A 1,153,433-nucleotide genomic window follows, 5' to 3' on the forward strand; every position below is an offset into this window, starting at 1 on the left:
CGCACATGGTAATATTAAACACACCCTGAGGCCAGTGACTTAATTTAAGCATGATTCCTTATCAGGAGGTGGCTTCACAGGTGACTGAAACAGACCAGAAATGGGTAACAACGACATGGTCTCTGATACTCAGCTCAGCTCTTTCCTAGTACACGTGGAATCAACTTGGTGGTGAAGGGTCTAGGGAGGCCAAGTCCTATGAGGAGCAGCTGAGGGAACTAAAGTTGTTTAGTCTGGAGAGGAGGAGACTCAGGGGTGACCTTATCACTCTCTACAACTACCAGAGAGGAGGTTGTAGGAGGTGGGGATCAGCCTCTTCTCCCAGGCAACTAGTGACAGAATTAGAGGTCACACTCTTACAGCTGTGAGATGGGAGGTTCAGGTGGGACATCAGGAGGAATTTCTTCACAGGGTGATTGTAAATTGGAATGAACTGCCCAGGGAGGTGGTGCAGTCAACATCCCTGGAGGTGTTTAAGGAAAGACTGGACATGGCATTTAGTGCCACGGTCTAGTCGACAAGGTGGTGTTCGGTCACAATTTGGACTCGATGGTATCAGAGGTCTTTTCCAACCCGATTCTGTAACTTCTGTACACACACAAACACAAACTCCTCCCCCAGCCAAACAGAAAAGTTTTAAAACTTTTACACCTTTGAGCGCTTGGCAAAAAGGGCAACAAAGATTAAAACTCAGACCTCCCCAAAAAACACCCGCCCTGAGGCGCCCGGCGCTGCCCGGCCCGCCCCTCCCCCGGCCCCGCCCCTCGCGGGGTCGTTGCCACGGGAGCCGCGCGGGGTCGCGCACGCGGCGGTGGCCAAGATGGCGGCGCCCGTGTCGCTCTGTCACGTCGCCTGCTGCGCCAACCGGGCGGGCGGCGGGGCCGTGTCCTGGGGCCGCGGCGGCCTCATCGCCTTCGGCAGCTGCCACGACGTCGTCCTCTACGACCCGGGGGTGAGCTGATGCGCTGGGGGGTGGGGCGGGTCGAGGCCGGGGCCGGGGCCGGGTCCCTTACGTCGGTGCTGTCTCTGTCCCGCAGGCGAGGCGGGCAGCCGCCACACTCCGCGGCCATGCCGGCAGGGTGAACTGCGTGCGCTGGGTCCGCCGGCGGGACCGCAGTGAGTAGTCCCCATCCCTTGGGGTGTGAGGTGCCGCGGCAGGGCCCGGAGCTGGTTCCCCTCGGGGCCGGGGCGCTGCTGTCCCCATAGGGGAGGGTCGGGTCGGCAACAGAGGGGCTGCGCTGTAACCTGCGGGAAATGGGGAGCTGCAGCGCATCCTCTCGCCTTAAACTCGGCTTTCCAGTTGGTATTTTCACGGAATCACAAAGTCAGCTAGGTTGGAAGAGACCTTTCAGATCATCGAGTCCAGCCTGTGGCCGAACGCCATCACCTCAACGAGACTGTGGCACTGAGTGCCACGTCCAGGCTTTCATTAAACACCTCCAGGAACGGTGACTTCAACACCTCCCTGAGCAACCGATTCCAATGTCTGATCACCCTTTCTGTGAGGAAATTCTTCCTAATGCCCATCATAAAGCTCCCCTGATGCAGCTTAAGGCTGTATGCTCTTATCCTGTCACTAGCTGCCTGGGAGAAGAGGCCAAACCCCACCAGGCTACAACCTCCTTTCAAGTGGTTGCAGAGAGAGCTAAGGTCCCCCTGAGCCCTCTCTTCTCCAGGCTGAAAAATTCCAACCCCAGCTTCCTCAGCTGTTCCTCGTAAAGTTGTGCTCCAGACCCTTTACCAGATCCATTGCCCTTCTCTTGACTTGCTCCAGCACCTCAGTGTCCGTCCTGAATTGAGGGACATAGAACTAGACACAGTACTCGAGGTGTGGCCTCAATTTGACATCATTCCTCGCAGGAATGTGACTTGCCAAACCCAGGTGAGCTTCCTGGTGAGTGTGGGGATTGGTCAGGCTCTCTGCTCCTGGCCCCCCATAGCCAAGGGTGCCCCCGGAGGATGATTGCCTGGGGCTGCAGTGTTCCTGACAGATTGGTGGCTGTGCTGCTTGAGCTGCCGCCGGGCTCTTTAGTAAAGGTTTGGAGTTTTGCCTGTTTTGACTTGGTAAAGTCAAAGTGCCTTTATGAGCAATCTCTGACTATACAGCTCAAAGTTGCGTAGAGTTCATATCCACAAAAAAAATACAATCTTCAGATGGATAGGAGTATTTGAGACACTTGAGAGGCTTTTGCTTGATAGTAATTCCAAGATTTAGCGTTGCTTAGTGCAAACTTTTCAAAGGTATGTATTCTTGCCCTTAGGCATTTATGGAAGATCACTGACAAAGAGAAATGGGGCCATTGATTAGACTGTTAATGTAATGTGCTGGTTGTCTTTTTGGAGGAGATGTACTGGGGTGAAAACATTAGTGTTTAATGGTGGTAAGACCTGCCATCCTTCAGCTGATTGCACTAAAACACATTGTTCTTAAAACTGATTAAAAGAAATTATTTTCAGGGAGTTAAATTTTTCTTGTAGACCTTTGAATTCTGTTTGGTTAGATTTCTCTTGCTATATTTTCTTATACTCAAAAAGACCAAACAAAAGCCCAGAAGATTAATTTACACTGTTGGATTTGAGATTCCTTTGGAAAGATATTTTTATCACATTGATCCAGAACTTTAAATATTCCAGTCACTTTCTTCTTTATGCTGTTTTAGGTAATACCTTTGCTCTTAAACTGTTCTGCACAGTACAACTCCTATTAGCCATACTTTATTTACCAGTGATATTTTGTGACTTGTAACCAATGTAACTGCTCATGTTTTTTGCCTGTTCTTACAAACTTAAGTGTTCTCAAAACTTACCAAAATGTATTTTTTAGCTTCTGAAACAGAGTTAATTTCTGGTGGATCTGATAAACAGCTTATTCTTTGGGAATGGAATGGTACAGGAGCATGGAATAATCAGGTAAGCTAGAATAACCTCTTTTCGAAGCTCCCTCTTCACTAGTTTCTCACACATTTCAGATTATCTGTTCTATCTGAATTTCTGGTTCATAGATCTTTGTTTTATTTTGACTGTTGAATCCCATGTGTGTATCCTTGTAATTGCTGGTATTCTGTCGTGCTATGTTTTACTATAAATGTTGTTTCCTCTTTTCTGTAGTTCCTCTTTTTCAAATCAGCATTTGTAAAGAAATTAACTAACCAATCAGTCATCAGGTGCATTTGTTTAGCATGTCTGAAAGATCTTGTCTCTTCTTGACTCATCAACTTTCTGGTCTCATGTGGCTTTTCTCTTTAAACCACCTTAAAATCTTCAAACTGAGATCCATTCTGACTTGACATTTTCTGTACTCTTCTTCCTCATTTCCTTATATCTGTTTCTAGTGATTTCCAGTCAATCTGTGCAACGGAGTAGTATTTGTTTATAGGGAATCTTAGAAGGATGGTATAACAGTTGGGGTAGGTTCTTAACAAAAATAAAATTAAAAAATCCTTAAAACAATTCAATTTTGTCAGAGAAATTGAGAAAAGAAAGGAGGCATGCTAATTTATTATTCATACTGTAAAATATAAGGCAAAAGATGGAGTATTGTGTAATAGAGCCTTTAGAATGAACTGAAATTTAGGGAAAAAACCCTCTAATTTATTATCTAACTTTTAAAATCTTGCTTACCAGGCACTGTTTTGTGAACTGCTGTGTAGGTAACTTTTTTCACTGGCTTTTTCAAACTAGATTAGACTTGGCACTTTAAAGTGCATGAGAATGCATAGCCGGGGCAAATGCATAGTAGGGAGAATGTAAGTGATTTGGGAATGTTCTCAAAAGTAAGTTATTTCTAATCCTTATCCATTGTAACTATTTATGCATTTATTTAAGATAACATACAGACTTCTTTAGTAACTTTTCCTGTTGATGTGGTGCACAGCCTTATGGCAATCATTGAAAAAGAATATGGCTAAATATACACATTTTAATGACAGTTCTAGACTAGTATACTCTTAAAACCAGACAAAATTCCGTATCAGACCAATCAAAAATTCTTGCTGGGGCTTACCAAGCTATATTTTGGAAAGAGATGTCAGATATGTTTATGATCAAATTTGTATAAATTCTGAATGATTTCTGGTTGCAGAATTTAAGTAATTTTGCTCTTTGTGTTTATGAGGAACAGATTGCAAATTGAATCACCTATATTTATTCATTAAGGAAGTGCATGCTTAAGACTTAGAGGTTTTGTTTTTCACGTTGTCATTTTGAAGGAATAAAAAGCTGTTTTGATTTGTGAGAACATGCTAAACATTGCTGCTAGAGCTGCTGTAGTGCTGCTCATTTCACTGTGTTCTCTGTTCTCCTTCATCAAGATTCTCCAGCTTTTGTGAAATGTTCTTTAGGACAAGGGACGAGAGAAGTAGAAAAAGGAAGGAAAACTGCTCTTCATAACTTCTGTGCTGTTTTCAACTTTCCTCAAGGAGTGGTGATGTTTATATAGTGTACACAGCAACATTTAATTCTGTTCAGCTTTGAGCAAACTCAAGTTAATATTCATTACCTGCTGTATCCTTTCTCTGGGTTTCCTAGAATATACTATAGCTTAAGTATAGTTTGCAGATGCTCTGCCATTGCAGGTGTACAACTCATTTTCAGTATTAAATTACTTTATTTCCTGAAATGGCTTTAAACATTCTCTCAGATAAGTTATTGGAATTTAAAAATGTGTACAATTTTCTTGTGTTCAGCCTGTCAAAAGCATTCCCCTCAAAGGCCACACGGAAGCTGTTTGTGCTGTGGATGCTGTCCACCAGTCAGATGAACCTGACCTAAACCTGCTGATAGCTTCTGCAGCTTCTGACTCCACTGTGAGAATCTGGTCTCAGCATGGTTCAGAAGGTAACATTTTTGTAATGTTAGGGACAATATGCTGGCTAAATAGAAGTGATGAATGCTTATCCATTTAAGTAATAAACTAAATACTAACATCTTTTAGTGCAACCGTGTTGATTTCTCTTAGATTTCACTACATCAAAAGACTGTATTGCTCTTCGAAATCCTTGGGTTAGATTTGTTCTGCAGAATGGTTTACCTTTATTTTTGTCAGTGATGTGTTGGCTACATTTACTTTTTTTTTTTGAATGTGTATTCAGAATCTGATGATATGAGCCATCATTTTGCCCTGTAATATGGGAGCAGACTAGCTGTATGTGCATGTGGAGTAAAATTATGTAATAAAATGATTAATGCTGGCATTAGAAAGGTGTGACTTGTTTGTTACTATTGATTTGAGTCCAATGAAGTCTGGGATAACAGGATCTTGACCTTTTTGTGAACTAGACTTTTGCATGGACACATGAGAAAACAGCTTTTTGAAATACATAAGAAATAATTAGGTTAGATAATCTAGATTTAAATTCTTAAATTTGCTAGTTGAGTTGTAGTGACTGCATCTCTTAAGGTACTTTCTTCCTTATCCGGTGTATTTGAAGATTTTGCATTGCCTTGCCTACATGAGAGAGGTAGGTGGGAGGTGCCAATCTTCAGTCCCACGTGCTGGAAGACATTTCTCATGTTCCCAGAAAACACTGTGAAATCCTGTCCTTTCCATTTTGTTTTGTTGTTTTGGGTTCTAGAGGTGGAGGGACCAGTTCTTTGACTGTAGAGAGGTTTTTCGTCTATTCTGTTTATTTTGATCTGGATGGCTTACCAGTTTACCCATTTCTAGATCTCAGGGGTGTTTGCAGGTTTTTCTTCATCTCTCTAGATGCTCTTCTAGTAAATGGATTCAGTTGTAGCTTCCTGTGTAGTGAATGTTGTTGCCACAGGATATGTTTTACAATATTTATTGCTTCTGATGTGTTATCACAGTGAAGCTGTATAGATTTAATACTCAGTGGAGAAGAGTGACTTATCTTCTAACTCAACTAATTCCAGATGTATTTCTATGGCCCCACAGAAGATAATGTTATTAGTTAGGCTTCTAAAAAATGTAGAAGATTTTTAGCTCCTTAAAAGAAAAATAGATGGGAAGTTTTAACTGTATAATGTATTAGGAAAGGACAGTGCAACTGTAATACTTACAGTGAATAAGATCAACACTGTCTGTTCCTGTTTTCCAGCTAAATGCGTTGAAATTCTGCAGTTTGGAAATGGATTTGTTATGGATGTCTGCTTATCCTTCTTGCCTGGCAGCAATGGTGAGTACAGCTGCACATCTTGAATACCAATGCAGGGAACATAAAATCTAAGAAATCCCCCAAGCAGATTTTCACTTGACGGACTCCAGACTCTTATGCCGCATTTTTTGTTTTCTATGGAATAACCTAAGCTGATATTTGTATTTAAAGATTTTAAATGAACTCTTCTTAGTAATTAGAAAAACACAGACTGATTACAGTGTCTTCAAAATGATGCTCAAATGGAGTTTTTAGTTGAACTCTTGAGACAGCTTTAAAAGGTGGTAACAATGCTGTATGTGAATAGGATAGGATAATCACTGAATATGCTGAGTTGGAAGGGACCCACCAGGATTGTTAAATCCAACTCCTGGCCCTGCACAGAGTGCACACCATGTACCTGAGAGTGTTGTCGAAATGCTTCTTGAACTCTGTCAGGCTTGGTACCATGACCGCTTCCGAGGGGAGCCTGTTCCAGTTGTCAGCCACCCTCTGGGAGAGAAACCTTTTCCCATTATTCAACCTAAGCCTCTTCTGACTTAGCTTCATGCCATTTCCTTGTGTCCTGTCACTGGTCATGAGAGCAAAGAGGTCAGTGCCTGCCCCTCCTCTTCCCCTCATGAGGAAGTTGTAACTGCAATGAGGTCTCCCCTCAGCCTCCTCTCCTCCAGGCTGAACAGAGCAAATGCCCTCAGCTGCTCCTCACATGGCTTCCCCTCCAGACCCTTCACCATCTTTGTTGCCCTCCTTTGGACACTCTCTAAAAGCTTAATGTCTTTTTTGTATTGTGGTGCCCAGAACTGCACACAGGACTCAAGGTGAGGCTGCACCAGTAGCTTCACCTGCTCCTTATGGTGCTGCTATGTATGTTTGTTCTTGAATTGAAGGGCAAGAGCCAGAAAAAGAGCTTGCAGGCCTGCATTGAATATTGCAGATTAACGAGCAGTGTTTATCACCTGTTTAGTCTCAAATGTGAAAAAACCTGAGATGCTGAACTAGTTTAACCTGACTGTTCAGTATGGTTTATATAGTTTTCTATTAACATAAGTGCTCAGGTTTTGTAGCCTGCCATAGGCACATTCTTTTGTTGCAAATATGTAGAAGCTTTTTATTTTTTTTTAAACTACAATGTATCCTCAAGCCAGATACACGAGTTAAGTTTGTGTTTAAGTATCATTACAGTCTCTCCCCTAGGTGGAGGTGTTCTGGGCTCCCAAGAGAAAAAGTACTACATTTTCTTACTGTATCTGGAGTGTTCAACTCTTTGCTGAATGCATTCCACACTGATACGTTGTTTTGATTATATACCTCCAGAGTTGTTTTTCACCAGCTTATTTTATTCTTTGGCTTGTGGGAGATACGAAAGCTCTATCAAGATATTTTGTCCCATTTGAAAATACCACTGTCTGTTTTCATGGTATGTCTGATACCAAAAGCGTTGTCTGCACCAGTAAGGAGCATTTAAACCTGTAAATACACTAACAGGTGGTTGTTGAGATGAAGTTAAAAGACTTGAAAATAAAGTAAAATCATTACCTCCAATATGAATTTTTGTTAGAAGTGAAGCGTCTGTGGTGCCAGGCTTAATGAATATATAATTCATATTGCAAAGCAATGGATTATTTCTTCATTTATGATACTGTACAGATAAATGCTCACTGTAACACTATAGAGTAGTGCATCTGTTTAATGTAGAAAACGTGTTGTATATAAAAGAAATGACTATTCATTTTTGAAACACCTTAAATTAAGATTTATCATATTAATTCTTAAAACTAAATGCTTTTGAAACCAAAATTGCATGGAGCACTTGGAACCTCTTTAAATGGTGGAATAGTAAGCATTTTCTTTTGCTGTGAAAAGCTCCCAGAGTCCCCCAGACCCAGTTTTACTGAAAGTTATGTTAAGAGCTTGACAGTCCTCTACTATGGACTCTTTCCATGCCCATTCAAATTAGTTATCCTAAGCAACACCGTGCTTACAACATAAAAAAGAGTACTTTATTCTTCTGAAGAACTGAAATTATTTTCAAATGAGAACTTATTTGCATAAGTTTTATATGGAATTTGAAAAAAATTCCTGTATTTTGGTGTTTATAGTGCCAGTGAACTGTGTTGCTATAATTGTCGCAAGAATAGTTTAGATTTGGAACCACAAATGTACTAGTACAAATGTTTCTTTGAGAAATCTATAGAGGGGCTTTTAATATAGCATAGCCATGTTCTGTGTTTTCTCCCTAAACCTACCACAGTCATCCATATAACAGAACTGTTTTTATTCAGAAGAGTATGTTAGTTCTGAAATCTAAATAAAGTAGCTTAAAATATATTATTAAAAATATCTCTTATCATTTTGTCAGAAATATTAATCTGTAATGGCAATTTGGAACTTTAGTGAGCTTTAGGGAAAAATGATGTATGAAAACTTCAGGAGATGCTCTGAAATCTTTATGAAGGCTATGTTGTCAGCTGTATTAAGATTTGAAAAATCTTTTCGCTTGAGGAAAATCTTCATTTCTTAAGTCAGGAATTAAACACAGAATTATATTTCTGAAAATCCTAAGCTGCACTTCTAAACTAGAAGCATTTACATAACCTCTAATTTCACCAAGCAGAGAAATTTAAAGCTTACATTGAAATTTGATTCATACACAATGGATGCTTTAGCTTTCAGAAGGTATTGATGTTCTTGAGGCCTAGTATTTTAACTGATTGTCCTCAAAAATAAATTATCAAAAAAAAAATGACCCATTTTTGTGAAGAAGTCAAATGGGGAAAACTGATAGACTTCTCATAAAAATCTGACCAGTCATTTGCAGCTGGAATACAGTTTAAGCACTTTATTGGCAGGCTCTTAGTTGAGGAGTTTCTGTACATTTGTTTCTGAGTCTTGAAGAAGAGCTTTGTGCTGTTTCTGTTGGTTGTCTGCAGAACTCCACTTCTAAAATGCTGGGAATAGGATTTACTATTTTACAAATCTTGACCAGCTCTTTTGTCATGTACTATGTTTCTTCCTACCACTTGGATAAGTGCCATGATGTAGCTTGGCCTCTGACAGTAAATAATTGTCTCCTCAGAACTCAATTACAGCAGGTGGAAAAAAGAGCAAGTGAACTTGAAAAAGCCTTGCTGATCCAACTTACTTTACTTTTCTCCTTTGTAGGACTTTTATCTCAATCAGATTCTAATAACCTAGAACACTTATGTAAGAATCTGTATACTGGTCTGTTTTTGCGAGTTACACATTTCCTTATAGAACTTTTTAAGTGAAACTATTTGCATTTGTCTGCTACAGCAACTAGATCATAATTCTGTCCTTGTTTTTATTAAAGTTTCATTCCATGGAGTAAATATGTGATTAGAGTAGTGGACTACTTCCAAGAACATCCATTGTATTGAATTTTGTGGAAGAAAACCTCACTCTTCCCCAGTTTCTGTGGACCTGACAACCAGGTCTTCTTTCACAACAGCTCATTGCCTCCAGTCCAAAGGAGAATTTGTTTAGCCTTATGTAAAGTGAGGAGGAGATGGAGGTGAAATGTGATTTAGATGTTAGAAAGAAGCAGCAAATGACGGAGGCACAAGGATGTGGAATGCGACTTAGAAGTGCAAGAGAAACAGCGGATAACTAGGCACAGATTTGGTAAAAGCAGAAAGAGGAAAGTAGCATATAGCGTAAAAGTATTATGAATATTCGAGTTGATTTTTGTTCTATCCACAGTAAAGGAAATAATTGATTTTAGTGAAATTTAGTATCTTGTTTTCTACCCAGACTTGAGAAATGTGAAAGTCTAGCCCTGAGAACTTATTTTTTCGTAATTTTATAATGAATTAATTTTCCCTAACTATTTCAGTCCCTAGCAGTAGTACTTCATCCTTAGGTCCTAGAAAGAGAAGAATAAGGGTTAACTGTTTCCCCCCATCACCTTCTGTGTGAGAGGTGAACTAATACACTGCCTAACTTCTCTTTTACCCTTAGATGTAACTTTACCTGATTTGATTCAATAGACTTATGGGGTTTATGCACTTTCTAGGATAGCTGGAGGAAGTAAACTACTACTCAAGACTTGAGTAGGTTTATAATAATGTTCATTGCTTCCGTATTCTTGGTTAGAGATAGTGGTGATCCGCCTTCCTTTTTTGGTCTGTCTTTTTATTTGCTGTATAATAATTGTACTAACTTCATCTAAACTTACCTCAGTTGATTTAGGAACTTGAACTGCATTAGTTTTGAGTCATTTTGTTTTGCTTCTTGATTCCTCTTTATTTAGAGCAAATGCCTGTTGATATCAATAAAATATAATTATTAAAAACCTTGAACTTCCTACAGATATGTGAGCTTGAGGCAAATTACTCTTTTTAGCATCTTAAATATTTGCAGATATTATTTGCATGCCAAAATAACTTCTGAGTTTTATGTTCTTGAGATATTAGCCTCTTTCAAATAGTGTTAGGCATGTAGTGTAGAAAACATTAAAAAGTGATATCACACTTGCTGGTCTGTAGATAGTAATATATTTCTTAATACTATATTGCTTTTTAAATTAGGTATATATTTTTTCATATCCTATAATATTAGATTTTATAAAAAATGAAGACTTTCTTTTCCTTTCCAGTACCAATTCTGGCTTGTGGTGGTGATGACTGCAAAATAAGTTTGTTTGTGCAGCAGAATGGTCAGGTAATTGCAGTTTTTGTCTCTTGCTCAGAACATTACTCATTTATTCTGCTTCTTTTCATATGTGCTATTGATTGTTTAAGTTCTTCAGTAAGTCCTATATGTGTCTAGATACCCCTCACATACAACTACCCCTTTTCAAATAGTTCATCCATTTTTCTAGGTAGTGGTGAAATGTACAAACAAGAATATTGAAATTGGATTCAGTGTATGAAAGTGTTAGTTTTTCTTGACTTTTTTTTCCCTGTGTGAAGATAGCCTGTGTTTCTATTCCCACTGATACAAAATAGCTGCAACTGTCCTTCTTTATTAAGTATCCATTCATTAAGCACTTCATATGGAAATGATGTTACTTTCAGTCTATAAATTCTTATAATAAAACTGTTATGATTTATATCTGAGGAATTTTATGTTTGTTGCTAAGTATGCTCTTGATGTTTGAATGCTTTTGAACATCAAAAAGTGTATTTTTAGGAGTGTCTGATCTTCTAAAAGCACACACATTTTTCATGTATTATTTGGAAGCTGGCAATTTTTAGTTTTTCATACAGATAAATGTTCCTTTGGAACAGCAGAAAAACATTATGTCCTCCCTTGCATCTGTTCAGAAGTTTTGTTAGATTCTAAAGCATGTGTTGAATGACTGTTTTCCAAAACAGAAGTCGGTGTCATTTTTTTCTCTCTCTCACTCCCTTAAAAAACCCCTCCAACCACAAGCATTGCTCCAGTGCACCAGCAAAGCTAAGAAACCCCCACTGAAACTGGCATATGTAGTCTTCTGGATTTGTTCAGGCATGATCCCCTTAGAGATTAAAGAATAGTCTTTTTTTTTTCTTTTTTTTTCTTTTTTTTTTTGAGAAAGGTTAAAGCTACTTTACAGATAATTTTACCAGTTTGTGTTGTCATATACAACAGTAAGATATTTTGAATGCTGTTGTTATCAATAAAACAACTTCCTTGTTCGTCTGCTATGTTCAGTGATTTCTTGACTACTAAGCAGAAGAGTCCTGTGTAAGATTTTCAGATTATTTTTTTCCTCATTAACTCGTGAGTTAATTTTAGCAAATTCTCCAGGAATTAGCAATGGCAGAATGCCACATGATTCTCAGTGCGCTAAAGAAAGACTTATCTCAGGGGCTGTGCAGTTGATTTTTCTCATTCAGAGTCTGAAACTTGTTTTCTTGTATGATTCAGATTAACAAATTATATACATTTGACTGCCAAAAATGTTTGGAGATACATAACTTATTTTGCCAATTGTTGGCCAAACTTTTGAGTATAGCAATAGTCAACCATTCTTAAATGCAGTCAATTTCTGGAGGATAAAAGAAGGTGACTTGAATAAACAAGTTCCATCTTCAGCTTCACGAGCAAGTTTGTGGTGCTTTCTTTTCGTTGGAGGTAGAAAACTTTATTTATACAGGGATGAGCAATGTTCTCTTATTTTGCATGTGTTATTTTTCACACCTTCAATTCTAGAAAGTATTTCCACCAGCTGTTCTGGCAGAGTTGGTGTTCAGAGTGTGTCTTAAATGAGGTGGGACTTGTTGGTGCTTAGCTTTCCAGAACATCTCTTTTAGCTAGGTAGACTGTGCAGGCCTCAAAAAGAAGAGCCCAAATCTGATTCCTTGTGGAGTAAAAGTGCTCGTGTAGTGAATTACAACTATTAACAGAATTAAAATATCCTCGCAAACCTTCTGATGTAAATTCCTTCCTAGCTGCTAAGGGCAGATTCTCCTCTTTAGTCAAATTCTGTCAGGTCTGCTGACACTTTTTTTATCGTTTCTGTAGTACTCTTAAAGCTATTTGAGGGAAGTGTTACTGTTGTCCTGCAGTTTTTTACTAGAACTTCGCATAGGAGAGTGATTAGAATCTAAACTGTGTTATTCCCTCTCTGGTAAGGATTTGTAGCTCTGTCCTGGTAATTGTGACTCTTGTAAACCACTTCCTTTAGTTAGCACCCTAAAAAAGATTGTATGAATCTAAAGGTAGAGTGTACATTCATGACGGGGCATTCTAGTGAAACTTAAAGGGCACCATTAGACTCTGAGGGAGGATGAGGCATCTTCAGTTAGCTAATTCAGGCTACCTTTTGGTAAACTCAATAATTTTAGAGTTGAAACATATTTATTCATTAACAGCTACTTGGTTTTTGAAATTGAATGGACAGGCTTTAAACCTTTTTAAGATTCCCTACCCATAGATCTCTACTAAGTTGTAGAGAGAAAATAAACTATTTGCTTTTCTGACTTGTTGAAAGAGGTTATTGAATTATAAAAGTATCCAGGGAAAAATCTCTCAGAAACCATTATATGTGTTCCTGCTTGAGTTATAACATTTATGGATATGGCCTATGGAGGGGAAGTAAGTAAACCAGAGGATCAAAATAGAGCTTTAAACAAAAACATGTCTGTGCTGAGCTTGGTTTCTCCGAGAAGATGGTGCAGTGTGTGTTTGACTAGGTTTCACCCAATTAATTTGGCCTAATTGAAAAGTGGAGTAAGAGACTCAAAGGCAATTCAGGCTTTTTCTAATCTGATGAGATAAACAGATGCAAGAGGTGTATCACATCTAGCATCTGCTGCAGAAAATATGAGAAGACTTGAACCTCTGTTGCCAAATTTGCCAAACAATGCTACTGCCCTGGTCCTGAAGGAGATGTACCCCAAGTGTGGGCAGAATTAGTTGTTCAGAATGTGCTGAGCATGTCCACAGACAAACTGGCTTCATTAGTTCTACTACCTACAGAACAGCTTTATTCTTTGCCTAAAAGAAAAGAGACCAGATTGTTGCTTAGCAGCAATGTTCAGAGATTAGTTAAGAGGCATGGGAAAGCCTGTGAAGTAGGTGAGTCAGACCATGAGGTTTTGTTAATTTAACTGTTGATACTCTAACTCCTTGTGTATCCAGTGAAGACCAAGTGGAAAACTGAAATTGAGAAGGAGAAATATGAGACTATAGAAACAAAATCTGTAAAAAAGAGAAGAGCGACAGCTCAAAATACTGGTAAATATAACCTAGACAATAATAAATACTTTAACTGAGTCACTTAAAAATAATGACCATGTGCATCAGCAAGAAGCTTTATATTGATTCAATTGGTTCAATGAAGAGAATACATCTGAACAAGCTGAATACGTGATACCAAGAAACACAGACTTCAAAGAAAACAGTAAAAACAATGCAAGAAACCCTAGCGGAAGGCAAAACAGCAACACTACTTCTTGCTCAGATTCAGTGGACAATTTTTATTTTTATGGGAAACAATATCTTGAAAACTTTGGGTGAATTGTAGAATGTTTCAATTTGGAAGGGACCCATAAGGACCATCAAGTCCAACTCCTTGCTCCTCACAGGACTACCTAAAATTAAATCATATGACTAGGAATGTCATGGTCCTGCTTCATGGCATCTTTCTTTCTGTATGTGGTAATAGACCTTGTGTTCACCCTCTGTTTTGCAGCCACTGTACTGACACTGTTCAATAGGAGCAAAATTGAGGATGATGTGATAGGAATGAGAAAGACAGCCCCATGAGGTTTTTCATTTAAGGGAGTGAATGTATTTACAGAGTTATGAAGGTATCCGTCCTCAGCAGCGAGGCCACATACACCATCTGGTGCTAGTATTACTCCTCACCAGTGAATATGAGGTAATGAAATTGAGAAACCTCCACCTTAAACCAGGTGAATTGCCACCAAGTTCAAGGGGACTAGGCGATGTAAGCATGTAAAAATAAAAATTAATAGGCTTCTAGCTGACTGGTAAAGAGTGCTTGTTCTATAGCACAAAGAAACTGAATGCTTGACTTAAAGCTAAGTAGTGCCTAAAAGCCCATTTGGGAAATTACTTAGAAACCTGGGGTGGTATTAATAATCTCAAAATAATTAGTTTTACCCTTTAAAGAAAGAACAAATGTCTGCTTTTCATAATAGTTCTTTTTGATGTGAGACGATGAGGGTGATTAGAAAAAAAACACACCACAACACCTTGAAATTAAAAAAGGAAAATTATTAGATGTGTGTTTAGATTAACATTAAAGTCAAGTTTCAGGAGATAGGCACACTGTTTAACATTAAAGGAACCATAAAAGAAGTATTTTAGCAACAGTTCAGCCTGAACCAATCTTCCATTTGGAAAAAACCTTACCAACTTAACTTACCTCGATGAATATAAAATACGGAACATTTTGTCAAAGATGGTAGAAATGAATAAAATAATACATGTTTTATTTATTGTCTGAAATATGAATTACTAGGTTTTTTTTTTTTTTTTTTTATGTATTGTCAGAAACACCTAGTCTTGAGGAAAAATCTTAGGCTGCTGTTTGATCTTGCTTCCTGGGGTGTTCCTGCCTTTATTTACACATAATATGTTGGGTATTTATGTTGAACATTGATCTGGAATGCCACATCCAGAAGTATCAGTGAGTCCAGAAGTGACTAGCCAAATGAAGCTTAGCTGGCTGTGAGAACACATTCTTAAGACCAAACTTGCTGATTCGGAAGTATCTGATCACCTGTTCTGGCCCTTTATCTCATACATAGATTGTTTTGTAATTTAAGGGACATTTTACAAGTGCATGTAGTGATGGGACAAGGGCCAATGGCTTTAAACTGAAAGAGGGTAGGTTTGGAGTAGATATTAGGAAGAAATTCTTTGCTGTGATATACAGGTTGGCCAGGGTTGTGGATACCCTGTCCCTGGAAGTGTTCCAGGACAGGTTGGATAGGGCTTTCAGCAACCTGGTCTAATAGAAGGTGTCCCTGCTCCTGGCAGGGACTTTGGAACTAGATCATCTTTTATGTCTCTTCCAAAGCAAACTATTCTATGATTCTGTGATTGCAAGTGTAGAACAAGAAGAAGCAGAGTGACAATGATGGGATGGTGACTTTGGAGAGTATCAGAAATGTTGGGTGAAAGAGAGAGGCACCAATTTCTGAGTATGGTTTTTTCATACTGATTTTTCCTTTGGGTGAGTTACTGTTGTTTACCATCTACTCTGAAGCAGAATAGAGAGATTTTGAGAAAGAGCAGACACACAATGAGAAACGCTCTTGTTTTTGCTCCCAGATAGGGAGAGAGAGCTCAGTTGCACAGTCATGCTGATAACAGAGGCTATCATTTATCTTAGCTCTTAGTAGGCCTAGGTAAGGGATTTATCAGAATATTAATTCCAGAAATAATGTGATATTTATGCATGCTAAAGTACACTAGTGCTTTAATGGTTATTTCAGACATTTTAAGTCAACTTGAGATAAAAAAGTGTCATGGAAGTAGGGCTGTTTCTGGGCAAAGAAAAATAGAAATGGTATCAATCCTAAGTAAGCAGTAAACACTTAATTGAATCAAAATAAAATGATAATATTATAAGAGAAATTATTTGTCAGATCATACTGGCATTATGTTATTCTTTGTGTACCACAGTAAGCTTGATAAAGATAAAAAAAAAATTTATCATAGGGAGACTGCGCCTTACATTCACATTCTTTTCTGCTCGGATATAGGTAATGCCATAATGTAACACGTGTTTATCTAATGGTGGCAAAACCAGAAAGGCTTATGAGAATCTATCTGTAAACTAAAATGTTTAGTAGCAGCTTAGTTTTTTCCAGTTTCAAATAACAGAAGCTGTAAATATAAAAGACTTGAAAAACTAAAGCTCAGTGGTGATATGTGCATGGTAATTAAGAGCATTTCCATGATGTAACAGGAATTCTTGTTCAGTTTCAGAAAATGTTAATACTCTCTGGACATGAAGATTGGATAAGAGGCGTTGAGTGGGCAGTCTGTGGTCAGTATGAAAGATACAGTGGAATAGTGGTTTAATGACAGTATTACTGTATTACCCCTCCAGTGGGTGACTTTGATGTACTATAGCACCTCAGCTCTTGTGGTTGCCATGTTTGGTTTCCCGAGATGGTGGTACTAATATTAAAAATCAGGATGGAACTTTGTGTCCTGTTAAAATGTAAACATTTTTCTTTCTTGCTTCAAGTGTGTTTACCTGACTGGTACCTAAATGCAAACAGGTTGGGGTTGTAGCAATATACAGATATCTGTATCTGAGTGAGGAAGAGTTGGTTGCTTTTTCAAAGTGGGGAGAATAGGGGGAAATAGTCCTTTTCTCTTTTCTTCTCCTGCTTCCTCCCACCCCATTTTTTTTTTTTACTAATAAGAAATTAAGAAGAGAACATATTTAGACATTAACTAATCAAATAGTTGACACAAATAAAATAGATGTAATTAGAGGATGCTCCAATCCTGAAGAAAGGTGGAAAGGAGTTCTTGACAAGTATTGAGACTGATAGAACTCCAACAGCAAAGGTCGTAAGTGGTAGGGAAGCATATGTACAACAATATATGTATAGTATTTACCATGTCTTTCACATTTTGTAAGGAGGGACATGTTCCCACTCAGTATGTTATAAATTAATAGAGAGTTCGAAATGAGAAAGTGGGTTGATGTTGAAATAAAACAGTGAGGTTTGTATGATATCGTGTACAGTAGGAGAAATTTGGAGAATGCTGTAAGTGCGTGTTTGGAAAGAGGGTGGGTTAATCATGGCAGTGACTGAATGAAAAAGCAATGAAAATGTGGTTCTGATTCTTTCTTTCTTTGAAAACAAATAGGGGAAGACCTTTTTTTAGCAAGCTGTGCTCAGGATTGTTTGATAAGAATTTGGAAAGTGTGTTCAAAATCAAAGCAAATTCCAGAAACTGAAGACGATTCCATAAGATTGAAAGAGAATGTATTTGCTGTCAAAGGTAGGCAACAGCTGTAAAATTTTCTTGCACAACTTTTCACTTGTGCATGTCTTCATGGTTTCAGGCAAGCTAACAAGGTGATTGCCATCTCATTTGGTTTGTTTCTTGTATAAAAAGACTCTGAGATGGATTTGACTGCCTTATTTTTAGCTGTTAGAGAAAGTGGAGTTACTGTTTTAAAGCCATTGACTGTGTAAAGTTAATGATGTGTTACAAGAAATGGTGAAGCAATGAGAGAGCTTAATATTGACATGCATTGCTATGTGTATTCCAAATGCAGTATGTAGGACATATGTTTGTCTGTGGGAAGTAAGTGGTTGTGCAGTTCTCCTCCAATTTAATAGCATATCTTTAATTTTCTTTCAAATTCAATTAATTGAAAGGTACTACTGTTACTTAAACTGCAGAAACGTACTAGAGTGAACAGATAAGTACGTGCAAGCTTACTTTATGGTGGTTTAGCATACTGTTTCATCACTGTAACACCAGAGGTTTGTGTTGCTGCTATTGTGGGATAAATTATCAGGCAACATTGGTAATCTAATGAAGTGTGTATGATCTTATGTGTAAAAAGTGCTCATGCTACTTCCTGCAAATCCTGATTGATTGTCTGAAGTATCTTAATGCTTGTATTTTTATTCTTAATGGTTAAGAGTATGGATAGAGCCAGTGTCAGAGCATTTATTTCAAAATTGCATGAGAGTTCTCCAGGAATTCTGTGATACCACTCTGAGGCAATACAGTGATCCCTTAGCATCAATCTGGAACCCAGGGCTTGTAGCAAAGTAGGTTTTCAAGGAGCTGTTCAATGTCAATAAGCTATTGAAATACTGGGAGATGATGAAAGCAGTTGATTATTCTCACTGAAGATACCAGAAATGTCTTGGCTTTTAGAAAGCAATGTGCTTTTCTCTGATTTCTGATAGATACTGACACATCGTATGCAATTACTTTGGAGTCGGTGTTGGCTGGTCATGAAAACTGGGTATATGCGGTTCACTGGCAACCTTCATTTTCCAAAGGTAAAAAGATACCAAAAACTTAGCAACTGTGTTAAGTGTTGTGTACTTAAAGTACAGTCACATCTTTGTATTGTGTTTGCATGTTCACTTGTTACTGTGGACTATGAAAACCTTTTAATTCTGCAAATAAGGTTTTGTGAGTAAACGGATGTTGCCTTTTAATCAGGTTTTCTTTAAAGAATGAAATAAAATAACTGAGCTGTAATGACTTTACGATAATTGATTTATTGGTTATGGTGTAAAAATTAATTAATCAGTATGAATTAATAGCTCTAATAGTTTACTTTGATATATGTATTTGAAATGTCTGTTCTTCAGAAGGTAAACGAGCACTCCTTTCTCTTTTGTGGAGTAGAAAGGATAGCAGCATTCAGAAGATTAATCTTCAGTCTTCCATGCATCAAGATAACGTGCCAGGGATTGCTGGAGTATCAGTTTTCTCTAGCATGTAGCAATAAGGCATTAGTGCAGATTCTCATTGAAAAAGTGTCATTTTGAGTTGAATTTTGTGTTTTATTCTAGTATTTATCTTTCTTTTGAAATCCTTAAATTTCGACAGCCTGGTTTGCAGTACTGATTTGCTCTTAGGGTCACCTGGTGTATAACAGAAGGAGATTCTTGATTTGACATGCTTGCACAATCAGAATGCCCTTTTGTATTTGTACTGGCAAAGTTGCCTTTTTTTCTGATACATTTTAGAGTTACTGATGGCAAGTGACTGCAGTGCTACACACATCTTTAACGGTGTATATTCAACACAGCAGAATACAATTAGAATGCCAAAATAACTGTAGTGAAAGACACAGGACTTACTTTAAACATTTTTGGCTTATTTATCTGGTCTTTAAACTTTTCTTTTTTTTTTTTTTTTTTTTAATTAGACACTAGGAAAAGATTTTTCCTGTTACAGCACAATATAGGACTGTCAGTCCTGTGCTGCAATCTGAAAACTGTCCTGTTAGACCATGAAGTTTTCCAGGTGTTTCACATCATTCTTCTGCATATGTGCAGCTGCTTGTGTTCTGTGGCCTGCCCAGTCTTGGGTTCCCCAAAACACATTGTTAATAGAGGCAGACTGATCTGAGAAACATATTCTCAATGCAGAAGGTAGGAGGTCTGGTGCTTGCTTATCACCTCATCATGAGATGCCCACCAGCATCTCTATTATCAAGAAAAGTTTCACAGTGGTTCTCCTACAGGTTTTGCAGCCAGTTCCCTCTTCCCCATTCTGGTTGCGTTCAGCATTTTTCTGGAGTGTTTCACTGCATTTTGGGAAGCAGTCCTGACTAGTTTATGTATTATAAGGTGCTACAGTGGCTTTAAGTCTGGTGTATGGGCACTGCATTGCATGTCTCTGATGCTGAGCAATTTTCTTACCATGTTTGGATTTCAGGATGACCATATTTTCTTAGCAAGTATTCTCCTAGATTGTAGGGTAATAATTTTCCTTGTACTGTAGATGGCAGCATGCAACAACCAATGAGGATATTATCTGCATCAATGGACAAAACTGTGATCATCTGGGAGCCTGATAAGGAATCTGGAGTCTGGCTAGAACAGGCAAGTGTCAGTCTTTCTCACAATAAGTACTGTGTTCATGTTATGTTTTCAGTCTAGTGTGTGTACTGTAGGGAACAAAAACTTTATAAAATTTTGGCAGAGAGAGGCAAAAGCGGCTTCATGCAAAAATACTCGTTCTGATACTGTGTTGCAAATAAAACTATATTTTTAAAAAGTAATATGATACAGTATGATTTTTATTGCTGCTTTGCTTTCTTATTACTATATTTGAGAATTTATAAAGTGTGTTTGGGCTCAACTGTCATTCATACTGTAGCAAGACAGGTACTGCATAGTAACACATGCTGTGCAGTCCTGGTAAGAGGAGGAAGAAACTTTCCTGCACTATTTGCAGTTAATCCTTGTGGGAATATGACCCAAGCAGTTACTACAGAGCAACTGACATGGAATTCACAAGCTTGGTTTTACTCACAGTAACTTGTTCATGGGCTGTGTCACTAGGTTTTTCTTCCATTTGAGCTGAATACTTATGCGTCACTGCAGTATTTTGAAAGCTGTTCTAATGTGAATTATCCTAAACAAACAAGTGGTATGACAAGATTTCTCTAGTGCTTTGATTGATGCCTTTGTTTTCAGTTGACCTGCTTTTCCAAATTGCAGTAGTTCAGCTGAAATTGTTTGTGTTGAGTTATGGCAACCATTGTTTGTGATCTTTCCTGTCACAAAGGAAGTTCTAATCCTCTCTTAGGTGAAAAAGAGAGAATTATGGTAGTATATTTAATTTTTCCTCTATTTCACTGAAAAGTTCTTGTGCCTTTGTACTTGAAGTAGAAATTAGTTCACAATCAAGTGATCACATGGAGATGCCATTTGATGTCCTTAGTTGTAATGCTTAGTTGTGGCTAAATCTACAGGCTTATAAAAATGGGTTGTGCAAAGCTGTTTGCAAGTTTGTTATTCTTTCATTTTACATTCTGTTTGCATTGGTTCAACCACAAGTGTGCAGCTTGAAGTTCAGATCAGTTCTTAACTTTGCAATTAAAATATTCTTTAAATGTGTTTGTGTGTGAAATGTGAACTCTTGTCTGTAGGTAAATTTTCATCTCGTGAAATAAGAATGATTTCCTATGAGTGGAAGACCATTTTCATAGATATTTCACTTCTGTTCATTATTTCAGGTACGAGTAGGAGAAGTGGGTGGCAATACTCTTGGATTTTTTGACTGCCACTTCAGTCCCGATGGTTCAATGATCATTGCTCATGCTTTTCATGGAGCACTACACCTTTGGAAACAGGATATGGTTAATAAGGTATGTGTTTTTTTTTTTTGCTATTAGTATTATTTAAAAGAGTTATGATTATTTGTCACTTGAGGTAAGTTTCTGTTATTAAAAGAAAAGTGTAACAGTACAATTTAAAATTAATGATTGAAATAGTCCTTCTCTGAATATAATATTCTGTAGGAATCTCACTCCTGCACAGAAGGGAGGTTGAAATCTCCCAGGCTCTAATACCTGTCTCTTACCTGTGGGAATCATGAAGTCAGTTGAATAGACGGAACTCCTTTGTGGCTGTGCTTTGTTCACAACTGAACCAATAACACAAGTTTCTCTTAGACTAGAGCAATAAATCAGTATTTGTGTCTCGTTAGTTACTCTTGAGTTCTAATGAGTTGCTGTTTTCAAATGTCTTTTTCTTGCTTTCTTAAAAAGTACATCAGTTCTTTTATTTTGGTTAGAATATGCCAATCAGTCAAGTAAAAACTCCTTGCTTCTTTGCATGACTTTTAATAGAAAGAATGGACTCCAGAAGTTGTGATTTCAGGACATTTTAACAGTGTAGAGGATGTAAAGTGGGATCCAGAAGGAGAGTTTATCATCAGTGTGGGCTCGGATCAAACTACTAGACTCTTCGCTCCATGGAAAACAAAAGAAGAGACAGAGGTATGATCTTCAAAGATTTTGTGATTTTGGTTAAGAGGACTTGTCTGTCCTGACTTTGGAACAAGTCACCTGAATATAATTCAAACCTTAAATTTCCCCAAGAGATGATCTGTTCAGAATTTCTTGTTTTGGTCGTTCAATGTGTCCTGTTTTCAGTTTAAAAATATTAGTGGCAGAGTTTTTGCAATCACATAGCATGACTGCTGTTCAATCCTGAGTTCACCCGCAGATTACCTTCAGTTAGTCTTCTTTCAGGGTCTTGGAAAACAGGCTCTGCAGTATTTCAGAAGGAGGAATATATGACTGATTCTATTAACCATCTATTGCCCTTGTTTAACAATTGGCTAAACACTGCTGCAGGTAATCGTAAAGAAACTCAGCTTTGGTTGTGGGTTTTTTTACACAAGCTTGATCTAAACAAAGTTCTCACTATATATTTTTTTACACTAGTTTGTTTATGACTAACGGTTTTACTAGAATGATTTATCTGAACTATATGAGTGCAGTCATGGTTTAACCCCAGCCAGAAACTAAGGACCACACAGCTGCTTGCTCACACCTCCTACATTGCAGGGGGAGACCCTGTCTAGGAATGCAGAAGTGTTGTGTTGCAGGAAGGGCATTTCCAGTTTCCTTCCCTGCTTTTTTCTCTAATCTCCAATCTGGAGGGTACAGCAGCTCTGTGGAAAAGATTGCATGTTAGATTTGACATAGTGAAGCAAAATCTGGGACTAGCACATGATGTAAGTTGGCAGCCTTCGAGAGTTGTCAATATCACTTTCTCTGTGACCTACTGAAGTACCACACTTTGTTATGTATGCTGCTTGCTAAATTTTACCTATTTCTGAAAGAACTGAGCTCTGTATAATTTACCTGATCAACTCTCCCTGAAACTGTTGAATCAATTGATTTAGCAGAGTGATTGTGGTCTTCAGATCTAAATCTGGCATGAACTGAATTTTTATACTTTCTGTTCTGACACAGAGCAGTCACCTGGCTAATCCGACCAGGTGTAAATCTAAGTAGTGTCAGCATTTGTTGCTGCATGGGGTGTGGGAGAAAGCTATAGTATCCTTTTGGTGAGGTGGAGGGTTGACATAGAAATGGGTCATTTGAAGGAGTATGTTCAGGACTTCTGAACCCTGAGAACCAGACTTTCAGTTCTGCTGCTTATGAACTTGGGTAACACAGGCCTTTAAAATGCCTTAGTTTCTTTACTGAGTTTAGTATCTGAAAAATTACAACAGGTGACATCTGATATTTGTTTTAACAAGACACAGTGGATGGTTCATATATCTATGAAGAGTTAGTATTACACTTCAATATTCATGTTTTTCTTTATAAAAAGGAAACTAAGTGTTAAATGCAAATAAAGTCTCAACTCTGATAACAGAATATCAGAAATGAGGGATAATGATCAGCTTCAATTTGTCATGCAAATTTGCATCCTGATTTTTCTGGAAGAAGCTTATTACATGACTTAGCAGCCCTCTCTTTGTTCTGTGGTTTGAGTTTCCTGTTTGTTTTTTTTTCATCCCTGTTATGTACTGTGATCTAAAGTATGTAAAGATGCACCTAGTAAAGAGTAGGAAACACTTATTGCACTGTTTGATTTTATTTTTTGTTAAGAATGAATGCCTTTTTTTGCATTGGGAAGTAATCAAGCCCTTATGAAATTAGGTTTTGTAGGATGCTCAAATTCCCATTTAGGTCCTATTGGATACTTGAGCATTCAAAACTCAATTGAATTTTTAAGGTGAGGCAGATTACAGTCAATAACATGTCTTTGCTTATATTCATATGGTATCTAGTACAATGCAGATTCTATCTTGGCTGCAGGTATTGTAATACTGAAGTAGTCTAAATTAATTTTAATTTATGAAATTAATTTTAATTCTATTTGGTGTTAACTCTAAAGTGCACACTGGATTTTTCCAACTAAAGTATCATATGGGAGTAGTAGCAAATAACATTTAGGAAAAATCTCTTCATGAAAGTGTATTTGCTAGAAAATAATGAGGTTTTTTTTAAAATTTTTTCTCATGTGTAGAATAAATTGGATTTTTAGGAAAGCAATTTAAATAATTTAATATATTTTTTACTAATATTCTTTGTTTAGTATGACTATCAAACTATCTTGTCTGTCTGTTTTGGTTAGCTGTTAATTCTTGTTTTCTTGGATTAAAACTTGAACAGTAGATATGAACATAGAAAAGTAGGAAAAACTAACACTTCAAATGAAAACAGTTCTGTGATTTTCCAGATGCTTTTTCTACAAGAAGCTATTTTTGTTTTGTCAGTTTTTTTCAGAACTTATATTAAATGGTCTCACTAAATCAAGTATTTAAAGAAAAGAGGAAAGTAGGAACTTTTAGCCTGCTAACAGCAGTGCTGCTGTGCTTTGTGAAAGACAGATGAAGGAAGCAAGGTAATTATCACTACCTTTCTTAGGTCTTTCAGAGCTACAGTTTTAAAAGTAGTAGCATACAATCCTCCTTTTGCTTAGGCAATTTATGTTCTATTCCTGACTGTCTAGCATAAAGAAGTCGCAGTAAGTGCCTTAAACACATCTGTGCAGGGACACAGTTTACTAATGACAGCAATTGTGTGGTGGAAAAGTAGTGTTCAGCTAATGTATGTGATCATACATCAGTTTTACGTCAGTAGAAGGCTGCTTTATGTTAATTAGGCCAGCAAGTAAAGGATTAGTACTTTTTTTGAACTTGAAATCTTGCTGCTTCTCTGGTTAAGGACTGTGTTTTAACTTCGTGTCTGTTCATTTAGGTAACCTGGCATGAAATTGCAAGGCCTCAAGTGCATGGATACGACATGCGTTGTCTGGCGATGGTCGGCCGGTTTCAGTTTGTGTCAGGAGCAGATGAGAAAGTGCTTCGAGTTTTTCGTGCTCCCAAGAATTTTATAGAAAATTTCAGTAACATCACTGGTATTTCAATGGAGAAGCTGTGCTCCCATGTAAGTGTGCTAAAGCAATGCTAAATGAATGCAGCCCTCTTAGATGTAAATAAAGTTAATGCTTTAGAAAATTTCAGGATACACTAAACTCCCTAAAAATTCCTTTAATCGTTCTGAAACCTCAACCTTGTTTTCCATTTTCTTCTGCTTACTTCCATATGTGTTGTTTCATATGTATTTTTACGGTGTTGTCATATGAAACAGGTTCTATTTGAAACCAAACAAGACCTAATGTCAAAAGATTGCAAAGAGCATGGGTAAATTGTAAATAAGTCAGATCAAGGAGGCTACTGTACACACTTGGAAATTAAGCAAACAATAAAGCTTGGGAATGTGCTTCTCCCTAATGTATGGGTGAAGTAGTCCTGGCTGGATGTAATTATTGTTGTGTATTTATGTGTATTATTAGTTGGGCTTTTTTTAATTGTACAATTGGAAATAGCATAAAGGTTTGAGCACTGTTGTTAGTTCTGACATATAAATATTTTTAAAGATGTACTTGCTCATACTTAATTTCCTCTTGGCATTGGAAATTCTCTTGAGGCCTCTACATTCCAATTCTTAGTTGTCGGTACCTATGCTGTCCTGCATTGCAGTCCTTTCTTTGCTCCTCATTTGCATCAAGATTTAATTCTGGTTCTCCCTGCATTTTGTAGAGCAGACCTTGTTCAAGATAGATGCCTCTGTACAGTGCCTTGCATACTCTTTGGATTTCTTGCTCAAAAGCGGTGTTTTCTGTGCAGTGTCTCGGAGATGGATTAGCCTTTCAATTTAATTTAACAAGTGAAATATCTGGGAAACAAATATAATCATTTTTGATACCAAGAAGTCACATAACTAGCTGTTTAGTGCTTTAGTTCCACAAGACTTTGTAAGCATTTGCGTTAATGACCATCGCACAAAAAACTCTGTGCTTTTATAATGCTTGGCAGATACCATTATTTTACCTTTATATAGACTTTTCTTATCGGCTGTTCCTCTGAGTGCTGTTTTTTGATTTGTGATATCACAAAGTGTTCACATGGGCTTTGGTTAAAGAGGAAGGCTTTGTGAGCTCTAATGATACAGCTACTCTGAAGTATCTTTATTGAAATTGTTTTCTGTGAAAGCTTTTTATCATTAAAGTGGGTAAGCTTTTTTGTAATTTGGCTCACATGCCTTCCCCCAAAAAGTACTTAAAACCAACAAAGACAGCTTTATATTTGAAAAGGGTTGAATAGGATTATATTCAGTTTAAATCCACTGGACTGTATTATACTTTGGATTGTAATGAAGAACCAGTTTTGTTTTAGGGGCCTTAGACTTGTATGTGTCTCTCATATGTTTTCTCATCTAATTATGAACTTAGAAATAAATTTTAAGCTGTCACCTAAATTATTGATTTAATTCTGTAAAACAGTCTTTGAACTTTTCAGACACTGTTAAGGAAGGGATTTTACAGCTATTAAATCCTTTTTCATCTCTGCACAAACGTCCGCAAGTTCACTTACGCTTTCTAAATTTTTACTTTTTTCCCTATACCGTTATGAAAGCATCTTCTGGCTGATGATTTGTCTTTCCCCTGTGCTGCTTTAAACAGTCATGTATTCCAGCCACATCTCTGTGCTATTTACTGAGTTGTGTTCAAAGTTGTGGTCCCTTTTCCAAAATGCTGCTTTATTATTTCACCTCAGAACAACTGTTTCCCAGTTCTATGTGTTCAAATCTGTAGTGCTCTCAGTTAATAGATTAATTATCATGTATGTCATGTATGTACTAGAATAAATAAAATTGTGGAAGAAAACCTGTGATTAAGGGTGAAGAAAACCCTTGAGCTTGGGCCTAAGAAAAGGTGTGGGTTTGGTGGTTTTTGTTTTTTTGTTAGTTGTTTTGGTGGTGTGGGTTTTTTTAAATTTTTATTTTGGTTGGTTGTTTTTTTTTTTTGTGGTGGAGTACTGATCTTTGTTTCGTCCAGAGTTAGAAGTTTTTCGAAGTTTCCACCTTAACTTCTCTAGGAAAGTAACTCTCAGGTATTTCTTAAACTGTGGCCTTTGAAATCCAAACCTACATGACAGTCTATGTGTAACCTTTCTTTTTTTTTTTTAATTAAACAGTCATCTGATCTTCCAGAAGGTGCAACTGTGCCAGCTTTGGGATTATCCAATAAAGCTGTTTTTGAAGGTAGGGCAGTGAGAAATAATGGTTATGATATTTCATATGGAAACTTTTTTTAAGTAATTGTTTTAGTGTACATATTTTTCGTAGGTCTGTAAGTGCAGGCATTACTGCAAGTTCAGAATCTAGAAATAAAATTGTGCAAAGTGTTTAGTTTTCTGCTACCACCTAAATATGGTGCTACAAATAAAAGCGCAAGTGAGGATCTTTTCTCCCTTTCTCTGCCTTTTTTCCGCACCTCAAACATTCTCAAATGTCTTGTGCAAGCCCAAAATGCTTTCCCTGCTTTCCATATTGTGTCCTGCACCGCTGTAGGAATTAGCCCCACTCAGTCTGCACAGGGCTCCTGAGAGCCTCTTTGCTCTTCTGTGAGCATCTGGGAGTAGCTAGGGCAGGATGCTATAAGAATTCCCCACCTCCCATTTTTCCTGTTTTTTCCATGCTCACTACCCCTCCACTTTCCTGCCCTAAGAAGACTAATGACTTCTAGTCAAAATATTAATATTGAATAGCGCACTCTGAAAACTAGGTTCAGAGTTATTATTAAAGCAAGACTATCTGTTACCACTTGTAGTTGTTCTGTAAAATACCTACCTACCAACATTCTGGAGTCCTTTTCACACTCTCCTCAAATGTTATCACCCTTGTAGAAGCTTATAGAAATAATGCTGCTTTGAGGGGAATCAGTCATATTTTCTCTCACAGTGAAAATAGCCAGGTAAATGATGCTTTGTAGAAAGTAGTGGGAAGGAAGAATTAGTTAGCCAACAGCAAGTAATGTTGTGTCTGTAAAGACTGGTGAGGCACCAGGTGAATTTCTTGGAGAGGCAGTGGAAATGACATTGTGGGGGAACAAGGAAGTAGGGACAAGCACCTATGTAGGGTGATAAAATGTATTTTCTTGAGTCTGAGGATGAGACTGGTAATCTGTTTTTTAATAAAGTCTTTGGTAAAAATGCACTATAGTGGAATCTACAAATTAGGTCAGACCTGTTTTTATTCTGCTTAAAAGCTTTTTCAGGTGTGATCTAAAAAGGGAAGCATTTTAATAAGCTTTGTCTCCAGGGTCTCCAATGGCAATAAGCCAAATTTTCCTAAATCATTTGTGAGAGAAAAAACAGCTTTGTTGTACTTGAAATACAACTCGGATGCTTGAAATAATTTTTAAAATATATTTTGGCAAAGGTTTTTTTTCCCCTGCTTTCTAACGAGTTCTTCTGCTGAGAGAGGGGAAAAAACTCTCCTTCTCTATCGTCACACAGAGAATAACTAATATCCATTGGTTTCACATGGCCCACCCAGAAGCAGCCCTAGGAATAGAATTCTTCTGCCTTGTCCACCATTGCTCTCCCAATGGTGTCAGCACTGATGGCTTGGGGTAAAGCACCACAGGCCTCTGTTCTCACTTACACTGCAGAGGAATCTTCATGGTGACCAATGATCAGATAGTGGTCTCAGATAAATATTGCTCATTTCAGTTTCAAGGGAAAAGAAGACAGTATGAAAGAAAAACTAATTTTTTTTTTTTTTTTTGCTTTTTCTATACCTACTTTGTGAAACGGCTGTATTTGAGATGTACATTGGGCAAAAAGGTAGTTTATGTCTGAGAGAAGCTTACCCAGCTCTGTACCTTTTTCTACATACTTCCAAAGTGAAGGACAGAGTTGAATTTTAACTTAAAATTAACTACTTTCCATTACTTCTGGCACTTTTGCCTAAAGCTAAGGACTGAGCCCTCAGCAGTTTTGCTGAAGTTTGCAAGTTGTAGATGCTCTTGCTCAAGCATGGCTTTTCATTTAGGGATCTACATTAAATTTAGGAACTCATCACTTTTATCAGAGATTTTTGTCTTAAACATTTTCAAACGCGGAGGGAAAGGCTTAACATTGGGGAAACACAGGTTGAACTCCTGGTGACTGCTTTGTTCAATCAAATCAAATCAAATTTTCTTTAAGAATATCTAAAAGAAACTGTGCTGATTGAGAGAGGTCATTCTCGAAGGTTAGATTTTATCTTTTTTAAAAATCTTCTCATTCTCACATGCATCAGAATAACTATCTTCTAATATTCATATTATTGTAACTCTGCAAGCAGGGAAACCTAGTTTCAGTTGCTTGTATTGTGAAAACAATAAATGTTTTTTTACGTGTATAATAAGTGCTCATGTTTTCCCTCCTTTCAAGTGTGTTCTTTAGCTAATGAAGTCCTTACTTTTAATAGGAGATATGGCTCTTCAACCAGCTGAGGATGAAGAATCATTTAATACAATTTCGAATCAGTATCCTGAGATTTATTTTCAACCCTTGGTGCTTACAGGTATGAGATTCACTTCTGTTGTAGGAAACAGAGAATGAGGTTCATTGGATATAAACTTGAAGCATTATTTAGCTGATTTTTAGATTATTTAGTAACAAATTCGAATGTGCTGTACAAATGTTTTTTAGAACCTCCAGCAGAGGATCACTTGTTGCAGAATACCTTATGGCCTGAAATTCAGAAGTTGTAAGTTTTTTCCTTTTCTTATTGAAATTACAAAATTTCCAGAAAACTCTTGTAGCATATTAATGTAATATGGTCTTCTTATTTACTATCTGATTTGACTTGTGTTTATAAATACTTGTAAAATAAATAAATTATATGTGTATAAAAATTAGAAAACATGTATGTATGTTATTATATGAATATAAAACACATTATATGTATATAAAATTAGGAAATTATATATAAAACTTAGGAAACAGTGCTGCAAATGGCATTTGGAACTGATGCGTCACAATTTTTTTATTTTACTAATTGTTTCTCCTTAACACCTTGCCTATGCTGAGGGTCTCACTGTGTAAGGAGTTTTCTGCTTTCTTTCCACTTCATGGCACAGGCTTGCAGATGACGTTTGTCTTTCTGGTATGAAAGTAAAAGATGAGACCTCAATAGAGGAGCTTCCTCCTAAAGCCTAACAGAGTTGTGAGGTGTGATAGATGGAAGCAGCAGCTAAAATAGGATGTGTCTAGTGATAGAGCAAAGTGAGTGTTGAGTAAAATGGTTACAAACCCAATTTGGGTACTAAATGCTAACAGGGTGGTTGTGGATTGCAGATATTGGAGTTACATGGTCATAATAATTGTTTTGTGGTTGCAGAGTTTTAGAATTCTTCAGCTATGTTTTCTTCCTTTTCTGAAATTCTCAATTTGCAGATGAAGGTTGTCACCTGATTTGTTCCCTAAGGATCCCAGTAACATGAGGCTATCCTCTCACAATCTTCAAAGCTTTAGTATCAGTCTTCAAACTACAGCATGAAGAAATGAATAATCTCAATCTCTTATGGGTTTATTTATCTGAATCTCCTAAAAGAGTGGTCTCAGGCAGGAACAAGAAGAATGTTGGGCCTTTCGTGATGATTACAGCTACCTTGATACCTTACCAGTTTTGTGACTTCAGTTGGGGAGCAGGAATTAAAAAGCTTCAGAAAAACACTTTGCAGCTTGCTTTCATTTGACTGAGGGGGAAGTTCTGTGGGAGCTCAACTTTACCTTCAACTGGGCAGTAAATCTCCTTTGAATACTTTTGAGCTCTTTTACTGTGTTTGTACTCAAAGGAGGGTTTCCTGGGAGGAAAGGCGGTGGATGTTAGACAATATCTGCACACTTGGTAATTCTAGCTGTTACATTAACTACTTCCCCTGTCCGTGCTATGACCACTAATGCACTCACATAAGAAGTTTGATAAGGGATGTTTAAGTAGTGAAGCGGAGCCAAGGCCAAGATTTTTCTTCATTTGCCTTTGACATTTCGCAAAGTCTAGTGGGACATTAATATTTGATACTCTGCTATGGGAGTACTGCTTATCTTCCTTTATATCCTGCATTCATTAAAATAACTCCATTTTATGATGGTCTTCAGATGACTTCTCTGAGCAATTTTTTCTGTTTTCAGAGACACAGCTAATGATAGGGATTATTTTATGCAAGAGCAACAAGATGTAAAGCATTCATAGACTTTGAGGTTTTTTGCTCAGTATAATCTTGAAAGGAGTAACATGAAAACTCATAATGTAGATTTCAAGTTGCCATAGCAGCAAAAAACCGGTGTGAGGCACTGACTTGCTAAAAATAGCTTGTTTCTAATTGACATTTGTGCATTCCTAGCTGTAACTTGACATCAAATTTTGAAGGATTAGTGTTGGGTTTCGCAAAGTGTTTGCTTGAGGAGGTTTTAGTATGAAGAACTTGCTGAATTTTTTACGTAGCCTAATAACTTAAAAATATGGTGAATCTTGTGAGAATATGCTAATCTTTATCCTCTTCAAAATTACTGTAGAGAGTTAGTAGGCATCATGCTGAGATTAAAGCATGAGTGTTGACATAAATATATGTGTTTATATGTATATGTATGTACATTTTATGTAATACACTTGAAAGTCTAAGAGATCCTTTTTGACACTAGAAAATTACTGTATTCATTTGTCTGGACACTTTGAAAGTCCAGTCAGTTTTCCTGTGCATAAAAAAATGCTATGAACTGCACAACGGTAAGGCAAAATGGTTCGTGGTTGAAAATATAATTTCATTATTCTTTCAGCTAGTTACTTCTCTCCATTGTGAACCTTTATTATATGGTGTACTTCACACTGAAGTACTGAAGAAATCAGGGAAGAGGGTGGTACTGGAGCTCCTATACTGGCAAGGCTCATACACTCATGTAAACAGCAGCTCCTATTGCCGCTATTTTAATTTGCTTTACTGGAGGCAGCACTGGCCTGTACAGGCAGCTGGTCTGACCTAAGGTAGTCCTGCTCATGTGACTTTGCAAAAGACAATATTTTATTATTTTATGTTTTCTGTTAATTTAACAAGAAATGTTACATTTTGGAGCTTCCATTTAGCAAAAACAAAGTTGCATGCAGAAGCTTGAAGTCTTTCTGTCAAGTGCTCTTCAGAACTACATTTAAAACCAAAACAAATGAGGACTTGTTTCATGGAACAAATAACTTGCTCCACAGCTTATTTTTCCTTCATGGAATTTCAGGAAATTTATACTTTTGATAGAATAAATATTTTTTAATTTTAGAAAAATGACTTTCAATGGTTTCCATGACAAAATAGCGTCCAGGAATGTGCTTTAAAATTAAGCATTATGATAAAACTCCTGCTAGTGGCAAGTTAAGAAGAAGGCATGCAGTATTACTTTCATCATAGTGTTTTCCTTTTCCAACATGATTCCTGTCCTTTAGTTCAAAAATTCTTCAGTATTTCACAGAACAGACTGGGTGTTTCTGGTATGTTTCTTCAGTAGTATTCAAATATGTGGCTTGTGATTTTTATTGGTAGTGTTAAAATTGCTTTTCAAGAAAATGAAGGTACATTAAATGCTGCTTTAGTTTGCTTTGTTAATCATTAGTTTAGCTTCTGCAGGACTATGGAATGGGCTGGAGAGTTTTTTCTGTGGTCAGTTTCTAATTCTGAAAGAATTTATGCAGACATTTGAATGCTGAACATTATTAGGAATTATTTGGGATGTAATACTGAAAATGACTGTGACGTGTTAAATATCTTCAAATTTATTTCAGATATGGACACGGATATGAAATATTTTGTGTTGCTTGCAATAATTCAAACACTGTAATTGCTTCAGCATGTAAGGTAAGAAAAGATTCTAGCACCATCTAGTGAAAAGTGCTACCAGATTTCTAGGACTTGACAGAGCAGGAGTCAGAATTCAGTTTGGGCTGAATTCTGTTCTTTCACATAAATGTGAAAGACTTTTTATAGATGGCAGTTGCCTTACAAAGGTGAGAGTGAATGCAAATAAATTATTCCTAAATTATGTGTGATTCATTTGAAGATACTAATAAGATAAATTCTAACAAATATAGGTCTGAAACATTTTCTTACTGATATATTGCCAGAATTAGTAAAAAATAGTGAAACAATCTTGAAACTTCCCAGAGGAAAGCTGGGTCTTACGTGATTGCAAGCCTTAAAACAAGCCTCCTAACATCTTGGTATTTTGAAATGTGTGATTTTTACATTTGCTTTAATTAATTCTCACTGATACTTTTTTCCCATCAATACAGGCTTCCAAAAAAGAACATGCAGCAATTATTTTGTGGAGCACTACTTCTTGGAAAAAACTGCAGAGTTTGTCTTTTCACAATCTGACTGTTACTCAACTGGCATTTTCTCCTAATGACAGATTTTTACTAGCAGTTTCTAGAGACAGGAATTGGTCACTGTGGAGGAAAGAAGACTCCTCAGAGTCAGGTAAGATATGCGAAGTGGATATACACATTGGAAGAATTTGCAGTTTGTTCAGTATTTTTGGCTGCAAAATATTTGAAAGAGAATTGTTGAAATATTTTAATGGACATTTTCCTTACAGTTTTGAAGAATTAATTGTTGTAGACCCTTGTGGCTTTAAGAAGTACAATTAATAATGTATGGAAAACTAGAAATTAAATTAAAATGCGGAGAAGAATATAATCAGGCTTTAAATGCTGTTTAATTGATGGATGTAATAAAGTTTGCTACTCATCCTCCTGCCTTCTGCATGTGATTGTATGTTTGACTTACTGAAATCAAGTATACAAGCTGGCAGGTAATGCCTGAACTTCCAATTGGCATTCTGTCAAGGAAAGCCTTCATCGCAGCGTTCTCTGCAGGCATAGATGGAAGGTTCGTTGCTACACCCGTATCCTGCACAGAGCTGCCTTGTCCCTGCTTGCAAGGCATGGCACTTTGAGACTCTTGACAGGATTAATCTCAGTCTTTGGTGTGGCTTTCTGATAATCCTGCACAATTGATTAATTTGACTAGGACTGGCTCTGTCTGGAAAAAATGCTGATAGTAAGGATTCAGTTGACTCTCTCATTAAGACTTTGAGCCTCGCAAAGTCATGAGGAGATTGCTATTGAACACTTTAATGGAATCCTAGACCAGATGCTTGTGCTGAAAGTGATTTTCATTGCACTGTTGGCTTAATAGCATATAAACACTGCTGGGCTCTTTAGAATGTTCCTAGAGACTTGGCAGTGAGTTTTGGCCCCTTCAGACAGTGTCCAGTTGTATCCTGGCTTGAATTTCTGTTCTATTCAGACTTCTATTCTAAAGCCTGGCATATTGTCCACAGTAGTTACACAGTGTTTCAGGATAAGGATCATGAATACTCATAGCAAGTAGAGGAAATCCTCTTTTCATCTCTTCATCAATAACCCTTCTGTCTACAAATAACATCATTATCAGTGTAAAGCAAAACTGCTGGTATTGGCATCCCAAGAAGTGGTTATTCAAAGTCTATGCTCCAAAATGACAACCTTTTCTACTTAGGAAAAGCAGTTCCATTTACTGATCTGCTGATCAGATTTAGTTCTTGATTGTATAACACGCTGAAATGGCAGCCTGTCTCTTTGGGAACACGTGAATCTTTACAATTAGACCATTATGATATGAGCTCTTGGGACTTTACTGGTAAATAAGAACTGTGGTGAAATTACTGGGATTATGTGAACACATGGTAAATGTTGGACTATTCAAAAACTTCTGAAGTCAGTGTTCTTAAAAAAAAAGAAATAACCTGAAGGTGTTATACTTGGACTTAAATTCTTCTGAAACAGAAATGTATGGTAAAGATCGAACTGTTCCTACTGTTTTAGGGCTATAAAGTCTGACTGATACTGTCTTGAACAGCTGCTGGTTATCACTTGTAGTAGTAAGTGTTGAAAAAAATACTCATATGGTCCTAAGTATTCCCAGTTGCTTTAAAGACGAATGGAATAATATCTGAGTATTCCTGCAGTTCTTAACATAGAGTTAGATAAGAGTAATGATTACTTTTAATATGTAAAGTAGTTGAAACAAGGGTTTTCCTCTCTATATTTTATTCCAGGACCAGTCTTCACTTGCTGTGCATATACAGACAAAAATACAGCTGTTCACAGTCGAATCATTTGGTCTTGTGATTGGACACCAGATAGCAAGTATTTTATTACTGGTAGTCGGGACAAAAAGGTAATTAATATTGAAGGTTTAGAAAGCCCAGAGTTATTTAAATGTATTTCAGATTAGCAAATGCTTTGTTCTAATGAGCCCATATTCTATAAATACACAAAAGTCTTATTGTGTGTTTTAGCACAGAAATCAGTAATACTTTCATAAGCTGAATAAAGTGCTTGAATATATATATACAAGACTGTGGGTTGCCAGTTGGACTTTCTCCCTTCTTTTTTCATGCAGTAAGACAAGCATATGTCACATAATTCTATGGGTCTCAAGTTTTTCTTTAACTTTCATAACAGAATCTGTTTTTGTTGTCAGTAACTTTAATGATACCAGACAGACTGTCTACAAAGACGAATCTTTGTAGATAGAGATTTTTTAACTATTTTTTCAGGGTCATCCACTTTGTTCTGTGCCCTAGAATCCCGTTAGTTAAGTTATTCCTTATGTTTTGTAAGTGCATTTACAAGAAATTCTAAGTGCAAATTCATAGATTATTTTTTTACAGGTCATTATGTGGGGCCAGTGTGATTTGTCTGTGAATACTGAAGGAAATATGCTGGATTTAGTCAAGCCTTGTTCAACAGTACTGGATGCCAGGGATTCTGTGACTGCTGTTAGTATCAGCCGTGTGCTTACTCCTGATGGAAGGTATTGCTGGCTTTCTGTAATGCCATTTTGTATTTAATTTGAAATTAGTATTTTTCATAGTCAACTGATTTTCTGTGGCTAAACAGCTCCCAAAATATACCTGTCAATTATTTCAACCATTCTTTAACTGAATGACCTCTATTTTTTTTTCCTTCCTAGCCACCTTTTCAGGTGTACGGTGACTTATCCAAACAGTGCAATAAGAAAAAAAGGAAGTGGGAAGGGGGAGGAAGAGAGGCATGAACACATCTGAAATGTATTAGTTTTTCCTACAGTATTGACTGATCTGATGTTGTAATAAGCTCCTTACTTTTTTCTAACCAAATATATTTTGAAAGTTTCTGCTTTGCTGGTTTTTTTTATGAAGCAGCTTTGATTTAAATTGTGATGTATTAATTGTCATGGAAAAGTAAATACTGATTTGAAGGGCAAGTTGCAACCCAGCACTTGAGTGCTGCTTCTTTCTGTCTTGCAATAGAACTGGCCTTGCTGAGCTGCCTACTGTAATTTCTTTCCAAACTAATGCAGTTATTCTCTTGATAGATATATTGTTGCAGTAGGCTTAGAGAATGGGAAGATTGTGTTGTACACATGGAAGCAAAGTGGCCAAGAACTGGCAGTAGCTGACTGGACCACATGTGTTGAGATAGGTAACAGGTATGTCTTTTGGAGTAAGTTAAGAGCAATGAAATATTATTCTTAAGAATAATACTTCTGGAGTTCTGTTCTTATATTCAAATGATGTGAAACTGGCTTGTTTGTATACCAAAATTGTTATCCTTTGATCCCTGAAAGTCTAAAGATACCTTAAAGCAAAACCTGGGAAAAAAAGTTGTTATTTAGATGTATTTAAAAACCTACCCACAAACCCAAACAAAAAACAAGAGGGGGTTAAACTCCAAAATAAATACTTCATGCTATGCAAATTCTTTGAGAAATATTACTCTATGTTGGCCCTACTTAAAAAAAAAAACAGTTAAAATAAAAAAGTCATAAAACAAGATGATAGAAAACACTGAAGAGACAGGGGAAAGAATCCCTGTCTGTATACATCAGCGAAACATTTTGGAGTGGATGGCAGCAAGTTTTCAAGAGCAGCTTCTACCAGAAACCAAAGGAGTGACAAGGTCTATACAGTGCTGCTGTGGTGACAGCTAGAGAGACTCTATAGAAAGACTTTGAATGTTTCACTTGAAGCACTCTCCTAGATTCTTCTATCACATACTGGCATTGATAGTAACAGAAGTGAAAGTTGATGGTGACTTTGGCCTGGATGTGTGTGAAGTGAATTGGGAAGGGATACCAGATAACAGGAAATTGTAGGCTAAAAGCCAAAAATCTGTCATGTCTCAGTAACTGAGGTGCTAGACCTCCAGCTTGATGTGGTAAAACTGGAAATCAATAGCTGTTTGAATTATTGATGAGTGAGAGGATAAAATGTCATCAGTGTTAATGGCCCTACTTATTTTAAGTATTTAATACCTGCTGGTTGTCAAAAATCAGTTTTTCCTCAGTTGGTAGTGTTAACTGAAGACTATTAATTATATGAATGTTGATGTTTACACTCACATGCCCAACTGTGTTTGACATTTTGCAGTTATGTATGGATTTCTTTTTGTTGCAGCCAAAGTCATGCTCTTGCTGTGAAACGTTTATGTTGGAGACGTCATGCAGGCAGAGCTGGACATAATGATCAGAACAGCAGCGAGTGGTTGCAGCTTGCAAGTTGTGGAGCTGATCACTGTGTTAAAGTATTCAATGTCAACAGATTTGCTCTTTAGCAAAGACAGCAGGCCTGTCTGTGCCAAACAGATTCACAATATTTTATGTCAACTTTTAGCCATTTAGGTTATTGAATTTTCTGTTTTCTGCTGTGGGAAGTGAAACATCTGACATGTAACTTATTAAAGCAACTTTGATGGAAGTTTGAAATGTCAAATATTTTTATAATCCTGCAGTTCTGGGAATATGAAGCATTTTATATGTTTTGGTTGGTGGATATCCTGGAACTGGGGCATGGGAGGTGGGTAGGGCATAGGAGAAAGATGAGACAGCTTTAATCACTGACTCCAGGGGGTAGGTGGAAGCTGGCAACACTTGGGTTCTTACGTGCTTGGGATTCCAAGTGGAGTACTGAATTTTTTTTAAACTCTTATTCCTAAATAAACCTTTACTGTCAATTGGCCTGCCAGTGTTGACACTGTGTGTTTCAGCATGTGCAGTCAAACAGAGATCAGAGTTAAACGTTTGTACAGCTTTCTCTGCCTTCTGAGTGTATATTACAGTCTTGGTCCAAGTCTTTGGCCACCTGACGTTAGAAGGAGTAGCTGTGTTTGTATGCTTGGACAGGCCTGTGTGTTTATCTTATTCCTTTATTCTGCTGTGCAGAGTGCTGAGCTTGTGCTTCTTGGTCACGTGGGGCTTTAAGCCAACCAAACTCACAGACCACTTAAATCTTCTGGTGTCTCCCCAGAGTGCCAGTGAGCTCTTTCTGAAGAGAGTGTGATAGAAGAACCATCTCTTAATCTCTTGGAGGGCTGTGCTCTACAGTTTGGACTGGAAAAACTTACAGATATCACTAGGCAGGAGCTAAAAGGAGGCAGCCATTTCTTACCACTGCCTTTGGCCTCTTCCTGACTTTTGAGGGCTCCATATCTGTTCTGGTGAAAACAGTTTAGCTTAGTTGCCCAGTAGTGTTGTACTTTAAGTAGAATGTTACTAAGACATTGAGTACTTGGAGAGAAGCCTTTATCTCAGCAAGTCTGTATCTGATTCCAAAGTCTAATTGAGAAATTAGTTAAACTTTGAAATTCTTGTTGTTCCAAAACCACTTAGGACCCAAAACCAGTAGTGCAGAGGTAATTGGAATTGTGTCCAACTTTTTACTGTGTTGCATCTTCAGACTAAGAGTACAGTTCTTTCAGAGTGGGCCATGCTCTTTCCAGAATAATTCTAGTTTATGTTTTAAACAATTTTGTATTTTAGCTTTTCATTTTCACAGTTCTGTTTTTCAACAATAAAAAAATCATCCTTTAAAATGGGAACAGGGGAATAAAAAATGACTTGTTAATAAAGGTGATTTGCTACATTTTACTTGTGCTTTACCCAGTGCTTTCCTTACCTGTGTGCTTTAAGTGTTTAAGCATTTGAGTAGCGTTATTTCAGTTGTCTGGGAATTTTTAAGCAGTTGTATCCTGGCAAGCAAAGACATAACTTACCACTCATGAGGTTTCAGAAAGCTGCCAAAGGTGGAATTTCATTCTATGTCACAATTGTAATTTGGTGTCTTACCTCCACTTTGATGATCATACTGGATAATTCTTTCCAATACTAGTATGTCTTGCCATGTGGCCATTCTTATGTCTATAGTCTAAAATGAAACATCATATTAGTTATTCCTCTCTTTTATTTGATGAAATGCTGTCATTAAACAAGCATCAGCTGTTAGATTTAGTAATCCCTTCCATTACCCCTGGGACTTTTGTGACTCAATCAAATTAAATACCTCATTGTTCCAACTTTAAATACATCAGATTAGTCTGTTGGTCTCACAAGTCTAAATGTTTATAATAGACACTTAATTTTTGATTAAGTTAAAGGTTGTCAAGAGACACCTTGACACATTATTAATATTTTATGTATGATAATGTCTTTGCTCTCATATATCTTTGCTAAACAGTTAGGGGGCGTGACTTTTACATACACCTTTACCTTCTCAGTAAATCCACTAAAGTCTTTTAAAACCAGCCTTTAAATCAGCATTTACAAAAAAATTAGAAATGAGCTGCTGGCCATGTATATGGTGCTCAAATTCTCTGCTTGTTTTACAGTGCCATTGAAAATAGAGTTGAGAAAATTGATGGGATAAACTAAAGTTTTGCATAGAATATTAGAATATCTTTTGATACTTTTGAGGTAAAACCATCCCATGAATATTTTGGATGGACATTATCAAAAGTATTTTACTGGCTTTATGCTTGTTCTGAGGATACTTCATGGCCAAGGAAATGAACAAACTGTTTTGGACCAAAAAGGCATGCAAACACTGGCTTTAGAGGTGATGATGCTGTGGTGTCCACTGGATCAGGATGACAAAGTGTGCTGTTTGTGTAAACTGGGAAGATGAGAGATGCTGACATTCAGCCCTAGGAACTCCTGCATGGGCTCCACATGTCAGGCTCCCTACACACTTCTGCTATTGATTGTGTTAATTTTTTCAGTAATGAAATGGGAAAGAAGGAGAAGGTTACACATCATGCTAAGCCTTAAAAAAAAGTATAATTTTCTGCCGTTGTCTGTCTTGTAGGCTGGGACTTCAGAAGTGACTAGAAGCTGTTGAAAATTTCAAGAAAGTCAATTATTGAACTCTTAGCTATTGAAAACATCACTTTGGTAACTCTGAGTAATCTCTGTTTTCCAAAATATTTAATGGGAAGAAATGAGAATGCTCTGAGGCTCACTGCCAATTGCAGCTAATGCAGAGATGAGGGAAGAGGAGGCAGCAGCTGTGTCCTCATTTAGAATCGAATCTCACTTTAAAGAAGTGGCTGTTACAAATAAGGAAACTTTAAAATAACTGAAATGGGAAGCAAAAATATTACTTGCTCAGTTTTAGGGAGCATCTGGAGCTGTACAAAAGATGAGACAAAATCACTGACAGGACAAAAACCAGAATTTGCCTTTAGTGCAAAGGAAGCTGGTGGAGGTGGGAGTTGCTGAACACAGTTTAATGATGCTCTACTACTGCTACTTTAGCAGCAGTACTGTATCAGGATCTACAGTGGTAGTTTTGGGGTGGCACATTAGTATGTTTACCCCATGACTTTCCCAGCCCTTGACCCTCCAACCATTCCTGGTTTTGCCCGGTGTACTGACACATCGTCAGAGTTGTGGGACATCCCTTCAGACACTTCTTTTCCCCAGCCAAGGGCTGCCTTTTTGCCCATGCCAACCATCAGATTTTCTTATCCTGCTTCTGCCTTTGCTGGTTGAGAGTCTGGAGGGCTGTGGACTCCTTTTGGCAGCCCCCTGAGACTCTCACTCAAGCACAGTTCCTGCTCTCACCTTGTGTGACCAGTTCTAGTGACAGTATGCGAGCAGTTTGTCCTCAGTGGCACATATACAAACTTTGCTAGCGGCATCATTTTATTTTCTGCAGTAACTGATCTATGCTGTAATGCAATAACAAAATAATAAATAATGCAATAATAAAACTAGAAATGATCACTCGCTCTTTCTGGAGGGGATTTAGGGTAGACCATGTGACAAAGCCTGATGCTGTACCATAATAATGGGGTTAGCTCCAGTGCCCTGGGGTAGCTATGCCAACCACATGTGCCCTGGACTTGAAGTCCTCTAAGAAAGCTCCACCAGGTAAATGGTGTTTGCATGATTCAGCCAACGTTACTGCTGCACAGATGAGAGGAGGTGCTATGCCCAAGGTAATCACCATGTTACAATAGTCTCCAGCAGATCCCAACAGAAATAATGAGGGATGCAACAAAGAGATTTTTTTTACTGCAGAGGAGCTATTCCCCTTGAACCAAGAGCTTGTGCAAACACAGATCTTGTTGTCTTGCCTCATTTTGTTTTTTTCTAAGCCTTTTCACTCTTTACTCACCCACCCTTCTTCTAAGGAGATGTTTTGCCGCCTTAGTCCCTTCTCCATTCTTGCTGGCCCCTAAATCCTCATTTTATCAGTCTTTATTTTCTCAACAGCCTCGTCTCTCTTCCTGTTGTTCTTGTAAGATAATCCTATGCTTTCTAATACATGATCCTAAGAGAATTCATATGTATCAAGTATAACATCCTCTTGGTATTTTCTGTTCTGCCTTCTGTGTCTGATTCTTCCTTTGCTATGTTTTGGGCTTTTGGTATTTACACAGTCTGTCCAGTCTCATTACCTCCTTTCTCTCTGACAGAGAGAAAATTACTGGCATACGTGTGAGCAGCATTCCTCCCTTGCTGAAGCATAAGCTGTCTACCTGCCAGTGGTGGGAACTTTTCTCCTCCACAAAAATGAATTGACTGCAGTCCCCCCAAGGGAAGCTTTCCAAGTGTTTTTCAAGATGAAGAATCGTTATGTTTGTCTTTCCATTTCATAATCTTGGAGAGTTTCCTTCCTGAGTTATCACATAAAGATGTACTTCTGAGAGAATATCTGTACTCCACAGATGCACTTTTTAGAGCATAGGAGCTTTCTACTGTTTAAGGTCTTTGCTTTGGCATGGCAGGCAGTCCTATATTTGATTTTCTCCACGCTACTTGTTTTCACCACTGTCCACAGAGAGCACTGAGCTGTGCCACACATTTCTCTTTCTCTGCAGAAGAGGTTCAGCCAGAGAGGCTGAAATAGCTGCAGTTCAGGGAAGTCCCTGAGATGCCTGTAGGTTTCTCTGTGTAGGTCTTCGGGATGGGTCTGTCTGACCTACGCAGTTGCTAAAGGTGCAATGCAGAAGCCTGCCAGGGATCCTTTGGTCAAACTTCTGCTTCTTCGATGTGTCTCTTTATATTGCAAACATTGCTGTGCCTTCAGTAACACTTCTAGTTCACTAAACACAATGGGACTAGTTGAGGTGGGAGCCCCTTTACAGCTGGTGAGCACTGATTCAGGCTAGTGGACGACCCCTAGTGGGCCACCACAGGTACATGAAACGTAGTCTGTTAAAGCTAATAAAAAGGTATAAATGTTGGTTTTGCTTAGCTAGGCAAAGGCCTGCTTCAACTTTTTCTACCCACTGAAAAGAAATCTGGTGTGTTTTTTCTTGTAAAAAGTGTTGCCATAGCTCAAAACAGCTCTGTGATGTGAAATTCTGCACTTCCTATTAATTGTGGAAAAGTGATTTTCAATAGGTTAATAGTACTGAAAATTTTTAGCTCAGACCTGAAATAAAAGCAGATTGTGTTTCACAGAGCAATAGGATCACAGGATTATTAAAATTGGAAGGGAGCTCAGAAAATCTGTGGTCCGAGCTTCTGCTCCAGGCAGGGTCAGGTATAAAACCACATCAGGTTGCTCAGCTTCCTGTTAGACTAGCAACCTGTTAGACTGCTGACTGTCTTCACGGTGAAATCTTTTTTTCTCTCAGTTCTGAACCTCTCTTGTTTCTGTTTACGCCCTCTTACCTTCCTTCACCTCACCACTGTGAAGAGCTGGGCTCCATCATCTTCGCAGTCTCCTCCTAAGTATTGGAAAACTGCTACCAGGTGCCTGCAAAGACCCCTCTTCCCCAGCTGAATCTGCCCCATTCTTCTGCCTCCCCCTACAAGGCAACTGCTCCAGGTCCCTCCACCTTGGTGGCCCTCTGCCACACTTGCTCCAGTTTAGCATCATCTTTCCTGTATTGGGAAAGTCCAAACTGGACAAGTACACATGGTCTCATTACAGTAGTGTCTCATTACAATGGTGTGTCTAAAGTCTGTTGTACAGTTTCCTCCCCTGTGAAGTTCAAATCTATAACTCTTTCTTACTTTGAACCTTTCCCACACTATTCCTTTGCATGCACTTGACTGTGTGTGGTGGTGACACAATCCCAAGGCCAAGAGCTGCTGATTTTAATTGTGTCTGCAGAGCTGGGGCCTTTCTTGTACCCACTGTGCAACGTGCTCCAACATCTCCGCCAGATGTGAACTCAGACATTTTTCTGGCCATGTGGCAACACAGCTTCTGGGAGCAAAAGAGCCCCCATCACACTATTAAGTGTCCTTACGCCACATTTCCACCACTGGCAAGGTGGAAAGGGCGGAAGAAAGACGAGATGTTTTGGCTCTGGTTGGAAGCTCTGCTTGTCGCCTGCCTCCATCTGAGCATGGAGAGTCTGCCAGCAGGGAGCAAGGCACCCAGCCCAAGTTTTCGTCCAGAGCCCTGGGGTGGCCAGAGCAGCCATTTCTACAGATAATTGAGAGCTGACTACATGACACAGAAGCTGTTGTATTGGTTGTGAACCCAAATGGCTCCTCACCCCTACAAATTCTATATTAAAAAAATTACTTATCGTCTGTCTCAGAGGAGAAGAAATTGATGCTATTTTAAATGCCCAAACTGTTGTCATTTCACTGAAAAATCAGTGAGTTTATTGCTTCCATATGCCAAGAACCACCAGGTGGCAATATAAGAAAAAGGATAAGTGCGAATTTCCAGCCTCTGTCATGTATACCCGAAAAATCAAAATAAATTAGAAATTTATCAATCAAACACAGGTATTTGGTCCCCTCTGAAATGTTTAAATGCAGTATTCCAGTGATAAGGATTTCTCATGAAACACTGATTTTGAAAGCATTCTTTCTTCTGTTTTTGTCCTGCAGTCAGGAAACTGTCTGTAGACTTCAGAAAATGATGAGCACCTCCTAATCACACAGGGTCTTATGGTCTGACGAAGATATTCTCCCTCACTGCAATGTATCAATCTGAAGAAGATTTTTAAAAATGATAATTTTCTTGTTTTAGCTTGTTGAAGCGTAAAATGGGACTTTTCTTCCTATATGTGTTTTGTTGTCTGTGTTTTGTATTCTGAAAGGCTGTCTAACCATGTGAATGCCCCTGGGAAGGGTTTAAGCTAATGAAGCCTCATGCACCTCCTGGAAGCAGCTGTGATTAGATTAGAGGGTAGATTTAGATGAGATATTAGGAAGAAATTCTTTACTGTGAGGTTGTAGAGGCACTAGAACAGTTTGCCCATAGAAGCTGTGTGTGACCCATCCCTAGAAGTGTTCAAGGGCAGGTCAGATGGGGCTTTGAGGAGCATGGCCTAGTGAGAGGTGTCCCTGTGCATGGCAGGGGTGTTGGAATTTGATGGTTTTTAAGGTCCTTTCCAAGCCAACCCATTCCATGATTCTATAATTTGTAGGTAAAGAGTCACCATATTGGATCATATGGTGAAACTCTCCCAGACGCCAGTGACTTATGTTTCAGGAACATTTTCAACCAGAGGAAGAGCCCTAGTGCCTATTAGCTATTGAGGAATTTCCTTTTCCTTCCATGTATTTGTCTAACTGCTTTTTGAATCCATGCAAACCCATAATTCCCTCAATGATTAGTGAGAAATCCTCAGGGAAATTAGAGGGAAATCCTCAGTCTTTGCCAATAAGAAGATGGATCTCTTGTTTGTTTTGAACATTTAATGCCTCCTTGTTATTATATTAGAAAAGAATTAGTTGTTTTTCACTTGTTATTCCTGATTTTATAGACCTTTAGTATATTTAGTATATTTCCCACCTCTGGATTTCTTTTCCAATCTGAAGATACCTGCTGTAATTAAGTGTCCCTTTTATGGCAGGTGTACTCTTCCTTTTATTGAACTTATTTCCTCTTCCTCAGTGCTACAAAATTTCTACCAGTAAAGAAGTATTTATTACTTGTTTTGCACCTTTTTATTTATTTATGTTTGTCTGGGAGCCTAGTCAACAAAACTTTGTACTGGCAAATAACTTTCTTGTTTTGTTTTGTTTTGTTTTATTCTTAAACAAGTGAAAACTGTCTTATTTGAAGCATTTAAGGCCCATTATGCTGTCTTTTGGGTATTTGTGACAGAATGTAGCATCTTGTCTTTGGACTGTTTTGTTCTTATGCCCTTTAAGTCATAAATTGATTTTTCTACTATCATTCTGCTCTGCAGTGACAAGTTGCAGAGGCTTCAGAATCACAGCACGGTGTGGAACGATTAGCACTTGCTGCTAAAGGATAAACCTAATACTAAAATAACAGGGTAGCTGCAACCCAAGACTGAAGGTACTGGCAGCATATGTTTGGGATGTCTGTGCAGCAGCTGATATTATGCCTCCTGCGTCTTTGCAGCTCCATCAAAGAATCAGTCAATCTTGGTGGTGAGAATTTCATTTATTGACTCAGTAAAAATAGAGGAGGCTGGTGAGTGACTTTCGAGACACGTCAGGAGAGGGGTTTTCACACTGTGTGGAAGGCCTCCCAGCAGACGTGGCAGATGCAGGAAACTTTTTCCAGTTGACCTTGCCAACAAAATTAGCAGAGAGGGAAAAGTCTCTACAGGATTTTACAGATTTAAAAACAAACAAATCATTGATTTTTTAAGTCTAGAGGAAAGTGCAGTTGCTCAGCTTGTCCTTTTGCAAAACATAGGAGGGAATTATTGTATCCTGTTGAGTTACTGAGCATGCAGTGACTTGTGGTTAACCAGGTTATCCAAGATCTTTAAAAAAGCAAAAGAATTTGGAAATATTTCCTTACTCCTCCACAGCTCGCTTACTATAATGTGAGGCTAAAACTCACTCAGCATAATATGAGGCTAAAAGAGGTTCTCCAAAAGCAAAAAAGGGCTTGTAAGGTTGTGCTGTTGGTCTTAGAATCTTATTCTGTTACAGTAGTGGTGGGGTTAACTGGTCATCTGTGAGACACCAACATGTGGTCTATTAACCAGTAAGAGAAGTCATGTAAAACAGTACTACCCACTTTTCTCCATATGTCTTGAAGAAACAAATCAAAATTTGGGTTCAATATACCTCTAAGAAGAAATAAATGTCAGAAAAAATTTACCCAGACTTACCCCTATCCCCTCCTCTGATGGCTGTTTGGTTGAGGGTTAGAACTGGTGAGCCAGCCCAAAGCAGGCAAAAATGCCTGATTTCAGCCTAACTTCAGCATGGCCAAATTGCAACAAACGAAGATGTTGCAGAGTTTTGAGATTTGCCTAAGAGTTCAATGTTTGCAAAAGCCCTGCCCCTCCTGGGAGCAGACTGTACTCTGCCATGGTGATGACGATGATGTCTGCGTGGAGCCTGTTCTGCACCTTGTGCTTCTGCGTAGGTGTGGGAGAAAGGTGAACATATGCTTTTGAAGAAGCTGTCGTATCCCTGTTCCCTTCTAAAGGTGCCATATGTGGCTCTCTGAGTCACCAGGACATAGTTTACCCTGTGATTGGAGTAGCTCTTGACAGCGCTGTTGGTGCAGTAGGCTCTGAGGTCAGTGTAGAGGTCAATGTACTTTTGGATCTGAGATTCATATTCTACACCATCCCTTCAGCTAGCAGTGATGACAAACCTAGTCTTCCTACAGCTGGGCTGCAGAGTCTTGGGATCATTCCTCTTTAGGGTCTTTTTCTTACAGATGTGTTCCCACTTTGTGCTGCAGCCTGGTGGAAGCCCTTTTTTGGGCATGTACAATAGCTTCTCAACAGGGTGGCATCTGAAACTGGCCAGTTATGACTTTGGCTGTGATGCCATTCCCATGTTCAAATCTTGAAGCTGTTTGCCATGTCTCATGGTAGTGTGTCGGCAGACAACCAATTCACCTCAGCTTCTGAAAGCACACTGTGTCCCAAGCAGACGTTCTCTTTTTTTGTCATCAGCTCTTGGCTAATATAAACAATATTCACTTCGCAAGTGGCACAGATATGCAAATGAACCTTTCATAGGATAATGGCCATATGAAGCTTTGCTAGCAGGCATTCATGACATGTGGAGGCATGTTGGTGCCAGATGCTTGCAGGGTTTTGGCTGTGCTAGTCTCTTTTCCAGTGGGATAGTCAGTACCAGGCTATTTTGGGAGATCCACTGCAGGCCCAGATCAGTGATTGGTGCTTCTTTTACAGCTCTGGGCAAAAACGCTCTCCAGGTTGCCACAGGATTACCTGGCCCCTACACAGTGTCACTCTGCTTCCTAAAGCCCTTGTCTTGTCTAGCTGCTGTGGAGTCCTTTACAAATACCAAACTAATGTCACGTTGCAACATCTCTGAGATGTGACAGTTTTTCATGACACAAACAGAATGGTTCATCATTCTTAGTGAGACCTCCTGGGGAATCATGTTGTGATGGGATGAAAAGTAACAAAATCATCAGATTCTTTTGTCTTTTCCAACCAGGGTAAAAACTTGTATCATTGTATACAGTCATCTATAATGATGTAAAAGCTACTCATACCAGTATACATGGAACTAAGTAATTTTTGCTCCTTTGTTTGTCAGATTAAAAGATTACCTGATATATTGAAGTCTGTTGCTTTATCAGACAGAGGAGAACATCAATCTGTTTGCCCTTTTTCTTCTTTGAAGATTAAAGCTCACCTAAAATAGCTGAATTCAGTTTACAGCTTGGCCAGCAGCAGCAGTAAAATTGAGATGGGTGAGGGGCTGGTGACCAAGCCGAACTCCTAGCCTTTGCTTGCATTCGTGTCAGTTCAGTAAATGACACGCTCGCACCCTAACCATGGGAACCCAGCGCTTCCACTGTGGGGCAGCAGCCATGGCAGGACGAGATAGCTCATTGCTCTGAGAGACCAGAAAATGGAACTAAACTCAGATGTCCCCTGCACAGATGATCTTCTCCTAATGCCCAGTATTGTATACTGGGAGGAAGAAAGCAGTAGCAATTGTAATGCACTGTGGTTCATATGGACGTCTTCGGAGTGGAGACACCTCCCAAGACATATGTGACTTTCAGGAAGTTCGTTGTCAGGAAGACAGGTTCCTTCTCACCCACTGTTTTACTCTTTGAGTGGCCACAAATGACTTGACCAGGGCTTCACCTTGGCATTCTTCTCTGAGCAAAATGGAATTACAAGAAGCAGCTGGGACAGGAGAGCCAAAATGCATTGTTGATGGCACAGTGGTTTTCAGTGTCCTAAGCTATCTGGAATTTGGGACTCCATTCAGCTCACCACAGAGATAATGCTTGCAGGCTAAAGCATCAAATTTTTTTCCTACATAGAGAAGAGATCTGTGCTACATCACTCTCTCACTGGGAAGATTCATGGCCTGATGCCTTTGCCCATGGAGCTGGGTGCTTTGCCTGTTTGTATGTGGGATTGTTAGGGCCAAAGAAGAGCCCTGAGTGGTGTCTACTCTCCCAGGTCCCCCTGTGTGTCCTGCTGTTGGGCAGCCAGCCTGCTACTGCTTGTCCCATGGTGGGGTTCTTCACAAGTGCTCAGCTAATACCAGCGTTTTGTGATTACTGTTACCCATTTGTGCCTCACAGTGTTGCTTTTTACTAGATCATGTTTGCTCCATAGACGTCTATTTTAAACAAGCCAGAGTTGATGGTAAGTAGACAGAACATTTCAAGGGCCTTTTCTTGCATTTCTGACAATGCATGCAATTATTCCGGCACCAGCATGACTGTTTTGTTTGCCAAATGCTGATCTGATTTATCACTACACTAGCTTGAAAAGTGGTATCGCTAATGCCAGTCAGCTCCAACATCTTTTCCTGATTGCCTATTATTGTCCTGAACCAGTTTAATTTTCTATTTTCTTTGTTAAAAATGTAGAAAGGGAACAAGAGGTTGTTTTAGTCCTCAATATTGGACTATTGAGAATAGCCAGAATTTAATCTGCCATCAGGAAGGCAGAGCTACAGCCTTGCTTTTTGGTAGTGACTCACTACATAAATTAAGCACGATGGTCCCCAAGGCTTATACTTCTCATGCACTCTGCATCATGTTAGAAACATTAAAATATTAACGAACTTTGGTCCCAGGGTAGCTCAATGCTCACTCAGCTCTGTTTTCAAGCTAGAATGCACTCCTTCTTTGGAGTCTGTAGTAAACTTCAGAAAACTTAGCCTGAAAGCCAGAGCACCATCATTCAGCAGCACCTAAACTCCCTTCAATTATTCAAAAGCCACTCTGAGAGACTCCTTGGAGTCATGTTACAGATGTTTGTTGGTTTTATTATATATTTTGTTAAATGGCACATCTCTCTGACTCTCACCAGTTCTTGTGAATGAGATCATTATAATTTCTACACAGCAATCTCACGACCTCATTCTCACTAGCACCTTGAAACTATCAATGTTGTTATGTTTATGTCACAAGGGTGAGACCTTAAGTATCTTAAAGTTGTTACTAGGTAGCTACTTCTCCTAACACAGGAAAACCACGGAGATCAAGTTTCAAGAAGTGAAAGAGAGGAGGCAGTTGAAGGAATACACCTTTTTCTTCGCCTGAATATTTCAAGAGGAGCATTAGGTACTGGCCAGCTATCAAAATCTTGCTTTTTTTTTCACATGCACTCCTCCCTTACAGCCATTCTTCCAGGGACCTCAGTGGTGGCTGCAGTGAAGAAGCACCTGTGTGAGGAAGACAAAATTAAATCACTGACAGCTCTGCCTCCTCCACCGAGCTGCCAATTCAGTGTTGATGATGTTTTCTTCACAGGCTCCTGCAGTTTTGTTGCATAAGACTGTCATCCCAACCAGATCTAGAGGGCCCAGGGAAAACCGGATTCTTGCAATAGCAGCAGTCTTAGCATTCCTATTACCTGACAAGTCGGTAGTGAAAAGATAGAAAGCAAAGGGAGGGGTACTGGCCTGTGTTCAATTGTTATTTTTTTTAATTTTCCCCTTCTCTTACCCCCACTCAAGGCTGATTGAGCTTTACCTAAAGAAGTTCAGAGTATTTCCGAAACTTACTTTGTTTTGAAAAGGTCTTCTGAATATTTTCTACCAGTTAAGGCCGTGTGAAATCACACATCAGAAAGAGCTCTGGTGCTGCAAAATGACATGCCCGTCATCTCTACATTTCTCTCAGTGAATGTCTTCCAGCATTTCTCCTTTAAACTTCAGCAACGCCCTCACCCAGTTTTAATTGTTACTTCTCTTTGATCTTTGCACAGCAAGTATTTTTTCAGTTGGTTTCAGCAGAAGAAGCTGAAGTATCACCTAAGGGTGATGGAGAAGGGGGAACAAGTGCACATCTGGGACAGGCACTTTTAGGAGGAAATAGCTCCTGTTGGCATTTGGGTGACCTTGACTTACCAGTAGCTCTGGACTTTTAATCCCTTCTAAGGGACAGCTATTTTCACCTACTGGTGTGAGTTTCCAGATCATGAGACAGACATTAAGAAGCCCTTCTCACTCTGGACTGACTGAAATGAATGAAAATGAAATAATAATCAAAATAGGGAATTCCGAGTCTTATGTTGTTGTTGGCAATTAGGTTACTAGCAAGTGGCTTTGGTGACCCTGAGACTGAGAGCCTCTGAAGCTGGAAAGATAATTAAAGAGGGAAGGAGATGTAGAGGATAACACATGCAGACCTCTGGTAGGCTTAATTGAATACATATCACAACTTTGCTTTATTTGTCTTTTTTCCATCAGAAATTTTCAGCATGCCACTGAACTTCTGTTCCACAGTTTCCCTCAGACAATTTCCCTGTTTCTCCATCAGATTTCTGCCTCAGTAAAGGGACTAGCTGATTGCAATTTCAAAGCACTTTATAAATTTATTTTCTAAATGATTATAAGATGCTTTACTGAAAATATATGACTTTTTCTTAGAAACAGACTGGATTGTATTCACAAAGGACACCTCTAACCTGCAGAGGATCGAACAAGCATGTTAAAACTGCCTGAATAAACCAAGTAACAATACTTAAAATATAAACCAGACCTTATCAGTTAGGCTAAGGAAAAAGCACCTGTCATAGTTCGTACTTTTTAGCAAGGAATTTTTCTTTCCTCCTGCCGTGTGTGTGTGCTCTGTATATTGCCCATTAGTTGAACAAAAGAATCGGCCCGAGCCCCTAATGGCCGAGATTTGTTTCCTTGACAACGAAGGGGGGGAGTTGGCTGGTGTGTGACTTGAAGGGGGTGGAGGCTGGGTGGAGAGGTGAGTCTCTCTCTCTGCTGGGGTGAGAGGCTGCTGAGGGCTGCAGACACTGCCGGGTTCCTTTGTCTCTTTCCTGTCGGAGGGGAGTTCTGGCTGCTGCTCTTGGTTCAGCTGTGGCTGGTTGCAAGCCCTGCTTACAGCGGACCCTAATCAGCTGAAGTTTGTGAGTTTTCTTCCATTGGGAGAACTTTCTGTTTTATTGCTGTTGTTTTCCTTCCCCTTCTTTCCCCCCCCACCCCCACCTGGTGGCAGCCAAGGATCTCACAGCGCCGCCTGGTGACGGGCACTGGACATTACAAGTTCTACTCCTTCAGTGATCCAACAGCGCCACCTGGTGACTACAATAGGGCACTACAAGTTTTTTGCACCTTCAGTGACCCAACAGCGCCACCTGGTGAATGGTACAGGACATTACAAATTTTGCATCTCCAGTGACCCGACGGCGCCCCCTGCTGACTGTGGTTGGAACTGCACCAAAGGGTGCAAGAAATTGAACTATTTTCCTTTTGCCGGTTTATCGGTTTTGTTCTTGAAGGGGATTATTGGTGGGTATAGGAGTATTACTTAGTTATTTTACTTGGTTTTTTTTTTTTCGTGTTCCTGTTAATACACACATACCTTTTAATAAAGGGCTGTTATTTTCCCTTTTCCATATTTTGTTTTCCTTCAATCGAAGCCTCTTAATTTTGGATTTATAATTGCTTGGAAAGAGAAGTTTGGGTCTTTTCCTCCTAATCCATCCTCAGCAAAAGACCCTTGTCTCATTTAAACTGGGACAGCACCTGAAAGAATAAAATAGCTTTCTTGCTGGTTAAGCAGCTAGTTTCCATTCAATTTCCAGTCATGTGAAAAAGTATATTTTCAAGGCAGGCTTGGTTTCATTACTAACTAAAATCTAATCACAAAAACACAGGTGGCAATGTCATGTTTCTGTTCTGGGCAGAATAACGTTAATGGCAGCAGATGTATGAAAACAAAGGGACGGGGCCCAGACTGGCAGCAAGCCTTGCTGCATACACACCATAATTTGATGACAAGGGTCCTTGATATGGGGGATAACACCAGAAAGGGCCAGGTGTACGTGCCTGATGGATGAGTGGTACATAGAGCATGGCAGACATTTAACTGCAGCCGCAGGGTGATCAAGAAAGGGATAAGGCTGCGATGCAGAACCTGTGTAAGGGAGGCTGTGGTTCGGGTGCTCAGCAGTACGACTGCGAGGATACCAACTGCCACCTGACCGTGTTTGGCCAGCAGTCTGCCTGCCCACCTGCCACCAACCTGCCTATCTAGGTGAAGGAAACCTGAAAATGACTCAGGTACCAAGCTGCAACCAGCAGGTCTGGGGATGCCTGGCTGTGGGGAGAGACAGACTGCATAGGAAAGAGGACAGGCGTAGAGGCAACAAAACCTGATGTGTGGCTGAAATGTCTTCCCCAGGGTCAGCTCTTCACAGAGCTGTCCCTACAGGGCCTCTCTCTCTAGTGAGGAGTAGTTTCCTCTGCTCCCCAGAGGATGGCAAAGTCTGTGGGCTGAGTGCACCTGCTGTGGAAATTCAGCTGTAATTATCCTGCAGTTCTGCACAGAGTTGGATTACCTGGCTGCAGGGTGGCTGTGGAGGTGTTGCTTTCCTGGGGAGACTCTGGGGGCTGCAGTGGGCCTTGAAAGAGGAAAAGTCTTGTTTATCTACTGAGTAAAGCTACCAGAGGGCAGGTAAAAAGCTGTGTGTTCATTGGGAGTACAGGATGAGTAGAATGTTCTTGCTGAATGGCTTTCTGTGCCTAAGCATTGACTAGAAAGTCACTCGTGCATCTGAGAAACTCAGTGGAAATTGTGAAATGAGATTTTGAAAAAATATTACAACTATGAATTTGGACAATTCAGTGATTTTGAGAATGACAGGAGTGGATGGAAGGAATATGTCTCAACACTGTTATCTTATCTATTCTGGAATTAGGATAGTTGTTAAAGTCCCTTCCTAATATAGAGGGACAGACTGCAAAGATAACAGAAGTGTGTATGGGTGCATATTGGCAAGTAATTTGAAAACCAATACAGTGTACCTTTCCAAATCTTATTCAAACAGTGGCCCAAACTGTTTTAAAAAAATAAATCAATGTAACTGCAAAATTAAGTGACAAATAAAATTTACTGCTAGAAGAGTGTCCTATTTTTGGTTAAAGGTTGCTGCTGCTGCTGCTGTGTTTTAGCTGTTCCTCAAAACCAGCAGATGGATGATGAAGCAGGGTACATGTCAGTCACTTCTCCCAGGTAAGAAGCAATAGGACAGGTGTAAATGGCCCCAGGTTGCACCAAGGGAAGTTTAGAATGGATATTAGGAAGAATTTCTTCACTGAAGGGGTTGTCAAGCATTGGAACAGGCTGCCCAGGGAAGCAGTGGAGTCACCATTTCTGGAGGTATTTAAGAGATGTATAGATGTGGCATTTAGGGGCACATCTTGGTGGTGGACTTGGCAGTGCTGGGTTAATGGTTGGACTCAATGATTTCATGGTTCTATTAATGAGCATTTCTGGAAACACTGTTAACTAACTGAGGAAAGCAGCTGAATATTAAGGTTGTAAAACAGCTGATGCTCTTGTAGGAAAGTACAAAAAAGTGTTTCCATTTTAATGATGGAACAAGTGCCTAGATTTTATTTGACGTAAACAGATGCATTGGGCAGGCACTTGTAAATCCTAGTAGATAATGTTAGGCATGAAGCTGAAGTCCCAAGTGTGCAGGGTGAAAATCATCAGCTGCATTTCCACAGTGCTCAGGAGAGTTCTTCTTTGATTCTTCCTTTGTGTTTAGAGAGAGGAGAAACTGTCCTGGATCCCAGTCTGGGAGAAAAGGGTAAGGAAAGGGAAAGAAAGCTGCCTCTTGCTGTGGACAGCTGCTGACAAGAGAGAGGAGCCACAGGAGCAGCCGTGCACCCAGGCACTCTGAGCAAGGGGGGAAGGTCTGATGGAGGCAGAGGCTAATGACTGGTGGGGAACCGGCTGTGATCACCACTTGTGGTGGGATCAGAGCTGACAGAAATCAGCTCAAAGTGAGGACATAAAACACTGGAATCTGACCACAGCAGGCTGACACAAAGCTGAGCACAGACTCCCTGTCTGTAGCAGAATCAGTGCATTGAGGGATCAGGTCTAGGAAAAGTAACTGCAGCCATTACTTTTCAAAATAAGGGTTTCTTGACAAAATTTTATTCTATGTAATTTAAATCCTGTACCTAAGAGTGGTCCCTCATGGTTATTGTGGATATACTGAGTTTAACCATCAGCTGATCTTGGGGACACTGGTAATTTCTCTATGCTTCACTACCTGTATTGCTGCCCAAGCACATGGTTAAGCAGAGGTGATGGATGCTATGTGGAACTGCTGTGCTATTAGCGATTCTCCTCTCCTAAGTGGTGCTTCCTGGCAATGAAATTGTCTTGGTCTCTGGCAACAAAATCGATCAGCAGGCTCCTCTCAGATCTATCTCATCACCACCTTCACCACCTTGCTGCTTACGCTACATAAACCAATTTTTAATATTGTTATTCCTTTATTCTGTTTCACTGTGTTATATGTAACAATTATGGTTAGTATTAAAGAAGTAAGGAGGTAAAATGCTTTTACAGATCACTTAGACAGCTACAGAATCACCTGTGACCTCTCTTCTCCTCCAATTAGCTATGCCACAGTAAAAGTCCTTGATAATCAGTGTGAAATTGCAGCAGGATTATCATCCAGGTGGCAAACCTATACCCATTTAGGCAGGAACAAGTGTTTCCCTCAAAGATTATAGAAATGCAGATTAGAATCCTGTATCTGAATCACTTTCCACCAAATTAATTGTTTTGCTTTTCTTTAAAAATACATAAACAGATGAAGTACATGGGGAAATGGGGAATTTTGCTTCCATAATCTGTAGTTAGGGATTAGAGCTGGTGATGGATGTACCTTTGCTGAGAGTGACTGAGAAACATAGTGGTTAAATTTTATTTGGGTCACTTGTAACATTTAATTTTCACAGCCAGTTTGGTTGACAGAATATTTGATTATATATATTTCTTTTTTGCATAATGAAGCAATGGAAATCCACAGCAGTCCTCCTGGATAAAAGACAGTGGGATTATACATATTTTAAAAGTCTGCATGGGCTTTCCTGTAAGCATGAGGCTCGGGAAGAGAGGCTTTTTCTCTTGTCAAAGCCAATGGAGCAGAGCTAGGTCTTTTCAAAACTGTAACAGCCCTCTAAGGAAGGAGAGAGATGTAAGCTGCGGTGACGTGAGGGAGGCGGACACCCCACCCCCACCCACCCCCAATTGCAAGTGTGTAAAGGCATGTGAGAGCTAGTCCTCTGAAATAGAGAGCTGGCAGAATCCACCTCTTCTGCTGGTGGAACAAGAATGGATTTACATCTCATTTGTGCAGTCCTCCAGGGAGGAATCAGAGCTAAACAAAGACATCTTTGGCAAGGGAGAGGAAATCCGTGTATTTTATGTGACAGCTTATGTTACTTTTTGGTAAAGACCACCTGACTACACTATACCACAGCCCACATCACACTTGGTCCAGGCTGAGCAGCATCAGGGGAATGTAGGACCGATGCTGGTGTGCCTTGGTGACTGGCAGCAGGGGGGGTGGTCAGCTGCCAGCAGCAGTTGAAAGCATTTAGCTTGGCTTTCTGAGCCTTTGGGGTGGGGGAAGCAGAAAGCAAGCAAGTTGTATAAATTCTCAGCAAAATGTGTATACTAAAATCACGGCACTTCTTCCTTCTGAGCGTGGGCATTAAAAAATACATTTTCAGTAGGCAGGGAGTGGGCGTGTGAGAGATCAAAGTGTTTGCACTCCTTTCCCACCATCTCAAAAAGGGTGGATGTTTCAGGGGAAAGGATCCTGACAGCACAGTTCATTTTTGATTAGCGCATCATAAAGAAGTCATGCAGAGTTACCCAGTCCTAAGCAACTGCAGAAGAGATTGTGGAAGGAATAGACAAAATGAATATTATCAGATCACCAGGACTGGAAGACATTCACCCAAGTCTCCTAAAGGAGAATGTAAGGATGAAAGAGCTGATCTGCATGCAGCAGATTGCAAACTCTTGTCTAAAACCAGTTTGATGTTATAAGACTGTTACAAGCATAACAGTAGTTTTTAAAAAAGGTTTTCAGGGAAGACAGGGGAAAATGTAGGCTGGTAACTTTTACACTTTGGTGGGAAAACTAATAGGAACTATAAAAGCAAGAGAATAATCCAGGCAACAGCACAGAGAAGGAGACTGGGGAAGGGAAAAACAGATGTGGGGAGGCAGCTGTATACTGGCTTTTTTCTTCTTGTTTAGGAGAAGCTGAAAATGCAGGGGGACAGTAGGAGTGGCCCTGAAGGAGGCAGCCAACAGAATCTGCTTGGGGGCCATGGGCGGGTGTTGCTCTGCATGACGTGGTCCCTTGCACTGACTCAAAAAAGTACCTTTGACACAGCAGAGGGCTTGACTCGATGTGATCTCTGGAGGTAGGATGGTGGTTTCCAGTGGAAGAATGAGGGGCAATGGGCAGAAACTGAAATATTGAAAATTCCACTTATATATCTGGACGATCTTCTTTATGGTGAGAGTGGTCAAACACAGGCACAGGAGGACCCAGGGAGATTGTGTAATCTGTCTTCTTGGAGATATTCACAAGCTATCTGCACATGGTCCTGGGTGAATGGCTCTAGATGGCCTTGCTTGAGCAGGAAGGTTGGAGTAGATGACTTCCAGAGGTCACTTCCCACTTTGACTGTTTTATGAAGAGGAGGATGAGGCTACTGTTTGCTTGTGAAGGAGTAACGGGAAGAGAATAGCAATGGCTCTGGGTTTTAGGATTGATTCAGGTTTTCCATACCAATGTGTTGTCCCTCCTGTTCTCTCTTTCTGATAACTTAAAACTTACTTATAAAATGCCACTTCTGCATTCAGCTTTCTCTTGAGCCCCCAGGGAGTACATTTTAAATTCCAAATATCTAAGTGTAAACCTTTTGGTGAAGACCTCTTGGAATAGAGCCAGCCCTATTTCTGCCAATCAGTACCCAATATGAGAACTTTAGTCTTTCTAGAAGTCATTACTTACCTTATTTCTCCAAATGCACTGCTTTACCTTGTGTGAAGGAGCCCATCAGTAAAATTATGATTAACCCATATTCTGCATTACGTATTGACCATGAGTTCACTTCTTGTTGTTGCAAATTGAAGTACTCCAAAGAGCAGTTAAATTTCTCAAATATCTTAAAGGTCAACTTTCTCTTGAGTCATTTGGCGACAGCTACAAGTGCCTTAAGCATTAAAACTGACAGCTTAGCTGAAGGAAGGTGAGACACACGGTATTTTCAACAGAAGAGACCTTGACCTTGAAAATGGCTTTTGTGCTTGTTCTTAAGGGTCTATATTTGTGCATCAGGAGGTTTTGCTGCAAAATTTCCTGAGTGAGAAGAGTGAGGTGGGTCAGGAGAAGCCAATGGTCAAGACTTAGTGGGATTCATGAATGGGTGGTAATGGTTGACATTAGGATATGTGTGGTTGTTTTCTTCTTTTAATGTATTTTACCTCTGAGCCCAAAGGCTATACCTATTTTTATGTGCAGTTTAAAAACAGATATCTTTGTCAATGAGCCATTTAGCTAGAAACTCTCTTATCTATGTAAAGACACCATGTGGTGACTTGTTATGAAGCCCAAGCAGAGTTGATAAGAGCTAGGTAGGACTGCCAACATCTTCATATAAAGAGAACTTGTTTTCCTAAATTAGAAACCTATCTAGAAATGGCACTTCCTCCCTTCCTTGAAAAGAAGACCTCCTGACTGAGGTTTTAAGAAATTCAGTGATTTTAGACACCTCTGTTTTGCATGTCTGATTACAGACTACTTTGAGGGCCAAGTGGTTTTGAAAATGGAAATCCCTTAAACACATTTTGATCAGTCAGCCCCTTCAACAGCTTTTGTCATAGCTATTAGCTTTTGTGTTGTGCTGAGTAAGTCACTTGCTCCAGGTGTGTGCTCTGTCCTTGTTGCTAATTCTGTCTACTGGGGAATAGTCTACTTCTTACCTCAGGTTTCTGAAATAGTACATGAAATAAAGGCAATCCCTCTGATTTTTCAAAAACTAACCTGCTACTCCAGAATACTACTTTCCTAAAGGCTCAAGCAACCTGCTGTGTACAGTCAGCAATTAAAAACAGCAGAGACATGACCAAATGAAACAGCAGCTCTAAGACCTGTTTTACCTGTCCTCCTGCTAATGCTGCCTCTTACTCTGAGGACGTCTAGCGCTGCCAAAGCTGCCTCATGCATGTGTGCTCCAGCAGCATGGTAATTTTGGGGAGAAAGTGTTGGCTGTGAAGGCATCACCTGCTAGGTAACACTTCCTGATTTGATGGTGGGTTAGGTTGGGACAGGGGGGGAAATGTTGTGAAAAGCAAGGGGTACAAGGCACTAATTCATCTCTAAGTCCCTTTCCCACTTGATATTTCTTCTTCATTAGTTTCACTGGCTGTTTCTCATCCTCAAGAGAGTAGCTGGAGCCATGGCACTCTTCACCAGCAGATGCTAAAGGAATTAAACATACATGCTGTTATATCCATTGCAGTAAGAGTTCTTTTAAAACACAACAGGAGAAGACATCTGGGTTCACATATACCACAGCGAACATGAATGGATGTCTAAGGAAAAATTATTCCAGTAATTCATTCAGCTTTCACTGAGCAGTCAGACTATTTCGTGGGGTCTGCCATCATATAGAGCCCTCCCATCTGGCTTATCCTCTTGGTGTAGACTTCTGCTCTGTTCTCTGGATTTGGTTGCTCTAAGTATCTATAGTGACGGAAACTAAAACTGGTATTTTCATGTAATTTAGAAACCTTCCAGCTGTCTGACAGATTGTTACAGAGGTGAGGATACGTTATAGACCTATAAATACACAGTACTCTTTGTAACAACAACAGAAAACCTATGTCGATTTTCTTCTCTCATTTGGCAAGACTCCAAGCATCTGCCGTCTAAGATTATAAACTTTTTGTAGCAAATTCATACAGTGAAACAGAATAGGTCCAATTTTCTCATTCCTTCAGTGACTGGAATAAAAACTCTGAAGATTTGCTACCAGACAACAGAAAGTAAAGTACTATGAGGTCAGATTTTTGTTTCTTGTAACACATCTCTGGTGGTAACATAAACATCACATTAGATTTTATTTAAAAAACAACAAAACCCACTCCTATTAATTTTTCTTTCTTTAATATAAGTAAAAATTGGTACAGGCAGGGAACATATTATCCATCTTGCATTTTGGGATATGTTTGTTTGATGGGTTATTCACATACACTAGAGAAATTCGTTGCATCTGGTGTTGAGGATGGAAAGGGCTTGAGCTTCAAGGAAGGGCAGGTTTAAAATGCTTTGGGAAGACCTAGACATAGTCATCATCTAATCACAAGGCCTCTGGTCCTGAGGCAAATTACCTCTACTTACTGCTGTCTTTCCAAATTTTCCTGTTGTTAGGAAGCAGGAAGGGATCTGTGCCCCACAAGTGAGCAGGAAGCCTGCTTTCCAGCCATCAGCATGGCAGGCAGAGGCAGCGAAGAGGCTCCCAGTGATACACTGCTCTCTGGGTGTTACAGCGATTTCTTGAACTCATTGAAATGATTTGCCTGAAGGCTTCATCAGAGAAAGGAAAACAAATTAAGCCAGAAGCTGGCTAGTGGGGCAGAGGAGGAAAATGGGCAGAGCAACATAAATGATGCAATTCCTTCATACGGCAGCAGCTAAGCGGTTAAGAACAAAGAGTACCAAACCCCTGGCTGGTTCCTTAAGCCATGCCTTTTTAGGACTGTAGCTGAGACCAGTGGTGCAGGTGAACACCAGGCTTCAGGAAGCAGATAGTAGCAACAGACATAAATGTCACTGATTCCATCTGAGCAGGCAAGTGTCAGAGTGGTCTACCTGCTGGACTAACAGCTGCTGCTCTCAGGGGACAGACAGCTGCTGTCTGACCTTGAGGTAGCAGCAAGGTGTTCTGTTAACCCTTCCTTGAGGAAATGACGTGGGAGGCTGTTTGCACCCTTCGGCTGCAAGCTCATGAGATAATTGTTACGATATACCTGCTATACCTGACAGGCAGACAGAGGTGAGGCTGGCTGCAGTGCCAGGCTGAGCAGGTAGGCCCCGCAGGCACACGTGGACATTGTAAGGACTTACGGATCACAGTTACCTGTGAGGCAACACTCTTAAGGCCACAGAAGGACTTTGCCATGAGGTAAGTACAGAACGGAGCAACAGAATGGTGCTAAGTCCAGGCCCAGCAGAGACAAGATCTGGTTAGCACATCCTGGGAAAGGCATCCAGGCGAAAATCCACACTGTGGTAAGCTATGTAAACAAGCAACTGCTTGTATCCATATCACAGGTCAAATAAAGATCACCCCCAGTTATGGGACAGATGGCATCTACAACCACCAATGACCATTGAAGCCCCCACAGATATGCCTCCATGGATAAGCCCCCACAGTGGGACATTGAGATAAGATGGTACTGTTGTCTGAGTGTTATCTCAGACCTAGGGGGAGGTAAAAAAAGCTGTGGGAGAAGAATATATCAGTGAGAATGGACGTGAAGAATGCAGAATTTACACACCACAGAGGAAACTCAGCAACTTTGCTGAAATCAGCTCCAACTGTGTAAAAGGTAATTCTGGCAGAAGGAGATCATGGCCACTGACTCACGGCCCACTGACTCAAGAAACCCACTGACTCAAAAGGAAAGAAAGACTGAGCACGCAGATTAATTACTATTAGAGAACTGTTTAGTCAATGAGCATTAATTATTTTGTTTGCTAAAATGTATAAATAGTGAAAAGTCTTGAATGACCTTGAGACCCCCACCACTGAGAATCCCAGGGTGAAGAATGACCAATGGGATGCTGCTGGATCCAAGGGTGATGGCTATCTTCCACTTCATCTCTCTCTCTTCCCCACCTCTTTTCTATTTATTTCTATCTCTTTCCTTTACATTCATTGTTAAATAAAACCCTTATTATTGACTTTGGCGTATGGTCTCATTTACACCATAATTTGGCAGAGGCATATCTCAATAATCAGACCATAACAGGCATGTACAAACACAGCTGGCTGCACATATCAGCATGGGCAGAAAACACAGCCCTTGCAAAACCACAGAGTGTACCAGTGGCCTCATCCTATTTCCCCTTCTGTCTGATCAGGATGAAAGTGCTTTAGTGGAAAAAACCTCATAAATGTATATATGTGTGTGTATATATATATATATACACATATATATACATATATACACTCACACAGAGCATGAATCCCTAAAGTAGCTTGACTTTGACACTCAGTGTCCCTGGACTGAGGTCTGCCCAGTTACTTACACTTGGACATCCAAGGCCCTGAGACTCCCACCCCCACTCCGGTTGCTATGACACACAGAAGCACACTGTAGGTCTCTCCAGCCACTGGCCTTAGACCCTCAGCCTACCCAGCAGATGACCCTTGGATCCTCTGCTCTCCAGTGCTTCAGGCACACAATATGCAAAAGTTTGTCTGCGCTGACCTCCAGATGCCAAAATCTCTCCAACAGCTGGTTTTGGGCTCCTGGTCCCTCCAACCAGCCAGCTCTCAGACCCTCTGGTCTCTGCTTCCCAGCCCATAATATCTGGCTCCCAGGACTCTCACCGTGCTCACTGGTGAGTGTGGCTCCATGGACAGGCTATTGCAATCAGGCTCGTGGCGTGGCCACAGAAATGTGCTGAGCAATTACCTGTTTACACACAATCAGTTACTTTTTTTCCCGTTACTTGTGGTTGTTTTTTTTTCCATGCTTATTGTTCTGAAACCACATGAAGCCCTTACTATCCCTCCCTTACAACCTGTAGTAAATCTCGCAAAATCCTTAAGTGCTCTTCCCATGCATTCCTCAATGAATCCCACATCCCTTAAGGCAGTAACACCCCCTCAGTCTGTAAGGCTATCCAGTGGGAATTTCCCACAAAAACTCATCTTGATGATGGGTTTCCCACCAAGACAGTGGACTGAGCATCCCCTCATGATGCGCCTAACAACAGCCAGGTCAAGGTGCACCTCTCTGTCTGATTAGGATATTAGGGTTTGGCTGCTTGTCATCACTCCTCCATGTTTTGATATGTTTTGATAGCAAAAAAATTAAATCTAGATAAGAGAACTTGCAGAACTCTTGTAGGAAGGCTGCACATCCACAGCTGTCCTTGCAGTTAATGGGAGGTGAAGCTAATTAAAATTGCTTAGGGCTATTGCCAGCAAAATTCTTTGCACTCTAAACTTTACCACATAACCTCACTGCTATAAATCATATTACATTCAAAGAGCAGTTAAAAGTGCTTGCGTTTTGCCATATGCTCATTTCTCATTTGTTTAATTCTTGACTCATGAAGTTATTTTTGTTTCACACTCCTAAATTAAAACTGGATTGGCCCAAGGGTGTCAATTTGAAGTTAATGATTAAAAAACCCCAACAAAAACAAAGAAAGGAAAATGTACAAAGGCAGGGCAATGAAAGCTAATGATGGAGTTAGATGTAAATCCTGGTACACTGCGTAGTAGCAATACAGGAAATCATAGCTACTTGCTGCCATAGTTCACCCCACATTTCTGCTTTACCAAAACAGCAATAATTTATAAAAAATGTGTGATCCCAGAATATCCTGTCAAAAATTTCTTACATGATAAATCAAGATAATATTTATGCAAAATGTCTTATCAGCTCAAGAATATGGGTGATCGAAACCTTAAACTTGCTGGATGCCTAATGGAAACTGAACACAGCAGAGAGGATGCAGTCTAGGAGGTTCCTGGAGTGTGTGGAAGATAACTTTCTGATACAGCTGGTGAGCCTACTGGGGTGGTGCCCTGCTAGATCTGCTGTTTACAAACAGAAAAGGGCTGGTGGAAGGTTTGGTGGTTGGAGGCCATCGTGGGCACAGCAACCACAAAATGATAGTTTTTGATTCTTGGTGAAGTAAGGAAGGGAGTCAGCAAAAGCGCTACCTTTGACTTCCAGAGAGCAGACTTTGGGTTGCTCAGGACACTGGTTCATAGAGTCCCTTGGGAAACAGTCCTTAAGAACAGGGGAGTCCAGGAAGGCTGGACATACTTTTGGAAGGAAATCTTAAAGGCGCAGGAGCGTGCCATCCCTCTGTGCAGAAAGAAGAGCAGATGGGGAAGAAGACAAACCTTCATGAACAGTGAGCTTTTGCTGGAACTCAGAGAAAACCCCCAAATTCATGACCTATGGAAGAAGGAGCAGGCAACTGAGGAAGAGTACAAGGATGTCATAAGGTCATGTAGAGAGAAAATTAAAAAGGTGAAAGCTCAGCTAGAACTCAATCTGAACACTGCTGTGGAAGATAATAAAAGGGGTTTTATAAATACATTAACAATGTATTTATAAGGCTAAGGAAAATCTCCATCCTTTATTGGACACAGGGAGGAACATTTTCACCAAGGATGCGGAAAAAACTGAGATACTTAATGCCTTCTTTTGCCTCTGTCTTTAACAGAAAGACTGGTTATCCTCAGAGCAACCAGCCCCTGGTTTAGTAGGCAGGGACAGGGAGCAGAACAGACTCGCTGCAATCCATGAGGAAGTAGTTAGTGACCTGGTGACCTTCTGAGCCAATTAGAGACACATAAGTCTATGGGACCATATAAGATTTATCTGAGGGTGCTGAAGGAGCTGCCAGAATTGCTCGCCAAACCATTCTGCATCATTTATAATCAGTCCTGGTTAACTGGGGAGGTCCCAGCCAATTGGAGGTTAGTAAATGTCACAACAATCTGCAAGCATTGGAAGCAGGATCCGAGGAAGTACAGGTCTGTCAGCCTGATCTCAGTGCTGGGGTAGGTTGTGGAAGAGATCATCCTGAGTGTGTCACATGGCATGTATAGGACAACCACAGGATCAGGCCTAGCCAGCATGGGTTTAGGAAAGGCAATTCCTGCATGACCAACCTGATCTTCTTTCATGACCAAGTGACCTGTTTGGTGGATGAGGGAAAGGCTGTGGGTGCAGTCTATCTGGACTGAAGGTCAGTAAGACCTTCATTACTCAGCATACTCCTGGAAAAGCTGGCAGCCCATGGCTTGGACAGGTACACTCCCCACTGGGTTAAGAACTGGCTGGGTGGCCAGGTCCAGAGAGTGGCAGTGAATGGTGCCACAGCCAATTGGTGACCAGTCACTAGCGGGGATCCCCAAGGCTCAATACTGTGGCCAGTCCTTTTTAATGTCTTTATCAGTGATCTGGGTGAGGAGATTGACTGCATCGTCACTAAGTGCAGATGACACCAGATTTGATCTGCTGCAGGGCAGGAAAGCTCTACAGAGGGATCTGGACAGGCTGGAGCGATGGGCCAAGGTCAGTGGTATGAGGTTCAACAAGGTCAAGTGCCGTGTCCTGCACTTGGGCCACAACAATGCCATGCAGTGCTACAGTCTGGGGGAAGAGAGGCTGGAGTGTGGCCCAGTGGAAAAGGACCTGGGATTGCAGTCGAACATGAGCCAGCAGTGTGCCCTGGAGGCCAAGAAGGCCAATGCCATTCTGGCTTGTATAAAAAACAGCATGGCCACCAGGACTCAGGAAGTGATTGTCCTTCTGCACTTGGCACTGGTGAGGCCTCATCTTGAGTACTGTGTCCACTTCTAGGCCCTTCCATTCAGGAAGGACATTGAGGTGCTGGAGCATGTCCAGAGAAGGGCAATGGAGCTGATGAAGGGTTTAGAGAGTAAGTAATATGAGGAGAAGCTGAGGGAGCTGGGGTTGTTTAAGCCTGGAGAAAAGGAAGCTCAGGGGTGACCTTATCGCTCTCTACAACTACCTGAAAGGAGGTTGTAGCCAGGTGGGTGTCAGCCTCTTCTCCCAGGCAACTCATGACAAGACAAAAAGAAATGGCCTCAAGCTGCACCAGGGGAGGGTCAGGTTGGACTCCACTGAAACGGGGATTAAGCATTGGAGTGGACTGCCCAGGAAGGTGGTGGAGTCATCAGCCCTGGAGGTGTTCAAGAAATGACTGGATGTGGCACTTGGTGCTATGGTTGGTGCTATGGTTTAGTTGACATGGTGGTGTTCGCTCAGTGGTTGGACTCAATGACCTTGGAGGTCTTTTCCAACCTTAATGATTCTGTGATTCTATGACTTTATATTAGCTTTGCATATAGGACTTCAATGTTCCAAGTTTAGCAGTAGGGAATTTTAATTCTGCAGTATAAAATCAGTATTCTTATATGTACGCAAATTGTCAATATGTCCAGACAATGGCTTCTGATGTAAAGTTTTGGTTGGAAGAAATGTAGAAACTTATTCTATATTGCCTTATAATTTTCTAAAATTCTAACTGATTTTCTCAAATTGCTTTTAATATATGAATCCACACATATGTTTTCCCCCTTTTCCAGATTGTTTTGTTTTGCAGTAAACCCTTACTATGCTTTATGGCTTTATGGTGCCATCTGGAAAATCATATGAAATAATCTGGAAAATCATGTGATTCAATATTGAATTGCCTTTTCCCTCTTGTCGTGGGTTTGCTCTGGGCCAATTTTCTCTCACCCCCCACACAATTGCTATAAGTAGGGAGAAGGTTTATATAGACAAGAGATCTGATTGGGGAGAATAATATTAGGATTTATTATTAGTAAGATAAAAACTAAAGAACTATATATACAACAATTCTAACTAGGTGAAAGTGATATGTATTTACAGAAATACCCCTCCCACCTTGTATCAGTTCAGGAGGAGAAGCAGTTTCTTTTCCATTTCTGGACCTACAGGTCTTTTAAATAATTTTGCAGCACTCAGAAGTTCTTCTTCTATGACCTCTAAGATGACAACTCCAATTTTTTGCAGCTGGGACTGTTTCTCTTTCTCTCTCTTTTCCCTGTTGACCTCAGGGCTGGGCCTACCCCTCCTGGGCTAAGACCATAGGCTGGGGGGTTACCCAGGGCCTGTGGGGTCCTCCATGGACTGCAAGGGGACACTTGCCTTACCATGGTCTTCCCACAGTTGCAGGGGATAATGGCTTTTGAGTCCACCCCTGTTTCCTGTGGGGTCCCTCCTCACGAGAGACAGTCCTTGATGGACCTCTCTAGTGTGAGTCACCTTCAGGCAACAGTTCTTCCATTCTTTGTTGTCCCTTTGGGTCACAAATTCAGCTGCACCAGCATGGATCCCTCACTGGGTCACAAGATCCTACCCGGGCTGACTTGCTCCAGTGTAGGTCTCTCTCTCCATGGGCCACAGGTCTCCAGCAGGACTCTGTTTCATCTTAGGCCTCCCACGGAGTCACATCTTCTTCATGCACTCTGCTTTGGCATGTGCTCCTTCATGAGCTGCAGAGAAGGGTCTCTGCTCCCCAGCAATCTTCTACAGGTGGCAGGGGTTTTGAGTTTTCAGTCTTTTCCGTGCCGAGGGAGAGAAGGAGAGAGAGCGGGGAGGAGGAGCCTCCCCCCTTCAGACTTCTCTCTCCAGCTGCCATCTTTGACCTTGGAGGTTCTGTTATCTCTCTGCCAGAATTTCTTCTGCAGCATGTCTCGTCCAGGTTCTTCTCTACGTTTTTTTTTTTTTCTCTACTCTGTTACAGGAGAGAAGGGAGGCCTGGCCACTCTCGCCTGGGCCAGACTTGGCCCGGGGTGGGGGCAGACGCCCAGGCCCAACAGGGTCAGCTGCTACGCTGGCTCTTCCATTTTCTTCTGTGCAACGGGCTTCTCTTCCATTTTCTTAAATATGTAATTGGCAGAGGCGTTACTAAAACTTTTGATTGGTTTTGTTCTGGAAATCCACCTGGAAAGACCTATTTTTCAGCCCTGGGCATTGGGGGAGGGGTCTTGTCGGTAAACCCGCGACACCTCTTCAAGTAATGGTTTTTGTCCAGTGACAGGTTTGACCAGCAAAAACACTGGGGGAGGACGAGTAAGCAAGTGGTGGAAAACTTACTGTTACTTTTTTTTTGTTACTTTTTTTTTTCCTAGTGTTGTGGGGGTTTTTTTGGTTGTTTGTGTTTGATTTTGTTTTCATTTCTGTTTGTTTGCTTTTACAGTTTTTGAGATGTTTTTCAGGTTAATCTAAAAGCTGTGATTAAAAATGTTTTCTCCCAAGGAGAAAGAATAGGGAAATCATTCTTCCTTCTTCACCTTCTTCATGTATTTCCTAGTTCTTTTGTTTGTTTGTTGTTGTGTTTTTTGTTGTTTTTTGTTTGTTTGTTTGGTTGGTTTGTTTGTTTGGTGGTGTTTTTTTGGTATATTTTGGTTTCCAGATACTTGCCTATGTCTAGAGTGTTGATTAAAAAATGATCATCATAAGGCAAAAGCTTGCTCTCCCTTATAGACAAGATGAGCTTGTTTCAGTAGAGTAAACCTAAGATGAATTTACAGTGGCAGAAATACTGGAAATAATGGTGAGTGTTGAGGCAGGAGTCCGAAGGTACTTCTCATTGTCAGCCTTTTTTATGGTGATTTCATGGAATCATTCAGTTTATATAATTGTGAGGATATAGACTTGTTTGTCTATACAAATACCTTGCATCTCACGTGAGCTACTGAAGTCTAAACCGTCTCTCTGGTGCCAGTGGTGGAGGATGGGAGAAGAGCAGCAGACACGGTTTTTTTTGGCAATTGAATGGCCTCAAATGGAAGAAATTTCACTTTTCCTCTTTTTGCCTTAGATCCCATGAAACTTATGTGGACTTTTGTGCACACCTTTCCTATGCCGTTCTGCCAACAGCACCAGATTTCCTTTAGAAGAAGGCATTTGCAGTGAGTTGTTGGTCATCCAAATTCTTCACCAGGAGGAGCTCAGTCATGAGAGTGGGCTCCATTTCTCCAGTCCCAGGAGTGGGATCCCTTCTGCCATTACTGGTTGGCTTAGGGAGGCTGTCTTTGTATCTTCCTAAACAGTCTTTCTGGACACTTCTTTTTGGTGAGCTAGACAATAGGAGTAATTACACTACAATCACTATTTTCTCTTAGTCCTTTACCATATATGCTGAAACCTGTCAGCTTCAGGATAAAGAAAAGAACAAGTGAAGCGGCTGATCCCAACTGTTTAGTGATTCTGCAGCCAAAGACAAACTAAACTCAGAGCTGCCCAGAACACAACCCCGTTAAGTCCTGACAGCAGAGTCATCACTCAGTAAATGCAGATAATGTGGCCCTTCACTAACAATAACAACACTGATCTACTGGCTTACATCTTTGACAGAGGTTCTTTTACTTGGTATTCATACCATTTCACCTGCAAAAGAAGGGCTCATTCAGTAGTCTAGCAAACTATTAAGTGTCCTGATGCACTTGGCAGTTGTGAGGAGCAGATTTGGCCACCAAAGAAACCCAAAGAGATGAAACTGAACAGTCACAGAAAAGTAGAAGGGACTTCTTAGGGTTTTAAACCAGAAACTCTCACCAAGAGGACTGAGGAAAAACGAGGAGGATGATAGGTAGGGCAAGAAGGAATCATGTAATTTATGGGTAGCCAAATGGCTGCCTGACAGGTGCAAAAGCAATTTAGCAGATTGTGGGATGTTTTTATGCAGAAAGGTCTGTATTTGGGGAAGTGCTGCTCTGCCCACAGCAATTGCATTGGGAACAGCGCCAGAAAGACAGTATGACAGAGGACTGTCTTCAACAGAAGCATCCATTGTATTCTAAGCCAGTGATCTGTGTATCAAATATAAAGAAAACTGTAGTGCATTGCTTGATGTGCTGCAAAAATCCAAATAAATCTTTGTCAATTAGGTAAATACATCCCTGAAAATCATATGATCTGCTTCTCTATCCTTCTTCTGTGTAAATGCCATCTTAGAGGGCGTACAATCTACTGATAGGAAATGTCTCTGCCACAGGTGCAGGAACAGACACCTATCTTAGACTACCACAGTTTACATGGTATAGCTTACATGGTACAGCTTACAACATTGCATGTAAATGGAGAAATATCCAGATGTATCCAAAAGAGTGGGCTAAGTTCCACAACAAATAAAATCCCCTTGGCCAAGGGAATCTGTCCGTTCAGCATGGCGAGTCTGAGGGTAAACTCAACTTCAGTGTCTTTCTGTGTCAGCTATTTCAGGAAGGAACAGAGAAGTCTCATGTGGTATAACAGATGAATCTCATGATGGGAGTCATATAAATGGCAGTGAATTCTGAGAAAAGTACTTTTTAAATAATAAGGTGATGACTGGGATTAACAAAGCTAAAAGATATCCTAAAACTTTGGAATGAGGGTTGCTGATGACTGCTTCATGTATTGAACTTCCATCCCAGGGAGTACAAAGGGACAGTTCAAGACTGGGCTGAACTTTTGGAGGAACTAATGATCTCCCTAAATGTCTTTCACTTTGTTAAGGTGTTAAAATGTTTTTGAACTTCCATGATAAATAAGTTTGTAGTGTAAATAAAAAAAAGGCAGTTCCTTTCTTTCCTTCACTTTAGTCTTTCTTTCATAAGTACAAACAGTAAACTGCAAACACCGTTCCCCTGGAGGAAAAGCAAAGGGGAAAAAAAGATGAAGAACCCTTATTTGCATAACTAGTGTAGTACTAATAATGTACTTGTGATGAAGGTAATATAACGTTTATTTAGAACGGAGTAAAAGAACTGAATATCAGTAAAAGGAAAGCATTATTCCAAAGAGAGAGAAATTAATGGGAAACATCTTTTCATCATTTTGAATACACCCCATTAAATTAATTTGAGCAAGTTGTCTAAGTTCTGGTATGTTCATAAGTGTTTTTTACACATACCAAGCAGAACTAGCTCTGGAAAGAAAGAAAAATGCCTTCCTAGACTCTTTCTCTATGTTCAGCCAAAGCAGCAACGTGTTCATCAAAGCTATAAACAAAGTGCATAAACAGAGATTTTATTCTTGAAATTGCACTTGGCTACAAAACTTTCAAAGCCATGTGGAGAAGGCCTTTATGCAGAGTCCCTTACTGTAGCTTTAGAATATGATGAACTAAATTAATTCAAGGAAGTTATTATTGCTTGCAGTTTGCCTGTGATGAGAGCTGGGACTGCGCTTTCTTTTCGGAGCTTGGATTTTAATCTATGTTAATATTCACATCAACAGCGTAAGTTAATGAGGCTCAAGCTCATTTTATTATCTTTCATCTGACTGAAGCTCTAAGCTTCTACCAGCACAGTCTGGGATACACACTCTGCATGCTGGATGAGGAAGAGCAGGTTATTCTTGAGCATTTGTACTGCACAGACACGAGTGCTCTGCGGTTGGTGTTCTCCATATGGAAAAGTTAATTTTATTTCTGTCTTGCTTGAAAACAAACAAACAATAAATCAGCAACATAAAAAAATAAAAGGCAAAAAATTAGTGGTATGAAAAGAAATGCAAGCATGCCTGCAAGGTCTGAAACAGAGCTGGGTGTGCACTTTTTTCTTTGTAGAAGACGAAGAGTGGTTGATGATTGCTGACATACACTGGGAAAAGATAGATCTTATTTAAAAGAAGGCTATATTAAAATAGACATTTTTAAATTATTGAAAATATTTTTATCACATTTGGGTCTCCTGAAGTGCATGTTCACTCCTAAAGATTTCTCAAGTAAGGACTGACAGACTTTTCAGAAGGATTTGAACATATCTGGTGTTCTAGTGTTGGTAACAACTACACAAAGAACAATGGAAATGGCACGTGGAGTAGAGCTGGTAAAGTAGACGAAAAGGAAAAAAAAGAAAACAAAGATAAGATGTGCAGCTGTGCAGCCTTTCTGTACGTTGCATTGCAGAGAAATGTGGTTTGGAGAGGGTCTGTCTGGCTGTTGAATGTTCTGGCCACTCTGCCTGCCTGCAAGAGCACAGGGTGCTGGAGTAGTCTGGCAGGTCCAGGAGAATGAAGGAGAAGTTCTACCTTTTAAAAAGACTCAGTCAGGAGAGTGCTTCTCTGGAAGAAGAGAGGAGTAATTAGTTTTCCTGCCCTGGGACGAGGTTAGAATAAAAATGCAAAACAAACTTGTGTGGAGAGGAATGGATCAGCAGATGATGCAACTGCTTCTGTCCTGTGGCAAAACAAATAACCTACTGCTCAGTTGGGGCAGATCACAAAATCACAGAACCAATTAGGTTGGAAAAGACCTCTGAGATCATTGAGTCCAACCTTTGACTGAACACCACCGCGTCAACTAGACCATGGCACTATGTGCCATATCCAGTCTTTTCTTAAACACCTCTACCCTGTGCAGTCTGTTCCAACAATTAACAAGCCTTTCAGCAGAGGAATTCTTCTTGATGCCCAACCTGAACCTCCCTCTGAGTCTCTATCCTCTTGTCCTGTCTCTAGCTGCCTGGGAGATGAGGCTGACCCTCACCTTCCTACAACCTCCTTTCAGGTAGTTTCAGATGCCTTTGGGTTTATCAGTTCACTACTCCTGATACTGAAATGCTGTGCTACAGACTAATTAAAGAAATGTCTTTATATGTCTTTCCATCCTCATTACAATTTTTGTTGTCCCTAATAGGAGCAGTTTTATATCAAATGACAAAATCGTATAGAGCAAAATGTGATGGGAGGAATGATAGGTTAACACAAGGCAAGAAAAAATCTGTGGAGAATTCACATGGGCTAGTCTGAATTTTACAGTTAATTCTTTCACTTTCAAAGAGTAACAAGCCTGCTTTTGCAGAGATGAAGGCAGTTTTAATTAGCAGCGAGCAAACGTGCCCCAGCGGGTGGAGCAGGTAGGTTTGATCCCAGGTTTGGCAACCCAAATCAGCTGCTAAAAGATAACTGAAAGCTGTCATTTAACTCAATGGTCCATTAAACATGGCATGTGTTTACTTGATTTTGTTCTGAAATTATTTTCATTTGTCTCAGTGAGATACATCTGAAAGTTTTGAGCTGTAGCAAGTACTGTTCTTATTTGTTTCCATGCATTATGCTGGAACAACTCATGCGTTTTTTCCACTTTGCTGAGCTTTGCTCTCATCATAAATTACTTATTTAAGTTCAAATGTCAGTTAATTGTTAGGTAAATAAGTTTGAGGGTTTTAAAACTAAAGCAAATCAGTAAACATAGAATATTAGCTGGGGGAGGAGTGGGAAACTGAAAGTTCCTCAAAGAACGGGGATGCTTCTTAGAGAAATATTCATTATCACACAGTAGTACGACGGATTTTCAGCTGTACTTTCATCTTGGAGAGTCTATAACCTCAAAGGAAAATTCTCAAAGGCCTCTGAAAGACCTCTGAAAACAATAACGTGTATACGTAGGCAGAATAGAGAAATATGCCCTCTCCCCGCGCCCTGACTAAGGCAGTCTGGTTAAAAAATGCTTCTTTGTCTGTAAGAACCAGTTTCTGTAAAATTTTCATAAGGATTGATAATTTGCAAGCTTCACACTCCTTCAGCCCTCCAGTAATAACAAAAGCCTGGAAACGTCCTAGGATATGGAGGTACTGGATTGAATTTCAAACTTCAGGCCTACTAGAATTTGAGGTCAAAATTTGGAGGAAAGTTGCTCCCATTTTAGTTACTAGCAACATTGAGGCAGCTAGTGATGGTCTTGGCTGAGTTTCTGACAATTTTAGCAGCTTTATTTGTACAGCTAGCTTTGTGGGATGACAGTGACTACTATCTTTTGCTAGGGATGCTCGTATTTGATGCTGACATTGATGTATCTTCCTCAGAAGTGATTGCAGCTGAGTCGCTTGTTCATTTGCATCTTTATGACTCTCAAGCCAGCTTCTTGTATGTCTGTGTTGGTTGCTTTGATATGTTCCCCCTTTTCTCCCATTAGCTCTGTTACTTTTCTCAAATAATGTCTTCCAGTGACACAAGTATGAGCCAAGGGCAACTGAAGATGATTTCTTTCCAATGTTGAGTCAAGATGAGTTGTGAGGCTTATGGAATTCTTAGCTTACAGATTTAACCTTTATCTCTTCAGCCTCCCTGTGTAGACTCAGTGTGAAGCTATTGTCCTTGCTTCCGCTGTTATTGTTAGTGCCCTTCCACCCACCACTCGTCATAAGGAGAGTCAATGTCAATCTCCTTTCTTGAGGAGAAGCTGATCCATGCTCAGCAATTTGATGTCAGCAGGTCTTTTAGTGGCACCTCCATCTCCAGATGCCCCTAAGAGCACACTCAGGCATGTGGCCCTAGCACTGCTGCCCCCCTTGCCTTTATTTCCTGAAGTGCTCAAGAGATTACTTTCACCTCTTTTGTTTTGTCTGTGGCTCTCCGCTTCAGACACAGCTCTGGTGGGGGAAAAAGTGAAAGGTTTCTCAGATTGGAAGAACAGTATTATTCTCTGGAGTAGCAAGGGTGATGTTTTATGCTGGAGAACACTTTCCTCTTAAGCTTGTGCTGGTTTGTATCACCAGTTGATAGCCTGTTTAATAATATGGACTACTTATTATGTCAGTTAGCTTGTTTGGTAAGGATGTGAGGTTCCTCCCTCCTGTAGAACAGATGAATCCATCCCTCTGTCTGCTGTGACGGGTAGCTGGTGTTTGGAAATATTGCAGTATCCTTAGACAGGCAGAGTAGGAACCACTTGGATAACAGTACAGCAGAGCACTCTATGAATACAAAGTCATGTGCCTGTTTTCCTGTCTCCTTTTTTTCCAGTTTTTAATTTCTGCTTCATGTCCTTTTCCCTTACAAACAGGTGATGTTCAGCCACATAGGCTCAGGGTTTTGCACTGTGTGGCAGAGTGGGCCAGGGCCAAGGAGAATTAATTCTGGTCTAGGGATGGCTTGTGTGTATATGTTCTTAGAATAGCTTTTGCTTTTAGATGCTTGACGAATTCCCAAAGCAGAAGAAAGCATGTATGTCTCTGCCTTGACTCTCATGGTGTTTTCCAGGCCATTAATGTTGGGCTGCTTGTACTTTCTCTGTGTCCTGGCAATGCTCTCTGCAATAAACACAGACTCCATACTCCACCCAACACCCCCCGCCGTTTTGCAGTCAATCTGACTTGCCAGAATGGACAACTTCATTTCTGTGGAACGGTTTGCTACCAGTGGCAGCTCCTCTGCTCAAGCAGCTGTCCCACACTGCTGAGGGCTGTGGTACGTAGATGGGCCATGTGGTCACTGAGGTGACTGCAGCTGTGGGTTGTAAATGCAACTGATACTTTTCTCAGCTTAAGCTGCTCCCATTGCATGTGGGTAAAGGGTCGGTTCTAGCCAAAGCCTGTGTTTGCTGACTCATAAGGGTGTCTGTCCTTTTTCCTGAAGCTCAAGGTCATCTGAGCTCCGTTTTGCTATGCTCCTTTCTGCTACCAAGCCAGCCCAGAGGCTGCTTGCTGCTAGTACCTATAGCTTCTGTCCTCATGTTTATTTGATCTCTACTGAATTTAGCCTCTAAGTTCAGTAATTTTTTTAAATCCTTGTGTGATGCTCGCCTTTGATGGGCAGCCACTTTTTGGGGCAGTGAAGGATGTTCTCAGTGGCTGGAGATGCCTCTCCCTCCTTATCCTCCTACCTGTCCTTCCCTCTTTCCTTTCATTTGGCCTACTTCAGCACCTCATCACCACGGGAGGGAGTTTAAACCAGCTGCAATTTGCAAAGAATTGAAAGGTGGCTCAAAATGTGTGCAGGTAAGAGAGGTCTGTGGTGACACTGATGTGATGGTACTGCCACCCAGGGTTGCCCTTGCCAGCAGCCCAACACGGGCTTGGGCTGTCTCCTCCCCAACTCTTCCAATGCATCCCTAGATTTTCTATCGACCCTCTGCAATGCCATTTAGTGACTATTGATAAACACAGCAGTGCACTCGGAATCCTAATCGGCTCAAGAGGCAGAGTGCTCTTAAAAGTGCACTCCTGCATAATATTCCTGCATATTGAAGTAATGGCCCTAAGTACTATTCACTATGTCAAGAGACAGAAAAGGCAGTCAGTAACTGAGAACTGAACTCAGACAAAAATCATGATGCTGAAACCATTGCAATAAACCTGTCAGTCTTCTCAGATATTGAGCAGAAAATCCCTGTTAAACTAGTCAGTGACAAGGAGAGTCAGCTCACTGAACAGGCAAACCAGCCCATCCTTTGGACTGTGGTATGAGAGCAAAATAAAGCCCTGCCAATATCCATATGGTGCTGTGGAAATACTGGGACAGGTGTTGCTGGGCTGGCTTCCAGTAGCTAAGAGAGCCTGAGCAGAAAGCAACAGAAACACTAATCCAACCTTGGGGAGAGCAGGCTCACTGTTCTGAGATTTGTAATGAACAAACAAGTTCTGAAAAGATCAGAAAAGATTTGACTATCAACCTTTAGGAAAAGATGTTATATCTTTTAAAAGAAAGAGGAACCGCTCTTTCTTTACCACCCTTTAATTATTTGAAAGTAGTGCTGCAAAATTAGCAATCTTACATGAATTCAATAGCAATTTTATGATTGTATAGGAAGCGTATTTTTTGTGGCTCTGTGAACTCGATGGTTCGAGCAAACTTGCTCCTCTGACATATCCGTCTTATTTTTTTTCATGACCTCTTAAAGTAATGTTTTGTTTTGTTCTGGTTTCCTATTATTCATGAGCAAGTCTAAGATGTTCACATCCTCCCACAGCTTCTGGTTGAATATAGGTTTCACGTTAACGTTCTGTACTTTTTTCCCTTTCTTCAGTGAGCTTTGATGTATCTGTTTGAGTTTCTCCTTCCATCCAGTATTCTGCATTGAGAGCCACGATCCACACTGTTAACTCCTCTCTGGTATTTTATCTTTTGTATATGTTTGGCGGAACTCCTAAGCTGCATCAGAAATCTACTGAAAGCACATTTGTGGTGTTTTAAGCCCTTCAACTTGGGCTTTAAGACATTTTGTGCTGGTTTGAGAGCGCTGCCCTGTTGAAAAGCAAAAATCTCAAAATTGTCTTTCTTCTAGCTGTCTCGTTGCCCCACGTTTTTTCCCTCCTCCTCTTTTGCCATATAGAAGAATTTACTTTAGGACACAAACCCCACTATGCGAATGAAGCTAGACGGAGAAATTTAGTGTTTGCCTTCGTGAAGCAATTGGATCAGTGTTTATTCTCAGAAACTTCTCATTTGGTGAAGAAGAGAGTTTACTATTGAGCTAGAAGATTGGCTTAATTTCAGTAATTTATGTGAAATAGTAAAATCGTTCTCTTCTGAACTCACACTCACTGTAGTGCAAGACAGAATAGTGAGTGGATTAAGTGTGGTTTGGATATAAGTGTTCAGTATATGTTATATTATTTCCCCATTTTAAAAAAGTCTTAGACTTCACTCATGGGTACTGCAGTAACTGTATTTTAGAGCAGAGGCTCATCTATCTATTTTGCTGAAATGCAAACCCTTCAACTACTAGGATGTGTATTTTTATTACATATTACGTTTTTATTAAAATGTGGTGTTGTAATAGGATTCCTCTTTCTTCAAGGAGGCTTTTATATATACTTATGCTTATATACACACACACTCTCATTAAAAGTGATTTTGCTATGGGGAAGAGGGCATGGAGTCCAAAAGTCTAGATTTTACATATTTTATTCATAAAAACAGATTTGCAACAATTTATTAAAAATTGATCTCATGCAGTATAAGGTTATACAAGAAATTCTTCATTTACATTTTATTCTGGCAGTTCCAGTCTAGTTTAAAGCATTTGTGCACTAACATCATTGGAAAATGCCATTGGGGCACAGCCTCTTCATAAATTTACAGTACATTTTTGCTGCAGTATAAAAGAACAGAAACATTAAATAGCTATATTCACTTGGTTGGTCTTGTTATCTGCAGTAAAGTAAAAAAAAAATGTTATGGGAGAAACTACAGTATCATTGAGACAAAGAATGTACTGCATGGTTTAAACCTAATAAACGTCACACAGTCAGTATTCACGAAGTTACAGACACACACACACACACACACACTCACCTCCAATGGTCCGATACTTCTGATTTTTTTTTTTCCTGCTAAGTTGGAATAATATTTCTACAGAGATCTTTGTGTATACATTATATACAATATTGTAATTTTATCTTTTTAAAAATTAACATTCCTTTTAAAATAAACCAGGCCCTGATGATATTAATAAAGCAAGAGAATACTGTCAACACACATTGAGTGACAACGTCAGTGTTTAGTGCTTAAACAGAGTAATGAGTTCTATTTTATCTGTGTTTATACTTACAGGTTTTTTTGTTCTAAAAGCTACAGATATTTCCATACCCTCTTTTACTGTATGTGCCAAGTGAAATATTTTGTGATGCTCCTGATTTTAAGATTCAGATACATATTCATGTTGGTTTTGGCCACTATGAGGTGTGTTTTATTTTTAATGGAGATTTATGCTAGCTTGTCAAAGCTGCAGTTAAATCCCTCAGCTAACGAACCCCTTCAACTGTGCTTCAGTCATTGCTGATTTGTAAACCTTTGTAGGTATGTCATTCTGAAGGTTTGGTCTGAGGTGCACAGGTGTTGGTCAAAGAAAACTGAGAGCCCAGTGGGTGCTTCATGTGTTTTTTCCCCCCTACTTTCAGCAAACAGCCCTGGAAGTCAGAGGACACATTTCCAGTCCCTTGGAAAAAGAAACTGCATGTGTGTCTCACCTGTGCCTCAGGGTTTGGCTCCAGAGTTGGTCCAGACGGTACACCACTATCCCACTATCCTTCCTCCTAATTGCTTCAGTTCAGGGAATGGAGCTAAAGTATAAATCCCTTTGTTTTTTGGTTTTTTTTTTCATAGTTTTTTTTTCATAGATAAAATATTCTATTGGTAAATTGGATTTGTCCTCTCTATTTTCTGCTACAACTGTCACACACAGGTATGAAGCAAACATAGTGTATATTCACATCTATGAGCTCTGCAGGCTTTGCCTGCAGCAGCAAAGTGCTGTGCCCTAGCCCCTCCCCCTACCCAAGTCAACTAAATTAATTTTATTGTAATTATGTGTGACACAGTTCAAACAAACTAGGAAAAACAATTCATCCTGTGACATTAAGACTTTACTACCCATCTGTCCTCAGTTTCCTGAGTTATCAGCCCTGGGACTTTTCCAGACAGTTTAGTACGTTACAATTGGTGGTGTTTATTCTGAAATAGGTGCAAAAATTTTGCTAAAAATGAAGCTGCAGATGGTCAGCAGTTACTACCATTGCCCCTAGAGAAGGGCAAAGCACTCCTCTTGCAACCAGCAGCTCTCTGGCTGGTGGCAACTCAGAGCTGGAGCTTCAGGCTCTGCTTGGGTTTCACATACAGCTGCAAGTTAGAGGTGACCCTGCTCACAGCACTGCAGAGTCTCAATGACACCTGAGGAATCATTTCTCACAATTCCTTCCTACTGAACATCATCACCTGAAATGAAAACAAGCAAGACTAACCAGTGCAGAATGTTTCCAGTGATTTTACACAACTCTTGTAAAAATGAGTGTATCTGTTTCAACATGGTATAGCTCAACCACTGCATTTTCCTTACATGGATACAGTATAGAATTGCATGTTCTCAGCAGCCACACAAAGCTCAGTGACATTTGAGTGTTTGGTTTTTTTTTTTCCTAGTGTCTTTTTTGCAAGATCTGTATTTCCCAGCCTCCTTGTTGCTAGTAGAAATTTTGGAAGAAACGTTTTTTTTTTCAGTGACTTCTATGTGAAGAAATAAAAACTCCGTGAATAAGGCTACAGATCAAACTCCTTGTGTCCTTCTCCTTTGCCTTCCCACATGAGTTACACGGGCACTCCTGTGACGAGGGCCTCAGCGGCAGTTCCTCTGTGGTAAGAGCCAATGTTACATGTTTGTAGCAGAGTTCCAGGTCAGATGTTTAGTCCAGTCATTGAGTACTTAAAAGCAGTTCAGGAAGCACAGATCTCCCTTTCCTACAGCCCCGAAACCATCACTCGGAAGGAGGGCGGCACGTGTCTGTGCCGGGGGCTGGCACTGGGGCTTACGCACGGACTGGCACAGCTCGCATCCACTCCTCCTATGGACGGCAAGTAGGCATGGTGAAGGATGGGCAGCTGCAAGGACAGCCGACGCTGTATGCTGATGGAGAGACAGAGAAAGAGAGGGCGGTTAGCCAAGGGGAAAATGTAATACATTACATGGTTGATACGCTCACAGATTGCTGTGAGGATGCTTCCTGTGCCTGCTGCTGTGACTGGGAGGGTCAATTCCAAGAGCATCGCACTTGCTGCTGTTGAGCTATGCCACCATGATGTTATTTCCCCTTGGGGAATTTTTCTGACAGGTTAGACGTTACAGAGGAATCTAAGGGTGCTTTCTCAGCATTCCACAACCTTCTAAGATTCCCAGGCACATTCAGGTTAATTGCTAGAGTGCTGATGCCAGGAAAAGGGAAAACCTTAAGTTTGCAATAAGGATGAATAGTTTGGTGAACCCCAGCCCCTTGTAAAGCTATCTACTGCATGCAGAGCCCTGGCTAACTGTGTAGGCATGCATGAGGTCACAGAGTTTTAATCCATGCACCACTTAGCACAAGGATTAAGGATGGCATTTTTGCAACTCCAGCTAAGGCAAACACAGGTGCATGGCGAGAGGGAATTGGGACTGATGGCTTTTTCCAAGTAGTTCCTCTTTAAAGCTTGTGTCTGTTCTTTTGAGGTGATGGATGCTTTTGAGTTTCAGCAGTCAGTGCTATGGGCCTGAGGAGTTGGCATTATAAAAGCAGTCTAACCTACTACTTATATCAAAATTCAGTATTTAGGAACCCAGCATTCTCTATCCATTTTTCCAAGCAGGTTGACATCATGATAACTTGTATTTTTTTAAAAAAAACCCACTAAACTGTGCTCACAGGTATCCCATCTAACACTTCTCCCTGGAGAAGATGGTGACATGAGGGGCTCTGCTACCCCTGTGCTGTGAATATACTGGCACCCTTCACAAAATCAGAATCCAGTTAAGGTTTGCTAGCGTAAGAGATATTTTCAGTCATCAAGATGTTATCCACAAGGCGACTTAGCAGTTGGAGACATTCACCCTTGAAACACAGAGGCACTTTCTAAAGAGAAGACAGTTGTCAAAGTGACTGAGCTGAACTGAAGACTTTGGCCTTTTGATTCCAGAAGAAAAATGCCCACAGAAAGCATTTTATCAGAAAATTTATGTTTCCCTGTTATCTGATATAATGACTATGTATAGACAGGCCTTTATAAGAGGTGTATGTTTGAAAGCTAGTCTTTGGACAGCCTTTCTGATTCAAAAAACATTTAATTTCTTTTTTACTTTGTGCTATGAAGCAGAGATAGATACCAAGGCATACCTTGCACTGCTCAGGGACCAAGCAGTATAGCTTTTGAGTTCAAACAGAAAGAAATGTAATACTCTTCTCTTTAGCTTCTTCACTACAAACTGTGGCTTGCTTATACAGAGATACAGTAGAAATAGCTGTTGTCTTCTATCCAGGAAACTCTCACTGTTTTTCCCCCTCAAACCTCTACAAGTTTCATGCAATGTTAATCCACAGTGGTGATCATTCTAGTGCTGGCAATGCATTCTTGGGACTAAACAAAATCCATTCATTGTTATTTTGCCACTGTGCCCAACTCTTTCTGGTGCTATCAATGAAACCATGCCTTGTTCCCAAGGAGTGCAGAGGTGGCATGGCTCGCTGCTTCCACGTACTGAATCCTTATGAGCCTGATGCTGTAGATTGTCCTTCCATCTCTTGTTGCAGGGTCAAAAGCAGAGTTGCCTGTGCTTATTTTCCCACCAGTGGAAATGCTTACTTTGTTCAACTGTTATAGGTTTCTCATTAAAGAGCTTTTTGAAGCTATTCCAAAAGAATCCAGTTGCATAATCGAGTGAATAGGATTGTTTTTTCATCCATTTCAGTGTCAGCCATACCATGGACAAAGCATGTTTATTTAGCTATGCCAACAGTGGCTGCAGTGGGTGGCAAGTTTTCCTTTAACTGTACTTAAAAGTTTGCTTTCACTTGAAAACTTGTTTCCTGGAACTGGGGCAGGGAACTGTAGCCTAGAGACTCACACACAATTAAGACTATAGACAAAACCCTTAGAGGGGAACACAAAACAAAACAAGTAAAAAATCCAAACAAACCTGTTATTTTTTCCTTAAGCAAAAGTAAATCTTGTGACCTGCTTCACTCTTTGTAGTGTTTGTGCCTTGCCTCACTCTTTTTAGGGCTTTTTTTGCAATATCAGTGATTTTTCTCTTCTCCCTCCCCTGCCCCATCAATGTTGTCAGTGCTTTTGGGGGAACCCTCAGTATCAATAAAGGCTGGAGGATGAAGGGATCAAGAGCAGCCCTGCCAAGAAGAAGTTGGGGGTGATGGTGGATGAAAAGCTAGACATGACCCAATAATGTGCATGTGCAGACCAGAAAGCCAACTGTATCCTGGGCTTCATCAAAAACAGCATGGCCAGCAGGTCAGAGGAGGTAATGTTGCCCTCGTGAGACACCACCTGAAGTATTGCATTCAGATCTGGGGTCTCCAACATAAGAAGAATGTGGACCTGCTGGAACGAGTCCAGAGGAGGCCCCAGAAATGATCAAAGGGCTGGAGGATGTCTCCTATGAAAAGAAGCTGAGGTAGCTGGGGTTCTTCAGCCTGGAGAAGAGAAGGCTCCAGGGAGACCTTACAGTAGCCTTCCAGTGCCTAGAGCAGGCTTACAAGAGAGATGGAGTGGGACTTTTTACAAGGGCATGGAGTGATAGGACACTGGATGATTTTAAACTAAAAGGGGGTAGATTTAGACTAGATATAAGGAAGAACTTTTTTATTATGAGAGTGGTGAAACAGTGGCACAGGTGGCCCAAAGAGGTGGTAGATGCCCTATCCCTGGTAATATTCAAGGCCAGGCTGCATGGGGATTTGTTCAGCCTGATGTAGTTGAAGTTGTCCCTGCTCACTGCAGGGAGATTGGACTGGTTGACCTTTCAAGGTCCCTTCCAGAATTCTATGAATATGAAAGCATATATATGGTTGAGTATTTTGGAGAGGGAATGGTTAGTGTCAGTGGGTCTAGAATCATAGGCAAGCACTGAAGGAGATGGAAAGGAAAGGTGGTGCCACACACAGAGCAGCCACTCAACAGGATAATGCATTAGAACAGGGCATATATCCTCAGCTCTGTACAGAAATACCATTTATTAGGAAAATATAAATCAGGTAAAATCTTGACTTCCAATGTCAATGCAAATGGGAACACAATACAATGCACATGGGAATACCACAAAGGGGGCAGAGGCATTTGAAAAAAATATTTTGGTTTTGTTATAGAAAATTACTACTGAGATCTATTGGTACATGGTGGGACAGAAACAAGTGCTGCAACAGTCAAGCATTCAAAGTTCTGTGGGAGTGTGTAAACTGTGTCTAACCACTCAGGGATTATTTCAGTTAATTCTGCAGCCCATAAATGTTGATTTTTAGCAGCTGCAGGGAAGCTTGAGAAGTTTTAAAGGCTACAATAAAGCAAGATGTTGAACTAGCAAGTAAACTAATCATTATAAATCTACCATATTTTAATGACAGATTTGAGTAAGATCATAGATAGACTAATATAAACCACAGTCAATGATTAAACTGTATAGCAGAGGCATGTTCATGCTGAGGCATATGGCTGTAATGCAATAATCCAGTCACAACCAACTTCTTAGAATGAGAATTTTTGGTTACTAAAATTAACATAACTGGCTCCAGTTATGCTTTGAAGTTATGCTTTGAAGGTTACAAAAAAACCTGCATATAGAAATAGTCTATTAAAATGGCAGGTTTTAGTGGGTTCCTGCAGAAATCTATCATCACCTTTACTTAGAGATCTGGAAGGCTGTTACATATTATTGCTGTTAAAATGAGAACGGTATACATTTTTAACAGTGCCAAAAACTAATTCAGTGGATGTAGGGCACTGATGAGACAGGACAATAGACAGGAATGAAGGTACACAGAAGGTTGTCTTTGGGGGTCATAGAAGATAAACCATTGAGTATTCATGTGGTCATCACACAGATAAGCTGACTGACATGATCTTTAGATAAACAAGCAGGACTGCCCAGCAGGAAAGAGTTGACTTTGTGTGTGTGAGAGACAATTCAGTCCACTGGGAAATGAACTGTTATATCTATTCTAAACTGATTCAGGCTGCTCTCTGGGCCTGAGGTGAACTGGCATGGTGCAGCATCTATCCACACAGCTAAGCATCCCCCAAACAGGGTTTCTGAACACCAGATTGCTGCTGAGCATTACCTAGGAGAGTACAAGCTGATACAGTTGTGTTAGGGAGTATGCTAAAAAGCGCAGTAGAAAATCAAAACACAGGGCTTGAGCCCGTGCACTATAGGAAGTGTTAATTTACACTGTGTAGCCAGTGTAAACAGGAAAGAAAGCAGTCAGCATGCACTTTTTGCTCTTCTTATCTGATGGTCTGAGTAGGTATGGCAAATTTTACCTGGCAGTATGGATAATCTGTGGGATTCTGGCCAGCAGGAAAGGGAGTAAAACGCAACAGGAACTGAGAATCATCTATATTCCTGTTCTAGGGCTGCTTTACAGTCATACAGACCACATTTTCCCTAGGTGCAAGGTTCTACATCTAAGCCAAGCACAAACCAAATGTTTCTCACATTCTGATTAAGATGTAAACATCACACCATCAGCAAACGTGAAACAACTTCCTGCACTACTGAGCCTGAAGTGCATGTATAATGCTGTGCCTTCACTTTGGACACAACTGTAGAATCATACTTGTAAAGAGTGAAATATTGCACTAGTGGTAAGGAGGAATGAAAAAATACCAAATCAACTCTTTTCTGTACTCTGTAAGAATTTTCACATTGGAAGATGTCAGCTGTAATGAGTGCTGACAAGCATAGGAAGCTGGGATGATTGTTTTTCCCACAGCCATTAAAGAGTTAACAGTTCTGCAGGAAAATTATTGTCTTAACGTCCTCCTTTCACAGGATTGTGACAAAGAGGAAATCTTTTTCAGACTAACGTCCTTGAGATTTGTGTTCTTGAAAAAGAAATAGGTTTCTCAGACTGTGCGAATACCTATCAGGTGCCTTAAGTATGAAGTGAAATGAGAAAGAGAAAAAAGAAGCTACAGCTTGATTTTTACTCCTTTCTTTCTTTTTTTTTTTTTGACAAAAATTATATATTTAGTAACCACTGAAGGCCAGAAGTGCTGCCAGACAAGTTGATAAACAAGCCCACAGGTGCAGAAGGATATCTTAAAGAGCACAGAGTTTGGAGAGAGGCATACTCTTGTCAAAATAGGTAAGTCCTGAAGATGGCTATACTTCTCCTCTCTGTCAGGTCCACTGTGCCTGGGCAATGTGGCTCTGGTACTCAAACTGCCAGCTCATCCTCAGGGGAGACATTGATCCTTGGACCTGGCACATTCACAGCTCTGCAAATGCTGAATGACACTGTTTTGATTTAGCAGGGTTTTATTAATTGTTTTCCATAAATGTCACTGACTGTTCAGATTTGTACTGACCCGCTCTGCAGGACCTTTAGGAAATCTCAGTCTTGTCGTCAGTTATCACTAGCCTAGAGGAAGTTCTGTCATCACCTTTTTTTTTTTTTTTGTGTCTGTATTAAATCTGTATTGAGACAATTGGATTATCTGAGTGTCTGTTTTTCTTAGCATCTTTCTTAATGTAAGGGGGCCACATGTGGATGGGTCTGCATTCACAAAACATTATTTCTGACAAATGGTGCTGAAAAAAACACAGGCCTCTAATAGCTGTGCATTAAAGCACTCTGCTGACCCCATGAAGTCACGAGAGCTCTTTCTGCAAGAGCCCTGTCTTTGTGAAATTACAAGATATTTCATATACTGTGGGCTTTTCTTGAGGTGTGTGTATTGGTTTCTTTGCAGGTTTGGGTTGGGATTTTTTTTTAAGTGTAAGGACAGAGTTGGAAATCCACGTGTTTTTCTGCACCAGGTAGTACAAGACAGTAGGTACTATGTAAAAATAGGGTTGCTGTCACAGATGTAACATGTGACTCATTCTAGTAATATGTTTAATTTATTCTGTTTTTAAATAAGCTTTTAAGTTGCCCAGGAGTCTGACAACTATTAGCTCAAATCCTGATGAAGCAATGCTCATGTCACCAGACTGCCATGAGGAAATAGCTGATCCAGGGACAAATGAGCATGGCACTTCCCTGAGTTCTGGCCCATGGCCGGTCCTGCTCAGCTATTAGAGGGTAGGACATGACTTTAATGTATAGGTTCCTAGAGAGAAAAGCTGACACCATAAGACTCTTTCCCCTCCAAAAATCTAGACAGTTTTTTGTGCCACCCTCTCCTTGTAGCTGCAGCATTGTTTCTAAGGGAGACTACTTGGTGCAGGCTTTCCTGTGCCAAAACTCAGGTCCAGCTGCTATGGCAACGTTGAAAAGCCCTCAGAATGTTTTTTATTCCTCAGCAAGCTTAAGACTGGAGAAGAACAAAATGTCTGTGTACACCATGAACCCCTCTGGCAGGTGTGTGGAAGGACTTGGACTTTTGACAAGAGCCGTAAGACATGTGTGCTCATACGTACATCCTCTTCACTCCTCCATACACTGGTGGTCAGGCACAGCTCATCCTGCAACTCTTTACAGAAACTTTAGCAATGGATGTTTTTGACAAAAGAAACACAAAAGAAAGGTGCCTTTGGGGCACCTTTGAATCTCATTCCCCTCATATCCTTTAAATTTCACTGGGATGTTGACTAGGTGGCAGGGATGCATCACAGTACAACGTTGCTGCCTACTCGTGCTTTAGGAAGCACCATTCACATTCTCTGTTGCTAATGTTTCAGGCCCCCTCTGTAGCTGGGGCTGGCAGAAGCAGGGTTACAGTGAAGGTCTTCCCATAAAAAAATGCATGAAAAAGAAATATGGGCTTTGATGAAATGTAATAATTTAAATTAACATTTTGTCAGCAAGGCAGCTGCTGTCCAGGATAGAATATATGTCTAAAACAATAGCAAGTATGTGCGCCTAAACACGTGCATACCCAAGAGAGAAAGGAGTGCCTCGTACTGTACCAGCAGCGAATGACATATACTTACTGTTCTGGAGAGTTGATGTCTTCTATGGGATCTTTGCTTGTTCTGGAAGGGTCTGATGAGCCCCACTGTGCTGGTGGATTTTGATCAAGATGATTTTTCAAAATGGCTTTCTCACCATCTGCATGGACAAGACATTCAATTTTACTCTACTGTGACCAAGTGACCATTTTAAAATGGTTCCATTTTAAAATTTCCCAGATATCCATAATGCCACAAAGTAAACTCATTCTAGCTATATTCCAATATAGTATCAGGTTTTCCTGTGAGAATTTGGTACTCTTATGTATTGGATGATGTATTCCTCCATAAGAACTATCACGAAGAAACAGAAAAGTGACAAAAACTCTATTGTCTTTCCTTTGCTTCCCCCCACCTTTAAAAAAACACCACAAACAAAACCTTGTTGCCCATCTCTATGTAGATAATGGTCTCTTATCTACTCTTAGGCTATGGGGAAAATTAGTGTAAGTGTACTGTTCTTACACTCAGAAATTGTAACCTTTTCATAAGAAAAACCCTTCTTTGTGAAGACTTTTCCTAGAAAAACTATAATATCACTGATGTATAAAACCTTGGTACTCTTATGATCACATAGGCAATTAGGTGCTGTCATTTGACTATCTGCTACTGCTATCATTTAGCATGGAAATATGATTCATATCAGTTCCACTGGTCCATAGGCTGTCTGCAGGAAGGACAGCTAATGATGTCATTAAGTTTTCTCCTGCCGTTCTCCCTTCTGTAGAGCGATAATGAAGAAGATCATCATTTTCCCCATCCCTCGCTTCACTTGATTCCCCTGGGTGTCCTGTGAGTTCCTGCGGGTGCTGAAACCCATGGCATCATTCCCCCTGAGAAACACAGGCAAACACAGCCATTTTAAGCAGGCTGTCTTTGCCAGGGATCCTTTCTGTTCCTGCCTGCTTTTCCAAAGTCTCCTCCTGTGTTAAGCCAAATAAAATCACATGGAAAGCATCTGAATAATGAGGACAGTTCACAGTTTTCATAAATAATTACAGAGCAGCTCCAAATCCATCACCAGCAGTTGTTTGCCACACTAACAGAGAAACAGTGATTGCTGCAGGCATTGAGGCAGCAAAGAAGAGAAGTCCAAAGTAAATTCTTGAACAAAATACTGAAGGATTTGAACATAAAAATGGGTGTGATAGCAAAAAGCAGAAAACGAGTGAAGAGAAAGGAAAATAGCGTGAAAAAAAAATGCATTTTGAAGGCATAAGTTGCTTTTCCGTTCTACTTCTGCTCAGAAGCCCCATCTAATGCTCCCAGCATGCAAGGAAAATATGTGTTACCGACAGGCACTGGTGGGACAAAACAAGCAGCAGAAACACAAAGTAAGGAAAGAAGTTGAAAGCATAAACAGAAATGTTTGAGGGCAAACTCCAACATGTATAATTGCCCTCCCAGCAAGGTCATCCCCGGCATTATGTGCCAGCATTCCCTTTCTGCTGTGGAAAACCTAACAAGCAACATGGAAAGAAGAGCGAAGGTGAGGATGCAACAATGTGCAGACATGAGGATCATTACAGCTCAGGAAAGAAGTTTTTGCACTTATGTTGCATTGAAGAGAAGGGTCTTGGTGAGAAAGGAGGTGACCAGAACACCAGCTGCTTTGGGTGGGGCAAGAAAATGTCAGTAAAAGAGAGCCAAGGAAATCAGCTGTGGCAAGAAGATTGTTTAAAAGAAAGAGATAGCAAGATTCACTGATGGTTTAAATGTAAAGGAAGACTAGCAGAGAGTCAAATCTGACAGTGGCTAGGCAATGAGGTCTATTATCTCAGGGCAGCCTGAAGTTTGCTGGTGTGGCATTTGCTGTGACAAGAATTCAGTTTTTATTTTCTATATATCACATTTCTTTGTATATTGAGTTTGACATTTGCATAAAAGGCTTGTGATATCTACAAATAGTAACATAGAAAAGAACATTTTTTACTTCTATGATTAAAAACATTGTTCAATCCTGAGCTGATCTAAGCTGACAATGAAAACAGCTGACTTTTTGATATAGACCAAAGTAAAAATTTGAGTAACCTTTGTAATTAGGGATGGAAATCATTAATTACTTTAGGGTTCCAATTCTTTTAGCCCAGATAAGCAATTTAACATTTTTCAAGGCCACTGAAGATATAATTTTTCATCAAATGATTAGAATATGCAACTGTTCCTGTTTGTGAGTATGTGATTTAGTATATTAATCTGTATTGTACGCCACTAAAGGAGTCTCATGTACTTTCAGATGTGCTGTGAGAGAGAGAGAGAGAGAGAAGGAGGTGGTCCCTGTCAAAAAGGTGGGGGATTTAGCTTAGAGTAGAGTAGAAATCATATATTCTCTGCCTACTCACCTCTCAACACCAACTGCCCATATATCACCGTGTGTTATTCTTAATAGAACCTTTTCTACCACCCTTGCAGATGACTCTTTCTTAATATACTGAATAAATATCTGTGTACAAGGCTACCAAATGCAAGTTTTAATGCATATGTATAAAATACAGACAAAATTCGCATAAAACTGTCACTTTTTTTTCCTTCTTTTGTTTGCTTCTTTCAAAATAAAAATAATTTAAAAAAGGGGAGGTAATTCTTATTTGTTAGGTTTTTGGGGAGAGGAGTGGTCAGATTTTTATTTTGCAGCTACAGAAACTAGAATATCTTCATTTGTCATTTACTTTTCATTTAAATAATGAAGAACAAGATTCTCACTTAGTCATATGCTTCTAGGAGCTGGAGCTTAAAGGAAAAACACTATTACCATATGCAACTTAAAAAACTACAGGATGGAGAAAACCAGTTTTATATATGTGAACAACTGAAAGAAAAGAAATTAAGGGTAGTCGTAAACATTTGAGTTCCCAGTATCCCCTGGAAAGTGTAGCACTGCTTTTGGTACTTTCCCATCTTCTCCTCCTCTGTCCATTAATTATGACACATGGAAAATGCCTTTCATTCTCTGGGTACTGTCTTCCAATGCAGATACTACTGAGAAAGTTGTGGTGTGGTGATCTAACTACCTTCTAAATTGAATTGACATTACCCAGAAGCACCTTCTAAACAATTTTCACCTTTGTAGACCTCAAACTGGAACTCAGAAGTCTGGATAAGTGATGCCTGAGCACTTCCCATTGAGAAAACTGTCGGGGGAAAAAAGACAAATAGATCTCAAGGGCCTCACACAGCACTCACTGATGGGTTCATTAGAAAACAAAGCTTGCTGTCAGTTGTCGGTGAAAGCCAGAGGGCTTTAGCTCAGGACTTTAGCCTACCTGTAGCAAAGAAACAGCTTCCAATTACAAAGCTCTGCAAGAGCACACCCGACGCAGGTTGCCAAGGGGCTCAGCGAGGAGGTCACTGCTCCCAGCTGCTGCCTCTGCCTCTGCCAGGGGTGACAGTCGCTTCTAACATATAATAACTCCACAACCTGGTGCTGCCTAAATTACCTGGGCAGGCTTAAATGTGCCATGCATTTTAATGACCCCTGTTCAGCTGCAGGCAGAAAGCACCAGGTGACTGATGCTGCTTCAATTTCTTCCAAGAGTTTAGAAACCATATTTCTTTAAGTAGAAGCTTGTTTTGTTGATGCTTCGTACACTGCAGCTTTATTGAACATCTTCATCATTACGCTTTAGTGGCAATATTCCTCTGACGGCTTACAACTGGATGGCAGAACTGCTCATCATCCAACATCAATTCCTCTGTTGTTTTCTCTTTGTTAGAAAGCATATTTTATGCCCCACAATGAAGCAAGTGTGGTTAATAATGACTTACAAGAGCTGGCAGAGATAACTTTGCTGATATACAAAAGAGGTCTGGAAACTTTAAAAGCTTAGAGGTAGATTTTTAAAACCTGCTATAATTTTTCCCAGTTCTGTTGCTTGGACTGTGAAACATGACTAGCCAGTCTCTGCTTTTCATGTGAATTGGGTACAAAGAAAGTAAAATGAAAGGAAAAATTAAAATGATCACATAGTCTGCTGGGTAATCAGAAGAAGTTCTCCTGAAGTAAGCACTCCACATTAGCAGTCTAAATCATGACTTGTCATAGTTTTGCTATGAGAGGAAGATTTTTTTAAAAGGAAAAATCAGTAAAGTTCTGCTCTGATTTATACTACTTTAAGTGAACTCCTTTTACTACAGATTAATTTCTGTGAAAGAAAGGAAAGGCACTGAACCTCTGACAGTTTAGTCTCCCTGCTGAAATAGAAACAAGCTTTTATTTCAGGGTTAAATCTATTTGCTAGGCTTCATAGAAAGTAGTATACATATCTCTATATACCTCTATATACAAGGGATATAAGGAACTATATCCTTTCTTTAAAATAGCATTCCTTTAAAGGAGATATTTCTGAAAGCCTTTACCTTTAAATCCATTTTTCAGTCTCAAGCTTAATACTTGAATCATGCAAACTTCATAGAAGTGATATTTCCCCCCCTCTATCACGGATGAACTCTGTTCTGCTTCACATTTGAGAGCAACATGCCTTTGAAATCTGTTTTTCTTTGAGCTGTTTTTACATGGGGAAAAACTAACACTAGGAAACATCGTAGTGAGGTGACAAGTGACAGTATGTAGGCATATCTGACATGTAAATGAGTGCTCCCAGTTCATTTACAGCAATGAGTAAAGGCTGCTTTCTGGCTTAAAACCGACAAGGCTTTCTGAGCAAGGAAGGGTGCCTGCAGGGAAAGAACTTGCAAAAAGGGTTTATTCATAAGCGGGGACTATGGTAAGGCTATCTCTTGCTTCTTCTGTGTTACATAGGATGGCTGTCATTCATTAATTTCCCTAATATGCTACTCTGAAATGTACTGGACAAGGAAGTGATAGATGGAGACTCTACTGCAGGATTTCTTCTGAGTTTTGCTTCATATGAAACTCTTGAAATCTATAAATCTGTTAATTATTTCATGTGGAAATAATTTCATGTACTAAAATGTCAACTAGAAGTCAAGTAGAGTAAGAAAGTAAGATGCCAAGTGCAGCAAAATTATCCAGACCCCTTCCCCCCAACATAGATACCATAGTATCTTCCCTCTGTGTATTTTTCTTTTCTGTAGCTTTTATCTCTACAGGACCCTGTACAGCAGAAATAACTTCTGCCTTCATGAAGTCTCTCCTGTTTCTGACATAGTGATGTGGGTGCAAGGAGCCCTTTTGGAAGCTCTGGTTTGTGTCCTTGTCAGGGTATTTCTTCCCTGGAACTGTGTGACACCACCTTTCTCTTTACACAGCATCACAGTTACAAGCATTTGTCCTCCTTTTCTTCCAAATGTCAGCCTGAAAAACACAGCTGTGCCTTCAAGCCTGACTCTTCTCGCTGAATGGCACTGTCAGTTACAGGGACGGCCCGATCCAAGCATTGATTTCCCTCACAATCCATCCCTGCCGCAAACCCAGGCTCTAATGTGGCTCTGCTGCTCCAGGAAGGCCACCAGATCTCACAAATGCTAGGGGCAGAAGTTAATGTTGCGTTGTGCACAGAGCTGAGGTCACTAGCAGACACGGTGACTCAAAGTCATCCGAGGAATGTATTGAATGAAGTTAAGGGAATGCCCTTTTAAATTCATCAGGGGAAGCCGTCTGAAGTCCCAGAGCCGAAGTCCGTGGAGCATGTTGAGAACTGCTTGACCACACAAAGCTATCTAGCAGCGCAGCTAAAAGCCTGCATTGAAAGAAAGCAATCAAACCATAAACCACGAATCACATTTTGCTAATTGCTTTTCTTACATAGCCAATTGCTGTAGATGTCTCAGGGACGTTATGCATTTGTGAACAAGAGATGAGTGTTTCAGATAATATCTCTCTTTAAATGGGATGTACTGAAATGTGCTGTAAAGGAGCGGTGCCTGTGCCAGCAAAGAGCTCCTGGGCTACACTGGGAGCTGTTGCTGTTAATAGCTAACCAGGAATCCCAAAGTTATGAAATGTTGCCTGAGGTCACGCAGGTACAGGAGTGCACAGCTGTGTCTACCTATTTTGTCTAAATAGCCATTTTGGCATTTATATCCTAAATCCATATTTGATGTAAATGAGGGTGGCGGGGGAGGGAGAGTCAAATAACCTCCTTTGGCACTTGGCTATAGGAGTTAGGAATTTTAACTCAGGACAATTTTAACGGATCAGAAGCCTACTGAAGTGTACTATGGCATGAAAGTCTGATTACGGCTTCTTAGAGATGCATTGCCTATATCCCATGTTATGATCGGTAGTGTGAAGAGCTGTGCTCTGAGTTTGTGTAAGCAATAGCAACGAGTTGCACTACGTGGCATTCTCTATGTGAACTCCTCCAGAACAGCAAGGTATTTCATAAAGACAATTGACATGAGATTGAGCCACAAAGTGAATGTGGCAAATGATATGCTACGATTTTTAGCTCCAAGCCGGCTGCTATTATGAGCGTTTCTCTTCACTGTCCTATCCCTGCTCTCTCAACTCACATTTTTCATAAGGTCAAGGTAGGCACAAATCTTGTCATTGCCTTGAAAACAATATTGGACTGGCTTCCCCAGTTGCATGGTGGACATGAGAGACATGGTCACTCCCAGGTCATGCTAATAGTTTATTTACAATTTTGAAGCCTCACTCAAATACCATGAGGCATGCATAATTTCAAAGCTCTGTACTTTCCTTTACAGAAAGTTACATGAAATACATAGCTACAGAAAGCATAGTTATGTCATTTAGAGTTAGCTTATCTGTAGCCGTAAGGGTTAGAATTTTTTTAAGTACCATTTAAGTGATGTCTGTTTGAATCTGCATAGAAGCAGCAGTGACTCAGCAGCATGAATTCTCCAAAGCCTTGTTATTTTGATTGGAATGGGAAATTTAAATTAAGTGCATAGGTTGACTATTGAGAATGGATGGGGTGAGAGAGATAGAGAGGAGATTCAGATTTAGCCAAGGGATAGGGAAATGGGGAAAGAGGGAAAACAAGAGGCAGAAGAAAGGGAAATGGAGGGACAGAAAAAGGCTAGCAAGGGTTGTTGATCATGGTGGCTTAGAGCCTGGAAATATGAATATTTGATGTCACTTGAGTTAGGATCAGAATACACCATAATATGCATGCTGCTTGGAGCATTTGACACCAGGTGTGGGACTAAGCTTCAAACACCTGCTGCAAATTGGGATCCAGGTCTTCCTCATTCCCAGGTGAATGGATACTCTAATCTTTCAATACATAGATGGCCAAGGGAAAACACCTTTCTCCCCCTGCCTCACATTTTGTGTGAAACTTTATGCAGTAGATCTGTTGAGAAAATTGTCTGGCAACTTCATCACGCAGAAGAATATCTATCCTGCAAATCCCAATAATACATGGTTTCAAGCTGCTCTGGATATTAGGTTCTGTACTGGCAGGTGATTTTAAATATGTACCCCACTGCAGAAATGTCAAAGTCAGGGAACTGTACTGTGGGAAAAATACAAACACAGACAATTTTGGATGGTGCTGCTTAAAACAGCAGTTAGGCATCAATATCTTTTGTAGATATAGCCATAAGTAAGTGCAGAAAGGTTATATTTTATCCTTGATTTCTTTGCCAGTATCCTACTGCTAATGGAGTGTATCCTGCTGTGGGAAGCATCCCATCCTAAATTTATGCCCAGTGTATCTCTTGAGAAGCATTTTTTGCTTCTCATACCCAAATTCAGATGGGCATTTGGCACAATGCAATGTATCTTTTCTGCTTGAAATATTATTCATGATTTATCATTTTTCCTGGAGCATCTGACATGAGAGGAACATTCTATGTGTTCCTTTCAAACACTTGGTAAAACTGCCTCATCCCACTCACTGATGTTAGTTCTTGCTCCTGATCTCAGCCCAATAATCACACGCCTCCAGCAGCTATTTACGTTTTCCTTTTCCTCCTTTTCCCCCTTCTGTTTTTTTACTTTTAAAAAGGACACTGGGAACTCTTCCTTTTTTTTTTTCTTTTTTTTTTTTTTTTTCCCCGCAAGTTACACAACCCAGTGTATACCCAGGCTAAAACAAAAGGCACAAGAAAAAGTAACCTCATCCAGCCAAAATTTCAATATACTTCAAAAACATATGTGAACTGTTGCTGTTGTTCTAAAATTATTCTTCAACAACTATATTTAAAGGAGTAGCTTCTGTTCTGCTTAGCCAAGCTTATGGTGTCACATCAATAAGCAAGCCTGCAATGCAACAAACATGCAAATCTACAACTTCCCAACACAGGGCAACTAGTTTCTCACATACTATAGTAATATTCAGCTGTACAAAGTTATTTGCCAGAAGCCACAAAGTTGATCCATTCTAGAGTCAGAAATGGAAGGTGGGTGTCCTGGCTTCCACTTTTGTTGCACTATGCACCAGATCTTATTGCTTCCCAAAAGCGAAACGGCTTTAATGGAAGCAATTCTCTAGCGTGTATTTCTTCAGGGAGCGATGCAAGAGACACAGTAGAAACAATTTAGGAATATTACAGTTGTCATGAAATCTTTTTTTATCCGTTCCAAGGGAAGAATTTTCATGCATGAGTGCCTTCAATTCTGCATTTAGAGTCCAAATCAGCACTGAAATATTTACATTCTTTTCTTTTATGTGCTTGATAGCAGTGTCCAAAAGCAGGATTTGAGCATCCTAGTGAAGCAAGCACATATTAAACTAGGCTTCCTACTGCTGAAGGCTTAACTCTCACAAAATCTGAAACATTCTATGACTTTCCTCCCTCCATGCAGCACAGAAAATTTGACTTCTGAACACAAGTATTCTTTTGGAAGTTTCCCACTTTACCATGTGTATTACAATAGGTGACATACATATATGCATACATACATAAATAACTACTCAGTGTGCACCATATTGTTTATTACGTGAATCTGCGTACTCCCTGTAATGCAACCAAAATATTTAAAGCTCTGTCTTACCAAGGTCTGAGTGCTCCGGAACCAATCCAATGAGATTGCTATTCAAAGTTTTGATGCTTTAAGCTACTAATGGATTTTACTAACTCTCACCTTTGCTGTCTGTGAAGTTCCGTATACTAAGAATATCATTAAGATCCTGATAGTGGTTCTGCTTAATGTATGTTGTTTTCTCAGGAGTGTCCTGAAGTTGCATTGTGACCTCTTCCAAGTCTTTGTCCAGCTGAAAAACAAAGAGAGTACAAATACCTAAAAATTCAGGAGTAATTGCATCAGGTATCTGCGCTAACTGCATAGCTTTCCATAATTAGACTAGAAGGCAGGTGATAATGCAGTTCCTACACTGTGCCAAATACAGTCTTCTTATAGCACTACTACACTACCTCTAAAAATCATGCTACAGGTAACAAATTGTGTTCAACTGTTGCACACACGGCATATGAGAGGAATAAGCTTTAGTAGTTAACAGTTTAAGCAATACAAATATACTGATGAATGAGAAAGAGATGAGATATAGGCATCAGAAAGCCCAGTCTGTAAAGCTCTCAACTCTTTATTATTTATGTGTAAAATTGTGGCATACATAGCCATAACCACTTCATCCATCAAATTATCAAACATACAGGAGAATGTAAGTGAGCTGTGACAAGGAAACTCTGATTTGGATTCACTGGTTCTGGGCATTTAGTCTATCTAAGCAAAGTCCAAATAAGAACAGCAGGACCCTGCGTGCACTAATGTGGCTCAATTGCTCTGACCAGCCTTACCTGTGCTCATCACCACGAGCCTTGCAAGGCACAGGCTGAGATCTTGAGAGTTAGGAGGCTTAGTAGAAAAAACTGTAGTAGGGTAAAGGAACAGAAATAGCCAGTAGGCAGATAAGCCTCCATTAAATTTCAAGGCTTTCACATGAAAGGGACCTGGCAAAGCTGAACTAATTTTCTTTAACAAGGGGGAGATAACTTTTGCTTTTGGAGTCTTTGGTAGCCTGAGTAAAGACCTTTTAGTTACCTAGGCAGTTGTTGTTACTTAAGACCTGGGCAGAGAAGTAACTTGCAATAAAATACCTTTTCTTCAAGGTATAAGAGTACTTCACAGATTGGACAAGAACAGGTTAGTTTCTGCATGATATAGATCTGTTATGGTTATCTTGTCTCACAAATTGGACAGTCTTCAAGACTGATTTGCCATCGTTTCAGGTCTCCTGAGCAAGGATGGGTATAATTGTAAATGCACATCCTATAGCTCTAAAGGAATTCATGTACTCCATGCACTCAGCCTTTCCCTCAGTAAGTACTGAAGAAGCTTCATGGCCTTTGTGCCATAAGGGTCAGCTTACATGACCATTAAGGTCCTTTCTATCTTAAGAAAAGATGTAATTCTGTTTCCTAGAAGATATGAAAACCCATTTATCAAGTTTTTGAGCAAACTCTCAGAGAGGTTGAGAAATAACAGCAACAGCGGCCTCTGAACTCAACCGTAAACAGCAACAAAGACAGCCCTTAAGTGGCCCTGGGGCTGCGGGTCTCTGTTGTGCTTGCACATAAAGGTTACACTCCTAGAGCTACTGCTTCTGTGCTGCTCAGCATGCCCACGTGAAACAGCAGGGTAATTGGCCTGTTACAAATAAATAGGGGAAGTTTATTCTTATTTTGCTAAGGCACATTTTAATTTTGTCACACCTGCTAAGTATTTGCTGTACTAATTAGCTATTCATATAAATCCTCCCTTTCCTATTATTTCAGTACTTTTCTTTGGGGAAAGCTACTTTTTTTTTCCTCTCTAAAAGGTAGTCAGCATTTAAACAGATTTCAGAACTGCAACAAAAACATAATAAAAAATAAAGTGCCTGGACAGTATATACAATAAACAATACCTCTGTAATTTTCATTCTCAAGCGGTGGTTCTCTGACTGCAATCCTTCTAGTCGAGACGTGCTGGCCTGATTGACGCTGGTGACTGATGTGGATGTTTTTGAATCTTCTTTCTTTTGATTTTGAGTGAACTGAAATCGTCTGTTCTGTGTGGCTGCATCTGGATTTGTTCTCAGTGTGATGAGCTGAAAGGTTGAAAAGCCTTAAGAAATCCTGTTTTATTTTTGCAGCTATGTATTTTGTATCTCAAAATACCGAAAGGCAAGCCAAGAGTTCCTTTTTGACTTTCAAGTACAAAACTCTGGAAAGTGAGCTCTACTTGCCATAACCAGTACTTGAGACAAATTCTGAGTAACTTTATAGAAGAGACTGAATGAAGATGATTATGAGAAGGGAAGCATTAAAAAAAATTAGAAAAAAATAATTCAAAATATATTTATCTGGATTTTAATTACATTGAAATAAATATATTGTAACATTTTATCAAATGTATTTTTCCCCTTCATTGATATCTTTTTACTTTCAAAGGATATATTGCTTCCCCAAGGAAAAAAAACCAACAATCCATCAAGCCCTTCTCTTCCCAAGCACAGTTTCATCTGAAATTTCTTCTTTCCTGCTGTTACAAGTGACACTCAGGAAGAGATAGTCATGAAGCAGGAGTATTAACAGAGGGAGCTCATGGGAGATTGCACTCTGGAGATAACAGAAACTTAATTAGTTTTTAGGGACCAAAAATAAACCAAATCTGTTCAAACAAATTAAATAAGCCATTTAAAAAAAGGTTAACCTTAAACATATTTAATTTAAGCAAATATAAGTAAAATTTAACACTCAGTGACAATGTGAAAATATCACCTCGACATGAGGAGAGAAAGCTACTGCTGTTTGGCAAGGGGGAGAGAGATTCTCAGATTACTCTAGAGAATACAAAATTTATGTTACTTGCCAAGCAGCATACATATACATTTGTATACAGACAAAGCTGAAGGAGCTCCCTGCCCTTAGAGCATAGGCATGGCATAATAAATCCAAAGTTGTCTGAAAAGAGGGATGGGGCAATCATTTTTTAAGCACAGCTTAGACAGATTTTGTGGTATAGCCGCGTTTAGGAATTGGTTCCTCTTATTTTTAAGAGCAATAAACTGTTCTGCAGCTCTGGTGGCATGAAGTAAGGCCCTAACTTCTGACTGAGAGACATCTGACTGGGCAGATACTGAAGCATCTGGTCCCTGGCACGTATCTACAGACCAAGTCTGCAGGTTGGGATGATGCTTGCAGACAATAAATTTCCTTTTTACGGTGGTAAAGTAGATGGAGAAGGCTAAGGTTCTCTGTGTCTTCTTCACTCTAGTCTTTAATGGTAAAACTTGCCTTCAGAAATCCCAGATATCTAAAGCAACTGAACACAAGTTCAGGCAACCTGACAAGTTGCATCCCTGAGGACTAAGAGGATGGTCAATGTCATTGTGAGGCCACTTCCAGTTACTTTTGGAAGATGATGTCGACTGGGAGAAGTTCTTGAGGACTGGAAGAATGGAAATGTCACATCTGTGTTCAGGAGAGTGAGAGGAGGATTTGAGGAAATGCCTTCTTCCCACCTTCACCTCAGTCCATTGAGGATGCTACAGCAAATCCCCTTGGGAACCATTTCCAAACATATGAAGAGCAAGAAGGTAATTAGAAGCAGTCATTGTTGATTTAGGAAGGAGAAATCCTGCCTGACAAATCTGATCTATAGCTTTCTTCAGTGTGATATCTGGGCTGATAGACCAGGGGAGAGAGTTATTTTTCTTGACTTAAGCAAAGATTTCAACACTGTGTGCCATAGCATATTCACAGTCAAACTGATAAAATAGTGACTGGGTAAGCGGCCACTGAAGTGGATTCAAAACAGGCTGAACCAACAGGCTGGGAGGATTGTGATAGCCAGTCACCAGTGCTGTACCTCAGGACCACAGTAGGACCCATACTTTGTTAGTGACCTGGATGGTGGGATCATCAGCAAGTTTGCAGATGATCCTTAAAGAGGAGGAGGTGTTGATACACCAGATAATTGCACTGCAGTTCAGGGGGATGTCAAGAGACTGGAGATCTGGGCCAATAAGAATCTCCTGAAGGTAGGCAAAGGGGAATACTAAGTCCCCACCTTGAGGAGAAATAAATCCCAAGCATGCACCCAAACAACACGAGGGGTGTTTGGCTGGAAAGCAGCTTTTCAGTAAAGGCACTGGAAATTGTGGTGGACAAGAAGTATAACATGAGCCAACAGTACCCTGGGCCAATGGAGATGATCGTTCCTTTCTGCTCAGCCTGGGTGAGAGCACACCTGGAGTGTTGTGTCCAGGTCTGGGCTCCCCAGAGCAAGAGAGATATAGGTGTACTGAAGAAAGTCCAGAGAAGGGCTACAAAGATGCTGAGATTGGAGCCTTATGATACAAGTGGAGGCTGATGATTGCTTAGCCTTGAGATGGAAGAGATTGGTGGGTGAATGACATTGTGTATAACTATACTATGGAAGAGAGTAAGGAGGATAGAACCAGATTCTCCTCAGTGGTGTGCAATGAAAGGAAGGGAGGCACAAGCTGAGAAACCAGAAATTTCACCTAAACATCAGAAAAAAAGTTTTTCCTACTATGAATTTGGTCAAATGCTGGTGTAGATGCTCAAAGGGGTTGGGAAGTGTTCATCTCTGGAGATAACTGAGACCCAATTGCTCAAGGCCCTTGGTATCCTGCTGTAGCTGAGCCTTCCTTGAACCTCTGCATCTTCACTTCCACCTTCGTTGTTTCTAATTAGGCTGGCTGTAATGATGAGTGTGCCTAACTCCCACACCGAAAACTGCATGAAAATGAAGTTAAAGGTGAAGAACAGTAATTAAACAAGGCTTCTTAACTTAGCAGGCACAAGCGTTACAATATAAAAATTCTTCAATTTGTTGTGGTCTAAGTTCAAACTGAATATAAGATAGAAGTAAAGCTACTCAGCAATTGAATCCTCTTCATATGATAGTTTATAGCTAAAGACAGGATGATTTGCAACAGGGACATATGATGTAATAAATTCATTCACATGGTGAGGATTGTCCATGGGCAATGTTGTTGGCTTACACTGCAGAAGGAATGAGATTAAATGAGCTTTTTTCTTTTTCTATTTTCTTTTTCTTCAGGCCATAAAATCAGTGAAACTTAGGTCTTGCTATCTTACATCTGTGCAGTTTCAATTTTAACAAACGGTCAATGCTGAATACTTACAGAGTCAATTGCAAATAGACAAAAAGTGCTACCAACACAGAAAATTAATGTTTTAATCCCTAGAACTGATTTTGCCTTGCTGCTCTACAGGAAACTGGATCAGAATTAATGTGGTAATGCCATTGCAGCTAACAATGGTATGTACTCAGTGGGTGACTACAAGTGAGCACAATGTTCTGTCTCAAAAGGGATAGAGCAGAAAAAATGAAAGGACGTGGAAATTTGATAAACATGGATAAACATGGGACAACTACTTCATGAATATTAGGCTTTCTTCTTTTAAAGAAGTGAAAATTATGCTGAAATATACTATAGATATGTTAGTCCTTCAAAAGATAATTAGATATAGCACTTAACTTCTAACAGGAAAGATATACATAATATGTTTGAATTCTGCAGGTCACTTCTACAAGATATCCTTCAACCTAGAAATCAATAATAGTTCTAAAAATGTTTGGACATTTTTGATTGGATAACAAGACTGCCTACAGTTACTGTCAGTAGGATGCAATCTAATGTTATCAACACTTGTACCTTTAAGTGGAGAGCATGGTGAACATTTGTACCCTGATCTGTCTTACTCTGCTATGGGATTTTCTTCATGTTTTTTTCTGAGGCACTTGGTACCAAATGAAATGGCAGTGGACAAAGAGGACATTTAACTGGAGAAGTATAGTAATTGCCATGTTAGAAGTAAATCAGATTAGTAGAGCTGACAAGAAGGAAGGGGAAAATGTCGTGTTTCATTCCCTGATGTGTCTACACATTGCTGAATAGTTGCCTGTGCAGATTCACGAAAGGGCTGTGGGACAAAACTGAATTTCAGCACTGTTGACCCAGAAGACTGCTGAAGATTAGTTAAAAGGAATGAACTTTACTCGGTATAGCAGAGAAGTAGTAGCACTCATGTGGCTCAAAACCACATTACTGCTTGCATCTGTCTGGTCAGAGTTTAATAAATAAAAAAGTGCAGTCTTTCAAGTCTTCATTATCATCTCCACTGCTTGACAAGCCATAGGCAATCTTCCCATGTCACCAAAAATGTACCAGTTTATGACATACTTGTTAAGGGGAGAGATTTGGTGCCTGTCTCACACTAATATTTTACCTAGATGTGCAAACTGGGTGGTGCCGGATACAATCTTTCGTGGGGTCCAGAAAGGCTATTGTGAAACCTGTGCTGAAGCAGGTTGCAGGAGAGAGTGCTTGCCAGCCATCCTGCTGTGACTGTGGCACAGCACAGAGAGAAGAGACGCAGGACAAAATATCCAAGTGCAAGCATAAGAACTCTCCAGCTGTGAAAGCACTCCCATGGGCATTGGGAGTGCTGCATTCCAGCCCGTGATTCAACTTTTTTTTTTTTTGGTACCTTATCCAACGATGAATTTTGTTGCAAAAAAGCTAAGCATTGGAAAACCTGACAATACATGGAAAGATGGCATTCACACTAGATGGCTATGGTTCCTACTTGTATTTTGAGGAAAAAAGAACTGAGAGAAAAAATGAGGGTAGGGTAATTGGTGTTTAAAAGAATATCAGATGAAGGGGTTAAAAAAGGAAACAGAAAAGTGATTTCAGAGCCTGTGACAATGTAAGAGAAGGATGGACAAAGGAACATGAAAGCAAAAGGGCAAAGAGCTTGGACAGCACTAATACTTCTGTTTGAAGAGAGTTCTGACATTCTGTGGAGGTATTTTTGGCATCAGAGTTTTAATATGTATTTTCATACAGCTTACACACTTAAATCTTGCAGTATTTTGAAGTACACTCTATTATGTTTGTGAATGTTCCCTTAATTTAGAATGAAGTTATGATTCTTCCCTAACATCCAGAATAAAAATATGACTATGTATGTCTACGTATGGCTTTTTAATATTTGAGAAGGGAATTGTAGAACTTGTAAAACTATCCTATTTAGTCAGTCCTGGAGGATGAATTACTTTGCTTTTCTTCAGATCAGAAATCAGCTTCTATTGCTAGTCTGTGCCTCTAATTTCCTTCAGAGTGTACACTTTGATATAAATTTATTAGCTTTTACCTTTTACACAAGTAGTTCTTGCTCCCCCTAGTAGATGGGATGCCACTTAGCACCAGAATCTACTGACTACGTTTTGCTCAATACATTGATTGAACACAGTCCAGTAAAGAGCCACAAACTTTTTATCAATACTCATTTGAAAAACCTAAAAACAGATTTGAGAGGGAAAAGGACCTACATTTTGACTCTTGCCTTGCAAATATTTCGGACATCCAACTGCATATGCATCTGATTTGGGGCGATAAGCTACACTTATGCAAGTCACTTAAAATTAATGCAAGTGCACATCTTGCTTCAAAATATCAAATGCATTCCCTAGCACTTGACACTTTGCTAAAGTAAGCTTATGTAAAAAACAGTTTTCCCTTCATTCAAGATCTGTCGTATTCACATCTAAATCTTAATTCTGCAAGGAAAATGGTCAAGTTCCCTCCCTCTGTGGGTAAAGGTCTTCTCAGCTCTTCTGACAAGGCACAATGAAAGCATCCTCAGAGCCCAAAGGAGCAAAACGAAATGAAAGCATATGCCTCCCAGTCTGTGCCTCACTTAGTCCATTAATATACACATTAATAAATATAACTTCAGTGTCAGCATTTGCAGCATACATACAGAGTTCCTCTTAAGTACTGAAAAAGCTTATTGTAGAACCGTACTTGAACACTTTGAGGTTTTGACACACTTGACCTAACATAAGACCAGTGAACTAAAATGATTTTATTGTTTTGTGGGTGTAGAAACAAAGATCTTGATTGTCTTGCTTAGGGTATGTAAGAATCATAGAATATCCTGGGAAGGGACACACAAAGATCATCAAAGTCCAACTCCTGGCCTTGCACAGGACAACCCCAAGAATCATACCGTGTGCCTGAGAGTACTGTTCAAATGCTTCTTGAACTCTGTCAGGCTTGGTGCTGTGACCACTTCCCTGGGGAGCCTGTTCCAGTGCCCAACCACCCTCTGGGTGAAGGACCTTTTCCTAATATCCAACCTAAAACTCTCCTGAGATAGCTTCATGCCATTCCTTTGAGTCCTATTGCTGTCACCAGAGAGAAGAGAGAAGAAACATGGCAGATAACAGGACCTGTCCCTCCTGAATCTCCACTTATAATTCTTTCCAAAAAGTTCCTAAAAGTTGGAAATGGAGACTATTCCATTGAAACTACAGAAAACAACATTTGTTTCCCCAGTCACAGTTTCAGTAAAAATATAGGCATTAGAAACTCATGTATTCACACTCCTGTAACACTGCATATTCCAATTTCTCCAAAATATCATGAAGCTTTGTTTTTCCCTCAGGGTCCGGAAGCAAGATGGGCTTGATTAGGCATTCACACACATCCTCTGCACTTGGAAAGGCAATAAACATTTATATATTAAATCATAATTACAAAACAGATGAAAAAAAACCCAGATCCATGCAAAACATATTCACCTACCTTAGGTACAAACACAAGGCAGAGAGTAATGGTGCTGCAGAATATTATGACTAAAGCAACAATGCAGAACTGCACATTGGGTTGGTCCCGGGTAAGGAATGAAACAGCAGCACCAATGATGCACATTATGCCCACGTTGTATACACTCATTCCGATGTACTTGCTGTCATTCAAAGCAGGAATGCTGACATTTCGTGTCTCCCAGGCTAGGAAACACCCAAATAACTGAAATGTTAAAAGAGAGAAGAAAAGATGATAATTATAAGAGGAACTGGCTGTCATCCAGAAAAAGCATTAATTTTAAACGGGTAACACCTGTTCTTTAACTTAACAAATACAGGTGATATTACGATACAGAGATATACACCTACCTTTTACTCAGTATCTAATTACCCATGTGATCTAGGATTTGCTCACTAGGACAGATTTCGCTCTCCCTCTCACAAGAGAAATGGGAAACTCTGAATTAGTTGTTATGGGAACAAATGTCTCTAAATGCTATGGCTATCTTTATTTTGTACTTTTAGTACTTTTTAAAGACAGTTCTTCCTGTTCCTTTTCAAGGATTCCAATAAAGATATAAAGTGCATTGTTCTTTTAGCTATTTTTTAACAGCTGTTCACAATATACACTTATCAATCCAGTCATTCATTATATGATTATCACCTACATTAATAAGCCGCAGTGCCAAGATGTGTCCCCATGGGAGATAAATAAACAACGTAGAAAGTGTCACCCCAGTTGTTCAGACTGCAATTATAATGTCTTTTATTATAGTGGGAGTTGGTAATGGCCTTTCAATTGCAGTTGTCTAATGATTTCTGGCATAAAACATTCTTGTGGCAATTTTTTGTTTGCTTTTTTCTTTGGTGTATTTTTAAGTTTTAGCCCCTTTGTTATTTGCAATATGCTTTTGCAATTCAGCAGAGGAAAGTCTAGTGGAAGGAAGCCATCTTCATCCCTTGAAATTTAATTAGATTTTTCTTCAATGTGAACTGCTGCAAACAATTATTTTCTTTCTCTTGCATTCCTCAGAGAAGTTCTGGCAATGCAATAAAACCCTAAACGAACTCGAGATGTTGTAAATAGGTAACCCGGCCTACAGTCTAGGCAAAGACATACACTTCTGTAGGAGTGAATGGTGCCTTGGGAAGAATGACAGGCAGCAGATGGTATTGGAGGGAAGGGCAGGATAGAGAGAGGAACCACCACGAAGACCCAAGACATGGTTTCTGTGTTTTCTGGCTTCTTCTGATCACAATGCGGGGACAGACAAGAAGGGGAAAGAACAAAGGTGCACTCCCACTGACCTTAGTACCTTTCCTGCCAGACCATCATAAGTATCCACTGCCATGTCCTGGAGATAATATTCTCTTTTATACAACTGCAATCCATGTGATAATCCAGGAAATTGGAGGTCATTGATGATACCATTTGGGGATTAATTGAAGTTGCCTAGTAGAGACTTACTTTCTGTCTTTTTTCTGTGGTGAATAACCTGGACTAGAAGAACAGTATTTGGTTGCTAGACAAATACAAGAGAGCAGGGAACTGGCAGATTGATGTCTGCCCTACAAACTCAGGTTTCAACTGTAGTAACACCTGCACACTAGTAACTGTAAATTTCCTTGATTATTTGCTTAGTTTTTACCTCAACTAACAATGGCAACAAAGACAAACCTTTGTGTCTCAGCTGTTTTGCAGTCCCATGGGCACTAGCAGGCTGCAGCCACCTACCTACTCACCCAGGCACTTCCAAACAGGCCAGCCCTTCCTTCCCATCACTGAGTTTGTCTGCTAGCTTACTTTATTCTCTTGCCTACAGCACATGTCACACAGCCACATGTCCATGGCTGGAAGGCTTTGGTAGATTAGGTATCTACTGTCATACACGGAGTATAGCAGGTTGCAGTCCAGGCAAGGGAAGTAGAATCACTCACTCACCCACTTTCCAATGCTGCCATCATTGTTGCAATCCATATAAGATTCATTGGCAAGGGTGGCTCTTTGCAGCAACAGCAGCAGTAGCCACCCTTGCAATCCTTATCCAAATCTTTCTCAGCAACCTTCCCACCCTCCCACCTGTACATGCTGCTGCAGGAGATGCTCCTATACAGGGCATTCCCTTGTCTCATCAATGCAGTCCTGCCTCTTCTATTTAACCCATCTCCTCTAGTAGGACTAAAGCCCACACCTCACTCCAGCCCCTTGCTTCTTCTCCAGCTCTTCCCAGTAGCCTAAGAATTGCAGGAACAATAGTAGTTGCTGCTGCAGGCAGAGCATGGGAGAGGGCTCTTCAGGGGTCAAGGTGTCTGTAGAGAGCTACCTGGGTCAGCAAGGGGTCTCAGCCATTCAGGTAAGGCAGCTGAGGACAGTGTACCATTTATCAAGCTGGGTAGCTTTGTGCCAGAGCAGCAGCTCATCCCCTAACATATTTTCAGAGCCCCTCTGTTAAATAAGGAGGGATGCAGGCAGCACTCCTCTGCTGTTGGGTCCGGCACTGTGCACAGGCAGAGCAGGGAATGTACAGACTCCTTTATAGACTCTGCAGGAGCAAATCATTCACTGTATTCACGGTATTCAGGCTGCACAGGGTACATACAGTGGTGGTACCTTTTTGCAGCACACAAATCTATTCCTCCCAGACATCCCACTGTCTCAGTGGTTGCCTGTCCTGCGCTGCCTGCACTCTTGGTGCTGTGCAGCTCAGCAGTGCTGCTAATTTACGTTTTGCCAGCCCCTGAAATGACAAACAGGCTGGTCTGCACTGAGCTGTTTTGAAGGATAGAAGGAATCGTTGTCTGTATTTCTACATCACATTTTTAAAGGATGACATGCTGATTAACTATGGAGAAGATTTCTATCTTCTTCTACTACTGTTAATTATTAATGTGATTTTTAGGGTTGCTGGTCATCCCTCACTCTCCTCCTCTTCTCCCAGTATGAACAGATTCCCTTCCAAAAGCATTATTCTGGGAATACAGCCAATATACTTATGTGAGGACAGCACTCATTACAAATAATGGGGATGAATTTATAGCTGAGGCAGTTATAAAGTGATCTAAAATATCAATTATAATGGAAAAAAGATGGTTTGAAGAGTGTTGTGGGGGTTATGGTTTGGCCCATTCTCATTTATGAATGAGAACAGCATGGAAAATAGTTAAGCATCTTCCAGATGAAAAGAAGATATTTATTTGTACGATAACTAAAGAAAGGGAGAGGCTCTTGCAGCAAGGGGGTTCCTGACAATGATGCACTATTGTAAGGGCTTAAGGATCACAGTTGCCTGTCTCAAGCACTGTTTAGGCCACAGAAGGACTTAGTCATGAGAAAAGCACAGAATGGAGCCACAGGATGGTGCTAAGTCCAGGCCCAGCAGAGAAAAGATCTGGTTAGCACATCCTGGCTAATGCACCCAGACAAAAATTCCCACTGCAGCAAACTGTGTAAAGAAGCAGCTACTGGTACGCAAATCACCGTATCAAGAGTCAAACAAAGATCACCCTGAGTTACCGGACAGATGCCTCTCTGGATACCTGAAACCTGGACTGTAAATTAAGCCACCTTAATGAGAGCTTGAGATCAGATAAGGGTGATACTATTGTCTGAGTGTTATCTCAGGGGAGGTAAACAAAGCTGTGAGAGAAGAATGTATCCCTGATAATGGACATGAAGAATGTAGAATTTACATACCACAGAGAAAGCCAACTCAGCAACTTTGCTGAAATCAGAACAAGGTAAAAGGTAATTCTGGCAGAGGGAGATCATGGCCACTGACTCACGGCCCACTGACCCAAGAAACCACTGACTCAAAAGGAAAGAAAGACTGAGCATGAGACTAATTAGCATTAGAGAACTGTGTAGCCATTGAGCATTAATTCCTTTGTTTGCAAAAATGTATAAATAGTGAAATTTTTTGAACAACCTTGGGACTTCCAACACAGGGAAACCTAGGGTGAAGAAGGACCAATGGGATGCCGCTGGATCCAGGAGTGATGACTGTCTTCTGCTTAATCTGTCTGTCTCTGCTGTCTCTCTCTCTTCCTCCCTCCTCTCTTTTCTATTTATTTCTGTCTTTCTACCTCACATTTTATCTGACTATTGGCTTATGATCTCATTTGAACCTTAATTCAGGCAGAGGCATCTCTCAATAATGAGATCTGAACAACTATAAATTTGAGAGCATTTTTTAAACTTTTATCAGCATTTTGGGTAAAATGCTTGCCTCAGGAAGAGATATCTCCTTTTCTAGAAGTCACAGCTCATCTTTGAAACATGGATAGAAGCTGAGAGTTTTCTGCAGCCTGTTGCCAGGGTAGTGGTGATTGCAGAGGTGCTCCTCCTTTGCCTGCTACAGATGCCTGCAGGGCTCCATGAGGTTGGTAAGATTTCTCCTCTGAGATAAAGCTTTCCTGAGGGAATCTGATGCTTTACTTTCTCCCCATCTTTCGTCTTATTTTCCCCCTTCCTGAGGCTCAAACAATCTGCACAAATAAAAGATTAAATTTTATGACTGTAAAAATCCTGTAAATCCCCAAAATGGTTTGGTTGAAGAATGGGATGCAGACATTGCTTGTGAAAGGTTCAGATTTCTGTGATTCCTTGACAAGTTTTGAATATGAAACTAAGGAGCTACAGTTAAAAATACAGACTCATATTACCTAGTTCAGCTCCACTTTACTCCTGAGACCTAAACTTTAAACAGACAAGTTTATTTATTTACTTATCCCCAGATAAGTAAATTGTATTTCAAATTATGCTTGGGGGCACCTAATTCTTGAGACTGCTGTAAATTTAAGGACTATTTGATATTTAAGGCTGCCTGCTGGGATTTGCAATGCAGCTGTCTCTCTTCCTATTACTCCTAGAGGGCTCAGGCTGGTAAAGGCTTCTCAGACTGTCTGCTGGCTTGGGCCTCACACAAAATGACGCTGGTGATGACCATTGCATAGCTTCATGTTTGGAGAACACAGCACAATGATGTGCACCAGATGCCCAACCCCAAAGTAGAGGCTGGCTTCAGAAGGAGCTCTCAACTTCTTTCAGTCAGATTTTATGTAGTGAGAGAGTGACTGTCTTAATTACTTGGGCACTTGCGTGGGATGTTAGTTCTGATCTCCACTGGGAATTCTGATTAAACAGTCTTTAGAGAAGGCGTGCATGAATACACATTGGGATAGAGGCAGGCAGCTCTTAGCAGTGCTTATGTGCTGGATTCAGAGAGGTGTAGGACACATCTGTCCTCACTGCCCTATACCAGCTCACTGGGACAGCTCCTTGTTGGCAGTTACAATTCCCATCCTGATGGACCCTGTCAATCACAGCAGGAGTTTGAATAACTCAGGGCTACGCATTCTTCCATAGAAAGCAGTGGTCTAAAAGTTAAGGACACAACAGTCTGCTGTCAAGTCTAATGGCCTAATTTAAGTCCCTTTGGGGATCTCAACCAGTGACTTACTGAGTATGCAACTGGGAAGGCTTCCTATAATTTAGTCATGAACTTAAAGCCTTTTTCCACTTTGGTCTACTAAACACACATCTTACTGATCTAGAAAGCATCATAAAAATGTTGTTCTGGATTTTCTCAGAAGGTATGGACTGCTGTACGGCAAGATTGGTTTGCTTCATCTTTTGTTTGAGGGTAGGTAGCTTCCATTTGACACTACACTGATGTAGAATATTACCTTTGTAGCAGTTGGTATGGTGGTTTAGGCTGTGCACCTAAAAAGGGTATGAGACAGTGATTGTATAAATTTGGGGAAAACAGTATCTGAAGACCACAAATTATACTGTGAATTTACTGTGACTAATGATAGAATACTGGTCACTAAGAGAAATCTGTATAAAAATCTTAGAAGAATAACAGAACTATGGTGAATACAATACCTGTGTTTGCAGAGTTTAACAGGCAAACTTTCATTTTAAAAAATCTCGTACTGACCAAATTGTGATAACTGGGGATATAATAAAAGTGTTTATAGCTAATGTACTGGAAAACATTTAACATTGTCTTTTAAAACTTTACTAGCTAATTAATTTTAAAGCTTGTTCATGAGAATTACTGCTAAAGACAATAACGATTGCTTACTGATGCACAACATATATTGATACAACAAAGTGCCTAATTTGATATTGGGCTGCATAGACTGTTAGGTGACAGGCAGGAAATTATATATCCTTCTCCACTCCCTCTTGCCCTGTACTGCCCCTAAACCACTTTTTATATGTTTCATTTCAAAGTCATGTCAGCTTTTACTTTCGGAGTGGGTTATGATCAGTACTGGGAAAAGAAAGATAAAGAAAGAAAAATATACTATGGATATCAGAAAAGAGCAGAGAAATACCAAAGGAAACCCCTCCAATTTTGTCAGAAGTCATGCTTGCCAATAACTAGTGGATATAGTTTTGGAAAGACTACATATTGGGCTAGACTTCAGCTTTGCAGCTAATTGCTATATTGTAGTAGCACTTACAGTGCTCACTTGTGCATCATAGCCCTGCTGTGTCACATGAAAGAATAAAACCAAGCCTTTACTACAAAGATTTTACATCTGGGGATTTTTGCTTGGTTTGGGTTTGGGTTTTTTGGGGGGAGAATTGTCTTTTTTTTTTCCTTGGCTAGATAACCATGAGATTTTCCCTCCTGTCTCCCCTAAAGACAAAGGTAGTCCTGGACTCTGGCCTGTAAAGGCATCTCAGTCTGAAGTAACTGTGAAGTTGGACTTGTTAGTTTTCCTACTTATGTTCAGTTATTAAATCCAGATCACCACAGACATAGGCACAATGGCTGCAGATATTTTTCAATGAGATTTTACAAAACCATAAAAAAAGGGATTTTTGATTTTCATATTTTCACTGGAGAGTTGGGCAGTAAAAAATACTGAGCATTTTTTCAGGAAGATACAGAGAAAAGGGATTTTTTTCTTTTTTTAAATTACCGACACAGTAAGTAAGATTAGAAAACTGAAAGACAAACTATAGCCTTGTGGGTTTCTTAGCTTCACAATTAGTACAATCTGATGTTAAACCATTGCTCACTCCCCTGATCTGGTATGAGTCAGCTGTGTATTTAGTTCATTTTCACAGAGCTACTCTGGATAGACATTATTAAAGGGAAGCTTAATATTTCTATTGATCACTAGGACAACAGCTAAATATTGTTTTTGATTGCAAGATATGATATTTAGCTATTCAGCTGAAGGACTCTCTTCTCAAAAGTCATGGCAAAACCTGTTGCCCAGTGCAACATGGAAAGGCAGCTGCACAAAACTATGAATACTAACAGGCATCCAGATAAAATTTTTCACTTTATACTCAAGACTCCCAAATCAAAGGGTCAATAAAATATTTTCCCTTCTTTCCATTCAGACTGTATTTGACTTTCTTTTATGAATATTCTGCTTAGTCGTTAAATACATTATAGTAACTAAGTTGAAACAAATGCACAACTGGTTATTAGCAAATATCCATTTGGAATAGCTTTATATTGTCTCTGGCACAAGATTACCGCAAACAATCACAACACTGTAAAGAGATGAAGCATGTTTCATCAAAAAGAGTGTGTGCTACAGTCTAAATCTATTGCTACTATACAAATAGTTATGCCAAGAGACATATAAGGGAATACTGCACATATTTGAAGTTTCCTTGTGGTCGTAGTAGGGAAAAATTTATTGAACAAAACCATATGGAAAGGTGTGGTTTTGGATACTAAAATACTGTCCATGTTTTATTAAAGATATAATATCTAATACCACTATAATCTACCTTACTCCACCAGAAAACTTAACTATGTTCCTCTCAAGTGATTGTAAGATGGGGTAGATGGGTTGGTGCTAAACCTATCATAAATATGAGCTGGAATCATGAAAATTGAGAAGGGAGTAGTCCCTTATTCCAAGTACTCTTTTTGATAATGAAGGGAATTAGGAAAGAATGAAAATCAATGTGTTAAAAAATCAAAGTTATTTTCAGAAAATAATTAGGAATTTTAACATTTGAAAACTATTCAGTTTTTATACACATGAAATTTAGTAATTTACTAAAGAGATTAATAAACAGTAATGTTAACATAGTATAAGATAATTTGGAGAGAATTGAGGAAATCATCTAGTGCAAGCTCTTTCTCAAAAAGCAGGCTCAGTTGTGAGATCAGACTAGGCTCTATCCATCCTGGTCTTGAAATCTTCCAAGGACGACGGCTGATCAGCCTCTCTGGGGAACCTGCTCCACTGCTTCACTTTCCTCAGAGCAAAAAAAAGAAAAACCACCTCTTTCTATCCAGCCTTCATTGAGTAAATATAGTAAAAGAGTAAAAAGGAGGAGCTTGTGTTGCACACCACAGCTGTACGACTCATAAGCAGTTCCTGGGCTAGACATACAGAGAGGGCTTAAGCATCTGAAGCAGTAGTGAGAAGCCATATCCAGCAATCCAGCAAGGACAATCACTCCATCCCTATTTGGAGGTATCTAAATGCTGTTAGTGACTGAGTTTCTGCTGAGTATTTGGTTATTGGTGCCTGTCACACAACCAGCCACTGCTGGAGTTCAGAGAAGTGTCACTTTAGAGCTAGTGAGGACTTTCTACCCCCAGCACTCTGCCCTCCTGCCTACCATGGCAAGACCACTGAGTGCTGAGCAAAGACTGGGCCACGGGCACTGAGTGCAGCCCAAGGTCTAAACCATGGTATCTAACTCCTTTTTTGCAAATCTACTTCTAGATGCATGAAAAAAATGGAAAAGTAATGTTTATGGATTAGCCATCAAAGCAAAGGAAGCTATTGAAAAAGGGATGTGTAAACAAACTTTTCTTACCCTAAAAATTGTTTTGGTTGTTATGAAATGTAAAACAAACAATCAATAAAATTAGCCAAAGACTAGACAGAATGTAACAAAGGTGAAAAAGAGCAAGTTAATAATAATGATTGTGAATTAAAGGTGTAAAATAGAGATAGTGGAAAGGGTAGTTAAATACATAATAGTAAATGAATGGCTAGCAGCATTAACAGAATTCATAAGGATTCCTAAAAATTTATGTGGAGAAAAAGGAATTGTAATAATGATTCATTCCTTGGAAGATGACAAATTCAATGGTAATGATGCATGATAAGATATGCTTAACAAGTGTTTTTATCCTGTATTTACATAGAGATGGAACAATTCATTCACATCTTGGCAAAACAGAGGACTCGTGAAAGTCCTGTCAAGACAAGCTGCTGTAATCACTGAGATCTTGTAACTTACATTCAGGAGTTTTAAGAATTGATTTAGAAGGTGTCTGGACTGCTGGGCTTAATTGTTGATATTTATTTGAATTCTGGCAAAGCTCCACTTAAGATACAAAGAGGCCATATGGGAAAAGAGAAAGCGGAACATCTTCAGTGATTACAGAGCTATTACTATAATTTCTATCCTAAGCAAATTAATGAAATGGTTGACACATGAACTCAGGCAATAAGTGAAAAAAGTGATACGAATATAATTCAACATGCTATTATTTTTTCAATGACATTGCAAAACTGAATAGAGTTAATCACATTCATGCAGCTTACTTGGATTTCTCAGTAGTGTTTGTCTTAATAGTGCACAGTATTGTTATTTTAAAATAGAATGTTATAAAATCAATACAACAAATTTAAACTGATTGAAATCTACATGATAGGTCTCAACATATAACTATTAACAAGAAGCCACTTGAAAAGAAAATGATAGGTTTCTAAAAATTCCTAACCTAAGCTGTCCCATAGATGTACATTGACTCGAAGGAGACTATAATATCATGGATGAAAATGATGCAGAGGAAGCAGAGGAGGAGCAACTCATAGATGTCATTTTCATGAAGCAGCATGATTTTTAGAAAAATCACAGAAATTTGGCCAAATGCAGGGAAGTTTGCCTAGAAATAAAGGCACCAGGCCATTTTAGAGAAAGAGGGATAAAATATATGCAAGACCACCAAGGTTCAAGGTATGGAAGTAAGACATATTCAACTTAGAGACTGGAGAGCCTCAGAAAACAGAGGATTCTTTCAGATTTGAAATTAAGATCGAACATTATCCCAAGGATATATTTTAGTTGAATTAATACTTTACTTGGCTTCATAAATCCATTATGGAGTTATGTTGTGCAGTATATCAACTATAGTGGCCACTGGAATGTTTGAATAGGAATCATTAGAAGAAATTAAATTTCTTATTCTTAGTGACCTTTATCAAGTCCCATGATGCATATGCATTATTTTTTTCCTATCTCTACCGTGAAATTCTGATACTTTCATCCTTAGCAAGGTTAACTAAGGATGATACGTTCAAAACAGCGTATGAGAAGTGGTCAGTATTATTATGACTTAAAAACTTCTCAATTAACACTTACAGGAAAAAAGTAGGATTTGATACAGAGCGTAACAGTCAAGCTGAAAATACACCTTTGCCACAAAAGCTACTGTTTCTCAATAGCTTAATAACAGTACCTGTAATACTATGTCAGGGACACAATGAAACTTCCAACATATGTACACCTTGAGTTTAATGTTAATTAAAAGCATTATCAGGAAGAGAGGAATCAAATAGTAGACAAGACTAGTGTGTGTGATTATTAAGCAAAGCATTTTAGAGGAGTCCAATCTGGTATTGTTCTGGCTAAAATCAGAAATATAACTCATATCCCTCAGAAATATATTTACGCACTCACTAACAACACACTGCTGACAAGTTTAAGACGGTGTCTTCTATCATCTTTTGGAATATATGAAATAAAGGTACTTTTCAACTATGTCTACATCATCAGAAATCAAAAGCTGGACATACTAGAATTGAGTAGTTGACATGCAGCTGGTCTATTTGACATGGTAGTGTTTGGTCATAGGTTGGACTTGATGATCTCAGATGTTTTTCCCAACCTAACTGATTCTGTGATTCTGTGATGCAAATGTTGAGGTTGGATAGGGAGGGGAACTCCAGGCAATGGGCTAAACCCCTAGTCCTGTAGGGGAAGGTGCCCTCCCCCTCCTCCCCACCACGAGGTCTCCATGGTCCCCAGAGAGACCACAGGACAGTAGCAGCGAGGAGAGAGGCAGAGAGAGTTTATTGTTCTGGGTAGCGACATAAATAGCTCTTGGGGGGACTACAAAGTGACCATTAGGAGTCCAGGAGGTCTTACAAACCAACCAATGACAAGAAAGGGTTAACAACCAACAGGGAGACTTTCAGGTATCCCTCAGGACATTCCAAAGGCAGAGATAAGACTAAGAATCCTGGGAAGAAGAAGGTGAGTTTGCAAAAGAGTTACAAAAGCCATTTGGAAACATGTTCACTTAACATTAAAAACCTCTGCCTTCTCTCATACACTGAGAGCCTCCTGCAACACTGTGATGGATGACATGTACATGCAGACAGACCTTGAACTTGCATGTAGCCTTTTAGGAGCTGAACCTGAGATGGGAGAAAACACTGAATCCCATAAGTATGGGGGAATTTGAGAAGACTAATGAATTGGTCATTAAGAAGACTGACACAATGGTAAAGGCAAGATTTAGGATGATCACCTTCCTGTTGTTCTCTAGTCACCAGTCCTGAGGAATATGAATCCAATAACTGATAAGCCTTCATGCAGTTAGTAAGCATTTCCTCACATCCCCTCAAAGGCAACTGAAGAATTGTGAATCTGACTTTAAAAGTTTGCTTACTTTAATATAGAGGGAACTGGTACATCCTGGTGAGTAATGCCTTCTCTTATTTTGCCTTACCCTGCCTTCCCTGCCCTTCTGTGCTCTGCCCTACCCTGAGTGATTTATTCACTGCATCAGTGCATTTAAGACATCAGAATGGGCAGTATTACTTTGTACTTCAAGCCAAAAAGAACAGTTTTTTTTAGGTTAACCCCATTTTTTGAATTCCCATTTTGAGACAAGAGGTCATGGTAAACAATTTTGGCCCAAGCAAACCATTAAGCCATTTCACCTTAAATATTGCTTTGCTAATTGTAATTAGCAATACTAGATGTTTAGTATGTAGCAATTTAAATTAGATATAAGTATTTTATTATTACAAACCACACAATTTTGTATCAGATAAAGCTTTATAAAATGATACAGTAACATGAGAGGTTTTGTTTTTTGTTCTGAAGGCAAATTATGTGTGGCATACAGAAACATCTTTGGGGATGAGATAAAACGCATCAATTCTGTTGTCCTCATATCACTCACCATCACAATTATTTAAATTACTCAGATGAATATCATCCTTTTTCTTATGTAGTGATTTGTGTGATAAGAGGGCAATGGAGTAATAAAAAGTATATATTTCACTGGTGGTTATGAAACACTTTGTGCCTGAAAGAAGTATAGTGAGTAAAGGCATTTGCAAAATAAGTTTGCAAATGATGCTTGCAGACTTAAAAAGAGAAATTTCTACTATTTGTAGAAAATAGTCCAACGTACATGTTGACAAACCAATCTAGGGCACCAGACTAGTGAGAACCAAGGCAGTTTGATTACTGTCCAACACAACTCAAACTTGAAACTTCAAAGAAAATTGCCTGAGAATGTATATTAAAAAATTATGCTGCTATCTTCTCTCCCCAATTTTTAATTGAAAAGATTATTGAAGTTAGTTTAACCAAAAAAACCCCCAAACTCAAACCCAACCCAATTTAAGCAGAAAACACCCTACCATTTGTTTGAGTCCTTGAGTACTTTTAAAGAGATTTTAATTTGATTTGTTTATTTACATGACCTAGGAGAACCAAGCATATTTACTTGTTTACTTTTCAAACATATTCACAGAGAAAAATGTCTTAAGCACTTGTATAAGACACACTGGTAAATTCTATCTGGAATAAAACAAAATGAACTGTTTAAAATTTCTATACAAGGGGATTAGAAAGTAACAGAGGTAGGGAAAACTTTTTTGCTTTTAACAAATTATCTAAGGCAAGTCTTATAAAATTAAATATGGCCTCCTAAGTGAAGGGCAGGTATGTCAAAACATGAGTGAAGTAATATACTAGAAAAGGGATGAAAAGTTAAGAACTTCATCCCTGAAGATAAACCAATGACCTAACAGATATAAACAGACCAAACAGACACCAGCACAAAGTATGCAAATATTGCAATAAAGTTAAATACCTGGCCAGCAACTGGGTACTAAAGCTATGCTTTCCAGTCTAACTGTACCTCTTTGGAAGATTTGTCTTAAAAAAGAGACAAAATCAGAAACTGGCACTATTCAGACTAGGAAGAATCAAACAAAGGAATATAAGTAGGAATTTCAGAAGCTCCCAGCTCCACACGAGTGTAGATGGGCCCTGCAGAGGGGTACAACAGCTTTGACAGCCTGAAGAAGCCCTCGCTCCCTTTTGTTTGCAGCAATCTGTTTTGAGCTGGACTAGTTCCTTGGTGTGCGAAGAAGCTGCACATGTAATGTTCTGGTACAATTTTGGGTTGTGTGCTGTGTGTTTTGCATAAAGAATAATGTTTTATGCCAATGGACAGTTATACCTTACTGTCAAACTGTGGCTCCGGTGCTGGTCAATGTCATGGCTACTGACTTCTGATGTCCTTGCCTTCAAGACACATATCCCTCAATGCTGTGCTACATGCTGAGGTCACTGTGAATCCAGAGCCACCCAGAGCTGCACAGTAAGACATGCTGAGGTGTGGAATCTATCCTGATTCCTGATCCCTTTGTAGGGATCAAGTATGTCCTAGCTCTTGATTTCACAGCCTGCTTGGACATTCACTGAAAAAGAAGAATCTACACCTAAAGTTTTTTGTTTTGTTTTGGTTTTTTTTTAATTATTAAATAGAAATATGAGAAGTCTTCCTTTTGGTTAGTAGCTTCAGGATCAGAGCTCTCATCTGGGAGCTGGAAGCACTTGATGCTAGCGCCTTCTTTGCCTGAAGGCTCACCCCAGCAGACCAGTCTGACGACAAAGCAACTGTTCAGAACTTAAAGAAACAAAACCACTCATCCCTCCCTGCTGAACCTTATTTTGGGTATTTAAAGAGCTTTCAGCCAGAAAAAAGCAGCATGAAAAACCACAGGACTCTTCAGAGCCATCATTCACGGTGGAGAAGGAAGAGGAGGACTCCAGGCACCAGCAGCTCCCTCTCCCTGGCTTAGCCCCAGGCAGCAGCACCAACCACGCTGGGTGGAAGCAGCTGACCCAGTCTTTCGTGGATGTCCTGATGAACCAGCATGCTACAAATGCACAGAACAGATGGAATCCTTCGGGCAGTGTATACTAATGTTTATCTAGGCTTAGGATCCAGATGGGGCTCAACTCAGGATAGGTGTTCTGCTGGTCATTGCTGTAAAATCAGATGTTTTCAAAACCTTCAGGCTTAGGAGCTTTTAATCACTAATAGTCACGTTTACAGTTTCTTCTTCTTCTTTTTTTTTTTTTTTTTTTAATTAACTATCAAGCTTCAGAGTTCCTGGTCCCTGAGGTCTGTTTTAGTAACTAAATCTTTTTGTGGAGATGGGCATCTGTGACAAAAGGGTTATTTTCATTCAGGCCCCAGCTTAATCTTGCATCTTGTGACTATTCCTGCAGGCCAGTTCCAACTCAGAGGTGAACACCTAGAACAAGCTCATCCTACCTTTTTTTGGAGAACATACAGGAATTCGGATGATTTGGCCTCTTTATTTACAAAGTTGCCTCATTTATAGACCCATCTTCTCATTACTGAATTTCTTGGTTTGTGGTATATCTATGGTACTCAGCTTAAGTGCTATTAATGTCTTATTTATTTTATGCATGCATATATCCACATATTATTGCCTAATGAACTTTAGAACAGATCTGATTATAAAAGTTGTACTCAGTGCAGTCTTAACTCACTCCCAACCATCAGGAAAGTAAATATAATTCAGTTCATGCCTACCAATAAATAGCAGCTTGAAATCAGTGTTGTGCAGAACAAGCTATGCTTACCATCAGCAGCCCTTTATAAGCATAGACAATCCCAAGCCAAATTGTCATGTGGGTGTTTTCGCAGTGCTCCAAGATTGGTCGGATGGAGATATCTCTGCCTGCAGGGTCCGGCTGCAAAAATAAAATGAGAAATATTTGGATTCAGATTACCTTTACATTCACACCCCAGTGGAACTTAAATCTGTTTTCAGAAGATTGAGGATGTGTAGAACACAGAGTGGACAACTTTAAAATAACTTGCAATGAGTGCAGACCCAAGAACCTGCAGAGAAATACGGTGAAAAGCAAGGATCTGAGGAAACAGCTGCATGACAGCTACTACCTGGTGAGGTCACATCTACTGTGAACCAGAAAGAAAATGTCTGAAGTCACTCTGTATTTAACACTGTCAGTCACATTTATCAGCTTTAGGACGTCTAATTTTTCTACAAGGCAAACAGCTTGAAAGCACAGGAATGAAAATGAATGTATTTAAATTCATCTTTCCTTTCACCTGCGGTTCTTTGTGTCACTGGCAAATGGCTGATAAACAATGTATGAAACATTGCTGTGTTTCAGGTGTTTTTTCATTGATAACCATGAGCTAAATCAAAGGCCATTTACTATGGAGACTACAGCAGTAGCTTAGAAGAGAGTATAAATCATCAAAAATAAGGGAAAAAAAAGTCCTTTAGAGCCAGGGATTTCCTATACAGAATGCAATACTTCCGGAAGCTTTGTAGCTTTCCATTTATTTTGAAAAGGAGATTGTATAATATTACAGAGTCAAGAGGACTTGGATACTATCAGGACTGTTTGTGTAAAGACTCAGAGAAACCTGCAAGAACCACCCCTTTCCCTCCTCACTTTTTTTTTTTTTTTTTTTTTTTTAAACAGAGGAAAGAAGAGTTGACACACAGAGCAAAGGGTTACGGACTACTATGCTGTATACAATTAGATTTTTATTAGGGTCTGGTCAAACTGTTAAACTGCTTGTTAATGATGTACATTTTATAAGAACACAAGGATCTTCGTGCATGTGATTCTAAGAGATCTTGTTTTACAAATATGCCACAGAACACTCCTGTTGGCTGCTCTGAGATATGTGTGCCTACAGCCTGTTGTGCTTTACATAATATTGAAAGCTACTTTGAAACACTGGATCTGAACTTCAGCCAAACTAAGATCAACCCAGACATAACTTTCTGTACCTGGTTGTCTCAGTGGGCTTTGCAAATTTCCTTTTTGATGAATAACATGTGTACAATGTGTCATGCAGAAGTATAATGATTATTATATAAGGAAAATTAATGTTTTCACTAGCTCAAATGTAGAATTGTATGTAGAAGGGCTTTGGAAAGATCTGAATAATTTCCTCAAGCTTATTCTTGCTGCCTCTGATGGTGCATGACTTTTGCTATGGATTTCAGTGGTCACAGCATTAATCTGCAGCTCACTTTCTTCCACTGGTATTTTTGCATGTGAGGCACTGCCCATACCTCATATACTGTAAAAAAATAATGTAACAAATAAGTAGATAGAGTAGTGGTGGAGAAAACTTAAACAATGTTACACACTGCAAAGTCAAAGGATTCACCATTTTCTTTGCAAATCCTTCAGTAGGCAAGACATTAACATTTAAAACCTTTTCCTATCCTGGACTTCTGTAGCAACCCTGAACAGAAAAATAAAGCTCTTTGAAAAAAAGATGTCCTAAAATAAAGTAAAATAAAACTGGAGGCAGCAATATTAAGTCTCCCAGAGACTCCATCCTAATGGTTGTTGATGGCAGGCAAACAACCATTAGCTAAAGAACTTAAATGACTGTAAGCATTTAGTGTCAGCCACAACATTTAAGATGCTACAAATGTTTGTCTGGGGATCAGTTGAACTCCCTCATTCTCCATCATCAATGACACAAGCCCAATGCTAAATTTTAGGTACACTGAAAGCACCTTTTCACATCAAAGATACAACCTATAATGTTCACCATAATTTCTTTCTATTATTGAAGTAAAGTTCACAGGACAAATCATTCACATAGAGCTCTGAATATGTTACTGATGTGTGATCAAGACTGTACTACGGAGACACTTTTCTGAAATTCTAAATTACACCTAAACCTTCCAACAGCTTCATCCCTCATGGCCTGGAATTACAAAAGTTACACAAAATTTAAGGATGTGATCATCAGACTGTTTTTTTTTACATTTTTTTCCTTCAAACTGATGAGTCAGCACAAGACATTTTGTTTCCCCAGTTCCATGTCACTCCTGCCATGTATTCCTTTTATTTTAGTTTCATCCTTTCCCGAAACAAGAAAGTGTATAAATAATTTAGACTTCCAGCTGGTGAGAAGGATAATGTCATGTGGTTCATTTCACTTATTTCTGGATTGAAAACTCCAGTCACACTTGGACAGAAGGATTCCACCCCTTTTAACCAGCTATAAGTAATTGGAATAATTCCTTGTTTCGAAGAATATTACTGAAATGAAAACTGCTATTTGGTCTGTGGCAGATTATATTTTTATTTTCCCCATGTGATTATTCTCTAGTTTAAATTGCTTCAAAATTGGAAAGCATATGTCCATTCATTACTCAAAAATTCTCTTTTAAGACCCAGGCAGAAAAATGATGAAATGAAAAACAGAACTTGTTTTCAAATACTATTATGGAAAAACGATCATTTCCTTATTAGGAAGATTGTCAGATTTTGTGAGGCATGATAGTTTAAAATTTATGTTAATTAAATAAAACAGTGTATTTAGATTTTCTTTGGGAGACAGGAAAATCTCTTGAAGTGCTCTAGTGGGAGCAGGAAAAGAGGATAATGATTCCAGCATTAGCAAAAGTGTACGGGGGCAGCAGTTTTTTTCAAAACAGTTTCCAGATCTGCTGGGTGGTAGCATTTTAAACAAAAATTTGCCAAGGTTCTGTGCATGTGGAGTGAAACACTGACAGGTAGCAGTAATTTTACAGTGAACTGATTTTGCTGATTACTTGTCGCTACTGCAAAATGACATTCCTGTTACACTGCTTTTAATTTGCCATTCTGTTTCTTCGCTGATTTTGCATGAATTAACTAATCATAGCAAAAAGCTGGGTTAAAAAAAACATATGATATTTTCTGATGTCAAAAGAATTTTTAAAAACTCTACAATTACAGCTGAATGGGACACTTGACTGACCTCTCTAATCATCCACCATTTGTGCACTTTGTTACTGCTTTAGATAGGATGACAACATAAATGCTACCAGTGATTATATATGTACTGGAAATTTGCCCTTTCCTTTTATAGAAAACGGTCTCAATGCCCTTCAGATGTCATTCTCAAAAGCCTGAAGACCTTCTATCTTGTGATTAGGCTGAAGCTTTCCTACCTCTTCTGAAACCTAATAAGATTTCTGACATTGACATCAATTTCTGGAGTGCTTTCAGCAGTTGAACGTAAATAGCTTAATCTGTTCACTTCATACAAGACACGTGTATCATCACCAGTAAAATGCTTGTTTTACATGAGATCTGCTTTGTCTAGAAAGCAACCCAAACCGGTAAACAGATTACTCACAGAATGTTTATATCCCCTCTGTGTGTGTGCTTAAACTATTAGTCAATTCTGCAGTCCCCTGCTCTTCACTCTGCCTGGAGGGCTGGCAAATCCTCGTCATAACAGGTGACTTAGGTGGGTACTGCTAGAGTGAGGAGTGAAGCTTAAAACTACCTGGAATCATCAGGGAAATTTGCAGGAGGGACCCTGTGATGACAGAGACTGCTGAGTGCCTCCTGCCTTCCTACATCCCCTCCAAATAACTGAGCAACACTGAGACTCTTCTTTCCTTCACGTATCTATGGATTGCAATACCAAACTACAGGCTTGGTTTAGGTTGTTTTCCAGAGTGTCCTGTGTCAGGGAGGCAGAAAGACAGTGCTTCAAGTGCAACTGCCATTTTAATTGAACAACTGTGTCCATTTCCTTTAAGAATAAGGTTCCACTTGAATAAACAAATGTATTTATTGAATTCCTTGTCTTAAGCTCAGGTGTGGGAAGACAGAGCAAAACAGCCTGAGGCACCTATGCCTTCAGGGCATGATGATGCTATTTGATCCATATAGAAACAGCTCATCACTTTTTTTATTTTTTAATTTTTTTTTTATTCTATAATTTTTTAGTGGCTATTATAATAGCTAAAATCACCCTGGAAAAGGGAGATATTTGTATGATGCCTAATGTATCTTTGACTTATTTTGTTCTTTATAGCTGTTGCTTTTCTCTAGCTCCACAAGAGTCTTAAAAGAAAGAAGGGTCTGTGTTCCATGGGAAACTTCCTCCAGCAAATGTCCATGAAGAACAGAGCGGGCTAGCACACAGTAATCAAAAGTTCTTGACCTTCTTAAAGTACTTCTTCTACGTGGTCACTTCTTCAGGTCCCTTGGCCAGTACAGCAGCTGATTCTCTTTACAGAATTGTGGTGTTGCTGTGTGACAGAGCTCGCAGGTGGTTAACCTCAGCACACATGTGAAGAAACTTTGCAGATCTCCGGTATGACACTGTGGCATTTGTGAAGCTGAAGTTTCACCAGTGAGAGAACCAGAACATTAGACCCCAGACTTTTCCACAGATAGATATGGAACACAAGGTAAATAGTTGCAGCTTCTGTCTACTAGGTCTAAAATAAACTGCGCAGTCCCCATACTACACGAAAATACAGGATCATACCCTTCTGTCACACTGTTAAAATGATCTTCATATACCATCCCAGTCTCTGTTTTATCTTCCCTTTAAATGATTTCAATTGAACCAGCATGAATAAGATAATTCAGGCATTTTTAGTTTGGCGCATTTAACTGTCATATGGAGCTCAAATGTGATTCCTTGTCTTAAAAGTCAGACTTTGCTAAATTAGAAGATCACCCTTACTTCTTAAATTAACTTTTTTTATTATTTTTTTAAGAATAATTATAGTTGACTTATTCTATAAATTCTGTAAAGGTGTTCTACAAACAAATTCAAACAGTTTGAGCATGCAGTGTGAAATTGAGAGCTAGGTTCTCAATTACTGATGAAAAGAGAAAAAGAAGGATCAGATGCTGTTAACTTTCCAATTACTTAATAATTTGAAGGCATTTTTACAGCAAAACAACTGTGATATGAAAAAGAGGTTTTCCAGGAAAGGGATCCCTTTAATTTCATGTATTTTTTATGTTGTGAAGTCATAGCTTCCATTAATACAAATTAGAAAGTGCAATGCTAAGCTGGGGCAACTCACTTGGAATATCTTCCAATTAAAAATTTGGTAGATTAAAAACTTGTCTTTGTTCTTATCTAAATTTGGGTTCAGATACATTACAAATCACATTGTTTGTTATGTAGTAGCTCAGTCAAGTACAAAACTAATACTGAATTCTTACAGTCCAGTGACCAATTTAATTTCTCTTAAAGATTAATTGAGGAGTTTGGACATTCCTGTAACATTCTAATGATTGAGAACTGAGGTATGAAGTGTTTCAGGACAGAAGCTTTGTCACGTAGATCTGAATGCACACCCTTTGCCCTTGTGATGTGAACTAAAGGATATCTTTAGGCTGTCCAGGGGGATTACAGGGCATTTTCTGCTTCATTCATTTTCTTGTTACCCAGTTTCCCACGTCACCTGAGTCAATGCACTGGATTTTAAGTATTATCTGCCTGCATAAAAACTTCAACAACTAAACTCTTCCCATAGTTACAAAAGAAATCCTGTTCATATTGTAATTCCTAAAAGAAAGAAAAAAAATCATTCTAAGTGGTATTTTAGTATGGAACAGTAATTCTGTAATGGTTGACTACCTAGAAATCACAACACAACGAAATTACGTTTGCCAGAATAGCAACATATATATCCTTATTTTTTATCCAGTAATTTTTCTCAAATTGGTTTTCTAAAGAATAAAAAAAATGTACCATGTAAACCAAGGAAAAAAGAACTAACACACTGGGGGCTTCAAGGATATTGATGATGCTATTTTACATTACTCAGCTTGTTACATATAGAGAATCCAGGTCTAAACTTCCTCATGGATGGGATTGAAGAAAGATAGGAAAAACACACAAAGTGTTAGAGATAACCACTGTAATTCCTACTATCCCAAAACAATAAAGTTTGGTAATACAGATACAGTGACATCACCCTGCAATATATTTAAAAGAAATCTATGGTTTAGGTCCCCATATCATTTGTATAAATAATTCCATAAATCAGTGAGCATACATACTGTAAATTAGTGTGATTTAAAGATGATAAAATGCCAGGAGAGCTATTTATAAGCTCTCATATAGTGAATTTGTCCATACACTTGTAGAAAAAAAATCCCATCAGCATTATTTATAACATCACTTTACTTAATGAGTTTTATTTTCCTGTTGTGGGGTTCATTTTTGTTTAGATGAAACTGGTTTTTGAGACCCAAAAGGTTCCCAGAGATTTCTTGCTATTTTTATTAAGACCATCCCCTAATCCAAGCAGTTTCATTTATTCGCATTAACATAAAATGCAAAATAGTAGTTTAGACTGAGTAAAGAAACTGCTGTGATCCCTGTGAACAACTGTCGACTAGGAAATGAAAGGGAAAAGGCAAAATTCGCTTGTATCATGGAGTGTTTCAAACAACTGTGACGAGACTTCCCACTCCACTCGCTTCAGTAGGAATTTCACATCATATTATTTCCTCAGAGAACGTTGCCCCAATTGCATATCTAGCGACTGGATAATGAAGCTTTTCTGTGTATGTGCATGAAGGCAGAGGGACAAGTGTTATAAAGACTTAATAAAGTATTCTCAGCAGTAGAACACATGTTTTTCTTTAAAGGAAGGGCAAAGGGCCAAGATATGTAAGAAAAGTAGGTCAGAAGAATGAAGACCCTTTCTTCTATCCAGACCCTCTCGCACTGCACAGATTGTTCCAGAAATCTGAACTTCTTGGTTTCAGCTTCACAAACTGAGTAAGAGTATTTCCCGCTCTTTTCCCACGAAGCTGCCCAGAACTGCGGCTCGCAAGCCAGACTGGCAGCTGCTTCTAGTTTTTTTGTCCTTTCTTAGCTAGTTTTCCTGCTACGCGGGAGGCCACGCCAGTCACTCCTTTTGGTGACTGAAGCAATTCAGTGCCTCCTTGCTTACGGTAATGGAAACAGACAGCGTTCTTGTGGAAGTACGGCAAATGTGTAAAGGAGAACAGTAGAGCCAAACCACAGGGGACAGCCATGGACAAACTCTTCCGGTGGCCCCAGCTGGAACCAAGGAAGAGGCTCTTTTTGCAGATAATGATGCTCCTTTTGCTAGTGGGTAGGCTTTGAGCTGTAAGCAAGGATATGACTTACCGTCCTTTCTGTGGCACTCAGAGAAATGGGATCTAACACCTTTCCTGTAAATAAGCCAGATTTGCACCCAACAACTAGCAGAATTTATCATCAGTTACTTCTTCCTGTAAGAAAAATGCTCAGATCCTCTACTGTGCCCAGCTATTTGTGTCAAGGAGGGCAACAATCTCAACTCTATAATCATCTTATATTTTCTGTTTAGTGCTATAGTTTTTTTGATCTATGGATTATGAAAATATTTATTACTATGCTTTTTTGTATTGCAGTGACAACAGCAACAAATGGACACTGACTTCTTGCAGAAAGTGAAAAATCCACTCCTTAAGAGGATGTAAAAACATACATATGAGGTGTGAGAGAAGAGAGAAGCATAATGTAAGGTTGTATGACATTTTTAGAGGCAAATATCAGTGGAGACCACTATCACCCTATGTAGTCACTGGTAAATTAATAGTTTCTGGGCAGGGGCAAACAAAAAAAAGGATTATTTCTTAATGTTAAGGAACATTTTAACTTCCTCACTTATTCTTCTATATTCTCCAAAATGATAAGATGATGGTCCATTAACCTAGTGGAAGATTTTGCTGTTATTTTTATCACTGTCAGGTCTTTTCATTGGTTTCAAAGATTTTGACTGAAATCTTTAATCTTTAAATGCCAAGACTAGCATAATAAGTATATTCACATAATTGCATCATGGTAGTTGTAGCACAAGCATGTACATCTCCTCCAACGTCTGTCTAAAATTAGGTAATTCAACTTCTCCACCACAAAAGCTGCCCTGTCTTAAATCAAATCCCAGTTTCTTGTTGACAGTCAAATGTAAGGAGCCTCTCAATATACAGAAGTACAGGAAAAAAACTGCCTTTCATAAGAATTTTGAAGATTTCAATTTTTTTTCTCCCATCTTGCAACACTAGTAATGTATCAGATATAAACATTTTTACATACATTTTTCAACCAAAAAATGGGTGAAGGAATAAATCAATAAAGGTCAGGTCAACAGAAATATTTTGATTACTTCAAAAGATCTAATTTGATTTTGACCTTTTAAAACTGTTAACCTTCTTTGATATAACCTAACTCCATTTTGAGAAGAAAGGTCATGCTGAATTCAAAAGAGATGTTCTTTAGTTAACAAAGGTCAAGAATATTTTAGCACTTTTCTACTGAAATAATTTTGCATGGAGAAACTGAGATCGCCTTTTTTTTTTTTTTTTTAAACAAGTATATGAATCTTACAACTACTCTATGTTTTCTGAGGAAAATATCTCAATCCTTAAATTAAGGAGTATCATGAGCAATAAGATTGCAAATCCACCATCTTGACAAATTACCTCTGAATAGTCACACTTGCTAGTATAACTGATCCTGTATCAGAGCAGTGACACCAGTGAATGAACCACACAGCTTTACAACTCTTACTGGCATAATTATGCCAGCAAAGCCCACAGACAGCAAAGCCTACAGACTGGAGGCAAGGACAGGTGATTAAAGGTACACAAAGTATGCCTTCATCTTTGGTAGAGTCCTGCTTCAGATGTGAAAGACATAGGCCTCAGCAAACTAAAAATACTCTCAGAATCTTAAATCAACATATTTCCTTCCTTAAAGAAAAACTCTGAAGGGAGGCTTAGTATTTCATAGTTATATTGACATTATTGTTAAATGAGACAATCTTGACAACTGTCTCATCTTTAGCAAAACAGAGTATATAGATTTTTATTGTATTAACTTAAGTTTAAAATAAAACATCTCTTTTAGAAAAAACCATCAGTGACAATGAACCTATATAGCTCTTGCTGAGCCAATTCTGTTGACTGCAAAAAAAGGACCTAATTTTGGTTCTTATGTGTAAAATCAATAAGGTTCCCTGAGTTCTTACTATGTTTTATCTACTAAATTGAAAGACTACATAACAAAATTTTGTTCCTATCTTGGTATTTACAAATTTTGGCCCAATAAACTCTTAATGTAGTCCTTGATAACCTACATGATGGATTTCACCATGGACATGGTTTGTCTTTATTTAACTTGCTTTATTGGTCTTCAGTGGATCATTGGATCGGCATGTTTCCTGCAGACTGGAATGGAGCACGCTAAACCCTGCAGACATATTCAGGGTTAATACCATCATAATACCTAAGGTCAGGTTAGACCAAAGTATATATATGAAGTCCCAATTTCTCTTTTCTCTATTCTAAATGGATAGACAAATGTGAAGATAATTTAAAAGCTACAGAAAAGAAAAAAGATAATTTTGAAATCTTATTCACCAAATACTTCTCTTGATTTCATATGAATATTTGACATGGGTAGGAACCCATAATAGTTGCACTAAGGTACCTTGAAAGTTACATGCCCTCAAAACACAAAAAGAATAGCAGTTACAGGGATTTTTGATTTTTCCATTACGTCTGTCTTCTACAAATAGCTATGTCGGTGTTGCCACTTCTGTTGACGTTATTCAGAGCAAAGCAGGTAGTCATGGGAATTTTTTCTTTCTCTCAGTTCAGTAAAACTTTTATGCAACATTTTTCTTAAATAATTTATCTTCTTTCAGCATCTGTCAGACCAGATTTGATTTAACACAAGTCTATCACACGCTTTAAATGTTGCGGGTCCTTTGCTCTGATATACAACAGAAGAATTTTCAGTTTATAAAGTAAGCCGATGTGAAACAAAACCTAGCAACCGTAAGATCCATTTTATATTTCCATAGGGTTTTTTTCATATTGTTAAGTTCCAAATCATATAGAATTTTTTGTTCTGGTTTTGAACATATATTTGATATATATAGAGAGCACAAGCAGATATCTCTGAACATACTCTGCCTTGAAATTCCTAAATCTTTTTGACAAAAGCAGTACATTTGCTTATTTTTAAGGTTTTGTTTCATTGAATTCTTGCATTAGAAGATCTTGACAAGACAAAATGTTTATTTTCAAACTAAAGAATTATTGGAAGCATTGATCAGTAATGATTCTCTGATGTATTTTTATTTTTTTTCTATAACTAAATATACATTGTATACCTATACATTTTTTCACTTGTTATGAGCACTTGAAGCTGTCCTGGTAGGTAGAAATGGTCTTACCTACAAGCATCTTTCTAGTAGAGGTGTTTCATACTCTGTTAGGCATCAGCATGTTTCAGGAAACTGTATTGTTCCAGTATTGGCAGTAAAGCTTGTAATCTTTACTGGACTTGAAGAATTCATTGAGGTGGTTATTTCTGTGGTAAAGTGCTTCACCATCCTCTGAAACTATCCATCATTTTTTAATAGGGTGTACTTAACAACTTTATCATTCATCCTGTTTTATTTCAGGGATGCCCATTGGTTATTGCATCCCTATTGCAGTTTTATTTTAGCAGGTGAGCACGTGTAATTCTTCCAGAGCACTTCCAAAGCTGGCATGAAAGCCATCAAAAACTCTTTCTCACCATAGCCCCTGACAGCTTACATTTACACCCAAGTTTTAGTTTCTGAGATCAAGGCATTAAAGAGAAACAGTAAGGGGTTGATGCCTTTGTTCTTGATACCACTTTTCACTGCTCACTGAGAGACCAGCAGAGGACAAGATAAGCACAAGGAGACAGGCATTATTACAATGAGGGCAGGAAAAGCAGCACATTTCTGAACAGTGACGGCTGGTGTCAACTTGGTTTTTCTGGCTTGACATTCACCTGCTTTGCAATTTCCACCTACAGCCATTAACTAGCCTGTCACACATTCCTGAACAAACCTCTTCTGTTTGAGCTACCTGAGCAATTATAATGCTGTCACCATATCCTCCTAAAGGCAGCAGTGTGACAAGACTTTAGGAGAGGTGGGAGGTGTGACTTTCTGGCACTTTGCACTGGGCTGTGTGTGGCAGTGCTAGAGACTCCTTAGGACAAGCCTAAATAGCTGGGTAAGCAGTAGCAGTATGGCCCCAGGAAATCTCAGTTTCACTGATGTTCTTTGAGAAGCTGAGGAAAATACAGAATGTTCTGCTACAGAGCTCTTAGTTAAACCTTCCCTGAAGTAAGTCCACACTGAGGATCTCTGGAGCAGCTATGGTAAGAGCAAAATGATCTAACTCAGAAAGGTTAGATGTCTTAGCTCCTCTGCTGGAAGAAGCTTTCCTTACCATTGAGAAACTGAAGATTGAGCTGGTGTTCACAACTCAGATGAGGCTGGAAAAAGGGTCAGTGGTGACAATTCTTGATCACTTGATTCTCTATACAACAGAATAGACTTTTGGTAAATTTGCTTAATTTTTTGGTTCAAGAAGACTGTGGGGAAGAAAGGAAATGGTGCTGAACATAGTCCCTTCTGCCTGCCAAACTAAGGAGAAAGAGAAGAGAGAGCTAAAGCAGAGTGGACAGGGTCACATGTTCCCCCTAAATAGCATTTCCTTCTGTCATTGCCTGCACCAAGTGGAGTATGAACTGATTCAACATAAATTTCAAACCCAGTCCCCCTGTAAACATATACACACCAAAAATAGGAAAGAATTCCTTCTGTAACCCCATCAATATATTAAAAAAAAGAGTATCTCTTAATGAACTTTTATAAAAGTGATTTTTCTTTTTGAAATGTGTTTGTATAAGTAAATGTGTATTTCCATGGCAACAAGGCCTAATATTCCCACAATTACCTTGACATTACTTTATGAATACATCAGGCATTCAATAAAACAAATTAAACAATAGGAATTACTGGTTAGAGATGGAAAAATGCTTTCTTAGGAGGTGGATGAAGGGTATGAAATCTACCTCTATAGGAACCAGAAAATATATTGTTTTAGAAACAGGAACTCCTATTGGGACAACATACAAATGTACTGTTTTGAGCTTGATTTAACAAAATCAATGTTTATTAAATTTAAAAATATCCATCCAATATTACTATCCAGGGATGAATGGACAGAGAAAGACAAGCGTTTTTCATACACTTGTTTATGAATAGACAATATATCTCCCACTGAGCAGTTCTAGGATAACTTCAGTGGGGCGAAAAAATGTAAAAAATTTGAGTGGACCATGGTTTAGCTAACCTGTTAAAATTAAAACATCAAAATTTATATACAACATATAGCGAATATAGGAGCCCCTGGTGGTCTAGTGTTCGATTCCCGGTCAGGGCCACTCCCGGGCAGGTGGGGCTCGTTAGCCCTTAAAGGCAACCCACCTACGTCCTAAGGACCTCGCTGCCACCGTCCAAGCTCGCTTGGCCCCAGCAGATGAACCTTAGGATTAAAGGGTGGGCTCAGTTCCGCGCACACTGTGTCTCACCTAAAAAATCCAATGCACAGGCTGGAAGGTGTAAAGACCTTCCCCGGATCTTCGCTCGCGAAGACTGGCCATTATTATTATAGCGAATATGTAACATGGTTTGTTTGCGTACAGTTTAGGTGTTATAATATTTACTGTTTATGAAAGAATTTGAAGGAACCACCAAAGGTGTATTCATACTATTATTTTCAGGGAAAAAAACTCCAACAAATTCTTACCTTAAATTTCAGAATATTACAGGTTTTACTTGGACTTCTTATCACAGTTGAAATTTATAAGAACCCATTCTGTTCAGTTTATGATATGCAGTTTATGATAGCCTTCTCCAATTAAATAGAACCAGATTCTGCAAATAATTCTTTTCTGTAGTAATTTTGGTGACACATGAAATAATTAATTGAGCAAAAATTACCTGAATAAAGGATTCTAGTGTTTCAAAATAGTCCACATTACCCAATTTGCATGTTAAATAGCACCTTTGTACTGTATGAGCAAATTGTAACAATATGGCCCTATGTGTTTAAGTTTTTATGGAGTCATATTAACTTCTTATTGTTCTTTGAATGCTTTTTTCCCCTTAAGAAATAAAGTCTGTGGTATCTCAATTACTATATCTGCTAATTATGACTAAATAAAAGGTTTCGATTTTCAATGCAGTATTTTTAAATACATTCCTTTCAAATACTGTACCAAATATAATAGTCACAATATGCAATTTAGAATGAACCAAGCGACCATGAATCTAAACACTGAGATATGCATTGTTCACACGTGAATCACATCAAACACTGAGGACCAGTTATCTCTAGTGACAAGCAATAAAAAGCTTCCTCCAAGTCTCCTTGATCTATATTAGCTGTGTAAATATGTTCTTTTTAATGAAATGTTTGCTTTAAAATGCAGATGTTATAGTTTAATTTTTATTCCCAACATATTTTCAGAAATATGACTCCTTGTTCTCTGTTTAATAGACTTTAATATGACTTCTTGTTCTCTCTCTGTTTGCCAAAATAGTCCCAGAAGAATCCAGTAACATCTAACTCTATGGCTAAAATCATTTTCTTATGCCATGGTTTACAAACACACAGCACCTAGCATAGAGACTGAAATCAAATCCACTAGGTACCACTTGTTGCTTCTGGATTTTTTTTTCCAGAATATTTTATTTAGTGGAGAATTAATATAAACATGTACCTGAAATTCCTTGATCAAACACCTGCCTATATGGACATTACTGGCATCTCCTAGAACAGATATGGGGTTATCTGCGCATGTGAATGCCTATCTTCAATTCCTAGCTTTCAACCATTATCTAAATGAAACAACAAAAATAGAAATTATAAATATACAGATGAAGAAGAAGACTGAATATACTTTTTTCTAACATCACCATGCCATTTTTCAACAAATGATGAACATATCTATACAAAATAGTGTTTAAAATGACTGTAAAAGACGTTGCACTTTCTTGTGCAGGCTCTGTTCACAGAGGAATTTATTTCATGTGTACAGATAGTGGCAAACAAACAAGATATGATGTTATTAAACCTCTCAGTTAACATGGTTGTCCACCACGGTTAATGTGTCTTTTCTAAAGGGTGCAACAGGGTGTATTTTTCTAGCTCTGCAGACAAGTGCAGTTCAGAGCATGTTATTGTTTTGGATCCAGCAGCCACGTCTAAAAGTTGGTTGCTGTAGATGTTCATTCTTGCCACCCAGCTGCTGGGGTGGGAAGAGTCCTAGTCTAGATATAACACGCCTTCCTTAAATCAAGTAGGTACCTTATTTTTCACTGTAGTGTAGCCAGGATTATGGCAGTGATTTTTTGCATTTTTCAAGCCTAACAGGATTCCTACAACTGCAACTACTTTGAATCACCATCTGTATCAATGACTGGGCTAGCCATATCGATTCACACTTTTAGAGCACACTTGATGTAGTTTCACTGAAAAAGTGAAATTAATTAGAATTGCATTCCTAAATTAAAAGTTCCTTGAGGAGGGAAGCCCTTTCATATCGTAATTGAAGATTTACATTAAACTGAATAACTTGATTACCAAAGGTACATGTGTGTTTGTATGTCTATAGTTTCATATGACATCTCTGGTATGAATTTTTTTTTTTTAATTGACTTTTAAAAAGCTGTGAGTTGAAGATTCAGAGTTTCTCTTTTAATTTGCATTAGAAAGCCAAACTATTATTTAACAAGAAGATCAAAACAGAAAACTGAACTACCTTACAGAAGCTGTCTTTCAAGCATATTGAGAGATTCAGAATGTTTCTGTAAATTGCAGTCTTCAGGCTGATTAGACACCCCCTATGTCAGCATCACCACAGACAGAAACCTGGAGAGTTTTTTTAGCTCTACCCTCACTCTTGATATGTGTTTTTCAAATTATTTCAAACAATGATAATATACCATCTTGTACGGCAAGGCTGATTTGTGAGGGTGGCTCCCATGTAATGTAATACAGAACACCAGTCATTCTTGGTACTGCCTTTGAGATATTGCATCCAACTGGTCCCTTGTGGTATGTGCAGGTACAACTGTGCATGCACAACAAGTACAGGACTTTCTGAGGGTGATCAGGAGAAAATCCACAGTGTGCTGTGCTTTCCTACACAGCCAACAGCGTGAGTACCTAGCAAAAAGCATGGCCAAAAGAGTGTCTGGTTAGTTAACTAGCAATTTTTGAAGTATACTTCCAAATCCTTAGTCTGTGTCGATTTGACAGTGCACAGAGAATGGGGGTAAGGGGGTGGAATTTACCGAGAGTGCCTTCTTGTCTTTTTCACTTTATATCTACATCTTCTGAAGAACATCTGTAGCTTAGTGGACAGACTGTTGGAAGGACAAGAAGATATCAAGCTATTCAAATATTTCCAACTTCAGGGATCCAAGGAATGGTTGAGGTCAGAGGGCACCTCTGGAATTCAACTTGTCCTCTCTGCTTCACACAGGGTCAGCTAGAGTTGACCACATATTATTATCTTCTGTGGTAGTACACAGGGCCCTTCTAATAAGGACCCAGTATTCAGCTTGTTTGCCCAAAATTGGCCAAGCTGTAGAGCTGCAAGTGAATACAGGGTACTGGCAGCACAATTACCTCAGACTCAAGTTCCTGTCTTGTCCTGTATTTTGCATAGAAATACTTTGGTATTTAAGTGTGGGCTTTTTTCTGCACTCAAAATGAAGTATAGATATGTCAGTGGAATATTCCAAACACAGATCCACAGACAGAAAAATCCCATGTTTTACCTTCTGCTTAGTCTTCATGTATATGGCTTTTCCCCTAACATATGTCCCCGATTCCCAAAGAGATGAGTATATTGAAAATTTATGCATGCTTTACATTTAATTTAAGCATTTCCATAGCAACTGCTAGATTTCAGGATGTTTTACTTTTATCCCAAGATATTGAATATATTCTTTTCAGAACAATTTCCCAGGCTGTATTTAGCCACATTCATATGACTTTCTACAATTCAATTTTCAATGAAAATTACCAAATCATTCACCAGAAGCCAAAGTTTTAACAAACAGATTAAAGTTTATCACTTCTTTCATCTCACTGTGTTTAAATAAGTAGTCCTGTATTAAATGGAGCTAATGTAGTCTGATTGCTCAGAATCAGTGTTTTTGATTGATAGATGCAGGTGTTCAGTGAGGTTCAACTTCCAAGGAATAGATCAACGGTGCCTCTCCTCCTCTTTCTCTCTCTTTCTGTCTCCCTCTGGGTCTTTCACACAGGTGCTCTATTGTCAGGAGACTCTAAAGGATGAACATGCTTACAAGAGGTCTGATATCCAACATAATGATAGCTTAAACAAACATAACTGTATGCTGAAGTGTCAAACAAAATTAAAGGGATTTGAGGTGGAGTATGATGCACCTAGCAATCAGGAACTGATGACCCATACTTCTATATGGGTGAACTTAAACACTTTCAAAAGCATCTGAGATTCAAGTATGAATAAAAAACCAGTACAAGTGAAAGAGGAAACATATATACAAATAAAGGAATACAGGGGTGGTATGGAAAAAGATCTTCCTTGTACATTTTCACTTGTTTTTCATCCGCATTTTGCCTTTCTAAGTGTCACCTCTGAAAAGGATTCCACAACTGCAAGCTATTATTCCTGCCCCTTGGCTGTCACAGCAGCAAACTTTCATCATGTTTGATTCCTGTTCCAGGACTGCAGCTGGTGCATCACACATCTTTTACACTGATATACCTCCATGAGCAGTCAGCGTAAAGAAAAATCTAATGAAGAGCGGGTGAATGAAGCATTTAAATTCGCCATCGGGTTACGCACACATCACCTTCATTTTGTGCGAGCAGTAATGCCTAAGCCAGGAGGTGAACAATCAGGCTTCCCATCCTGTCAGGCAGTAACCTGACGTTTTACTTGCCTGATGTGTCACACAAACCTGAGCTGCTATGTAAACAGCAATAAATAACAGAGAAGTAGGTGGTGGCACATTTGCATTTGCAACCTGCACATTTCTTCCAGTCCCGTCACTTTCATGCTAGGAAGCAAAGCGAGGCAGTAAGGAGAAAGGTACTCTCAGGATCCTGGCAGGCTCCAGGATATAACTATCAAATAAATCAATTAATTTAACCCTAATGTAATTATCTGCTTTAGAAGAAGGGTGATTTTAGCTTGCTGAATTCACTTATAAGATCAAACAATTATCCTAATAAGTTTATACTATTCTAAAGATGATAGCATTCTCAGCAGCTCCAGTACAACTCCAATGGTTTGAGTGGAGCTGCTATGCACTTACATAAATCAGAGCAGCTTTCAGTCAGGCAGCAATGATTTGATCTCCAATTAAAAAATTAGTCTTCAAAAATAAAGCTGACCATTAGAATTAAACTGTTGTCAGAGGTACAGTAAATGTGCACCTATAGCATTGAAATTATACTCAGTTTGTGGGTGGAAATATCACTAACAGATTCAAAATTGAAGCCATTTCGTCTTTTCAATGCCCAACCTGTTGTAAGTCACAATGTCCTTGGGAGGGAAGGCTTTGGGTGAGGCTCACAGCAAGAACCTAGGACATTAAATATTATACTTAAAGATCTGCTGTTTATTTTTTGGTAAAAATGGAGTAGTGAGGAGGAACAATGTCAGACTGGAATTCATAAAAGCTGAGCACTTCACTGAAGGTATGTGGTGTTCTCAGATCCTGTTACCCCAAAAGAATGATCAAGGTACTTCTCCAAGAAATGTGATAAAAAACAGGAGAAAAAAATTACAAACGTGCCTCCAGCATTCCCATGGGTTGCTAGAGTGGAAACTACTGTTGTTGTGGTATCTATTTTCACAGAATCACAGAATATTCTGAATTGGAAAGGACCCACAAGGATCTGAGTCCAACTCTTAAGTGAATGGTCCATGCAGGGGATTGAAGCCTTGACTTTGATGTTATTTTATCTTGAGTCCTCTAATACAGACAACATGCTCCAAGACTGCAAACAGAATATCAGATGGAGGAGTGCTCAGCCTGTAAACCCTGGCAGAGTTGGAAGAGCCCAGCTGCTCAATAGCAAACATGGCGTAGGCAGTTCTGCCCTAGAAACTGCACTTAGGCATCTGAGAAGTTAAGAGCTAGGATTTCAGAAGTCTGAAAGGAGAAGTGGCAGCTAGACTGAGATTGTGTTCAGATTAATTTTCACTTAGGGGTCTATGAGAAATCTAGGCAATTAAGAATTTAAATCAGTTTGAGTTGCTGACCTTATATTCCCACATACCTCCTACAGTGCTTTGGCGATTGCAGGCTTTCCCTAAACAATGCACCAACATGCAACAAATATTGTCAACACAGAACCATCATGTCTGCCATCACCAGCTCATTGTCTCTTACTTCCCTTGCCACTGTCCCTCATCTTCTGCTCAAATCACATCCCCTCCTTAGCTCAGAACATTATCCATGTAGCTAATTGATCTAATCTTATGCATCCCTGGCATTTGTGGATACATTCCTTGTCCACCATTTACTTCCTTTCTGGTGGCAGAGGTAAAAACAAAGCAGACAGGTTTTCAAGAGGATGAGAAAACCTGGGAAGCATCAGAGAGGCTGCCACACTGCCCATGCAGCACAGGGCAGCTCAACTTATGGGAGGCTGAGCGACAGGCAATCTTCTATTCATGGTGAGTGAGAAAGAGAATAGATCTCTGAGAGAAGTTTGGAGCTGTAAAGCTACAGAAACTTGGTTATAGTTGCTCACTGCATCCAGAGTTCTCCAAGCCAAACAGAAGCTGCTATGCTTAACTTCAAAACTACATGTGTATTCACTCCATCTGAAAGGCATACTTGGCAGGCTATAATGATGGCCCCTAAATTATCAAAAGTATTTAACATATAGTAGCAAAGGAGAAAAAGGATGGTGAAGCTAATAAACTGTTAGTAATGTATTATTTCAGCTATCCACACGTAAACTGGTCAAAAGTCACATTGGGACAAAGTTTAGAGAAGAAATTTCTTTACAAATTAAATGAACTGCCTCAAGCACGACCTAGTTCCAAGTACTGAGAAGAAGGAATGAATCTCAAGCAAAAAATTACTTCAGCTAAGATGCATTTGGACATTATTATTCCGAAACTATAAAGGCTACACAGATTAACAGTAAAATAGTCAAAGTTAGCAATTGATTTAATTATTTCAGTTCATGTTTATTTGCTTCTCAGTTCTCAGTACTAAATCTCGAAGCAAAAGTTTGTTTTAGCAATAACTAGAGCTGAACCTTAAATAGTAATTATAACCAATTTCCTTGAAGAATAGAGAAGGATACAGTGCAATTCCTATTTAATATCTATGATGAGAATTTAAACCCATCTCAAACATAGCCATTAGAACATGAAGAGCAAATGAGTATATAAACACAGGAATAAATAAAAGGCAATTTTTTTAAAGTGTTAGATGGAGGACATTTCATGAGACCATTCTCACTAAGGTCAAAGACAACAAAACAGAACAATTGAGAAGAAGAGAACTGTCAAAAAGATGCTCAGGGATGTATTTACGAAGAGAACAGGAGTGCTGGGTTTCAAGGATGCATGTCCATCACTTTGATATCACCAGTACCTGCGGCAGGCCAGCCTGTAGGCACCCAATCCCTGTGACACCTCAGTTTTCGCTGCAAATACTTCTGTAGGCACCACTGTTTCTGCAGCTAGGTGCATGCATGGCACATCATGACATTTGTCCACTTGTAACTTGCTTTATGAAGAGCCTTATCACAAAATGCTTTCCAACTGTGAGACTTGTGGGGCCTGATTTTCTAAATCTGCTTAGCCAGTACCTATATCTGTGTAAAACACAACTTATGTGAAGGAGAGAGAGGTATCCTTTTCCTCTTCCTCTTCTGTCATCCCATCCCAACTGTTTGTCAGGATGGAAGAGAGAAGGGATCCTAACTCTCGTGCCCCTCATTGAATTTGAACCAGCATCTTTCACTTGAGCACACTAACTTGCTGGAGCACAGCAGTGTTTAAAACCTAATACCCAAATTGGGAATAGGGAACATGAGAGAAACTGCCACTGCATCGCGTACCCAACACTTTGATGTATAGTTGTCAGCTGGAGGATTGGCACTTCAAAACCTCATTTTGGGTCAGGAATTCTATTAACTAGTGCAAGTACTTGAAAATGGACCCAGTTCTTTGTGTGGCTGAACAGCAGTGAAAGAAATGGTATGCAGATGTGAGAGAGATGTGTACTCGGAATATGGAAATCACTGGCCATGGAGTGTCTCTAATCCTCTTCTATTTTTGGTCTAACATGTGGCACTGAAATCCATCCTGCCAGCTGTTTGGCTGGCTTTAAGGAGAAAAACAAGTTCAAAATGTGGTAGAAGTCAAGGGAAATTAAACATTTCTTGATCGCTGAGTGACTCAAATAACCAAGGAGGTAATAAGATAAAGAGGCATCATGGTCATCAACACCCTGAACTGCTGTCAACAGATCTCTTTGTACTTTTTAAACAGAATTATCTCCAGTGCTTCTTTGTGCACAGCAAACAACTAATTTCTTCTAAATGTGAGTAATGCTGTCATTTATGCATATACTAGTCACTTTTTTAAAAGATGGTGACAGGAAGATGTACATGTACAATCTACATTGACTATTGGAAATCATCCATTTAATCAACAGTCAGTGCCTTTAATTTGTTTCCTGAGGATGAAGACAGCTTCTACAGCTAATCCTGACTTTAAGTCCTTAATATTCTAATCCTTCTCATACATGGACAACACTTAATTAGAAGTAAGCTGCATTTGGTAGAATATGAAACCGCTCAATTATCTGTGTCACCATTCATTTGTGCCTAGCATAAAAAGACAGAAGGAAACCCATGTTTTTTTCATAGGAATTTTGTAAGAATGACAAGTTTTATCACAAAGACATTTAACTATTCATCTTACTATGAAGTAATAAAAAATATCTTTTTAAAACCCCTATAGAGTGAAGAAATAAGACCTTATTGGTATGTTATTGAAATTTTCCCACTCCAGTCCCAGCAGCAGAGTATATATCTCCAGTATATCTTGGAGAAAAGAGTGATTTTCCCATTTTAGTTGTGGGTAACTGTGAAAGACTAAGTTATCCAAAGTTATTATCCCAAAGTTATAATGGCCGTAGCTACACTCCAGTGGACTTAATTGGAATCCTGAGTTAGTTACTATTATGCCAATCTTCTACCCTGGGTATTGATAGCTTTGATTGTATTTTGTACTGAGCATCATAAGATCTCACCTGTTCCTTGCTGCAGAACACTTTTTCATGGCATAAATGACAACTATTGAATTAATATCAAGGATAAACGTGGTAGGAAATGAAACTTCATCCTTACACTTTGATATCTAAAGTGCTTCTGAGAACTAGGGTGGGGAAAGGAATAACCTACCCAGAAGTGTCATGACAACATACAAACAGCACAAACTTCTGCTTTAGTAGCAGAGTTGCTTCATTTACATAAAGAATTGATTTAGTACTGCTAGTAAAGAATATTTAATTCAAGTGCACTTTAAATAGAACATTACAGAAAAAGTTAGGCCTTCATTATTGCTGTTGCTATATAGAAGTACTGCTTATATTTCACAGGCAGGTGTGAAGTTACACTTGAAAACATAATTTCTTTCAGTGTTTTTACATTTTTTTAGGGTAATTAATATATTTTCCCTGCAGTACAGCAAAGACAAAAGAACTGTCACAGTAGTTAAAACCATTAGCACAACTAACTGGAACCTTGCTTGCAGAGGTGCTTTGCATGTCCAAAACTTGTTAGCTAACCATATTTTCAGGAAAATGAAAAAAAACCCTTCTCCCCAGGTGCTGGAATTTTCTCTAAAGGAATGGTAAAATCTCTATTACTTGTATAATGGTTAAATGCACTTTTTTCCTCTGCATTTCTTACACAAGTTATTTCAACAGGTTAATTATTCATAGTCTACGAAGTATATCCTTTAATCTCTTAAAACTGTGTGGAAAAAAAAAAGAGTTCTGCTGGCAGTTTGCTTATGTCATATTAAAGAGAGTAAATACACTGTTTGGCCATTTTCACTACTAATTATTTTATATACTCCTCTCATATTACCTTCTACGTATTTTGTGAGATTTTCCAAAAGTATCTGAACTAAATTCCTTTATCATTTTTGTAGTCCTCCTATTATCTGAAATTTCCCTTTCATCTCTCTGATCTTGCTTCCTTATATTTTCCACTTTCATCACTGTGTGCTACAGACATCTACCATTCTTATCAGCTGTAAAATTGCTCTTTGAAATGGAAACTCTTACATTATGCTTCTCTTTGTTGCCCTTTCCTTAGTCCTTTTAAGTTGTATCACAACAGTTTAAATTTAACTGAACTGATCAACTTATGGCCAGATATAAGTTTCACTACATAAACATGTCAACTTTTAAACTTATTAAGTAATTATGATCTTAGGCTGATTTTGAGGCATTTCATTGTTAGATGAAATACATACATTTTTCTATTTATTTCTAACCAATAGATGCACGAAGTCAACCTTTTCTAATCTCTTAGTCACTTTTTGAACTAAAGTAGCAGAATAAAAGCACCATCCTCTGACTTTCACTAGTAGAAGGTAAGGTAAAAAAAGGTAAAACAGTGCATTTTTTGTAACAGAGTAAAGACTGCCTGGATTACTGTTTAATGTAATACATATAAGTCCTATCATTGTGATATACTTGTGATTTAGGACGATACGCTTGTGATAAGAGAGATAGATCCTGTAAGAAAACCTTTGGAAAATATATGTAACTGCTCAAGCCCACATACATTCAAATTTTGCTGTTCTTCACACTTTTTCTCAGGTATTCTTGAGAAGAGAGTATTTCAGTATATTCTTTAAAGGTTTAAGAAGGACAGGAATGCTTTGCTATTTTAGTGATGTCTGAAAGGAATGGTAATCCCAAATTCTTTCAAAACACCTAAAAGGTATTTGAAGGCAGGCTATTTCAGCTTCTGCTGTGCTTGAAAAGTGAAACTCCAAAGGTATCCCCATTGACTACGACACATTTTATTTATTAGAATTACATTTCTCTTTAGGCTTCATACTTGAAAGTGGGAGGTTTGTCCTACAAAAGTGCTTGAAAGTTTCTACTTTCTTCATGTATTACTATTAGAGCATGTCGGATATATTTAGTTTCTGTTTTTCACAACTGGATGTAGTGACTCACACTTTGTGGCTGTTCTTTTCATTTTCAAAGCAATTATTCCTGTAAAGGCTCATATACCCAGGTTGTCAGCCAATTATTTCTTATATGCCTGAAAAAAAGGGCATCTTTGCAGAAACTTATCTTTGACAATTTGCTGGAGTCTGTGGTATTGTTAGATTTCTTTGAATATTTCAGCTTGGATTTTAATTGTTTCTGTTCATAGGTGCTAAATTAATGAATTAAATCCAGGAACACATTCATCCCTGGAAAAACATAGATTTACTACCTTAAAGTTACCTCTGTTTATTAGAAAAAAACAACCCATCAAGAACAAGAAGAAACCTTCAGGGAGTTCTGAAATGAACTTCCCTACACCATGCAGTTAAAGCACACAGAAAAGAGAAGTTATGTTTGGAGCTTGCTTTGCAGTCACCACAAATAATCTGTATTTTAAATACGCAACTCAACAGTACATGAAATCTGCAAGCACATCTCATGTAGGATTTCACCCTGCTGGCTGGGGAAGAAGAGAAAACTATGACAGCCACAGCAAATTATTTTGCAGAGCCCTTTCAGACTAAACAGAAGCAACCCCACTTAACATGAATCTTACATCTAAATAAAATTCAAATAACTACATAAAGGCTATGTAGCCTTAAAGATTTAAGTTCTTTAAGCTAAACTCTTTGAAAGGAATGGCAGAAGTTGAAGCAATCCTTTCTAGTGCATAATCAGTGTTACACAAGGGCAATACACTTCATGAGTTCCTCCTGTCAGAACTTCTTATTGTAATTTTTCCTCCACAATGTCAACCTTGCTGTAGACGTTTCCATGTCTATTACAAGGAGAGGAAATAATATTCTCCTGTGGTTTTAGGGATCATTAAGTGTAATCATGGCAAAGCTCCTTTATCAGAACAAATTCAGTTTAGCATGACATTGTTGGAGGTCTCTTGAGATGGCTAAACCTCAGGGGTTTTCTCATGTAACTCTTACTGTGTCAATATTGCATTTAAGTATGTTTGTAACATACTGCTAGACAATTATACTTTAAAACAGTGTATCATAGGTTCACAGGAAAATTCTAAGACACCTCAGGGACCTGTCTGTTGTTTAAACCACTGTTCAAAGCAGGGTCAGCTATGGAATCAGACCCAGTTACTCATTCATTTCAATCTTTAAATTGGCAGACTGCACAAACTCTCTGGCAACCTGTTTTAAAGCAGGATTATGCTCCCTGCAAAAAAAAGATTCTTCTTGTGTCTAGGCCAAGCCTCTCATTTCTCTTTGTGCCCACTGTTCCTCATCCTCCCATCATGCAGTTCTAAGAGGAAGCTCACCCCATCTTCTCAGTAACGTTCTTAGAGGTAATGGAAGGATGAAGCTCCAACCTGGAGCTTCTTCTTCCCAAGGCCATTCCCTCAACCTCTCTTCTCACGTGAAGTGCTCCAGCCACTACCATGTTGGTGATCTTTGCTTTGATTCCTGAAATAGTACAGGAACTCAAAGAAATGGTATTATTAAAAAAAAAAAAAGGCATTTTTAAAATTAATCAGATATATATTGAAATTGAATTTTTCAAATATAATTTTAATGATTTTAAAAAAAATTTCAAAAAATTGAAATTTTAATCACATGGATTTTAGACATTAACAGCAGGAATTTTAGGACTACAAACTGACTCTGTCCTAGTGTCTTGCTTCATCACATCTAAGATCACATGTGACCTAGAACATGAAAGAGTTTTAATTTTACCATCTCCATTTAATGTGAATTATGGTTTTGGCAGGTGGATGTATATGTTTGTAAAATCAGCAACTCCACTTGAATGCTCATGGCAAGTAGCTGATTCTGTAAAACAGGACTGTGATAAAAGTCTTCCGCATGCAAAAAAACAGTTGAAAATACAAAGAAGTAAGGTTTATTCTGAAGCATATGACGTGGTTTACACTTTATTTGAGGCAATGATTTTAAAAGCTGATGTTCAATTTTGTGTTTGCTGGCAAACACAAATTTTTTGTTTCATTGTCTTTGTAGTGAAAATAGTTAGCAACAAGGTTATATAATAATTTGAAACATGATGCAAGGGAATGGTGAATGCTCTATCATTTTTTTTTCTGAGATGATGAGACCTTTCTGAGATGTTGTTGAAAGACCTAGAAAAAACAGCAGCTTATGTATTAAGTGGATGAACTACAGTCTGACATTCAGATTAGAAATGCCTCTGACACAAAGTATATGGGAATGCATTCTTTTAAATTAAGGAAAGAAAAACTGGACCAAAAATATGGAAAAAAAAATAAATCTACTGAAGAATCAATATTTTAAAAACATAGAAATATGAAGAGTCTGGACGTTAACTCTACACTGACTTTTGTTCTACAGGTTGGGTGCCTCACCTGTGCCTCTGGGGCTGCACGCACCCTGCCAGGGGCAGTTGCTGAGCCCTCATCTGCCCTACCTGCTCCAGAGACCAGTGAAGAAATGGCCTGCAGGCCGAAAACGTTCATTAGAACTTTATGTTGAATGAGCAGCAATGTCAGAGCAGCCAGACGTGTGCAATGTGATCGATCTGAGGATATGTGGTCCACCTGACGCTGCAGGAAAGTGGGTGGAAAGGGGTGTTATGCAGGCCCGGACTGAATTTAATGCAACTGTGCTGCAAAGAAGGGGATGAGGTGATGTGGGGGGAGGCCTCGATAAACAGCTCACCCTGACACTGCAAGAAAGATGGAATGTCCTGCAGAAGGATATAAATGAGTGTTTTTCCAACTTCTCTTCCAAGATAAGAGCTACAATATCTAGCATGCTCAACCCTTCTGTAACAGTTCTGCATTGTATATTTAATTAATTACATAAAGGTGGCAATTTAAAACAACAGAAAACAGAATAACTATACTTGCCATTGTTTCCTGCTGCTAGATAAGACATTCCAGATATTTCTCAGGCTAGAGGATGCTCAACATTCCAAATGAAGCTTCTTTTTTCCTGCAATACTAGGAAATTAGAAAATTGACTGCCCAAATTTCTAATGCTCTCTTTAAACTCTGATGCAAAATATAGGTGGGGCACTTTCTGAATGTTTTTGGTTTTGTTGGGGGTTTTTTTTAGTGTCAGGAAGAATATTAGTACTTAATAAAATATTCCACATTTGGAATTAAGGCTGTGAGACTTTTTTTTAGCTGAATCAAACAAGATTTGGATCAAACATCCCCAGCTGATGTTGGTCACATTGACTGTTCCCTCATTTTCTCCTACTGTGCCTAAAAAAAATAGAAAATTCATTTTATCTGAGATAAAACACTCTTTCAGACCTTGTTAAAAAAACAGTGCTAAAGCAAGCCTGGACTCTCCAACCCAAGAAGAAAAGATGGGTTAATTCAACCATTCAGGGATTTACAGCTCCAAGCTCAGATGCCTCCTTTGCTTGAGGAATTCCCAGTTTCTATACCCCTGGAAAGTGCCATAAACCTGCTGTTGTAATGGGTAGTCTGCTTTGCATTTCATCTGCTGATGTACTTTCACTGTATTACTTGTGCGAACACTAATGCATGGAGAATCATAGAATCACAGATTAGTTTGGGTTGGAAGAGACATTTACACGTCATCTAATCCAACCTTTGCTACCCAGCAAATGTCCCAGTCTTAGTCTCAGACTGTCCTCATTTTTTTTTTTTTTAGGTGTGTAATTATGTCAGTATTTAATAAATAATGAAACAATCTCAATGGGGAAGAATGAGGAAGCTCAGGTTTAAAACGTCCTATGGCACGATTATCTGCACCTCTGCCTCAGCCCCACATCTAGCCTTCAGTCTTGCAGAGGGTGGATTTTAGCAAAACTAAATCAAGTCCCTTCCAACCTGCCACAGTGGTCTAACCCCTGAGCCAGCAGGCAGAAAGACATTAATTCCCTTTGTCTAGCTCAAGCATGCATCTGGCTGAGGCATTTTTTTTCCCCTACATGAAATTATTCGGTGAATTTGGTTTAAATCTGCAAGACATTGTAAAGGTACACTTTGAAGCAATTAATTTGTTTTTTCTAAAACATTTTGTCCAACTCTGAAACTGCTCACTAACAATAAGCCTTGTTAGTGACTACTGCTTGACAAAGAATAACTACAGTCGCACAAACACAAAAGCACAGTGACGAAAAAAACAGCAATAAAAATTGGGAGGCCATGAGGATTTTGCAAACAGAAACCCTAAGAATAATAACCAAAGGAACGTTGCAAACAGAGTATTTTGAGTTCTGTAGGTGAACCCGTCGCTGCTGCCACCGCCCACCAGGTGGCTCTCCACTCTGGAGCATAGCAGCTCGGAAAATCCCTTTTCATAGGAGAAAGGGGTTTGTGCTTATGCAAAAATACTAAGATTTTCTTCTGAATCTAAATATCCACCTCAGCTGCTGAACAGATGCTCGGACTAGGATATGGTGCAACAGCCTCACACTCAATTCCTGTGTTTATTTCAAGGCTGTTATTTCTGAATTATTGTTCTGAATCTGGAAGGACTGTAACCCCCTGCTAACTCAAATCCATATCCTGAAGTACGTGCCAACAGGATATGTGTCTGAGTTTGCTGGATGCCTATTTACTATAAAAAAATAATACGGCTAAAGTCCTGGGCACCACTAATATCCCAATTAAAGGATCATGCAGTCTGGCTTATGAAATATGATTTTGCTCATTGGCTGAAACTTGTATTTATCTTTAAATACTTTCTATCTCTACCCATGACTGTTTAAACTGTTTCCACAACTTCTCTGAAATAAAGCTCCCATTCCTTAATAATGGAATATATTGTCACTTTATTATGGTGGCAGGCATTTGTAAGATGTTCTCCTCTCCATCCCTGCACACCTGAGATAACAATGATTATCAAAGTCATCACGCTAAACTGAGATGTCATTACTGGGTCAGAGACTGAAAAGGATGCAGCAGAGAAAATCACCTTTATGTGCACCCTGCTGTAATTGAAGGACACAGCAGATTGGCTCCTGTTGCACTAACTTTATATGACCTTGGTATTCTTTGTCATTTTAGAGGAAGACACCGTCCTTCATTTCAAGAGCTTCATTTTTTCATACCTCACAGCATTACATCATCTTTTACCCTCTGCCTGTTTAACAACAAGGTTTTTAACATTGAGAAAGAAGCAATGGGGACACAGTTCTATTTGTTTTCTTTCTCACCCTAATTTTTTATTTCGTATTGATTCTTCATAGTGCTGGCACCTGGACAAAGAAAGGGCACTTTGCAGCCTGGCCTTGCTTCTTTTTAGGGTTAACACTTTGTCCTCATTTCAATCTTTGCAAAGCATCTGCTTGTAATGTAAAATGTTATCACCAAAGCAAGCTAACAAAAAGAGATTCATTAACTGACCAAGCAAAGCTATTAAAAAAATGGGAATATTGACTGATATTATGGGATTTCTGTGAAACAAGTTGAAGTGGGCAGTATATGAGGAGATAGTCCCTGAACCAGATCACAGGTGCGGCTTGTTTTTCTCAAAACTCAACCCCAAATTTCATAATTCAGGGAAACTGGAATCTATCCTCTGGGTATAATGTGTTACATAATAACTTCATCTTTAGACAGAGTATGTATTTATAAATACATTTTTGTATTAATTATTTTAAAGTATGAAAACTTCTAAATTTAATGCTGAAATGAGGAGCACAAACTGCCTGCAGCTGAAAGCCAGGTTCTGTTTTGCCCACTTCTCTGGTTAAAGTCTCCTCACATTGCCATATTTTACCAGGTACATCACCAAAAATCCTCATTCTGGCATGCTGATGTTGCACACAAGGAAGTGGAAAGTACTTAGGCAATCTCCTGGGGAAGCAACACCATCGCATTCTTCTCCACTCAAGGATGCTAAGAGAGAGAATGTGGCCATGGCAACAGAAAAGGGATGGATGGGGCCTGCCTCCTAGGAAATACAGAGAAATCCCTCTGCCAAATAGCACATATGTCACAGATGGTGGTAGCATGGGCAACCCAGGGATGCTTTCTGCCAGCAGCAAGTGTGTTTCCACACATACACCTGAGCCCACCCTATAGAATTACAGTCATCAGGATTTTAAAATAATACAAAAATTCTCTCCCAATACTCTATTCTAGCTTAGAGTGCCAGGGCCATAGCAAAATGTAGCATGTAAAAACTTCACTTATGTCCCTAGTTTATACCTACTTTAATTTTAGTGTATGCATTTGTAAAATATATATGACAGTGACTTCACAGGCACTTAAAAAAAAGTTTAAATATACCTTTTTTTTTTTTTTTTTTATTGGAAGGCTACATACATCCTAAGGATAATTATGGGGACAATGAACAAAGTAGTCAGTCACATTGTTGAAAGGATGCGATGAAGAGCAGACTGTGTAATGTTAGGAATGAGTTACTTCTAATTTCAAAGATGTTTGTCCATGACAAATGTTAATCATGAGGAATGTCCGGCTAAAATTAATAGGACAAGCAAACAATTTTGAATAAAGGGAATTTTTTTCAAGAGAGGAGATAAAAAAGGCAAGAAAACCCTCAAAAGCATGAAATTCATGATAACATCATGAAAACTCCAAGGCAGTAGGCTGATCTTTCTTATTTGCTATGACTAATATCCAGCTGGACTTACAGATACCTAACCCTTTTTAATATTACCTGGTATTATTTCTGAAGCCAGAATATTTCTCCACTTTCTTCTTTTTTAGTGTTTTTGAATTTGTGATATGAACGCTCTAATGTAGTTTCTGCTTTCATTTTTTTTCTTGTTGCTTTGCATTGCCATGAGGAAAAATAAAATAAGTAAAAACTTTCTGCAATTCTAATCATGACCAACTCAACAGCCCATGGGGTTTGTCTTCACAAAAAAACTCTGGATGTGGGTCAAGTTCAGGCTTGCCACTTTTTGCCCTGAGGCATTTTCCTGCCAAGCTAATTCTATAGGGCAGAAGCACATAACGTTACACTCAGACAGACAGCTATTTTTAGCAATTAAAGACGTTACGTTTTAAACAATAAAAGCATTGCAATTTGCAGAATAATTGTACTGTGCAGGAAAGATTACACAGATAACCTGAATGTGTAGAAATGGCATCTCTTCCACGACAGCACTTGTTTTCTGTCCTTGATAGTGACAGCTTATTTATTTTGTATTGTTTTTAGAGATTCTGAAGTGCCTGAAACACAGTCGCAGTGCTTTTCATGTAAAACGATTCCAACAGCAGCCTAATGTGGAAGTTCTTCTTACAATCAGGTCAAACACAAAGAATGCATTATTTTAATGGTGGAAAAGGCTAATCATGTAGGAAGCACTGTTTTGTAGCATAATCACTTTGAGACAGCAAATGTTAGAGCAAATTGCCACAAAGAATGAATAAAGCTGGGTTTGAGCACTTATAAAGTGTTTTTTTCCAATCCTTGCTGCTATTCATTATATCTCTGGGAGATGCTCGGACAAAAAATGGAGCTGAGGAATTTCACATCTCCAGCCAACAGAGGAGTATCAGAGAGGCAATAAGACCGATATTTACAGCAGAGCAGAACATGATGAAAACCAAGATACAGATGTGTCTGAGTTACCCTTGGTATCCCAAACAAGGAGGTGGAGTGGAGCCTTCCCTATAGACAAGACTTGTCTGCTGATCCAAGAAAATAAGCACTGGAAAAGAGACTATCAAAAGACACTCACGAGCATTCTTTTCTTCCAAACAATTTTCCTTGAGGATACAGGAAGTCAACTGTTCATTGATAATGTTTACTTTGTAATGGAGACCTGTGGTCCAGATTATCAAATTTGCTTCAATTACTTTTCACAGCTCAACCAGTAGCGAGGATGAGACACGTGTCAACTAGGGGTTCTTTCAGTACAAGACAGTTCATTATCATCACAAATACAGTAGTATCCCACAATTCCTAGAAAAGGAAACGTATTGGAAAGGGCAGTAATTTTCTTGCACTCTGCTTGGTTTGGCAAACAGCTCCTTTAGTCCAGTTGCTAATTAGAAGTCTTCTGATCAGCGCTAAATTCTCCCAACACCATAACTCATGCAAAACCATCCCCAGAATCAGCAACCAGGCAGTCTCAGCCATGATTACAGTGAATGTGAAAACAAGCTTGTTACAAAAAGCTGTTTTGTTCTATGAAAAAATTAGATATTTTAATTTTATGTTAATTAAAAAAAATGCAAATGTTGAAATATCTTAATTTTTTCAAGGCAGTTTTCCCCGGCAGCTGCAATAGAGGTTCACAGCAGTGCCCTGCCTAATAAAGCTTTATGATTCTTCCCCTCGAATTACTCAGGCTACTTTTTTTTTTGTTTGCATCAAGAGTTACATACCAGGTTATGCATAGCCACAGAATTTGTGTGAAAGTATGTGTCTCATCTATATGTTAATTATTGGGTTTTTAAATATTTTCAATTTGGGAAATAATTTTCCCAAAATTTTCCCCTCCAAGTGTCTGAGTTATTGTGCAACTGTTTTGGTCATAAAAGTTGACTGGATATAATTCATATATTTCCAGAGATATTGAAAGTAATTTTCAGATACCTCTGTATTTGTAAAAAATTGTGCTGTCACCAAGAACAATTATGAAAGACTGTTTCTTTTTCCTGTCATTCCAATTATATTCACTGTTTCCCTTACTTTTCTTTCCTTGTTGGATGGAAAGATGAAAATTGCCCATGGTCTCAATTAATTTTCTCATTCTGCAAATTAAACTTCCTAAAAATTGTTCCCTTAAAAATGAATTTATTACTTTTGCTGCTTCAGTCTGCACCCAGATAATCTCATCGTCACTCTCTTTCATATATATCTGCTCGTCTCAGATGGTTCCACTTCATTATGACCAACTATGTCATTAGTATGGCCATGCAGAAATGAGGGAGTTCAGGATAAGTAGGTATTTTTTTTTGGAAAACTGACCCCTACTACAAAGTAGGAGTGTGTTGTTTGGAGGATAATGTCTGACTACGTGGAGCTTCACCAGCATTTGTGAGATGCTAAAACTTATAGTCTGCTTGCTGCTGAGACAGAAATAGGTAAGTGACATTTGACTAGCAAGATCACTGAACTGAATAGAGCCTCGACATTGCAGACATGTAACCTTTGTATATCGTACTCAAAATAAAAACGTGGTTTGCATTTTTAAAAAAAAAAAGATGGGAAAATGCCTAAACCACAATAAAGTGTTTGGAAATGGTTCCCAGTGGCATTTGCTCCATCACTATCACAGCAATCAAGGTGTGGTTGACTGGTCTGTAGTTCCCCAGATCCTTCTGCTTGCTCTTATTGAAGATATTGGTGACCTTTGGTTTTCCAGTCCTCTGAAACCTCCCCCAGTCATCACAATTTTCCAAAGATAATGAAGAGTGACTTCACAATGACATCAGCCATCTCTCTCATGGACGCATTCAGTTGGGTTCCACAGATTGGTGTATGTCCCCTTGGTTTAATGCTCCCTAGTGTGATCTTCCTGAGCATAAAGCTTCACTGCTCTGGCCTTTCTCAGGGGTCTCAGGAGGATCGAATTCGTCAGGGAAGATTTTATCACTAGAAGCTGAGGTGAAGAAGGCATCGAGTACCTCGCCCTCTTCCAGGTCCTTTGTCATCAGGTCCCCTACCATTTTCTGAGTCAGGCTCTCATTTTTCTCAATCTCCCTTTCATAGTTGATGACCCTGGAAAATTCCTTCATGCTGCCCTTCCTGTCTTTTCCAAGGTGCAACTGCAGATGGGCTTTCACCTTCCTAATGCCATTTCTGCACAGTCAGAGAGTATCTCTTTATTCCTCTGTTTCACCTGTTCCAGCTTTCATTGCTTCTGCTATTCCTTTTCAGGTTTGAGTAGAGTAAGAAACTCCTCTTCATTCATCAAGGAACTGTAGAGTCATTAAGGTTGGAAAAGACCTCTAAGATCATCAAGTCCAGCTGTCAGCCTAGCACCATCACCATATTCATCACTAAATCATGTTGTCAAGTGACATATCCACATGTTTTTTCAACACTTCCAGGGATGGTGACTCCACTGCTTTACTGGGCAGCCTGTTCCAATGCCTGACCACCCCTTCCATGGAGAATTTTTTTCTGAATATTCCCGTCTCTCTAAAACCTCCTTTCAGGTAGTTGTACAGAGACATAAGGTCTCCCCTGAGCTTCCTTTTCTCCACACTAAACAACCCCAGCTCCCTCAGCTGTTCCTCACAGGTCTTGTGTTCCAGACCCTTCAGCAGCTCCATTGTCCTTCTCGGGACATTCTCCAGCACCTCAATGTCTTTCTTTTAGTGAGGGGTCCCGAAACTAAACACAGATATAAGCCTTCTGCCACTGTGGCTTGATTTCTTTCACACTGGCATTTTTCACTGTTATACACGGAGAAGGTGGTCCTGAAAACCAGCCAGCAGTTCTCATCTGCTCTTCTCTCCATGACCATCTTCTATGGGATCCTTTCAAGTAGGTTCTTCAACAGCCCAAAGTCTGCTGTTCTGTAATCCAAAGTAGTGTTCCTCCTATTTGTTGCTCAGGAATGGGATCTCCACCAACTCAAGGTCACTGCAGCCAAGACTGCCCCCAACTTTCCTACCTCCAATCCTTCCTTGTTTGGAAGCATTCAGTCCAATGGAGGGTCAGCCATTGCTGGATCACCAGTCACCCCTGCTGGAAAGTTGTCATCAATGCAATCCATGTATCCTCAGGACTGTGTGTTTAATGCTGTGTCGGGCACATATTAGTCTCCTTATGAGAAGCAGGGTTCTCTTCTTCCACTTGTCTGAAGACAGCAGCATCTTCTTCCCAATTAGGCAGTCTGTAACAGATACTGCTACAACATGGTCTCCCCTCTACTCCTAAGCCATAAACTGCTGACTGGCTCATTGTGTGTCCCAGGGCAAGGTTCCATTGAGTCCTGACAGTCTCTTACAAAAAGCTGAATTACTCCACAACCTTCCTCACTACCTGTCTTTGCTAAAGAGCTTGTGTCCTTCCATTGCAGTACACTGGTTGTGGGAGCCCTCCCATCATGTCTGTATAAGGTTGTAGACCCACACCTGCACACATGCTTTTGATCCCTCCTTTTTTTTTTTGGTATCATGCTACATGCACGCAGCAGTGTAAAGCCATTTCAGAGAGGTACTCCAGCCTGTTGATTTCTCAGATATAATGAGAACTTCCCCCACAATACTTCCTCGTGGAACTTCCCTGTTTGCATGTATATGCTTGAAGTGAGTACCCTTCACCCTGCATTGTCATTTTTAAGCTCTGTTTTGTCTACTGCACTTTCCTGACAACATAGCCCACCGCTTCCCCAATGGACTGTGGGTCACCATTTCTCTTCACCCCCTCATTCCTAAAGTCTCCTCAGCAGGCTTTACTGCCAGTGTCTGTTGGCAGAGATACTTTTGCCTGAATCCACCTCAGTGCTATTTTCTAGAAGCCACCTAAGTAGTAATTTCAGACATTTGCATTACTAAGTAGAAATCACACAAAGCTAGGCTGAAAGAAACCTCTGAGACAGGATGAAGTATACTCAGCTCACTCTTGATTACACATTCATCTAATGTGTCCTCAGAAATCTCCAGTGAAGGAGACTGCACAGTTAGCATGTTCCAGCACAATCTGTCCCCACACTTACATTTTCTTAGCATCTAACTTAACTCTCTCTTGGATAAATCCAGATAACTATTTTTGTTCTATACTCAGTAGATAAGAGGAAATTTGTATTTCTCATAATTATAATAATCTTAATATCTCATGGTTCTTTTTATGACAAGTTTTCTCATTTTGTTTAGAACAAAGAAGCCACAACAAATCAGCAAATTCTCAAACCTCCCTCACAAGCCTTTTTCTAAACTTCTCATACCTCTTTTGACTTTCCTCTGGACTCATAGTAATTTGTTTATCTTTCCCTGAAGGCCAGGCATCCAATGTAATTGTCTAGTTAAAATGTCATACATAAAAAAAAGTACCTCCTATCTCCCACGCTTTACATAAAAACATTGCAATTCATCAGCTCCTTTTTTTTTTTTTAGCAGTATTAAACTGCAGCTTCATATTTAGATTGGGATCTATCCCTGCTCCTTTGTACAGTATTATCACCCTTATTTCAAATCTTCTGTTTGGGTATTTTATTCTTCCTTAGTAACTGTAGCACTTCTTTCATGTCTAATGATTTTCAGACCACTTCTTCAAACTACCGTGACTTTTGAATTTTAATCCTATTCTCCAAAATATTCCCATTTTATCAGTGGGAAAAAAAAATCTCCATTTTTTTATGAGTGTTTTCTGATAATTAATGAAACTGGAACAAAACATAGGAAAAGACTGTAAAGAATATTATATAAAATGTCCTCCCAATTTGACAGTGAACTGTCATAACTGCTTTTTAGTACGTTTCTGCAGCCAGTGGGTGCACCCACCAGATGGCAATTTCATCCAGAACATTTCCCTACGTTGCTTATGAGAATATAACTGGTAGTGTGTCAAAAGCCTTATTAACGTCCAAATATATCAATCCACTGCTTCTTTTGTATCCACTAGGCCAGTTATACTGTCAAAATTGAAAACAGACTGATTTGACTTGATTTGTTCCTGATAAATTGATGTTGGCTGTTCATATCACTTTGTTATTTTATTATTTATGTGCTTATAAACTGATTATTTAACAATTTGTTTTGGTACATTTTTCACTATCAAAGGCAGGGTGACTGTACAAAATGATGATAATTTCTATTGTAGTCAAAGCATTCTTGAATGCTCAAGTTCAAAATCAACAATATATAATGTAATTGTAAGTATTACACATTTTTTAAACTAAATTACAATTTTTAACAGGAACCTTTGTATCTCTGTCCCTCTGTATTTGGGTTTTGCAGTTTTGTTTCTTCTGCTATTGCAACTGTGTGTGCCTCAAGCCTGTTTCTTTACTCTGTAGTAAATTATGAGGACTCCACAGAGAAATTTCTGAATTCCCCCTCTGAATTATGCCACAAACCCCTTTTCTTATCTCTCTTCAAAGTCATCCTCAGGAAGGTCTTCCTTTATGATCCTTACACAGAATTAGCAAAGCAGAATAGTTAACTATGGACTTGTTTGCAAACTCCTAACAACAATTAGCAAAACAAAACTACTGATTGCATGTTTTATCCTTCCTTTGACAATTGCTTTTGCACATCACAAGTGTTCAGGAATCCAAACCATCTCACTGTTTGGACAGTGCAGCCTGGTGGTTTTAAACAAGAGATCCAGTAGGATCTACCTACAGCAGTTACAGATCTACCTTTACCTCCACACTTTTTCTTTGTGTTTAGCCTGACTAGATAAACAGGAAGCAAGGAATCTGTAATTTCTGAGAGACAAGAGATTTAATTACCTCATAGGACTATACATTGCAGCAAAGGATTGTGAGAAATAATAAACCAGAAAGTGCTTCAGCCTCAGGACAACATTGTTTACAAGTGTTATTCTTACAAAAACCTCAGTAACAAAATACTTTGAGGTTGTTGTAAGAAATCTGGATGCTTTGAATGACAGATTAGACCACTATATTGTGAACTGTCTGGTCTTAACCATTATTCGGAATGGTGTTCCCTTGCTGTGTGACTCCCAGAATTACTCTGAATGGAGTAAGGAAGACAAGGAGTTTCTTGTGGTACACAGTCCAACAGCTTCATCTTGTTTGAAGTTGCCGTACTAGTGGAATATATTATCCAGTACTTGCATGAATTTAGCACTCAAGTGCTACACAGTTAACCAAGTCAGATAACATCATCCCAGTTTATATCAGCAATTTATTTTAAACAAGAGAGACTCCTTTTCATAAGTCAAGACCTTCTTTTTTTTGGTCAGCCTGCTCCTTCACTTTCAGTGCAGAGGCCAGTTCACTTCTCCATGCTGTTTCCTCTCCACTGCAGGATTTGCCAAAATAAGGTCACTGTAACACACTTTTCAGAAAGAGCTTGCTTGTGATGCCTGAGATGTTGAAACCTGGTTACATGGAAGGATAAGTAGTAGTTAAGCCCATTACACTACTACCCTCAGCACCACTGGCCTTCAGTGAGCACTTGGGTGGAAGTGATAGGGACAGTTTAAGCCTATAAAGCCCTATACAGTCTGACAAGGACCTAAATAGTAATTGCAAAATACACTGCTGAAGTCATTATTCTTCAGTGTAGCCTGCGAGGGTAGTAGAGAAGCAGAGTCTCTATAGAAGACATGACAGGCAGTCAGCATTTTACCCTGACAAGTCTTCCTTCTTACTCTCCTCACCCATGCCATTTGTTGACTTTTAGCATGCTATAACAACAAATACTCTTCTTGTATTTCAGAGGAAAAGGTAAGATCAAAGTTTGAGAAGGTGGGGAATAATTGATGTGAGTATACAACAGAGCTCAGGATTATGTACTAACATTTACACACTAAGAGTGCAGATGTCTGTGGGCACCTGTAACTATTGCAGTGAATCCATGTGTTCATGCTTTCTCATCTCAACATCTATGAAAACTATTCAAACTTACAGATAAGAAAGTGACCAATTTAATCCCAAACTTATTCAAACGAGTTAAATCACATTAATGCCAGCTCACAAGCATTTCTTCAGTGATGTTTCTCTCTCTTCAGATCTCAGACAAGTGATAGAAAGACAAGACAGTTGATCAAAGTAAAATTAAACTGCCTGTGGCTGAGATTAGGGAAAAAAGTAATAATTGCTAAATGAGAGAAAGCACTTCCCTGCTAACCGACACACTAAAACCTTAGGTCTGTATTTGAAATGCCACGGACTTCACAAGTTTGTGGGGGGGGAAGGCTGGCTTGACATTAACTGTGGGCTGCCTGGCACTCAAGGGGATAGAAAAACTGCAACAGTTAGGTTTTCAAAAGGCTTTTTAGGTAATTCAAATTTTAAGTTTCAGTTGCTGTTTTAATCATTGCTGTTAGCAGACAGGAATTCCTATGAAACAGACTGCCAAGAAAATGGCTTGTTTTCAATACCCTTTATATTCTTGTCAAAATTGAAGTGGGATAACTTCATTTGTCAGTCATTTTGCATTTTGCAGTCCTTTTCTTTCCCTTTCTGCCTCTGTTATTTACAGAAGCAAAAAAGGGAGCACACAGAAATTTTTTTTTCTCCTTCATTACTGCACACTCCTTCCCACCCAAATGTGCAATTTTGAAATTAATGGAATTTTCACATAGGACAATATAATCTAAAAATTCCTCTAATGCACTTCAACGTGTGTTTACTGCGTGCAGATGCCATCCCTTGTCACTCCACAGGGAATTGCAGGCATTCTGATATAGAGCACTCCTGAAGCTGTTTTTGCATGGAAAAGTAGTGTGAACTGTTTACGGTCTCTCAGAGATGTTTAACAATAATCTCCATTCTCAAAAGAAGAAACAACTCTAAGTACTTCCTTCAATCCCTTAAATCAACTTGCTATATCCTATAAATATACTTACGAAGAGGATACACACATCTTCCTACTTATTTTAAGGAAAACGTCCTTAAAGATTGAGTCAGGTTTGCCAAATGAATGTCTTTGCATGCTTTGTAATCCAGAACAATTGTGTTTCACAGATCATATTAACATGAATTGACCACTTTTATGAAACTAAATACAGCTTGGAAAAATAGACACTTAGTCATTATAAGAACAGCTCTGCTCTCCTCCGGCTCATCACTTTACTGTCTCAAAGTTGCCAAAGAGGGGATATCAACAATGCAGAGAGATGGAATTAGAGAAGTTTAAAATTATCATGTTGATTTTTGAGATAACTAGTACCAATAAGTTTTACTTCTTTCTGACCTTTACACCATATTTTTTGTTGTATATTTTCTTTTCTATTCTTTCCAGCTGATATGTTCACTTTGACAACAAGGGTCCTGTTCTGCTTGGAACACAGTGCCCTGCAGTGCTGTCAGATACTACATGCCTTTGCCACTTCTCTATGTGCTTTAAAAAGAAATTGCTGAATGCTCTTTTAGAAAGAAAGACACTTTAATGTCCCATGGCAAGGAGGAGGGACTGGAAGAAGTGGAAGGAGAGTAGGAGGTCTGGGCAATGAAATTGTTGAAAGAGAGAGCTGAAAATTATTCTTCCAGTGTTTGCTGAATGCTTGTGGAAGAAAACGTGACCACATCTCACTACTGACCCTGGATAGGGTCTCCTGTTCTTGTCCTTCAAGTTGAATGAGCTAGGGCTGAGGCACGTAAGGCAGTGACAGTAACATCAGTGTTTCTGCAGGAAGGGGAAACAGCCTCTGATCTCCCCAGGATTACAGTGCTGCTTGTCGGACTGCACCATGGTCATGAAGAACTTTCACTTGAGGCAACTGAGAAGCCTGATTTAGGAGCACAGAGTTCAGACATTGTCAGTGAAGGCTTTACAGAGTAACTCATATAGCACAAATGCCCCTTAAAAGCTCCTGCCTCATAAGAACTCTTCTGATATGGAAATTCAGATTATGGCTTTTATTCTTCTTTCACACTTGATTGAAGGTGTGAGGTTCTTTGTGAATCTACACAAACTCAGGGCATAATCCAGTCTTCTGACTTTGACACAAACACCTTACTATTCTTTAATCATTTGATTATTAACAATGGATTTTCATGCAACCAGTACTTTTCTTGATGAATATTTTGTTCTAATGAAGAATGGGGTTTTCTTTGGTGGTTTCCTTTTTTTTTTTTTTTTTTTTTTAATCAACAATCCTGTTAGCATAAAGCTAAACAACTCAAGTGCTTAAAAGAGAATAACATTTTAGAGGATGAAAGGTAACAATGCACATATGAGCAAGGAGATTTCTTGTCAGGGGTTGAATTAATTTTTTAAAATTTTGCACTGATTTCCTAATTTGAAACTAACCATAATATCAGTTCTGCTTACTGAACACTATAAAATTAACATCTACAGGCAATTTTTCTGCAGCTTGGCAGCGCAATGCATTCATCTGAAACCCATTACTCTAAGTTCTTTCTTATTCCCTTATTTTCTAAATAGAGGACACATAAATAAATTGCAGTGTTGTTATGATAGCGTTGGCAGGTTACTTCTAACAGCATTCAGAATTGCTTGAAACCTATTTAGTATGTCTCTCCTTTACATTTGTTAAGATAAAAAGTTTGTTGTTGTGTAGAGCTCTGATATAATGCAATTTCTCCACTTCTGGAGCATGTAGCTTTTAACCTGACTTATGGAAAAATTAACTGCTTTTCCTTTGAATAATTGTGCTTTTCTGAGGCACGTCCCTTCATATGGAACCTGTACTATATAACATTACTGCTGTCTGTATGTGCACAGAGACACATAACGTATGTATGCCTGTGTATATGTGTGTAAGTAAAAGCATATATGAAGAGTATTGCACAACTATAGGTTAGAACATGAGTAAGCTGATAATGACTAAACACAAGCAAGTTCAATTAGAATGATAATATCAAAGAGGAGCAGCTCTGTAGTGTGATTTATAAATGGTACCTTCTGCCAGATACTGCTCAAAACCTGTCCCTCAGTGCTCTAACCTGTCCCTCAGTGCTCTAACCTGTCCCTCAGTGCTCTACTGAACCACTGGATGGCATCAACCTGTAACATTATCAGTTGCCGCTGCTTTTGTCTTTGTACAACTCTACTGATTATTCTACCATTTACTACTGCTACTATAAAATCTGTGCACTCTTTATCTAAAACCCCAGTCCTGGGAGTCCATCCCTTGGGAAAAAAGTTAACAGTTTATTATCCTAATAGAGATACTAACTGTGACCTTATCACCATTTCAGTAACTGATTTTAATTACACTGCAATATACAGGACCAGCTGCACAATACTGCAAAAGAAATCTCATTTATGCAGGTCATACAGTCTAGGACTTGTTAAGGACTCATAAACCATTTATGGTCAACAGATTTTTAAATAAAAAGATAGTTATAGAGTATGAAGGCAGGTACTGTCAAAGGCATTTCTTGCTTTAAATCTGTCATTATCTGCTGGTAAACCAGGAAAACTATATAATGAGTCATATTTTATGAAGAAGAAATACTACTTTTTGTAATATCTGAAATTCAAATATTGGAATTTTACTGATATTCATTTCTAATGGTTGTGAAAAGACATGTGTCTCATGTTTAAAAAACTGACCTCTTGTCAAAGGTATTAATTTTCACAAAACATCTGGTTATATACTTAATGCTGTCAGTGGGAATCTTTGTAGGATGAGTTGTTTTCATGCACATCACACTTTGCAAGAATGGGGCCTTTTATAGACTCAATTCTACCTTCAAGTATATCTTAACAACTCCATTTCAAGCGAATGCAAATTAGAAAGAAGAACTGTGTGCTGGTTTTATAGTTTGGCATCACTGATAACCTTCTTCTAATGAGATGAAAAGTGCTGGACTGGGACGTCCAGACTGTTATCTACAAGCGTTGAAATTCACTGGTTCATTTGTAATGTGATACTGTCGAATCTGTACACGAATTTGTACATACTAATCCAGTTATGCTATGTACATCTGTCATGTGGTACTTGAATGGATGGTCGCTGCAAAAAAACCCCAAACTAAACAGCTAAACAGGATTGACAGTACACCTTATGTATTCCCTATAGAAATTACAAACTTCCTTTACAGGGTCAACTAGCAAAGGTCTCCTGGTAGGAGTCTCATAGTTCTCATTCCTGTTACAATTTGCTGTCCTGTGCCCATCAGTGTTTATACCCTCATGCTGTTTATGCTTCACTTGAGGGTAGGAGTCAGCTTCATTTATCTCTGAAATATTCAACAATGAGCATCCACTAAATGTCCCTATAATTCATTCTGGGCTGTCTTAATTAAAATGAGATTTATTAGAGGGAAAGAATCAAATTAAACTTTAAGCAGAGTAAAAACATAGTCAGATTAATGTCATGATAAATTTAAATCTCTAGGCCAGATTCTTTCTCTTTTTTAAGGTTGTAATATATTAGATAGATAAGAAGCAATTAAAAAAACCCTACATTTCATAAAGTTAATTTGCTGCTGCCCAAAAGCAATGGGCCTTCAAGGCTGTATCCAACAAGATGATCCAAAAAGTAAGGACAGGAATGGCTATCTTTCAGGCATCTGCCTTCACAGGTTTGGTGGCTAGATTAGATATGTGGATGTAGACAGATATCCTCAAATAAAAACCAGCACAATCAGTATCTTGAGTGGAAAGCTGTCTAGAGTTAGGCAATAGGATGGCAGAATCATTAAATCTTGCCTCTTAGGCACATCATCCAGATTCCTAATTTTTTTTTTTCTTTCTCCAGCATGAAATACATTCATCAAACTTACCTCTGAGCTTTTCCTCAAAAACAAAGCTACAAAAGAAGTGGTCTTGCAATTCCACATAAAATTGGTGTCTTAGAGCTCTGATAAGGGAGAGGGGAACCACTTCTTAGAATGAAGTGAATTTTATTAACTTCCATTGAATAAAATTCAAAAAGAAAAAGTAACCTTGAGATTAAGAATCAATCATCTACAAAGGCAGTTTATGTCTCCAATCCAATAATGCAAAGTGACAAGTTTCCAGGAGACAGACAAATGTGCCTACGAAGAAGGGTCAATGCCTGGAACTGGGAGCTTAAACTCTGAGCAGGGAATTGAAATCGGTGTTCCAGTTCTTGGGCAAACAAGCTCACCATGACCTTATGCTATATAAAGGGTTATGGTTTACAAGGAAGAGCAAGTGTCACAGAGGTTTGTTGGTTTTTCTGAAGTCTAAATGTGTGTCATAGTGAGTTAAACCTAATGATTACATTTTTCAAACTTAGTAAGAGGAGTGATGCTTCCCTTCCAAGTACTGGTGTAAAACAATGTTATTTGCTTGTTTCATTCTCTCAAGATTGAAGCAACTCATCATATGCATTATCATTCTGGAAGATTTTGAAGCAACAAATGGAGTGTTACTAGTTCAGGTCACAGCTGCACAGTAGTCTTGAGCAGTTTTGGATTTAATTATGTAACTCTGCTCAAGTTAGAGTTAAGATGCTTGAATGTTTTGTCTTTAATTCCAGTTTTTAATTTGTCTGTTAACATAGCCTTTTTCTTCATATTGCATATCAGCTCTGATTTGCAAAACTAAGAATAAAAGAAGGCAATCAGTAATATTGTTCTGTAGGCTCAAACTTCTCTTCATAGAGCCTCAAGTCTTAACCGAATTTACTCAACCCTAATGTAACTCAGTCTGTGGAATCAGCTGAGCTGATATTTATGCACACCAATCCAAGATATTTGGACTTAGAAAGCATCAAACTGAGCAGCTTAATACTGGCTGATGCAGATATCAGAAAAAGATATCTGGTCTTTCTGGCCTCAGATATTTTTGATGTGGAGGAATGGACTCTCAGCTTCTGTTTCCTGCTACTTTATTCCATCACAGCAGGGAGATGCCATTGCCACTGCTTGCTTCTCTTCAAATAAGACTAAGCAATGCCTGAAAGGGTCTCTTGATGAGTCCGTGCCAATAAACTTCTACAGGTAAGTACAGCTGGAGGAGTGGTGCGCTTTTTGGTTTGAAAGGGAGTTATCTTTCAGAAGACAAAACTATTTTTTAGTCTGGTTTGCAATGATAACTGACTTCAGGTGATGCAGAAGAGGCAAATACTGCTACTCTGTAGCAAAATATCATCATGTCAGTTGGTAATGTGCTTCTCAGTCTGTAATTCCCACTATATGCACTTCTGCAGAGCTGCTCTGGCTAATGGACGGCATATTAAAGTGCATATTATTCTTCTTAGTAACAGTGTGGTTAAAGACATGCCTCTAGCAATGCAAAGAGAGTATCAGAGTATATAATTGAGAGGTTTCTGGAAAATTTCGTTTTTGCCTTAAAAGTCAAGCTTTTCTCTGTACAGTAATGAATATCTCCCCTCCATTTACCCACTGGAGCTACCAGTAGGATGGCAGGTGTGCAATAGTTTCAGAAAGTGGCCTCAGAATCCAGGCATTTAGGCTGGATTTGATATCACTGAGGAATTATTATGGCCTTATATTTTCATCTCAACTGTCCAATCTTACTCTTATTTTATTTATATTGGGAAAGGGAGTAGAGATTAAAAACAGATTTATACAGAATAGACAGAGACCAGATTAAAATAGCCTGTCTGAATATTTTATCTAGTCTGACTCTCTGGAAGGCTCATCCAGATTGGTTTAGTTATATTGGAAAAAAATTACTTTTCTAAGAAAGCACTTTCTGCTTTTCCCCCTTTGACCCTTTCCATCCCTCATGCTGTCAGTTACTTCTGGATTAAAACCACTTTTCTCTTCAAATCCCAGACCAGTGAGTTCATGCCATTTGCTTGTAAAAATCTGACAGAATTCATCATCCTATCAGAGAAGCTGATTGGAACTTTATGACCATTCCAGTGATACAATGTCTGATCGGGTGCTCTGTCTGAAGTGGGTAGAATAGTTTTTTGTTCCTGGTAGATTAGCCATGTCTTTCATTTATTTTGACATACATATCTGCTGATATATCTAACTCTAGTTGAATTTTCCAGCTCCATCAAAATTTAATATTTCAAATGCACCTGTCATTCAACTGGTGTGTTATTCAGTGAAAAGAGGTCAAGGTGCATGGATCTTGGATGACATATCAATTATTCTTGTCTGAAGACAAATCGTGTTTTGTCTCTGTATCTTAAAAGCAAAGGTCCATAACTTAGATTTCTGCCAGCATGTTTCCTTCTCTTTATTAAATATGAATTATTTATAAATTTCATAGGTTTTAAACTGTCATAGTGTTGAGCAGTTTAATGTAAAACATTCCATTCCAACATTTGCTGAACAAATCCAGATAAATGCTAGCACCTTCCCTCACGCCAAAAATAACCTGAAAACAAATAGCGAGCCACTTATCAAAACAAGAAAGAAATAGTGTTTTCTGATTTATCACCTATCATTTGTGCACTGTTTGAATTTCCTGCATGGATGATTAATATTTTACAAAATCAGAACAAATAGTGGACAATCACTGTTCTGGAAAAACAAATTTGCTCTATTAGTATATATTAATTTGCCATAAAGTTCACAATGCTTTAAGATTGGAGAATAATTTTCCTAAGTATTTTAAACTTAAATCGAGAATAAGTAAGTGCCTCACAAACCACAGAAATATAAATCTAGTTTGGGAGTATTTTCTGACTTATACAATAACCCATTATACTACTTATAGTAATGTCAACAGTATAAATGTCATTGTAGTAGCGGTATAGCTCAACAGGGCTATATACATCAAGAGCTGCACAGTTAACATTCAGATTTGCACATACAAAAACTCCAGAAGAGGGAGAGGATTTCAAAAAGCAATTAAATAGACCAGGCTATTCCTGTATAATCCCTCCTCCCACCAACCAAAACAGATGACATTCACATGTTCATTGAACTTACTATAACTATAGTTTTCTGAATATTACTCTTTATGCATCCTTTATGCATAGGGACACTCTCATATCTCTCATAGTCCTTGACTGGCACGTACTTAAATGCCCCATCTCAGAGTCTCTAGAAACTTGTATCCCATCTACCACTTGGAATCATCCTAGAAGCACATCAAGGTGATGACAGAGAGAAAGAAAAATAGATAATAGGGTCCACAGAGACAAAACATTTTGAGTGACTGCCATTTCTTAAGAGCAAATAGGTTTAGACTCTAGTAATAATGGTTTTTTTATAAGGATGCCAAAGGGCATCTCAGAAAGAGCCAGGAGTGTGGCCTCTTATGGCACAAAAGTGTATGTTTTCAAGTCATTACTCATTCTCCTTCTTGTACTGACTGGATTGGTCTTTCACATTACCTGGAAGCCTGGGGATTACTGACTGTATAAAAAGGTCTGATGAGTTGTTGTTTACACCTGGTAACTGCAGTGCTGTGAAAGTCATTTCATGCTGAACTTGTAAGGGTGGAAACTGCTCCCTTACACAGTGAATATGGCCAATGTAACATGCACAGTGCAGTCTGTCAGGACGCAAAGCGTGACTTCTCTTTTAGGAAAATAAAATCATTGCAGGAGAACTTCATTGTCTGAGTTTCAATGCATTGTCAGGAAGAGTGGACGACTGAGGTCCGTCCATATGCCTCCTGTTTGCATGTGTTGAGGCATGTGTTAAGACCATACGTTTGAAGGGAGGGAAATATGTCACTGAGACTGTGTAGGTTCACCACTCCTGTGTGAAGACAATGCTAGAGAAGTGATACTATAAATGCCCACATGTTGCTTCGGACTGAGCAGCCAGCTCTGAAGCAGCCTCAGGTGAAATCTTGCAAGGGAAGCCATATGGGATAATGATGATTATAATTACATTGCAATGCAAGGATTTCAGCTGACCATATTGATGATACTGACCAAAACTCTTGATGAAATTCCCCAGAAACCCAGGACAGTTCCTATGGAATCAAGAACGGAGATGAACACAATATCTGGAAGAAATATCCCAAGATCCTAATGAGCATGACAAAGCTGATGTCACTGTCCTGAGCTGAAGACCCATATGGGAAAACCAACTGAGCCATACTGGTTATATAATTTCATTTTCTCTTGGATGTGCAGAAGGAAGTCATACAGATAGCAACAGGAATTTCTCCTGTAGCTCTGAGATGGAAGTAAGGTATGTATTTCTGTAAGATACACTGGTTTACAAAACCTATTTGCAAATGATTTCAGAAACTGAAGGAGAAGAAATAGCAACAGAAAAACATGGAAAGCAAGCAGAAGGGATAAACTTGCTGCTTTTTCTTAGGAAAAGATGTCTTGTATCTTCTCTGTTTGCAGGATTGTCTTGTGTTAGGATCTCTGTTACTAAATCATGGATCAAGAAACATTGCCTCTATCTGATCTTTTAACTGAAGTGTGGGACTAAAATCTATAAAAGAATAGATGTCTAGCTTTCACAAAGAAATTCCTAACTTTCAGTGACATCTGCCATTAAGTGGAATGATTCAACAACTTTTTTCTATGAGGCATGAGGCACTACACCATAACTGCTGGGCCAGAAAGATGCATGCACATTGATGGAAAAATATGTGTACATATTTTTTTGTAATTTCCAGTATTTAAAAAAGGTTTATTGAAAATATAGAGGAAGTCAGCGTGACTTTGAGAAACATCAGAACAGAGCATTAAGGAATAAGGACAGAGATTTAAAATGCAGGAAAGCATTCCATAGTAAAGGTATAACATCAATGTGATTGACAATGGTAATGCCAATGGTAATGTCAGTCTAGAGAGATGTAATCAGCAGAACTGATAATAAATATCAGCTTTTTAAATGCTAAGGAGTTCCAAATCCATCTTCTTTCTCTACTTGTCTGATCCGTAACGTATTTTCCAAGAAAAAGACCTCTATTTAACCAAAGCAGGATTCCTGTAGGCCAGAAAAATCCTTATGGTAGCCATTATTCTTCTACACAATTTGGATACAGTGAGATGTAGAAAGAGGAGAGACCTGGTAACTGAATTGCTGTACTAAATGCAATTTGAATGGTAAATCAGAATACGTCTTTCACTGAGATTGAACTCTCTAAGGAGGAAGTTACAGAGCAATTAGAGACGCAATTACAGTAAGTCATCAGGACCAGATGGTATTTCATTCAAGGATTGAAAGGAGTAATGTGAAAGAGTGTACTGAAGAGGATATTTATTCTGCAGCTTCCAAAGAGGCAGGTTTGACTCTCTCAGCAGAATGAACAGCATACTGAATAGTGCCTGACAGTTGTCCACCGAGTCTCTGGTGACACAAGAGCAAGTTCTGGTCTCTGGGTCCTTGCTGCTCCCCGAGAAAAAGAATAAGTTTTATACTGTAACTCTGAAATTCAACACATCTGGATTCTTATCGAGTGATTTCTACTGAGAAACAGTTTCAATAGGTCAAGATGAAACTCTCAAACTTTACCACAATCTCAGATAGCAGAATTAGTAGAAATGCAGAAGGTATTGCATTTGTTCCTTCTTGAAACAGGAAAGTGTTGTGGTTCAAGCTGTATTGGTTGTACCTATGAAGTAAATATACAGCTCTGGTTAGTAGGAGACGTACCAGTGCAAAGGGCACTGACTGATGTTAATCTGCAAAGAGGTACAGTGTAACCCTCATGGCAAGGGTATGCCACAGGATTACAGGACTACCCTAGGGAATATTGCCCCATCCCAGAGTAAACTGTATGATTCTTCAGAACTAAACCCGTTTCTTCCCTGTGAGTTGTCCCTGAAACTCTCTGAGATTCTGTTAAGTGATAAATGGTTCACTGCTGTTGACCATATATATGGTCTCATATGGCCTGTAAGTTTGGACTGAATTTTGTGTATTTGCTTTTTTGTCTGCCCAAAATTTAGCGTAAGGTCCTCGCCGGCAATGGTGGGGAACAAAATTTTAGCTGAATGTAAAGAAAATAAAAATAAACACATTAATGAAGACATTTATAAATGTTTTCATTTATAGGAACATCAGAGTATTTTATGTCATACATTATTTATCACAATATCCAAGAAGGACAGAGGGTTAATATTTTAATTACCAGTGTATTAATGGTTAAGAACTAAGCAGCCTTGGGTTTATGAAGGCAATAAAGAAGTGGAACTGAGTCTGTATAGACAGCTAGATATGGCACAATATTCTGGTATTCAATACAAGACTCAAAAATGTTTACTGGGTAAAAGAATACATGAAACTGATATTAATATCTGGCATTCAGACCTTTAAGACTGATAACAACTATTTCAATAGGCAGCATGCATAGGATTTTACACTGAATGTGCATATATTTCAACCATGCTATGCTGGCCAATAAGAACTGATTAAATATTGAAGATGGAATCAATCCCTAACACTTAGCAGCTAGAAAACATGTTTTGTTTCTTTTTCTGGGTACTTTTGCATACTGAGCTAGCTCTACCATATATCCAGAAAATACTGTGCATAATTCAGTGCAATTAAACCTACTGTTTATGCAAGTTATTCTTAAAATAGCAACTGTTTCCAAAGATAGCAAAGCTGCTCCTAAAAAGACAGTCTCATAATATGTAGACAGAGGCAACTTAAATCAGAGCCAGAAAAAGGGTCTAAAAATCTAGTTTATAAGTTAATAAGATACAGATACAATTTCAGATGATTAAATTTAACATCTGATCTATCAGACAAAACAAACAAACAAAAGAAGCACAAACTTTGGTCCTCCCTCAAATGTGCCTGTACTTACAGCACTTTTCTTATGGGAAAAGTCTCTGTAGCAATCACCAGTAGTCTCTACCCAAAAAGCCAACCTCATTCCTGGGTGCCCACAGACAATAAATAAGTCAATTGAGTAACAATACATCTAGCTTTATGGTAGGTTGGAACATAGAATGGCAGAAAACCACCATTTTCACACTATTCAGTAGGGTTAAAGGTCAAAAAGTTATATCCTTCAGAGTTATTATAAGGAGTACTTATTTTACATATTTATATCAAGAGAGAACTGGACTGTGCATTACTAGAGTTTGCTGATTGTGCATAACTGGTTTCAGACATTAAAACATTACGAAGTACTTAAACCACAGCAGGATTTGCACAAACTGGGGGGATTGGATCATCTTACAGCAGATGTTACAGAAATGAGATCTACACCTTCTGAAAGCATAATGCCAACATTAAGTAAATCCCTGGAAAACTTACTTTGGTTTGGACTGCGCAGGAGTATGAGTAAACGCATTTAATGAACTAGGTGGGAAAATTGAGACAAAAAATTATGACAGCTAATACTGTGCCAGATTTTTTATTCCAGCAGTTCCACAGCACCCATCCATATTTTTCAAGAATATTATCCTTACCCATATATTTATAATTTTGAATGCATAGTTGAAACTACAAGATAGAACTGTAAGATAATGCATGTAAGGAAGTCTGCATTTAAAAATTTTATCAACAAGACCTAAATCTGTGGCCCACTGGAAGAGAAATAGCTTTGGAGTGTTACGTTCACCAGACATTTAAAATCTGAAGTCAAACAAAACTAAAAAATATATTGTTTACAGTTTATTAAAATCCCTCTTGTTCTCTCAGAAAAAAACTGCTGAATATAGCTGACACTTTTCAGGGCATCTGGGGTGGAGAACTTGTTACAAAAAAAGAGTAAGTAACCTGTTCTATTCAACAATTTACCTATGATTCCCTACATGATTTGCAAAAGCTGGAGACATGGGTAGCTGTCATGCTTCTGTGCTTTGATGGTTACCTTCCTTTCTAGAATATGCTTAGTGGAAAGTGGCAGTGGCTCTGCCACTCTGTTTCCAGCCATCTTGCAGACATAGCAGTTCCAAATCCTGTCTGATGGAGCCTGATCTGCGCTATGACAGTCCTTACTGATCTTTCTTCTTTGTTTTGACTGGTAGGATGGCCTTCGGTACACCAGGAGAGCTGGCTTATGGATAGTCCATTACGCTGTAACCCTCATTTGGGTAAAATTGCTGTCATCCCTGGTCTGAAACCATGGTTCCTCAGTTATTGTCCATAAAGTCTGTTCAGCTCACTCACTGGACAGGTGAAATATCCCTGGCAGTCATATGAGAATGAGATATTTGACAGGCCTGTTACCAAAACAAGTGATTCTTCCACAGAAAGTACTGCAAGGAAAAGGCCATGACATTACCATCCCGGGAAATGTTTTCTGCAACACTAGCAGCTCTAAAGGGAAGACAGTAATTCTGATATTGTTGACTCACAGTGAGGATCACAGTAAGATATCTGAACCTGTTACATAACCATGCCAAAGGATGGTTGAACCACACCTGCAGCAGTCCCTAAACAGCTGCAGAAAATGCTCTGACAGAGACTATAATTTTTTTCATCTTATGGGTTGCAAACTTCCTGCATGGTCCAGCCGCACCTGCTTTGGAAGGGACAACACCTGGGACAAGGAGTGGAAAAACTGATAAAGCCAACATGCGCTTCTTCCGTGTCTGTTAATTCACCCTGTGTCAACTCAACTGGATTAAAGCAGAAGGGAAGAAAGATAATCATTGCACCAGCCTGGATGAGTAGGTACACATGGTTGCTCTATAGTGTAAACTTGAATGCTTCAGGCTAGTTAATCAGACTGTGAATTGGTATAGTCAAAGCAGATAAACAGAATTTTTGCCAGCTCTCTGCTCCTTCTCTCAACAGAACACGCCTTTGGATCCTCTAATGTGATCCACACTGCAACAGTCCTGTAAAGTGTTTTTTAACTGAAAACTAACATCATGTAAGCATGGGCAGCAGCATCTTCTTTTAATGTAGATAGTATATAAATCTGTTGGTAAATAAAAAAAAAGTATAATATCTTTTTCTCCTTTCCCAAATCACATAAAATGTTACAAATCTCTGAATACTTTTGCAAATCTTGATTATAGGGGTGCTGTGGTTTGGTAGGGAAGGACGTCTATCTGTATCAGATTGTTTAGTTCAGTCCTCATGATGAGTTTCAGGGCCACACTCAACCCAGATGCAGAAATACAGCTCAAAGTAGCAGCTTTCATAGTTATGACAGTAAAATTTTAGCTATATTAAAATTAAAATGGCTGCTATAAAAGAAACTGTGAGCAACCTCCAGATTTTGGATGTTCATGCATACCCTTGGCTTAAATAGAAACAATATTACTCTTTATCTTCTGGGGTTACTGGGAAACAAAATGATTGTAATTCTTCCTGATTTCTTTTTTCCATAAGTCAAAAGTTAATTACTTCACAGATGGCAGAATGGCGAATGGAATGAATGCAGTCAGCTTGCCTAGAAAACTGGATTCCAGAACATATGCAGTGAAATGAGACAGAAAAAAGGGCTGGCAAACAATAAATATCTATTTCCTTTTTGCTTTAAATAGACTGAAAGGTCAAGAGAAATATATGGCTGATATTTGTCCAAGTAAATAGCAATATTACTAGGTGTATTGGCCCACAAGCAATCTCAGACAGAGGGATGAGCAAGAAATTGGTTAGTAAAAGATATTCCTCCATAATAATTTATTTCTTTCATGTTTTTTAATCATAATAAATTGAGATAAGTAGCCCTAAGTTTTGCTGCTATTCTGCCTTATTACTAACAGTGATAGAGATCAAGTTTTTATTACGCATTTAAGGGATATAAAGAAAATATTTTCATGGGTTTTAAGTGTATTATATGTAGGAACATCGTAGATAGTAATTTGCAGCATTCATGATCAGCACACAGGCAACATTTAGTACCCACAGCAAAAGATTCCCTCTTATTCTTTTGTGCCAAAGCTGTTCTTCTACCTCACTGATTTAACACTGACATAATATTAGGGAACTATACTAATAATGAAAATGGCTACAGGCATCCAGAATGAGCTGAGCTAAAATATTAGGGAGCTAACATTGGAGACAAGGCTCAAAAGTGGTAAAAGTAATGTGTCATTTCTGGCTAAATTCGTCAGACATGTCTACACCAGAAACAACAGAAGCAAATGAACACTGGGTTTTTCTTTAACTTAATCTACTAGGTTCAACTATTTCAAATATATTATTGTACAGGTTTATGTCATGGCCATCAGAGGCTTCCCATGGAAGCCTAGCTCCATTACCCATTGCCTGAGATTAGGGAGAGTGTATTTAAAATCAGATGTGTTTGAATAACCAGCTGATAAAAAGGTTGAATGTTTGAATTCAACCAGCTGTTGAATGAAGCAACACCTATTGTCCAAATTGCAACACTTTATAATGAATTTGTTTTAAATTTGTTTGTTTATTATCTTGGTAAGAGGTCTTTAATTATGACCAGTAAGGAGCCTCAGCTTTGAACTGCTATTGTATGAACTTCGATAGACCAAGTCTTGCAGTCAAAATTTTGCTATCAGATCTTGTTCCTCAGTGTATATGAAATATTTTCCACATATCCCTTTACAACAGTGGTGGCATTTAAATAGCCAGCTATGGATTCCTTATGTTACTAATGGAACAGTACGATCCACCATAGAGGAGTTTTATTGTGATGTGATAATTTGGCACCTGAGAGGATGTGATTTACAATCATTCCTAATGAAACATTTTTCACAGAAGTTAAAATATCTATTGGATTTGGAAGTGTATTCACTAGTTTTGTTGTGTTTAGCAGAACATCAGAATGAAGCAAACTCTCAATGCAATAGCCAAGACCTACACATGAGTCAGCAACACTGACACATCGGTGTTTAGAGCTGAACTGTCAGGTATGGCAGCACTTTCAGCACCCTTGAAAACCTAGTGGTAGGATGTACCAGGCTGAAAAGCATGGAGATGAAACCAGCATATTTCTGCAGGGGTTGTGGGTGCTCAGATCAGGATTTTCATCCTCTACAATCAACTGTTCTCCAGTAAACACCTTTAGAAGGGCAGATCACAGTTTTCATTTTTGTGACTGTCACACTCAGTACAATAATTTGTACCTTAATATGAAGCTTCTGTCCTGATGAAATTTCACTGTACAGGCAAGACTGCAAAAGAGAAATTTCAGTGACTGATTCCCTTAGCTACCAGCTGGAACTTCAGTGCATATTTCCTCCACACCTCTCAAATATTGCAGTCTGGAGAGAAAAAAGTCAGTTTTGGAAAAAGATACACTTAAAAGGTAGTTACAAAAATGAAGCCCTCTTTAAGCATAACCACGTCTATGCCTCTATTTTTAAAAAACTCCAGAGCTTGATCTTGATCTTGGCAATTCTAGGCCAATAAATCTCACATCTAAACCTGACAAAAGGGCTGAAATGATAAATTAAGCAGAATGAAAAGGGACCTGAGAGACCAGGCTTGCTGACATGATATAATTGGCATGGATTCTCACTGTTCTTTGACTGCACATAGAATAGTGGCTGTGGGAGAAAAAATTAATATATTTAATTTTAAAATCCAAGTTTCTACAGAAGAGGTTACTGCAAAGCTGTGAGGTGATGGGCAAAATGCACACAAAAGCAGTGACCTGCAAAAAGATAGTACCAACATGCACCTGAAACAAGCGGTTGTTTCAAAACATTTGCTTTAAAAGCTCAGTATAAGGGTGTGAGGGATGGGGGAGTGGGTGAGGTGGGGAGGGAGTGGGTTTTTTTGTGTGTTTTTTTGTTTGTTTGTTTGTTGTTTTTTTTTCTATTTCAAAGAGAGATTGATTCAAAGTACCTAAGTATTAAACTATCCAAGTTAGACATTTAAATTGCCAGTGCAGCCAATGACAGGTTTATAGTCTCTGCAATCACTGGGAATTCGTGAGGATTCAAGAGGTCACCAATCTGAGCTGTTTACCTCTGGCACTGGCTATTGCGACTGTTCTTCTTACATGGCAGAATGGATGATATACTTGCTACAATTCAGTTCTCACACATTAACTTAAAATCACTGCTGACTTTCTTTTAGGTTAATGACTTAGGTGGCACACTATGGCAGCCAAAATGTCATTCTGTCACTTCTGTTAGCAATCTGGAGAGCACCAACAGATATCAGGCTTGGATGTATAGTGGCAGTAAATTGCCCGGAGACCATCTGCTAAAGCACAACTGACGGCAACTGAAGTGCTTTTAAAAGGTGTTTCAATGTTCTTGCATGGTGGAAGTTGTCTTAGAAGGAGTGCTAAACTGTGCCTGGCCACTGACCCCTCCTAGATGCTTCAACCTGTAGGCACTTTGGTCTGCTCAGATCCAGAACTGAGAGTCCTCTGCAGCTAGCTGCACCTCCTTTCAAACAGGAAAAAGACTGCATAGATGGTAAGAAACAGCACTGAGTAGCAGCAAACTCACCAAAAAAGAGGAATTCCTAAGTATTCTTGTGGCCGTGGATCTGTCTACACACAAATGCCAGAGAGTAAAAACTCACTGCTTAGCTAAAATCCAAGATGGAGAGAACATGGCTGGGTTTTGACCCTGCCCCCAGAAATCTCTGCTTTCCATTACACTAATGGGCAATATCAAATACAAAAAAAAAAAAATCTGATTTCACGAGTGGACGATGCTAAATAGATTACCTTAACACAATTCATCTATTGCAACTACAGATAAAGAATGAATCTGTAAGAGAAGCTGCAAACTGATGCATTTGAATCCAGCTCCTTCAAAGTTAATGAATAGAATGAACAGTGAAAACCTTGCACTATTTCATGCAGAGCTCTATAAAGAAATAAACCTGGAATACAGGGTAGGACAAAATCTTGTTTAGTATCTATGCAACAAAACCTGATATTACACTGTCAGTCTCCATAGAATTGAAATAGATTATCCATGCAAAATCATTAGCCAAATTGTTCATCTACCCTTCCAGTTATATAATGAAGTCTACGAAATGTGCTTGTGGTTGTAGAGGATGACACTACATCAGCTTTTCCTCTAACTTCATACACCTATATAGAAAGAAATCCCGCAAAATATAGCTTCATGTCCCACAGACAGAAAATGTGGAAATATGTCAGGTGTTCTGCTCTTCCACATAGTGGAATAACAGCAGTTTCATTACATTCAAGCTTCTCCAGCTTTAGATCTAAATCTGGAAAAAACCCCCAAAACCAACTACTTAGCCATATGCTTTTCTCAAAGTATGAGTCACCTGTTGACTTCAGTGTGAGTACCCATATGCTGAAGGTACACAACATATTGAAATACTATCTTGGTCCGGAACCAAAGCTAGAAACAAGATAGATCTTTCTGGAGATCTGAAATGGTACCAAGTTTGCAATGTAAAAGATTTACAGATTATACCAGGATAATGAAAAATAGAAGATAATTATCAATGTAATTGGGAAGATGGAAAAGAAAAGGAGTACAAAAACGGCAAGAAAACTTCTATATTCTGGGATGACTAGAAGGAGATTAATTCACAGTAATACAAAATTGGATCACTCTGTCTTTTGCAGTTTGAATGCTACAGGGCACTGTTGAATGGAGAGTTGCAAAAAAAAGAAGAATGGCCTCATGGCTCATTACTGATGTATTTAAAATGTTCAGTCTTGCTTCTTAATGCGGGCATTGATAATTTTGATTGTCACTCAGTAAATAAGTTTTTTTTTGTTTGCCAGATCAAAAGGATAGTTAACTTTTCTCTCAGCAAAGGTTTTTCTGAATTTGCCTTAGTGTTGTATTGGAAAATAAACAAGCCAGATAGTAGTATCTGGCACAAAAGTTAGATCAGACTCCAAAAAGATAAAAACTATTCAGTAATGCAAGGTAACAGGGTTATGAATTGGGTGTACTTGAGCATTTTTAAATTGCATTTGATACCTTTTCCAAAAGCTATTTATAGCTCAGAGGAATATTCACTGAGCTGTGGAGTCCCAGCTCTCCCACTTACATATGGTAATATTTCTGAATATTGAAACCCCTCAGCATCAGGCTAGGCCTCTTAGTGCTATTGTTCAGGAATAAGTACATATCATGCATTTCACTCATGAGGTTACATAAGGATATTTTCAGCAGAGCTGAGCATAAATGCCAGGTTTTTAATGAAGCAGCTACAAATATTTTCCCTTGCTGCACCACAGAACAAATTTCCTAAAAGATAAGCAATATTAGTGTTCTTCCAGCTTCAGTGTTTTAATGACATAGAAAATCAGGTTTTGTAGGAGGAGGGGATACATTTTGTCAGATTGCCCGGAAAAATCAAATAAATCTATGGATTTATGAGCTCATCATCAGGTTTGAAAGGGAAGCAAAACTTCAAACTAATGCAGGAAGAGAAAAAAAATGTTCTGAGTTAAAATGAATTTTGTTATGTACTTAAGACAATTTGAGACAAATGGATAGTTAGCACTAATGGCTAAACCAGGTATTTTTATCACTTGCTTGTTCCTGGATTGAGGAACACAAGTCAAGCATCAAATATCTAATGTACTATCTCAGCATCATTTATGACTGTACTTCCTACTCTAGGTGCTGCCCTATGATTCCTCTTACATCATTAAAGGAAAACATTTCTTCTGAGTATCAGAGAGCTCCAAAAGTGGAAAAACGACTTATGTTCCCAGGATACATAATGCATATATATAACTCCCATATACATAAATGCAAGAAGATTGATCTAAGGAGTAGCTCAAACTTAGCTCAAACATTGCTCTAGAATTTGATTACCTCATGATATCTTTTGTGGTCTTTTAAAATTTATTTTATTTATGAGCAACACTAAACTAGCATTCTCTTTTGGCCTCCCTGGCAACAGGACATTTCCTCTGTACTGTAGCCCTGTTCAATAGGAGGCTAGAGCTGTTCTTGTTTAAAAGACTCAGGAGGTGACCTTGTTGGCTGTCAGATTCAGCTTCCCTGTCCATCTGCATGGTCTGCAGGCTTACCAGAAAACCAGAGCTGTACAAATCACTGCGATTGAAATGTCTGTTACCTACAGAAGAATCTCCTCTTCCCTTCTGGTTTTAGTTTGTTCACAGATCACTGTCAGAGAAAAATTAGCCTTAATCCCAGTCTGTAGACATAAAGCTTCATTGATCAACATTACCAACTTGCAGTCTTTCATCATAACAGAATCTATATGAAGGAAGGTAATCTTCATAGAAATCTGCAAATATTTTTAAAAATTTGAAAAATAATTAATGGTAATGCATAATGCAGGTCACAACATTAGATGACAGGGAGAGCTGCTCTCAGTATCTTGGGACTCTGCAATAGAAAGGACATCACTCTATCCTGCTTTCAGAGCACCACTAAAAACCAGCAGATTTTCACTAGGGCACCTCTACCCTGTTGTGTATCTTCTAAGCATCCAATTCTCTAAAGGTCTCAAATTCTGTTTCCAGCCTTCATCTCTGGTCTCCCCACTAAACTAGATTATTCAAAATGGTTGTACTGCCAGTATACACTTGACTGCCCTTCTCTCCTCAGTGCAACAACCACAAAGAATGCTGAAAATCAGTCTGCTATGAAATTCCTTTTACTTCCAAGGTTCTTCCTTAACTCCCAATGACATTTTGCTCAGTCTCAGGAAGGATGACTTTATATATCCAGACTTTCTCAGAAACTTCCAGAAGTATATGTGGGGAAGTAAACTTTCTCCTTTCATAGAAACAGTCCACAGGATTTCTTTACACATACTAGCAGACAGTGAAAGAAAGACAGTTTGTGAAATTTGACTTCATAAACAGACATAAACAGGCTTCATGAAACAGACTTCATAAAGGCAGCTTTCAGTAGACTAATTAACTAGTTTTATGATATGAAGTTTGTGTTTTCTTGGTATATAATCTATTTTAATTAACCATGAAGTGGAATGTTAATTAGTGTTGTCATTTCATTTTAGACAGTCTCATCAGTTTCAGAATGGACTTCATTGGATGTTACTGAAAATGCATTTCAAAGTAAAACATGTGACAAATTAAAGTGTTTCAAATAATCACCATTCAAATTTGATTCTGCAAGTAGGTGGGAAAATAATTTTGGTCTGCAGCCTAGATCCTAGATACCATGTCACTGTAAGGAAAAGCCTTTGTGGCAAGGAGATTAACACACACAGTGCTTCACTTTTCCACGTAACCAGAATTTTTTCAGTAGACACAGATTGCACAGACAGACTGGAAGGGCAAAAAGAAGTGGGGCGTTTCTAGACAGAAAGCTTTCCTCAAGAATTTTGGAATATTTTCTTGTACTAGCACATGCATTTTCTTATCTGCACTTTGCAGCTGCCTAGCAGACACTAATGAGAGATTTTATGTTCATACCAATTACTTGAAATATTTAATGTCCTTCTTAAGGTGCATTTACACATCAAAGAAATGACTCAGTCCAAGTATGCCACAATGCTGCAGAGGAAAAGAAAATGTCCCCACTTTGTGTTGTAAGAGAAATGACTTTGAGTTTTCCTGTAGCTAAGGCTACATCATCATTTTTATTTTAGACCTTCATTTTCAGAGGTTCATAACCTAGGGCAAAAGTGCTTTATCTGTACAGTTCTGGGTAGACAGTATATCAGGTAAACACTAAAGTCATAACCTCCTTAGCTGGTGAATGACATTTTTAGGCAGGCAACAGGCAGGATCCCAGTAACAACTTGGACACAACAATAGTGAATGAATTAATAGTGCATGAATAGTTGTGTGCAACTAGTAGGCAGCTGGACTCTGAAGCAAAATCACCCAGTTTATATTATGGAACTAGGGTGTTGTAGATGATTCTTTAAGGTCACTAAACTCCTCTGCCTGTAAATATGCTCTTCTTGAAACAATAAATTATTTTCCTTCATTGTTTTTTTTCTGAACTCATTGGATAACATTCACAAAATGCTTCTGTGAAGAACACTGGGTGTTAATTAACCTCTTGTTGTTTAAGAGTTACTGAAACAATAGTTTTCAATTGGTGAAAAAACTATTAAACATTTAGGTTAGGTTGCTATTGACGTGTTGCAGTGATGGTGGCTAGTAGATTAGGCAGCTAGTTGCAAATGTATAAGATTTTTTAGGTTTTCTTTTTCTGCTAGAAAATATATTCAGTCATCTCTACCATTATAAACATGAAACCAAAGAAAGCTGGGTTTTTCATGTGAAAGGGTCTGATTAATTGTACATCGATCTCATTTTCTGTACTACTATCTTATTAAAAAATTCTGAGCGTGCAGCTCAGGGTTGTTGGTTACAGATCACTCTTGCCTACATGAGTACTAAGCTGCCCCTACCTAAACCCATCTACATCTACAGTGTTCGTAGTTGGTGAGAAGGTGATCCATTCAGAAGGCAATATATCAGCTGGGTGGTAAGTGGTGAGCTCAGCAGTGTCTGAGTGAAACACCAGGCACTGAAGCATCCTTCCTTCACCACACCATGAGGTGACCTCTGTTTTGCCATTTTCCGTCCAAAGGAATTGTTGTTATTGCCAGAGATTGTTGCTCACAAAGACATCTTACGCTCAGTACATAAACATTATCTGAATTTAGCCTCACATCCTTTAAGGTTTTATTGGATCTATCTCTGGTAAGGAAGCATCTTTAGCTGTTAAATCAAATAACATTTTCTTAGCACATGCCTTTAGCTGAGTTTGGTTCACAGTCTACTGCTTCATGCTGTATATACTGTAGTCTTCTTAAGAAATACAAGTCAGCATTGGGAATACATTTTCAGCCTTAAAATAACTGGAATCATATTGGAACTATGTTTTTGTTTAGACTACTAATACAAACAAATACATTCAGAGATAGGAAGTATATTTCCCATATGATGAAAATGTTTATAAATATCAAGATTTTAAAATCTGTAACAGCCTCCCATTTTTCACTGATTTGAAGGGAATTTAAAATCTTAAACCTACGGAAAAATGAAAGTATTAGTCTTTGAAAAGCAATATATTTGAGATATAACAAAACCAAACCCCTCTATTTTTATGGCATCTAATATCCAAAATATCATAAGGCTATCTTCTCTATAATGAAACTGATAAGTATTTTTTAGCAAAACACATACTCATCATTCCATTTAAAACATGTGACACTAAAATCTCTGCAGAAATGTGTGCAATTTTACCCTCGGGTGGGGAGGAATAAAAATCTACCAAAAGAGGTTACGGAAATTACAAAATCAGGAGACTTCAAAGCAAGCAGGAACACAACCATCAGTGGCCTGCAATAAGACCTAGTAACTAAATATTTTCAGGTGACCCTTTTGCAAGTTCAGCAGGACTGGACACAGGACACTATGCAGCCGTAAGTCAGACACAGACTGTTGTAGCAAAGAAGTAAAATTTCTGTATGAGCACACAGCAGCTTGATGTGTGTGACTGAAGATTTCACAACGTCTTCTGAAGCATGTGGTATTGCCTGTCACAGAACATTGATAGGGATTGAATTACTAATGTACTCCTTAATGGTTTTATAGAAAAATTTGTACCATATCTGGAGATGATATAATACTATGAAGTGTTAGTATACCTACAAAAGTAAAGAGAAAGCAGACTTAAGGTACTTGCAGAGGATGATTAGGGGTGTGAAATACAGGGGAATAAAGAGATAAAACTATCCTCAGGATACGTGTAATAACAATGCCCATAAAAATTCTGCAGGTCAGAAACCAGTAATATTAAGAGAACTGTGGAGAGAGTGAACCAAGTGGATAAAAGTTTTTAGTGAAGTATTAACAGAATCTTCATCCCTCTGTTTTGCTTCTCTTCCCAGCAGCTGTGATGAGATCTGCAGCATATGGCTGTTCAGGGGCCAGAACAGTTGATGAAATAGGAGGAGCAGTGCAACAAGAGCAGAAATGATCCTAACATGGATAGGACTTTAGTACTGAATTTAGAAATAAACATAATTAGCAAAATTATATGAAGATTAAGTGTGTCCTGGATACCTGCCTACAAGAATTCAAAAGAAATAAATTTCAAAAAAGTGTTTCTTTATATTTATATTAATAATATACCTAAAAAGTGTTTAAAAGTAAACTAAAACAAGGCAAGATTCAGATTGCTGAGAGCAGAAACTTTAAGAAAAGTGATGTGTCTCTAGCTGTGAAATGGTCTGCGAAGTATGATAACTTTGGAAGATATTTTATGCTGTGTGGGGATACTATTGCTGTCTTTGATATTTCTGAGCACCATCACACAAAGGAAAGACCCAGCACAGTGAGGGAGAAGAAGTGGGAAGTGACAATTAACAAGTACACTGTGAGTCAACAAGAAAAGAGAATTTTGGTCAAGGAATTCAACATGTCTGGAGTCTGTTGGCTTGTCCAAGTTGCTCATCCAAAGGCAGCGAGTCCTGCCCTACCTTTTGCCAGCCTGCCTGATTACTAAGCTGATGACTGGACAGGCTGCCTTGAGCTGCTGCGTGCTGAAACGGACTGAGTGAAGGCATTTAGCATGAAGCTCATTTCTGCAATGCACAATAGATGAAAGAGATGACTCAAGTGCTTTCCGTCAGTGGCAGATTAAAAGATTAAAATTAAAATTGTAAAGGTGTGTTATGCAAAAGGATGCAGACACAGTGTGAGACCTGGCATTGTGGTGCCTGACTTTGAAGTGGTTGGCATCTGCTTCTGAAGTGCAATCTACCACCCCACGTCAGCTGCCTGCACCGTCTACAGTGCTCTTCCGAATGAGATTCAAAGCAGCAGCACATTGAGCAGTAAGCCACAAACACTACTCCCAAGAAAAAAATCTAACCAGAGAGGTGTGTCTGAAATCACACCTTCCTTCAGCTTTGGACTCCCAGAAGAGGATTAGCTGTACTAGGGAATCAGACACTGGCATCTCTCCAGTACAGTAAACCAGCTTTCTAGCTTCAGGCAAAATCTATGGAGATTTTACTCCAACCTTTTGGACTGGGACACCCAGATAGAACAGATGTAGTAATCACCCCCCTGTTGTATAATACATGTCTTCTTGAGGACACAAGGAACTGTAGATATTGAGATGCTTAACCACTATCACACTTTCAGTCCCACCTGCAGAATCCGCTGTTGGTCCTAACAGAAACCATCTGGGATATGCTGGGCTAGAAAGAGAAAGAAAAAGGCAGCACAGTACAACAGGCAGGCTGATGGGGCACATCCCAATTAGGGTGGATCAACTGAGAACAGTTCCTCTACTTTTTTATCTAAAGCATCTGATGCTGCTGTGTTTTCAGCTGACCTTATTCTACTTGAATTCTACTTGAACGTCAGACTTTTCTGACAACAGACACAAGACTGAATGTCTAAAGAGATATATGTAAAGGCCTGAGGTACAACATGGGTGGTGAACATCCACTTACATGGAGTATGCCCAGATGTAGAATTTCGGATGTGAGGGAACTAATGAGGAAACTAACTGGTGAAACTGAAGTGTCTGCAGACCAAGGGGCTGCAGACCAAGGGATTTCTAAATAAAATATAAATACTGCCAAAGCTCCCCAGCAGTACTAATCTTCTGTCTTTTCAGAATATGAAACTGAGAAACAGGAAAGGACAGAACAGAAGGAAATACCAAACAAACAATGAAAGATTTTTTTTTCCCCTTAAATATCAGAGGTGCAAACACATGAGGTGTGAATTAGACAAATATACTAGCTACGCTGAGTATGTACAGGCCACAAGAGCCTGCCCTCAAAGGCTGCAAAGCAAATAATGTAATATTAAAAGAGTACAACAATACATAGAGTGAATGCAAACTCATAAAATAATTGCAAAAAATCACCACTATTTTGGTTATGAGAGCACTTCAGAAAACTGGCACAGGATTAAATGCCACTGAGAAAAGTCCTGCGTGCCCAGATGGAATACTACTGTTGCTTTCTAATAGTTAAGCCTATTAAAAAATCTTAAATTGTACCCTAATACACACGTATTTTACTAAATGTAAGAATTTGTGAGTTGCAATTCTCATTCGTTCACCTTTGCTAGTTACCATGGTCAACCAGCACCACTGCTGCTCTTCTTTGTCTGTATTCTTCCTAGTTCTCCCTTGTGTGCTCCTAACTGCTTTCCTCATTGTGCACCGACAAACAGGAAGACACTGTCCTTCTCATAATATTCCAGGATCTTAACAATAAAATAGAAATAAAAAGATAAGGAAAGTAATTCACCTTAAAGGCAGAATGACAAAGGTGATGTTTCACAGATTCTGTTTTAGTGTGTGAGTACAATGCTACTACATACACCTTATGTACAAACCTCCCTGCACTATTAAAGACTAATAAAGTTTCAAAGTAGTATTTAAGGGATAGCACTTTTACCCATGTGGAAGATTATGGGTAGGATTTGGATTTCTACAATAGCTTCACTATTGTACCAAGTTTGCCTTTGACTGGTACGCATTGTTCTTAGTTGAAAAGTCATGATTTAAAACCTAAATCCAAGCACTGCTCAAAACCTCACCGTCGAAGTCAGGTGGATGCTTGATGATTAATTAGTTCATGCAAAAGGTGATGCAAAGGCAGGAGACACAAAGCTAATACCTCAGAAGAATGGAGAGCACTATTAACAAAACCAATTCCATTTGCAACAGCAGGTGACAGTTCCTTTCCCTCCCAGACTCCTAGGTCAGCAACTGTTTCTGTCTTTGGTGAGAGGCTTTCATCTCAGGCTACTGAATGGTGCTGACAAACACTGACCTTGCTTAACCATGGTTATTATGTATGTTCACCACCACAAATTAACAGCACTTCTATTTTATGCTGCTTTCTCTGAACCATTTCTTCCTGGCTTCTCATTCAGGCCTGGCTCAGGATTCCTCTTTGCCAGGGTGAAGCCTCAGTGTCAAGTCTTCCCAAATGTGTTTTGCATTTTTTTTTTTTCCCCAATCTATGACCTGGATTGGCTGGCTAGAGGGAAGAGGCTCAGCAGTCTGTCAGGTCTGACAGTTCCCCCAGGCTGGAGAAGCAGACATGGCTCTTTCAAAATGTATTAGAGTGCCAAGGGGAATATTAAGAACAAAAAAAGAAGGGAACAAAGTCCACCAGATTCTACTTTCTGAGCATGCAGTGTGGAATAAAACAATTCATGTCCTAAGCTGGGAAGACCAAACAGAAAAGCAAATTCCCTGTGGGAAAATGAAAACATAGGTTTTCTTTCATTCATAATTACAGAGCATAGTCGTCCAGGTAGGTCAACTTTTTACAACATATATTTTATTTAAGCAGATTTTCTATCTTGCTCAACTCAACTATTAAATTACCAGACACGGTTGTGCAAAATTTCACACTAAATTTAGAGAGTGTTTGCACTAATTTGATACTGTGCGCAGTTAATTTTGATGGATGGAAAATATGCAATAATAAGAGTGGAGACTTGAGTAAAATGAAAAAAATAAGCATTATAAAATGTCATACCTTAAAATATCATTGGTTCAGAAGTATCACTATTGTTGGTATGAGCTGATAAATGAGCAGTGGGAATTCTGTATTTCAGGGAAGACTAAATAGGCTTTTCCTTTAGTGTCAAATGTTTGTACTCTTATAATAAGTGTGTATATGTTAACGGAAAGAATGGACTTAGAACTGTCAAAGGTGGTTGCCTCTAAATTGCTCCAGGAGAGCCTTGCCAGTGAGAAGTCTCAAGTGAAATATGGTATTCTCCCATTCAGCAGTGAGGATGAAATCGATAGCCCATTCTTCAAAGTTAATAATAATCTTTATATAACAGCAATTTTTTTAAAAATGACAAGAATATTTATAAAAAATCTGATTTATCGCACATCGAGAATATGCTTTGCCTGCAGAAGCCATCTGTCTCTGCACTTCACAACTCTGTTTTCTGTAGGAGATAGGCTGTCATATGAAACATTTCTTTCTGCTGTTTATTTTGGGGTTCTCAGTTTGAAGGAGATCAAATATTTTGTATATTTTTTTCAGCACAAGAAGACATATTTGAAGGCTGACACATGAATCAAAGGCCCAGGGAAGGTGTTAAGCTTGTATAAAAGTTTAAGTGGAAGTGAAGATTGGGTAAGACAACTGTTGATGGCTGGAAAAGCTTTCAAGCAAAGTGCCTTGGAGATGGGTTATAGTAGTGTTTGAATCTGAATGAACCAGTGTACTAATCAGAGCAGTCTGGAAAAACAAGTGCTTTGTTTGCTCTAACACCAGTAAGTGCACTTTTGATGCTGCAATTATGGCAATAGGGCCCTTCTACAATTCTCTTCAAACAAGTATTTTTTTGCATGTCTGAACATTTATGATGGAGTTCTATTAAGAAAGTGTATTGTTAACCCTCCAAGGATTAATTCCTTTACTTAGCTTTTTATTTCTAATTTGTTGTTGAGATTCTAAAGTTTTGTGAGGACAGTGACTTTCCAGTTGTAGGTGCACATATACATGCCTCACTGTTAACTATATTTACTTATACATGAAAGGAAAGTGGGGAAAAAAAATTATAATTTCGGAGGTTGATAAAGATCTGATCTGTACTGGATGTTGTTGTTTCAGGGACAAAGCGGGGTGTGCTTTATAGCTTGTTTTGCAGCAATATGGTCCACTTCAAAACTCCAAAAATAAAAAGAAACAGTAGCAGTGATTCCAAGGTTTTTGCTGTAGAATCACACTACGGAATATTCTAGCTGGGCAAAGTCAGTGCACATCTGGCTAGTTACAGAGGCACAGTAGCAGAAAAGGAAGCACAGGTGTGTCCTCAGCAGAGGAGAGAAAAACAAACATCTTTCCTTGAAAGAAGCAGCTTTTGATGGCAAAAGCTGAGTCAAGAGGTAGCAGGTAAAAAATGAATAAATGAATAAAGAAAAAAGGAGTAATCTGGAAAGAAGGCAACTGAAAGAATGACAAGAGAAAATGCAAAACATCCAGAGAGAGAGACTGAGAGAGAGACTGAAAGAGAGAGAGAGAGAAAGAGAGGAATGCAAGGAATGAGGGCAAGGAAAAAGAACATTTAAATACTTACCTGGATCAGTCCAAAGCCATTAATTTTTGTAATACTTTCTCATCAGTTTCAACAGGAACTGGCTCAGGGTTGTATTTGAGTTTGTATTTCTGTTAGACATGTAATTGTGTGCAGCTAAAGGAAAAAAACTGTGGGATCTAACTGTTTCAAAATAGCAGGAATGCTGGGCTGACAAGTCTGGGGGAAAACAATTCTGCACACATAAGCAATAAAATGGCTTAGAGCATATTCTAGGTACGTGTGTGTTTCATGTGGGTTCAGTTGGAAAGACTGTGCACCTAATTGCTCCTTTAGTGGTTGTATTTTTTTGGAAAAAAAGTTCATTTAGGACAAGTTGTACATGGAAAGGAAGCAGAAATAGCAGAAAATTCTGGTATCATTTCATCAGATACAACATAAAAGGAATTGATATATGTTGAGATGGAAATATATACTAGAAGTGTTATGAAGTGAAGAAAAGCTTGGAAGACAACTCCCCTTGAAGGCTTAGGTATACACAAAATCCAGAGTTTTTTCAGTTTAGTGACAGGTATTATTATATTTTTTTCCCCACTCACAGAAGAAAACAAAATCCAAGACCCCCAATCTCAGGCAAAAAAGTTTCAAATTCTACTTTCCTTCAAGGTCAAATCAAATAATCAACCCAAAGGGCCAAGTCACCTTTTTCTGAGAAGTTTAAAAAAGACTCATTACGCTGGCTCACCAAAGCCTTCAACTGTAGAGAACCTAACTCAGGAGCACACGTAGCTTACAGCAACAATGAGAGTCAGACCTTGGATAACTAACACCAGGACTTCTTCTCCCCACATTGCCCTCTCTGAAAAACAGGTCACACCTCTCTGCTCCTTCCTCCTTCCCTCTCCCTACAGGTGCAACATGCCTGGGGAGAAGGTGCTTAAAAGGGAAACAGGGGAAAGAGGAAGAGAGCAGACTCCACAGGAGATATCCGATCTGAAAGTTGCCAGGGTGCATAATAAATTGCTGAATTGGTGAATCAAAAAAGAGTGTGTGAAGAACAAAAGCAGTTTAGACTTCTTACAGTAAAAACAGAGTGCAAAATCAAAACCTGCAGTATATTAATACCAGGTGTAAGAAGTTAAACGTCTTTTCCAAGTCTTTCCAAAACACTTTCCCAGGACAACAGTCCATTTTGGCCTCAGAAGAGCTACAATACACAGACTGGGGATTTCTGGGAAGAGCGTTGATCAGTGTGAGCTCCTGCACTGAGTGTCATTGCACTTGCTCTACATTACAGGAAACAATTCAGCAATTATACCTGCAATCAAATGAATTTTGCCAATTTATACCCAGTATATTTTATGTCTCAGTATTACATGATAACTACTTCAAGTTAGCAAAAGTTTATGTGTTAATCATTCTGGTGTCGTAGCCAGGAGAGCCACAGGTATTGCCATAATGCTAAATGAAAAAAACCCACAAAACTAAAAATGGCCTTTTTCTTTCCAAAACATGGATATGCACCAAATGTTTTTAAAAATTTTAAATAGTCAAAAAAATACACAGTACTATATTCTTATTTCCAGTTGTCAATATTGCTGGATATTGGGAAGCAGATAACAGACATGTTACATGAAAACAACGAGCAACAGAAGAAAAAGATGGATTTGTAATTTGCCTAAACAAAACTCTCTGATTGTTTGTATTAGTCACAGCTTGTTCTTTCAGCAGGTGATATCATCTACTGCTATAGCCCTTATTCCATCAGAATTATCCCTGGGGCAGTTTAGGGATAGCCTGATAAATGGTGATCCCTACGCACCCAACAGCTTTCCTCTGCAAAACTAACAGAGAAGGAGATCAATCAGAGGGACTGCAGCTGTCCAGCTGTATCAGCCAAAACACAGAAAATAGGTCACATAAGGGGGTACAACTATTCTGTAGCTTGAAGAACTTGGAGCCATTTTCTTGAGGTAAGCCACTTTTCCTAATGTTTATAAAGTGAATTATTTTCACCCAAATTTCATGTAAGTCCATAAGGAATCAGCAGAATACTGTTTTTCACAGAGTCTATAGTCTGTATTTGATGATTCATGTAATTTTCAGTTATTGTGGTTCTTAGTGGTTTTGAGTTCTTGAGATCTTTTTAATAAATTAGTCAGCTTGCCAGTTTCTTAATGCTTTTCCTTATAGGACATTACAGTCTTTGATAAACAGTCTCTTATTGGAGTTTTACCAGTAGTTACTGACTTTACAACATGCCATCTTAACGTTTTTTGCCTTCTGTATTTTACCATTGAAGCCCTAAAGCAGTACTTTTTCACCTAGACTGTCTCATGTGAGTATTTACTTCCTTTGAAGAGAAGCAATGCAATTAAAAAAAAAAAAAAAAAAGGAGAAAGAGAAAGGAAAAAAAGGAAAAGAAAACCCACACCACTTTTTCCAGAATAATCTTCAATATCTTAATGCAGAATTTGGTGGTAAAATGAATACTTCATGTGTCCAGAGAAGTCACAGTTCAGCCAGTGAGCACATGCTGGTAGCTGTGCATAATAGTTTGTAGAGTCAGGGCCTGAATCAGCAGTATTACTGGTAAGGAAAAAATACAGAGACCAAAAATCTATGATGTGCTATGAGGAGTTGTTTCATGAGACACAGACAACAAAATGACATTCTGTACTCTGGTTGTTAAGGACAGGAAATTCTATCAGTATTTTTACCCTACTCTTTTTCAAACACTAAACATCAGGTACAATAAATTTTACAGATTGTGCTGACCATGTTAATGATGTATTTTGTTTCAAGATGATCTACCCAATCTTCAGGACAAATATTAACAGTGAATACTTTATTTTTAAAACATAAATAAAAAATTACACTGAAACTCACCTGTGTGTAGGACAGTCACCTAAGCCTCAATTGGATCTTAAAACAAGACCTAAATGATAGATAGCTTCACTGGTCTTATTAATTTCCTCTGTTCTCATAACATATTTCAGAAAGCATTAAGTGGTGTTGTTGTGTAAATATGATACCAGTAATAAATCTGAACTGATAGGGGAAAAATTACAGATATTAAAAAAAGATGCAAAGTACCAATCCAGACCATACTGTATTTAAACACATACTTCTGTTATTTTCTCAAGCATTCAGTGAAGTGAGCAATAGTTTCTGTTTTCTTTATTATCAATTTACCTTATTCAGGTCCTCATTCCCTTGAAAGACTTGTAGGCTTCATTACTTGATTTCTTCTGCTTCTCTGCCTTTGGTTTCATGGCAACCAAGGTAAAATTAGAAGCAGAAAGGAATTCCCAAGCAGCCCTGAGGTAGAATCCTAGGAAATCCCCCTTTTTGTTTTACAAACTTGAAGAATCACAGACTGGCTGAGGTAGTAAGGGATCTCCTGAAGTCATCTTGTCCACCTCATTTGCTCAAGCACAACCACATAGAGCAGGCTTCCCAGACAGCTTTTGAATATCTCCAAGGATGGAGACTGCTCCATGTCTGTGGGCAACCTGTGCCAGTGCTCAGGCCCCCTCACAGTGAAAATGTGTTTTCTGATGTTCAGATAGAACCTCCTGTGTTTGACAAGATAGTTATTTCTCTATAAGGAAAATTCCTAATGTACTTGTGTGCGACAGCCTCTGCTTGGAGAGCCACCAAAACCAGTCAAGTATCAGTAGCTATATTGATGAAAGCATTTGGCCAGCACTCATTTGAAAAAGAAAAAAATTAAAGAAGGAAAGTGGGAAGAAATAGAATCATCACCATTTAAACATGTTAGAATGGAAAATACCATTTAATCAACAAATGCCTGTAAGTAGTCAGTTTTATTTGAACTTTTCTCTGGTGTATGAAGTACCGTGAAAAGCTCTGTTGTTGCCATGACTGCACTGCCATACAATGAGATAAGATGAAGACTTTTAAGCACACAGTTGCAGGAAAAAGTCTGAAATTTCTGTCCTTTTCATTATCAGGCCATGAGCTAATTAGTTGGAATAAGTACGAAAACTTCCCTTATGGCATATTAATTCACAATGCATATTCATGGGGGTTCCTACTCATGCTCTCAAGCATCCTGGACTGCCTACTGAGAGGCAGCATGGTTTGCCCTCTAGTACTGCCCTGCAGAAAAGTGGGTATAACACCACTTACTGTGTTTTGAAGTCTAATTAGCTGTTTGCAAAAAGAACTGAGGTCGTTAGATGAAAAGTGCTTCAGAAATGCAAAATATTATTATTACTATTAATAATAATAATAAAGCACATGCACCAAATAATTATCATAGCAAAACAACACTGATAATTTATAAGGTTCCCAAACAGTATAAAATGGATGCTAAAGGGAAGTTGAGAAAATACCTTCTTTTCCTTTAGCAAAACCACCTGAATATCATTGTTCTTGTTTTTTTAATAGATACTGTTAATAATACAACTGGTATTAAATGTTGTGCATAAGCTAGGTGACTTTTCTAAATAGAGAAAATAATACAGCTAATGTTTTAAAATGAAGTTCGTATTAGGTTACCAAATACTGAATGTTAATCAGGAGATTTTCCAGATTTTCAAGCACTGAATTGGCTAGTCTCTTGAAAAACATGACCTATTTTTAAACACTGATCTTCAAAATGCTCTACTTACAGTCTTATGTTCAAAGTATTAGGCTGCAAGGTTTGGAACAATCTAAATAATTGATGATCTCCTAATCAAAAGGGACATACATCAAAGAGAAAAAGCTACAGTTCTGTTCATTGAAAGAGTGAGGCAAACATGGAAAAAAGGAGTGTCCTGACTGAAACTGTGGGCAAAAAAGGAATCAAATTACTACTGAATGCTTTTTTTGCAGACCACTCCTATCATAAATCCCACAAATTGTTTATGATGAATAATTCCATTGACAACATCAAGAAAAAACTGAATCCCAAAGCAAACTAAATTTTCACAAGTCATGCTTTTTATCCCTTTGTACACAAATTGCTAATAGACCCTAATCTAAGTATTCAAATGTCTGATAGACAAGATTCCAATCCTTCAATTTATTCCATCTAGAATGAATATGTTTTTGTGACAGGTAACTTGATAGCTTGGAAATTTGTATCTTCCCTTCCTAATAAACATTACTGGCTTAATTTATTTTAGATAAAAACATTTCAGTTAAACCGGAGAAAAAAACTGCAGAATTAGAAAAAGGTTTTACATTAATAACTGTACACCTGCAAGAGTTCTGATCTGAATTAAATGGCTATAAGTTATGTCAAAATCAATTTAGAGATGTCACAAAATATGCCCATCTTAGAATTCACCTTTACTTAAACCCCCTCAGCTTCATATGCAAATTGCATCTAAGGATAAAGACATACCTTAAATCTTTCAGTACCACTGGAAGTAAATTTCCATGGATTCTAATTTTATAAAATTGTATCTCTTTCCCATAGGTGAAACATAGGCTCTGAGAAACCTGGTCTTCTGAAAGATGTCCCTGTGGAGAAAGATGTCCCCACGGCAGGGGGTTTGGAACTTGGTGATCTTTAGTTCCCTCCAAACCCAAACTATTCTATGATTCTATGACTTCTAATACAGAATAATATTGATATCATTTCACCATGAAATTTTCTGAATAGATCTTTAAGGCAAGAGTCTTCTTTTTAATTTATATTTACAAACTGCACTAAAATAGTCCTAACTTCTAAAACACACTCCAAGCCCCAAAATTTGAATGGCCATACTTCATTAACCTTTTAAAAGGAATATAATCCTTTATTCCTTTATATTGCTTTATCCTTTGCAGTCTGTGTTTAAGACAGTAAAAGAATTATCTTGGTATTTTCTTTATAGATGTGTATGACGGATGTCCAGGCACAGGCATTTTCACTGGTTGCCATTTACTTTTGCCTTGTTTTGTTTGCTGGCCTCTGGGACTCCATTTCAAAAGAATATTCTTCTGCTCCTTTTACCTTTTTTCTTCACTATATCTTCATCTATATCTTCACTCCTGTTTCTCATGTTTTTCTGCTAAGTAAGAGCAATAGGAAAAGGGCTTCTCCTTTTTCTATGACACTATAGGCAACCTTACAATTCAGGAAAGATTAAAAGATTCTGAAATCCTAACATCAAATTATTTTAAAAAAATTAATATGTAGGTTTCATTCTGTTTTATGGATTAACCCCACCATTATAAAAGTAACTAATTTTTTCTTCTTTCTATAGCTTTTATGTGGAGCTTCATATAAGGCTATATTTTCAGTGAGCTGAATATGGTGCAAACATGTGGTGGAGAGTCTATGAGGTGGGTTGCAGGATTGCAAGCAATCAAGTTTGCTTTGTATGAACAGCTACCAGGCACCTGGTGAGGTAGATCAAAAAACCAGAGAAAAAGAAGTCTTGATGGTACAGTTCTTACACCCTAAGGCAACCACACCCATAGTCATTAATACAACTTGGAAAGCAAACTTCTTTTGAGAAAAAAAAAAAAGAAATTAAATGTTGTCCTTTACAGGATACATATACGTAATGTTTGCTAATTTTCTTCTAGCTAGAATGTTTTACAGACTAAGAAGATAAAAAAAAAGGTTCAGCACCTACACTTGGAACTTGCCCTGATACACAAATACATGTTTTTCCCCTTTATCCCTCTAAATCACTCTTAGGGTTTGAATAACACCAAAATGATGTGGCTATTTTCTCTAGCTGCCTCATCTTTCAAAGAAGGGAAACAAAGGAAGGCACTACAAAAATGACTATGACTTAGTAAGCTCTTTCACAATATGGGATAAATGTCAGACACTAAAATCAGGCTTTATCCCAGACGTAATAAAAAAAGAATGGTCTTGGAAATAGTTACAGACTGGACAGCCTAATAGCTTGGTATCTCCCATGTCTGAATTGAACCCAAAGACTAAACTAAAAGCTCTCCATGTAAAAGAACAAGAGTGTAAAGATCTACAAAGGTGCCTTTTATCACACTCTTGGACCTTTATAATAATCTACTAAAGCAGAAAAAGTCAGAGCAACACACCTTCAGGTATTCTCCAAGTGGCACACACCTTTGACTCTTCTCCAAAGGAATGAGAATTAGATGTCTTAAAAGACATCCTAGGGTCCTTTGCAATGTGAAGCTGAATATAGAGGGACCTTCTTAGTTTGTAATATTTCCTTTCACTTCAGGATGTCAGCATGACACTGTAGTTAATAAGGGCCTTTGGAAGTGCAGAAATGCAAGAGGTAATGGGAGGATAATCACAACTCAGTCTCTTGTCTTGCATCTCAGTCCATTTCCCATTCAATAGACAATATAGCTCTTTTCTTCTCTAACTGCTCCAAAACATAGAAGATAACTGCTTTGTAATGAAAGCAATTAGCTTAAAAATTATGCCATTCTCTATAAACTTGAGAAGTTGCAAACCTACTTGATGGTCAACATTAGGTTCATTCCCCAATGTACTACTAGTTTGCTTCAAACACAAGACTGCTAACAAGAAACTAAAAATGTTTTCATTTAGTCTCTTTTTGTGATTCATGTATGAAGTCCCTGATACAAATTAGAGTACACTGCTCCCAGTTAAAAGGTGGCAGCTCTTTGCTGAAGGACTGGTTGTCACCAACTATTAAACATTTCTGTCACACAGTTGAAAGCACCTTAATTCTGAGTTTAGATGAACATGTTTCTCTTTTGCCAAAGGTTAAATAAAACTTGGGGAACAATTTGTTACAAGCATTGACACATCTGTCACACTTTGAGCCTTACATTTTTTTGCAATTTGCCTTGTCTAGCTTTTCCTATTAGTTTCTACAATACGTTGTGACAGTTTGATACATTCAGAGCCCTAAGAGTAACTCATAGAGCCTTCTTATGTAAAATGAAAATAACTATTTCAAATAGGTTAAATATATTTACACACACAGAGATATCAAAGAGGGTTTGAGGTTTCCAGATGTGTATTATTCTGTGTTGGGCTACTGAAAAGAAGCTGGGATCTAAAATAGATTTTATTTAGCCATGCTTTATTTCCCTGCATTTAGTGCAGTCTTTTACTTTCCTAGTCAGCAGCATGCCACCTGCTCTTTCATTTCCTCAAAGTAGGTCAGCAGTCAGCCATCAATCTTTCATCTTCATTACAGCTAAATCCTAAAGCCTGAGGCAAATGAACCATTTTAAAGAAGATGCAGTGATAGCTGTGGTATTCTTTCTCTTGTGTTAGCCATTTGAGGCTGAAAAAAGTCACAAAATCCAGATGAAGCTAACCAACATTTAACTGGAAAATAAAAGGACTGCACGCCTTTCTCACAAGGTTTTTGTAAAAATGTTGGGACCAATTCCTAAACACAGAAACATGGCTCCAGTCTACACATCATATAAGATCCTTCATATTATTATTAAACTCTGAATTTTAAATGTTAAATCATTGCTCCCCTAAAAGAAGACAATTCTAGATCTTCAGCTAAACTAGTGCTTTAGAAACGTAGTCTTACTCCAGTGTCTGTTCACTTACGATCAATTTTAACTATTTTTCTCATGTGTCAGCACTGACACACAGTTTGAATAGTTCATCTCCCCTCCTGGTATATAATATCCATGAAATATAGACAGAGTAATCATATATCCTCCTGTCATCGGTTCTGCAAAATTAAGAAAGTTATACTTTTTTCAACTTCTTTAATAACAGGGGTTTTCAGGTTTCTTTTAATTAACCAACATTTCTTGCATGCACCTGTTCCTCTAGGAGCACTTTTTTTTTTTTTTTTTTTTTTTTAAATCATAGGTGACCAGACTTAAAAAAAATGCCATTATTTAGAATTTATTAACAAAATTTGTGGAAATTAGATTTTCTGTCCAATAATTAGAATCACAGAATCATTTGGGATGGAAAAGACCTGTAAAATCACTGAGTCCAACTGTTAACCTGGCACTGCCAAGTTCACTACTAAACCATGTCCCTCAGTGCCACATCCACACACCTTTTGAACAATTCCAAGGAAAATGACTCAACAACTTTTCTGGGCAACCTGTTCCAGTACTTGACAACCCTTTCAGTGAAGAATTTTTTCCTAATATCCCATCTAAACTTCTCCTTTAGGGACTCAACTTGAAGCCATTTCCTCTTGTCCAATTGATTGTTACTTGCGAGAAAAAACTGACCCCTGCCTTACTATAACCTCCTATCAGGCAGTTGTAGGGAGCAAGAAGACCTTGTACATATTTGTACTGAACCTTGGAAGCCTTTGGCTTTCACACAGCACTTCTGTTTCTGAAAGTCAGTGAAGCATGGTTAAGTTCAGTGAAGCATGGAAGAGTTATCAGAAACACAGGTATTTGATAATTTCACCAGATACAGGCAGTAGGTCACTGATTTTTTCTTGAACAGTGAAAGACTAGTCAGGGTGAGGTAGACAAGAAAAAGCTTTAAAACAACAAAACAGGATGGAAGGAAGCCCACATAAAGCGTATATATGCAAATGCCAGGTGGAAACTTCTGCTCGCCAGGAAACTGCGGGAAGCGTTCACACTTCTTCTGGGAAGTCAGCATGATGGAGCATCTCTTTGAAGGGCCTGTACATAAATGTATGCATGCAGCATGGAGGAAAACCAGGGGGATTAAGAGGTATGTATGCACTTGCAAGGCTGCACCCTCACTGGAGTCACAGAGATGTGGTAGGAAGGCTCCCATGACTGGAATGTTGCAACAGATAAATACGAAGGAATAGGCTGTGGGGGGAAAAAGGGAAAGTTGTCTATTACATGAGACAGGAGCAGGAATACATTGGGTTCTCCCCTCGGATGGATGATAAGTCCAGGCCTTAGGGGTTAAAACTAGGGGTCAGAACAAAGTGGGGTATGTTGTGGTCAGTATTTACTACTGACCACCCAATTAGGAAGAAGCTGATGGGGCCATATTCAGACAGTAGGAAAAAGCTTCATGTTTGCAGATCCTGGGGGAATTAACAGCCCTGATATATCCTGGAAATACAACACAAGAAACCACAAATCCTGGTGTTTTGTAGATTGTATTGATGAGAACTTCCTGATACAGATGATGGATAATCTGATGACAGGAATTACTCTTCTGGACCCAGAAAAAAGGCAGAAGTGATGGAGGAGGTTGGTGACAGTTTTGGCTGCTGTGACCACGAGACAGTGAAGTTTGTGATCCTGGAAGGAAGAAACAAGACAAACAGCATGATAACAACACTGGATTACAGGATAGCAGACTGTTGAAGGATTTTTCCAGACAGTTGTTCTGCTATTCAGTGGAATGGCAACAAGCTGGAGATCTGAGCTCACAGGAATCTCCTGAGCAAAGACAAATACCAAGTTCTACACCCCGGGAATGAAGAATCACAGACACCCACTCATACAGGCTGGGTGGGGTTCGACAGAAAAATAGCTTTGCAGAAAAGGTCCTGGGGGTCCTGGCAGAGGCTGAGTTGCCTGTAAGATAGCAGTGATCCCTTGCATTAGGAAAAGTGTCACAGGCAGGCTGAAGGAAGTGATTCTTCTGTTCTACTCAGCCCTGGTGAGATCATATTTGGAGTACTGTGACCAAGCTAGGGATTCCTAATCCCATAGCAACAAGACAAGGAAATACTGGATTGAGTACAGGAATAGAGCATTAAAATGCTCAAGTTATTGGAGCATCTGACATGAGGAGAGGCTGAGAGCTGGGGTTTTGCCGTAGTCAAGAAGGCTCTAGAGAAATAGAATTTTATGTGCATAAAAATAGAATGGGAGGAAGTAAAGAAGATGAAGCCAGACTTTTGTGAGCAGTATTCAATGAAAGAACAAAAGGCACAAATGGAAATGCAGGAAGTGCCTATTAAACACTAGAAAAGAAAGCTTTTTTTTTTTTTTATGATGAGGGTGGCTGAACACTGTAATGTTGCCCAGAGAAGTTGTAGAGAGTCCACATTTGGATATATTCAAAACATGACTGGACATGGTCTTGGACAAAGTGATCGTGCTTTAAGCAGGGGTTATTGGAACAGAAAATATCCAGAGATCCCCTCCAGTCTCAACAATTCTATAATTCTGTTTTTCAGTTCTTAACTTCGGTTTCCTTTTTAGGAGTCAGTTTGTATGAATTAAATGAAAACCGGGTAAACACTGGAGATCTCTTCCTCTTTATGACATATTAGAAGAACATGCTTTCCCATTTTATCACTACTATCAAGTGCTCTAAAAATATGATATTGTGACATACTTAGAAAAGAATTCAGGGAACCTGGTGTTGAGAATTACACTCTAAATGTTCTTCCATCAAAGTTTAGAGGTGCTCTCTTCAGTTTGTTCAGAACACCTCTATTCCATGAAAACATTAAAAAAACCCAGAAATAAAACTAAATGTCAAATGTCAAGAGGATTAAAGAATTACAAAGGCATTTCCTCTCTGCATAGCTGATGCATATAACAAGAGGTGTACTTACTCACAAAAACCTATCTAGCCTAATACGTGTCTCAAGTCCTACCAAACTATCCCTTCCCTAGTGAAGGATCTGAAAAAGGCCCAACACAGAGAAAAAACTCTCTAGAATATTCTGTCGCTCAATGATTTCTTCAGAGTGAGGTCATATCTTCTTATTTAACACCTCAAGATAGCCTTCACTGATGTGTGTGAAAAAGTTGCTCATTAAATCCTTTGTAAACACTTAGGATGGACAACACTTTGCAGAAAAAGTTCTCCATCTGCAGTATGTGTTGTCTCTTCTTTGAACCTACCAGTTCCACTTCATTCTCCTTAGCTCTTGTATTGGAATAGACTATGTGTGATCACTTCTAATCACATTTTTCTAAGCCACTGAAGATTTTATACTTCCCTGTCCTCATCCATCTCTCTTCTAGACAGAAGTGATCGTAGCCTGTTCCTTGGATGGGGCCTCTTCAGCACTTTCAAGGCTCTGCATAACTGTGTGTTTTCCATCTCCTGAAAGTAAGGAAATGTGTTGGGATTGTACACAGTAGAGGTATAACTCCACTCTGGATTTAAACACTGGTATAATATTGCTTCATATTTTGTTGCCTACTTCTGTTCTTATAATTCCTTACATTTGGTTTGCCTTTTGACTCCTACTGTGCATTAGGATGGTATTTTCTTATAACTAGGTGCTATTTTATCCAGATCTAGCCATCACCTGACATTTATTTACACTCAGTTTCACCTATCATTTCATTTTTACTTAAACCAGAAATCTTGCTTGAGATTTCAATTTATGAAATCAGTGTTATAGGGACTTGTGGAAATGACTTGTCAAAGGTCATTATTTTAACAGTTTAAATAACTACTCTGATCATTTCTGATATGGATCTCATTTTATATTAATTAAAATTTTATTAATTTATTAAAAAACCTCCAAACACTGGAAAATAGGGAAAGAATATCCAAATTATCACACTGTTTCCCCCACAGTGATCTCTTCCATCTTATTCCAGCCTAATTCCTTTGTAATGCCATTTCTTATAATGTTCTTTGATGGTTTGCCAGCACACATACATTTCCATCCTGAATGTTTCTCCATAGTGCTTTAGTTGGCTGCTCTTTCTTCTATTTTAATGTATGCAAATAAAGAATATGACAAAACTTTAGCTTTAAACTGCTCACAGCATTATTGTAGGATGAGACTGCAAAGAAAGCATTGAAGATGTGTGCCTTCAACCTATATAGCAAAGCTGATGAACACCTCCGCCTTGGCAGCAAGAAATTTTCTTTGTGCTTTCACCGGCTGCACAAGGTTACATGCTAGCTCCATGGTATTACTGCAAACAGAAATTCCACAGTAAATGGAACTTTCTATCATTAGCTCCACAAATTTAGGTCCTAGGTGTACTGTTCCGCTTTCATTTGCAGCAGTCCCACAAAATGAGAGAGGTCCAGTCAGAGCTATTAAATCAAAAACTCCTTTTCTGCAGAGAAGTAACCATCACACAGAAATAAATAACAGAAGGAATATCCAGCTTTCACCTACCACAATCCAGACAACAAATGGATCATTTTAATTATCTTTGGGTCCTCTACCATTCCATAAGAGACTCTTGAAAACTGACATAAGCTAGGAGCTCACACCTTCAAGACTGCCATAAAACAAGAGAGACTCCATGCTCTGTGCTTCTTCGAAAAACACATGAACAGAAAAAATAATAATAAAAAAAAATTCTTTAATTGGACATTTGGTCATCTGAATTATCCCTGACCAGATACCAGAACTGAAATATCATCAAAACATTAAATATAAATATATGTATCTATTAACACTCATTCATACACATACATGTACATCTATATGCAGCATACTGAAATTAAATATTTAGAGGAGCATTTTTTTTTCACAAATATGTGTCTTTTGGAGTATCTAATTCTGAATACATTAGAAGAGACTCTTCCACACCAGTACGAATTACACAATATTTCATTTCTTAACAAAAAAAATCAGACATGATGATTTTAAACTGTAAGCAAGGTATTTCCATAAAATGAGGATTCTAGCCTTATAAACTCTAACCTCACATAATATAAGTAATAAAGGAACTATCAACTGCTTTGAAAGATTCTCGGAGCTCTAAAATTCTCAAAAATGCTTACTTGGGTCACAGATGCAAATATCTCAGAGTGAATGGAAACTGTTGAGTAAAAATGGGAATTCTAAAGAAATAAGTACACCAATCACTTAAATCCAAAATGTTATTTGAGATAGCCAAGACTGCCTTATAGCATAGTCATAATAAGGAAGTTATATATTATAGCAGAAATTACATGAGAAAAATTAGGATGGCTTATACGAGTTTTCAGGATATCTAAAATACAACACTGTTTCTTTAAATGCAAGTGAAAAATCGAAACACTTGTTCCACGACATTGCTGGATTTAAGGTGAGAAGCAATGATGACAATAGAATGAAGTCTCAGCATTTTCTGGTGAAAAGACTGTTGCTTAGCACCACCAAAAAAAACAGGACAAAGCTCTCTGGCAGCTACAGCTGTGGGGAGTGGGTCTTGCCCCTTACGAGGCACCCTCATTCACTAGGAACTTGCTCCACCTCTTCCATATAACTAAGTTAGTAAGCATTTATATTTAGGTCTTACTACAACCATTAAATCAGGTCTTACTAGGAAGCCTCAGGTTGACTGTGCAAAACCACATCGATACCAACCTGTGTAGCTCATGGCTGATATGCAATTGATAAATCTTTCTTTAAAGAAAAAATGAATGATTGGATCTGAGCCATCTGAGCATTCTTAACAAAAACATAAGGCTAGTACCTCCTTTGGAAAATCATCACATCTGCATCCATTCTTCATTTCTTCTGCTTACTCCTGACCCATGGTGACCTGCAGTTAGGTCATTACCACTCTTTAATAGTTGCTCAAGTGTGGGTAGCGATCTAAAGCTGATCTGACCTAAGATGTCCTTTCACACAGTCAGTTTTATGAATGACCTGCAGATCATAGTGGTGAAAATGAGCATGAGGTAAGATTTGGTAAGCATGAGAGTTCAGGGACACAGGCAGGAGAAAGCATTACAGGAGGGTAGAGAAGCATGGAAGGAAGGCATGCACTGCCCGTATTACAGCTGCTGGTGGAATGAGAACAAAGATGATTAGGAAAGTAGACTTCAGGGTGACTGAAGTCATTAAAATGCAAGATATCCTCCATTTTGTAGCTTTAAAAAATACATATGCCATTGAAGTATTGTTAATGCATATTGGCCTCATTAACAATGTGGTTAACAGCTATTATGTGCTTCTTTTTTATCCACAGAGAGCATGTACAGAAAGACATTTCAAAATAAAAATGCATATGCATAAACACATTCTGCTGGATGTTGATGCTGGAGAAAGCTAATTGAGAAACAATCCTTGCTTTTGTAAGAGTGAGGAGATTTGTGATAATCTGCAGTTTTTGTAGAAAAGTTCATTCTCATGTTTGGCAAATCCAAAAAAAAAACCAACCGCTTTTCTCACTTACATTTGAAATATCCATTTAAATTTTAGAATATGCTTATCAGAGAAGAACTAACTTTACCCTCTAAAGCAAAGCAAGCTTTACTTACATAATATAGGCATATAAAGGCTCTGATTTACTACCATATGGGAAACTCAAGAGAGAATGGCCCAAGGCACTTGCAGTAAATATCCTGTGTGGGCACTAGCACCTTTTTTTAAAAACAATTTTCAAAATATATCTATATTTTAATATCCAAATACATTGTATTTGTGTTTTGCAGATGATAAGGTCTAAACAACTGTGACTGCATTCCTTTGTCAGGGTACGACAGAGCCTTCAAGGTTTGGGCACAAATATAGTACCTTGCTTATGAATGTTGCTCTGTAAGAGAACTTGGTAACAATGAGGAATCCAGGAGAACTAAAGACAGAAGTGAAATGACCTGTAGTGCATAGACATAAAGTGGATGGCTTTGGTCATGCAAGTCATCTTCTTTAGGCCTCTCCCCAGCTGCACAAAGTCTATTTTACTTGGGTTAAGTTTGCAGCACTCCACAATCTGCTTATTGCCTGTGTGTGTGCGCCCATGCTGTCTAGCTAGTTCTCCCTGGGTCCCACATCTCCCTGGATATGCTACAATCAGATGTCCACCACCTGGTACTTCACGTGTAAGTAAAAGTACATCAGTACCTTTTAAGTTTGAGCAGCATTGAAGTGATTTCAGTGCAAAGGCAATGTGCACCTTTTGGTTGATCAAGCACTGCATAAAGATCTTGAGGTAGGTGACTCAATGGCTTGCTTCTCCAGGATGACAACAGGACTAATGGCTGCCATTAATCCATTCCAGTACAATGTCTTGGCCAAAACTCAGGACATTCCAGGTGAACAATACTTACTAGTTTTACTCATAATATGAGCTGAGGCTTGCCTTCTCCATAAAATTGCTTATGACTGAAAGAATGGTTTCAAAGAAGTACCAGGATACTATGTTGTACCTTTTCAGTATCAACCTATTTAAACATTTGAAGAAACAAGGGACTATTCTTCCCCCAGAAGAAGTATTAATTACATTAGACAATTTGTTATCCTAAATAGGTATTTTAATGCAGGATTCTCCATCTTCAGAGTGAGATTTTATTGGTCTCTATTGCAGCCTCAGAATATTCTTGGAGTAATTCATTATGGTTTGTTTCATCCACATCAGCATCTGCTTTCTGAAATAAGCATTAAAATCTGTTTTTCTTTATACAGTGGTGATTGCTTCCAGAAAACAAGAGAGATGTTACAATACTAGAAAGGATTGAACAGGATAGGATGCAAAAAGGAAGATTAATCAGTACCTAGAGTCTGTTTTCTGGAAGTTTTTTAAATCAGGTTTTGGTGATTTAAAATTTGGAGAGAGAGTTTTATTGTCTTTCTTGCTTCTGATATTAAGAAAACGCAAATTACTGACAAAAGAGCAAAAAATGTTCCTGTCTAGATTACAAAGCCTGTAAATTTGGACACTCAATATGCAGTTCAAGTTCTCTGAAAGAGAAAGGAAAGTACATGAGGAGTTGAGCTTCTAAACACTCGTTAATGTGTCCATATATTAAAGTAAAACTCCTAGCCAAGCTGGTGACCTGGTAGCTCCCATGGCTTGCAGTCTTACAGGCACTGCTTTAACAAATGCTGAAACATTCTAAAGCCAGGTATGTTGCTATTTGGTAGTCAGTTTCTAATTGACCGAAATCATCAGTGTTGTCCTATACCAACTCTGTAGCTGTTTGCAGCCTTTTAAGGGTGCACAAAATCAGTGTTAACTTTGGATCTGGGTTTAGGTTTCAGAGAAATAAATCTGACTGATTGTATCCTATGTATTTGAAGTTTAAAGTGAGGAATAACCACTCAGTCTATGTCCTAGTTACATGGACTGGGACCAGTTTATCACCATGTGGGTATAACCAAAACTGTGTATTCTACACCCTCATCAAAAGAGGTAAATGACTGCTTTAATCTGTGCTTATGTATTGACTTCCTGGTGTTAGATTCTGGCATCTGATTTCATTTCACCCAACAGACTAATTTCACTTAGAACTAGGGATTATACCTTGAATTCCCAAAGGGAGAATAATAATCTGAGTTTCCAAATGCAGTTGAAAGGATGGGTCCTGTTGGGTGCCTCCGGTAGCAAAGTCCTCAGAACTGAAGGAGCTACAGCAAAGTGCTCACAAAGCAGCAGTGACATGCCAGAAGTGTGACTACATAACTGTGGCACAAGTAACAATAATTGTATTTTAAAACTCCTCCGCTATCATGCTTCCATATTCCAGAATAATTCTTCCACTCTAAGAACCATAATTCCATACTAAGATCAGTGTTGCTTAACAGCACAAGCATGAAAATATGCAGACAAAAATACTGAAGTTAATTGAGTCTAAAAATGTGTGAGGAGAGTAACTGAGTGGGCCATATGATGACAAATAGAATTTGATTTCAGTAACTGTAATGCCATTTTCACCTAAAACCAGTGAAACTGCTTATATGTTATATGTCATAATTAGTTCATGAAAGTGATCTGGGAATCGCTTTGACAATAAAGTCCAAAATTTTGTTCAATCGTGCGCAATAGTGAAAAATAATACACTAAATATAAGAAAGAGGATGAATAATAGATAAAACACATTACACAGATCTTCTAAAATATGTAATATTAGTCATCCTAGCTAAAAAGGATGCTTTATATATGTCATAGGAAAAAGAGCTTAATATGATTGGGACTACCTACCAAGGAGAAAAAAGGAAAATAATGTTGCAAACACGCAAATACATAGTAATGACTGGTACTGTAAAAGGAGATGTGGAAGATTCATCTCTTTTTTCCCTAAAAGAAAAATAATGTATGTTCACTGAGATTGAAAAACAACATTTCCAAAAGTGAAAAAGGAACTTCTTCACACATTGCCTAGTTAGCAATTACACTGAACTGTGCAAAGTTAAGAAGAGTCAAAACCCCTGACATTTATGGGAATAAGAAAAGTGCTCAACTAGTGAGGGTATAAAAGAGTTACGAGATACACTCAACCATACATTTCAAGTCACTACTCATTATGAATCGTGGCTGAAATTTCAAGCATGACAGATAAACTCTCAAATGTGCAGTACACACTTCTATCATCCACCTCTGAAGGTATTTGGGCCAGTCACTGTTTTAAACAAGCTGTTGGACAAGAGGAATTACAAGTCTTGTCAATGGCAGTGGTTCCTACATTCCTGAGGTTGGGAAGTAGTGCTTTTTGGGAAGTGAATAATGAAGGCAAAACTAAAATTGGATTTGCATACTGAAGAGGAATAAATTTCAGCAAGCCTCATCTTTTTAAGTAGCTGAGGCAGCAGCCATTATCCTGCCATTTTGGAACTGACCCTGCCCTATTTCTTTATTTTTGCCAATTTGATATGTGTTTCCATGGGAACAGAAGCAGGACTAGCCACCAGCTGAGTCAATCTCAGCTGCTGGCTCCCAGTTCTCACGTTTTGTTCTGTTTCCTTGGAAACTGATGTCAAATGAGAAAAAGAAGTAAATCAGTTTTTACTCTTTAATAGTTACTCTTTCTTTGGACCTGCTGTAGATCCTCTGGGCTGGTGGAAGGTTTAGAGCTGACTTTAATGGCCATTCATTTTCCTCTCCTCTGGAACGTCTGCAAGCAACTGGTGGGTCCCAGCAGATGCAAGTAAGAGTTCTTAGTTTCAGCTACTGCTGGTGGCCACCCGCTGTGAACTACAGTGGCAGGATTTTAAAGCAGGCTACAGATTTCAGGAGACATTTGGCTCCCACAGTCTGTAATACTTCAAATTGGAAGGAAAGAAATTAAATTTATTTAAAAAATAGTAGGGGAAACAGATGGGTGTAATGATATTTAGAGAACAAATTGACTAACAAGCTCTGACCTGCATTAGGCTGAACACCCCCAGAAACTACTTCAGCCAATTAAATTCTTCATTTCATATTACACATTTGACAAAGTTCTCTCCAATCCAGCTGTTAGCTGACTGAATAGCTCAACAGCACAATGTAAACAACACCCCATAAACACATCTGTTTCTGCATATACATATGCAGAAAGAGAAAAGAACATGATCTGATTGTTTCAAAATGGCGAAGAATCTACATAAATTTACTTGAGCACATGAATTTGAAATAGACATCTTTACCAATTTCATACCTTTGTTACTCCCACATTTTTATCATGTGTATACAAACACACACATACACCCTTCACTCTATACATAATTTTGGACCAGGGTATTTTCCAGTTCCTACAGCAGCAGTGTCATTAATGAAGATGAATTTTGAAGAGAAAATCTACATTTGTGCAGGTGAACCCAAATTTTCATATAACTTTCATTTAAAAATGTAGAGACAAATCAATTTTACAAGACAAAAGTCTGCCCAAAGGAAAAATTTTATATTTGATGGTCTCGCTCTTAGTTAACTAGTCCATGAGGGTATAGAACTGTGCTTACCTTGGACAAGCTTTTACCCTTCCTTTTCTATCACACCTAATATATGCACTCCTTGCTGAGTATTCTTTACATCACATCTCAGTTATGAGAGAGAAACCCTTAGGTTTGCTGCTGCAGCTGCAATAAGGAAAGAGAATTCCACTTTACGTTGAGCTTAGCAATGTCTGTCCAGAATTCTTCACAATCATCCCTCTTTTTTATTTTCTGAAATAACTTACCATAACCACTAAAATGTGGTCATCTTGTCATTCACCTTCTCTTCCACCAAACAACACAGGTACCAGCAAAAAGACTGGAACTTGTTCTGAAGTACTCTACTGCCTACATCTTTCCTTACTAGAAAATGAACTGTTATTTATTTCTTAATTCTGTTTCCTTATTCTAAAGAATGTAATACCCATTTCAGGGCTTCTCTCTTATTCCATGGTTATTTCATTTCCATGAGAGCCTTTGACGAAAGAAATTGATGAGTCCTCTTTGGAGACCTAACAGGCTGTGTCAACTTCTATTCACATGTTTGCTGGCTTCTTCAAAGGATGTCAATAAGTTTTAATGACATGTTCCTTCACAAGTTCCATGTCAACTCCTCCTCAATGTAGCATATCAATTACTAATTCTACTCCTGAATAAAATTTTTATAAGGTGGCCTACTACAGACTTTAACTTAAAAGTCTGAGGTTTCCATTCTGTCTTGAAAATGTGGCAAGACATTGCAACATTTTGCTCAGATATCAAAGCAGTCCTGAGCTAATGATTACATACTGTCGTCAGTAGTTTGACTATTGCTCCTTTGAATTACTTTAGAAAGCCTAGGAGAATATAATATTTTTGCAGTGATTTATTTTTAATCAGCTTCTCTATTCCCACCAGCAACTCCAGTCACTTCTCAGTGAGTTCATCAGAAGGGTTCTAGCAGCAAAGCAATCATTTAATCATTCTGGATGGCCTTGTTTTCTGCAAGTAATGCTCTTCTATTCTGATCAAATATTGTTCCAAAGGTTCCCTGGCAAACTTCCTGCTACCAGTATTTACAAAAAGATTTATTAGTAATTTTTCATTCATTGCAAGGTTTTTATTTAGACTTCTTTATTATCTTCTACATTTAACTTAGAAGATTTTATGATCCTGTCTAATTTCCTCATTTGGATAGAACTTTGTTTTTATTTGAAGGATGTCTTCCTGCTGCTTTGTCATGCTGAGTCTCTTCTTTTTCAAGTCTTCCTCGATGTGTGGCATGCATTTACTCTGCGTCTTAAACATGACATTCTTAATAATCTCTAGACCACCCACAAAGATTTATCTCTCTACAATGTCCTCTTTAGTCTCTCCTCAGTTTAGTATTGTTCCCTTTTCTGAAGCCTGAGTACCTGTCTACTGCTCTTTTTTGGCTGTTGCTTGTTCAAAGCTATGAAAACTAAGAAAATATATTTGCAGCTACAGAAAACTCCTTCAGATACCAAGACATTGGGACATATTCTGTATGCTATTCAGAATGACATAAAGGGTTAATTCTCTGTCTATGGGTTCTCTAATCTGTTGAATTACAAAGCAGTTACCAAATGAGTTAGTTTGAGCAGCACATTCGTCTAGTTTACATAGACATTTTTTTCTTCTGCGATGTTTATGACTCCCTCAATTTATCAGTCAAAGCTGGCCTTCTGGCTTGTTGGTCAGTAATATGTATCCAACAGCATAGTTATACACTTGGAATGCACAGGAATTCTGTCACACTCACAGAAATTATTAATATGGTAATTTGAATTGATTTTTCTTTAACATACTGCACTACTCTGATGCTGGCTTGGCATACTCAATCTTTCCTGCGTATTGGCATTTTTGTTATTGCGATGCCCTCATATAAGGTTGGGTATTCCAGTGTGAAACATTAAATACTAGAAACATTAAATTCCAGATACCAGAATGAAGTTAACTTTTAAATATTGATATTGTTGTCATAAGAATGCATAATAGGAAACATTGCAGAGATAACTCCATAACTGGTACTAAGATGTCAAAGAATGGAAAGGCTGCTGCACTGGACTAACAGGTTTTAAAATTCTACAAAAAATATTGTAGAATCCAGTGTGCAAGGTACTACTTTTATTGAATCTAACACTAATGCAAGATCTTTTTACCTCGGGAGTTATAAAATCTAGTCCATCTCCCCTGGTATACAAGTTATTATTTATTAAATGCTACCATTTTCTATCTCCCATGGCCACAGAGATTCAATCTGTTTCATTGATATTTGTGTTGGGAGAAGATAAGCCAGTCAGAGGCTTTCAAGCTAAACTGTAGAGTAAAAGAGTTATTACACCACTGTATTATGAACAAGAGGTGAGTGTGCCTGTATGTCTACACACAGACCCTTGAACAGTACTAAGTACCTAAATGAATCACGATACGGCTATTGCACTTTGTGCAGGCTCCACTTTGTGAAGGATTCTGCTATTTCAGACTGTGGTTTCAGTCCAATGCAGCTGAGCAATTGAAATTAGAGCAAACTGGTTTCCTAACTAATTTTTGTCTTGTGGCTGGATTCTCTTCGTCTAAGAGTGAAGCTCCCCTGAATTGGGTCATTTAAAATGTCTGGTTTTAGACAAAGGGATAAACTCACTCTGTGACCCTTCTCTTAGGGGAGACATTACCAGAATTTCTCCTCCACACAGCTGGCTGTTTCCATCAAATCTGTTGCAGTGCTATGTCCTTAAAAGCTGTATCTGCTCAAATCTGTCAGATTTGACTGAAACAGGTAAAATTTATTAGGCAGTAGGAGAAAACCAGACAGAGCACCCTTGCACATAAACATGGCCTTCTTAAGAAGCCAGGACAAGATCCAGATGGTTGGGAAAAGATGGTAAAGCCTTGCTACCTGGGCAAAGCTCTTGCACAGTTGCATACACAGAAGCACCATAATTCCTCATGGGCCGTCGAGCCCAAGAACCCAGACAGCAAGACAGAGAGGAAGGATACACTCCAGGTCATACGACTAGGAGAAACCTAGTCTGGCAGGAACCTAGTTGAGATCTGATCATAACTGCAGAGCATTTTGATTATGAAAAAAAAAAAGTGAATTATGTTGAAAAAAGCAAATTCCTAGTTCAGGCTAGGAAGAACCTACTGAGGAAAAAAAAGCGGTTGGTCTCTCCACTGGTCTGAAAAATTAGAAAAAGGAGAAATGTTACAGCCAGTGCAACTAGCAAAACAGATGAATAGGGGTAATATTATGGATTAATTCCCATTTTTGCACTGCTGCTTGAAGTTGAGAAGCATTTTTTGTCAGCAAGCTTTTATGTGAAAATCAAGCCTACAGTACTCTATGAAATGTACTTAGGGATAACCTTACAGTTCTTCTTCAGGAGATCAACATATAGCCATGGAAATTTTACCTTTTTGTGCCTGATCTTTAACGTATTTGCTTTTATCCAGCAATTTTATTGTCTATATATCATATACCATAAACTACCCATCCTACTGCTGACTGGAAGATCTGATTGCTTTGTGGTTCAGTCATTAAAACTTTTAACATGGTGTCTTATGGCAGCCACAGATGTGTTTTTCATAAAGAAACCATACATCTGGGGTCAGGATACCAGAGACAAGTCTGAAAATTGACAGACCCAACATCCCATATGACTTCTACCTTCTGTAAGAGCGAGAAAGTCTCCACAAAAGCCTTCACTTCCCTTTATATTTTCAGATTTACACTGCCTATCCTTCGCTTATAAGCATGGATTACTTGGACTTTGCAAACTACTCCAGAAAAGGAGCCTGGATTTTTACATTCTGGATTTAAGAAATTTTAAAAAGTTCTTGATAATTTACTTCATTCATGCAAACAAACTACTGTGTGAAAAATGGCAAGCAGCAAAGGACACTGCCAGTTTTTAGGCTTCTTGTCTTGGTTACTTTGATTGACATGTTTATGAAGACACAACTAAGAAAGGACCACCTGATAGTAGGCAAAAGGCAGAACTATCATGTAGGAAGCCAGTGGGTATTCATAAACAGCACTCAAATGGTTCATTAGCTAGAATGACTGATTGCATTCATAACTTTGGAGCCTACAATTAGCATAGTCTTTATCACTTGGATTAGCTTTAATTGGGGAAAATAATCCTTTTGAAATTATTTCATAGAGGCAAGTGGGGCAAGGAATATACATTACACAGTATTCCTGAATTAAAACAGAAACCTGTCTCCAGTAGTGTTTACTATGTGGTAAGTACTCTTCAAACGCAGAAAAGATAATACCTGCACAGTCAAACTCAACTAAATAATTGACCCTTGCACTTAAAATTTATTTATATGATATTATAATAATTATATTATAGCATAATAATAATAGCAGCAAAAGCATTTGTCATTTGCTTCTACTAAGGAGCTTTTTAGACCTGAAGAGGTGTGCTTCAGGGAAGCAAATTGCAGTTCACCTCACGGTTTATATAAGAAACATATTTTATGCACATACAATATTTTAATGACTTGCTTGCATAATACTTTTATTTCCTTCCCACCCCAAATCCATTAGCTTAAAAAACATTCTGTACAACTTCTAGTAATAGCTAAGAGCTTTAACACTATGTTCAAGTCAATTCTATGCTGAGTGCTCAAAATATCAAACATTCTCATGTGTGCATTCCCTGAATGTGACTTCGCGTGGGATTACATAGTTCCCAGAGAATTTCACTTCTGTTACAAAGTTCAGGCAACTGGTGTGCAGCCCAATGGTCTAGTCAGCCCCAAACATGGAGCAATTTCACTAACTTTTTAGTGTTATACATTACATGATCAAGGAATATACACTGAAAAGTTAGATGGAAATTGCAATAATTTAAAACTGCAGTAAACATTTTTTCTCAAATATATGGTATTTATGGTTTGATAACTTCACAGTTACTGCTGCTATCTATGGACATTTCACTTAAGTGATTCTAGTAAGACTAGATATCAGGATCTTTAGTTATACTACCGTAGAAAATAAAATTCCTTCTAAATGAGCATTATTTCAGTTGGATTTTGTGACTGTTTTTCATGTCTGTTTTTAGTTGAGTAGAGAAATTGTTAATACTGACAATTGAAATATCAGTTGCAATACGGTCAGAACAAAATGATGTAAACAAGGCTCTGAACAAGCTGCTATGGCTTCAAGCTATACACACAGAGCAGACGCATCTCCACAAGACAAATTTCAGTTACGTTTTCCATTTTTTATTGAAAACCATATTAATTGTGAAGTCGTTAAAAAAAAATTCAAACTCTAGGGAATGACTGAGACATATCTTTTCAGACTCTAAAATGATTTATTGAAAGGCAACCCTTGCAGTTTAGGAGGCATTGTTCTAAGTTATTTTCTACAAATTACATTCAAATAAAAATTAAAATCTTCTTCTAATAAAATTCCAGAGCTACACTGCAAAGTAAAAACAAAGTAAAAGCAATGGAGTAAAATAGGATATCTTTTCTTGCAAATGTTAAAATCAAAAAAACTCCCATTCTTTTTTTTACTGATTGCCAAGTATTGGAGAAGAGAATAACACTTTTAGATTGTCCTTGTATGACCTGGCTTTCAGAAATCACCAGTTTCCACATTGAAGGCAATAAACTCCAACACTGCTAATCTACATACAGATAGTGTTTTTTTCCCCTAGTTTTGCATTGCTGCTACCCTGTTTCTTGCTGCCAGTTTGTCCAAAAAGCTCTACTTCAGCTCCACTTCTAGAAACCAACCAGAATGCTGGAAAATGTGTACAGCTGACATTAAGCTATTACCTCCTCCCTGTCAACATCACAAGTGTGACCTTTCCGGGAACGACATTAAAATACGAACAATCAGTATGGGTGTATGAATATAAAATTCCTAAAAATAAATATAGCAGTAGGTAACATAATTCCTGTCCATCTCCTCAAAGAATGCAGTCTAAGCAGTGACCTCTCCTGCACTTATCTTGAATGAGCTCTTACTGAAATCCACTAATGGGTTCTGATAATCTATTATTTATTGCAACAGACTCTAACAGAGAGCCTTAGCAGAGGACTCTTCTGTATTTACAACCCTTTCAAATAAAATCTCCCAGATTCGTAACAAAAATGTGGCACCTTCAACTACAGACACAATTTCTTTTGGTTGCAGTTATTTCATTCCTATGAAATTTCCATTCCTCCCCCAAAACATACCGTTTGATTTGCTTTCATATAACCTAGTACATCTTTAGCTTGGTCTTACAGAAAGCTGTAGATACTGATATGCAACCCCAAGTGTTACTTGGGCTTGAGGACATACCTCCATGTTATATTTTTCCACTGTCCTCCTCAAAGGATCCACAACCTGCCAGCAAATCAGGATGCAAAGATCAATCAGTAGCATCCCTCCAACTATCACCAGTAGCTTCTGGTCTTTAATGATCTGGAGAGACAAAAAAAAAAAAAAAAAAGAAAAAAGAAGCAGGGAGATTCCCATGAGCCATAGGTAGATCCCTGTACAGCTTTTTTCCTATATAGGGAGAAAAATACAGGTTGCTAATATTAAAGGTTCTTAACAATGAACAAAGAAAAATTTCAGAAATATGGAAAGTTGAAAGCAAGAATACATAAATTATTTTAGTTCATTTCATCATTATTGGAAGTATCTAAAGTGTTTTCCAATTTCTACAAAGAAATTGGGAGGACTCTTAAATATTGATATTGAAGTCCAGGTTTAATATGAACTACTGGAAAACAACAACAAAATATTTTAGGGTGTTACTATTGTGTTTATTTATGCAAATGTGGAAAAGTGTTCATCTCACCTCTCAGAGAAGCAGGAGTTGAGATAGTTTTCACTAAGATTTACAGTGCTCACTTCTTCATAACCTTCTTGGATGTGGAAAACACACTCAAAAGGTATCAAAATATAAGTTTATTTTGGAGTTTTTGTGTGTCTATGTGTTTAATATTTGCTGTTGTTACCCAAGGAGCAGAAAGGAATGATGTATTTTTTCTATATTACAAAGGTCAGAGACCTTAATGCACATCCAATGTAAAATATGCTTTTAATTCTACATGGACTTTAGGTTCAAAATAGAAAGCCAAGAGTGTTGATAAAAATAACAAGCCAAATCATGTATTACAGTCTTGTATAGCTTCATGCAATCCCTATGTAATATGTATAGCAACACAAAAAATATACTGCAAGTATGTTATTTCAGTTGCAAAGTTGTAAACATGTTGAAATATCAGGCTTAAATTAACTTTATATCAGTGCTCTTGAACCCATGTTCATGGTTTTTAGATTAATATGTACCTCTGTTATTAATGAACACTCATCCAACAGTCAACAGATATTGCCAAATTGCTTTCACGTGGACAAACCCACATATTTTTTCCCAAGTTTTGTTTCTCAGAAACAGTTGGCTTAATCAAAATGAAATATTCAAAAATATTAAGCCTGAGAAGCTTAATAAAGTTGTGACTATTTCAGTTCAATTTAATGAAATTGCTAGGATTTTGAAAATGCATTATGAAGCCAGAGCTAATACAGCAAGGTTACTATTTCTGCCTAGAAAAAACCCTGAATTTGCATTGAATTCTTATCAAGCTTAAGGAAATTATAAAACAGGAATAAAATTTTAAATAATGTAAGAAGAAACTTAGAAATTTTAAATAATGTAAGAAGAAACTGGTTTTCACACTGCTTGGTGTGATACATTCTTTGTTTTGAAAGATGTTTCTCCAACACTGTGTGCTACTTTTTGTTAATATGCTGGTTTATTTTATAGATAATTAGGAGTAGATTAAACTAGCAATCAGAATGAGTTAAAGGACTCAATGCATTATTTTCATTTCCTGAGACAACTTATTTAAATCCATGTAGCTACCATCATCATAAAGGATTGGAAAATTATGCTTTCCACATGTTTGCAGCAGTAATGAAGCAGTACATCCATCTCATCAGAGATAGCACAGGCATGCCTGGAGAGGGCAGATGAAGGGGAAGGGTGCAACTTTCATGGTGGTACATCTTGCTGCTGGAAGGCTTGGCAAGGAGAACTTTGCAAGGGGAAAGGTATCTTGGTGGGATGTGCAGGGGGAGAAAGACTGTTGAAATGTGTTTCCTTATTAAGCTAAAATGAAAGCAGATATTAAGCAAAGATTCTCATACACAGCTTGGTCCCTTGTCTTCTTTGGGAAAACAGAACTATGCCTAACTTTTTAGTTGTTTACCAAAAAACAATCAAAGCTGAAAAGGGCCAGGTTATCCTCTGTAAAAAAAAGCCCATGCATTTTTTAATCTCCTTATAATGCCTCTAAAAAGGTCTTGAGCAAAAATACCTAATGCTGCTCCTAGTATGAGTGGAGATATGGAAGTGAAAAACCATGGGGAGTCAAGTCCAAAGAGAATTTGGATTTACATGAAATGTAGACACCTCAACTCAAATTTCTTTTCCTCTCTCTTAAATGGCTAGGGAAATTATTGTATTGTTATACTTTTGTTGGTCTTTCTTTTTAACTGATGTGGTTTATTTTACTGAAGTTGGCTGTTGAACTATTACATGTCTAGCCTTTCTTGGTAGCCAGTGGGCAAGGACAGAACCCTTTAAAGGACAATTCATCCCACCTATCTTGGGTACAATTTCGGATTAGAAAAATTACTGTTCTGAAACATGTCCCTCCCTTCTTCCCTTCCCACACCCCAAGAGGATGTGAAGACAATTAACTTCAGCTAAAAATAAGCATTTGAGAAAATTAAAGCCATGTGAAAAGCATCTGCCAGAAATGTTTCCCTCTGCCCTCCTAAACCCAAAAGATTCCTTGAAAAAAACCCCCAAAATATCTTATCTTTCTAGTGAAAATAGTGAACATTTCAGATGCAGATTTACCAACACCTGGCAATATTAATTGAACTGGTACAGCAATGTCAGAAGCAAAAGAATGAAAAGATATTATTAAAAGCAGTAATACTGATAAACCATTCATAGGATCAAAGTAAATCACTTCATGATCACACTGCTAACCCCTCCTCCTTGCTCTTGTACATCTTTCATTCATACCTGACCTTGCACTACTGACAGTATATGCACATGCAAGTTTGGTAACCTTTTTTTTGGACAGGTAGTTATTAGAACAAACAAAAGTAGAGATACAGCAAACAGTGGAGCTCTTCCTTGGATACCTCTTGGAGCAATTTTTCCTGCATTACTCTGTGAATGGCCCTTTTCTGGACAGAAGGGGAGAGTTATTTAACAGCAGCTGTCACTGGCAGTGGGTATTATTCATCCCTTACTTCTGCCAGACAGCCAGGAGGAAGACAAGCAAAAGAAAGCCCATAAGACAACTCGAGAAAGTGACCTGCACTACTGTAATGAGCTCTGTAAAACACCAGGGTACTGATGTTGTGTGCAGGGTGAGAAAAGCTGAATGCAGGGCACCTGGGGCTGCCTCACACACCCGTCACAGTGCTGGTCTATCCCTGGCAAAACCATTGCTGGAATAAAACTCTGAAGCAGAGCTCTCCACCAAAATGCTATCTTTCAGAACGAGACATTGAACTTCAATTATTTTTCACTTCTGCCAGTGATTAGCAGCTTGTCCTAACATAAATTTGCTCTGAGAAATGCTGCTGGTATATCACTAGCAGCGTTTCTGAAAGGCTTACTACTCTCCCCCCTCCACCCGCAGCAAGCCCAGCTTTCCCTCTCCCCAGCCATCACTCCCACCCACCAGCGCTCCTTAAGTTCAGTACATTCACTCCTTGGGAAACACCAGATGCACTGAAGGAGTCTTGACTCAGATATTGTGAATCCAACAAATTCTCTGTCTGACAAAAGAAAGTCACGAGCAACTGAGGCTCCTCACAATCAATTATATCATTCTTTAAGGGAAGTTTCTTATTTTTTCCTTTTCATTTTCCTTCTTGGATACAGTAAATCAGCTTTTGGAGAAATGAACAGTAGCTAATAAAATCCATTTCTGCTAGTGCTTCTGAATCCTTCCTGAAGCCAAGCTCTCACACAGCAGCATCTGTGAGTCATATTTTCTACCATCTGTGATTGGATAGGTGAATCTGTCTCATCCTGGCAGTTCTGCCCACTGTTATAAATGCCATTGCTACCAGTCTGGACTAGATACAATGTCCTCAAAACAAATTCACTCAGTACAGAAACTGGTAGGCCATTCTTTCCTCAGCAACATCGTTGCATGAGCAAATAAAAATTATTCTGAAAACTTATGCCTATGAAGACAGATCAAAATTCTTACTTTCCATAGACCTTGCAGTCACATCACAGGAGACATAAAATATCTCTAAAGCTCTAGGATGAAGTTGCTGTTCATGGAAATTTTAGAGAATTTTCTAGAACTACCACAGGCTATACTACATGCCATGATAACTTCAACTGTCCATTTGGTTATAATTTCACAGACCTTTTCTGGGGCTTTTTTTCCCTTTGCTTCCTCAATCACATCCATTGTGCCCTGAAGGACACTATTGTCAATCACTTTATGGGATCATCTGGCAATCTGGCAAACAACACTAATGAAACACTAGGTTTGTTTTTTATAGTTAAAGTTAGGGAGAACTTTTTGTTATTTCTTACCTTATAACAAATCAACTCTGCAAATGTATATGACATAGTCCTTAAAGGTGAAGAAGAAAGTCTTGCATATGAAGGCTTACCCTTTTCTCCAGGATGTAACGTTAGTGATGCATTAAGTTCCACAAATAGCTTTTCAACATGGACTGAAGAATTAATTTACTCCTGTCTTTTTTTCAGAGTTAGTTTCTTTGTTCCTGGTAGCAGAGTTAATTTCTTGTAACCAGGAACTTCACCTCCCTTTGTCAGAAGAAAGTATCTTTAAATTTAAAGGAAGGTCCATTAGGAAGCTCTTTGTGGTTTGGTTGGTCTGTTGGGTTTTTAATTGAATTCATAGAAGCATAGCAAGACTGGGAGTATTTTGGCATCTATTTGTAGCTTTGGATATAAATATATATATATATACTCTTTTTCATTTAAAATGTAGGGGGTTCTGTTTAAGAAGGCAATTCTGGTTTCTCTCATGTAGATCAGCCATTTCTAGTCTAGCTGACAGATCTGTCCCTTGCCTTCTGGCAGTAGCTGGATAAACACTTAATGGTATTAATTAACTTTTTTTTCAGCTGTCTCTTCCTCAGACTCCGGGGATGGAATCTGTAGAGAAAAAAACCTTTTTAAAGGATCCCTCTGTGAAGCTTCCTAGACCTTATTCAATTAAATGAATTGCACTGACAGCAATTATAAAAGCCCTCAGAAATCTGAAACCAAATATTCCTCTCCCTGGTACATACAGAAATCGTGCTGATAAGAGTCCTCCCTCTGAACTGGAGGGGAAAGGGAAAAAATAATAGAGTTTGGGGGCAAAAAATTGTGAAGTCTTAAAGGCTGGGAAAGGGACCATAAAACCAGTCCTGAATTTGCCTTCAGGGTCCTCTCTCCACTGGGTAAGCTACTGTTTCATTTCTCTTAGTATGACTAATAGACATCTTTGGGTTTTTCCCCTACATTAAGTGGGTTGACACAAGTGGGATGGTGCCATCAGGTTGGTGATGCGGAGTCAGTGGTAGGTGGGTGAACTTTGCCATATGTGGGCTGAGGGAGATATCTATCTTAGAGTTATTAAAGCCATTAATATTTTAGATAACTATACTCTAATACATTCTTAATTTCTATTGTGTAATGGAATGAGAAAAAAGGACTATTGAAAACACATTATGCATTGTTCCAAATAACTCCACAATGTTTTTTTCAACAGCTATTATGAGTATTTCCTATAATAGATTCTATGATTAGTATTGGGAACACTTCATGCTGCAATTACACTAGCTTTAGTGAGTGAATGCTAACATTTTAGAAAGCATCTTTTGTAGAAACAAGGTTTTTTGACCAGTAAGTCACTGGGAGTAAAAAGCTAAGTTTTACTCACTTAGAGGTATTTTGATTAATTTGATGGAAGATTTGTATATCTACTTATAAAGAACAAAAAAAATATATTTCTGTTTCCTGTGAGGACCTACTGTGGTCCCTCTAGTCTAAGATCTTGATGACTTTTTCTGCTTTCCAGGATAGTGGAGCGTGTGGTACTCTTGACAAGAATGGACAATTGCATATCGTCAAAAAGCTTGGTTTTGAGAATTAAATAACTACAGTCACTAGCTTGCTAAAGTACATATTTCTAAAACACATCCTCTTTGCTGACTCATGTTTGGGATAATTGGATCATTGGGCAGACTCATCCTCTCAGTAATGGTACTGCGAATGTGGATGTGTTAACTCTACGCCTTGATGCCAGGAGAAGCTATCCAATCAGAGGACACCTTTCCTCTTTTCCAACTCATATAAAAGAGAGGGGGAACATCCTAGTGGTAATGCTTCCTAGGGGATGAAGAAGATAGAAACTTTACAGATGATAGAGAAGGAGAGGGATTCAGTGATAGGTTAAAAAAAGTTATAAATGTCCTTATTTTTGAAAGCCTGAGGCTCAGTTATGACTACAATGCACTAGAGAATTGGAGAGGTGATTGTTTTACTAACATTGCTAATCCAACCATAATGAGCCCACAGAGTGATACAACATGGCTATTTTTTCACAAAACTCTTTTGAAAGGACAAAAATAAAAAGCATTTTAGTTTAAAAGTAGGGCTAAAGAAATCTAACTTGACAAAATCAGAACCAGACATTTTTGCTGAACCATGCTTTAGAGATCAGTCTCACAAACACTCCTGAATAGTGTTAACTTCTGCTCACTACCATAAATAGAACAAGACATTCTGCCTTGAGAAAGCTGCACATGCCATCAACACAGCAGTTCAAATTCACCTTTGAGAGAAATGCACCTGTTGAGCCCAGCATCACATGGGCGATAAGGGCGAAGGAATTACTGTGAGAGCTGTGAATTCTCATGTTTACTGTTAAAAGGAATACCAATCTTCAGGAAAAAAATGAAAGTGCATAAAGGATTTGAATGTTCTAGAAGAAATGTTGTGATTTTGTTTGTGATAACATTAAAATACCTAGACTTTAATATTTTCCTTAATGAAAAATTCTGTGGGAAAGCATACTACATCATTACCAAATAGCTGGGAACATCAATGCACTTGATTACATTTACAATCCAATTTCAAGCTATTCAGGAAAAAATTGCCTCATAATTTATAGCTACATGTCTTTATTTCTCTGTCATCCATTAGTCTCATAATACATAGAAATGATGGCTGTAGCACCATTTATGAGCAGTTACACTTCGCACACAGTTTTCATTGTTTTTGTCACTACTGAGTTTGAGCCTTATCAAACTGTACCATGCAGAAATTTACATGCATAAATTACTTCAAAAGCAGATTTTTCTCCTAGATGTACAGTTCATTAGCTCAGTTTCTCTCTGTGACAGGAGCTTGAGATTTAGCTCCATGATCCATATTTATATGAATGTAAATTTTAGAGATATGATTCCTATTGTTCCTTGGTTGGCATTTTGGTTGATCAGCTCTTATGAAAACCAGGATGCATATTTTACATCTAAATATGGATTCTAGGATTACATTGACTATTTTTGAAGCTTTGGACTTAAAATTTATAGTTGTAGCTATTTGGAGGAAAAAAAAATTTGCTTTCCACTTATATCACTTTAGGAAGTACTAATATTGATAGTATATTAATAACCCATGAAGCCGCCTGAATAATTTACACACTGCACTGTAAGTATCATAGATTACTTTGTCCAGTGGTAAATAGTCATAATGAAAAAAAAAATCCTAAACATAAGCAGATTTCAAACTACTGTCTTATTTCTTACTCTCAGGGACTGAACAATAACACTGAACGCTGCTTTAGGTATCCATATGCTGGTTCATTTTCAGCAGATGGTCCCTAATAGATTGTTATACTGTTGGTATGGTTACCCAAAGTAAATTTTTGGTTCCTGACACATCTTGTCTTCAGACTTATGATCTCTCATATATATTTAGTAGAACACATGTGTATTCCAGGGGAAATCCATCATATAACTTTTTTTATACACACAAAAAGCTCTAGCTAGATTGAACAAAAATGTCCTGGAAAAGTATAAATATTTACAGTCTGAAAACCGACCTGGAAAAATATACTATAGCAGTAGCTGCAGAAAGAACTATTGGATGATATGAACTATATTCATGCTGATACAGAACCATGTCTACAAAGGATTAAAGTGAATAAATGAGACATGGCCTGTGAGGTTCTGACCTAAACCCTCTGTCAATACAACCTGGAGAACTTGGCTTCATTTATTTTTAAATTATTAAGATAATGAGTAACTTTTTTTAAACCTCTAGGACTTTTGTGAGAAAAATTATAGATTGTAATAAATTCTAAATTCCACAGGTGGCTCAAAAAACTTACAGAAAATCTATATCTAGAGATTACACTCATTCTATAAACTTTCTCACAGAGGTTGTCAAATGAGAGGTGGAGATAGCAATCAACAGAGAGAAGTTGTGAGGAGAAGGCAGCAGCAAAAAAGCTGATAACCATGCACACTCCAACTGCTCTAATCTCTCTTGCCCACCAGGGACACTGTGTAATTGCAGGAACTGGCAGCTTTCCTGCAGCTGGCACCATGCAGGTATAGGAGCACACAGCCAGCTGCTGCCCACGCTGACCTGGGGGATCAGAACTAGGGGCTGCTCAGAGTAATCCATGTGCCCTGCTCCCCAGAAAGAGCCTGGATGGTCTTACTCCTTCCAGTTTTCCCATGTGCCTGTTTATGACACATGAAGTATACAAATTATGGAGGTGGAATAGCCAGATTTGTGTTAAACATGGAGTGGGAAGGCAATGGGCTACAATTTTGAGAATTCTTGCTCTGTTTCATTCAGGTAATAAATTTGCTTCTCAGAAACAATGAAATAGAAGAATGATTTCTGAAAACTATGCTCAGAGAGATTCCTAAAGCATAACAAATAATTCTGTAAAGTAATTATTTTTCTTCATTTGTCACTTAACTCTCTTATACATGAGACTATCTTTCTCAAAACTCCTACTGCCTTTTTTATTATGCATTTTTTTTCAGGTTTAAGTGAAAAATACCATAACAGAAAACTGTCTCTTTTATTACACAGTCCTATTGCATGCCCAGAGCATGCTCTGTGTCTGCTCCATGACAGTGGCATTATGTAGAACACTAAGGCTGAACTGGTGAATGCACATGGGGAAAGAAATGGACCTTGTAGAGATCCGATCAAGCTGTAGTTTTTCAGTCATAGACATTTAGCCACAACATAAAACTTTTAATGTTTTCATGAGCCCATTCTTCATAAAGAAAATGAAAAGAAAGAGAATTCAATTATAAAGAGCTGCATGCATCAGCAAAAGGAGCCTTTACATCTTTGCACACCTCATCAGCTTGAGCTAAAAGAGTCACTAGTAGCTATCATGAGCTGTACAACTGCATAACAAGAAGACAAGGTACATATTTTGCCAGTAGGTTTTATAGGTACATAGTAATGGAACAGTGAAATTCTAAAATCCTGTGTTCAGATTTTATGCTCCGCCCACACTTCTTGTGCAGCCATTTTTGCCAGTCCTAATTTCAGTTTTTTTCTTGCCTCTTAGTCCTTTCTCATTCCTATCTTTCTTTCCTAGTCTATGTCCCCACTTTTCAGGCCTGCCATCCTGCTTCTAAATTTCAATGGTAATCTAATTTTAAATCAGGCCTAGTCCCTCAACTAGTTTGCCACTTAAATACTGAACTCAGGCTCTACATTCCATCATACTCAGCTTTATTCATCAGTTCTTATAGCCCTTCTTGTCTTTGCTGGCTTTCGAATTTGGTTTAATTCTAGGGGAATTTTAATCCAAATTCAGTCTCCCTCTTCAACATTTTCTCCCAGTATACAGTTCCAACCTTTTCCCTACCCTTTTTATATGAACCAGTTTCCCTGTTGAAGCTCGTAGGAGCAAACCTAATTTCTCATCTTCAGCCTCTTTCCTGCTCCCAACATCTTGACCCTTGCAGTGCCAGCCTCCCCATCCTAGTGTCAGCAACACAGTCTGTACAATCTCCTACCCATCTTTATAAGGCATGAAGACCACAGCTTTCTTCAGTAGTCTTTTAAGGACCTAGGAGGCCAAGTATATGAAAATAAGTTTGCCAGATGGCAGCCTGACCGCCTCAGCTAAGTCAGCTTAGATTGATAAGTCATTTTTCTCTGTTGTGGTTTGTTTCTTGCCCTGTTATAGTACCAATACAGAGAAAAGCTTATAAATCATCATGAAGAAGTAGAATAATGTTGGCAAAACTATAGCAGCACAAGCAGCACAAGCCACACAAGGAAAAGATGCTGTTATTCATCCCTTGTGTAACTATATTCTGTATATATCTTGTAAAAACTTTTGTCAGAATAAAGACATATGCCACCAGAAGTCTACAGGGGTAGTAATCACTGAGTTAGAAGGATAATATTTCAGTGAAAACTAAACACAAAAAATCCCCACTCTGATGCCACAGTTAAAGTATTAAGTCCAAATAGACAAAGCCAGAATGTACTATGTTAAGGGTAAGACAAGCTTATCATAACAATGTCAACCAACATGCATTGTACTTTCAAAGAGGAACTGTGACAAAGCAATTTTGTGACCCAGATCGTCTTTGTGCTTTATTGTAACCACTGAAAAATGGCTGAATGCTTGTCTTTGTAGGAGTGGGATATATAAAACTTATGGAGGTTCTAAATACCACAACTTTGAATTTCTTACTATTCTGGTATTTATCATAACTGTATGGGCTTTATTTGGCATATAGGAGTTGTGCAGGAGAAGTACTTATGCAGGACTGTTTTAACATCCCAAGACCCCAAGACAGTGCAGTTCCCATCAAAAGATATGGCTTCTTATCCTTCTAAATTTTACCAGAAGGGCTGGTTTCTTCAAATGGCTCAGCTAGCTAAAGCTTCCCAGGACATCACACACTCTTGCCACTGATATTCTCCTCTCTCTCCTCTCATCTCCTGCCAGCCCCCCCAGTGCTGAGGGAAACATAAAAGCATTTCCCACCTCTCACTGAGCAGAAGACATTTTGCTGCCCAAACCAACAGAAAGGGGACATACCAAAACCAGAATTGCACCTCAATTATAACTGTTACGGTTATTTTTAATACTAATTCTATTCTACTTTCCATTATCTCTACTAATCTCTTCAAAACTAAAAAATAATGTATTTCCCCCTACTGATTTTGTAATTTTCATTTGACAAAATCGATTCCCTTGCACCCCTCTGTTTCTGTTCCAGCTAAAATTAATGCATTTTTAATTTGCTTCCTTTAAGCCCTAGCAAGATCAAAGATGGTAACCAAGCTCCGGGAATTTTGCAAAATTTATTCATTAGTAGTCTGATAGCAGAAGGAGTGTATTCTTAATTTTTTTGTTTATTATTTTCCAATAATAGAGGAGGGGATGTATAAATGGGTGTAAATTAAAGAGATTTTTGAAAGCTTTATAAGCAACAGTTAATAAGAATCTTCAGTTAATTCCAGACACTCTAAATCCTTTAGTTTCACTATCTATTGCACTAAAATGGAGCCACAGTGTATTTTTATTATTTCAAAATATGTATATTTTCTCACAGTGAGAAAGAAATCCATTCATCTCTTCACAAAGCCATGTTGTACCTTAAGATGAGTGTCCAATACATGTACAGAAGCAAGCTTGCCCTATCTGATGAAGATAAATAGATTTACTCATCATATTTTTCTCTCCCTTAATTAATCCCCACTTTCATGAAATCAATTAACCAATATTTTCAAAAGCTGAAGAGAGGTTATTCCATGTTGTGAAGAAATTTCATTGTTGGGAAAAATTTTCCTGATGAAAATATTGAGGATGACAGGCAAAAGTGGTATGCCTAAATGTTATATGGACTTTACAGTCACACTTATATACAAGCAGTAACTGAAGCAATCACAAATTAGTAGGATCCAAAGTACTTAAAAAATTTTGGAACTTTGTACTCCTCTGTAACAGCAATCTGCTCTATCATGGCACAGCTACTTCAAAAAACATTAATGTCGTTTTTCATGCAGCACTACTTTTGTTTATTTGTCAGTATAGATATTGTCTGTGAAAATTTCTATTGTCAGTCATTTCTAATGTGCATTCATAGATAGAAAATACTTTATCAGTAAATAATATCTGCAGAAAATGGAAATGTCATTCTTGTAAGTCATAAGTAAAGACTGCCACATCTTTCAGTCAAGTCCTAAAACCAGTTTTATCTGCCCTGTCAAATCAAAGACAGAAAATGTATGACTAGTAAACATTTATCCTGGATACCTAATTTGTTTTACATTAAGAAAACTGTTGTCTTCTATGATTCATGCTTGTGTTTTGGAGTGGGATATCCAAATAAAGTGTTCTTTAAAGTTTACAGAACAAAATGCATTATTTACTTAATTCCAGAATACTGAAGAGAGTGCCTTAATAGCCTTGAATGTTAGGTATCACTTAGAGCAAAGCAGCTCATTGGTCAACACCAAGATATCTGAAAGTTTATCTCTCTTATACTGATTGGTGCCTTTTTAACTGATTTTAAATAGTTTTTAATATCCAACTGTGCTTAAACAATTGCAATTTGCAGTTTTTGATGGGCCCGTTGAAGAACAGGGGCACTGTAGAATTAAAAAAAAAAAAATAAAGCAATTGCTTAGTGACAGTCGATTGTAGTACCTGTTCATTTCTATTTGAAATGTATGTATTGTGAAAATGATAAAATTCTGAGGATGATAAAGGTTATTAAGTAAACGGTTTTACATGTTAGACTGTCAGTATCTTGTGCAAATTCACTGATTAAAAAAGGCTTGTACCAATATAGCTGAAAACATATTTGCAACATAAGAACTTAATTTTTCTGGAAAGTAAAATACTTGTCATCTCTGGTTAAGGAACTTTAATGTATGAAGTGCAAGATTCTTGACAAATATATATAGAAGACTCTGGTAGCATAAACTGATATAGTACAGTGGGCTCTTTGCACAGGTGCAGAAAGGGTGGTTTCTAATTCTCTCCATCCAGAGTATTCCGTTTCTGGTATAGAAATTTTTTATAATTTTAGTTTGTTTTAACATATTTTGTATTTATTCTTCATTATTTTTTACAATGAATTATATTTGGAATTTAATTAACAAACATTTAAGCAAACCTGACAGGACAGAATAGTAGGGGGAAGTATTAGGTGGTTGTGTTGTTAGGGTGCCAGAGTGCTACACCCAGTACCAGACGTAATTCCTTAATAACCTCAGACATAAATCCTCTTAGAAACTGAGTTAGCTCTCCCTGTCTATCTAAAGTCAAAGCCTTTTAAGGAATGATGCATCTTGTTGTGACAGACTCCCTACCATTGTAATTGTGGAAAACAATAACACAGTACTAAAAAAAAACTAAAAAATTAATAATAGACCTCTTCTCTGACCACACATAGAGGGAAACAAATAGAGAAATCTGATGAGCTTTTGGAGTATTGTTCTACTTATTTTGGCTGTAAAAGACTCTTTATTACTTTTTAGAATAAATATATTCAGATGTGCATAGGAACTGCATTTGGCTCTACTCTATAATAATACTAATTTTGTTTCTCTGTTTCATGCGTTCTATCAAAATAATTTCTATTCACCATTTTCCCAATTTTTAAATAAAACCATTTAATTAAAAGTACTTCATGTGTGAAAAGAAGCTCCATGAGAAACATATCAAATGAACAATACATACATGAAGTGCTGTACAACTCCTGAGCTGAGACTAATTTTTTACAGAAAATGTGCTGTACCAAAAATGACAGAGACAGTTGTACTTCAATTCTGATCAGTCTTAAAGTAAACTTGTGAAATTTCAATCAAAATTAGAAATAGAGAGCTGTTTAAACAGCATTTTCTCTTGGTTTCTACTAATTAATGAGAAATCTGGGTGTAATGTCTATCTAAGCCAGATATGATCAGAAAACATTTCATAACAGCTGTGAATCTACCAGAAGGAGCCCTCTGGATGCTAAAACAACATACTAAGTCAGAGTGGGGATTTGAATTGACTTTGACATTTTACAACCACCTCCACTGCCCACCTCTCATTATAAAGACTGAAGAGCTGATGCTTGACTCCAACTCTCAGAGACTAAAAAGGGGATCAAGAAAGCCCTAATACTAAACCATTCAGGATCTTTGAATGTGACACATGAACAGAGTCAGCACAGCTGTGGCCATCCAGGGAAGGTAGCAAAACAATTAGAAAATTGTATTAACAGAGCAATAAGAGAAGAGTTTGTTTCCTCTCACCTTTTTCTTCATTTTTACATTTTTGAAAATTGCATGAACTCTCCACGTTTTTGCAAACATTGCTCCAAATGCAGTTGTGTATCCCACTGTAAGAATCCATGTTCGGACCTAAAAATGTATATACATAAATAAAGGCAAAGTCATTTAGTTTTCAGTACACAATGTGGATATCACAATTTCAGCCAACTTGTTTCTCAAGGCCTCAGGAAAACAATATTCAAAGAACTTCACAAAAATGTTGACATTTCAAAATTTCTCATTGCTTGCTTTTTTAACTCCTCCCTCCATCCTCTCTCCAACTAAACCAAATCTGGATGCTGAATTAACCATCTCTTTCATGCATAAAATCACAAATCTCTTACCATATCTGCATTTTTGTTCACTTTTATTGTGTTCTGTGCAGAGAGAGGAAAGAACTAGTGGAGGAACTCAAGAGACAGACTATAAACAGTACTCAGTGAGCTAATATTAACAGCAACATTTTGATCAGAAATGAATAGAGAAATAGAGATGTTATTCAGACTAAATAATAAAAAAATGTACTATGTGAGGTATGTATCACTCAATGAAAACCTTGAGCATTCTGGAAAGATAAGGAAAGAGGAACATAACCTTAATAGGCAGGCCCTGGGGACAAGACCTGAATCAATATCTCCAAATGGTGCCTAAGAAAAAGGAGATGGTGAGCTTGCACAGAGCAATGGAGTAATAGGACCCTGAACTGGCCACAGCTATGACATAGACCTATCTAGACATTTTCCTCTTGGTGAGCTTCTGAGAGAAAACCAGAAAATTTTAAAACTAAAGTAGAACCTATGTATTTAGTGTAAAAGAGAGAGTAAGGTTTTTTGTGGGTTTTTTTTGGTTTTTTTTTTTAATAGAAAAGCTTCAAATTGATCAAGAAGGACAGAACACACGCTTTTTCCTGCAATTTCCCACCTGCCCATAGCCTCTTGTGCATAGGCTCTCATTTTCAGACTTGCTTTGAGCTAGGACAGTTACTTTCAAAGTTGTAGTAAATTCTGCACAACCCTCTCTAATTCCTTGGAAGTTTCCCTTCATTACCTATAGGTTTGGCTGTCTGAAAGCTACTCTACCCTCAGCAGGCCATATTCTTCCCCAAAGATGGATCAGACACTACAGAGCATAGCAGGCAGAAGACCACGCAAGAGGCACAGCATGGAGCTAGAAGCCAATAGCTGAGAAATTGCAAGGAGGAAGAACAAGGTCATCCTCTTTCTAGAGACTCCACATGGACCAGCTGTCAAAAAGGGAGACTGCACAAAAGTGAAGAAAGAAGAGAAAAAAAAAAAAAATACTGCCCCTTGCAGATGAAAAAAATGGGGGAGAGACAATGACTAAAGACAGGGAAGGAAAAGCTACAGAAAGGTAAAGCTGGACTTCTTTTGGCCATATTGATCGTGCATCCTTGGCCAGTGCTGTTTTGTGATATAAAACCAATCTGATTTGGAGAAACCAGCACATTCTGAGAAAGTATTTGGAAAATAACCCTTAGATGACCTAAAAGCAATGTTTCTCATTGGAAACCAGGCTAGTTTCACATCTAACATCTGGAGAGTTGGGGATTTTTAATTTGTAACTTCAAGATATGCATATTGATGAGAAACCAGGTGTTCTAGTAAGATGCAAAACTTGGCATCTTACATAAATATGAGTAATGATCTAAATGCTTCATTTCTAAATACGTGATATCTAGTTTTTGCCTTTCCAAACTTTTTCAGAATTTCCATTTTTGTATTCAAAACATGGTTTTTTTTTTTTCCTCTAAAAATTTTCTGTGGAAAAGAAATTCTGAGTTTTTGTAAGTATTAGTGATTGGACATCAAAGCAGGAAAGAAAAGATATGAAAAAACCCATATTACACATTCAAAAATATTGATAAAGTAATAAGAGACATAAAATTACTGTACTTCCCTACAACAAACAAATAAATAAGTAAATTTTTGGTCTATAATGGTTGGGATTATGTATAGAAGACTGTTTAGATATATTTTAACATTTTAGATGCATCTAATGTTGTGGTTTATCTTTTGCATTGCTCATACTGACCCTGAATGTAGAGTTCACTGATTGCTGGTTATTCTTACTATTAATAAAACTGATAAACCAACTGCAATTAGATTCAAACCAGATGAGTTTTGCCACTTAGTGACATTCTTGAATGTGATATTGAAAAAGAAGTCCTTAACAAAAAAAAAAAAAAAAAAAAAAAAAGGAAAAAAAAAAGAAAAAAAAAAGAAATTGACATTTAGGTCAGCAAAGTATTATTTTTAACTGAAATATTTCTCAAGTCTTTGCTCATTATCTACTGTTATACATTATGCTTCAGCAAAACCACTGTTAGATCAACTCTGAGTGATTTAACAAATACGTTTCATATCAACGTTCATCTTAGCCATTTACATCTTTTTTTGACTTCACATCAATAACCATTCTTAGCATTCAATCTTTTTGCTGCTATTAATAAGTATTCAGCTCTTTTGTGTACAGTTTAGTGATATATTTGGCAAACAGATACATGGTATTTTCGTGTTTCTAATAAGAATCTGCTTTGTTCTCACTGAAACAGTAATTGTCTCTTGGGAATAGTAATAAATTCAATTATGCTCATAATATGTTTCTAAACCAATATTCAGAAAAATGTTATTTCCAGAATATTTGATTTAAAAAATCGTATGTATTCCTCATCTGGACTGTGCATATTAGAATAACATAACCACTGTCTGTATTGGAAACATCCTGAAACATCAGGAGATTTTGTCAAAATGAGATCACTGTTGCTAAGAAGGAGATGGTAAGTTTCATATGAAAATAAATTTTTAATTTTGAAGAAAATTACCTCGAATTTGTCCGTTATAATTCATTAATGCAGCTGGCAAAATGAAAAAATTAGAAAACAACAGAAGTCTCTGAAATTTATATATCTGCTCATTTATATTATTAAATGTATTGTACCTCCAAATCCCACTCATTTGAAAGAACATGATAAAAATAACACCAATAATTGTAGAACATGAACATTATGTTATAGAATTGATCAGTAATTCTCTCATGTTGGAAATTTATAATGATATATTTCAACAGAGGAAGATAAAAGAAGATCACCCTTCACTCTGTATACACCAAATGAACAGCAAAGATGTCTCTTAGTAGACAAGAACTTGCATTCCAATACATATTCCAAACTAGACACAAAACTTAATTTTTTTTTTTTTAATTAAATGGTTAGGTCATTACAAATTTCCTCATGCCTTCAATTAATTTTAGGATATACTGACTAATCGAATACCTCCTACAAATATTTTGTTCTCTATAATTCAAACACAATGCAGAAGTGTCAAAGGAAATTATATTATTTGGTATACATCAATCAAGTATACTTATACAGATAGTAAAATGCAGTCTCCTAGTTCTGTTTCCTTTATACTTACTACACTATTTTGGTTTAGGGTCTATTTTTGAAAACACCATGTAGGAATTTGTGCATTTTATAAATTACTTGATAGAAGCTCTTACAGGTGCATTGCTTATGACAGCTAAAAAAACTAGAAATCATTTATCTGGTGAACAACACTGTTGACAACCACCAAACTCTGAAAGTGTCTCCATGAAGAAACAGACCTTTCTGGGCAATTTTTTTGAATGGGATAATGAAACAGCTTGATTCTTTAAGAACTCCTTCTTCAGTTAGTAAAACATTTAAATGATCTTTCTGTAGTGGAATCGATTAGATATAAAATTTTTGAAATACATTTTTTACCACCTCAAAATGTGAATTTTAATGTGTGTGTTTTTGTTTTTATTAGGGTGTGTTTTTTGCTTTTGTTTGTTTGGTTGGTTTGGGGGATTTGGTTTTGGTTGGTTGGTTGTGTTTTTTTGAGGGGGGGGAGGGTTGTTTGGTTTGGGTTTCTTTTGGGTTTTGTTTTGGTTTGCTTTGCTTTACTTTTTAATAAAAACTTGCAAATCTTTCTTTTGTAAGATATGACACTCCAGACACTCTTCAGCTTAATATATGAGACTCAGACTGATTAATTTAGGGAATGTCAATAATTAGCCAGTTCTACACACACACTGGATGGAAGCTGCAGTGCCCACAGGGTTAGGCTGCAGCTGAACATTACTGCTGAGCATCTTGGAGGCATCTTGTACTAGACTTAGGCACTTAAAAGGGACAAATGTGAGAATAAATCATGCTGTGGGTTTAGCCCTGGAGAGCACAATTATGTTTAAGAGGACGATTCCGTTGATTCCTATAGACTATTCATGAGTTGAAAATTAAGCACCTTCTATTTTTCACGGCAAACCAGAGATGTAAATTATGACAATTATGATGAACAAAAAATGTGTCATCTCAACAAGTTTTCACTGGGTTGTGATCCTACTTCTATTAAGCATGGCAAAATTTCTTGTGCAGGTCTGCACAAGCAGACCAAAAATAATGAGTTCATCCCTTTGAATTATACTTTTCACATTTATATCAAACATTTTTGACAAATTTTTATGACTCTTAACACATTTTTTAGAATTTGTGTGGCACCCGCACATATTCCTGCAAAATGTTAAGAGGCAATAATGTTATAGAATTGAATCCTGCTGTTTTCACATAAATTAAGTACAGTGGCTCATCACATGCTGTGAGATCTCCTGTGGTGATTTCTTAATATACTTTAGATCATTTTTCAGAGTTAATCTGTGGGCAGAGTAAAAGATGTTACAATTTCTCCTTTTTCTATAAGGAGGTTTTAAAATCTGTCTGCTATCCTACTGAAGGAGAAGCAAAACATTCTAAAAATATTATCTTAATAAATCTCTGGTAAGGTTGTGGTGTATTTGCTTCAGCACACAACATAATTTTGTTTCTAGGATCTATTTAGCCTCATAACTTTTGTTTCTACCCTTTTTTTTTACCCCCAAGAAAATGTCATTTACTAAAATAGAAGCTGATCAGTCTCATGTTAAACTCAATAACAGAATTGCCTTTGAATTAAATAGGAGTGAGATCAGTCTCAGGCTGAACGACAGTGAGGACAATTATGGAAGTGATTATACAGAAAAGGGATTAAAATTAACAGCTAAACAATTAAGTAGGAAATAAACTGAAGAATACACACAAAATTAAAAAGGCCAGATGAAAAAAACAAACAAAGGCTACAGTTTCCAGAGAAAAGAAATAGATTAGAGGTCTAAATCCTCTTGCAGTTCAGTAGAATTTGAGTAGCTGTCTGTTTGGGTTTTCTTTAATTCCTGTCCAAAACTAAATAATTTGCAGAAAAGAATTAGGCAAATATGAAGTCTAAAGATGGGGAAAAAAAGCCATCCCAAAACCCTGAGTTTGGAAAAATGCCTAAAGAGCATAAAGGACATGAATAAGGAGGACATCTTCAACTACTATCCAAATATCAAGGCCAGACGCTATTTAGTAGTGCACGGTCTAGTCCAAGGGGCTCTTGCCATAGTACAATGAGAAAATCACAGCTTCAAGGTGGTTCTGCCCAGATGTTTTCCTTTCAGTCAGCTGCCTCAAAAAATTGTTACACAGAGAAAACTCAAAGTCACAAGTGAAGACAAAGCAGAAATAAATAATTAGACAGAAGGTTCATACATCTTCTCCAACTCCCTGCTTAACCTTCTTCCAAAACTGCTCTCAGCCATCTTTCATAGTTTTAGAAAGTTGCCCACCATGTCCCTCACCCTGCAGCATGCTCCCATTCTTAGGAACCTGCTTCATGACATCTCACAACTGTCTTTCCCTGCCGGCTCCTCACCACAGTCTCTCAGCCTCTGACCATGAAATAAGAGTTTTCAATACTCAGGGATGCAAGGAGTGCCATCAATAAAACCTCTGCGCTGGATTTCCAGAGGCCAGATTTTGGCCTTTTCAGAAGACTAGTTCAGAGTGTACCCCAGGAAACTACCCTTGAAAACAAAAAGGTCCAGGAGGGATGGACAAGAAGGAAGTCTTCAAGAAGGAAGTCTTGAAGCACAAGAGAAGGCTGTCCCAGTCTGCGAAAAGGCAAGCCGACGGGGAAGATGACTGGTCTGACTGAACAGGGAGATTTTAAAGGAAATTAGGGTAAAAAAAGAGAGCCTACTGATTATGGAAAAAAACGGCTGGCTACTCAGGAAGGATTCAGGAGTGTAGTTAGGTCTTGCCGAAAGAAAATCAGAGAGATGAAGGCAAAACTCGAACTTGATCTTGCCACTTCTATTAGGGATAACAAAAAGTCTTTCTATAGATACATCAATAGCAAAAGGAGGGACAAGGAAAACCTCCATTCTTTATTGGACATGGGTGGAAACATAGTTATCAAAGATGAGGACTAGGCTGAGGTATTTAACACCTTCTTTACCTCAGTCTTCAACAGTAAGACAGGTTGTGCTGAAGACATCTGGCTTCTGGAGCTTATAGACAGAGATAAGAAGCTGAATAGCCCCCCTGTAATCAAGGAGGAAACAGTTAGCAACCTGCTGAGCCACTTGGATCCACACAAGTCTATGGGACCAGATGGGATCCACCCAAGGGTGATGAGGGAGCTGGTGGAAGAGCTCGCCAAGCTGCTCTCCATCATTTACCAACAGTCCTGGCTCTCTGGGGAGGTCCCAGATGATTGGAAGTTGGCGAATGTCACATCAATCCACAAAAAGGGATGGAGGGAGGACCTGGGAAACTACAGGCCTGTCAGCCTGACCTCAGTGCCTGGCAAGGTTATGGAGCAGATCATCCTGAGTGCAATCACACAGCACCTACAGGATGGACAAGGTATCAGACCCATCCAGAACGGGTTTAGGAAGGGCAAGTCCTGTCTGACCAACCTGATCTCCTTTTATGATCAGGTGACCTGCCTAGTGGATGAGGGTAAGGCAGTGGATGTGTCTACCTGGACTTCAGCAAAGCCTTTGACACCATCTCCCACAGCACACTCCTGAAAAAGCTGGCAGCCCACGGCTTGGACAGGGGCACTCTGTGCTAGGTTAAGAACTGGCTGGAGGGCCGGGCCCAGAGAGTGCTGGTGATGGTGCTACATCCAGTTGGTGGCTGGTCACCAGTGTTGGGCCCAGTTCTATTTAATATGAGGGGACTCCATTTGCAGATGATAGCAAGCGGCGGTGGGGGGGGGGAGTGTTGATCAGCTGGAAGGCAGGAGAGCTCTGCAGAAGGACCTGGATAGGCTGGAGAGTTGGGCTGATTCCAGTGGGATGAAGTTCAACAAGGCCAAGTGCCGGGTCCTGCACTTTGGCCACAACAACCCCTGCAGCGCTACAGGCTGGGCACAGAGTGGCTGGAGAGTAGCCAGGTGGAAAGGGATCTGGGGATGCTGATCGACAGGAGGCTGAACATGAGCCAGCAGTGTGCCCAGGTGGCCAAGAAGGTCAATGGCATCCTGGCCTGCATCAAAAACAGGGAAGTGATCCTTCCCCTGTACTCAGCACTGGTGAGGCTGCACCTTGAGTATTGTGTTCAGTTCAGGGCCCCTCAGTTCAGGAAGGATATTGAGGTGCTGGAGCGGGTCCAGAGAAGATCAACAAGGCTGGTGCAGGGACTTGAGCACAAGTCCTATGAGGAGAGGCTGAGAGAGTGGGGCTTGTTTTGTCTGGAGAAGAGGAGGCTCAGGGGAGATCTCATCACTCTCTACAACTACCTGAAAGGAGTATCCAGGTGGGGGTTGGTCTCTTCTCCCAGGCAACTATCAGTAAGACAAGAGGGCATGGTCTCAAGCTGTGCCAGGGGAGGTTTAGGTTAGATGTTAGGAAGAAATTCTTTACAGAGAGGGTAATCAGGCATTGGAATGGGCTGCCCAGGAGATGGTGGATTCTCTGTCCTTGGAGGTATTTAAGAACTGACTGGATGTGTCACTTATTGCCATAGTCTAGTAACTGTGGGGGTAGTAGATCAAGGGTTGGACTTGATGATCTCAGAGGTCCTTGCCAACCCATCTGATTCTATGATTCTATGGTTCTATGATTCTATGATGTCTTTTCCAGGATGTCTCTCCACTGTTATACCACCCTGCAATCCTCACCTCGCACAGGTTCAGGGTTTCCCAGGAGAAGGTGCAATGTGGACCATGGAGTTCCACTGTGCCTAGCTGTTCTCTCAGCATGGCAGACATTTGACTATGAAAAATCAGTAAAAAAGAACAAAACCTGCCTTTCACATTGTTGTGAGGCACAGTGTCAAAAGTGTTAGTGATCCATAATTAAGAATAATATTAGTTGAAAACTAGAAAGGGCTTCTGAATATCTGGATATGTTTAAAGATCACATCTTAAAGTACACCTTTGAGAAGATAAGGTCTATAATATCTGCTGTAGCCAAGAATGCTCATGTTCTCAAAATGTTTGACTGAGAAAAACACAAATTCTGGATAGTAACACACACAGGTTGCAGTAGGCAGCTGGATCTTTCAGTGGTCTGACAAAGCAGTATCTTTATACTCTCTTTCTGTCTCTCTGTCCCATCCCACTCCACTGTTTGGTTTCTTCTTTATGTACAAAGTCTGTTTCCAAATGCTTGCATCATGGCTGAGAAGAACCAATGGAAATCTGAGAGCCTGCACACAGCCTGGGATGGATGAGGGCACCATGGAACACCAAAGATGTGCAAAAACCTTAATGTACTTTGCTTAAACAGAAGCTAAACACTGACCAGGAATCACAGAACATCTTCCTGGCTTTGGCAATCTTATTAACTGAGATAAACAAGACAAAGCATGCTTAATTTTAGTGTCTGTGTAAATTGCAAGACTAAGATCCTCTTATCTTTTATGTAACACCTTTGCAGAACTCTGTAGTGTAAAGGAGATTGGAAGACAATATCTATCTCCAGAATAGATATCTCCTAGAACAGTGTGAATCCTATACTGAATTATTCTAAACAGATCATTTGCCTCTTCCCTAACACTGCAATCCCCCAGTGCAGCACACTCTCTAAGAGATGGTGCTGCTACACATCAGAACTACTGAGGAGAAGCAGAGCTGTTCAGTCTACTACTACCTAACACACCAGATCTTTCTTTGTGTAGACTATGGACATTTTACTCCAACGTGGAGTACTTAATCTTCAGCCCCAACCTAATAATTAGGTGTACCTATTTGAGGAAGATGCATAACAGAGAAGACTATGGTCCTCCTCAGGACTAGAGTAGTCTGTCATCCCATAGCAGTTCCAACTTGCAAAGACATTACTTATCTTAAATGTAAAACATGAAATTCTCAGTGGAATGTATTACAGAAGTCTAAATGTTATGATCATATCTAATATTCTCTCTATTTTAAGTCTCTCTATTTAGTATGTCAGCTTAAACTCTATTCATAGGATCTGTCTCTGGCATTGCTAATTTCGAGTCTCTCTCTTCCATATAATGAATGCTTTCAATTATATTTCCACTTGCTTGCATTTTTCCAGTTGGCATCACATCTTGTTTCACACCCTTACTTCTAACTTCTTTTTTTTTGCTATGGTACCATGGTAATTCTGAGATTAAAAACAAAGATAAGACATTCTCATTCTCTCTCTCATATCTGAAGCACTTTGCACTGTAGCATACATGCATTTAATGAAATATTGTATTGCTTTTCCTTGTTCTGTACAACCAATAAAGTTGCTATTAAGTAACACATGATTGAATGATTCAATAACACACTGACCACTTTCTCAGAACTCACTGTTCTGGATTATTTTAATTCCATTTAATTGGAGTTTTAAAATATGATACCTAATCTCTAATTCTGACATGGAACTAAATAATGCTACATTTGTTAGTATGAATTCTTACTGTAAGTACAATTATTATGCATTTAAATATACTTGGTTCCTTTTCCATAGAAAATGGGCATACCAAGATAAAAATGAGTATGTTTGGGAACCAATTACCCACTCTAGCACAGAGTCAACATTATATAATTCCAAAGACTAATATAATATCCCTATTAAGCAAATTATTTGACCATATATTTAAACTGCTTGCTGACTCTCAAACACATTTAACACTTGTTTCTGTTTCATCATAATGACTTATATACCATATCCTCCTACAACAGATGCCTTACAGTGTGGAAAATAGTACTACAGCTTATCAAATAAATTCTTTCAAACTTTCAGGTGTAATTTTGGATCATATTTCAGTGTCCTTGGAATGTTACAGCATTCAGCATATGCCATATGCAGATTTAGATTGTAGAACAGTAAAAAATACCAGACATTGTAAAGCATTGCACCCTCCAAACAGTGCTATGAACACCGTGCTACAGAGGAAACACACCCAATAGAGTTGAATGTCATACCTACAATTTGTAAAACATTTTTCCTGCATTTGTGAGTATAGAATCATGGACTCATATAACAGCCTGGGTTGTAAGATACCTTAAAGAACACTTAGTTCCAGTTCCCCTGCCATGGGCAGGGACACCTTAGTAAACACAGTCGCTTTAAGGACCTCCTATAATTGTTGTCAAAAATTGTCAGAAACTTAAACAGAGACTGTATATAACATATTTAATTAGGTACTCTTGGTCCTGTGTATTTCCTGCTACCCTGGTGAAATCTAACCACTTTAGAAATACAGAAAACAAAGAGGGTGATTACTTGGCTTAGAGAGGGGATAACACTAATGACAGCTTTATAGCTTTGCATGTGCTTATAAAAGTTGAATAAAAATTTGTACTTCCCTACCAAAAAAATATCTCCCTTCATTGACATGGTTCTTCTCTGTGACTGAGATGTATTTTTTACACCCACATGATTTGGCTCAATGGCTTTTTATGATCACCCTACATTGTAACTAGTTCTTTCAAAGACTAAGCCACAGTCTTACATAAAATGGGAATTTTAAATTAATCTCTCATATGGCTAGAATGGGTAATCAAAATCATGCTTTTCCAGGGAGATGGATGATGAAGAGAGATTTGTACTGGCCTGATCCTATAAGCACTGGTATCTGTAAGCAGTCCTTATGAAACCACTAAGCATATTGCCCATATGGAAATCTGGATGTTCATGACATGGAGCCAAATTATGTGCTGTACCCGGCACTTGAAGAGAGGAGTAGAGAGAGAAGAGTTACCAAACAGAAAGGTATGGTTTGTCTTTCATTGTCTTCTCAGCATTGATTCAGAGTTTTCTATATATAAGAAAAGTGCATTGCCATAGGCAGTGATAGCCATGTAAAGATGATTATCATTATCTATGCTATATCTATTATCATTATCTAAGCTTCTAAGAGAAGCATAAGCTATCCCATTAAAAAATTATAACTGGAGGAAGATATTTTATAAGAATTGTTTTAATGACCACGAAGTTAGAAAAAAAAAATCCTGATTGGTAGCTTCAGAAGGGTTTGTTGCATCTATGGATGTAGTACTAATTGTTGACAGAGCTAGGATTCATAAGGTATATCAGTAGCCATGCACAGGAAAATACAATCAGAAATGCTTCCATACTGGACTGGAAATGTGGAAAGCCAAGATTGTGAAGAAATCTCACAGACACAGTACTTAACTACATTAAAAAAAATAAATTCAAAAACTCTGTTTAAGGCAGGTGGTAATACTTCTTAATCAAAGTTTGGCTTTAGGACGCAGTATTCTCCCTCAACCCTTTCTTTTATTGGTAATTTTTGTCAAGTGGCTATATTAATAAAGTGCCAGTCCAGATCTATCCCTCTGTGGAAGATAAAGACTTAACATAATGTGACAGATACAAATCAGAATAAAAGGAAGAAATATGTAAGAAAAGACAGAACAAAGCAGCACACAGTTAATTTTTTTTTTTTTTTTGCATTTAGAATATGAGGGTAGTGGTTATATTTTGAGAGGCGAATTAGAGAAAAATCAGATAGAAGAAATGTTCTAACTCAGAGGCACAAGATTTTGGATGTTGGTTCATTTTTCAGAGTTAAGACTGAGCTGTTTCACATTTAAAGAAGGACTTAAATTTAGTTTTATATAGCTACATTTGGTTGGAAACCTGTTCCCTAGAGCAGCTCAATGTTGATCAGTACCTCTGGTTCCCACATTCAGCAATGCATGGCTGCTTCCAGAGCAGGGCTGTAGCCCAGTCATACAATGGCCTGCAGCCTGGCAATGAACTCAGGAGCTCTGAATACAAGCCCCTCAAGGCTGAGAAGACATCAGAACTTAGAAATCGCATCCCCTGCCACTAGATTCTTTCGCAATGGAGGGCAAGAAGAGACTTGGCTTCCTAATGGCAATTCTGCTCCACTAGAAGTTGTTTCTCAAAAAATGGCATAATTGCTGAATAAAAAACAGATGATGGCACCTTCCACTTCCTATTGGCCCCTATGTGTTCACAGAGTTATATACTGGGTTGGGAGAAGTGAACAGGATCATCAAGTCTTTGAGGCACCTGTTTCTACTAGCTCTATAGAGAATTAGTGCTTTACTGTAGAAAGACTGGATATTCTTTCCTTCTCCTTTCTGTTGCTGTTAATATTTGAGTGTCTAAAATACAGCTGAGTCCATGCCCAGCTAAGGAATGTAGGATTTTCCACAGACAATCCTGTACGTTCACCAATACTGTATCTTCTAGTCCATCTTGGCATATGCTAAAGAATCTCCAGTGGTTTGAAATGGTATAACTGAACAAGTCACATGGTATTTCACTTTTTTAATGGAGGGTTTCAGCTGATATACTGGGATGTCTCTGCATCAACTAGCTTTATGCATCCAACTTTCATGCTTTGAATTATCCTGTCTCCAGTCATGACATCTGAAATTCAGACTCCTAAAAAAAAAAAAACCTGCAGTGAACTGCAACTTTTTAGGGACTTGAAGAAGGATCAAAACTGTAGTGAAGATAACTCCTAAGTAAGTCTGATATTCTTAGGTAACAGGTCTAAGCACAGTCTTCAGATTTTTTGAGGAGAAAATATTGGATTAAATGCTCTTTGTACTGTTTCTGGGGGGAATATCCTTGCAGTGACATTCTTTCTCTTTTCCTTTCTTTGAAATGGCCTCTGTAAGTCTGGCTGCATATTACAGCGAGCAATTAGGACATTTTAAGTTTTTAGGTGGACGTAATTTAATTTGGTTTCAGAGCTGCTCATTTTGATTTAACTAGAATATATTCTGTATGGATCTAAGCTTGTGTGAGTTTATAGTGTAGCCTGGAAGTAGTAGTAGAAGTCTTTGGAGATTCAGCCAAAAAGATTGACTAAAAAGATCTAGACAAACAGCAGTCATGAAGTGTAAAATAATATGGAATACATAAAGACAACATAGTAGTTTTATAGGTACTACAAGTTGCCATGTTATGAACACAGCCTTTAGTAAATAGTCTTCATATGTATGATTTCAAAACAAGAAAGTACATCTACCCTTTCACTCTGAGGTCAAATACCAATGTACCTGAAGTTTTCAATACTAACATGAACACTAACACTAACACTAACACTAATACTAATACTAACACTAACACTAACAACATCATCCACAACAAACAACTGTGCACGTTTCAGGATTCAGTTTAAGAAAATTCCCCAGGAAAGAAGAAAGAGAATCAGTGATTAAATGGACTGTGACAGCCAACTACTGAAATTTTCTGTTTGCATTTCTCACAGAGCTTTCTGTAAGACAATCTTCAAGTAGAATATATGGAATTACTTACTGTGCAAAGTGTCTCAAATGTCTTTTCGGAGACAAAGGATCCATCAAGACCAAAAAGAAAAATAGATGCATAAGAAAGCATCCCTCCAAGGATAATAAGGTTGTTCATGTAGGGACTGGACATCTTTATTAGTCTATGGACAAAAGGTGATAGTGTATTAAGAGGAAAAGATTACTGCTAGGCTATTAGAGCAATAAAGAAGAGCTTTTTGTAACCAGGCAAACAGATAAACCTTCTTCTAGAACTCCATAAAATCTATAGGCATGCACAGTATTTCTTTTTTATAAAGTCTAGCATTGTCTAGAATTGTTTCAGTTTTTTTAATGTTTAGTAAAAAGACCTCCTCTTTTACTGATGAATTAACTAGCAAGGGTTAATGTTATTAGAAGACAGCCAACATAAATTAAAAAATTACACTTTTCAGACAGTATAAAAGAACTTAAATAAAGTCTGTTTCATATATTACACAGCAATTACAATTAAATAGTTCTAAATTATCATCTTTCCACAGTTTTAACATTTTCTTTACACATATATATGTAGATAGATATACATACGTGATGGGTTCTGCAAACATTGCATTTAAATATGAAAGAATTAGTGATAGAAGTAACATGAATGTCTTACTTCTGATTTCTGTTTTTGATGTTAAAGAACAAAAAAGCACTGGCCATTATCATTCCTAGGATGGTGAGGGCAGAGAGGATGCTGTAGAGAGGCAGGGAGATTTTGCGCAGCTCTTCTTGTATAATTGTTTTGTCCTTTGGAGGCTCAAGTCCTAGAATTACATGAAGAAATAAAAGGCTAAAGCTCAACCAATTGCAGAATTTCTGAAAGAAACTTTGCCTTATATATGATTTAGTACATTTAGCAGCTATGAACTACACCAGTAGTTGATGAAAACATTTGTGTGCACATATAAATTTGAATTTGCCCTGTCATTGAAATAAAAACCAAGTATACAATTTCCAAACATTGTGATTTTCTGTTCAGAATTCTGCTATTTTTTAACCACAACTCTGTTTCCTTTCTCTTTCTTCAGTGTCATAGCTTTTTGATTAAAAATAGTAAAACAATTCTTTAAGAGCATGCATTCTTACAAACCGCATACATCTATTAATGTCACTCCTATACCTCTTTCCAGTCTTCTCTCCTACCTTGGAATCTGATGACACTGTTGTTTATTTCCAGTGTGTCAGCTACAGCATTGTATTCTCCCACCTTTACTTCCTTTCGCTCTGCAGAGAAACAAACAAGAGCGATTTTTTATGACAGTTCACATGTTCTCAATTATTTAACTGATTTTTTCTTCTTTTTTGACAGTATGTCAAAAGGAAACGAAATATGAAAGAATAAGACATGAATTATTAAATCAGAATGCCAGACAGCTAACATCATTAAAAGGAGTATTTCTGATTCTTGAAAGAAATGCAAAGTATTTTTAAGACCTCATTTACATAATCAGGAAGCTGTTATTGGGCACAGACATCTCCAGCTTAAAGATCACACAATTTCTTACTGGCTCACACTATGCAGGACATTTTTGCTGAGAGAACAGGCATGGCTAAATCACACATTCCCCTCCCATTTAAACAACTAGGACATCTTGCTTAGTGAAGTATTTCCCAGGAGATTCATAGCAGCAGGCTCCAGCCAGTGTGGAGTAGACTGGCTAGTTAGCAGATAGGCTGGGAATCAAATCTCTTACTCTGACTGGGAATTAGCAACTCATTAGTACCCTGACTGCAAAAGTTACTATGTTATATAATTAAAGCCAACATGCACTTGAGATAAAATTTTACAGTTAGTCTCATCTGCTATTTTGGGACTATCGTCACATACTCGGCTTTCTTGCACCCAACAGAATAGAGTATGCAGATAGAGAAATTTGATTTGTTTTTCTGCTGCCTTGGCCACTGTAGCTGGAACTCTGGCGTGCATTTTTCCCACGCTTCTGGGTGGGAATGAATTCATTCATCTGGCATGAATGAATTTCTGTAATTTCTGTTGGGATTTCAGTAGGGCTTAGAAGTGCAGGAACTTACTAAATTATTACTCTTACACTAAAACTTTTATATTTTGATCAGACTTATAAACCACAGGCACACTGGCTATGGTTTTCTTTGATGAGCTAGCTCAACAGAAACATAGGACTTTCAGGCCTCCATGTCTGGGCATGCAATTTACATTTAAATTCTGAGCTCATGGCCCTATTTGTGACAATGATTTTGGGAGCTGATGATCTTGAACTAGATGGCAAATTTGAAAAGACTGTATTTTACCCAACAGCTCCACATTAAGCTTTTCTCCTTTCTCACTCAAAGTGATTTTGCCACTTCAGCTCTGCTGAATGGAGTATCTAGCTCCATTTTAGTAAAATCTACAGGCTGACTAATACTAACCTGGGAGCTCACAGCAGGTAAAAGTTTTCCTTACATAAATCATTATTTTTATTATTAAAATTATGTACACAGTAATGTACACTGGGGTAGCATTTGCTACCGCATCAAAAGCTAGAGTTTGCAGTTCTGAAGACTAATTTTCCTTTCACATGAATGTGATCCACTTGGAAGGCCCTAAGACTAGTTTGGAATAAAAGCATAATCCTCGGGTCTCCAGCAGCAGTTTATAGAGCCCATCCACATGGTATCATATACTCTTAGGAGTGAATATAAGTTTATAATTGCTGTCACCGACTGAAAATTCTTTGTGAAATAGGTATATGAATAAAATCCTGACAGTTGTAAACTGTAAATGAAATATTCCTACTAGTCATCTAAAAGCTAAAATGGTTAATGCTAAAACCAGAACTGATTCACTTTAATTTGTATTTGTATCATGACAGATTTTTTACCTGTAGATCTGAAACAACAAAGTACTACCTAGAGAGGAGACAAACATCAGAATGCATATCAATATACAGTGTGCACATTAGATGCCAAATGGTCCACAGCATCTACTGATACCAGTACAGAGGAAGATGTGCACCTTGATGTTGGTCTAGCCACAACTTTACAGCAACAGGCTGAAGTCTAACAGCTCTGATAAACATAGAAAAGAGTAATTGTTCCACAACCATTTATGGAGCTTGGACTAGATTAGATGTGAGAAGCACGGTAACATGTGGAGAAGCATACAAAGAAGGCAGTGTAAATCTGTGGTCTGATTAAAGTACCACAACTGAGAAAGTTTTTCTGTGATTACTTCATGTGACATACAATGTCATTCCTTTTCAACATTTATATATTCTTACATGGCTTCCTTCACAAATGAAGTAACACCGAGAATGTGCCTGATGAGGTAGCCTACAACTAGCTAGGCTGGGTACCAGGAGCTAGCCCTTGTAGGAATGGAGCTTGGTAGCTGGAGAAACAATCTTCCAGGCCAGACCGAAGATCAAGATTTTTTTGACTTAGAAACCCAAGACTGTGAGGAAAACCTCCAACATTTAGTACCAGGGAACCATATTATAATGCCTTGTCCCTTACAAACAGGAAAGGACAGTTCATAGAGAATATGCCAAGCTTTATCGAAGTCAAGAAAAGCCATAAAGATATTTGATATCTTAAACAACTGGGGGAATCAGTCTATGAGGGAAATAGAGCAGATTTTTATTGAGAGAAAGGATATATTATCCTCTTCATAGTGTGATTACAGGGATGCTGAGAGGGAGACATCAAAAGATTTTGTTCTCCCAGCAATGAGTACAACTATGGCTGTTGGTTTTTCGGATCCCCAAGCACAAGTGCTGATCAGTGACAAAGTCACCCCCAAATATTAAATAAAGGAAGCAAGGAGGCAGGACTATGGCTCTCTGCTGTCTTGCATAGATCAACACAGATAAGAATGGGAGTGCAGGTTCTACATTTCTATATGTCATTTCATCCACTTTCCTTTGGAAATTCTACATTATTAAAGTTAGTATACTGTAGCTCATATCTGTTGAAACCTCTGAGTGTTCAACAACAAAAGGACAGGAGGAAGTGGAACTCCTCCAAAGAAACACACCAACAAAGTGCTTTGTCCAATATTCACAATATGACTTCTTTTTCTAGTGCTTCCATTATTTTTAACTAGATCTTTCCACACTCACGATTGAGAGGTTGTACTGAAATCCCTCAGCTCACGTTAAAATGCAGAAGAAAAATACTGGGGGAAAATATACTGGCTTTGTGAGATAATGTTTGTCAATACCATGACAGGAGTGGTGAAATTTCAGAACCTGAATCTGCAGCTGTTCTTTCAAGCAGGAACAAAGAAGTATGAAAACTAACCAACACAGAGAAAACTGGTCCAGAAATATGTGAGTGAAATTTATGCCTATCTCACAGAATTACAAACAACTAATCCTTGTTTTTAATTAATTGTCTCAGAATAGATTACTTATATGGCCGAGATGAAAGCTTTCTGCCAACAAAGAACTGAGCTAATCTTAGAGGAATATTAAAATTTTTTCTTCTGCATATTTTATTACAGAATTTTATAGCCCACTTTAAGTAACTCCAGACAAATTGACACACTACCACTAAATAATTGGCTCATGTTTCACAAAGTTAATACAGAAGATTTTCAATGGCATATCAGGTAGTTACATGTTCTTGTTGAATAAAATAAAAAGAGTCATCCTACAACAGATATTAGTTGAGTAAAGAAACTTAGCAAAATGCACAGCAGTATTATGATTGCCAGAATGACTGTATTCACTTACACTGAGAATTTCCAGATAAGACAATGATTAGGTTCAGTTCCTTTCACTATATGTCATAATTTCCATTTCCACCATATTTTTGTAAGTGTATTTAATTTACACCTCATAAAGACAGTTTCTACTGAGAGATGTTTAAGGATGAGGGAAAGCACTTGTAATGCATAAGAGATGGGTCTTAGTTTGTTTTGAAAAAACATCCCTGCATAAGGGGCTGCCTCCATGACTCCTCCTTGAAGAGCTTATAAAAATTTTTTATATAGCTTCTCCTACTTCTTCACTCCCTTAAAACTTTCCTCTGACAGCAGTTTAACAATTTCTTATCCCGCTCTTTGTCAACTACCCCTTTTGCTTAACCATCCTAATTCAGTGGGAGTGATTAGATGCTTAGCATATTAGAATATCTTGATGCATATTCAGCTCTTAGCAGCCTATCTCAGGAACCAATATTATTAAACCTTGTCCTACAACAGAAAAATGTAGTTCCCTGCACATTGTTCCTCACCCATGCCTCACAGCTCAGCAAGACTGCTGGCAGCTATGGGGAAAATTTATCCGTCATGTCTCAGAAGAGTTTTGGAAAATGCCCAAGTGGTTGCCAACAGGTAAAACTAAGCATGGTCCATACACACATGAAATGCTTAAAAATCCTTAGGAAGAGAATGACTGAAATTTGGAAAGATTTTAATCTCAAGTTTCAAATCAATCTCCTAGACCAGAACCAGAAATCATGGCACTGCACAACTATTCACACTTTCAAAGACACATCTAACCTATCTGAAAGCCCACCACTGACAAGCTGTTGGCAACTCATTGATAGGCTCAGTCCAGAGACAGGATGAATGGTGCTCAGAAACATTACATTATGGTGTCCAGAGGCTTCCGTTTCCCCAGTTTAGCTTCTGCTCACGTTTCCTTTCAAGGAGTGAATGCTTTTCTGTAACACTTTACGCTGTCAGTCTCATGTAGCAATCATTTGTCACTGTGGGGTCTTAGGACTTCTTTCTCATTGCCACTATTGCCTTCTGTAAAGGCTCCTGAGGAGCTCATGTGCTGCACTGAGCGCCAGCAATCCTGTGACCGAAAGTGTTCAGAGAGCAAGACATGGGAAAAAAGATGGTCCAAACACAGGCAGTGAAAATCCTAAGCTGGAGACTGCAAACTGATGCCAAGTCTGAGAACACTTCCCGCATTTCAGTAAATCCTGTGCAAATTGCCTGCAAAGTCTCTTCTAACCTGCCCTACCTGTCTCACTCATTTTGAAAGCTGTTTCACAAAATAATGGTCTATCACAAAAGCTGGAAATGCTGTTTCAAATGCTTTTACTATGCTAAATGAAACTAAGCATGATGGAAGCTAATTTTCTTCAGAATAAATACAGAAACATTTCATGTTGTGGTTCATGTAGAAAGTCTTAGCAAATTAATGTAATCTTAACTTTCATAATATATCCTTGTCAGACAGGACTGAGAAGCTTTTCAGTTATCCTTATCACATATCAGCAGTAACCAACACAAGCTGAAAGTTTCCAATTAAAAAAAAAATAAATCACAATAGAAGCTTATAAATAATGAATGAGCAAAGCCTTTTCCATGAATTTCATCCATTTGCAGGCAACCATTTCTCTTTGTTTAAAGACAAAAATGCTGAGATTAAGAATTACAGTTCAAATAAGGAAGAAAATGTCAGGTCAGATAAAAGATTATTCTTCAGCAGAAGCTGCCAGAAAAGAGAGAATCAAGGAAGAAAAATATGTTACCTTTGCAAGGATTTGAATTACCACAGTTTTTATGCTTGTAATTGGAGTTTAAAATCTGTTTTGCCCTAAGAAATATTACCTTCATCTTTAACTCCTTCGTAACTATTTCCTTTATTTGAAGTTATTGTCTAGTATTTTATTTATGAAATCCCATATTCCACGGTTTTGGAAACAGACATACACAGCACACAGGAAATCCTGAGTTATGCAAGTAGTATATATAGCAAGTGATAATTACTCCTCATAGCCAGTTCTCTGGCTATGAATCTTCCATTCATCCATAAAGCAAAACAGACAGAAAAGTCAAACCTGACAAGGGCCAAACAGGGTATCCTTAGAGTCAGGATAAAAGCTAAGCAGTCTGAACCTTGAGTTTATTTCACTACATTAGTAATGGTATTTAGCCAACCAGATACAGCAAGCAAGTAGGCAAGTTGCAAATAAAATATCATTAAGTAACCTGAGCTCATAAAAAACCTAGTAATTTTGTAGCCTGAGTAGATTTTTCTATAAAAATTTCAAGAACCTGTATTTTTAAGAACATATAAAAATTATTTTTACTGATTCTTCTTAAGCTTTGTTTCTACTTTCCTGATTATACATCTGTCTCTTACTTTGTTTGTTAGACTTATGTCTAGACTTGCATAGAAATTTAGTAATATAGTTCATGTAGATTTAGTACCTAAATATCTTAAGTGTTTATACATTAGGCATCAAAGAGCTACATGATGAAATAAAATATAAAGGCTTTGAGTTTAGAACAATTATTTCTTAAAATGAGAATTGTTAACACCATCATTATAGCTTTCATTCAAGAAACTGAGAAATCCCTGAGATTAGCTCAGTTGGTTAAAACTGTGCTAATAACACCTAGGTCATGGGTTCAATTCCCTGTATGGGCTATTCCCTTGAGACTTGGACTCAAAGATCCTTGTGGCTCCCTTCCAACTTGGAATATTCTGTGATTCTATATAAACAAATATACAGTAATGAAGGCAGATCATCCATGAAGCATAACGATGGTTGCGATGAAGCAAGTGTACAGAGCAAACGTTAATTCTTCTGAATAAAAATTCCTGTTTCTTAGGATGCTTAACAAAATCCTAGATAGTTCTAAATGAGGTTGTATATGAAGTCAGACTTTTTTTTAATTTCAGCATAAAATATTGACTGATATCAAATCGTATAACCACTGAAACATATGTCAGTACTTTGGATGAACTCTAACTCATTAAAAAAGTTAACAGACAAAAATTTATATACAAATGAGTACGGTATGATTATATTTTAGGATACATGCATGTGCAATAACTGCAACGTCTCAGTCCAGATAAGGTTTCTCCTATTCCATTGCTCATTGTCTTTTGTGATTTAACTTTTCAGAGAGTTTATCTGCCAAAGTAAATTATTCTTTGAAGTCATACAGTGTAATTATACATGTGTATTAATATTTATTAAATATTGTGTATTAATTTATTAAAACATTTAATATTAATATTTATCTAAATGTAGAATGGTCTACTAACAAAAATTTATATTTATTTCGACTTATCACTTGGAATCACCTCTTCCTAGCAGAGGCCAAACCCAGCGTGCTTTTCCTGACTCAGAATTTAGAGTGGAGAATAACATTGTAAGTGTAAAACTACAGGCAGCCATCATGAGAAGACGTTTTCTCAATTATGAAATAATAATTTCGTTACTTGTTGCATGCCTTTAAGTACCTCATGCGCTCTACTCGCTTACACTAGTCCATTTTCTGCAGTGAGTGTGCTAGGGAATCAGCCTGTGCAGACACACAGGCTTGGGCTGACTTCCCGGGAGAACTCCCAAAAGCTTCCTGGGTTGGAAAGGCCATCCAGGCAGTGACAGGTTTGGATGCGGATGCCACTGATCTGCAGAGAAGCCCTCCTGGCAGCATCCCAGGGCCCAGCAGCAGCTCCATCTGTCAGAGTCTCTCTGGGAGAGGGACAGTTGAAGGCAGGACCGTGCGGGGGGTGGAGGTGCCAGTGACGGAGGCTGTGGCCATGTTCTGTTGTCCCTTGAGCTTGATTTCAGAGTATGAAAGATCAGAGACTATGAGGCACAATTCAAGATATACCATGCTACTGCACTCATTCAAAGGTAAAGGGATAGCAAACCACAGGACAGCAGCATATCCATTTTGACAATCTATGATGCTTCCAAAAACGCCCAAGATGACAGAGCAGCCATGTATCCAGATATTTTGTTCAAGGGGAATAAATGCAATTATTGTCTCTCTGGTGTCCTGGAAACTCAGTATGAGTAGGTAGAGTGTGCATTATCAGGAGAGTTCGGCAAAAGAAAGATTTCAATGATTATCAAATTACCAGATAATTTTTTTTTTAGTTAACCCAAAAGTTACTCATGAACTTAAGTCAAATTCACCAAGCAGTGTCATTTAGGGGAGAAAAAACCAGGAACAGCACTGTTGTCAATCTTTTCTGACTCACCAGGGTAAAATGCATATACAGCTGAAAAACGCAAGACACACAAAACAGTGACCTAATCCCAGTTTCCATCTGCTAGCTCAGTATTTAAGCTTTCCACACAAACATGACAGAAGATGTGACAGGGTATATATATAGATATAATATATATATATATAATATCTTGACAGGAAAGACAGGGTGACCAAGGTGATCTTTTCCTCCTCTGGTATGTTTAATATTCTAGTATTTAATTTGATTTTCTTGTGCATGGTTAAAAGAAATGTTACACTACACTTACCTAAACACCTTACTCATGTAACTGAAATTATAAATTCAGTTCATTGTGCAATATCAACTATTTTTTTGCAGTAGACAAAAAAAATTTAAAACCCCACATGAGATACCCAGAAAAACTTGCACGGTTACCTATTCCCAGAGAGGCTTTTCTTGTCCATGTGGTGATTTCTTGTCAGTGTGGTGATGCACAGCACAAGAACTGACAGTAGCCCTGGTCTGTGGACAGCTTCAGCTGACCTGCACATGGCTGCCAAGTCTGCCACCGTGTTTTTGGTGTCTGCTCAAATGTACAGAATGAACTGCACAATGCAGTTCTCCTTTTGAGGGCTCTTGGCCCTTCCTAATTCATATGATAGCCAAATTTAAGTGCATAACATGACAGAAATAAAAATGACTCCCAGCACAGAAGATGTTTGCTTGACCAGTGGATGATGACAGTAATTTTGCCTCCCAACAAGATTGTTTTCCCTCCACTTAGCAAGGCATGCCTGCTTTCTGGTGATCTCGCACCACACAGGGACAACACAAAGCCCCCATTATAGCACATTTGGATGCATACACATGATTTTATGATTAGGGCCTTCCCTTACCTTCTGTCAGGGCTGTGTTTTCCCTCCCCTGGGAGGAGAAGGTTCAACACACCGCTGAGCAGCCTCCCAGCAGGCTGTGCCTTCTCTGCTTCAGTTGAGAGGTCCAAAAATGAAATGCTCTGGCTTCTTCCTTACATACTACATCCTTAAACTTTTTCAGAGTTAAGGGGGCATTATTTAAAGGTTGGAGTTTCACAGTTACCATGCTTGAGATGGGAGGGGAGCAGCAGCTGCTGTGCATATTATGTGTGTTAGATATGAACTACTCATTATGTCCTCGAATAACCACTCTTGCCATTACACCAGGTGGCCTGTGAAAACACTGTAGCACATGAAGAGCTTTGAATATCTTCATTATTCAGGGTCAAAGCCAAAGACAGAATTCCTGCTGCCTTCGTCCTAAGATACTAAATAAGGTATCTGAGGCAGTTTTGAACACAGTCATAAAATGCTGCAAACTCTACGCTCTTTTCTGTTTTGTCATCTGTACAGTAACTGCCAGGGCTTCTTCCTATACAAGAAATCCCATTTTTAATCGCCTAGTCTGGTTGATTCCAGATACTTTATTCTGGAATAGTTGGGAAATTGTTCAGGAAAAGATTTAGAGCAACAAAAAGCCCACTTGTGTAATAAGCTGCAACTGCAAGCACACCCTCACTGAGATATAGGGGAGACTCCAAGGGCACCCAGGCAGTGATACTCCCCTAGATCGCTCTCTCAGTTTCCTCTGCTGAGATCAACAGGAGAGCTGTCACTCAAAGTGCCATCGAAAGCCACAGACTTTGAGACTTCCCAACTCTAGCCTTCCCCTGACAATCAGCTCCCTATCCAGAAGTCACATGGGATTGCAGATTGGATTTCCCTGTCCTCAGGGAGGTACTCTGTTCTCCCATAAGGGAGGGATTGTCGCTGCTATAGTTAGGGACGGCACGCTAGGGAGTGAGGAAACAAGAAATGTTATGCAATGCCAGGATGCCACCTAACTCAAGAGTTACACGATTCATAGAGTGAGAAAAACGTGTGCGTGAATGCTACTTTGAATGTTTCTAGAATCATAGAAAGTGACCTTAAAGATCACCTAGTTCCAAACCCCCTGCCATGGGCAGAGATGCATTTTACAAGCAGCAGTGGCTTCTCAAAGCCCGTGGCACTGGCTGAGGGGTGCAGGTGGTGAGGCTGTGCATCCCCATGCCCTCAGGCAGCTGTGAAAGCTCAGCAGTTAGAAAAAATGACCATGCCCTACTCAGTTCTCACAGCCTTTAAGAGACAGATCCAGGAGATGGATCATCTCATGAGAGGTGCTGTCTACAAAAGAAGGACTGGGATTTCAAGCACCAGCATTTGAAATGTTTTGTGTGCCAGCCCAGCCAACAGACTCCTACAATGATATTTCTCACTCTATAAATTTCCATTTGATGGTTTTATTTAAAATGTAAGTGTATGTGAATGTATGTCAGGATGAGACCAAAGCAGTTTTGAAATATGAGATGATAGTCAATTCAGAATTTATCCATCCTGATACAGGCTTTTCATGAAGATAAAGTAGTTTGGCTTCCTTCAGATACTACCAGCACATTTTAGTAGGATGAATTCTAGTCTTGAGTTTCAAAATTTATCACCACTACTATTTCTTTTTTTTCCCTTTTAAAATCTAATGGTGTTAAAACTTACTGGGAAAAAAAAATCTTTTCAAAAGAAAGCTCATTCAGAAAACTATGTTGGTTTATTGAGATTTTTGTTTTTAAATCTGAAAGCTGATCTTGTATTCAAGAGATAAGAAACACACTTCAACTGAAACTTTTTAAAAACCTCACTTCCAGAGAAAGAATTCCATTTTCCTGCTAATTCAGTAAACTTCCACTTGCTTTAACCTGTTTTGAGTAATCTCTTTGTACTAATCCACTGGGAAAACCAGAAAGGAGGAAAAAGATCCAACAGTGATTTCCTCTTAGTACTAATTAGGAACAATGTGTTTTACTAAGAGCAAAAAAAGGTGGTGTAGAAAACTGATTAAGATACAAAGAAGAGTTTTGAAGTAAAAGTCACTGATTTTATCCATAATGATTGCTTCAAAAATTTCCTAAAATATGGTAGATATCATTGTTGTGCCATTTCATTTTAAATTCTGATTTATTTTTCCTTTTATTTCTTCATCTGGAATAGCTACAGGAAACAGACTAGCATTAAGAGAAAGAGACTTCCATGGAAAGCTACAGCCATTAAATTTTAATTACTCTAAATAATAAAGGATTTAATAATTGATATAGAGCAATTATATCATACACCTGACAGCTCTGGAATAATGCCTGGCACAGCAGACCCAGAACACACAAGCCTTTATGGATAAGCATAGTCTTGTTTTTGTGCATAACATTAAATACACTCCTCTAAGAGTTTTAAGAATTAAAACTGATATTTTACGTACTGAGAGAAAACAGTTTGACAAAACACTCAAGGTTTGAAAGAATCTATTCTGCCCAGAAAATTGATAGCATACAGCAATGATGATTTTTTAGTTCGAACATTATCTTGTTAGAGGAGGACAGAATTTCTGCCTGTAGGAATGAAATATAATACAAGGTAAACATCCTTGAAAAGAGGATTAAAACTAGAAAAGCATAAGTATGCATTTTTTCTCATGTATGACTATTGCAGTATGGGAGTGAAGAATGGTTAAAATTTTTACAATGGATTGGGCATAAAAAACTAGGTTCAGTAACCTCTGTAAGAGGCACAAAACTCTGGAAAGCCACAGTACAAAACTGATGTCATCAGGTTTTCATTACAACTGGGATCAAAAGCTGAAAAATTCTAGTGCTTCAAATGAGAGTGATATTTGCCTAACTGTTCTAACATAATGCTTTGCCTTTTCTCTGAGACAATGTTAAAATTGTAGATGCACGATAAGTAAAGAAAGCTGAGGCTTGTTTAGAGTATGAGAGTAAGAGGAATTTCAGAGCAGAAAATGCTAAAAACCTTTTAAAAATATTTTTAAATTTTTTTCCTGAAACTTCTAGAAAAGTATTAGTGTAAGCTACCTACAAAAGCCAATTGTCCCATAAATTTTATTTCTGACAAGTCTGAAAGTCAAACCCATGGTGTTTAAACTGTGGGAGAGGGTTTAAAATCTTACTTGAAGTGAGTACGTACCTCAGTGTATATGTACCTGAGTACATCTTACCACTAGTTACAGCATTCAAGGGAAATTTAAGTCATAGAATGCTTCCAGAAGGGGAAAAAAAAAGATATTGAATGGAACAGAATGATAATCTATATCATGTGTTTTATATGGGTAGCAGAATTACAAAGAGTAAGTACTTTACATACTTGGCCATAAATCTTTAACTACCCAAATTTGAAGAATCTCAATACAAAACCATATTAGAAAAATACTACTAAAACTTAGGTACACTTTTTGTCTCTTCACCGTCTTATAAAAATTCCTTCATCTGCAATAGCATGTACAGATTAGTGGGAGCTAGCAATGCAAACAAGTGCTCTTACTGCTTTTCAGTAAAAGGTGTAAAAATGTTGTCTTGCTTCCTTGTATTTTCGCTAGAAAAACAGAAAAATCTAGCACAAATTTCTTGTTTCTAGATTTAGGGTCATTTGATTTAAACACGAAACACAGGATGTAAGACAATAAAGATCAAAACTATGAGCACACAGAAACCAGAAATATATGAAACAAAACCTAAAGAAGCGATCACCCTTCTTGTGTGAGACCAGTGCCTGGATCTTCACGTGCACATTTGGAAATCTAGCGCCTCAAATTCTAGTTACAGTCCTTTCCTTATTCCTGATGCCTTCTTCACCTCAATGGTATCACCATCTGACTTTGAGGAACAGAGATGTCCTGGTCTTTGTCCTGGTAGGACCAGTACCAGGAAAGAGAAGAGACAACAAAGGGGCCAGGATTTATGGCACATATTTCATGCCTCTTGCTAAGGTTTGCCTGTGCCAAAAGCCCATCCTGCCTAAATTACTTTTTTCACTCAGGTAGACCATGTTACTCCTCATCGCACCAGTAGCATGAGTAAGCATGGGGGAAAGCACAGCTGCTGAACAGAACAGTGCTGTGTTGCATCCTCCTCTGCTCTGGCATTGCTGCAAGGACTCGCTGGCTCCTTTTCAATCACACCATTAATGGGAGGGTGCTGCTGTTTGGCATCACCTCTGTTTTCCATGTACAGCACCAACACTGAACTGTATCTTAGTTTGCCTTGCTTGACTGAATTATTTCTGGCAGGCAGCAGTGGATATATTCCCAGAAATGGAAGTTTCTCACTGAAATGGAGAATATTCTATAACTCACATATCCTATTCATGGACTGTTTCTGCTGATGCTTTTCATCCCTGAGCTGTAAAGGACAGCAGTGTTGCAATTTCTCAGGAAACCGATTCTCACTTCTGCAACTGGTATCAAAACCTTGTCAACGTGCTGCATTACTTGGGTTATTTCTTCCCTATGCAGCATGCCCCCAGGCATTCTGGTAGATTTTTAAGCTGCTGTTTTACTCAAGGATAGCATGTCATGGGTTTTCTAATATTTCTTGTGTGTGTAAGTTGGAGAGACAGTTGGAGAGACCATGAAGACAAAGCCTGACAAAGTTTAAGTTTGGGCAATGCTCTCTGGCACATGGTGAGACTCCTGGGGATAGTCCTGTGCAGGACCAGGAGCTGGACTCAATGGTCCTTACGGGTCTTTCCAACTCGGCATATTCTGTGATTCTGTGAAAACTTCATGGACTCTTCTGTACTAGCCATTAACAACACAGTCCTTTCCCACTCCTGCTTCTATCCTCAAAATACTGAACCCCTTCACAGCTTTGGCACACACCCCACCACCTCCAGCATACCCAAAATACTTTGCAAGACCAGAAGGACTGACAAGAGAGACCTCTGGTGAGCAGTAGACACAAGTGGTGGGAGGCACAGAGAAATGATGGGAGGGCATGGACACTGCTTAGCCATGCTTCACTGCCAAAAGCTACAGCTGGTAATCCTGGAGATATCAGAGCCCTGAGAAACAGCAATGTATATCCTTAAAACTCATGTACTTCCAAAAGAAATATTATTTACTGGCCTTTTTACCTATTGTTAAGTCCTTAATCTCATATATGGAGAGTCTAAGTTCCTCAAAACCAATCAACAGTTTTGGGTATATCATCTCTACCATTTTTAAGTTTTACAGTACTCTCTCAAAGAGAGAGTTACAGGTATCATTCAACTAGGCCCAGTTCAAAAGCAGCGATTCACCAACCAGAACAGCATAGCTACGTGGTTTATGACTCTGGTTTATAAAACTGTCCTACTGAGTTTCCTGATTTTGTCTATAAAAATGAAGTGATGAACAAGCAGAAAACATGATTGATACTGCATTTTTGATAATGTAAAAAATCATTATAATTTTTATTTTTTTAAACTTAGGGCACGATATTCTCAGATACACTGTTTCTGTTTCCTTCAGTGGGGCTTCTCATGTCTTAGGTTTTTACAGGACCTGCTCTAAAACAAATATGGCTGAAAGACAATTACATCCAATTGAAAGGAAACACTAAATCTATCTTATGATCAAGCTTGTGCATTGTCTGTTACCTTCAATAGTTGATACCAGTTTTGTGAAAACCTGCTCACTAATTTTAGTAAGAGAAGATGTGTAAGTCTGTTTTGAAGAGGTTCAATTTCATGCTCCTATTTTCTTAATACAATCCTCCTTCTTTATACCCCATACAATCCTTTCATTGAGCTGAAACACAAAATTACCTGCTCTCTGAAACTCAGTAATATGCTCCTAAATTATCTAATTCCCATTCACTTAAAAAAATAATAATTTATTCTATACCTTGACCTAGCATAGAGTGTAATTTAACAATCAAGAGAGCACTATACACATAATTTGAATGGTGAAAAATCATTTGAATTTTTCTGCTTCTTGTATGAGACATTTTCTTAGAGGAACCTGTGTATGACTAATTTAGTTCTACAAAGAAAGAAAACAGGCCTCTTGAAGATAAAGTTGAACAGAGTTATCAAAACAAATTTTTGTAACAGCATGCCAACTTGTATGATATTTTTCTAACATTAAATTGCTATTGTTTTTATAGCAATCACAAATAAAAGAAAGATTTAAAGTCAGTTTTAAGGAGACTGTCTCCAAATTAAATTACAATTTTTGTCAGCATTTAATTTTTGGTGGAAACAAATAATGAATTAATAAGATCAGCTTGTAGTGCTGAATGCTGTATAAAGGATTTTTTCTTACTACAAATAAATTATTCTTGCAACTTTATTTGATCATAGAAAAATGCAAAATATGACTTTTGAAATATTTAATCTCTTTCCCAGGCATTAAACAGAATTACTACATGTAGAAAAATTCAGTAAATTTTAACAAATATTTTTTAAAAAGAAATATGATATTACAAAGAAGAAAAATTTGAAATTATATACTTAAAACCAAATGCAGCATTTGTTTTTTGTTTGTTTTGAGTTTCGTTTGATTGTTTGGGGTTTGTTTTTCCTGCAGACCTGTGATTGACCAAACATTCTGTGTTGGTAACAAATTTTGAAGAGATTCCAGTGTCTGGAATCTCTACTTATGCAAGAATCTGTACTGATGCAACTAGATTCCAAACTGGCTTATTGTACTGGACAGGCAGAAGGGCACAGAGTCAACCACAGCTGTCCATCAAGTGTAAGACGATGAGCAATTAGCGAGGTGCTTCAGGGAGCCCACAAAGTGTCCAAAACCCGAGTATGACACTAACAATTCCCGTGCTCTTAAAGTTCATTCTAAAACTGAACTTACTAGCCTGAGGTGATACATCCCACAAGACTGCTCAGGACAGTCTTCTGCGGAAGACATAAGATACCACACACAAGAAAGGTGCACCGTTTCGTAGGCTGCTGGGTTACTAACCAATTATGCTGGCTTAGCCAACTCATCTTAAGCATCATAAATACACACTCAGTACAATTTATCGGACCATTATCTATTAAAAACCTAATTTGCTCAGCTTTTCGAAGCAAATGCTTATTCCCAACCAGCTTTAAAGTCAGCCTAAATAGTGGAAAATGCGTATGGATCTTCCCATTCATAGTTCACTATAGAGAGGGCAAGAAGTGCAACACAGCCTGGTATTAACAACCTTGCTGAAGGCTTCCTGTTTTCTGGATGGTGTATGGTTTGGCATTTAGCATGATTTACATGTACTAGAAAACTTTATGAACCAAAGCAGTATAAGTTAGGATGGTAAAGTCTCCTTTTTTCCCTTGTTGTGCTAAGTCACTCAGGGTCATATTCCTACCAGTCCTGCTCTGAGCAACTAGTCTTCAGATTTGACGTGTTCTCCAAATTATTGCGCTGGGGAGGAATCTAAAATGAATTTAATCTTAATTTTCATTACTGAAAAATACAGTTTGGGCTTTCTCAGCAAGGATTCTGAGTTCTCATATTTACAGATTTAATTTTGGTTGATTTACTCTTCAGCAGCACCAAATTATTTTCTTGAGCTCTAAAGTCAGTAAATAATAAGTGTCTGAACTTGGTTATTTAAACTTTATTATTATGAAAAGTGACTGCAGATTTTAGACCTACAGAACAGGCAACTGAATAGAACTTACTATAATTATTGAATTATTACTCTAGTTAATTCCTCCCTTTCATAGCCACTACATTGTCTATTAGTTAAAAGATGATTTGATGGGATTCCTCTGTCCAAACCTTGATGAGTACAGTGTAGATTTCTGTATCACAACTACCTTATGCCTGTCAAGTTGTGGAGGAAAACAGGCACTTCTATAGAGCATGATTTGCTTGATCTACCATAAACACATACTGAAGGATGATTCAGTTTCTTCTGGAATTGCCTGTATGTTTCTTTAAGTTGGATCAAGACAACTTGCCCAGATGCAAGTATCTGGGTAAGTTGTTTGACTTTTCATGGCTATCACAGGTAACACAGATTTCACCTCCTGAGATGACCATCTTAAAAAAGAAAGATGTATTAAAACATAGAATGAATAAATTATTCTCTTCTTACACAATGATGTATTGCAAGGAGTAGCATTGCTTTGAAAAGAGTTGAAGAACAAATGTTTGAAAGAAAGGTTTGCAAAAAGGCCACTGAAGAAAACAACACATGCTAACAAACAATAATCCAGCTGTCACTTACACCTGTACAAATAGAGGGGAGCACACAAACAACAGAAACTGAGTTCAGTCAAAGATGACTGCCGGTGCATGGATATATTTGGGCTTAAGATTTCTCTTTAAATTTCCTACTGATTTAAGTAGTTTAAGCTAATTGTTTAGGTTTTCCTGTTAATAAAACACTTCAAAGGTCTATGACTGTTCAAATATACATTAAGGAATTTCTATTTCTGTTTCTAGTTTTGTTGGCCAGGAGATTCAATGACCTAGGCACCAAGGAAAAACACAAATATGGGCATAATTGATAGTGCAAATATATGCTAGAACTGACCCAGTACTTTTTTATGCCAAGAAAAAGGAATTCCTGTTAATCCCACTTAGCTTCTTAGGTCAGTCACAGGACCATGCCTCTGAGATACATTAAATAATAGTTTAAGTTCCCTCTCAGAAAAATCTGGATGAGGGATCTAAACTCAGCTCTCCCCTACTCCAAATGAATGTTCCAGCTTCTGGACTGTCATTTTGCTCTTTCTTTGTAGTAAATGAATATGTAGTTATTTATACACAGCAAAAAAGTACCAGCATTAATGACTTAGAAATTCACCCCAGATATATCTCAGGATATATCCTGAGTTCAGTAACTTCAGAATAGAGAGGTTTTTATGCAAATTCCTGCTTTGCATCGAGTGGAGGATGGAACTACATCTGAATTATGCACTTTTCATTTGGGTGTTCTGCCTGCTAGGCACAGGAACATCCTGAGCATAGTTGCATCTGACAGCACGCTTTCTTGGGAGAAAACACCTAATTTTTCCTGAGTACTAGGGCTTAGAAGTGCCATATTTCAGTGTAAATGCAGAGCAGAAAAATGCTGGTGTAAATATGGGCATGCAAGGAGTTAAAGAACTGGCAAATATCTGAGGAAAAGTTCTGAGGATCTACATTCTTACCATTTAATTGGTGAACCAACCAAAATCACTTTCAATATAAATCCATAATATTCAGTTACCGAATAGAACAAATTTATCATTCAAACTCAGAAGTTCATTTTCACCTGGCAAGGACAGTCAGTTTGTGCATGTGTCAAAAACAAAGCAGAACCACAAAAAAACATTGAAAATGACATGCGATTACCTGTACAGACACTTTTGCAATAACTAAATTCTATGTACCCCTTTTACATTTGTAGTTCTGGGAGAAGGCATTACAGCAGAATTTCACATGCCTGGTATAACCACGTTTCTTGAAGGAAATAAGGATTTGTATTTCATATGCATCAAGAACATAATTTCTACAATTGGGTACTTAGTAGTAATATTGGTTCAGAGATCAAAGTAGACCGTGGAACAATACCTTAAAAACTAAAAGGAGCTATAGTCCCAGATGAATATTTAATCCATGTGGAAAATGAAGTCTCTTGCATTGTCTGTCAGATTAAAGGTTTGACTATATGAGATGCTGGAAGTCCTGAATGCCCAATCAATTTAGTATTTCAAGACTGACTCAGGACTTTGCTGTATCAGGCTAGAGTTTACAATGGTACAACTACACTGCTTCATAAAGCACTGCTTAATTAAAGAACATACACAGCAGTAATTCATCATACCATAAGCTATTGCAGATTAAAACCTGTAAGCTGGTTTTAAAACCTTGTGCGCTCATTATAATCAACAGTGGGGAAGGATTCCCAAAGGCTTGACCCATTTCCAATGAAATTTGACCCAATTCAGTGTGATACAGCTTCATTTATATTTTATCTGTTGATTGGGCTTTATCCATCTAACAGATCAGCTATTGATTTCTACATAACAGCAATTTATGGAATCATTTCAGACGAAAAGGAGAAACAACTACTGTTCAGTTTTGTTTGTCCTTGGTCTCTCCATCGGGATTAATTATCTAATAACAGCTAGCTAGCTTGTTTTGAGAAATGAAATGTGGATGGCATAACCTTCCTGGTAGCTTGTTCTACTACTTGACCATTACACAGAGTTATTCAGTGATCTGGCTGACATGTAACCTAAATATTCCCCTATATTCTTCTCTAGCTCCATAATTATGGACCACAGGCAAAAATCCTATCCTTGAGAATGGCAGCTAAATTGGGAATGGAAACTTATGTGTACAACCAGGAAGCTTTCTGCCTGTTTCAGACCTTTATGATGCACCCACATCTTTTAGTTTAAGGAATCAGTGGCAATTTCTTGAACAGCAATTTACAAATCTCAGATGAGGAGAATTCCCAGCAAACTCATACCATCTGAGAAAAGGGAATACATGGGAGAATATTCCAGTCAAAGCACAAAGGAGTTTACCACTATTTCAGGGACTGATTGCTACTGGCCCTCTACAAAGAGTGGAAAATACACACGGGATGGTGATAGAGGACATATTGTATGTTGCTTATGTTGTATCTGAGACAACAGTATATGCATGAATATATAAAACATGACAATGTTTTATACAAAATTTAACCATTTCAATGTCTAGTTTCCTAGCAGTCCTCTGCTCTGGGAAGATACCACCAAAGATGAATGAGAAATGAATGACAAAGGGAAATTCAGGGAGCCCTGGAGTTTGTATTTCTTTTCTGTCCATCTTGGGAAGCCTTCCCATTTCTGTATTAGTCAAGAAACTATTTGGAATGCAAAATGGCAAACAATTTGACTGAATTAGAGTAACGTTATGAAACATTTCAACTCTGTGTTTCCATCTCCATTCTGAGCAATGCAAAACAGGAATATAATTTCACTTTCTTGATGCAAAGCGACTAAAAGCCACTCTATGACCTAATCTCTCACTCAAATTAAAGTTGTGTCTATCAGCATAAGATCATTCCAGTTGCTTTATCTGGACCTTGAATGAGTTTACCTCAGCTCCCTGTAACTTTTCAATTGCTAGAGATTTTCAGCATTAGTAATTTTATACTTAAGAATAGAAGAAAAAAAAATACTTGTGAGCTTTTACCTTTGATCCTGTAATTGCTGACTTTTGAGTGCTTGGTTTATGGTACAGAAATGTTGCATTTCAGTCCCACACTCCCATCTCCTCTAGTTTTTGCTTGTTTTTAATAATAGTTGCAAAGCCAAGATGAAAGGAAACCAAGCAAGTGCAATATACCTAGTCTTAAATAAAGCATAGTATTTCATCCTAAATTTATCCAAAATAATGAGAATATAAATGTCACCTGGAAGTAATATCTCTTGAATGAGTGTAAATTGCAGATAGTCACGAAATCAATTATATTGTAATGAAGAATACTGATGAGCCACTTTTACACCTGTTCTTTTAGTCTATATATTAAGGAGCTGGTGAAAGCACAAAGCAACAGATACTGCTAAGGCCTAGAAACCATCTCTTGTCTCACCATCCTTTGCATCTGCAGCTTGTAGTTATCTGAATTTCGGGAAAAGCACTGCTAATTTTGGGGTTCAAACCTGCAAAATTTTAATGCATGCCAAGAGTCCACAGCTGGCATCAGCCCATAGGCTTGAGTGCATCTTCCCCCCATTACTCATGCCTGGCTACAGCAGCGCTGCTTGAGGGAAGGAGGCTGAACATAACTGCAGAATCGCAGAATCACAGAATCATTTAGGTTGGAAAAGATCTCCAAGATCATCGAGTCCAACCTTTGACCAATCTCCACCTTGTCAACTCGACCACAGCACAAAGTGCCATGTCCAGTCATTTCTTGAATTCCTCAAATCTGTCACGAAAAGAGGCAGCACACATTTCTGTAGTATCTGTTGCCCAGCACAAGGAGGTATGTATGCAGATTGTGAAGGCTTGAAGTTACTCTTCCAGTACATCTGTCCATGGCCCTGAGGGAGAGGAAGTCCTGCCAGGGATGCTACTTGGACTGCTTTGCATGGGTGCATCTGTAGGCAGCAAAAAGGGCCTTTTCTTCCAACTTCTCTGCCTATGCAAGAGAAGCCAAGGTTTTGCTAAATGGAAGAGCTCCAGGCCAATTACTGCAAATAAATTGAACCTGACAGATCATTTAAGATAAACTTTTATTCCTTTTAGGATCTCATGCTAAGTAAATCTCAACACAAAATTTCACAAGGCAGAGATGAGGAACTTTGCAATGCTCCTACCTAGGCTGTTTTTCTTTCTTTTATTCAGTAAAAGTGCAAGAAAACATTATCATTATTCTGTCCAGATCTTCTTTGTCAATCACAACAAATGTCTAACGGGAGAAAGGCTTGGAGAAATGCTTCCTTGATGAAGTGTTCAGTTACAAAACTGAGGGAGATGAGTTTATCTGGCTATTTGTTCTTACAAAAGAGTTAGGTTTTGGATTTGGTCCAATGGGGATGGGGGATGTCTTTACTGACCTGGATGTCAGCTAGCTTCACAGAATCATGGAATATTCTGAGTTGGAAGGGAGCCACAAGGATCATCGAGTCCAGCTCTTAAGTGAATGGCCCATATGGGGACCAAATCTGTGACTTTGTTGTGATTAACATCATGCTCTAACCAAACGAGCTAATCTTTGGGAAAATCCATTTTGGGTAACATTTTCAAAATGCCTGAATGACTGAGAAATATATGTCTTGTAAGTCATTTGTCTCTCCCCCAGACATTTTATCTTTAATATTTCTTACATTTAGTCAGCCTCTTCCATACATATAGATAAATCAAATAATACTGAATTTTCATTTAAAAAATAATTGAAATATATATTAGTAAGGGAAACAAAAAAACAAGTCCAACTCAAGCACAGAGGAGAAATGAAATATTTTACTTCCTCAGTGATCCATGGTATCAGTAGGGCATTCTATATCCATAGGACACATGTCTATATGCTTATGGCTTGGGAGCCCAGAGTCTTCTCCAGAACTCACGCTTTTGTAAACCCCAGTACTTCCAGAGCCAGCCCACAGTTAGAGTTATGTGCTCCACTGATTTTAGCTAGTACAGTACATCAGCTGGCCGAAAGCTGCCTGAGTTTTCCAGGGATTAAAATAGGACTAAAGTGCTGAAAAATGAACCTGTAACACAGAGGTAATAGTCTAGCATTTGGCTACAGGTTATCACTTAGGTTGTCAGCTTAATTTATCAAACCTGGATACAAGCAGTTAAAGAGCTTTTGATGATTTATAGCTTCTGTATACAACTGCAGCCTTAAATCCAACTTAACATTTTCTGGGTGGGAAAATTCACATATGGCTTTTCAAAAATTTTGCTCTCTTCTTGGAATTCAACAAGCCCTTTGTGTATTTACTGACCTTTGGGATTCACACTTCAGGGACTTTTTGATTCAAAGTCTTTCCCTTCGGAGGGGGTGAAGCACAGACTAAATACATGAACAAGTCCCTCCTTTTCATCAGGCCCTCTGCCATTTAGCAACACAGCACAACACAACATTCGCCTGCTGTCACATCAGACTGCCACACCATGCTCCAAATGTCACATTAGCAAAGTCAGGTTAAAATCACTTTGTGTTACAACACTTTCTGCACTGACCTTTTGAAGGACCAGAATGAGAGGAAGGCTTAGCTCCCCTCGCTCTGTGCATGGAGCGTCTCCTTATTTTCTCTCCAAAACGCAAGAAGCACATGCTTCATATTCAAGAGGGGATTTTCAGATTTTATGAATGTGCGACATTTCTGCAATCCACTGAGCTCCCCGTGGCTCCATCCTACAACCTGTGGGTACAAGCAGTCTTCTAAAAGAGTAAAATTGATTAACTGTGGATTTGGGTCTCTGTTTAGGTCCTACACCTTGTTCTTTCCATTATGCAGGCTGAGGAGCATAGGGATCTGCTTTCCCCTGACACACTCAGCTTTCCAATTTGACACTGTTAAGGGCAGTATGTGGAGTTATTTGCCTCACCAGGCTTATTAATAGCTTGACCTTTTAAAATGGCCAGAACAGGATATGTGAATTACTAATTTGGGACCTATAGGGTACTCTTAATTGAAGCAAGGATCCACCATGACTTTATGATAGATGGGAATATATGTTTCCTGGGGAAGAGCTATCCAGTGCAAAAGGTTGAGGACAGCTACTCACACAGACTGTAATGGACTGCCCAGGGAGGCAGAGGAGCCACCACATCCCTTGAAGCGTTCAATAAATGACTGGATCTGGCTTTTATTTCTATGGTCTAGTTGACAAGGTGGTGTATGGTCAAAGGTTGGACTCAATGATCTTGGAGGTCTTTTCCAACCTAAAGGATTCTATGATTTTACGAATTTAGGGGATACCTTTTCATGAGGTATTGCTATTTTCCTCCTCCCTCAAACTAGCCTGTATTGGTAAAGCTAGGATGATTCACAGGGTCAAAGGCACTGACACAGAGGCTGTCCCAGTGTTTCCCATGTTATGTGGGTTTTCCAAGTCCACCTAGTAAAACCAATCAATCCCAAAATCTGGCAAAATCAAAGGAAATTGATTATTACACATAAATGCTTCTAGACAAGAGATTAACCAGTAAAGATTGTAGAGTCTGTCAAGGTCAAGCATGGCCTGGATAGCTCTGAATTGGATATGCAGAAAGCAGTTCAAGGAGGAAAAATGTGTCCCTGGCATAGGGGTTAAACAAAGTGAGGAGGAATACAGTGAGAACACAGTAAGGTATCAAACAGCTTTGTGTCAGTAGTTTGGGATCATATATGATAGCACTTAGTTTTATGTACAAATGACAATTCCCTATTTCTCTGCCTTACCCTGTTCCTTACATGTACAGTATTAATTCAATACATTTTTCATTCTGGCAGTAGTTTGAACTAAATCACTACTAAAACATCTGTGGTGAAATAATTTTGTTACAGGTAGATGTACTAGATCAATCTAATGAAATAACTTACACATGAGGAATTCATCTCTTGTCCTTTAAAATCATTTAAGGAAAGAATTATACATGTGCTCCCGTTGAAGATAACAAATACCAAGATGAATAGAATTGTAAGCACACATTTTTCTCATCAGTCTACACTCCTGTTCTCCCTTTGGCATTAATCTTTGAACCAGTAACTCAAGAGTAAGAACTAAGTCGGACTCAGTCCTTTCATTCCAGGGGCAAGGGGATGTTAGGGTCCATAGTAATTTTTTTAAAAATGTCTGGAATGTGGTTTTTGTGGCTTTTTTTGCTGGTCTGGTTGTTGTGGTTTTTTTGACTTCTTGAGTCTGTAAGAGAAAAGTCTAAAAAAATGAGTTTACTCTTGGTCAGATTATGTGACTATAAGGGGTCTATGCTGCCACTTGCAAAAAAGGAATGGAAAGCTACTGTTTTCTGAACTGGCATTCCCACTTCATTTCTTTTCAAAAGAAGATTTATAAACTCCTGTTCAAGCAAATCAGCAAGATTCACTGAAAATAAACAGAGAAATGCTTATCACACATGTGTAAAAAATTCAATATTCAATAACATGATTCTAGGCAGAAAATGACACCGGTGCCATTGTGGAGTACTACCTCAGATCAGATATTTAGAAAAAAATTTGAAAGACTTTTTCCTTCCAAATGTATTAATTACATGAACAAGTCCCTCCTTTTCATCAGGCCCTCTGCCATTTAGCAACACAGCACAACACAACATTCGCCTGCTGTCACATCAGACTGTCACACCATGCTCCAAATGTCACATTAGCAAAGTCAGGTTAAAATCACTTTGTGTTACAACACTTTCTGCACTGACCTTTTGAAGGACCAGAATGAGAGGAAGGCTTAGCTCCCCTCGCTCTGTGCATGGAGCGTCTCCTTATTTTCTCTCCAAAACGCAAGAAGCACATGCTTCATATTCAAGAGGGGATTTTCAGATTTTATGAATGTGCGACATTTCTGCAATCCACTGAGCTCCCCGTGGCTCCATCCTACAACCTGTGGGTACAAGCAGTCTTCTAAAAGAGTAAAATTGATTAACTGTGGATTTGGGTCTCTGTTTAGGTCAGACACCTTGTTCTTTCCAATATGCAGGCTGAGGAGCATAGGTATCTGCTTTCCCCTGACACACTCAGCTTTCCAATTTGACACTGTTAAGGGCAGTATGTGGAGTTATTTGCCTCACCAGGCTTATTAATAGCTTGACCTTTTAAAATGGCCAGAACAGGATATGTGAATTACTAATTTGGGACCTATAGGGTACTCTTAATTGAAGCAAGGATCCACCATGACTTTATGATAGATGGGAATATATGTTTCCTGGGGAAGAGCTATCCCGTGCAAAAGGTTGAGGACAGCTACTCACACAGACTGTAACGGACTGCCCAGGGAGGCAGAGGAGCCACCACATCCCTTGAAGCATTCAATAAATGACTGGATCTGGTTTTTATTTCTATGGTCTAGTTGACAAGGTGGTGTATGGTCAAAGGTTGGACTCAATGATCTTGGAGGTCTTTTCCAACCTAAAGGATTCTATGATTTTACGAATTTAGGGGATACCTTTTCATGAGGTATTGCTATTTTCCTCCTCCCTCAAACTAGCCTGTATTGGTAAAGCTGGGATGATTCACAGGGTCAAAGGCACTGACACAGAGGCTGTCCCAGTGTTTCCCATGTTATGTGGGTTTTCCAAGTCCACCTAGTAAAACCAATCAATCCCAAAATCTGGCAAAATCAAAGGAAATTGATTATTACACATAAATGCTTCTAGACAAGAGATTAACCAGTAAAGATTGTAGAGTCTGTCAAGGTCAAGCATGGCCTGGATAGCTCTGAATTGGATATGCAGAAAGCAGTTCAAGGAGGAAAAATGTGTCCCTGGCATAGGGGTTAAACAAAGTGAGGAGGAATACAGTGAGAACACAGTAAGGTATCAAACAGCTTTGTGTCAGTAGTTTGGGATCATATATGATAGCACTTAGTTTTATGTACAAATGACAATTCCCTATTTCTCTGCCTTACCCTGTTCCTTACATGTACAGTATTAATTCAATACATTTTTCATTCTGGCAGTAGTTTGAACTAAATCACTACTAAAACATCTGTGGTGAAATAATTTTGTTACAGGTAGATGTACTAGATCAATCTAATGAAATAACTTACACATGAGGAATTCATCCCTTGTCCTTTAAAATCATTTAAGAAAAGAATTATACATGTGCTCCCGTTGAAGATAACAAATACCAAGATGAATAGAATTGTAAGCACACATTTTTCTCATCAGTCTACACTCCTGTTCTCCCTTTGGCATTAATCTTTGAACCAGTAACTCAAGAGTAAGAACTAAGTGTGACTCAGTCCTTTCATTCCAGGGGCAAGGGGATGTTAGGGTCCATAGTAAGTTTTTTAAAAATGTCTGGAATGTGGTTTTTGTGGCTTTTTTTGCTGGTCTGGTTGTTGTGGTTTTTTTGACTTCTTGAGTCTGTAGGAGAAAAGTCTAAAAAAATGAGTTTACTCTTGGTCAGATTATGTGACTATAAGGGGTCTATGCTGCCACTTGCAAAAAAGGAATGGAAAGCTACTGTTTTCTGAACTGGCATTCCCACTTCATTTCTTTTCAAAAGAAGATTTATAAACTCCTGTTCAAGCAAATCAGCAAGATTCACTGAAAATAAACAGAGAAATGCTTATCACACATGTGTAAAAAATTCAATATTCAATAACATGATTCTAGGCAGAAAATGACACCGGTGCCATTGTGGAGTACTACCTCAGATCAGATATTTAGAAAAAAATTTGAAAGACTTTTTCCTTCCAAATGTATTAATTACATATGCTCATTTTCTATTATCATGTTTACAGAATCAGAATTCTTTAATTTCTGAACTAGATTCCAGTGATGATGTATTGAAATAGATAGTTTCTCCAGAAAATAAAATGTCAGCTTAGAGAACAAGGTGCCAATACAACAACTGCATGATCTCCTATGATTTGAAATTAAATTACCACTTTTAATGACAGAACAAAACAAAACTATGATTAGGATGCAAAAAGAAGGACAAGTAAATTTGAAAAGCAGTCCAGTCTTTCTGTAACCTTAATAAGCAGTTAACACCTGGATTAATATTGCTCCTGTGCTCTCAAAGTTTTACCACAAACGCCTGTACAAATTCTGCAGCATATGATTCACAACTGCCTTTGGTCACCTACACAGTGAATAAATCTATATTCACTGTTTTTTAAAAAAATATTCCTTTTTCATCTCCCTTATCTATGATAGGTCTGCCTGTCATAGTTCTTTTCTCATAAAACTGTGACCATATTGCCTACCATCCCAGAAGTAGTTCTATAAAGGACATTTTTGTCAAATATACATAGATATAGAGATCTGTTAGACTTTATAACCTTATCTTGACATCTCTAGCCTACAACTATACAAATGTTTACATGCTGGCTTCCTGTTCTACTAAACAATATTCTGTTTTGTCTGTTCAAATGGTAACATCAAATGATTTAAATCTATGTCCTTTTAGTGACCTAGATAAACTTCATTTTCTTCCTTTCCATTTATTAAGAATTAAAGTTGCTCTAAGTCGACGTTCTGTATCTCTTGGGGAAATATTTGAACTCCAAGTTAGGGATGATGTCACTGCAATAGATGGCATTCTCTAATTATTAACTCAAATGAAATATTTTCCCACAATATATACCGGAATATACCAGACAGATTTCTTGTAAGTCTTCCGGCTCTTTTTATCCCCCTGTACCTATATTACAAATCCTTCTGGAAAAAAGTGTCTCTCTGAGGTGCCGAGCAGAGAGATCTGCCAGCCATGGCTCTGCAGGGAGCAGCAGGTCATGGTGGCCCTGTAGCCCTTGAGAGAGCCTCTGCCTGTCTTCAAAGGACAGGGAGGACTGGATGGTGACAGGGTGGGACAGCACAGTACATCACCTGAAAATGAACATCTGAACAAGTTAGCTCTAGTAGAAGTAGGATTCCGAATACTAGTTGAAAAAAAATAAATTGTTTTCTAAATTGCAGTAAAACTTGGAGAGTTCTGAAGGAAAGACCTGACAATTCTTTCAGGTCCTTTTTAGACCCTTTAATGGGGTACTAATTTCTGGTAGCTTTATGGAGCTGGATACTTCAGTCTTTTCTAGAAATTAATTAATGGAAAATTATTTCCATTGCTTTCCAACTTTTTTTCTTTGCTGTTACATTTGAGTCCTTTTTCTTGGCATTTAAGACAGCTCCTAAGGCATTTTTTGCCCAATATAGTGGCAGAGACTTATCAGATCCTGTGAAACTTTGTGCCTCAGAGTATGCTGGATGAACTGAAACAGAATCCTATAAAAATGGCAGCTATCTCTATAATGTGTGTGCTTGTCCCAGTAATAATTATTTGCACAGTTCTGTGAAAATGATGAACAGCTCTGTAAAGCACAGGCACAGACACAGTGAAGAATAGGTCTCCCCTGCTCCTCACAAGTGCCTGGGGGAAAACAACGAATCCAACTCTTCTCAGCAACCCTGTCACGCTTACTGCAACTTTGGGTGTCACAAAACTACTCCCATCTTGCCTGAAACTGGTTATCTTGAACATGGATAGCTGCAAAGCTGTGGTCTCCCATAGCTGTGCTCCCAATGGAAAGGTTACCTACCAAAAGGCTGATTTTGCTCTTGGGTAGTTTTCCAGCTTACAGTCTGCTCCCTGTTATTGTTGCTACACTGTTAGCAGCACCCCAGTTGGCCTGTTTAAAGCTAGCTCAGGTAAAACAAAACAAGCTGCCATGACAACCAGCAGCTGCAGTATCAGCATATCCTTTCTGTGCGTCCTTCCTGGCCTTGCAATTTATATCCACACAATACCGCTTGCTCAAAATAAGGTGACTATAGAACTCCACACACCTAATCCCATTAATCTTTCTCTGTAAGTAATGCCCTAAGACCCCAAACAATTTTTATAGCCCTTATCCATCCTTTCTCCGGTTTGACAGCTCATGTACACAACTTAGGTACCTGAATCTCAATACATTATTCCATGTTTATTTATAAAAACAAACCAAATGAACACAAACCCCAACTACTAGTAAATAATACTAACAGATTACAAGAGGAATAACTGGCACAGAGGGAAACACTGCTGCTGGTATGTATGGAAGAGAAGAAAAATCGACCAGGAAATGTGTCAAAAATAATCTGACAATAAAAGGGGGGAAACAGTTATAAACATATATTAAAATATAGTCTCCTTTATAGTTTCATCTGACAGTGGACTGTTATAAAATTCCTTCAGATACTGACAATAAAAATACAGGTGATGTTCAGTGCTAATAAGGTACAGTGTAACATACAAGAGAAAATGAATATCAAGTATACAAATGTACTGGTTGGTACTAATTAATTAATAGTATCCAGGATGATACCTTGGACTTACTATGGCTGGTTCTTTGAAAACATCAGTATTGTGCTCACCAGTGGCCAACGAAGCAAGAAGAGGATGAATGTGGTAGAACAGAATATTGGGAAAGCAGTTAAAATAATACAGAAAGTTCATTCAGAAGTGTGAGGTATGGAGGTGGATGTTTCAGTGCTAAGTGTGGCTCTCATTAAGCTCTCACAGGAAGGGAATAAGAGTATCACGAGAGTTTGGGGCTTATTAGAATTATGGAGCAGCTTTTACAAGATGAAAAAACTAAATGGATGACAAAGACTCAAATTTCTAAAAAGACTCATTGATAAGAGAGGTCTGTAAAACATGAATGATGTGTGGAAAGTAAGACATAATTATTAATTGCTTCCCACATTACAAGACTCAGAGTATGCCTGATGAAATTGTAAGACAGTTGACTTAAAACAAACAAACAAACAGGTGGAAGGGTTTTAATCATTACATGCATATTTATTTTGTGAAACTCATTGCTAGTGGATGTGTGAAGGCCAAAAGTATAAATGGATTCATGAAAGATATGACAAATTTATAAACAATAAATCCACATGCAGCTGTTAAACCTGATGGTCCAAAGACACCTTCCAGCTCAAAAAGTCATGAAAACACGTGCCTTTGGGAACTCAGAGTGTAAACCAGAGAAAAAACCAATCCTATACACACCTATTCTGATACAGACACCCATAACATATAGATTCTTCACACACTTGGGAAATCCCAGCTTCAATTCACTATCTGCCTGAGGAGCACTATAGTTTTCACCTCTTTGTATTTATAGCCAGGCAATACACATATCTGTATCACGATTTTCACTATTTGTCCTGCTAAAATCTTGTACAACATAGTAAAAAAATCCAGACCGACAGATAGAAGACAGGATGAGGGATCCAAGCCACAGAGATTTACATTCAAATACTGTGGATTTAAAGGAAAATAGAAAAAAACCCCAACAAACAAGCCCCAAAACAAACAAAAAACAAAGAACCAATGTTGGAAGAACAATTAAATCTCATGTTTTCTCCTTACAAATAATCTAAGCCCAGTCTAGGGTTACATGATTATCTTTACTAGAAACAATACAAAGAAATACACCAAGTGGTATTAGTAGCATACAGTGGACAAGTATACTTAAATAGAGTGCCAGAATCACACACTGCCAAGGAGCAATAGGTCAAGATTAAATACAGCTGGCCTAGCAGACAATTTAAGATGTAGTAAAAGTCATCTCTCTGTCTCAAGGCACATCTGCAGCACTTCAGATGTCTGTTTAACTTGTTCTTCAAAATTTCCACAGGCAGAAATTTTATGCATTTTCCAGTGTTTAAATATCCCTTTCATTAGAAAGTTTTTCCTAACATTTGGCTCAAATCTCCACTGCTACTATTCAAATTCCTTAATTCTCATCCAGATGATGAGAGCAGGACAAGCAAAGGTTTTATCAGCAACTGTCAAGCATTTCAACCATTTTCTCTTCTTTAAGCAGCAAAGATATTTTGCTTTTCTCAGTGAGGTATGCTTTTAATCTTCTGTCATCTCTACACACATTTCTTAAATCAGCACTGGACATAGGAGTTAACTATAGCATTTTGGCACTGGGGAAATTAAAAGGATACTATTATTTATACATCCCAGTGCAGAAATTTTCTTTTTTATCTTTTCAAGTTTTTGCTTATTCATGTTCAGCCCATGACCCATTGTAGTCCCTAGTTCCTTTTATAACTATGGCTTAGTGAATTGTTCCCTATCTGTATTTGTAGAGCAGTTTACTCCCAACATAGCACAAGGCATTTGACCTAAAATAACAATTACTTTTTTTCCCTGATTGCTTCTTCAATTTCTTCAAATCTGTTTGAATCCTTGTCTAGTCTCCCTTGTTCTTGTTGACTCTCTCAGAGACCTTTGAACATTTTGATAATTATATGTTCTAGCTCATCTTCTTTATCAGTAATGACAATATTCAGTGACTCAAGATTGAAGGCACCCTCCGAATTCTGCTTGGTATACCTCTCCATATGAGGAGGATATCTATTATTTTCATTTAAATGGGACTTTAACTCAGTTTTGTGGACACCTTCTATTTTCATAGAGATCATACAGAGGATACTATCCCAAACTGCTTAAGAGAACGGCATTACCAACAAAACAGGAAAGTGGTACTCTGCAGAGTTAGTGTGACTGAAATGCAATGCCTAAAATATTTTTTGAATCAGTGCTCTAAATGACAAGTTGTAAGACAAGATAACACCCCTGGGGTTTTGTATACCACGGTTCAGACCAACAGAATAAACTGATATTGAAACATCTGACAGCAAGTAGAAAACTGTTATTTAGGGGATATTTCAGTTGGGGAGGATCTATGAAATGTTCCAGGTAGTCACCACTAACTGCCCTGGGGTTGAAAAATGTTTGGAGTGGGACGGGGTGTCACCATGCGTGTTGGTGTATTGGAAAATTGCTACAAATCACCGTGGGTACTGCTTAACAGACCTAATTTGACAGCATTTAATTTTCACGAGACTTAATTTGACAGGATTTAGTTTGACACACCTACAGGTTGAGCAAAGAAGTGATTGAGAGCAGCCCTGTGGAGAAGGATTTGGGGGGTGATGGCTGTCGAAAAACTCAACATGAGCTGGCAGTGTGTCCTTGCAGCCCAGGCAGCCAACCACATCCTGAGCTGCATCAAAAGCAGTGTGGCCAGCAGGCTGAGGGAGGTGATGCTCCCTCTACTCGGCCCTCATGAGACCCCCCCCACCTGGAATACTGCATACGGTTCTGATGTCCCAACAAAGAAGGGCAATGGAACTGTTGGAGAAAGTCCAGAAAGGAGCCATGAAGCTGATAGAGGTACAAGAGCACCTTCCCTATGAAGACAGGCTGAAAAAGTCGAGGCTGCTCAGTCTGAAGAAGAGAAGGTTGCATGAAGACCTCACAGCCTTCCAGTATTCAAAGGGGGTGTACAAGGAAGCTGGAGATGGAATCTTCAGCAGGAACTGTAGTGATAGCACAACAGGGAACAGCTTCAAATTGAAACACAGTGGGTTTGGATAGGATATTAAGAAGAAATTATCTGCTGTGAGGGTGGTGAGGAATAGGCTGCCCAGAGAAGCTGTGGATGCCTCAACCTGGAAGTGTCCAGAGCCAGTTCGGAAGGGACTTTGAGTAACCTAGTCTAGTGGGAGGTGATCCTGCTCATGGCATGGAGGTTGGAGCTAGATGATATTTAAGATGCCTTTCTACCCAAACCATTCTATGATTCTATAAATTGATCACTAAGCTAAAAAAACCCCAGTGGTCACTAAGATACAAACAGTTGCAATCTAACTACACTACTTATATGGAGATAAAATGGAGTTGATAGGGTACAGCGAGAAGTCTACCAAATACACATTCATGTGATTACAGTCAAGATATCCAGTTAGGATGTGTCAGAAGAAAGCTTTCTAACTCAGAATCCTCTGACCAGGATAAAGGGTACACAGTTTAATTTACATCTTTTTTTATTGATCACTGGTAAAATTCTGCTCAATCAAGAGAATTCTGAATTTCTTGATATACTTTTCCCCAAAGTTCATATCCAGATATTTGAACATACTCCTTAACTTCAAAAAACCACTTAATATTTATAAGGAAATTTTATTCTGAATTTTTAAATTTTCTGCAGAAGCAGTGAAATATGAATCCATTGATTCTGGGTATCTGACACCACAGAGTCCAGATATATATCTTTAATTTGAGTTTTCAGAGTTGTTACTAAATATTTTATTTACTGGATTGTATTCCTTCAACATTATCACAGAAACAAAATCCACAAACTGTTTTTTTGGGGCCTATGCTGGACAGATGTTAAATATAAAAAAACCCCAAACTATACAAACGCAAATAGTCTTATTATTTAAATGAACCTTTATGGAAGCAAGGATCAGTAGCAGTTAAGAGTATGATGGTCTGTACTTAGAATAATTGAAGGAAATTTTTCCAGGGTTGGATTAATACCCATGGAGAACAAGCTATTGTATCTGTGGATGATTCTGGAGAATTTCTCCTTCATTGAAGCAGATAAGAACAGTAAAAAAGTCAGAACTAAGCAGATGAACAGAGGCTCAAGAATAGCCATCCTGGATTCTTGTGTACCTTTGTCTTGAGTGTAGAGTAGACATTTGTCTATGTCTTTTGATTAAACTCAGAGAAGAGTTTAAGAATATCTGGGGCTCTTATTGCAGAAATTCAGGAGAGCTTTTTCTAAGAAGACCAAAGGGGTTACTTGGCAAGTCACACTCTTCCTCTTGCTCAGTACCCAGATCACCTTTCAACACTAAAAATGTCATACCATATTACCTGGCTAAATGAGTTGAAACTCTGAAATTCTTCCCAGAAAGACACAGCAGGCGATCACCCACTTTCTTAAAGTTTTCTCAGTATGCAGTACCACAGACTTTTGTGCCTATCTACATGAAGCACGACTTAACACATTTCAATGGTATTTGCTTACAATTCATCTATAACTTTCCTTCTGAACCTATTTCAGCACAGATGCTTCAGGTTTTTTCTAATGCCTGACAGGAATAAGAATCTGATTGAAAGCCTTTTAGGCTTCAGTCTGATTAATCAGAAAGGACCTGCCAAAGTAAAACATTTTGAAGGACAGGTATAGATCTGTTCTTGAAGCCTCCTGTATCCCAGTAATCTACAATCTCAGCTTTGTTATTGTCCTCCTTGCTCCTTGATATGCACACAACAGTTGTCAGGATTCTCTTTCAGCTCTTAGCAGAGAAAAGATCTTTACCATCTACTTCAACTACATGTTTGACTATGAGAATACTTCTTTAATTGTACCTCTGGAAAAATTGCCATTCATTTGGAGGGATGCCAGCTTCAAACATCTCTTGGATACCTGAGCTAGACTGACAGTCTGCTCTTTATTTACCAAGGTAGGGGAAGAAGAGGCTATTACATGTGCTTTGTATTCTTTGTTGCATATTAAATCATTCCTGGGTGGTATCCACGATCTATAAAGCACTAAGTAATTTGGTCACCAGCTATCTCTGGTACCATCTGTTTGACCACTTGTAAAAGTAACAGACTGCACAGACGCTGAAAAAGAGGCATGACTAGCATGAGTTTGGGAAAAACTATATCTAGATTCAAAATTAAACCAGCTATTCAAAATTTCATCACAGTGAGTCAGGCATGCTGCAGTTAGCCCCTGAAGCCTCACAGGATGGTTTTCCCTTGCCTCTGATAGACGTGACTGTCTGCTTCTTCCATAACTAAAATTTTTGCAGATAGTCTCATTAAAATGAAAATTTCCAACAAAGAATAGAAAATTTAGGCTCCTGAGTCTGCCCAGCTGATTTTCTACCCTAGAAAATGAGGAACAGAGATTCAGGCCATATTCGGATATATGATTACCTATTTATCTGCTTAATTTTTCTGCACTGAATTATTTGTGACAACTGTGATAACTTTCATTCAAATTTTTAAAAAATCTGTTACAAAGTCGTGTAGATGAAAAAATGATTCTTGAAGCATAGAGAACTAAAACTGGTGATTCCCAATTATTATGTTTGGATAATAAGCTACTAATACATTTAATATATTCTATATTAATAATTACAACTAATCCTATAAAAGCATTTACAAGACATCTTTGATGTGGTCTTTTTTTCCTTGAAATCATAATGATTGGTATTACATTAAAAAAAAAAATAACCAATGAGTTGCATATCTGTCTCATGTTTGATAGTACCTAACAACTCTAACTATAAAGGAGAAGCCCATTTTCCATTTTAAGTACTGGACCAAATTAACTTCTTTACATTATTAGGAACTTTCCTAATAGTTCAAGAACTGTTAAAAGTTAATGAGAATGTTTCAGAAAATTTCCTAACCAATAAAGGATTCCTTTGAACAAATTAATAATTTCTATAATTATACCGCAAGTATTGAATATAAAAGCTTTGGATAAAAACAATACCAATAAAAGAAGAACAGAAAAAATCCCTGTTAATAGTTAGAATATAATTTGTAGTTTTAAAAAAGATAATCTTTATCTGTGTTGTTATATTGTTTCTTATTTCAATTTTTCATACATTTTTGTACATTCTTTTCATTTTCAAAATGGGTGAGAAACTAAACAAAACTTGAGACCAGCCTTCAGATGTGCTGACAGACTATTGCTCACATGAGAAAAAAATCAAGCTGTTCCCTGGCTGGATCCATTGGATGCCTAAGTTATTTTCTTCCCATAGGCTAATTGGAAACCTTTGTTGGATGATCAAAATCCCAAGTATGTGCCTTAATCAGTTCTGAAATAGTAATTTTGTGATTTCAAGGAATTATAAAATGGGCAGATGTCTCCTATGTTCTTATTAATCCAAAAGTACTTTAACTTATGGTAAAACCATTGTTGTTAAATAGTATCTGATATGAAACTGAAAACATAAAGAAATTCAATTTGAATGGTTGGAAATAAAAATCAGTATAAAATCAGTTATCCTGGACTTGTATTGCTGCTCCAGATTAGTTCAGAAGATACATGCTGGACCTCCCTATGATCCCAAATCACATCCTTCAATGTGCAGAGGGAATGTGCCAAACTTCCTTCTCTCTCAGATGTTCTAGAAGGGTATATGTAGCTGCCTTAGTCATAACGCATAAGAGCTCCTTCAGACTTCTGGGGAACAAATACCTCTTGTAAAAATTTTCTCATGATTTTTGCATGTGGCTGTAAACACTACTATTATGAAAAAAGGGGAGTGGGAGGGAAGAAGAGGAAGCAATCAATATTTATCACTAGTGTTGAGCAAGAATTCATAAATTATATTACCATGAGATGACGTCTGCAAAGTTTTAGTGGGTTGAAATGCTTCCGGGAACAAGAGTTAATAGCATCAGTTATAGTTGTGAAGGCAAGAGCAATCCTGACCATTGCTTCAGTAATTTAGAATGAGTAACAGATCCCCTCAAGTGCATTGCCGTTCATTAATAATAATGCTCATACAGCAGATGATTTCTGTTTAAAGAATGAGCCTTTGTAACTTGGTCAGCAGGATTATGTTTAAAGCACTGCCTGAAAACAAAGGGAATGCAAGTTTCTCTCTCATGCATTGTCTGAAAAGAATTTGCCATCTTACTACTATTCTCACGAGATGGTCCAAATGCAATCATCTCCAGTTTTATCTCAGCCTCAGTTTAGGAACAAAACCATGAATTGCATTCTATAAAGCGCAGAAACCACTACAACATGAATCACCATTTCTGCAAAAAAACTCTCCCAGCAAGCACCTCATCCTGGCTGCAAATGGCCCCTGACAAATCCCCGCGGCTGCATTTGTGGTCTGTGCTGCTGAGACCATTCCCTGGAGGTGCAGCTCAGGCTGAGAGGATGCAGCAGGCTTGGTGAGCTGTGCTGTGAAGCGTGACGCCTCCAAGGGATGGGGTCAGCAGTTTGTGTCCTCTGCACGCTGAGGGACTGACTCCTCAAGCAACTTTTAGCAAGCAGTTGCAGAATGTCAAAAGTGAGTCTTAAGAGAGCACCAACACTAACTTGAAAGACCTTAACAGCAAAAATCTTCTCTAAATTCCCCTTCAGATTCAGTTTTCAGAAACAACTGTATTAAGGAGTGGATGATTAGCTGACCAGTAGGGTTTTTCAAACAGCTGCTGGTTGTTAAAGATCAGTAGTTTCCATAAATATGTGCACTGCTGTCAAGAAAAATTCTTGGAAATACCTCACAGAATTCAAGGTTCAGAACACAGTATTTTTAAAAGCTAACAAAAACTTATTAAGTACCTTGCTGAATCTTCTAAGCAGTTCGCTGCACATATTTAAAACATCCTGAAACAAATGCAACTGACACACAAGTTTGAAATGGTATACATAATTATAATGAAAATTGTTTGTAACCTACCTTGGAATTGTGTAAATTTGATGGTTCCCATCCTCTCTCCATTTCTGAAAACAACTTGACCCTAAATAAAATAAATAAATACCTTAAAAGTTTTATAAACCTCTCATAATATAGTTTCATTAACACTGTAATTTTCTGTTAACTATTAAAATTACCAAAACAACGTTTAAACTCGGAAGATAGTAGATAGTAGATTCAACCAAGGGCAAAATAACTCAATTAACATCTCCTTCAAGCTTTCTTCCACAGATTTCAAATGACCGTAGAAACTTGACTGGTGTTACCACCCACTTTTCATGGATGGGAATGGAAGTACAATAAAGCCAGTAACTTACTGAATCTCAGATGATGAGAGATATGCAAACAATCGATTTTCACAGTTTGACTGTTTTTATCAAGGATATCTGAATTTATCCAAGATCATGCAAGAAAATCATTCTCAATTTCATTCATCATACAGTTCTCCAAAGCTATTTATCATATCTCATATACTTATCCTACTGGATTATGGATATCAGTAGCTCTTGTGGCTTGGTTTTGTACTATGCCAACACTTCTATCTTAGTATTCATTTTAAATGTAATGTCTTTAAGTCAGTACTACTGTTTGTGGTGTTACACATTGTTATTCTCATTATAATGGTCGTGTATTGCTGAAACCTCCTCACAGATCCCTAGGAAATTACTCCCATCTTTCATCACATCTTTCTGGAGCAAATTAAGAAAAGATCTCATTAAATTTCCTCCTTACTTCAGCTGTTTCATAATTAAGTATGAAAGAAGAGGGTTTCATTCATTTATGCTAAGGAGTATTTTTAATATTTTGAACCTGTAGTGGAGGGCTGAGTGCTTTCGAGATGGATTGCTGTTCTACTACATCCCCAGTTTGGTTTATTAACATCATCTCCATTAATCTTTGTTTTGGCAGACATGAGGGTAAAAAAAAACCGAACAGCAAACATGTAAGGCTACAATACATTTCTCTGTGAGCCTGTCCTGTCTTGGATAATCTGTTCTGGTCACTGAAGAGATGCACTGAAGGCCTCTGAATTACTGAAATTAGCTCCCTGCAGGAACAGTACAACAGTTTGGTAGTACAGCACACATACCTCCTATTTCCTGAGAGCCACAGAACACCATTTCATTTGATAAATAGAAGAAGGCACTCTTAAATAAGTGTAAGCTACCTTGTGCTAAGCCTTAAAAGCCAAAAGCCCCAATCTGTGGCTAAAAGGGAGCAAGAGAAATGAACACTGGTAATGGCAGGGATTCTGATGACAGCTGCCAAAGGACACAGAAACTGCACCTACTGAAACCCAGTTGAGATAAATCTGATCTAGTGGCTGTTAAGACAGCTCCAGAAGAGAACGTAAAACATAAGTAGGCAGATTTATGTATGTGTCTTATCAGCCTTTCTCCTGATCTCCTTTAGTTAGGAGAAATACTTTTTAATATCCCTTAGTTGGTTTGAACATAATCATAACACATTTGGCTTGTTGGTTTAAGTAAAAAGTAGTAGAAAATATTAAAGAAAAGACTTTTAAAGATGCTATGAAAGTTTCACCTATTGTTGACATATATTTATGATCAATCCAGTCTTAACTTTGGTTCTGTGACCTGTGTTGGAGAATGTTGTAGTTAAATTTTTCAGTATGTAGAAAGATTAGGTTTTTATTTGAATTTAAATTTACTGCCTTCTACTTTAACTGTATCTCCTCTTATTCATTTATTACAAGTTAATAGGACTGTAGGTAAGAGTCTACTAGAGAGCTCTTTATAGATAAACATACAGCAAGCATCACTGACATCATCTATGGTGACAGTCCTCTATAATTTTCTTCTATTATTGATAGTATAGTATTGTATAAAGGCTCAAGAAATTTTCTAGATTCCAAGTGCAACTGCTTGAAATATTATTATCGCTTCTTGTAAATCACCCACATTTTCGTCATTAAGTAGTACAGACATACACCATATGCATCTACTGATGAGAGATAAATACATACATCCTCGTTGGCATGTTCTGAAACTATCAACAGAATATAAATCAAGTCTGAATAAATGCAAAATTTGGGATTAAAAACATAAACAGAGTTATAGATTCAGAAGCACTATCAATTTCCCTTTGCTAGGATTTATGGCTTATACTGATCTAAGCAACAGATAAATAAAAATACGGATGATGATTATGATGATGATGATGAAAGAGTCATGGAACAACTCATGCAAAAATGTCCTAGTTTTCTGCAAAATCATTCAATCAGTGGTTTACTTTAATGAAAATTAAAGATTACTGGAAAATCCTGAAAAGTCAAAAGGGTTATTATAAGGAATAACAATTTCTAAATACTATCTTATGAGGTGACATTGTCGAGACTACTGTTTACAAACTACAGAGTTTGTATGTTACACATACAGATACTAAGCAGGAAAAAACTAGATAAATTAAAATGGGCTATTTATTCCATGTGTAATCCAATTACTAAATCTGTTTTCAAAGGTCAAACCAATAAAAAAACATAACAGCAATAATCTTCAAAGCAGGATTCTCTACGGAAATCTCTGATGATGACAGTTCGGACTTATTACCCAGGCATCAAAAGTGGAACCACGGCTGCAGTTACCATTTGGTTCTTTTCTCTCTTCCATGCTGCTTCATAACAACATGTGACAATTATAGCTACTGTGCCTCAAGTACCTTCAAGCCCTAAGGTTCTAAAGGAGAACTTGAGGGTTTCCTTTAGGAAAGGAAACATTCCTTTTAGATTTTTACTGGGGTTTTAGGTAGTCCCAGCAGACACAGACATGGTGTTGCTGCTTCACTATTTGGTTCTGCCAATGTGGCAGAAATGAGTGCTCCTCATGAACACTGAGAAACTTTAAAAAGAGCAATATCTTCATTTCTTCAAACAGGAATAGGAGGAAAATTAATGATAGTCATCCATTGCTCTATGCTTTCCCTGTTATTTAATGTAAAGTAAAATAATTACACCTGAGGTAAAAAAAGTGATATAAATATAAAATAAAATGTTGTAGAATTTAATTTAATAAACTACAGCAATGTTAGACTAAATAAGCCAACCAGTGTTTCAAAAATACATTTTTTAGAAATAATTGTGCTGATTTAAGGCACAGGAAAGTAAGTTATAATCTATGTTCTGTGGCTCACGTCAAGCCTTTTCTTTGCCACAGAGGTAACCTACCATAAGATTTAGCTAGAGAATTATCTTCTTTAGACTTGAAATTCATAAATTAATAAAAATGTTTTTCCTTTATTTAAAGTAGCACGTGTTTGAATAATAGATATTACTAATACACACATTAAGCTCTGACCTTACAAAAGCCAGTCTTAGTACTATTTTGTCCTCCAGCACATGTGCCAGTATAGACTGCAGCCTATGGTGTGACACATCACAAAATCTAAATCTTATGAAATCCACATGACTATAACAACAGACAAAACCCCCTCTTTTACATTTCATTGTGTTTTGGTGACATTACATAGGCATATTTAGATACTTATTAGCAAAAGGATCAGTGGTTGTATAGAAGAGAAACCATATTAAAGAAAATAAGGGAAGTGATGTTAATGGTAACTTCTTTAGAATATGATCATCAGATTATAAAAATATTTCCCAATCAAGTAAATATTTTATTTCAAGAGATATAAAATAAGACCTCTGTCCTGAACTGGCATTTAAATGAACTGCAAAATTGATTAACTTGCACTTAGACCAAATCACATATTTTACTATATATTAAATAGTTAATCAGCAAAGCTTTCCCCTTCCATTACACAGAGATCATCCTGATGGAGACCAACAGAAACCACACTGGTATCCTAGTGCCTATTTTATTTTCTTCAATCTAGCCATCTACAATTTTTTTCTTTCTTTGCTAGTTGTAAAAGTCAATGCCAGAGTAAATACCGGTTCTATAATGAATCCGCCCAACTTTTAGCTGTGGACAGGCATGTTTACATCAGCAATGACCCTTGAAGTTGATGGGAAGGATATAGAAAGTATGTGGCTTGGAGTCCAATAGCCAGCAATGTGAACAGAGGGTAGAAGAGGAGCTGCATGAGCTCATTCTGGCACAGTGTGGCACCCCGGTGTGTACAGCCACCGCTGCACACAGTGTCCTAGTTTTTTTGGCCCAAATATATCCCCATATTTGGGATTCACTGCAGCTGTGTAACTCATCCTGCAGCCTTATGCAGGTGTCCTTTATTCAGTTTGGCTAAATGTACAACCACCCCAAACACATAAACAATTCTAGCCTCACATTGCAAGTTAGGTGGCTTGGACAAGAGAAATATAGAAGCTTATGTTGTAGCTTGTTTTGTTTTGTCTGTTGTTTGGGTATTTTTTTATACATCTCTGAGTCCAGCTGCTTTTCCTGTAATTGTTTGGTGCTTTTTTTTTTGTTTGTTTTGTTTTGTTTTGTTTCCTCCCCAAAAAGCTACAGTTCTTGAATGTCCTTTACAAATTATGAAAACCAGAACCAAACATTTCAGAAGAGTCAGTCTCACAACTGCCACATACAAGGACATCATCTCCCTGGTTCTTCTGAGTAACATCATCTTTTTACGAGTCTAACATTGATTTATATGCTTAGTTATACCGAATAACTGTTTCATCTCTTTAATAGAAAGGCAGTCTCTACCCTCCCTGAATGTACAATCTTAACTTTTTATCTTGAATTGATATTCTTTAAGTAATTAGTCCTCTATTTGTTGTCAGAATAATAAATCCACATCATCTATTAAAAATTACAAATTATTATCTGACATTAGCTTTATTTCAGACACATTGGACTTCCCCATCTTATAGCAGTTAGTTATTTGTCTACACTTGGAAGCAGCTGTTTATTATACTTCTATTTTTTTTTTCCTGGTGGATAAAATGTAGATATCTTTGCTATATTATGAACATGTCATTAAGCTTTTTTTGAGCTATAAAATGCTAGCATTTACTATAACTTTCTTTGTATTATTTCTGACAGTATTATTATTCAGCTCTGGACACAGGCCCATGCCAAAGTTAGAATTCTTTTATTCTTTATACGCTGAAATCCACAGCCAACACATTTTTTTAGTCATGTCTTTAATTTTCTTCATCTTTTTCAAGCAAACCAGAGTTCAGAAATTTCTTAAATGCTCTCTCAGTCAGGGCCAGGTCTGCACTTTGACCACCATTTGATTTACTGTGTATTTTCTTCTGCAAAGTGTCTTAAATATAGTAAAGAGAGAAATAAATATATAGCATTTACTGCACAATTTTCAGTACTATACCTGCAAAAAAAGGTCTGTTTTACACCATTTTTGCTTCCTTCTCCAACAGTCTTCCCCCATATGGCACCAAACAATTATTAGCTCTGGGCTACTCTGTCCTGCAGGCAAATCATTTCCCCACATAACAGTTTTTAAACTCAGAGGCTTTCCCTGTAATGTCTGAGCCTACACAGTTAAACTTGCCCCCAAAATAAATTAACTCAGTCACTTCTGGGATACTTGAGTTAGATATTTGATATCAAGTCAACCACCTAAATACATGCATGCAGAAATACCTGAAAAGCGGTGGGATAACTATAACAACTGAATATTACCATACAATTTTATACATATTTACATAATTTTATATACTGTTTATATATTTATATAATGTATAATCATCTGCTGAAATCAAGGTGTATTTCTGAACCTTTAGTTTCCTTATGGCACTATGCCCAGTAAAAGTAGAAGCCAAGGAGGGTGAAGCATCACAGGACAGGACACCTAAGAGCTCACTAACACCCAGAGGGCAGGTGTTACCCTCTCACATTGCCCCTAGCTGCACAGTTATACATCTAGTGGTAAAGGCGCGGCGCTATCACCGTGGAGACCCGGGTTCGATTCCCGGTCAGGGCCACTCCCGGGCAGGTGGGGCCCGTTAGCCCTTAAAGGCAACCCACCTACGTCCTAAGGACCTCGTTGCCACCGTCCAAGCTCGCTTGGCCCCGGCAGATGAACCTTAGGATTAAAGGGTGGGCTCAGTTCCACGCACACTGTGTCTCACCTAAAAAATCCAATGCGCAGGCTGGAAGGTGGAAAGACCTTCCCCGGATCTTCGCTCGTGAAGACTGGCCATTATTATTATTATTATATTGTATGAGCTGCAGTGGCCTATTAAACCATCTTTTATTTTATTTTATTTTATTTTTTATTGTTTTGGCAAATGGGTGGTGTTGTTTCTGAATTGCCAAAACCAGAGCCAGTACAAAGGAGTCCCGGAAGGATGCAGGTATTAGCAGAAAGAGTAAGGAGGAAAGGAGCAAGACACCCTTTGTTAGTCCCAGATCCTTTCAGAAGACTTGCTGTTTTATCATGCAGTTCACACAGCCTGCTACTCACATGTTGCGTTTGGTTTACTCATACAGGACTCCTTAGATATTAACATGCCTTCCCTGACCTGCACAAAACAGCAATCTGGCATTCTATGGGTCTTGGCTCTGCAGCTTCCGGATGGTGGAGAGCTATACACTGCAATTCATAGCCTCTTCCACCCTCCAAACATCATGTCCAAGAGAGCAGTGTTTATAGAGAAAGGGAATACCATTTGGTCTACCCAATGGGCTTTTAGCTACAAGTATAACCTCGTTTCTGAAACAAAACAGCGAACTTCCAGCTGGGGGCAGCTTGTGCACAACTCTTCTTGTTTCAGCATAGTTACATCACTAGTCACATTTAGACACAAAGAACTAAGCACAGGAGCTGTAAGCAGAGTGCAAGAGAGGAAGGATATTAGGGAGACAGCAGTAAAGTTGTAACCCCTTGTGGGATAAAGAGGTCACCTTTGGATCAATGAGAGGAGAGCAGAAGTCAGAGGGTGATGAAAATTAAAATGCTCCATAAAATCAACAATGCTCTTGAGTCTGTGATGTTATATCCTTAGATCACTGTGGATAAAATGTTTCTAGAACATTTGATCAAAGCAGGTCCAATGACTGCTGCTTTTTAAGGCTTGAGACTACTTTCAAAAAAGGTGCTTCATTGAAAATTTTCAAGATTGAAGATTAAAATTTGAAATAGTTTATGATCCAAAGGAGTGTCTTTTCCCTGCCTGTTTTCTCCCTTATGGCATTTTCTAAAAGCTTTGGGTAACTGAATACTGGTGTCTGGAGAGCAGCAGCAGAGAGCAGCTCAAAGAGCAAGGTGAAGCACAGCCAAAAATCTCGTCTTGGTTAACATTTTCTAAATTAAGAAATAGCACCATTCTCATCTAAACAGAAACTTGTGTTATAGCTATGACAGAAGAGGCATTAAATAGCAGCATAATGTGCTTACTTAGCAGGCATAAAATGATTACTTGCAAGCATTAAGTATCCGTCTGCACCACAGTAAACATGCTGTGTATGCTTAAAAAACATACAGCAAAACAAGTAAGTTTCCCAAATACAAAAACATGGGTTTTGGAGGAAAAAAGTGTCGACTGTTTGTGAAGGAAGATAAATTGCTGGAAGAGAATTGCCCAGAAAAAAAATATTTCTGGTAATCATGACAGTGATGGAAAAGAAGAACGCAGAATTGGCATTCATCAAATCTCATTGGAACTAGGAGGCACTCATCTATTAGGACTTTAGTTTAAAACAGAAAAATCTGTGATGTTTTTCACATTGTTCATTTGCACGACAGGTAATGACCTTCTGAAATTTGTACTGAGTGAGATTTGCTTATTTGTTTCATTTGGAAACAGAGGACTGGGAGGTATGCCAGTCTACTGGCCTCATGGGACACTTCACGTATTCTTCTTAACTTCTGAGAACTCTAGTCAGAAAAGCAAATGGAAAATCAGCATTATCTCAGAGATCAGGAAATATTAATGATTTTTGAATAGGTTACAGTTACTGCTCTAACATGAGTGAAGTATGGGATAAGCAGATGTACAGGTTAACATCAGAGGACATTTGGAGATAAAGAATACAGAATACAGAGATATAAGTTCCTTTTTTTTTTTTTTTTTTTTTTTTTCCTTCTTATGGCAAAAACAGTTCTGGGCAAAAATATCCAGCAATTTTAAAAAAAAAATGGGTTTGATGTCTCATATTTGCCAAGATCTTTGTTAGCATCAGCTGATTCAAGTAGTCTGTGGCATTGGCCCATTGTGCTCTGCTTTGGCATTCATCTACCTTAAATGCCTATAGAATAAGTAATAGAGTTTCTAGAAATAAAAAAAATATATATATATAAAAATCCTGTAAATCCCTGGTTCTCTTAATGTATCTTGAGTTATGATAATATCCTAAAAAAAAAAGAAAAAGAAAAAAAAGGCTACACTGTGCATCTCCTAATACCATGAATATCATGATAGGAATGGATTGTAACGTGAAGACCAACACCTTAAGTTTCAAATTCTGGGAAAAGGTGATCAAGTATAACAACATCTTTATGTGCTTATCATTGATATACATACTGAGTCTATGTGATTATGTGAAAATACAAAGTCCTGAAAGCCTTACCATCATGGTTTCACCATGTTGCTGCTTCACTCCCTTCTAAATAAAGAGTTCCAGTCTATTCAGTCTCTTCTTCAAAGAAGAGGGAGGTTTTTTTTCCTATCTCCACTCTCTAAGCCCCTTCTAAAATTTTATTTATTTTCTGACAAAGGCTCAAATACAGATGCTCTTGCTGTGTAGAAGGGTGACTCTATTTTTAACATGATTTTGATATCGGATCTTTACCATCTTTTGGACAGAACTTCCTCTATCTTTTTTTTTTTTTTTTTTTTTTTTTTAGGAAGTGAAGGAATCAGATGGGGAAAAGGATTTCTTTAGCTGAAATTCTTCCCTCCATTTCAACAGCATCCTCTATCATCAGCTGTCATTGCATGAAAGTGTGCTGTTGCCAGCACAATGACATAAACCCAGACTAAGCTGCTCCATTAGATTAGCATTTAGATGCATCTACTCAATTTTACTCAGCTATGTTGAAATAAGACAGTACAATCATAGCATTTCTTTCAGCACAGCTAGCGAAAGCATAGTTTACAAACATCTAAGCACTCCATTTACACACAGAAGCAAGTCTAAGGGAATAATGTTCCTGACAAGGCAGTAACAATTCATAAGCAGGTAAAGGTGTGGGGAAAAGGATACTATCCAGGAAATCATGCATCGAATGGTATCACACTTTCTGGCCACTGCAACTGAAGACAAAACCTTTATGCTTTGTCACTCACCAATATGCTTTTACACATTCATCTGGGCTTATGGTCAGCACAAAGTAAAGCAATTAGATGCTCTTTTTCACCATTTTTTTGGACCATATCATTTTCATGCAGTGATAGAGTTTTTTTGTAAAGAAGTTTTTTTTTAATCCAGTGATAGAGGTTTCTTTGTGAGCCATCTCTTTCAGTAATCAGGTAAGCTCTGTGTTGGATGCCATTAGTGGTCCTATGTTTAAAAGCATGGCAGGACAGACATTAAAATGAAACATATACTGGAAAAACTTTTTGGCAAGTTTTTTTTCTGAATACTTCAGAAACAAAATGACTGTCAGTGGAACAGTTTGCAACAAATGCTTTCAAGTCTGGTGATATATGTAACTGAGGGTAGACTAGTAGTTTTTAGCCAATTTCCTAATCTGTGGTTGGCCTTTGAAGCATGAACAAAATATAATTCCTTTACCCTTGACTCAATTTCTTCCAGGAGTGCATAAAAACGTTGATGTAAACAACCTGTCTTTCAAGGTGTCAAGAAAAAAGGAAATTGTCTGAAGCATTGGGACTAGGAACTCAAGCCCTTTCAAGTGTGTATTAAAAAGTAAATATGAACTGCTGAGGTGATGTTCAAAATTGTTCTCATGAGCTTGAGTCCCTGAAGATTTCAGTTTCTAGCTCTGTGTGTCTGTAGAAACAGCATAATAGCACATTATATTTCACCACCATGGGTTTTTTCCCACTGCTTTTGTAAGAATGAATCAGAGGAGATGGCACAAAGCCTTTTAAGGACACCACATTAAGCAGCAGTTCCATCTCTTCAACAGTGCAATTTCAGACGACGTTCTGAAGTAATTTCTTCTATTTTCTTTAAAATACATTAATCTCAGCAGAGAGCAGAACCGCACAGTCTGTATTCCATTTCTTCTGGTGATGACCCAAATGACTGCAAGAGCCACAACCTCCCCTCTGTGAACTTCCTGCCCAGGCTCTGTCACGATGGCTGGACACAGGAGATTACTTTGTTTACTATGTTCTTTCTAATGAGCGGGCAGCCTCCTTTATTAAGAACAGAGCAGGTAGCCTCCTTCATTAGCCAGTTCCTCACATCCAAAGTAGAACACGCTGTCATTATCCACGTGCAAGTGCTGAGCACAGTATCTTCAGACTATTATCTTTCTAAGTGAGCAACTTTAATTCAAAACTGCCTTAACAGGAAAGGGGAATTAAAAAAGGCACAAAGACCAGACAGCTTCACAAATCTCCTTTTAAGTATGAATACCTGTCAGTCTTAGATGATTCTTGCTACTGGTTAGAGAAAAGGCTATGATAGCAGATTCATTCCCAATGTTAAATGGTTACTCCATATCTGAAAATTCCCCTGGAGGCAGAAGTGTGAGTTGATGCTGACCAGGATCAGCTAAAACATGGGGTTTTTTTAGTGAACAGCCATCTGTGCCTAGAACACTAACACTGATTTTCCCTCCTTTTGCTCAGTACAAGCTCTTACACAGGAACTCAAACTATTTTATTCAATATTCATAAAATATTTCTAGTGTTTATAGGATTTTAAACTTTTCTTTGGCAAATCAGTGAAGGCAGTTCAAACCACATGGGAACGGTCCAGGACACTGACATTCTAATAAAGGTTTCACAGTGACAGTCACTAAAATGGGTCAGTTTTTAATTTCAGAATGAAACAACAATAATATTTGTTGATCTAAATTACAGCAAGTTTCTAACAGCCTTTTATTTTAACCCAGTTGTAGTTTCAGCTCTACTTGACAACTGTCAGAATTGCTATGACATTTAAGATGGTTATTTCTGCAAAGCTAAAAAGCCTAGTCTAAGCTATTTGCAATGCTAGAACTCTCAGAATTACTTTTTTCAAAAACTTCAGATTTTTGTCTATATTGCTATCAGAAAGTACTCCTGAGGACAGCTATGCTTGATGATAATGAAGTAGAAGTTTCATCCTCTTCCACTTCTTCAGCGTTGCATCCCTTCAGGTGATGCTTTCATCAACATCAAATTCTGACTCAAATCTGCAGAGAAAAGCATTAGCATTGCTGAACACAGAGATTTGAACAGGCTTGGCAGTGGCATGAAGAAGGTCTAACCAACATATTCTTAATAAAATCAAATTCAGCCCTTTTCATTCTCTATTTTAATCCTTCAGGCTATTCTAACCTGTGCCAACAACCTGCAGAGAATCAGTGAGACATAATTGGCATAGTTTTGACACTTTAAGGATTCTCTGTTTATATCCTTGTAGCAGTTTTTCTGAGAAAAGATGGCAGACTCCAGGTTCTTCATAAAACAGTCAGATCCAATCACACTGAAGAGGTTCAGTTTGGTTTCTGAGTTGGGAGTGATCACTATCATATACCGTTAGATCCTACATAACATAATACCTTTCCAGCTGGCATATGTCAGAGCTCTCAGAGATGTAGCTGTCTTCATAAAGCAATGCTTAGAGTAATGGTGTTACTTTGGGATCACTATTCCTATATTTTCAGAACACTAAAATTAAGGCTTACTGTTACATAAATATCTTCCCACTGTGATGAATGCTTAAAAAAGCTTGTGAAATACTTTTTTATTTCAAATACATTCTCTGTCTAAAATGAATAAAAATCAATGTCATACTAAAAGTCTGAGACATATTGAGCCACCTATCAGAGAAAACAGTGCATTTTTAAATGAAATATACTATTTGAAAACTCTTTAAGATTCCCTATGGACAAGATGATGGAGATGAAAATAAGGCAACAGATAATATCCCATTGTCACCCCTTAACTCACACTAGCTAATTTGACAAAATGAGAATAAATGCAAGTTATTAGTAAATTGAGTCCTCTTTTTGGTTTTCTTCTAATTCAAAGTAGTGTTCAAAGTCCAGTCAATGACACAAAATGGCTAAAGACTAGACATCTCTCTCTCTTCCTACCCATGCCCTCCAACATTCCCATATCCAAGATGGTATCTATACCATGTCATGCAGACTGACTCAGATGCACCCAGACAAGGGAACTGGTAAATCTACATAGGAAAAAAAGATGGTTTTCAGTCTGAAAGTACAGTCAGATTCCCAGACTATCAAGCTTGGTCTAGTGAATCTCCTTTCTCAGCTCAGACACTACAGAACTGCTTTTGGACAAAAAACCAACCAGCCAACCACCCAAAAAAACCCCAAAAAACCCAAAAAAAAAAAAACAAAAACAAAAACAAACCAAAACCAAACCAATCAAACAAAAATCCCAACCAAAACAAAACCAACAACCCCCCCAATAAAAAGAAAAAAACACAAACCCACAAAGAAACCAAAAATCACCACCACCAAAACCAACCAACCAGCAACAAAAAAATAACAAAAAAACTCCCAAACAAACCAAAACAAAACCCCAAACCAACCTCTTCCTGAAAAACAAACAGATTTGCACGTGTCTTTAAGGTACTGCTTCTGGTTCTAGCTTCAAGAGGAGTTCAAGTAGAATCAGTCAGTAAATTTGGAAATGGAAGGGAATTACTACCAATCAATGCATTTGCATGGGGCTATATTCATATCTAAGCCCTCAGCATGGCGAGTTTTTTTTTTACTTCCATTATTTCCATCAGAAGACTGCTTCTGAACCTGAATCTTCTCATCATTTTAAACTTTCCTCTAGCTTTTAGGTTCCTTTTACTTTTGACCATATACTTTTAGGCACACAGTATTATTTCGAGGAGCTTTCCCCCTGTTTTTTTTAGATGATATTTATGTAGAGAACAAGTAGTTCTCCACTCAGCATACTAGGTATTCTTGGAGCTGCAACAGGGAGAGGAAAAACAAACCATCTGAGTTATCTTTCCACCTCAAAAATTGATATTATATAGGAGGTAGATTTTTACCTGCCTGGTCTGAAATGTTTCTCTCATGCACAAAGTGTATAGGAACTTCATGTTCCAGAACACAGGCAGGGATTGGATTTCAGTGTCCTGACAGTGAGACTGGAGAGGAAACATTCTGGGCTGCTCCTCTTTGAACCTTAGACACCTAAACTCTCTTTAAGTGCCTCTGATATGTCTAAAGTAGACAGGCTAATGCTCTCCTCTGATAATCTGGCAAACAACACAATTCAGTTATTTAATACCTAAGAGAATTTGAAGTCAGGATATCCCTTACTTTTACTTAATTGCAATGAAAAGGAAAAAGAATAAATTTTAAAAGACGGGCAAAAAATGCTGGAAAACAGGAAAAAATGCACAAATTTTTCCTAATGAAAAAGGGCTAAAATAAGTTTTCAGATTTTAAAACTACTGTATTTAAAATGAAAATGTTAAATGTTATCTTTTGAAACTGTAAAAATAATTTTCTACATGTTTTTAAATATTGAAAATACTAATACTTAATTTTTGAAAATAGCAGACAATTTTTAAGTCATAATCGCACTCTTTAGAGAATAATGTACACAAGTGTATTCTAATTTCCCTAATTTATACTCGGAAAGGACTGTACTCACTTGAATACAAAGTGAGGTTTCATTTCGCTCTTAACAGCCACACCCCAGCCCCACAGCCCTGAATCCTGCTGAGCTGGGCTGAACTGCAGTTAGAGCCCCAGCAGTGTGCTCTAGCAATTGAGCAAGCCAATGCCAGTGCAGATCCTCTGGGACCACTGCTGGCAGCACCTCAACTTGTGCTGAAGGAAGTCCTGAAACTGTTCTGCGCAGGGTGCTGAACTGATTTAAAGCTAAGATTTTCAAAGACAAGCACAGAAGCCCAGCCCTTGCTTTGCTCATTTTTCTATTCCCAGGGAAAGAGACAGCTGCCTCATACTCAAAAGCCTCATCTTATCATTTCTGCTGATTTCTTCAACCCCGTTTAAGAGATCAGACCTTCAAGGTATAGGAAGCACTGTACTTGGAAGAGATCTCACTGGAAAATAGAGAAACCATTGTTTAAAGATGCAGTATTCTTCATTTTCCTACAAGAGATCCAACACTACAAGTTCTAAATAAGCACCATGAGTTGAAGCTCACGCTGACACCTCTGTAATTAAAGCATTTCAGCATCAGGCGCTTGGCTTCTTGGAGAGACAGCAATGATATCTAAACAGCCTGAAGGAAGACAAATGACTGATTACATTATTTTTTCTGGCTATCTCCAGTATCATAACCTTTTCCTTATCTTGGTCAACACACTCACACTGAATGGAATGGGACTAAATTTCTTTTTAATACTCTGACAAACTGTGCTGCTCTGTACAATAGCAGCAAACCTCGTATTCACAGCTGCCCTTAAAAATCAGTTACTTCTCTTTTTTAATACTCATCATCAATCATCTATGCTAATTGGCCAAGTGTATGGCATGCCTATAGAGTATTAAATGTCCCAAAATAACTAATGAGAATTCTTTTATTTCATCTGTCTCAAATGAAAGTGGTATTAGAATAAGAAAGTGTTTCCCTCTCTGCCACTGGCATTCAATGAATATTTATGATGTTTTTGACTATATTGCAGTGATATGACAATGTTGAATTCCAGCTAGAATGAGGATACAGCACTTAAAAGGAGATTCTACTCTCTTTCTATCACTCATAAAAGGAATTAATAACTGCAAAACAGCTAACAAACAATTGCTTCTCAAATTAGATCATATTTATCTTTATATTCTAAGCTGAAAAAGGAATCTCTTAATGTGTAGCAATAACTGTCTTTAAAAACACTAATAACGTGAACCCATTTATTAAACTTTGTAAAGCTATTTTATGCACAGCACTAATGCTGACTGATCAAAGCATACGTAATTAATGGACAAGAAAGCAATCACTGCAATAATGGAAATCTTATTAGCATATAAATTATGTTGTTTTCAAAAACTTAGAATACTCATATAAGGAAGAAACCTTTTATTTTTCTGAAGCCATTGAGCCAAGTCAGCTTCCCTGGAAGGGCCGTATTGCTGTGTCTCATGGCATCAGAAAAAAATTTATTCTCTGGAGACATACTTGTAGGAAATGATTAGGAAGTTTCAATGCAGGTCTGGGTACCAGGTGATATTGTTGGACTATGTTGCTGCCCACATTAGCTAAAGGAATTTATGCAGCACTATTTTTCAATCCTATTTCTCTCTTCTATTACCATCCACCAGATAATGTATATTGGTAACCCCTAGAGGCAAAGAAGGCTTTATCTATCACGCTCTTCTTTTTTTTCTCATCAGAAATCTTCCCTCTGCAATAGGGTAGCGGGACTATAGAGGAACAGTAGAGGTGAGGCATTTGCTAATGACAAAGGGATTTTTTTGACTCAATGTATTCAGAAAAGGAATTTTACTTACTAAACCCTGACAGTAGTTTTTGGGCTGGAAGCCAGGAACAATTTCCAGCACTCTCTGACTTATCTCCCAGGGTGGACACAGCCTGTCCTACAGACAAAGACACAATGTTCAGACTCTTTCCTGACAGGACATGTTCATACTCTTGAAGAGAGATACAGTGTTTCTACTCATAAAGACTGAATTTTATTTGCTTCCCATACAGTGCACACAGGGAGTAGTGAATCCAGTGATAAAGCTGCTCTTAGTTGCAAACCTTTTTATATCTAACCCTCAGAAGACTATCAATATCCTATTTAAAGGTGATGTCTAGAGAGAAAATTCATTTCTCCAGTCATCCTAACCAGTATTTGATCAACAGTATCACAGAAAATATCTGAAGTCTTCTACTGACATCAGTGACGTCTAACTAATATAAATTTCTGTCTCAAGACAGCATTCATCTTTTTTTTTTTTTCTTTTGGTCAAAATGTGTCCAAATGGTTACTATTTTTTCCCAGAACATGCACTACTTTATTAATAAAGCCCATAATTTGGAGATTTTCTAAGCCTTTGAACATCTTTAAGATTTATTCCTAGAAGTTGGGCCACTTCTCACTCCACCAAGATTTTATTAATGGAAATTTCCCATGGAAAATTATGGACTAAATATTCTAGATGATACCTAAGAAAGAGAAACTTTCTTGCTAACTGCTCTCAGTGAGAAGTATGAGACTTCTTATTCTGTATGTGGACTACCAGATGCCATTGTAACCTTTTTGTCCAAACAACATGCATTTTACATGGGGCTAAATATTCCCACTGAAACTAAAGACAGCCAGCTGCTGTCTTTATGCAGTGGTGTTGAATTTATATAATTTGCACATGCAGTAGAGCACTATGATAAGTCTTTGTTTCCTCATGAGTAAAAATGACAGTCAGGTGGACATAAAATGTATAAATCTCTTTTAAATGTAAAAACCTCTTTTAAAATGTATAAATCAAGTGCACTAAAAAATCACTTCTTCACACATCACAGATATACTGAATAGTACTTACAGGTGAGGAATAGGAAAATGACAGACAAAGCATTTTCCATTATGATTGTTTAATGAAATAATTGTAAATTCCATGTTGTGATAGTCTATTAGCCCAGCACATCAAATATGCCCAGCACATCATGCATATAGGAGTTATTATGCTATTTTAGTACTACAGAGTTTTCCTCTAAAATTTTCATTTTATCAGAAATTATTTCCTAAAATAATAACTCCAATTATAGCTTGAGATGAACCACCTTTAGCTTCAAATTTATCTAAGGCATCTATGGTAGGAAAAGCAAGTAGTCTTCAAACGCACAACCTTCTATTGGAGGTTTATTTTAAAATTTTCTGCACATCAAATGCTATAAACCTCCTGCTCCTGATTCTCTTCTTCCCAAAAAGGCATTAGTTATAATAAAATTGTCCTTTTTTTTTTTTTCTTGACATATATTAACTTCCCGAAAGGTATTAGTTATAATAAAATTGTCCTCTTTTTTTTGGACATGTATTAACTCCATCAAGATTGTTTGGACACTGTATACAGTCAAACAAAGGTGGTATATCTGCAGAATGGTGCTAATCAGGGACACAACATTCCACAACCTTAGTCCACCCTGTAATGAAGGAACAGTGGTGTGGTAGCAAGCACTTCACAACTCTTTAGGCCTTTAGTTTCTTTCCTATTACTTGTCTTTTACCTAACGATGTAAACAGAAAATCAACAGAAAATCAACTGAGCACAAATATTGTTCCCCAACATCTAAAATAAACAACAGACTTCTTCAGAGTAAGGTACATTCAAAAGTCTTGCTTGTTCTCCTTTTTCTGTTTAACCCACAAACACTGCAAGAACTTCAGCAAGCATCAAATCCAGAAAAAGCTCTCACGTTTTGCCATATCTGCCTTTCTTTCAGTGAGCAGCAAACACAAGAGAAGTTTTTCATTCAGACACGCTGCATGAAACACCATTCATTACAAAGAAAGATCATGCAGACAGTTGTTATAAGAATATGCACTCAGTAAGAAAATGCATTCAAATTCTATTATGCTGGCTACACTTCAAACACACTCCACAACCGAGTGCTGACTCTTGTGTCTGACCTTCAAACAAAGCCCTCTCACCATGCAACAATTGTCAGAGGCTATCACAGAACATACTTTCAGGTAAAGTTCCCAATGGTGGCTAATGCAGAGCAGGCTTGACTCAAGTGCTGCCTCTGCAGGGTGCTGTATCGTGGTTCTCATATGCCAGCCCAAGCCCATTGCTGCTGGGTTATTCTACCTCCGCACCAAGAAGCAGCTCCTATAAATGGCAAGAGAGCAGTTGTTCTCAGACTCCCAGTTCCCACCCGTGCTCAGTTTATTGTCCAGCATAGTGGATTTGCTGGTATCCCAGAGTTGAAAAGGAAACAGTAAGACAAAATGAGGGGGGAGCAGAAGAGCAACCCTGAAATAAGAACACGAGACACCGTTTTTTAAGATGAATCGTCTTTCCCTTTTGCATATCCTGGATGGCTAATCTGAAGAGAACTATGACCCTTTCTGCTGAAGCAAACAGTACCATCTGGTTTCTAATCAAGTTTTATTTTTTCTTATTTTCACCTTTTTCAGCAGTATGAAGATGTATGGCCCTTGAAAAAGGGACAATTTGCAAGTTACATAATCTTTAAACTTAACCTTTGCTCTACAGTGAAATCAGGTCAGGTAAGATTTATTCAAATAGATTGTAAAAACAGTATTTGTCAACAACTTCCTATAAGCAGCATTCAATGTATAGCTCTTCTAAATAACTAGCAGGAAAAAGCTTCCATGTTTCTCCTGTTAATTTATTGTAAGTCTAATAACCTGCTTTGGGGTTTGCAGAGTTTTAAGAAGTGGATTCCACTTTACCCAGACTTCAAAAAAAAACCCCAAACTCTTACAATTTCTTTATGCTTACATAGGTAGAACTTAAAAATGCCAGCAATAGCATTATAGATTTGGAAAGAATTTTGACACATCCAACTTTTAAAGAAATATTTGGTATTTTTAATGTTAAAAGCCTGCCACTGGTAAACACAAATGCATGCTAATTACTGCACATTTAGAAGCACTATACAGCAAATATGAGAATCACTTGAAAGTCTTATAAGTATCATAAAGCAACACATTGGACATACTCTGTCAGTAAAGGCATCCTTGTTATTCTGTCTACAAAGACACTTCACCAAGGAAGGCTGGGGAGGGTTCCAGCTGTACCTGCCTACATCACTACTGTATTTAATTACAAGATTAGGATAAAAAAACATGCAGGCTTCGGGAATCTGGAAATCAGGGCAGGAAAACAGTCAGTGTTTACAACAAAATAAGGTATACCTAAACAAACTAATCTTCAAACTATAGGGCAAAAATAGTGAGAAAGATGAGCAAAACTGCCCCATCTGTCTGGAGTAAACTTTGGAATAACTTTTACTGAGAAAACTCCTATCACTTACAAACACTTCCACTGCAGAAAGATGTGAAATAATGAAAGCGAATTCAGAAAGCCAAAACACAAAAGCAGCTTTTGCCAACATCATGCATGTCAAACACTATTTCTCCACTCAGATCACAGCCTTTAAATCAATGGCCTGCTCACTGCCACATAACTTCCCAACATATGCATCGGTAGAGGAATTTAAATTAAATTAAGTAGATGGGGATTAATTTCCTGTGGAGGATTAAGACCTTTCCATCTATATGGAATGGTTGAATTAGAAGTGAAAAGAGATACTGTCTAAAACATTTGAAGGAGGTAATCAGCAAAGGAAAAAGCTTTTTTATTTAGGAGCTGCAAAGGTAAAGAAGAACTATAGAAGGAGAAGAAGATTAGATCTACAGCACAAAGGCTAGGAGAGAGAAATATATCTTTAATGAAGACTTCAAACTTTGGTCATGACCAACAGAATTGTTTTACAAATACAAAAAATAAGAGCAAAAGGTAGTACCCTCTCCGAGTGGAAGAGAGATGGTAGAGATGGTGATAAGGTGCCTATCCCAGGCAGGAACACTTCAAGGCTGTGCACCACAGCATCTGAAGAGCAAATTATGCACATTTGATAACTACAATCAGTGTTTAAGTCAAACAGACAGCGTTGTCTGATTTCTGAATGTAAACTGGGCTTTATTTTGGCTGCCAGTTAACAGAAGGTAAACAGATATGAACTTAAAGTTGCATTTAGCTAAAAGTTTGTGGTTATTAAAGGTAAATTTTCTCATTGTTATAACTAAAAGACAATTGAAACAACAAAATCTTGTGAATGTCATATAGATTAAACATTTTGCCATGATGAGGAATTAATTTTACAGAATGGAGAAAACAATAATACTTTGACAGAGAAAGATAGCCACCCCACTTTTCTCTTCTTAAAAATCTCATTAAAGCATGAGGGAATTGCTGTGTTTCAGAATTTTTTCTCTTGTTCCCCTTCCTGTATCAGATCCACTGCTGAATGAGTTTATACTAGTGACGCACAGCGCATTTGGAGCCTGGCTACTCTGCCTATGTACTGCCAGGAGTTACTGAGCATTGTGGAAAGCAGCCTGAGATGTAGTTGGTGTGACAGACACAAGAGCAAATAAGGTTGTTATGTTGTATTGAGATTGCGTTACATACAGCTGTGTTTTGTTACTAAATGAGAGGAATCCGTGCTGTATGTATTTTAAAAAGCATTCGTAGACCTCAAAGAATAAAGCCAATGTGAAATTATAATAATAACTTCAGTTTTATTATCTCCATTTGGACTCAGGATATTCTGTGATTCTATTATAACTTAAGATCATAAAATACATGCAGTCTGCGAAAGCCTAACACTCGATATCTCTGATGTAGCACTGCCTCGCATGTCACTCGGAGAAGTGAAAAGCATGTCACAGACTAGATTTTCAGCCATGGCAAGCCCCCAGGCTGTAGCATGCCTTCATTTAAAAACCTAAGCCTGACATGCCTTTAATTTCACTGAGATGCACATTGAAAATTGTATAATATTTGCATTTTATATAACCAAGTTTATTCTCTCTCACTGCTAGCATTTAGGATACTGTAAAACAGTTCCACAGAGAGACAGGAGACTAAATGTTAACTCTATAAGGGGTATGCTTTTCTTACTTGAATAGAACCTACCTTGCAAAACAAGGAGCCTACTCTTTCAGACTTGATTCAATACAGCCCTTCACTAGTCCATTTGGAATACTCATGCTTAGTATTCAGGGTGCTCTTAAGCATTTCCCTTAAACAGAGCCTAACAGAAAGACCAGTATAAGCAGTTTAAAATCCTCAGAGAAAATACTTTTCAGAAATAAAATATGAAATGCAGCTATCCTGACCATGATGTTTCTAAATATATGTAGTAAGCAGAGAAAAATATTCTACAGTTTTTAAACATTTGGTTTCACAGTACATGTTCCCTTGATTTACAGTGGAGAGATACACAGTCTGACATTTGTAGATGAGCAACAGTTAGGATCTTCCATGTTTATTTTATAATTTTTATGGAGTTATTTCTAATACCACTCTTTTTTATCACTTGTCACTGTGCTAGCCTTTGACCAATTTACCAGTTCATCACATTTAAATTCAATCTTTATCTAAAAAACCCTAAATGTATAAGACAGATAACATGATTAGCAGCATATCCATAAAGTGCATCATCATCACTTTCCTGTGGAAATACTTTATAGATGTATTTCAATCAGAAATACAATATGGTATGGTTCTGTTTAAATACATATAAATAATAAGTTGCCTAATAAAATCAATATTCTAGGTGCTTAGCTGCATCTTTACTAGCCTGAACATTTTAACAGCTGACATTTACTCACTGATGCCCAAACAAATACAGAAACCTAAAATGCCCAAATGTTAAAAACCTCAAATGCCCAAACATAGAAAAACAGATTTGAAAAGAAATAATTGCCAAGGTAGTTACAATATTTTTCTTCCTTCCTTCTGTCCATGTACATGCTCTTTGCAGTAAGAGCTACAGAAATTCATGAGCCCAGTGACTCAGATGCCACTACTCCGTTTTAAGGGAAAGCATGCTTAATATTCACAATTCATAACACTTCCTTATCCAAATGTTTTCTGAACCACATCTACAGGGATTTCTGTTCCTGCTGTCACAGTTTTTCCCTCGGCCCAGGAGCAGCTGGGATGCATTTTAGAAGTGCTCTGGAGCAGGTTCCCTCCCCTCCCTCACAGGCTAAGTGTTGACTCAAACTGGGGAAATGGCCCTGCTGGGTCCCTTGGGAGTTAACACCTGTGTTATGGAAAATAGACAAAGCAGAAAGAAAGAGCATTGCTCTACACTGTTAGGTAATACCCATTAATGTATGTCTTTCTTCCCATAAACTTTCCCCTTACTTTCTGCAAGAGGGAAAACGTGACACTAACTTGCACAGGTCTGAAATATTAGGCAGAAAACTGAACACTGAATCTTTTCTAGAATACTAATTGTGGCTTTTAAGCTTCTATAAAATAACCTGCATTTTCAACATGGAAAATAACAGAAAATATCACCTAGATGCAAAGAGATCCAAATTTCCACAGTGCTATATTAAAAAAAGTAACTTTAATATCACACAAAATCAGTTAACATCTCCAGAGTTTACAATGGAAAGGTCCTTACAACACATTTGTGATGCTGCTGAGGTCTACTCACAACAATCAGTATGTTATCCAGTATTAATGCTGTGTTGGTTTGTTTTGCGTTCATCTAAAGGGACCAGCAAACAATTATTATTCAGATGTATGTGTAGCTTGATGGATTTATTCCTAGATGCAGTTTAAGTGATCTATGTGTTCTTACCTCAGGCAATTTATTTCTTTAATCCCCGATCGAATTTTGTGGTGTCATAATTGCTTTTCTTATATTTTTGCTTTGCTTCTATATCAGTGAAACTGTCATAATGGAGAAGAAATTGTGTAGCCTGACACTGAGAAAAGATTTTAATTTAAAAAAAAAAAAAGGGAAATTAACTGACAAATTAGATATTTTTGGTCTCAAGTGCCAAGCTTCAGTGTCATTCATAACAGAAGCACTAATAACAAAATTTATGAGATGTGAATGTGATCTTAGAAAACTCAATGTTAAGAAAGTCCAACACTTCCAATTAGAAAACACTATTATCATTGCAGCCTCCTTTGGAGACGCTCACATGCTTCTCTGGTCTGCAGCAAACATCTGAGTTCAGCAGAACAAGAACCTCTGGGCTACAGAAGTTTACCTCTGTCTCACAAAATTCACATTCACCTGAGACATGCACTTCTGGCCACTGAAACTTCCCTTCCCCTTTGTAACTCCTGAAGAACATTTCAACCAAACACAAACATGCTGAAGCTGTAGCCCCACAGTCACCAGGCAGGTGCAACACCACCACCACACATCAGAAGGCAAGTCAGGCACTGGCACAAAGGACAAGAAAGCCAGCCGAGGGAAGACCTTCAGTTCTTGAGACTTCACAAACAAATCAACAAGCTATTTCCTCCACTGCATGGAGCAGGACTCCCTGTCCTTCACTGAGGATGGCTGAAGGAGGGAGGGGAAACTGCCAGGCTCTGCTGCTGTTTCTCACTCCTGGGACAATATTCTTTGCAGTCTCTAGCTGTGGCTTTTAGCTCTGTATATTTTGCAGCACTCACAATGATGACTGCTTATTCACAACATAATCCTAATTACATGATCAAACACAACTGAACCACTGTCTAATTCAGCAGTCAGAATGAATGAGACAGAATTGGAATTGCACAGCCAGAAGAATTTTGCCAGAAGTTTTTGGTGCACAATTCACAAGGTAGAAAAGGTGTAGAATTTACATGGAATAAAATAATTATCTTTATTTTTCAAAGATTTCCAATTAAAGTCTTGGCTCCTATATAGTTAATCTAAGCAGACAAAAAACGATCTCTCAGTCCATCATAGATGGAAAACCACTGTAGGTTTTGCTGATTTTGAAATACACTATTATGGACCACTCTTCCCTCAAATTATTCTCTATAATCTCTTGATTTGTGTTGATTTACTCTGGAAAATTCTTCAGTTTGTCAGCATTACAGTGATACGCAGAATTTTATGTGTCATCACTGTAGAGTGAGGAAATGTCAGCCCTGGACAGCTTTATTTACACATTCTATGATATTAAGTTCTCTCTTTTGATTCAAATTTCCTTTTTTTGGTTAGAGCTAGGTTTTTTCATCTAATTACTTGTTATGACACCTACTGACACTAAATGAGTGGTATGATACAGAAACTATGCAGGTTATACTCAGAGTGAAGGGTCCTTCAGACAAAAAGGCTTGATCACGCATGAGTGAGAGAGCTACGTACAGCTTTGCTTCTCTTAGTCACAACCAACAACCTCAGCTGTCACTACAGACCACATATAAAGTGGGTGATAGTGCAGAAGTCAGACTCCTAGGATTGTTTTGCTAAAATTTATAGATTTTACAAATAGTAAGATAGATACTTACAAATAGTTCACATTAGGTGATTTGGGGTGAAAAATAAAAAAAAAATTAAAACCAAACCAAGGCAAACTCCTTTAATTTGCAAAGTGCTGCCTTTGGATTCTGCCTGCTTTGTCATGGCAGATCTGAAGCTGGGACACAGCACAAATGGAACATGTTGTCCTGTACTGAAGGGGCTCCACCAAGGGCCTTGCTGCACTTTCTGCTTCATCACTTCTCACAAGTTTCTTCATGTGAAGAACTCCAAGGGGGAAGTCCTACCACACCATATCCTCTACTGAGTGCAAGATCTTTCATGTTTTATTAAATCTTAAAAAAAGAACTATCTTTACACTGCTCTAGCAGGGGCTAGATAATGCAAAACCAATTCTCATCACCACCAGCAGCTGAGGTAACAACCTCCTATGAGAAGATGGTGGGGAGAAGAGTAGAAGGTAACAAATACAGAAGTTCTAAAAGCTGACTCCAAAAATACTAAAAAACTATTTGAAAATATACTGTGCATTTTTCCACATTAAATGCCATTATAATACTTAAATTTTCTTGTGTTTCACTAAAATGCTCGCAGGCTCCAAGAATCCTATTTGCAACTGGAGCACCTCTCCAAGGAAGAAAACTAGTTCATCATAGAAATCATGACTGCCAGAAAAGAGGAGCAGTGATGTATGAAAATATAATCCATTGAACATCAGACCTGACAAGCCCAGAGCGTTTCCAGGCTAAGTCAGCTAATAATGCCACTCTTAACATTGCAGGTGGATTCACACTCAGCAAAATGCTACATTCAAGTTAAGGAATATTTTTGCCTAGAGCTGTCATAAAGATTAACAACAGCGGAGAGTATGTTAATTGGTGAAGCTAAAATCTCAGAAGTACTGCAGTGTGAACAGAGAATTAAAATACAGTTCTGAAAGTTAAGGGTTTTTGCTGGCCAAAAAGTAAAAATGTCACATTGCAAAATATTCCCCAAGGGAAAATTTTGCTTTTAGGTGCACACAAAAATTCTCACCAGGCTAAATTCTAATTCTTGTAACATCAATCTGGGTCACTTTCACTGCAAACAAAAAAGACTCCTTTCAAAAGCTTTTTAAACTTGTCCACTGATGGGGTAACCTAGATGAAAGCAGAACATAAATTAAAATTTGCCATGCAACTATTCAGCAATAGAAAGAAGTATATTTAACCAAAATCAACGGATATTTGTGAATGTGGTACAAACATTATCATAAAAATGTATTTATTTTTTCCTTCTCTTAGAGTATCCAAATCAGTGCTGTAAAGGATAAAAATAAGCATGTTAGAACTAATTTTATACTTCATAATTTATTTACTAAATGAACCTGCTTTCAGATCTAAGCATATTTAGAAAGATATTTATTATTTGTGTGCTTTACTTATTCTCTAAACTCTCAAGAAAATCAGATGTTGAGAAGTATTAGAGTAGTATGATGACAACCCTTCAAAAAATGGTAGAAGACATATTCTTAAGATTTCAACATATGGGCTTATGAATAGTCTTCCTATTGCTTCAACCTCCATAATATTGTCTGTATACTTCGAGATTTCTCGTTCATCTTTTTTCCATGTTTCGTATTCCCAGCGAACTGATACACAGTTAAGAATTACACTGTTGTGCCAAAAGAATATACATAATGAGCACAACTGATCACTAAAATATTCAGCATTTCTGTGATTTACATAATCTGCATTAAAAGTTGCAGGCTTTTATAATCATCACTAGACATTACTTCTAAATTGCTATACTCCACCACATTATTTTAATTGCTCACAGTTATTTGACATCTGAGTCATGTAATTCCACGTAGTATACTATCTAGACACAATCTCTAAATGCGCTTGAATGAGCTCTTGAGACTAATCAATCACTACTAACTTAGAGCACTACACCTGATCAGCACTCTTAAAATATATTCATTAACTCTAGAAAGCATTTCAAAAGAAGTCTCTTATAAATTTTCTGTGAGTAAAAAGGATTTTAGGATATTAATTTGAGTTGTATTTGCAAATTATTTATTAAAGCACTTTGCTAGGTAAGGACTGCTTCCTTCTCACAATGAAGTTAGAAGATCTTTTCCACTGATTCAAACAAGAACAGGATCAAACTAGTAAAATCTTCTATACTTTGCCTATACAGTGAAATAATAATAAAATGCAATGTCTACTAAGAGAAGTGAGAACAACAGTACTAAAGTTTTGCATCTTTATGGCACTTTTTGCCCCAAAGAAGTCCTGGTGTAAACCTAGTAAATAATAACTTCCTCATCCATTTGAAATCTCAATGAGAGTTTTAGGTACGCAGAACAGAATTACTAGAGCTGGAACATTCCCAAGGCAGCAGGGCTAACATCTGTTCCCATGGAAAATAAAACAAGAACTGTAATTCCCTCAAGCACTCAGGACTTCAGTTTTATACTATTTCTAAAATATGTTTTCTCTAAAATAATAGTGGTTTTTAACTTTAGAATCATGACAGAAAGGCATTCACATCTCAAACTTTAAGCTAAATCAGGCACTTCCGTAGTAGCTCTCGTCTAGGAGGGGAGGGAGATAAATCAGAAGTAGGGTCTGAGGAAAGAGTTTGCAGATTGAGGTTGATGCAGGATAACTAATCTTGCTGTTCTAACCACTGTACCTACCAAGACAGTATGCTGCACCAGAAGGCTGTACTCTGGTGAATTTCATCCCCAAGAAACTGGGCAGCTGAGGGCTTGGAAATATCCACGCAAGACCACTTTGCTTGTAATTTCAAATGGAGACACAACAGACAGAAACAGTAGCATCTCTAAATTTGCCACACAAATTTTTTCCTTCTCTTAGAGGGACACCAAATGCAGGAATAACTGTACCACTGAAAAACACTTACTCTGGAATGTCCGTATTTCATAGATTTTTGCCTATGCTTCATTGCATCATCTGCAAATATGCACTTGGAAGTATGGTTCCGCTGAGCCTGTACTAGCCTGCACTTGAGTCACACAGCATCTGCCAAGTAGCCATAAAGGAGCCTAGCCGACTCTTCAGGACCGTCAAGCTCCGCCTACTAAACACTTATATCGCCCATCTACTAAACACATCTACATCTCAACATCTTTCTATGGAATGATCGTAATCTGTTAGTGATATGCTCTTCAACAAGGACAGCTAAAGCAGTTTCAAGAAAAGCATGGTCAGGTGAGAAAATGATCATTAAACTCTAAGCAGTACTAAACAAATCAGAAATAGAACAAGGGAGATTGAAGACTGGAAACTCAGAACTGCTCAGTGATGCAGATTAGATGAAACCCTTCCAGGAAATCTTTTTCCTTCATATTACATTCTCCTAAATGCACCTTTTCCTGCAGTCTTCCTTTCTAGACTCATTCTTAAAAAAAAGGTGTATGTGGGTTAGGGACACAGCTATGGATATAATTCCTCTCCCAGGGCCTCTCCACCCAGAACCCAGACTCTGCTGACACTTCATCTGTTCCCTCACTTGGGAAGAAGCAGTTCTCCTTTTCAGGCAACATTACTTGAAAGGGACTTGGAATAATTTTAACCTGCACTATGTAATCATAGCACTCAAGTTATGATACATAACCCTAGCAAAGCAGTTGTTTGCTAGGCTACTGTACTGACTGTGGTACCACAGCTACCAAGAACCACATCAGGTTGCAGGGTGATTAAAGCACCTCAGACTTTTCCTTCTCCATCATGTTTCACTTTCCTTCTGTACTTCCCTTTACAGTAATGTTCTAATCCTTCTTTGGGAGGTTGCACTTGCAGTTTCAGTGATAGAAATGGTGAAATTTCAAATTAGAAATTGGGAACATTGTCAGCATCACATATGTTGCACCACACTTTCCATTTTGGATAATTGCAGGAAAGACTGTCAAAACAGTTCTTTGTAGCATATATTGCAAATCCTTAAGTCTTTCCTACGGTCTTGTGTATGACGAAGAGAGATGTGTATAATCTCTTGCTGATATGGGATAATCACCAGAGATCCACACTGATGTGTTATCTGCCTTTGATCATAAGATACTGACATTTGTCGAAGTCACAGTACAGGTGGGTGGGGCTACTCCAGGTTTTCTATAAGTTTTAAGAGATGGTATTTCATTGGTATGATTGTTACAAGCAGGTCACTTCTCCATAAGTGTCTGTAGGACTTTATTCTACCACTCTTTTTAAACAGGCACACAAACAATATTTCCTATCTCTTGGAAAAAAACCAAAATCACCTTGGTGAAGCAGGGCACAGGGCTTTACCGCAGGGAAAGAAATGTACATAACATTTCTCCTACTTCTTCTACTGAATGCTGAAGGGGTGGAAAAGGAACAGCTTACCTATCTAGTACTTCTGACTAAGTAGAACACAAAAGGCCATCTAATCATCAGGAAAAACAAAAAAAATTATGCAACAGACACAAGAACCTTTAGTTCCATATTGCTTGTCCAATATGTATATGCTGAACACTCTTTCAGTATCGTATTTTCAAACAGCCCTGTGCACGAACCTCAGACAAACCCAACTGGCAGAGGAAGAAACTGTCTTGAAAACTTTCTTTGAAAACCACTGATACCCTCTTGCAGCTTAACTGCTGATCTGGAGCAGAACAGAGATTCCAAATTTCGCAAATTTAATTTTTTTTCTTTAGTCTTTCATCTTTCAAATTCAAGTAATATAGACCCCCATCAAAAAAAAAAAATAGAGCAAAAGAAACAAAAATCCCAAAATATAAATCAAAGGTGGATTAGAAATAGGTAGATATAAAAAAAATCACACTTCAGAAAAAAAAAGAAAGGTGGAACTACTGAAATGTGCTTGCTTTCTTCAGAAGCTTGAAGAAGAGCTACCCTGTGAAGTACAAACCTGCACCACCACTTATACAGTGCAATCACCTTTCCTTGACTTTTTTTCTTTATTATTTGTAGAGACTTCCGCACCTTGTACATAAAATAGCAACAAAGCAGCTTCTAGGGCATATTAAGCATTATGTTGAACACTGTCTAGATACAGAAAAAAATAAATACAAAGCAGAGGAAGCTAAGAGATGGTAGCCACAAAATATTTCACTAGCTTTTCCGTAAATGTATGTTGTTCATTTATTTTCATCAAATATCCAACTATTAAAACGACAGATGCCGCAGCAAGTGTTCCACAACTTCAGACTAAAACCTTTTTTTCTTTGACACTTACTATAACTATTAAATCATCAACTGCTTATTAGCTTGAGGGCTAATCTTTGAAATGTCACAGTTAATTTCAGTTCTCACTTTTAAAAGTTATAGTCTCCTTTTGGATGCAGCTTTACACTGTTGGCAGATGAAAACATTTGCACTGAATTTTCCTAATGAGCAAACATTGTTTATGACCTTATGCAAACTTGCTGATGGCTTACTTTGAGAGCTCTCTGTTTTGAGAAGTCTCCTAAATGAACTGGCCAGAGAGAGAGCAAATTAGTTTAACAACCCAGTGCACTGTTTTCACTTGCTCATCTGAGTTGGATAATGCACTGGAAGTTAGGAGGGAGTAAGGAAGTAAGAGATTCACCATGTTTATCTCCACTCACTTAAACTGAGATTCAAAGTTCAGGAGAGCCAAAAAGCTGTGTAGGGGGTCTTGCACACAGCCAGACCCCAAGTATTTTTCTATCTTGTGCTATACAAGAAATTCCATAACAGGAATCAAGTTCTGAAAAATCAAAAGACAACACAAGGTATTAAAGTCAGCATAGTTCACATTCATAACCCATGGGGCCAGGTGTGGAAAACAGGTTTGCCAAGAGTCAGTGGGATTGTGAGCATCTCCATGTGTGTGCATACATAGAGTTTCCTACGTGTTTTGCTACCTTATTGTACTTCCTCAAATAAGCCCATTAGTATTAATGTCCAATTACAAATTTTCAAGTGCTCAAAATTAACTCAAATTCATTTGAACATCCAAGAGCATTTCTCAGGAACAGATATTAAGTATTCCACTGCACACTAACCTCCACCTCCCCCACCTCCTTTTATGAAATTAAATGTATTTTTAAAGCTCTATTCTAGATTAACAAGAAGTTGCTTGATCAAAATTTCTGCCCTCACCCCAATACTATTTACCCTACCTCAGCCATGCCAATAAAGAAAATTTGACTGCAGGTATAAATAGCTCTTGAGGTTTAATTAAGACTTGTTCATGCAAAATTAGCCTCACTGATCAGTGCCACTACAGAAATGTTTGTTGGACTCCCATATTAACCATAAATTCACCCTGCTGAAGTCCATGCTAATTTTATCTGAATCTCTGCCAAAGACCAACACATTTTTTTAATTTAACCATGTTAGGTATGTTATTTTTCCAGTACTACATGAAACAAATACTTTCTCCCTGTTCCTATTCTGATGCAAACACTTCCTGTATTTCTGAGATTCCTGTACAGCACAGTAGCTACTGAAGCCTGGAAAGTGGATGTAAGCTGCTAAGATAAATCTTCAGAAACAATCAGCATCAAAATAGAAAGTGAACTTCATATAAATAAGCATTTTTCCAGTTATGAAACATGACTGGATCCCTTCAAATGCAGGATGTCAGGGACAGACTTGAAAGCTATTTCATGGCTGTGGTTTCCATTGTGCAGCAGCTACTATGGTGGAATTTTATCCTACTCTGCTAGAGTCTTTGGCTCACATAAAAGGAAAAGACAACACTATTTAATTTTCTCTCCCCTCCACTGCAATTCTTTTTCCATTGCACAGAAAAAAAAAAAAAAGAAGGTCATAAGGATGAGAAATAAATTAACAAATTTGAAACCTGATTTATAATAGCAGACAATAGCAATAAATGCAAGGAGCAGAATACCCCACTGCAACACTTATAAGACTTCAGGCATAAAACAGCAAGAATGGTAACATTCATGACTTCGGTGACAAAGGTGAAACAAAAAGAAAATTAGAGAAAAGTATTTTTAAAAAGTAATGACATGTTTTGCATAAAAAAGGAATTAAAAATTACCGCCAACATGCACTGTATTTTTCCCACTACCTGGCTACCCCATGGAACCAATGCAAACTTTTACCACTCTGAGAACAATTCAGGTATTTAATATGCCAGCCTTTCAGTAGCTACAGGGGATCTGCAAGAAAACTGGAGAGGGACTATTTATAAGGGGATGTGGTGACGGGACAAGCAGGAAAGGATTCAAACTTCAAGAGGGCAGGTTAAGATAATATATTAGGAACACATTCTTTATTGTGAGAGGGGTGAGGCAGAGGAACAGGTTGCCCAGAGAAGCTGTGGATGTCCCATCCCTGGAAGTGTGTTTAAAGCCAGGTTTAATGGGACTTTCAGCACCCCTGTCTAGTGAAAGGTGGGGCAGGGGGCAGGCCCCCCATGGCAGGGGTGTTGGAACTAGATGACCTTTAAGGTTCTTTCCAACCCAAACTATTCTATGACATCTTTCCAGGTATAACTAAGCTTTTTTTTTTTTTGCTAACAAATATCATCATTGCTGTAATTTTAAGTTACTGTGTAGCCATCCATAGTTTTTACAAAGAGAAAAAAAAAAAAGGGAAAAATTACTAAAACAAAATCCTTTTGTTCTCTAGATGGATTTCAATTAGGTATACACTAAATATTACTTGATATCCTGAGAAGACAGCACTAATTATTCACTCATTTTTAAGCCTACAAGCTGTATTATGGCAGTATTACACAAAATAAAGTTTGACTTTTGTTCCTTTTTTTTTTAATTATTATTTAGACAATCTTGCTGTAGGAGAATTATTCCAGCTCTGTGGAAAATTCCCTTTGGTTTTCATACATACTTGATGAGCATGTTATAGGTAGCATGCTCTAAACTCCTGAATAATTGAAATGAAGAGATATACATACCCCATATATATATTTCGTCTCCCACCACTTTATCACTCTGTACTGATTTCAAGTAGTAACAGAGACCTCAGTAGATCCTCCAGCTCTAAATTACTTTCATGGTTTCTACCAACTATATAAGGGAACTCCTCAAAAATTTGAACTGTGTCAAAATAAATTGTTTGAATACTTCTTATCTTCCGTTTTCTGACTCTCAGATTATCAGAAAGAGTGTGTACTTTTTAAGAAGAGGGATATATTTAGCAAGGAAACAGTCACCTTGCACTTTATAAACCACTAGAGTGGCAGTGCTGCATTCAGTATACAAAACTGTCTTTATCTGAATAAAGAAAAGTGGAAAAAAAACCCCAAACCTGTCCAAAACCCTTTAAGGTATTTTCCTACTTCAGTAACTTTCCCATTTATAAATAATTAAGTGGTCTGATAACCAAGGAATTAGAAAAATGTACACCATGAAGACCAAGCTAGTCCCAAATCAAAAGAACTCCAGTTCTGAAAGCTGGTCATTGCAGATAGACCATTCTAACCACACAGTGCCTTACTCCATTAGAAAACAGACAACACCAGTGAATCTGACTCCAGAATTAGAGCATTCAGATGAACAAAACTGTGGGAACATCCCTGCAGGTCTTTTGTTTGTTCATATTTAATTTCTCATCACAAAGTCCTTTTGTACCTGTAAAACAGTACCCAGTTTATCTTTGAAAAATGTAGCAGATAACTGTATTACTGTTTTCTGATAAAACACCACATTTATGTCTCCTTGCTCTGTATTCAAAATACATAGGAAATCTATACGGTAATCAACATGACTTTGATATGCACAGATAATCAGATAAGCACAAAGGAAAAATGACAGAAGGAATCAATTTGCTATTAAAAAAAAAATCCAGAAAGAGAGCAGAATCCTCAGGAATATTTAAGGAATATCCATACTTTTCTTTCCAATAGATTTCTGACAGCAGAATTAGAATAAATAACACTTATGCACTGAATTTCTGATGCATAAAAATAGGATTAGTAATGTCAAGTTTCTGGGCAATAGCCTTAACTGTTTCCTCCTAGAAAATAAAGAAAAAAAAACAAAAACGGAAGACTGAAAGAATTATATTCTGTATAATCAGGAACTAGTGCACTTTATCCCAACAAGTCTTTTCAAACTTATTTTAAAAATTCCACAGAACACACCACTCAACAGTGTGGTTTGCTATAAATAATTTCAAAGCAAATGAAAACTCCGTAAAGGGATTTATTATTTATGACACAACAGTGTTTCTGATATATTCACAGAAAGTATAAAGAAAGATGCTTCTACTTAATAGATTTTGCATTTTTAGATTCTTGGCTACAGCTTCTTGTCTATCTTCTCTTACATAATAAATAACATCACAGTTTATTAGATTATTGGATGAGTTTTTGAATATTGATAAAATTTAGTCCTTTTTATGTCTTTTTTCAGAAACTCATTTTATATTTGGCATAGATATTCTTGAAAAAATGAAAGTCATTTCTGTGTTTAGAATAAATTTCTATACCAAAATTCATTTTCTGGAAGAAAAAAAATTAGATTTGGCACTCCAAGACTTAAAACTCATATTCCAGTGAAAGTTCTAAATTAGGTCAAAAATTACAGCAATTTATTAGAATGAAGAATAAAAAGATTAAAAATATTTCTGGTATGAATCAACCTGTTTCTTCAACTTTTTGAACACTTCAATGTAAGACATTTAATATTTCCTCTAAAACATTTTTTTCCTATGCTGTCTGGAAAAACCTGAGTATCACTTGTTCTAATTATGTCTTAAGAAAGTGCAGCTGCTATAGATTTTCTTCTCTTCATATCTTTCTCATTAAAATGCTTTTGTGAATTGCAGGAACAGGAAGTATCATCCTTGTAAATACTAGATTTGGGCTGTGCATTGTCATTAAGACTTAGTAGAGCAATGTTAAAGAGAAATATTTTACAAAACACCTCAGAAATGCACTAAATACAGTGAACAATCATGCAGTAATTTATTTGAAAACCATTATACCTGCGACAATAAGATAAATAAATAGCTGAATATAGTTGATGAAGCTTTGATTCATTCACTTCCTAAAGGGATGCATGTAAGGTTTTGCTGGTGTCCCTGAAACTAATGAAAAAAGAGGTTTCTTTCAATCTTAAGAGATTTTGGGTTTGGTTTTGTTGTTTTTTGGAGGGAGAGCAGTAAAGGGCAATTAAGCAGTGCTAATGAAATCTATCAATGTGACCATAATTGTCTGCAAAACTTGGTAGGAGGCCAAAAGGCTAAGACAAGGAAAAAAAAAAAAAGCCAAACAACCAAAAAAGGAACAACATAGCAATATGAAATTTCAAGCCTATTGATAAATGCTGTACTTGGAATAACTCAGGACAGGTATATCTGAGTCCCTGTAGAGTCTAGTTCATAGCTATTACTTATCAAAGATCCAGTCCTATTATGGATGCAATGGGATAGCAAATTCTTTCCCTGAAACCTTCAGTCAAATTTAGCATAAAAAGAAAGCAAAACTCATATTGTACAAGCAACTAGATACAATTATTGTCTTACCATATGGCTCTTTTTTTGCTTATAAATCCTAAATTGGTTTCAATTGTACCATTACACCAAAGGCTTCTTCAACAATTCACAAGAACACCAAAAATTTGAGCCTTCATGCTTCATTGATATGTAGGTATTTCCTACTTGAACTAATTTCTGACATGTCTGACAGTATTAGTTCTGCTACTTCAACCTGTTTTGAGGTTAATAGATATCCAAGACAGCTTAAATTAACACGGGGACAGGATGTGACCAGTTACTGCCAATCTTCTCCATGCTCTTGCTAGAAGGAGCTGCTCTGCTGTGCACCACTGAAATACACATTTCTTCAAAACATTGATTTCCTCATCTAGCCATGTTGCAGTCCAAGTACACTGCTTAGCAAAACATGTTCCAGTGAGTTCCTTTTTTGCTGCTATTGGAAATTCTGAAGACCATTCTCCCTGAAAGGGAGTCTGCTCATCTCTCTTGGTGAGCCCTGCAGGCTTCTGAACACATATGCAGCAGTAACTCCTGAACTGATGGTGCTTCCATACAATTAAGTAATTAATAATGAAGAATGTAAATAAATAAAGAAATAGAAATGAAAACATGTAAATAAATTAAAAATTACAATGGATTTGCAATGGTGCAATTAAAATCAGAATGAAGATGCTACTGTATACGACCAGTTCTTCTTCAGTCACAGCCAGCATGCTTTACACTTGACTGTGAGAAATACAAATTATAAATAAATTTAAATCACAACTGAAGTATGTTGCAAGAATATCTAGGATGTACAGCACTGGAGTTAGAGGTGGTGTACTATAACCTATTAACAAAAATTAACAATGGAGGGAAACATGTATTTTCAGAACATATTCCAGTTATTCCTTAACTGCTAAACATTCACTTAGGTCACTGAATCTTGTAACACTTGTGGTTCCCTTGAGACCACTCTGAGCTCTTAATTCAAATGACATTCACGCTTAAAAATCTGATAACCGAGGAACTGTACAGTGTCATCATTTGGCATCAGAAAACAGGTAATGAGCAAGAGTCTCAAGGCAACAACATTAATTTTTAATATAAAGTAGAACTGTGGAAGCTCTGAAGATAGAAGAAATATACATCTGTGTTTCTTTTTCAAGAGTACTTAATATTTAATGCTTGTTTCAACTACTGACACTGAATCATAAGCCTCCTTCACCCCACAATTATCTGATTTGGACCTACCGTTACTCCAAAGAAGTTGGTTTCATTCATAGCATCTAGAAAAATTTTCCCAAGTTTGTGATTTGTGTAATTAAAATCTTCAATTTTTTGGTGCTTGGTGGTGGCATTCAGATACTTCATTGCCCGCTGTAGGGTCTTGGCAATCACCCATATTCCATCATAGGCATAACCATGAAATTTGCTGGATTGTCCATCACCACGTTTAGCATTGTATTCCTTTTCATACTGCTGTGGAGTCTGCAGAAGAGAAAAAACTGTTTTACCCAATGCTTAACAAGTTACAGAGTTGCATCCAAGCCAACACCCCAAAGTGCACCCTCCTATTTAGGGACATGCATGACTAATACAGAAAAGGTCGACAAAACAAAAATTATGAAAGAATTTAAAATTCAAAAAATGTGTGCTGCCTGACTTATAAAACTGCTGGTGAGACTGGGAGAAAGACCTAGAAGACAGAGAGACTGAAAGCAGCTGTGCTGCTTCACTGTATGAAGAACAACTTGCTTTATTTTGCTTTTGTACAAAGGCTTCAGTTCAGTCAAAACTATCAGTGTACTGGTGAGCTATAATACTTGGACAGAGACTAGGTCTGTATCCCTGCAAATTATTGGTCTGATTACACTTTATAGGATAATTCAAATTAAATAACCTTTACTTAAGCAATCATTTGCTTAATATGAAATTATCTGAGTGGCAATTTGTCTGTGTTTTACAAGTTCACTACATTCTTGATGGTGTGCTCTCTTATGATGAGTTGCCTTTCAGTAAAGTTGCCTTTCATGCTTACTCAGCAAGGCATGAAAGGCAAATGGAAAAAAAATAAAAATATGAAAAGCAGCAAAATCAAGCATATTTATTTATTGGTCAGAGTTTGTATGAATTTGTTCTGTGATCAAATGTTATGTGCTTTATGGAAATACCACATATTTATATGTTAAAAACAAGCCTCACCTCCTGCCCCCTAGTTCTGAAAGAAACAAATCACCATCAAAATTAGCTGTTTGCAGGAATAAATTTAAATATAAAAGTTTTCTTTTTCTGTGCTCAACCATTTAACTTGACATGACACAGCCCTTTACTGTAATTATAATTCAAGTTTTAATGTATATTTGGCTATAATGTTCATACAGGGGGAAGAGGACAGATTTGAAGCAAGGGACTTTATCATTTTCTTACCCTGTAGAGAATCTAATTGATTTTTAAATATGTAAAAATTGTAAACCAGTGAAAAGATGAGAACAACCACGATGATTGCCAGGTCTCTTGATAGAAGAATCATTTAGTCTCACCTCCCTCCTTGCTGTTTTATTGTGCCAATGCACTGGTGAGATAGCTGATGGTATAATAAAATAGATGGAGGAAAAATACTAACCCTTCCTGATATAGTCTTTGACGTTTTTGAGCTAAGAGGTTCAAAATCCACTCCAATATAACCTTCCATGGCTGCAAGAAGATTTTTACTAAGACACTGTGAGGAATTAATCCAGGATTCCCACCAAAGGTTTTCATACCACCCTGGAATAATCCACAGATATTTGCTGCCATACATTTCTTCATCATAAGCCTGTGAATAAAGAAAAACAGAAAAGATAATAGACATTGTGATAGAGGTATTGAACGTAAAAGTAATTGCTTTCTGTTAGCATTTTTTTCCTTATTAACAAAATTATGGTATAATCAAAGGATCTGCAAGTATTTTGAACAGTTTAGAATAATTACTTGCTAATAATGAAGACTCTTTTCTTGAAGACTCCTGCCTTTAGAATACAGGAAATTAGAAGAGAATTTGCTAAATCCTGTTTTGCTTTCAATAGACCATTTCTTCATAAACAGAAAACTGAAACTATATTCTAAAACCGGGGGAGTTAAAGAGGAACACTGGCAGAAGGCACAGCTGTGCACAGAAAATTCTTCATAACACAACTAGTACATGAGTGATAGGACCACCGTGCTACCACATTTAAACTAAGTTATTATCACCCTTATATCAACCTAAAGACTAAGTTAGGTTACACAAGGATTAGGTTAAACTAGAAAACTTGGATCATAGGCACCATCAAATCACAATGTGGCAATATGGCAAATATGAATTAGATGACTGCGCTAAAACAGAGACCACGGAGTTTCTTCTAAGGAATATGAATCAATAGTAAATTGATAAAGCAAAGTCTTAGTGATTTCTTTGTTTTCTTTTAGCAAGAAATTTCTTCATGTGAAACTGTACTGCTGGAATACTGAATACAGCCCACTGTACTCCAAGATTCTGAGATGGTGGTTTTTTCAAATACTTTTCAATACTTAGTAGATATATATAACAGGAAACAGAAATACTTTCTTAGTCAGGCACATATGCTGTTGTACCTAAAAGCTGGTCTATTCACAACAGATATTCTTTTTCATTGTGAAGAGTGTTCTAGGATAAAATTAGTAAGTTTTATCTCAGATGTTTCTCTCACTGTCTTGCAACTAGATATTTTTCTTTTGACATTTCAGTCAGACTCCATTTCAAAACAGCACATTTCATGCTTCTTTGGCTCCTAATAGAAGCAATACTGGAGATAGCAGGCATAAGATAAAAATTCCAGTTTTTACATTTACATGGCACAAGCTTAGAGCTCTTAAGAGGAAAGTGGTAACATTTTCACAGAAAATATTACAGAAGGAGGAAATTATAAGAATGCAAACAGGACATATTAGTCATTCAGAAATAACTGTTTTGAAAAGTATCCCAAAGATCATACAAAAAGCCTATCAGATTTGTACATGAATAGCAGAAAATATGAAATAGGGCAACCTCCTAAATATGTTAATACCCAAATTAAAAAATGGGCTTTAAATATGTGAAGCCTATTGTAGTGGTGCCAACTCAGTTCATAACTGTGTTGTGCACAAAGCAGATTTGTTTGGCCCCTGGTTGCAGGAACCTTTGTTCAGCCAAAATCAAATTTCATGCATTTGTATACAATGCTGTTCAAAGTCCTTGCGTCTGAAACCCAGTGTCTTGCATCTCATACCTTACTGTACTGGGTTCCTCTGGCCTGGTTTTGGTAGTGAGGGGTGCTACAGGGGTGGCTTCTATGAGAAGCTGCCAGAAACTTCCCCCATGTCCTGCAGAGCCAATGCCAGCCAGCTCCAGGGACAGACCCGCTGCTGTCCAAAGCTGAGCCAATCAGGAATGATAGTAATGTTTCTGTGATAACATATTTAGAAAGGAAAAAAAACCCTTATTGTGAAGATGAAAAACGTAGCCAGCGAAAAGTGGAGTGAGAACATTGGAACAACTCTGCAGAGTTGTCACCAAGGTCAGTGCAGAAGGAGGGGCAGGAGGTGCTCCAGGGGCTGGAGCTGAGGCCCCTGCAGCCCGTGGGGCAGACCGTGGTGGGGCAGCTCCAGCCCATGGAGGACTACGGGAGTGCAGAGATCCACCTGCAGCCCATGGAGGAGCCCATGCTGGAGCAGGTGGATGCCCAAAGGAGGCTGTGACCCTGTGGGAGGCCCATACTGGAGCAGGGTCCTAGCAGGGACCTGCTGACGCATGGAAAGAGGAGCCCAAACTGGAGCAGGTTTTCCTTGTTGGACTTGTGGCCCTGTGGGGGACCCAGGCTGAAGCAGCCTGTGCCTGAAGCACTGCACCCTGTGAAGAAATGACCCATGTGGCAACAGTTTGTGCAGAATTGTTGCCCTTAGGATGGACTCATGATGGAGAAGTTTGTGAAGGACTGTGTCCCATGGGAGACACCCCACAGGAAGCAGGGGAAGAACTCCTCTATCTGAGCAGCGGCAGAAATAACAACTTATCATAACCACCATTCCACGTCTTCCTGCACCACTGGGGGGGGGGGAGAAGGAAGAACTTGGAAGGAGGGAGAGGTGAGGAAAGTGGTTTTAAGATTTATTTTACTTCTCATTCTTCTGCTCTGATTCTGCTAGTAAAAAATTTAATTAATATCCCCACTTGCAGTATGTTTTGCCTGTGATGGTGATCCATAAATGATCTCTCCTGGTCCTTCTCTTAACTCATGAACCTTTTGTTATATATTATCTCTTCTGTCCAGTTGCAGAGGTGAGTGAGAGAGCAGCTTCAGTGGGCATCTGGTACCCAGCCAAGGTCAACCCACTACACTTACTTATTCCACAATCACAGAATCATAGAACATGCTGAGTTGGAATCTGCAGAAATGGTTTGTCTTTCTCTTACTCATTAATTCTATCCTTCCAGAAACACATCTGCTTTTGTCCCCCTGTTCTTCTCCACTCTTGCCACAGCTATGGCAACCCTGCATCCCAGATCCACGTGGGTGGAAAACAGCAATCCCATCCTGCAGTAATTCCTTAGGTATAAAAGAGCTTCCATTACACAATTAGGTCATTCAAGACCTTTCAGTGACACAGTGTCCTTTATGTGACAGTTTTCAAATCACTTAGGACACAAACTGACACAGAATAGTGCTTTTAGAGAAGGACAAACTTATGTAGCTTCCCCCTGCTCTATAGAGATTAAAGTATCAAATTGTGTGTTGCCAGAAAGAATTGGCTGTGAACTACTCTGAAATTAGAGCTGTTGGAAATTTTCTGTTTGCATAAGCACTTGAACTGTTTCCTGCATAATCTGTCAATGCCCTGTGATATGCAGTGAAAGCTGAATGTTTAAAAAAAGGCAGAAATTCCACCCTAGAAATGAGGGATCATTCCCAACATGGGTGCACTGAAAGTCTCGTTGCACTTTCACATTTCTGCAATAATTTGGTTTAACAAAAACCAAAACAAACACTTGATGAGCTGGCAGCTCATCGTTAGAGATAGGGTGACATGGCAGGGCTTGAAGGGTAGGCTGGGGAAAGCAAAGGAAGGAAGAAAATCAGCTCCTCTGTGGCTGAGTACCATGACCAGGCAGTCATTTTTCTAGTGACAGCACAGTTGATAGCATTCAGGCATTTCAGTGTTTGGGTTCCAGAAGACTTTAGCAGCAAAATAATGCTTTTTCCCACCCTTTCTTCCCTGTTCATTCTGTTAAATGAAGATGATTTTGATGCTTAAAAGATACAATTACTTGAAATACGTGGACCTTTCCTGAACCATCTTGTATGCACGCAGACCAATTCTTACAAGTTTTAGTTTCTAAGGGGAAGATTTTTTGACACACAAGAGAAAGGTGAGGAAGGTTTACAAGCACTTTGTACCACCAGAACCGCAAATATCTTCCTAACTTTTTCTCTCATGCCCTAAGTAGGCTGCAAAGCTCTGAGTTGCTGTCAAACAGTCAGGACACTGTCACTGACAATTTTGTCCTTGTGAAATTGAATTTTTATGTTTTCTTTTTAAACTTTTAATTCGTGTTTGAATTCATAAAGAGATGTTTATTTACAACAAAAAAAATTTCTGTAAGAAATCTTTCTAATGTGTAGTAAAACAATTACTGGCAATTTGTTGATTGCTGAAGTATTAGGTTTTGAGCAAAAGACTAATTTCTATTCCATGAAAAATATCACATTCATCCCACTGAGGTGAAAATGACATTACAAAGCTAATATTTCCCATAGAATTAAATGAATAGCTAAACTTATTTAAATCATTGCAAGAAACACCTGCTAACATTCACCTTGGCTTGAACCAGTCCTGTCTGGTTTTTAAAGTCTGTCATTGAATTATACAATGTTTTAGTACATTTATTATGTAGGTGTCAGTCTCTTCCAAATAACGAGCGATAGGTTGAAAGGAAATGGTCTGAAGTTGCACTAGGGGAGGTTTAGATTGGGTATTAGGAAAGATTTCTTCACTGAAAGGACTATCAAGAAACAAGGGAAGTGGTTGGGTCATCATGCCTGAAGGTATTTAAAAGATGTCACACTTAGGGACATGGTTTAGTGGTAGACTTGGCAGTGCTGGGTTAATTGTTGTACTTGATAATCTTACAGATCTTTTCCAACCTAAATGATTCTATGATTCTATATAAACTCAAATGGATGTCCTGAGGAAACCTCACAGCATGTAATTGTTGAATCCAAGCAGAAAAGTGAGGCAGACTTTTAAGATTTTACCACCTACATAAGTCATTAGCAAATAATATTCAGGTTACAACCACAATAAGAAAAAAAAAAGAATAAAGCTTGCACTAGTGAAATAAACATCCTCCTTTAACAAACTCAAAATCTTTCTCTGACTGACATCAGTCACCCTGCAAAATATAATAGAGAATCACAAGTGAAACCTGTCTAAAGACAAACCTGGAAAAGAGGGGTTAAAAACCTTGACAGTGATTGTGCTTTTAGACATATATCTGTAGGAGTACATGAGTCAACAACACACTTTATGACTAATAAGAAGCTTTCTGACATATTGTAGTGCATTAAGATATAAATGACCTACTTTGCACTGCCCTCTCCTGCATTTAGTCTCCTTCTGAAACTCTCAAATAAATACAAGTCTAAATACAAGATCTCTCAGATTTATCTAGGCTTCAGAAAAATCCACCTTTTTATTTTTGACACTAATGTACTTTAGAAGCACCCATCGCTCTTGAAACCACTCAGTTAATGCACATCTCCCATGGTCGTACAAAACCATAGCCATAGAAAGCTGTGGTGGGCATTTGTGTGAAAGAGACATCCTCTCCCTGAAATCCTTCAGACTAGAGCAATGCAGATGAGAGGACAGCCTGCTTCTCCAAAGGATTCTAGGATTTCTTCAGTGGCCTCACATGCACATGTACTTGGAAAAGAATTATAGAGGAAGGCAACTAGAAATAAGGGGCAGTGGCATAAACGAGGTCAATCTCTTGCTAATGTTGGATTGCAAGCCAGTTCTAACCAGGACCTCTCAGCTGGGGAAATGCAGTCCAACTCCAAGAGATTTGAAGAGGAGCTGGGCTGCAGAAGGACTATGCTTTCTTCCAAGAATGAAAAAATGGCAGATTATCTCTGTCAATCCAATTTAAATGCCAGAACAAAAAGATCTATACACAAAGACCTAGAGATGAGAAGAATGAAAAATAAAAGAATACTTTCCATTTCCTTTTGGATGAAAACAGATTTTGTTCCTTCCAAATATACTCTAAAATCTCCTTTCCAAATTTTGCCACCAAATGGGACAGCTGCTGAGTATAAGCCAAAACACATCTGAGGCACACACAGCACTTAGATTTTGAATTTCTGCCTTTCCTTTCTTTCCTTGGATAGGTAACTTTCTTCCTAAATGAACACTAAAAAACACCCTCTGAAATTTAGATGCCATCATTATCGCTTTTCCATTATATTTATTGTGTTCTTGGATCATACAGGTTTATTCTATTTAGACTAAGAGTTCAATACCAATACAAAATTTAGGTCATTAAAATCTGCCTCTTTGGGATTTTTTTTTTCAGGCAGGTACAAATATAGATCTAGATTTTAATCCTGCTACTTTCAATGGCAGTGTGCATGTTTGCAGCACATTCGCACACACAAACAAATGGTGAGGGTAGGGAATTTTATATTTGCTGGTGTTACCGTATGATTTTAATTAAAAAAATATTTTTTACAAACTACATAATTTGTTTACATTCAATACATTTAAAATGTACAGCAGTCAGGCAGGAATGGTAACTCTACAAGTAGCAACATTTTCAGTAGCAGGAATTATTAGTGCTGCTGAGTTCCGACATATAGGAACTGGCTTGAATTTCTTATTCTTTCAAAGCAAAACATGCAAAACTGCATACACACAGACATTACCACCAGAACACAACTCTTAGACATGATTCAAATCTTGCAGTTCTCTGTATCTGCCACTACATATACGAGTATTTCCCTGGATCTGATGTGAAGAGAAATGCTCAAGTTCGATTTGGCATTTAATTCCACTACATGAAAGCAATAAGAAGAAGCTAACCTTGCAGTCTATGCCTAAATTCCACTGAAGTCAAGTACAAAATACTTTATTGAAAGGGAAATGGAGCTAAGCATGTCTAACCTTTCTTAAGGATATAAACCTTCACAGAACTGAACTCCATGAAGAAATGTTTACGCTCAAGTTATTTTTTATTCAAATGTAGCACATTCTTTATTCTGATAATGCAATTAAATATATTTACTTACACAGCAGAAAACTTTCACAGCCATTTCCTCATCAAACTGGCCAAGGATTATCCGAACATCATTACCCTGCAGATTGAATAAAATATGTGGCAGTTAAATACAGTCACTTTCCAGATACCACTTCAATTGGCCAGTCAGATCATGTAGAGAGTTAGCACAGACTACAGCTGCAGACAGTAGAATTAATAAGGAACTAGTTAACTTTCTAAAAGTTCAAGAACTTGAAGCACTGCAAAAGAAAGCAGCTAAGGTACTTGAAAAAAATGATTAAGCAATAGCACTAATGAGAATAAAACTGTGATATTACAGTCAAATATTACTTGTCATATATTACTATACAATAACACTAAAATATCAAATATTCTTTTGATTCCTTGCAAGATTTCTTCTACAACTTCGCAAATTAAAACCAGGTGAAGAGCTGAAGACTTAGATTTTTCACTGTCCACATGAAAAAATGCTGTAAAATTAAGAAACTAGATTTGTGAGATAAAATGCCGTGATATTATGCCTGCTTTAATAATTTTTAAAGGTTTTAATTATACAGCATCTTCTCTACAGTCACTATAACACATTGTCAATCCCCCCTCTCCTCCCTGTCAACTCCACACATTAAAAAAAAAAATCATCACATTTTAAGACTCTATGACTGAAGTCCAAAGATGACATTTTACTTTCATATTTAGAAACATATTTAGAAAGTATTCCTAAATTCAGAAGCATAAGCAGGAAAATATTTCTCCAGGAACAAGCAGGGCTAACCTTTTCCTCATATGAAAAATTACTTCTAACATCTATAAAACACAGAACAGATAGCTTTTTATGACTTCAAATTACCTTTTCTTTCACACAAAGGCAGAGTTCTTGGCAAAAGCTTGAGCATATCAAATTTTTCATTTCTTTCATGAAACACCTGGTTAGAATTACTAATAGCTCTTTCCCTCTCCAAGGAAAGAACAAACATATGATTCAGCCTGAATTTCAGTGGCAAAAAACATTTCAGTTTTAATTAAATCAATTTATCAAAGATTTTTAGTTTAGATAATTCCAATGTTTATTTCCCATTCAGCAGAAAATGATGGGCAGTGCAAGAAGATATTGCTTCTGCAGTTGAATGCATGAAATTATTATCACTCTTAGCATGGTTAAAGTCAGAAATAATGTCATTTGCTTTCCTCATTCTGAACCCGTGCATTTTCAGTAAGCCTGCTTTGCTTCATTTTTATATTTAGCCACAGACTGATAAAGTAATGTAAACCTTATTCAAGTGGATTAAATTCTTTTTAAACAAATCTAACAAGGTCATATGAAACTAAGCAAACAAATTACACAAATTACAGCAATAATATTACAGTTTTTGTAAGGACAATAAATAGATCTAGGAATTATGCAGAAAAAACCCACCTCATGTACTATTTCTATTTTTCACATTTTAAAAATAGTTCTGTCACTCTTGGAACCCCAAGTCTGAATCACTTGATTGCTCTGAACATAAAAATATAGATTTGGTATTTGAAGAAAAAAAAAAAAAGAGCAGAGTGTGATTACAAAATAAACAGCACAGTACCTAATTATTAAACTTAAAATTGAAGAAATTCCTTTCCATTTTATAACATGATGACAATCGATGTAAAAAAAACCCCAAAACTCAAACATAAAAGATGTAAACTACGTGGCCTCATAGTTTATGGGTACCAAAGACTGTAGTGAGGGTGTAGAGAATAATCCCATAGTGCACATGCTGCAATGCTGCCCACTGGCTGTGCAAAATCCTTTAGATTGAAGTCTCTGTAGTGTGTGGTTCCAATCCTTAAGCCTTTGCTTGCACCTGATTATCATATAATTTAGTAAGAAATCATGTAACTAAAGGATTGTGTGTTAGAACACGTGTAGAAGGAACTAATTTAGGAAAGTCTATATACAAGAGCTCTTCCATGTATAACATTCTTCCTCTGTGCAATGATGAACTCCTCTGAAACCTCTTTCTCTTAACTCTGCTTTTTGCAATCCCTTCTACATTTTCCCCAAATTTGTTCCTGAAGAATCGCATTCAAGATTACAAATAAACCTAGACCCATTTGATGCCAGGCTTGGCTATACTGCCTCCATCCTGCATAAGATGCATTGAAGCTACAAATTCATTTAGTTGGACGTAGTTCAAGTCCCTTGCAGATGCTTTATCAGGACAAATAATGAAGTCTGCACAGAAGTGTATCAGAGCTGGGTTAAGGTCAACTCGTGGGTCAAAGTATATGCCCACATTACAGTCTCATACAAAGAATACAACAGCCACTTTCTGGGCATAACTTATTTTCCCCCTTCATTCATATTGATAACTGACTATAAACCAATATGATCTCCTGTCAAGGATATACTCTTCCTTTACATCAACCCTAATGGGCTGATGCAATTTAACACAGTGAAACTCTCTTGCAGGGATCAAAGGAGTCACTCACTGGATCCCAGCAAGTGTCAACTCTCTTTCTCAGAGAGTTGTAAATTGCTTGCATGGAGCTAAAACATATTTGACAGAAGAGTTTTTTAATTCATGGAACTAGGCAGGTGATCTACAAGATGATTAAAAACATCCCAGGGGGAAGGCAACTCCCAAAACTGCACTTATATAAAAAGACCAATGTTTAGACCATTTGCCAGATGGTGAGCTGTCATATTTACTCTTCTCAGAGATTAGAGTAGCAATATCAGCCTTTAAGCTTTGCCCCTCAGTAAGAAATACATATGTTCCCATATGGAGTAAAGTTCAAACAAGAAAATATACATTTCATTTACCCACAGTTGTGGCAGACTCTCCGTAAAAACGTGCTTTAAAAACAGACAATAGCACAGCCTCAAAAATTAATGACTCTTTTACTCCTTTCTTTCATACAGGTGAGGATATTATTTGGCTACTAAATATAAAGTGTCTTTGGTAGTACCAGCAGCCAAGTACTATAAACCCTTAAAACAGTGAGGATCAACACCTCTAAGATGCTCCACTGGGGATGAAGAACAACTTATCTCCTCCACTGCCATTTTTAACAGCCTCAGACATGAGACACTCTTTAGCCTTTCCAGAGTTTTTGAGTGATGCACATTATGCTGGAATAGGCAGCTATCTTTTTCAGCCTGAAGAGCTTCTCTTCTTTGCTCAGATTTTAATCTGTCTCATTTCTAATGAATAACACTACTATGTTGTATTGTCCAGCTTTCCAGAGAAGGATTGCTACAATATCTCATATGCCAGGAAAAGTCAATGTCTTGGCAGGCTCTTTATTAAATATCTAAATTGAACAGCTCAGATACTCTGTCTTATTCTCTACCATGTATCTGACAGTCAAGAGGTTATCAATAAATCTACACAAAGCTGGGTAACTTTGACAATAGAGGTATCCACGTGTTCTGCATTCTAAATGCCTGGATGTCCACTTGAAGCACTACAGATGAGCCTCAGACCTTAGCTATGGAATCACTGATGGTGAAGGTGAATTAGAGGATGTCAGCTCCCACCATCACAACATGACACCATAACTTGTTGATGCCTGTTAGTTTACGTGTCGCTTACTGAGACTGGTGCCACTTCCAAACCTGTTCAAGGCGCAAAATTTTAAAATTAATTAAACTTGACTGTTAGAACGAGAGATCATGTTCAATCAGTATTGAAAAAACCTATTGTACTTGGGAAATCCAGATGGACACTATTTCATTGAACTGGAAGTCATATATTGCAATTTATTTTTTGTCCTGCATGCAAGATACAAAAAAGTTGAAAGCAGAAGTGTTATTGCTGGTACAATTTGTCTGTGCATGCTTAGAATTTTTAAGCATTTAAGTTGATGTACGAATGCATAACCTTCAAAATCCCTTTCTGTAAACAAAAAAATGAGTTTTCAGATATCCATAAGCCTAAATTTACCTTTCAACTGTGATTAAAAGAGGCTGGAGTCAATGCAGTAGAAACTAAGCTATTAATGGGAAAAATATAAAATATATTTCTGCAAATCATAACAGATTTTTCTACTTTCCATCACATAATCATCAATTTCATTAATTTAAACTGTGTTTATGAAAATAAATGGTATTTCAGATAAGCAGATACCAGTTTACCTATATGAGGTTTACATCTTGAAGAAAAAAATGAACATATTTAGAATTGGATAGCTATGTTCTATGTCTAACCCAATGTCTATTATGTCTATGTGTACCTAATGACAACTAACCTTATATTTCAGTCAGGAAAAAGCAATTGTCTCGATAATTTCTTATTTATTTTTTACTAATTTGTTTTGAAGAAGAAATCAAGAGATAACTAATATATTGTTAGTTGAGTCTTTGGGTCTTCCCTATAAAACAACCCAGGGACTGTTGATGTACAGGAAAGCTAGAATCACACTGCTTCTTCTAACTTTCAGCCTAAAAATATAAGCTTACATGCATTTTTCTTGTTCTTACATCATCTATTAGTTAAAATACTTCTTCCTTCATTCAAAAATGTGGACTTCACTGATAACACATACTGGAGTCTCTTCAACCCCACATAAGAAATGCAAACTGGCTCAGACTAGGCAGACACAAATGGTTTCTTATGAAGATAAACTTTACCTATTAATACTTTAAACTTTCCAGCTTATATCTCTAGATTGTGGAAATAATAAAGCCCACTTAATTTACCTTACTCCATAACTTTTCAAGCTAGCTTTAGTAGTCTAGTCTTACACAGATCAATATACTTGCTTTAATTTTTTTTTAAATAACAGTTTATTAATATTTTTGTAACCTGTTTTAGAGATATTTAAGTATTTGAAGGATCATGGCTTTGATCGTGGGTCAAATGTACTTGCTGCTAGCAATGATTTGACCATCATCATTTAAAAGTGCTTTCTCCTGCTGTTCAATCACTTTTTTTCATGGTCATATGCAGTTTAAGATTCATATCTTCTATGCCTAATTTATTCCTGGTTGCACTGCATGGTAATGCTAAAATATAGTTTTAATTTTATGAGATGCCAGGAGTCTAATAAATCATTATAAATAAGAAAAGGATGGTAAATTATTCTGCTATTAATTTTTTTCCTTTTTTTCCTCCCTATAATTCATATGAAATAATGCAGATGATGTAAGCAACGAATTCAATCTAAAATGTGTAATGAAGTTAATGGAAAGAGGCTCAATGCTTTTGCTACATGATAATTTACCTTAAAATGGTTCTGGTTCCAAGCCTCAAGTTTTCACATTTCTATCACTAAGACTGGGGCTTTAGGTACAAATATTAAGCCAGAAACAACATTCTTTACTTATTGTCACTATCGTAAACTATTAAAAATATTTACTATACACATAGACCTTCACTGACTTAAGCAGGACTAGGCCTTCAAAATGCCATTTTTTGATCTTATTATGCAATGAAATATAATAATATGTCATTCTAACACAATATTTTGTTTCATTAACCCACTTCATAGGAAAAAAAATTGCCACTTTCTCTTTATTCCTCAAAAAGCAGCACATACCTTAAGCTTCTTTACACTTGTGCAGGGATCATCGGAAAAACTCTCAGTATCTGAAATCTCGATGTCTTCACCATAAAGGACGCCAGTCAGATCATTCCTCACCTGTCAGAAGTTGAGAAAAAGGCAAACTAGTGAACTGAGATTCAGTGAGAAGGAAGCAGATGGACTATATTTATCACTGTAATGACAAGTAACGATCTCGACGACTGATATATGAACCCACATATTTTTTTCAATTTTGCCTAAAATCTGATCAAGGTACTATTCCTTTATGACCATAATCTACTATCAGTGGCTATACTATACAAGAAGTCTTATTATGTGTGGTGAAAAGTTCCCAGTGGGCTCCCACTTTGCATAATGGGGATGGATAATTCTCCTATATTTCCCAGCCTGTTAAGACCAAAAGCTTTGTTGCAGCCAAGGTGATGTTTGAGACTCTATAAAAGGAAAAGACTCATCAAGGAAAATCTTACACATTCTCAAGTACTGTTTTGAAACCACTGTCAGTTGGTCCTAGCATGAATCAGCTGAGCTTAGCTTACAACAGTTAGGGACTGATAAAGCTTAATTAACTCCTCTCTTCCCTCCCCCTCTCTTAGACCATGGAGCAGCAGTTGGTATAGTTTGCTTAAAGGTGACACATGCAACCGTGTACCAACAGATTTTTGCACCTTTTTTTTTTAATAGTGGCAAGACTGTCCTCTTAAGTGAGCTGCCTAATAGCACAAAGAAGCCAGATAACATACAAAGCAATCTGGCTTACCGATTTAGGGGTTTTGTTTCATATAACTACTTCAAGGTTTTCTGTCTTAATCATTGATGGTTTTCCTCCAGCCACATGACTGCAAAACCAGTTTCACATTACTATTCCTAATAGATAAGCAAAAATAATTTTAGTCTGTAACATGATTACAGACTGAAATGAACAGTGGCACACCAATTTTAAGTTAATAAAATTATGATCACATTCATGGCACTGATTATCTATTTAATTTGTTTTTAATAACAAATAGGAGAAGTAAATCACAGTGTAAAACAGGTATCTCAAATGCAAACACAGAAAATAGAAGATGGAAATATATGGTATTAAGCACGAAAATGTAGAAGCCTGTATATTATATGCAGATACTTTCTGATGACCCTCTGTATGGGTCGTTTCCTGACAATCAGTACTACAACAGCTGCCTTAATTACTTTTTCCATGGCCTCTACATAATTTTATCCCTTTTAACCATGCTTTAAAATCACACACATTTTTACATTATAACCTTTTACAATTAAAACAAAGTGGACATATAAGTAACTTTTTATAAAAAAAATAGTTTATCTTAAGGAAGTCAGAATGGTCAGCCAACCAAGATTTGAATTTAAACCTTTTATCTTTTTGTGATGTTACCAGGTTTTAAGTTTATTCTGTGAAAATGTATTCACTGACAAAAATGACTCCTTTTTCTGCTAGTTTACCAGTAAAAATGAATTATTGTTATTTTAACTCCAACAATGCCATTACCTGCTCCTTACAATACAGGTTTTTCTCAATAAAAAGGAAAACCCTTTTTCTGAAACAAATCAGTGATACCAAAGCAAAACATACTTCTCTTGATCACAGTTTAGCTAATGTTCAAAATCCTTTTACCTAATATGAAAATTCACTAAAATTATCATTTGCTACTGACAAAAAGTAACATTTACCTTAGCTACCAGCAGTGTACTTTCCAAGCAAATATGTGTCATATGCTTCTACCCCATACTGCCCCTTCTGTACAACAAGAACATTTTTAGTTTTAGATTTGTTTTTCTGATATTTTCTTGATTTCCTGCTGAAACCAATTCTAGTCATTCTTTTAATCTAAAAAAGACTAGTTTAATATTATTCAGCTACTCTGAGCAGAAAACATGATTTACCCAAATACTCTTTAGTCAAATTAGACCATTATTAACATGAGAACCATGATAAAAAAATGCACATTAAATATTATTAAAATAAGTTAACACTTATAGATAGGCTTTGACGGTGGGCATAAAGGTGACAATTATAAAAATTACACTTCAGACTGTCTACTGACTTGCTGTGACTCCATCCCTTCAGAACTCATTCATGAACTCTGCAACTGAGGAATACAATTGCATGTGCTTGGGTTCTTTTCTGAGTAACACGTATTTAAATTCAGCCATTGAGAAATTTCTTTGAAATGTCCTGGCTCATCTGCTAGAAGCCAAGTCCTCAGTGGCTTTCAGAGCTCATTGAACTAATGATTAACCTCCCAAAAGACACACCTTAATAGAATTTTGTGCCAAAGAACTTGAAAAAGTTTTTCCTTCACTGCTATGATCACATATTTGATATTTTCCAAATGCATCTGTTGTGGAGATTTTGCCAAAAGAAAGGTGATTATTTCATATAACCCCAGCAAGATATTAGGAACTTTATAAGCATTTACAAGGTTTACACTTTTTTTCTAGAAGACAATAGGTTTTTTTCTCCTTCCAATGCTCTAACCACTATTCTGACAAGTGCTATCTTGTGCCTGGACTAGGGGTATTAGTACTATATTTTCCAGTCTTTGTTTCCTCTTTCAGTACTTTTTTTTTCACCATCCTCAGGTTCTTTTTTTCCTTTATAAATGCTCTAAATATATAATGAAATAGAAACTTCTGGTTCTCTTTCTACAGAAGTTATTACTTTCTTTCAAATAAATTTAACTACATAATCTTCTGATTTGGATTTGGGTACAAAGTCAGAATTCACAAAGCCTCACCTCCAGTCCTAGAGCTGTAAATTCCTGTTGCAAACATTCAGATTTTGGATGAAATTTGTGAAACTCAGAATACAAAATGATGCATATTTTGTTTTAGCACATGCTTGCAGTCCTGGAAAATGTTATCACCAGCCGTACAAGCAGTTTTAGAGCTAAGCAGCAAACATTTCATTCCACCAACTCCAAGTAAAGAGAATTATAAACTACTATGCTTCTGCTTCTTTGCAACTTGAGGAATTTGCTGTATAAAGTTGTAAAAAAACTGCATTAAGTTTTTGTGGGGATCCACAGTTCCTAAGTAAATATTGCACTGACTTATGATACAGAAGCAGTGTAATTCCATGTGATTTTAGTCCCTTGTGAACAATTTATTGAAGGTTGTAGCTCTATATGTTTTTATCAACTTTGAATACCTTGAAGACAGCAAAATTTAATTTTTCCAAAACTGGAACTACCAGACCTGATCATCAATAAACCTGGAAAGTTTCGCAAGTTTTTCACAAATCACTGCTCAGAGAGCCTAGTTAGTCTCTCAGAGACCCTAGGCCGTAACAACTCAGAGAAAAAAAAATAAAAAAAGAGACACTACTACACTGCTCTGCCTACAAAGATGAAATCAATATTTCGCCAGACTACATATTTAATCTATGTGTGGTCAACTTCAAAACTTACTGGGGTGCAAATACATTTACCAAGGAGCAAGCTCCAAAAAAAAAAAAAGAAGGGTTTGTATCATGTGTAAGGGACACGTTTGTAGCAAGGAAAGGATGGCCCTTGTGCTTGAGGCACACGAGAAGTTGGGATGCAAGAAACCTACTTTTTTCCTCTCATCCTGCCAGAGCTCCTCTTTGATTCAGCTCACGACTGAAATAAAGATTTTAAAGTCTGCTACCAAGTCTGGCTGTATCTTTTTCCTGTGAAGTGGATGGCAACAATACTTGCCTACCTCATAGACTGCTGTATTAGATTCAATGATGTTTGAGAGGCAAACAACAAAGTCCCTGACCCTGCACCTGGGAAGGAAGAAATACAGGAGTTTTGAGGAGCCAAGAACTTGCACTGCCAAGGAAGAAATTAATTTCTTTAATCTTCTGCAAATTGAGAGTAGATAAAATAACTGAGTGGGTTGTAAAAAATAATGAGTCTAGAGGAGATCAAATTGCAACACTTGTGCTCTGTATCAGGAAGGATGGGTGCAGGTTTAAGGAGAGGAAGCAAATGTTGGGGAGTAGCATGGGCTGCCAGCCCCCTAAGCAAGAGGGATGCAACTATAATCACACAGCCCCTGGGCGACGGATCTCACCAGCCAGCACTCCAGTAAGGGCGGCAGAACAGGTTTGGAGAGAACAGCCAGTTTCAGCCATGAGTTGACACTTCTATGCAAGTTCATAGCAATAAGGTAGGTCCAGGGCAAAGCTGGGAAGTCCATCCACAAGTCTGGGACAGGACGTGGTCTGGTGAGAACAACCTGGGTCAGACACAACCCGTGACTGCTGGGCAGATCCAAACCAACAAGACAGGTCTGGGAACAAGCCAAGACGCAGATCCAAGCCAACAGGGCCCATGCCAGGCATGGCTATGATGGAGAGAATGAGAAAGCAGTACTCCCACAGCTTCACTGGGGCATGGACTGATGGTGCTAGGCTGACCTGAATAAGGGTTGTGGGGGATGGGGTAGCCTTGGGGGGCTGGTCAGAAAGGTTTTTTGATGCTCTCAGAGCTCTGACACTGAATTATGGTTGTTTTTTACTTCCTATATGAACTATGTACGATGATTCTCTGTGTACAATATATAAATGAACCTGTACCTCACAAGGATACAAAAGTTGCACACATGTTGAACTTCTTGTAGGTGAAATGAGATTTCTCACTTTAGTTGGAGCAAGCACCTGCTGACCAGTAGTAAACAGAATCCATTTGACCACAGTATTTCATTTTTTGCAAGTCAATTTTATCCTTTTTTTTCTCCCCGCAGTAAAATAGTACAGAAAGGTGTATTCCTCATGAATTGTCACTCTAGTGATGGTAGTTTGGATTCAGGGGTCTCCACTGACCAAGGCTTCAGACTAGGCTTCAAAATATATGCTCAAAGGCACAGTTCATTCAGTTAATCCTAACTCTGCCAGTTATTTACAAAATAAATTTAATAATTTTTAGATTAATAATACTACTTTGCTTTTAACAGATATTTCCGATGACCTTTTGGTTCACTAAAGCTGCATGTTAGTACAGCAAACTAAATCCTTGCCATTCAGAGTAGCCTAATCCTACCAGATGCTGACCATAAGAGACTCCTAACAAATGAGAACTGGTCAGACCAGATGGATTACACAGTCAGATATTTTCCTAGGATTTCCTGCTGCCCAAAGTATACCGTGTACTTTAAAATGATGTAGTGTAGGAGTTTCAGTACAGAGTTATAAATATATGTGTACAAAACAAATGCTTGAATGATAAGAAAAAAATATTTTCTTACTACATGGACAAAATGTAAATCATAATTGCATGGGACAAAATACAATTTCTGGGATTAGTAGAGATCTTACAATATATGATGCACTAGAAGCAAACACAAATATCCTTATTTTCATTCCAATGAAACAAACACATTACTCACATTTAGAGGCTTAGAAGCATTGAGTGAAACTTATTTTCGAGAAACACTCTATCTGGATAAATTAGACACACTTTCATTGATATACATGTCATTTAGGACTATAAAAATGAGAACAGGTGGTAGAACCTTATTTAAAGAAGAGAGACAATGTAAAACCAACAGATGAAGAATAAATAAACCAAGAGGAATGAGTAAAATATTACTTTGTGTGTAAAAAGAATTGATAGGAATGTAGGGTCTCGTGGTAGGGCGATGTTAATTAGGGGACTTTAAGCTGACACAAACAGGTCAAGTTAGAAGGTGATTTCTCTGCAACAAAAAGATAAAATCCATTCATCTTATTAAGAGGTGGATCAGTTGCTATCAGTTGCTATACTTGAAGACACCAGCATATTAGGGTGAAATAAAAACTTAGCTAGGGAAAGAAAAAGGGATCTGCACTATGACAAAAATATTAACAGATTAAGTTCCACTTAATCTACAAGGATGTTAAGAACATGTTCAATAGGTTCAGCAGGACTTTGTTCAGTCTGAAAAAACAAAGTCTCTTCAACAAGATTGGGCACTAAGACAAGTTAATATACAACTCAGTAGTACAGAAGAGAGGGGAAAAGTCATGGTACATTCCTTACAGGAATAAAATGTATAATGTATTGCCAAGCTATAAAGGCAAGGATTGAAAGTTAATGATAAATGCTATAAGAAATAACATCTGTGCACATGAGGAGTTCAGGAGGACCAATGAAGAAAACAGAGGAAGAAAATATGCACAAAATATAGTTCTGGATCCTTCAGTGTGAGACACTACCTACAAAACTGAGGGCAACATGGTTTCTGATGGCTTCCAAGTAAATAGGACAACCATCCTTCTACAAGTTTATCAGACCTGATAGGCTTAGAGAACAAAAACAAAGGCTCTGAAGGTTGTAATATTATACAACAGTAATTTTCATGCCTGATATTATGAAAGTAAATAGGGGCCATATTGAGAATAGATTATTTAATAATTCATAAACCAATATCAGAAGTGCAAGTAATTAAGCAAGCATTTAGAACTGCTTGTTTATTAAAGCAAGGGAATGCAACAGGACTACTGAAAGTTGGTGCAAGCCTTCAAGTGACTACGAGTGCTGAAATACTCAACATTTTATCTTGGAGGGAATGTGGAGGTAGACAAGTAAAGGTGCTCTGTATTATTATGTATGGAGTGTAGTCAGAACATTGAAAGCAAAATATAGACTACACTTGCATCTTTTTCTGAAAAATAAATTTTCTCAAGGTTTAGAGAAAAAAGTAGAGAAATTAAAAAAAAATAAAACAAAAACTACTTGGAATACATAGTAAAGCTGCTTTACATTGGTGAATTTGGTCTAGATCAGGAAATAAGAACAGAAAAGATGGAAAGTCTAATGGATGCACAGAAAAAAAAATAAATCACAGCCTGGAAAAAGATAATTAATTTCTTTTGAAACACACACTGTTACACCACCCTCAAAACCATTTCTGTAGTACTCTTAATGTAGCAAAGAGACTGTTCAACTACTGAACCAAAAATTAGGGACTCAACACCTAATCACATTAATACAGGTGGACAACATACAGTAGTCATTAGTAATTTTTATATACATGCACATTTCAAACACATTTATTATACTCAGGAAGAGCCTATTGACTAAAAGAATTCTAAGCAGAATTCATTGAGAGGGATAATTCAAACAAACATGAACGATAATTAAATATTGCTTAAGAAAATGTTAAGAGTAAGAAAAGAGCTATCATTTAGAATTACAATAGGAAGAGCCTTTATGTAAAATCCTCCTTGATTAGGCAGTATGAAAGCAACAGTAACATTTATACATTTACAGTCTCTTCATCTATGATGGATGAAATTTTTTTTATTCCAACACTAACTAGGAAGGGTGTTACATGGATACTGGCAAAGTTAATGGGCATTTTCTAAGGAATGAGTCTTCTTATCCATAAATAAATGTCTGGAACAGGTGAGATGAATTGCACTCTGGAAAAGCCTCTCTGCTTTCTCCATTAACTATGAATGGAGCCTACATGACTCTCAGATACAGAGAGCTGAACTGTAGCTGAATTCCAGGTCTCAAAATCTAACCTGTCTCACAGTGGTGTACTGCTGACATCCACCGAAACTTAGAAGCCCCAGTGATCCCTTACCCTCATAAAAGGTTGTCAGGGCAAGGTCAGAGCCAACAGGTCGCCTTCCTGCATCCATTCTCAACCTGACCACCCAACAGCTGAGGGAGAACACACACCTTCTTCTACCTCTTGGCTGGTAGAGGAAGTTTGCACAAATCGAGGGGTTTTTGAAAATCCTGGAAGTCTTTATGTATCTTGAATTCTTTCAGAAAACCTGGGTCAAGTTTGAAGTTTTACCATGCACTCAGTTGCTGTAGCAAAGCTACAGCTGTTTACTAATGGTTTAATTACATTAGGTTCAGGGGACTATATCAACATTTATGAAAACCTCTGCATCCAGGAGTAAGTATTGTTATCAACTAAAAACTATGAATGCAAGCCTCAGCAGGAAACTAAAAAAGAAAGAAACATTTACCTAATATAAAAATTGGATGACATTTGGAAGAAAGGGAGATTATAGAACCTGTGAGAATACAGATGATAAGAATGGGAATATTTGCCTTCATTACAACGCACTGGGGTATTTGGGCTTCAGGTGTTTTAGGAGTGGAGGTTTGGCAAAAGTTTGAGAACTGTTTAATAAAGCTTTTCATTAACTTACTTCCATGTGGCAATGCATTGCTCCAAACAGTTTTGGTTAGGGTAAGGTTAGGGTTAGGGTTAGGGTTATGGTTCTGCTACATTAGAAAACTAAACTGGATGCTAACTGAAGTGATATTACTGGGCAGAGACAAATAGTAGTAAGATTTTAAAAATAAATATTCCTCTTTCTCTCCATTGTGTATCATGTACATTCAAAGAACCTTTTTCACTTGTCTATTAAATTGAGCCATCCTTTTTGGTTTTCTTAAGACTGGAATTCTGTAGCACACTGTAGTAAAGACTGTAACTTTAATCCATTTGGAAACTAAAGTTAGAAGAAGTTAAACTGAAGGTACTTGACAGTAAAGTAGTAATGCATTTCTTAGTGTTATGTATTGAAATTTCATATTAATGTATAATTTTCCAAAGTAACTTTTTGGAGTCTTTAAAGTAGGAATAATTAGTAACTGATTAATTTTCTTCTGTCTCAGATGTTTTATTAATACCATTCCTGTAATCATTGGGATTATTATCTGAAGAAACAACCGGTTTACAAACCTAAAAGCCTACCTTCTGCACATGCAAGCACTACTGATCTGATCATTCTGTCAAAATGTTTCAGCATCAGCTCTCTGTGCAGACACCATATTTGCTTTATGCATTTTTATAATGCAAAAATTTTAAATAATTTCACAAATATTTCCAAAGTGCATTTTTTTCTTTTTTTTTTTTTTTTTGCATCCTGTCTGTGGGACACAGCAAAACATCAGCAGCTCAGACCTTCCAAAGCAGGATTGTGAATGGCTACAATAGTTGTCATCAAGAGTCTGCACTCACCCATCTCTACTGTAGGAACTAGGAAGTTATGAAACCTTGAAAAACTGAGATACTGTCAGTGTTACAGAAAACCTCTTTTCTTCCTGCTTTCAAACCCACAATCCAGAAGAAAGCTGAAAGTTACAGTCTTAGTAACGGCAGTCTTCATAATAGGAACAACATCCTTCCCTTTGGATCTCCTCAAAGTACTACATATTTCAAATAATAGACACTCTATCTCACAGGATAGCTGAAAGGCTACATAACCCAGGATATGTGAGGGAAAAGATCATCCCCAGATACCAATCATGACTTTATCTACAGAAAGGATTTCTGTACATTCCATCTGTAAATCCTGATTAAAAGAAACCCGATGCCCAAGTCTGCTAACTTAGGTGTTACTTCATTCAGATCTACGTATTTTACATAAATTTTACAATGACCTATAGAATTTCTGATATTATACTTGATAAGTTCAATTTTATTGTCATTTGATGCTGCAAGAAAGTTCAAATGGCCAAAGACAATTAATATTTTTTACTTGGGAAATTTATTTTTCAGTGCAGTAACCTCCGAAGAAGTGTCACTTCAGTGTATAGTATCCATTCAATTAAGACAGTTTCCTATGTCTTTTGAAGACATATTGTAGTGAGAGATTAATGCTACAACTAAAACTTTTGTAAAATGCAGCTGTTCCAGCCTTTAACCACATGAAAGATAAATCCCCTAAAAAGTATTTTCATCAGTTTTGGAACAGTCAGAATGCTTTAAGAGTGAGTCCTTGATGTCTTGACTCTACTTAACAAGTATACACATGATGGAGTATGCTGTCTCACCTGAAACTACTATACTACATTATTTTGAAAATAGGTCTTAGATTTGTTAAGAAATTGGAGCCACTCACCAGGTTACCCTCTCAAACAGATTCTACTAGCTAAAGATGAATTTACAGCAAAGAATATGCAGAAAAACAATACATAATCAACAATTATTTTTAATAAAGAAATAGAAGAAGATAACAGATGTTCGAGCCCTTTCAACAGCTCCAAACTCCTCTGTTTCCTAAAGCAGGACATTCATATGTAAGATTTTCTATGCCAGGACCTGTTCAATAAAGGTTGTTAATCACCTCTTTCAGGAAGAGACATTAACCTTAACAACACTGAAACACTAATTTCTGCAGATGCTATAACTGTAGGAAGAAGCAGCAGTCTTATAGGAGCTGTAAGGCGATTATGCACCCTGCTCTTACTTGTTGTAGGAAACCTCACCTCAATCTACTCATCAGTGAATGATTCCTGAAAAAATGTCTTTATTTTACTGTTCTGATTCCAAACAAAACAGAAGAGAGGCAATCCTAGAAAATGTCAAAAACAAAAATGAAGTGGATCATGTGCAAAATTAATGCTATCTAACATTTAGTTAGCATGATGAGGCCACTGATGGTCTCACCAAAAAAGTATAAAACTGAAAATAAAGTTGGTAAAATTAATAAAAGACCAGGCATACAATTTTAACTACTTATATATATTTTGAAAAGCTGCCATGCACTTGACACAAAATCAAAGTGTGATTTCTGGGAAGCACATGAAGTTGTTCCTGTTCCCCATTCTGTATACGCAGCAGGAAGCTGAAGTTCAAGGCTGCTTAAAGGAGTGTGAGAGAAAGTTGCTAAGAGTCTGTAATAGAAAAAATAATTGATGTTTAAATGGCACTCTTGGCATAAGAGGAGCTACAGTAGTTGCTACCTCCCAAGGACAAAAAATTTACAGACTAAACTATTATTTTTGCTTCTAATCTCTCTTTGTCTCTCCCCACCAGTTTCCCCTAGAGTCTGATAATGGCAGTGTCATATATTACAACACTGATTTTCCCAAATTCATCATGAGAGATGTGACTGTCCTCTGCTAAAGGCTTCAGAGAGTAACTACCTCTGTTAAAAACACCAGGCAACTTAATAATGTGCAGAAGCCATAATCAAATTCCTCTTTGGAATGCAGAAATTTAGGTGAGTAAGTTAATAGCTCGGTTAACCCATGCCGTTAATTTAATCATGTTAATATATGCTATGATAACTTTAAATTAAATTCACCTTTTAAGTTAAATTAAAGTAAAGCAAGCTAAAGTGGTGCCACTGTTAGAGCATTTTCATCCTATTTTCTAGGACTATTAGATGATTAAACTTTATTTGGGAATTTGGGGATTATCCCTTGGTTCTCCAAGATTAAAGAAAATACGAAAACTATATTAACATCTCTTTTAATATTGAAGAAAACCTTGCAGCAACGTTTCCTGCAATGGCGTATGACTGTTATTTCACACTTTATTTACTTCAGAATCCTCAGAAGGATGCCATATGGTGATGATAATTTACTGTACTTGAGCGTCTCGGTTTGGTTCACATACTTCCTCCACTGAGATTTCAGTTGTTGGCTGATGCTGTACTGCAGTTACCTGTGAAAAGTCCTTCTAGAAAAGAGTTTCCCTTGGCTCTTGTACATATCTTTTTGAACCCTTTAATACCTTTGTTAATTGCCCTTTGACAGACTTCTATGTGCTGAGATTTCTTTCTTCCAGTATCTTTTCTTGAAACTTCCTAAAACACAATAATTGTTGGTATATCTCATATCAAGTCCTTTATAAATAAATTCTGCACATTATTTTATGTTATTCTCACTGGGATTCTGAATAGGCATTGTGCTGCATCTTGGCAGCTCTCTCTATTGTCTTAAGCAGCCTTGTGGGGGTTGCACTCATTCTTACAGCAATGTAATTAAAAAAACAAGGTGGTATCTTTTCATTTCATTAGTTTCAATTTCTCTTTTTCTGCAGTCAAATCCTCCATTATTAATACAAGCTACTTGATTTAAGAAAGTAAAGCAAATTTTATCCCTGACTGGAAAATCACACAAAATATATGCAGTTTATCAGTACTGTCTGAAGAAGACAGTAAAAAGACAAAATCTTCTAGGTTTCTAAGAATTACTTGAAGTGTTTTATACTACAAATTAAGGCAATAGTTTCAATCTGTGTCTTTGGGCAACTTGTTGGCAACTTCAGGTGTTAAAAATGTGTGTTTGCTAAGGACTGGTGGTCATCTTGACCATGTGTGCTAATAGTTTTTACTGTTGCTGCCCTTGGAACTCACAGAACACCTGCAATCAGACTTTACTCTTCCATATCCCCACAAGAACTAACAACAATCTGGTATGAAAAAATGTTTGGTACCTTCATAAGCATAAGTAATGCTTTCCTCTGAGGAAGGAGAGAATCCTTGTAGCATTATTTATGGATACACATTTGACTTCACTGGAATTGAACAAACTCTTTAAAAGTAAACTTTATCTATTTCTGAGTTTTATATAAATTCTATGTCATTTGTTACATGTTTTTAATTAGTCTGAAAGATAATGCCCATTTAGCATTAAAAAACCGCCCAAAACTATAACATTAATAGCCTGTAACATTAATAGCCTGTAACATTAATCTCCCTCCTTTAAACCAGAAAGAGATCTAGAAGCACAGGCAATAATCCCAGTAGTCCACACAAGTAAACTCTGGCAAGAAGAAGCTGTACTGGACTGGGAATTAGGAGAAAGCCATTAATTTTATTTAAATTATGTACTCTTTTTTACAGAACATTTCTGTTAAAGCTCTGCAGGCATATTTGAATTTACATATGTGGAGCCTGCAACCTGAATAATTCTTTAAATTGTCATCTATTTATTAATTTTAATGATCAGAGAAGTTGGCAGAGAATATCTAGGAGTGTAGGTGTTATTAGAGCATTCAGGAAACTGACCATCCTTCACTAATTTGTGTGAATAAATGCTTAAATATTGATCCACTGACATGGAAGCAGATTCCCCTTCACATTATATGAACAAAGTACAGGAAATACAAAAGTTACTGCTGACATTTGGGTCTAAGAATGTATGTTAGAGAAAGGGGAATCCTCCCTCTTTCTCTCCCTGGCCTGATTCCCTATGTCACCAGATGATGTGATACTCTTAAGTAATGGCCCTAAAGGAAAGGAGAAATGAAGAAAGTGAGAATCTTACAGGGCAGTGCACCTCTTAGTTTCCAATCGTTTCTCCAAAACGCTATACCATAGAGTTTAATAGATTAATTTTCAGCTTTACAAGGGGAAGTGTCATGCAAGTGCCTTCATATGGTGTCATGGTGTGAAAAAAACCTACAGGAATTGAATGGGGCATCTTACTAGGGCCATTTATCCTTGCTGGAAACAATGATATACAGAACAGAGTAACTTCCCCCAAAGAAGCTGTGCTGGATTCACATAAAGGGTGGAGCCCTTGCTGTGAACATCTGTTTCCAAAATGTGCTCTCCATAGCACAGGTTTGCTCTCAAAAGCAGTGACTTTCTCACTCACTGTTAAAATGTCACCTTCATATTGAAGGGACACATAAAGTGTGTGGTTCTTTCTTTTGGTTGTTTTTTTCTTTTTTAAATATCTACTATGGACAGCTTCCTTTCATCACAGAAAAGGTCAGCAAGTTTGTAACACTTGTTTGTAAAATAAAAATGCGTAACATCTTCAAGTTTGACAACCTTTTTAATCACTTCACCATAAGAAACCAGTGAACTTCTATGGGGTACAGTGAATTTTCATGGTCATTGTCCACCACATTAGAGAGTACTGTAAATATACTACTATTTAAAGGTATTTTTATACATAAAATTAACCACATCAATAGCACCCTGCAGGACTTCATACACTTTTGGCTCCAGCTTTTTTGCTGCAAGAGCTTGTTTATGGCTGACACAGATAAGGAATGTCATGTGTGATGCTAGCTCTGTAACTCCCTAGAATACATTTTTTGTCCCAGCTGCTCCATTAGTGGCTACACTTACATGGTTTTTCCATAAAAAATTACTCTCATTAAAGAAGTCATTTACTGCCAAGAATGTATCTTCTGCAGTACATTTTTCCTTCAATAGCTTACAAAGAAGTACTTTTTTATCTATTTCATTATTGAAACAGAATCTAGCAAATACCTGAGACACATTAGAAGCATCTGTACTTTCACCCAGCTGCACCAAACCTCCTACACTGCATGCTTTGTTTTAATATCTGATTTTCAACTTTTCAGCAATTCTTCATTGCATCTTTCAACAGTATTTGCTGACAAAGGAATGGACTTTTTTGTCATATTGTTTTCCATATATCATTTCACCTATTTTCACTACAATAAGAAGAACAGGTGTTGCCCCAATATAAAGAAACATTAGAATTTGCTTTTAAACATTTAATACTATGTTTAGTTATGTAAAGTACTGGATAGAGTATCACATCACTTTAAATACCATTTGAGGCTTGTTTTCACATTCTGGATGCTTAACTTTTCAATGTCTTTCTAATCACAATGTCTTCACATATTATCAATGGCAAACATCTCAAGCCACAATATACCTTTAGAGAAAGGTTCACTATTAGCAACAGTAGCTATAAATCCCTATTTCAAGTTGCAATTTGGGGCTATTTTTTGGCTCACTTTTTGTCAGATCTCATTAGCTGATCATTGTTTTTATCCATAATGTAGCTGATGAAAAGCTCATACTAGCAGGAGAAAAAATGTCAGCTTTATCATTTTCTTCTTGTTCTCTTGTACTGGCATTATCAGTATTATCTTTGATCTGCAGTTGCTTTGCAGGAATCTTTTTAAGCCACTTGTCCATTTTGTAGTTTAGTAAAACTGGATAATATAATCCATAAATCCACTTAAGCGGTCACATGTAAACTGTAATACATCACAATATGCTGAAAGCGAATGAATGAGTAAGGATGTCCAACCCCTCTCAACCCCTCAACGTTGTGAAGTACTCAGTCTTCCCTCAGGACATCTCATAAACCCAAATGACCACATGACACATGGGTCGACTAAATGCACCAGTGTCAGTTTGTGTACTAAATATTGGTAAAGATTAATTTCTTCCTTTTATTTTTTTTTTAATAGAAAAAGAAACATAAATGCAAATTTAGCTATTTTCTTCCTGCATCCCAAAAGATCATCTTGCACATCCTCTGGGGTGCAGACACCCCTATCTGGAGACCGCTGCTCTGGGGATCCTTAGCCCTACTGACTCTTTTGCTGGGCACAATTCAGAGTTTGCCAGCATATGTCAGAATGCAGCATAGATTGAAGGCAATCTGTGCCCACCTGAAAAAAAAATGTGAACTTCAAGATATATGCCTAGCAAAAAAGCCATATGCTTACAGTACCTAGAGTACTGCTAAAGTACCTACTCTCCCAAAACTGAAGATAAACAATTCTAGCCAGTTTTTTCCACTAAAAGCAATGCCAAGATAAAGCTCAAACTTTAGAGGAAAACTGTAAGATTGATTTGCAATTTGGAAATAGACTGTACAGTGAGAGGCTAAATGAGCTCTATGATGGATTAAGACAGAACTGAATCTTGATTATACAGTCTGTACATGATAAATTACCTACTTAAGGAGATTTTCTAGCTCCAATCTCTTTAATCTAGCAGACAAAAATACATAAAATATAGTGTCTGGAAGTTAAAGATTACATAAAACAATTTTTTTTAAAATTTGTATTGTTAGACATTAAAACAGTGAAAAAGAATATAGTAAATTTCCCAGATTTCTAGTGTTCTTGAGTATGAATATGCATGAAACAACAGGATTATACATATATGAATTAGATTCTGTAGCATTTTTCCTTATCAAACCAAGAAACTATCTGCATTTTGACTAGATATAACAAAACTTTCATATTTTGAACTTACTGGCATCTGGTCTAACTCCTTCATTTATTTGCACCTCAGTGTCTGCATTGCCAAAATGATAATAAATTCCTGTACATAATAAAAATGGCAAGTTCTTTGATAACTGCAAAAAGTAGATCTATTTAAGATCTACTGATTAAAACCATTAATGGCTTACATTTCACTGGCAGCAACCAGAGTACAAAGGAATAACATGATGTACTGGGTCTGGATAGAATGAAGTTATGAAGTCAACTTTGCTCACAGCAGCCTGTGTGTTGCTGTGCTCTAAAACAGCAGTGATAACCCACCAGTGTTTCAGCTGTTACTAAAACCTGCTTGCATAGTGTCAAGGATTTCTCTCTGTCTCCTGCTCCCAAAAATCAGTCAACAGGGAATAGGTAAAATGTTGTGAGGGGGGACAGCCAGAAGAGCTGATCCAAATTGACTGAAAGGGTATTCCCTACCGTACAATGCCATGGTCAGCAATAGAATCTCAGAAAAAGATAACACTGTATTAAGATCTACTGGTATGTAAAAGGTTTTTTAAAGAAAAATACAAAAATTTAATGCCAGAAGGAAATCTATCAGTTTGAACCCCTGCAAAATAGAAGGTATAATTCTTTAGTCCAAAAGTATTGCATCAAAACCATGTAATTGAGGGTGACAGTATCTCAGCCTTAATAAAAAAAAAATCCTTTTTGAAAGTCCTTTCTGTCTTGGAGACAAGTAAGAACTTTTAATTTTTCCTGTAGACGTATTGTTAAGATCACACTTGGAATCTCAGATCCCACAGAGTTTAGCATATGCTTATCAAGTAATATAGCTGTATTTTTTTTCCACAGATAAAAGTTTGCAGCTAAGCCTAACTACAGATTGATTTTCTTTTGTTGTGTTGCTGACTGAAATGCAACATCTGTACTGTGTACACCTGAAAAGACTTGCATTATTTTTCCTTGCCTGTCTTTCATTCTTACATTGAATGTTACAGGAAAGAGGTCTTTCACTCTGATAATTGAAAATTAATGTGAATTTAGTACTTGTCTACAGTTTTATTTAAATTGACATAGAATTTCTACCACAGATTCAAAGGACATGGGAGCCTTGTTTAAGTTTACTGTCTAGTAATTGTGAATCCCTTCATCACGAATTACCACAGACGGCTTACTATCCATTCAGCAGAAGCGATGTTTCCACAAGAGAAATAAAAAGTAGTCCATCTAATTTCAATTAACCATTTTCTTCTTCTGTAAGTATGTTAAGCCAGTATTCAAAGCTCAGTATGTTCCATATTTCAGGTTGCCTGCTTACTTCCACTAAACTCTGACCAATGAGAACAGCTGCCACATCATAGCAATTCTCTACTGTATTTTTTCAGTAAGGGACTACAGACATTTGAGGCAGGTGTCTCTTCACCCTGCTATATTGTTCCTGTAGTCTCTCTTGTTCCTATCACCCTGCACCCTGTGCTTTTGATCCCTGCCTACCATCATCTCACTCAGCCATGATAATCTCCTTCCCCTGTAGTTCGTAGATTAGGTAAACCAATGTAAAGCTGTAGGAATCTGGAAGCATCACCAATTTTTTCCCACTGATACACCTCACCTTGGGGTGGCAGGTGCCCACAGGCTATAAATGATTAGCTTAGGCTACACAGCACTGTTCAGGATGCTAACATTACACAAAAAGGAATCCCAAACACACAGCAATTCCCGTGAGCAAAGGGAGCATTCTGGCCCTGTTCTCAGGTGTGTTCTCACTTCATCATTAAAGTTGAAACTACATAGGTCACAACCCATTAATACCATAAACATTTAAGGGGACCGATTCTGAATCTAGTCTTCTGTTTAATAATGATGAAAAAAGTCTGTTTTATCAAGCCTATTCAGAATCTACCTTTACCTTATTTTGTAGTAAAAAATTTGCCTAGGAGTGTTGGTCAATAACATACAGGAATCCTGCCTGAGAGAGAGAGAAATGTACAATCAGAGATAAATTTAAGAAAGTGATGGCAAGTATTTTCTATGGAAAGAACTAAACAAGTTATGCAAAACATTTTAAGAAAACAAAGTTTAAGCTAAACAAGGCAGTCAAGGTAGGGAGATTTCTTTAGATTTGTATTTGTAGAGCTGCACATAGGATAAGTAATTTCAAGATAAGTGAAAAGCTAAAACCAACTAGATTCCAGATGAAAGGGTGTTGTGAAGTTCTTGCTTTCTGTCTTTGCATTCATCCTAAATTGATATAAATAAAAGCCTCTGTGAACCCACAGATGATGGCATCCATCACAGAAACATTCATAACAAATACCATGGTTTTTCATATCAGCAAGATGGACAGGAGAAGCAAAGCTGGTCTGAGGGCAGACCTCAGGACTGATTTCAGAAGGCTGACGAGGTAACACAAAGCATTTGTCTGTTCCACCAGTGCAAGAGCAAACACTTGCAATCATTAAACTTGACAGAGGAAAAACATGAGTTTTTTCTAGGCTGCCGGTAAATTAGTTTGCCAGTGCATCAGAACATTATACAGGCTGAAATTAAACAAATAAAGCTAAAGCTAAAGTGAAGAAAATGACTGGAAAACAAAATAAGAGCTGAAGGCTAGACTGCAGAGTATCATTATCAAAAGATAATTCATATATTTCCCTCCTCTCCTTCTCCAGGGCATAGCATTTCAATGTGACATAGACAGGCCTACAATCTCTGGTACTGCAAGGAGTATAACTTTTCCGTATAGGCAAAGAAACATATCAGAGTTGGGAACTTTGCACTCAACACACTGCATGAGCATGGTAATTTAGAACCATGGTAACCCAGGGGTCAGGTCTCTGAATTCTTACTGTAATTGTCAGAACTGGATAGAAAACCATTTAGTGAAAATGAAAATTTATATAATTTTTTGTATTTTGAAAGAGATTTCACCCCCTTAAAACTTCCAACCAGTGATTTTAATGCTGATATAAATTGCTGGTTTAGAGCCTTAGAGACAGAAGATCTCTTGAAAAGACATGTGGACATATTCTTGATGAAGCTGGGAAGTGATGAAAAATTACTTGAAGGACATGAAAGGCTAGGCTTTTCATTGATAAAGTTGCTTCAGCTGGATTCTGCAGTTCCATTCTGTTTAATATTAGTATCTCATATACAAGAATCACTTTAGACACATGAAGGGTACAGTAGACCATACCTCTACTATATGAGACCTCAAGAAGCAGAAGGATCAGAGAGGGGAAGTTTTCAAGCTGGAGGCATGACAAGATTCAGAAGAGTTCAAAACAAAGCAAGGGGGGAAAGTGGGCCAAGTAAAGTCTGGGGAAAACATTCCTGCTTCCTTCTTAGTGACTGCAAACAAGAACTTTGTTGTGTCGTGAGCTTGAAGGCAAGAGGAACTGTGGTTCTATATTGAATAGGACATTTGTTTTATGGATGGATTCTTGCTTCTGTAGGAAGCCATGGTTTCAGCAATCATCATGCAAAGCACCACCCCTGATAGCTGCAAAGCATAGCCTCCTGTTTCCCACACATACACTTTGATGCATTTTCCTAAATGCCACTGTTTATTTACTTATTAGGAAAAGTAACTGCATCTTGGGGCATGCAGTTGAGATGGCTTAACAGATTCCCCTAGTCCATGTCACCTGTTTGTCCTTTCTGGCAAGCTGCACTTGATCATACAGTTTTATTAAGGAAGTTTTGTCGTGGCTGTTAGGACCTGTTAATGCCATACATTGTCTCGCCTGTCATCATGAAGTTTTAGTTTCTCTCAGCAACCCCTATTTAGATCGGGGATGTAAAACACATCAGAACAAATCTCCACTATGTGTCTGCATGGCAAATGAAGGTGCAGTAAAGGCACTCCTGCTCATGCCACGTTACTAACTGTGCATATTGAAGGAATGACTAGAACAGTCTCTCCAGAAGAAGGAGACCAACATCTGCTCATTTCTCATCATCCAAACAACTGCCAACTCAATGTTCATGTACAGGCTGAACTTTAAAAAGTTTTGTAAGTGAAATGTTCTCTACAACACTGTCTAATTCTGCTCCGTATTCCTCCTCTCTTTAGTACATCTGCAATTTGCGGAATAAAATACAGGAATTCACCACCCACCTTCCTCCCTCGTAACAGTGCAGAGCAAACATAAGCATTTCTTGTTATGGATCTGTTTAAGAGTATCTGGACATATTCCTAGTTTTCCACCTACACTGTACCTTTTTGGAATGGGCTGCTCTCCCATTTATTACAGTACTGAAAGTACTTGGAGTTACTGACCGAAAAGGTTGCAGATGCCTGACACTCTGTCCTGATGGTGGGCTGATGTAAGTTTGAATTCCTTTCAGAGGATTCAAAGAGAAGGAAAGAACAAAGAGAATTTCCATGTCTTTGGTGTTTTCTTGAAAGACAAACTAAGACAAAAATATCATCATCGGCAGAAATAGCTTTCTGAGAGAAAGAACTGACCTCCATTCAGCCTTTGAAGTACAGACAGTAGCACTCTGGAGTCCAGAAAATTATTCAGGGATGCGAATTCTGTATATACAGAAATACATTTCTATAGTCCCAGAGGAAGGCTTTAACTTCCTAGAAAAATGGCAGGATTTATAACACATGGAAATCTCAGTGCTGACTCTTGGCTACCTTTACTAGTTTCTTGATCTGTGTTGTCATCTCTGATTTTGGGAATCCATCCAAAAATGATTTATCCACTAGTCCATCAATTGTTTAAGGAGTAAGAACAAATGAACTCCACAGGTTTTGAAGCTAGGAATAAGAAGCCTAAATACTTTTTACAGACCTAGCTTTCTGAGCCTCTTTGAAGTTCCCCCACAGCAGTTGCAAAGAGCTCCAGAGAGGAAGCCAAGACAGCCACTGCAACAACATTTTTAGTGAATCTAACTTCTCTTTAACATTTATGTGATTTAGCTTTTGACATTTACAAAGAGGGTTGATCTCAAGTTCTTTCTAACTGTATTGACCGCAGTCAAAGTTCAGACATATGTGCTGGAAGCCCTCACGCATTCATTCAGCCAGGCAATACTAATACAATGTCCAAGTAGTTTGTCTGATGTGGACTTTAAAAGAAGCATTTGGTAAAAATTAAAACGCCTTCAAGTGTAGCTTCAATTTCATAACAGTATGATATTTACAGTAAAATTTTCAATAATCGGGGTTGGATTAATTCTGTATTTTCTAACAAAAAGAAAAAATACATTTTTCATAAGTAGGTTCTCCATGAAGTGATGGAACACTGATTAAACAAATCGAATTCTTTTACTTGCAGAAGGAGCTCATGGTTAAAGTTCTGATTGATTAGATCTAGGAAAGAACTAGGAAAGGACACTCTTATAAAGAATGGAGTGTGTCTAAAATCCACAAGAATTTATCACTGAAAGGGACTGCCTGGGACAACAGTGGATACATAGTTTTAAAAAATCCACACATGGGAAGTCTCTTCATATGGTGTACGCTGTGAAACATTTTACAGAACCAAAACTTAATCCTGCAATAAAATATTTTAAGCCACAGTTATAATATTCCAAAGCAAAAGAATTTAAAAGGAAAAGAATTTGAAACCATCACAAATGTCTTATGGTCCTGGAACAGCTGGAATCTGCTTAATTAAAATCCTAGAAATTCTAGTAAGCTTACCACATGTGAAGCCTACCATACTCCCTTTCTAATTCCTGTTAACAAGATCATTCAGACCATCCCTTATGATGATTTGTTTCTTTTTGTTATGGGAATTTCTTCACTCCCTGTGTCATCTACAACTTTCACAAATTTGTAAGTTGTTCTCCCCAAAGTAATGAATTAATACAATTAAAAAAATTGGTCCCAGGGCTATTTCTTTAAAAAGAAAAAGTCACTGGTAACTTCTTGATCCTGAAAACACTATTTGCTGCAGTCTTCCCTCTGGCTGTGCTTCTGAACTGCCTTAGAAATCCCTGCACTGATCCTGTCCTCCCTGTTCTGCCCAGGTCCTGCAGGGCACTGTGCCAAACAAAATAAAATTCAGCTGAGCATTAAAATCCACTCTAGTAGTTCTAAGAAATCAATTAGCTTACCATCTCTGAAATAATTTTCCTTTAATAAAACAATATTGTGATTTATTTTTCCTGCCCTCTGCCTCCCTTTATATTATTTCCTTATAGACTTGGCTTTTCCTGTGTCACATAGGGACACAGCAGTCTGTGCAGCAGTCTATGGGCTTTGCTTTGCAATCATCTAGGGACAAGGTCTGCATCATCAGGAAACTCCCAGGAGCCCTCTGAGAAACTTCTTGCAGACACTACAGTTTCAGAATCTCTGTACCCCACTGTCCAGTAGAGATTGAGACACTGTCTGTCCCAAATTGTGATCTCTGGCACCAAGAGGAAGATTCCTTCTCCACCTAAAGGCTTAAAAATATGGAAGAGATTCACCACCCTCAAAGTTGAAGATAAGCCATATGTACTTTCAAGTAAAGTATCCCTTACACCTAAACCTGACCCCAAACCAGGCAAGACCACCAGGAAGAAGTGGCAAGAAATAGTAATGGGTGGCTCCTTCCTGTGGAAAACAGAGGGTGTGTTCCATCTGTTCCACATCCATCTGTGGACCTGACTTATCATCTACGGAAGATTGCTGCTTGCTGGGAACCTGGATTCAGGATGATGTGGAGAAGATGCCAAGGTTTGTCTGACATTCTATCACTCCGTGCTGTTCTTCCATGTGGGCACCAATGATGCTGCCTGGAGAGTATCAAAAGCATCCTCAAGCTCTGGGGGCAGTACTCAGGGGCATGGGGGCCCAGGTGATGGTGTCTTTATTCCTGTCAGTAAGGGGAAAGTCTAGGAGGAGGTAGCAGATAGTACGCGCTCACAACTAGTTGCGGGGCTGGTCTTGGTGAGAGGGTTTTGATCTCTACAATTATGGAACACTCCTTGTGGATCAACATCTGCTTGGGAGAGATGGGATCCTTCTCAATGAGTGAGACAAAGTTATCTTTGCCAGTAGAATGGCTGATCTGATAAAGAGGAACTTCAAACTAGGAATGAAAGAGGAGAGTTACCACAAGCCCTGTGAGAGAGTGATGGGCAGGGAAAGTTGATAAGCAAAGGGCCTGGAGTCCTGTGACTGAAAAGGGATCACAAAAACAACAAAAGAAGGTGAAGGTAATGGAACATTTTCTACCTAGACTTCAGCAAGGCCTTTGATATTGTCCCATAATATTCTTCCAGAGGAGTTAATAGAGTATGGGCTGGAAAAGCTGGCAGTGAGATGGATTGAAAACTGGCCTGAATGGCTGGGACAGAGAGTGGTGATTGGTGGTATGAGATCTAGCTGGAGGCCAGAAGGTACCCCAAGGGTCAGTACACTTGAATTTCCTGTTCAATATCATAATTAATTATCTGGATGAGGGGGCAAAGTGTACCCTCAGCAAGGTTGCTGATGACATGTAACTGGGATCAGTGACTGATACATAATAGGGTCATGTTGCCATCCAGAGGGACCTCAGTAGACTGGAGAAATGGGCTGACAGGAACCTCATGAAGTTCAACAAGAGGAAGCACAAAGTCCTGGGCTGGGGAGAAACAACAACATGTGCCAAGATATCCTGGGGACTGCCCAGCTGGAAAGCAGATTGGTGAAAAAGGACCTGGTAGACACCAAGTTGAAGATGAGCCAGCAATGGGCCCTTGTGGTAAATAAGGCTAATGGCATCCTGGGCTGCATGAAGGAGGAGTGTTGTCACAGCGGGTTGAGAGAGGTGATCCTTCCCCTCGACTCACTAGTCAGCCCATACATAGAGTGCCTGGTCCAGTTCTCAGTTTCTCAATACAAGACACATGGAGACACTGGAGAGAGTCCAGTGAAGGGCCGTGAAGGTGATTAAGACACTGGAGCATCACTTTTATGAGAGATTTGGGACTGTTCAACATGAAGAAAAGAAAGTTTGATAGGCAATCTCATTAATGTGTATTAATACCTGAAGGGAGGATTAAAGAGGACAGAGCCAGGCTTCTTTCAGTGGTGCCCAGTGACAGGATCAGAGTCAATGGACATAAATTGAAACCTAGGAAGTACTATCTGAACATCAGGAAACACTTTGTAACCGTGAGGATCATCAAGCACAAGCAGGCACAAGTTGCCCAGAGAAGCTGTGCACTCTTCATCTATGAAGGTACAAAAAGTCTGCCTGCACATAGTCACTTCTAATTATTTACTATTTACAATTCTCACCTAAAAATTACTCCCTATTCTGTAGCTGAATGTGCACAGACCATTTCCTATAAAGGAGGACAAATGAAAGGTTAAGGTTCTATCTCTCCAATTTGTCCCCATTTCCTATATCATAATCCTAGGATCTTCCCATAATCTCATGGCCTCTAAATATTTACCAGGACTCAGAAGAATCATTCTGGATATAGTACTTCAGCAGTGTTCAAAACCTCTAGAAGTCCCACCAACAACTTTTCCATGTTTTGTTTTCATCATATTGTCATATTTTTTACAAACAACAAAAGGAATTCACCATGGCAATACTCTTTCCTAGCAAACTAGGACCCACTAGATCCACTTCATGCCCCACTCTCTCCTCTCAGATGCGAAAATACCTCTCAACCCTCTCCCCCCCAGAAAAAAAGTCCTTCACACTCCCACTATGCAAAATCTTTACTCTGCACTTTGAGTGATGTCCAGTAAGTCTCCACTAAATTTAAGTTCCCACTTTTCCAAAGGACTTTAGAACTGCAGGGGAAGTTATAATCCTAGAGATTGAGTCACCCTGAAAACGAAAAATTAGCTTTGGACAGATGAGCTGATTCACAACACAGTGAAATGACTGCTAAGATCAGTTGCAGCACAGAAGGCTGAAACCTGGGAGAGGTGCAGAGGACCGCCCCTTTCATCAGCAGTCTGCAATTACAGGGAAGTAAATAAAACATGAAACTGCACTGGAAGCCAAACTATATGGAGATCAATCTGTCTGTTCCAGACAAATCAGAAAAGACTGGCCAGCTGTTAACAGCTTACATTCTTATTTCTCTAGGAGACTGCCTGACTGAACCATAGACTACAGCGTGGTCCACATCACTGTTTCATTAAAGATGCCCACTATAACACTGTAGCACAGATAATGAGAGGATGGATAGCACTGTACTAATAACAGTACAGATACGTGTTCTGGGCATGACTGAGAATACATGAAAAAATCTTAGAGTAGTGTTAATCCTCATCTTGTACCCTTTCTTCTTCTCCTCTAGTGTAAATTATTAACATGAAAAGAAGGCAGAATTCTGACTGTGTGACACTACGTACGTTCTCCCACATTTCTAGCTTTAAAGTCCAAGAGGGATGATTGTGATGTCTTTTCTTAGGAAAAGGTATCTCTAGCCCTACAAAGGTTCCACTCTCTTCACAGGGCACAAGAGATTTTGAAACCTCCTGAACCTCAATCCCAAACCATCACAAAACCTTCTAAAAGTAAGAATGAATGTAGAGAAAAGATGGTATAAATCTGTGTTGGATACAACTAGAATAATACAGAAACAACCACATGTCTTCGGAAAATATTAGGTTGCTTTTATTAAAAAAAAAAATTAAATAAACGCAACTATGAACAGACAATAGCACAGAGAACACACAAAAACACTTAAACATTATTCTCATAACCTGAGATAATTCTAGCTTTAATTGTTCATAATAAAAGTGATAGGAAATAGACATATTTTTTAAATTGAACTTAAGTAATGGCCCTACTCCTGGACGTGGTAACTCCAAGCAGTTTAACGGCTGATTTATCTTCTTGACCCCAGTACTTGCAGATTACTTTTCACAGAGAACAGATTCTGTTAAATTTGTATGCTTTTCTGGGAAGGTTTATCATTCCAAAAGACATTTGGTGACTTTTCCAGGATTTTATTTTAACCTCTTAGCAGTCAAGACCCTAGATTTTGAGAAATTGTTTCAGAGACAGATATTTCCCTGAAATAAGCTTATTGTCTTCTGATCTGAGCAATATCACATTTTCCTACTATTCAACTACATCATGTGCACAACTGTGCCCACTTTTAAATTTTATCACTTTGCCATTGATTTTAATATGAAAATATCCTGTAATTGCCTGATGAATGGAAGGTAATTAGAGACCAAATCAAAACTATTGCGTGAGGGAGGATGCTTGCACCTTAAATCACCGTTTTGAATCACATTTCATCCTTGCATTACCCTTCTCTAGAAAAACAAGCACCAAAGAGTAGAAAAACCCCAAACAGAAATAGGGTAATGTTGCAATATAAGCAATAAAATTTCAGTGTGCAATGTTAACATCTATTACAACTAGCATTGTCTTGGAACATTTTTTTTTATATAATCTAAATAGGATTTTTTTTTCTTTAAATATGTCTTGGGTTTAGATAAAGTGAAGATTTCATATCAGATCCATTAGGAAACTATATGGAATTCTCAGCCATGAGGTACTAGAGGTATAGAAGGTACTGATCATTCCACTCCTTTATCTTGTGTTGCAAATACCAACCTATCACACATGCACTGTGTAAGGTTTAAATATGAAAGAATGGTGAGTGGCTCTTTAAAAAACTCTTAAGTTTGGTTTACTTTTGTTCAAGGTGTGAAATCTGACAAGGACTAATCAGTTCATGTGAATCCTGGGACCTCTTAGGGTGATGGTGGAGTGTTAATCTTCAGTGCCACATGACATAACCATACAATACTACCACATAGCTCTAATTCTGTACCAGGTTTATTTTTTCTTCTTTAATTTTTGGAAGCTAAAAAAATTTAAGAAATGTATGAGGAAACAGACTAAAAGGTGAAAAATATTGGATAAAATACAACTGCCATAAAGAAAAAAATTTCCTTCACATGAATGACGGTTGTGCAACACACCAAAAACACACTTACATATGACCTTCAGAAAATTCCAGCAAGTGATTGTTTATATTTTATATGCCTGAATAGCTTCCTTTAAGATTCTGAAATTTCTTACTCAAAGAAATGTCTTGGTCTTTTCCCTTTTAAATTACTGCAGTGATTCTTTAAACCACCTACAAGCACCATCAAAGATACAGTTTCCCTTTTATTAGTAGAAGTCACTTTCAGAGACTGCCTTTCTATGAACATCCTAATGTGTCAACTTGAATTACAGGAAAGCATAGTTATAAGACAGAACAGGGGAATTCATTCTACTTTGCAAGCTCAAGAAAACTTGAATTAAATTTTTCCTAAGATTTTGCTATAGAAATCAGCCAAGAACTGGGAATAGGGCAATATGAAGGAAGATCTCGGGCATATGACCCCTTTAAAAAAAGTAAAAACTAGGAAGAGAGAGTTTTAAAAAGTTTTATAGTTAAACAATTACATTTATGCCTCAGTTTCCCTGCTGTCATTAGCTTCTTTCCATGCCTTTTCCCATATTTTCCCTCTATTGCCTTCTGCAGCTCCCTTACCTTCTACCTTTTTACTGTTCAAATTTGAATGTATGGCATTCCTTCTAGGATGAAATCACTGTGTACCATTCAGAGCTCCCAGATTAAACATTCCTGTTATTGGTTATATTTGAGGCTTCCAAGCTTATTCGTGGACAAAAGGTAACATTTCTTTGGCCTTAAAACATCTCAGCAACTGTAATGGAGAGTGAAAATCTCTGCTCGTCTTTTCTCAGAAGTCAAGCCTACGATGTCAAGAAGCATAATCACACCTAGAAGTCTACATTACATATACATAGAGTCATTAAAAATTGGTGACTCAACCTTGTTTTCTGCCTGAAATTTGAAAGGTCAACAGATACCTCATTTGTTTTCCCTGCCTAATCCCTCTCAGCAGCTCAATAACTCTCTCATTGCCTCTGCTTACCCACTGAGTTGTCATCATAAATGACCACTAACTCAGCTCCAAGTTTGCAGACTCCACAGTGAGAGAGCAAGGCTACAATTAATAAACTTCTAGATTAACAGTACTTCTACCCTGCTTTCTCCAGAGCAACAGACATATACTATGTTGAGAAGATTTGTTTGTTAGCTGCTTTTCTTTGAAACAATTTTCTTTTTTCCAGTATTACGTTTTGTGGGATAAGACTTGTAACTGAAATACTGAATTCCCTCAAGTTAGGTAAAAAGGACCCTGATAACCTGCTGATTTTTTCAGGTGATGTCAGTGTACAAAATGCTGCACAATCTAAAGAAATCCTAAGTGTTAATCATATTTGACAAGAAGAGTGTTATTTTGTCCACTTAAAAAGTTTGTTTCTCTTTAGTTTCTGTAACCAAGGTATTTTTAGGTTATTGAACTCAATATAGACTGGGACAGTCACAAGGGAGAATATTTTGTCTTTTATTTTTCATATTGTTAATCTATTTCATTAGCTTGCTGCACACTTCTCATTTCTTGTCTTCTTGAAATCCCACCTACACTGATAAAATTATATTAGAAGTTCTCAATATTTCCATGAAGAAGTAGAGAAATCACATAAAGAGATGATTATTAAGAAGTAGAGAAAAACAAAGAGTCACTTGAGATGAACAGAATTTAACTTATTTTAAAAACAACCCCAGACAAGATATTCAGTGGGAGGAAAACATATATTTTTTTAAAAATCTAGGAATATCATGAATATGTTACCGAAGTTAAAATGCAGTTTCACTGAATTTTAATATGAGAGGATAGCAAAAAGAAGCAACTAAAGCCAGTCTAGAAGAAGTGTCCTACCATAAAACAAGGAAGACAGAATCCCTCTTAGTGTACCAGTGCAATCAAGTGCCAACTTTCATTTTGAAACATACTATGAACAAAAAAAGAGTGTATAAATAAAATGAACAATATGCAGGAAATAACAGAAAAATACTGAAGTAAGGTAAACTAGACTTACTGATTAGCATATATAGCATTATCCAAAATCCAATACACAATACACACAGAGTATACATTTTTCTGCTTATCAGTCACATTCTGAAGCCTTTACATCTTCTACAACACTGGTGGCTCCCAACAGTTTTGACTTATTAAAGGTTAAGTATAACTTCATTCTCATGACTCTTCCCATTGAAGTATGAAACACAGCAAACAACAGGAATATTGCTTGGTTTGCCTCATTCAAAATACAGGTAGTGCCAAATAGCGCAAAAATTGGTGGCACCAGTCACTGCATAATGTCTAATCAGCTCAAAGTTCACCTGGGAACTGGAAACAGGACATAGTTAGGACTTTTCCGAGAACTGTGTGTGCAACAGTGTTGTGGTTTAGGAACATTATTCTCCAATTTAATGTTTCCAGTGAAACCATGTGCCACTCGCTCAGACTCCCCTGCCCCCTTCCCTGCAGTGGACTGGAGAGGAGAATCAGAGGCACCAAAGGTAAAGATCATGAGTTGAAATAAGAACAATTCCAAATGCAAACAGCAATGATATAAGAAAATGAATAGTAACAGCAACAATACTAATGACAGAGGCTACAAAAAAGAGGTGAATGATTTATATGGAAACAGAAATACTTGGCCACTCCCTCCACCACACTACATCGACCTGGAAAAGACTCCCTTTTCCTGGCCCTCAGCAATGACGTGAGGTGGTATAGAATAACCTCTACGTCCCAGCCATGGCCCCTCCTGGCTACTGCAAAAATCACCCCTGTCTTGGCCAGAATCAGGACAAACAGCTATAACTCTTCAGGATTGATAAATATTAAAGTTAGCCTTGCTTTGAGCAGCAGGTTGGATGAGAGACCTCTCAAGGTCTCTTCCAGCCTCAATTGCCCTACAGTTTTTTACAGCAAACACTTTAAGCTGAAAATCCAGAAAATATTCTGTAACCTCATTCATAAATCTTTGCCCCAGAATTAACTTTTGAAACAGAATCTGCTCCCAGAGGATGAGAACAGGGCAGCAATCCATAAAATCTAGGACACAGAAGCACAATAGGTATGAACCTGTCCTACTTAAGTAAAAGACCTGATGAAGTGTGTATATTATCCTTATACCAAGTCAACTTACACAATTTAAAAATTAATCCAATGCAAGGGATATTTCTGGTTGTACAAACAGACTCACAAAGGATGCTAACAGTGAGCTGAGGTATTGGCAGCCATAGAATTCAGGTCACTTGAAAAGTCATAATCCTTGGGATCCAAGTAATGCCAAGAAAGGAAGTCTTGAGCCACACTAACAGTATGAGATATATAGACATTGCCCATGTGCTTTAAGAACCGAAACATTAGCATCAACTTCTCCATTCTCTCTACCTACCCCTTTTTTGTCTTTGTGACCTGGAGAATAAGAAAGATATAACACTTTTTAAATAAGATAAAATTTACCACCAAGTAAAACAAAGTGAACGATAATGCAAACTCTTGGCAGAAAGGGTTACCAAAGGAAACAACAGAAATAGAAGTAAAAAATCCTCTGTGATTTTGGCCTTCGGAGATATATTGGAGTAAGACTGATAATTTAAGCAATTGAGACAACTGTCTCATTACAGGGCAATGTAAACCAGAAAGTTTTATGACTTTGAGGAGCAGCTAACTTGCAGAGAAGTTAGATGACCTTAAATTATTGAAGACAAAAGACAGTGATCGAGCTAAGGAAAAATGTGATCAGCCCACCCCAAAAAATTAAGTTAGTTGAAGAGATGCAGACTTCCTGTTGACTAAACTACATGAGTATGAAGTCCCTATACAACAAGAACAAGAACGGAGCATCTATTCCTGTATGTGCTTGGGTGGCAGGACCACTGCAGGAAATTTAGATAGATATCCAAATTTTTCTAGATTAAAAAGAAGAGATCTATCAAACTGATGCAGTCTTTCTGGGACATGGAAAAATGAGAGAGAGGACTGCTCTGTCTTTCTGCTAATATTAAAACCTCTCGAGTTATTACACAGGCTTCTCTAAAGATTCCATTAATTTATTTCTACTTATTTTATTTTGAATGAGAGTAACAGAGATGACATTCAATTACTTCTGATCTAGGGGTTTGTAAACCCCTATATATACATATACAGTATACATAAGACCAATCACATCCTAAACTCAGCGGTATTTTACAATAAAGGGAGAAGTTTTAGATACTTTTTAACTTTTTTGTCACTTTCAAAAAAAAAAAAAGTGTAGTTTTGCCTGATGTTTCATTAGAGGGAAAATTATGGTTTCAGTGGATGTCAGCACCAGGAGGTCACTAAAAGACCTTGATAGTCCTTCCTCTGGGGCTTTCACTCACACCTTTAGTCCTGTGTTTTCAGTTTCTGCCACAGACCTGTCCAGCAGTCACTAGACCTCATCCTGACCTGTGGAATGATTTCCCAGCTTGGCCTTGGACCTGCCTCAGTGCTATGGACTTGCCTGATGGTCTGACCACTTGGCTGATCCTGGCCTCGATCCCTGGGTCTGACTTTCTCCCTTGCAGTGGATCTGGGCTCTGCCCAAACATCGTGTGCTCTCCTGCTCTGTTGCTGGTGGCTCCCATCCCTCATTGATCCCAGACAGCAAATTAATTAATTATTTCCTTCAGTTTTTCTGGTGCTTTCACTGTCTGCATGGGGAAGGGAGAAACTTTGCATGCAGCTGAAAAGGAAGGATTGAGCTCTAATCATTTTGAAGACCCAGGACTCAACATGCTCTATAATAAGAATTCAAGGAAGCTTTAACTGGATCTTGCTTTACCTGAAAGCTTTAATGAATCACACTAAACTGAGTTTGCAGTCTGACACAGAAGGTTGTTGCTTACCGTTCAAGAGGAATGGAAAGGCTTTGAACGCAAGTGCAGCACTCCTGCAAACCTTTGAAAGTTGCAGTTTTAACTCTTCTTAAGTGACCCTGACAGACATGAAATCCATCCCTTTGTCCCAAAGGAAGACCAAGAATCCCTGTGTTATGTTTGTTTAGTCTTATCCTAAAAAGTCTTACAAGAGAAAGATTAAAAACCCTACTCTGTCCATTCCACTATTTTACACTTCTAATCTTCCTCATTAAACTTGTTCCCAGATGATTGAACTCTTTTATAGATGCCTCTGATCTACTTCCTTCTTGAAGATGATACTAGACCTGATGTTCCAACTTACATCTAATGAACACTCAGTGTGTCGTGTCAATATTGCATCACATTGGTGTGGTAAAACGGGAACTATTTGTTTCTTTTCTACTTTTTACAAGAGGTCCAGCATTACTCAGTTAGTGGTTCATCGTAGTGCTTCCCATATCTTTCCCTGGAGATCTGCTGCCTGGATAGTAATTTTTTTCACTTAAATATTATTTATATTAAAGCTTTTATCTGCTTTTGGCTGGGGTAGAGTTAATTTTCTTCACAGTGGTTTGTATGGGGCTATGTTTTGGATTTGTGCTGAACATGGGGTTGACGAGATAGACATGTTTTTGTTATTACTGGGCAGTGCTTACACAGAACCAAGGCCTTTTCTGCTTTTCGTACTGCCACAGTGTCAAGAGAGTTTGGGGTACATGGGAGGTGGGCAGGAGACACAGCTGGGTCAGGTGACCCAAACTGACCAAAGGGATGCTTCATTCCATATGACATCATGCTCAGTATATAAAGTTGGGGGGAGAAGGAGGAAGTGGGGGACTGTCGAAGTGATGGTGTTTGTCTCCCCAAGCAAACATTAACACATAATGGGGCCCTGACCATCTGGGGGTGGCTGAACTCCTGCCTGCCCATGGGAAGCAGTGAAATTAATTCCTTATTTTGCTTTGCTTGTGCACACAGCTTTTGTTTTCCCTATTAAACTGTCTTTATCTCAACCCATGAGTTTTCCAGCTTTTACCCTTCATATTCTCTCCCCAGTCCTACTGGTGGGGGAGTGAGTGCGTGAGTGAGTCTCTCTGTCAGTCTTGGCTGCTGGCTGGGGTTAAATCAATATCATCCCTGAAACCTAATCCTGTCCTCTGCAAAGTACTTGCAGCTTTTCCCAAGTACGTATCAACTGCAATTTATTAAACATTTTCTCTATTCCACTGTCCAGAGAAAACCTTATCTCTTTCTAGAGAAAACCACTTGACAGAATCTCATCCTTCTTGTTTGACAGTAAACCACTGATAACTACTCACTGAAATTATAATTCCAAGACAGAGAAGGGTAAAGCGTAACATACTTTTTGGTGACTTTTAGCTTCAGCATTTGTTTTAAAAACAAATATTTGACTGACTTGATGTCAATTAACTTCGGTAGCAGGAGTATTTGTTAGAGACTAGACTCCTCTTACAGTTATCTTCACCAAGATCAAATTTCTCTACTTTTCTTTAGCAGCACTTTTAACATTTTTGTAAGTAATAAAACACCACACTTATCACTATCACACCTCTTTGAGACCTGCTATCTTGTCATAGAGGGAAATCAGATTGCTTTACAAGATTTATTCTGGACAAATCCATTGCTGTCATTGTTTAGCATCTTTTTATCTTCTGTGTGATTCCAAACAGATTATCTGCTCAAGCGCCTTTTCAGGAATTAAATTTAGCCTGACTGGCCTATAAATCCCTGAGCCTTTATGTGTTTTTGGGAAAGACAGACACAAATGTTTCTTCCCTCCCCCTACAATTCATTTACTTTTTATCCTATAATTCTTGAAGCTCATAAGGGAAGAGTTTAAGATTTCTTAAGTGTTCCGTAGTGAATTAATTGTCTGAGCCCATTTGAAAATATCTCACTCATCTGAGCAGACTCTAACCTGTTCTTATCCCTCTTCACTAGTTTTAATTATGCTAGTCTTCAGAACACAGTCAGCCTTCTTTAAAATGAATGCTGAGGAAGATAAAAAAAACAACAACCAAACAACAAGGCATGCCTCTATTAGTTTTGCCTCTCTGTCAATTGATGGGCTGACTCTTTCCCTTGTCTTTTTGGGACTAATTACTTAAAGCATATTTTCTTTTACTCTATTGTTAAAACGATGAATAAGTCACCTGGTTAATACTTTACTGCCATTTCTATGACCAAAATTATGCTCAGGGTGGAACTTAGAAGATTTTGGGGGTGCATGGTATGTGATCTTAATAGTTCTGTGGGCTTCAGTCATTTCTGCCTCAGTAAGCTCCCCCAATATTTTCAGCCATAGACTTACCAGATTTTGTTCATCATAGTTCCGACTGATGCTTAGAATAAATCAGAGCACAAAAGGAGCATAATAAAATTTGATTTATTCTCTCTTTTATGTGAGCCAGCATCAGGATACAAGCTGCCTTCAAAAACATACACTTTTGCAAGTCAAAGACCATAAAGGAACTCTGCACTTGGGTGCAATGATCTTGGATGTAAAAAAACAGACATGCATAAACATGGGTAGATTTTTATTACAGACAGTCAAATAAACCCCACAAGGGAATTAAGCTTATTCAATACAGCAAATGTGACCTACTAAGAGAAAGCCAAACAAGACTGATACAGTGGATCTGTTTCTTTTTACTTAATTGTTATTAATACAGGAACTAATTCCTTAGAAATCTGGTATTAGTAGCTCTCTGTGTGTACCAGAAATTTTGAAAATCTTACCTCAGAAAACCTTGGTAAATCCTGGGTTAAAGTTCCTACTCTCTTCCAGTGATAGTATTTGAGTAACTTCAAAATTGCTGGATTCACTGCATTATCAGATGGCACTGTCCGGAAGAAATAAGGATATTTTTTCTTATCAGCCAGCTCTGGGGTTGTTGCTGCAAATGAAAGCTGGAAAAAAATCAAACAAAAAAAGAAATAGAAGTCACCACAAGTTCAGCTAGCAGTCAGAAAAAAAACCAAACCCTTTGCTTTTCTCAGTGCAACAAGACACAATCCGTGCACTGCTGTCATGTAGAGAAGTTTCATCATCATATAGCTTGGAAGTCCTACAGCACCATTTACTTTTAAAGAGATTTTTGAACTTTAGCTCTATAATCCACCGTTTACAAAATTAAACTAGGGAATAGTAAATATCAGTGGTGTAAAATCCTTTGTTTGAGATCATGCATCTTACACATTGTATAGATCAAGAAGGCCTAAGGGATTAAATCTCTATGATGAATTCGCCACCAACTGCTCTTCATAAAAGTTGAGAATAGCTCCAAGAGGATATTATGTTCTCAAAGTCTTATCTATCTTTAAATTACTGGTTGAACCTCTAGTAGCACTTCTTCCTATCTTCAGGTAATAAAACAGCTCCAGGTAGCAGAAAAAAGAGAAAATGGTTATGTTAGCCAAGGCTGCCACTCGGAAGTTTACTCGAGTTCCAGCTTCCTGCACTGAAGTGGCCCCCTGTGGTTTGAGTTATGAAAGGGGACTCAGTGGCTAATACACCCCTGAAAACACTAGAAAGTTTTCACAGTTTCACAATGGTTGTAACAAAGAGAAGAGGAAACCTTTTAAAAAATACAAACAAAAACTCCAGAAAAAATCACCAAATTCTTCTGCCCAAGTTAAAGGTGGCATATTTTCGTGAATGATTTTCAGGCACATTTATGACTAGAATGCCTGCATGTTCACTTTTTGGAAACAATCCTATTACGAAGATACTTCTGGTCATTCCCTCCAGTATGTTTTAGGTTGCTAGGAAATTTCTTCTCAAGTATTATTTTTATTTTTCAGCCAGGCATAGTGGTTGAGGAGTTTCCTAAAGTAATGTTTTAATGCAAAATGGTTTGGCTGGCTTAAAAAAAAGCTCCTTTATGCAGTTACTTTCAAACTCAAGACAGTCAGATAATGTAGGTGAATTCAAGCCTATATAAGTATACTGAACTATAGCATTAAGTTTGCTTCCTGGAATCAAGCATTCAGTATATTTGGGTTAGACACTCTTTTGGAAATTCAGATACACACGTTTAATCTGAAATAAAAGTTCAAGTCTTTTCTTCATGTTTATAAAAATCTCGATTTAGCCCACCAGAGAGAGGACTCATTTTCTCTCTGATTTTAGATTCACGAAGAATATATTACATTGGTACAATGGCCTGAAAGCAGTTTATTTTTCTAATTAAACTCCCTAAACTCCAAACAACTTAAAGTGTGCATAACTGGACAGTTTACATTAGACCATTCAAAATAGAAGATTCTTTCTCTTCACCAGTCAGGAGCTAGAGAATATTTTTTAAGACCTTCTACTGCCATATAATTCTAAGGTAAAACATTTTTATTATAGCAACTAATGTTCTGTTAGATTTCTTGAAAAAAGTACAGCATGAGGTGCTGTACACCATCCTCTTAATTCCCATAAGGGAAGAAGAATGAACATCTGCCAGGTGGACCTAGTCAGGTTTTCTGTTGAACATCATTCATTCACTGTACAATGAAAGTGGAAATAAGAACGTGCATCTCTGACTGAGAGAGAGAAAATTTTACATTAGAAATCCAACATGAAGAGGAATACCTCTCAGCAGCCTAGCTGCTTGCAGCCTGCTGACTGCAAAGGACTTGCTTTGCAAGCTATTATGGTTTTGGATCAAACATAATTTGATTGATCCTTAGGAAAAAGAAGTAAAGAGCAATGTTAAAGTAACAGTAGTGGCAAGAAGGATCAGCAAGGTTCACCTAACTCAGGTTTCAAAGATGGAATGGTAGATTTTTTCTGATTGATAGTACAAGGTTCCATGGTAATGAGAAGCATCTCTATACCTATGAGATCGCTTTAGGATGGAGATCTGTGATGATATAAGACAGTTCAAACCCATCCTTTGTGACTTTTTAGTGACTTATAGTGCCTAAATTAGTATCCTAATTCCTTAAATTTCCTTAGGAAAAATGAAGCAAAACCTTACTTTTCTTCATTGCTTACAGAAAGATGAAGACATAACAGATTTCTCAGCCATGTAAGGTGAGATGAATTCAGGTTTAAGAGTAAAACTAATGACATCTGAATTACAAAAGAACATTACTCTTCATTTTCTTTTTCAATAAAGGCTTTATTAAAATATAAAATAGGAAAATTTCATGGTCAAACAATTCTTGAATTTTAAGATATGTCCAGAGGCCTTACTTTCAAGCATCACATATATCATGGTTGGTCTCTTTCTGCATCACTTTGACATTTAATCAGACACTCATAAGAGAAGGAGAAATATCCTGAAAAAGTTAAGTCATTGAAAGCAACTACCTTTTCCTGAAATCATCCCTATAAGAGTTTGGGACACGCAATGAACTTAACCCAAAAAACACCAGCACTCAATATTCTGTTTTGAGAGGAATAAGGAGGAAAAATAAAAAACCTCAACATGTTCTAAAAACTAGCAGTGAAAAAATCATGTTAATAAATGAACTGACACAAGGTAGACTTGTGATTTGATATAGTACAGGTATATGGAAATATCAGGAAAATATTCATAACTAAAAGTTTATGTGATAAAGCAAATAAGATCACAACACAGTCCACCTACATATGCATTGAGATGGTGCAGTCCTTTTTAACTGAACAAAAATTCTCTATATTTTAGGTCTATAGTGGTTTAGTCATAGCTGATTTGAAACTTGCAGCCTTTTCATAGTTTCTTCACTTCATTCTACATGACAGAAAGTCATTCTGCTTTTACTTACAGAAATCTCTCTTTATAACTTTCAGTTATTTAGTGAAAAATCTGGATGAAGGGTAATCATACTGTTCATACGATTCTCTACAAAACACAAAAATATTATTTTTCATTTTACTGCATTTTCAATGCACACATATTCATGCACTGCTAAAATTTTTTTTACAGGTGTTTATAGCTGACTCTCCAAATTCAGGAGGAGTGAGAATTAACAGTTACAGGCAGGATTATAACTCAGCAACAAATGCCTATGGGGTGTATGATGTAATTCTTTCATAGAAAATTATTTTATGTAACTGCTAAAAGGTGATAACCAAAAGTGAAACTTCAAGAAAGGATGAATGACAGAAAAAAAAAGGGTTTTCTCAAGCCTTTATAAAGCAGAGGACACAGTGAACAGCTACCAGGTGATACATCATAATTGCATGTGGTGTTTGTGTGTGTGCTTACATAAACAGGCTCTATGCATAGGAGTATGTAGATCTAGAAAAAAAAAATCACTCATTTATTTAACATATATATCAGTTTGAATACTGGCAGAAAAACTGAAGTTACCTCCTAGATTATCTCTGAAATATCTTTCTTTAGAATATCTGCTTTCAATTTGATACAATTTGTGAGCAACCGTGTCTGAACTTAAGACACCTGCATGTAGGAAACCATACATAAACTATGACTCAGATGGAAACCTCTGAAATGAAACATTTTAAAACTCTGATATGGAAAATAAGGTCATATTTACCATTCAAGCAAGAATGATAACTATAGCACAATATGAGAACCAAAAAGATCAATGTATGGGATAGACTTTGGTGGACTTTGCTGAAAAACTGAAAAAATATACAGAGGGATTTTATTAAAGAGGTTTTGGGGTATATGTTTTGATAAATTAAATTTTCTCAAGAATGATGGTACTTTTTGAGATAAGAAAAATGTTGATTTAGTTGAAAATCCACATATTTTCATGGAAAGTTTCCCCCTGCAGAAGGTTAGTAAAAGGTAGCTTCATAACCCTATATTAAATGAGATATGGTAGATTAAACCAAGAACATCAGTCTGAAGTACTTTCAGTCAAAGCAAGTATGCTCCTGTTTAAGGAGGTAACAGTGCATTCCCTTAAAGGAAGTCAGTATAAAAGCAGGAATGTTAAGATGATAAGCTCTACCATTCAGCAGGGAAGACTAAGAGTTCCTTAAGAAAGGATAGTGCAGGGATAGGTGCAATTGAGCAAGAATTTATAATGGAAAGCTAGAACTCGTTTCGCTTAGGAAGACTGCAAAATGCCTTTGCAAACCAGTTAGATGGTTTTTTAGTTCCTTCTGCATTTCAGATAAAGTTGCAGGGAGAAGCTGTGAGCAAGCTCTGCCTCTCCCTGGTACGCAGAGAGAGATAATATATTTGCAGACATGTACAAGGGTTCCTCAGGCCAGAGGTTGTGGGAGAGGAGAGAGAGAGAAAAGATACAAAAAGCTTTGGAGAAGGTGGGGCATTGCTTTTTTCCCCGGGCCCGGTGTGTGCAGCATGGTTTAGAAGTGGTCCTTGCATCTGAAATAAACATTTTTTTTATCCTTCCATTGCCTTGGCATTCTTGGGAAGAATTCCTGCATATGTTTGACATTACAGATGGATATTAGAATAGTAAAACAAAATTAGAAGAGGAAACAACACTATATACAGAATGTATATATTCCATATAGGAGTGCAGAAGTTGGAAGTTGGAAGATTGAATGAAGCCACACTGTGTCCCAAGTACTACAACAGGAAAGGAAGTCACCAGAAATGGCAAGTGATCTTCTGGTGTTCAGATGTTTTATTATCTCAAGGAAGCATTTATGTTTAATTTTTGTCACTGTAATATTGTATAGAAGTGTGGGAAAAATAAAAGAGCAGAACTATCCCTGGGTAACCAGTCACTCTCATCTAAGGCAACAGGTCTGTTTATGAGTTAGACTTGTTTAAGAGGACTGTATCAGCTAAACTAAATCAGTAACAGAAACTCCTAGGACAGTTATTGTAAGTCCAATAAATGAGTAGGGCAGGAAACTACACTTACTCTTGTAAAGCAAAGAATAGCTGGTGAAGTAGAGTGGTGAGAGGAGCAGGAGCATCTCCCACCACAAGCTCACCAGCAAACCAAATAAGGAGCCTGTCACCCAGCAGAAGGTGCCAGAGCACTCCTGCCACTTGCCTCTCCAAAGGAGAAGGCTGTGAAACAAAGCTAAACACTTGGAGTGTTATACATATAATGGAGTATTATCCATTGAAGAGGAAAAAGAAAAGGAAAAAATAGCACCTTAGGTAACAGCGTAACCTCCCTTGAATAAAATGTCGTCTTCTAAGACAACTGATTCATGTTTGCAAATGGAGGAAATCTGCTGATTGAGCACCAGAAAGAGCAGAGAGATTAGCTTAATTTTCCTAGGTTTCTACACGATGCTTGTACAAGAATTTTATTAATGATCTCTAGAAATTAAAATCTGCCCCTGCTGCTGCAAAACTAGTCCTAATAGAGAGTTTTTTACATATGGCAGATATCACCTTTATTTCCTGCACCTTTTCTAATAAGCTAAATTATGCTGTTAAATGAGAAAATTTAAAAAAAAAAAAAAAAAGAAGGAAAATGCAAATAATTCTTTCCAAAAAAAAAGGGCAGAATGTCAGAAAGCTCCATAGAAAATACTCTTACAATGGCACAGGGTTGCACACAGAATCGTGTCATAGGAAAATAAATAACAAGGACGAAACTCAGGAAGATGACAATAATTTGCAGAAATGAGTACTTATAACACCACACATCACTCCCTTGTGTGCCTTGCCAGGAACTCTTATGCTCTGACAAGCCTGTGCCAACAATAATAATACTCGAGTGCAAGCATGTGATGACTTGATGGTCCCAGGAGCTAGAAGGACCAGAATGGAAACTAATGAATAATGAAGAGTTAAAAGATTTTCCTGCCACAACTCTTGAGCATTAGATGATGTCACATAATGAGTGAAACAACACACTCTTAACCCAGAGACAGAGAACAGATTGAAGCATAACAATTAAACTGCCTTTTTAATGGAATGGTAATTATAAAATATAAATATTTAGGTTAAATGTTAATTTGCAGTAACTTTACTATAAAAGCCAAGTTTTCCAGATGTGCAGTCAAACTATCACTGAACTTGATCTTGTGATCTGGTGAAGTCATGAATAAATTTTAATATCATAACAGTACTTGAAATAAGAAAAGAGTGATATTTATTCAAGAAGAATATTAAAGAAAACCTTAAATACATGATAGCATGTAAAGGAAAAAAGGAATATATTAGACTGCTTCTTCCCACCTCAATTCACAAAATGTACCATTTAATCAACTTTGGTGGATGACTTAGAGACAAGGAAATAACACTGCAAAGATAGTTGCAAACACCTATATATTTGGAAAATACTTCAATATAAGAAGCTAAGTGCAGCAATTTCATTGACAGCTGCATTGCAGAGATCTTCAAAGCAGGCGAAAGAAGCACAAAGTAATAAAGATCAAGAAACAAAGATAGTGTTTCTTGACAATTTACCTGTTACAACTGCTGGTGATAAGTGCCTGTATAAAGACAGCAAAGAAGGAGATTCTGAACCAGACCCAGGAATCAGAGTGGCAATCTCCCCTCCTAGCTATGCTCTAATCCTGATCCGCAGCTAGCACAGGTGACGCGCTAACATAATTTGACTAATGAAGAAAATATTAATATTCCAGCTTTTCCAGCAGTGGTAAATCACTTACATTTTTACCTGGCATATAATACTCTTAAATATGTGAGTATTTTTGAATGTTTGAATATTTTTTAGCTGTTTTATAATACTCTTGAACAAGAGCTCCAGAGACTCCATCATTCAGAACGTTTTATAGATTGGACAAACTTCATTGCTATAACAAACAAAAGTAATTATAATTAAAAAACATTCTATTAACTCTGTAAGGGCTTTAAGTATGACCGTTACATGAAAAAAAAACCCATCTGGGAGAATATCTATGATGGCTCACTAGCTAGTACATGGGCAAGATGCCTCATTCAAATGGGAACATGAAAATGCACATTGTATTAAACACACTGGAAAAGAATTGATCTCATGGATGAACATCCCTCTCATCATCTGTAACACATTATCCATGTGATTAGAGCTACTGTTCCTTTTAAAATCAGATATTTTGCCAAAGACTGCTGCCCAATATCATCTGTTGTTACCTTCATTAATTCTGTGTCTGAAATTGCTTCCACTGACAGCCTTTTGGCACCTGGGAATTTCCAGAAAAAGCATTTCCAGCTGGTCTCAAGGTTGGAAGGCACCCGCCTCCATGCTGATGGCATTTCAGTGAATTAATCCAATCACAATAAGTCTGATATTCAGCTGCATTCTGCTCTGGAGACATTTTAGGAAGCAATTCTGACTACTGAACAAATCAATATTTTTGAGGACAGAAACTGGTTTAGATAAAATAAAATCCATATTAGAAATACTTCAGCTGAAAGATGTGTGCCTGTAGGTTAATAGGAAAGGAGCGTTTAATCCTCTCTGTTACCTGCTTGGGCAGCCTGACCTACTCCCAACACAGCTTGGTAGGACCTGCAGATGTCTGAATGCAAGAAGTCAGACCAGAAATTAAAGTCTGGTCTTTTGATGTTAATTCTTTTTACTCCCATAAAGTCTGGGGGTTATGATGAGGAATAGTGACTGAAGCTCTGGGGCCCCAGTATAAGAAGGATGTGGACCTGCTGGAGTGAGTCCAGAGTAGCACCACAAACATGATCAGGGAGCTGGAACACCTCTCCCAAGAAAACAAGGGTTAGAGGGTTGGGGCTGTTTATCCTGCAGAAGAGAAGGTTCCAGGAAGACCTTATAGCACCTTCCAGTACCTATAGGGGCCCTACAAGAGAGATGGAGAGGGACTTTTTACAAGGGTATGGAGTGATAGGACAAGGGGGAATGGTTTTAAATTGAAAGAGATTAGATATTATGAAGAAATTCTTTACAATGAGGATAGTGAGGCATCAGAACAGGTTGCCCAGAGAAGTTGTGGATGCCCCATCCCTGGAAATGTCCAAGTCCAGGCTGGATAAGTCTTGGAACAAGCTGGTCTAATGGATAGTGTCCCTACCTATGGAAGGGGAACTAGATGATCTCAAAGGTCCCTTCCAACTCAAGCCATTCTATGATTCTAGGAATTCATTCTCAACTGACAGGATTTTTTTGTCTTCAAGTCATGGAAAGGATAAACAGTGGCTGAAAATTGTAGCAGATCCACTGGAAATAAACAAACAAACAAACAAAAAAAACCACAAAAAAGAAGAAAACAACCTAGACATTAGCATTACTGCTTCACCTGCCTCTTGAGCTAAAAGAAAAAAAGAAAAAGTTAAAGGGATTTTTAGAAAAACATTTCAGATGAACAGAAAATGTAATACTTTTTACTGTTCAGAGCAAAATAAAGTTACATATCAAATCCAAGTCCAAATAATGGGACACATTGTAAGTTCTAATAAATATTGCTTAACAAACCTAATGCATTCACCTTACTTCTGAAACATGCCAAGAAAGTATATAATGGAGTTATGGAGAATGTCCTTCAGTTCAGTGGTTAACAGTGCAACCAGTAAAATTAATAGAGAATTCATGGTTAGAGTTTCAGTAAGTAGTCAAGTGAACACGAAGCAGAATCATCTCAAACAGATTATCCAAACCAAATTCAAATTTTATCACTAGGCTTAACTTGATTCTTTCACTATAAATTAAAAAATAAACAATTGTCATCCCCTTTTCATTGCATATTTCCTCTGACCATAGGTCTATTAGAGTTTGAAGCAGATCTAAAAATACTAATAATTGCTTTTTCTACACTACAGAAAATATTTTCAGATCTACATGAGACACAAATAATTTACACCTAGCACATATGTTCTATGTTCTGCCAGAGGCTGAATAGAGCATTGAAATTAAATGGCAGATCTACTGAAGTTGCTGCAAATTTTGTTTCCAATTCCAAACAGAATAAAAGACAAAATCTGTTGAGCATTTTCCATAAATGGAACTGTATTGCAAAAGAAGATTGTATATCTTTGTCCGTCACACTCAGTTGCTTAACATTTGGCTACTGGCCTGGATTATATTAGAATTCAACTTCAAATCCCTGCTGTCCTTCAGTCATGGTATTATTGTTTATCCCAAATCAAGTTGAGTTTCCTCCACTCATACTCTTGCTATCCAAGTTTGCTTGGTTTTGGTCTATAACAGATTATCCTCAAAATTTAATGGAAACCAACAACTTCATAAAATATTTTACCTTTGATAAAACAGGCTTTATTGCTATAAACCATTCAAAAAAAAAGAAAAAAAAAAAAGAAAAGAAAAATAAAGAAAATTTTTTCAGACCTACCCGCAGCAGTGTGTTCCTGGCTGGCTGCCCAAAACTATTATCATTCTATTAGTATTGTTTGTTAGATTTCATCCAGCTAACACATGCTAAAACTACAGCTATTCCATCTACATTTGGATTTTAAATACCTGTTCTATTTTTTTTCTGCCTCTAAATGATGAAAGGGAGGGAAAAAACTTTCCCAATATAAAGATACCTTAAATGTGTGATACAGGTATGTACCATACCGTTCTTGTGAGCAAAGGAACCCTGCACTCTGTTGGAAATGGGGAGAAGGATCATTGGTGGGCTTTAGGTTGAGAATTTCCCAGTTCTTCTGTGGAGTGAATGCTCTAATATAGCCCCAATTCCATCCTTTCCATCTTTTATTTCTTTACTGGGCTACAAAATCCTAAGAAATAAGGCACACCATGTTAGCTCAAGATTGAATTAAATCTTTACAAAAATACTTTTTCATAGTCCTAAATTGTGAATTAGTGATTTGTTCATTTCTTCATTTTCCAGTTTCAAACCTAAGCAAGAAATCCCAGATTTTTCAAGCTAAAACAGGTGACATCCTCCCATATGCAATACACAAAGACACTGTTTATTCTCTACAGAACAGCACAGCTTAGAGATGACTTATCAGGTCCTGGAAGCAATACTCCGTCACTAATTCTGTACTTGGCCCAGGCTAATTTGCCTTTTCTTTCAGTTCTGTAACTTGTCCAGTATCTCAGAGCTGCACGCTGCAGTTACATCCTATCAGAAGTGCTTAAAGAGTAGTCTGACATCAGTCACTTGAAACTGTACCTTCTCTAATAATGGATAAAGAAGGGTTATGCTACAGAAGTCAAGGGCTTGCTGGAAGGGAGATGTTGAAATAAAAACTAAACTAAAAAATAATTAAAACTAAAAAATCAGGGAACTTTCTCTGCCAACAGACGTTGCCAGCAAAATAAATACTGCTTGCCCAGCAGCAAGGGCAACTTGGGTTGCGTTACCACTAAAAACCTTCAGCTGAAATGTCAATCACAATTATGATTATAATAGATTCGGCATTAAAATGTCAAAAGTGTCGTTGATCTTCCTCTAAGAAATAACCAAGATCATGCATACTTTCTGCATATTTTTCTTAATCTGTGGTCAATACAGATTTTAACGAAATGCTCTAGATAGGAATCTACATGTACAAAACCTTTCAGTAACATATGCAACTAGGAAATGCTCATGCAGATATATTCAGACAACCTAAATCACAAAGCTGTCATAGCCACATTCTGTGTTTTTTGATCTGTAACTATGAGAAGTCGTAAAAAAAAAATCTAATGAGGCATTGTAATCTATTTTTATGAAACAAAAATGTCAAACAGTCTTGATCCAAGAACAGTTATAAAGCAAAAATCCCCTCCTGAACATCACGGAGGAAGTGGAAGAAAGCACGAGAGTTTCCTCCCAGTGCTGATGGCTGCAGGACATAAGTTAATCATTGCCTGAATAACCCTCAATGTGGTTTTCTCAATACCTATGCCTTGCAGGTCACTTCAGCAGTTACTATTAATTTAATAAGTGTTTCTTTATGGTTGCATTTGATTTTCAGTACAGTACTTGCCCCCGGTCTTCGAATGCATGCTGGGTAGAAAGCATTAACATTATCTACACCATTTAAGATTATGCACACTTCAATTAGATCTCACAACCACTTTTCCTTAGTTGCTGCCATCATCCTAGTTCCTGCAGGCTGAAAGTGGAATGTTTTCTCTAGACCTTGTTATCTTTTTTGTCACTTACTCCATAAAACCGCAATCCTATCTATTCCTGAAAAATATTCCTTATCGATCTGCTCTTCTTACAGTATTTTCCATAACTTCCATCCATCCAGGTGAGATAAAAACTGAACTAAATTACTCCATATCCATATGCAGTACTAAGCCAAATGTAGCCTTAATTTTTCATATGCAAGGAACAGCTTTGTGCTCGATCTTTGTCATGGAGCCAGGAAAGTGTTTAAGAATATAGTTTAATTTTAAATATTTCAATAGTTTTATTGATTTGAGAGAAGGAACTCATATATGAAAACTCAGACATGCATTAGAGTTTGCTTCTGCTTATTAGTTTTGGAAGGCTGCTTTAAATATCATCTTTCCTAATTCAATCTCACGTATTTCATTATTTATTACTCACTTCTATGTGCAGTGATTAAGCTGTAATTTGTGAAGTCGCTTGCCTCTTCTCAGCCCTCTCATTTGTGACCCAGTGTTTTCTGAATTGCCATTTATTTTTATACAACTATTCCGACCAAACTGTTGTCATATTTGCACAGGGTTTTTTAGTTGGTTTTTTTACCACATATCCTATGGCTTTGTCTGCTTGGTCTCAACAGTTTACTGACTTGGGCATCTGTTATTTTGGGTACTGCTGAGTTCTTTTGGTCTTTTTCAAACACTGCTCTTGGACATACTCCTGACAAATGTGAACTTGCCTGCTATTTTTACTGTCTCTACATGGGACAAACTAATGATGGGACAGACAGTAGGGAAAGTGAAAAGCATCTGTGGCAGAGGTGACCAGTGTAATTCCATACAGAAAAATATAAACCATTAACATTCAGCTGGATATTTCAGAAATTAAACTGGTAATCTGTATTGCTTTTCGTAAGGAATTACACTTTATTTCACGCTAATATGGTTTCACTATGAATTTCAAAGTACCTCCAGCAGTTCAAATAATGTCAGCTTTATCAAGAATATATATCAAGAGATGCATTAACAACAAATAATAATGTACTGTGCATCTGGGTGAAAAGCAAAACAAGATTCATTATATTCACTGTATTTTTTACAAACAGGTTATTCAGAAATTCTCTGAACACTAAAGTTCCTCAAATGAACATTGATTTTTTTTTCCCATTTAAATATAGCTACTAAAGAGAACTACATCTTTGAGAATTGAGACTCCTGGTATATTTGAACATTTATCCAATAAGAAAGGAGAAGGTAAACCACAAGTGACAGCATACCTTTCTACTTGACTGAGCAGTAGTAAAAATTAAGATATTCTTCCTAATATGCATATGCTACTTTTGCAGCAAGTCCACAGAAACCACTAGAAATTATTAGGGCATTCTTTTCTTTTTTTCTTTTGTTAATTTGTTTTTCATCAGATTCACCCAGTTTACTATCCATAAATTACTAGAATTGCCAGATTTGTTTCTACCATACTAACAGTTTATTTATTCTCCAACTTCCTGGACTCCTGTTTTCCCCCTTGTATAGATTACTCTGAGCAGAAAAGCGTGACCAAGAGCACAGGTAAAGAGTGACCAGAAGATGACCAGCCTTAATACAGCCTCTTGACCAATTCCAAAATAAAGCTCTAAAGATAAAGAGCTGGAAGGAAACCCTGTCAGGATATAAGCAACAGCACGAGCACTGTGTAAGAGACCACAAGAAAGATGGACAAGAGGGAACAGGAGAAGTGCTGTTCACAAGAAAGACACATTGTAGGAAAAAAATATAAACTTAACAAATCAAAACAAACCATGGATGGACTCCATGTAGAGACAAAGTGAAGAAAAGGAATCTTGGCCTTATTTTTATAATCAGCTGAAAGCCTGGCTTTGTGAGTACTTGGGCTGATTATGCACACAGAAGCATCTAACCAGCTGCACTATTACATGTCTACATGTTCAATGAATGTACTTCAGAGGCCCACAGCCACTGAAAAACCTGTGTCACTTGGATGTCAGAGACAGAAAGTAGAGAATAGCATATGCTTTCTAAGACTTTTCTTAAGTTTACATGAGAAATTTTACATACCAGTATATTTAAAGGAGTGTAAAGTTTCAAATTTGATGTGATTTATATTGGTACATCATAACTCATATTGACTTGACTAGGGTAAACCTTAAGGTGAGATGAATCACTCCCTAGAAGCATCTGCTTCTCACTACTGTAAGCACTAGTGGGAGACTACAGGGACTGTATCAGATGCAGCCACCTACACTGCACTTGGTTGAATGAATTCCATAAAAATTATTAGACCTATAAAAATATTTAAGCATGCTAAGAAGCAGTGAGGCACCTAGAAGACACTTTGGCCCCTTAATCCCTGAAGATTATTAGGTATTTGATTTCTTTGAAAGGTTAAACTGGATGGTTAGTAAAGCTGACAGTGCCTTAGTTCTTCAAAAATCATATTAAAGGCAAATACAGATGTCACAAAGTTTTCAAGTGGATCCATATCTTCACTGCCTGGAAAAACTTTTAACATCATGCTAAGATTTTAGATAACTGAATTTTCCCTGTAATTTCTCTCAGCCTTAAAAATACTTGGAGATTCAGGCCAAGTGTCTCAAAACATTCTTAACCTTGTTCTTACCAGATATTTCATCGTAGCATAGTATTTCTACATCGACATAAACTACCCAAAGCAGCTTATGGGGATAGCTATTTACTTTGTTGACTACGAGTTCCCATTTGAGCCAGTGTTTTTTTGCAGTGTCATTAAGCATGTAACATCATCACATGCCATGCCCATATAACATCCCTCTATGACTAGGAATCTCATTTACCTCATAAACCTCAACCAATAGCCAATCAAAACTATACTGATAGACCTTTACCTGCTCCTTTCATGCTTCTGTATGCACATCCACACAACCAAAGCTGCAGTTGGACTAGGTTCCTGCCATATCCCAACTGCTGCGTGGCACTTGAGCTTCCACAGTCACTCATGGAGCTAAGCCCTCACTCTCTGCTGTCTATTTTCTGCATTTTCTGGTTGACCAAAAGACAAATGCAACACCTTGAAATATAACAAGAAATGTATTTTAAATTAATAAATCAAAGAGAAGAGACTACAACTTTAACCCACCCTTTTCTACACTAAACTTCAAGGCTTTGCAGCAGCAGTGGGCTAAAATTGAGGTAAAAAGAATACTGGACAGATAATGTAAACAAACACAATCTTTGGCTTAGGGATTTAGGAACCATTATTCCCCTATGACAGCCAGCTAAACATGGAAGAGAGGCAACTGGGTAGAAGGCTTTCTCACTGTTCTTTGCACAAAACACTGCAACCAAGATAGGAAGTTTTCCTGGAGATAGTAAGGGTGAAACAAAGAAGCAAAACAGAGTAAAGCCTCAAAAGCCTCAAAAACATGTTTTGAACTAGTTGATCCAGTTAAAAAATAATATATATATATTTTATATATATATATATATATGGAAATATACTTCCAGTTCCTAAACTGGTTATAAATAATATGATGATGTTGTCAGTATGCCATTCAAATCATAATTGTCTCAAGCCCTTTTGTGTTAGATGTTTATGTTTAAGTTACTGATGGAAAGGATTTTTTCTGTATCCACATAGAGGACACAATATTTATTGATGTTATTGAGAACTCATAAGCTATACATAAAGATCAATACACACAATCTACCTGTGTTGAGAGCCTCTATCTCTCATTGCCAATAAAAACATGCATTTATTCAAGTTCTGAGCCTGCAGGACTCAACTGAGTGTAGTTACTAGAAGGGACCTGGTCAGGAAGTAACAGGGAAGGGCAATGTCTACAAAAGGAGTATAACAGCTTCTGGGTTTCTGAATGCTTATTTCAGAGAGGCATACCACTGCTTCACAACACCTTTCAAAGAGTGAGAAGCTACTCCAAGTTTTTTGGGGTGAGGCTGGGAACAGACGTGTGCATCCTCCCTGACCCAGATGTCTTCCTACTTTTTCCTTTTCTCCTTCATTACACAATATTTGCCTCCTTCTTGAGAACTGCAATACAAAGGCACAAAATAGCCATCTTTTTACCTGTGTCATAACCTCAAATCACCTCCTCCTGAGCTACTCAGAAGAGGCAAGAACTGGAAGCTGTTCCCCGGAGAAGAGGGAGTACAAAGGTGAGGGTAGAACAACTCAAAGGGCTGGAGAAAGTGGTGTCTGCCCTTGCTGATCTGTCCCTTGTTTCCCTCTGCAGTGATCCCTCTCTCCCTAGCCCCTGCCTCACCACTGATCAGAGAAGGAGCAGACACCAGCGGGATGCCTGTCCCTGTGTTTGAGCACAGAGATAAGACAGGCACCTCTGCCCTCATCCCAAGCTGGTGTTAACAGCACATGCAAGCTGCTGCTGCTGCAGAGTGCGACCGGGATTCTTAATGAGAGCCTGTTATGAGTGTGTGAGCTGTGTCCCTTGTGGGTTCTTGAGAATGAAGTAGTTGTTCATAGTGCCAAACACTGTCTTCATTCTTATAAAATCCAAGTATCAAAAAGGAAAAATTCCTAAGGTTGTTATACATTGCAAGAACATATTCATACACACATCAGATCTCCTCTGAAACTTCTCCAGGCTAAACAGCCCCAACCTCTATCAGGCTCCCTCACATAATAGATGGCCAAATCTCTTCATTCTTGCAGTGGCTTTTGCCAGACTTGCTCCAGTACATACACGTATTGCTTGTTTTGGGTAGCCCAGATGTGGACACACCAATGCAAATGTGCTCTAGTCAGGGTTGAGCAGAGGAGAAGACTCACTCACTGCCCTTGACCTAGTGGTAACAAACAAACAAACAAACACAAAACAAAACAAAACCCAACAACAAACAAAAACCCACAAAACAAAAAAACCAAAAACAATCAACCAAAAAACACCCCACAACACCAAAAACAACTACAAACAAACAAAACAAAACCAAACCCAAGAAAATTGCAACCAGATAAATAAAACAGTCATAAAGATGACTTTTAAGAACCACTAAGGTGAAGTTGCAAGCCAAAGCTCTGAAACATCATTCATATGGTATATTCCTCTATTTTCCTCTCTGGCAACAAACTGGTAGTAGAGCAAATACATTATTCTGTTAGAATGATGCCCCCTAGCCCAATTATTCACACACAGTTATACATAAATTATCTTCCCTAAATCAGAACTAACAGTGTTCAACCACAATTCTTTGCATTGTTTCTGTATATGCAATTCCATGCAGTATTCCAGGTTCAGATAGCCAGCTTACTGTCTCACTATTTAAATGGCTGTCATTGAAAAAACAGTGTTATTTGAGTCACATAATTCCAATACATGATTTCACAAATGCAAATTCACAAATCCCCCAATGCAGTTCTCTCACTGCTTCTGCACTCAGAAACTGCCATGCATCTAAGAACTGAGGATAAGAGAGTAGCTTTAGATTTCATTTAAGATAATGAGCCATAAATTTGTTATCTCTTCACTCCTCTTCAAAGAGACTTGAGAGCTGACAGACTGAGGAGATGAATGGGAAAAATCCACACAACATTCAAATTTATTTATTGAAATTTATTCAGTCAGGTTGTTCACAAAGGCAGGTAAACACTTATGCTGCAATCCACTGTTCCCAGCCTCCACACTCCAATTCAAAAAAGCTTAACATATAAGGATGATGGCCACACCAAAACAAAGATATACACCACTGTTTCCTTCACCTCTCTGTCTGCTCTCTCCTAGATATCTGCTCATAGACATTTGCAAAAGAAACTCACAATCTCCAGAAATTTGCAGCTCAGAAATTCATTTGGACTTGATGACCTTAGAGGTCTTTTTCTAACCTTAACAATTCTATGATTCCATGATGTGCATCCCTTAGAATGCCTGTGTAGCAACATGACATAGTAAATACTGTAGTACAACTGGCCTGTGCACTGACCTTTTATGTGCATACAGATGGACGTCTTCAAAGGTTTATGTTTTATTACTAAAACTTTGTAAGGGTAGAAGACCCTTCTGGAAGAAGACTCTTCTAAGCTTGTTTCACTCAGAAAGACTTTCCTGCCTTGAAGAGGTATCTTTCCCAAAGAAAGTTTTAGATGTTTTCTCCTCCTGCATTCCAGGGAAGCTCTCCCTGGTATGAGGAAAAGATAAGTCTTTGCAGACATGTGAAGGGCCCCGACAGAGCAGGGGCCCAGGGATGCTAAAGACCCTGAGAAGAACAGAGGACATGTCTTTCCCCAGGGCCCAGTGTCTGAAGCGCTGTTAAGATTAATGTTCTGTAAGTCTAGTGTTCTCGACTTTGGAAATAAACTTTCCTAAAATCCTTCCACTGCCTGGCATTTTGGGGGTACCTGAGTGTTATCTTACTTCACAGTCTTCCTATACTCACTACAGCTTCCCGCAATGACAATAGGTAGAAGATGCAACTTGCTGGCACAGTGCAGCAACTCTGGCAATTCTTAGATGAAAGTTAAATCTCTAATCCTCAGGCTGCTTTCAATTATAATGAGATAGGAAATTGCATGGAATTGCTCCCAGGATAAGAATTTTATAAGTGGTTCTGTAAAAGTCCATCCCCACCCTCAGGCAATAAATAGAGTAGGGCCACACTGAGAAACCAGCCCTTTTCTTTCTTGAAAATGCAAGGACAGCTGTAAACTATTTTAAAAAATGCTTGTAATGAAGCATATCAGCAAAAATAACCACATGGACATTATAAAATTCCTCAGGTTTCATCCTGACAGATTTCACCACAGCCAAGCAGAGACAGACAAAAGAGAAGATGCTGCAGATCCTGTATTTCAAGATCTGTAGCTGTTACATTTATTACTAGGAAGTCAGCAATGCTTGCAGCCATCAGGAGCCCTGCAGTTCAGCATTCCTGGCTGTTACAAGCTCTGTCAGGCAGCCGGCAATGCTTCTAGCTGACATTAATCACCGACTTTGGGGTTCGCAGCTGTTACAAGCAGTTCCAGCAACTTGGCGGTGCTAGTAACAATTTATTTCACTTAGCAACAAACGCTGGCATATGGGTGTTGCTTATAATTTCTAAGGAGATTTTTGCCAACGCTATTAGCTTCCACAGTCAGCTGGGGTTATAGTAATGGGAGATTTAAGAACTTTTAGGACCTTTTCTAGCAGTGGTGCCTAACAACAAAGAGTACCTCTGGCTACAGTAACTGTGCATACAAACACTGTTAATATGTTGGCAACTTTCCTTATAAAAACCGAGTGCCTGATACTACCTGCAGCTGTGGAAGCATTAGTCAGTGCTTCAAAACGCTGCTGCTATGTCAACAACATGTATAGAGTTTAACAAGTCACTCTTACAATACCAGGAGATATTCTGCCAGAGCTCTGTGCCGGAGCTAAGTCCCTCAGCAGGGTATATTAGCTCAGGCTCAACACTGCGAGAATAAAGTCACACAGATTTCGAGCAACGTGAAAATATTGAAAGCTACACTGCAGAGAACACAGAATGCTGAGAACACAGACAGGGACTCTCCTTCTGAGTACTGAAAAATGTGTTTCATGCATCAGAGAAATTGAGTAGAAAATTTTAATTCAGACATCACTGTCATTATTTGCGGAGATATCTACAGTGGGGCTTTTTTAAACCTAAATTAAAAATAAAAAGGAAAATGCTCAATGCCTTATAAACAAGTTGAGCATTTGCTCCATCATGTCTTAATAAAAAGATGTCCAAGGAAATGAGTGAAATAATTTTCAAAAGCAATCTGTTATGAAAGATATAGTGTAACTCAATCCCTGAATCCAGACCAGGACAAAAACTTTTTTTGCCAAATTTTTCCTTATCTTCAAGTTTCACCTATCTGTAAATTGCACAAGGGAGTTTTTGAAGATTTTTTATTATTTTATTGGCAGAAGACAAACTTTGCATTACATTAAAGAATACCTGTGAAATTACTTGTTTTGACCCTTCTTAGTAGAAAAGGTGTACTACATGTGATTATTTCATCTTGAAGATGGTTAAACATTTGCTTCTACAAATCTTTGGTTTAGCTTGGTTTGGATTTTATGTATTATACACCTAAATATGTGACATTAACACTAATGCTTTGAGATGCATTAAGATGTCTATGAAAAGCATGTCTAAAGGCAAATTTGATTTAAAAAATTTCAGACAGATGTTGAAGGACACAATTTTAGTGCATAACTGACTGTGTTTTCAAGTTTTTTTTCTTTTTTCACTGCTGATTGCATCATAAACATGAAGGGCAAATCATGTTAAACCAGTTAGACCACACTTTTTGACAGAGAACAAACTTTCTATCTGAAGGAGAAATAAAGGAAATGACACATCTCATTTTTAACGTGGTTTTTGACACTGTCTTATAATATTTTCAAAGCAGACTTATAACCATCCTAAGAAGACTGAACTACCGTTCAGTTTGTATATAACTAGCTAAGAATCTACAAAACAAAAGAAAACTAGCTATGAAAATTTCATACAGTATCATATTAATTACTTCATTTACATACAGACTATTCCAGTTGTGATATCTTATGGGACTGAGTGATGAAATAACATGTAAGCTATCACACCTGCAGATAATAAGTTCAGAGGGCATCCAAGATACAGAAATAGAGTTGTATAATTTAAAACAATAGTAAATGAGAGAAATACTCTGGAGAAAATAGGATGAAGTTCAGAAAAATGAAATTAAATTTAGCAACAATAACCTCCACCAAGTAAATAAATAAATAAATAAGTAACTTGTTAGTCTTGCTCAAGGAAATAAAAATATCTGAGCGTATAATAGTTCACAAAGTTGAATGCGAATAAAAAAATGGTATTCTGCAGAAATAAGGTCAAGCTATTGTGTATGAACAGGAGTCTTATCTGTACTCCAGTGGGAGTAGATTCTGTCCTCTACTGCTGATATATGCCAATACAGCAGCTGAGTCTAAGAACATATTGTTGTTACCAGTACCAAAAGGAGGAGAGGTCAACCATTTCTTTTGTGCTTCTTTCCAGAGGTCATGCACAAGATCAACACAGAAGGTCCAAATGATACTTACAAAGAAAGCGCTTTCAGTTGGTGGCATATTATCAATATGTCTGCCCACCAGAATATAAATCTAGACCTTATTCATTAGTTTCCATTTCAGCAATTGCAGGATACCATGTAGTGAAAAGAATCTAGAGAACATGTGCTCAAATAATCCAAACCCACAGAATATTGCCTACACACTTTATTAAACTGAAAACTTGTACTAAAACACACTTTGAGATAGCAATGATGTGTCACAAAGTAAGAGTATAGAAAGATGAAAAACAATGCCAATGCCCTTGACCTACACAGAAAAGGGGAATTTATTCTGTGAAACTCCTAATGACCTTTGTTAGACTAGCTGAATCTGGTGGCCCAACAGAGTAGAGGCAGCTGCAGCTCTGTGCCCCCAGGTCAAGCCAGCAGCAAGGCTGGGCAGGTATCCCCTGTACAGAGAATACACAAATACATGTATATGCATGCACATGCAAACATACATGTATAGATACAGACTTAAATACTCAGTCTGTCCAGCACCTGTCCCTGGACACTCAGTTTTCCCCAGCTGGTGGCACCTGGACATACACACCCCTGATACCTCCAGCCCTGTTCCAGCTGGTGGTGCTCAGGCACACACAGGGACACTATGGGGATCTCCAGGCACTGGTCTTAGACCCTCAGCCTCCTCCCACACAGGACAAACCGTACTGGACAGGCACAGGGCATGACCAGACAAGTGCACTGTCCAGCAACCTGTTTCCATACAACCAGCCTCTTCTAATCCGCTTCCCCACTATTTCCCACGCTTGTTCCTCCACAATCCACCATGATCCCTCTCTTCCCTGTTTGTGCTTCCTCCTCTAAACATCCTATAACAAATCTTGCACAATCCCAAGACACCCTTTGCCTGCAACCCAGGCAATCCCTATACCCTATAGGAAGTAAGATTCCTCTTTTCAAAGGTGGTCCCAAGACCTACTCCCACTGACTGATCCTGACAGGTCTCACACGTGGACAATGGGGCCCATCAATCCCTTGCAACAGACCTGTGAGTGTCTGGATCAGGGTCATCTGTGTCCATGATAACCTTCTGGGGTTCCTCCAACTGCCATTGTCCCTTTGCTCCTTTATCCTCATGGATACAACCCCTTTATTTTACAGCATAAAAACCTGAAGTAGCGGGCTATGTATCATGTGCCAGAGGAAGAGAGGAAGGGAAGGGAATCACCACTAGCCTGAGATGGCAGACTTGTGATCCTGATCCCAGACAAAGCAGCATCTGCACTCATGAGCAGTACAGAGCAAGCAAAAGAATTGCATATGAAGAGGAATATCATCATGACTTGCCCTACTTTTTGTCTCTTTCTGTAGTCAGTTTCCAGTGTTTAAAAATAAGGCAATAAACAAAGAAATGAACAAGGAGAAAAAAACAAATTATGAATCTTGGAGGTTGAAATCTTTCCTTATCCTTGAGTGCACCTAGCATAAAACATTAAGTAACGTGATTATTTATGCACCATTCATAGTATCAAAGAATGGTTTGGGTTGGAAGGAACCTCAAAGAATATATATTTCAAACCCCCCTGGCATGAGGAGGGACACCTTCCCCTAGACTAAGTTACTCAAAACCCCATCTAAAACTGGCCTTGAACGCTCCCAGGGATGGGGCATCCACAACTTTTCTGGGCAACCTGTTTCAGTGTCCATTATATATTCACGTATATATATATAGAGAGAGAGAGAGTGTGTTTATATATATGTTCATACATATACATTTATTTAAATGTGTTATAAACATATATACACTATATATTAATGTTATAATTGTCTAAATCATCACAATTAACAGCGATCTAAACCTCTTAACCTCTCCTGGGTTTACCAACCAGACTCATCCTAAGACTAGCTATTTCACCACAAACTCCCTACAGTTTCAGCTGTTTTCCCTATATAAACACAGTAACACAGTCTACACACACAGTCATTAAATATTCCCAATCTCTCTGCCCTCAACAACTTCCTCTGATGGAGGCCATCTCAGAGCTTCATTCTTGGAGTTTTCTTTAGAAACTTTTTTAAAACCTTTAAATTTAAATAGTTTATGAACCCTGTACATGCATTTGCTCTTTGAACAGAAAGATAACTAGCCTCAAAGCCATCTGGAAAATGCTGATGTACTTTCTCATCATCATTTAAGTAAACAAGTTACAACATTTTCCCCCCAGAATCCTTTATTCTCTTATTCATCTTTTTTGAGCTGTTCCAGTTTGAACTGTATGAACATTTTAGCCAGATTTTTGCAGAATATTCTAATTATTCAATGAGGTACTACCCATATCTTGTACCATGATACTCACTGTTTCCTGTTCCAATCAAGAACTTCTCGCCATGACAAAACTGAATTAATTACCTTTAGCGTACACATCACACTGGTGTTTTACAGACACAGGTGACTCAAGCCCTGTGCCTGCAGCAGAAATTTCTGTTATTAGTTTCAAAATGCATGATTCTGCACAGTTAATCCTTCCTTATAATTTATATTGCTCCTTCCAAAAGTGTTTCCTCTGTAATACAACAAGAAAGTTCTCTTCATTAATACAACATGTGGCAGCTTTGACATCAGGATATGCAACTTCCCCCAAACTGTTGAACAGCCACCATGCTAATGATTTAAGGGGTCTCTGTAAGAAGGTGATAGATAGGGGTTTGAAATCCTTCAGAAGAATAAGGGCAGTAAATTTGCTTATGCTTATGATTACCAACAGTTATAAAGGAAATGTGTGTGTGTGTGAGCAGCAGGGATGAGGAATAACAGGAAATGCTGAGCTATGTTGGGCAAAATTATTGATATTCATTGCTATTATGGAAGAAGTGTAATTTATAGGAATGGTCTAAGTAGTAGTCTATTTTGGGGGATATTCTGATTTATTTGGTTTTGTTATTTACTAAAAGGCTTAAATACAGCAATGGACTGGTGTGATTGGTGTGCTCTTTTATCTTATATTTATTTTTTATAAGCTTAGCTTTGTTAATATGTACTTAATCATGGTGCTAGGTAAGATTGATTGACTTTACCTCATTAAAAATATGTTTATTTTCTCCCTAAACAGAGTTGAAATGGTGAGATTGTACAGAAATACTGAAAAATTTTACTGTTGGAAATATTTGGGGTTTTTTTCCAAATCTTTTTATTTTACTTTATATAAGTCTAATTTAATAGAATAATAGAAAGGTTTCACTTGGAAGGAACCACAAAGATCATCTAGTTTCAACCCACTCTGCTATGGCCAGGGGTTTCACACCAGCTTGCTCAAAGGCCTACCCAACCTGGCCTTGAACACTTCCAGGAATGGAGCATATACAGCTTCTCTGGGAAACCCATTCCAGTGCTTCACCATTCTCACAGTAAAGAATTTCTCCCTAACATCTAATCTAAATCTCATCCCTTTTAGTTTAAAACTGTTCTCATTTGTCCTATCACTGTCTGCCCATGTAAAAGGTCAGTCTCCCCCTTTTACATAAGCTCCTTTCAAGTACTGAAAGAATGCAATGAGGTCTCACTGGAGCCTTCTCTCCTCCAGGCTCTATGCTTTCAGCCTGTCTTCATAGGAGAGGTGCTACAGCCCTCTGATTATCTTTTTGGCCCTCCTCTGGACCTGCTCCAACAGGTCCACAATTTGCATGCTAACAATTTCCTTCCTCTGTATAATCATGAGCAGTAGTCACAGAAGACTACAGAAGGTAACAAAGGTAGATAATTTTTGATACTAGTTAATTAAAAATGAACAATTAGAGGATCTGTTAATTTCATTTTGTGGCACCAAATCAAATGGCCTATACGTAGAATAAGAAGAGTGCTTCTTGCAGGGGCAGAGAAAGAACCAGGCCATTAGGGTATAATCTGTCCATGCACAAGTTCTAGCGAGGATAAAGAGAAATCTGTCTAGCAAGATCTGTCCTAAATTTGCCTAATTGCTTCATAAGTGCTATTGAGACAGGAAATGTAGCTGCTACTGCAGTTGTAAAATGAAAGGCAGAAAAGGAAGACGGTTATTGAGTCTATTTTTAAGTATGAAAAATGCATTGGCGTAGTACAATGATGCAGACGTTCAGACACACCAGAATGGAAATGTGAATAGTACAGTGAAAGAACTGGTTTGTGCTACATTTCAACGTGATGACAACCACACCAGACCTACGCAGTAGAGAAACACAACGGCTAAATAGCTCATAAGGTTTAAAGGTTAGTAGAAGCATATCACAGATGATATTTCATGTGTAAATATGCTTCTGAGAATTTTATATTACATCACAGTTTTAAAATCAGAGGGCTACTGTCCTGTGCGTTCACATAATTTAAAGGCTGTCAGTACTTTCCTGAGGTCCCATTAGTTGGAGAAACAACTGACTGTACTGACAGTGGCCCTTCTAAACAAACAAACAAAAAATCCTATTTTATGTCCTATTACAGTGACAGAAATTTTTTTAAAGTACTCCTTCAAGACTTAGATGGCCTCAGAAGAGAAGAAGTATCTTTTTTTCTTTACTCACAACAGGAGAGAAACCACACCAGGGTCTGGCAAACTACTGGTGTATTGGTAGTCCTGAAATCCTAGAATCAAAATCATAAAGGTTGGAAAAGACCTCTAAGATCATGAGTTCCAACTGTTAACCTAGCACCAACACAATATTCACCACTAAACCATATCCCTAAGTGCTGCATCCAGACATCTTACAGAATCACAGAATCAGAGAATATGGTGAGTTGGAAAGGACCCATAAGGATCATTGGGTTCAACCCTCGAACACTGCCAGGAATGGCGATTCCACTGCTTTCCTGGGCAACCTGTTCCAGTGCTTGCCTAGCCTATCAGTGAAGAAATTTTTTCCCAATATCCAACCTAAACCTCCCTGGCATATCATGACGCCATTTCCTCGTGTCCTGTTGCTTGTTACCTGGGAGATGAGACCAGCCTCCACCCAGCTACAACCTCCTTTCAGGTAGCTGTAGAGAATGGCAATGTCTCCCATGTCTTTCCATCTTTATTTTTTTCATCAGGTTTAACGTTTGTATGATGTTCATGACTGAAAAACAAGTTTTCCATAAAGAAGAGGAATGGATAAACAGGTTCCTCCTTCCACACTGATAAAAAGCTTGTCTCAATCATTATTAGACGAAATTGTGATCCAATTAAACTAGTATGAATCCTGACAGACTACGATGACTGAAGTGACTGCTGAACTTTATCACAGAGCTAGTCCCCCCTGAAATGGATAGATGGGCATGGCACTGACACAGCATAATGCTGATGAAGCATGTTCAACTACAATTTAGAAGGACATTTAAACATTTTGTAGACAGAGAAATTGTCTACTAGTGATAGACCATAATCTCTCCATGGTTATAGCAAAATGCTTCCTCTGGAGGGTTTACATGGGATGAATCTTGACTGGCATTGAAAAAACCAGGTATTTGTCATTAACAGAAGGATTATCTAAAAGAAGCCATTTCAGCAGTTAACCTATTATAATTTGTCTCACTGCAGATGGGAGATAAACAAATCAAGATAACAAAGCATCAGTAATTTTTACAGTACTACCAACATCAAGCATCAAAAAATCCCACTTCTTCCCTTCTTCAATAAAAAATAACATTAAAAAGAAAACACAGAGGCATTCTTTATAAGGTTTGTAGTTTAAGCCTGACCTACTCATTTAAAGGGAAAAAAAAAAAGGAAACAAGAATTTATTTTTGCAGGGAGGATGGAGATTCTTGCATAACAACAATGCAGGAATCATGGTGTTAAGTAAAGCACCAATATCACAAATTAATCCTGAGGGCTGACAGCTCTGTTCGGTCCATGCCTCCAGGGCCAGTGGCAGCTGACAAGCTGGGGCTGAAAATGAGGGAGTTTGTGTACGAATGAGGATCTGATGACATGTACCCACCGACCAGCTTGTGGGTGATGACTCAACTAAGTTCGTTAATCACTTACTAAGAATAAGGTCCTAATTAACAAGCTAGTGTGAATGTGGATTTATGGCTTTCCAGCAGTCACCAAATTACAAGCCTAATGTCTATGTTTGAATAAAAAAACTTTTTAAAAGTATGGATTTTTTCCCTTTTAGCTAAATAACAAAATTCCATTAACCCTTAACTATCCCAGTTAAAACCTTATCTTCCTAAACCACTTACCTAGATTTCAGAGACGTATCTTAATTAAATTAAAAGAACATCCCTTCATGAATGGTTATCTTATTTGTGAGCTCACTGAAGCAGCAGGTTGAAACCTGCAGGGTTGGCAGATGAGAGAGTCTGCTTTCTTCACACCTCCCCCAAATCCTGCATCCATCAGTGGCTCTTTTGGATTCAGCCACAAACTGTTGGCATTTCAAAGTAGTTCTAACAGTCCTCAAGATTCAGCTGGGGTAGCCAGAAATTACAGCAAAATGGAAGAACCTCAGTCAGGAACAATTCACGGTTTTTCTCCTTTGCAGTGTCCTCAGAAGCATGATCGTGCTTCTTGAGACCCAGAAGTAAGAGGCATAGATACTTTCAGACTAGCAGGTCCCAATCCTGTTGGGCTGGTGTATGGCACAGAACATGTATAGGGCCTTTGGCTTTCAGCAGGCAGCACATGAGAAGAGTCCGTCTCCTCAGGGAACCCGTTTGTGTAACTGTCAGTAGCCAGAGGGAAATGGAAAGCAGGAAAACAGTATGGAACTATGCCTTTCTGCCAAGGTTACAGCTGTCCTCTATGTAAAAGCCTAGTGGCCGGGAATTCCAGGATGCATGCCCCTATTTAATTCCAGGTGTTCCAATCTTCCCATCACACCATCCAGAACATCACTGTAAAGACCACAGCTCCATCAAGGAAGGGTGCACTGCTTGCAATACACAGCAAAAGGGTCATCACAAGCCATCCAAGGCATTCATACATCCCTTTCTTGCCCACTCTGCTCCTCTTGTTGTGTCTTGGAAGAAATTGTGGAAACCACTGCTTCCACAATCCTCACCACACTGATACAGCACAGACAGTTTCACAGCACGACTTCTGGCCACTGCTGTCAGGACATTTAAGCAAAAAATCAGGTTAAAGCAGGAAGCAGGAGTGACACTGCTCAGATCAGAGCAGTTCAGGCCCAGGTACAAGCAGAAGTGTTGGTGCCAGCAGGACTTTAAGTAGGGACATCCCAAGCAACTGTACATAGAGACACCATGAAAATTCAGCTTCTACAGCTTTTGTTTTAGGTGCTTAAAGCTTTCCTACATCCAAAATGTACAGATGCACATGCTATTCCATGTTTGAACTATTCCATGGAACTGTTGTTACAAGTTGTTTCTTAATCTTAGTGGGTTTCTCTTGCCTTGGAAGAGTTTATCAGTTAACTAATTATGTCAACAGCAAAGAGACAGGTTTGGCTACTAACTCCCCATTTGGTTTGCAACAAGCATTTCTACAGCAGCTGGTTGTGATCTTGAAACTACAACCATGAATTCATGTGGTGATTAAGCGGATTGAGGAGAATGATAACACTATACTCAGCAGAATACACACTAATACATCTTCTACTGGAGGATTTCAGCCTTGTCACCGCAATGCTCTTCTGTGCCTGAGAGAGGTTTGGAAGGAACACAGAATCAACACTTGCTTGGAAAAAAAAAATGTTAGCTGACACTTTTAATATCACTAAAACCAAGTTTAAGCTTATTTTTGTCCACTTTATGTCCCAGGTACTACTAGAAAAACCCCTAGAGTTTCTGACTTAATAGAGTTAGAACAGATCCATACAGAGATGCACGTGTGCTGACTGTCAGTATGAAAGCTACAGATAACGCTACCTGAAAAATATGTCTAGGAGAAAGATGAAAATTTCCACCCAATGGAGAAAGAAGACTATATCCAGTAAATGAGACACAGAAGGAAGAAATGAAAGGATAGCGCGAGAACAAGGATAGTATAAACAGAATACTACTTGGTTTTATAAACACTATATAAAAGTAAAGAAGGAGTAAAGAATCCATTGTTTTGCCAAGAGGGATTTGTTTGTGTTTCCTTACTGAGAATGGGAACTTGCACACAAAGCAGAAATTGCTTGGGAAGTAATCAGAAAAAATAATTTCTGAAGAATATTAATAAATGATTGCAGACTTCCTGGAAAGTGAGGCTAGAAGTTTAAAAAAGTATTTTTCCATGATGAAAAAGAATAATTCACGTTAAGCAAGTGCAACTACAAAAGAAAAAGGAGCTGAGAAAGAGCCTTTAAATATGCAGGAACGAGAGAGGAAATTAAGTCAGGTGCGGGAGAACAGTGTAACAGGAGCAAGTCAGAGAATCCTACATCAGGCTGGAAAGGACATCGGTTCTCCTGGCAGAGAGGCTGCTCTGCTTTATTTCCTCAGATAATCTGATAAACAATTAGAGTCAGAAAGTTGTTCCTATTCTCACTGCAGTGGAGGAAAGGTCCTGCATCTGCTCTCTTCTTCCTGAGAATCAGCTCCTTCATGCTTGAAGCTTGTCTCCCTTCTTCCTTTGAATTCCTCTTTAAATAACTTCAGGTCTTCTGGCCTTTCTTTGCAGGTCAAGCTTTCTGGACCAAAAATAAATCACATCGCTCACCTCTGAACACACAACCTTTAAGTGTTGTTCTCAGACATGGACACAGGCTATCCAGGATTGAGTGCTTATCCCATTATCATATTTCCCCTTGCACTTCTGCCACTGGCCAGAAACCTGAGCTAATTGTTTGGGCTTTATGATTGGGTCAAAATTCAGACAGTCCTTGGTGGTTCAAGCTGTATTAATTAGCTTAACACAGAATAAGAGAGCTGAAAATGCTCATAACTTATTATTTTCTGGACTTCTCAAGGATATTCTTCCATATTTCCTCAAAAGCCAGCATGTTTCTTGCTGTTTGTTGGCATTTTTTTTTTCCATTTTTTAATGCTTTAAATTCCAGAATTGCCTTTCCTGACAGATAAATTGGCCAAACAGAGAAAACTTCTCAGCAGCCACGCCTCAGTAAGCAAAGCTAACTCAGAGGGAAAGGGAGTATGTGATTCTGTCTTTGTCTGAGTGTCCAGTAGTCTTTGAAGACAGATCATACATATTAAATTAGCAGATAGCACTAGGGAAAGATGGGTGCTAATCAAATTAAAGGTCAAAATTAACGCTAATAAGCAAAATCTCAACAACTTGAAGCGGTTGATTGCAAATAAATCAGGAATTCAATAGAAATATGGGCAAGTTATCAAATTTGCAGGCAAAAGTAATCACCTGCACAAACATAAAATGGGAAATTTGAGTTCCTGCAGAATAGAATGTTGGTCCAGTTTAGGGAATAATACTTCAAGTAGGCTGTGGACCAAAGAGATTATGTCCAGAGATGAGTATGAGAAAGGACCAGAGGTCCAGAAAACAACAACTGTAAAGAAAAATTGGGGATTAACCTCGCTGGAAAGAGACAGTAGATCTGATAGAAGTGTTCAAGAATACAAAAGCCTTCTTTCATAAAGGCAACAAGAATATTCTTTACTCTTTTTCAAATAGAAAGAAATAACTAGTTTAGATTGCAACAAGAAAGATTCCAGTTAGCTATGATGAAAAAAATGCTGGTAGCCAAGCCCTGGAGAAGGTAGGTTGCACAATCACCATTTTGAAAAGCTTTAAAACCAGATTAGTAAATAACTTTGCCAACAATAATAATACAGATTTCATTTCCTTAACTCGAAGCCCTTTCCAACTAGAATTGCTATGGTGACAAGATAATGATTTCTTTTTTTTTCTCTGTTGTGCTTATGAGGTTAAATGCAGAAATAAAATTAAATTTTATTCAAGAGCGAATATTCTACTGTATATATAGTCCCAGTGGATTGCCAAATTAATCAGAAACTGAAGTGCCCAAACACCATAAAAATCTTGGGGTTTTATGACAGAGTGAATCCTGTGATTTATGCCTGTAAGTTCAGTTTGATCACTGATGTGATCAGAAAACATTCTTTTGTCCCTATGCCCTAATTAATGCCTCATGCAGACTACCATAAGCCCTTTCTCAGAGCTAGGAAGTAAACATTGTACCAACTTTAGAAAGAAAAAAAAATTAAGTTAGAAACTGTCAAATAGATAGAAACAAACATACCAAATATGAATAGAAAGTTGAATAAGAAATCAATTCAACTGATTCCAGTCTATACTTGTTGTAAAGAAAGAGTACCAAAAAACCCCTCTCAATCACCTACTTTTCCACTTCCATATATTGTCAGAGAAACATCAAAATACTGTATCTTAAAATTTAAATGGCAGATCTATGAAGATCTATATTTTTATCACTTCTATTTCTTACCATAAGCATTTTGACAGTATATGAAGCAAGATATAAGTATATAAGTCTAATTAGTTTCTATAAAAACTATATTTTATTTTCCCCAGCAATGAAATGTTTTGTTTTCCCCCACACTGAATACAGTGTTTACAACCTTTGGGCAGTACTTTTAATTATCTACATTTTTCTTCAACTCTTAGCAGCATTTAATATATTTTCTGCTATCTATATTTTATTTCTGAATCACTGGGTAAGTCAAACTACTTCTGAAAGAACTTAATATTTACTCATACTCAGAAAACACACCAAAACAAGGCTTTAACAGAATATATAAAATAGGTTAAAAAAAGGAAGATTGTGCCAAACATTTCCTTCAGCTTTCATTTTTTAAAATCTAAATTCCTGTTAAAGCAAGAAAAAATAGCAAAGAACATTGCTACCAACATGGTTTGATGTGATTGGTAGCATATTTGCTCAAATACATTACTCAGTGTAATTGGCCTTACAGAATGTATTTATCTAAATGTGTAAAAAGACAGTTTTTTCTTTAATATGTTTTTATCTGATGGTGTAAGAGAAGTTATTTTTTTAAGTGGTTTGGAAATAACGTGCATGTTTTACTTTCCCATCTGCCTGCAGGCGTGAGTTGGCATTTGCTCTACCGAAGTGTCTGTGGTAGCCTACTGAGTTGCCATCAGGGCTGCATAGGATGTTATGTCACGTCAGGCCAATAGTAAATGCAACCAGATTTTTAATTAAAAATAGCAAACCCAAAGATAATACTTATATAAATGTATACAAAATGAATAAACACACTGAAGGACTGCCAGGGCTTTTTTTGGTGTTTCTGAAGAGAGAAGCATAGGGTTTTTTATTTTCCCTATCTACCTATTTGTCCATGTTTGCTTATTAAGTAAATTCTCACTAAAACTAGTACACAAAAGTAATGTTGTCTGTCAATTAAGGCTTTCCTTAGGGGCAAGGGTTTTGTGATTCTATTTCCTTAATGCCTGCAATGTACTTGTTATTTTCAAGAAGTAGCAGTAAATATAAGTTACTTCACAACATGCTACATTTCCCAAGACCTCCTATTCTTTGGCATAAAGTTCTCTAACAGCACCAGTATATTTAACTTTCAGGTATCTTATGATCTGGGAATTTATTCTGCCAAAAAATTACTGCCAAAATCGCTCTAGAGGTTTTGCTTTAGCCTGCAAGTTTCATGTATATGGGACAAATTGATTTTGATAATTGCCTAAAACAGATCCTTCTGTATGTTGTTATTAGCCACTGGTGAAGCAAAATAAATGCCTGCAGAACTTAGGTACAGAAATACACTCATAACACACACACAGAGTCCGACAATGCAGTCAGTAAATGCCAACCCCTGATCATTAAAGTACAACAACACTAAGCACTTTGGGCTACATCATGACTAAACACTCAGTGTGCTGATGGAGTCTATGCTGCCTGTGATACACATCCCTGAGAAGACTGAAGAAAAATTTAACTCTCTACTTTTTTTTGTCATATTGTGAATCCTTCATGATTTAAGCAAGAGTGTTACTGGTGACTTTGGGAACAAAGTGGACAAAATGCTATCTTGTAAACTTGATTTCATAATAAAATAATGAAATATTCACTTTACAGGATTAAAGTACTAATAGATTTTCATCGAAATCAGACTTATAAACAATGAATCATGACAGACAAACAACTTCACACAAGACTGCAAAATTTAAATAAGCAACAGACTTAGGCAGGTCTTGCTTTATCTCTCTATCTCCAGGAGTCTTGCCTTTCCACTGCAACAGATTTCAAGACAATTTCAGAAAGACTGAAAGACCTTGACTGAAGATTAATGACAAGAAGCACTAACACAGCAGCTGCTTCTGCTACCTTCTGCCACCATGGCGAGAACAGAAGAGATTAGAAAACCATTATGACGTGATTTCCCTGAGAAATGCACCCCTGTACCTGTATACACTGTAACCTTTGATAAAGAAAGAAACAATCATTTCATCAGAGTCATCCAGAATGCTCCTCCTCCTCCCCGGACAAGCAAGGAGTTGCTGAATGCTGAATCTGGATAACAGTAGCACAAGCTGAAGGCAGCACAAGCTGAAAGCACATCTCCTCCCACAGTGATAGGAGCACAGGGCATATAGTGCTGCCTCTAGCACACTGCTGGACAGATTGGCATCATGTCCTCTCAGAGTAAGTGCCTTTAATAAGAACTTGACAGAAGGAGCAACAAAAAATACACATGACCCTCATCAGAAGTTGGGAAAGTGCAGGAAAAAGGTGAGCTGTTACTGCATCAGCTACGACTCTGAAAATATTTAATTACTAGCTTATTAACTGAGTGTAGAGCAGTAATTTAAGAGACACATCATGGCTTAGATTGGAAGGAACCTTGAATATCATCTATTTCCAACCTCTCAGGTTGGAATTCTGGTTGGAATTCAGGCAGGTGTTTTGGTTTAGGAATGGTATTCCCCAATTTAATATTTCCACTAAAAAGAGCACAAGCTGCTCACTCCCTCCCCTCCAACTGAAAGCACAAAAGGCAGAGATCACGGGTTGAGATAAGAATAATTTACTGGAAATAGCAATGAGATAAGAAAGAGAACAATAACATCAACAATACTAATAACAAAAGATATAAAACAAAGAAAGTATTTACACATAAAGTAAAACAATACTGGAACGCCCTTCTCCACTGAAGCCAGAGAGAGTCCCTTTCCCTCATCCCTGGAGACAAGGTGAGGTGGTATGGAGCAAAATTAGGGTGTGGCCCCCCCCTTAGCCATGCCCCCTCTCGGCTACTGCAAAAATTAACCCAGTCTTTGGCCGAAACCTGGACAGCAGAGACACTTGCCATTAGATCAGGTTGCTCAAAGCCCCAAACAACCTGGCCTTAAATGCTTCCAAGGATGGGCCATCCACAGCTCCTCCGGGTAACATGTTCCAGTGCCTCATCACCTTCACAGTAAAGAATTTATTCCCAATATATAATCTAAACTAACATACTTTCAGATTTAGAGATTTATTTATTCCTTTCCTCAATATTAATTTAACTCAATATGTAAATTTTCTATTTTCCTATAAGACTTTTGTATATTGGTCAATTAGACAACAGTGATTTTTAACTCCCTTTTAATCATAAATATTATACTTGTCCTTTAATGACAACCTCTTTGTCACTAGTGGTAAAGAGCTGGTTTGAAAGACTTGATTTTCCACTTTTCCTTCCCCCATCCAAGCTGTTTCTTTACAATATCCTCTCCTTCTTTACCAAGGCCATCCACGATCAGGTTTTGCTCACTGAAACAGATTTTGATATGTCAACAGAAAAACGATGAGGGCATTGCTGTACCCTCCTGCTATTCAAGTGTTATTTTTGAAGTGCCTGAACTAATCTATCATGATAAGGACTTTAAAACGCTATTCTTAAGCTCATTTTACTGCTTAATTCAAAATATTTATTTCAATCCAACCAAGCCTGTATAGCTAGAAAACAATATAAAGATTAAACATATCCACTTATCTGAATTTTATTCTGTTCAGATACTATATTTCAGCACACCCTGTCAAGTGGCTACACGCTCAAACTATATTTTATCATTACACCATTGTGTACGTGTTCTACAAATTTAACTACTCATGGTGCAACTTTCAGCCTGTCCATCTTGGTGGCAGCTGTACTTCAGCAGATAAAATCTAGATTTTTAGAAACAAATAACTCAGGATTTCAAACCAGCTCTACAGTATTTCCGTGTTTATCAAAGGCAGTCACACCTTTGCAGCAAATGCAGTTGCAAATGCCAGATCCTGGGCTGCATGGTTTCTTTTAAGTATTGGTATCTAATTTTTAATTTGCTAAAGCTATTTTCTAGACACTGGATACTTTTATTTTTCATTATAGCTTAAGGACTTTACTTAACATCCTTCTTTGCATGCACTTGTAAGGCCACAGATTAATCATCTTTTAACAGGCACACTGATTAGGCAAATATTTTATTGTACCTTACACTACTTTCTTATACCTAAGAGCACAGGAAAAATACACAGCATTTTTAAAGTGATTTAAAGAAGACACAACAGTCTTGATCATAATATCACTGAGTGGAAGACCAGGCAAACTCTCCAGCTTCAGAAATCAAATTATTTTCAATTTCAGTTGAATTGTTTTCTGAAGCAGCATAAAGAATTGCAATTCTTAAAAATACTTCATTCAGCATGAAAGGAAATTTCTTCACATTCTCTTTTTCTGAAGTACATCATTGAGAAGTTTATACTTAAGAATAAGATCAGCTAATAAGTTTAGACAGGAACACCAGGAATAGATACTTAGACGTCTTTCTGTTTCTGACTAAGTTATTTCATGGGATCTTAGGGGGAAAATACTGTACCTGTACTGCAAAAAGAGAGTTCTGGTGAACTCTGGAGATCTCTAGGGTGTGATGAAACTCAGTATTTTTGAATCATAAAGACTAGGAAATATCTGGTTATTACAGGGCACAACGACTTTCCAAAAACCACTCAGGAAATTTTCTGGGAACCACCTCAGAAAGTTGTGAACTTCAAAGAGTGTATTTTATCTAAAGCACACTTCATACGTTCTTCAAATCGAATGGCTTGTGATAAGGAGAGTCTTTGAGTTTCAAGGCAAGACTAGGTAAGAAAAATTGCTACCTCCTTTCCTTCACTGCAATGAAAATGTTATTTATAGGAAGCATCTTCTCTGAGAAGTTAGATTCATTATTAGAAAATTCTGGGAGAGAGGGAACAATTCTGGCTCTTGTAGAGATACTTTCTCCAAAAATGAAAGGAAAGGCAAAATATTGCATTAGCTACCTTTATGCAACTGAAAGGACTCATATTTTGCCTAGCATTTGTTTTGCTGAGATATCTATCATATAACATAATAGCATTATCAGATATAAAGATACAACCATTAATAAAGGGTCACAGTAATAAATTCCCTGTTGCACTGCAGATACTCAAAAGTCTCCCAAAACTGATACACTGCAGAGGTTGCCCATCCTCTTTTCTGCCTAAACAGACTATTTTAAAGCTTACATTGAAATATCTAGTCTCCATGAAATTCCTTCCTTGCTGTTAGAACAATTAAGAGATGCTAGTATACACACAGTAAAAAAATTATAAAGTTTTATTATAGTTTTCGCACTGCAATATTATTTTAGTGACTTTGAAACATGAGGATATTTCAGATTTAAAAAAGACACCATGGAATCGCTGTGATGCTAAAATAAACATTAACTGTGAAAAGAGATAGGGAAATATAATGTGATTGGACTGAAAAAAGTAAAATAAACCTGAGCAAAGACTCGGATTTATATTGCCTGCCATACAAGTGATATTAACACAGATTTAAATCTGATTCAAGTGCATATTTGTGTGGGAAATAGCCATTCTTACATGCACAAAACCAGGAGGTATAACCTAATTGATACACCTCATTACCCTAAGTGTGGGCAGCAAGCAGAAGAGCACAGAACTAAGAACTGTCAACTCAGACAGCAGTTCTAGTTCAGGCCCGGAGCACACTGAAAACATCCCAGTGCAACACTGAGCTCATTTAGCCTGCCTCTCAGTAGGAAATAATTAGTGGGGAAGGCTGCATGCTGACATTCAGCAACTGAGTATCCCTGCCACTCCCTGCTCTAGAATGAACCCTATCACAGTATTCCTAGGACTTCTAGACCTCCAAGGCGACAAGACCGAAGAGTATTAAAAAAAAAAAAAAAAAAGAGAGAGTTTTGTAACCTCTTTTTGTCCTGCACCAAGAAGAAAGAACAAGAAAGTAAATCTTACAAGACATAAACAAAAAAAAGACAAACCAAACCCAAAACAGACAGAGCAGACACTGTGGCTCAGTGGAATCCATAGTTGGGGAAATCTCACTGACAGAAAGATGAGCTGCCAGGACACAGCTGGTGTGGAAAGTGAGCAGCATTGGAAGAAAAAGTGGCAGGCAGGTCTCCAGGGAAATATCCAGAGGGAACTTCATGCAACATAGAGTTACAGTCTTCTGGATGGATTGTCTCTAGTCTCAGGGGAAGAAAACAGCAGTCATAAAATAACCCTCCATTCTACTGGTGAATTTACTACTATGACATTTTTTATTCATTGATTATACTTCTTTCTTTAATACTTTATTTAGGTAAATCCAGATTTTTTTTTTTCTTTAGCTATCTCTGCTTAAGGGTAGTTAATGCTGAAAGCATCACTCTTAATCTATGCCTCTGGATGCAGTCATGCTGCAATTACCTTTGTTTTTCTTCCTCTGACACATTTTTGTAAAATACAGTCATCAGAAGTGTTCTTGATGTAGAATGAAGTTGTTTAGTTATTAAGGATACTTGTAAACAATTCAGCACCTATGATCAGTATTATATTTTAGCCCTTTTGCTTTCAGTAAAGGGTTGCAGATCCACAGAGGTTTTAGGTACAAAACCTCAAGTAGATTAAGACCTTTCCACATGCCTGCTGTTTTAGACATATCATGTAGGCTGCAGGAATTCTCAGAAAAGTTATGGCATTCCATTGCTCTGGAACGACCAGGCTGAGTAGGTTGGTCTGGATGACTGTAGGACTTGCAGGAGTTGTAAGACTAGCAGTTACTTTGTAGAAACAGAATAGAATACTGTGCACCTATTTCTTAAGTTAATAGAGTGTCTGAAACCTGTTTCTATTTTATTTTACATCACCACATATGGTATGGTCCTGTTGGCAGCTGATCAGAATAAATCACTCTTTAGGACACTGTCAGCAAGGTTGTAAATAAAAACCAAACACTAGACATATTAATAAGTGTCATCCTAACTCTATTAACTGAAAGAAGGAAGTTTCAAAAAGTGACAATAATGAAGTAGTATTTACAGAGGTCATATTTCAAATTTTTCCACAGTGATAAGAAGAAATCCACTGCGAATTGTACTTCATCATTCCATCTGTTACACAGGGAGTATTCTGTCCTGAAGGTCAAAATTAAGGTTATTTAATTTCTAAACTGAGGACATGGCACAAGATAAATAATAGTACATTTTAAGTCTCTATCACTGCTACGTCTCAAAAATCACCCCCCAATTAACAAGATTTCTATATTCAATGTGTCAGATTTTATTCAATATTGCAGCGGAGAACAAGACATAAATTTCCTATATATTCTTATGATTTTCCTTTCAGCATTCACTCTATTTTCATCAACTAGAACAGTAGGTAAGATAAAAAAATTTTAAAAGGCAATATAGATTAAAACATCCAAGAAATCAAATTTAGTCTCCTGCCCAAAAAAGGTGAAGACTATTTTAATTTAAAAAAAATAAAAATCACTACAGCTAGTGACATATTATGGCCTGAAATTTAGGTGTTTGCAAATTTTTATTTAGAGTTTACCTTTATTCCTCTCTGAAGCATGTAAAATTGTAGTCATGTTACAAATAATTTTTTTAAATTTTTTAAAATTCTTTTAAGTGATTGCTGTTGTTTATATTTTGAATGAATACATTTTCTTGAGCATTAAACACAAAGGAAGCTCAAAGAGGTGCATTGGAACCTAGGCAGCGATGTCCAGCTGTGCAATAAGCACTAACAGTAGGAATCAGAAGGAGGGGGGCTGGAGTGAGGGTTGTTGTGCAGTTGGTGGGGTTATGGGTGCTTTTTTTCTAGGCCACAGTTTAAAGAATGGGAGGGATTCAGAAAAAAATTCCTTAGTTAGGAAGTATTTTGTAATAAAATCAAGACCTGTTGCCTTGTCTTACTTAGGACAGTGGTTTCCTTTCAGTTGACATTAATTGGGTGGAGGTGTCCAATTTCTTTGTTTACAGCAAATAAAAGACACTTTGAGTTTCAAGTCTGGATCGCCGTGGTTTGGTTGACATGAGGTCCCAGTTTTAAGAGCAGTTCTTTTCCATTTTACTTGATGTGTATTTATAGAACTGTAGAAAGAAAACTTCAACTTTATGCATCAGTCAGGATCAAAGTAATTCTAGTATAGGTTCTAGAATTATGTTTTCAATAAGGAAAAGGCATATGAAAGAGGACTTCTTAGAATATGCTACTTAAAAGTCAAATAATAGAATGAAAATAAATTAACATTTCTGAAGAAACTGGGCTGCAAGAAAGATAGGGACTTTGTGGAATGAGTCCAGGAATGGGCAACAAAAACAATTAGGGGACTGAAGCATCTCTCCTGTCAAAAAACGCTGACAGAGCTGGAACTGTTCAACCTGGAAAAAAGACGACTTGAGGAGGATCTTATGAATGTGTAAAAATACCTGATGAAAAGGAATGAAGAAGAGTAAGGCAGACTGTTCCCAGTGGTGGCCAGTGTCACGACAAGAGGCAATCTACACAAATGGAAACATAGGAGGTGCTATCTGAACATCAGGAAACACTTCATTTTACTAGGAGGGTGGATATACAAAAGCTGTCTAGACATGGGCAATCAGCAACACGTGACCCTGCTTGAGCAGTTGTGTTGGACTAGACAATCTGCAGAGGTGCTTTCAGCCTCAACCAGTCTGCAAATCCCACAAAAGTGACTGGAGTTGTCAGATGGTATTACACTCTACATCAGCAAGTCAGGAACTTACTGGCTCATACCAAAGGGAAAGGCTAATTAGTTAACTGTTCTCAATTTGTAAATCAGTAGCTACATTCTTAATACAGAAGCTATAGACATGTTACAAACATTACTGGATTAAACAGTTTGTGATACACAGGAGGCAAGTCTGAGTCATGATAATAGACATGCATTAATATCTTTGCCCATAAAGACCTTCTAGGTAGTGTTTTAAGTTAATTTATTCCATCTAAACCTCTATTTTATCAGAAATAAATTTAGTCAAAGACAGATAATACAGAAAATATCATCTGACACGTGACTAATATTTTGGAGTTCTAAGCAACTTTAAAATTCTCTCTTCTGAGCTCTTAAGCCTCATAACCTCCTGTGACTCCAGCAGCTGCTTGATCACAGAAACAATGATCATAGCACTAGTGTGTTCTTAACCTGTACAAAATAAAGGTAAAAGTCTTAACATTGGTATAAAACAAATTCTGACCAATAAAGGATGATCAACTATCACTGTAACTGATTTCTTTTCTAGAATAGAAGTCAAGACAATATCACTCCTCTATGACTTAAAATAAAAGGTGCTACAGCCCCACAGGAACATTTGCAATGAAAAAATGTATTAAAATGAGCAGGTAGATGCTGCTTGGAATACTTGTTAATGACTGGATAAGGAAGTGAAGAGTACAGCAAGCACTGAGACACATGCAAGGGGTCAGTGCTGGTAACATGGTGAGAAGAGAGTTTTCTTCTTCTCCATTCACCAGGACACAACGCTACTTGTGACTATCACTTCTCAAGGAGCATCAAGAAATCACACAAATGCCTGACAAGACAAACACTCCCCTAAGATATCATCCAAACTACCTAGTCCAGGAAAAAAAAAAAAAAAAAAATCATGCTTTGCTAGTTTTGCAGCATGTCTTGTTGGCTGGGATGTGGAATGACTTTGCAATCGCTACTGCAGATGCAGTGATTTGAATTCTCATTTAACTGACTCGGTTCTTCAATGCTACTTTTATCTTCTTCTAATTGAAGGTGGCAGAATATTCAGTCTACGCCTCGCAGCTGCACAGGTGATAGTATAATAACATGCAATAATTACATTTTACTGTCTCAGTTGTTATTAACACTTGTATTCAAAGTTACACATATTTTTGAGCTGTCAGCTTCAAAGTCAAGATTGCAACAGGTGAGAACATCTGTGCTAGTAACTGCTTATTAGCTGCAGAGATCTGTATCAGATTTGGAGGAATTTTTTTGCTACCTTATTTTCTAATAAATTTAAAATGCCACATTTCATGTAACATTATAATCTACATTGGAAATACTTTCCTATCAGTGTTTTCAGTAAATGTAAAACAATAAATGGTGCCATAAATATTTTTAGGTTAAGGTGGACACTTTAAGTACAGTATATCTATACATTGATAGTATTTGTGCATGGGAAACCACATCCATGTAGAAAAACCAAACAAGACCTGCAGCTCTAATTAGGTGTATACAGAGATGTGCTCTAAAACATTAATCATTATAAGGTTATGACAGGTAAGCCTCTGCAGACATCATATTAGTGTTTCCTGGTAGCCAAACCTTTCAACTGAATATTAAGAATTTCTAGAAAGATCATAGTATAAAACAGAGGACATCCTTATGACAGTGTATTTATGTCCATGATGTCACCTCAGCTGGAACACTGACTGTTTCCAGTTCTCTTTTCCATACTCCACTTCAAAAATGAGACAGTAGACACAAAGTAGGTACAACAAAAGTCTGTAAAAATGATCAGAATCATGGAGTGATTCCCACAGGGTGATACTAAATACACCAAGGAGAGAGATGCAAATGGGTTTGCAAAGGAGCTATGAAAACAAAAATAAGAGTGGAGAAGGTGGCAACAAAGAAAGTGGAGGCGGGGAGAAACCAGCACTGGGCTCAGTATGGAACCTTGGAGGACACCACTAGTGACAGGCCTTCAACTAGATCCCTTCCATTTATTGCAAAACCTCTGGGATCTACTGTTCAAACAGTGTCAATCCACTGCATTGTCCAATCATCCAGTCCTCTGGTCTTTCAAGGGTACAATTAAAGAGAAAAAAGAATCAAACAAAAAACACCATTACTTATATGACCTTTCTCCCATGCTTTACATGTCCACAGGGGAAAAAAATGAAAAAAAAAAAAACAACAACTCATACATTCCAGGATCAGTCACTTGAAGTAAAATGTTAGCAGATGTGGCATTCCATATTCCACTGTGCTTTGTTCTGTTTTTCCAGTACATTATCTTATACTATAAGACACCACTATAGCTGTGAGCTACAGCCCCTCAACACAGAACAAAGAAAACTGGAGAGAGAAGTTTCCAGAAAACAACAGTGCTCTTATCTTTCGGCCATATCCCTCTGGTTATTCAAATCAATTCCTGAAGCACTCTATAACACAGGCCTCTCACTCCCAGTTCCTGTACAAAGCCCTTAGCCAAAGCCAAGTGAAGCCCTTCCTTTGCCCTAAGTAGAACAGATCCTTTGAGCCCACAAATAAGTGACTACCATCACTTATTACAGACTTTTCTATAGGAGCTAAGTGTTGTGTTAATGTTCTACAAAATTTCAAATGAAGGGCAAGTCTCATCAAAGAAATGTTGAGCAAAATATACACAGTTCATATAACAATTTGCTTCCTCTGCTGTGAAAGACACTCTCATAGCATTCAAATTAAGGATTTTCCATTAGAGTTTGCTCATCTCTTCTCTTTCAATTCTATAAAAAGAGAAATCACTAAGGAGCAGCTGCCTGTTCTTCAAGAGCAAAAACCTGCAACATAATCTAAATTCTGTTTTTCTTGCTATATAAGCATTTTCATTACTTGACTTGCATTTTAAACTCATTTAGCAGTAAACATACATTTAAAAAAGAAACCAAACACATTCTATTTTCCACACGAAAAACCATGTAAGTGGTTTAACACTGGAAAAGGACAAAATGCTTTTCATATCTAAAAGCTAATTGACCTCAAACTAAAACTTTACATATTGTCACACTCTGGTGAGATTTGGTAGATACCTATCTGTTGTTGTCTTTATCTACTTCTTTTTATCAACTGACTTCAAGGCAATCCCTGTTAAGTCATCCCAGAGCAATATTTTACAAGTAGTACAATTCTCACATAGATTCAATCCAAAGCCCAAGTAGTGCAGATTGCTTTATATCTAAAGCTCCTGCCATGCAGAAAAGGGCAAACCTCTATAAAAAAACATGGCAGAAGATGCACCATACTGGTCATGGAGCTTTTCAGGACACAAAAGGATTTCTTGAATATCAGAAATGCTTAGTATAAATGAGTTTTTTTCCAACTTCTCAGTCTGATTCAAGTTAATAAAGATCACTGCTGCTAATGCAAACCCTTTTCTTTTTAAGTACCTTTTCTAATTATTATTTTTAAAGAAAGATGCATGCACTACTATATTCCCTGTATTTTTCTGCCTTTGCTAGTTCTGCAGAAATATTTGTGCACCACAACTGGCTTACTTGCAGCAACAAATTTTCTTCTGGTTGACATTTTCCCCAACTTTTAGCTCTGTAGCTCTTACACAGCACACATCATGAAGCATTAAATACTTATTGATAGTTATAAACACAAATTCACTTTTTCTTAGTTAAAGGTCACATAAGGAGTTGGGAGACAGTTCTTGTTTTCCTTTGTTCCCTATAGTATTTAACATTATCGTGGACCATCTTTTTTCCCCTCTGTAAGTTGAATAACATTGATTCTTTTAATTGCTTATGTTTGTAGCTCATAATCTTTCCTCTTTCTTCCTGGAGATCTCCAATTTAACTACCCCTTTTTTATACGTATGTATCTACTGTGGTAGCATTATTTATTCAATGCAGTACCAAAAAAGGTAATTAAATTATTCCTTTAAAATAAGAGCACAAACACTACCAACAGAGTAAAAGCCTGATGACTGTAAAACTAGGATCCATGAGTTATGCATTTAAAAAAGCTAATGATCTGCATCAACTACAAATGCATCACCAAAATCAAAAAGCTCTATTTCTATTTTTACTACAAAGTCATTGACAGAATAAAGAGTCTAAAAGTAGTGCAATGTTCATGAATGATTTAGTATGAGGAGAAGATGCCGATTACATCAAGATTCAGACATCAGTATTTGTCAGCCAAATGGGACCGAAAGCTTCTTATAAATGAATCCTTAAAAACAATTGAAATAGAAAATGGAAGAGCTATCAACATTTTTTATTTATTATCTATAGATAATGCAAAAGTCTGGTATGTTTTTCTTGTATATCATGATATGTTTTCCTCTCTTTCCTGTAAGACATAAAAGGATCTCCCTAACATGAAAAGAATAATCTTCATCTGAACAAATGTATAGTTTAAAAATCCTCTATCTCCACATTCTTATTCATTATAGAATCATTGAAAACAAAATAAACACAGAAAATGTATTAAACTCCTCTTCTGTAGAAATCTGACCATGTGTCCCCACCCTATATTTCAATAGAAGGGCATGGAACACGCAGAACTTTACAATTTAGTAACACATTTCATAACTTTATGATTTTAAGAATGGATTTCTGACATCTGGTTCAAGATACTCTAATCTGTCCCAGATAACCTGAAATAGTTCTTTTAGATTTTTTTTTTTTTGTAAATTTTTGTCCTGTTTGCTTTTCATTCAGAAATGGGAATTAGAACTACAAGTTGTAGTCTAAAAGAATTAATGACTTAATTACTTGGCAGCTATAAAATATTAAAATTAAATTGCTGATGCAAGTAGTATGCATGAGACAGTATGTATTGACAGAAATTATCAGACATAGGACTTAATTTTGCTCCACTGAGGTGCACTTTCAAAAACAAGTTGAACCAATCTGGATGTAACAAATTTAGAATTAAAAATACACAAAACTCCAAGAAATTCTGCAGCAGAAAAATATGAAAATGGAAAAAGGTCAGCATAACCATCCAAGCAAGAGCAGGTCAAAGTGCAGTATCAACAATACTAGGATAAATTAAATTCCGTGCCCAAAGAAGGGGAAAGGCAGATGTCTGAATATTCTTGAGGAAGCAAGGGGAATTTCAACAAATTCCTAAGAAAAGAAAGTGACATGGTATACCTGAGGAACCAGAGCTATTAATTAATAAAAAATAGATCAGAAAATTTGATAAAAAGGAAAAAAAAATGGAGCATCTCTACATTTTATTTAGGGGCAAACTAAAAGCAGAGAAAAGGACTGGATTATACCACCACTTTGAAACTCAGGAATGGAAGTAAATTTTCCTAACATCCAGATCCACATCAAGACACAAAAGATTAAAATGGAAAGGCTTGAAGAGAGTTTGTAAGGAAATGCACACAAGTAACCGAAAACATGCAGCCAAGCACTTTGTAGATACCTTAGTAAAGTAACAGTAAGCTAGAGAAACACATAGCCACTTTTTGGATACACCTAAATGAAATATCAAACCTCATCTCTACTCCTGCAATGCAACACTGGGCAATAATCTTCAGATTCAATGAGTTTTATGAATTACTTTTAAAGACTTTTCTCCAAGTTCATGAATTACATCAAAGGAACTAATAGTTCTATCTCATCATGACAGTTCCCACTTATTTCCTAAAATGAAAGAAATCTCTAAAGAGACTACCTATAACTTGATATGCTTTACTGAACCAACAGTTTGAAGATAAAATTATTTCACTTTCATAAGCTAGAGCTAAGGTTTTAAAATAGAATCAGTTTTGCTCCCTGCAGTCATTAAGGTCAGTGAATAACTGCCCAGCATGTGACCAAAGGGATGTTACTTGTCAATCAGACTGCACTGTGATTAGAACCAAGACAGATTCCTTTTTTTAACCATATCCATTTTTGTTGCATGCTAATTACATGGTGACAGAAATAGAACTCAAAAACCTCACAAAGAGGGACAGAGACAAGGCAGGGGTGTTTAATACATTCTTTGCCTCTGTCTTCAAGGTGGATGATGGACCAAGGGGGTCACAGTGCCCTGAGCTGGAGCAACATGACGGTGAGAATGATCAATTCCCAGTAGACCCTGAAATTGTGAGGAATCTTCTGCTCCAGCTGCAACCCTGGAAAATACATGGGACCTGATGGGATTCATCCAAGAATCCTCAAATTGCTGGCTGATGACATCGCACAACCTTTCTCAATGATTTTTGAGTAGTCTTGGGAATCCAGAGAGGTCCCAGCTGACTGGAAGGTGGAGAATGTTGTCCCAGTTTTCAAGAAGGGCAAGAAGGAGGACCCTGGAAACTACAAGCCTGTCAGTCTCATTTCAGTGCCTGGTAAAGTAATGGAGAAGATTATTCTGGGAGGTATTGAAGAAGACCTGAAAAACAACATTGTCATTGTGACAACCACCACAGCTTCATGAGAGGAAAGTCTTGCTTATCAAACCTGATTTCCTTTTGTGAAAAGGTAAGACACCTAGATGTTCAAGAAAAGCCAGTTGATGTAATCCTTATTTGGATTTCAGTAAAGCTTTTGATACTGTCTCTCACAGGATCCTTCCAGACAAAATGTCCAGCACACAGCTGGATTAACACATCATGTGGTGGGTGAACAGTTGGCTCATGGGTCGAGCACAGAGGGTAAAAGTGAATGGGGTGACATCAGACTGGTGACCTGTCCCTGGTGGGGTTCCACAGGGCTCCATCTTGGGCTCTGTGCTCTTCAACATCTTCATAAATTACTTGAATGCAGGACTGGAAAGAATACTAAGCAGGTTTGCAGATGACACAAAACTCAGAGGAGCTGTTGACTTCTCTTGAAGACAGGGAGAACCTACAGAGAAACCTCAACAAATTAGAGGACTGAGCAATCACCAATCATGTGAAGTTCAACAAGGGCAAATGTGAGATTCTGCACCTGGGATGAGGCAACCCTGGATGTACATACAGACTGGGGAATGAGATACTGGAAAGCAGTGCCATGGAAAGGGAGCTGGGGGTCCTGGTTGACGTCAAGTTGAATCTGAGTCAGCAGTGCCCTGGCAGCCAGGAGGGCCAGCCATGTCCTGGGGGGCATCAGGCAAAGCATCGCCAGCTGGTCAAGGGTGAGGATTGTCCTGCTCTGCTCTGCACTGGGGCTGCCTCACCTTGAATATTGTGTGCAGTTTTGGGTGCCACAATATAAGAAAGATATTAAGCTATTAGAGAGTGTCCAAAGGAGGACAACAAAGATGGTGAAGGGCCTTGAGGGGAAGGCGTATAAAGAGCGGCTGAGGTGACTTGGTCTGTTCAGCCTGGAGAAGAGAAGACTGAGGGTAAACCTCATTGCAGCTACAACTTCCTGGCAGGTGCTGATCTCTTCTCTACAGTGACCAGTGATAGAATCTGAGGGAATGCCTGAAGTTACATCAGGGGAGGTTTAGGTCTGATATTAGGAAAAGATTGTTTACCCAGAGGGTGTTTGGGCACTGGAAGCCTGAGGCTCCCTAGGGAAGTGGTCACAGCCTGACAGAGTTCAAGGACTGTTTGGATGATACTCTCAGGCACGTGGCGTGATTTTTGCGGATGGTCCTGTGCAGGGTTAAGAGCTGGACTTGATCCTTGTGGGCCCCTTCCAACACAGCGTATTTTGTGATTCTTTGAAAACAGCATACTCTATTTGCATCTTTCAACCCAAAGGCACTATTTTCATGCCTTCCAGTTCTTTTCCAGGAGAGCTAAGATGACATTCTCTTACACTCTCCTGAGAAATTTGACTGATCTCCATTTAATACCAGTGGACAATAAATTGTGAACAACTACAAACGGAATGACAGAATTTTTAGGGTAAATTAGAAAACCTGAGTTTGTTCTGGATAACTCCAAAGTAACAACATTTGCAATGGTGTATAAAATCTTTTTTTGGGTTAGCTGGAAAGCCTTATTTAATTTCCACTTTTTATACTGCATTGTTATACAACAAAAGAATAAAAACAAAAATAGTTTCAAAATTACAGTGAACTTTCTTATTTATAAAATCTCTAGGTTTCTAATTTTGGTTCATTCATTCTGATATCCCTGAAATTATACAGCCGTTTTTTCTAAAAAAATATCCCATATCAGAAAAACCTCATACAAAAACTTCTGCAATGTTCTCCCAGTTTCATTAACCATTTAATGTGAGCACAACTGCTTGCTCCAACAATATAAGTTTCCCTGGACTGATCTCTAAAAACTGATAGCCTGTTTGAAATTTCTGAGTGACTCAATGGAATCAGCTGAACCATGTCTCCTGAGTTATGATAAGCAACTAAGTCATGCAGTTAAATCACATCAACGTGGATTAACTGGAAATGAAATTTACTTACAAAAAAATTGAATCTGAATATCATGAGGTTACTTTCAGAAATAAACTTGACTTGGCAGGAAAAGTGTATGAAAATAAAGCTTTAAATGTAGAAGAATGGAAACATCCATAGGTAAAAGCGCAGCATGCCAGAGAATTACAAAAAACACAAGCAAACAAAAACTACCAAGGGCAGAGAGAAAAAACAAGTTACAATTCTGCAAAATCACACTTTCAACCAGAAATTCCAGTCTTTTTTAACTACAAACTAGTAACAAATACTAAAGAGTCATCACAAAGATGGTAAAAAAGACTCTGATGTTAAAAGATATATTTCCTTGGGTTCTTCAATTATATATATATACATATATATATATAAAATTAATAATTCTGTAAAGAGCAGATTTTGATATGGGAAATAAACAGACCATCAATTCAAAATATATATCATAGCATGCTCATTTTGGTAAGGAAAGTTTTTAACTAAACTTTATGATACACAGAATAAAAGTCTGTAGCTTGTATTTAAAAGACAGATAATTTTAAGTGAATAAGGAGAACAAAAAATGTGTTATTAAAAGCAAAACCTTGTAAGAACACATATAATTTTACAGAACAAATGAAAACAAGTCTGTAAAATCTAGTTACGTTGTATTACAAATACATCATACCTAGCTTATTGTAGAAAATTCAGGTATTATGTGGAAGCGATGACTGATCTTTATCAAGTAATACAGAACATGAATCTACATGGGAAGTGTTCTTCATGTGCAATCAGGTTTCAATCAGTGGCACTTTCAGGGGTTATTTTAAAATCAAATACTATCAACTGGGTGGGCAAGTTCCTCCTGAACAACATGCAATAAGAGGCTGTGTAGCATTTTACTGCCTTCCTGCAAATGATTGCTATATTTTTCTCAAAAATAAATTTTGAAACAATTTTCAGTGACATTCCTATATTAACTGAGATATTCAGGGAGCAGATATTATGACTAGAAGCTAAAAAGCTAAAAAATAAGGTTGAAAAGGTTGTGTGCATGGAAGGAGAATTTATATCACAGAAAAATCTCCAACATGTTGATATAATTAAGCCTCTCTAATGAGTTAGAAATCCAGACTAGTCTCACAAGCTATTTTAGTTTCTCTAGCGTTCTTTTGCAGTCAATAGGGAAAGACTCTTCTTGAAGGCAATGCCTCATCTGGTGCCTGATCTTGTTCTCTAGAGGGCAGTCTCTTGCTCCCTCTTTCTACACTGACGACAGAAAGAAATTAGAAAGATCAGAAAGTAGCAGCACACCTTTGTTAATAAACTCATTCCACACTAAACTAGTGTGTGAAAAGATTGGAAGGAGCAATTGCTTTGAGGAATTAAATATTGTCTCAGGTATAAAGCTCTAGTGAAATGCTTCAAGTTCAACAAAGAAGCCAGGATACCTGTTAATGCTGCATCAGCAGCAGGATGGAAGGCTTCTTTCATGGTGATTAAAAACTGACATGTTTTCTTAAACAGTTACTAAAGCAAAGTGAAACTGTTCTAACTGACAAAATAATACCAGAAACTTGTCTTTATGCTTGACATATATTTATCATTGAAAATTTTCTGACAGCAAAACAAATTAACCATTAGAAATCAGTTTATAGGAATTCTAATGCACTTGCTTGTTAAGGTTTGGTTAGGCTTTAAAAAGTGACGCAAACTTGCAGAAGTACTACTAAGCATGAAATACTATGCCCATAAGAAATTATTATTGCAGAAAAATTTCAATGACACCTTTCAAAAGCTAAATTAAGAAGGTGTAGGAAGGGAAAGTGTGACTCACATACCACTCTGTCCTGTAAAAAAAAAAAATTATAAATATATAAACTCTGAAAAATTCCAGTGGGAAAGACATTTTCAGGACCACTGATTCTGAAATTTATGCAGATTACAGTAATAGAGAACATGTTTAAGTCAAAATCTAACTAGCTTCTTGACTCAAAACCAGACCTAAACCTCACAAACCATTCTGAGCAAACACAATACAACATTAGGTATCAAATAGAGTTTAGCAACCTACCAAAATAGCAGCCTGTGTTAAGGTTGTATATCCTCCCTTGCTGCACAAATAAAGGACACCTAAAAAATCCCAGGCAATAAAATGACTTTGCATTTTTTAGGGACTGCTGTAGGCAGAAATAACCTGTGCCATCTCCTTCACTGAGGAAGTGACTAAAGGAAGGTGGTGAAAGGCAAGAATAAGATATAGAGAACAATAAACAGTCAAACGTAAGAATTCATCTCAGAAGTTCATCAGGGCAATATATCTCTAATCTGTCAATAAGAAGCAATGGAAAGACCAAACTACATTCAATGTAAAACCTCTGGAAGACTAGTCTGTGCCTGTGTGCACTGGCTATCACTGAAAATTTGCATCACTAGTCAGGAGAAGGAGGGAAACTGAAAACAAGTTATGGCAGCCAATAAAGGTAATGATGTTGACTTCTCTTCTGTGGCAGTGGGACTCATCTCAGAATGAGATGAGGGATACCTGTGCGTTTTATTCATAAAAATATGTATTTTATTTATATAGATATATATATACAGGTAAATATATAAATAAATGTGTTTACCAATACTTTCATAACAACTTTGTCTTAAAGCTTTAGAAAAAAAACCAAACAAACCACATCTTCCAGCTAGGGAAAAGCCATCTTCCTTCTGTATCAGCCACCTTGGCTAAATATTAGAAAAGTCATTTTATTGATGTTTTATTATCTTTTAAGAGCAAGCACCAGCACTCTGTTCTCTTTCCAATATCTTGTGTTACTCAGGGGTAAAAATGCAAATTCTTGATCCATTGGAAGCTAGCCATAGGTATGGATGAATTAGTCAACATCCACAAGGCAGATCAGAAAGGCTGGTTACTGTTTTTTTATTCTAAGGAAGGTTTAAATAGTTACCATTATTTGTTCACACCCAAAATTTAACAGGTAAAATCTGTCATATATTCTCATTTCTTCGATTTAATTCTTCCCCAGCAAATGGCAAATGTCCTTATCCTCTAAAGGCAGAAAACAGCAACATCATCACCAGCATGGACATTATGATCCCAATTATATGTTGCACTGCTATGCCTGGCAGAACTTGGGAGCTGTTTGATGTTCTTTTGTCTTCCTGAGTTGGCAGAAAATAAAAGTCTGAAACATGAATTTCCCTACCCTCGGTTAATCTAATTGGGTTGTTCACTCATTCTAAGTGCCAGCATTAACTGTTCAATGATCCTATTTTGGAAAGCAGTTGTGAGAGGAAGTGGAACTAAAGCACAGGAGGATCAGCTGGGAGTTCTCAAAAGCAATAAAACACAGGAGGGGAAAGTAAATGAGAAACAGAGGATGAACTGGAAAGAAAATGCTCAGAATGCCAGGAGAGAAAGAGACAATAAAAAGCAGCTCTAAAACTGGCATTCCAGGTCTTTGTGACATTCAGTCTTACTAAGACATTTACTCTGTATACCAGCAGTACATTTAGATATTATTGTTTATTTCAGCTTCTTAAGAACTTTCTACTCACTTTACTGGGAAATCTGTTATGAGGCAGAAGTGGACAGTTCCCAGGCTGTCTACAAGGGTAGGGGTGGCCTTCCCATGAGAATGCGTTCAGTACCAACTTTTAATGCAGAAAGCCATTTTAATTTTTGTTAAGTAAAAACTAAATTAAAAATGTTTACAGTGTTCTGGGCATCAAGCGAAGCAATATGTGCTTTTCTGAAAAAAACACAACACTTTCTTTTCTGGAACTTACAAGAGCAGAGAAGGCATAATAAGCTCTTGTCTTTTGGGGGCAAGTTGATTTAACTGTGGGAGAAAGACTACTCAGTTATCTGTAATGAGATGACATAAGGAGAGAAAGTAGAAAACTTTATTAGTTATAATGAAAAATACAAAAAGGCAGGTGTGGGTTTGCTGCAACTGTTGCAAAATCCTACTTACTAGGACATTATTGGTACCACAATAGGAGGATTTTATAATATTTGCTATCAAACTTATTTTTCACACTGCTGACAGCACCAGTCAGAGATTAATCAACATTGCCTGGTAACACAGGCAACAATTCAGTAAGCAAGTAGGAGAAACTGAGCTGAATATTTAAAATTAAAGAGTAGTAGGTCTCTTTCAGATGCATTATATTACCATGAGGAAAGCTGACGATTTGCAGGCATGTTTTGGTTCTAACATACCAAAGTACTGAGTGATAGACACCAAAAAATATTTTTTTTTAATGGCTGCAAAATTAAATTAATTTCAGCAAGTAAACCTTAACTAAGAATTGCAAAGGAAAAAGGATAAACATTCCCTTTGACATTCAGCTAAAAATTTTCTTGACTTCAAAGTTTTGCTGATTATTAAAAGGAATGACAGAAAAAGTAGGGCTCATATCTTGTTTGTAAAGAAAGTTTTGATTGTCAAGAGGGCATCTTTTGATACCTTTGATATGAGAAATGGAAAATTTCTACTTCAATTACTAAGCTACAGCACTAAAAACAAATAAGATGTTTGAATCAAGGTGACATACATAATCTATCGACTGAAAAGATGGCTAAGTAAAAAAGACAAAAGTACTTTTTCAAGGTAAAAAATTGTTATTGTTAAAAAAAGAAAAGAGAAAAAACCTGATCAATATTTTCATACATGGAAAATGTATAAATGTATAAGATTTTTGGCCTTTTTTTACTTAATTCACTATTTACATCACACTTATTTGGAAAGAGGTATGATTATCTTTCTAAATTCTTTTGTTTAGACAAAGGCCATGACAGTTAGCTGATTATAAGAAATATGTTATTATTTACATTGATTCTTATCTAATTACTTAAAACCAAATAATTTTAACAGCAATAAGTCAAGAACATGTTAAACTTTGCGGGACTACAGAAAGATCTAATTTTCTGAGTATTTTTAAATAACCTTATTGTAAAAACCACAGTAAGCGTATTGTATTTTGCTTTCTTAACCCAGAAGAAAAGAAACTGAATATTCAAAAACTCACACACATACACATCAAGAAAAATTTCCTCCTTTACTAGGATCTTACCATATCTTGGCCATATGATTTCAAGAGTCACCTCAACTAAATCCCCACTTACAAACCGTGAGAATGTTTCTGGTAAAATATCTGAAATTAAGTTAGATTGCCATAAACTAATACTGACAGCAGGAAGGGGGGGGAAAAAGAATTCAAAGGTCTTTTCTCAGTCATTTTCTCAGAGGAGATTCAAATGTCACAAAGGCAAAGTACTTCTTTGGTCATAACAACAGACATATTATTAACCCATATGATTTCTTTAGCCTGCTCTGTAAAAAAAAAAAAATCAACAAAGCAAAAAGGAAAATACCTTATTTAAACACATGCTGCCTTGTTCTCAAGAAAAAATTAAAAATCTAGGCAATTAAAACTAACATGAAAAAACAAAAACAACACAAAAAGGATAAAGTTGCTTGCTTTAAATAAGTAAGAAGCTGACAAAGCCTATTTATCTGAATTTCATTATACAAAATAGATTTACTCTAAAGTGCCAAAACAAATTTGGTAAGAAATTTGTGTGCATTAAGCGTGTATTTATTATTTACAAGTGCAGTAGATTTTTCCCTTGAGAAAACATGTAATCTAAATTCGTTTAATAAAGTAAAAATTAGTTAGAAACTTAGTGGAAAGAAATTACATCATTCTCAGTAGCTTTTCTCTCAGCCTTAAAACTATTGTACTGGTTATTCTAAATATACTACCACTAAAGTAAATAAAATATAAAAACAATCAATATCGATAAAACAGCTTGGGTACCCAAGCAGTCAGTAGGAAGCTAATACTACTTTTCCAATTTGATTTTACTTTCAGTAAGGGTATATGTCATATGACAGTTTACTGAGAAGCACCTGAAACTCCTTGAAACTAAATCCATTATTTTTGCTAGTGTTTTCCTAGCAAGTTACTTTTTGTTTTTCAGTCTTTTTGCTTGCTAACAAACCCCTTTTTGATTCTGTTTTCACTGTAAGAAGAGCAGCAATACCTGCCTAACCTTCCTGCAATAGCTACCACACAGTTGTTTTAATGCCAAATGCTGAAAACTGACAGAGGAAGTGAGAGACTTTTAAATCTTCACTTTACAGAGCACATAATTCACTGCTTGTAAAGTCCTTGTCTGTAAGACAGTTAACAGTCTAGACAGTTTACTCTTCATCTCTAGCCATTAGAAAGTAATACAAAGAAGAACCACCATAACCTGGGTTTAAAAAGCCCCTAACACTGTCAAGAGGGAGCACTTGCACCTTCTCCATTGCTTTTCCCAAGAACAGCTGGGGGAAAAAAGGCACTAGGAAGATATAAGCAAAAAGAAATATACCTTCATAACATCTAACTTTCACCTCTACTCATCAGTGGTGTGGCAGCAAATGGTCTCTGCAGGGTTAAGACAAAGGACAGGTAGGGTTTGAGGCCTGGAGGAGCACCAAAGATACTCATTCTCAGCTCCCAATGTGAGATGGACAAGAGAAGGTTGTTCGATACTTTCCACACCAACCTCCTTTGGATCACCTGGAACATATTGTTCAGAAGACATCCAGCCACAGTAAAACTCCCACAACCCAGTAAACTGCAGCTGGCCCTTCCAGAGAGAGAAGATATCTCCCCATACATACATCTGAATTTTTGTAGATGACAAGGGATCACATTACGTTTTGTCTGCTAAGTCAGAGAAGGTCAGTAACATTATAAATTACCTCCTTGCATACAAATCAAGTTCTCTAAATCTTTATTTGATCTCTGAGAAACTAGATTGAAGAAAGAACATGAAAAAATTGCCAGAATGTTCCCAGACAGCACCATTTCCATAAATTTTAATTTTATGGTCTTCTAAGATGTAATTTTTGAGTCCTCAAACTATTCTTTCTACAGTTTCTGCAATGTAAGGACTACAGATAATCCACAGAACTATCTGTAGGACTACAGATAATTCCACTTTTGCTGGAGTCAAAAGTAAAACCATCTTCTTTATTCTGTATTTTCTTGCATTTGCTTTATTAAAATCATGGAACCATGAGTTCAATTCATCTACCAAGACTGCTCAAATGACTTCAAAGTAACTGATGTTGAGTCTCTACAAGTCTTTACACTTGATATTCAAAATGTATATAAAATTAGGATTTATTTTATCGTATTTAATCCAAAGTAAGGTTTCAACACCATTGTATTACATGTTAATAAAACTCCCTTTCTTTTACAACAAAGAAGATATTCTAAACCTCAAAATTCTAAACTCCATGTATGTGGGTAACGTTCAAGGCAAATCAGACTTGAAAAATCCTACCATAATACAGAATGTAAAAGGCACTGACATCAAGAACTATAGAAAAACTTGAAAAGACAAAAATGGACATTATGAGGACCAAAAGCATGAAATGCTTGAGAATGTACTTTTAACATGGCCTTCAGTATGAAAAGGGATATTCTTGTTTTAAAGATCATAAGCATATCCTTTCACAATTCACTTTCTGTCACAGAATGATGCACCAGAATTTCTTCTTACATCAAAAATTAAGTCCCATAATGTTAGACTATAGCTCAGCAGGTATCTAATCCTCTCCTTCTCGTAATCACACACTAAAATCAACAGGCAACAAGGAGACTAAATAGCAGTGAAGAGACTAAATCTGTAGCACAAATTGGTATATTTTTTCAAAATGACAGCTCTGAATGGTGACTTTTCTCTTCTTGCCTTTTTCTGTTTTTATTACGTTGACTTGGAAATTTCTGATTTCACTATTTAGCTGAAGTGTAGACTAGGTGCAACCTCTGGAGTCAGAATCTAGTCCCTTGCTATTACAGGTCTGACTGCTCTTAATAAGAGATAGGTCTGGGGCATTAGTACTCTGCTGATGACAGACCACCTAATTTTCAACACACATGTATGAAAAAAGTTGTGTAAACTAAAACATAATTTCCTTTTCTTCCTAATTTATATAGAGAAAGCAATTAGCCTTTGCAGCTGACTCGTGGAAGATTTGCCCATTGAGCACTTTAAATATATTAAAATGCATGGTTCAAAAAGATGGGAAGCAAACTAATGTTAGGCTTGCAGAGGGAACAGGAAGATCTGGAAACACTGGCCAATAGGATCAGTCACACAACTTAGGCTATTTGTTCCACAGGGATTCTTACACTGTATGTTGCACTACAGACTTTAAACTACTTAATGAACAGAGCAGCAGTACAGATGTGTCAAAATAGTGAAGAAAAGCTGCTCTAAGAGTTTTCAGGCTTAGTCTCTCCTCTGGCAAAAGGAAAAAGCAGGTTTAGGCAGGGATTGTGTGTGTTGTGGCCTTACTGCTTAGAGAGCACAGGAAAGCATTTGTTGAAAATAGTAATCCAACATGAATTTTGTTGATTATTTTCATCTATGAATCATATTTTGTGTCTTTGCAAGGGCATAAGTGAGGAAAAAGAAGTGTATTACTTGCCAATAAAATAAATTGATATTGCTGTGGAATTTAACAGCTGCTACTGCAAAATACAGAAGTTGCTAACAGAGAATTTGACGCCATCGTGCAGCAGAATACAAATTATTTCAGCTATATTTCAAAATACCTGTACTAAAAACTTCAATTCATAAATTGCTGGAAAGATGTTCAAATCACACATGTTCATTACCATACTCTGACCAATTTATCCACAGGCAGATATCATCATTCAAATCAAAGTAATTTCTAGTCAAAAAGCTAGAAGATCATTCTGTGTCAAACCAAAACTAAATTACCTCCCTCTCCACATATACAGAATTGTTTACAACCAACATAAACAGTCTCCAGCTTCTCATTTTATGATGATCCAAGCAGATTCAGACAACTGAAACAAAACCAAACAAAACCCCAAAACCAACCAAAAACCCCACCAGAGCAACAACAATAACAAACACAAAAAAATAGAAAAAATAACCATATAGAAAACACATTAGAAATTGATAAGCATCGTGGGGTTTTTATATATTTTTCAATTTGGACTACTACAAAAATAATGGAAGTTTCTTTCAGAAGAAAATCAGCATTGTTTTACTGGTAAGCAAATATTGTGCAGAAGAAGGATGCTAATCATAGTAACAATAATTTAAAAGGGAAAGAGATAAATACTGTCTTAGTTTTAGTCACAGTGATCTTGACAAGATTACAGCAAAAACAGAGGAAGAAAAAAGAGGGGCTTAGCAATAACTAACTGAAACATAGAATCATAAATGCAGATGGACAGAGAACACAAAGGAAAAGGGGTCATGGAATTAACATTGAGTTGAACTGTGCTGGTTTTTTAGTTACCACATTTGATCAAATACCATGATTGTATGACCTCCACTGTTAACAGTGAATTGAAAACTCTCAAAAATGTGTTTACTGTGGATTCATAACTACCAAAATATTTGACCTTACTAAGACAAGCAATCAAATAGCCAATCCAGCAGACATATTGTTAATGAACAGTAGGGATGAAATGCATTTATTTTCCTAATGATGACAATGACTCTTGACATTCAATAATTTTGAACTGACATATGTGTACTTACTGAATACCACCAGGTTCACTTAAGTGCCTAAAAAACTAAGCATGTAATCACTTTGCTGAATCAACACCTTACATAACAAGTTTATTTTTATCAGATGCATATCAAAGAGTATACTCTTTGAGACAACTGAATTTGAATGCTGACAGCCTGGTTTCCCTGACTTAAAAATTTCCAGACTTCATGGTTTATTTATAGAAAAATTACAAATGTAAGTATTTGATTAAAAGGAATTAATTAGGTAATAGAACAATACTTGCTTAAATTTTGTCACAATACAGTGCACTAGAATGAGAGATTAATTTTTTTCTCTTAGCTATTAATTTGCATTGCTTGTACACTGGCTTGTCTGATAGAGGCAATATTTTGTAATGGCTAGAGAACTGTGAGACAAACTTCAAGTGAACAGAAATGGGTTCTGTTTCTTGATTGTTGGTGTCTTTCTGTCTAATTTTCAATAAATGCAAATGCCATGACTCAATTTACTCATTACCAGAAAGAGTTTTAATTACTTTTAGGCATCACTATCTACCCAAATGTGTCTGATTGTCAGAAGGTAAATTTTTGAAATTGAGATTCAGTAATCAGCAGGACAGAATATTGGTAGTTTATTGTTTCATGTCAACAAAGCTGCCAACCTAGATTACCATTGTAATAAATGTTCCACATGCCGCATGTGCATAGATGAGATGGATAACTGGGGACCTGCTATCTGTTCTGGACCTTCTTACCTAAGGAAGTGAAGCTCAGTTGATCTGGCCATATGTTTCTCCAAATCTCAGACACCTGTTTTCAGCAAACTTCATACAAGTTCTTGACCAGGTGGAGAGGGGAGCCCTTGTCAGCTTCCATCAATGACGGAAAGGCTGAAACACTCATGTAGCCCTATTTACAGTGTTACTTCAGAATTCAGAACAGAAGAGACTCCTGAAGATCAAAGAGGTCAACTTCTTGCTTTCAGCAGGATCTTCTGGATGAGGTAGCTCAGGGTCACCTATAGTCAAATTCTGAACATCACCATGGATAAGGATTCAAAAACCTCACTGGGAACCCCTTCTAGTCTCTGATCACAGTAAAAAATAAAATAAATTTCTTTATATCTAATCATATTTCAATTTATGTTCGTTGCTTCTTGTCCTACCATTGTACACCTTAGGCTGGAAAACTTGGCTCTATCATTTCTGCGCTTCCCATTGGGTATTTCTCATTTCATCATTTGGGAAAACAAGAGCTTTTTTTAGTAGCAGCTGTAATAGGAACAACTTTCTAAGACAAAACTGATTGAAAAAAAATTAAAAATAACCATGTTGAAAACTATGAAATCTATGAGGTAACAAAAGCAAATGCTATTCCAGGCTTTCTTCATGGTTTTCCCCTGAAATTGGAAAGATTTGAAAACAACACAATGTTTTAAATGCTGCTTTCTTTTCTTTTAAAGGATTTTCAAAATGTGAATCTATTTTCCCAAGGGCAACAAAGTCTCAGTTTGTAAGTACCTATGTATTAAAAGATTTTTCAGTGGCAAGCAGCTCCTTGACAGACAACGGTACAAAGACAAATGACTGGAGACTGAAGCTAAGCAAGGCCTGACTGGAAATATTTTCAGAGTGAGTGCAATTAATCAATAGAACACCTCACCTAAGGGTATGCTGGATTCTCTGTAGAACATTTTAAATAAAAAATGGATGTCTTTTATAAAGATTCAGTCTAGCTTAGCCATAAATTACTAGGACGTACAAAGAGGTACAGTAGATGAAAAATTTTGGCTTGAGTTTTAACTGAATGTCAAACTAAATGTTGTACTTGCTGCTTCTGGCATGAAGATCTTGGACTCTGCAAATAAACTATTTTCAACTTTTAGAAAACAGCAATTTTAACAAAAGTTTTTAAGGCCCAGTGGTAGAATGAGGAAAGACTCAGATACACAATGGGATAAGCCCTGTGTGATAACTCCACCCACATGGTCTCACATCTCAGCTCTCTGAATATTTCAGATACTGGTTGCAAGAGGACTAAAGATACAGGAGTAAAAAACTGAGAAACCCAACAGTTACACAGGAACAATATTTGCCATGTACAGATGATGGAGAAGGTATAATCCTTTCCTCCTCACTTCGCTTATGCTGCACATCACAGAAAGCGAACGAGGATCTGCTGTATGCTTGCAGTTCTGCCAGGCCAGTGCAAAGAAAGAAGAGCTGTTTTGCCTGGCAAAACAGTTGCTGCTGAGGACCCAGTGTCCGTCACATTGTACAGATTCACACTAAACTGGTCCTGTGAGTAAGCAACAATTTCTAGAGGAAGAAGAGTCAGTTGTGTTCCCAGAGCACACATGGCTTTTGATTCTTCAGTAGGTCAAGGGAGGTGATTCTTCCCCTCTGCTCTGCTCTCATAAGACACCACTTGAGTACTGAGTCCAGATCTGAGGTCTCCAGCACAGGAGGGACATAGACCTGTTGGATAAAGTCCAGAGGAGGGCCACCAAAATGATTAGAAGAATGGAGCACCTCTCCTATCAGAAAAGGCTAAGAGAATTGGGATTGCTCAGTCTGGAAAAGAAAAGGCTTCAGGGTAACCTAACTGCAGCCCGCCAGTACCTGAAGGGAGCCTACAAGAGAGATGGAGAGAAGCTTTTTACAAGAGCATGTAGTGATAGGACAAGGGGGAATGGTTTCAAACTGAAAGAGTAGGTCTAGATTAGATACCAGAACAAAATTCTTTACCGAACAGGTTGCCCAGAATAGTTGTGGATGCTCTGTCCCTGGAAGTGTTTAAGGCCAGGTTGTATGAAGCTCTGATTAACCTGGTCTAATGAAAGGCGTCCCTGTCCATGGCAGGGGATTTGGAACTCATAGATCTTTAAGGTCCCTTCCAACCCAGGCCATTCTATGACGTTCTCTGATTCTTCGTTGTGGAAGCTGGGTCATGCACTCCAACACCTCCCATTGCTACAAGTCAAAGCATGGTAAGCAGGGACAACAGTATTGTTTATTTTAAAACCATACTCCAGATAGGAACTAAAATGCTAGTGCAAATATTGCCTTAGAGTCCTAGGCAGCTGGGCCCAGATGCAGTCTAAAAAGCACAAGGGCAATTTTCCTGAAAGGGCACCTCCATGTCTTCACAGCTGAAGAAGAATCTATGATGTGCCTGATGCCATAGGGCATAGAGACAAGTTTTTCTTCATAATACAAAAGCTAAAAAATTACTAACAATGGAGACAGAGTCTATCTTTTCATGTGATTTAAGGAACTAGTGTTCAAGTATTTAATAAGATAATTTCTTTTTTAATTTAAGAACAAAGTCAAAAATAAATTTATATAATTCTTTCATCTCCCTTCAAGCTAATGTGATTTAGAATACTATTTCCTTCCTATTTTGCCCCAGAAAACACCTTCACATGAACACATTTTCCACTTGATTTTTTTTTTTTGGTGGCAATTACTTTATCTTGTGTACAGCGAGGTAGTAATAGCCACTACAATGATGCTTCATGAAATTTTCAGATGAATAATTTCCTTCTAAAACTTTTTCCTCAATGTGAGAAAATAAGTAGCTTTCTCCATTATCCAAAGAAAGCTTTCTCATTTTTTGCAAAATGTAATTTTCCATATTTTCATACTACAAGTGATAACACCTAATTTTTCTTCTAAGAACATCTGCATTCAACTGACTTCTAGGTAAGACTGGACAGAATAATTTTGAGGATCTAGAGTGACCTTGTATGCATGACAAGTCAAAGGATTTTCCTGAATTGCATTTTCTTTAACCTACAGTACAGTTTAAGAAAAACACTTGCTCTTGACCTGCTAGCAAGGTAGAATTGAATAAAATCTTCAGTAAATTATTATATTAAATATTTCTGCTGTTAAAAATTTGTACCTTATTTCTAGCCTTATTCCATTTATTTAAAAGCTCTGAATTGTGCTTGATGTGTTTCCTTTTAGTCTGAAGTAGTTAGTTTTTATGTAGTTCAGCTGACAAAATTTCACCATCATATGTCTGAGGGTATGAACAGAATCTTTGGAATCTCTCATTATAAGAAGACCTTTTCCCTGCATTTTAGCTATTTGCATAGCTCTTCTGTGAAAATTTTGGACTTTATTATCTACAGATATGGGCACCAGAACTAGGCACAGAGTTTATTCTATAAATTCCCCTATTTATCTGCCTATCCATCCAAGAATCCTGTTTTGTTGAGTGTGGTATCACACTGTGATGATAGACCAATTATCTACCAAGATTATATTTTTTTTTTCAGGAACACTGCTTTCCAGAAGAGAGGAGTATAATCCAGAAGAGAGGAGTACGAAATGTATGAAGACATTGTTCTCTCACTAATCAGGATCACTCTGTGCTAATGACTTTGTTTTGTTACTTCTAATTCCCTAACCTCTGCAAAGCAAATGCCTCTATTACTTAGAAACTAAAAACGTGGGGTTTTTTTCTCAAAAGAAATTATAATTTCCAAGTAGAACAAGTTTGGCAGAAGGTAATTTTTCATAAACTCATACGCGTCATTTTTCTCTGCCCTCTGTCTGCTCATTATTAGTCAAAAACCTGTATCACGTGTTCTGTTTTGCAGGACTCACTGCAGCCTGTATCAACTCAAACTGTCCTTTACAGTCTTTTAACACTAGTGCAGTGTTAGGTTCCTTCTAGTTCCTTTGAAGTTCTTCAAGGGTCCTAGATGATAACACTCATGACTGTCAAAAGGTCCTTTGACCAATTTGCCAGAAACCTCAAATACAAATTCATTTAGAAAAACTTGTTCTAACATACCTAACCATCATCCTCACAAGTTACTGCAGAAAAGCTTATAGGGTTTGTTTCGTCATCTGTTTCCCCTAAACAGACATAGAAAATACAAGACTATTAAAGCAACTCTTCTACTGTTTGTATGTTGCTACTGACAATATTATTTCCTCCTAACACGTAACTAGTATCTTAGTCAGATTTCTTTAGTTCCTGATATACTCAAACATAACTTATTGCTATTCTCCTTTCTCTTGCCATCCTAGAATCACAGAATAGTTTAGGTGGTGAGGTGAGATTGCCTAGAACAAATGTCTGCCCAAAGCAGTGCTAATCACATCAGACTGCTCAAGGTCTTATGTTCCAAACATTCCTACCTCCTGATTTCCATCAGTTGTTATCAGTTTCTCCTGTTTAACTTTTTTCTCATTAAATGTCATACAGTATGCCAGTTAGTTTTTCATTTGTTTGGTTTTTATAATCAGGAGAGCCTGTAGATGTCTGGATATGGAACAATATTACTAAACTATTCTAATTATAAACTGTGGTAATTTAAACACAAACATCTACTTTCAACAGTCCTTTTTCTTTGTTGTTACTGTTCAAGAAGTTGCCATTTCTAACATATTTTATCCAGACTGAAGTACTCTATCACATATCTTCATTTTCTCCTGTATATATCATAGCTACATCCTGAGTTCATCATCTTGTTTTCTACCATGATCTAATGGTTTTCAGCAAATATCAGGTAATAACTTTATACTGATTATATGCTTCACAATTCTCTAATCTGAAAGTAATCCCTTAAATATTCATTTTCTTTTTAAAAGGTCACTGACATCGCAACAAGAAAAGCTATTTTTGAGTGATACCTCTTGTGTTTTGCCCACTTAATCTGTTTTAAAGAGGCTGTGACTGTTGAATTCAACATTCCAATCATGTCAATCTTTCAAGTAGAATTCAGGAACACATAAGATTGAATTTATATTTATATATGAGGAAGAATAGTTATTTTCATCTGAAACTCGATTGCAAACAAATAAAGAATGTACAGACCATTTAACCAACTATGCAAAATATAATTCTCTTCCCTATATTCTTTTATTATTTTCAGTGCAGTGACCTTTTGACCATCTTCATCAAGCTACCTCTGCCTGAATTTCCATTCTTGTTTCACTGAGGAGGAAACCATACAATTTATTCAGTCTCTGCTTAGGACAGAAAGCAGCTACTGCTTCAAATCATTACTACTGCAGATTTCTGCCTGCTCTCTTCTTTGGCTTTTGGGCTTGACAAGATATTTTGGCTGCCATATTTTTTGATTATTAAGGTTGTGTAGTAAATTACAAAAAGGCCCAAGAATTTTGCTGTTATAATAGTAACTTTAACACTTTACTAACTATGGCAAGACAGATCACCTTGCAAAGACTATGTTATTATCTAGAAATACATGAAGCTAGAATTAAGAGTTTCAATACATTGGCAATTGCCAAGAATGTCAAGACTTTCAGAATTATAATGTGTGAGAGATAAACCATCTTTAGCCTTTCAAACCTAATAGGAACCACCATGGTTCAGCAATCTCAGAATTACAGGATAACACAAAAACCCAATAGTCCAACTTCCTGCTCAAAGGAGGGTCAAAACAATGCTATTTGTGTTATTAGGATCTTTGGGTTTTCAGAAATTAATATTTATTCATGAACTAGTATTCAATTCAATATTCAAAGGGTATAGCTCTCCATTTCACTGTTATTGCTTTTAAAGCCTGAAGGAGGATTTGGAAAAAAACCAGTAATAATAAGTGCATACTGAATTACACAGGATTCAAATGAAATCTGCTCATCATTTTTAGTTGATAAGGGAATCTGTAGTGATTTTAGCCTATCAGGGGAATTTCACTGCTATTACTTCAATTTTTTTAGTTTACAGTAAAAGAATCAAAATAAAGACTGTGGGCTACGTTCACAAAATCACAGAACAGCTGAGGTAGGAAAGAAACTCAAACCTGCTCAAACCAAGGTCTACTCATGCAGGTTGCTCAAGGCCCTGTCCAATCACATTTATGAATATCTTCAGAAATGAACTTTCCACAATTTCTCTAGGTTTGTTCACCCCTACAATGAGACATGGAATTTCCTGCATTTCAGTCTGTACCCATTTCCTCCTGTCACTGGGCACCACTGAGAAAAGTCCAGCTCTGTCTTCTTCACTTCCTCCATCAGATATTTATATAGATTGACATGATCCTCTCAAGCCTTCTCTTCTCCAGGCAAAACAGTCCCAACTCTCTCAGCCTTTTTTCGTACGGCAGACACCCCAAACCATTAATCATCTTTGTGGGTCTGCATTAAAGGCCTCCATTCCTTTACCAGGAAGCCAAGATCTGGACACCAATACACCATTCCAGGTGTGCCTAGAAGAGGGGAAGGATCACCTCCCTCAGAATCAACCTGCTGCTTACAGTCTGCCCAATGCAGCCAGACTAAGGGTACCAAGTGTCTCCAAGGGTAAAGACTCCACACCACTCCTGGGGAACCTGTTTCAGTGTTTGACCACACTTATGGTAATGAAAACTTTCCTGACTATCTACTCAGAAGACCCCGACTCTAATGTTAAAGTATCGAGACTGGGAAATAAGTTTATGCTAAAACCAGAGAATATACTTAAAATGAGATCTCATTTGGGCACAGAGTGGCTGGAGAGCAGCCAGGTGGAAAGGGACCTGGGGGTGCTGATTGACAGGAAGCTGAACATGAGCCAGCAGTGTGCCCAGGTGGCCAAGAAGGCCAATGGCATCCTGGCCTGCATCAAGAACAGTGTGGCCAGCAGGAGCAGGGAGGTGATCCTTCCCCTGTACTCTGCGTTGGTGAGGCCACACCTTGAGTATTGTGTTCAGCTCTGGGCCCCTCAGTCAGGAAAGACATTGAGGTGCTGGAGCGGGTCCAGAGAAGAGCAACCAGGCTGGTGAAGGGACTTGAGCACAAGTCCTATGAGGAGAGGCTGAGGGAGCTGGGATTGTTTAGTCTAGAGAAGAGAAGGCTTAGAGGTGACCTCATCACTCTCTTCAACTACCTGAAGGGAAGTTATAACCAGGTGGGGGTTGGTCTCTTCTCCCAGGCAACCAACAACAGGACAAGGGGACATGGGCTCAAGCTCTGCCAGGGGAAGTTTAGGTTAGATGTTAGGAAGAAATTCTTTACAGAGAGGGTGATCAGGCATTGGAACGGCCTGCCCAGAGAGGTGGTGGATTCACCATCCCTGGAAGTTTTTAAAAAGAGATTGGACATGGCCCTTAGTGCCATGATATAGTAATTAGAGTTGGATCAGGGGTTGGACTTGATGATCTTGGAGGTCTTTTCCAACACAATCTATTCTATGATTCTATGATTCTATGATTTGTGTACTGCAAATAGGACCAAATAGGTCCCATTTTTCTAGCTCACGATATTTCACATATATTTCTAAAGAAAAAAATTAAACTTAGAGTCAAATAGAGATAAGACATCAATGTATAATGTTCGTAACCTCCAACCACAAATAGGGTTAACGCAAGTAAAGTATGTCTCCCTGAGAGCAGAACATTTCAACATTGGTTTATGCAAAAAATTATGAAGAATTTACTTCTTCTTCCAAGGAGAAGTTGTATAGAGTAACAAAACCGTAGAAGTTTTTATATGATATTTATAAATACTCCCAGATATCAGGTTTTAATTTTGAGCAATTTAACCAAATTTTATATATATTTATGTATTCTAATAAAACTTTAATATTTTTAGCTCTGACCTGCATGATCTATCATACCTTCATATTGTGGAATTTTATACTTATTCAGATCAAAATAAAAATAGAGATACTGCCATAGATAAAAAAACCCAGAGTTTCATAATTTTTAATTTATACATAAATAAAGTAGTGCATGGGATCTAGGAATCACCAAACAAAGATAAGTATCTTCAAAATTAAAAACTTAGCCTCTCAATTTGCTTGAAGAATGCTTAGAAAACATTAAAATTAATTAATTTTTTTTAATGTCTGTGTTTTGCAATTACAACATGCATTTCTAGGTTGTGTACAGACTAAAACAGAAGATTACTATTTTTGGTACCTCTTGGGTACTGTCATATATTATGTTGAGAAACCCTTAGGCTCAATTTTTTGTAAAATAAGGAATGTTGTGATCTATGTGTTAAGGTGGTTAAGAATCACTATAGTGATTCTTCTGGAATCTGTTCTGGAAAAGACTTGCTTTGAAATTCTGAACATTGAGTGTAATCAATACCTAAATAATATAATATTCTTCCTCTTTAAGAATTTTTTGAAAGTTATCCAACAGATTATAAATGAACTGAAGGTTTTTCATGCTGTATAAAAAAAAAATCCAGCCATTTGTTCCTGTAAGAATAGATAATTTGATACAGATAATTTGAGTGCCCTATCCTGAACTGACTCCAAAGAACTGACAGTATTCTACATGGATGTAAGTTCAGACATACTAAATGTCACATTCTAAATTTCATAAAAATTTAAGCTGACAAGATCAGTCATATACTGTTTAAGCTATATCTTCATGAGAATAGAGACAGATTATTCCCCTATACATATCTAGAATGTTTGAAAATGATCCCTAAGCTACAATCAATAAACCAGCTATTTTCTGGTTCTCTCCTCACTGTATGTTTATATTGCACAAGGTAACTGCAGGTAGCATAGTAAATACAAATTAAGGTATAGGTAAAATTAAGTATCCCAGTATCTACAAGCTAAATACTGCAGGACACAATGTGTGGGAGCTGGGTCCCCAAAGAGGACCCTGGGCTCTGGGCACATTTATCTTCCTTATAACATGAACTGGAAACTATGGTGGTGCAAAAAACAAAGCTGAAAACAAGTTGTATACTAAACGGGGCATATTCAGCTGACAGGAATGCCAAGGCTAATGGTGAGAGCCAAATCCCTCACTCTGCAAAGACCAGGCACATCAGTCAAGTCAGCAGATCCCTACACCCATCCATGCAGATCACAGACTGAGGAGCACTGATACTTGTTCTGCCAAAGCAGCTGGTTATAGTTCATTATTTTTATCTAGACACATTGGCTACTAGTATGTAGGAGTACGCATATTTTAGAGGCAGTGTAAGTCTTGCCCAGAAGAAAGGAATCTTAGATGGGATACCATCCTCAGGTTGATGCACCAGGGCTGTTTTTATCATCACCCGAAGCTCAGAGTGCCAACTACACTGTGTGATCTTCTCCTCCCCCATGTCAGTGATGTCTCACTGCACAGTAAAGTAAATAAAAGGCTCATATGGCTAGAAAAACAGTGCATGAGAGGGACAGTGGCTCCGTAGCCTACTGGTTGTAGCACTCAGATGTGATTTGGACTGTCTTAGGGGAGAACTGTAAACCTTCAGAATTCTAGGCAACCCTTCTGACTATTTTATTTTAACAAATACCAGCATCATCTCTACTGGAAACATCTTAAAAGAAAAACAGTGTATTATATTAAGGTCTGTTTCTGCAACTAAGTGACAATAACCTGCATTGACTAGACCAAGGCTAAATAGAATGCACAACAGCAAATTCATACATATCCAGCACGTGGAGCCATCTGAGACAAAAAGGGGGTTGCCTTATACATTTAGGCATTCCTAAAATCAAGTAAAATCTCCATGAAGGGGATTTCTTTTTTTCTATCAGTATATTGGTCTTCAATGTCTAACAGTATGCCTCAGTAGAGGCATATAACTTCCTCTGTGCTGAGGCCATAAAGTTGTTATAACAACTTTGAAGAGATTTCTCCAGATGACAATTAGATTGCAGAGCAGGCAAAAGGATTTGGCTAATACCTTTTCATTTTGTTCATTACAGCCACTTCCACAGAAGCCAAGTGTGATGCTAAAATTAGAACTGCAATTTTATATATGGTGGTTAACCATAGCAAGCAGTTGCAGTATGATGAAAGATAGACATGGTTCCAGAAATACGTGGCAAACACGCATACTCTGAGAACATCAATGCTTTTTCAGAGTAATGGAATACAAAGTTGGGCTCTTAAGCTCACTGTACAGCACACAGGAAGAGTTAAGTGCCTCAGGACTCAATTCAAGTGCATCAGGCATGCTGAGCATGGGGGTGGTTAGAGGTGGAGCAATGAGCCATTCCAAGCCAACGAGTGTATCTGAACTCCCCCCCTCCAAAGGGCTTGAGCAGCAGGTTTTGTAACTCTGTGCTCTTGGGGACCAAAGCATGGTCTGAAAATGTGTACATCTCAACCTTTTTCACTCTTCGGTTTTCAGGTAAATGTGAAAGGTGGGTATGCTTATTATTCCATATAAATGTTGTTTAGAGAAGTGGAAATTCATCCCTTCTCTACCGTGACACAGGTACTCACACGCAGCCTGTGCTTGCATCACCAAAAAAGAAGCTGAGACAGTACCACTTCCGATTCCCAAAATTTAATTTCATGAGGGTAAGAACTGAGCTATGACCATTTGAGACAGTTCACTGCACCTTTGATGTTTTGTGGTAAGACAGAATTACCTCCCTCAAAGGCCAAAACCGAAGGAGGTACAAAACCAGAAATTGTGATATTGGCCACAGTAATCTTTGTGACAGTTTAGGAAAGTGACATTTGTTTTGGTGTCTCTGATGATGCTTTTTTCCCCATAATGACTGTAGAAATTGCAGTCAAAACTCCTGGCGAACTCACAAGTAGTATCAGCTAGGATGGGACCCCTCCTGCTAGAATGAAGCATGTTATGGAGGGTTTTGTGGTTGACTACGAAGAGATGCAGAATGAGAAGCATTTACACTCTGAAGCAGGATCAAGGGTAAAGTCTGACGGCAAGTTTGACTAGAGAGACTGGGCCTCAAGGTGTCCTCATATAGTGGGGTTACCAAAATTCATTTCATACATGGACAAATCTGAAGCTGTATAGCATTCAAGTGATGCACATTCCATTATTCATCTAGGGATCTGAGGCAATAATGTTACCCTTGAGGGTGAAGTTTGCTTTGTGATAGCATATATCTCATAAATTCAGCTTTTGGGGAAAACATTCAGGTAAGATTTATGTAGCCTCTGGACAGGCAGCTAAGACTTCCAAAGTAGCACTCTCAATCACTTAGTAAACATTAATTATTAGATTTACTGCACAGTGACCTCTCCCCTTTAGAACTATGCTAAGAATGTCATATTTTGTGTGAATTCATTTGTGACTGGAGACACAAGCTATCTTTCCAAGGTGGTTATAATACTATAATAATCTGCCTGTTAAACAGTGGAATACTGGGTAACAACGTTTAAAGTTTCATTTTCCTCATTCATATAACCAGTTAGACCATTGAACTAACTATGAAACTACCCCATGTTGGTTCATCTGCAATAATAAATGTGGACTTCTGGACATAAAAATAAATGCCTGCTGTGCAAAGGAGCAGTGACTAATTGGCATCATGTTGCCTTTAAGCCTCCTAGCACTGCTTGTGGCAACAAGAATTAGAAAAGTTAAGAATGAGGCTAATAGAAAGAGCACAGTAAATAAATATTTGTCCAAAGATTATTACTCAGTTTTGTTGTCTTCTGTTTCAATTATTTTATTAAAAAACAAACAAAGAAACCAACCCCACCCCCTCCCCCAAAAACCCCCAAACATACCTACATACCTTTTTTTTTTAGGACAAAGTAAATTACAGAATTCTACATCTCTTTTTATGGTCTAACCATTGTACAGTGAATAGGAAACAAGTCAAGCTGGCACAAGCACATTTGTTATGAGGGAAGATTTGTGTTATAATTTAGGATATGCCTCCTGCAACCTTGTGTACAGTTTATGCATAGAGTGACTCTATAATAATTACAGTTACAAAAGCAGTAGCTTGAAGTCTTGATAAATAAAGGTGAATAGTCAGGCAGTGAAACTCAGACCCCAAAGTTGCATCTTTCTGCTTTTTGCTCTAACAGAGGAAAAAGAAAAGAAACTATCTTCTGCATTCTCTTCCTTTCTCCCAAGCTAAGGATTTTAGAAAGAAAAAAATCTAAGGATTTGGGAGGAATTTAACCTGTCCTAGGAAGGATGGGATTTTATAACATCGTCAGACAGACTTTCAAAAGCAAGGACAAAATCACATTGGTCACAAGACTTTTCACACTGACAAAGAACTCATTATCAGCATTAATGTTAATGTCATTAGGCGTAATCAGATTTGGCAACTGCAAGATTACTGAATTTTAATAGCTAAGAACACACAAGAATTTGAAAAGACTGAACAAAATTTGCTAGGTAAAAATTGTTTCTTAAACATCTGTCTCTATAGCCAAATTTCTTCCAGGTTGGTCTGATTATGGTCCCTAATCTGTAATTCTGACCTCCTGTATCTAGATCCACAAATAACATACAAGATTTTTCTATTGGTTCTGGTCTTTCCTTCACTTTTGGATTTGCAAATCACATTTCTTTTCAACTTCTCACAAGTAAGTAGAATAATGCAAAGCAGGTGAAGGGCAAAAACAACTAGAGAGCAGAAAGTCACAGGAAGAAAATTTCAAAGCAGGTTGCTTATGTAGCACCCACTTATGCATGTCAAACATATTTCTGAATGAGAATTAATACTCAAGCAATGTAAGAGAATGCAACTACTTTTTTCTGAAACATGCCAGTGCCCCATTAGCAATGGGCTGTGCCATAAAAAAGACTGAAGACAGTTTCAGATAATTCTAAAAAGATATCTGTGTGTGTATAAATATATAGGTAGGTACACAACTTTATTATTTAATTTTCATGCTGTTAATAAGAGCTAAACATAACACTGATCATCTCTATTGCTTGCTCAGTCACTCTGCTTTTCTCAGTAGCATTCAGAGCCTTCAAAACAGAAGCAGGTAAAATTTGCTTCCCAAACAAATCTTTGGATTGATTGATTGTTTAAATTAAACAAGAGACATGAGAAAAATTGTCTTTTTAGCATGACTATGTCTTTATAGTGAAAAGCCCCATTATTAGCAAGGATGCATGTCTATGCCACTTTCCCAGAACTGATCTTTTCCTTGCAGCTATAGATATTCCCAGACAGAACAGTGGATTCTGTTTGGGAGTTTGTTTGGAATCATAGAATGGTTTGTGTTGGAATATACCTTAAAGATCATCTAGTTCCAAACCCTCTCCCATGAGTAGGGACACCTTCCATTAGACCAGGTTGCTCAGAGTCCCATCCAGCCTGGGCTTGAACACTTGCAAGGGCAGAGCAGCCACAGCTTCTCTGGGCAACCTATTCAAGTGCCTCACCAACCTCACTGTAAAGAATTTATTCCTAATAGTAAATCTGAACCTACCCTCTTTCAGTTAGCCATTACCCCTTGTCCTATCTCTCCAACCCCCTAAAAAGTCCCTCTCCAGCTTTCTTATAGATCGCCTTTAGGTACTGGAAGGCTGTTAAGTTTTCCCCAGAGCATTCCCTTCTCCAATATGAATCACCCCAGCTCTCTCAGCCTGTCATCACAGGAGATGTGATCATCACAGTGATCACCTTCGTGGCCTTCACTGGACAAATGCAAAAAAGCATGCAGCTTTTGATTTGTAATTGTAGACTATTTCAGACTTTTAGACTGTCATCACTTTTCTACAAGCTTTTATTTTCAAAAGGGTTATGATGAAGAACTTTCTTGCCCTTTTCTATAGCAAAAAATTAACACTTTATTTATGTCAAGATGATAGTGTTTAATAATGAATACAAAGTTGTAGCTCCCAAGCACTTTAGACAATACTTCAGACTGCTGGAAACCTGTCACTCCCCAATCACATGTATTCCTATTCCCTCATCTGAATACTGAAGGACTTTAACAAACCTTTCAGAAACTGTGCCACTAATCTTTTTACTTTTAGAAAGCAAACTGGCATAATGAATCCACATCCTGATATGTATTGTGCCCTCACAGTAGCTTAATTATAAATAATCATAGAAGTTTTCTAGCTTAGTTTCCATCATAACACAAACAAAGCTCATAGTAGTTATACTGTCAATCTTGATTTAGCTTATTAATTAGCTTGAGATAGGCTGTCTATCAGATAACAAAGTCTAATAGACTTCTTCAGCAAGATAAAGGAAGATGAGGACTACTCTTCACTGGAGAAATGCTTTCCTTTACTCTGAGAATTAGGAGCAGGGTGTGTCATAGCTTAACAAAGAGTTCAGAAATTTCAAGCTACTCATCTCCTAAGAATTAATGAAACCAAGGCAAGATAAAAAAGCCTCTTACTCCAAACACAGATTGTTTCAGATGCAATTTTGTATGCATTTATTAGCAGTTTTCCAATAGAGTCTGGAGGTTCTTAAGGTACGCTGTTCTCTCATATCTGTTCTCTCTGACACTGAAATTCTGTTTTTGCTATGTGTGATAACTAAGGCTGGAGGAAATAAATGTGTTTCCAAGATACTTCGTGTTTAAAACATAACTATCCCTTGTTCAATTGGCCTTATTTTTCTCCAGTTGTGTTAAAACTTAATTGATGTATGGAGAAAGCGTGTAGCAAGATGTACAAGTCCCCAGGAACTGTTCTAGAGGTATTCAAGAACTGAAAATACAAAAATTAAAACATATGCCATACAGGTTTCAATACTAGATGAATCATATATCAAGAACACCGCTGCTTTTGAGAATCATGCCCATAGAACAACTTCTATTATATGAGGATTTGTACTTTATTGCTTTCTTTTCTATAAACATATCAGCATTGTGTTACTTCTTCAGTGGAGCACAATTAACCTTTTTCTGTTTTTAAAGGCCAATAAATATTTTATTTCATTTTCAAAGTTATGTAAAGATGCTCTTTTTTTTTCCCAAGTGCTTGGTGTATGAGTTTGTTCTTCAGTTTATGCCCAGGAGCTGCTGTTGCTGAATTTGTATGAATTATGCTATTCCTCAAAATAAGTAATTAAGTAACTGCTGCCAAACAGCATTCAGGAGAAAGCAGGTTAATTTACCACATGAAAATGCTTTCCTTTTTCTGTAATAGAACAGTATTTTGAAGAAAAACATTCAAATAAGAAAGAATGAAATGAAGAAGTGAATTTAGGGCTGTGGGAGTAGCAGTATGATGCAACTGTATCAATTTTGACTTTATTGTATTTGCCTTTTACTGTGGAAAGGTTTGTGTGTTCCAAGGACAGCTGTAGCTATGGCAGAGGGTGCCACTCTACATAAGGCCACTCAAGCCAGGTTGGACAAAAGGACTGCATAGAAAACAATCCAGTCCTTTTGTCCAGCCTGGCTTGCCACAGGGCTTTCCAAGAAGGCTGTTGAGGAACAGGCCAGCGAGCTGGTCCTGTTGAACTCAGTGCCACCTTTCAGAAACAAATTAAAGTAGCCACTCTGACAAACAGTATACCAAAATAATCAATTCCAGTTTTACAGAAGTTATAGGTACGGTGAAAATAAACATAAGGACCACCTTTGGGGAATTGGTGGTAAAAGAAGTTTGAAATCAACTTTTCTAGAATATTTGAAATGTTGCAACAGTCAGACAAATGCAACACTGTAGTCTGAACATTTTGAAATAAATTAATAATGATTGCCAAAAGTCAACAAAAAAGAGATAAAGTGACTTTCAGTAAAATAAGATAGTTTTAATCAATATAACCTTTAAAGCAGAAAAATCATATACAGATGGGCAACTAATTAGCACCTGATTTCCCCGGGCTAGCTTTCAAATGAGGAAAATAAAAGCAAGATCTGTAGAAAGTCAGGCACAGGGCAAAATGCAAGGGGTAGCTCAAAATTCAGTGCTGCAAGTGCTGAGAAACTATAAAAATGGTCCCACTAAACAATGGGAGACATTTGATTAATGAATCAAAAGGTGATTCGTTGGGTTGGCAGAACCATGAATAAGTCAATTATGATCATTAATGGGACACTAGCGTCACACAGCTATATCCCCACAAGTCCCAGAGAAAGTCAAGTGAAAACATGATGACCAGCTACAGACTAGAATGAAATTTAGCAGCACTACTGTCCAGTGGGTTAGACCATAAAAAACCCAGACATCTGACAAGATACTAGAAAAAGTGCCATAAAAATAATCTCAAATCTGAAAAAGAAATCATTGTATGTCCCAGTCATCATCATTCAGCATAGAAAGGATGTTGAACCACAAGTGATTTTACAAAGAAGCAAATCTTAAATTTGCCTATTATATCAGGACAGGGAAGAGGAGAGAAGGGAGACATGGCAAACAAAACTGCCCATCTACCTCCCCTCGCTAAACCACCTCCAGAAAAAAGCAGCAGCAAATAGCAATAAATGAGCCTGAGGGGACATGAGGGATACCTTTGTAGCAGTGAAGGACGTGTCAGCAGCAGCCACAAGGCGCAATACTGAAACATTTTGGTGAGTCAGATTCTACCTGGCAAGTCTACCCTAGCTGAAGGGCTGCAAAAGCCACATGAGAAAAATACTTCAACCCTCTTTTATAGAAATGAACAAAATGAGGAAAACAAAAGACCAGCTGAAAAAAAACCCCAACAATACAAGCAGTGAGACAGAATAAAAGTTACACAGAGAAAAACAAAAAGAAGAAGGAAACAAAAATGCAAGTACACAGCCGTTATTTATTCTGATAATAAATTAACCTGGATATTTTAAACACTTTATCAATAAAGTGAGTTAGCATTAAAACATGAGGCTTTGTATTTGAAAAAAAAAAGTACCTATGCTTGTATGTTGCACTATGGGTTAGGGGTTTTAATGTATTGTATTTTTGTTCAAGAGGCCATTCAGATTCATGGGAGGAGTTCATGAAGGAAAGTGAATATCTAATTTATTCAGAATTAAATGCATTTTCCCAAACACAAACATGGCAACATAACACCCTTGCCTTTTCAGTATGTGTCTGTTCCCTAGATCACCACTCACTTTCATTTCATATTATTGATCCAATACTACACAAAAGTGATTATTATGTACAAACAGCTAAGAAGGGAAAAAAAAAAGTGGGGTTTTTTTCTGACATTATGTGTAGAATAGTTAGAATAAATAGAACAGTTAGAATAAATATATGATTTCAGTCTTCAACACTTTGACCTAACTCTAGAGCTGTATTAAAATCCCTTTACTCATGCTTTATGTAATGAACTGAACTTTAGACATTAGATTAATGGCAAAAACTAGACTATATATTTTAGTTTTGTCATTTTCTCCAGAAAAAACAATATGAAAAAGAACAGCTAATCATATCTAAAGAAAAGTAAACACTTCATAGAAACCAGTTTCAAATCGATGGAAAGAGAGGATAAGCCATAGTAATCAATATCACACATTTAAGCAGAAGGCAAAAATAAGATAAAAAAATGTCCTACTAACTCTTGCAGTGCATCTGAAATTTGGGATGTGCACTTCTTATCATAACTCAGCCTGGACATTTTCTGAAAATTTCAATTTAAACTTTGTGGATCAAATTTCTGCCATTAACAGCAATGCACGGCTAATGTCTTCTCTGGCGTATAACTGTAATAATGCACTGGGAATCAGGATCAGTGCTTTTAAACACTGCAAAAGAACTTTTCTCACCAAAGTTATTCTTCTGCCCTAGGCCATTCTCCCCTGCTGCACTGCCATATTCATCTCTCTAAGTTTAAAGGTAAACATACAACTACTTCCAAGTCTCCCAAGTGTGTTTTTACCTTGTGCACGTGTGCATCTGTCCACACGCTGAGACTCTCAGTTTAATTAGGAAGCATGGCACTGATGATCTGTTTCAACTCCCCATGCTTCTGCTCCTCTAGCAGCAACCACAGAGCTCCGGAGGCTCCATCAAGAACAGCAGGGCTCCTGCCGGCAGCTTGTATCAAGGGGAGGATTTGCAGAACTAAAAGGTTTGTCTCCCTCCAAATTCACCAGAGCTTCTCTCAAATGACGGGCAGCTTCACATGAAACTCTGCCTGAAGGTCAGACCTACTGTGTTTTCTTCCTGTTCAGGAGCTCCCAGGCATTCCTACAGCAAAGTGAGCAAAACTTCCTTATGTGCTCAGCTAACTCCCAAAAGCAGGACCAGAATGTCATCAGGTTTGCACCTTAAATAATGAGACCTCAAGAGTTGTTTTCCCTCACACACTTTGCCTACTAAAAGCACAACACAAATACAGAAAGAAAGTCTATAAAATCCCTCCAGTCCCAAGAGAAAAAAAATAGGAAAGCAAAGGAAAAAAGAAGAGGGGGGAAAAAAAAGAAGAGATCACAATGGTGTTTTGTGGCCAAGAAACCAAAGACTCTGGATGTGTGGTGCACTGGGTCATATTCCAGTGGGATAAAGGCCTGTTCAAGTGGGACTGCCTGCATCACATAGATAGAAGTTGCTAATCTTCTTAGCCAAAGACTAGTTTAAATGGTCTTTTCATTACTCAAACTAATAATACATGGAAATTGTGCAATGAAGGTAAAAGTAGTATAAACTCACGCTACTGGAACAAGAGAGACAAGAAATGTTAAAAAAAAAAAAGAAAAACACCCCATATTTTTTTATCAAATGTTTATATGTCCATGCCAGAGCTCCACGTAAAATGTATAAGGATTTAGAAAATTCAGCTATTAACAAGAAGAAATTTGATTCAGTGGCAGTATAGAAATCTCTGTGATGAATTGCATTACTTCAGTGTTAAAACCACCATTTATAACCTACATATAGCTATGAAATTCTGTAAACAAGAATTTTGATGAGTAGCAGGGACACCAAATAAATCCCGGTTTCCTACAGATACATGTATCTTATGTTTCTACAAACACACACACACAAACACATACCTCAGTTCTTACTCTATATCCTTCTGAGTTTCACCCTTCCTCTGTGTTCCCCTAATATTTTCTTCTGCTTTTTTAAACAATCCTCTCAATGCAGTCAGTTCCCTTTCCATAAACAGCCTCTGGACATGAAGCACCACATTACATGGTTGGCCTAAAGTTCTCCTTGCTCATACGGCAGCTTCTCCTTCAGTCATCTGGATCACTCTCCTCAGCAGCTCATTTTCACAGAAACGTACAGAAGCTAATAATCTTTGGGAACTCCTTTGTTAAAATTTGGTTGCAATTGGCCAGTGGTCAGAAATTATTAGGAGGAACTGACAATGAAATCACATCCGCCTTGTTTCAGAAGGAAACCAAAGGCTAGAAATATCACTGATTTTCCTGAACACCAGCAGCCTCTTCAGTGATTCAGAGATGGGATCTTGAATACTTATGGATCTCTGGGACAACAAAACAAATCTCAGGGTAGGCTCCTTAATATTCAATTACACTAGCTGGAGAACTAAATGAGTTTTCCCTTTCTAACATCCTTTTTTAACAAGTGGAACTCGCCCTATATTAATATGCCCAAAAGTAATACATCATGATTAGGGTACCTCTAATTTTGTTAGAAAACTTTCCAACATGAGGTGCTGAATCCAAAATAAGGTTACTCAGTTTTCAATGTCATTACGATCTAATCACTGGATTGCCTGAAGCAGTTACTTGCCTAGAAGCTGGCAGTTATGACTAGATTACATAAAATATGCAGAAACAGAGGATATTCCAAAGAAGCACAAATATTTATACTTTGTTTCTGGCAGAGGTTTATTTCCAGAGTCAAATGAAATTGTAAATGAAGCAGGTTGTATGAGAATGTAAATGGCACAACAAAAGAAAATGACAAATCTCCAAAAATGGAGAAAGAGTTCTGCAGATTAAGAGAGATGACTGTTGTGGTCAAAATCCTCATCCTGATTAAATGTTTCTGTTAATATAGCAATTAGGGAAAGTGAGAGATGACAATGAAAACAGAAGAAACAGTAATATATAAAATATATAAATTATATAAATTATATAAATTATATAAATTATATAAATTGTATGCTTTTGCCACTGTAAGAAATTCACATGGAGATGTAAACAGATGTAATCCTGAAACAAAAGAGAAAGACTGAGTTGCTATCTCCTCTGTTTTGCACTACTTGGATACTAGCAGGAATGCTTCAGTATACAAAGTCAAAATAAATAACTTGTCTTTTGCAAGATGTTGTAGATACTATTCATTATTTTTCTTCACTTTTTTTAATTGCCTTGAACACACATTGAGAGACAATGAGAATAAGAATAATCTGGCAGAATCTGACATCGAAATATTCACCCTACAGCACAGCAGCTACCAGGTATTATACCTTTGTGACTTTAAGACCCACTGCCAAAGGCACAGAATAACTAATAACGGCACTTTTAAACTGAAACACCAAGGGTTCAAACTGATTCCACACCACAGACTGGAGATCAAAGATGCATATGCACCCTCCAGCCCATGCTCAGACTGTCACTCAACAAAGGACTGCTGGCACACTGAGATTACCCACTAGGCTTTTCATTTGAGAGGCTAGGGAATGGGTGTCTGCATATGTCCTACTAAGAATGTGTGTTCAAAAAATATTTTCCAAGTTTTGTCACCTAGCATACCTCAGTGAAAGTCCTTCAGGATGACATAAATCTTTACAGAATAAAACAACTTGCTCTTTTCACAGATATAAAATGCTCCATTAAAATATAATTCATTTTGTTACAGTAAGAGATAATTAAATCAGTCAGCAATTGAAGGCAGCTAATTGAGAACACAAACTCCCTTTCTCTTGCTGATCATAATTAAACCAGAATTTGTCAAGATGGAGAACGAAAAGTTCCCTGAGTTTTGATACAGCACAGAAATAAGGCAAGTCACCTTCAGACTAAGACTCTTCTCAACCGCTGATAGTCCTGCATATTTCAGCTTGTTGCAGGTCACCAGTGACCTGGTTTAACCAGACTATCATTATCAACAGCATACAGTAAGGAGAGTAGAGACTGAATCTGCCTTGCAAAAATCTATTTCCTTCCCCTCCCCCATCACTACTTATGAGTTGCCTGAGTAGCAAATGCAGCACAATAATTTCCAGCACATTTATACTCTTGGCCTTTTTTTTCATTGTTTGGTTTTGGCAACTTTTTACTGTAGAGAATGACAAAGAAGTAAAACAGAGAAATTCACCCAAACAGAGGAAAAGCAGTCACCCAGGAACTTGAAATTCAGGGCTAAAAAGCTTTCAGAAAAGTTCGGGGATTTTTTGCAGTCAGCAAGTCTCATACTGTATGTACCCAAGGAAGTAATTATTTCAGTTATTATTTTTATTTTCTTCTCTATTCCCCCAGGACTATCAGTATTATCCTGCATTTCCCTTGCATGGAAGGCAGTCATCACTTTGCTCAACCTCATGACACCTGTGTAAATTAAATCAAATATTCCTGCTAGGGTTAAGAGCTTTGTTTTCGTGACTGCAGGCACACGGACAAAGTGATGGGGACATTCAAATGCAAATACTCTACTCAATAATACAATGTCAGGTTATTTTTTGTCTGTATGTTGTTTTCCCTTTTCTTGACTTGAAATGACTTCATCATAATTTCATATAACAATTCATGTGAGTTTGCTATGATTCCTTGAGATGGAGTTTCAAGTTTTGAGGGAGGGCAATCTTGTATTTTATCAGGTTGAATATTGCTCCACTTCTGAGAACTACAGAATTCTATCTTTTCTTTCTATTGAAGTTATGCTTTTAATCAGAGATACTTATGTCAGTGGATCCTGAGGAGTCGAAAGATTTGTACTACTCTCCCACTGTCTTGTACATGCTACATCTGCTGATTTGCAGATACACAAACCCCTGTCACCATATGACATAACACTTTCTCAAGCAGTATTTAGACTGCTATACCATCCACTAAGCCTCGCCACACTTCCCAGTCGTGCTGCTATTTGTGTTTTTTTTCATCATCCAGTCAATCAATATCTAAAAACCTGACACAAAGCACAGTTTTGCCACATGAGGATTTATCTAGTGCTCACAGGATGCTGAACCCAAACAGTAAAGAGTCTCTTGATGGACTGATATCACAAATAATATTTTAGACATAGTCACAACCATAGTGGTTAAATACAAAGAAATAAATGCTCTCTGGTAGCAGTGCATCATATCATTCTATATTTTAACACATATATTGACAAGTTCAGGCATTTGAAAGCTTTCTAATCACCCTTCCTTCTAGTCTGAGCAACTTCATGAACAAATTGATTTTCAGATTGTATCAGGCAGAACTTGACTGCAAATGAAAAGATTTTTAGCACAATAAAATCCAGCTATTTAAAACATCCTACATATCTGGAAGTTCCATGTGACAAATTAAAAAGAAACAGAGCTCCAGCCACATACTTCATTATAGGTCATGAACTAGGCCATTTTTAAGAACAATGTTAAAGGACAGTGTCAGGCTTTCTGTTCTTTCTGCATTCTTCCCAGAGACACACTATTATTTTGTTTCCACAGTAGAACTGATGTTTTTCACATTAGAAAAAAAATCTTGAATCATAAGAAAAAAAGATCTGATCTGACAAGCATTGCAAACACAGTTAACAAGCTACTTTAATTATCCTCCTAAGATTTTCCCATTTGTACTCTGATCATCATCTTCTTCACAAACTTAATTATGCCTCATTTGTTCTTTCTGCACTACTCTCAGTAAGTATTCCAGGTGGAAAAGAGGAGCCTGTTTGTAACCGTAACCTCAGGTAATTGTTATATATTATTATTTTTTTATTTTGCTAGAGAATACTTTGGAGTTTTTAAATAAAAACATATACAAATTTATCTTTGAACAATATGAATATTGAGTAGAAAGCCAGGGTATTTCTACATCAGAAAAGCAAAACTAGATGGCTATATGAATAGCCATCAATCCAAAAATTAACACTAGACAGATGACTGAATAAATGAAAATCATGCTGTTATCATCTGCATTTTAAAGATTAGTATTAATAAATTCTGATTCCTCAGCAGAGGGAACCTTTCCACAAACTTGACCTTTGAGAAAGTCAGGAAGAAGAACAGCTGTGAATAAATGTGCTTTGTGAGCTACATACTGAGACATGAACCCAGTTACTACTTAGAATTTACGCACTTCCAACAGTTTTAAAGTCCATAGGAATTGTCGCATTATGACTGAGTAGAGACTGAGTAAATACCCAGAACTACCATAATTTGAAGCCTTTCAAAAGTCCTAGGTTCGCTCATCTACCATGATTGAACTTGATTTTCATTTAAGTTGCTTTTTGAGATACATTAATTTTATTTAATTAACCTGCTGAGACACGACTGCTGCCCCATACTCACATGCATTTTGAGTACCACGTCAAGCCTTAAAATCCAGTGCTATATAGAAGTAACTATTCTTCTTTACACATAACTTCATTGGCCTTTGGAACTGAGACATACTAATTACACAAAATGAAAAGCTACCAAAGCATCAAACCTGTTTCTAAATTTCAAAATAAAAAGATCCAGAGATACAAGATAATCAACATTTGAATATATTCCATTCCATGCCTTACCTGAACCAAATTCCACCCCTTTAGAGATTCAGCAATGATAGAAGTAACTGTTGCACACACACCACCAAAAACCATCAGATGATTAGGTCCATATTTTATTGCATCATAGAAGGCTTTGAGTCCTTTTGCGTTGTCACACTGGGGAAAAAAAAAAAAAGGAATCAATATTCAATGTAATAAATAAAATAACTAACTAAGAAATAAACTATTGGGCAGTTAGGCAGGAAAAAAATCAGAAGTTGCACAGATATAAAAATTGTACAATATATAACATTTGAAAACCTAAACATGAAGAATTAGAGTATTCATTTCCAGCCCCCCCAGTCTGCTGTGGTGAAAGAACAGCAAACCCCCTCTTTATATTGTATAAAACTAGATTTTCGATACCACCATTTGACAAATAATGAAAGAGGTCCAGCTAAAAAAGGTTGACTGAAACCTTTTCTACATTGAGAGCTACCATTTCCAAAATTAAAATTTGGAATGTAATCCCAGCTTGCCAGCAGGACTTCCATAGCAGGAGGAAAGTTGGACAATACTGCTGGTCTCTGTAAAAAGAGTTTTGTCTGTAACAAAAACTCCTAAGTAGCCTCTCCTTAAAGTCCAACCTCAGTATTTTGTGCAAAATTATGTAATGGAGAGATTGTAAAGGAGGAGACACTGTTATTTAGAAGGATAATACAAAGTCTTCAAAAGAAAACAAAACAATGTTCTTTTAAACTGCTGAGAATTAATTGCTCTGCTCTCATAACCCACACTGCTTTGAGCAGAAGGCTGGGCTAAATGACACTGTGAGGTCCTTCTAACCTGACCTGTTCTGTGCTTCTCTGATTATTAGTTTGATCTGTATTTCAGGTGTAAAGAATTTTACTGTAAACTGAGACCAGGACTCAAAATTAAGAAACTCAAAATTAAAAAATACTGATGCTAGTCAGTATTGCAAAAGATATATCAATCCATGAATGGAGTAGTATCACTCATTCATAATAACCCACGTAGTCACGGCTTTACTCCTGAGCTTGCGACAAAGTATTAATCAATTATATGCCTGAAGTTAAGAATTTGATTCCAAACCATACTGGAAGTCAGGAGTGCCAACAGGCTATCATGGCAGTTGCCACTTCTCCACTAGCAACCACTTCTTTATCTCTCTTTTTGAAACAAAAATTTTCTGCCCACTTTTGCCTCCTCTACAAAGTCTTGCACAAATATACTTTTATAAGAAATATCATACACTAGCCTCCAATATTTCATTATAACAATTCAATAAAACAATTCATTAACTATCAGCATCCAAGTAGTAATTGTATTGCATTCTGTGGAGAGAATAAAGATTTTGACTAAGAAGTTTGGAAGCTTATATTAATCTCCTTACTGAATTAATATGCTAAATGAAAAATTACTCTATTTGCATTCTATCTGCAAGAATAGAATTATTACTCCCACTTATTCAAAAGGATACAGACTTCTAATGCACAGACCTTTTTAAATTGCATAATACAGCACAACGCCTTCCTTCTTAACGCAGAAAAAAGCCCAAACCACTTCAGTATGGTAGATGCTCCCCTATCAGTTTGATGGACTGGTGGCAAGCTCACATTGTGAGGGAATTAAGAGTGTGATTATTGGAAGAAGCAGTGTCCTCCATTCTTACTCCTCCACTCCCTAGTTAAAGCCCAGAGGCTCAGCTAAATCCCTACTTTTATAAGCAGCCAAGTATACTAGAGCCTTAAGTATCTGAACTTAATTGACATTTAGCCAAGTCTTTGCCCTCATCCACCATATCATTTGAAGGTTCTGTAGCAGAGATTGTTAAACTGGTTTTCATAGCAACTTAAAATCAGTTAAGTTTTTTTTTTCATTGTCACATTTTAGATGTCTTGCTGAGGAGAAGTTTAAGAAGAATACAAGTCATATATTAAATAAAGATGATGTTAATGTAAAATAACAGTCAGAGTCTGTAACCCAAGAAAGACTATGTACATAAAAAGCTATGGAGAAACAAAATTCTGCGTTCTAAATGATAAAGACCTATGGTATATTATCTGAAGTCAAATTCACACTGAAATTCACCTTTGCATCACAAAGCACTGATGCATTTTTAACAGTGATTTACCTACAAAATGTAGGTAAATTTACTGCACTGCAGTAAACTTGTGCAATTATGGGTCCCAGTAGGTCAACTCTCTGGGAGGTCCAGAATTGATATTATTATAAGGCTTTTCTTGTTTGATTTTTACATGTTTATGAAGATACTTGCATGACAAAAACCCTTTTTCAATCACACAGCAGTTCTCTTGGGAAGGTATGCCAAAATCTTTATTCATCTCTCCCAAAGTGAAAGGTTCACACTGCTGAAATATATTACTGATCAATCGAAAGTACATAGAATAACACCTGGGCTTCTCTTCAATGTGATTCAGTTAAAAGTTAACAATGGCCACACCTTTGTACTTTCCTCCTTAATAGTCCCATCTCTCTGTCTTTTATGCCACCATGATTATACTAGACTCTGTCTACTCCTTGAGCAAAACTGTCCCAATAGTCCAAAGTATGTCTCAGGGATAAAGAATAAGAACTTAACACTGGCCACAGCTGGACAGATATGAAAGGAAAAATGAAAAAGATGGGAGAAAGCAGACTTTCACATTTGTTTAACGTCACATTTCACAACATACACTGTGTATAGCATTCTTCCCTGCAAGCAACAGAACAGTCTGTCACAAGCATTAAAAAATAAACATTCAGATAAAAAGAACAGCCCTACCAAGCCAGACAGACAAGCAGTAGAAAAGGTTTCTTCCTGCCTCTGGTCTGAGGAAGGTATCCTTAGCAAGCTCCTGGAGCCCTCTAAACAGTGTGAGTTTTTAAGAAATCCCAAGCAGCCCTTGCTGCTCATGGCCTTCTATTGCCGAAGCCTACCCACGGAACTAAATGAGGACAACACTGTTGAAAGACAACAGCCGCTGAAATTCCCAGAGTATAACCACCGAGTTCTTGAGTTGCTGTCACCAAGTGACTCCAAACAAGTTCAGGAACAATGCTATGCAGCAATCTAATTACCAAAATCCACATTAAAAAGCAGAGGTTAGAAAGTCCTGGCCACATGTGGATGACGAGAAGCTGACTGGCTTTAACTGGAGCATGACTAAAAGCAGTGAAGGGGAAAGAATCCCTTGTAAAAAGTCACAAGCTTATATGACGAAAAATATAATCTGAAGGATCCAACACTCCTTTTGCTACCTAGTTTTACTCTTTCACCTGAATTGTTATCAACATGTCTATGTCACTGAGCTGAACTGCACTCAGTTCAGTTTTGACCCATATATAAAACTAGATAGCTATGCAGTGCCACTGAACTTGACTCGTTGAAACACTGAGGATAGCTGTAATATCTTCCTTATTGAGGACGTGTAGTTTTACCATAACTAGAATTTCAAATGCATGTGTTTTGATACATGTCCCAGTTTTCTTCAGGGGAAGGAGCTGAGACCTACCTACCCCAAACACATTAATTGCTGTGCTCAGTCTCAGCCAAGAGCCTGCAACAAGAAACGTATAAATAGCAAACATACATATTAATGAAATAATTACATTAAGTGTATCTCTTAACACATCCACTTGATACAGATTACATGGAAAATTCACAAGGAAAAATACCAGCAAATCACCAGTAAAAGGTGTGTGAAGTATCCTGCATCTTGCTGCATCAAAGCAGCTTAATATCACAGTTGGTATCTGACAAAGTGTGCATGGTTCTCATTTCCAAGGAAACAGAACTGCCTCTTTTAATTAAGAAAATAGCCAGATGAACTGCTGCATAGGAGAGGAGTCAAATAAGTTTGGGGATTGAAGTGTTAACCTTCCTGAATCCTCTTCAGAGGAGAGGCTGACAAATAAAACTATAATCCTCCACCAAGAAAAGGATCCAAATGCACGGGGAGGAAGGACAGCCTGAGGCATTACGGGTGCACAAGGACAAGAAACATTTCTGGAGAGAACAGCACAGCAGCTGAATACCCAAGAGACCTTCTCCACTGTACCCAAAGGCCCTCTGCAGCTGAGAGAAAGGGTGTCCCATGTGAAGCCTCACATCACTTAAGCCAGGAGAAGCAGCAGGACTGATCACTGAGGGTTCTTGGCTGCTACGAAGGCTGTCTGGCAGACAGCGAAAGAGACACCAGCATGTGCACTGAAACCCTCATGGACATAGGCAGTGCAGATCCTTGGTGCACAGAACAGAAATGTGTATGGCTTCCATACATAAAGTAACTCATAATTTAGCTGATCTTGTTAGAGTAGCACAGTAGTAAGAACTATAAGGATGAATATGGTGGTCAGATGAATGATTATTGAGGTGCTGGAGCGGGTCCAGAGAAGAGCAATGAGGCTGGTGAAGGGACTTGAGCACAAGTCCTATGAGGAGAGGCTGAGGGAGCTGGGGTTGTTTAGTCTAGAGAAGAGAAGGCTCAGAGGTGACCTCATCACTCTCTTCAACTACCTGAAGGGAAGTTATAGCCAGGTGGGGGTTGGTCTCTTCTCCCAGGCAACCAACAATAGGACAAGGGGACATGGGCTCAAGCTCTGCCAGGGGAAGTTTAGGTTAGATGTTAGGAAGGAATTCTTTACAGAGAGGGTGATCAGGCATTGGAACGGCCTGCCCAGAGAGGTGGTGGATTCACCATCCCTGGAGGTTTTTAAACAGAGATTGGACATGGCCCTTAGTGCCATGATATAGTAATTGGAGTTGGATAAGGGGTTGGACTCGATGATCTTGGAGGTCTTTTCCAACCCAATCTATTCTATGATTCTATGATTATGTTTAGATTTCTATCTGTTGGATAGCTATGACAAACTGCTTCTCAGTTAGCTATATTCTGGCACAGCTTGACTTTTTCTGAGTAGCAGTAAACCTGAGGAACAAGTATCTATTGAGCTACTGACAATTGATATCACACATCCTTTACAATGAGTGGGAATAACAAACAGCTGTCGCCTGCATAATAAAATATCCAACTTTATCAAGTGATAAGAGATTTTTCAGCAGCACTCTGCTGTGAATATAATTGGACAGAGAAGCAAGTGCTCATAAATATATAAAGAGACTTCTTGAAACAGAGAGAAGAGAGGTACAAAGCCGTACTCCTACTCTCTGCAAAACCTTGCTCAGGAACTAACTCTGTGTTACATCATCAGCTCAAAAGGAGCTAAGAAATGAGGAGCACGAGCAAATATTTTAATTTCTTTTTCACTGAATTCCTTAAAGTCATCAGTAAATACAGGCCATTTGGTGAAGAACATATAGACAACTACTCTGAGCTACAACAAAGGTCAACCAAGTTAGCATCCTCCGCCTGCTTTATACTTTCAAAGCCAGCAATTATATTTTTGCATTAAATAGCTGCAACTGGATTTTCTTTCCATGATTTTGTACAACTGCTCTTGAAACCACCACTTTGACAATCACAGTATCTGGTGACAACATAATAATCCATTGAAAGATAAAGCACTACCTTTCGTTTGTTACAGAATTCTTCATACTGTGCAAAGTAGGTGTGAAGTGCCTTGCTATGAACATTAAAAGTTCATAAATACATGAAAAGAAATGGGACTAGTTCATAGATCAAAAGCAATTCAAATTCTCAATAGAGAAATGGCAATTTTCTCAGAAAACTCCTGGATCACAGCTTATTGGTAGCTAGGACACTGTTCTAGGGAAGTAGGATTAAAAACTTGACTTTTCCTACTGATCAGCTGTTACAGGATGATACCAAGCACTACCATCTAGTCTGGTCTGAACCACTATAGCCATTCCTACATTCTGCATTTGAAAACCAAAAGGAACACCCTCCAACAACAGCAAACTTCTGTATTTTAAAACTGAAATTAACTCATCCCAAACCATAGGCTCTTCTGTATGTTATTTTTTATTATGTATCATCTTTTGATTTTAACTGCTAGCAATCAGATTTGGTTTTGTTTTAGAAGGTGTAGACACAGCAGAGAAGGACTTAATCTATTCAGTGAAATATTTCCCAATAAATTAACCCTCTCACCTTGATAACTCTTGACATACTTTGAAATTTTGCCTAGCAGTTTGTTTATCTGATTCTGCCTGCTGCACAGGGAATAGTTCACAGAGTGCCACTACTAAGGTACTGGTGTTTGGCATCCCATTTAACAGATTATATTCTACCTCAGGTGTCACCAGCCTCTTAAGTCATTGACCCTACAGCAAGGGTTACCACTCACTCCTCTGACACCTCATTTCCTAAGAGACTGTCTAAACACCTTGCGAAGGTTCAGCCTCTTGCTCAATGACATTTTCTTTTTTCTTGGTTCACTGTTTGGGAACTGAGTCCACCCAGCAAGATAAACAAAAATTTCCTGTCTCTCCTTATAAGAGAAGTATATTTACTTTTACCATTCATCCACGTTTTTTTTTCATTATATGACTTGTAGTTTCCATCTTGTTACTATTTCTTGGAGAATATAACATTTGCACGGAATGATTCCAATTTAAGAACTCCAATATGAAATGGAATTGGAATGTAGCAAATAGATAAATCCTGTGTAATCAAAACTGACTCTGTCTATTGTCCCATCCCGATTAAATATGCAGTAATAACAGCGATCAATTTGACTTTTCCTTTTTAGAGTAAACTTGGATTCAGCTTGAAAGGTGAAGTCTTTCCTCGAAGAAAGTTGAAACTTTTCCCTGATATGTAACTGTTACACACAGGAGAATTCGGGAGATCATCAGGAGATATTTTGCATATTTGCGATATGAAGATCACTCCCTTTTAATAACACAACCTTTGGGTTAATGTGGCAAGGTTTTGGTAGGAGGTGAGCTGCAGGGGTGGCTTTTGTGAGAAGACACCAGGAGTTGCCCCCACATTTTTGTCCCCAGAACTGGCAGTCAGTTCTGACCAGCTGCAAAACAGGTCTGCCACTGTACAAAGCTGAACCCATCAGTAGTGCTGATGAAACTCTGTAATAATACATTTAAGAACAGGCGAATAAACCACTGCACAGCAGCTGTGAAAGAGGAACAAGAAAAAAATGTGAGAGCGACAGCCCTGCAGGCACCAAGGTCAGTGAAGGAGGCGCAGGAGGTGCCCCAGGTGCTGCAGCCCATAGTGAGACAGGCTGTCCCCATGCTGCCCATGGAGATCCATGATGAAGCAGAGATCCACCACGTCTTTTTTTCTGGCTGAACCACTAATCAAATGCAGGAGTTTTTCTAGGGCTACACAGTCAGGAAATTCATAATTCAGGTAACACTGGCCAGGCTGTCTGTAAGATGGTGAGCAGGAATTCAAAACATTAACATCTCATTGTGAATTGCTAATGGAAAGCTAACATTTGGGCCTTGGTGAGATCCTATTGTGCAATATGAGCAATTAGTCAGATCCCACAGTATAAGTTATTGAGTATTCTGCAGCTGGAACTGTCATCTTACCCGAATCAAATTGGTGTTGATTCAAATATTCCTGGGCCAGAGGGGATTTTATAACATCCACACTATATTTGCTCACCCACAACTTACAGTCTATTTTATTTAACTTATTCACTTCTGCATCATTCCAATAAAATATTACACAAGACAGTTTTACAGATGTTTTCTAATTAGCAGCATTGATTGAAGTAGATGGATGTTCCCACACACAAGGTCATCTTGAATTAGAAATTTTTCCAAGTATCCTTAAAGCTGCTTACAGATGTTCACAATTCAGAGTTTTGTAGCATAAATATATAAAACAAAAAACTAAGTCCCAGAACTGTATTGGTTTTTTTCTGACCTCTTGGTGCAGAACTCTCTGTCAGATAGTTTGGTACATTCAGTATTAACAGGGAGAAAATGCCTTGCTTACTTCTTCCTCCCAACATAATCTATGCTATTCCACTACCATTATGTTTTAAGGAAATAAGTGGAATTATAGAAAAGCATAAAAGTCTAGAGGAATAGTGTAGGTAAAATACTATATTCAAATATGTTTAGAAAACAAATAACATATTCTGGTTTTAAGAATAAGCTGGCTCAGTTTTCTCTAGCTATTCCAATTTTTACCAAGAAGTTCAACATTACAATGATTTCTCACTAGACAAATAATTAATTTTAATTATTCAACACTTCAGGAAAATATCTCTGGGCTTTATTTGCATCAAAAGACTTTTTAAATCACCCCTAGGAAATCACTTGTGGTTTTGCATTTAAGTAACCTCAAAAGGTGTTAATTGTTTCAGACTCTTGAGCCCTAAGATCAGTATCACTTAAATTTCTTGTTGCAATCTACTTACTATTTTGTTGCCTCTTGGACATGAGCTGCAATAGATTTACAAAGCATTTGTCAGCTGCAGCTCAAGTACCAAATGACAAGGGAGATAACATTGGAGGGCTCAACACAGAATCACAAATGTTAATTCTACAATTTTGTACTTGTCTAATCTTTTTTTCTTTCCCTTTATTCATTACCATTTATTATTACACTACCATAAATAGCCTGTATTTTCACAGTCACACTGTTGGTCTATTTCAGATAGAGTTCCTTTCATTCCATTCTCTGTGGTTTTAAGAACATCAAGAAGAATTTGCAGAAGTGAAAAGATGTGTTACTTAAATATGATATTTGACTTTCTTTTTTTAGGTCTAGAATATGAGCACTGCAAAAGATAAGTTTTTCAGCATGAATAATCAAAATAAATGAAAAATTAAAACAGAAGTACATCATTCTATGTTTAGTAAAATAAATCTTCTGGAACTACCTTTAAAAAGTATAGTTTTAGCAATTTTCTCCTTTCCTTATGTCTACTATTGACTATGTACTCAGTTTTAATAAGATTGGGGTTTTTTCCCCAGGTCATTTTGGGAACAAGAAAAATCACATGATGCAGGGAAGGGTACTATCTCTGAACTGTTCTGTACACCGAAAATCTTTACATCCTAAAAACGTGTAACTCCTTCCAACTGCAGTCTGTGCTCTTTGCAGGAAATAAAAGGAAGGAATGAAATAGGAGAATACAGAAGGAGAAAAATCCAAGTTTATAAATAAAAATCAAGAAGCTCTTGTAGATGGAAGAAAATAGAAGCCTACTACTACAAAACATTTGAAGTAACAGTGACACATGTGATAGTATGCCTGGCATCTCATTCCTGAGTAACAAGTTGCAAATGAAACCAAGGTAGGAGTGCAATGATATTTGGAAAAATAACTTGGCCCTCAGCAATCAGCAAGAATCAGTTGTGGGGGAAGCCTGCTGTATGAATTCCTTCTTTCCCATGACCTACTTGCTCCTGAAAAAGGCTTTATTTTTATAAAATGGGTGGGGAAAAAAAAAAGTCTTTCTTGATACTTTTCTGACATTAAATCAAAATATTATTCTTCTAAGGGTGAGGAGATAGGAAAAAGAGCTCTTCGGCATTTTCCTGGTTAAGAGCATCATGTTGAAATAAAGTCTCCCTTGTGTGCCTCTGTCATAAGGCAACAGGGTCTGTCTCTCAGTGCACACAACCACAGACATTTCTAAATAAACATTCACCAGGGATGACATGAGGCACAGATGACTCCAAGGCCCTTCAGAATTGTTCTTATAGCTTCTGAAAGTCACTTACCTGGAAGATGTGAGACAATCTCTTAAGCTATCACAAGGATGTCTGTAGCATCCTTGAGAATATATTTGAATTTTAATAAAAGGTCCAAAAGCACCTGGCAATTTTGAAAAATAAGATGAAACTCTTTTCCTTTAGAGGTCAATGTTCAACATCAAGAGTGCTAAGTGCTACATGTAGCTCCCAGTATGACTTTTTCTGAAGCAATATTGTTTGAACTTTTTCAATTTTTTTTTTTTTTTAAATTCCCCAACAAGATTTTCAGAAACATAGATACAGATCAGAATTAAAATACAGCTGACAAAGTAGAAGTTTAGAAAGGGCCTAATGAATTAAGAATAACAAAAAATAATTTTTTCGACTCAAGGGTCAAGAAAATCTAGTGTAACAGTCTTTGCTGCACATCTCTGATTTCTTAATTAAAATCTTTCTGTGATGTAAACCAGTTAAACTTTGTCTTTAGCAAACAAAACTTTGCTAAGTTAATTTATCTAAGGAGGAATAATGCACAATCCTTTGGATAAGCTACAATTAAAGTTAGCCCATGAAAGCTAAATTTAATTCATGGTATGCTTTAATTTGACTTAAATTAACATAGCACAAGATTACAATAATTCACCATTTTATGGAACTCTTAGGTTGGAAATGGATAGAGTGCATATTAGCACAGGTAAATATAATTTTTTTCCCATTAATACCTGGCAAAAGAGACAATATGGACAGAATACAGTTTTATTTCAGTGACTACAGAGATGGCATGACATTCACTGTGTAAGTAGGTGCAGTGCTTCACAGGTGGCAGGTATGAAAACCCCTCAAAATCATGGGCTTATCTGCACTGAGGAGCTGATTCAAAGTTGAATGTTAGATGCAAAGGAAAGAAAAGGAGCAGCCCTGGAAGTACAGAGAGATATTGGAATAGGAAGATGTTTAAAAAGGTTTCCAATTTCATGAGCTCTGTGGGCAGGCTTATCACAGGTATTCCTTCACAGCTTTTCTTTAATAACTTGCCTAACTTAGTTTGTGTTTTCTCTATTTAAAGGCTCACTGTGATCTAGCTGAGTTTTATATTCCAGGAAAATAACTGGTAGAGATTAGGAACCACTTCAAAAACATGAAACGGTGGAACTGTCTGACTCGTGGTCCTGTCACATTAATGCATGGACACTAAATTTCAATGGTTTTAAAGCTATGCAAGCAAGATATTTCCTTCATGCTGCAAACTGCAAGATGATTAACAAACAGTTGTTCTTTTACAAGATCAGGACAGGTTAGCAGACCGACAAATAAATCCTCACTAATCATATTCAACAGCATAGTGTGGGATTTCAACAAGCAGAATGACCAGTGTTCTTTCCCCTTAATGTACCTACATAAAATCTTAATTGAACTTGCCAAGAGCAAGGTATTGACCTGCTTATCAAACCTGATTTACTTTTATGACAAGGTAACCCACCTAGTTAATCAAAGGAAGCCAGTTGACACAATCTTTTTGGATTTGAGTAAAGCTTTTGATACTGTCTCTCACAGGATCCTTCCAGACAAAATGTCCAGCACAGCTGGATAAACACATCATGTGGTGGGTGAACAGTTGGCTCATGGGTCGAGCACAGAGGGTAACAGTGAATGAGGTGACATCAGATTAGTAACCTGTCACTAGTGGGGTTCCACAGGGCTCCATCTTGGGCCCTGTGCTCTTCAACATCTTCATAAATGACTTGGACGCTGGACTGGAAGGGATGCTAAGTAAGTTTGCAAATGATACAAAACTGGGAGGAGTTGTTGGCTCCCTCAAAGGCAGGGAGGCCCTGCAGAGAGACCTCAAAAAATTAGAGGACTGAGCAATCACCAACCATGTAAAGTTAAACAAGGGCAAGTGTAGGATTCTGCACCTGGGATGAGGCACCCTGGATGTACGTACAGACTGGGGAATGAGATAAAGGAAAGCAGTGCCATTGAAAGGGAGCATGGGGGTCCTGTTCTAGGGCAAGTTGAATCTGAGTCAGCAGTGCCCTGGTAACCAGGAGGGCCAACCATGTCCTGGGGGACATCAGGCAAAACATCACCAGCTGCTCAAGGGAGGGGATTGTCCCACTCTGCTCTGCACTGGTGCAACCTCACCTTGAATATTGTGTGCAGTTTTGGGTGCCACACTATAAGAAAGATATTAAGCTATTATAGATCACCCAAAGGAGGGCAATGAAGATGGTGAAGGGCCTTGAGGGAAAGCCATATGAGGAGTGGCTGAGGTCACTCAGTCTATTCAAGTTGGAGAAGAGGAGATTGAGGGGAGACCTCATTGCAGTTACAACTTCCTTGTGAGGGGAAGAGGAGGGATAAACACTGTGGTGTCCAGTGACAGAACCTGAGGGAATGCCTGAAGTTGTGTCACGGGAGATTGAGGTTGGATATTAGGAAAAGGTTCTTCACCCAGAGGGTGGAAGAGGCTCCCCAGAGAAGTGGTCACAGTACCAAACCTTCAGGAAGCATTTGCTCGATAGTCTTGAAAACATTCTATGACTCTTGGCAATAGTCTTGTGCAGAGCCAGGAGCTGGACTTGATGATCTCTGTAGGTTCCTTCCAATTCAGCATATTCTGTGATTCTGTGATTACTCACATTGATGTATTGAACCTTGAGGGTTCCATCCTTATACTCCAGAAAAAAAACGATGTGAGAAAAAATTGAAATAGAGCTGGGCCATGTGCAGGTGCAATGCCCACGGAGTGTATAGCTCAAACCTGCAGTCAGCCCCAGATCAACCACCTGGATGCTTAAAAACAAATACATTCAGTGCAAGTCTAGAAACTGCAACGTTCATACTAGAAGCCAAGGTCTCCTAGACTGTCTTAGCCTTAAATGTGGTATATATGTGTGACACAACAAACTTATTTGTTCTTCAGCTACTTTTCTGCTTGCCACCCAAGATGAATCTAAGAGCCACAGAAGATACTGTTCTGTCTCTGTGCATGCCATACTCCATAATGAACCCAACATGAACTCCCTCAGACATGTCTCTGAATGAGTAATTCCTGCTGGCTGTTAACCAAGCTCTATAGAAACCTCACTGACACACCATAAAGAAGCCCAAAACTACCAAATCCACTGTCATTTGCCCAGTTACCTTCACTGTGGTTATATTTGACACTTCTCTGATTGCTGCTATTAATTTGGCACATAATGCTCTGCTAGGCACTGCTACCCCCCAAGCAAAGCTCATATGCATGAGTAGCATTCACATTTTTGTAAACTAAATTTTTAACTTGCCTAAACTCTAGTAAAAATGGCTTGACTCAAGTCTACTAAACTCTAAACGACTCATAGTAGGAAATTCTCATACTACTTTAATAACTGGATAGAGAAACAGATCATTTTTTTCTATCTGTCTACAAAGACAACACTGCCTTAAACATCTCCATGACTCTGGTAGACTCATCCAGTCCTAAGTTGCCCAGAATTTTAAAAAATAATGCAATATCAAGTTCCTCAAGACAGCCTGCTTTCTCTTACACCGTGTACTCCAACAGAGCTAAATTGATTTAAGTTTGCCCAGGGAAGAGTGCAGATTCTTGACATTGCTTTGTCAAATATGTACTGACTGTCACCCAGAATCTTAACAGGCTGACATGGTATAAAATGCTAATAGAATGATTCTAGTAATTTTGTCAAGCATGGCTGACACTACATTGTCAAGTGAAAAAAAGTACTTTGTAGAGCTCTGGATCAATTTTAATTTTTGCCCTGGCATCAGAAAGGTAAAAGAAGTGGTGAGAATGAGTTAAAATTTTCTTGCTATTTTTTTTAGGCAACAAACTGAAGGGAAATGTACAAGTCCTGACTAGGTGAAATATTAAATTGACAATGACCTTGTCCAAGGAAACCATTCTCAAAATGAACCAGTGCTTTGAATACATTACAAGATTTCAAATGTCTTACTTGATGCAACACTCAGTGTCTCAAGGGTAGGAAACGGATTTCTGTTGTTAAGTCTTCTACTACAAAGTCACAGTGCAGTAGAAGAGATATAAATAGGTTTTCTTTTGGCTACTGGAAGCTGCATAAAAATTGGCAGCTGTGGAAAATGTTGGTGCAGGATAGAGGCACAACATCTATTTTAAAACCAGTACTGGAAACACATACTAGCAAGTCTAGGATCTCAAGGCCTTGATAAAATACAAAAACACTCTTGAGCCATAGACCAGATGGTGCACAGAACCAAGAAAAGCATTTTCTACTTAAGTTGTGGTCAAAAACCATTACCTGGCTGCTACCTTTCTACAGCCCAAACAGAAGTTTATGCAAGTAGTTCCCACTTCAGGTAAAGCAAGTTGACAAATTACAACCAATATTTACAGTTGTCCTAATATAAATCTGCTGACCTCACACTGAAATGGATGAGAAGAGTTCATACCACCTTTTCCACGTTGGCAAAGCAGGATGTGTACGTACGTGTGTGTGTTTGTGTCAGCATGTGCACGCAGAAGCAGTGACAGAGAGAGGACAAGGACAACAGTGTTGCTGGTTGCCACAGACCTTCCTGCAGCTCTGATTTGACTGGTACGATTTGAAGGTGAAGGACAACACAGCAGTCAAAAGAAAATGCTCTTATCAAACACCCTACATCTCAGCTTTAAGAATATGACAACATGACAAGATTTATTAGCAGAGTTCCACATACTAATCCTAAAAAACAAACCCAGAAGCAAACAGACAAACAAAAAACACCTACTGTGAAGAAAAAAAAAACAAACAAGAAAACTCCCAAAACAAATCCATGAACAAAAACAAAAGCATGAAGTGACAAAATAACTTTTCAGGTGCCAGTTCCTGATACCACAGAGCATGTTGTTCCTTGGGCACAGTGGAACCTGTATTCCCTAGAAACAGTAAAACCATTGGGGGAAAAAAAAAAAAAAAAGGATAATTTCTCCCACTGTCTCCTACTTATACTGTTATATGCAAACTGATGGGAGACTGTGTGAGTGAGTACATGCTTCCACCGTGTTCAAAACATAGTTTAAGCTACTAGTTTAAGTTGGAAGATGGAAGATTCACAACCTACAGCAGAGAAGAGGAGAGAAAGGAAGTGATATGCATGAATCACAAAATGCACAATATTAACATGGATTTGGGTGGCATGTAGTGTATTAGCATGCAAACGTGCCTGAGCTGGGGGCAGGGGGATAGTGTTATATGTGTCTCCCCTAACCACAAAAGCTTATTCACTTCTTCAAGTTCAGCTAACAGACGTTAGTCAGATGTAGCTATGACAAAACAAGCACACCTCCAGATTTCAGGACTCCTCGTACTTTAAATTCACTCTGATAACAAAACTCTATTAAGGGAAGGAAAACAGAAAAATTTTCCACTGCTTTCTCTCCATTAGCGTGTAACCATTTCTGTGAATTTTCTTTCTTCATAACCTATGAACAGTGTGTGTTCAACCATAAACTTTAGAAACAAATAAGAACATAATTAATTATTTGACATCACAATAGAAAACAAATTTAGAAAAATTAGACTACAAGAATTATTTGCAGTGTTACTCAGAGAAATTATTTCCCAAGTTTACATTTTAACATTCAAGTCAACAAAAGGCTTTTCAGTACTTAATATTGGGTACATAGCCTACTGATAATCAACTTCTGAGTGCTGCATACTTCTGATCTATTCCACAGCATATGGAAAACATATTAGCTCACAGCTAACAAAGCACTAGTTCTTCATTTTACTAGCTCCTGGCAATAGAAGAGAGTCCTGTTTTGGTGGTTTTTCAATTTTGTGCTTTAGCTCTACCAGGTGTATTAGGAGCAACTTATACTGGTCACCCCCATATTTCTCACTGAGTACAAAGAATTTACCTTCCAATGCATGATTTATTATTGCAAATAAATTTGCACACACACCTTGAAATGTCATTTAACAGTCTAGTTTGTCCTTTTCAAAAATATTTAGCAGCTCTAGTTCCTGTACTTTCTCATCTTCAGCAAATATTGGATAAGTTCTTAATTACAAATTCTTAGTGTTCAGTAGACAGGATGCTATGATTCTAAAGGCCATTTATACAAAACATGTAAAACAATATGACTAAGTTACATAACATCTGTGTAAATTAAGCTGATATGAAGTACTAGTTCAGAACAAAGACAAACACTTTAAAAAAAAAGACATTTTTATCAGATATCTGCATTAAAAGTGACACATTTTGTGCAAAGAAATGCAAACAGCACTGCTTTCTATTTAGAAATAATAAAACAGAAGTGATCTTGGCACAGTTTTAATCTGTTATAAATAATTTAACTGCCTTCCATTTGGAAATAAGCCCCATTTAAAACCTCACAGAGTTTCTGTAAGCACTCCTACTAATAGAACTCATTCTGGGACTTCAAACTTTAAGAAAATATTTAGGGTTAAGTCTTCAAAATGGTATTTCTTCTGCTTAATGAAAAATGTTTATTTTGTGTAAGATGATTTTTTTCTTTTTAATATAACACACAAAATCAGTTATCAAGGACCTGAGTAGAAGATACCTTTTTTCGCCCTGATGGTCTAGACAGAGGAATGTTTCTAATTTAACTCAAATAGTTTCAGGACACCTTTAGCAGGAAAACAGAAATATACCTTGCCTAGACAATCTTGTGCCTGACAGTTAAAAAAACTCTTCTGAATGGCAAGACTGGACTATCTCAAGCTGAGAAAAGATACAAACATGAGGCTCTAAATATCAGCTAATGCTGTAAACATAAAGGTCAAAGTCAGCAAACCTCTTATTATGGTGAGTCCAACTCCTGCCAGCAAGTGTTTATCTGACCTATCCTTTTTAGACTTGAATGTAAAGGCAGTTAACTCCTTGATGCCACCAACCTCTGAAAAAATGTTTTGGTGATGAACAAACATAAAACATGTCATTAATTTGATGACTTGAGGATTTCCAAGCTAATATTACCCACTTTGCTAGCTTCTTATAGAGTCAATCAATGATTCACAAACTTCTTGGAAAGTACATAAAGTCAGAAGCTGAATGAGCTAAAGGGAACATCATGGCAACCCTACAAACCGTGGGGCCATTGACAGATCCCCAAAGCACAAAGCTTTCTTCCTTCAAGGAAGCTGCTGGAACAGCAAACTGAAGTCCTTTGCTCATAACTCATTTACCTGAGCTCAGCTAAGTAAAATTGTTATGTTTTCACACTGCAGAGCTGCACTGCCCATTACCGGGGACTTGACAAGCCAAAGGTCAATAGCACCCTCATGAATTTCATCAAGGCAAAAAGTCTTACATGTAGAGTTGCATGTAGAGCAAAGACCTCCATGCAGCAGTTCAATCTGGGGACTGAGAGGCCAAGCAGCACCCTGAGTCAGGAAAGTGGGAGTCTGTTTAACAGTGAGCTGACTGTGGGTCAGCAGTGTGGCTATGCAGTAGTGAGTGTAACTGCAGACTGCTTTGCAAAAACCACAGCATAGCCAGTGCAAAAGCAGAGCCAGTGCTTTGACAGGACTGACTGTTCCCTTCTAGTCATCGTTGTTAAAGTTGTGTTTCAAGTAGCCTGCTCATTTTTAAGCCTTCAGATAGAGAGGACACTAAACAGGAGAGAAACCAAGGAGAGACATCAAAATGGTGATGAGCACACAAGGCATGAGAAGCACCTGAAGAAGCTGGGCTCCTTCAGCCTTAGGAAGAGAAAGTTACCTCTAATTGCAGCCTTCTGGTCGCTAACAGGGGGAATACAGATTGAAGCAGACTCTTCTCACAGACACGCAATGAAAGAACAATAGGTCACAGTCGCCAGTTGCAGCAAGAGCAATTCTGACTAGATTTAAGAGGTAAAAAGGCAAGCTGAATGATCAAGGACTAGAACGGGTTAACTAGAGAGCCTGAAAAATCTCCATCCTTGGAAATTTTCTACACCTAACAGATCAATGCCCTGAGCAACTTGAGAGAGCTGCAAGATCAGCCCTACTTTGAGCAGGATGTTGGACCAGATGATCCCCAGAGGTACTTTTCAAGCAAAATTAATTGTGATATTTCAATATTAAGTAGCCACAAGAGCTGAAGCAAAGCAAGGAAGGCAAAATCAGCCTCACAACACCATGTCTATTCACAGCACTCTCCAGTGCAGCACTATTTCTGGCTAACCCAACAGCAATTCCAGCATTGATTCAACAAGGTTTGCAAAATTTCAAGCAACATCCCTGAGCACTGAAAAAATAGGGTCTTAAACCTCATTTTTTGAATGAAGCTGTGCAGATACAGACTGTAAGGTTTCGAGCCTAAGGTCTGTATTACAGCTTTCCATCACCAAAAAGAATTATTTTGTATTGGGAAAGCTGAAAACTATTTTGGCTAACATTTACTTAAGACAGCAGTAAGAACATATATGTCTGAGAAAGAAAGGCATTGTTAATTTTAACATAACAACAGCATGATCTCTGGCTTTCATGAGATTTTATTTGAAATACTGATTTTGTTTTGCTTTTTTAAGTTATATTTCCAGCATGGTTTGTTCTCTCCCACCATAAAGAGTATTATTTACAAATTGCTATGGATAGTTGGACAATTGGTATCATCTGTTGTTTTCTTTGTACTAATGTCAGACTGGCATGCTGTAATTTTTCTAACTAAATGAATTTCAATTTGTCTAAAAAGCTTTTAAACATAGTTTAGTCAAATAAGTGATATCTTCTTTCACTTTTACACACTTATGTTCACCCAGCAACTTCAAACAGGTGAGGAAAAATACTATAGGACAATATTTATTAGTCCACAAACACAGGATGTGTCACCTTTTGCTGCAGTCCCAGAATAATTCCTGGCAAGCTAGAGTTTACAAAAGCTCAGTGAAAGTAATGACAGTAACGTTCCTTGTAATAACTTGAATGAAACATGAAATACTATAATCATTTAAGGTATTTATAATTTATTGTAATTAAAGCTTCTCCTAGAAAACACCAGATTGTGTAGGCTATATTCCTGGAAAGAAGGCATCTGCTAATCTTGGTAAACAGAGCAGAAAAGTGGGATCTGATTTAGAATAAACATTCTTAATATCCATTCATTGCTTTTTCAGGATTATTCCTTGAACTGGACCAGCCCCAGAAGTTGCCAACACATGCTACGTCCTATGGAACTAAACCCTTGATCACCATCACCTCACTCCTCAGCTGTAGGGTGCACAGTGTTTCACACTGGAGTTATGGCTAGTCAGGAGGCATACAGAAGCCTGCAGCTACAAAAGAAAAACACTTCAATGTAATTCATGTGTTTCAGCATGTGACTCTTGTCTTTCACATGACGTTATACTCTATGGATCTGTGAAAATAGTACGGGGGAGATTTAGGTTGGAGTAGCAAAATGGGTACGAACAGAGAGATGGTAAAATTAGATAAGGTAAGACAACCTGAACCAATCCTTGCAGACAAAAATGTCACTGAGTGAATCTGCACTAAAATACTCTTCATCTAAATTGTGATTGTGAACCCTTGTCATTTAAGGACAGATCTCATTTGAATGACTCCCTTTAGGTAATCAAATAAATTCCTTTGATTTCCTACCATCTGTTTAAAAAAGGAATGGAAATAGCAGATGTCAGTTGTATGTGCAAGAATGTACTATCATATAGAGTTCCCATCTCTTCCCTGAGTACTCCTTAAGCCTAGCACCACTTCTGCCCTAAGACATCCAAATTACTTTCACTCCAATCCTTCTCCTTCACACTCTATTGAAAATCTGTCCCCATTCCTTCTTTCTGCATACTCTTACCCCAGGGCTAGGCTTACAGAGCCCAAAGGAATATAAGCATAACCGTAATCTTTCCTACTGAAGAGTAACAGACATAAGTCTCTGCCTATACAGCTTCTATATGCATTCCTGTGTATCCTATCTCCCCTAATACTTGATCCTGAGCTCAGACCTGTGTCTAACCCAACACTTCTTGGCACCTTATCAATACTTCTGTTCTGCTTTCCCACTGACTACTGGCAACTCTCTTCAAAGGGTACAACCTGAAATGTCTAAATAAGTACAAGATGATGAGCATGCTACTGCAGCAGATGTACATGCAGCAAATATCCTCTGAGAAACCACATCTGTGGTAGCCTTTTGAGAACCTATTCAATACTTGTATAAGATATCCTTGTCACACTGATAATTTGGATTTCTAACAGACATCCAAAATTTTTTTACAGAGCATTCTGTATCAATTTTGCTTGTGAGAACATCTTGTATGTTGTCTCATTACTGTATGCTCTGTTATTCAGTGTAGTTACACAAGGCTTTTTTGGATCTAGCATTCTCAAATGTTGGCATTCAAATACAAAGGAAGTGATCCAACATATTGCAGTATCATTATAAAAAATGCATTTTTAAGGATATTTGAACGTGAAGTTATTTTAGTATAAGGAAATGAAAAACAGGATATACTACACCTATGCTTTATATAGCAATATCAATATGATCTCTTTTTTTTGTGTGTGTGTTTGTTTTTTTTGTTTGTTTGTTGTTGTTGTTTTTTGTTTGTTTTTCACTAAACATAATAGAGATGTCGGTCTCAAATATTCCTGACACTAACATACCCTTGAGTGTAATATACCTGTATTGATTTGACTGAAATTAGCTATACAAGATAATTTAGCAGTTTCAAGAATGGTACCTCATTCTCTGCCCGCTCTTGCTTCTTCGTCTTTGTTCTAGCCTACTGATCATGAAGTGAGGGAGTACAAGCCCTCGCATCAGCAGATTAGTACAATGGTTCTGTAATACAAGGACCATTAGGATTGTCACCAGACAAAATTTGATAGAGAGCAGAAACATGCAGCAGCTTTCATAGCTTCTGTACAACTCTTCCTTATGTCTCACGGTGTTCAGCAAATACTAAGACCAGGGGAAGAGGGGGAGGTAGAGAGAGAAAGTCAATAACTAGCACTTCACTGTAGGTCAGGAATAACCAGCTTCCTATCACCCACCTAGTGCAGGTAATACATGTTAAAATCTTAGTTGTTCTTTAATTAAAATTTTTAATAAATTTAATGAGTACAGCCAGTCAGAAGATAGGCAGCAGAAGAGCACAGAAAGCCCAGCATTAAAACTCAGCCTCCTAAACTGCAGTGTGTGCACTCCTTTGTCTGAATGATTTCTGGAAGAGAGAAGGGGATATTGTTGCACTCCTGATTCTCATACTGACTGGCAGCTTTTCATTAGCCCATGCATTTTATTTCCAGATAGGCTCTGAATTGGCTAAAATCTAGTCCTTAGTTGCCAATATGGTGGATTTAAGTTGCACAAAGTTGTCTATAGGACCCAACTTTACTGCTAGAACCAACATCGTAATCAGCCAACACTAGAACAAACATTCTTCTGGGCCCAAAGCAGAAGATAAGTTTCCACAATTCCCAACATTTTTGGTTAATGATAATGATTAATCACTGTCAAAGTTACATTCTGTTCACACACAAGAAAGCAGTTTACTTCTGCTACCAGTTATCCTTAGTTCAGGAGGTAATGATTTGTACTGTGCATTTAAAGTTTCTCCTTTCTAAACATGCTGTTGTCTTGTCAGGAGCTTGCACTCTGAATTGTTCAAGGTAGCAAAAAAAATCCATTTCAACCTATTGCACAACATCATTTATGAACAGTCAACAAACATTGGGAAGATTAGATGTATCCAGACCAATAAATCTACTGCTACTATTCAAAGCCTATGCTAAAATCTTTTCTGGTAAAACAAAAGAGTGAATGCGAAGGGAAATTACACAATTACTGATGCTTGACATCTAAGTGATGAACAGACAATGAGAAGGGTGAACTACTGTCACTCACTGCTCCATTTAGCTGTCTTTAAGAAGGATGCTGTGAGGACAGATTGAGCAGCCTAAGGAACACATGACACTTGGAAGACTAAATCCCACTGTCAGAGCTACGACCCTGCCATCTCTGTATGCACTGGAGGTGCACAAGGAGTCAGCTGGGGCTGGATCAGCCTGACCAGGTTGGAAATGAACCAGATAGCACTGCCATAGGAAACACAAAATACTGTTACTTTATCTGCTTTTCCTTAAATCATGAACACCTGAGAAGTGGCATTTATGTTCCTGCTCTCCCAGGTCTGTTTTCACTTCTGCTACTTCAGTGTCTTGGGTCTAGCAACACTCTTCTTGGCTGCAAGCCAACAGTATGCACTCGCACATCAGAAGTTAAACTTCATCCTGGGTTGCATCAAAAGGAGTGTGGCCAGCAGGTTGAAGGAGGCGATTCTGCCCCTCGGCTCTCAGAAGACCCACAAAGATGATCAGAGGGATGAAGCATCTCTCCCATGAAGATAGGCTGAGAAAGTTGGAGCTGTTCAGCCTGAAGAAGAGAAGGCTCTCGGGAGAGTTTTAGCGTCTTCTAGACTTTAAAAAGGGCTTAGAAGAAAGAGGGAGAGAGACTTTTGACACAGGTAGGTAGTGATAGAACAAGAGGGAATGGTTTTAAACTGAAAGAGATTTAGATTAAATGCTGTGAAGAAATTCTTTACTCAGAGGGTGGCAAGGCACTGGAACAGGTTGCCCAGAGAAGCTGCAGATGTCTCATCCCTGGAAGTATTCAAGGCCAAGTTGAATGGGGCTGTGAGCAACCTGGTCTAGTGAGACATATCCCTGTCCATGGCAGGATGCTTGGAACTAGATAATCTTCAAGGCCCCTTTCAAGACCCAAACCATTCTGTGATTCTCCTCACAAGTACAAGACCTTCAATAAAATTACCCGTAAAAAATAAAAATCACCAATAAAATCTCATGAGCCTGTGCTCAAGAGAGCAAACTAGACACAGTTTTTCAGGTAACCACTATCTCTGACAACAGTTTAAATGCCCCTACTTTTTTAGGGTGAAAGTTACAAGTTATCATACACGTAAGCTGAGCTTTTGCTGATTTATTGAGTCTTCCTTTAGAGTCTTGGCATTTACTGAAAAATATGAAGCTAGAGCAAGCAGAAAATGCCTAAAACTGAGTTGTTATAACAATCCACATGCACTTTCTACACCCATGCCCTTAATGCATCTGAGAGTACAGCTTCTCCCCATGACTGAAGCTGAACTAACACCTCACTGCTGATGAGAGCAAGAGGCACCGACCTTCTGCTCCTCCACCCTCTCACTAAGCCTGGTTTTGACAGTCATTTGACCACATGGTGAAAAAGGAGAAAAGTACACAGGTGATTTATTTCCCCCTAATCAGTGACTTAAACTAGCTTACCCTGAAATAAAGGGCAAGCAGACAGGATGGGGGGGTTCACAAAGGGAAGGCACAAGAAATCTTCCTTTCTGTGGCAGCAAGCCCTTAGCTGGGCTGGCCTCACTGGGAGCAAGCTCTTATGATAGCTGCAGAGCTGCATCCCCAGTGCATTTTATAACGAAGAGCATGTCTTTGTGTCTCCTGAGGCTGTACTTGCACCTCTTCTCTTACTTTTTTACTGATTTTCCATTCTTTCTGTCCTTTTTTTTTTTTTTTTGAGTGCTCACACACATGCATAACCTCTCAATATATGCCTTCAGCTTAAGATTGTAGTAAAATAATAATAATAATCACCTAGCTTTCCTAGGTACTCATCTATCTTCTTACCATGTCTAGGTATAACTGTGAAGAAGGACATTTAATTCCATTTTCATTTAGCTTGACTACAAGATGATTAGGCCCATAGTTTTATCCAGATTGCGTACACATCAAATGGTCAGTGGGTGGTAACCATTAACACTACTAACAGTTACAGGAATTTCTTTTTCTGGTAGCATTTCTGAAAGTCTCATCTTGGGGCTTAGTTTTTAAGTCATATTTTTCAATAGTTCATTATAAAAGCATCTTCATGAAGAATTCTTTTAATATTACACATACACGCCTGATCCTCCTCTTCCTTACAGTGGTTATTTGCTACAGTAATTTCACTACCTTCAGAGGACTTGGTTCTAAGTACATTAATTTAAGTAAGTTTAAAAGTAGGCCATGCAAACAAAATGAAATTCGGGCAAAGTGCAAAAACTCTTTAACAGTCTCATTTAATTTGACATATAAAATAAGTATGGATTTTACTCAGGGGTGTATTGTCATCTTCAAAAGTCTGCTAATCCTAGAAGTCATTTTATTGAGTCTTTGGTTGGTGATTTTTAAGCAATAATTTATTTCAATTAAATGACAGCATCTTTTAATCACAGGGAAGTGACTTGGCAGACAAGCAATTCTCTCTTTGGAGCTTTCATACATTTATTCATCTGCCTAAATTTCCTAACACTTTGGAGTTCAGTTAAGTTTCATCCTGAATTAATGATTTGGGGAAAGAAATCTGTTTTAATACAACACGTAAGAAACGGACATAAGAAATGAAATAAGGTGAATGTTAGGGAGAGCAAGGGTGACGTGGTAACTTCAAGCCTGAAAAAAAGCAGATGCAAACCCACTGTAATCATTGGCCCTCCACCTCCACATGCCAGAGTTAAAGTTAGCCCACAATAGCTATGATTTTTATATCAATAAAATCATAGCTTTCTCCCCAAAATTATACAGGTGTCATACAAAGCAAGCAAAAATCTTAAATACTGCTGATGCAGGTAAGAAGTATCTCTTTGCCTGGAAATATTTAACATCACTTAGTTGTCAGATCAGGCAAAATAATTAAACCCAGCAGTAGGCACCAGACCTCAGCACCCACAGCAATCTGACCGTTCTTGACAGGGCTGGAGAAGCAAAGCTCCATTCACTGACATCAGGCTGTCTGTGGTGTATGACTATGCCCTGCTATAATACTCCATTTGTGAAATCTCTTTGCCTGCATATCACTGAAAAAACAACAACAATGCCTGAAGCTTTCTGATAATACATTTTTCCCCGTTGTATTTTTCAATTTAGAAAGAGCCCTAATAGCTCCGTTTTCTATAAATGGATGTTTTCATTTGGCAGACAAGCAGCCCTCAGACATCAGGGCACACTTTTCCTTGCTGTTGTTCTGATGGCAATTGTTCTGCTGGAGTATATCAGAAACCATTGAAATCTCCTTACAGAGTTTATCACATTTGCTTTCTTCAGCCAGGAATAAAAATAAGTTGTAAGTTAAAAAGCTATGCCAGCCACTTAAGTAGTAGTTTCACATTATTAGACCACATTGCTGTAATTGTAAAACTTCCACACAAAACCTCAATTCCCAAACTTATTAAAATCTTGTTTTCATATCCTATACCTACTTCTTTTCCTATGCTATTAATCCAGACTAAGTACCTGCTGTGTTATCTCAACATCTCCCTAGAACAAAGTTAGGAAATACAAATAAAAGAATTTCAAAATGCGCAACAAATCCATGAAATTCTTAAGTGCACCGTAGCATAAAAGCATTTAACAAGGTTCTCTGACCACATCACTTGTGTTCAATCCCAAAGAGCACCTCCTACTACTTAGCCTAACAGTCCAGTTTCTATTCTGATACACACATCTGTCACAAAAAAAGGATTTAAGTCAATCTACCATGAATTATTGGACCCCCTGAAACTAGGATTTAACTCCAAGGTATGTACAAAGCCGAGCACTGTACAGCACTGAAATTCTGAAAAGTGTCAGGTGCATTATACATAGAATTAGAAGAGCAATAAATAGGTGCTTAAATTGCTTGACATCTTGATGTTGTGGTTTACAAAGGAAAGATACCTCTACCTAAATAAGCAGTGGGAAATGATGTAGAGGGGGAAATTGTATTTTTCAACTCAAGGTCCAGCAAGTAGACAGTCCTATATCATTTTACCTTAGAAAATAGGTCATGGTGCTGTGACACAATGAAGGGAAAAAAAGGAAAAAGAAAAGCAAACAAGCAAACAAAAAAGAACAAACAAAACGCAGTCATCACCTTGAGAAACTGCTACAGAGTCTGAAACTTAGACAGATCTCCAGCTTTTCACTAGCAGCAAGAAACCACAAGTAAGAGATGAAATAGAGTTAGAAGTTGGGATTCTCACTTTGGTACACATATATCAAGCTGAATTAGAAACTGCAATGCACCCAGAGGGTGGTTGGGCACTGGAACAGGTTTCCCAGGGAAGTGGTCACAGCACTAAAACTGAGCCCTAGAAGCATTTGGACAACACTCTCAGGTACACAGTGGGATTCTTGAGGTGTCCTGTGCAGGGCCAGGAGTTGGACTTAGTAGTTCTTGTGGGTCCCTCCCAACTCAGCATATTCTATGATTAACAGTCTTAGTAAAATAACTGTGCTAATTTAGACAGTGTGTTTATAAAACCCAAGAGCTTTAATCTGTCCAGGTTCATCTTGTAGCATAGGGTCAGGAACTTAATGCTGTGCAACCCAAAACACGACCCTGATTATCCCATGCTTGCAACCCTTAGCTATACTGGTAGCTAGAGTATATAGAAAACTTAGTCATTCATTAAGCAGTGGGAACATTTAAAGGATGTTTATGAATATTGCCGTCTGAATGCCACTGGAATAAATTAGGCCAAAGTTCAATATTATTTCCTCAGCAGACTAGGAGATACACCTTATAATCACTACAGCTCGTTTATATTTTAAAGGCTAACTCATTTGAAAGAGGGAAAAGACAACAGTTGTCTGTCTCCATACTTTTCCCCTTCACTAAATGTTTATATTGCCTGTGTACATAATTTTTTGGGGAAACACCTTTAAACTGTGTTACCTGCAACATTTATAATAAAATTTATATAGTATTGCATGCATTTGATGTACACTCTTCAGTGCATTCCAACATAGTGTCATTAAAATATTAATATTAGTCTCTTCCTCCTTACGGTGTAAAATTGGCCGTATTTCAACTTGTTTGTTTTCCCAACAGTTACACAATTTCAATGGCTATCATACACAATATTTTCTGAATATATAAATACACATAAATAACTGCAAACTCTACAAGTTATGAGGTTATGTTTACTCATGTATCTTGACATTTAGAAATTCTTCTACATTCTAATTGCTTTTCCCTCTGTAAGACATTTAAACATCTCCAGAGATTTCACTATGATTATTTCCTTGTATATCAGGTCACATTTAACAAATCTCAGTAATTAAAAAAAAATAAAAAATCACCATCTTTGTGAGTAGTTCCAAATGCACAATTCCAAACTTGCTCAAACTATAGCAAAAACACATCTCCCAATTCTTTCACAACAACAAATTACATTTGTTTTTACACTTCTTTAGCCTAATATTAAACACGGATGACATCTTTACGAATAATTTCTTCAAGAGCACTCCACCTCTAACTTCTGTCACTAGGTAAGTCAATCTTACTCCCATGGAAAAATCAAGCAGTCACTTGGTTCCTCATCTGCTACGGCACAGCACCCATGGGGCAATCACAGAAAAGGTTTATTTATACATTAGTGGAAAATTAGATTATTTCATCTGTGGTTCGACCAGACATTTCAACTGGGGTGTTCTCTTCATTTTTCTTACATCCTTACTTGCTCTTTAGTTTCCTTCAGCCGGAAAAAAACTTAAAAACCAAAACCACATCACTGTTTCATACAAAACCCAGGGGTGGCATATGTTCCAAAACACAGGTGCTGCCGCAAAGCATCGGTATAAATGGAACTAGTCCTGTAGGGACAGATCTTCAACCACTGTCAATTCTTTTCCATCCCACCAAAGTAAGCTCACACTAATAGTTTGGTCTACCCTTTAGCCATCCTAAACACCTTTAATTATGCAGTGAGGAATCACAGTCGTAACTGGCACTGATACTTTGCTCTCTGATATCTTCCTTCAAGTCAGTATTTCTCAGTCTGTTTTACAGCTAGATCACAACTGCTCATTAAATTAAAAAAAAAAACATCATTTATTTCTGTTGATCTAGTTAGAAAAACCTCTGTTTCTCGAATAGCTCAGGCAATAATTTAATGGTCAATAAAAAAGTTATCTTTACAATTTAAACTTTAAACATTTTTCCTTCCCAATTACATTTATAACAATTTAAAATAATAAGTCTATGCAATATTTTACATTAAAACTGCAGAATATACAGGATAGAGTGGTACCTGTTAAAAAGTGTTTTAAGATGGCATGTTTCAAAAATACAACAGACTGTTTCCATAGCACTATTGTACATACATTACTACCGTACTACATTGAGACTTTGCCTCTCCAGAGGGCAAGGGAATAGTGAAATGGCAGACAAATTAACTGCCTTATGGCACAGGGCAGCATACTCCACTGGCTAATAAAAACTTGGAATCAAAGAAGTACCCCTCCCAAATTTTCCACAATAAATCCATGCTTTTTTAGCCATATATATTTATCTGGTAAGTTTTCACAAGAATGGTTCTTTGCGCTGCACCCTACCCACTCGAGAAATTTCTTCAAGGTTATTTTGTCCTTTATTACCATTAAAAAACCCATTTAGAAAAAGACCCAACCAAACAACACATTATTTGTGATTTAATCCTGTAAATGTAATGCATTTAGCCAGTTATTTTATGACGGATGCTGTACAAAGTGAGGATGCAGTATCACAGCATCCTGAACTTGGTGGTCAGCACAAACTTAAATTTGTACTGCTTAATGTTATACATTTGTGATACATTAATTATACATTAATCTTTTGAGCAAGCCTAGACATCTATCCCTTAATCCTTAAAATTAAAGACAGAAACAACACAGGGTTTAAGCCTGTACATGCCTCCCTGCCAACAGATTCATCAAGCAGATTCCTTTCCAGAGCAGTTCTCCAAGATATATCAAAAATATTCTCTATTTCTCAATGGAAAATTCCCAGGCCCAGCCACAGAATTACCTGTAATAAGGACTGTCTCAAAAACAGTTGCATTTTGGATCTACTAAGTAAAATAGAGGATAAGATGATGTTCTTCCAAATGCCTCCTTGGCCCTTTCCCCAAGGCTGTGTTGGCCTCCTTACCCTACCACTCCCACCTGGCTGATGCCTCAGCATCACCACACGGCTCTCAAACATATGGTTTAGGCACTTGGCTCTCAAGCTTCCAGGCACACACAAGGAAGTTAAAGTAGGTTAACTCTAGGAGACTGATGAAAACAAATTATGATATCAAATAGATTTAAGTGAGTAGAATTGATGAACTCCACTCTTTCTTTTAACAGCATTTAAGGACTGAATAGGTACACTGACCTCTACGTGCCTCTTCAAGAGACCTGAAGGCAACTCGATGAATACACCCCTCAATGAAGTCTCCAGCCTATTTGCACACAAGTGATAAGCCCTTTCCTAATAAAAGCAAAAGCTACTTTGTTGCTGAAAGTGATGCATTTATGAGAATCTTAACTACATTGCCATTATCTGCTTTTACTCAAACACATTGTTTGTATTTATAAAATAGCAATGCCAAGCTCAGTTCCCCAGAAACAGGTGCTGATAGACCACTGCAAAGGTAAAGAACATGGAGTAGGAAGTTCTTGTCTGCCATGTTCTGTTTAAAAGTTTGTCATAACAGTGGCTCATCTCCTTCAGTTTGTAGTGATGCTTGGATCCATCCACAGTTCAGGACAGTAACCAACAGGGAACAGAAGGTGAATATGTTTTGACACACTTCATCATAGTTAGGGATGTGATTTATTTTTTACATGTTTTCTCAATAAGATTAAGACCATCTCATTACTCAATTGGATTAAAAGGTCCTGATTTACAAAAGTGAAAAAAATGGTTTTCATTTTGCTCACAAAAAGCAGTTTTGAGGTTACTCTATGGCAAAAAGCCACAGCCATACCAGTGAATTGGCATTAGGTAACAAAATGGAACAGGGACAGAGTTCTTTTGTATATTAAAACCATAGTGGCCAGTTAAAAACTGACAAATGTACAAAGGGATGAGATAATTAACACCTCTTAGTTCTCTTTTTTGGTCTCTAAATTACAACCTTCTTCCTCATGCTGGCACACTCTTAAGAGTCATTTTGTTCCTTCAGTAAGTTAGAGATCTGATGCAACATTTCCAACTAGAGTCGCTTATAACAACTGGAAACACTATAAATGCAAAAAGGACCCAGGTCAGTCACTGTCAATTAATATGTGACACCATACATTTGCAACACAAAAGAAGTTTTTGCAATCTTAAAAATAACTGAACCCAGGAATGAACCTAAGGGCTCCCACATAGTGAAAATGAAAAATTGCATGACAAATAGGCATTTTTAAAGTATTAAATCCACATCTCCAGAAGTACTAGAGATGTTTGTTCCCTCTGCATCTCCAAAGTGACATATATAAAAAGGACCCTGATCACCAATAGGGCTCTTCTGCTATGAAAAAAAAAAAAAATGCTCCACAGTCCCTGTAAATTTCCAAAACACCAGAAAAAAATTTTTAAAAATGTAAGGTTTGCATTTCTAAGTCATGCTTTTTTCCCAGTTCCTACATTCAGCATTTGTAATCAGCAAGTCTCTAGTTCCACACCTAACATACCCAATATCACTCTTTCTTTCTGTCTCTAGTTTTCTTCTTCCTCTGTCGTATTTCTGTTATGAATAGTGGGAATTCTAGATTCTTGAAGACATGTTATAATGAGCAAATATCCTTAAAGCAGAGGCACTGCTTGAGGTAGACAGTGAGAGCACTAAATGTGTTATATATCAGATATTGGACATATGCAAATATTATGACTTACGGCTAGACAGTCTCCCACTTGTTTTTTTACTGACAGATGTGGATTTGTCCCTGTTAATATATTGAGTTACACTGCAGAGTTTGAATCTGAATTTAGGATTTTGTGTCCTGCAACTAATTCTTCCTATCAGTGAAGCAAAATTAAGCAGAGGACTCTACTGTGTTTCTTGCACAACCCTGAGAAGTCTGGTTATTTTCTTCTCCTCCTCCACTCTACCTCTTAAATGAATGCAAGAAAGTTAACATTCCACAAGAAAGATCCTCAGAGAGCAATTTGATTCTCCCATAGCTCTGAAGGAGAAAATGTGCCACTAGGGGCAGACGACCCGGGCATGTAACTCCTTTGGGATTGGTATGGCCAGGATTCCCCTGTTTTGAAGGCAAACACATGCCCTGCAGCAAAGGGCTGCAGTACACATGGGCAAGCTAGTTGTTATTACTTTAGTTTGCATAAAAACGGTCCATTTCTTGCAGCCTTGCCTTTGTGCTATGAATACTGGCTCAGTAGCTCATGCTTTTTGCTCCAGAACATCACTGGCTTGCACCCAGGATAACTATGTAAACCTGCTCAGACTGGGCTCCGACAGGGTGCAAACACACCTCTGACTGCAGCAGGCACTGTAAAAACATCGTTCTAGCTCAGAGCTGACAACTCGACCATATAACATACCTGTATGTGTGTTGCAGGTGTAGGTAAGCAGTAAACTCAGTAAACAGCAGTAAACTGTCTACTGCAGGGAGGCTAGAATGAGATGATCTCCTTTGCAACCCAAATCATTCCACGATGAATCAGTAAAACAGAAGTGCACACTAAGTTTGGAACACACTGGTTGCAAAATGAGGGGTAAATATTTAAATATCACATTTAAATGCAAAAGCATCAAATGTAATTTTAAAAATTATCTACCGAAGTGTTTCCAGACACAGCAAATAATCCAAAAAGAACTATCATGTTCATCTTGAATCACAACATTTGAGAATGATTAATTCATTGTGCAACTGATGCAGAGAAAGAGTTCTAAAATAATAATAATAATAATGAGAATGGAAAGTCTATCTTAGGAGAAGGTTAAATATTAGCTTGACTTATTTATCCCACAAAATGGAAGGTGCAGAGTATAGTCCTGTTTTTTTTACCAACTATGTCAAAATGGAATTAAATGGATATTAGGAACTTAAAATGCCTTTTTTTTTCTTTTATTTCCACACCAAATTTTTATTTCCACATTCAGTTTTGAGCATCTGGAACATTTTAAATATTCCACCTTTGAACAGAATATGTTTATATCACAGCTAATGATTCTTATTGCAATCCAGAAGACGGGAAATTACTTTCTTTTTTTTAACCAATCATTCTGAAATGTTTTTCAGAGTATACAGATATATCAAGCAGATATAGACCTGACCCAGTATGTGAAGAATGTCACACTTTCACATATATTAATAATATTTTTGAATCATGTCAAGCTGAAACCTGAAGTCAAAGACATTCAGGGAGACTAATATGCCTGACACAAGAGGAGAGCATGAAATGGAAGAATGAGAGACTGAGAAGACAACACTGGAATGCAATTCTATAATTCCAATAATTTATATTTATAATAATAAAATACTACACAAATGCTTAAGTTTAAACTGATTCATTTAATTTTAAACATCACTTATTAGAATACTGCGTCTACTATCCAAAAAGCAATTTGTATCCTTAAATGCATGATTTAAGTACAACAAGATTTAAGCACAATTCTCTTTTTTTTTTTTTTCCCCTAAAGAGAATAAGAGCAATGTACTGCAATCAAGAAAACCACCCAAATTACTCATTCTTTCCTGCTGTGCATAATGTCAGTATTATTAATTGAGCATTTTTAGTGAATGTTTTCCATATGGAGGCCATATAGATGAATTAGGTATATACAATATTAGCATTTATTTAATTTTACACTTACTATAGCTGTCATATAAATGTTTCCTCAAAACGTGTTCTTATGGACACTGAAATCTCATTGAGGGAGGAAATACTTCTATTATTTTGTCTTCTGATAATGACCTACTTACAGAAAAATCTCATAACATCAGTTATAATCATAGAATGAATAGACATGCTGTCATTATATACTACACATCCTTCCTGAAAAGTGATCTATTATTTATTGATAATTTCAGAAAGATTTGTAAATGGAGGAGATCTTTCTCTAACCCTTTATCCTGGGGAATGGTATGTGCACATTCTCTATCATAAAGCAGCTTAATAGAAGTAATGATGAAAGAAGTATTGACATGGCAATTCTCGCAGAAGCAAACTCATATTGTGTTTTAAAAGTAGAATTACCTGTTATACATATGATATTGGTTTTTTAAGCACACAGAAAAAAAATCAACCTTATGATATTTTGTTATCATATCAAAATATAAGTGCAGTTAAAAATCACAGAAATAATTTCACTCACTGTAAAAATCATTAAATAAAAAATCCCTGTGGTTGTCATAGCTTACAGTTTAATGAATTGGTTCTTTTTCTTTAATTTAAATTCAAGCATGAGACGCATAATAAAAATCGAGATAGCTATACATTTTATTGCTATGTTAAGGTTAAGAAATAAATATGCAAATACGGAATTTCAAATTACTTTAGAGACCATGCAAGTAGGCAAGAGTTATAAATATGAAAGGAAGTCAGCCATGCTAAAAACTCATCCAGCTCTACTGACATTCTTCATAAATGTATATTTTTAGGAATGCATTTATACCAAATTTGTTAACACTTTGGGATCTGTACAGTACAAACACGCTTGTTCCCATATTATTTTTTATCTAAATTCTGCCATATCAACACTTTTCAGCAAGTTCATTCTTTTTAAGAATTGCACTAAGCTGTTGGTTGTGACTCTTCCTTTCACTTTAAGAAAAATTTAAAATTTACCACTGTTTTCACTACTTTTACCACTACTTTTCCCTCCTCTGTACTGTTCATTGCCTCTGTTGTTGTTTACAAATTCTGGGTTTGTGCTGACTGTGACTGAAATCCAGAAAGGATTATCCTCTTCTGAAAACCAGCAACATCCAAATCCTGTCCTGAGGACAGAATCTGTCAGTCCCTACCAGAGGTGTTAGCACAGATTCGTCCTTAGACTGAATGCATCACAACCAGGGAGGATTTGTCGTACCTACAGGAAACAACCACTAGGAGGAAGAGCTTCTTTTTAATCCCCAGGCACGGAATCCTAAAGCTGCAAGAAAACATCACATCTTGCTCTTTGCCTTTTCACTTCTTGAGTGACTTTTTAAATGTACCGGTTGTATCATCTCTTCATAACCATTCATCTTTTTGAAGTCCCAAAGGATTATTTTTAAATTGGATGAAAACTAATGACCATGAAACAGGAACAGGCAAACTAAGGAGTGCTCTACTACCTGAGGTAAGGCGACCCCTCAAGTTCAGTCGTCTGCCATAGCTGCATCTTCCCAAGGCATTAGGGGACATGAGGGTAGCTAGCACTGCTATAAAGACTGAACAGGGATGAAATCCCACTGGACACAAAGAAAGCTTGAAATTATATTTATCACAGTGCATGCAGAGATCAGGCAGATGGACAGAGGACTCAGATCTCCAGGACACCAGGCTTTATTAAGTATTTTTTCACAGAACTAATTCCTAATTAAATTGTACACATTTAATGACAAGTACACTATGGTTACTCCTTTTCTCCACAATTATATTACCAGTTATCTTTTGCACACTTGCTGAGCTTTTCCCATTATTTGTGCTACAACTAGGCTACTATTACCAAAACACGGAACAGTCCTATTTGACTTTATGAAACAATAAAACAGTAAAATCATAGCTTTGCACTTCTGAGCAGTCACCTGACAGTGTGGAAGGTGAAATCAACTTATCTCCTAATTGATTCTGTGGAATCTCTTAAAAACAGAAATAAGGAGAAGAAAGTAATCATGATGGGAGGTCAAGAAGTTTCTCATTAAACTTTCCAAGAAGCTTCCTTGCTGTGAATCAGCACAAGGTAAGAACCTACAAATACCACCTAAAAAAACCCCTCAAACACCCTGGTGATCATTGTGATGCAGTGTTAAAATTCCTTCCAGTTGCATAACTAGTTCTTTTTCTTGTAACTCTAGAGACAGTAAACAAACAACCCTTTACACTATCTTCAAGGTAGCCTGGCCATTTTGTGCCAGTCAAACCACAACATTGAGTAAACTCAGTTTTTCACCACATCTTAACTCTTAATTCATGAGTTTCTAGAAAATAAACTTGAAAGGTAAAAGTTTCTTACTTTAACTCTCTTGTCAAAGATTACTTGCAGAAGTAAATCATGAAAACGTCATCTTAAATGTTATCATACCCTGAGAGAGTTAGTTATTCAGAAGTGGCATGTCAATTCACTGTGTTTGTCAAGATTGTTGGACAGGAGGTCACATAGTATTTCCTCCACTTCTTCCTCCTATGTTTAGAGTTTTAATTTGAAAAGAGCTCTAAGCCCTCAAAATCCAGATCTTCTTGAAAACATGGATATCAACTGAGATTGATCAACAAGGAAATGGGCCCTTTCAGTGACAGATTATCAAACTGCTGTTCATCACAAAAAAATATGCAAGATAAACACAGCCTGAGGTTTGCCCAGGATTTACTGATTGTTGATATCTGGTAGTATGTTTACTCCAGCATAACATCTATGTTCTTTTCTCATAAATTTGTAGGGGTGACCACATGAAAGCTGGAAAAAACACTTTTGTTATGTCTTAATTATTCTTTTTTATGCAGACATGAATCTTGTTTGATGACTTAAGGCAAGGAACAGAAGTCCTTGGGGAGGGATAATAACAGGACCTGCTCCAAGAGAGACTGAAAAACTAGAGGCAGCCATCACCACTGCAAGACTTTATGTTTTAAGGCACACACCCACTGTGGACTCTCAGCAAGAGCTTTTCTCCTTTCCATAATTCTCTAAAACAGGACAGGTGCAGGGCTAGGAGTTGGACTTGATGATCCCTGTGGGTGTCTTCCAACTCAGCATATTCTGTGATTCTGAAAGGTAGTAATTTAAGTGCCACAAAAAAATACCTGAGGACTGACCAATGAACCACCTATTTCCTTTTCATCTGTGAAAATTATTCAGACCTCTTCTACTCTCCCATTTTTGCCCCATGTCCTTAGGCATGTCACAGCATATGTTGCTTTCTGCTGATCACTTGATTTTAAATAGTATCTTAAGTCTGTATTTTCTTATTTTCTTTTGGTTGGGCTAGGGAGGTGAGAGATCATATCAAGATAAAGAGAGAGAGAGATATGGACCTCTCCTTGGACCTCCCAGCTACCAACTTTTGTGCCCAGAAAGTACCTAGGACAGAAACAAGCAGATCTAACCCTCCAGTTTTGAGTAATGAGGATGCCCTGGCTACACCCAATCATCTGGTTTGATTAAGGTCATCAAGAAGGCAAACCCATTGCTGATAGCATATAAAAAAAAACTTATGTTGATAAAGTTTGCTAGGGGAAACTAACAGCAAGTAAAGATGATAAACAGGTAAAGTGTTAAAGAGAACAGCTCCACATAGCTTTTGGAGCATAGGGATGGGCTGAAAACGATGAATTTCAGTACTGAAAGACCAGCTTACTTTCAATACCAGACAGTAATACACTCTCCACTCAAGGAGAGGGACTGCACTTGAGAGCTACTAAGTCAGGATAAAACTTTGGGACTGCAGGAATGGTACCAATTGCTGCAGAAGACAGGACCTGCTGGGGGAAGCTTCACCACACAGCAGACAATATCTCAGAGCCATTTCCCACAAAGGCAGCAGTGGAGTGCCTCACAAGTAAAAGAAGCAGCAGGCAGGAGAAATCTTGTGAGAGTCTTGTGAGAAGCAGACTGCTCTGGAGTGCAGAGGAGAAAACTACATCCCAGATCTTGCTGTCAGAGGAAGGGTGTGCACAGGGGCCCAGGGATGCCACTCAAGCTGCCAGATGCTGGGGATTATCTGCAGTATACAGGCTGTATGTACACATCACATGGTCAAAGTGAGAAACCTGATGAAGCCATCCTTAAACAACACCAGGGTCTCTGGATCAGACCCTAGTTCTCATAGGAGACTATAACTGCCCTAACATCTTCAGGAAGGGCAACATGGTAGGAAACAAGCAGTTGAGAGAGATTTTTGGAGGGTGTCAGAGATAACTTGTTGATATTGGTACAGGATGGGCCAACCAGATATGATGCACAGCTGGATCTGCAGATAACTAACACAGGAAGCATCAGGTGGGCATAGGAGAATCAATTGTAGCATTGGCTGTAGCGACCCTGAAATAGTGTTCAAGATCCTGAAGGGAGTGTAAAATCAAAGTAGACATCCCAGATCTGGGAAAATAATGGAGTGAGTCCTCCTTCGTTTCTGAGCACACGAAGGAGCAAGTGACTGGGAAGAATCAGCAAGGGTTTACTAAGAGTAGCTCCTGCTGGACCAACCTCACTGTTTAACCTCAAGACCCAGAGGAAGAGTAGATGAGGTGGAAAGATTTGTGTGTAACAATTTTAATAGCATTATTAGTCTTGCTTTTCTGCAATTAATAATAATTAAACTCATAATCTTTCAGTTATATTAAGAATAAATGTTTGGCTTTACATATATAAATATATACATATATTATTTACTTATATATATATATACACACATATACTATTTGCTTACTTATATATATCCTCCTTACAATAACAAGATTTTCAGAGTAACAGAAGGCCAAACTGTTTTAGCACCAATCAGCACTGGCCACTGAGTCCATGGCACTCTGGTTGCTGGAGCTGCAGCTTCCCATGTCCACCTCTGTGTGCCTCAGCTTCATAGGAAGCACAGATTGAGCATTTCCTGTGAGTTTCCCTTTAAAAGGCAAAAATTTACCAGTTCTGTACAGGATCTATTAGATACAGTACATCAGCCTTGCAGATGCAGATAATAAATATGCACAGCCTATTTATGTATGTATAATATTATTTCATGTAAATGAAAACCAGCCTTTGACATATTCACAGAGTATCCTTTGGGTTCCCAGCTGAACAGGAACGCCCTGTGCCCACAGACTGTGCCACCTGAGCTTCCACCTGCAAGGGCAAGCCAGGACAGAGGGTAACAGAAATCAAATAGAACAAGAACAAATTGAAAATCTAATGGAATAAGGTTTGGTCACACCCCCCCACCCCTCCCACACCTAACTGCAAGAAGAAAGCGACAAAGAGATGGGATTGACAAGGATCTGAGGCAACAGGGTCACATGATGAAGTGACTGAAGCGGATTTGCAGTCCCAAGGTGAAACCTCCAAGTCCAACCAGTTCTGGTTTGCTCCCGTGAGCAAAGTCCCTTGCTTGCCGTGCCTGATTGCACCTCCATGATCTCTCTCTGGGCACTGCTAGTTGCACCCCTTTCCCCAAGAGGTGCAGAGCTTGCAGCCTGCCCTTGCAGCAGAAGGATCTCCTCCATGGCTCAAAGTGCAGGAGCCAGCACCCAGGCAGTGCTCCCCTGCCACCCAGGTCCAGTCCTGTCAGTACAAAATACCTTTTTCCTTTTTTTTTTTTTTTTTTAATTTTTGTTATTTTTTCTCCTCCCCTCTCTTTTTCTTCACCCCCCCTTTCTTTTCTCTCTTTAAAACACAAAACTGAAATCAAACAATAAAACAGAATAATTGATCGGCATGAGAAAGAGGTAAGTATCATCTTTTGAGTATACACTGAAGACAAAAACTGCAGACAAGTTCTCTGATGCAGGTGGTTCACAGTCACCTAGTTTCAGAATATGCATGGACTACACCCAAAACCTGAAAGGATGTAATGTGCAGATTTGCTTTTTATCCAGGTGTCACAAGCCTCTGAATAATTCCCCCTGATGTTATAGGGGCTTACTTCTCATACACAGCTTTTTGAATAGCTGACAGTCCCATCAATAGAGCCGCTGTCATTCTGAGATTGCACAAGAGCAAGCACAGATGCCGTTCTACAAAAAACACCCTCATCTATTTGCTTTTTGAGCAAAACAATCTCTCATAAGAATATGCTGGTTTATGTATTTCAGGACTCTGAGCATTCTCCTCCTCCTGCCTGTTACCCAGGGAGACCATATGATGGCATGGTCACCATGGAAACAGTGGACAAACTTAAGATGTTTTCATTGCTGTAGATAAAAGCCATCTGCATTATTTTTTTCATTTCTGTTTCTCACACCACCAGCACAGGCTCCCAAGCCAAACTGCAGCAGCTGTGGTGCCACCCTGCAGCCGAGAAACAAGTACCGTTCCCAAAGCAGGACCCTAATCACGTCCCTGCACTCGCAGGTGGGGGACAGGGCAAACGTCCTACCGGTTGCTGCAGCAGCTGTCTGCCCTCCTTCCTCCCCCACCCCACAGCATTCCACTGGAAGATATGTTTCTGAAAGTTTTCTAACCAGATTCCAGTAGGGGGAAAATGCAGTTTGCCTGAACAGACAAAAAGGGGCCAATAAGCATTTGTGTAGGTTTATAAAAAAACCAAAGTCCAAAGCTGAGTCGGAATACAACTATGGTTCTGGTTTATTTAAGAAGAACTTTTTTTCTCCCAAATTGATTAATTTCCATTCCCACACATTCATTGAAAATGTAGCCTCTTACTGGCTCTACAAGCTTCCTAATTTTACTTTCAAGATCTTCTGTCACAAACATGCTTTACTGTCCCAAAGATACCATCTTTTTCAAAGTAGGGAGAGATCTTACTTAAACACAACTTATCTTCAATCAAATAATTTTAGTAACAGCACAAAAAGTGTTTGCCCACATAAACAAGGAATGCTTAATCTACATCCTGATTTTAACAGGGCTACAATGTACCTGTTGAGTTTTCACTAATATGGCATTTCAAGGCTGATACCCAGCCTTGAAAATTCAGAGTGGAAAAATAATTTCAATTCCTTTTTTTTTTTTTTCTGATTTATGAATCAACAATCACAAATAAAGGCCTTGACCATGGGTATTTGGTACCAGTGGTGTCATCTCTCTGTGTACTTAGGTATAGTTGATAAGAAATATACAAATACTTATTTACACAATACACGAGACGAAAATTCAGTAAGCACTCTTGAAGCTGTGCTGTTTCACTGTGGCTAACAAATAAAAACATTTTTTCTCTGCAGTAGGCCAAGATGACTGAATACAACCAGAAATATCTATTAATTAAGCATCAAATTAGGTTTCTGCAGTGTTTTCCAGACAACAACTGGATGTTCTGTTACACATAATTTATTTGCTGGAGTTTGAATTTTGCTGTTCTTGCAGAGTTTTGTTTTTTTAGGAAACCTCGGGGTTTCTGTTTCCTAGTCATTAAGCCAAATTTTTGGCATTGTTACATGAACATACCCTTTCCATGTATTAAAAAAATTATATTATTGTAAAAAGCCAATTTCTTCACAATAGCACTTCAATTAAAATGACAGAAATATCAGAGAATGTTTCTTAATTTCAACAGTCACTTGTGATTCTGTTTTAATCTTTGAGTGGGTAGAAATGTACTGTTTAATGTTACATGTCTGCTACCTGATTATGCTCTCTGTAGCCTATAAATCCTCTGACTCCTATCAAAACAATGGTATGAAATAATTTTCTTATAAGATTTTCTTAAAGCCGGGAGCTTCCTATCAGATAAAAAACCTGACTGTAAGTTAGAGACAGTCACTGAGGAGGCAGCTGGTGTTTTGGACAGCCGGAGTTTCTTCCCCACTTGTTTGCAGCCAATTCTACCCTGCACAATGAGCTCCAACAAAATCCTGCCCCAGGCTGTGATCAGGTCACTTCTGAAGCAACTTTTTAATAAAATAGACTTTCTTTTTCTCTTATATTAAGAGACATTCCAAATGTCACATCAGTCTTATTTCTTACTCGGAATCCTTTCCAGCTTCTTTGCTGAATGCATAAACCAGAACTGAGTGTGCTCTTAAAGTAAAGGAATTAATGTTCAATTAAGAAAAAGCTATAAAAAGTGTTCCTATTACCACTCGATATTCTCACACACTCGAGAACTACAGATCTTTGTTCAGTCTATCAAGTGATCCCCAAATCCTTCTTCAAGTTACTATTGTCATTATACCCAATATTCCACTGATAACGAACACAAAGCAGGAATACAATTAGCTGTGGTAACTTTAAACTTAAAAGGCACTAGTTACTACTTCAAACCACTGAGATATCCTGAAATCAGCTGACAGATAGAACAGTCTTTCTTCAAGAAAAGTCAATATAAGCTATAGAGAGATCACCAAGATTGAAAATAACAATAATAAACGGTTTGCAACCTTTCTGCCAAGATTTGCTACTTTCATATCCTACTGTTTAAATAAATAAATAATACATAAACAAAGGAAAAATTAAAGCTCTAGTATGATTTTGCATTTTGAATCAGATAAAGAATCCATCAGTGGCAGACACAGGACACTGAAGGGTTTGTGTTGCCCTATGAACATCATAAGAATGCAGCATTCAAAAAACATAGGAGTACAAAAAGAGCTGCAGGACATTAACAGGCTTTGGTCAGTCTGTGACTTTAGTCTCAATATGTTCCCAAAGATTGTGTCCTTAAGAAGGCAGAGATCATAAAGAAGAAAATGAGATTCACCATTAGATGTTACAAGGCTCCTTCAAAAAGACTTCTAAACCAAAACTGTCCTTAAGAAGATCAGCCCTTCTACAATGTTATTTCTCCAATATTTTTGATTGCTTTTTCTTTCTCCAGCATAGTAGCTGAAAGCAGGGACATTTATCATCTTTTTGTGGAAAAGGTACAATAATTATGACCATCCTGACTAATCCAACCTATTAACTTACTGACTGAATACAGCCTATACATGCCACCGTAGGCGGTCATGCCTAATAAGTTTAAAGATCTCCTTCCATTTATACTATCAAAGATGAAATCCAGAGGCGTTTTGTCACAATTTGTAAATGTCCATAGGGCAGAAAGGATTTATTTTTAAGAGACCAATCTACCAGCCAAGTTTAATGACATCTAATGGCTGCATGCTGTATAGTAATATAGGGAGTTTTTCCACATTCCCTTTTGTACTGTATAGAGCTGTAGGAGACAACACACAAGCTTATGACTCCCTCAGTGCAGCAGAAGAGATATGAAGATTTGAAATTGAAGCATTTATGACGAAATTCAGTGATTTTAAATTCTACCTGTTATTTGAAGTATAATAATCTCTCACTCTTCAATAAAACCTCTCTATCAGTGTAGAGAGGAGGAATTATCTCCTTTACAGAAATTCTTTGGGATATAGAGTAAACCAAGGCAGCTAAATGCTTTCTCTGCAAATTTCTTTTGCTGTAAGTCAAAGCTATATCTGGAAGGCCAGCTGTGGAAAAGCAGTGTATGGGAGGACTAGATGCTGCATTTTGGAAGTCTGGCAAGGTGCAGAGCACCAGCAAGCTGAGAGGGATGGAGCAAGCACAGAAGCCAGAGACAGGAGGTGACAACAGACCAGGAGGAAGAAGGATGGTCTGAGGAAGTATATTTAATAAAGGAGAGGTAAACTAGGCAACTTTAAAAGTCTAGGATACTGTGAGTGACACCTGGACACTTGAATCATGGTAAGAAAATGTGCACAGAAAGCAAGATACACTGCTCTGGAGGACCTTGCAGCAAGGTGCTTGAGAAGAGCTGTTACCAATGAAATAGCTGGATAAATACTTTTCTTCAACAGACCTCTGCCTCATTTTGTAATTAAAGATGCTTTTGCATCCAAAAAGACCTCCATCAACACAACAACTAATTCTGAAAAGCAAAGGGCAAGGATGAGATAGAATGTTTTACTTATATCGCATACAACTTTAGGAACTAGGGAGAGATACATAGAAATCAATATTACTTTGAGGAGAATACTACTTTAGCACTGGTACTAATAGTGTACTTAAGTACATATGCTAAGCATCTCTGGGGGGGAAAAAGGTTATATTTAAGTGCTCTTTTTCACCTGAGATATATATATATATATACACATGCTTGTTGTCACCTTATCCTCATAGCAAAATTGAGGCCTTTTAGCCAACCAGCATTTTTTTCCTGTTATCAAAGTATTTATAGCGGTACCTCAGACCGAGCAAGCCCCAAATCTACCTCCTTCCTTCTGTTCTTACCAAAGAGTTTGAGTTTCTCTGTTTATGGGTTACTACACCCAAGAAACAGTTGAAACAATTGCAACAGCATAGCTCCCCAACCCAGCACTCCTGAACTGCCCACGTCTCCACAGCCATCCCAGTCCTCAGGGTGATCTTTACATCTATCTAGTTTACAAGCAAGCTTTCAGAAGTCTTCTGAGGATAGACAGATCTATGTGTCTTGAAATACAGTGCCATTACTCTCAATGATAATGCTGGCTTGTGACTTAAAAGGACAGTCAAGCCTTTAATCCTTTAAAATTACAAGATGAAAGAGAGGATTGAAGCAGTATTTTCAAAAATGTCAAAGTGATTCACATGTCTAGTTCTCTCCTGAAATTTTGAGAATGCAGGCTTTAAAGTTGCTTAACAACTTATTTTAAGGGATCCAAATCTCTAAATAATGATAAGTATGCTCCATTTATGTAAAAATGAAGTAAGAGAGCATGCTCAGAACTGATTCTTAAAAACACAAAGATTAAAGCAATCAGAAGATAGAGGAACAGAAGTGATCATATTTTTCCAAAGTCTCAGTACAGAGCAGCCTGTATGTGTTTCTATAATTGGATCTCACACATCTGAGAGAAATGTAAATTGTTTGGAAGCAAAAAGGCTTTGCTTTTTATATTTCCTGTATATACATATATTTATATTTGGAAAAAATAATAAAGCTACAGTCAGAACCAAGTCAGCCCATTGCTGAGTACCAGCTAACAAGGGAGATGGAGATGTCTGAAGGAACAGAATTAAAAAAAATTAATTAAAAAAAATAAAAGCAAACAAACAAACAAACCAACCCACAAAACCAATCAAAAAAGAGTTTCATATTCTTTTGTAAAACTTATTCTGTTGATTTGTTTATTTACTGGTCCCTTCTAACAAAGCAGAATTTAAAATTTCAATAAATATTGCAGAACATACAGCCTTTTCTTGTGCCAGCTCCTATGCCCTAGCTCTTCTTTGAACTATGATGTAGGACTCTCATCCTTCTCCTCAACACTCCTGACATGGGAGACAGTCTAGTTGGTCTCTTAGAGATGTTCCCTTCCAATAGCCATGCAAATATTTCTTTACTACACTAAATGTTATCCCCCACGCTGTACCAGTTACTAAGCAACTCCTTGCTGCACTGAAACTCTAAATTCTTGACTTCCCTTTTGGTGGTTATTTGGCTTTACGCAGCAGCCAGGAATGCACTTGTCACTGGACCTTACAGTTTATATCACTGTAAATTAATTAAAAACACAAACATCTTAGCAGACTAACTATATGTAGCTTATGACTGGTTCTTGACTGAGATCAAACATGATGATAATAGGCAACTTTGTGGGGCCAGTAGCACTGAGGCGATTGTAGGCCTCCTACAGAGGACAGGAACTACCTAAATGCTATTGTACAATCCACATAGAAACAAGGCTGAGGAGAAAGCAGTTATTTATCAATTTCCCACATATTGCATCTTTCCATCTATGTCTCAAGGGAAAGCTGTTCTGTCATATACAAAAGTTTAAAAAAAGTATATACACAGGTCTTTTCTCCCACATATTTCTAACCAGTCTAAGTATCTGGTTCAATCTTATCAGGCTGGAATCCAGGCTACATCTCTAGATGCCGTAAAGTTTATGTCTATTGGTTTCTGCAACTTACCTTCACTGGATCAAACAAAAATTTACTCCATTTACAGGCCAGTTACCAGAAAGCAATGACATCTTAACGTTATGTGAAAACCACATGTGCTGAAAAGACATTTGCTTTTTTATCTCTCACAGGAAGTCAAAGATAATTAGGTAATCAACATTGTTATTTGAACAAATGGAAAAAAAAATAAAATGCAATCTCATTCACTCCTTATAATTCTTAAATTCTAGTTTATGACAGAATAGTGAGTTTTAACAAATTTTATATTCAGATAATTTTTATCAATAGAAATGTTTAAAAAGATAAATTCCAAACTTTAACATAGAATAGGAGGAATTCCATTTCATATATACATAAATAAGCATGAGACAAGTCTGTTAGTTTGTTTTGTTTTTTCCACCCATCTCTGCAATGCAATTTAAAGCTTTTTGTCTGAGCTATTTTTAAATGTTTCACTTCATTGCTTCCACTTATTTCCATTAAGCAAAATTCTGCTTTACTCTGTATAATCCAATTACTAAACACAAGTTAAATTAAAAGGTTAGTCAGGGGATTAGGATGGTAGAAAAAAGACCTTTCAGAACTTTATGTTTCATGTCTAAACTTCCATTTGTATCACGTTTCTCTCTATAAATAACACTGACTGCACATTATGTTAGGTCTAACTAAGGCAGGATTTCTTCTTTTTAGGACAAACAGGTAGGCAATATTCCTGACCTTCATTATATCTCATTCTGAAAGCTACTCTACTTTCTCAGGAGGAAGAGGCATCTCCTCTCTTTGTAGGGTAGCAAGTCTGCTGCCAGACTTTATACAGGTGGTACTGAACTCTTTTACCTGGACTATATAGGCTGGACCACACCTGTTCTGAACAGGTGCAATCAAGGAGCAAGACTTCACCCATAGGTTAGACCTCAGCTTATACAAAGAGGCAGAGTAAGAGCTCGGTGTGGCAGGGAGAGAGGGCAGATCCTGCTTGTTAACACATCAGACCGCAAGTCATGGCAAGGTTAAAGGAGTGGAGGGACAGCAGCTTGTTTTTGAAACAGGAACATTAAAAAAAGTCACCACTGAAAACCAGAGTAGATCAGGTATTCTCTTGGAGGAACATACAGCTCTGTTCTACCCATAGCTTACTGCATGGGATTAAATTTGCCTTACATAAATTATATCTTCAAGATGCACCTAAACTTTTTTTTCTTGACTCTGTAGCAGCCAACATCTAGTTCATTCTGGGCAATACACTGACTAGCTAGGCAAACATTTTTCTACCATTTTTATTTGCTGGCATTGTTTCAGAATCAGTGCTAGTTTTTTTTCCAAGTACATCACTGCACCACAGCATGATTTAAGAACTAAATTGTCACCCTCAAGACCAAGATTTTAAATCACAGCTCTACTCCTGAGTTATTGGTTTATTTTACACAAGATGTTTAATTTTCAGTGCTTCTAATTACCCACATTAAATCCTGTTATCAGCAAGGCTGGATTCTCCCCTTAAGGCAATGAGATCCATAGGCGATAAGTGCAAGACTTTCCAAAACCTTTGCAGTTTCATATGTATTTTTCTACTTAAAATTTAGAGTTAAGTAAAGTAGATGAGGCAAAGAGAACTTTGAACCATTGCCAGGCTCCCCCCAGTCCCAGCCCAGTGCTTCCTATAGTCTCTTTTAGCTTCCTCTGCCCTGGCTCAGAGATTCAGATAATATCAAGGATACAGGTGAAAAGGAAAAGTTTTTCATTCCTTCAATACTAACAGTTAAATGTAAGAATTATTTTCTACAAGCTGGGGAAATCTGGAAGGAAGCAGATATTGCACAAATATCTTCACAGAAGTAGCTAATAACTTGCTTTATCAATGTGAAGAGGCTAACAAAAAATTTCTAGTTCAGCAAAGATAAGCACAAATGTAGAGAATAATTGTCTGCTTAAGTAGTAGTGAGTTTACTGGGAGTACTAGAGGGCTTTGCACGTTCACTGCGAGTGATCTAAAAACATCAGAATCATCACCAGTAAAACAACTAAAGAAAATTACAGACACAAAAAAACTTCTAGGTCTTTTGCATCTTCTGCCTTTCTTTGCTGATGTAGGGGTTCAGTGGAACTAAAGATGTCATTCAGTAAATGGCAAGAAATAGCTGGTCACAGTTCATCTTTTACGTAAAAGCAATCCAAAACAGAAAAAAATTTCTTAGCAAAAAAGTTTTTGACAATGTCACTGACACATATGGAATTGCAGTCTATGGAAGATTAGCTCTATTAAAGGAAAAAAAAAAATAAAAGATCCACTATTTTGAAAGACAGGTTATCAAACTGTTTTCTGAAGTATTCCATAAATTGCTAGTCTCAACTACAGATACTTGCTGCTAAGATCTTAATACTGACAGCCTAAAGTCAGCATTTGCAGATGAATCCTTGAATACTATATCCCAAATGTCACTCAGATACTGACAATATACAGCAACTCAGAGGCAGGGCTTTACTAGAAAGTTTCAAAATTAAATAAAGACACAAAAGATTTACTTGCAAGTGTCTAACAAAGATTACTTCAAACCAGAAATTATATAGCCAATATGCATGCATTGTTTTAAGTAGCAGATGAACAGATACATCTTCTCACTATGAAGGACATGACTGGGTTTCAGGAAGAACTGATAAGTATATTCCCTGACTATTACCATAAATATATCAAAAATACACATGCACTTGTACAGATGTGGGTCTAAGAATGCCATTTGTTTCACTGTGAAACCATCTGACAGCAGAACTTTCCTGTCTTTGCCTAAGTACAGACTCCAGTCAAAAAAAAATCCCAGTTGATTTTTTGACACTTCATCTTTAATAGGTTGGGGGAAAAAAAAAAAAAAAGCCTAACACAAACAAAATCCAACTGATCCAACAGCACCTTTTTGGTTTGTTTTATGTAGGGAAAAAAAAAGAAAAAATTTTAACAAGTAGTCCTCCTCACTAACTAGCTTAGTTTGGCAAACCTTCTAGAGGCTCCCAGTGAAATCATGGGCCTTATTTTAATTCAGTAAGAACAAATGCAAATTTTATATTTTCAAATCTATAGATATAGGGTAAGTTACTAAGCCAAAGGAAAAAAAAGAAAAAAATCAGAGGAGGAGGCAGGTGCTGATCTCAGCTGATGATGCATTGTGTGCTTAACAAAAAAAACAAAGAATGCACCATAATATAAAAGTAAGAGTATTGTCCATAAGACAACCAGAGAAGTGCTTTTTCTCTGTGTGGCACTAGCAAGGTCTTTACTAGCATGTCCAGTTGTGACTGCTAAAACTCAGGAAGTACCCAGACTCTTCACAGTTGGCCATTGGGCAAGTAATGGGACCAAGCAGAAACCTGAAAAGTATGGCTTGTAAGAAAGGGTTAAACAATTTGGGACAGTTTGCCCTGGGAAGTGAAAATGGGTAATTGTTCAGAATCATTTAGTATCTAAGTGGCAAATTAAAGAAGCTTAGGGTATGATATTCCTCTCCACATTTGCTGACAGTAAAGTATGGACTTGCCTCACAGGTTTAAGGTAGAAAAAGTTTCCTGTGCCCAAGACTGAAAGCTAGAATATATGACTAGGAAAGGATCTGAATCTCCATCACTGAAGGTTTTTAAGAATAGGTTGGACAAATGCTTACGAGAAGTGACAGTCAGAATCGATCCATTTATATTTTGATGGATATATGGAAAACACAGCCTCTCAAAGTCCTTTCAGCTCTCTCCAATTTGCCTGTCAAGGATCTGCAGAGTTTACATCACGAGCATACCTTGAATGTCTCACATTTTTCCCATGCTGCAGCCAGTTTAATGGCAAAGTGTATGCAGCTTTCAAAAAAATATTACCCAGGCAAATTGGGATAAGAGACAGTGAATAGCAGAACTAAGACTCACCAACCAAAGGAGCAGGCAGGAATATTGTGCTGCACCTTGTTCCACCATCAAGTTTATAGACCACAGCAAGTCAGCTTATGAAAAAACAGTAACAAAATAGTGAAGGAAAACATTTCAGATCTGCAAATATATTATAGGATGTTTAAACACTCCCTTCTTCACTGCATCCCGGCTGCCTGCCAACAGCACTGCGGGCAGATGTAGAGAAACAGTGCTACAGGACCCCAGTAGTGCTCTGAGCACAGGCCAGGACTGAGAACCTGTGAGAACCACGGTGCTCAGTTTACCAGTGATTGATCTTCAAAACTTGACAGATTTGGCAAGTAAGGAGGTCTCTCAGGCACAAACACTAACAAAAAGAATAAAAAAACAGGAATGAGAACAGTCAGGAACTGAAGAAATTGCACAAGAATAGGTGTGACACGGATTCTTTATATTTAAAAAAAAAATGTTAAAAATGCCATATGTTGACATTTCTGAGCAAGACAGTAGGTGTAATACAATATTTTTGTTAATCACTGTATGTAGTTTCCTTTCCACAACCATTATAGCTACAAGAGAGCTTTGTAGCTTCTGATCAGATCAGGGTAGATGAAGCTCTAATTTAATTTGAATTGGGTCAAACCAAATGAATTGATGGTGACTCATTTCAGAGCATATAGCTTAGCAAAGTAAAAAGCTGGTGGAATTTATTCTCCCATCTGAGATAGTAGTAGTATTATTATTACTAGGAGTTAGGAAGTCTCCTTCACTTGTACTTTTCTGGAAACATGCAATCTTTCTTGTGACTATGTTGTTCCAGTTTTCAGGTATTGTTATCCTGCTGCATGGGGTGATGCTTGGAATCATTTCAAAGCTGAAATCCAGGGAAACAAAAATCCTGTTTTTGAAAACTGAGTTGTAGGAAAGAGCTGTTATGCAGGTTTTATGGTGGCCTAGGCAGAAAACTGCTCAAGTATAGTCAGCTTGCTTCTAATTAAAAAAGCTGATTATCTTTTCAGAGACATACAGCCAATGCTGGAAATATTTTACTTCACTGGTTTAAAGATATCCATGTATGCTTTCATACTGTTTTTACTTTATGTATTATGTAATAAATAACACTTTGACTTCTTACATTGCAAAATCTTGCTAATGCTCAATATTTGCATTGTTTAGTCAGTAGTATGAAAAATTTTTCTGCTTTACTAAGCATTCTCTAGACATCATATTTTATCATGTATTGGGTTCATAGGACAACTAAACTCACAGGAACTTTTGTATTGATAATGTATGGAGCTAGAAGTCACTGCATCAATCCACAGACTGGTATCACAGTATCATAGAATCACAGAATAGTTTGGTTGGAAGGGACCTTAAAGACCATCTAGTTCCAAACACCCTGCCAAAAACAGGGACACGTTTCATTAGACCAATTTGATTATAGCTCCATTCAACCTGGTCTTTGACACTTTCAGGGATGGGGGCATCTGCAACTTCTTTGGGCAACCTGTTCCAGTGGCTCACCACCCCCATTTTTTTCCTAATATCTAATCTAAACTTCTCTCTTTCAGTTTGAAGCTGGTACTAGCACAAGAGCCAACATAGGTAGTTCTGCCCCTATCTGGCCCCTAGCAAAGAGAGCAAGACATAAACTTGCACTTCAGCTCCTCCCACTGACGGTCTGGCTTCCTAACAGGAACCCACACTCATAAGCACTTCAGTCTACATGGGTTAAGAAATGGAGAGGCTGAACTGTAGGTACTTGCCTTATTCTTCTGACTATAATGAAGATGGTAATTTCTAACAGCCAGGGGAAATCTCAAATCAGTACAAGCAAATACATCAAAACCCACCTTCCAACTTCTAAACTAATTGCAATGCAAAACTGCCATAAAATCCCAAGCACAATCAATCATAAACAGGCAGACTGCAATTAGATAAATGGATACTAATCAGACTCAGCTACAGCATTCCTTACATGCAGAAGAACGAAAGAGCAAGACTTTAAGGATTCCTTACCCTTTCCCAGGTCACTGTTTCCCTTCTAACATTTTAAGAAATAGAGAAACCCAGCAGTTCAGGTGCACAGCTAGTTTCTTCTCCTCTCACTGGAGGTGACCTTGTTAGACTATCATATCAATGATTCTTTAATGCATCTCTGTCCCTACACTGTGCTGATAATAAAGCAAAAACATCAGTAACTACACAAGATAGGAATAACCACTGTGCCATTTTTTAAATACTTACTATTTACTATAGTACTACTTACTATAAGTACTATTTTTTATAAGCTACCATCAATTTTTGAAGCTCAGTCTTTGACTATCCTGCTCACCCAGCACTACCACAGGCTCCTTCCATGAGAACTAATTGCTCATAATATTCTGTGTACACTTAAGGACTATATTACAGTCCATAACAGTACAGGACCTCTCTTTGCACTGTGATTAAGGGCTTCTTTCCTTCAAAATTCATTCCTTCTGATTTACACCACAATAAGGCAGTAGTAATACAAGTGAGGAGAGTTACACAACATGGAGAGACTGTACCTGATCTTACAGTTTCCACTATACATTTAAACCATTTCATGCGATTCTGAGAGCAAGGCAGAGGGAAGAGAAGATGACAGCTCTTTGTTCTGCCCTACTTAATTCAGCACACAGCTCTACCATATTGTAGTTCCATGAATTCTTCTGTGATTCCTCCATAAATTTTACAGCATCTATGTACACAATATATTTTTAACAACTTTGGATTTGCAGCATACCTATAGCAATAAAAAATTATAAAATAGGGTCTAGAGAAAAAGACTTAAAAAAAAAAAGAAATCACCACCACACACTTACTACTAATTTTGGATACTCAGTCTGAAAGTGCTGAAAACTGCTTTTTCAGAAGACTTGTTTCATGGTGCTCTTCCATGTTCAAAGCCCAGCTACTATTAACTTCAGCTGCAGCTGCAAGTACTCAGCGCTTCTGCAAATCAAACACTGAGGTCGCAAGTCAGCAACCCAGAAAATGAGAGCCACCTGTGAAAAGCTGTGTTCCTCTGCCGTGACTGGCACTGCATTAGCAGAAATGCCTCTTCACAGCTGTTCAGCTGTGACTAAGGCTAGGCAAGATAGCTGTTCGTTTTTCGGAGGGTTTTTTTAAATGATTTAATTTTTAAAGAAAATAGTAAACTGTTTACGAGCTCAGGTTGAATTCAGTTAATAAAGAGCTCGACAAGTGGGAAAGCTCTACAGATGTCTTCCACCTGAAGCAGATCTGGCTGAGCGGTGGAGAAGGATTGGCACAACCTGTCCTACTGCTATGTGGCCATGAGCATTGCAGAGATTTTGGTCTGTCTTTTTCTGTTGCTTGCCATTAGACTTTCTTTTCAATAGGGAAGCAGGTTGCAAAGAGTTAATAAAAGGTCTTGGAAGCAATTTGTATTTCCTGCCCGTGAGCTACTTCCCATTTCTCTGCAGAGTAGCGGTGGTCTGAACTGGAGGGAGCCATGGAACAAGAACTAGGATAGCTCTGTTGGCCACTTGCCTGCAGCATCTAGGATCTGCTGGGTACTGCAGGATCTGTGCCAGCTTCCAGGTGCATGGCTTTGCTTCAACACAAAAATTGCACTTGGGCCACCTGGAAGTTGTGAGCTTCAACAATTCAAGAGCCACAAAAACTTGTGCTCAAAGTACAGCAGTGACAAAGCTAGTCTTTCCTAGATAGGTGCTCACTGAGGGAGCTCCTGTGATGATTCTGTTTCTACAGAGGAAAAAACTCAGTATGGCATTAGTCGGATGTAATGTCTATAGGGGTTTTTGGACCATTTTAAAATTCACCCGTGATTTTTTCTGGGTAGTGTTCTTAATTTCATGATTGCCTTCAAGATACATCCAAGCTTTGATTTTCATTTCTCATGCATCATTTTTCCAAGCCTCTAGTCTTACAGTAACTAACTATCCTCGCAACCAGGCCATAGGAATAATTCAAATCGCTCCCTAAGGAAAACAGTTTAGTGTTTATTCTTTCAAAAGTATGGTTGTAAAGGAACATAATTTGCACTTCCATTATATATAACCTCGCTGCTACTGAGTGTATTTATGTATCAGCTATAAATCTCTTGTCACTATCATTAAGTGTTGGCCAGTACCTCTGGCCACACGCAATAAGGAGTTACAGTAGTAAAACTGAGCCCACTTCTGGCAGCACGCTGAAATTTTCAGAGTAATTCTTTTCTGCTCAAGTAGCTATTTGAAGCTTACAAAACTACATGATGACATGTTATCTTTCTCCCTTCTATTTCCAATCTCTTTATTAATTCCCTTTTTATTCATAGTTAGAAATAACAAAATTTGTAAATACTGGTTGCATAAACCACTCAGAGTAATGAACAACAAAGCATGATTTAATGCTAGTAGGCTTCTGTCCTTTACATTAATCGCTTTCATAAAGGATATATTGATTATTTTTCACATTGCTTTTTCTGGAATATAATGAAATTTTTTCAGTTATAAATAAAAGGTTTCCATTTTGCTTTATTCAGCTCTTTGTATGATTTTGTTACTTTTGTAAGAGCTTTCTGACTACATCTGTCTTGGTAAGTTGTCTTCAAAGATTTTATTGCCTTACTTGGTCACCTTGTCTCAAATCATATTGCTAGGTAGCTGCTGAACCAGTCACCTGTACATTTGAATCTGTCACTTGTTCTTGCGAGAAATCAGTCTTGCATGCATGTCTTCCTCGTGCCCTTCACAACTTACCTCTGGTTTTAGATGTTAGTTTGCGTCCTTGGTTAGCAAGAATATTGGAAATCCCAGAAATCTGTCTATCTCTACATAATAATATTTGGTTAGCTACCACTGGCTTGATGCTTGCAGTCACAATTTCATCTGCTGCTGGCTTCAAAGCCTCATTTGCTACAAACAAAATAGTCCATATATGGTGTGACATAAGCTGTACTGGAAGGCTGCCTTTGCCTTCTGCTGGTGTTTTTCTCTAGTCTAGTAATTCATTCTACATGCTTTGTTATTCTGATATGCTCCCACTTACCTATCTCTCTCCATCTGGAGATGGTGGGGAGGGAGGGAGAGGGAAAAACAATACAACCCTAAGCCCAGGTTTTTGGCAGTCTTGACAATTATTTCTGCCCTGTCATGGTGGAAGCTGTGCTGCGAAGAGGATTAGATGTGTTCAAGCTCGTGACAAGAAAACTAAGGCCCATTAGCTGTAATAACACTTGACACCTTCTGTTGTTCATTATGCTATCAGGTTACAGTCAAGAACTTCCTCAGCCGAACATTATAGTGTCATCTGTGTTTGTATCTAACGCCCCCGAGGCCCCATACAACTAAACTGTCATTGGCACCATTACTGCACTAAGAAAATAGCAAAATGTCCTTCATAACCAAGTGTATCAGCCAAAGGCCATCCAGAAGATCAAAAAGTTATTTCTTTTCTTTGTCAGTTGGTGTTTGAAGGCATTCTAAAGGGAAATATCTAACACTGAGTCTCTTGCTTGTGTGACTACTAGCTTTTTACAAATTTTCAATGAGGAATGATTTAATATGCATTGAAAAATGAGTGAGTCAGTAGCTATGAATTCACCTATGTTTCTCTAAAAGTTATTACACTGCTCATTCCATTTGATGATCGTATGATCTTGTTTTAAAGCTTCTGCTTCCCCCAGGCTATCAATTTGGTCTGATTTCGTCTTCCAAAGACACTGCTGTTGTAAGATTTCTGCAGGGATGATCTTCAGATGATATTTTCAAGCAAATCACTTCAAGCCTTTTCCTAATGGTTCTAGGTTTTTATAAAGGACACCTACATTACAGCATGAGATCATAAATGTTTCTACATACAGCAGACATAAGTCACTATCGAAGTCATAGGCCTGGTTATGCCTCTAGTACTGACATTGAACTATTACCCCACTTACTCTTCTCCTTCTACAAATTCTGGAAGAATTTAATTTCATAACTCCGAAATTGATGTCCAGATCTTTATTTGTAGAATTACTTTTTCTTCTTTGTTTCACAGCTCCACCCCAAGGAGCAAGAAGCTCGTGCAAGTTGAAATAATTTCCCACGTAACAAACACTTCATATTTGTTTCTGCTAGTAAGGGAATTGCTGCTTAATCCAGACATTGTACAAGCAGAGTTACAGAGATGTCACACAAGGTCTGGCCTGCTGAACAACAGGATTACCAGTAAGCAAACTGTTTTCCTGTTGCATTTGGACAGATTAGGCACAGTGGATATAGAATATAGCATTGCAAAGCAAAAACGAGTAACCCAAAATAGCTGAGTGACTTGCATTACAGTAATTGCTTCCAGAGATGAGTTATTTTTGCCAAGGTAAAAAGAAATACTTTATAAGACTATTTTAAATGACTGTAACTTGACCTCAGAATTTGCATATGCAATAATGCAAATACTATTATTTATTGACTTATACGCCCTAATTTGCATGACATGTATATTCATATACTTTCAAAAAGATGCTGAAATTATAAGGACGAAAACAACAGGCAGCATAGCAGTATTTTGCACTACAAGAACATAAACATCCCATTATCCTAGAAGATAAACATTTACAAATAAACACTTCCTTTGCTTTGGGGGAAAACAAAAATGGGGGAAAACTAAAATGAGTGAAAAAAACCCAAACCAAACAACATAAAGCCTGCCACATCTGCCTTGGTAAACTTGGTTCACCTGTCCCTCACACCAGCAGCTCGTTAAGAACTGAACCATCCTGCTCAGGTTGATAACCTTTATTAGGCAGTCACCATGATACTTTGCATGACAAGTGTAGCTTGAGATTGGCTTTGGTTCATTTCCATTTCGAAGGTGACAATATACCACAAGATTCAAAACCAAATAAAATCTTACTAGACTTTCAAAGTCATTAACAGAAAAATTCTGGATAGCCAAAGCTAGGTTGATCGAATATGTGTATTAAAACATCTTTCTATGCATGAAGAAGCATTGAAACCATGCCATTTTAAGGTGGGGTGGGGCTCAGGGTGCATTATCATCTCAGTCCAATTGTGCTGTAGTTTCTGGTGGAAGGTGAGCTGGGCAAAGGGCTCCATGTGCTTTCCCAGGCTATCCCAGCTGTACAAATGCAGTGCCAGTGCTTGAGCAAAAAACAAACACACTCTTTAGCTAACATAGAGACTGTGAGCACGTTACTGTAACATGGGTCTTTTCTAAACGATGAGAGCTGCTTCTTAAACTGAAAAGCTGTTACCCTCCCTTACAGCATTACACAAACTCCACTGGGGTGTCTGAGGTTGTGGAGATAGCACTGGTGTTGTGCCTTATCTCAAAAAGAGCCATGACAACGGTACTGTGACCATTATTGCAAAAGAACTTCCCATCTCAGGTTTCTAATGAAGATTCCTTTTCTTCCGAAAAACCATAACCTGGGAAAAGTGACCTGAAGATTGTCTTCAGTATTCTTTTTTTTTTTTTGTCATTTGTTTTCTCCCAACAGTTAAGAGTTTTCCTAGCCACTTTTCATGGCCACTGAAAACAGTCAATCAAAAAACAGAAGGCCTTTTATCAAATAGAGAATTTATGGAATAAACTGAAAAAGCAATATTTAAAAAAAAAAAAAAAAAACCATATCAGTAAGCATCAGAACTTTGAATTTGAAGATACTATTCCAATATTAATTCTTTGGCTGGTGTATTAAAATTCATCCAATTGGGTTGCATTGTCTGTCTTTTGGAGGAGGGGAAGGGGAAGATTAGCCCTACAATTAGCTACAAGGACCACTACATTTTACATGTAGAATTTATATCAAGCATTCAAAAATTGAATAACTTTATATGGTAGAGAAACGGATGATAGACACAACTTTCTGACTACACGTTTAGAATTATTTCATTTTCATGGCATTAAAAATGTTAATACTACATACTCATTGTAGAGTTACATTCAGGAAAGGAATGACAGCCTGACAGAGATGCCCTCAGTCGCTGGAAATCATCAAGATAATTGAGAGAGATGACTTCTGGGTCTGCTTCAAATTTATAATTCTCACAACAGCAAACATAGGCAGGTCCTTGCTTCACAATCCACTTTTGGCCAACTGAGAGACTTTCTGAATGGCAGCAAACTGTGCCTAGCCTTCTCTGCCTCCATGAAAATTTTTCTGTCGTTTGTGTCACTAGTGCATTGGTCCCTGCTCCCCCCACCACCTCCCCAGTGCTTTTGTTGCTCCGCAGGCTCCCTGCCTCTTGCTGCCACCCTCCCTCTGGGCAGACCTCTGTTAACCTACCCCAACAGAAGCAGCCTCCTATTTCTGTCTAGGCCCACCCAAGCAAGTCCTTCTAATTGAAGGAAGGAGATTAAAAAAAATAAACAAAATAACTAAAATAATCCCCCAGCACTCAATAAAATGTGCCATCAGCCATGCCTTCCATCAGGTTTTATTCCCATCCCTGTCTTCCATACTACTTTTACACTCTGTCAGTGCCACTGAGATAATTGCTTTCCTTTACTGACCCTTCCACCTCATCCACCTGATTCAGAAACTCAACAGTAACTCATCCCTTCATCTCTTTTTCTCCAACTCTTAATTTTAATATTTCTGGTCTTTCCTTACCATACAGTTTGTTCTACTTCATTATTACTCTAAACTCAGTCTTCTCTTCTTTTTAAGCAAACTCTTGATTATGCTTGGCCATTTAGTTATTTCTTTCAGTATGCAAGATATTATGTCACACCGATTTTTGGAGCATGTGAGATTGATGAAATATTCTGTCACGTAGATGAATAAAATTTCAATCATGTAAAAAAAATTATTCCAGAAAATTATGTTTTTTATGTGTATGGGGGGAGATTTTTCCCTGTAATAGTGGAATTTTTAATTTTTTACTTCATATCTGAAGGGTAAAAGAAAGTCTAAAATACAATTTCTCTACCCACCCTCCTCTCATCAACTGCGTTATTATATTTTCATATTATTATGGCTAGCTCCTGTTTATAACTCCCCAAGTCATGTCTTCTCCCTGTCAGCAGCAACGGGTTTTATGCCCAATTGTCATTTTCCCTACAAAACACTCCATACATGTGTGCATTATGTTACAGAAAAATGTGCACAAAAATGTGCTCTTTCAAATACTCCCTTTAAATCTATCCCAACAGGACACTTACAAATCCTTATGCACCTGTCAATCTGCTTAACTTGTCTTCTTACATTAATTGCATGTGCTTTTCTAGCACATTGGCTGCATGCCACTGCTATCATACATCTTGTACCAAGAGAACAAGATTTCTGGGATAGGAACATCTTTTTGGTACTAAAGCTACATCGCATGAAAACCTACTCTTTTCAGGAGGCTTCTTGCTATGATAACTGGAAAAAAAAATAAGCATTTGGACACCAAGTCCTAAACTGTATTGTATTTACAAGCATATTTGACCTTTATGCTCTTTATGTCAAGTTGTATTTCAACAAACCTCAGTTATGATATAGTTGCTCACAGCAAATACATTTCTAAAAGAAACCAATATCCTTTAAAGTTGAATTGGAAAAAAGAAAAAAGCAATTAAAACAGAAAATACATTTCCACTTTTTTATTAAAATTAGAGCTGTTGCAAATGTCAAAATGGACAAATTACAAAGACATTAAAAGCAATTATAGAAGCGATTACGCTCAAATACAAATTATATATAGAAGCTTACACAACTTACAAAGTTTGTGATGGGATGCATCTGTTTTCTTAATATTCTTAAAAATTATAATACGTACTATACAGACTTAAGATGAGTTTTAAAATACTAGTTCTGAGTAATTAATATCTGCTTTAAAACTATATTTTTAAATAATATTCCCATTTAAGTAGACAACTAAAATGGATGTCAAAAGTAAAAGTGAAGCAAATCACTCATATCATCTTCAATATCTTTGTGAAAACTAAAAAAGTCTCTTTCAGGAGAGATGGAAGCCATTCCACACTCATAGATCTCTCCTGTGCTGTCCTCCCTTCAAACAGAAGTGCAAGAAATGTGTATGTGGTGGATACTTGTCTTTTGAATCCATTGCCAGAAAGCATGAAAGATGAAACCAGCCCACAATCATCTTCCATGTTACCTTGCTTCTGTAGATTAATCAGTGTGAACTTCATCTTAAGTTTGAGAAAAATAGGCCTTGCATCTTAAAGTCATTTCTTATCAGTATGATAAAGAAGGCTCATGAATTGATTTCTCAGCCCCAGATATTGTTTATGTTGGCAAGACATCTTGAAAGCATACCCTATTTTTTGTGGGAACTTGTAAGAACAGCATTATTTTAGAAAATTATCTTACCATATTTCTCAAACATTTTTTCTCAAACACTATGACATGATGCAATTAGCCTGTAATATAATTAGATGTAATTAGACTATAAGAGGGAAGATATTATTCTCTTCTGTTTGGCACTATGTCTTGAATACTCTCTCTAGATTTGGTTCTCCAACAAAAGTAGAGTTACCAGGTTGGTCAGAAGCCTGAAGCACACAGCCCAGCATAGAGAGGCTGAGGGAGCTGGGCTAGTTGAGCTCGGCTGAATGACAACATAACAGTACCTGAAAAGGGGCTACAAAGATGAAAGATCCTGGCAGTGGGACATAAAATAGCTAATTCTGGGAGATTCATCAGGACACCAGGAATAACATTTATGCTAAACAGCACTGGGGCAGGCAGCCCAGTTGATGTCTGTACCCTGGAGGTATCTGAGGTTCAGCCAACTGAGCCATGACTGACTCTCTGTAGCCTGGGCAGGAGCACTACTTGGAGCAGGAAGTTAGACTAGATGACTTTTTCATCTAAGGGCACAAGATAGGAAGGGACACAAAAGAATACTTAAATCTATAACAGGTGTTTATAGAGCTTGACTAGAAGTTACACCTGAAATATAAATGTACCTTACCTTTGACCAATCCTGAAGATGTATTTTGAAATGTGAGCACCATCTAACTTTAATAACTCTGATTAAAATTAAAATGGAATAAAATTGTTCTGAACTGAAACTGGATTTAAACACCTCTTCACACTGATCCTCATTCAGAAAGAATTAAAAAATATTTATAGCTTTCAATGGTAGTACTTTCTGTGAAAACTGATTCAGAGATTTACATAAGTGGGTCTACTCACACAATTAAAGTCAGTTCTTATTTGTGCTTTCTACCTTCAACTGCTTTAATGTTCATTCTTCTTTTTAAAAGTGTGTGTGTGGAGAAGACAGGAATTACATTTCATTCTGGGTGCATCATGGTTTTGCCATCTAAATGCTATTTGGATTTTAAACCAAAACAAGACAACAGAACAACCCACTGGCATAAATCCAAACAGTATGCATTTGCTGTTTATAAAAAAGGCTATAAAAAATTAAGAAGCATGTGCACTGTCTCTGATGAAGCAAGGAAAAGATCCATTGTTTTCACATATACTACCAACATGTTACCCCCCAAAACAAAAAAAATAAGCGTAAGTATGCAACAAAGGCCTTCATGCCAGCAGAACTAAAAGCTGAAGAAAGTATATTTCAGAACTGTCTCAGGCTAATACTGTCATCTCCCCCACTCCTCCTGAACTTTCTGCTTCTTTTCCAGCTCTCATAGCCTCTCTATGAAATACCTGAAGGTCCAGGCTATCTATGGGTTTTCATGCTGTAGTACATCTAAAGAAGTGTTGATAATACATATGAATACACTCTTTTGAGGGGAGAAGGAAAGAATCTCTCATCTTGGGAGATCCAGAGAGGTCACCATTTCAAGGGATCTGAAGGAACCATATCCACACCCGACGGACACTTTCTTCATGATTTCTGTACTTTTTTTTTCTTTCCAGCACCACGGCATTTAAAATCTAGAAGGGAAATTTTGAGGGAGCCAACTTTGTATGACAGCACAGTAAAACTTAGCAAAAAGTGATGCTAGGAGAGGGAACTGATTCTGTATGTATCAGGCAACTCATGATTGCGTAAGCAGTCACAACCTGTCAGTAATGATGATGTAATAGAGACCTCCTGCATCATTACTATGGATACAGAAAATATCTCAATTCAATTTTTGGGGCGTTTTAAAAATTATTATTTGGCCAGTAAAACACTAGCTCTGCTTCACTGCTGAAATAACAGGAAGTTCTAAAACCATGCAGCACTGAAGCTGACAGACATAATGATGGAGTCTGATGCAGAACAGTTCAGCTGGAAGCTGCCAAGGAACAAACAAGAAAAAAAACTCAGTGCTAGATTTGCAGATATTTGCACAATTGCATGTTGCATGTAAATGCCTCCTTTTCCCTGCATTTCTGTATATTTATTTTTCAAATATTGTAATTTTAATTAAAATTATGTCAATGACAAGCTTAACATTCCTTGTCAGGCAGCAACACCTTTTAATACTTTTGGTAGCATGCCCTAATTAAAACCTTTTAAAATGTTTACACAGTATACATATAATACATTACTAATATGTTATATATGTCTATAATTATTATAAATATCTTCTGTAATGATCTAGAGCCTTATCTCCCCAAGATACACCCTTGCCAGTGACAAGCAAGGATCAGCTCTTCTGCATGTGCGTATGTATACATATTTTAACAAAAAAATCAATGAAAACACTTTTATCTTGCACATATAACTTCAAAAATGCAAAATGAGACATACACTTGGATGATGTGGGAGCTGGACTACAATCCACTTAATGTTACATTTTATCACAGTGTAATTTTTTTTCCCAAAACTAATCTAATGGGCAATTCTAGTACAGAACAGGAATGCAGTAAATTATCCCACCTCAATCTTACATAACAGAGCAAATCGTCACCCACTCTACATGCGTTTTAAATGGTTACAGTAGAAGGCAATTACAGATCAATCTGCCAATGGAGTAATCTGAGCAACTAAAACTAGTTGACCTTTCTGGTACACAGTTCCAGGACCAGAATCGCTCTCCTGCTAAGCAGCAGCAGATGGCCAAAGCTGTGTGGTTCTGCTTGCTGGTTAAAAGTAATTTGTTTTTCAGGATCATTAGGTATGTAAAGAAAGAAGATACCAGCAAGGCCTTGCTTAAGAATCCCAGCCCAGAACCAAAGTGCATCCACAAAAGGGGCAACCAAAGAGGCTGGCTGCTCTGGGTTTGGCATCACTGAGGTCACCTGTTACTACTCCAGGGTCACCTCTGCCTGCTCAGACTCCTGATTTAGTTTGGAGCATCAGTGCCACCCAGAGCTACCCAGAAACACTGACCTTAGCATGCTGTACACCACAAACAGCATGCACCAGTGTTACAGCACAGGAGCGGAGGTGATTGAAAAGATCATCAAGATCAAAGATGTAAAAGTAGAAAAACAGGAACAGGCAAAAAAAGCACAAAGTTAAGAAGGTGCAAATATTACATGCAAAAGAAAAATTCATTTCATAACAGCAACAAAAAAAAAACCAAACACCTGAGGTCATGGAAGAACAACAAACAAAAATATCTTAAGCTTGGCTAAATAGTTTTCTTTTACACACTGGGGATTCAAAATAGGAAATTTGGAAGAAAACCCTACAGTAAAAGTACTACTACTCAGTTTCCAAAAGCCAAGAAACAAACAAAAAAAAATTTACTTCTGTCCTCATATATTAAAATATATGATCTCTTGGATTTATTCTGTTTAAATTTCTTTTATTGATGAACAAGAAATAACACAGGTGTAATAGAGAAAGCTTTTGCAGAGGAACACTACTGCTATTCCGAAACTGAATCTTTCCTCCACCCCAAATATTCTTAAGGTATGTAGTCTTCAATAACAGCAAATCACTTCGCTAACCATCTTAAAAATTAATTTTCTGGAATGTTCATGTAGTATTCATGTTCATGTAGTATTCATAATTAAAGTGCATGATTGTACATACTTGCATCTCAAGTTGCCCAAAAAGTAGCTGATGCTAAGAAAAGAGGTAACTTTTCAGAAGTCTATACTTACTAATAATCTAGATGCCTTTTTTCTTCATGCTGCTTTTTTTTTTTTTTTTTTTTAAACACAAGATGAAGCTATGTGGCCACTTGGGCAAATGGTATTTTGTTAATATGGTTGTTGGAAATTTTTTTAAGTCAAGCAGAGCAGGTTCCCTAAAATGACTTGTTTAAAAAGAATTTGTATTCAACAGTGCTCATAAATAAACAGCTTAAAAAAAATCCACTCATTAGTGGTGAGTGGGAAGCCACTAATTCCCTGTTGTATGTTCTAAACCAACAATTCTGGCTAGTTTTAGGCTTTCATTTTTAAAGCTATTAAGATTAATCCTTTTGAAGTAAATAAAGCATTTCAAATGAATATATGAAAACCAAAAGATTGAGTTCTTGATGCTGCAAAGTGCTTGTGCACTACTCACAGTTTTACTAAGAAATTGAAGTTTCTGATCAATTTTGATGTTATTCACTTGGAGATATCCAAAGAAAAAACTAATTATCAACACTCCTAGTATTCTTTGGACACACACCTGATGTGTTGCAACATAAAATTAGTTAGGAAAGAGGCAAATAAATTAAGGTCTTGTATTTGAACATCTTAGTTCTGATGCATGACCTGTAGACTAGCATTAAGCCCCTTGTTCACACTTAGCCATCCATGTAAGAAGCTAATCTGACTATAAGCACTTCTGGCAAACTCTTCCCAAGCAGATGAACGGATTTTCCAGAAGGAGTTGTTAACCATTCATAACCTGCTGGCAATACTCACTGGGTCAAAGTCCAAAAGGTCTTGCTTGTTGGAATGATGCATCAGTTTAAATTAATGTTAAAAGTTCTCACTACTATTGACTTTATAAGACATGGTAACCCAAATTATGGCTCTGGAGAGTGCTCACAGACTCTAATCTCACTAATTCCTCTTGTGCATGCATAAGACTTTGTTTAGTGAAGCTCAAAAAAGCATATCTGTATCAAATTGGTAAAGCAAATGTCCAGGATAAAATGATCAAGCTTAATATATATTAGATCTGGGTTTAATAATAAAAGACATAAATAGGTTATAACATAAACTTAACCCATTCTATAACTAGCAAATGTGGCTTTGGGGGAAGAAAATTACTGTCAAGCATGAGGGAAATTTGTAAGCATATATATGTGTGCATATACATGTATGTATATGCCTAGACATACATGCACAGATGAAGCCCTCAATCTGAAAAATATGCAAGAATTATGCAGGCAATTCATGTTACTTCAGTTATAAACTTTTGCCACACAAGTGGGAATTGGAAGAGTCTGTTTCAGGTCTTCACTTTCAGAAAATTCAGAAATATTACAATTGCAGAGCACTAAGGCAATGCATAGTCTTTGTTCTCTAACTTAGCTTTCTTTGCACATATGAGACATCTGCTTGGAGGAAAATGGGAAAATGTCATTTTTAATAAATATACAATGCCTGTGGCAAATTAGGATTGTATTTGACAATCCTACAAAAGTACAGAGAAGGGAAGTTTGTTAATGCTGATTATCTTCCAGATCTTCAATAGATTTTCAACAGCCATTAAAATAGTCATCTTCAAAGAACTTGTCAGGGGAAAAGTAAAATATGGTTATGTGGAACAAATTCCTTCATATAAAGATTCTTTTTACATGGTTTCCTACCCAGGATCATCAGTCTTTTTAAAAGAAGAGAAAAATACTTTGGATCATGGTTCCTGTTGCCTTTGAAAATATTATTATTTAATTTTCTGACAGTATTCTCCTAATTATCAAACATTGTATGTAATTTTGAATTTCTTATTTCCTGAGTAAATTGAAAACTTTGTGTTTTAAATCCTGGATCTTGAAAGCAAATGCATACATGGACTAGAACAGACTATGCAACTATGAATTATGACATAATCTGGTAACATGTAATGAAATTATTATTATCAGTTAAATCTGAAGAAAAAAGACAGCACAACGATTGTCATCGTTGTTTAGTAACTTACACCTTGAGAACAGAGCATAGGACATAATGAATCTGAGGTCTCATAATGCTACAATGTCTGTCCAAGCCACTCTTCCGTTGTCTACTGAAACCTTTAATCTAAGTTTTATTACTATTTCCACTTCATTAAAGAATTCATCTTTCTTGGTTGCACTAAACCAAAATAGCAGGATGAGAAAAATGTTGAAAAACAGCTCTAGTTCTGTATCATCTGTGTGTCTGGGCTTAGATCTCTGGAATCCAGGCAGCAACCAGCAAACAACTACTGAACAGCAGCTTGTGGAAAGGACAACTTAGCCCACAGTATACCTTGCTCTCACTGAATTTGCTGCCAAAACAGCAGAGAGCAACTGGAGAAAAGATTTCCCTTTGGCACAGAGCTTGACGGAAAAGACTTCAGTTTTAAAACCACTCAGAAAATACTCTCAGTTCAAAATCAAAACCTACATTCTCAAAAAAGACATCCTGGACATTCCTAAAATAGAAAGATAATGGACAAGTTTTCTATTGCTGGCATATGAATTGTTGCAAGAACCCAGCACTGCAACCTACTGATGTAATTGCTCTTCTAACAACTCAATGACCTTATACTTCTGATGCCAAAAGGTCCAGGTTCAACCTTTAAAATAGACCTGAAGGAAGCTGGGCAAGGAAACTGCAGATGAGAATCCTACTGCCCCCAAGGGCAGGAATAGGCATAAAGTGTTTCTGGAAAGATTTTCACTTGTAAGAATGCACAACAATGTAGACAATTTTGGATGCTGCTGGCACTGTCAGACCTGAGGTTTTGGTCTTGACAATACCTCTTTCATGATAAACAATGGATTATCCACGTCCTTCCCAACCTTCCATCCTCAGTGCACTGTTGTGTAACTGAGAAATTAGGAATTTCCCCTTAGTGCTAAAGAAACTCCTACTTTGGCTTTCTAATAGCTGTCTTTAAAATCACAACATTTTGGAGACCATATCTCCTTCAAAATACAGTATTATAACAAGAGTAAACCTAGTTCTGGTCAAAAATAGAATTGTAACCAACTTTGAACCATCTTTCTGTGCTCACGTGTACATCCAGAGCAGCTACTTGGCAAACCTCTCTAACTTTCATTTAGATAGCACTTTCCATTACTTTTCATGCTAAAACTAGCTCTTGGGGAAGAGAAGCATCCTCTGTTGTCTAGATCTTTATATAAATATTTATATAGATAAGGCCAATATATGCAGATTAGATAATAAAAAATACTTTACTGTTTCACACCAAAGAAAAACCCAACACCTTGGGCTTGGGGCTTCAGTTCCTCCCTCATCAACTAGCACAGTGAATCACACTAACATCATGGATTTGTATATGTAAAACATCAACTTTCAGTAGGAAGTGAACACTAAGGCAAGAAGCAAGGCACAGATGACTTTTTTTTCTTTCTCACTGGTTTGAGGAGGTTTTAATTTTGCTTTGTTTTAACCAGAGTTTCTCACTGTCCATTCATCAGTAGCCCCGTGAGGATGTGCTACCCTAAGCCCAAGACACTGTGAAGTGCTGTTCAGGAGCAGCAACAAAAAGCAATCCCTTGAATAAAGTTTGTTTGGGATAGAGCATTCCTGAGCTAGATGGATAGAAAAGGAAGGTCTGTTTCTCCTGTTCTGCCAGGGATTAGGGGCTGGGAAGGAAGAAAGGTTCAGGGAAGGAGGCCCTGGCCTGAGGTCTTTTTATACAAATTGAGAACAGAGGACAAATGACATTTGTGGAGCATCGTATGATAGAGTAGCAAATGGGAACAGGTATGAAAAAATACGCAAATGAAGAGTGGATGATAGCTAGAAATTTACCCTAGGTCCTCACTTGGGATCATGACTCCCTCACCTCTGCTATTCCATAGCTTGGACTTTTCCAGACAGAAACAGAGCCTCTGTCTTTTGGTTTGAGCAGCTGGGAGTTCACTGCTGACAGCTGGGAAGCAAAAACTGTGATTGCTCCATATTGCTCCAAGCAATACCATATTTTCTATTTGAGTATTATATTGTTCTGTTCCTCTTCTCCACAGAGAATAAGGGAAAATCAATCTAGTGGGACTTTTGTACTTGACAAAGTACTACTTGATCTTCTTGATCCCTAGAAAGAGCAAAAACCTCTCTACAGGGATAAATGAGTGCAACAGGCACTGCTTGAAAGACATGGAATTTGCAGGTATCAGGTAGCAGCAAAGATGTACAGAGCTGCATGCAACACAAATCAAAGTAGATGCAGAGAACCTCAGAAGAATTAAGTGGGAAGGGAAAGAGAGTAGAGATAAAAGCATTTGTATGTATTTACATAGATTAAGCTGGGCAAACTGACAAGCAAATACACACTTCTGGAAGTGGTTGGCAGAAACTGATTACAGGAAAAGGAGGGAAGGAAATTAAAAATATACAAGTGCTTCTAGAATAAATGCATTCATGTAACAAGATGGAACAGCTGAAGAGAAGAGAGTGATTTTCCAGAACCACAAAGAAAATCATAAGACCCATGGCATGGCTTTTGCTCAACTGGCATGATACACCAGAAAGTTAAGAAGAAAAAAAGATTAATTTACATGTCCTCTACTCTGGCTAACATTTCCAGGCCTCCCCAGGCATGTCTCAGAGGAACCTGTCCTTGCAAGGCAGACCCCAGCAGCACTCCAGACCTTCTTCTTCCTTAGGGTAAACCCCCATAAGCTACAGAAGTCTTCTGTAATCAAGCTTTTATCTCAAATCTGTACCTTCCTATGGTCTGTGTTTCTTTTAACACCACTGCAGGAATGACCAAGAACTTGTTTTGTGTTCATCTCCAGAGACTGTAGTCCTAGAGACTAGTATTAACCTGTATCAACCATGGCAACAGTTACACACTTATTTACTTAGTGCATTTATTTCTCAAAACAAACAACTGTATTAAAGAAACAAGGAAAACTTCTAAAGCTATAGATGCTTAGGTTATAGTATTGAAAAAATTAACACACTTGCTAGTCAAAATGTTATCTTTGGTCTACTCTTCACTCTGATGAACTGTCTCAATTTAGAAGTATGTTGATTATGAAGGCATTTATGCAAGTGTCCTGTTACACATATGAAGATAAACCAATATATTTGTAATGTATATAGATGCACACATTTTCTTCCATGAAAACTAGCAGCTGGATAGATTTCTGCAGTGCTAATGGAAACACACTGTTCCTTCCTCTTCACAGTTTCTTAGTTCTAGCAGGAATCTCTCATTTGACCTTGGGCAAGGCATTTAAATTCTTTGTGCCTGTGTTTTGTCATCTGTAAAATTAAGGCTATAATACCTACCTACTTCACAAGAGGGACAGTGTTAAATTTAACGCATTAATGTTTTAAAGTGTTTTTAGACAGCTGGATCAAAACCACTACAGAACCTAAGTTATTATTAAATTATGCTTCACTGAGTTAATGTTGTTGCATTGATTAAATAACAAAAAAATATTGAAATGACATCTATTGGATACTTTTTTTTTTTTCCAGAGGGTGCAGCCTACAGATGGACTCAAAGGCTTATTTTGCAGGAAGAAAGAAGGTAAGGAAATGTAGTAATCAACAGACGTGAAAGAGTCCTGAGGAGTGGATGATTATAAGGGTGTTTAAAGTAGTTGTGACACATCAGTCTCTGGAAGCAATACAGTCACTGTTCATCTCTATGCCAGTGGAACAGGAACACCCCCTCTGTACCATCACAGTAACTGCTGCATTCGGCCTCCGCTTGGAGTAGTGAAGTGTAAGATCTGAAGCCTGGAGTCGCTTTCCTGGTGGATCCAACCCCCTCTCAGGCACAGTTCAGATATGCTTGGAGTCTGTTGGGTCACAGCAGCTAATCCGTCTGCGATGAAGGTGGTACATAAAAATATCAGCTGTAGAAAGGGGGATTTATTGCAGGAGGGTTGTTCGTACCTGATGCCTCTCCTACATCTCCTCTTGACCTGATGCGTGGATGCCTGGTCTTGTCCTGTGATCTCACATCAGGATCTTGTTGTGTGGGGGGAAGGGGAAGGAGTGTTTGGAGCAAGAGCTGCAGGAAGATGAGAAGGGTTTTTGACAGCATGTTGAGCTGGATGTTGTACTGGTGTTGATGCCGCTGGTCCCAATGCCATCAAGACATTTCTTGTGGATGACAAGGAATCTAGGAAAGTAGTGATTAACATGCATATCAGTGTGATTGACAAGCTATGTTGTCTGCTTTGTGCTAATGTATTGCATGGATAACACCTATTCTAGGCATACCAGAGTCAGCATATAGATTTAGAGTACAAACTTAAATCAGAAATATTTAGTATCTTTCACAACAAGTAAAAAAAAAATTGTTTGATGGATCTATATGCTCAATAGATCATGGAGATCAGATTCTGTCTGGTAAGGGAACATTTTTGCCTCAAAGGGTTCAAATGGATAGTAGGCAACATTCTTTCAGTTTGCAGAAAGACCAATTCATTTGCTTTTTCATTCCTCCGTCCCAAATCTATCACTCTCAAAGGCAAGAAAAAAATAAGTACAACATCAAGTTTGATAACCTTCTGATAGTGGTGTGCTATTAAATAAACACAAATCAGGGAGCTTGGAAAAACATAAGCCTTCCCAATCTGCCAAGAAGACTGAAATGGAGGTTTCAAAGTCTAAGGTTGTATATATTTTATATTCTTTCTGACACCATGCTGCATTCATCAAAGTATCCATTCTCTTTTTTTTTTCTTTTCTTATCAGAGGCTAGACTACATGCTTTGTTACTATACCAGTCGAAGATCACAGAGCCTTCTTAACAACAACGATGCTACTCCAATTTCTTGAGAAATACCTTTGGAATGTGAAAACTTACCACAAAAGCAGAGATGCCACTTTTGTTTGTTTGAATCCCTGCAGAACTGCTGCTGTGAGAAATGTGTGTAGTAGCTCCTAGGATTAACTCTGTGCAATAACTCTACTTTCTGTTGGTATTCCACACAAACATCCCTTCTCAATTTTCCTCTCTTCAGCAAGGCACATATGTGCCATTCACAATGGCACTGGTTTATTTTTTAATCTATCTCATATGTTATAGAATTGAAGTAAAGTACCTGAAGTTGAATTCATAATGGTATCTGTTTTATTTATTTGCTTATTTGGCTGACTAGTAATTTTTAAGTAAGTTCCTGGTATAACTCTAACATATGATCATCCAGAATCAATCTCCTGCTGCCAAAAATTATCTGTGTCCTTTGATTGAAAGATCAGCCACTTCCTTTGTCATCTTTATGCCAAATGTTAACTCTAGATCTTCTTTTAGCAGCAAAGAGGTAACACTTCACAATCTGTTACATGTACTACTTCTGCATGTAATTTCTATCAGATGATTAAGTGAAAGGATCTGAATAACCATATTGCTGAATGCTAAGCACGAGAATGTATTGTCAGAATATCTTCAGCTAGGAGAACACTACATCATCACTACTGCAGCAAAACAGTTTTCTTCCACCTCTAGTTTTAGTGATGTTATATCTTCTAATAGTTACAACTCTACCTTACAGCAAGGCTGGCTGGAGGAACAATGATGTGATCTACGTCTGAAAGCCATTTACCCAAAATAAACTACAGTAAAATAAAGTATGTTCAAAAATGTAATTTAAGACTACCATTGTCATGGGAAGATGAAGTGTGTAAATTTGTATTTCATTTAGGAATAGTGCAACAATCAATGTTTCCAGTACTATTTGAAGTGACTGATTCAGCAGGCTGTTGCAGGGAAGTGGGGCTGTTTAAATAGCAAGCTAATTTCCGGATATTATTTTTATGCACAGAATATAGAACCTTATCGATAATCATTCGGCTAATTGCAAGTACAAGATGAAATGGCACTGTGTGCGGAAAAAAAAGGTGTAGAGAAGGAAAGCAGGAACTAGACAGAACAATTCAGTATATAGAGTGAAAATTAAGGATGTCAAGTCATGAGCAGAGTGAGAACGCAGGGGTTGCTGTCAGAGGTGACAGGAACAGGAGGAGGTGCAGAAAAGATCCTCACCCTCTAAGCAGGTAGAACTGTAGCCCCCTACTGTGAAAGGTTTTTTAATGATCTGGAAATGAACCGATTTTAGATGTTTCCACATTTCACTACTCCTGGCACAGTAAAAACCCACTATATTTAATATTTCTAAGTTCTACAGGTTGAAAGGTCTGTTTCAGAGGTTTTGATCTTCTTCCTAGCTGTTTCACAAGGAGAAAAGAGAGGGAAGGCTGGGTTGTTTGTTCTGTATGATGCAGCAAGTACATTTATACCCCTGACATTTCTCTTCCTTTGGCAGCTCCCTCATGGATCACCCTGCGCGTGGAGAATATAGAAGCAGCAGGACAGAACAGCATGGCAATCACAAACCTCCTGTGTATCTGAAGCTGAGATAGTGTCTCCGGCACTGAAGCTAAAAACCAATTTCAGTGACATCTGGCAGAATTTGCCAGCTGTTAATATGTGAATTCATGCATGGCAAAACAGGTAAAAATGCACATCTTCAATGAATAAATTGTACAACATTGAAGAACTGAGAAAAAGCACCAGAAATTAACAGTAAAAGAGATAAGCAAAAAAAAAAAAATAGTAGGTCCTTCTTATGACCATTTTTCAAGCACTTTTTAGATTTAAATGAATGTTAAATAAAATTGCTAAAGCTGGAACCCTGAACTTTTCTGTACTGTATTGTACCTATTTTTTTCAGACTATTTCTCCAACTCATTGTGATCATAATCAGTTTTAATTCCATCCCCTAGCTAACACCAAACAAAAAATTTCAACACAAATTTACAAATCATGTCCTGAACTGCTGTACAGATGTCAGATAGGAGGAACATGTTGCATCTTTATTTTTAGATTCCAGCAGAAATGTTTACAGATTACGGCCCCAAGTTTGACTGCTTCTGATTTTCAGAAGGATTTAAAATGTATTACTCTAAACTACACAATTCAGTTCAATAGCTATGGAAGTCCTACTGCAAAAGCAACTTGAAGCTACAGGATACCACCAAAAGTCAGCTATCAGATCCATTCCATAATGAGTCTTCAAAAAACAAATTAAGCAGCCACTGTTCCCCCAGACTCATGTTTTGGACTGAACATTCACTGGATAGGAGAGTGTTTTCAAGCTCAGGTCACACTCTCAGAATTCCCTTGACATCATTTTGTTTTTCTTGTGTCTCATTTTGTGTCTCACTCTCCAAACATTGCCCATGTAGGTTCCTACGAGGCCTGTTGCATAAACCCACTCATTCTGCAGTACTCTGGAGAAGAAGATCCCACCAAGGATTCTACCAGATGATGGTACCACCAGAGCCAGATGTGGAGCACTGTGTAACTATGTAGACTTCCCTGGGCTGTGAAAAAGCCCACAAGGCTATTTACCCAAGCCACCTCTTGCAGACTGACACATGCCTGCGTTGTGGGCTCCCCTGTGCAGAGGAACTGAACAGAATCCACCTTGATGATTCAGGATGACGGTGAACTTGAAAGTTTCTTCTCCTCAGGACTGCATGTTGTTTGAGGATATACTACTGCTGCTACTACTACTCCTACTACTACTGCTATTACTGCCAGAAACACTGAACATATAATAATGATCCCCCTTTAGGTTGAAATGCCATTCTTTCAGATTTAGAACAACCATTACTTTCAGACAGGAGACTCATAACAACCAAAAAAGTTCTTTTACTTTTTTTTTTTCCCACCTTTTTTTCAAATAATAAAGATTTTTCAACCTTTTCTTCCTCATATATCTTACAAATTCCACCCTAAAAACATTTGGAGCCTCATGATGAGTAACTGTGATTCTAGCACTGTTAATCTTACATATAGATTGACATTTGAGTCAGATTTAATATAACAGATGAACCCAACTGCTGACTGGTTCCAGTTATGTTTAGATGTTCAGTGAGTGACTTGTAAAAATAGCAAAAAAATTACTTCTCTGGAAGGCTGAGGAATTAACACTATATGGAAATAGACATCTTCTCAAGTAGTTTTCTTCGTTGGGGAGATCTTTTCATTCATTCTGTTATTAAGAGAAATCAATGCAACGAAAGAAATTTAAGGGATGTCAATAAAGGGACAGGCCATGTGGGAGAACTATAGGAACACCATCAGAGTACGAAGGGATGCAATGAGAAAGGCCAAGGCCCACTTTGAATTGAGTCTGACAAAGGACATCAAGGACAAGAAGAAGCACTTCTACAACTACATCAGCAGCAAAGGGAAGATTAGAGGAAATATGGGCCTGCTGCTGACTTACGTGAGTATCTTGGTAATGGAAGACACAGAGAAGGTGGAATCACTGAATACCTTCTTGGCCCCAGTCTTCACTGCTGAGAATGGCTCTCAGGAGTCCCAGACCTCAGAGGTAAGAGAGAAGGCCAGAGAAAAGAAGACTTCCCCCTGGTCCTAGAGGGTTGGGTTACAGATCAGCTAGGCAGACTAAACACCCATAAATCCATCGGCCCTGACGGGATGCACCCATGGGTGCTGAGGAAGATGGCAGATGTTGCTCTACTGCTCTTCATCATTTTTGAAAAAGGAAAGGTAATGTTGCTCCCATTTTTAAAAAGGGTAAGAAAGAGGACCTGGGAAACTACCAGTTAGTCAACCTTACCTCCATCCTTGGAAAATGATAGAACAGAGCATTCTGGAGGTCATAACCAAGCATGCAGAAGAAAAGAAGGTCATCAGGAGTACTCAGCATGGGTTCACCAAAGAGAAATCATCCTTGACCAATCTGATAGCCTTCTATGATGGCATTGCAGGATGGGTCAATAAGGGGACAGCAGTGGAATTTCGCTACCTTGACTTCAGCAAGGTTTTGCTGCGGTCTCCCACAACATCCTTGTAGGTGAGCTCAGGAAATATGGGTTAGATGAATGGACTGCGAGGTGGTTCAAGAACTGGTTGAATGGTAGAGCTCAGAGGGTTGTGATCAGTAGAGCAGAATCCAGTTGGAGGCCTGTAGTCAGCAGCATTCTCCAGGCTTCAATACTGGGTCCAGCCTTACTAAACTGGTTTATCAATGACCTAGACAAAGGGATAGAATGCAAGGGATCATCAGCAAGTTTGCTGACGATATGAAACTAGAGGGAATGGCTGATACACCTGAAGGCTGTGTTGCCATCCACCCTTGATAGGGTGAAGAACTGGGCATAGAGAAACCTAATGAGTTTCAACAAAGGCAAGTGTAGGCTCCTGCACCTGGGGAGGAATAAGCCCAACTACCGGTACAGGTTGGAGGCTGACCTACTAGAGAGCGCCCTGCAGAGAAGGACCAGAGAGTATTGGTGGATGACAGGTTGACCATGAACCAGCAGTGTGTCCTTGGGGCCAGGAGGGCCAATGGTATCCTGGGGTGTATTGGGAAGAGTGTGGCCAGCAGGTCAAGGGAGGTAATCCTCCCTCTCTCTTCGGCCCTAGTGAGACCACATCTGTAATCCTGTGTCCAGTTATAGTCTCCTCAGTACAAGAAAGACAAGGAGCTACTGGAGACAGTCCAGCAGAAGGCCATAAAGATGATTAAGGGTCTGGAACATTTCTTATGAGGAGAAGCCGTGAGAGCTGGGTCTGTTTAATCTGGAAAAGAGAAAACTGAGAGGGGATCTCATTAACACACAGAAATATCTTAAAGGCAGGTGCCAAGATTCTCTTCAGTGGTGCCCAGTGACAGGATGAGGAGCAATGGCCATAAAATAAATAAAAAAGTTTCACCTCAAGGTGAAGTAGAACTTCTTTACATTGAGGATAGCAGAGCACTGGAACAGGCTGTCCAGAGAGGTCGTGGAGTCTCATTCTCTGGAGACATTCCTAACCTACCTGGATGCATTCCTGTGTAACCTGCTCTAGGTGACCCTGCCTTGGCAGGGTGGTTGGACTAGGTGATCTCCAGCGATCCATTCCAACCCTAAAAATTCTGTGATTTATCTGCCAAATGACAACACTGAGTGCAAGAGTAGTGAATAATTCACTCATTTACTTCGCTGTGCTACTGCAAATATCAATGGCAAAATGCATGTTTGCTCATAACTGATTAACATCAAACCCTTTTCATTTCTACTCTTCTTACAAAATTCAAGTTATACATGGATTATAAGAATGTAATGTCCCTCCATGTCTTCAATTCACTATGCACTTTCCTCCCGTCTTGCCATCTGTTTAGGTGTTGTGGTTTCTTTAAGCTCTACTATTTCACGCTACTGAAACTTTGCAAATTTTAAGCCGAAAAGGGAGTTCAGTAATGTGTAATTTTGACTCTTTAACATGGTTGAAGTAAAATATTCAGTCCTTAGCGATTGGAATTATCTTTGAGGTTTCCTAATAAATAGTAAATCTAGTAACCTTATTTAGTTCTTATACAGTGGTTTTCACCATGGACAAAGCAGGAAACTATCAGTCTGCCAATATTTTCAATACCTAGATATTCCTGAAATTCCTTCATTGCTTCCCACTCAGGTTCAAGTTATCTTATCTTGCTAGACAATCAGAGACCACAGAATAGATGAAGTTGAAAGGAACCTATAGGGATTATCCAGTCCAACCTCCTTGCTCAAAACAGGCTCAGAACAACTAAATTTTCCAGGACTGTGTTTAGTTCTGTTTTGAGTGTCCCAGGATGGAGACTATACAACATCTCTAAACAGCCTGTTCCAGTGTTCAACCTCTCTCACGGTAAAGCAAAAAAAAAAATTCTCATATTCAGATAGAATTTTCTGTGTTTCAGTTTATGCCCATTGCCTCTTGTCTTCTCAATGAGTGCAAATGAGAAAAGCTAGTTTTTTCTTTACACTCTGCCATCAGACATTTAAAAATATCCATATGAGTTCTCCTGACCCTTCTCTTCTTCAGGCTAGATAATCCCAGCTCCATCAGCCTCACCGCGTACGAGAAATGCTCATCATCCTTATAGATTTACTCCAGTAAGTCTATATCTCTGTTGTACCAGAGTGCCCAGAACCGACACTCCAGATGTGGCCTCACAAGTGATGAGCAGACAAGAAGGATCACCTCCCTCAACTCTTGGCAACACTCCTCCTAATGCAGCCATCCCAGCAGGCTGTTGGCCTCCTTTGCTGCAAGGGCACATTGCTGGCTCATGGCCAGCTTGTTGTCAACCAGGACCCTTGAGGCCTTTTCTGGAAAGCTGCTTTACAGCTTATCAGCCCCAGGATGTAACTGGTGCCTGGTGTTACTGCTCCGTTTGAGTATGGCTTCACACTTCCCCTTGCTGAACTTCACAAAGTTCCTCCCTGTCATTTCTCCAGACCATTATTATCCCTCTAGCACACACTCCTGGTGTATCAGCCATTTCTCCCAGATTTGTATCATCTGCAAACTTGCAGAGGGCACAGTCTGCCCCATCATCCCGATCACTAATTAAAAGGTTAAGTGGTACCAGCCCCTGTATTTATGCCTGAGTGTCCAATCTCCAACTAGACTTTGTGCCACTAATCACCATACTTTGAATCTCCCAGTTCTGACAGCTTTCAGTCCACCTCTACTAGCCCTTCCTTCATCAGCTTGTGATCACTTATGTTGTTTGGAAGTTATAACCAGTGTCCTCCAGAAACATCCTGAACTGTCTGCGCCCTTCTGTGTTGTCCCTCCTGAAGACATGAGAATGGCACAAGCCACCCCTGAGATGAAGAGATGATAGCACAATATGGTAATTGCACTTTACCTTCATGCTAGTGAGTCATCAAATACCATCTGTCTTGCCTTCTCTTACATACCATATTTCAAAACTAAATTTTTAACTACATTTTGAACGTTATGTGCTCCAAACCATATAACTGGCTTGGTAACCCTCTGCTTGGTAACCCCATTATGTCAATGTCTTGCACTGAAGGGCCCCAGGTTAGGTCCTTTCAACCCAATCTTGTTGAGCTCCCTCTGCCTCCAGTCATCTACAGTCTGGTGTCATCTACAAACTTGAGAAGTGTGCACTCCATCCCATCCTCTGCATCAATAACATAACAGGGGAATTACACAAAATCAACTCCAGTGTTGGTCGATCTCAGAAGGACACTGCTCGATCTTCTCAGTATTCAGGAGGGATATATTTAGTTAGAGGGCTAGGTTCTAAGTGATATATTTTAGAACTGAAAAATATTATTTATAATTTTGTTTTCTATGTAAGGATCTCTTTCTGTATTCTTACTGACCTATAAAATCCATTCTGTATAGCAAAGTTTAAATATAACATATCATTACACTATATTTCTGTTTTCAGAAATTTTGAGGACTCTGATCAACTTTGTTCAGAATTACTTACTCTCTTATATATACAATTTCAATGCATATTTCTACTTTATCCCAATCACACCTACAAGAATTGCAGTTACCAGAGGTAAATTTAAAAGCCTCTTAAGAAATACATGCTCATATCTTACCATTATAAAGAAGAAATCTGAAATAAAGTTTCAGATAGATAAACCACATTCATTTAGTTAAGTGTGAAGTTGTTAAAATGGTGTATTTCTTCAAAGTCAAATGGAACAATATAAAGAAAATGTCTACTCTGTACAGGGCAAAAAGGCAGGAAATTAAATTTCACTGAAGTAAAAGTGCCGACAGGCACTATGGTCCTTACTTGACTGCTACACATTATGAATCTCTTTCCTATTTTGCTAGTACCATCCATTACAGATGTTGGAAAACCTTGAGTCAGGCTCCAAGATGCCATAAAACTGAACCTATAACCATAATAAATTTTTATTGCTTATTTACCTTTTGCTTTTGGAATGCATTCCTATTACCTTTTCAAGTTTTACTCTGCAACCACACAAGAGACTGCATGCCTATTTTTAAATGAAAGCACTAGAGTGGCTTCCTGACCATTTATCACACCACCCTCCTCACTCCTTCCAGTATTCACTTCAGAGCTCTCTCCTACTTGTTTTTTTTTTCTTGCGTGCTATGGAAACTGTCCAAGACATAAGCTTCATTTCAAGGACCGAGAGTCTTCCCACATTTCCTTATGCTCCAAAAGAGACAGAGTCAAAAGAAGGAAAGGGTGATCTGGGGCAATCTTTAAATGAAGTAATAACGGAAGCAGCAATTTCATACATCAATTCAAAAAAATTAGAGGAACTCGTACAGCACAGAACTGTCTGGGTGTGATCTACCTGTGCATTATGTATCGGGCAGTACAAAAAGTGGACTAAGTAACACTCAAGCAAAACAAAAATCTATGTGGATATCCGCAGTTGAAGCCAGAAACACTGTCACAGGCTTCTACATGTGATATCTGGGCCAAGAAATATTTCACTAAGCCAAGTAAAATGCAAAAGTAAAAAACAAGAAAGTCTGGGGGTTTTTCTTTAAGGGAATTAAGTTGAATAAGTCTCCTTATGTGATATTTGGGACTGACCTTCTCTTTCAAATCAGACCCCAGCTGTGCATGTGTCTCTTCTGATTGAGGCCTCTGCAGGCCTTTGACCAGCCTCATCTCCCCTCTCTGAATCCCTTTTATTACTCCTGTATTCATATTTATAATTAAGTTCAGTTCATATATAGATGTGTCACTGGTTTGTCTAATATCTGTTTATAATATTGTATTCATTGTTTTCTATTTAAGTTGTTATGTGTTGTACTTTGATTTTAATATATTTGCTTTCCTGATGCATTTACCCACTGAACGGGAATTTTAATCAAAAACTGAACTTGAACTAGGAATGTCTGAAATTTAACATATCATTTTATATGTGATGATGAACAACAAATCGTTACGTTTGGGAAAAGTGACTGTGATTAGACTGCCAGAGGATCAGTGTCTGAACAGTCCTGTTTAATATTTTAATTTTTATATGGAAGGCATAAACAACCAGTTAATTTGCTGGAAATTTTCTCATGCTATTAGATTGGGTGCTACTGAGAACACTAACGAAGGCAAGGAAATAATAACAAGGAACTTGGTTTAGAAATGTCTTTGGAAAATAACAAAAAAGATTAAATTTTCAAAGCTGTAAAATTATTAATTAGCAAAAGCATCCCGCAAAATTAAAATATCAGTAACAAAAACAATCTGAACACAGTTCTAGAAGCAGCACTGGAAGCAGAAAATTAGACAAACATGAATTCTACAGTGGAAGTAAAGAGAACACATATTAGGTAACACAGGCAGCTGCTGGGAGGTAGCAGTCTCTCAGGCTCAAAAGATATATTAGTGAGTTTACTTCTCAGATGCTAAATGGATGGTCTGTCATGTAAAAACCTAGGTAGTATCCAGGCATTCCATAAGCACCCACACACAGACTTGAAGGTATTCCCTAGATTAAGAGAAGATCAGTTCATGAATATGAAAGAGTAAAAAAACTATAAATGCACAGTTTTGCTACACAGCTGGTCAAGAAGCTAATGATCATCATGTATTTGAACAGTATAAACAGCAAATCCCTTTCTACATGCCCAGATACACAGAGTCATTCATTTGACCAAACTTAGACAGGTATGCTAAATATTCTTGTTTAGTTTTATAGACAGTGGAAAGAAACAGACTATTGTAGTACAGGATTCATTGCATTCTAAAGAAGACATCTAAATGTCTTGACTATAAAGGCTGACCAGCTCAGGCATACAGATCTAAAAATAGGTGTGATGAATCAGACATCATCTTTGCATCCATCATCACTTCTCAGTTTGGTTCAGCTTTGATGGGTCCTATCCATAAATATGGATCCTGTTTGTGGATAAGGTCTTAGGAAGGGAAAGGCTAAATTAACCATACTTATACAAAACTAAGAATGAAAGTGTTCTCGATAATGATCAAGGCAGAAAACTCCACAAGTGCAAAAACAAAAAAGTAATGGTGGTAGGTGGGAATGGCCTTAAGCTGACGGAGGGTAGATTTAAATTAGATACTATGAAGAAATTCTCTACTGTGAGGGTGGTGAGGCACTGGAACAGGTTGCCCAGAGAGATGCCCCAACCCAGGAATTGTTCAAGGCCAGGTTGGATGGGGCTCTGAGTGACCTGGTCTAATGGAAGGTGTCCCAGCCCATGGCAGGGGTTTTGGAATTAGATGATCTTTAAGGTCCCTTCCAACTCAAACCATTGTAGGATTTTATGATTCTGTGAATGGGAGCTTTAGAAATACCATCATTTCAAATTAGATGATCTTATTAGTGGTTCTCTTCCAGAGACGTAAATAAATGTCTATAAAGCAAAAGAGCTCTCATACAGGAGAGATAAACCTTAAGCAAGAAAATAGTCATTTGGATGCCATATTCATAACTAGCCACAGTCTCACACCTTTTCCTTTAGTACTACATAGCTACACGTATTTACACATACAGGCTTTTTAGGTAAACAAAGTCAAAGTACAAAACTTTTGTTGTATCATTTCTATTGATTTACAATCTTTCACTGATACGTGAAACACTGTAAAATCTTAAAATACCCTCTGTTTCTCAAGCTAAGTTTTTTGTCTTCAAGGGGATGGGTTTCAAATTTCTCTCAAGCAGATAAGGTCATACTGTGGTTCTGTCTATCAAGAAAATCCAGACTAAAACAACTACAGTCTAATCTCCTCAAATTTCCAGAAAGCCTGCATCTCAGCATTATTTCAAGAAGGAAGACTAAGGGTTCTCTATGTGCTGACCAAGGACATATCAAAGTTTCTAGAGATACTTGCATTCATATACGATTTTAAAATAAATAGGGCTCTTTTCCTATATCAGATATGTATCCCTTTTGCTCCTGGGACCTCAGCATGTCAGCAGAAGCAATCGCTGTGGGAACCATGTTTTTACAGTGTAAGGTTAAAGTAGGAGTCAAGGAGGGAAATGGAAAATGGTGATACTCTTATCTTCTCTCTCTAGAAAGCTAATTTGATGAATGGTGTAACTCCTGAAAATTCTGCCTTGTAGCAAGAAAATAAAAGCACTTCCTCCATTTATCACAGCCAATAGAAGGTGGTGAGATGAACCCCCAATAAGAATACAGAGATCAAAGTATGATCTTAAATCTAATAGAGAGCCTTATATATTACAATTGAAATTCAAAATCAGCAAAGTTTAACCAGAAATAAAATGTGAAACTGCTTATTGGTACAACTTTGCAAAACATGCAGTAAATTCTCTTCACCCTTGGATGACTGAATAAAAATTGCACCTTTCAAACAGATATATAACAATTCTGAGAGAGACTGGTAAACTGCTATAGGAATCACTTGATGGATAGAGTAACTGGTCCATGGAAGGCTAATGAAGTCAAGATTACAATATTGTGCAAAATAACTTACTGGTAAGTTTTTGACAAAATTAGGACAGACAACAACAACAACAAAAACTAGGCACAAAGAACTAGCAGTTCTTGTCATAAACATATCACACTCAGGCTACTAACACTTCTACCACCATGTCCATCACTGTCAAGACTAAAACCATTGATGTACCAATATCTACATGCAAGTATCCCTTTCAAAGCCTACATGTTTTGTTTTGGTTTTCAGTCTGTTTTGTTTTGGTTTTCTCTGCTGTTTGGTATGCAGGTTTTGCTACAAAGGAGAGGCTTTCCGATCTTTCTGCCAGTTTCTCTCTTGATTTCCCATGTAGAAAGTTCTCTTAGTAAATAGATCTTAGTCCCAGGGATAAAGGCTTGGCACATCACCCAGCTTTTAAAAATGCTTGTATTATAGCATCATTTTGGCTGCAGCTACCAGCACACCAAACTTAAGAAAAGCAACAAGACTTTTATATCTTATCATTGCATTTCTACCCATTCCACAGTTTATGTATTTTACTTTATTAATAGTGGGGTTTGAATTTTGTGGAGAGAACACTACACTGAAGTAAATTCTTTTGCCTGTGGCTGTGGTTTCTGTCTATGTAGACTTAAAGATCAGATATTTTTAAGGCACCTTTACCTTGTCAGGTTTCAGTAAGACAGTCCTTTGTATAAATGAGACTCGGATCAACAGTATTTTTCCCATTTTTATATAAGTATCTATGTGATTGCTTGTATCAGTAAGGTTTAAATAATTTAATATGTATCACATAAGTATCACAAACCAACTCCAGCTACCTGTCAGAACTTCATGTGAGTGTTGTTATGTATCAAGGAATTCTTATTTCTATTAGTGTTGTTTCATTTGGAACACAATGGTTAATGCAATTCATTGTCCCTGCATTCACAGTAAAAATAAACAAATATTTAATTGGACATCATTTAATCACAAAAACCTCACGATTGTACTTAAATGATGCATTAAATATAGTTTTCAGAAAATCTTCCATTGCAGCCTGAAATTCATGAAATATGCTCAATAAAGTACTGTAGCAATACTGGATCCACTCAGCAACAAGAAGCCAATTCCAAACAAAAATGCGAATAAAAATGCATTTTTCTCTTCTTTCTGTTGTTAAATACCTCTAGAGCTAACATCTCTCACTACAGCTTCAAATCCCACTTCTTCAAACACAGAATTCTGATCATAACATTTGGGTCTCTGAGCTTCTTGCGGTTTAGACGGTACCAAGCTGTGCACTCCTAAAGGATTCCTGTGCTTGGAAGTTGAGCGTAAGACATTGGGGTGACACATTTTCCTGATCCTTCTCATTTTAAAACCCTGTGAAACGCCTACTTACTCTTCACAACATTTCATCAGCCTCCTCTTGTTGACTCCTCTCTCTTGGATCCCTGCCTCTCTCGCTTACTGTGGGCAGCTGAGAAATCACAGAGCACCCAGAGTCAGTGGTCATGGGCAGGAGAAAGGAGCTCTGGAGCAGTAGTGATGTGAAACAAGACAGAGCATATGCTAACTGCGAGCAAGAAGACCCCAGTATTGGGAAACAAGGATAAGAGCCACAGATGGAGGAAATGGACAGATGGACTGAGTACTTTGACTATGGTGGACATAGAAGATCTGGAGAATAACTAGAAGAACTGGGTATGAAGATCCTCAGAGAACAATGTTACATTCCTTTTTTTTTTTTTTTTTTTTAATTCCAGATTCCTTCTCTATGTTTAAAATATTTACTGTGCATCTCTGTCAAACAAGAAGATGTTTCTAATGGTATGGTATCAATTGGTATCAGAGAAATGCATAGATGGCACCTGAAAGTAAAAGACATTTTTATTTTTAAAAGATTGCCTATGCCAAAAAAAAATTAGTAAAGTTTAATTGTAATGCAAAACCAAAATGTCTAATCCTCCTCTGGAACTACTCAAATCAGTCAAGTGGTCTGACCACCTCTTACTTACTTTGAAATAAACCCTGGCTTACTTCTCCTGACACTGTGCTAGTTGTCCAGCAGCTCACTATTCTCAGAGCAGTTTGTGAGGCTGCCACACTTCAGCTTCGCTGCAAATGATCCATAACTTAGCAACATATTTTTTTATTTATTTATTTGTCTTCAGAAGGTCTCTGCATTGTTTTATCACTGCTTTACAGTGAAAGCCAAGGAAATTGCAAGATGTGTCTGATAATGGCAGCAGAATGGAGACATCACCGGTGGTGTTTCTTTAGAGACTGATGTTGCACAAAGATAATAAACTAGCATAAAAATTTAAGTTGCCCTAAACAAAGTGTACTTAAATGCACTAACTTTTCCAGAATCTGATTGTTCTGGTGGATCTTCCTTTCCATTTTATAATGTGAAAAGAGGCATTTTACAAAACTTTCACAATACAGATCACAAACTACGATTTTCTAGAATTTCACACATGGAAAACATCCATGAGGAGCTATGAGTAGGGAGGTGCAGAATAGGAACAAGTGATTTTGTGAAATTCTGCAAGTGTTTTTCATGTTATTAAGAATTTAAATCTTCATAAAAACAGTAATAAGTTCTGACTTTCTATTATTTTGAATTTTAATGTGTAATACAGAGCAAAACATTGCCATCTCAATCGAAACTAATTTTGAAAGGAAAACACACGTGCATGCAATTTCAAAAATTATGTCAAGACTATCTAAACTATCCTTCCTTGGTTTTTGAACTTAAGGCTTGGTGATAGTAATGTGGTTTCACAGTCTTTCTGATTTTGAAAGAAATTGTGCTCTGCGTGAATAGTTCTCCTCACCATTTTCTCCTTATACAAGAGTTAAAAGCAAGACCAGAGAGCAGGATATGTTTCCCCAGCACAACAAAATTTCATCTATGAGAAAGCTGTAAATGGGGAGGCCCATCTAAACTACAGCTCCACACCGCATGGCAGCAGCAAGCCCATGGTCAGCTCAGGTGAGGGATGACCTGGCTGTCCACAGGGTTGGCACAGAAATGCTTCCTGGTCTGCATTCCTGGCCACAGTGCAGCCACCACCCTGCTTTCCAACACACGATAGAGTATTGCTGACGTGGTTTCCAGGTTTTTCTGTCTAGACATGAGAGACCAAAGAAGGATATTTTTTAACCAATAAAGATGAAGTGGGGGCGGTGGGGAGAGAGTACTCAGAACCATCTGCTGAAACCCCACAGAAAGCCAGAGGTGATGGAAATGCATTGTTAATACAGGTTTTAAAACTAAAATTCCCACAGGCACCTAGGGTAGGCTCTAGCTGACACAATACAGTGCAGACATTTGCATCTACACTAGTCAACTGAGGCTCCCTTTATACTTCATAGGCTTTCCCTAGTATACAATTCTTTTTATCTTAAAATAGTCACCTAAAATAGGTTAGATGAATCTTTCCACATAGAAGTGCCTACTCTTTGACAGTACAAGAATCCTGTCACACAAGCTGAAGGGAGATATTCTCAGCTCAGGCCTCCAAATCCAGGTCAGATGAAACCCGGAGCTTGTCTGCCGTGGACACCTCTTGGAACACCCCTGGCTTCACAGTGCCAAACCCCTCTCCTGCACTGTCAGCCCTGATTGGATCCACTAACCAACTCCTCTGCTCAAATTCCTTACAGCTCAGAAGCAGTAACAGGAAAATAAAAAATACCAAGCCCAAATAATTTTCCTCTCACCAGGTGTCCGCAGGTACACTGCCCATGGTGTAAGGTGCATTGAACCCAGCAACTTCAAAGGCCTGAAATGAATGAAGGGTGACACTAAGAAGATATAGAGTAAAAAGACAGAAATACATCAGTGAATAAAGACTGAGGCTTCTGGGGCCAAAAGGTAAGAAAGGCTACATTTCCTTCTGCTATATGAGAAGTAGCTCAAATAACATTTAGAAAGGGTTTACGTAAGGTGACTGTGTACCCTGTGTATATTCTGAACCCCTGATGCACTGAAAAGTAAAACATTAGAATAAAACTGAAACTGGATAGATTTCGTGGAAGTTCAAAAGAATTGTTTGCAAGGGATTTAGCCAGGCTTATCATAATTTTTTTCAATAAAAGATTTAGAAAATTAAGAGCTATTGCTAAGAATCATAATTAAGACTTTTGGGGAGGAAAACTATAGGCAGCAGAACACTTTTCTTATTGTTTTCAGTTAGACAGTTCTAATAACAGGGATAGTGATACACCAGTCTAGGAAAGCTAAAATTAGCATTTGACAAGTGTTTTATTCTTCACAATTTTCATGACTAAAATAGTGTACTGAGAGGCAGAATACAATAGCTTGTTCAAGTGAATGTTAGATGTCAAGAACCAACTTACCAAATACATGGTCTTCTAGTAACTTCCTAGGACATCAATTTACAGAACTTTACAAAATGTCAAGTCTTTATAAAACATGAATGACATGATGCTTTCACTTTCTATGCCTGTCCTGGCAAATGGTTTCATAAAGCATCCCAGAAGGTATGAAATGTACAAGGTGGAGTTACAGATCATATGCAACAAGTTGCACACATGAAAATCAATAGCTATATTTTCTTTTTTATGAAATAATACTGGTGTTTTATACTAACACTATTGCAAAATGTCTATTTTTTAACTTTCTTTTATGAAATTCATGTACACATACAATAAAAAATTGTTTCAGTGTACTTCATCTTAAGTCTGAAGCATATTTTTTTGTCTTATTTAGGTAGGATAATAACACAAACATTTCTTGAAATTTTCAATTTAGAAATAATTTGCTTATCAATGTCACTTTCAGTGACTGTTTCATTGCTGGTTTGTGGGTTTTTTTGGTTCAGTTTGTTTGTTTGCTTTTTTTAATAAGCACATAAAAATATTTCTTAAATAAGCTGACACACACCTATCATGTTATTGTCATTCCATTACAAAGGAAACAGTTTATTAACAAGGAAAGCCAACTAGCCTTTAAGTCAGACTGCGGTATTTGTATCATCCCTGTCAAAAATGATACACATTAGGATAGACTCAGCCAAGTGTCACCAAGCAATCTGAGTGCAAATCAGCACTACTCAGAAAATCCCAGTGGTAAAGTCTATTTGTTTGCTCAGGCCATGTCCTAATTGCAGCACATAAACCTTTCTCATTAACACCATTGCTAATAAAGTCCTGGCTTCATATTCCTTTAATTGGCTACTAACTCACAGAAAACTAGGTAAGAATAGAAGAATAACTTCGAAAGACCGACATATTTTTCTTTACACACCAGTAAAACTATTTTTAGATTTGCCTAAGCCTGTAAGAATCCACCAGCCAGATCACCCTGAGGACAGCGTAGAAGGAGAGACTCCAGATGTCAGCCATACGGTGAAAGACAGAAATAAAGCGATACACAGACAGCTCAATTATACCTGGCTGCCCACCCCCATGGGTGAAAATCTCAAGGGTATAATTTCCCCTACTGCACTAAAAAGCTACTCCATGGTTGGATTAACAAATCTGCACAAATCAGCTTTTCTGCCTTCCCACACCCTTTGTCCAACACTTCAAGGATTTGTGCTCTCCACACAATCCAGGTTCAGCCTTGCTTCAGCCCTGCTATAGTAGAGGCGGAGAAACACATCTCCCCATGATGTCCCTGCTTGGGGTGGTTGGAAAAGAGAGAAATATCAGTCCTGTTAACACTGTCCTTCTGCTATAAATAAATAAACTCTGCAGACATAGATGTACCATTTGATGGATAAGCAGCCATTTACTGAACTACAAGATTATTTTCACTTGCTTGTTTCTCATTCTCAGTGAATATTTAAGCATTTTTCATGTGAAATCGCTACATGAGTGTTCAAGGGACTCCTGCTTGCAAGGAATTGACAACACATTAATTAGAAAATGCACATTTAATCACAGGAGACCTGAGAGACATCAGTCAAAGAAAGCATTCAGTTCTCAGCTCAGTGCCAAAGCCACCAGGTTATAAAGTACTCTGCCGAAGAAAGTTTTCCCAAAGGCTCCGGCTGAAACAGCTTCATTTAATACAAAGGATTCAGACAGTTCTTGTAAGAGTGCTCCCTTTGCCTCATAGTTACCATTCTCATTCTGGAGTAGTGACAACTTAATTAGATGAAATAAAACAGTAGCAAAGCAGAAGACTGAAAACTCTCCAAAAACACACTACCTTCCAGCAGGGCACTGCTCTTGTGGGCAGCACGGAACGTGGATTCAAAACCCCAGGGGCTCAGGACAGAGCCCAACCCTGGCTCCCCTGTGCTCATGAATGAAGCTACAACATTGTTCAAGCCCTGTCCAACATTTTATATTATGTGTCATGATTTCCTTCCTTTTTTTTTTTTTTTTTTTTATCTGCAAAGGCAACACAAGTATTTTTGGTTGTAAGTTTTTTCTCTCCTTAGTTAACTATGCCAAAAAGTCAATTATGTTTCCCCTCATGAAAGATCTTGCATCCAAAAGCCAAGTATCTGTATACCGTACTTAAAAGAAAGTTCATTCAAAGGTTGTATAAGGTCACATATTGCAAATCTAGCTCACAACATTAACAAACAGAATCAGCTGCCTTGCATCCATACTGTCCCTGAGAAACAATTAAATCCAAGGCCCTCTGTAGCTTGTCTGTAATCAGTTCTTAAAACTCAAGACTGTGCACTCTACACTCAGAACCAGGAAGAAAAATCAGAAACCTTAAGGACCCATGGTTTGTTAATCTCTTACAAGTCACCACGACATGTCTTTTTACAGGGGTTGTTTCAAAAAGATAATTATAGATTACTTCAACATTTCAATTCAAATTGTAGAGGTCAGTGCAAAAGAGCTGAAGTTGTGCAATTCAAATCCACCAAACGTTTATGTGGGGAAAAATATTTTGGAGTTGCTCCTGGAACTGGAAACTATATAAACACAATTAGCAAATAAACATCCGCCTACACCCCCACCTCACCCCCGACCAAATGAAACAAATTACCAGTAGGTTGTAATTGCTGTCCACTTAAAATCACATCCACAGTTTGAACTTATTTAAGCTGAAATGTTACTGCACATCTTAATCTTTTTACACAAGAAATTAAGATGTACACATTTTTCAAGACTGCATATTTATAATTACATTTCCACTAGGATCTTACAGACAAATAAATAAAACAGTGAATTGTATTAAAAGTAATTTACAAGACAGATATTTTCTTAATGAGTGCATGCAGTTGATACATTTGTGTTTCATTACTAAACATGGAAGCTATCCTCAAGTAATTTTATAGCATATGGGACCATGTTTGTTACATGTTAAGCACTTCAGAAATTACATATAAGTGCTTATGAACCAAATACACTATTAAAATTACACTCTAATTTCTCCCTTGGCTAATTTTCTACAGCTCCAAAAGAAGATATATAACATCTTCTTCCCATTACATAATGCAGCACAACTGCTATAGGTGTAATACTGTCACATTTTAATAACCTCATCATAATAGTATAATCCATGTTTAAAGGTTTACAGATAAGCAAATATGTTGAGACACACTACTTCGCAACTTCAAAATATTAAGCAGTATAGGGAGCCTGTATGCATATAAGGGTGTATGAGTCTGAGGGCAGCTGTCTCATCACATGTCTTCGATGCAGGAGACAGAAGTTCAAATCAGTGAAAATCTCCTTAAGAACAGGTTTAGAGTTCCAAATCACCCTGATTTGTGAGTTCCTCCTCTTAACTTTGTCACAATTCTTTTGGCCAGACCGAAAGAACGGTTTTAGAAACAGACTGCCTTAATTTCTGCACAGCAGATGACGAGATATATCAATCCTAGAAGAAGATTTTCTCAAATTTGAAATTATTACAAAAATATCATCTCAATACCTTCTATATCTAGTTTCTCAGAATCCTCAACTCTTATATTTTTCCTTTAACTTTCCTTAAATCAGCAAGCAAGGACCTACATAGTCAAAAACACTGCTCCAATGGCGCAGCACAGAACTCTCTCCTGCTCATGCAGAAGTAGAAAGAGAAGAGTGGCAATCTATAAAGCTGTCACTGTGGAAAGTTGGAAGAGCAAGATGCAGAAGACTGCAAAAGAAGAGGGCAACTCAGCAAGCCATGGATTTAGAGATCACTTTCTGGGTGTTTGCCATCCCACACAATTTGCACACTTTTTATTCCTGCTTTTAGCACCAAAAGGGCACGATTGCACTGCAAGATTCCCATCACGGTCAGGCAAGCACCCAAGAGCCCAAAATTTTCTGGACAGCCACATTTGCTGTATTTCAGCAGAGCAGGGTTTGCCAAGAAAGGACTCAGTCGTAAGCTTTCCAAAGTGTGCTCACAGAGGAGGCTCAAATATTACCCGGCCCTACACCTGCATTCATTTACCTGCGTGTCGTGGAATGATACCTGTAGTTCATAGTTCTTCAATATCCATTTATGCTTGTATAAATGTTTCAAGGCTATATGGACCGCGGGCAACACATCTGTTGTTATGTTTCTCCGATCAATCAGGCAGCTGTTGGGTAAAAGCCCGAGAAGAGAGAGGCGAGTACGATTCAGTTCCTCAGAGCACCTGATTATTAGTAACACAAACAGCACCAGTGTGTCCAGTTTCCAGCTCCAGAAAACCATCTTTCTTGGTGCTTTTCTTCTTCTTCCTGCCCTTCCCCTGCAGCCCACATCCCTGAAGAGAAGGCCTTAGACTCCCTGGTTGTCCGACATTTTGCAGCTCTCCGTTGCTTCAGTCAGCCGTGTCCCTCTAAGAAAGGAGCTAATTGTTATTAAAGGATAAAGACCTCTCTACGACTGGCTTTTCCAATTTGGACAGTAATCCAGCTCACAGCAGTGCTGTGAATCAATACTTCACAAGAATAATCTCCAGGCAAATTGCTCTGCCAAGTCTAATTTTAAACATGTGTCATTTTAAACATTTCTGTAGCAGAAATATTCAGCCACAGGTGACAAATCAATACACAAACTTGTGTGATTCCTATGAAAACAGATATTCTAGGGAATTGATCAAGGTGGTTGCATATTGAACATGTATTTGCAGCAACCTGTATGCCATGGTTCAGAAGATTGCTTCAGTTTGTTTTATCTTGCACAGATCACCTTTTCTATTGGATTCATACACACCAAACAGAGAATATGCAGCCTTGTATATTGATAATACTTTACACACTTCTAGTGCAAAAGCTGGATCAGCTCAAAGCTGTAGATCCTCTGCCTGGTTCTGCTTTTACCAGAAAACCCATGCTTCCCCTAAAATCAGTGGCAGTTTTGTGAAAACAGCATTCAGGCCTGTTCCTCCAGTCTTCAGTCACATGGCTTTTGATAGGCATTTCACATATTGTCATAGCTAGCTAAGTAATTTCAACACACTATTTGCAGTTTTCCAAGTAATATGCCAGGCTACGAAATGGAACAGATGCTGTACATGCAGAAGTGCAGAGAAAATAGTAATGCTGGAGAAAATCTTCTTTGCTGCTAAATCAAAACTCGCCAGAATGTGAAGGAATTATATATAGGATCACCACACCAGAGAAGAACCTGCATCTCTGCTCCCCACGACTTGCAGCCTTCCTCACCCCGCAGACAAGCACATCTTCCCTGCCCCTTTCACTGCAGCAATGCCATTGTTCTCATGTAGGCAGCCACCTGGGTGGTCCCTTTCCTCCCTTCTAGCAGCCAGGTCTCTCCATGCACAGAAAGCCCACCACACCAACTGGAATGCTATCATAGGCAAAGGAAGGAAACACAAGAGCCAAATCCCAATGGAGGGAGAGGAAGGACACATGGCCAGGGAGATGCTTTGCTTCTGCAAGAAGAAAGCTCCAATTTTCAGCAAGTGTCATTATATATGCAGCTGAATAACAAATTGTTTTGCCATCTTGTGGAAATTCAAGGTTTCAAAAGAATTCCCTGTGCCAAGCTGGGGTGGAAACCCAAAACCTCAAAGGTTTTCATGACTCAATAATCTGAAAGGAAAACAAATGGAAGGGCCATAAGCAGAAGGTTAATTTGGTACAAATCAAATTTGAAATTACATGTTCAGAGCTTGGCAATTTATTTTGTGAATAGTTGACATTAAAAAAAACCAACAGTTTGCTGCAGAAAGTAAGGGTGGTTTGTCTAATTTTAGTTTTCAAAACACAGTGCTCCAGGTCAACAAATTATTCTGAAACTGACGTGCACCTAAAAAGTTTCTACAGAAAATCACCAAGTAAATTCTAATTATAAACATTATAAATACATTCTGACTCTAATTATTGCTGACCTGAGGTCATGGAAGTAAATAAATAAATAAAAGTTAAAAAAAGGGAGCAAAATAACATTATGAATAAAGAGGCAATAAATGTTTACCTTGGGCCCAGCAAATAGCCCCAAGCAGGAGATATACTCAATTTATCACTAACTGTCCACAGTGACTCTTTTGCCCATTCACCTGTGCAACTGGATGGGCAAGAAAAGAGCCCAGTGCATTCTTAGACACAAAAATGAGGTGAAATAGAAATATCTGATGCATAACCCTTGCTTTTCTTAATCACCACTGCCCATGGTCAGAAAGCAGCAAGGCTGTATGGAGCCCTTTGTGTGGGGAAGGAGAAACAGGTTTTCTTCCTATACAAGGTTACGACCAAATCAAATGCATCAACATCAAAATTTGTTATAGGCATAGCAACAATTTTACACAATGACTTAACAGGTATTTTCCGTTGCTTCGTCTTATGATGCTATAATGTGATTACTGAAAACACATTTTTAAAATATTTTTAAACTCGAGATGAAATTCTTCACTGAGCAGAGGGCCAGTATGGGCCAAGATGTTGCTTAAATCCCATTTAATACCTTTCTTAGAGGCTTAAACGGGATTTTGTCGGTGAATAGTCCTTGGACCAGCCTTCCTTACAGCATTATTTCAGCATTGACTACACTAAGAGGGGAGGAAAGCAGGTATTCACGCTGCCAAACCACAGCAGCTAAAGTGCTCTGAACTCTTCTTCTTTCTTTGCCTAAATCTTTTCACCAGCTAAGTGGATATATGGGGCTCCATTGAGTCATAGTTTTGGCCCAGATGTAGGTAACAAAAAAATGTGCTTTGACTATCCAGTATCCTCCTCTATGTTCAAAAAAACACTAATCTGTCACCACATCTCACTCAACCCCTATTGCTCAGCCAGTGGCTTTAAATTCATGAGAGAGCAATGATGTATCAGAGGTTATGAAATCATATTCAGCACCATATGGATGGACATACATTCTAGGGAACATCACCTTATTCTATAGATGCATGACTGGCTTCAGCCTAGACAAGTATTTTTCTCTCCTTGTGTTACTTCTGCTTGTCCTCAGCATTGCTGCATTTAACCTATGCCTCACAAAGAAGCAAACAAGATTATGTACCTGAGCAGCCTCTTGTTACTTGTGTCCTTGACCGAAACATTTAACTATCTAACCAGACGATTGCTTCTTATACAGTATTTTTATTGCTAATTAATACTGTAATTCTTTTGTAAAAACAAGCCCATGTGGTTTTGTTTTGTTTGATAAAATAGCCATGTTTGCTATGCTCATGATTGATCACACAGGTATAATTTTCGGGTTTAGAATAGCATCTTCCTTACATCCTTTTCTCAAACAGAAAACTGAATTTTCACAACCATTTGAAATAGCACTAATTTTGAAACTTGAGTTCAGTGTCAGAAAATGAAGGCTATTTCATTTTGAACTCTGCCTTCCTCACTGTTCTGGGAGGATTTACCAAAGGTAAATAACTGTTGTTCAGCACAGTAAGGTAGATTTTCAAGACCTAGCTGAAAGGCTTAGGACGGAGCTGGTGACCAGATGACTCACTGTTGGCATCTCCTTTGTGAGATCCACACAAACTGAGTAATTTTCAGAGTGGGAAACTGTAGGAGGAAATTGTGCTCCCTTGTAGGAGCACAGTCCCTGGGAACCTAAAAATAGAAAAAAACCCAAACACCTGGCATAAATGTATTGCCCATAACCAGTACTTTCCAAAGGAGAAAGGAGAAATATTTTTGGTATTGTCCTCCTCTACCACATTATCCTCTGTTTTTACAGCATTTTAAATTCAGTTCTCAATCCCCTGATCAGTATTTCTGAACTGTAAATCACTTAGAATTATTAGTTCATGTAAAAGGTTGACTATAGAGTGTATTAACTATCTTAAAGGCTGGCTATATATTTAAGCTATATGTCACCTCACGCCTCCCACACAGTTTCCTCCCCCTTGAGTAACACCCATTAACATTTATAGGATGTTCTAATCCCAGCCTCATATATTAGTTTTTTCAAAGTAGGTTATCATTCACCCCTCTTGTCCCATGTGTCTCTGCTCTTGCTGCTTAATCGCTCAGTGTAATTAGAGTACAGAGCACTCACACATCCTAAGAAACCTTGGTGATGTATTGGAAACCAATACATTTACTGTGGATGGCAACTCCTGCTCTTGTACTGAGACCAAGCCTCTACCCATTGCCAAGAGCAGCTTTAATATCAATACACTATTATCTGCTGTAATGTCTCCCAGCTTTCTAAGTAGCTGGCTGTTCAGCTAAAATTGTTTACCTCCCACAGCATCACCCAAATGACCAGGCTGTGTATGCCCAACTGCTCTACCAAGACTGACCAGATTTGCTTGTAGCTAGAGAGATTCACTTGGAGAAGGCAAACAAAAACTTATCTGTGCTGCAAATCCTAGTGTCTCACTCCTCGTGTGTAGCCTGAAAATCCCATCTCTGCCTCCTTTCCCTCTTTCCCAGCAGTGCAGCACAAAGATCAAATTAATTTCCTCAATTCTTAACAGAAGGCTTGAAAAAAACAGATAAAATTACTAGTATATCCAGCAACAGTGAGATTATTCCTGAAGTAATAGATCAAATTCTAGTAGCAGCACTTTGAGAATGAAGATGAGAAATTGTAAAAAATTAAGAAGAAAGACAGAAGAATGCATAAAAATCTGAGGAAAAAAAACTCACAACACCCAAAAGCACCAATTCAGTCTATCTAGTTTAATGTTTGGCTTAATCTGTAACTTGTTCCATAGTCGATGAAAAAATGATTTCTAGTAATGTCAAACTTTTGAACTCAAGGATTAAGGAAAACTCACTTTTGCCTTTCAGTAAACTATCTCCTTTTAATGAAATTATCTTTATTATATCTGATAAAAAAAGTTGTTTCCTGCACTAAGGGCTTCTGCTGACATTGAGACAACACCTCCTGATACCCACCAGTGACATAATTGTGCCAGCCATATAGACCTGCCTTGAGTAATAAGGCCCTAAGGAAATAGTGCTCCCACCATGTCACTCCTTTTGTTTACATCATACAAGCTGTTATTTTTGCCAAGGTCAAACACACTGTTCTCAGATATGTGGTCACTATAAAAAGTACAATTTTTAATTGACTGGTTTTTAAAAATACCTGTACCTTGCATATTTCTCAACTACAAGATCTGAGATGTAATAATCTAATTCTAAGGGATATTTAATAATGCCACTGATCCTGAAAGGATCTCCATCCCAAAGGCTGAACAAAATCAGCATTTTATTCCACCAGGCAATCTAAAACTTTAAAGCAAGTAACGATGACTGCCTTTGTTCTTAATTAAAAGTGGCAATTCTAGGTCTCCTCCTCATAGAAGCACGTTGCATTTTCATAGGTGGGCTGGCTTTCTAAAGTGCTGAGCATTCAGCAATTCCCACTGTTGTTGACAGAAAATGCAAATTACTCGGTGTTTTTGGAAAGCAAATCTTTAGTTCAGGGAGCTAACTTGAAACTCTTCCCTTTTTTTTCTTTTTTTTTTTTTTTTTTTTTTGTGGGGGAAAAATAAAAAGAAGTGATTTGGAGCTGATACTATTAGCATGCTTCACAGCAAGAAATAAGGAGCAGAGGGGAGCTTAGCTAAGTTTAAAGATCTGGAATGCAAAATTTTTTCTATCACTTTATGTGGTGGTACCTATTGCTACTTAATTTATTTTAGTACATTGGACAAAGTCTTCTTGCCACTATAGCATTCTGCCAGATTAGATTCTCACCAAAAACATGGAATATTTAGAAAGGGAGAAACTTGGATTTCTTTCTTGGTCAACCTCCTATAAATTATTAATACTAAGGGCTTGCCACATTTACAGGGAAAAGTGGAAAGCAAAACCCAAGATGTTTTTACAGAACTTCAGAATTACATGGAAGACTCCACAGAAACACAGAGCTTAATATTTTTATACCTTATGTGTATGCAAAAATGTCCCTACTCGATGCTGTTAGATACACAAGAGTGCATGTCTAAATCACAACACTTGAAAAATGATATGTATTTTGTACCACACTAAGTGTTAGACTGTCAAAACCTGTCCCTTCATATAGAGTAAAAATTGTAAAGAAAGAAACGCGTTCTTAGCTAGAAAAACATTTAATTCCCTGTGAAAACAGGAGCAGTAAACAGTGGAAAGGAAGTTAATTAGCATCCCAAAAGGGGCCTCTTACTACTTCTCCCTGGAGGTTTTGGATGTAAAATGGTTACTTAGACACCTATTGTGTGTATGAATCTTCACATAATTCTGTAGTTCAATGAAACTGCAGTAGAAGCTGGGGCCTATCCTAGATAAATGATAAATTAAAGTACATTACTTTAGGGACATAAAATATTCAACAAATAGATTCTTTCAGAGGTATATGGTTGTGATTATTTAATCAAAAAAACTGAGACTCTGGAAATAATCAGGTAGACAGGATGAGTTCCTCTGATGAGGATTGTGACAAAATAGGTCCTACAAAAAAGGTGAATGTAAGAAAGAAAATGAGTTGAGCAAGAATTCAAAAAATGTTCTGCAGAACCAGCAACTCCGTGGCAGAGCACATGAATCCAGCAGACCCAGCTTGCAAAGAAAGAAGCAAATGACCTGCGACAATCTGGCAAAGGGAAGAAAACTTCTGATTCCATCAGGATCTAATCCACCAGAGCCCTTCATAATGGGCTGGATCCCCTGGATAGCCCTAAAAGCCAGAAAGCCTACAACCCACTGTCTTGCCAGTGATGTCCCGAGTCTGTAGCCAGGAAAGCATTGTAGAGCGAGTAGTGAATGCAAAAACCAGGAGCTGCTCTCTCACAGCCCTCAGCGGCTACAGGGTCAGCAGAGTTTAAGCTGGAAATAGCAACGGACTTTTAAAGGAATTTCAAGCAAATCGCAGAGAAAAGTTTTCCAGGAAGAAGGATTTAGGGGGATCGTTAAGACAAGATCGGGAGGTTTTCTAAAGTACATATTCTAGTTGGCAGTGAAGCAGGCAGAAATCCCCAAGTGAAATACATGGCCTATATTGTAAGAGGTGGAAAATCCTAATGGTCTTCTGAACTTAGAACTCATTAATTATTTAAGGGAAGTACCGTGGCCATAGTAGGAAACCTAAGTTTTCTAATCCTATCCCTCAAACTCGTGATGTTCACTTTAAAGCAATTAGTCCATTATCTGGGCCTTCATCTCTCAGGAGCCTCAGTAACAACAATTTGGATAACCCTGCTGAATTAGCCCTCATATTCTTAATTCTTTGTGAGTATAATTTTCAGGCAGAAGGTGGATATTTGTCTTTAATTCGATATTTGATATTTGCCTCTTCACATTTGAAAAAACTTATTTGAAAAACACTATGGATAAGATTTTCAGAAATTTTAGACCGATGATGATGAAAAACTAATTGCACAGAAACTGGACATCAACCACAGACTTAGAAATAAGATTACATGGCTATTCCATCACAAGGGCAAAAAAAGAAATTCTAAAAAGTGTTTGCCAGTCAGTATGTCCCATTACCACTCAAAAAGCAGTATCAAGCAGTCCCCAAATCCAGAAGATCTTCACCACAGCAAAACCTTCCGCGAGTAGAGAAATTCCCAATTAGCAAAGAGCACATCCCACAAGTGTCAGTGGCATGGCAAGGGAAGACACAGCGTGACTGCAAATATATTCCACCTACACTTAGGGGCACTACCTTATTTAAGTCAGAGCAATGGTGTGGCTGAACCAGGTTGCTTCAGGAGTCTGGCTACAGATCCATTAATGCTGGAGTCTGGGGACCATGAAAGTACTGCAAATCTCATTTCTAGCTCAGCTAGACCCACAAATCAGAAAACAGCACATTGGGTTCCTGAAAATCTTGAGGGTCTCTCACTGATTTAGTTTCAAGATTCCTAGTACAAAAAAAATAAAAAAAAAAAAATATGATGTATGTGCACTGTACTACCTCAGTTTGGAATCCCAGTCTGAAATAGTCCTCATGCAATATAAGGGGCTGATGTATACTAACACACATTTCCACAGGACTGAGTCACACCCGTGCTCAGCGGCCTCAGTGCACCTCTCTGCTACCCCCAGCTGTTTCAAAAACTATCTGAGACAAAATGAATCACAGAGGCTTTTCCTCTGTTAACTCCCACCACTTGATTCCCTGAACCAGACCTCTACATACAATGGTTCAACCCTTTCTAAGGAAAAGTATCTCCTTTCCTGTGAGAGCAATGGTCACCACTTGAGTTTTCATGAAAGAGCTGTTTGGCTCCCAGCTTCTTCAGTTTGCTCAAATGCATTGCTCTTCTGCCATACACCATGGAAACCCTCACAGAGCAATGAAATGATAAACAGAGAACAAAGCTTGACATGCACATGCATCGTCATGCTCAGATCATTAATGTGAGATGGTGTTTTGTAGCCTTGATATGCGATGCTATTTATGTTGTCATCCTAAATAGTTACACGTATTTAATTAAAACAATATAAATAGGGCATGGACAACTTTTTTTGTGAATGCCATCATTAAATCTCTCTCATCTAGCTCCTTCCTCTCCTTTTTCCTATTGCAAATATTTTCTTCACAGTTATCACCAGGATATTACACCCCATCTTTTCCACAAACTTGAGTAAATCACTCTGGTTGATAACCATATCAGAGGATAGGGCCTTCCCCTTCTTTCTTCAACTGTAAATGGAAACTCCTTCCTAGATTTATTCAAAAAATAATTTTTCCCTGCTGACGGAGTGTGTTCGGCATTTGAATCAAAAGATTCCATAACAGTGTGTTTTGCAGTATGCACAGAATAAGTTATACAAGAAATTGCAAGACATATGCCAGAAATTGGCTTTAATCTCTTCGCAGAGATATTTAGAGGATATACATTCTGCAGGTCTGGGATCCGCACCCAGAGGAGTGGGTGCAGTGAATACATGATTTCTCTCCTCTCCCCACCCACATCTTAACATCAGCGGAGAAGCCAGCATAGAATTAACACAAACACCTAACTTTTAGATTATCCCCTCCAAGTTTAAAAAACTCTGAAGCAAAAAGAGGTTATGTCGCAAATAGAGTCCTATTACGTGAAAGTCAAAGGGGACACTGACTATTTAAAGAAATATGTCCCTCCCAAGCAGAACGATGCCAGCAGAGCAGACAGTGATCGTCACCATACGCATAACGTATTGCATTTTAATGCCACAATCTCGGCAAATATCAGACAGCACAAGTACTTGGTAATATTAAAAGGTAACAAATTACCCAACTATCTCAACATATGCCAGACACGTGCTCACCTGATGATACAAGAAAAAACGTCTGCCAGTTCTGTCTGCTGTAAACTAGACCCCCTTTTAGACCCTGATGTCTCCTGTGTATTCAGCTGTTACTCTTAGATGACCACACCACCACCTTGTCTGTCCCATTTTGAGCACTACAAAAACAAAAATAAGGCTCCAGACAACTTAGTACTCAGAGCATTCACAGGCACAACAGGGCTTACCCCCAGGAGCCCCACTTGACTTTGGTACACCATACCTCCCCTTGCAAATCCAGCCGCTGATGAAGTGACTTCAATCTATCTCCTACGACAAAGGGCCTAATCAATACATGGCATGCACTTCTTTTTTTTTTTGGGGGGGGGGGCAGAACTGGGGGTGGAGGGGGACAAGGGGGTTGCTCCCTTGTTCAGTTTTGTTGTTGTAGAGTTTTTCAGACAGCAACCAGTAGCTGTTTGTCACTCTGCAAGGGCCATTCTGTGCTCTTGAACACTGAACTCCAGTGAACAGACACGTTATTTTTCACTACTGACACAAACCTGCTCTTCTGTTTCCAGCAAAAGTAAATGCTTCTCTTGCTTCCACTTGCAGGAACAAGACACGAGTAGACTTTGTTGACATCACTCATGACTGGACTTTCTGGAAAAGGCGTATTTATTTGGAGGCTCGGGGTCTTTTCAAATTTTAGAATAGCTGGTAAGGATGACATAAACTGGTGCACGGCCTGTACAACTTTCTTAAGCTTTACGAGTTTTACTGAAAAGACATGTAATTTTTTAGTAAAAGAAGAAAACAAAGAGAAAGTCTGCATATAATACACCTAGACTGAATTAAGCATGGCACTTTCTACTTAGTTACAGAATAGAAAAAGGCAAATATGTATCAAATGTCAAAAAGATCACATTTGCCTTCAGATTTTGTGGAGTCCTGAGCATTTTCCAGAGCTCCCTCTTCTATGACAACCTGCTATTTAAAGGTATTAGGAGTGTATTATTACACAAAGATGAGATTATATCATGATTACCACAAGTTATTTGTTGTAGGTAGAGAAAAAGAAATAATCTCATCCCTAGAGTATGAATATCCTTCCCTCTTTGTAATAATATATCCACTTGCTTCTGTAAGACTTTTTTTTCAGCTTGTCAAGACTCACTTGGATCTTCAGAAACAAGTGACAGAATCCTAACTTGCATACACTGCTTTCTTGACTATACATGTTAAGATTCAAAGCAAATTCGCACTGTCTGTGCACCACTTGCAGCACTGCTCCTACAAGAAATCAGAAAATATGTTGCATATTTGAGGAAAGATGTCCAGATGTAGAAGGGCAGTTATCCAATTTTCTATTAAAGCCCTTGTCTTCTTCCATGATGCCTTCTCTTCCAGTTCCTGTATGGTTATTTTTTCCCTGATGCAAATTTAATACTGTTGAAAGTTATAATAGTGTCTACTAGATGCTTAATTCCTTTATTTTAGCGTTATTCTGCTTTTTTGGCCTCCAACATATGTGTGTCAAGGTGCTTAAGCTGAAATCATCCTTACTGATTTACATGATGTTGTGAGCTTTGTGTAGTGTACGAAGAGCTTTTTCTTTCATTATTTTGTGACACATTTCTTCACATTTTCAACCAACTAAAGCTACAATCACTGGGACAGAAAAAAAGAAGAAATACTGTATCATCATCATTGATCCAAAGCCATGAACTATCAAGCACCCTTAACTTCTAGGACGTGGTCCAAGGGCTGCTGGAATCAGTGCATTACTGCCATTAATTTCAATGGGGTTTGGATGAGACTCTTTAGAGAAGATTGCTTTATAAATCCTCGAGTTTCTAAAATAACACAACTATGAAATTTTGCCTGAGAGTCTCACTAGTGTGAGACTCCTGCTCTCATTAAAATGAACAGTACAAATTAAAGTCACTAACTTAGACAAGAGTTCTGAAAATGTCTAAACCTGAGCTTTGTTTTATTGACTGAGACTGTGTAGGAATGCCCAAATAGACAGAGATGCCCATGGAGTACCAAAATAGAGTTTAGCAAACTCAATCAGGATCGGACTCCAAGTACGTTTAATCTCAAAAAATACCCAAGACAGAAGCTTCTGCATTTTTATACTTGATGTAGCCTGTGATCATATTTTATAACAAAGATATAATTCACACAATCTCAACTGAGACATAAACTAAGCATTGTATTTAAATGCTTAATTCAATTTAAATGCTTTGAAAAACACTAGAGCTGCTGCTCATGTCCTCAAAGGTTAGTCAGTTCAACTGCTGACAAACAGCAGTCAAACTTAGCAGGCACACTGCAATTCTTCAGATGGTTTGTCAGAAGGCATTATAATGTTTTATTATACAAACCAGAAATATCAAGCAAGCAAGAATATTCAGTTCAATCTTCTCAGAAAGGTACTTCAATGCATAATTAAAAAAAAATCCCATCTTTTTATTTTCATTATTATTTTTCACAAGCTTCAGTTAAAGCATTATAGTAAACTGCAATACAAAGATCAGATTGCAAAAATGGGAGAGTTCGGAAAGACACAAGGGAGAATACAGAAGCTAGTAAATCACTGCCGTACATTTCCTAAGCATTATAAATATGCCGCAATTATTTCTCAAGCTATTAAAAAATCCCATGTGTTCAAGGCTCTACATTCTCTCTTTCAAGAGCCAACAATGTCACAAGCACCACCTGTGATGCCCTGAGAGGGAGAACTACTCCCTGGTCTGTGATTATGCAATGATAAGGATCCAGGCCCTTCAGGCATATCTATTTATTGGCGGCCTCAGAAAATAGGCTGAGGACCAAGTGGGCATGATAAGCCAGCTATCCTTCTGCTTACCGTAAGTGCACTGAAGGAATAAGAAGGTAATGTCTGAACCGAGTGAAAAAGTTCGTGCTGCCATTATGTATTTAATGGCTATTCCAGACATTAGTCTGTTCCGATTTCGTGCAGTCAATCTAGTGCTCTTCATGAACACTAAGTTATTTACTTGTCACTATTAAGCATGCAGTAATAATCCAACCATACTCCAAACATATACGTTCGCCTGACTTAACATTCCATAACCATCCAATTATTAATTGCTTAAAAGCATTCAAAGCAACGCAGCAGGCTGGCAACATGACCCTGATTCCTTATTCCCCTAGAGTACAAAACAGTAAAAATGCAATTTTTAAGAAACTAATACTAATTCCAGAACAAACAAGGCATTTCCCCCCACCCTGAATATTTTAATGATAACTACCTAGTTCAGAACCCAAAATCTTTATTAAGAACTTCAAAATATTTTGACTGCAATGAAGTGCAGCACCTTATTATGATATTACTGTATGAAGAAGAAAGATCCTGCCTAGGCTTCTCTACTTCCTATGCATATGTCATTTTTGTAATAATTCCATCTAAGGGAAGAACTAATATAGAACAATGTAATGAAAACAGGATTAAGAGAACTGTGATTTTTTTCCTAACACGCATCTCACTTTATGAGACAGGTAATGCCATTCAGAAAATCCCCCATAATTCTTCATTATGACTGCAGAGTTCCCTGAGTTTTTTGTTTGGGTTTTTTTTGTTTTGTTTTGCTTTTTTTTTTTTTAAGGAAATAAGCAGCTACTCTGGCCTGATCTAGCCTATTCCCTGTCAGTATCTCAGTCTTGTTCACACAACAGAACAGGACGGCAGGGTGCTCCTTCCTAAGTGACATCTTCAGCAGTATTGCCCTCCACGCATTGCTGCTCAGAGATATCAAGAAAATACTATGACAAATTTATGTCAATAAAAAGCAGCCACCCTGTAAGGAGAGGCTTTTGGTAGTCGTTTTGGGGACAGAAACACTATCACGGAAGTGGTACAGCCTGTCATTGCTGCTGTCAGCTTGCTCCCCCGGACCCTGAGAACCGAAGGGGAGCAGACAGGGGCTTCCTTAAATTACAGCCAGGAAGATTTTCAGCAGTCACTCAATTTACCGGGGGTTGTCTTGGAAGCGAGCCCCGGTCGTCAGCATTACACAAGAAGCGACTGCCATCTTCAGGGGAGCCCCGGTACCGGACCCGCGCGTACCCTCCTCAAACGCACCGGTATGAAGTTGTGACCAAAATCAAAGGCACTCGTGGGCGGGTGGCGGTGGCAAGCAACTCGACATAGCCCTCGCTTTGCTCCCTGCCTCTCTCCCCCAAGTAAATGGAAGATGTTTCCCCGCGAAGCACGGCGCAGGACTCCCTCCTCTCCCATCCCTGACGGCCGGCCGCGGGCAGCGCTCTGGAACGGGGCTCCCCGCAGACATCCCGCCGCGCTCCCCGGGCGCTCCGCGGGGACCGGGACCGCAAATTTAACTCTTTCCAAGGAGCGAGCGCCGCCCGCCTGCCCGCCGGGCACGCACTCCCGGGCGGGCGCTTAGATGCTCCCGCCGCGCCGGCCGGAGGGCAGGGAAGGGGTAGCCCCCGCGGAACCATGAGAGAGCCTCCCCGCCTCCTTAAGATACGGTCGCTGCCCGTCGCGTCCCGGCGCCGCGTGGGATAAGCCGGGCTGGCAGCGTGTGCCGGCTGGCGGAGCGGGGGAGCGGAGCGGCCGGCGTGCATCTGTTGCTGAGCGGGTGGCGGCTGGCAGAGGGACGCGGCCGCGGCTCCGCTCGGCGAGGAGGCAGAGCCTTCCTCCCACCGGTGTACGTGCGTGCCAAGGGCAGCGGATCCCAGCTGCCGCTGCCGCCGCCGCCGCCACCAAGCACCCCCGGCACCCGCCCGGGCCCACCCCCGCGCTTTAGGCGACTCCCGGGCAGGGGCGCCCCCGGGGCGGCGAGGAGAGCCCCAGATCGCCTGCCGGGGGAGCCGCTGCGGACACGCCGGGCGGGCAGGATGTGGTACGCCGGCTCCGCGTCCTCCCCCTCCGCCGCCGGTACCCCCCACATCTGCCGGCAGCCCGCGGGGCCGGGCGGGCGAGGCGGCTCGGAGGCGCCGCGCACGGCCCCGCCGGCAGTCGCAGCCCCGGCCCGGGCGTCCGCGCTGCCCTTGCGCCCCTGCACCCGCAGCGCCCCGGGACTGGGCGGCGGCGCGGGGCCCGCGGCGTCCCTACCTCCGTGTCGTAGAGCCGCAGGTCCAGGAAATAGGGGTTGAGCAGGGACTCGTTGCGGATCTGATCCATGGCCAGCTGCACGGCGGGCAGCACTCCACGGCCGATCCTGCTCTTCTGGTCCTCCTCGGACTGGCTGAGCGGCATCAAGCCCATGATGGAGATCGGCGTGGTGGCGTTGGGGGGCAGCCCGGCCGCCCCCCGGGAGCTGCCCCGCGGCCAGCCCCATCCCGGCGGCGCCCAGCCCAGGCACAGGAGCAGCAGTAGCATGGCAGGGTTGGAGGTGGCAGCGGCCGGTCTCTGCGGAGAGGGATGCATGCTGCTGGATGGGGGGGAGGAGGAGGACTGAGGGTGGGGGGACGGACAGAGCGGCGGAAGGGAGCTGAGCCCTCTCAGTCCAGGCGCATCCCCGGCGGCAGAAGCCAAGGCGGGAGGAAAAGAGCTGCCACTCTCCGCTTCCTCAGGAGCCTCGGGGTCTCCTCTCTCTTCTCCCCCTCCCACCACCGCGCCTCTCCTGGCAATAATCCTTCTGGCAATGGCGCCCTACTCCTTCCCAGGTCTGCCAGCTGCAACCACCAGGAGCAATAAATAAATAAATAACCCCCACCACCACGCACACAGACACGCTCCCCACCACCCTCCTCCGCTCTCCCCGGCAGCACAGCAAGGGAACGGGACCTGTCTCCCCGGCAGCTCTCCCCTTCTCCGCTCAGGGAGGGACAGCACCTCTCAGGCGCGGGAGGGGGAGCCGAGGAGCCCTCATTGAACACCTCCCTCCTTCCCCCTCCTCCTCCTCCAAAAGGGAAAAAAAAAAAAAAAAAAAAGATGCTCCGGCAGAAAACGCCGAAGAGGAAAAAGCCCCCCCTAGAGCCGGGGAGGCGGAGGAGGGGAGCGATGCCGAGCCGGGGCGGGGGTGCTAGTGCCGCATTCCGCGGGAGTCAGTGCAGCCCCCGCCGCGGGCGGGAGGTGCCGCCTGCGCCCGTCCTTCGGGTCGGGCAGCGCCGCCGGGCAGGATGCGCGGCCGGGCACAGAGCAAAGTGTGCGGCAGCGGGGGGCCGGGCCGGGCCGAGCTCCCCTTCTTACGGCAGCGGCGCTCGCTGCCGGTGGGTCGGGCACCTTCTCCAGGTGGAGCTCCCGAGGCGCGCGCGGGTGGGCGCAGGGAGGTGCGTGCGGTGGCCGCTTCCCATCCGCGGGAGCGGAGGGGGCGGGGGGCCGGCGGCGGCCCGCGCAGTGTCCCCCACGCGGGGGGACCCGCCTCGCACACGCACACACACGGCCGCACACACGGCCGCACACGCACCACAGCCCCGCTGCCCGGTGCGGGAGGGCTCCGCGCACACGCGGCACGCAAACACGCTCCCACTCGGGATCGGCACCTCGCACACACGCACACGCGCAGGCAGCCCGGGCCACGGCAGCTCTGCGGCACGCAGGAGCCGCGCGTTTCGCAAGAGCAGAAGTCGGGATATATTTTTTATTATTATTATTTTTTAACTGGTTTCTTTTTTTTTTTTTTTCTCCCCGCAGATTTGGCGGGTTTTTTGGGAGCCTGGGACCGCTCGCGGCTACCAAAAAAAAATAAATAAAAAAAAGAAAAATAAAAAAAAATTTAAGGCTGCGGCAGGACTCTGAGCTCCCCTGAGGGCTGCCGCAACCCTGCGAGTAGCCTGGGGGGAGCCGAACCATTTTCACGCCTGTTCTCCCAGGTTGTTCCCTCCACATCTCAGGGAGGGACAGCACCTCTCAGGCGCAGGAGGAGGAGCCGAGCAGCGGCCGTGGCCGTGAGGTATATCCCATATACAGCCCAAGGCTTTCTGCCTCGCTCCCAGCCTGTCCCTGCACCCCAGGGAACACATTCACACTGCCCACCCGCATCCCTGATCTGCAGAGTCCCTGAGCAGCAGTGTGCTGATCTGTTGCCTAGAAGGTGGATCCCACACAAGAAGCAGTACTGGCAAAATGCAAAACTTTTCTTAGCCCTCCCTTAGACACTCCACTTTTTACACATATTCATAATTTTCCTGAGGTCACTCAGAGCAAACCTTTGAAGATCAACTTAATACATCTAATTTATATCACATACACGATGGCAGCATCTGTGAATAAACTGGAAAGAATCTTCATGGATTAATAAATTCTAAGATCATAATGATCTGACCTTGGGCTAAAAGGCCTCAACCAGTAATTTCATAACACTTGCTGCTTTACAGCCTTTCCCTCAGAATGACATCCAGAAATGTTGATTTTAAGGCATCAGTAATGAAGAGTCCACCACATTTCTTGCTAAATCATTTCAATCATTAATTAGTTTGCTAAAAGGTGCATCTCATCAATTTGCCTTATTCCAGCTTCCAATCACTGGTTCTCACCATGCCTTTATTAGCTTAAGGGGACATAGTATCAGTAATCTTCTCCCATGCACATGGCCTAAGATTAATCACATTTTGCTTTTGTAAAATAATTAGGCCAACATTCCCTCACCTCAAGAATCATTTCTGGAGGCGATTCCAAGGAATTATGTGTGAACTCGTCCTTCTAACTCCATGACCTGTCAGCACTGGGCCATCAGCTGCAATCTCAGCACCTCCCTCAGCACCAGCCAGTTCCACAGGCTGGGCAAGTTGGGAAAGCAACAGGCAAACCAGCCAGTGTATTGTCTTTGTGGGGATGCCTCTTCATCCAATAATCTACACTGTGTTTTGAATCCATGCTGCCTAAGCATGACCTACTTTACTCCAGTGCACTTGATCTTGCACTAGAATAAATCAAACTATGAGTTTTATTTGTACAAGTGACTTGTCAAGCAGCTTGTTACCTGCAAACTTTTCAGTAACTCATTTTCCGCCAAAAAATTGAATATTATGACACCAAGAACATTCCTAGGATGCCAACAGGAGTAGGTGCTATATTGATTTTGTATTTTTAATCAGAATGTCATATGCTAAATCATGTTTTGCCATTCTCAACTTGATCTGCAATAGATACCAAGTTTGTCTGTCATAATCTGTTTCACATAAAATCATTATTCACTGCCTGTACCCTGTATCATTCCATGACTTTCTCCATTTCTCCAGTGCTTGGCTACCAGGACTACAGCTACTTGGATCAACTTGGTGATCATTTTACAATATTGGCAGTTTTTTAGCACACACACATTGTCTCTGGAACATCATCAGCTTTCTGAGGTTTGTTTGGGGTTTTTTTAAAGCAATTTCCCAGTTTTTGAGAACTCAGTCTTTCTGAAAGAAGGCTTGAGTCCAGGTTCTGTGGTACAACAGAATTAATACCTAGAATATTATTAGCAACTGGTTGATATCCTTCTTTGTTACTTCTGCAGCAAGAAATGTCCCTTTGTTAGCTGAAGAATGAAATGCATCTCCTCGCTTCTTTCCCAGCACAGGTCGGAGTTACTGCACAGTTCCACTCAGTGTAAAGTTCAAGGCTTGCCTTCATGTGGGAGACAGAGCCCAGCCACTGGCAGTGACCACACAGTGCACCAGGAAGGCCAAAGTTGGAGAGGCAGGGCAAAGAAATGCACCTAGGAACTGCAGAAATCTGGAGTATGGCTGGATATAATTTAAACCAAGCAAAGCTACACTTCAAATTACAGTATTTAACATTGTGGTACTTCTGACTTTAATCTGTTTGTCACTGCATTCCCTGTCAGTAAAACGTGGGTGCTCCTCCTTCATGGTAATACAGTCAAGATAAGTTAATAAATATTTGGGAAACACTGAGACACTGTAACATTCAAGTTCTACAAAAACAAACAAACAAAACTCCAACCAACCAACCAAAAAACAATCCAAACAAAAACCCCAACAACTAAGAAAATAACTTCTATTTTTCAAGCTATGGATTTATTATGGGGAAGTAAGTAAGGCATATATTGAACAATGAGGATTGGAAATAGTAAGCCTCTTCAGTAAGATTATATACAGTACGATTCTTCCTGTATACCAGTGAGGCATGAAAAAGACAGTTTCCACACCTTCTGTAAAAAAAAAAAAATCAGGGAATATATTGCACAAAAATAACGTAATTAAAAATAATAGTGTAATAGACGCACTGAAGCTAACTTAGATTTCACAAAAACCTTTATTTCTGGCAAATATTTAACTTACAATCTGATAAAAAACTTTCATGTCGTACACATATGTTTTCAATATGATTCTATGATAGTAAATTTCTTTAAAGCCTGCTTCTTTCCAATTCTCAGGACTGAGAAATTTCTTCTTTTAAAGGTACTATCCTTTGTTTATATATAATAGATGCTCAGGTAACAACTCATTTTAAATAAAAGGAGGCCTAAAGGAGAATTGCACCAAACAGCTTATTAAAGGTTGTGTCATACACAGTTATTTGCCCAGCTGCCTTTTTCTTTTTCATTAGAAATCCCCTGAATGTTTTGCTACCATGAAATTGGTAAAGTGCATTCCTTAGGATGAAATCCTCTGAAGCAGTGTACATCCTTTATTTGTTATTCAAAAAGGTTTTATATTCTCATTTGGTGGTCCACATCAGACACCCTCTGCATCTGTTTATTCTTTGTTGGCTAAAGTAACAGTTCAGAAGAATTGGAAATCCTGTTCTCTTTACTTGAAAATCAAATGTCACTTTCCTCCTGGCATGTTACCCAGTCATTTCAGCATTTCAATCGTGTGAATCCTTCAACCATATTTCTGTAAAAACAGTGTCAAGTATCTTCCTGCTAATGATCACTTCCAATTTCTCAGTTATTACCAGGTCTTCTCACAGTGTAGGCACAGTTAACATTTTTGTTCTTTATATATTCTTTATATTTACTCATCACAGAGTACCTAATTAATTAATTTCACATATAAGTGTGTGTACTGGTATGACTCTCTTGACCACTTTTTCTTCAGTTACAAATTAAGTATCTTCATAGCACGGATGAAGTCAAGAAACCCAGAAAACTGATTTTTCCCTTAACACCAAAAAAGAAATTGCATCTGCTGCAAGTCCCTTTCCACTCTGGGCGATGGTTTGATGCTACATGAAACATATCACGCTACCCATTAGGCCAGCAACTCACTTCCTGAAACTTGCATCTTATTACTTTTGGGGTTTGGAGAGGTCACTGAGAAGGTCCTGCCCTGTTTTTGTTTCTACCCCCTTTGCAAATCCCAGAGCCGTGCAATTTATGTCAGTGCTGACTGAGACTGCTCTAATCAGGATTTGTCTATTCATAAAAATGTTACTGAGTAATGGACTGGAAAAAAGATTGAAAACTGTAGATCTAGGCATATTAATTTTAGTACTGCATATACATGAATAACGTTATTCCTCTGTAAATGGAAAGTGGAAGAACACTGTAATGCTATAATTCAAACCCAGCTCTTGCTGTTGCACCCTGACAAAATGCAGGAGGTCTGCTGTCCTTCTCTTCCCTCCCTCCCAAGGACTTTCCCACCTACCTCAGCTAACTTGATAGCACAAAGTTTTGTGTTTGTTACAAGCCTATACAGCGTTCCCAAACACTGCCAAAAGACCCACACAGTTGCAAGCGTGTATATGCAACTGCATGATCCTAGCCCTAGTCTCTCTAGTGATCTTGATATCAGGGTATAAGAACAAAGCTCAGCTTCAAATTACCTCCAAATCTAAAGGCTGTAAGAGAGCCGAATGATGGTAAAAGAGCATCAAATTTTAAATTACACACCAAGCAGCATCACTGTGTAACTGCCTGTGTTTTCTTAAACAGGGAATAGAAGCACAATCTCATCAGTCTTGCTGTTGTCAACCAACATGAATTTCCCCCTTGCAGTACATCTTACCACTTCCTATAAATATAACAGAAATTGAACACAGTTTTGAGCCTCTCTGTTTCAGCAGAGCCAGCAAGAAATACTGTTTCTAATTTGTGTTGACTGATGCATGTACAATGATGACTATTGTTCCCAGGTGTTTGTGCAAGCTCTAACAATCCCCCATCATGATGGTTTGGTCAAGACTGCACATACACAAATCTTAGTGGTTTATTTCCTACAAGGAAGGTTTATATACTGTCTTCTGTTTAAGTGAAAATCTAGTAAGTTCTAGCCCATGTTGGAGACCCACAATTTGTAACTGAAAGGAAAATGGTGAAGGAATAAAAGAAAAAAAAAAGGTAAAAATAGTTATCTGATGATTTCAAATAAATAAATATGATATATACCAGAGTGCAATCTGAATTGGTTTTTTTGTTTGTTTTGGTTTTGTTTAAATAAGGGAATACAAAGATTAAGAAATTAGTATCAATAGGACTGAAGTCCTCCAATAATTTCCGCTTCTGTGAGGCATCCAGCCCCATCTCTGCCCAGAAGAAATTCAAAGTCCACAGTCCATTCCTCAGCTGGCCTCCTGCAAAAGGAAGTCTGGAGATGTGACTCAGATGCTTGATGGAGTCCTTTGCCCTGTGAACCTGAAGCCAGACACTAATACAGCTCCAATGAGCTGAGAAGAAGAAAAGCCTATCAAGGAGAAAAAAATGTTAAGTATATGGTAAAAGGTCTACAGAGGGGGAGCAAGTTGATGATCTTGCCAACATTCAGTGTCTGCTTTTGAACTCGAGTGTGTTTGTCTAGCAAATGTGCAACCCAGGCTGGCAGCTTTGCTGGCATATGCAAAAATGTCTCAGCTGCGTATAAATGGAAGCCAAAAACATCAATACTTCACTCTAAACAAGGGCAGAGCGGAAAGATGTATGGAAAATAATTTCCAATTACTAAGTTTCACTTGCATACCACCACATGATTATGAAATTTTGAAATCCCCAAACTAAAAAAACCTCACTGACCATGGAAGGTCAATGAGAATTTTGTCTGTGATTGTAATAGCCGGGCTTTTATTAACTTACTAATATTGTTCAATCAACAGTCAAGATGGTAAAGCAGAAATTAACAGAAAATCCTTGCTGTGTTGCTGGAACTATCACAGTTCTCTCATGCAGCTATCCAGTTTTGATTTGTGGCTCTACAAAGTGAGAACTACTGCTGCTAACAAGCGAACAGAAGCATTACTGAGTTCAGGAAACAGAACCTGAGACACCATAAAATAAAGCTGTCTTCTCCCAAATGCTGCAGGGATCTGGGCCTAAGAGATCAGAGAAATGATTAAATGAAAACCACTGACTATAAGAAAAACAAAAGAAATAGTTCATAAGACAGTTCCCACTCTACTGAATCACAAAATATTTTATTAATTCTAACATCAATTTCAGTCCACAGCCCACAGAGACAAAACTTTAAAGGTGCTCACAAAAACATTCTATCTACATGGGTTTAGAAAGACCATGGAAGAAGCTACAAGAAGAAACCCTCCCCCCACAGCCCAGTCATATAAATAGGTATGCCAAAATGGCATGAGCTTATGGGGATTCAAAGAAAAGGCTGTACATTTTTTATAGAAAACATGAACAAAGGCAAATAACAAAATACATCCCAAACTAATCAAAACAGATGCCAAGACTTCTGAGGGGAAAAAGGTCGACATTTTCATCCTTCTGTACATAAGCATACCTTCATCTGATAAAGAAAGAAACTCTTCTTATGAGCCAAAACCCTTCTAATCAGCATTGTAATAATGTTGGCCAATGACCAGATACATTGCTATACCCACACTACTTGTCTGATTGGGTAAGGCAGATCCCACACACCACAGCAGAAACCATCTTGTACTGGTACAGATTAAACCTCATGTTTTCAGCTGGACTATATGCTTTGACATGGACAGCTCATCAGAAAAGAAGTTCCCAGATGAAATGCAAGTTATACCTGAAAGACAATTCTTTTTGTATTAATATTAGCTGCATATCATAGTAATGTAATTATTTGCAAAACTATTTTTTAAAATATTATCATTTTTACATGGATCATTTAAACATAATTTAATGAAAGTATTTTTTAGATTCATTTTCTCTAATTGTAATTTTGAATTTTTTTCAAAAGAATTATTGCTAGGTCTGATCTTGCAATTTTTATGCATATTAAAAATCCACATAATGTTAAAATGAGTTGTGCAGTCTGGGACACAGACACATAGCTAGGCCCATGTGAATCTAAATAGTTTTTCCTAAAGCATCACCTTTAAATACAGTTGCCTTATTTCTTTAAGAAAGATGAGAAAATCCCCATTTTACTCCCAGACCAGACTTAAGCATGATTAGAAACTTGTCAAGTGCCATGAGCATCTAAAATTGTCCCAGCGTTTAAGGTATAGTATTGTCAGGCATGTGCAATCTGTATGCATCTAGATTGTTATTTGTGCAAAAACGTGCAGGCGTACTCTGCCTTCATGTGTAAATCCACACTGTCTTCAGTGAGGAGTTTGTGGTAGTCACTTAGGGCAGAATATGGCCCACATTTACCTTCTTTGTATTTAAAAGATGAGAATAATTATTAACTACTATCTGTTAAAAGGCCCAACTGCAGAATGTTTTAGTAGAAAAATAAACATTTTAAGTTATTGGCAGATTAACATTAGTGCAATTATTTTGACTGCCTTACTTCCACACAGTAGATTAAAAAAATACATTGTCACTTGAGAGAAGAACTTAAGACACTTCAGAAGCAGTTATGTAGCTGCCAAATAAAGAGAAAAGGAGCAGATTCTGTAGCACTTTACATAGCTCTTGATGCTTAGTGCTTTCTAATGCTCCAGGAAACAAGATCCAAGGTTTGTAAACTAATTACAGTTCTTTCCATACAAAAATATATCACTTATGTGATTTTCAAAAAGGCTGACTAACTGTTGACTAGAAGGAGCACATTTTTCGTATTCAGCTATATCCTAGACAACGTCTGGATCAACTTCTTTCTTTGAAGAACCATTTTTGGTAGTCCGAGTTGGTACATGGTCGTAACAATGGTGCTGGGTTACCATTGTAAACGTTTGACTCAGCTTGTACACACTTCTGGGTTTGTAGGTGAAACAAGGTACCATCCTACAAAAGACAGAAAGAAATTTTGCTTTTCAGGTCTCAAAAATTACAGACACATCACTGTGTTTTAAAAATAACAGAAGACGTTTGCCACAAATAAATATCACGCGTATCCTTCCAACTGGGCCGTGCAGCAAAGCCAAAATGCCTACGTTGAGGATCTCTGAAACTTTATCAAAAGACCCTGCTTTTAAACTTACATTAACATTGCTTTAGAGTGATACATGTAGTGACATCTCAGCCTGTAAAGTATGTGTTAAATTCATTCACTTTCATTGACTTTTGTTACTGCATCAGAACAGGGGCAGTAAAAACCAAAGCCAAGTACATGAATTACCCAAATTCAGCAACTTATTACACATCTTGTAAGTAAAAGGTAAATATATATGCTGAATATATTTTTAGCAAGAAATTTTCCCCTTTCTTCATAGGGTATATTTTTGGTGGAAAAATATAGGGTATATTTTTGGTGGAAAAAGTAAAAATATCTAAGCATGCCCCTTGCCTATGGATGTGTGTGGAGTTCACTTGCTTTGCTGGAGGGCAGCACAGCTGTCTCAGAGGTGTAAGGTCTGACAGGCCTCCACAGCCAAATTCCCTAAAGAACACATTTTTAGGTCTCAGGCCCTCCTTTTGCAGTAGTCTCCAAGCACATTTAATCTCCAGTTCACATCTCTCACTCCAGTGTGGGAGGGCTGTCAACTAGGATAGTGAGCTGCAGAAAGGCAGTGTAGCCAGTCATGAACTGCCCTGCTCTGAGACCATACCTTTGGCCTGGGTGACATTCCCACGTGCAACCATTTCCAAAGCCTCTAGCAGCTTTGAATAAAAAAAAGCCAATGCCCTGCTTTTGAGCATAACTCTGACTCCTTTGGAAGTCTGCTCCTTCCGTCATCAGGAATATTGCAGTTAATTGCATCCTGAGCCACACCTCCTGATGCCCAGTAGTGTGTTATTGCTCATGGGCTTGCTAACAGACTTGGCGTCTGAATGACTTTCCTGTTTCTGTTGTGATAATTCACATTTTTGAGTGGACTAATCAGTATTTGTCTCACTCATTTTTGACTCAGTGCCCGTAAGAAGTTAACTCTTGTCAGGCTGCTGGGAAGGCTGATCAAATCTGCGATTATGCTACATCCATAAGGACAACTATCTGATACGACTCTGCACAAAGCAAAAGAAATGTAGTACTGACACCTCACCCGTCACTCGCCTTGAAAGTTGGGCACTGGTGATTTTGATTTAATGCAGTATAAGAAGAGGAATTGGAGCTGAGCAGCACATTCAAATCACACACAGGCACAAAGTAATCATGAGGAAGGAAGAAGATTTAAAATAATTCCTGAAGTTTCAGATGCAAAAAGTTAATAGTTAGGAATGCAGCGGAAACAGATGAATTCCAAAACTTTTTTTATCCATTGCTCAGTTTTCTCAATTTCAAAATATCAGTTTTCTCAATTATTTCCTGAAGTGACTGAAAAATGTTCGATATATTCTTATAGATTAATGAGTATGACCTTGAGCAATTTTTCTGAAAGCCAGCATTATAGAAATGACACATCATTTATAAAGTTAGCCTTTTGAACATTTTTATTCAGTAATACCACTATGAGCTTCAGTCTGGACTAGATTTAGTGAATGGACAGTAATTTTCATATATTTTTTAGAATTTACCTGCCACTGGTGGTAGTATCTAAGCATGAAATTTGTCAACCATAGATCCTGTAGAGTTTGGATGCATTACGCAGATACATTATGTAAATATAACATTTTGATATATTATGTGACCTTTTCCATTAGCCAAATAATAACACTCCAAAACTTGACCAATACCATAATTTTTCATCCAGTTTATTTTCTCTCAGGCATTCAGGAACTTCTTTAGAGATTTAAAACTACAGATCTGCTGAGTCCCGCAGCCAGCAAGATGTGTCCTGCGTAGGGGCAGGAATAGGGCAGAAGGTATTTTTTGATGATGCATCAAATTACACAACTGCACACTGCACTGCAGAAAAGGGAGCACTCCTGGCCCTTTTGGGAAGGGTTATGAGAGAGGTTCTGCAGAGGAGAAGCAGCTGTTCCAAAGCAGGGAAGAACATAAAGTAAGGGTGGTATGTGAAGTACTGGGGTATATGGTAATACAAATACCAAGAAATAAAACAAGTCAATGAAAAAAGAGCAGAAGTAGGCCAGCCATGAGACTCATCAGATCTCAGAAGAAGACAGCAGGGGTGAGATGTAAGAGAGTGTTCCCAACTCCTTTGAGATTATCAAGGGTGCTTCCCTTCCTCTCATCTTCCTATTCTTTATGACTGGCATACTCCTTGCCAATGCACTGCTGCTATCCTGGTTCTGTGTTCAGATATTAAAAGCCAAGATAGCATATTTCTCCCAGAGATCTGTGCCAGTGTTGTGGCCTGCATGATGTGTCGACAGAAAGATAAAAAGAATAAAACCTCAACTATTCTCCTTCTACCCACTCCCAAAAAAGCCAAGCACAAACTTAATGAGGCATGCTTACCTCTCTGAAAACAAACTTCTGGTTTTCAGGAACACTGTGGACATTTTCTTGACACAAGTACATTGTTAAGTAGTCAGCCCCTGAATCGACTGCTGCACAGACTTCTGGTTGTCGGGTGTTGTAACGTATTTCATTATGGGATGTGTACTCAAAAAACTACAAACCCAAGAGAGAAAACAAAGGACAGTAGGCATTTCACATGTACACATGAGAGTATTTATAATGAGTATATACTAAGATACTATAATTAAGTTCACATATTAAAGTTGCTATTATGAAGGGAAATTGTGCCAAAAAAATTCAAGGATCCTTAACTTCCACTGTTTGCTTACTATTTTGCAGAAAATCAGTCTCATCACAGGACTGCTTTACTCTGGGAGCACTTCATATGTATGAAATGCTGAATAAATGTCCTGGAAAACAGGCATTCCAGCATTAAAGAACTTACAAAATTTGACTGTAATATTCTGCTCTCACATTCTAGATCACCTATTAGAAATAGGACAGAAAACAATTTCTAGCCTGACACTGCACCTTCTTAATTCAGTTGTCACAAGACAATGTTACTCTTAACTAAGGAGTTGCTCACTGCATATTTCAAACACAGTTTGGTCAGAGTTCATTTCCAAAGTACTCAGGATGCATGGTGATATTCATCTTATTCTATCACGTTTTAAGATATTATCTGAAGCAAATAAGTTACAGCTGTTTTTAAACATGAACAAAATTTTATAGAAAATTTACTAGCTTTGCCTGTTGTACGATATTGTGTGGAGGTCTTCTGAACATGCTTTAAAACATCGTGGCTTCTGTAGCAATTATGGTTGAAGATTTCCTTAAAATTTTTATATTTATCATGGACATCTGCCAACTTTTAGACTTTCATTAAAGAATGTCAGAGTTTGGGAGTTGTTTGTATTTATCGTGCTTGTAAATTATTTAGATGACTATAGTGCACAGATGTGTGTTTAGATCTGATTTAGATAATACTCAATAGGGTTTTATAAACATCAGAAAATTGCTTATTACCAATAGCACAGCTGCATTAGCAGAAACCAATAAAAGGATGAGGGAGAGAAGGAATCCTTTTTTGTTTTGTTTCACCCCTGGAGACTGTAAGGCTTTGTGATGGGAGCAATACCAATTGAGAAATGTATATACTTGACCATACCACAAAAACATCCTTAACTACCACCAAGGCCAATAACCTTGAAAGAGAAATTGAAAATGGAGTTTCAGTGTAAACAGGACCCTGTGGTTACAAAGTCTGCAGTCATCCTTTTCCAGGTGTAAGAGCTCTGATTTAGACTTCTCTGATGATAGTTGTTTCATGAAATCTTACCCTCCCATTATCACAATCAGGAATTTCTCTGCCTGTTGCAGAGGTGGCTGTTGCATCCATACACAGACCAATGCTGCTCACTGCATCACTCTATAGAGCTTTGTGGCTTTGCTTTTCCACCAATGATGCAAATGACAGACTCCCCAGAATTAACCTGTCTACCACCATTCATTTGCAGTAAGCCACAAAGGCAAGTGAGTATTTCAAGAAAGCAACATCAAGTTTGAAGTCTCCCTGCTGACATAACACCCTGCAGACTGGGATTTCCCCTGGAAACCTATTGCTAGAGCCTGTTCCTCTGATGTAGGCTGTACTGCCTTTACATTTGCCTTATGCAAAAAAAGTCTCATCATCAAAAAATGTAAATTGTGAGGATATTTGTTCTATTATTACTATTATTATTATATACCCTAAAAGGCAGGGTCTATTTCCTGGCCCTTAGGCTTTATTCCCAGGTTCAGTATCTGATTGGCACATGGAAAGCCTGCCACTTTGGGCACCAGAGTGAGCTAGCTATAGGGACGTGAGTTTTAATTCTATGGTTTGTGCATAAAGAAAAAGCTTAAATCCTGCTCACTTGTGTCTGGGTGGACTCTTTTTTACAGCTGCCACTTTCACAGGGCCTCACTTGTTAGTGGATTTACTACATATAGTAACTCTTTAGCAATTTGTATTCAGCATCAGTGAAAGCCTGCATGCTTCTTATTGTACCAGATGCATCAAGAGTAGATGGAGTAGCTACTAGATCAGAGCACTTCTTACTACTGATATCTTCCCTGAGTGGTCTCTCCAGGACTTGCACCAGATTTTGAAGAGCAAGTAAAATGGTTAATTTCTGGATATCTTTAAGGAATGAGGTCATAATATTCACAACCAAGCACTCCTGCCCCGTTGCCCAATGAATATAATACAGTTCATTACCCTATACTGCTTCAAATTGAATAAATACTTTGGGCTTTAAGCTTTTTCAGCTATGGTAATATATGAGATAAATCTGTGCTCCTCAAAAGGTGAGGTGCTTTTTAGTTCTCTTTTCTTGCCTTCTGTGGGCAGAAAGGAAGCATTTTCAAACTGATCCATGCTCTGGTAACTAGTAGCCTTACTGTGTTTCTTTCCTTCTGGGAATCAGTAGATTCCCTTAAGTGCTACTGGGAAACTTGATCAGGCCTTTTTCCCAGTGCCTATGGCTTCTAGACAATCTACAGGATATGCCCCAGCTGCATCAGTGCTAGCTGGTACTGGGGCTAGCAGTAGATTTTGGCTACCTCACCAGACCTTCAAACACTCTCACCCCTCTCTGTGCCTGGCTAGTGCTCTTCTACATGCAGGAAGAAGTTTGCACTTGATGGGTAGAACCAGCAGAGAGGTTACCAGGTATGATACTCTTTTTGCAGATAACTCAAGGGCTTTGCTAAATTCTTTAGTTTGCCTCTCACTGTTTACCAAGTCTATCAGCTGCAAATGGGAATATCGAGAAGGATACTGTCAGTCAGTGTTTTCCCATCCTCTCACCACATCAGGTCAGCTTCCTGTCATCATGCATTGGTGCCCTCCATTCTGCTTCCCAACCAAATCAAGAAGAGCAATGGGCTTCATTGGTGTTGAATTTCAAAGCCTTTCATTCTCATCTACTGGGGCAGATACTTCCACAAAACATAAGCACCTTGAGGTGCAAGCACTGAGTAGCCAGTGCCTGTATTTCCTGTCTGTATTTCCAGCCTCTCTTCCATATAAAATCATCTCCTATCATTGCACTGTTATCTTCACCTTCTTGCTGTAATGAACATGCTAATTTTAAGCAACTCCCAATTAGTTTTCTGATTGCTTACACAAAAGCAACTCAAACGGACTAAAGGGAACCCTCTCAGTTAAGCCAGGGATTTAAGGAAGTATAGCAACAAATCACCAGGGATTTTATTTTTCTGAGAGTGGTTCTTATTTACTGAGACTTACCCTGACTTCCATTTCCTATCTCACTTGTGCTTCTACCTCTTGTCTCATTTTAGCCTCCATCTCTTCCCCTATCTGCAGGTCTTCCTGTTGTCCAATTATTCTCTTGCAGCTACCTGCCACCCCTACTCACGCCCCCATTTGCACACTGGTATCTCTACTCCCATGTTCTGAAACCCTGCCCCTTTCCACTAAAATATTCTCCAGTGACTCTGCTTCATTCACTCCCCCTCCCTATAGCTCCTAACTACTCCTCCTGTTCACCTATTGTGCCACCTCTGTCCCAAACTACTGCTGCCCTCTGTCACCTTGGCCCTTTTCCCCTGGCTCCTGCTGACTCTCCCATGCCTTTTACCCATTTCACTAATCTTGTTTTACCAATTTTACCTTTCCTTCCTCAGGCTCTGCAGTTCTCTTGAGTCATCTCATATTGTCTTTTATTGGTTTATATTACAGTCAGGTAGTTTCTCCATTTCTCCTTCCTCCTCCTGCTTGGATGCCAGCAGAGGGAGTGGTTTGCACAGTTCAGGGAGTATCGGTGCTTTTAGCCTGGTGCCTGCTACTGCAGGTACACAGATGCATCATACCATCAGCAGAGATGGAAGAACATTAAAAACCATGCAGTAAATTCAGTTCATCTTTTAATGCTGGCTAAACAAATGAAACTGTAAAAATGTCATCTCATGACAATTCATCTCTCAATTGTACTTCTCTTTTGCTTTCACCTTTTATCCTATGTCTTTATTTTTCTTGGTGAAAGGTATAAAATTTAAATGAAATTTTTTTGCTCAGAGAAGTACAAAAATATTCAACCCCTCTCCTCTCTTTAATCTGTAATACAAGGAAAAAAATAAATGTATAAATATCTTCTGTGTTAGCATGTAATCTATAAAAGCAATCAGCTCTTACTTATAAGGAAGTGGCTTAATGGGTTATCTGATTAACTTCTATATAGGTGTATAGAAATGTGCTTAACTCAGGTATAAAACTGAACTGAGGGAATAAAATGGGTTGGTGGGGCGGGGCTTAGCATGACTGGCATACATCTGTGAGCATTGACATCCTTTGGCTTTTATGGTGCAAGATTTTCCTTCTGCTTTCCCCTGCACCTTAGCCTCCAGGACAGAAACATTAGGAAAATTAAGACATAAACCAGACATGAACTAATAAATAATACTAAATAATAGTTCTAATACTTAAGACAATAAACTTGCTATCAGCAACAAATCTATTTCCTTTTAAGATCTGAAGTACAATGCTCAGATTGTTGTTCCTTTTCCCTTTCTTATGTAAAATGCAATTCATATTAGAAGCTTTCTCCTCAATACAGACTTATTTTTCACTCCTTGAGGTTTTATGTCTTCTTTTAAGCAGAATCCAGAATGACAACAAATACACTGCTTATCTGACACATTTCTGGGTCCTTTCCGGGCTAGATTTTTCATTTTTTTCCTTTTTCCAAACATTCCTAACCAAATGTTTGGATTAATTTCCTTAAAAAAAAGATCCAAACAGTTAAGCCACCCATGCTGTCACAGGGTTATGTACAAGAGGTGTCACAAGACCTCTGATATTCAGCACTGGTGAGACCACACCTCAAATACTGTGTTTAGTGGAATCTGGGTTAGAAGCTAAAAAGCAAGCTCGATAGGCAAGTACATGCCACACGTCAAAAAACAAACCTCAAATTTGGAAGGTGGTCATTGAAAACCATGCAAAATAGCCGTTGTAACTTGGCACACAGTGCCTCACAACACTTTTACCATAGCTTTATGCAGAGAGGTTTATGGGCATCATAACTAACCACTGCTGCACACAGTGTTTCAATTAGCATGGAGGAAGACACCATCATTTCCAGCTTCAAAAGTTAAAACCAAGAGAGTAAAAATGAAAGTGTTAAAGGGGAACCCTGCTCTCCAGGGTTGTGGAGACTGAGCCCAGGAGGACATTTCTGTAGAGTGTAGTACAGGAGAAGATGCAGTCCAAAATCTCTTTACACAAGCACCAAGAGGAGGAGACATGATGACAGACCCAGGTGGAACCAGGTGAGGTTTGCAATGCTGTTAAGGGTCTTGGAGGGGTGAACAGACAAAATCTCAGAGGTGTGCTGGTCTGCCCAAGACCAGCTGGAGATGAGTGAACACTATAGCTGCACTGCTGTGCTATTAACCCCTGCTAATGAGCTCTGATGAAAGGCATAATAAAGGTGTATGAGTCTCTGGTTCTGGGTAAACACATGTTCAGAATGAAGATACATTGAAATGAAAAGTGTTTAGAGCAAGAATCAAAATTAGAACTAAGATCACCTTACTGTGGTAACATGTTCTCTCAGCCTTACTGCAATGACTTTACCATACTTTCTTAAATTACAACCATTGTGTTAATCAAAATGAAAATAAAACATATATCTTACCTGATTTTGTCCCATGCCATGACATGGGTACAGTATGACCCTGTGTCCAGTTACTTGATGTTCATTTGTAGGGTTGTAATCAAAACAGAAGTTTTCCATCCCTCTATTCCTCAGCTAATCAAAACAAAAGAATATTTTAAAGTATTAGTCTGAAGTAAGGAAGATATTCTGTGCTCACTTTACACCCATCCAGCTGGGCTGTGAGATCCATCCCAAAGCTAGATTAACTGGAATAGGCCAAATGGATCCAATGGTAACATCTCTCAGACTAATGCAAAATAAAGCTGTTGGGACCATCTTGACTTTGGGCATGGGAACAGCCAGGCACCATGGCTCCCCCTAGGAATGACACTGTGCTCCAGTGTCTTTGCAAAGGAAGTAGGTAGAAACTACAAAAAACTGTTGAAACCCAACAAGCCAGCAAGTCATGCAGAACAAAATAGTCTGCCAAGTCTTTTTTTCCCCTCCCAGGATCTATTTGTTCAAATTTCTTATGAAAAGATGACTACATAGTTCTCTCAGTTTGTCAAATGGGAAATGTTAGAAGGAGCTGTTCTCGAAAGGACTCCAGTACCCTCTTGAGGTTGAACAAGCAGACAGATTTTAAGATCAGAAATCATGTAAGCAGGCAAAACATATCTCTGAAAGAAGACACTAAATGTAATCTTAAACGCTCTTTACTAATGTTCCTGAGCTTTGGCATAAGAGATGCATAACTTTTAAATGAAATTTTAAAGTATTAAGTTGGCTGATTTTAAAAACAACAGGCTAATTAGCAAAGACTTGCATTTAAGTATTCAGGAGGTAAAAGTAACTGAAAATAAGTTAAACAATGCCATAACAAGTACTGATTAACCAAATCTGAAATTACACAGAGCAAAATAGGTTCTGTAAACAAGAAGCTGAATGCCCCTGTTGCTGAGTGTAATTATATCACAGAGAAAAAGAATAAGCATCGTAAATCTCAGAAGAGTTATTTCAGCAAGGTGTAATTTCACAGTTCTTCCCTAGTCATGATAATTTTATCCTCCATTCTTAATGTGGAGAATGAAGGGACACAAAGGAATTGCAGAAGGCTAAAACCAAACAAACAAGACAAACCCTCCAGGACCTAAACCCACCACAGAGCAAACCACACAAGTTGGAAAATTAGATACTTGTGTTCCACATATGTTTTGCTTTCCCAGCTTCTATTTTCAGTGCTACCCAACATCTTCTTTTCATTGCTTTGTGCCCATTCCCACACTAGACCACTGCAAAGCTCCTTGAGCAGTCAAAAGATGACATTTTGTTTACCTTTCTAGTGCAAGGCAAGAATTACACTTAGAAAATCAGGAAAGAGAAGTGTCTTAGAGAGATCATTTTTTTAAGCTATCATGGAACTAGATAAAACAAACAATAAGGTTCTCATGTTTCTACATTCTACAACAAGAAATGTCAACTTAAAAGTCATAACCACTTAAAACTGGTAATTATATCTCTAAAAATATAAATTGGTTTTGGTCATTGTCAGCAGCTCTCTTCAGGATCACAGGGCCTCTCATCAGTATGTTTAATAACGTATGACTTTACCTGACTGTCTCCTGGCTCCAAGGCCAGCAAAGCCTTTATCTGTGGTGCCCCTTCCAAGAAACCCAATGCCTCTGCTACCACTCTTCGCCATCCCCCCCGGCACGTGGTCAAGCATGTGCTCCCCTTTGTCACTCAGAATTCTAAATAACCTTATTTGAAAATGCCATGCACCATCAGAACTACTGCAACTCTCCTATGCATGTTACTCAATGCTCATATACACACCACAAAAGCTGTTTAAAACCTCATTGAACTTAAGCTTTATTTCAGATGGTTAAAAAACGAGGCTGTACTCCCAGGACGCTACTATGTGTGTTCTCTCATTGACTTTTTCATGCACAAATGCTTGTGGTACATGCTGACATATTCCTACATACACATGGTCCATATTTTGACCTGGTTCTTTTAGTTCATTTTATCACACAATAGTAGATGCTGTTTTGTGCCCACACTTTATTAGGAAGCTGAACAGGTATTCAAGATCCAATTTGTGGGAATATATTCTAAGCTTTTAAATGACCTGATCTGAAATGACACACAAAGATTTGAAAATCTGCACCGTTTATGCAAAAAAATAATAAAATCTGCCCTGTTACAAGGTAGAGAAAAAGTATGAGAGAATTTGTGAAATATTTTTCTCTTGTGAAATGAGAATACATTTTTACGTGTAACAGCTCTACCAAAACAGTGATCATCCACTTATTTCTGAAGCTATCTTTGTTCCTATATCCATCATAAAAAAAGTCATGCAATAAGAACAAAATTTTCTCTGTGACTTACCTTAATTCTTTTGCAGAATGCTGCATTAGAGAAACAGAAGCAAGAAAAAATGTTGATCACCTTGCCATTGAAACACATAGTTAAGTTCTAAAACAGTCTACCCATGCAGGACCACTGGCAGTGTCTTTCTACAGTATTTGCCTCCTATTGAAACGTTGCCAGTGTTACTCTACAATGACATTTAGTTACCAGTCTGGAGGCTGGGATAGGTAAAAACCAGCAACTATTGAGATATTCACCTTAGACCTTATCCCTTTCTGCTTGGAGGAATTTAAATCTGTTGTTTCCAAACATCTGGACACTTGCACGTAACTATACGATATAGATGTCATTTTATGAATAATTATTAGTTTGGGCTTGTGTGTTTTGGCTTTTTTTTTTAATAAAATCCATTGTAAGCAAAGCATCAACAACAGATTTTCGACATTAAAACTTCATTACATTAGTTGATAAATACGGCCAGTGGAGCACAGCCAACCTTTCTCTTCATCCACAAAATAGATCAGAATCCTCTTTATTTCACCGCAGTGGCAGTGGTGCTGACGTATTAGTGATATGGGCAGATGATACTGTGGGACACAGCAAAATATGAATTTGCAGCAAGCCAAACAGCTTCACCAGTACTGACCAGACGAAAGCTTTTACCGCAAAGGTAATCTGAGCAGTTACAGGGAATGATTTTACTAAGTGTATACTATTTTCATATCACCTGTTAATTTAAGTGCAGTGTTGAAATGGCTATACATTGATGTGTATACAGCCATGTATAGTTGATGACTACGATCCTCTGAAGGAACCAATGATGATTCTTTGCTGTATTCACTGCTGGATTCATTTGCTCACCCCAGCAAGTCCAGATCGCCCTGGAAGGCTCAAAAATATATAAGCATGTGGCTCAAGCCATGGTGTGTTCACTTGAGTTTACTATCAAACCCTTGAATTTCTTTCCACTTCCTTTTAAAAAGTCTTCATCAAGCTTTCAGAGGCTGTACAGCCAACCTAGTAGTGCATATTTTCCTGTGATGTACATAAGATCTCCAGGTCTAGTCAGTCATAATTTTGGGTACCAGTTCAATTTCAAGTGGAAGCTCTACAATTTGGATTATAATGCACTTTTAGAGATATACCCTAAAGGAGGCTGTTTCGGAGCTTCTGAGAACTTGGAATTTCACATATGCACAATTATGTTGGATAACATAATTTAAGCCAAATAGCTAAGATCTCTTATTCTGTAAGCCTGTCCACATCTCATGTGATATTCAGATAATTTATATAATGTGCTCTTTCATGTCACAGCAAAACAAAATTCTTCACAGTTCTAAAATCTTTCTTTCTGATTTTCTCAAGGTTATATCTCGTTTGAATTAAAAGAAAATTATGACTAAGCATTTGGAAATTAATTGAAGATGAGATGGTCTTAGAGGAAAATGTGGAAGGAAGCTGTCAATAGAAAGATTCAAGTTTTTGATCTCCCAATTGATTCAGTCAGTCACAGATGCCTTTATGGTTAGATAGTCTCAACAGACATCTACCAACTTAGTTGCTTCACTGGAAGAAATATCAGCTAGAAAGTGTTCGAGGAGAACAAAGAAAAACTTCTCATGTTAGAACATAGTATGGTCTCACTGCCAAGTCAAAAGGTTTAGTTCGTGTCCCATGAAGCCCAAGGAGAAGTAAGATGATATTTCTCTCATTTTTAGGCCTCAGGCAGTTTGTAGGAATGCAACCATATCTCAGGAGAAAAAAATCAAAATTCAGTATGTTGACATAAAGTTTTAGGCAGCTAACTTTTTAGACAACCAAGCTTAGCAAGAATATTTCTATCTACATATCTAGAAAAAAAAATAGCACAAGTGTGTATGTGTCAGACATGGCACTGAATGCTGCCTAATAATTGTTTACTCTATTTCAATAACACATGGCTGACTTATGGGTAATTTTAGATAGATTGTCAACTTCAGTTCAAAAGTGTAAAGATTTTCAGGGGACAGACAAATCCCCACATTCCTTTGTATTCTCTTTGAACAATTAAATAACATCACACTAAGCTGTGCTGTTAACAGAGCTGCCACTTTTAAACACAGTATTTTTGTGAACCAGAAAAGCACTACACAGCTAAGGCAGGAGTAAAAACATGATCAATGATTCACTGAAGCTAGCAGATGGGACTCAAAATCCACAAATCAGTTGAATCAGTAGGTGTCATTTTTGCACTCTCAGTTTCTGTACAGAGCACAACTGTACTTTAATCACATTTTAAATTCTTCCTCCTCCCAAAAATGGTGTAATCTTATGTTCCAAACTAGATGACAGCATTTAAGAATTGTTGTTAGAAAAATACATAGAGCACACCTAAATTACACTATAGATACCACAAGCAGCTCTGAACAAGAACTATTATTTCTAGGTACTGTCAACACCTTGCTTGAGGATGACATGTGCAGTTAAATCGTGAAAGAAACTGCACAAATTCCATCCCCTCTCCAGGAAGTTGAAGCATTATCAGCACCACCAGTCTAGCTTTTCTTTTGGAGGGCAAAGGATGGAGGTGGAGGGAAGATAAAGTTACTGAAATGCTCCTGGAAGGTACGTCTTATAACATCTTACTGCTTCAGCTGTCTCTGACCTTATGAGTAGCAATCCAGCACAAAACAACAAAAACTGAACTAACGTTGTACCATGGTTTGTTCAAGGTACTGGATAACGGTGGGTAATACCTTTCACACCAGTGATCACACAGAGATACCACCTCAAGTACAAGCTCCAAGACACATGTAGGAGAGCAGTAACTCTCCCAGAGGCTCCTAAGGGCTTTGCTGACAACTGATGCACTCCCTTGTGGGAGCTCCCACAGCTCCCCATGGGAAATACAGTTCCCCATGGGAAACCACAGCATTTTCACATTAGGATCTTTTTCGTTTAACAAGTAACAAAGCTATTAGGGTAGACTGTGGGGAGACTTGGTTCCTGTATGTTTTGTATGCCCACAGTGATCAGATTTTTTCTGTTCCTGAAGGAGATCCAGCAGAGACTGAGTAACTGAAGGGCAGATGGCAGGAAGGCAAGGGCTGGAAGTGATGCAGCAGTATGGGAATGCAGCTTAGTTGGATCTGCAGAGTGATCAAGCTACCAGTGAAAGTACTTCTAAGTCAATGTGGCATTGGTAATCAGGGGAGGTATTTGACATATCTTTGCCTGGTGGAAAGGTGCAGTTTTGTCTTCCCAACATGCAGCAGGTATCTGGTGATTCTTCAGAAGAAACAGGTTATTTGCTGCATCATTCTCTGCCTTTATCCCTTCCAAATGAGATTACAGAAATGTGATATACATGGAGCTACAGTTTATATTTATTTGTAAGCTGCAAATAGCATAGAAAGCTGTCAATTCTTAAAAAGAGAAGTGGATTCTGATATTGAACCAATTGCTGTGAACCCTTGCTGGTCTAAAGTGACCTCCTGATTAAAAATTAACATGTTGGTTTTGACATACAGAATCCCCTATGATTTGGGAGCACTTAGCACCAGCTCCCTTTCCCATTACCCTAGAGCGTCAGTTTTCATCGGATAAAATGTGCAAAGACATGTTTCAAAGCACACTCTTTCTCCTTTCAACTCTACAACTAAAAACTAAAATACTCTACTGTTCTCTTTTTTCACTATGCAAAGTTTAAAGAAATTAAAACAACATCCTTGGCCACCTTTAACAGTCTAAAGATGTCACTTAGCAGGAGAAATTGATGGCAACATTACCTGATCCACTTTCTCACAGAACTCTTCCATAAACAACAGCATGCCATAAAATAAAGATTCTCATAGAAACCACATTTTAAAGCCTACCAATTCTAACTGAATTTTACCAAAATCCCAAACTGCCTTTGGCATAAAAATACCTTCACACTGAGTTAGTAGGAGGGCTCAGAGAACTGCAAGGAGGCCCTTTCTCAGCAGCCACATACCATTCCAAAGAAGCCTGGTCTGTCCTCGGGTACGTGAAGTTCTGGATACACATTCTCCAAGAACCATTTGAAGTCCTTACATTTCAGCTTCTCTCGAAGAAGTCTTCTTTCTGTCACATCTCCATATGGCTCCTGAAAGAAGAAGAAAGAAATTAAAAAAAAAAAGATTAAAAAACCCCCATCCAGAACAGATGCTCTCTTTTAAATTATCTACATAGATTATTAGGAACCGTATGCTACAGTGATGAGTAGGACTTCTAGCCAGGAAAAATCACCATGTTTGGGTGCTGGATTTGATTTCATTATCCTTACATTTGTTAAATGTTGACAAAAAGGAATTGGAACTGTGCAAGTAAAACTTTCAAATATTCTAGAAGACATTCTGAGAAAACTCCCTGAATCTGCAAGTGAGGAAGCCCTCGAATATAGATTGCTGGAGACCAAGAAGGCATATTGGAAAATAAAACTTTCTTTAACTGGATAATTGAAAATCTCAAAAGCAGTGAATGATTCTTGAGGACTTTAAATTATGCCACCATCTATTTGCAAATTACCTGTACAGTTTTACACTTAACTGATGAAACCTGTAAAATCTGCTAATGTTTCCTTTGAACTTCATAGTTTTGGGGGGTAGGGAGTATTAAGTCATAAACCTCCAGAGAAAAGCTTTCATTGCAGGCTTTTTCCCTATCTATGGATTGGAGCAGAGTTCACATCTTTTCATGTCTGTCTTCAAACATCTATCTTTATATTGACTAGGGACTTCAGATACTCAGGCATGAAATAGTGTTCACTGCCCCCAGATTTTTACAGGTCACTTGACACACTCTTCCCTCAAACAACAAATTTATTTGCATTTCTCAAAGCTGTGGAAATACCACTGAAAACACAAAGTAGATGTAAAACAGAGGCAGAGATGCCTGTCTGAATAAACAAACAGTGTGACATATTATTTCTGAAGTCTGAACATTAATCTTGAAGTGAAACTTCATGGAACCAATTTTTGCAGCCATAGCTTCAATCTTTTTTCCATTATGCTATAGAACTGATTATTTGGGTTTGATGAAGTAAAAAGGTCTGAACTCAGCTGATGCAACAAGTGGTACACAGAGTATTATAGAAACCAGAGTTCTTTGGCAACAGCTCTGATATGGGAAAAAAGACCACATGAGTTTTAGCTTACATCCACGGTGCTACAATAAGCCAATATGCAAAATTTCCAATACTAACACACAAATATCCTTTAAAGATAAAGTACTGCCATTAGAGACATAAGGTGCCCAGCATTTTACAAGAAAAACTGTCAATGTTTATTGCTCTTTTTGCGTATGACAAGCACAATCAGCCTGTCATTGCCTATGGGTGAATTCCACATTTCTCTCTAAGTCAGACTCTAATAATAAAACCTAAATGGCTTTTATGACGTTAAAGTAAAAAAAAAAATACAAGTGTGTAGACTATAATAGTCTAATTACCTAGTTTAATCCAAAGGAACATAAGATGGAAGCTAAGCAAATGTAGCTTCCCCAGCATCCTCCAGTGTATCTTTTAAAAGCCTAATGGTTTCAAGAGCATTTTTTCCCTTGGCATATCTATTGGGGTAGGCAACTCAAACTTGCAGGGAGTTCCCTGTGCCTCAGTCCCTAAGCTCTGGGTTGGTGTAGCAGGAGATGAGTGCCCAGCAGCAACTGCAGGGCAGCTCTCCTGAGGCACATAACCAGAGAGCCAGTGCCTAGAAAACTTTCCATACAAAGAGTAGGTCCTGAGGAGATCAGGCACCTCCAAAAACAAGCGACAGGACAGAATGATTTCTTCTAGGCCTGAATTCTGGGCCTTGTGTCAGAGGCTCATTTAAACCATTTCTAGGCAATGTGAAGACATCTTCCGTGTTATGTGTCTTCTGGCCTCCAGGCCTCTCATGATAAATATGTCCAAGTTGTTAATTTGCACACTGCTTCACTATTTTGACATACTCAATTTTCACAGTATTTATCTCCTGAAAAATTTTGTAAACGAATGATCTTGTATTTTTGTTTCAAAGCAAATGAAAATACTAACTTAAAAACAAAACAAAACAAAAAACCCCCACAGAACCGATACTTTAAGTATTCTATTTGGAACATTCTCATCTGAGTTCCTGGGATTTATTTTAATTAATTTAATCTTTTCAATATTGATTTTAGGTTTGGAGGGTTTTTTTAGGAAACGTGGTGCAGCAGTAAAGCAAACAGAAATATCTATTTTATTTTACATCAGTCCAAAGTTTTACATTTATCACAAGACAGGTAATTTTGCTAAGGATTATTATCATGCTGTTCATCTAAAGGTCTACTGTTCACTCAAACTTGTTGATTTACATTCATTAATTGCATTTCTGTAATTCTTTATTGAGAGAATCCTGTATCAGCCATTTCACAGAAGTGCGCATTTTAAGCTGAACAACTCCTCCTTATTTTGGCCACCTCACTTAACAGTTTTTTTCTTCCATTCATTCATTTAATATTTACATAGATTTGGCTTTCTTGTAGTCTTACAGAGTTTCAAATTTTTTCCAGGGTATTAAAAATTATACACTTATTCTATGCTTGAGGAAAAGTTTTAGAAGAAATAAAAAATGAACATAAAAAGCACTTCAAGTTAAATATTAGTTTAATTAATAGTTAGTTCATTGAAAACAAAGTCTACTGAGATTGCAGGAACAATGGACTTGAACTCACCAGGCGAGCGTGCGGGTTTCGGTGGTAATAAAGTTCTTTATATTCATCCATCCACACTTCAGCTGCACGCACACTGTTTGCCAAAGCTTTGGACCGCGAGTATGGAGCTTGTTTGGGGAAAACATGACCTACATGGGAGCAAGGATGGATCTCAAGACTTCCTCCACACTGCCATATCTGAGCAAGGAATTGACATCGTGTATCATTAATCTGAAACTTTGCAAGCAGAAGGATATAGTAACAACAATGCATAAGGATAATACCTTCTCGAGAATCACACTGCACTTTAAGTAACACATACAATAATTTTGTGTGTCACTTGATGAATAAACTAGATAAAATTACATTCTTGTTGTGTCAGTAATTTGCTCTGACTTCACAAGGAGATAACCTCATCTCTGGTTTTATCTCATGTGCAGTATCCCTTTCTTAGCTTTACGTTCTCATGATAGGATGTGGTCTATGATATACGTTATGCAGGCATTGTTTATTTTCCAAATTAACCATGTGGATAGCCACTTCCAAAAGAAATCAGTGGTTGACAACTGATCCTTACCAGAAATCTTTGCCCATATTCTACTGGAAAGCTGACTTAACAAAAAAGGTAAGCTTGTCATATCATTGGAGAACAGTAAGTTGTGTTCCCATTTGTATAATCAGCACTCTAGAAGAGAGGCATAAGTGCCTGGTAATAAAGTCAAACTAAATTAAATGAAAAGAAGCAGCAAAGTACTTCTATAACTAACTTATGGTGGTCCAATCAACAAGAGTGAAACAACCTCCCTTATCTAAACCAATATTCCCACTTGCTGCCAAGGAAAGTACTTGCATATGAATATGGAACTGGCAGAACTAACTCTGCCCTTGTGCTCATCCTCCTGCCTCTGGCTCCCCAGGTAAGGAAATGTACGGCCCATAAGTAACCACCAAGTGGATCCATTAGCCTCAGCACTCTGTGCACATTTTTCTAGCTATACTCTTCTCCTCTGAAAACCATGGACTTATGGCAGTTCACCTACACACCCATTTTCCCACTACCCATTCTGATCTCAAGTTTGATGTAATGAAAGGAAAGCACACTTAGGTATTCCCTATTTAATACTGCGTGTAACCACAACACGGCAGATGTCCTGTTTCTGAAAGTTGCCTGACACAAGGTTTCTGAAATTTGGTCAGATGGGAGGAAAGGCAAGACATGTTACTGCACTTGAACTAACTTGAGGTTATCACCAATGACTCTGATAGACTTCCTATTTCATGTGAGGTTTTTCTCTTCTTCTTCGCTGCTTTTCAGGGTAACAATATACTTGTCATTTGAACAGAAAGATAATTAAAGGAATTACAAAAGAAGTCTAAAATTCTGTACTGATCTTTTAAACAATTTGCATATTTTCACACAGAAGTTACACTACTGCCATTTTGAACACTGTTATGAAACCAGTAATCCACTTTCACTTTAAGATCTCCCTTTTTGAGAGTGGTTCCAAAACAGTATTTTTCATAATTATTTCTACATTCAAAATTAATTTTTGAGTTGCAATTTATCATGCAAGATTTGTTAGCAAATAATAAACAACATTAAATTTAATGGTTTAAAAATTTCGAATTTGTTATATTCCACATAAGCATTTTAAATTCATCATTATTTTTTAGATTAGTCTGTTTTTAAACAAGATCTGAGGAAGAGACAATAAAGACTACTGAAGTAAAAATATACAGCTAAAAAGGAAGCACATGCTTCAACTCTTCTTTGATAAACTCTGATTTCAGTGTAATGAAATAGACTGAAAATACCTCTGTTAAACTGACGCCAAAGAGAGAATTCCATAACAGCTGAATTTTCAACAGCTAAAACTCTCTAAAAAATAATTGTAGGTTGCTGAACAATGCTGATTGAATTCTACTTATTTCACTAAAACAGTTCAAAACTTATCTTGTCTTCCTATTACAAAAGCAAATTAAATATATTTCAGCTAAACAATTCCTCAAAAGGTTCATTTATTTTCATTTTCATGGAAAACATTATGACCTCTATATATAATCAGGTACAAAAGAACAGTCACAAAATAAAGCAAGGAATTTAATAGAGAAACTAAAGTTGATTACTAAATGCTAAATAAGTGACTCTGGAGAAGATTCTCCCATAAAACTATTTCTTCTGTAACAGAAAAGCACATTAGGTTTCATATATAATTTGCACGCTCACTTGCATAAAGAGATGTTTCTTTACTACGTTTGGCTAACTCACAGCTCTCATTATAAAAGCACGCATTTTTCCTTAACCTCGAGAAGAAAACAAGGTGACATTCCTTTTTACTTTCATTTTCACCTTGATGCATGCAAACTACCAGTATTTTTTTTTTTGTTTTCAGAGACAGGTGGTGGCATTATGAAAACCTACTGAAAATGCTCAGATCTCGCCTTGCAATCACCTTGGCCAATTGACGTAACGCTGGGGCAGTGTATGCTAAAAAAGAAAAGCTCTATAAGCTCTGCCAGCTCGTTCTAACATCCTAGGATTCTCTAGAGGAAATACAAAAAAAAAATAAAAAAAGGATGCTACATCCTGAACAAAGGAAAAATGTGAAAAACACTATGTTCCTGCCCCTCTCTCTGCTACAATTTTTCCTGCTGACTTGCAGCTGAGCCCCCCAGAGAGGTTCTCTTGCACAATCTGCTGGAATCTAGGTGGGTGGAGGCATCTCAGACACATGGACCCATCCTGCCTGCTCCTCACACAAGACAGATTGCCAGATCCAGACAGAAAGAAACAATACAAAAGGGTCAGAAAAGAGAAGACCCCAGATGATAGGAGGCATATCATCCAGGCTCATGGGCAATAAAATTTCTAAAAGAAGAAAGGTCGTTTCACACATGGTGGGCTGAAGGACAGACCTCAGGTCTATCAAGCCTCAGTCCCCAGAAACAAACTTACATTGCAGTGCCACTAGCAGGACTAAGAGCAGAGGGAGGAAGGAAGTTGCAACCAGGTTCCCCTTGCTCCTTGTACAAGAGGGAGAAGATGAAAGAGCATGTTTTGAATCCCTCAGAAAGAGGAGTCTGAATGCCCATTATGCCCATGAAGTGAAATTTTATCCAGCTAAATAGCATTAAGCAATCCAAAATCAAGGTACATTGACTCAAATCTGCATTCAGCACGTAGCTTCCATCTCTCTTAGTCATCGTGCTTTTAGCAAAAGCTTTTTCCTTGTTGCACCTCTCAAAACCACAGAGAATTTCTTTGGTTTAGAATAATTGAAGTACAAGAGAGAGGAAGCTTGAGGACAAGTCTTTTCATGTCATTGGGAGTGAGTGGTGTTTACAGAGAGAAGAACAAAAATAAATTAATTTACAGTGTTTTTGAGTAGTCCTGCTCCTAATTTTCAGGTCTGACACCTCTAGAAAACAAGGACAACAGCATTAACAGTGATTTATCCCTCCTGACCTCTTTGAACACTGTGGGTAGCCAAAAGAACACAGTTAAATAACATCATAGCACTCTGGTTTTTTCCACAAAAATCCTCACCACAGGGAGCACAAATAGAGGGGCTCCAAATCAAACAGAGGAAAGCATGTTGCGTACAAATGGCCAGATCCTACTGGCAATCTGCACCAGCAAAACTGACATGACAAGGCATATCGGTTGCCTGTTGCACAGTCCGCCCTGTAAAATCATTTGTCTCCCAGAAGTTGCTTGATCCACCTGCACCCATGTGCCTGCTTGGCCCCTGGGGGGCACAGCAGTGTGCTCATGTGCTCTCTCCTGGGGACTCTGCTGCTCCCTTTGTGGTCTTCCTGTGCACTAGGCCACCTATGATGCTTTCTCTGTCCCATGAGGAGACCACATTCCTCCATGCTAAAGGAGTAAAAGCACTGCTCCTGTATGCTGCTTCACCTCATGGGGTCAAACACCTGGTTCAGGGGGACCTGTAACATAAAAAATGAGACTGGCTGCCAGAGCCTCAGAGGTCAATGACAATGAAAACTTCGGTCTGAAGCAGCAGGCAGCACAGGGGCACTTCAGATCATAAAGGGAAAGGATCAGTAGTGTTCTGTCTGCAAGCCTTTGTCTCCCGAAAAGTGAGACACAAAGAGCGGAGAGCCAACAACTGCATGACGAGCATGCTGTCTTTGAGACTTTCTACAAGGAGTTACAGTTCTGGACACCCCACAGCTGGAGAAAGCTGGGAGACTTCTGCTTCAGAGGGTCACAGTGCTGATGGAGGTGGGTCAACTACTTTAAGCTTCAGGTGGAGGCCTGCTGAATTAGACCAAGACTACTGAGTAGGCTGTGTGTTTGGACTTACATGGCAGAAACTATTCCCTGTGTGGAAAAGGAGATGGCCATAAACTTAAACAGCATTTCTAATTGAGAAATCCCCCTCCATAAGGAAACAATGTCAACTCTAGGCCTGTGTTTATTATCTTTCCTAATAATTTTCTTTCCATATTTCTGTACTCTCTTGGCTAGGATTCCTGGACTACAGGCAGCAGGAGACAGGAACAGCAGCCAGGAAGACCCCATGCTCCTCTGACATCAAGAGAGACAGACATCAATAGAGACAGTCTGCTGATGCCTTCTTTCTCAAGAAAGTGGGTTTGTAACATTAAAATGCTATTTATCTCTGAAATCTGTTGTCACGTGGTACCACAATTCAGTGACTCACAGAAAGTGATGGGCACAGCAGACAAGGGAAATCCAGAATAATAAGTTGTGAATTCCCTGAAAGTCACAAGCGGCCCTGCAGTGTCCGTGTCCCTCCTATGTCACCACTGGATTGCTACAGTGAGCTAAGTGTGAAATGGGGCAAACCATAAACAGCCAGTGCTCAGTGGGAATCAGCCACACACTGGTAACAGCTGAGTTGAGCAAAACAAGACTGTTTTGCTTGTCAGTCTGGACTATCTTGTGTCTCCTTTTTCCCTGCTGTAAATCTTTTTCATTACAGTATCTCCCTGCCTCACACCTAAGCACTGACCCACCCCAGCTCTACTCACTGGCAGCTCTACAGTTCCTGGACATCTTCCCCATCACCTTATATAATCCTTATACAAACTTTTCCTGAGGTGAAACAGAATAAAGCCTTAAAAGAAGTACAGGGGCTGCCTTGTCCTGCCCCACAGGGAACAGCCACCAGCTGCCTCCTGCTCACTCCATCAACCACAGTGAGAGCTCTGAGTCACATCAAAGAATTACAAACTCTTCTTTCCAATGACCTTCTTCAAGCCACACAGTGTAAACTTTACCCGCTAGTATCACACCACTACTTGCATTTTATACTGCCACTCAAAACAAAGACATGTTTTAAAAAATTTCTTTAAAATGCCTGTTTGGAAGGAAAATAACAGCTATACCAATGTGTGAGAAAAACATTCATATAAACACCTTCCAAAAAACTCTCTTCTTAACAGTTGCTTATATTACAGCTATTTCACTATGTAAAAGGGCATAAAGAAAGAAATAAGAAACTTGTTTTATTCTCAGGAAAAGAAACTTTTAATTAATCCACCTACCCTAAATGAGAATTCAAGGTTTTCTCCTCCCCAGACTTCCATTCCTGTGTCATATGAACCAAGATAATCAAAATACTTTTTGCTTACAGAAAACAATCCACCTGCCATGGTTGGAGACCTATAAAAGAGAATAGTGACTCTGAATTGAATAAAAAGCAAAAAAATTAACGCACCAATCAAACAGACAGAAAAATACAATATATTTTTATTTTCCATTTTCTCAGTCTTTTCTGGATACAAAGTAAAAGCCAGATGTTGATTGGTTATCATGAGGTCATTTAAATTTAATTTTGTATTAAAAAATTTGTACCTGAAACAAGCTCCAGAATGTATAAATATTGTCTTAAATAATTTTTTGAAATTGCAGTGTCTTTGTATATAAATAATTTGTCTCTTACCTTCACATAACAGAACATAAATTTGGGTTTTTTTGTAGCAGAACAGTATTAGTCAGCTCTGAAATTCTAAGTGCTTTACCTTTATGTATTTTAGCTAATTAATAATTAAAGAAATATTTGTGCTTTGGTAATTAATGTTCTTGATCCTATTGAAATCAAGTGAAAAAGCTCTCAGACATCAATTAAGAATTAAGTAAATATAGCCCCTAAATATATGTGTTTTCTTTCTAAGATCTGCCCGTTTGCATGTTTTAAAATTTTTTACTAAGTTTGAGGAAAAAAAAATAATCAGGAGTCAAGACTGGATCCTCATGGATGATCACAAGGCCCAGAGTGATAGTGCACTGAAGGGATGTACTTTCAGTAGGGTAGCGTGTGCACATATTTATAAACTTGTATTTGTTCAATATTGTTCCTAATTGTTTAGAGTCTTAGAAAATTACTCTCTTTATACCAAGTATATAATGCTGATTGGAACTGAGTTCAGCCGACACTTTATGAATTCTGCTAAATTGCTGTTGAGGTAAATATTAACAAATGCAAGATGCAGTGATCAATTAGTCTTAATCTGTCAAAACCAATTTTACCAGCTATCTTTTTGAAGCAACACTGTCTCGCATTGTCATATGCTGTTTCAAATACTGGAATGAGATGAGGCAAGACAGAAGGAAAAAAAACAAACTCCATAACCAGTCATTCTTCTGTCTCCCTCCAGAACTCATCTTTCCAAACACAGCTGTTGATGACACCACTTTAGGCACTGCTGCATTCTCCAGACACTTGTCGAGCTCACAGTCCTCAGGCTACCATGAAACTTTATCCCTCATCATTCTCCTCTTACTTAGCATGTCAAAGACAATTCATCTTGTCATGAAGAAGAAAAAAGCATCATATTTGAGCTAAAGGATTTTAAAACATTTACTCTATTTTGAATTTTTTTGAAGGAGGATGTGGACTAAGATATGCTGAGAAGGACTAAACTACTGCCTCATTTTTCCCATTTAAAAAAAAAAACATTCTCTCAGTTGAGGATAAGTTCATTAATATTTGTGAAGCACTGGGTATTATTATCACAAGCCACTTAGAAAAGACTGAGAAAAATTAATCACTCTGTATTTGCTGTAGTCTGTAAGATAACATATTATAAATAAAAGTAAGTACTAACAAAATCACAGTATTAAAAATGCCAAACAGCTTAATTTATTACAATACACTGCTGAAATAGAGCAACTTCCAAGTTGAACACAGCAGACCCTCAATTATCCGGATTTTGTGTGCAGTGCCCATTTTTCAGATGCCTTGTTTGTTCTATTACCTTACCTCTCCTTAAACCACAACATGGGTGACAAATAATACCAATTGATTGCAACTAAAATTAAAATGAAACTAGTACCCACAAGGAAGACATCAGAGTGAGCTCCTGTGAGTTAGCCCTGAAGAGAAACCTTAGTGGATAGAGCTGTATCGTTTCATAATCGTTCATATCGTTTCAATAAAGAACTGGCAAACTGGCTCACCTTTGAAAATAGCACAAGGAACCACCACTATGGTTACAGCACAGATAAAGTCTTCAAAATAACTTCTGCATTCTAACTGGTTAATGACTTTTTCTCTTTTCATCATTGCCCATGATATGTTTTTTACAACACGCAGCTCTTTGCTTTACACAGAGGACATCCTTCAGTATTTATCAGTTACACCCCTTCCAAGTGCTGATAAGCATCCCTGGGAGTTTGCCTAGAGGAGTCAAAAGGCTACTTTGTAATAAGGATTCAATATGGAAGATGACATAGGAATTTCAGCTTTTAGAGCAATATTTTTTTCCAAGACCAAGAGCTTTTTTGTAAGAAATGGGGAACTAAGCAAAATAAGTTATTTTAATGCTTATTATTATTATTATTATTATTATTATTATTATGCTTATTTATTTCTCAAATATTTTTCATCACTTGGCATTTTCAGGTGAAATCAAAAACACATTCACAGTATAAGATGCATAAAAATTAACCTGATCACATCAGTCTTGGACTTCCTCCGTTTCTGTTCTCTTTCAGGGGTACTATGCCAAGTGAAGACCAGCCTCCAGTCAAATCCACCAATCTGTGGCTCACCAGCATTTCCCAAGTACTCAAATGTATTCCAGTCAATAACATCAATAACAGGGCAGACGACAGCTGTTTCTTCTTCTGCAATCCTGGTATTTTTTTAAAAGAAAAGGATAAATTCCATTAGAAACTTCTCTCAAAAGCTATAACTGACAAGAACAAGGAATGCTTACGGATAACAAACACAAAGTTTTGCTCCTTTTCAATTCATACTGCAATACAAGGAAATGATGGCTACAGGAATAACCACTGGTTTCCTACTGAGGATGCATCAGGAGGATGTATCAGGATGGACTCAGCTATAGGCACCTGGCAAGCATCAGTCTTTCTGGACAGTGGAAGTGAGGAATGTCAGATGACTTAACACATTAAGCATCTGGCTTGGCTTCCATAGCAAGTATCACATTCTCAACAAAAAAAAGCCTGTTTTCTTTTTGTACAGGTTGCTGCATTTAAGAGAGTAGCACAATTGTACAGTTCTGCCAAAGTGAATAATAAACTATCCAGCCTCTTGGCCCTCAAAGTCATGCTTGTTCTTGTAACTGTGATAATCCGCATAAAGTTACACAAAGTACTACAACAATAACTCAAAAAGAAGCCATGAGCTTCTTTTGTGTGTTATTCTGAACACTCAACACTGGAATTAGATCTCCAACAGTGAAATATACATGAAGGAGGCTTCCAGAAACCCTGGCAACATAGAAGATGAAAAGGAGAAACAAGATAGCACTGCAGAATGACATACCTATCAGTAAGGATGATCTAAAGTTAGTCAAGATCGTTATCATACTAAGAATACATCAGAGCTGATGACATTTCTTGCAGGTCGACTTCAAGAAGATAAACTCCTTCCTCCCATTGCTCAATACCATGTAGGGTTTTCTGGATTCCTTTCCAAAGCCATTTGCCCTTACAAATGGCAGTGAGATTCTTTGCCTTTTCCTCAACTTCTGGAAAGGCCTCTCTCAGTACTAGGGGCAACTTCAAGCACACAAGCTCAAGCTAAGGTCTTTCTTCTGAATCACTGTTTAGCATCTTCTCTACACTAGTCCTAGACATCCCCTGACAACTCAGTGAAATGAAGTGACTTGTTTGACTTCAGGGTTCTGGTACTTGTTTTAGCCCTCAGTCTTCTGGTTTACATATTCCAGCGGTGAAGGAAAAATGAACATGTTATATTGTCAAATAAATAAGAGATGCGGTGTATTTGTCATTCAAAGAGAGCGAGTTCCTCATGGGATTATTAAGCTTAAAACCCGAAGGCTGACCAAGGGCTTAAACTCTGAAACTAGAGCAGCTTGTGAAGGTCAAATGCAGCAGAGAACAGCAGCAGTTCCAAAGAAGTATTGTCTGAGCTGACAAAGACTGCCTTAAGTATGAAATGGTCTCTTGTTGCTCGAGGGAATATGCAACACAGCTGTTTTCTTCATTATCATCTTCCATTGAAACCTTGAGCACACAAAAGGGTTTATATAAATATGGCTATCTCCTCTCTCAGTTGCAGAAAACTAGTGTACAAAGCAGTGAGAATCATATGTACACAGAGAAAAAAAAATCTCAGTAAAATGTAAAAATGCTTTGCTGCTCCTGTAGCAAGTAGGAAAAGGAGTAAAAATAAGGTAGCTGGAATATGATTTCAATTATGAAAGGAATCACATAAGTGAAAAGCCATCTCTTTTTCCATAAGTTAAGAATTAATTAGATGGTACAAGGCACAGGCAGCTTACAAATACAACTATGTTTGTGCTGCAAAACGCGCCGTTGTATTGCTCCCATACATTTGAATCAGACATGCCATAGAAATTCCCCTTAGAGATGTACGTCTGCATCTTCACAAAGAGCAAGAATTCCAAGACACATTCAGGGCTAACTTTTTACAGGAGGTGATTTATTATGTGTAAAATTATCCTAATCCTTCCTCAAGATTGCCATCTAGTGGTGTGCTAAAGAAGTGAAGAAATTTCAGAAACGGTCACACAGTTTCTCTAAAAGTCAGTCGTTAAATCCATGCTCATTATTTGATGTTTACCCCTTTTCCTTTCATCATACTATCATAGTAAACCCACAATCAGCTGGAACGTATGGCATGAAATTTAGAAACAAGGTAAGTATGGCAATTTTAAGTAAACAAAAAACTAAAATAGTATTCTAGATACAATTTCAAATGGACCTGGGGAGTTTGAGAACACGTCCCACTAGGTATCAGGAAGACTTGCATGCATCAAGACAGCATGTGCTTTTGGAAGTCTTTCTCTATTTTGCATAGGGCTGTTTTTTCTGGTCTTTAACCAAAGTCTGTAGTAGCCCATGGGAATCTTTACAGGACGCAAATCAAACCACTGGCCTTGAAGAAAGAATTTTTTTTTTTTTAATTGTGTTTTAAAGAGAGCTGGTTTGCTATACAGAATGTTTAGGAGATCTGATTCAGGTACTCTATCTATCAGCATATCCTAATGGCACCCACAGGGTAAAGACATAAGCTGTCAATAAGGGGGGCAAAGAAATGGATGTGATGTGGGGCCAGCAGGATGCTATGGTGAGGTGTGCCAATGGCAGAACTGACAGCAGGAAAAGTGCACGTATAGCTGATGAAAAAGCGTGGGTGAGGCTTCAAGAATACCATAAATATTCTAAGCCATAATGGAGAGCCTGTACTCTGGTTTCTAGTTTTTTTGTTGGAGCTTTTGGGGGGTTCTTTGGGATTGTGGTTTTTTTTGTTTGTTTTTAATCAATGGAAGTTCTCTGAACAGCCTGGCAGATCTGCAGTATAGACATGAGACTACACAGGTGTAAAATACAGCGTCCCAGGACAGATGGTTTCCAAGTAAAAGTCAGTGTTGATATAACATTAAATCCTCCCTATCCTACCCCATCATGTTTTATATTAGAACCAGTTTGGAAAGATGGATTTGCTTAGGACTGGGAAGACGAAGTCTTTTGACTTGTATTCCACTCTGCTTATGTGCACACTGTCCTGCAACAGGGGATGCCTCAGGGTACGCATCTTTCCAGACCTTCTCCTCATCCACAACCCTGGCTGACAGAAGCAGACACCTTTCCCAAGGTAGTTTCACAGCTGGGGGTGGGGGGGGATTCCTTTTCCTGAAAAAGAGAAATTTCCCTTGTATGAAGAAAAAGAGAGGCTTGGTCCCCAGGAATAAAAAAAAAAAATCCCACGTCCTGATCTTTCACACTTCCATTTGCTTCCCTACAGCCAGGAGACAAATACTTGTAGTGCTTCAGGGATCAGGTGGCAGTAACATTTGGTAAATTACAAGTCATTTTTCCACTGCAGAGAAGAGTCAAACTGTCTCATCTCTGCTTCTCCAATGGGAAAGAAAACCAGCCCAGAGCATCAGCTCACCTTTCCAACAGTGGCTCCAGCCAGCCCTCATGGCATTCACAGTGGCAGTCCAGGAAGGTCAGGATGTCTCCTTTTGCCACAGATGCCCCCAGTAGCCGGGCTCGAACCAGCCCCTCTCGCTTATTTGCCCGGATAAGACGCACCTTGCGCAAACCAGCCACGTAGTTCTCCAAAGTCTCCTTTAAATGTTCTATAACAAACAAACAAAAAAAGGAATAATATAGTTCTAGAACAACTTGTTAATGTCACGCTACAGAAAGTTCTCTCCTCAGTAGTGTACTGCTTATAGCAGTACCTTAAAGATACTGGCAGTTTGAACTCCTAAGAAAGGACATGGAAGAAGCACAGAACTAGACGGACACAAATCATAGTTACTTTGAAGAAATCAAATGCTTTACATTTGCCTCTGTAATTCATTTCCAGATTGTTAAATGCTTCTCAAATGTTACTTAAAGCTTTTTCTATGTTTTACTCTTCACACAGGTCACATGTAGTGGAAAACGCCAGCAGCACCTTTGTGTCTCATTATTCAAAATAAACCAAAGAACTAGGTAGCTGTCATTACATGAGAGACCAGAGCAACTTTAGAGCAATCCAAAATTGCCCAAATCAGGAAATCTAAAATGTTTCAACCAGACTGTAGGTTATCTATGCAGGCAAGCTCTCACATACAACACATGCTTCCCCATTCTAAACTAAATTCGGTTCAGAAGCCAAATTTTTCCCTAGCACACTAAAAGGAAAAAATATTTTCCAATTAGATGCCTATGTTGTACAATATTATGGTATGTGACATGAACAGCATAACTTTCTCCTGTGGACTGACTGACCAAAAAAGCCCATCAACAATCAACATTACTTAGAATTATTCTTCCTACCTTTGTCACTGTAATCATCTACAAGAATAACTTCTTCCAAAAGAATATCTGGAGATGTCTCAAGAACACTGTGAACAGTTCGCAGAAGTGTTGACCAAGCCTCATTATAAAAAGCTATCACAATTGAGGTTCTTGGCAGGTTATAATAATCATACTTCTTCTCTCTGCATCTGTAAGGGAGGGTATTACATTTAGTACAAGTGCAAAAACATCTGTTAATTTTCAGAAAATGATTCTCAAATGAAGAATTTGTATGCTATTTACTAACTGTAAGCAAGAACATAGAAAGGATCTTAAAAGAACTGTATGTTTGTGGAAAAAAAGTCATGCAAACACTTTCAGGAAGTTGCTCTTCTAGAAGCTCTATTTTCTTAGAAGCCTTATGACTAAAATTTTGCAAACTCCCAGAATGTCTAAAAAGAAAAATAATAAGAGGTATTCTGGGCTGGTGCACATGCAGTAGATGTCTTTGTACAATATTAACTCAAGTAGAAGAAGAAGCAAAAGCCAAAACATGCCTCAGATTACAGAAAGAAAATTTAAAAACAAACAAACAAATCCCCAGCAATCTAAGTCCAGTAAAACCAGTAACATTAATTAATGATCACTTGTACTCTGGAAAATAAAACAAGAATAGATAGTAAATATAAAACTGTGAAGGAAGAGCAACATACAAAGAGAAAAAAAAAACCAAACAGCAACAGAACTGAAACATATGTACACTAAAGCAGAAATTGGAAAGACCACAGAACTGCCAAAATATAATAGTGAAATCCAGAAAGACCATAAACAGACAGAAATGCAAGGGTTTGGCTCTACAGAGAGCCAGGAAGTTTGCAAGCCATTGGATTAAGCTCCAGAATGTATTTTCTATAAATACATATAGGAAGTTCCCTAAATGATCATAAGGATGCCAACAAACTTACAACTGAGCCAAATATATAAATTGTGAAAAGAATCCACTGGTCTAAAAGAATTTTAAAATAATGATCATATTTATTACAATTTTTCCCCTTTGCTTAGAGCACTCCACATTAGCAGTTTTATTAAAACTCAACAGAAACAGCTTAGAGATGTTGGAATTTTCTTATGTCTCCAGCTTACTGCCTGGGGTCACCAGGGCTTATAAGGGGCAGAAGAACATACTTCAACTTCCATAGACTGCTAGGTCGCAACAGATACCAAAGCAGGTGGGATATCCCTCCTACTGAAACAGAACAGCAGCGAGTCCTCCAAAACCCGTGGTATGGGGAGCAGAAAAAGGAAATCAAACTGATCAGTAGAAAACCTGACAGTAAAATCCCTTAGGTCAATTTAGGGGCACCAAAAGTCCCCCAAACACTCAGAGAACAACATTAAAAGCAAACTACTTACCTACAGTACATCAAGAAAGTATTTGCAAACTATTTAACGCTGCTGTGTTTGCAATTAAAAAAGACTTGCAGGTTTCTTTAAATATTAGGTAACTATTAAGATATATTGTAATAATAATAATATTATAATAATAATAATAATAATGGCCAGTCTTCGCGAGTGAAGATCCGGGGAAGGTCTTTACACCTTCCAGCCTGCGCATTGGATTTTTAGGTGAGACACAGTGTGCGCGGAACTGAGCCCACCCTTTAATCCTAAGGTTCCTCTGCCAGGGCCAAGCAAGTTTGGACGGTGGCAGCGAGGTCCTTGGGACGTAGATGGGTTACCTTTAAGGGTTAATGAGCTCCACCTGCCCGGGAGTGATCTATTGTACAGAAATTAAAAAAAAGCCTCAATCTGAATATTCCTAAAATTAAAATTCTTACGAGGAAAACAAAAGGTCTGTAGGATATTTCGGTAATAAATACCTGAAAATGAGGAAGGAAGGAGGAGAAATGACACTTGAGCAGAGGAGGCTCACAGAAGGCTGCTTCTCAAACATGAAAGAATGCTATGCAACAACACTCATATACGATGTGTCCGCATGCATACACACAAACAGATATACACAGATAGGCAGGTACACATACACACACACATATCTAGTGAAGTACAAAAATGCCTGTTCCTCCAGGCTGTAACTTGTCCTGAGGCAAACAGGGCCATTCAGACAGAGAACTCTCTCACCTCTGGCTGGTGACAGAATTCAACTATTTACCCAAACGTTCGCGTATTAACACATGAAAAAAAGAGTGACATTTCAATTAACTTTTTTTTTCTTTTTAAATTTGGAAAAACTCACTGTATGAATCCAATTTTGAAAACCCATATTTACTTTAGCCTACTGAAAAACTACTTATGTTCAGTACTGCCAGGAAAAAATTCTCCCTTTTTATTACAGTTACTTGTACCATGTAATTTTAAATTAATTTCTTGATGAAAACAGGATCTTCATGCATCCATTTTATAAAAATATAAATAAATAAAAGACCCCTTCAGTAAAGCTTTCTCTGGAAAACATGGCGGAAAGATTCACAGAATAATAATGCTCTGTTCATTATTTTAAAAAAAAGGAAACCCAAAAGGTCTAAAGAAGCTTATAAGCCTAATTATAGATTAAAGACTTCAACGGATTTGCCTGAAAATTACATGCTGGAGATGGGAAACATAATTTGGCACACAGCAAGGCAATCCCCTAAGTGTTTGTGATTCACTGTGTATTGCTGCCTCCTTCCTTGAGCACACCTCACACTGCAGGAAAAGGTCAGCCTCCTACAGGATATAACAGAGCACACATTTCTTAGGTTTCTGAAGTCAAGAAAGAGGTCAAAATTAAAACTTACAATCCCTGCAAGAAAGTTGGAGAGGGATTTTTTTACAAGGGCCTCTAGTGATAAGACAAGGAGGAATGGTTTTAAACTTCCTCTTTAAAGGAAAATTAGAAAAAAAATTAAAAATAGAAAAAAAATATTCAACTTCTATGCAGATTTGCATGTTTATATCAAAAATTATTTCCAAGACATATATTTCTTGCTAAATTGCTACAAAATCTCTACTGTTAGCAGTCTCAAGTATGGCTGTTAAAATGAAGCACACTTTTCCTCATCGTTCTGTAACGAAAGAAATTTCAAAGAGTTTTGCTAAGCCTTAAAAATTAATCCCATTGGGGAGATTACAAACCCAAAGCATTTAAACCCTGCAAAAATTACAGTGTAAGAAAATCTTTAAAAAGCTAATGAATCCCTGAAATGGAAATGCTTGGAAGTGTTGCTGAATAACAATTAAGTGGCATGCATATGGACGCTAAACATTACCAGTTCACAAGATATAGAAGCTCAAAAAACCCACGTCCAGTACAAAACCTGACTTGAAGCATAGCGGTCATAACTCATTTTTTTCCATTCCTCAATGTCTATTTACCACAGAAGCACCTTAGCAACGCATCTTTTGTATCCACCTTTGCAAACTTCATCTACTTTTATTCTCCATGTGTCAGCCAAGTATCCAGGCTCCTACTTTTCAAGTGAATGATTTCACTCCTACTTTGGGTTATTCAGAAAAACAAACATGTATCAGTTATGGTATGTCATTAAAACGACAGGGGAGATAAAACTGGTTACAGCAGTCTCAAAATATGTTTTTGCAGGCACTGGGAATGTATATTTATGCTGCCTATGCTGTAACATGCTTTCAGCTTCTGATTCAGGTGTTCTTTTAGTGCCACCCTCAAATCCATAACACTGTCCTTTCCAATATAGAGGATCATGTTAAGACAGGATTAATTGCATCTCACATTATCCATCCTAAAAGCTAGGTGTTACTTTTGAGCTAATCATCTGGACTCTGAATGTCCATACAGACAGATCCAGAGGACAACTCTCCTCATCCTCCTTAAGTCATTTATCTCACACAGCCAAACAGACCTCTGTGGCTTCCCACCTCCATCTATAGAGGTTTAACTTCAGAACAGCTGCTTAACTTTTCTAGGACTAAAGTTAAAGTACCTAGAGTCTCTACTACTGGCTGTTGATACATCACCTTGAACCTCATTATCATAACTACCAAATGCTTTGTAAAAGCATAACATAGACACAAGACAAACAGATTTGCCTATAAGCGTGACATTTCCAAGCATGGACAATAAATGGAGATGCATTTGAAGTCCAACATATTCTTTCACTACTCTCAAGATTTTATTCAACCACAGGAACTTTACTGCTTTGCAATAATTATATACATTTTAAAATAAACAACCACCTAAATTAAAAACATGTGCGTGTTGAGTGGGATCAGCTCATTTTCTTCAGAGAAGAACACAATATCTCTAGTCAAGCTGATTTTGGAAACAGTTATCAGATACCAGAATCAGTTACTGAAGAAAAACCTGATGCTAGCATATCTCAGAAGCTTTTTTAGAGTCAATTAATGCATGAAGTCTTAAACAGAACTCAGATTTCACTGAAAAACACTGATACATACTGGATAATATCCATAACAGGTATGGCAATGCAAAGGAATGACTCCTGCTCTCTGCAGACCCACTGGAAAACGCACAAGCATAATGCATGTGCACAGCGAAGTGGCACCCAGAGAAAACTGGGCCAGGACTGCCCCTAACTACCTCCCAAGGAGTGGGCTGGGCCACTGCCCTGCTCCAGCAGCAGTCTGCTTCTGCGTCATCCTCCATTTCCATCAGGAGCTCTCTGCCATGCTGGGTGGGTGTTCCAGGGTTCCTATTGCTTGATCATTGTGGCTTAAGAGACCAGTATATAACAAGAAATGCCAAAAGACAAAGCTTCTGTTTATCAATTTATACTAAGACAATATCTGCATTTTAAAATTCTAATTGTGTTCATCCATAAATTTTTAAATCTCTGGATGGGAAGAAAGAGAAAATAATGCTGGTACATACCGGAACACAAAATCACGTTCACTATGTACCATCTTTCCTGGATCTTTTATCAACTTCCCTTGATCTACTCATCTCAGTCGACAAATGCAAACTGAAGTACGTAGAAGTGTATCATCGTACATCCAAATTCCTGTGGTTTTTTGGTTTTGCCTTTTTTACACCACATTTTTAAGCCACAGTCTAACCAAGAGTACACAGCTGACAGGTTTAGTAAATTAACCCTGGAATCTACTACATTACAAAATCTTCTATTAGCAAGTTTTACAATAGGTTATTTATTAGAAACTAAGGAAACATCAGTCAGGAAATGCCTAAACAAAATTAAATGGGCTGCTTTGAAGAACATTTGTGTCAATTAACATAATCACTCAATTTATTTCATTGTAAGGAGTTCTTTCTCTTAGAGATGTGTATCTACACACAGCAAGAGAGAGCATGAATGTGTGCACACTGGGCATGCTGCCATGAGTTAATTGGGAATGGTTGCTGACATGCTCTTATTTAAGACTTTCACCACAACTGTGACAACGATACAGCAAGGGAAAACACACTTTTAATCTCCAAATTTGATCTTCTATATGCAGTTACTCATACTTTAAGAAAAAAGTATTAAATGCCCTGTGAGTTTTCAAAGATTTGTTAAGAATACAAACTGCTCATAAATTATTTAATGCTTTCTAAAGGTATACTATATAAGTTTCGCTTTTGAAGTTTCAGTGTGAATGCCTGAGGCAAGTTCAAGATTGCGTAGCTTCTCTCAAGAAGTGCAAAACAGCACGTGTCACGGCTATATCTGATTCAATGTGATTTATGCGACTACAGTACGTGACATTGCCATATACGCCCCACCATAGTGTCAGCTGGAAAACACTGCCAGGGTCCTACTTCAGGCTGGCTTTCACATGGTGAGCTAGGAACCAGGTTGACTGGGTTTGTTATGACATGGGCTGTAGACATGCCGACTCACCATACAACTTCCTTTTCTCTTCCTAATTTGAATGCTTAAAACATTGAATTAAACAGAAGATGCTCTTTCAGTAAGAGGTGTGCTCAAATGCGGAATTTTGTAGGCTGTAAGCAAATAAGGCTGATGGGGACAAGTGGCAGCAGCCATGGGCATCTCAATCTAGTATCACCATCCTCACTCCCACTCCATAAACTGCAAAGTCAGCGGTGTGGGCTCCAGGATCCGCCAGGTATCTTCACCCAAGAGAAAACACCTCTTTCTCTCATCCTCCCCAAGTCATGGCAGAGGACACAGGTGTACTAGGGTCTTCTCCCTCCTTTTCTGTTTTGCCTTGCCCACTGTTCCCAGCAGCAGCTCAGGGTTCAGCACATCCATCCACAAGCATCCCAAGCTCTGCAGCGTGACACAGATGGCAGCACCGGTTTCTAAGCCACCCCACAGAGTTACCAAGGCCATGTCAGCTACTCCAGGCTGAACATACAGTTGAACAGTTGCTCCTCACCCCTCCTTGGGGGAACTCAACCCATGGATAAAATCCAGCATGTGAGCAAAGGGCAGTGCCATACATCAAAGTCAGGGATATAGAAGTATGGTATTTCCAGTGAAATTTAAGGGTTTGATAAATAACATTATTCTTATCCTCTTCAAACACTACCCAATTTTTCGTGCGAAATTTATTTTCTCACATAAAAGTACTCTGAGCCAACTGTCAGTTCTAGGGGTTTCTCTTTAAAAAAAAAAAAAAAAAAGAGAAGGTATTATTTAAGCAGGAGACGCTCCACGGGTTTTCCACACCTACACATGCCACGTGTGTTCAACTATTACAGAAAAAGGCAGCAAAGTTTGCGGAAGGTGTGTCTCAGTCCAATGAGCAAGGCAGATAGCAGCAAGCTGCTGATAACCACAGTAATGCCTGAATTATTTGGGGGCAAGGCTGGAGCACATAAGCAGCATGAGTTCAGGCGATATTGGCCTACACTTCCCCACTACCTGGTCCCAGTAGCCTAGCTAAAAGATCCCTAAATTGTGCCTACTGAAGGAAACCATGCTAGAGAGAGCTCCCCTATACACTCTACAACCCTGTGATATGATCAACTCTCTGAAAAGAGAGGCTAGCTAGATTGTGAAACAGTTTTCCAAGTTTTTTGATGTTTTATAGAACAATAAGGTCTTGACAAGACAGACTGCCGAATGCTGTTTTAAGATTTCAGATAATAAAGGGTTGCACTGCCTAGTATATAAACATAGTGAGAAGCAAGAAAGATAGGGAGCCTTAAACAGAAGAAAATATTTGCTAAGAAGTTTGGAGGGAAGGGGAGAAAGCAAATCTGTGTAAGACAGATTAAATAACCATTAAGAAAAAAACTCAAGAATGCCCATCTATGAGAGTTGAATCCTAAAATCCACAAATTTAAGAAATCCATAGAGCCTCCTAATTCCAAATTTTTAGAGAAAGGATATAGAAATTCCTACCTGGCCCATATTCTGGATGTGCAGATGAGAAGGAAATGCATGTGACAGCAGGGTAAACAAATTGATTTTCACTTTTGTTTCCTGATTTGAAACACTGGTTACATTTTGCTCAAATGGTTACCTGTGTGCAATTTTCTTCCAAGGTAGTGAGATACACAACCTTATGGCACAGAACACACCATTTCCTACACCTACATTCAGAAACTTACTTTCATGAGAGTAATTTGATGCAGGACAAGAAAACTATATATATATAAAAAAACCACCAAAAAAAAAAAAAAAAAAAAACCCACACCAAAAAACCACACAAAACCAAAAAAAAACCAAACAAAACCACACCAAACCTAAACAAAAGTCCAAAACAAAAGAACAACAACAAAAAAAACCAAACCACCCAATGATGAAGTATTACTCCCCCACTTAACTGTATGAGGAAGGAATGAGATGTCCCAGAGATATACTGCTTTGACAGTCTAAAGCCTGTTTATACATCCAAGCAATCCTGCCAACTAACACTAAAGTAATAACTAGAAGGTGTTACAATTAATGTAGTTACTAGTGACCAATTACCTATACCAGAAAAGGTCAGAAAACAAATGAGAAAAAAATCTAACCCTAAAACAGTGAACATAGCGTTACAGAACTACTATACCAAATACACCTTTAAGTGTTTAATGCAAAGTATTTGCTCGTAAGAAGCAGCGTGCTGTGTCTTCTGGATTCTGACTAGATGTAAAGCATGGGAATACCCAATGCCAAAGCCAGCCCTGGGCACAAGATGCACCATCAGTTATGTGTTTAGAGGGAAGAGACATGAAGGAAGGTCAAGCTGCTGCAGCTAACCTCCTCAAAGAGTTCATATTTCCTATACACACCTCTGCAAAACAAATAAACAAAAAAACAATCACTGCGGTTATTTCACCTTTAGATAAGAAATGAAAGAAAAGTTCCTGGGTGAAGTCCGGCAGTCATGGTGGGCTGAGGAGGAAACACCCGGTTGCTGCACCTCTTCCCGCAACAGAGTCAAGTTAAAACCCCTGGCAGCAGCAGTATGCCCATCAAAATCAGATGATGTGAATTTTGGAATAGAAAAGGGACCAAAAGCTAATACCAAGGATTATTATGGGAATTTGCTAGCAAGAAACTATCAGATGAGCATCCTGGATAATTTGGTATTTACAGCCCAGAAAACAAAATAGACCATAGAAGAAAGTGAGTCTGTAAGAGAATCACATTGAAATCTGGGAACAAACAGGAAAAAGGGTTTTGAAAGTCAGAATAATCCTAGCACAAGATTGTTGTGCTAAACTCAAACACAATATTCCCCCAAAATAAATAGTATTACAGGCATAAATGATGGTGACAGAGGAGTCTAAGTATTTGTGTATACTAGCTATCTATATAAAAACACTTAAACATATAAACACAAATATTTATATAGATATATAAAATCATGCATATAAAAAATATTTATATAAGGAATTTCTATCTCCATCTCCAAAACACAGAAAATTACCAAGAATTAAAGAATGAACCCCTCAAACTTTTTTTTTTTATAGCTGCATAATATGCAGACCACGTTCAATATTTTGGGGCCTTTTGTGGCTACTTAAAATCATTTGCCAGTTAAGGAAATACAGGAAAGAATTAAAAATCCATTTCCTTGTGATCACAAGTAAAATGAGCCCCAAGGGCTGATTCAGGCTTCTACAATGAAAAAGACAACACAAAACGCTGAGTTGGCACAAAAGCGCATACTCCTTCTGTAACAAGAGTCAGCCAAAAGGCAGTTGGTGTGATTTTACAGAAACCATCCCCAAAATAAATGTGCAAAGCACCCCTACTGTGAGAAATATTGAAAGAAGAAAAAAGAAGCTAGAGTGTTTAAAATCAGGAACAGCACTTGAGAACTGCCCTTAATCTAAAAGAACACAAGTAGAAAACCTGAGCATGTATTTCTCACACACTGTAATGACCTGCAAAAGGCTGTCTAAGAGAACATATCAATTGTCTGCCTAACCCTGCAGTCCTGTAAAACAAGCACACAGTGAGAAGCCTCATGGAACAGGATACAGACGTGTTGTTGCAGGGGGTGAAAGGCAGAGCAGCAGTGGCCAAATCGCACAGCCCAGAGCCCATCACACCACACTCGCAGGGCATCATCCACAGCGGGGCCCTCACTAAGATGGTGTCCGACAGAGGACGCTTGTTGGTTTTAAACCTCCTACAATTGTTGCTTTCCTTATGAGTAAAAACTCAAGAAATTAAAAATAGATGTTGGGAAGACAAGACAACATTACGAACGGAGGGGGGGTGGGCAGGTGTGTGCAAAAAAAAAAGTCACTGTGGCAGTGATGTAGCCTTGAAAGAGGTGTCCAAAGAACTTGCTGAATCTCCATCCTTAGAGACTTAGAGGTTGGACTAGACACCCCAGAGGTTCCTTCCAAACTCTGTCCTTCTCTGACCCTACAGCATATTTCACTTCTAGCCTTGTACAAACTGTATGATCATTTAGTAACTTCCTCACATTCTTATTCATAAGATTTTTCCAAAACAATGTTTTTATAGATTGTCTATATACCATGTTTATTTATATGTATGCTTAAATATATACATATTTATGTGTATATGAATAAATATATGTTCATACATACATACACACACAGTCACACACACAGTTCTAGACACCAATAAAACTAGAGTTCCTGTGTGATGAAACACATTATCAGTTGCTGATCTCAAGCACAGACAGTTGAAGGAAACAGAAACTGTCTAAAGGGAACGATAGAAGTAGTTGAGTTCTTCAGGTCTGTGGTTCTACAAAAACAGGATCAGTTGTCACAAAAAGCATGTTACAGTGGTGAGAAAAAGAAGGAATATGGTGAGAAGAGAAAAGAAAAGGAATAAAGACCATGTGAATATTTGCATTGTTGGGAATTTATTAATAGGAGAAACATCTTAATTTGAAACTTCCTGGATTCACAGTCAAATATCATCAGTCAGTACATTACTTGAGACAGTAATCTCAGCCAAACTGTTCTTATCTTCCTGCAAAGTATTACCAAACATAGGTATTAGCAAGTAATCTGTCACACTTCTGTTCCAATAACAGGTCCAGGATGCACAAAATGTAGCAGTAGAAAATGTTTTTTTTCTCATCATTTTCTGATTAAGAAACACTTTGTGCCATAATTTTGCATATAATGTTTAATGGCTTACTGGTTCAGATACCATCAATCTTTTAAGTAAAATTCTAGTTTTCATTGGATTCAAATGTTTGTACCCAGACAGCAGGCTCACTGATGAGTGTGGGACGACATTAAAGTTCAAAGGAGTAGGGAGCATCCAGGTGGTGTTGCCTCTATTCCTCCTTCTTTCATCCTCCCATTTTACTGGCATTTAAAATTTCCAGAGTCTCCAAGTACAGCATCTGTCAACATCTCCTGAATACTTGATTTAAATTTTCTAGTAGATGGACTTCCTTATTCTTTACAGTAAACGGATTTTTGGAACAAGGAGGTGGCAGAATTTGTTTTATCCACTTTTTATCAACCATGTATTGCAGCAGCCCAGGAAGAGGTACCCTTTCAGTAACACATCTGTCTTTCAGGCTGAAGAGCTGTCAATTAGTCACGTCTTTATAAAAGCCATGCTGTAAGTCGAACAGCATTGAGTCCAACATAGATTTCTACAGGACTTTATCAGTGAGCCTTCACTATTTAAAACAAAACAAAACAAAAAAATTCCAAAAACCAACCAACCAAATAAAAAAGTTCAAAACAAACGCTTTCTAACTTCTATTCAGTTATTTACAAGTGCAAGAAATTTCTACCTTATTTCACAGTTGTTTAGGAACTCATCAAAAGCATCTGGAAATAACTTCTTTACCCATTAATTACAACCTTCAAAAAACTCAAATAGATTTTTGAGACACGTCATCCTTGCCAAGTTGACTTTCTCAATAGATCATGCCTACACATCTTTCCCTTACCACAGTTTGTAAATAATAGGACTGGAAGAGATCCAAGGCTTGCCAGTACACAGTTCTCTAGTTCTCCTCTGAGACTCCACTAAAAAAAAATGGTGTATTTGCCACCTTCTGGTCTTCAGATACCAAAATTGTTTCACTGATCACACCTAAAATTTAGCCTTTGCACTGTTTTAGTGGACAACTGAAGCTTAATTTCAGTCTACCATTACAGCCTCACCTATCACTAAAATGTTCATTAAAGGTCATTACCAAAATTAAAATAAAAAAAACTAAGTAATGTTTTCCCTAGAGTTGTATAGCCTCTAATCTTACAGTTAAGTGCAATGAATGTCTGTCACTATGGGCTCAGTGATACCTTTCGCTTTTGGTGGTTTTTGTTTTGTTTTGTTTTTTTGTTTTTGTGGGTTTTTTTACTTCAATCACTTAAATGGTCTTTCCTCTTAAGAGAGGGAGTTAACAACTTCATTGCAAAATTGTCTTTGGGGAAGTTTTTTTACATTTGCTGTGTGAGTTGGATAGATGCTCTGTAAAATTTCTACCATAATTTAGATTTAACTGTGTACAAAGAAATTAAACACCTGCCAGCAGATGCAACAACACTGCAATATAATCCCAGCTTCAGAAGGCAATTATCTCAGAGGTTATGTCACTGGTGTCTTGTAATTCTTTTGGTTTGGATATATTTTGCCACTTCAACATCCACATATTCAAATCAAAAAGAGTCTGTCATTGTAGCAAAATCTATTCACCTATTTAATTTTTTTTATTTCTAGAATCGTCATCCACACACATCTATAATGTCTACTGTTCAACAACTGTAATCTCTCACTTCCTCTAACATCCTGTCATAGAGAAATGGCACAAGTCCAAAATAACTAACTGAAATTATTTAATTCTTCCCATGGAAAAGTAACTAAAATGGTCCTTTTGGACCTACGATCTACAGACTGCTTATAAGGGGGAAATATACATAACTAAGAAAAACAAACCTAGTGTCATGCTTAAACTTATGATAAAAAGGTCTTGCATTTGCATTTCAGCTTTTTGAGAGCCATCATAAGATTCATGTTTTAGATTCAACATTTTATAACTAGAGCTGGTGAAATACTGGCCAGGACACACTGATGTGAAATGAATGCATGGGAGAGACAGAGCCCTGCTTTCCTCACAGCTCTTTGCTACCATATCGCATAAACCTGCTGGAATGAAATAAACCTGCTGAAGCCAAGCTCAGGAGAAGCAGAGGAGAGGACTCTGAGGAGTCAGTAGCAGCCATGGCTCCATCCTGAACCCTTTGGCAGATGGCACATAGAATCACAGAATATTCTCAGTTGCAAGGGACCCACAGGGATCATTGGAGTTCAACTCTTAAGTGAATGGCCAAATACAGGGGATTGAACCCGTGACCCTGGCATTATTAGCACCAAGCTTTAACCAACTGAATTAATGTCACCCATAACTGGGTATCCTATTCCTCACTCCAGCTGGTCACTCACTCACAGGAAAGCCCATGCTGCGGTGAACACGCAGCTACACCAACTATTTGCATTAGGCCCCAGAACAATCAGATCTGCTGTGCTGCACTGGCTTTACAGCTGTGCTGAATCACAGCCTGTAAAACTAGAACCACCTCATCAAACAGTATCTAATCCTTAGCTTACAATTGCTTATGTCATCTGGCACTGACTTCGTAACTGTAAATGTAACTTGTAAATGAAAATTGTCCCAACAACTAAGCATCCCGGAACAAGCAGTCTCACTTCAGAATAACATCACACACCTCTGTGATCACCATTTCTAGCTCACTCCAGGTGATAATAAAAAAATCTACTTTATACTGTGTGGCACAAGACATTTGAATACAATGAACGGCTGGGAAGTATAGTATTTGTAAAGCTGGGAGTGACTAGAAAAGAACGCTGCTGCCTACAGTAACTTACCTAGGGGACAGCAGCAGGGAAAACACGGCAGCGTGCCGTTGCTTGAGGACTGAAACTACACTACCAGGGCTACCGGAGGAAAACAACACGCATCACCTACACCCTACTTGTACTGCCTCGCGGAGATGATGCAGTCAGTCACCGACGGACTTAACTCTGAGAGCGAACGCTGTGATCTGAGAGTATTTGGGAGGGGAAAGAAAGTTTCAAAAGCCTCCACGTTCCTGAGCGAGATGCAGCCGAGAGAGACACGGTCACCCCGCGCCGGCCGCTGCCAGCAGACACTGGGTTGGCAGAGTGGTTCTGTCAGCCACACCTGCGGTAGGCACGGCTCCTCTGCCCCGGCCCCAAGCGCCCTGGGGGCCGCAAGGGGCCGGAGCCCGCCGGTACTCACAGCGGGTGCCAGCGCTCGGGCAGGCGGCGGTGCAGCGAGATGCGGTCGCTCAGGTAGATGTTGATCTGGTGCCGGCGGATGCTCTCCTCCTGGCGGCGCTTCTCGGCCGGGCTCAGCTCCAGCCGCACCGCCCGGCCGAGTTCCCCCAGCGCCCCCGGGTCCAGGGCGGGCTTGGCGTACACCGGGCGCCGCAGCAGCTCGGTGTCGGGGGACGGCGGCAGCGGCGGGGCGCGGCGGGCGGCGTGGCGGGGCGGCGGGCCGTGCCACCACACGAGGAAGCCGAGGGCGGCCAGGAGCCCCAGGGCGAGCAGGGCGCCCTCGCCCCGGCAGCCCCGGCCCCGCTTGCCGTAGCACATCCCGCGGCCGAGGCGGCCGGCCATGCCGAGCGGGCGGCGGGTGCCTCTCACGGACGCGGACACGGGCGCGCCCCCGCCCAGGGCGGACTCGCCGAAGTTCTCACGGACCTGCCCAAGCCGCGACACCCGCCCGCCGCCAGCGCTGCCCCCGCCAGGAAACCCGCCCGGCTCCTTCGCCGGCGGCTCCTCCTTCCTCCCCGCCCCGCCGCCGGCCAGCCCGCAGGGGCGCGGCGCAGAAGAGCCGGGCACGGGCTCTGCCCCTGGGTGGGGAGCGGTCCCACCGGGCAGGGAACCCGACCCGCGGGTCAGCCAGGGGCGCTGCGCCCCTTCCGCCACCCAGCCATCTTACCAGGAGCGATGCCTCTCGGTTTCCTGGTCGTCAGAAGGCTGCTCGGCAGCCCCGGGATTCCAGCACCTCAGGGAAGGCTCACGGCTCCAGCCCGGTCCGGGCTTACCCTGGGGACCCAACCCACGGAACTAGTAATGGTCCTAGCGCAGCCCGGGGCAGGGAGGGAGCGGAGGCCATCCTGGTTCTGTTGGTTCATGTACAGCTGGGATGTGGGGAGGAGGGAGGAAGGCATGTCCCCTTCACACACTTGCTGTCACCCTTCAAGGAAAAGGTGATCTGGTCACCCTGAAGCTGAAGCTATAGGAACCTTCCTAAACAGCGGTAGCTGTATGGCAGATACTCAGGGGTACCCCAACAAGGGAAAATTCAGCAAGCACAGACCTGTCAGGGCAAGCTCCTTTGGCCATTGGAAGTGACAGCCCTAAGGATTTCTGTCTCCTGACAGAAATAGCCAGGGTTGCAGAACAGCAAGGGACTAGGAAGAGCTTTGGGGCTGAAGGAAACAAATAGATAGGAAACCATGTTTCAGCCATTCTTCTGCCTCTAGAATAGCATGTGCTTCAGAAGTAGAGCAGAACATGGTCCAAGAAGCCACAGGCATTAATGACAAGCTCTTTTGCTGAAGAAAGGAATGTTCTTGGTTGAAAAATGAAGTCAACCAGTGTGGCCTAATAGAGAGAAATCCAGAAGACAAGTGAAAATCCTGAATTTATTATCCAGATAATGGGCAGTCCAATCAATGGCTTGACAGAATTATGGGAGAAAAAGCAACAGTCATTAGTCAAGACCTTCAGATGGGCTTCATGCTCAGCAACATATGTGTATTGCTTTTTTCACTTCAGCCCCTAACAGGATATAGCCCCACCTGTTTAAACTTGTGATCTGGAGGCCATGAGATCACATGAAAATTCCTGATTTTGCACTTGAAATACCTTAACATAAATGTAACATAACTGGATACATTTTCTCTCTCACATTCAGTAGTGAGCTGGAACTGCTCTTGAGGTGTCATTTGCTCCACGCATTTCACAAAGAGATCGTTCACTGCTGTATCCTCTGCTGTTGGAGGCCTGTCAAGATCAACCCAGCAGAGGAGTCTGGTCAATCCCAGAGAGGAATTTCAGCACTGCTGAGGAGTGGAAGGAACATGTCTGACACAAAGGAAGGGAAAAAACCTCGTCACTCCCAGACAAGGTCAGAGCATGCAGCTATGAGCTCTTTCTGATTTTACATGATAATAAATATTGTATGCGGCAAAAAACACTGAAGCTGTCAACTACTGTGGAGGCCTTGCTCTGGACAGAAGGGTGTGGAATAATAATGACTCATCCTGACTCTGGTAAACTAGCACAAATCAAGTACTTTAGGTGGATTTGCAGATGTTTTGTGTGTCTGTGTGTGTGTGCATAGATATAAACTGATTGTTTTTTATTCAGTTATACAGCTATCTATCACAGATAATTATGTAGTAAAAAAATCTAGTTTCAAAGTAGAAATACCATCTGGAATAACTTAAACCTAATAGTAGTGAAGTAGTGAAATATGTGTTGTAGACAATCACTAAATCCCAATACGTTGAACACGAGAATCTACATTACCTATAAAGGAAGCTGTGTCTAGCAAGGTGTTGGGTGCTGAAGTCAGGTGGCACTAGTAATTGCATGCAGAGTGATTGTGTTGTCTCCTTGCTCACCACCATTCCTGAGTAAAGGAGGACCATTCCTGGAATGAATCAAAGGAGAGGAGATCCTCCTGGACTCCCAAAAGAAACTGTTGGGGAGATTTGGAAGATGTAAAGAACAAAATGGAGTTAATTAAGAAGAGTAAGAAAAAAACCCCAGAGACTTCTGCTGCAGGGTTTCTTAAGGATTAGAAGAATCAGTATTTTATTTAAATATTCTAAGTAATAGAGCACTATAGAAGAAGCACATGAATAAGATCACATGACTAATACAAGTTCTGAGATAAAAAAGTGGGAATCGGTCAACAGAATGAGGTAGGACTGCAGGAGGCATACTGCCACTAGCGGCAGACATGGTAAGATCAGACAAGACTGTTGAAGAAGATAACCTGAATAGCTACCTCTCAGTCAGATTTTAAAAAGGAACAAAGGGCTTGAAGAAAAGGTAGGAGAGCATCACCTTGCTTCCACAGATGCAAGAAAGGTTGCAGCTGGAGGTAAAGTAAGGGAGGTGGCTCTCGGTAGTAATCATGCTTTAGAGCAAAATAGCTGGGAAAGCTTTCTATGATCATTATCGCAGTGAAGATTAAAAGTAATGTTAGTAAATGGTAGTTCCCCACAGATGATGTCCAAACAAAAACCTAAGGAAATTCAGCAAGGGAAAGTACAACAATGATGTTAACGCAAAAGTCATTAAGAATCAATCAGTTGCTTTCCCAAATAAGTTTGGGCAAGATGTAAATATGAAAGCAAAGACACATTTTCTTAAACCTTTTCAAAAGTTTGTGGGGTTTAATTGTGTTGGGAAGACTGAAATTTCTGAGCTGAAATACTTAATGTGTAAAGACTTCTGCTCTGAATGTAATAATAAGCTCCAAGAGGAAAAAAAAAAATCTACAATTAAGGCAAATGAGTTTACTGCTATCCATAAAGATTGTAGCAACATTTTCATGGAAAAGTTCCTTTTAAGCCATTTCTTTCAGGTTTAATAACAATGGAAGTTAAAACAATTTGTTCTGATTTTTTTTTTTAAATATTAGTGTTTCAGTTGCTTCAGGAATTTTAGTCAGAGATAAGTAGAGTTACCAAACAAGACATATAAAAGCCATAATTACTTATTTAGAAAGATCCACTGTGCTCTCCATTGTCTAAATCAAAACAGAAGAACAGTAGAATAATTAATAAGTTTTAAAAGTTTATTTTTAAAAAGTGAATTTTTATTTTTCACCCCCAAAACAATCAAGATATTAACCAAACCTTTAAGAAAGCACTAAGAGAAGAAAACTAAGCACAACAACATGTAGTTGTCCATAAGAATTTACATTATAGTGAATGTAATACCTGAAATTAAGGATGTATCTGTTGGTTTCTGAAATATCTATTTGAATTGCAGCCAGTAATTAAGTCATCTAAAATACATGAGCTGACTGAAGGAATTGGTCTCCACATAAGGAACACCTAAAGTGGTAAGTTAAGATGAACTATTTTACATGTGTATAATTATTTTAAATTATTCTTATTTTGTAGCAATGACATGCACAGAAAAAAACCAGAGGTATTAAATTTTGCAAAAGCTTTAAAAGTTACTTCATCCAGTGTTTTGAGGGTTTTTTTAGGTCTGTATTTTCAGTCAAAATGAAGCAAAATTCTAAAATGGAAACGGGGTGGGAAGAAGTATCAGCTACTAAAGACTGCACTTTTATTAAGTTCCAAGAGCTTCCTAAATTCATACTTTCAGGGTAAGAAGAAAGTATCAAATGAATGTATTTCAGATTAATGATCCTCATTTCAGAAACAGCCAATGACTATGTATTCTAAAAAAAGAAAAAAATTATCAGAGGAACATGATGTACAAATACATTGCAGATAGATAGGAAATTTGTTTAAGGAGAAGAAGAGTCAGCCAAGTAGTAAAACATACTCACTGGAGAGAGCTTTGAACCTATGGGTTATTGTTCACCATCCCTTTAACTGTGCATAAAATAGCACTGCCCTCCATAGAAACAGTCCCACAAACTCTCACCTTGGCTGCTCTTTCTCTCCTTTGTCAGCACAAATCTTTTTTAAATATTATTATTCATCCCACTGTCCTACCAGTGCCAAGGGATTTTTTATTAATGTGTTTGTGTTGAAAGTCGCTCTATTTGAGACAGCTGTGTAGCACAAGCAAAACATGAAATGGGCTGCACCCCACTTCCCCAGCTGCCAGTCTGCACCAAAGGCTGGGTGTTGAGGTCCTCAGTGCTTCAGCTTTACAGGGTAGGTTTTGGGTCAAGAGTGAAGCTGGGTGCACAGCACAGAGGCAGAGAGCATCAGGAATTTAGATGAGAGGAAGAACAAGTGGGTACAGAGGCCTAAAAATAAAACAGATTAAAACCGCAGACTTGATGTGTGAGATAGAAACTGTCAGCTATTTCAGGGATCTTCTATCAGACTGATGAATGATGTGCAGTTCTCCTACTGACATGCCAATAAAAACAGGTGGCATTCAGTGGATTACTTGGGCAGCACCTCACCTGTACCAGCTTGCAGATCTCTGTAGTACATGTATGTGCATATGTACATCTACACAGACATACACACACACACACACAAAATACATTGCTCAAAAGGTCATATACAAGCCAGGATAGCCTAAAGGAAGAAATAATATGTAAAAGGTATTTTTTTGCTGTAGGTGTGTCTTGTTGATATATAAATGTTCTCTTTAACTAAACAGCCAGCATGAACTGCAGGCAGTGGAAAAGATATTGTACAGAAAGGAAGCCAGGGCCAGGAAGCTTAGCTTTCAGAAACTATTGGAACAAAGCTGCAGTTCTGTGCATGGAATATGGCATGACATGACATGTTACTGAAGGTCTGTTATATTGGAAACCTGACTGAGTTTTCATGCATACTTGTGCAGACACAGTGAATTAAAGTACTGAATTGCAAATAATTTTTGAAAGTTTGGTCAAAATTATGGCATAGTCTGAAACACATAAATGAAGTAAATTCCTCACAAAGTTATAGCAGCTGGTTATAATAGACAAAGTGGAAACTGCTACACACACATTAGAATTCTGAACCAAGAAGTCAAACAATTATGTCAGGAAACTAATCTTTGTCATCCTACACTGTAGCCACTTACTACCATTTGTTTGTTGGTATTTTTTTCAAGGTTATTTCTGTTTCTATGCTTGAAAGGACCAAAGCTAACATATATGAGTCCAGTGATACTGGGGAAGCATTTGCTTTTCTATGATGGTATTTCTAATATATGTGTCTGCCTTTTCATTAAGGCAGAGATGTGTCTTCACACAAAACAAATGCTAAAAATTTCAGATTTCTTCTTCTTAGAAGTATGTCTTCCTTGTGATTCACATCAGTAAGGTTTTACAGTAGAAAACAAGCCTTTTATTCCTTGAATTGCCATGGAAAACAGGACATCATATTTGGAGTTTTGAGATGCCATCATCCCCAGACTTTTATAATGCAAAGTATGAGTGAGTCAGCTGCCTCTAGTTTTATGAATTTCTTTGCAGCAGATTGCTTGACTACTTGCATTTTTACATTTCTGAGATGCTTTTGATTCTGATGGTAATTTTACAATCTGCCTTATTATGTGATCTTGAATCATATGTGAGGTAGAAATCTGCTGATGTGTTAAGGTATATGTCCAAATGTATTACAACCTATTATTACTGTAAGAGCAACACAATTTTTGTCATGTTACCTGGCCAATTTGTAGTTCTACATCACTGCATTTTGCCATATTATACTTACTTTACTAGTTCCACCGCTATATTACGTACCCTGATGGTTTTGCAAGTGGTGAGTTCTGTGTGTTGCAGAAGAATGGCTCTAAGTTTATCTCCTTTATGTAACTTTGTATGATGAGCAGCAACTTCCTGCTGGTGTTTCCACAGAATCACAGAATCAACTAGGTTGGAAAAGACCTTTGAGATCATCGAGTACAACCTATGACCAAACATGACCATGTCAACTAGACCATGGCACTAAGTGTCACGTCCAGTATTTTCTTAAACACCTCCAGGGACAGTGACTCCACTACCTCCCTGGAGGTGTGCATTCCAATGTCTGATCACTCCTTCTCTGAAGAACTTCTTTGTAATGACTAATCTAAACCTCTCCTGGTGCAGCTTAAGGCTATGTCCTCTTGTCCTATTGCTGGTTGCCTGGAAGAAGAGACCCTCACTCTGGCTACAACCTGCTTTCAGGCAGTTGTAGAGAGTGTTAAGGTCTCCCCTGAGGCTTCTCTTCTCCAGGCTAAACAATCCCAGCTCCCTCAGCTGATCCTCATAGGACTTGTACACCAGACCCTTCACCAGCCTTGTTGCCCTTCTTTGGACACGCTCCAGCACCTCAACATCCTTCTTAAATTGAGGGGCCCAGAACTGGACACAGGACTCCAGGTGCGGCCTTACCAATGCTGAATACAGGGGAAGAATCACTTCCTTGCTCCTGCTGGCCAGACTATTGCTGATACAGGCCAGGATGCCATTGGCCTTCTTGGCCACCTGGGCACGCTCTGGCTCATATTCAGCTGGCTGTCAAGCAGAACCCCGAGGTCCCTTTCTGCCTGGTTGTTGTCCAGCCACTCTGTCCCCAGCCTGTAGTGCTGCAGGGGTTGTTGTGGCCAAAGTGCAGGACCCAGCACTTGGCCTTGTTGAACCTCATACCGTTGGATTTGGCCCATCTATCCAGCCTGTGCAGATCCCTCTGCAGATCCTCCTGCCTTCCAGCAATCTGACACTCCCCTCCAACTTGGTGTCACTGCAAATTTGCTAATGTAGGCTCAATCTCCTCATCCAGATCATCAGTAAAGGTATTAAACAGGACTGGGCCAAACACTGATCCCAGGGGGATGCCACTAGTGACTGGTCACCAAGTGGATGCAGCCCCGTTCACCAGCACTCTCTGGGCCCAGCCCTCCAGCCAGTTCTTAACCCAGCACAGAGTGCCCCTGTCCAAGCCGTGGGCTGCCAGCTTTTCCAGGAGTGTGCTGTGGGAGACGGTGTCAAAGGCTTTGCTGAAGTCTCTGTAGACTACATCCACAGCCTTCCCTCATTCACCAGGCAGGTTCACCTGGTTATAGTCGGAGATTATGGTCAGGCAGAACCTGCCCTTCTTAAATCCATTCTGGCTGGGTCTGATCTCCTGGCTGTCCTGCATGAGCCATGTGATTGTGCTCAAGATACATCATTAGCAGAGGAGACTTATGATAGAAAAGTTTCAGAAAGGTTGAGTTCACATTTTTGCTCTTGCTCTATCTGTTCAGCACTGTTTCGGCAGGCTTGTCCTGTTCCTTGCACTTTTCTCATCTCCTTTTTTCTAAACTAATTTCTTCATTAGGGTTTTTTCTGTAATTTTAAATTATTTTTACCTCAGAGCAATCCAACATTGACCTTTACAGATTAGCATAGAATTGATGTGAAGGAATTTGTTGTCAAAAGCAGTGCACTTTTCACTGACTGGACAAACAAGATGCAGTTTGGATGAATCTTCTGAACAACTAATGCATAATCTGCAGTTGAGAATCTTAGGTTTGTTTTGTCCTGTATTGTCTGTATTATACTGTAAACTCTGCACTGGTGTGGCCTTACCTTGAATATTGTGTGCAGTTTTGCTCTTAGAGAAAATCCAAAGGAGGGCAACGAAGATGGTGAAGGACTTTGAGGAGAAGCCATATGAGGAGTAGCTGAGGTCATTTGGTCTGTTCAGCCTGGAGAAGAAGAGACTGAGGGGAGACCTCATTGCTATCTACAACTTCCTATGAGGAGAAGAGGAGGGGCAGGCACTGATCTCTTCTGTGTGGTGACCAGTGATGGGACCAGAGGGAATGACCTAAAGTTGAGTCAGGGGAGGTGACTTGGATATTAGAAAAAGGTTCTTCACCCAGAGGGTGGTTGGGCACTGGAACAGGCTTCTCAGGAAAGTAGTCAGAGCACCAAGCCTGACACAGTTCAAGAAGTATTTGGATAATACTGTCAGGCTCTTGGGGATGGTCCTGTGCACGGCCAGGAGTTGGACTCGATGATCCTTGTGGGTCCCTTCCAACTCTGCATATTCTATGATTCTGTGATCTTCCAACCTAAGCTTTCTCCATGATCTTACCCTAATGAACAGTTTGAAAGGCTTAGGTTGTTCTTTCATTGGTGAAGAAATCAAATACTGTATTTTCCAGAGAGCTTGGTACTGCATCATCCATGAGAATATTTTATAACACTTCATTAATTTCAGAAGAGATCTGATTATTTTTTCCTTGCCTTGATTCTCATTCAGTGACAGAAATCACTGACTGATCACACCAGTATAAATGCCTAGGATGCCAACTGAAGATAGTAATGACCATCAGAAAACAGCAGCAAAATTCATCACAAATAATTTCTTCTCTCATTTTGTAAACCCCAACAAAGATTTCCTATTGATTACGTATAAGTTTATTAAAATAAGAGTTTTATCTTTGCTGTTAGGTTCCTAATTACACTCCTGATATCTTTGTCTGGAGTTTCAAACCATTAGTAGAAATTGATAGCGTAATCATCAGCTACATAACATAAATTTGTACAATCACCATGTTCATTAGCTTATCTCAAAGAAAAACTGGAGTGATTCTGTCACTAATTTGACTATATCTGAGCATGCACTTTGACATGGTAAGTATGACCCAGTTTTCTTCAATCATGAATAATGTGTTACATTACTTACTCTTGTCATTCCCTTCTTCCAGGCTCCGAAATGTTACACAGAGTGAATTCTACCATCCACCTTTATTGATAATGGCAAGCTCCTCATACTATCGTAATCTAAGAATGGCTGTACTGGCTGGACCAAAAGTCTACCTAGCCGTGCATCTTGCCTCCGAAGATGGACAATGTAAGCTTCTTTATGCTTAAGGAAATTATTTAACGTAAGTATATATGTTACATATTTAAATATTCTATGAGTTAACACATCTATAATGAAGGAAGCATCACTGAATATGTGCCCTGGCTGGGAATTTATTCTATTACTTCTGTAACGATAAATATGCAATTTTTTTTTCTTTGCTGTGAATGGTACTTTCCCAGAGGAAAAGGGGCCATAACCACAGCCAGGACTCTTTGTTTGCTGTAGACTTTCTCCAAGTGTAACTTGTTTGGCCCTTTGCCATGATGGTCTGGCAATCTGGATTCACAAGTGGCTCTGAGTCAAAAAGCTGTGTAACTTGGAAGGTAAGGATGCCACTGCCTAAAATCAGGGGCTTGCTTAATTTTAATGGCATTTGGTGGTTTTACTACACTCCCAATAAGCTTTCCTAGTTCTCTCATCCCCAAACTCTCCATCACTGTAATAAGTGCTCTGTTTTGCCATTGAAGTTACTGTTTTTCATAGAAAATTACGTGCCTGAACTTGCAGGTACACAACATGATACTCTTCAGTGACTAAATTTGAGAGTTTGCTTTATTTTTCCCCCTCGCTTTAGATCTACAGTAAACCACTATAACCTGGAAAAGATTTCAGGTCACCTGGGAGGCTGAAGCTAAAGAGAAGGTACCTAAGAAATCCAAATTTTATTCTCAAACTCTTCAAACTTGAAGACTAATCAGTGCTGTCAGGCAGTGGGAAATGTATGGGGGTTCTTTAGGAAAGACTCATCTTTGAATCCTCTATCTCAGTGAAGGGAGAGACCGGTTTGGAGCTAAAGAAAACACAAAGTAGGAAGTAAAGTATCACATAAGCCGAGTGGGGCTGAGAGGGGTACCGTGCCAAGCTGTAGAAGTCACGTTGTGAAGCAAGGAAAAGGGATTACCGTGTCAGGTGAGAGCGAATAAGCCCCGTAGCAAAGGCTTGCTGCCATAACCCCGGGCGGACACGCTCATTGGCGTGGGAGTCAGTCACGGTGTGGTGGAAAACGTCTGCAGCCCAGATGACAGAGCCCCCCTGGGCCCGTAGCCGTGGGTACCCAGGCGCTGGCTGGGCGAGGCGGGGCGGGGGAGGCGACGAGGCCCCGGCCCAGGTGGGGAAGCCCCTCGCCGGCTCCGCGGAGCGCGGCCCAGCCCGGTTCCCCCTCCCCGCCCTGCGAGCGCGGCCGGGGCGCAGCGGCCGCCCTGGGCCGGCCTCCTCCCGCCGGCGGAGTCCCCTCCTCCCCGCTGCCTTCGCGGCGGCCGCCGAGCCGCGGGCGGGGGGGCGGTGGCGGGCGGGAGGCTGAGCTGGTCGGGGCCCGGCGGCGCTGCTGCCCATGGGGGAGAGCGGGGTGCCCCCCCAGGTCCAGCTCTTCCTCCATGCCTGCGAGCAAGGCGACTGCGAGACCGCCCGGCGCCTCTTGGGGCTGCCCGGCGGCGGCGGCACCGCCGACCCGGCGGCCCCCTCCTCCTGCGGCCCCGAGGAGGCGGCGGCGGCGGCGGAGCCCCGCGGAGAAGCGTCGGCCCCGCCGACCCCCGCCGTGCCCGTGGACTGCACGGACGAGGCCGGGAACACGGGGCTGCAGTTCGCCGCGGCGGGCGGGCACGAGCAGCTGGTGCGGTTCCTGCTGCGGAAGGGCGCCTCGGTGCAGAGCAGGAACCACTACGGATGGAGCCCCCTCATGCAAGCGGCCAGGTACGGGACGGGGGGAGCGGCACTGGAGCGGGTCTCCGGCCGCTATCCCTCTGCGCCGGAGGGACACCGGCCTAGTCGGCGGCAGCGCCGGGGCGGGGAACCCTCAGCCTCAGCGGCCCTCCCTCCCTTCCCCGCCCCGGGGCTGCAGCGGGCGCTCGACTCCCTTGCCCTCCAAATCCCGGTCCGCAGGCCGGGGGAGGGCGCCCGGGAGCGCCGGGGAGCTCCAGGCGGGTCAGGCGTGTGCGAGTGAGGGCGGGCGCCATGTTGGAGGCTGCGGTCGGTCGTGGCCGGTGTATCCCGGCGTTATCCCGACATTATCCCGGGGGATCCGAGCCGTCACCTGTTGCCGTCCTTGGGGGTGGGTGAGGAGGGGTTGTCTAGTGTAGAGTTGGGTGAGTGTTGCGCTGGGACATTAGGTTTTTATCTTTTGTGGCGATTGAAGCAGTGAGCGCTGTTTCTTTGGTAAAGCCAGCGCAGAATTGCAGTCAGGGGTAACCTGAACGTGAAAACACTGCTCCCCTCTTTCCTTCTGTGACAATAGGATATGCACGTGCCCTTACTTAAATTTTTTTTGGGGTGGGAGGGTGTCTTACCTACTTGTTGAAAAGTGACGTCTGACATAGAACATGCTGAAGGAAACGGGCACAATTAATTTCCCAGTGGCTCGCTGGAGGATATGGAAAATGATTGCCGAGAGTTTTTAATGACAAAACTAGGTGGTTTTCTGCGTCGCTGACGCTGTTCTTCGTGTAACCCACTGCTGGGCAGTGGGAAGTCCCTGAGTTGCCAGTGCTGGTGTTGGTGCTTATCTTTACACGTACAACTATGCCTTGGGCTCACAGGCATGTTTTGCGGAGGTGGAGGACAGTGCTCTCCTATAATAACTGAGTGCTTAACTGAGAGGAGAAATGTTTTTTGTGTTTTGGTGTTTTTTCTTTTTTTTTTGTCCAGTTTCATAGCGTTTGAATACTTGGAAGAAAAGAATCTGTTTCAAAGTCAACATTTCTCTTTTCAATTAATGGCCATAGAAAGTTCCCAAAGAATGAGTCACACAGCTGGTTCCCCAGCAAGAACAAGGAAGACAAGGTTCAACAATTTTGTTATTTTATGAAGATTAAAAAAAAAAAGGATAAAAAGTTGCAGAAACAGTCTTAGATTTTTTTTCCCCCCTTAATGAAAACCATATGCTCATTCTCTAAAAACAATAAAGTCAAATTACTATAACCCTCTCACTGAAATTCCTTGCTGACACTTGAAAAGTATTGTATGTATTATTGAAACCTGTGCAGAAAGCATAAAGTAGAAGAACATGTTTCTTTTTTCTTTTTAATGGATAACCAAAAAGGAAACATAGTGTTTATACCAAGCTAAGTTTCAGACTACATAGGTGTTTAATTTTCTTGCTGTCATTAGTGCTGTTGCACATTGCACAGGAGATAGCATATGTGCATAAAATTAATCATGTGTACAGGAGTTGCAGGCTCTACTGAGGTGATGAATTGAAGGCTACCAGGAGAGACGTTGTGACTGTGCAGGCCCTGGAGGCTTCCTCCTGCAACTGTGTACTTTCTGAAGGGAAATAAAGGACTTTTGGTCTCACCTTTGATTTTAGTGGTTAGTGGCATTATTCAGGATTTCCTCAACTAACATTTGCTCTGCTGCAGTGTACAAAGACTGTACAAAGTGTTGAAGTTGGATTGTGTTACAAGCGCTGCGCAAACAGAGTAATGCATAATGTCTGCAAGAAGAGCATGACGCACACATCTTGTCAAAGTATTATGTTTATTAAAATGTGGGATTCCTCAGCTGAGGAACAGTAAAGGTTTTCCTTTTCCTCGCAGTCACCTAGCTGGTTGGGTGTATGGCTTGCACAGTTGTCTTTTGCTTACTGAGAAACCAGCAGAGCCTCTGATAATCAAGTCATTTCAAAGCTCGGTTACTGATAATACTATTGGCCAAGTTCAGTACTCTGACCAAGTTCTTGCAGATATTCTACACAAGGAAGGTTTAATGATTTCATTCCAACTTTCTTTATTGGAATATACTGGATGTTACACAGGGTTTTGATTTAGCCCAGTGATGCAGCAGTCTGAAATTGTAGCACGAGCCTGACATAGCAGTTGTGCAACAGACAGTCGAGTCATAAGACAAACAACAGCACAGCCATTACCAGTCCCTGTAGGCTCACCATCACAGTGCTGGGTGTTGGGAGGGATGGGTTAAAAATCAGAAGACTGTCCAGGAGGATTGTAAATCTCTCAAGTGACCTTCCAGCTGGGAATGACTCTTGATAAGCCTGTGTGAACAGCAGGCCAGTGATCCTCTAGCACAGACTGCTAACAATGCCTGCGTCTCTGATTGTGTACCTCTGCCTGTACGTTGCTTTGGGGATCCCCAGCTTCACAAGTTAACAAAAATGAATTTACTTTTTGTATTTTAGCTGCAAATTTGTGGTGGTTACAGCTGCCTGTCTCGGTCAACTCACACACTGTGTATCCCCAATTACCAGGGAGGAGTATGTGGCTGGAAGCCGAGCCCAGCTCAAGCGCCTTACTCTCTTCAAAATTCATTTTGTTGATTGCTCAGCTTTGGTGCTCTGTGTTGGGCTGAACTGTGTAGACACTTCCCCCATGCTGGTCTGGCTGACCTGGAAGCAGGATATTTTCCATTGATTGTTTTAGGGAAGGCCATTCACATAGACAGTTGTTCCAGTCTTCTAATAGAGCCATTTCTCTCTCTGATCCCCTTGGTGCTGAGCAAAGTTGAGGTTACATTCACAACAGCTATGGTCACTGGCTGTGTTCGTCCCTGAGCTTAATGGGCACATGCCTGTCTCCTTTCATTGTGGGCGTTAATTGATGGCTCACAACTGGAAAACAGGGGATAATGCAAATATCAAAGACTAGCTATCCAGTTCATAAAATGGCCATTTTTCTTTTTTTATTTAGCACTGATTCTTTGCAGTTTTTACTTGTTCAGTAGTAACGAGGGTACTTAATTAAGATCTCTAGAAACAAATTTGCTTTTATTGTTGAATGTGATACAACCCTAGAAATAAAATGAAGGGGACCTTCTGGTTCATGTTAGTTATGAGTTGGTACTATGCAGCTGAAAATGAGGCTGGCACATTGCTGCTTTAATCAGACCATCCTCTTAAATAAGGGTCTGCTTTATGGGCATGGTCAGTGGTACACGTGGAATGGTTTAGTTTACCAGTTTAGTCAGCTGACAACTTCTCTCCACCAACAGGGTGACCACTGTCATGTTTAGTGATGTGTGTATGATCCCTCAGTGTATTAGTCAACAGGCCAGTTAGATGACAAAAGTTTTCCGAGTTTAGAGTATGTTGGTTTTGGCCATCCAAGGTGTTAATTCTCCTCCCTGACTCTTTTCTCTCAAGGTTTGGACATCTAAGCGTGGCTCACATCTTGCTGGAGAATGGTGCTGATCTCAATGCACAGAATAAGTTAGGAGCCAGTGTCCTCACAATGGCCTCCAGAGGTGGCCACGTCAGCATGGTGAAGTTGTTGCTGGAATCTGGAGCTTTTGTAGACAATTACGACCATTTCAGCACAAACGTACTTAACAGCAGCAGAGATGACCTTCCCGATATCACTCCACTGATGGCAGCTGCTCAGCATGGACATGAGGCAGTGGTACATCTGTTACTGGACTGGGGAGCTGATTGTAATTACACTGTGAAGACGATGGGCTGGAGTCCTTTAATGCTGGCAGCCGTTAGCGGAAAGGTGAGCTTGGCACAGCAGCTCATGGAGAAAGGTGCCAATCCTGATCACCTGAATGTACTACATAAAACACCTTTTGAAATCTCTGTTGGCTTCAAACACAAAGACATGAAGGACTACCTGGAATCTCTCACAACGATCAGACCTCAGGCAGGTATGGAGTGTTATATTTTTGTTTCACTTTCTTGCAGTTTTGACTGTGTATTTAGGAATTGAAGGTCTTATTTGGTATTTACATGATGTTCTTTGTAACTAGACTATTTTGAAAAGGTTGGAGTAGGTACACCTACTTCAGGTGAGGTACGAGTGCCCAATGTCAACAGATTTTTTTTTTTCCGCCTTAGCAGGGTGAGATTACTGTCCTGCAATAAGACTCATGTGAAACATTATACAATGTTTTAATGTTTTAGATACCTTTTACTTTTAAAGCACGTGATCCAGATACTCATTTAGGAGGAAAATTACAAAGGCCTGTTTGAAATGACACAAAGAAGTAACATAAAAACCAGAATAGGATATCAAAGGAATGATATTGCAGGCTCAAAGAAAACCTAAAAGATAGGAAATCTAGTAAACCTGACATGTCAGGAAAGACTGAAGAGTTCAGTCTGTCTAGTTTCATGATGAAGTGATTAAGAAGTGAGGTTAATAAAGTGTTCATGTTAAGGACGGAAAGTAAATAGTTGAGGACCTTTTCATATGGTTGCCAAAGAAAAAAACTGTGAGTTTAAAGTTAGAGGAATTTAAATGGGAAATAAGATACTACGGTGAAGCTTAGACCTAATGACTAGAGGTGTGCAATCTCTTAACAGTTGCAATCAAGGTTAAACACCTCTCTAAAACTTGTTCTTGGGTTGTCTTCATTGGGTGTTGCATACAAGGCCTGTGACACACAGAGAACCAGATGAGGTTAACTTAATGTTTTCTTCTACTGCTCTGAATATGAAACCTCCTCAAAGTCCTTTGAAAGTGGACCGTGTATTCTGAGAAAACTAGTGAATGTGGATGAATTGCAGGTTGGCATGTCCCCTACTTCTCTGATCCTTGGAGGAGAGGGGAATACTTATTTAATCAGTTTGGTTTGAACATTGTGCAGGACATTTGAACATCAATAAGTCATTTCAGGGACCGAGACCTTATTCTGTGTGTGGCTGTTTTGGGGACACTTTTCAAGATACTTATGCTTTGTGGTGCAGACCAGTGCTGGGAGGTGCTTGGCAAGAGAGTTTGGAAGAGCTGTGTCTGGATTTTCCAGCTTTAGAGTGCTTGCTATGAAATCAAAGGATGTATCTAGCTCTAGAAAGATTCTTTTGCAGGTACTACCACCCATCCAGCCATGGTGGCAGAAACTCTTCAGGCTAGGATACTCCACATTAAACTCTATGCCATCTGTGATACCCAAATAGGCTTACTTGAATCTTACCTATTTATATTGCACTGCCATGAAGACATGTCCACAAGCCCCAGAACTGTTCATTTTTATTTACATTTGGTGCCATTCCTGCAGGTCAAGCTTCCTTTGTATTTGAAGAAGTAAGGACAAAAGTCAGACATTTGTTTCTGCTTCAGGGAAGGTTTTAACTCTGTCAGGTGTTGACTCCTAAGTTAAGCTGGAGCTCTAGGGCTTTCATACAGCCACGCTGCCAGGCGGAGCTGGTTGACTGGAAATGTTTGCTCATGACCAGTCTCTTGAGGAATAGACATGGATATGCATGTATATACACATATATGTACAGGATGTATACGCAGACAGAGTTGGGTTGATGAATCTTGAAAAACCTTCTGTGGTCATGCACCTTAAAGTACTGAAGAAGGCTGTTAAAGCGAGGACAGTGGAATGGCAGAGGAATGATCCTTCACTCAAAATACCATAATTTGTAATAATTACAGTTCTTATTATGGGAATGGTAATCTGGGAATGGAAGGATATCTACTAATGCACAAATAACAAGTAGGTAAACTGTCACTGTTATTTTTGTGACCTTCACAAATTAACCCAGCGATACTCAAGAGGAATGAAACTGGGACAGCTTCTAAAACTCCTTTTGAGTCACCTTGCAAAATAATCCTGTACTGTTTGAGTGTTCACTATTGTACAGAGGATTACACCTGACCGCAGAACCATACTGTGGTTCTTTAATGGATACTTTAGTCTTTCAGACAGGAAACACTAGAGTTACCAAATACAATTTCCCGATGGAGAATGGAATTTGAAAAGTCTGTGCTGGTGCTTTATTATGGTTTGTAGCTTTAGCTCTGCAAAGAGAACCAGACAGGTGAGTTACACTTCCCAAAGGGAATAAAGAAGTCATCAATGGTTTCTTTGTATTATTAAATGTATGTCTAAACATATGTTTTATAGTACTTTTATGTAATTTTTAATAGTTTTTGCTATTAAAAATTTACTAGAAATTTTTGCTTTTTTCTCAATTGCTAATACAAATATTTCTATTTCTTACAGATACAGAAAAGAGGCAACCTGATGTCTTTCATGCTCTGAAACTGGGTAAGTACTGAACAATTCTTCCACCATGTCTAATTGTTGTAACTTCAGAGCAATTTGTTTGCTCTGAATGTTTGTTTGCTAACATGGAAAACAGATTCCTGTTTCTTCTCTTCAGGTGTAAGCTACCAAGATATCTTCCTGGGAAAGCCTCAGGTCTGTTAGATTTTTAGAGTTCAGGTTCCCTTCTTGTACCCCTGTGATTATTGAGATTTACAAGTGCTGGTACTGGGTCAGAAAGAGTAGTAGGGGAAAGGCCAAATGAATACTGATCAGCATACTATATGTATTTGGGGTTTTTTTGGCAGCGCTGTTAAAAAAAGCAACTCAGTAGGTTAAGGGGTGTCCAGGCCAGGGTTCAAAATAAATTCCGGAGTCTCTGTAGGTTCCAGGGTTTCTGTTTAACAAAGTCTGTGATGTGGGTTTGTATTAAAAAAACCACCTGCTGCCTTTTACCAAATTGGGACACAAAAAATTAGTTCTGTGCTTTTGTGTCATTCCCATTCCAACAAATCAACTGTGTGTTGTGAGTGGGTGTTAGTTCTAGTGAGTGTGCTCGAGAGCCTTCAGGGTTTGTCTGGAATTCAGACTGATTGTCCAAGAAAAATGTACATACCTGTGATTGAGTTGAAGGCAGCCCATGCCATGAAGCAGTTTACCCTCTGTGTAAAGGTGTAGTGGGTTGGCCCTGGCCAAATGCCAGGTACCCACGGTAGCCACTTTCTCCCCTCTACAGCTGGACAGAGGAGAGGAAAAAAAACAGCTAAGAATTCATGAGTTGACAAAAGAGTTGGGAGGGGTCAGTTGCTGATTATCTTCATGGACAAAACAGACTCCAAGTGGGGATAGTACTTAAATTTTTTACTAACAGGATCAGAGCAAAGGAGTGAGAAGTAAAATAATCTTAAAAACTCCTTCCTCCCACCCCTCCTTCTCTTCATATTCTCTCTCCTCCTCCTCAGCAGTGCAGGGAGGCAGGGAAAGGGGGTTATGATCAGTTGTTGTTTCTGATGCTGCTCAGGGAGAGGAGTCCTTCCCCTGCTCCCATGAGGTCCCTCCCACGGGAGACAGTCCTTGATGGACCTCTCTGGCATGAGTCCATCCCTCAGGCAGCAGTTCTTCCCAAACTGCTGTCCCGTGGGTCACTCCTCCATGGGGTGCAGTCCTTCACAAAAGAGCTCTACCAACGTGGGTCCCCCCAGGGGCCACAAGTCCTACCTGGGAAAAGCCTGCTCCAGCATGGGCTCCTTTCTCCACAAGCTGCAGGTCTCTGTCTTGGGCCTCCCACAGGCTCACAACCTCCTTCATGCATCCACCTGCTCCAGCATGGGCTCCTCCATGGGCTGCAGGGGGGTCTCTGCACCCCGATGGTCCCCCATGGGCTGCAGGGGCACAGCTGCCCCACCATGGGCTGCCCCATGGGCTGCAGGGCCTCAGCTCCGGTGCCTGGAGCACCTCCTGCCCCTCCTGCACTGACCTTGGTGTCTGCGTTGTTGTTCCCATGTTCTCACTCTGCTCTTCCCTGGCTGGAATTCTCTCTGCAGAATAGCTTTCTGTTCTTAAATACGTTATCATAGAGGTGTTACTGTTGCTCCTGATTGACTTGGCCTTGGCCAGCAGCAGGAAGCCCGTCCTGGAGCCGTCTGGCATTGGCTCCACCAGACAGGGGAAGCTTTTAGCAGCTTCTAATAGAAGCCACCCCTGTAGCACCCCCTGTTACCAAAATACAGCTACAGAAACCCACTACAAGAGGTGAGAATTTTTTCATTTGTATGACAGTTATGATTTGCTTATTCCTACCTCTGTTCCTATGGTGGTACATAGAGTCACAGAGATCTTTTCGTTCATTTAACTTCCCTGCTTTTGCCTGCCATATATCATAAAAAAACTAAGGTAGATGGGTGAGCTTAAGCTCTCTAAGATAACCCTGACTACCTCATGTATTTTTTAAAAGTGCTTGCTCATAATTTAAGTTAAGAAAAATACACAACCTTGTTAAAATATATTCAGTAGCATATTTTGTACTGCTTTTCCTAATCTAAACAGGAGCTCAAGTGACTAACAGCCCTTATACTTGGAAACTGGGACATTAATTTCACTTTTAAAAAACTAGAAAGATGACAAATGATGCATTACTCTTGAGCAGGGAGTAGGGATGTTTTGCATTGGAGATTTGGTTCAAATACTGGAGGCAGAACTTAATCATTCTGAATATTAGGAAGTTGAGCACTGGAATAGATTCATTCCTTGGGAGGTTGTGGAATTCTGTCAGTAGAGGTTTTTTGAGTCAGTGAACTATCTCTGTTAGAGGAACTTAGGGGTTAGCGTGATACAAAGCATTTTTCTACCTGCTTAAGGCAAGGGATGGCCTCCTCTGCCACCTTTTAGAGTGCCTTTGTACCCACTTAGTCTGATTATAAAGTTATTGCTTTTTGTGATTTCAGCTTGTGGAAATGGAACAGGGATCTTGGAGTCATCAGTTTTCATTGCTCAACATCATCTTACCACAATTTAATAGAAATATTCCCAATTTGTGTCTTCACATGTGGGATGCAGTTTGTACAGCTTCCTAGCTTAGTTGTTCATTTCAGAAAATAATTCTTCTAATGGAATTGCACTGTAAGTGTACAGGTAGGGAAAATCAGGAAAATACAGTGCGTCATGCTTATGCCACAATTTTATGAAGGCTGAAAAGATGTACTAGTTAACTAAAAGACCAGAGATCAGTACAGATTTTTAGCTTTAGTTTTGCAGTTGCTCTTTTTTGTTGTACTTAATTTTTTTCTGTTTTAATTCCACTAAATGTAGACCAGTGTCAGCAAATCAAAATACTTAATAATTCAGTGGCTGAGCAGTTCTCTGTTGCTCATATGTTTTATGCTTGTTTTGCAGGAAACTTCCAGCTGGTTAAAGAGATCATTGATGAAGACCCAAGTCAGGTCAATATTACCAATGTTGACGGTGCATCTCCATTAATGATTGCAGCTGTAACTGGACAGCTGGCCCTTGTTCAGCTCCTTGTTGAGAAAAGTGCTGATGTTGATAAACAGGATAATGTTCATGGCTGGACAGCACTGATGCAGGCCACATACCACGGGTAAGATATGTGCTGTCTTTGGGTCTAACAGTAAAGAAGTTTCATTCTTTTTGCATCCCAGTAGAAAAAAACCCTTTTTGATACTGACTCTGAAAGCAGAAGGGTCTTACAAGAAACTGAGAGACTTGTGACCTCAGTTTTCTATGACTCATGCACTGCCCTCAGGTTTTCAGACCTGAATGATGTTTGAACTTCAGAATGAGTGAAACATTTGGGAACTTGAAACTTGCTCAATGAATGCTGGGAACAAAGTGCTCCAGGCAGGCACCAGGAGCTTTGGTGCAGATTTCAGTTTCCATCCTTTGATGTTTTTCAGCATTGTGAAAGATAGTATCACCCAGCCAGGGTTGTAAGTCGACATCAAGCTGTGAAACCTCAAGGCAGTCACCCTTCCATGTACCATATTTTCCAGTCTTAAACCATTGCTGTGTTTCCCTATTCAGCCTTTAGTTTTCATGGAGTTTTCAGAAATGCAACCAAACTGTCATTTTCTCTAAAGCTCCTTTATAAATGTAGGTAGACACTTAAGAGTCAGAGCCCAGAAATTTGCTTGGGTGGTACTTCATGTGTGACCTCTGTCATACACTTGGCACTGTCTGAATACAGTTTTATTGTGATGAGCAATTACAAGCGTGAGTGTCAGTGTACAGCTGAAGGGTGCGAGAGTCCTGTGTGTAAAGCCACATTTGGGGTGCCCCAGTTTGGCTGGGACACCTCATATGTATAAATAAGTACTTAGCCTTGTAATTCTGTACTTTGCATCTTAGCCTTGTCTCTTGGCATGGACCAGTTGCAAATTTTTGTAACGTTTGGAAATCCTCTACAGAACCTCAGCTAACCCTTCCTGAGGAGCATCAGTGTTGTGGAGGGTCTCAGGCTTGAAGGAGGGAGCAGACAAGTTCTTTTGAGCTGGGGCTCTAAAGGATTGCATCTCTGTGTGCCCTCAAGGTTCAGGACTGGAAGGCAGGATGGACGGATGATACAGTTTTAAGGAAGAGAAGTAATGGGAAGTATGCAGAGGAGCTGTGGTTAGAATAAGCAGATTTTTTATTAGAGGAGAGACAGTCCTCCTCCATTTTGGGTTGATTTTTGTCTAGAGTGAGTTCAGTGGTGAAAACTTCATCTATATGATAAGAAGTGATGCTCTGGAGATACTGAGATCTGTTTGTCAGCCTTCAGTGTTAGAATTTGCAGACACCTATTGCTGCTTGAATACATTTTTGCTCTGCGTTGCTTATGCGTGTCAGAGTTTGTTTTTATACAAAGTCAGTTGCTGCTCAAGAGGAGTTTTGTATTAAATATATTTTTTCATAGCTTTATTGTCTGTTCAGTTATGTTGTAGGCAGAATTGAAATATTGTTTTTAACTCAGGAGGCAAGTGCTGCTTATTGATTCAGGTGCATGAGAGGGGAGGGCTGCTAATGGAACTCAGATGGTGAGTGTCTTTTATGCTCCTTTTAGGAGCTTTTGTTGGAAGGTGTTTGTGTTGGTTGACATTTAGTGCTGATTGTTTTTGCATTTTAAACACCTCAAGGAAGTGATAATGTACTTTCTCAATTATATAATTTATATCTGTAATTAAGTGAAGTGCTGTTTGAAGTTTATAATTATCTTCAGTCAATTTGGCTTTTCTGTGTGCTATTTCTTAATATACAAGTTGTGAATGTGAGGTTGAGTTGAAGTCCTAGTGATGACATATGATGACTACTGAGCTGACCTTTGTATTTTCATCTGCTTTTGTGCCCTAGGCATTAATGACCTTTCATTGGGAGGGTGTTTGGCAACAAATTCTAGTCAGTTCCAAAGGATCAGTTTTAAGAAAGTGGCTATTCAGATTAGGTTTTTAAGGCTGACTTTCTGCATGTCGATTACTGTGATTTGCAGTGAGTAAACAGCGACTGACAAGGGAATCATGGGAGCTTCTGAAGAGCTTGTGAATAAATTTTACACTAGATTAGTTGCAGAAAAAGTAAAACATCTCTAATTGAGGCGCAAAGTTATAAAAGGTTTAAAATGGAATATTGGGGGTTTCTATTTTATTTATTTTTTAAGTGATCGACACCTTTTTTTTTTTTCCCTTAAAGAAACAAAAACGTTGTGAAGTATTTATTAAATCAAGGAGCAGACGTCAATCTTCGTGCAAAAAATGGATACACAGCTTTTGACCTCATAATGCTGCTGAATGATCCAGGTATACTATTTCAGAAGGTTCTGGGGAAATGTACAACATAAACAAACAAACTTCCAATCTAGAAAATACGTTCAAGTTGCTAGGAAGTATCCTCTGATGTCCAGGCTGGACAGGACTGAGAATGAACGTTGCCTGAAAATGGTGAGGTTTGAGTTAATTGGTTAGATGAGTGTATACATTTATGGAATAACAGATTTTGTGCATTCCTCCTGACTTTGTTTTTGAAGATGCTTAAAAAAATTGTGATGTTTGTGTCACAAGAACCAGTTCAGTGGCATTTTTGGGGGCACAGGTGTTCTATGGTGTCATTAGCGCTGAGCTGTGAACTGGAGTTAGAAATTTCCCTTTGGTAAGGAGCAGCGAAGGGACAGGGCAAAGAGAACGTAGTCAGAACAAAAGTAGGGAACTCCTGGCTGAACCTCCCACTAGTTCTGTAAAGGCTGAGAATAAATCACACTTCAGGGTTCAGGTTGTTTTTCACTTCTTTAAAGGGAGTGCTTTAGAAAAAGCAGCATGCTTTGGGAAGACTTCAATGAAATACATTTAGTTTTTGTTTTAGTTTGTTTAGCCTATGTAATTTGTTATTGTTAGCCTTGCTTGGTACCTGAATTGATTTATCTGAAGCCAAAACCCACTACTGCTAGTGAAATTAATGTTTCTTTTCTCTGTATTTACACATTATAATGGTTTTGGTCTCTAGCAGGTTCCTTTCCTTGTCAAAAATAGATCATTAATAGTGTGAAATTTTAGGAAATAAATACAGTGAATTATTTTAGAACTAACTTCTGTGACAGAATAGTTTGTCTTGTAACCCTTCCCTTGATCAATTCTGTCTATTCTTCTGAAAATCCTACTTGAGTGCCATATAAAATGCAGATTTACAGAATATTTTTTTTACTTTCCTGTCCTCATGTCATGCTTGTTCTTTTTTCTTCTTCTTACTTTTTTTCTTATTTCTTTTTTTGTCCACCTTTTTTCTTACCATTTCTTTTCAGTCCCTTCATTGTCCAGGCTGAACATCTCCTTTCTCTTTGGGATTTAATTTCGAGCTTCTTTTCTGCAACCTGCACTTGAAGAAAGAATATTCATTTTTCTCTGCTCTCTTCTGTGTCAGGTGAGAAGAGGGAGGATCACAATATTGTTCTTAACTTGTACAAAGTGCGAGAAGAGGCAGTTCACTTGGTCATGCATGACTGATTCTGACTGAATAGTGTGCTTATTTATATTGATAAATCCCTTTAGAGAGGTGATGATAAGACTGCAGCCCCCTGTGTGGGGAGAAGGTGTGGGAAACATAGGTCAAGATGGAGGTTTTGGGGATTCATCTGCTTTGTGTCTGAGTGGAAGATCCATTACTACTTACATGGGATTTGTAGGGAAAGTGTCAGAGACATGATTTAGGAAAGTAAACCAGACCAAACTTTGTCTTGATTTGCTTTCTTTTAGACACAGAGCTTGTAAGGCTACTGGCATCAGCATGCATGCAAGTAGACAAAGATAAGAATAAACTGAACAACAGATCATCTTTGCCTAGTTCCAGAAGCAGGCAATCCTTAAATGTCCCAATGTTGCCAGATGACAAAGGAGGTCTAAAGGTAAATATGTTCACTCTTGATTAATAACACAAATTAAATTAAATTAAAAATTCCTGTAATGTATAAGCGTAGAAAATAATTGCTAAGAAGTATTTTATAATTATATCTAATACATAACTGAGTTTGTTGGGGAGTGTCAAACAGAGATATTAATTTGGTGGGATTTATTCATGACAAACCCATGTCATATGCTGTGTCATATGAGCTGGGATCATGTGTGAAGTTTTTTCAATTATATCCATTCAGGTTAAGCATTTTCGTCAGTAAATTTTCAGATTTTCCTCTCTTGGTGATTGTGCCTTTGACTTTTGCCTGATTTCTGTAGCTTCCTCCATCCTTTTTTGTTGAAGATAAACAGTATTTGTTCAGAGATCATGTTGTCTGTAGTTACTCTAGGGTAATTTTAATCAATCTTGTCTGGTTTTTATTTGTGCAAGCTCATTTAAATACTCCTGCTCTGTAAAGCAACTGGACATGTATTCCTACCTTCCTCCTGTTAATGGTATTCATAATAAAATATCTGATCACAGGTAGGCTGTTTTTGGAGTTTAAAAAAAGAAACGCTTTTCAGTCTCTTCTCTTTCACCACTTTTGTCATTAAGTAGTAGACTTTTTATTTTGTCATGTGTTTCTTTTATTTGTTATTTATGCATAATAGAGGCCCTTGTTCCTTTACCTACTGATTATGCAGTGGATATTCATGATCTTATTATTTACCTCTTTCACATAAGGACTGCTAACTGCTTTGTTTCTCAGCATTTCATAGCCTTGAAAACAAAGTTGTACCTTTTCCATATGCAAAAATTTTATTTCCTTTTTTTTCTTCCTGCTTGTTTTCAGCAAGTTACACTCTCAAAGTCAGTGTTAAAGCAGTGTGAATTATCACATTCAGTTTCTATTTTAGATTAAAGTTTTAGGGCAGAGATTTCCACTTCTGCCCCTTATTCTTTCATTCCTAGTTTTGTTACAAATGTCTAAGGTATTTCTCAAGGGGCAACATAATTTTTCTAGTTCTTCGATACTGTTGCCTTCTCCCACTGCTGCTAGATTTCAGCCTTTTGAGGGACACTGTTTTTAACTATAAATGCATTTTTGTTACTTGACTACTTCAGTCTAATTTAAAGTCTTTTACTCCAACCTCTGTGCCTGTGTGATGCAGTAGGGACATATGGAGAGGCCACAACCTTCTGCAACAGCAGACTAAAAACCCCGAGCTCAAACCATTGTACTGTGAACACCAGAGCACAAGATGAACCTCTCCACTGTAGTTCCTTTCTTGCCAGAGATCAGCAGGGTTTTTTTGTCTGGTAACATGGTGACTCTACTTTGTCTGGGGTTAGTTTGTGGTGCGAGCACATGTTAAAGAAGCAGAAGCACCGTGAGGAAGAGTAACAGAGATGATGATAGGCAGTCAGAAGTGATCTTTCTTACGTAAGCAAACCAACTTCAGTGAACGAAACCAAACCATGTTGTGCAAGCACTCTCGTTTGTAAATTCATTGTACTCTGGGTTAAACCTAGATGCATTTTTTTCAGTTCCTTTTGGAAGGTGAATAAATGCTGAACTGTGTGGGTTTTATTGCTTTATCAAAGCTCTTTGTCTCTTGCCTTTTCTCATCAGATCTTTGTTGCTGAAATTAACGTAAATCTTCATTAGTTACGACTCCAAAGAGATTCAGACGTCTGAGAACTCTATCCATTGCTAATGCTCTATGCATATTTAAAATCTTTTTAATTATCTTCTGCTACAGGGATTAATATACAGGGCATAAGTTTACAGTTTACCTTACTTGTACTATATGGGGTTGAGAAGATATATATCAGTGAGCAGCTGAAAAATACTGAAGGAGAGAGCAGAATACATATTGTGAGAAGGGGTGGTTAAGAATAAAGAGTAAAGTAGGAAAGTGTTGTTATCTAGATTGGCCATCACATAAATCTGCCTTGATGAAGTATTGTCACTTTTTTATAACTTTTTAAAAAAGGGTTTCAGAAAGGGAAGAAGAAACTTTACTAAGAAATAATCAGAAGATATTTATAATCTGACTGATTTACCTACAAACCATGTGATTTTTATTGCAGATTGCATAGGTCTTTCATAGTCTAGAGAAATGTCCTGCTAAAGACTTGAAGCATCTTGCATTGCCTGCCTGTAAAAATGTGCAAGTCTGTGAATACTTGAATAAATTTTACTTTGAGCAAAGATAGTCCTTTTGTTTAACAGTTTCCACATATGTGATGCCTGTATGGGTTGAGGTTGTAGGTACAGTAGTCCTAAGGTTTGTGTTGTTTCCTTGCCTTACTCTTTTTCAGTTTATAGTCTTGCCAGTCTGGTAGAGTTTAAATTATTTGTCTAACAGCACTGTATGCATTATGGGTTATTAGTTTGACAGAAATACTTTTTCAGAACTTTTTCAGTTTGCCACTGATTTTGAAAATCTTAAGGAGAAGTTTCATTCATATCAGACAAGCTTCTATGCACACTTCTAAAAGGCAGAAAATAGACATGCCCTTTCATTGATGCCAGAGACTGTAAGAATCAATGGTGAAATTGGAAACCAATGGAAAGATTAAATATTTGCTATGTAGCTGTAAAAATTCCCTATTCAAACTGCTCTAATACTTCTATCTACCTTGGCTTTCCAGATAGTGTGGAAAAATGTTGTAATGCATTTGCCAGTTGACAAATAAGGGAAGAGATAATGATGGTGAAGGATCCTGTTGATAATAGCAAACCACTGTAATGTTACTTTTTAGTTTATCTCAGAAATTCCTTGACAGAATTCTTTTATCACTGCTGTAAGGATTACTTAATTGTACATCTCTTTTCCTCTTTTTTTTTTTCTTTTAGTTGGAACTAAATTGTTGTGTCTTCTTATCAATCTAGTCCTGGTGGAGCAGGATGTCTAATCGATTCCGCAAGCTGAAGTTGACTCAGACATTGCGCCATGGATTTCCTTCCAATCAGTTTGTGCCTTTTCCGGATGAGCCTGAACCATCACTAAATTCTACTATAAAAGCAGTTTCACAGAGTGATACGGATGCCCCTGGAAACCTTGATGCTGCTACAGCTCGGATCACAAATAACAAAGCTAGTGGTAAAGGCTGAGTTGTCTTATGGGAAGTGAGCTCTCCTGGGGTACTTAAGATGATACTATTTCTAATTTATTGAGTTGATTCTTATTTAGCTTAATATAAATGGAAAGACATGCAACATATTTGTAGTATATAGAAAGAGATGTTTGTACTCCTGACCGTTGATCATGCTGAACACTGAGCGCAGCATCATTTAAGCCGGAAAATGCTGATATAACCATGTTACTGTTCTTTAGCAAGCACCATTAATTTGGAGAGTCACTGAGAAGTGTTAGTATCTTTGATAAACTAATTTATATAGTGAAAACAAATTTATTTAAACAAATAAATAAAGAATTCTGAGGAGAGAAAGTGAAAAAGCCCACATTGTAAAGCACATTTGCTGAAATTTTACAGCTCTTCATGAAACTCCCTCACCCCTGGCTTGTGATGCAAAGTAAGATTATTGGCATAACTTTAGGTGCGTGACAGTGTCACTGGAAATCTTTGTTCTGTGTGCTTATTGAGGGTAAAGCTGTGGACTGTTTGAGAACAATGCACTATCCTTGGGGACAAAAGTAGGAGCATGTAAACAATAAAACATCATTTATGTATTTTTCAGGTGCAAACACTGCAAAAGGAGGAAAGGATGATGAATTATTGACAACCATGGTATGTTGCAGTGTTTTTGGTGCATCAGCCTCATTCAGAAGGTTGTGCAGCTCCCATCATTTTTACAGGTTTTTACCTCCTGTCCAAGTTGCCTTCAGAAAGAGATCTATCATTTGTTTATAGTCACTAGACAAGAGCTGTCGGGCTTTGATACATCAGCAGTTCTTAGACTGGGAAGTACTACAAGTAGTGTGGTATGGAAGCTGTGCTGACTTTTTTCAAGAGTTACCCATACCTTTGTTTGATCAGCAGTGAATTAGTAAAGTAGATGGAACAGATGATTAGTTGCTGACAAGATGTATGATGTGAGGAACACATGGATGGCACATGGTGCAATGGAAGTGTGAAATTACTAGTAGAGGCAACCACAAAATATTTAGTTCAGGATGTTTGTTTGTGTTATTCTCTTTCTTCGTTTATGCTGTAGCTTTAAATTTCCCTACAGCTTACTCACTGGTGATGTCATTAAATTTGGCTGGTTATTCTTTCTGTCCTTTTTTAAGAAGTTTGAGTAACTTTTGATGTGACTGAACAGATGTAACTGATGGACAGAACTCCAGGGAGCCAGATCAGTTGTGTTGTTTTTAATCTCTTTCTGGAGAACATGTACAGCATGAAGAGGCAATTGTTTACAGTTTGCAGTTATTCTGTCTGGAAATACAGAGAGGACTACATTGTTATTTCTTTGAAAATTAATTTTTAACATTCTTGTTAAAGTCAATTTGAAAAATATTTAGCCCAGTGAAAGAAAGAAGTTTCTGCTACATAATGTACTATATTCATTTTATCAAATGCATAAGCCTAATATTGAGGGATGCAGCAATGTTCATTGGATTCTCTGTTGTACTTCTTCAAAAATACTACTCATGGCTCGTTTCCATTTTATTCTATGTAAAAATGCATGTCTCCATCTCTCTGCTTAACTTAAAATTTTGAAAGTATGTCACCAGCTCCTAGTAATCTCTCTTAAGAAGTGACTTTTTTTTTTCCCTTTCCTTGTTTCTCTCAGTTGAGAAGTAGTGCCCCATTTACCAGGCTGCCCAGTGATAAGCTGAAGGCAGTGATACCACCTTTCTTACCGCCCTCGAGCTTTGAACTTTGGAATTCTGACCGAACACGACTCAGCAAAGATGGAAAAGCTGAACAGATGAGAACTGCCTGGCCGCAGAGAGCAGTCAAGCACGATTTTAACAGCAGTGGGAACTCTGATATAGTAAGCAAACTAAGTATGTCCAAAAATACTGTGTTGTGTCCAGGCCATGCTGACTGGTGAGCCACACTGTTTCTGATTAGAAATTACTTTTAAACCACTGTCTCAGTAATAGCTTGTCCTTTTAAGCAGTGCTGTTTAGGAAGAATGCACATCTCCAGGGAAAGAACATAATGGAACAAAAGTTTTGTATGAAATGAAACAGCTTTTTTTTTTTTTCTTAGTTTTTTTTTTTTTTTTCTGGTAATCAGAATAAAGTAGAACCCTAACAAAATTTACTGCAAACTGCCAAAGTGGCTACTGGTTCCCCCCATGTCTTTTAGTAGCCAAAGTAGGTACAGGTACTCGAGTGTGGTCGAAATTGCTCTGATTTGGAGAAGATCAGGGACAGAAAAAGAGAATTGATGAATTTTTAGGACCTGAGTGGGAGGGAAGTAATAGCAGTAAGACAAATATATAGAGACATAACGTTCTGAAAGATTAGCAATAGTTAAAATTGTAGCAAGCAGTGATCAACTGGGCTTGAAGGCATACAGCCTTAAATTGTGAAGGGAAAAAGTCTGAATTATTTTTATTTTTATAGAAGGAGCTTGCCTGATTCTACAGTGTTTTTAGTGAAAACACAAACCAAAAGAAAAATAGCTGGTTTGTCTTGAGACAAGAAACAAAACAACCTCGACAACCTTTGCTTTCATAGTAGGAGAAAAAAGAGGAAATGCTTACTCTCCTAAATATGGACTGTCTTACTCAAGTGTAGAGGATGGTTTATTTTCGTAGTCCAGAAGTGATTCATGTCAGTTCTAGAAACAGGACACTGAAGACATTTTAGGAGGAATTTTTTTCTGATTCCCTTTTTTTAAGTAGAAGTTAGCTTAATATCAGTAGGGGTGATTTAGGTGGAATAAGGTGGAGTCTTAGAAGGGAATTGACATAACAGGAATGTAAACATCTATCATCCTAAAAAAGATGATTGTAGTAACATAAGTGGATAATTAGCTCACTTAATAAAGTGAGGAGTAGGAGAGGCAGGGGAGGACTACTCATTAGTCCTTCTGTGAGGAAAGAAAGGTTTTGCTAAGGGAATAGGGAAGAGAGAAACATAGTAAGTCAGAGTTGGAAGAAGTGATTTGAGCAACAGGTTAAGAAACATGAAAAAACTAAGCTGCAAAAGCCATTGTGTCAGATGTCTGGCAGTGACCAGTGGTGTAAGAGCAAAAGAAATGAAGGAGGATGTGGCTGAGGATTTGACTAGCATATGACTATATGTAGTGCCTCAGTTAGCAGAAGTCAATAAAAGGATGCAGGTAGCTGTTGAGATTGAACGAAATACAGAAGTGCAACTGGTGGAGATAAAGTTTATGTCACTTCTTGCAGCTTACCTTGTAAGAAACAGAGATATGATGGATTAGAAGTAGGTGGTAGCTGTTTTGTAAGATTGGAGAGACAAACGCAGGATGTGTCTGGAAAGCAGAGATCACATGTGATCATTTTTTTTCCTCCACACTGCTCATAATATTCTGTACAGACCACCTCAGGGGCATCGTATATGCTCATTTTGTGCTGGCCGAAGGTTAAGAAGAATTAGTGGCTTTATGTGGTGTAATTTCTTTGGTTGAGTATATGTATTAAATGTATGTATATTTATATAAGATTAGTATATATTCAGTATATTTGCATATGGAAAATAAGAATATTTCTGATATCCCTTTTGTTCTTCAGTGGAAGTTGCAGGTTGTGGGATCAGTAAAATAGTGGTTGAAGTTTGATCTTTATTGTGCTCAGTCGAGAAAGAAAATTATTTTTCATTTTGTTTTCCAGACATCTGTTAGCAAAGGTACTAGACCAGTCAAATTACCAACATTTGCAAGAAGACCAGCATCTCCTTCGAATTCCAACAACTTCAATCATTCTCCTCATTCTTCTGGTGGATCCAATAACATTGCAGGAATTAACAGGCATGGAGGAGAACTGCATAACAGATCAGGTACCATTTTTAGTAAGAAAGTAATTTGTATCTGGTTCAGCTAAAAAGTTACTGTTTGTGATGATGGTAGAAGACAAACCTTTCCTGAGGTCTCCTACTGCTAGAGAGCAAAACTTGAGTTAAAAAAACTTCTATGAATTTTGTTGAACCGGGATTGGACTTTGAACACATACATAAGGGAAGAAAAGCCCATCATCTGTTACAGAAGAATCTGTTTTCTGAGCCCCTGTCTCTGAAAAACATACAGATTTTATTGGGTCCACCCATGATGGATCAGGTGGATCCTGGTTCATCACAACATGCATTTCATAGCACTGACTCTTACCCATGCAGCTTACTTGTTGTTTAAATTAAAAATCAGTTTTCAATCAAAAACAGAGCTGCAAGCACTGTACCTGGCAGCTCTTGACAGTATGGTGAAATGGCTCAAAAAACCTGTATCAAGAGGATGAAAATCAGCTCTGTGTGTATATAGACAGGACTGGCTTCCCTCTTCTGCAGTTGATTTTTTGTTCCTTTTTCTGAAAGCTGCTGGACAGATCTGAACTTTACAATTCTCTCATGCTTCATCCAGTCAGTTTTTAAACAAAAGTGAGTGGTGGTAGAGATGGGAGAATTGAGAGTTAACAAGTATTTCAAAATTCTGATTTCCTTGACTGGTTTTACTATATTTTTTGTTTTAGGTGGCAGTGCAGATAATGTTTTGTCTCAGATTGCGGCCCAAAGAAGAAAAGCAGCAGGCTTACCTGAGCAGAAACCCAGCCAACAGCACAGTCCAGTCCAGTCAACTACTTCATCCACTCTGTCTGATTTGCAGTGTGCTCAGATTGTTGGCAATGGACATGTAAAGGTATGGAGAAATATAAATTTTTGTACTTCCAAAAATGGCTAATTTTAATGGGTCATATCTCAGTCATGGATGGCTGATGTATAACATTGCACAGCCTAAAGTGAATGAACACCTGTTACAGTAGTAGAAACTTTACAGCTCCACAAGCCTTACTATTAATTACAGGCCTATGGAAGATCAAACCTAACAATAAAACATGATTTTGATTTATTATTAAGGTAATTCTGTTTTAAAATCCAGTAAATGTAATACTTGATCTTAGAGCAGATCTGCACTGTTAGTTTGGTTTCTCATTATTTCTTTTTATGGCCCAGATCCAGTGTTTTGTGTTAGTTATTCCTGGACTTTACTCTGAAGTGACATAGCGAGTTTTCCTTCAAAGGCTCAACGTGAATGCAGAACATGAAGTGACAGATAGATTGAGGAATTTAGGAGATGAGGTACAGGGACTTGTTTTGGAAAAGACCAATATACATACATATATATTCTTATTCCTCATTTTAACTCATGTATTTTCCTGTTTTCCATGCTTCCAAATGTGTTAAATATGTACAAAACTTAATAATTTTGAATCATTTGACTTATGTTAGGTAATAAGTTTAAGGGTTGACTGGAAACTTACATTCCAGTGCTGCAAATTGTTAAATGCACCCAAAACTTAGTTTTGCTTACTGCATATTTCTGGTTAATCCAGCATGAAATGCTACTTTAAATGAGCATCTGATATGCTTTGAAAAGCTTTAATTGAGACTTTATTTAGTTAAGTCTCTGAATGAAAATCCCTGTTTTCAGAGTCAAAGTTTGTTTCTATTATTAAACTGTTCTTATCTCAACCTACAATTTTTATTTTTGATTTTCCTCCTCATTGTACTGGAGGGGGGGAGGTGAGCAAGCCACATAGTTGCCAGATGGACTCAAACCAGGACAGTGCTTTTAGGAAAAGAATAATTGTAGTGCTTGTGTGTGGTATTGCTTTACAAGAAATAATTTCCATATTATAAAATTAAAGCCTTATTAAATGTATTTTTCTTGATGAATTTGAGGAGACAGACTTTCATCTGAGATAAATCACTATTGCTCCAATTATTTCAATATGCATCAAACAGAAACTTCTAGTTATGACTGCATGCTCTGCAGAAATGATATGCAACTTAAGTAATAATGAAGCATCATATATAGGTAAACACTTTTTTGTTTTGTTTTTTTTTAACTGAAATGATTGTATCATTAACTACAGCCAAAACTGGAGATGAACAAAAGACCTCCATCTGGGACTTCATCTACGTCTAAAAGCACATCACCAACTCTCACACCTTCCCCATCACCTTCCCCATCTCCTAAGGTTCAAAACGCAGAGTCTTCTCTCTCTTCTCACAGACAGGCCAAAAGCAACGGTTCCAGCAGTGGTACTATTACAGAAGATGGTGAGTAGGTCACTGTAGTTATAGGAGATTCATTCACCGAGAGCACTGACTGCTTAAAGCTGTAACTGTACTGAATTAGCGTGTATCTGCATGAGAATGAGAGCTTTTTTCTTTCTAGAAGATAAATTATGGTGTTTCTTACAGTGAGTTTGGCATTCCGCAGTAACTACCTTTTTCTCTCCCAAAACCTCTGATCCCTTCTGTGGTACCATCTCAAAGCTCTCATGTAGGTAGACCACTCTTACGTGGCCTCCTTCATTTGCCCCTTCATGGCTTAAATCCTGGTTTTCACCCTTAGTTAGGGGTAGAAAATGCACTTTCTCCATATTAGAAATTGTTATTTTTTTAAGTAAGTGCAGTAAAACACATCACTTCAGAAATACATTTTTGATCCATAGCAAGTCATAGCTACATGCAGTTGATTTTTAAGAGCTGTAGCACATTTATTTTTCTAAATGGCAAAAATAGCTGTATTTCAACCTATTTTTAACTTAAGGTCATATGAAAGAATAATAATGTTATTACTTTTCCAGTATGGTTACTACCTATTAAGTTAAACTTTTAGGTCTGCATTACAATACTTTTTAAAATAAAGTCATGTTACTGCATTGGAAACAGGATATCAATAACTTCATTTTCTTCTGTAAATATCTCAAAAATGTGAAAAAAATTACTTGACTCAATCTTTAAATAAGAAATGCAGGCACCTTATCAGGTTTCTGCAAGAGGCACTTTGTACTATTTTTGGTTTTTCTGATGTTGTCTGTATTGATTTTGGTTTGTTTTAATTTATGCTGACTTTGTCCATGGACACTGTACTTCCATTTGACACTAAAGAGAGGTGATGCTTGACCCTCTTTCTGTCCTCTTCTCATGGCTTAACTGTGACATATTGTACTGACTGCTGGAGAAAATCCTTTCACGTTTAGTTAGTTTATAATGATGGCTTGATAACATAAGAATTGTCAATTTAGAAATATATAAAAGGAAGACAATTCACTGTTGGATAATAAGGGGAATTCCCCAAGCTATTAGCTGTTCTTATGTCACCCAGTGAAGCTGGCTTTGTGAGTGTCCCACTAACGCCGTGATACAGTGAGTTCCTTGTGTAGCAGAGGAAATGTTGTCAGAAGCCTGAGTAGCTCTGGATTCATTGTGCTTATAAGCTTTTGTAGTTAAGTGGTCATTTAATTCAAGGGCTTCTCTTACTGTGATTTGATTAAGTAGCAACAGTACAAATGCTGATATGCCAAACAGTAATCAGAAGAGTGAGTACAGAAGGCCTGCAATGTTAACTTTGCTTTTCTTTCAAGTCAAATTAATTAGAAAATTGATTTGCATTGAATATTACTATGAAGGAACAGTAGGCAGCAGGGTTCAGAGGTTTGCTTGGTTTCTCTTTAGGCAACCACTTGGTGGACCATCAACAGCTTGTCCCTGTTCTGAGAAGCAGTGATGTGGAGAATCATGAAAGACGAAACCATGTGAGAGTAAAAGGAGGCTCTGAAAACTTGGAGAAAGGTAATCTTATCTTATTACTACAGAGTAGTATGAAAGGAGGCGCTAAATGGGAGTAATGTGGCAGAAATAGTAAGAGTTCCAAGAACCTTTGCTTACTCCAGGGATGTAGGTAAGGAGACAAGAGTAGAGCAAATGAGAGTGATAAAGCAAAGGAGAAACAACATGTTATGCAAGAGTTGTAAAACTGAGAGGTCTGGGGATTTGTTCAAACTTGGTGTAATAATACAGCAGCTGGAAGAGGGGAGGATGAAAACATGAAGGTCCTACTGCAGAAAGCATTCCCTGTGCACAAAAGGTGACTTAAGTTATAGTTGTTTATGACAAAGAGACTCTGAGCTCAGAGATACTCAAAGTTTCTTTCCATATCACAGCCCGTAGTTTAAGCCAACCAGTGTGATGAAAAATGAGAACTAACTAACAACCTAAAAGAAAAAAATGTTGATAATATATCTAACATCTTCTAATGAAGTTTTCTTTCTGTAAGGTGGTATTTTTCATCAAACAGTGACATTTTTAAAGTTGGTTACCTTTTCCTATGGATTAACCTCAGGTTAGTACCTGAGGCTTTTAGCCTGAGACCATGCCAGCTTTTGCAAATCATATTAAACATACCAAGTTAATTGAACTTGAGGTAAAAAAACCAAAACCCTGGCAGAAAATAAGACTCAACTAGAATTTTTCTCTTTAGATTTTTGTGGACTCCTCTGTTTAAAGAAGGAGTCTTCCAGAATAGTACACAGAAGTGTGTCTATCTCAAGATACTTGATGTCTTTTGAAAAGCTTCGAGAAAAAGATTATCTTTCATGTTTCTACCGATGATGAAAGAAAAGGGACAGTCAAAAGAGAAAGAAGTGAAATAAATAAAATCAAAGTACATTTGGGAATGGACTACTGGTGTCTTTAAAGTGAAAGTGAGTTTATATGGTGAATTTAAGTATAGTTTTGTTGTATAATGTAAATTATTCATGTTCTTAATTTTGACTCTGACTTCTTAGTTTAACTGACCACTTTGGTATTTCTGGGAAAACAAAGAGAATTAGTCACTTGTGACATCAAAGCAATAAAAAAAACCCCTTGAGTTGAGAGAGGTAGCATGTAATTAAGAGAGATCATGTCAGGTTATTCTAAAAGCGCACTTATGCTTTTTAACACATTTTAAATGTGTGGGAAGAGTCACTATAAGGTCCTCCAAATTTTAATTTCCTTAGACACTGAGAGGAAAGCCAATATTCAGTGCTCTTAGCCTTGGAAGGTTGCCTGGATGTCAGGCACTTAGGGAGAAGAGGTTCAGATAGACGTGTGTTGTATTAGTGTTCTGAATGAGCAGCTGGGTGGTTCCTTGCTCTACAGTTTGCCTTCCTGGATGATGACATAGAAATATGCTGTTCAGTTCCTTGCCTGCTTGAGGAGTTTTGCTGTCTAACCTACATAATCTGGCTCAACCATCTGGGGCCAAGCCCCTGCATTTTAGGCACTGAGCTGCCTAAATTGCCCTTAGTGGTTTGGTTTTGTAAGGCACTTCTTAATGAGGAAGAAAGGGCAATACAGTGGAAAGATTTTATCCTAGCAATGTAAGGCTAAGCAGAGTTATAGTATATGGAAGTAGGTGAGAACAGAGTAGGCAAACATTTCAATTTTTGAAGGAGAATAAATGTTGTTGTTTTTAAGTGACCTTATATGACTACGTGAAATGGGTAATATTATTTTCAGTAGTTCATAATGCAGAGATCATTAAAATCTTTCGTGATCCATGTAGGGGTTGTTGTTTGTTTTATTTTCTGTTATTACAGATGAGCTGACTGGCATCCTTAAAAAATTGTCTCTTGAGAAATATCAACCTATTTTTGAGGAACAAGAGGTACGTCTTTTTTTAAAGATTTTTTTTTTTTTTTTACTGTTTTAGGAAAAGTAGGGTGCAACGCACATTACATCAGAATTGTGATCCAGAATCTCAGATTTCAAGTTCTACAACCTTTTCCAGTTGCAGAGGACCTTGAAACATGGACCAAGCAATATTCGTGGCATTTTCCAGGATACTGCAAATATCAGAGCTTTTGACACTTTAACCTACAATTTTTATATAGATAGGTGCTTCAGGGTTTTTCTTTTTCTCTCTGTTTTTACACTCTTGTTTTTCTATATATGTCTATATCCAATGTGGCTAAACAGTTTATAGCACATACTGTATCATTCCTGGAGTGACAGCTGGAGCTTCATTTGTAGATGGAGAACAGGAGGATGTGAGTCACCAAGATGAGTGCTTTCTCTTTTTTATCCACTGTGAATAAGCAACAGGAGAATTAAATTGGGGAACGTAGGCATCCTTGTAGGTGAGGCCTGTGGCAGTTGCTGAGGGATGCAATAAAAAGAAATACTGCTGAAAATAAGTAAAATTAATTCATTACAATGTTTAAGACGGCATCAGATGTGAGCAAATATTGTGTGTTTATTTGGTCAAGGCAAAGAGTAGTGAATGGACATGCAATAAATTGACATTGCTGCAGAGTTCAGGATTCAGCACCACAAACACAGACTATTTAGCTGCGTCACAAAACATTGGGTTATTATTGTTCCCTTGCATGATAGGCAAGGGAGCATTGTGTAGAAATTAATATGCTTTATATCAATATGAAATGCTTTAGATGTTTGTTCTTGTCACAGCCTTATGGATGTGGTATTATAATAAAAACTGATATATGAACAAAATATTTTTTTTCTCAGGAGACACTGTAAAAGTAAACACAGTATTCTGAAATTCCAAAAATACTTGGGGGAAGGGGGTAAGAAAAGAAGAGAGCTTATTCAACTAGCTGCTGCTGCAGATAGAGTACATTTTTTGTGGAAAGTTTATATTCTGTATTAATAGAACTTGTCTGAAAAAAATTAAAATCCATTAATATTTTAAATGTACTATCATAATTAGTTGAATGATTAAATACCGATTAAAAAACTTACAAGGGAGTGTTAAAATGTGTACCATTTGCTGCTGGTAATTAATTAAAAATTTTTCTTTGCAAAATATTTACAGTAAGTCAATACAGTTCAAAAATCCCAACAAACCACATATAACCTACAATTATGAATCTTTGCATAGGTAAATTTGTCTTTTTTTTCTTCATATGCAGGTGGATATGGAAGCCTTCCTTACCCTTACTGATGGTGACCTGAAAGAGTTGGGTATTAAAACTGATGGATCAAGGCAGCAAATTTTGGCAGCTATTTCTGAACTGAATGCAGGAAAGGTGCGTTTTGAAGTACTGTACTTAGTAAATTATTTCAAGGCTTGTTTATATTGTTAATTCAACATACATTTTGAAATTCAGTTGCAGATGTTAGTTAGAAAAGCTATTTTTTTTTTTTCAAACAAAGTATTTTTATTTGATTAGTGTGAAAAATATTTTCCTTTGTGCTGCTCCCTGTTGTCTTGCAATCACTCTTTCCTAGTCCAGTGAAGAAGCTACTGGTAAATATGAACAATATTGCAGTTACCAAATACTGATTTCAGCGATACTAAAAAGAATCTCCTGGCTGTGATAGTCTAGCTGGAGAATACAGTGTAAGAGGAAGGGTGTCCCTTGTTTAGCCTAACAGTTTTTGATTCCTCTGTGATTAGGTAAATAGCACTTCTCTAATTTCTTACACTTTTATTGCCTTTGAATTTTTTTATGACAGAAACAAATTTGCTAAGAATGGTATACAGTAAGCAGCATTCTTATTGGAGGGATTTTGTTCTGGAACATGTCTTTGGTTAGGCCTGCTGACACCTCTCAGCTGCTTTTTCAGTTTTGAGGTCCATTCTCCCTCTAATAGTGGAAGCGTGGATAAACAAAACATAGTTTCCCCAGTTTAAGATCAATAGTAACAAGTGATGAGGCTAAAAATTAGGGGAGGTGGATGATGATCCATGCTATGAAGATATGAAGAAAATAATGAAAATGTTTCTATTGCTGTGTGGTAGTTTCAGGAAAAGATTACTATCAGGATTTCTATCTATATATATCTGTGAGGTAAGGATTTGTCATTATTCTGAATAGTATACTGAGCGTGGAAACATGTATTTACACATTTTTTGTGAACTCGTCATAAATTTGCTTTTTAAACAGAAATTTGAGAATTATTTTATTTTATCGTTCTTTTACAGGGTCGAGAGAGACAGATTTTACAAGAAACTATACACAACTTCCACTCTTCCTTTGAGAGTAGTGTTAGTAACACACGACCACCAGGTCATTCCCAATGTAAGTAAAACCTGAAATTAATTGAAAAATGAATCACAAAAGCATGGAATTAATCACAAAATCAATTACGTTGGAAAAGACCTCTGAGACCATCAAGTCCAATCTATGATCCATCACCACCTTGTCAATTAGACCGTGGCACTAAGTGCTACATCCAGTCTTTCCTCAAACACCTCCAGGTCCAGTGAGTCCACCACCTCCCTGGGCAGCCCATTCCAATGTCTAATCACCCTTTCTGTGAAGAAATTCTTCCTAATGTCCAAATGTATGGATACTTCCATTTAATACTGGCTAAAAGACAGAATGTGACAAACAAACCAGTTAACTGGTTTCCTGGTTAATGATTGATATGTGTCCCTGTCTCTTGCTGAGACCGTAGAGAAGATTTCAGCGTAAAAAGGTAGAGGAATCTGTAGGAAGTTCATACACACTTCAGTACTATCTGAAATAAGCATAAGATTTTTGTTATGCATTACTAAGCACAGCAAATGGATGTAAGTTTAGCAAACTAGAGTATACAATATACCCTGTGTAGTGTGTGTGTATATGTATAGCATCAGTGGCAGGTGCATTTCTTTATGATACATAGTTTACTTTTGCATACTCTTTATAGGAGACACTTCTTTAGTGTGATCAAGTAGAATAAATAAATTCAAGATTTACAGTCTAGTATAGTGGCTTAGGTAGCTATGTTCATTACGGTTTTTTGTATGCATGCATTTAGTGCATAGGTAGGATTTTTATGTGATTGACTATATTTGGTTTCTTTGGAATACATCTATACCAACCACCAGTGTTACCTGCTAGCGAAGCTGGAGAAACTGCCTTTCAAAATGTGCTGTCTGTAACCAAAATGTACAGGAAGGTGTTGCTGACTATAACTAATGAATACATTTATCACAGTCCCAGATATAAATGTGGCAAATGTCTGTCCTGCCAGCCACCTAGGCCAAAGGCAGATATTCATCTGTTACTCAAGGTTAAGCAAAAGGGCAAAACCTATTCAGATGTGTACTTCTGTATCCATGTTTTAGGAGAAACAGTGGAAGCCACTGAATGGCCTTGAGAAGTTCACTATGTTAAAAGTGCCTCTTCTTCATTTGCTTATTTTGCTACTTGCGTCCACTCACAAAATAATTTCATTTGTTTAGGGGCTATGTTAAATAATATTTCAGGTACTGTATGCTTTAGGAGAACTTAATAAGGAACAAGTCCCAGTTCTTCAAGTCTCAGTCAGCTGTATATCACTACGTATATGAAAGCAGGTGCTAACTGCAGACCTCCTGGTGTCTTGGGGAAAACTGGGAATTGCTGGGGTAGTTAGAGAATGTGGGCTACTTTCAGTATTCTTTATAGTCTGCTTGTCTGAAAGCCACTTCCAGGTGTCCCTGTATGCCTTGTGCAGCTTACTTCCCATTCTCAGAGTAGTCAGCATGTGTGGGAACTTCTGGATGCCTCTTGATAACATCCCAGACTTGAAGAGCCTCTTCTGTAGGTACCACTAGGTGAGCAGAAGCTGCCATTTGGGATTTGATAATATGGTGCAATGAACTGGAATTACTCAAGAACCGAAGAAGCACAGAGATGTAACGTGTCTCCAAGCAACTTGCTGAGCTTAATCACTGATCTTGAATGTGTCTTGAAGACAGCAAAGGGCAGTAATGGTGGAACAGAGTTGGGGAAAACATCCTTTTGTAAGAATGGAAGCAACAGTTGCCCCTGCTAACCATTTGACAGGATGCTGCAAGGAGGCTGCCATGAGAGATCTAGCTTTTGGGTTTTTGTGTGTGAGAGCTCCGTGATACAGATTTGTCTGTGAAACAGCAAGAGAAGCACTAACAGAGAAGGAAGAGGAAGAGAGCATGTAGATAAAAGAAGTTTCTGCACCAGGTAAGCTGCTTCTTATTGTAAAAAGTAGCAGTGGGACCCTTATGCAGTCTCTGGAACTTAAAGTAATTTCAAGGAATGTGTAATATTTCAGAGCATAAGAGCAGCTGTACCAAGTCAGATCCAAGGTACATACAGTTGTGTTCAACTTTTTCATCCAGTCTCATTCGACACTGATGTGAAGAGCTGCTTGCTTTCATTTACTGTGAACTTGACATGTCCTGACTTCTTTTGCTTCATCTTTTTGGATCAGAAGACACAGTGGGCAATTGTTTCCACTTCGCTGCCTCCATGCCACTGATGATTTTACAAATAACAGTGATACTTTTCCTCATTCATGCTTTTTCTAGATGGAAGACTTCTAGGCTGCTTTATCATTCTCAATACCATAGTTTTTCTGACCTCTTTTTCTTTTCTACTATAATCTTTTCAGACTTAGGAGATACCAGTCTAGCATACAATATTCAAGATGTAGGCATATTACAGATTTACATGACAGAGTGATGTTTGTTTTTCAGTTGTGTTTCTCTACTTTCAGTTCTCTTTGCCTTCCTAGTTATTTCTGGTACTTTGCTTTCTTGGCTGTAACTGAAGACTGAATTGTTATTAATTGGAACTCTGTCTTGTAACCCTGGTGGTCTACAGAGTTTGAGCTCACAGCCTATTGTTTTAAATAACTGTGCATACATCTTTTTTTTTTCCATTTACCTTCATATTACTTCATATTTATCTCCATCAAATGTTGTTTGCCATCTTAATTGTTTGGGCACTGATGTCACATGAAGTCTTTTTGCCAGTCTTCTGTTTGTCTTTCTCTTTATTTACATGGATAACTTAAGAAGGTTTGTCCCTTCAGCCCGTATGACCTTCCAAAATCATATATTGAATATACTGTTCATATCCTGTATATTCATATGCAGATCCTTATGAAATGATAGGGGTGAATTTTGTTACTGGAAAAAATAATTTTTTCCTCCAACCTTCTGTCCTCTGCCTCCCTAACAAATTATTTATCCACCCAGGAAGTTTTCTCTTTGCCCTGTGGGTTACTTACTGTTTTAAGAGCTAACCTTGGACCTTGTGAAATGCCTTGTCAAAATCCAGGCCATTAAACAGACCTCTTTTGTCTACAAGACTTCAAGGAGTTCCAGTAGGTTGGTGAGGCAAGACTTCTCAAATCTGTTTTTGATTTTGCACAGAATTTCAGATCCTTTGTTACAGTTTTTGCTAATCTGCCTGGTATTACTGTCTATTTAAACAATTAGCATCATTTTTATCACATCTTGGTTATGTGGCAATTTAAACAACCACCTGTGCTCTGTACACAGCAGTTCAGCTGCTTAATTCTTGTGCTTCTTTAGGACATCTGGCTTAGAAAATTACTGTTTCTTGCTTTGTGTATTTGTTTCATGTTCTGTTTTACTAGTACCTCAGGTTAAGATATCTTAGACTCCCAGATAAAGAAAGCTTCTGAAATGGGAACCTTCCCAAGTTTTTCCAGGGTGAATACCATTTGTTTTTCTGATGTTGAGGTTACTTCTCTAGCTCATTACGGTCTCATTGATTGACATCATATCATTTGTAACAGGCTGCCTCTTGTGGTATGTTTGAAAAGTAGTATATGAAATTTTTATCATTTTTGCATGGTCCACAATCACTCATTTCTCTACAGCTCTTTCTAGGAGCCTGTCTGGACACCATTAGCAAGAAAGCCACATCATGATTTGCCTTTCTAGAAAGCTAGCTGTAGCTCACAGGATGATGGAAACATCCTGCTCTTCCAGCTGTGTTGGTACCACTGTTTTCCACACTATCCCTGTGATTTCCTCAAGATTTTCAGTCATTTTAAAAGCTTAGTACCTAAACCAGAGTGGCTGTCAGTGTAGCTCTGGTTTTATGAAGTTTCCAGCCTGTAGGGGTGTAAAGAAGAAAGTGAAATACAGTCCGAATATATCCATAAGATTCAGAAATGAAGAAGCAGGGGGGGAAGAAACTTAATCCTCACCTTCCCGAAATGTAGCTTATAATTTTGGGAGGTCTGGAGGCTGATTACCAACACCAAGCCTGCAAATGTTTACAGCTTCCTACACCCTTCCTCATCCCTAGCTCCAGTGTCCTCTTAGCTTTAGTTCTGCCCAAAATGCCACAGTCCACACTGCTCAGGCTTAGTTCCTCCCCTGCTACCCCTGAGTCAGGAGCTGTTGCTGCTCGTCAAATCTGGTAGGAGATTGGAAGGCAGCAGAAAGAGATATGCATCTGGATGGGTGTTTGTGGAATGGAAAAGAGAGCTCCAGTGATTACCTACATTCGCCCTTCTTGGGAAATCAGTAGAAAGAAAATGAGGAGAGGCAAAATAAATAAAAGCAAGATGATCAGAAGTAGAGGACTGATGGTATAACTAATTTCACACAACAGGCTTGTTCAGGAAGTTTTTTTGGCAGTTCAGAATTAGTTGCTGACTTCTTTTAGCTTCTGGTTGAGCATCTCCTGCTGAGATCGTTGCTTCTGAGCTCTTTGTGTTATTTATTACAAGAGCTCATAGAAAAGTTGTTGAGTGTTTGGCAGGTGAGCTGTTTTAAGTTATAATAAAGCTCACAGTTGGGAGAAAGTTTTGTTTGTGCATTAGTTGCTGTGTCATCCGTGGGGCTGGGAGTGAGATGATTCTGTGTTGCAAAAAACAACAGGCTTCAAAATACAATTTGCTTTCTGTCAGAAGGATACTGAGACTGCTTCCTCCCCACCCCGTGCCAGGGGTACCAGGTTAGGCTGTGGAAACTCCACATTCCAGTCCTTTCCTGATCTGCATAAGGCAGATGGCTGCTCTGAGTGCAGTGTAAATAATTCAGTGATTACTGGACTTGTAAGCCATTAGGCTCAGAGGTGCCACAGTATTCTGAACAGGTGAACTCGCAATGGGGAGTGTTGCCTCCATTTCTTTTTTTAAATGAAATGAATCGGTCACTTTCAGAAAATTCTGATAAAAATTGGTTCCTTCCAAGAGTGAATGTTACTGCAAGTTTTGACACTGGTAGTTTTCAAGGAAAAAAATGATGGCTTGGAAAATTACCAATGCATAGTAATCACCTTGTCCTTGGTAAGAGAAACTACTAGGAAGATACTGCTGCTTAATAATCCAGTGAACTGTGTCCAGAAAACACAGAATTAGCTTACTGCTTCACCATTTAGAGCAGATGACCAGCCCATGGAGGCATAAGGCAAAATGACTGCTCTGTGGAACAAAATGGTCCTCCGTTGTCCGGAATCTCAGCTTCAGTGAAACAGTAAGTGGCAGCATAAGGTCCAAATTTCTGAGGAACAGGAGTTGAGAAATTTTATCACCCTAGTAAAAGTTTCTACTTGTAGCTTGAGGTGACCTTTTTTGCTTACATGGTTCTGGTTAAAAAAAAAAAAAAGAAATTGACTTTTTGAATGCTTAATTGCTGGGACTAATTGTTGAGTTTATTTTGTGTGTATGTGTCAAGACTCATGCAGTCATCAACTGAATAACTAAGAGGTTGAACAGATCTGGCAGTGGTCTGCAGGTTAATTGAAAGAAATGACACCAAAGGAGAGAGTGTTGCATCTCAACACAAACTTGCTAAATCAGAAATGAAAAGCGAAAAAAAGTTCATGTGGATTCTAGGGGAAAAAAAAGAAGGAGCAAACCAACTGAAATTATTTCCTCCAGAAGAATACAAATAAAATCCTATATGCTAATTATTAATAGATATATAAGGAAGTGTTATGTGTTAGATCTGTGATAAAGAAATGGAAACATTTCATGGAAGTTCTCTTGCTAAGTCTGTGGCTTGTAACAGAATTTGCCATTTCTGCAAAAATGACATGAAAAATGCAAGAGAGCATCCAAGGTTTATACTCTGAAGGACACAAACCTCATTATGAAAAAAAACTCATTAAGACTGGTTGGAGGTAAAGCTAACTGCTGGTTAGCTCAGTTTACCTTCTAATACCAAGTTTATTGAAATGTTTGAAAGAAAAATGTGAGCCTTGTCACTTGGTACAAGTGTCCAGCTTCTCTCTGCCATCTAAAAATAATGCTTCTAACAGGTGGGAATAAAAGCCAACATCTGACAGGGGCAATGAAAAAAGGCAGGATTTGGATATTGAAAGAATAAGGTGAATATTCTCCAGACAAATGTTAAATGAAGAGTAACTATGCCTACAATGAAAAAAATAATATGATGAAATTCAGTCTATAATTTGTGGAAATTCTGATCTTCTGTTTCTCTTTACATATTATAGTACGTTGCATATTGATAGATACTTGGACATACATATCTGCAGATAGTTGTTTTTATATTTACTTTCTACTTTGGGATTCAGAGTCAAAAAATATCAAATGGAAATTAACCAGAGGAGGACGTTAGGGATTGTAGAGTGGGAAGTAAAAATAGGAGCAAAATCAATGTAGACTTGCAAATAAAAATCATACAGGATTCGGATAGTCACTTGCTGGAAAAGTACACATTAAAAAAAGAGGGATAATGGAAAGATTTGTGGCAGTAGATTACTTTTTCACACATGAATTTGACTTTTAATACCTTCTCCATACAGGAGATAACTTCAGATGGGTACAGTGAATTACAGGGTCAAATTGTTGGATTCTGCTGTAACAATTACATTGGGAAATGTGGGCCTGTTTCCAGTAGTTGTGGAATTCCTCTCTTCTTTAAAGCTGTAAGTCTTGCTGGTGGAAATTTTTCAACCTTTTTTTTTTTTTCTTTCTCTTTTAGCACCTGGCTGCTCTTTAAAACCACAAGAAGCTGTTTCTCCTAAAAGGTAGCAACCAGAGATTTTTTTTCCTCATGTTTAAGTTTGGCATCTGACTGAGTAAATCCAAGTGTACAAATGAAAATTTGTAAAGTTAGTCCTAACTACACCTGTGTACTACTTTCTGCAGTAGAATACAAACCCCACAAACAATCGAAGAAAATCAGGAAGAGATTGCTTTTATAATTCAGCCTAAGTGTTGAATTGTTCAAGGCATCAGTGGTCTGGATTTGAGAAGAACCAAGTCAGAAGAGCAAGAAAAATGAATGATGGTACAAGAAGATGAATGTTTCCATTCTACTCGTGCCCATAGATGAACAACCCATAGGAGACCTACATGGGCACAGTCAAGAAGAACAAAAGCACAGGAAGCATGGAAATCACCACAAATTATGGCAGCTTCTACATGAAGAAGTATATAAACTGAATATGCCTTTGTTGACTGGATACAAATAAAGGAGTCCAAACTGAAACTGCAATGGTTTCATGAGAAGGAATATAAAGGAAGATTCATGCTGCATTCTTCTTTCACCAAAATACACTTTATCTATTCAATATTAGGAGGTTAGAACAACAGTAAAAGTAAATATGAAATACCTTTTTGTAAAAATAGCACTTTATTTGAGGAAATGCATAATCTGTCACCAGTATTTAAACAAAAATAGTGTTAAAGTATTTTATATTGCTGTTTATTTTTTTTTTTTGAGAATAAAACCATTCTACTGATACTGGCTGTGGTTTTTTGAACACTAACACTAGCAAATCCTTAAAATACATTTTTATAACTTGATTTTGTAGCAGTTTTGAAAGGAAAGTTGTAGTAATTAGAAGTAGAAATAGTTTTCTGCTTAATAAATCCAGTTTTTATTGAGCAATTAAAATACAAGTATCAGAAGCTTCTGACACTATATTTATCTTTCTGAAGACTCACAAATAAGTGACTTAATGTGAGTCCAGGAGTACTACAGGTAAAGGCAAGAAGATATTAGAGCTCCAGTGCAAAGGAGTGATCTCAGGTAATTACTTACACATTTCTCCACCCTCCTCACTGTACTGGTTTTAGTGGAGTAAAGCAAAAATAGGGATAGAAGTTGGGTGCAGTGGTAGTGATAACAGCGCCAGTGAAAGCAGTGGTGCCCTGCTGTCCCTCGGGTGCCTGAATGTGTCACCTGATTCTGTGATGGCTTCATTGGCTTGGCCATCTGAGGTACAGCTCCAAGCTGCTGTGTCAGAGCTGACTTTGAATACAATCAGTTTAAATCTCTGGGAGGAAGAGAAGAAGAGATTACAGAGGGGTATTTCAGAAAAAAAGATGGTTATGAGCTGATTAGGGAAATCAGAACCTGTTGGTACCTTGAGGTCCTTGGTGGTCATGCTACTAACATTTCAGGTATAGCCATGTGCAAAATAACTTTTGTTCCATTTTTCTTTTTCAGTGCATGTATGTCACCAAATTTAGAACACTTTTATCAGCATTTAACATGGTATTTTATGTTTCTGGCATGTCTTAGGCTGAAGAAAATCACTCCTTAGGCTGAATTGTACTTCAGGATTAATTTCAGCTCTAGCATAAAAATATGTAATTTTTGCTTTCACAGTTTTCAAGAGCTGCAGCCAAAGATGATAATGACAGGACAGATCTACAGAAATGTGTACAGAGTGCAAACCATATAGCATCAAGCTAATGGCCCTGTCCTTTCCCGAAGAAACCTGGACAATTCTGGTTAAAGCACTTCAAAATGAAGCAGATAAACAATTGCAGCTTCTTATTAAGAGTAGGAAACTGTAACAGTTGCTGCTTTGGAGCCAAAGCCCTACCGTGGCACCTTTGACCTCCTGTCAGTGTAACTGGGAATAGATGATCTGGGATGAGCTGAAACATCTCACTTAAATACTCAGTGTCTGTGGGGCCCTATGGTAGCTCAATTTTCCTGTACAGTTTTGTGCTTTTAATGCAGCAGGTGGCAATCCAGACATCCAGCACCCTCAGCAGAGCATCACCTGAAGCCTACTTATAGGGAAACCTCAGCATGAGAGTGCTTCAGCCATTTAGAGCTTGTGGGTCACATTCTTTGAAAGGAGGACTCACCTGCAGTAGATTGAGGGGTGGATGTTCCATTTTTTTAATTTTGTTTTCAGTAAGACATTGAACAGTTCAGTGTGGAAAACACTTTGCAAGGTGGAGAGAGGCATTCTTTATACAATCTTAAGAGGGTTCAAATTCACGTATGCCACTGCCCAGAAGACTGTCATAACCTCAGGGCTATAAGGCAAGGTAGGGGCACACTTAATTCCTCTGGTTTCTGTCTTACTGTGAAGAAGACAATTCAAAATTCATGGGCTGTGGCCCTGTAAGACAGTGGTCTAGAATAGGGAGGAGTTAGGCTTTAAGCCCTCTAGTTTATAGATTTATTTACCAATTCCTAAGCTGCATAGTGAATGAAGATAAATAGTACTGTAAATTTGGGAATGTTAACCGAAGTGCATCAAAGAACAAGCAGAAAATAGATTCAAATGGAATGCAATACTGTCAGAGGGGACCAACCAGCGTACACATGTAGGCTCTGTGTTTACACAAGTGGAAAGGGTTCCTCAGGCTGTCCCATGAACAAGTCCCACCATGTGAAGTGTTAGCTTTATTAACACAGGAACAAAAAGATAGAGTTTGGGAACCTTTCCTATTTTCTGCTGCACTCAATTCTTAAAGGTGGCCTGCTGCTTCTTCCTGATTCAGCTGCCATCATAAGTAGAGAAACAAAACAGGTTGCTTACCATGGCTGCTTTTTCTGGCTTTGAGAGGAGGTAAGTTTGAGATGGACACCTGCATTTATAAAGTGTCTGTGTGTAAGGGCTGACGTGGGTAGCTGTTTAAACCCCACTGTAGGCAGTGGAGGTCTGGTCAGAACCATCACTGGGGCCTCCAACCCCAGTATCTCACCAGCCTAGACCAGAAGTTTGATTCAGTTGTCAAGACATTCTCTGGCACCTGCCAGGCCCTAAGGCATCCAAAACACCCGTAAGAGGTGCCAGACATGACACTGCATGAAGGTTATGATCAGGTTGTTTGTTGCAGTTACTTGGACAAAGAGACCATTCAGAGACGGAGACTCATTGACTTGTCCTGATTTGTCACAGACTTTCAAAGGTGAAAAGCTTTTTCCCATTTCCTGTTCATAGTCTGTGTCCTCCTTTTCAGTTTAAATCAAAATCTTTGTTAGCAAACTTTGCTTGCCTCATAATGAAAAGGGATACCTTCGGGATTTTGCCAAAGAAGAAAACTCTACAAGAAACAGTTCTTGTTCTGATTCAGTTTAGAGTTACAGACTTGACTAATCTGTAGTTATTAACACCAATATTTTGCTGAGGAGTACTGTTAGTTTACAAGAAGCTTTTATAAGTTTCTTTGAATTTAATTTTCTTTTTTCCCTGAACTTTAGGCATTAATCAAGATTAGATTTTAAATAAAGATATTTTGTTATCTGGAAGTGATTCAAGCAGTCATCTGTAGTATTTCTCATGCTTCGGCAAATGCTTCAGAAGCCAGGTAGCTTCTCAGGGGAATAACGTCGGTTTCCAGAGTGAAGGGGAACATAAAAGTTCATGCAAAGAGATTTCTTTAATACCAAGATCAGCTTAATTTAGAACTGCTTGGCTGGTCTGACTCTGACACTAATAGCCTCAAACTTGCCACTTTATTTTATTTCAAAGCCCTCTTGGCAGTACAAGGGTACATTTAGTGGGAACAGGCTTTGTCCATTAAAACTGAAACTTCTTGTGCTATATTTAAAGCTCATTTGGAACACTTAATTTCCAGTCTCTCAGAAGTTTGTATTATTGAAATAAACCATTAATGCAATGTCCTCCTTAAAGTGTCACACCAAAGAATTGTTTCAAAGCAGTTTTTGCCACTTATCATTCACAGCATTCCAGTGTACATTAAAACTTAATGGAGTTAACATGCAGTCGTAAAAACTAAAGCAGATTTTTGAAGCATGATTGCCATATTCCCAGCATTGTATCTATAACACTTTAATTGACCTCTTATTTCTCTCAGTTTTTATGCATAGGTATGTAAAATACTCTCAAAATCAGTCTGTCTGGTCTTAAGAGGAGTGTGCTGTCATGGCTGTTAGCAGAGAGGCTATTGCTGTACCTGGACCAGGGTTTTGAAAGTGATATATGGGTAAATGAGCATGCAGAGAAACAGGCCCATTCAAGACACCTCATTATAAATAACCTAAAAATATTCTGTGTTCATGCACATGCTTGATACATGGCTGCGAGTTCTTGTTTTTAGTAAGCCTAAGTGATTTGTTACCCCACAGAATCGGTGGCCTCCAGTAGCTGGTGCAGAGATTTCTGATTTTCTGAGTTGTGGAACAAAATCACTGCACAGGGAACAGCCAGCAAAGTGCAGTGGATTTTATCTCCATGGGCCCCATTTCAACTGTTCTGAACTGATTCCTTCATATACGATTTTTCTGAGTCATTCTATGCTGCTGGTTTGCACTAAGAAGGGGAAGATGGAGTAAAAGGAAAGCAAACTGAAAAAATCTAGACATAGAAGTATGGGTAGTACTTTTACGAAACTGAGATTTCTCTTTTTCTTTCCAGGATCTACCTCTTCTTTAGGCTGCTTTTTGAATAGTCAGAATTAGTACTGAATGCCCTGGGACTCACTTACCTCAGGACTCAGCCCAGGACTCCAAAGCAGTTACTTTTTATCACAGATCTTGCTCAAAATCTATTGTTCACATATCTTTACTCAGAAACAGAGCAAACAGAAAACGTCATCATCTGTGCTAGTAATTAAATGGTGTATGCAGAGATCCACCTTTCCAGCTGTTTGGGCCACAAAATATAAAATAAAGCTCCAATTTATAGATGCTCCTAAGGCATTGTATTGTATTATCACCTATCCTGCATTTTAATTGTTTTTTTTGGTTTATATGTCGAGCACACACGCAACCTGTAGTCCTTAACAATGCCACAGATGCATTTCACAGAATCACAGAATGGCTGAGGCTGGAAGGGACCTTTGGAATACATCTTGTCCAACATCTACCTGCTCAAGCAGACCACCTAGAGCTGGTTGTCCAGGATCATGGCCATTGCTCTCCCCTCATCCACTGAGACATCATAGAAAGCTATGAAGTTGGTCAGACATGATTTCCTCTATGTAAATGTCTGCTGACTACTCCCAAACACCATCTCAAAATAACTGGAAATGATTTTCAGGATTATTTTCTCCATCACTTTCCCCACAGTCATGGTGAGGCTGAGTGGCTCCAGTTCCCTGAATCCTCTTCCTTGCCCTTCATGAAGATAGGGATGACATTATTTCTTCCATTCTGCAGGAACCTTGCTCAGTCACCACAACCTTTCCAAGATAATTGAAAGTGGCCTTGCAATGACACCAGACAGCTCCCTCAGGACTTGTGGGGTGCATCCTATCAGGTCCTATGGACTCACCTCCATCAAAGAACATCTCTTGGAATGCCATATAAGGACATTTTGTTATCTACATCCCCCTCAGACAATACCACAGGCGTTGTGCATACTACATCTCTGCTAGTCCTTTGGTTTTTACAGACATCCTCTTACAGTGAATTTAACACTGGTTTGTCAGCTCTGTTCCAAGCATCCCATCATTTTAGTTGTGCAGCAATAGCATTCATGGTTACCATTTTCTGGGCATGCTGTATTACTTCTTAACAACGTATCACTGATATATAAACTTTTGGGTTTTCCTTCCAATTCCTTAGACAAAGTGAGTGAACAGGTTGCAACTAAAATTTGCCAACACCTTTTTGTGTTATCAGCATCCCAGTAAACCCAACATCATCATGAAGTGGGCAAGGGTTTGCTTCAAAATACTGAGACTTTTGTGGGCTCTGAATATTCTGAGGAAAAGGACCTAGTACATACTGAAGACTGCAATACCTTATATTTCCTAGCCTGACCTAACATCACTCTTGGCACTCATTGCATTGCCGAGTACAATAAAACAAATTCATTCAAGTATATGCACAGTTAGGAAACAGGCTATTAATAATGGAATGCATCTCCTTAGTGTAGCCACAGGTGTTTTCCTGTGCTCTATCCAGATTACAGGCTGTGAAGTTGTGTTGACTAGTCATATGATTCAGCCAGCCAGCCAGCCAGCAGATCTGGGCCCAGCTCTCAGGGAAGCCAATTGCTCCAGATGCTGTTTTCCACACAGCAACAATTACATGCAGCCAAGCTCTTCCTCATTTCCTCTACCTGAAGAGAGGAACACCTTCTGAAGTGTCCTGAAGTCCTTGATAATCAGACAAAAGATGTTGACTTCTAACATTAATATTGTCAATTTTTTGCTCGGTTTGGAGGGCAGTGGTGTTCTTGAATTAGGCAGTGTCCTGGGACAGCTTGTAAATGTGCTGGGGTTTGTGACTTAAACATTATAGTGGTGGCAAAATGCTTGTGGCAATATGCTTGCTGAGAAGTTGTAATAACAAAAGAAATACCCCTTTTTACCTTCCAGGTAAACTTGTATATTAAACTAAAAAGCCAAATACCGGCCTGATTTGTACTGCTGTAACTCCACCACATCCAAGCCACTCTGGATTTTAGTGCAGGGAACTGCAACAGAATCTGAGCTAAGATAGTCTGGGAATGGTATATACAAGGACACCATAGGTATATTCTTAGACAAGGAGCTGCAGAACGGGTCTGTCATGTCGCTTTAGATATCTGTTTAATTTGTCGGTGCTTCTCTCCCTGTTGGCATTCACTCTGCCACTGTTTAACCCCTTGGAAGCCCCTGCCACTCTTTAATCTGGTGAGTAGTTATTTGGTAAGTATTACAAATCTTAATAATGGATTTGTTTTATAGTGCCTTTCTTTTCTGTTGGATCAAAACAACACAAAGAGCAGTTCATTTAAAGAGATGAGGAGACAAAGAGGATAAAAGAAAACTAAAAAAAAACCCACCAGAAACCCCTGAGTTGGCTAGATATATCAAAAAAACTAAGCCACTGCTTTAGCCTGTGGAAATTAGGAAGAGCCTTCCATACATTAGCCATTATGTCCATGCATATATTTTAAATTAATTTGGTAGAACTGTGCATAAGCACAACATGGCAAACTTCTAATTTCTCTCCTGGAGATGATGTGCAATGTAAGAAGGGTTGCACAACTATTTCACAAAAGTGTTCTTGGCTTTCTTTTGTAACTTTTTTCTTCTTCACAATCAGGAAAAGCCAAAGAAAAACCAAAGACAGAAGGCAGAGCTGATGGTAGGCTGGGAATCCATGCTAGGCTGTTTTCAACTTCTGTGTCTGGCTCTCCATGTTATACGGAATTCCTTCTGGTTTACTTCCACACAGGCACACAAAACCTAGGTTCTTTGTTTTGTACCTTTAAGAAGACTTCTGGCAAGGACACAACAGGGATTTCTTAGGTTGAACAAGGATGATTCAGGAAGAGAATAGGAGAAAGACACTGTTCTGTGCTTTTTGCACTTAAAAATTGCACAGAAAGTTTTAAAACATGAATAAGGGCTGAATAACTACATTTATGTTAAAATGTAGTATTTCTAAAATCAAAACAAAACCACACACATTTAGAAATTTCCCATAAAAACATAAGAAATGTTTACTTTCCATTTCCAATAGAAATATTTTTGCCAGCTTTGCTGTTCTCAGTTCATGTACCTGCTTTTTTCAGTCTGTCATCCTAGGTCTTTTAACATTCCCCAATGAGCTCATGTTTCCTGTAAGTTACCAGAGCCAAGTGCATGTTGCAATCCAAATAATTCACTTCACCATTGTGTTGCTTTTTTTTTTAATACATGTTAGACATGAATGCAATGAAACCTCAGGCTGAGGTCACTGGACAGAATAAGTGTTTATTTGTCACAGGTTTGAATGGAAGAGTATGTTCTTGGCAGTAATTGTCAAGCGGTGAATTTGGGGACAAGTCTGTGACAAGAAGGAAGTACATCCAAAGTTCTGCTCCTGCCTCGGCAATAGACACTTTTTGTGTGATGTGTAGTAAATCACTTTTCTACCATCTGGTCGTGTTTCATCCTTAGCTGGTTGTGCAGCCACCAACAGTGACAACAGAAAGCTCTGGGAAGAATTAACATTGGCACCAGTGGTAAACTGCTCTGACATTCATGATATTTTCTAGGTTTTGAAATGAGAAAGTAAAAGCACTACAAAAACATTTGCAAGTGTGTTGGTGCCCAGACAGGAACAGCACCATCCCCAGGCTTTGGATCATGCACCTTCCCAAGATTCATGATGGAAGCTGGAAGAGTCAGCATGAGTTTACCCACTGCCTGACCAAGCTGATTGCCTCCCATTATAAAATTTCTGGATTTGTGGATGCAAGGGCAGCACCTTGACTTTTGCAAAGCTTTTAATACCATATCTCACAATATTCTTATATACAAGGAGATACCTCAGTTTGGATGAGTGGACAACTAGATATTTAAAAAATGGATGGGATGGTCAAGCTTAGATGATAGTAGTGATAGTTCATGCTTTACCTGGCAGCAGTAACTAGAAGAAAGTGGAGTATCTCAGTGGTTAATCCAGCAGAAATTTTACAAAATTCAACAGGGACAAATGCCGAGTCCTGCACCTGGGAAGGAAGAACCCTGAGCAACAGTAGAGGCAGAGTGGTGTGGCAGCAGCTCTGAGGAAAAGGATTTGGGGTCCTGGTGGACATTAGACAGGAGTGCAGGCTGTCTGCAAAGAAGGCCAACAGCATCCTGGGTTGTAGTAGCCACAGGATGAGAGGTACAGGAAAGCTATGGAATAAACTGGCATGAGTTCATCAAGGGCATGAAAATGGTTGGGTGCTGGAGCTGTTGCCCTGTTAGGAGAAGCTGAGGGAATGGGGTTTGTTCAGCATGGAGGAAGGAGGGCCTTGTGGGACCTTCTGATAGCTATGCAGCCAGTGAAGACAGCAGCCTTCTGATTCCTAAAACAAGGTTGTTGAGAAGATGGAGCCAGGCTCTTCTCAGTGCTGCAGGGTGGGGGGACAGGAGGCAGTGTCACAGTCTTGAAACAAGACTGTCTATGAGGGAAGCTTTTCACCACAGAGACGGCCAAGCAGTGCAGCAGGTTGTCCATAGGGCTATGCATTCCCCAGTCTTGCAGGACTTTGAAACCTGAGGGGGATGAAGCCCTGGACCAGCTGCTTGTACCTCTGAGCTGACCCAGCCTGGAGCAGGGAGCTGAACACCCTGAGGTCTGCTGCTGGACCCCAATATCCCTTAGCATCCTGCCGGGATCGGAGAGTGTGCACAGAGCATTCCGGCATGCAAACTGCTACGCGAGGGCCGGTTGATACAGGCGAACCAGGGATCGAACTGAACACACTCCCCTTCACTTCCAAAGAGTTTGAGGCTCCGCTGATCTCTCGATACCCTTATCGCGGGCTCCTCAGCCTCCGCGGCAGCGCCCTGAATTATTCATGGCTATTGACAGTCGCAGAAGTTAACGCTCCCTCAGCAGAAGCGCAGTGCAGCACCCTGATAGTAATGATCAAAGATGAGGTGAGATTACCGGGGCTCCCCCTCAGCCACGGGGCCGGCCAGGCCGGGAGGGCGCCATGGCGGCGGCCGCCCGCCAGGGGGCGCTGCCGGCCCGGCTTTGGCGGTGCGTCCGTGCCCAGCAGAAACCGGCGGGAATGAGGGACAGCCGGGCCGGAGCTGCGCCGGGATAGCTGGGGGATAGCGGGGGGATAGCTGGCCGCCGGAGCGGCCCTTTCCTCAGCAAACTGCGGCGGAGCTAATGGGCTCTCCCTCCGCTTCGCCTTGCCTCAGGGCAAGGCGTTTCCCAGCAGGGGCGATGCCGTCCCCTCGCAGCGCCAAGGGCTGTTCAAACACGCTGCGTCTCCGAAAATACGATGTGGGAAGTTGGTGCCACCTCCAGCCCCGGGTTGTGTCCCGAGGAGCGGGAAGGAGGATGGGGAAGTGTCGCTGGGGCTGCCCTGGCAGCGACAGCGGTGGCTTTTTGGGCGGTGAGAGAGGCTCCTGAAACATTTGCAGCGTCTTGTTCTTGCTGTGCCCGGAGCGGAGTCCCCAGGTTTGCTGGGAGAGGGGGTCCGAGGAGCCCACTTTTACACTGACACAGCGGCTTAATGCCGGCCTCGGAGCCTTTCTGGTCGCTGAGTGTGAGCTGATGCTCTGGCAGCTCCGCGGGGTGGCGGCTCAGCTCTCCGAACAGACCGGGGATCTGAGACACCCCCTGTTTACGGACAGGAAAGGAGAACAAAATAACAACGCCGCTGAGTGAATGGCAAACCAAGTTTTAGGTATTATCTAAAATTGTCCTTGTGCGTTCTCTGCCTCAGTCATTATGCTACATATTTGCTGTAGAAATGAGGTCTAGAAAGCTCAAGAAAGGGAACTGTGACAGGAACAGCAAATTCACGTGTATGCTTCAAAACACACCAGCGCTGTTCTCCATTGCAGTCAGCATCCCCAAAGCAGTGGAAAGAAGTATAACTGATCTGAACCCTCCACTTGAGTATCTATTAGTTTAATCCATATGAATCAAAAATATTTGTGGTAGTGAAAAATCTCTGATCTGCTTAAATTCTTCCAAATTTAGGTTCGGTGTTGAGTCATCACTATTCCCTGCCAAATGGTTTTGTGAAGTCACCCAAAATAATGAGATGTCACTTGCCTGGATACATTAATAATTAGAAGGATTTATTGTAGTAGGCATCATGGGAAAGTGTAACTTCCCCATTAGATGTCCTTAATTAGAAAAGAATGTGTCAGATTTCAGATCAACGTAGGGGAACTACAACTATCCATTAAAGAGAGAAGGACAAATAACGCAAGTGACAGCCCTTGCAGAAGTACAAAGATTTAAATACTTAATAAATTAAGGGGATTGAAGGTGCTCATTTTCATCACTAAAGCTCTATGACCTGTCTTCATCATCAGAAGAGTTGCAGTCTCCAAACTGAATTAAAAAACATAAAGAGCAAATGCTGTATAAAATTTTGACAATAGAATATTTTCGTAATCAGCAGTTATTCATTTTTATGTCTTTCAGCTATAGCTCCTTAAGGTGGGCCAGATTGGTCTGGGAAGTGTTCAACTATGCTAACAGGAAAATTTTATAGTGACAATGGCATCTCTTGAACCATAAAAACTATATCTAGTACATTTGCTAAGTTGGTGGATAGAGAAAGGGTCTGGCTGGCTTTTAGATAAAAATTGGAGAGCTGTTAGGTAATTTTAACATGTGGGAGGCATTACTGTAAATCCAAGCGGAATGAGGTACCTAACTACTTGGGCATGCGTAAGTACCCATCTTTTGTCTTCTGTTTGGCTGTAGGTAATTCCTTACAGACCCAGGCCAAGGGTTTTACTGGATGTTACACAGAAGCTAGAAAGCAAGTCTTAAAATTCTTACATTTACTTAAGAGTCATGAGTGGAACCAGTTTATACTCATATTTCTGCTCGGTGCTTGGTTAACATACAGGCATGCATTTTATTTATGTAGTCTTAAAATCATGCCATGAACAACATCAAAGCAAGAGTCATTTAAGAGAGAGGAACACATGTCCGCAGTTTGTTTCAGCTTCCAAAGAGATGAGGTTCCAAGATGGGGAGACTAAAATTTTGCATCATAAGCAACCTACTCCCTTCTGGGACACCTGATCTACTAATTCTATGTCAGTTACACCTGAAAGTTACTACAAGCTGACTTCTGTGGCCTGCAGCTTCTACTACAGCTTTTTCTGCTGCCTCTGTGTAATCAGTAACATTGGACCAGTGCCTAACTGACAGGTGGCCACATTACCAAGTTATCAGCTTGTTTCCTGCTCTTGATAAGTGTTTCATTAGGGCTGGTTGTGGTAGGAAAGCTGTATTTGTTTCTTATGGGGAAAGGAAATCCTTTAACAAGGAGGCTAAGCCACACAAACAGGGCCTTGTTAAATAAGCCTTTCGGTTTGAGTGACCATTTTGTGCAGCATTTTGCTTGAAAAATGTGTTTCTGATTTTTTATGAGCATTTATCTGAAGAATAATGATGAGCATTAGGTTTGGATTTAGAAAAGGATAGATTTGGTTTACCTGTAGGAGATAGGTGCTCAAAACTTGTATAGTTCTGTGGGATTGAGCTTTAAAGACATGAGTTAAGTGTCCTTTTGAAGTACTGTCTGGAAGCCTTTTTTATGGTTAATTTAGCCTTCTCTTTTCTAAATTCAACCTTTTATCACATATTAAGTCCTAAGAGAGCTAGGGAACACAGGGCATGTTCCAAAGGGATACATAAAAAGCACCTTACTTCCATAAGTCATTAGCATCCAGCATTTGTGTTTTAACGAGCTAAAATGAGAAATCTTGTAAACTAATTTGAACAAACTACAGTGTCTTACTCACAGCAAGATGCCTCAAACATCAATCAACTCTTGAAAGTTTGTTTGTGAGATACTTCGCTAAGAATCTTTCATCCCCAAAATGACACTTGAAAACTTGGCAATAGATCTTGATGAAATTCACATGTGAATGCCCAGGAGATAGATAAGTGGTACATTGTTTTACCAAGGAAGGTGATGTAAATATTCTACTTCTGAGGGTAGGTCTAAACAAAGCATACCTGCTCATTAAAAGGTAATGAAACCTGACTGTTTTACATACTGTTTTGTAAATGGCATTTTCTGAAGCACAAACGTTCTCTGAAAAACCTCTGTGGATAAGCAAAGTTTAGTACTATAAAGAAAACATTTTATTTGGCTTTAAGAGCTGGGATGTCTTCCTCAGAAGAGTGTTATGTGGGATGTGTCACACCATCAGTGGAGCTGACTATTCTTTTAGTAGTACTAGTAGTATTTTTAGTTTTAAATTAAAACCTGCCTGAAGCCACAGATGAGTTCTCAGCTCAGTGTTCTCTGAATAAGCATACAAATCAAAAATTACGCTTTCCTCAAAAAGCCTATTTGAAGGTTAACTGTCCACTTGGACTGAGTAAAGCACCTCTGACTTGAGGAAGGCTGAAGTGCTGCAGGTGTTTGCACTTTAAAATATGGGACAAGTTATGCCAGAGAAAGAGACAAAAAGACTGAAGCCAGATCACTACCCATTTATTTATTTGGCAAGCAAGGATCTTCACCTATCTGAATAGAATAATATTAAGGTTTTTGCAGTTTAAGAATCTCTGTCAAATGAATTCAGGTGATGAACCAGCACACCAGTTTACTTTCCATGTGTTAAAATACATACCTGATTTAATTTTACCAGTAAGAGCAATGTATTGAACAGATTATAAAATGAAAAAGGTACCCAAACCAAATGGATGATTTATCCCTTCCTGCAAAGATTGGAAATTCAGTCATTCAGACAGCTTAAGGTAACAAAATATGCAGATAAATATTTCAAGAGATTATGAAATATGCTTGATACCCCTTGAAATCAAATCAGGTAAGCAGAGTAAGCCTTGCCTACTTTTGGTGGTATACCCTCTACAAAAATCGTGAATAATTGTAATTATATGTGTCATTACTTATGGGTAGCCCTATACGCTCATAGTCAAAATAATTGTTCAGACACATCGTCCTGTTTACTGGGCTTTCAGGGCCTTGTTTAATATTAACAGCAGTCAGAATGGTAGTAAACAAAGTAAACAAAACAGGGCTTATGCAGGGTCACCTCAACCATCTGTACATAAGTGAGGAAGTGCTTACAAGGCATCATTATCAAAAAATCTCAGACCTTTTCTGGGAAGTCATCTTCCTGGCGTGTCTCTCTGAAGTGCATGCACACTAATGCATGCAGCATGGGGAGCAAACACCAGGAAAAGGAGACCTGTGTGCAAGCTGAAGGGCTATGAAGTTGGAATCACAGGGACAAGGTGGGATTATTCATGGGACTGCAATACTGCAGTGGAGGGATACAGGCTGCGAAGATAAGGCGGAGGAGTTGACCTTAATGTGGGAGAACAGCTGGAGTATATAGAGCTCTGCCTAGGGGAGGACAGTGAGCCAGCTGAGACCTTTTGGGTGTCAATTACTGAGTGCACCGGTGTGGGTGACATTGTAGTAGGTGTGTGCTATATGGCATACACAGGCATAAGCAGGAAGAACAAATGTATGAGGCTTTCTGTAGTCTCATAGGCTGTGGTCCTCATGGGAAACTTCAACCACCTGATATGTGCTGAAGGAACAACACAGATGGACATATACAATCCTGGTGGTTCCTTGAGAGTACTGAGGACCCAGTGAAGACAGGTTCTCTGCTGGACCTCATAATTACAAACAAGGAAGGGCTGGTTGAGGATGTGAGGGTCTCAGTGGCCATGAGATGATGGAGTTCAGAATCTTGAGAAGAGGAAGCAGGTCAAAAAGCAAGATCATGGCTTCAGGTGGACTTATCCGTGGGATAAGGCCCTGGATGGAAAAGGGGCCTAAGAAAGCTCTGATATTCAAGGATCACCTCCTCCAAGGTCCAGAACAATCCACTGCAAGAAGCAGGAAGTCGGGCAAAAATGCCAGGGCGATTACGTGGATTAACCAAGAGTTCCTGGCAAAACTCAAAGAGAAGAGGAACTGTCTGAGCATGCAGAAATGATGTTAGGAAAGCCAAAATCCATCTAGAATTGAATCTAGCCAGAGTTGTTAAAGGTAACAGGTAGACTTCTCATAATACATAAATAGCAAAAGAAGACTAGGGAAAATATGTGCCTACTTTTGAATGGGGCAAGAGCCCTGGTGACACATGACGTGGAAGAGGCTGAGGTACTGAATGGAAGGCCATCTTTACCTCACTCTTTACTATGAAGACCCAACCTTCAGAAATCTAGGGGCCGAGAGACCAAAGGGAAAGTCTGGAGCAAGCAAGATTTATCCTTGCTTGAAGAGGATCAGGTTAGAAAATAGTTTATCAAACTATGTGTAAGTCCACAGGCTCTGATGGGATGCACTGACAAGAGCTGAGGGAACTGACATCATTGAGAGGTCATTCTTGATAATCTTTGAATGACACAGTCACTTGAAGTGTCTGAGGACTGGAGGAAAGCAAATGTCACTTTTGTCTCCAGGAAAGGCAAGAAGGAGGATCCAAGGAACTATAGGCCAGTCACAACCTCACCTCAATCCCTTTGAATGTGATGGAGCAACTAAACTCAGGAATGATTTCCAGGCATATGAAGGGCAAGTAAGTCATCACCAGTAGAGTCACGCTTGACGACCTTGATACCCTTCTACAATGAAATGACTGGCTTAGTAGCTGAGGGGACAGCAGTGGATATTGTCTGCCTCAGCTTCTGTAAGGCTTCTGATACTGACTCCCATGAGATGCTTATGGAAAAGCTGATGAAGTATAGGATGGCTAAGCAGAAAGTGAGGTGGAATGAAAACTGGAGAGAGTCCAGCAAAGGGCCACTTAGCACGTACAAGTATTTGAAAGGAGGGTGCAAAGATGACAGAGCCAGGTGGTTGTAGAGTCTCCATCTTTGTAGTTACTCAACGGTCATCTTAACAGGGTAATGGGCAGCTAGTTTTAGGTTGCCCTGCATTGGACTGGGTTACCTCCTGAGGTCCCTTCCAACCTCAGCCATGCTGTAACTCAGTGAATTAACCACACTTTTATTTAACGTGTGAGGGCAAAATAAATAAATAAATGTAATCTATATTTGCAACCCAATGCCTGAATCCCAAAGTATAAAATTAAAGTGGGGAAAAGAGCTGCAGAGGGTCAAGACATTGCTACAAGTAGCATTGTACTCTTTGAAAACTAACAGGTAGTTTTTTTGTCTCACTTTGGACTTGCTTTGAGTAAGTAAAATGGCCGAACAGTATCCAAAATTATGGGGAATTAAACAACCACATGAAAGATGCATTCACTTCTGTCAGTTATGGAAAGAGAATATGCAAGATAGGTAAGAGAGGCCAGAGAGAAGAGATGATGCTTCCTGGGAGGTCTTGGTGTTGCTTCGGAAGTTCTTACCTGTTGTAGACAGTTGGCAGAGCCACTGCAGATCTTTTTCTGCTGCACCAGCAGAACCACCCTTACTGCTTACTGACCCAGGACATCTACACCTGGATTCTGGAGCAACCTGGATGTAGGGCAGGAGTCCGTCATGTTCACTCCTTCCGTTCAAGTCTTACAAAAGAATTTTGGTCTGTGTTTTCACAGTGAAGAAGAGGTCCAGGAATTGCTGCCAGAGGAAGATTTGTGTAGCCATATTGATATAGGAGAACTTGAGCTGCATCAGTTTGCAGTCATCTGCAAAGAAGGCCTCAGATGAAGTGGTTAGGTGCAGATGGGGGTCGCTCTGAATCCTGTGAGAAGTGAGTTTAAACATCTGCCTGAATCATGTAGAGCAGGGAATGTAGAAATGAACTTCCCAAAACACTGTGGAACAAAAGAGGGGCACATGAAAAGGATTTTTCAAGGAGCCTGTCTTCCTTTGCATTGATTTGTGAAGTCAATAGCTCCTTGCTCCTCGATGTGCTGGCCAAATATGGTCTCTATTTAGAGGTGGGGGAAGTTGATGGAAACAGTTAACATGTGCCCAGGCTCTTTTTATCTGCCTGACTGTAAACATCCGTGGATATTAGCACAGTTTGTGTATATTTTTCCAATTACCATGGAAGTGAGCATTGCTGCAGTGTAAGCATTTTCATCCATTTGTCTTTTGAGTAAACCCAAGAAAAATAACCAATACCAGAACACTGAAAACATTGCAAAATCACTAAGTGTTCATTACAGCTCATACAGATGTCCACTTTGACCTATTGTAATGCCATAAATAAAATTCTCGGTATTTTTGCAGGCTTCATTTACCTGGTTTCATTATAGTTTTAATCAAATGAGATTTTAGATGTGGGTTGTTTTTTTTTTTGAATGTGCAATATGAATGTGATTGGAAGGGTTGCAGCTTTTTTGGTGTATGCAGTAAATGTGGTCTGAATTGACTTTATATATGAAACAGCCCAAATATAATTACAAGTATGGACAAAGTCACCAAAGCGTTTTCTATTCCTTGTGATGGACAGGGCTGAATCGGCTATCACTGTGCTTGATGACTGAAGCTTCTGCTTTGCATCCTACATTTTTTCAAAGCATAATGCAGTTTCTATTTCCCTGTTATGATTGTATGAGACAATCCCTAGCTTTAGAAAAGGCAGTAGCAAGTCAGGGCATTAAAATTAAAGGGGAAAAAAATCTACACAAACCACTTAAGCACACTCATTATTATGGCCCTTGCTACCTCAGGCCACTGGAGAACTTATAATTTAGTCAGCATTATGCAGTTTGAAGTGTTTTATGTTCTGCATGGGAGCAGGCTGCAATTCAAATATCAGTGGCCATGAAAAATATGCACATACGTTTAGTATGAAAATCTCCAAGGGCATAACAGAAGAGATGGGCACATGTAGCTGCAGTGTGATGGAGAATTTCTGTGAATTAATCATTTGGACATAGTTTATCACCATTTTATATTTTACCAGAGATGCTTCCTCGCCATTTGTTTGGAAAACTTATTATACATGCACATCTTAGAAAGATAATAAGGCCAAAGCCTTTGATGCTTCAAGGCAACAGCCTTTGTTAGATTCTGTTATGACACAGACAACTTCTCCACTGACAGAGCCATTCAGATAACAAGAGTAATTGCTTATTTTATCGAGTTTAGAGAATTGTGCTCAATTCTCCCTTCTTGCCTACTACATTAGCTATTATGACCCATCTTCTACCATAATTTAGGGAGAGTGGAGTATGTGCATTATGAAAGCTTTTCTTGAAAGAATAGAGTGCTGTATTTACATACTTCCTTCATTATTCCACAGTGCAAATACTTTAATATATTCCTTCCAAAGAAGCAGGGTGGCATGCGTGTGCATGTGTGCATCTCTGTCTGTGCCTAGGTGTTTGTGTGTAGTTTAGTGTATGAGTGGGAAGGGGAATAAGAAGGATTATTCATTTAGTTGTTTCTTTATACCCTCTTCTGACTGGAGACGATACCATTGTAATTGGTATTTGCAAAACTACGAACAGAGCAATTGCTTCTGACACTTTAAAAGAACTTTATTGACATCTCTACACACGTGAGGAATTTTAAAGTAGAACTTCTCCATCTGTGAGGCTTAGTCTGATCAAAAGCCTGATAGCAGCTCCAGATTACTGCAAATGAGGCTACAGAACAGATTCCAGCTCTTTTGGGGGAAAAAAATAAATTAAAAAAAATGGCTTACATTTGATTCAGCTGAATCCTCATAAGACTATCAGAAAAATGGCATTACCAGGAAAGAATTAAAACAAATAAATAGATGCTTTCAAATATTATGTGCTACCCAAAGTTTTTAAAAGATACAACCCCAAAATTTAAGTATAAGATTTAATATCTTCAAATGCAGCTGTGCTTTATAGTTTTATTACTTAGAATAACCAGTTTTCCCCAGTATGACCATGTCCTGGTTCCAGCCAGGACAGGGTCGATTTTTGCAGTAGCCAGGAGGGTCATGGCCATGACTTAGAGGTTATTCTGTACCACCTCATATCATTGTCAGGTGTGAGGGGAAGGGAATCTCTTTCCAGAGGGAAAGTCCCTCTTGCAGTTGGGGCAGTGTGGCTATGCTTGGGATGCAGGCTCCATGGTGAGCGTTTTGACATGTGAATTAATCTCAACCTGTGATCTTCGCCTGTGATCTTTGCCTTTTGTACTTCCAATTGCCCTCTCCAGCACCCCACAGGGGAAGAGGGAGGGGCGAGCAGCACACGGTTTTAGTGTGAGTACTACTTTGGAGAACACCATTCCTAAACCACAACAGACCATTATAGCACAGCCATGAAATCGTCAGGATCTGACTTCTGAAACAACACTAAACAACACTGATGTTAACAGAAGGTCCCCTTTTGAATGGAAGTTGGGAGTCAAATGGAAACTGAAGTGAGTTACATCTCTTTACTGTATACAAATAGAATAATTTTCCAGAAGTGTGACCAAATGTGAATGCCAGTTCTGAGAAGATTCTGGCAGCTATTTTATGAAGGAGGAACGCCTGATTTTTCCCCACAACAGGATGGTGCACCTTAACACTCCAGAAGCACTAGTGAAGAGACTGTGACACATAAGAAAGAACTTTGTGTTCACTAACTTTTTTTTCCTGGTTCATGTGAATGTCTTGGTAAAGTATCTGAACTCACTCATCTAGCATCACTGCTATCAGCTGGGTAGCCTGGATGCCAGTTTCATTTCCCTGATGTTTGTTCTGCTTTCATCTCTAAAGCCTAAAATAGGAGAAAAACATTGTCTCCAAACAACGTTAGTATAGATAAGGTAGAGAGCAGCTCTTTTAATGAAGGCCTTCTAGTGCACGGACAAAGGCTCGCACCCACGTCCAGGGGTTCTACAATTTTATAGTACTAATCCATCCAATCCGAGAACTATCTGTCCCTAGATCTTCCCCAGATCTGTCTCCCTGGCATGACTTCTGGGAACTGAATAAAAGGTCTCAAGATCCCTTTCTTCCTCATCTTCCTTATCCTCACTGCACGCATTGTCTTTGGAGCTTCTCCATGGTTCTTGGCCTTCAAGGTTGCTTTGGCTACAATGATATCTTGTTGTTTCGGTCTAGGTACATATGTCCTAAACAGAATGTGTTTACTAGAGTTTTCCCTCGAGAAGAGCACTAAACAAGCCTATGGAATTTAGAAAATTCGCTGTGAAGTGTGAGAATGGGGTTTGGTAAGTGTCAACTGCTATTCTAAAGTGTAAGAAACTGCACAGCCATACTAAAAATCCGTATTTACTACTCAGCAACATTAAAATCTACGAAAATCTAAAAATCTTAAAAAATTCTAAGGCATCATCTCCATGAAAAGATCTGGTTAATGCATCCACCTTTGTGTTTGTCATATCTAAATGTGCAGCCAGATTGTTAGTTTTACAAGGACATTTTCATCATCTTTTGAAGTCACTCCATGAGACTGGTAGCAAATGAGAGCTTGCCAGCTATGGAATGGGTATTAACAATGAATTTTTCATAGCAGACATTCATGCGATTGTCTTGTGGCTGACTGTGAGGACACAAGTGTGTTCTGCATCTCAGTGGAGCAGCTGGCAAGATAAGGAGAGTGCCTGGATTAATGTGCTCTGCTCTAATTAGCTCCATAAAGAGGCAATTGGCCTACACAGAAAGCTATGTGGATTAATGAAAGTATATCTTTTTTTCAGGACAGTCTCATTGCATGGCACTGGTTCCTAAAGATGGACCAACTCATTTGGGCCAGCTTATTTATGACTAAACTATGATCTGTATTATTTGCTGCTTTGTTATTTTCAACTGCAAGGTCAAGAGTGACATCACATTTCTGCAAACTTGATATCCTTGACAAAACTAAAGGAGATTTAGCCACCATGCGTTTAAGCAAGTTCATGAAACAGAGGGAAAGAGGGTAGAAATTTGGTATTTCCTTTCACAAACACCCTGTCCCTATTTTCGTTTATAGGGAAGTCACTTTGTTTCCTGCAACAGCACCTGCTACTCTCTACACCTCCATGCTGATTTTGGCTGCAGGGCTGTTGGATCAGGAATGTGTTGAGATTCACAGGGAGGTTTGCACTGTCTCCAAAGGGCTGTCCTACTGCTGCCCTCAAGTCAGTTGTATGTACAGACAGTGAACCTGTAAATGTCCCACCAGCCTGGCTGTAGTGCAAGTGGGACTGCAGTTGCCCAGCAGCTTAGTGCCCAGATACACGCCTGCACACACACACACACACACACACACACACACACATACACACACAGTGCTGTGCATGTGCAATGCCTCTGACAGACTGGTCGTGCCAGCCTTGCCATGTGTGCAAGCTCTGCGTGTGCAGCAAATCTCACACTTTGTGGATTCACTGAGCATCTCCTCTGCACCTGAGCAGTAAATACAGGGTGCCATGCGTACACACAGTAGTTGTTCATGTCTGAGTTCTGGGCATCTGGCAAGTAGTCCAAGCCTCTGCTCTGTAGTCCAGGAGAAATGTCCAAATCCCCTGTTTCATTTGGGAATAGTGGAAACGTCTCCAAGTCAAGAAGATGTCCTATCTGGGGAAGATCAGGCATGTGGGCAGCTACAGAGAGGTTAGCAGATCATCACACAGGAAGAGTGACTGAGAGCCACTCTGCAAGAAAGGTAGACATAGCTGTTGATAAAACATTGTATTGAGATCAGACTGTGTTTGATCCAGTTGCTTCTTGACAACACTCTGCAATATTCTCTGTCTGTGGCACATTCTGCATTACATTGCTGTCATTACATGCTTCATCTCCTAGGGAGTCCAGCCTTTTAAGTCCTAGACAGAAATGGCACCGGTGCTTTTAGGTTTGCCAAGAGTTAGTTACGACTTCTGTATCAGGATGTTCTTTTACAGCAGAGCTACTTCAGTTTTGTCTGAAGTGTTGGTAATGCTCTATTGAAGCTACTGTTGAGTTGCCTGAAGTTATCTGGAGCATGTGCTTCACTGTTTAACCGTACCTCTTTTCCACTTCCCACTCAAGTCTGCCTCCCAGCCTTCTTTCCTGTTACTTTCAATACATACAGCTTCCTGGTTTTTATTGCTGGTAGTGAGGGTAAATGAGCAACAGTAAATTAATTGATTTAAGTAGCAAGCATTGTGTGACTTGCCAGGGCCAACCTTTCCCAGGCTTCCCAGGACAAGGGCAGAGAGAACTGGGTAGAGTTTTTTATGAATAATCCAGGAAGTATTTCCCTTTGCAGTGCTGAGCTGTGTTTCAGGGCACTTGCGCCCCTTGGTCTTTCTCTTACTTTTGGTGTAGAGTTTTCTTTTCAAAAGCAACAACCAGTGAGTGTATTTTGATATGGAGTCTTTGTGACTTTATCAATTTTTCCTTATTGCCATATCCTTTCCACTGTGTGTCATTGTAGCCTTTCTGTCAGGAGTGCATTCTTGCGCTTTCAGGTCAGGTACCTGGTCTTTGCTGTCCAACTTCTGACTGTTCATTTGTTCTCTGTTGGTTCAGGCTGGGCTCTGAACTTTTTTTTATACCTTCTAGTTACAAGTTTGGCATTGTATGTTGCTGTTCCTTCTTCTCTCCAAATTAACAAACTGCTACTTTATAGATTCTCTGAAAAATGGAAAATTCACATAATTCTGTAACCTAAGCATAAAGACTGTAGTCTAAGAGAGCATAAAAGCACAAGAGAGCAGAAAGCCTGTGGCCTAACTTTATTGCTTAATCGAGGTTATATATGTATTAATAACAGAAGCTGCAAAGGTAGCAGAAATTGCAAGTAGGGACAGGCAAGATCAAAATGGCTCTGGCAAAAGTTATTTTAGTCAGGTAGGATTTTTTTTATTTATTGGCTTGGGACAAAGTATGAATGCAAGCTAAAATTGCAACAGCAAATAACCCCAGAACATGGCAAGTTATACTTAGCTAGCATTAAGGTAATGTCATGTAGAAGCAGAATATTTGTGGATAGCTAAAGTGACAAAAATACAGCTGCACTGATATTAATCCTGTATTAATCTTGTAAAGAGATGGGATTTTAAGCAGTAGTGGTCTTTGGAAGGGATCTACCTGCTTCCTCTGCATAGACCAATTTTCTCTTTTTAGGCATTAACTGAACTTGTAATTCTGATTTTATTATTGATAACCTGACTAAGCTTTACTGCTCACTTATCTGTGAGTTTTGTGAGGTTTTTTTGAAATCCTTGTAATAGCTCTTAAATTCTACTGATCATTAGAGGTCCCAGTTTGGGAGATTTATTGATGTTGTCATAACTGGTCAGCAGTTCAGGATGTGTTTTTAAAGATGCAGCTGCTGGCTAGATACTTTTCAATTACAATGGGAAAATATGGATATATATAATGTGATTCCATAAAACATGGTCCTAACTCAGGAAAGGATGAAATGTATTCTTCAAGTTATGTGAGTACATAGATAGCAGTTGAATGTTTGTAAATCTACTTTATGTATTTTAATAACCTACTCTTACTTGAAAGAGAACATCCCAGATAGTATAATTCCATTCCGCAGAGGGCAGTGTATATATATATATGTGTATCTAATACTTAAATATTTGTATTGCTCTTTATTAAGTCACTTTCTGTTGAAAAAAAAGCTGATAAATTGTTTAGTAAGTAGCTGGTTTTTAATATGGCTACAAAATTTGGATTATTTGCTGAGATATAAACGGAAAAATGCTAATATTTAAAGTAATTTGCTGTAGAAATAGGCTAAATTCAATCTGTGAGAAGACAGCCCATACAATTTAAGCAGTGCTATTACATGCTCTATTAATTATATTGGAACTGTAAGGTATTTGTTAGTTCCAACTTTTCGTTTGTTGGTATAGGAGAGGTGTAATAAATGGACCTTGAGAAGAGACTTTATGTATTTGAAACAAAATAGCAACTCTCATATTTTTACTCTTTTCTAAGGGGTTAGAAAAGATTGTCATCTCTTAGCACTTATTTTGGTTCTTCATTTCCCTGGGAAGTACTTAGGTGAGAATTATTGGATGTGAAATGGAGACAGCTTGGGTAGGTCTAGAACCCCTTGAGCTTACATTGATGTCCAAAACTGGACATCAGCCTTTCTAACTAAATAACTACTGAGCAGCATTTGCACTCAGTGGAATTTTTTTCCAATAGTAAAAGAGGAGGAAACATGATCATGAGGGTGTTTATAGCTTTGGCCAGTGTCCTTTTTCCCTCTTCTAGTTTCCACTCATGCCACTGTGCCTTTGGAACTCTTTTCTCCCAGACAAACATGCTTTTCAGTGTTTAAAAACTACCTGCACCACAGTTCTTTGAAAAACTGGTGACTGTTTGCCTCAGTTCTTTTATTTTCTGTATTATTGGATTCGTGGCTATTGTGCTACTGGATTACAAAACCAGACTGGCAATGAATTGTGGGATGTTCATGACTTCTCCCTCCAGGGAAATGCAGTGCTAAAGTGTGATTTCCCTTTAGTACAGCAAATGTTGCACGTGCCTGTTGAGTTTTCTAAGGGAAATTACAAAGCAAATTTGGGACTTCACATGCCCACCCCATCATTTTTAAAACTGTCAGATAGGTATCTGATAGGGATATTCAAGTTGTATCTCAGGTACCAGTCCTTGTGGAATTAAAGAATTAAAGAATTACAGTGGGAAATGCTATTTAATTTGGAGTATGTGCCTTATATTATATTCTCTGTAGTTTAAGTGAGGTGACTGGTGAGAAGATATTGCATAGCCAGCTGTTTCACATGGCTTCCCCTGCAGTCTCAGCTGCTGTGGGATGAAACAGCACTTGAGGTGGGGGAATTTTCAAGATGATTCATGCTTTAGCAGAATGAGAATGTATTTTGGACAGATGTACAAACAGAAAAATGTACAGGATTTTTTAAGGTGTTGGATGCTGTTACTGCTACTTTCTCAGCAACTACAGATATTGATAATTGCTCGGGTGATGGCTTTCTGGTAGAAATCTAATTAATTTCTGAGTTAATTTGTTGGCTGCTCTCCTCCCTTTATTTCACTCACAACACTATCTAGCACAATAAATGCATGCTCCAGTTTGTTTCTGTTTTGGTTTGCTTCTGTTAAATGATGTGCAAATTCTGGTCCATACAGTGCTAGGAATCCACCATTTATTTTTTAATTCTGTTTCCTTAAAAATGAAGGAAAGAAGAAACTGAGTTATTCCAGGTAGTTCAATGAAATAGCTTAGCAGATACCGTAGGACAAGCTGGGATATTCTGGTAAAAATGGGTATATGCAGACAGTTATTTGGACAGCTATACACCTTTTTCTGATGTAGGTTTGTGCACTTGACTGCTAGTCCTCTCCTTCTCCACAGGGCAAGGGAGGGCATTTTCCTGTTGTCCATGTAAGCCACAGAGACAGGAGAAGAGAACGGTGAGTGGCTCTGCCTTAGTCTTGGGAACAGATAGGGCAAATGGCTTCCTTGTCATGGAGCTATTCCTTGTGGATCAGGTGAGAAGAAGAGATATTAAGGATTAGCAATCAGGTAAGTCTACAAATTGACTGAGTCTTCAGAAGGCACCATACATTTAAAGTGAGTAGGAAAAATATTCATATTCCTTGACCTCAGTGTTACTACAAGATGACTGATCAAGTTGTTACTGGTGTTGGTCTTGCAAAAGAAACACATACTTAAAAACTGGAGGAAATACCTTCATAATTACGTGGTTAGTGACTGATAATAAGATTACTGATGGACTTTTTTACCACTGTTGGACAGTATGAGCTGAAATTAAGGTACATATTTAATATGTATATCAAAAATTAGTTTGAGAACCAAGCCTGGATACCAGCTGATATCAGAAATAAAAGGAAAGTAAAATCAGTCCTTTGGTGTTTGCTTTCCTTACAATATAGTATCCAAAACTGGTAACGAGGTGATATAGTGTAATGTAATTGACACAAAATACAGCACAATATTAATATCTTCAAGTTTTCTAGCTGAAGCATACCAAGATCATACAGATGGTGTCTTACATTTTGTGTTGCACAGTGTTTAGTCATTGGTAAATGTGAAATCAGGTGAACTTAAAAGGAAAATAAAGAGAGTATAAAAGAGTATCGTTAAAAACAAGCTGTGAATGTCTTCCTTGGAGGTCTGGATTGCAGAGTGGTTAAAGTTTTCTGTCTTATGGTAGATTTCTATTTTGTTTGTTTGTAGAGATGCTGATTTATGCTCTTTATAAAATGCATTATTTTCCAGAGTGATTGACTCGGGGAAGTCTGATATATTCCATGTGCTAACCACATGCCAGACACTGGAGTCTGGATGCAGCGTAATCCTCTTGCAGCCATGTCATTCCTGGAGTTTTTATGTGAGGGTGAAGCAGAACACAACCCCCCCCAAAATTTCTGTTGACTTCAGTGCTTATTGGCTTATGCAACTAGAGGTCTCACTTAAGAGAAAAGACAACAGAGAAGAGCCTGGGATTGAAAGTTTTACCACAACTTCCCCGACTTACAGAAGTATAAAAGACCATGCAATTCTGAACTCTGCCTGCAAATGATGCATTCAGGTTTAATGTAAAAGCCTTAGCAGAGGAGCCACAGGTCCTGTCTGTACCTTCTCTGTAACTAATGGAGATGTTTTTTTCTCAGAGCTGTCAAGCTATTGCTGTTCATAAGCAGTAAATTTATACAAATTAATTTTAAGAGATGGAAAAAAGTTGAGTTTGCTCACAGGTGGACTTCAACAATCTGAAAAATTTAAGACCAAGTGAAAAGAATTAGAGAGCAGGCCATATTTTTTCCCTTATATTTAATGAAGCACTGTGAATTTCTGTCTCTTTGGAAAAGGTGTATTACTAAGAGTCATTAATGGAACCTAGGCTTAAAATACACACAGCTGAATTGCTGACTGAAGAAATGTCTATGTAAAACTTAATGTTTTCCTTTTTGTGAATATTTTAGAATCTTTGAAAAAAAAATTTGAAGAAAAAAATCAGTGTTACACTTCTTACCATTTGCTTTAAAAAGGATTTTGCACTTGCTCATTTCCAGAAGGTCATCTCTGAGATGTACAAGCTAGCCCTTCATTTAGGTCTCCTCTTACATTCATATTTAACTTTCTTTCATTCTGTGGCCTTTATTAGCTGAGCTCAAGGAGCTTGTAGCACATTTTAAACAGCAACACTGGGAGGATGTAAATGCAGAATAATGTATCAGGACTCAAATTTGCATGGTCAAATGTCAAAAAAATTAGGCCTTCCCCAGAACCATGTCAAGAGAAATAACATAAGTGGCCAGCTCAACAGCAGGCATGCCATTATCAGTTAGTTCAACCTGTCATCACTGACTGGGAGTGGAAGCAGTGGTCATTAGCTTTAACTCTGCTGGGGAAGGTTGCGGGTTTTTTTTATTTTATTATATATATTTTACACCATCTGACAGTATTTCACAGAGCACCACAATGTTATGGTGTCCTCCTTGACAGAGGAAGGAGGGGGAGGTGCAGGTGAGGGAGTAGAGGAGAACACTTGCAATCATCTGTTGTCAGCCGGAGGAGGCAGGAATTGCATTGCCTATTGGATAAATACTCATTTAGAGTAATCACTTTATTTCAGCCCTGTAATGACATTAACAAGCTTGGAATACAGGGAATTACATGAGTCAGAACAAATAATTGAATATTCCACTACTGGGGAATGCAGCACAAGTCTGACTTAATGTCATGCCATCTCTGAAGCCAGTACTACCATGCAATTAGATGATAAGCTTAAACAGCATATAATTGGCACTACTAGTATGAAAAATATACTATTAATTGTTAAATTCTCATAACTTTCATGAAATAAAAGTATCTTGTGTGTCTTTTTTAACAAGAAGAACTAGAGGAAACACTTCAGTAAGTTTTTATTAAAATAGGACTGCAAGAACTGGAGTCCAGGATCTGGAAGGAATAGCTTCAACATGAAAAACAGCACCACCTTTTCTTTGGGGAGGGGGCAGGATTTGAAAAGCATTAGATTGAGAAAATGATGAGAATTTGAATATATTAAATGCTGCCCTATTTCATATCCAAAGTGAAAGGCCCTCATTTGTCCTTTTTTCTTCAGTACTTTTGGTCAGCTCACTGTTTTGTCTCCAGATATTATTGCCTAACAAACTGTGATCTCACAGCACTGAGTCTTTTTTTTGAATCATTCACTCTTCTTGGTTAATAATGTAAAGGCCCTTTTCTAAAAATATGTCAAAGTATCAGAAATTACATTGGACTCTGGCAAGGAGGGACCTGGAGAAATCTTAATGTCATTGATTAACACACCACCTCATAACCTGTCTGATTTATCACCAAACTAGGTTTAATTTTCTACACACTCTTACAACATCCCACCTCAGTATAGTATGGCAAGTTCCGTCATTTTAAGCATCAGCTAAACTGGCTTAATCCATTCAATTATACAATCTGTGGTAGAATATTAAAAGGCTCAGTTGCATATATTGTATATGTCCAATGATTTGATAGCAGTTACCACAAACAGCACAATTCCTCATGTATGTGCCAGTTCATGTAAAGATTAATGTTGGACAGATACAATGCCTATGCAAAAGCAACATCATCTCCATCGCCTACCTAGACTAGCTCTGAAAATCACAGTCTTATCCAACAGATAACACATTAAATTTACAACACTTGAATCAAACACAGTGGAGAACTTCTCACATTTCTTATAAAGATAAGGTGATCTTAAAACTAAAATCCTGTTCTGGATCTTTGGCCATTGATTACAGCAGTGTTGGAACTGCCATACAGTTAAAACAATAATTTGTACTGGAGTTGCTATTTGTTTTTCTTACCAGTCAATCATCAGCCACTGCTGACCCTTTTGCTGAGACTTGAGCAAAGTATTTTGCAGTAGGAACATGGCAGGCCTAGGGAACAGCTCCATTTTTCTAGAGAAGCTTTGTGGGGAAGCCCAGGTCCAGTGCAGCAGTTCAAGCTGGCAGACAGGTTTTTAGTTCCAAAGGAGAGACGAATCTGAGCTGAAGGGGAATTGTGGGTTCTGATAAGTGAAGCTTTGCATGGCTAGCTGAGTCTCAGAGATCTGAGACTTGTCATGTTGAACACTTATTTCTGTTTTCTTAACAGAAGAGAATGACCCCACCTCTTGCTTTCCCGAAGATAAGGCATTCTGGGTGATCGTACTTCAGATTATTGCTGGCATTTGAAAAACGTGACCCATGTGTTTGACAAGTAGGCTTGAAGAAAAGCTGACTGTAAAGTAGCAAGCACAAGCTTTAGATTAGAAGGTCAGGTGAAATATCTACTATAAAGGGATGTAGTTGATCCCCGGATGGAATCCAGGTATGCCACTGCTGTAATGGTGTAGCTTTGAAATACTGAAGTTTTTTTAAAAGGAAATATATGGTGCATTGCTGAACTAATTAGTGATATAATTTTAATTAAATTTAGGTTATGATTTTTACTCAACAGATGGCATACTCTCAAGTAATTTCATTTATTTTATCTTTAAGAATACTTACAAACCTCTTGATTTTAATAATGATATTTACAATTACAGAATGCATTCACAATTTGTTCAAGGAAATTTAGCTTACTAAAATAATAATAACATTTTAAAACATTGCAATTACTATCAACAATCAGAACATTTATATTCATTTGCTATAATTTGTATTCATATATACATATATACATATATAATATGTATTCATTCCAAGAAGACATTCTCTTTAGTATATTAGTATTATCCATGCATATGTAAGGATTTTATATTACTATGCTGATTCAGATGTTTTACCTTGGAATTGTACTAGCACTCCTAAAGAGGCAACTAAAAATGTTGATTTTTGCCAGAGTAATAATCATAGAATCATAGAATCAGCCAGGTTGGAAAAGACCTCTGAGATCATCAAGTTTGTGGATAGTATTTATGAAAACCACAAAAATATTAGGAGGTACCTACTGAAGAAAGGTAAATCAATGCTGCATTGGTTTTCATGTCACTTCCTATGTATTTTTTGGGTCTCCAAGTGCATCCACTCTACTCTGTGGATTTAGCAGCCTGGACACAAGGGCTGATATGGCCCAGTGATGTAGTCTTGGATTAAGCAGCAGCAAAGGAAGCCTGAGAAAGAGCTGTGAGAAGTCTTGTTGTTTTTTTTTTTCTGTTTTGCTTGAGTGCTGTATTTAAACTCAGACCATTGCTCCTTGCTGCTACTTGACCTTTATTTCAGCTATGGCTGCATTGAGCCAGACACTGACTTATGGATTTAACTCCCTGTTTTTGCTGTAGACCTGCCTCAGCATTACAGATTTGTTCATTAGTTCAGAATCTTGTTGCTGCTAGACCTTCTTTGCTCTACTGTTTTAGGCACTGCAGGTCTGTGCCCTTGCTGACGAAGCCTCTGCCTGGCTTGCTGTCTGGCTCCCCTTCCCTCGTGGAGAAACCAGCCCTTGCTGGTCCCTGTTGGTTTCCCAAACCAATTACCATTTTTCTACTGAGCAGTTCTGTTATTTCTCTGCTTTCTTGAAGTATGGTGCTGGGAGGTGGCTGCTGTGTTCCAGCCAAGCTGACTGGACACAGAGTAAAATGGTCTTTATCACTTTGGTCATATATATGACAGCCCTAAAATGCTAGAAAAGATTTTCCTTTCACAACAGCAACATCAAAATATTGAGTCTATCAATTTACGGACCTCTATGCTCTAGCTATTCTTTATATCCTATTATGCACTTCACTTATTCAGGCCAAAGTTCTTTGCATTTGCCTATGGAATATCTTCCTGACCTATTAGGGTCATTTTGACACCACTTCTGTCTCTGGTGTGATGTCTTCAGATCATTGGCGTTTGCAAACTGGTAATTTGGTTTTCTCTGACATTCAAATTTTAAATTAGTGTGTTGAAGAGAGGTTGGCCAAATTAGTATTCTATTCCAATTGAAATGTATTCCCAACATAACATTTATATTCCTAATGAGCACGTTTTCTATCTAGTGAGTGCTCACTCCATTGTGAGGTAATCTCCACTGCCTTTGCTGGTCCACTTACAAGACTGTCATGAAGTTTTAGAAAAATGAGTGTATCACATCTGCTGCTTTTCTCTTCCCATTTTTCCAGTCACATTGTCAGGGAAAGTAGCTTGAACTGATGCTACAGGTTCTTGATGTGTTGGCAAATTCTTTGTCTCTTGTATGCTTAAATGCTGATTGCTTAATAGATAGTCCTAGGGTCTTGAAAACAGGCTGTTTTGTAGCCTCTCTAATCTTTCTTTTGCTTCCTTTTAGGTACACTGTTTCACTTCTGCTTCTCTACCCATCTCTCTAAGTTCTCAAAAATGAGTGGTTTAGAGATCACACTGACTTCTAAATGTTGCAGGGCGCTGATTATTCATCAGGGAAGCCATTTTCTCACCAGGCAGTGAGAGATAAGGTGGCAGGGATATTTTGAAGCAGCAAGGATAAGGTACCAATTCCAAGAAACCATTTCCAGCACATTCGTGTGGAAGGGGAAGCACAGAAGCCATACTGAGACTGAGATAGAAAGGAAGAAGAGGCAAGGAAAAGAGAGAGTTCTCCCTGAAGAAGTTCAAAATAGTGCCAAATTTCTGAAATATGGCTTGATGACAAAAAGATTAACAATCTCTTCTAAAATTATTTCTGCTAGTGCTTGTTGGTTTTTTTATGGGTGTGTGTTTGGTCTTTGATGAGAACTGTATTTAAGTTTTGGAAATTACTGATGTTATGAAGAGGTAGACTATGCTGGCTTTAGGGGAACTGAAGAGAAGATTTCTGGTGAAGGAATTAATCTTTCCTCCCTTCTTTGGTTTTGATGTTTTTCAGAGGATAAGCCACCTGTGTGTGCAGTTACTGAATATTCTGATTTCCTGCTATTTCTCCACCTCTGCCCTGCAGTAAACAACCAGAGCAGCTTTGCTTCCTGCTTATCCTCTGATACTTTAGTAGTGAGTGGACTAATAATATGGGTATTGAGGAAGCCTGGAACAGAAAGTCTGCTTGCTGACAAAGCATAAATAAGCTTTAGCTTGGTACTTACAGACAGATGTGTATAGCAGCTGGATCCAAAAGAAGATTTGGAATGCTCAGCACTTGTTTGAAGGCTGCATCCATATATGGTTTTCATGTCTGGATGAGCAGCATTTTGTGTTGTCAAATACTGCATGGGGGAGAGAGGGAGATATTCTGGCAGCATTCGGTACTTAGCTGCGAGAAGGCACTGATGCCAGAAAATATTTCAGCATCGAAAATAGCTTAATTTCTGTACAAACTTGAATGGGACCCAAGGGTGCAAAACATCAGATTCTTGTTTTCACTATGTGATTGTGGAATACAAGAAAAGGGACATCAACACAGGATGAGAGTAGTTTTATATTTATAAATCAAACTTTCCATTTTTTTGGAGTGATCTGTATGATGTGGTGTTAGGCAAGAATCATTATGAATCTTCTCTGGTTATTCAGCTTTTGGTGGTTATTATAGATTGCTTCTTAAAGAGCAGGAGGTTTTGCTCTACAAACTTTTTTTATTGCTAAGATGACTGTACCCTCATGAATGCAAGTGCCGAGACTGACCATATGCCACAATGTAAGCAGGGAAATAAGAGGTTTTTATTTTGTATCTGGAGACAGGATGATTTTTTATGCAGTTGTGGAGTATTCAACGAGAATGTCAGCATTTTAAATTGAAAGGTATGTTACAGTATGGTACAGCTAGAAGAGCCAAGCTTTCTTAAGTTCTTTTTGCCAGAGACAGAAAGGACAGTAAACTCTATTTCTTCTTTCTCCAGGATGGGAGTAAAACCATCATTCCTTCATAACTCCCTAGGTAGCCTTAGCAGATTCTAGTGATTTGTTCATCAATTAGCCTTGTCCACCACCATAGTGGAGGAATGGGAATGTGACCACAGAAGCACTTCCCTTTGCAACTTTCTGAAATATCATCCTAGTGGAGACTTGCAGAGTGGTTCTGCCCATCGGTATGCCCATATAGTATATACACAGTATATATAGTATATATAGCTGGAGGTCAGGGGTGTGCACCATCATTCAACTGATCTCTGTCATACATTAGGAGTGCTGTGGCAGCTGGCTTCCCTGCAGGAAGGGGTTTTATGGGTCAGTGTTGCTATAAAATTATGATGACTAGAAGAATACAAGAATACAGTTTTGTTTTTGATTCGGTGGGGGGTTTGTGTTTTTGTTTGTTTGTTTTTTTAACAGGTTGAGGACAAGCATTCCAAAAACTTAAGAGATCTTTAATGAAGAGATCTGAGTGATCTCTGACAGAAAAAAAAAGCTGCCACAAGGCTCGTGGGAAAAGTCATGCCTACTGTATTTAATAATGATTCACCCAGTATTTGCCTTTCTCAGTGATAATCATAAAATTGTTCCCAATAAAAGCTACTTTCCACCTGGGAAAGAACAATAATACTTTTGTATGTTTACAGTGTATCAGCAAAGAAGCGTATCAAATTACAACAAAAACATAGTCCGGTTCTGTGATACAAACAGTAGGCATGCAAATAATATGGACCTCTCTGTGCTCACAGGGACTTCAGATACATTTCTGAGGGGCTGGCATTTTCATGGAAATGGCAACTTTTCAGTGTCAGACTGGCAAAGGGCTGGTAAGATGAGAAGCTCTCTTGATGCATTTGCCCAGACAGATGTTTAAGAACACATTTCAAAGGCATCTGCATCTCCATGGCATTCTGAGTTTGTGTTGGTTCATGGCTGTTCTGCCTGCTGGTTCAAAGGAGGCTGACAAGGCAGATAAATACAACATTTGGCTTACCCAGTCTTCTATTTTTCCTCACCTTGTAGCTTATTTTAAACATTTCTCTGATCTTGAGAAGACTGGGGACAAGAGATTTTAAATGTTGCAGTCCTCATTCTATTGGTTTAAGTGGCCCAGTGCTTATGTCTGCAAATGTCTTTGATATATCATCCTCTAAAAGCCTGCATATACATATCTTCTTGTCTGTACCTTAACATAGATGCTGCTTCTTCCACTTTGGGAATTTATTCAAAAACATAAGCCAGCTTTCTTACTTTCTCTATTCCTGTAAGCAGAGTATTTTATAACATGGAATATTAAATCCCCTGCTATTAACCTGATACTCATAGGTTCTGAAGAGATGCAATATTTGTTGTGCCCATAATTTCATTAAAGATATTTTTATCTTCTTCTCTAGTATAGACCTATGAAACATCAAAACTACTAATATGTAAGTCATGGTCTGTTTTGTATAAATTATCCCCAGTATTACAGATCTTATACTGTGGCAGTGTTAACTATCAGTCCAAAGCTTGTTCATGATTTGAAGTGAGTGGCTCTGTATAGAACCTCCAACAAACATCCGTGGAGTCAAGGTAAATGCTGTTCAGAATATAGTGATTTTATTCAGTCTAAAATCCAGACCATTATTAAACTTCACCAGGGATTCAGCAGACCCTTTACAGCTGTTCTGTCCTACTGATTTCAGTGTATTTGTGTAATGATGTGTTCCCCTTGAGATCCCCTAGAAACCTAGAAACCGTGTTTACAGATTGTAATCCTTTGTGCTCTACAGGTTTGAGTAATCAAATTACAATACATCAACTTTAAAGAGACTTCCAGTTTAAACCTGAACAAATGTCAGGCAAGAATTCAGGACCAAATTGCTATCAATGTTTTTCCACTAACTTGTTGAACAGTTGTTACCGACAACCCATTGCTATGGTGGTCACAAGGTGAATAGACCTCAAGAAGAATTTTGCAGCCTGTAAAGGTTGTCTTTTTAAAAATGTAATTTTTTTTCTATTTGTTTCCCATACACTCTGATGTAGAAGTGCTGTTTGGAAACACTCTAGTAGTTGTAGGGTCCTTGGAGTTGTAGGCTGTGAGGGATGCATAGGCAAAGGTTCCCAAAGAATGGATCACAATGAGCATCTAACACTGTGAATGTTTAGGTGATGAACTATTTACACAGATGTTAATAGCAAGACAAGAATCATCCCTCCACTGCCCTTCTGGTTCCAAACAAATGTAGGATATCCAGAATTTTTAAAGACTTGATAGAACTGGTGCCATACTGCAGATGAGTTTATATTAGTAATGACAGTAGGGCCAGGGTCGTAGTACTTTAGAATATGTACTATAAATTTCTAAGTACTGGGGGGAAAACCAAAAAAAGAAAGAATCCCAAACCCCAGAATTTCTGTTCATATTTGAGAAAGCATGTACAAAACATGCTGTTTAGTACTGATAATTTGAACAAACATTTTTTTCTTAAGAGTCAGTGAGAAACTGAGACCTTGGGTAGGTGGAAAAGAAATTTTTAGTCGATTTTGAAAGCACATAAAGCAGCTTTCTGTGGTTTTACAATTGAAAGTGTTGCCCTTTGTGGATACTGACTTGTACATAGCCCTTGCAGTTGCTTTCACTGCAAGAACAGAGGTTGAGGAATACCAGCTTCCTTTGCTACAGTTCAGTTTTTCTCATTACAAACCTTTTCAAGCCGAAGAAATTCAGGGACCTTTACCCATGAGTAGCTTTAGAATGATGTTCCATTTTTCAGAAATTAGTTTCTCATAAACTCTATTAATTATTAATTATTATATTTGACAACAGCCGTAGTTTTCCGAGTTAGCATTAAAATGATCCTTACCTTGTCTTTCTACAGTTTTGTTCAGCTGATTAACTCAGGCTGGTTTATTGCTATGCCATCCATTTAAATTAACAATCTGCAAAGAAAGCCAATAAAACGCTTCACACGTCCCATTACTGGGGTAGTAATAGTTATCAATTAGGCACAGCTACTTCATCTTCCAATCTGTTCTTTAATGATCAACAGAACACATTAATTTAAAATATTACGAACCAACAAATCTATTTAAAGAGATGTATTTTAGCAAGTAGGAACAACATTAACGGTGAGAAAAACATGGTGTTTTTCTTACTAAGCATCTGCACTACAACTGCTATCATATCTATGAAGCACTACAGTGTTATAAACTTTCTAATTGTGATCTCTAGTTGCAAGAGTATAGTCTGATTGATTGTCCCTTGACTTCCAGAAGTGATGAACTAGGAACATCTCTGACACTTTTTTCCCATCATATGGCTGGGGAGGGGGTGAGAGTTGAGGGTGGGGACATCTTGCTATAAAGTTTATCTAGCATTTGATATGTTTTGGGAACTTCTGGAAATCTTTAACAGTTATTTAAACAGCTGCTCTGTTAGCAATCTGATAAGAGTATTGGGCATAGAAAATATAGTTCAGAACAGGGAACATTAAAAAGACAGTTTGATGACATATAGCACATCCTGTTCTTAAGCATTAACATTTTTTACACACTGGAGAAAAATAAAATGGCACATACTGTGAAATCTGACAATCTTTCAGGAGCACTACTACGGAGTTGCATTTATGCCTTAATACACTTGCAGTACACTCAGTGCTGCATTAGCAAAATGGCAGCTCTGACCTGGAGAAATGTTCTGTCTCTAAAATGCGAAAAGCATGACTCATTAATAATTTTAACATTTAAAAAGTGGAACTCCACTCCTTCTTTACCACTCTGTCAATGCTGCAAACACAGGAAATCAAATGTCTTGGTACTTCCTACATACGTGCTTGAAAGATTCTGAAGTGCTTCTATCAAGGTTGATTAAGCATCGTACTAATTCTGCAAAATCAGCATATTATACAGTTTTTGTAGGTGAGTAAGCCAAAGCATGGAGAATCTGCTTTGCCAGACATTACACAACTAAGTTAATACCCTTGAAAACACCGGAAAAAGAGTAAAGTAAGGGAAAAGGATGTGGAAGTGTGACATTAAAAAAAAAAAAAAATTATTTTGCCTCAGCAACTGATAACTGCAAAAAAATTTGTGGTTTATTGAAATTAAAATGAAATATAATGAAATTTTGCTATGAAATGAAAGGAAAAAAGGTTCAAACTCATTTGAAAAGACAGATATCAAATTTTCTTTCAAACTTATCTCCTTGTTGTATCCTTGCAGATGTATTTTCAAAGCACATTCTTTTCATCAACATCCCATAATACTTTAACTATAAAATGATTGGTAGTGTTATTATTCACAGTTTAAACAAAACTGTACTTGTCAAAATAAAGGAACAAAGTACACTCTGTGATGCAGTATCCTTGACTTTTTTAATCCTGTTTGTTTATTCACACACTAATTGCAAAAATTGATAATCCATATGAGGTCACCTAGGTCCATGCAAATGAGTTTTTACTGTATGTTCTGATATTGTAAATATTTATTTAGCTGTCCAAGTTATTGGAACTAACCACTACAATTTTTCTGTAAAGGACAGGTTTCTCTGTAAGAGCTTCCTGAAGGGGAAAAGACAGTAAGAGAAAAGTTATTTGTAGAAAGGTTCTTTTTATGTTAATATGCAATGTATATTTTGCAAAGTTATGTAATTGTATATAATAATATATGATTGCATACTATCATCCACATATATATAATAGTATAATATGCTATGACAAAACCAGTCTTATTTGCTGTGTTCAAAGTGTGAATTGTCAATTCCAAACCAGATTGCAGTCACCTTGAAGTTTGGGGGGAAATGTATGAAAATACATTTTAGCATACCTTTACATTTTCCACTGGCTCACTTATTAGGTGTTAGACAACCATTTTTACGATGGACCAAGGTAGATAACATCTCAAACACTGAGGAAGGTAACCCTTATACCACAAAGTTGCTTCAATTGCCATATGTATTTGAACATAAACTGATTACATCAGATAATATTATTTTTAATAATAAATAATGACTTACAAAAGCCATTAAGCTTTTGTCATGCTTTTCATCCTCGTATGCATGTTGGCAGGTCGGAGTTCTATAAGAGATTTAGAAATATCAAGACTTCTTTAACCTGTCTGATAATTATCTTTTAACATTTCTGCTACAAATGTACAAGGTGAATCACGCTATGTATTTTATATTAAAAAATTCTATAAATGTTAAATGCTTATTGTCTCTGAAATATTTCAGGCTTTATTATGTGTAACAATGCAGAATTAAATGGTCTTGGACTTATGTTTTTCTCTGTATAGACTCAGAAATGAATACTTGAAGGAACTACAGTTTTCCTGTTAAAAAGAGGTGTCATATTTTTGTTTGGGAGAGGTGCAATCTCTGTTTATTAAATATCAGATGAAGCTGTAAAAATCAACCAGACAGTACACCTGTTCAGAAATTATGTTGAATAAAAAGAGGACTAAAACATGATGTAGTTGCTCTGATGTTCTGTTGGAAAACTCAGGATTCTGAATCTACATATTTGTAATAAACTGCAGACATTAACAATTGTATGCTTCTGCAAATAACAACTGCAGATATTAACTAGACTGAGAGTACACAAAAATGTACTTATTCTGCTTCAAAATCAATTTTACCTGCAAATATTTTAATGTAAGTATTTTTAAGACTGACTTTAAGTTAATTTTAAGATTAAGTTTATAAAAGAGTTTTCATTGCATCTGTGTTAAAATATTACATTTGCATGTGCATATGGGGAATATCTGCATTCATAGACACTAGTGTTCTCTCATTCTGTAAAGTAACAGCTGTAAATTGATATAAGATCTTCCCTCTACTATTAAAGAGACTAAGTGTGTGTAAACCCAGATTTGCTCCAGGATAGGCACATAACAATTATGAAATTGTTATAATTTGTGATTATGTTCCTTAACCTTTAAATATTGTGGAATTGTTTATGGTTAGTTTTTGGTTTTTGGTCTCATTTATTGATAATGGCCATTCCCTCCTTCCCCTTGGTCACTAAGATGTTTTTTTAGGACCAAACATGTACCATGTTTGCCAGTTTTAAAACTTTAAAATGTGAGCTGTAAGGTTCTTGACATTTAAATCATGTACTTAATTTGTATTGTTGACTGTCTTTAACAAAAAATAATTATTTTACTTGTTTGTTTGTTTGTGGGTTTTTGTTTTTGTTTAATGTTTTGGAACCACAAGTAGACAAGATGCTCCAACCTTTTCAGAAGTAATTTGATATATGCTCTCTAGTCCCAAAATGGCATGGAATCTATACTATCAGAAGTGATATCATGCCTCTTGATGCTGCAACCTAATATAAAGCAACACAACTATCATATTTACAATAGTATAAGTTTGATACACAAAGAGAAATAAATTTTTTCTCTCAAAGAGTACCAGGCAGGGCTGAAAAACACATTGGAAAGAAACTTTCTGCTAAAATCTGCTGGAGAGAAGGGAAAAAAATTTAGTAAATAGGGATTAGTAACTTGATGAGACACTTCTTTTGCAGGAGGAGTGAAGTCACCAGCTTACATGTTTCTTCTGCTCATTTTGTTGTCTTTCCTGGGATAGATTTTATCTTTTTCATCTTGAGGTACCATAGGATGATAGTTGCAAAGATGAGACTGTAGACATTTTGTTTGCCATCTCAGTAATACTGCAATATGTTAGCTTTTGTTTATTCCCAGTTGAAGACACCTCTTGAACTGAGGTCTGACGTTTGTGTCAATTCTGATTCTTGATCTTTGGGATTCATGTTCTACTTGATCAGACATGAGTTTTGCTGGCTGCCCTTACTGCTCATTGTTTCCTTGCAGAGATAGCAAGTTCTTTGAGAATAGTCTTAGGCTTGTATGTTGACATTTTCTTCTCTCAAGTCCAGATGCAACAGCAATGGTTTCCTTTCTGAAGTGTCACAAGTTAAATTCTTGAAAAGTGGTAGTGTGCATAGACTTAAAACCCTCATCTCTGCTGTTTCATGATTTAGCAAGGTCTTAGGTCTGACATAAAGACTGTTGCTCCTCATGTGCAAAGGTCAGAGTCTGGACTAATTTCTAACATAGAATCCGTTCTGTGAATTCTGTTTGCAAATTGAAGAGTGCAAGTTGCTTGTTTATGGATATGCTTTGTTACATGAATTATTTTATATGTATAGTCTTGGAGAGTGACCTGTTTGTTCAGCTATTCACTCTGTGCTGTTCATTCCTCATGCTGAGTGAGTGGTCACCTCAGCTGCTGGGGCCTGAGTTTGCTTCCTGACTGAATGACTGAAACTTTCAAAATGCAATCAGAAATGAATAATATATGGGGAATGCTCATATTTGCACGTGAATAGTCTGGTTTACAGGCAAGTGTTGGAATTCAGATTGCTCTTTGTGTTTGTGAGTATCTCTCAGGCGAGTATCTCGACCTGAGAACAGGAACTCTCATGGTGTGTTATTCTAAGAATTACACCACATCACTGTTAAGTGTAAGTCCACTCTCTGCCACACCTTTCAAGATCTGAGAAGTTTTAATGGACTCTTCTTTGCTGTCATTGGTGATTCATATCATATCACCCATCTCTCAATCCAGTTAATAAAATTGCCTTCAGTTTTGTTTCATAGTAGGAGATGGTATTACTGGAATATAGGATGGTGATAGCAACATCAGAGATCAGGTGTCATCATGACTCTTTCGACTGGTGAGATCAAAGTGGTATGTTGAGTTGCCTTCTAGCAAAGAGCTCTTTTGCATGACCTCAAGGGAGAAATCTGGGTGATAAACCAGCAGCAATGAATTGAATTTTTCTACACCTCAAAATAGATAAATGTATGTGTACAAATACAGAATCATGTATTCATAAATAAGTAAACAGATACATATGCACATACATATATATGTGTGTGTGTTTCTCATGGTGGAGAAGACTAAGAGGCACCTATTGCCCAGCCTTCACAAGTGATTTTAAATTCTTTATCGTCTGTGTAAACATCTTAAATGCACTCTCAAAAGTACAGTGTTCTTTCCCTGGATGTCCATTCGTGATAGTCATCATATTGGGCTTCTGGGGTTATGAAGCTAGCAAGGCATGCAAAGAAGGGTACACAGTGCCTTCTCCAAAGTTGCTGCAGTGTGAAGATGTTTCTTATGATATAGTTCCTGGTGCCTTTATTATAGGCTGATATTTTAGGGGTCTGAGCTGACCTTCAAGAAGCTGTTCTAGAAATGCATTGTCCACTGTAAGTTTTCAACTGGTTTGTCTTGGAATGAGTTCTCCTGGCTAATTGCTAAGGCTTAAATCAGCAGCGGAAGTTTGTAGCAAGTTAGACAATTTCTCAACCAGCCTGGACCTAGACACGTACTTCTGTATGGCCAGAAATCCACCTTGAGAAAATGAGAGGTAAATGTATGATGAGAATCACATTCTTACTGTCTCTCAGTGAAGAAGTAATTGCTAAATGACATAGAAAAGAGAATCAGAGGTTTCAAAATTCTGGCTCAGTGGTGTAGCCTTTGCTTTCAGAAGCTGGGTATAATGTCTATAGAAGTTGCTTCATCTTTCGTAAAGACTTCACCCTCTTAGCTACAGGAAGTAACTTTTCCCTGCTTGTTCCACATTTTTTAACACTGAGATGTTTTACATTGAAAAAGGTAACTGAGAAACATCTGCCTGCCACATGGGACTCCTGTGGCCTTACCATCTCTCTTTATGAAGAAATCTACATGATGCTTTACATTATACATATTTGTGTATGCATAGTGCCAAATAAAACCTTTAATTATATCAACATAAAGAGGGATACAACAGCTATCAAACATCAAAAGTTTTTACCATCATGTGCATTCCTATCACAGCTATCTGTTGACTTCTTGGACTGTTTTTCCTTAGTACAATATATCTATATTCTGTATGCAAATTCCACTGTGAGTGATTTGCCTGTTTTGTAAGCTAGACTGCACCTGTAACATGTGGGATTGAGTTAAAAATTACAAGCAGACAAGCACAAGGCACATTATCTTGACAAACTCAGCCTCTGAAAATTAGCCTGTGCCTGAATTATTAAAATAACAAGGAGTATTTCACTCAGCTGTGGAGAAATGCTCCTAATTGTCCACTTTAGCCAACTTCTTTCAGACTTCACGATCGGTCAATTTACAGTAGCGGCTTGCAAATTCCTGAACTCCCATTAGAGAAAAGTGCAACAGCAGTCCAACACACCCTCATTTATTTTAATAACCTGCCAAGCAGACATGAAAATGTTAAAGTTGGAAGGCTGTAACATGACAGGAACCTGACTTGTCACAGCCACATTATAATCTAGTTAAACTACTTTCTTTCTGCCTTTCATGTCTTTTCAGGTAAGTGGAAAACTAATTGTCAAATTACTAATTTTGTTGGCATTAATATCAATACTAGGGCTAGAGAAGCATGAACAGATAGGCTTGTGTTTTTTCTTCATATTGTGCTTAGATGCTGGAAAGCATTCTGAAAATATAGAAGGATAAAATCAGAGCCCAGTCTTTTATCAACAGTGACCTATTTATTTTAAGAGGCATTGAAGCTCTATAAACAGGCTATTTAAACTCTCTGGGTTCTTTTATTATTATTTAATGCCTGGAAATCTTGTTTACTTCAATCTTGTTTCCTTTGTGCATAATAGTGTACCTGATGTAACAGGGCCAGTATTCACATCTAAAGTATTAATGGCAAAGTCTGATTTTGTAGGAGACTACAAGGAACTGCACTACCGAGAAAAAAATCTTCAACGATGTCAGGGTCACACTTTCTTTCAAAATGAGCTGTAAGTAGGTCATTCTTCAGCTGCAGGCAGGGTCAAGAACATTACTGCAGAAAGTGCTTGGGATGGTGGAGAAGCATGTTGAGAGAGCTGGGGACAGCTCAGGTGACTGGGAAGAGGACCTAATTGTGGTGAACATGGAGATATGAATCCAGCTACAGACAAGCTGCTAGATCCTTACACTTACAAGGGGTTGCTTGCCCTACGTGGCCTGAAGGTTCCCAGGTGCTTTCTCAAGGCAGGACTGAATCTATTACTTATGTCTTCAATACTTTTTATGTTTACTTATTGTTTCTTGGGGTGGGGTGAGTGTGGGGTGGTGTTTGTTTGCTTCCTTGCTTGCTTGTTTTTCTTGCCCATTTGATGATGACCTTTCTGGGGAATGGGGCTTGGCTTCATAAGTGTTTACACAGATTTTACTGTCCATCACGGCACAGATAGCTTCCTGTGAGTAATAAGCCTTCCACAAAGAAGACTGAGACACCTTTAATAAAAGCTTTTCCTACCAAGTACTTAGCTTTGCTTCTATTTCACCTGGAATGGGTGCTCTATTAAGTCTGGGTTTGTAGGGAGCTGAGTGTTCAGATTGTAGAAACATGCTACTGTTTCTTGGGCAATTTGGGATAGAAGTTACTTTCCATTGTCTTTTACTTGCTCCTTTTTTTCCCTCTGCTGAAAAGAGACATCCAGAAGCCCCTTCCCATAGCTCACTGCATCAGTTCTGTCCCTGAAAACCAAAAAGCTGAAACCAGAAAACGTAGCATCGTAAGACAAAACTCTTGATGTTATTGACAGGATTATTAAGAGTGATTGCACTTGAGTGAGTCCTGACGGCTTTGTAAGTATGATCTTCTGGAGAGTATGAACCTGGGTAAATCCATAACAGCACCGAGCAACGGTAGCTCTGTATGGGACTGAAAAATCAAACTCTGAAAAATTCACTATTCCTCTGTCTGTCTTCATCCCCTCCTCTTTTCTCACCACTCTTACCATACTTCGTGCAAAATGGTTTGGCAAGGTTTGGACTATGACACAAACACTTGCAAAGTGGCGTTACTGCAGTGAGCAGGAAGAGAAGAAAGAGAGGAGGAGGACAGTAGGTGTGCTGAAGCACAAGCAGGGATGGGCAAGCAAGGAAGTACAGTTGGCTTTTCAGTTCCCAGAAGGTAATAAGGATCATATGCAAACTTGAGATGGTAAATGAGGCAGCTAAGGGTAGAAGAGCAATCATGCAGCACTGAGGCTGGGTCTTACACAGGACTGATTTTCTGGCGGTACCATCAGAACAGGGAAAGTTTCTTTAGTCCCCTGAGAACTGGGTCACCTGAGAGCAGCTGGTACAGGGCTTCACTCAGAGTGAAATGGAGCTACTTTATGAGATGTTAAACTCCCTTTTGAGAAGACTCACTGATTCCCAGAATGACTGATAGATTGTGTTGGATCAAAATTTTGCTAAGTCATTTTCCTGCTTAAACAAAGCTCTTTGAATAATTAGAAATTAATCAAAATACAATGATTTTTTCTGTCAGTGTCACTACAATCTACAAAGTACTTATAAATGTGCTTTTTACTTTTCCCATTGTCTGTTTTAAAAACATCTCCATTTTGGGAGACGAGAAGACAGCCGTGAATGTTTAACTTGCCATTAGCATCTATATTTTATGTTTGAAACATTTAAAAGCTTCTGTTTTAAATAAACACATCCCCAAACAGCTGTGCAACGCATGACACAGAACAATTGAGTAAGCATCAAAGTGCTTAATAGATAAAACAGTGCTGGATGTGGTAAAATAAACAAGACTTAATCCCTTTATAACTTGAGTAAATAAATACAGCTTTAATTCTGATACAGTTTTGCCTTTAGGTTGCTCTGTTCTGTTAACACCTATCTGTCAGCAGTAATACCATGTAAATGAGCCACTCTGAGCCTTTCCCCTTGCATCTTGTTTAATCCTTTTCCATTCTTCTAATCATCCTACACACAGAGGCCAATATCTATTTTCATCTGGCAAGATAGGATCTCCTAAGGAATTAAAGACTGTTTCCACTTAGCTCCACAGTAGGCAAAGGCTGGGCTGTGATCTAGGGCTTTAGGGACTTCTCATAATGCGCTGGTGCTCGCTGGATCGAAGAATTGAGTTCTGGCTACTGGATTTTTAATCCTCCTGTGGCTGATGTTGGGCGCTCCAGTGATTTAAGATCTTTGATTACTCAGAGCTTGGCCCTTTGATTGAGTGAACTTCTGAAGACAGCATGTGACTGATTTCAAGTTAGTGGTTTTAAGTAACTACTGGAAAAAACAGATAGGAAAAGCTCTGTGATTAAGATGCACTATCTCTCTTTTTAATTGACTTTCTGAAGCTATCTGATGCTTTACTCTCTATACACAAAAGAAAAACTGTATAGATCAGTATTTGTTCTAATGAAGAACTCAAGTGTCACTGTATTTGCCTGTGCTTGTTTGCAGTGACATGTCTGTTAAAACTGTAGACAATAAAGAATATATTTTAGAAACACATTTCTCAGAGGACGTGTATTAGAAGTATCAACAAATAAAGCCTCAATGCACAGGGCTAAATTAAGCAGTTGACACCATTTCAGTTTGCAATACATTTTCAGATACTACATATTTGCCAACTGAAGAACTATACGTACATAAAGGCAGGTAGGGGTCATGGAAATCTGTTTATGTTGGCAATTTGAAGTATTAGCAGTTTGTGAAACTTTGGAGTGACCTCACATATTTCTTTAATGATAAAGCTAGGGCTTATGAAGTAGGACAGTGAGGGGGAATTGAACGGATTTGCTATGTGGCAGCTGAGTTTTCCTGTCTTGCTGCTTATTTGTCAGGTTTACAGAACACTGGAGAAGGATGTTCCTTTTTGCTTAGTGAGTCAGACATAGGTTATTAACTGTGTTTTGGGACAACCACAACAGTTATAAATATCATTCCTATTCACTGGGTATGTAATTTAGTTCTGTTTCCTAGACCTGTCTGCAAAGACAATAGCATCAGGATCTTTGCCTTACAGCAATTCAGTCATTTCAGGCATGCACCAAGAACAGCTGGTTGTTTTAAAAAAGTATAAATGACACTGCAGCTCTTTATTGACCTTGTAGATAAAGGGGTTTTTTGTATAGTTATATAGGACATTTTGTACATTTTGTATATGTTTCTACCTATAAACCACCTGTGTGTGCACATCCCCTCACTTCCATATCTGTGTTTATATGAATGTGGTAGCTTCAGGAGCTATGACATTCATTATCATTTCTCCTCTAGTGAAATAAAGTCTTGCTTGTCTTCTCCAGTGAGAGTTTCTTGTGCATTCCCTTCACGCAGCTGTCTGTTTGGAACAAAATGTCAGGTTTTCCTCCATGTTTTGCTCCCTTGTTGCTTTTGCTTTGTATAGTCTGTTAGCTCACTGTTTTGGGTGCCTGTCTCACAGGAGTCTTATGTCTTTCCCACAACTGTCTTTCACAACCTAAAGTTTGCAATCCTCCCAGATTTCAGCTTTTGTATTGGAGCTGCACCGACTGGAAAGTGGAAGTGTTTGATGCTGATACCCTTTTGTTCTGTGTGAACATCCCCTGTAATCTTCTCAAGCAGGCTTTAGGGAATGCACAACTTTGCTTTTGCACTTGAAACTGGGCTTAGTGAATATGCTAATAAACTGTACATATGAGTTTAGGAATCTCATTCATATAGTGTAGACCATTCTACTGCATTTCCGATGGGCACTCACTTGGTCATTTGGGCATGCTTTTATGTGTGCACATGATGTGATGAATCTGCATAACCAAATATTGGGCAGTATAACACTCCCTGTATAATCATTCATTAATTTTATTAAAGGTGAGCTGGGACTGGAATGGGGATTAATTAGAAAAAGTAAAAAGCATAATTAGTAACATACTTTTCCTCTCACAGATTTCTTTTTCTCTGAATTTTTTTCCTGGTGCCCTAATTATTTCCCATCTTTTAAAATTCACTTTAATTTCAATTTAACTCTCCCTGGGCATGCAAACTTGACAAGTGTTTTTTTTTCTCAAAGATTGATTGACAGCAGTTTCGAAACTGTCACAGTGCTAATTAAAACCTCGAATCTGTGTCTTTAAGAAACCTGGAACACTCTGCAGTTCTGCAGGATCCTGGATCTTGTGTTTTGAATGAGTTTTTTTAACAGCTACTATGGAATCGTTATTACTTGGCTTTCCTCAGGCTTGATATCCAGCTCTCTATTTATCACTGAATTTAGAGCTTATGTTGAACACATGAGAAAGAGAAGCCCTCCCAGGCAATGACACCTGCTCTGTCTAGCTGATGTCACTTTATACTTTGCCTTTTCTACTTGGCAGAGCTGGGCAGAGTTAGCCCTTACCAAAGTGCAGCACAATTTGACTCACAGTCCTATGGATACCTGGGGAATTCATGCTAGGAATACTGTGGTCATATTTTGCCATCTCTGGACTGACTCACTTGACTGGAACTGTGTTGTCAGGAATCTTCTACCTTAGACATAAAGAAGAATATTGATAGCATAAGACAATGAGTGCTATATGTATCAGACTTGGGTCCTGTTTTCTAGCTTACAAACTTTCTGGAGGCCACAGTATTCCCACAACCTTAAGAAAGGCGTGGCTGGAAGCTAAGGTAAGCATCTGCCACTGAGCCACAATTGTAAAGGCAGTGTAGAGTGACAGTCCTTGCATTCTGCTGGCACATGGCTGTCTTCCTCTCTCTAACTACATATTAGTCAGTTATACAAGAAGGTAGAGAAAATTATGTGGAGGGGGAGGATTCAGCATTCCTTCCTTTGTGGCACATAATAGAAATGAGAAACTGCAAATCTGTGTGAGAAGACATCCTGCAGCATGCATGTTACCAGTCCTGGTCAGAACATCCAGAAAGGTCTTGCTGCTTTTCAAGGTTGCAATAGCACTGTGTTACTTCTCAGCAAGTACAGTTCACTTCATACAATAAATACTTGGCGTGGCAGTAATGATTACATGAATAAAGGAAACGAAACTGGACTGACTACTTCATGCTTTTAGAATCTGCTTAAATATGATGCAGAGTATAAATAGTATAAATAATCTGTATTATCAACTTTTGGCTTTTTTGGGGGGGATTTTTTTTTTTTGCTTGCCGATCTGACTGTAGACAAGTGATGTATTTGCATTTTCTGCAGTCTTACACAATTCTTGAAAATGGGCTTATTTTCTCTTTCCAGTGCTTGTTGACATAAGCACTCTGAAAGATTATTGTATTTAAAGATTTTTTTTTACTTTTTCATACAGAGTGATCAAAAATAGAAAATACTACCCTTATTTAATGTAAGTATTCTTGTACTGAACCATGTGAAAATAGAAAGATTAACATTTTCTTTTTTTTTGAGTTAAGCTGGTATTGCCAAAAGTAATAATTCTTGCAGAAACAAAATCGAAACTTAAACAGTTTGGCTGAAAGCTCTTTCCTCTCTCAGATACTCAATTTCATTAGCTTTAAAATTCTTGTAATTGTTAGTTCTCTCATTCACCATGCTGCTTAGGCCCTGATTTTTCTTTTCTCGATATACAGCATAATCATCAGGATCACCTGCTGTTTTCATCCTCGCCATCTTCCTCTGCTGAATCAAGGTCAGCAAGACCATTCAGAGGGAAGGACAGAAAAACAGCACAGTGACAAGAGATAGCAGAGCTTGGTATGAATTGATTGGTGAAGGATGATTTCAAATGATCTCAGCTGCTGTAGAACCAGCCACTAAAAAAAACATCTCCTCCAGATGATAAGGATGATCTGACTCCTGCCTCTCCATCCCCCACCCCGGGCACACTTGCTGTATGTATTTAGAATGTATGTATTTCTTAAGTCCCTTCCTGCATCACTCCTGTGTCACAGTAATTTTCATGGGAAAAATTGCTATCCATCAATTTGTGAGCTGTTGTACCTTTTTGGAATACATCATAAGCATATCAGGGTATAGATAAGAGAGGTGAAAATGCATTCAGCTATGGAGGGCAAAAAGCAGATGTCACTGATACATTTTTTCCTTCTCTATGCTAAAAACCTTTATGGGAAAATTATCATAAGGAGCCAGCCAACAGAGTTATTGTTAAGTAACTGCTTTTGCCACAGGTATTCAGTCTTGGATAGAGGGGCTACTGATTGCATTTCTGATTTTAATATGAACATTTGCACAAGAAATTGTGTCTAGTGATAGTAACTGACTGCTGTGGCAGTGATTGTGCCTAATTGAAGACAAGAGATATCCATAGGTCCATTCTCAGGATCAAAACCGCTGATTTAGGTCCCCTCTGCTCATAGAAGGGGAAGGGATTATGTGATTTTGATGCATTTTTACATCAAAGGAGGGTTTATCAGTCCTTGAACATCACATTTTCAAACAGAAAAATTAAAATTATTTAAATAGAAAAGTATTTTTTCCACTACTTTTAAATTATTGTTAGTACTTGCAATAAAAGTGTCCTGTTTAAGAAGTGCTGGGTTCTGTGTAATATTTATTATAAATACTCTTGCCTACAAATGCTTATAAGGTAATTTTATGACAAGCACAATAGATTATAGCCAGCTAATACCACATTGGAAGGTGGTAGAACAGCATAATGATCTTGTTTTTCATGAAAAGCAATAATTTTAGTTGATCATGCTCTGAGACAGATTATAGTTCAAAAAATGTATTAAATAAGATGGAATATGGTAATTTATTTTATTTCTGAGCAGGACTTTCTTATCAGTGTGCAGACACTGGAGGATCTCTTCTCCTCTTGATGGGTATCAGAGTGCAAAAGGTCTAGCTGATAGAATTTTTTAATGATCTAAAGTTAACTTTGGGTAGTAAAGGATATCAGATATTGGAGGCTGAAATAAGTATTGCTCTCTGTATAGTAGCAGTGGCTTATCTTTCATACAGTGAAAAAAGTGAGTGAAGTTAGAGGCAGAATGACTGTTTATTTGACTTTGTAAATTTAGATCTAAACAACAGGTAGAATGGAGAGAAAAGAGTAGAGAGAACTGCTGTATTTTTCATCTTTCCTCAATGAATTTCTTTCTGTTGGTGTTCTTGGACTGAAAAAAAAAATCTGACATTGTTATTAATCATATTTATTATTACAATGGTTAAGGGTCAGCCAGGTATTGATCCCCATTTTGCTAAGCCCTGTGCAAACACAGAGTTGACAATCTAAACAGACAAGTTTCAAATAACGTACAGCATGAGTGGAGTAAGCTGGTCATAGCAGGACCCATCTTGTCAGTTCCACAGTTGATTTTAGCAGGAGATGAATCATTCAAAAAGAGAAGCAAAGGAAGTTGGTCAGGGAATGATGGAAGAGCAGTAAAAGGAAGAACGTGGAAAAAGCTAAGTATGTGTTGGCACCATGGAGCTGCTTATAAAGTAAACCCCACATTATTATTAAGAGACAATCATCTACTACATCTCTCTCCTCCACGTCAGTCTCATGACTGACATCAAATCTATGTTCAGAACATCATTCAGACATACATTTATTGAAAAAAACATACCTTTTTTCTTGTGTTGCCAGTGTGCACGCAATTTGTTTTCACCCATTTGTGAACCCTTTTGTTTTTCACAACATTGCGTGGTAGCATACAGAAGAGTTGAAGGGCACCTGGGGCTGATTCAAGCTTTTCAGCTCCTCTCCACCCTGTTCTTGTTTCCTGCAACATCAACATAAACCAGTTTCTAATTTTCCAGATCAGTTCTCTTGTATCACTGGCACTATTCTACCCTTTCAGACTAGGGCATGCTCGGCCGCCAGTAAAACTCTTCTTTGGTTCTGATGTGGCCAGGTAATTGCATGTGGTTGCAGAATCTTGTACTCTTCAGTCTTTGTGGAAGAGCCACTGCTCCTACATGCAGCCTACTTGGAAGCCCTCTGTCTAAGCAGTCCTACATAACATGGAGCCCTGTATCACTTACTACTGGAAGGAGAGGAAATCCTTAAAGTTCCAGTGGCTGTCAGACACCTCTCACTGCTTGCACAGTGATTTTCTAGTACCGTTACTGCACTAGTGCACCGGAACAGTTTGCCTGGACAGGTTGTGAAAAGCCCATCCTCAGAGATCTTCAAAATGTGACTGGACAAGGCCCTAGGCAATCTGATCTAGCTCTGATGTTAAGCATGCCTTGAGCCATATGTTCAACTGTATGGCCTTCTATGACCCCTCATACCTAAATTACTCTGTGATGACCTGAATTACGTTCAATATGTCAGTAAAATCTCTGGGGAAAAAAAAATTGATCATCTTTTAAGTGTTTAGGGAGGGATGGAAAAGGTGAGGCCTGAGTCACCTCCAAATGAAACCACATATCTTTCAAAGCTGCATTTGAAGCAACTACAACTCCCAAAAGTGTGTCACTAATGTCAGAGGGTTTTTTTGCGTGGATTTACCATTTCTTGTTCATAGAGTTTAAAACAGCTGGTGCACAGTTAGTCATTAAAGATTATTTTTATTTACGGACTTTGGTGGATTGAAAGAGTTCTCAGCAGACCTTAAATTTATGTGATCTATTTCATGGCACCTTTACTGGCACTTCTATATGCCTCTTTCAGAGTTTCAGGAAAGATTTTTTGGGTTTTAGAGTTCTAACCTTCTAGGTACTAACAAGTAGTACTTCATCACAGAATCAATAGATCATCTGACAATGGATATAGATTTGTGAAAAAATCTGTCTTAATTCTTTCCTCTCCTGAAATAAATCAGAAGAACTTTTGTGGTTTTAACTGAAATAGCTTCAGGTTCATGCACAGTGCAGCAAAATTTGGTCATTTACTCAAAACTCTTCTCAATATTTGCCTATTTTCACCTGTCAAACCTGGTTTTCTAGTGTAAATATGACATACCTAAGAATATATGCTATGCTGTTAAGCTATTAGCTGTTTTCTTGAATCTTGTTATTGACCATAAGGAAATACAGACTGGACACAGCATAACAGTTTTAGTATCCTTATTCAGGCAAAAGGAAACACCATTTCTGAATTATGTATCCTATAAATAGAATTATACATATATATATGTATCAGGTATATAACACATATAAAATATGCATTCCCATCTTCTTTTTAGTGTGCCGTGTTCAGTGTGCTTGAAACAGTAATTTCTTTGAGAAGAGTACTTGGTTTTCTCCATGAGTATGTAATATTTAAACAGTATGGCAGATCCAAATTCTACTAAAGTCAATTAAACTTGCCACATTCAGTGGTCTTTCTTTCTGTGTTAAGGTGATCTGTTGACAATAACCTAAATTAAATCACTGTTTCCTTTCAGTGATGTTATTGCTTATAGAGTTGGTGTGCAATAAGTGCATCTCAGTGTTGAGTGGCAACTCATGCATGAGGAGTGTTGCCATCAGGTCAAGGGAGATGATTCTTCTACTCAGCACTTGTGAAGCCACACCTGGAGTGTTGGGTCCAGTTCTGGGCACCTCAGTAGAAGAGAGAAATGGACACACTGTGTCCAGCAGAGGTCTGCTATGATGAAAAGGAACTCGAACATTTGTCTAAAAAGGAGAGACTTGGACAGCTCGGACTGTTTACTCTGCAGAAGAAGAATTCAGGGGAGATCTGATCAATGTACATAAATACCCAAAGGGAGGGTGCAAAGAAGACAGAGCCAGGCTTTTTTCAGTGATGCCCAGTGACAAAACAAGAAGCAATCAGCATAAACTGAAACACAGGAGGTTCCATCTGACAGAAACATTTTTACTTTGAGAGGCTAAACAGAGATGATATGAAGTCTCCCACCTTGGAGATACTAAAAATCTGTCTGGATGTGGTCCTGGAAACTGATTCTGCATGGCCCTGCATGAGAAGAGGGTTGCACCAGGTGATCTCTGGATGTCTCTTCCAACCTTAACCATTTTACAGTTCTGTGACTTCTTCGAAAAGAACACTGAGATCGAGGAAGGTTCATACGGAGTCACTGTACCATTAAGCTCAAAGAGCAGTGGTTACTTTGCCATAGTCTACCGGGAGTTGGATGACAAGAGCTGCAGAGCTTTATTCTGGAACCTGTCCTTTTAAGCGCATCTATCAGTGACTTGGAGGAAGCGGTGGAGTCCTTGCTTCCCAAGCTTGCAGATAGCACCAGCTGTGATTAAAGCCGGGACTGCCACTTAGAGGCACTTGAGTGTGCTGAGAGAATGGATCAACAGGCACCTTTTCAAATTCAGCCATGTCCAGTGTATGGGAAAGGAATTCCCTCTGCAAGAATGCAGGGTGGGGACCAAGCGGCAGGCAAACGTCTCTGCAGAAGCTGGATGTGTGCCAGCAGTGTGTCCTGGCAGCAAAGAAGGTCCTGCACTATATTAACAGGAACACAGTCGGTAGCTGGGGGAAAATTATTATTTCCACCTGTTCTGCACTCATAGAACCCATATAGAAGGGCAGTGATAAATTGGAGCAAGGTGCAGATCGACTAAGAAATAGTTGTAGGTCACTTCCAACTGAACTATCATATTCTGAAGTTCAACACGTGGTGCAGAAGGTTGGACTGGAGACCTCTTGAAGTCCCTTCCAACCTGAGTTATCCAAAGAACCATTGCTCCTATCCTAAGAATGCTTTGCACAGTGGGCAATCCCAAATAAGCAAAATCCTTGTGAATAGGAGTTTATGCGATGCTTGCCCATCTGCAAATTCTCTAATTTATTGATACTTATTTTTGCCAAGAAAACTAAAAAAGAAAAGAGAAAATGTTATGTTTCTCTTAAAGTCATGTAATATGCAAATATTATTTATTGGATAGATCTCAGTAAAGAGTTTTCTGAACATGTATTAAAAAAGAAATCTTGTTTGCCTAAGATGAAATTATTTTCTTGAATAATGAGCTGAAGGCTCAAACCAAGGTAAAAGTAGTTACAAAAATGAGAGAACAACACCTTCACCAAATGCTGTCTCTTACTTTCTATTAAGAAACATCACTTGATGTCAGCACTGATTGATTGGTCTAATAGCTGAAACTTGGTCTAAGCAAGGATCTTTTGGATTATCAGAGAGAGAAGCAAGTGGCACAGGAGGAATGTACTCTTTTTCAGGGTCTTTCACTTTCCCTTGTAGCTTTTTACAAAAAATCAGGCTGCAGGAATAGCAGAGTGAGGGCAGAATGATTCTAGGGGCCAAGTTTCAATGAAGAGGGGCAGCATGTGGGATACAAATTTGTTTCAGAGGTTTATGAATAGAGGGGAATGGCACGTTGGATTTCTTTACAGATTTACAGACTTCCTGAGCTTCTCCTTCCTGAAGAGATATGGAGTTATGCAAAAGGTGTTGTTTAAAACACTAAAAAATTCCAGACTTTTTGTTGTGAAAAAATAATAATATTAAAACAGGAATTTTCAAGGTTAGATACGTATTTCTTTGTTTGACCACCTAAATGGGTGCAATTGTTTTCCTATATGTCAAACAAGTAGAACCTTGGAGCAGAATTTGGCTTCGAACACATTGGTTAAAACAGTTAATTTTTGTTCTTCTTAGTGTACTTGGCATTTAGTGATTATACATTATTGATCTGTGCAGCCAATTTTCAAGACTGATATTAATAATGAGAAGTCTTCATATGGAAGTATTTTTTGAAGAGAGTGTAGTTTTGCTCTTTTTAGCAAACTAGAAGTGCCCTCTGAATTTGCTTTCTTATCATGTCCATACTCCGGCTCTGTAATAGGCTATTATATGTTTCAAGTTCTCGAGGTTTTGGATATGGTAAGAAAAAATGTAAGTGTCACTTCTGGAGTATACAGTCGGTAGTTTACTTTGTAAAAAGCCAATAACTTGTTTTTTTCTTCTCCCTCCAAAATATAGGTGACAGGTTATTTATAAAAACACATCTTAGGCAAGTAATTCAAACCTCAAATTTCTATATTCCTTTAAGTGTCATTTTTTTTCCTAAAGGCTGTTATCAAAATAATCTAAATCACTTTCTTTCTATTAATCAAAGAATTACAGCACTTAAATTTGTAGTTGTCACTCACATAGTTTGTGCCTAAAGCATTTTGAAATTGTTTTGTGTGGTCTTTTCCATCACTGTTTTTTTTTTTTCTTGAGACATTGTCAACATGCACAAAGAATGGGATCACAACTGTAATGAATTTCATTCCTTTGGGACTTATAAGGTGAGATGTAATCTGATCTCCAAGGGTTTTAGCAAAAATACTTATTGTTTCAGAAATTCTGACATTAAGCACAGTCAACAACTACTCAGTAATGGAACATCTCCTCCAGCAAATTGGAAATCAAACCCAAGAGTTTCCTACTCATCTTAACAAAACTTAAACATAATGAAATATGTAAATTAACATCGTCAAGAAGTAGTTTCTAGGTTTCATATTGAAAGTTCAAAGACAGTTAACACCTCATCATTACTTAGGGCATTTTGTATTATAGCAAAATTCCTAAAATACCACCTGCATTATTATTGTAGATTAGATTAGATTATTCATACTATTATTACTAGGAATTATTTGTTCACGTTGTAGAAACTTGGAAAAGCAGACACTGCTATACTAAAGAACACATCATCTTCTTACAATATTTTTGTCTGTAAATAACAGGGACTGATAAGAAAAAATAAATAGTTCAATGACTGATAGATTAGATCCATTTGAATCTTGGAAAGTCATGCATAAAATAAATGTGAAAATAATATTTCTAATACAGGCTACTGCTAACAGTATAGAAATTTTAAGTAGATTCACCAATGAACTGGACACTGTTGTGGTCTAACATATTTATCTTTGGCTGTGTATGTTCTTAATTAGCTCAAATTCAATGAACGGAATCTATCTACAGATTTATGGGATAAATAAATACAAAATTTTGCACAGCATCTTAGACCTTCTGAGGTGATATTGACTTTTTATTGCCTCTAAGCTTATGAATTAAAATATAAAGGACAAAAGAGAGGAATATTAGTTATTATGTATCCATTGAATATTATCTTTAAAAAGTCTATTTTACAGTTTCACATTTTGCTTAGCTCACTGTAAGTTATGACAGTTAACAGAGTCATCATTCGTAATAAAATATTAATTATTTGTACTTAAAACTTAGTGTAGCATGTTGATGTAGAGAACAATAAATATATGTAAATTACCCACTGAAGTTGACCACAACTTATGTAGTCACTCACATTCCATGTACTTATTAGTTACATGTAGTCTCCTTAAATTAAGTGGAATTAATTTAAAAATTAGGGAATAAAATCAACAGTAGTAGAAAAAGCCCAAGAATAAAATATGTTTGGGAGCTGGACAAGCACATTGAAAAAAATAAAAATATAAATGAAGGAAATAAATGTGTTCTTTTCTTGATTTTATTCAAAGAACAGACAGAACTCTTGGGTAATTTTCTCCACCTTTTTGACAGCCCTGACAGAAGTGAATGTTGTGGTTTGATGCCTTTTTTTTTTTAATCAGTAGGACAGCAACTAAGAATTTTACCCATGACAGCCAAAGAGTCAGAACAAGACAAGAAAGGTAAATTTCCTCTGGTTACTTTTATAAAGTTACAGGCAACTCTGCAAATCCTTTAAAGCTTTATTTATTTTAGGATTTCCCAACTGTTTTGTTGATAATGTAATAAAATTACAGAACAAAGCAATGAAAAATAAATTTCCTGGATAATTGTCACATTTCTTTTAATTCTGAGAATAAAAATATATTGAAGCTAATAAATTACTCTGTCTAAATGGATATGTTTGGGAACCTTAGGCATATTAATTGGGGGAGGGGCAGTTCAACTCCTCAATTCTGACTCTGAGACTCATCACAATCAAAATTTTTTATAATAACACCTTTAAAAATAATTCATATATTTTATTTTCCATTTCTTCTTGGTTTAGCTCATTTGAATTTTTTTAACAAGATAATCTTGTTTTTTTCCTTGATTTCTCTTTTTTTCTTCTTTAATGATGCCTTTGATAACTCTAAATGCTATAGCAGGGAGAGGGAAAGGGAGAAAGAGAGAAAAATGTGGAAGTGAAAACAGTCTTTGAGGAAGACAACAGAATTTGGTAAACATTTGAATAAACTGTGTTTAGTAGGTGGCTTGCATCATGTTATCTTCTTCCCACAGACAATCCTGGACTGTTCTAGTATATTTTAAAGGAAGATATCTGAAATCACACAAAGAATTGAGAGATCAATAGACTAGCTTAGTTGCTCAAGCAGTAAAAATCGATTTTGTGGTCGCTTGTTTTCTAAGCAAAGTTTGTGGAATTACACTGTAATTATGGACAAAGTATGCAAAAAATTAACTTCCATGAAGGAACAAAAAAATGTAATTGTATATTTTTTCTTTAACAAACAGTACTAAATTCCATTCCTTAGTGACATTTTCAAACGAAAAAAAGTTATCACTTCGTATAGTTAGCTATCCAGTAAATAAAATAGTTTTCTTCCAATATATATTATATTTCCATTATTATATAACGTGTATATAATAATATGTATTCATCCTCATCTTTTGGGTGTAAAATGAGGAAAAAAATTGTGTCTTTGATTACAGTATTTAACCTGATTTGAAAGACACACCTTTCTGTCATGAGCGGAACAGATCTAATAAGGGGGGTAGTGGCCAATTCATTCTGAATTTTTGCCAGTAAATCAAGTCTGCATCCATACCAGCAGCAATGAAAGAGAATGCACTATATCACATGAAAAGTCTGGATCTCAGATCTGTTGTGTTCAGTGAGCGGCTATTGAGTGACTGGGATTCAGGGAACAACTGACTACAGTGAGATTTGCATCAAGAGTTCTTTTTATATTTCGGATTCTTTCTTTCTAGAAGCAACATATAGAAAGCTTAAATGTGCCTCATTCAACCTGGGCACGCATCATACCTACTTGTGCATGTGAGAAAACAGCTGCCAAGTGGCCAGTGTGGGTCTGAAGGATTCTGGATACTTTCATGGCAAACTCACATCGCTTAGACCATCACCTTACAGCAGACTACCTAGGAGATACAAGGTCTAGTCCTTAGGATGCATATATAAAAGTTGTGATCAGCATTTTTAAGAAGATGATATCCCTCTTCCTGGGATTGTTTTACTGAATTGTTTTGTGGCTTGGCGTGCCCAAGAAAAGGAAATACTGACTATTCTTACCCCTGTGAGAGATGAGTACTTGACGTGGTTCGGTGCATCAAGGAAGGGAGCAGTCCAGCTCCAGGGTTCAGTGCTCTTCAGTGAGGTGATCAAATGAAGAAGCAACCACCTAGTCCAAGCACACACACTCACTCACTCACACAGCTCAACAGTGAGAGGCAAGGAGACAAGATAAGAGTGGAGCAAAGGACAGCCAGCACAAGGCTGAACTGATTTATTAAACAAAATGGTGGGTTCTTATAGGGTTTCGGGAGGAGGGTTCTGGAAAGTGGGTGGAACATGGGAGGAGCATGCAAATCCTTAACATTGGATTGGGTATGGGGAAATACATAAACATAAGGAGGTTGGAACTGGGTGGTAACTGGGGAGTGGCTTAGGTGAGAGCCTGCCAAACAACTGGATTGGTTGGTACTGCGTGGTAGCTCAACCTATCAGAGAAATGTTGCTGCCCAAGGGCAGAAAAGTCCATAAAGAAGGGGAACATAAAATGGAGGATGAATCTACTTGTAGATTCATCTCCTAAACATAAACTTGGTGGTATACAGTCTCAAGTGGTGAAACTCCTTTCCTCCGAGTTTTCTTCTCTGAGCTCCTCGATGTATTTCGCTCTCCATTCCTGATACGATGCCTCGTCACTGCTCAAAGTTAATCTTTTATTTACAGAATTAACCCCAACAAGTACTGTATCTGCTAGGTGAAAGTTTGATATTGTATGTATAGCACTATCACCATCTAACCATTGGGGTTTGTATGCAGCCTGAAAATACAAAAATAATCAAACTGAGCCCTGTGAGGAGCTGCTGCAGAAGTCCTGTGTGTCATCAGAAAATGGATACCTGTGTTCATGGTGGCAAAATAATTAGAGAACAGTATTAGTATCACTGAAACCCTGAGGGTTTAGAGACTCATAGAATGGTTTGATTTGAAAAACACCTTAAATATCATCTAGTTCCAACCCTGCTACCACGGGCAGGGATGCCACCCTCTAGATCAGGTTTCTCAATGTCCCATCGAACCTGGCTCTGGGCCCTTCCAGTGAAATGTCTGTGATGCTTCTGTGTGTTCAGCTTTGGCATCAAAACTAGAAGGTGGCAGGTAAATTTAATATTAAAATTTCAGAGTGTGCTGCGCACCGAGAGTATTGAAAACTAACATAAGACTGATGTCAGACTTACTTGCATTGCTGCTGCAAGAGACAGGAAAAAGCTGTGGCCCTATGCAGGGGATGCAACTAGAAAATGGGGAGTCTAAAACCTCTGTTCCAGTCATCTAATGCTGTTTTGTTTTCTCCTGAGAAACCTTCTATCCATATAACCCAAAGGAAGAAAAAGTGCAGCATTGGGTAAGATCATAGTTCACAGTACACTTTTCACACATTTAAAAAAGTGAACACATTGTAGCCATCATCATGTTTAAAAAGTCTTAGTAGGCTTGTTGCTTACATTTTTAGAACTTGCTCTGCTTAAATTAAACCCCAAAAAGATTTTAACAGAATGCAAGATTCAGAAGTGTTATATTTATCATTTAAAACTAAAGTGGCCTTCTCGAGCCAATGCATCAATGAAAAAGAAAAGCCAAGCTTGCCTTTTAGAGTTCTTCAAACAAAAAGACTTATTTTGATTGTAACAAAAACACCCATAAATCTATGCACATATATATTGATCTTTCTTTCCTCTTAAAAATGACTCTGTCCCAGTAAGTTGGCATATTTCATAAACAAACCAACAAATTATTGATCCACCATATACTCTAAAAATCCTGTGAAGGATCTAGGTTGCTTTTAAGTTCATGCTGTACCTAAGGGAATGAGAAACTCCAAAATGAAAAATAGATGTTTAAAAAGTGACACAAATATTAGAAGATGTATAGCCACTTTTGCTTCTTCTTAACCTTTCATTGTAATTCATTCTGTGTTCATTAAAACTGTTCTTTCTGAGCTAATAGATTATTTAATTTGGTAATATGATTCTTTGTGGTGGCTATTAGTTATTACATTAATGATATATCCCTGCAGATATCCCTTTCTGATAAATGCTATATTTTCTTAAGCAGGAATCATACAAAATTAAGACTACCTGGCATTTTGTTGCTAAAAACAATGTTACATTCCTTTTGGATTAGAGACGGATTCCGGTCACATGTCCTTTAGAAAAGGAAATAATGAAGTAGGTTGCAGATGGTTATTGGTGCTAAGTTAATGAACAAGGCTATGAAGAATTAGGGCCAGGTATATTTTCAGTTATTCAACCTATCTTCCTTACACTGTTGTGAACAGCTGACATGACACACAGAAACACCAGGAGCTTAATCATGAATTACTTCCTGGCAAGGGATGGCAACAGGCCTTTCAGAAAGGAGAGAGAATTCATGATATTATTTAGTGGTAAAATAAACCATTGTTAGAGGCTATTTATTCAGTCATTAATCAATTAACCCCAAAGATGCAATTCTGCATTAAAGTGTAATAAATAGTAGGGCTGCACAAGCTAGGACTATTTTTGAAAAACACTTACCTTGAAGGAGTTGAAATTCCTGTACTTATGCAGATATCAGAAAATAAGGCTTGGATACGTCAGTGCAAAACTGTGGTCCAAAAGAATCTTCCCTCTCAGCAGCTGCCTGATCCTGGTGATGTTTTCGATTTAGATCTGAAAGGTCCCAAAAGGCACACCTGAGAGAAACACCGGAAAGATGTTTCCAGCAGTTAAAAACACAGAAAGAATAAAGTTTCATTGTACTCATTTAGCAGCACGTCTGAAACACAGAGCTGATTCAGAGATTGTAATTGTTAGCTCTTTTCTCCCCATCTTACACCACAGTAGGATAGAGCTGTGCAAGGAGGAAGCCTTTGTGAGTAATGACCATGAGAAAATGTGGATATTTATTGTTTGTGTGCACCCTGTATCTTATGGCAAAGATTGAGTGAGAAATATCAGAAGGGAAAATGCTTCTGTGTGCAACTTTAAGGGTCAAGGGACTTACCAGAGTTTTCTGAACTCTCATTTGACTTTGCCAGCATGTCTGTTGAGAAAAATCTTCAACATTTGTGGAGCTTCACTCTCCTGTACCACTGCTGAGAGGATTGTAGAGAGGAGATTCTGATTTGTGATGTAGAACTGGGAAAGCAAATCAGTTTTTTCTGAGTTTTACAGTAAGGCCCAGCTGAAATTTTCAGAGAACTGTAGTGGAAAACTGCCTTCAAGTCAGATATGGACTCATTTATATGAGAAGGGAAGCATAAAGCCTTCCTTCACATTTCTGAGTGAGGCAAAAAAAATCTCAGTACAACAACAGGGATGTATTATTAGTATTCACCCCATCAGAGGGATATCAGAATGACTCATACTGAGCTGCTGCTCTGAAGGCTGCTTTATATTCTCAGCCCAACTGGTCTAAGATCAAGGCTTCTCAAATAGGAGTACTTTACACTCATAGGCTTAACATACTTTATACTTGCACTTGATTTTTTAAAAAACAGAATCTTCAGTAAGAAAAAAATTGTGAACCTCTAAATAGTACCAGCATTGTAATTCAGAAAAATATGTTTGACATGTATCTGTAGAACAGTTGTGTAGTCAATATGCAGGGTATCTAATGATGATTGTATTATATTTATTTATCAGGGGCTGTCTTGTTTTTATTTATCATGTTGGCTTTATGGGAAACAATATTTTGAATGATTAGTTCAGTACACTACATATGATAGTCTGTGATAATGATATCAAGCTGACCTAAGTGTTATTTAGGTGGTTTGACTTGTAATTAAGTTGTGAATGTATCATAACTTCGACAGTAAAATTAAAAGAAATATTGCATCAGTCTTCCTTCAAAAACAAAAGACTTATTTGAACAAAAGTAAGGGCTTGAGCCCTTATTGAGGGCTACAGGTACCCCAAAATATGGAAAGATCAAATGTTTCTGATAATTGTTCTGGATGAAATAGTCAGAAAGTATAAACTATTTTTCGCTTGATTATTTTTGAAGAGAAATATTGCATTTTCCACAAAGTATTTTTCATTACAAAGTTTACAATGATTGAGAAATGGTTACTTAATTCTTCATGAAAGACTGACATGCAAGAAAATTTGCAAACGTAAATAAAAGAAGTACATTTTATAGAATTAAGATGACTTTTACTACTAAGAATATCATGAAATGTATACTACCAGAGTCTCTTCTACAGAGGATCTGAGTACAGTGTAGTAGTGCTCTAAAGGTATATTTAAGAAGGAGAAAAATCTGTGTATTGTCAGCAAAATGGCAGCTCCTCTTTTAGATGAGAAAACAATAATTAACTTGGTTGAAATGTGAATGTTTCTGTGTTGCTGCTAATACTTCAAAACAATGGAAATATGTAATGTTTCCAACAACATATAAGAATAATCCACTTTTATTTTTTTAGACAGCATTCAAATTTCATTAGGAATATTTGATACTGCAATAACTTTAGGTAAATTAGAGGGGTTTCGTGGCAGCTTTTCATTTTTAGTGCCTATCGTGCTACTGCTAATTTGGGGAGAAAAACAGTTCATGATAAATAATGAAAAAGATTTGCTTCTAGCTAATTACTTAGTTTATATGCTGCATAATGCAACAAAGTATATGATAGATTAGTCATCATTTGATCATGTAGAAAACAGAAGTTTTAAATTACAGTGTATAGCAACAAGTTTTCTAGTTGCTGGAAGTATTTAGTTTTCCTGACTTTAAATATATGGAAGTGTTGAGCTACATCACCCTAAGATTGTCTTTATGAAGTTGACAGGTTCTTGATTATTTGCCAAATATTAAAAGTTAGCTATCAAATGTCAGATGAAACTAAGATTTTTCAGTTCTCTGAAGATGAAGAAATGGGAATGATGGATTCATATCTGGTGCCTGAATGCTAATTATTTATTTTTCAGACTATGGTAAAAGACAAGTTAGGAAAAATGTAAAGTGTCTGCATTTAATGATATACAATTGCTCTCAAATATCTGACTTCAGTTTTTGATTTGGCAAACAAAGCTACCCTTACCTGATCCAGTCACCTTCTGGAAAAAAAATGTCAAGCGTTCTTGAAGGCTCAGTAATGAAACAGACAGGGTATAGAGTGCTTGTCAGGAATACTGTAGTGAGGTGCTTAGTAGAGCATGCATACAGCTTCAGAAGTGTTGTATTAGGAAACAACATTTCAATCTTTAAATTTTGAGTATCTTAATTACTTAAAAACTGTGGAATTTATGTTCACTCTAGTACAACGGTAAGAATAATATTTCCTTGAGTAAACAGGATTGCTAAGAGTACAGAAATTTGATAAACATGGATTCTGTAGAGACTGTTTAAATTTAAATTTTATTTCACTTACGACAAAAGTTTTACGAATTGATTTACAGTGCCTATTTGCATGGAACTGCATTAAGCAGGCATTGCTTAAACTTTACAGCTACAAGACTGAATTGTATGCCTTGTAGTTAGGATTTAAGTACTCTTTGTGCAGTAAGTACACATACAGATGCAAGTATAAAATCATATACTCTTGTACATATTAATGGAAAGATGACGTATTTACATGTAGTTAATTTCCAGTGATATTATAATAGTAATTTCCTTCTTCATGTTTCACAGCTAATAGATAGGTATGAATAAGCTGAGTGGTAATATTGTTCAGAAGCCTGTGCCTCCTTTTGTCACCAGTCTTTGAGTGGGAATCTAGTTTGCCATGTTGCAGTTCTTTCGTATGTGTCAGTGGTGAGTGACCCAAACATCAGAAACATCAGCCTGGTTCTCTGTTGCCCAGGACAGAAATTGGATTGGATGCAAAGTGTGAGGCTACTGAGTGTAGCACTTCAGTATCAACCTTAGGGGAAACTACTTATATGTAGGTGAGATCCATTTATTTAACAGATTAAAATGATTCAGCCCTGAAAGAATGGTGGGAAGGCAGCAGAGGGAAGCTGTTCACAAGATTATCCTATTGGAAGGATTTTCAGTACATGGGATTATCTGTAATGAGATTAACCACTGGGAGATCAAATTCTGAATGGATGCTTCAGGGAGACAAAATACCCACTAAAACAAAAGAGAAGTGGGAGGTAAAAGCTATAGGATTTAAATAAAGTCTGGTCCTGAAAGTCCTGTTGTTCAGGCAGCAATATTAGGAAGAAGACTGGTTGGCAAACAACCAAGAGACACATCAAGTCGTCATCAGTAAAAAAACTGTGTTAGTTACAAATTATTATAAGGAACAACTGGCTAGAAGCCATGCCTCACTTTACCCCCTCACTCTGCCTGGTCTCCACTCTCTCTCTCTCACTTCAGAGAGACGTGTCAACACACAGCTCCTCTGCTGAAATGTCTTGAGTTATTCTGCATGCCAAATGTAGGAAGGGATAGGATATATTTGGGTTTTGTGGACAGGTTTTGGTAGTGGGGGTGGGCTACAAAGGGTGGCTTCTATGAGAAGTGTACATTTCACGTTATGATGTGTAAATAGCAGTGAACGTACAAGTTTAAAATCTTTGAACAGTCTGAATCTGCTTTCCTGTCCAGGTTGTCCAAACTTTATCTGGGAACTGGAGAGTTAGTCAAATGCCATAAAGCATGTACAACTTACCAAAGAATAAGGCCAATTTTTGTAAACAGACTTTTAATCATTTTTAATTAAGCAGTGTCTTAGATTTTATTGGAATTTAATGGAGCTTGTCAAATACTTGGAAAAAAATATTCTTCAAATAAATTATTCAGCAAATATTGCCATTATACATGAATTAATTTATTCAGTGAATAATATTCAGCCAGCTACAGAATTGGCCAAATGCTGCTAAAAGCTATTTGCTGAAGAATGGTTTTGATGAATAACAGCAGTACTCTTTGAATAATACATTTGTCAAAGACTACCTGACCAGTTCTATTTTTATCTGATTAGAGATTTTGAAGGCTTTCCACTGAGCAGCCACAGAAACTCTAGGTACACAAGACCAATGTGAAAACCAGTTGAGGATGTCTTGCTAATACAGTGAACTAAGGAATAATGAATATTTTGAAGTATTTCACATACCATTAATATCTTCTGAAAATTGAGTTTACAGGACTGCTGACTCCACAGATAAACCGTCTGATTGTTTTGGCTATTTAGTGTAATGCCTTAGTAGACATTTTGTTCTCTGATATTTTTTCTTGATAACCTGACTGCATCCTTGAAGGACTTCTGTCATCTATTCAGTACCTCTAAGAAGACAGTGGAAACTGTTGAATTCCTAATGACTCCTGGAAACTAAGGGCAGCCCTAATTGTTTGGATACCGACTTATCATGGGAGAGACTTCAAGCTCTTAAACCAATGTAAACAGTGTAAACAGTGAAAAGCAGACATCATAGAGAGACACAATCCCTCCAGTCCACTGACCATAGATTTAGGGGGACTGAAACTGTGTGAGCTAACAGGTTAAGTACTGGCCTCGTTGACAGGCAAACGAGTATGGTCTGAGAAAACGAAGCTGGGATAGTATGGGCATGGGTAGGTGGGTGAGTACAAAACAGGATTTACATGATTTAGCCCTAGAACACAAAGCTTTGAGCTTCATTCACTCCAATACTTCCAGTCATTAGGTAAACTGCTGCATTCCGAGCAGCAGCAATTCAGATTTAAATTGCTTGACAATTCGTCCCTGTGCTTTTTTTTAATTGAGAAGACCAGGACTCCTAATGTTTCACTTCCTACACTGTGCAGATTGGTCCTGCCCAATTTTTAGCGAGGGACTGATTTCCTTTGGTGTGTTTCAGTGACATTGCACAGTCCATTTAAACTATGGTCAGAGCTTGTGAACATGACTGAAGAAAGGAAACTGGATTTAAAATCTAATATAAAATAGATACAATAAAACCCATCTGGGAAGTAGGGTACTTAAGCATAGATCTATGCCTTGCTGGGCCCAGCTGCCCAGGCTGTCCTGTTTTATAGACAACACTCTATTTCTGTAGCCTTATGAATCCATACAGTTAAAGCTTAAACATGATAAGATGATCTGTCCTCATAAATTGAGCCTATATAACCTTCACAGGTTATGCACATATTATCCAATAAATTAGTCCAGCTAATAGGAACGTTCTTCTAAGGCTACAGGATCCAACATCCCTACTATACACGTTTCCACAGGGTTTACTTTTGTCTGGTTCTAGTATGATTCCATGTTCTGTGTGCCCAATTTCACCTCGTGTGCACAAGGTGTACTGCTGGGGAGTGAGCATCTTCCTGTTTAATTTCATCTGAATAGACCCTCCTTGAGACTCAATACAAATGAAAACACAATTACTTGGGTGCATTTCTCAGTTGAACAAAACACTAACATAGACATGCTCCTTATTGCTCATGGTAGTAGGCTTGCAGTGTGTTAGATTTTAGATAATCATGGAGCCAAATTAGACTGTTATACTTTCTTATTAAAAAAGGCAGGGAGAAAAGCAGCTGCATCTTACTGAATAATACCCTCCAGATTTCTTTAAATGAGCTTGCACTGATGAGTGGGTTGAGCAGAGGGGTGAAGTGAGGTGTTGAGGATTTGAGAAATATATTTATTCCACAAATTAATTAAATCTGGAATTACAAATGTATTAGTGTTTGTCAAAGTCCCACAGCATTGCATATACTGTTAACCATGAAAATATATTAAAATTAACATCTCTTCTGAGCTGCAAAATAATGTTGTTAGTCTCAGTTACAATGCCAAAATAAATATATAATTTAAATCCTCATTCCTACAAGTTTTGGTCTCTGGTATTTTTTTGTGGGTTTTTTTGTTTGTTTGTTGTGGGTTTTTTTTTAATTAATTGAGAAAATCCCAAATGGCATGATGAGTGAAGACCTTTAAATCTGTGCTCCCTCTGGACTGTAACAGTTTTACTGTAACTGCATCCATGAGTTAGAAATATTATGGGTCAAAAGCAGACCTAGTAGGCCCTCAAGTCTGACCTAATTATCTATAGCACATTTCCACTTTTCTATATCTGGAGGCCAATTAATTTTCATGCTATGTACAGCGTAGCATATTTTTGTGTCTCTTGTAGTCACTTGAGACTTAAGAATACTATAATATTTCAATATAATAACAGAATGTAATTGAGATATTGTGATTCAGTGATAGAATAAAGAGCTCAGCATCACAGCGAACTACTATGTGAACTACACCAGAAACATACAGCTGTATGCCTAACATTTTAGACAGGATTTGGGGAAAGGAATACTAAAAGCCAGACCTCTTCATCTCAAATCCACTTTTCTTCATTTTGGCTGTGTTCTATGCAACACAATGGCTGTATGCAACATATTAACATTGGATTGGATACCCAGGACTCAATCTGATCTAAATGCCCTAGAAAACCATTAATTAGGTGGTTATGTCAGTATTCTGCTGTATAAATTGGAGTAAACAATTTAAACCTGTGCCTTTTTTTCCTGGTGATGACATTCAGTCCTGATTTTACAGTAGTTTGGCATAAAATTATGGATTATTCCAATGTAGAGGAACTAAAACTTACTACCAAATCATCCTAGTTACTATCTATTTTTAAAATAGGTATCCTTCTAACTAAGTGCGTGCTCCTCTAATATGAAGCTGTTTCCTTTCCTCTGTCTGTGGATTGAGTTCAAGAGGGCATAATACACAGCATGCTCACCAGGAGTGGGTGACACCGCTTCTGTGCCGGAGCATGTAAGAGCTGAGAGCCAGAAAAATGTGGTACCTGAAGAGCAGAGGAGGTACCCCAAAAAAACCCCAAACCAACCCCCCAAAAAACCCCAACCCCAACAACCCAAAACCAACTAAACAAAAAATACCTACAAGAAAGAAAAGAACAACAACAGATTAAGACAAGAACCAAGGCAATCACATTTAAAAGAAAAGAGACAGGAAAAAAATATGATGACACAAATATAAGATGCAAGGTGTAATTTCTAAAGCACTGCATATTAGACTGATGCTATTCCATCAGTGGATACTTCCCATGTAAAGTTTATTCAAGTACACTTTAGATTAGCTGTTGTCTGTCTTGCCCACTGTGGTTGACCTAATGCTCTCCAAAATATAACATAGAGCTTCTCAGTGTTCAGCCCATATAGGTTGTTTAAATGTACATGCACCTCAATCTGGTGTACACTTGCTCACTATTATTTTAGAATTCAGTGAAGAACAGTGTGATTAATGATTGAAATATTTCTTTTGCTCACTGAATACATACTATGTGCTCTCCTCTGTTAACAAGCCTGTGGGTGGGCAGCCCATTCTGCTCAGGATCAGCAAAGCTCTGTAGCTGGAGGGGAGACTGTGTCTTTCCTTGAGAATGATCTTGTTGTGCAGCTGGGAGGCACATCCAGGCTATGAAGTGGTGTAGGTCAGGAGGGCTGGAGGTTAGGTGGATTTTGGTAACTTGGCTTTGCATGAAAGGAGAGTAGAAAATGCAGTCAGACTTGAGCTAATAGGGATGATAAGAAGCTGCTGTAGAGCTCCAGAGGGTACTGTGAGGTTTGTGCATGTTAAGAGTTCAGGGCTAAAGAAAAGGGCATTTGTGTAAGGAAGAATAGGTAAAGGTTTACAAACCTCTAGTTTTAAGCTGCTTTATTCAGCAGTCCTGAGTGTTACCTTAGAGCCTGTGCTATATTAAGCCCACCTTTAGTATGTGGGAGGTTCCTTGCATCCTTGCTGTGGGGAGGAGGATTATTTTCTGAATGCTGGATTGGGTTCTGGTGCAGGTGGGTCTAATTCTGTGTCCAGTTCTTGCGGTGCTTTAGGGCCAGATTATGTGACATTGTGGGACTTTGTTTAGTAGGGGAGAATTTGCTTGTTTTAATGCTGGCTAGGCTTTTTATTTCTCTTAAATAGAGCTATTATTGATTCTTTAAATGTATCTGCTTCTGCTTATTGTGTGCTTGCTGAAAGAAACAAAATAGTGAGTGAATGTTATTTTGTAAACACTCTGATGGATTTCTTTTCCCTAGTGCCCAAAGTGCCAATATTACAGAGAAGAATTATGATATTTCTTTTTCTTTTCAACTTCTGAGTGCCCATCAGAACAGTCATTGATAAAGAACTAAACAAATGAGCATATAAAAGTGTATACTTTCTACTATTCATGGACCTGTGGTCTCTGTGCAGAAAAAAAGACAAAAGCCCCAAAAGCCCTAAAGCAGGTGGCTGCTGAAGTGAGGCAAACACTGCCTGGAAAGTAAGAGATTAGAAACATGTAGGTGACAACCTTTCACCTAGAAAGTTTTATTTCAGTGGTTCAAATCTAGTGAAAAAAATAACAAAAATGGTGACTACTGAGAAAATAGTGACCAATGCTGTCCTGTCAGAAATTTGGTGAAGTGTAAATAATACTAAGCAATTGGAGATTGAATGTTATAAAACCTTCAGGATGCCCAAAGCAGAGTAACTATAGTGTTGGTGAGACTGAGGTGCTGAGAGTGCTACATGCTGTTATCTTGCTAATGACAATGAGTAACTCAATTGAAACTGGGCAAATTCAACAGAAAAATAAGACACACAGCCCAAATGGTGAAATTAAATAAGCTGAAATTAAATAAGTCTCTGTCTTCAAATCAAGACTGAGCATCTTTTGGAAGAAATTACCCTGTAGATCATAGAATCATAGAATTATTTAGGTTGGAAAAGACCTCTAATATCATTGAGTCCAACTATTAACTCAGCAGTGCCAACTAAACTGTGTCCCCAAGATCCAAATCCATACACCTTTTGAACAATTCCAGGGATAATGATTCCACCACTTCCCTGGGCAGCCTATTCCAATGCCCGATCACCCTTTCTGTGAAGAAATTTTTCCTAACATCCAACCTAACCCTCCCCTGTTGCAACTTTGGGCATTTTCCTCTCATTATGGTGAATGTAAGCTTCTACTCAGACCAGGGCATATTGGAGTAAAATGAAAGAGTTTGTGTTAGACTGACCCTTCTTCTGGTTTCTTCTGACCTTAATATGTGTAAATTCTGATCTTTTTGACTGTACCAGGTGCAGGTACCCAGGTGCTGGCAGGGGTGTCTTTCAGGGCCTCTGTGAGGAGTGACCGGAGCTTACCTGTGCTGGATACATCCCATTCCAGCCGGCTCCAATGGCTCCACCACAGGGCATAACTGGGCCTTGCAGGCAAGGTGGTGGGTGAAAAAATGCCAGACAGGGAGGTTCCTGAAGGACTGCACTCCATGATGGAGCAGTGAAACTGTGTGAGGGGGAGAGGAGAGGCAGGCAGAGAGGAACTGCTGTTTATTGACCATGCGCTCCCCAGTTCCCTCCGGCACCGCACTGTGGGAGACGGATGACGAATCTGCAGTGAAGGACTTCATGCTGTGCATGGAAAAGGTGGGGAGGGAGAAAAGATGCAGTCTTCATTTCTCACTACCTGACTACTCTTTTAATTTGCCATGAAGTAAATGAATTTTCCCCAACCCAAGTCTGTTTTGCCCACAACAGTAACTGGTAAGCAGTGCCCATGTCTTTATCTTGACTGGGGAGTGGGTGTAAATGATAAGCTGGGTGGGTATTTGGCTATTGGCCACAGCTGACCCACACACTGACACATAGTAGTGAATGTTTGAGTGTGCCACATGAATTTAGGGTATCCTTCTAAGGCGTAATCTTTTAAGGGGTTTGCTGCAAAAACAATGTGCATAGAATGTTTAGTTTTGTGAGATTTTGTCTAAATTTGAAACACTGATATAGCACCAACTGAACTAAATAAGATAAAAAATTGTGTTGAAATTCTAAGGACAAGGAGAAATAATGTAGGTAGCAATCCTAACAGGAGGACTTTCATAATTCTAAAACTAGCCCAAAACAGGAAAAGTCTAAAGTTCTCTTGTAAGACAATGACAGAAAAAACATTTCTGTGACTATAATAAAAGTGGCTGGAAAACATCGTATTGCAGGTCAGCATATGTCTATTTCCATATAGGTAGAAGAGTATAACTACAGTCTGTAAACAATTGAGAAACTGAAATGAAAAATGAGACTGTCCTACCTGTATGATGTGGAGACAAATCACATAAATTTGGATATATACATATGTGTAGGTTCGGTCTCTCCATTGTATCTTTGGAAGAGGTGTAAATATACATTGCTATTGTGTTTTATCCAAGTACAACCAAACCAGCAATGCAACATGGGCAGTTTAGATAAGAAAACCTTCATTGGTAGAGTAGTGATCTTACAAACACTCAACAAAAAACCAGCCCACAAACTTAAAGAGAAGTTTGAATGGGTTTTTGGTTGGTTAAAGTTAAGTTTTGTTGCTTAAATCTACATGGCTTTTCTGATAAGTGGCCACAAAAATGTTTGTGACATGATGTGTTCTGCACTCTGTCCACCTCTTGGGCATTGCAAGCAGCTGAGGAAAACCTTGCCGGGGTATGCCTGGCAGCAGATTAACCATACAAAGCTTTCCAGAGTCCTTAGGGAAATAGGCTTCTGCATGTTTTAGAGCATGGCCTTCTGCTTTGCCTAGGGCTTCTTGTCTGGAGTTGCTACCTAGATAGATGGTGACTGTGGAAAGGAATGGAGAGCTTCTTTCAAGTGACAGTCTGGATGTGCTTGTGGGCACCAGATTTTCATCTGGCCAGGATAGACCTGGGAAGTTTGCAGTAATTTTGAAGAATATTTATATAGGGCATGTGATATTATAGGTTATGGACCTAAAATACAGCATATTATATTCCAGTCATAGCCACTCGTTTTACAGTTTTGACACGTTAGGCCGTGTTATGTTGCGCTTAGAGAACATTTAAGTTGTATTTAGAGTTTCCTGGTCCCTGAAAGATAACAGTAATATGCTTGCCAGTTGATATACATGTGCTTCAGAAGCTGTAGCAAAAGACATTAATGGATATTGGAAAAAGCAGGGAAAAGAAAAGATGGAATTCCAGGTGCTGGAAACAATATTAAATATTAAAAAAAACCTTACTGTGGACTTGTGGAAATTTTACCTCCAGAGATGCATATGTATGGCACGCTTCTAGGGCATATACTCAGTCTTCACCTTTCATGAGTGCAAAAATCCAGCAGATTTTTGATATTATCTCTGTCAGACCTCAGTGGTCTTTGAGGAAGAGAATTCTTTTTAGCACTGTATCTCTTAGAAAAGGGATAAAGAAGAAATGTTCAAACACCTCTAAGTACCTGTCTCGAGAGGGTTGAGCTTAAGCCAACATTTAATCTCTGCTATGCTGAGACTAGAGGTCTGAGAAAGAATTTTTGTTTAAAGCAAAATCAGTGGATTTGGACTTCTGTTCCTTTTCTGTAAGGACAAAATTAGTCCATTGTGAAAAATAACTCACTTGTTTTCAGAGAAAAAAAATCAAGATTGTTAAAGATACAAAGTTTATTTAAAACACACCCAATCTATCCTGTAACACTAAAACGAATAATTTAAAAGGCAGCATCTCAGGATTCAGGATGATGGATGTAGTCTTCATGACCTTTGTCCTTGTTAACAAAGATTTCCTCTTCCTTCTCCTTCAAATATTATCACTTTGTGTCTTACCACTGTCTTGTGTTTACATAGGTGACTTTCAGCATAGTTGGACCCTGCAGTCAGGTATCAGTGACTAACCTGAGTCTCAAGGAGGTGGGTTTAGCCTGATACATTAACCAGAACCCAGCTTCCTGGGAAGAATTCAGCTACAACTTCTGTTTATTTTTAATTTTTGTTTTTGCTTTTGCTTTGAGTAATTCTTTACAGCCTTCATAAAGTAACAGCATTTACCCTTTATTAAAACTCCATCACAAAGGCACTGTGAAAACATATGTGCATCAGTATCAGTGTGCTAAAACCCTGAGATATAATGGTAATAAATATGTAGATCTCCCCACCTATACCCAAAGACTGTGCAAGTCTGTAGTACTTTGTGGATGAGCTAGTTGGGTATGTTCTTTGGCTGCTAACAGTGAGAAGCAGTAGCAGATAGTGCCATATAGCAAAGCAGTTGGGAGTTACTGAGTGGAAATAGTTGCACTGTAGTTTGGTTGGTGCTTGTGAAGCTCTACACCCTGGTCTGATGGATGGCTCCCAGCTCACTGTGCACCTGGCTGATAAAAGTTCACTCGTGAGAAGAGAAAGACAGCTCACAGCATGGAGGCATCACAACTGTGGCTCTGCTGCAAGTGTAGGTGGGGATAGGAAACACAAGAATGAATGTAATAGATGATTGTCACCAGCATAATGTGAAAGAGGATGAAGATTAAGAGATAGAGGGGGCTAAGAGACTGGCAAGGCATGCAGGATATAGACTTGCTGAAGCACTGCAAATCACAATTTCCTCCCTGACCATCCATATGGCAAGGTCTGGTATTTATGGCAGATAATTTGAGGAGATGCATTAATTTTGGCTCATTTCTTTAGCCTATTGTGTGGGCATCAACTTCTAAAAACTCTGTTGCAGCTAAACATGCTTTAAATCCATCTCCAGGCAGTGACAGTCTACCACTGAGGAGGATTTTTAAAGTTCTGTTTGCACTGTATGCATTGCAGGCAGGCTAGAATATGTAACACAGTGCTAGAATATGTGACATAGTGCTTTGTGACCCCCTTAGTCTCTGTGAGAACATGCATGCATGTGTGGTGCAGAACTGCCACTAAATAGTCGAACCAGCTGGACTGCCCTTGTACTCCTCAGGCTCCTTTCTTCCTAACCTGCTTTTAATTTGAAGCTTTTCATGGCTCACTCACCCTCAGTGACCCTCAGTCGCCAAGTATGGGAGTCTCCATAAAAAGAGATCCTCCTCTGTAGGATTTTTGAAGCTCTGCAGAGCCTCTGCAGTGTGTTTGTGCTGGTGTGCGGACACATCTGCCCGTGCTGGCATGCAGTGTGCTAGTCAGTGAACATGTGTTACAACAAAAAGTGAGAAAATGTGTTTTACTGTGGTAATTATAGCAGCCCCTGAACTGCCAAAATTATTTCTTCTAAAATCAGTTTTCAAATGTTCTGCTTCTACTTGAAGAGGAGTATAAGGAAGGCACATACTAGGAAATTCTAATTTTAAGATTTGTTATTGAACTCTTTGTAACTGAAATATTAAAAACATCCTTGGTGGACTATTTCAGCTAATTTTGGTTAAGTAAAGCTTAATGTTTTGGCTTTCTTTTAATTTCTTTTTCTTCTGAAAGCTTTTCAGGCTTTTCTAGTGTATTCTTTTCTTTGATCTTCTTTTGTAATAACATGATAGTCTCACATTTCAATGGAGAAACTGGAACTAAAGTGTACATGAAAAAGTCCATAACAGCTCTCTTGCTGTTTATTTCAACAATCTTAATTAAAGAAAAACCTAATCCTACAACAGACTTGTGATTTGCCTTTTCTTTGAAGCGCAATTAGTTTTCATTTATATCCTTTGATGTCAGTGAGGGAAAACTATTGGTGGGCGCATCAGTGCTGATGGGGTTCAATTAATACTTTTTTTTTTCTGAAATGTATCTCACAATAAAACCATGCACACAACGCCCATGCACACACACACACACATATGAAAGTAAGCTCTGTATTCATGCTGCCTGCAAAGCCATGTCTAAGTCTCTCTTGGCTGCTAGCCAAGGTCTCTAAAAACCCATTAAGGCTATTAGAGAAATTATTTCTCTTCCTTTGTGAGCTGGGTAAATTTCACAGTTATCATTGCAGGAGGAAATGAATTGGGAATATATCTGTCTGGGGATAGTTGGTCCTTCAGTGGGAATTAAGGCAACTCAATGTAAAACAGCAGCTGTGTGTGTCAGTGCACGTACTTGCAGGAGAGAGTCAGTGGATGGCACTGTAATATAACTATTGTGCCAAAAATATCTGAAAATTTTAAATGCTGTCTGGTATTTGTGAATAAATTCATATCTTTGCAATTACAGTCTTTATTGGAAATCAGCATTTGCTTTAAAATTATATGTAAACCAATATTTCCCATGTGGTGAGCTTTCCAGATGCAGGAGAACTAAGCAATTCATTCCCAAAATGGTGCAGCAGCATCACGTATGGCATTGTACAGTGACCTTGTTGGACCATGCTAACAATATAAAAACATGCAATACAAACGCAGGAGATTTACAAAGATAGATTTACCAAAAGGATTTGGTCTGTACACTGTCTTATACTTCACATTTTTGCAGTGGGAATTACTAGTTCCGGGGAGGTTCATGATCAGTGTGGAAGTTGGAAGCAGCAGAATTTCGTTTTGATTTGTGAGCTTAGGTGAGTACAATTTACATAGTCTGCTGTTTCAAAGTGCACAAGAGAACAGAATTGCTTTTGTTTAAAAAAAAAAAAAATCCACTTTTCAAATACTGTGAAACTTAGAGTTTCTCGAACCCACATATAAAATATATGATGGAAGAAGTACAGTAACACAAGATAAACCTTTAACTTTGTACTTAGTCACACAAAGCATTTCTATCTATCAAGTGAAACAAGTGATATGTGTTTCCCAACTTCTTACTAGAAATTTTATTAGTGATTTGGCAAAGGAACTGTATTACCTTCCCCACATCATATACTCTTTCTGAAAGAGCCTGTTTATTTTTCTTTTATTTTTAACTCATTTAAATCCTAAATACTTTCCTCATCTCTTTGTCTTCCTGGTTGCTAGCAATTAGCAGTGATCCATGCAGAAGTTTTTTGCCATTGCTTCTCAGTGCTGCAGGTAACAACATTATGCAGTTCATCTCAAATTATATCCTCGGCACCCTCCTATCCTGTAAGATTTTTCAAACCTGAACTATGAAAATTTTGTAGAGGGACTTGCATGTTCTCCAGGTTTCTCTCACAGAGCCTCAGATGCACAGGGATCAAAGGAATAGGAGAATGGCAATTTAGTAGAAGTTAAGCCCTCACCATTTATGTTTTAAAACATAAATGCACGTGGGTCTTTCACGAAAGTGCATACTTTTTGTTAACTATATTATAAAACTACCTGTTTCATTTAGGTGTGATAGCAGGATATTAGGCCTTTAGGAAACCTCTTTTTCTTCAAAGGTGAAGATATAATTGCTAGAGGAAATTAAATTAAGTGTGTGAACCACTTAAAAAGAAAAAGTAGCCATAGGTATGACTTTTCCATTGCCAAGGTAATCCTTAGTATGATATTTTCCCTGAATATCTTGTCCTTTTTTCTCTGCCTCTGTTTTGTCTGAGGTTTTTTTCCCTTTGTGTTTAGAGTTCACTGTTGAACTAATTCAAAAAAAGTTTTCTCTACAATTCATGCATCCTTTAAAACAGAACACTTGATTATTTATATTTAGAAAAGGTTTAGTTAACCAGTGATAATTTCAACAGAAGTAAGTCACTAATGCTAGCTCTTGTGATCTTCTCTGAAGCCTCATATTACCTGATTTTGTTGGTTTGTTTGTTTTTTAATTCTTCATTATCAAAGTCAAGAAATGCAATAGGAACTTTTTTTAAAAAGGAAAAAATTCTAAAAAAAACCCCCAAACTAGAAGCTCAGGAGTTAAAGCTCATGATCATGAATCAGCCTAGCTCAGAAATCAGACACAAGGAGAAACAGAATTATTATTATGTCTTAATATGTCATGATTTGTAAGCTATTGCATGATTTTGAGGCTGGTCATGAATGGGTTTTTGAAGGTTGTGGATTGATAATATCTCTTCCAAAAGAAACCAAGTAGCCGTGAGGCAATGTAATATCATGGATCAAAAAGTAGCTGAGAGGCAGGAGACAAAGCAGGAACAAATGGTCCATTTTCATCATGGCAAAAGGTTAATAGCCACAAGTTTCTGTACTAGGTCTGTTGTTGTGTAATGTATTTATTAGTTATCTGGAAAGAGGAAGGAGAAATGAGGCAGCAACACCACGTTATTGGTAGATAACCTCTTTGTAGGTTACTTGTTAATCAAGTCCGGAGAAGCCTTAAGGAATTTCACGTGGACTCAGTCAGACTTGGTAACTATTTCTTCAAACATTCTTTCAAGAAATAAAGAAAAATTTTAAAGTAATCACGCACAGTCATTGTATCAGCCAGCAGTGTGGTGTTCTGTACAATTTATTGGCATTATTATTGGGCATTAATGGAAAGTCCATCCTGGAAAAAAAATATTGCAGAACTAAACAGGCCTAGATAAAAGTAGAGAGAAAGGCTAGTGACATCAGTGTATCTGAAGTGATTGTTTACCTTAGGACTCAGATGAGAATGTGAGTGATAATGTATGTGGTTGAGAGGGGAAAAAAAGAGTCATGCAACAAAAACAAAACAAAACAATACAAAAAAATATCAGGAGACTACAGTTTCTCCCATCTCTTAAGAATAAAGAAACACTTCCCAAAAGGTACCTATACAAACTGTGGAAGTCATTGACTCTAGATGAAGATGAAATCAAGATTTTTGAAAGCATCAGAGAGGGAAGGAGCATTTATATGGATAACAAGAATATCCAGAGTTATGATAGTAATGCTAAAAAAGAGTATTTGAAGGGATAAAAATCCTCATGCATCAGGATTTAATGGAATCTATAACTAAAGGGATTAGGATGAGACCTTCGAGGGAGACAGATTATCCTGCATCTGTGGGGATCTTGTATCTTTCACCAAAGCATCTGGTGCTGGCTGCTGCTGGAAACAGCATATTAGGCCCAGTGGGTGACAAGTTTGAGGCAGAATGGCAAGTTCTGTGTTCAGGTCTAAGTGTACATTGCCTGTGTTTGTGTCTTATTTTCTCTAGAGTGGGCTTTGTCTTCTATTTATTTGCATCATGATTTTGTACAAGGTCAGGCTCATGTTTCTGGTGGGACAATGTACGTTTGAAATCATCGCAATGAAAAAGTTGTGTGAGGTGGTGGGCGCCACGCAGCTTCTGAGAAACCACATGGTATCCAAGCAGAGGGGAGTTCCTCAGTCTTTTCCCCTATTTCTCCAGCTGTAAAATGGAAAATTAGTTCTATGTGGTGTCTCTGTCCACTTTAGAAGAGTTTAGCTTTGAGTAGCTTCCAGTTTTTCGATTTCTTCTCAGCGTCTTAAAGGAAGACAAGTACAACTTCAAAACCCAGTATAAAGAAGATGTTCTAAAAATGTTCCCATCTATCTTTATATTAGATTAATTCATTTGTTCTGACTACAGAATATATCACTCAGAATTCTGTGTCTGTGCCCCTAAATCTATCACAAAATGAATTTAATTTTTATTGCTACTTCATCTGCCAGTGATCCTTTACTTCTCTCTTTAAGAGTATTTCATGATAATTTCTGATTCATTTTTTAAATTGACCTTTAAGTTTAATGTCATTTTTCTAAAATGTTATGACTGCTGTATTTTCATTTGGCACATGTACCAGGAGACCTGAGCATGATTTTTGCTGCAAAATCATAAGAAATTTTTGAAATTCTACACAAGAGTTTATTAATCATGGAACTACTTATTGCATAATGTTTTTTATACAATCATATAACAAAGTAAGTTAGTACTGACCAGGTAAGTTTTCTGTTTCTTGGAATTCATGAGGCTTTTTATCAGGAACAGTGTGGCCAGCAGGACCAGGGAAGTGTACTCAGCTCTGGTGAGGCCACACCTGGAGTCCTGTGTTCAGTTTTCGGCCCCTCAGTTCAGGAAGGATATTGAGGTGCTGGAGCAGGTCCAGAGAAGAGCAACCAGGCTGGTGAAGGGACTTGAGCACAAGTCCTATGAGAAGAGGCTGAGGGAGCTGGGGTTGTTTAGTCTGGAAAAGAGGAGGCTCAGGGGTGACCTCATCACTCTCTACAACTACCTGAAAGGAGGTTCTAGCCAGGTGGGGGTCGGTCTCTTCTCCCAGGCAACCAGCAGTAGGACAAGAGGGCATAGTCTTGAGCTTTGCCAGGGGAGGTTTATGTTTGATATTAGGAAGAAATTCTTTACAGAGAAGATAATCAGGCATTGGAATGGCCTGCCCAGGGAAGTGGTGGATTCTCCATTCCTGGAGGTTTTTAAGTTGAGACTGGATGTGGCACTTTGTGCCATAGTCTAGTAACCACGGTGGTAGTGGATCAAGGGTTGGTTGGATTTGATGATCTCAGAGGTTCTTTCTGACCCAGCTGATTCTATGATTCTATGACTTTGGAGAGTGGAGATCCACTGTGTAATGTGAATTAATTCTAAAGCTATCACACCTAATGCACAAGATAATTGTGCTAATCACAGATAATATCCCATCCCTATGACATAATATCCTCAGATATTGTAGCATTCTGTGAATTTTCAATCGTGTATACATTTTAACTGTCTGAGTCTTTTGTGGGGGGTTTTGTCTTATCTGCTTTAAGATTTTATGACTCAAAACCCCAGCATTATTCACTGTTAACTTAGTCCCATTTTAATTTTCTTCTTCCCAAAGCCACAATGGTTCTAAACATAAATATGTTACCTTCTTTTAATTGAAATCAAACTAATTGATGTGCATAACATAATTTTATCAATTTGCGTAAGTGCATGTATTTGTAAAGTGATGCTATTTGTAAATGAATTTGTATATTAACTACCTTTCTGTTTTACAGCAGTAAAATTAATAAAATTGGAATTAGTTTCACTTTTAAATCTATTTTGACTCAGTGGTAAAATTGGGCATTGCAATTTGCCTGGAAAAAATTTGAGTCTGTTGACTTTTTCACTGGGGTATATGACTTTTAAGCTCTATTAAAATTGAGTTGCATAGTCAGTCAGTAGTTGGTGGTAAGATTTTAGGGTTTTGCAGACTGATTTGCAGTCACTTCTGCTATGACTTACACAGTAAGTGTTAGTTATTGATACAAATAGTCTTTGAAAAGATTTTACTGCTTTTGAGAAAGCCTGTTCAAACCTGTCTACACTTCCTAGGTCTTTCAGGTGTTTGATGAAGCCAGATAATAATGTCAGTAGATTGCACTGAAAAATGGTAGAGAGATTTCACCAAAATAGAATCAACTTCAAAATTTTACCTTTCACATGATATAAGATAGAGCAACTTTTATCTGATTCTTTTTCTTTCCATTTGGGGAAAGCACTGTAGACTGATGAAATAACCATATCAAAATTATGCAGGTCTAACATGTCCCTTTCTCATCCTTATCTTTCTTCTTGCAATGAACTTGACAATATCTGTGATTCTTCTTTTTTTTTTTCTTTTATTGTTCTGCAATTTCAGAACCTCTGCAGTTTTAGGACGTTGCAGAATAACAATTAAAAAATTAGTAAAACTAGCCAATTTTCTTTTTTTTTTTTTATTTTGACTAGAAAAAAATAGGAGGGGAGTAGAAGAACGCAAAACTATTTTTTTCTCCTGTTTGAAACATAAGTTCAATTTAAACCTTTGTTATCAGCTAGTTTAATTTACCATTTGAAAAGATGAGATATTTATTGTCCTTGGCAGAATAATAATAATAATCATGATAATAGTAAAACAACAACAACAACAATAATAATAATAATAATAAAAAATAATTAAATACCATTTCTGTAGAGGAGTGTTTAAGTCATCTCAGTGGTGGGCTTCATTGGATGTCAGTTATTGCACAATAGGTACAGGTATCCTCTCTGAACAGTCTCAGAGCCATGTGCAGTCTCTCTTGTATCATTCTGACAGCAGATAGGACATACTTCCTGTAATTCCTGTAAAAATGTGTTCCCCTAGCAGTGAAGTAATAATCATCTCATAGTGTAGTTCTTTGAAAGCCAGTCAATAGTTTTATAGCTGAAGTTGATTTTAATCCCAAATTAAAATAACTTTCTTGCAACAGCTTTCCTTAATTGTTTTTTATATATCATTTAATACCTAAACTGATATCACTGAAAACCAAAGGAAAAGAATCACTTCCCCCAAACCAAAGGTTAGATAAGGATTGACAGCACTTTTGAACTTAAAATATGTGGGAGGATGGGGTTGTAGAAAGTAACATATGTTAGATGTTAAAATATGTGTCTGACAGTAAACAGCAGTTAGCTACTGTTTAATGCTACTCATATCCTGGTTTATAAAGATAGTGTTTGAAGAGGCCTACAGTACTCTGTCATCATTGTCTTTGCTGGGACTACATTCTGACTCATGGAGCAACCTTGTGATAACAAGGGCTGAGTTATTTTAATAAAGATGTGCATTTCTGTGTTCCCTCAGAGAGGCCAGCTCTCCTGTTGGTTACAATAGCATCAGCTTCACTAAACTCCAGCTTTGAGCATACTTCAGCAGCTTGGAAAAAGCACAGCTACTTGAGAAAATGCAGGTCAGAAATGCCAATATCATTGTACTTCACTTGGCAGACATTTGTTTTGAATATAACCTTCCAACAGCTCTGTGATCTTGGCCCTTCTGGAATACAGGGGGTCTGGGCATCCTAAAAGAACTGAAAGTCCTTTAACCTAGCTTCCTTGTTTACACTGCTGTTATCATGCCTGGTTTTCCTATACTGACGGATGATAATTTTTGGCATACACAGCAATCCTAACTACTGTTCTACCATTCAGTCCTGTCCCTCATTAGTCCTGAAGTAAACACCAGATTATCTGTGTACCATTTCACTGTTCCTGCCTCAAGTTTTCCTCCCCTGAGTTTTCTGGGCTTGGGTGAAAAAAAAAGCCTGTATTACCACTTTTTTCTTTCTTGGGATCCTATGTTGTGCTGTCCATGAGTAATTAAAAGTAAAACATCTTCTATACGTCTTCTTTCTAATCAACACTCTGTATTTCTGTTGACAATGGACTAATTGAAATGTTCCTGTTTTGAAATAGCACTAATGACTTACAGCAGAAAGAACAAATGCACATTTCAGACTTCTGATATTTCTAAAAACTAAAATATCTTATTCAGAATAAACCCAAGGTTATTCTGTATGGGATTATTAGTCCAGCCTTTGGCCTATCTGTACATCTCACCTTTCTCAGGTGAGAACCCATGTTCATAGTTTCTCGCTGTAAGGAGAACCATCTTTTGAACTGGCTTCATCTCAGTAGTGAAAGCCAACAAATAAAAAGAGCTCTCCAAAGTCAGTATGAAGACTTAACCTTGTTGGAAAGGTCCAGCCTAAGGGTAACTCTATTTTAAATCTGGAGCTATTTTTACTGTCATGCTTAAATCATGTCATGGGACATGTCATGGGTTACCATATGTTGCTGATATCAAATATGTTGGCTGCAGACAACCCTGTCAGTAGGACAGAACAGCTTGCTCAGTGAGGCATATTAATTCTTCTGCTATGCTTATGGAGCAGTGTTTCCTTTTGTTGCACCAGACGCAAACAAATTTGGAGCTTGCTCAATGCTCTCTTAACATGTTGCCAGTTGTGCTGTGTGAATATTCTTTTCATCACCTTGGAAATGTGAATCTTTCTGAACTACATCAATTCTTCTATATAAAAATATTTTATGTTACTGCCTATGGCTTCTTCTACTATGTGCAGAATTTCTCTGAATTTCCTGTGAAGTGGAAAAGGGCCTGTGATTTTTCTTGAGGTGTGGTGCTTCAATTATAAAACCATAAACTAAATGAGAGCCTTAATTATAATGGAAAACAGATTAGAATATTGTCATCTGCCTTTCTGGGGAGCCAAGGGGAGATTAAAAAGCCAGTGGCCTAAATTTATGTTATTTGTATTTCTGTGAGTCAAACCTCAATCATGTAAAACAGCCAGTAGGCCTGTATTAATGGGAGAGGCCAAGAGAACTGAATCTCAAAGGGCTGTTGCCCTTAGGACATGGTACATTATGATAATGTGATGAAGAATAATTACCAAATGTGAAATATATATTGTCAAACATGAGAGCAAGCTATTCCTAACTGAAAATGAGTCTATGAGAAAGATACTGAATGCCAGTCAGCCCAGGCTAGCCTTCTAAAGCCACCTCCACTAAAGCTGACTCTTGAGTGACTGAATTGTCCTTCAGTTCTTGCAGGTTGAGGTAGATCAGTGGGGTGGAGTAAACTTGTATTGTTTGTATTAAAGACACATCTTAACACTTCCTGCAGAAATCATAGTTTTATATTAATGGCAGAGAAAATAATAGCATTCCTGATGATGACCATTGTTATGATAAAGCCTACTGAACGGCAGCGATGACAAAAGTGTAAGACTTTGCCAAATGATATTAAAAGATAATGCAAAATTGGAATGGAGGCATTTATGTATGTATGTGCTATTGATGCTGGTTATTTCTGACAAAATACACCCCTGCTTCCTTTCTCTTCTAAGTGTGGTAGGGTTTTCTTCAATAGCTCTTTTCGTGGCTGTTGTGCATGATGTTGTCTGCATTAATGTTTGCCACATGCAGGATGGGGCACAGAGCATCAGCAGTCCTTTGGCAGCTTCTCTCTTCATATTTGAGTGGTGCCAGGCACCAGTGTTGTACCCATATCCCCCTTTCCCTGCTGTTTGTCTTCAGGAAAACTGCACCGTGTGCTGAAAGATTTGTTCTTGGTTCTTCAGTCTTTTCCAGGATGTGGTGTGAGGGCAGCCTGCAAATTTGTGACTTCAGTCCAAAGGACATAGGTGTCCACAGGGGTGTAACCATAAATATATAGCCAGCTGGACTGAGTTCAGTGGCATTATTTTCATGCTTCAAGTTATGCATGAATTAAGCGTTTTGTGGGATCAAGCCTTTATTATGGATATTTGTACAAATTCTGAGTGAAGTCTGTCTATAAAAAACTAAGGTAATAGTATAACTCAAAACAAAAGCATGCCCAGCTAAGTTGGTGTGGAGGTCATGGATGAAAACCTACTTGCAATAACAGACAAAAATTAATTTTTAATTAATTTTCTGTCTTGGGAGAGAAGAGTGATTTAACAATTGGATATAATCATCTATAGACCAAAACTGTTAGCGAATTTGTGACATGCATTTTGCTTCATTGTTTGCCAAATAACATACATGTGAAGTAACTACCCTTTGAGGTATTCTTTGGTTTAGGTGATACACTGACGATATTCTTACAGCTCTCAAAGCTAGTAGTGGTGTGTATCATTTTATATAATATCTGTACCTCCATACTACTGTGCATTAAAGGATGGAATAGCTGGTCCATTTTAAAGATGGAGAGCTTCCAGGTTACCTTCCTCAAGATCAAATAAGTAATCTCTGAAAGAGAAGACTCTTGACCCTATGCTTCAGAATAGCATTCAAAGTAGTGCTTTCTCTGCTTCTTTGCCTATCTGGCAAATAAACATCGATAAATCACTGGGAAGAGCTTCTTTCTGTTGTTAAACTAATTAGCTTCTCATTGGCCCTGATGCAAATTTAGCATCTTGTAAGAGTTCTTGCAAGTCACTGAAGGAAGCATTTTAATAGTTTGGGAATCTTACCACTAAAGAAAAATACATAAATACATGTCAGTACTTTTAAAATCAAGTCATCACTTGGGTTGCCCAAATGTATGGCTCACAGGTTGGACACGTAAAATAATGGAACTATCAAAGTAAATGGGCACTTCTGAAAAATACTACTTCTTTATAAACAAGAAACAGAAATATTTAGTGTAAAGAATTATGGAAAAAGCCTTGAATATGCACTTTATATTTTGTATTCTATTGACAAACCCAGCAAACAATGAGATTTTTTGAATACTGTATCAGGTTTACGTGGCTTTTGCCTCTATCTACTTTTATGTATTTTCTTTACAAAGCCTAACCGTGTGACTTGTAGCTAAAAGGTTAAACAGTAAACAGTGAACAATCTTCCCATATTTCTCTTGAATTTTGTAATGTAAATCATTGACTTGATCCAGTCTCCACCTCATTCTGGGATACAGATTAGTTTCTAGAGTCATGTTGTAGATATGATATTTAATTTTGTTTCTCATGAGTTGAATAGGAAATAAAGCTATCCTGTTTCAAAGTCTTCCAAATGCTACCATGCAGCTGAGAGAGGTAGATGCTGAATACAAACATCAGAAATCAAGAAATTCTGTCCACAGACCTCTTTTTCTGTAAGGAAGAGTGGTAAAGCAACAGTTGTATTATATGCTTTGGTCTGAAACCATCTCTCTCTCAATTTGCCCTTAGGCCAACGTTAATTGCTGAAAAGCCAAGTGGTATGAACAGGTTTTCAGAGTGCAGTACTGCTGAAAAATAAATGCAACAAGAAAACAAGATAAATACCCAGTGCTAAGAAATGATGATTCTCTAGATTTCCTGAGTCGAGCAATATTTATCAGGTGCATTGATTTAACTAGCGGCTATTGGCAGTTACAAATGGATGATGACAGGAAACAAAAAACCACCTTCATTTGCCATAAGGGGGCTTTTCATTTTAATGTAATGCCTCTTGGAATTACCAGTGTCCCGACTACATTTCAAAGATTAATGAACATCATCCTGTCAGGTTTAATATATCATACCGCTCTAGTACACTTGGACAGCATAGTGTTCTCCTAGATTTCCAGAGTTTTCAGTGACACAAGATTTTTTTTTAAGACATAAGTCCTGAAAGGAACTAAATATTCAGGAGTTTTAAAGAGAGCTTTCATTCCAATTTGGATACACAGTAAATGCTATAAAATTAATTTATGTCTGTGGAAACTAATAGTACCTCATGATGCTGCAGGATCATGCGGAAAGTTGCATATAGCTGTGCCTTGTTACCCTGGAACTCGTACTATACTGTGTAAATGTAAGGAAGCAAAAAAATTACTCTGAGATAACAGGAATCATTTAACAACCTCACTAAGTCTCATGGGTCTCTTACGAAAGGGAGACTGATTCAGGAAAATGTGTTCTTCATTTTTTGTAACTTGAAGAATAGATTGAAAAATTTATTTAAAGTTGACATTAATAAACAAAATCAAGTTGAAAAGTTAGTAATCCAAACTTATAGTGATTTAAGCTTAAATTTATTTTGTTTCAATGAGTTTACTTGATTAAGCTCAGAAAACACACAACAAAAATTTTTTTATATAAACCACACTATCTATGCTATTATGATGAAATAACATCAAGCATGCACTCCTACAAGAAAAGAATAATTTTGTTTTTCTTGAAAAAACCTTTGAATTGTAGTCAATTGTAGTCATTAACAATTACTCTTTTTTACACACATGAAGCGTATTCCAAAATGATAAAAATTAAATAGTTTTATTTATTATATATTTGGTCCATTATTCAATATTTATTATACTTCACAAGCAAATTTTTATTCTTCTTTTACACTGAGGAATATTTTAATTTCTGAGGTGAAATGAGATTTTTCCTGACTTGTTATGTATCACAGGCCTCATTCATAAATCGTTTTACTGTTGGAATATCTCACACTGTATGCTTAATTTGATCTTAGAAAAACAATTTCCAGGGGATGGATAGCTTTCCAGAATTATTATAATAAATACAAAATTGATGGTGTTATATACGCATTAATTTAATGCATATGTGATTCAGTTTTTTCATTATAGAATGTTCCATTCAGTTCCTGTAACCCATAAACAAAAGATTCTATGGAAGAGATGCATATGCATCTTGACATTAAAATTAGTTTTCACGTTGATGTTAAGATTTTTGTTTCAGAGTGGATTTTTGTGTCAAAGGTGCACAAAGAACCTGTGATGCTGTCTTCTTTTGATTTGTATAAATATATACCTACCGGTCTTTTAAAATGCTTAGCTACAATCTTAACAACTTCCAAAAGGTAGAAAAGAATAATGCATATGGGTTAGGGTAGCAATGGAAACCAGGTACATAGTTTTAAGAAAAATGAAAAACTATCAAATATCAATAAGTGTGGTGAGATATTCGTTACTAGGTTTTTAGATTAAGGTTAGATAGTTTACTAACAACAGCTTTCATTCAAGCACAAGTTACCAGTCTTGAAGTAGAAATGATTCTGTGACACCGTACTGCCTCTCTTATGCAGGAAGTTGAAATACAGGATCAGTGTGACTCCTGATCTTAAATCTCTGAATAATTCCTTTGCTTTGATTAGCAGAATATAAATGTCCAGAGGGATTGCTAGTTTTAACAAGCCTCTCTAGTTTTTTTATGGTAGTTTTAGGAGAGCTGCATGATAGTGACATACTTAGGCTGATTGTTTAATATTGGCATCTTAAGTTTTATGTAAAAGAAATCAGAAAACCTCTTTATCAGTTGGAAATAATTTTTTAAGTCTAACTGTGTTTGTTTGTTTTCATTAAAATTGATGTTGTGCCATCAATAAACAAAAATAATCTGTGATCAGAACATCTAATGCAGCTGAAACTAAATAGTCTGCTGTGTGTCCCTTCAAAACTCTTGAAATTGCTACTTTGTTCTAGGCTTCTGAAATTGCTAAGGAAATGCTGCAGTTACCAAAAATGCCTGACAAAGAATTCTCAACCTGAACAAGGTGTTTTGTGAGCTGTATGAGAAACAAACTTTGTGTCTTTCGGCTACATCACCCTGCCTTAAATAAGCATCAATGTGAAGTGCAATAAGACTGAAGCAGAACTGTGCAGGGTGCATAGCACACAGCATTACACACCTTTTTTTGGGTGGAAAAACACTTGCTTCTTGTTTCTTTTTACATACACTGATTTTGAAGACGACTCCTTAGAATTTTTACATTGAATTCCACTTCCACATTAGCTGTTGGAAATTTAATGGGTTAAGATGGGTGAGAAACAGGAATATGATACTGAGAATTCATAAATTTGATTCCTTTGGATTATGAAAAAGCCTAATGCATCAAAGTAGGCTTTCATTTTTACAGTAATTTTTGAAAAAAACCCCACACCTTCATAACAGCACAACTTTTAATTAGACATGCTGCTATATCTGGGATCATTCTTTGGGTGCCTCAGAATCTTCACAAATTGCTGAAAATAGCTCTTAAGTGTAATTTATTACTTCTGATGCGTAAGGCTTGCTTTGCAAGGTAAAAATACCAGTTATTTATTCCATTCCAGAGTTATCCAGGAGATTCTCCAGAATCACATGCTTTCTGAGAAGTATATCACCTCTGACCTTCATCCTTGGCCATGCCTCGTCTGTGTATGTAGACTTATTAGCTGTGATATTAGCCATAAGCCCCTTTCCTGTGCTGTGATGCTGTGGTGTTTCTCGATCTTGTGCTACTCATCATGCCAGTTGCAGTAATCTTTGCATGCTGTGTCTGTGTAATATTGCCTCCAGGAGGTTTAAGTCCTGCTCTCAGCCCTTCCTTAGTTTTCCTGTATGGCCACAGGCAAATCTTGATCTGACCTCTATGAGGCGTAAAAAAGGGGTTAAACTTCTGATGTCTGTCAGCTCATAATCATGATGAAGCAGAGGAGGAAATTGAGTCTTCCACTTTTCCCACCGCTTCTTGTTCCTTTTACCTAGAAAGCTGAGGTCATCTGCTCATGTTTCTCAACTGACTTGTTAAAAATCTCCTGTGTCCATAAGTGACTGTTTCTAACTTTCATGCCTTGAGCTAGTGTTCTGTAAATTTTTCTGGTGTCTTATTGAGCACATAACAACTTTAGTCATTGCTGAGATGTTGAAAGATCTAATTTTATCAAACTAATTTTATAAGACTTTAGACTTTATTATGTCCTCTAGCATCTTATAAAAGAAACAAATCTTGAAAAATATTAGTCTACATTGGTTAGATTCCTGAACCTGATTTTGAAGCCGTCATTCTCTTTTGCAGAGTTTTTTGAGATTTTAAACCTTCTTTAGTTTTATGTATGGCTTTTTAAAGGTGAGAGACGTTTTTGAATAGCAGTAGAGCCTGTTGACTGGATAGGTGGAGGCCCACTTTCAAATCCTTCTCTTCATATTGCCATGCTTTGGTGTGTACCTATTTGGGTCCTATGTTTGTTAGGACTGTTGCACTCTCTCTATGCAATTAAAAAATGTTTAAAACAAGGACTTTCATTGGAAGATGAATGGGAAGCACTGTGGGAGGACGAGAGGCAACAAATGTAAGCTGAAACACGAGAGAGTCCAAGCAGAGGTAAGGACAATCTTTTTCACCGTGAGTTCAGTCAAGCATTGAAACACGTTGCTTAAGGAGGCTGGGCAAACTCTGCCCTTTGCACTTTCAAAACCCAACTGGACATTGTTCTGAGTAACCTGTTCTGACCTCAGAGCTGGCCCTACTTGGAGCAGAAGGTTGAGCTAGAGACCTTCTTAGGTCCCTTGTAGATACTGGATAAGCAGTTATCCAGCCCATTAATACATATAATTCTTACGGAAGCAGGAACTGTTAGAACTCCTCTGAGTTCTCCGAGCATTTCATCATATAGTTACTAATTTAAACATTTAGCTACTCACTTAGAATTTCTATAATGTTTTGAAAATACACTAAATGAAGTGCATTTTCCTTTGAGGCCCCTTTTACACAGAAAGCTGTATTAAAAACCAAAACAGAAATACACATATCAGGAAACACTCAGTTTAGGGTGTTGGCCCATATAAGGCAAACAGCATGTTCCCAGATTTAGCTCAGAACAGACAACAATGTTTTTACGCAAGTTCAGAAACTGCAGTAAGTAATCTGTGGGTAGGAGGTAGGTATATCAATTACTTATATCTACACTGTGTACATTGCTCTGTGCCTAATATTAATAGGGATTGGAGTGAATGCATGTGTGTATGTGTAAGCAGCTCATTTTGAATATGTGACTGTGTCACTACAGTAAGGTGGTGCATTTGGTTGCTATATGCCTGTTCAGTAAGCAGCCTCATTTGCTCATGGAATTGACATTATAGCATTCTGCTTTCAAATGCATTATCCATCCTGAACAGAACACGAACAACATAAAAACCTAAGAAAATGATTCTTCCCTGAAAGATAATGCCACATAATTGAGTCTCTGTATAGGCTGTTTGGAGACAGTAAGAAAGAAATGTAAAACAGGATCCCTGAAACTGGTACAGCTTGTAAAATCTTGTTAAGCCATGTTAAAAAAAATACATTAATGCCCCCATTAGAAGCTGCGGTTTATTTATTGCATCCTATTCTTCAGCCCTAGTAGGCATAGGCTTTTTTTTTTTTTTTTTTTTTTTTTAATCTTCCATCCGTCCTTCTCCCTCCCCTTTGAAAGTGCACTCATTGAACTCCTGGCAATTAGTGTAATTGAAATTTATTGACAATGCGGCCGTCTGCTGAAGCTTCATTGTTCCGAGTGCTTAGTGCACAGCGCTATTGAGCAATGCCATGGCAGTGTCAGACAGCTCATACCTTGCTCAATTATATCAATGGACCAGTGACTGCCAAAGGTTCCTTTGGGGGTACGAATGTTACTTAGTGATAAGAGCCTTTCGAAACAGAATCCCAGGGCCCCGTCTCTAGTGGGAGATGGAAATGAAATATGTATTTCTCTGCTGTGGAAAATTAATGTAATTGGCTCCCTTAAAAAGCTTTAACAAGTTGACCTGTTTGAAATCTGAGGAGGGCTTATACTACAGTATCATATTATCTCCAACATAAAACCCCTCCTTTGGTGGCAGTGACAGTGGGATAAAATGGAATTTGGATAGTAATATTAAACTTCAGCTCTATTGAAGATGTTCATATGTTTTTCCACTTATAGCTGCAAGATGAGGTCGTATAGAAATCCTACCTTTTTTTGTATTACCATCTAATCTTTTTGTTTATTTGTTTTGATTTATACTAATGCAGGAGAGAAAACAGTGTGTGTGAGTAAGATCTCTATATTTAGGTTTTCTTCTAAAAGGTCTATTGATGGAAATTTAAATAATATATCAAATGAGAATATTTGATTTAGGCTAATTCTGAAACCAGATTTGAACTCTGAGAAAATTAATCAATATATTCCTTACATGCACATATCTTTACACACCAAAAATAAATAAAAGGTTGGCACAGCAGTTAAAAAAAAAAGATGGATATCCAAATAGGCATTTTATCTTGTGTTTGAATACAGATGCATGCAACAATTTTGTCTTTTGTTAGTATTAAACTACCATGATAGATCAGGAGACATTTACAATGGACCGTATTCTGCCCAGGCATAAACATCATGGATTTCTACTAAATTCACTGTAAAAGTGTGTTTGAAAATTAATCAGAGTTCAGCTAATTTTTTATATTTTTTTTTCAGATAGTAGAATGACTTGACATTTTATTTAATAGAATATTAAAAAAGAAAGAAGTTTGAGACGGAAACCTCCACATATAAGTATAGAATTTCATTGTAATGTTATTTATTTGCCTTCTTTTCAAAATCAGAGCAAAATCTAATGTTGGTAAGAGATGGGGGAATAATTATTCATGTTCTAAATTTTTGCATTACAGTTGTCTTTGCTTTTTGGCACCCAGATGAAGATCTCTTATTAATGGGTTTTTAGGGAATATAGAGTTCTGGTTCTCATATGTGGGGGTTTTGGGCTGTAAAACCCTCTTTTGTAATTGGAAAAGATTCACCAGTAATGAGAAAGAGCATCTTTGGAAGACTGAGGCACTGGAATTAGAAGAATCTTGGGTAAGAAAAATGTAGAGACAGAAGGGAATCAGTCGTTTAAATGAGGTAAAAAAACTGCAGCAGAGATAACAAGGTAAATTAGTTATTATTGCTCTTTTAAAAAGGAGAAAAACCAAGAAAATTCAGATAAAACAAAGCTGAACAAGTCTGTTTCAGTCTCCTTTGATTTTTGTGGAGACCGAACTTGGAGATTATTCTGTGATTTGAATTGCTCCATCTGAATCTATCCCTGTTTCTTTGCTAATCCTTGCTTCCTGCATTGGAAGAACACCTTGCCTGGTTTCAGTTTGGATGCTGCCAAAATCTTTTGAGCGTTGTACAGTCCTGTTAAATCAGAACTAAAACCTCTATCCAGGATTTGGCCTCAGATCTAGAGTAATCCTACTTTTCTTTCAAATTACTATTCCTCAAATTATTGTTGCTCCGAGCTTGGTAACAGTTGAAGTAACTGATAGGTTTCTAGTTTTAAAAGCTCTGGAAAGACCTCTAGACCTAAGTAGTATAAAATGTAGCCCACCAGCTATAAAATACTTCAACATACTTCAGCTGTGCCCAAAGTCAGACAATACGTCAGTGAGTCCAATACTTCAACAGATTCAGTTACCACTTATTTTTAGAAAATGTCACGGGGAAGGAATGCAAGAATTTAAGAATTAAATTGTCAATATTTGAATGAAGGTACTTTAAGTGAATTCATTTAAATGAGGAAATAACAATTTTAAATATTGGTTTTGGTGCTATTTAGTGTACCAGTATTACTAGTATTTAGTATTATCGGTATTTAGTATTATCACAGAATACATTTGTATTTAGTTAACTGGAAGTCTACTTTGATAAACTAGAGTTTTGTACAGGGTCTCTGACTCTTGCACTGAGTGATTTCTTGATGTAGTTATTTGGTTGCTTTGCTGGATGGTATACTAGTTGGTAAAGGACTAATCCTTTATATCTCGGACAAAGACAAAGCTCATTTGTCAAACCTATCCTACAGATCTTCCAACCGCGAACATCTTTCTTCTGTTTCTCCGCAAGAGAATCGTGCAGAAGATAAATATATATAATACTGGATTATTTATATAACTTTAAATAATTTCCTTTAATCGCATTAAACTTCAGTGAATGTCGTACATGTGATGGGTTTAAAGCTTTCATCCTAACTTCATAAAAGTTCTTTCAGAGCCTGTACTAGAGAACGATCATTCTGAATTGCTACTAACTAATGAAAGCATGCAATTATTTTAAATGTTCCTCCAAGGGATTTGCTTGGTAAAGTATTTTAAATTCATATATAAAAAATTAATGACAATATGAGTTTAACTTCCTCTGCATCTGGGCTGACTGCAATCATTACATTGAGAAAATTATTCAGATATCTTTATTAAAAACTATAGCGTTGAGATGCACACTTTTTTGTGCGTCATAACTTGCTTTCTTGACTTCATAATATTGCCATACAGTGAAATGTACTTTACCCAATAGTCTGTCTTTAGCCTTAGGAACATAAATTTTGCTTTCCTTCCATGTGAATGCATACTGGTAGATGTTAAGATTAGGCAACTTTCTATCACCTTTAGGGGATAACTATGGTCTGAAACAATATATATTAGACCTGAAAGTATTTTCAGGTACTATTAATTTTTTTTTAATTCCCTCACTGCTGCAAGCATAGTAAATTACTTTAGGCATTTTGTGGATTAGTTAAAATGTCCATGGCATTAGTCAGCTCAAGAAATGTGGAGGCAGGGGCGAAGAAGGAGAGAGAGAGACATGAAACTGAATATGAAACTCTTGTACATGAGTACATGTACATTTGGAGGAAGAGAGGGATCCCCATAGCTCTAAACCTGGTTACGTCTGTTCTAAAACCTCATAAATTTCTACTTAGCAGTCCAGCTGGTCAGAATCTTAAAAGAACATAAAATAGATACTCATCTTGATAAAACAATTATGTTGTCAGTTCTCTTGATCAGCACGAGCTTGACAAAGCATGCTCCAAACTTGTAATTTTAGCCTAGAGCTCACAAAATTTGAAGAGGTGATCTGTGGAAAGGAATGAATTGTCTGAAATAAGGGTTTTCACGAATTGTTCCTTAAGCACCAAATCTTGGCATGCACTTATTTGAAAGTTGGGCGGTACCAGCCCTGGGGTGGAGAGAGAGAAGAATATTTAGGCAGTGAATGTATTTTCACTCCCAGGTGACAGCTCCATACCATAACTGTCAGCCGTGACATCTATCTTAAGAGCGTAGCACTTTTCAAGTTCTTTTGTGTCTGTCACTCAACTATGGACATGCTGTGTGAAATCCTGGCCTGGCAGACAAAACTTGCTGGCTGCCCGGATTTCATGCCCTCTGTGTGGAGCAGGGGAGAGGCTCTTTCTGCCGTGCATATTCCTTTCTGCCAAAATTTGCACCCCAGGCCTGGAAGGTTGGTGTCTCCCACCACCATTAAAAGGGGACATGGATGTTGCGGTTGCACAGTAAAGAGGAGAAGAAAAGTTTGTGAGAGTCTTCCCTTTTGTGGTTGGACTGGGGCTGGGATATGAAATATGTAGTGCTCCATGAAAGGCTAACTATAGGGAAGATTGTGCATGAGGTGTGTGTCTGCAAGAATTTGCGAACAGTATCCACATACTTACATAATGCTTAGGCTAGGTTATGCATCTCAAAGGATGGCAGTCATCATTGTGGAGGTTTCATTGTTTTCTTTTGTCTCATGTTCCTCCTGGAAATAGAAAATAAACTTCTAACAGAATTTAAGTTTAAAAACATAACCAAAACAAAACCAGAAAGCATATTTCAAATTCCATTTTCTAAGCTGACATAATTGAAACATAAATTTCTAATTTTTACTTTAGACTTATTTAAAGATCATGAAGGTAAAATATTTATGGAGCCAATGCAGTGTGTTTTGGATTTTGTGACATGTAATGTTCTGTTGAACCAATGAAAGGTAGCAGCTTTGCAGAGATATGTGTATTAGATTGGAGTAGTACTGAGTGTTTTCCTTGAAGTTTTGCTAGTTCACTGCCTGGTGCTTTTTAATTCATGCTCGTACATAAATTTGACACACTGAAGTATTGAGTATTCAGCATTAGGTTTCTAATAAAGCAAATGCAGTCCCTTGGCTGTCCAAGAGTATAAGTGGTTTGAAACATGATCACAACGCCTGGGAGAAATCTTTCTAATAGGCACTAGAGAGAGTCGACATTTTTAAAGGATAAAAGCATATGGTAGTCATACAAGAAGGCACTCCTCTGAGACAGAATTAACATGAGATATTGATAGCAGTTCTTTCAGATTAACATGTTGCATAGTCAGTACTAGTTTCGTCTGCATTTACTTAATGCATTTCTTCCCAGGTACTTACTCAGTAGGGACTGTCTTCTAATAAACACTGACCAAGTCATGTGTATTATGTTCCAGCATATTCTCTGAAAAACATGCTGGGAGGGCTGAAATACCATTGGTTGAAATGAAAGGGCAGAAATAACCTGTTGAAAGCTTAAAAAAGAGTTCTTTGAAAAAGCATATTGAAAAGCCTGCAGTAAAGTGGCATAGATTTGTAAGAGATCTTATCTTTTGGCCTCCCATCATGGGAGTAGTTTTTGCATGTTTGCCTATGCCTTTACAAGCTTCCTTAGACCACTCCATTAGAGTGCTCTTTGGCAGAAGAAAAAGAGAGATGCGAGAAACCCAACCCAATTTTTACAACAAAATAAATGTTTTATTTAGCAAAAATTTAGCAGCTTTTGTTAAACAATGAGTTTTGCCTTCACGCAGCTGTTTAAGAAATATTGCACTGGCCTGAAGAACATCCTGATGGTTTGACGAAAAAATTAAACTGGAAAAGGTGTACGCAGATGAGTTTAAACAATATGATGGTAGAAAGATAAAAATGCAACTGCAGTGCTGGACAGTATTCCAGGTGTACCAAAATACTAAGTTATTTTTTAGGAATTACTTACACTGAAAAAAAATTGTCCAAGAACCTAAAAAATATACCTAAAAAAAAGGTATACTACATATAGGGGGCTAAATTAAAAAACTCCCTGTTGTTGACATGACATCTGACCAATATTTTAAATCTAAAATTATTTAAAATATATAACCTCCTGCTAGTGGAATGGGGTTATTTGTTTCTTTTTTGCCTCCTGCTACAGATCCTTTGCAAGTCCATGTCCTGAGTTTGTCTCTCTTACCTTATTTTGGACAATCAGTCCTAAACTCCTGTTAGCACAGAATTATGAACCCTTGTTTCTTCTCAAAGGGCAAAAGGAACAGGAATTTCATTCCAACCAGGGAGTACCATACATTATGGAGAGTAATATGTATTATGGAATGGCAATATTAAAACTCGGAAAAGCAACCAAAAGAACAACCCTCCCTAGAATTCATAAATCCTCCTAAAACTAAGACAGAAGTAAACAAGCCTCAAATCAGCCAAATTAAAATTAATAATAACAACATAAAAAACCTCCAACAAACAACCAAAACCCAAACAACACCCCTCCCCCCCCAAGGATTGTAGCAAAAAGTCCTTTTTAGATGTCCAGGGACATTGTGTAATAACTGAAATTTTGGTCAATCATCATCTGTGCTAAACAAGTGTAGTGTGAAAATCAAATCTAATGGTACTGGCTTTTTTAGGAGTTCTGTTTTTTCCTTTGCTAACTCTGATAGACCCTGAAATACTCCTAAAAAAAAAAAATCTTTCCAATTTTGTGCTGAAAACAAAAAAACTGTTCACTTTTGCCAGACAACTACATCATCACTTTCTCTATAATTTCCTGCCATAATCTGAAGAATCTACAGGGTGTGTTTCTTGCCATAATGTAATAAAGCTGAGTGGTTTATTTACTGTGTGCCTGTATTTGCAATTATGTGTTTTACAAGAGGTGTTGGCAGCATAAGCAATATTGTATGTTTTCTAGTATATGAGGCAACTAATGTTTTCTGGTATTCCTTTTTTTTGGGGGGGGGGATAGATTTTGTAGGGGAAGTCAGGGGAAAGTGTTAACTGATTAGTCTTGATTTGTAAATTACATCCATTTAGAAAGGTTTTATGTTGTCCTATTCTCACTAAAGTAAGTCATAATGCTGATTACTTTGAGGGGAGTAGAAATAGGCCATTATATTTTCAGTGTGTTCTCTTCAGAGTCACTAGAGAAACAGGAATAGTTTTGAAAGAGGCAGGTGAATTTAGAAATCCCAAAGAGAATATTTATAGCCCTTTCTTAGTATACAGGATTTTATATGAATTAGTATAAACAGTGTTGGCTTGTTGAGATGTGGATTACACTAAATTTACTGATTTTATATGTAAGCAGTCTCACTTATGTAGGAAAACAAATGCATATCAATGTGACTAACCTACTCTGAAATTTTTCCATGTCATTCTATAGGAACTATAAATATGAAGCAGAATGACATTAACCTGATTTTTTTAATACCAAAGACAGCAAGTGGAAAAATGTCATAAAATCAGATTTTGTATGACTGTCACAACTTGTCACCTACGTAATTTATGCTGTAAAAATATGAATAGAGCAGGATGCTATACATGATTTATAAAGATATAAATAGTAAACAGTGCTTGAAATTTATATATTTTTTATTGCTAGCTATTCTCTAGCCCCATGGTGTAATGCTGAGAATTGAACTTGTTTCACAATTTTTAACTTTTTGTCTCCAGCAAATCCATCACATTGGAGAGAGGTTTACTGAACCAGCAGGCAACTGTGAGACCAACTAAGTTTCTGTAACCTAACAATCAAGATAAATTAAAGAGTCATGTAAATACAGCCTCAGACTGTTAGTAGGTGGCATTGGTGTCATGTTTTTACCATAAAAATATAGAAAATGTAGGGTCTTTTTGACAGGTGATATTTTATCTGTGTTGAAGAACTCTCTGGCTGTACTGAGCAGTGTGAATTTCTTAAGTCTTGGGAGGAAATAGAAAAAGCTGTGGTTTGGGGGTGAGGGTGTAGGGAAAGAAAACTACCCTAATTTTCAGGGGTGCAAAACTTTATTTACAACCCATGAAAGTCATCAGTGAGCTGTGAGTGTGCTTTTCCTGGATATTAATTGAGAATGTACTGGTACTTACAATACTAAATTGGGTCTCTGGAGGCTGATATACTGCTACTATCCGGTATTGATCATGAAATCTTTCATATTAGGCCTAGGTAGGCACCTCAATAAGTAAAGTTCATTCGCTATGGTTCCCATGTAAGTCTCGTTACTGATTTCTACCCAAACCTTATGTGGCTTTGTTAGGCATTAAGACCAGATATTGCTCTTAGACATAGGCATAGGGTCATTTCAGCTTTTTTTCCCCATGGTTTTCTTTAACCACACCCTTTAACCAGACTGTCCTGCTGCCTCCCAAGCTGTCTGAATTACTATTGTTTCTTCATTATTATTATTATTATTTTGGAGTAGGTTTCTTGAGCTAGGGTATCAAATGCTGTATGTCTTGGGGAATATTTTAATGTCACATTATTTCCATCTCTGGGTAATCATCTGTCACTTTAAATACCAGTGTCAAGTAAAGACTCCAAGTCCCTCAGGCCAAAAAGCTCATGCTTTCCTCCACTATAAATTAGGGCACATTAGGAGTTACCTTCTCTTACAGTCTGTATTTTATCCCATTCTTGCTGATGATGACCACCTGAACAGAAGTTCTTCCTTGAGGTACCTAATATTTAGTCATTGTCTAATTTCTGGAGAAGAAAAAGGAGGCTTGGATAGTACCCTGGAATTTGGAAGAGTTGTTGAAAAAACCTCCTACTGTCTGTCCCACAGCTGCTTCTGAAGTCTCAGGTCACTGCATTACTACAGTCTGGATTGCTTGTTTCTTTCTAAGGAGTCTCCTAATGCACATGGGATTATAGCCAGGTGTCAGAAAAGAGGTGGTGCTACTAAGGGGATTGCTCATCTGAGTAGAGGTCAGTACGAGGGGGATCCCAAGGGCTTTCTTTTCAGACTTCTCTCTCATTTGCATATCTCATGTTGAGAAACCATGCAAGAGTCATTGTGAAGACAGGCTGGAGCTGTTACTGGGTTATAAGTGTTAGGGTTGATCGACTATTGCAGTTCAGTGGAAGGACTAAAATTGTCAGATGTATGCACCTTGTAAACCTTGTTCAAAGCTGCTTGTAGAAGAGACTTTTTACCACGTCAGAAGAGATCCATCTCTGCAAAATCCAGATGAGCTGAAAACAATTATTTACATGGCTGTGTAGAATCATTAATATCGGAAAACAGCCCTTAGATCATCAAGTTGAACTGTCAACCCAGCACCACCATCATGTTCACCACTAAACCGTGTCTTCAAGAGTCATATCCATATGGTTTTTAACCCTTCCAGAGATGGCAACTTCATCATTTCCCCGGGCAGCCTCTTCTAATGCTTGACAACCCTTTCCATGAAGAAATTTATCCTAATATCTAACTTAACCTCCCTGGCACAACCGAGGTGGTTTCCTCTCATTCTGTCCCTTTGTTACCTGTGAGAAGTGACTGAGCCCCACCTCACTACAACCTCCTTTCAGGTAGTTGTAGAGAGTGGCAAGCTCTCTCCTCAGCCTCCTTTTCTCCAGGCTAAACAACCCCGGTTCCCTCAGCTGCTCCTCATAAGACTGCCCATCCTTCTGAGGCAGACTCTGTGTTTGCTAACATAATGTCTCTTCCACCTCGTAGGAAGTCTGTCAGAGTTGACATGTTGCATGACTTTGATTTTGCAGGCTAGTGCAGGCACCATCAGAAGAGAGAAGTGCCCATAGCAACCTTCTTCTGATTGTCTGACACCTCTAGTTCCCCAGATTTCGTCGGAAGGGACAGGTAGTGAAGGACATTGCAAAATGTGAGTATAGGCTTTCCTTTCTTTCTCTCTCACTAGTGCCAACCCAAGCGTGGGAACAAGAGAGAATAATGGAGAGCCCCTGAAAATGCAGGAGGAGCAAATACATTGCTCAGGAAGGGGTGCAAAGCCATGTAGGAACTGTGAAGGTTGTATTAATTATGGATCTGTGATGTGTGGATGAAGGGCTGAGAAGCTTCATGAAGTTAATAATTAGTTAATTAGTTGAGATTTGATAAGAAGTTGTAAGTTCTATACAGCATGTTAGTCAGCAGGAACTTCTAAAGAAGGGGCCAGGTTTATCTTTTTTTTATGTCAGTCAGTGTTGGCACAGTGAGTTGCGCACGTCCTCCTTAATGGGAGGTCAGAAGTCTTGCCAAATGTGTAATAGAAAACAGGTTTTTTTCAATGGGACTTTAAAATCCAGGTCATGATTTTTTTCCTTTTGTTTATCTAAACGTTTGAGATTGGTAAAAGTAGTATCAAGAAAGAAATGTTAAGGCCTCAAAATTTAAGGGGTTTCCTCCCATCCCAAGAGGAGTTAAAGCAATACAGTGATTATGCAAAATATATTCTTTAGCTAAACATCTCATTTTGAACAATAACAGAGGAGAACTGAATACAGTTGGAAGGCCTGGGATAGGAACTAAAACATCTAGTTATTTTTTCAGGTTCTCAGCTGTCCAAGTGTAGTGTAAATTATACTTTATGGCCGGGGCTCTTCCTTTCATATATGTACATGGTGAGAGGTCTCCTTTGCTGCATTTCTCCAGTTGGATATTTGAAGTACTAACACTGGCTTTAGACTTTGTGTCATGCTTCTGTCCTGAAGCAAAGTGAGCTGCTGTAATTGAATATGACTGAGAACTTCACAGTAGACTAAGCCAAACAGGTGGTTATGAGGAATAAGAACGCCTGAATTCATCCTTGCTCACTTCCCTGCTTTTCTTTTTGTCTCCTTTGTAGGAGAATACTGAGTCTGGAGTTCCTGAAATGCTGGCTGGATATACGTACAGGATGTGTAGTACAGATCAACATTGTTGCAGTAAATTATTTATGCTATTAGCCAAAGCTTATTGTTGGTGTTTAAGAGAAGTTTTACATCAGTGCATTAAGAATGAAGAATACTTCTGTGGTGACTGCATACAGTGTACAGAGTTATTTAATCTACCCTACCACACAATTACACAGCAACACACTGCACATGCATGAATTAGTTTGTTATTGCATGAGTATGATAATATTTTGTCTTGAAGTGCCACAATTTTCTTAGCATGGTGCTGAGTGTATGACAACCTTCTTTCATGCTGTCTTCACCTGATCTGTGACTCTTCCATGGAATTTCTCACAAATCTGGATCTCAGACTTCTAGGGCTTTCATTAGCGCTGCCCAAAGACAAGTCAAGACAAATAGGGAGATAATGTACTTATAGTGTCTCCAGAGATGTTAATATCCTATTCTTTGGTCTGGAGAGGTATACTTTCAAAAGTATTACTGGTGCCAAAAGCAAGTTGTCCATGCAGCAGTTGATTAGCTGTTCTCCTGATGTCTTCAGCTAAGTCATTGGAAGCGACTGATGAAAATTTCTCTTTCATGATTTTTTTTTTCTGACTCCTCAAATCACTGAGGCACTATTCAAATCTTAGAAACGCTGCCTGAAAGTGTATTAGCATGTCAGAGATACATACTCTGCTGTGGGAAGCAGCACTGGAAGCACTGCAAGGATGAGGAGGTTCTGAGTTGGTACAGCTTTGATCCCATATAGACAAGTTGTTTTCTCCGCTGTTGGTGTGTGTGGTAAGGCAGACCAAATTAACAATTTCAGACGAGCTGATGAACAAGACTTTCATGCCTGGATCCAATTTTTTAGCTATCAGCAGACAGATTGGTTCTGTGGTCCACGATTTACCTGAACAGGCCAAGTGGCTGAGGTGATAACTTGCCTCCAGCTAGGCAAGTTGTGTCCATGTAGGCAAGTTGAAGGGTGCTGTATTTTCAGCATGGGGACAGGAGGCATTATTCATGCAGATGACAAGGACCATACTTTTGTACATTGCTTCTTCTAAGGCTTATAATACAGTCCACTTATACTACAATAAAAATCAGATTTGTCGTCTAGAATGGACATAAGTTTGGGAAGCCACGAAATGGTCAGCATTCAGTTTTTCTGTGACTATCAGTGGCTAACCAGTACAGTAGTACTGTGGAACTCCATTTTCCATGTATGTTTAGTCCCATATTTTGGCTGATTCTATAAATAACATAGTAGTTAAAAAATGCTTAATATAGATTATGCATAGAAGATTTTTTGAGCTTTTCTGGAGTAAATATTTAAATATATATTCAAGTTATTTTTCCCCTAGATCTGTGTGTGTTTTAGAGAGTTGGTTTGCTTTAGTAGATAATTATAACTCAGTTTGAGGTTTTCCCTCAGGGGGTTTAAAAATGCTAACACCTACTGAAATTGTATTAAGACCCATTGTCTTCATTGCCTGAATACTTTGTAATCTGTCTGAGCCAATCTCCAACTTAAAGGTGGTTTATTTTACGCATCTAACATCAAAAGAGGTTACTTTGGCAATATTTAAAATATATGCTTTGCTTTTTTGTCTCTTTTGTGGTTTTTTTTTTTCTCTTTCCCATTGGCACAGTGTTTTGTATTCTAAAATTATTTCAAGGGAAGAAACTCACTCTTCATACATATGCCTGAAGTCAAGAAAAGCATACTACTGTTTATTCCATATGATCACACAACCAATTAATCCAGATTTGAATGAGTATCAAGATGTAGCCTTCATTCTGTCTGCTTATTAACTTTCATTATGTGTAAATCTAAGTTGTAATTGTTAACAGGATGGATTATGCTCTAAATATTTTTTTCCTATAACAGCATTCCTTCGCAAGTCCCCTTATTAAAGTGTACCCAGGGTGATATATTATGTTAAGAAGGTTTAAAACATAAGGTGACAATGACCTTCCCTTTAATTAACTATGATGGAAATAAAGGTGAGAACAATGATGATGAAGCTCTGCTGGAGACCATAAATCATGTGCTGCACTGGTTAGACAGGACACAGCTACAAAAATAACCTTGCAATTCACAGGTTAAATGGCTCTTCCATTGTGCTGCATTTCTTATTGTTTTTATTTACATACATACAGATAACTTTAATTTTACGGCAGTGTAAAAAATGTCTTTTATCAGATAATGAGTTATTTTCTGAATACACTTGAAAACATTTGAATATTTTGTTTGTTAAAATGTTACTCAATATTCCAGCTTTTAAACAGCCAAGTGGCATATGAAGCAATGGAAAGTTGGGATACTTTGGTGATTTTGTCTATAAACCTGTGCTGTAAAGGACAGGATTCTGGACTTTTACCATGTGAGATGAGCTTGCCAGTTATATTTTTCAAGATCTGAAAGTATTTTATAACTTCATTAAGTAGGTATAAGAGCATATTACATGTTCTTAGCAATAAGACTATTTCTTTTTCTAAATACATCCCTTTATCTGAGAGTTATAGTCCTCTACCATATAGTATACAGTGTTTGCAATATAATGGGAACACTTAAATTTGAGTTGCAGTTAGACAGAAGTCATAAATACATTGACTGGGGTCAGTTACTGCATGATAAATTAAGATTTCTGTCACCCTGACTATCAACACAGAAAAAAGAATATTAAGGGCTTCCTGTTCAAATCGTGGTGGATAACCCTTTAGGATTAAAATAGATTCAGAAGCCTTCCTTTAGATTCAAAAAAACCAAAACCCCCAAAACAAACTAGTGAAAGTATACAGACTATTTTGTACTTGCTTTATGCTTTACATCCCTTGATTTTTCATGAAGCTGTGCTCTCAGTCTTTGGGACTGGTAAATGTAAATGTGGAAAACAGAAAGTCTGGTGGAAAAAAGAGTTCAAAGTGGATGTTAACAGGCATTAAGCAAGAATTTTGTGATATTTTTGCAACTGATAATGAAGAGGTAGGTGTTGTAGAACTGAAAACACTCGAATGAAATTAGTATAACAACAGCAAGTCCAAAATTAGAGGTCCATTTTTTCTGTGTTGTAATGCCAGCACTCATTGCTGGGGTAAGTTTTGGGTGGTAACTTTTTTTTTTTTTTTTTTTTTAATTTCAAGATAATAGCATGGAGTTTTATCTTACACTATTTCCCAAGTACTTCAATGTAGCATTTTAAGATAAATCATCAGAGACATTTTGGCTTTTTGAAGTGCAAAAACACAGATGAAGGGATCATGGATGGAGAGCTAGGTGCCTGGGAGTTATTTTTGAGTAGACTGACTTTCTAAGGAAGTGGAAAGTTTTGTAGTTAAGAGACATTGGTTTAGTTGATTGTCCCTGTATGAGGTTAAACAGAGTGCGTAAGAAGGGGAATAATAATTCTTACTGCTTTAGTACATCTTGTACGTAACTCTTCACCAGACTAATTTTGTTTTAGAGTATGCAGTCTGCATTAATCCTTCCTCTATGCTGGCATGTGGGTGGAAATGTACACAGGTTTTGAGACACAGAAAATGTTACTGAGATTGAAATGAAGTTTCTTTGTGTGCTGGGAAATGTGTACTCAACAATCTGCAATAATTTTTCCGTGGGTATCCAACACAGTGGGAACATTATGACAATATTAGTTTCTCTGTTGCCTTCCTGCACATGTTGAACAAGTAACAGGAGTGACTGGATCATCATCACTTTCAAATGCCTCAACAATATTAGGGAACTGATGAGGTAAGATACCCCTAAACAATCACAGTATTATTCTGTATTAGGTTGTTCTGGGGGAGAAAAATCCTTTCCAGTTCAACAGGCATCCCTAATGTTTTGATTGTCATTGATCTCCTGAAACTCTGCATTATTTCTTTTTAACAAGTTACTCAAACCTTTTCATAAGAACTTCAGTCTCAATCTGCTTTTCAGTCTTTAGATCTTATTTTCTATCTTAATAAATGTTTCCAGTGGAGAATATTTTTTGCTATACAAAATATAGTGAGATTTCTAAAGAGTAATGTTGTGCTGGTGCAACACACTCACAGATTTTACCAAAATGACAATTTCTGAGTCACTGGAGAAAAATGGTAATGTCAGAACATTGGAGAGTTGGTGATGGGGCAAAATGCAGTAAATGGTATAGCAGAAGTGTCAAGCATTAAGGATAGAGATGGCAAGAGCCAGAGAGCTTGGCTTCTTCCTGCAAGAATGCTAACAAATTCCACAGTTTTAGGCCAGAATGGTTAATTTTCTCTGAAGTAGATGGTCAATAGTCAATCTTCCATAAATAACAGTAAGAGGAAGTCTTGGAAGGAAAATGAGAAGTTACTTTGCTATTGCTTTACCCCTTCTCTGGGTCTATAAAGCTTTTGGCTGTTGTAACCCAACCTTTTCAGGAAAGAGAAAAATTTTTACCATTGATAATAATTCATAAGAGTACTTAGGTGTGATTCCCTCCTTCTACTTCATTGCCTTTTTTGGTGGCTTTTTTATTAGAAGAGATTAGATTAGAAAGCATCTACAAGATGCTTTAATTACCTGTTTTTCATAATCTTGAATTCATGCCCTGACATAATTAAGTAGTGAAATTCCACAACATTTGTGTGGTGTTTTATAGGTCTCCCACAATTTCTTGCTAATTTTTTCTTGTCTGTACACTGTCTTCACCTGGCCCCTCGTTTTTATCAGTATTTAATTTTCCCTTTCTTATTAGAATAAGAAGTACTCCAAGGTTCACAATCACCTTGGAGTAAAAAGTGATTTGTAATTAGTGTGGTACAGTTGAAAAATTATTTTCTTCTCAACTCCTCTTTTGAATTCCATGTTTTTAGTACAAAGGCAGATTGTTGTTAACTTCTATATTAGAAATTTGGAGGACAGAGGGATAATACTGAACAAATTATAAATAAATTAAAGAAGAGACATAAACAAGTGACAAAGGCCAGAAATGGGCTACTTCAGGTCAGCGTTTTCATAACAAGGAGAGGGTAAGGAAAGAGAGAAGGAAATGGCTGCAGGTTTACTTCTCTAATGACTGTCAGAAACCTAGGAAAAGCTCCCATGAAGATGCATAGGTATACATTTAAAAAATGTGGTTAGACTTTTTAAATCTAAAATAATCATTGCTTTAAGGAAAATGACTTGGATGAGACTACGATTTGCATCATGTCATCATTTCTTCCCATGGAAACTGTGAAAGCACATGAGATGCGTATGCAGTTCATTGGCAGAAATCTCTTTTTGTAGTAGTTTTAATGGGAAAAGTAAGACCTTTTGCATTATTCCTAGAAGGGTGTAGAGACTGAAAACAAACTTTTCAGTGCTATGTATTGGGCAATTGCAAAATGTTGTTGAGCAAATCTCAACGTGTTGAGATCCCTCTGTAAAAGGGATCTCAGCCAGTTAGATGTGTTGGGTGCTTATCTGCACATCTGCAGGGAACTCTGCATTGCATACCAATTGAGAGCAGATTCTTGGGACATGATGGGTATTAGTTAAGATGAATTAGATGCAGTCACTCTTTTAATGTTGGACTAGGTTCAAGTACATTTTTTCAGGTAAGATGTTACTGTCTGAGAAATGCCACTCACCTTATAGAATTTTGTAATGTAGGCACATATTTAGGATTCATAATATAATGAAAAGTTGCTTTTTAATACTGTGGAGGAAGAGAGGTAACTATGAAGATTTGATACTAAGAGGTTTTTTTGGCTTCTGTTGAGTCCTATTTAGAACAGAGGGTGAGAGGAGCTAGTTTCATAGTTTAACTTCTAGATATTGTTCTAAGAGATTTGATATGTAAATGGTGAAATTTTAACACAGCTTTTCCTTGGTTGCACTTAATTAAAAAAAAATTAGGGTTAATATATAAATCAGCAGGTGTGTCCTATCCCCTTGAGCTTTCTGAAATATTATTGAGTTTGGTTATAATTTTTCCTTTGACTCCACACCAGGATGAGAAGAAAAATTTATATCTTGTCAATAAAATGTTAATAAGGTTAATTAAAAAAATCACTGGATTTTGATCAGTTTCAGATTTTGAAATTAGGAATTTTGGGGGATTGTTAACAAAAAAAAAGGAAGTGAGAGAATGGGAAAGTTGCACTGACTATTGTAGTTTAGGAAAAGGTTACCTTTACAGGACCGCTGGTGTCAAAATTTCATATGGTTTCCTGACTTCGGGATGAAAGATGTTGTTCCAGACTCTCTTGAAGAGTTTCAGGAGCCTGGGAGTTTTTGAGATTTGTTTAAAGTGTGGTTAGCAAACCTAGTTGCCACTTATTACTGAAAATTTTGGTCTACATGGTCTTTTTTTTCAATCAAGGGCTGGTAGGAGAATCAATCAAGTGACTTAGAATGGGATAAACAGAAGGTAAAGTAACAGTAAAGCATGATTAGAGAGTCCAGTAAATCAAAACCTCCCACCCAAATCCTCAGTAAAATTATCTGCACTATATTATTAATATCTGTCATAGTACCAATGGGATGGTAAGAAATTTTATTCTGAATAACTAATTACAAAAATCCCATAAAAGAAAACAAAACTGTGACTAACTAGAATTTGTATTTGAACAAGTGAAAGTCAAATCAATTTGACTGTATATTTTTAAAAACAGATTTTGCTTGGTTTGCTAACATTTTAATTTTTTCCCATACTCGGTGCCAATCAGGCATGACAAATAGGCTCACCTTTGAACACACTTTGCTATAATAATGTCATAAAGTAACTCCCTTTAATTGATACCTCAAGCCACTCTCATCAAACAAGCTCATAAAAAGAAACTAGTGACAACTTTCACTTCTGCTAGATTTATGAATCTCATCTGTGCCCAGACTGTCTGTGTTTACATTGTTACTCCAGGCCTGACCTTAGATCAAAGAAGCAATATATTTTTTTGTTCCACAACAAACTTGCCCTATCACTTCAATTCAGACACTTATTCTTGCAGGGCCTGGCTATTGTGAAAACTTTGCACTTAGAGATACAAAGGGCAGTCACTTCATAGTCAGGGTTACAGTTCACTGTAATGTAGCAAATACGTTTTGAAGCCAGACACATAATTTTAAGTTAATAATTTATTCCACACTTGATACTTTTTTCTTCACAGATTGTATAAGCAAAGACTCTCATGTGTGCTCATTATTCAAAACTATTCACCTAATAACTTCTGTGAATAATTCTTGGTCTTGGTCTGTAGCTCCTTCTCAAGGATCTTATTGTGAATATTTGATCATGGAAATTCCAGCTCAGTGACTCATCACTTAAATCATATGGTATGCTTCTACCAGGATGGAGGAACACAGCCCTTAATTTTCTACTTAATGATTCAGAAAGTGGCAAGCACTTGTCCTCTGAAAGTCAAGGCCCTTTATCAAGTACCAGAACTTGAGGTCTTATCTCAGTCACTGGTTTTAGCAGATGTTGGAGGTAATACCCTGTAAATGCAGATTCAAACCCTTTTTTGTAACAATTGAATTTTAAATTAGATACTTTGATGGATGCACCTACTTTTATGTTCTTCTTTTCCAGCAAGTATTCCAGGCAACTAACAGATAAGAGTGAAATTATTCACAGTGTGTTTCTGCAAAACATAGGATTTATAGCAGCAGAAATTCCTGCTCATGTCCAGTAGTAATACATGCTCAGGAATTGCATTATGAAAGTAAGAGTTTATATTCAGCTTTACAGTAAGTAACTGTACAGTCTATACTTGGGGTGGTTCACAGTGGAATTTCTGATCTTTATTCATATCAAATTTCAGAGAATATCTATTTTTCAATTTCTAGATCCTATACATAGACCCTTGTCATCATTTAAGAACACTGGTTCTTCCAATGATAATTTGTTTTAGGATGCAAATTTTGTGTGAACTGTGTTTTGCCTGTGCAAGTGCTTTCTCTTAGTAACGAACGTTGTTAAACCAGAAATAGATATATTAGATTTAAACAGAGGTTGTTTATTTGATCTGTCCATAATGCCTTGATATTGGATTAATTTGCCCTTTTTCAAACAACTTTATGTCAGAGGTTTTCAGTATAACATAGCATTTATGGACTTAAGCTCTGCCAGGGGAGGTTTAAGTTGGATATTAGGAAGAAATTTTTTACAAGGAGAGTAATCAGGCATTGGAATGGGCTGCCCAGGGAGGTGGTGGATTCACCGTCCCTGGAGGTTTTTAAGATGAGACTGGATGTGGCACTGAGTGCCATGGTCCAGTAACCACGGCAGTGTTGGATCAAGGGTTGGACTTGATGATCTTGATGGTCTTTTCTGACACGATTGATTCTATGATTCTCTAATTCTATGATTTAGAATGAATGAATTTGGTTCGTAGAAATGTGCATTAAGATCTAAATGTGTGTTTGGAGTATAACTGTGCATCCATTTATAATTCTCTCTATACCTAGGTCTTTATAGGTGCCTTCCCTGTATTTCAGGCTCTTTGGATTGATAGGGACCAAGTTAGTACACTATGAGCAATATCAGGAAGGAGTTAATGATTCTGAGAGTCCTAGTTCTTCCCCTTTTCCCTCTTTGTTATAGCAGTGAAAAAGTTATTTCAGTATTTTTGAATTTACATATCCATCTGCCCTTCTTTTGATAGTCTGTATAGATCAGTTCAACTTTGGTGATACATAAGTTGTGACTTTATTAACCTCTTTAGGAAAAGACACTTCCTGTCAAATGCATACAGATACTCTCAAAATGACAGGTTGGATACAGTTCTGAATGTTCTTTATAACATTTTATTTACCACTGGTGACTTCTGTTTTATAAACTACCTGGAGCTGCTGTAAACTCTTATTTACTATATGGGTAAACTGTACATTCATCAGACTTAAACCTCTGCAGAATAGGCATTTTAGACGTGATTTGCAATCATGCAAAAAGCATTTATCTGTTCTTTGTGAGGAACATGTATATTTGAACAGATATATTGAAACTTTCTCCTGTTCAGGAAGAATAATATTAAAAGATTTTGCTTCAATTTGAAACATTTCTAGTTGGATTTTAATCATGTCTGGAGAAAAGGTGACATAGTGAGTTTAAAATAATGTAAAAATATCTTGTAAGCTACTAGATATTCAGCATTAATATAGGTTTTATTATTCTTTCTTTCCCTGAGGGGAAAACTTTTATGCAAAATGCAATCACTTTCCTAGTTTATGCTTGATAAAATTTTCAAGCAATATTTCTTCATTTTTGGACTATGTGCAAAAATTTGCAAAGCAGTCAGGTGCTGATACTAGATATGGCAGTAGACACATTTGGGAAAAAGCCCCTCTCAATAATGCCACAAAATATTATTTCCTAATGTGCTCTGAGGTTTCAAAATTCAGTCATCCAAATATGTAAAAAGTCAGTATGGGATAGAAATATCTAGTTTTTCATACTGAAAAATTCAAAATATGCAGTTAAATAACAGTTGCCTTTAGCTAGATGAATTCATTTGAATAAGTTCTTTCTCAGATCCAGTAATTCCCAAACCGGGTTTTTGGTCTGTTTGATTTATGATAGATTTAGTGAAAAGACTGAAATAGCTTATGAAATTCTGTCTTCCTTTTCCTAATAATTTCCTTGTTCACTATTAGATGAGACTGACTGTTTTCCATTGATCAGCACTGTTTCCAAACATGGGGCCTGTCCTCACCTTCTAGCGAATAGATGAGAGCCAGTTAGGGGAGGATGGTACAAAGCCTCTGCTTTGGGTCATGGGTGAGGAAGGTTAGAACGAACAAATTTTAGGTTTAAATTCTCATCACAGGAAGCAGTAACTGTTCCTATCAATATAGAAGGTGTATGGCAAGCAGCTTGAAAGTGACCTAAATGGTTACTCCCATTTACAAAGTTCATTTGCCTCGCAGGGTTCTTTCTAAAAAAATTGAGTATGGGAAAGTACTGCTAAACATGAAGAATACTTCCTGCAAAACCACCAGAGTGGAAAAGAGGTAATTTTGCCTGGATCTATCCTGCTTCACTAAGCCAAACGAGTTGAAAAGGTACATTGTACTCTGGCATTTTCCTGTTCTAATTTATTCAGTTTACATCGGAAATGTGATAAAGAAACCAGTCAAGGATGCCTTGCTTTGTAAACAATGCAATAGTGAAGTGCCATTAAGGATTTAAACTTAGAAGGTAGTGCACTAGTTTCTTGTCTCAATTAACAGGCACAGCTGATACAGTCAATTCTCAATCTTTATTAGATATATGAAGAACTAAATTTGTGCTAATTTAAAGAATTTATCTAAATTGCTCTGGGTGAAAAGGCATGTTCAAAAGTTAATATATTAAAAACTTATTTTTCAGATATAATTCAGAAGAGATTTATCATGAGTGGAGGATATTTGGGGTGTGAAATTAAATCAAGGTAAAATCCCTTATTGAATCTTTCCAGAATCAGTTTTTCTGCCGGGGCAGATGGCTCCTTAACTGCAGGGCTGATGCTGCTTCATGTCACTGGGGGAAAGGTTTTTGGAGTAAAAAAACACCAAACAGATGGTGAGCATTAAAAAAGATGTTTTCAAGCATCCTGATGTGTCTGTAGTACAGCAATAGAGAAAGAAGTTGATATGGTGGGCCTGGCCTTATTCCTCTTACTGAGGAGGAAGGACTTGGTACAATGCTTCCTGGATTTTCATCCTTTTCTCTTTTATGGTAGTGTGCAACTACAGGTGTGGCTTGTGCAGCCTTAGTAGCGGCAAAAACTACCTGAAGGAGAAATTCCTTTCTTTCAAAGCTAATGTGATATAGTTTTCAGGTGGTGTCCAGAAAAAAAGTATTTGCCCTTTGATGTTTTTAATTACATGTACTTATAGTAATGATTACAAACTCCTTAATTTTAAGAATTTTTGCCTTAAGTATCTAAAAATTATTTGCCTTTGATGAATGCAAATATGATAAAACACTTAAAAGTATGTTAGCATTCAGAACTGCTATAACCTTGCTTAAATACTGTTTGCAGTGGATATGAATAATTTTTAATATATCTAAATGTATAGCATACTATTTAAAATAATTAATAAGCTCCACATATTAATTTAAGCACATTCTGCATTCCCACACTTATTCATACAAGTGAAAGAATGAAGTCCATTTATTCCAGTGCAGCACCATGAGAGTTCTGTATCAAAACTACTCCTTCTTATCCATTATTTTTAAGTACTTTTGCCTTTTCTGTATTTGTGCTGTGTCATAAAGAAACTCAAAATACACCTCTGAGTGTACCTAGTTAAACACGGAAATAAAGTCTCATTGTTAAAAACACTTTGTTTTTCTCTTTTTTCCGTCCTCCTGCTAATGGCAGATACTTTGGATATTTTTCTTATTTTCTCTGGTTTACTTCCAATGTTGAGGGAAGTGCCTTTGCCACATATTTAACTCTTTTTCTGAATATGTTTCTAGGTTTATGAAAAATACATGTTTAAAAAACCCAAAACACACAAACCCCCTAAGAGTAAGCAAAATAATTACCATTAACTTGTCAGGAATCTTTTTTTTTTTTTTTTTTTAAACCTACAACCCCAGTAATCGCTATGAAGGAAGAGGTTTTAGTGGGTTTAGTATTTTTTCCTTGAAGATTGTAGAAATTAATACCTTCATCTCTGCGAGTGTCAAAACATTAATTTGTGTCAAGAACATATGCTTTCAGTACTTAAAACAAGCTTGTTTTTGTGCTGTTGCTCTGCCTTGTTAGCTCTTACACTTCGATTGTCTGGAAAGGTTGCCCCTCTCTACTATACAGAGAAAGGGCCAGGCATAATTTCGCCATGGATTGAATGCATGTAGCGAACAGTCATTCCTGGCAGAGAAAGGCTGAGCCTCCTGCTATTGTTCTCATGACAAATAGTGAGTGTCCTCCCTTTCCACTGTCTGACCTTGACTAATTGTGTAGAATTGGTGCAGCTGTCCCTGGCTTATTCTGCTCTGCAACACAAGGGCATGTAAGAAACTTTAAGCTGCCGTCATAAAACTCCCGTTTGAGGACTTCATCACAATGCGTGGTGCCCACTTTTTTGTGGAGTGCTGTTTAGTTTGTTGGTGTTTGCTTCCTCTGATAGCGTGTTTCATAGTCATGCTGTGTTTTCTCCTCACTTGCTTTTGTATATATTTCAGAAAGCTATAGAGAGTGGTAAGAGGGTATTACTAAAATAGCTAGATAAAGTCATATGGAAAAATGCTTATAAAGCCATCAATTAAAAAATGCTATGGGAAATGAAACGTCTAGAAAGTGAATGGAAAGACATGTTTGCACTTTTCTTTTTCCTTATTACTGTCACAATCTATTGTTGCAAATTCTTTTGGTAGAAAGCTTCAGTATATTAACTTGCAAACTGAAGGATATAATCAGAAAAAAGAAGTACCATGAGCATATTAATAGAGGTATAAAATTTTCTGATGCTGCTTTTAAATATTAAGCCTAACTGAATATTTTAATTACTCTGGGTACCAAAGTAAGAAAAGTGTTTTCCCTGCATAGCTAATTTTCCGTGATACATAGAGGGGTTAAATATATATTAATGACAATATAATATACAGTTAATGTAACTTGGAAATTTTACTATAAATCTGTTGAAAAAATTATTATTTAATTTGTTTAATTAGGGTGAAAATTTGCCTCATGAAGAGGGAAAATTCAATGTGTCTGCACCATTTTTAAGTCACACAGATTTTAATGTTAGGGGTAAATGAGCTGGTGTTGGAATAATAAATAGGTCTTGCATTTGAGAAAATTCCTTTCATATAGAAAGAACTATGGGCTTACTTTATTTGAAGTTGAACCTAGTTCAATAAAGTTCAATTTGTCAGCTACTGTGCCTTTTTCAGTAAAAGTTTTTCTGTGACAGATTCTTTTTATAGAATAAGCAGATTTCTATTAAAAAAAAAAAAGTACAAAAGTGAGAGGCCTAATTTGTCTGCCAGACATATAAGTCTCTCCAGAATAAAGAGAACTTCTGGATCCTTGGACTGTGTTTGTGCTGACAGGATGACTGCTCAAGTTAGACACATGAAATAAATTAAGAAAACTAAATAAAACCTCCAGAAGAAGTATCTGCACAAACACAAATTTCAGATTAGGTGGCAAAATGCTTATTGGAGGAATGCAAGTAATAGATTAATTTTCAGAAGTGATGAGTATTTGGTGGCTTACACTGATCTGGGCATGTCTAAGTCAGACAAGGCTGGCAATACTTTACCTCATGGACTGTTTTCCTGGATATCCTGCAAGGAGTGTGATTTTCCACAGTGAATGGAAGGACTGACAAAATTTTGTTCATGAGATCTTTCTTCCACAAAAACTCTGCCATTGCTACCTGTGATGACAGGAAAATCAATTGTTCTGCTCGGCATGTTGCTTACTGCAAGGAAAGAGTGGTGACATGAGATCTGAAGTACTGCATTTCAAATATGATTGTTTTGAATTTCTGGTATTGCCATATGCAATAGGCTAGCAAACAGGATTCTCTTTTAAAAACTACCCATCTCCCTGCTACTCAGACCTGTGCTGGGAAAGCATTTAGTACCACCTTGTGACCCGTTTGAAACATTTCCAGTGAAAACAAAATTTAGGAAATGTGCTGGTTGGCTAAACAATCCAACCTGAATGAGACTTGATAGTCTTGCAGCAATGTTCAGCTGTGATGAGCAAGTTCCTCTTTGGCTTGACCCGAAGACACGATGGCCACTTCTCTTCTTTATAAGTGCTTTCTGATGGACCTTGACCTCTCTCTAACTTTCTGTGTAATGGATATAAGAACCTCACATTACCTGACAGCCTATTTTTGACATCTGAAAATTATTAGCTCTTATTTGAAATTTGGAGAAATACATTGCCAGATTTTTAAGGTGGTAAAGTCATATTTTAATAGCTCTTATATGGAAAACAAAGCTTGTTTTAGTTCCTATAATAGAAACAAAACAAAATAAACATAAACAAAACAGATGTTATTGATGAAAATCTATGGTATCCGTTGACAGCAGTCACTCATCAGGGCTGGAGGTGAGCTGAACACAGAGGGCCATTCTGAGATGGGGAGCCCAAGTTCTCAGACTCCCACCTAGCTAGCTAGGAGGCAGATAAACAGTGTGGCCCCAGTTGTAGGTCCATGCTACATGGTCCTTCAGCAGCAATGCCAGTTTAAGTTGGCAGAGTTTCTGTTTTGCATGGCAGTGTGCTGCCTTCCTGCTTGTGTCAGTACAGATGTTGCAGGCAGTGAGCTGGCTCAGGGACATATCAGAAGCTTTTCAGTGAGTTATTCTCCCATTTTATAGAGAGTTAAAAAAGATAAAAGGCTGGAATATGCTCAAAGACGAGGGATATTTTCAACCTTGTTCTCACTGAAAATCTAGCAGTTGCAAAGGCATTGCTGGGGCATGAGGGTGTGTTGCACGTGGATAGGAATTGAAAGGTGTTTTAAAGAAAAAATCTTTAATCTGAGTTTGTGGCCAAGCCCTTTGTTCTGTGGAAATGCAGAGGCTGGATGGTTTTAACTGTCAGTGATTTAGATTTTCTATTGTGTGTAGATTAGAATATGATTAGTAAGATGTCATCCTTGTGCTGTCTGTCTTCAAGTCCAGTGTGGATCTCGATTTCAAGCACAGAGAAACAAGCTGATTCTCTGGAGTGAGTGTGAAGGGATGAAAGAGAGAACTTGCCAGGTTTTTTTGCCTTTTCCCCTTTTGTCTGCCCAGCAGAGAACTAACATGTGGGAGAAACAAAGGAACAGAGTGATTGTATTTTAGTGTTGAGTTTAGATATGCCATTGCATACTTCTCAGTTGTGCCCATCAGTGAATGCTATCTGATTCAGGCTCTTCTACTTTCCCAGCAGTCTTACAGCTGTAAACCATTAAATGGGGTTTTGCTGGCTTGTGCCTGGAAAATGGGACTCCTTGAGACGCTTATGTCTTTTTTTTTAACACTACTTAAGAGTAGTGTTTCCAAGAAAACTTGCAAGTCTACAATAAGTGGGGAAAAAAACACAGAGGAAGAGAAAGGATAACTATTCTCTATTCAGGAGAAGATGGGATAGGGATGGCTTTTCATCGTGTGCAGGTAGGTAGGATCTTTCTCTCTCCAGTGTCCCTTCTGCTCCTTTCCCCCTGGGTATATATTCACTAGTTCTTTTCATTCCTTCCTTTTCTAATATGCCCTCTCTGCTCCAGTCAGAGAGGTCAGTGAGTTTTTTTTTCAGCTTTTTTAACTCTCCCTGAGACCAGAGGGAAAAGAGAATCACTGGAGACCAAAACCAGGAGCAGCAGTGAATGAAGGTTGAGGGTAATGGTGGAACAGCTCCAATGTTTTACAGCTTGGCACAATGAAAATAAGGAAGTGTAATGCTTTTAAAAAAATGAAACCTATTTAAATTCAGGTCTTCTATGGACTGGCTCATAAAATGTTGTTTAATATACTAGTAACTTGCATGCTTCTGTTCTGAGTTCCTGACTTCACTCACTGCGAGTATGAAGCAGATGAAATCTTTGCATCACAGGAGTTCAAACAGGCTCACCAAATCCTCTAGTTATGTTTGAAAGTATTGGTGGATGATATTCTATGGCTGAATTCTGATTTTTGAGTTGAATAACCTTCTTGAATGTTGACTGTGTACTTTACATACGCATGTGTTCTTTATGTTTGAAAAGAAACCCAGCCAGAATGGCTTTCAAAACATGGCACAGAAGCTGCAAACTGAAGAGCTTAATTTTTTATTTAGGAATGAACACTGGCATTAATTAGTTAGGCCCTGAATAAAATAACAGCTTTTGTGAGCTTATTGTGCATCTGGGCCCATCTAAACTTTCTTCTTCTAAGTGTTTTGGAGCAGCTTTATTTATTTATCAAACAGAAGTAAAAATCAGGAAGATCACTTTTTTCTTGGCATTACACTGCCTGCGGTGTTTATGGCATCCCATGCACAAAGACAGATATGCATACAAATGTTGGGATAACATGCAAAGGATTACAGAAGAGCTAGCTAAACTATTTGATTTTCATATGTACAGGCACATGACAGGACATGACTTTAGCACAATGAATCTGTTCCTTAAAACCCTATGCACCATATTAACTAGAAATTCAAATAAAGCCTTGCCTTTGCTTTCAAATAGAAGAGGGATTGGCATATTTAGACTTAATGCTTCTAAGTTCTCTTCAGGAAAACAAAGCATCAAACAGAGTTGGAGTGTAGTTTTTCTGAGTAGGAAGACTGCTGCTCAGGGACAGAAGACAAATTATTATGTGTCTGATTTCTGCAAATCTTGCTTCACAGGAATTGCAAAAGCCAAGTGCCGAGGAAGACATGCAAGGGTTAATATAATTTCCATTCCAGTGAGTTTTGCTTGCCATTATTTTCTTTTTCTTTTCTCCCTTTTAACTGATTCATAGCATAAAATCTTCCTGGACACCTAATTATCAAGCCAGCTCACAGTCACAGCTGTCTGCTTGGAGAACCCATTAGATGCAGCAGTTGAAGCCTCCATAATTCCCCAAACTTCCCGGTTGTGAATATTAAGAAAAGATTTTTACATGTCATATGCAATTCGGAGGTGGTGTGAATGGCGTTGGAAATGACGAGCTCTGAATGCTTGTCCATCACTCCATTCACTGGTTACAGGTGGTCTCATTTTCCACTTTCAGATATCGGCTAGCTATGACAGCAGGCACTTAATTTGCATGTTCGACAGACAACAAACGGCCCTGTGCATGTCAAAATAGGTGGTGATGCGTGACAGTTCCTACACAATACTGTCTCCTCTTTGCTTGACCTTTGACCTCCCTGCATGTCTTCTTTCACAATCAGGAAAAAATGCACTTTTCGGCTTTGGAATAAATTTGATACCAAATTGATTATTTTCCTTTCTTCTTTTTATTCTTTTTCCTCCTCCTCCACTTTTCAAGTATGCATGCATCCAGGCTTTCATCTTAACGGCTGCAAAACTCTGCCAGAAGAGTCTCATAAAATTTAAAAATACGTAAGCAGTGAGAACAGGAAGCACCTTGTTAAAATTCATTGTAGTTAAATTGCTTCGAAGTTCTTTGTAAATGCAAATGTAACCTTTAAAAGAGACCTTAAGTTGGGTTAATATTTGTTAAAAATGGGGGTTTTTAAAAAATCACAGAAATGCTTTATGTTCATTTTTCCTCAGGCTGTATATCCATCTTTATATGTGCAAGTTAGTAGTTTAGTACACATTTCGTCAAGACATTCCTCCAGGTGTTTATGACTGCTGTGATTTGTACTAATGTTAAGTAACAAGAATCAGTCTTTTAGCATCACTAGAAGTACACTTAGAGTTTACAGTTTTATTTAAGTCAAAATGCTAAGAAGTGATTAAAGTGCAAAAATGTTGGAATGATAGCAGCTCTGTGCACTGTATTTGGTTATTCAGTGTTTCATTCCTGGGGTTTGCAGCTTTTTGTATGTGTGCTACCTACTGGTTAAATCACATCAAAGGGAAAGCTAAGATGAGCCAGATTCAAACACAGATCAGCCTTGCAGAGTTCACCCAAGCACCTGAATTTTAATTCCAAAGATACACGTTCCTCCTTGTCTAACCAAGAATGACCATAATCCTCTCACAGATCTTATCTGAGCTGCAGCTCTTGTTTTAATTAAGAATTAAAGCATGACAGCAGATAATCACACCTCTGGGGTGTTACAAGATTTGAGATGTGGTTGTGTACCCAATACCCGAGGGTGTGATTATTCTGTGATAACCCCACCCCTAACGAGTCATCCTGTTCGGGCCTCGGTAATGGGCAGAGCACATCACTGTTAGCTTCAAACATTGAGCTGGATCAGCAATGCACAGTGGGCTGATCACAGGAGATAATGGACTAGTATGTCTTTTCTGTTGTTTTTAAATACGTCTCACCCTTTTCTTTAGGCTTTTTTAGACCATTAGAAGACTTGGTAAGTTGTAGGCATTTCCTCTCTCCTCCCCCCTCCTACCCCAAGTAAAATCCCTTTCATGAAGCAGCACTTGGTGAAATCTGATGGATATGGAACTTCAGTGTTAATTTTAAGATGGTGTCTTTGATGTATAGCTGAAATGCTTACAGTGTTACCTTGGTAAGTTTGTTCTGACTTTCCTGTTCCACAACAACTTACTGTCAGTTTGGATGGTAGCTGAAGGCAGCAGACCAGGTCATGCTCCTCATGAGCACTGAAATACTTGAACATAATTGATCAGCTAAGAGTTCAAACTCATGATTGCAATTTTCATATGAAGTTCGTTAAACAAACACCAAAATCCATTTCTACTACTAGCGTTAATCGTGCTATTGACAGATGGACTCAGAAACATGATTTTGGTATCAGCTTGCCTAAACCCTAGTTGGGAAAGGAAGGAACTGCACCTGAGAGATGAGGCAGTCTCAGCTTTAACTCCAAGTGGTGCTGGGACAGAGCTGAAACAGAGCAGCTGCTCTGTGTGGTATGGGCAAACACAGAAAAGTCTGTCAGGAAGGTCAAAATGGAAGGGAAGGTATGTTGGCCATATTTCCTGTCAGCCAGATTGTCCAGTGACGGCTCAGGAAGGTATTTTAGTCTTTACCTTTAGTCTTTACCTCTAGTCTTTACTTCTGTCCACTGGCATTAGCAAAGAGGTCGTCTGAGGGAACAACTGTTTTGCTCAGAGGGAAACAGTTGTTCAAACTGGGCTAATCTTCAGTGGCGAGTATGCTTCAAGTAAAGAGTTGACTGAACTGCCAGCTCTACTCTAGTCTAGGCAGACACACATTTCTGAGGTTAGATCTTAGACTTTAAGGTCAGATGACCAGTGAGGCTGCAGCAGTTCATGGTGGGGGAAGTTTTGTGGTGGAACCAGGTCTGAGTTACCTAAAGTAGCTTGTTCTACTGGTCACTGTAAGAATAGAAAGGCTTGAATTATATTTGAGCTGAATGAAAGTCCTCCCTTTCAAATATTTTACATAAATTTTATTCTTCATGTGTCAATACATTGTTAAACAGTAATCTGGTGTACTTACTGCTGATCGTGGATTTCTGAACAGACATTTCACAGGTACCAGTGTCAGCTTAACAGGCTGTACAAGAGCAGCTGATGCACAGGATACTGCAGATTGAGGTGGGGCTGAAGTATCTTCCTGGGTGGATATATGCAAGCAGCCATTAGTCTCTCAGTGGGACTTAATAAGTGAGGTTCAGTGCTCTGCTAATGGTTATCCAGCTTCTGCATCTGACTTGTTTGTGTCCAGCCACCTCAGAGCACAGGCAAAGGAGGGAGACAAGCACGTGTTGTGGTCCATTCAAAGTGGATAGATTAGAGAATTATATCTTTGAACAGGGTGAGGTCTATTTAGAGAAATAAGGAAGGGAAGAAGGATGCAGCTAGCCTTGTAACCACAGAAGATAGTTTATTTTAGTTCACCTTTGACTGGGTTACTACAGGATGGGAGGGGAGAGGGAACTAAGTGTAGCATCAGTGATGAAACAAAATTGATGTGGATGTGCAAGAGCCCTTGCTCTGTCAGTTGTGTTTTCTTATGCATTTGATTTGACATACATCCTGGAGTGCTCTGGATGGCTACTCTGCTTTCCCATTAGAAATTCACACCTTTATTCATAAGAATTCATAATGAAAAGTCAGAGACTGAGCGAAATCCCAAAGAAGAGGGGAATTGTTTTTCCAGAAAACCCTTCCAATATGGTTTGATGATCAGCTTATTTGTTTATGAAATTATATTAATTCCTTGGTTTCTGTGAATAAATAAGGATACAGGCCCAACACTCAGCTATCCAACCCTTACTTGAGTGACCCTTGCTTGAAGATCTGCCTTTATGTGTAATTTCCAGACTTGTAATTTGTCATCCTTACTTGAGAATATCTCACTCATGAAGGTACAGGTTTTTTCAGCTTTTTAGAATTGGAGCTCTGATGAGTTGTGCAAGACTTTCTCGATGTCTGAGGATGTAAGGTAATGAATTTTTCAAAACTATGGGTGACTTAGACCTTATCAATTCAAATGGAAACAAAGCTGAGAAAATAATTTTTTGTTGTTAATTCAATTAGTAAAAAGTGATATATTAAAGCAATAGGAATCAAGAGTAGTCTAGTTTATTTTCTCAAATCTCAGGACTATGGGTATAAACTTTAAAAGTTATTGATACTCTTTCTCTTACAAAAAGACACCCTTATAGCAACGTTGTATTTGTTACCACCTAGTGTACTGAAATACAACATTTAGTAGCATTTCATTGCTCCTGCATATATTTGTAGGTGATTGCTTTTCACTGTGCAGTTTTGATGCTCATTAAAAGAGGGTAAATTTTATGGTATGCTTACTAAAAATATTTTTTTTTTCCTTTCTAGTGTAACCTTTCTGGCTAAGGAAAGAGGAAAGGAAAATAGTGTGACAATTGCTGTTGGATGCATGGGTGACATAGTTACATCTACCTATCTTCCTCCTTTCAATTCAAGTATGCTTACCAATTAATGATTGATTGCTAGAAGCTCATTAAAATGTCTTTTGCCCTAAGTTTATTATTGACATAATATTTCTTTTTTATTCCTTTTTAACTGTAATTCAATAGTAAATTAAAATTAAAATAAATAGGAAATTTACGGTATACTTACTAAATAAATTTACAGTGCACAGATTCTTCAACGTGAAAGAGAACTAAAACAAGAGAGGCAACAACCATAGCATCTAAAAAGAATAAAAAGAAAATTTTGTTTTTATTCTGTTTGGTGAGAGCTGATAAAACACAAGTGTAACACAGATGCATCTTGTTTGAGGTTAGACTCTATGTCCTCTTTTCAGAGATCTGGAGTAGGCAGAGTCTGCCCAGCACCTAGCTCACTGGAGCCCAAGATCTTGAAAAGCTTTTCATCAGTGAGAACAATCTCAAAAGTCTCAACTTGCCCTCAAAAACTGGCCTAAAGCATATTGCTGTATCAAAAGGAAATATTGGGGTTTTTTTAGTTGCTCTAGCATAGTTGAGGTTTGTTTTCACTTGTTAAAATGATAAGATCACCTGTCCTTTTCTTTATGTGTATATATGGTGTGAATGAAGGAAGTACTCCTGTTCCTCTTTCTTCTCCTCTCAAAGTGTTTAACATAGAAGCCCTGGAGCATCATGCTCAGTACACCAAATCTACTGTGCAAAAGCTTTGGGAAACTGAACAAGATCCAGAATTTCAGTAAGAAGACTTTAGTATGCATGGGTGGGACTTAGCTAACACATTTTAAATTCTTAGGTCAATTTTAAGTTCATTAAGCTCCTTCTGTAATCAGAAGATTTGTTTGATTTGTTTCAGGAAAGGATCAAAGACACCTGAGATAAATCTTCAACTGACTTTTAAGGAAGTGCAGAACACTGTCTCAGACGAGATACAAAGATTCAGATGGATGTTAAGTTGTGCAAGTTCTCTAGCAAATGTTTATTTTCAGCACACACAGATGGTACTCTGCTATAACAAGAAAGCCCTGAACAGAATATGTGAGAGAGCTTGATATCATGGAATCACAATAATTTATTGGGCTCCTGTGGCTTAGTCCTGAGACTTACATGAGGGGCATGGGAGATGCAATCAGAAAATGGTAAGGAAAGGGCAAGAAACAGACTGTTGTAAGTTGCATTGTTAAAACACATCTTTTAGGGTTGTTATGATGTTAGAAAATCTGATGATGTCTTTATTGTAACTCCCAAAGTACACAGAGACAAAGGACTTTACCCTTTTTGGGTATGCTCCTTCCTTCATGAATAGAAAAATTTTGTAGGCTGCTCTTCCTAACTTGACACATATCTTTATCATCTTTTACTTGAAACTCTGTGCTTAACTAGGTGAATTAGCACATGCAATTATAGGAGCCTTTCACCAGGATGATGGTTCATATACATGAGTAATAAAGTCAGCTCCCAGATCAGCCCACTTCAGCGGAACATTTCTGAACCTTCACATAAAAATCACCTTGAGTTTCACCTACGACCTTGTCATTCTGGGATTTCTTTTTGTTTGTTTGTTTGCTTTTAGAAGCAGGGTCTCCCTAACTATGTTGACAGTATGTTTAATTTATGGCAGTTCTAGAACTGGTCCAAACTTTCTTGCAGATTTTCTGCTTTTCCTTTGTTTACAGTTTCTTGACTGTTGATGTTTCAGCTGTCAGCATGCACATAGTATGAATATATTTTTGTTTTTAAAAATTTGAAAAGGAGATAGAAACTTTCTTCTGATTTCATTTCTTTTTTTCTTAAGGGTGATATGTGATGACAAGTAAATCTTGTAAAAGTCAATCTGTGGTCAGCCACATCTAAAACTGAAAACCTTACAGCTTCACTTTGCAGGTGATGTGATAATGCTACTGAAATAAACTTTAAATGCATACTCTGTGTATGAAATCTTGGGAGTTCTCTTTTGTGAGTATAGCACTGCAGTACATTTTCCATTTGCATGTGGCCATAGAATAGTAGAAAATTGTTGTATATAAACATATACAACAATTTGCCCACTCTTAAACCAGGGATAGAGGTGATTCTAGTTGTACTCTGTTGTGCTCTCTAGGGCTTGGCCTAGAGAACCACCCCCTTTGCTCCAGCTAGGACCATGGCTTGTAATTCAGCCATTAGGATTGAAAAGACAGCATGACACTTCTTTATATTTCCTTTACACCTTAAAGTCTTTTTGTAAGGGGAGAGAAAAAAATCATTTGACTTTGTATGCAGGCAGTTCTCACTGAATTTGTACCATGATATTGCTACTTTTTGTACTAATTTATATCACGTAAACCCAGTTGGTTTTGGTAGGGTCACAATTTGTTTCAACCAAGGTGTGTTCTACAGGGAAGTGGGAATCATTCAAGCCTGTTGTCTAGCACATGAATAGTAACTCTGTGCTACATTGCCACACTACTGGTGGCTATACTAGTGACATGAATATAGTGACTCTACTCCCCAGATCTGGTCACCTGCTTAATAAACTTTTAATGAAAAGTGAGAGCATATACACAAATTTTAGAAAAGGTTTCTTTCTAACATTCAGTGGTATAAAATGTTCAATTGTTAATTACAGCTAGTTTTTATCTTGCCCTTAGTATCTTGACTGATACATTTCATTGTGTTATATTATCCAATGAGTGTCTTCAATGGGTCTTTCATTTAACTTAAAAATGTTACTGTGATGCTTTTGGCTGGGGTAGAATTATTTGTCTTCATAGTGGTTAGTATTGGGCTATGTTTTGGATTTGTACTGAACACAGGGTTGATAACGTAGAGATGTTTTTGTTATTGCTGAGCAGTGCTTACATGGAGCCAAGGCTTTTCTGCTCTTTGTACTACCAAGCTGGCAAGGGTGCATGGAAAGTTGTGAGGAGACACAGCTGGGACAGCTTGCTCAAACTGACCAAAGGGATCACAGAATATGCAGAGTTGGTAGGGACACACAAGAATCACTGAGTCCAGTTCCTGGCCCTGAACAAGACCATCCTGTGGTCATGCAATTCTCCTGAGAGTATTGTCCAAACGCTTCTTGAACTGTCAGGCATAATGCTGTGACCACTTCTTTGGGGACTCTGTTCCAGTGCCTGACCACGCTCTAAGTGAAGAACAAAGGTTCTAATACCAAATCTAAACCTCCCTTGATACAGCTTCAGGCCATTCCCTCAGCTGATAACCTATGACTGGTCACCACAGAGAAGAGGTCAGTGTCTGCTCCTCCTCTTTCTCTCAAAAGGAAATTATAGATTGTGATGAGGTTTCCCTTCAGTCTTCTTCAGGCTGAACAGACCAAGTGACCTCAGCCACTCCTCACATGCCTTCCCCTCAAGACCCTTCACCACCTTCATTGCCCTCCTTTGGATGCTCTCTAATAGCTTAATATCTTTCTCATATGGTCAGAGCAGAGACAGACAATCCCCTCCCTTGACTGGCTGGTGATGCTTTGCCTGATGCCCCCCAGGACACAGTTGGGCCCCCGGCTGCCAGGGCACTGCTGACTCATATTTAACTTAACATCAACCAGGATCCCCCAGGTCCCTTTCCGTGGCACTACTTTCCAGCACCTCATTCTCCAGTTTGTACAAACATCCAGGTTTGCCCCATCCCAGTCAGAATCTGGCACTTTCTCCGGTTGAAAATCATGTGGTTGGTGATTGCCCAGTCCTCTAATTTTTTGAGGTCTCTCTGCAGGACCCTCTTGCCTTCCAGGGAGTCAACAATTCCTCCGAGTTTTGTGTGTTTGCAAACCTGCTTAGTATCTCTTTGTATAAACCAAAACCTACTTTTGTACTGACCCTAGTAGAGCAAAATCTTATTTCTTAAATTTTACTTCACATTTTCAGTCTAGCCTAGAATCAGTAACAGCAAGCATGAGCAACCTAAAAACTGTTTATCCTCTAGCTTGTAATGAAGACCACGAACAAGGGGAGAATTTTTCAAAATGAACAGGTTTATAAAAAATCTACGTCCTTCTTTGCAAACCTGGTCAGGTAGAACAAAGGTGCTAATGAGAATTTTTTTCCAAAGATTATTCCTAACCATTTCCTTCAATACTGTGTTCAGACAGAAACACAATCTTTGAGAGTTAATTCCTAGCTTAGATTTCACGTAATCACCCAAACTTCAGGCTTCATTTAGAAACTCACCTGCAACACAGTTTGTCATAGCTGGGTCCTGATTTTAGAAGAGAGTTTTCATGATTAGAGTCTCAGGATGATGCAAATTGGTGAGTTCTGATTTCTACTTTACTACTTCAAAGACTGTTAGAGTTAATTCTCTTTTTCAAAGGTAGAGCTATATAATTAACTTCTCTATACCAAGGCATGGAATCCTCGCTATCCAAAAGACCTTTTTTTAGTGCTGATCATTTTACATTGGTGTAAATTTTCATATGAAGTAGAAGTTTCCTCCTTACCTTACATTAACCAAGTTGTGAATCTCATTTTTTCCGTGATATGTCAGGCTTTATGTATGTGATCCAGGGCAGAATTTGAGCATCTGAGATTGGATCTATACACAAACTATCTGTGGCACCATGTCACCTCAGATTTAGGTTTCCTCTGCTACATGTCCACTCCTGTACAAAGTGAAGTTCTTGACATTGGCAGTAAATTCTTACTGGCACAGATGGGGCCTAAACTAGATTCCCAAATTTCTGAGGTGACCATATGGCTGACGAAAAAAATAATTTACTATTTAATGATCTTACTTATATTGCCTCTAATTATAGGAAATCTGATAAGGAGAAAATATTCAAACTAATTGTTTAAGAGTCAAATAATACCAAAGGAAAGAAAAAAACCCCACAACCATCCTCCAGAACTTCTAAAGTGACTTATTGCAGTTCTCCTGAGTAGTAAACTGTGTCACTGAAAATTAATGGTTCTTCCATGCCTGTTTCCACCTTCTACTGCAATTCCAGGATTAATTTTAACTCTCAGAAGCTATTGGGATACAAAATGATTTTTAGTTGTGTTTCATTTTAAAAAGCATAAGTAATTTCCAAGGGGAAAGTTGAAATCTCATAATGCCATGCCATATAAATATAAAACAGAGATCTTGAAACACCAGATATTTCATATTGTTGCTAGCCAACTCCTGTATCATATTTGAAGCAGAAAGAAACAGTGTTGCAAATTATCAGGTTTTATTTCTTTGTTTCTTTTGTTTCTTTTATTATTTTATTTTATTTTCATATAGAGGTCTGCTTTTTCTATCAGAAAGTTGCTGCCTTGTCTTATAGAATGTATGAACTAAATACATATCTTATATCTCCCCTCCCCTCCCCGCCCCCGCCTCTAGGCTCCTTTCTCCAAACCTAAAGAATGCATTTTTACTGGAAAATACCAGTTTCCAATGCTGATATTAAAGTAATAAAGATAATTGTCTAATTTGCACTGAAAGTAATAATGAAATAGTCAGAAGATCTAAGAATGGTTACAGTGTTCAGGACATTTTTAATAATTAATGGCTGTGTGATAACACAGACAGTAGTTGTTGCAGACATCTCCATGATCTCTGCTTCTAAAAGTATTTTCTGTAGCAATCCTGAAGCATTGTTATGTTGAACTGCTGGAATGATTGTAGAAATTTTTGTAACACACCAAATGTAGAAAAAGAAAGATGAATGAAAAATTTGAAGTTAGTATAAAATTGGCCAAATGTTGTTGTGTTCAACAGGCAAAAAAGCAAAAGGGTTTGTCAAACTGCTAAAATACTCAAAATATCATAAATATTAGTAGGTTATAAGTGCTATCACTTATGCATATTACAGGATAGCTTTGTAGCCATACTTTAGTTTGCTTGTTTGTTTTAATTTGTGCATTGTGCACAACTTTGTGAGATCAAGCTGGGCCTTTGTGTGTCCTGTTGGCAAAATTCAGACTGAGAATATATTGGGGTTTTTGGGATGGAGAACCTTGATTTAGGCAGAGGTGAAAAATGAGACCACTTGCAGCATTTCCTTGAAGGGAAAATGCCAAAAACACCAGAAATTACCAGAATACAACTGCTTTTGTTTTGCTACAACACAAATGGATAAATTATCTTTTGAATACAAGAATTCACACCCATAGAAGGGTTATGGACCAGATAAAACCCAAAGCCATTTCCAAAATTAGATTTTGGTGAAAAGAGCAATGAAAAACTTTGGGTTTATCCTTTTCTTTCCTTAAATTACCATCTGCAGCTTTTCCAAAGTCTTACACTTTTGGTTTAGGTCTTACACTTTAGACTGAGATTGTGCTGATTGCATTTGAAAGCATAAATTAAAGCAAGACCACAAACTTAGCTAACTACAGGTCCTTAAATTACTGTCAGTGTATAAAAATGTTGTAAGGACAGACTTATTTTTTTGTCTTATACTAACTTTCTTAAGCTTTTATGATAGTTTCAGAATATTCCAAATGGAAGAAAATTGCAGTGCATGCACTTAAAGCTATGAAATAGTTTTAAAATGTTTTGTACTAAATCAACTGTAAAAATGGCAGCATTATTTGTTATGTATTTTTCAGTAAATTTAGTCCTCCTTCTGTTCAGGAATTTTCGTATTTGAACTGATTCATATATGTAATATTATGCCCACTAAAATAATTTTGAATATGGTTTTGTCTGGAAGCTAAGGAGTTATACGTTTTTAAATGACAGAATTAAAGAATGAAACTCAAAGTTAGCATTTTGGATCTCAGAGCAGCTAATAAACATGTGATTATATGTGCATAAATATGTGTGTAACAATAAATTGGAAGAGCTTAGTGTAAAGCCATGCGAAAAGATCACTTAACAAGCAGAATGATTTAGTCTGAGATCACTAAAAATGCTAGGAATTGACAGCTAAATCAATCTGCAGTTGGAAATATCTGTAAACTTTTATCTCTAATGTTTTGTACTATTCCTGGGCAATGCAGTGGTATTCTTAAACCCATAGTGTATGAAATGGTGGGATTAAGTGCAGAATTTAGCACACACTGGGATCTCTAATGCTGAAGGGGTTTTATCTGTGAAAAAAAAAAAAATCTTTTTCAGACAAGTTGAGCATCACTTGGGGACACTGTATGTGTGGGATGCCAGGATGGGGTGGAAGAGGACTTCAAGTAGTTACAGTGGTGTGAAAACAAGAAATTACCAAGTATTTGCAGCCTGGACTCCAGCAAAAACTTCCAGACACCTGGTGGGAACCTGAGCTAATATGTTTGTCTTCTTTGCTCCTGGAGTGAAAGGAGGCCAGGTAAGTTCTGGAGGCCAAATAGTTTTCAGCAATTAACATGGCAACTCCTAAGTCTTGGGTGAAAAAAACCTCAGGCTTGCTTTCCGTTTCTGTGTCGTGTTGTTACCTGCGTTTTGATTACAGTAAACCATGACAAGGTTGAAATCTGAAGTATCAGAAGAGACAACACTTCAAGGCTTTGCTCTTCCCCATATCTTTTTATCAAGTGATCTGTATCATCTTTCTCATCTCCTGAACCACTCCCTTGCTGGAGCTGGTTACCCGCTGCTGTTTCCCGGTGGTAGTTGTGGTTTTCATTACCCTTTGTTGGATATGTCAAAACTACATAAACTTAATTTGTTTGTGCAGCTCACTTCTAATATATCTTTTCATAAACCCAGTTAAACAAACATAATTTCAGCCTTTTGATCTTTTATCTTCTCTAATCCTAAATACTTTGTCTTCATATAGATTTGGGAAGCATTTCTTTCAGCACTTTAGTCTTGAATATCTCACTCCTTTGCTGCTGGTGTCATTTGCTGTCTTTTTTTTTTTTTTTTTTTTTTTTTTCCCCTTCATTAAAGGCTATTTCATGGCCACCCTGTTCTTACTTTTTTTCTATTTGTACTTCTATGTGCACAAATATTCAGTATTGTGTTCTCAGATATCACTACCTCTTAGGAACCTATTTTTGACATTATGCCGTTTCTTCTGCACTTGAAACTCTGCAGTGCAGAGCCCTGAAGGAGGGATTGTTTTCTTGTCTACCCAGGCTCAGTGATATGCTTTTAGCTGAGAAGGTAAAGTTTATATAAGAAACACAATTTTTTTGCCTATCTCGTATGGGATTGGAGTAGCGGATAACAAATGTGTACATAGTCTCTCCAACCTGCTTTCTAAGAAGCTTATTCCCCATTTACTGTAAATTACATGAGTGGGTTATCTTCATACTAAAATAATAGTGAAGTTAACACAAGACTTAAAAGATGGTTCCTAGAAACAGAAAAAAAAAGTTATTTTAAAGTTTTGGTGATTGTCAAACAATTGGCAATATTTTGATGGATGTGCTTAGTGATTCTCATCTATGGCTCCTGGCTGCCAAATGTGCAAAGTTGGTTTTACACCAATTCACGTGATTTCAGCACAGGTTTATCCAACAAGACCAGTTAGTCTTGCACTAAATCTGACCTTCCTATCTTCAAACTATGGACACAGAATTTCCAGTGTAAGGGGATGAGATGTAGTCCCTAGAGCAAGGCTGCCCTAAGACTGAACTGAGAGGGCTCCCTAACTATCTCAGCAATTTGCATCTCTGTAACTCATTTATTAATGTCTGCACAAAACTTTACCTCTGCCTGTTTGTGACTGCTAACAAAGAAAAGGAAAGTAGAGGTGCTTCAGATACTTCATTGGCATTATTAATTAAACAACATTTGGCTATGGCTTCCTCCTCCCTCGAGAGGTGCCTGTCAGCATTGTAGGAACAGTCGCTGTGTTTCGGCTTTGGTAGATGTGTTGTTGAGATGTAGTGTCCATTCAGACTGTTTCTCCCACTCCTCTGTCTGTTGTGACTGCAGCTTGCCAGTCCTTGGGCACAGCCACATGCACAGCTAAGCTTTGCAGTTAGGTAGAACTGGTGTATGATTTTGGCTTGGCTGCATGTGAACAAAGCTGTGCAGCAGACTGCTGCTGCAGCTTTGTAGCTTCTTTCACCGCACACTCAGCTTCAGGACCGACTCTTACATGCCAGCAGTGGCTGAGAGTGCCACTTCTTAATTTTGATTTCAGAGCTTTCTTGTTTTGTAGAAAAGCCAGTGAGACGCTACACTTAACTAAAGACTTCTTGCTTATGAATTTTTCTTATCAAAGATGTTCAGTGCAGAAGGATTTTTGTTTCATGGTAGAAGAATTTTTTTTGAAGGATGAGGCACATATTTTTCTGCTTATCTGCATTGAATCAGAGTAGTGCAGAATTCCATTCTGATAATACTTTTGTGCACTGGGGTCTGATATGAACAAAAATATCAGGCGTTTGGGCAGCTGTTTTCAGTTGCCCTGCAGCACACAAATCTTGACTTACCCATTTTTAGCCTTTCTTGATAGTTAAGATATTGTTGAAGAAATTATAGAGAAATAACTCTTTTAAATGGATTATATTCCTAATTCATAATTCTAAACCAAAAGTTTCTTTATAGGCAGTGAATCTGCAGAAAGGAGACATGAAATAGAGGGAATGCCATCTAAAATAAACAAATATGGAAAACTCAGAAATGCATGTAAAGAAAAAAAGGCTAGGTAAAACTTACTTTGCAAGGAGAAAAGAATGCTAAAAAGGAGAGATATTGTAAAATGAGAATGTGTGACAACTAGCCCTGCCTCCATTGTTTCTGCAGATAAGAAGAATTTCAGAGGATTGCCAAGTGTATAGTTAGATTTGGAAGATAGTCTATGAATCAGCTTTTTATATTTTTTCTTTAAAAGTATGACTTTTCTTCAGATTCCAACATGGCAGCAACGTAAGGGTTTTGTCAAATGTAGGAGGAATGTTTCTGGGAAAAATAAAAAGTTCAGGGATATGATTCTAACTGTTATAACTGTAGAAGGAAAAAAATAACTTTAAATGTTGGCGGCTAAAATATTGTTGTCTGCTTTCTACCCACTTGTGCTGAGAGTGAATACGAAGAAATGAAACTACGAAATTGTGGAACATCTTCCCCCCACCCCCCCATTTCAAATGAAACACTATATTACCATAAGTCAAAGATGGTATAAGGAAATTTTGGTTGAAGATGAGGTCTTGAGAGTTGTTTGCTTGGAGATAACAAGTGCCTACTGTTGATCTGTCTGTTTTTATATTGATGTTTCATGATGAGTCATATTTTAAACTTCTGTAGTTGTGGCTCTACACAAGAAAATTATTTGATCCTCATTTGCCATTAATTAACAGCTGTGAGTATATTCCTTGAAAATATACTTTTGTATTAATGTATATTTTATGTCTTTTCATTCTTTGATATTTTGTAGAATGTCAGTCTTCATTTTATCAAGCCTTAGTAGTTGCTTTTTGATGGAATTTTAGTTTCTAAAGCCTCTTCTAAAAGTAGATTTGCTGTGTTTTTTAATTCTTTTGCTTAAATGTTTACACTTCTAAAAAGATTTTGGAAGCAACTCCAGAAATCTTTCTAGAAAATGGTTATAACACAGTTCTATTCAAATACACATATCTTTGTGTTCACTTCACAGGCTTGTATGCATGCATAACTGGTGTGCTTACCAAATTTTGGCTGTTTCCATTTCAGACCTGAAGGAGGGCTTCTGTGCTTGAAAACCTGTCTGCTTTTTTAACTGCAATAGGAAACAAAGTATGTTAAAGAATGTTAAAACAGAGCTTGTAAAGACTATATCCTTTTCTGTAGATGATACAAAAATGGTGAAAACTATGGCATAACTTATTTAAAAGTAAAGCAATGAAACAAAACTACTGAATATACTTCCACATTATTGTCATATTGGGCAACAGTGGGAACAATGAAGAGGCCAGAATGATGTAAATGTAAAGAATCAGTAATTGCTCCATAAGAGAAATAATTGGTAATAGCCAATACTTTAGAAAGATATTCTATAAGACATTACAAAAATAAAATCAAAAACTAAGGGATTTCCCTCACTAGGTTTATTTAGGAAGGGTTCTTTATAAAATTTGAGATTACCTTTCAAACTTTACCCCTTTTACAAGGAACCACATCCTGAACTGTCTGTATGAGACATTTTGGCTCATACATTTGAACCATTGAATTAAAGTCTGTTTTAATCAAGGCGGAAAAAAAAGAACAACTAGTGAGATGTCTTTGGATATAAGTTTTCACTGTTCTTTGGCAAGTGTGTTTTCCGTAGCATTACCTGTAAATATGATGCATATGTATAGTTTTTACAACATCAAATCTTCATCAGATAGATAGATTTACATGTGTATAAGGGACACCAGGAGCAAATCAGTAGTAACACAAAGGAACAAATTGGGCAATTCAGAAGTGTTCTTGAAAACAAAGTACTCAGAACTTTAAAATCCTCAAGGCAAGTGATTTTGCCAAGCTCTATATGACAATTTCCCAATCTCAATCTGAGGTTTCTCAGGGGTCTAAGCAGACAAATAATGTCCATAATCTCTCAAAGAAAGATGTAGATTCCACCTTGAAAATATATACAGTGGGTTACAGATATTACAGAAAGCCAGATTTTCTGCAGCTTCTAGTGTACAGAAATCTGGATTTTATTTTTCAATGAACTGGACCCGTAGCTAGTAAAGAAAAGCAGTTTAAAATGTACTTTGGCAGCTTTAGTATGCTCAAAATGTACACTTATTGCCATATCGTATCAAACACATTTGTAGCCTCTTTCACGCTAAACTTTCCTTAATGTGCTTTACAGAAACAGATCAACATATTAAAGGGACACTGTCAAGGCTGTTAGTCCTAAAAATTGACCTACTTTGACACTGGTCCCATACTGAAGCTTTTACCTCTGAGATGTGTTCTGTGTACTTCTTCCTAGATAACTGTCTACACAAGGGCTAGACATAAAAATGTACATTCAAATTAATTTTGTATTAAAAAGAAAATTTTAGAAAAGATGATGTTATGGCCAAAGTTTAATTTTGGGATTTCAGCAGTGGTTTCTCTTAAGGTTCAGGTGTAACTGCTGTTACTGTCAAGTTGACTTTTCTGAGGAAATACCAGTGCAAATATAATGTGTGACTCAGAGGGCTGAATCTTTATGTGTTGGCAGGTTGATAAACACAAAAGTGACTAACATGAATTGAATTTCTGCATGTAGTAAGAAGTCCCTTCAGCCAAAAAGTTCTTTCTGCCTTCTCAAACTTAATAGCCATCTTCCAGAAGATGACTTACTTGCAATTGCTTGGAGCAGGTATTTCTTCTTTCCCACACATTAGGCACTATATTAAAATGAGGTGCTAATTAACCACTTAAAGGCTTAGGTGGGCCAGGATCTTAGTTTATGTGTACTGATTCAATAAAGTATTCATGCTACTCATTGCATGCCAGGCTGGAAAAATAATACCACAGATTGCTGAATTGCAGTGACTATCTTGTTCATATCCTAACTTTTCTCTAATGATTTCAACTCTTAGGAACTATTACTTAGAAAAAAATCCACAACTTTGATACAAACTACTGTAAAGAAAAAAAATCAGGGTGATAGCCCAGCAGGTCTGGATTACATGAGTACCTAGCTCGTACTGTTTGCTATTTTTCTCCCAAATGTCAGTTATTTCATAATGACAAACATTCTGAAGTCCAGGGCAGGCATACTTTTGAACACAACATGTACTGATCCAAGATGTGGACATCCATTTCAAAACCCAAAATTCATATTTCTCTTCTGGACAATTGTGTTATAAAAATCCAACCCTGAGTGCATGGCTGCACATGACTGACATCTCATCCGCTCTCTATTTGTATTGGCTAGTAATATTAAGAAAAGAAATTACTCATAACTGATGTTTTCATGACAACAGACTTGATGTTTTTACAGGAAAGCTGACATTTGTAAAGTCTTGTGCCAAATCCCATGCCAAGTCCCACATTTCCCAGGGGGTGTGATCTGGCAGTGGTTTTGTTGGATCAATACCAAAGAGAGAATTTAGCATCCTCTTGCAAATTATTTGCAAGCCAATGCTACTGGAAATCAAGTGAGCAGTACCTATTCATCTGCATTAGCTGATTTAATGTATTTGATAGAGAAACATTTTATCTCATTATTCAGTCATACTACTTCTCTGTCACACCTGTGTAGCTAGCAGACTCACATTTTGATTCAAAAATCTGGTTCAGAGAAATTGAACAGCATTGCTATTTATTCTGCTACTGTATTTCTTCAGTGGTTCAATATCTAATAATGCTTCATGGTACTAATATTTGGGGATTTGGCTGTCATCAGAAATGAAGTACTTATTTTAGCAGAGATAGTCTATTGAGAAGGTTATAGACTTGCACTTCATTTTGTAATGTCAGAAAAATTTTCTATGTTTGATTTTTTTTCCTTTGCTCTCTTCTTTGGGGAATTAAATTCTACAACAAATGGACATTACTGTTGGATTTCAGAACTGATTCTGTACAGTTTTCATGGACGCCTCTGGCTAGCTGAAGGCTGCCATCATATAGCTGTTGCTACCAGGCAGGCTACTTGGTTGGTCTTAACTCTTATTTTCCCCCTTCCCCTCAGGAAAATTCACCAAAGTTTGTATCCCTCCTGGCTAACCCTGTAGCTGTCTTAATAACCTCAAGCCTGTCCCCAGGCTAACTGTCTTGGTGCTCTCTCATCCTCTGTCTTGTAAACCCAAAAGTAGTTAATGTGACTTCAGCAGAGGGTCAGGATTATCTGCTGTCAACTCTCTTTTGAGTTTCTCAGCTGCTTTTGGTCCTAACAGAGGCCTCCAGCAAGAGACGTCCCTAATCTCTACATGCCATTTCTGACAGCTTTTCTGTGTCCATCTGGAGTGTTAATGGTTGCTTATCACAGGGAAAGGGGAAAGTGATCAATAAAGGGTTCAGATATAGTTGTGGATCAAATGTTTAATGCAAACCTAGCACTTCACTTGGTGTATCTCAGGATGAATGGAGCTGTGCGGCTATGTTTATGGCACATATGACAATTAATATGTTGTTTACCTCTCATTACCACTTCCTTGAAAGCCCTGGTGTATAGTCACCATAATTTTCAGCTCTTTATAATAAACTGGTAACTGAAGAAATATTATTTGAAACCCAAGCATAAATACACTGAAGGGCATTTTTTTAGGATGTTTTCAGTTCTTTCCTTAATTCATCCCTAATTTTTGTACCTCTGTACAAGTGATTTTATCATTTCTATCTATACTCTGATTTCTCCTACCTTTTTCAACATTTACCAGAAAAACCTCTTTCTTCAAAACAACTTGCTCACGAGCAAATGTAAAGTGTTTTGTAGCTCCAATACTATGCATGTGAACTTTTATGTATGTTCCACTTGTATTATATTTCTCAATAGGTTAACATCATGTTTGCAATTTATAGTTCCACTCTTTTTTTTTTTTTTAATTCTTTCTGACTGTTTTTTTCTGTAGCCATTGCAAAAGCTAATAATTATGTAAACCATTATAACTAAGAAATCCGTAGTAGGGTAGAAGGCAATATAGATTCAAGCTTTGGCTGCTGGGTCTTGGGAATATCGTTACTGCTATCAGGCCCACAACTGTAAGACCCTGTTGCACCCAGCTTCTCTCAGCTACTAGTTCCCAAAGCTGATCTCTAGTGGTGAACCACTAGCTTCAAAAGGTGAGATATTTGCATGTAGTTTATAGAAAAAAACTCACCGTAAAACCATAGAACTGTTAAGGTTGGAATGGAACTTTGTGTGGTGTAACCTCTTGTTCAGGGCATACGTAACTTCAAGGTTAGCCCATCGCACTTTTCTCTTGTTCTTCACATTTGTTCTTTATATACTGTTTATGTGTATAGTGTTTTAGTTATGTAATGTTTATCATATGAGTCCATGTTTCAGAAAGATGTAAGAATGCAACTGTAAATTTTTAGTGTACCTTAACACACCTTTCAAACCGTGATGTATCCCTATGAAACTGTAAAATTTAATATAGTATAAATAAATGATTGTTTTACTAGGACTGTGAAAAATGATTGCAATAATCCTGGATGTTACTCCTTTAACTAAGACTTTTCACTTTATATATGCAATTTTCTTTCTTATTTCATGGCCTTAATTGCTGAGGTCAATGGCCTTCACTTATAAGGATTTCCAAAATGTAGGGAGCTGCATTTAATTCCTTGCATGTTATTTTTTTCATAATTCTTTCTAAAGTTCATCAGTTATGAATGATATTTCCCTTCTATTCTCTTTACTAATTTCTTATTTTAACTTTTCTTTCAGTTCCAGGTTGACCTCTGCCTTGCTGGTAGAACATATACCTGTCACCTGTGAAAGCAGAGCATAAGACATCTTGTCTCTGTTATTTTTGGCTTATGGAATGTCTGATCATCCTCTGGGTCCTGCAGAACACTTTGCTGATTTACTTTTATTTTCCTCTTTCTATCATATTTAATGATTTACTTATTTCAGTTTTAATACCCTTTTTTGCAGCTGAACTGTAATTTGTGCTCTCCTGAAGTGGTCAGAGTGCACAGTGCTGTGTCTCTACTGCAGACAAATCTTAGAGGGATTCCTAGGAAAAGGTAAAGCATTCTCAGCAGTAGGAGAGAAAGAAATGGCAATATATTTGCAGTGATTCTAGCTGAGGTATGCTTGCATCTCTTCATGTACTTCAGTGGAAAGAGGAGATGTTGTTCCAAGCACACCATTCAAAGACAGATGTTTCTCCTTCAGTAAAAGAGGTCTGGTGGTCCTCTGTGACAGTGATGATATAAAAATGCCATTTACTCGATTTTTAATAAAAGCATCAACTACTTATTTCACATCCACTCAAAAAGAAGAGCTGTCGTAGTTTTTTTTTTTATCCTGTGTACTCACAAGGAAATATAACTGCATTGTTCTGAGGTCTGACTCTGCACTTTTGCCTAATCAGAGCAATTTTCCTGCTTGTCATGCATAACATTACTACAGCTTTAAGCAATTAATTGGATAGTTCTGTACTAAGATATCCACAAACTGAAGTCTTGTGGAGCATAATAGATGAGCTGTCTGCATCAGAACTGCAGTCTTAAAGATGACAACCTGCAACGTCCAGCAAAATTTCTTTTTTGAGTGGCAGTCCTTATTGCTGACACACATTTGATGCATGCTAAGCATATCCATTGCATGTCAGTTTATAGACCTCTAATTCTGCAGACTTTTCAAATTTGTTATGAAATTCTCAGTATGAGTTTTAGGATAAAGCCTCATAGACTGAGATCCTGCACATCTCTGCTTGAAGATTACAACCTCATTATAAAACTCATTTTGTAAAAAAAGTAGAATCTGTGTGTCTTTGACCAAGTTTTCTTGACTTATTATGAAATATGCTATACACTGACTGGCTGTCATTCTTACCTTGGTGGAGCTGAGTTTGTTTAAAGTACATTGTAATGATTTTGGTAGGGAGAGGTAACAGATGGCACTTGAGTAATGATGAAAAATATGATATAAAATGATCCAAAGTCTAAGGTTTAATTTCTCCAATAGATCAGAGTTTCTATGTAAGAAGTTTATGGCAAAAAAATTTGTCAAAAGATTTCTACAACTACTGAATGGAGAATGGTCCATCATTCTTATGTAAGTACCTGTTTATATATCAGTGCCTTTTGCATCATGGACAAGAATGAAAAGCTGTTGGAAAATAAGTTGGTATAAAACCTCTTATTCCAAAAGTGCCAAAACCACTAAGTATGTGGGACATACTTAGTCTGGATAATAAAATTACTGATCTAGATTATGCACAATTATCATTATTTGAATAATCTTTGTTATTGAAACTTCTCTTTTGAAAGCCAGCTAACCTTATTAAAATCTTGAGAAAAACACATTGTGGAGATGATAAAAAATTGCAGTGACTAACTTAGAGATCAGGGAAGGCCAAAATTATGGATCTATTTGTATGCATTACTGCTTAGTCTTTAATTAAATTAATTTATGTGGATTAAAATTCTGTATTTCCATTATAACAACTGGTAGCTTTCTCTATGAGTTCTCACCACCTACATAAAATAGGTAAGAGTGACAGAATACCTTTAACTTTCCAATGAGTATTACAAAATCTACTTTCAGACTTAGATGTCTATATATTCTGAGTATTTCGTGTTCACCCACTAATTTTTTGGGGTCATATTATAGTGGGGTTTTTTTTCTATTTTAAACCATTTATATGATTGTTGCAGTTTTCTTAACTGATGAAGTGATCTCATAGCATCTTTTAAATGTACTAGTTATTTCAACTTTAACAGTTAAACAACCATTAATGTACTTTGGATGCCTACAGTAGGAATTTCCCCTTTAATTCTTAGATCTGTTGTGTGTCGTCCAGTTGTTGACTGCTCTGAACTTTCTGTCCACATGCTTCACATACTGAATTCAAATCGTGTTCAGGACAGACTACAGCAATTTAAGGAGCAACATGGACTTAGAGTAGTTAGCTCACTATTTTCTCCCCTTTTGTCTGGACTGGTCATGGTTGTTCCAGTGTAAATGGAATTGGGTTGTGGCCAAGTAGATGCTGAAAGTGCAGAAAAGACTCTAGGCTGGCTGCTGAAGTCCTGCCAGAGAACTTAGAGCTTGCCAACATCCTGCTGTAATTTCTTAGTCAGGTAATATCCTTTCCACAGCAGCCATTAAGGAACACAAAATCTTTTGAAACTCTTGACTGAGTACAGCCATTGTCACATTAAGTCAAGTTCCTCTCAGTAATTAACAAATTGACTGGTCTCAGTAGCTCCAGAGCTTTACAGTCCTTTTCTTTAGGAATTATAATGGTGTTTGCTGTCAGCCAGGAGGAGCAAAAATAAGAAAGTGCTAAGGAAAATTGCCTTTTCTTTGATTTTTGAATTAGATGACTAATTAAACAAAAATAAAATGGTTTAAAAAAGTAAAAACAACAAAACAAACATAAAAAGTAAAGAAGGTTAAAGATAAGACCTATCTTGAAATATTAATTTTTACTAATTTTTTTTTTATAATTAAGCTCAGAGACGATGCGGAAAATGTCCAGTGTAACATCTGAACTGAAAGATACTGATATTCTTCAAACTAATGGATTTGTTTTGTTTGGCAGCTTAATTGAAATTTGTACTCTCCTGTGCATTCCTGGTATCTCTGGGGGATATGCTTCAGGGTTTTCTTGCCTCATCTTTACCTTAGTAAAAGTTGCTTTTTCAAGCTGCATCACAAACCAAAGTATTTCCTTCGTCTTGTTAGAATTCACTAAATAATTCCCTCAGGATATAGTTTGCTACAGGGGAAATAAAAATGATATAAGACAGTTACCTTCAGTTAGGAGTTTAAGAGTGAACCTCTCATCTTCAGGAGAGGTCAGACATCAGACCGATCATGTGGGCAGAGAATTATTTACAAATAAGAATGAAGTGCAGGCAACCAGGGTCATAATAATCTAAGTAGATGTTCTATCAGTCAGAAATACCATTGGGAAGAGGCACTTCCTACTCTTGCAGAACTGGCTCTTGCAAAGTTTTTCTGCAGGATCTTCCTACTGCAGGTCAGCCTGCTTGAAAGATCGTAAGTGGTATAGCCAGACTGACATGCCTATCTTGTTTAGCCATGTAGTTGCTGTCTGGTTTTGCTAAGTATGCTGAATATATAGTTAGATATAGATATATATAGATATATATATAGTTAGATATATATATATAGTTAGATATATATAGAGAGATCTATATAATATATAGAACCATTAAGGTTGGAAAAGACCCCTAAGATCATCGAGTCTGACTCTTAGCCCAACATCACTGTGTTCACTACTAAACCATGTCCCAGTGTAAAGACTAAACTCCATCCAAAGTAAAGAAAAATACATAATTAATATCTCCTTAATGGACACCTTAATGGACAATAACAACACTTCCATTTTACACATATGGCGTTTTTTCTGCAAGCTTCAGATTTCTGTGACTGAATCTTTATGCTGGCCAGACTCAGATTAGGCCTACATTGCCACCTCTTTTCTTTTCAGGTTTGTTCTGCACAGCTGCTATTTATCTTTCAAGAAGAATTTAATTTACTGTGTTGTTGTGTGTCTGTTTTTTCCTGTCCACAAGTGAACGGGAGAAAGTTAGTAGTGGCAGGAAATGAACAGAGACATGTGCTTAGTGGTTAGCTAAATCAAGGGTGTAAATGAGCTTACCTACTTGTATTGGTTCCTTGTTCAGGTCAGCAAGAAAACTGAGACAATCTAGAGAGATGCCAAGCTAATGGTATTACAGAACATTTTAAGAACTAGAGGAAAAATATGAGTACATCGTCTCTTGCAGCATACAAGAGATTCCATTTGATAAAAGGGCTAAATGTGTGGTACTGACATCCAGTACCACATGAACAATTCACAGAATCACAGAATGTTCTGAGTTGGAAGGGACCCACAAGGATCATTGAGTCCAACTCCTGGTCCTGCACAGGACAGCCCCAGGAGTCACACCATGTGCCTGAGAATATTGTCCAAATGCTCCTTGAACTCTGTCAGTCTCGGTGCTGTGACCACTTCCCTGGGGAGCCTTTTCCAGTGCCCAACCACCCTCTGAGTGAAGAATTTTTTTCCAATATCCAATTCAAACCTTCCCTGACACAAGTTCAGGCCATTCCCTCATGTCCTGTGACTGGTCACTGGAGAAAAGAGATCAGTATCTGCCCCTCCTCTTCCTCTCATGAGAATGCTGTAGAGTGCAATGAAGTCTTACCTCAGTCTCCTCCAGAACAGACAAAGTGACCTCATACTGTTCCTCATATGGCTTCCCCTCAAGGCCCTTCACCATCTTCGTTGCCCTACTTGGGATGGTCTCTAAGAGCTTAATATCTTTCTTATATTGTGGTGCCCAAAACTTCACACAATATTCCAGGTGAGGCTGCCCCAGTGCAGAGCAGAGTGGGACAATCCCCTCCCTTGACCAGGTGGCGATGCTGACAATTCTAATAAGATTCTGAATCTGTTAATAAAGAAGTATATATTCATTCATTCATTCATTCATGGGCACAAATATTTTAAATGTGTCCAGTTCATAAACAGACTAACAATTTGTAAAAGAGAATGGAAGAAAAGCTTCAAACCCTACACACAAGGACATATTTTTGTGAGAGGAAGAGATGAGGATAACCTCAAGATGTGAAGTGATTTGCTGGAATGAAGTTTAAGAGAAAAACTAAAAAAGAGAAAATAAACGCCTTGTCAGGCTTTGCTAGTACAATAATAAGCAGCATTTGTTGCCATTACTGTAAATGTATGTAGCTAATGTGCGCTTAATAGCAAAGCAGAAGCTTCCCATGTCAGTATTAAATTGTAGAACTAGTGCTTCTTTGGGGGGGGAGTGACCTTTCCTTTACTGGTGTCACCTAATCTTTTACCTTCACACATTGTCATAAACTACATTTTTCTCCTCCTGCTTTGCTCTGGCAGTATTTGTCACGTATCATTTTTTTATGCCCCTGCTATAAACTAGGAGCAGGAGTTCAATCAATTTACTATTTTTATTTGTGCACGTTGTCCTCGTCCAGTCACTCTATAGCACCTGACACTTTGCTTTTCCCCTTCTCCTCTGTCTCTCTTTTGTTAAGGATTGAGTTGTGTTTTATACCCTGATCCTTTCAAATGCTGTATACCTTTCTAAATGCTGGCAACCTTCTGACAAGGCAAGAAGATGAGAAAGCTAGAAGCCACATCAGGAGGACCTGCTATGTCTGCTGTGACAACAGGGGAGGAACACACTGACTTTCTCCATTAAAGTCTAAAAGCACCTGTGCTATGTTTCTGACAGAGAAGGAAGGAAGGTGAGGACCTGAACTGCTGGTCCTCTTCTGTGCTGCCACTCAGCCCAGCCCTCAGTATTCTCCCTCCCTCCCTCCCCTCCTTCCCCTCTGTCTCTTCCTTCTTTCTGCCTAACAGCTGAAGAAAGGGTAAAATAGCAGAAGGCTTTGCTGAGAATTATGCACCTCATATCAAAATAAGAGAATTACCCTTTGCTGATCGAAAAAGGAGGTAGACCAAAGGAAGCTAATCTGTGCCCATGTGTGTCACTGGCACTGCTTTCCTGGGTTCCAGCCCGGATTAGTTATTTTACTCCTGAATTCACTTTAAAGGAAAAGTAGCTTTTTTTTTTTTTTTTTTTTTTCCTAGTAAGATCCTCATTTACATGAAACTGTCAAGTATTATGACATTTAATGTTAATAATGCCACTGTGGGTCTGCTGCACTCTTATAAGAATCACTGGTATGAAACATAAATGTTTCTGATGGTACTGTCATAACCAGGGACATGGAGAGAAGCTCACATATGATGCCTGTTGCTGGAACCACAAGAAGAGCTGATACTATGCTGTCTCTGTCACTCTGTTCTTGTGGGGCAATGCTGTGACTGTTTGTACTTGCATTGCAATAACATTCTCTAATACTATTCTCAAAATCATACTTTGGCCAACAGCGATAACTACAGAAAAGAAAGCTTAAACTGCAGGGGTCAGCTGGTCTGTAGAAGTTATTGCTGAGGAACAGGAGACCAGCTCCAAGACTAAAAGGCAAAATCATAATCTCAAGGATTTTATTCAGCCTATGAAGTCATAAAGGGAAATTTGAGTATCTTTTTATGATACCAGGACTTAAATCATAAGACAAATGAAATATATGAAGTATATACAAACTTAAATACATTTTTTTATATTGTTATCATAAGGAAAAAAAAAGTCTCCTTATGTTGTTTTTCTTTTTCCTGTACTGTCCAGTCTGGAACTTCTGGTGCTGAAATGCATTAAGAGGTAACAACACATCATGTTCATTCAGAATAGTAATGGATATGCAATGGGCTTATGAATTAAAAACCCTGACAGCTTTCTTGTGATGGGTGGGTAATTTAATCTGTTTCATCTTTCAGAAAGAGAAGATGAAACAGGAGGATGTTCAACAAAGTTTTCAAAAAACAGTAGTAAATCTTGGATTATAAATCAGTGTTATTCTCTTCTTATTTCTGTGCTCACTCTAGTATGTATACTAAACCTTGAGAGAGAGAGACTGTCCTCATAAAATTCTAGCTCAGGTTTGAAAATTCGAGTGTCCTGAACGAGCATAAAATTTTTTGTGTTCCCTTCTAAGGAAAAAGTTCAAAAGAGTTAGATGTTTTGTGTAATTGGGATAAGCAATAAGATTTCATGCTTATCCAAATAGTTCTCAACCTCTCAGTCTTTGAACTTTTCCTTAGAAGGGAGCACTAGTTATAGAGATGGGAAGGGACATACATAGAGGAAAGGGAAAGGAAAAGAAAGTACAGAGAAAAGAGATGGGGTAACTAAGTGTGTCTGTGTGTCTCTGTCTGCGTGTGGATACGGAAGTGTCTTTTGCAGTGGTAGGGAAGATTTACTTTGAAAGCAGCAGAGAGGAAAATGGTCATGGAAATATTGCATGTATAGTCCAGTACTACACAGGATTAAGTGTTTAGGTCCAACCCTTCAAAGGAGCTAAACTTGTATTTCAGCACACACATACACTTGGTAAGTTTATTGAAGTACTTGAAAATCAGTCCATATGTACTACAATAGACTGGGATCCAACTTCAAATTCTGCCATGAAAATAGATATTAAATTTAGGAAGTGATAACCTAATTTTCTTCCTTGCATTGAAAACAACAAAGTAATTATGTTAAAACATGTGCTAGTAAAATAACTGCAGCTAAGGAATGTCTGTCCTTTAGTGTTTTTCTTACAGATTGTTTCAATGAAATAGGGGCTTGATGTTTATTAATCAGAACAGAATTTGTAATAAAGTGGTTATATACTCATGCTTACAGTCTTTAAAGGAATGATTTCAAGACAGGATGTTACAAGAAATAATAGAGTAATGGAGTCAAAATTACTTTAAAAAGGCAAACATATCCAGATCCCATATCAAAATGAACCATGGCTGCTTTTCTGAGGTCTATATTAATTTGCCAATCAAACTGGAAGGTCTAATGGAAACTCTGTATCTGCTACTGGCTGAATGAAAGTAATGAACCTAATTCAGAAGTTTGACAGTATAATTTAACTGAATACTCACTTAACTGAGTTAAAAACTGGTTTTCCAGGTAGTATTTGTTCACAGCTACCCCTTTTAGTGCTATTCATTAAATATTCACTGAAAATCTGATTCTGATTTTCTCTATGTGGATAACAAGCTATTTATTGAACTTGGTGATAAGAAACTTATGTACCTTTAAAATTCAAAACAGTTTATAAACACATTTTTGAGTTTAATGTAGCTGCCTAAAAAAAGGTCTCTGTTGTCATTGCAGACAAGCTGATGTATCCCAACCTGATTTTTTTTGCCATCCCAGAAAGATTTACCTTTCCCATAGGACTTGAGTCATATCTGCCTTATAAATATCTCAGACAGCCCAAACAGCTCTAGATGCCTATGTTTAGAGAACTGAGTTGAGACATGGGTCTCAACTGACAGAAGCTCAGATGCTCTCACTTATAGACTCCCAAATTTACTTCAGCTGTTAAATGGTTAATGAATGTCTGAGACAAATAATTAACAAACTTACTGTTTTACAAAACAAGTGGCATATTGGATGCATACACTGAAAAACTAATGCAAAGAAAAACAGGTCTTAGTAAACAGGTAAAAAATGTCAGCCCTGTTGAACCAAGGCTCAGGCATTGCTGTCTCAAATTCTGTACTGCTTCACAGCTCACAAATTAAGATCAACAAGAATCTCCAGATAGTTTATATTTATAAGAAAAATTACCTTTTGGGTATATCTTTCATTTAAATTGCTGAAATTTTGAGACCAAAGCAGGATGTCAATTATTACAGGATTTGGGATAAGATTATTTTGTAGATTTATCTGTTTCTTGAATTCCATTTTTTTTCCTAGTAAAAATTGTTCTACTTTAGATGATCTTCTGGGTAGAGGGAAAAGTCCTCGTCCAGGTGCAGTAGGTCTTTCTTCAGTTCACTAAGATAGTCCAAATACACAGTAAATAACTGCATTTAGGAGTGAGGGGTAATTAGACCAGATAATTCACATTCTCTTCATTGTTCCTCCCGAGCTGTACTGGGTGAAGACAAACCTTTCAAAGGTTTGAAAGAAGTTAAATGTGTTCCTTCACAATTTTATTCATCATAGAGTTTGGTGTTGTTTCTAGTTGTTTGTTGTTTGATATGGTAAGAGGAACAAGACAAACCTGGGGTTGTTCTAGACACCATGGAATGAATATCACTCCCTGTCCAAAGAAGGCATGATCTTAGTGTAGAAGATCAAACAAATAATGGCATCTACTTGGTGGTAGTATTTGAGGGTCACTCCAACTCCGCACTAAGAAAAAGCCTTATTTTCTTTTGTTTCATTTTTTAGGGATGATTGGGTGGGAAAGGAGGCAGGGAACAGAGTAGGTTAGAAGAAAAGACGGAAGGGATGTTTTATCCCAGTTCTCTTCAGGTTACTTGGCAATCACTGTTATGCTTTGTTTTTGGTTTTTGGGTTTTTTTGTCAAATTTGACACTAAAGCAAAAAGGACTTCGCAGGAGCTTCCTTTTTTCATAACAGTATCAGGGAACTTTGAGCATCTCTGTCCCTCATCTTGCCATTGAATCCCCATACTTCCCTATAGTTGTTTGTGTAATTATCAAAGAAATGGTTGCAGCATTGCTTTTACTTTTCTCCATAGTGCCTCAGCCAGAAGTTATCTGTCTTTCTCCCTGTCTTGTTTTGGAAAAGAGTGTGCAACTGAAACTACGGTTATTAGCAGTAACAGTGCAGTGATCCATTTTGCTTAGGGTATCTTTGCCTCCACCTTTTTTTCCATCCTCTCCCTCAAAAAGCTTAAAGGCCTTGGGAAGTTACAACCGTTGTTGCTGAAGGTCTGACCCCTGTGAGTTGGAACCTCCCTGCATTTCAGTATTGGGCTCCCCTTTCAAAAGACAATGATGTCATGGAAAGCTGGGCGAAACTTCTGCTGTGATACAGAGAGCGTATCAAAATAACATAGATGTAGATATTTCCAATTAGCCATGAATACTTTACTTCCATGGCTAATTTGCACATCTTCTAAAAGAGAGAGCCACATCAAATTGCACTATCTTGCTGGAAATATATTCCTATAGGAATAGCAGTTTTTTGCAATGCTTGTAACAATAGATACTTATTTAATTGAATTTCACAATTTGGTGGGGTTTACAGACAACAGAGTTAGTCATAAAGTATTCAGAGGAAAAATATATAGGTGGTGATAACGTGTAAGAAGGGTAAATTTATAGTCAGATTAGGGTAGCTGAGAGTTTACACGAATCTAGTCCACCGAGAAACAAAGATTTACTTCCTTGTTATTGAGATGTGTTGGGCTGCCATACTTTTGTTTCATTTATAATTAATCCATTTTTCTTTCTGGATGTGTGAGAAAACTTACCGTGAGGTGATAGATAGAATAATGATGTACTGATCTTCTATCATTGCTTGTCTTCTGTGAATTTTGCAAATCTTTCCATTTTTTTCTTCAGTGAAATGATACTGAATTATAATGTGTTTTGCTGAGATAAGACTGTATTATATGTACTGACAGAACAGGTAGTATATAGTTGGATGAGGAGAATATTCAAGATGTAAGGCTATGTTCAAATGAACCTATATAACTGCCTAACTCTATTAACATTTTCCTTCAGCCACATGATTGTTCTAATGAGAAAAGCAAACATTATTTTATATTGTATGCAATATTTCTTAAAACTTACATCGTATTTTTCGGTATTTTCCAGATTAATATCCTCTGCTTTATTGAACTGTACTTTATGCAAGCTAATGCTTATATACCCTATGAAAAGGATTGAGCCCTTCTCCTCTTGTCCAGTAGATGTAGCAAGAAGCTGAACCATTTTTGGACTTCTGTAGGTTGATAGGAGCTCCTGAAGATTTGCAAAACATAAAGAAAGGGACATCTGGGCCTTGAAAGTTGGATTGCTAGGACCTAGCAGATAGTGGGAATTTCAGATGTATGGTATGAGTGGTTGACAAGAAATTTGCAAAGTTAGCAAGAACTTGCAAGAGTTTGCACTCTTAATAACCCACCATTTTTTCACTTGATTGTTTTTATTACCTTTCCTATCTTCTGCCTCCCAAGTATGAAGCTGACTAGTGACCTGGCTTTACAAGTTTATGCCCTTATGACAGGACTTCCAGCAACACAGATCTTCTAGTACTTTCTAGCAAGCCTTACTGTTACCTTTATGTTAATTTTAATAAAGTCTAAAGCCACAAATCCAAAATTCTTTGCTTCGGTTTTATTTTAGATCTCCTTGAGAATATTTTTTTCTTTGCTGCCATTGGCAGATGAGCTAATATCCCTTCGAAGCAAGCAAAGCACATAATTACTTACATGAAAAGCAAGCTCTTTGGGAGAATTCTCAGCTAAACCCACCCCTTAGAGGAAAATAGGAAGGGCACTGGCAATTAGATAAGCTGCACTTCAGACATGAACAAACACATTTATCAGATAATTAGTAGATACTTTCCTAGGTATTTCTGGCACCGACATCCAAAGGAGTGCTAAGGCAGGTAAGCTCATCTGATGAGAAAAGCCCTGTGGCTGCAACAGGCTGTTAACTTGAGGGGGAGAAATGCCCTGTATTGTAAATCCTTGCATGCTTCAGACATCCAGTGTTCTTCGTTTTCAGTTTTCAGCCAGTGTTACCAGTTCTTCTCCTATAAACTGGAAGGCAAGAATTGTCACATTCAGAGAAAGAGCAGCCTTCTGTGAACTGTCTGCCTCTTGCAGGGGAGAAACTCCACCCTTAAGAACCTGAGAAAGATACTTTGGGCATAGTGAGGTGATGTAGCAGAGACACTGAATAAAATTATCCAGAAAAAACTTTTAGTTTATATTTCTTCTTGGGAATGGGGATTGGGTATACTATGCTATAGTCTCAAAAATGTTATTTTGACAGAAGCTGGCATATCAGCAAATTTACTACTGAGATGAATGCCTCCAAACAGTTTGCAGTGATCTCTGGAGATCTCTGGATTTCTCTCTGGACTAGAGGGAAGCTTTAGAAGCAAGTCTTATAATGCTTTTTTTAAGGAGAGAGGACAGTTAATTTGTTCCTAATGATGGGAATGTTCTGACAGTTGGAGTAGATAATGAAGATGTTGTCTACTCACTAACAGTAATTAAGAGAATAAAATATACTGCAAAGTTGTTGCACTTTCTGTGCTCATGGATGTATATTGATGTACATATAGATGTACATTTATATATAAAGAATACACAGAAAATAGTCTAGTCATCTACTTTCATAAATTAGAGAATCCATTAAAATCCTTTTAATGATCAAAAATGTTAAAGGATTGAACCACAAAGTGACTGAAAAATCTGATATTTCCATTCAATAAATAAATCATTCCAGCCTAGTCAATATTATCATGAATAAATTTATTTTTCAAAATACAAAGCACTAGTCATAGTTCTAGGAACAAGTTTGTGAAATAGTCTCTGAAATGTTCTTTCTCCAGTGAGGAACACTGATCTTCCTCCAGCTTGTAGAATTTTTTTATAAATATTTATCAATTATCAAAATAATAAACCATAATCTTCTGAAAATTTTAACATGGTCTCCAGTGTTACTGGCTCTCTCCTCTGAATTTCTCTACATCTGCATATATATTTGTAGACATGCACATTATATAAGGTATGGCATACATGCTTATTCAACAGCTATAAGGGGTTTTTGGACACATGAAACAGTTTTTACGTGAGTACAGATACAATATTTTGAAAAAGATGTCAAGAATAATTTTTATTTTTATTCTAATTATGAATAAATATTTTTAAAGAGTGAGCATTTAAAAAATAATGGTGATACGTGTTCCCCAACTAGTCTTATGACATACACTCACCATAGTGTAATGTGATGGAAAAGACAATGTTACGTATTAAGTTGCAAACTTTCCTCCAAACTGCCTTAAAAATATATCTATTCATTTGACAAGCTTTTAAAGTATCTAAGCATGTCTGACTTTAATCTGCTGCTATATGAAAATTGCCAATCACAGGTTGCACAAAAATGAGAGACGGTTGTAATTTTGTCACTGCTGCCAAGAGTAATTTCCTCCAGAAAGCAACTTTCAAAAGTCTTTGTTTCAGAGGGTGAACATCAAGTGAAAATTTGTTGTTCTCAAGCACTAGAATCTATCCCATGTGTGCTGCTGTGGCTTCAACAACTATATAGGAAACACAATAATACTATTTTGCTCTCATGGAAGTTAAATTCGTCAGTGTTTGTAAGGCATTCTGAGAGCCACAAACAGAAGGTGATATGTAAGTGTCTGCATATGAAGGCAATGATTATTACTCTAGCTGTGTGGCTTTATAGATAATGTAGCATAGAAATGCTTTACTCAGACTGACCAAAGAAATAAGGATTATCTAGCATGTTAAAGAAAGGTTATTTTCATTTTGGAAGTGAGATCACAAGACTTTATAAAATACCTACCTCTAAATATCTATTCAGAGTGGTGTTTGTTTAAAGTAAAGTGAGCTATCTGAAAGCTACACATCTAAATGCACTAGTCATTTATATATTTTCTATAATCATCAGGGAAAAACATGCATCTCCTGAGGGCAGTTCTTCCTTGGTATACATCAAAACTAGGTGGGATGAAACACCATCTGGAGATGTCTATCTGAATCCATTAACTATAGAGAGAGCCTAGTTTAGATTAGCTTTCTCTATCTAGAGGTTAAAGACCTAATGGAGCCAAGACTGTCTCTTACTGTTCCACTAATGAAAGATGCTGACAACTCCTGTAATAATTTAAAAAAAAAAGAGAGAATGAGACCTGGGCCCTACTATAATCAGTGACTACACAAACTTCAGCAAGCCTAGCACTTCTGCCGTCAGGTTCAAGTCTGTTTACATGTGTGCAAAATATCCAGCTTCAACCTAGTCTTTCTTCCCCTTGAATAAAGGTTGTGACTGTGTAAAGTTATTTTACGAGCGCTGCAAGCTTCTGCAGCTGCAACATGCTGACTCTAGGAAGAGCTATAATCTGTGTAATGTTTGTACTTTACTAAAGTGAGTGTTTATTTACTGCATTTACTTCTTTGATTATATAATCAAGAAAATGCCTAAATATTTCATGCCTTTGTTCAGGTATTTAAAGTACTGATTGTCTGCAAATGAAGGCAAGAGTAGAAATGGTAGGCAAACAGAGACAACTGCAGCCATCCTTAAGCAGAGTCAGAGCATGAGTAGATGATGACACCTGCTTTGCTGCAGTGAAAAAATGTTACCACTTGGTGTATTAAAAAAAGGTAAGTTACTTGTTCCTTATCTTAAAGCTGACAAATTCAGTTGTGCCTGTGCTACTGAGAAACTTTGGGCAGGTCCACAAACCACCAGACACTGGTTTGTTTTCTAAAAACTTCTGCTTTTGTGAAGGGTGTTGGTGGCTGTGAGCAGAAGCAGACAACCTTGGCTGACTTAAGGATGTCACGGACAACAGTCAGACTTGTGGCAAACAAAAAGAAGGAGATAAAGAACTTCTACAGGAGTGGCTTCTCTATCTGATTTCCAGAGAAATATTTATGTCTTTACACATTTAGCCAGCATAGATCACTACTTATATCAAAGGATATCTCTAAAATGGGAAACATTCTTGAAACATGGAAGATAGGAATGTCAGATGAAATGAGAATTAGTAATAAGAAGTTTGGAGAAGGAATTCACACAAGGAATTGAGCAGGTAGTAAATACCAACCTCAACAATAAATTGCCACAGAGAGATGCACGCCCAGTATTTCTGAAGAAAGAAATTATCCAATAATGTGCATTGATTTTGATAATTCATTTGCTGTGCAATAAGTGTCGATTTATGTACAGTTTTGAACACAGACAAATGCAGACTTCCATGCTATTCTTTCAAATAGAAATAAAGGAACAATAAAAAAGCAGGTAATAAACTCTTCATTCTGGAGCCTGACTCCGCTGTTGTTTCCTTGCTACTCACTCCCTTTCTTCAGCCCCAGGATGACTCCATGAAAATATTTGGAAAATGCATATGTCTTTCTCTAACACATCAGTTATACAGCATACATTTATTCTTGTTTAGCATTACCCTTAGTCAGATAATGCATCCTTTTTTCAGTGTTTAAGAAGTTTCTTGAACCAGCTGCTTTGGTGAGTTTTTGAATAGATAGCATGTCACAGCAGCCAGGCAATCCTTAGTGAAATTGAAGGCAGCTGCTGGTAAAAGCCTCTAGTCTTACAAGAAGTAGTATTGGATGAACCTAAAAGTGACGATACCAGTTCGATCAATCCTTAAGATGAAGTTCATAAGAACCACTCTGTAAGTTTTAGATTTATACTTCCTAAAACAATAGACTCTTACTATCTTGATGTAGCAAACACTTTAAGAACAAACTTAGTGCCTGACAAAAAACTCAGAGCAGGCATCAGTTACTGTAGTTTCTATGGGAGCCTTATTATGTAGGAAAAGCTCACTTTTTAGTATTTACAACTGCTGTGAGATCTCAATAGCAGGGAGTTCATATCAGGGTTTCTTTAGCTGATTTCCCTTTTTTTTTTCCCCTCAGAGTGGACCTGTCTTGTCTTTAAGCAATACCAATGATAACTCTCAATTTTGATGGCGGTATTTACTTTCCATCCTCCTCCAAAGCTGAATGCTCTGAGAAATCCAGGGTAGTCATAGGAGCCCCTTTTTGCTTCTTTTGTGTGAACCTTGTAAGGCTCTGTAATAGCCTGTGCTCCTGAGCAGCAGATTGCACGGGGTCAGGAGGGTCAGGATGATTTGCGATCTCTTCCTTGTGCGACAAGTTAGTTTTGGCCACAAATACACTCAAATACCGTATTACGCGTTGATGGCTTTCTAAAGTTGTTCTGCCCCCACACCCTGAAGAAGATGGATTGTTCATGATCTGTGTGTAGGATGCCACTGCTGTAGTCTGTCTTCAGCTCCAGCTCACATATCTCACCTCTGGGCAACATCACTGTGTAATTGATGTTCAGTATGCCTCAAGGGGTTAAAAGATTAATGCACCACAAAGGTATCCTGTAAGCTGCAGTTTTAAGGAGCTAGACTGTGATCTGCAGTGTTCAGTTTCATTAAGAGGTTAAAAAGAAGTTGTACCAGAATGTATATTCAGCCAGCAGCTGTAAATGGTTGAAAGTCTTTTCTTTCTGAAAGTTTTTGTTGTTTAGGTATGTGATTTCACCATAAACACTGAGTAGGATTATGTTTGACAGCAATATTTTGTTCAATACAGATAGTGAATCAATATACAAAAATGGTTATAATTTTAAGAATTTCAAAACAATTTATGTAATTAAAAGAATTTATGAGCATAACTGAATCCAGAAACCTTGACTTCACTTCTTGGGTTATAGTGACTTACATGAAGTCTTATGACTTCAGTAAGAAGTCACAAATGTCCAGAGCAGAAATAAATCAGCTCCAAGAGCGTATATGCTTATATACATGCACACACATATAAAAATATGTACATATCCTCTCACCCTCATTTCTAATTTTTTTCTGTAAATGATTAGCTCTGCGAACGTTCTGTCAAGGACACTTATAATAGGCAGATAAAGTGTTATTGCAGCGTTTGTATGGAGAGCTGAGTAACATTAAACTTTGAATGTGAATGGATTTTTTTCCCCAGTAACAAGCTTAGATTTCATATCTGATCTGGGCTTAACAATAGCAGTATAAGGCAAAAGAGAAAAAAACCTTTTATGTATATTCTGTTTAAATTAAGTGTTCTACTTTTTAAATTAGATGTGTAGAAGTTATTTCACTGAAGCTGGAAATTAAGTTCATTGAAAGCATTTGGCCATTAGCATAAATATCATAGAGGATGATACAAAAAAAACGTTAAGAAATGGCATGACCTGAATAAACCATTAATATTAAAGCTGCAGTTTGGTAGATATTTAAACAATAGTGAACATCACCCTTCTGGCCTGTCTCACTGGAGAAGTCTTCAATAGAAAAAGTGGTTTTGGTCTCATCTGAATCTGGACTCATTTCTGACTATTTAAATATAACAATATAATAGAACAATAATGTCCTTGTACCTAGTGTAATTTGTTCAGCATTTTCAGGGAAGTTCAAAAGGCCGGTTTAGAATAGGTATCCCTGGTCTTCAGCCTAAGAAATTGAGGGAAAGAGTGTATCACATGCTGGATTAAACGCCAAAGTTGATCAACTCCAAGACCACCCAATAGATCTGTCCTACCCCTGCTTCAGCTGTTGATCTGCAGACATAATCCACATTTATGTCGGTGTTTGGTGTGGTTTTGGGCTATTAAACACTTGTCCAGTCCAAGGATGTTGGGCAAATTTGTCAGCTTGAACTGCAAGGAGTTCCCAATTCCTTTCAGTATTTATCAAAACTCAAGAGAGCTGGAACAAAACTGAGCAATCAGCCTGTGCATAAGAAGAACAAAACCACTGTTCTCATGATAAAAATTGGTGATTGAGAGGTGCCATGTTTGCAGTGAATGACTGGGGACACCTTTTTTCTCCTGTGTGTTCTTTTTGTTTGTGTGGGGTTTTTTGTTTGTTTTGGTTTGGTTTGGGTTTTGTTTGTTTTTTGTTTGTTTATTTTGTTTTTTGTTTTTGTTTTTTACAAGAGTAGGATTACTCTTATTATTATTAGTGTACAAGGGGATCAGGAAAGCACATCTACCTCTTCTTGAATTGGCTTGAAAATCCTGTTTAAAAATTCTTCTTGATGTGTGAATGAAACACAATGGCTTAGAAAAATGGAGTAGAAACCTTAGGAAAAAATAAATGGGTTGAAAACAATAAAAAAGACACCTAGAATAAAAACCCCCAGTATTCTGTGGCATATGCAGTACTTATTGTATTTATTTGTGTTGAAGTTTTCCCAACTGATAGAAGTTTCCATGTATCTAGAATGTATTTATTTTGAGAATGTATTAGTTTTTCACAGAAATATTCTGGCGTTACAGAGATTGCCATTATCTATATACGTAAGGTGGTTCCCTTTAAGTTGGCTCAGTTCCCACAGCTGAGCTATGACAAACTAACTTTCAAATTCTCCTGACATCACAAAGTTCACAAGTCTTCAAACACCACCTGGTTTGACTGTGTCAAAACCAAGGTGTGCTGCCTTGTTATAACAAGGTGGGAATCATACAACAAGTTGCTGGAAACAATGGCAATTACACAGTAAGTTAATTACACAATTTTCAGGAGATACAAAAGTCTGAGAGGACAAACTATGGCTATACCTCAAAGAAGTGAGGACCACAGCATCAAGACAAAGGGGGATCTCCGCAAGATCACAAACCTTTTTTAATCTCATCACACTGGTTGCAAAACAAATTTTAAAGGCATCACTTGGTTTGAATGACAGGCTCCAAATTACTCAGAAAATGCAAAAATGAACCTCAACATTACCCAATGACTAGTGCCTTTTTCAGGCTATATTTCTTTATTTTATTTTTTATTACTTTTTTTTATTTTCTCTATTCAGTTTTCTTTGTTCTTATTGTAAGAATCCATCCTAACTTTCACATAAAATTGTAAGTTCGTATGACCTCACCCAAGGGATTAAAAACATAGTCCTTAGTTGGTTTAAAGAAATCAAACTGAACTTTACCACAGCAGTTAGTTTGAATGAAATGTTTGAGGACCCCCTAACAGATCCCTTGTTAGTTCATGAGGCACTAGTGCTTAAACAAATAGATTGTAATTCTGTGAACCACATGAAGCTTTTGCAAAAAAACCTGAAGATGATACAAACTCAATTCAGCGTACACAGCATCAAGTACACAGTACAGCCTGAACACTTTCACTGCAGTTGCCAAAGGTTTTGCACAAATTCAGCTGTACCTCTGTGTGAAAGGAGATAATAAGAATCATAATACCTGCTTTTCTTATCTTTGGTCTGATTAAGTTTATATGGTAAACTTCATTGAGGGTTGTTTATTACTATGGGTAGTGTTGGTGCCCAATCTCACCTGGGGCCTGTAGGCATGATTAAAAGCAAGCAGTAATTACAAGCAAATAAAATATATATTATTAAAAATTTCAAATGTAATCTGTTGGGTGATTTGGAGTGATTTTATGTGAGTGCCTTCTGAGAACTGGTAAACCTTTCACATTCCTTCACAGAGAGAAGTATCACTCTGAAGGCTCTGTGAATTGGAGCAGAGGATGAATGAGTGCAGAAAGAGCTGGAAGAGATGAAAGGGAGATCAACATGGGCAACAAGGAAGAAAAACTTCACCATTTGTTTTGGCAACATTGGGAAGGAAGTGGGAAGACATAGAGGAAGTTGGAAGGTGTTGAGAAGTTCAAGTTGAGAAGGAAGAGGCACTACAGGAAAACAAATTCCCTCTAAGGTGAGGAGAGCATACCAGACTGTTTATTCTTAGAACAGTGATGAACACAGTGGTACTGCTGTCACTGATCATCCTTTTGGTACCAAAACGTTATGGTAGCAATAGGAGCAAAACTAGTTGTTCAGACTAGAAACAAAACATAGGATAAAACAACATCTTTCATTCCTATCTCTAGAGTTGCCACCAAGCAAAACTATTCTGTTAATATTTTATTGGTATTAGTCATAAGTACAGCTGGGGAGCTATTACAAGTGAAACACTAGAACAGACTGAGCTGACAGTAAGCTGAAATATGCCTAGGGCAACCAACTTCTTTTTTTAGTGTTGTGACTTTCTACCTTCTGCTTGTGATGAATAATGTGTCAAAAGAATCCCTAAACTCCTTTACTGATTACTAAAGTTACTGAACAAATGATCTGAAAAAAAGACAGATTTTGGGGTGACTATTTGGAAGTTACTATTTCTGTTTTTTTTTTAAATATCCATGTTAACCTGTCCTTTCAGATCCTTAATTCTGCTACTGCCTATATATTTACTTTTCCAAATGAGGCTGAGCTTCCAACAAGGATGCCTCTATCTGGAAAACTCAGTCCTGTGAATGTCAATAAACCCCTTTTCCCATCTCCAGTCATTTTATGAATGGGTTCATTTATGAACCTATAAATAGGTTGGGAAAGTTGGAGTTGTTCAACTTGGAGAAGAGATAGCTCTGGGGCGACCTGACTGTGGCCTTTAAATACTTAAATGGGCTTATAAGAGACAACTAGACAAAGTTTTTATTAGGGCCTCTTGCAAAAGGACAAGTGGTAATAGTTTTAAACTGAAAGAGGACGGACATAAGGAAGAAGTTCTTTACTGTGAGGGTGGTGAAACGCTGGAACAGGTTGCTAAAATATGTGGATGCCCCATGTGTTCAAGGAAGGTTGGATGGTGCTTTGAGCAACTTGATCTAGTGAAAGGTGTCCCTGCCCATATCAGGAGGGCTGGACCTAGATGACATTTTGAGGTCTCTTCCAATCTAGGCTATTCTATGATTCTGTGCTAAACACAATGCTTATGAATTAAACTACTCTGGGAATGCTAATCTGAGACTCAACCTGATGACTGAAGTCCAGCTATCTGAAGATAAGAGCTAATTAAAATTTTTTCAGGCTGTGTCTGAATAGGTTGTGAGCTTTAGCTCATTTGTCTACATGAGCTGTAAAGTTTCAGTTTTCATATGCTATTATTTTCATATTTAGATCCTTGAGTTGGTTGGAAGTGGAGTTACATCTGCTAAAGCAGTTTTGGAAATCAAGAGCTCACTCATTTCCTCTGATGAAGGACTTCAGAAATTTGTATTTTCTAACTACCCTGACTGACCTCACAAAAGATAGTCTCCCTCCTTACATATATTGCCTCACTAATTTCTTTTGACATGATACAATATCTTAAACCAACCAGGTAAACTCCTTATAAAGTCTTTTTTAACACCTTTATTTTACTGCTGTGAGAATAGCAACTGACAGGCAACAGCTCTCCCACTCTTCTGTTACTGTGTTACTGCACATTGCACTTGCTTTCCAGATCATTTTGGTACAAGTTGCTTGCACACTTCACTGCAGTTACTCCTCTCTTCTGAATGTTGTGCCTAGAAGGGATGAGCAGACTGACTTGATGTTTACCTGATAAAGAAAGGTCATGTGTTTATCCAGTTGGAGGAGCTGCTGTTCTCAGTTGGCTTCTCAGAGTCAACTTCTCAGAGAAGCCATCACCTTCCATGAGTTTTTAGGGGAGAATATAGCTGGATATGTTCCTGTGTTTTCACTGCTGTTAATGTTATCACACAGTAGAGTTCTTGTGGAGACTGAAAGCTTGGAGACTCTGTGAAGAGTGAAGCTTGCATTCTGCATCAGACAGCAGTGTGATTGTAAAAGAAGATTAAATTGTTCTTCAGAAACTGAGGACATTTAAGAAGAATTTTCATATGTTACTGCAAATAGTGAGCTATTTTCGTAAAATGAGAAAAGGAAATCACGAATTGTTGACTTAAGAAGAGATTGAAAGTAAAAAAATGGAAAGTCTTTTAGGCTTATTTTTCTATTGTATAATTTTTCAAAGGAAATTAGGAAATAAATTTATTTTGTTGCTTTTCTGGTTGTTATGAAAGTCATTTTCAAATTTTATGAAAAATACCAATTCTAAATCATTTATATCTAAGAATAAGCTGCTACTGAACATTTCTTTCAGTGAGGTAGCTTTTAAACATTCATTTTGGTTACTCAAAGGCACAGAAAAATTCATGGGTTTAGAATTTGTTATTGTGCAGTTGATTCAGGAAAGGGAAAAGGAGAGAAACCTTCTGTGAATAATGTCAGATAGTCACAGCTATCTTAAATATATTCTGTGTGATTCAGCACAGAAACAGGTATAGGCAGCTGCTTTATTCTTTTAGCACTCTTACTGTGTTAGCAGACACTCACAAATGAGTCAACAAATTAGTCAGTGTTTACCATTTAAAAACATATTGCTCAGTCGCTTCTGTTTTAGGAAAGGTTGGGTTACATTTAATCCTTCTAATCTCTTGATTGTACAGAATTATTTTGAGGCACGTTACCTTCCTCCCCACTGAACTCAGACAACATGACACTATCTTGTTTTTCCTGTAATCAGAAGCTAATGGGGACTATACAGACTGCTCCCTTCCCTCTACCCCATTCTTCTCCACCTCCCTCTGAGGCAATCAAACTGTGTAATCATTAGAGAGACTAATCAAGACAACAGGATTAAGATCCAGAAGCTCACTGTAAGCCTCTGCTGAATAGTTATCTCTAAACAGGCCAAGAACAGAAGCAGGAGTAAGTCAGAAGTTCTCTAAGAAAATCATAGGTCAAGTGTGAAAGAAGGATGTGAACTTAGTTTTTGGTGATTACATTAGGCTGTGTGTGAGGCTTCTGCTGCAGTGCAGGTAGTATGTGCATTTCCTTTTTTAAAGGATACAAGTTCTTTTTAAAACCCTACCATAACTTATATTTGGGAGTTGTCTGCCCTGTATTTCTTGACTGTTTCACAGCATACACAAAAATTCTTTTTGTATGTGCCTATAGTGATGGCCTGGCAGTAAGCTCTTGTGTATATGAGTGCTTACTCAGCAGAAGATATCTCAGAACATGAAGTGTCAAGTGTATTAGAAATATTCAAAAGCTTAGTGACAAGTAAGAAGTAAAGTGTATAGAGCACAACTTGAGAAGAAAAGGAGAATCAACTCCTAGTTCTCTGTGTGTCCAAGACTGTGTATCCATGTAGGCACACCAGTCTTTATAAAAGTATTCTTTAAGCATGAAGAGATGAACTGTGCAAAAGAACTGAAAGAATAAATAAAAAAAAAAAGATCCACCAAGGCTGTGAGAAAATAGTTTTCAGCTGTTTATTGCTGAAGATAGTAGAACTAAATAGCAGGCTGGATTGCCAGAAAATCCTTATAAGTTTATCTATTTATTTACTGTTAGGAGAAGACATGTTTATAGTTGGAGACAATTCGAAAACAAAATAAATGTGCAGGAATCTTTAACAGGAACCAAAGATATAGTGTTGATCTTTATTCTTATTTTAATAGGCCATAGTTGCATACATATATATTTATATATAAGTAGTTAATTCGAGAGAGAGAGAGAAAAAGCATGGCAGGCATGTGTGTGTTTGTGTGAAATATAAATACATGTTATCTGAAGGGAAGATGGATTGACTGTGTATGCAGTAGTTCGTAATGGACAGTGGTAAATGTACTGGCCAGACACCAATTGAAAATGCAGAGTTGTTTGCTTTTATTACAGTAATTAACTGATGGTTTATTTAAAAAGACCCTTGTCATTGTAATTCAATAAATTTGCTAATTTAGTGATAAGATCTTTATTTGTAAACATCAGTTTTGCCAAGACACAATTTTTTTCACTCATTTCAGTAAATTTGTTACTCAAGTAACAAAAGGAAGGTGTGCCTGGGATGTTAGGAAACTATAGAGTTGCTGTACTAACATGCATAGACAGGAGTGAGTATTATAGGCTCTGCTGAGCATTCCTCAGAGGTGTTAACGATTTTAATCCTGTCAAGAATGTCTCCAGCTTGTACAGCAAAGACAATTCAACAATTTAATAAAAAGGTGTAACATTTCCTACAGGTAAGCTCAAGTGATCAAAGGCTATAATAGGGCTTTTGTTACTTCATTCAAAGAATGCATTCTGGAGTTTAACCTTTGCTTTTGATGTAATGTCATCTTTGAATGCAAACAGCCTTTTCTAGGAAGAATTAAGTTGTTTGAAGTGGTTTTTTTGGTTTTTATTTAGGACCTGGCTTTGAAAACTAAAGAAAGTGTGGAGTAATGTGCTATAAATTGTGGAAAGGCTTCAAAAAGTAATTTCTAGAAGAAAACTAAAACTTATGAAGGTGAAGGTCAGGCATGAATGGTTGAATTTGATCATACTAGGTTTATGTTCAACACAGATGTCTAAAGTTTACTCATATGAGAGGACGCTTTTGGATGATAAAATTTGTGACATGTCACCAACTGGTCCATTTTTGTGGATAAAGTACTTGCAGTTTCCATCCTGGGATAAAACAGAATAGCACAGGAACTGGATAAACAACAAGGAGTAGACAACAACAGCAAAGCTGAAACTATATAGGACCAGTATGTCCTCTAACTGTTTGAAGGATATTTCTATTCTTGGAGCAGAGAAATAATATTTCTCCTAAATGCTCAGCACTTATGTTAATATTAGCAAGCCTATGACTGTGGCTGCTGATGGCCTATGTAAAAAATTATTTGCTTTTGGGGTAGTGAATATGGCATGGCTGGCAAGGAATGGTGACTTTTGCCATCTTATTTTAATCCTACTTCAAATATGTGTTAGAGTCCATGGTCACACTTTCAGCATACCTGCAGATGCAAAGGCAGAAGTCATAGCCTCTGGATGTGGCCAGTGTTCCTAATAAGCACTGATACTTCCTCTTTCTCCTCACAAAAATGCAGCCCAGGAAGCAGAACACCTTATTTACTTATGCTATGCTGATACAGGGCAAAGCAGAGATACTGAAAAGTAATATGAGACATGACTTTTAAATAAATTCAGATTAAACAAAACATGTAGAAAAAATGAACAGAAGTGAAAGCAGGAAAGTCATGCTGATGCTTTGTTTCTTGAGTAATGAAGCCAGATTGGCAAGGCTGATTAATTCTAGTAGTTATTGCCAATTAATTGATTGTCTTCGCCTAGAAGTACTATTTATCTCCCTCCTCTGTCATAATGTAGCTCAGGTAGTCTTTAGGAGCAACTGCCTTGATAAAGAAACCAGAAGATTAGTGAGGGTTACAAAATGGTTTTAGGCAAGGGTGAAAACTATGGGAAAAATTCAGAAATGGTTTTCACAATTTGAAGCGACAGTTTGGGCTTGAGGCAGGCAATAGTAGTCCCAGACTACTGGAGAATGTTAAGCTTTTAAATCTGAAACAGAAGGCCCTAGTGATAGGTAGGAAACTCGTACCTTCTAAAAGAGCCTCCTTGCCTGATTTTCAGTTTTCCACTCCTCCTCTCTGCCACAACTCTCCAACACTAGAGAACAGATGTTGAGCCTAAAAAAACAACTGTAAGAGACTAATTTCGTATTGCCAGAAACAACAGCACTGTGGCACATTTTTAAAGTTTACAGTGAGGTGCCCTCTCTCAAGTCTTTGCCTTTAGTAAGCATCTCAGTTTTGCTAGAAAGTTGGCACTGGAACTTCAGTTCAAACTAATAAATTCCTGGTTGTGCATCCATGCCTGTCCATCGTCACAGCTCCAAAGTGTTTCATAAGTAAGCAGTGGAATTTATTTGTGCCTTTGAGGTTTTTGCAGATGAACGGAACACAGACATTTAGACTCCATTCACCACTGCTGGCTTGGGAGGCTGTAGGTTGCTGGGTCAGGACAACACAAAAGTCTGCTGAAGCACTGCCATGGTTGGAAGGTACAGCACCGAGATGTTCTGAGTGCAGGTCACAAGTAAAACGCAGTCCTGTTCAGATAACAGAACTCTTCACAAATGTGACTTTTAAGTCTTCATTTCTCACGTGGCTTGTTTTCCCAGCCTGCAGCTTTCCTTCCGTGAAAGGCTCTCTTTCATCTTGATAAGGATGATCTCCAAGGATGGTCTTCAGGTTCTGGCTTTTTCAGACAACTCAGACTAGAAACAAGTGTCAGGAGGACTGGAAGAGTGAGGCAGGGGTGGCTTGCAAGGGCAAGAAAGAAGCAAGGGCAAGCTCTGGTGCCAGAATTATAAGGCTGCTCAGATACATGCATTTCATCTCTTGGGGGGGACATCAAAGACAGACCAGGTAAAGGGATCCAAAAGAATTATGCTTGTGTATCCAAAGGCTTAAAATTTCTTACCCCCTTTTCTCTGAGTGATAACATGAAACTTTCTGCCTTGGCCTGCCTTACATCAGAACAACACACATATCTTTTGCATAATATTTTTAATAAATGATATCAGAAAAAAAATTCCAAAAATAAAATGTGGGGTTTTTTTCAGGGAGTTGGAAATTTTGACATGATGGACATATTGTAACTGAATATAGTCCTTATGTATACTATTTAAACCATCTATATGTACCTACAGAAAAGCATAAACCATTCAACAATCTGTTCAATAAATCTTTAGGCAACTAATGTTGTGGGATATTTTTAATGGATTTTTGATTTTTTTTTTAATGCATGTAATTTTTTTTTTTTTAATTCTGTGATTTCATTACTGTTTGTCCAGTGTTTAGATTGAAAATGGCCTTCCTCTGTACCAACATCAAATGTGTCGAGTCCGCTGACTCCAGACAAGAGCAGTGGAATTTTAGGAGGGAGGACTGAGTTGTACATGTAAGGAAAAAAATCCCCAGTTTAAGGAACAGGCATATGTAGACAGATATTAACACGTGAAATAGATTTGGAGCATCTCTGCCTACAGAAACATATAATTTTTGTAATAGAAAGAATAGGTAATGGAAAATCCTATCTCTCCTGAAGCCAGAGGTTGCTGGATATCACTCTAAAAGACTTCTCCATACCTCTTTTGTCAATGCCAGATGAATTACTTGGAAGTCATCATCATCATCATGGCTAGGCTTCGCGAACGAAGATTTGAGAAGGGCTCTACCCACGCTTGCTACAAGCACGCTGATGGCTAAAAAGGCCATTGCGAGATAGACAAGTCCAGTTGCAGAAGGCACAGCAGAAAGACTCCCCAGGTGATATCAGACGAGACGCGATTCTTTCTGCGTTGTCTTTTCTCCTCGAGAGTGATCCTGCGTGTGTTCTCAAAAGCAGCAGCAGCGTTATAGATGGTGTGTCTCCAGGCCTCCCGATTGGAGGTACAGATATGCTAAGTACCAAAGAATAAACACAATACCTACATAAACACATATGACTTCAAGGGAAGGAATCCTACCTCTGCAATTCTCAAAAAGTCTAATATATTTCGATTTATAAGGTGTATTATTGTATACTCTTTAGGATGCTTATTTTTTGATGTTCCAAATACATCTTGCACAAAATATGTTGGGTAACTTATCCAAAAGTACTCAGTTGAAATTCTTAGTCTTTGAAGAAGAAAAATACAGTATGTTCATTTTAGACACCATTTCCATTTCCGTAACTACTAGAGAAAATAGACTTCTACAGGATTAGAAATAAATTAACATTTATATCGCTGTTAGCTATGATTCTAGTTTTTGGGTAGTGCCTGCTAACATCTGAGTTTTAGGAGTGCATATTAAAATTCGTTTGTTTTCTTCTGGTAATACTGAAAAATCCATGTAAATACTGCTCATATGAAACAAATGATTAATGCTACACAGATTTCAGGATTTATGTCATTTTAAATTGAGACATTATTAACCAGCATATGTAGTGATTCATTTCTATGAGCTCTGTGTGTTTTTCATCACCAGTATAATTTTCCCCCTATTTTATTATGAGAAGAGACTGGTGATCCTTTGAAACTGTTTAAGGGAATAAAACAGAGACATATCTTGAGTGAATATGTTCTTTATTTTATGAATAAATCCATGCTATAATTTTACTTATAGAAGCATCTGTGAATACTAAGTAGTATTCTTCTTTACATCTTTACTCAAAGAGAAAAGGATGAGGTTTCTCACCAGACAATGAAAAATCCTGACAAATAATTGTGAAAACTTCCTAGCTGAACAAACTATTTGCTGCTTTTACTGAGAAGTACCTCCATTTGCTGATGAGAGAGAGGTGTTTTATATGTTTATTTCATATATATTATGAAAATGAATGTTTTACTGTAGTAGTTGCCCTTAAACCATGCCACAGGGATGTTTTTTTCATAAATTTTTACTCAGTGGAAGAGTAAACGGTTTTATATTATGTAAATTCAGATAGTTATGCTTCCTGTAGAAAAGCAAATTAACTGACTGGAATGTCCTAACTTTTACACCAAATGGTCATTTCATTGTCTCTTTTGCTAGTTCTGCTGGTCACACATTCTTTTTCTTTCTACAATAGAAATAAAGTGAAAATAATAAAATATGCTTGGTTACCAAGACAAATCTGCATACCTCAAAGTGTATCATGCAAGAAGAATACTTAAAAAACTGATTTAGTGTCATGCAGTGCCTTATGAAACTTCTAAGGCAGAATGAGACTACTGCCTTTATTAGCAATGAAAAATGTGGTGTTTCTTTTGTTTTACTTACAAATTGCAAAAAAATTGTAAAAACATTTTTCTCTGAGTGAGATTCTAAGGAAATCTAATGGCAAAATATATTTGTTTAGGGAAGAGAACTTGTAAGAGTTGCAATATATGTTCTTTGTCTTGATAGGAAAAAAAATCTTAGAATTTAGGTGCAAATGTGGAATTAGAAAAAATTAGAACTCCCTTTTAAAATTTTTATATCTATTGGATAAAATAATTCTCTACACACTTGGAAAGGTATAAACTTTCTGGACAGGTATATTATTAAGGTGTGTAGAATCACATCTGAAATATTTTCTTATTGTTATAACTCCAACTTTCCATGGACTTCTCATCTGGATCTATTTGAATCTGAACAGAAAATAGAAAAAAACCCCCTAGACTCATTTTTACAGTCCATGCTGTACAAGTAACAACTTACATCTTTTCCTATTACAAGAATTTCTTCTGTATCATAACCTTTTCCAAATTACCTTCTTACATAGGAAGTTTAGCTTAATTTCACAAAGTTAAATCAACTGGAATTGTGTCTGGACATTAAATGGAGGAAAAAATAACACCTCTAGATCTTGCTTCATAGTTTGTGATTAAAGATTCAAAATTTGGCAATATGTAAAATGCAGTGGCCTGCTTGAGACAAGAAATATACCATGTGCATTTTGGCATTGTGCAGTGCTTATGTATGATGAGTAACAGTTATGTGTCTGTTTCCAAACCTATCCTTTTCATTAGACCCAAACTTATGTCAGTTTGTGCTTCAGTTATGGTCTGAGATTTTGCATCAAAAGAGGTATGGTAAAAGAAATAAATAATATTTCTGGACAACTTTCTTGGACCTCTTACTTTTCTTTGTGTATGAAGAAAAACTGACCAAATTGTCGGAGAGATTTAGCAGCATTAAATTCTCTCTCTAGCTTCTGTCTTCTGTTTTTGATGTTCATGTGATTGATGTTTGCCTTTCTGTGCTTGTTTTGTTTGTTGCCCTTCTGTTCGGTCTCATTAATGTTCAATTTGCAGCAGGAAAACATTAATTCCCATGCACTATCAAAGTTGTATTTGGGAATACAAACATTTAATCTTATATGTGTTAGAAAACAAACTCTAAGTAAAAGATATTTAGCACTTCTGTCGTTAATCAGGCATCTCAACTCACCTCTCTGGGAAGAGAGTGACGTAAAAAAAAAATTACATTTTCAGTCTTGCTATGGAATTTCATAGCTTCAGAGGAGAGACTGCAGATTGAGTGAGTGTACTTAATAAGTTATCCTTTTCTTCCTATAGTTTGCTTTTCAGATTAAAATTAGTGAGGTATCACAGGATGGCTCATAATCCCCTTGTCTAGACTAGTGCTCTTACTGTACAGATTTTGTGGTCAAATTTCAGGTTAGGCTTAGTATGTCACACACCTTGGACATGCAATACATTTTCTTTCTCCTGCCCATTTCTGGAATTAAAGGTAGTAGTTATTCAGTTGTTTTTAAATCAGTGACGTTATCTCACTGTTGTTTGTATAAAAATGTAATTTCTTTTCAGTCAAACTACTCCACTATAAAACTAAATAACAAGAGGGGAGTTAGATCACATTCTGCCAAGTGCTAGAGAAGAAAGCCACAATAGAAAAGAAGCACATATATATATATATATGTGTGTGTGTGTCTGTGTGTGTATGCTCACAGCATGTAATGGTGTACAACAGAAGACTGCCAGAAGAAATATTAGGACAACAGCTTTACTGAGATAATGTCCTCAGAGATAACTTATCCTAAAGAAGTTAAATGGGAAATACTCTAATTGGAAAAGCATTTAACAGTTGGCAAATGCTGTAACAGCTAATAAACAGTCACCACATATGCATCTAATTCAGAGGCTGTATATATGAATGAACAGGTTTCCCCAATAAAGGTGGAAAGAAAAATCATTTTCTTAGCACTCAGAAATTCAAGGTCATAGTATTTTTTTGTCCCTCTGCCACTTTTTCTACAATAGAAAATTAAGCAAGAAAAGACTGAAATTTAGATTAGTTTAACAGTGTTGCTCAGATATTTGATTTTACTGATGTAAAATGAGCAAGTGATGTCATTAATTTTTTTCCACTGCTAATTCTGAGGAGTCTGTGGTGGTTCCAAATTGATTTTAACCTGATTTATTTCATCACTTTATTATTTTCTGGAAAAAACCCAGTGTTTTAAAAGACATAATTGTACAACAACATCAGTACTTTACCAATTGCCAGAGGGGAAAAAACCCCACATGTACAGGAGCCTGATCTGCATTGTGCCCCATGTTACATTTACTGTAGTGGAAATAGTACCACTGATTTTTAAGGATAGGCTCTGCCAGACTTCAGATTTCAGAAAATGTAATATTCTGACTCTGTTTTGGGTCACTGGGAGAATACACCATGAAGGCAAAATAATATGGCCGTGTTATCCTATATTACAGAATCACAGAATCAATTAGGTTGGAAAAGAACTCTGAGATCATCAAATTCAACCTTTGACCGAACACCTTTGACCGAACACCTTTGAACTTTTGACCATGTCAACTGGACCATCTCACTGAGTGTCACATTCTTTCTGAGAAGAAACTATTCCTAATGTTCAAGCTAAAACTCCTCTGCAGCTCAAGACTATGTCTTTTCGTCCTATCCCTGGTGGCCACAACATCCTTTAATGTGGTTGTAAGAGAATGATAAGGTCTCCCCTGAGCCTCCTCTTCTCCAGGCTAAACTACTCCAACTCCCTCAGCTGCTCCTCATAGGACTTGTGTTCCAGACACTTCACCAGCTCCGCTGCCCTTCTCTGGGCTTGCTACAGCACCTCAATGTCCTTCTTGAATTGGGTAGCCCAGAACTAGACACAATACTTGATGTGCAGCCTCACCAGTGCTGAGTATAGGGGGACAATCACTTCTGTAGTCCTGCTGGCCACACTATTTCTAAAACAGGCCAAGATGCCACTGGCTTTCTTGGCCAACTGAGCCAATTGCAGTGCAACATTCCTTTATATTGTTAAACAGCTATCCCTCTGCAGGCTAATGCTAGGTGCTGTCCTTAAATAATCAGCCCACTACTTCACAAACTGATGTTGCCAATCAAAATCCTGGTAGCATTAATGGTAACAGGGTAGCTGATAAAATTTGTAGCATGCTTGGGATCTCTTGGGTTAAAAAGCAAATGTTGAAACTCAAAGTTTAAGAAGTGGTTTACAAATTCACGAATCATTTGAGGTCTGTGTTTTTGTTCAGCTATATTTTTTTCTAACCAGTGCTAGTGCACCCTTGGAAAAACAATAATTTGAAAGTAGATGCCTATATACTGTTTCATTTCTTGTTAGAGAAATTAAAGAGGGAGACATTCCTTCAAGTTGGGTCATTCTGAGGAGCTTTTCATCACAGCTTCTCTCTGACAAAGTAAGACAATTATGGGCAATGTGAGGATATGGGGAGATGAGACAGAATATAAAGCTTTTCACCTGGAGCAGGGGATTTTTTTTTCTCCCAGAGTTGCATCAAAATATGTTTTCAGCTTCTGCCATTTCCCCTAATCCTGTATGTTCCTTTCAGATGTTTCAGCATGCAGAGCATGTTTACAGACAAGATAATGTTGGCAGGATCACTAGCTGGTTATAAGAGTTATTCAAAGCTCTGTGCATAAGTAAGGATAAACAGAAGAGTTTATTTTCTTGACAAGATTCACTGTGTTGTAGTTAGATGGAGTAGGTTTAGTGTGTTGTCCTAATCCAGCTCTTACAAACAAGATATTTATTCAGCAAATCCCTTGCAGTGGATTAAAATCTTAACCTTCGGAGTCCCCTAGCATGAAGATAAAATCACAAACAGAGGAAGTCTTGAAAGTATTTCTTGGTGGTATATAAACCTTTGAAAGGATGTTTATACATCTTACAGTAAGATAAAAAAATCTTACAGCATAGAAAATTGAACATGATGATCGAAAGTATTTATTTGACTGAAAAAATAACTAGCAAAAATAGGTATTAACAAATTGTTCTCATATATGGGCTATTAATGAAGTCTTTCCAATTGAGATCTACAAAATAATTTTCAGTTAGGACTTTTAATAGGTCAAGAAGAGCTACTGACAACTCAGGGCAGCACTTCCTTGTATAGACAAATGATTAAACTAACCTTTGGTCAAACTCATCTTTCTACACAAAATTCAAATTCATCTCTGCTTTTACAATGTCTTTAATAATTAGATTTTCTCCTGATGAAATTTCTTCTTGTCTTTTTTTTTTTTTTTTTTTTTTCCTTTTGGGAAGGTGTTCTGTCATTCTGCATGCTGGAAATACATTATTGTTTTACACTGAAGAATTTATTCTATAGAAGCTTACCACAATGATTAGTTTATGAAAATTGTTTTGAGATATATTTTTAAAAGTTTCAGCTATATTACAAATGAGCTTCTCTCTCAGAACAAGTGAGTATTTTTTCTGTAAATACCAATCTTAGTTATGCTTACACAATGAAGAATGAATTTCATGGAGGTGAGGTGTAACTATAAGTGTATATTCAAGTTTGGAGTCAAAAGTTTGAGATGCTAACCCATACAGTAGACAGAAGCAAAGCTGCCTGTGCCAAAGAAATGTCTTACTATACATCAACATGAGAGACTATTATATTTCAGGAAATAATCCATAATTCCTGAAATTATTTAAGTATTCCTGGATGCTAAGTTTCAAGCGGACCAAGAAAATATACAAGTGAGTTCCCAATGAAGCCAGCGGAAGAACACTGTACCACAAAGCCTGGCCAATTTTTTTTTTTTTTGTGCATCAGAAAATCCTTCTTTCCAAAGCTAAACTAGCCTTGCTTAGATTTTAACCTTATGGTTACAAAAGCTCTTGCTTTCCTCGTGCAAATTATAGACGAACAGATTTTACCATTTTCTATTTTCTGTCTGTTGGTCTCCTCTTGCCCAACAAGTGAAAAACCTCTTGATGTGCAGTCAGCAGTCCAGTGTGTGAGGTAGTAGAGATTCTGTGAGTAGTAAACCACTGCTTCAGAGGTGGCATGTGAATAATTGCTGTTGAGCTGTTGGAGTTGCCAATCTGGCACACAGAATGGTGCCTGCTGAAGAGTGCAGCCGTGCTAGGAAAAGTCATCATTCCCTTCTGCGTCCTTTCTGTATGCGGGGTGGGGAGACTCCAGTACCCATTAGGCTTTTTGTTCACTATCACTATCACTCATAAGCAGCTGTCACATATCGTATTTTCCATCCTTTCAAGCATCAGATGTGGTACCACTGAATAGCTGCAGCGCATTGATTCTGGAGTGGTGGTTATGCCGGGTTGCTGAGTGACTATTAGCTGTGGCAGATCGACAGACTTCTTCCCAGTAGTACTCCTAAGGGGGTCCTCAGTAAAAAGGCAGAATGATTTTTGAACTTTCCTTTTCTCTCTGTCTGCCAAGAGCTTCCAAAAATAACTCCTATTGCTCCTGCTATTAGAGCTGAGGCTGGAGCTACGCACTTGGGGAGCATTCGTTGGGCTCAGCGTGGATCCTGGCATTTCAAAGCCAGTGCTGCTCCATGCGTAATTCAAGCAGAAAAGTACTTACACCCCTTGCCCTGCAGTGGGCTAGGCAAACTGTCCTGATGAATTTACAGGTTTTAACGTTTCACAGCCACTTAACATTAAGCATGACTCCATCTGACCCCTAGCCCTCCCAGGCTGGAGTAACAGGCCATTCAGTGCCTTACCTAATTGGTAAGGCAAGATAATAATGAGAGTAAAAGAGACGCAAGGCAGATCATGCCTAAATGAACACAGGGGAGCTTAACCAGCAGGAATAAGAATAACTAAGATCTTGTGTCTATTGTTTGCATAACATCCTGTTTTTATAAATGCAGCTTCCTATCAACACTTCAATCACACTTATAAGTGCACAGAAAAGGATGAATGCAGATGCTTGTGACACAGTAGGAATGACTGCGCAGCATAAGTTGATATGCTGTATATCTTTCCAGAACAAAGAAAAAAAAAATCTTACACAATTTTTTTCCCAAAGATCTCAGTATAGCACTGCATTCTTCCTTTTTTTTTTTTTTTTTTTTAACAAGAGTAGCCAATTTAGCAACACAAAGGAAATAAAAATTCATCTTTGTACATCTAAATTTATTTTAAAACTCTGGCTCTGCGGAAACAAGGTCTCTACAACTTTTATAAAAGCAATATTCTAGCCTTTTTTGGATTCCTTAAAAGTGCTTATCAAGATGAATGAGAACAGTGGTGTGTAATTTCAAAAATGTAATTGCTTTTCTCTTTAGCTTTCTCTAAGCATTTTCAAGGTCATCCACAAAAAGGGACAGATAAACCTATAATCCAAGACTTCTCCTGGTGTTCCATGCCAGTGCATATTATTCCTTGAATAAAAGTTTTACAACTTCTTGAATTGTTCGTTTCTACTTTCCCTCTTCTCAAAAGAGAGTATGAAACTCCTACCAGTTTGTATACCATGATTAAATCTCTGAGTGACCATTAAGCAAAGCATACTTATGTGTATTTTGAAGAACAGATGCAAATGGATGAAGAAAATCTATTTCCTTGTCATCTGCAGTGTGTATAAATTCTGGTTTAGTTCTTCAGTCTCACATGTAAAAAGTGGGCCTGTTCAGAAAGGTTGCAAAATTTGAGCTCATGTCCTCTGCATGGTATATTCTGACCAGCTTTAGGAGGTTGTTGCCTGCCAGTGAGCTTGTCCTCTCCTCTGCTTGGGCCACATTTGAGCAGCTGCTGTTTTCATTCTCACCATATGACTCTTCTCTGAAGGGTATTGATGGAAACAACATCAGTGATGCACTGTTCTTACAACTGCCTAGACATAGTTGAAAATTTCCTGAAACAATATCAGTTGGTGTGCTACCAAATTGGACCCTCGTGCCAGACCATGAGAATGGTGATAGGATGCAGTAGGAAAGGGAATATGCAGGTGCCAAGGTGGAGATTCTTTCTGTGTATATAAAATGTGAAAAAAAATCCTATAAATACTTACACAGCACCATGCCATGTCTTTTCTGGGGCTTATGGTTCTAGAACCTGGTTCATTTCAAACGTCAGCCAAGGAAGTGGCAAATCTCCTCCAAGGGAGAGTACGCACCATCAGTATAAATCTGTCATTTTCAAGATGATCCTTTTAAATCTTATAACTGTTTCAGCATTAGTTTCCTCAACTCAAGAGGAGCATCAAAAGCTATTCCAGGAGGATTTGCAGTGTCTTGAAAGGGACATGAAGAACAAAATACCAGTTTTTCCTTAGTGTCTTTATATCACAAATTAACGCTCATCCTGCTCTGACACTTTAGTTTTTGTGATAAAGCCATATAGGAAACCTGAAATATTGCCTAAAAAGCAAACTGGATAGAAACAGAGAAGTGGAAAGAAGGTAGATTTTTTTTTCTATTAAGGTCATTTTGGAGATTTACTTCTTTGACTCAAAGAAATGTTGTAGAGTCATAATTTTGTAGCCAAAATTTATGCTCAGTGCCAGAGGTCCTCTATATCAGCTGACATTTTCATCATCATGTGAAGGGTCTATGAGGAGGAAGCATATTGCTATCACTGAACATTACATCTCTTGTACTCAGGAGGTAAGACTCAGTACCCTACATTGTGTCAGCTCAAGTACCCCAGGGTATGCCTCTTGATTATGTAGAATCTAATGTGCTGTTCTTATATTGGTGACCCTTGTCCCAGTTATCTTTTTTTTTCTGGATTTGCATGTGAACTGTTATTTCCAGTGTCCTCCTGTCCAACAAAACAATACATATGCACTCTCACATAAAAAATTATTTCTTATTATTTCCTTTGGGACACACATGCACACATGTCAAGTCAACAAAACAGCTAAACAGTGTTACCTGGAAAGATATTCTATTTTGGTGTGTTGTCATGTAGAGTTGCATGAAATCCAGAGATATTTAGCTCATTGTTCTCTTGCCATTACAGAGTATTAAATGCAATTCATCTCTCCTCTCTCTACCACTACATGGCACAGGCATTTTCTGTTCACCTATCTGCATATCCATAACTGATACCACATTAAAAGTCTAACTATGTTACATTCAGTCTTCAATTTCCACAATAAAATAAACAGATTTATGTCATTAAGACAACATTGGTTATTTCTTTAATCTTGTGGTGCACCTGTAGTTCCTATTCTCCTCTAAGAATCTTAGAAGTGCTAAATGTTCTGCAGCCTAGGAACATGCTTCTGTTACTGTGATCAACAAAGATATTCCAAATGAAACTCCAATGACAAAAATGACATGGGGGGACAGGTTACTGGAGAGGGTTCTTCCAGAAGATTACTCGCTCCTTCCTTATTTAGTATCCCACTCTGATCTACCAGAAATTTGATTCATTAATCTTCTAGACACACTGGAAAATCCCATCTATTTTAATAACCACAAGAGAATAGAAATGGTTGAGGGTCCTGAGATTATGATTGATCTTTGTTAGGTAATCTATGGAAGACACTCTATTAAATTATGTTGATCGACACTATTTGAGTTTGTAACGTTCAATTAATATTTTTAGGGGTTCCAAAGTCTGGATTGCTGTCGATTAGCATTGTTATAAATGGATATAAATATGTTCCACAAACCGTAGCAAATTGAACTGTGAGATTTTTGTCAGTGAAATTATTCCTAAATCAATTATTCATAAGTAGTTCAAATGATGATTAAGTTTAATGCACTGCCTACTCAACAGAATTAGGAGAGCTATTGAGAAAGCCTTCTTTGAAGAGCCAGTTTGCCTTGTTTCATGGTAATCCTAAATTGATGACTGGCCAAATAGCTCTGATTTTCTGTTGTATTTCACTGGGTTTGCTTATGTGCCTTATATTTCATTTTCTGTCATAAATATCAGTTATGGATTTTCATGAATTTGGTAAGGGAAGCCAAAATAATTCTCTTTTATTGTTACTGTAGCCGGGGGGATTCTTAGAAATTGAACTCGTCAATAATTGTTAGCATTGTTTTCCACTTCTCTGTGGAAAAAAAAAACCCAACTCAAACAGAACTATTGCTCCTTCTAAACAGAGGAGATTTAGGGATCCCTACAAGACAAAACTTTTGTGACTTGCTTTAGGTGTAGGTGTGAGGCCATTATCTGGAAGTCAGCTACTCTTTACAAAACTCTCTGGCATTTGGTCTCAATCTCCACTTTGAGGTCTCTAGGATTAGTATTTCAGAAAGCAGCATTGAGTTGTCCCTTCTCTGTCTCATGGCAAGCACTGTGATGATAAAATAGTGCCAGTGGATCTCTGTGGGTAGGTGACAAAAAGATCAATATTGTCTCAAGAAAAGAGGAAGGCATCATTGTACGTATCATCCACTCTATCCCCTGTCATGTAGAAGTGAGAACCTCATCTGTTTTGTCTAAACTCCTGTTAGCAGAAGATGGGGATTTTTTTAAGAACAGTGGGGTTTTCAGGGAATCTCTTCAACTTTGATCAGGGGTTGGACTGTTTGCATTTCATGTTTTTCAGAATATTCAAAGCTATTTCCAAAGCATGGGAATTCTTTCTTGTTGAGAACTGGAGAAAACTGAAATTTCCAACTCCACTCAATCAGCTCTAATGAAAAGGAGTTTTTGTCTGAGATGTTTCCCATGTTAGCTGGGAGCACGTGAACCCTAAATAAAGAAGGAACAAGAAGACACTGATGTTCTGTCTCTTGGATATTTGTCTACCTCCAAAATCAGATGACACAGTGCACCTTCACAAGCCAAATTAATCAATTTAATTTTGAGCACCTTGAGGGGTTTCATTGTATTAGAAAGAGTCTTCTTACATCATGCTTTTCCAAAATAATCCTATCAGTGCATTTACTCAAGCAGATGAATCTTGAGCTGCCCTCTGGGCTTCAAAAAATATGTAATAACTTGCTGTAATAATATTAACAGAGAAGTGGGGAAAGGTTCAGTTACTAACACTACACAATCCACCTCAAACCTTGTTTTTTTAAAATGTTTTTTCAAATCAGAAGCGTAATTTAAGGATAAGACATTGTTAGCTATCCTGCCTTGCTTGGGGCTTTGCTGCAGAGTGACAGGTCTTTCTTCCTCTGTAGACTGAATGCTCTAATTACACCTACTGCAAGTCAGAGCTACACTACTATAGCATCAATGCAAATGTCAGATGTCTTTTCACTTTAAACTGTCTAATCTCTAATAACAGTGTCTTATTTCCAGGAAGAGTTTTTAGGAAATTTCTTTATATTTAGATACCCTTTATTTGTCTCCTTCATCTTTATGTCACTAATTGTGTTCAATATCGTATTTCTTTTCAGAGGCCTGAGTGTAGAGCTTTGAAAGTTTATATGTTAATTGCCAAGGTCAAAAGAAAGAGAAAACATGCTCTGATTGTTTAATGGCAAGTAGTGTGATTTGAAACAGAAGTTTAATGGAGTATTCTTTGTCTCTTAATAGAAAGTACTAATTCAGGGACATTGAACATCTGAAATTCAATTCAAATCCAGTCAGTATACTACAACAGGTTTAAAAATACTTTTTTAAACACCATTTCTGTACGATTCGAAAGCTTAGTAAAAGCCTCATGAGAAAGTTGGCCTGATCAGGCAAGCCTTTGTTCAGGGAAGTCATCTATAATGCTGCTCTTGCATATGCTTGTAAAGCTGTGCTCTTTGGTATCTGTTTTTCTGGTCCTAAAAGCCAGTGTCTAAAGCCCATGAAAAGATTTCCTTGCCATTTCTGCACCTTTGTCAAAGATGACAACTATCTTTGGTAAATACAAGAGAATTGAGAATTGGTTTATTATCAAGAAGAACCCTATACTGCCTCCACTGAAAGAACCCTATACTGCCTCTACTGAAAACAATAGTGATTTACAACACCTCAAGTAGAAGCAAGATCTGTATGGCTGTGTAACACTGTATTACATTACATAGTATTGAGCAAACTTTAAGCACTGAATAGAATCAGAGAGTCTTTTGCAGAACATGAATATTTTTGATCACAGCTGATTCTCTCCTCATTTTACTCCTGAAAACCAAACTGATTAATTCAGTTTGTTGACTTATTTCTATCTGGTTTCCAGTAATAACTATGTAAAACATGTTTTAAACAGTACATGTATCACCCATAAGGTATTATCTTACATATGTCTGAGATGAGCAACTAAGTGCTGCACTTGCAACTGGATTTAGCATTTGTTTTTTTAATGGACATATCATCAATCTGTCCACATAATAGGAATGGTATGTTTCAGTTCGAATAAATGGTATTCAAGCTCCCTTCATAAAATGTTTCCTCCTGTTCAGAGTTATAAATATCTATGCAAGCCTTTCCTTGTGTAAGGGTAGTAATGTGAATGTTAGAGGACTGTATCTTGTTCATTTTATGTTCATGGCATCTCAGTTTAATTTCTGGAAAAATAAAATAGATTGCTTATTGTTCTTATCCTTACTAGGGCTATGGCACAATGCCACTCTTCTGTTCCCTATAACTGTTATGCTACTTTGGCTTTCAGTTTCAAGTAGTAGTGTTTGGAAAAAAATTAAAGTAATTTTGATTTTTTTTTTTTAGAAAAAGGGACCATACTCTTGGCTTTCAGCCCAAGAAAATATAAAATGTCGTGTGATTTCTGATATGTAAAAAGCATTGTTGATCTAGTCTTCCTCCTCCCCCATCTAATGCAGTAGATGAGCAGTTCTAAACCTTAAACAGCTGACAGATGTGCACCATTCATGTACAGTAGATGTTACCAGTCGGTCAAGATACATCTCTTACTGCCTTTTGCTGCAGTTGTGGCTTTGGAAATAAGTTGCTTCTCCTTTCTCTCTGAAGAACAAGCAGTACTGTGCCTGAATTTGAAGTTCTTGTCTGTTCCTGATGGATATACTGGTGTACATTTCCTCAAGAAAGAGTCATAGTGACATTGTGACAGAAATACACTGACCCCCTCACAGCTCACTGTATAACAGCCTACTCTTATAAATTATTTTGTGAAAGTGACTTTCCAGTGGTTATGACATAGCTATAAAACATCTCTATTTTCCAGGATTTAAAAAAATGCAAATTTTTATCTGTATTTCTCTCTGCCTGCAGTCACGTATTCTTTGTGAAATGTCTGCTTACCTGCTAATGAAGTCCTTAGGCCTATTTATTTCATATTTTTTTCTACTGAAATTGAAGCTCTTTGGGCAGTTACAAGTCCGTTATCCCAGGTAAAAGGGTTACTTGCACATACCTGCTTCCCTTTGTTATCTTTGCAAGTAGCAAATAAATAGTGTAACACCAGTAATAAGCTAAAGGCACGTCAATCAACACAAACAGGGGTGGGGTTATTTTTGAATGGGGAAAGTGCTTTTGAACGTTCAATTTAAATTTATTTTGTTATTGCTGAGGAAGAATTCTCCTTTCCTGAAAATACATATATTTTAATTTATTTTCTTCTTTAAAAAAACAATGTGTTTTTTAACAAGGGAAAACCAGTTTATGTTTTTATCCTGAAGAAAGTCCGCTTGGAGACAGTTTGACGTGTGCTTGTTGTAAGATGTTTCTTGCACATCATAGAAGCTGCATTCGTTTGGTAGTCAAAGTAAAACAATGTTTCTGATTCAGTTTGCAACTTCTCTGGAAAAAACATGAATTTCAATACTAAATGAGGAGTTTCACATTACAATAATCTTGGCAGCACCTCAGAATTCATGGTAGCAAAGTTCTCTTTGTCAAAATCAAATTGGGAGGAAATCAAGCAGTTTTCATTTTGAAAACAATTGTATATCTACAAAAAAAATGGCCAGGTTTTTGGGTCAGGTTTTTGTTAATTCCACTGGTTGGCAATTTCTTGAAAGATTATAGTTCATTATCATTCTTCATTGGTCTTGCATAACTTTTAATAGACAGCAGGAACCCTAGTATTTAAAGAGAGTCAGTCTTCTCAGTGGCCAATATCCCTAATTCCCTGAAGCACAGAGAGGAGATTATATCTGACCTTCCTCTAATTTTTAATTTATCTTCTAGAAAATATCAGTTACCAAAAATAAATACCAGTAATCAAAAATAAGTGCTTTGCAGTCAAGAATTGCTAGCTTTATTGTTACATTTTCATTTTTAGAAATGGGAAATGCCATTATAATTCAGCTTAGAGTGGCTTTCATTGCCTGTCACATTCCTCCCAGCAACACTTCATGTCTTGAACTGAGATGAGGCCTAAACATAAAATTTAAAGTCAGAGTTGATCTCACAAATCAGTCTTATCTGATCAAGGAAATAGTAAGTCTTCTGTAATATTTAAAATCAGAGGCAAGAGAAGCCATATCTTTCCATTTGGTATCATGGTTTTCAAAGCAGATAAGACTCATGCCAGCTGTTTGTGGCTCAATTACAACATTTGACTAGAAAGAATTTTGTCAGCAAGAAAAGAATATGAACACTCCCTTTCAGCACTTGTGGATGTCAAAGTTGAAGGGTATTTAAATGAAGATTTTAAATCATACGTAGGGGTGCTGAAACTGAACTGCAGAAACCTACTGTAATGTTAACAGTTGGGCCCAGAGTTCAATCAAACAATTAGGATATATTAGAAACTTAGTAGGGGGTTGAGAGGATTGTTATTTTGTGGGTTTTATGTTTGCTTTCTTTAAAGAGAGAAAACTGCTATATGCCTGTATTTATTATTATTATTGAATAAATTTGCAAACAATATTTAGTCCACAACTTTATAACAGCAGATAAAGGAGACCTTTAAAGGCTGGTATTGTTTTGGTGGCAAAATGTGTGTCACAGATATGAAATATTTCTTTTATAAAGCACTATGCAGCACACAAGAGGTTTATATTTGAGTGAAAACTGTGAGAGCTACTGGTAAAGCGTGCCTTTACATTTTAAGTGGACAAGCAGTTTCAGAGAAGAAAGCAGCTGGCAGAGAGATTCAGGATCAGCTAACATGAGCAGGAGCTCAACTGTGCCATTCTGGCATTTTAATTGTGCTGTTATGTAATTTTTAAACAGCTGCATCATTATGCAAATGTTTGTTAAAATACACACCCTTAGGTACCTTAGCTAACCATCAGGGCTTGTCCACTGTTGGAATTGTTACCCTTAGTCTATCTGTCTTATAATGATTAAACATAATGTAAGAAATTTAGTGGTTCAGGCCAAATAATTGCTACAGAAGGTCCTCCCAAGGGCACCCTCTCTCTGTGTCTTTCTGTGTACTGGACACGATTTTCTCACAATTAAAATTCAGTTGCAGAGTCCTTAATCAGGCACAAATAAACAAGAATTATGCTTGTGCTGGGCTGACAGCGTGGGAGAGCTGATAGCTTTGCTGTGTGGGCAGGTAACATTGCCACTACCGCATGCTTCCTCTGGGCTTTGACCACGGTGGTCACCACAAGCCTATGCAAGCATTTGCACAGCTAAAAGGAGCCTTTCCTTCACGTATGGAATCGTAGAATGTCCTGAGTTGGAAAGGATCGACGAGGATCATGAAGTCCAACTCCTCCTGGCCCTTGATCCCAAGAATCACACCACGCGCCTGAGAGCATTGTCGAAACACTTGAATTCTGGCAGGCCTGGTGCATGCAAAGATGGGTTGGATCTTGCAGATGCTCCAAATTGAAAGTACTCTGTGATTTTGTGCTTGGCTAGGAGCATAGGCAGGTGTGATCATGGTGTGTGCAACTTCAGAACATAAAAATTCAGACATATTTGCCGGTACAGAGCTAAATGAAAACTTGGGATGCCGTTGTTCTAACCAGTCTTGCACACATAATTACACAAAATCAAGATTTTGAAGGAGAAAGGACAAGGTAGTCCTTCCAAAACACCATATGACATTTTGCAACAGCTTCTTGAAAGCGTGTGTGTGTGCCTGTGCATGTGTGTGTGTGTGTGTGCTGGGGAGCAGCAGCACACACAGGGCATACTTATCCAGTGAGTTAATTTTGAAAATTCTACTGGAGATTGCCCTACTGAACCAACTCTTTGGAAAGAGCTGCTCCTGATCATGCTTCGCATAGGCACCATCAGGGAATGTGGATAAACCCACACAATGGTACTGTAAAAATGCAGAAACAGCCTGAGTGGGGAATGCAGCATGTAATGTCCCTTACAGCCTGTAGTGAGTATGCTGTTGCAAAGTTTCCACCCCCATCTCAAATGCTATTTAACTTAACCTATATGAATTGGGGGAAAAAAAAAGTAGCAGGAGGAATTCACAGAGGGCATATATTTCTTGAATATGATTAGGTTATAATTTTTCAGAAATGCTTTTATTGATCATACTTTCCTTGGTAAGTTTATGTGTGCATTTTTATGCGCTTATACATGCATTTGTGTAAATTTTATAAATAAGTCTTACTGTTATTACAGGCACTTTCATTAAGACAGCTTGATGTGGAAGTTTTTGTATATTTATGGGAGAGGCATTATTGTAAGAAAAACATTTTTCACAGTCTGAAAACTAGGAAATAAGGGGCACATTGGCAAGGAGTATGCCATAGTCCACAGCAATATAAATGCTAGCAGTGAAAGCTCTGTTTAGAAAAGGAGACTGTATTTAACAAAGGCAAGTAGTAGCTGTCTAATTTAGTTTTGCTTTTCTAGCAAGTGATATTGAAGTTGAATGCAGGACAGTGGATGTCTAGCAGAGAAGAGGCTAAATTGCTCCAAGTAGGTCCTAAGTAAGTGTTATAATCTCTATGAGGCGTTGGAAATTCTGTCAAGTGATGAGAACAAATTCGCACGAGGAGCGAAGCTGGGAAAGTGGAGCAGATCCTGAAGAAGGATCTCAGAGGAGTGTGAGACATCGGCAGGTGGCAGCATCGCCACAGCCCTGGCAGGACCGGCTGGGTGACAGCCCCCCTGTCGCTCCCACTGCAAGTTTTACATATGGAAAGTTCTTTGACCTTTCATAAATTTATTGTCACCCTGGTTGAGTGGCACTAGGTGCAAACAGTCCACCCCTCCTTCAGTGTTTGCCTGTGACTGGCTCTGGTAATTAGAGATTTCCAACTCTCCGAGCTGCTCGGCTCATTTGTTCCACTCATTGTTTTTGCTACGTGACACAACCTAAATTCTCCAGCTTGTATTTACATGAGTCGGTTCTCAGCCTCACGCAGAGAGTGACCGGGCTACAGTCCACTATAGCTGTGAGAGGATGGGTTTGTGCAAGGGAGAGTGTGGTGGAGGGGGTGAGGTTGGGGTTGGTTCACGTCTGTCTATAATGAGCATGAGTTTGGTGTTCAGTACCATTGTTAAAATCAGCAACTCTGTGCAGAATTTCAAGAGCAGTCTTTTAGAGGGATTCCTAAAATAATCTGGGTGTTTTGTTTCCTATAGCACTTCTAGCTAATAAATGCGTGCATAAATGTAAGCATTTGTTAGTGGTAATATTATATCTGCATGCAAACAATGAGTGAACCATCCTGACCTAGGCATTGTAATCAGCAACCTAATTCTGATGTTAAATAGCAGCATTCAAGGAGTTTTTATTTTTTTTTTTTTTTTGGTTTTTCCACCCTCTGACCCTACATACCCCACATCCTCCCCTCACATATATGAAATACACTTTCTTAAAAGGGTGCTTCTTTTCAGATTTTATCAGAATAGGGAATCAAAGGTCAAGCTCAAGATAATGATCCTTCCCCCCCAAATTTCAGCTGGTCAGTTCACAGTGAAGTTGGTTTATCTTCAATCCAATTAGACTTTCACCCCTGACACACTGGTGAAGTGATAGTATTTTTTTTATTGTTTTTAATCTAACTACTACTGTAGACACAGAATTATTCAGCCTTGATTAAACATTTTCAAGCTGTCTCACCAAGCCAGTCATGTGCACATACATTTTCACACACGTTTCTCACAGTAAATTAGTAACAATTGCTTATATGGTTAATAGTTCAGAAAATGAAGTTCTCCCTTCAGAGGTGTATTGTACTGCCACAATATACACCCCAAATTGACACTACATAGTTGTGTATGCAGGTTCTACTTAAAATGATGGTAGACTGAAGCACCAGGATTCATTAAATTGAGCAGAGTTTCTCATTAAATGTGTAGATTGACACTCAGAACTGACTGTCATTTGGGGTTTTTTTTGCAGCTGTTTTTTTACACCATCAATGCTTTATTTAGAGTGAAACTTTACCACCCAGTGGCTGAGAAGCAGTAGCTTTGTGAGGGGAAAAAAAAACATAGAGAAAAATATTTTACATTATTATTTTTCTGGAAAAGACAACTGGAAGCTTTTCAGATTTAAGTTCTTGATCTTGTCTTCTCCTTATTTTTTTTCTTAGTGTCTAACTTATACCCTGAACAATGTATGTTACCTGGTTTGCAATGTGCAGAGTATACATGTACATTTGTTTTCTAAAGGGAACCCAGTTAGTTCTCATCTATTTTCTAATATAAACTCCTCTGCAGAGGTGTTAGCAAGTATATTTTATTTTAACTGTGCCCTATAAATCCTTCATGGAAAATTCCAATTAATATGGCTATGCAGCAAGCTGGGCCAAAAAATTAACTGATCTGTTCTTGCTCAGCAATGTGACTTGATGAATACAGGAATGGAACAGACTTAATACAAAAATACTGTTTCTCCTTAAGGAACTGGAGTCACTGGGTGCCACTATTTTGCATCTTAACATAAAAATCTATAAGACTGCGCCTTCTGGTATTAAAAGATAACACCAGAATGCTCTACCCCATGGCAATTTGCTGAGATGCAAGATATCAGTGCCCTGAGACTCTCAAAAGATTTTTTACTTTCCATAAACATGGAACCTCAATCACTGAAGAGCACGACTTGAGGAACACTCTCACCATAACTCAGCCTTCAGGGAGAACGCTGACTTCAGGAACAGAAGTTATTAATGGGGGACACTCATGAGCTGGAAAAGTTGGAAGGGACATCCTTCTGAACTGGAGGTAAATCTTCAAAAAGCACAGTACATTTGTTACGAACATAAAAAATTAAGAACTCTGTGGAACACTGAACATAATCTTGTAAATAAAAGTCCTCGGGGTAGGGGAAAGCAAGGCCATGCTGCCTCTACCTCCCATGTTATAGCCTGATGGCCTCCTGGGTGAGTCCAGAAGAAGTGCATACAGTGTTTGGGTTTTGTTACATATCCATACTTCTGACTTGGGACATATTTCACAGAATCACAGAATGGCTGAAGTTGGATGGCATCTCTGGAGGTCGTCCAGGCAAACCTGTCAGCTCAACTAGCGTCATGTCCAGACATCTTTTGAATATCTCTAAGAAGAGATACTGTGCCAGTGCTGGGCCACCCTCAGATGCAGAACCTCCTGTGTTTCTTTCATCATAGGAGATAGATTCTAGTCCCCACATCATTTTCATGACCCTTTGCTGGACTCTTCCCGGTATCTCTATCTCTTTATTTGGGACAGATCTGGACACACAACTCCAGATATAATTTCCCCAGAAGAATCACTTTCCTCAGCCTGCTAGTAGTACTCATTCATCACTATGACCAGACAATTTGCATCACCAAGTTGACAGAGGTGGGCACTGAGCAGCACAAATGAACTACTGTTACTTGCTCCCATGAAATATTAGGAGGGTTCTTGCTCCTACTCTTGTGCAGCTAATGGCTCTGGCCAGTAAAGGGCTACAAATTCAACTTCCTCATATTCAGGGGTGCTCAGAGTCCACATGGATGGTGAATCCACACACATTTGCAACATTAAAACTATTTCCACACACCATTTCCAGTCCAGAGTCCTGGTTTAGTTTTTAATAGATCATTGTAGTTTTCTGACTTTTTGCATAATGCTCTTCTTCTAAATATTCTGAAAAAATTGCACAAATTCACAAAATATCCCCACCCAAGTTCCCAAGTACAGAAGCCAAAGTCCTGTATGCTTCTAGTGGTGAAAGAAGTGTGTTGAAATTGTGGTCAAGTAATTTTTTCTGGCATTATTCATTATGGTTTTTAAACTGGAATATTTGCAAAGTCGTTCAACTCCATAATAAGGAGAAAACCTTATTTCACACCCTTTTTTCCCAAAACCTTTCATATAAAAAAATAGTAAGACAATTACAAAGGAATAAGTTGGGAATATATAAATCAAATTTCCACAAGAAAATTCTAGTAGAAATTTTGTTCAATTTCTTAATTCAGACCAGTCAGATTTCATAAACTGTCTCTGTGTGTTAAGAAGTCCAACTAATGTTTAAAACTGCTCCATTGATATCGATCATGCTTTCTCTTTCCACAATTTTTTATCTGCACAAAACTTAATATAAATGCTACTTATGTGTTTGTATCTTTAAGACAAGAAAAATAATAATATACAGAAAACATTCCGTTCCATCAACATAATGTGAAGAACTGAGAAAACAACATTTATGGGTCATCTTTGAAAATATGGTCATTGGGAAGTAGGCATTTGAATATAGTTATTATGAAAAAAATAGCAAACAGTTTTCATAACATTACAACACATAAAGTAAGTATATGAAATTAATTACTTCAGGAATAGATTTCAATGTGTTGGTTTAGGTGCCTGAGTTTCTTCTACATTGACCAAGGATGTTTTAATTATCTTGACTGAGCTTTAGAAAAAATTGACTGAGCTGGACCAAAAGGCCGCTTGGCCTGAAAGGGTTCAAGCTCAAAGCTTTCATGTCATCTGGGGATGCAGCATAACAAATAGGCTCCACGATCTGGCTGGAAAGGACTGTTCCTCTGCTTTCTTCTTGAAGCTGGGAAACAAGAGTAGTCATGAATGCAAAAGTTTTGGATTCAGAGAAAGTGAATGCAAGAGAGTGCTGACTTGGTAGCATGGGGTCAGAGAGCTGTATTGTCAGAGGGGAATTGCTGGGATACTTGTGTTGAGTACCCAGGGCTCATCATTCTGTCTAGGACTGGGTGTATCATGGTTCTCACCATTTCCTACTAACTAGTTCAGATTCTTCCTTGTTCTGTTTCTGTAATTTGTGAATTCATTTCTAAGTAGTTGATATAATATTGTGCCATATATGCAGTATATGTAAACCACTCTTCTGATTTTGAGGAATGGAGTGATTCAATTTTGATTTACCCTGCTGTACTTTTTGCAAAATTATCTTTAAATGATTGTGCAGCTCCCTTTCTTTCCCCACAAGAAAATATTTTAAAAAATTTATATATTGAAAACTTGGAAAGCACTGATATTTAAAAAAGAAAATCTAATTTCTTAGTTCATTCTAGGTACAGTCTGTGCTGTGGAAACAAATCTCAGGAGTATGAGTAGCAGAAATATCACCACATTTTCACATTGACTGAAAAATTCTGGAATATCTTTCTAAAATGCTTTCAGATATAACGATGGTAACATTGTTTACAGCATTTTAGGGTGCCAATTAATTAGAGTTAGCTAGAAAATCATTATCATGTCTTCATGTCTGAAAATGACATCTGTAAGATAAATTTGCAAGTATATTACCACACAGGTTTGTTCATCTGTGTAAACATTTTCATATCTGCCAGAAGTTAGCCTACACTGGATACTGTTTTGCAAATCAGCGTGTGTCATTAGCATACTAGAGAAGATAAGGTAGTCCAGGCATTTCTAACAATAAGAAACACGTGTTATATGAACTCTTAGTACATATCTGTGCACATATTGATCATATATTGTTTATTTTTGAAGATTCTGTTACTGTGACACAAAAAAAGGCCTAAACATTTTTTTTTAAATTTATTTTATCTTTCTGTTATCCTGTTTCCTTTGTAAAAGCTGATTCACTGTGTGCTTTGTGTCTGTTGCTCTTTAGATTACTGAAAGTATGACACTAGAGCCATTGTAAGAAGTCAACACTTGTTCAACATTTATTTAATGTTTTACTAACAGTTCTCTGTTTGGGTACTTTCGCTGTAAACACAGAATGCAGTAGAGTACTTGGAAAAAGGTGATGGGTCATTGGTCAGCAGAGCTGAAACAAGGGTCACTTTCTAACTTCTGCCTACCAGAACTGCAAATGCTCTCACCAAAAGGGACACCCCATCTAAAAAAATTCTGGCAAAGATTGTGTTCACCTTCACAGCTCGGAAATGCACAGAGCTGGGAGGTCACACAGATCTTTGTTCCTCTATGCATATGCAAATGCATAGCACTGATTTACCTGGATTATCTTAGTGGCCAGTACGTTTCTTCACTAAGTCCCTGTCTGCTTGCTCCTGCTCTGGATCCAATGCCACCTGTGAAGGTACTGGTTTCGTGTCCTTTAGACAAAGCCGACTGCAGAGGAGGAGACTGTATTGTGCCAGGTAGTGGTTTATTTCACAACTAAGTAAGAGCACCTTGTCTTCAAAACGAGCATGGCTGGTTTATTTTATCCTCAGGAGTTACAACTGCACAGAGGCCTGGTGAAACACATTTGGTGACTTATGCTATTATCACGCTTTCCTTAAGAGTTATTTGGCTAGACAGCATGCACAAAGAAACCAATTTACAGCCTGTCGATATTGCCATATTTGTAAAGTATCCTGGAAGTCTAACTGGCTTTCTAGGCCTTAGCACATCAGCACATCAGCAATTTGCCTCAGGATCTGGCTCCTTAAAGATTATGGTGATGACTACAGCTTTTAAGTAAATGATCCCACACTTACATTTCTAGATGCAAGTTCCAATTTTGTGATAAATCAAAGCACTTCATGCTCTGCTTCCTGGAGGTCACAGTAAAGCTAAAGCGGATTTGCTTCATTTATGGTTACTGAGATATGTATTTTGTGAATCTCTTTATTTTGCCTTTTTGCCCCAGTGTAGCAGTACAATCAGTGGATGCATTACTTGCAGGCAATGCCTGCATGCTATGCCAACAGGGATCCCAGTTTACAGTAATTATGTTTTTATAAATACTGTACTGTTCTGAGTTGTGTTTTTTATATTTGAAAATATGAAATTTGAAACTATTAATTTCCTTTTTTTATTCCCACACACTAGTTTTCTTGAGCTTCGAAAGAAAAAGAGGAGGGAAAGGAAGTGCATGGCATGAGAGGTATTTAATCTCATTTTCCATTCATGACTCTTCTGTCCTACCCGTTGCCCAAAGAAATAAAAGTCTAACAATATGCTTCAAAACAGAAAAACACTGTCCAAGAGGGCAGTTTGCATTTTAATTCAAAAAGGGGCAAAAAGACTTAGACAGAAAAAGCTCAGTCTTTCCATTGACAGGGTAAGAACATGTTTCCTCAACAGATATAGGCTATATGTGTGAAGTGCATAAATACCTATTTCTTATTACTGAAGAATTTATACAAGGCACCTGAATGATTCTCTCTAAGGTATATTTTTTTCTTTCAGGGTTGAAATGCTATATGGCTTCTCTGAGGGAAAATTAATCTACAGTTTTCTATACAGTACCATGGGATAAAATAAACAGTGCTTTAATATCTCTTCTAAAGGACATACTATAAAAATAAAAGTGACACATTTTTTACTTGTTTTGAGTGCACAATTTTTCACACCACAAGTAACTATGTCATTTATTGGAAATTACACATTTACTTTATTCATTAGTACTTGTAAAAAATAATTGAATTACTTCTAGCCTATTCTAGTTTTATGGAAAATGAAGAATGACTTGATTCAAACATTATTAACTAAATTAAGTAATTCTTTATGAGGCATTTATTTCTAGACTGCCAGAACTTTCAGCTGCAAATAAGCCCCTTAGACCAGGGTGGGTATGAGTTCAGTGAAAGCACAGAGCTTCCCATTCTCACTTTATAACATTCATCTCATTAGTTAGTGCAAGATCTATAACTCACAATAACAGACAGAGGAAAAGAAGTAAAGGAAGAAGGCAGACAAATGGAAAGAGAAAGAGAAGGAGGAGTTTTCCTTTATCTGGAAGAACTATATCAGGCCAAAACTAAGAAACAATAATGTAAAACAAAATGCTTGTCAATTAGAGCAAGTTGAGCATATTCTATTATTTTGGTAACAGCTCCCTCTGCTACTCTTCTGTGTTTTCACTATTTATAGATGTGCTGTAGCACGAAGGCTTCTGGAAAGTATGGCAGCATACCACAAGGCAGTGTGCTACAGCTTTTGCTGAAAGGTTTGACAGTGATCATACAGTTCACGCTGACCAGTGTCTTGGTGAAAAAAATAAATCAGTCCGCAGCGTGGAAGTAACAGCTGAGAGAGTTGTTCTGTAGGTGCCATAAATCGTGTGAGCCAGGACAATTCACCCTGTTATGATCACAGATCTGAATGAAGCAGTTGCTGACCAGAAGCCATTTTCTCTGAGACCTTGTGGAAGTTCTGAGCTGGACCTCAGAAGAGGTCCAGAGAAAAAGAGAAAATGCCAAAGAATGTCTTCAGATATAAACAAGAAAAGTAGGAAGAAGTAGGAAATATAAGGTGGTTACAGAAACTTCTATTCCTAGAAAATACATTAACCTAAAAATGAAAGAATCTGCCAACACCTGAGCAATAGTAGAAAGGAATAAACACCCAACAGGGAGTTCTGAGTGGTAAATTATATCAAAACAATTACATGACAGGTAAAAAAAGAAACTGACAGCATACATCTTTTGGTAATACATTTTGCACTGTGGTCTTATAACTAAGCTTGGTAAATGTGGTTTAGGTTAAATTGTTACTAGTCCAAAACTGATGGGAAACCATAACCAGTCTATAGCTATTAACAGTACATTTTCAAAATGGAAGAATACAGCGAATGAGAACTTGACAGAGACCTGTCCTGGTTTTAGTTTTTCACTAGAGAATTGGGCAAAGGACTTGAGAGGGTGCTTAAGCATGAGCTCTTGAGAGGGCTCATGCCTCTTAGATCGGCTGAGGCATGAAATGCAGTGGTTAGAATAGAAAAACCATTTCTGACAAATTGAAAAGATAGTGAATGAGTAGAGCACTATGCTTAGATAAGAATAAATGCTGGCAAGAACAAACACAAGCTGACTAAGCAGGAGGGATGAAGCAGAGAATGCTGGAGGGGTTGTAGTGGACCCCAGCCTCAGTGAACCATACCAGTTGTGTTGCAAAAAGACAACCATCACCTAGTGTTTTCAAGAATATACCCTGAAAAACCTGTGACCTAATGCTTCTACCCTGCTCAGTGTTGGAGTGAACCCAGCTGAGACACTATGTTCAGCTTGTTAATACCATTTTTTAACAAAAGGAAGATTAAATTAGTAGAAGAATGAAAAACATCAGAAACTTAGAAAATGTGAGCTGTTAGAACAGGTTGATTGAAATTATGCTATTTAACTTAGAGAAAGAGAGACATAACTATAAGGGGGAGTTATATGACAGGAATAACTTTTTTCCTTTTCAACAAAAGACATACTGGTTCTGCATTTAAAAACAAACAAACAAACAAAAACCACACAAACAAACAAACAAACAAACAAAACCTAAAAAAATCCTTCTCTGAAAGTAACAAGTACAATATTCTATCAGGGAGCTTGTGGGATCTCTGGCACAGGATTTTCACAAAATAGTTGGAATATGTGTCTGTCATGAATGATGCAATACAAGGTGGTCCTGGACTGATGGCAGGATGGGATGGTCATATAAATTCCTCCTTTCCTGTTTCCTCTGACTTGTGTAGGAACAGATGACCAATTAAATTGGTGGGTCATGAATCAGCAGACTTTATCAAGACATTCATGATTTCTGAAATCAGGAAACTACTCATGGACAGAGAGGAAGAAAATCCTGAGGCATAATTACAGTTTTTGTGATACCTTTCATACCATGCTGATGAAAAGAATCTGTAGAAATGTAAAGAAAATATATAATCAGATTGAGTCTCACACTTAGTATCTTACACCACTGCAATAGAATATGTAAGTATAAAATTTTGATTAAACACCTATTTCTTAATTAAGAGTCATCAACTATTTACAGTTTCAAAACAGGATCTGTTTCTCAAAATCAGCCACAATGCACTGAAAAATAACGAAAAGGAGAAAAATTACCACAACTGCTATTGGTAGTCATGCGTAATATAAAACAGTCTGAAAAGTATAAAAAGAGGAATGCTTCAATGTTCCTCACTGCAGAGATTAAAATACCTAATAAAATACCGGTTTTGTTTGTAGTCATAATGTACTTGTGTAATGGTCTGCATGCATATGCAAAGCAATCTTTAAAAATGCATTACAAAAATATATTGCAAAAGTCAAAAATTTGCACTGAGACACAACTCATCTTTTCTTGGTTAACTGAACTTGCTTAAGACATATCTTCAGGTAAAACTTAACCCATAAAAAGTTCTTAGATGGACAAACAAGATTAACAGTCTGAGATTTCATGCTATTCAGAGCTGAAAGGCCTTAATCAATTTCTCTCTCATGTACAATCCCTGCTGCTGAACAGTTGTTTTTGCAGAATACACAACATAGTTCGGGTTCCAAGGTAGAAGGAACTAAATTTTAAATACAACTGTACCTAGGTGTAGATTTCTGGAGGCAATGCCACGGATTCATGGATGTTTTTCCTCTCTACTGCTTTTCTTGCTCTACTGTCAATCTGACCTCAAGAGCAGTTCAACTGAAAAGCCTGTTATGCTTTTTTTTTTTTTTTTTTTTAATTTTTATAGTTCTAAGACATAATGAGTTGACCCCAGCATTGTCAAACATTTTGGAGTCACCATGTCCACAGCAAGATGTATTTTTTTTGGTTGGTACAAGGCTTGTATTTCTGTAACTGTAGTTATTCCATGGTCCAGACCATGACCAGATTTCATGACCTGCCTCACTGTGTATGTGAGTTTTATATTGCTGACAAAAATTTAGTGATTGGGATATTTTCTAAGAGAGGACCATGCCCATCATCTTACTGATAGATGAGAAATTACTAAAAGTCATGGTAAAAGATGTTGTAGCATATAGTTAAAATATAGTACTGGAAGATTCGGAGAAAACTGTGGGTAGGAAATGACATGTCAGGAAGTAGGTAAGCCCTCTAAGTCAACCTATGCAGCACATTGTATCATGTGATCAGCTTGAAAATTAATTTACATTATTTCATTATCTTACCAATGGAGGAAGAGGAAATGGGGATTTTTATTAATAATTATTGACCTAGAGATTATTTGCACTTTAGCTTTGAGCAAACTTTTAATATCTGTAGAGAAAAAGGGGAAAAAACTACATTATCAGAGTAGTATGCTATCTGTCTTCTGGTATGTTTGCAAAGAACAGATAGCTAAACAGATTTTAGCAGAAAAGTTGCTTTTAGCCTCATCTGCCCTAAAGGCTTGAATCCATAATCTGTGCTCTTGAGGTCACAATTTCTACTTGCACTGTCTAAATCATTTCACTTCAAATTATGTTGATCCTTAGGACAATGTTTTTTTTTTGAGAATGATAGTGCTCACCATTTATGATTTCAGCATTTCTGGATTAGTGTCTGAGCATCAGATTTTCTTGTATGGACACATCTTGAAATCATGAGAATTCTGCCTAGCATTTTCTCTCTATAGGAAATACTAAGGCACATAAAGTTGGAAAATGGTTATGGCATCACAAAATTAAAACAGACACTGACCATATTTTTGTACTCATGTCCCCTCAGGAGATTTCCACAACAGCTTCCCATTACTGTGTGGAACCGTTGCAATCCTTCAGATGAGAGCTGCACTGGGAAAATGATGGAATCCTGTCTACTTTGTGCTTGTTCATCAACTTTTTCACGTGTTATAAGAAAGTGTAAGACGGTGAATACAGGTGGGTTTCTTAACTGAGGTGTAACAGATGCCACAGGAAATCGGAACAGCATGTCTGTCTCATGCTGAGGCCAAGCATGCAAGCAAACAAATCAATCTTCCTGCACATGCTCTTCCTTATAGGTTTTCCAAGGGCAAGATGGCTAACATTACATAACGATTGTGTCTTTAACATTTTAATGACATCATAAAATTCCTTTTTCCGTACAAAGGTTCACTTTATGATGAGCTCGTCAAAGGAAGCAAAATATTAAATGAAAAATAATTAAGCTTGCTATTCTGTATAAATATTACATTGACAGCATTATATATCTTCTGTTTGTCAAAGATTGTATTAAATGATAACTGGTACAGAATTCCCAAACTTCATCAAGCTTTCATCTTTGTTAATATGGTAGAAATCCAGAAAGATCTTGTCCCAAATTTGCAAGTTCCTGTTATATGCTGTAACTTCTTATAAATTAGAACTGTACAGTCACCCTAAACCTCCTCAATTTCTTGTCTCATGCATTAACATTTCACTGATAATACTCTTTTCATAAAGCTTGGCATTGTTGTTAAATTATTTATATGGTGTTATATGAAAACACATGACAATTTTTTAAAATGCATTCGTGAAGCATCTTGCAATCAGCTGAGATGGCACTCTGCCAGTTATTTTTCTGAATCTTGCCATCTGAATGCTCTGAATACATTTTGTTTTATTCAATAAGTTTCAGTCTTGTTTCCCAGTGTTTCTTTTGATTTCTACAGCTTCACTCATATTACCCTTCTGTTTTACTTTTTCTTGTCTTTATTTTTCTTTCTATCTGCTATGCACTCTGTTTTGCCATTCTTGCAATATATTGTTTTAGCATTGAAAAAGATATTTCCTATTATCTGATCTTCCCTGCCTGTACTTAACTTTGTGACCTTCTTCTTCTCTGAGTGACCTTTGTAATATAAACTTTCATTGCTGCATCCTGAAAGAGTATTCTGACAGTAAAGTCAGGCACACCGTTAATTCTTAAATACAGAAATCACATTTCTTGACATTCCCATATCCCTCTCTAGTGCTTACATTTCATCAATATGACAATTGCATAGTGTTACTAAGTTGCATTATACCTTTCCTTTTTCCTTTTATGAATTGTCATACATTATTCCTTTGGTATTGATCCAGAATGTGGTGAAATATAGAGTGGATTTTAACTGAGAAAATAATTCAAGGACAGTAAAGCAAACACAACACAAATTCAATAATAACAGGTATCTTTGGTAATATGGGGTTAAATTGCAAATATCTTTTGATTATTTCCATCTCAAAAGTCTTTAGAGTGTATTATCAGGGTTATTCTCAAAAATCAGAAATCATTTAAGGTGCAAAAATGACATAGGGTAGTTTCAATTTGTCAAACACTCAGAACATCATGAATATGGAGATAAGCAGTTAAGGTAATCAAAGCTCAACACTCTACTTACTACATCACTTTGAGAAAACTAGTGAAACTTCAGCAAACTCTATCAGAATGCTACTAGTGTATGCCCAAGTAGTGATCACAGGCTAGAGTTAGTCCTTATCTTAATAAACCTCTCCAGGACTGCATAAAATAGGAGCTTGATTTAGTTTCAGTTTATACTTGCAGGACTTATTGTAACAGTCTGTGGCTGTTTTGCAGCCTTTGAAAGTCCAGGGGGATCTCCTTATTGAACTCACTGAAGTTTGGATTAGGAAAAATATGTTGGTAAAAGGAAACAAACACAAAAATAAAGACAGTTTAAAGAAATTTCTAAGTACATTTCAATTTACTCAATGGTATTTTTTTTGAAAGAACAGAACCTTCAGATTAGATTTTCAGACTATTTTAGATGTGTGACAAATTGGTCTGAAAATCCACAACGGTGATGCTTGTATCACAGTTTGTTGTGTTTCTATTTGTTGTAGTATGTTGAGGACGACCATGAAATAAAAACCAGGCACCTTAAGATGATGTCCTACATTCAGCTTTTTATTACTTCTTCCAGTATATTACATCTTGTTCTCACACACGTGCACTCACAGTCTGACTGTAGAATTTTACATACCAAAACTATTCTTAGCTCCGTTATCTATATATTATTACCAGCCTTCACATATGATTGGATGTTCACTTCTTATTTACATTCTTTCCTTGCTGCTAGGCTCCACGGCCTTGCTGTATACCTCCACATCTATTAAACATGAAGTTAATATGAGTGAAGCATAGGTTTACCTGTTTTATAGAAGAGGATGAGTGGAGAAAAAAAAAAGCAAACAAAAATAACATACTATTTCATTATGCTGATCAGAGTCTTGTATAAATCCTAATGAATTTTCAGTAGTTTTCTTTGAAATACGACAAAAATTACAAGAATTACACCAAAATAACGTTAAAGGTTAGTTTACAGAAAACAGTTTTTTTGTCCAATTCATCATGTTTACAATATCCTGCACTTAAACACAGACATAGATCTGAGCCAATGAACATTAGGTATCTTAATGATTTCTCTAGGTTGGCACAAAAATCCCAAGATATTCAAAATGCCGAGTCAGAACAGAAATACTGACAATATATATGTGTGTATATATCTTCTAGCCCTGTCTACATCAAAATCATCTGGAGTTTTCCCATGGACATGAGATGACCAAAAAGTAATTTATTTCTACAAACACCTCCAACAGGTATTAAAGGAAGAACTGAAGCTCTGCACAAATTTGTTGACTCCTTGCCTTCCCACTTCAGTCTATTATTTATTTGTGACCTATCATCAAGTTTAAATTTACAGCACTTGTTTATTCAAATATTGTAATTCAATTCAGCAGTGTTATTTACCTGAAATATCTACTGAACATGTAACAGAAAATGTTACCTTTTTCTCATAAAACAGTGATGAAATTATATTAAGTAATTTTAACTAAATTTAACTATTTTAACTAAAAAACCAAACCAAAACCAAAACCCTGAACCCAAACCTTCACTTCAAAGCTGGTGAAGCTTAGGTGAAAAAATCATATTTTGAGTCAAAATTCCATAGTCTGTTATACTGAAATAATATTAATTGCAAGCGTTATGTCTTCCTCTAATAGACATCAAAACCAAACTAAAATTTTCAGTTAATAAGTAGTGGCAAAAGTACTAGTAGTTATGCCCTTAGACTGAAATTTACGGTTCTTTATACTGGGGCTGACAATATGGTTTATGATTTAATGTAGAAGAGCTTTGAAAATCTCACCCTAAAGTTTTCAGGTCAGGCATTATGACTTACCTTTATGCATTAGATATTTGTGTTAATAATCTCCTTTAAATCAAGGTACTTGAGATAAATTGTAACACAACACCTCAAACATAGTTTTTATTTTTATAATTCAATTAACTTTAAAAAGATTGCAAAAAGCATGATCAAATTATAAAAATATGTTCCATGTTAAGTTACTAGTTTCTAAATCTAAACAAACTCCTTTTTAAGGGAAAAGACTAGTTCCTTCCAATTCAGAAACTACTCAGGAAAAAATGCTATAACCAGATAGAAAAGGAAATTACTTTGGGCAAACATAATGGCTCTTTCTGGCCTTAAAATTTAAAAATGTATTAAAGATGCCTCATAATCCCGATCATAACCCAATTCTTTTGCAAGTCTATAGCAAAATATGAATTTACAGCTTCCTCAGAAGTTAACAAATACTTTATTGGAATTCAAGGAAAGTGCATAAGAGCAGGCGAGAACACCCTGACAGCAGAACATTCATTTTATAACCTCAGATGATAAGAACATGACATTACCATACTAGGCCAGGCTAAGTGTTCATATAACTCAGTATTCCAACTTCACTGGTGGCTACTATGGGACATTTAAGGTCTCTTTATAAACTTTGGCCTTCTGTTCACTTCATGGATTACATATCAAACTTGGGAAAAACCCCAAACAAACAGTGTCTTGTTTTGTTATTATTTTTTTAATGCTTTCAAAAAGTTATTCCCAATTTTTAAATGTACCATATTGTGTGTGTGTGGTCTTTTTTTTTTCCTGTAATTTTCTCAATTTTTGCTTTTTAAAAACTTCTTCAATCGGCTATGACTAAGGCTGATAATTTCCATATTTACTACTGCTTTCTTTACCTTCCCTGTCCATCTGTATGGTTTCCAATGCAAACATACAGGAAATATTTTTTAGTGGTAGGAGTGATTACTGTTACTGTGACCACATTCTCTTTAAAATCTTTTTGTACCTCTTTAAGTAATTTTATCCTCTTTTTTTTCCCTTGCAATTTAAACTAGCTGCCTTCTTTTTGGAAAGCTGAGTTCTTGTTCTGCTGTTCTCAGCTGCCACAGAACAAGTTCTCCCAAGTAAATGTACCTCAAACAATGTGACATTCTGCTAAGTTAATATCGTCACTTTTAAGTACCCCCAGAAGAAATAGCTCAAGAAATCCCCACTTTTAGCTATCACCACAAAACTCCTAGCAACACTGTGGTTTGCAGGACATCGCTAAGGTTTTTGCGTGATAGACTTATAAGCTGACTACCTCATTACCCATCAGTTTCAATTTTTGTTGGGTCTCAGCATAAGTCTTAAGTGGCCAGTAAAAACGTTCAAAACTGGAATCTTTACCTATTTTCTGAAATGCCTTAATTTGAGATGCTTTTATTTTATTACCAGAATAATGGCAAAGGAATTTTATCAGGGCTTCTAACCCTTTGCTCCAAAATGCATTCTCCATAAGCCATACGAAAAAGATTAATGTGGCTCATCCAGAATTCCCTAAGGAACTACCACCTCAGATACAATTCAGTCTGAATACCTCCCAGTATGAATGGCTTCCCAGCATACCCTCAACAGTATTTTCCATTAAAGCTTGGAATTTGTACAGTTTCTCAATGGTTGGGTCAAGATACAGGAAAGAATATGACTCTGCCATGTGTTGACTTAGAGTGAGGTAGGAGTTGATTGTTTCCGTGAGTTCAACTTTCAGAACCCTTTCTCTCATCTGAAGGAAGGAAGCCAGAGTGAGCAACTTAGTGATGATCAGTACAAAACATGATTGAGAACCCCGGATAACTGATAGCTTCATTTAAGAATATTTAAAGTGCAGGGTTGGAGCTGATAAGGCTCCTGGTACATTCCTTTCCCAGCTTCTCAGTCCGCTGAATTTTGTTCTGTTTCATCACATTGGTGATTAACTTTTGTGGAAAATTTAATAGTGATGCCTTATGCAAATAGTGTGCTCTACAAGTAAAACAAATAAAAATGAGGAAATGTACACATCGTACCTTTGAAAGGTTGCAAGCAGTGGCGCAGAAGACTTGGGTTACAATAACATCTGAAACGAGCCTGGGAGTGGGAACGTAGCAGGGCTTGTTTCAGAGGGGAACCAGTTCACTAAACACCAGAGTGATTTAATGCACCATCAATTATTTCCTGCTTGTCACTTAAACAGGCTCCACATATGCATGGCAGGTCATGAGTGCAAAGAGGAGGTAGAAAGCATGATTTATTGGCTGGGGCAAACACCTGCGAATTAAGCAGCTCAGAAATTAGCCACAAGTAGCATATTAGTGCAGCTAATCAGGCACGGTTCAGTATTTCAGTTTCTTGATTTGCCCATAAATAAGGCTGTATGTGGCTGCCCTGGGGCGTTCTGGTGATTAACAGCCCTGACCTACAGTAAAGTGTGCAATCTAAACAATTTAGTGCGATCTGCAGGTGTACACTGTAAGCTTGTTGCCTATAAGCCTGCTACATTCAGTATGTAGAAAGCTCCTGGTATCTGGATATCTTGTTCATACATTTTATCACACCATTTAATGATCAATTTTCTTTTCATTCATTTACCAGGGCCTGTTAACATTAATGAGTTTTAAACTACAAGGCACTGATGCGCAACTGTGAAACCCAGTTGTCTTCTTTGCCTTTGCATTAGGATGCCAGAGAAACGAGATCACCACTCTTTGCAGTGCACCTTCATATCTCACACCACAGTGGTTGAGTTTCATCACAGCTGAAATGGCCAGTTGCTACTTGACTAACTCAAGAACTGTGATTGGCCAGCCTACCTGTGATTGCTGATGTAAAGGCGCTGTGCAAGAGGGGACTGTACATAGCCAACAACAAACTGCTGTTCTGGTTTTGCAAAATGCTAAAACAGAGACAGAAATGCCCGACTACTCCATACTGACGTGTCAAGCACGTACTCTGGAGGAGGTCTGAAGTTCTCTTCAAACTCTATATGTGAACTCATATTCAGCTCAGCAGTAGCCATATCAACTTTGACAGCTGGAAAAAATGACACTTATGAGAAAGATATCCCTCCCAAAAAAGCAAGATACCTGATAAAGCATCCTGGTTACCCAAAAAACTCACAATAGCCTACTAACTCCTCACCTCCAAAAGAACACACGAGGACATGGACAAGGATGAAGACGAATGACTGGTAGAAAACTTCTGTCATGTAGCATAACTTGTGAAGGAATGACACTGTGTAAATCTAGAACTGTCCACATTTCCATATAAAAAAATGCTGGAACATTTTAGGAAGAAAGCACAGAAGAAGAAGAATAAAAGATACACGATTAAGGAAAAAACCAAGGTGACCATTGCTATTCACATTTTTTCCTGCTATATGAACAACATGGTAGGGCTTCTTGGACCACAAGCCAGCAATTTGTTTACACAACAAATGAATAATTACTTGAGACTAAGAATCATTAGAGCAGAAAGTATTAAACATAAAAAAGTAAGCACATTGCTAGCTCTAGGAAAGCAGAGACAGCATGTGCCAATCTTCCCACCATGCCACCCTGGGCATTGCATAGGGTAGTTAGAAGCTAGAAGGACTCAGATACTCACAAAATTTAAGTTTTTTTCAGATTTCATATAACTTTACATTGAAACAAAGATAGTTATAGGGCTGCTTTCCGTCATCCCATATTTCTACTCCAGTAGCATGATGCTGAGAGTACGTAGCATATGCAGAAGAGGGTGGGATGAATGTGGTTTTGAATGTAAGGTGTTGGGGGACTGGAATGGGTGACAGAGCAAGCTCCCTCATCCCTGTACCTGCCTCCCTAAATTTTCAGCCAGGCCTGGGTGCTGTCTGGGTAAAGGCCTTATTGCTTCATCCCAAGAAATATCTGGCACTCCTGAAGAGTGACCTGTCAAAGAAGCAAAGGAACTCAGAGTGGAACTGAGTCATAAAATCAATGGCATAGCACACCTTGTATATTTCTCTGTGTTTTTTTTTTTAATGTTTAGTTGTAGCATAAATACAATGAGACAAAATCATTTTGCTGGTTGACATGAAAGATTTTTTTTTGGGAATAATTTCAAAAAAAGTGCTCTTAGTTCATGTTATCATCCTCATACCAGTATATTATAAACTTCTCATGTATATGTTAAGAGAGGTAAAGAATTGAAAATATAAGAGAAGAAAACAGAAATGTACCAGAGAACTTTACAATATTGCCATATATTACAATGACATATGGAAGAGTTACAAGGTGTGTGTGAAAGAAAACCATCAAAAGTCTTTGCAAGTATTGATAACAGAATAAAAAATGGTCAAAATATAACGCATAATTTAGAAGGACAGAATAAGATCTATTACGATTCTTCAGATGCATCACAGAATTTAAGACTGTGTCTTTGCAAAAGTTAGATTTGAAAGTGTGTCTACAATTTTGAAAAAATGTATAATGTTGTCAGATCACCAAAGTGTCACAGTTCTTGTCATAAAACAACCTTTGCCTTTTGGTAAAGGGGATACTAAATTTCAAGTACAGAAAACTTAAAATGGCTACATAAAACCAAGCACAGGTTAAAAAAAAAAAAAGTAGATTTATTGTGAGAACTCTGAAATGATATCTAGATGATCCCCCGAGCAGCCCTTGAGATGTCAGAGATGATAATACAGTAACAATGTTTGGGAAGTATTTCTAGTTTTACACTTAGCCTTTTGGCAGGAATTTATTAAGACAGAATAAGCCTGTGACTTTTCAATTCCAAGTACAATTTGTTTCTGTAATATATCTGCAGGAGTAATGTGTGATGGAATTTTTCCTTTGCTGGGCCAAGTAGTTGTGGGTGATGATGTGTTATAATGGGTTCTCACAAGCCATATCTCAACTAGATAAAACACAACACATGTACATCTGTGGCCCAGTGTCAATGCCTTAAATGTACATCAGAAATGCATTAAATCTTCTGATTGCTATTTTGTTTGTACAGCTTGTTGGTTCAGAGTTTTCTCTGTAATGTACCCTGCTGATTGCCTTGAATTATTGGCATATCCTTGGTAGAACAAGCACACCTTGTTCCGAAATTCAGCGCTACAGATGTGGCTTGAATCCTTTCCTTTATTAGTAGAAACAGAAGAAATGTTCTTCAAGTTATTCTGATATGCTTTCTGAAAGTACATATCTCAGAATCAACCGGGTCTAGCAGTGCTTCAGACAAAACGGAAAGGCACGTGATATATCACATCAGAAATTCATTCACACATGTGCTTGTGTCTATATATAATGACATAAGAATGTAGAAAATAAAGTATTATGGACAGCTATGGAAAATGGCACACCAGAAGAGGCACTTTTAGTTTTGGACACTCTTTCTGGGCCAGATTCTTTGCTGGTTTAAAGCTGTGCATCTCACATCAGCTTGCTTGCTCATATGTGAGACTTTTCTTTGTGAAGAAAGCAAATGTTTTAGAAGTAATCTCAAACTAAATGTTAATGGAAGACATAGTGTCTGATAAAAATGAAATAAATATATAAAAAATAATATTAATTAACAAATTACTGTGTTCCCACAACAGGATTTCTGAGCTAAGAGAGCCTGCTGAAAGTGTATACCTGGGCACAGAGATACAGGGATGCATCCTTGGGGTTTCATTTTGTGTCTAATCACCTCATAAGGTGTTCAAGGTAAGATGGTGACTGCTTTTGTAGATGAATTCTCCCTTTTTTCAATTTGCTCATCAACTTCAGCTGTTAAGAGTTGTGTCTCTGTGCCTTAATTTATACTGTGAGACTAATAACTAATCCATGAACTGCACACTTTGTTACCTTTGGACTGACCAGGTTGGAGAGGTTTCTGGAGGGACTCTTTCCTCATTGAGATCCCTGGATCTCTTTTCAGAGGAGCATCATAGTGGAGTTACTTGGGTTACAGCAGAGCTGTCTGCCTGGGAAATTACACTCAACCACATTGCTAAGCTACACAGGATTTGAGGTGTAATATTTTTGGTCAATTCCACATGGTCCATATGCAACACATCTTCTTAAACTAAGCCTCAGTCTAGGGGAACGAAAAGTGATGCTCTTCCATTGTCTGCTTGAAACAATTTTTAAATTTTTCCATGGATATAAAGTATCGTATACTGATCACACATGTGGCACTTCATCACTGGAGTTCACAACTTTTCACAGGTGGATGAAAAAGTCACAGTTCTCAGGCAAGGGGTGAGTACTGGCTAGTCTGTCACTCACTCCCAGCTGAACAGTTGTTTTTCACAGGGCTCTGAAGTGGTCAGATCAGGCAGACATTTCTGCAAAGCAGATTTAGCTCATGCTTGTGTTTAGAGAATAACCGTTCTTTACAAAGATGAATGTATTACTGCTGGTGTGGCTATATTAATTGCTGCCCGTAGGTTGTTAGTAATTCAGTTGGGAAGGTGAAGTATCATCATATAAGATAAATGTTACATACGAAAGTCAAAACATATTTCTTGGTCATTCGTAATACAAATTGTTCTGCATAACCTTTTCGCTGCAGGTGGATGACTAATTAATATATTCCTAGAAATTGAAATATGCATTTGTTCTGTATTTTATTACAATAAATGGGACTGTTTTTTGAGATGAAAATTACAGAAATGATATCTTGGTTGTAACAATTTTTCTGTTAATTATAATAAGCAAGAGTTGATATTTCTGAAGGAATCAGATCCCAGTGTTGTCAAAGGGGATTTTTATGTTGACTTCGGTAGAAGTAGGAGGCTAAGGCTATATCTAAATAAAAATATACTTATGTATTTTAATATTGATAGTGCATATTGAATTCCTGCACATAAACATGAAAAAATACATCTGAAATGAGTTAATTTGGAAATACATGCTTAGGTCTCTCAAATGTACTCTGAAGTATAATAATAAATATAAAAATAAAAATAATAAAAAAAATAATAATGGCCAGTCTTCGCGAGCGAAGATCTGGGGAAGGTCTTTCCACCTTCCAGCCTGCGCATTGGATTTTTTAGGTGAGACACAGTGTGCGCGGAACTGAGCCCACCCTTTAATCCTAAGGTTCATCTGCCGGGGCCAAGCGAGCTTGGATGGTGGCAGCGAGGTCCTTAGGACGTAGGTGGGTTGCCTTTAAGGGCTAACGAGCCCCACCTGCCTGGGAGTGGCCCTGACCGGGAATCGAACCCGGGTCTCCGCGGTGACAGCGCCGCGCCTTTACCACTAGACCACCAGGGGCTTACTCTGAAGTAAGTGAAAGCAAAAAGGGCATTACAGATGTTTGGGTATAGCTGGCATTCAGTAAAGGAATGGAGGTTAGGAGAAGGCAGGCATGTATGTCAGTCTTAGGTTAAGGTCAGAGTGTGACTTCTCTTGCAGTAATCCCTGCAAGCTTCACTTTGAATGTAAATAACAATCCAGTATGTCGTAGTTTTATATTAAGATTTTATACGAAGTAATTTTATTTTTTATTCTTTCAAAAAGTGAACAATAAAAGGTAAAAGCAGTGTAGTTTTGTATTTGTAATGAATATATGCTGTAGGCAAATTTCTTTTTAATCAAATAAAATGAAAGCCATTGTAAGATTACCAGCTCCAAAAAGTAAGGCGGCCTAACTACTGAAAATTGGCCCATCCTTGAGGTTTGTACAAGGGGTACAATTGCAATCAATGGGCAATAGAGAATCTTAAATTGAACTTGATGCGCCATTTTGAAACTCAGCTTGCAAGTCCAATAAATATCAAAAATGGTTTAATAGAATTATCTAATGCTTGATATGTTGTTATTAAATAAGCAAGGAATACATGAAGTGCTGCACCTCACCAAAGAAGAACGCTGTATTAAGAGCCACGAGTGAAAGTGAAGGAAATCACTGAGCAGTCTGCTGGGCTACTCCAAAAGAATTTTTACTGACCCGACTGATTTAATGAACTCTCTCCCCAGATCCTGGTTTACATCTTGACAGCAATTTTTGAGACTCATGGGGTGGGAAACAGTGACTTGCATAGAGTCTCTATACTAACTGAGCTCTTGTTTTTGCTTATTGAAATAGCAACTGCCCTCTACATGACTTCTCCTATACTGTCCTCTTTCTCCTCTTCTTTTTCTCCCTCTATCCATTAGGTTAAGATCCCACTGCTGCCACTATAGAAGAAGAAAGTCCAATGAGATCTTGTCCTAGTGCTTGTTCTGATCCACAGGATGGTCTGAGACACCAGATTATTAGATTAATTATTGACTCGGACCAACTCAAGTGTGTGTATGGAGGGAGAAAGGACATATCGAATTTCACGGAGGTGAAGTAATTCCCTGTCCCACACCCCAGCCCCTGTGAGTCTCCTGGGGCAGCCTCAGAGCAGCTGTCAATCAAAGACAGCCCAGGACTGCTCCCCTGTACCACACCCTAGATCCCCTGATCCAACCCCCCACTGGCTGGCACATGAGGTGTGGTCACCGGGGGGCCAAAGCAAATGAAAACAAAAACATGTGTTCCCCATGCTCGTTCAAACCCTGCCACCTGGACTTGCACAGGACTCCCGTGGTAGCTGTAACTTTGTCTTTTTCTTTACTTCTTCTCCCAGTCTCCTTTCTTAGTATTTTGGGTAGCTTGAGACCGAATGGGTTGGATTTTGCTAAGTTGTATGTGTTATCATGTGCTAAATCAATGCTTTGGGGAATGCTTTATTTTTGTTTAAGTCACCCTTTAAATTTTGCCAAGTACTCTTATTTTCTAAAATTTACTGGTAAAAATACCCCCTGAGAAAACTGTGTACAGCTTTTTCTCCTTTGCGTGCTCTCAAGGAGTTAAAAGAACTGAAGGTTCTTCTAAAATGTCTGGAGGATGGATACTGTTGGAATCTTGTACATTTTTAAAATAAAACCCCTTTGGTGAGCTCTTAGCTTGGGTTTTGGGGTCTTACACCCATCCCTGGAAGCGTTCAAGGCCAGGCTGAATGGGGCTTTGAGCGACCTGCTGTAGTGGAAGTTGTCCCAGTCCATGGCAAGGTGTATTGGAATCAGATGATCTTTAAGGTCCCTTCCAACCCCAACGATTTTATGATTGTATGACACCACAGTGCATTTCTAAACTAAAATTTTAATTTCTTTTTGGCTTCAAAAGTAGATTTTCAGTCTCTTCCATACAAACATATGATGTGATTTCAGTAGAATAAATTCATTTCCACAATCCATTCAACACCTAATAATTCATATTATTGAGGCAACAGATATATGATTAACTTGTGTATTACAGTTCATAAACTGTGCTACAGATAACAATGTGAGCCAATGTTGATACTTTGTGCAATAGATGAGATTTAGGAACATCAGTAGAGACTTGTTTTTTCATTAAATAAAGTCATTAAACAGTTTTTAATCTAATTTGCTTATAATCAGTATATTTCTTGAAACTGGCATCATAAACAATCATAAAATGGAGCTTGACAGCAGTTTTCTAGTCTTCCTTGAAGAACAGAAAATCAGATATGGGAAGTGATCGTGCTGGCACCATTTTTAGACAATGTTCCAGAAGCTTTTCTACATATTTCTAAGTGTGTGAGGTGTATGACTCAGTGCACTCTTTTGTGAATTCTTCACCAGTACTTCATTACTGTGAAAAAAAAACCACAAGGAAAGTGTCTTTTATCCCAAAGATACTTTGTAAATACATCCTTCCTTTCAAATGAAAGAACACTCATATTGGAAAAAGCAGTGTCAGTGCTTGGTTACCCTCACAAAAAAAGAATTTTTCCTGATGATCAGATTGCATTTCCTATGCTTTTTTTTTTGAGTCCATTGCCTTTGCTGTTATCACTGGGCACCACTTGTCACCATGGAAAAGAGCCTGCCTCAGTCTTTTTTGCATCTTTCCCTCAGGCATTTGCACAATTTGATGAGTTCTCTCCCCTAACCTTTGCTTCTCCTTTTCTTGTACAGTCATGGTCCTATGGTTGACCCAAATGACCTGTTGTTGACCCACAGGATTGATAAAGTCCTCAGGTCCTTCTCCATAACTGGTTGGATTGAGGGGAACACTGGTTGGGTCTCCATGCTCTTGAGTAGTAGTCAAGAGTTACTACTACTCCTCAATTGTAGTCGCATTTGACTCTTCAGGTCACCTCTGGCAGTGTCTTTGGAGCATATATGGAAGAGCAGCAAGGGTCAGAGGACCTGATAAGCGTCCATAACATCTCTGTAATACTATTAATGCAAGACCACAGAAAGCAGCAAACTTCCCTGAAGGACAACTCAAGTCTGGAGATGGGGCCCTCTGTCCCCCACAGCACAGAGTCTCCTGCCACTGTCACTCACCACATCCTCCTAGTGGTCCTGAGAGGCTCTGGCTCAGATGCCAAGTACGTTACCTTGAATGGCACTTCCAAATCCTCACGTGCTATGAGGACACTGTACTTATTCTGTTACTTCAAGTCTTCAGGTGCATCAAGATCCTTCTTTCTGCTGAAAGTCTGACTAAAGTCACCAGTTTCAGCTTTTCTGATGATGATAGTTTCCACGGTCCAGCTTCCTAGGCCTCCACTACAGTTGAAAGTTCAGGATTTTGAAGGTGCCAGGTCTCTGAGAAGATACAGATGATCTTTTTCTCATCATCTCAGAACAACCTGGAGACCTCCCCTGCAGCTCTTTTACTTGGTGTTGTAGCTCTTTGACAGCCACACACCTCCTTGCAGGTTGGAAGAACATGTGCCCCAGCCTGAAAAAGTGTCCCAGGCACTCCCTGCAACTTGAAACTTGAAGACCTGCATCATTCTCTGAAGCACCATCTGGGTCTAAGCACCAACTGAAAATGAAAGGGTAGTTCCTTCACTTGCTCCTGGGGAACATGCTCTGTGGCACATCACCACCATAGCTAAGGATGTGCATCCTAGAGAGAGAAAGTTTGCTAGCTGCTCCTTTGTGCCCTGTTTTGCTGAACTAGCACATAATTTATGCTTCAGGTTTGCATAAACGTGGTGGTCATTTCTGGTACTCTGAATGTCTTGGGAGAATAATTTGTTTGGAAAATGAGAAAGATGAATTGAATATTATCTGAAAACACATGAGCGGACAGCTGGAGAATATAGTCAGTGATTCTGAATACAGAGACTGGTAACTGGTAGCTGTCACCTAAAGTGGTCATAACAGTACTGAATGTCATCTCCAACATACCTGGTCAAATGTGTTACTGAAATCATGCTGCCTGGTATGGAAAAAACCCTGAAACTAGCCTTTTTCACAAGAATGATCAGAGGAAAAGTGAATCAAAATGAATTTATCAAAGACCAAACAAATTGTCACCTCTGAAATGGCTACTTGACTCTCCTTTGGGTGACAGTCATTGTCCACTTCAGTGTTCCATGCTTGAAGTGGATTAGCAGGAAGACTCTGCAACCCATAACCTAAATGTAATGAAGAAATTATTTTGATCAATTTGTGGCATTACTGTGAAACCATTTTAAGCAAAGGATAAAACAGTGGTTTTTTTCCACTCAAATATATGATGAAAGGAAACTGAAATATAAGGACCTTGTCATAAGGTCAATGCACTGATTAGAATAAAGTGAAAGTATAATTATGGTGTAGGGTATAAAAGTGGATGCCAAAATTAAAATAATTGCTAAAGTTATGAATATAGACAGGTAAGTGCATAGCTACAAGTTGTACAGCAACTAAGCCCATATTTTTGTGAATTTGGGGAAAGTCAGTCTCAATGTAGTGAACACCAGAGATTTTACCTGATAACACTGAATATGGAATCAGTAAACATTTATTATTGAGAGGGTAACAGCTTATTGTAAACTATAATAATATAATATTGCTTGTTCAAAGCGTTGGAGTATTCAACACAAATAATAACCGTTCTCACTTCTTCCCCATTTTGGCTTCTAAAGAATTCACAGACTGTGTCTGACACCTAAAATATATTCATTTACCAGAACTATTTCACCTTAACCCTTTTCAGGATTATTTCTGAAAACATTCTAAAATGGATATTTTACATATATACATATATATATATACACATAACTATATAGTATATAGATAATATGCATAGTGTATATATATACTATATATGTATAGTTGTTTTGAATATGATAACATAGTATTGTTTTCATTTATAGAGAACAGAGCTACTGGGGTAATAAACAAGAAATATTTTTCTTCTGGTAAAGATGTTGCTGAACAACCACATGTTCCAGTGTTGCAATTTTGGACATAGGCTGCTAAATTCCACTTCTTCAGCTTTAACTCTCTTTGGATCTGGCCATGAGGTGGCCATGTCTCTGGACACAGGTATTTTTTCTGCATGATGATTTTGTGATTCATGGTGTGTGGATTTGTGAAGATTATTGCTAAAGTGGTCATACATAAGAGGGAATAATGAGCTTTAGCAGCCATTGTGTTAAGCTCTGACATGTAACCTTCACAAAACAGTGTAGTTTGTATCCCCCACCCCCAAACATATCTCACTTCCCTTTTCAGTTGATTATGCCTAAATACAACAAGGTACAGATGATTAGAGTTCACAATTTTGCACAATCCTTGTGAGGAATACTTGCTTTTGCCTGTGGTACTACTTGCTTAGTGGCTGAAGTTTTCTTACACAAGCAACTAATTTCCTTTTAATACCCTCATTCTCTCAGAATAACAAAAAAACCCACCAATTCCCTCTTTTGTAGAGCTTCATATTTGTATGCCAAGAAAAAGTCCTCATGATGAAAAGTCAGTTGAAATGAAATTCAGTGTATATGTAATGTTAATAATTTAATTCCATTGCCTTCCATTACTATTCTTTAAACTGATTTATGAGACTCTATTTGCAAATCTCAAAGTGGTCTATGAATTACAAACTGTGGCTCTTAGCTAAAGTCCTATAACTAGACCCTATATTACTGCACAAGAAAAACTTCAATTACAGCTGAAACATGCCACTTAATGGTAATAAAACATTGCAGTGATAACATAACTATCCTTAAATGAAAGAAATTCAGAGCTAAGTTGCACTCAAGAGAAATCCAAAAGTATTAGAGTACAAACCAACCCAAAGACTTCGCTTTTGATCTCTGATGATGCCTTGCAGTGGCCAAAACCTTATGATTACAGAGCACCAGCCCTGGAGATCCAAATTACATTAAAAAGTTTTTTAAAGTAATTAGATTTCTTCTGTCTCCTTTTAGTTCCTCCCGACTGATAATCTCTTTGTAACTAAGGGGAGAGCTGTATTGATTCTGATTCTAATAGCAGCTTTTTCTGTAGGGTCAAAGCATTTTTACAATTACAAGGACTATAAATGAAGGACATAACTAAACCCAGTAAAGTAATCAAGGTGGACATTGACATTTGTCTGCTTCAGATATGTGAAGTCTCAGACAGCCTTGATCTCAAAAAGCTTGTGGGTTTGGTGTCAGCAATTTAGAAGAAAAAGCAAGTAATATCAGGATTGTACGGTTCGTTTGTTTCTAAAATAGATGCTCCTACAGTGAGCTTGGATGGGTGTATCAAAAAGATATGCAATAACCCTCCCTCCCCCCTTACTCCACCCTAGATGGACATAGAGCTGTGGTGAGAAGGACTGCATTTGGCCAGTCTGCAGGATCTCTGTGGGAACTTCTGCTGCAGTCCTGTATGCATTCCAAATAAAGCAATTTAGTTTAAGAGCATCTGCTTTTCCTCTTGCAAGATACTGCTAATCAGCCAATTGACATTGTTTCGCCTCTGTAATGCCAGGGGCTTCTGAATAAAAACATTAGTGCTGCCATGCTGGATCAGATGAAAGAGTCCATCTCAACCCAGTTTCCTTTCTTCATTGGTAGCTAGCAGCAGATGCCTAGGGAAGCATGCAGTCATAATTCCCACAGTGTACCCTCCTATTTGTGAGCAGCATGTGGACTCGATCAGTCAGAGACAGTGTCTCTTTTGATTTCTCTTCCATGAACATATCTGGGACTTTCTGCTTTTACTGTTTGTGTTCATTAAGTGGTATAGTGTCACCCCTTTGCACACTATTTTGATTCATCCAAGCCACTTTTGATTTTATATCACTTTCTCATATATCTATTTATAGACCCTTATTAGCTTTCTTCCAGATAGTTGTTATTGTCTCTTTAACTGTTCTTTGTATAGAAACTGTGCCACACATCCTCCTCACTACCTCTCCCAGTGCTGTGGCACCCACTGTGGGACCAGAATGTCACCTGATCTGACTCTTTATTTTCTCTAAATAGTGGTTAACATTTGTACTAGGCATTTCCATTTCAACTTGAGAACCTTGAACAACTTAGTAATGACAGCCTATTTTGAACACTGCAGATGCCAGTGCAGGTTCCTAACGGTCTCCATTATCGACCTACCTCTACAAAATCACGATTTATCCTTCTTTTTGTTCCATAATATACATACAGGTATTTGTGTCACCTCTTTGGAGTTTTAATTTCATTTAGAGCCTCCCACAAGAGATGTGGCAGATAACTTTGTAAACATAAAAAAATATAGTATTTCAGCTGGATCAGCCTCACTTTCAGTCCTACAGAGATCATTAATAAACTTTAAGCATGGTGCTTCTCTGTGAATAGTGGATTATTTCCTCTCCACTGAATCACATGTGTCCTTGAGTCCACAGTTTCTACAGGGTTTTTTTCTTTTTCTAAAATGTAACATTCTCATTACAAAAAATAATGTGTTCAACCAAATTCCCCTGTGTAAATTCCTGTCTGGCCAGAAAGGGTAAAATAAATGCTGTTTTAATGGAAGATCTCACAGAAATGTTCTGTCACTGTATTACAGTCAGAGATAATTTTTGAAAAATAAAGATGTGTCTATAATATTATTTTTCTTTCAGATTTGTTGATAGGTTTGTCCTTTGGGCAATATTTAGTGAACATGATATAAAACTACTTAATTTTCTTTAAGTATTTGATATTTTTTCAAAAATATCTGTCTATATTAAAAAAGGGTACATGCTTTGTTAAAAATTACAGTCTTTTCTGACAGGGAATGAGAAAAGAATGTCACATGTTTAACCCTAGGTTAAATTAGGTAGTAAACCAGACACTGTGTGGATGTGAGGGACAAGAAATGAGTGGCTTAACCTTTGCCCAAAGCTCTCAGAAGAGTAGTGCCACTTCAGTGTATGGAACACGTAGAAATCTCTTAGTACATTTTGCTGATGATTCCTCTCTATCTGGCCTCTTTCTTGAAGCCTGTTAGACTTAATGGGGTCATTTGGTCAATTATGTCTTAAAGATAGAACATACTTGCCAAGTAGCTGCAGCAATTTTGTGGTGAACATATAACGGCACTGTAGAAGTTGGCTTCTATCAATGAAGCTTGAAGTTAATAAAGAAGTTTGCATCTTGAGAAATGTGAAAGTTGTTTCAGCTGAAGCTCAAAGTCTTCCTCAGACCACATAGTCAAACCCAAGGAAAGATGACTGAAGAATTGAAAAGATTTGTTATAATCTTATTAACCCAATCTTGCAGCCCAGCTAAAGCTACTTTAAACTCCTTTTACATTCCTGAAAGAAGACAAAGTAAATAAGTATATCCATGAAAAAGAAACCATGCTGGCTTAAGAATGAACAACAGAAGCCTGTGGATCAAGAATCCTCCCAGCTTCACTCAGTTCTTCCACTTTCAGTTTGGAACAAAGAGAGTCTTTGTTGGGATGATGCATATTAATAGTCTGTGACAAGTTATAAATACATTGTGGTTGAATGGATTGCTTTTTACAATAGATTCTTGTAGTGTTTCTCTATCAGAATTATATGCATGGATTTTAAACAATCTGAATACATTTTTGGAATTATATCTCTGAAAGTTGACATGATAGGCAATAATGCATATTTAAGATGATACAATGTAAAGGCATTTGGAAAGTCTATGACCCACTAAGGTAGAAAAGAAAGTATTGTTAATAAAATGATAAAAAAATACCCAACTAATTTTTTTATTATGAAAGAGATTTGAGAAGTTGAAAACTGTCAATTTCACTCAATTTTTGCTACCTTTTGTGGCTTGAATTTAAAGAAGGAAGAATAGCTGATAGTATCCTGATTTAATATTCTGTGTTTTCAAAATATAATGTCAGTGAAAAAAGATAGTATTGTCATATTTCCTTGACAGTTAACCCACAGTTATATCTTTCTGTAGGGACAATAAAGTTTCCTTCACAATACCCTCTTAGTTTCCCTTTGTAGGAAGCATTTTAATGGTTGAAAAGAATAGTGTACATCTTTTATTAATTCCTTATAATTAACAGTGGATATTTCTAGTGAGACTTATTTGAATCATTTGTAAAAGCTTGGATTCCTTAACTCCTCTATAATCTCAGGGAATGACTGCAGTGATGATTTCATTTTTTTTCCAAGGGAAAAATGTGCACCTGCAATTTGAATTTTATGACATCCAGAAACCACAAGACTTTGCATATGAAAACCAATGAAAAAACATTAAATGAAAACAACTGGTTTTGAATATTTTCCAGTGATATAATTTTCTGTAAATATGAAAAAAAGTAAAACACAAAAGTTCTTTTAAATCCTAAATAGTAAAGTTTAATTCTGTCCTTTGAATGGGAAAAAATAATATTTCATAATTAATAAGATAGTGACTAGCATTCCATCAGAAACCTGGTTTTGAGTTCTCTCAAAACATGCCCCTGGCTGAATACTGAATGTATTAAATGTATATTAAAATGGATGTTACTTGAATGCACCCATGGTGCCATGTGATCTGGATGTCTCTGAATAAACGGCCTATTCTCATCATTATTTTTAGTCAACCAATCTCTGTGTCTTCAATAAATCTGATCAGCTTTTCTTACAAGTGATAGAATTACTGAATACACTGACCAGTCTTATGCACCAGCAATAATAACAGCTATTTTTCCAATGTGTTTGGTTATGAGATCTGCCAAATGGTTACTTTTCAATTCAGAAAACACCTAGTCTTTTTGTTTTGTATATTGTAGTTATTTAACTAGAGCTAATATCAAAGCACAGTTTTAATAGTTGACAACAAGAGAAGTGTGTAACTTGATCACCTTATATTTTTATGGTCATTTTCAGCTGTCCATTTATGTTTAATCATTACCAAGTAAGCTGAGTACTTCTGAGCATATCCTAAAAATGATTGATTTAATTTTTGGCCAGCTTTTTCATAAGTGTGTGAAATGCCAACCTAAAAGAAGTATTACTTACAAGACCCATATGTAAAATGTAAAACAGCATCTGTTAAAGTCTTTAATTTTAGTTGCAAGACTGCAAATCTATTGTGGGGCATTTTAAGGTCAATGAAGATTAACAATATATATAAATATATCTTTTTATTATTTGGGAAGAAAATGTCCATATTAACTTCAGTACATATTAATGTAATAGTTGGCTTACTTTATAAACAAAACCAAAAACCTCCCAAGAATGTTAGTTACTTACTTCACTTACTTTGAGAAAAGTGGAAGAGTAAGAGGTTGTTGGCTTATTTTACTAATCTTGTTCTTAACCTGTTGAAAATTTTAGCCCTGTCAGATAGTATTTAATATTTTAGCTAGTGATTCGTGGTCCCCACAGATGTTATGGTTCTTTAAGCTTTTCAATATGAAATCCAAATTGACTGCTAAGGAAGGATCTGCTGAGAACTAGCCTAGACAGACATGCTAAAGCCTACGCATATGACTGGCTTTTTCCAAACTCTGGGAATCTTATCCACTCTGGAATCATAAAAAAGGAATGTTAAGCTTTCTTCTGGAGAAACAGACTAGACTTCTTCCTTGAAAATATAGTAGAAACACATAACTTCATGGTTAAAACCTTTGCACAGTGTGTGGGTGGCCGGGATTCCTCAGCCTCAAGCTACTCAGACCAAGACGTTCTCTTTAGAGTGTACCTGAACCACCTGATTGTGATAATAACCTTGGGCTGACATTTTTCCTCTACATGGCTAAACCTTGAATGTCCACAGGGTTTAAAGAGTGAGAAAGAAGATGAGACAGCAAGTTCTGTAACTGGACACTTATGTAGGATATTTTCACAGAGTCATAGAATGTTTTGGATTGTAAGGGACCTTGAAGATTGTCTAGTTCCACACCCACCATGGACAGATAAGCCACCCAACAGATCTTAAGTACTAGTGCCAGTGCTAGTTCTAGTACTGGCAGGCAACTATAAGGTCTCCCATGGCCTTCTTTTTTCCAGGTTGAACAACCCCAAATCTCTCAGCCTGCCCTAATAGAAGTGCTCCAGCCCGCTGATCCAGCCCTTTGTAGCCCTCCAGTATTTTCAAATACTGTTTGCCAGTCCTTGCTTCCAGATTTGTTTGCACTATCCAATTGCATTCTATCCAATGACCTTATAAAAGATGAGCATTGTTGTAATGGGATTTTATAGTACTATAGGAGTTTTCAGAGAATTACAGACTGAGAGCTATAAAAATAAGTTTCATGTAAGGGAATTATGAACAAACTTGTGAATGAAATATGATCAACTCATCAAAAACAAAGATCCTGAATAAATGGAAAAAACCAAAACCAAACTGACAGTTTAAGGGCTTATCCCTAAAATACATGAACAGTTCTTACAGAGTAAGTGTTCAAAATTAATTGGGGAAAGGCCACTTTGACTTTGTGCCTTGTTTTTAAAATACACCAAAACCCAATTTGCATATAAAAGTCTATCTGAGACAGAAGACTTGTTCATTAATTAAATAACCTATTTTTTTTAAGCTTGGTATTTGATTAATTTTTAAAAACTGCAAAAGCTCAACAAATGTATAATAAGATTTTTTTTTCTATATCAAATTAGTTTAATAACTATGACATTCTGTATCTTCTGTTTGCAATTATGCATTAATACAGATTTGGTTTAGAATGAGTTTGGATTGATATAAAACTTGCCTTAGAAACTTGGTCATGCTCACAATAGTTTTGGAGGGAAGTGCAGCAATGTTTTGAAAGCTGGTAAAACATATTTTTGGTACTTTTTTTCTGCTATTGGCATAGTAAATGCTTTAACAAATTGGTGATATTTTTACAATGTTTTTGTTTTAGCATGGAAAATTAAGAGATTCAGGTTGTAAACGGCTTTTCAATTGTTCATTTACATGGGAATTGCAGTGTGCAATTACTTTCATCATTTTGGATCCATTTGCCTCTTATAAAAGAATATTTATTTTCTGGCAGATTTTTTTTGCTGGTGTGTGTTTGGGATTTGTTTTGGGGTTTTTTTAAATGCTGAAGACTGTCACTTCTTTTGGATCTTAGTTATGACCTACAGGGCATGTGGTTCCTTTGACATGAAGTTTATTTTTCTAAACCCACAGCTTGATATTCTAGCACTTAATTTCAGAATGCAGCTTAAATCACAGAAACCATAATATGTCAAATGATCCTACACTTGCAGGGGAAAACAGTAAGTAATGAAAAAGCTATGATTGCTTTTCTGTCCCTCCAAATGACAGTTATCACCTCAGTGACCTGCTCCGGGCGGACCCATCTAAACATGACACACTAAGGGATAACGTCATCTAACAGGGTAGTTATAAAAATCAATACAAAACCCATTTCAAAGATACTGTGTGTAAGAATCCTGGTGTAACGTTTATTTATTGAATAGGCCTGAGGAAAAAACCAACTTTCTGATAGATATGCTTTACCTCCCAAGCAAAGGAATTCTGTAGGTAAGCAATAATTGTATTTTTCAATCTATTATTCAGTCTTGCGAAAGCCCAGCCTAGAATCTAATATGTGGATGACTGCTATAACTCAATTATGAAACCTAAGCAGAGCTCTAATGCATCTGTAATGCAAAAGGAACATAACAAGACAATTGACTGTACTTCTTTTAGTTGTGGAGTAGCTGTCTGTGTTTGTGCAGGGATGAACAAAAACAGGGTGGGAGACTGTGATATTGTATTTTTCACTGAAGGATTAGGAGTATTCTGTCCTTATCTTCACTCATGAATATCGAAGGTATGGTTACATAATTGAAACAACTGCAGTCTCACAACTGACTGAAAATAGGTTTCTATTGTTTGCTTTTTCAAATGACAATAATGCTGAAGCCTTGAGCAGTTTTATCCAGTTATATCCCATATACAAGGCATGCAATTTGATTGGCTAAAAAGTCAGTTTAAAAAAGCTAGTATTTATTTCCCTTATCATTACCAAACTATTTTCAAAATTTTATGACCTTTATGACCCTTATTCCTCTCTGGAAGTGAATAATAGATACAGTATCTATCTTCAGTTGTGATTTCTTACAAAAAGATGCAGTATAGCTTGATAGTTTTAAAAATATAAAGATCATATTGCTGGATATCAATGGGAAAATGTTTATTTTTGAGAAAATAGATGGTTTTAGCGAATATTGTTTGGGTTTTTTTTTGTCTTCTTTGTGTTGGCTTATGTCATCAAAATTTTGTTTTGTAGTATAATGTGGGATCTTGCTTACCTGCACACTTAACATAATTCTGGCAATTCCATGCTCATATTGAGAGGTGATTGATCACTCAAATTGTCTCACTGAAACCATCTTGCAGACTTTGAAACAGAAATGCAAGGGGAGGATTAAGAAAACAATGCGACAATTTCTAGGGCCACTCAGAAAAGTGCAATGAAAATCTAGGCTCTCTGGTATACAGAAGTTGCCCTTACAAAGTAGGAAAACATCCAGTCATCCATCTTGCAGACCTAAAATATCAATACAATTCAGAAATTAATGTCTGTGATAGTGGAATTTGAATGGGAATTTTCAGAAATGTTAGCTACATTTTTTTTTCTGAAGAGTCGATCTACTAAAGAGCTGATCTGACGTTCTTTATAGCCCTCCCAAAACCAAGCAGTTTTGTAACAAACAACTCTCTTTGCTGGATCATCTCTACTTTTCATTCCATGCTGTAGATCAGCTGCCATATTGCATACAGAATGAAACTTGGCATATAAAATAAAATTTACTGAAGCAGACTTTCCTGTGAAACATGGCCAGAGTTCTCTTCCTGAGTAAACTGTACCTTAATTCCACACTGTGTTTCCTCCAAAGACATGAACTGCTTAGATAATTTGTGTGTCTTGGGCCTTTGTATTCAATTCAGTCTGAGAAGGTCTGAAAAAAAATAGCTCTTAGATAACAGTGTCCCTTCCAAAGTATATCCAAATGTGGAAAAAACCATCTGTGACAGTCTGTGTATATGCCACACAAATGCTGTGCAGAAAGATACTATTTTGATTCTTTCTAGGGTGCTTTAGTAATTGGCACAACAGGCTTTTGAAGCTTTTTTTTTTTAATAGTAGTGTTTTAATGTTTATCTGGTACATATTCAAGTTATGTCATGGAAAACCAGAGCTCTAATGCAATTGTCAGGGTAAATCTAATACTGGGACATGTGAATATGCATCTCATTAACAGGTGCTAATGAGGGGCAGAAAAAGACTTTGAGAACAGGATTAATATCAAACAGGAATTATATCTGACGTTTCTTAAAAAAATTAAAACTGGGAGAAGGGAGAAATTCCATTTCCAATGATCATTGACTGGGAAACAGCAGCTAACAGTGCCCTTCAGCTTAATGGCTGCTCTGTGGAGCTCTGTTGCTTATGTCACCCAGTTAGGGATGTTGATATACATTTTTTCTGCTTCAGAAATAGTGATTGCTTGCTTTCATCTTCCAGTCCCTTATTCAAAGCAGTATATAACTGCCAGGAAAATCTTGAGCATAAGCCATGGGTAGGGTGGGGGGAGGTGAGAAGTGATCCTTTTAGCTTGCCATGTTTGCTTGTCCTAAAGGTAGATACCTGAAAACATCATAGGATGGGACATTTATGGGATAGTTGTTTTCCTGAATAATAGTTAGATATCTCTATTGGAACAGGGAAGGCCCATCTGGTGTTAAAGATGCCTTTAATTAGTGCATAAAGTTTCTCTTCAAGCAATTAAAACTAGAATCTTGGTTTCATGAGGTCTTCATATTAATAAAACTCTTATGAATAAAGGACTATGGCAGTGTGCTTGCTGAAACATCTTAAACCACAAATATCCAGCTGGAAATGATATTTGGAAAAGCTTTACAGGCTGTACCAAATTATGAGGTCAAGAGAAGAGTCATTATTTTGAAAGTGCGGTTAATGAAAAAACAATCAGGAGTTCCTTATAGTTGGTGTCTCAAAACTCCTTGAAGGAGCAGGGTCAAGAAAAAACTTTAGCAGCTGTTTTTCTGGTGTATCAGTGTGTCCTTTAAGAAGAGTAAATTGCTTTAAAGGAATAAGCAGGGACAGTATCAGATGCTGCTTAAGCCAAGGAGTATTGCTTTAGAGAAACTCCTCTGTAGCCCTTCTGCACTGCTGTAAAAGAGAAGCTTCTTGTTGTACGGAAAACTGTCTTAAGTAACCTCTCGACTGAACCTCTCTCACCATGGCTGTAAACAAAAGTCCTAATTGAAATTCAAAGATATGCACTGATGACTGGAGGCACAGGCTGCTTAACAGATCTGTGTTCATCCTTTGAAATAACTCAGTAAAGTAGTCTAATAGTCTTGACTTGGAGGTGGATATTGTCTAATTGAGTGACACCAGGTTTGAGGAAGAATGGTTTTGTTTTCACATGCAAATTGCTTTATGAAATCTAAATATTCTCGGAGCACCTTAATAATGTCAGAGGGGTGGTGTGATAGAGTCAGATTTTTAAAACTGGACTCCTTTTAATTTACCAAGATGGTGTCATTTGTTTCCACAAAGCTTTTTAGGGGAGCACTTGGGAGAAAAATTGTGAACTCTAAATAGTATTGAGCTTTTCAGAGAACAAATTTCACCAAAACTTCACCAAAGATACTTTCCATTTTTCCAGGTATGCAGTCACATGCTACAACTGTCAGGTTACTGTGAAGCATAAGGTTTTAAGGGGAACAATTGCAATTGCACAACTGAAACACTGACATGGGCATGCAACCAACTTGGAAAACTGCATGTCCAAGAGATCAAATTGCAGCAATATTAAAACTCTCTTTCTGTTCTTATTAGAGTCGAGCTGAACCTTGCATCCTTGGGTGTTATTCTTTAACTCGATCTCATTATTGAATTGTCTTATTTTGGCATAATATTGTTGCCTTTGATCAGAGTGTGAAGGAGATGCCATACTTGCTGAGGCTCTCACATCTTTTTTACAATAAGCCTTTTGATTTCTATGTATGAGTATTAGAGTGTTTGTATCATAAGGCACATTGTAGAAAACACAGAGAATATTAGAAATTTGAGAAACATTCCTAGTTTTCATCTTTTTGTAAAGATAGTCCGTACTAAATTCTTCCTCCTAAACCAAGCATTCTGTTCTCTGTCCGCTGTCTTCCTGCATATTTTCTCTCTTTCCTCTCAGTTACTTCTGAATCTTCTCATGCCCATGCACATATACACTTTGACCCTCAAGAAAGTATGGTATGGATTTTAAGGATTTAGTTAATTTCTTTCCATCAAACAATATTAAGTATTTAACCATATCATACCTCAGTCATACCCTGAAAAGTGTTGCAGAAATATTAAGCACCACACTTATAGTCAAAACTCTTTTCAAAATAACAATCCCATTTTTTCACAGGACTGGCCAGCTCTACGTGACTACAGTGAAGCCAGTGTCATTTCCCAGGAAGTATGTCAAGATATCTGCAAAACATATCCTATTAAACAAAGGGGAGGAGCAACTGCAGCACATATGGAAAGCCCAGGATATCTTTAACCAGAAGTAGACAATTAACCAGTAAAATTAAAACTAGTTGCATTAAGACATGTGAAGATAGTTTCCATCTCAATATTTCTGGTGGGGGAACATCCTGAGATTTTTCCAGTATGATAATGAGCATCTGGCTCATATTCATAAACCAGAGTGTTTGCACTTTTGACTTTATTAGTTGAAAAGGAGGTGATATTCTACAAATAAGGTGAATAACCTCATTAGATTAATCACAAAGTATTTTCCCTCTGTAGTTTTAGCTGCTCTTTGGTGGACCTTTGCATTTTTGGAAGGTAAAATTGGGTCCAGATCAGCCATGATCATGTAGGGCAGGAGGGATGTGAGAGGGCTATGCGTTTGAATGACAGGTCAGTGTCATGTGAACTGAAGCATGCAAACTGCATTAGGCCATGGTAATCGTGGGGAAGAGATTCAACTCCCTTTGTTTTCTCTTCTCACCCAATAAATTCATGCTTGAAAAATGTCAGGCAGATTTTTTTAGCTCTATAGATATTTTAATGCCCTTGTGAATTTTTTATCTTATCAAAGATATACGCAAAATGTTACAGTCTTCTGTGTATTACCGGTGTAGCTGAGCTTGGGTAACATAATATCTTCATATAGCACAGCAGTATTTTAGATTAGCCTTTTCAGAAATTAGAATCAACCAAGTCAGATCAGGTCATAATGTTAAGTACACAGTATCTTGAGGGAAACTCAATCAAACCCAACCAAACTTTTCATAAGGCATCACAAATCATCCTGTATTAGCATCACATGGATTATTTATGAAAATGCTGTTGCTTGCCTGACAACCTAGGTGACATTACCTCTGGAGGATGAGCATCACCATAGCAAAACAGACATGTCACCATTAGACATTAGTCTACTGTAACTAATTTATAAGGCTGTCCTGTAATTTGTTTTGATCAGGCAGCCTGAATATAGTTGAAGGGGATGAAAGGGAGGAGGGAGTGCAGGGAGGGAGGAGAGAGAAAGAAAATCCAGTATTATTATTAACTAGAGAATTCAAAAGTGTAAAAAATAAAACGGGGAAATGTGTAGCTTTTTTTCTTTTTCATTTCCACAACTTCTGTCTTTACACAATAGGCATAGCTCAGAACCTCTAATACAAGGTTTCTCTCTTGGTTGTGGAATTTTTCCTGAAGTTTTCCTAACTATGCTTTCTATGCTTTAAATTTGATCAAGATACTATATATGATAACCATCCTCCTGCTTGCAGTTCTTTAAAAAAACAAAAAACTCTAAAAGTGACTGTGAAAATGTCACCAGAGTTAATCATGTTACAGTAAAAGTCATATAAAGTTTGCCTGTCAGAAAGAAAAAGGCTTACAAGACAAGGTAAACATGTGAAAGTCAAGCTTTGAGCTGTGTCCCTTCTGACTTAGCAAATTCTTCAGTAGAATATTGCAACCTAAGACATCATTTCTAATGCCAAAATGTTAATAAATAAAATTAAATAGGAAAGACAGAATCGATGGGCCATGCATGAATATGAAATAGTGATCATTTCTCCAACTATAATTGATAAATGCTAAAAGGAGATGAGAAGGTGCCATAACTACATAATAACATCTGTGAAGAAAAATGACCCTGAGAGGATCTAACTTAGTATAGATCCCACTTGTGCCTGTCCGGGGATACAAAGCATTCTTTTGGGCTGAAGTTTGCATGGTTGTGGCTCCATCTTAAACTCAGTAGTGAAGGAACATATTTTCCCTAGTGAAACAAGATCACTGTTCTAAAAGAAAGGCATGTGCTCCAAGTCAGGGCAATGAAGGAGGATATCAGTGAGATAGGAAAATTACGAAATTGTTAGTCTTTAAAAGTCCTCAGAAAAGGGAACTAAAGATTTCTGAAGTGTTCCAAAGAGATTTGTCTGTTGTCTGAGAAGATGCTGCAGTTGACATAGAGACTGACAATTTTGGAACCAGCAGTACTCTGTTTAGCTGTAGTAATAGAAACCGAAAAGAGTCCAGTCTTCCTTTTCTTTAGGCAACATCTACAACTTTTCTTCTTTTCTTCAGTTTTCTCTCATAATATCACAGCTGCAGAGTAACCAATATTATAGTATTTTATCAGTATTAATTCAAGTGTTGGAAGTAGCCAGTTAACAGAAAAACATAAATGAGCTTTGCTTTGTATTTGGAAACAAGTGTGGTTAGGAATAAGAGATGGAAGAAAGGGATCACTCATTTGGAAGATTTCTCCCTTTTGTGACCAGACATATCAACTTTGTTAACACTTTTGTTTTACAGATTCCCATTAAAATTTTCCTCTCCTCCTCTCCCCAGCCTTTACCAGACATTGTGCAAACCTAAAGGAAGAACTTCTTCTGTCAGAATGTCTAATAGAAAAATGACATAGAGCATAATAAGGATGAGAGATGGAGGGATAAAAAGAGCATGAAGAACAAGGCCTGCTTATATTAATTAGATTTACTTTTTCCCTTGTACTGTGGCTGTTCTGATGAACTCAGGAGGAAAGCAAGACAAATACATGGGCATAATTTGTCTGGTGGTAATGTGAGCTTTTGTTCTATAATCACGTGATAATGATTTCTTTTCCTATTTTTACCTGCTAGGGACTCACTTTCATGCCGTGGTCTTGGCTCCTACAAACATGTCTGGCTGTGTCTCAACTCTTTAAAATCTTGATAGGCATATTTGAAAGGAAAAGAAAGGGGCTAAAGAGGAGAAAGGCTACGTTAACCTTTTGAGCAGTTTAAAAAAGTATTTGTTCAATATAAATAGTACTACAAATTTCCACCAACTACCAGGAAAGGATATGTTTCCATCAAAAAAACTAGCATTATTTTGTTTGAGCAAACCAGTTTTTCTGCCAAGTTGTTTCTTGATTTTGATAAATTCAGTTTTTTCAGTCCCAAGTGAAATATTCTTCAGTCCTCCCAGTGAAGAGTTGGCATCACTTGGAATGATGCAGTGTTTTCTCCTACTTTTTTCTCTGATTACCTAGGTATTCAAACTACATAGCAGCATGGTATGTTTTCTCCCTGCCCTTTCAACTCCTTAAATTCTGGTCTACTTGCAGATCCTATTTTATTGTATATCAGTTAGATTCTTAAAAAAAACCAAACAAAAACCAAATGGAAACCCAAAGTAGAAATATCTCCTCTACAGTTACCATCTATAGGTCCTCTATAATATCAATTAATTCCATAGTAATAAGAAATTAATTAATATTACCACTGAGTCCTATATGGGCAGACCTTTTGGAATATCTATTATGAAAATACTAAAAATTCAAGACATCTTTTCCTAGCTAAGTGAATGACCAAATTCAGCAGGTTTTTCTGTATGTTACAAAGTAACATTGTTCTGAGCTACTTATTGTCCATAGTGATTCTAAAATCCAAGTTTAACATGTACTTTTCAAACAATCCAGTGTTCAGATATCTCTAAGTATATTAAGTTAGGACTTATCCCTGGTGAATATATTTACTCTTTAAAGAATATTATTGCACGGCATCACCATTCTAAAGTGACCTTTACATTGCATAGAATGGAGATGGTAGCATACATCACATTTCTGGTTTAGTGGTTTTCTTGATTTTCCTCATATACTGAACTTTAATTGTTACAGCTTGTAAAATTTTAACATAAACCAAAAATAGTCCTTCAGTAAAACATTTATCTTTACGGGGACACATCTTTGATGCAAGCTTTCGCATGCAGAATTCTAATTCTATGCATTGTTTCCTGGTGTTTATACACAGTAGCATATACAAATACACATGCATACAATATTCTTTTTAATCTTGTACTCAAAACTTCAGAAAAGTAAAAGTATACCTACACTGTACATAGAAAAATTAAATTAACCTTTGCAAAACCCCATGGTGTTGCCATGAGGTTGATTTCAGTCAACAGCTGAAACAGTTTGCTGGGTATTGCTGCAGCTTAAAGTCCACATATAATATTAGAAACCAATTAATACTTTTACAGGTCTTATTGTGGTTTTTTTTTTCCCTAATAGCAAGATACACTACAGCTTTTTGTGCCAATTTTTACAGCAAATTTAAATAAAAATGTAAGTTGCTTATGCCACATAAGTTGTGTTCATTGTATTTAAGTCTGTAGTAAAATTTCTGGTTTATTCAAATACTGGATTGTAGGAACTTTATGTAGAAGTGCTGGGGGTCACAGAAAAGTTGAAGAATGCAAACAATATGTTCAGAACAGGTCTTTAATTAATTTTCCTAAAGCCACTTGTAGCATGCTACAATTAGTGTTTTGAGAAAGAAATTATCAGGCTCCTGTTCATGAAAGATGTGTTGAACTTGAGGTGTTCACAGTGTGAGAAGTACTAGAAATGTTTAGCAGCAGTAGGACATGAAAGTTTTGCTGTGATTATGGTACAGTTTAATAGAAGACATTGTCGGAATAATTCCTTCCACAACTAGGAGCTTGTCTTTATGTTTGTCTATGTTTGTCTTTAATTTGAGGCCCTTTCCTAAAACTCCCAAAATAACATTTCTTGCAAAAAGATGCGTTATCAAAGTAATTTCACTAATGAACCAATTTTACCAGTATCAATGCAGATAGAACTTGTGACTAATAAAAATGCTTGTGGAGGTTTTTTTTTTTTTTTTTTTTTTGTTTTGTTTTTTTTTTTAACTTATGATAAGCCTGCAAGTTTGAAAGAAGACTAACAACATTAATATAGATGCTGGGTTATTTGAAAGCTAAGCTTCTTGTGCTGTTCATTATTTTTCAGAACATAAGATTCTTGTTTATTTTTCTCTATTTCAATTAGCTGCACAGTGAGCTGCAGAATATCTCCTCTTACAGAAGATACAGGTTTGTGACAAGAAAACTGCAAATCATGTTTGTTTTATACACGTGTGTCGCAAAGTATCTGGGATTTGACATTCATCTTAATGCAAGAATTCTGAAAACTGTTTGTCATTTACCCCATTAGAGTGACGTGAGCAGTTCCTCTATCCCACGTATTGATTTGTGAGCAGACATCTCCAGACTCCGTGCTTGCAGATGTAACTACAATTAACTAGTTAGGAAACCTTTCATTAGAATAATCTGGTGGAAAATGCTCTTTGCATCCTTACAGGTAAACTGGTGCAACTCACTTATGACCGAATGCTCAGAAAGCTGTCACTGCTTTCATGGCTTTACTTCATGAAGTGGAGTGGCGTAAGGCCTGCTGGGAATTTTGTCCTTGATTCTGCTGCGACTCTCTAAAGTGAGAAAAAAGAATAAAATGTTTACCTTATGTCCTTAATTTAGACATTTTTTTGTAGTTCTTCAGCGTCTTTAATGTTTTGAAATTCTTCTGATCCCTTAAATGACAAAGGCTGGGAAATCATTAATCCTACTTCAGAGATGTCTTTCTTAAAATAATGCTAGGAAAATGAGAAGCTAAACCGAAACAATAAAGACAAGGTGGTCAAATGACTAAGGAATAAAATAAACAAAATGAAACTAAAGACAAGACTGTTGTACATTGATGGAACTTTAATATTGTTGCTAACTCACTGTTGCATTGAGGACCTTGGAGGAAATAATCTGGGCTGCACTGTTCCTCTACATGTTCCCCTATGTGCCTCAGTTACTATTAAAAGGATACCCAGGCCAAAAAAGCATCAAGTGCATAAATGTTCTTTACAAGTAAAACATGTATCTGTATCTGTAAAATTGCAGCCATGATTCAATTGCAGTCACAAAATGGAGCAGTTTCTTAATGTCTGGCTGGGCAAATCTGTTTCTGGGAAAAAAGCACACCTTTACATTTTGAGCTTCACTTTCACATCCCTTCACTCCCTCTTTTGTTCACATGTCTGAAAAAGTATAGGAACTTGCAGTACAGAAGCTACAACTTTCCAGAGAGGCTAAATATATTTCTAGAACTGCATGTGCTCCACTTTCTTCAGCTGGAAAATTTGGGTAAAAACATTTCCTGAACCCAAAAGAGTGCTGCTAGATAATGCCTAATAAAACAGTGTCAGGAAGTCCTTTTTTTTTTTGAAGTGTTGGAGAAAAATGGTAACAAAATATTATTATTTATTAATCAAATAACCAATTATTTATTCATCAAAGGAAATGAACACAGGGCTCCTGTTACCTACATCATGTCTTAATTCTCTGTTTCATATTCTGGTATTTGTAATTAAGAAAGTGAATATTACTGGTTTATCTAGGAAATGAAAAAGTGCCTCATTGCAAAAATGTAACAAAATTATAATATTCACTGTAGAAATTATGCAGGATGAAAATTTGAATTAGGTGCAAACCATCATGGATCTCATATTGATGATAATATGCAAAATCTTATATAAAGTGACTTTCAAGACAAACTTTTCTTTTTGTCAACAATAATGCATTTATACCCCATTCTATCTGAAATAGATTCTGTGGTGTCAAAAACCCATTTCAGCTCAGGGTGCAATTTTCCTTTTAGTTGTGACATTAATTTTGTAGATTGCTTGTATTTGCTTTATCTCGCTGTCTCTTTTCACGAAATTTGGAGGAATTTAACCTTTGAGACCTTAACATCTGAGCTGTATTTGACTGAAACTGGCCAACTGGTTCAAAAGTTATTGTAAAGGGAGGGACAATTGTTTGCCAGATGTACGAACAGACAAGGCAGTCATACAGGCTCATTTTCTAAGAAGTGCAATTCAACTCATTTTCTAAGAAGTGCACTGAAAAACACGGACTGGTTATTAAGTTGTTGGTTTGTGTCATACCTATTCTTTCTGGTTCCTTTTTTTTCTTCCCAGATAAGAGATGGACACATTCAGTTTGTCTGACATAAACCAAAAAAGTGTTGTTTATTATTATTATTAAGTGTGAGCTTCTCCTGTTTGCTACGCTACTGTAAATGTAGCTTAGACACATTTAAAAACAGCTTCAAAGCAGAAAAAATGCTCAGGACAATACATTACCAGGTTGATTATTTTTCCAACCTAAATGATTTTATGATTCTATGATTGCAACACTGTCACTGCTAAATCAAGAGATATGTATATAAAAAAAATTAGATTGCAGTTTCAAAATGAAAACTAAGGACAAGAAAACACATGGGCAGCAATTGGCAAATTGAGCAACTGAGGGATGGAAAGCTGCAGCCCAAAGACATTGACCAGTCCTCAGTTCCCAGAAAATTAAAATGCAGTAGACAAGTAGTGTTTTCTTAATCTGCTGAAGTCTCCTATGCAGGCAGCTGGTCCAACAGACTGACAGAAACAAAATGTTATCTGTCTGCTATATCCCTGTTCTTTTTAGATATTGATCCAACATTGAGGCATGAAACCTATATAGTGAAGGCTCCTACTTTTATCAAAAGTGCAGGCCCTACCAGAGAAGCTAAGGTGGCAGAATGTACACTGGTGTGTTCTGAAGTCCTCCCCAAGGGCAAATCAATGGAACTAAATAAGTTTAAGGTAAGACCAATGGCTTTTTGAAAAACAGTGAGATACATTAATGGTGAGGAAGACAGAGTGTATAGAGATGAATCTTAGTAATCACCTTATTTATAATCAAGTGATAAACTTGCTAACTGTGCATAAGATGAGAGCACAGGGTTATTTCTATTATTACTATCTCGTTCCTATTATTTAACCTATTACTTATGTGGATTAGAATCTTTACATAGCCTCATAGCAGTTTCATTTCATTGACATCTTTTAGACCATTTGGAAATCTGGAGAGATTATATTTCCCAGATTTCCTTATGCTTATCACAGAATTACAGAATTGTTAGGTTTGGAAGGGACCTCTGGAGATCACCTAGTCCAACCCCTCTGCCAAGGCTAGGTCACCTAGAACAAGTTGCACAGGAAGGCATCCAGGTGGGTTTGGAATGTCTCCAGAGAGGGAGAGTCCCTGGGGAACAACCTCCCTGGCAGCCTGTTTGAGTGCTCTGCCACCCTCAATGCAAAGATGTTCTTCCTCATGCTGAGGTGGAACTTCTGCTTTACTTTATGGCCTTGTTCCTTGTCCTGTCACTGGGCAGCACGGAGAAGAGTCTGGTACCATCCTCTTGGCACCTGCCTTTGAGATATTTATCTGCATTAATGAGATCCCCTCTCAGCCTTCACTTCTCTAGACTAAATAGGCACAGCTGATTTAGTTTCTTCTCATAAGAGAGATGCTCCAGACCTCTAATCATCTTTGTGGCCCTCCACTGGACCGTCTCCAGTAGCTCCTTGTCTTTCTTATACTGAAGAGCCCAGAACTGGACACAGTACTCCAGATGTGGCCTCACCAGTACTGAGTAGTGAAATGTGATCATCCTTGTTCTTGGGAATGACTCCAATAGCTTTGTGAAGCAAGACTTCAGACCTGAGTTTGTTGAACTCTGCAACATGTATCAGATCACCCTGATAAGAAAGTTTTCATTTGTTTCTTTTGTTCCCCATTCTTCCAGAAGTTCAGCATCAACAAGATCCTCTGATAAGTCCTGCTTAGAAGAGGGGGTATTTTGGAGAATCCTTCCTATGCTTCTCTGCGGGGAAAACAGATGGAAAACATTTTCTGAGTTTTCCTACAATAACTTTAGCTTCTCCGACCACTCCTTCTGTGTTTGGTTACTTACTGGCTCTACAGGTGCTTTGGCAAGTCAAATTTCCTGCTCCTGATGTGTTTAAAATAGGGTTTATTAATTTTATGTCTCATGGATGTTGTCCTTCAGGCTCTTTCTTCTCTGCCTTTGTGTTTTTAATTTTCATCTATTGCTTTCAGTATAGTATCTTAAGTCTTCACAGAAGTCTGCCATACTACTAAAAGGATTCATATGAGTTTCAGTTCTAAAAAGACAAATGCTCCAATTGCATACCTTTGCTGCTACTGTGGAAAAGAGGTGGATGAAAACTGCTGCAAGAAAAATACAAACTTTCCTTCACTAACACTTCAGAATTATGGGTAAGAAACGGTATTTTTGTGGCTGAGGAGCAATGACTGATTAATCAACATTCTTATACTGGGGAAAAGCTGAATGGAGTTGATCACTGGGCTATAAGAACTCTTGCTGTGTGAACCAGAACAATTACATTTTAGATACTTGACACCCCTGTAGCTGTGACACAGTGTGGAAGGTAAGAAGACATTAAAAATCCAAATGACAGATCCAACACAGTCTCACATTTAATCACGGCTTAACTCAACCTTTTGACTTTAAATGTCTCATTCATGGTTTTGAAATTTTAACGTTGGCAATTCTGGTATTTTCAATTTTCAAATGATGAAGTCTTAAGATTTTTTCCAGTTTTCCTAAGTTTCTACAATGACTTTCAGAGCTGTGCTGACATATGTGCTTAGTTGACAGTGCAATGAAGGAAAAACTGTATTTGATCCTAGAAACTATTAACATATTTTGTGGTTGTTTTTTTGTTTGCTGTTAGTTTGTTTTCTTTTTTAATGTTTCTTCTTTAATTAGTTTCTATTTCTGTATATGCTGAATGTTTTTTAATTCTTGTCATAATGCAGTGCCAAATTCATAACTTTGGGAGGGTTTAACAATTATTTTTTTTACTGTTGATTGTAGTTAGCTATGCCTAGTTTTTACTATTTTAAATACAATTAATAAACTATAACATAAAGAATTAACTTTTTTTTTGTCTGAGATCAAAACCCTATGAAAAGACCTTGGGAAAACACAAGGGGGAGCACAAGGCAGGTCAAAAAATGTCTTTCATTGGCATATATTACTGTGAGACAATGAAATCTGAATATTGCCTATCCTGATCCCCACTGGGATCCCTGAGTCCACAGAATGATCCTAATTGAATTTTCTCTGCCTAAATGGAGTATGCCCTGTTGTGAACCTGCTTTGAGCATGATGACAGGATGGAACGTCTCAGAGCATCACTTCTATGAGACCCAGGGCCTTCCTTCTATTACCTCTATTATCTAAACAAATAACCTTGGACAAATCAATTTACATTAATCCAACCTAGTGGTTTAAACCTCTCTCCTTTCCTTTAAAATGTCTCAATCAAATTTCAAGTGAAATTTCTTGAACATTTATCTCTTAAAATGTGTCTATTACAAGAGAAATCTGTAATTTTATTTTTTTTTTTTAAATATAGATATGTTTAGAAGGGTAAAGTAATGTAAAGGTCATAGCAAGTTCTTTCTGCTTTGTAACACCAAGCACAGAATCCCGTAGGAACATTTGTATTTTTATTTATGCTAAAATAAGCTGCTAAGTGAGAATAATCCTGGATTTTTACAGTTTTCTTCTTTCATTCATCATGTGAAAAACTTAGTGTTTTAACATTTTGATGTATAAAATTAAAAATCTGCACTCACATTGAGCTTCAGTCATGTTCACTGAAATAATAACACGGGATTATTTCTCTATGATGCTTCCTATCTATGTAAATGCACTTGAAATACATAGCAGTATGAACAATGATTACTTAAATTTATGGGGAAGTTTTTTGAAACTTAACAAATGTTCTTCCTTCAATAGCTCATATGACACTTTCAAGTCTTGCTCCTTTTTTAGTCTATAAAGGATTTTATCTAGAAAATAATCTAATTTAGTTTTCTCTTATTTTGAAAATTACAGAGCAGTGCATTATTATTTTCACACATCCTGAGTTAATCCATAATCCTGGGTTTGTATAATAATTCTAGTGTTTTGTGGAAGTTATAATAGCTTTATGTATAGGAATAGCCCTGTTGTCCAGTTAAGCTCTTGCGTATTGTCTATTTTTACTGGTTTTTTTTTCTGATTTTGTATTCAATGAGTAGAGACTAGGCACTGAAAAGGAATGCTAGGCAAAGCATTTAAGTGTTAACATATTTGATGAAATATGAAATCACTATTTAAAATTTTTTAAATAAATCAAATCCTATTCTTAATGTTTCTATCTCCGGAAGTATTTGTACTCAAGACATGAGTTACTAATCATACATCTCACTCTTTGCCTTTGCTGATATTCTGATATTCTGAGGAATTATAAAATACTTGAATGATATCCTTTTATATTCTCCTACTTTTTGTTTTCATCTTGTTATTCCATAAAGTTTCTATGATAACAGTGCAAATAGTTTCAGTTCTCCAATTCCAGTAGAGTTTTGGGTTTAGATACACTGACTTGAAAAGAAAAAAACCTGTTTGTAATGCAAATTAACTTCACACCTAGGAAAGGTACTAGTTAGAAAAAATCAGCCCACTGACTTAGCACATTATATGCAGTTTATAAGACAGTGCACAACATTGTATTTTGAAGACCTTATCTTTCTGGGTTTTGTGGCTAGGGCTCCATGAGTAGCCAGAATTAAGTGCCAAATGCCTCTCGCTCAGTCATCTGGGCCACACACACCCCCACCCCCATCCACCATGGGCAGGAACAACTTTCAGTAGATCAGGTTGCTCAAAGCCTCATCCAGTGTGGCCCAGGGATAGGGCATCCAAACCTTTTCCAGAAAACCTGTTCTAGTGTCTTACCTTTGAGGTACTGAAAGGCTGCTATGTTTTCCCAGAGCCTTCTCTTCTCCACCCTGAACAACCCCAACTCACTTTGCCTTTGTTCATGGGAGAGGTGTTAGAGCCCTCTGACTGTTTTTTGTTGTCATGCTCTGGACCCATTTGGTTGTCTAATACTTCTTGAGTTAGAGCAATGAAATTGTGGCCTTATCACAAATATCTTAGCTGACACAGCAGAAGTTCAAAGATTTTCTAAAATGTGGAAAATCGAGTCTGTCATTGCAGTGTTTGTACTCTTACAGCACTTTTTATCACTCCTGCAAGAGAAAGTATTCTTCAGCTAAAACCAAGGGAGTCATGGTTGAAAATTTCGTATTAGCTTCAAGGGGTTTTTTTCCCCCTAGTCAGTTTAGCTCTCATTACATTTTGTCAGAGAAACGTTAGGATGGTCTTCAGTGACCCTTCTTCCCTATCCTCAAGCACTGATTCTGGATTGCATGGGGCAATCAGCAACCCAAAAACATTTGGGTACAATTGTTCCGATACAAAGACAAACCTTGAAAATCCTACTGATATCCCTTCAGAAATATCTCAGTAGTTAGAGATGATGCATGGAGTGAGAAATGTCCCAGCTGGTTGCGCTGTGATCAGCTTGCCCTCACCAGGCTTGGTGCTGCCACAGCTCAATAGCTTCATATATATCTTGCTCTAGTAGTTCTGCACTGCAGGCATTAGCCAATATTATTATCATAAACCCCTCAACTGATTCCTTTGTGCTGCACTCAAGTCTCTATAGGGAAATTTTTATCACTTTCCTCACATTTTAATTGTATTCATTCTACAGCTGGTAGCAAGATGTCCAAACCAATGGCATGACTTGGCAAGCCTTTCAAAAGATTGAAGTGACTGGGCTGACTGTATCTATTGGTGCGAGAGAGAAAAAAAGAGAAAAAATGAGAAGAAAACGTAAAAAGTTTCTTCCCATGCACTTTTCTCCCAAGTAAAGCAAAAAGGTGAAGATTGTATAACCTCTCTAGCCTGCTCCCTGTTTATTCAGTAAATCTATACCAGTAGGAGATTTATTAATTTAACTGTGGTCATGTGTATAGGAATGATATGGTTAGTCTCAGAACGTATTTATTTATCTAATAGAGTGATTTATTGGAAATGTCTGATAACCAAATTTTGTAGTTTAGATAATTTTTTCCTTAATATTACAGTTTTTCTCTGTCTTAAAAAGGTATCTCTGTAGACCCAGATAACAACAACAAAAAAACCCCTCTTTAGCTGGATGACATAATTTGGCAATCAGCAAATTAGAACAGCATGTAGCTTCTGATGAAAAAAATACTAAATATGTGTCTCATAACTCTGCTGCTGAGGTTTAGTTAAATACATAACCTTTATTTGAACTTATCTCATTAATCATGAGCAAAAATATAGTTATTTCACATATGGGACTATGTGAAAAGATAGCATGGTCATTTACCGCTGTGGAGTGCTCATTCCCCAAAGAAGAAAGATAATTTCTGTGGGGAGAGTTGACAAGGCACAGGTTAAATACCCACAATGGTTTTCCCCTGGAAAATTCATGGAAATGACTACTTTCTTTTTTTCCCCCCTAAAAAATTATAAACCACCTTATTAGAGGTTGTTAAAAGCTGTTAATAATATCTCAAATTTTGCAGGATTTTTTTTTTCAGTGTGACAGCAGTTTCCTATGATGGATCCCAAAATTCTCTTCTTTTCATTTACATTCATTTCCTTATTTTTTTTGTACTTATACCTGCAGCCTTTGGTTTCACACAGACAACTAACTAGTTTCTCAAGCAGTAGTTTTTTTTATACACCTTGGTATCCCACTAGCTTACTGTTTTCTTGTCTCAGGTTTTGCAGCATCCACTCAGCCACTATTTATCTGACTTTCACTGATCTTATGTTCCTAAGTGTTAGAGGCTTGCTTGTTGTTAGATGCTGTGACCTTAAAGAAAGCAGTGCCCCATGAGTTTCAAAAATGACCCTATGCTACTGAAACACTCTTTATATAAACCCTCCCCTGAGGGACAAGCACAGTACAGTATTACACTGAAATGTTTCCATCTAAAAACACACAAGGTCCAGGATTCTCCTAACATATCAAATCCCTGGTTCAGTCCACTGTGTCATATGCAGAGATTAAATTTCATTCTCCTGATGATGTGGGAATTTGGGAAATTAAGATCCAAAGCTTCTAATTATAAGAGGAGTGGTTTGCCTGTCAATTTCAAATGATGACATGTGTGATAAGACTGTGATCTTACTGAGTTTTTGTAGGAACATGAAGCAAGTATATTTTAGACATATACAATTAACACAAATCATCCTCTCAGGAAACCCTTCATAGGCTGTCCTCCACCTATGAGGACTGTATATTTGGGCTGGAGATAAGACATGATACCATGCAATTATATGATGGGAGACTATCACTTCCTATTTCTTCCCTTTTTTTTTTTTTCCCTTTAATAAGAAGGCTGCAAGTGTAAATTTCTCCAAAAGCTTGTAGTACCTTGAACATTATGCTCTATAAGTACAAAATAGAATCATAGAATCATAGAACCATTGAGGCTGGAAAAGACCCTTAAGGTCATTGAGTCTGACTGTTATCCTAACACTGCCAAGTCCACCACTAAACCAGGTCCTTATGTGCCACATTTACATTTCTGGGATGGTGGCTCAAGCACTTCACTGGGCATCCCATTCTAATGCTTGATAAACCTTTAAGTGATGAAATTTTTCCTAATATCCAATTAGGCCATTTCCCCTTGTTCTACCTCTAGTACTACAAAGTACCAATATGAGTACTGGAAAGATAAAGCTCCTGGCTATGTATCTCCCTTTTTTTGTTTCCTAAGTAAACCATATGTAAGCAAATGAGGCCCATGCGCCACTGTAGACTGGAATGATAGGAACAAAGACTTGACTATGAATTATCAGGTGAATGCTATAGCCAAGATTTGGGGTCTTCTGCAGGAATTGCTCCAGTGAGTGTCTGGAACTCAATGGTTCAATGCCTAAGTATCTCTCATTCTAGCTGAGTGATCCAGTTTACAAGGCTGTGGAGTCAACAGCTTTCCTTTGGTCTCAGTGCATGTTGAAAGACTGATGGAACATGGCAGAGTACCAGTGAGCAGAGAATACTAGCTACAGTACTCCCCTGGGGTGGAAATTCATGTTTGTCCTCTAAAACAGAGAGAATGCACTTTGGAGTAAGGGACTCCACCATCTCTGGTGACGTTTCATAGCATGGGTCTTTAGCAGCCCTAGGACTGTGCTTTATCTTGATTTGCAGAAGAAGGATTTAGTCTAATTCCCTCTTAAATTAAAAAAAAAAAAAAGAAAGAAAGAAAGAAAAAAGAAATAATTGCGGAAGTAGCTGCCTTTTTTTCCTGGTTTTCAAGACAAGAATCTTACATGGTCGTGCATGACCATAACACCCTTGCACTCTACTTCCAGGACCTATAAGGCAACTCCCAGTTTCTAGATAATATCTTTTTCTTTTTTTTTTCCCCCACTTATTGTCAGCCAGAAGAAAATCAGGGATTGATGTGCAATAGCAGAATATTTAAGCTAAGACATGAATGACTCTGAGGGGAGGTTTGAGGCAGCTGCTGCCTTCCCAGACTGCCTGGGCTGGTGCAGGTCCACAAAGCACCCAAAAGCCACCTACTGAGGATTACACGTGTCCTGTTGCAGGGAGCAGTGATAGTCACTGATTTGTTTTCAATGTTACCACACATTAATACCGTACTCAAAGTAATAGTAAATATATCACCACAAGCTGATGTTCATCTCATAAATATGATCAAGTTCCTACTCTGAAACCTCCTGCATTTCCACTGAAAGTCAGACACCAAAAGCTATGTGAGCAAGCAAGGCTAAACCATGCAAGCTGCCAAAGGATTTGCAGGCATCAATGACTTCCCAGAGAGCTCTGAAGCATCACTGCAAGCCCAGAGCTGGTGTACACAACATGTACATCCTGGAAACTTCTGGAGGTGGTTGAATTTAAACCTGTTCAAGTTATCTAAATCAAGTCAGAAGTGTGGGCAGCAGGTGGTATGACCAGCAGATTTTCCAGCATTTCTTGGAAAGACTGGTGATGAAAGGTTCATATCAGCATAAGCAGAGGCTCCAGGTTGCAGAAGAAATGCAGTGAAATAGCCTGTCCTCTGACTGACTTCACCATCATTCCCCATTTGTCAAGACACGTAGAATTTGACTGCCATAACTGGCAGAAGGCTGTTTTGGCAGAGCTGTTCAAACCCACCCCACAGCTGCCTTGAAACTGTGTTTATCCAAAACAACAGATTTATAGTGTTTTGAACACCAAATTCCACTTTTTCTCCCTTTCTGCTGTGTCAGGAATCAAAAAGAAAAGCAATCCCCCACAGAAGTCTTTAATCAATGGGATGAGAACATTCTTTTCCTTACAATTGAAATGATTCAGAGAAGAGAAAAAGGACATAAAGATATTTTGAGGTTTCTAAGCAATTTAAGTATATGTAGTATTAGAAGACCATAAGTAAATAAATGCAAGATTTTATGGTTAATTTCAGAAGCCCTGGATGGTTTTACAAAACTCATGACAAGTTTTTAAAATAATTCATAAAAAGGCCTTGCAGTACGTGGCACCATATGCGTGAGTGACGATGAAGAGAGACATCTGAAAGTTGAAAATCACTGCTGAAACATACCCATTGGCTCATAATTTAAGTTCCTTCCAGTCCTGTTCCAGATTTAGAGAGACAATTCAGACAAGACAGTCTAATATATTGCTCTAGTTTATTCAACTTCACCCACTACGACCAGTGGAATCATAGGATAAGTTGTGGTGATGAAGTTAAAGGAGTTGTATCTCATTTCCACTCTCTGAGGCTAGTTAGATGTTCTGTCTGGTGCAGGAACTCCTTGGAAGGGAGGTTTAAATTAAGGAGCTCTCTGCAGGAGTCTAGGATGTGTATTTACTGTTTTCTTCAGAAAGAAAACTCAATGCTTAGAGAAATATTTGTTTTATTCTTTACTATTCTGCTTCATACCTTTACCTCCTTGTGAATAGTGTTTGGGTAATCTTTCAACAAATTATGCTAAACATTGAAGGTTATAAAGAACACATGTGCTAAATGACCATTGATTTTTCTGTTAGTGATCTTAAGAAGAGAGAAATTCATTAGCAAACAGTGGAATTTGTCTGCTCTACACCTCCTGCCCACTCAGCTTTGAAAATGCCTACCAGGTAAAACTGTTAATTAGGCAAAAGACTTGAAAAGCACCAAATGAATATGTAGGACCATGTTTCTTGTCAGAAATATTTCAGTTTTCATAAAAAATGTGGTGTATAAAAAGTTATTTCAACATTTAAAGCCTCTGTGCTAGTCAAGTGGTACATATAGTTTAAAAGGTAATGCAAAAAGTATAATTTTGGACTTAGCATAGTTCAAAACCTGAAAATCATCAAATATTAAATGAGTTGCTCTTGAGCTTTCAAAGAAAAAAATTAAATCATATGTGAAACTTATCTGTGCCCACGACTTATGGGGTAACTGGCTCTCTGGGTTGAATTTTGTTTACATGGTAGTATGCAAGTAGTTGAAGAATATACATTTCCTTCTATATTTTAACCCAGTGAAAACTGATGCTGTATGTCTTGAACTAGGGTTGCACAAAAAACTTTTTGCCTGTGACATGAATAGTCAGTCTTCCTTCAAATGCAAGGAATGGGGTTTTCCATGCACCCTGTTTCAGTGAGTTTCAGTAAGGGAAAGTGAAAGGGAATTGCAGTGATGCATTTATGGTGCTCCAGCAATGAAAGAAGAGGATAAAAAGAGGTAAGAATGAGACCTTCACTATCCTCGCCTTTTTTGTCAAGAGGATGCTGAAAATGTTTTATAGATCTGGCCACATAAGCAAATTAGGAGAGGTAATACTTAACTGGTGAATCGTGGGACAACAGAGTTGAGCGGCTCAACATAATGAAAAGTAGATATTTTGAAGCAAAACTCTATTCTTTGAAGACCATGAGAATCTAATTTTCAAAAAACTTTTCTTTGTGTATTTTTGCCAGTTAGATAGAATCTGAATCGTGGCTTTAAAATACCTCTGTTGAGGGCAGAAGCAACAGCAACATACCCTGTCTTAGTCTCGCTGTGGATCTAGCCCAAATGCTACAATTCTTATTCACACTGAAAGGTACCTGTTCACCAGAGTGAACTAATTTGAAGCAGACTTTCCCATGGGATAGCTGTAGTAAAAATAGGAAAAAGTAAAAATACAAAGAAAGTTCATTTGTGCTAGTTAAAAAAAAAAAAAAAAAGGTAGTAAGTTTAAAACAGTGAAATAAATTAGGATTTATATTTAGTTAACAATGAGTTATCACAAACTATTCCAATATATTTCCTGATGGTTTACCATTACATAACCTGCTCTATATTTATAATGTACATCTGGCATACTGTACTTCTATTCAGATCACTTTAATTAAGCCAGCCTCCAAGCTCCCATATAAAACAATGGAAGTTCTGAAATGCAGGAAAACAGCAGCATGAATTCATGAATAGCCCTGTATGTGAGGGCAGGCAATGTGTAGATTAGTGCAGTGGTTTCCTGTTGTTAACACCATAAACTTGTTGAACTCTGTTAGCTAAATTCTTCTAACTTCAGCCCAGTCACTGCAGCTACTGCAGAAGAGATGGGCCAGAAGAGAAAAGGAAAAGATGAATAGCTTTCCTTAGATTGGAAAGGAAAAAAAGAAAAGAAAAGAAAAAAAAACAAACCTAGCTTTGAGGGCTTGAAAAGAACCGCAGCGCTTTGGAACTCTCTGACTAAAAATACAGTATCAGTGTTCCCTCTCAAAGACAGAAATGGCTTAAAACAAGTAATCAGTAATAGATAGGCATGAGAGGCCTATGTTGAAACAATTTCTAAAAGAGGCTTTATGATACAGACTTAATTTTCAGCAAATGTCTTGCTTAGCCACCAATCTCAGAGGGACTGCAAAGTTCCCAGTAGGCAGAGCTCTTCTCATGAGGACCTCAATTATGTGTATTTAAAAATAAATCATACTGCAGTGTTTGGGTGCAGATGGTTATTTCCGGTCTCTAAAAATCTTGATATGCTAACAAGCTATTTAAATCCTCGAGCAATTAACAGAGATTGCTTTTTAAAACTACAGGATTGATATAATTTTTAAACCTAATTGTGAGCCTCTAACAAATTCTCAGTATGGACAAGGGTCGTTGTAAAGGCAAAATAAGTCTGATGATCAAGGGTTCATTTTTCTTAGTTATTTTTAATATATGCTGCAAAATCTGTGAACAGCAGTCAGAAAAGCATTAACATAGGATAACAAACGTTAATATGTATATATTTATCTTTATTAAAAATTATTAGTATATTCTACAATAACTTTAATAGAACAATATTCTTTTAAAGACTCATAGTATCATGGGATAATTAGGGTTGGAAGGAACCTGAGGAGAATGCTAATCGAACCTCACACTCAAAGCAGGACAGACCATGAAACTGATAGTTCCTCCAACTAGGTATGAGCAAATTATAAACTAAAAACCAGCTGAAACCTTCCTACAGAACCTGGATGCAAAATAGCTTAGTGCTTTTAAAGTGATGGTCAAGCTCCTGTTGCCACCAATTATTTAATTCAGCTGAAAGTGGAATTAATTGCCAAAGGTTACATTATCTAATTAGTGAATAGAGCATGTTCCTTAAGTCATCAAACAAACTCTTAGGACAAATGTGCACTCTATGAATTACTTGATATGTAACAGATCCAGAGTGCAACATCTGTTTACAGGACATTCTCTGCTGAATGCTTTGCCAAATGTGCAGTGCTTGCTTTTACCTCCCTTTGCACCTTTTTATCCTGTTCTTTCTTTCCGGTAGAGTGTCCTAAACACAAGACCATAGATGTGAAGTTTTGGGTTTTGATCTCTTAAATAGAAAGGGCTAATTTCACCAAATAAATAATTTGCAGTGCTTAATATGAGCAGTGTAAATAGCTCCATAAGCCACAGGGGAGGGAAGTTTCTCTTTTTTTCCTGCTGCTTCTGTTATTCAGGGAGAGATTGAAGTTTTAGACATTATGAAGATTATCCAAAATGACATTAGTCTAGTCACTATTGTAGCAAAATCCTCCTGTGTTATACAAATTAATTTGCTGTGAAAACATGTATAAAGAGATTCTGAACAAATAGAGGACTACTGAAGTATTACTCTGCGTTGTACAAATAAAATTTTTAATTAAGACTTAGGATGGGGATTTTCTATTTCTGCTTCTGCAGCCTTTCTCTGCAGAGCATTGATTTCCCTTTTGTTTAAAGGTTCACGAGTTAGAGCATTATTTCATCATAAATTACAGGATGTAAGAATTATCAACATTAATTCCAAAGGGAAATAATTTTAAGGTAATGATATAATATTCATGTAAGGAAAGACTCTGTATTGCTGTGTGGAGATGTAAGATACAAGGGAAGAGAAGGAAGGGAGGAGTGGAAGAAAAAGCAGGAGGCCAAGAATTAGGGTGCTATTTCTATATATAAGCACACAACATAACTCAGGAGGAACACCAGATAGACATCTAAATGCCTTACCCCTGCAGTGGCCAGCTGAGCAGGGGTGATACAGTGGCTGAAATGGGAGGCAACGACCATGTTCTGCTGCCAGTCAGAGACATGCAATGCTCCTCATGGTGCTCTGTTCCCTAAACTCTTTGTATGGACTCACCCCTGGTGACATGGACATTGTACTTTTAATTGCTACCTAGTGATGAGAATGACTGCAACTGCAGTAAAGAAAATATGGCTATATAAGAAAATATGACTTAACAGCAAAATGTTAATTTTCGATGAAATTACTTGGCTTGTGATTGCACAAGTCAAGCTTATGCTGGAAATTGTGAATCTGTTATTTCCAGGGAAAAACTGACTTGACATCCAACAGGATACTATGACGGTCATTTTAATTTGCTTTGAAATTTGAATTCTAACCTTGATTATTGCTTTACTATTACTGTTCAACAGCCTCTTAAGAGCAGGATGAACAATGCTGATGTGTAAGTCGTATACGTCATAAAGTGAAAGTGGTATACACAGCTCTCACTCTTGCTGGGTCGTCTTGCCAGGTATTCGTCAACCAAAGCAAAGAGATGTCTTAGTAAACTTTGTATACACAAGCTTTAAAACAACAACAGGGAAGACTTGCCTGTGTTACTAAATAGAATTGATGAATCCATGTGAGCTTCTAATCAATGGATATAATCAGTAATATAATTCTTCTGGAATGGGAGAAACAGGTCTGCTTGAGAGAAGGGCAGCAATGACACCAAGAGCCCAGGTACAGAAGTCACCACTAATATACTGGAAACAATAAGACAATGCAGAAGATGAAAAACAAAGTCCAGGTCTATAAAAATAAATGACTCTGCGATCTGCAGTAAAGAAAATAAGAGTATTTCTTCAGATGAACAAACAGCATAGCCCATCCACAGACATTTTATAGTGCACTTTAAAGTCCAGGGGAAGTGAGCAGAAGAATAGCAGCTGGATGAATAGAGACTGGGACAGAAACTACCAGTGATCCAGTAAGAGAAAAGTAAAAAAGAGACACTTGCAGTGCTGCAGCATTTCAAACAGTGCACTATAAATCTTGCTGTTTTCTCCAGGTATTAGTCTTTCTGTTTTCACAGGGAAAAGACATCAAGAAAAGCATGGAAAGGATCACGTGTAAGTTGTGGCCATGTAAGGAACTAAAAGCTCCCTTGTGGATATATCAGTTAACTTAAAATAACTGCAGATTAGGTGTCCAAATTCCTTAAGATGTTTGAACGCTTTAGTCACTTCGTTAATCACTGAAGCTTGTAGGGGGATAGGGTGTGCTTGCTTCCATGCAAAGAACCATAGGAGAGCTTTCTGTGATTGACACAGATGTTAGATGTGAAGATACTGAGAAACTTTTCTTTGGGTTCATTGTTTGTTTGATGAAAATTGCAGCTTTAGAGGAAAGGAAAGAATGTAAAGTCACACATTTTTTTTCAACATTTGCAAAATAAATTACCTTGATTTTTGAGGTGACACTTCATTTCAGTATTTCCTGAATTTAATGCATAAAAAAGAAAAGTAATTTTGCACATACAGGTGTGCTAAAAAGATATGACATTTTTATGGATTGCTGGTCTCAGGAGGTTTTTGAGTTCTGAAAGACAGGTAAAGCACAATGTACTGTGTGGATCTTCTAGCTGTTAGATTGCCTCCACTCCCAAGCACAGAATGGGAAAAATATCCCAGGTATTTTAATCTAAGATTTGCCTTTGACTCTAGAAGAATGAAATATACATTTTTGCCAAGGAACTAAGATTTCACAGTAGAAACCAGTAATTAGCTAATTTTAAGTTATCAACAAAGTACCAAAGGGTAGGTAACATCCCAGAGATGTTTTGCTGTATGATTTAATATCCAATAAAATTGTCAACTGGTAGCAGTGACTATAAACTTTGTATTTTATTTTGCATGAAGAAGACTCTGCTAGAGAAGATACCTTTTTTCTTAGAACTGTATTTGGATTAGCTCTTCTGTGATCATGCTGAACTGCATAAAATTCATTAAATACTTTAGCACATGAGGAATTGTTACAGCAGTCAGGAGATGCTGTATGCAAACCAAGCAAAAAGGGTAGGTTGAACACAGCTGTGAATGGGAGCAAAAGTATTTAAGACCTTCTTAATTGAAATGTGTCCCTCCTTCTTTTAATTATTTTTTATTGTTTTATCAATTACTTTTTGCTACATGGAATGATGGTTAAAAACCTGCAAATATTGCAATCATCATTGCATATCCTGAGACTCTCTGCTATTGAAAAGTCCCATGGCCATTTAGATGTTTTGCAAAAAGTACATTTGGTATTAGATTGTTTAGTTATTGTGCATTGCAAACTCATCCACATTTTCAAAAATGTTAAAAATCCAAACTGAGGTTGGCCACAAATTACCTAATTTGAGACAATGAATTCATTGAGCTTTCAGGATGTGTTCACAGTTTTTCTTCTGTCTCTGATTTAACATTTTGAGTCACTAAAGCTCCATGCTGAAAAGGTCTAATGCCTGTGGTTTACAGTCATCTGTTACCCGTTCATTAGAGGGGTTTCTCTGAACCACTCCTTATCCTGCCCAACACTGAGGTTTGAGAAACAACCCATACATAAAACAATTGCAGTCAACAAAACAATCAGCCTCATTGTTCTCTGCAGGGATTTGCTCCAAAGAGTACAACAACTGGAATTATTTAGAAAACTGAATTACTGCAAGATGGAGTCAGAAGCATACTGGTAACACTTGGGCAAAGCATGTTGTATGTTCTCTGCTGGCCTTTAAAAATATCTGTTCAGTAAAAACTTAAGTGAGAAAATATTAATACAAAATTGAATATAGCAACATTTCAGTGTAAGAATGAGAGCTCGACTTCTGTAGTCTACTGGAATCCTGCAACGTTTCACATGGGATTTTGCATGAATGCAAATCTTTCCATTTGGACACAGTGATGTATGACTTCACAGCTGAAGCTTTTTCCCACCCTCGCTTATATGAAAATCTTATAGATAATTGTAGTGGGTTGACCCTGGCCAAATGCCAGGTACTCACTACAGCCACTCTCTCACTCCTCTCTGCAACCGGATAGAGGAGAATAAAAAAAAAAAACAGCTAAGGATTCATGAGTTGACATAAGAGCTGGGAGAGGTCACTTACTTATCACCATCACAGGCAAAACAGACTCAAAGAGGTGATAATAATTGAATTTATTACAAAGATGGTCAGAACAAAAGAGAGAGAAGTAGAATAACCTTAAAAACATCTTTCCCCCACCGCTCCTTCCTTCCATGTTCTACCTTCTCCCCTGCAGTGGTGCAGGGGGACGGGGAATGGGGGTTATGATCAGTTTTTGTTTCTGCCACTGCTCGGGAAGAGGAGTCCTTCCCCTGCTTCTGTGGAGTCCCTCTCACAGGAGACAGCCCTTGATGGACCTCTCCAGCATGAGTCCATCCCTTGGGCAGCAGTTCTTCCAAAACTGCTGTCCCATAGGTCACTCCTCCATGGGGTGCAGTCCTTCACGAATCAGCTGTACTGGTGTGTGTCCCCACCCAGGGACCACAACTCCTACTCAGGAAAAGCCTGCTCCAGCATGGTTTCCTTTCTCCATGGGCCGCAGGACCCCACTCCATCTTGAGCCTCCCACAGGGTCACAGCCTCCCTCAGATATCCACCTGCTCCAGCATGGGCTGCACAGGGGTCTCTGCACCCCGATGGTCCCCCACGGGCTGCAGGGGCACAGCTGCCCCACCATGGTCTGCACTACGGGCTGCAGGGCCTCAGCTCCAGCGCCTGGAGCAGCTCCTGCCCCTCATTCCGCACTGACCTTGGTGTCTGCGTTGCTGTTCACATGTTCTCACTCTGCTCTTCTCTGGCTGGAATTCTCTCTGTGGAATAGCTTTCTGTTCTTGAATACATTATCACAGAAGTGTTACTGTCACTCCTGATTGCCTTGGCCTTGGACAGCACCTGTCTATCCTGGAGCCAGCTGGCATTGGGTCCATGGGACAGGGGAAGCTTCTAGCAGCTTCTAATAGAAGTCACCCCTGTAGCCGCCTCACTACCAAAACCCAGCCACAGAAACCAACTACAATAATTTAGTGAGAATGAAGCCAAGGATGGTGATCAGCTCTTTAAGTCATAGATCCCTAAAGCAAGTTATGCAGCATTTCTCAGTGCAACATAGTGAAAAGAAGACATTCCTGAAGCTGTTAAAGACATCTAAAAAAATTTAGTCCATGCTCTGCATGTTACCAGATGATGTCAGAACCTGGCTTCACACAAGATCATCATGAGTATGAAGACACCGTGTATGTTCTTGGTCATTTTTTGAAGAAGGCAGTTATGCCTGAGAGTCAGAGAGTCAGAACGAGCTGCTGTTATCCACAAGAAATAAAAAAGGGCAAAACTTTCATTATGTTTGAAGGGACTAGAATTCTCCCCGGAAATTAGTTTCAGTTATGACACTGATTTACACAGCTACCAGTCACAATTAGAGAGTCAAGACAGGTCAGTATTTATCACATAGCAATATCTGAGACAGGTTTTTTCTTTCCTAGTCTAATTCTAGTAAGTGCAAAAGATAACAGTTATCACAAGATGAGGTTAGCAAAGTCATTTAGATTACAATTTTCAAACTTGAAAAACCAAAATAAAGCATTAAATGCATATTTAGGAACCAAATGAGCCACAGGGTGCTTATAAGCACTTATAAGTGAGAGATACCAGTCAAAGATAATGATTTAGGTCCTAAAAGAGATGGGAATTGTTGGCTGGCTGAACAATTTATAGTATGGCTGTTTGGAAAATTAAATACTAGGGAATTAGTGCTTGTCTTTTAAAGAGGTTGTGGTGTGAAAAAACTCTCTAGATTGATATTCATATGAGTTATCAACTCTCTTAATATGAAAGCAAAGGATTACCTGGAGTATATTTCACTAATGTAAGTGACTTAAGCATGGCAGGTAAAGCAATTAAAAAACTTTGGGACTGAGCAAGTTAAAAACCCCACTCTTTGGTTCTGACCACATGACAAGAGCAACTTGCTATTATTGAATCTGCCTTTTAGAAAAGTTAAATTTCTTTTTATTCAGAAGTTATTTAATTTACACTGGTGTCTACGGCATGCATGAAGTAATTAATTTCATCTGTAATTTCATTGTGAATTTCACTAGATGAAATTATTTCATGTGACAACAATCTATGCTGGAATGACAGAAGTGTATCCCAAAGGGGGGTGCTTATTCTCTTATTTAGAGACCCTCATGTGCAGGAAAGCTACGATGCATAAGAAAATTAAAAGCACACATGGATGTGCAATATGATGAGTAGAACTGATAAATCTAGAAGGATAACTCTCTTTACTTCTAAAAAAGTCTTTCTTTTCCCACTTTTGCTGGTAAAGCTTTACCTGCTTGCTTAGCATCTTCTCACAGTAAAATGAGATTGTAACTCTGATATTTGACTTTCCTCCCCCACTGCCAATAAAGTTCAAACAAAAAGTGATTATGCATTTAAAGTAGTTTTCTCATTCAGAGTCTTTCAATATAAACAAACATCCTCAAACAAAAGGTCAGTTTTCCAATACAGAAAATTTCAAACTCAGGTTGCCATAAAACCTGAGAATGGAAGATCTTATTATACTATCGTCAATGACAAATATCAATGACAACAATCAATAATACCTAGTTCAAAATCAAATAGAAATAACATTCTAAGTCACAGATCTCTAAAATATAACATAAAATAATATAATAATAATGTAATATTTATATATACACATATAAAAAATTATAACATTTCAGTGGATCTGAGTTAAAAAATATGACTAGTGAAGACCCCAAAAAAGATTTGTATGAGCACAAATGTACAACTAGCCACCTTCTGAATTAAAAAAACTCCAATCCTACAAAAGGCATTTTGAGATGGACAAATAAGACTGATAAAAAAAGAGTAAAATTATGTGATTTCTATTATTTGGAATCAATTAGCTAAACAGAAAGAGCACCAACACAGAAAGGTCATTTTCTGCTCCTTGAATGATTATTCCTTGGGACAGCAAGTACCAGAAAAGAGGATCTCAACTCTGGGACTAGTTCAGAAAATGATGATGTACTCACATCACTCAGTGAATAATACAGACCTCAGCATAATTAAACTGACAGCCAGAGCAGAAAGATACAATAAAGAATTATTAATATGGGACAAGCTGTACAAAGTACAGTTTAGAAAAGAAAAAGAGGATAACAAAAAGATTTATATGAATACATACGCTAATAAATACATATAGGTAAAACTATATTTACAAATCAACATATATGTCCATATCTATATAATTACACATACACACATTAGTATGCAAGAATAGAATTAGTAAACAAGAAATGGATTTTAGTTCAATGTGGAATGCAATAGCTTTAATTTACAAAAAGTAAGAGAAGTTGGAAAGGAGAAAGGCTTATGAGGAGCTAGAGGATGAAATAGCATATATTTTTAACTCTTGGGCATAAAGACATTGGCAGAAAGATTTGTGAATTCCTTGCTTTACCGTGGAGCCAAGGGAATGTGTAAGGCAAAACCAGAAAATATTATTCCTTTGTCTCCTTTTGATCTACAAAATGTAGTGACAAATACTTTCAAAGGTAAAATATCCCAAAACAGATCTATTCTAATACTATAAACAGTCAGCATGAACTCCATTTACAGCAGAAAGATTTTGGAGACTATTAATTTCTAGTCTTCTAATGAATTTGAGAGAGACGTTGAGAGAACATCACAATGTCCATGGTAGCAGAGGGGAAAGAGGTCAGCTGTGGGACTGAAAAGAGTCATTTGATTAACTCAGAAGGCATACAGAAGGAGTAGGTCAGAGAATAACACTGTTCTAAAATATACTGGTCCTGACATATCTCGGGATTTATTTAGAGAATCAAAACCATCGCTTTTGGTGGTGTTGCATTTACTTTTGAGAAATTGCAAGGGCGGATGTGGTATGGAAAATAAGAAAAAGAAGAGATACATTACATAACTTAAAAATAGGGGTAAGAAACATAAAGAGTTTTGGACTGTTCAACTTAAAAACCCAATACTGAAATAAATAATGAAAATGTTTATTTGCAAGAAACCAAGGAGATGAGTAGCAGTCAACATGGCTTACCTAGCTACAAGTCATGTCAAGCACATGTAATTTTATTCTATGACAAAGAAACATTGTGGAGAGAGTAGAAGAAGAAAATGTCATATATATCTTGACTTTAGAGTTACTAAAATCTTAACTCTGATACTGCATCTCATTATATTCTTCCAAGGAAACAGTCTCTTTTTAAGTGTACTTTAGGATAGTGTAAAACAAATAAGAAAATCATTGATAAGTAGTATTTTTTACTGAGAAGTACCGAGTCTGATTCTACATGTAACTGTCAGGATTCGGCACTATTTTTTGTTTTCACTGAGGACCCAAATGATGGAAAGGCAGTAGTAATTAAACCTGTAGGTGACGCTGAGATGGAAGGCACTGCATTATGCTGATGGATGGGATTTCATTTCAAAAGGATCTTGACAGATTGAAAGCATGGTCTGAAGAAAACCAAAATGCAGTTCAAGAGGCACAAGTGAAACAGTGCAGATAGACGGGCCTAATCAGAGACACAAATTCAGGATCTAGAAAAACTGGCTGAACAACAGGCCAATAGACAGGGATTTAAAGGCATTAGTGGATCACAAGTGGAACACAAGTCAATAATGTCATGCTGTTGAGGAAAAGATAAGCACTATCCTGGGAAGATTAAAAGGAGCAAAGCGAATAAACATACAGTATTGCTTTCTGCTCTGCTCAGTATTTGTAAGAGTTCAGGAGGAGTCCTGTGTGGGGCATTTGACAGAAGAGTGGGAGACTCTGCAGGAGAGAAAAGAGAACAGTCGTAGATCTGAAAAGCAGATCCTGTACAGACAGGCTGAGAATTCTGCTCTATGATGTGTGCAATGCACAGAAAAGAACAGGGAAGGTGTTTGACTCATACCAGCCTTAAGAGACTGCTGGAAGAGAAACAGAATTGTCTTTTCTCCATGGCCACAGTAAATAGGAGTAAATAGACTCTATTTGCCAAGCGTTTTTAGTTAGATATCAAGCCCTGGGATTATTAGATGTCAAAATAAGTCGCTAAGTCAAGTGTGGGATCTTCATCACTGTTTGCTATGACAGCAGTTAGAGGCTTCATTTACTGCTTCAACAAAGGTCTGTTGGGAGTGGTATACTTAACCTTACTGGGGGGGAGAGCGGACAAAAGACTAGAAGGATCCCTTGAAAACCAAAAGTGCCCAAAGTGACTCCTTGCATGGAGACCTCTTCAAAAACATAATGCAAAGCATTTGGCGTGAGAACAGAAGAAATATAATGATGGAGTGATGGGGTAGGAAAGCTTGATTCTCTCACACTGATAAATATGTTTTTTAACCATCAAGTTAGTAAAGGAAAATTTATTAGAAGCCATCCTTGCACTTACCACTGTATACATTGAATCTCTGTTGCTATTTCAGTTGAATTTTTGCTGAAGGTAAAACCAATAATAATGATCTACTTACATGGCCTAGTCTCTGTATATCTGTCATAATAAAGTCCATGCTGTTTGTTTATCATGCAGTGATCTATAATTCTCTATTAATTTAATTATACTAAAAGATCTTAAAAGCCTTGGGCTAAGTAACATGTCAATTACAAATGAGTTTAACTTGGAATAAATATAAACTTAATACTTGTAATTTATTGCTTTAAATATAAACAAAGCCCTTACTATGACACAATCTATTATTAATTGCTCCAGTGCCCTAAGTCCAATTAAGCAAATCCATTTACATTTTCTTCAGAGGAAGTCAATGTTCATTTCTCAGAGGAAGTGCAAGGAGCCTACCTTTCCACTTCTTTTAAACCCCCTAATGCAACAAAGCACTCTGTGTTTAATGAAGTGTATCATGTCAGGGGTGAGGGGAATGCTGGTGGTGTGGGAGGTACAGCCACGTGTGAGGGCTCATATTTACTTGAACAAAGGAACTTACAATCAAATATCTGGTCATATACATTTTTTTCCTTAGATATAAGTAATGAATGCATATTTTCTAGTCAAAGATTCTGTATTGTCCAGCACCCTTTCAGTAACAAGGACAAGCTGTTTGGAGTTATACAACGTGTATGTGTACATGTGTGTGTGTATGTGCATTATATATCTTCAACTGAAAGGTATCTTAAACTTTTTTTATATTAGTTAGACTCACATGTATTAAAGTAGCTAAACAGATTTTACTTTTTTTATGTGTGTGAAAACGTGTACACATAAAAATGTCAGCCGCTGTGCTGAGACCTGGTACTTCATGCCTGGGGTAAAATTTTATTGCATAGTTATAAAAGAGAGGGTTTATAGTGGAAACCCTGACACAACATTAACTATGGTTATGCTATCAAAGGAGTGCAGCATTTAAGAATTTAGGAACTATTTCATTTGTGTGTGTATGTGTCTGTCTATGTCTAAAACTTTATACTGACTTACACATTTACGTTTTATTTTTAAACACTTTGAGAAATGAAATCACAAATTGGTTCTGACAAAAGCATCTTCATATGTGTGTCTGTCCTGCTTGTTGTCTATAAACAATAAAAACATAAAAAAATTTTTTTTAAAAAAAAGTGTGTATACCATAAAAGTGGATATATAGCTTAAAAGTTTCCCTATTTTTTCAAGCTAGGGAACTGAGTAATGCACAGTGAGTTGAAAGAATTCACACACAAATCAGAAAGCATAAATCTTCTCAGTTCCAATCTTATACTTCAGATTCCTGGCCTCTTTAGTGATATTAATGAAAAACTGAAATCCCTGTGGTGTCTCTCTGTTTAGTTGCAAAAAATGGTATGGGTCAGATAATCATCCTTGGACCCATCACTCATCAAGTTATGAGAAAGATAAGGGTTGCATCTATAAATCTGCACAGAGTTTAGAAAATTTCTGATGGGACTTGCAGGTAGTTCGCTGGCTCTTCTGAACATGAAAGGTTGCGTGGGAGGGGTAGAGACCATCACTAGGGTTGCCTGTAGCAAGAAAACAATAAAATAAAAAAAAAGAAAAAAAAGAAAAAAAAAGAAAAAAGTATGCTAGGCACTATTTCAAAGGATCTCAAGGAATAAGTGCTCTAACACTATTCAGTCTTGAAGCAAAGCAATGTTACTTCTGAGCAAATAAATCCTGCTTTTTCTTTTGTGTAACAGTGATACCATTGATACCAAATTTCCAACACATTTCCAAAAAATCTTAGTTTAAACCTCATGATTCTGGAGCCTAAGTGCAAATACAAAACTTTTACCATCTTATAGTATGTGGCATGCCAACATGCCAGTCCAATATAGGCAGTATGTTTAATTACTAGCTATACAAGAGTAGTTTTCCTTAAGATATTAAAGTGTGTTAACATGAATGTTTAACTGTTGATAACATAGAACTTAACAGAAATTTTGTAAGTCAAGATTTTTCTCCCTGGGGATGGCCTCTTAGTGAACAAAGGGGAGGCGATACACTAGCCCCAGTGATATTACATAGTTATATCCACATGATTTAGGTACCTGTGCTTGAAATGTTGTCCTTTTGTTATTTCAAACGTGGCTTTGAAATCATAGACTCATTGAATAATTTAAGAGGAACCACTTGTAGTCATATAGTCAAATCGCTACTTAGAGCAGATCTAATTTGATAAAGATTAGTCAGAGTCTTACCCTGTCAAGTCTTGAACACTTGCAAGGATGGATATTCCATAACTTTTCTGGCCAGAATGCCAGTATTTGACTCCCTCTGCCCCGTCACCCCTATCGTGCCCCACTCTCCTCTTCCCCAAATAATTACCTGTATATCTTATCAGAATTTCCCATGTTTTAACTTGTACCTGTGGCCTTTGGAATGTCAGGGTGCATGTATGAAAACTTTCTGTCTCCTTTATGCTCATACCCTTATCAATGCCTTTGCAAACACCAATAGAATCTCCCTTTGGCTTTCTCTTCTCCAGACTGAATAAAACCAGTTCTCTCAGCCTCTCCTAGAATGTCACATGCTCCAGCTCTAAGCAATTTTGGTTCCTTCACTAGATTAGCTCAAGTAAGTCAATATTTTTACTGTACTGGGGAGACCAAAACTGGGCCAAGCATTCCAGATGCAGTCTCCACAAGTATCAGATAGCAGGAAGGATAAATTATCTTTGTAATACAGCCCAGGACGCTTCTTCCTTGTAGCTGCACTGCTGACTCATGCCCAACTTGCTGCTCACCGTGACCTTCAAGATTCTTTTCTGCAAAGCTGTTTGCCAGACAGTCGGCCCTCCACCTGTAGGGGTGGGGGCAGTTACTCTGCACCAGATGCAATGCTTTGCATTCACTCCTGTTGAACTCCACAGGGTTCTTGTCAGCTTTCTTACTGGAACTTTATTCCAGTTCTTATTAACCTTGCCTGGTTGCCACGAGATTTGAAAGATGGCACAGTGTTTTGCAGTCATGTTGTCCAACTCTTTTGACACTCTCACATACATCCCACCTAATCCCGTGGAGCTCTGTGCATATGCTATGATTGAGTGATGATGACATGTTGTCTAACAATTTTCATTTTTATATCTATGCTTTTCAACTGATTCAGAAATGTCCCAATGCCCCATGTTAGTAAGTCAAGTAGTAGTAGTAACATAAACATAGATTATACTTAGACTTGTTTAATGTCTCCTTCAAACAGTCAAAGCACTGTGAAGGCCTTTAGAGTAGAAGAGAATGTAACTCTCAGACTGTAATTAGAGGAGTGTTTCTTTCCATGGCAGGCTGGTTAAGCCATTCTTACTCCTCACAACTCCTTTCTGGGTCCACACAAGTCCCTCCTTAGTGCTGGTACAACTATGCGTTTGGTTGTTTGGTGAAGTGGACTGCAAGGCTTAAAACTAGCCTTGTTTTTTCTGCAGGTTAAAATCCAGTTCCCTTATTTTTGTAGTTCCCCATAGAACAGTCCCACTGCCAGAAAAAAGGACAGGAATAAACATTTAGTCGCAGTACTGAAGACAACAACGAGGCTGATGGTGAAACATTTTGGTTCTTGTTTCTCATTCTGAGGGTGCAGCACAACAGAGTGATATAAGCCAGGAGAAAAAAAAACCTAAACTAACAAAAAGGAATCACACCACCGCATTGCTTAGCTTTATTTTAGCATCCTACCATTCTGGCATGCCTAAAAACCTCAGCATAATGATGTCATTTCAAGTAGCAGGATCAATTGGTTTTGTTATGGTGCTTGTATATATGCAATGCGTATGCCCAATAAAACCTGATTCCACCTACATAACAATGTATGAAATTCGTAAGATAAATAGAAAAGTACATTTTTTATTACTCTGTTCCAGCTATGATATCTTAATGAAATAGCAGGCACACGGAAATGTGCTAAGTGTAGTCTGTTCTGGTAAATGTGAGGTGCTCTTGAGCTGAGCCAGTCTGCACTGGTGAGATGGACTTTAAGAGGAATAGAGGTAAGACGGAGAGCAGATTGAGCAATAAAATATTCACAGAATATATACCACAACCACAAATAATTGAATTAAGCAATAACAAGGCAGACACAGGGCACTTCCTGGGGATTAATGACTAGCTGGGAGAGTTGATGGTCCACGGCGGTCATCAATTCCCCAGGAAATGTCCTGTACCAAGGTCATCGTTGCTATTATATCCCTCTTTTCTTTCCTCCAGCAAAAAAAACAAAACCAAAACCAACGACAACAACACCACCACACACACACAAAATTTACCTGTTTTCACACAGTGTCATCACTCCTTAAGATGACTATGGAACAGATGGGTGTGAATGCTGTGTCTGCTGAAGGATTTCTGTTGTAATTGATGTCCGGTGCCATAACTGATCAAAACCCCTTTTTCCCATTGAAATTTTGATTTGGCTTATACAATATTTCAGGTTTTGACTTATTTAACTCTCGTGAATCTCTAAATAATAATTTTATTTTGTTGTAGGTCCACATCCCTGACAAATCTGTGTCTGCATTATAGCTAGGTGAACTGGAGGAAGCTGGACATGTTTTATTCCTTTAGAAGTTTTCCTGTGGCATAAAGAACCTGCCGAGAGAACTGGCAGAGAATTTATGCATTCAGCCTGCTCTTTGGCAATAATGTGTGGATTTATAACATAAAGTACTTACTTAGAACAGGTCAATAATGGAGATAATTAAATCTGTCTTTGCTATTCAATAACAATTATGAATTAAAATTTGTTATGGCAGGTTTTTCAATACAAGGCCTATCATGACTGAATTCCTCTAACTCAATTTTATTCAGACATGTTTAAGATATTGTTCTGTGGCAAATATGTAAATCTTTAAAACCTATTTTTCAGACAGTAAAATAAAAAATAAAGCACTAAACCCAAAAGTCCAGAAGATAAAGGAGCTTATGATTATCTGCATGCTCTTGGGTCAAATTTATTTTACAGTTATACCAGTATTCCTTAACTCACTTATCTTCAGGATTTGTGAATCTTAATCTATCACTTTTTCCTCCCCTTAAAGTAACATTTCACATTCAATTAACCTAATCTTGAAATAGAACAGTGTAGACTATACATTTTTTAATTACTGTTTATGATCCTTTATACATGTTCCTTTTAAGCACACTCTATGTTACTTTTGGCATTTGCATAGTTTGTGGTGTGCAGCAAGTTGCTCTTTCTTCATTTCAGCATGATGTAGTTAAACTGCTTATTTTCACATGCCTGAAATTTTTTGGCTCCATATACCCATATTAATTTAACTGGCCAATTAGTTGTTATTAAAATATTTTAAAAGAACATACAACAACATATGCACAACAAATTATTTCTTTCCACAATTTTATTAACATTTTTGTAGGTAGTTTCCAGTTTCTCGCCTCCTTTTCCCACCAAGAGAGACTCTCCAAGTTTAGGAATACAGACTGCATGTTAAATTCAGGGCCCCACTAAGTTTCCTTAAATTCCTTTAAAGCTATATTGAGAACATGGAAAAAATGGGCTGAAGTAATGAAATCTTTGATGCTGTTCTTGTCTCACTCTAACATTAGGAGTTGACACCACCCTTATAATATGATAGATTCAGATCATCCATGTCAACAGGCTGATGCTTCAGGAGTTCTCAGGAGGGGGTGAAAGATGATGAATAGATTTAACTGTCCAACTAGGTGCAAGTATACAATCAACATATTAAAAGGAATGTGATGCTATGTGTTAATCTTTTTTTTTTTTGGTCAGCTTTAACCATGTACCAAATGTTGTTCACAAAAATGATTCTCAAAAGATCAAAATAGAGTTGGCCTTTAATACTGAAAGTTTAGGTGTCAGTTCAGCATGGGCAAAGGGAATGTCCTACATTTGCCTTGTAAACATTTTGTGGTAAAAATAGAAATGTTTTGTGTTTGTACATAATTTGGTTCTTGATCTGTGATTTGGACTCATAGATAAAATATCAGTAGAAAAGTAATTTAAAATGAAAAGTGGTAAATAATTTATTCTTTCATAATTCTCCATGACCAATTCAGTTGTGCTGTAACACCAACAAAAGGAGTCCCTCAAATACACAACCTTACTAGATCTACCACTTTTTCTCATTGTACTTGCACCTCTTCTTGGAATTAATCTAAGCTTGGTGCAGTGGTACTCAGAAAGCAAAGAGGTAATAGATTGGAATGATGCAAATACTTATTCCTCAGTCTGTATACTTATGCATGTATGTGTATTAGTACATAGCAGTTATTTACCTTGCTAAATCTTTGTCTAATAATAATAATAAAGATATGAAATTCACAAAATTTTAGAAAAATGTATTATTTTTGAAGATGGAAGAAAAGACAGACACAGAAACAAAATATCAGAATAGTCTTCAACTGTTTCTTGCCCTATGTAAAAAAAATATAAAGCAAGAAAAATCCCTTTGAAAACACATTTTTAAATAGGGATACAGTCATAAAATAGCATCAACAGTAAATCTGTATTGAGGGAAAAGGAGCAAAAGTACAGTAACTGAGAATCTGGCCTAAAGTTTGCACATAAAATAATACCACCATTTACTTCAGGGTTTTATGCATTTGGATTTAGTGCCATAGATCAGGTACAACCAACAGTTTAATCACTGGAAGGCAAGAATGGGTATTGCTGGACTGCTTATTTCGTATTCTATAATTTTTTTCTGGAAATAATTTTAAGTATTGAACTTCAAATTTTATTTCTGGAAATGAGGAGTATGTATTGTCTTAGGATATCTTATTTTACCTTTGTGGAACAGTTGACTTACTTCCAACCAACTCAAGGCTAGGGTCTCACAAAAATTAAAATTTCCCAATGTAAGAACAGTTATTGTAATTGTCACTATTACTGTACTTTAAAGACTAAAAAAACAAGACGTTGCTTCAGCACTGGTCACTGAATGAGATTCAAAAAATAAAGTCCTCTGCTCCTTTGCTGCTAATATAGATAGTTAAAGACCATATTTTAGATGCCCTGTTATGTCTCTAAGCTCTTCCACTGTAGATGAGACCAGAAACTCAAAACTGCTCTATACCATGACCCAGAGGTAGCAAAAAATATACAAATGCTTTCCCACTGAAGTTGTAACTGTCCAGGGAACTTCTGTGATGACAAATGGAGAGGAGGTGGTGTACACAATTACATGCAAGATGGAAGGCTGTCAGTGAGGTATTCCTTCCACGAGGTGTATCATGAACTGTGAAGTTGAGTGTGGAAGGAGAGAATACTAAGGACTAAGTGGGTTCTGTGTACCAGGAGAAATGGGATGTGACCGAGTGTTTGTATGATGGCTAAGCCCTTTTCCCCCTACACCAGCATTTTACGAGTTTCAACTCACACCAGTAAGCACAGAGGAGAGCTGTAACTGTTTGGAAACCTCTCCTGAGCTGCTGCCCCCTTCTGTTGTCTGGCAGTTCCCAGACAATGGAGACTGGCAGTAGCCCCTCTGTGTATCAGACACCGCCAATGGCTGCTGCTCTCAGCCACTAGCTGGGTCCCTGAGTGCAGTCAGCATCAGTTCCTTCAACAGGAACAGTTCTCCTCATCCAGAAACACTGATACTTAAGTAGACAATGTGGGATATCTGCTTCATGGGCCATGCACGTACTTGGGACCCAATGGCAGTAATTTGTCCATAATACAAAACTGACAAGTCAGGCAAGTACAAAAAGCCTTAAAATTACCTCCACACTCAATGCACTTTGATTTAAGTGATGAAGAACAGGCACTGCAAGCAGAGCATGGAGAGCTGTTTCTGAACAGGTGAATGCACTTGTTTGTTAATCATTCAATTACTTCTGGCAATGTTGTAAGGTATTTTTACACTGTTCTTGTGTTAAAGAAAACTTTCAGTTTGATAAAACATCACACCTGTGCAAACATGAGGTATGATGCCATAAGCTTTACTTACAATTACAGTTGTTTTTCTTAAATTACATGAAGTATAATCCACAATAAGACACTTCATTGTTGGCAATTACAGATGTATCTCTGAAAAGGCTGATTGCTTAATTACACTTCTTCTTATGACTATTCTGGCAAATTTCTAAAAAGAATCTCTTACAAAGAACCGGATGAATGTTTCCTCTGTGTTCTTCAGTTAGGATTTGACTCTTCAACCTTTAGATTTATTAAAGTCAAACAGTTCAGCTTCTATTTTCAATTTAGTGTAATTTTACTTGAGGCAAATTTCACTTATGTGGCATTTAATCCAAATAAATAATATTATTCCAAACCGTCTTGCTTCCTATTGCAAAAAGCCGTTGAACAATTGTCTTTGAAAACTCCAGTCATTAACTATGACGTCTCAATGTTAATATGTTATTGTTAGCATTTGTACTAAATTTCCTTTTTTTCCCATACATATTTGAGCTAAATCTTAAACAGATTTTTTTTTTTAAATAATTCTTCAGTTAGTTTTTACTCCTTAAGCACAGATACCTTCCAATTAGATGACTGTAAATTTCGATTAACCAGCTTTATGGGTACATAAATTTGGTCTTTGTATCAGAAGCCTGATGAAAATGTCATAGTAGATATAAAGAAAATTTAGAAAAAAAGAATTAATATATCTACTTTTATTTTCCAATCAGATAATTCTTAACTTCCATGAATAAAAATAGAAATTATATTTGAAGGTTTCAAAACTGTTTCCTTGATTTAACTTCACAGGGATTTTTATTAGGTGGATTATTTCATTGGAACTAGTCCCAATATCTGAATTTAATCAGTTATCTGAGTCTTTTCAGAATTAAGGCTAGAGTAGAAATATGTTTCATCATTTCCGGAGAAAAGATTGCTTTGATGAGACTATTCATGAGTGCTTCTTCTGAATGAATGCCTAAAAAATGATAAACTAGTCCACTCAAAACTTCTTACTCAACTAGTAATGTTAACACTTTTCCTTCTAGACTTTTATTTTTAGGTACTTGCAAAATTTTCAGATCATATTCATTAAAGTGCTTGTAATTATTGATTTGGTCCTACTCAGGACTGTAGGTATGCAGAAGTCACACTGTATTGAATTAGTTGTCTTAAAATAGACACTATGTGTTCTTAAGCTGTGTCTCTGGAAGAAGTCCCACTTTTTTTTTTCCCTAAAACTAGACACTGGAGATGGTTTCATTCCTCTGGACAGGTCCCAAGACTGACATGATCTAACCTTGAAGTTAACTCTGTTTGGGGTAGGGGAGTGGATTGGCTGGGGTTTCTCCCAACACAAATTATTCCTTAAGTATAAGATGAAATTTGACGTGTGTTGAACATGAGAAGGACTCCAGGTACCAGGACCCAAAAAAGCTGTGGCAGAAGAAGAGAAAATGTAGCTTCATGTTACTGAATAATAGCCTCATTACACACAAAGCCATTTAGAAATGACATAAAATGGAAATCAGCCAAAATGAATAAGAAAACAGTAACTGCTGTAACTGCAAATCCACTTCTGGACTGGAGAATCCAGGGCACATATATTCCTTCTAACCCACAGACCCTCGGTAATAAAAATGTACATTTTTATACGTTTGCTTTTTATGTATTTGACATTAGAAGTAACAAAAAGGTAGGACCAAGTGAACAAAACTCAAGCCAAATAAACTGCTCAAGTTAAACCTGTGTAACCATGAAAGCAATGGCACGTATCACTCAGCAAATATGGATCCAGAAAGTATTAAAAAAATGCTTTTTAAAACAGATGTAACAAAGTAACACTAACATTATTCACCGTCATCCCAGGCTGTTAGGATCATCGCCAATAGTGAATGAGGTTCATAATACAGTGATGTATTTTTCTACAGCAAGACAAATAATTTCCCTGGCAGCTGAAATAAAGTGTTGACTCTTCTTGAAAATTAATTAGCACAGAAACACAAGAGCAAAAAAAATGAAAGGCTTCTTGTTCCTAAAGGTTATTCTGTAGGGAAATAAATCATATGAAGGAATGAAGTGCGCTCTCCTGTACTTTATGATTAAGTACTTATAATATAGACAGTTTCTAAGCCTCAGCTTTTGCTATGAAGTTCACATCAAAGGTGAGTTAAGTCTTTATTATAAATACATGGTAAAATATATAAACCAGAACTGCTTTAAGTTGGGAGATCCTCTGGTTTCAGTAGGAAGACCTTTCTTTCTTTTTATCGACTTATTTTACAAGTGATGTCCCAAATTTATGCTAAGAACATTTTCATGAAGCTTTTGCTCTCGTCTTGGCAGAAGGCCTTAAAATTTGTGTCAAATAAATTAGAACTAATGTCTTTGGCTAAAAAGAGGAGCCTGTTAAAGGGCAGTAGTAATCAAGACAAGATAATCATTTATCTGTGATTTTGTGGGTATTAGTCTAATATCCTGTCTATTCACAGCATGTCAAAGATAAGAGCAGTCACCGGTTTACTGTTTTTCTGCCCTCTCCTTCTTCCCTCCCTCTGTCCCTCAGGCCTGAGGAGATAAAAGATAAAAAACACATACTAGGCCAATTGCAATAATATTCCACTAAAAGGGATACACTGTTGCTATTATAAATTAATGCTCTAAAAGAAACTACTATTAGATAATTATCTCTCCCTCAGATAATTATGCACATGAGTAATTCTGCCTCTCTGAGACTTTATAGGATTTACTGGAAGTCCCTTGAGGTATCAACAGTCACATGTGAACCTGTTTACAGGATGTGACTGTAGTTCCAAGCGGCAGCCATGATAGTGATTCCTAAAGAAAGTTTTGGGGTGGAAAATAATCAAAATAGATACCATATGGAGATTTTTTTTCCAATTCTTTTGTTCCTATGCGTATCAATTTAAAAGTTAGAGTTTAAATCCCATACCTCTGCTGGCTGCTACAGATATTGTTGAAAAACAAGGGGTCTCAAATTTGTTGTTGAATTTCACTCTAGATGCTTACCAATAGTTAGAGATTTAATCCTGTTTATTATGTCACCTTACTACCTTTGAAGGCTTTACTCCCTGATGGGGAACCATATCTAAAGGTCAAATAAATCAGGTAATTGTCCATTCTGTAGTTTTTATAGCCATTTTCCTGTCATGTGGTGATACAAAGCAGCCTTGAGAGTTGGCTCTAAGAGCATCCCCTGCTTGCAGAAACTTCAGGCTTGCACTAGTTAGTGAAGGGAAAGTGCTTTTCAGCCTCGTATTTTTTTACGATCTGGTTTTTGCACAAGTGTGAGTATTCTCCCTTAACTATGTTAGGAATTGAGGCTCAATTCACCTCATAATTAATTAAGGCAAAGTAATTTATTTGAGATTAAATTATTTTGTTATTGTGCACAGTGGCTAACCTTTCACATCTGATATATTGCATAGACATTTTATTTTATTTACAAATGTCTGTTTAAAGAAATGATTAGTTCTGTAATGTGTTCAGCAAGGCTTCTTTATAGCAAAGCCCTCCTGGGAACTCTTATGCAAATAAAATCCATCTGGAGATTGAAAGTAATGCAGGTAAAATTATGAACAATATACTTAATTTTTAGGAGGATTTAAAGGGATATAAAGGCACACTTCACTAGAAAATCCAAATTACAAGCACATGTCCTAGTCACTGTTTTTCAGAAGTGCTGCTTCATACAGCATCAGTTGTCCTCCCCAAACCATTGAAATCTGTGTCATGTCAAATATGCATACAATTTATGTATTTACTATTTTGTACAGCTTAGTGACTGGCTTGTATTGGGAAGAAAAACCTGCTCACAATTAGTAAAATTTTCAGTGCTACCAGTAGTTCATTAGATTATGTATTCTAGCAGGAGTCTTTTACAGCTATTAGGAAATTATTTTATTTAGTTTCTTTTGTTTCAAAATTAAAAATGTCCCATGAGTGGATGTTATCAGGACCCGTATTATAGAAATTAATTAAAAGTTTGTAGCTATTGTTTTCTGTAGCTATGGAAAGGCAAAATAGCGTAAAAGGAATGTCTTAGTTGTCTCTACTTTGAAAGTATATATGCTATGGAAATTTCAAGTCACAGAGTGTCACAGTATGGCTATTTTGTAAAATTTAGAAATCAGGCTTACTTCCATGAGCCAAAAATATGACTCCCAAATCCTGTAAATTCAAATGTGTGTAATCCAGAGAGTCTACTTCTGCTTTACCAGTTCCTCACAGGTAAGCCCAGAAAAGTACAGGCACTTCTGGTTTTGTTTTTTTTTTTTTTTTCTCCCAACAAAAGAAAAGAAAGCAGAGAGAAGGGAAAGAATAAGAAAGGAAAGGAGGAAAAAACCTTGCTGATATCTGGGGGAAGCAGATGTGTATGCTGTTAAATTACTCTTTTGGAACACATTGTCACTTTTGTATGATGCACTCCATTCATTGTTAGCACTGGCAAAAACTTAATGGGGATAATTTTGAAAAGTGTGATGCATTTCTAAAGGTAATTGCATAACAGTGTGAAAAGTGGTGACTTTCTTTTGTGTTTGGGAAGACTAACTGAGTTTCCTGGGTTTCATCTGAAGAATGAAAAACTGTAACTGAACAATCTGAAATAATCTTTGTTCTTTTGTTTGCTTCAAGTCACAGGAAGAGAAAATTTTGGCATCAAGAAGCATCATTAGTAATATCAACATTTTATCAACATGAAAATACATAGTCCAACCAGTGTTCCACTTTGAGTTTTGAAAGACATTTACTTTTATCTTCATAAGCTAAAACTTGCTTCTTTTCCAACAAGATCAACCTCAATAGTTTCTTGATTTGTTTAATACAAGGAAAAAACCATACATTTCAGGTTTAAAATCATGCTCCTCAGTACAAGAAAGGTATAGGATTGTGCCCTTTGGACTTCTGCATGAAGCTGGGATCTGTGGAGATTGTTGAAAAGGCAAGATGCATAGCAGGACTGTCAGCAATCAAAACAAGTCAAAATCAAAACAAGCAGATAAAAGACATATCCAAGCACTGTTGTCAGAGAGAGGCACACTATTCTTGCAGTTTCTTGCAGGAAAAATGCTGTAGAAGGAAAAACAATTGTAGTCAGCTTGTGTCATCAGAAAGTGGGGCTCCAGTCATAGGATTCTGGCTTTAAAATCTTTTAAATTCAATGAGATCTCTCAAATCTTAGGGTATATAAAAGATTCACAATGTACAAATTAATGTCCTTCTGTAAGGAGGCAAATCCCTTCTTCCCATTGGAAGTAAATTCAATGGGAAGTCTAAGAGAAAGAATCTCCTAGGAATTTGTCTTTAAAAGCCATTTTCAAATAAATACCTCTAAGATTCTTGAAATCTAAGGTGAACTGTCCTAAAGAACAAAATGTTAAAATTGAAGTTACCTGTGAGGCCTTTGTACATTTGCTTCACAGCACAGGTCTCATCTGAGACCATGGAAGATCACCAAAGTTTCCCTTCTATGGAAGATGTGTCAACTGATAATATAATGCTTTCTTGCTTTCTTTTTAATTGTAATTCAGCTGTGTGTTGGTTGGCCTGTATGTCACTGCCCATCCTTAATCTTTATCTAAAATATACCCTGAACTTTGATACTATTTCAAAAGATTTTTTTTGTTTGTTTGTTTTCTTTGGTTTGGTTTTTTGTTGTGTGTGTTTTTTGTTGCCTTTTTCTTTTTTTTTTAATTATTGCTGCCTGAGATTTGACTCAGAGACTGCAGTTGTTTCTGACAGTTCCTAGGAAGCCGAGCCAGGTGTCATGTTTGTTTTCTATTTGTAATATATTTTTCTGTTTTATTTCTCTGGGTTATGGATTATTCTGTAAGTCTGTGTGCATGTGTATCTTCTATGTATGCCTGTATATATATACATGTGCACATATGAATGTGTGTCTGTGTATAACATTTCTCTGTTATATATCTGTACAGATATTACATCTATAATATATATGTTTTCTTCTTTCCTCTTAATCTTACCAGAGTCTTTTATATTGCATATGTTGGAGTCTGGAGGAAAAAGTGAGGAAAAAAAGCAAAAAAAAGAAATATATGTTTTTCAGTGGCTGGCACTGCACACAAAACATTTTGGAAGGTCCTGAATAGAAATAGTTTTGCTGCATGTAAATTAAACTGGCAGGGTATCTGCTAATGGACTTCACAAACCTTGCTAGAGAACTTTTATCTGGAATTCAGGCCTGCCTTGATTTCTGCTAAAGCCCAGTGCAGTCCTTCCTAAGCTGCTTGTTTTCTAAGTTTAGCACACAGTCTTGTGCTAAATGTACTGCAGACCTGCAGCCAGACATTATGGAGGTCTATCCTCCCATTTTTCAAATTTCCACCTTTAATATTTTTTCATTTTCATATTGTCCAAGAAAGTTTATCACTTGAAAAATCAGAAAATATGCTTTAAACTCTTTATTTGTGCTTAAAAATAGCAGGTATGTTCAAATTTTTTGTTTGTTTATTTTTAAAGTGGTAATTTCAGACTTAAGTGGAGACCAGGAAGTATCCTTCATCTTCAAGCAAATACTGCCATTTGCACTGTAACACTACCAAGCATATACGGCAAGAAATTCTCATTGAAGGATGGAGGGAAGGCAAAAAATTACAATTTTACCTGCTTACCTGGTGGCTGCTAGAACAAAAATAATCAATTTTGTTATTAATTATAAACAGGAAGATGGTTGTTTATTTGCCTAAGAGGCTTCCCAGTAATTAGATGTGTAATTGCTCAACTGTAGATTTAGTGGCAGAAGTCAGTCTCATATTACTAGTGAGTAATTTTTTTGTTTGTTTGTTTCCCTTGAGAACATATTCCAGAACAGAAAAATGACCAGCAGAATTGGAACTGGCTTACAACTTTTCTTGACATTTTATAGATAGTCCAAAGAACAACTGAATATGGAGAATAAGTTCTATTTCCTTCAGAAAAAGTAGTTTCTTCTGTCCAGGTAAAAAGTATGTTTGTTTTGCAGCGAAAGAAGCCTACACTGCCTATGCTATGTGCAGGCTGTCAATAAATAAAGAAGTTCAATTTCCAGGGCTGTCAATAAATATATTATGTATGAGGTTTTTCATTATGTTCAGATGCAACTTGAGGTATTGTCTCTGCCTTCTCAGAACTAAAGCTATTTTTCTCAACTAAAATGGGATTCCCTTAACACATATTTGCAAATACATTGTTAATAAGCCAACAAATTGCATTTAAAGACGGCAAACAGGTTATTTTTCTTTTCTCTTGATTTCTTTTGGGTGCTTTGAGTGAACTGAAAGGTGATCTTAAACTTCTTTTTATGCTGACTTCATATACTGAGAAATGCAACATTTATAGATAAACACTCTCACTTTTAATGAAAATTATTAGCTATTAACATTTTGCTTGGAGGCATAAGCCATAGCCCAAACTCCATTCAAATCCATTAAATATGCTTGAGACCCAGCTGTCAATAGGCACCATGAAGTAAATTTAATTTTCAGAGTCAATACAGAGCACAGCTGCATTAAGCATAGGATAATTCTGGCACATTATTAATTTGAATGGCCATGTAAGGCATTGTCTAGACAAGATATAAGCCCAAGTTTTCATAGGCAATCTGTACATAAAATGAAGTATGTCAAGGTTGTAAAGAATACTAATAACACAGATCTGGCCTATTAACCAATATTGATTGCTCTTACTGTGACACAGTCCAGTAACTTTAGAGGTGAAATAGTAAGATGTTCAGCACTGCTGCTTCTTTTTGAAAAGCAACACTGAGCATGGACATTTTTGGACGAGGCTTGAATGCATGCGAACTCAAATGTTTACTAGCATTATGCATGATTTCTAACAATCTACTTCTGTGGATTAGACCATTTTAAAAATGGGAGATTCATCAAAACCAGCAATTAGTCTTGCTGGTAATATGAGTCATTTTTATTTCAAATGCTGTCAATATTTGATTTTTTCATAATGATTGTAGCCATGCTCTGCATAAATAATGTCTGTTTTAGAGGGTTAAGCAAATTTATACTTTATAATTTTACTTTTTATATAGTTTTACAGAGTCTGTGTAACATTTCCAAGAAAAAGAAATAAGAAAAGAAAATTAGTCTCTTGAAAACTGTACAACTCTGTAGCAAAATTTTTCCAAATTATTTCTGTGGTCCTGTATGAACTCTGCTAAATGACTGAGTATTTTGGTGCTTGACCCGTTCTGACAAATAGGCTGGAAGTTCTTCTAAAACATTAGCAAAGTAAATCTGCTTCACTTTCAGATGATAACAATATCTAGTCTGCATTTTGTGGATTCATTCAGATGCTGAGCCTGGAGGCTTGGATTCATTACTGTCAGCCCTCTCTGTGTCCGCATTAACAAGTAACAGAGGAATAGGGGTGGATCTGCGGAGCACAGTAGTTGGTGCTGAGGACCAATACCCTCATTGTACATATTTCCAGTGTGCTTTAACTTGCACTAGGACTGGTGTGGTCCCAATGGACCAAATGCCCTGTTGTAACTGTAATACTTTATAAGTGCTCTCCCACGGGAGCATCTTAGACTTTTGTATGACCCAGGTCATCTGTCCTAGTGTGACCTAAAGCACAGGAATGGTGAGAACTCTGGGAGATAAATATTAGGAGCTGAACTAAACCCTTTATGTGGACAAAGCCTTTGGGTTCTTATTTGAGGTGACTAAAGAACACAGAATAATTCACAGGTTAATTTAGATTAGAAGGGACATCAGTAGGTCCTCTAGACAAACCTTCTAAGCTAGCAACTAGACCCACTGCAGTGGAGAGGAATGACCAACTTCACAGGTCAAGTTAACATATGCTGTGATCTGACACACTGTTATAATGTGTTTTTTCTTTAACAATTGATAGAAGACAGGAATAACACAGTTCAGCAATTGAAGTTAGTTGGGATAAATGCTTAGCATTTAATGCATTAAAATATACCTAATTATCCAATTCTATCATAACAGAATAATTCACTCTGAGATTACTGATACATTTTATTACCTAAATCTAAGTATGAATAAACTCCTAGTTTTACCTTAGTTAGTGAGATAGCAGAAAGTATTCTTTATAAAATTACTATTTTATGCCTGTTCATACTTTTATACTTAAGTATGGTGTTTATTTAGGATAAAATATACTGCAAAAGTGAATCCCAAAAGTTAATTTTAAAAGTAGTAAATTATTTCCTTGCCCTTGCTTAAAATTTGTGTTTCAGAGAAATGAAGTGTTCCCTTATGTCTTTATTACATAACATTTAGTTAGTCTTGTCTGGAATTAAGGCTGATTATTAAATTACATGCTAATTGTTAACTAGATTCTTAGTTTTCTGTTTTTCAAACACCATTTTATAGAATACTTAGTCTTTTTGCATTGCCAAATGCTAGCATTCAGAATTCATGATGAATGAAGTAAAAAAAAAAAAAAGAATTCTAAAGAACGAAAAATATTTTCAACATGTAAAACTATTTTTGCTTGTTGCTTAGTTTTTTTTTTTAATTGATTCTCAGGATAAAGTCTAACTCCAGGAATACAAACTCTGAAAGAGACAATAAATACTTCAACATTTGCAACAAAATCATGAGAACTGACATGACCTAAAATTTTTATTCTTCTACAGACAATTTTCCTTGAGGAATCTTACTGTTGGTTGGTGTTTTCTTGGGACATGAAATAAATTCTTGGTCCCACTGAAGTTTACTCAAGCAAATGCACTGTTGCAGTCTGCCACTGCTAAAATTGCACCTCTTTTACATATCTTTTTATCATATAGAACTATCAGATCACAGAATATTAATTTTGTTTCCTGCTTCATAGTTGCCTTTTTGTATGCCTTAGGTCTGCAGTTAAATAATACTTCTTATCAGAATAACTATAGTTTCCATTTTGATTCCTATATGTATATATTTTCCCCTCTTGGTTTTTTGCTTTAGAACATCTATATCAGGTTAAGTATGATTGCATTTTTTCATAAATAATTTCAAATTGTATGAGGGATATTATAAAATAATCACTATTTTCTGATTTTCAGATTGCTTTGTTGGCATAATACAAACATTTTATGATACAAAGTTTTTACTTACCTATTTTGACTTCTATAATAATAACTACTGGTTTCTAGCCTGACTGGTTATTGAAAAATCTGCTCTTAAGGCTGTTTCACTTCTATCTCCTCTATCTCACCTTATAATCTTGCATGAGTAGTTCATGGTATCTGTAATTTTTCTACAATCTATTACAGCAAAAAGGATGAAATTACAATTTCCAAAAATCCCTCCTTTATGATTTTCCAGTTGCATATTCATACTTCAGTGTAGCTCTTGATTCCTACAAATAGTTTATTTCTGCTAAGTGTTTCAAGTTTTCTTTTTTTTTTTTTTTTTATATCTGCCTAGGTCACCATGGTTTGGGCTTCTTTATCCCATTGTTATCCCATTGTTATCCAGCAAAGAGTTTTGGAGACCAGAATAGAGTCACTCATTTCCAGTTTCTTTCCAGAGAAAGAAATCCTTGCAGAATTTCAACTGGAATGCTCAGATTCTAATACCTGTACTTTTTCTGCATGGCCCTTCTAAAAATAAGGAGGAATCTTCTGCATATTTAGGAAGTTTCCTCTTTTTTTTCAGTGGTGTATGACCTGAAACCTTAGGTCTGAATACACATGAATATTGAAAGAAAGTGATTTTTGTGCCACCCTGGACATTTTGGTTAATGACAGTGACAGTTACAAGCATTTTTCCTACACACATTGAACACCCTTTTAAAAAGAAAGTGGAGGTTTTGTACTGTTCTTACATAGTGGTGGGAAGTGTCACACTCACCTGGCCAATAGCTAAAGAATTAGAAGTCCCCTTGAGCAGAGAAAGAATCAGAAACAGAATGTAAATATTTGTTAACTCAGTATGAGTAGCTTTCAATATGTAGTGTACTCTATAATATGTATTGAACTCTATAAATCAATTTACAGCAGGGCTCATCAAAAAGATGTAAATGAGATACAAATCCAAAAGTTATATTCCTCTTTGAAACATATTGAAATCATTGAGATGAATATTCTGCTTGCATTTATTTCCAGCTACCAAATGGTCTTGATGTCTGAGCCTGTAATTTAAAACTGCAAAGGAGAAACTTCCTAAAATGAAAATGCATTAGTCTGCTAACACAGTGCTACACTGGTATTACCACTGAAAATTTCCTATATACCAATATTATGTTTGTATTCAACTATTAAGAAGAGAAACATGCTTTTTTAGCAAATCTGACTTGTGGATCTTTCAAAGAAGGCGCTCAGCTTTTATCAGAGTCGAAAAAATTTCTGACTGATTTATACAAAGGCAGCTGAAATGTTAAGGAAGTTTAAAAAGATGGCTACTAAGAAAGGAAAACACAATCTACTACTGTTTTGGAAAGAGTGATTAGAAGTATCTCCTTCCTGCAAAAGAAAAATAACAAATTAATCTCAAAACTGAGGAGATCAGTTAATATATTTTTATCAATGCCTTATCTCATAGATGCTCTCTGTGCACAGTGATGTGGTATTATGACAGTACAGTATCTTGTAATGCACATATATTGCTCACATTTGAGATAGAAAAGCAGAAAAAACTTGTAGTCTGACTTTTACAAAATTTTAGACTAGTTCCAATAGCTTTTTTGTATTCCTGGATCTGGGAAAAGCTCAGCTGTGCCTTGGACATGAATCTCATCTCTCTCCTTTCAGGCTTTGGTTTCTTCCCTCAATAAAAATCCTAGATGCATAAACCAGCAGGAACAACAGCATACCCCAGGCACCTCTCTCCTCAAGAGAAGAGTCGGAGCAGAGAGAGCCCTGTTGTGTCTTGCCAACCTTTTACACCCATTGCTGCTTCTGTTACAATGGAACCCCAGAGTCCTCGCAAAATGTTAATTTTCTTTTCATGACAGTCAGGCACAAAGCACAGGGGGTAGAAGTGAAGAATAAACAACAAAGAATAAGACACTAGCAATTAGTTCAGGTATTTTTCACTCCCATTAAATATTTCAGAAGGTGACCCATGCTGAGAAATTGTCAGCACTTCACCGCTGCAATTATGGCTCTGGTGGAAATCTTAGTGAAGCTAATGAGTGCTTTCATGTACAGAAGGCCTGTTGGATTAGTATCATTACTCACTGTACAACCTGGGAGAGTGGCTGCAGCCAAGACAGGCGCCCTACCAGGCTATGGGCTACACCAGCACATCACAAAATGCAGGTATAACCCCTGCCACAGGTTTGTTCTAATCTAGCTGTAGGTAGAGGAAGGAGAAAGGAAGCACCTCAGCTCCTTTCAGATGCAGGCCAGAGCTCAGAAACAGTGAAATAATCAGCTGAAGGTCATACAGAAAGTCTGTGGCAGAGCAAAAAAGTGAATGTGGAGTTTCCCAGGTGAAATCCAGCCATTTCAGCACCAGACTGTTGTTTACTCCCAGTCATTCACATGAGCAAACAAAGAATGTTTTTTGAGCAATTCTGTACAGGGATCGAGGCTGCCCAGCTGCTACTCTTTCTCGCAGCATATCTCTTTCTGTATAATTTTCTTTAGTAGACTGGCTATATGCAGGTAGCAATAATAAATGATATAATTAGCTAGATAATTCTGTTTTTCTTCAGTAAAAGCTTAATAGTTTGTATAAGAAAGAAATAGATTCCTTTCAACTGTTGTTGTTTGCATATGCTGAAACCACAAAGAACACTGATTATTTTAACTACGCTCAATTTGCCTTTGAAACCAACATTCTAAAAAGCAAAAGAGCTTAAACAAACATGAAAGTAATCTAATACTGACATAAACATGAAAGATAATAAGATTAATATGAATTGATCTAAATATTACTTAAAATAATTAGAAATTATTTTCTCATGGTATGCCATTTAAGTTAAGCTGCTTCTTAATTTTACTTAGAAAAACAAGCAGAGCATTACTTCCTAGAATTTTAGTTGGTTTTGTTTATGACATTCAGTAAAACAATGGGCAAATATGCCTTTCTTTTTATTGTTTTACATTTTACATACAGTTTGTAACCAACTAGTCTAGTTTTCTAACAGCCAATTTTGTAAGGGCAGGATTGTTGCCATTTTAATGCTGTATCATTTTATTACTTTAACCATGAACCAACTGGGTATATTTTTTCTTTCTTGGCACCATTTCTACTAGTTAACTTTATGAAAAGCAGTAACATGAAGGAAACAAGTCATACTAATAATCCTTACAGCCACCAAACAAAAATGGCATGCATAGAAAAAAATACCAGTTAAATTTCAATGCCGTTTGTCAAATTAGCTGTGGGGGCCAAATTAACCCAGTTTGGCATTGCTTTCACTACCTCAATCCCAAATAATTTATTGGAAGTTTGGGTCTTGTAAGAAACATAGCATTTGTTTTTCTTCCTAAGGATTATCTGAGTTACCTGCATATAAATAAATTTTGGAAAATAGGATGAAAAGCTAAGAACACCAGGTTTTCTCTCAAGATTTAAAAATCTACCTGCCTTTAAACAGTCTGGCAACTGTTTTCTTTTGTGATTTAAGAAGTACTTTCCTTGACTAAAAGGAAAAAAAAATATAATTTGGATAAACTATTTTTGATTAATCAGTGAAATATTTTAAACACTAAAGTGAATTTAATAATAAATCCAAACAGGAAAGATATCTGGTTAGCTTGGTAGAAATATGAGGACTTCCACTGTGTTTCCTGTTCAGCTCTTCAGTCTGGATTTATGAAGTTATCCTCTGCATGCCAAGTGTAAGACAAAACATGAATGAACTTTTTGTTTTTAAAGACTGCAATTTGTACATATTTATCAAGGTGTTTCATTACATATAATTATAGTTTCTCTATAGCTCTACTTGGAAGTCAGGTAGGAAAGGCTTGGAGATAGATCTCAATAGTTGCTCACAAAGCACAAAGCCCAGAAATACTAACAGTTTAGAAGAGGAAAGTTTTTGGACTTGAGTGTGAAAAGAAAGGACCTTGACACATGGCAGCTGCTGTGTGGAAAAAAGAATAATTGCTTCCTGGCCCACTCTTTCCCCAAACTTGTCATTTGACTCAAGATGTTGAGACCCTCATGATGGACATTTGACTTTCCTAGAGCAAGCAAAGGCAAAGGCTCTTCTTAGGCTTACTGAAACCTGAGAATAGCCTTATACCAAGAGGACTTTCAAGGCAGCATTATCACAAAGGGAGCCCCATGAAGATGGTCCTTAATGGCATGGAATGATTGTGGCAAGGAAAACAGAGAAGAAGACAGGGCCAGAAGTGTAGAATGGAAACGAAAGGGGGGGAATACAGAAAAACCATCTACTTCTTTAGGAGACTCAAATATAACAGTCAGATTCTCATTCTCCCGTTTTCCGTCCTCCATGCTACCTCACCACCACCTTCCTTCATGTTGTAGGTATCTGCACTTCTTACATGCCTATTTCCACCAGAGAAAAATGGCCCAGACTCCAGATTTCACAGAAAGGGCTGTCACTGTCTTGCTAGACCTGAGCTGCAATGCTAATCTCAAACTCAAGACCTCATGAGTTTAAAAAGCAAGGGATGCTCATCTCACTTTCAAGGTCAAAACTTAGCCAGTGGTCAGGGGGAGAATTTCTGCCTCACACCATGAAGATGAGCTTTTTACTGCCTAGAAGCACTCACCTTTCAAGTGAATCCCAATTGTCTCTGAACACAAATCTCCCACAAAGGTGACTTAATCCACAGGCTAGTGAATAGGTACCTCTTAATCTCTCCCATTGGAAGTGCTCCACTTCCAGTACATAATTAACATTCATTGCTGCAGGGACTGTGACGGAATTCTCCCACATTCCAAGGGAGTACTCTGACCACTGGACTGTAGGATTTATTTGTAATTTTCCCCTCTTTCTTCTAGCCTAGTTAATATTTCATTATTTTTATACACAGGCATACAGACAAACAGAGAGTCATACACTTGCACATCTCTAAAACAGTATCTCTAATAATAGTCTTAGCAATACATGCCTGTTTTCTACAGCTGGAGAACAGCAAAAAGTCTTACAGATGCATGTCACAAGTGTATTGTGTTCATTAAAAAAAAAAAAAACACAACACCAAACCAAAAACCAAAACCAAACCAACACAAAACCTCTAAAATGGAGAAATGAATAATTTTTATGTTAGGAAGCAAATTTTTTACCTATTAACATAACCACCTCACAAGTGGCTGCAACACATCTTTAGCCTATTGCAATGACTCCCAGTATGTGTATATTGAAGCTGTGCAAAAATTTTAAACCACAAGTAACTCCTTGGGTTTCAGTTTTCGTTATAAGCTCAACACTCAGTTCAGGTTCACTGAAAGGACATTACAAGCCTGGAAAGTCCACGAATGATGTAATACAGACCTCTCATGAAGCCTACTGTGTTGCACAACACAGCATGTTGACAGATAGCATTTGTGCCTCATTCAGGGGTTACTATCACTGTAGCACTCCAAAGATGCAGAACTGTTTCATGTAAACATCACTAAACGAAGAGCCCCTTTATGTTGACAAAATGCAGGGAAAGATAGGGAAGCAAGAAAGTTATTATTTTAAAGTGCTTGAAAATAGGTCAGAGGAATGATGCTTAGGTAGCGAACTCCAGAAGGAGTAAGTTGGGCAAGGTGAGATTTATGGTACCCTGTGAGATCTTAATTCTGCTCCTGTGTGCATCCAGCCTATGCTCTGTAAGAAGCAGTCTCATGAAAAATACCTTGCCACTATATAATTAAGGTCTGCATCATAATACAGATTCACAAAGGCTCAAATAAAATTTGTTGAGACATTCTCTGTATTCTTCCATCTGAGATGGAGCTTGGAGCCCTGTGAACATTTTAAGCTAAATTTCTCTACATATGAGGACTTAATTTTTTGTTAAAAAAGTAAAAATCAGCAGTTTATTTTAACAGTAACTTCCACGTAGAACAAGCAGAGCTAATTGCTACATTTTGTACATTAAATTTTTTTTTTTTTAACTACTTAAGCTAAACATAGAATCACTGTGAACAAACACATAAGGTGGTTACTACCTCAAGGCAATCTTGCCCTATGCCAGCTTCTAGAAATATGGGCAATCTAATTGGTGTCAGAACACACCAGCTGATCTAGTGACATACAACTAGAGCTTTCCTGAGGAATCTAAACTTAAAAACCAAAATAATAATTTGCAAGAGTTTGTAAGTCAGATGTTCATGGGTGGACTATGAGGAAGAAAAGAAATCTACTTCTTCAGCCTATAGGCTAAGTTGATTGCTTTTTTTTTTTTTTTTTTTTTGCTTTTGACCTTTATCTGGGAGGAGAGCGCTGCTTTACCTTAGACAAACTATATTCAGTTAGTTGTCATTAATACTACAAATTTCACCCAGTCTTTCTCAGAAATTTTATTCTCTTCATGGAATAGTCCTCAGCCAAATAGGAAGTGCTCACCGAATAAGATGAGAACTGAGAAAGGGGGTTCCTTCACAGTTACCACAGAGGGACAATGTGCAGCCCTGTAATGACTGTATTTTGCTAGTCCACCTCGCATCCCCCTGCACAGGAAAGGGCTGTTGTATTGTTGGGGTGGCAGACTCCTCAGTTCTACCCTGTATCTTGGCTTTGCAGCAACTATTTAAGAGCTTTCCTGAGTTGGACACACCAGAGCACACAAGCCTCTTAATCCAGCTTGTTTCTTTAGTCAGAGAACAGAAGGGTAGATTTGTCACTAAAGGAGGTACAGTTTGCCTTCAATCATCTCAGAAGAGAGCTACCTTTGAAGCTTCTGTTTCTTTATGCTCCTGGCAGAAAATAGTGGATAAATTTAATCTAAGAAATGAATTCCTGCTTATAACTGTTATTTGATAAATCTTATTATTCTGATTATTCAACAGAAACCACTCCTGTGTGGTAGTTATTATTCTCACACAGTTCTAATCCATACCATGTAGCTTTTGTACACAGATTAGTATTTTATTATATCTAAACTAAATATTATTTGTATAATCTAATTAGATATTTTGCAAATAAATACATTCTGACCAGAGTTACACTATCTGAACAGTAATGTAATGGTTTGAATACTTAAAGAAAAAAACAGTTTCTTACCAGAAATTTCTGTTGTATTAAATTAAACATCCAGCTGGCACCTTTATTTGTATCTAATTTCCTTCCTGTAAAATATTTTTTGAAGATGCATGAGATAAAATAACATTAGAAGATGGATGTTTATGATTCAAAAAATGTCCTGCTAGTGCTGAAAATATTGACATTTCTTCCTGAGGTTCTGACAGAAAACACAATACACTGTCTTATGTCAATGGAATAATTAGAGATTATAGTAATTCCTGCAAGGCTTTCATATGTGGTACATTCTGAGAAAATTTCAAAAGATGAGATTTGCATAAAGGTGGGTGTCAGGAAACACCAGGTGCCTCTTCTCCTATAACAATGACATACTAAAGAGAAAAAATTAAAACTCCTCTGGGGAGAAGTGTTGGCAACGCTCAGGTGAACGTTGGGAAAGTCCAAATTGCAAGTGGAGAAAGGACTTGTCAGTGTGCTCCATACCACGTAAGGGAAGTGGTATATGAAGAAAATAACAAAGCATTTAGCATCTTTGGATAAAAATCCGGTAATGAAAACAAATGATAACCACTTGCACTGATTTACAAGAGCACTTCTACAATTCTTAAGCAAAAATAATGCCTTTGAAACATCAGTGAGTTAACATCACTTCCTTTCTCCTTTTTCCTTTTAATGTTGTATATATATTTTATGTGCATTTTATATACATTTGTCAGGAGAATATTAATGTTCTGCTTTATGATTACCACCACCTTTCTAATCATTGCTTTTTATTATTCTTGTTCAGTACAGCTTAGCCACCGAGCATGAGCAATGAAATGGGGGGAAAAAGAAAAGCAAATACTGTATTATATCATCATCTGGGGAGCGTGATTGTTTCTGCTGTGTTAATTTACACTAAAATCTATGACCCAGTGAGTCTGATTGATTGCCAAGGGCAGAAATCCAGCCCTGGCCTAGTTTATTTTGTGAACTGTAGCCTCAGATATCGCTGCAAGCCACAATGATATTGATTTGATATACACTAGATGGCTCTTTATGCTCTTTGGAAAATTTATTGTGCAGAGTCAGAACTCAGACAGATGGGGAGAAGCTGCTCTTTAAATTGAAGAGGGTTATCATGGTTTGACTCCTGGGTCACTCGGGTTACCAAGTGGCCTGAGCGTGGCTGGGTCGGAGCAGGCTCGAGGGATTAGTGCTCATCAGTTTTGAATGTCAAATCTCCTCGGTGCACTTGAGTTATTGCTAATAGGAACTTGCTTGGGCCTATAACATTTGGATGGCCTATAACTTTAACATCATAACCCTTTCTTCATGTCATGGTCCTTTAAATTATGGCTGAGCATACCACCTTTGCTCTGGACGTTTAGCAGGAGATGGCTGTGTGTTATAGAGAAACTTGCCTCCAAGGTGGACTGCGCCATTACAGCTGTGGTCTGTAGAAAAGCTGTACTCCTACACTTCCTGCTTTTGACAGTGTTGCAGCCTCCCCCTGTCTTCTGCTGCTCGTTTGCTGTCACCACCCTGGCTTTGCACAGGAGATACAGAATAGTGAAAGCTGTATTACAAACCTACTTTTACCTGAATTTTGTATTTTTCCTTCAAGAGGGAAGGGAGAGGAGGAGATCTGGAAGAACTTCTGTTTGTGGGACAAAAAAGATTGTCATGGTGGGAAATCACATATTCTTTGGGCAATGAATGAATGAGGAAAATAAATGTGCTGCCAACTTGATATAAAGCATTCTTTCAGATTTAACATAAAACAAGGCCAGGTCTGCTATGATTAGCCTAAGCCTAATCAGCATTTTCACTTAAGCACTGCTAATTGTTAACCAATATTTCATGCTACAGTAAATGCTGAAGAGACCAAGAAAATAATATCTATGAATTGAAAGGGAGACATTATTCTATATATCGTAATACACCCAAAACTTTTAATTACCAAAGAAGAACCTCACCATATTTTAATGGGTATCTCTATGATAGAGTTATAAACTGTCCACACCCCACATTTTCAAACTCAGTGTGCTTGTATCAGTGTTTGATCCATTTCCTTTGAGATCAAGAGAACAATTTTCAGTTTCATTCAGAGAGAAAGGGAATTAGCCCGAAGGAAGGAAGTCCCACTTGTATTCAGGAGATGGGAGAGGGCTCCATGTTGCCATTACTGTGAGAAGGATAACTCTGTTCCGACGTTTTTGTGGCTACCTACTCAAAAAAATTAGAGAGTTCTCCTCTATTTTTCTTCATCTGGTATATGATTTACACAGGAATGGGAGAAAGCAGTTTGTTTTTCTTAAGTACCTATTTCCTTTTCTTGATCTGATTTTGGTGCAACTGGGAAAATACAGTTTTCTGCAAACTGAAATAAAAGGGGAAAAAAATTTAAAAAAGCCTTTTGGAAACACAGGTTTATTCTCCCCATTTTGCATACCAAAACAAAGACATCTCATGACATTAGTGATAAATGGCTTAGCCTGGTCTTTTGGACTCTATTGTTGGCAATACACTGCAGCTCTAGCTGTGTATTATAGATATACTATTACCATTTAAATATAATACTGGCTGGATTGTATTCTGGTTTGAGTTTCCTGGGATTTTATTCTTCATTTGAAATGAATACTAATTGAGAAAGTTACACATTTATATAGCTCCTGAAGAGTAACACCCACTTCACCTATCTCTCTATTGTAAATTAATATGTAGCAGATGGTGAGCCGAGATAGTTTGACAGCCTACTTACAGCACCATCACTTTAACCTCTATCTGAAAAAAAAAATCCCATTAGCTTTTCTGCTGTTGGGCTCTTAACCCCCCAAAGTATCCTTAGTTATCATATCATGGGATTTTCTGCAATGCCAAGGAAGAAAATAATTAAAGATACCCTCTTCCATTTAAATGCTTGTTCTAATTTTACTGGGCATATCTTTTCCTCTTAACTTCTCCAATAATTTCAATTTAAATCTTCATTTAGAATGAGATTTTTCTTCCAAGGGGATTTTTTTTTATCTTCAGGGACAACTTAGTGCACTGCAGAAGCAAACACAGAAGCCCTTCCATATATTATGATTAATGTGGTGTAAGGAGCTCCCCTTGCTAGAAATGCAGAATCAAAGGAAGCAGAGCCCATAAGTAGAATTTAAATTCAATACACATTGGAATCTTATGGTTCAATTCAAAGTGGCTCTAAAGGAAATAATTAGACACTCACTAAGGCTTTCAGTAAGAAACAACTTTCCTAAGAAGGACTGCTCAGAGTCCTCATTCGAAATACTCAATAACTTTTTTTTCCCTTTCACTTTTTCCAATAGAGAAAGGAGAATTTTTTTAAGATTTAGGAATCCATGTTAAGAGCTTTAAATTTAAGTCTCATTTAAAATAAATGTTCTAATTGAATGTTTTCTTCTGATGAGCTGATAGAAGTGTTTTATTTGTTTCAGAATATAAATGTATAGGTCATTGTCAGAGAGTTGCAAAAGCACTGATAGTGTGTATTCAGGACTGTTTCACATGGGCTGAAATAAATTGTCTTTCAGTTCCACAGCCTTGTTCACGTGCTGTTTTACAGGGTTTTTGAAGTCTAAGAGGAAATGCTCAGTGACTCTGAAACAGTATCTGGCCTGGAAGTCTCACATGCACAAGATAATAAGAATATCCTATACTTTGTGGGCTTGATAACACATGATTTACTTAGGCCTCTACTTCTACCAAAGCCTCCAAAATGTTGCCTTAACTCTTTCATATTTTACAGTAAAATGCACCAAAACTTTATTTGTATAAGAGTTTGATTTGCTTTCAAATCTCTTTATACATGAGAATGTGAATGGAAATTGTCAGCTTCATCATTCATCTCCATAGCTCTTCTTTACTTGGACAATTTTAATAACACACACGTGCATCCAGAACCTCGCCCATATAGATTTGGTTTCTCTTTTTCCTTTTTCACAAATATTTATTCAAAAATATTTATAGAAAACAAATGCTGACTTACACACACATACACTCTGTCTCTTTCACACAAATAGAGAAGGAATTAATATGAAAAATATCACCGACACTTTCTGTTTCAATGTCTCTTTTCCTTCCATTTGTGAGCAAATGTAAAAGTCTCTGTGGTTATATCTGACACCTGGAAACCAGGGATATTCCAAGCCATTACCACACCAGTGTCATCAACTGTGGTGCAGTCAGGAAAAGGCCCTCTTTTTCACTATTCTTTAATTCTTCTTGTGCAGTAAAGAGGACTTTTTTCTCTGGATAGATATTCAGTCAAGGCAGAGAAAGAGAAGTTACAAACAGCACTCACAGGACACCAAAACCAGCTCTAAGCCTTATAAACTGCTTGAAGAGATCACAACTGCCATTCCTAACCAAGCATTTCAAAGGCACAGATGAGAGCAACTGATTGGGGAACTGGAGCGGTGCAGAGTAGTCATGAGTCTCAGATTGGGAACGATGAATTTCACCTCACCAGTCCCTTTACATAACCATTGCATACACCCCCAGTTACTCTGGCCTCATACAAGTGCAGGAGATTGAATTTCACCCAGAGAATTAGAAATACAAATAAACATTTTATTAAATAATTAGAGCCCATAATTGCAGATTACCTTTCATTTGTATTAGAGGAAGGCACAGATTGGTTGGACCCCAGGATCTTGTTTGATGTTTATGTCACATCTGATTGCTAACTGACATTTCAGGATTGTTTATTTTCTTTCCTTTTATTTTTTTTCCATTTAAATTGATTCCAGATATCAGAAAAATAATTAATTTCCCCTCAGCCTATAGTGAGATATTAGGTTGAAATAGCAGATTGACAACAACTTTAATTTTGTTTCTAATAAGAAAATACTTTACTTATTTAATTGTTAACTTTTAATACTTTCTCTCTGCAAGTCTGAGAGGTAACCAAAACATTTTTACTTGTTTCCTCAATTTTATGTACTATAGAGAATGTCAGTAATGTCCCTTAACACACGTCCAAGTAACATAATAAAGTCCTGATATTTCAGAATAGCAATGTCAGTGGGAGGCTTAAATATGACTTTGAAATGCTTTCAGTCTCTTGTTTTTAATAAGGTAAATAGGTCATGATTTTTAATAACACTTCCAGTACTTGTGGCTGATTAAAACTTTATTCCTTATTTGAATGGCTTAATTTGGATCTCGATACAAATTTTTAGATGAAGCCTGCTAAAAGATTTTGAGCTGCTATCTTTTACACAGGACTGGAACTCTGATTTTCCAGGAACTAAGGAATAGCAGGGACTCAGTCACTCTTGGTGAAAGAGTGGAAATATTGTACCATTTCTGGGGAAAACTGCTGACAGTCAAATTTTCCCAGAACTTCCAGGCTGGATAGAAAGATAGTGAGTTGTCTGTTGTGTCTAATAGTGCAGGCTTGTGAACTGTAAGCTGAGAAGAGCATTTTAAAAGGACAAAGTCTACTGTGAGGGTTGCGCTTAGGATCTACACATTTTTCAAGCACTTGAGGTGGGTCTTGAAGGCAAGAAGCAGATTAAAGAAGCCAAGTATGCCCCACAGTCCTAGTGCTCAGCTTTCAAAATGGAAAAACAGAGGCCTTAACGTTTTTTATTTAACTGGATTATTTTTCTGTTTTCAATTTATACAGCATTGAACGGCTAGAACGATGACACTGTAGCACTACTGATAACACTTCAGATCCCCACCTACATTTGAAAATACAGTATTTTTGATTAACTGTGATGGTTATTCAGAGGCACATTAATTGCAGTTACCTGACAAGAACAAAATCCTTCTCATGCAGGTAAATCAGACTTGAGTGTTAGTAGTCTCACCATTGGTAATAGTGTGAGTGAAGGCACTAGCCAAATGCATGTAAAATTCAAAAATAACACTAATCAAGTGAGATGAATTTGTATGGTCTTTTGTGCAACATAAGCTGTGCTTGAATCACCCCTTTCGGCACTTCTTTTTTTGGGGGGCAAAAATCAAATCAAATACAAAGCAAGTCACCAAACAATATTTTAAAATTGCATATATTAGAGAAGGTATATATACTTTCACTACTGAAAATGTGTTTTATTTTTCACCCTGAACTTACTAAGGTTTAACTTCTAGCCATTTGATCTTATTATGGTTTTGTCTGGTAGATCAAAGAGCACTGTGTTATCAAATATCATTTCATCTTGGTGCAGCATCATACTGGGAACTCTTGTTCAGCTGATTATCTCCCACTGACCTTGCCTTCACCCCAGGAGTCCTTTTCATCATCACTACTTTATATACTACAGGCCCCCAACCATAAATATGTCCTTACTCTTTGTGAGTACATGTAGGTTTTTACAACTTGCTACATTAACATGACCCCATATTGCCAAGCAAGCCAGATAGTCCTGCAGGAGTGACTTGTCTTCTTTATTATCTCCTGTACCTGCTGCTTTTCTCCCATCTGCAAACTTTTATGGTAGCTATTTAAAGTTTTATTCTAGATCACTGATAAAAATAGAATAAGTGTAAAACTATTTTTTCAGACCCCATTTAGAAGCATAGGCACTTGATGATAATTTCTGCTTAAAAGCACTTTTTGAGACATAGTGGTTGGACAGTTTTTAATCCATTTAATATATTACACGTTGATTTTGTACCACTCTTATTTCTTAATCAAAGTGTTGTGCTGTAATAAGTGGAATGCCTCACTGAAACGTCAGTACTCTATATCAACTTGATTACCTTTAGCAACCAAATTTCTAATCTTATTAAAAATATATTAAGTTAGCTTGATAAGATCTATTTCTGGTACACCCATATTGACTGAGACTAGGTCTTTTTACTCGCTTTTGATTCTTTGTACATTAAGTCTCCTATCAGCTATCCCATCATCTTTTTCCAGTGTTATTATGACAGCAGGCCTGCAGTTACTGACATCATCCAATTTTCCCTTTTTAAATAATCAGTACCTCACTGGCTTTCTTGTAGCCTTCAGGAAAATCAAAGTATTTTAAGAATTAGTGAAAAGTAACAATAACAATCCAGAAAATTAATGCTTTCACATTATTGGAAGCAAATATTTAAAGCTACTGAAAATGCCTCAAAATTCCCAACTTTAGAGGCCTTTTAGCATTCTCCTGGCTTCTCCCTCAGTTTTGTGCAGTTCTTAGTTTATAATCATTGCTCTACACTTCTCCTCTCCTGCATATTCATCTTGTTTCTATGTTATTTCTTAGTTCCCTTTTTTTTGTAGCTGCCATCGCTTTCCCACTAAACCAGGCTGCTTTTTAAATCCTCATAGCCTTTTCTGTCAGATATGGAATTGTGGCTTTTTGGACATGTAGAAAACACTCTTTAACACTTCCAAAGTGCCATTTTTATTTTTCTTTTTCATTTTTTTTTTGTCTCTGGCCTGTTATGTCTTGCAATTATTTTCAGATTTGTGAAATGGTCCTTTAAAAGCATCAAGTACATATATTGCATTTTGGATGCCCTCCTGACAAGTCTAGCCAGCCTGTCTCTGAGAACATTGGTTTCCCTTCTATTGAGGTGGAAGCCATCCAACCTCTGCAGCATGCTATCTTGTCACAGATGGTGAAGCAATTTTCTAAAAAGAAAATCTTTTCTTGTCCAACTTAATTGATTAGCTATTAAAAGTATTACTGTATATTTGTTGTTGTCTGAATTTTTTGCTTTGCATTTCCTTTCTCTTTTGGTACAGGATATGTATTCTCTGATACAAATTTTCTCGTTTTTCAGCACTTGTTTTCACACCTTTAGGAGCTGGCAAGCTGGAAGATGTCTCATCTAGAACAGTGACCATTTAACTTGAAGGACTGGCTTAATCTCAGAGTCACATATCATCTCCTGGCTCTCCCAAGACAGAACAAAATCTATTTGTATGTAACATGTCCCATGCATAATGCAAGCTCTTAAGGAAAGAATCCTTAACAAGGACTATTCCACGAATCATGTCTGAAATATATGAATATAATTTGTCAGATGGGTTCTCAGAGGTTCTTCTGTCATTTCCATACTGAAAAGATGACTGTATAACTTTAGCCATGCCGAGTTTAGGCTGGGACTCCTCTAGTGAGACTCAGCTCTGGGTTAAGATTCCTAAATGTAAGAAGGAAAATGCACAAGAAGGTGTCTAGGTGTACTGCAATTGTCTGAAGCTCCTACCCTAGTGAACTGATGTCCAGCCAGCACAGTCAGTTGGAGCCCTAGGAAAGCAATTCAGCTCACACAAAAGAATCTCCGCCTTTTTCTATTACTGAATAGTTAGTAGAGTTTATGTTAAAAAATTAAACCCTGAGACATCTAGCGATAATGAGGCATTTTTGAAACACACTGAAAAAATGCCAGGGAAGACTTGGAACTGTTTTAATATTATCTTATGGATAAGCTCACAGCAGAAAGAACTTCCCAGCTCAGTCATAAATTTGCTCAACCTATGGCTGGATTTTACAAAAATTTCAGTGTGGCTCTATGGTTAACACAACGCCATCAATAAATATCCTCAGGATTATGCCAGCTGAGAGTACATCCATGGAAGTGGCTACAAACATGAAGTGAGAAATGACATGTAAGGCAACTTTAATAATGCATTGCTCTTGACCTACATTTCTTATCAGTTACTTGGTAGCAAGACAAAATATTAGTGTGTTAGGAGATCTCAATTTTAATTTTCATTAGAAAGTAAAATGAACGAAATCTAAGATAATGTTAATGAAGTCAGCACCAAGTTTAGTACCTGAATGTCAGCATCCAGATCTAAGAACCTGTTCATATTTTCACTTTGTGAAGGACCAACAAGACAGGTATGGAACAGCTGCTGTTTGGAGAATTACTCAAGGTGTCTAACAATCCATTTGGGTTTTGCTGTTCTAATAAACTGTAAACAATATAATTTCTCACTCTTCCCAAATGAGACAGTTAAAACTTGTATAGTATGTAGCTGTTATTTTGCACTTGATTTACGCAAAATACCTATTCACAGAAAATTTGTGAGGCCAGGTGCAAAGTTTAAAATCACACTAGACATTAAAGAGCCATTTCAATGCTTTCCTACTTCCTTTAATTTTTATGTATGAGGAATATATCCATAACAGCCTTATCTTCCTGAGCTTAACACCAGCCTGGAAACTGCACTCCCTGCTGAAAGCAAAGAGATTTATTTCTCTGATTCCTACCTTAATGTTTATTTCTTCCTTCTCTGTACCTCTTAAGTCTTCTTTAACTTGATTATTTTAGACACCTAGGCTTGCACAGCATCAGTCAGACTTCTCTACCCTACTGCAGTTTCTTTGCATCATTCATCACAAAAATTAGAGACGCACACCAAAAAGTGCTTCAAATATGGCAAAAGCCACTTTTGGCCCTTATCAAAACAGGAAAACTTACCAGGCCAGATCAAGTGACTAGTTCATTTATAGGTGCTGAGAGTTTCAGACCTCTTTTTCCATGTTTCCACCTGAATCAGCATTTAAAAAATGTTACATTGATTTATTTTCTCATTCTAAACAAAGCTTAGGAATTTGGAAATCACAGTTATTTTAAATTAGAACAATGGAGACTAAAGCCAAATTTCATCAGGCTGTCTTATACTTCACATGCTTTCATAAACTGCTGCTCATTATATCCTAATGAACACATACTTTTGTTGTAGAGGTTGCTTTCTAACTTTATAAGTAAGCATAGTTTTTAATATAGCTTTGCCAAGGTTTCTGACCCCACACCATAGCATTTCTTTTGTGCAGTTATAGTGGTCACTGGTGTTAGTGCACACTGAGTTCTATATGGTGAAAATCACTACATTTAGTCTGCTAATTAATCTCTCTTTTCACTTTCAATGATTTTAGAATCACTCAGCCTTGTTTTTGCCTAATATTATTAAAACCTAAGTCCCATTAAAAAAAAACAAAAAAAGAGCATAGAAATCTATTTTTTATTGGCAGCCAGCATGATTTAGCTTGCTTGGTGCCAGATTTGAAGCTGCATTTGGGCAGTTATGTGCCAAATTGGCCTTTCAGAAGTAGCTAAATACTGAACTCCTTTAATTGAACTGACAAAAAACTATACAAGAGTCCTTTCCAGACCCATTCAATAAAGATGCTTTTCTGTCTTGCTGATTGCCTAATATACACAGCAATCCTACAGGTATTTCAAAAGTTGTAATCACATGCCTGAACAAGGGGAAAAAAAGTAAAAAAAAGTTTTGGAAGTGAGACATCTCCAGGTGTCTGCATTCCTCTCCCGGAATACAGAACAGCTGCTGAAGTGGGCTGTGAGACAGCGCGTGAGTGACTCCAAGGAAACATGGCACTAAGTGGAAGGATTAATCTTCTGCAAACTTCCTTTGCCTCTGTTCTTACTGATGCAAACTCACCTGGCCTGTCATTTGCAGGAGGATTAAATGGATATTCCTGTTTTGAATCATACTACTGAAAGACGTTTGACCTCTTTCTGTGTAAAAGTCGATGGATCATTTTTAATAAATCTGTTTCCAACTGGGCTACACAAATAAGAGCACAGGGGAATGAAACCTGGGGGTAAGCAGAGAGGGTACTATAGCATATGGAAAGTTTGTATAAAACTTATGATGTTAACATGACTTCTTTCACCTAAGGAGAACCTATAAACTTACCTATTTTCTCAGCCTACAAATTCCTTAGTATTTCCCTGGGGACAGCTGAATGGTTCAATTCAAAGGATTTTTTTAATTCTTGTAACCCTAATCTTCATCATTATTTCTAATTCCTCAGTACGAAACTGGAAATATTGATGATCTAATACGTTTTACAGAGCAGCACACAACCTTCTTTATGGCACTTACATCATTATGTAATATGTTATAAAGGAACTTGCATGTTGTAAAACTCATTAAAAAGATATATTTTTTTCTCTTAGCTTGAGTTCATGATGGCCAAAATTGAGGTGGAAAGCTATTAAAGTCCCAGAAATCCTAGCAGTACATGTTCCTTTCAAATGTTCTTTTCTGCCCTCTTACTTGGTGTTTTCTGTCACATTTTCAGTATTTCTGATGTGGGTCTATTGAGAGGTAATTTTTCAGCACGGCAGCTGAAGTAAGACTCCTATGGGATTAGTAACCCAACCTTATAAATTGTTACCTGGTTTCTGTCATTTACACTGATTTGGTCAGGACAGTTGCTAACTGAATGAAAGTGGCATAAGCCAAGGTGAAAGAAGAATGATACTGAAATATAATATAAAAATATAAATTAAACTTTTGGCATAAATGCCTGGATAGATTTTAACACTTGTCAGTGCTTTATCGACAGTGAGTTACGAGACACTTTGTCTGGGAAAACCACAGAAAAAGATAGTATGTTGAGCATTTTTAAAATTAATTTAGTGGGTTTAGCCTCTCACTGTTTTCAGCATTTCTCAGGTTCCTCTGTTTGCTACTCTCTTGCATACTGTATATGCACATCTCGTGCTGACTTTGTGGGATTTTTTGGCTGCAAAAGCAGACAATTACCAGGGCACATGCTTACTGCTCTAGTGGTTGGGAAAATTAGGGACTGTCATTACATTGAAATAACAGCAGGAATACAGTTCAGTACTGTTCCCATTGAAACGAGTTGATTTCAGAAGAGCTATGTTTCAGACTTAGACTGTAATTTGTTCTGCTGAAAATGGCCACCCCCCCAAAAGCATCCTACTTCACTTGTAATTTAAGAACTAGCGTAACCTGTCAAATCTAGCAGCAAGGAGGCAAATCCTGCTTCTGCAAGGGTAGAGCAGAAGTCTCTTAGCTGAGAGTAGCAGCCCCCCATTCGCTGTGGTGGTCAGCCCAAATTGTAATACCAACTTGCTCATACAGGCAGCACCAAAACATAATTGCTGTGTCTTCAGTTTAAATTGGACATAACCAAAAGTTAAAAGACAAGATGTGTTGCACATTTAACTCACACGCCATTTCACTCATTTTAAATCAGGCAACTGAAGAGAGCTTGTCTTTATCTGGGCACATAAAGACCCTATCATTACATGAATATTACCCTAAGTCCCTATAACCTTTGGACAGGAAGTAAAACTGAGGTGAATCTTTTCACTTTCCCAAGCCTTTGCTGTCGAGACTAATTTCTTACTGTCAGTCATGAAAAACATAAACTTCAGGTATTCACAGAAAAGAAAAAGCCCAGGTAGAAAGCATGCCTTTACGTAGGATTCCCCTTGCTGGACAGGGAGATACATGATTAAACGTATTGCAGCATATTTAGAATAGGAGTGTTGTTTCTGCTTTCTGGGAAATATCACTGCTGATTAAAAGCAATGCAGCTGCTTGGAGAGCTAAATAGATCCAATGAACTACAGGCCATACCCTCTCGGTGCTAATTAAGGTGTTAATTAAGAAATGTTATCTTGAGGAGGTGTAATTGAGGGAAGGAATCCTTCATACATTTTTGTGTACCAGTAAGCCAAGGATAAGAGGTGGTAATATTTTTAATCCTGAATTTTTTTAATGAGAAGATGGATGGTATTTATTGTTTTAACTAAATCCCTCAGATAGAGAACCATTTAGATGCAAAAAACCCACCTCTATCTATTGTTACTTTAAGTCCAGCGTTTGTGACTGTAAGGAGAGCATGAAGTACTTGATATTTTTTTTCTCACTGTTTGGTTTGTATCAGTCAAAACAAATGTTGGGAGTGTGGTGGATCTCACCTACAGCTGTCTCACCAGGAAGGGTGTTCTGATGGTTCTCAATCTCCCTACATCACCATGAAGCAAAAAGCCACTCCACCTCAGGAGACAAGCGAGTATGAGGGATACAACTTATTAATTTCCTTTGATGTTCTGTAAAACCTGACAGATAGGAAACCTGTGGATTTGAAGAGATGGGAGCAATGGTTTGTTCTGAGCTTTCAAAAGTAATACTAATTTTGTTAATTGGCTGTATAAAATTAATATTCTGTTCTGAATTGTATCCCCATATGTAATGGATATACATACGATAAAAACGGCAGAATGACTATGGTTCAGGTGAGGGGTGGGACATGACCAGCACAAACAGGAAGGCCACACTAAACACCTGTAATCTCACTTTATTAAAAACTAGACGCTTGCCTACACAGTGAACTTTCCCTTCAGAGGCTTTCTCCTTTGCCTCTTTCACTTTAATGTTATCTCTGTACAATACTCTGTGTCAGTCTTCAGTAACATGACTGCAGCTAATTGAGCCAAACAAGATTTATGTGGTGCAACTGAGGCTACAAAATGGTTCAGATCTAGTTTTTATATAGGTGCAGCGGCTCTAGGATGCCTGCAAAGGGGCTGCTAAGTCGGAGGAAAAGCTGGTGAGTCGGTCCTGCTGCCTGGCACTGGTGCCTATGTGCAAGCCCCACTGCCACCCAGCAGACGTGAGTGTCCTCCAGAGTACTCCGGGGGTGTGTTTGTGAGAGATGGCTCACGGGCGGCCAGCTTACAGCCACTGCAGCCTGAGCTGGGACTCGCAGTTTCTTTTCAAATGTGCCACGTCTAGAGACACCTTTATTTCAGATGTACCGGGAGGATGGGAATTGCTTTTACCAGCCTCCTTGTCCTTTGTGTGACCACCGCTCTGCTAAGATGACTGTTAAGGATCAGGTATCTGCTAGCCTGTATTTTTTCCACACAGGCCCTGCGTCAGGCTGACAATTTTTTTTTTTTTCCTCCCCCTTGACATTGGCTTGGAAGCTAGCTGTTTTCATTTATTTATTTATCAATCTACGAACGTCCTTCTCCTATTCATCGCCTAGCTCCCCTCAGCGCGGTGTTAGCTGCGAGCCGCCCAGGACGCCGCGCAGGAGAAGTTTATTTCCTCCCTGCGCACCTCTTCCTCAAGAATCCTCCCCTGTCAGGCAATTCATTTAGAGCGAGGGTAAAAGCTCGTAATACTCGGTCGGGACGACAGGAATCGCTTGAGGAAATGCCGTTACGGGGTGGGTTTTTCTCTCTTGGCGGTGCTGTCGGGATGTTTGCTATCCCCCCGAACCAAGCCGCTCCCTCTCCCGGTGAACCGCGGGCGGGCGGGCTGTAGGGGGTGCAAGAGCTCCACTGAAGCCGCGGGCCCGCCTGTCCCCTCAGGGCAGCCCCCGCCTGGAACCGGCCTCCACCGGCACCGGGAGCCCGGCGACCCCCTCGAACCCGCATCGGGACGGTGCAAGGCGCGGTCCTAAACCCGAAGCTGTAAGTGAGATCTCAGAAGGGAGCAAGCTTGCGTCCACCCCCGGCGCTCTGTCCGTCCCGCCCCGTCCCCCTCGCCCCGGGGGCACGGCAGGCCAAATCGGCAGGGTCGCTTCGGCGGGTTGCAGGAAAGGAGTATCTGTCCCGGGAAGGAATGCCAAACTAGTTTATCTTCCCCAAGGAAATGCAGTCAAGGGACAAATGCGGTGTTTTGACCATATAGAAAAAAAAAAATATATAATATATATATATATACACACACATATAAATAAGAAAGTATTGTTAATGAGGATTTTGTTTGTAATTATAATTCCAGCTAGTATTTTATTTAACCCTATGAATGATGTGTCTCTTTTTTTTTTTTTTTTTTTTCTGTGTGTTACCATTACTATTCACTCATTTTTAGGCAGCCGTGCATTTCACTTTTGAACTCCAGTGCTGCCGTATGCCACTTAAGAGACCGCTCAGCTTAAGTGATTGTCACTCAAATTAGTCCTGCTGTTTTGTGATATATAAGTCGCCTTCTGTACTGCCTGGATTAGCCAGTTCAGTGGCAGTGACAAACACGCATTTTTTTGTTGTTAGAGAGGGGATTCTCACATGGGAAAACACATGTACATCCAGTCGGGACACATGCATTTCCCACCAGAGAGAGAGGGGGAGAGTTTTAGCAAACTGGTATTTATTGCTTATTCTTGCATGCACGTTCTGTGAGTTGGGTGTCACAACTTGACAACAGGAAATAAGGTATTGAAGAAGTGTTTGGGCACATAAAGATGTGACTCTCGAAGGATTAACAGAGCTCTGCAGTTAAAAGTATGAACTGATTATTTATAGCTGTGAATTTTGTAACACTGAAAGAGGGTTAAGCCTGAAAATAGCAGGTACAAAAGGGAAGATCCAAATCTGTGCAGCCTGAGTTGGCAACGTTTAAAGGGAACTAAAGCCAACGGAAGCTGTGTGAGGCACTTGAAAAAATCATTTTGTTCCCACAGAAGTGCAAAAGCATCAGGGGAGAAAATTAATTCAATACTTGTATTTCATGATATGATATCAAATATTTAGGAAGAAGGTTAAGAAACATTATACAAGGAAGACTTCACCAATTACACATATTTAAGAAAACTGATACTCTGATGATGGAATATTATAGTAATTTTCTTAAATATTTTCACTCTAAAAAAGATTGCACTGGGCTAACTTTAATATTTGCTATGCTATAAAGTGTAATTTTTTCTCTGATTTTCATAATATGTATCAATCCACTCTGCTTGGGTAGAAAAAAAAAATCTAAAATCAGTCAATTTCTCTGCACTGTTATTAGTAGCTTTATTCCAGAACAAAATTACGAATTCAGAAAACCTACCAGAAATTAGTTTTCTGTAGGTAGACAAAGTTGGAAGAGTCATCTCTGCAAATGTATACTGCATTCAGCTGTTCCAAGATTCCTGTTGAAAAATTAATTCCAAAGAATAACACAGTTTTTGCTATCATAACAAGGGAGCTCTTACTGTAACATTAAAAGAGGGCTCAGAAACTTTTGCATTAAATGTTCTGTTATCTTTCTCACAGAAAATGGAATTGCACAAACCTGATCTGACCAAAACTGAAGAGAATAGGCCAAATAAATTTCCCCCTGTACTTCAGCACAATTTTTCTTATTTTTCTTTTTCAAAAACTTCCCGTGTTCTCTTCTTATAAATAATTTCAAAAAACCCCTGCATTTTAATCTAGTGTGCTTTCGTACACTAAAAAACAAATTTTAAATGTGTTTTCTGTGGTCATCTGTATAAAAACCCAGATCAAATAATAAAAAAAAAATCACTATGTATTCTGTTTCTTTGCGTTTTCAAAACTAGGCAAACCCACTGGAATTTCAAATGTATTTTTCTTTTGCTCTTGATTACGAATACATTACAGAAAATATTTTCCATTCCTATGTAAATAAGAAAATTGATCCATTTATAGACATGAGGATAAGGCAAAACACTAAAAGAAGAATGGAGTTTTCAGGTCTGTCTGGTTAAATCAACAGGACTGCTGCAGTATGAATTAGTGCTTTTGCATGTACGTGTTACCTGTGACAGTTATATGGGAAGTTATATATTTAACCATATATATATATGCATTAGCATATATAGCTATAGTCTCAGTGTAATCAAGATTCTATTTCTTTATTGGTTTTACGTGGGAGAAGTGCTGCTTTCAAATGCATGGGTTTTATTACATCCCAGAATTTTATCTGTAGTTATTTTTTTTTCCTGAAAGTTAGAATTGATCCTCATGTGCATAATTTCATTTGTAATTTTTCCTTAGAAGCTGCCATGAAGTACATTCTAATCTTATTTATTAGAAGCAGTTGCCTCGTGATAAAACTATTTTGTGACAAGGTGACACGGGCTTTTCTCTAGGAACTACTTATGTTAATGACATTGGTTTCAGAGAATAAAATAATGCAGAATGAATCATGAAGTTATTAATGATTTACTACATGAAAACATACCAAAATAGATTTTTTCGAAACTTGCAACTTCTTTTCTGTTTCTTTCACTGTGCACTGAGCTTGTGAGCAGAAAGCATTAGGAGGACTTTTCATCTTGATTAAAGATTGACGTGCATAACTCTACGTGCACCGAAATGAAAATATGCCCCTTAGAGCGATGGCACTCGACCTTTAACAATCGAAGAGCCATTTAAAATCACAAGTCAAAAATACAAAAATGCATGTGACAATTTTATTAAAAATTATGAATGAATGCATTCATCAAAAACAGTTAAGCAAATCCAAAGGCACTCTGCAATTTGTGTCTTAGGGCAAAATAATTGATTGGGTAGATTGTATGTTTTTACAAGAAGGAAAAGAGGAACTTTATATACATAAATGGAAGGAAATGGTGAAAGATATCATCCAACAGGTTTGCAGAATAGCTGAAAAGAAACAGAACTGAGGCAGCATGTCATATGATTTCTCACTCAGACCCATGATAAAAGCTCTATATGGGCCTCTGAAGAATGAATTCCATAGGTTGAGTACCACTGCCATTAAATACTGTAGATGCTGAGGTTGTTTTCATTTCTCTTTACTGTTCCTTTTGAAGTTATTCACTGTGTGAATATTAAGTAACATTTTTAGTGCTGTGAGGATAGATTCTGCTTTTTACAGGGTATTTTGCAAGTAGGACAGCCTTTGCATCACTGAATGCAGATTTGGCTGTAGGGAAAGGCAAAACTCCCTTCTCTGATTATATTCAGTTATCTAACCTGAAAATCACTGCTGCATATTCTGCATTGGTTTCATACGATAAATTCCCATTCGATTTCCAGAGAAAATCTACGCAAAGGCTGAGTCAAGAACTGCAATAGCAATCCACAGTGGGAGAGAAATTCTTCCTATGTGTGCTGCTGCTGCTGCAGACTGCTAAACCAGGATATCAGTTCTGAAGCACAGAGCCAAATTCAGCCTTGTGATACCTTTTTTCAGACTTTTTGAACTCAGTGAGGCTACAGAGGGTAAGGAGTTTGTTTTTTACTTATTATGAAGCTGTTTAATGCGAGATGTATGGCAAAGAAGTACCAGCTATGAAACGCAAATGCTGAAAAATGGCATGACTCTGTTTAACTCCATGTTACTTTACAATGCTGTGGACAAAAATTGGAGCTGACATTTCTCTTTGATCTGGTTTACCCATCTCGCTCTGCTGCTATCAGCAGTGTGTGACAGTGGCAGACATTAGCTAGGAAAGAGGGAATAGGGAAGAAAGAAATGTAATCCTGCCCATGGCCTTCATGGGAGAATAGTGAATTAGAGCCAGACACTACACTTTTAGGTGGACTTAAAAAACCAATGCCCTTCTCCCAGCAACTGTATGTGCATGCAAGGACATTGGGGAATACAGTAAAATGGTCTCATTTATTTGAAAAATTAATAAATAAAGGCATAAAGACAGAAGACAAAATTGAAAAAGTAGAATACACCTGAACCCATGCTGATAACGTGATGTTGGTTTCATTCTGCTTAGATTATGTAATACAAATCAGGACTTACATCTTGCCCATGTACGTGTCTTCCTTCCTTCTGAGTTTTGCCATATTTTTGGTCTCCATAGCAGAGAAGGGGAACCTTTGTCAGAGGAATGGAGCAACTTCCCTCTAAGTAGACACTATTCCTTTCAGCTTCCACAGGAGGTGGCTAAAATGGAATATGGTAGTATTGATAAAATTGTGAATGATTTGGAGAAAGCTAAAAAGGAAGCAGCTTTCAGTATTTCAGTACAATGTTTTCAGGGCACCCAAAGAAGTTATTACAAAGCAGATTTAAACCACATGCACAAAAAAGGATGTTACAGACTCTCTAACCAGAGAATATTAAAAAGGGTGAATACACTCAAGGAGTCTTAGTCCATTTATGCTAGAAACTGCCCAGCCTGTCTTAATTTCTACCATGTGCCTACTACTTCTCTTGGTTGGAGACTATTAATTACCAACTGGCTTATTAATATGGTGGTTCTGATGCTCCTTTTGTGATTTCAGCATTTTCAGTGTGGGTCAAAATTGCTTTAATTTTTAAGATCCCAATCCATCATGCATTCCTGTGAGGATCTGCTTGTGTTAATAGTTCAGGGAATACAAACCACTTTTTTCATATTATATATTTAATTTTAAAAATGTTTAATTAGTGTGGCCATACTGCTGTTTCTCCACTGATCACCTCACAGCTTTGTGATGCTTTCTGATGCAGAACATTGTACACAAGTACTGTAATTTGTTTATCTAATTCTGCTCTATTTTTTATGGTATTCAGCATTTTTGTTTTCCTTACATTTTAAGAGCATTCCAGAATATCAGAAGAATTAAAACAGTGCTTGCCATTTTAAATTACAATTTATTTTCTCTATTATGCCATAATTTCTAGAGTGTTAGACAGTCTGGTTTACTAGAATTAAGTCTTCTGTTTGGTTGGTTGGTGAATCAAGAAGAAAAAGGAGACAGCAAGCTTCTTCCCCTTGTGGTGGTTGTATCTGTAGCTTCCAGTGACATTTTTGATAGAGGACATGGATAAGATTGAGGTACTCAATACCATTTTCCCCTTACTCCTTTACTGGTAAAATTACCCTTCAGGAATCCTAAGACTTTGGAGAAAGAAAACTGTACCCTAAGTGGGAGATCAACACTAAATAAACTGGGCATAAACGAATCTATGGGACCCAATAGGAGTCATCCACAAAGGCTGAGAGAACTGTCTGATGTCATCATGAGGCCACTCTTGATTATTTTTGAAAGGCTGTAGTCACTGGGGGAGTTTCCTGACGATAGAAAGAAAGCAAATATCATCCAAATCTTTGCCGTTCAGTGGGATCTTCGGAGGTTGCTGAAGTGGAGATAATGAGAATCTCCAGAGCTGAGTGGTGGAAAATGCCAAGCCCTGGCCCTGGGGAGGAAATCCTAGGCACCCACAAGAACAAGGGCTGACTGACTGGAAAGCAGCTCTGCAGAAAAGGCTGCAGGGCTCCTGGTGGACGCCAAATGAAATGTGAGCCAGCAAAGTGCCCTTGTGACAAAGGTGGCCAGCAATAGCTGGCTTCACCAGCAGATCAAGCATGGTGATTCTTCTGCATGGCCATGCTGAGTGTACATCTGGAGTTGTGTGCTCAAGTCTGGGATGCCCAGTGCAAGGGAAACTTGGACATGCAGGAGGAATGCCAGTGAAGAGTTGCAAAAATGCCAAAGGGATTGTAGCCTCTGACACAGGAGAGGCTGAGAGAGCTGGGATCGCTTAGGCTAGAGAAGGGGAGGCTCAGGGACAAATCTTACTAATGTATGATAGCAGTGAAGAAAATGGAGCCAGACTATTCTCAGTGGTATCCATGAAAAGTTTGAGAAGTGATAGGCACAAAATGAAACAGTAAATTCTACAAAAATGTAAAAAGAAAAGAAAAAGTTACTATAAGGGTGATTGTTCACTTGACTGGATTACCTAGAGAGGTTCTAGAGTCTGCATCCTTAGAAATATTAAAAAAAATTAATCTGGTCAGTATACTTTTTCGGTTGACCCTGCTTTGAGCAGTGGTGGTGAACTAGATGATCTTCAATGAAGATGATCTTCAATGAAGTGCTAGATGTTAAATGTGCTACTCAGGAGAGTATTCCCTGTGGTAGTGATGACTAGGAGCCACAACAGGACATCTACAATAACTAGGTTTCTGCTTGGTGCTGTGCTGTACTATATGGACATGTCACAATTTGGCAGTGCTCCTCCCTGATTTGTGTAACATGGATATAGCTTACACAGACTTCAAAAGTCCAAAAATGCCAGTGGGAGATCGTTGTTGAGTGAGCAGTGTCTAGAATATATTCCAGTTCTAGACTCAAGACTTTGATCTGCAAGAACGTACAGAACTGCAGTTGCCAAAATCTGGTGGGGATTACCAGAGAGTTTAGTAGTGCTGGGCCTCGGTGGTAAATCTGGATGCATGAGTGAAAACGGTGCATTCATGGGGGGTGGGAGGTGAGGCAGGGACACACAGAATCACATGGCAAGGAGCAGAGTGTATAGCTGCAGCATGGGGAGTTGCATCCTGAGAAGTAACTGATCCTGGCAGCAAACTATTTGAATGGTAAAATTGAGGGGGAAAAAAAAAAAAAGAGAGTATGCTCCTTGAATATGTTAACATGGAAGTAGTGAACAAATATGTAAGTTTATCTATGGTCTTGATTTTAACATCCATGTCTTAAAGAGTGCCCAAAAACTGGAGAGAAGACCCACAGTGGTTATTTGAAGCCCAGGAGGAGACATTTTACTGCAAGAAACTTAAAGATCATTCTGCTTATTGTATTAAGGATGTCAGAGGTGATTTGATCTCATTGTAAAAGTAATGTCAGGAGAGATAATGTGGGATACTAAAGGCTCTTTAACCTAGTAGAGAGAGGTATAATTAGAACCAATGGCTGGAGGCTGAGGCAAGGCAGAGTCATCTGAGAAATCAAGTGCACAATTTCACAGTAGGTCTGAGGAGCCCTTGAAACAGATTAGTGGGGTAAAGTGGTGGCTTTTCCTTCACATGTTGTCTTCAGCTCAGGACCTGATGTCTTTCTGGAAGATGTGTTTCTCCAAGCTATAGTGCTGCATACAGTGAAAACAAGATTATATTAGTCAGGAGGTTAGGTTTGCCTGACTGATAATGGATTCCCTACTGGGCAATGAAACTCTCTGTCCTATTACTGACTGTGTAAAGTTCTTTAAGATAACTGGATGGTACAACAAAACAATTGCTTTTGGCCTTAAAAGTCTATGGTTTATATTGGAGGAATGAAAGAACTTTTCACTATATATTTCTAACCTCAACTGTCCTGCCCTGCTCTGCCCAAACAGCTGTAAGGCAACATCTCAGCCATCAGCTCTAAGGCCTGATCTGGTTGTCTTCAAACATCAAGGGTTGTGAGTGTTAAATGTATTCTAAATATTGTATAAACTGAGTTTAGAAGTGCAGAACTCAAGGAGCAGTTTCAAGGCACTTCAGAACTGTGTATAACGCTTACATAAAGATGATAGAACTATTATGCTCTCTCTAAAAATGAATCCATTTTAATGCAAGCCATCAACAGGTTAATATTTTATAGCATAAATACTGGCAGAGAATCCTTGCATTCTTCTCTACTTACATTTTCACGAGCTTGGTAAACTGAAACAATAATCTTAATAGTAATGAAAAACAAGACTAAATTACAAGTTGCAGAGGCTATTGTCAATTTTACAAATCCAACAATAGCCTGCAGGGTTCCAGGTTTGTTTCTGGCTGCTCAGGAAGCTTGTGTGATTTGCTCACACATTTTTTCTTATACCCCAGAGCTGTGCATCTGCTGGAGTCAGGGATCTAATATTCTCTTTGAACTTCCTTAGCATCCTAGTGCATGCTGTGATCTATAATTAGTGCATGCACACACACACTAGCTGTATTAACTCCTAAATGTCAGAAGTTTTGCTGTGTCCAGCACCTGGTTTAGGTGCTACACAAGAAGAATACAACTCTTGCTGTAACCGTGAGGTTGAAAGTCTGTAGTTATGACTTGTATCCTTAGGGGGATACAAAAATAGAAAAAACAACTTTTGGTTTTTCAGGTGTGATATTATCATGCAGTTTCCCAGATATGAAATACCTAGATCAAGGAGGCAGTTGTAAACTGCACAGAAACCTAAACTGTTTCAGGTTTAGGTTTGTGTTTGTAATCAGATGTGATTACAACTTCCTCGTGAGGGAAAGAGGAGGGCCAGACACTGATTTATTCTTTGTGGTGACCAGTGACAGGACCTGAGGGAATGGCCTGAAGCTGTGTCAGGGGAGGTTTAGGTTGGACATTAGAAAAATATCCACCCAGAGGGTGGTTGGGCACTGGAACAGGCTCTCCAGGGAAGTGGTTGCAGCACCAAGCCTCACAGAGTTCAGGAAGCATTTGGATGATACTCTGAGGCACATGATGTGATTCTTGGGCTAGAAGTCAGACTTGATGATCCCTTCAAACTCAGCATACTCTGTGATTCTGTAATATCCCTGGAAGACCAAGATGCTTTCTTTGTCTGTCCATAGGGTATCATGGCTAGGAAATGACAATATGTATCACTTCTGGAGAGAGAACTTTGTGAGAAGATCAGAAGCCAGAAGTAGTTTGGGATTTTGTTGTTAAAAACAAAACAAAATGAACAATAACAAACAAACAAAACCAAACAAACAGAAAAGCAACAAAGAACACCCCACTCAAACAAACAAAAACACCAGACAAACAAACAACCCAACCCCCATAAAACAACTTCTCCCTCCCAGCCAAATAACCATAAAACCACTTGGGATAAGGGGGATAAGAGTGCAGGTAAGTCTGATAAGTTGTTCCATTTGTGAGCATTCTTATTACAGAGTTAATTGAGTCCTACCTACCTATCTAAAACAACTGGGTAAAAGTCACCAAGTTCCATGGCATTGTCTGCATTTGCATGGGAAATTGAAGTCTCAGAAGGCTGCCAGGTGCTCCACTGTGAGCACTTAATAGGTTTCTTGGGGAAGAGCAACACTTGTTGAGTAATTGTTTGCAATTAGGAGTGCTCTCGTTTCTGCTAATGACTGTGATTCACACAAACCTGCATTTGTTTCGCAGTAATGAGCAAGACATTAAACACCTCATATCCTTGAGATATCCAGTCAGTTTCAATGGCAATAAATAAAATAAAGATAAGTAGTAATGGGAGGAGGGGAGCAGATGTATGGAGGGGCACAGATCGAAGATTTGTCATGGAGTATAGGCAGAAATGTAGAGGGATCATGCCTGTATGTATTTGTGGATTTTAACTCCCTAGTTACGTGCAACTAAAGAATAATTATGTTCAATCATATTTAGCAACATAGTTATGGATCTGTATTCTGTTATTGTTGGGGTCATCCTAACAGCTATGTTTAAAGAGTTTTTTCAGAGACTGAAGAAGGATCTCCGTTATAGGTGTTTGAGATGATAAACTACAGTAATAAGAGAGTCACGACCCCAGGTTAACAGAATGCTATATTCTCAACAAGTTAATTCACTGTTAAAATTTTGTTAGTATCTTAAATGTCTAAAATAATTGCAGGGCCAGGTATTTATATTCCTGGCACTGCTTTTAGTTTTTCAGTATGCTATTGAAGTGTGCCAGGCTGTCACTAAAGTACAGTATATATGTGTGTGAAAATTACAATATTTTGCACCAGTTTGCTGTTCTGTCAGCTTTTTGAAAGTCTTGGGAAAAGTCTTGGAAACTGCCTGATGCAGCAGGCACACAATATTACTTCCCAGATTATTAGATAACCTTCATTAAAGCTGAGTGTTTTGTTGCTTTTATCCATTCTTCTCCAATACAATTAGCAGAACTTTGCATACATTTAAGCAAAAAGAGAAACAGAAAATAACTCCAAAAGTTCAGGCCTCTCTGGTTAGCAAATGGCTCAAAGTTTAGTGAGACTTGTGTTGGAGTGTAGGGTGTGTAGTCTGCATATGTGCTTAGTTTTCCAGAGTGAACAAGACTGGTTGCACTAAGCACACTGTAACTATATTGTTCCAAGAAATGAGTATTACAGAGTTATAATTTGATTTAAAACCTGCCCTATGACTGAACGTCCAGGTGCCACATCAAGATCAGAGGATGCCAGTGGATTTGTGGAACGTACATGAAGTCCTCAGGTCTGGCAGATAAGGACCTGATAGTGATGTATTTGTTGGTTTTCCTCTCAGCTGAGGTGTAATCTAACTCGTGTTAAACACATTTTAATGATGTGGTGAAATGCAGTCAAATGCGTGCTGTAATCACAGGATTCTTAACCTTACTTACCAGCTGCAGTTTCTATACAATTAATAGATTAATCTGTTTTCATTATATATGTCCAAGTTAAGGTTCTACCCTCTGAAATTAGCTGCAGCAATTATTTAGAACAAAGATATGGTAATTCATTATTATTCATTTATTTCTGCTTATATGATACTACTGAAAGGTCCTAAATATGACTACAGCTGGTTTCTCTGTAGATTGCAATTAAACTGTGTTCTAATCTGCAATCCTAAACAGAAGGAAAAATAAATAGGGTTTAAAAATTGTGTTAAAAAAGGTTTTATCATGTTATAACTGGTACCCTGGTGTCAACTGGGCCTGGTCATATTTGGATTTCTGTGGTAGTAGTTAAAGTCAAATGTGACTGTCATTGTTTGCTTAAAAGGACGTGTGGATATGAGAGACCAAAGTACCTCTTTGAGCATCTAAGATTCAGAAACATTCATATTCAGTACTCTTAATAATGATGTCACTTCTGCTCCTTTCTGGAAATAGAAAGGAAGAAAGAACTTGTTACCATGTTGTCCTTTCAGTAACAAGGAGAAAAATCCGGATGAAAACAAAAATCCTTGGAAATTAGAAGCCATTATTAAAGCTGCTGAACATGGTTTAGATTGATGTTGTGAAACCACCAATTAAATAGGACCCATGATAAATTATCAGCTGCATAATATACTAATTGAAGAAGAACAGTTTTTTAGTCTGGTTTTTCTGCTATCGTGCAGGCAATGCAAATTAAGGGTCAGAATGCACAAATGAGAAGATATGTTAATCTGAAGTCCTGTAAATCCCTTTGTAACCTACAAGAAACATGTAGCAAGTCCTACTCTTTTTGGAACCATTAAATTCTAAAGAAGTACACTCTTTTACTTGCATATGCTTAAGATACAAAGCGATCAAAACTGTAAGATGAAGTATTCTTTTAGGAAGACTAGCAGTTTGGCCAGTGTGTGACAAGGTGGAAGAGAATGTCTCAGGGGATTCACATTGGGTGCAGCATAAAGTATAACATGGAGCGAAGCTGTATGTAGAGCTTGTATATGGCCTCCATATAGAAACTAACGTGTGAGTAGAAGATAAATAAAACTGTCGAAAAGTTAGTAGGTTGGTTAGTTGGTTGTTTTGGAGGGTTTGGTGTTGATCTGTGGGTTTGGTGGTGGTTTGGGGTTTTTTTTTGACAAAATTGTCTTCAGTAAAACAGCTGACTAACAGCAAAGAAAGCAGTGCAGTTTTTGTCTTGTGCTGTTCAAACTAAGTACAGGAATGCAGGGAACTTTAAACTCACTGCCTGAGGATTATTTCTATTCCATGGCAATTCCGACTGATTTAGGTGAGGTTTGAGGAACACTTGCAGCACGAGTATATAGTCTTGCCTACCACATCATCTTCCACTTGTCTCTGAAATGTGGATTAAGAGTAGGTGATTTGGGTACTTGCAGATGCTGTAATGAATGTGAAGCAGTAAATAATCCCTCCAACCTCTACTCTGAAACAAGGCAAATAAATATATTGCAGCAGGTATTAACATATCCTTTCTCTCCTTCTCTCGCATGCAAGTTATTTCAGCTATTTTCAGTCAGAAAATATATGTGCATTATTATCTCTGCACATATATCTATCTCTACTGATGTTTGTTCAACACTCCTTTACAAAATGCATGGTGGGGATACATTTAGGTTTTTAACTCTTCACTCATTTAGAGCATATCATGTAGCCTAAACTAGATCAGTCAAAGGAACCAAAGGAGTTTCCAGCTTTATTTGATTCAGAGAACTGGCTGAAAATTCCCTTTACAAGTACAGTACACTGGGCCTTCAGCTATAGTGAACCACTGGAAAGCGATAGTTTATCATTCACAGCAGTGAAAAAGGAGGTCATGCAAGGATCACCTCTCCAATGACATAAACATGAGACTTTTCTCACAAGCTGTCAAACTTCAATTGTTGGTGAGATCTGTTGTGTCAGTGTTTCATAATAATTGCTTCTAAGTCTTGTTAAGGGTCTAAAACAAATTACCTGAGTGACATGCTTTTGGCACCAGTGAAGGAACAGCAAGGGGAATACATATTGCATAACAGACTTGCCTATCAAGATTTTCTTTGAGTTTATTGCAGCAATTTTAAAATTACTTTCCATTATTTGAAATACTATAATAAAAGTTGCAAGTTGTCTCATGCTCACAAGGAAACGTTTGTTCACTGGATAATAGTCTAGCTGGCCAACATAAACTCATTCATAACAATAGAATTCTTTTTAAGAAGGGGTATTTTAAACAAGCTGAAAAAAGTTAATCCTTTCGGTTATGAAGGCTGTTCTTCAGATTTAAAAAGTATATTGACTGTCTTTGCACTGTAAGTCGTTATTTCTTTTACGACATATACAATAAATGTATGGCAGGTTACATATACTTATGAAAATCAACAACATACCATCCTAGCCTACAGAAGCACGCTTGTCTGCAAAAATATATGAAATTAAGCACAGTTTTATACATGAATTTTATATATGTTGATATATATGAAATTATATGTATTTCCTTGTTCATAACTGTACAGAAAAGTGAAATGACCTTCTACTTGCAAAATGCTGATCCTATTTGATTATACATACTGAGATGTATATGAGAGTGTGTAAAGGGGTTCTAGGCTTGCATTTTTGTTGATTTTGTTTTGGGTTTTTTTCATTGACCAAACATAAAAATAAAAATTCCGCTGAAAGAAGAATGGATCAGCCTATCTCCTTTTTACTCTCATAAGCATATTTCATACCGAAGGTCATATAGGTGAGCACTGTACCTTGCAAAACTTAAATGTCAGCAATGAGTCAATTTAAGTGTAAAATAACTCAGAGGCAGACAAGAGGGACAAATACTTGATTATTTACTTTTGACTGCCACTTCTCTAGGCTTTTATTTAAAAAAATCCCCAGCCAAACCCTTTCTATGCTTTCAGGGCCTGGTCTATTTTTCAGGCACTAACTGCTTTTTGGATTTGATAAACAGGACACATCAACTAACAATTTAAACTCCAAAGCCATAGTAATAGGTATGCGGCTTTTTCCCAGAGGCTTGAAGTTAAAATGCTACAAGCGCTGCAGAATGGCAGCTAAACACATGTCCCTTGGGCTCTGCAAGGCTTCATTCTGCACAATGATGGAAATGTGAAAAACAAGTTGAATGCAGATTTGGCCGTTTCCACCACACTGCAAAAGCCTAGAGGATTTTGTCGTTTATGTCAGGGGATCAAGCTTTCATTGCTCAGTTTAAAGCAAAAAGTTACGGTGCTAAACTTCACTTTTTACTTTGTCCAGGGGCAAAGAAATAGACCTTTTAATGAGGAGCTTGCAGACGTGATGTTATCCTTAAAATGGACACATTACTTTGCATAAAAAAAAATTACCCTTGTTTGTAAACAGCTTTTTGTGTGTGTGTGGCAGATTTTCATTGCACTGTTGTGCTGCTCTTTATTCGGGTTGTTGGTGACCGGTCATTTAAACGGCACCCCAATACATGGATTTGATGCAGTCTTCCTCTCAGTTATTCTTATATAGCAGTGTCCTTCACTGTTACTTGTTCTTTTGAGTTTCAGAGGACTAGCACAGCCAGGGCCTGGAATGTGGTGGACATGCTCTCTGACCTGCACAGCTCAAGCTCTTCTGAATATGCAGAGATCACTAAGGGTTTTCTGAATGGTGCTTACTTCCTTTGAAAGATGGGGTCTTGGGGAGAAGTAGTAGTTGACATGCAATAGGAATTAATTTTTGCTAACAACTGTTATTTTAAGGATTTGTGTAGTCATATAGTTGATGGTTAGCAAGGGTATAACTCCCTTAGAACTGCGTTTGCTGTGTGCCAGTGAGAGTACAGGACGAAGGACTGCTGCCCTGGCTGAGGTTTGCACTTGCAGCTTGCTTCTGCCTTTGTAGCCTACTGTAAACAGCATAAAAGCTGTAGTGTGTAGTGACTGATTAGTATTCTAAAATAGTTTAAGAGCCCTCTGATGGGCCTCCTTCACATGTATTGTGTAAGTCATGAGTAACAGGGCCAAAGGAGACATAAATTAAGCCATGTATGTTAGTATGTAGTGGGCAACTGCAGTTATGTGGACCTTTCTCTGGTAATATATTTGTAATGTATGGAGTCAGCAGCAAAGATGCAACAATAGCCTTTTCCAGTAAGCAAAGAATCCAATTTCTTTATGTGTTTGTGCTGAATAGCAACAAATGTAGACCACAGTGTGGTCTTCATTCCAATATGTGATTAGAGTATTATTGCAAAGTAATGCTAATAATGCTAAAAACTGGTTGACGTCATTATGGTGGTTATATGTATGTGAAATTTCACAACTCCTCCCATAGTCCTTGGCATCAGACCATCATTCTGCAAAAACAAAGTCATTCTACTTCATTTCCAAAATAAGACAAGCCTTCACCTCTTACTGAGAAAATACTGTCCTACAAGACTATTCACCATTTATCACATATGGCTCATCAACCCAAACCAAGCACTTTTCTTAACTGCCCACAAACTGACAGTGAGAAATATTGTTCTGTCATATTTGTTCTCCACATACATACTAGAAACAACTCTATTTCAGATCCATTGTTCAGCTATGATCTGGGCAGCCCAAACTACTCTTCCCACCCTCCAAATATATAGTGGCTGTAAAGCCACAGAATATGTCCCTGATATTGGCCAAATACCACACTATGAGAACTTCATGGTACTTGAGCAGTTTCATGTCTAATTACTGTATTTGTGTGTGCAAAATTAGAGTCTCAGTCTAGAAAATTTGGCTCTAAGATGTTTGAGAGCTTGGTTCAGAGAGTGTGGATTTTTCATTATTATTATTGTAATTATTATAAGGAAATCTTGAATTTTACTTCAACCTTTCTCAAGTTCTAAAAAATATTTAAAGTCTATACATTAGTTTTATCCATGTGGTGACATATATCTTTGTTTGAGAGAACAGACGAAAGTATTGTGCAGTTATTTAGAAACTAATCTCTGTAAATCTGTTAAATAATAGAAACAGTAAAATATTTTATCATAAACTTTTTTGGTACAGGAGGTAATCTTTGAATTTCAAACTTATTTTTATGGCTAAGTAGAATACACATGTTCTGTGAAGAGTCCATTTGAACCTTTCTGTAAAGATGATTTGGCAGTGAGGGCCTGTGAATTTGCCTAACTTCATGTTGGGCAGGAGGAATGGCCATTACCTTTCTCATCCCTCCTCTTCTGAGTAAATTTTCGAGTACATGTATCTGTGTAGTTCACAGACTTCATCATTCCTGTCCCATTCTTTCATCAGGGAGCCATGATGAAGAATAGCTATTTGGCACAAAATGCTTATGTTGTCACGTAATTCTCCTGTTATTTATTGCCTAGCGTTGTGTCGGGATCAAAGATAAGTGGTCCATCCTATGATGGCTGAGATTTTGGGATTAGTTCTTATTCCAGAGCAAGCAAGCTGACTGGACAAATGGGCTGATCACATATTTTGGCATTCCTACGAGTGTATTTACTTCTGAATCTTGGACCTGAAAGTAGTGTCTTTTTGTCCTATGTTTGTGAGGAATAACCTTTCCTACACTAATCTGAAGGAATGCTCAGATAGGTCACTGAATATCAATGAAGTCCTATTGACTTCAGAATATGACCGTACACCTTCTGTGATTTATACAGTGCTGTAAGCTAAAATATCTTTTGCAGAATGACGATCACTGCACTTTTCTGACAGCTAATTATGTGACTCTTACAATTTGGAAGTACTAAACAAGATTTCTATTATAAACAACATCATAAATCTAGAATAATTCAAGTTTTATTGTAATGCATTATATGGAAGTTTAGATCATCTACTGAGGTTCCCTTATATCTTTCCTTCTCTCCACACTAGAGGAGTAGTACTGGATGGATCTAGGCCTACCATGAAATGCTCTTTCTGCTTTCAGAAATACCAGGTTCTATCAATAAAATCCTGGGAAACAAACAAATTATTGAGTCTGTAACTTTGACAAACCTTTTGAGTTCAGGTGGTTCCCTGATATATAAAAACGATTAAATATTATTTTGAATATCATGGTTGGGGTTTTTTTAAATTGAGGAGTACAGATTCATAAACTATGCCAGTATCAGAGATTTTGGGTTTGCTTGTTTCAATCCACTGTGAAATCGTGTGGACAATTAGTATTACTCATGTTTTTTTTACAATAAAAATCAACATTTTTGAAATTTGCTTTAGCTGTAGTTTAATCTCATGCTGTGACCACGGAAAACTTCTAAGGCATGTTGTTCATACAAGCACACAGATCAGCGATGATGCACCAGAGTGTTTACCAGATCAGCCAATCAGACATTTAGTAAACTTATAAGTTAAATGAAGTCAGACAGTACTACTACAAGGCAATTTCCTTTTCTGAATTGAGATCAATATTTACTAGCTTTCTACAGTGTTACCTATGCTTGCTTGATCAGCATCTGCTTCTGAAGACCATTGATTGTCCAGAAGGCCTTTTCAAAGGCAGATAATGCTCTTTTCAAATACACTTTGTATTGATCAGCAAAAAGAAAGTTTTTTGATGGTGCAGAGTGCAAAAGCCATTTATAAAGATTAAGGACAGTGATATGTCACTGTGGGTCACAGTGAGGTTGAATTAATATGGGCTAATGCATGTTCTACTTTTGAAGACAATAGACAAAAGTATTTGAGGATTTAAGTGATAGTATGCTTCCACTTGCAAAATACCTGCTATACTATCTCCAGGGAATGAAACCTTTCTCCTTCAAAAATGAATTGCTTGTTCCTACTCTACAGTCTCTTCCCACACAACTATTCATATTCTATGCCCTATGACAAATTAATATATTAACTTGATGGACTTGGTGGAATTTGATCAAAGAAAGAAACAAACAAAAATCTTTGATTTTAGGTGTTTTAAACCAATATGAAATAAAGAGAGATGAATACAGCCAGAATTTTAATGACAAAATAAATAACCTAGGATAATACCTTGGGTTTTCACAAAACAAAACCCCCAAGATTAATCCAGAACTGAATTTCAGAGACTTTCACAAGCTTTGCATTTGATTCTTCTCCCTGTTATGTCATGTTTGAAGAACATAGTACATCTGAATTTTGTCCTAGAAATCTAAGTGTGTTCTGAAAGCAATTGTATCTTCCTGAAAGAAAAAAAAGATGATGGGATATTCACAGAGTTTTTGGTGTATGAGCTGGCGCTATGAGTTTAACACAGGAAGTGAGGTTTCTTCAAGGATGACATAGACCAGTTATGTTTCTAAAATAAGCAAAATGGAAAGAGCATGTATGGTCTGCTGTTATCTACATCCCTCCAACAATAGCAAGTGCAGCATATTTATGAAATAAGCATTTGGTTTCCTAGCTGGAGTTCTCTGCAAATGCCAAGGTTGATGACTGTAATATGGCATATACCTTCCATTAAAGTAAACAGCAGTGGCATATATAGTCAAGGACAAAATTGTTCTCTGAGTCTTTTAACAGCATCAGTAATATATGTTTTACATACAGGAAATATGTGTCTCAAACCTCTTGTCAAAACTTTCTCCACAATTGTGAATCTTCTTTGAAAAAAAAAAGAGGTGATATTCACAAAGGGCAAATAACTTTCTATTGTCTTAGCTAAAGGAAATTGATAATGATTAGACAATTTACTTGCCAGATCACTAAAGTTCACACTTTCATAATTTCTGAGCTTTCTAATATGCATATTGTGGGGTTTTTGGCTCCTTTAACAGGCACTGTCTCTCCTCTGGTCATGATGCATTAAAAGTCTTTTCTCCAACAGGTGTAACTTCCTGGTGACAGTTTCAAAGATGGAAAGTACAGTATAAAACTGGTAAGTTGTTAATAGTTTGCATTTGGTTATGAGTGTCCAAGGAAATTGATTCTGATCCCAAATGCATAGTCACACTAGCACAAAAGCAGCCTGGGAAGGCTGAATTCTTTCTAGAGTGGCCAAGTCTATCTGTGACAAGAACTTGACTGAAACAGAGAAGAGGCTACTTTTGTTTTTCTTTCTCCACTTCTCATAAAGAAGACAGGGCTTTTCCCATTTTGACCTGGAGGCTTCCTTTGAAAGTTTACTTTTGCTCTTTTAAACTCACTATGCTTTTTTTAATAAACTTTTCTTGGTATTCATCCACATCAGGTCACTGGAGGACGTCACTGCCTCCAAATGTTTTATCATTCTTTTTGTTGTAGTGCTATTATGTAACACATTTAATATAGAGGATCCTGTCAAAGTGAAATCTAAACTGGGTTGATCTGAGCATTTATCCTTTATGGTTGTTTCGTACTGTCCAGTTGGGGTGCTCTGGAGTTTATCTGTTTCCAGATGTACTTTTTGCTCCTGTTCCACAAGGATAGCATGTCCTCACTAGACCACAGTTTATAGCCTCACCCCTTTCTGCAGATAATACTTTGATTCTAATTATTTTTCCTAAGACATAGCACCTTTTTATTAAAAGAATTATTCTACCTCTCTATACATCTGTTATCCTATTTAGAATAGTGCTTTGCTTCTTCACACCCTTTAAGATACTAGTGTAATTTGAATAATTTTATGTGAGAAAAAATTCTTGAATTCACAAACATTATGCATTTAAAAGTCTGTGGTCTTTGCATTTAACACCTTAGTGCCTTTCAAAGAGGTCTTCATTTGTTGAGAGGCAAAAATCATCTAACATTAGTATTAATATTTGTCATATTAATTGTTCCATGAAGGTTCTCTCTATTTTGCGCATATCATAAATGACAATATTAAGCTCTATAACAAATTTTTTAACAACTGTATATCTCATGTCACTGAAAAAAAGTATCAGCTGTCACCATGATTAATGAGCAAACTCTAGTGGAAGAAATAACATGAATACTCTGCACACAAAGAAGTATTGCAGTACAGACATTTTATTACCCATGTTCACAAATGAACCAAATAACTACACACCCACATAACATGTGTTTATGGTTGATATAATTGAAGAAAATATGCCGAGAATTGCAGTTTTCACAAAACCAATAAATGTTTCTTGAATATGTAATGCTAAATTCAGTACCACTTAAGACTAAACATCTCAATGAAAAAAAAGGTAAAAAAACCCCAAATCCCCAAAAAACCATATTCTGCATCTTGAGTGAGAAAAGTAATAGACTTTTTTAAAACTCAAGAAAGACATCGTAAGACTAAGGTGATATTGGTATTGATGTTAATGATATCATATTCATAATTCCAATTTAAAATCTACTGAGGGATATGGCAAAATAATATAATTTTAATATTTATTATTGGACAAAAACAATTGTTACACTTCAGAGCAATGTTTTTTGTCTGGCGTAAAAAAATAGGCATTGTTAATTTATTTTATGGGGCAAAAAGATAGCCAAAAGTGTTTTGGTTTGATTTACAAATCCAGTAAAAAATAATTTTTGGTATCTACAACATAGCACAGTCTGTGGTTTTATTTTTCTTAAGACTTGCCTGTGTGGTAATCAAGGCTTATAAAAGACTTCTTGAAAATATTGTAATTAAGTAAGCCATTTAGAGTTATTACATTTTGAAAATATTTTTCCTTTAAGTCCTCAAGCCTTTTTATAGAGCACTTTAGCTGCTAATCTTACAGACTTACAGAGTCTAACATTTTCAGGTTCTTCAAATCCCCCTTAGCAGTTATAAAGCAGTGGCAGCAGTTGGTGCTGAACCACCTCTTCGTGCGCCTTGGGAGGTTTCCTGCTGAATGCTTCTGCTCTGTAGGGTACAGCTTGAGAAAGTTGCTATCAGACTCAGTCCAAGAGACATTTTGTTCTTACTCAAATAAATTTAAGTTCATTCTTTTCCTCAAGGAGATCCGAGCACTGGCTGGAGTAATGCATAAATGGTCAAGAAGCTTCCTTTGACCATGAAGAAAACTGTGCTATCCTCTCAGCTATTGTTACCTCCTGGAATTATTTTCTAAAGCCTAAATTTCAGTGGAGCCTGTTTTACACTTCACAGAATATTACAGAGCTTGTTGAAATTTTGAATTGCTTGTTAAAATAACTGCTGATTTTCAGGAGGCCATGGTTTTACCCCTTGTGTGAAAAGCTCATCTTGTTTGAGTTCATACAAGGAAAGTGTTTTTTCATGAAGCAGATACGTGATGAGAATAATTTTGAGTCCTTTATTACCCATTCTCTCTCCTGAGAGTCTTAGAAGTAGTTAAATTGGGTTCATCTGGGACTATGTGTTTCACAGCACTTCTTCAGATCCAGAAGAGAACACATGCCTTCTTGGACATCACTTAGTGGCTTCAACTGCATTGGACAATGTTTCTTGGAAAGGCGTATGCCCTTGGTTGAAACAGAAGCAGGCTGCAGCCTTATATGAGAAGTGGAAAGCTACTGGAAGAAGCAGTCCTTCTACAACACTGACCCCTCCTCCCAAGCTACGCTCATTGCATTTTGTATACAGTTTGTACCACTGAAATTCCTGCTCCAGTACCAACAACTGGTCAGTGTGACTGATGTTGCCAGGCAATTAAAATTTGCTTAGTCTGTGATGATAGACAGTGTTCACTTGCTTAGAGCCCAGTCCACATTTCTGGTGCTTGCTTACTTGAACCTGCCATACCTGCTGCCACCTAACCCCCAGGGTGCTTTTAGTGCCCGCTTTGATGCTGACCTGATTGCATCTGTGTATCTGAGCAGCCAGACCATGTAGGAAGTCACAAACCAGATAAAAACTGAACAGCTGTGGAGCTTTTCAGTTGCACAACTGTCCTTGCAATATTCAAGATTCAAAATCCTGCCAAGTGAAACCTGTGTGCTGCAGAGAGTGCAAAGCCCATGACCCTGGAAGGATTTGGTTCAAGCTGATGCTTTTCTATAGGCTTGGCATCTCAAGGTCAGAAGTTTGGTCTGGGACATTGTCTTTCAGGAACACAGCCAAGATGCAGAAGCAAACTTGGCACTTGGCTCACACTAAAAATGTCTCTGTCCATGCCATAAACATCACTGCATGCTGGAGATGGGGCCAGCTGGGCCCTTCTTGCTGACTTTCTCAAGGACAGCCTTGTCAGAGTGGCTGTCTTGGAACACTGCATCTGAGGTTGCTTAGTACCTTTCTGACCTCACATGGACATGACATAACTGAAAAAATATGGAGCACTTACCCCAGACTCTCCTTTACTCATGGACACTGTGCCATGGTTTGGGGCATGGCCTCTGAGAACAGAGATGGGTATGGGAGTGGGTGCTGGCATTGGGCAGTCTAGTGAATGCAGGTGCGGGTGGTATCGATGCATGCTACTCATGGATCCCAGTTCCTTGCTCGTATTTTCCCATCCTTTCTGTTTCTGCTAGAAGGCATGATGACCTGTATACAGTGCAGCCCAAGGAGGCTGTAGAGCCCTTTGAGGGTAAGGCAGTGTGCCTGTGCCAGGCTGGGCATGCCCCAACAGCCCGCCACGTGAAAGTGTGAGATCAGTTCATCTACAGACCTTTCAACAGAGGGCATCTTTACAGTGTCTTATTTGTGTGGACATAGCCACAGCAAGCCTTTGGCAGTTCTCATTTGTGTGACCCTGCCCTTCACTGAATTTATTTCTATGTCACGTCCTTCACCTCAGCTTCATTCAGTCACTATTGGTCCTGTCCTTTCTGGTGTTTCCATTCTTCTTTTCATGTGCCGTGCCCATGCCTAATAGCCTCCCATTCGCCCCAAGAAATGCAGTGATGGGTTGACATTTGTTGTAATCATACTGTTTAGTTTGTGAATTTTATTCCTTCCTGTCATTTTCATATATCATATTTAATTTAATTGTAAGCTGTTTAAAACAGGGACAGCTTTCCTGTGTTCATACAATGCCTTATTCAAGCTGTCTGTGACCTCAGTAATTACTCAGGTGCAATTATAATAAAGAGTTATTATCAGCTACAATAATTATTCTAGGACCAATAAAAATACAGTCGTATCCTTAGCTCATTCCTCTCCGGTTCTTGAGCAGTGAGTGAGCATGAACACAGTTGTGTACTCTCTACAATACTCTGTGTATTGTAGTGACGTTGTTTTGTAAAAGTTTTCGAATGTTTACAATTAACTGCTCAGAAGTTCTACTCATCTGGTGCAAATAAGATATTAACACATTACTGACCAAGGAATAAAGCGTAAAATTGTATCTTGCCTTGTCATTGTTTTCATGATTATTTCAGAGATCTTTTGAGGATGTTTGCATTTTTCACATGAGTTATTTGTCTGGAAATAATAGGGGTTTGAAACTGTGCAGAGTTCTAGAATAGCAGGAAAAAGTTCTGAGCAGTGTGGGCAGAGTGCAGGTTAATAAATGATACATTTCACACAAGCAAGTGCTTTCTGCCCTGTATCTTAAGAAGACAGCCCATACATTACACCCCACATATGTGAGGCACATAAATCATAAAATATAAATGTTCAACATTTTCCTCAAATTCAGATTTTTTAAACAATAATGTTGGCAAAGAGCCAATCTAGTTTATTTACCATCTGGTAGCTCTCCCACAGGTGTTACTCTTCTTTAAACAGAGTGGCTAATGCAGAGAAATAATTTCCAAGTGCTGTAGAATATATTTGAACTTAGCAGTTTTTAGCAAAAAACCCTCAACCCTATTCAACATACAGAATATTTGTCCATAATTCTTTTCTTGTGTGTTCTTCTGTAGGTTTGTTTGCTTGAAAAGCAGATCTTGTTCATAAGTGCTCCATGACTAGTGGTAGCAGCTGAGTCAATGCTCAGAAGAAGACACTCTGTCTTTTCATTGCACATGCTAGTGCGCTCTTCTCTCCTCTGAGGAAGGCCCAAATCTCATACTCCTGTGTTCCCTTTTTTATCCTTGACTGGAATACTAAATTAGAGTGCTATCTACCTCACCACCCCTACAAAACCAAAGCCAGTTCCAAAATGCATTAAGGATATCAGGTGCAGATTTCTGAAGATGAGCTATGTCTTAGAATATAAATGAATTAAAGATGTGGATATCCTCCAGAGCCATTGGAATAATTTAAGTCATGTGAAAGAATGTTCTGTGGTAATAGTATCATTCTTGCTCACTTTTCAGGGAAAACTGACAGTATGAAAAGTCCTGATGTTACATACAATGTGATTCTCAGCTCCAAGATGACCATTAACACTCCAGAAGATCCTGAATTTAAGATGTAGTTCTGTGAAAACTCTGCTTAGGGCTCAGTAGTACAGTGAGTCCTAATCAAATGTATGGTTTACGAGAACACGAGATAAACCACAAAATTGCATCATTTTGTAAATACACATGGAGGTGCCCTGCATTTTGAACACTGTGAACAGTCAGATTCTTTCTGTCACCCCTCCTCTTTTCAAAGAAGATCAAATACATAGAATATCTCTGCAGAAGGAACAGCTTAGCTGGATGAGACTCTTCAGATTAGAGAAATGGAGGAACTTTGTAAGAAGATATAATGGGCATCTATGAAACCATGGAGAAGGTAAATAGATTTGGTTATTTGCTTATTCTCCCACTACAAGATCTAGGGGATGTCATTATAAAACAGCCTGTGACCTCTTCGAAACAAATGGTGCAAATGTCCATAATATAGTCACAGCCTATATTTAGTCTGAGGAGCTTCAGCCTGAGGATGCTCTTCGTGCTAAAATATTTAAAAGAATTCAGGAGGTGAACACTGAAAATGAAAAAGAGTGAAAAAGAGAATAAAAATTAAAAAGATTGTAAAGTAGAGAGGTATTACCTCTGGCTCGGAAGGCCAAGGTTGCAAGTTGTTCAAAGCTGGAATGGTATTTGTGGGAAGTATCACTGTGCAATGACAACTCTGTTGTATTTAGTCCTTCATTTCTCATTCCCATGAGAGGCCAGATATTAATGGTCCCTCTGGTCTGACCTAGTACACCAGTTTTTTTATTGTTTTGTTCAATTCTTATGAGAATTGCCTGAGACTTCACATAGGAATAAGAATGGGCTATGAGTATCAAAATAAAGTGTTTTCCAGCAATGTTTACAATGCTTAGACATGCCTGTAAAATGGCACCTTTCTTTTACTTTTTCTGTTATTCCAGTGTTTCTAATCAATAAAGATTATTTCTGACATGTAGCTTACCAGTGATGTGGAAGAGCTCCTTTGTTTACTCATATACTTTGATGAACTACATCATTGTTTTAGTACTGGGGAAGCTAAACAATTACACTTGCAAGACCAGAGATCTGTATAATATTTTCTTAGTGTTACACACACTTGGAAGCACATGGAAGGAAGTGGTTTACAAACCTTTTTTTTCCCCTTATAGTATCTAATGCCATGGAGAAAATACCATAATTATAAAGACTACATATTCTCACAAGAATAGTGAATATTCTAATTATCTCTTTATTAATATGCAGGACCCATTATGTAGATTTGATCTGGTCATATTTACTATTGGTTTGATTATAGGTGCAAATAATAGTAATAAGAAATGTCTAACTCATTTTGTGGATATTATAAAACATTCAGTTATTCACCCACTTGCTGTCCTGCTCCTGCTTTGAATGGGTTGTGTCCTGCTGCTCACACTCGAGTTGTCATTCAGGCATTTCTGCAACTGGAGTAAGAGAACAGTTTCAGAAACAAGCAAAGACAAAAAGAGTCAGTGCAGAAAAAAAAAATGCAGCTACATTTTACTCAGATTCTTCTCTACTCTGAAACAGAGCTGCTTTTGCAGTCAGTAACTCCCCTGTTGTAGTTGATACAGCACAAGGCTTTCTGAAGCTGTTATGTTCCCATGGTAATAAGAATTATTACTCTACAGGAGAAGTCCTATTTTAGAAAAAAAATGAGATGCTGAGCTATCAAAATGGATTCTGCCTCCAAGATAAATTCAGAGTCTCTTTATTTAACAGAGCTGGTTATCCTCCATAGTTTTGGTCTTTATACAAAGAATTGGGCTCCATATATATAAACTCAGCTCATGGGTAGCATTGCAAAACTGGCAGCTTAGGGACTGTATACCTGCCTCTCAGATCTGAAAATATGTTTGTTTATTTTGCAGTAAATATGTATTATATGACTAGAATTGCAGAACTGTGGTGTGATTTTTGAGTGCTCTTGCCCTGGTAACATTGGAAACAAATTTACAGAATCAAGCTCCAGTTCGTTTCCATCTGAAACCTCCAGAGAACAAGCATATTCTATGAGGCTTTAGGTTGCCTAAGTAATAATAAAAAATCAAAGTTGATTAGACCTTAAAAAACATGTATATTTTTCAATGATGAGACAGTATATTTATACCGTAAAGAGCAAGAATTTAGACAAGGAAAGAACTCAATTTTTGAGATTATTTTTGGTGCATCTGTTATGTTTCCTGGAACATTCATATAATGTAAAGATGAAAGGTTCTGGTTTCATGGTTATGGTAAGCATTCATTCTTAGACCCAGTCAAAATTAAGTCTTCTCAGTAGAAAAAGATGTGAAGAAGTAGTAGGTAAATCAGACATTGTCTGTCTTGGAATTCAGGTCTGTTTTCAGTTTCTGACTTGATTTGAATGAGATCACTGGCGTGTTGGGGATTGATGTATTGACTGGTTTCAATTTTTTAAAATATAATTTAACACAAGTATATTGTATATTGCTTATTTTTGTAAGTAAAACGATAATTAAAAATGTGGTGGAATATAAGAAAACAACTCGCTTGTAGTTTTTATTTATAAATCACTTAATATCCAAGAAACTAAAATTTAGCAGAAATTTTCACTTTTGGCAGCATGTTTTACGTTTTCATGCCCTCCCATTAAATTTGAACTCAGGAATTTCTGGGACACCTTTCACTTGAGCTATAACATTTTCAATTGGATGATAGACTGCAGGAGTGCCAGTGTGTTGATTGATTCCTACACCGATCTGTACAGCAACTGGTTAATACTGGCAGAACAATGAAGATGAATGGAATGGCACAAGTCAGTGAGCCCTATTATTTTCTTATTTTTCTGGGTCTGTGGCTGTAGAATGGGAGGTTTGTCTGTTACACCGCTGCAGTGGTCAGTCTGTCTCCAAACTGTACTGCTCAGGCAGTAAGAGAGCTGCCACATGTATATATACGACTGGCAAAGTGGAAGCAGTAGATTAATCCTCACTGAGTTTTAAATGCACTTGGAGTGCATTTAGGCAGAGTGGTATTAGAGAAGAGATGTTAAACACCACACAAAAGCCAGTTTTTATCATTGCTGTTTTGTTTATCAAATGCATTTTAGGATGAAGGAGGACTTATAAATGGTAGGAATGAAATTTGAAGGAATTATCCTAGTCCTGCTCTTTGAATCAATGCAGATTTTTCAAGGTCTGGGTTGCTATTTAAGATTTCTGCTATAGTGAGCATATAGATGCAAGTCCTGATCTTTCTTTTACTATGACTAATTTATTTTATGTGAAGATTGAGCGTTTCAGACTACAGTGGATCTCGGTAGTTTCAGAATGTTAAGCATGTATTTGCAGAATTGGGACTTAAATGGATTTCAGCAAGAAGTGCAGAGAAGGAAGTTGATGATAGTAGGTGGAGCACACAGTTGATGTGTTTGTCCACTGGTTGCTTTAAAATCTTTCCCATTTTATGATTCTTGGAATATTATGAGTGTCCCAAGTCAAAGTCACAGATTCTACTGGGTCCTTCTGGACCACCACAAGGTTATTGTGGTCAGGCTGCCTTTGTCTTTTCCAGATCTTAAATTTTTTATTAATACAGTCCTTGCTCATATTTTTAATTTTCACTATTCTTTCCAGTTACTTATTAAAGCTCCAAACCATTAAATTAACAATAAAAAGTATTAATTCACTCTGGCCCTCAGAGTGCAGGAGTTAGTTCAGTCCAGTTGTTCTTTCTTTGTCTTGAAAGTCCTCCGTCATTCTAATGGGAGGATGAGGATTTGTGGCTATCCTTTTCCACTTGCCATTGTGGGATCTGGTACTCCTCATCTGTTTCTTGTGTAGTTTCTGGAAGTCACCTCAGATTTTCATTGTTATAAATAAAGGAAGGGTGTTTGGGGCTTGAAAATATATGTGTCTATCTATATGTGTAACTGTAAAATTCTTTCAAAAACATGATCTAGGTTGTTACAGTACCCTAAATGGTGTTCCTTAACAAATATAGACATATTCCTTGCAGAAAAATCGTTGTTATCTGGAATGAAAAAGCAGATAAAATGGAAGGGAATTACACAGGAAAAACACAGTGAACAAGTAATTTGACAAATGTGAAGAGACTTCTTGTTTCTGTTTTTGTTAGGGCAGTTATGGTGTGCAGGGGAGTAGTTGGAAGGATGGAAAAAAAAAAAAAGAAAAGGAGACTGAAGGGGAAGGGAGCTTAAAAGATATGGGAGGGCAGGACAGATTAGGGCATGGAAGACTACAAGGGCAAGAGCTAAAGCAAGATTTCAGTGAGACTTTTAGAGCCCTATTTGAATTAATCATTTTGGTCTAATCCCCACTAAGACAGTTGCTAGACAGCAGTCCTCTGCAAGGAAGAGCAAGGAACAACTTCTTGACAACAAGAAGTCATATTCCTCATGTTTCAGACTCAGTTAGCGGAAGGTAAAAGTATATTAATAACTAAGTGAACAGTATTTTTGAGGAACTGGTAGAAGAAACATAAAATCTTCCTTCTTTTGAAAAATGGTAATCAGTATAAGATGCAACAGAGAGCATTTCCATTGAGGAACACAGTGTGTATAACCTGGTCGTTATAATGATGCCCAAGGAAAATCTTTTATAGCCTGGGCGAGTCCTGTGACAGAGGACCCTCCAGATGTGGTCCTTTGGTTACTAGCCAACTATGAGGCCACAGTATGCTTTGCATCAGGGCTGTATAAGTGTTTGAAACTCAAGTTTGAGTAGAGATGCAATGATTACCAAGAAAAATAGTTTACAGCAGAGCAATGTATTCAGGAACCACTGTTGTAATGAAGATGCTGTTTTAGCAGGAAGCATCACCAACCTGCCCTGGCGCTGATGCATTGAGAACCAGGCTCACTGGAAAAAAAAAGGTTATGGCTCTGAGTGTCAGAGAGTCACCTGTTTCTCAGAAAACTCCTTCCTAAATGGGCTCAAGTCACACATTCCTTGGTGCTTCCCACTGTGCACTTTCAGCAGCTTCCCAGTAAGCAAGCCATGCTTTGCTGGTCACATTTCCTGAATAGGAAGGCTCCTGCCACCATCTGGGACAGAGAGTAGGAGTAGGCATACCTTTAAAAATGCCACTGGAAAGTTTCAAAGGAAGTTTCTAGAATTACAAGGAGGTTCCCTGACATTTCAGGGTTTTTTTTCAGTTTGAAGCTTTCCTTCTAGAAAATCTTCATATTATGCTACAACTGAGAAATTGCTCTTCCCTTTGCTTCTTCCTCCTCAGCTTTCACGTGTATATCAATCAGTATCACATTTTCTGATATACTTTAAGTTAGCTAAAGTGCAAAGCTCAGGTGAAGCAAACTGTTCCCACAAAGATGCATTTATGTTTTCTCTGCTGAATCAGTGCTCCTGCCCTGATTTGCTTTATCTGCCTTGAGAATAAATGGCAGTAGTGCATTACCTTTACATCTATGATATTTGTCCTTTTGCCTGCTTACTCCATGAAATAAGGCAGCAGCCTCTATGTGTTAATGCAGCCGTCTTGGAACTGTACATTTACATTTTGAGATCACACTGTTAGCTGGGTTTTTAGTAATTTAAAGGAGATTTGGAGTAAATACCCATTACTTAAATCAATAGAGTACTCTGTAATCACCTTGAATAAAAGCTTTTTTCATTCATGAACCAGAAAAGCACTATTTAGCATTCTTACATTGCATAGTGTTATGTTCTGAAAGCAACTTATCATGAGAAACAAAATAGGTTTTTTTATAAGCCAGACTGATGTTAAATTCTGTTAGCTTTGCTTAAGAACCATTGAATTTTCTGCTTCTGGAGGTTTAGGCAAACTTTTTTTGTGAAAGGTTTAATTTAGAAAAGCATTGCAACACAATTCCGTAGTAATTCATAGTCTGTGTCGTAAGTAATCTTGCAGAGACAGATGCTATGAGCTGAGGCATCCTGCATGTGACATAGTAGTCATTAACTATCAGTGTTATTCAATCTCCTCAAAATATTATTGAACGTCCCTACTATATTACTGTAAACAATCATCAGAAATTCAGATAAGTATTAATATATATTAAGTGTTGTGCAGGTCCTGTTCGTAAAATAAAAAAAAAAAAAATCCTTAGAAAAATAATTACTAAAAATTAATTACACTTTTTGTTATTTTGGCTTAATAGCTGATATCATTAAGAGGAGTTTCTAGGGATTGAAAATGCAATTGTATTTCAAAAAAATTTTTTAAGAGTTTATAGGAATATAGTTAGCAGAATTTGCTTAAGAAAGGAAGAGAACCAGGCTGCAGGGAGACATATTTTTCCTTTAGCACTAGGAGAGTTTGATTTGTTTTTTTTTTTCTCAGATAGGAATGGCATGGAAATTCTTCTCGTGGAAGAAAATTTGGTGTAAGGCTCTAATACTCTTCTGAAATTCTGGACAATGGAACTTTTTGTGCTCTGCTGTTGTGGTCGTCAAAGTTTCTTTTCTGTCTTCATTGAAATAATATTGTTTTACTCCTTACTCATCTTCTATATTCATATTGATTTTCTGTTACATTTCCTGCTCAGGGCTTACCTTGAATTCGGCTGAGCATCTAACACTTGAAGCCATGTGAGACAGAAGTATAAAAGGAAAAGAGTGGGGTTTAGTTTATAACTCATAGGTGATGAGGTAGGAAAACAGTTCAAGTTGAGCTACAAGTATGAAATGCAGTATTTGCAGTGGAATGTTGGCTTTACTAACTAGCAATATTCATGTTCCCTAACCCAGAAAAAAGTAACTGGAAGACAAGGGGAAAAATCACTTTTTCAGTATCAACTTGAAATAGAGTAGGTATAAAAATAACAAAGAAAAAAACATTATAAGTAAATTCTTTTGAAAGAAGAATGATTGTGGAAAATAGTGGCTTAGTGAGTGTTACAAATATTTTTTCATGCTTGAAAAAAAATCACAATTGATACTAACCTCTGTAAAATGGCAGGTACTTACATTTGTCTGGAGATTACAATGATAGTGTTTGTGCTTGTAAGTCAGAGGACCTATGTGACTTCCATACACCATCATATAAGGCTGTGTTTCTTCCCTGCTGAACACCTCTGCCGGAACTCTACCTGCTCCTTCCTTGTTCACAGATCAGATGTTTGTGTACCACTGTTATTGTTGGCTTCTGACAGTGGGAGGGATGCTGGCTACTGTAGAACCTTCTGACAGTTTTAGAAAACCTGCCTCCATCCATGAGAGCGGTAAAGCAGGAGGCTGCTGTAGGAGTCTATTTCTGCTTTTAGATGTGGATAATGGGAAATGCTCAGAACTAAATGGTGCTACTTCTGCTCTGTTTTCTTTTCCTTTTAAACCATTCCCAAACTTCTTGTGTTTCTAATATTCTTGTATGAAGATCAGATAAATAGGAATGATTTTCAAACATCAGGACTACCTTCCCTTGGCAAACTTGGTCAAGTGTCACATAGCATTCTAAAGTAATATAAAGCAAGTAAACGTGGAGGTTTCTTGTAAATGCTACCACTGTCTTTCCCTGTAATGAAGTCTGTGGTACCATACATATTTATACCAGATCTTTGATATATAACTGTCTATCTTAAAGTTATCCAACAGTGTATGCTACACTGTTTAAGAACAATTTTCGTGTATAAATTCCTCTTTTTGATATGGTGCTACTTTTATTCCTATGTATTGACTTAGGCTTTGTAAACATGATAGAGAAGCAATTGTTTTCTGCCCAATTAGCCCAAACTTTTCCTTGCCTGTAAAACTTTATGCAAAATATTCCTTGCAGTCTTTGCAGTCCAATGAAACAAAGATAGACTTATAGCTCTTAAAGATTTTTTGGCAAACTGCTAATAAGAGCTTTTTAAAAACTATAAGACCTTCAGCTGATGGAAAAGTATAAGAAGGAAAAAAAGACTGCAGTCTTGCACAGGCAGTAATGATGACAGCACCATTAATAACATGGACCATTAAAATTTATAAAAAGCTATTCTTAATATAGGATATAAATACATTTCTCAGGCAGAGCTATGAAATTTATAACTTTTTTATTGTCACCAGAGGACCTTCCTAGTGCTCTGCAACCCTCCACTGTCTGCCCTCCCTCATAAATCACTGTGTGGTTAATAACCTAGATTACAACTACCAGTTGCATTTACAGAATTAAATATTGACTGTGTGAAAATGTTATTACATTTTTACTGATTGGAAGACCGCAGAACAGCCCTGCAGGACATGTAGCTGGACAGAAATATCAGTGTAATCTTTGGTGCAAACACAGTTACGGGATGCTTGGTAACAAGTGACAGAATTTTCAGAAACAGAAAAGAGGTTGTGGAAAGTGAACTCCTTGGTTTCAGACCAGGCAACACACGTCAGCCAGAGCAAGTTGTATATTAAAGGCCACTTCATTTTTGCCTGAGAAGTTTCAAGACTAAATAGATGAAGTAACTTTTAAAGGTAAATCCCTGTGTTGGCAAAGTGGTACATCAGAAAGTCTAGTGGCTTTACTTCTCAGGTCTGAGATCTTGGTGAAACTGAGCACCATGTATGTCAAATAATGGGGCTTCTACCAGATTGGCTGAGAGAATGACTTAAGTTTTAATACTTAATGAACTATTTCTCATCTAGCTTCATGTCTCCTCATTGGATGAAGTATTCCAAGGGTCTCTTGAATTTCCTCTTCTGCACAACATATGAATTAACATAACTGCCAGAAGAAAAGTTTCTTATTAAAAATAATTTAGGTTTTGATGCCTGTTATTGACTTAATTAATTGGTTTAATCATCCCTTAGACTCCTTTCATATAATTTCATTATTAATTGTAAATTTTTACTAGAATTCAAGAAAAAATCATGTGTCCAGATAAATTGCATTTTCCATATCACTGTCACACTGCTGAACTTCCATCTGTACCTGTTAATTTCTTTGGTCTCTTCCTCCTGAAGGGAAGTTCAATGAGCTCATCATTGAACACATCATGCCTCACGTCCTGAAACCAAACAGAGAGGGAGGAAAGTTACTTTTGCTCTTTTCCAGACATAATTTTTCTGCTGCACTGGAAACAAATCCATGCTTTTGTGCTGCAACACATTTTAATAGCGCAAAGTAATTATTTTTCAATCAATCAGTGATTTGAATATTTCTTTGTCACTTTTCAATCTAAACAATGGAGTTTTAACTTACCATTTTAACCTGAATTTTGACAATACAAAAACTTTTATTAGACATAGGTCTTCTTTGTCTCCTTGCATTTTCATGCTTATCTCCAAACTACCTTTAACTTGTCAACAGATTCTCTGTTATCTTGCTGGTAGACTGACATCATTACTGAAGGAGGTGTTTTATTTCATGCACAGATGAAAGAATGATATCCTCTTTTTTTATCATGTGGATGTCCTCAAATTGTCCACAGTCTCAAGAACAGGTCAGAGCTTTCACAGACTTTTAAAAATATTTGTAATGAGTCCTTGCTAGATCTCAGTGCAAATCATGCAGCAAAATGTCTTCACAGTAATGATTGTGGAAAGATCAGACACTCCGTTCTTTCTCATGTTAAAACTCTTTCTGGATTGGAAGAAGCAGGGTGTTATTCTGAAGAGGTTATTTGTAGATGTAATAGTAAAAGTGCCAGATTTGTGAAGTGTTTCATTTTTAGTATGTGACCCTACTCACAACAGTCCTGGCTACTTGTCAGATGACTTTGATTATCAATTATTTTGGTGTCCGTTTCCAAAATTTATTCTAGAGTAAGTTGTCATGGAAGTCTGTAAGTGAACCCTTGCTTCAGAATGGTTTTATATACATAAATAGTATATATATATATTAGTAACTGATAATACATTTTCAGAAAATTTTTTATTTTCTACATGTTATAATATTTAAGGTTAAACCTTTTTCTTCAGTAATCATGGCAACATTGTAATAGTACTTGACTTTCCCCAAGTTCTGTAGCACATTAATACCCTTTTATATCAAGGGGCTATGTAGTATTATTAAAAGAATTGTTCAAATTTATTCTACTTTGCATATAGTTTCTGTTGGATAAATGTTCTAGAATTATGTTATCAGTGGAGATCCTGATGGAAAGGGGTAGCAGCCATGCTTGAGAGGGCAATAGGGAAAGAATTAGAAATGTGAAGTGTTGTTGAGTGGTGGGGAATACAGAATTGTACACAACAACAAGGAATTTGTATCCCTCTAGACACAGGCAACAAACAGTGAGTAATTCTTACCAGAGAGAAAAACGTTTGCCCTGCCTAAGAATGTTACACAGTTCTGTGGCTGTTACACAGTTCTCTGGCTGTGTATATCAGTATGGGAAATCTTCCAAAAGATGACCTTTTTCTCCCGAGTGGCATTTTGTATTTCATTCCTTGAAACACTGACATCTGAAAGCTTCCTTCTCTATTTTCTGGGCCAGACTACTTCAGTGTCCTTTTGGTCATGGTAGTATCAGAAGACAGGGATGTACTTAGAGAGCAGAAAGAAAAAAAAAATAGAGGTTGGGAAGAGGAGTAGGAAAAAGATATATAATGGGGAAAGATGACAGCAGAATCATAATTTTCACATAAAAGGAGATGTCTAGCATTTCAAAGCTCCAGGGCATGTCACATAGGACCCTCTGGATGGCTCAGTCCAATCAAAGTATCTCTTAGAACACAGAACATGCCACCAGCCCATCTTGAGCCTCAAAATCAAACTCTGCTTCCTACTCCCTAGGTTTTTTGATGAGTGATGTACTGAGTATCTGCTCTTTTCCCTCTAATTATGCTTAGTATCAGAAACTTTGACCTTATTTCAGCCATTTATCAGATTTCTTTGAATTACTTGAAATGTCTCAGTGTGTTATTAGAGTTATTATGCTTATTTTGAATAGATTCAGACTTAAGATGGTGTTGATTGTGACCCCAGTGGGATCAACTGAAGTGAACCATAGTTGACTTCTGCACAATGAACACTCTTTTTAATGTAGAGTGCAACTTCTCCTCTTCCCTGTCAGTCTTTCCAAAGGGGCCTGTAGCCATCCATCATGATCCCTCAAGCCATGTGACACCATGTTTCAGTTACTCCTATGATATCAGAACTTTCTGATGGGCCAAGGTGGTCCGACTGGTTTTCTGATTCTCATCTTGGGAGACAGCTAAGAAGCATTTGTTGCTGCTCTGGTTAGCCTGGCTTGTTCCCCAGTTGGTTGAACTGGTATGAGCGTTGTCACTTTAGACCCCGCTCTCCAAGTCCTTCGGTTCAAAGCCCACCTCACCAAGTTGGCCAGCCAGCTGCTCTGGCTCTAGTGGCATTCATTCACCAAACAAGTGTTACGGACACTGTTCAGAGATGTGAAGTATGAAGAGGCTGTTGCCTACAAGCAATTAGCAGACCTTGCAGGCAACAGCAGAGTGGCAAGAACAGTGGGAGGAGTGACGAGGAGCAATCCTGTAAGTTCATGCCAGCTTTTAAAACAAGCTGATGGAAGATGGTAGATTTAGAGAGCTTTGGTGGCTAAATGTCATTAGATTAACTTCATCTGCTATGAAAACTGGTCTACCATGAGCAGGAAGGTAAGTGTTTTTAGTCACAATAATGCACAACACAGTGTAATGTGGTTTATTCCCTACCATTTATGTCACTAGATTTGAAAGAGAAACACCTCTTCTAATTCATCAGACTCTACACATTTTGTTCTAAAATGTTCTTACATATTTGTAGTTGAGGGAGGTCTTTTATCCCCTGACACAGATCTCTTTTTGACAAGGTGTAAGTAGCTTTGGTTGTGATAACAGAAGTCCATCCACTCTTTCATGGCTGTGTTTATGAAAATTAAGTGAGATTGGATAGGGCTTTGAGCGCCTGGTCTAATGGAGAGTGTCCAGCTGACCCCTACCAACCAAAGGGATCTTCCATAGTTTATGTGATCAAGGTCAGTATGTAAAATGAGGGAAGGAGGAAGGAGGGGACATTTGGAGTGATGACATATGTCTTTCCAGGTCACCATGACATCAATCACCAGTAATGAAGTCTTACTTTCCAGAGAACAGGAGATAACTGAACACCTGTCTGCCCACTGGAAGTAGAAAATTAATTCTTTGTTTTGTTTTGCATGTGTGTGGCTTTTTATTTCCCTATTAAACTCTCTGTATCTCAACCCAAGAGTTTTCTTACTTTTACCCTTCCAATTCTGTCCCCAGTCCCACTGGTGGGGGAGTGACTGAGCAGCTGCATGTTACTTGGTTGCTAGCTGGGATTAAACCACAAGTTGGAATACATAGATCTACAGAAGTCTTTAAAATGCTATGAAAACAGAAGAAAAATAACAATTAAATATAGACTGATGATATTGCAACATAGTAAAAATTTACCTCAGCTTTGTGGGACCAAATGGTAACAAAACAGCTAGAGTAAAGATCTGTCTTAAGAGTTTTGGTGCACAGTGCCCATTCTTCTCTTCCAACGTGCAAATGTCTGGTTTTAAAAATGTTGATTACTAAAAATTATTTTCTCTTATAAATGTAGTCAGATTACCTGATTGACTCTTGGCAATTTTTCCTCTCTTCTCCCCAGCTTTTGACAACTGTCATTTGTTTTCCCAGTACATTTCCTGTATTCAGCAGACCCTTTCAAAGACAAGTTTTCAACAGACATTTTTATTGTTTCCGCACTCCCTAGTCTTTCTTACTTGTCTATTAGATATCCAACAATAATAATTAAAACCAAAGCAGTTCTTACAGTATGGGGGGAAGAGCCTATAGAAATAGCTGACTGATGCTTCACACAAAAGTTAATATCTTACTTGTCTCCTGTAAAGGATCCAGAGAATGGAGTATTGGGCAGCTGAGTGCAGTCAGCTCTCAGTTTCATTTGCACAATGGCATCCCATTAAATAGTGTCCCAAATTAATGTTTCTATCTCTCAGTTGAGATGGCAGTATGAGCAGTTTGCATGATCAGTAGATTTTCCCACCACCTGCTCACTTTCATAGATGGAGGAGGCAAACAGGACCAGGGTTCTATTGACAGGAGGAAAAATATCTACCTATCAAATGATAGGGAATGCAGTAAAAGTTGAAGCAGAGCATCTATACTAAAACAGACTTTGTGCTATGCTGAGTCACAGCTCTTGATGATGTGTCCAATTCAAAAAATATCACAGATAAGTGCAGAACAAAAAAATAATGCTAAGCCTAAGCACAGGGCTTTAGTTTACTCCTTGGAGAACTTACACAGCTTTTAGAGCTATGTATTGCATGTGTCTGTATGCGTGTTTCCATAGACAAACATGCAAGAGGAGAATTACAGAATAAAATCTGTGTATTTGTTTTGCCTTGATGCAGACTTCAAACTGAACTAGTTATCTACTAACTCCTTTCATTTCTAGCATAGAGTCTGTGAGAAACTGGGGTACTTGTCCTTCATAAAATATGATTTGGTTCATGAAAGTGTGAAACTACTAAGACTTATTTCTTCTAGAAGAACCCGAACACTTAAGCCATCTGCATTCAGCAATTCTACCATGCTGTTTATTCAAATGAGAATTCTTAACAAAAAGGTTACTTCATTGGGCCAGTTCAGCTTGTTTGCCCAGCAGGAGCTCCACACTTTATTTAAGCTTTTAAACTCCATATCAGTAGCATGAGTTGATGTTTAGTGCACAATAGGGATACAGTATAGCCTAATATATGCATTTTTCCTTCAGAATTCTAATGGTTTAGTACTGAAGGAAATTTACACAAGCCTTATAGAAATTAAAGCAAGGCATTTATTTCATTCAGAGAATGCAGTGACTTCCAATGGTTGCACTGCTAAGGACTCTCAGCTTTGAAAGGGACCTTTTATTGTGCAGGAAGAAAGCTCAGATATAGCGCTAAGTGAGAATTTCAGAGTCCAGATTAGCATGCCTAGCAACTCATTGCTGTGTACCGTTTTTTCCCAGTCCCCTACTAGCTGAACTCTTTCCGTACATCTTTAATTGATTGGGTTAATATAAACCCTCAGCACTACCAGTGTTTGTGTGGCCCCCATAATAAGGCTATTGTGTGCTTCTCTCTGCTCTTGTGTTCCCTATTTAGGAATGTGTCGCTCTGAGCAGTTCAAAAGTGTGAGCAAATGAAAAAAGCCACAATCACTTCATTAATGATTTGTAAACAGAATATCCAGTACTGACGCCACCTGCATAGGCTTTCAGAAGAAAAAATACTGGATTTGCTGAAGCTCTGTGTAGAATCACTGTGGAATTTAATTCGGCAGAGTAAATAAATGCCCCAATTAACACTTTTAGACTCAACCAAATGGTTGTATTTAGAGGAAACAGTTTCTTTCTTCAAGGAAAAATTCAAAGGAGACATGGGATAAAGATAAAAAAGAACACCCCAAAAACAAACAAACAAAAAATAACCCTTAAATCTCTCCCAGCAAGTTTTACACAAGACGGCACACAGCAGTGGCTGAAGTTATAAAGGCAGACAGCAAAATGTGTTTAAAAAAGGAATGTGAAGTAAGAAAAAAGTTCACTGAAAATTTCAAAATAGCAGCAAATGTGTTTATAACTTCAGTTTGCTGCTGCTGTAGGCCTCATTAAAGCAAGCCTTTGTTTTTTCCTTTTCAAACACTACCTATTATGACAGCTAGAAACAGCTTACCAGCTGCATACTGTCATCTTGGCCTGCCAAGATATCATGTAATCATTCTCAGAGTCTGAAAATGGGTATCCACCACTGGCTTTGTGAAGATGTCAAAAAACCTAAAATTGCTCTGCGTGCATATAGTTCTAACTACACTGCATAGCTGTTGATTTAAGAAAGACTTTTAGTAAACCCTACTGAGGTAATATTTATCTACTGTACCTTTTTAAATTAGAGGCAAGCCTCTTACATGGCAGCAGATGTGCACAGTTTTAAGACCTGTCAAATACTCTGAAGCTCCTTCAAATGCAAGGAAAGGAAATAAGAGTCAGGCTTCTTTCTGAAATGCCAGGTATTCAGTTGCTCACTGGTGCCTGCAGTGACAATGCAAACCCCCTCATCAGCCAGGGGATCACCTGGCTCTCGTATCTGATCTGCCATCCTTCTGTACTCTGCCTGCTACTAAAGCAAACATGTTGCAAAGAAAGGAGACATGAAAAGGAAGCTCTGAGTATTTTATCCCACGTTTCTAGAACTGTGTCAAGGAACACCACAGAATGCCATCAGTAAACAGCAGAGGGGGTCCACGTTTTCACTGGAGTGGGTGAGGAGAGATTGTGACCATAGCGTTGCAGAGGGAGCCTTTCGAGGGGAGAGTGGCCTCTGGCAGGGCTTGTAGGCCACCACTGTTTTTCCTGTATCCAGGAGAACAAAGACATGGTTTCTCCCTTCAGGGAAGGATTTTGAAACACTGATTCTCCTTCTTGAAGTTGAAATAGCTGCCCATCCTGAGATATATATTGCCCTTTCCCACTCTCCTGCTTTGCAGTGCTCCGTACAATGCACTTGTGGTCAGGGTGAAATGGTCTCTGTGACCCTGAAACACAACAGGAGAAAATATTTTATGCAAACAGATCAGTTCAGAGCTCAGCCACAGCCCCCAAAAAGCACACAGACACTCAAGATTTCTTAGAAAAGAAAGAGAACGTAACTGAAGATGTTGATGTATGGGTTGAGGTGGATTTGGGGGAATATGTATCTTTGATACTGTAGGTAGTGCTCCTCCTGCCCCCCATTAATCTGAAGCAAAAAGGGATGCAAAAAGGAAGCAAAAGTCCAGAATTTTAGTAACATACCTCCACTGATTAAAGAGTCCACGTGAGGTCCAAAAGGACTTGGGAACTCCTGAAACCTTGCAGAAAGATCAGTCATCTTTACTGTGTAGCATGAGATGCCATCCATTTCCTGAATGTTTGACTATCCATCATTTTAATGGTTTATAGGCCATTGACTAACTGTCCCATACAAAGATGTAAAGCAGGAATAACGGAAATGGAACATAATTCTAGGATCCAGAGGTTATATGTGATTGCATCAAGAAAAATATTGGCATCATATTACTGTGAAGCTCTTTGTCATTATTGTTGGCTTGGCTCTCAGTTCTCACATACTGGCTTATGGTAGTTTTATGTTCTTCTAAACTACAGCTCTGAAGCATGTTTTTGCAAAGTTTGGGTTCTACTTGAAAGATTGAATATTGTAAACAAGGTCTAAAGGTCTACAAAAATAGCTCAAACTACTGTACAAATTACTGAGCAAGGAGAACCCTCAGGTAATCTGAACTAGTATTCCTGGCATGAGATGCAACAAAGAAAGCAAATCATAAGGATAAGCATGACTCAAAGTACAAATAAAGATAATATGTGTCATTAGCAGTTCATTCTTCCTCCAAAGACAGAAGTCTCTGAACAAAACAGTTCTGGATGGAATAGCTAGAAATCTTGCTGCTTTTCTTGCATACTGTGTGTAAGGATTAATGATAGAAAGCCACTGCAGAAAAACTTACAGTGCCTGAAAGGTCTCACAAATTAATGCAAGATTATTGCCTAACCTACTTACCAGAAGCCCACTTCATCTCCTATTTTAAGCAAATGCGGGCAGATATGACTAATGATTTAATTAGTGCAGATGCAACCAGCACCATTACAAAGCAAAAAGATAAGTATAATGAACATCATTCCTACTTTAGGAATGTGTGCAAAATAAGCATGGATTTAGAGGAACCTAAAGCAAGCAAACTGACCATGTGCTCATCTGGTATTCACAATTACGGTATCAGAGAAGTCTGTTCTGTGACATGCTTTCAGTTTTAGTTTCTTGGTGAACTTCATTGTATTGAGACCTAACCATACAGCAATCCTTTTGGTTTTCCTGATTCTTTTAGGAGGAAACACAAATATGTAGGAATGGAGTTGCAGTGTGTTCCCATTTTTAACTGCTCAAGAGATCAGGACAAGAGAGAATACCATAGAGCTCTCTCTTCCCACCAACTGGACACAGATCACATTTTTCTGCTTTGTATGTAGTGTACATCGGGGAAAAATGCAAGGTGATTTTTTCCAGAAACAGTACTGCAACCACCCTAGCAAATGGGAACTACTTCAGTGCCCCGCAGCATGAGTGTTGGACAAGTTATTCTAACAAACATGACCTCTGAGAAAAGGCATTCAGAGCTTTTGGATGCCAAACTAGCGGACAGCAGCATATACATGTCTTAAACAGGATAAGCCACACCAGCATTTTCTAAAGCTTTCCTATGTGTTTGAAAGACATGAGATGCCCAGCATATATACATCCACAAATATCTGACTTTGTTACTTTATACTTTTCCTTGTTACTTTAAGAAGTACAAGAAATATGAAAAGGACAGCCTGTCCTGCAGCTTGATATTTGGCCATATTTGCTGGATTATACACTCTCTCTGTTTTAACCTTCTGAATATGCAGTTTCTGCCAGATAACCAATTCCCTCTTGCCCAGGAGAATTCTGATTGTTGTAGTCACCACCGTGATATTCTTGCTAAAAATAGTGAGTTACACCATCCTATCCTAGGATAACTAGATTACTTTTGAGTAATTATTTGGAAATAATTTAGAATGAAGAATTTCTGGTTTATTGTAAAGTGTTTTTGAAACATAGTATTTATGTCTTTGAGGACAGACACTCAAAAATAGGTAACAGACTTACTTGTAAGTTTGTGAATGTAAGCAAAAGCTTCTTATGATCAGTATTACTAAATTCTATGCATAGTGATAACTTGATCTTTAAGATAATGTAATTCTCGTGCTCCAGTAAACAAGCAAAGAAAATTTAATCTATTGAAGGTATGATTCTAAAGTTGGATATGTAAGTTTGGGAAGAATGTCAAATAACCATTTACTCAAAGTATTCTTTGGGCATTTATTTGCATAATTTTGTTTCTTTAATTAAAAAACAAATATCTCAAACTGGTCTGGTGATATTGTCTCTTGTGGAGAAAACATTAAAACTCTACGCAGATATTAATGGGGAGGAGGGGGTGTTTCTCTTTTTTCAGCTCTACCTTTTCTTTGGATTTTGCCAAAACTGTTATGTTCCCTAGAGTAGGATGAGAAATTATATTTGCGGGATTTCAAATTATAGTAAAAGGAAATTGCACAGTGACCCTTCCTTATATGCAAGCAAATCTTATAATTTTCTGCTGGAAGGAGAGAGTGTGAGAGTTTGTGATGCCTTTGAGAAAAGAAGCAGCCTTTTGGCAATGCTAGCAAGCTATAGCCTACAAAATCATTTCATGAAGCTCAGCATTTGATTCATTTAGAAACTCCTACTTATAATTATTTTGAAATTTGCTAATTCCTTTTACACAATCTATAAATACGTGAGATTACGCATATAGTGGAATGTGACAAAATCAGTTTCTTCACTATAGACTTTGGTAACTCATTTTTGAAAGAAAGCAAAAGTCTTCGCTTTTTAGGGAGTGCAGTCAAAGATTTACAATTCCACTTGGGAATGTTTTCTAATCTACTACTGAAGGTAAATGGAAAATTAGAGACAGATTTTTCCATTCCACAGAGGCACTGAATAGGGAGGAAAGACTGCTGTTCTCTGCGGTTGTGAACAGCAAAATTCACTCGTCTCCCTTGTCATGAATTCATATTAATTCACATATTTCTGTGGCTTTTGTTAAAGTGTAGGCAAATATACCAAAGATCAGAGGAAAACAGCATTTGTGACTTTTTATTTTTCATGTTGTAAGACTATGATTCACAGCTATATCCTATTTGATGGACTCCAGATATCTCACTGAAACTGAGAAAAACAACTATTTGAACTTTTGGTGTGATTTTTTTTACATATCTGAACATCTTGAAATTGTCTTTGCGAAGGAAGGAAGTGTTCAGTGGACAGTAGTTCAAACTTGTCTAACTCGCATTTTTTTCTCACAACAGTGCAACATTTCATCAATAACTAAGTGTAGTGTTAAAATTTGACTTTGTGCAGCCTTGTATTAAACTCTGAAAAGGACATTTATAGCTTCCCTGTCTCACTGATGAACTTCATGCATAATTATTGTGAAAATAACTGAACATTACTTATATATTTTGGTGTCTTTTACTTAGATCAGGATTGCATAATGTTGATTGACAGCCTAAATAGTACATTCAAACAACAACTACTTGAGTTCTGCACTGAATAAAATTAGCAACTAAGAGTATTTAAACACGAGTGAAATACATTTTCTTTCAGTCTGAGGTGGACAGGACCACGGTGGGTCACAAGACCTTCAAATAACCACTAACCTGGATGTGGTTTTGGTTTTCTCTGAAGGAGCAGTGTCTTAGTTCATTCCACAAGCCAAAGGGGGTGCTATCAGCTGCGCAGAAACTGCTTTGGGAGCAAGGAATGAGTAGGTGTGAACGAAGTTAATTATTTAATTATGTTTTGGCATATGTGTTGCTTGCTTGTTTTAATCGATATAGGTAAATGGAAAAGAAAGCTTGAAGATAAAACACAGGCGTTTTTTTCCGCTTTGGTATAAGCAGTTTGCAGCACCACTTAATATACTACATAATAAAAGATTGTGAGACTCCAGGTGTATCCCACTGTTTTAATTTGGCAGCTCTAAGACGTTTGTGCATTCTGTACCTATGTTGTCTTCTCTGAGAGTGTAGATTAAATGCATACTTTGTATGTGCATTCTGTGTCTCAATTATCAAATGTGTTTAAGTGGGCATTATTTTTCCACAGGAGAAGGAGTGGTTTATGTGGTTTTATTATTGTGTATATGCTTGCCCTGGATTTACTAGAAAGCTCATTATTCTTTAGGGCAAAAAAGTTTGAAAACAGCGTGCTTCAAATGTATTTTACTTTCTGATAGTGAGTGGTACTGTTAGTTTGATCCCTATGTGTTAAAATACTATCAGCTCTTTTCTTTCCAAGAGCAGATCCTTTCAAAGATGAAAACTTAAACATGGTTTTAACTTCAGACTTTTTATTCTGACCCTTCAAACAGCAGAAAAAGCCCTCACCATGCAGTTTACAATGAGAAGAGCAATCAAGAGATCTTTTCTATTCATATTTTTACCTGGCTTTTGTCTTTTTTAACTGTTTTGGTGACATTTGCTTTGAAAACGTAGGTCTTTGTTTTTACCCTTCTTGAAAGATTATAATTGATTCAGTTGCCATCTATGTGAACATGATGAGTATTTGTTGTGCAGATGGAATCAGTACTGGCAGAATATTGCTGCATGCTGCATGTTGCATTATTCACTTTCATCTGCATGCAGCTCATGGCTGGCAGGCTCCTCACAGCTACCTTTAAAGTGGCTTATCCAATATAAAGCTCTGGCTTGTTCAGTAGGAAGTCTAGTAGATCAGTTGTCATATTGGAAGCCTCCTGCTGAATTCAGGAGAGAATACAGGAGAGGGGGCATGCCAAGGTCTGATAGAGGATTGTTTGAGATGGCATTACTGTGCTCCAAAAAGCTCTGGTCATTTCTCTTCAAGTTATCACTTTGTCTGAAGAGCAAAACAAGGTTGAATTGAGCAGAGATAAATCCTGGGGATTGAAACAATCTGTGTTTTTCCTTTCATTATTGCTGTTATATCCTGTACAATCCAAAGAGCATAAATAGCTAAAATAAAGCCTGGCAAGTCATTGCGCATTTGACATTTTGTGAGAATCATACAACTGACTTCAAAGTGATATAATAATGGAAGTCAATGGATATGCTTTTTAGGAAGATGATATGCAGTCTGAAAATTTCTTTTCAAGATAATTTTGTTGATTTGAGTATTTCTGTTATGTCAATGAAAGAAGACCTGTAATGATTTTAAAGGCATCAATTTTGAGTCCGTAACTGACTTCTCCGTCTGGGAGGTTGCTGCCCCCACTACAAAATGGGAACATGTGTCTGCACCTCAGCTGCATCAGCAAGAAATCTAAGGGCTTACATCACCAGTGGCAGTCGGTTGATGCTAAGCAGCCAAACTAAGTCAGCTTTGCCCTTTTGCTGACTTTGTTTTTGGGGAAGAACAGACTGGTGGGGCACTAACATCTTAAGATTTTGCACAGCACGACTTGGAGCTTGTCTAGTACTGACTCTGGAAAAGGTCATATGGGAAAAAATGCAATAAATAATTTTTGCATTGGAAAATGTTGTTAAGCTTTGCTGTTTAGCTCTGACTGTGATACTTAAAGCTTACTTAACATCAAACTTGCACTCATGACCTATGCCAGCCAGGAAGATTACAGCTTTGATGGTATTTTGATGGTTTTGCAGTGGCAAAACAACTTTAGACAACAAGTATTTAAACCTAACATTGGACAGACTGAAAAAATCCTCTTTCAGCTCCTGCATATACATTTTTCTCTGCCCAAATGCATTGTGGGAATTTGTGTACAGGGATTGGGGGGGGCTTTTAGTGTATAGGAGGTATGAATGAAGCAGCGGGCAAAAATAAGAAAGAAATCAAAAATAGGGGGGAAAAGGAAAGTAGAAACCTGCTAATGCTTTAGGAAGGTTTTAGAAATGGTAGCCTGACCTAAGATAGAAGAGGGAAATTTGTGATAACAGAGATTTTCAATGCTTATTTATTCCTTACATGGAATGTACACATACACTGTATTTAAGTAAGTCTTTACCTGAGCCCTAAAAGTAGATTTTAATTGTCTCTTTTATATAGATAAGTTAGTTACTTCCTGAAGTCCTCCATGGTGAATTAGCAGCTGTCCAGAGATGTCCCACCCTGCTGGTTGTCTTGTTTTTCTAATCTTTACCTAATTTCTACCTGTTAATTACTGGCAGCATATCCTCAATTTTCTATGTAACTGTTTTGCAACAGATATTGTTACAACTTTTTCTTTGTTTCCCTTACACTCATTTCTTTCATTTTATTACATATACATACATTTTGTTTAACAATTGATTTATGGATAAAGTACATATTTAAGATGTAAAACTATTTCATTAAATGTTTGCAAGTAAGAATGTTTCATCAGTAGGTTAGAATACCTAAATATGCTATGGTATTCTGGCAAAAATAATTTTGCACTATAGTTGGAATGCTAGCTGCTAGGAATTTTCAGCAAGCTACCAAATATCTTTACTTCAACTAATAATTTGAGCTAACTTGCTTTATGGTCTGACACTGGTTACATTTGCAAGTTACAGTGTTTGAAGGATTTCAACCATCGAGAGGTTTCTATCCAGACGTCCTTTGAAATGTGTTTCTTTTCCTGGTGTAGTTGTTATTGCCTTCAGTCAAAAGTATGAAATGTAAATTACGATAGGGAAGGAAGGAAATATTGTGTACAATAAGGAAAAAAAATGTTTGTTTACAGATTTCTCAAGGGCCACTCAGGCAAGACAGTGGCAGGTTTTTTTGCTTGAGGCTGAGTTTGTAACCTAAGGTTTTTCAGCTTTATACCCCTTCCTTGTAAAGCTAGGATATGCTAAGATATGAAATAATATGTAGTCTTTTGTCTATAATTTTGAAAAGAATGTTCATATATCAAATATAGAATTCATAATAATGGCTTCTGTAGGTAAACACTGTTACTACTGCTGTTTTTTTCTGATTTCTCATACTGAACTTGCAAATAGATTAGGGTTTGCCTGTTAAGGGCATTACCATTAAAATAACCCACATCACCTTGTGATCTACTTGTATTTTGGTCTGGCCATTCCTGTACAAGTTAATTTTTTAAAGAAACTAAGAAAAAAACCAAAACAAAACTAGTTTTAGAGAATAGAAAATTATTAGGACAGGACATCCTCAAGTCACATATTTCTTTGCCAATTGACCACTCTTCTTTTTTTTTTTATTTGAAATGAAAATTATTTTAAAATACAGAGTTGCAATAATTAGTGTGGGACAGAAAGAACTACTGTCTCATCATAAGAGGTGAGAAGTAGGTATTTTCTTTTGTGAATGTCAAATATAGATACTATTAAAAACAAGGAAAAAAGTTATTACAAGGATTTAAGTGAACTCAAAATATTGAAGAATGAATAAAATAAAGAATATTTACTAAGTTAGTGCTCTTTCATCCATTTTCATTTTTCAGAGAAAAATAAGGGTTTAAGAGTTATATTTCACTTTATTTGGGGGAAGTTTCATTTATTGCTTTCTAGGCAAGGGTTGACAAGAAATTTTCAATGAATTTGTAGTATTGTTAGAAATTAATAATTTATGTTGGTATTATTGTTAAATTGCTGTCAACTAAGGATGACTGATAATCATTTTGCCTAAAGGAACACATCCTGGCAGTATTTGATATCAAGGTGCCAATTGACTCTTAAATGAAATATTTGGACTCCTTTGACAATTCAAGGATTTTTAAGGATCTGTAGTATTTCATGAAGATTTTGATTCATTTCTTGCACCCTCCCTCCCAAGAAAGCATGCATATAAGCAGACACATCACAATAGTCTAGTCACAAAATCTGAAAGGCGTTGTCTGTCTATCCATCAGGGTTTTTGCCTCTGTTACATGTTACTGAAAATTTCAGTCAGATTGTACTACTAAAATGTGCGCTGAAATGTGTGCTAAACCTTTCAGAGTGATTTATCTGTCTTTCTTTGTACTTAGTACAGTAACGAATCACTTCAACGATTACATACAGTAGAATAACAGGGACTATGCTGAACTCTCTCAAAAAATTATTGTGGAAATCATATAATGTTCTAATTTAACTTACAGTGCTGTAAGTACAAAAAATATGTGAGTGCATAAGATTTTACTCCAAATGTGTCTCAAAACCAGAAATTGTTTTGACATAGAGATGTTAGATTTTAGAATACCAATGGTAGTTAGTTAAAATAATATTTCCATGTTTGATACTGCCGTTTGCTGTATAGCATTGCTGGGATTTCTGTAGCTAGACCCAGGAAAAATTCTAGAGTAGTGAATTAGGGGCAAAAGGTTTCTCGTTTTAAGCTCATAGGAATAATCTTTCTTTCTTTACCTCATTCAACAATTTAATTCTAGGGAAGTGAATTGCAAGGCAGAGCATAGGATCTCTGTGCGCTGCCACCTATGTTCAGATCCTCTCACATAGGTGAAGTGCTGAGGATGAGCTATTGCAACATGGGTGGCGCTCTCTGATCTGATAAGACCCTACAACAGCATCATGGATTAAGGTTTTCTTGAGCTCTATTTCTTGCTGCTGACCTTGCCTTTATTTCTTGATAGTTGTGTTATATGGAAAATATCAAAATGTATTAACAGAAACTAAGCTTCAAACCTTACACAAATGGAGATCTTAACAATTCTGATTGTTGGAGCACTAGTTTTTTTCACAGTGTATTTGGCCATTTGAAATGTGAGACTTGAGTTCCTAGGGTAGCACACGTGTTGGTGTGTCATTTCCAACATGCTACTTCCAATTTTATGGTAAAGGCCTGGAGATCACAGCACATCGTTGTTGCTGTTTGGAAATCATTCCCTGTCCGATAAGTGACATGCACCACGATTAATTCTGTGAAACCTGTTTCGGAGGAGGTGAACGATGCTAAATAATTTTCTTTCCAGAATTTTTTTCACCAGCTTTAGGTGCTGCTCTGGAGGGAGACTTTCTACTGAGCTGCTACAAAGTCAAATTAGCAGGTAGTAACATCCCGAATACCAAAGTCAGCATTACACACACTGCTGCTGATCTCTTGTCTAAATAATTTTGACCACTGGGGGCTAAGCCTAACCTCTTCATGTGGCATGCAAAAGAAAGAGGCATTTGTCATTCTGGTGTTTCAAAGAGTGTTTCTGAAAAGCTATCCTGCTTCAGTTTCTCCTTTTTACTACAGAAAAGCACTGCTAGGCAGAGTTAAATGGATTAATTACCTTTTCAGTGTAAGAGAAAAAAGAAATGAGTCTTGTCTTTATCTCCTCTGATTTCAGAGGCTGACTAGAGGCTTTTCAGATGCGCATATCCCTTTAATGACTTAATCATCTAATTAGGTGACTTGCAAAGGCTATTGGCAAATGAGCAGAGGGTTATTTTCTAATTCCCATGTATCTGTTGATAGAGCAAAGGATTCTGGTATAGTCTCTGTCTTTTACCCCATTCAAGGTTCTGGAGATAAAGAGTTAAGATTAAAGATGAACAAGCTCTTTGAATAGGAAATGCAAACAGGCTAAGAATGTGTTATTTTTATTTTAAACCTCTGCAGCTTTTTAGCAACAAAGTTGGCTTAGAGGATAGGTTTAAACCACTTAAAACAATCCCTCAGTTTTGAAGTTGCCTTTTCAATGCACCCACTTGATACATGTCAAACCGGCTCTAAGTCTTCACTTGTGTTGAGCTCACGCATTTCACTGTATGTTAAAATGGGCAATTAACAAATGTTCTTTACACGTGAATACTGACTCAAAATACGGTCAGAGTTCTGTGATCATGGGAAAGCAGTGCTATCTAAAGCGAGAACCAGGAAACATATTTTGAGTTTTTAAACATCTCAAGCTCCGAGTTGATACTACCTGTATTAGTTTAGGATGTGCAGGCTTCATTACATGTTGAGCCCTGTGTTTACCTGTGGCATTTCAAACGTATTAATTTCACCTTTACAATAAATACCTGGAAAACACCATGCCCTCAGCTGTTGTTTTGAAGTCATGCATTACTGTGAAAATAACACTTGCTTAAAAGGGGCAGAGAAAGTTGTCTAAACCATGACTTGCAATACAGATGTTAAAATAAATCAGAGATGTTCATGATGCTGCTAGGTATGTGACAAACTCAAAACTGGATTATTTAGTACAACTTTTGGATATTAATGGTAGTTCAGCACAATACAATCCACTGTCACAAAAATAAATTTAAATTAATCAGAGTAAATGTAATCAAGAAATTAACTTCTCCTTGTGTATGATATGTTGACTAGAATGGTTTTTGGGAAAGTTTGAGCTAAAGACATTGTCAAAATCATGGAGATGCCAGTAACTGATTATGAATTGATACAGACAGCCTGTCCACAGGATATGTATAATTATATCCTAATTGTTTCATATTATTCCACAAGCTTGTAGAGAGAGCAGCTATGACAAGTTTTAATGAGTTCTCACATCAAGGAACTCTTCAGCTCATCATCTCACCTTCTGGGAGAAGGTCTTCAGTCTTTGCTCTACCATACTGTGCAGCAGTTATCCATCTTCATCCTTTCCCCTAGATTGTTAATGTGGTTTTATCACTTTTGCTGAGCAGTCATTATTCCTTTTTGCAGAATTTTCTCACTGTTTTCAACAGATTTCTCCTTCTTTAAGATATGGTGAGGTGCCATCTCCTAAACTGTTTAGAAACTATGGGTTTTCAAACCTCTATAGACTCCACTGAACGTTAGCTAGCACCAGGAGAACCAGTTGCCCACTAACACTGTTGAACATGTGATTTAGACTTACTACTTGTACATTGTATTCACCCAGATTCCTTGCCTCTGTCGTAGTTTTAGACAGAGTATGGCCATGGTGCAGATTCGTGACATAGATATCTATAGTTTAACCATGCCTCAGATGCCAAAAGTGTCTGTGGTGTCTTCCAAATCCATTAATTTATTACTCTGATCAGGTTTGTGTATGTTTTTGGTGGATACATCTAAAAAAGAGTACATTGTAGGAAACCCAGAGTGGAGGTCCAGTTTGAAGTAGAGTGATTTCTATCTTCTGTGTGCAATCCTATATGTTTTACATTTTTGGATTTCTTTTCCTAACTGACAAGCTACCAGAAAATAAATTTCTTGTTTTCCTTTTTTTTTTTTTTTTTCCCCCTCCAAACAAAACTTCTGGGTTTGGCAAACGTACTTTTTGTGCTAAGCCTACTTTGTCATAAATTCTTGTAAAATCTCTTTTAATGTGCTTTTTCTAATGCTTTCTGTTCTTCTAGAGAATTATTATTTGTAAATTTGATATTTTGTTGTTTTGACAAATGCAGCCACTGGGTTGGAAACATCAAAATATGTTGTTCCAGTTCATGTTCATTAAAAAACATATCAAAAGACATGCATGAAAGAGAAATTCCTACTTTCGACTAAATTTAGTATAAGTAATTAGAATGTATACCAGTCAAATCTATTTTTCTTTTGTTAAGTAATGTAGGTCTGCAACACAACAAATAATTTAAAAACATTAAAAAAGCTTAGTTGATCTGTGCAGGCGCATCTGTCGCTTCTCTTTCATTATTGACATCAGTAGCTTAACATACCATTAAAACAAACTCTATTTTAAAATATATATAAGACCTGAAACCTGCAGTACACTGACTGATGTCCTGTGAATTCCAGCTCAGGCCTCACCAGCCATATGGACTCATATCGCATTGTTCATTAATATTGAATCTAAAAGTTCTCAGTGAAAGCTTGGAGGTTTCTGCCTCTCTTGGTACAGGACCACAGTGTAACTGTGTAGATATTGTCAATCCTAGAGGCCTGTTGTTTGAAATAAATAACAGGGGTAATACTACATTTATACCTTAATGTCATTAGCAACAATAAGAAGTGCTCTGATAGATACATCTGCAGAATTGTCTGGGAAGCAGTGATGGTCCAGTAATTTTTATACCAGATCTATCATCAGCTGGTACCATCTACTCTTCCTTTCATCCTATCCTGATGATGCTCCCTGTCTGAAGTCTGCTTTCCTCAAGTGTTCCTCCATACCCTTCCATTAATTATGGTTGCACTCTGGTCCTGCTTTTTGATGTAGAGTGACTCTGTGGCCTCCTGTGACATGAAAGAACAACTCTTATCTCATGCAGTTCACACACAGAGATTGATACTGATACGAGAAGAGGTGAAAGGTTTTAACGTGGGTACTAGTGACCCCCCACCTCCAACAGTTAACAGAAACAGGTTTGTTTTGCCTGCGTTTTTCCTGTAGGTTGATTAGTTTAAAACTTGTTGCTGAGGAAAGACTTGTTTTAGAACTCTGCATACATTTTTTAGCACCTGGAAGAAATAACTTCTAAGGTCTTGAATATCCTTTTAGAAGCACAGGCATTGTCATTCAGTTGTGACAGGGATACAAGTGAATGTGTACTGGGAAGAAAAGTGTACCCAGGTGATCATCAGGCATGCATATTCCCTGAGACTGGAAGTGGGGAAAGTGTTTTTAAGATATTTTGTGTAACAAGGCCTAATACCAAGATCAGTAGGAGAGAAGTCCATCCAACACTATTAAATACTTTGGCTCACAAAGTCATGAAGCCACGAATCACTGCAAGGGGGGAAGGTGTTCTAGTGAAGTGCTACTATGTATTATTTGACAAGTATGCTTTATTCTTGAGAGTTGTTACTTTATGTACCCGTGCTTCTCCATGGCCATCTTCCATAGGCTGCCATTAGAGACCCACTTCTGAGTGCGATGCATCACTGATCTGATCAAATATGATATTTCTTGTGGGGGTTTTTTGTTTGTTTATTTGATTGGTTGGGTTTTTAAAATATAAACCATACTGGAACATCTACACAAGATCTGTAACATAATCTGTCTGCCTGCGGTAAATGTACCTGATTTAATGAACTGTCAGTACTGTACAATCCCAGGGCCAAGTGTCATAGGGCCATCGCATACTTCTTGGTGACTGTAAATTTACAAGCAGGCACGTCTGCAGTTAAGTGAAGTGGTAGAGGCATGCACATAGCTAATTATTGATGGGTAGAATAAAATATCAGCTCACTAATTACATGTAACCATCCGTTGCTCTCTAAGCCATTCACTGAGTCTCAGAAGGTGCTTGGAAAGTGTGAAAAAGGGTGAAGTGTGCCTTAAATAAAGATTTCCTTTTTGTGGGGTGCTGGGAGTGACACAGGAAAAGCCTGGTCCCCTTTGTTCCCTATTGAAGACCCTCCGAGCAGGAGTACTCAGACTTGTTTGGAGGATCTAATATCCGACGTGAAACAAGGAGCGCATGTATTGTGCCTGTCACCAGCGGCTCTATTAGAAACAATTGGTCCTTTTCCAAGGCTACATGGTGCATGATGTAATTCCATTTTCTTCCTGACTGCAGAAAAGGAAAATCAAGTAATTAAATGTGAGAAATCACCAGCCAGGGGGGCCCTTTCTGCTTGGGTGGATTTCTCAACACAGTTGCCCGTCTGCAAAAGCCAGAAACTGACCCGGAGAAAGTCAGCATGGCGCTAGACAAAAGCATGACACTGCCCATGAAAGCACTGCGTACCAAACACAGTTTGTTGTCAGGAACTGACAAGCCAGCCATGTCCAGCTCAAGTGGCCCTACTTCCCATCAGCTTGAAAAGGCCTGCCGGTGAGGAGACTTCAGTCACACCGCTACGCTTTGTGCTCCTGGTCCCATTGTCCCAGGACCCCAGGTCCTGAGCGGGAGGCGTCACTAACCCCACCAGAAAGCAACCAGGGGTGGTGGGACTGGGGGATGGAAATGGGATGGGGGTTTGGGAGGAGGAGTCCTGAGGAAGAAGTGTCCTGCAGCCGGGAGCAGCCTTGCTCACAATGACCTTGTCTCTCAGTTTTGGCTTCACGGCCTTTTTGCAGCTTGAAAATCCATATTTGCAACACATCTTCCTCTTCTGCAGGCTACAGAACGTCTTGGTTATGGCACGCATAAAATCTTACTGCCGAGAAGCATTTATTTGGGGTTTGTGAAAACCTATAGCAGAATTCAAATGCTATGTATGTGAGTAATAAAGAGTCTTATCATACATAGCCTTAACTTTCAGAAAGCCTGCACTGCCTAGAAGTGAATGAAACTCTGCAAACAGGCAATAAAGCTGTGGAGAATTTGAGCCACAAGTTTAGTGGGAGAAGTAAAGTCATTTTAGTTCAGTTTGATTACTCTTTTTAATAGGTAGCTTACGAGGAGTCTATCACCTGTTTTTTATAAGTAACTATGTTTGACATTTCAATTTCATTCTTACAGCTTTTAATACATTTTTTATCTTGTACTCTTCTACAGATAATTTACTTCCCAGTGTTTCTTTGTAATAGCAACCAGGATGGAAAAAAGTTCTCATTTATGTGTAAATTTTGTTAACAAACTCATCTACATAAATCACATTTCTTCCCAGGGATTTTCTTGTGCAGTAGCTGCTTTTTCACTTAAGTTAGAACTTTAAAACAGCTTTCAAAATCAGCTTGAAAGTAAATTACAATGAAAATAAGATATCAACACAAAAAACATTTTGATTTTGGCTTTTAAAAATAGAAGAGAAAGAATCAAGACAATAAAGAGTATTAAGTCCAAGGAAATTGTTTAATACTTATATGTTATTTAGAAAGTTTATAAAGGGTTGTAAAACATATTACTCCATCCTTGCATGTTTTTTAATAATTGAAATGTGTGATCTTTTGTATCTTTTTTGAGCATTCTTGAAGAACATAATATAGGAAAAAAATAATCCTTGTACTTTTGTTCCTTGTGAATCTAGATACAAGAGTAACACACAGCATGATTTGTTGCCAGGTTGGCAAAGTTTCAAAAATGGTGTCTCAGGTTAAGGCCTTCTGTTCCGTTCCTTTCAAAAAAAATGTGAATATGAATCACAATGCGTGTATCTCAAAGTGTAAGCAAATTCACTGCTGTTGTTCTGGTCTCTGGTACAAGTAGCCAGTACAATGCAAGGCTGCTTACTGGTGTTGCTGTTACTCAGAAGTTCACTGGTTCTGACTGTAGACAAGGGATATAGAAATTCTAAAATAATTTTGGTAATGACTTTTTTCTTGTTGACCTTAATTTCTGTGTTTCAGCGGTCTGGGCTGGAAATGCAGAATGCGTGGGACATCGCCACTCATTGCTTCAGGTTTCAGTTAATCCTCTGCATAGTGCTCTGAGTATTCAACAAAGAAGTTTATTTAAAATAACTTTCCCAGATCTCTTAGAATTATCAGTAGATTAGCCTGTCTGTTGATTTCAAATAGGGCAGTATCATTTGTCCAGTGCCTACTCAGTGGTAGCAAAGATGGATAATTAAAGTCAGAGTTTCAGGTAGCTTTTCTGATCAATAAATACATAATCCATCCCTTAGTGATGAAACCATTCCTTCCTGGTAAATGTAGCAGAACATACCTTTTAATGTACAATTTTACCATGTCAAATGTAAAATACTAATATATAATACTGTGGCGAAAGCTGCTATTTCATGTTATTTTTATGTATGCATAATAATGTTTAGCTCTTTTGAATGTCTTAGTATAGTAGCCAGTCTTTCCAGTCTAGAAAAGCACAAAATTCATAATTGGCTTGTAAATGCTTTATTAGAAAGTCCATGCTCATTTCCTCTGTAGCCTTCAAAGATCTAGCATAATGACTATCTGGAATGAATTCTGCTCCTTGTTTTAGCGGCAGCTGCATCTGTGCGTGGTTAAACTTAGCTGTTAAATGTTACATAGTGGAATTACTTTTTCAATAACATAAAAATATAAGAATTTTAGTCAGTTCTGATTCAATGTCTCCTTCAGAAAGCAGTTGTCCAAAATCCTTCATCTGTAGAAAGTCAGGCCTATGCTTTTAAGAAAGAGCTATTTCACCTTGGTAAACCAGTCACTCAAAGCACGTTGTGCAAAGCAAGGATCATAAAACTGGCAAACCTGGTAAAAAATTCCACATTGTCAGTCCTGCCTTTGGGACTAAAAGTCATCAGAGGGTCACTAGGTTTACTGTAAACATCTTTTGGTTGCTGTAGGAAGTGCACAGTGGCTTTGCTGGTAATCTAGGCTTGGATAAATCAAAGTTTGGTCTTTGGAATTCAGGCAACACTGTTCCCTGAGATAGTACTTATATGTGCTACTGGATTTTGAAGTATGGTAGGAAATACTGTATCATGGCTGTCTTTTTAAATGGCTTTCATTGCTTGTGGCTAGGAATCCATGAGCACTCACTGATTACTTGTCTGCATTTTTCATTTACTGCATCAAAGGTGGAAGGCAGATGTAGGAATCAAATCTCTTCTGAAGCTATCAAAGACAGTGTATGAGATGTTCAAATGTAAATGCTAGGACACAGTGAAAGATTTAAAACAGAGGGGTTTCTGACTTTCATTCTGTATTTTGCTAAACATGGTGTGATAGTAATGATTTTTTGTTACAATATATGTGTTGTAAGTATTGGATTGTTGCATGTGGATCATCAAATCTAGTTTCTAACTACTGTAACATTTTGAAATTTTTAGAAATTAAAATGTCACCTAAGTGAAAATCAGAATATCTTTTTCTAAATTTTTAATTTTCCCCTCTAGTTTTTACCAGAAAATATTAGGTTACTTACTGAATGATGCAAGGTAATTTAATGTTAATTAAGCTTATTTTATAATAAATGTATATGTGTATTGCACAGATTGACTAGGATGGTTAGGTCCTTGAGAAATATTTAAGCAAATGGACAACACTCAAAAAAGATTTGGCAGTGATGAACTGTAATTAATACAAAACTTTGACCACTAGGGTGTGATTTGAGTCCCTCCATCGTTCATTATTGCCATTGTTATTCCAAACTTCTAAGTGATTTTAATGAGTTTTCACACAGATTTATTTTTATATTTTTTCCTTTCAAGTGCTTCAAGCTCTCCACAACATTTTCTTATCTTCTCTGCAGCCACGTACTATGCAAAAGTGCATATTGTTTCCATATCAAAATACACCTGAGTGAGAGGAATAATGTGTAGAAATTCCACCTTAAAACAAATGCAAGTTTAAATCTAGTGGCCTAAGATTCTAAAGGGACAAATAACGTGGAAGGTGAAAGATAGAATCTAGTTCCTAAAGTCTGTATTAAGAATTATTAGTAGACGAGTTTCCAGAAGTGATGAACTGTCACTGTGGTTTTTTTTAAATTAACACTCCTGCGGAAAAAAAAGATGGCTTATCTATACTTTTACTTTTAATTTTTACTTTAGAATCCACATTTTTAAACAAGTATTCCTACAATCAGACTCTAAATCTTGTGTTACGGCATTTGAATACGTGTCTTTTCCAGTAACTATAAGAAATATATCCTAGGAAAAAGACAGTACACTAACCTTTTTCCTTTTTTTGCTGTCTGTTTAATCATTGATGGAAACAACTGTTGTTTTCCCCAATTGTGAGCATAACAAGGAAGAACATTTTTGGTGACCACAGAAAAACAAAGAGGTAATATTATATAATCAGTTTTGTTTTCTAAGTGCTGCCCTTTTAAAAAGATGGAATTGAATTTATTTTTAGGAAAAAGTGAAGCTTATGTTAGGTCTCTTGAAGCCACACTTCAAAACTGGCTTCCCTGTCAGTTGTCTGCTATTATCCACACTTAAGCAAAAGTGATTTAAACAGTGCTCAGCTCTGCGTCGTTGGTAGGAGCTGGTGTGCCATCTCTGAGCACAAAGAGCATTCAGTGCTGCACCGAGGTTTCAGTGTCATGAGTAGTGATGAGCTAAAAGCCTTTGGAAGAGTGTGAAAGAATGAAGTAGAAAACCAGCCATGAGGAAATGGACTTCTACTTATTTTTATTAATACATTGTTGAGTAGCATATGTACAACGAAAGGAGAGAAAGGAAAGAATATCTGCTTTCTATGTGTTGACCATTGTAGCCTGAGCCAACTTTAAGATTTCCTTTTGTTCCTCAGTATATGATCCAGCTTCTAAAAGACCTCTAGTTTTTGATTCGTGATTGTCTGGGTTAAGATACAGTAAGAAAATGGAAGGCAGATGTCTCACACCTTAAGTCAATCTCTAAGAGTATTTCAGAACTGTTCAGCATATCCAGGGTTCTGACCATCCTTGGCAAAGCTTCTTAATTTTCCCACACCTGGAGCTTTGCTGTCCTTTTTTTCCTTTTCTTTTTTTCTTTTTTTTGTCTCAATAAATGTAGCTAGAACAAGCAATGCAGTGTGCATGAATAGAGCACACAGTAGGCAATTTGGGGACTCATTCATCACCGATCAATAGAACTGCTCAGACAGTGGATGAGATAGCAAACAATTTGATTTATTACGTCCAATGTAATAATACATGATTTTAAAAGAAATTAAAAACACAAAGCTAAAAACCTTTATCTTATTTATTAACCACCGATAGAAGTAATAAATGCATACTGCCATTTCTTTTTTGAAAAATCAGTTAGCTGGGTCTGTAAAATGTGATATATGTTCTTGAGAGGCATGAAAATGATGGACCTTTAAAAGTCCTTATTTTTTTTCATATTGACAACAATGGTTTTTTACCTTTAAGGGTAAACTCATGTTCATAACATTTCTCCCAGAGTTAAAAAATTCCAAAAAGAGAAAAAGAGAAAGCATGACTTCGTCCCTTCCCCTTCCCCCTCCCCTTCCCCTTTCCCTTCCCCTTCCCCTTCCCTTCCCTTTCCCTTCCCCTTCCCTTCCCTTCCCCTTCCCTTTCCCTTTCCCTTCCCTTCCCTTCCCTTCCCTTCCCTTCCCTTCCCTTCCCTTCCCTTCCCTTCCCTTCCCTTCCCTTCCCTTCCCTTCCCTTCTTCTTTCCTTTTACTTCAATTTTTTTTTTTTTTCTTAAAACAAGGTGACAGGAAAATATCACAACAGTATTTCCCTCGTAATCAGAGCAAAACTTATTTTCTGAGTAGAACTGGGGAACTGCAGACTCACCTTCTTCATGGGTGTTCTGGATGGGCAGTGAAACCAAGCAATAGAAACCAGTAACTGGAAAGCCAATGAGGTATTCAGTCGCAGAGAACAGACACCGTAACTAATGATATGTCTAGTTTGTGGTTTTAAACAAGACATATTTCTTTTCATTAAAAGAAAAAAAGTCTTTAAAAAGTAGCTGTTTTGTGCTAGTATTTCAAAAGCAAGAGAATTAAATTTTACAGGAAGGAGAGAAATTCTCTGAAGACAGAGAACCATACTGTGCACCAAAGCTAAGAGATATTAAAATACATATTACTGCACTATTTCTGGCACACATAAAAATGCAAATTGTATTACAGAAGATTTATTTATTGCATAGAGAAGTTTTCATTAATTTTGAACTTCTGCAAATTATTTTCTTTTTAATTGCAAGTGGTCTCTGAGTAACCTTTGATGCAGTCTTTTACCTGAAATTTCCCTGATGTTTTCAAAGGTCTCTCAAGTTTTTGGTTTTTTTTCATTAGTAAAAATAAGGGCATTTTTAATTTTCCTTATTTGTCAATTTAAGGCTAATTCTTCTGCGTTAGATATTTCATAACAAGACTGCATTTCATCAACATCTTCCACTTGATCTCTATCTTTTTTTTTGCAGAGAAATTTTTTAAACTTTAACAAAAATGGTTTATTTTTGACTGAAAAATTATAACTAATAATAGCACAAAATATACATACGACTATAAACAGCTGTGACTGAAATCTGTCATGGAAATCAGTCTCCACAAAGGAAAAATGGTTTTGACTGTTTTCAGGGAAAATGTATTTTTTTCAGTTGGGTGACAAGACTAAAAATCTACCTGTAGATGAGTGTTTGAATATGTTGTTACTAAGAGGTTAATCCTGCACTCACTCTTCTCAGTGGTACAGTAGTGTCAGTACTTCTCTCTCCAGTGGTACAGGTGTCAGACCAGAAAAATGCACTTTGAGGTTGTTGGTACACGTGTATATATATATATATATATATATATACACATAAAATGGATTTGTGGAATGCAAATATCCCAACATTAAAAGATCTAATGGAAATAAACTCTTGCAGTGCTCACAGAGAAAAATGTCCTGTGGCTACAGGGAGTAGGAACTTTTGGCTCATTCTTGGTATTCAAATTCATAGCTCACTTAACTTATACCTTTGAGGAAATGTTTCTCCTTTTTTTGTTATTTTTGATCAGTATGCAGCTTTTTATAGAAAATAGTTTTCCTAAAGAGCCTTCCTAAATGACTCAAAGAAGATCTTGCTGCTTCGAAAATACCTTAGAAAATAACTAGGGTTTTAATTTAACATGATGATAAGCAGGAAGCTTTCATGAAATATAAAAGTAGAGAGGAATATGACCCCTTCTTTCACCGTCATATATACAATAACAGTGATGAAAAGAGAAGTTGCAGGATTTGTTATCTGCCACTTGTTTTTAATCCAATTTTGGGGAAAAAATATTTCTGAAGTGTTTCACTGTTTGCATTCAGTGGAGTCAAAACTCTCTGTAGTGAGAGCTTTGTGATCAGCATCCCATTAAAAGTTTTGCTCTCAGTCAAACGATATTTTCTGACAGGTTGTTTTCTGACACGATCTCTGTTTTATCTATATTAGATCCATATGTTTATTATTAGTACTTGGTAGACTCCTTTGACTTAAAAGACCACAGTATAATGTAGAAGTGTCATGCCATTAGGTCAAATACTGGTTAATGGTCCTTTCTTATAGAACTCATACACCAATTAACTTTGATTCCTCATTACTTTTTTGGATTAGTACAATGCACATCCTGAATACCCACCTGTATTCAGAAAGCTTAAGAGCTGATTGAATTGTTTCATAGGTAGGAACTACCTTCTGCTAAAAGGACATAGCATTATTAATACTGTTTTATAATAAATTTATAATGACTTATTTTATGCATACTAGGTATCTGAAAGCACACATACAATGACCAGAAATGAGAAAGCTTTAGAAACTTATATATAGCTATTTATGAAAAAGAAGAATAGATTGGAAATTCCAGTTGAGTTATATGAAAATAGTCATTGTACAGGATATTGCTTTTTTTCCTTTGATTTCACTATAAACTAAATAACAAGCTGCATTAAGAAAATTGGCAGAGTTAATTTGTGGATAGAACTTCAGTGCTTCTTTTTTATTTCAGAACCCCTGAATTTTATTACTGATTGTTATAGGTAAGAACATTAATTTTGGTAATAAAGTTACACAGGTTAAACTTTTAATTATGTACATCTTTACAGTACATCTCTCTTACATGTAAAATCATGTGATACAGCAGTTAACTGATACACATGAACTGAAGATCGAATGTTATTTGTAACATAACATGTTCAAAGTATTGTTTTTTGTGTAACAGACAAAAAGTACAGTCTGCCTACTTTATTGTTAACCATCATCATCATGGCTAGGCTTCGCGAACGAAGATTTGAAAGGGCTCTACCCACGCTTGCTACAAGCGCGCTGATGGCTAAAAAGGCCAATGCGAGATAGACAAGTCCGGTTGCAGAAGGTACAGCAGAAAGACTTCCCAGGTGATACCGACGAGACGCGATTCTTTCTGCGTTGTCTTTTCTCCTTGAGAGTGATCCTGCGTGTGTTCTCAAAAGCAGCAGCAGCGTTATAGATGGTGTGTCTCCAGGCCTCCCGATTGGAGGCCAGGGTAGACCAATGGTGGTGATCAATATGGCCAAGGCTGAGGGATTGTTTCAGGCAGTCCTTGTACCTTCTCTTCGGGGCTCCTCTCTTGCGGCAGCCAGTGGCAAGTTCCCCATAGAGCACGATCTTAGGGAGGTGGTAGTCCTGCATCCTGGAGACGTGCCCTGCCCAGCGCAGCTGTGTTCTCAGCAGCATGGCCTCAATGCTGTGACTGCTGCCTGTTCAAGGACAGACGTGTTGGTCACATAGTCAGTCCAGTGGATGTTTAGGATTATACGGAGGCAGCGCTGATGGAAGCGTTCTAAGAGATGCAAGTGGTGGTGGTAAATGACCCATGATTCGGACCCATACAAAAGAGTAGACAGTACAACAGCTCTGTAAACGCTGATCTTTGTACTTTTCTTCAGGTGTTTGTTTTGCCACACTCTTTTATGGAGTTTACCGAAAGCTCTGTATGCCTTTGCTAGCCTGTTGTCTATTTCTGCATCAATCTTACCGTCTGAGGAGATGATGCTACCCAGGTAACTAAACTGCTGGACTGATTTGAGTTCTGTTTCACCAATGGTGATATGGGGATGATGGGAGACTTCCTGAGGTGCAGGCTGATATAAGACTTCTGTCTTCTTCAAGCTGACTTCCAGTGCAAACAGCTCAGCAACCTCTGCAAAGCAGGATGTTAGACGCTGCAGAGCTACTTCTGTGTGAGCAACAAGGGCGGCATCATCAGCGTAAAGCAGCTCACGGATAAGACAATTTAAGGTCTTAGTGTGGGCCTTCAGTCGCCTTAGGTTGAACAGGCTCCCGTCCGTACGATAACGAATGTAGACACCGTTTTCATCATCGAGGTCTGCCGTGGCCCTTTGGAGCATCATGCTGAAGAAGACTGTGAATAAAGTTGGTGCAAGAACGCAACCTTGCTTCGCACTATTGGCTATTGGAAACGGCTCAGAAAGTGCGTCACCATGTCTCACTTGGCCGCGCTGGTCCTCATGAAGCGAGATGATCATTTTGAGGAACTTGGGAGGACATCCTAAACGTTCCAAAATCTGCCACAGACCTTTTCTGCTCACAGTGTCGAAAGCCTTGGTGAGATCAACAAAGGTAACATAGAGTCCTTTGTTCTGTTCTCTACACTTCTTTTGCAGTTGTCTGAGAACAAAAACCATGTCTGTGGTACCTCTGTTGGCTCGGAAACCACACTGGCTTTCAGGTTGTTAACCAGTTTTCTACATATAGCATCTGTTTACATTAGTTGTGTAATTGCTGTGATAATAAGCTCATTGATTTAGTATCTAAGGAAATAATCAGTCAGGACATCACATTTTTCTTGCTTTACTATCTTCTGTATTGAATAGACAATATCAATTCTTCCCATTGTTTCAGAGAAATGGAGCGACAAAAAAAAATCTTGAGAAAGCTCTCTTTCCTTTGCCAACTATTGCCATTAAAATGTTTGCTGCAGCTAACTGGTATTGGAAAATTTAATTTTAACAGTGGCACAAGGCCAGTACACTTTAGTGTAGGAAAATTGTATTTCTTTTGTTATTCAGACAAAATGACAGCCTTATCGTTCACTTGACAGTTAACAGAAAAGGACTGTGAAATACTGAAACTGAAATAAAGCAAAGACACAACTAGGAAACTTGGGTTACACTGCCTCACTTGGATTTTTTTCCATTTTCTAAACATTTTTATGTGTAAATATATTTTTAAAAAGTCTACTTACTTGTAGAAGAATTTTTAAGAAACAATTTACACGATTTTAAGATCTCTATGTGCTTGGATTCATTTCCTAAAGTAGCAGAGGAAACAATTGGATGTGAGGGCTAAAATATAGAACAATCACAGGGTTGTGATTTTTTTTGTTTTTATCTTATGGACAGGGATGTCTTAATATATCTGTCTTGCCTCATTTTTGGAGTTCATAAGCTTTGAAAAGTCCATGGTTCATAGACGAGTTCGTGGGGTGAAATCATAGACGTTCAGGTTGTCTTGACCCTGTGTGATGTTGAAGCCAGGGGGGACAAGAGTCTGTCCCTCTATCTCTTTGCCTCCCATGAAGACCAGTGTTCACCACAGGGCCTTGGCACAGCAGTGCTGAATTACACCTCTGCCTGGAATTTGTTGCAAATGAGCAAAGAACAAGAGAAATCTCATTCCCCTGTGGAGGTGAATCTCTACTCATCAGTTTACAGACAGGACAACTGAACCTGTATTATAAACAAAACAGAACAAATAATACTGCTCTCACTATATAGCACCAATATGTGACAGGACAAGGGGTAGTGGCTTCAAACTGAAAGAGAGTAGATTTAGATTAGATATTAGGAAAAAAATTGTTACTGTGCGGGTGGTGAGGCACTGGAACAGGTTGCCCAAAGAAGCTGTGTATATCCCATCCCTGGAAGTGTTTAAGGACGGGTTAGATGGAGCTCTGAGCAACTTGGTCTGAGTGAAAGGTGTTCCTGTCCATGGCAGGGGGCCTGGAACTACAAGATTTTTAAGGTCCTTTCCAACCCAGGCCATTCTATGATTCTATTATACCTTAAAATTACTGCACTTAGTTACCATGTACTTTACAAAGTTTATCTCTAAACATTTTAGAGAGAAAGGGAAGAAGCACTCTTCCTCTTTTAAAGATAGGATTAAAAAATACATTTTAAGTATTATATACTATGGGTGTGTTCTCCAGGAAATGAACTGAAAAAGTTCATCAGAGAATCCGTGTTTCCTCTCCTCTGCATAGCCTTTGTTTTAATTGCAAGTGGGAAGAAGACGTACACTGTGGAGGAGTCAGTAGAAATGAAGATATGCAAAACTAAACCCTTATCATGGAGTGTTAATTACCTATGCGGTGGTTGTACTTACAGGATGAGAGCAACCAAAGACAGGTTGTTCTTTGTTTCCAAACCAGATGCAGGGTAGCAGAAGTGTGGCCTCACAGCTCATCTAAATTCTGAATTCCGACAGGCTGACAGCTGCTCCTTTTCTGCTGATGAAGAAACACTGACAAACACTTTTATTTTCTCCTTTTTCCTCCACAAAGACCTTCTTGACTGCTTATATTTGTAAACTCAAAAATGAGCTCTTTCCACTCAGTGTTTTTAACTGTGATTACTACAAAAGGAGTTTTTGTTAAATTGAAGAAGAGACGCAGGGTCTGGATGAGATATGCTGGGAGGTATAATCATATACCATGTTTAATGATGTATCACAAAAAAATAGCAATTTTTTTCCCATAAGTCTCCTGGACAGAAGCCTTAAAAGGTTTCTCCAAAATGAAGTATTTTCTTATCAGACAAATGAAGTCTATTCAGTTGTGACCCCTTAGGGGATTGCTGGCAGAGTTCAGACCTGACACAGGCCCAGACCCCTTTCTTCTCTACATAAGGTAGAAAATCTGTGTTTCTGCTTAAATTTGACGGATATTATTCTATGTGTCTTGCTGTTCTTTCATTTCTCAGAAAAAAAAAAAATTCAAAAGGACACGATGCTAATGCTGCCCAAAACAATAAATTTGAATCCAGAGGAGGTCACGAAGATGCTCAGATGTCTGGAGCACTTCTCCAGATAGGCTGAGAGAGTAGAGGCTGTTCAACCTGGAGAAGAGAAGGCTCCAGGGAGATGTTAAAGCCGCCTTCCAGTACTTAGAGGGCCTACAAGAGAGCTTGAATGCTTTTTACAAGGGCATGTGGGGATAAGGCAAGGGGTAATGCCTTTAAACTGAGAGTAGGTTTAGATAAAAGATACAGAGTAATTTTTCAAGTGTAAGGGTGGTTAGACACTCGCACATATTGCCAAGAGAAGTTGTGGATGCCCCATCCCTAGAAGTGTTCAAGGCCAGGTTGGATGGGGCTTTGAGAAACCTAATCTAGTAGAAGGTTCCCTGTAGTTGGGGAGATTGGAACTTTGGTTGATGGACAATGTGCTGATGTGGTTCTACACTTGACATCTGGGAGAGATTTGGTAGGGTACCTTTATATTAAGATTTGCACATCACTTGTACTTTTGCAGATGGTATGCTGTAAAATTTGTTCCAGTCCCAGCTGAACATTTCTTTTCCTCTAATAGTAATTTCCTTTTGAAATTAAATGAAGATTTGGCAAAATGTGAAGAAGTACTGTGTGTTTGTCACCATGCTAACAGCTTTCCCAGCGTTCTTTCCTGATGATGGATTGAGGTAGTTTGAGGTATATGTCCAAGCTATAAATGAACATCTGCTATATGGGTAGACTATGTATATTGAATATTTATTTATTTATTTATTCATATACATGCACGTGCATACACAAATATTGCTCTAATGTAAAAGATATGACATAGATATCCAAAATAATATATGTGTTTCTTCAGATTTAAAGATATTTATTTCAGTTTTAATGTTCTTCCTCGGGAAAGTAAAGCAGTTTTATTGAGATACAAATAAGTTGGTCCTGAGATTTTTCAGCGTACATACTGACAGCTTCATAAACTGGGATTGGATCATGAGCTTTCTTCCTACTGGTTTGTACCTAACTAAAATGGTTCTTCTTATTCCTATGGCAAGGGAGTTCAGAAAGTTGAATCAAAATAAAAGGTACACATCTGGATAGCTGTACTGGATATCTGATAGTAGCTTAAACAGTAGTGAAATATGGCTAATGGGTACTAACCAAAGAGGGTAGAAGGCATCCGGATCCAATCCCCATGCTCTAAAGACATCCATTCTGATTGCAAACAGGTTTCACCTAATGATTTCCACACAGGGAAATTCTGGACTGATATCAATTTTAAGTTCTTTTTTTCTTTTTTCTTTTTTTTTTTTTTAATAGCCTGACCTTTCCTCTGAGAGAAAGAAAACTAGTGGAAATGTAGCTCTAAGAAGAGCCCACTGGGGAACACCTGTGGAAAAGCAGATCTTCAGCATAGAAAGATGAAGGTTCCCTATGTGAAAGGCCTATGTTAAAGGTTCTTGTCTGCTGCTACCTGAGCAGAAACACTGGAGGGGAATAAAGGCAGAGAAGATGAGGGAACAATTTTCTCCTCCATTTCTAGATGCAAGATGTGTTTCAGTTTGAAATGTACTGTGTCAGTCACACAAAAGCTTGTCATTAATACAAAGTGACCTCAGTTTTATATATGTGTCTGAGAATAACACCTTTCTATGGTTGTGCCAAATTCTGTTTGCCTACTTGCCTCAGGGCAGATGAGTTTTTCTGACTATCAGCTGAGTATCACTGGTGGCTTTTATTATCACCAATCATCAGAAAAAAGATAGAAGAGTAAGTATTGTGCTAATTTGTTAAAGTTTTATGCTTTCTGTATAAGCTTGTTGGAAACAGCTTTGGAATTTATTTTTTTCCTCTATTTTTTTCCTACCATTTTTGTGTAGGTTCTCTGCCTCTTACTGGGCTTTTCCTCATGGCTGCACTGCTCTGTGGGAAATAAACAGTAATTCTGTTCAAATAAGGCAGAGGATGCAAGGTATTCTAGGATGATCTATATTAAATCAGAAGGCTGTGTGGTTAGTGTTGATAGAATAATATAAAAATTTTACATGCATGCTGCAGCTCTTACTTGTAGGTGGTTTTACACTTTGAGAATGCTTTTTCAAAATTCTAGTCCTGGGAGATCAAATGACATGAAGATGATGGATTGTTGAGGATATCTTGAAATGAACAGTGCCTGTTCCATTTATGAATATAACAATCTTCAAGGTAAGAAATGAGAGTTGAAAAATCAGTAGTTAAAGCTGTTTCAAAGTAAAGAAACAGTTATGGAATGGATTTATGTATAAGCTGCTTCATATATGACTCCTTGGTATGCTGTAAAATTTGAGTGTAGGTGTGAGTAACCACTTCAAATAGCCATGGAGATTAGTATTTCAGTCACTGAGGACACACTGGTCCAGGAACCGTTTGAGGTAAAATTAACAGCATCTTTATATTTTATCTCCTTTGGTTAAAATCTATTAAAAATTAACATGCCACTACTTGTAAACTCCAATTTTTAAAGAAAATTGGGCTCAGCGTTATAGGAGTTTTCTGCTTAAAGCTTCTGACCTTGTGTCTTGTATCAGTCAAACACTTCTGAACTATCTCAAATGGCATTTTCCGTCCCTACCTCTTCTGGCTGTCATGGAAACAGCCATGCACCCTCTTATAAAGGTACTGTAATACTGTTGGGCCCTGCACAAATCACATTAATAGTGGAGTTGGAATCAACTTAGACATAATAAGGGTTGTAGGCTTAGGGAAATAGCCCCTTGCCTCTCTTCTGGACAGCTCCAAGTCTTAGCATTTCCTGGGAAACCAGGTTCCATTTCCTGAAGGAAAGCCATCCTGAGGGACACCTGCAGTTGTACACTGAGGTGATAAAAATGGCAGGCATGAAATCCCTGCATTTACTACGAGCTGGAGAGAAGTTTCCCTCTGAGATCTGTGATTTCTGTGATTTTCCATCCAATACCTTTTTTTAAGAATTCAAGTGCTCATGAAGAAATTAGAGAGAGATTATGAAATGCTGCACCTCAGATATGTTGTTGTCACATCACAGAGAAAAGTCACTGCCAGGCTTCAAACTTGCCTTACCATGTAGACTATTACAGCATTCTTCCCCCACCCACAAATGCCATCTTGATGGTCATCAGCAACAGGAGGAAAAATGAACATCTGTTTGGGGAGAGTTTATTTTATCGTTTTCTTGTTGTGAGCTCCTTTTCCTTACAGATATTAATTTTTATTTTTGTTTGTTTCATTTTTGGAGTTGAGAGTTGTATGGTTTGTTCCAAGAAAGAAAAACAAACACCTAAGAATAGGGGATATCCTCAATCCCTCTTATAGTGAAAAACCCACAGCTATGTTCTTAGCTGTCATTCCAGCAGAAATCCTGGAAATTTCGCTCTTGCGCCCTCTCCTCCCACTTCTGTTGAATGAAATGGCAGCAACTGCTCCACTGTTAGGATCAATATCCACGCCATTATGTTGGCAAAAGGAGCAGCAAATCACATTTACGTGGATTGTCAGATTCATTATTATAAGCAGATGGCAGTCCTTGCACTACAATGGAGCTGAGAAAAGACTGACATCATTTCAAATTAAAATCTATAATGCTAATACACATCTCTAACTCTTTGTACAGGCCTAAGTGCATTAATCTTCTGAATGATTTGCCAACGTGTGCACTGCTTTAGGTGTTTTCACTTGACTGGAGCTAAAAGGAAAGCTTTTAACTGGGAATGGTTAACATTTATTCATACAGATTGATAAAAGTTAACATGCAATTTTCTTTACTAGTAGCTCCCTAATAGGAATTAATGGGACATTTTGAAGAGAAAGTGCCAATTTCAGAAGGCTGGTTTAAGAAATGTGTTAACCACTGAAGAGAAAAATGTTGCTAGCATCTCCCTTATATATATTGCTCTTAAAATAATTATTCATAAAAGAAAGTGGAGCATTTATAAAAAGTGTCATAGAATTGTCTAACTATGCAAAGAAATTTCATTTGTTAAATGTGGATAAAAAAATGAAAATTTCTATGATCAGATGACTATCAGAATTTTTAGAAATGAACATAAAATAAATCTTCTCTTTTAATACATCCAAAGTGGAAGACAGTTCCTAATAAAAAGAATTTTAATATTTTAGATTTGTTTTTATCTGCTGTGTCTAAACAATATATCTTGCCACCATGTTTACCATAGCATGCTCTAGAATATCAGAATTTCATACACAGTTTTAAAGGGTGGAGAGGCTGATTCCTCCATTCTTCCACCTTTCTCCAGAAAGGATATGTCTAAGAGAGAATACTTCTGGTGAATGAAGTATGGACAGTGTGCTGCCAGGCTGCCTAACCATGAGAATGCAATGCATCATAGAGGAATGTTTGCATAATTAGAGGCTGTCCTGAGCTACTTCTGCCTGCAGGTAAGGTGGTGAATAACCCCACTTTGGAACCCATATCATCACAGTATCTGTAGTTAAATACCCTTCCTTTTGGAAGGGCTTAATAGGTGAGGTACCTTATGCCGATGCAGCTGCTTGGTTTCATAGGGCAAAAAAAATTCCTGTGTTTTCCCTAAAGAAGATTGTTTTAAAACATCCAGATTAACCACAAAGCCATGAAACTCAGGAATCCTCCCATCAAAAGCCTCATATATGTCATGGCAGCAATGTTTAGCTTTGCCAAACAGGTAACTGAAAACATGATGTTAAAATGTTTTGACCAGATCCAGTAGGATCTTTAATGCCATTTACTGTTATCCAGAGGTTTCATTTCAAAGGAAACAGAACCTTCAGATCTACAATATGTATTGCCTTCTCCCAGTATCTGCCAGTGTCACATGCTAATGTATGTTTTAGCAGATCCCTGGGATGTGAATTAATCACTTCTTTAAATGTATAATTGATGTTTACTTTTTCTGAGTTCTTTTTATTATTAGCACATCTGGAATCAGATGTCTCTGTATTTCATTCATATTTGTTCACCTTAATGACAAAAAAGATTTCTCTTAATACTTTCTTTATATTTTTATCTGACCCGGTTCTAAAACCTAGTTTGACTTGCCCAAACCACTTGTTATGTGGAGGAATAGAAAATAATGTTTCACTAGTATAAGCAATATAAAATAGCTTAATAATTTGCTAACCTAGGGATTTTTGTTTTGAGTAGGGATTGTTTTCTATTACCACGAATAAAAAAGTGCTGGAAAAAATAGTTTTTCTATTTGGGAAGTAGTTTTAAAACATATAGGGTGGGGAGCTGCACTGCAAGATTCAGAAAAAGATATTGGAAGACAATTTCATTTTCCAAATTTTTTAAAAGAAATGTGATTCAAATGAATTAAACTTGAAAGAAAGCTATGTACCCAATTACAGCTATATGAATCTGTTCTTCCAAAAGACCTTGTTGTTTCATTAAAATTTTTTGTATTTGAAGCTTACAGTTGATATGAATGCTGAAATTAACTGATTAACATAAGAACTTTAAGTCAGCTTTAACTCTGTGACAGTCAGAGAATAAATTAATAAGAGTTCTGAAAAACTGAAAACTCACCAGTGTTTTGATATGTTGAGCAGGGATTGTAGCCACATTTGAATCTTTTAAATTTAGGGGGGTTTTTTTAAGTGCTTTACCTATTATTGAAGTCCTAAATCCCATGCACAACTTTCAGCTTTCTTTTTTAGGGATTACATATGAAAACAGGTACATGCAATCACTAAAGGATGTTGAAATTTATGGTCCTGATTATTTAAAGTACATGAGTTACATCTGATATTTATTTAAGAATTTCTTTTCATAGCATAATATTTAAACTGCTTAATTAATGGATAATAGCAAGAGACTGGAAATGTGTAATTTACAAATTGAAAAAAGCTCTTAAAAGTTTTGCAAAACATCTGGAACTTTTCCACAACAGTCTTTAAATAATATACTCCAAGCCATAGATCCCATTATCTCACATCTCACATATGTACTACCACAATTACTCAATGATTTGATTTCTTATACATGCATTGCATGGATTCATTAAGGACAGTACACACTAAGATCCCTCACTCTTTATTCATTAGTTAAGTTAAATATCAAATACTGCAGTTGTATTAACAGATCTGAATAGAGTCCATGAAATGTTAGCTCTGGAGCTTGTTTTAGGATATGGCATTTCTCACAAGTGACACTCAGTGGCACAGTTTTAAAGCTGTAGTTGGTAGCAAACTGTAAATTGGTATTTTTTTGAATATATGGAATAATAGACTATTTTTGATCTGTGGCTGAAGATAGAAGAAGCACTTATGGGTTGTGCGTTCCTCACGTTCCCAGTCCTACAGTGTACACTTCTTTCCCCATCCCCCTTTCCTTTGCCTGCACTGCAGTTTGTTTTACTGACTGAACACTTAAAGAGATATCTACTTAAGGATGTCAAAAGGTGTAGTAAATGGGAGGCAGGCCACTGGGAGACAAAATAGGGAGGTCATTCCGCCTGACCTCCTCCTGTTTTTTCCCACTAAGAAAGCTACTGCTCAGCTGACTTAAGATTGAGAGACAAGGCAGAAAAACAGCAAAAACAGTATTAACTCAACCTGTTTGGTACTGTGCTTTCTACTTGCAAAAGGTTTTCCTTCATGCTGGTCTCCTGTTGCAGTCATTCACTTCAGAAATGCTACAATATATTATTTTTTTCTCTGTTGTTTACCCTGCATGCAGGCTGTGTAAGTGGATGGAAATCCAATGATAAAGTCCTCTCTGACTTCTATTAGTTTTAAAGAGATTAATTCCAACAGTTAACCTAAGACTCAGTAGCTGATGGTTTTGTTGATATTGTAAAGAGGATTTTTTCTTTAGGTGATATACAATGCTCCCGTAATTTCTGGTTGTGGCATTAACACATTGGGAAGGAAATTCCAGCCTTTAACCTCACAGCTATATTGATGAGGTGCAAATTGATTTCTTGTGTGTATTGAGCCTCTGAGCTGGGCAGGAGAGTCCCAAAAGGGTGCATTTAGTTGAGTGCAAGTGTATGTCATGTTGAAGAGAAGCAACAAGTCTACTCTCCTTGCTGGTATTGTGTACCTTCTCTTTCCCAGTGCCTGTCAGATCATGTCCACTTTGACAGTACGTTGTTTTGCTAATAAGTAAAAATGAGGAATATTTTCTGCATTGCGATCCACTGTAACCAAGAGGCACCTCTGTTCTGGGGACAGCAAGAGCTTCATCCCACCAAAGTGAAAGTTAGCCCTAAAAAGTAGTCTAAAGAGATGTTTCAAAGGCATTTGTAGTTTTTAGGTGCTCCCCTCAAGTAGTTTTCCTTAATCTACTGAAGGTCACTCTGCAAATCTCAGTGTGTTTTTACAAAACTTGTAGAGAAACTAATTATATAATTTACCCTTAAAAGGAGGCAAGAGGGGCTTATCCCAAGTATATAAGATAAAATAATTTTTAAAAACTCATATACAGCAAAACAACGATGAAAGAGTGTAAATTAAAAAAAAAAATTAAATAAAATTGCCTTTTGACAAACATGCGCACTCAAATTCAACTTCAGCTTATTTTTATAAATACTACTCTTGCTACTTGTCTCATATTTAATTTAAAAGAATGATTAGGTGTATATTATTTTAAACATTTTCTGAAAATCTCTGGAAAAAATAAAATTAAAAAACCCAATGGTAAACAATAAGAAGTCATAGGGATCTAATAACCTGCTTCATATTCTATGTCATTATGCCAACTTTTTTCCCAGTGGCACCACATAGTTTTTCAAAGTCTCAAAATGGTGTTGACTCTATATTCATATAAAATAAGCAGATGAAGAGGTGATTTTAAAAACCTGCAATTAGGTTTTAGTCAAGTGTCATATCAATAAAAACAGAGAAAAATAAGGATTAAATACACATAGAACATCACCAGAGTTGAATGTTTCAACCTGTTCACTGGAGGAGCCAGCAATGTTTTAGTGCAAGAGTACACAAGACCTTGTACATACATATGTGAACAGGGTTAATTCCCCATCCTTAATGATGTTTTGTGTAGCAACTTTGAAAGCAAATTTTGCCAGTTACAAAAGGCAGAAAGTTATTTTCATTCTTTGATATGTTTAATTAAGAGTGTATCTGTGACTTAAAAAACTCTATTTATTAGGATCCTTAAATTTAGGGACGTGAGGCAAATGCATAGAGCATCTTGCAGTGTGGGGAAAGTTCATTTCTCAAATGGCAATTAGTTTTTCAGTGTTACTGATTCACTAGGTACTTCGGTCCAGTGGGGAAGCACAAATGGGTGAGGCTTATCGGATAAAGAACTGCAAATGAGAATGATAGATGTGCTTTAAACATAGCCATCTGTACTAACTTTCAAAGATGCTGAACTAGTGATCTTTCCCCACTTCCTCCTTTTTCATTTCAGATGATACACGTTTGCAAAAGTACAGAATCTCTGGTGAATGGCAAAGCGGGATGTGGACAAAGGTTTTCCTTACGAGGAAAGGATGAGCATGGTGTAGAGTGAAAAGTTCATTGTATGATGGATGAGACAGTGAGTATGAAGGTCACTCTGTCAATGGTGCACAAGAGAGGATTATGGGTGAAAACAGCTCTAAAGAATTGGTAACTAAATTGTTTAAAAAATGCAATAATAGAGAACTGTAAGAAACTTCCCCAACTTTGTTATTGTGAAAGGATCACCAGGACAAATAGGCTGAAAAGTATTTGGATATCTTGGGGAACATTTCAAAAGTGGGGAAATGTTGGTTTGAAGACTGAGACCTAAAATAATCTCTACCTTTTCAAATTAAATTTTTAATTAGAGACAAAGTCCCAGCCCAAAGCAACAAACACACTAGAAGCCCCCCATCCCATTCTGAAAAAAAAACCCAAGAAACCTAATGAAACCACAAAATAAAATAAAGTTACATTAATTTTAAATAACCCCCTGGAAAAAAAAATTGAAGAGTTTTACAAGGTACCTCAAACTACTGTGTGCTGAATGAAAATAAAGGACTCCTATTAAGATTAAAATTGTGCAAAAATACTCTTATTCTGTTTCACAGATTATTTTTTAAAGTCAGTCAGTTAATGTTCTAATAAAAAATGACCGTAGGCATAGCTCCCAAAGTGACCCTCAAATGCCCTAGTATTTGCATATTTTATTTTCTGTCAACTTAAAAATAGTATAAAATAACCTGGGGTTATTATGAAATGTTAATCTCATTAACATTATAAAACCTAGTATTTAATTACCACTTTCTGCCATTTCTGACTTGTTTTTCTTTCAAATGAAAACAATTTTGGGATGTCTGAATGTTAAATTGGCTAAAAGTGGAATACAGAAAGTGTAACATTTAATACCATAAAATTTCATTATGATTCAATCATGTTCTAGCAATGCTTCCTTTGAAGTCCCTTATTATGGAAAGCAGTTTATCTTAAAAACTTGAGCAAATAATATATCAAATTTCTATACAAATGTTTTCCTAAACAAAAGAACACAGTTTTAAATAAAAAATTCATCCTCAAGATATACACCATCTTTTTTCCAGCTAAAAAGAAGCATATACTGGAAGATTTCCAGGCACCCACCAACGCGAAAATATGCCAGAAGCAGTAGTTTCCATCCATATCAAAGTAGTGTACTGGATAGTGTTTTTACACTGACTTAAAACTGTGATAACAAGCCTTTTCAGATATGCCATTTCTTAAATGAGGCACCCTTCATTTAACCAAGTGTTCAGTATTGCCAAATCTATAAAGCTAAATTGCCTTTTTATAAGGTAGAACCTTACCTGTTGGATAAAGTATGTGCAGTGAGGCTTATAAATGCTCATAAAGGGAAAGTATGGAAGGTAAAAGTATCCATTACCTTTTGGTAAAAGGACGATTATTTCAAAGAAAATGCCAGCAGTGGGAGACATATAATAATAATTTAGGAGGAAAAATAAAACTGACTTTTTCCCAGTACCACTGTTAATAATACAACTACTTCTTTTATATTAATTAAAAAGTGTTTCTTGCTTGCTATATATTTTTAGTTAGCAGCCAAGTATTTTGCACTTTATAGCAAAGACTGGACTTCAACCAAATTGGGAGCAAGTCTGCTGTGGAAAGCTATTGGGGGAAACTTTATAGCATAGTGTCTCTTAATGAAGGACAAATTCATTTAATAGATCTTCCTGTAAAACAACATCTGTTGGTAAATTGGCCACTGGAATTGCTGGAAGCAAAACTCACTCTTGTGTACTGAAATGGCACAGTTAGACTTTTGAATTGAGTTGGACTTTTTACCTATCAGTAAGATTCAAATAAATGGCTCAAGGGCCTTTTTATAATATGCTATACTTCACTTTCCTATGATGCAAGCACATAAGAAGATCTTACGTAAAGAAAAACCAACTCTCCGTATTCCAAAGCTCACCTTTGTATCAGCATTTGGAACTACTTTATAATAGATAATTGTTTACTTTGATCTGGGGGGGGCGACACTTGTGAGTGCACTGTACCATTTACTTTTTCTCCAAATGAACTCAGGGCCATTTGTTCTACATCACTGCCCTTGGAGGACTTTATTATGTAAGCCTTCTCAGATACTGAACTTTTCCAAATACACCTGAGTATGAAAATGAGACAGTCTGTCCTACAGTCTCCAGTAACTACACTTCAGTAAGTACAGAAGATAAGCATTTATGATGCCTAACAACTGAAACACAATTGGTTTTCCAGATTGGATCCATCTAGGATGGGGAACAATGAGAAGATCCTCAGGGATCCAAAGAATTAAGAGCTCTCATTTCTAAGGTATTCTTTCCATATTGGATCAGATCCTCTATTCCTTATAGGAATTTAAGATAAAAAGAGCCATTGTGATTAACTAACCTGACTATGCAAAACAAAAATAATAGGGCTGGCAAAAAAATAATTTTACTCTGAACAGGACCATATCAATTTTAAGGAAAAAAGTCCATCCTGAATTTTCCTATCATGAAGAAATTCCCATGATCCTTTGAGATTTGTTAATTTCTCTTACTAAATAGGTGTATTGTGTTTGCATGGCCACATTTTGTAACTGGAGGGTGGAGGAGGGGGAGTGGAGGGGGGAGGGACGTGCAGAGAAGACAGATGAACAGCTTCTGTGAGAAGCTGCTAGAAGATTCTCATGTCTGACAGAGGCAATGCCAGCCAGCTCCAGATGGACCCACTGCTAGGCAAGGCCAGGCCAATCAGAGGTGGCAGTAACACATCTGTGATAATTAAGAAGGAAGAAAAGTTATTGTTCAGAGATAATTGCGCTCAGAGAAGAGAGGAGTGAGAATATGGGAGAGGAAAAACTAAGGGTCAGCGTAGAAGGAGGGGGAGAAGGTGCTCCAGGTGCCTGAGCTGAAATTCCCCTGCAGCCTGTGGTGAAGCAGCCCATGGATGTCCATGGCATGGCAGAGATCCACCTGCAGCCCGTGGAGGAGACTCACACCAGAGCAGATGGATGCCCAAAGGAGTCTGCAATGTGGAGGGCCTGCAGAACTCCTAGCAGAACCTGTGGTCCTGTGGAGAGGAGCCCACACTGGACCAGGTTTGCTGGCAGGACTAGTGACCTTATGGGGAGCCCATGCTGTAGAAGTGTTTTTGTGAAGGACAGCAACCTGTGAAAGGAACCCATTCTGGAGCAATTCATGAGCAACTGCAGACCATGGGAAAGACTCACAGTGGAAAAGTTCATGGAGGACTATCTCCTGTGAGAGGAACCCCACACTACATCAGCAGTAGAGTGTGAGGAGTTCTCCCCCTGAGGAGAAAGGCGCAGCAGAGAAAATGTGTGGTGAACTCACCACATCCCCAATTCCCTGTCCTTCTGAGATGATGGAAGGGAATTGTGTCATTTTCTTAAGTTGATCAGTAAGAATGAATTATTTCCTTATGAGATTATTTCCTTATGATACTTTTATGAGATGCTGTTCTCTCTGTAATAGCAGGAAGAACAACTTCCTTCCTTCCTTCCTTCCTTCCTTCCTTCCTTCCTTCCTGCCTGCTGCCTGCTTGCCTGCCTGCCTGCCTGCCTGCCTGCCTCCCTCCCTCCCTCCCTTCCCTTCTCTTTCTATATTCCCTCATTCTAACTCCTGCCTACAATGATGTCACATTCTGGTGTAGATCAATATATTGATGATGTGTTTTCTTCCTCTAGACTGAGAAACTTTAGGAAGACTAATATCCTACATAGGATGATATCAAAATACTTTCTTAAACTGAAAAGAATAAACCACTTGGGAAAACAACTTTTGGATTGCTTTGGACTTTGGCAGAAAATGTTATGGAAGTGAAAACGTTCTCCTTAGTGAGCTTGCACTTGTATAGGAAGTGTAAGTTAATTAGGATGGATTCAGTGAGCCACACCAGAACTCTTTTTGGTAAACTTAGACAATGTTTTGCAATTAGGAGAGGCATATCCTAGTATATTTATGAGTGGTGCTGTGCAGAGATTAAAGTTTGGCTTCAGAGATGTCAGTGTACCGACAAGTTCTTAAAATTCACTGTTACCTAGAATAAAAATTTTGTGGGAGAAAAAGCAAAGCTTCATTGGCAGCTTGCCAGAACTTCAGAAACAAAGAGTGGATGTGTGATCCTTATTTCAAATGAATGTTTCCAGTGAAGGGTATTATAATTTTGCCAGTCATATAAGTAATTTTAGGTTTTTCATCACAAATTTGAGTAGATTACACAGTGTAGCTTAAATTGAAGGATAAACTGAAAACAAAAGAAAATCTGGCATTTCAAATGAGATATTAATGTAAAAATATTTTGATTAGGAAAGTGAAAATCATTGATTAATTTGTACCCAATAAAACCCCTCCTTAGGACATTCAGCAGTGCTAATGATAATTGAGTACTCAATTGGAAAGACCTTCAGTACAGGATGATATAATACAATTGTCAGGGAGGATTATAACTCTCTTAATTATGATGGAGATTCCCAGTCAGTTAAAGGTAGGAAGTTAAAGAGAATAAACCAACATTAGATATCTTCATGGTATATGATGCATAAAGTTCCTGAGCTTTCATTTTACCTCATCTCCTGTTTCAGAGGAGCATTATGTTCTTTCTCTTGGTGAAACAAATGATTTTTTTACATTCTGTATATTAATAGGTGTTCCTGCGTTATTTACCTTTGTAGCACCCGAGAGGCTCACATATTAAGGCTACACATTACCTCAAGCAGCAGGGATGTCCTGCCTGGGAGGAAGGGGCTGGTGGGGGCAGGCTGCATAACCCCTCTTCCCTCACAGTCATTGTTGATGCTCTGCTGGGCAATGCCGAGGAAAGATTGGCATCAGACCGGAGGCCCGGGAAACAGCAGTGAGTCACAAGCTGGCTTCAGCGGGTAGTTCCCCCTGTTACCTCAACCAGAACTTTACAATTTCCTATTGAGGCGTCTTTTCAGGGTGTATTGACAGGAGTGGCAGACAGGGTAATGAAAGACAAATTCCATAACGCAAAAGGCAGAGGCGCTGACAATGAGATCAGAGAGTTGACCCCTGACCCAAGTCAGCGTTTTCTTTTCTCTCCTTCTCCTTCCCTCTCTCTTTCTTAGTTTACTGTTTCAGGTTTGCTTATTATATGGAGCAGTTTCAATTGTGACCCTGAGGCCATTATTGCTTTGGCTTTTCCCCTCCCCTCAAACAATTGTTTGGAAAATGGCCCCAACAATGTGGAAAAGATGCTGATAAGTGTAGAAAGAGAGGTTAATGAGAAAAGGTTGGACATCCTTGCAGTTTATATACAAGAGAATAAAAGGAAGAGTAGAGATTTCAGTGCTGGTGATAACAAGAAAGATTAGTGCAAGCTTTCTCGGTGCATTTATGTAAGTTTGTATGTGGTTTGTGTGTGGTGTATGTGTGCATGATAAAGACCTTCTGTCAGCCACTTTCATCAGGAGGATGGGACAAGCAGTGTCATTTCTTTTCCTGCAGTGATTTAAGGCTTCAAGCCATAACACCATGATGTGAAAGATGTCAGTGTTGTCTTTTTTCAAGCACTTCTTCCCATTTTTAGCCATTTCCTGCAGAAACACACTCATTAGTTAAAATAATTAATGTTATTGATTTAGCTCATGAAAAGGGGAAAATGCAATAGTTTACCCTAGGGGTACAGAACTGGCATTCTACTGAACACTAGACATCTCACTTCTGAGGTACATGGCTTCTTTGGTCCTACATTCTTTTAGGATATGCTGTCTCACAACCAATTGTGTTCTGATATTCACACACTTTAAACATCTAGACATTGCCCCACTTTAAAATTTGAATAATGGTTAGTCAAAGTAGCCCAGTTATGCAAGTCATAAAGATGCTTTTCAAGACTTTTCCTTTATTTGTCATCTCCAGAAGGTTTTCCTACTTTCAGGGTTCTATTCACACACTATGTGTCTCTTTTACTGTATCAATCTTGCTGATGTTTGGCTAGTTCCATCTTCTCTCAATAATTTTTAACTTCTGCAAATAGTAGGGAGGTCCTCTACATGTGAAGGATACAACTGATGGCTTCCTAAATGAAAATCTGAATAAGTGGGAAATTGATTTAGTCAGAACCTAGAATCCTCATTTGATGAGTGCAATGAAGACCGTATCATCAAAGACATTAAAAAATAAAAAGAATTGTTTGTGCTTGTGGACAACAAGGCTTGTCTTAGAAAGAAAAAACCCAAACCACTATTAGATGTATCAGTATTCATTTTCCAGGAATGTAGTGTTTTAACATCTCTCAGCTACAAGGTACTTGAAGCCAAACGAAGGGATGGAGAAGGAAAAAATTCCAATGGGATAATGCTAAGAATTTTCAAGCTACCCATTTTTCTTTCACAAGATCATCACACTGCAAGAGATTGGATGCTAAGTCTAGGTTGTGTTGATGAGAAATAAACCCTTTATTTGACAAATAAGACTGGAAAGACATTGTCTACTGTCTTTTATAAACTTATCCCCTGCCTTTATTGGTCTGAACCTTGAAGAATGCAACCGTAAGACATGCTGCATTAACTGCAGTACTGTTCATAGCAATAATTTAATTGTAAACAAGCAAAAGCAGTATTCCAAAACTTTAGGTGCTATCAACCTATAAATGAATTTTCCTTTCAGGAAAATCTGCAATGAAGGTAGAACTAAAATGTTCTGAAATCTATTGATATGTCTGATAAGCATCTAGGTAGGAGTGTTTTAACTAACCCACTCCAAACCAATAATAAGATATTTACTGGGAAGATTTTGTTGTTTATAAAACTTTATTACACTGCATTATTACAGACTAAATAGAAGGAGCTTGAAGAGGCATCTAAATCTGACATTTCTCTGTCTCTTCCTCTATCTTATCATGTTATTAGCAGTAAGCTCAATATGGAAAATATTCTTTCTTTAAAGCAACATATCCCTTTGGGAGTAATTTTGTTCTCTGGCCAATAGACATTTTTCTTTCTCTTACAGGACATTTATCAGGTTCAAGCATGTTCTGCCTCTTTTGCAAAGGACCACAAATCAAATCAAATATCACAAAGTACCTAGGGATTACCTATGCCTCATGCTGAACCTTATTATAGGTACTATCTCTTACACCAACATCTCCCATGTGAAAGTAGCCCTATTAGTATTCTCCACTAATGCTTTAAAGCAGGCCATTGGATAAAGGAATAAAGATGGAACCTTTAAATTATTAATAATAAAAAAAGTCTCCTATATCATATCAATTCAGGGAAAAAAAAAAAAGCGCAATTTGCTATGGTGGAATAGGCATTAATTGAAAGGTTGACCTTCATTCAGCACAGCTTAGACAAGATCAGCAGAGTGGAGGCACTGGCGGACTGCAGATCTCCAGAGGGTTTCCAGCTTCTTGTTGTGATGCTTTGGATGAGGCTTTGCATTCTGCCTCACTTCAGGGACTTGTTAAACTGCTGAAATTTGTGAAGTGAGGAAAAGAGCACTATTTGTACACAGGCTTCTGGCATGTTTCAAAATATGGGGCCAGCAGGGTCATACCTTTCAGCATCGACCTGTGAGCTTGCCTGCCTCACATTCCCAAAGCATCAGTCAGAATAAGGAACCATATGTGTAGTAGGATTCTACTACTTAAGATGCTATGGCACCTAAATTTGGATTATGTATTGATTTGGTTTCATCAAATTGAGCAGATAAGTGTATTGCCCAGTGTTTATTGCAGGTCTGGCAATCACCAGTGGGCTGTGAAACCAGACAAAATTGTACTTTCCTGAAAGTGCTTTTCCTGGGAGACTAGATGTTCCAAATCCTGCTTCTGAAAGTGTAATATGTTTTTTCTGAAGAAGAAAGAATATGTGTGTGTGACTTTATCATTGTTTGAGTAACATGAAAAGTGAAAGTTCTGTTGAAAGTCTTCAGAAATGATGAAGCACATACTCCAAACTTGGAGCATATTTCTGTGTGTCATCTCTAAAGTCAAAATAATTTTCACTCTGTGTTTTAGAATGAACCAGTGGTGGCTTCCCTTCAGTGAAGTTTTCTAACATTAGAGTCGTATTTAAAAAGTCATTTTCAGATTCTGCATCTTTCAAGAAAGGAGATTCTGCAGCTAATGTCATCTGAGGAAATAGCAGAGATCCAGCTGATTGATGGAAACTCTCTTGCTGATATGCCATATTACAGGAGACTAAATATAGGATTCCTCAATATTACTTTTCTGTTTGAAGCAGGTTGTGTCTTCCAAAGTTGGAGCAAGAAGGAGTGAGCATCATTCAGTGTGTCAGATGGTGTTCAAATAGCCCATAAAAAGAAAACCTGTTGCTTTGCACATACAGTCAAAAGATTTCAGTTACTTGCCTCATTTTTCTCAGGTCACATCCAAATAACGACAGCAACAGACAAGACAAAAAAACCCACTCAAACAAACAAACACACCCCCCCATCTGCAAAATGATTACAAAACTGTCCAGATTAAACTCTAATTGCAGTATGCATGGAAATGGAAAACCAGCTATATTGTTGATTGTTTGGGACAGATTTATTACCACAAAACAGAATTTTGGAAATTAAGATTGTAGCATTTACATAATGTCAGACAATCCCCATTGCATATTAAGTAGAAGCAGAGGATTCATGAAAATATTCTTCACACTGCTTTCAAGATCAGAGAATTAGATTAATTTCTTTGATATCCTGTCATAGCTAGTTTGTGGTATGACATCATAATACAAGTGGGAAAGGGAATAAGTTAATTTTCAAAGTTGAAGGAAAACTAAATGATTAATGAATTAAAACTGTTGGGAAATAGGACAGTTCAGGGTTCTGTGCTATTTCTGGAAGTACAATAGTGAGCAGCAGATACTTTTTGGAACACATTTTATGTATAATTTCATTACTTGCAGACTGTGTTTCCATTGTTTTGACTTTCTAGGAAATAAGTGCTTTTTAAAGTCAAATAAAACTAGGGCTTTCTTCTGTCATTTGCTGGGAAAGTTGAAGTGAGTGAAAAGGGTAGATAAAGCACTTCATGGTTTAAACATTTCTGCATTCAGCAAAACTCATAGGGTCTTTAGAAATACAATTTACAAAACTATTTATTTATATTTTTAGTGTTCCTTTCTAGTATAGAATTAGGATAAAACATAGATGAGATTAGGCAGTTTGCATAATACAACAACACAGAGGAACAGAAAAATATAACTTAAACTGGAGCTGCTGTGATCAACCTCACAGTGTGGAAGGCAAATAGGGTCCTGCACTAATCCACTGGGGGAACTGCCATCAAATGTGATGCCTCCTTGGAGAGGCATCCTTCAGGCAGAGTAGGGAGTATAATTTGTGATAATTCTTTTAAAAGTAAAGCATACTCCTCCTTACACTTTGGGGAATGAAGTAGATAAAAGTAAGGCAGAAACCTACTTCTCCTTATTCCAGCTCTATTCTTTTCCTATTACAAGGTATGTTTTTAACAACAATGCCTGTTATGAGTTTTCCACCTAATGCTCTACAGGGGAGACAGATCCCTGCATTCCTCCTAGAAATGGTTCTAAAAAAGGGAAAACCTGTCTCCTTAATCCTTCTACTATATAGATAGTGAAAAGGCCTAAAAATTATCTATATAGCATGGAACACAGAGAAGGTTAAATAAACTAGGATCACTTGAGGCTTGTTCCTTATACTTTCTCCTGTGTTCACTGTACAGGGAAAATATCCCTGAAGGGGATTGGATCCATACGACATATCTTCCCCAGCCCTGTAATATTCAGGGGGCAAAACAAGGAAAGCTACCCAGAAACTGTAAGAATTTTATCAACTTCCTAAGTACTCAGAATCTATACCACAATTTTGACTAGCACTTCTCTTGCATCATTTGTCTGCTTGCCCGCTCTCTCATTCAGGCTCAGTTTCTGACAATTTCCTTACCTCAGCTCCATACTTTCTCTTTACCTTTCTCATTTTTTCTGTTCCACTTAAGTAGTTCCCTTTATACCTTTTCCTTCCACCAAACATGCTAGCTAGCTGATATGAGTCACCATCATATCGATCTCTCTACTTTGTATGTTTTATCCTTTTTCATCTGTGTTTGCATAGCCTACAAGATTTTGAACAAAGACACTGCCTTTAGCTCTGAACGTAATGCATAGTTCAGTTCATACTACAGAAGGAATCTTAGATCTTGTTGGCTTGTGTGTAGTAGAGAAATAATCACGTGTACTTCAGTACAGTTTTAAACAAAATTGCAAATGTGCATCTTCCTTTCATAACATCATCAATTAATTTAACATGCAGTACTACTTCTGACTGTGAATGTAAAAGTGAACGTGACCTACATATTTAGAAAATTTTATTAGTTTTCTAATTAGTGTAAGCTAATAGAAGATTATAGCATGTTTCCATCATTTAGTGTCTGTATATCTCTCTCACCTACTTCTTTATAGGCTGCTACAGTTTTTGTTTCTTTTATTCTTTTACTTGTCCTTCTATGTGGAATCCTTTCCCTGGGTTTGTCTACTCTGTATAATGGTGACATGTCAAGAGCAGTAAGACAGTATTTATGAAAACTAACTAAATCTGTGTTTTACCTTGTATCCTATCTTGCATCACTACTCAGTGTTAAGCAAGTTGTTATATCTCATGAGCAGCGAAAACTGGTATTATAAGTACATTTTTAATTTAAAAAGTTAGTTGAATTTATAGTGCGCCCTGGATTTTTTTTTTTAAATTTTGTTATTTCCAAATGCTTATAACTTTCTGAGAAATGCTAGCAGTCTTCCAAGCTTTTCCTTTGATAGAAAAGGAAAAACGTGCTTTTTGAATAAAATTAGTTGAGCAATCCTCGAGGTATTGTTTCTAAAGCAAGTTCTCCTGTCCACTTTCTAGGTAACATTTTTTACATATTCTTGTCTTAAACACTTTGTGAATTAGGAAAATAATTGCCCTAATTTGCTAGCAATGTTTAATCAGTGGATCATGGTTATTAAGACAGAATGAAATGAAACCAGACCCAAGGGTTAGTTTACTTTCTCAACAGTACAACAACATTTTCTCTAAGTTCTTTGCTGTCCTCTGCCTTGGGTTGCCCATCAGGATACTTGGAGTTTTTCCTAAAAATATGGCTTTGTAAAACATGTTGCGCAAAACTATTCTGTATAGCCATCAGGAGGTCTTGTTAACAGCTCTGTGACCTGAGGAAAAGACTGGAGCTGTGTCAGGGGAGGTTTAGGTTGGATATTAGAGAAAGGTTCTTCCCCCAGAGGGTGGTCAGGCACTGGACGTGCTCTTCAGAGAAGTGGTCACAGCACCAAGGAGATGCTGTGGCAGAGGTAAAGGAGCATTTGGACAATGCTCTCAGGGATAGGGTAGGATTGTTGGGTTGTCCTGTGCAAGGGCCGGAGTTGGACCAATGATCCTTTCAGCTCAGGATATTCTACGATTCTGTTCTATGATTCTTTGTTTTATGTTGCCTTTATGGTAATCCATATCTTATTACAGTGATAAAACTTAATGTCAATTAAATTTTTGTCTTTGCAATAAGCATTTAGGATTAGTAAGAATTAATAAGTGCTCTTACATTAAAAAGAAAAGTACTCTTTCTTTCACTCCATTTTTTTTTGTGTCTGCAAATCAGAAATGAAAGTGCATGTATTCCCTTTGGAGAATTGCAAAGATATTCTTTATAATACTCTATGCAAATATAGCTTAAAAGAGCCTGATAATATGAATAAAGCTTGCACAGATGTGAACATACTCACTGGTAATTTAACAGGACTATTCATGAGTGCAACTGTTTCTTCACATAAATAAAACTTACAATGTCCTAAAGTCTTACAGTATGCTTAATGAAATAAATTAAAGATTTCTCTTCTACATATCAGGACAGTCAAGAGCAAATACTATCTTGGAAACCAACAAAATCTTTCTGTCTGTTCCCATTTGGCCTTCTGCTGCCCCATGGGCAACCTGCATTGTCAGCTCTGGGCTAGTTCACATACTGCTGTTCGCGTACCTCCGTGTGGGGGAGATGCAGAACCTCAGCAAGCTGTGCAGATAACCATACAGATCTTACAGAAGCTACATTGCTGCTTATGGAAAATTAGCAAATAGAAACATAAAAAACATAGAATGTTTTGGGTTAGAAGGGACCTTAAAGATCACCTAGTTCCATTCATTATGGCCAACAGAAACAGAAAAAAAGAGCCCACCACTAATCCTCCTGACTAACCTTTCAATGTTAGCAGGGCTTAACATTCAGGTGAGCTCATTTAGAATTTATTTTATCTGACATTTTTATTTTAGTTTTAATCTGCAGCATGCCAGCCACTTAAACCTCTGCCTTCAGCTGTGTAGTCCTGCCTTACTGTTTTTTCAGTAAACCTCCACAAAACTGTCTTCAGATTCCCACAGTGCTGATTTTAAGATGGTACTCTCTGTGTGCTCTTCTGGAGAGAGGTGGTCTCCTTCAGAGAACATGCATTTTAAAGCCTGCAGGTTCTCCTGCAGCTCCAACTGACCCATCTGATGCTATACTCCTTTTGCCCTTCAGCTCACCTGTACTTCCAAATAAAATGCACAGCACCTTTTCTCTGATTCAGAGTGTGGGTAGCACACCATCTATTTGCACAAGTAGAATCTCTTCTCACTGCAAACCATGCAGCCTCATATTTAGTGCTTACCCTCCTGGGTCTGCCACAGACATAGCTCCAGATGTGTCTGAGAGGATGCCATTTGCATTGACTGCAGCTGTGGCAGAATTCTGTCAAGCAGGCTGCAGTAAAATTGCATGGACAGTTGCTCATCCAAGATTATCTGTAAAGCATTTTACTATCAGTGAATCCTCTCTCAACAAGACCATTTCCCCCATACATATGGGGATCCAAGACTACCCTTCCCTGTGGTTCTGTGGTGTCATTTTCCATCTCACATGAAAAAACATCATATAAGATGAGGTTGTTAAACCAGAGGAGGTAGACATGTGCTATTTAAGTTGAAGCCAGATTGTGAAGCCCTTATTTCATGTTGTTAAGTCATGACTGGTTGTTGGTCTTCAGCCTATGGTAGCTTGGTAGTTACCAAGCCTTGGGAGTACTACCCAGTGTATAAAGACTCCTATTTAAAAAAAAAAAAAGATTACAATTACAGCTTTAAACTCACTTCAGGTTTTTTTCGTAATGAACCACTGTTAGGCTTTTTGACCTTCAGTGTAAGAAGGAAGATCCTAAATTATTCTTTTCAATCAGTGCCTCATTTTGGCCCTAATTTTCCTTCAGTCTTCTTTCACTGTCTTTTGAAGTTTCAGGAGGCAAGATCTGCACTTAACCTGCGGTTCTTCCCAGCCCCACAATACGCTTTATAAATCTTTGAGTCTCTCATACTGTGTTCCCTACAGTATAGAATAAAGTGGAAATTGACTTCTGCAGAGGCCATTACCAAGATTTATTGATCTGAAAGGATAACATTTTCTTAGTCAAAACTGAAGCTAAACATGAAGGGAAGAGACTAAACATATTTGGTCCTGTGAGCTTTTTATTGCTTAGGTGCCAGGACCTTATTTCCGTTTTGGAATAATCTATTCTCTTTCTTTTTTCTTTTTTTGAGCTCACAGAAAATGTCCGTATTTGTTTCCATGTTGTAGTTCAAAGCCTCTCTTTTTAAATTTTAGTAAGGACACTTCTCTGCAGGCTTTCCCTTAGGTCTGAAGTGGGTTTGTTGTTCCTGAAATTTTTGCAGCAGTTCTTTTTAATATCATGCCAGCTTGGAATTGAATTGCTTTTCACCACTGGCATCTGTGACATGAAAAATATACATTTCTGTGTTCTGAAAATAAGAGACAGTCAGTATTTTGACATTTAATGAGTCTAGACCTACCAGTTAGGCAGACTCAAATCTTTATAGCCTTGGCTTTTCAGAATGTCTTTTTTAAACCTATTTTTAATGTTTCCAACTGATGTAACTAAATATGCTTTAGAAACATGATTTTTGTAATTTTATAGGTTTTTTCAGTCATATTTTTCAGAGAGGTCAAGATTTGCATGAAATGAATTAAATAGATCTGTATATATGGCATCCCATTTGTGAAACATTTGACAGAAGTTAAATCTTAATGTAAGATTTGTCCTTTAAATATCTAAACTAAAACTAAATTCCATTGTATTGCTAAGTGTAGATATAAGCAAGACTGTAATAGCAAAAAGGAACATAATATAAATTATTTTGGGGATAGTGGTAATCAATCCCTTTTTTTGATAAACAGATTGTCAAACTGCCATTTGAAACTTCTTAGAGAAACCTTATTGATCATAACTCTAGTTTGCTCATATTTATAGCCAGATAGAGCTCGAATGCCTATCTGAGTTGTCCAGAAGCCCCTTTGCCTCTTCCATAATTTATTGAGTAAGTGCTGTTTATCTATCTGCTCCTCTGATTTGTGCTCATCAGCCCTTGCAACCAGTTTCCTAATCTAAATATCCTCTCCCTTTTCTTCTAAGACACATGGGCATACCTTTCTGCACATTTTTGCTATGCCAGAAATCAGCAGCTTGGGTGTACTCCAGAGCCCCTTTGACTTTGAAAGGTCTTTGTACAACAGTCCATTCCCATGGACCTGATAAGACTCAACACACAGGAGAACCAGTGTGGCCATGCTGAACCGCACTGAAGTAATTACTTTGAGTTGCTCTGCTTGCAAATTTATTTCATTTAATTCAGCTGGTTTCACTTATAAATCTAAAGTGGCATAAAATCTTTTTCACTGCAAATCAAATTATTCCAATTTTAGGAATGAAATGTTGTTTTGACTTTCGAAGTGTGGGAAAATTTCTATTTTGTGGAAATTTTTTTTTAATACACACTGGTTAGAGTAATGAATGAGTGGTAAGAGGATTCTATGATTCATTAAACTAATCCATCTCTTTATTAGATTAATTGCTTACAGAAGAGAGTAACTGTCTTTTTTCTTCCAGTCATCCTTATGGAAACAGACTGATTCCTTTACCAAACCACTTTCTGCCACCTGCTGCTCCTCATAGGCTCAGTACAGGTTGGTAACTCATGCTATTTAATTCTTTTTAGTTTTGCTAAGTGCTGATGTTTTCGAAGCTGGAGTTTTGTAGCATATGGTTTGCTTTTAATGACGCAGACTTTAATCCCCACCGTGGCCATTGTGACTCTTAAATAAGACACCTATATTATCAAGCAGCCTGTTATTAAAGCTATATTGTTTATTGTCCTGGGTGAAGCTCCTCTTTCACATCATCTTGGAAGCACTTATCTGTGATACAAATCCAAGGGTAATGGGCGTGAATCTGAATATTCAGATAGTATACGTGAATATTCAGGTTGTCTGTGTAAGCTCAGAGTCCTCTGTTGTGTTTTTGTGTTTGTTTTTTTATTTTTTTAATACAGATTAAATCTTTCAAATACATTAATAATTTTACAACTATTTACATTGATGGTGTGAAATTCTAAAGCCATGTAACAGTGGCTAGTCTGGATTTCACTTTTCCCTATTCCATGAGTAAATCATCAGAGTGTTGCAAGGCTTCGTAAAAAAAATACACCAGTTCAGCTTTTTTAGCACTTGTTGTTGCTTATTCTCTATTTTGTTTGTTTGTTTTGTTTTGTTTTCTGGTTTGGTTTGGTTTGGTTTGGTTTGGTTTGGTTTTTTTGGTGGTGGTGGTGGTGGTGGTGGGGTTTTTTTGCACAAAAGCTTTTTGTCCTTGTCAGAAATCTCAGAATAATGCTGCATGTTATCTATTCAATATATAGATGAATTACAATTAGAACTGAAAGAGCATAGTGAGGAGCATAGGTTAAACAATGAAAATAAATTCCAGCTCCTTGACCCTTGCTGAGAGAGAAAATGTACAGCAAATTAATAATTTATACATATGTCCGTATGTATATGAAGAATATATACAAATGAGGGAAAGCTGAGTGGATAAGAGAAAGTGGAGTGTATCTGAAAAAAAATGTAAAAGGTTAATTTCACTCTTATGAGAAATGAGACAGTATTTCTGTATAAATTTCTCCGTTAAAAGTTTATTTTCTTTTAAGGCACTGTTGATTAAGAAGTATAGAACCAAGATGTTTATACTAAAAATAATAAGTTTGGACTCTGTAACTGTCATGTACTTCCAGTAGAGAAGCTGAATGAATTCTAGAACAGAATACAGTAGACTTAAGGAAAAAAATCTCTTTACGGCCATTACCCAAAATATGTGGAGAAAAAGGATAGTGAAAATATATTTTCTTATGACAAAACTGATAAAAGTTGACAGGCTGAGAAATTAATAGCGGCAGTTGAAACCAAGAGAAACAAATCAGGCCTAATGATAGACTTGTTGAAATTATGTCTGGTTACTTTAAGCACCTCTAAAATTAGCATATGGAGCCTTTTCAATTTAGGCCAGCTCTACTGAAATAATTTGTTTACTCCTGAGGTTCTTACTTAAAAGTGTGGTGAAATTAAGATTACTTGCAAATTTCTGCTTTCTTCTTTTAATTTGCTTGAATAAAGTGTATCCTTTCTGCCTAGGCTCATGTTAAAAACACCTTTTGTAAAATGTAATGTCCTTACTAAGACATTCTTAAAAATTGTCCTAAAGAAAATGAGTCTATGAGGAAATTTAAATAAAAGATACAGTGAGACCTCCTAGGACTTCCTCCACAGAATTTATAATTAATATGAGAGATTGAAAAAAAATGAATTCTGCACACAGCTGTAGAGATTTTTACCAGTAACAACGGGTAATTTCAGCAACATCTGTAATACATAAGTGTGTTATATGTGTAGGGATTAAAAATGAATTTATTTCCTCAGAAGTAATTTTTAAGTAAAAATTGTTTTGTAATAAGTTTATTGGAGCTCCTTATTTAAAGTGTCTCATAGCTCCTTTATAGATGTCATAAAAACTTGCAAGAGGGTGAAAAAACTCTTACGGGAATACTGTCTTCTGATAGAACCTTGGACTGCAAAGTAAGGTACTTAAGAATTAAAAAAGGGATTACTGCATTTTTATCACTTACGCAATCCTACTGGATACACAAAAACCAGAAGGTGTGTGTATATGCTTAATATAATTAATTATATTAAGTACATGTTATAATATATTAATAAGATAATATACAATATAGATATTAAATATGAAACTATGTAATTGTTGTCAAGGTCAATGTCTTGGCAACCAGTTAATATCTATCAGCTACATCGCATGCCAGTACTTGGATGCTTACAGTATTACTCGTCTGGGCATCAGACAAATACCTGAACTGCTTATAGAAATGAATGCTCTCAGAAGCATTCTAGTCAGGGACTAGAAGCAGAGAAGGGCCATATTAACTGTAATACCTGATGTCTTCTCAGTGTTCTTTACTGCCCCTTGAGAAATAAGGTGAAACCAATTGCCTTCTCCATGTAATGCAACTGTGTGAGTAACAGGAATGCAATAAAGATCCCCTAGCTATAAAGTTTGGAATTGCTCTTTGAAATCCACTAATTAAAAAAAGCTTCTGAAAGTTTAATCCAGTTTTTTGATTTTATAACAGCCAAGACTCAGTTTCTATTATGAAAGGTTATTTTAATAATTTTTTAGCATTCTGACCTATGCAGATTTGTAGTGCCCATGGGTTGGACCGGTGTGTTTGGAAGCCCAGAAGTGCTTGCAGTAACTGAGTAATTCTGTACCATCTTATCTTTCATTTTATTTGGTTTGTTTCTCCTTTAAAATATTATAAATGTGCATATACACACCTGAAGGACTTAAAATTCAGACAATGTCTGGGGACTGGTTCCTCATGTAGAGTTAACGCAGCTGCCCAATTGCTTATAAAAACGACCCTTAAACTCCATTCTGGTCCAATCTTACAAAATGATCTCACATCCTTCCCCGGATGACTAGTTAAGCAGAGTATGTATATACATGCATACCCTGAAAAAAATAGTGAAGTAATGTAGGCAGGATTACATCATGTCTATGGTTAACAGGAGCCAGAGCTCTAGATTTTCTCTGCAGTTTGTGTCAAGAAGCTGCAGGCCAAAAGGTCAAGAAAAATATTTGGAATTGAGCATGCAAGGGAAAGGTGTAAAAGACGAGATGAGCAGTCTGAAAAGGTCTTGAAAGAGTTCTCTAGAAAGTGTGCTCTGCTGTTATACAGATAGCTCACAGGTTAGAGAAGAAACAAATTGGTAACATCGAAATCTGAGGGATCTGAGGCAAGTAGCAATAGCAGAACAAGCATGAGTCAGCCCTTTCTTTCACACAATAACTTCATTGTCAATCACAGCACAAAACTCTTGACTTTTCAAATTTTTCCTTTCATCATGATGTAATGCAATGTAATACTGTAATTTCTGATAATATTACAAAGCGCTTTACTCTTCCTGAGCAGTGCATATTACTCTAAATACCGCAAAGAGTGGAAGAGGTTCAACTGCTTTGGATCAGCTGAAAGACAAATGTTGAGCAGTAGCATTAATAGTATTTGTAGACAAGTCTGCTTCTAATAAACCTTTCTAGTGAGACTTCCTGCATTTGGGCGGACATAGGTCTGCTGTAGGAGTTGTCAAGGAATTCCTCAAAAACAGGACTTGGAGGTCAGGACATATCTCTCAGAAATAACATGGTAAGCATCCTGTGCTGCAGCTTGTGTCTCAAATCTACAAAGAATCTACTAGTGCAATTCATTTGCAATTGAAGTGTGAGAGGATTTTCTCTATTTAAAATTTTATTTCCTGAACTACGCTACTTTAATGGCCTTTTCTACACAGGGATGGAATGGTAATCATAATAGTGCAAAATTATTACTCTTCATTACTTATTTAAATACCTTTTCACACTTTCACTTGAAGAAAAAGTCACACAAAGTTGTCTTTTTATGTGTTGTTTTCTTTTTTTTAATTTATTTCTGCTTTATTTGGATTTTTCTAATATTTTAGCAATTTCCCTCCCCTTTTGCAAATTGATGTATATAAGGGAGAACTTTTTCAGTTCAACCCTCACCAAGTGCTTTACTTACTGTCCTTTAAAATAGTTGAGGAATGTATAATTTGCTACCAATTTAATAATTTGCTTAGCAAGTTTTCGCCTGTTTATCATTTCTCCATTTAATCTTCAGATATTACTTTTCAACTTAAACATACCATTCTAATTGCAAATTTAAAGCCAGTACAACGCATGTAGTTTCATGCACAATTTCATGTGACCTTTGATAAACAGTAAAATGATACGAGTCCACAGTTCAAGAACTAAAAATTTAATAAAGAGAAAGGGAAATGAATGTTGTTTTTTCTTGGAATATGTCAACAGGGCACAGGTTTCCTGGTATTTTTAAAAATTGTGTAGCTATTATTACTGTAGAACTGTTTAATTTATCAAACACAACTGTTATTTTCATCATTTTACTCTTACAATTCATTCGTAAATCCCAAAAGATAATTCTCATTATTAGGAAAAATCCTATCCCATGATTTCTCTGATTCTAATTAAGCAGTTTGATAAACTATCTACAGATATGTTGCTCTCATAATATATATTTCTTATATTCAGAATGTGCCTCCAAATAGGCATCATCTTGGAGCAACACTTATTGAACATTTAAAAAAAAAGTGGCTTACTTCAAAATAAAGCTTTTTATGCAAACTTGACCAATATAGTTTTGTATTTTTATTTTATTTTAGCAATCCTAAGGAAATGGACACAGAATTGTGATAACAATTAAATTGTCTTGACTGAATCAGCTCCTGCCATTTCCATGTAAGCTGAGCCCTTTCCCTAGGTGCTTTCAAAATGGCAGATATCCCATTAATGCCATTTCTACAAATGGAATTTAAGGAGTTTTGACTGCTTGATTTTATTCATCTACTTATTCAATACCAAGTATTATTTTGAGCTTTGCAGTCTTTCAATACTTCATCACTTTAATCATTCACAAATTCCCAGCATCTCAATAATGTTCATCAAAACACTGCTACACCTATATATATACATCTTTAAATAGCCACAGATGTAGTTTATCAGTCCCAGACAACTTATATTTTTTAAGTATGTATTATGTCGATTCTCTTTATTTAGGGCTGTTATTTTCTGTTTTATCTTTATATTTTTTTAGCTACGTGCACAAAACAAACACACAAACAAAAATAACCCCACCAACCTCCTAGGTTGTTAGTATACACAGAAATCAAGTTTGGAAGGTAGAGTGATGTCAGACATAATGGCAATAGCAATGATGCAAATAACACAGAGAGGGAAATGGAAGACTGTTGTGAATAAAAAAGGAAATGTTTGGAATGAAGTCTCAGCCCCAAGTTTCCAGAATTAAGTTAAAGTCTATCTTCTCCTTATTACTGATAATTTCACTGTTGGGAAGGAAAAACATCCTCCTCCAACTTAAATCATATCATCTTAAGGTGACTAATTTTTAATCATGAATCAATGTGACAATATAATAAATTATCACACATATACATTTAGAACAAATGTGTTACTTATGTGCTTTTCAGAGACAGATGCTTTGATGGTTTGGAGTAGCTTCTGTGTTGGTACACTGTCTGTTGTTCCTTCCACCTTAGGGACATAACAAATAAAAAAAATTTATATTCTACACCTGTTAAAATGGGATGCTCTTTTTCCACAGATATTCAGTAGGAAGCAAAGCAAGATCACCCAGGCAAAAAAATCTAGGACCAGAGCTGATCACCATCTCTATCATCCTCTTTTCTGGTTCAGTATTTATCATGATAATTAATCTACCTATCTTTTTCTTTCCCTCTTACTTTCTTTCCCCTCCATGCTATGGATTGCCCTCAAGCACCTTGCTATAATGTCTAGGAAGAAAAAGTGTTTTATCAGGGAAAGGGTAGGGGATGGGGAGGAGTTCAATCTGTCTGACATATGGTGGTTTTCTCAGATTGCTAGTACTGAAATGTCCTAGGTATTTAAAAAAATTATAAATGACAATTTCTTAACTTAGAGAGTGTTTTATCCTACACAGAGGAATTCTGCCTTATACCCCATCTTGGCAGATAAAGAGGACCTGATCACTGAACTAAAAATTAGTGGTTTCTTGGGTGCAAATGATTACAACTTGATTTTACTACAGTATGCAAACAGAATAAAGGACATAACAATGAGATATATACTTGGTGCTTGAAAAGGTCAGTTTAACAAAGCGAAAATCCGTTATGAGACAAATCAGCTGGGAGACAAAACTCAATTGGAAAAGACTAAATAGTTACTGTAAATTATTTAATAATTTTTAACTAGATATCTAAAATTCTATTGGCAAAAATTCAACCTGGTCAAAACTCAAAGCAACCAGTAAGCTACCTTAGAGGATAAATGACAGCAGCTATAAAAATGTGGTAACTCCACAAACAGTAAATAAATTATGAATAAAAAGAGAGCAATGAATATTAATTAGATCAATTTTAACAGAAGAAAGTTATTTGGAAATAAAAGGGCAAAAATACATTTATAAGATTAACCTTTTTTTCTCTGATACATTTATAAACTTCATTTGTAAAAATCAACATACTGGTGCTGATGTGGACATTAGTGAAGGTCTGTGAGCTCTCCTTGTCTGGTTCACAGGTGATGGAACATACTTCTATGCTTTTGGTCCAACTGCAGAAGGTACATCTTTTCTTCGTATTCTACCCTGGTCTTCTCAAAAAATAAATTAGTTATCAGGGTGGATTATAATTGACTGAATATTTACATGAGATGGTGACTAAAACAAGTCCATGCAATTCTTTCATCTAAAAAGAGTGAATTATAAATAACAGAATGGGTAAGGTTGGAAGGGACCGCAGTTGGTCATCAGGTCCAACCTCCCTGCTCAACCAGGGTCATCCTAGAGCACATTGCACAGAATTTCAGCCAGATGGTTCTTGAATATCTCCAGAGAGACTCCATAACTTCTCTGGGCAACCTATTCGAGTGCTTAGTCACCCACATAGTAAAGAAGTTGTTCATATTCAGGTGGAACTTCCTGTGCATCATTTTGCGCCCATTTTCTCTTGTCCTATTGTTCAGAAGCACTGAGAAGAGCCTGGATCCATCCCCTTGACACTCTCCTTTGAGATACTTGTACACATTGATGAGGTTCCCTCTAAGTCATTTCTTCCTGAGGATGAACAGGCTCAGTTCCCTCATCCTTTCCTCATAAGAGAGATGCTTCAGTTCCCTAATCCTATTTATGACCCTCTGCTAGACCTGCTTAAGGAGCTTCATGTCTCTCTTGTCCTGAGGAGCCCAGAACTGGACACAGCACTCCAGATGAAGCCTCAGTGGGGCTGAGTAGAGGGACAGGATCACCTTCCTTGATGTGCTGGCAATGCTCTTCCTAGTGCACCCTGGGATACCATTGGCATTCTTGGCCCTAAGGGCACATTGCTGGCTCATGAACAGCTTATTACCCACTCACATGCCCATGATTATTTGTGGAGGAGTGGCTGATACCCCAGAGGGCTGTGCAGCCTTTCAGCAGTTGGAGAGGTTGGAGAGGTGAGCAGAGAGGACTCTTTTGAAATTCAGTAAAGAAAAATGCAGGGTCCTGCACCTGGAGAAGAATAACCCCAGGCACCAGTACAGGTTGGGGGATGACCTGATGGAAAGCAGATCTGTGATGTCCTGGTGAACAATGAGCTATCCATGTCTACAATTATTTGAAGGGAGAGTGACAAGAGGATGGAGCCAAGCTCTTCTCGGTGTTGCCAGTCAATAGGACAAGAGGCCATAGGCAGAAACTAATGCACAGGAAATTCCACCTGAATATGAGGAAGAACTTCTTTACTGTGCAGGTGCCAAGCAATAGGATAGATGACCCATTGTGGTCCCTTTCAGCTTCAACCATTCTGTAATTCTGTGATTCTGTGACTACTGCAACCCTGAACTTACTGCTTGTACCCACAACGGAAGAAGAATGTTGAAAAACTGGAAAGGCTTAAGAGAGGTTTGAGTCATGCCATAGAAATAATTTAAAGACTGGCAAAATATTCTTTCTACTGAAAGACTCCAGCAGTCTGTTTATCAATGAGAAAATTTAGGAGATGACTTAAGCTAAGCCTGAACTTGTCCACATGAGACATGAAAACACAATAGTAGATTGATCTTCATTACAGTGCAGAAGGAATAGGATTCTTTTCTTGGTAGTAAAAGAAGACAGAATCAGACTTAAGATTAGGTAGGATTTGTTACTATTGCAATAATTTATCAGTTTTGCTCTAGATTTTAGGGGACCTTTTCTGAAGATCTTAAAAAATCATTCAATGTGGTTGTCTGGCTGTATTATGTAAATGATAAGACTAATTGATCACAATATCTGGTCTTTCACTTCACTGGCTCACAAACACCTAAAAGGGAAAATGCCTACTCTGTGAAGTGATTGTTGAATCTCTAACACCTTGAAAGGACACTTTTATCTTCACCAGAGAGCAGTGAAGATCTTGAAGACATCTGCTGGTTTGACAGTATAATAAATGGTTTTATTCTGCTTCTTTCTGTCTGGAAGAGAGAAAGTGAGGGGGGGAAAATGGTCCTTAAACACTCTGCCTCATGTCTTGTTTTCTGATGTGGTTCCTCTAGATTATACCTGGAGTGCCCCAGATACATTATAGCTTATACTGAATGAAAAGTGATACCGTAGAAAATGTAGAGGTCGTAATACCTCTGGCACAAGGTGCTCCTGATAATGGTTATTTCTGTCACCAGTGGGTCAAGCTTCGGAGAAATACAGTTATAGAGTAACCTTCATCCCATCTTCAGGGCTATCTACCATACTCAGGTGGCTGATAACTCAGAGCAGGGCAATAAGTCCAGGACAAAATTCCTTGTAAAGAAAAAAACTGGGGTAGACAAAAAGGTCCATAATTTATGAGCTATCTGAGTACTGTAAGTTGAAAGGGGAAACACGACAGGAAGCATTTATATCCAGGGTGACAGTAACAGTAGACTGTAAAAGAAAACCATCTGAGCTGTCTGAAGAGTAGAAGTTTTGTTTCTGGACCTCAAGGAGCTGTGGAAATCAAGCATCTAGGTTGAATGAAATCATTATACCACTGTCTCTTTCCAAACATCTTTTGTGCAAGGATTTGGAAAGGCAGTGCAAGAAGAAAGTCAAATTTTCGGTAAATTACTGACATCAGTGCAAGAAGCTGACAAGCACAAATGAAAGAGTAATGGAAGTGCAACTACTGAAAGCATAATTTGAAAGTTTTGGGTTTGATTTTTTTTAATGTTTCAAAGGTAGTCCTAGAAAAAGCCCTATGAGAAGGGAAGTTTGACTATTTAGAATGAGTTCTTTTAATCTTTTGTTTTATTGTCAGCTACAGAACTCTTCCCCCTGTATATGTTTTATCAAACCATGTTTCCAGATACAGATTACGAATGTAGACAATACTTTTATGATAATGTAATATGAGAACACTCATTGATTTCTAATTTAAAATTATCAGAGAAACCTATATTGTTTTGGAACTGGGGGACAATACTCAAATATTTTAAATACTTTCAGTTTCTGAATGACGTATTTTCTATATTTTAAAAAAAAATTGTCGTGGATATTTCCATGTAAACTGAACGTGCTCAACTGAAAGACAGGGTGAACTAGCACCATTCCAAGAGCTCTGACATCACAGTATCACAGTGCTGTTCCTTGGGTGACCTGCTTGAGAGAGATCCAACATATACCAACATGGGCAGTGGGATGCACTAAGCTGGCTCCGTACTTTTTCGTTACCTTGTTAGCTCAGGCATAGTTGTTTTGGCTTCTTCCATGTGACATCAGAATGGACTGTTCTGGAAAGATTTACACCACCACAAGCGGTGTGTGCTGATTTAGTATTTAGATTGCAAATATGTAAATAAAAGTCATAGAATCAAGGCATTCCTTGTTATATTTTGTGTATGTAAAATTTTAAACATTGTATACGGTACTGGAAAAGCACAGTATTGTTTTTTTTTTCTCATATGGTACAGGAAAAGCATTGTATATGGTACTGGAAAAGTCAATTTACAGAACCAGCGACAGCTTCAATATAAATGTGAAGAGACATACAGCAGCACATAAAGTGATTAGAATCATACATGTCAGACGGGGCAGCATCAGTGGAGTCTTAGTCAGTCACTCCCTGCAAATTCACCCTGGATTTGAAGACTTTTAACCTAATTTTTAAATGGTAGGAGTCAAAGTACTATGTTTTTATTGATACTTTTCAATTTCCTACAGAGTGATTCAACTTCTGGTGCTGGGCAATAGACAGATGGGTTTTCAAAGAGCATCCAGTATCACTGCTTAAAGGGACACCTTATCGAGAACAGCTCCTCTGCACTGCACCCTTCCTGCTTCGCTGCCCTCTTTCAGTCTTCCTGTGTGATGGCAGAGCTTTTCATTGCCTCGAGGTTTATTAAAAATATGTTGAGCATGGGAGTAACTGTAGCTGTGACTGAGTCATCCATAACACAGAGAAGAAAAAGGCAGGAAGATTTCTGCTAATTTAATGACATACAGCACGGGTTTTGAGGACTTCAGCTCCAAGGAAATAAGATGGCACTGATTGTCCCACCATTTCAGCATATCTTTTTTCACCCAAAGCAAGTTGCACATAATTTGTCTTCTGAACAGTAAGATCTCTGTTTTTTCTGCCTGAGGCCTAGCAAGAGGAAATGCTAAGCTAACTAGAACCTGGCTATTTGTATTGAATTAGTACAGTCATTAGGACTTTAACTATTTTTATTTGGTGACAGTTTGCTACTGATACCACCTCTGGGACAAGCACCTCTCTCTTTTATGTTGATTTTCTTATCATTGACAGGAGAAAATGACTGATTGGTTTTGGCCTTTGCTTGAAACTCCTTTTCGTGACTTTCTGGAGTGCATATCCTGTAGCAAATAGATATTACTAGTATGCACCAGTCTTCATTTACTAGCCTGAACAAGTGCTGACAGATGAGGGAGCTGACAGTCTGCCCTACTGTTGAAGCTGGAAGATATAGTTACATGTGAATTTGCTGGCTTTTTAGATCTGAATAACTGCAATTGTGTATAAGGGTCACCTCTGGTCTCAGTTATCATTCTGAAGTAAAAATGGAGGCTTTTAAAAAAATTCATACATTTTTGGCCTTCTGCTAAGTGATGCCCAAGGAATGCATGCCCTTGGAAAGTCAAGTTTTTACAAAGTGGCAGAGAAAAAATTACACTAATGCTATTAATATGGCAAGTAGAGATGTTAGGTATAATTATTTTCCAAATTAAACCACTAGTATTTTTTCCAATTGCAGTTGCTCTTAAATCAGTCTCTCCCTGTCTGTTTGTCTGTCTGCCTCCCTGTCTGTCCCAAAGATTTTTGCACCATATTATCCAATTATATGTGTCACTGTCAACTTGTCCATTAGAAGTGCTCTGCTATTGTCTTCAGTAGTACTAATCATGCAGGATCCTGCTCTGGCAAATATAAGGCAGTCCTGATTCGGTTTATAATCTCACACTGCTGCTAGCTCCTGAGAATTTTGTGATAGTGGTTTGTCATAACAGTATAAAAAATTACAGAGGACAAAGAAAACTCCTCTGCACTCCATAGTTGTGTTTTCAGGTATATGATGTCTTAGCAATTTTTGTTTGGGTTTTGTTTGGATCTTTTTTATTTCCTTATATGAGTTTAAAATCAAAACTTCAAAGTCTTAGTAAGCAACTTGTAATTTAACTTGTTAACCAAAGTATCTCCCTTCTGTCTGTAAGCTTCTTATTGGTATGAATTGGAAGCATAGAAAAAAATATGCAGTATTTTCTCTGACTATCCTTAAATTCACAGCAAGAAGCAGTAGACTCTAGGTCTTCTTTGAATGGTGACCAACTGCATCTCTTAATTTTTCATCTCCTAAAGTCTTTTACACTCAATTTTTCTTTCTTTTCCTAATTTGCAAATATTGCTAATTATTATTTCAGCATATTATTCCTTCTAGTGTAATGGATTCCCATTCTACTAAAGGTTCAGTACCAGAAGTGCTTTGTTACAGTATTTTTTGGAAGCCTTTTCAAATCTTTTGGAATTGTTGTTTCTGAGATCATTCTACTCAGTGCAGAAAACAGTCATGTGCATCTAATTATCTAGGCAGGCTGGTACCTATTGTATCAGCATACACACAAAAATGGTTTATTTTAGCCTTTTAAAGATTTATACCTAAGAAGTTCTACTGCATAGAGTTTATTCAAATCTGGTCTGGTTGCTGCTTTGAAAGTCACAGAGAATGGTCTTATTAGCATTATATTAAGGACACTTACCAGAAGGAAAACAAGCTGCTGCCCCTGATCTCATTCTTGTTTATTATTGACATGCATAGTCAGCCAGAAACATTTTTTTCAAGAAAATTATTTTTGTTTTTGAAGATGAATGATTTTCTATGCTGTAAAATTCTAATGTAACTGAAGAACTGATAAAAAGATCACAGGAAGGAAATTTGAAACATAGGACATTAATAGACATACTCTTTAAAACTGTTTTGCTTTTCTTTCTTGTAAATAGCCATCTAACACAACACCTAATTAACATTCTGGATAAAACACAGCATTATTAAGGCTTCACTACACTCATAGACACCTTTCAATTAAGGTGCTTGGGTTCACACAAAACATGCTTTCCAATCCTCAGAAAAAGCTTTTAAGAAAACTGTTTGAGTCTTGACAAATTTATGCTAAAGGAGAGAGACTTTTCAAAGTTTGTTTGGGCCCTTTAAAAAAAAAAAAGGAAAGGAAACCTCCCCCCCGCCTCCGAAATATACAGAAACAGCTTTGAGGGCTTCTGCAAAAAGAAGCAAGAACTCTGGAAATGCCCAATTTTTAAAAGTCTCAGGCCAATCTCCAAAGTTTGCTACCTTTTTTAGAAAAAGTGCTTTTCAGATGTGAGTACTTTCACTGGGGTTTCCTCGTTCTGCATAGTGTTGTACTGAATTTGAACTGCTTAACATTTTTATGGAGAAGTGAAGTAGATCTGGCTTAAGACCTGACAAATTACTGCCTATGAAGCCTGTGGAACAAACTGCTGTTTTGGAATCAATTCTTAGATTCCCAAAGTACCTGTTTTGTACCCTGTTTTTTGTTTTTATCAACTAGTTGACATACCTATCTTGTGCTGCTGTGCCAGACTAATGATATTTTGTTATGAATTCATTGTAAAATGGATTTCAGTAACATGTAAGTGAAGTTAAAATGGAATCCTAGCTCAATTTTATATTTCTTTGTGTGGAACACTAAAAGTATTACACAAATTCAACGCCAAAAAAATAATAATTTCCAAGTACTTTGCTTTCTGTCCTTTCTAGCTTTTATCCAAGCTAAACTTTCTTTGCCCTCTTGTTTTGGTGGGTTTTTTGGTGAGATTTGGTTTGTTTGGTTTTGTTTGGTTGGTTTGGTTTTTGTTTTTTGTTGGTTTTGTGTTTGGTTTGGTTTTTTTTACTTAGATAAACTGTCTTTCTAAGGACTACTCATGACTTCAAAAAAATGGAAGTAATCTAGAGTTCACTTACAGATCAAGTACCACAAGCTGCTGTTTTTAGTTTATTAATGCTTTCCAACTCATTTCCTACTTCCCTGCCAAAAGCAGTCTTTAGTGGACTGTAAAGTTTTTTAAATAATAGACATCTGATCCAAGTTTCTTATGATTTTTCTTTTCAAGAGATCGCATACTTTCAGAAATCTGGTAAAATTTTATTGTTGTATAAAAATCTGGTATTTACACTGGGTGCTAAGGGTTGTGAACTTATTAGCCTTTTAACATCTGTTAAAAAATTCATTTCCTCATTCTGAAAGAATAATCTTTGCTTCAATACACATATTCATATGATGTTAAGTCAGAAGAAAAGATTGCTGAACCTTCCACTCACAAATAACAGTATCTGATATCAAAATGGTTGTGACCTTTTAAAAAAAAATGCTCTTTTGAAGTACAATGCAGGACTGTAAAAAATTGTCATGAATTTAATGGGCTTGACAGCAGCATTTGCATCTCTAAATAAAGGATCTCTTTGATCGTGTATGACTTCCAAAAAAGAGGCAGGCCATCTATTTGTGATCAAAGATCTTATTGATGAGAGGCAAGTTTATACTCCCCCAAACTTATAATCGACAGACTCTTAAATTGGGATCTCAGCACAAGTTTCCCCCTCCTCCTCTAACCAAATTATGATTTCACAGAAGACTGGCATCAGGAACAACAAATGCAGAGGGAACCTTCTAAACATAAGTCAATCTTTAACATCTCATAGAGGATTGGGCTCGGGCTCTTTGGTCTGTCACACTTATGCAACCACAGATTTTTTTGATGGTTTTGGGTTTTGTGACAATTTGTAGGACACCTATGCTATAAAACAATATTAAACTCAGTGTCAGTTGTGGTACTGTTGACATCTATAAACTGGCCTAGCAGAGAAGCTTAGAGCAAGGCTAGACATTTCTACAATCAACAATCTTTTCTGTGCTTTTGATTAAAATTTAATAAAAATGTTCAGTGAGGTGAAAACTTGTGCATAGCAGGTGAAGAAAGATCAACATTTACACAGCCCAAATCTAATCCAGCCACTTTTTCCTCTTCTCATATTCCCCATTCATACAGAGTGTCCCATCTATTCCTGAAACTTAACAGGGAGCACAACATGGTCTCTAACTCAGGAAAGAGGATTAAAAAATAATAGTTTCTATTTGTAGGACCCGAGGGACCTAAAAGTCTATCTGCATCCCTATACCACTCACAGCTCACCTAGTTAAGCCAGAGGTTTTTCTTTGTCTGCAAGAATCTAAAATTCCAGTGGGGTCATTGCGAATCCTATTCAGAAACTCACCACTGTAAAATATAAGAAGGCAGAATTCAGTGATGATCAACTCAGAGCCAAAATAAACCAACAAACTCAACATTGCAAAGTCCCAGTGTGACTGTGGAGTTCAGGCTATGCAAACTGTTTAGGTCAGACAAACTCTGAAACTGTCTCAGGATACTCTTTACTGATTAGGAAATGGTGCTGGTGAAATTATCACATTAACATTTTACAGGAATACAGAGGAAGGACAAGAAAAGAGAAAGAAAGGGAAGCTTCAGGCAGATTTCTTCACAATGCTCTCTGAAAGCATTGCATCATCCTTAGAACCAGAACTGTATCTTGCTGGGCTAAAGTTTTTTGTGACTGATTAAGCAATGAAGTAAAGTAGAAATTAACAAAGCATGTGGTTTAACTACTGATTTTGTATTGTAATTTTAGAGTGGATGAATTAATACAGTGTAAATGTCTTCGTTGATGCAGACTGCTAAATATACCTGGTTGGTAAGGCACTATAAAGCTCTCCTACTTCCCCATGAGACTTTTGAAAGGCCAGGATTTCAGCAATGAGACACTGGCCTTCAAAAGTCTTCCATCATAAACATACAAAGCAGTCCAGCATGGAAGGTCAATCATCAATCACTGTTGCACTGTCCTTCCTATGTAGCACAAGCAACTTCATAGCACAGGCCGTTTCATATGCATCCAAATTCATTCTCATTGGGTTTGTGGGTTACATCATAGAATACACAGCTTTAGTCAACGTGTGCTGTGATGAATCACAGAATCATTTAGGTTACAAAAGGCCCATATGATCATCAAGTCCAACCATTAACTCAGCACTGTCAAGTCCACCACTCAACCATGTACCACAGTGCCACATCTACACTTCTTTTAAATACCTCTGGGGATGGTGACTCAGCCACTTCCCTGGGCAGCTTGTTCTAGTGCTTCTTTACCTTCTGGTAAAGAAATTTTTCCAAATATCCGATCTAAACATTCCCTAAGTACAGTGAATTCTGGCAGACAATATGTTTGTGACCACAATGTCTTTATCATCCCTTCAGCAACTTTTTTCATTTTTAGAATTTTAGAGTTTGATACTTTTTTAAGGAAAAAGAGATTTTTTTATCTTTTTTTTTTTTTTAATTACTAGTATTCTGTCTAGTTAAAAGGAAACAGGGAACAATACCTGTTGAAGCAAGATGTCTTTAAAAAGCACGTTTGTCTTGTTCTATGATAGTGAAAGGAGATTCTTGCTTGTCTGTGCAGGCTTTTCAATCCAATAGGTGAAAACAAGGAATGATTTGAATAAAATTTGTATAAAAATTGGGTTATTGTAGATAGTGTAAACACACAAAAATTAAATAGAAAACATAACTCAGTGTGTGGAAAAAATGGGAACTTAAAGCTGACCAACCATACAACACAAATAAAATGTGAGTTATTTTAAAAACTGAAAATACATAAGTAACTTATAAAACAACCTTTTAGAATTTCAATAACCTTATAATAAGACCAACTGCTACCACAAAAATCTGGTGACTCTTGAAATTCAGTGTAATATACACACCTTGACTCTACTGAATACATTCTTTATTTCAATTTTTTTCTTTTAAGGTTAGTTGAATAATTAATTGTAATACTAATTATCACTGTGTACAGTTAAATTTTCGTTTTCATGTTACAGAAAGGTGAGATGGGTTCAAGCCAGAAGATCTATTTGATCTTTCTTAAACGACAATTTGCCCCATAGTAGAACTCATGTGATAGAGAGCAAGTGGACTGGTCCAAAATACTCTGAGCAGAAAAACACTCCCAACTTTTCCAGTGAACTAAGGCCATGCTTTTTTTCAGAGTACACATTACTGTTAAATAGTTGGCCAATCATTTTTAATGGCCTATAGACATTTTTCTTAATGAGCTTCCAGTCATATTTTCAAAATGGTCTGTTATTCTTGTCATCAACTCCTAGTAAATCTTTAATGTTTTCTACTAGTTATGGAAACTGTTGAAATGGGAAGAGTAAATCATTCATACACGATTCTGCCATATTTACTCATATTGGGTAAAATAAATGAAACACAAAGTGACTTAAAAAATCTACTCGGAGCAACTAGCTAATTCTGATTTCAGATACAAGCACTCAATTTGGCAAAAAGGCAAAAAAGAAAGTTTTATTGTTTCCATTTTTTATGTTGTTTAAAGTAGAATATTAATCTGAAATAAATATTTTTCTTATAGTTTCAAAAAAAGAAGTTATCCTACAGAGCTGAGATTTATAGTCCATTCTAAATTATGATTATAATAATAACTGAATAATTAAAAAAATAATCTTGCACAAGAACTAAAAGTTTTTTATCAAAGAACTGCAGCCACTTAGACTGCACATGTATTAAATTAATATTCAAATCTTTGTCTAAGAAAAACAAAATTAGGTGCACGTAATAGGTCTCTTTCGGAACTACATTTTCTATTAGCTTGCCTATGCAAAAAAGTTAATTCACTTTTTCAGATTACCCATATAACTGAAGAGTGGTGAAAACTGATTCATTCGTCTCAGCCATTTTTTCCTCTACTAATTTCTGATTCAGAAAGAATAGTGGACTATTTTGACTGTGCTCTGTCTTCTTTTATTTTGTTGTGTGTATTCATATTCTTTTGCTTTGCTTTCCAAAGTCTTTCAAATGGAGTGTGATACGTGTAAAAGAAAAAAAAAAAAAGAAGATAGCCTTAGTATTGGACCATAAAAATGTAAAGTTTTCTGCTTATTGGACAAACACAGGCATGCTCCAGTTCCTGAATTCTGGGAATTGTAGTAAAATTGGCATTTTCGGTACAAAATGTTATAATTAGAATTACCTCTAGATGGCTTTTTTATTTTCTTTTTTTTCTTTTTTTTTGTGTGTTTTCTTTTGTTTTGTTTGTTTGTTTTGTTTGTTTGAGTTTTTTGGTTTGTTTTACGGGTTTTTTTTAAGTAGAATTTATACTGTACAAGCCCTTGTGATTTTATGTGCACAGTAAACTCTGATACCTGACATGCTGCTATTCTGAGGGCACAAAATGTTGCTGAGAATTAGATTTTTCTTTCTCTTTTACTGCTAGGTAGCAAGTTTTGCTCCTTTTTTGAGAAATAAAATAATTTTTTCCTTACCAAATGATGTTGCACTGACAATTTATTGGTCTTATTGAAGAATTCTAGGGTACTAGTACTAAATTAGGACCACGTCCTGCTAGGATCTGCACATCATTGAACTTAAAATCAAAACATTTCCAGAAGACCGGAAAAATATTTTTTCCTTTTTCAGTAGCTTACTGAACAATTACTTTACTGGTTTTCATCTGTGCTGTTGTAAATAAAGTGCAAAACATTCTAAGCACTTGGGCATAGTAAAGTGGAAGGTTCTATGGTAATAGAACGAGGAATGACTTTAGAAATATAAACCATCATAAGCAAATAAATAGCATGGCTTTTATACAGATTGGGTTCATCCCTAAAAGTACATTTATATTTCTCATCTTTTTAGACCAAACAATTGCATAAAATCCCTATAGCAGATATATATAATGAAGTACAGAAAATGAATGATGAATAATAAATTATGTCTTGTATGTTCTCTTTTGGAAAGGATTTGCATTAAACAACATTCTTGACTTGTCATTCAAAATTAAAACTAAATCTGCCTTCCCAATATAATATTTACAAAGAGAATGCTTCTTGCTTGTTCTTCCACTATGCATAGTAGAGTATTGTACACATATCTTTCTGGAATGAGGCAGGTAAAGTCATCCAGCTAGATCTATCATCTGCTGGTTTTGTTGTTGTTATTTTCTATAGAAAATCTCCATAATTTATGTCATTCTTTACCAAGGAGTGATTGCTGGTACACTTTTATGTGTTGCACATGATGTGAAGAAATTAAAAACAAAATAATAAATAAATACAGTTTGTACCTTATTAGCTGGTAGTTCTGGAGAGCCAAAACCATCACTTAACCAGTGTTGACACTGAAAATTGAAATCAAATCATTTGAAAACTTAAGGACAGATAGAATGCCTTTTGTTTAAGGTTCATATCATGCAAATGTGTGGATTATCTCATTTATAGAATTATAGAATGGCATTAATATTGGCCTTTCACATTAGAAAAGTCTTCATAGAAAGATTAAAATAAAACCATATTATTTGGATTTTGCTGAGCCGAAAAGTACATAGTAAATGAGACCATAAATCAGTCAGAGCTTCAGGATTAATTATATGATTAGGACCAAATTCAAGCCATCCAGCTCTGTCTCCAGTGTATCTGTAGTAAAGGCTTTCTTCAAGATGGTCCAAATTCTCAAGAGAAATTCTTTCACTTTCAGTGTTCTCCAACATACAGTAAATAAGTCTGCCTACAAGATGTAGAATTTGACATAGAATATGTAATCTGATTCTAAACACAAGAGTAAGTTTTAGTGTCAAAACAAGGACAAAACTACTTTTTCAGAGGAACATACATTCAGAGGAACATGTTTTAATCTGTCTGTTCTATAATTATCACTGGTCACAGTGAATGTAGTGCCATGGTGCTGCCTTCTCAATTCCATATTCATGCTGTCAGTTGATGGAGTTCTTTCTTTCCAGATCTTACTTATAAGCTTTTCAGCAACAAATGAAAATTTTCCAAATGGCATTTGAATCAGATAACAAAAAGGATTGTTTTATTCCTACCCTTGCCCTTAGATATCATTACTGTTTGATTAAGATCTTACCACTTAGATGATCATAAACCTGAGCATAGTCACAAGCAGGCAACTAATCTGATATAGTCTTAATTGAGCTACTGGGGTACCGTAGGATGAAGTACGGCATTTGCAGGTTCTGAAATGCTTTTGCTGTCTTTTACTTTAGTGCTTAAAAGTGTAAGAATAATTTTGAAGGGATTTTTTTTTTCTTACTTAAAAGCCTTATAGCAGCAGTTTTGTGATGTGAATCAGAAAAGAGAAAGAACAACAAAGGTTACAGGTAATTATTTCTTTTTCAGTTGACTCTGTGTTTGAGATGGTTTTGCCTATTTCATTTTGCAGGGGTAAGAATAAAGACCAGGGCACAATTTAGTTTTTGTTTTGCAATACTTTGCACTTCTGTTCATTCCCTCTAGTATGTTTTAAGGTAGTTGTCAACCGCAATTTTGTGGACACTACCATAAAACACTTACACACGTATTTATGTATACATGTAAAGCAGAAGGTTCAAATTAAATAGTATCTCAGAAAGCAAATAAAATAGCATCTTTTTATCCAGCTGTATTTACATAAAGGCATGTTCTTTGATCTCTGAATTGCTTAGGTATACCTAAACAGAGTCTAACTTGAGATCACATTGAATACGTTCACCTGGACTCATATGGTCTAATTTTGTTAATCTCAACCAAACTAAACATTGCTCAGAAAGGAATATCTGCAATAAATACTGAAAAGCACAGCTCAACATAATAAAACCAGTAAAATCACACTCTAATTTAGTCTTGCATTTTGATGCCCACTAAGCATGCATCTGTATTTGAGCTATTACATGGATTGTCTTGTAACTGCTGGTGTGAAAGAAAGGCTTCTAGGACACAGTTCTGCAGTCATCTAAAATTAGCCAAATGAGTCATGGCATCAAAGTGCCTCTCTTTACTGACTACAGAGAGAGTCTAGATAACTAGCTGAGATGTGAAAGTCTATACAGTAGTTGTCTAAAGTTAACAGGCATGTCCCACTCGTAGTGATTTCACACTACATAGGTGTCTCTACACCACTCTTTGGGATTGATCAATTTAACTGAATTTCAGAGTTGCATCAATTCAGGTGAGTTTTAAAACAGGCCAGTTAAAATGGTGCGATACCTGTTTGTCAGTATGGCAGATAGATTTCATGACACTTCAAGCTAACTTAATGGGGAAACAGATTAGGGTGAAATAATGAATCCAGTTCATACTGAAATAACTAATTTATTTAGTTTCTTTAGTTTTCAGTGTGTCTAGTTTTATTTGGATGTAGGAAAATCATCAAGATATTTTAGTATGAATCTGAATCACTTTGACTCAGAAACTGAAAGAAAAAGGAGGAAAAGCAAAACCAGTGCTGGGAAGATAAGGCATCAGACTCATGTGTAAGAACAGGCTTACACAGGAGAACAGGGGAGAAAATTAGAGGAGAAAATGCTGATTTTTTTTTTCTTTTTTTTTTAATAAGGGAAGAATTGCTCAGTACACCTTTATCTGGGCATCTGAATCTTTCATGTGGATGTCTGTGCCTGGGTGTAGGCAGGTCTAATGAGATGTTTGAAAGTCTAAATTGTAACACTATAGAAAGAGTCTTCAAGTTTGGCCTTGGCCGTTCTGGTGATAATGATTCAATTAAGGACTGAGGGGAAAGCCTATACTTACTTACTGATTTCAGCTGGGATTTGGACACTGATTTTGAAGGGACCGTAGCATCATGCTAAGCCTCTGATTTGTCATACTAGATTGTATGTCAGATTTACTCACTCTACTGTTTTGGGTTATGTCAATGAGGATGTCAGATAATGAAAACAGATCTATTGCCTCTGAAATCAGTGGAGTCACTTTGATTTACACCAGCTGGTAACCCAGCCAGGGATGCTTACAGTGGCATCCCAAATTCTGCTGATCTTTTGCACACTGATTATTTCACCGCTATCGGAAACCAGACACCTATTCATATTGGATCTCTGATTCACATCTTTAAGATTTGGTTGTTAGCATGTTGGTGCATCAATTAAAATGTACTCAGTTTACATCTGGATGTGCTCAGTCACACTGAAATAACTCATGGGAGACAAATTTCTTTTGTAAATTAAGATGATGGCTGCACAGCAACTGTGGCAAGCTTCAGTTTGTCACTCATATTGTTAATGATTTTAGAGTGCATGTTTACACAGAAAACGTAAAGAGAATTCATTGCACCTTCCTGTATGTTACTGAGTGACCCAATAACCTTGCAGTATCTGAATTTGTCTGGTTTTTTGGCAATGCTATTCACAAGAATGGATGTCGTTGTCATCTAAAACAAAATAAAACTTCAACTTTAGTGATCCCATGGTTTCCACCATATGAATATTTCTACCATATCGTGCAGAAAACATGTACTCTTTCCACACTTCAAGTGCTTGCTCTGTAGACCTTAGAATACTATACATTTAAAAAACAAGCATGAATTGAAATAGTTATAATCCATCTTATAAAATCTCTAAGTGACCAGGAAATAAGAAAGGTGACTGCAATTATAACAAATTTTTTATAAAAACCACACAATATAATTTACACCGTGCTTTTGGAAAGTTCTCAAGAATGTCAAAGAGTTTTTGCTCATATTTCCGTCTGGGGCTGTTGTTTATAGCTTGCTTTTTGCTCCCCTCCTTTGCTTATGTATTATTACTCTGTATTTATCTCCTTCTACGCTTCTGCCCAAGGAAGTGTAGGAAACACTGTATTTCAGATCACAAAGTCTGCAAATGGACATTTGTTTTAGCATTTCAAAAGAAGTAAAATTTCATCAATATTCTCAGAAGGTGAAATTAAACTGGAAAGATATAATTTTAATTTTCTTAATTTAATTTAATTTTCTAGGGGAAAGCTGCAGACAGTTGTTTCTAGCACACAGTTAATGAGGAAGACAAAAAAGCAGATTGTTTAAATTTTTTAGATTCAGATTTATTTTTTATCAATCCCTTTTTTTCTATTGAAATTTGCACAGTAATTTAAACTTGCTGAACAAATAACGTTTAATTTTTATAAACATTATCAGTATATAAACTGCAGCTTATCATATAAGTATGGAAGTTCCCACTTAATAGGATAAATAAGATGAGAACATGTTATATTACTTTTCAGAGTAATAGGCACATGGAGTTTTATTGGATTGAAATTTATTGTAGTATTTTCAACTTTCTGATTTTTAATATCCAAACCCAATTTATATTATCTCTTGTGTTCATATGAATCTATGCACATTTCATCCAAAGTTCTTTTTGTTGTCATCTGTGCCTTCTAAAAAAATTCCACTACAAGATATGCATTGTGAATGAACTGAAAGAAAGCAGTAACTGAGTATTGATTATTAGTGCTAAAAGTAATCATTTTAAATCCACCCTGTTACTCCTTTATGACTACTTTTTGCCCCTTTTCAGTGAAAAGAGATTTTTTTTTTTTTAATTTTTCTCTTCTTTTTTTCACCCCCTCCACAGCCTTAAATATTATTTGGAACTCAATCTATATGGCAAAAAATAGGAATTATGTTACTGACTTTTATTCTTTAGTTGGCAAGATTGAAGTGAGGTGGAAGAGCCTGACCTATAGGCATACCTAGCACTTTTAATATTTCATACTCATACCACTTTATATGGACAGCAATTAATTTAAGAATATTAGGTAGCAATCTCATCAACTCATGCTAAAGTTAAGTTTTTAGTTATGCCACAAGGTCAGGTACTGTTTGGTATCCAGTTTACTTTTCTTTTATGGACACATAAAGACACCTCCCAGCACTTTTGTCCTAATGATAGCATGTGATGTTTCTCCTGGTATTTTGCTGTTTCCTACTTTATGGCAGAAAAAGTGAAGGTGGCATTAAAAAACCCCAAAAAATCAAAGCCCATGTATAATAGCAATAATAATAAAAAATAATAAAGATTGCCACAAACCACACAAACCGAGATGAAACAACTCTCATTGTGTTAGGCTGTGAAACAATAATTCTGTTCTGCAGATTTGTTCTGTTTTATTTTTTGTGTCACGATAAAAGATGCTTGTAATCAACATTTCTAGATACATCTTGGTCCTTTAACATTTCTGGATACATCACTGACCATTAACTACAGAGGGAAAAAAATTTAAATTTTAGGAAGAATATTGCCGCTACTGGTGTCTGCTGATCATGCTTTCGAAAGTGCTTCATATTTTTTTAACCAGTGACTAGACTATAGAGTAGCTACAGAGTATCAAACTGATGATATGCTGTTTTCTAGGATGTGTGACACAGAAAATCTATGACAAAACCAAGAACTTCCATCTTTAGTCACCTGACTTTTGTACAGGAAGTATATGGTGGATATGTGAGAAGAGCTAGGTCTTCAACACCATTTTTATTGGGCTCCACAGAGTTATTCCATTAATGAGGAACATGTGTTTAGCTGGACTTTGGGACTATTGAATTAGCTGCCTACTGGTGCTGAAGACATTACTGTTGATTTTTAGTTTTTATTTTGGGGGGGAAAATGAGAGTATATCAGGTCTATCTGACAGAATAGTTGTGTTATGAAATGCTGGCTATCCAGTTTTTCTCTGAGAAAGTGAGACAGAGTAACCATGTATTGCAGGAATCTCAATTTCAATGCATACTATGTGAGAAAACCTAAACATAGATGGGCTCTTCAACTACCACTTGTGAGGTTATCTAACTGCCAACAGCACATATTAAATGTCATGTGCATGTGGTGTGACTGCGATATGAGAAGTGTTAATCCTGATTTCAAATAACCCTCTGATAAAAGTTTGGTGATTGCTTCTACTTCTACTATATCCACCGTAGATTTTCTGCTTCTGTTTTAGTATCTCCTTTTAGAAATTATGTGTAATAAATCACATTTCCCCCTTAGATTTTCTCTGAATTATTTGCTTGATTAATGCAATAATAAGGGCTCCAGTCAGCTGGAACAACTTTTTTCAATAAGAGATGTTCATTTTTTCCCTGGTCCTTGAAGCTTCATCCAATTAGTACTTCAATAAGAAATAAGTACTTTTGCCATTTCTTTAGCACATTGTTCTATAAACAAGTCCTTTGACTGGCCAGAAAATATAAGCCTTATTTGGCTACTGTTAAAGAAAATTTTACTGATGCTTTTAATGTGAAAAAGTGTAAGCTCTGAGGTCCGAGTTTTGAGCTCATCTGCCTGTTTTCTACATAAGGATATTTTTAATCTTTCTCTGTTCTACTGGTATTACCAGTGTTAATAACCCTTAGCAGTTCTAGTTGCCAAAGGTGCCAAAAATGACAGTTCCAAAAAAGTAACTGCTATTTTGTATTCTAATATTGATAGAACTACATTTCTGTTGCAAACATCAGCACAGAATTCTTAGTGAAGACAAGAAGAAAATGTTTAATTTTATTCAATCTATGGTCTTACTAAGTTGTGCTTCATATTAGAAAACAATTCTATGTGTTAAGACCAAGTTGTCCATTTAGGAGAAAGTACTGCCTGTACTATCACAAAACAGGGAAATTCCTTTGATTTCTCACAGATCATTATCTTTTCCTATCTCATTGAATCAAACCAGAATGATATTTAGGCAACTCATTTTGCACAGTAAGCTAAGGCTTGTCATTAAGTAAATTTTGAGTTCTGCCCCAACCTTCTATCTGCATTTAATTTCAGCATATATACAGTGATTGCAAACATATTTTCTGTGGGAAAAACTATTATTTTAATTTATAGATATCCTAGTTATGCTGAGGTCAATTCCAGAGCTTGTTAGTATTTATACCTTCTTTTTGTTTCTTTGTAAAATGGTGAATATCTTGACTCAGATACTAAAAACAGTTTACCTGTAGAGCCTTCCAGCCCTCCAACAGATCAATACTCCCACCCAACTCAGTGTCATCTGCAAAATAATATCCCCCTGCAGCCCCTGGACAAAGCCATGGTGAAGCATATTTTGACCCTGCCACCTACAGCAGTGATCACACCAGAGCAGTTAATTGACACTACAGCCTGTGGAGGACCCCACACCAGAGCATGTAAATAAGCCCTGAAGGAAGCTGGAGCTTGTGGAAGGCTTATGTAGGAGAAAGCTCCTAGCAGGAGCCATGGCCCATGGAGGGGAGCCCATGCAGGAGCAATCTATGACTAAAGGACAATACTGCATGGAAAGAATCCACACTGGAGCAGTTCTTGAAGAAGAGAAGGGCCCACACTGGAGAAGTCTGTAAAGGAATGTATCCCATGGGAGAGACCACATGCTGGTTCAGGGGAACAATGTGAGAAGAAGCAGTAGAGGTGAAATGCTATGGTCTGACCACAACCTCCATTCTGCATCTACTCTGCACTTGGGGATGGAAAGGAGGAAGGCTGAAGAGTTAGGAGGGAAGCAGAGAGGGAATGGAGTGAAGATGGTTTTAGTTTTGTTCTTATTTCTCACTATCCTGCTCTGTTATTAATTGGCAATAAGTGAAATTATTCTTCCCCAAGTTGAGTCTGTTTTCATGTGATGGTAACTGGTGAGTGATCTCCCTGTCCTTAACACATGAGTTTTTCATCATACTTCCTCCTCCTGTCCTGCTAAGGACAGGGTGTGAGAGAGCTGCTTGACGGGCACCTGACAGCCAGCCAAGGTCAACTGACCACAGTATCACATAGTAAACTGGAATTATAGAAATGACATTACCTTTTATTACCATCTAAAAAAGCAAATGTTTATCAGTTAATAGGAAGAAGAAAGGGATTCAGTGAAAAATTAAAAGAAGAAAAGTTAGAACAAGAAAGGATATAAGACAGACAGAATAAGAAGGAAACACCTAGGACAGACATCAGAAAATCTGTATGCTGACAAAACATGTTAACATTTTAACAAAATATTTCAGCTACAACCTTGCTTCCACCAAACAATAATAATTTGACACAGAAATTGATTAAAGCATCCTCATAATGTTTTTCACAGCAAAAGCTTTCTTATCTTAAAACAAAGTTGTGCTGCCGGTCTTCCTGGAGTCTACAGTACTGCTCTGCAGATTACCACAAGGCTACTGTTGCCTTCTCTCTTGCAGTGCTCAGGTCCTGCAAGCAGTCTGACAGGAGTATCAATACCTCATACACCACAGAGAGCAGCATAATATCTGAGTAAGGATGGCTATTCTCTTTCTCAAAATCAAAGCATGTAAACCTTTGGAACACAATGCATTACTTTGAGCCAAACTGGTACACACAGATGCTCGTGATGACACTGTCAGTGGTTAGCAGTTAGCCAAGATAAGCATTTCAGCTCTTCACTGTCATTTCAAATTTTGCAGAAGTTGATATGGACTGTCTACATACTCTTAAGGTCCAAATTAAAGTAAAATAGTTTTTTTAGAGCCAACTCTAGTGAATCAGCATCAACTTAATCTTAAACCACAGCCAATAATTGTTGGTTTTTTTGTTAATCTTCTGGTTACCAAAACCTGACCTACATATTTTGGTTTACTTCAATTATGTTATTTTACTTATCAAAATATCAATGTAATTTTCTCCTACTAATGTCAGATTTGACTATCTAGACTAAGGATTCACTATGAGTTGAAGTCCAATAGTGTCCAAATTGAAATAAATCTAAATATTGAAAATATGTTTTGTCATTGACTCTGTCTTGGATCAGTTTCCCTTCTTCCTTTCTTTTCAGATGCAATTAATGTGCAAATTTACCATATATAATACGAAAAGACCAGAAGTGGAAAAGTAGATCCTTTTTCAACTTGGCTCTGTGACATGATAAAGAGGCTAGTTGTGTTGAGTGATACCCTGAATCTCTCTTTCTAATCTCCAGTTGCTACTGTGCATTCATTTTCAGCTGGTACAAAATCATTTTGTTGGAAAAATAATTTTCTTCATCACTTATTCACTATAAATTCTGGAAATAATTTTGTCTCACTAAAACCACTTTTATAGCACAGTAGTGCCACTAATTTTGATGGATTTTCTGAACTGAGAGGCAAGGCATGTGTTGTGTCACATTAAAAGCTTCTAGGTAGGGAAAGTCAGCAGAGGATGTCTGCCATGTCATTTAGTTTCATAGTGACTAAGACAGCATTCAATGTATCAGCTCCCCAAAAGGCCTCATTTACAACTTACAACAAAGTGAACTTAGTCCGTGATGTTTTGTTAATAGAAAATATATTTGTTCGGCCCCTGTTTAGATGAAATAAGAGGTAAAATATAATCCACACAATAGCCACTTGGAATCAAGATCTAGAAAGGAAGTGAGGAGGAAGGAAAATGGAGAATATTCCTGGAAAGTATTTGAACATTTATGTGAGGTTATGTGTAAGGGAGCTGCTTTTACAAATAAAAGAAAATACTTAGTTTTTAAACCATTTTTTTCTGAGAAATGTTTAAATGTTTTCATGGACAACTTCCATGCAAACCTGCAGCCAAGTTGTTGAGAGAATGGGAACCAGAAAATATTACTGATGTTGAAGATCACTCATTTAGAGGAAACCATGTGAATATCTTAAAAGTCTTTTTTTTTTTTTCTCTGCATATTTTTACTTTTTTAACTCATAAAAAATATGGAAACTTTTGTGTGGTTACTGCTACAGTTCTTACTCTTAGCTTACCTTGATTTCACATGCATCTATTATTCTAAAATTGCACCACAAGAAAATGGTTGTGTAGAACAAGCCAGATTTATTTGTTATGTGTACATATTAAACTACCCCAGTTTAACTAAATTGCTATATGTTTTGTAAGTTTGGGTGCAGAAAACCCGTCCTTTCCATTATGCGGAAATCCAGCAAATTGCAGCACTCAGGTTGTGTTCTTAGGTATAACAAGAGGTGGAGGTTATCTCTAAATTTAAAGTGAGAATGACAGAGAGTTCAGGGTCATCTAAGCAAGCCCTATCTGGTATTTCTGAGTTGCATGTATACGATATTCTTTTATGTGGCTGGTGCCCCACATCAGACATTCTTCTGGCAGACTCGAAAGCTTGCATCTAAAGGGAGCTAGGCTGTGAGGGAGGGAGTTTGACAGACAGTGAACCAGAAACAAGAGAGTGTGCTATTTATATTGTTGTCTGGTTTATCTGTTTATATGCTAAAGTGTATGAGCTGTTCAGCCCTGAGCTGGAATTCCAGCTGAGGGTAGTTCTGGTGGCATGGGCTAATCAAACAACACAATATTTTAGAAATATGTAGCTTTCTTTAGGACTCCCTTATTTATAGAGAAATATATCTTCTTCTATGATTAATAGTGAAAGTTGATGATTACACACCAGTAGCAATGGTTTCTTGGGCCTAAAAACACTGCACGTACTTCTTTGTTTAGAAGCATGATCAGGCAGGTGTCCCAAAGTGAGAATTTATGGGAAATAACTGAGTGTGCAGCCTCTCCTGCTATAAAGGTGTGAGTGCAAAGGCATAGCACTCTTGCTTTGTAGGTGGTGCTGAACGACTTACCAGAGCTGTGATTTTTCCCTGCAGCTCTAAGATTGGTGAAGGGAAAATTTCTTGCCGCGTGTGGGAGAAAGCAGGAGAGAGAGCGTGAGCTGAGCCCTTACAGGTGATCCATTACCCTGCAGCCATTACAATTTGTCATATATGCTTCACCTAGCATCAGCTGCAAGATGAAATGTTTTCAGCTCAGTTTATCCGTCTACCTGGATGTGTCAGGTCAACTTCCTTTTAACCCACTGTTCTGGTTCATGGGCTTTTGGAAAATATGGCACAGCTGATCAGAGCTAGCAGTTGTCCTTCTTCTTTTTTTTTTTTTTTTTTCTCCTTTTGCTCACAATATGAAACAGGGTTTCCTGTATGCAGATACCACTAAGAATTTGACTTCCAGGTTAATCCAGTACAGTTCAAAAATCCTGAAATACGCCTTCACTTCTGTTGCAAAGGATAATTAAGAAAACCTATTATATTAGAAGAAGAATTTTCTTCCTTTGTAAATATATTCTCACACACACGTGCATATATGTACGTATATGTACACCTACCTACACATCTGCATTCTAAGGATCTGAACAAAATGAAATAAACCCACTTTAAGTTATTTTTATTGGTTACCAGAATAAAAAAAAATACATTTTTTAGTTACAAAGCTATGGAGAAATGATATGCTGATAGTTTTTCAATTTTATTTATCTTTATGTGTCTCTAAAATTATAGGAAGGAATCATGGTATATGATTTAGCAACACTCAAATTAGAAAACTATATTTGCAAAATATTTTGCAAAAATTCTATTTGCAAAATTTTTAAGGGTGTTCTACACATAGAGCAGGTAGAACCTGAACAGCTTAACTTCTGTTTTTACTGTCAGAGATAACTGGTGGAATTCCTATGCACACATTGTAATTTTAGAATGGAAATTATTGAAATGCTAGTTCAAGTTGCATGGTCAGGCAGGTCACGAAAATTACATTGCCCTTCCATACAGAATGTCCTAATACAGTGCTGCTGGTGGAATGGTCATTGCTCAGTCCCATGTTTTTGAAATCCTCTTATTCCCAGAGCTTATTAATGCTGACTGTATAGAGATGGAAGGGCACTTGCCTATATTTTTCATGCTGACCACTATACAGTATGCAACCAAAGTGGGATATTGCTATCAAATGCAATCATCATGTAGTTTTGGAAAACACCTTCTTCTTTCCACTTGACTCTCTAAGCGATCTTTTAAAATTATAGATGTATAAAAACATCATGCCACTGAATTTTTTTCAAATTTTTCTTTGGTTTTGAAGGAAAGGGGGTACTACTGGAAGTTTTAAATCTAGTATATTTTCTTATTCAGTAGAGAAACGTAAGTTTATTGTCATTGAATAGTATTGTTATCTTTATTATTATTTAGTTTAATGGGTTTGTAATATCCTTGATAAACATTATCTTATGCTAATTTTGGTAATTCATATATAGTCCTTTTTACTCTCTCTTTTTTTTTTTGTTAATTTTTTTGCTACAGGTTACTAAACATATATACTGTATTGTTGTGAAGCTGCAAGCACATAAATAATAGTTTTTAGTTTTTGATGTTAATACCCTTCTCCAAATTTCCTATCCATGGAAGCATAGTAAAAAAATAGAATTTTGCCATGGGACAAACTGCATGGAGCACAGAAGAAAGACTGGAGTTTCACTGGCACACCACTCTTTCTTTTTGCTCAGGCATGCTGGTTGATAAAAATTACTGTTGACTTGCATACAATATAGTTTGATATAAGCCACCATTTTATTAAAAAAAAATTATAGAGTATTGTTTTCATCTTAATTTTTAATTGCAATTTCTGTTATGTTTATTTTCAACCTTCGAGTTCTGTCCTGCAGTGTAACAATTTCTCACCTCTGGTCGTTTTGCCTCAACCTCCAGTGCTTAGATGGGAATTTTTGAAACTTTCATCCTGGATGTCTGCTTTTCCTGTAGACCTTATCTTACTGAGTTAATGGTGGCATGGCTTTTGATGAGAAAGAAATTTGTAATTATAGTAGTCCAGCACATTTTGTCAAGAGAAGGCTGACCTGCTTGCCAGATAGGTCTATTTGTCTGTCATCTCCAGCATTTTTAGACATGCTAAATGTTAGGCCTACTCCAAGCATGCAACCCAGTATCCCTCTAAGGACAGTATGAGGAGAAGCTAGATGTGAACGTACTCACTTGAATAGCGGGGTGTGAGGGATAGAAGCTATCCCTAGGCACACGTCAAAAGATGATCTAGTAGAAAGAACCTAAAATGACCTAAGGAGCTTAAGCACTATACAAACCCCCTTGATGTGACTTGTCATGCCTGAAGGACTAAACTTATTGATAGGAGTGGGGAAACCCAACCTGGTAAGACTGATTGATATTCACCGAATTGCTCTGCCGCTGTTTACAAGTGCCACATGTATACCTAACAGCTAAGGATAGGCTGGGAATTGTAAATAAGGGAAGAAATTTATTTAAACTACGGCATGACCTATTGTCGCTGTGTTCACTGAAACAAAGAAGTATTAACTGAAATGAAGTAGCTTGAAAACTATGAAATGTGCTAGAAGACAGTTTTATTAGACATTTTCACAGTTAGAGGGAAGAAGCCAAATCTGATTCTGAATCTGAAAAGTAGGAGAGCATTTAAGTGTCATGTGAATCCTGTCTCATCTTTATAAACATAAGGAACTAAACATATGAGAACATCAAGTGATTAGCTTAAATCTGCATATTCATGATGGTCCTGAGAAGACTGTTTTATTGGCAACTCATTTACTTCTTTACATATGTCTATTCAAACACTGTATTGAATTCTAACAAGCTAAGGAATTCCTCTAATGAAATAAAATTATAAAGATGCTACCTTAAATTTACTTAGAAATGGATGCTTTGCTATAAGACTTAAGCATTTCAGCAAATACACTAACGAAATCATCTGAGGATAAAATTATTTTTGTAAACTTGAAACAGCAAACTGTGTAAAACAGCTGAGTTAGTTAGTTGGGGTTATTTGGGTATATGACCTCCTTGCTGTATTAATGTAAAATCTTCTTCTTCTTTGCCTGTTAATCAGCATAAATATCTTCACAGTATTTTTTTTTCATCAAGTCATACTTTTGTAACAGTCACCCTAGAATGGGACATAAGCTCTTGCCTTCTTTGCAAGAAAATTTTGCAGATTACCAGAGGAGAGGAAACAACGAATACCCTGAATTGTCTGGAACAGACTTTTCTAGGCTTTTCACTGTCTTCTGCTTTCAGCATTTTGAATTATTCATCATTTTTCTGTTTGACCTGTCTTGTTTCAAAGTAAAAGGCCAACAGAAAGGAAAAGCAACTGGAAATATATAACCACTTTCTTTCAAACCACAAAAGCATGTCTATAAATGTACCTGTGTAGTGTGTAGAATAATTTCAGAATCAAAATAATATCTACTTCTATCACAACTGTAAAATCACAACTGTAAAATCTCAGTTTTAAGAATTGTAAATAAGGTGGGTTTGATTTGCAATATAAATAATATTTGTCTATATCAGCTTCCTTTCCCTTGTTGTTTATAATTAATTTCTTATAATGATTCTCAGAGAACTTATGGTTTAATTAGTCTTTCTGGAGAATAGTTTGTATGTTTTGAAGTGACAAGTGGTTATAAGCTAATAAAACACATTCCCTAGACCACAACTTTAAAAGCTCCATGCAAAATGAAGTAAACTGGCTTTATTTTGCATTTTGACTGTATCAAATCCTCAATGGGCAGCCTCTCACACCAACCAACTAGCCAACCAAAATTTTCTTAATATGATACAAGCTGAAAGAAAATATTAAGTTTTTCATTACTTCATTGAATTTTATTAAATTCTTCCCTTTACTGTGGTCTTTTCCCTTCATGGAAGCATTAGGAAATCCTTTTTAAATTCTTTATGTGAATAATTTTTTCATAGCAGGATAATGTATAGAAAAATTAAATTGGTTCAAGTTATCAGTTTGGGAAGTTTTGATAGCCTGACCAGGAATTTTACTTAAACACTAACACTCTTATTTGACAACAGATTCTTACAACAGTTCATCAGTTAAACCTGTGTCATCATTTGCTGAGTTATAAATTTTATGAGGACATAATGCTAGTTATATAAATTTCATTTTTCCTGAGCTTAAAATATTCTATTAGACAAAAGCCTAGTCATCATGCATAGCTGTATAGTTTCTTGATAGATGGGTGGGTTAAAGAAGGTTAAGTAGATATGAGTGTAAAGTAAATAATAGGTTGAATTGGGAGCATTCCTCTTACACACAGACATTCTTGATAACTGTTTACTTTAGCATTAATTACTTTGTTAGAAGTTTCCGTCAAAACTGAAATTTGGAGTCTTAGTTCAAGTGGATAGTAGCGCTACTTTAATGTTGTGAGAATTTTTTTTACTTTGGTGAGAAGGATAAAAAAAGGCCGGAAATTGAAAGTGTTGTATCTCATCAGAGTATAGCTGCTATTAGAGGAGAAGAGATGTGAAAACAGACATGTCAAACATGTCTGAACAGACATCAAGTACAATAAAAATCAGTATCTTGGACATTATACCAGCCCTTTGTCATGTCACTTCTGGTTTTCCTGCATAAGTTTAGTTTTCAATCTGTGTCTGTTACTATCTTTACTAAAAAGGTTACTAATTTTATAAGCCCTATGCAAATAGAACATACTGTAGTTTCAGTTTATTTCATTCTAAGGGTCTGTAATAGTTTACCCCAAGTTTGATTTGTTTCTTTAATATCTTAAACACAAAAGGATAAAAGAAGCACTTTGATTGGACTCAAAGGCAAAAAACCAAAAACAAACCCAAAACAGGTTCCATGAAGTTACACACTGTTATTTCCACTCTGTGTTGTCCTCCTCCATTATTTTATTTTAGTGATGAATACATGGGTAGTGCCTCTATAAAACACATATAATCCTTGTCAATCTCCACAAAGATTCTACTTAGATTTTTAATTTTAGGTCTAGAAAAAAAGTTATGTTTATTAAAAATCTAAAGCCAGATGATCCACTTTACTTTTAAAATCATCTTTCACAGTGTTTTTACATAGCCGTGTATTGATACCCCATTGCTGACTAATTATTTCGGGTAACTGGAAAGTTGGAATGGTAGAGACATTTTCACAAGCAAATGATTATTTATTTTGAAAAAGTATTAATATATTTCAATTTGCATGTCTGTGCAAAGGAAATGTAATGTCAAAGGAAGAGCAATGAAAAATAATTTTAAAAATATTTGCTAGTTTTAATTCTTGTTTTTAGCATAAATATATGACATAACAGCCTATCTGAATTTATATTTTTATGGACAAAATATTATGCATTAGATAAATAATTTAATGAATATATAATAATTCAAATTTAATTGGTGTAGCACATCTCTTTAAATATGCACATAGAGACATGTCACTGAAAACTGTTTCTTTGTATAGCTTTGAAAGAAGAAATTCCTCACTTCAACACAATCTTCTTTGGTAATAGTGTTGAGGTACCTGTGGAGAGTCAAGTGTCAAAAGAGACTCTAACTCAGTAATCAAAAAGCAAGAATGAAATTCTAAGGAGTCTGGGAGCACTTCAGCATAAAATCATAGAATCATAGAATGTCTTGAGTTAGAAAGGACCCACTAAAATCATCAAAGTCCAACTCCTGGCCCTGCACAGGACAGCCCCAAGAATCACACCGTATGCCCAAGAGCATTTGGACAATGCTTCTTGAACTTTGTCAGGCCTGGTGCTGTGATCACTTCCCTGGGGAGCTTGTTCCAATGCCCAACCACCCTCTAGATCAAGAATCTTTTCCTAATATCCAACCTAAACCTTCCCTGACACAACTTCAAACCATTGCCTTGGGTCACTGGTCAATGGAGAGTGGCTACCCCTCCTCTTCCTCTCATGAAGAAGCTACTGAACACTTAGAAAAATGCAGAATTTCTTTCTAAATGCTGTACAAAGCAGATGAGAGAACTCTGAGAGAGAGAGAGAACTCTGCTCTCTCTGTTGCTTTACAAACCTGGTTTTGAAACTGTGTCGTGAAAACAGCTTTAAATAAGGATTGACAGAAGAAGAAGTAGTAGTGGAAGAATGCCAATAGCCAGCTGACAATAAGAAACAGTAATGCACACAAACCTCTATAACTGGCAAAAAAGAAGTGAGTCTTCTTAATATGATAATATAAGGATATCAGAATTAGTATGACAGTCTGCAAAATGCCCTGCTGTAAGTATAATAATGCAAGAAATATGGGGAAGAAAAAAGTGTGAGACTCTTACTAGTTGGTCAAGTTTAAGACTAAATTGGTATAATAAACACAATAGGAAAATTTGTATTATGGACTGTTAATATAAAATAGGAATAGCATGTACAAGAAAGGCAGGTAATGAAAGTAAAGAGGAGTATTGCTTTGAAGATCAAGGATGCATGTCCTTGCCAAGACAGAAAATCAAAGCGAGGCTTGCTGGAAATCTCTTAGTAGAGATGAATGGGGAAGAGAACAATGCCACTATCTGATTAGGGTCTACTACAGTCCAAAATATAGAGAAATTCAGGATAAGGCTGAAGAAATAGTAAAATTATTCAGCACACAGAATTTGCTTTCAAAAGGAATGGGGGAGTTAGGGAAATGATATGGAAGGTTAAAGCTAATTCCCACCAACTTGGAGACATCGGATAAGAATGTAAAGGTGAAAGGTGGTCTTAATGTGAAAACCATAAGTGAATGGAATTCAAGATCTGGTGGGGTTAGGAAGTAAAATGGCATTAAAAAAAATAATCAAAAAATCAGGCTTTCAGGAAGACATATATAGTCAGAGTGTTGAAAGTTATTGCAGGTGAATGTAAGAAAAAAATGTTTTAAATTATAGGTGGTCTTTTCTTATGAGCCAAAACACAAAATGACTAAAAGAAAGGCAAATGGGAAACTTTTCTCAGTTGTGAGATTTTCATAGTTCTCAGATGTATGGAGAATGTGCACAGGAAGCAAAAATTATGTTAGCTTACTAGGAATAAGTTCAAAAGCACGGAGCAAACACATAGGGACAAAAATCCATATGTTTAGATACAAAGTGGGGTGCAACTTACAAGAAATGGCTTTGATAGTAAAGAAAAAGTATATTTATACTAAAAGGAAAGCTAAGAATATAATTGGTTAGCTTCTTCATGCAGAAGGAAAAGTATTGACAACTGATGCTTGGAAATCCAAATATTTTAATGACTTTTGGATCTTCATAAGACATTAAAATTATAAGCCACCATTTGCTATTAGCAAAATTGGTGCACAAAAGAGAAAAAGAAGTTTACAGCCTAGAAAAAAGGAAGAAGAAATAGGAGTACTTAAATAAAACAGATGTTTTCAACTCATTTAGTTTTGATAATCTTCAAATGAAATCACAAAAATTAAGCAGATATTTTTGAGACTGAAAAATGCGTGAGTGATTTACTTATTTTAAAAAAAGAAAGAAAACAGGAGAGATGAAACAGTTACATATAAAAAGTACATAGACAAATAACCATCTCTAATCATCTGAAAGACAGTAAGGAGATAAATAGCAACTGACATGGACAAATAAAGAAGAAAACACTCTATATATATGTATATATGTGTGTGTATATATATATATATGTTTTTTTAATGAAATGATGACAAACTTGTAGGTCAGGAATTTGTTGTTCTTTTTGACCTCTCTGAGGATTTTTCCTAGCCATTAAAACAGATTATGACATAGGACTATATAGTTAATCCACATGTGGGTTTTTTGTAAGTAGGGTGCTAACTGAATAATTACTCTTCCTGGTTTTTTAATGACATTTTCCTAAAATCCATTTGAACTTTTAAATTTCTTTAACAATAACTTTGTCATTGCTTTGAAGAAAATAATAGTGTAGTTGATAGAAAGATTGGTGCTTGAGAGATGGAAATGGAGAGCATTTGTGCAACTACTCTTCTTTGTTTTCATTTTAAGGACAAATGGGAATCAAATTCCAGCATGAGGTAGTTAAAAACGTAGTGAAATTGCTCTACTAATCTTACAATATTCTGTCAAGATAATAATAGCTCTGAGCATTTCTATTGATTTCTGAAATAATTACTAACTTATTATCTAAAAGAACTCCTTATAACTGGTTAAAAATGAAATGCATGTTTGAAACATCCACTCTTTCAATAACTACGGTGAAAATTACCCTTTTATTCAAAAAGAAAGCAAGAAAAATGAGAAGTATTGTGTTATGAATGTGTCATCTTGAGTTAAGAGGTAAGGTGGATGCTAAGTTCCCCATGAACCCCATATCTTTTCATGAGTGCTTACTCTTGGAAGTATTCAGAGACTTCCATTTCACAGTTCTGTCTGAGACTTCAAAATTTGTGTTTTGGCCACTTTGGACCAAGACTGTCATATGTGTTCCTAAGACAGAACTGTAATACAGAAGTGCTCTTTGGAGCAAAACCAACAGTATTTCTTGGCTTCAGTTTCTCTCTTCTCTACCATCAGAGAGCTCTGGAAGACAGAAATCATCCATTAGAAAGTATTAACTCAAAAAAAACATTGATTAAACAATTTATTTTGACAAAAGTACATTTGGCAAGAACTTTATCTTTCACTCTCTGTAGTGCAAATTCAGTGAGTGAGTTAGGAATGAAGACAACACCTACCACCTAGATAGAAAATGTGTGATTTCTTTTATGCACATCTTTAGGTGTGTGGGTTGAGTAGGTCTTCTTTTGCTCTAGGAAGAAATACATCTCTGGAGAAAATTTGCAGACAAATTTATTACTTTGAAATTGAATTTATACTTCTTACCTTGTCTCATTTTATGTCATAGGATTACCTTTTACCCAAAATGTCATGTTACCTATTTTGCTTACACAATGCAATGCTTAACTACCAAATGGAAGAGTAGCTGTCTTAACGTGTAGTGTCATTTCTGTAATAAGAACTGAAATCTCATTACAATATTCAAATACTACATTAATTTTTAGATGAGTTCCTTATGTTTTAGGTATTGTACTTGCTCCTCATCAGTTTAATTAGTTTACTCGAACATATTATAATGCTTCTTATTGTAGGAATAATCTGACATATTATTTCCAGTATCATACTTTCTATGCCCCTGATGCATTGTGGCCCAGCTTAAGTAAGATGTTTAGAGCACTTGGTAATTTTTCCTGCTTCTGAAAGGACACTTTTTACCCCAATTCTGCTTTGGAAAATTTCAATCCTTAACCTTGATAGGTTAAGACTCTCTGTTGTGAGGAGTGGGAGTTTCAACCCTCTCAGACTATCACCAGCTGCTCATCCACCTATGTTCAGTAACAAAACACAAATACAATTATCTGCACTCAAGAAAAAAATTACATGCCTATGTCAACAGAGGCTTTGAGGCATAAATCCCAGTTTCTGGAGACATGCAGCTCAAGATCATGTGTAATTGCTGAGCTCTGGGCAGTGTGCATGCTCTCATCATTGTTTCCAGATCACTTTGGTACGTGGAGTCTTAAGGCTCGAGACACACATAGCATGCTGTGGGGAAAATGGAGAGATGGCCACATGTGGAAAGGTCCCATGACAGGTATTATATGTCATGCAGCACCACAGCACTGGTGATCTTAGGTTGAACGTGTCAGCTAAGGGCACACTGTGAAAGGGCTGCAGCACTTAAACCTGCTGCAGGATCCGTAGGCTCACAGCAGCAAGCAGGTGCATGGAGGCACCTACACATGGGCAGGTGTCACAAGTAGGACTTTTGATCTCCGTACGTGGGATACACCAAGTCTGTGCTTTTTGTTATCTGGTGTTACTTCCTGCCCACTTGCCATGTAGCCTTCAAAATTTCAGTCTTGGTACCTGCCTTGTCTTATTCCTTGTGTATGGAAAATAGGCTTCTAACGTGAGTTGTTGAATTTCCTGAACTGGACATTGAACAAGTGGGTGTCCCTTGCATCCTTTGTCCAAAAAATGTTTTGTCATGGTGATATTTTATTCCAATCCTTAAACTGTGCACAAGGGGAATTAATATCTGGTTATGCTTATACCCTTTTAAATTTTACAGTGATCTGAAGTAGAGTGGACCTAAGTACCTGAAGTAGATCAGGAAGTACTTTTTAAGGACTTCAAAAGACTTAGTTTTCTGCTTGCTGTCAAAACAAAAAACAAACCAGAAAAACAAACCAAAAGCTTATAAATTATTTCTGATGTTTCTAATGAGTATATCATATAAATGTTTACCATGGCATTTACTATGCCATGAGAAAAGCAGCACCACACTGACCTTATTAGAACTTATTGTTCAACTTATTAGAAGGAATGTTTTAATTTCAAAATTGGAACAACGAAACCATTTTTATTTTATTTCATGGTCATTTGTGTACTGCTGGAGACTGTTTTGAGAAAAAAATATAAGTAGTTAGCAAATTGGACCAACTAGGTCATGATTTGTGTCAACATCAGTTTTTCATATTCTGGACAATCATGTGTTACTGTCCTTTGTGTGTTATAGTTTCAGTGTACAATTTTCACCAATGATGTTCATTATTTAAATGAGACAAATAGGCTATTGTCAGGGACTGTGATCCTGGTGACATTATTATTCTGACCTAGTGTAAATATCATGACCTGTCTTGGAACTCTTGCAGTAAATGAAAGGGTTCAGGCAGTCAAAGTAACAACAGACCCATCCATAAATCAAACCTTCAGACATTATGATAAGTTTTATTAAAGAGCAAATGGATTTCTTGACATTATGACTTGTATACAAGAATCAGTAAATGTAAATGTAGCCATTTATTTAAAAAGATAAAACTGATTAAGTTGTGAGACTAATGGAAAATACTGTTGTACCTTTTATTTTCATTTTTCTTATGTTGAATATGCAACTTCTAAAATACTACAGATGGATGATACACACAGAAGCCCACTTATTCTAAAAGACAGCAGGAAGTTAAGCTGATGAACATAGCCACTGGTAGAGATCAGTGACTTAATTAACTCCATGCTCTAACCATTTTTATTTGACATAAGGCTACATGCAATTATTTCATGCTTCAGAAAGGTTCCATTATATCTGGATATGTATGCTAATATGAATTCTTGTGAAAGCTTTAAGGCAATTTACTCTTAGTGTTTTCTCTTTAAAGCATTTGATCTAAAATCAGATGGTCCAACACTAGGAAAAATATGTTGTGGGACTAAGATGTTCTTATACATATACTTGTAGCTTTTTACATCCTCACTGTACAGGTTTAAATTTTCTACACCCATAAGATAGAGAATTCTATATGCATAATAAAATATTAAATATCAGAAAACAGTGTCAGATGACTTTTTTTTCAAAATAATTTTATATAAAAATATATGAGATGAAAAATATGTGGTTTTTGTACAGGATACTTTTCTGTGTAAAAACCAGAAAGAAATACAGCAAGGTGGTAAAAAGCTGCATTTGGATAGTCAAGTATAAAGTGCATATTTTTGAATATTACAAGAAAAATATTAATTCAATCTGAATCTTGTTTATGGCAAGCATCTCCCACTTATCATCAATTAGAAATGATTTTACTGTAAAAGTTTGATTTGAGTCCATCATCTAAAAAATACAATCTCTTATCATCATCATCATCATCAACACACTATAAGTCACCTGAGAAGTGTTCACAGCACTTGTCACTCCATATCTAGTAACAAGAATTTTCCTTCCTATAAAAGGCAAGTGCTTCAGCCACACTGCCAAGTCACAGAAGGCAAAGGCAAGGACTGGGAGGATGAGAACCGCTCACTGTAGGAAAAGATTATGTTCGAGACCATTATGGAACCTGAAGGTGCACAAGATGTAGGATCATAGAATGGCTTGGGTTGGAAGGTACTTAAAAGATTATCTAGTTCCACCCCCCTGCCAAGGCCAGAGACACCTTTCACTAGACCAGTTTCCTCAAATCCCCATCCAACCTGATCTTGGACCCTTCCACAACTTGTCTGGACCTGATGAGATGCATGTGGAGGTTTTGAGGTTCTCCACTGACTGGAGAAAGAGGAAACATAACCCCTACTTTTGAAAATGGAAAAAACATGACCCAGGGAACTACAGGCCAGTCAGTCGCACCTCTGTGCTCAGTAAGATCATACAGCAGGTGCTCCTGGAAAGTGTCCTAAGGCACATGGGAAATAACGAGAAGATTTGTGACAGCCAACATGACTTCACTAAGGGCAAGTCGCATCTGACAAATTTTGTGGGTTTCTATGTTAAGGTTATAGAGTTGGTGGATAAGGCAAGAACAACTGAAGTCATCTACCTGGACTTGTGCCAAACACTTGATACTGTCTCTCATGACACCCTTGTCACTAAACTGGACAGATGTGGATTTGATGGATGGACCACTTGGTGGATAAAGAATAGGCTGGGTGGTTGCAGCCAAAGAGCTGTGGCCAGTGGTAGGTCGTCCAAGTGGAGACCAGTGATGAGTGGTGTTCCTTCGGAGTAGGTATTGGGACCAACACTGTTTAACATCTATATGGACAATATAGACAGTGGGATCGAGTGCATTCTCAGCAAGTTTGCCGAGAACACCAAGCTATGTTGTTGACATGCTGGAAGAGATGCCGTCCAGAGGGATCTTGAACAGCTGAAGAGGTGGGCCTATGCAAAACTTATGAAGTTCAACAAGGCCAAGAGCAAGATTCTGCACCTGGGTTGGGACAATTCCAAGTACAAATGCAGGCTGGGTGGACAATGGATTGAAAGCAGCGCTGAGGAGAAGCACATTGAGGGTTAAGGAGAAGCTTGACATGAGGCAGCAATATATGCTTTCAGCCCAGAAAGCCAATTGTGTCCCAGACTGCATCAAAAGAAGCCTGACCGGCAGGCCAAGGGATATGATTCTTCCCATCTACTCTGCTCCTGTGAGACTCCATCTGCAGTACTGCATCTAGTTGTGGGACCCCCAACATAAAAAGAGCATGGACCTGTTGGAGCGAGTCCGGATGAGGGCATAAAGATGATCAGAGGACTGCAGTACCTCTCTTATGAAGACCAGCTGAGAGAATTTAGGTTGTTCAGCATGGAGAAGAGAAGGCTCTGGGGAGACCTTCCAGTACTTAAGGGGAGCCTATAGGATATTTGGAGAGGGACTTTTTACAAGGCCATGTAGTGATAGGACAGGGGGGAATGGCTTTAAAATGAGAGTAAAATGGATATTAGGAAGAAATTGTTTACTATGAGGATGGTGAGACACTGGCATAGGCTGCCCAGAGAAGTTGTGGATGTCTCACCTTTGAAAGTGTTCAAGACGAGGTTGGATGGAGCCTGGTCTAGTGGAAGGTGTCCCTGTCCATGGCAGGGAGGTTGGAACTAGGTGATCTTTATGGTCCTTTCCAACCCAAAATGTTTTGTATAAACAGAGAAAAAGTTTGTAAAAGTTAGAAAGTTCCTGACACAGAAAAAATTTGAATACTTCTAAATTGCTGAATTCAGTCAAACTGAATTAGGGGCTGATTTTAAAATCTTTGATGATGAAAACTTATATTTTTGAAAGGAACTGAATGAAAGCCACATGTATCCTGGCAAAATTAGAAAAGGAAAGGAAACTTCTCAAAAAAAATTAAGAAACTGAAACTGATAACTGGGGAAGAAAAAAATTATATATCATAAAGATAAAAGGGCAGTGGCTTTTATTCAGGTTAGCTGCCTATGACTACAATGCAAGGGGAAATGCCTGGCCTTCATTCTAGAAATTGTTTCTGAGATTGCAAATGCTTTTTTAAAGCTGAAGCCAGTGTGATAAAGTGCTGTTCTTTCACCAGAAAGAATGTTTGCTTACTATTTCATCATCCCCTGGAGGCACAGAGAAAGAAAATAAGCACATCAGTTGTCATTATGACAGGATAAAAATGGAGCCATCATATTTCAATAACACAATGCAATGAGCAGCCCCATCGAGTGATGAATTATGGACTCTCTCTTTCACACTCAACTATAAGTTAATATTATCTCCCCAGGATAATTAGAGTGAAGTTCAATTACTGACCCTGAATTACCGTGTGGGCCACTCCATGGGTTCTGACACAGCGTTTTACACATTTATCTTTTCACCTAATGCGCTAAATCTGCATTGCTCAGGTGATTAATCATACTGGGTCCCATCTAGCTCACACTATTCTTCTTATATGGATTGGCTGGTCCCTGGAGTCCCCTTGAGCACAATATGAGAAGGTCTATTATGCTGTGTTTTTCTACCAATTTATGTTCCTTCTTGTGTTTTGAGATTGTGGTCACTTCTGATGTTTGCCCAGAAAAGGTGATGGTAAAAATACAACACTTTCAGATAGGGAATTATCTGCCTCCTTACCAACAAGGAGACAGATCACTCAGTCAGTGTGCGTAAAACATACCTATAAAATTCCAGTTGAAACAGATAGCTCCCTTTATTTCCATGTGTAAAGATGAAAGAAGAGAAATTCACAATATGGCTCTGGAGGCGTTGATCAATTTCCTGCAAGCTGTGTTATTTCTTTCCCTTGTGAAGAACAAATTCTACTCTTGATCTACTTACTTCGAATAAACCCCTTGCTAATTTTTCCTGTCTTTTTAGGGCTGTATATGAGTAACCTTAAATATCTCTCATTTAAAAAACCAAAACCAACCAAACAAACGATAAAAATCGAAAAACCCCTTTTTCATTTATAATACAAATGCTATAAACAAACCTTTAGAGTCAGAATCCTTAGCACAGCTTGTTATAATTATGCTTTCAGTAACCCAGTGTCTTGCCAAATATACATTGGTGATTTAAAAAGCTCAATAATTCCACCTCACTTAAGGAAAATCCTGGTTTACTCTACAAGGGGTCTCAGTGAAATGAAGAAGAAGGGATTAAAAGAAGAGAGTCAGAGGATCTGGATAATCAGCTATCTAAAGGATAGAGATTGAGGTCATATGCTGGGAGGAATAAAAGAGAATGAGATCCTCTTTTATATCACCAGCCATAATACTTAAATCTCAGGTTGCAGGGCATAGGAATAAGTTGTAATTCCCTTACCCACAGGCCAGGGAAATGGGCAGCAAGGAGAAATGAGAGGCAGAGAACAATTTGGGTAAGTGGCTACATATAACACGGAGACCAAGACATTATTTTGTAGTAAATATTTTGCTACAGTAAGAAGTTACACTTCAAAGGAGAACAGAACCAGGAAAAGAGCTAGGCCTCAGAATGGTATCTTACTCCCACCTCTTCACTGGATATAACCTCCCTAGGTTAGGCATCAATAATATGATGTCAGGGCATAACTGGGTTTGCTCTTAGAAAGCAATTGCATGTTGAGCTATAGCCAAACTTGTTACAGAGATTATAACCTTGGCTTAGAAGTATTTTTGAGCCTCCCCACATTTTTGGATTTTAATCAGCTTCAGATCAACTTTTATAGGTGTTTATGTTTTCCAGAAAGATCCTCTGAGTTCTAATTTTGTCTCTCTTTAGTCACAATTTCTAAAGATATAATTTATGTTAAAAACCAATAGTTGCTACTAAACTGCTCCTACAGACAAAGGAAGAAAAATAGTAAATCTCATGTTTGACAAATAACAATTAAGAGAATAGCAGAAAAACCCCAGTATTTATAATACCTAGTCTTCATGAAAAGGATGGAAAGTAGCTAGAAACAGAATAAAACTAAGGAATAAATAAAACAATCATTTAGCCTTTCTACTGTGTGAATTGTGCTGTTTCTTTTGATGACCCAATTAAATTTACTCAGTAAATCCTTAAAATACTATACATACAAAACAATCAGAAATCAAAGCTAACGTGACTTTTCATAAGTTTATAATTGAACTGGTACAATTGTGTACTGATATATTACACTTGCTGAAACTTCGTGAGTTTTCCAAATTGGTATGGTGGAACTTACTGCCATGCTCTGAATTTCACATTGATTTATTTTGCATTTATTTGTGTTTCAGGGTCAAAGCAAAGTTATGGGCCTTGTGCCCATAAAACTGTAATCAAAGCAGCCATAAAGGTGGTGTGGAGGAAGGAATATGGTTTTCATGTGAACTTTATAACAGGCTGGTATTGCAGCAGGCTTTTTGCAGGAGGGCAAATACCTTCACTACTCATCAGTAGTCATTTTTAATTACTGTTGCAGCACAAAACAGTTGGAAACCTGACTTCTCCAGCATGCTGAATATCTCTCATCAGATTTGCAGTACTTGTAATAAAGTTCTGTACTTTGCCTTTCCCAGGTTATATCTATCTATCTATCTATATATTCAAGAAAACGCTTCCCATTCCCCTTCCTGCTCCCCGTCCCGTTCCCCTTCCCAAGAGAAGTTGGCACTGTGATGCAGAGGAGGCTTTAATGATTCTTAGGTGATCTCAGGGTCTCTGAGTGTTGAGGGGCTCAAAGCTGACATTCCCTCTGTCCCCGTTCTATGCCAAGGGAAGGTCAAAAAGGCAAAGGAAACTCTATCTAACAACCTCTATCTATCAACCTCTTTTCCAGCTTCAGGCTGTAATACAAGACCCTGTCTTCCTAATCACCTGGAGAAGAAAAACAAGAGTAATGTAACTGTTTTAATTAGATCTTTTGTATAATACTAGTCCTTCCTTTCAAGAGGGACAGGGAATGTTTTCCACAAGGACCTGTACTTTTACTCAGTGCATATCTCTGTCTTTCCTAAACTGTGCACTAGAAAAGTCTGTGATAGTTGTTTTTCCAACTACCTGTAGCGGTGAGATCACAGATCAGTATAGATGATGTGCCTTAGCACAGTTACAACTATTAATGACAATTTTTCAATCATTTGATACATCATGTAGATTTCAGCAGATGATCTTTCTGGACATGAGTATGCTTGGATGAGCTTCATTGTTGATTATTTTTTTCCCAACATAAATATCTATAATAGAGAAAATCAACCTTTTCTATCCAATTCTCCCTGCTCTGTCACTTTTTTGTCCACTCAGTCCAGCCCCTGTTGCTCTTTTAAACATACCACTGCCTTGAAAAGCAATCCAGGATTGGGCCTTAACTGTCAACAAGTTTAACTTCAAGAGCTGCATCATTAATTTCAACAGCCAGAAAACCATAGCAAAGAGCATCTTCCAACTGAGCCAAGCCTACAGAGCTCTGTGTTGGCTCACCTGACAACATTGTTACTATTTTAGTATTTACTATTTTAGACCATAGAGGTACTGGCTTGAGTCAGGCAACTGTGATGTGAGGAGCCACTCTGCAAACCCAGGCACAGGATGAGAGAGATTGCTAATTGGGTAAGTCTGGCCACCATCTGGCAGTTGTAGTCTCTACCTAAACTCTCCAGATGCAGCTCTGAGCAGCTGTAAATAAAGTCTTTCAGCAGTCAAAGGTAATTTATATTGGATATTTTATTCTGCTAGTTAAAGTCCGGAGAATTTTGTGTGTCTGACAGCCTTCTGTGAGCCAGAAGGAAGAACACAGGGAGGAAGCAGAAGATGGCACTTAAAACTATGCTGCAGTTGTTTTCAAGACACTTGAATCGCTATGCCAGCAGTTCAGTCACATTTTCAACATCCTCTCGTGAAAGCAGCTGTTGAACTTTGTCCAGCATGTGTTAGCATCTGAAAAACATACACAGTTTGTGCGTTATCCCCCATGAGGTTGATACTGTCTATTAAAAAAGACTTAAAATTAAGGATGCAGGTTATGTCATAATGCTACAGATAATACCATAAAATGTACCAATGGATCGATCTCTTTCTAATGCTATAATTGAGTCTTAGTTTTCTTTTATTATCTGCCTTACTCTATTCCCATATTTTTATATTATTCTTGACATTTCACAGGGTTTTTTACACTGTACAGTAATCTTACTCTTCATCTTTATCTACTTATTGTTCTTTCTGGAAATCTTCTCCCTGAGTTTTCTCTGTCTCTGTTGTTTCCTTTTTATCATTCTTTTCCTTTCTCTCCTTTTTTTTTCTTTTTTTTTTTGGTACTAATTGTTACCAGTTTAATTTTCTACTGCTCAGGCCTACTTGCCTACAAAAAATCTCCTACATTCAAAAGGCAGCAATTGTTTGGCCACTTTATCTTTGAAACGAAACAAGCACACTCTGAAAATACCCCAGTATCCACTTAAAAGTGCACTACCCAGGAATGAACCACAAACAGGCATGCCTCCTGGAAGTAACAGTCCCCAAACACTTTCTTACTCAGGTAGCTCTCCATTGGTATCCAATTTTTTTCCCCTTCCTTTTTTTTTTAATTCTGTCACTTTATTTTCTACCTGGTACAGGCCTATGTCCACCCAAATCCATGTCTACCTTTCTGTTCCTCATTTACTTCAAACTTCAGCCATATCTGTCCAGCTCTTAAGTGTGTATGGATTGTAGTCTTTCCTAAATCTCTAAAGCAGGTGTTAGTGTGTCGATTGTACTAAAAAAAGCAAACTCCTTCCCTGTCAATAAGAAGAACAGCATGTGCTATAGCTCTTTAACTGAGCTAAAATTCTATCTCATAAGCGGTCCCCAGGGTTTCTTTTAGTTCCATCCAGGGCCACTTGCTCAGCACATTTCCTCACTGAATCAATAATGCAATACCTGGGCTGGATAACAAAAAGTGGAATGCCATCTTTTTTTTTTTCTTTTCTTTTTCTTTTTCTCTCCTCAGACTTCGAGTATAACCAGACACACTGATTAGATCTGTTTTATGAAATCCCATGTTACAACCAAATTAGGCTTTTGGTACAATACCTGTTCCAATGAACCAATATGTTTATGTATCAGGCTTGAAGTTGAATTTGTCTGTGAAGAGAAAATTTCTGCCTGAAAAAATTCCAGTTTCTTTCAGAATAATTTTTAAAGAATTGAAAACAAATGTTGTATGCGCAGTATCAGCATTAGTACTTGTGTGGATAAGGTACGTAACCCCATAAGAAAATTTCCATATTGCTATATTTTGGGGGTGATAGTAAGAAGAATTCCCTTGTCATTCAACAAAATCTGTATTGAAATTGCTTTTACGTAGATCTACTACTGGTTTGCTCTCACTTTTACAAGTTGTCATTAAAAGACTGGGAATGAAGGCATTTATAAACAGGAAAGCTTTTCTTTTTCCAGCTCAGTAATCTCATAACATCCTAAATAATACTATAAAGCAATTGTTGCAATATTCCACAGATTGTTGCAATATCCCTTGTTTAGACCAGACTGACTGCGCTGGCAGTAGACAGCAGAGGTGCTCTCTTTTTCTGGGATGGATTAATCCCTAGGCACAAAGCAGTACACCATTTTAGGATGATAAAGGCTGCTCTACAGACTTCTCTGAAATCTGATGCAGAGGGAAATGCCTCTGCATTTGGTCTGGCCTGAACTGTTTCCTATGTCCTTTAGATGGTAAAGTTGTATTTTGGATGGAAAGAGGAATGTATTTTCCTCAACAGCAGGTACTGCATCTCTGACTAGTCCTCTCCTAGATGCTAAAGACATTTTGGTCCCATTTAGTCAAAGTGGTGTAACAATACCACGTTGACAGGGATGTCAAATTCTAATTTTTCGGTTAATTTTCTTTCTTTCTTTTATATTCATATATTAAAACCCAAGCAAACAAACAAAACCCCCACACCAAAACCTCTCAATTATTTGCTGTCTTTTTCCAGTAATGCAGCTTTGTTGACAGTACTTCCTAAAGCACAAGAGCTAAAAGGATATGTTTTTAACATTACTGTTTACTCACATGTTAGCTTTATTACCACAGGGGTATTTATATTCCTCCTTTTGATGATACTCTCTGGCACATCTTCAGTGAAATGTAAATAGTGAAATGTCTGATTCTTTAGAATCTTCTAAAGCACCCAGGACAACTTCAGAAAATCATTGTAATAAAAGACTAGTTAAGAACTAAGAATGCACCTACACTATCCATTTCTTCCCCAAACAATGGATACAAGACTTTGTCAGCTATTCACATTTTATTTTATATTTTTACAATTCAGCTCTGAAGCTGTCTCAGGCTGGAGTCAATACTACAGCTTTTTCAGGAACACATTTTTTTTAAGGAGCATTTATGTCATCATTGATTCTTTTGATTTTGTTATAACCAAGAACCAGCCAAAGCATACTTGCTTGCAATACTGTGTTTATTGGTATCTGCAGTACAGTATGTTTTACAGGGTTGGGTAATCCAGGAGAAAGGTTAGCCTAAGTTGACAAGACTGAGAGAAGTATTGAAGAGGAGATCAGGTCCTATAGGATTTCTAAATATTTAGAATCAATTGATTGATCCTATGTAGAGTAAAATCTAATGGACTTGAAGAGTTAATTTATTCTTCAGTTTTCCTCAGGCTCTTCCTTGATAGTTTAAAACCTAGTTTACATTAAATTAAATGCAGAAATTCGAGGTCTGAGAAACTTACTCAGAATTTGTTTTATTTTCTTTCAGCGGTGAAGTCTGAACTACAAATTGATGAGCATTATGGGAATGAGTTCTGTGCTTCCTTTGAAAAGAAATACCACAAAGCATATCATTTACCGTCAATTATGATATAGTAAAGATTGTCCATGAAATTAACCTAAACAATCAAGTCATCCTTTGATATTATTTCAGTAGCTGACTGGCATTGTCACATTTCAGAAAATTGAATTCAGCTTTATGAAACATATGTTTAAAAGTTGTACTCTTTCAATAATTATGCTATAACATCCCTATTTTATGCAAAGCTAACTAGATATTGTCATATTAAAATAGCAAATCCAATTCATTGCTTATGAAACACATGTTTAAAAAAATAAAAGGCACACTTTAATTATTTCAAGAGTGTTCAGACTGGCTCACCAGCCTACTGAATATTGCATTTGTTTAAAACTCAATCATGCAAAATGAAGACTCGATTTGAAAAATTTTAATAAAGATAACCAGACTATCATTATATCATTTGAATGCTAATCGGTGCTTTCATTCAGTGGAGGGAGCAGCGATAGTGTCAACTTTGCTGGAGGCTCTTTATTTCGCAATAAAAACATTTACATTCTAATGATTTTATTAAAGCATAGTAGCTGTCAGCATCCCCAGATGACTCCCTGGCAAACTGTATCAGTTATCAACTCATATTGCCTTTATCAAAACCACCCAGTGGTGAGTCTAGGCCTGCCACAATGAGATGTCTATTGCTCGGAGAGCTGGTATTTAATCATTTCTTCTGCAGTATTGTTCTGCTTACAGTGCATAAATAAGTGCTTCAAATAACCCCAGAGTGCTACTGACAATGAAACAAAGTATCAGTCCTATTTATCTTTCCCACATTCTTCAGAAACCTTCTTCTCCACTTCTTTTTTCCCCCCTTTTCTATTATTTTGTTGTTGTTGCAGGCACTTTTTTATTCACTCTAACCTATCATCATTCAAAGCTCTGAATTTCCTTGTGATGAGCAGTAGGACTCACAGATAGAGTCAAGGAAGGTGATATTTTTTGTGCTAGGAAGTGATATAATGAATACTGGAAACAACTGGATTAGAAGTGATAGGTGGACTCTGAAGCAATGTTGACCTTAACAGAAAAACCTAGGGGGAACCGAAAAAAGCAACCAAGCCATTTTATATCTCAAAACAGAAAGAATATTCCTTACACAGAGAGACAAGGGGAGAAAATGGTGGGGATGGTAAGGACAAGATTGTAAACCTCCTGGGCAGCCCTTGTCAACTTTCTGCTAAGAGACACTAAATATAAACAGATTCGTGCTATACATTGTCAGATATTTCTTTTTCTGACTAAGCAATGCTGATCTGAGGACAGCTTTCTTAATGGTGATAAAAATGTGTCAGTCCCCAGCATCTACACACATCTGTTTGTTTGTTTGTTTGTTTTAATCTTTCTCTGAATTTCATTCACTTTGTTTTTCACTCAGAAAACCAGTAAAGATAATAGTGCTCTGAGGAGTCCTTTTTCAACTGAGCCAATTAACACCATCTCGATCTTACTGCATATAATATCCTTTAATTTGGTGGTAGTAAAGATCTGTCCTTGGATTGTAGCTGAGTAACTGCTTGGAATAATTTTTAAAACCTTCAGTAGAGATTAGATGTAAATGTTTGTTTTGTTTTAGTGTTAGCCCAACTTACTCTGATAGATGGCAGAGTGACAGTGTACTAGGTGGGGGCTTTCAAGTTCAGTGTCCTAACATTTGACTTTCTGCTTAAACTGCTGAACACCAGTTCTGATCCACTGGATGTTTTCCTTGCAGAAATGTCATCACATCCTTTTGGTTTAGGGCAGCTGTCCATCTATCCAGCGATATTATTATCCACTCTCCAGCAAAGTGTTTAGTATCAACATCAGAATGCACCATGCAAATCAATAACATATTGTTTTAATTACAGTTCTTGGGCTGGAAAATCAAATAGTGTTTGCAGTATTTGGCTGAAATGGCATAAATATGCTAAGTCTATTGCTCGGCTGATCTACTGGTAACAGATCTATTTCAAATCTAGATCCAGATTTTGTTTCTGACTCTGCTTCTGATTTGCTCTGCAGCCTAGGGCAAATCACGTTGCCTCCATCTGTAAAAGCAGATGATAACTGATCAAAGGCACCATCTCTGACTGGTGTGTGTAATCACAGCCTAAAATGAGGACAGATTTTGAAAAGACACTTACAGACAGGCAAAGAGAGTCAGCACTGCTAAGGCCTGGATGAGGGATGGATATGATATCTAGACTTGATCATGAGTGCATTTGGGAACACTATCCAGACTGGAAATATTTTGTGGTAGAAGCAAGTGTGATTTTGGCCTCCACTTCTGTTTCTTCCATCCTCCCTCAATTTCAAGGTCTCTTATGAGGTTTTAAGACTTGAAGAGGATTTTCAATCTTTGAGAAATTCTGCTTCTACTCTGAATGTTTTCCTATTTTAATACTGCTGAAAGTTACCTTCTTTTCTTAATCTAAAAAACAGCATCCCAGTAAACAGACATACACCTGCATTCAGTGAAGAGAGAAAAACAATTGCCTCCTTTTAAATGTACTTCACATTTTTCCCATCTGATCTTGGTACAAGGCTCAGGGCTTCTATTTGACCCTGTCCTGCTCACTTTATATGGAAGTGCTACTGACCTGACCTCTTTGATATATCAATGTTGACAAACATTCAGGCTGACAAACAAGGTCCTGATCAGAGTTTTTCAGACACAGCAGCGGTACCTCAGACACCCTTCAAGCTTCTGTTCAGATGATGACACTACCAGAACACATTTAGTTTTTTTATAAGGTGAAGAGTGTACCAACATTTTAGAAATAAATCCTCAAAAAATAGAATTTAAATTGTATCAAAATACGTTTATTATTGTTTTGCCAAGTACAGCTTTGAAATGTTATTTCAGCTGTAGCTTTACAAAGTAACACATTTATCTGTATTGAACAAAAGTGGTTTTATAACGTTGGATGAAAGATATTGTAGAGGTGGCTGAGGATTCACTAGCAAACTAAAAACCATTTTTATACAAATGTCATTTCTTTTATTAATTATCTTTTTGCATAAAAATCCCGATTTATTATTTTCATTTTCAATGCATACATACATTTCTTTTGACAGAATAAAAAAACTGTACAAAACCAGCTACTTGTTAGTTTCATAGGAAGGAAAAACTGCTGATTTAATTAATTTAAAAGAAAGTGATTAGGAAAAGCGGTTTGCTTAAAGGTGATCTGCAAATTAGTTTTCTGATGTAGATGTTTTGTTGAGGAATTTTTATTTTATATATTTTTAAAAAATATATTTGTGAAATTATATTTGAAAAGAACATGCATGGGATAAATATTTCCTTCACCAATTTAAGTGTGCATAAACTTATCTATATAATAACCTTTCTTTTCTAAATATGTAATTGTAACCAAAGTTGCTGAGGGGTGTACTCCAGTAAATTTCTGATTAGAGTACTTTTTAGTATTTATATTTAGGCATATGTAAAATTTAAAAATCTTTTATTACTCACTAAAGCTCAGATAAGCAAGAACAGACTGAAACTTCCATTAATTATATAGAAAACATGCCAAGAGGATTCTGAATTTGACAGTATTTGCAACTCTTCCAATAAAAGCTAGGAGTGTCCAACAGAATTCTAAAACGGACCATGCTTCATCAGCAAGCTACAGATTTCAAAAGATGTGGTAGAATCTGAGCTCTTACTATGAAAGACACCTAATAATTGTTTCTCATTTCTTTCTCTGACATATATTTATGGCAGAGAAAAGCTATAGGAGGTCTCTCATGATCTTTACATTGCTAACAAAATTCCTTCTTTTGTGCAATGGATGCAAGGATTGAAGAAATTCCAGAAACTGTATTTTCCTTTCAGGGATAAACCCTGAAACACTCCAGAAACATTGGGTTTTTTTTTTTTTTTTTTTTTTTGAGGAATAGCAACCTGTAGCAGATAAGACTGATCTCTCACACCCCTTATACTTTCATTAGTAGATCACACTGTGATCAGAGAGATCCTTAAGATGGAGAGGAGAGCCTGCAAGATGAAAACCTATTCCCACCCTATCTAGCAATAACTCTGAGCCAACTTCACTACGGGAAGTGGAATAAGGAATCAGGAGATGGGTGAGCACTGGAGTGAGGTGAGCTCATTCAACAGATGCCAAAAGTGACTCTTTTAAGAGAAGTACCAAGTTGGCTCCAGATCTTTATTTCCATGAAACATACAAACCTGCTGTATTTGACACTAGCCACCTCCTTTTCATGTGACGATTTACTGCTTGCAACACTGAAAAGGTTCCATAGCCATCCAAGCCAAAGTTAAATGGAGAAAATGTAGAGGAACACCACCTGTCGAGTGAACCTCACAGATAAGCAGAGCCTTTCTGTGTGGCTTCAGAGAAGAATATATGAATGATAGCACTAGAATTGCACCCTTTACCTCTTTCTTCCCTGATTTATGAAGTGACCAGAATGATATGACTCAAGAACATAAATAACTGGTAGTAATATTTTGTCCCTTTTCTGGTACTTTCTGTTATTTTTATATTTACTGCTGCAGTTACTGTATCAACAACAACTACAAAACAAAAAAACAAGAAGCTCAATTTTTTTTTGTTACTTGTATTTTACCTAATAGAAAAATAGTATAATTAAAAGAAATAATTGTAGTGATGCTAACACTACTATGATCTCTTGGAGTCCTTTTCTCGTTTTGACTGCTTTTGAACTGTCAAATTTTGAATTCCACTACAGAGAGAAATGTTTCCAGATGCACACAAGAAACACATATGTGAACCTAGGGAGTTTTGTTTACTTAGGTAAAAAGTGACTTGGTCTTAAAATAACAAATAAATGGCATTCAACCAAAAGTAAATATATATGTATTTATTGTTGAGCATTTTTAAGAATGCTGGGCACCAGCAACACTACAAAACACCAAACTACACTGAGATAGTTCTAGATAAATCAGAAGACTCTTAATTTCTCAACATTTGTTTCTGTATCTATAGCCATGTTTCATATATTAGTGATGAATCAACAAAATAAAAAAGCATGGATTACCTCTCTTTCTGTAGGCAACAGCCAAAGCTGTATCATGCTCAGTAATGGGTCTCATTAGCTATTTCTGCACTTTGGATAAAGAGATGTGACAACTATGCATAGGGTTTTTTTCTCACCTGAGAAAGTATGACATTAGCAGGTGGTCTCGATTTCCCTGCAAGTTCTCACACTCTACTTGCTTTCTGAGCCTTTCTGAGTTTCTCTCATTTTAAAAAGTTACGGAATCTGTGAAGACCACATCGATGTGAAAACAGGTTATAGTCTCTCTTAGGATATGGAAGTGATTGCTAGAGCTGGTATACTGTTTGAACAGATTTTTAGCGAAAAAATGTAGATTTGTTAAAGTGAAACATTTGATGGAAATATGTCAATTTCACAACATTTAAATAGAAAATGAAAAAAAAATTTTTCTCTTGGTGTTAAACACGATGAAAAGACCACTTTTTAAACCTTTTCACTCTGTTTCACTGAACAGTAAAGGTTATTGTATTCATTTTAATATAAAATGTATGTATATCTGTATATTTTATATATACTTTTAGTCTATTTACTTAATATTCACATGAAACAGAAAACTTTACCAAAGGAAATATTTCAGTGTTTCCAACTACATTTTTGAGATAATTTTTATTATGCAAAATTTTTTTGAATGTTAAATTTTTATTCCATTTGGAATGAAGCCTCTCAAAATATTGCAGTTCAATTGAATTCTAACATTATATAAATCTGAAAAACAATGGTTTTTACTTTCATACATGTAAGTAAATGTCATATCTTCCCAGGTATAATCCTTCCTCATTCTGTTCATGCAAAGTGGTCTTGCTAAAGGGAAGTAGCTAAGAAGGATGAATAAAAACTGTCCTGCCGCCAACCCCCTGCCCTTATTTAGATGGAATAATTTTCATTAGCTATATAAAATACTGTCTTTTAGATCATAAAACCATGCATTACAAGCAGTGGAGTGGAATAGTGGTTGTGATGGGAATGGTTTTCATTACCCCTATTTTCATTTGGGACACACAGAATAAGTAATGGCACAGTTTGTGGCCATATTCCCTTTCCTGAGACTCTGCAGGAACCCCATTGATAACCAAAGAGTAGGACATGCCACTGAGGATGAGTGCCATGATCTTGCACTTTCTGAAGCAAAGTTACCCTCTATGAAGATGGATCCTGTAGAGCACGGTAAGGATAACATGATATAGATCACACAAGGTAAAAATACCATGCCCAAGAGAAGTAGTTATGTAAAAAACCATAAAGATCTTTCAGTAACGCTCAGTAAAGGAAGGAACAAAGTAAACTACTGAGATTTAAAAATGTCTGGGTTTTTTCTTGCTGTCTGGGAATCTAAACATGAACAGGTCTGGGACATAGTATACAGGTATTTTTCTCAAAAATATTAGTTTTAGACAATTATCAAAAGGTCCTGTTCCACTAAAGGCCTAATGCTAATTTCAACTTAGTTTCATATGAACTTAATGAAACTATTTACATGATTTAGGTAACTGAACATTTTACTGGACTGACCTTAGAAGACCAGAAAACCTTGCAGAAACTGGTCTCAAATATGTTGAATGTTTTAATAAAATAGCAATTAAAGACATCTTAATGGCAATTCATTTCTGAAAACGATGTTCTGAATAGTTATGAACAAATTTACAAATATATGCAGAAAACTAGATGTTTTAAACCACATCCATCTTTTTCTTCTGACCCTGAGTTTTCATGAGATTTTTAACATGATTGGATATGCTTTAGAAAGCCATAACATGAAACTCTAAACACATATAATCTAAATGCTGCTCTTTCACTTGAACTAATGATGTACATGACTCTAGCAAACAGAGAGTATTCATTTGCAATAAATCAAAAGGCTCTGTGCTTTATATAATTGCACATAAAAATATATTAAAAGAAGTTATTAAAGTTGCAAAGTCAAGCATTCAAAAATTTGAAAACCCCAGAATTAAAGTTGCTCATGCAACCTCAATTTACTCTGTTAGTGTATGCATTATTATAAAGATGTTAATAAGATGATTGGATTCTTTTTATCTTCTTTTTTTTTTTTTTTCCCTACAGGACATTTACCTCATAAAATAGATAATGTTTTCTTACAAACAACTATTCACCATATTCATTTCCCATCATCATTCAAGGTGCAGTCTTTGGGACATACCCATTTATTCAAGGCTCTTCTGAAGATGCAATGATAAACACCCTTCATGGCTTATCTATAGTGTTGATCATTCACTTAAACAGGGACTTAACACACTAGGGAATTTATCCCCCTGCAAAAAGAACTGGGTTAGAATGAGATTCATGTTAAAGCTACTTCCAAAATAGATGCTGAATTTGAGAGCCCCAATGTCTGACAATTTTTTTTTCCCCAAAGACACTTTAATTAGATTACATTTTGTAAGTTCTCAGTGTTTATGCCAAACAAGTCCTTGGGTCTCTAATCATCCAGCCAGGAACTCCTGAGGAGCTCCCAGATGGTGATCTCATGAAAAAATCTTTTCTTGTCCAGGAACGTAGAGGAACTCTACAGCATAGTCACAGTCAGTCTCTGAAGTTAGAATTTGAATCCTGACAGTGTTTAATGTAGTTTTGAGTTAATCAGTTCACCCTGAATGTGACACCCATATATGCTCAGCTGAGTAGCCCTTATGTATATATCTTTAGCTGAGTACAAGGGCAGCTGCAGCACCTAATTCACATGTAAACACTGAAATTTAGCTGTCCTAATCTGCAAGTTGAAAACTGTTCCACTTTTCTTGCACAATCCTGAGCATTACTCTGATTCTTCCTTCCCTTAATATCCCTTCCTTCATTTTCACTACACATCTTCCAACTTCTACAATAAAAGATGCTTTTCTACACCTAGGGTAAATTTATGAACATGATATTTTATTAATTAACAAAGCTTGGGTGATAGATAGAAAGCAACACAATGCCTGTTAATGTAACTGACTGTTTTCTGGAAATTCCTAGAAATCTTTTCCTTGATGCTGGCAGCAATTCCAGATTAACCTCTTTCTCCTTAAGTTTAGCCTCTATAAAGGCCTAGACACATTTTGTCATTGCCTTTCCAAGATTTTCTGTGATTCTGTTTCAGTTTTCCTTTGAGATCCTTCTCCAACCTCCTTTGACTCATTTATTCTTCTATCTCATTCATAACAATTTTCAATTCATCATATTTCCCTGTTCTTTTAACAAAAAGGACTCTTCCACCCACTTGAATCAATCCATTGTCCCCACTCCTCACATCAATCTGTCAGTCCTCACGTTCTAACAGTCAATCACTTCTTTCATTCAAAAGACAGACATAGTCAGAAGTGTCCAAAACTACATTCCTCCTGTAGGGACAATTCCAAACAAAAGCTTTTTGGGGTTTGAGTCTTATCAGAACCCAATGCTGAATTAGTGGAGAAACCCCACTCATAATTACTGAATTTCAATGTACATTCTTGGCTTACAGGTAAATGAAGCCTAATTAAAATTGCCATCACTATTACATTTCCTGCTAAATGTCTGATCCTATATCTTCTAAAATAATTTAGTCTGAGGGCTATAGCACATGGTCTTACATGTTCAAAAATCTTCCATCCAGAGGACAATGAAAATAGGGATACGTGCTGAACTCTGATCTCTCTCTTTGATTTAAAACCGTAAACCTGGAGGCATTAAAAGTAAGTTAATGCTTGTTGAAAAAAAATTGTAAATGTGTTTAAAAGGTAATTAGTGAATAATTCCTTTAGTTACTTTGCTCTCTTCCTTTCTCATTGAACTTGACCCTGTTGTCTATAGGAAGCATTATAAATTTTCAAAGTCTCTCATGACTTGGACATTTTAATGAACTACTCACAGCAGTCACCTGTCAGTGGCCAGTTTATTGGAGAGAGTGAGTGAAAATTTATCTCTCCTGCACAATATGTAGCACTACTTTTCGCAGGGACCTGGGCTAATTTAACTCTGCTGTTTTCTGAATTAACAAGGCTTGTCTTCAAACCTTTCGACATAGGACCATTCTGTTCCGTTATTATTTTAGCGCTCGCCTTCCCACCCTCCCTCAGGACGTACGTTATTTAATCCATCTGGAGCCTTAGTAACCAAGTTCCCCTGCTCTCCCTGACCCCAGTGATTTATGTTTCATATTTCATGCTGTGGTTGGTCTTTTACCACTTATCTTCTCTCTCCTTATCCGGGTCAATCTTTTTTTTTTCCCCTCTGTCTCCACCCAATCCCTCAATCCCTCCTCCTTTTTTGTTTTTTTTAGGAGGGAGGATAAATATTTGACAAATGGACTGTTTGTCATGCAAGCCCTAACACAGTTACAGTTAGGGAGGGGAATAATTCAATCTGCCAAGACTTAAATGCTGATAGATCATTGGCTGTTGCTAGGCCAAGGGTTGTGCCACTCATAATTTTTCCCACTGATACAACTATTTTATAGAATATGACATACATCTTTAGGTGTTAAATCATCCTTGGAATAATTTGTCTGTCAGGAATCAAAGTGAAAGGAAATAAAATCACCAGAGCACAGAGCTAAATCTCATATTCCACAGAGGCTCACACTTGCACTTTAGTATGTGGTCGTATCTGTGTCTTTAAATAAAAACAACACACACACAGAGGGAAGAAAACCACGGAGCAGGCTGGGGTGGGGAGGCATTTGCATTGTGAATGTTGGATTCACAATCAGTCTTCCTTTGCTCTGTACCTTCCTTACTCCTCGTTCCTCATATCCGTCTTATCAGATTTCATGTTTAATGCCCAGCCTGAACCCCCCGTCCTACACCCACAAATCTGACTGAACACAATAGCACTGATAAAACGGAAGCAAATTTCTTCTATTAGTGACTGACAGCAATTTGAACAAAATGAAGTTGTACCGTGATATCGTTATATATACAAGGTGCAAATAACCTAGTTTGAATAATCACAGCCTCTGTCCTTTTAAATGATTTTTCTCCCCCATTTAAAGGGAGGCCTTTGATGTGATAATATTAATTCCCTCTGTGCTTGGAGGAAGAAAAAAAAAAAAAACCTAGGAGAAGCGGAAATTAAATGAGTAATGCAATGTCAGTCAATCTTTTAAACCAGGGCCTTATTAACAGCTAATCATTTTGTCATTTTGTCGCTCAAAGTAATGAATTTGATAGGAGGAGAAGGGAATGTTTTATGTTTATTTTTATTAGTTTTAAACAGAAACAGTTGTGGAAATATTATATTATCGAGACTCACAGCATTTAAGTGGTTTCTGTTCAGCATATCGCTATTTTTCTTCTCTGCCAGTATCTGATTGCCATAATTTTGAATAATCTGCTTGTCTTTCAAAAAAAAAATTGAAAAGGATATTCATCTCAGGCATAGCACAGGGTTCCATCATTGGAGATGCATTAGGCTTTTGTTAGGTATTTCTTTACATCCTATTTATTCAGAAGTATCTAAGTAATTAATCGCTAGAAGGATAGTTATGCAGCTGAAAGGAACAGTATGTGTTTCTCAGCTGCCAGCATCTGAAGACCAGAAAAATTACAGGAAAAATCCCATGAATAACTTTCTGTTTCTAAAAGCGCAATGCATCGTTTTTGTTTTATTTTAAAATTCTGTAGGCTACAGCTACACATTAAACACGTACTAGTAGAATGCATTAAATATCTGTTGCAGAGAATGGATTCTCTATCGATGTCCCTGTAGCATTCTCCTTTGAAATGGCAGGGGTGACCTCTGAATTGGGACTCCAGAGGACTCTCAAATTAAGTACTTTGAATATGGTACCATTATAAGGCTTGATCTAATGTTGGTAGTAGTTTTGCATCAGCAAAAACTGCAATACTGGGCACACAGAGAATACAAGCATCCACAGCCTCCTGTGGGGTTACAATTTTTGGTTGCTTCAATATTCCATTTCATATGCTTCCAATACATTTATGTATTCACTTATATTTTCTATTTTCTTACTACATACTAACTTATTTCACACCTGTGTCTTAAAGGCTGAAGAATGGATCATGACTCTAGAGAAGTACAGCAAAAAAAACCTAAAAATCCCTGATCTCCAGCTCAAGGCCAGCCTTCATTTACCATGACTTAAATTAGCAAGCAAATCAATACCTGGTAGCCTAGTGATATATCTGGTGATTTACTTACTCATTGACTGAAAAGTAATTGAGTGAGTTAGAGAACATGTGAAAATACTTCTCTATTAGCATAGGTTCCACTTAATTTTTATTTTCAAACATGAATGTATAGAAATTCTCTCCACCAGGGTGGAAGCATTTACTGCATGGGGAGACACACATGAAGGTGGATAAACTAAACAATCCTTAAAGCCTGAAACAGGAAATACTGCTCTACTCAAACTATTAAGAGGTAGTTATAGACACACCAAACTTCCAAACAGTCTGAAAAGTGAAGGAATGCACCTTCTGTTCAAATTTGCCAATGGCAGGGAAAAAAGGTGTCTTAGTATCCACAGTTTCAAGTTACAGAAATAAAGTAGGAACAAAGTGACTTTTACAAAACACTGAACCCAAGGTTATGCCTGGCTCCCGCTCCCACCTGAGACCTAAAGTCATCATTTGTTACCTGCCCTAAGAATTCAGGCATATCTACAAGTTTAACAAATAGATATGTATTAACTGTGAACACAGTAATTGTTGTCATACCCAACCAACCTGTGGCAAATATGAGATGAATCTATTAGTTAAAAAAATCTAGTAGAAGAAACCCGTATGGAGTTGTTAGATCTCACATTTTTGTGGTCTAGCAATGCACAGAAGGTTCCCAAAGGTCAGCTATCTTATATTAGCTTGGCTAAGCTGTGGTAATGAACTCTTTCACTGGACTCTTAATCATGGTGTAGTATTTGAACAACTACACTTCCAGCTTTCTGGAATTAGCTGATGTTCTAGTTGTCTGGTTTCACAGATGTAGAAAACAGAGGAAGAGGAATAGAAGCATTCCTATCAGTGTAGGCATTTTAAATATATTTAGTGCATGTAAACCATTACCTTATGGCAATGTTTCCACTGTTTTTCAGTGAAAGTATTACTCAGGAGTCTGTGCTAAATAATGATTCCTCCTTTTCATTATCTTTACATATCTCTGTATCCTTTGTGCTACAGAAGAAATGCCCTTGTGGGAACTGATTGTTGCCATTAGTCTGTTGATTCAGTTGATTGCTGCTTTAGGCTGTTCATTTAGTCTTTGGTCTCCTCAGAGAAGCTTGTCCAGAGAGCCTCATAAAGCAGTTTCTCTTCAGAAGACGAAAAACCTTCAAAGCACTATCAGAGATATTATTTCCTTTCTGTTTGTATGGAGCAAAGACATCAAAGAAATAGCCGGATCCATAATCTACAGCATATTCAGAAAATACATAAATTTTGCAAATTGCTTTATAATTAGTTGGAAATGAAATTTCGGTATTGAAGAGATAAAGAGTAGTTGCAGAATCACAGAATAATTTAGGTTGCAAAGCACTTCTGGAGGTTGCCTAAGGGTCAGTGTAGATCCAGGTGGCTCAGGGCTGCATCCAGCCAAATTCAGTACATCTCTGTAGATGGAGGCTCCATGGTCTCATCAGTCATTCACCAGCTCAGCACTCAAGATTAAATCTAAATTTTCAGCAGCTGAAGCCAAATACGTTGATAATGAATGGGGAGAAAAAAAAAATAATTCAAATACAATACTTTCTTTTTGAACAAAAAATAAAAATTAAATTTTTCAATGGAACATTTTAGTTTTTAATCGAAAAGTGGTTTTAGACCCAGGTGGTCTATATTTGAACATTTATACTTCAAGTTTTGGGAGCAATCAGAAAAACTCAGTTTTCACTGATTTTAAATACTCCTGGTGAAAAGAAATTTCAGCTATCCTTCTCTTGTAAAAGAATTGCCAAGTGTCCACATGACTCTGAAAACACATACATGAAATATCATTGTTCAACATTTGGACTAGAATTTGCGATAAAGATACTCAGAGTATGAAATGTTTCTCAGCTGAGGGCACTCAGATTCTTGTCATGAATATTCTCTTATAATATGCACATGACATATAGTCCATTCACTATTAGAAAATCACGTCTTGATACACATTTAAAAATGTGCATTTGCTGCAAATATTCTGTGCATTCTTATGAATACAGCCAATATACTACACATGCAAACTGTGTCTCTCTGAATAAGGAGTCATCATTAGAAATTGCTGCAATTACCAATAAAATATAAAATGTGAGGGATCATAAAATATACAAATCTGCACTAATTTTCACATAATCATTACTCAGTTCTTCAAAATCAGGCCTTTTTTTTCATGAAATATTGCCTCTCAGAACTACAAGATTCTTTTTCTTGCCCTAACCTCTTTTTGCATTTAAAGATGGTTGAACTCATCACTACATAGAAATGTGGCTTGGAAATTTTCTAGTCAGGAGGCAAAGATTTAAAAAACTCAGGGCAGCAACTGGAACACACATTTATTTGTGTATTTACATCTGTAGATTCCTATAGTTTGTCCAAACATGCACTCTCTTTTACTACAGTACCTTGTACTTCAGGAGTTTTATCTTTATTAAGCTATTTCTGGTCTATACTTTTATACCATTTTATTTCTTCTCAATTCCTTAAGATTTTCCCTCTGAAAAACAGGAAGGAACACCTTTTACAGAATATAATGTTATTTACTGAAAATTCCCATTTTCCATAAAATGTTTATATAGATCTTTGTGCGTATCAATACCATTATAGGTTTCAATATTAATATTCATTTAAATATAAATCACTAGGTGCATGTGTAAAGAAAGCAATCTGTGAGCAAGGATATATACTTATGAGAATACTAGAGGGGCAAACCTTTTCATAGCATATGCAGGGATAAAAACTGGTGAAGTTGGTGGGATAGTATCGAATTTATTTTTTTAATACAGAAAATCACCATAATTTTTACTAATTTATTGCAGAATTATTATTTGAATAACTTGTATTAAAACTAGCCATAAGTAGATATATTTGGCAGACATGACTGAAATAAACTAAGTTAGAGAACTAGAGCTGGAATGTAGGTTATAGTACTCATCTTACCTCCTGAAATGTTGTGTCAACAGTGTGTGAAGCATTTCTAAAACATCTAGGCCAAGAATTTTAAAAATAGGAGCCTAAATTTAGATCTTTAAAGTCTACCTTTAGATATACAAATAAATGACCTGTTTTATTTTTCTAAAAAAAAAAAAAAAAAAAAAAGTTTACAAAACATTTAATCTGTACAAGAGTACTCAGGTACTCTGTAGTTCTGAAAACCAGTGTTTCTTTATATGACTGAATATTATTTTCAGGAACCTAAATTCAGATTTTGAAAATCTTATCATCGATCCAAGTTGGTATCTCATAGAAATCAATATGAGCTTTGTCTCTGTTTTAAATGTGAGAGTATATCCTTTCCTAAATTATAAATCTATTCACAGCAGTGTAATATATAGACAGCTTGGGCAAATTTGAAGTCATGCCACTGTCTTGTAGGCATGTGACTAAAATGCTGAGGCCGATAAATCATTGTACCAGCCGGGCTTTCTCCCAGTAACTGGACACATGGTAAATGCTCAAAAGATACAATATTGACTACCTTATAATTTTTTTCTCTAATACTCTGGATAAATATTATTAGACCAAAGTCATGGAATACCCCTGATTTAATAGAGATTAATATTTCAAAATCCATATTACTTGAATATGTTTTGTTTAGTCATTCAGATCATCAGTATGGATGACTGTCTGTATGAGAGGGAGAATATTTTTTCCACACTTCAAAAAATACTAATATTTTTAAGGCATGCAATTTAATGAAATTTGTCATACAAAATGTTCCCAGAGTGTTCCCAATAAAATCAGACCCTAGAGATGCTAGTTTATGAAAGAAAAATCTGAGGAATCATGATGGCTACACATATAAATAACTTATTTAGGAAGACCTCTTCTATTTGGAGAAATGCATTTATTCTGTAAAGTAGTATTTCATATGTCATGTTTTTTATTTATACTGTAAAAAATATCAGCATGACCTGAAAAAGGAGAAGTAACAACAATCTAAAGTAAGTTTAATGATCTCCAGACATACCTGCTGCATGACCAGACCTTTATCCATGTTATTCTCTGGTAAGTAGGAGGAGGAAGGGACTCCGATCTACCTTTGTTAAATGCTTGTTAGAGTCTCAGAATCAGAATGAGAATTTCTCCTTGAGAATTATTATTGGAAGCACAGTTGCTCAAAATTCTTTTATGCACCTTTGGCACATTCCAGAATTCAGAAGTCTTTGTAGTCTGAGCAGTTTCAGTAAGACCACTATTTTGTGTGCCCTGCTAGGTTGATATGTCAATAGGCTATTTGGAGCTGATTACTTATTCTTGAAATAAAACTGTTGTCTCCTTCAAAAAAACCCAACCAAAATCCAGTGATATTGAGATGATAATTTTAACAATATTCATTACTTTTTTTTTAATTAATGAATGCATGCAAGTAATTTCTGTAAAAAAAGCACTATGTCATGTTCTAAAAATTAGTGTTAAAAGAGACATATAGTCCTCCAGTAATGTGATATGATATGGTACCTCTAAAATGCTGTCTGAAAACAATACATAGAAATATATATATATATGTATAGTTAACTGCAGAAATGTGGACTTACATTTATGACATTCAGAATATTTAAATGGATTCAGGGAAAAAAAGGAATTAATATGTAACTTCTGTGGTTCAAAATTTAAAATAAAATACCTATTGCTTTGGTGTTGTCATTGTTTTATTGCTGTTCTGTATGACTTTGGTTTGGGTGTATCTAGGTAAAAGTTGTTCTTAAGTCTATTGTTGCTACTCTATTTTATTAGAGCATTTAATTGACTAGAATTTCACCTTAGTTTAGTGTTCCATTGAAAAAAATCATACAGTATCTAATTTAATTAAACAAACAATAGCCAGATATGTATTTATGTTCTACATTTTATTGATTAATAGAATTATGTTAAATAGATCATTCTCTGGAGTATGCCTGAAATAAAAATAGAACATCTTCTGAAAGTACATCAAGACCTTGAAAAGAGCTCTCTCTCTCATTAAAAGCAAATTCAGGATTTGTCTTTCTCTTCATGAACAGGAGTGATTTTATGGAGTGGCTATTGCAGAGAAAAATGGGTAAGCACACAAGGCCTACTTGCTGACTACTAATAGGAAAAATCTTAAACAGTCATTTCCTCACTTGCAGTAAAGGAATTCTGAAACAGCCACTTGCCAATGACCAAATGGAAGAGGAGTCAGACTGCTCATCTTAGAAGTGGATGATATTTTGTTTTAGTTTCAATACTTAGCACTGTCCCGGAGTGTCTGTGCTTGTAAATAAAATGGTTGGGTGTCTACTCTCTGATCCCCTGGGGCATGTAACACAGCACAGATGCAAGTCCACACGGTTGAAGTCTCATAATCTCAAAAAGCAAAGTAGCATCATTCATACTGAATCTTGGTAACATTTTCTGAATTACTCAGTCCTTTGAAGTACACCTAAGTGCTGTCTGGAAAGGATTCAAGTCCAACCAAGGCTTAAGGTTTAATAGCACAATGGCAGCTAATCTGCATTTAGAGTTTTATCAATACACACAACTCACAACTTGCAAACAGATTCACATTAGAACATGTTAAATATGCCCAGAAACTTTCTGAGGACTCTATGTATTATGTACGGAGAAGTGAATATAGGTGTGCAGTGCACAGGTATGCATTGAAAAGTGAAGTGAATCTCTTTCAGTTTGTTGAGAAGTCGTGATGCATTGTTTCAAACTCATTGGTTTTACTCTCTTCCCACAGTTCTATGTTATACAGTAATTGCTAGGTAACTGCTTTGCAATCTACAGTGAATACTTGCAGATCTAGGATAAATTCCAAGAATTATACTGTCAAAATATCTCAAAAATCCATTAGATCCATTAGATGGCAGCTCAATCAGTTAGAAATGTTGTCTTATGATTTTTTCATTTTAAATAACTATTTTTTTTTAAACATCAGTACACAGAGAAAGCAGCAATCTAATGTTGAATTCAAGAAGTCTTTTAGAAAACTTTCCTAGAATATTCTTGCCATGTAAAAGTGACTGTGACACATAAAGGTGACATAGATGCTTATGGTAGTCTCTGTGACTTAACGAATGAGGGAAGAAGCCGAGTACCTTCAGCAAATTTGGACATACTGATAGCCTAGCATGAGACCCCACATTATTTTCCTTGATATGATAGTCAAGTCATAATACAATCCATTTCAAATGTGATCTTACAGAAACTGCTTTAATTCTATGCATCTTTATATCCTGAACTTTGAATGGAACTTGCTTTCTGTCACAGCTTGTGCTACCACCTCCTTGAAGACACTTTATCTAACAATTATTATTAGGCATCTTGAGGGGCCAGAAAGCTTGTGTTTGCATAGAGAGCAAATTCTTTCTGCATCAATCACTTCTTCAAGCTCATTGGGATTGCTTTGGCCAGGAGATGATCCAAACGAACAAGACTTGGATATTCTACTGTATCTTCTTTCTCTGATTGTGGGAAAGATTCATAATCTGTGGACCTCCAGAGGCTTAGCAACACATACTAGACCTACAAAGGCTAAATTCTTTAAAAACATCAAGCCTCTATCTTAGTCTCAAAGAACCCACCAATGCTTTTATGTACTTTTAGTACAGTTTGCCAGGGCAAAAAGCTACCTCTTTACTGTATTGACCTAAAGAGTAGAAAGAAACATGCTGTATAAGCCAATGTGAGTAACGGGTAATAAAATGTTACCTGAAAAAGCACCTACTTTGGGAGTGCTCTTCAGCCTCACTTGTAAGGTGGCAATTTGTTTAGTACTGTTCTTATGGTACTTTATCGTTACAAATATGTTCCTTTATATTGCTAGTGCCTGCTCCTCATGAGTTCAAGTCATGAGAGATAGGGAAGGGCCTGCCCCACTTTTCTGTTTTTTAAGCAACATTGAGAGAAATTTGGGTGTGAATGAAAGACACTTTATATCTTAAGGGTTCCTCAGAGTGATATTTAAACTAAGCACCTCTGATTTCCAGCATCTTGCTGATGCCTTTTTTTCTTTCTTTCTTTCTTTGTTTTTGGGGTTTTTTTTGTTTGTTGTTAATTCTGGAGGTATGGTTGGTGGTGTTCTCTTAATAATTTTCATAGAATATCCTGAGTTTGAAAGGACCCGCTAGAATCATCAGTGTCCAATTCCTGCCCTTTCTTCTGAACAGTTGCCCTGGGAATAATGTACAATGTGAGTAAAACTGCCCAAATTCCTGAATAGGTAACCAGCTCTTAGAAAGCTTCCCTATCCCTAAAATGAACTTTCATGTAGCTGTAGACTTCATGCTGAATGTTTTATTCTCATTTTTCTTAGGACGGTATACATGATTTTGGGTTTAATACACACATTCAGAACTTTTATGAAGAGACACCTGAAACTTAGATGCTGAAATACCCATGCAGCAGACCCAGAGTCAGTAGATACCAGTGACTCATTGTGTCCTTCTATCAACCCTCACTTATCTCTCTGCCAATTTAGTCTTCAGTATGTCAGGCTAAAATCTATCTTATGATCTGATAAATGCTCATCTTCGCTTACCTATTTCGGTATTTTTTCATTACCAAACCATTTTTTTAAATTTTTTTTTATTTTTTTATTTCAATGCTTTATGTCTTCCTCGACTTCTCTTTAGTAATGTTGACAAATAAAACTGGACTACTAGATTTTATAAAATTATCTTACCAGTCCAGAGGAACAACTGTAACTCCGCTGGAGAGGGTAATGTGCAGTTAAACACCTAGGAATACTTAAGATACAATGTCATGAGCCATTGGCAGCATAATGAGTAAAGAAATTCTGTGTCTCTCTGTCTCCATCCTTAGTTGCTTATTCCCTCACTGGAACTTATTCTGAACCTGGAATATTTGATTTTCCTTGGTTTACAGTGCTGGAATATGGAGATGTGAAATGAGAAAGAACGAATTGTTAGAACAAACAAAGAAAAATGAATATACAAATCTAGAAATCTAGACATTATTTCTATACATGATACACTAAGTGCTCTACAAAATAGGATCCAAAACATTACAAGGGTTTTTAGACAATTATGCTAAAAGCTCCTGTTACTCTTTTTGTGTGCAGATTGATCAAGGCTAGAGATGAGGATAGAATGAAATTTGAATGGAAGACCTGGCACTTGGATGGCCAGAGAGATCTTCTTTTAATTATTTTTTTTTCTTTTTTTTAAATTTTCTGGTGGCAAGGGTCAGAACACCATGTTTCTTTGCTTTAATAAAAGTGAGGTATATGATATCTCTCACTATACTGCATTCACCTCAGTGATCAGCCCTTGTGAGTGCATATGTTGTGTGTGTGTGTGCATGTGTCCTCTGTGTGTCCCTGCACTTCATTAACTTCTAAGTTCATTACAGATTAGGTTAAAAAGGAAGACATGCTATAAATGAAGCATCTTTACTCAAATGTGTGACCTCCATGCTTTCTGATTTTTTAATGCAGTATGGTATAGGGCAATATCACCTAAATATCACCTAACGTCTTTATCAAACACATCTTTCCAGTAACTTGTGATGGACATAAAAAAAAAATTTAATTCATATTTTTCATATAAAGCCTCTGATACCAAGTCACAAGCTTTTAAATAACACTAGTAAAAGTACAGTGGATTTTGCTATGCTAGAGTAATTTCTTTTCCCAAATATCATTGCCTGTTAGCTATTTTGCCCTCACACTTTCTTAACAGTTACCTTCTACTTGTAGTATTTTGTATCTTAAATTCTACCTTGGCTAATTTTGGATTGTTCTTACAACCACGAACATTATGGTTAGTTTCTGCTCCTTGCTGCTAATGTAAAAATACAATGTTGTATCATATGGTATTTTTTATAAATTACCTAAATTAATTAAGTAAAAGTCCTCATAAGACTACCATGGCTTTTAATGAATGGAGAATGTTCACATGTTTTTTTATACACCATTTACAATACTTTGGCACAGTTAAAACTCTTAATTATAAAAACTGTCAGAAAGCATTAATTTAAGGTCAGTCAAACAAACTATATGAAAAAACAGAAAGTAACTTCATACTAAATTTGAGTCAAAAGTAGTAATGACTTCAATACTTCTTTTTACCTTAAGATCTTGCTCTAGTTATTTGTTTTGTTTTTTTTTAATTATGGGATTACTGATCCATTTCATACTTACGTTTGCCATTTCAGAATTGCATTTCATGTAAATTGTCAACATACTAACAAAATATTTCCTACTCTTCAGATGACAGTTTCCACCTTACAGTGGATGTATCTTAATTACTAATTGCTTTTGAGACCTTTACATGCTAAGCCACAGACCTATCAGACTTCATCCTGGTTTTTTCTATATTTATAAATAATGTTTGGCATATTTCTGACATCAGTTTCTCATTTGCAGTGTAAACTAATAATGTAAGATGGAATGGTAAGACACAGAGATAATCCTCGGTGACCCTTGGGGTCACCCTGTGCTTTGCTATAAAGATGAAAAGAAATGAGCTGCAGCTCAGCCCTTTAAATTAACAGCAAAAGATATCAAATCCTTAAACCATTTAACAACTTAATTTGACTTGGTTTTGTTTTTCTTTTATTTCTTGTGGGAGAAGGAAATGGGAAAGCCTGATTAGAGTGGGGTTCCAATTCTACCAGTCTTTGAACTAACGTTTGGAAGAGTGGGCTCACTTATTATTTAAATCATTTTATTATGCATTCAGCAAGTTTACATATACTGTGTCAATAGAACCATTCTCTAATAAATGTGATGCATGCTACAGTTTAGGTCTAGATAGGATGTTATTTTAGAACAGTGATAATATTAGTATTGCTAATGACTTATATCTTTCAGATTCCCCTGCTTTTCCTACAACCTCTTAAAGGCAACTAATGAAACACCCAGCAATTCTACCACAGGAAATTGGTATTTTATTGAAAGATACTTTTCAGTCTTTTCATTTTTTCATCCTTTTCACTGAGTCTTGGCTATGATTTAAGTAGCTAAAAATGTTCTTCTTTCTTCTCCTATCAGATATTTTTATTATTGTTGCTCAGGGATACTACTATGATGATGATAATTGAAATTGCTCTATTTCTTCAATTTGTGTATGCAGTGAAAACATATTTTTGGATCCAGCATAATCATTACTACACAGCATTAGATTATTATGTCACCAGTTTAAGATTGCTTTTGACTTCATTATAAAACCTGACAGGAAAATAAGATGGATTACATGGTTACCAGCTGAGCAAAAGTTTAAATTACTTTTCTATGTCTTAGGGAATAAAGCTTCCTCCCCTCTCAAATTAAAAAAAAATAAAGGAAAGAAAAACAGACACACCAACATCTGATTTACCAAAAATGTGAATAGCAGTGATAAAAGTAGCTAAAATAAATTGTACTTTGCATCTAGCAGGACATGTCACAGTGGTGTGAGTTTCTAGCATGAAAAGAAGTCAGGTTTGAATATTGATCTTTTGAAGCTCCATTAGCTATATGTTGAGCACTGCTGACATCACAGATTGATGTCTCTTTAAACTGTGTCTCAGATTTAATCACTTGGGGAAACCAGCTATTGACTTTGGATGTTTGTGCCATTCAGCCACTGGAGAATGCTCTTTTACTATCTCCCTCTGTCCACGTGTTTGTCTGTGTCTCTCTTGGATATGTGCACATGCACACACACACACATGCTTGTCCTTTTCTGTTACTGAATGTTGTCACTATTTTTTGTGTAACTATAGGTTACCAGAGTGACACTTATGCTTCCTTATTACATCTGTATATTACAACATGTAGGTCATGATGTTCACAGTAAGGCAAAACACTTCTTACTGATTTAAGGTATTGAGAGAGTATCCAGGAAGGCCTAAAGAGATGAGCAACATCTAGTCTGTGGAGACCTTCATTTCACCTTGTAAAGTGAGGCAACCATAATAGCCTCCAGAGGAGTCCTACAGGAATCAATAAAGACAAAGAAACCAAGCACTTCTGAGGTGCTGGTGGTAGTGATGTGTGTCTGCATGTGTGTGTGCCTGTGTGCCTAAGGATGAAGAGAGATGGTTTCTGATGAAAAGAAATGCAAATGTTCAAGGCATTGATCAGCACTCATCTCCGTTCAACCTCATGCCCTCTGCTACATCAATACATTGGAAACATAATTTGTATCAGCAGTTGTTTCTTTAATTAAGATCTCTCCCAAATCTTTTTCATTGATTCATGCCATTAACTTATTGATCAGTTTGCTTATGCTGAGGTGGTAGTTCTGCTGAGAGAGGGTGTCTCTCTCAGTTCATGATGCTGGATCACATCTTGGCAACCAGTGGGTAAATGGGAGCTCTTGGCAGTACTTTAGCAGTACAAAGAGGCTTTTCTGTGGCAAGAAAAAAAAACCACAAAAACACCCAACAAAAAATAATTACTTGCAATCTTAGGACTGTGAAAAATCAGACAAAAAAAAAAAAAAAAAAAAAAGAGAGTATATTTAATATGTTTTAAAACCTTTCCGAAAAACTAATCACTCTAAAAACAATATGTAGAAATGGATGCCATTTTGCACTAAGATCCATAAGATCTCTATCCTTTTTTGATCCACTGAGCACCAAACTTGAAATTTTTCCCATTTGTCCTCAGACAAATTAGTCAGCTGTGCCATATAACTTTCAGAAAATAACATTATGGCCTCCCCAGCCATGGTAATCCTCTCAGGTTATACAAGGTGCTGTGCATCCTACCAAAGGGAAAAAGGGTGATATAACTTAACTACATGGAAGTAAAAGTGTGTTCAAGTGAAAAAATCAGGCATGTAAGCTAAAACTGACCTTCTGTGGCTTTGAATAATATAACCTGCATTTTACAGGATATGGTTTTCACAAATAATGTGCTCTCCCTTGAGAGCTTCCAGAGCAGTCATATCTAACCACATGAATATTCATATAACTCTATCAGTAAAATGGGGGGAAATACGGCCTGTATATCTCAGAACTCTGATTTTCCTTTAAAATGTGTATTTACTTGAAGATCCCTATGTGGGAGCTGGCAAGTAATGATATGAGGAGTGAGCTTGGGAAGCCACAGAGCATGTAACAGGTGGCAGATGTCTTCTTTTTCAAACAGTTTCAAGAACATGAGTGGCCCATGAAACTCGTAGCACCTGGTATATGTGGTATGGCACAAACAGACAGAATTTACGGTGCATTTTTCTGTATAGAAAAAGAAACAACTTGTAACTTCCCGTGCTCTTAGAAAAATATACTTCAGAAACACTAACCCAACAATAAATAAGTGGCCAGAGATATGCTGAACATACTGTGTTCTGTGTAGCAAATTGTGCCATAATTCCATCTAGTTTCACAGATTTTCAGTAGGGGATCTGTTTTCTTGTTATTTTCTTTTGGAGAGCTAGTCTTCCAAAAAAAACCAAATGAATAGTTTAGGATTGTGGAATATGAAATTAAGATGAATTTTGTCATTAAAATGATAAGGAGTGAAATAGTTTGTTTTTTCTTTCCCATTTGAGGTAAATCTTTCAGGTAAATTCTAGGATAGGTGAATGAGGCATTAAGATGCCCTTGCCAGGTATTTTGGGTGAAGTTTTGGAAACTTACTTCAATGGACACAGTATTTGTATATTATTTTAGTTAGTCTTCAAACAACTTAAGGATTGAACAAATTACGCTAATTCACGTTTTCAAGGTTGTTTTCAGAATGTGTGAAATACTGGCAGAGAATCCATCAAAATGAATTTGACTAATTGGTGGATTCTCCTCTGAAATCTGAAGTAAGAGTGAACATGGACCACAGTTTTCATTAGGCTGCTTTCTAATCCATTTACTTAATTTGGTATTTGAACTGCATGTAGTCAAGGTCTTATGTTCTGCCACAAAGCTTGGCTAAAAAGGAGAAATTGTTTAACCTTATTTCATGTGATCTTACTTATAAAAGTTTTCACAGAAACGAGTTTGTATGAGAAAAATGAGAGCAAATTTTTTCTGAAGTGAGAATACTCCAAAAGCGATATGATGAGATTTCAGGGGAAAAGTGAGACTTCATTGCAAGAAATTCCATTTATAAATTTTCTGTGGGTAGCCCTTTGTCCTGTTGCTCCTTCTATACGAAATATGTTTTTGCCTGTGAGTTAGATGTGCAGTGTTTTAGTAATAAAATTTGCACTATTATTTTTCTTTCTCCAGCCTATCAAGTTTACTACCAGTAGCTTGAATAGCTCTAACTTTTATTAATTGTTACTATTTACTGGGTTTTTTGTTACTGTACTTATTGTAATATACTAAAAGGAGTAGAAAACTGAAAGACCAGCTCATAAAATTGACAGATGTCCACAGCAATACTATAATGTATAAAGTGTATCATATATACGTGCTTCTCAGAAATATCTTTTGCTGAAAAATTAAAAAAACCACTTTGCAGTCAGAAGGTTGAGGGGTAAAATATAGACACTGGCTCTAACCCTCTTGTCCTCATATTAAAAAAACCCGGTTTGGAGCAGAGCAATGGGTGATGTTTTGCTCAAAAATTTAGCCAGGACTCTGTCTTCACAGGCAATTCCCTCTGGAGGACATGAGTAATACAGATGGGCTGATGAACAGTAATAAAGAAAATGAAAATATGACCTAAATATTTTTCAGAAATATTTCTGACTTGCATTATCTTCATTATATTTTCTTCATAGAATCATAGAGTGGTTTGGGTTGGAGGAGATCTTAAAGATCCTCTAGTTCCAACCCCCCTGCCATGGACAGGTACATGTTTCACTAGACCAGGTTACTCAGAGCCCAGTCCAGCCTGGTCTTGAACACCTCCAGGGATGAGGAGTCCACAACCTCTCTGGGCAACCTATTCCAGTGCCTCACCACCTTCATCGTAAAGAATGTCTTCCTAATGGCTAATCTAAATCTCCCTACTTTCAGTTAAAGGGCATTCCCCATTGTTCTATCACCACACCCAACGCCCTTGTCCCTTTCTGGCCTTCTTGTAAATTCCCCTCCTTGTATGCACTGGAAGGTGCATAGGCAGCCAGGCAGCCACAGCACCTCCCACTGCCCTAGCCCTGGGAATTGTGCACCTCCCTGGCATGGGGATGGGCTGAGACTGGGCTGGGACATGGGCCCGTGGGTGGGCTCAGGTCAGCAGGGCTCTTGTTTGGGCAGGGGAGGGCTGTGGGCAGCTGCAGACTGGTTCTGCTGCAGTGTTGCTAGGGAAGGGGCTGACAGCCCTGGGGGGCTGATGTGGGATCCACAGCCACGGGCAGAGAGTGGGGAGTCCTGAGTGGCTGGGCAGGAACTGTTAGGGCTGGTGGTGCCCCCACGATGCTGACAGGTATAACAGGATATCGTGCACCCTCACTAGCCTGAAGTCCCTCCCAAGAAACTTTTTCAGAGAAACTAAGACAATAGTACTGGGATTTTTTATTTGCTTGAGCATTTTCCAACAAAAGATAGGTAAATTAAAATGTCCTGCTCAGCTTGAATTATAACTGAAAACTTGGAAAAAATAAACACTGTCCAATGCTTAGAAACCATCTTCTTTTTTCAGACACTGTTGAATCTGTGTCTTTTCATGTAGCAATGGAGAAAGTAGTTTTATTGTGTAATATTCAGAAAATGTATCTTCTTTGTTGGAGTGAAGAATGGTTGTCAGGCACTGAATTTGAAAGTAAAATAATTTAACATAGGTAAATATTACAGAAGAAAAAAGTAAAATAATTCCATAGTATTAGAAGAGATACACTTGTAATATCACACTTATGGATGTCCAGGCATTGTTATCAACCCTATATTTATATTGTAAATCTAACGAAACATTGGGAACATGTTATTAGACTCCTATTGTGTAAACTAGTGTTAAGTATTGTACTGTTATGATCTTTTGAATTGAATACACAATAAAACAGGCAGTTGTTTTTATATAAGGAAATAACATCTGAGAAATTACTGAACATTTGAGGCATATGCTGTGACCATTCAGCTGGGCTTTTCTTGTAGGAAGATTTTATATTATGAACATTGATATCATCCTTTTAAGGTACTGAAAATAATTTCAGAGAAGAGGGACTTTAATGTTTTTGAATCAATGGAATTTATAAAGATATGATTCCCTTTGAAATTCCATATTGACTTTTCTAGAAGTTTAGTCTGTGTTTTATTGGGAACTGGGAGCAGTTGTGAAGATTGAATAATTTTGCTATATCGTACACTGCCCCAGAAGAACTGTAACTGGTAGAAAGATTGGCATTCATCTTAGCTAACTTAGATGCTCACAGCATAGACTTTGACTCTGAGTTGTCTAGACTTCCTTTAGGTCAGTTCTTTACAGTCATTCTTTGTAAACCATAAAGAGAATTTAAACTACTACTTTCAATATAGGTGTCTACAGGAGTCTAAAGGTAATGCTCTCTAAGAATATATTGCAGGTTGTGGGTGCTGGGAGTTCAATGGCATGCAAGGGGTTGCTGGAAAAATTGAAAAACTAGAAATTCTTTGAGGATCAGTAAAAACATGGGCACCACTTTTGGTTCAGGAAAACTCTAAAATGGAAGCTTTTGAAGGCTGAGAGAGTACTTGTTGGTGCATCTTTAAAAACTTTGTTTTTTTCATGCTTTTCCTTAGCCAGTTTTTGCCATTGGCAGAGACAGGCTAGTGTGATAGATGCAACTTTGCTTTCATTCTGTGCCCAGACTCTTGTTATGACATTACTATAGTACTAGACAGTAATATGGGATTTTTTTACTGTAAAGTAATCTTTCTATGGTCTACAAGACTTTTCTGTCTGAAAATACTTATCAAAATTAGATTAAAATGCTGTGTTGGATCCTCAGAGAAGAATGTCAGTGCATTTAAAAGGCAGTGGACCAGCTTACTAGCTAAAGGGTTTATTCCATCTTTAGGTATCTAGAAGCTTTACCTTACCATAGATGAAGTCCTAGAAACTGAAGGAGATTGATCAGCTGAAAACTCTTCTGAGAAAGCTTGTGGTGAGGATAAAGCACTTGAAAGCACCTTAACAGGTGCTGGCAGACCTTTTGTACTCACCTGATAAAAATACAGTGTTACATAGTCATCTTGTCCCTGGCACTACTACCAGGAAAGTATTGCCAAACAGTGTGAAGTGAACTCTGATCGATCTCTCTTGTCTGGCATCCAGGACGTAGCCTAGAAAAGAGGAATTGTATACTCCCTTCTTGAAAAAGAGGGAACAACCCAAACTGGTCAATGAAGGACTGTACTCAGAGAGGTCCAAGAAATCCAATTTGAAATTAACCTATTGACTGTGAGTGACTGGGATATGCTTCAGGTAATGCCTTCTCCAGTTATTCCATTACACTGAAAGACATGTGAGATGTTTCTCACTTCTGTTGTTAGAGAAACTATTTCTATAAATAATTCACTCCACTCTCTATAAGTAATTAAACATTACTTATTTATTCAAGATAAAGTGAATCTTAGAGAGGTTGACTCAGTTGCTCTGTGGTCAGGGTATTCTTATTTTTCAGATGTGGGAGATGGTACTACAAGTTCAAATAGCTCTATGACCTATAACTAATTTCAGCCTGCTCCCTAATGAAAGGGAAGATAAATGCTATAGAATAATAACACTCTTGGATTCATGAAAAAAAACCTTACACATTTTGAATTTTAAGTTACAGAATTCTTATGAAAAATAGCTGTGGATATTTCCTTTGGCTTCTTTTTAAAAGATGATACATGACAAATTTTTAAATATGTAATATTTCATTTGTACGTTTTTCTGTATACTATGAAAGTATTAGGCTGCTGTAGTTTGGATGAACAGTTGGATAGAGCTAAAAACTGTTTCGTACATTATTTTGTTTCATGACAAATAAATTTGCTCTGTGGATTGAAGACAGCTTGATATAAAACATATTAGAATAAGAGCACCTTGTACACGCATTTCCTTGCCTTGCATACCCATTGTTCAGGGTGACAGACACTAAGGTCAAAATTTATTATTATACTTGACTTTATCTAATCCTGGGTAAAAGGAGATGGGTAGACCAATTACAAGGTGATATTTTAGTTTGTTAGTATCTTATTTTCTCAGTGCAACTAGTGGTTTGGTCTTCTAGTTTAAAATATGGGAATATGTGGTGTTTAGAGTTTTTTATTGTGATGATCCTTCATCCTCAGATTTTAAATGTCTCCTCTTTATATTTCATATGCCCTTTTGGGCAACTGTATTACATTCATCACATAAGTGAAAATCAAGTTGCAGAAATCAAGTGGCTCTTCCTTACATGATTGCAGACTAGCATAAACAATAAAACTGTTGATCAAATTTTAGTTTTGGTACAGAATTAAACCTGAAGAATCCCAGGATTTTTAAATTTATATCCTAACAAGAAAGGTTGAAAAAAGCTTTCTCCTTTTGCCGTTTTCCAAAAGTTTGATTTGGTTTTTTTAATAAAAATCCAAGCCCTCAGTTTCTTCCTTATTTTAATCCAATAGAGTCAATTGTAGACAAGGGAGACCCTTTCTGGGAAAAATGAAAATTAAAACCTGTGAAAAATGCACAGTTTTGAAGTGCCTGAGAACTTTTTTGTATGATCACAAACTTCAGTGAGCTCTATGGCAAGATAAGGCCTCAACACATGACAGAATGTGTCAGATTTGGAAATTTCTACAGCTCTCAGTTTTTGTTGAGATACAACAACTTAGACATGTAGGTCTTTCATCAAGATAGTTAGAGAGCTGTACTTCAGTATGTCTTTGTTTCTTTATGGTGATTTATTTGGAAAATATTGTATTTGGCACTAGTAAGAATAGATTGCTTCTTAAATAAAAAACTAAAACCCTAACTGTGCAAACACTTAAACAGGTGTTCATTTTTGTGCATTATGAATATCTCTTTGCAGAATCCAAGACTTGAATACTCCACTTACTTTTTGTGTTACTGTACTCCAAATTTCACTTTGCTGTACAGCTGAGCTTCTTTCATACAAGTTTTCATATCATTTAAGAAAGTATGTCCTCTATCAGATTTCCTTAAATTCTTCATTGTATGTCATATTTCCTCTGTTACAATGGATGCTATACAATATTCTAGTTGATTTCTTTGCAACTTGACTTGATATAAAAAGCTGAATGTGTACTACATTTACTATATATCATGAAAAAAGGAACTATTTTTTTAATCAATATAGCATTCAATTTGTTTTTATAAACCAATAACTGCCACACATCATCAAACTAAATTTTTACTTAGTGCAGTGAGACTTGTACCTGCTATCACTAGGACTGGATCTAGCCCATTATGACTGGGACAGATTCACTGCATTCCTTCCACTGTACGACTGTGGGTGGTATGTGATCTACATTAAGGATCATGTAGGCAGCACAAGTGGACATATTATAACAGATCTCTGTAAAGTGCTACTTCAGAAGCCTTGTAAAACAGAGAAAATCTCACTAAATAGTAAAGGAATGTTGTATTTCAGTATTATTTGGGGATATTTTTGTGTGGTATTTTTGATGGATCCTCTTGCTCAAAATCCATCAACTCATCTGATACCACTGGAACCTGTGAAGTGTTAACTCTTAACCTCATCCTTTTGGAAGATGACTTAAAATGGGTAAAAGGATGTGTGTTATGTGGAGAAGGGGGATATATATTAAAAAAATAAATAATGGTGTGATAGGGATAAGGGGTGGTGTGGGGGGGGCTGATGGTTTAAATCTCCATGGGCCTCGGAATCGAGCCTGTTTCAGTCAGATTGTGGCCCTGCTAACAAATCCAATAGCAGCTAATCTGATCATCTGCTCTCTAGTTTTCATGCTGTGTTTTCTTCAGAGTTCCTTCTCCTAGTTCCAGTCTGTGACAGTGTGATAAGACACAAGAAATTTAGTCATCATTGCTGCTGTAAAGGAGCTCAGAGAAGGGATTATGATATTCCATAACCCTTACATTAGACACGGACAGGGGCAGCCACTGCTGTGATTACAGGCCTGAACACTGCTGTTATTTTACCCACCTCCCTCCTGCTAGTCATTTAATTATTTATTTATTTTTATTTTATTTCTTTATTTCTATTTTTTTTAGAGAAAGCTTTAAAGATTTGCTGAGAAATAGTCACCATCACAATCATCATCCTAAATCTCGTTGTTCAGAACTCAGAAGTTGTGCAGCTCAGAAGGTTGCTGCACTTCTAACCAGCAAGATAACTCTCAACCAAGTTATCGAAAACACTCATCCGCTATTCAGTCATTATTAGGAAATTCAAACTGTGAGCTGAACAAATCAACATGGAATACAGACAGGGATGCCACAGGGAGCATTGATTTGGGAAAAATATAGTTTACTGCTGAGGCAAGTCAGAGATTAGGTTGCCTTTCCTCTGTTCTGCACATGGCAATATTTGTGACGAATATATTATTTGCGGTACCTTCTTGCTTCTGGGTATCAAGTAGGTTTGCAGTGATGTCTCTGAATCAATAACTATACTTGTGTTAATGACATTCCAGCACCAAATCTTTTTGCACCATCTGTGACTCTCATCCTCATAAAGAAGGGTCTTCGTGAAAATGAGCAAAATCACAAATAAATACTGAGCAGTGATGGAAGTTGGATTGCCCACTCTCATAGAAGTAATAAAGTGTTCTGGAAATAATATTTTCTGTTGTTTGTTTGCTTTAAAAGGAAGATGTGAGAGAGCTTTTAAATTGGCTCAAACTGTTGCTTAAAGATTGCTTCTTGCACTCCAAAAGGCATGCCCATCACAAGCATTGTGACTTGTTTTGCATCATTATTAGGTATAATAAGGTATAATACAAAGGTATTGTATGGAAATGTGCACCATACGCTTAAGCCCAAAGAAGGGAGTGTGTAAAGCAATGGACAGAGACACAGCATTGAACTGGGATGTTCTATGTCTCTACACACATGTGGTGTGCAGTGCTGCTCTGCTCTGCTTGGAGCACCCAGACAGATCCAGAAATAGATGTGTTACAGTTGCTGGACTAGCTCGGTAGCTACTGCTGAGATTGTATAAGATTTTTCTGCAGATGAGCTATCTGACAGGACCTGCATAGTCACCACCAAACTCTGAGGAAGGACGAGAGGTTTTAATTACAGCAGTGAAAGGCAGATCTTGTGTAGCTCCCTGCAGAGCCAAATGAGGTGCCTATAGTGAACACTGGACCTCCCTTACGTACCATACAATTCCATTTATGTTTGGCTTTTGCCTGCGAGTGAAGGGCAAACTTGAGAGCTCTCATAGAAGTGGAGACTGCTGCCCTGCTGTTTGGTGAGAGATTTTTTAGCTTTTCAAAGGGGATTTTGACTCAATTACTAAAGCAATAGTGATCCACCATATACAAAGCCTAAGACTTCAACCCGCGGACAAGATCAGAGGAGAATGTGTTTAAAGTGTTATGTACTAAAAATATGGCAATGTAAATATCCTGTTAATACTTTATATTTAAATATATGTAATCATGATGAGGAGAGAAACTTTGAGGGACATATTAACATCAGTAATTCCTACCAACAGGTTTAGTTTAAAATTTAATCAAAGTATTCCAAATATGGTTTGCTATATTTGATGCTATTTATAATGGTTTCTGTATGCATTAATTTTCTTTTTAATTAGAAGACTTATGTGGTACTATCTCTTTGAAAGTTGACTGGAAACTATTAATTCTGAGTTATCAAAATTTTACATTCAGTTAATGTAAGGTTTAACCCAGCAGTGTTTTCTGGAAAAAGCTATTGCTTTCTTTAAGTAAAATTTCTGTGTATTCTTTCACAGAGAATTTTTTCTGAAACATAGACAGAACAAAGGCAACACACATGCATACACAGCATTGCCTTAATACTTGCTTACCCCTTGACAAACACAGATAGATTTCTTTGCCTTTTTACAGAGAATATTGAAAAGATTAAATATTAACTCAGAATAAAAATTCCCTAGTACAAGTAAGCTGTGAGAGGAAAATTGTGCAACCTCTTATAAAAAATGAATGAAAACTGACAGATGTCTAAAACTGATGGCAAAATTCCCTATTGATGTATGATATTTTGTATTAGGAGATTCAGCAAGTCTTGTGTGCAGAGATGACAAACAATGATAGGTTTTGCTAAATAGGTATGCAAGCATTCTTAGAAAAAGGAAAAAACCAAACAAACAACCAAGCAACAGAAAATCCACCCTCCAGCACGTTCCTCTTCTGTATTTTGAACTTTTGTGTTGAAGTTGATTGCCTTGAGTATGCCTTAGACATTTTAATTTGATTGAAACCTTTTGACATTTCTTTAACATATTTTCCTGTATTACCTCTGCAATCTCAAATTTGCTGACATCCACAATCAGTGTGATCCAGCACAATGGATAAGTATTCACTCAGTTAGCCTACCACATTAAGATGAAGGTTAACTGATATTTTTATTTGTTTGCTTTTGATATTTTGCTTTCCTCTAGTCAAGTAAAAATTTATTACAGAACAATATATCCAGAATACACTTTGATATAAAGAGGCTTTATTTGGCCTTGAGCTCATCAAACTGGAAACTCAGACTGACAAAGGTCAAGGTTGTCCACTACTTCCTGTTTCCTTTAAAACTAAAAGAAACATAAAAAGATCTCAAACTTTTGAGCCATTACCGTGGGGATTTTAGAAGATGATTGAGGCTGGAACAAAGCATACCCCTTTGCTTCTGGGTATCAGGAAGGACTTTAATGGTATCATGACATTGATCATTGAATTCAAGGTGACAGTCATACCAGTGTTAATGAATTCCAGGTATGATTTCAGAAAATATTAGTATACAGCATAGAGGAAGCAGAGCATATTATGACTCCTTTTAGACATTATTTATAACAATCCAAAATAATGCTTTATGTTGTCCACCTCTGGTAAATTTGGATAAATGTTTGCTTTGTCTCATATGTCATCAACATGAATAAATGACATCCTTAACTTCTACATAGATTTTTTTGTTGTTTTTATTCATCAATGCTTAAATGCATAAATTTCTTGAAATTAGAGTTGCAAATTTCTGCAGAAGTTATCTAATCCTGACTAAGTAAAAAATTGATAACACTGTGTTCTGAAATGATTTTCTGTCTTTGCTGATTTTCTAAGTCTGTAGTCAGTTCACATTTTCTTGTGATTTGCACATATTCAAAGTCAAATGAAATTAGGACAGAGCTGTCTCAGTGAAGCCCACAGTGACAGGGATGTCCCCAGCTGCTGGAATTTGCAGTTGTGGCTGCCTCTTTTCTCTGTCCACTATAAATATTTCAGTAGATCATGAAAGAAGCCAGCTACACAAATCACAGTTACAATGAATTGAAGTTAGCTTGCTTTCCATTGGCCTAGCATAAACCAATAGTTCTTTAAAATTCATTGTTATTAAGTATGTATTACATGTATTTTAGCTATTTAAAGAATATATTTTTCAAAAGGCTTTATCAAAGGAATTTTATCTTCTTTTTTTCTTTTTTTCTTTTTTTTTTTTGTTTGTTTGTTTGGTCATAAAGGAACTAGAATTAGAAACTGGAAATGCTGCAAACTTCAGCGAGATTTGAAATCCCATTTAGTATTGCAGCAAAAGTGAACTACACTGTTCAAGATCTAAGATTCAGGCTGTTACTGGTAGTTTGAGATGTTCTATATCAAAAATGGAAGAACTATTGGCTCTGACACAATACTGAATTCTGTTTTTTGCAACTACAGCAAGTGGAAACCAAGCCAAGGTGATAGCAGACATTTCCCTGTGCTTCTATAGATCACTGCAAAAGTTCAGAGTTAATGTTAGACCTCTCCTGTGGAAAAAACCTCTAGAGAGGTCTTTTCTACTGGGCTCTATCAGATACAGCTTGAGTGATGAAGCTTTCTCAGTAACAGCAGTCAGATCAATGCTAACCAAAGCCAAGTGATGACATTCTATTTGCTAGTAGACTAAAAATTACACATATCCTGGTGTTAAAATGCTTCAACTGAAAAGTAAAAATAAACTTTAATTATTCCTTAAAACTCTTAGATCCTCTCAACAATGTCCTAATACTTTCTATCACACTCTGGCAAATGCTTTTTGGAAAGTTTTTTTCTAAAAACTTGCTACAACCAGGCTCTGTCAGATTACTAGAGCGGCCCTTTAGAACTCTGGAACCTCCTGTACCTGTGAATACTCTATAGAACTAGGAGAGAGAAGATGAGTACTTATTTTTGCACTGTCTGTTAATGGAGCACCTCTTCTTTCCATTCAATTTTTCAAATTATGATACAAAAAAATCATAAAATCATGGAATCATAGAACAGTTTGGGTTGAACCAACCTTTCAAGACCATCTAGATTATTCTCCTTCCTGTATTGTTTTCTTTTTCAGAATGATCACGGGAGGGAAATGCATATTTTGAGCAGACCTTAATAAATTTGACAGTTGTCATGTTAGTAAAATATATGTTTGTAAATTAAAGATTTTCAGAATTTTCACAACGTTAAAATTATCACACTTTTTCCATCAGTAAAAACCTTATTCTCAAATAATTTGAGAACCATTTGTTGTAGATATAGTTTAATAGTAAGAAATAGTTCATGTCATCACTAGGTGGAATAAATGTGACCAGTAATAAGGCCAACTTGGTAGTCCTCACATTTGTGGGAATATTATTATTCTAAACCAGAAAAGGGCCTTGGATCCATGCTGTGTACTAAGGAAGTATATGACAACTGGTGTTATTACTAAGATACATCAGTTAAGGAATTTGTGTGCACCAATACTGCCTAATAATTTTTAAAGATCTTAATATATCTTCTTTCTTAATATGTGTTTCTAGATGAGTGGATGACAGGCAGTAGATGAAGAGCCTTATACGGTAATAGATAATACCTTATAGGTATAGGGTAATGTTTATAAGGAACCAAATCTCCTGAACAGGATGTTTGATAGCTGTCCTGTGGCAAAATGAGTCTCCATTGCAACGGTTCTTGCAGCAGCATCTTTAGCTGGATTGGGAGAGTACCTCAAATTATTGTTTTTGCTCAACTGGCTACAATCCTATGTTTGTATATAGTCTTAACTATGTACAAAACATCTGTTAAATATCTTAACTGTACAGAAAGGACTGTTGTATATGCTGTTCATGCAACAAGAGCTTCTATTGAAGATTTATTTTCTAATGTCTTATATGTGCCACAATTTGATCACTTTCACAGCAGAAATCACAGAGAGCAGCCTTTGGAATATTCCACCCACACTGATAGTCAACACATTTAAGGATACTAATCAGATGTGAAAAAGCAGAAGCTGGAGAACTGACCCAAAATTACCACCTGGGTTTCTGCAACAGTAGAATAATTAATTCCAAAAGTTCTGCCTGTCATCTAGTTTCATATTGTTTCCCAGTCAAAACCCAATATATTATCTCACCTCTACAGGTAAGCTGATATCTCACCTATATGGGTGACTGAATTAATGTTTCAAGTGGACTGAGTGGGCATACAAGCACAGCCCTGATACCTAACTACATCCAAGTCATAATTAAAAAATGAACTTGATTTAGGAAGAAGTGCTTTACTGTGAAGGTGGGGAGGCACTGGCACAGTTTTCCCAGAAAAACTGTGAATGCCCCATCCTTGGAAGTGTTCTAGATCAAGTTGGAGGGACCCTAAGAAACCTGGTCTAGTGGAATGTGTTCCTGCCCATGGCAAGGGCTTTGGAAATAGATGATCTCTAAGGTCCATTCAAACCCCAGATATTCTGTGATTCTATGATTGCTTTTGTTTGGTCTGTGCTGTTTAAAAATAAGTTTCTCTACTGAGTCCTTACCTGTGTTTCATGAAATCCACATCTTTCAGTATATAGAGGTTAACATTTCTACTGTGAAGAATCACACCTGCAGGACTGAAATGCACACATTGGGTTTGGAAGACTTAATTCTCTTCTTAATTCAGCAATTGACCAATACTTGTGATTTTAGAAAAATTAGCTAACTCTTAAGCAAATTTTCTTAATCATCATAAACACTTCTTCTAAGGGTGTTTTATAAGCTATTTACTGCTTTTTAAAACATTTGCACCAAGAGATGACAAGTGCTACAGACTTTCAAGTTAGATTTTCTGTAACCTCTGAGCTATACTGCATTATTTCTGAAGTATGTATGTATGGCTCAATAATATGTTTGAACAAATGAGGTGGAAAAAAACTTCAGTGATTTTGAATGTCCTTAAAATCAAGATATGGTAGAGAGGTAATATTTATTTTGAAATTGAAGGAATTTCTTTTTTCATATAAATTTAAGTAGCTTTCCTATAGTCATCTATAGTATAACTATGCAGTGTCAAGAAAACTTGGTTCCAGAAAGCATCTGAGAAACACTGTCTAAGTTATTTATTTTCACTGATCAGAGTGGGCCTGGGGAAAAAAAAAAAAGCTTCAAAAGGAAAGATGAAACTATCACCTGCTTTGTGGTGCTACTTCAAAATTATTCTCTAGCCATCTGTGTTTAAAGATTGTGATTCTAAACCTAGATCTGACATATATTGCAGGAAAGTATGATTTCCCTATACCGGTTGCACAAATTCTACTGTATGTTTTTTGCTATTAGTACAGGTAACTAGGAGCCACTTTTTATATTAGTTTCCATATATTACCATAATAGCAGCTTTATGCCTCATAGTTACTTGCTTTGTTTTTCTTTACTGTTTTATAACAGCATGCCTAAAGCCTATCAATATTCAAGTTAGCACTTTAAAATGAAACTATAAATTTCAATTTGGAGAAAATAACCCCGTATTCAGGCTCATAAGTTTTAAATAACACATTACCATTGACTACATTAAGTTTGCATTTCTAATGTTATTTTATGCATTTGACAATAGATGTTCCACTCTGCTCAGCAGTGGAGAGCAAATGCATGTGAAATGTAAGTCTGCTTAAAATGTAGGAATTTATTAGAGCTGTCAGTCAGCAGTGACATGAGAATTAAATTATTTCTGAAGATATTTGAGTTGATTTTTGCACTTTCTATTGTCTTTATCTTCTGAAGTTTGAGTATAAATATCTCTTTTAAAAGGTTTTCTTCCTAGACTGTTTAGTGCTTCCTAAAGTCAAATAAAAGGAAAGTGAAAATCAAATACTAGATGCAAAAACTCTAAAGGAAATAACTAGGTAGCATTTGAAATAACAGAAAAAAAGAGTTTAATTATTTATTTCTATCAATCCCAGAAGAAGCAGGTTTTTTTACTTCTATTTTTATTGTTATTGTTGCTGTTTAATTTAGTTCCTTTAGGAAAAAAAGGGGACTAATTATTTTTCCTTTCGAATACTTTCTTTGTAAGTGAAAGGTATGTACTGGTGGCCAAGTGGCATCTTTTCCAACTATCTGAATATTAACTATGAAATTAATATAAAATTTCTCCTGCTGCAGGACTAACAATAAGGAAAATGCATGAAGGCACTACTTTTTCTGGCAGGAGTGATTCTTATTCTTCTTTACAGCTTTTTTTTTTATTATTATTTTCAATTGTGTGAATGGACTATTGCATTGATTGAACTGAAGGAAAAAATCCTTTTTCACTTGACTCTTTTTTTGTGGTCATCAGGTGCTACTGTCTGCATTTCCTAAGCCTATTTTCTTCTTCTTTGTAATTTTCAGAGATTAGAATGAAAAACAATTAGATTCCTTGTGAAATATTACATCTGTGGGCTACACCATACTACCTTGATTCATTTTGGTTGTTAAGAGCTTTTGCATGTCTAGAATAACAAGTGTCAAGAATGAACTCACATGACACAGTACCTCAGAACTGAGAAACTATCTGCATAACTCCTATGTACCACATTTGCCAAAAAAAAAAAAAAAAAAAAAGTACTTTTTGCTAATTGATTAGTTAAAAGAGTTTATTCTTGGTTCAGGTGTCAAGACTTAACTGAAAAGTTAGCAAAGATGTGTAGTGACAGATTTTGGACTCTTGCATTCTTGTGAATATGACCATACAAAGAAGAAGAAATTTCCACAGCACTATTTGTACTTTATTGCTATGTGATGACAGGAAATTCCTATGGTTACTTGGACTGCTGAAATGTTTTCACATGAAAAGGTCAAAATTCAGTCATAGCATAAACAGCTGAAACTTCACAGTGTAAATTTAGTTTGAATATAATAAAATGAATTAAATGAGTGTATTTTCTTCATTCAAGTTAATAATTCTCATACACTGATTTGCACTGAATATATAAATTTTTCATACATTTCTCCATTATTGGCATAACTATTTCCAGAAAGAGAATTATGACTGGAAAGCATATGGTATGAGCTCTAAAATAGCTGGAAATATCTTGCTTACAATAGAGAAAGTCATCAAAAAAATCTGTAACAGTTTAGAGAATTCTGACTGCCGTCTTTGCTGAACAACTAGATATTCTCAAAACTCACGTTTGATTTTCCCGATACCTTTCTGAATAACAGAAACCTGGATAGGGATTATCTTTACCTAGATAAACAGATGCAGAAGAAAAAAAGTAGGGAAGCTTTTGGACAGCTAGAGGCAATGAATGGTTTGATATGGAACTATTTTCATGTCCATGCTAAAGTTCAAACATACATGCACCTATACTCCACTAATATGCAATTGCTAAGGGCTCTCATACACCTGTGTACATTTTCATAGGTGTCACAATTGTAATTCTGAACCTTTTATGCATGCTGAGTTATCAACAAAACACATTTATTTGTGGTCAATGAACCAATAGGAGTCCAACACATGGATTTGAATACTAGTTACACTGAATATCTGCTGAGGAAGAAGATTGTTTCACAGCTTTTAAAAAATTAGTATGTAATAGTATAGAAATATGGGTCACTTAAAAGTGAAGCTATTAATTTATTCTCTTCTGGAGTTATTTCAAAAGAATGTGTAAGAATATTTCAAATCTTTCTGTGTTAGTGAGTATAGGTGAGGCAGTAAATAAATGAGTTATCAGACTGGACATAGATGAGGTAGAAGTCTAACTTATGCCAGAGAAATTCAAGTTCTGTGTTTATGTGGCTACAGTACTCCAGAAATCTGATGTAAGACATGTGCAGTTGACATGGTGGAATATTTCTTGTGGCAGCAGGTGGTTTCTGCTGTGGCCTCTGGCATGGGGCTGAAGACAGTAGAATTTCACTTCCATGTCAGACTTTATATTCCCTGCGTAGTCTTTTTTGAAGCCTTATATTGATATTCCACTATCCTTAAATGCCTCTGCATCTGTGTCTCTGGGCAAGGGCCATAGAAGAAAATGGGCCTGGCTCTTCAAAAGTGTGGACAAAACTCACTCTGTACTCTATGAAATTGATCTTGAACTTCAATTTGACGAGGCAGCACACAGATGTCTACAAACTCAGGCTGACTCAAGGTCTTCGGAGGAGTTACCACCTGTAGATATTGTAGAAAAACAAGGAAGTTCACAAGGGCTAAGGTGCCTAAAAGAAGGGTCCAATAGTAAATATAATTCAGATGAACAAGTGATCATATCAACTGTGCTATCTGAACAATATCCGTGGTCAGTGCCTTGATCATCTTAGTTTCTGTGGTTAGACTATCACTCCCTCTCCAAGCCAGAATACTTAAAATGAAGAATTACAGGTGAAGTCTGGAATGAGCAGCAACAATTTTTAATTAACAGGCACAGAGTAATGTGTTGTATAACCCAAATATCTACATATGTGACTTTTATGAAATTAAGGAAAAGCTGATCAGTTGAAAATTTCATCTTACAGCTTGGCCTGTTTGAATCATTCCACCATGGTCTTGGACAAGTCATTTAATAAAAAATTACATTATACAGATATTGTACTTCAAACCCATCGTGTCTGCAAAAGTCTGCCTGCTAGTAAATCAAAACATTTTTAAGGAAGGGGAAACAAGGATGACTTGCTTCAAGTGATGGAAAAGTAGTGTACACATCTGATAATGCCAGTAGTAGAGGTCACATCCATTAGGATAATTCCAACTCATTTGAATAAACACAGCCACAGTTCCAAGTAAAATCCAATACTAGATGTTGCAAAGCAAGCCATCTCACACAAATACTTGACTCCTGATATTTACTGGGAATGAATCAGGTCAGGAAAGCAATCTGGAAACAATACCGTGAGATGGCTACTAGAGGGTGCATATCACAGTGTGTACAGGTATCTTCTTTATCTCTAAGGAGATAAAGGTCAGTAACAGTGCCTGTTGCAATATTGATAGTACTATCTCTTAGAAGCCCCACAGTAGCCATGTTTCCTCCTGAATTTTCTACTCTCATGGTTTTGTATGGCTATTAGTCGTCACAGAATGATGGAATGGTTTGGGTTGGAATGGACCTTAAAGTTCATCTAGTTCCAACCCCCCTGATGTGAGCAGAGATGCCACCCATTAGATCAGGCTACCCAGGGCTTCATCTAACCTGGCCTTTAATACTTCCAGGGATGGATGGGGCAAAAATGCTATGTTACAGAACATAAATGGAGAACAAGGGTGTATTGTTGCAGTAGTTCAGCTCCTGAAAGAGTTCCTGAAGAAAGAGAAGCTCCTCTTCACTTGAGACATACTTTTGCACATAGATGTTTCAGTTCTGCATTTTATTTAAAAAGTTGTTAACAATAAATATAACAAATTTTAGACACACTCGACTGCCTCTAAGTCAATTGTTCCACAAGCTCCAAAATGAGGTGAAGGAAAGCAATATTAATCAGCTGAATTGGTCAGTGAGGAGAAAAATCTTATTTTGGAGCTAATCAGGAGCAGGCATACAAACAAAATGGTTTACTCTAAAAGCCTATTTTGTTTTGTTTTGTTTAAAAAAAATGCAGAACACTTGTGGAGAAGGCACCAACAGGTAATGAAAATTGTCACTTTAGTTCCTAAAAATGAAATAACACAAGTCAGCAGCTAGAGAGAGTTACACAAACGCTGCAAAAGTGTAACTTTTGCAAGTTTTTTAGAGTTATTTTTGATGCCTTCATCTCAAAATGAGAAATATTATGATCTTTTATAAACACAATCTAGAATGCCAATATGAAGAAAATAGCTAGATACCTGATGGTTTTACTGCATGTTGGAGAGCCAATGTGATATGATACAGATATTTCTTCTGAACATATGTAGCTGGTCTGGAAATCTATGTCACAATGCAATGCCATGGATTTTAAAAACTGCCTCATATGTTAATTTTCAAAACACAATTCTCTGCAATCATCAATATAACAACACTGGCATATCTACTAGGTATTTCCAAGCACACTTTCCTTTGATCAGCTTTCCACTGAAGCAACACAGATTTGTAGATACATCTTTTATTTCCTCCAACCCATTATTAAATGCTGTAGTAATGGTATCAAATCGAATGAAATTTAATGACATTAAATAATGTCAGTGCTACAATAATGGCTATGGGGAAGGAGGTACCAACACTTTATTAATATCTCTTCCTCACAACCTTTCTTTAACAACCTACTTCCCCAAATTATGAACCATGAGCAATTTCTGCATTTAAATAGTTACAAAGTGTGACACTCATCTTTACCTTCCTTTTCCTGTGCCATATTCACTTGCCCATGTTCTCAAGGAACATTTACTGTTTAATGTAGCAATGGATTTGCCCTATATGGAATGGAAGAAGTCCTGCCAGAGATGGACTGGTGAAGGAAAAGAAGAAAACAGCTCAAATGTTATAGAAACAGAAGGTTTTAATGTTGTTTTAACAGATCTTAAGATGGCTTTTCTGTATTTTGCAAAGTCACTGCTTCTCCTTCCCAACACCCCCCTGTGAAGGACCCTTATGCAGGAATGTCCTGGGAAGATATCCTGAGGTCTTCTCATTGGCCTTTGTTCACCTCTTTCTATTGGCTGTTAACTCTTTACCTGATTGGGTTTTTCTGTAGTACCTTGACCTTGTAATTGGTCCCTTTTCAATCCCCCTGAAACCCATATAAACCCCCATCCCCAATAAACTCTCGTCCATTCCTCAGCCATGGTCTGTGTGTCTTTCTTACAGGCTCATAGAGCCACGTGCTCGAGGGGCAGTTTGAGAGAGCATTACACCTCCAGAGAATGGTTTAACACCCAAGACCTGAAGGTGACCCCCTCCAAATCAGCAGTTATAGTTTAAGTTGTTTAGAAGCTTGGTTTGAGCTCTGAAACTGATCCAACAGAGTGGCATCTGAAAAAAAGGGCTTTGGTCTAAGCTATTTTTTGATGTGGTGGTTCTACATCATGTGAAAAATTCTAATCATCAGAAAAGTATTGTCAAAACAAAAATGAAAAATAATGATTTTCTACCTTCTTTGTGACAGCGTTCTCTTAACCCCTAATATGGCTGGAAAAAATAGAAAAGAAATCTCAGACATTTGAAAAAATGTAGTCAATCAGTTTCTGCCATACATCAGAGTAACTGTACTTTTTTTTTTTTATGAATTTCACGGAAATCTTTTTATAGTGATTTGGTAGATACTACAGTAAAGAGCACTTAGCAGTTAAACTGAAAAGTGATGCACTTGATTTTTCCATTCTAGTTCTTGATTTTTCCATTCTAGCACCAAGATGTAGTACAACTGATTCAGTGTAGTTCTTGAGATCAGAAAGCTAGACTGATAGAATGGAGGTTAATGGAGGTTAATGAAAAGGATGCGATCCATGATAAGGCAAGGCTTTTAAAGGTATTTAGACCCCTTAACTGCTTTTAAGTCACTCTTGAATATCTTAGTCTTTTTGAAAGCACTTTAGTGGAATACTACTCTACTGGATGACCAATACTTTATCGATAATACTTGTGACTTTCAACATCACAAAACTATATACTTGTCTATCAGAATTCAAACTTTACTTTCTTGTGGTGTGTTTTCAAATTAAACTGACAAAAGTTCTTCTGAACTCCAAGGAATAAAGTTATGTATTCTCCATCAAATGGACATGTCCTAACACTGTAGAGGAATAGAAAACAATCTATCACTTTTTCTATCACTTAGAAAAGCTTCCATAATTTTTAATTTACATTCAAAGACTAATGTGTTCTAGGAAAAGCATATGAGGCAGTGAATGTCATGACTCAATAAATAATTACATATCTAATAGAGAAAATATGCATCTTATGCTAACACTATAAAGGGTATGGGAGGTTATAGGGTTGTACTGTTGAGTGTCACAGCACCTAATTTGTTTGAGATTGACCACTGATCAGATGGCATGATGATTACTCACCAGAGTGTGAAAAAGAACTTGGATGAGCTTCCTCCCATCCTGAGGACAATGAAACCCTTTCCTATGAGCTTACAAGAACCACCACACTGCAAGGCAAGATTCTGGTGGTCTCATGTTGAATTTGTTACACTCTGGAGTAGATTAATATTTATTGGATGGAGGAAGAATGTGTATGTGCTGTTTGAGGATCATAACACATATTGCCAAAACAGTTCTTGGTACATATATTGATATTTTGAGGAAAACAACTGGAGATTCCAGACCTTATTCTAATTAGTAGAATAGGCAGATAGAGGGCAACTTGAGCTAGAGTGACTGTAAAATGAATACAGTCATGATTCTGAGGGAAGGGAAGGAGACTAGTAGGCAGAGAGGGAGACAAAAAAGAGAGAAATATCATATTGGAAATCAGCATAAGAAAAAGTGAACATCAAGAAGACAAGCTTCTGTAAATTAAGTGTGTCTTCAAAGAATTTTGTATGGGAAACAAGTTTAAGGAAAAAATCCAAACATTTAAGAATATTTAATTTTTTTTTTTAATTGTTAATAATGGCACAAGTAAAAATTGTACTAGTGCAGATAAAAATTAGAAATGTGGTGAAGAGTTTAAGCTAACTGAATTACAAATAGTTTATTGACCTCAAAGACAGTAAGGAAGTATGCAGGAAATAGAAATGTTAGTTTGCTAAGAATGAATATGAAATTTATGTAAAATCCAAAACCTAAAGAACAAAATAAAAAAATAGTAAGTTATATTTAAGATTGTGATAGTTGTATATAACATAAGCAGGTCATCTAAAATGTTGACCAAGAGGGAAGGAAACATAATGGGGACAACAAATGTTCCTATATGATGTATAAACCCTAGCTGCTTCAATATCCCTTAAAAAAAAATCTGGAATCAGATACCACAGTAATTTGAGAGCTGTTTGCGATGATCTCTGAGAACATAAAATGTGGGAGCGATACTGAAGACTGGAACAGTGCAGATAGTCTGCCCATCTCTGCAATGAGATGGGTATTCTAAAAGGAGATACAAGAGAATTATAGATCTAGTAGTTTGATTTCAGAAAACTACTCAACCAATCATATGATCCAACAGGCTATTTGTATCCTGGAAGGTAATGGAAAACCGAGTACCAGCCAGCATGGATTTGGCATTAGCAAATAATTTCCTCCTGTTATAGAGTAGTAGGCCCTGTGGACAAAGCAGAAGCAGTAGATATATTTTTTTATACTAGAAGTCTTTTAATGTTGTGTTCATAGCATTTTCCTAAACCAGTTAGAAAGATATGATTTTTAAAAAATGCTACAGTATCAGCAAAGAAAAAGATATCAAAGATTATGATTCACTGATGAAACCAAACATAACATCTCTTGTTATCCTGTTAAAGATTTGCTTTTGTGACATAGATGTTGGAATGTTTAGTAAGTGAGTGGGAAGTAACACAACCACAAAATCTTCAGAGAACAGGAAGACAATGTAAAATTGTCTTGAAACACTAGAAAAACTGGAAAAGAAAAAAAGAGAATAGTTCATATTTATACAAGGGAGGTAGTTATCTATTGTAAAACTAGTGAAGGGAGAAAACTGGCCATTTGAAAATTTTGCAGAAAGAAATTTAGTGTCACAGTAGATTACAGGACAAATATTAGACTAAATTCAGAATTACAATGTTAATATCATTGGTAAGGAAGAAAAGGGAACAGGAAATCTATCAGGCATCCTTCTGTTGCATTACTTTTAAACCCTCAGAAGACCAGTTGGAGATCATATGCAAGAGGGAAACATGGAATTTAGAGACTTAGAAAACATTATCAGAAGAAAGTGGAGACAAATCAGTAATTTTCTAACAAATGGAAGGTTATTGCAATGAGAAACAGAATAATCTCTTCTCCTTGTCTGAAATGGAGGAGCATAAGAAGTCATAGGCACGATGAAAGGATTCTTACATTTAAATTGAAATAATGGAGATTTAAGAGGTTTTTTGAAAATAACTTCTGTGGCTATAGTCTGTAGCTGAGAACATTTTTAAGAACAAGATAGAAATATTTGCAATGACATATTTGAACTCAACTACAGTAGGGAAATGATCCCATGAGGTCGCTTCCTCTCATACTCTTTCCTACAAAGGAGAGATATTGCCAAGGAAAGTGAAGGTGTAATATACAGCACTGTCAGTCTGTGCTTTGCCTATTCTTTGGAAAAATAGAAGATGTGGTCCAGCAGAACTATGTCTCTACTGCAGTAATAGAAGATATTTTTAATAAATACCTATATTAATATTAAATTTATAATATAAAGGGTAACAACAAGCAGCAGTATTAATTTGGCTTTATTATGTTTTCTAATTCCATTTTGACATGCCTCCCTACCTTATTAGCAATGTCAAGATATGAATACAGAAGTGCTCATTTTATCATGACAACATTCAGTTTTGAAACTAATCTAAAATAAAACCCAGATTATGCACAGAAAACTCAATTATGAAACAAAAGGCATCCAGTATGAAATTAAGGTAGTACATTCCATGTTTTATGTTCTGGCATTGTAGTTTGTTACAGCGTTTTTTTGCTGATAAACCTCAAAAAGTTCACATAGCCAAGAGAAGCTCTAATGGACTGAATCAAAAATTACTCACTTTCATCTGCTGAAACAAATTGGTTTAATATACAGTTGTTTGCTGTCAAATATATTAAAAACGCTTGTGCCAAACAAAATTACAGGCTGTGTTTGTTGTTTGCCTGGTATATTTGGAAGGTGGGGGAAATGGGAAAAGGAGGAAAGAGAGTGGGTGGAGTTGTCTATACACTTGCCAATATCAGACTAGATAGCATTAAAAAGATGTAACACACACAATATGCATGCAATGTGTCTGAGTTGCACAGGCATAAAGTTTTTTCCTTCCATTTTTTAATGTTTGACCATGTGTAACTAAAAAGTTCTAACCTGTTGGGCATTGCAAGATAGTATGCAAATAGGCCAGCTCTTGACAAAGGACTACAGTAATTCACTTTTCTGTTAATCAGGGTGTGATTATAATCTGATTCTTTTGAATCCCATCCAGCTTGCTATTCTGTCTCAACTTCAAGCAGGTGTTTTGTTGTTGCCAGACCATGAACACAGCCCTGTGCCTGAGTCTTTCAAGTGTGCTAGCTGTGCAGATGAATTTTGCCTGCAAACTTTCCTCAGGCAATGAACTGACTAGTGCAACATGCTCACAGCAATGTTAATCTAGCTCAGGGACATTCACTGCACATGAAAGACTATTTTTAACCTAATTTTTAATTGATATATTTTGTCCACTGAAAGTTTCCTCTCTCTCTCCATCTCCCCCCACTCTTTCTCTCTCTCTCTGTGTTTTTATATCTATCTACTTTTTCTCCCTTTTTTTCTTTTTTTTTTTTTTTGAGACAGCAAATGGATTGAAGTGAAATGAAACTATAGTAGCTGGCAGACACAAAGCAGAAACAAGGGGGAAGTTAAATAAAATATGAGAGGGTGAATGCTCAGCAAAGAATTCACCTTTGATTTTAAAGATTAGATAAATTGGAAAAGTAATAATCAGGAAATTGAAAAGTGGGGACTATTATGCATTAGCATTGTGACTAGCATAACAAATATCATTTATTTATTTATACTTTAAGAATGGTACAATATTTTATAATATACAATAGCTTAGAATGTCTTCTGGAAAGGGGTCACAATGATACATTTTAACTCTGCAATCCTAGTAAGAAATATTTGTAAAGTAATAGGATTCAATGATATTCAACACAAACTATTCTGAATACCAGAATTTTTCATTCTTGTTACCAACGTGCGTTTTAATGTAACTTACTGTGATTTATGAACATTTGTTTTATTTTTATACCATGTCTTGGCCTTGGCTTTTTTGCATTATTAAGTCTGGTTTTTAATCTTTAACTGAAAATGTGTATATATAAACATTATTAATTTATCTATTTTTGCTAATTTCTCTGATTTTCACCTAATTTCACTGTGGATCTATAACATGGTTTAGAATAAAAATAGAACCATCTATATGTTAACTACATAAAACCTCCCTCCTAATTTTTTAATATACTCCATTATGAACTCTGAGAAACAAAAGTCCAAGAGGCTAATTTGACAACAGAAAAATACAGGAAAGTAGTTTCAGAACTCACTGTTCATGGGTTGAGGATTTTCCATTTTTCCTCAATGCCTGCATGAGGAATATTTAACATGGAAAATATACCTTATATTGTTTGTTCTTTGCAATTCAATCTTAGCTAGTCAGAAATGGGTTCTTTACCCTCCCTTTGCACAGCAAAATACAGAGCTCCCTACTCTTCTGCTTCCTTGAAAATGAAGTTTTTCCGAGAACTTCATGTTCAACCAAGTTTGTGTCTGTCTTTCCTCTCTTTGTTCCAGGCAGGAACACCACTGACCCTCCCTGTCCTCAATGTGTGAACAACATCAATTTCATGTTAGGCAGATGCACATGTGGAAGGTTGTCCAACTCTGTGGGAAGCTAAAAAGCTTAAACAGAGGGATGACAACTTTTGATGCGTACTATTTGTGAAGGCGTTAAAAATCGAACTATGTTTTCAGGAGAATGAACAGCGGAAAATGAAGATTTGTAATACAGAATATTGGCGATAATGAAGAGAAAAACAGTGGAACTGAAGTGATAGCACTGATAGCGAGACAGGCTGGATGCTTTTCCAAAGAGGAATAGTTAAGCCTCAGGTTAATGAACAGGGACAAAAATCAGCGTATATTTTCTAAACTCAAGAAAGTGGCTTCAGATACTTCTCAGACATTTCTAAGCAGATGTGAAAAGTTTGAGAAAAGGCTGTTTTCTGGTGGGTTTTTCAGGTTTCAAATCCCACATCACTAGAGTAAAAGTTCGTTAAGTTCTTTGCTAACCCATGTGTGCATCAGCATTACAAAAATGTTCCAACATGTCCTCTGCTTGTTGCTTGTTTATTTTAAGATAGGATTCTTCCAGTTTTGAGACTAATGTGTTATTTATGTCCTTCTTATATACTTGGGAAATTGTTAATTTTGGATTACTTTGGGAACCTTATTTATTAAAATTGGAGTAAGAATGAGAAAGAAAAAAAAAATCTATTTTATCCAGACTCTTAGAATTATATTCTAATGGATGATATTTTAAAATATCTTGCACAATTATTTCAGTTAATTCATAATATTGGCTTTCGCATCATATAAATAATATAAATTATGAAATTATGTCTGTGCTATTGAGTTCTAGTATATGCATATGGATAACTATCATTTAGTCAGTGAATTAAGAAAATTCAGTCAGCGTCCATCACTGTTCAAACAAATACTTTATTCTCAACTGAAATAGTTTTAGAAGTGATTTTCAATTTAAGGAATTCATCCCATTTCATGAATTGTTTTTCAGTTATAGTATAATTTTAGATAAAGTGAGCTATTCCTAGATGTGATAATCACCACAGAAATATACTGATGGTGGCATGATTGATACTCCGAATAAGGGAACCAAACCATTGTTTAGTTATAGGGGCAAATGTACTTGGACTTTAATTTTACAGTAATGGATTTTGGGTGTCAGCACTGGTTGAAGACAGCCCTATCCCCATTGTCCCTTGTGGCATAACGATACTGCACGTAGTGGTGCAAAATGGATCCAAAACCCAAAGTGTTTGAAATAATAATCTTTTTTCTACATTTTGTTTTCATTTGCTTTATATTTCTTTTTACATAGATCAGCTCACTAATCCACTGCACAGAGGAGTCATGTCTCGAATGCAGGAGCATACAAATAAGCTTCCTCATCCCACTCAAGTGCTGCGGCCTTGGGTTTATGTTGGAGCTGTGCCATAACACACTGTTTTATGATACAGCTAATCTGATCTGACAGCTAACTGCCACCAGACAATCTTCTCTCTTCCCTGCCTTTCCTCCCAGCCCTGGCTATGTGTGTCTTCCTACTCTCTTGTCCAGGCAGTGGTGCTTGTCCAACTCCCCAGAGGGTTGGCTCAGTGGTTTAAACTGACAAAAATATTCCCTTCTTTCTTTCTGGCATCTTGTGTGTCCCCCCAGATTGCCTCAGAGGAGGGCTGTATTAGCAGAAGTTCCTACTGAGGGCAGGCAAAGGGGAGAAGCAGAGGACGCCCGGGGCAGCCTGTGGTCAGCAGTGCACCCCAGGATCCCTCCTGTGTACTCACATCCTGTCATGAAGCAGTACAGCACATCAGCAGTACCGCTGCTGACCTCCTAGTAGCTGTCTTAAAGTGTTCACTATTTGTAGAGTTACTTAAAATAAAAAAAAAATCACACAAAGAAAAGTTGAAGAACACCACAGTTATGAACTGTCAACAGTAGAGCAGTCACAATGTGAATTTAAGGCTATGGTAAGCTATAGCAGGCTACTGTACGGAGTATAATTCTAGATATTATAATTGTTCATTATTGACTTTTATCAATTCTCTGAAACAAAATAGATGATTTGAAAGGGTTCTAGATTGATACAAACTATTTTCTGAAAAATTACAAAAATAATTTAGGTCTATGAAGACCTTTTCAAGGAAGGGAAATATCTTATTTCCACTGAGTATGGTCTCCCATGGACTTGAGACCTAGGTTTATCAACCTCAGCAAGGATTTACTCACTGTGAATTTTCACTCCATGGAGTTTTCCAGGGGAAGGCTAAGGTGAAATAAAACAGACCATGACATGGAATAATTTGTCACGATGTGTGTGTTTGCTAGTGGCCAAACTTCTCTCTGCTTCTCTTTTGGGAAAAAACCTGAAATGTTAAGAAAATAGTCTGATGTGAAATTCTGTAAAAAGTGTATTAATTAGAAATGCATCACTAAAAACTACTCTTTCAGCCATTACACAGAGTTCTGCTTTGCCCTGCTTTGCCTTGTACTTTGTGTAATACTGTGCCTGCAGTGGTTTCTTGACCAGCACTGAGAACTTCTAAATAAAAGCTCACTGTAGGTTTATTTATAGTGAGGCCACTACATGTTAGGCCACCTAACGATTTCTTTGGAGTACTCAGGTACAATCCCGGTCTGAGGAGTAAACTACTTTTGCTTTATGCAGGAAGAGCTTTTAATGAAACTAGAGTAAGAATTACTATAAACTAACATCTAAACTCCAGCTTGGGCGGTGACTGTTGTGGCAGTTAGTGCTGGAGCTTCTGCAGTTATTTTTCGTTCTTTCTTTCTGATGCTAGTAAGTTACCCACAGTGATCTGAGTAACAGAATAATTGGTTTAAATCTGGAGCCAGAAAAGCAAGGGTTTTCAGACTTTTCCAGGGCAACGAAGACTTTGCAGGCTGAGTTGACCTGCTAGTGTTCTTCATCCAATAGGTACAGGAGATGTAGGAAGCTGAGTTGTTACTACTACACCTAAAAAAAATATATATATATATATATATATATTACTATTCATGTAGAAAAAGAGTGACTGAGAAATGCAGTTAGTTAAATGGATGTTAGTAATGTTAGTTGGAAAGGCTTTCATTGTAATAAATTTCTCAAATTTAATTGTATAAGTCTCACTGTTTTCATTTCTACAACCAGGATCACTAGGAAGCACTGAAGAATAACAATAATACTAATAACAAAAATGACAACAATAGTATCATAAAAATATATCTCATTGTCATAAATGGATTTCTGAAATGGCTATTGGAAAATTCTGAAGGTTATTTTCGTCATCATATGTTGTTACCATACTAAACTAAATTTTTTTGGTGTTCCATATTCAAGAAAAAAAAAAAAAGAGGAAGTAAAGATAAGGTAAGAATAATTCTGTGCAACGTGGACTAGGATGACCCTGTATAAGCAGAGAGGGTGGACAAGATGACCCACTGTGGTGCTTTCCAGCCTTTCCATTCTATGATTCTCTAAGAATAAGGAGCAGGGAACAAAAGCAAGAAAAAACATCAAACCCCTCCCCCAAACAAACAAAAATGGAAAGAGGAAAAGGAGTCTACTCCCCCAAAAGAGTTGAAAATCATTACCAAATTAAATACCCATTTCAGTATACAACTAGATGCACATTTTCAGGAGTGCAAGGCCCTCAGAATTACAAATCATACTGTTAATCGTGAAGAACTCCCTACATAATACTTTAGAAGGCGGATTAAAGTTTATTCATGTTCATTATCTCTGACTTTTTAGTGTTAAATTCTATTTTTAAGGACATTAAATGTAGTATCTTCCCCCATACACGCACATGTATAAACACACTTTACATACGTATTTTTACATATATACAACATGGAAATTATCCATTAACAGGTTTTACTATATGGTAGTTGTATGACAATGACCATATTCTTCACAACTTCTGTATGGCTTTCTCGTATTTTGCCCATCTAGGATAAGCAAAGTAGGCAGGAACTAGAAATCTCTTTGCATCTTTGTCTTAAACTTAATAATCTTTAAGTATTTATTAATTATTAAATTTGCATGCATAAAAATATTGATAAACCTAATTTACTTTACAAAGATTTAGAAGCACCATCATGTTCAGCTGTAGTTAGCAAGCATTCATATTTTTCTAAACAAAAGCTGAGGTGCAGGATGGGAAAACAAATATTAGCATATCTAGACTTAACATGGTTTGTAGACTCCCTGGTGAGTAGCACTTCTACAGCCAAGGATTATTCACACCATATACAATTACGTTTTCCTTTAGGACTGATTCTTTTATGTTGCGGATAAAAATGAGAAGCTACACAAGTCTTCTAAAGAAATATTCATGTATCTTCAATAAAGAAAAGAATGTAGTTCATCTCTTTCAGGCCAGCCAAATTTAGAGAGTTTTATTTTATCTAGGAGTGTCTAAGTGCAGAATTTGGTATACAGTTTGACCTCTCTGATTGTATTTTGAGGTTGTTATTGTACTTTCCTGTCGGCTCTTTAATTAATCTTGCTGGGTCTGTAATATCATTGGGGCAGAAATAATTGCTTAAATATAAAAGGACCTGTTAAGACAGCCACATGGGAAACAGTGAAGTGGTGAAAGAGTGCACTTCTAAGATTTCCTTATTGACTGTTTAGTAATAAATCGTATGTTTTAATTGCTCTGTCAGAAGGATCCTTCAATGAGGGAAAGGTGACTGGAGCTGAATATGGGAACACCACAGGACAGCTGTTTGGTCTGGCAAAGGGCTCTGTGCACTTGTACTATATATCCAGAGCGACCTTTCAGATTCCATGTACATAGTAACAATTAAAAGTACACAATGACTTGACAATGTTCACTGTGACAGACTGCAGGTTGGCTGCTTCCCATAACAGCCTCCCAGGCAGAGAGGAACAAAGAGCCTGGGCCCATCTGTACGCGGCTCTGAATGCCTCATGTTCCAGAGAGTGCGCTTTGTTTCTCCAAACGCCCCAGGAAGCTCTTCAACAAACAAAACTCAGAGGTCCAGAGGAGCCCAGTCAGGACATTAATATGATAATGAATTCCGGATTACCCTGACAGACGTGACAAAGAAATAGATCCTTTTGATAATAAGTTATCGGGTTGATTAGCGGAATTTGTCTGACTCCACGACTGTCGTGGGCATTTCAACAAAGTCAACAAACCCATGTACGACATCATGTCAGTTACCCTTTCTCTTTGCTGCTTTCAAACAAGTCTGACCCATGCCACTAATTTAAGGGTTCTTCAGTTGCAGTGGAAATGTTACTACCTGTCCCGAAAGTTATTGTACACAATAAACACAGCAGCGTCTCTGCTAGTGCGTGAAACAAAGGAAAATGGCTGCTTGTCACAGGCAGTTCGGAAGAAAAATTTCCATTAACTCAGAGGTTTGACTTCGTTTTCCAGCTAATGTCCCCAGGCTGAATTATCTCAGTAGACTTTGTAAGATCAATTCCCAGGTCTGCCACCTGACCAGGTAAAATGGTTCCCTTTCTGGCCCATCAGAATAAACCTAATTCAGCTGAGGTTGTCATGGGATTTGGAAAGGTACTTACAATTTTTGTGATGCTACTAATTTCTGTGGTAATTATTATGTCTTCTTGTCTGGATTCTCCAAAAGGCTCTAAGATAAACTTCTCTTGTTCCACAAAAGCTCAGCAGCAGTAGAAAATCAACTGGTTACAGATACAGTAGATGGCTAAGGTCACACAAAGTACCAAAATCGGGTGGCACCAGCCATCTGTAGTTAACAGCTATTATATAAACATAAAGGAATGTGCCCTGTGTTCTGAGTGATGGAAAAAAATTGGTCATTAGCCACTTGGGAAGGCCTGATTCCCCCCACAGCTTTCCAGCTGCGATCCAAGTGTGTTTAAATAAAAACTTAGCACACTTAACGAGAAGTTTCATAGAGTGTTAACAATCTTCAACTTCACGTTGAGCTGTTAACCAACAAAGTAGTCATTAAATTCTGGTAATGACTGCATTTCGTGAGATTATTGCTTAATTATAACTTGATAGAGTGGGTCCTGCCTTATGACTTGGGGTACATTTTCCATTGCAGAGTTTTAACTACAAACTTTTCTTAATATACCACCTTAGTTATAAAACCTTGAATATAAACTACAGTAAGAATACTGACTTTAAAAAGAGTTATTTGTACACTTCAAAATTATGTTCAAACCATAACTGTTTTTGGATTCACCTCAGACTGGCAAAGTGGACTAGCAAAGCTCAACTGCTGTTAACAAATGATTTCTCAGGGAATATGGCTTTCTTGTAGAATAAGATAAGCATTTCTGAAAAAGAATTCTGCATTCTGATTGACTGGAAGGAGTCTGGAGTGTAGGTAGCACTTCTTTTCAAAAGAAAAGCCATGAAAGTGATACAAAACTGCAAGAGATGTTTTATCTTTTGTTCTTTCAGAAGTGACTGAATACTGTTTCTAGTGTACAAGAAATTATTTCAGCAGCCATGACCTTGAATGTTCCCTAGTTATTGCTAGGTGCTGTGCCTTAGCATTCAATAATTATTTCCCCAAATATAGATACCATGGCCTCATGTATACAAATATTTATAGAAATATATTCAGGAAAGTTTTCTCCTCTGCACTGATATCTGAGCATCTAAATGTATACTATCCAAATGCAAAAGGAAAGATAAAGGATGCAAAGTATCATAGAGCCACATAGTTCAAATCTCAGCATGTGAGACGGTCATGCACAGACACAAGCGGTACAGGCACAAAGGCAGTCCTATTTTTCTTTTTTTGTTGGTTTTCTCTTTTTTTGTTGGTTTTTACTTCAGGTCATTATATACCACTAATGTAGATAAGATTTGTTATAAAAATCAGTAAATATCTGGGCTTTGAATGTGTGAGTATACCGAATGCTTAAGATATTTAACATTAATTTAAGTTCTTAAAACTCCTTGACACTTTGAGGTCACTTAGTATTTCCAAGCAGGGAGGCAATTGGTGGGAAAAAAAAAAAGATTTTATCCCTTAAACTGAATCTTGTTCTGTAATTCACAAAATACTGAGTCTTCTAATGCTAAGTAGCTAAACAAACTAATACATCTTTCGGTTTTTTTCAGACTGTTCTTTTAGGTATTAAACAATGAGGAAATCAAACGAGATTCTGTCTTCAGAAGCTATTAGATCAAACATTCTTCGAAAAGAGTAACATATAGAATATATTTATTTATACAAACTTTTAACTGAAATTTTTGCTGATAGATAGATAGATAGATAGATAGATAGATAGATAGATAGATAGATAGATTCCCAACTAATTTGTCTGCAAAATGGCATTTAAGTATTTTTAGAAGTGTTTAGAAGATTATTAAAATAGTGAATTTTCAAGTTATTGTATTAATTAACTAATCAGTGACAACTGTAAAGAAGAGTTGCATCTTTTAGCAGAAGAAATCATATAGCTGAAAAAGGTGGAGAAGATTTGGACTACGCAAACACTTTTAGGTTTTACATTTTCTTTCTAATCATTTGCCAGTAAATGAAAGGAGGAGCTGCTTGTTGGAAATCTGAAAGGGAAAAGAGACAAATATCTTTGCATGTGTAAATCCTCTTCTTTCTTCATTCAAAAACTCCAGCTTGTGTCCACAGTGGCTTGTTGGCTCAGTTCATCAGAAAGCCTGAAGCAATTCCCTGAGCCCTCATTTGTAGACATCACTTTGGCAATGGAACAATACAGCAGATTCTCATTCTAGGGATTACAATACTATATATAAAGAAAATATAAAAAGATTTACATCTATCCCATGTAATTTCCCCCATTATATATTAAGCACTGAGCAGAATTTTGAGTCTTTTTATTGGTAGATGTGTCACAAAATATTTTTTTAATGGTAATTTATATCCCAGCATTCTATTTTCAAGGACAATATGCATCTCATACAACCAATAGATGTCCCAGAACCTGCACTCTGGGAAAATGGATAAAAGGCAAGCTATTCTTTTGGGGTTTAATCACTCTTACTAAACTACTGTAATGGTACATATACTTTCCCAAATCCACCTTCTGGTTTGCATGTTCACTGTAAATTAGTTATGGCTTAGGAACACAGTCGTTGCCTGGTACTCTTTCCTCATGAACAAATGGGAACAATGGGGCTGAAACCTTACCTTTGCCACTTGTTGACCAGGCATGAGTGAAGAACTATTGTCCACTATTGACAGTTTTGCAGCATCTATGTTCCTGCAACTTTCCAGTTGTTTCAAGACAGTAGAGGGGGAACTGTGCTGTTGAGAAGTGTCTCCAATGTCATAGCTTCTCCATCAGAAAGACCTATGCTTCACCAGACAAGAACTGTTCTGCTCTAGATGAGAAGTACACAATCACAGAGCACATTATTTATGATCCAACATAGATCCCACCATGGGGAAGCTGTGTGGGGACTCATTCAAAACACCACATTTGAACCTAAACTTAATTTATTCTTAATCAGGCCCTATATGCATCACACATTTGCCTATAGCAGTGATTTTGAGAGCTCCAAGGTTCTGTTTCCTGTGTTGTTGGAGAATACCCTGCCAAGCAAACCTCTTCATTTCTGGGGAACCGCTGTTCCTAGTTTCCTTTTCATGTAGACATGATTAAGCTTAAAAACATCTCAGTCAAAAATTAAAATTCCCACCAGTTTGATTATAAATAAAAATTTTCCATTTGCTCAACAAACTTTGCAATCAGACTCCTTATGAAAAAAGTGGGAGGAGTTGGAAAGGAAAGGAACCTAAAACTTGTTACTGTCACCAGCAATGTGTGAGAAAAAATGCCAGAGTGCAGCTGAATGACAAAAGAGGAGATGTTGACCGCTATATGCTCTGGGATGCCAAAAAAGCATTAATTAAAATTGAGTTCAATCACATGACACATAAATTACTGTCTCTGAGAAGATCTGAAGCCCTTTGCAAAGCTCCCTGTTGACACAAGGGCTGTACATAAAGCACAATGGTACTGTTACATTGAGATGTGGAAGACCACAGTGAAGCACAAAATTAGGCAGGACCTCCAAGCCTGATCCCTTGCTGAGTACAGGCTGGTTTTCCCTTTACCACAGAGGATTCACAGACCTGGGATGAGTGAAAGAGGGAGCAGCAGAAGTATCTAAATCATTTTGCATGCCCTCAGTTGCCTGGCACATCAGCATAGGGATGGCATCTATGACCTGGGACTTACAGGAAAGTCACAGCTGTCTGGAGCAGCAGCAGAAAGCCAGGAAATTTAACCTTGCTGTCTGAAATGACACTTGACACCTGCATGTAGGACTGGGCACCTGTTTGCTCTGTTATTTGGTTTGGGGTTTTTTTCACCCCACAGCTTCTTGGTCATTAACACAGAATTTCCACCTACTCTTGTCAGTTAGAATGAGATAAGGTAGTTCTCTGGGTTACTTCTTTAGAGACAGTTGAGGGACATAAGCCGCTGGGAGGCTGATTGGTCCCATCCAATTGGAAAAGCACACTGGGATGGAACTGATCATCATTTTTTCCATATGTTGATGCCATTAAGGATGATCAAATTGCATTGATCAAATCAACCAAATTGCACTAGAAAACTGATTTTCAGGCAACAAAAGGGAGATGAGATGAATCATCTTTTATGTGAAGTCACAAAAATTTTTGCTTATCTTATGGGACTCCTCAGAAGAAAAAGTATTTTAAATGACAAGACTTTTTTCCTAAACTTCTGACTCAGATTAGAAAATCAAAAAATATTGTTATATTTACAGGATGGAGTCATTCATAGGGTCCTAACAAACCCAAAGTTATCTGTTTATGCATTTTTTAGAAAATCAGCTAATTTGGTAGAGTTTTTTTATTTCTTTTGCTTTGTTTTGTTTGTTTTGCAGACAATTTATCATTCAAGCAAATTGTTTTTGTCTCCTTAAATTCACGCTGCTAGAAGTCCTGGAGAATTAATCAAAAAATTGTGTTCTCATTTAAATGTTATGTTTCACATTACATCCAGCAGCACTGTAAATTAAATACACCAATTTCAACAATAATAAATTGGCAAAACAAAAACAAACCAACCAACCAAACAAAGCATATTCTTTGTATATTGCACAAGATTTTTATGAATTATATAATAATTCTCTATTCAATTTTAAGAATTTCTGCATGCTTTTTATCATCAATAAAATAGTGTCACTAGTAAATTTGGGTCCATTACAGGTAGAGAGATCTTCCATTTTGTCTGTTTTCTAGCTTTGTCCAAATGTACACATTCCCTACTTCATTACACTTCAAAGACAAACAATCAAAAATTTTAATCCTGCCTAATTCATCTCCTTTAAAAAAGTAGAAAAATCAAACCTATAAGTACTGCATGGCACTGATCTTGGTAGTCTTTGCTTTATTACTTTATCATATTAACAATAAACAATGCCATGTTTTCCTAGGATGCCCAAATGAACAGATTAAGGAGCACAGAAGGGAGAAGAATAGCATTGTTTGTTACCTATACATTCAGATCTTTGTGAAAGCAACTCCCAAAGTTACTACTTTTCTCTGCACCATAATGATATTGTACAGTGCCTTTTGGCTCTAGCACAATGTGTTATGCATCAGTGTTTAAGAGCATATTGTGCACCATTATTGCCCTCTCTCTAGAGGACTACAAACTGCATTAGTTTGAATTACCAAATCAAAACTTTATGTGCAGCAGTTCCCCCACAAGGGCTTTAGCATTTTTATGTCATAATCCCTCTATTATCCCCCTCCTCACATGCTTTATAACCATTAAGTTATTGAAAAATTCTCAACAGATGTCATCTTAAGATGAATGTTGCTGTGCCGACTGGTATCAAGGCTGGAATCTGGATATTGCTCAACTTTACTAAAAATGTCAGGGAGAGAATAGTCAGCTGTAAAAATACAAGATATGCCAGCAATGGTTGTTTTCATGTCAACTGCAACATGACTTGTAGTGTTCGCAATTTTAGTTTCTAGAAGATGCAGTTTTCATTTGATGGGTTGGCAGTAATGTCTTGAGATATGTAGCAAGAAAAAGGAAAATAATTCAAGGGCTTTTTTCCTCTCTCCTTTTATGATAAAAGCAGATTTGTGCTTTAATCTGATTTAAGCCTCAAGACTTACCTTTTAGCATATATTGTTCCTATTGAGAATTTCATTGAAATACAGAAACTTTTTACATAGGTGTAATAATTATAACACATTATTGGTGATTGTGTATTCTCTTTGTATCTAAAGTATTGAAATAACGAACATGATTGTTATCACGGTAGTGGCAGCAATTTACTGATATCTTTCCTCTCATTCTATTTGGACTTTTTTTTAAAAAAAAAACATCATAAAGACATAAAAATATACATTATGACACAATTTAGAATCATCTTAAATTTGAAGCAAACAATTCAAAAGACATTTACCCTCCAAAGAGGTGACAGTATGGCATTTAAATTATAGGAGACAAATGTGGCCCAGATACCTGTCAAAATGAGATTCAAGAACAGAACGAGGGCCCAGATTAGTAAGAGGTTTAAAAAATAGTGGCATTTTATAGTAAACCAGCTTTTTAAGAAGCAGTTGCTGTACCAAAGACAGGAACAGCTTAATATGCTTCCAATTCATCTGAATGGCAGTAGACCAGTTGAGTTCTTATATTCAAAGATGATGTGACAAACTTGACATTTTTAAAGAGGAAATTGCAATAATCAAGTCCTATGGTGAAGCAGGTATTATTTTGTGTAAAGCTGGTAAGGAATATATAAGGGATATATAGTCTGTAAGGACTGAAGTGGAAAATAAATATATTGGTATTGCACCTCAGATGTAAGGAGTTTTAGTCAGGAATGAGGTTTAAGATTCTTAATATGGCTCTCCCACATCTTGCTTTTACAGAAAGAAAAATCAAATGACAAAAAAGCTTTCTATTTTCCTCTAGAGCTCCCCTAAAGGCCCAAAACTGGTTAATGGACAGTTTTCCCATGGTGTCTATAACAAAGACTGTTGCCATTTCTTTAATTCGCAGCTGAATCTGCTATTCTAGTCTCCTAGACCCCTATAAATAGGGAGAGATGGTTTCTGGACAGCTATTCAGCCATCCACTTTCCATTTTGTATACTAAAGGCTCCTTCCTCCTATGGAAGCTCATAGCTTCCAGTGGTGCAAAAATATAAAGAGAAGATGGGATTCACCAAAGAAAACTCTTTTAGCCAATATGAGCTGTCATAGAGAAGAGGTTGATCAAGTCAATCTTGCCTGTAAGCAATAAAAAGTAGAAATGCCAAAACAAAGCTGTAAAAGGCAATACAGATCTGGCTCTTCACTGTAAAAAATGGTGTTAAGAAAGACGATGCACTCAAGCTGCCAGATATTCAAAACTCCCTGAAACTCTCAATTCCCCCTGTTTTAATAGGAGACACTTTTGAATGTCCACCCATCTTTAGGAGAATATTGAATAGGGAATTTTGGAAATAAAAGGTGTCAAAATTCTACTTTCAAGAAGTATTTCATGACAGAAACCTCACCTTGTATTTAAGTCTTTATAGTCATTGCGCATTGTGTATTATTCCTATTTGTCTCTCCTGTAAAAATATTCTAATTCATCTCATTATACAGTGTATGTTGCTTTTGTTCTGTAGTGTTATTTTAAAACTTATGCCATATGAACATTTCCGGTTCTTTTGAATATGATACCCTACTTGAATTTTACTCACAGTTTATAAATTGAGCTGGTTAATGTATTCATTTATATGCTGTGATACTCTTCCAGCTCAAAGCTTTAATATTTCATTTCAGTGCTGGTATCTGATCTGAGGAAATATATTTCTGTATATTTTGCAAGAATCTTCTTAGGGTTTCCCAACATTTATTTTCATATGGTTCTTCAGTAAAGGTTTGGATTGGTTTTGCTCTTTTATTGTACATTCCCATCTCTGTATTTGGGTAGTATATCTTGGTGTATAATTTAACCAGGATAATTTCTATTACTTCACTTTATAAAAGTTCATGATGAGTTGCACTGAGGAAAATAATTGTAAAGGCATTTGTGCTATCCCAGTAGTATATGAGACTTGGCACAAAGGTTACATACAAAAAAATGTTGATAATAAGCTAGAACCTCCTAATTTATAGCCAATTAGAGTATATTTCCTACATCTCCTACACTTCCCTCTATGACACCAGGATAATGTACATTTGCAGTTAATTGACTCATTTACTTCCAATTTTGCCTGCACCTTATTAAGAGCTGACCTATCTTTGTGAGAAACACAATTCTACCAAGAAGTTTTCCATCTTCTTCTTCAGCTGTAATAACAGAAGCTAAATATTTTACAAATTGCCATTTCCTTATGCCCTGTCTTCAATTCCCCATCATTGTTTTTAATGGGACAATTTAACCTTTCAACCTATGTCTCTATTACAGATATAGTTGAAGAGCCTTTAATTGAAATATTCCATGCAACTTGACATCTAATATTATTTCTTTGCTCATATAATTATCCTTTTAACTTTCTTCTGCTTATTTGTATAAACTCTCTTCAGTCTGTCTTTCTGCCAGACTGTTTATATATTTTTCAAAAGCCTTTCAGTTATTTGCTCATTCTACTCTTTGCATACTACATAACTACATTTGACCTCTGTAACCCTTCTCCCTGTTTAGATTTAGCTAAGATGAATTTCAGTTGCAGGGTCTGCAGCCGTCTCCTAAATTGTTTCCCACTGCTCATCAGTAGTGCTCATCTCTGCATTGGAGAACAACCAAACAAAGTCTCTTTGGAAATGTCACACAATATCAGACTTTCTAACAGCAAAAAGAAAGTCCTGATCCAGAAGCATCTGGAACATGCTGGTTTATTTCAGTACAGGTAGGAGAAACCAAAGCTAGAGATATGTATTCCCAAAGGTGAGATGATTACCATTTTCAAGTTACATTGCGTACACAGAGTTTATAAATTACAAAGCAAAATTAGGCAGAATTCATGCCAAGTCTAAAACAACCAGCAAGTCATGATCATAGTATTCATATCCTACAGCTTGCAATTTCTTCTCTCCCCTCTTCTCTGCTGAACATTATACCCTGACTCTCCATGACAGTTCTTCTTGCCCTCACATTCCTAATGACAGAATGAAAAGCACCTCCTGCTCTCTAATCTAAATTGAGGTTATAGTGATTGACAGTGGCTGGTAGTGGGGATGATTCAAGCTAATCTGCTAATATTTAATATATTCTTGATTTCCAGATAGCATATGGAATTTTTCCTTTGCATTTTTCTATTTGATATTTCTTTCCAGTCCCTTAAATGTTTTTGTTTTCTATTGACGGTAATTTTTATATGGCTGAGAAGAGATTTAGTGCAGAATGGAGACTACATGTCACCCACGAGGCTTAAATCCTTTCCTTATAGAGCAGTTTCTGAGTCACTTTTTTATCAGGTGGCATAACAAAACTTCTGGACTTTATTGTTATCCACATTGCAAATGTCCCAGAGAGTATTACTTGAAAGCTATTGGCTTTACTGGGCATATCTAGTAAAGATATTAAAGGTGTTATCTGGAAGTCAAGATGCTTTCCAGCAAACTTCAGCCTGCAGGCAGCTAGAATCATGTCCAGGTGAATATTTTGCATCCAACCTGAATAATTGCCAAGACTTCCCATTCTATACAATTGTTTTTTATATTTCTTAAAAATTATATTTATTTAATATAATTTTATGAATTATTTTATAAATGTTTTCGTAAGTATTTTATAAAAAAATTTACAATTTTTATGTGAATTTTTCTGTGAATTTCATTCAAGTTTTAAAGATTTCCACAACAATGAACACACTTTTAATCCCTTATAGTATTCTTAATATACAACAGCACTGTGTAGCTGAGACAAACTACGGAACTCTTTTGCATTCAATATTTGACTATCAGGAGAAGGGTTTTCAAGTTCACTTGTGAAGTATAGCACTCACTCATGACTATTATGTGGACAGTTTAACAGAGAAAAAAATCAAATATTTTTATTTTTTATAATGAAGAACAGTGAGTTTTATCACGAAGACTATGTGAACAGCTGTGCAAGATCAGACCAAAAGCCTGTCTGGTCTTGTATCCTGTCTCTGACAGTAGGCAAAAGCAGATGCCTGGAAAAAAGTGAAGGAAGATGATATTGTGAAGCTCCCCTGAACATTCACCCTCAACCCAACAGTTGCATACTTAGGAAACTTTTGGAGGTAGAGGTGTCGTCTCCATTCCTTACAGACTCCAGTGACATCTTTATATTTTGTTCCAATACTATTTTGAATTCAAACAAGCATTTGTGTCCCACTGCCTTTCATACTCAGTATTACTCCCACTAACTGACATATTGTGTGGAAATTTGAACCTATCACCATCTGGTTTTGTTTGATTCACGTAGTTCTAGGACTGAAGGGGATGTGGTCTCTGCACTGCCCCATTTCTAAACTTATAGATGCCATCTACCTCCCTTCTTTCTGTCTAGCTCATACCGTGCTAGTTTATTTAGCATTTCCTCACTTGAAAACTGTTACAAACTCTTGAATATATAATGTCATTTCTGAGTGTTAATGGTCATTTTAGAACCCATCATTATAGAACCCGTCATAACATTGGGTTTGTTTTTCCATATGTACATCAAATCCCATTTTACAGTTTATCATCTAATATGTCAGGGCTGTGTAATCCCACTACAGCTCTCTGCAGCCAACTCTGCTTTTTAAGATCCCAAACACATCAGCATGATCAGCAAACTTTGTCATATAGTTTATTCAGAACTTCACTGGTCAATTCTCTATGAAAAAACACCTTTTTTTCCACTGCCTCATAATTTATAGTTATTTATTTATCCAGGTTGGTCTCTTTCGTCTTATACCATGGCTATTTTCCTTAAGAATCTCTGCAGAGGCTCTAGTCTTTGTCATATTTTCTATCAGTTTCATTCCCAGTATAAATTATTGATCTGTGGATCTCCAAGGTAAGTCTCCTTCTAGTCCTCGTGTATAAAGGCAGTTTTAAGTTTGAAGTTACATACTTCAGTCTGTAGTTCAAACACTTATTCCTCAAATTTCAGCAGAGCTCTTGGAAGCATGAGTTTGGCTTTGATGATGTAAAATCATTCATTTTGTCAAGTTGTCCTATAAGCTGCACTCCTGAGATTTAAATGTCATATTTATATTCTCTTTTGTGTTCTCTGAGAAAAGCAGTTTTGGCTTAAAAAAAAAAAATCAAACACCTATCTGATGCAGAAATATTCCAAATAGTAATTTTGTTCTTTTGCTGTGTTGTAATCTATGTCGGTATCTCATTCAAGCACTCATTTTACCTGATAAGGTTCTAATTTTTGGTTTTGTCTGACCTTACCATATTTTTACATTTAAGCTACCGAAGTTGATGTTTTTTCTGGTTTCTTTATTCAGATTGAACTTCAGGTTTTTGAAAGATCACTTTTTAGTTTTAATAGACTTCCTTACTTTGCTGTTTGCCCACGCTGACTTTCCTTTGTTCTTTCTCAAATCTTCTTAGAAAATGTATGTATTTTTGTTGTGCTTCCAACATGAGGCTCCAATCTTCAGTGAAGACTTTACTTTTTCAAGTGTCCTTGTAGTTTCTTTTTAAGTAGCTTTCTCACTTTCACGTTATTCCCTTTTTTAAGACAGTAGAGTTTTTTTCAGGTTGCTATTTACACAGAACTTTTAAGATGAAGTATGTTCTATCTAGTATGGCAGAGTGGCTCTTCGACAAGAGTGTTATGACACTTTCCTATGGACAGACTCAGGACTAGGAGAATTATTTCTCCTTGGAGGTTTCTTGTGTGGTTTGGCCCTGGAATCATTAACTGTCTGACAATCATCAGCTGTTTCCGAAAACATGGTGTGTGAGCACTTAAGTCCAAGTTTTCTATATCTTACAGCAACTTTCCTCCATCATTTTCCTCTGTTTTTGATTTCTATTTTACTGTCACACTGATTTATTTTCATTCCATTTTCTGATGCACATATTCCTTAAATTGTACGAGTGGCTGCCAGCTAGAACAGTGCATATAAGAGGACTTTGTATATGATCACATATATGATTCTTTAATATCCCATTCGGATGTGGCAGTGGCACACAGGCTAGGAAAGCGTCTCAGCCCACAACAGTGATCTACTTATGTAGTTTTGGTGTAAGAACTGTAACGGAGAATCCAATACAGTGGGAAAGACTACACAATAAAATGCTTCTAAAATGAAAACACACTCGTATAACAAGGAAGTTATTAATATTAACTGGGACATGTGCTTAATTTCACTGCATTATAAACACACTTTTGATGTTCATTTTCAAAGTATGCATTTGTATATAATTATGCTTAATGCATATCATACTCTGCAGTTTTATGATTTTACAGTCAGACTGATGGAAGTGTTTGGTTTTTTCATCTTTTTTATTTGCATTGCAAAATATTTCTTTGTCTGTATTGTTCTTACCTGCTGGAAACAACTTTCTTTTTCATGAATCATGTAGATAAGTATTTCCAAGAGTCATGATACACCATATTTGGAAAATTTGTAAATATTTCCTACTTTCAAGTAAGTGAAGCACTACAGTTATGCACTAATGTTGCTGCAATTTAGCCTAATATATATATGGTTTAGTAACATGAAAGAAAGAAAAAACCCACTTACTTGTTATAATGTAGATTAAAAAGGAAATTCTGACTACAGCCTTATCAGTAGTACTTTTAGACGTATTTAATTTTCTTTTTCAGTGATTGTTGTCACAACAACTATTGTTTTCAGTAAGCTTCATATTCACCCAGCAATAATAATGCCATTTTAATCTTGTAATGATGTGTCTTCTCTAGCTGAATTAATAAGGAAACCAACTAAAAGATAATTTGGGATATCTCTGAAATACGTGCTAATAAAAAGGCTATGATCAGTCTGACTACATGTTGTTCTTAGTAATATTATGCTAATAATAGTAAATAATAGTCTTTTATTTGTGTCCTTCATTTTCTTTACAAAGACAAATATTAGTAGATTTGCATGAAACAATACCAATGGCCATTTTCTTTTGAAGTTTACAGGCTAAATGGAACAACGCCAGTCCTACTTCTGTCAGACTTCTTTATAGGTTTTCAATACCTCTTCTAAAATAAAGTTTCCTTTCATGCTATGGAAAAACATTAAAAATATCAATCAATTTTATATTTATTTATTAAATATTTGCTTGTATTATAATGTCATTATACAATAATAGCCTTCATTGTCAGTTATAAATGCCGCAAGTGTTCCCTAGCTACAGGAATGGCTAAAGCCAGAAGCTGCTAGAAGCTTCTCCTATATTCAGTGGATCCAATGACAGCTGGCTCCAAGGGGAACCTGCCTCTGGCCAAGGATGAGCCCATCAGCAACAGTGGCAGATAACATATTTAAGAAGGGATGGGAGGGAACAAGCAACTCCAGATGGAGGTGGAGCGATAATATGTGAAAGAAATATCTTTGCAGACACTAAGGTCAGTGAAGAAGGAGAAGGTGGAGGTGCTCTCTGTGCCGAAGCTGAGATTCCCCTGCAGACTGTGGTGCAGACCATGGTGAGGCAGCTGTCTCCCTACAGCCCATGGAGGTCCCTGATGGAGCAGAGATCCACCAGCAGCCTGTGGAGAGGAACACCAGACCAGGTGGATGCCTGAAGGAGGCTGTGACCCGTTGGGAATTCTGCACTGGAGCAAAGCAGTGGCAGGACCTGTGGCCTTGTGGAGAGAGGAGCCCACACTGGAGCAGATTTGCTGGCAGGACTTGTGACGCATGCTGGACAAGTCTGCTCCTGAAGGAACACATCTCGTGGAAGTGACCCACATTGGTTTATGAAGGTTTGTCTCCCATAGAAGGGACCCCATGCTGTAGCAGGATAAGAGCGTAAGGAATAAGAGGAAGGAATGGCAGAGACAGTGTGATGTAGCCCCCATCCCCCTACACCACTGTGGGGTAGAAGGTAGAGAAAATCAGGAGTGAAGTTAAGCCCAGGAAGAAGGGATGGGTGGGCAGAAGTTATTTTTAGGATTTTTTTTTTTTTTAATTTTTTTCATTACCCTACTCAGATTTGATTGGTAGTTGGTAATAAATTGTATAAATATATTAACTTTCCCTAATTTGGGTCTCTTTTGATGGTAATTGGTGAGTGATGTCTCCCTCTCCTTATCTTGAACAACAAGCTTTTAATTATATTTTCTCTACCCTGTCTAGCTGAGGAGAGGAAGAATAGGGTGGCTTTGGTGGGCATCTGGCATCTAGACAGGATCAACCCAGCACAGACCCACAATTGGTACAGTCATAATGAGATGACTATTTCTATGTCCAGCTGAGAACAGTGAATCCTACTGTTCTGTAGGATCATAGAATAAATCCTACAGGTGTGCCTTTCTTCTGGCTCAGAAATATGTTTTGAACCTGTGAGACTAGATCTTAGCTCCACACACACAAAAAAATAATTTTAACTTATGGATCTTCTGAATGGTGAAACCTCTTTTTTCTCATGGGACATGAATACTTTTATTGATCAGATAATTTTTGCATGAGTTCTGCATAATGAAGGGGGTGTATGTTCTGCCTATTGTGTATGAACATTTATATACTTCAAACCTTTCTCTGTCTTTCCCTATATATGGTACATATATATACATATTATATATACATATACTTTTGTTTTACATATTTTGGAAGATGGTGCTAAGATCACAGCAGGCTTCTGTCTTCATTACTGCATATTTATCTGGAGATCATTTGGTACTAGCTCAATAGAATCTCCATTAAAATGCTTTTCTGGATTCTTCTGCCTACCTTGTGGACAGGCTGGGTCCTCTTAAAATCTTTGTTTTCCCCATTTACAAAGGTAAACTGGGGTAAATAAGACCTTTTTCTTCCCTCAGTTTCCCATTCCTGTGTCTGAGGATACATCTTTGAAGGAAAAAACAGAGAATAAAGAAAGGGTATGAAAATTATGAATCTTTACGTGAGAGATACCCCCATCTCCCCCCTTTTCTTAGCTTTGTGTATCTTATGATGAAATGTACCAAACTACCCATTGCTAATCCAGTATTTATAGATTTTTTTTTTTCTTCACTTCCTGCACTCTGGAGCTGTCTTATTGTTTGGTCTGCTTCCAAATGCCCATCTTAGCACAGAATGGAAATTTGATCAAAAAAAGCATTCATATGTCTGTGTTGGCATTGTGCTGCAGGGCTTACATAGCTTGGCATTGTGTGATATTGCATTACTTAATCTTCTGGCAAAATAAGACCTCTTCCCAGTTCTCTAGAAGTACAAGTAGCCTCTACTTGCAGACAGGATTCCCATGTTCTTGACCAGAGCAGTCCAGTCAGATGTTGTGTGCTCATTGTGTATAGAAATGTGAAAACTGCCAAAGAGCAAACAAGTTGTTGTGGTACAGTGTGCATGTTTCCAGAACATTTCCTCTAACTGGGACTTGATCATTTCAGTCACTGTAAAGAGACCTAAAACAAGTAATCTTTATTGTTTACTCTCTTTTCAGAAAAAATATTTTTTCTGTATGTCCAGAATTCTCCATAGGAAAGCACTGGATAAGTTTAAAAATATGCTGATTTTTCAACAGGATGCACTCCTGTAGGAAGAGTTTTATTTGCATAATTAACTTCAATGACATTGACAGGATTACAATGAAGAGCATTCTCTTCTAACACCTAATAGAAGTTAAGCAAAATTAGATACAAAATTGCATCTCTAGATGACACTTGACAAATTCTTATTCTTATTTTCTTTTTAGTTTTAAGGCACTTCACAAAATCCAGATGTGAAATGTAAGTTATATTTTGCACCAGTAGCATGTGGTTACTTGCTTCATTCATATTTACAGGCATTTTTGTGTCAATTTTCTCTGAGTCTTTCACATAAGCAGACTGCAGATGTGCTTCTAAACTTCTGTCTTTCTATGTAATATATCATATTTTAATTACTTTCCATTCTTCCTTCATTTGATTCACATGTGAAAGAAATTATTGGCTAATCCCAGGTGAGATCTATAAATAACCTTTTATGTAGAAAATATTTTTTCTTTTCTGTAGCTTCAGTTTATTCTCAGAGTTGTATTTTTGTCTAAGCAAGTGAGCTTAGACAGTTAAGGAGCTGCTTTTACAGGTCGAGGAAAAATCTTTCACCTATTCTTCACCTGTGGGAAATTTGAGGGTCTTTCTGTTCACTTCAATGTGTTTGGGAATAAATCATAAACCACTATGATTTTATACACAAAAGTGCTTGGAAAACTTATTTAGAAATAAAAAAGAACTCTTGAGTCTTTCTTAAAAATGCTTTCACTATGGCCATGCTTAAAACAATACTTCATGATTTTGCTACTTACCAGGGGTTTTTTTTTTCAGTTTTCTTCCTACATCTTCTAAGCTGGTTGAACTTAAAAAGAAGGGAAGAAGAAATCTGCAAGAGTTTTATCAGCCAAAGGCAGCATGGCAAACACTTTCAGGTATTCTCCTGGATGAAATAAAACATCATTGTTTCATTTATCTGTATCAGAGAAATAACCACAGAAAATTTTCTAATAGTTTCTGTTTTATTGGGTTCTTATAGCAGAGGGTGAAACCTGGTGATTGTCCCAGAAACTTTATCAAATCTTGGAGTGCATTGACACTGTACAACTTGTTTATCATTTTGTGATTCAGTTTCCACAGTCAGAAATGTGGGTAATATTTTACAAAAACACCACTAGGTCTAGCAATGTAAAACGCAGAATAACAACTAAATATTCATGTTCAAGTTATGTGACCAATTCTCAGTAGATGGCTTTATTTTTCTGTTGGTTTTGGATACACTGGACCCATCCGTATACAGAAGATACATTTAAACATGTTTAGTAAGATGCTTGCTGTCACAAGGAGTTTCCAAAGACATTGAATCAGCAGTCCAGGAATTGAACGAGCAAGTACATATTTTATCAGACTCCTGGCAAGGCTGTTCTGCACACTCGTGCATCCTTCTTGGGCCAAATAGAACTTCATGGACACAGAAATTGAAGAACAGCTTGGCTTTAATCAAAGAAACTAAAGACTAGTTATAAAACTAACTTTGTTTCCATTTTGGTTTTGAATATGCATAGATTCTGTTTTATGTACCTAATTAGCTATGTCATTAATAGTTTTACAATGAAATATGTATGGCACCAGGAAAGCACTTAGAGTTTTGCATGTGTAATCATAGTGTCTGTTTCCATAAAGTTTTAATAACACTTCTTTCCTGTCCTGCAGGGCACATGACAGGTTTGTGAGGTTTTCCTCTGCTCAGGAAAGACGTAAGGGACAATGAAGTAGGGTTCAACCATTTTGCACATGACACAGAAGGCTAAGAATGATAATAACCTTGTGTTATGAGAAAACAAAATCTCTCTGGAGTCATTACTGGGCAGTAGCAAGTCACATTTTTTTCCTTATACTAGCTAATGATCTAAATAAATAAATGCAAGATGAAGATGTGAAGAGCTTTTGGTGGAGACGTGGTTTGAGAACTTGTGAGTTTATTTAGGTTTTTGTGCTGCTTATACCAAACCAGATTTGTCTCCAAGAAATTTTAGTCCAGAAGGAGCTGGAGAGACTCCACTGCATATCCCATACTTGTTCACCTCTTCCAAGTGGCTTTTTCATATCATGACTTACTGAGAGCTCCAAGAGATGTAAGTAATGGTTATGCTGTTGCTCAATATTCACTGTGAACTCTGGTGCTCAATGCTTGTGAGAAGCTCCCTCTTTGCTATTTAATGCAGCATTTTAGCCCAGTAAATTTGGAGTTGCTACTGCTTGTAAGAAGCCTAAGGACCTTTTAGACCTCAGGATGTGGACTTGTCCTAGCCTGTCTCGAGGTTTGGCTTTAGCTTGTGGTGGGTTTAGCTTACTTTATGATCAGGTAATGGTTACCTGCTTTTTTTTCAGCTTTTGCTTAACTTTGAAAGGTTTTTTTTTTGTTCCATACACTTCATAACTAATACACAGTAATAACAAGTATTTATGCAGAATGAAGGATGGAATAAAATGCTGCATAGATAGGTAAAGATATGGGATGGTAGTAGGACATCCTGATAATACAGGGAGAGGGTGACTCAACTCCAAGACTATAAGCAACTCACCCATGGTCAATTATTACTCAGCACAGGAATGTCACCTGAGTAAAACGTGGTTTAATCATAACAAAGGAAGCACAGAACAAGTATCCAGTGTATGTAAAACACATAAGTACATAAAAAGTTTGCATGTAGATGGACTTTCAGAACAACAAAGTTAGAGCAGGGTGCAGAGCAGGTTAGTAAACACATAAAGTAGTTCTAAGCATATACCAATATCAAGAGGATAACACCATCACCAAACTGCGCTCCTGGCAACAGACTAGGGATGCTGATGAGCTGATGACTTGCTGTAACAACTTGCTTCTCAAAAACTTTAGTCATTGGCCTTAGGAACTTGGAGGAGCAAAGGGTGAGCATAGTGCCGTAACAAGGAGGAAATACACTTGAAAGTTTTGGATACATAATATTTTGGCAGTAATATATTTGGAATTATAATCACTGCAACTAGACTAATATTTATTTCATTAGACTTCATTTGATATTTTAATATTTTGATATTTTGATATTCTATTATTTTAAATACTAGCATCAAATTATTTTAACAGCAATTCCTGTGTTTGCTTGTTACATTTGTCAAGATTTTGAGTGTGACACTCTCTGGCAATCTATTCTGTAATGTTGAAGAAAATATTGGTAATATAAGAGACACAAATAAAACAGAACAAAACAGGGTTTGGATTTATTCCCCAAACATCTAGCATCTGGTCCTTTTTAAAATAATATGTTGTTTCCTGCAGGCTGGAAAAATAGGTGACCATTCATTGGAGCAAAGCCAACACACCATTCAAAACCTATTGAAGTTCACTTTTGTGTCAAAGAAAAAAAAAAAGAAAAACAACCAAACACATAAAGCTGATGGATGGAGAGGAATGATTTACAAATAAGCATTTGTGTTTGCATACTTTATAAGATTTACAGGATTCTCAGAAACCTGTACATCTCCAGAACAGATGGATCCTGCCTTCTGTGGTGGAAGACAAACATTCCACAAAGTCATAAGATAGTTGAGCTTCCTTTTTTTTGTTGCATAAATGATTTCTTGACAACTCTTTTTCAGTGGAAGCTCCACTGGGTTGTTTTGTTTTGTTTTATTCTCTGTTAATATTATTTTCTTAATGATTTTTTTCTTCTTCCTTTTTTCACCTAAAGTTCCTGGAAATTTTAGCATTTTTCTTACAATTTCATACCCAGAAATGCAGGCAGTATTCCAAGCAAGGCTGCATTGCAGCTGTAAAGCCATAGCTGTTTATTCTTCTCTGCTTTCAGAAATGAAATCCCTTTGTGGGCATCTGAAAATTTTTTTGTTGTTTTTTTTGTAGCTATAATACAGTAAGGTTATGTTTAATTTGTTGAAGACTCTCACACTGATTACTTTCCAGAGAGTTTTCTTCTTTTGGATTTTTCAGATCATGGAATCAGAATGTAGCTATTTTCTTTTCCAGACTTTGCAATATTTACATTCCTCCTTTTTCATTCCATTTTTCTTTCCTCACGATGAAAATTCTTTGTCAAACCTCAAGTGGTTGAAGGTAACTTTTTTTATACTGATATTATAATTTATGGCTTTTGTTTCTGCTGGTAGCTGGTAGCTACCACTACTGGTTTTTATAATCATTATTTCTTCTTGAGTACTATTTATATTGTGTCACATATATAGAGTCTAAGGATATTTCCTTGTCAAGTATGCGAAGAATTTCTGTAACATAGGTCTTAAAGGCTATGGGAAATTGACTTAAGTCAGAATGGTTGCATCAGAAAATAATTTGGTAACACTTTTTTCTTTATAAGTAGAGAAAGACAAAATATTCATTCTAACACCTATAAGACTACCATTATTTGTTGCTATTACTCCTTAAATCACACAGTGGTAATCAGCAGCTGCAGGCCTATCTGTTTTGTTTGTCTTTTGCACTTTCATATACACTGTGTATATGTTCCCTAAAAAAATGATTGAACTAACATGAAGAAGGGCTTGTAAATTACTTTTTCTGTTGGAATTGCGGCCAATACCATCACTGTGATTGAAGAGACAGCAAAACAGATGTGGGACCATTTATGCCTGGGAAACTTAAATTAAAGGAAATGTGAATTTCACTTTGTTTCTCAATAATATGCTTGTGATTATGCTTTCCATCAAGCAAAAAGTAACCCTCAAAGACTTAAATCACAAGAAACTACAAACCACTTCCTTGACCTTCACATCTGACTTTCAATCCATATCTTCCATTTAAATAGGAAAATAGCAACCTGGTCTAACTAAGATAAAGCATACACTGTAGCTGATTCCTGGAATAGAAAAAAGACAACTATGGTGTTTGCCACAGGCATATGAAATAGATAAAAGAAAGATAAATGCTTAAAAAAAAAGATGGACCATAATGAATTTATGGGAATGAAGAAAAGAAAGGATTTGTTTTCTTTCCCTCAAAGTAAAAGGGAAAAAAAAGAACTTTTTCAAGAAGAAGAAAACAGTTTTCCCTGAGAATCAGGAATCTGGTATGTTTCTTCAATCTTAATAAAGCATTTAGGCAGAGGGAGCTCTCTAACACTTGAAGGGAGCAGAGACTGAAATGCTTTACCTCTGACATAGACTCCTACAGCAGTGAGTTTTTAAATTTAATGGGATGCAGGGTCATTTCCCGTGGGCTATTTAGTGGACCTTTGTAGCTTCAAAATGTGATTCTTCCCTCAGAAAGGCCTAAAGCTGATTATTAACCATGATTCATAAATTCTTCAGAAGACGATCAAGTTAGGTTTATGAATTCAGTCTGGGACAGAATGCAGCCACCTCCTTTCTGCCTGTAAATACCAAGAAGCACTATGGTTTACAGGAAAATAACCCTTTTAAAGTCTGTCTTCCTTCCTTATTGTCCTTTTCCAACAACAAAACAGCTGTTTACATGAATTCTTGGGGCTTGCAAAGCAAAGAAAAGAGGGAAAAATTAAACCAGACATGTATTCCAATTTCTCATTAGAATGGTACATCTGGTGAGTTAGTTTTCAGAAATAGTTGTGGATTTTAAAAGAGGGACAAAAATAGTGGAAAGATTGGGGATTGTTTGCTGCATGAAATCTGTTCTGATCTGTCAGTAAACCAAACAATCCATGATACTGTACTAAGTGCATGGTACACTACAAACACATGGAGGAACACTAGTAGAAATCCTCTAAGTATCATTACTACACTGAAGGAAGACTTCGCCCAAGGCATGAAGTTGTTCTTTTTCTCTAGGGTAGAGCTACAGATTTGTAGGTCGAATACTCTAAATAAATAAAGCCTGGGCAGAATGTATTGACTCCTGTAGATTTGTTGCTATTTTTACTTTTCCAAAGGTAGCAATTATGTACTAGGAATATCAAAGTCCTACTTATTTCACCACAGGTTTCATGATATTATAAACTACAGATATGACTGTAATGGATAGAGACAGAAATGCCATCAGGATCCATAATACAGCTTCTAGTTTATTCTTCCAAAAGCCTTTTGTTATGTGTAACTTAGTGGAGGTCTTATTTGTAGTATTTAAGCTTGTTGGCTTGTTTTCAGTGTTTGGTCCTGTGCTTGTACGACCTCCGATACACCTTTGGTTATACTGACTCCATATATGACAGTAGTTCAATTCACAGTGATCTTTAAAATTGAATCAAGGTTATCTTTATACCAGTAAAAAAACCCACTTCTGTCTGGTAAACGAAAGTCTGAGGGCACGTAACAGGTATTGTTCAATAAATAAATAATATGATCATTTTCCCTTTAAACTGCTTATATTAGTATCTAAGTTAGCTACTTAGAATAAGGAAATTCCATTTTCCCATATAACATGAAGTTGTGGATTCCTGCTCAGTTCTTCTTTGCTTGGCACGCTTTTTAGATTTAGTTCTTCAAATGTGTGAAGAAAAGGAGGGAGGATAGGAGGGATGGAGGGAGGGAGGAAGGAAGGACCATTTTCTTTTGTCAGGCAGTTTACCCTTGGTGGTTTTCTATTTCAGCTAACTGATTAATCCTTTGTTTTAATTAAAAATTTATTTATTTTCTGGTTAACAACTACTTCATCTACAAAATATTCAGTTTATAAAATGTAATCAATTTTCAGAAATGCTTTTCAAGCAGGCATAACATGCATTTGTAGAACATACAAATATACATGTGTAGAGAGAGAACAGACATATATATCCATGTAGATATATATATATGTATGCACCTATTTATAATTGCAGATGGGCTGATTCAAGATGCATATGCTATCTACATTTTTAATGTAATTCTATTCAATACTTTTTATGGTAATATTTTCTCAGAACAATTTATTAGTATTAGGAGATAAAGTCATATTTTTGTAGAAATATTTTGAGCCTCTAAGGCTACCTTAGAAAATTGTGCTTTACCATGCATAAATATCTCTTTGTACTAGGAGGTAGAAAGTCAGCAGCCTTTATAACATTTTCCCCTTCTCTCTTTTCCTTAAGTCTGTATCAGAAGTGGTCCACAAAGTTCAGGATTCAGTAGGGAAGACACAACAAATTCAAATGAAGATATTGATTCATGAGCAACATGAGAGATGGTAGCAGCTGCTCAGACTTGCCTTCTCCAAAAGTTTTCACAAGTTTCCAGGAATAACTGGTGAACTGCAAACAGCCCTCTGATATGGAGGTTCGAGTTCTGGGACATTAAAGTAATCACTGCCAAATTCAGGATACTTTTGTACTTTGGTTACTTTGGTTATTTTGGTTTGGTTTTGGATTGGCTTTTTTAATCCTGACACATTAAACAAAGCAAAACAAGAACCACTGGGACTCAAAAGAAGTGAAGGTTAATCAGAGATTTATTGATGTAAAGTTGGCAATCTCTGGCAGAGGGATGAAACAGGCAAATGTAGCAACTACTTAATTCATCACTGCCGCTACATGGTTAAACTACAAAGTCTTGGATTCAAGCATGTTTTGTCCTGTGTTGTCTTTGTGGGATTTAGGGCAGAATGATAACATAATGGAAATTATGTTATACTAAGCCATTTCAAGAATATCCCCAAACAGAATGAATCGCATTGACTTTGATACACAGATAGAGTTTACTTGAAAATATGGAGTCTTAGAGTGTATCATCTTCATGATGGAACTACATGATTTCTTGATGTTTGTGCTTTGGGCTCACAGGTCTGTCCATGGAGTGCAGACCTCATTGCCTCCAAAATCTTTCCACCCATTTACCTCTTTGTTCTCTGCTATCTATCAATCTTAATTGTTGCTTCCTACCTAGGCATATTCTATTTTTTTCCCATAAGGTACACTTAGAAGAAACACATTTTCTTAGCTGCATTGCTAGAATGATTTCTCTTGAATGCCTATAATGCAATAAATCCATGGAGAATCCACACTGAAGAGGCTGAATATTACTTCACAGAAATATTAGCTGGTGAAAACCATCAGACTTTGATTCATGTAATTTATTATAGTCTCACATTCTCTTTCCTATCTAGATAGCAAAGCTGCCAGTTAAGATCCCACTGGAAGATTGTTGCAGATTTTGCTGTTATTATTGATATTAAAATTGCATTTGTTATTATTACTACTATTTGTTATTATTATTACTATTTGTTATTGAACTAAAATGCTATTTATTAGACAGTATGTTTGAGCATTACTCCACCCTTGCACTGTCCCACACTTTCTGCATAAGTATTTAGAGAGTTACATAGCACAATTTTAAGAGGGGTTCAAGCAAAGCTATAGGAGGGAATTCGACAGCTATATTTTGGTTGTACAAAATTCATGTCATCAATGAAGGATTTTGTCATTTCAGTCTCCTCCAGGCTGAACACACCAAGTTACCTCAGCAGCTCCCCATTCAGGTAAGGACTTTTCTAAACTTGGAGGAGGGAGATCAGTATCTATAATGAACCTAGGTAAAAATTTTCTACAGCTGTAGCTTTAATAGCTAGAAAGGTAGGTAGATGCCCAGCTTTAGAACACCTCATACCACTGGAGGTTCTTTATCTTCTGATATAATTTTCCTAATTTTTTCCCATTTTGATAAACAGTTATATTCTGCCTCTATGCCTGTTTCCCTTTCAGCTCCTTATGCCAATTTTTGTCCCACTAGATCCCTGTAATTTTTCACCTCTATGCATTCGTAACTTTTAGGACTCCCTGTACAACTGCTGTTTTGTCCTTTCTTTCATGACCATTCTCTGTCCAAACATTTCTGCTACTGGTAGCACCTTCAATCTCTCTCATCTTGTTGCTCTCAATATCTGGTGCTACTATGAAATCCCACTAGTTGCTTCAGCCAGTAAAGCCTGCAGCTCCGACACAGCACAATGTAGAAAGTGTAGACATATGTTGCACTTAACCAAAGTTCAGTACAAATGATGAACAAAACACTGTTCCACTGTTCTAGGATCAACTTCTCTCCTTCACCGTAGAAACCCCAAACCAAAACCAAACCAAAACAACAACAACAACAACAAAAAGATGACAGACAAATCTGATAAAGAAAGGAGGCACAATTGTGATAGTTTCAGGAGAAGCTGGCTAGAAAATATGTCCCATCATTGACATGGACAGGAATCACACATCAGATGGTGTGATTAACTGAATTCATTGTATTTCTTTCATTCAGTGCTGTCACTTATACAATACTGGTATACTTTTCATCATTATATCTTCAGGAAAAGTAAACAGCACTGAGAAAACACTTTTCTTCCAGAGTGCATTGAGTCTGACAATGGACTTTTGAAGAAACTACGCTGTAGACTGTAAAAAGGTCTGCTATTTCATTCACAGAGAAAAAGGATCTACTAATCCATCATATACTTTTTCTGAATCATTGGAGTTCCTTGAGTATCTGTCAAAATTCTCCCCAAAATATCACTGCATCATATAGCTCTTTTCACATTCCAGAAAGAGCTTGTCTCCAAAATAAAGCAGTGCTCTCATTATAATTTCATGCTGGAGCATCTAATTGCATTCTCAGTCTATTCATATCTTTTGGTGGAGTCTTTGTAAAGAAACAGCAAGTTCATTCTGTGATTATAAGGGGAACTATCTGAGCAAAATTTAAGCATCTTGAAGGCAACTTATTCCAAAAGTTGTCCTAGGATGTTGCTGAAGTGCAGCAGGTAGACTGTTGTATTTGGGCACTACTTGGGTAGACAGAACATTCTATATGAAACACAAGTTAAATTTCAATGTATGAATGTCTTGTTTTTCAAATTTAAAGTATGTTGGTGTTGATGAAACATTTTCATCCTTAGTGCCAGTGGACATGAATAAAAATATATAAACATTGTTGCCTGAATATTACAAAGTGTGTCCTCTTTCTGAAGGAATGTGAGTCTACAAAGGACTAGGTAGAGATTTCAATTTCAATTTCAATTATCTCCATTGTCTCTCTTTCCAAGAATTGGTTTGAGATGAAGACCATGTAATGGAGAAAAGGTATATTATAAAACTTAAACTAAACTGTTTATTACATGTACTTCTAAATTCTAAAATAAAATAGTATTGTGAAGATTTCCTTGTGAATCCTGTGGCAAAGGCATAAAGTCTGTATAAAAAACTGTGGAGTAATGTCTTAAGTAAAAAACATCATGTGTAGATCCAGGAAAGTGTAATACTAAAAGAGAAGTAATACAATTTAGTCTTTTAGGCACATTTGAAAACAAAGACAAATATGACAAGCAAATAAATTTGCTTATTGGTCACTCTACAGAAAATTTTGAATATTGAATTCAGAAGGGGTTTTGTGTGGTCTCTCTCTGGGTGATCTAAGTTTCACTAAGAAAAAAGAATCCTTCTTCACAAACAGTTGCAAAAAAAATTAGGATTTTCAAAACTAGTACAGAAATTAAAAAATTGCTTCTACATCTCCTTCAGGTTTAATTTGATTAGTAGATGGATTTCTGCATTGATTATATTAGAATTTTTGAAAATTTCATACTCCCAAAAACAGAAAATTAATTAAAAAGTTAAAAAATGTCAGCAAAGACATTTGAGGTACTTCTATTTAAAATAATTTGGGTTTGAGGTTTTTTTTTTGTTTAGGGTTTTCAGAATCCCATAAGATATATACCTGCATTTCCTCCAGGTCACTCAATCTCAAATCATAGTTAATGATGTATTCTAACAAATGAGTAATCATAAAGATATGAAAAGGTCTAAGCATATATTTTGAAACAGTGTTTTTTAAAAAATTAACAGTAATATCGTTCTTTTAAAAGACTGCTTTTTCAGACAATGATAATATTAATAATAATATGTATAAGTTCTTAATAGGTTTTACCATAAAAAAATACAAAAAAGTATAAAAACTAATACTGTGAAAGAAATTGTAGATTTTAGAATCAAATGCTTGACAACATCTTTGGTTTAGGATATGCATATCCCAAATAGACTCTGATCCTGCAAAAGCTGACTTATATTACGCAAGTGGACTTGCAAACTGTAAACCTAGACTATGCAAAACTAACATCGTGCTACCTATTTTGCAGGGTTTTGGTCCCAGATGGTAGAACCTTGCCAGAACTTTCTTCTTTAAATAGATTAATGAGAATGTCTGCTTTTTTCTTCCTACAAATTAGAGATTTAAGCTTGCAGATCTGGGGAAAAGAAGCCAAGCTATTCTTGTCTAGTCTGAACCACAGCCAAAGGAGACACTCAGATCAAAGTATGTGGACTTGAACCTTAGCTGTATGTATTGGGGGAGGGGTGTGTGTGAGTGTATGTGCATGTATTTGTATTTATATTTATACATTGCAGGAGTCCAGATGTGTGATTTAATCTCTTCATGCATTGTATGACTTTATTTGTAGTTCACAAATCATCTGAATGATGAGCTGAGAATTTATTTAGATATTGATATAAATTCTAAGCCTCGGTGATTTTTTCTGCATCTACTGAAAATATGTGAAAGCCACTATGGCTGATATTTATACAGAATTTACACATACAAAGCATGAAATGCTACTAGTTTTCGATGCAAATTTGATCTACAAGATGTGTGGGGTTTTTTCCATCACTGCTAAATCTATACTGTATTTTATGGAACATAAGTAGAAAGTCCTGGAAGATAAGGCAAAAGGTTGGAATATTTTTTTGAAATACAGTACCACTAATTTTTAATGCAAAGAGAAGTGGTAGGAGAAAAGATTTTTTGTTGTTGATTCTTCAAAATTAAAAATAAGTAACATCGCAGAATTTCTATTATTTAGCTTATATTCTTCATTTAGGGGCTTCAAATTTCATAAATTCGTAAAAAGGAGATAGTAAAACTCAGTCATGTTTTAATCCTTGTATTTGTAAACTTTGATCAATATCTAAAATTCTAAAAGATTGGAGTGCTATCTTCTCCCCTGTCCTTTGACACTGAATGTAAATTGACCCACTGTACATTTTAAGGTCAAGCTTGAAGCTCAATTTAAATTCTAGCACATTCAGACTTCTTAAAAATATAAGTTTCATTCAAATAGGAGTTTTTTTCACTGCACACAGAGCTCTAATCAAAAGTAGAGCTGTATAGAATGGTTTAAATTTAATCCAAATCTCAGTGAATTTCATGAATCTGACTATTCAAGCTTTACATGACTGGGCTCATAAATGTTATTTCTGCTTTTATGCATGATAGGTTGCGGGTTGCTGCTGCTTCTGGGCTTCACAACAAATGCCACAAACCAGAGCTCGTCTCTGCCTTCATGCATTTTTCATAGCTGCAGCTAAAAAGTAAAACTGTACTGATTGATAATAGCTAATGAATGTGTAAGCTGTTAGTGAATGTTTTCCACAGGTTACTAGTTTGGTCACAGGCAGTTGAACTGGATAACTGATTATCCATAAAGATCACATTAGTTTGTTAAAGAAGAATATGTTAAATACCCATGCAACAAAAACAAAACCAAAAAGAAGTCCCAGGAAAAAAAATTTATATTAATTATTTTGCCCATTTGTGACATTCCTGAACACTCTAAGAAACAGTATTTTACACCTTTTCTCATTTGTAAATATTTCATGTGATTTCTTCTTTATACAGTAAAAATATAGGGGAGTGTCTATTCTAAATGTGTTTCATATTGAAAAATTAGCATTTTTGGCTGAATTATACCTTTCCCCCCACAATTCATTTCATACAATTATGCCAGAGTTCTTCACAGACACAAAATGTTTAGAGTTTACTTTATGAACTCCTCCAAATTTGGCCAGATTTGTTTCATTATACATTCTTATAGATAATTTCTTTGTTTAGTTACCTTTGTACAATAAACACAGTGGCTACAATATCCTTTTTCCTCCTTCTGATGTTTAATGACTTACTTTCTTACCATAGCAGGTTAAATGTTTTCTCCTTCACAACAGGAACAAAGTTTCTTATTTCACAGATGGTGCCATTTGGAAACAAGTATCCATAGTAAAGTTTTAGGTTAACAGTTACATTCATAATAGGAAAATATCTGAAGGAATAGGTGAGCAGAATAGGAGTAAGATATATTCACTAGAAATATGGAGATACTTTTTGAGAAATGGTTAACCAAAATTAAGAGTCAGATGCGAGAAAACACAGTGATTACTCCATTTGGACCATAATACACAACCTCTCTCATTCTGTGCTGGGACATGATACTTGACTGATGCAGAGGTAACTGGAGGCCACATCACAACTTCATACTATGATCTTGCCTCTCACTTCAGATTAGGAATGCTCTATAGGATATGACAATACAGACAGTGATAAAGCTTATTAGTGTATTACAGTCCTGAAATCCAATATAAAGGAGAAGGTAAGTTATTGCCTAAATATTCACCTGATATCAATGAAATAGCAAAGACTGTTGACATACAAAGGAAGATCTCTAGTTTAGCATGTTCATCTCATGTCTCATTTCAGTCCCCTTCTCCATGCTAGAATTGTGTTTTTGCTAATATATGTACCTGGATAGTTAGAAGATAGTCCTCCTTTTCTTCTCAGTTGTATTAGAACTTGGAAGAATTTACATGATTTTGGAACTACTATCACCCAGCCTTTTCCAGAGGCCTGCAGGAAAAGGCCATAGAAGCAAAACAAAATTTTACTACCACCAGAAAAATTATGAGGGAGGGACAGGCTCTTGTTCTTCTATCACTGTGAAAAACCCTTTGCTGAATATCCAATAAATTACTATGAATTTTCAAACTTTAAATTAACATTTTTTTAGAGATATTTGTGCACTTTTATGCCACTTTGCAATACCTCAGGTCAATGGTTGCCAAGATATCTAAGATACTGTCACTAAAATATTACAATTCCTTTAGAATAATATTCCACTGAGAACTTGGTGCAAGGAACTTCATCCAAAAGAAGGGCATCAGTAGGCTTCTATATATCTCTAATACCCGATTTCAAGTGGTTTGTTGTCTCTACTACGCATGTAGTTTACGCCTTTCTGAAAGGAGAACTGTAAGCACTATAAATGCGTACTATAGGTCTGCAGGAGGAGCAGTGCACACATTGGTTCTGAATTTAACTAAATAAATCAAATGTCATGTCTAGAATTTGGAGTGATTTTGGAGTGAAGCTTCTGATTTTGTTTTCTCAAAATCTGTATTTTACACGACTCAAAATTAGCCCCAAAATTGACTCAATATGTCATTATCAGGGAAAAAAAAATCACAGGAAATTAATTTCCAAATCATGTTTCTGCTTCAACCCAGCATCTCAAATATCAGCCCAGATTTAGAATCAAACAGGAAATAAATGCAAATTATATATTATAGCTCTGAAAGGCACATTTTATATCCATATTTGACTTGTGTCTTGAACTGTATTAACTTAACATTATGGCAACATCTTACAATATTTGAAGCACACAGCATGAAAATAAGGAATACTTTGCTTCTATGGTTTGATGCTTTTCGCCCAAAACAAACATGAGTTAATAAGAAGGAAGAGACAATTAATTTTTTGTTCATTAAAAGACTTTGACTCTTAAACCTATAAACTCCTTCACCTCCAATATTACAATTATAAATTCTTTAGAATTATTTGGATCAGTTGAAGATTCACAACTGGACAGTATGAAGAAACTTCTGGAGCAACTGAAATTTTGTCTCTGTAATCAAAAAAATTACCCCTGTATCCCAAGGTACATCCAATGAAGACTATGAGTTTTAATCTTTTGAACTTGAGTTAAATCTACTCAAGACAGGCCTATAAATGTTTCTGGAAAGTTTTTTACCTCTGATCTTTAACGTCTTAAAGTATTTTAAGCAGAATAGTTGAATGTCTAAAGCCTGTGGAGGACAACTAATGAAGCAGTTATTTTATTCACCCTAAATATCTGGATTGAAATTATGGAAAGAATTTAATAATGTGGTGAATCTTGATCATAGAACATGAAATTTTAAGGTGAAATGCTGAAAACTGCAAGAAATGACTGGCTGAAGAAATAACTGACTTACTGATTTTCACTTAAATTCTAGTGTTTCTCTCATATTAATTTATAATATTTGTGGTTGATTATCCACCTAATTTTAGTCGATGTGTTTTTCTCATTTCTTTTCTAATTTACATAGATTAATGAACCTTGTTTGAAACTATAATTTGAATCTTCTGCCTATAACAATTAACACTAATTTATTGATGTAAGCAGACAGAAGCGGTTTTCAGATCTTTTTAGAAATAGTGACTTTACCATAAAGTAGAATATTAAATAAGAGTTTGTATGAATGATGTATTAGTAAAACTGGCCTGTTTAATCAGTTGATACCCTTTTGGATAAAGTTGGAGTTATGTGGAAAACAGAATCTGCTCTTATTTGCTAACAGATTAGTAAGGTATTACTGAAATACTACCTGAGTCTACTGAGTTCTCAGTTGTCTCTTCCAAGCACATTAGTAAAAGAACAACTAAATAAAATTACTGTAATTAACTCAATCTGTAAGGATTATGGACTGGGAGGGAGAACAAAGAATAGAATGGTTGGTACACAGAAAGAAGTAAATCTTGGAAAGGGCCTGCAGATTCATACCATTGAAAATAAGAGAAAAGTTTATTCCCTTGTTAAACACAAGCAATTGGTTCATTGATAAAAAATAAGGAACAGAATTCTGATCTGTCTGCCAGAAGCAGAGCTTTATAGCTGTATCTAAGAGCAATTCTGAAGAAAGCAAGCAAAATCTTCTGATTGATGGATCAAGCATCACTGCAGACACCACAGATCAAGAATGGCTGTTCCAGTTTTCAGAAGATTCTTAAAAAATGGTAGGTCAGATCACTTTGAAAACATAATAAAAGTTAAGAATTGTTTTGAATAAACAACACTTTTTGGAATGTTTTGGAATGCTCTGAGGTGTGTTTCTGGAAAAGTAACCTGTCTGGTTGAAGTAGACTATGCTACTTGGGATAAGATTCTCTGACTAGACATTCAATTTTCTATAAATTATCTATTTAAGACATGAAGCAGAATATGATGCAAAATAATTTACATTCTTCACAAGAATTTGGATCACACAGGGGCAAACCTAATACCTGAAATGCCTCTGTTGTTACAGGCCAATAAAGGATAGATTGATGGTCAGAAGAAATAAGAATAGTATTGATGAGAGCAATAGTCAGGAAAATCAAAAAGTTGATGATAAGTGACCTAATGATTATTGATGAAAGATATCAAACTGTTTCTGTGAAAATGGGTGAAAATAAATGTCAAATGTGTTGAGATTTTTTCACATAGGATATGGAATCTGACTAAATAATAAAACAACTCTAGTTTGATGGGAATATTTGTAGTCTTAGAACTGACTATTGGCTCTTGAGTGTCCTTAGATTAGATTCTGATGCTTTAAATATGCATTGGTATAACCATAGAACCACAAAATAATTAAAATTGAAAGGCACCTCAAGAGGTAATCTAGTCTATTTTGGTCTTGAAAAGAAAATTTGAAAGAAAAGTTTCATAAACATTTAATGAGAAAACTAAGGCTTCTGTGCAGTAAGAATGAGGTAGGTGTTAAAAGCCTTAAATTAATACACCAGTGAAAATTTCAGTAAGGGCAATAAGAACTGATAGGAAGACAAAGTTAGACTGACTAATGGAGACAAAGGTATGGAAGTTAAAATTCCACATCTGAGATTGAATAAAACTTAAAGACTAAGTGTGTTCCAGTCACAAGGACTTGATATCTCCAGCTCAGAATTATGGAAAAAAGAAAACTGGCAAATGAAACAAGAGGTTAAGTAGATTTCTAAGTATACCAAATTGGAACTGGGAATATATAAATGTAGAAGAGTGAATATTTATGTATCTATCCATAAATATCTTTTTTTTTGGACTAAGGAAGTCAGCTTGTCTATCAAGCTGACCTAAACAATGTAGAAAAAATATGTATTTTGAGGGAAAGTAAAGTAATACATGGAGGTAAATGAAAAATGGAAGAAAAAGAAATATGAATTAAGAGAAGGTATATTGCTTCAGAATAATTTTTCTTTCACTGATGAAATAAGTGTCTTTCTACTCTAGAAAAATGTGGTAGATCTTATATAACTAGCAGGTAAGTAAAGCTCAGATATTATCCTGGAGAAGAATTATCAATTAAGAATCATAGAGACAAGCTCATATAATGCCAAATAGGAACTTGCTGATTAAGATGATAGAGATGATAACTAAATCCTAAAATGAACAATCAATGGCTAACAGGTAAGCCTGTCCTGGAAGGGGAAATAGTGGTCTGGCACAAAAATACTTGTGAATGATTTCATTAATGAAGTCAGTGCTCAAAGGTAGACTGTGATGATGAAAATTCTTCTGACATAACATTTGGTGATGTTATCAAAAGAAAAAAATTAACTACAGTACAGAAAGAAATAGAGTGTATCTGCATTAGCATTTTATTTCAAGGCAGTAGGGAGCTTGTGACGTCACTCTCCTGATTCTCTCCACTTATTGAGCTGTGGTTCAGAAGATGAATGTCTCAAAGAACAGCTGGAAGATGTTTCCTGGAATATCAGGAAAGGTACCCAATGGTCTTTAGTCACAAATGGTTTCATTGTACCACACTAATACACATCAAAGTTTAAAAAAAAACGTATCCCCAAATGTGTGGGCATTAAGTCTTTAGTACCAGTTGTTGCACTGTATTCTAGTCTGCAGATCCACCCCTACTAATCCACAATATTCACACTATCAGACTAGCCAAGTCTGAACTAAAGCCTCTCATGTGTGTCTTGGGTAGACAGTGGGGTCCGAGTACCAAATCTTGTGATACAGGTCCACTTCTACTCTGCAGCCGTACTTTCTAAAGTAGGTACAGCTTTTGAAATACTCAGAGATATAACAGTAGAGGTTAACACTGTAAAACACTTGGAATTAGAAAACTTTGGTTATATTATTTCATCATAGAACAGTATAACACAATGAAGTGTTGTGATCACAGAAAAAGGAGTATGTGTGTCAGCATATTTCTTATATGGATGTATAAAACACAATAATGTAATATCAGTACCATAATTCTGGAAGTGGAAGAATATATTTTCCCGAACTAAAAGGCCTTGTATGTATAATGGTCTAGCTGTGGATCTTCTGATGCTGAGGGTTGGAGTCTATCAACTCTCGCTGATGTATTTGTCAATATGGATGAATGTTTGGGTGACAAGTTACATTTACAGTGTATTTGTATATATTTTTGGTAATACACAATAATATATTTGTGCTAGTTACCACATTATTACATTATCACATTATTTTTTTCATTTTTTTTGTGGCATTTATTCCTAATAAATTTGTATACCTTGCAAGAAACTAGTTTGATAATAAATCTTCATTCAATCTATTATTTGATTTTAAAGTAAACTATTAGGAACTCTTGTTTTAAAGCCTTATTATTGAGTATTGTGCAAATTAAATAAAACCTAAATATTGGGGATCGTGTGAAAAGGGATGTTTCAATCCTGATAAATACTATCTGAAAGCTACCTCTTGAAGAAGTTCAAAATTGGATCAAGTTTTTGGTTTGAACCTTATGCAACCATGACAAATTTTTGATCTTTTTGTTTGAGGTGAAATCTTGTTACTTACACTTTTTCTGTTATTAGTTGATTTTGTATAAAATATGGTGTTGAACTGGCTCCTCTCACTTTGAGTATGTTGAAATTTGTTTCTACTTTCTGACTTTTTGTACAAATCTATGTTCTGTCCTTTCAGTGAGTGTATAACCAAGTATGTGGGAATTTTTTCAGATTGTGTTCTGTATCTCTATTTCTTTGTTTTCCAGATATGATACTAAGTAAATGTCATAGAAATTTTGTCACATGTGAGAGAGAAAATGTTCTTGAGCAAGACTGTTCCACAGTACCTGCTAATTATTAATATCTTGCCTGTGCACTGAGACAGGTACTTTTTTAAAGTTCAGGATGCATCTGTTTCCTTCCAAAAATAGTAGTACAATGATGTTCCAAGAAAACCTCAGTGCCCTGTTATGTGCTCTATTCATGTTGTATCACTCAGTACTAATTACCAGGTGTTTCTTTAGGCCCTCATCTTTTAAAGATGTGATCATCTGCTCAATTTTATATTCTGTGAATACTTCCATTAAAGGCAAGGGGCTTCTCACTGAGATTAAAGGTAAAAGCACATGTTGGTCTTTATGAGATGTCTTTGGAGCTGCTATTATTAGCTTTGATTTATGTATTGACAATTTAAAAAATAAAATTGAATAAAAGATAAACTTTGATCATAAATTTTCAATCTTAATAGAAAACATTAGTTGGCCAGTTATTCATGGAAATAATTTCTGAAATATAGCAAAACTAATAAAATCAATCCTTGGGCCCATTATTATGTTAAGTACTCGGGTTTGATGCAATCTTAAAATCAGTGGTCCATATGTACTTTATTCGCTATCTTTTATGATTTTAGAAAGATATTATTTAATATTCATCTGTTTGTTGCTATTTTGGGATGTCAGGAAATTAAACCAATTAATGATTCCAAATGTGTCTTAAAGCAAATTTAGGATGAGCGAGGCATTTTTTACTTATACATTGTTTCTAACTGTATATAAGGCTGGAAAACCATTGCAGACTGATCCTATTATTATTGAAAGGTGCAAATTTTATTAATTTCACCAGCAATGGACCTGGATTTTGGACAAGGGCTTTTGTCAGCTTAGTTTTAGCTAGTATTTATACTGCAGAAAATGTACTTCCATTACCCCAGTAATGCCTTATACATGTGCCACATGCTGTATTGATGTGTATCCAAAAATAATAAAACACTCAAAATGTGAAAGGAAGAAAGTATTATGCATAAGTCACTGAAAGTACAAAGCCAATTTTGTATCATGGGATGGTGTCCAGAAACATACTCAAAGTGAGGAAAGAGTTTTCTTTCTCTAAAAACAAACCTGAATCTTAATTTAAGCAAAGTTTAGTTGAAATTATTTTCTTTTCTTTATTTTCCCTGAATGGTTTCATTTCCGTTATGATACAGGGGTTGGGTTTTGTTTCATTTTTCAGTTACAATGCTATTTACAGGTTTTATTCTTATTTACCATGAAACCAAACTTCTCTTAAATGTTTCCAGGCCCAAAACTAAATGAAAAAAAAATAAATAAAGAAAATCTCTTTGATTATCCTGATCTGAGAAACTCTCCTGCTGGCAAATCATTCCCTCTCTCTTACGTTTTCTTCCAGAGCCAAAGGACGTGGTAAGTTCTGAACTGCCTGGACCTTCTCTGCTCTAGAGAAGTCTGACAGTTATGACATGTGGTAAGCAGGTGGAAGACCAGCTTTTAGCTGCATTTTGTTGGTAAAAAATTGTTTCTTTCTGTTCTGTTCAAACCAATTCACTTCCTACAAATAATTAGATATTCTGTGGACCAGAGAATGAAAGGGAGTTTCATCTTTAGTAAGACAGCAGTTCAGTGTTCAGCTAGCAAGCAGATGGAAGAGGTAGTTTCATGTTCTGCAACAGCCCACATCTCAGGTGAGGACTGGCATTGTTTTCTAAAAAGTTAGTTCCTATTTCTAAACAAATGAATCAGTTTCATTGGGCAAGATGTATTCTGATTCTGTTTTGGCAAATGTATAAAGAAGTCCCAAGGGAGAAGGAGGAGTAGCCAGCCTAGGGGAGGAATCTAAACTACCCCAAAAAGGGATATTTCTGAACCTGCTAAAATTTTAAGCTATTGGCACAGGCAATACTTTTTGAAAATGGTATGCTGCTAAAAGCTTTGCTTTCAAAAACTTGATAATTTTAAACAGGAAAGAGCTGGTCAGGAAATCTCTGCTCATGTATCAACTTCAAAAGTGAGACGTGAATTATAATTAATTTTGACATAGAATTCTGAGATAGTCTGATAAAATATGCTATGTAAATGTAAAGTATGTTTTAAAGTAATTAAATACAAATTAGTGTAAGTAATAAAGCCATAAATAATACAACTACTTTTCTAAAGAATGGAGTTGAAGTGAGTGGAAACTCTTTGTTGGGGTCATATTTTAACGAAGACTTGAAAAGGTAACAAAGTGAGAAACAGTATTTCCTCAGAGAAAGTCATGTTTTCTTTCAAAAAAATACAAAGACGTCCCCATTCTAAATGAAGAAAAATAAAACATGGGAGAAGCTTGGAAATGTTTCCTTTCTAGCTCGTCACTTTGTCTGGTTCACTGAATCTGAGTCTTATGAAAACACAAACATGTTTTATGAAGTTAAAAAAACTAAATAAAACAAAAAAAATTAAAATATTTAGAAGCTTTCCATTGAGATAGTGTTTATTTCCCACTGGATATTGATTTTGTTCATGACTTTTATAGATGAGGTCATAGAAGTTCATGAAAAGATTCTGATGTTCAGATACCACAGTTTGGGGCATTGTAAACACTGAAAAATGTACTCATGTGCTAACACTCATATTAAAAAATGTGTAATTGAATAGAAACTGGTTGAAATGCACATACAACAGCAGAAAATAAATTATTCCTCCTATCTTTGTAGATAGAGAGAATTCTTCACTGCCTCGCCCTGGTGCTGTGTT

The 1,153,433-nt window shown here is 37.6% G+C and overlaps 4 protein-coding genes across 10 annotated transcripts; 2 read left to right on the plus strand and 2 right to left on the minus strand.

Moving 5' to 3' along the window:
• The first annotated feature begins 805 nt into the window (after positions 1–805).
• Positions 806–38,905, plus strand: ELP2 (elongator acetyltransferase complex subunit 2). Its single transcript, XM_050316932.1, has 22 exons — positions 806–952; positions 1,038–1,116; positions 2,825–2,910; positions 4,686–4,836; positions 6,060–6,137; positions 10,732–10,796; positions 16,521–16,587; positions 17,427–17,561; positions 18,488–18,583; positions 20,043–20,143; positions 21,283–21,414; positions 21,898–22,047; positions 24,832–25,020; positions 27,114–27,180; positions 29,395–29,490; positions 29,619–29,676; positions 32,737–32,809; positions 33,244–33,430; positions 35,052–35,173; positions 35,670–35,812; positions 36,356–36,469; positions 37,437–38,905. The coding sequence occupies exons 1-22, from the start codon at positions 821–823 to the stop codon at positions 37,591–37,593; spliced, it is 2,478 nt and encodes an 825-aa protein (XP_050172889.1). The 5' UTR covers positions 806–820; the 3' UTR covers positions 37,594–38,905.
• A 37,986-nt stretch (positions 38,906–76,891) lies between these two features.
• On the minus strand, positions 76,892–544,675 carry GABBR2 (gamma-aminobutyric acid type B receptor subunit 2). Of its 2 annotated transcripts, XM_050330888.1 has the most exons (19): positions 544,293–544,674; positions 441,549–441,686; positions 360,370–360,540; positions 326,182–326,283; positions 320,675–320,740; positions 313,975–314,166; positions 312,603–312,839; positions 276,930–276,990; positions 239,937–240,017; positions 239,407–239,557; positions 238,780–238,912; positions 225,136–225,243; positions 211,110–211,232; positions 118,857–118,967; positions 103,920–104,144; positions 97,194–97,376; positions 95,411–95,540; positions 86,413–86,530; positions 76,892–79,401 (listed from the first exon to the last, which is right to left on the minus strand). In XM_050330888.1, exons 1-19 carry the CDS (start codon positions 544,605–544,607, stop codon positions 79,236–79,238), a joined length of 2,811 nt encoding a protein of 936 aa, XP_050186845.1. In that variant the 5' UTR covers positions 544,608–544,674; the 3' UTR covers positions 76,892–79,235. The 2 variants fall into 2 exon arrangements, with proteins under 2 accessions (XP_050186845.1, XP_050186849.1); XM_050330892.1 differs by lacking the exon at positions 211,110–211,232 and having other exon boundaries at positions 544,293–544,675.
• Positions 544,676–551,470: 6,795 nt separating this feature from the next.
• On the minus strand, positions 551,471–596,709 carry GALNT12 (polypeptide N-acetylgalactosaminyltransferase 12). Its single transcript, XM_050325950.1, has 10 exons — positions 596,330–596,709; positions 582,740–582,909; positions 581,862–582,051; positions 578,401–578,586; positions 575,995–576,112; positions 570,481–570,657; positions 567,764–567,895; positions 561,457–561,570; positions 555,752–555,907; positions 551,471–553,233 (listed from the first exon to the last, which is right to left on the minus strand). Exons 1-10 carry the CDS (start codon positions 596,707–596,709, stop codon positions 553,096–553,098), a joined length of 1,761 nt encoding a protein of 586 aa, XP_050181907.1. The 3' UTR covers positions 551,471–553,095.
• A 10,230-nt stretch (positions 596,710–606,939) lies between these two features.
• ANKS6 (ankyrin repeat and sterile alpha motif domain containing 6) lies at positions 606,940–642,807 on the plus strand. 6 transcript variants are annotated; one of them, XR_007629033.1, is made up of 18 exons: positions 606,940–607,298; positions 610,699–611,198; positions 613,506–613,550; positions 616,440–616,644; positions 618,729–618,835; positions 620,282–620,430; positions 623,317–623,527; positions 624,127–624,176; positions 625,186–625,389; positions 627,205–627,370; positions 628,054–628,220; positions 629,458–629,644; positions 631,049–631,165; positions 632,956–633,023; positions 634,291–634,407; positions 635,307–635,403; positions 636,809–637,293; positions 642,045–642,807. XR_007629033.1 is itself a non-coding variant. In XM_050316194.1 (17 exons), exons 1-17 carry the CDS (start codon positions 606,940–606,942, stop codon positions 636,829–636,831), a joined length of 2,772 nt encoding a protein of 923 aa, XP_050172151.1. In that variant the 3' UTR covers positions 636,832–642,807. The 6 variants fall into 6 exon arrangements, 4 of the variants coding, with proteins under 4 accessions (XP_050172151.1, XP_050172162.1, XP_050172171.1 ...); XM_050316194.1 differs by having other exon boundaries at positions 636,809–642,807; XM_050316205.1 differs by having other exon boundaries at positions 636,899–642,807.
• The last annotated feature ends 510,626 nt before the right edge of the window (positions 642,808–1,153,433 follow it).

This window comes from Myiozetetes cayanensis, unplaced genomic scaffold (assembly GCF_022539395.1).
Source record: "Myiozetetes cayanensis isolate MyiCay16 unplaced genomic scaffold, myiCay2020 scf1, whole genome shotgun sequence".
NCBI classification, from domain to species: Eukaryota; Metazoa; Chordata; class Aves; order Passeriformes; family Tyrannidae; genus Myiozetetes; species Myiozetetes cayanensis.

What these genes read in the sequence shown, in the direction of transcription:
- ELP2 (XM_050316932.1), top strand. Translation starts at nt 821, where the DNA reads ATGGCGGCGCCCGTGTCGCTCTGTCACGTCGCCTGCTGCGCCAACCGG. An exon ending in AGAAGACTCCTCAGAGTCAG is followed by an intron (nt 33,431 to 35,051) that starts GTAAGATATGCG and finishes ATTTTATTCCAG; the next exon opens with GACCAGTCTTCACTTGCTGT. An exon ending in TGTGTTGAGATAGGTAACAG is followed by an intron (nt 36,470 to 37,436) that starts GTATGTCTTTTG and finishes TTTTTGTTGCAG; the next exon opens with CCAAAGTCATGCTCTTGCTG.
- GABBR2 (XM_050330888.1), bottom strand. Translation starts at nt 544,607, where the DNA reads ATGCATCCCTCTCCGCAGAGACCGGCCGCTGCCACCTCCAACCCTGCC. An exon ending in CAAGTGTAAAGAAGCTTAAG is followed by an intron (nt 320,741 to 326,181) that starts GTATGTGCTGCT and finishes TTCAATCTGCAG; the next exon opens with GGTAATGATGTTCGGATAAT. An exon ending in GACATCAACTCTCCAGAACA is followed by an intron (nt 79,402 to 86,412) that starts GTAAGTATATGT and finishes TCTCTCCATCAG; the next exon opens with CATACAGCGTCGGCTGTCCT.
- GALNT12 (XM_050325950.1), bottom strand. Translation starts at nt 596,709, where the DNA reads ATGGCCGGCCGCCTCGGCCGCGGGATGTGCTACGGCAAGCGGGGCCGG. An exon ending in CTGGAGCCACTGTTGGAAAG is followed by an intron (nt 578,587 to 581,861) that starts GTGAGCTGATGC and finishes AAAAAATACCAG; the next exon opens with GATTGCAGAAGAAGAAACAG. An exon ending in ACCTTGAATTCTCATTTAGG is followed by an intron (nt 570,658 to 575,994) that starts GTAGGTGGATTA and finishes TTCCTTGCTCAG; the next exon opens with ATATGGCAGTGTGGAGGAAG.
- ANKS6 (XM_050316182.1), top strand. Translation starts at nt 606,940, where the DNA reads ATGGGGGAGAGCGGGGTGCCCCCCCAGGTCCAGCTCTTCCTCCATGCC. An exon ending in AATGCTGCTGAATGATCCAG is followed by an intron (nt 618,836 to 620,281) that starts GTATACTATTTC and finishes GCTTTCTTTTAG; the next exon opens with ACACAGAGCTTGTAAGGCTA. An exon ending in TTGGCAATGGACATGTAAAG is followed by an intron (nt 628,221 to 629,457) that starts GTATGGAGAAAT and finishes CATTAACTACAG; the next exon opens with CCAAAACTGGAGATGAACAA.